Raw genomic sequence first — 1,153,433 nt, 5'->3', positions numbered from 1 at the left:
AGGGCAGGATATAAATTTTGTAAATAACAACAGAAATTGAAAAACAGATGGAAACTGGTGAAGGAGAAGAGAAAGAAACAGGGAAAGGCCATTGCTAAAGTCTTTGTTTCCAAAAACTGTTTCCGCTACCTCTATTGGACCATATATACAAGGTTAGAAGAATGGTCAAAAGTGATTCCTACAGGGAGCTTACTTGCATGCTCACTTTACATAGATGCAATTACTGTGAGATTTATTCACTTGGTTTTGACAGACAGGTTTAATTTGCATAACTCAAGATGGCCACTTGGAGGCACCATTGTTCCAGGATAGAAATCAAGTGACGAGAGAGACATAATTACACCTTCAAAAGCTTATTTTATTTACTAGAGCCCAGTGGAGTTTTGTTTTTTCCAGCCCGCTTCCTCCAGTCATTCCTCTTCCCCCAGGAGTCAGTCAGCATTCTATAGCCAACTGAGCATGCTCAGTCTTCCTCATTGGACTGATTTTGGGCTCCTCCATCCCTTAAGTTATTTTTCCAAAGATTTTTGTACTCCTGCAAACCTTTTGTGTTCCCACAAGTCTGATCTTGCCTCCATCTCTCTTATGTGTGAGTGGTGCCATTTCGGCTATGTAAGGAATGGCACTCAAAGCCTGAACACTGGAAGTGGAGGGAATTATGCTAAAAAAATACTTTGGTGGGATCCAAATGTATACTGTGGATTACCACTTGGGGCAAAAAAGAAGCCCACTTGTGTATATATAGTGTGTACTGGATTATTCACAGAATCCAGCTCCTTATGGAATTAACATTGATGATGGGATTAAAGAGAGAGAGAGAGAGAGAGAGAAGGTGAATAAAATTTTAGATTTGGTCTTCAGAGAGCTGGGCTCTTATCCCAGCTCAGCAGAGGATGAGCTTGGGCTAGGGATGGGGAAGAACTTTGATTCAGTTTGCATTTAAAGCTGAATTTATCAAATTTGCACTTTCCAGAACAATATGAGAACTGAAAGGCAGCAACCCTTCAAAATTTGCACATTTCTGAATTTTGCTATGTGGTTCTCCAACCAAGCAATATTTACAAAAATGCATATATTAGGGGAAAGTGTATTTAGAAATGAACATATTAAGGAAGTCCTGCTGAGTTCAAAGGGACTTTCCTAAGGAAGTGTGCATCAGACCGCAGCTCTTGCGTACTACAAGTGCTATAAAATTGATTAATAATTGTGAGTCTATGAATAGACGCTCAGCGGTGCTCAAGTGAACAAGGTTAACAATGGAGGGCATATGGACACCCCACCCCCCAAACAGAATTCACTGATGCAATCTTACTTAGGCCCACCTGTTAAAACCCAGATTGTGACTTCTCTTTTAAATTATTCTCCCAAGCAATTTTTTCAGATTGATTTGGGATTTGCTGTTTTACAAGCTCCTGTTGCAGATGCTAGGAGAATAAAGCAGCAGTTTCCTAAATGGAAAGTGTGTGTGTATAAAGACAGAATCTCCCAAGGTTTGGAGGTGCAGTCATAATACCACTCACCAGGATGTGCCATGGAGGCTGTGCGATTACCACGCCAAGGGTAGTTGTAGACAACAACAGCTTCTGCACCCTGTGCGGCTGCACGGTTGATCTTCTCTGTAAAAGTGCAGTTGCCTCTTGCAATCAGTGCAACCCATGGGGATGCGGTGGCGGCAAACTCAGTGTTCCAAGTGCAAGCTTGGTGGTTTGTGGAATTAGGAATGACCATCAGTCCGTGAGCGTCAGCCACAGGAGAGTCCGCCCCAAACTGGCCACATTCGCACCTGTCACTCTCGGTGGTATTGTTAAAGGTGTTGAAATAAAAGAAACTAATATTGGCTTTGATCCCAATAGCCTGCGCAGCTCTCAACAGGCTAGCAAGAACCAGAAGGCAGAGAGTGCTGGATTTTCTCCCTTGCTTCATTGCTTGGTCATTTACATATAAGATTCAAAGTGTTTGCAGATATTTTCAATTGCTGTTAGTCCGCTGCTTCTCTCAGTGGTCTGAAATTACAATCCAAGGCAGGTAAGCAACACCACTCCTCCCAGGATCATTAGATCTTTTGTTGCGTCACCTCCATTTCAGTTTACTTATCTCAGGGGAATAAACTGGCTGATGCTAGAGCAGTAAGGCAAGAACGTGTGTAGGTAATCTTTACCCCTTGTACTGCTGTTGACTCATTTCTCCTTCGTACCATGTCACACCCTCTCTTATTTTTGCATCCACACAGTAGCTTGTTAAAAGGTTATTTTGGCTAAAGATTTCGCAGGACATTGTGGCTAGTCTCTGCTCCAAATGAGATAGAAATGTTTGCTTTTCTTTAGGAAAGCATCAGCAAGCTACAAATCAAGTCGTCCCAACTGGAGGAGACAAACGACCATGTCGGGGTGGGGGGAAGAGCACAATTAAACAGGAGATAAAACATTCTGAATAAACTATCTAGCTTTATGGTTTTGCAAGAACTAAAGAAGGTGGATGCACCTTATATTTAGGAAAGTTAAGAAGCCTTGCATATTTTTTCCACCTGGTGGTGCCATTAGATAATTTTAGTCTCAGGATTTACTGACCTTTTGGGGCCCCTACTCCTTAGATGGTTGCCACCACTCACCATATGCTCAGAGGCACCAAATTCTTCCAAGCTACACAGGAAGTGGATTGGGCTGTGAAAGACCAACCCAAATTGTGTTTGCAGTTTTAAAAATTTGTAGGGCAGTACAACATCTCAGAGAGGAGGTCAGGTCTCCTGCTCCTCAGGTGCATTCACTATAGCTGCCCTATTTTCCTTCTTTTTAAAGTTTGATAGAAATATCTGTTGTCCATAAGTATGTTCTTAAATCGCAAGGGTTTTTTTTTGCCTGTTAGTGAATTTCTCTGCTTTTTAATCCGTAAGAAATGGGATCCTGTGCAAATCTGCTGAGAATGGATTGATTATTTGCATGCTTATTGAGTTCAGTGGGATTTACCCCCATGCAATCATGCATAGGATACGTGAAACTGACCACAGGGGATGGGGAGGGAGGATGAAGGGCAGTGGTAGGGCAAGAGGAGGGAGGGGAGGAAGGGTAGAGGGGAAGATGGGGATGGGAGCAGGCAGGAGGGGGAGGCGACAGGTTTGATCATTTGCATGCTTATTGAGTTCAGTGGCATTTACACTCTATGATAGGTTAAACTGACCCCAGGGGAGAAAGAGAAGAGGGAGGGAGGGAAGGAGGGCTGGAATGGGCAGAAGAGGAGGAAGAAGGGAGGGGAAGGAGAGAGGGGGAGGGGAAAGGCAGGTCTGATTATTTGCATGCTTATTGAGTTCAATGGGATTTACTCCCATGCACTCATGTTGAGGATGGATAAAACTGACCTGAGGAGGGGGAAGGGGGAGGTAGAGGAGGGGGAGGGAGGAAGGGTAGAGGGGAGGAAGGGGATTGGAAAGGGAGAGGGAGGGGAGGGGAGGGGCAAGAGGAAGGGGATAGGAGGGAGGAGGGCAGTTTTGATCATTTGCCTGCTTTTTGAGTTCGGTGAGATTTACTCCTATACAATCATACTTAGGATAGGTGAAATTGACCTGGGGGAGGGGCAGGGAGGAAGGAGGAGGGGATTGGGTGGGTCACCACTGGGCAGAGGGAAAGCCCCTTTTCAAAAGGAAAACACTGTGAACAGTATCGTTTTTCAGGGTTTCCCCCACCTTTTTATTCTACAGCAGGCACATTCAGTCTTCTACCCAAATTTAAACCAAAGCTGTCCCTGGCCACATCCACATCAGACCTTTAATTCACTTTAGACAGTCATGGCTTCCCCCCCAAGAATCCTGGGAAGTGTATTTTGTGAAGGGTGTTGAGTTGCTAGGAGATGCCCTATTCCCCTCACAGAGTAACAATCCCCAGAACAGGGGTTGTCTGCTAAACCACTCTGGCCACTGGAGCTCTGTCAGTGGAATAGGAGTCTCCTCTCAGCACCCTTCACAAACTACACTTCCCAGGATTCTTTGGGGAAAGCCATTACTGTCTAAAGTGGAATAAAGGCCTGGTGTTTTAGACCCTTCAGAGGCCCACTGTGAATTGTTTGCAAGACTTATTGAGGGAAAAGTTGCTTGTCTCTATAGCAGTCTTGATGCCCCACCCATATCTACCGTGGTCCCCGATTAGGTGTCCAGTGCAACGTCTGCTGCAACTTCTTGGGAATGGTTTCAGTTGATGAGGCCTGATGATGTAGATGAGGTGCTTGCGATGATGTGGCCAGCAATGTGTCCTCTCAACCCTTGCCCTTCTTGGGTTACTAAAGCTTGCTAAGGGGGTTTAACCGAGTGTATCCAGGGTGTGGTCAACACCTCATTGCGAAAGGGAGTGGCTCCAGCCACCCTGAAAGAGCAGGTCCGTAGTCTGGGGGTGCTCCTGGATCCATCTTTGTCACTAGAGGCCCAGGCAACCTCAGTGGCTAGGAGTGGCTTTTAGCAGCTTGGGCTGGTAAAACAGCTGTGGCCGTTTCTGGACTGGGATAGCTTGACCACTGTTGTCCACGCGCTGGTAATCTCTAGGCTTGATTACTGTAATGCGCTCTATGTGGGCTGCCCTTGAGCTTGGTCCGGGAGCTGCTGCTGGTGCAAAATGCGGCAGGGAGACTGCTCACTGGGGCAGAGTATTGCCAACATGTCACCCCACTGCTGAAACAATTGCACTGGCTGCCCATTTGTTCCTGGGCCAAGTTTAAGGTTCTAGTTTTGGTGTACAAAGCCCTATACAGCTTGGGACCATGATACCTGAAAGACCATCTTGTCCCATATATACCCAGTCGATCACTGCGCTGTACAGATGAGGGCGTCCTGCAAATAAGGCCTCCTGCAGATACCATCTCATCTGGAGGTCCATTCCGCACAACATAGGAAACGGACCTTTAGCGTGGCGGCACCTACCCTGTGGAACTCCCTCCCCTTAAATATTAGACAGGTGCCTCTGTTATCTTCTCGGCGCCTATTGAAGACCTTCCTCTTTCAACAAACCTTTTAAGTTGAGACGTTATCCCAGTCTGCACCTGTGCTGGAATTACTTTTTAATATGCTTTTAAACCTTTTTTTAAAAAAAACAGTATGTTTTTAACCTTTTAAATATATATATATCTTCAAAGCTTTTAAAAAATGTTTTTAAAGTTTTGTTTTAATGTCTGTTTTATGATGTTTTAAAGTGTTTTTAGTGCTTTTGTTTGCTGCCCTAGGCTCCTGCTGGGAGGAAAGGCGGGATATAAATCAAATAACTAACTAACTAACTAAATGAGCTTGTCTAGTGTAACACTATTGTGGCATTTCTTAAGCAGTTGCACATTAATGTGGAAGTCTAGCTTCCATTTCCATGAAGTCAACAGAGTAAAAATATATCGAATTGTATCAATAATGAAGATGGTAGACATTTGAGACATTACTTTCCTATTTAAAACACATCTTAGTTGTTGTGAGAAGAGGGTTAGACCCGTGTTACACCCATTCCTTTAAAAGCAGCCTGCAAGCCACTAAAGCCTATGAAGCCTCTCCCACCAAGCAAGCAACCTCCGTTTCTCCTCCTCCTCCTGCCACTGCATTTTTGCTGTTACTGGTGCTGCATATCAACACCTAAGCTCTCACTATTATGTTTTAACACAACAGTACAGAAATATAGGATTGCTGAGATTAGGACACCAGTAACAGGTGACTCAAGGTACATGGTGACAGGGTAACTAACCATGGGTGGGCCATCCTCCCCAAACCAATTTAATGGAGTACTAAAGGGTTTACACTCTCCTCTGACTTCTTAATGTCTACTATTTTTTTATTATTTGATTTATATCCCACACTTCCTCCCAGCAGGAGCCCAAGGCACAATTTGAGCCAAAGAAGCTTACATAAATGTATGTATGCCAGCTCCCTGCTGTCTGTCCATTAACCCATACAACCATTCTGGCATTGTGCACTTTGATTGTTATTTAATAAAAGAATATCTTGACCTTACTTTTATATTAAAAATGTATATCCTGGCCTTCAGTGTGGAGCATTTTCTGGGTGGCTTACAACATAATAAGCAACAAAATCTGAAAAACAGCAACATAAATCAAAATGGAACAAAATGATTGGATAAAACATGTTTATATCAAAAATTAAAAGGTCATTGGCACCCAAAGGATATCAAACTAGGTGTCAGGCGAACCTCTCTCTTGGTCCCCCAGGGATTGTATTCTATAAGTGAGGTGCCATTACCAAAAAGGTTCTCTTCCCAGTTCCCACCCACCTTGTTTCAAACACCTGAAAAAGACTGGAGTGTCTGGGCAGGCTTGTTGTTTTGCCTCATGGAGTGTACTCACAAGGAAGAAGTGCCTAAGGAAAGGTGACAGCATGTTGCTTCTACTCAAAACACTGGCACCTCAGAGGAATTGCTCCTGCTGAGATTTCCCAAGCTGTCCAATCTATTGTACTGTAGCAACTCCTCCTCAACCTCAAGTGCTAGCTTGAAATTTAATTCTTTCACTCATAACATACAAGACTATTTCAACTAAGCAGTGTCTCTGTGCATGGACACACAGAAAGACACACACACACATTCTACTTTGCTTTTGCCTGTTCAAAACTGTCAATGCTGCATTTTTATTGAACATAGAAAAGAACAGAAAAAATAAATATCCAAAAATAATACATCATGTGGGCAGTTTCGAAGTCAAAGTATCAATGATATTTCAGTATCACAGCTACAGTGCAATGCTAGATACAAAGTCTGGGAAGAATTACTTGGAACAAATAGCTAAACTTTTCCAAACTCTTAAATACACATACAAATTTTTCCTCTTCCTTTGTACTTTCAGCTGTATGGAGCCCTTCTGACAGCACATAGCTCCTTTCCACTTTCTTCCTCTCCTCTCTGTTGGGGTCCCTATGAATACATTTAGCTGACAAGGCCTTCTTATAAAGATCATTATTAGGGTTCTACAGGAGTTGCAAGGGTCCAGACAGAAATGGAGAAGACTGAGGATTCCCCATATCTGCCTAGGATACTATTTCTGTTCCAAGGGCAACACCATTTCTTTTTCTACAAGAAGCAACATTACTATTTCTCATTTGAATTTTAAAATGATGATTTGTTCAAAGCTGGCAATTTTTGGGTGCAGAGCAACTTATTTACTGTATTTATTCTTTCAACATTTATATACAGGCATACCCCGCTTAACGTCACTTCACTTAACGTCGCCTCGCTGTAACATACATGCTCCATATGCCACCATACCCCGCTTAACGTACACGTGCTTCACAATTACGGACACTTAATGGCATGACGCCGCTGCCATCTAGTGGCGATTGCAGTGCAATACATGCATTGATTGCTTCAGTTTGAGTACATTTTCACTTTACATACATGCTCTGGTCCCATTGCGTATGTTAAAGCGGGGTATGCCTGTACCACCTTTACATTAAGTCTCCAGGTAGTGTAGCTCTTGATAAAGATCAGCCGACAGTGTAACTGTGACTGATTGGCACAGCAAAGTGTGGTGCAGTCTTCCATTTAGGTACTAATAGCCGTCTCCAGGAAGCAGGACCATCTCTGTGGTCCATTCCTACTTCCTTTGCCTCTCCCTCTATCCTTCTATTGATTGTTAATGAGTGGTGTTGATGCGACATTATCTTCTAGACATGCTCTGTTTCCATCAACACAGAGCAAGATCTGACCACTTGATATATTTGCTGTTTTTCTTTTGTCATCTCAAGTCAAGGTTAAGGAACAATACTTGTAGCACCCCACAACTGAACTGAGGATGCAATGTGTGCCAATATACTCTTCACAGGAAAGTATGCTCTCAGGGACAAAGGGCCAGGAACCATCCTTTACAATGTAATTGCTGAATATCCAAGTTCTTCTGCTGGAACAATGGCAGGATAAAGATGCTGTGTTGCAAGTTTATTCCTCTCCTCAGTTTAACACCACAAACCTAATGTATTAAATTATGTCCGATTTGTTACATCAATGTCTGTTATTTTATACACTTTGTTAAGAAAGACTTCAATTTTATCTTCACCCAAAGAACAGATATCCAGGATACAGATGACATGTTGTTTTTCCAGGTCAGTAGCTGCTTTTACAACTTCATCTAGTGGCAAACACAAAGAGTGAACATGTATATTAGTATTGAAAACTAATGTTATAATGTGGTATATAAAGTCACACTATGGCTCTGTTACAAATCCAGGAAAAGCATTAGCATTAAACAGTTATCTTTTCTAACCCAGAAGGGGTGTAAACTAGAATGGGGAAAGGACAGAATTGTCCCTTCCTTCTTCCAACACTATGGCAAGCAAAACTTTCACAGAAAACTTCATCCCCTGTGTATGATCTAGGGAACAAAAATCACTGGATGGATCCTCATACATATAATTTCACAGCATGGACAGAAGTCTTTTGAATTTCAATTCATTTTGATGTTTGTAAAAAAGGGGAAATTTCAGTCTTGTTTGGAATGCTTAACTGTAGAAAATACTTAAGAAACTTGGTATAAAGCAGTAAATAAAATAAAAAACAATTGCCCGATTTAAGAAAAGTATTCCAGTGCTTCTGCCTTGCTAGAGCTGAGGATGTTACCTACTGACCCCTGGCATATTGGTACACTACTGGTTTCTGAAGATAAAAATCTAGGATAACAAAAGATTGACACAATAAACAAGGCTTCCAGCTCCCTCTTGTCCCACATATCTGGAGAGGTAACAAATCATAAGGAAAGTTGGCACTAATAAGCAGAAAAGAATAATTTGCAATCATCTATTAGATTGTCGGTCAAATATTCAAAACCAGTTCTTCTGCAGACACATTTACACAGGCAAACACCTCCGCAGAAAATATGCTCATTTAAGCATGCAGGCATTTTATTGCCTATTGCAATTATTTAGTTGCCAATTAACAAATGTAAAAAAAATAAAAGAGGGTGGGAGAACTAAAGAAGAGTCACCATTAACAACATTATCTCTTCAGGGAGGAGATATTTTAATTCATTTAGATGTATATTGCTTAACACTGCAATGAGCCTAGATGAATTGTACTCAACAGCAAAATCCCCAGTCTGACCTGTAAAAAAACAACACCCAATTTTCCAGGAGGCAATTCTAGAGTAAAGGTTATGTAACAAGGTCGGTTTACCAACAGACCTCATTTACAGCTACACTTGCTTACTTTGGAACATATGACAAAAGTTATAACAAACCATAAATATAATCTACAAAACCATACCGGAAAGCGAACATATCTCAGAAAGCCCTTCTTTGTTAATGATCTCCCGTTGACATGAGATACCGCTTGTGTAAGACAACACTGGATCATTTGGTAAATCTTCTGCTCGAAATAAATGGGAATCTTCAGGACAACATACAGGCAGGAAGGCAACATCTACAGCTGTATCATGATTTATGCCTGTACAAGAGATGATTATTTTTTGTTACTACCAGCTATCTTAATGAGCTAGTTAATTGTCTTCAACAATCCTGTCAGCAAAGGCTACTTTGAGTCAAAATATTTATCATGTGGACACGGGAAAGTTGCTCATCCAAGCTCTAGTGTCCACTCTTTGGCAAGATAGTCTTTAATAGACTGTAGAAACTTAAACATCAGAATCTTTATTCAAAGGGTCCCAGACCTTTCATGGAAAATCTCTAGGAAAAAATCCATTGCATTTCTAGGTAATCTACCGTTCAGTTTTTTATTTAATTGCCCCCTAATGTAGAATACAAATTGCTGTGTAGTTTAAACACGTTACTTCTCATCCCCTACCAAACAGTTGTTTCTTACACAAGAAAAAAAAAAGAAATCTCAAAAGAAAATGGTGGCAGTGCTACTGGTGTGATTCAACTTAAATTTGAGATGTGACCTACTCGTGGCTCATGGACCAACATATGAAGCCCAGTAAACATAGACAGTTTCATCAGTCACTCCTCATATGATTTGTCTTTTTAGTTCCTTTTTTTTGCCCTCAGGTTTTCTTTGAACCATTTCCAACAATATCCTTCTAAAACTGAACAAAATACTCCAAATGATATATCACCAGTGGCGAGTAAAGTAATAATATCCCGCTCCCACCCACTCACCCTTCAAGTCTTTGAAATTGTGCTCTTGTTAATACAGACCAAGGTTACACTGGCCCTCTTTAACCACATCATCCACAGTTAGCTCATTTTCAGTTCATTACCTAGTATAACCTCAAAGTTGTATTAAAGTGCTGCCATCTACTCAGATGTTCTACCCTCTTATTTTCCCATAGTTTGGTCATTTTTCATGTTTATAAATGCATTCATCCTAGTTCAATTTCCCCCCTTCCTCTTTGTCCAATTCTGCATTTATTAAGATTTTGAAACTGCAATCTATCTAAAATTATCTCAGTAAACTGAGGAGCTGGGCATATTAATTAATAGCTGATTTCCTTGTAAATGTGGAAGACATTAATTATGTAGTCAAGCAGTAGGCTCTGCAAGTTTGAGAAAGACATACTATGGCTGCTGTCCAAAGAGTTACTTCAGGCAAGTCCAACGACTCACACCCTAGTAAGTTTTTCCTTTTAACATTAGGCTATCATACCATATTGCAAGTTACTCTCAAAACTCTCCTCAGATTCAACAATGGCTCATCATACAGCATGGGAGGCTGGCTGTTAGAAAAACACAAACCCAATTTTTTTTCTTGAGTGTATAGGAGTAGTAGCAGGTCTTTGGATCCTAGCCTATTTTCTTTATAGTTGATCTGTTTATTAAGAATATTTATATCCTGCCTTTCCTCCAAAGAGCTCAGCAACATACATGGTACTCCCTACCCTGCTCACCTTATCCTAAAAACAAACCTATGAAGTAGACTGAGAGATAGTCATTGGCCCAACATCACCAAGTGAACTTTATGACCAAGTGGGTATTTGAACCCAAGTCTCCCCACTGCAACTCCTGGCTCTCTAAAAAATAAATCACCATTGGTTTACATACACTATTCATTACCTCTTAAGCTCTGTGCACAGCACCCATTCTTGTTAACACTCAGACCTCAAAACTGTTAACACTTCCCAATGGAATGCTGAATTCTGCTTTGGCAGAGGTGGCAGTTACTTACCAAGAATAGCTACTTCATAGTATTCAAGGGGACAGGCATTTTCAAAGTGATTCATTTCTCCATTTGCTGTGCATTCTTTTGGTTTGAATTTGGCTGCCTGAAGATTATATTGTTGCATAAGCAATTCTTTATGCATGTAATTAAATTTACAAGGAAAACTTTCTGGGAAAACATTGCTATATTGCAAGTGCTGTGTTAAGTTGTCTTTTACCACAGTCCAGAGACCACTTTCCCAGGAATTATGACACATCTTCTCTGTTTGAACTCTTTCCGACACATCAGCTATTTCTTTGTTACCTGCTAATATGAAGATAGTAAATGCATCGTTAATCTCAGCAAAAAAAATTTTTAGAATGGTTATTTGTTCACTCTTCCTTGCTCCCCACTCTCTGCCCTTTAACCTTAACATTACAAAGTAGTTAGTGAACTCATATCCAACTGTCTTCTATGCATTTTTTGGCTGAGTGTACGTGTGTAATAAATTGGAACCATTTTTCATTTTAAAATTTAGGTTTTTAAAAAATTCAGGCTTCTTCATTTTGTTTTTAAATACATATTTTAAATTTCTCTTGTTTAAAATAGCTGCATAAAATTTAAATCTGAATACAAGCATGTTAAATCTATACTCAGTCTCTTAAAACTGAATAAAACAGCTTTTCTCTGTAAATAAACAAATCATGGAAAAATGTTATTTTGAATCCAAGCACTGTAACAACTCATATATTATGGATGCTAGGGACTGGCAACTCATCATAGTTTCTGGAATCCAGTCGTGGCTCCAGGAGTATCATCTTATATATCACTAGAAGGATTGATCATCCACTGTGCCCATGGGTGATCTCACACTCTCCCCTTTTTATATGAGTTCTGCAATTTGCCCAATTCTCAAATTATGATTTTTTTATACTCTCTAAATAAGGACATTTCCTTTTCATCTTATAAAATTAACCTGCTTTGGCTGATTACTAATTACTGGCCCTTGATTCTGGAAAGTTTTGGTCCCTTAGTTGCCCCAGTACTGGAATGAGGAACCCCCAAGCCATGGACCAAATACTACTACTACTACTACTACTACTACTACTACTACTACTACTACTACTACTTCTACTACTACTACTACATATTTATTACCCACCCTTCACTTGCAGGTCCCAGTGCATGTTACAAGAACTTAAAATTCCATATTAAAAACAATTAAAATAAATTATAGTCACAGGAATAGGGTGGGTCCAGAAAACACATCTTAAGTGTCAAAGGCCAGGGTCAAGAGGTGTGCCTTCAGCATTTGCTGAGGACTGTGCAGTAAAGTTGTCAGACTATGTGGGAAGGAAATTCCACAATTTAGGGGCTGCAATAGAGAATGCCCTCTCCTGGGCCACCCCCTGAGCTGCTGAGGGCAGTGGAACTACTAAGAGCCCCCCCTCTGCCAATCTTAATACCTGAGAAGGTTTGTAGGGAAGGAGGAAGTCTCTCATATATTTTGGGCCAGTCTGCTCGGCCTAATTTGGCCTGGGAGGCTATTTTCCCCAACCCAATATGAAATAATATGCAAAGAAACGTGAGGGCTGCAAAAGAACAATCAGGAGCCTTAATGTGTGCTCCCAATTGTTCTTGAGGAAACGGGGATTGCTGCTGCTGCTGCTCTTCAGCTCTCTAGAGTCTTCACCGGGGTGGGAAATCTCCAGCCAGCAGGCCAATCTTGACCTGCTGGGGGTCCAAGTTGGCCCACAAGGTTATCTTCCTCAAACCATGCCCACCCACTTGTGATGTCATCTAATGAAGAGCAGGGTTAAATCAAGTATTGGTTTAACATGGAAACAATGCTAAAACCAAGTTTTCACCCTATATTTTAGCAGAAATTTCCATGCAACCCCCAGGAAACTGTTTGCATCAAAAGCCCTGCTAATGCGGGGGGGGGACCCTTCATTTTAGCAATGTTTTGCACTTATTTATGTTAGCAGCAAAGTATTGGGCATATATGTAATGCTCATCACAATACAATCCATATATCTATTAAAGATTTTAATATAACATCCTTCTTATTCATTATCACTGTCTCTAGGTGTGCAGTCCCTTAGGCCCGATTATGAAATACAGTATTTTAAACCAGTAAATACCCTGTATATCTCAATGTTAAATCTTTATGTGCTTGGTTCATGAAAAGTAAAACAAAATCAGGTCTTTTTTGTAATGTTTTGTTACACACTTCCTATATCCTTCAGTCTAAAATATTAAAATGGCATTGCAAACATCCAACTGCATAATCTCACACTAAAAGTTATTACACTATAGTTTAGATGTGCTTGGTCATTATTAAAGACTAAAATAATATACTCCAGTTATTTGTAATACTTAACAGATGTTGTTTTCCTGAATACATGTAACAGGTTTATTTGATTTTCCACCTACACAGCTAATAAAAAATAATGTAACTGCTTTGCTAATTTTCATAGCCCTATTGTGTTTTAGGCTACAGGTGTGTGTTTTAATATTTTTTATATAATTTTCAATTGATTCATATATCATGGCAGATAAAAGTTCAAAATGAGAAATTTACTATTTTTAGAAAAACTCCATCTCCGCATTAGCTCTAAAAAGTAGTTTCCCTTCTTCTAGCAGCCATTGGCTTTAAAAATGTATCTCTTCATCCTAAGCCAGCTGTACTCTAGGATGAAAACCTAGGGTGCCATATGGCAGAGCAGCAGTGATAAGCTGGGAGTCTAGAAGATCCATGCTACAACATTTCCTACATACATATATAGTTAGCTGGCTGAAATCTCTTTCTACTCATAATAAGAAGGTACAGCCTTGTCACATAGTCAGAAGCTGCATATGGACCTCAGGAAGTAAGAGGAGTTACTGCAACTAAAAGGCAAGGTTTGGTTGACTCAGCAGTGCTGTTGCTACTCCTCCTATATTTAGCACTAGGGTGCTAAGCAACATATAAAGCCAACACTTTAGCTAGAATCTTATTACATAAACAACATATCACCTCAACATAAAAGATGAGGCGGGCATATTAACTTTGCTAAGGTAATTAGCTGGTATGGCTTAATTTAATTTTAAAATTGACACTTGTATAGTTTGCAAGGAACAAGACACATACTTCTACAGGGTTGTGTTGCTTCCATCACTTCTTGACTTTCTTTTCTTGTGTGAGAATTTTCTTGCAAAAATTCATACAACCTACAAAAACCCAAATTATTATTGTCACTGAGGGTGACAAGATTGTTTGGTCAAAATCACCATTCTGACATCAGATTGCTTATTTTTTGCTGACAAAAACAGTCACCGATTCTTAATATCAGGGCCAATAAAGACATGGCACAGCTCCTTTTCTCAACTTCAAAACAGCTGCATTGGGATAATGTGTGCTACTATCTTGATTGGGTAAGTGACATTATGAGAAGGGATGTTCAGTCCTTTATGTCCACCCCATTTTCCTTCTCTTTCACCCCACCCCCAAAGTTCTCTTGGCTTCTGGGGGAGAGGTACAGTTCAGGTTGAGGAAACTGCATGGGAGGAAATGGTTAAATACTTCATCTCTCAAAGTTCCTGCATTTAGAAGGCAAACTCCTGAGCTCTGGATTTTTTTAATGGTAATATCCAATAAATTCGAGAAGTTACTGAGAATTTGCCACTTACATTATTTTCTTGCTTGCTGATCTTGTGAAATATGAATGTTCAGGAGGAGGGCCTCTTGTCCTTAAAATAAGCAGTAAACCAGTATTATTTTATTTAGTAGGCAGCATTGATTCTCTAATGATAACTTTCTTAGGTTTTGATGACACAACAGGACAAGTCACCTACTCACTGATGGTCTGGGAGTCATAGCCCTATCCAGAAGCCATGTTGCTCAGAAGGAGCTCTTTAAAACTCTGGGAGGATACTCCTTAGTACAAGCCCTTAGAAATAAATTTAATAGATTTGGACAACGTCCCCAACTTGCTTAAAACAACTTTTCAGTAGGTTTTGCTTGCACCATAACAGAGTTACAGAGGAGAACATAACCCGGCCAATGCATGACCTGCAACAGAATGAAAAGTCCTAGAACAGGGTTGGGAAATCTTTTCCAGAATGCATTCCCTTGGATTGTGCCCTAAGTCATTTTGCAGAAACAGCTTACTCCACAGTCTCAATCTTTCTTTTTGCTTGATGCTTTCTGGTTACTCTGTGTTGCTGCTGCTGCTGCACAGATGATGGTGACAGCTGCACAGAACTTGTTTTTTTGGCTTGCTGGTGCTTTCTTGTTCCTTCCTCAACATGGTCATATTCCGACACAGTAGTCTGAAATGATGGCCTTTTGTTGATCTGCAGGAATTGAAAAATTGAAGATATCTTGTCTATCACTTAAAACAAATTAATGCAATGATTTCCAGTTAGCTATTCTTCAAAGATTTTACACACCTACATCCACACTCTAGATTCAACTCCAATACTACAATCAGAAGGATCAGCTTATAGGATAGCCATATCCTTTCAAATATGATCTACTACAATTTTTGTGCTGTCTGTAAAAAATCCATGTAATTCAAAATATCCAGTTTCTGTTTCCACTCCTTTATTCACTTAAGAAAGGTTTAAATATTAGTCTAAATACTCTTTTTTAATAAAGGAACATCCAGTCATTTAAACTTTAAAAACCTAAACTATGACTTTCAAACTCTACTTCCTCTCAAAAATAAGGAAAAACTGCTAATCAAGAGACAATGATTAGCATTCAATGTCTGCAGTTTCTTTGAATTCAAATGCTGAAGATCTCAATTGTAATTATGATCATAGCATCCTGAGTACTATACTATTAATTCTCAAGCACCATACCTGCATTGGTTCTACTCCTGAGGCACCTTCAGATGTATCGCTACAGCTGACATATCTTATAGCACTAATAATCCCCTGAATAGCAATGCGTTTGTGCTCCCTGTAGTGTAGGCTTTCAATCTCCTTCTCCATTTCACTGATGGTTGTCAAAACTGATTCAACTGCAAAGAGCAATCCCCTGAAACTTAGTTTTAAAGAAACAATACCACCAAAAAGTATGAATATGGGATTCATAAAATTCAAATGGTAAAGAATGTAATGCTAAAATATTGTTTTTAAATTGGCACAGAAAAACATCTGAGGAATTTTCATTTGCAATACATCTGGAAAAAAAAAACAGGTTGGCAGATAGTTTCAAGCAAATGCAACAGAAAGGAATGTATAGTTTTTCCAGCAATAAATTAATAGCTGAAATTAACTGGCTTTTGTAAGATAATTTCAGGCTGACTGTAACTATTATGTATTGTTGTAAAAACCACCTCTTTTATACGGTTAGGATACAAAACTCTTATCTGTCCTTTCAGCTGCATTGTGAAGTGTATGTCCACATTAATCTTGTTCTGGAATCATTTCGTGTTGCTGATGCACATATATTACTGGATTCTGCCCCACATTGTGGCAACTTTCAGAAGCGCATTGGACTCTTTCAGGCCCTTGTAGTGATCAAAAGACATTACTGCAGCACTGAAAAGAGCATTACCCTCCCACTAAACCCAATGGAATAAAGACTTGACAGCATTCTTGGCATTTCAGTGTGTTCCCTATTACAAATTTCAGTGTACGCGCATGTGCATGAGCATGCACATACAGGTAGATAGATCTGGTCAGCTTATACAGAAATCTTTGCCTGGAAACCTTGTCAACTGAGTTGCTCTGCTATTTTGATATTTTTCTTCTTTGCCAATAAACATCCCATCCAAATCTCCTATCCCTCCTCTCCATTGTTTTGTGTATGAATGTTATTTGCATAGCTTGTTGTTTAGTATAGTGAGACTTGTAACTGAAAACCAAAAACAATTTATGAAAAAGGATAAGTAATTTAAAAAGTTACATAGAAATACTTCATTTACTAAGACAACTATTAAAAAGTGGCAAGCATGACTAAGAATATACAATGAAACACGCTACCTTTACTATTTTTACAATACTTCATAAAAGTGTCTGGGACAGGTGGGAAAGGATAATATCCACCAACAGTAGTTTTCTCCATATGAGAAGCTTCTTTCTGAGTTTTAATCCACTGGATAAAGCTTTTCACTTTGGCATCTTTAGTATATGGCTGGCCTTTGTGCCACCCTGTTAAGAAAAGCAAAAAGGATGGGAAAAATCTAATAAAAGAATCAAAATATTAAAGCAGCAATTTTTATAACTGACTATACCATATTGGTTTTCAATGTAATGCTACAATTCATTCAAAAATATTAAATATGTTCTCATTATCAGGGTGTTCTGTGAAGAATATTATGGCATTTGTAAATGATATTGGGAACACTGGTGTTGTGGCTTCAGGAGACAGCACAGGGAGAAAGAAGAATTGAGCAATTTCTAAGTCGCCTAAGAGGCTCACTGCACATACACAAGGGCATGTTATGGTAATGTAGTATTTCTGCAAAGATATAATAATCCTTACACAACTCCTCTATGACCGTGGCTCAGTTCCCAAAACCACAGAAGCAGTATTCCTGGTTAGACTGCTGCAGATTCAGAACTCTCCAGACTATTCAGGTGTGCTCGGTGCCAATACCTATGCAAATCACAGAATCCCAAGGCTGCAATAGTACATCAAGCAACTACTATGGGCTACAAATTTAGAGAAACAGACTATACATACAAATTTGGATATAAACAACTGGTAATGCCTTGATTGTATGAAAGTGGTGCCTAGCAATGCACTGTTGACATCAAATAGGAGCTGACAAGGCTGCTAGTCTTGTGAAACACTTAAGAGGCAGAAGCAACAAAGCTCCTTGGGACTGACCTTATCTAACACAGTTCTATGTAGGAAGAGGGGATAATGAGGGCAACTTATGATTTCTTGGGAGGTATAATGGCAATTTCAAGTCCTAAGGTGTGATGGCACAGGTTTGGTTTGCAAAATGAGAGGGAAGGGATGCAAGCAAACCAGCTAAACCAACCTTCCCTCTTGTTAACTTCATTGCTGCTACCAAACATATGTCTTTATTTTTCTCTGGCTGCCTGTGCTAAACAAAACTTTAATTGGCCCAACTTACCCCAAGACTGGGGAAAACAGTATGGCACTTAATAAGGAGATATAAACAGTCATCTATCTCTATTCTAGACAATTTCCATAAGCTAGCCAATACTTCTTTTACATCTCTCAGTTCATCTCACAGTTCAACTTCTGGATCCCTTCATAACCCCTCCCCAGTCCTTTCTTCTGCAGATCTTTGTTTCTGTCTCCACAACTCAGCTCCTACTTAAGTTTCCTACTTAAGGCTCCTACTTGAGTTTCTATTTCCCTTTAATTGCCAGGGTCTGTGCTGGGCTCTTGACCCTCTAAGCAAAATATACCCTCTTAACCTTCCTATGTGAGCCAGCCTTTAAAGCAAGAAGAAACCATTTTACAATCCAAAACAAAACACAAAAAGTCCTGTTCCTTCACATAGTAAAAGGGGAACAACAACACAACAACAGGTTAGAAAGTGCATGGGCAGAGGAAGGTGGTGTTACAGTTTGCACTTTTAGTTATGAAATTATGGTTTATTTACCTGTAATAAACATTTGACTTTCATTAGAAGTTGTCAGGTAAGTTATACAGGAGCCGTTCGCAGTGGTATCTCGTATCACCCTCATCTGTGTACATACCAAGTATGTCACTGGAGATGGAGACGAGTTGCATCATTTTTTGTAGATGTTTTTGTTACATTTACTTATTTCACACAGATTCTATTTAGTATTTAGATATGTTCAACAACTGTCAGATTGTAAAACAAAAGCTATGAATGGCAGATTTTTTTTACTATGATAATTTGCACTTTCCAACTAAAACTTTTATTCTTCTCAGGTGTTCTCTCAAATAGTCAAATGATTTTCCAGAAAAGTGACTTAGGTCTAATTTTCACAATGAGCAAATGAAGAGATAAACCTGTTACTATATCATTTTAGACTTCCTGAAGAGTCTCACATGACTGAATATATCTACTATATTGGAAAGAACTCTATACATAGAAAATTAGATGTCAGAGAGAGATGCTGTAAGCTAAGCATCTCCCTAACATGAAAGTTTTCTATGTATAGGGATATTTTCTGGAGAGAACATTCCAACATGTGAGCCCCCAACCTGTAGTTTCAAGTTGTACTGGCCAAACACAGGTTTGCTACCTTATCTGCTCCCTAAGAGAACTGGACAGTATGCAAAAGAATACCAGCAGCTGAGTGGAAACAGCAGAGTTATTGTGGGTTTTGTAGAAGCATTTGGCTGTCAACTGTGGGAAACAGGATGCTGGACTACATGGATCCTAAGGCTAATGCAATATAGGTCTTCTTATGTTTTTAGACCCAACTCTACACATCCTCTAGGACTTTTAACTTACTGTTGATAAAAAACGTTCAAAAGTTCTGCTGAGTTCCTAAATCCTAATACATGCCTAAACATAGTATCTGGATTGTAATACAAGGCCATGAACTTCTGATCAAGAGTTTAAGACACACATTTATAAATACAGTCTTCTTCATATATGTCATTTCCCCCCACAGAAACAAGGGGGGAAAATAAACCTGCATTTACACCACTGTAAAGACAATGTGTTTATTTTGCTTCTATTATATATGTTTCTAAACCATGGGAGATTGGTACAGAGAAAAAACAGTTTCAGTTTCTCACTTGTACTGTTCTGGAAGGGAAATTTGAAGGCGCTGCAATGGTATTAATCATTGATGTCTGAAATTAAAACAAGCCTTAAAAAAAAAGTATTACAAGATAGAAAAAAATGGCAGGAATATTTTTAAAATAAGTACTTGGATGTATTTGTTCAAATATATCTGGCTGAGATGTGGCAAACAATTCCAGAATGAAAGGCAACTCTGAGGTCCCATCAACAACATGCACCCAACGTTGGATCCAAAAGTCTTCCCCATGATCTGCAAGGGCAATGAAATTTTGATGAACATTTTAAGCAAATGTGTTTCAACTAATTGTTAAGGAATAAAAAAGTCTTTAAAAAAAACCTCTTTTTCTTGTGCGTTCAGTTCTTCCTACATATTGCACAAGTCCAATAATATCACAGGAATAAGCATTTGGTATGTTACTGAGTTCTGACCTAAAAAGACAGAAAAGTATGAGTAATATTTATAGCACATCATATCTGAGTATTCAAAGTATCTCCTTGATTAATGTACTGATGACTGTGGAATTATAGCTTATTATTTACTGCCTCACTGCATGGGGGGGTGGTTATGATTGCCACCGTGAAAGAGGTAGCGATGCAGTCCTTCTTTAAGAGGCCCTCCAAGGATCCAGAGGTTTTAGAAATCTCCCACCCTGGCTCTGCTATTACCACCCTGGGCAAGGTGATCAAGACGGTGGTGGCCAGACAACTGCATGTATGCCTGGAAGAAGCAAGACAATCTAGACCCATTTCACTCTAGTGTCAGGCACAGTTTTAGCACTGAAGGAGCTATGATCGCCCTGACTGATGACATTTAGAGAGCAGGAGAGAGCAAGGAGGAGTTTGACCCTGGTGGTTTGCCTTGACCTCTCAATGGTTTCCAACACCATTGAGCATGGTGTCCTTCTGGAACAACTCAAGAGGGTTGGGAGTTGGAGGTGCTAGATTATACTGGTTCTGCTTCTACCTGCAGGATGGTTAATAGAAAGTTGCATTAGAAGACTGTTGCTTAGCCCCATGATTTTGGAGCTGTAGAGTCCCATGATGGTCCATTCTGCCTCTATGCTATTCAATATCTAAATTAAACCTTTGGCAGCTGTCACCCAGGGATTTGTGGCACAGTGTTATCAGTATGCTGATGACACACCGCTATCTCTACAATTCACGTGAATCAGAAGAGACTGTGAAGGTTTTGAAAACAGTGATGAGGAGAGTAAACCAAATCCTGAGAAGACAGAGGCACTGTGGGTCAGCGGTTCCCGTGTCCAAGAATTAGGTGGGCAACTTGTTCTGGGAAGGGTTGCACTCCTCCTGGATAAACAGGTTCATAGTCTGGGAGTATTCCTCATTTCAACTTGTCACTAGAGTCCCAAGTGGTTTTTGTGGCTAGGAGTGCTTATGCTCAGCTTAGGTTGGTTTGCCAGCAACAGCCTTTCCTGGACTGGGATAGCCTGGCCTCAGTTTTCCATGCTCTAGTGACTTCCCATCTGGATTACTACAATGTGCCTTTCCTGAAGATGGCCTGGAAGCTGCAGCCAGTGGACAATGTAGCTGCTAGGCTGGTGAGTGGGGCAGCCTGATGGGACCATATGTCATTAGTCCTGAAAGCGCGGTACTGGCTGCCAGTGAGCTATCAGGCCCAATTCAAGTGTCAGTACTAGCATACAATGTCCTAAGTACATAAAAGAGCAACTCCGTCATATCAACCACCTTGGGGCCTATGACTGACAGGAAACGACCTATTGATAGTGCTGCCACCAGGGTCTGCCTGGTTGGCAGTGACCTGTGAAAGGGCCTTCTCAGTGGTTGTTCCCCATTTGTGGAATGTCCTCTCCTTCACTGTTAACATCTTGGAAGTTAAAAGCAACCCAATGCATTTGATGGCTGAAAGATACTGCTCCTGGGAAAACTGAAACTATTAGCTCTGAAGATATGTACTGGTTTTAACTTTTAAAAATATTAAGAACATCTTTAAAATGTTTTATTTATTTCATTTTTAATTGTATTATTTTGTTGCCTTGTTGTTTGCTGCTTCTTTGAGGGGAAAAGCAGATATGAATGACAAAGTTTATTTTCTCTCTTTTACCTTTCCCCTCCCTTCTTCCTTTTATTAAATTATTGATTCCAGTCTTGTATATGGTTACAAAACATTATCTATAAAAAAGAGTATTAAAAAAACCCAACCTTGTTATAAATCGATATTTAACTTCAGGCAACTTCCATTCTGCTTTAACTTTATTTTCTGGAATGATGTTAATTTTAGTTGGAGGGTCTCGAACATTCAAAGTGATTTCTAGAAAAGAATTAACCATAAGAGCATATATTTAATAACTGTGTTTTGCTAAGACTGAGATACTAGCTACCTAAGTAATGTAGTCCTGGTATTCCTTTATGTAAAACAAAAACTGTTTTCGCTGAACTCTTTGGATAGGTCAAGTAATTTATAAACACATAAACATGGGGTCATGTTTGGAGCTTCCTGAACAGTATACCTGCCTATTTTGGCCCTTCTCATTGATAAACCATTTTGATGCTTCTTTGAGTATTGCCAACCAAATAATTAATTAATTTCAAGATATTATATTAAAGGGAAGAATGCTGATACCTCAATGGAAGAAATGATTCTTCTGCAGATTGAAATAGTTTTGGCACACTGAAGATAGATAAGTGATTTTTCTCTGCAGAAGTTCCAGTGCTGAAAAAAATATTTTCCTCCTTATACTGGAATAAGAGAACACATCCTTAAGAAACTTTCCAGTATCCAGCAATGATTCTATAAATATTTATGTACTTATCTAGATAGGAGGTGAGACCAAGTATTTGGTTACATCAAGTTGGTGGGACTTGTACTGGGCATTTGAAAAGCCAATGTCAGTGCCACTGACAGTCTCATTTAGTAAATGGGAGTCTTCCCATGAGCTGTATAGTTCCAGTATCTATTTCTGAGTTAAGACAGACATATGAATGAAAATTCAGCTGAAACATATATGCATAAACTCCTTCCATATTCTTAGCAATAATGTACTAAGACAGAAGTAATATTTCATCCTCAATATTACTCTTTAAACAAGTGAACAAATCAATGCTACTCAAATTATGCAAAGGGAGTTGTATGTTATCTTACAACAGGAGAGGGCAACCTGCGGCCATCCAAATGCTGCTGGACTCTAACCATCATTATCCCTGACAACTGGCCATGCCGGCTGGGGCTGACATGAGTTGGAGTCTAACAACATCTGGAGGGCTATAGGTTCCCCTCCCATCTTACAAGACAAAGTACAACTCTTTTTGTTTATCCAGTGTTCTTGAACAAGGGCCTTTAAAAGTCAACATTAAAGCAAAAATACTTGCTGAATTAAGAAAAAATGCTACAAGTTTAAGAGATAATTAGCTATTTTATACACTACATGAACATTCTATTTATGCTGCAGGAAGCCTAAAGCTTCAGTCAGAAATTCTCATTGCTTAATTTGCACCTCTCCTTGTTAATTTCACCTGGCCCTTCTCCCCTCCCCATACTATTTTTTATCTCCCCATTATTATGTGAACCCATTAGCACTTGTAGAAAGAAGAAACTTGGTTTCATCAGTCTATTGAAAATATGATGTTTGTAAAAAGAAAGTCTCAATCTGACAAACTATTACATCAGAGAGAATTGGAATTATTGTCAAACTGGTTTACAGTCATCAATAGTTTTCATTTATCTTTCTCCTTGCCCAAAGAAACATTTCAATTTCCTACCTATGCATTATGTACATGTCAGATATTAAAATTTAATAGTAGAGCAAAATAAATGAAGCTAATTGTGCTCGTTATAGCAAGAGATGATGAATCATACATCTCAAAGATTTTTGTCATTTCAGGTAGCTACTGGAAGTTACTATTGCTGAAAATGTCGAACACAATAGGTGAAAATTAGAGTAGGCTGGGGAAAATAAGGGATTTTGTCTTTTAACACTTTGAACAACCATTAATATTGGGAATACTTAACCTATTGAAGAGAATCTTTTCATGTGCAAATCTCCAGGAGTTGGTTGTGTTTTAAAAGGGTAACTCGTTTTAATAGCATATTGTTCAAGCAGCAGCACTGTGCCAATCTTCATACTATTATACCATTCAGGGCATAAGGAATTCCACAGCACCATCGACATCATACCAGAATGATCAGCAACTTCAAAATAGGCCTAAAAAGAATTAAGAATATGTAGCATGCTTTTAACACCATGGAAGAATGAGAGTATTTGTTGTTGAAATGCTGCTTTAAATGCCTAAGGCCGACCTGTACTTTTTAAACTGTATATTTTCCCTCAGTTCATTAATTGTGTGCAAGATGAGACAGAGAAAGAGAAGTAATATTGCTCCTATCAAGAAGGATTATAAAATCTAAGGCAGCAATCCTATGCACATTTGTCTGGTAGAAAGCCCCACTTAACTCAGTGGAACTTACTTCTAAACAAACATAGAAGTGGGCTGTAGACTTGCAATTCTAAATGTGGAAGCTGCACTGAAATCAACAGAGCTTACTTTTGAGTCAACATGCTTAGGACTCGTGTGTAAGTTAAGGCTAACAGAGTGAAAATAGTGAGAACACAAGTTAGAGAGAATTATGGCTTCATAAAGTAGTAGCAAAGAAGGTGATGGGTGCAATTGGTAGCAGAAAGCTTAACATATGGCTTAGTAATCCTAGAAACACCATGCACATTTAGCAAGTGTTATGGAGAGATCTGAAGATGAGGAGAAAGGCAACATAATGGGGAGAAAGGCTTTCTTCCAGACTCAGAAAACAGCAATGGAAGGTGGCAAGGGAATGGACTTGTGCAAGTTGACGTTATGTAATGAACAGAGTAACACGGAAACACCATCATTAAAAGGGGGCAAACCTAAATAACAAAAGTGATATAGTAATGGGAAGCTGTGTAGGATAGCGAACTCTTGCCACCTACTCAAATGTTCTCTCAGCAAAATCCTGCTGGGAGGAAGGGCGGGATATAAATCAAATAATAAATAAATAAATAATAAATAAAATTAAGAATAAGCGGCATTATAATTCAGAATACATTTACTTTGAAAGTGTTTTTGCTCAAGATACTGAAGAAAGGTTAATAAACGTAAAGTTCCACAAAAAGCAAACAGGAATTTCAAAGGCAGTTTAACACAGCAGTATATTCATCAACAAAATGGTCTCCATTTCTACCTATATCAAAATAATGATTCTAACTTTCAAGATATGACTAACAAAGGTGAACAGAATTCTGACTACCACCAAACTCAGTGAAATAGACAAGAAGATACCATTGACACAGTTCAGTTTTTGTTTTTCTTAAAAGCACAGACAACTAAATTACATTAACATAAAGAACATAAGAACATAAGAAGAGCCCGCTGGATCAGGCCAGCGGCCCATCTAGTCCAGCATCCTGTTCTCACAGTGGCCAACCAGGTGCCTGGGGGAAGCCCACAAGCAGGACCCGAGTGCAAGAACACTCTCCCCTCCTGAGGCTTCCGGCAACTGGTTTTCAGAAGCATGCTGCCTCTGACTAGGGTGGCAGAGCACATAAACTGTGTACATATGTTACACACACACCCAGCATTATCTTATACAAATACCTGAACTTATTATGTAACCATTTACAATTGTATTGCTTAGTTGTGGCTGTTTGCTAAAAGATTCAGCATACTCTATGAAGAATTAAAGTTTCTCAGCATAGCAGTATCTATGCCAGATTGCGTTAGACATCCAATAGTACACTTCAGTGTGTTAAGAGCTTTAGTCTTCTTACCTGATATGGCATATCAAGTTTTGTGTCAGGTTTCCCATAGTATCTTAATCTTGCTTTATGCATGATTCTAACAAGTAAAGGCTGGAAGTTGATTTTGGTTCTCCAATTCATCTCCAGATGAAAGAGAGATGTTAGTTTGGATTCTAGAAAAACAAGCAGAGCTGGTTTCAGTAGCGCCATTGATTACCATTACAAAATGTATTGTGGCAAATGGAATAGTTACAAATAAAAACTAATCTCAACAACTGATACAACCAACAGCTATCCCTAATGTTAATATGGATACTTCCATGCTGTCTCAGAAGCACACAAACCTTTGTAAATACACAGCAGTTGCTCAACCCAGCACATGCTTATTCCTTAGCAGATTCAGAGGCCTCAAACAGGCAAACAGCCTCTCTCAAGTTTGGGACCTCATGCAGTGACACAACACGAAAATGTACCTGAACAAGTAATACGTAACACCAAACATCATAGCTTGGTGTTACCTGAACCAGCAGAGGCACCTCAGACTCATGCACTCCCTCTACTTGTTAGCCATGATTCCTTCCCTCAGATGTGGCTCGTGTTTGGCCTGGTAACCAAGCTCTCAATCCAGATTATGACCTGGACTCCTCCCTGCTTGTTCACACAATGCCAAATCATGGGTTGTTATTATGCCTGAAACACTGCAATGTTGAGCTCTAAGAGCCATATTTACTGAATCCCACAACAGCAATGGTACATTCTAATATATCATACCCAACCCGTCTGCATTATCCCCATATCATCAATAACCCACTCTTCACGATCAAGCCCTTGTGGTACCCAACTTACCATCCACACAGACATCCTGTGAAACCTTCTTTTCTACCCATATGTCCCCATATGGATCTTCATTATTCCACAAAGGAAGATAATGCTTTTTGCCTCCCTTCAGTGGTGTTGTTGGTTTTTCACTGTATTCTTTCTGCTCTTGGGGAGCATCACTGCCATCTGTTACCCTAAGGATTTCGAGCTGTTCGATGCACAGAAATCCATAACAAATTTTCTTCTCATTGTACATGTAAGAACACTGTGTGATTTTCACCTGTAGGCCACAGCGAAGGGCGTTTTTGTGTACTAAGCAGTTCAACTTGGGGGCCAGGTGGCATTTCTCCTGGTACACACCATCCGTGACAGTCACGTCATAGTAGTAGGTTTGCCAGGGAGCAGCTTGGGCAGGAAAGGCAGCGCTAGTAGCGGGTGGCTTAGATGCTGTGCTGGGAGGTGAGCCACCAACCATGTACCTCTCCAGGGACAGCACAGTCACCGGCTGACTTGCCGGGAAAGAAACCCTCAGGTGGGAAGCCGTGAACACTTGCTCAAATGCCCTCTGGATCCAGGACTCCTGACTTGGGGGACCTGCCCCACCTGGGATACCCGATGGCCCTTCTATGCCCCCTGCCCCTTCCCTGCTCCTATCTCCAAGGGTGCCTGCACCCCCAACCCGCACCCCCGCCTCCTCCTCAACCCTTTCAGTGCCCTCAGCCCCTGGGGGATCCATGAGCGCTGCGGTGTCCCTCTTTCCCACAGCGCCCATCGATCCACTCGGGCCTCCAACCTCAATGACAGCCCCCTCCCCTACAACCTTCGCGGTCTTCCTATCCCCCGGCTTTTCTCCCATATCCCCTCCAATTCCTTTTCTCCTACAAGGGCTGTTGTGCCCCGCAAATAATCCTGCAGCTCTCCCCTTCCCCCCGAGGTAATTTTATTCTTTTTCTTCCCTGGTCTCACGCAGCATCCGCGCTTCGCCGCTCCCCCTCCCTTTTCCCGCCAACCTCTTACTGCCCGCCCCCAACTTCCCGAGCAGGGCAGAAGGCGCCACCTCTGAGGTAAATATTAAGTGACTTTAGTCGGACAAGGGCAGGAGGAAGATGTTGCCGCTTGCCACCTGCCGGGCCCAGCCACCACCGCCGCCATCAAGAAGGGTGGGAGTGGGGAGTAACGGGTTTTTCTTCTAACTGGCCAATGAGCGTGCGGCAAGGAGGGCCAAGCTCGGCATGTCCGGCTCGCGTTAAGGAGGTGAAGGGGAAACGTCACGGGCTGTCCAATGACGGCGCGGCAGGCGGGGCCAAGAGGCGAGAGTGACGGGCAGGTCTTCGGGTGAGGCGGGATCCTGTCGAAAGGGAGGGGATAATCACGACGATGAAGATCGGTTTGAGAAAGATGCGCGGATTATTAACCTGACGAATCCTCTTTAGCGCTCGAAAACTCCCCACACACACACACACATAAGAAGGCTGCAGTCCTTTGTACAGTTTTGGGGCACTAAGTCCCACTGAACTCTGTGGGACTTGCTTCTGAGTAAGCATGCGTAGAGTTGCCCTGCAAACCTGCCAGTCTTTCTGCAATTGCCCGTGCAATCCTAAAACGCGTCTTCTCAGAAGTAAGCCCCATAGAGTTCACTTACTCCCAAGTGTCTATAGAACTGCAGCCTTCAAGTACCACGAGGTGCTTAATTTTATTTTTTTATCCCCCCCCCCCCCCACTTAACTAACAGCTCCTCTGGAATATGTTTGAGAGGGATACATTAGACATAATAGCATGGAAGGAGATAACTGAGTTAAGAAAGCGTTAAAATAGTTTTGTAGTATTTGAAAGGCTAGATTTTTTTTAAAAAACAAGTTTTTTATTTATATACAGGCTTTTAAAATGTTTTTTAATACATGGTGTTCCTTATTATATTTTATGTAGGCATTTCATTTTGTTTTTGCAAACTGCCCTGGAAGCTTTGCTGAAGGGTGGTATAAATCTTTTTTCTTAAAAAAAAGTTAATAAAACAAAATAATAAGAAAAATACATCCAAAATACTCCAAGGGAAGCTTGGAGGATGGCAACAAGGGAGAGGGCCTTCTCAGTGGTGGCCCCCAAATTATGGAATGATCTTGGTGATGAGGTGCGCCTGGCGCCAACAGTGTTACCTTTTCGGCGCCAGGTCAAGACTTTCCTCTTCTCCCAGGCATTTTAGCATGTGTTTTATACTGTTTTAAAATTTTAAATTGTGTTTTAAATTGTTTTTATAAGATCTGTTTTAAATTGTATTTCTTTTAATGTTTTTAGTTACTGTAAACCGCCCAGAGAGCTTCGGCTATGGGGCGGTATGCAAGTATAATAAAATAAATAAATAAATAAATACACCATTAAATAGTCCATAATAAAAATAGTTTTTTAAAAAAACCCAAATTCAGGACTCCTATCCATAACATCTAACAAAAGACTATTACATAGCTGATACTTGCATCTCTACATTGTTTTGAATCTAAGTTTTCCAATAATCCACAAAATGGCTCCTCCACAAACAAGTGAAATGAGCTAATCTACCAGAACTGTCATGTATAATTACAGTAATCCTTTTTTCAGAATAATATCAAAGCATGCTTTATAGAGCCATCCTTTTACAATGTCTCATTGTGGCATAGTCTCTGGTGATCTAGAGCCCACTTCAAATTCATTTTACTTCAAATGCAGGGCTTTTGTTGTGACATACTGGCATCTCTCTTTGCTGCCCATGGCAACCATGTTGTTCTGGTACCCATGGCACTTCTATCAAGGTATGAGTACTGGCACCTCATTTTTTACCAGAAAAAAGAGAGCTCTCTCTCTGTATTCACCAGTAGAAAAAGCAGAAAATGGTAAACACTGGGGATGAAAGATTGTGAAATGCAAGAGATCAATTCAGTTACATTTTTGTGTAAAGGTCCAATGTATACAAGATCAGCAGAGTGACAATTCTCAACAGCAGTAATTGGCAACAGAAGGAGGCTTGCCCCACCTCTTCTACCTGCAAGCTCTTCCATGGATTTGTCTAATCTTCCTTCAAAGTCATCCAAGCTGGTGGTGATCACTGCATCTTGTGAGAACAAATTCTGTAGTTCAATGGTTCCCTAACTCCCGCTCCCCACAGACCACTTGAAAATTGCAGAGGGTCTTCGTGGACGACTTGGTGATTTTTCTACCTGTTGTAGCAATTGTCATGACTGTGCTAGATGCTGTGCGCTTTTTCATTGTATTTTTATTCTTTTTATTTCTTGCATGAAAAGAAATGAAATACAAGTAGAATCAATATGAATTTTTACTGCGATGGATCTCCCATCTTCAATCACAAATCCATACACACACCGCAGACCACCTGAGTGAAATTTGCAGACTACCCAATGAACCCTAGTTTGGGAACCTGTGCCATAGTTACGCAATATTTAAAGGAGCACTGTGTACCTGATTTTCCAGCATTCAGCTTCATTGGATGGGCCTAAGTTCTAGTATTACTTGCGAACAGTCAATGACAGCATAGAGGTGCAGCTAGGCCGTGGGGGTCCAGGGGCAGACAGTGGTTCCCCTCTGCGGCGCCTGGGCCTTGGCAGTGCCCAGTGATGATGATGATTATCATTATTATTTACATTTGTATACTGCCCCATAGCTGAAGCTCTCTGGGCGGTTTACAATTAAAAACATTAAAAACAAATACACAAATTTAAAAACACTTAAAAACAATTTGGGGGAGATTCCTGCCTGGCCAGCTCTTCACCTTGAACACAAGCACATCTGTCCGTTCAAGAACATGAAGGACAGTCTAGCAGCAAAAGTGGGTCGCTCTCTTCCCTCCACCCTCAAAGGCAGCACTCTTCCTCATCCATTTCAACCAGAGACTGGTGATGAGGCTGCCCTTCAGAGCCTTCCTCTGCAGCTACCTCTTGTGGGGCAGCTGCCTGAAGCAGGGCCACTTTGTAGGAGGCTGAAGAGGGGCCAATTCCACAGAGAGAGAGGGAGGCTGTGCAACACCAGGCTCTGCTCACAATGACAGAAAAGGTCTGATGCTTCTCCCCCCCCCCACCTGTAGATTAGGGCCTTCACTGAAGACCTAAGACCAAGAGATGGTTCATATGGGGACTATATTTAAGTTGTTGCAGTCATGGGTGCAATTGCTCAGTTGCAAGGAATGGAAAAAAACTCTGCATATGCTTCAAATGCACTCTTTAATTATTTTACATGCCACAGAGATGAGTCTTGGCACTGAAAATGGATTCTGGGGCCCAGCCTTAGCTCAAATTCAGCCTCTATGAGTGCTGAAGCAGCATTTTCAAAACCAGTGGTTCAAGCTGTTGCAATCCATCATCCCTAATGAACATAAAAAAACCCCAGTTCCTTTTACCTTAATAATTTTAATGCTGAAATGTGGCACTATTTCCCCATTTGGCTAATAAAGAAAAACATGAAGAAACGCTTGTTGCTGTAACACAATAGTCTGCTGTCACACAAAATATAGCTGTCTTGATCCTTGTTTTCTCATGTCAGGTCCTTGGCGCTTTTGTTAACAAAGCCTCAATAATAACAGGAAACCATAAATAATGCTAAAATATCATTTTGAGATGATCACTGAGAAAGCAGGGTGTTTTTCCATTTGCTTTGATAAGTAGCAAGCAGGGGGAATAGCACTTTTTACAAGGTGGGAGGATATGTCTGGGATATCTATCACTTTGGTTAGGAGGAAGTTTGATTTATGGCTTAGTTTTGAGAATCTACAGAGAATAGTCTTTTTATATAAATTGTAGGTTTGCTCATGTTTCATTTAACTTAAATACAGTTGTCTACGTACAGCATCTGAGCTTGTAAACTGAATCTTGTAATATTTCTTTGAGAAGCAATTTTGTTGAACAATTTTTCTTATAGAAGTAAGTCCACTTTTCTCCCAACAAACAGAAAGATCAAATTAAAATGCCAAGTTTCATCTAGGAACTACCAAAGATGAACAATACTTATAAACTGTATTTCGTGCCTTCTGTATAACTGCACTTTACAGAATATATGTAAGATTTTTTTAAATCATGTAACAGTACAATACTGTACAATTTGTTGTGTTTCAAAGCACACCACTAAATTTTCATCTCTATGCATTTTGATTTCCCCCCTTTGAAATAAATATAAAAAGTTTCTCCACCAACCCTTGAGTAAATACCCGCTGGTTTATGGTGGGTGGGTAGGTGGGAACCTTTTGTGGAGGCACAATGTTCACTGAAAGCAACAACTTCATATATTATATTATTTATTTACTCTATTTACATACATCATTTCCAGCACAACACTCCAGGCATTTTACTGTTTGAAATCATGACTTACAACCTAAGACAAAATACAAATGTAAAAAGGAATAGGGAAACAAAATAAGCAAATTTAGATACTCTTTCATATAGTTTTAAAATGAACAGGTTGCATCCAACCAAATCCTGCTTAGAGTAAACCCACTGAAATTAATAACCTAAATTACTCCTGCTGTCTAATTTCAGTGGGTCTACTTTAAGTATGACTAACATTGGGGTTCCAGCCTATTATGCTCTTCTGTAGAATATTCCATTTCTTGTACACACCCAAGGCCAGTCAGCATTCCACTAAGCATGCTCTGTCATCACTGAGCTGCTTTGGGTCCTCCCCCTCCCTTACTTTAGGGATCCCCTATCCCCCCTAATTTTTTTGTTTTGTTTTTGTACTTCTGCAAACCTCAGGGTTCTCCGAAGCCCGATAATATCTCTCATATACGTGGATGATGCCATTTTGGTATCCACACGCTGAGAATGCCGATCATCGCTTGTCCCAGGTTTGGAGTGGAAATCAATCCAGTGACTATGATTGGTAGTCACTGTTGGTTGTCATTTTCAGTCTGTAAATTATATGTAATTGATTCCTTTCCCCCGCCATTTGCATTGCGTTTCCTTTGCAGTGAAAAGAATAGCCTTCGCAGTGAAATGAATGGTGTGGAACCAGCATAATTAATTATGTAAAATAAATGGAAGGGCATCATTTATTGCTTTTATTGCTCTTTTACAATAGTAAATTGCAAACATGGGGAATTCCTTTAACAAAATTAGTAGAAATTTCAACATCAGTGTTGCAGGATTCTTATTCATATATTCATTATGTAAAATTCTGCCGCAGAAGACAGCAAGACAAATAGCACTGTTTTTGCTGGAAACCAAACTGCAATGGAATGGAAACAATGCTGCATGCAACTAACACGGGTTGGAATGGTGATATAGTGGCAGTTCTGGGTTGGAAGGAGCCAAATGGCGCTGGTCCCATCCAAGCCAAGTTAAGGGCTTCACTTTGTCACTTCTTCCTCACAAGGCAAAAATATAGGCAAAATATAAATGGTGCCTTCCCAGGTCTCTGTACCTCCCAAAAGTGGGCTTTTTGGGGGTGGGGAAGACAGTCCCTGGTAGATAGGAAGCTGGAGCACGAGGCAAAGGCCACAAATACGCATATATTTGGGGTGGCACATGCTAGCTATAGTTAATCCATTTGAAAGACCAATAGCACATTCACACCATACATTTAAAGCAGTATCATACTGTTTTAAACTGTCATAGTTTCCCCCAAAGAATCCTGGAAAATATAGTTTGATAAGGGTGCTGATGGTTTTTAGGAGACTCCTATTCCCCATACAGAGCTACATTTCCTAGAGTGATTTACCAATAATTCCTTTCCCCAGGGAACTATGGGAACTGTAGCTTTCTGTAGGGAACAGGGTTTTCCTTAACAACTCTCACCACAAGCTACACTTCCCAGGATTCTTTGAGGGAAGTCACGACTGTTTAAAGTGGAACAATAGTGCTTTAAATGTATGGTGTGAATGTGGCCCAATTTTTTGTTTTACACTGTATGTTGTAAGAATTAATATCTGCTCTGAGCCTTTATGGCAAAGCATAAAGTTAAACAAATAATAACTTAGGGTTGGTTCTAGTTATAATTAGAACAGATCCATTGAAATTGATGCACATGACTAACTTCGGTTCATTTCTTTTAACAGGTGTACTCTTGAGTATAACGCAACCTTTTTGGGTACAACCTTTTTGTGCTTCAGCATAGGTAGACATATTTGATAAAACCACTCTAGAAAAACAATCTTGGAGAGAATTGGTGCAACTCAGAGAATCCATAATCTTGGCACTATATTTTCAATACTGGTTCATTTTGAATATTTTCCTTTTCCAACAGAAATAAAATTGACCGTAACATCAAATATGCTTGCCTCCACACTGCTGTAATTATACTTGCCTTCTTTTCTTGTGGATTATCACCAATATAAAAGAATATAATGATGAAAAGATCAAGGGTTTCCCTCCCAGAATATTGTTTATTTTTGCTTTTTCAAATATACAGTTTGGACATTAAAGAACAATTTATATACAATAAAAAATCCCAATGACATACAGTGCATAGCATTTATTGTTCCTACTTTTTCAATTAACAAGTTTGGGCTACAGCAATGCAACTTGCAAAATAAATGGAACTGCATCATTTATTGCCTTCATTACTCTTTTACATTTGCAAATATGGGGAATTTCATTAACAAAGGCAGTTCCAGGAATTAGTAGAAATTTTGATACTAGTGCTGTAGGATTCTTATTTATAATTTACTCTCTCCCTAGAGCACTGTATTCAAAATAATTCCATTGCTCAGTACAATACATTAGCCCAGTGGTTCCCAACCCTGGGGCCTTGACCCCCAAGGGGGCCGCGAACAGTAAAGAAATGATTTATTTATTTTAAAAAGGTCTTTAAAGGACGACACCTCCTCCTTGCCCCAAACAAGAGGGGAACACTTTCGCTGCAGTGGCAGAGTGTCTTTCAGGTATGCCGAGGGCAGGTGTCTGCCTACAAAGCATGTGTCAGATGCAGAAGGAGGCTGAGGGCGGAGCTACCAGGAAGAACAGGGGATGACTATAGCTGACTCCTGTCTCCTCGCACTGCCACTGCTGACAACGCCCTTACTCAGAATGAGAGGAGAGGGCTTTTCGTGAAGCAAAAAGAAGCAAGGCTGCAAGGAAAGACTGTGTCCCCCTTCCTTCCTGGCACCCGGCCTGCCTGCCTTTCTTGGCTCCTGCTTTGCTGCCACCTCCTTTAAAAAAATTATTCTTATTTGCGAGGCTGCCCAGATCTTGCCTTCAGCCTAGACAGAGCCAAGAAGCAGTGAGGAAGCGCAGGACTTGATCACCCTCCATTTCTGAGACTAGGTGTGTGTGCCAGCGTCCCTCCTTCCTTCCACCTACACTCCACCCACCCAATCTCTCTCCCCAAGATGCTGCAGCAGTTGAGGGCTTTCCCCCTCCCACGTGCCCCGAATGCACGCACTCCTGCAGATGCTTGCAGGAGGGCCAGGTGTGTTTGTGTGTGTGCATGCCCTGATCTGTCTTCTGCTCCGCTTTCATTCTCCAAGGGTCAGAATGCATGCTAACCAAGTCATCAGTTCTGATGATCATCCCAAGGCCTAAAAGCACTAACCCCCCTCCTCAATCAGTGCACCTTGTTGTCTAGCAGTATATAATCTAGCATCCCCATCACCAACACATTGCTGCTTCTTGATTATTATTAAAGAAAAAAAAAGCTCAGCAGGTTGTCTAAGGCTGGGATCCTGGTATTTCAGCAGAAATGTATTTATTTAATTATTATTGCATCTATATCCCACCTTTCCTCCAAGTTGCTCAAGGTGGTGCACATGGTTCCCCCCTTTCCATTTATCCTTACATCAACCCTGTGAGATAGGTTAGGCTGAGAGACTGTCTGGTCCAAGGTCACCCAGTGGGCTTCATGGCTGGGTGGGGATTTGAATCTGGCTCTTAGTCCAACACTGTAACCCGCTGGTGTTGGGAGACATGACTGTACATCTTCAGACTGTTGATACCAATTTGATGGATCTTTGCATTAAGAAAAGAAAGCAACACCTCCCTGTCTGCAGGGAGCTTTTTATAGAAAGGGATATTTAGAGATATGATTTTGCCATGCACCATTTTTTCAATTAACAGAGATTAAAATTACAATTAGCAAGGGGGGCGGTCACAATTTTTTTTGAGCTTACCAAGGGGGTCCCATACTCATAAAGGTTGGGAACCACTGCATTAGCCTTTAAAAAAAGAAGCAAAATATTAGGGCAGACAGCTTAAGGTTGCAATCCTAATCCCATTTAACTGAGAGTAAGAGCCATCGAATTCAATAGGACAATAGGGTTGTATCCAATGTTTTGCTACATGACTGTCCTGTCAGCACAAGGGTTTCTGCTTGTGCAATGGAACATCCCCCTCCTCCCCCACATGCCCCCTAAATCTGTTCTAGGGGTTCCCCGAATCCTCTGGAGCAGATATGAGGAGGGTGCTGGGTGCATGTGGGCTGAGTAGGGGTGGACCCATTGCACAAGTGGAAATCCTTGCGCTAATATGATAGTTGAATTCCAGCCACAGGATTCCGCTGTAATGTGTAGATCTCCTCAGGGCTCTTCCAGATGACCTGTTTATTGAGCATTCATAAGGATTTGCTTGACCAAAGATTACACAGTGGCCTGATCTTTACTAAGGATTCATTTTGATTTGTTTATAGGGAGATTATACAGCAATCAACGTTCCTCCTGATTTGTTTGTGCAGTGTTCATATGTCCTCCCATACTTTTCAATGCATTTCCCCACCACTTTCCAAATCGCAAAAAAGCCCCCATCTCCACCGCCTTTTTTTTTAAAGTGGATTTGTTGTGCTAGGGCTGGGAATGTTCCCTCTTTGAAATCCTAGATAGTCACTGCCAGTCAGTGTAGACAATACCAAGCTAGTTGGATCCATGGTCTGACTTTGTCTAAGGCAGCTTCCTACGTTCCTATCCCCTACACATCTACTCAAAATTAAGCCCCATCCAGCCAAGGTTTACTTGCAAGAAACAGGGTATGGAAGTACCCAGCAGCCAGATAAATCTACTAACACTTCTCTGTCTATTTTCTTCTCCTCATTGACATGCCATCTTTTTCCTGAACATTTCTCTGAACATTTCCAGTCTTTTGTCTCTCTCTATTGCTCCTGATTGCTTTTCACAGTCCTGCATTTTCTAACTATTGCAATTAGGGTGAACTGGAATAAAAACTCGGTTCTTTAAGAATTTTATCTACCATGCTTAGGAATAATACCTAGGTGTCTTATCATCAAGCTTATGTTTATCCCGTAGCAAAATAATACATATTCACAGACTTTTTATCCCATGGCAGAATAATAATACATATTCATACACTGCAGTCCTATGCATGTTCACTCAGTAAGCCCAATATGGATTACTCCTTGGTAAGTGTGTGTAGGAATGCAACCATAATGTCCATATTTAGTAAGTTGTTTGCGTTATCTGCAGGTGCACATATAAAAGACTCACTCTGGATTAATCTAGAATAATTATTATTCCCTCTTTTCCACTGCATGTGGACAAGGATTTTTATTTTATTGCCACATTAATTATAATATACCGAATGCAGTTGCACAACTGAAAAGGCTAGGCATATCTAAAAGTTCCCAGCAAAATGGGTCCCAAAGAATATTTCAGCAAAGTGGTGTCAGATATGTGATTTTCAGTTAGTGCTGTATCACAGAAAACATGCAAATCCTATGGTGCATCATGAGTTGCATACGGACAGTATCCAGTTCCCTGAAATACACCTTCCTCCTCCTTCTACGGAAGTTTAATCAGAGAGAGACAAGACATATGCTGTATGGAGCAGCAACTCTCTGCTGGGTTGTAAATGTGATCAGTTTTGAGATCATAATTTGTGCGTCTCTGTTGTCCCTTCTGCAAGTATCAAATTGCTAATAAAATCTCTTGCTCTTCTGGGCAATAAAGTGATGCTTGCAGGTTTCTTGTCTGACTATGTGTATGCACATCATAGTAAGCCAAGGATAGCAAAGGTGATGCCCTCCAGATGTTGCTGGACGACAACTTCCATCAGCCCCAACCAGCATGGACAATGGTCAGAGATAATGAAGTTGTAGTCCATCAACATCTAGAGGGCACCACATTTGCTACCCCTGCGACAAGCCATGCTTAATGATTTATAGTGAGTGTACATTGTGCCTGCTTCACTCCTCCCTGTTAATGAAGGGGAGCAATAAACCATGGTTCTTGGCTTAGTGTGGCAACTGAGCCAGGGATCATGGCTTGTTTTACTCAAAGCAAATCATGATATGAAACCAATCATGGTTTGCTTGGAGCAAAACAATCACAATCCCTGGTCTGAATGCAAGGATTGTGGTTTGTTGCTAACGGGGAGGAACGAAGCATGAGCAATCTGCATATTCACAATAAACCATTAACTATCTGTTTCTGTGAAGTTTGAACCCTCAGAGACTCGGACTGGTAGCCTTCACCTCTACATACCCCTTCCCCTGCATTCGGACACCGTCCTATTTCCTCTGCTGTGCCTGCATCAACAATTAATACATAAACATTGAAGGAAACATAAAAAAATTCCCATGTACACTTTAAATACCAGTAAGCAGTAACTAATGCATATTATCTAATTTTGAATATATGCCCTCAATGTAAAGAGAATATCAGGGTACCTTTGCTACTAGGGATGGAAAGATCTGTCAGTTTTGGTTCTTGGTTTCTCAATTTTCCAATCTTAAATTCAGTTCTACACATTTCTGCAGCAATTTGTGATTTTTTTTAAAAAAAATCCTCATGAAAATTCTTATAATCTTATGTTACATATAAGGATGGGGAACTGCCTACGTTTCCAAATTATGGGTTGTGTCTACCTAAGTCCTACTCAGAGTAGGTACATTGAAATTACTGGATCTCAGAGAATCATATCCATTAATATCAATGGGTTTGAGTAGGATTAACACTGGATGCAGTTTTATGTATTGTGTGTATCCAACTACATCCTGGTCAGATTAGACCTATTGTGTAAACTAGTTAGTTTCAATGGGTCTACTCTGTATATGTTTTTATTGGATGCAGTTCATAACATTCAGGAAAGTTATGATTATTTAATTTCTTAAGTACTTTCTTAAATGAGCAAGCCAACAATGAAAATAAAATAAAATAGAGTTCTGTATGAAGGCTGTAGGATTCTAAGGTCACTTGCAAATTCTGAGAATGCTTTTATTGAAATTGACAATATGCTAACAAATGTCAAGGCCTTCATGAAGCACCAGTTGATTTCCATGCTCTCTACCTACAGACACTAGTTTCAGCCAAACAAATGCCATTGCAAGCAAGTTCAGTTGAATATATACTCCTCTGTCTAGGAAATTAGTGATCTTCTGCATTTGATCCTCTGTCTGTCAAAGTTCACTTTTTTTGGTACAACTGCCTAGGGCAATTCCAAAAAATATGGAAATTTGAAGCTCAAATATTTTGAAACAAATGAGAACTCAAGAACCACATTATTTCCTCTCGTTAAGGCAAATGTTAAAAACAGTAACTGTGCAAGGTTTTCCCCAGTTACCCTGACAAAGTATCTCAGCCTTAGTAGTCTCCAGGGAAAATGCTACATCTTTCCAGTTTCCATACAGTCTTTGGCCTATTTGTTGGCGAGAACCAGGATCCTTAATTCCTAAACCTTGGTCTCTGATAGTTGACTTGCCAAATAAAAGAGCTAGGGTATTCCAAAGACCCTGACTTCACAAGTATGTATCTTTAAAAGAAACTGTGCAGCCATTACCATCTACCCTACTTTAACCTTGCCTCCTGCACAAGAATAACAACTACTACTTAGGATGAGACATCCACAACATACATTTAAAGCACTCTTATACCACTTTAACAGTCATGGAAAATCCTAGGAACTGTAGTTTGTTAAGGGTGCTGGGAATTGTAGCTCTGTGAGGTTAGCACCCCTAAACTCCTGTCCCAAGGATTCTTTGGGGGAAGGCATGGCTGTTAAATAGGTATAAGAGTGCTTTAAATGTATGGTGTGGATGTGACCTAGATTCTTGGGAGAGGGCATGGAGAACAAGAATCCTTGGTGTCTTCTCCATTGTCTTACGACTACCAGAAACCTGTTGAGGTTGTGATTTGGAATCCATCTAAGGCTCACTTGCACCCAGCATTCAGCCCCTCCACATTTAGGTTTTTTGGGTCCCCCATGCAAGATCCCCCTGAACTTATCATTTAAATGTTTTTTAAAATGACCACTTCTGTAGGTCCTCTGCAGTGAGGCCAATTTTTTTGGTGACCTCTGCTATTTGTCCTTCATTTTTAATTTTTGACCACACCCACTTTTACACTTTAGCCACAATCACTTTGAAATATGGCCCTCATATTTGGCCCCAAAAGGATTAACCACTCCTGAACTAAGGCAAGGACAGGCAACCTGTGGCTCTCCGCATGTTGTTGGGACTACATTTTTTGTCATCCTTGACCACAGGGAGATAATACTTTTCTCCTTGCAGCTTCCCAGTTCCATAGTCACTGGTTATGAGATTTTAACCCTTAAGAAAACCAGTGCCTCGTCTACTTCAACTACTCCTTGCTTAAGGTGTTCAGTCATAATAATTTGTATTAGCTAATCAAGGCCAAGAAAGGACATTGAGTCCAGAAACCATGGGGTCCACCCCTGCCCACATGCATCACAATATGCCAACATATTCATAGCTGATCTTGAACAAGATTTGTTATTTAACTCTACTGACATGCCTCAGGTACATAGATTATATATTCACGAGCATGGTGAGATATTCCCAAGCAGTATCACCACCTTCCATCCTACAATTAAACCAAGATTTGTCTATTCCACACAACACATCGACTTTCTGGATACCATAATTATGTTACACAAAGAAAGCCTGAAGACCACATCATACAGGAACCAACTACCTCTACCTTCATACCACCTACAGCATGTCATGAAGAGTCATCTGAATGATGAGATACCACATCCAAATGGTCTTGGCCAACAAGTGGAAGATCTTGGATAAGCTTTCTAGAGTTTCAACAACTGAGTTAGAATAGCATGTAAATGCATACTAAAAAGCCAGATCTTATCCCAGGAACACCTTCTAGGACACAAATTATGTAACAACACAACTGAACTCTCCTTCTTATTATGTACAAGTTAAAGGTACTGCAGCAAACCACAACTTTATAAGTGACCTACAGCCCATCTTTGGGAATAATGAGAAAAGCAGTACATGGAAGACCCTTGATAGCACAAATGTAGCTCTTGCCCAGCTTGAAATTGCCATTCACTGGCAATCAAATGACTAGGGGACACCAGCATCAAGGAATAAGACCCTGTAACAAACCAAAGTGCCAGTTATGTGCCCTTTTATTTAACACTGAAACAATCATTTGAGAAGCTAACAATGTAACCAACAGCTTCTTAAATTCCTACATATGAAACCTCTACAAATTTTTATATACATGATCTCATGTCAGTAGCATCCAGTAGCAGCAGGTCAGAGTAGATCCTGTTTAAGAAAAAGGATGAAAGGGCACACATCTGACACAAAGAATAGGAAGACCAAACCTATTCTGGGTGAATAGGGTGTATGGTGAACACTTTTAACTATCTAGCAGTTCCATTGAGGGTCTCAAAGTGGCTCTCCTCGATCAAACTGATTCAGGTGATAGATGGAATCTGATGAAGTGGGCTGTAGTCTATGACAGCTTGTGCTTTTAAAATAAAATAAGTTAGTCTTTAAGACAAAGAGCCAAGTCTTTGGTTTCTAAATAATCTCCCCAAATGGCTAGAGCATCAGAGCTCAATCTGATCACAGTACTCCATTATCTGTTCTGCAAAAACTAGAAATTCATGTCCTCTGGTCCCCGACTAAAAAAGTATGCCTTTTCCAAAACACAGCTGTGCACAGATACATGAGAAGCTCCCTCGTATCAGGTCATACCCATCTAGCTCAGCATTATCTATTTTGACAAGCACCACCTCTCCTGTTGTTTCTAGTCTGCTACTGAGATCCTTTTAACTGGACATGTCAGGGAATGAATCCCAACCCTTTTACACACATAGCATGTACTCAGCCAGTGCCACTACAACTTCTGGTCTGGCACATCTCATGTTAAAAAAGTTAATATTATATATTTTAAATACTGCACCTAATATCACCCCCCACCCCCTATCCTCCCCTTCACCAATAAAGATCTCTCTCTCTCTCTCTCGGATAAAAATATTTTTGTATCAAGTTTTCAGTTATTATATAATCATACTATTACGTAGTACTTTTTATAGTGCTTTACATTTTTCAAAGCATTGTATGACCTTTACCATGATTGTACATGTAAACCTGAAAGCTCAAGCCTAGAGTAGCCCAATATATAAGCCCCTGAGTATATAATTTCACGGTGGAAAAACACCAGTGTGTCACTATTGCTTGGACACAATTTACACAAAAAAGCTATCAGGAATTGTGTGTGTTTTAAAAGGTTATTAGTTTGATCCACTGATAACTGTTCCTGTGTTAAGCCCCACTGAAGAGAGCAGGCACAATCCTCATTCCAATGAGAAGTTCCCAATGAATTGTGCCCTTTCTTTCTTTGGGTTGTTTCTATAGTTACATTAAACACACATTTGTTAAATGTGATAGGAGAACATATTTACAGACCGATACATAAACAGAGGTTTCTACTGAAACCAGGAGATTATGTCACCAAGAAACTACAAAGAAGCTGGATCCTGCACTTGCTTTAAAGGCCACTTGTGCAAGCAAGATTTGTACGATCCATCTACAAAATACTCCATGGCCATGAGTGATATATTGCTATTTAAAATATGCTTAGAAACACATCCTACAAGTATACCATAAAGAGCAGAATACTGTTAGGTAAAAAAAAAAGTTTTAAAACCTGATAATGATCAGGAGGTCTCTGTAGACCCCCAGCAGCACAATGGCTCAGGGTGCAAACCACAGGAGAGTTCTCCTGGGCTTGTCTCATTTGAAAAAGAATGAAAGCTGCACAAGAGCATGATATCTTTTTGCTGATAATTAAAAGTTGCCACTTATACGTTCTGAGATGAAGATAAATACTTCTGACTAAGCAGATTTTTCAAGAGCAAAATGATACAAAATTTAGCATCAAATGGATTTCCAGCATGTAGCAAGACACTTATGTACACCTTGCGGTCCAAAATAAAAACACAAAGACTTAACAAAATAACATTACAATATTTGTGCAAAAAATGGCTAACTTGGCTACAGTTTGCTCAATCAGATATTTGGTCTTCAATTTTAAAAGTAGCTCTCTAGGTTATTAAATGGCAGGTTTTAAATAGCAAGCAATATATTTGCAATGCTTAGAAAGGAAAACAGAACCCTTCCACGACTAAAGGATGGTATAATGACGGTAGATTTTTTTTTCCCCTTGTGGAAAAATGTGCAAACTTCTGTAACCAGCTTGCTTTTTACATCCAGTGGGGAAAAATCAAACGACATTTCATTCTGATGTGATTTACCAGTTGAATAGTATGTTCTGACCAAGTGTCATAAAGTAAATTTGACTGCTGCCTCCAGACTGAACAGATGCAAAAAATACCTTGAAAAGACAGAAAGAGGAAAAGGTTAATGTTACTCTACATTTATAAGAACATTTTAGCCATATCTGAGAATGTGATATATGCATCTCTCCATATAGAAACCTAAATTCCATTCTAATTCAAAGAGCCATACTCTTCTTTTATAGCAAGATAAAGTGTTACCATTTGTGAGATTGAACGCTCTGCCAATAGATTACAGTTTGTACATTTCCTACAAAAACAGCCCCATAGATAGATATTGTATCTTGGATGACTGAAAAATGTAAAAATTATCTTGCTGAATCAGACAAAAATCCATCAACTCAAAATTTCTGCACCTAACAGCAGCCAGCCCAATGAACCTTGGTGTTCACGAGCAGGACATGAAAGTTTGCTCTAAAGATCTACTATAATATAGATGTACGCTGCTGATATACATAGAGGTTCTATTCAGCTATCATGGCCAATTCTAGGCCTATTCTCCATTTATTTATTCATTTTTAAAGCCATAAAAGCTAGTGTGGTAGTGAATCTCAGAAGGTAATTACACAAAAGCACTTCCTTTTGTCAGCCATGCCAATTATTATTAAAAGGACTACATTCATTATTACTGGATGCAGTAGTCTCCATTCACACGTCAGAGAAGAAAATACTCTGAATTATTTATCCACTGTTTCAAGTGGGTGTACTCTGATCAACTCAGTTTTTAAAGAATCAGAGTACTTCTCACTCGGAACATCTTTAGAAGGAAGGGTGGGAGGACGTGCCAGTGCCGTATAGTGTTTAGAGTGTTGGACTAAGCTCAGGGAGGTCTGGGTTCAAATCACTAGGTGACCTCTCTTTCTCAGCCTAATCTACTTCTCATGGGATAATGTGTGTTGCTGGGATAGGTCTCATGTGCAACTTCTGGATCTTAGGCAGCAGAGCTGGAAAAGACTTCTCTGTGCTGAGACCCTGAGAACCACTCTGCCTAGATCACAGTGATGGCTGGGGCTGATGGGAGTTGTAGTCCGCACAGCTGGAAGGCATTAGATTGCAAAAGGCTGGCTTCGACATGACTGGGCTCCATTGACCAATGGTCTGCTTGAGCTGAAAGGAAGCTTGTCATGAAGCAAGGCTCGATCACAGATTTGGGACTGGAAAAGGTGCATTAACAGCTTGAGATAGGTGAATGATGATGTCTCCTTAATGGAACAAAGGGTTAGAAAAATATTATTATTGTTTTTACTTGTTAGTTGCTTGTTACCCAAAGGTCTCCAAGCGAATTACAGCACATTTAAAAACATAAACGTATATATATTTTACCATTAAAAAATACACCTACCATTCATTAAAATATATTATCTCTCTCTCCCCACCCCTAATAGTTGGGAGATTTCTGCAGTATGTTCTGCTTGGGAAAAAGGCACAAAGAATTTCATGTCTTTCCCAAGCCTGTGTGTGTGTGTGTGTGTGCATGCGTGTATGTAAAACAATGAAAGCAGGTTTTTTGATACTTAAAAAAAAGACAGATGCAGAGAGAACTGAGATGAGTGGTGTCAGGGCATAAGTTGAAAGCATCTGGAGATCCCCGTTGGGGATCTGATCATGTCAGCCATTGGATTTGCTGCTAGCTTAAGCTATTTGTCTCTGCCTCCACCTATGCTCTACCTGTATATGTGTAAATAAACCCAAATAACACAAGCATCAGATGTTGGCAGTGAACTTTCCTTCTAAAGGCAGCCAAATCCAGATACCAACACCACCTGGAAAAGCAGAGACTGCTCAACAGCACGTTCCCCTTGGCCTGGAGCACATTTCTCAGCCACGCAAAGGTACTCCAGCAAAGCAGCTGTAGGCAGTTGGTAGCCTGCTGATCTACTCCCTAGGCTCCCCAGCCCAATGTAGGGTCTTGCCTCTCCTGTTGAAAAGAACCAATTCAACTGCCGTCGACAACTTCTATTTTTTATGCGAGTGCATGATCTCGCTGAGTTTTGCGCACACACCTTATCGTTTCTTTCACAAAGAAATTTAAGCTTCTGTGCTTTCTTGTGCATGAACACTCCTTCCAGGTTTCCCGTCTCCACTGAGCGCAGTTCAATAGCTTTCTCTCCCCAGCCCATCACTTGGTTGGATTGAAGGTAAGCTGTTAAAACATACAAAGAAACACAGTTTAGTAGAGCAAAGTAAACAGTAAAACAGAAGGAGGCAGAGGGAGAGGGGCAGTGGTGTACAGACTGTGGCAGGGATGAAGTGTTGCTACTTATTTCTGGGGACGGAAAGTTCTGTCAGTTTTGCTTCTCTGTTTTTCATTTGTCCATTCTTAAATTCAGTTCTCCACATTTCTGCAGCAATTTTTGATTTTTTTTTAAAACCCTCCAGCATTTTAGTGTGAATTTCTCCTAATAAACACATTTTTGTAGGCAGTTTTGACTCATGTACAAGCAATTTGTCATATAATGAATTTTTATGTTATTTTCACTCATATGTTCATTTTTATGCACACTTTCTCTTAACATATCCTTTTTTGTAAGCATTCTTTGGTTGGCAAACTGCATTGCAAAATTCATGTACGTGTGAATTTTGAAGGGTGACTGTGTTTTGATTCTCATATTGCTTTGGAATGTGAATTTGATAGATTTAGCTTGAAATGTGAACAGAATCAAATGTCTTGCCCATTCCTAATCTCACAGCAGGGCTAATTGTGTCACCTCCTGGACCCTTATTTGCCAGTGCATGTCAAATACATAAAGTGTTTTTGGTCTTCAGATAGAAACCCACTGAATAAACTAAGCTGGGGACAGTTACATTAGCATGCATAACTAAGGATCAGGCTGCTAGTTTTATTTTGAAAAATTCCAAAAATCCCCTTATTTTCTATCCCTGCGTACTATAAACCATATAAAACAAAGAACTATAAACTATATAAATAGCACATTAGAAGATACTTTGAAGGTTCAGATTGTTATGAGGGGAGGTCAAACAATGAAGAGAAATAAAAAATAAGTAAGAAAACAAGATTAATCATGGTTCTTATTTTTTGACAGAGTTTTGGGGCACAGAGTCCATTGTTGTCAAGTTGATTGGGATATCAAGCTGTAGCTTATAGTGTCCAAAAAGAAGCATACTATTTTGGCAATGTTATCCTGCTGTTTCCATCATTAATTTAAAAAATAAAATTGTGCCAGTGAGTCTTTATCATCTGTTCCCTTTATAACTCATAAATGATGTGTTAATTTTCCAAAATCCCTTATGATTATGGCCAATCAAAATGTTACAGAACGGTGAGAAGCTTTGGAGACCAACAGAATTCTGCATCAGGTTAAATGTTAAGATAATCTCTCTCTCTCTCTCTCTCTCTCTGTGTGTGTGTGTGTGTGTGTGTGTGTATGAGAGAGAGAGAGAGAGAGAGAGAGAGAGAGAGAGAGAGAAGAGAAGCTGGTTCAGTACTGAAGCCATAATGTCTGCATTGGTCAGAAGTCCGTTTTTGTTGCAGTCTTAGAAGTGGAGTGGTTACAGGGCTCCTGTCATGAAAAGCACTTGCATTTCAGAATTTATCACTACACCACTTTATGGGGGAGAATCTGAAGAACTTTTCAGCTACACTGATTTCTTCCTCAATATACAGCCAAAGCCCCATATGCTAACAGAGTGAGTTTCAGGCTTTGCAAGTTTCCTGTCCTGACTCTTCCCTCATTTGCCAGGAGACACAGTTATGAAACATGGTTCAAGCCCTGTTTCCTAGCCCTAGGCAGGACACTGAAATTGGCTTAACAGTAATTTCCTCTCCGGAGGGAACATTAAGCGTATGCATGCATATCTCTTGTGTATTGTGTGGGAGTCCTAGGATCTTTAATAGAATTCTTATCATCTTCACCGAACTACAGCTTCCAGGATTCTTTGAACAAAGCTGTTGCAGACTTAGGAATACACTGAACCAAATTGTCCAGGTTAAATGAGGTTGAATCAGTCTGGGCCAGCCTTCCTCCATTTGTAAGGAGCAAAGCTATAGTTATCTGTTAGCTGACATTTTCAGACAGTCACAAAGCATCCTCAGATGTGCACTGGCAACCAAATGTGTGCTCCCTTCAGGGCAAGTCTGAACTTGCCTGATCTATTGTTCTACTATCCAGGGATCATGTTGTGTTCCGTAGCTAACTCTTCCTATAAATATACAGCTAAATCTGCTGTTAAGGGCTTGAGGCTTCAGTGTCCGATGATGGAGCTGGCAAAAGCTGAACTCCACACTGTGCGTCTCTGTCCAAGAGATGCTGGATTTTGAACCTAGTAATGACTGCTTTTTTCTACTATTCTCCTGTAATGCAGTAAGATATAATCTACCTGCTTTTTCCACTGACAAAGAATTCTGGACCCTTGGAACACAGGAAACTGCCTTACAGTGGGTCAGACAAATAGTCCGTCTAGCTCAGGATTGCCTACGTTGAGTGGTAGCAACTCTTCAGAGTTTCAGAAGGAGGACATTCCCATTCCTAACCTGGAAATGCCAGACGCTGAGCCTGGGGCCTTCTGCATGCAAGGCATATGCTCTACCATTGAGCCGTGGCCCTTCCCTGTGGTTACCCAGTTAGAACAAAGATTTTAACCACGAATCTATTTAAATTTCTTGACTACAAATATATTTCCTTTGTGCATGTTAATAAACCAAACTTCTCGTTTAAGTTAAGTAAATCTGCGTGTTCCAAATTTTGTTTGTTTGCCGGGGGGGGGGGAGAACCAAATTTATCTCACCCGTATCAATGGATTGGTCCCTTAAGACACATTACCAATAAAATGTATGACATTCCTTATTAAAGTTGGGTCCTTATAGATTTATTTTACTTATTTTTATCACTCCCTGCTATTTTTATCCTTACTGCAATCCGGTGAGGTAGGTGGGAGGCAGCTGCTGGCCCTGGGTTACCCAATGAGCTTCAAGGTTTAATGGGGATTTTAATCCTGGTTGCCCCAGCCCTAATCCAACACTTTTAACTACCACGACTGCATTGGCTCTGACTGTTATAGCTTATTACCCCATTTCAATTTCTTAACCAATGCAGCTACTTCTCGTCGTCAGGGGTTTCTTTGCTCATTCCACAGATGAATTTAGTCTACAGTCTTTTAGTGATATAGTCCCAGAGGTAAAGCGGCTATAATTAGATCCCTATCCAATCCCATTCACAATATGAGTTCCCTGTGGTTTCAGGATAATAAGAGGGGTAAAAACTCTCCCAAGGACCCCAGAGACGTTATGCAAGTCACAACAGCTAACTGATATAGAACTGATGTGTGCTTGTAGTGTAGATTTGAGGAGATCCCCCCCAAATAAGGTACATTTCAAACTTTCTGCCTCTGTTTTCCTTTTAGAAGGGACTTCCTGTTTCTAAAATATCTTTCTTTCCTTCTGCCCACTGAAGCCTTGCCTTTTGGCCTGACGTCTCTAGAATAGTCAACAAATTAAATACTGTAGCTCTACCATTTTAATTTCCCTCTGGAGTTAGGTTTCTTCATTCCAATCACTAAATTGGCTGCACTTGTCGCCTTAAAATTACTACATTTAGTTTCCTTGCCCTGCCTCTACCAATTATATCTCATCTCTCTCCATTACTTAACATTTTTGCAAAGGCATGGACATTTTTTTTCTTACTGCTAACATTAAGTAAGTAGCAGCTGGATGTAATTCAGACTCAGCCCAAGCTGCTACAAAAACTGCAAAAAGGGGGAGAGATAGTGAGCAGGATTGAGTTGATGGGCAGGAGGTTCAATCCTGCTTTCTCAGGATTTGGATGTGTGAAAGAGTTCCCTCTGGAGGGCTCCCTCACACACCCAAATGCAGCAGGACCGAATCACCTGCTCATCAGCTGCCCATCATTATGATGCGAGATGACTGACAGTTGGGGGGTCCTGCCCATCTGTCAAAGTTGGCCCACATGGTGGTGGTGGGAGATAATGATCTGTCCCACTGGGTCAAAAATGTTCCCTACTGCTGCTCTTAACAACAACAACAAAGTGCTGGCACTCCACACCAGAGTGAACCATCAGAAATAAAAAAAGCGCTGGCTTAATGCCAACACAGGCTTCTAAGCGCTTAAAAAATGTAAATGTACTGCCTTCAAGTTGATTCTGACTTATGGCGACCCTATGAATAGGGTTTTCATGGTAAGCGGTATTCAGAGGTGGTTTACCATTGCCTTTGTCTGAGGCTGAGAGGCAGTGACTGGCCCAAGGTCACCCAGTGAGCTTCATAGCTATGTGGGTATTTGAACCCTGGTCTCCCAGGTCATAGTCTAGCACCTTAACCACTACACCACACTGGCTGTAAAATCCAGTTATGCAAACATTAAAATATAAACTCCCATAATTAAAATACACAATAAAACAACCTCATAAAATATTAAAATGTAAATAATAATTAAAATACACAATAAAATAATCCCATTAAAACAATTTAAACAGGTGACTCAGGCCGAGAGATCAAGGGGATGCTGTGTAAACAGTACTGGAAGTGACAGAAGGAAGGAGATTTGGGGGTGAGGAAACTAAACAGCTGCATTTCATATCATATCTAGTTCTTCCTTCAGTCACCTTTTGAGGGTGCTTCAGAGAGGGTGCAGATACTGGATTACAACAAAGGCAGAGCTTTTTCTGTGAGAAATTTGGGTTGTTTTTTCAGCCATTACCCTCAGATGGATATGCATACTTGCAAAACAGTCCTTAAGAAAGAGTGCCCTTCAAAACATTTGGGAATAAAATATAGCCGCCTTCTTGCTTTTTTACTTAGGCTGCAATCCAATATATGCTTACCTTGGAATAAGTCCCAGTCAACCCAATGGAGCCTACCTCTGAGTAGACATGTATTGGATTGCAGCCTTAGATACTTATCCCAGTTATTTAATCCTTCTTCTTGTCTTGAGCTTGAAGTACATAAACTCTAACCAGTTCCATCTCTACAGTTTCCCTCTGTGTTGTTCCTTTCAAAGATCAGACATACATCAGTACCCCTTTGGAGACAATATTGCACTCAAATAAAATAAAACAAAACACACACAAAAAATTGTTCTGCCTTTTAAGCAGCATGTTGCTCTTCTCAGGCTAGAAAAATATAGCACTCCCAATTTCTTCCAACACTTTTTGTGGAGAGCTGAGGCTTCTGTGGACATTTTTAATTCTACTTCTAAACAGGTTCAGTACTCACAGCTAGGATTTTGCTCTACTTAATCTGACCGGCTAATGGTTCTTTTATCTTAGATGGTTTCACACCCAGCTACTAACATCAGATTATATCAGACACATGGACTCCACATCGCATATAAAGTGTTAAACATTAAAGCAGCGCAAAAGAGAATTCTCTTGACATGTGTTAATTATACCGCGCGGCTCTGTTTTGTTCTGTTTTTTTTTTCCTGGGAAAGTGTGTGTGTGTGTGTGTGGGGGGGGGAAATGAGGACTGTGATGCCAAAGAGGAAGCAACATATGGCATCCAGCCATGCTCTGTAAAGCAATGAACCTATTTTTCAAACAGGACTGAGCATCGACGTGCTTTTGCCACTAAAACTTTGAAATGGGGGCAAGCCTGGTTGCCATCCAAAGCAACCTTAAATGAGGGTTTAAGAACATGAGCAAATATTCTATCAATGACCCTTCCTACTCTAGGCTAAGACAAGCCCTTGGTGAATGGCACATTTTAAATAGATCAAAGACCACAGATAGTTCTCGTACTCCTACGTGTGGGCAGGGGCTCTTCATGTTTTCCTTCTCTGCTGTACCTCAGCTGCTGCTATATATTCCTAATTTTAGCCAGGGTGAACTAGAGAAAGCTACCACTGTACAGTGTTTGCACAGAAATGTCAGCCATGGCACAGGGTGGTGGTAGAGACCAGCTTGGGTTGCACTGACATTGGAAAATGAATCACAGTCTGGAGGGCGGCACTGAGATTGTCAAATATCATTTGCAAAATAATTTAAAAATGTGTAGGTGAATCTAAAAGCACTGCCTGGGGGAGCAACGGAGTGATCTTGGGCATGGAATAAGGGAGCCCCCACTAAGGTCCAGTAGATAATAACTTTGGTCTAGGTCTATGGTCTTTAACTTGTGGCGCATCTGTGGATTTTCAACTTTAAAGCAATAATGGCCTACTAAATCAGACTCTGACCTGCTCTGGTTCAAAAGGATTTCACCTTCCCCTCCCCATGCACTGTGGCTGCAACTCTGCGGAGGAAGTAACATATGAGCCAGGGCTTGAAAGCTAATGCCTGATCCTCAAGAAATCCCACTCACATGGTTTCTCTCCCTCAAAAAGAAAGGAAGAAATAGAAAATGAGTGGAACACTCTTGAGCAGGAACAGCAAACCTTTGCTCCTACAGTTGTCATAGGAGTCCAAGGCTGCACACACACCACACATTTAAAGCAAAAGACTTCTCCCAAAGAATCCTGGGAACTGTAGTTTACCCCTCACAGAGCTACAATTTCCAGCCCCCTCACAAACTACATTTCTCAAGGTTTTTTTGGGGAACATCATGTGCACTAAACATATGCTTGTGTACACCACCCAGGGCCGGCTCCAAAGGGTGGCCAGGTGGGGCCCTGGCTGAGGGCCCCCTGCACTCCCCTTCCGCAATCTGTGGCTGGATTTCTGCCACGGATCACAGGGCAGGAGCTTCCAAGCCGTCTGCCATTCCCTCGCTCCACCTACCTATTTTTTGTGGCTGTGCACATCGTCAGGGTTACCATTAACCAAGATGGTGGCTGTGGTTTCCCTAAGGGGCTGAAGCCTCTGCCGCCATCTTGGTTGATAGCAGCGATGCGCATGGGACAGGTAAAATAAAGTATTTCACACAGCGCATAGTTAAACTGCCATGGATTTCACTCCCACAAGTTGCGGTGATGGTTGCCAACTTGGATAGCTGTAAAAGAGGATTAGAGAAATTCATTGAAGACAAGGCTATCATTGGCTACTAGCCATGATGGCTATGTTCTACTTCCTCTGTCGGAGGCAGTATGCCTCTGAATGCCAGTTACTGGGAATCACAAGGGAAGAGAGTTGCTCAGGCCCTGCTTGCAAGGTTCCCATAGGCATCTGCCTGGCCACTGCAAAACTTCTTGCATGCATCTTTCTTTGTATGGGATTGGGATGGCTGTATTCCTTTCATACATACCTACAGATGCTGGCATTTCTCCCCACTGTAAAACATTTTCTTTTGAGAAATGTCCATAAATATTAATGTAGACTCCTTCATCTTCGTAGGTGAGTAGAAGTTCCATTCCGCTGGTATTAGGGAGTACGATGACAGCATGCGGGTGGATATTCCCTTGGATCTGGAATAATATTTTATTAAGATTTATATCATGAAACAGACTATAATTTTAGCAACTACAGTCCATCAGTCTAGAAACCCTGGCAGAGTATTAAAACCAGTGGAAATCTTAGAAGCAAAAAAGATAGATCTGCTTGAAAATGGTTTATATACTTTTATTGCAGGTTCAGAGACCAAAGAAATGAGAATAAATACCGTTTTTATATCAAGAGCTAGCTATCATGTGGAAAGATGGATATATATTTTTTTAAAAAGTCTTCAAATATCAAACACTGTGTAACGGTAATTGTTTAGTATTTCTGTAAATGTCCTGTGCGTAGAATTAACCACAAAGCAATTTGGACACAATAAGACTAACAATGTTATATGTTAGTTGAAGTCCTACTCAGAGTAGACCCACTGAAATTAATGAATCTAAATTAGTCATGCCCATTGGGTCTGAGTAGGACTGACACTAAATACAACCATATATATATATATATATATATATATATATATATATATATATATATATATATATATATATGGTTAAAGATGATAATGTAATATTAAAACTATATATATAAAAGGAATGGATGAAGAATAAATTTCTGTTTCCCTTTTCTCTAATTTTTGTTTGCTATCATAGTACTCCTAAGAAAGAAAGAAAGAAAGAAAGAAAGAAAGAAAGAAAGAAAGAAAGAAGCTTGGATTAGAATCTGTCAGACAGTGTGAGGATTTCACATAATTTGACCAACATTCTTTCATTTCCAATAACAGAAGTAACCACTTGGATGGTTAAACTGATCTGAGAAAGGTGACTCAGGTTCTCTGCTTAAAGAAAGCTCTGTATGCATTTCATTTACTAGTCTATGAGCTAGAGCAGGCATGACAAAGATAAGAAATGGGCACATTAATGCTTTGGAAACAACACTGGATATGCTGCATACAGTATATTTTTAAAAAATCAACATCCAAACGAGCAAATACACAGACAGTGCAATGATACAGGAAAGCTCCCACAGTTACAAAACAATTTCCATGCTGTTCTAGTGCTTTAGTAGTATCATATTTATCATAATTTTAATGCATAGTGTACCAGTATTTATTTTACTGCATGCACATTGGTTATTCCGCCTCTTTCCTCTATTTGAGAAGGGAAGATTACCTGCTCTCCTTCTATGTCTGTCTTTTGCACCAATAGCTTTCGCCCCAACAAAATTCAATGACAGATCTGAAGGATGCACAGTCCAGACAAAGTTCAGTATACCAGAGATCGTGGTGGCTGGTGTCCATTGGGGACTGGTGAGACAGAAGGCAGGAAGCCCAACAGTAGGTGGACCCATACCCAATGACAGGCAGAGCCAACTCATTCTAGATTTGCCCACATCCTCCTCCCTGCTGAGTTCTACAAGGGGCAACACTGAGACTAAGGAGGAGGAGGAAGCTGACAGCCAGGGCCACCCCCTGGGCTGATTGCAAGTAAGAAGGCAGACAAGTGGGGGATGACTGAGAGCAGATTGAGGTTGGTGGGGCAGTGCCCCAGTCGCCCTTATGGACCAGCCTCCACCGATTAGAGCAGTGATTCTCAAACGGTGCGCCCAGGCACACTGGTGTGCCCTAAGAGGTGGCTAGGTGTGCCTCAAATATTATGAAAGTATATTTTAAAAATGAGAAGAAAGCCATCTGTATAGGGTAAGTAATAGTTTTCTATAGTTTATTATTCATAGTTTAAAATATATTAATATATTTTTAATTTTGTACACAAAGTGCGCCAGAAAATTTTTATATGTTTTACAGTGCGCCGCAAACCAAAGAAGTTTGAGAACCACTGGATTAGAGGATCAAGTTAGACAGGGGTGGTTCACATCTGGATTTCCTGACATGTTTTTCTTTGATTAAAAGCAGAGTGTGTGGTCTAGACTGAGGCTGTGGCACAGGGAGAAGTGGAGTTAATACTTTCCCCCACACTGTTCCTTGAAGGAAATCTTCCCCAAAGTATTATTCACCTTGGGGAGGGAGGAGAAGTCAAGTGCCTGTGTCGTAACTCTCCCTCTCTCCCTCCCGACACAGCTACCGCAAATAGCAGCGTTCAGGGGAGAGGGATTTAAATCAGGGAAATAGAGTGAGGAACAGTCAATCCCTTTCCCCCAGTGCTGTGGCTCTAATCCAAATCACCCCTCAGGCTGCTTCTAATCAAAGAAAAAGCCATGCTGACATTGCTCCTGAGTCCTAGTCATTTTCCATGCAAAGTTCACCATACCCACCTTTCTCTAAACCTGGTGCCTTCCAGAGGTTGTTGGACTACAACTCCCATTATCCCTGACCAATGGACATGCTGGATGGGGGTGATGGGAGCTGGAATCCAACAACATCTGCAGGGCCCACAGGTTCCCCAGCCCTGTTCTAGAGCAACCTTCCCCAAACTGGTGCTCTCCAGCTGCTGTTGGACAACACCTCCCATCAGTTCCAGTCAACAGAGAGCACAGCAGGTTGGGGAAAGCTGTACACACACACATTGTTCAAAGGTCATTCAGAGGTTTATGTACAATGCTAGGGATGGAAAGATCTGCCAATTTTGGTTCTCTCCATTTCTAATTTTTCTAATTTTAAATTCAGGTCTCCACATTCCTGATGCAAATTGCTATTTTTTAAAAATCCTCATGAAAATTATCCAGCATTTCAGTGGGAATTTCTGTGAGCAGTTTTGACTAATGAACACGTTTTTTCCATCAATTTCTCATCATATAATGCCTTTTGTATATTATTTTCACTCATTTCCACGCACACTTTCCCCTAATATATGCATTTTTGTAAAAATTGCTTGGCAAACTGCATCACAAAATTTGAATAAGTGCGACTGTCAAAGGATTGCTGCATGTCAGTTCTCATATTGTTTTGGAAAGAGTGAGCTTGGTAGATTTGGCTTGAAATGCAAACTGAATCAAATTTCTCCCACATCCCTATATAATGCACATTAAAACACACACATGTATACACAAAGAGGAAAAGCAAGCTGCGTTTAAAAAAATATCTACAGCATACATTCAACTCAAACCCAGGAAAACCTTGTGGTTCACACCATAAAATATTCAACAGCTTTATGCAATTTAGAGTATCTCAAATCCCAGCATGTCTCCCAAGAGAGAGCGAGGGGATGGGATTTGCAGTAAGTACACATGAAGGAGGAGTGGGCTTTGATGTAAGAAACCTTGAGGCAAAAGCTATATTGCAAATAGTCCTAACTCCTTCTCTACAGAACCAGGAGGAGGATTATCCCCTAGTATCTAATTTAATGACAAGAGATCCCTGAAATTAGCATTTTCAGAGGAAGAGAGAACATCAGAACTTCCTTTTCATTTTTCACAAACTACAAAGACACATACCTCCCCCTCAAAGGATGTGCATTTCTGCACCATGTTAATGCCATGAATGACCCACAAGAGAACCACAGACACTTTACTTGCCAAACTTGGTATACCCAGGCCAGCCATGCAGTCTGGCACCTCTGCAGCCACTATCCGTAACGCCAGAACAGGTATCCAGAGTCGGAGAGCAATTTTGATGCGTTGTCTTGGTAACTCTTGCATGAGCAATTGAAGAGGGGGCCAGAGAAAGAAGGAGCTAGCAGGAGCTAGACAGCAAACGTGTCTATATTCAGTTGTGCCTTTAAAAGATGCCTAGGATGATGATTCCAGAAAGCATCTCGCAGAGAATTTTATATCTAGTCTCTCATATTTGGACCCAATATCAATGAGCCTCAACAGCTACAGCCTATCACCTGAATGACACACTTATTTCAGTTCCTGCACTCTTGGTGGGAAAAGGAAAGTGTATTTTTAGTGCACTCTGTCTCATGGTGGACGAGTGAGCAGAAATAGAATCACAACTCTCCTAAGGGAGCCCCCACATTGAGGGCATTCAACTGGGAAATATTGCTTCTCCTTGTGCATAATTAACTTGGGGGTTGCTGATGAACAACATCCTTGTTTGATCCTGTGACCTTTTCTCCTTTCCGTTTTACTACTTTTTGCTCAGAATGTGGTGCCATCTCTTGTCCTCTTTTTCTAAACCCTCCTGAAAACCTACCTATGCTGTATGGTCTTCGGATTTTCCCTGCAATCCTCATTCCCAAAAATAAGAAACCTTTTGTCACAGGCAATTGCACTTGCAGGTATTCACACATATACCTTCCTTACTTCTGTGGTTCTCTCAGTCCTTTATCTTAGGATCAGCGTTCCCCAATCTGGCTGTCCTCTAGATTTTGGACTATAACCCCTTCATCCCTTACACTGTTGGCTATGCTGGCTCAACCTGACAGGAAGTGTAGTCCAAACGTCTGGAGGACACCTGTCTTAGATTGTTAGTTGCTTTGGGGCAGGTACCTCTTTGTTTTGCCTATGCAACTTTGTAAGGGGCCATTATTTGCTCCTGGCACTCCATTAATTAACTGTGGTGTAACGGTTGTACTAAGCCCAGAGACACTCAGGTCCAAATCTCCACTCAGTGACAAAGTTCACTGGATGACCTTGGGCCAGTCAACATCTCTTGTAGGGGATAAAGGATAAAATTGCAGCAGTAGGGGAAATCATATATGCTATCCTGAACATATTGGAAGAAAAGAGGGCCAAAAATGCCAGAAAAATAAATAAAATAATTAAACAACAGTAATACCCAAACTGCCATATATGGAAGGGATCGATTTGGTTTCATAAACCTCTGTACATCTTGAATTGTTCCACAATGGACAGAGATGATAGATGTTAAAATATGCCAGTTTTGGCTTCTGTGGACCTTGCGGATTGAAAAGCAGAGTAGAACTATTCCAAATAATGATAATAAATAATGGGATATACCATTGCTTGCTGAGATCATCTAAATTGTGCAGGCTGGAAAAAAATCCAGCTGTCATGATTCCTACAGAACACAGTATCTTACATGGGTCGGCAGGTACAGGTCATACACGGAGCCAGAGTCCACATCAATAGCATGAAATCCAACCGGCGAGCCATAGATGACTTTTAACCTCTGCCCATTCTCAACTGTCAAGTCAACCAACAGTGGTTTTTGGTGAAGTGAGGTGAAGGACTGCAAAGAGAAAAATCAGGCATTGGTCATTAACGAGTAGCCAAAAAGAGTGCTGGTTACTGTTTCCCTAGTCTTTTTTTATGAATAATGACTGCAATCATGGACTTGGTTATGAGACCTTAGAGACCAAGTCATGTGAGATGAACTAATGTTCCAAAAAGCTTGCACATGAGAAAGGTTTCCTATTTAATCCTGTGTCAAAAAAATAAATGAGAAAAACTGTTGTTGTTGTTGTTATGTGCCTTCAAGTCAATTACGACTTATGGCGACCCTATGAATCAGCAACCTCCAAGAGCATCTGTCATGAACGACCCTGTTCAGATCTTGTAAGTTCAGAGAAAAATTGAGAGGATGGTAAATAGACAGTATGTAACAAACTTAGGGCAGTCTCATACTACTTGATTGTCATGGCTTCTCCAAAGTATCTTGGGGACTACAATTTGGTAAACTGCTAAAAAGCCTTTTGTTTGAAATCTCTAATCTGCTTGACAGAATTACAGTCCCCAAGGTTACCTGGAAAGAAGGAACGACAGTGAAGTCAATTTAAGACTGTGGCGCAGATTAGACAGAAGAGCTGCGACGTCGAGCTGATTAGCCAGTGAGATTATGAGATGATAAATCATGCTGACCAACTAAAAAGGTGCCCCCAATCAATCAGGCAGCAGATTTAAATGTTTTTAAATACACTTTTAATATAAAAGAACAGAGATGCCTTATACCAGGCCAGTCTATTTTCCTATCCAGCCCATGGCTGCCTACCCTGACTAGGGATGGAAGCATCCATCAATTTCATTCCTTCCAGTTTCTCATTTGTCCAATCTTAAATTCAGTTCTCCTCATTTCTGCAGCAATTCGTGATTTTTTTTTTTTAATCCTCATGGAAATTCATCAGCATTTTAGTGTGAATTTCTCCTAATAAGCACAGTTTCGCATGCAGTTGACTAACGTACACATTTTTGGCAAGGAATTTCTCCTAATATAATGCATTTTTGTATGTTATTTTCACTAATACATTTATTCTTAAACACTCTTTCCCCCAATAGATGCATTTTTGTAAACATTGGTTAGAGAAATGCCTTGCAAATTCAGGTAAGTGCAAGTTTAGAAAGATGTCTGTGTTTCGGTTCTCATATTGTTTTGGAAACTGAATCAAATTTCTCCCCAATCTCTAACTCCAACTGGCAGTGGCTCTCCAGAAACTCAAACAGAGAAAGGTATTTCCCATCACCTGCATTTTAAAAAAAAAAGAACCTGGAGATGCCAGGTACTGAACCTGAACCCTTCTGCTTCAAAGCATGTGTCTACCATTGAGCCATGGTTTCTCCTAGGAGGGGACCAAACAATTTCTGCAAGCGTATGAAATATAAGCAGTTATAACAAGTAGCAGCTGTCAAGAGCCATTTTAAAATGTGTGTTAGAAATGTGTCTTCTAAGATGGTGCCCGCTGTGACACATACATGCTTTTCTCCTTTAGTCTTTTTTCCTCATATGCAAGTTTATGCAACTTTAAACCAATTAGGTTACTACAACCCATATAATTAATCAACAAACATTAATAATTAATTGAGTACCATCCCATAGGCCGGTGGTGGGGAATCTTTTTCAGCCCGGGGGCCACAATCCCTTTTGGACATCCTTCTGAGGGCCACACACTAATAGTGGGCATGGGCAGAGCCATAAATGTAAATTTTACCTTTGTACAGTAGGTTAGTTTCTACATAGACTCATGCACCCCTCTCTATCCTCAATCCAGACAAGCAAGAGACATTATCAGTGTTCAATGACACATTTCAGCCAGGCAAAACACTCAGGATGTGAAGCAGAGCCAGTGATGGGTGCGGCCTGCAAAGCGTCCCAAGCGCTAAATAGAGAGGCCTGGAGGGCCACATTTGGCCCCTGGGTCTGAGATTCCCCACCCCTGCTATAGGCTCTTTGCCACTGGAAGGCCAATATTTGTCAAACAGCTATGTTTCATCATATGGGAAGCAACAAGGATACCAACAGAATTGGATGCACTCATTGAGGTGAGTGGGCATACTATGGACAGCAAATAAATCAGAATACGGTAACGTACCACTCTCTTCTATTTACTTACCTTAAAGGCCATAAATTTGTGATATGGTTTAGGAGCCCAGGCATAGACTTCAACCGAATTTTTCACAGCAATCACAAGAAATTTGATCCTCTCGTATTTCACTGGAAAGTTATAGTTGTTTTAAAAAAATGAGCTAGTCACAGAAATAGGAAAGATGCTCTGAATAATTTGTCACACAGCAAACGTGCAAAGCCGAAGGTGATGGATTTTGTCGACAATGCCCTTACATGGCTTGAGTTCCTATGTCACTGGGGCTGTTTACGCAGTTATCTATCCTGGGATCCCTATCCTGGGATCCCAGTCCCTAGACCCACCACTGTCTCTGATTTATCCGTATGTTCAGGAGTAAATCAGAGATTGAAATGAGATGAGAGTCATCAACCTCCTAGCAGAGACATTACATGGCTGCTTACCACAAAAATGGGTAAACGGTGATAATGTAAACATTAGTGGGATATTACTCCTAATGAATAGTGGCTTTCATTCCACAGAGTACATGCAAGTGACCTGTCTCTGCATATGGATCAGGATGAAGCTCCTTGGAATCTCTTGCTCATGCAGACAACAGTTATATTATCTCAGTAGTAACAATCTCTGAATCTGGATTGTGCAAACAAGTCCTTACAGACCGGTCTCCCTCTTATGTTTTGCCACTATATCCAAGGTCAACTGGCCGTCCCTCTTCCATAAACCATCAGTATAGCATTCAGTGGAACAGGAATCAGTAACACCTTAAGGGAAGGATGAAGGGATTTAGGCACATTAAGGGCCCCTCCCGATGTCTTTTTTTATTGTGCATTCATGGTGATTTGTACTCATGATGCTATCACGGCTGACACATGCGATCCTGCTTTCAACAGTGTTCCCACCCGCAGAAGTTTTCAGGCAGTCATTTCTAATCAGTGCATATTCCATAACTTCCTGCAGCAATCCCACGATTTTTTTTTCTACCACAAACGTTCTGGTTTATTTTTGTCCCACTTTTGTTGTGCTATAGCCCCTCCGGACTGCAATAAGGTAGCAGCATTTGGGAAGCATCGCAGAACAATCTACAGCAGAATAAATCCACCACAAATGTGCTATTATTGTGCCATGAACATGTTGCCAAATACACCCGCAATAAAATACCAGTCTGGAGGGACCCTAAACAGGGGTAGTTCATTAGGATGAACGAATTACAACTCCCAGAGGGCACCAAGTATAGCATTCTGCAGGGCAACAATGGAAAGGAGAAAAATACCTTTTGCTTCTCTCATCTTGTTGCCACTGTTTCTGCTAAGAAGGGAAAGGAAGGGAGTGTATGGGGGATGGCAGGGTGGTTGGGGGAGGGTAGCAGAGCTGGCTGGGAGATGCAAGATTTCCTCTTCCGATCTACAGATTTTCAGTGCTCAGGAAGGGAACTTCAAGGGTTGGAAGACTCACATCTGGACTGGACTCAGGTTTTCCAGACTCCTTCAGTGCAGATCAGAGCCAGGCCTGGATGAATTCCCATGCTAGTTCTAACTGTGCTAAACTGGTCCTTGAGGGGGAAATAGAGAGGGAACTCACCAACTTTGTAGTGTATGCAGCCTTCCAGATCACCCACTGACACCCAGCCTTGCCGTTTCTCCACATCGGGGTCATTCCGCAAGATCTTGTTCCGTAACCAGGATAAATAGTATACCCGTAGCTTATTTTTTTTGCCTGTCATTTGTTGGGAAAGTAATGGAAAAGAAAGGGTTTTTTTTCCAAAGAGTTCCTTCAGTATTTGACTGTGGACTGCTAGGCTGCCACACCATGGTGGGAAGATGTAAGTTTTGTATCTCTTAAATCAAGAGCAAGGTGGCAAGCTGCCTTATATCGAGTCAGTACCGTCTACTCTGTCTAGCAGCTTGTTCTCCAAGGCCTCAGGCAAAGGTCTTTCTAACGTCTACATGGCTAAGGCTCCATCTGCACTATATATTTAAAGCAATACTATACCAATGTAAACAATTCTGGCTCCCCCCAAAGAATCCTGGAAACTGTAGTTTGTTAAGGGTGCTGAGAGTTGTTAGGAGACCTCTGTTCCCCTCACAGAGCAACAATTCCCAGAGTAGTTTAATAATCAATCCCTCTGGGAATTGTAGCTCTGTGAGGAGAATAAGGGTCTCCTAACAACTCTCATCACCCTTAAAAAATGACAGTTTCCAGGATGCTTTGTGGGGAAGTTAGGGTGGTTTAAACTGCTAGTGCCCATAGGGCCTAAGATCATTTTAAGCAGCGATGCCAGGGACTCAATTCTTCATGTAAAGCTTGTGCTCTGCCACTTATCTATGGCCCCTGCATCAGCACTGCTCACATTCTCTTGAAGAGACTCGCAAAGCAATTGCACCCCTGTGTGGTGAGAATGGCAGTTTGGTTATGCACACGCAAGAATCCATGTTAAAACAACTTGTGCATATGTGCTCAGACATGGACCTAGTTCAATTAACCTTTTGTGGTATGAGCCAAACCTTATGAAAGAAATCCTCCATGTATCACTAAAACTACTACAGTTCAGGGTGACATTCCAAGTGAAACACATTCATTTTGTTTCCCAAACCTATTTGTTGATCTCCTTTGTTTCTTGTGTAACAGGCCCTTCATTCAACACCCAGTAGATCAGGGGTGATGAACCTGTAGCCCAGATCAGGCCCTCCAGTCCCCATCAATAGGTGCCCTCTGTATTAACTAGCAGATAATTTGCCAAAAACTTTTCTTTGCCACCATGCTTATGCAATGCAGGTAATTAAGAAACATTTTCCATAATAGTCAACTGGTGCCTTGTTTTAATTTTTGTCAGGTTTTTATCGTATCATAATTGTTGCAAACTACTTTGATATTTGTTATGAAACTGCAGCATACATTTTTAATAGATAAATAAATCTTCCTCCTCATCATATACACATGAATATACGTGTGCAGCCCAGTGCTATGATGGAGATGATGATGATGATTAATGATTAATTATTATTATTTATTACATTTGTATACCGCCCCATAACCGAAGCTCTCTGGGTGGTTTACAACAATTAAAAACATTAAAAACAAATATACAAATTTAAAAAACACTTTAAAAAAAAAACATTTAAAAATACATCCTAAAATGCCTGGAAGAAGAGAAGACATGATACAAACAAATCACAATGCATGCTCAATAAACAGTGGGAATTATATAACCTCTCCACAAACTTTGTGCAAACAAATAATGGTGAATGCTCAAAAAACAGGTTGTCTGGAAGTGATGAGGTTTTGACCATTCTTGACTCCTGCTGGATTAGGCAGAAGATTAAAATCACTCCATCATAGTGCTGTGCTGGATGAAGGTTTAAACCTCTCCTATCAGCCCAGCACAGCAATAGGGATGAGTATAGTGTGTGATAGCATGTGTGTGTGTATGTAGCATATGCTTCTCTTTCTCTCTCTCTCCCTCTCTCTGTGTGTGTGAGAGAGAGAGAAAGGGAGAGGGGTTGCTGTGTGCCTGAATGTGTTTTTGTAGTCTGCATGTGTGGTGAGTGCATGTGAGTTTTGGTATGCTGTTATGTGTGGTGTGAGCATGTGTGCTTACATGAGAGCATATTCAGTGGCATGCAGCCCTCAGAGGGTTGGCCAGAAATGTGGTCTTGATGAAACAAAAACCATCTTTATAAAACATAATTTCATCTTTCAACAACTTTTATTCATCTTGTTTTGATTTTGTTGGTTTTAAACATGTTTTAGAGTCTGAGAGTTTGATTTTTTGGGGGGTTTCCTTTTTGTTGCAACCCATTCTGCCTGCGTGTGCATGCACACATGTGTCTGAACAGTTCAGAACAACCTCAAATGTGGCCCCTTGTGTAGCTATAGAAGGGGAGGCCACATCTACACTATGTATTTAAAGCACGTTTAACATACATTTAAAGTACATCGCTTCCCCTAAAGGATCCTGGCAACTGTAGTTTATTAGGGGTGCTGGGAATTGTAGCTATATGAGGGATAAACTATAGTTCCCAGGATTCTTTGGGGAAAGCTTTAAATGTGCATTAAATGTGTTTTAGACCAGGTGTAACCAGAGATAATTTCACATGGGAGAGTTCTGAATCTTACCATGAATAACCACCCTGACTGAATTAGCAGTTCCAGGTTACCTGATGAAGAGTCATTTGAAAGTCTGAACACTCTTTTACGATATATTCACACACTTTAGTGGGGATTCTAGGCCACACTAGTATCCTTTCCCCTCCCTGTCAGAACTACTGTGTCCTACAATAGGTCCATAATTTCAGAACACAGATATCACACGCATACATATCTACCCTGTGCTCAAACAGAAATCATTTCATGGTCCTTTGTTGCTGCCACCAGTTCCCACGGCAGGGATGGAACTGGCATTAAAGAAACACAAACACACACACAGATTGTTGTTGTTAGATTCTGAAGCCAGCTTTAAACTAGTTTTAAGTATCTGGTGTACTCTATAAATCTCGCAAACCACTTTACATACTAAGCAGGCAATGAAACACCCTGAATCACATCTGCCCCAGAAACAAGGATGTAAGCATCAGAAAGAGACAACATGTTTTTACAACCCAATTTGCAGTCTAATCTTTTTTGTAATTGCTTCTGGTCCTGCATTAGGTCAGATGCTTCCAGACACCACACAAACCTGAGATGGTAATTAGCACATTGACTCCTTCCAGCACATCCATCTGTTGGAACCGCCTCCTGGTTATCAATGAGTAAACTCTTCCTTGGCCGCTTCTGTCGAGAAGCCACAATCCATTCTCAGTCCCCACAAGTAAATTCACTCCTGTTAACGTGCAAGAACACCATATGTCTATCAGTACAAGTAATCTCTACAATATAAATCATCTAAGGCAATTTGGGCTACTTCCTGAACGGAGAGTGAATGAATGGAGCACCATTCTTCAACCAGACTGCCGCAGCATTGGCATAAAGCAAATTCGTCGCAGCTCTATCACCAGCTCTAAAGCATGACAAGTGGGATCTGCAACAAAATGTTGCAGCGTGGCATGCTCCTGCTCAGGGGTCCAGCCAGCCATGACCTTTTCCAGGACAATGAGTTCCACTCCATTCCTCCCTCCCTCCCCCATTTTACCCTTCCCACCCGCCTCAATATCCAGCATTCCATGGACACTGATTATGCTCGGTCCTCCACTGGACAGTTTTGGGATTATTCCTCCCCCCTTCATGTTTTTTTCTGAAGTATTTTTGCACTGCTGCAAACCTTGGGGGTCCCCCAAGCCTGCTGGTGCTTTCCTTTTGTGCATGGGTGGTCCTGTTTTGGCTACATAAGGATCCCTGTTCAGAGAATTTCACTATTAGTAGATATGAAGAGAGTTCCATTCAGAGGCAGCATGCCAGTGAATAGCTAGCTACTCTCACATCCACTGGTTGGACACTTTGGGAAACAGGATGCAGGACTAGGGTCACATTCACACCATACATTTAAAGCACTATGAAACCACTTTAAACAGTCATGCTCCCCCCCAAATCCTAGGAACTGCAGTTTGTAAAGGGTGCTGAGAGTTATTAGGAGATCCCTCCTCCCCTCACAGAGCAACAATTCCCAGAGTGCTTTAACAATTAGTCCTCCTTCCCAGGCAACTCAGGGAATTGTAGCTCTTGGAGGGGAGGAGGGATCGATCTCCTAATAATTCTCAGCACCCTTCACAAACTGCAGTTCCTAGGATGCTTTGGGAGAAGCCATGACTCTTTAATATACTATTTGTTGTTATGTGCCTTCAGGTCAATTACGACTTATGGCGACCCTATGAATCAGCGACCTCCAAGAGCATCTGTTATAAACCACCCTGTTCAGATCTTGTAAGTTCAGGTCTGTAGCTTCCTTTATGGAATCAATCCATCTCTTTTTTGGCCTTCTTCTTTTTCTACTCCCTTCTGTTTTTCCCAGCATTATCGCCTTTTCTAGTGAATCATATGTTCTCATGATGTGTCCAAAGTATGATAACCTTCGTTTCATCATTTTAGCTTCTAGTGACAGTTCTGGTTTAATTTGTTCTAACACCTAATTATTTGTCTTTTTCACAGTCCATGGTATGCGCAAAGCTCTCCTCCAACACCACATTTTAAATGAGTTGATTTTTCTCTTATCTGCTTTTTTCACTGTCCAACTTTCACATCCACACATAGAGATCAGGAATACCATGGTCTGAATGATCCTGACTTTAGTGTTTAGTGATACATCTTTGCATTTGACGACCTTTTCTAGTTCTCTCACAGCTGCCCTCCCCAGTCCTAGCCTTCTTCTGATTTCTTGACTATAGTTTCCATTTTGGTTAATGTGCCAAGGCATTGATAGTCCTTGACAAGTTCAGTGTCCTCATTGTCAACTTTAAAGTATACCATACTATAATATAATAAATAATATTTATTACTATATTAATACTATAATATTATATATTATAATACTGCTTTAAATATATGGTGTGAATGTGGCCTAAATAGCCTGTTGGTCTGATCCTCTAGGGGCCTACTTTTATAGTTTTTATTTGTTTAAAAGCAGGACAACAAAAGTGGATTTCCCAAGTTCTTATGCCTCCCCGAGGAGACCCACCTGGCACCTTCTCTATCCATCTTTAGGCACCAGGCAAAGACCTTCCGTTTGACTCAGGCCTTTGGCATGCTGACTTCTTTTTTGTTTGGATTTTAAATTTTGTATATTGTATGTTTTCAAATTCATTTTATATTGTATGTTGTTAATATGTGTTGTACGTTGCCTACAGACCACTGAGCATGAGGCGACTAACAAATTAATCAAATAAATAAATACAGTTGCTAAGAGACTTATACTTCAAGCCTGGAAGAATAAACACCCACTGTCTATTATGCAATGTCACCCTTGCTACATTTGAACATATTTTCTATAAATGCTATTCTTGTGCAGATACCTATTTGGACACTTTGGAGGGCTTTTATCGACATCATTTTAGATGGAAGAACTGATGGTTATTGTATTCTTAATGTGAACTGACAGTGCTTTTTGTCGTGTTGTCTTCTCTCCTTTTCCTTTTAAAAATCTTTGTTTGTTTTTCCTTTTTGTTATATTTGATATTATTTTAAAAAGCATTTCTAAAATCCCTTAATAATTAAAAATCTCTAAGTGGTATACAAAATCAACAAAAACACACAAAAAGGTATCATAAAAACAGTAAAACAGAATTATAAAAACAGGAAGAGGTAAAAACAGCAATTCAGAAAAAAAAACGGCCCAATTTCACGGGTCAGGGAAAGCCTAGGAAGAAAGATAAGTCTTCACAAGACATCTGAAACAACTAGTATTATTATTACTTATTGGATTTGTATCCTGCCCATCCTCCCGAAGGAGCTCAAGGTGGCAAACAAAAACAAAACAATTTAACCACAAAAAAGAAAAACATACTAAAAACAGTTAAAAACATCCCAAAACACAATTACAATGAAAAACATTCTAAAACACAGCAGATGATGCTTCACCTAAGGCATAGGGAAGGGCATTCCATAGTGAGGGGCAACAGTAGAAAATGCCCATTTTGGGGTTATTTATTTAAAACATTTATATACTGCTTAATCATTTGCATTTCTCAAGCGACCTACATAAAAACAAGCCATACTGGTGTAGGATGTGGTGCCTCGAGTAAAACTCCCCCAGATGATCTAAGATCTATATTGATCTTACAGGTCAACACAGGAGCACATTCAAAGTGCTGGAGGAACAGCCAATATATGACAAGCTAAGGCTTACATCTGCAATCCCAACCCTACTTACCTGGAAGTAAGCCCCACTGAATTCAACAGGACTTCCTTCTAAGCAGACATGGTTAGGACTGCACTGCAAGAGAGCCTCTGTGGGAGAGGGAGGGCCCATTCTAGAGCTATAGGTTCTGAGTTCCCACGCACTGGTCATTAAACTATACCTAAAGAGACAAACTTGAGAGGCTTCCACTCCAAGCATCCCAGGCACTGAAAAGGCTTGCAGAATTTATCCAGGTGGGACCCTCAAGCCCCCAAGCATCTGCCTACAATCAAATCTTTTTCAAGCCAGTGGGCGTGATGACGGGCTGCAGATTTGAACTGGCATCCAATGGGCGAGGCTTCCATTTGGCTGCCATGTTTGATAAGGTTTATTATCAGAGTGTTCTGGTGGAAATTATGAGATGGCAGAAGGGATCACGCAGCACAGAAAGAAAGTGCTAGCAATGGGCCGGTAAGAACACTGCATTCTCCACCTCAGCACACATATCATTATCCAGCTTTGCCATGCTGTTCTGTTCCTAATTTAAAATCTTGGCCTCCTCCAAACATATATCACATGAAACCCAGAGAGCTGTAAACTGTAAATCTACATTTCCTGGGATAATTTCTTCCGACATTTCATTCATTTATTTTGTTTTTCATTTAGGACTCAAATCGAGGCAGGAGGTGTGGGTAAAATATTGTACCAGCTCCATGGAGCTTGTCATTGTGCTGCTTTGGTGTCAGGATGATGGAAAATAAAAGCTGATGGGGACCTAAGGCATCAATAATGAGGATGGATCCTTAAATGACAGGCAGAGTAGCCCAGTTTTTGGTATATTGCACTCATATGTAGGAAAACTGGGGCTTTACCCAATGCTCGTCAGAGCAGACCCACTAACATTAATAGGCAGGACTAAGGTCCATTAACTTCAAAGGGCCTACTCTGAGAACTTAGCTGGATACAACCCATGGCTTCAAGGACCAGAATTAACATGGGCTTATGTCCTCAGAATGTGATGGGTCCAAGTTCAGAGCAGAAGATATACAAGGCCTACTGCTAACACAAGATCTCCTATCTTAGGGTCCTACTTAAGAGGAGGAAGCAAAAACTGTCACCTGCTCTAGATCAGGGCTATGCTGATGCTCCAGGAAGGGGTAAGACTACAAGGAGAGTAATAAAAACTATCCAGTTGCCACCAGGCTGTTGCTGGTGCAACATTCTGGCCAGCTCCTTGTATTCTAGTGGGATTCCTTGGCTGGGCAGCTCTCCTGCTGCTTCAGCACGCATTACCTTGGACCTGTTCTTGCCTTGCTATATAGTGCCCTTTGCTGCTCACCACTCAGGGTTGGTGGGAATGTGGCAATTTATCAGTTTTTTTCAAGATCCAAACAAACAAGAGCCTGTACTGTACCATGTGACTATTACACCATGACAGATTTCCGGAACCCCAGAAACATCAGCCATCGGTTTCTGCTTCAGATGAGCTTGCTTACCCCACAATGCTGCACACAAGATCTCTGAATTGAACTTCTTCTTGTATTTGCGGATTTCTGGGCTGTCGCTCTGCGGCCGGATGTTGGTGGGGTTCACATTGACAACGGAGCCTTTCCTTGTATTTTGCCTACTGGCAGGCTCCGGTTTCACATCGGATGCTGGGAAGAGAAGCAGAGGGATTAATGGCTGCCGGGTTTACCACAAACATAGGGTTTGTGAGGCAACTGTGCTTCCCTCTCTGACTATTTGCAGCAATCTGGGAAAGTAGGCTATTCCACCTCTTTTCAGAAACATCTAAGGTCACATCCACACCATTCATTTAAAGTGCAAGGCTTTCCCCCAAGCATATCCTGGAAACTCTAGCTTATTAAGGGTGCTGGGAATTGTAGCTCTGTGAGGTATAAACTCATCATGAAAATTCATCAGCATTTTAGTGCTAATTTTTCTTAATATACACATGCATTTTTGCTAATATACATGCATTTGCATGTGGTTTTGCTAATATACACATTTTTGTAATGCAATTTCCCCTAACATAGTGCATTTTTGTTTGTTACTTTCACAAATATATGCATTTACATGCACAAATCACCTGAATAAATTTTTCTGCACGTTACATGGCTAGAGAACTGCGTTGCAAAATGCAGAGTGTATTGTTTCAGAAAGTGAAACTTTGGGAAGTTTGTCTTTAAATGCAAACTGTATCAAATTTCCTTCCCATCCCTAGCCAGAGATCATGGTTCGTTGTGCTAGTGCTAGGGAAGGAGCAAAGCAGGGATCATTTGCATGTTCATGGTAAACATTAACCATGATTTACTGTGACATGTGAATGCTACCACTGAGTGAGGCCATTAGTCCATCTAGCTCAGTATTGTCTACACTGACTAGCAGAGGCTGTCCAGGGTTTCAAATGGGAATTTCCCCCAACTATACCTAGAGATCCTGGGGATTGAACCTGGGACCTGAATGCAAAGCACAAACTCTACCACTGAGCTATAGCCCCAACCTCCATTCTACATACGACAACCCAGTGTCCTTTGGAAAACAGAGGCAAATATGGCATACTCCACAATAAGAACAATCATACTCACAGGAACTACAGTTTGGTCCAATCGGACTGGAAGGAGGTGACATTTGTAGAAGCCTAGGATCTATGAATGAAGTAAACGATGAAGTAGACGAGGAACTATTTTTTGAGGGGGTATTGTCAGCGCTTGGCGCCTACAATAGAAAATAAAATGAAGAAGAAATGAAGGAACCTGACCACAACTGTCTACACAGGATTTGTTTTATTTATTATTTATTTATTTATGTACATAAGCTCTAGTAAAATTGTAGTATCCATTTCATAGCAAAACTGTTTCACTTTTAAAAAGAGGATGTCAATTTTTTGACAATTTCAACCATCAATTTTTAAAAGATATTTTGTTTTAAAGATGTTTTACATATGTTTTTAGTATTTGTTGTTTGTTTGCCACTCTAAATAAATAAGTAAAGAAATATCCCACCCTTCCTCCCAGAAGGAACCCAGGGTGGCAAAAAACAACAAAATACTAAAAACATTTATAAAGCATCTTAAAAACATCTTTAAAACAAAGTATCTTTTAAAAACGAATGGTTCTATTTCTACATCCTCTTTTAAAAAAGCCAAACAATTTTGCTATGAAAGCAATGCTACAATTTTATCAGAGCTTACATACATTACATTTTATCCCTTGGGCTGCTGCACCAAGATGTTCCGCTGTCTTTGCCACCAGAGACCTGCTTAGGCCACAAAGAAGCAAACGGAATGAAACAGGAAGGAATGATTGGTCTGTACCTGCACTTTATTTGGGTAAGTGCTAGGAAGGGTCTGGTCCCCCTGTCGCCATCCCTTCCTCAAAGTGGACACCCAGTAAAACTGGTTGGTCATCAGGGCTCTAGAATGTGTTTGTGTGGGTGAGTGGGGAGGTAAACAGAAAGCGGAACTGGATCTACTGTTAGATGACTGGATGATTAGCAGCAGATTAGCAAGTGACTCCAACAAGTTTGTTTGTTTCAAATCATTTTTAAACCTCTTATTATTTCTGCATCAATTTGTGATTTTTTTCCTTTAAAAAGTCTGCAAGAAAATTTGTGCACATTTTTCCTAGGACATTTTTTTTTACACAATTTTGCCAAATATACATATTTTTGCAAGCCATTTCCCCTAACATAATCTAGTTTTGTAGGTTATTTTCACTATTATATTCATACACTTTTTGGTTGGAAAACTACATCACAAAATTCAAAGAGTGAATTTCAAAGGGTAGTTGTGTTTTGGTTCGCTGACTGGTTCGGGTAGTATGAATTAACACTTGTCATTTACCTTGTTAGGAACAGCCTTGCTCTGAGGTTCCTGAAAGTTATTCTCGGCAACTTTTAGCTGGTTTGCTGAACAGTCCGAAATCTGGCTCTGTTGCAAGAGGTCTGGGAGAAGATAATTTTGGTTGCTCATGCCCCAGAATCCTTCCTGAGAACTGCAGCTGAGTTTTCCTACAACATAATCCTGTACATGAGGACAAATTTAAGAATGAGTTTGTGACCTGAGTGAGACTGGTTCCCCCTCCCCCCAACGCTTCCTCCCAGCATACAACACTTCTCACTTCTGGTAACACTTATGCTAACAAATGCTAGTGAATGTTGGAAGTCCAAATCTCGGTAGTACATCAAAGCTAATGAAAATCAGATTATGGCAGAAATGTCAGTGCATCAGGAAAAAAAATGTAATAAAATAAAGTGACATTGGAAATGGGATTCTGATGGATGGCAACTGCTTAAAGGACACTGGTAATGCTCCGTGTTTATACAGTGGAGTTCATCTTCAAAGCACTTTGCAAATGATACCTAATCTATCCTCTTGAGCCTCCATGACAGAGAGGCAACGAAACATGAGCATCCCAGAAGCAGTGTAATGAAGTGGTGTTTCTTCAAGAAGCCAGCATCAAGGCTGGAAGAACTGTGCATCTCAGAGATCGCCTGACCTTGCTTGAGTCTCTTTGCCTAGCTCTGTGCTCAAGTTACTTCTTTATTGCTTCCTGATACATGCTTTCAAGAAGAAAGGGGGGTCAGGGAGGAAGTGATTACGCAGCTGCTACAAAGTTCATATCCTTGCACCATACTGTCAGCACTGACCGACTGGTGGGTGTGCACATGGGGATGTAACCACAAGGTGGAAGGTACAGATGGGGACCCTATGGCTCTCCAGCTGTTGGATTCCAGCTCCCATCAGCTGCAGCCAGCATGGCCACTGCTCAGGGAAGTTGGGAATTGTAGTCCAACGACATCTAGAAGGTCATGTGTTTTCCACTCCTGGTGTAAGGGGTGAGGAGTCTCAAAGAAGGAACGCTGGTGATGTGCAGTTTGTATGCAAACACCTGGCCTCCTAAGGGATATTCCAGACCCCTCCCCAAATCTTCAGTTATCTTTGTGTGTTTTTTGTAAGGTGGCAATTCTTGGCATAATAGGAAGTAAATCAGTGGGGCTTCTGAGAAAACATGCTTAGACTGTACAGCATTTCTTTAATCCTTGCTGTGTGGCAGGATGGGAATCTCAGGCCTGGGGGCCAAATGCGGCTCTCTAGGCCCCTCTAGCTGACCCTCGGAACTGTCCTCAGGCCACACCCCTCACTAGCCCTACTTTCATACCCTCCTTGAGTGTTTTTGCGTGGCTGAAATGTGTTACTGAACAGTGATGATGCCTCTCAGTGGCCTGGATGGAGGACAGAGAGAGGTGTGTGAATGAGTGTACACATGAGCCCACTGTACAAAAGTAAACTCTGTTGTTGTGCCCACTTTTGCTTCTGGCCCAGATAGCCACTGGCATGTGGCCCTTGGAAGGCTGCCCAGATAGGAATGCAGCCCTTGCATGGAAAATGCCCCCCACCCTTGATGTATGGAGATATAAGGAAAAACCTGCAGGCAATAGTCTACCCAACTGCCCAGTTAGTAATAAACCTGCTCCCACCTTTCAGGTCTCTGACTAATGTGCAACCTTATTGAGATAACTGACAATGACTATTTTATGACTAGCATGTCTTGTTTATTTTTTATGACAATGTTGAATAAGAGCAGGGCTGTTCTGTATGTTCTGAACCTCAGTGGATGCCTTGCATTTAGATTCTTTTCTGTTTCACATTGATTTATGATGGCAAACTGATGCCACAAAACGACTGGCTATGGGCCCGACTGAAACTAGATGGCCTCAAAGCCCTGTGGCCCCATGACACGTAGAATGTTCCAGTTGCCTGAGGGAGCAGCAATGCTTGAAGGCTTGGCAGTTCTGGGGAGGACAAGGCTCCGATTAAGAACCAAGATGGACACTGATAGTGTTACGCAGCCATTTCCCCCTTCTAAGCTGTGCTGAAGCAATAACCCACAGAGATGTGTTTTACAGCTGGCATGGAAGACAGAAGCCATCTTCTGCGTGGTTTGATACAGGAGATAAACAATGAACTGGAGCTAAGCATTTGCCGATGCCAGGCAGTATGTTTGCAGGCAAACCGTGAATCCTGAGTAGGAACAGTTTGATGTTTTAGAAGCCAAATCGCTAATTGGAAAATGTGGAAATGAGAAGAAGACTGGGAAGCATTTTGCCTCCCGCTTAACATTAAAAACCACAAAGCAAAACATGAATTGTAATTCTTTCTCTCTCTGGAGTTCTACAAACCCTCTTGCAGATTCAGACCTTGGAACAGGAACAAGGAGAAGGAGGAAAGAGAAGGGAGCAGAATTCCTCCTCCTCTCGCAACCCCCTTGCCAGGCTCCCGATTTTGCCCCCATGCAGTGGTATAAAAGCTTGGCCAATCTTCTAGTCCAGCTAGTAACTATTTTTCGAGACATCAGGATCTATTTATTCCACAGACAAACTAGTTCAATAGTCCTTCTCTCTAGCCAGGGAACTCTGGAAACTGTAGACCTGTGCTAAGGGAGTGGAATATGTCTAAGAGAGAACTTCCAGCACCCTCACTAAGCTACAATTTCCATGATTTTCTTTGAGGGAAAGTCATGACAATTAAACTGATACATGCTGGTCATTGACAGTAACAATAAAGATAAAAATTAAACCGATATAAAGCTGTTGTAATTTCATAATGTAGGTACGCCTTTAGTGATGTGGGGCCCACATCCTAGAATCATATGTTATAGGGCCACCTCACTGGAAAAATAGAACAGCAGGCTTTAGGGATAGCTACCAAGGAGGGCTTGCTCAGAATTTGTTTCAGAAGCCAGTGCTGGTCTCCGCATCATGCAGTTGTTGCTTAGGACCCACATCACACCCACACCATACATTTAAAGCTCTCTTATATCACTTTGATAGTCGTGGCTCCCCTTGAAGAATCCTGGGAACTGTAGTTTGTTAACAGTGCTGACAACTGTTGGGAGAACCCTCACAAAACTACAGTTCCCAGCACCCTTAACAAGCTACAGTTCCCAGGATTCTTTGGAGGAAGCAATGATGGTTAAAATGGTACAAAAGTGCTTTAAATGCATGGTGTGGGTGTAACTTTATAAAGCTCTAAATGCAGTGGCGACTGGTAGGTCCATGTCAGTGGGGCAGTGGAATCTACCCTGGGTTTCAGTCCAAACTTTCAAGGAGCTGTCCAAGGTGCTGAAGCCTATCCCCAAAACAGGTTCAGCACCTTGGGCAGCTCTTTGAAAGTTCAGACTAACACCTGGAGCGGATTCCACTGCCCCGCTGACATGGACCCACCAGCTGCCACTGTCTAAATGGGCTTAGACAAACCTGCCTGGGCTTTGAGATTTCCCATCTGAGGTTCGTCTGGTGGGGACACAAAGGCCACACCCAGGGCCTGGAATTCCTTTCCTAGAAAAAGCTGTCCTAGCTTGTTTGTGGCTTTGGGGAGGAGCCACAGCTTAGTGATAGAGCCCATGATTTGCACACAAAAGCTCTCGGGTTCAGTCCCTGGCATCTCCAAGTAAGGCTGCAGAAAACTCCCATCTCCACCCTGGAGAGCCACTGCCGGTCAGTGTACATACACAACATTGACCTAGATGGACTATGGCTTTCTGCCAATTGGCAAATGCCCCTTTATTTAGACAAATCTTTGGCCTGTGGGCTGGAGACTTTGCTCTGTTGCCTTGTGGGGCTTTGCCTTCAGTGGCTGCTGCTCTGCCTTCACTGGAACATGAGACAGATATATTGCATAATTATGTCTCTTGATCTGATTACTCCAATTCTCATAAACCAGGGGCGGGGAACATTTTTTAGCCCAAGGGCCACATTCCCTTCTAGGCAGCTTTCCAAGGGCCATATGGCAGTTGTGTGCAGGGCCGGAGGCAAAAATGGGCATGCACGTTTTACATTTGTACGGCAGACTAGTTTCTACCCACACTTACACACTCCTCTCTAGCCTCCATCCAGACAAGTAAGAGGCATTATCAAAGTTCAAATGCACATGCCAGCCAGGCAAAAACACTCAAGGAGGGGGCAGAGCAGGGCCAGTGAGGAGTGTGGCCTGGAGAGAAATCCGAGGGCTGGACAGAAAAGCCTGGAGGGTGGAATTTGGCCCCTGGGCCTTTTTCTTACCCCAATCCTAAGAAATAAGTCCAGAATTCCCCTCTCAATACTCCAGCAAATCACGTGCATAGCTGAGTTCAAAAGCCATAGGGATGGAACCAGTATGGACAGACGTTCAAAAAACAACCACCCATCAAGTGACATGGAGAATCACACCTTATTTGCATTATGTGCTTGTCATTTTATTGAGTTCTGCACTTTAGACATTTGTGCAATGCCCCTTAAGTTATTTGCAAACCTTTTAAAAAAAATATGCATGTGGTAATATAATTCAACATGGTAACTGCAAGAGGAAATTATTAAAATGTTGACTTCAGGAAACAGAGAGACATGCTTAGACAAAATAGAAACACAGTTGGTTTGTTTTTCTCATTCTTAGAGCTGCAGTAGTTCTAAAGGAGCTCAGTTTTAATTTCTGCGATAAAGAAGTATAAATGAAGCTTTGATTGCACATCCATTTAATCTGGCTTCGTAATTCCTTCCCATAATCTGATTACTCTAATTCTTATAAACAGTAAGGATATAATGTGACTAATATGGAGGTTTAGTATGCTTGTTCCAAAGTGTGTGGGTAACTAGGGGTGAAATCTAAAGATACAGACTAGCATACTGAAGACTGGTAATGCTGTTGAACATTCCAGTTTTCTTGCAACACTTTCCCCTTGTACTGCTTTTGAGCCAACAAGGATGCCAGCTGCAAGTTCTTATGGGATAGGAGCCCAGTGGGAAACTGGGGGACAAATGAAATCACGGGCCAATCGCTATCCTTCTGCCTTAGTAACTTCTCAGGGCCTGAAGGCTAGAGAAGGGGCATTTACAATGCCAATTCTCATGGTTCAGCAACCATGCAAGCAGGTGCTTGTAAAGGACAATACTGAGCAGTTGCATCCATGCACTTCTGCACCATCAGCAACTGGAACTTGATCTCCATTTATTCGTACAGAGACGCCCTTTTGAAATGGGCTGGATTACCTTCTGATCCACTGCAGCGTTCTGAGGTTTCAATTCGATCCCATCTGGAACTCTTGCCCTTGAGAAACCCATCACTCCATTGCTGAGTGGTTGCCTAGTAAACAAATGCCAATTAATGAGCAGAAGGGGAGGGGGCAGAAAGGAAAGATTCCAAAAGAAAAACACACACATACATCTCAAGCTAAAAAATAAATAAACCACTAAATAGCTACCAGCATCTTGCCCTTTTCTCTACAGCACCAAACATGTTAGAGTAAAGTTCACATTTAACTTTTCAAATGACCTTATACTAGGAGGACTATGGCCCCATCTGCACTTTACATTTAAAGCAATCTCATGCTACTTTAAACAGTCATGGCTTCCCCCAAAGGATACTCAGAACTGTCGTTTGTGAAGGGTGCTGAGAGTTGTTTGGAGCCCTCTATTTCCCTCATAGCGCTACAGTTCCCAGAGTTCCCTGCAAAGAAGGATGGTTGTTAAACCACTCTGAGAATTATAGCAGGGCAGTGGTTATGGTGCTGGACTACGACCTGGGAGACCAGGGTTCGAATCCCCACACAGCCATGAAGCTCACTGGGTGACCTTGGGCCAGTCACTGCCTCTCAGCCTCAGAGGAAGGCAATGGTAACCCCCCTCCGAATACCGCTTACCATGAAAACCCTATTCATAGGGTAGCCATAAGTCAGGATTGACTTGAAGGCAGTCCATTTCCATTTTCATGAAGTACTGGCTGATCCATCAAATATATTATTTGTATATATGAATTATAAAGAGCCTGGTCCTAAATATATTATTTTTGTATATATATAAACTGATTCTGCAGTGGATGTGGAATTAATGATACGCCTGCTAACAGTTGCTCAAATAGCAATCTGTCATAACTGGAAAAAATCATGGGCAAGACTGGATATTAAGAGTGCGAGGGCTTGCTCATATGGTGAAATTAACCAACAACGTGAGAGTGAGGGATGACAGGCAACTTGATAATTTGTTCAAAAAATGGAACAGAATCATAGAATTGTAGAGTTGGAAGGGGCCTATAAGGCCATTGAGTCCAACTCCCTGCTCAATGCAGGTATCTAACTTAAAGCACACCCAACAGATGGCTGTCCAGCTGACTCTTGAATGCCTCTAGTATTATTTATTTATTTATTTATTTATTATTTTATTTATTATTTCAATTTATATACCGTCCTTAGCAGAATAGCTCTCAGGGCGGTGAACAAACAAGATAAAATACAACATATCATAATAAAAATCATAAAAACATATACAAACAAACAACAAAAAACACTACAAAAACACAATACGACAAAAATTAAAAATACAGATTAAAAGATTAAAATGGTTAAGAAAATTAAAATGCCTGGGAGCATAAAAAGGTCTTTACCTGGCGCCGAAAAGATAAAAGTGTAGGCGCCAGGCGTACCTCTTCGGGGAGGCTGTTCCACAACTCAGGGGCCACCACAGAAAAGGCCCTAGATCTAGTAACCACCCTCTGGGCTTCCCGATGGGTTGGTACCCGGAGGAGGGCCTTAGATTCTGAATGAAGTGAACGGGTAGGTTCGTATCGAGAGAGGCATTCCACAAGGTATTGAGGTCCCACGCCGTGTAAGGCTTTATAGGTAAGAACCAGCACCTTGAATCTCGCCCAGAAGCAAATAGGAAGCCAGTGCAGACGCGCCAAGACAGGTGTTATATGCGAAGACCGACTGGTCGTCGTCAGTAGTCTGGCAGCTGCGTTCTGCACCAGCTGAAGCTTCCGAATTGTCTTCAGGGGCAGCCCTACGTAGAGCGCATTACAGTAATCCAATCTTGAAGTTACCAGAGCGTGAACAACGGAGGCGAGGTCGTCCCTGTCCAGATAGGGGCGTAGTTGGGCTACCAGACGAAGATGGTAAAACGCATTCCGTGCCACCGAGGCCACTTGGGCCTCGAGAGACAGGGAAGAGTCGAGAAGAACCCCCAAACTACGTACCTGTTCCTTCAGGGGGAGTGTAACCCCATCCAGAACAGGGTTAACATCCACCATCTGAGCAGGGAAGGCATTCACCAACAATGTCTCGGTCTTGTCTGGATTGAGTCTCAGTTTATTAGCTCTCATCCAGTCCATTATCGCGGTCAGGCAACGGTTCAGCACATCAACAGACTCACCTGAAGAAGATGAAAAGGAGAAACAGAGCTGCGTGTCATCAGCATACTGATGGCAACGCACTCCAAAACTCCTGATGACTGCACCCAGCGGCTGCATGTAGATGTTGAAAAGCATGGGGGACAAAACCGACCCCTGAGGGACTCCGCAATGGAGAGTCCATGGTGTCGAGTGATGTTCCCCAAGCACTACCTTCTGGTGACGATCCGCGAAGTAGGAGCAGAACCACTGCCAAGCAGTGCCCCCGACAGCGAACTCCGCGAGTCTCCTCAGAAGGATACCATGGTCGATGGTATCAAACGCCACTGAGAGATCAAGGAGAATCAACAGAGTCACACTCCCCCTGTCCCTCTCCCGACACAGGTCATCATACAGGGCGACCAAGGCTGTTTCGGTGCCAAAACCGGGCCTGAAACCGGATTGAAATGGATCTAGATAATCGGTTTCATCCAAGAGCGCCTGGAGTTGGCTGGCAACCACCTGCTCCAAAACCTTGCCCAGAAAAGGGACATTCGCCACCGGTCTGTAGTTGTTTAAATTATCTGGGTCCAAGGAGGGTTTCTTTAAAAGAGGTCTCACTACTGCCTCCTTGAGGCTACCAGGGACCACTCCCTCCCTCAAGGAGGCATTAACCACCTCCTTGGCCCAACCGGTGGTTCCAGCCCTGCCAGCTTTCACTAGCCAAGATGGGCAAGGATCCAGAACAGACGTGGTCACCCGAACCATTCCAAGCACCTTGTCCACTTCCTCGAGCTGCACCAACTGAAACTCATCCAATAAAGAAAGACAAGGCCGTGCTCCGGACACTTCAATGGATTCATCTGTCACAACATCAGAGTCAAGGTCCCTGCGGATACATGCAATCTTATCTTGAGAGAGAGCTCACCATCTCCCTAAGTATTTGAAAATAATTTTGATGTGCCTTGGTGTAACAAGATGCTAGAAAACATCTGGCCAGTAATATTGTTGGAAACACTTTAAGGAATAATAGGTTGTATCCAATGATCGTTCTATTCAGAGAAGACTCCTTAAAATTAGTGGGCATGACTAGCTGAGGCTGATTCATTTTAGTGAGCCTACTGGATACAACTCAATCTTTTCATTTATGTCTCTGACCTATTGCTAAATTCTACTAATGGGTTTATATTTTTTTATATGTATATAGACTGTATATTTTAAACATATGTATAAACGTATGGAATGTTTATGTTTCATGTTTGCATTACGCTGTGATATACTAAAAGGGGAAAAAATCCAACCAGTCTTCAATTCACTTTTTAATCAGCCATCCTTGGATGCAGTGGAAAAGCCAACCTGATCCGATTGCTGTCAATGTCATCATCATCACTGCTGCACACTTCATCACTGGACGATGAATATTCTGATGATTTCTGGAGTGAGTTGCTGCCATCTTTCCCCTTGGTAAAAAAGGGTGTACTCTGCACAGAGACAAATCAGATTGGTTGCTTCTGTGCTTGCAGAAACCCACAGCGAACATCACACAAGCAGTCCAGTATAATTTTTACTTTTAATTTGTCTTAGAATAATTAGAATCACTGTAACTGCCACTCGAGAATTATACTGCACTCTTCCCCAACCTGGTGCTCTTCAAGATGTTTTGGACTGCAACTCCCATCAGCCCCAGCCAGCATGGCCATTGGCCATGCTGATAGGAGACATAGTCCTAAAAGTTTGGAGGACACCAGGTTGGGGAAGGCTAACATACTGGAACCAGATGCTTCTCAAGGAATACCTCACTCATGAGGCATTTTTAAACACAGGAAAGAAAGGTCAATTGGATCGAGTGGGACTTAGGTTGGAGTAATCATGCAGAAGCTGCATATGAGGGTGGTAGACCCATTTGTTTAAAACTCAGCCACAGCTAATAATGTATAAGTAGATATAGAGGAGAAATTTGATGAAGTTTTTATGTACAGGCAAACTTGCCTAATCCACACTTTCCAAAACAGTATATGAACCGAAACACAGCCATCTTTCAAAATTCGCTCTTCTCTGAATTTTGCAATGCAGTTCTTCAGCCAAGAAATGTCAGATAAATGCATACAATAGGGTAAAGCACGCATAAACATGTGTATATGAGCAAAAACAAAAATGCAATATTTCAGGGGAAACTGCCTTGCAAAAATGTATATGTTAGGCAAAACTGCATACAAAAATATGTATATTGGAAGAAATATGTACTAAAAAGCTGATGAATTTTCATGTTTAAAAAGAAATAGTTTGCAAACTGATGTGCAAATGTGGAGAACTGAACTTAAGAGTGGAAAAATGAGAAAGTGAGAGAAGGATTCACCCACCCCTAGGAAAAAGCAACATTGGGAGAGAGGCTGCAGGGAGGTCGGCTATAAGGGGAGGGAACAGCTGAGCATCCACCTTCAGTGTACCATTTTGCTTAAAAACAAAACAAAATACCTAGTCCCCCCATCCCCTGCTTCACAGGTGACTGGTGAAGGCCTATGTTTAAATAAATAGATCTGGTGGTGTCACATGTAGGTTGAGCCTAAATTAATATGCCTCAGTGGCAGAGCACATGCTTTGCATGCAGAACTCCCAGGTTCAATCCTTGGCATCTCCAAGCAGGGCTGGGAAACTCTTGAGAGCTGGTGTCAAGCAGGGTAAGCACTACTGAGCTAAATGGACCTATATGGCCTGACTTGGTATAAAGCAGCTTTGCACATCCATATAGCCGGCTTCCTGGGTAAGGGAAGAGTGGCTAATTCTTACCAAGATACTTATTTTAATCACATGGATAATTCCAACCCTAGAAAGGTCCCCTTGTTTACATTCCCCTCTTTGAAGATTTCAACAGTCAGGAAAATAAATCTAATTTGCTCTGCAATATAGTTGAAGCCTCATGATGTAAATCTTGGAATATTCAAAAGGTTGACCAAGAGGTGAAAAATAAAGTGTTCTGCTTGCTTCCTATCTATTAGGTTTTTCTTTACCCAAGTGAAAGTTCAACTGATAATAAATGGACCTTTTAATTAATACAATTAAACATTCAAGATTTTTGTAAATTGAGTGACAGGTATAATAAGAAGAGGAAGAGAAAGAAGAAGAGGAGAACTGCAAGAATCGAAAATATACTAACAGGAAAAATAAAACGTACTGAAATATGGCATTGATGGGATGTATTTTCAGGTTTCTTACAGGACTGGTAGTGGCTGTTCATTCTGGATGATCCTGGATATCCCAGAAAGAGAATTTCAAAGAGATATATTAGTTCATCAGTCAGATCAAATAAATGAACAAGAGCATCCAGTCTTAAGGCATGCATGGGCTGCCCTAGGAACTTGTCTGAAGGGCAGAGTAGAAAGTTCTACAGTTACCAAATAACATTCATAGGGTTGTATTCAGCTAAGTCCTGCTCAGAGCAAACCCACTGAACGTAATGGGCCTAAGTTAGTCAGGTCCTTTAACTTCAGTGGGTCTACTCTGAGCAGGCCACTTGAATGCCACCCTGAGTTGTCAAAGTAGCTTGTAAGGCATTCCCATATTGAACAGGAATAGTATTTATTACACAATGTCTTGCTTACCAGAACGTGCAATCAACCCCATTGGCTTTTGGGGGTTTCTTGTTAACCTTGAATTATAATGGTATCACTATAAATGGTACCATATTTTAGTACAGTTGGGTTTAAGATGTTTTTGTTATAATCTTTTAAAAAATTGTTGGATTTTTGTATAGTGAAAACACAGGATACCACTTTTTCCCATTAAAAAAGTAAACAAATAACTTGAGGAAGTGCTGCAGGGACAGCAGCATTCTTTATTTGTCACATTTATATCCTGCCTTTCCACCAAGGAGGCACACGTAGTCCCTCACCATTTTTATCCTCACAACAACCTTGTGAGGTAGGTTAAGCTGGGAGACAGAACTGGCCCAAGATCACCCAGTGAGCTTCATGAGAAGATGGGGATTCAAATCCTGGCCTCCCCTGTGCTAGCCTGACACTCTGGCCACGACACCATAGTGGCTGTGTGCCCCACCAGATTCACTCTCATGCAAGCTAAGATGGGGGGAAAGCATTTTGTTAAACCTCTTCTATGTGAATCTCAAGAAGGATTGTGGAAGAGGGCTCCCCCCCCACACTTTTAAGCAGAGCTTGGAAAAGTTACTTTTTTGAACTACAACTCCCATCAGCCCCAGCCAACATGGCCACTGGATTGGGCTGATGGGAGTTGTAGTTCAAAAAAGTAACTTTTCCAAGCTCTGCTTAAGTCACCTCAGCTGCTATTCGGTCTGGCACCCAGAAGTATTTTGCATTATCACGAAAAAAGCTAAGGCTGAGAAAAACATTTAAGCAGTCAACCTCTCCAAAAGACAGGAAGCTCTACGAAGAATCCCGCTGGATCAGGCCAAAAGCCCATCTAGTCTAACATTGTGTTCTCTCAGTGGCCAACCAGATGCCTATGGGAAGCCCAAACAAAGAACCTGAGCGCAAAAGCCCTCTCTTCCCACCTATGATTGCCAGCAACTGGCATTCAGAGGCATCCTGCCTCCAACACTGGAGGCAGAATATAGACATTGTGGCTAGTAGCCATTGATGGCCTTCTCTTCCATGAATTTGTCTAATCCTCTTGTAAAGCCATCCAAGTTGGTGGTCACCATTGCCTCTTCTGGGAGCAAATTCCATAGTTTAACTATGCACTGTGTGAAGAAGTACTTTCTTTCGTTTTCTAACATTCAGCTTCACTGGGTGGCTCCAAGTTCTAGCATGATAAGAGAGGGCATTTTCTCCCTATCCATTTTCTCCATACCATAATCTTATGCACCTCCTTACTCACCTTTTCCCTAAATTAAAAGGATACAGTAGCTTTGCAATACAGTGGCTGAAACTACTTTTTTTTTAACAAAAAAAGAGCCTGTACTGGCAAACTGGAGGTGCTTTTCAAAATTATATTATTAATGGAATAGGCTCGTCATTGCAAAGCTTGCTCCATGCCCCATTCCCACGGGAGTGGAAACGCTGCACAATAATTGCTTGTGTGGACAAAGAAAGGCGTGGCCTGAGGATTACCTGAAGTCGATAGGTTGTTCTGATGAGAAGCAGACTCCCTGTGCCTGTTGCTGCTGCAGCTGCTGTTGGTTTTCATTGCGTGTCCCCCGATGGATGCCTGCTGTGTGCTGTAAAGAACAAAAACCAGAAAAAAAGAAAGAAAGAAAGAAGAAAACACACATGCTAGGAGACGAAAACAGCATGTATTCCCACTGTACATTCTGTTCCAGGATCCGAAAGCCACTTCTAAAAACAGCCCAGCCAAGGCTCACAATACCCCAGGGAGGTAGTTATTTTCATATCCAGGGGAAAACCTAGCATTCCTGAAATGGCTCAGTAATACGGCATTAACATCTTTAATATGCAACAATACTAGAGCTACCTTTTTCCCACTAGGGAATGGGCGAGAAATTCGATTCAGTTTGCATTTCAAGCCTAATCTATCAAATTCACACTTTGCAAAACAAGATGAGGACAGAAACATCCTTCAGAATTCACACTTATTCAAAATTCTGCAATGCACTTCGCCAACCAATGTTTACAAAAAAGCACGTGTTAGGGGAAAGTGTGCATAAAAATTAAAGTATGAGTGGAAATAACATACAAAAATGCATTATATTTGGAGAAATGGCTTGCAGAAATGCGTGCATGAGTCAAACCTGCCTACAAAAATGTGTTTATTAGAAGAAATTCACACTGAAATGCTGGAGAATTTTCATTAGGATTTTTACATGGAGAATTGCTGCAGAAATGTGGAGAACTGAATTTAAGACTGGAAAAAATGAGAAACCCAGAGAACTGAAATTGATAGATTTTTTCATCCCTACTCTAAGGGGTGTGTAATGCTCAGATATAAAGTGGGTATAATAACCCCTCAAATTCTTCTCTGGCTTGGAATGAAATCAGAGTTGGAAACAAATTCTACTTCTTCCCTCTTCTGCCTACCTAGCCCCCAATTTCAGTTAAAATCCTTTCTCCCCCTTTCCTTCTCCCTCAAGTGGACGGAGAAAGAGATCTTTACTACCTCACACTGCTGACAGTCACCATTTCTGGATCAGTGGGCAGGAGGGAATGGTGGAGAGTTAAAAAAAAGGATTATTGGGGAGCAATCAGGAGGGATAGGGCCTCAGAAAGCAAATCAGATTGCCTTGTAGATGTCATGCTATTTCCCAATTGTCAAGGGAAATTGCTTGGAGATGCCATTTGTCTGCTACACCACACTGAATAGGTACAGACATATATCTTCATAAGTTTAAGGAGCAACCCACCAAGGAGCTTACCTTGAAGGGTAACTCTGATGGCCAAGATGATCGCTGGTATAAAATTTTGAGGTTGTTCTTTCAGGGACCTTAAAGATTAAAGCAAATATGCTTGTTCACTGTTCTTAAAAGCACATGTGCACCAAAGGAGGGCCAATCTAATTTACAATACTATATAGCCACCATCCTATCAGTAGGATTGACAGAGTATTAAAAAATGTAACCCATCACATTCATTTTACTGATATTCAGAGGAAAAAGCTATTTTAACCTCCCCTTCTTTTGGGTTCACAAAATCTGCTAATATATAGACATAGTTGAGAGCCTCTGTGTAATTCCATGCATCTTTACTCAGAAATAAGCCCTGCTGTATTCACTGGGGCGTATTCCAAGGCAAGCGAGTGCAGACGTGCAATGGGTAATCCTAAACACAATTACTATGGGGTAAGCCCCACTGAACATAATGTGAACAGGACTGCGCTATAATTTGATGTTCAGAAAACTGGAAGAGCTCCAGTAGATGTCAATAGAGCTGCATCATTAATAAAACTGATTTCATGAGAGTTCCTCTGCTCTGTTGCACCCCACAATTAAGTCAGAAAAATATGAAGTTTGTAAATAGGTTTAGAATTTAGAGTCCTGAGAATCTCATTTTCCTTTCCTTTTTAAAGCAAATATCTAGTCCTCAAGGCTGCAACAGGATGGAAGATATGTGAACACTACCTGGTGAAATCTGTCCACCCCCCAAAAAAAACCCCATAGGGACTTCTAGTGAGCAGTGTGTGTGTGGGGGGGTTGGATTTCTATAAGAAGGGTTCAGTGACTCAGACCAAAGGCCCATCTAGTCCAGCATTCTGTTCTTACAGTGGCCAGCCAGATGCCTAGGAAAAGCCCACAAGCAGGGCATGAGGACAACAGCATATAACACCTTGTTATCTTGCCTTGGCTACTGTCCAAATAATAAATTACACAGAAGAAGCGAATCCACACACATTTCCCCAAGTTCTGCAAGATTTTAGAATTCTACTTTTTCTTCATGTAGAACAGGTTTGGCTAACTGGTGGTCCTCAGGATGTTGCTGGACTACAGAGCTCACCATCCCTGGCCATTGGTCATGCTGACTAGGGCCAATGGGAGTTGTAGTTCAGGAACATCTGGAAAGCCACTGTTGATATGGGACCTGGTTGTCTTGGGAGCAGAACTTTGATATTCTTAAAATTGACAATCTATCAACCCAAATAATCTTCTAATACCTTTGGAGGTTGCTCTTCAGTTTGACATATACTCCAGAAGACTTCATCCTGACTGGGGCTCAGTGGTGTTACAGCCACATCAGATAATGAACTGCTGTGATACATATCTCGACTGGTCCGCAGGTTTTCATTCTTCAAACAAAGAAAGTGTGCATCAAGTTTATTTATTATGATTATTTGTGCAATAGCAGTAGAAGTAGCACCATCAACATATATGGCAGTGCAAAGAGTATGGTGTGAGTGTGTGTGTGACAGAGACAGAGACATAGAAGTCCCTGCCCTCAAGAGCTTACAATTGAAATGTTGGCAGGTGAGATGACACAGAGCAAAGGGCTGGATGGGAAAGAAGGGGCAAGGGAAATGCTGTAGTCACATCCACACCAGGGCTTCCCCTAAAGAATCATAGAAGCTGCATTTTGTTAATGGTGCTGGGAACTGTAGCTCTGTGAGGGGTAAACTACTGTTCCCAGGGTTGTTTAGGGGAAGCCACATGTTTTATATGTACGGCATGGATGTGACCTCAGGCTTTCATTCAGATAGGCAGCGATGGGGAACCTTCCAGATGTTGCTAGACTACAATGCCCATCAGCCATGCTGGCTGGGGCTGATAGTCCAGGAACATCTGGAGAACCACAGAAGCACCGCCCTTGAGCTAGAGAGTAAGGTTGATTCCACTGCAGGCTCCAGGTCTTGTGGGGGACTCTCAGCAGAATGCAGTGCAAGGTGCCCTGCTACCTAAGCACTTGGGTGGGAAGCTTCCCTGGATGCCAGGTTTGTGCGAGCACCTTTATTTTCCTGAAATGCAATACACTGTAACGTCTGTTTCTTGAGCCTCGTGGGTTATTTTAAAAACACATGGCCACCATCATACAAAGATGTGTACTTCAGGGAATTAAAAGGGGTGGCCGCAAGTGCAGATTCCTTGGGGACCAGAATGGGGGGGTTAGGCAGTAACAGGAGTTTCCAAAGGAACCAGCAGTGGTGGAGACTGTAGCATTGACCACACCCTGATGTGTGGTGGCACTGAGCCAAAAGCTTCATATAGAAAATGGCTTTTGAGGAGGGATTTGTAGAAAAAGAGGTGGTGGCATGCTGGTGTTCGGGAAGGAAGCTCTATTCTTAGAGCCATCATTTTATTTGTACACAGCTAAGGATGGGAGAGAAATCTGATTCAGTTCACAGTTAAAGCTGAGTCTATCAAATGTGCGCTTTCTGAAACAATATGAGAACTGAAACAATATGAGAACTGAAACAATATGAGAACTGAAACACAGCCTTCCTTTGAAATTCACACTTATCGGAATTTTGTGATGCAGTTCTCCAACCAAGCAACGTTCACACAAATGCATGTATTAGGGGAAAATGTGCATAAAAATGAAAATACTAGTGAAGATAACGTACAAAAATACATTATATTAGGAGAAACTGCCTGCAAAAATGTGTACATTAGATAAAACGGCATACAAAAATGTATTTATTAGGACAAATTCATACTAAAATGCTGAAGAACGTTCATAAGGATTTTTTTATTAAAAAAATCTCAAATTGCTGCAGAAATGTGGACTACTGAATTTAAGATTAGAAAAATTAGAAACTGGGAGAACGAAAACTGACAGATCCTTCCATCTCCACAACACATGGATCCTTCAAATGGCAGGGCTTGCGACTCCAGGCTTCTAGCTAAGCCCCAAACAGCACTGTTTTGAAATCCATATGTCAGTCGGGTGAGTGGGCTGCATGACTTAAGACAGTGTTCTTCAAACTTGGGTCCCATCACTCCTGACCACGCTATCTGGGGATAATGGGAGCTGTAGTCCAACAACATCTGGGGACCCAAGGTTGAGGTACAGTGACTTAAGATGCTTCAGAATGGAAAAGTAAAAAAAGAATCTGCTTAAGAGATGTCGCTCAACATTCCTGGATTCCAGAAACAAATGGAAAGAGAAGAGGCTTAAGCTTGGGTGCTCTGATACTGATGGCATGTGTCACGAAGACAGCCTGCTAAGGGGGTTGATATTATAAGGGCCCAGTTTAGGGAACTTGGGTAGCTGTACCAAAAGCAAGACCCAGAGGGAGTGTTGTCCAGTTCAAGGTCCATGAAATGAATGACTTGAGCTAGAAGATGGGAGTGCAGCAGGCTGGAGATGCTGCTCCGTTGATCAAGCAAGGGCCAGGCCCCAAGTTATTTATACCAGGCCAGGCCAATCCTGAGACTTCATACTGCCTGCCAATCATAGGCACTGATGGTGCAACCTTCTGGAGGCCATGTAATAGTGATGGGCGAGCCAGAGGCAAAGTTGGATGAATATAAATTTCAACACAGCAGGCTAGTTTCTACACATACACACTGTTTCTATCCTTCGTCCAGGCAAGCAAGAGTTCAGAATTCAAGGACACCTTCAAGGCTGACAAAAACACTCAAGGAGCAAACTAGTGGGTAGAGTGGCCTGGGGAGAGGTGTGTGACCAGAAGAGTGTCCTGAGGGCCAGACAGAGAGGCTTGGAGGGCCACATGTAGCTCCCAGGCCTGAGGTTCTCCAATCCTAGTATAGTCCGTGAAAAAGCATGATTGGACCCCAACCTCATACGAAGGGTTGAAGCCCAAGTCTGACAGACATCACAACCCTCAAGCAGCAAGGGAGGAACATCTCAGGGTGGTCCACTCACATCCCCAAAGCCCCCCTTCCCATCACTTTAGTCCTTCCAAGGCACCCAGACCTGCCCTTGTCTCACATCGCTGCTGTGAGTCTGATTCATCCTGCTTATACAGTTCCTATATCCTGATGTGGCCCTGTCAGAAATACAAGAGGGATGCCTGCAGCTATACCATCTTGTTCTGCTATTCTGTCAGATCTCGCATGCTGAGATGGAGAGGAGCTCTAAAAAGGGGTATTCTTTATTCATTAGCAGACATTTCTCTCCTCTGAGTCAGAACTGATTTAGGGTCACAACACGCTGATAACTGCTGTGCTTCAAGCTTGCTCTTTCAAATGCAAAAGAATGATAAAAAAAAAATTAGTCCCCTTTATCCCCTGTAGCTCTAAAGGACACACTGGCAAATTTTGCAAGGATAAAAAAGGGTTTAAATGCATGATGATGACACTTAAAAAAAAAAAAGGCCCTTCTGTGATTTTCTTTTTCTTTTTTTAACTGTGTGAATAATTCTGCTGAAGCTTAAATCCTAAGCACACTCAAGGTATTTCAATATGCAGCGTCTGCCTCCATTCTCCCAAGATAACCTTGCAAGGAATCATACAACTAAACCAATTTGAAAACAAACAAGCAAGGTAACTAGGGATTCAAAGCCTGTAATGCTACATGCACTTAATTTGGAGGAAGTCCCGCTGGACTCCAAAAGGGATTTGCTTTTGAGAAAAGATGCTGTGTGGCCGCTAGACAGTCCTAGGGAAGTGCAGGCAAAACTACACGTTGCATGTGTCTGTGTTTGGGGGAGTTTGCTCTGCTTTTGAGTGGAACACTGCCAGACAGGAAAAGGGACTTCATAAACCTTTCTGTTCAGACTTGGAAATCTGCTGAAATTCTCTCCCCCCCCCCCCTGTGCTGTATTTGCCCCTAGTGGGGAAAAACATAGGAGTATTTTGGTCACTTCCAGATGATCTGTTTGTTCAGTGTTCATCTTGATGTGTTTGCTGGGAGGTTGGATGATGTCGGATATTTATTGGACATTCATCCTGATTGGTTTTTGGGGGAAGGGTTTTAGACTTTTTTTTGCAATTAAGGAAGTGACAATAAATACACTAGCAGTGTCACACTTGCTAGTGTATTTCTTGTCACTTTCCTCACTGCAAAAAAAAGTCTGGGGTTTTTTTTAGGGGGTGGGGAGTGGATTTCTTGTGCAACAGCCCCAAATCAGCTTTAGCTGTGCAACTTAAATTTGCCAGTATGTGACTGCATCACATTTCAGTTGTGAGGTGGACTCATCTGATAAGACGGATAAGACTGACTACCATGGGTGAATATCCAAGCTTTAAGAAGAGCAGCCAAGAGAGAAGATACGGGTCCTGTTGGCCCCCCAGCTTGCATGATGGCTTTGACTAAAACAAAGTTTTATTTTTATCAAGGCTGAGAACCTTTCTTTTTCCTTTTCCTTTTTTTTTTTTTACTGCAACTGGGACACATTCTTATATAATGGTCCTTACAAGAAGGGGTTATAGAGACCTAGGCATTGCCCCACTTGTGGGAGAAGCTCCCCTAAACATACATGAATATCAAACAAAAATTACTCAGTTCTTCTCATCCAGGGAAGAAGATAAAGAAGGATTTTTGTTTTAAGAACTTGGCCTTCTGGGAAGGGAGCCTTCTTTCTTCCTTGCTCTGCCAGATATATTTATGGCACCATTTGAATTATGCACAATAAAGCATTTCCAATGGAAAATATAACAGCCTGTAGCGCGTCCAAGGCTTTTTGTGAAACATGCAAGGATAATATCTCAGAAACAATCCAGTCAGGCATTAATGTCGCCGCAAATAACAGTCGTCTAAGTAGACCCTGCTAGGCCTGCCCTGCATATCTCCATTATCGTTGGACAGGAAATTGCAGAATCAACAAACACTCAATTGTTACAATCCAATGCAGCCTTCTGTTTGCCTGCTCCATCTGCGTTCTTGGCCACAAATGGGGAGAGAGAAAAGTACAGGGGATTCTCGTTGATTTGGTCACCAGAAAAGCTGATGTAAATTCACAGGAGAGCACATCCTTATTTTTGAAAAGGGATCCTATGATTTACTTCCTTCTCTGGAGCACAGAAAACATAAGAGATGAAAAAAGTGGACTGCGCTATTCAAAACAGGATCTTTTTTTTAAAAAAATAAACATATGTTTGGAGGAGTGACATTATTGTTTGGACAGTGTAACAAACTATGGTTTGGAATTATGCCTGAAATATCTCTATGAATGGGGAGAAATCTGATTCAATTTGCATTTGAAGGCCAACTTGCCTAATTTTCACTTTCTGAAGCAAGATGCAAACCAAATCACTGCCATCCTTTGAAATTTGCACTTCTCCAAATTTTGCAGTGCAGTTCTCCAGCCAAGTAATGTGTACAAGGCATATCCTAATATAAAGTGTGCATATAAATGCATATATTAGTGAAAATAATACACAAATATAAATTATATTATGGAAAATTGCTTTGTAAAAATGTGTACATTAGGCAAAATAGTTGACAACATATTATATTAGGAGAAATTCACACTACTACACTGATGAGGATTTTCATGAGGAATTTTTGTTTAACAAAAATTAGCATGGTGTGGAAATGTGGAGAACAGAACTTAAGACTGGAAAAAATTAGAAACGGAGAAACCCTGAAATGGAAAGACTTGCCTATCCCTAACTATCTCATAGATTTTTCTGATTGAAGTAATCATTTATGATGCAAATCTCCTACCTGAGCCATCACTGCTCTTTGCAAAGCCGGAGTACATGGACTGGAACTGCTTCCAGAACCCTGTCGGCCATGCGAGGTGGTGTGATCACGCCCAAGAACGGCTGCCCACTTGAGGTCAGTTTGGATACTATCGCTCTTCTTGTGCTTGTTCTCATTCTGGAAATAAGGCAAAAGAGACATGTTGCGAGAGTCAACGCTCATATTGTGGGGACGGTGTAGCTATACCCCACTCTTTGCTGAGTTGCCCGCTTTATAAAAAGAGATGCAGATATACAGTATCTATGTTTTCTTGCTCGCCTTAAATCAACAAAATTAAATTCCCAGAGCTATCCAACAGCAATAGGTATACAACTGCAAAAAGGGAGCTTGGTATGCCTTTGCAGTAGACTGTGCATGCCAAAGGCTTTTTTCTACCCCATGTGCATGTCATAGATTGTTTTACTGATCAATGACTATATAGGTTTTGACATCCTGCATCCACTTTATCAGATTATGACCTACGCTTCAAACAAATCCACGTATGCTGTACCAATACGAGCCCTGCTCTTTTTGGATTTTATTTTGTACTAGTAGCTCGGTACTGTTGTTGTGGCTTATGGCCAAACCAATACATTTAGTTGCTCCTGATATTGCAGCAGATCTTATGCAGTATGACATAAATCTGTATAGCTACAGAACCATGTTTCCTTCAGCTAGACTTCCCTGTGCATTTTACTACTGCCCCCCCAATTTAAATTTATTTCGCACTAGAGTGTCATTATTACTACACCACTGCTATGATGCCATTTTTTCTGGTATTAAAAGGATTGTTAGACATGAACTAGAAGCTATGCAGCAATTATGGGATTCCCAACTCTGTGTTTGCCTGCTACTGTGAACAGAGAGGTAGCCATGTGCTGGGGTAAGTAGCAGGCAAGATCGAATGCTTAACCCCTGCAGCACCTCTCCCCCACCTAGGCTTTTTTCTCTCCACTGAGATTTCTTTTTAGCATTGGTGTTGTCTGTAGTGCGTGTGTAGTGAGGAAGCGCCCAAGCAAGAGGGGGTTGCAGGGGGAAAGTGTCAGAGTAATACACTCCTTCCACCTGCCACTTCTCCCCTTCAAACAGCCCTGCTTCTGCACTTGTGTTAGATGGCAAACACAAGGATGGGAATCCAGGAGTTGCTACGTAACATGCAGTTTTAGTCTTTCTTATGAAAAGACAGGGGTGGGAACTGTTTTCAGCCAAAGGGCCACATTCCCCTATGGGTAACCTTCTGGAGGTGGGGCCAGAGGCAAAAAAGTGGACAGGGCAATGGATGCGATTCTTATCTTTGTACAGTAGCCTACAATCCAGCCAGACAAAAACCAGATGTTTCTACCTAGGGATGGGGAAGAAATCTGATTCAGTTTGCATTTAAAGCTGAATTTATCAAATCCACACTTTAAGGAACAATATGAGAACTGAAACACATCCATCCTTGGAAATTCGCACTTACTTGAATTTTGTGATGCACTTTGACAACCAAGCAATGTTTACAAAAATGCATAAGTTAGAGGAAATGTGCATAAAACCAATATATTGGTGAAAATAACATGCAAAACTGCATTATATGATGAGAAATTTCTTGCAAAAATGTGTAATCAAAACTGCATGCAAAACATATATTTATTAGGTAAAATTTGCACTGAAATGCTAAAGCATTTTCATGAGGATTTTTTTTAAAAAAAAAACCCTCAAATTGCTGCAGAAAGTTGGAGAACCAAATTTAAGATTAGAAAAATGAGAAACTGAGAAAATCGAAACAGACATGTCCTTCCATCCTTACCACATACACAGAGATTTATCTCCACCAAGCAAGAGGCATCATCACATTTCAAGGACGCATTCCAGCCAGGCAAAAACACTCAGGGAGGGAGTAGTATGTGGCCTCAGGAGAGAGAGTGTGACCTTGGGAGAGTTCTGAGGGCCACATAGAAAAGCCTGAAGGGCCACAATTGGCCTTCAGACTGCAGACTGAATAAGGTCCTTCAGGCCCTTGACACTCTTCCAAGGCTGTACCCGCTTTCCCAAAGCCACACCCCTAACTGGCCCTGCATCCGGAGTGTTTTTGCCTAGGTGGAATGTATTCCTGAACTCTGATGAATCCTCTTGTTTGTCTAGGAGAGAGATGGGCTTGTAAGTGTGTGTAGAAAAAAGCCTAATGCACCACGGTAAAATTTACGTGACTTGTTCCACCCACTTTTGCCTCTGGCCCTGCCCACCATCGGCAGGTGCCCCTAGAAGGTTGCCCAGACTGGCAGACAGCAGCCCCATCTGAAAAAGGTTCCCCAATCCTAATATAAATAAATAATTTTATAACTTATCTCAAAAAATGGAAACACATTTTATTTTATTTTTTGGCATGTAGACTGTCACGCTTTCCTCTGAGCAGACGGCAACAGCTTCCTTGTTAATATAACACCAGGAGATTCACCTAAATGACAATCATCTTGATAAGATGTAATTATTATTTCACTGGGGGGAAATGGCTTGAATCAATTATTTGGACCCTGTGAGTCCTTACAACTCCCTTCCCCGTGCCCCTCCCCCAGCAAAATCGACATGATGCCAATAGGATTAAAGGAACCAAACAGGCAGAACCATAACAGCAGTGGCACAGCTTTAGAAACACACAAGGCACAATCAGCACTTGCAAGAGAAATTGCAGATTTATGTCAGGCCCAATTTGCTTCCTTTTAATGCCGTGTGCTTCCAGCAGAGACTCGCTGCCTACAACTGCTAATGTCAGAAATCCACAACAGTACATTTAGATTAAAATTTAACAGTAATGGCACGGGTAAATTTTACAATGCACTTCATTCCAGTACAAAGAGGTCATTTATGGAATACATGTCAAAGGTGCAGATGAGTACAGGAGCTGACATTTTGCAATGTGCTTCTTTGCCCCCCTCGGGCGACAGATTTATTTTTTTTTAAAAAAAGAAAAATTAAAGGAGGAAGCTGGAGCAATGAAACAGAGTTGTTTTCATTCCCTAAAACAGAGGTGGCTAACCTGTAGCCTTCCGGCTGTTGCTGGACTCTAGCTTCCATCATACCTGACCACTGGATGTGCTGGCTGGGGTTTGTGGGAGTTGAAGGCCAGCAGCAGGTTAGTCAACCCTTCCCTAAAGCTTAGAAATAATGGGTGGTATTCAACTGAAGTTAATTGACATAACTAACTGAGGTTCATACATTTCAATGGGTCTACTCTGAGTAGGACTTAGTGGAATACACCCCTAGGTTGCTACCAAACCACACCCCTTGTAAGTCATTTATATATGGACTCTTCCAGGTGTGTTTCTGCAGGGCAGGCTCCAGGATTTGGAAGCACCAAACTAGAGACCATACGTGGGCCCCTTTAACCGGAGAGAAGAGAACATTGGACTTGCCGTAAACAAGTTCATTTTCGGCAGGGGATGGGGGAGATCCATGGATGGCTTACTCCTCCCCCTTGCACTGCGGGAGGAGCAACCCATCCATGGATCCGCTCCTTCATGACAGGAAAAACTGGGGTGCAGAAAAATCTCAAGCATCTTCTACCCAGATGACTCATGAAAGTAAGCCAAGCCAATTCAGTTCCCACCTACCTGTAGCACTGTCTAATTAAAGAGGAGTTTCACCATTCTCTATTCTATTGCTGTCTAGGAATAGTGTCTCTCCCCAGTCAGTTGCATTATCTACACAAGATGACCATCTTTGGCCACATTTGCACAATACATTTAAAGCAGTACCAAAGAAGCCTGGGAAGCGTCATTTGCTGAGAGTTGCTGGGAGACCCCTATTCCCTTCACAGAGTTACAATTCCCAGTGTTGTTTAACAATTAATTTCTCTTCCACATGAACTCTGGGAATTGTAACCACTCTCAGCACATTTAACAAACTACAGTCCCCCGGATTCTTTGGGGGAAGACATGACTGTTTAAAGTGGCATAATAGTGTTTTAAACGTATGGTGCAGATGTGGCCCACATCCTGCATTCATTCATTCAAACATCCTTCCATACTCACAAGCACCAATAGTGATTAGAAGCCACAATTTACAATTGAAAGTACAGTTATAAAAATCAATCACCCTAACTGTGAGTACAATAAGACTGTTGATTTGGTTTTCACAGAAGCAGCCAATTTCTCTCTTGGCTATACAAGTCAGACTGCTTGGGAAGGGGTGGGCAGAACTGATATTTATTTATAGGACTTTTAAAACAAAATCCCATCTTCAGTTGGAAAAAAAAGGCTCCCAGAGCAGCTAACAAAGAGCAATAGTAACAAAGTCCTTGTCTTTGGTTTCTAATCTAAAAACCACATGAAAGGAAAAGAGACTGGGAGGGAAGAGGGGGCAAAAAAAAAGCAAACTCAGGCACTAGTGCTTAGTTATTCTGGTAATGAATGGAAGCTTGAATGGAAAGTGTTCAAGGAGATGCGGAAGAAATGCTGCTGGTCTGTCAGCTGGGCTGATGGAGAGGCCCTGCAATGCCATATCTCCAGCTGCAAACACACCATCCCTTTAAAGTACATTGAAAGCACATTGTGGTCCCAAGGTATGGTGTAAAAGGACATGAGGCCACACTTTTCTGCTGCTAAGCGGGTCTGGGTCTGGTCAGTGCCTTGATGGGAAATTGCCTGGGAACTATATGTATGCCACCTTGGGTTCTTTGATGAAAGAAAGGCAGGATATAAATGTAAGAATATAAAAATGAGTAAAATCCCTCCACCACCACCAAAGAATCCTGGCGTCGTTTGTTAAGTGTCCTGGGAACTGTAGTTCTGTGAGGGGTAAACTATAGTTCCCAGGATTCTTTTTTTGGGGGGGAGGGGAGATGTGTTTTAAATGTATGGTGTATATGCAACCACAATCTCATTGTTTCTTTTTCTTCCAAGTGACATTTTGAACATAAGAAAAACAAACAAACTTTACCTTAATTAAAACCTCACAGGACAACCGGGGGGCCAGCATATCATTCCTGATCTAGAGAACAGTCCATTCCCAGTGAGATGCAACCTACCTCTTTGCTTGTGCTATTTGATGGGAGACGGGCTTGAGGGGCGAGAAGCCTGGGAGGGTCTTTATTTTTCTGCTTGTGATCATGCTGGAGAGAAAGCAACTGTGTTTGGTCTTTGGGAAGAGTCCGGTGGAGCTTTTTACCGTGATGTGCTTCTTCAACTTTTTTCTAGAGCAGGGAAGAAATAAGAATCATATTGCAAGGAAAGAAGTGTTAAAAATTTAGAAACTTATTGCTGGGTCTGATCAGCCATTAGGGGAAGGCCCACAGCTCAGTGGTAGAGCATCTGTCTTGCATGCAGAAGGTGCCAGGTTCAATCCCCACCTCCAGATATGCCTGGGAGTGACTCCTGCCTCAAACCCTGGAAAGCCGCTGTCAGTCAGTGTAGGCAGTACTGAGCTAGATTGGCCACTGGTGTGACTCAGTGTAAGGCAGCTTCCTATGTATGTTCCTGTGTTCCTACGTAAGCAGACATAGGGGCAGATTTAGGTTTTTAGAACCACAGCACTTTATTTTGTATTGGGTGGTATTCAGTCTTATTCAGAATAGTTAATGGACATGACTATGGTTAAATAATTTCAATGGGTCTACTATGAGCAGAACTTGGTTGAATACAACCCTTTATTTATTAATTGATTATACACTGCTTGATCTTACAAAAACCTCAAGAGTGGTTTACAACCCCGCCCCCAAACATTCAAATTATCAATAAAAAGAAAGTTAAAAATCAACAATAAGCTAAAAACAAGTTAAAACAATGTAACTTCTACATGTCTAGATAGGCTTGCCTAAACAAAAATGCTTTAAGCAAGCATCGAAAAGAGTACAGCAAGAGCGCCTGCCTGATGTCAGTAGGAAGGAAGTTCCAAAGTGTAGGTGCTGCCACACTCAAAGAATGATTTCTTACAACTGCGGAACGAGTATTATGTGACACCTGTAACAGTGCCAGTTTTGCACAGTAAAATCTTTTATATAGTGGTGGCTGGAAGAAGGCCTCAGGAGTAGGCTCAAAGCACTCTTATACCATGTTAACGGTCCTGATGGTGCTGAATATTGCAGCTGTGTGAGGTCTGCACCCTTAAACTACAATTCCCAGGATTCTTTGAGGACAGCTGTGACTCTTAAAGTGGTATAGAATGCTTTAAATGTATGGTGGAACGTGACCTAGTATAAAGCAAATGATGTTATCATCATGATTTATTAAAAGTGGGACCCACAACAAAATGTAGCAGTGTGAAATGCTCCTGTTCAGCCAGCCATGACTTCTTTCAATATGCCCCATTCCATTCTCTTTTCCCCAATTTTTGTTTTACTCTCTTCCCCCTATCCGCCCTGAGCAACAAACATCCTGTGGCCACTGAGCATGCTCATCAGCTATCTTAGGTTTCTTTGTTGTCCTTTGGCACCCTTAAGCTTTTATTTCTAAAGATTGTTGAACTTCTGCAAACCTTGGGATTCCCCCAAACATGCCAGCACCTCCGTCTTGTGTCTCAGTTTTGACTACAAATCTGTTGGCACTCAGCACCTGAATATGCTATTACTGTGCGATTTATACAGCACCATCATTGTGCCATTCATGAATCAGGCAATTGCATGTAGAGATGTGCATATAATTTACCCAATATCTACAGTTCTTTCACCTTTTGGGAGGAGGAGGAAAGATCATTCTGATCAGGTGAATCCTGCATACAAATTGACCAGCTCACATACAGCTGGTGCAAAATATGCGGCTAGACTGCTGATGGGGGCAGATGGCCGACAGCAGGCGACACCTCTGTTAAAAGATCTATACTGCCTGCCTATATGCTACTGGGCCAGGTTCAAGGCTCCTGTGTTGATATACGACACCCTGAAGAACTTGGGTTCAGGATATCTTAAGGACTGTCTCAGCCCTTATATCCCAGCCTGAACAGTGAGATCATCCAGAGGAGCACTGCTAGTTGTCCCCTGTGTTACTGAGGCCCAGCTGGCCTCAACTAGAAGTCAGGCATTTAGTGTCGCTAGTCTCATGCCATGGAACACTCTTCTGGCAGAGATTTGGCAGGCATTCCTGCTTTTGACTTTCAAGCATCTCCCAAAGACGTTTTTATGTAGGCAAACCTATACAAATGTTTACATGTTTTGATCAGCCAGTCATTTTAATGATTGTTCTGCATTCCTTTAATGAATGGAACTATCTCCTGCTCTCCTCCTTCTTGCATCCCCTAAATCTGTTTTTTTTGGGGGGTGGAGGTCCCCAACCCTTCATAACTGATATGGGGATGGCATGGGGAAAGGGGGGATTCCATTGGGCTAGCATTAACCTTTGCACTAGTGCACCATTTTCATTTATCACAGCCCTCTGCTTTTATATCGCTGTGCACTGCCCCGATATTTTGTGAGAGGGTGGTAAATACTTCTATAAATAAATAGACATTTGCCTGGTGCCGAACATGACTATTCTCAAGCACCAGTCGAAGCCTCTACCATGCAAAGGACATAACTGCAGGGCAAATTGTCTGAACCAGGCCTAAACAAGAAAGTCGACAGAGGAAAGACTTCTGTCAGTGGGTACTGATGCAGGAATCATCCATTAAAACTAAACATGCATCTTGCCATTGGGAAATGGGCTGTAGCTCAGTGCTGGAGCCCTTGATTTCCATGCAGAAGATCCCAAGTTCAATCCCTGGGATCTCCAACTAAATGGCTAAAGTAACAGGTGATGGCAAAGACCTCTGCCTGAGATTTGTGGAAAGTCGCTGTCTATCAGAGTAGACAATATATGGAGAAGATAGTCTGACTTAGTATAAGACATATGTACATCTTACAGTGAGTGTGTGCACCAGCCATTAAGTGCACACAAAGGCAACTGGGCACAGGTCTGGGGGGGATGCAATGGGGAATAAACGAAAAGCCTACCACCAAGTGCTTAAATGGGGGGGGGAAGGGGAGCCAATAAATAATCTTTGAAAGACTTTGGGCTACTTCATGCTGTTTCTCCATTCTCCATAGTGGAGGAGGAAGCACACACCACATCCTTCCACCAGATCCACAACATAAATGGAGGAATGGGGAACTCTTTTCCAGCCCGAGGGCTGCACTTGCTTCAGGGCACCCTTCCAAGGGCCATATGCCAGTGGTGGGCGGGGCCAGATGCAAAAGTGAGCAAAGTGGGTAAATTTTACCTCTGGGCAGTAGATTAGTTTTTATACACACACACACACACCTCTCTCTATCCTCCACCCAGGCAAGCAAGTAGTACAAGCAATAGCTGGGAGGAACCAGCCACACATATAAAGTCAGAGCACCCTAGCGAGGGAGCCTGCTCCATGAGCTAGAGGGAGCCCCAGCTGACGAAGCGTCAAGGCCCCAGCTGACAAAGAGTCAAGGCGAGTTAAGCAGCAGAGTGAAAAGAGGGTAAGTAGCTCCCATTTATTCCATTATTTAATTGAAGTAAAACAGCTCAGAGCAATAAGTAATAAGGGCAGCCCAAGGTCACCCTGAGCTAGGAGCCAAATCCTGAAAGAACCTATATCTTAGGAGACAGATCCTAGGAGAAGGAAGCCTATAGAAAGCTAGTTTTCAACACCATCCTAGCAGGAAAGCTTCAGGGGACACTGTAAACAAGGCTAAATTCCAGTCGGAGAGAAGGGGGAAAAGGAAACTCCACCGATACATACAGGGAGAGAGTCAGCTCAGTCCTTGCTAAAAAGGGCAGCTTCAGCCTTCCTGAAACACAACCACAAGCTCTGTTTCCCTAGGTTAAAGAAAGGTCAGGCTGTTCTAGGTGGGAAAACAACAAACAAAAAAGACTTGCCTGGAAGGCGCAGCCCCTTGCTGAGATTAAAAGCAGCCAAAAGCTTAAACAGCCCCGCCCTTCGCTCAGGAAGGAAGCCTGAGAGAATACTAAAGAGTTAAGCCCCAGCTGATAGCCATCAGCCTCAAGTAACACATCATTGGCTGGCAGCAGTAGCTGGGAGGAACCAGCCACACATATGAAGTCAGAGCACCCTAGCGAGGGAGCCTGCTCCACGAGCTAGAGGGAGCCCCAGCTGACAAAGCGTCAAGGCGAGTTAAGCAGCAGAGCGAGTTCGGCAGTAGGGCGAGGAGGCCAGGGCCCCCCACTCTGCCCGTCTGTTCCCTGACCTCAACTAAACCGCAGTCTCCAACCCATTGACATAATAAACCTTAAACAAAACTATGCAGGTAAGAAGCCAGCAGGGGTGTGGGGGCTTTCCAGTGTTTTGCACCGCCTGCAGCATGTATGACTATCTGCCTGTTGGACAGAAGTCGTGGGTGTGCTCTCGGTGCAATGAGCTCCTGGCTCTCCGGGAACGACTTCATTTCCTTGAGGCCAAGGTGGCGGACCTGGAAAAGCTGAGAGAGGCAGAGAGGTGTGTGGAGGAGGCCTTCAGGGATGTTATAGCTGTGTCCCACTCCAACGATGATAGCTCTCCTGCTATCATGGAGAACGATGGTCTCGGGGAAGGAAAGCATCCAGCTGAGGAAGAGGGAAACGATCCCTTAGAAGGGACCCATTCCTTGGGGGATGAGCAGCTATCCTCTCGTGCCGAGGATATATCTCCAGGGGGTGGAGGGATCCTTGTAGTGGGTGATTCGATCATTAGGAACATAGACAGTGGGGTGTGTGATGGGCGTGTAGACCGCAAGGTGTTTTGCCTGCCTAGTGCGAAGGTTGCGGATATCGCCCGTCGTTTAGATAGACAGTGCTGGGAAGGAGTCAGTGGTCGTGGTGCACGTTGGCACCAACGACATGGGGAAATGCAGCCATGAGGTCCTGGAAGCAAAATTTAGGTTGCTAGATAGGATGCTGAAAGCCAGGACCTCCAAGGTGGCTTTCTCTGAAATGCTACTGGTTCCACACGCAGGCCCAGCCAGACAGGCCCAGCTTCGCAGTCTCAATGCGTGGATGAGACGATGGTGTCGGGTGGAAGGGTTTGGATTTGTTAGGCACTGGGGAACATTTTGGGACAAGCCGGGCCTGTACAAAAGGGACGGGCTCCACTTGAACCAGAATGGAACCAGACTGCTGGCACTTAAAATTAAAAAGGTAGCAGAGCAGCTTTTAAACTGACTGAGGGGGGAAACCCGACAGGAGCTGAGAAAGGTCCGGTTTGGAATAAACCTCCCCCCTGGGATAAAAACCAAAGAAATGATGAAATTTTAAAAGGGGTAGGCCTAGAAGTAGGCATTTTGAGAGCAGGGGCACAGGATATAAATTCAGAAGAGCAAAATTACCACAGGCCTAACCACAAGTGCCAAAGACACTTGAAGAGAGACACTGCTTACAAGTGCCTGTACGCTAATGCTAGGAGCCTCCGAACCAAGATGGGAGAACTGGAGTGCTTGGTCTTAGAGGAGAGCATTGATATAGTGAGCATAACGGAGACCTGGTGGAATGGAGGTAACCAGTGGGATACGGTTATCCCTGGATATAAACTATATCGGAAGGACGGGGAAGGACGTATTGGTGGTGGAGTCGCTCTATACGTGAAAGAAGGCATTGAATCCAGCAAGCTCGAAACCCCAAAAGAGGCAGACTCCTCCACAGAATCGTTGTGGGTGGTGATACCATGCCCCAGGAGGGACTTAATACTGGGAACGATCTATCGTCCCCCTGATCAAAATGCTCAGGGAGACCTTGAGATGAGATGAGATATGAAATTGAGCAAACTAGGAAATGTGGTAGTAATGGGTGACTTCAACTACCCGGACATAGACTGGCCGCATATGTGTTCCAGTCATGACAAAGAAGCAAAGTTTCTAGATATTCTAAATGACTATTCCCTAGACCAGTTGGTCATGGAACCGACCAGAGGGACGGCAACCCTGGACGTAATCCTCAGTGGGGACCGGGACCTGGTGCGAGATGTAAGTGTTGTTGAACCAATTGGGAGCAGTGACCACAGTGCTATTAAATTAAACATACATGTAAATGGCCAATTGCCAAGAAAATCCAACACGGTCACATTTGACTTCAAAAGAGGAAACTTCACAAAAATGAGGGGATTGGTAAAAAGAAAGCTGAAAAACAAAGTCCAGAGGGTCACATCACTCGAAAATGCTTGGAAGTTGTTTAAAAACACTCTATTAGAAGCTCAACTGGAGTGCATACCGCAGATCAGAAAAGGTACCGCCAGGGCCAAGATGATGCCAGCATGGTTAACGAGCAAAGTCAAGGAAACTCTTAGAGGCAAAAAGTCTTCCTTCAGAAAATGGAAGTCTTGTCCGAATGAAGAAAATAAAAAAGAACACAAACTCTGGCAAAAGAAATGCAAGAAGACAATAAGGGATGCTAAAAAAGAATTTGAGGAGCACATTGCTAAGAACATAAAAACCAACAACAAAAAATTCTATAAATACATTCAAAGCAGGAGACCATCTAGGGAGACAATTGGACCCTTGGATGATAAGGGAGTCAAAGGTATACTAAAGAACGATAAGGAGATTGCAGAGAAGCTAAATGAATTCTTTGCATCTGTCTTCACAGTGGAAGATATAGGGTAGATCCCTGAACCTGAACTAACATTTGCAGAAAGGGATTCTGAGGAACTGAGACAAATAGTGGTAATGAGAGAGGAAGTTCTAAGCTTAATGGACAATATAAAAACTGACAAATCACCGGGCCCGGATGGCATCAACCCGAGAGTTCTCAAAGAACTCGAATGTGAAATTGCTGATCTGCTAACTAAAATATGTAACTTGTCCCTTGGGTCCTCCTCCGTGCCTGAGGACTGGAAAGTGGCAAATGTAACGCCAATATTCAAAAAGGGATCCAGAGGGGATCCCGGAAATTACAGGCCAGTTAGCTTAACTTCTGTCCCTGGAAAACTGGTAGAAAGTATTATTAAAGCTAGATTAACTAAGCACATAGAAGAACAAGCCTTGCTGAAGCAGAGCCAGCATGGCTTCTGCAAGGGAAAGTCCTGTCTCAGTAACTTATTAGAATTCTTTGAGAGTGTCAACAAGCATATAGATAGAGGTGATCCAGTGGACATAGTGTACTTAGACTTTCAAAAAGCGTTTGACAAGGTACCTCACCAAAGGCTTCTGAGGAAGCTTAGCAGTCATGGAATAAGAGGAGAGGTCCTCTTGTGGATAAGGAATTGGTTAAGAAGCAGAAAGCAGAGAGTAGGAATAAATGGACAGTTCTCCCAATGGAGGGCTGTAGAAAGTGGAGTCCCTCAAGGATCAGTATTGGGACCTGTACTTTTCAACTTGTTCATTAATGACCTAGAATTAGGAGTGAGCAGTGAAGTGGCCAAGTTTGCTGATGACACTAAATTGTTCAGGGTTGTTAAAACAAAAAGGGATTGCGAAGAGCTCCAAAAAGACCTCTCCAAACTGAGTGAATGGGCGGAAAAATGGCAAATGCAATTCAATATAAACAAGTGTAAAATTATGCGTATTGGAGCAAAAAATCTGAATTTCACATATACGCTCATGGGGTCTGAACTGGCGGTGACCGACCAGGAGAGAGACCTCGGGGTTGTAGTGGACAGCACGATGAAAATGTCGACCCAGTGTGCGGCAGCTGTGAAAAAGGCAAATTCCATGCTAGCAATAATTAGGAAAGGTATTGAAAATAAAACAGCCGATATCATAATGCCGTTGTATAAATCTATGGTGCGGCCGCATTTGGAATACTGTGTACAGTTCTGGTCGCCTCATCTCAAAAAGGATATTATAGAGTTGGAAAAGGTTCAGAAGAGGGCAACCAGAATGATCAAGGGGATGGAGCGACTCCCTTACGAGGAAAGGTTGCAGCATTTGGGGCTTTTTAGTTTAGAGAAAAGGCGGGTCAGAGGAGACATGATAGAAGTGTATAAAATTATGCATGGCATTGAGAAAGTGGATAGAGAAAAGTTCTTCTCCCTCTCTCATAATACTAGAACTCGTGGACATTCAAAGAAGCTGAATGTTGGAAGATTCAGGACAGACAAAAGGAAGTACTTCTTTACTCAGCGCATAGTTAAACTATGGAATTTGCTCCCACAAGATGCAGTAATGGCCACCAGCTTGGATGGCTTTAAAAGAAGATTAGACAAATTCATGGAGGACAGGGCTATCAATGGCTACTAGCCATGATGGCTGTGCTCTGCCACCCTAGTCAGAGGCAGCATGCTTCTGAAAACCAGTTGCCGGAAGCCTCAGGAGGGGAGAGTGTTCTTGCACTCGGGTCCTACTTGCGGGCTTCCCCCAGACACCTGGTTGGCCACTGTGAGAACAGGATGCTGGACTAGATGGGCCACTGGCCTGATCCAGCAGGCTCTTCTTATGTTCTTATGTTCTTAAGAGGCCTTGTCAGAGTTCAAGGACACATTTCAGCCAGGCAAAAACATTTGGGGTGCAAAGAAAGGCCAGAGAGGGGCGTGGCTTGGAGAAAGTAGTGGATGGCCTGGAGACAGTTCCAAGGGCCAGACAGAGAAATGTGGAGGGCCATATTTGGCCCCTGGGTCTGAGGTTCCCCACCCCTGACATCTGAAGTGGGTGTTCCACACAGAGGCCTAACTTGCACTATTTACACGCACACACCCCCACTATGGCAAGAAGACTCATAAGTGAAAGAACAAAGTGGGCTTTTCACCACAGAAAATACAGAGACTTCCTCCTCCTACAAAACTACATCCACACCTGCTGGAATTCCGGCTTCTTCTCTCCATCTGCTTTGCCCCACCCATCTTCATGACTTCGCCTGCCATCTTTATCCTTGTCAGCTTTGCTCTGAGTGGCCTTGATTTCCGGACATCTCCTTTCAAGGTCCAGGTGCTTCCGAAGCTCTTCCCTCTTCTGGTGCTAAACACATGGCAAGAAATAATGTGGCTTACATATAATATCTGCTCAGAGATTGCTGATAAAAGGGATTGCTATTAAACTCACACTGCTGCTAGGGCTAATTCTGTGCAAATGTGGCTTTGAAAGAATAGAATCCCATGCTCTGAGGTAGCCACTAATCTATGAAAGCCTGGAGCATCTTTTGTCGACAAGTTAACTAGTAAGTGGTATGAGAGAAATTACCCTGAACTACCCCCAAAGAGAATGGATGCCTTCCGGCTATACACACAGCCCCTTTGCTCTTCCTTTTGTGGTGGGAGCAAACACACAAGGAAGTCTTCCATTAACCACAGTTTCCTGTTCGCCTGAACCAGCAAACCATGGTTAACAGCTTTAGAAAACGCCGGAAAGTCACAGTTTGAAGCTGGCTTCATATCCTGTCTTGTTCCACACCTATTAACCAGTTTCCCAGTTCAGATGAAATAGATCCTGGGTTGTTCGTTCCCACCATAAGGGAAGGAGAAAAGGGGATGCATTTGTGGTTACAAGACTTGTTAATTTCTCGGCTTATTAAGCTGAACTATGATCATCCAAACTTGCTCAGCGTCACCCATCAAAATGTGCGAATGCTAACAATAACATTAATAAAGATATGAGTTTACTCCTGTGCTACCTCACAAGGTTGTTGTAGAAACAGGAACAGCAAAGATTGCAATACTCTGAAGCACTCTGCATATTGAAAGTACTATATGAATCTGTCTTCCTCCAGCCCTGCAGCTCCTAAGACCCCCCCCCGAGTCTCTGGCTCCCTTAAATGACTCCACCATTGATCCCTTGCCCCCTCCCTGCCTAAAAGTACCCTTTAAATCACAGGCATAATGCCACTTCTCTGCCTTTTCCCACAAATCCTTCCTCTTTTGTGAATACTTTAATTCCTTAATCTCAGCATTTGCATCAGCATTTCTTGTTTCCAGGAGTGGAGAACCTGTGGCCCTCCAGATGTTGCTGGAGCACAACTCCCATCATGCTTGATCATTGGCCAATCTGGCTGGGTCTGATTGGAGCTGGAATCTAACAACATCTAAAGGACCACAGATTTGCCACCCTGCATCTGTCTGTTTGTTCCCACACTCTGTTGCCTCCCCACATTAGATTTTAGACTGTAAACTCCTTGGGGTCAGGGAACTGTCTTTTTTGTCTATGTCTTTCCTCATGGTTATGCTTAAATCCGTTGCCTTCAGCGGGCCTGAGTAGGATCAGCACCGACTAACACCCCTTGTCACCTGAGAACGGCAATTTGCTAGGGGTGCTGAGAACTACAATTCCCACAGTTCCCTGGGAAGAGGGACAGACTGTTAAGCCACTTTGGGGATTTTAGCTCAGTAAAGGAAACAGAGCGCTCCCTAACAATTCTCAGCACTCTTTACAAACTACAGTTTCCAGGATTCTTTGGGGAAAGCCATGGCTGTTTAAAGTACTATGAGACTGCTTTAAATGTACAATGCAGATGGAGGCCATAGAAACATGGCTTCCTTACTGATTTGATGTTTGTAATACAGAAAAACAAATCTGAGTCCAAATCGTACATCCTCCAACTTCTTCATCTGCAGCTTTTGTTCCACAATTCGTTTTTGCCTCTCTTCCGAGAGCTGCTTTTTGTACTTTTCCTGATCTTTCAGCTGCTGCTGCTGGATCTGCTGCTGTCGCTGAGGATCGGAACGGCTTTTGTTCTCTTGCTGAAGCCTCAGGAATTCACGGCGGAGGGTGGATTCACCGGGGAGATTAACAATGGAGCTTAAATTTGTTAAAAAAGGAAATATCTGTTTGACTAACCATAGTATTAAGGCTACACAGCAAACACAAAGCGTCACTGGGGAACGGCTTGCTGTCCTAGCTTACGGTAGTAGAATGTTCCAGAAAAAAAAATCTCCACAGACTCTCCCCCCCCCCCACAGCCCTACTTGATATTTACAATGCCTCTGTTTTAACAACACTTCAGAATCCAGGCTAAAGCTGATTATCTGTTTGTTCACTGGAGATTTTACTTCACTGTTGCCTTTCCAAAACAAATTTTACCATCTGTTCATACTTTATATTCAATGGCAAACACAGAAAGGGAACAAAAGAGGATTCAGATATATTTTTGAATTTGCATGGAAGCCCAGTTAGATTGTGGCGATGGAGGGAAGCAAAGGATTAGGCAGATGCTTCACCGTTTAGCTGGTTTCCCTCAAATTTCAGCAGTTGTAGTAAAATGTCCAGAAGACCAGCTCCATCAGGGCACTTCCTACACTTTGAACTGTTTCTATGCCGGCTGGTCATTATGAGAATTACTATTTGCTTGTATGAGAGTTTTCTTTTTTCCCCCTCTTCCCTATTTCCTTTTGTGTTGTATTTTTTAGATTGTAAGCCTGCAGGCAGAGCCTGTCTTTGTTTTAATCAGCTGTATGTAAGCCATTCCGAGAGCCTTTTTGCCTGAAGAGTCAGGGCCGGCATAACACAGTAAGCAAGGTAAGCATGGCAGGAGGGCACAACGCTTGAGGGGCGTCAGAGGCGCCCCTAAGCCCGGAAACTTTTTTTAAAACACCTGAAAAAATTAATAATAAATTACTAACATTTAAATTGAAAAATGGACACAAAAAATTATAAAAGGTAAGGGCGCCAATTTATAATTTGCAGGGGGGCGCCAAACACGCCAGCGCCGGCCCTGAAGAGTGTGATACAAATGACATATCTATACACACGCATATGGTTTGTGGCACTTGAAATTTGTAGCATCTCATCTCAAAAAGGGCCTAATATTTTTCTTCCTTCATGTGGCCCGCGTTACTCAATTCCCCCACCTTCTATGGCTGCTTATTTCCTCCAGCGTCCCAGGTGCGGACACAACTTGCACAGATGACGCTATGTAGGCCTCTTCAGCTGTTTCCCCAAAGGTCATAGCAGACCCACAGGAAACTTGCTGGTTGCCCGCCCTGGCAAAAAAAGTGATCTTGAGGGAAAAAGCCAGGGAGAGGAGAATCAAAAGGGGAAGGGGGACCGGAAAGGAATAAACCAAAAAAGGGAGTAGCAAAGGGTCGTCCTCTAAATCTGTGACCTCTGGGAAGTGGATAGGGACAAAACTAGAAAGAGCTGGCTCCACATCTCATTGGCTCTGGCTCCACCTACTGTTGGGCTTTTTGTCTTCTGCCCTGCCTCTCCCAAAGGGCACCAGCCACTAGTGCCTGGTGGAATTTCAGAGGGCTGCCCAAGTCATTTCTGAATCTAAAGACAGGGAAATGCTTAGGCATGGCTTTTTTGTGATAGGACTCACTGGTACAGAGTACTGGCACCTTTTTTTTTGGTTGCCATTGGCAACCATTTTGTGCTGGCACACACAGCATTTTTATCAAGGCATGAGTACTGGCACCTCATTTTTTACCCAAAAAAGCACTGCGCTTAGGACAAATATGATCCTGTGGCTTTGGCCTGATAATCTCTCCTGGGTGAAAGATGGCACAACTACTCTGATTTTATCTGCAAATACAAAATGTAACCTTGGTTCTCCTTCATCTTCATTCAGCTCATCGCCTTCTTCCTCACTTCCACTGTATTCGTATTCTGTTTCATCTAAAAAAAAAAAAAAAAGAAAACCCAAATCCAGGTAAGAAATGTGATTGCTCCAAGTGTTAAATTCTTTCTCCACATATATCTCAACAGATGCTGTAAACTGTCAAAGATTTTAAAGATGTGAACTTCCAACATTCATTTCACTTGTTTGCTTGTTGTTTTTACTTTGGGTGCAATTTTACTTAATTATTTATTTTAGTGATCTGTAACAATGATGAAATCTTGTAAATGCTTAATTGCTTAAACCAGTGGTTCCCAACCGGCCGTGATCCTCAGGGGGGCCACGAAGTAATCTGGGCCCCCCGCAAATGGTAAAGAAATGATTTATTTATTTATTTTAAAAAGGTCTTCCCTTCATGGATGCTGTCTGCTCCCCACTGCTGTTGCAGACAACATCTCCCCCTTACACCAAACAAGAGGGGGACACTTTTGCTGAAGCAGCAGAGTTTCAGGTATGCCAAGGGCAGGTGTCTGCCTATAAAACATGTGGCAGATGCCAAAGGAGGCTGAGGGTGGAGCTACCAGGAAGAAGGGATGACTATTGCCGACTCCTGTCTCCTCGCACTGCCACTGCTGATGACACCCTTGCTCAGAACGAGAGTAGAAGGCTTTTCATGAAGCAAAAAGAAGCAAGTCTGAAAGGAAAGGCTGTTTCCTCCTTCCTTCCTGGCAGCCGGCCTGACTGCCTTTCTTGGCTCCTGCTTCATTGCCACCTCCTTTAAAAAAATATTCTTATTTGCGAGGCTGCCCAGATTTTGCCTTCAGCCCAGACAGAGCCAAGAAGCAGTGAGCACAGGACTTGATCACCCTCCATTTCTGAGACTAGGTGTGTGTGCCAGCATCCCTCCTTCCTTCCACCTACACTCCGCCCACCCAATCTCTCTCTCCAAGATGCTGCAGCAAAGGGCTTTCCACCTCCCATGTGCCCAAATGCACGCACTCCTGCAGATGCTTGCAGGAGGGCCAGGTGTGTTTGTGTGTGTGCGTGTGTGTATTGATCTGTCTTCTGCTCCGTTTTCATTCCTCAAGGGTCAGAATGCACGCTAACTAAGTCTTCAGTTCTGATGATCATCCCAAGGCCTAAAAACACTAACCCCCCTCCTCAATCAGTGCACCTTATTGTCTGCAGTGCACAATCTAGCATCCCCATCACTAACACATTGCTGCTTCTTGATTATTATTAAAGAAAAAGCTCAGCAGGTTGTCTAAGGCTGGGATCCTGGTATTTCAGCAGAAATGTATTAATTAATTTAATTATTATTGCATTTATACCCCACCTTTCCTCCAAGTTGCTCAAGGTGGTGCACATGGTTCCCCCCTTTCCATTTTATCCTTACACCAACCCTGTGAGATAGGTTAGGCTGAGAAACTGTGTCTGGTCCAAGGTCACCCAGTGGGCTTCATGGCTGGGTGGGGATTTGAATCTGGCTCTTAGTCCAACACTGTAACCCGCTGGTGTTGGGAGATAGGACTGTACATCTTCAAATTGTGGGGGGGAGGGGGTACCAATTTGATGGATCTTTGCATTAAGAAAAGCAAGCAACACCTCCCTGTCTGCAGTGAGCTTTTAATGGAAAGGGATATTTGGAGATATGATTTTGCCATACACCATTTTTTCAATTAACAGACTAAAATTACAATTAGCGGGGGGGGGTGTCACGAATTTTTTTGAGCTTACAAAGTGGGTCCCATACTTGTAAAGGCTGGAAACCACTGTATAGCATTAGGACAGGACTAGGAAGAGCCTCCTCAATGCATTTCAATGTGAATCAATCAGATGCATGCATTTGCAATTTGTATTGGCTCCTCTCTGAGTTTGTATTGTTATTCCCTCGCTTTTGCAAGCAACAGGCTAAAGCAGCAGAAAACATTATTATTTCTCTGCAGCCAGCCTTTGAAAGCAGCAGCAAAAATTCTATGCGAGTTCAGTTTAGTATTTGATTGTGCAGAGTAGGTGGGTGGGTATATGTTGCTGCATGGGGAGCAAGGGAAAAAAACAGCAGAGTAGCGTGCGGGAGGGTATGCTTTGGTCCTGAAGGGTCTTTTGCTAACTGTTGGAGAGGGGGAGAGAGGAAGGAAAAGCGGGACCCATATGGATCGCTCTGTGTGTGTGTGTGTGTGTGTTTGATGTTTTGCATCTAACCAGATGTAGCTTGAAAGAAAAGAGTGGCCACAGTGTTGTCTGTGTGTCTCTGTGTGTGTGTGTGCGCGCGTAGGCAGGCAGAAGGAGAGAGTTGTCTAAAAGAATTTCTAGTGTTGTTTGTGGCTGAGTGGGAATCTTCCAGATCCTAGTCTAATGCTCTAACCACTGCGCTTATACATATACAAATGCTAATTTTGTTTTATCAACAATTTTATTGTCTTTTGTAGACCACTTCTAAAGAAAGGAAGGCACTTTCTAGTTTCTTTAGGTTCTATTTGCAAAACTGCAATGTTTAAACATCCATAGAATCTTTCAATGCAGGAGAATGGGAAGAAAAGCCATGCCTCCGTTACCTCGTAGCAGCCCCTTCTGAAGATACCACCTCATCAGGAGGTCTGTTCCGCACAACATAGGAAGCAGACCTTGAGTGCAGTGGCACCTACCCTTTGGAATTCCCTCCCCTTGAATATTAGACAGGTGCCATCTCTGTTATCTTTTTGGCGCCTACTGAAGACCTTCTTCTTTCAACAAGCCTTTTAAGTAGAGACCTTATCCCAGTCTGCGTCTGTGCTGTAATTGCTTTTTAATATGTTTTTAACCCTTTTTAAAAAATATATGTTTTTAAAGCATTTTAAAAAATGTTTTTAAAGATGTTTTGTTTTAAAGTGTTTTTATGATGTTCTAAAGTGTTTTTAGTGCTTTTGTTTGGTGCCCTGGGCTCCTACTGGGAGGAAGGACTGGATATAAATCAATCAAACAAATAAATAAATAATAAATCATACTAAAACAATTTCAGGTATACACCTAAAAACATAATATTTGAATGCAGGTGATACGTTTGCAGATATTTCTCTAATGCCAAAAGGGATTCAGGATCGGCTAAGGGTCCCTGCTGAGTACACATTCAGTGGCAAGCCCAAGTTAGTCAATGCATCATGTGTGAAGTGCCTATCAGTCCTTTTTCTTCCATGCAAAAATTTGCTAAGGTTAACAGGGATGATGCCGGCAGCATTTTAGACCTTACCTTTCTCTCCTTTCTTCTTCCTGGTCCTATCTAGATGGTCCTTCAGCAAGATGCGCACTTGCCGTTCATTCTGCATGTCCCTGATAAAGGAATGCTTGAGCAGAGTTTCCGTTGCTGGGCGATGCACATAATTTTTAACCAAACAGCTGTCCACAAAGTTAAGAAATTTCTTTGACCTAAAAAAAGAAAGATGAAAAAGCAGAGGCAAATGGTTGCATTTTTTGTTTCCCTCTGGATTTCTCTCTTGTTCCTCAACGAGATTCCCTCTCGTTCCTCAAACAGTTTGGTAGAATGTCTCAACAAGACTGCATTACTACCATGTACTCTATATGGAGCAGCCCTTGAGGCTGTCCAGATGTTGCAGCTAATGCAAAATGCAACAGCTACGCTATACTCTATGGTATCTCTTACCATGCACATATTACACTGCTTCTAAAAAAGCTGCATTGGCAGCCACAAAGCTATTGGGACAATTTTAAGGTCTTGCTTTTGACCATTTGACAAGCGTGAAACAATTTGAGAACAGGACACCTAATGGGGCACTTCCCTGTTCATGCCCTGCATAATTGTTAGGATCAGCCCTCTTGGCTGTGTGCCAGTCTTTGGAAACTCTGCTGGCAACAAAAGGGATGGCCTTCTCTGTGGTGGTGCCCTTATTATGGAACCATCTTGCCTCTGACATGAAAGATGTTCCGCTGCCTATTAAAGAAACATGGATGTTCTCAGGCCTTTGCTGGTGTCTACTTCCAGTAGGTTATGTTACTTCATTTTATCTTAAACCTCTTTCTCTATTTTGGCATGGTGACTTTAATATTGTTATTTACACTGTTGTACATCACCTCCTTTGGCAAGCTTCCACAGTGGAACAGAGAGTAAGTGCCCAAGTCCCAATGTCCACAGTTCAAAACTCTCCCACCACTTTACAATGTGCGTACACCCCATGCTTTAAGGTCTGCAGGGAAGGGACTTCCAATTTAGTGAGGCACCAAAAGAAAAATGGACAGTCCGCACGGGGATATATTCCAGTCTGCATGGGGATTGAATTCTAGGGCATTCAATTTGAATAAGGGTTAGTGGGCACAGCTGCTGGCATTGCATGGGAGCGATGCTGCATGAGACATTGCAATACTAGGTGAAGAAACACATCTTAGCATTCAAGAGCACTGAGCCAGCCAGTATATCCCAGAACACTAAAGCAAGGATTGCTAACGTGGTGCCCTGCAGATGTTGATAGACTACAACAACAATAAATATATTACCTAGCCCAATTGAGTTTTTCAGAGGTTGTCTGGGTTGAGTTTCTATCCTTTTTGGTTGTAGCCTAGTTGGACTACAACACCCATCATCCCTGAGCCTTTGGCCACGCAGACAGGGGATGATAGGAGCTGTAGTCCAACAACGTTGGGAGGGCACCACGTTGGCTTCCTCTGCACTAAAGTCAAAGCACTGGAACTCCAGTTGCTGCTTCTCAGTTAAACAGGATAGCCATGTCTCAAACACCTACTGGGATAATCAAAAGCAGACTATTTGCCCCTCTATCTCAGCCTTTCCTAGCTTAGTGACCTCTGGATGTTTTGGACTCCTAACTCCCATCAGCCCTAGCCAGCACAGCCAAAGGCCAGGGATAATGGAGGCTGTAGTTTAACAACATCTGGAGAGCACCAGGTAGGTGAACCATGCTCTTGCCCAGTATTGTCTGACTCAGATTGGTGTCTTCCACCTCACCTGCTACCTGATCAGGAGATGTGGGACCTCTTGCACGCAAAACATCAAGTATTCTTGTGCTCTACCAGTGAGCTATAGTCACTCCCTTGCATTGCTTGAATGCAAACCTTTTAAGTAGATGCCTTTATCCCAATCTGCATCTGTATTGGAATTGTTTTTAAGATGTTAGCTTTGTTTAAAGGATGTTTTAATTGTTTTGTCACTTCTTGTTGGCTTCCTCGGGTTCCTTTCAAGAGGAAGGGTAGGTTAATTAATCAATCAATCAATTATAAAGTATGTCTGTACAGGAATCTGCACAGAGGCCTTTACATCAATAGACAAAAGCCCAGTATAGATTAAACTGATTCTTGTACAGACATGCTTTATAATTAATTGACTGAATATCTGGGCAACACAGAAAACTTTCAATAGTCTGAATGAAAACAGCTATCCAAACTGTACTCCAAATCAACATGTTGGTATTGCTTTTTAAAAGAAGCGCCTTACCATTTCCTGGATTTTAGTTTGGGGGGAGGGTTCCGTGGAATGAGAAACAGAGCCCTCATGGGATGCATGTCACACAAGGCTGCAAGAACAAAAAGAAAAAGCACACATACACAAGCTGTTGAAATGGGTACTTTCAGCATGGTTCACACATGCATGCAACCATTTGATTTCTCAACATTTGATTACATAGTGTGCTTGATAGCTGGGAGGTGAACATGTGAACAGGCTTCACTGAAAAGCACTGGGTTGGATCCAGTCTTAATCATACTTAGAACAGCATCAGTGATATTTAAGTTAGTCGTGACTAACAAATTCCATTGATTTCAATGAGTCTATCTTAAGGAGTATGACTAAGTCTCCACCAAACTATTGTGTACAAGGCAATCTAAAAGCTCTATCGATGATGTTCTATCTGTGATGCCTTCACACAACTGCAAGTTCTTCATGAGTTAACAAACATGCAACATGCTCTATCATTTCATGAAGAACCTGAATGCCTGAACCAGCCAGAATGGCAGGAAGCTGAATTAGAAATGGACTCCAATGAGAAGGCTTGGATTTTTGACTGTGTGACATGATGCAAAGTTCTACCAGTAGTCCATGATCTCTGTCAGCCCATTCATACATGCAAATCTTCACATGATGTTACAGTCATCAACTGATGAACATGCATGAGTGAACCAGCCCTTCCTCTTGCTATGTGCTTCCTATGCTTGCCTCCTCTGGAAAGCCAAATGCCCTGCTAATTCACATGCTCTGTGATTTTCTCCAGTTGCTGCAGCCTTGTATTTTGTATGATTCTCTGCCTCTCATTTGACACAGAAAACCATAGCCCTCAGAGCTGCAGGAGGGGTGAGTAGGAGAAGGGGATTTGTGGAAAAGACATAGCAGGCATGTTCCTTTGGTTTTCCATCACACAATGGCTTCAAAGGGGGTGGGTAGAAATTGGTTGCATGAATATATACTGAATAGCAAAGAATTCTTTGCTTTGGGCAATAGTGTGGCCATTTATATATGTGTGTATATATTTACTCTTAGTTACAAACAAAGCTATTATTCAGTTTAGAAACCACAAGGACAGTTGACTGGAGGCTGTGAATGCTTTGAAATACACATATTCAACCAATGTTCAACACTCAACATGGGCACTGACATTAAGGCTGAACATTAGGGATGGAAAGATCTGTCCATTTCAATTTTCTCAGTTTCTCATTCTCAGAGCTTGGAAAAGTTACTTTTTTGAACTACAACTCCCATTAGCCCAATGTAGTGGCTGGGGCTAATGGGAGTTGTAGTTTTAAAACGTAACTTTTCCAAGCTCTGCTCATTCTTCTAATCTTAAGTTTGATTCTCACTTTTTCTGCAGCAATTTATGACTTCCTTGTGAAAATTCTTCAGCACTTTAGTGCCATTTTTGCCCACTAAACACATTTTTGTATGCAGTTTTGACTAATGTACGTATTTTTGCAAGCAATTTCTCCTAATATAATGCATTTGTATGTTATTTTCATGAATAAATTCATTTTATACACATTTCCCCCTAATATATATCTATATATTTGTAAACAGTAGCTGGAGAACTGCATTGCAAAATTCAGATAAGTGCAAATTTTGAAGGATGGCTGTGTTTCTGTTCTCATATTGTTTTGGAAAGTGTGAATTTGATAAATTCAGCTTGAAATGTGAACCTATTCAAATTTCTCTCCCATGGCTCCTGAACATGTAACAAAAGGCAAGACACAGCTAGTTAACTTACGGGGAGCTCCTTCAGCCATTTCAATAGCTGTGATTCCCAGCGACCACAAGTCACTCTAAAGGAAAGCAGACACTGAATAAACAAAAATAGCAAGAAGCAGCCCTGCACCACTTATGCCACCCCACGAGTTGAACGCATCCCTACCACTGTGTAGGAACAGAAGAATATGTCAATTTCACTTTCTCAGTTTCTCATTTTTCCAATCTTAAATTAAGTCTTCCACTTGCTTTTTTTTTTTATATAGAAAGGTCCTCTTGAAAATTCATCAGCATTTTTGTGTGAATTTCTCTTCATATGTACAGTTTTGTATGCAATTTTGCCTAATATACACATTTTTTCAAGCCAGTTTTCCTTATCATAATGCACAAATATCTGAGAGAGAGAGAGAGAGAGAGAGAGAGAGAGAAGTTTGAAAGACGGCCATGTTTTGGTTTATGTATTGTTTCAGAAAGTGTGAATTAGATCGGATTGCCTTTAAATGAGCTAAATCAAATGTCTCCCCCCAAATTTCTCTGTGTGGGTATTGGGGTAGGTGTTCAACCCCTTAACTGTCACCAATTACCCAGGATTTTGCTACCAATTTTGCCACCAATTACCCAGGATTAACCCCAGACAGTATTTATTTGAGGAACAATGAAAACAGATTTTAACTGAAGTCTGGGGTGAATGGGCTCAGAGCTACTAATGTCCTAAACCCATTCCCACCCAGCTTATCCCCCCTACTCTTCAGCCTTTTCGCTCTCTCAGCTATCAGTGTCACTTCTCAGTTGTCATTCCACGCTCCCTGAAACTCTCCCCTCCCCCCCACACTTATCTTAAAATTCTATACTTCAAGTGATTTGTCTTTTCTTTTTTCTCCTCTCCAAGCTCAGTTTTACTACATTAACAATATACCTGTTTGTGCTACTCATTGGCCATGATTCTAATAAGGGCAGATCCACACAATGTCTTTAAAGCACAATCAATACACATAGAAAGAACTCCAATGAACCATGGGAATTGTAGTTTGTTAAGGGTGTTGGGATTATGTAGCTCTGTGAAGGGAAAGCCACAGTTCCCAGAATTCTTTGGGGGAAGTCATGTGCTTTAAATGTGTGCTGGCTGTGCTTTAAATGTGGATCTGCTAAGTGAGAGCAAAGTGATGGAAGGGGAATTAGCACCAAGTGAGAAAACCAACGGAGGTAACAACGGTCAAGGTGCAATATGATCAGGTCAAAAACAGGGAGTCGCCTTTAGATGTAGAAAGGGATATATCAAGGGATACAGTAAAATAAAATGGCAAGGGCCTAAGAGGGTTGGGGTGGGGTGGGGGATAGAGGAGGGTTGGATACAGAAGACAAAAGAAGACAATATTTATGAAGTGGAAGATTGTTGTGGTGCTGATCACAGTGGTTGATTTTGGGAAGAAGGAAAAAACAAACACCTGTGTTTCCACAGATGAAAGAAAAAAGGGAGAACAAAGCGTATTTTGGCCAAGTGCTTGGAGAGGAGGTGGGCAAGGGGTCAGCCAGCAGCAACAAGACTTACTCTGTAGTCATATGTTGACTCTGGGTTTTCATCGCAAGCAATGACCTCGGGCGCCATCCAGTAGGGGGTCCCGATGAATGTGTTTCTCCTGCCAATCGTCCTGTCTAGTTGAGCACTCACTCCAAAATCCACTGCAAAAAGCCACGCAGGCAGAAAGCAATGAAGCAAGTGAGGGGGTGCGTGTGGCCACACGTCAGGTTGCAAAAAAGCAGAGCAGAACCACAGGGAAAAGGGGGGGGTGGTTCACACATGCAGCCACGTCACTTGACTTTTGTTGGCCGTTTACTTGACACTTGATGGCGTGCAGCTGAATGCATGAAGCGACTCCAATCAAAAGCATTGTGTTTGAGGTGATGCTGATCGATAATAATAAAAAAATGTTTAGTTGATGAAACATTTACATTAATTGATTAAAGCCTTCGGATTGATTAAAAACATGCTCCTAGCGAATCAGGCAGCAATATATTTTTAAAATTGTTAATGATTTTCTTAATTTAAGTGCTTATTTATTATTTATTTTATTGATGTATAGCACTTATACACCTCTGAATCACTAGAGTTCTAAGTGGTGTGCAGAAAAATAAGCCATACAGAGAATAAAAATGCATCATAAAACCAAACAGAAACCCGAACGCTACCCTAAAATGCCAACTGGAATAAGAAAATCTTTGTCATATGCCTGAAGTTTAGAGGGGGGGGGGAGGCTGTCCAAACTCAGTTGGGAGGGAGTTCCATAGGCTTGGACCCACAACACTGAATATAGCTTCTAATAAAACTCCACATTTCTAATGGATATTCCATATGAAAATTCATATTGAAATGTGTAGTCATATCATATTTTATTTTCACACAAAATCTATTTTTATATATGTGTTTTATGTCAGTCATGCATTTCTAAATGCATGCATGTTTGGTACTTTTTTATGAGAACTGTACCACGAAATTCAGAGAAGTGGAAAAGCTGACAGATAATTACATTCTGAGCCACACATCAATCCAGGAGCTGTGGATCAGGTCAGTTTGCAATGAAGTTCACAGAAATAAGCATCTCTCTCTTTGGGCTGTTTGTTGTGCGTTGTTGCAACAAGAGGATGGATTCAGTGGCACATAATAGTCTCCGTCACAAGGATCACATACCTAGTTTCACTTCAGCGTTTTCTGTTAGGAGCACATTCTGCCCTTTAATATCTCGGTGGATAACGTGATGAACATGTAAGTGTGCTAATCCCTGGAAGAAGAAATCACACTGTTTGAGCTTCCTTGCCCTTTTCTGCTTCTATTCAAACTAGACATTAGGACTCGTATCTTGGGTGAAGAAAGGATATCTCCCACTATCTCATTCATTCATTCACTCACTCACTCACTCACTCACTCACTCACTCACTCACTCACTCACTCACTAAGTATACCCTTCTGGGGTGGATTGTGGGTGGGAAGTCCTGGTAAATAAGGAATGTATTGATATGGGCCTGTGATGGGCAGGTTGACTGTATGGTGACTTCCCTGGCTGGTGTGATGGTTTTTGACATCGTGTGCTGTCTTGACAGGCTAATCTTAAGGACCTAAGAGCCAGTGTGGTATAGTGGTTAGAGCGTTGGACTGGGACCTGGGAGACCAGGGTTCAAATCCCTACTCAGCCATTTAGTTCCCTGGGTGACCTTGGGCCAGTCACTGCCTCTCAACCTAACTCTCCATCACAGGGTTGTTGTGAGGATAAAATTAGGAGATGGAGAACCAAGTTTGTACACCACCTTGAGCTCCCTGGAGGGAGGTGCTGCTCGTAGGAGACAGGAGAAGGTTGGGAGATATAGACCTGGTGCTAAATGGGGTAAAATTGCCCCTGAAGGACCAGGTCCGCAGCCTCGGGGTCATCCTTGACTCCCAGCTGTCCATGGAGGCTCAGGTCTTGGCAGTGAGCCGGGCAGCTTGGTATCAATTACATCTAATACAGAGGCTGCGACCCTACCTTCCTGTCCATCTGCTCCCACGGGTGGTGCATGCCCTGGTCTCCTCTCGCTTAGACTACTGTAATGCACTCTACGTTGGGTTACCCTTGAAAACGGTCCGGAAATTACAGCTGGTACAGAACGCGGCGCCGCGTCTGATTAAGAACAGCCGTCGCCGTGATCACATCACTCCGGCGTTAGAAGATCTACACTGGTTACTAGTTGTTTACCGGGCCCAATTCAAGGTGTTGGTATTAACCTTTAAAGCCCTATACGGTCTCGGCCCAGTTTATCTAAAGGAGCGCCTCCAGCATCAACAAATATGCCGCCTGACGAGATCAGCCACTCAAGACCTTCTCTTGGTCCCACCAGTTAAAACAGCTAGGCTGGTGCGGACCAGAGAGAGGGAATTTTCAATTGTGGCCCCCACCCTCTGGAACTCTCTGCCTTATGATCTTCACCATGCCCCCTCCCTGCCAAGTTTTCGCCAAGCCTTGAAAACCTGGCTATTCAGGCAGGCCTAGAAGACCCCTGGGGTAGCCTAATTTTATCTGCTATAGCTGTGGGTGGTTTTAGTTTAATTTTATATTAGATTTTTGGTTTATATGTGTATTTTATATGCTGTATTTTACTTGACTGTACGCTGCCTAGAGTGGCCGCTAGTGCGGCCAGATAGGCGGCCTAGAAATAAAATTTTATTATTATTATTATTATATATGTAATAAATGAATAAAATAAGCCCTGCTACTGGATCAGGCCTAGTTCCATCTAGTCATAAGAACATAAGAAGAGCCTGCTGGATCAGGCCAGTGGCCCATCTAGTCCAGCATCCTGTTCTCACAGTGGCCAACCAGGTGCCCGGGGGAAGCCCGCAAGCAGGACCCGAGTGCAAGAACACTCTCCCCTCCTGAGGCTTCCGGCAACTGGTTTTCAGAAGCATGCTGCCTCTGACTAGGGTGGCAGAGCACAGCCATCATGGCTAGTAGCCATTGATAGCCCTGTCCTCCATGAATTTGTCTAATCTTCTTTTAAAGCCATCCAAGCTGGTGGCCATTACTGCATCTTGTGGGAGCAAATTCCATAGTTTAACTATGCGCTGAGTAAAGAAGTACTTCTTTTGTCTGTCCTGAATCTTCCAACATTCAGCTTCTTTAAATGTCCACGAGTTCTAGTATTATGAGAGAGGGAGAAGAACTTTTCTCTATCCACTTTCTCAATGCCATGCATAATTTTATACACTTCTATCATGTCTCCTCTGACCCGCCTTTTCTCTAAACTAAAAAGCCCCAAATGCTGCAACCTTTCCTCGTAAGGGAGTCGCTCCATCCCCTTGATCATTCTGGTTGCCCTCTTCTGAACCTTTTCCAACTCTATAATATCCTTTTTGAGATGAGGCGACCAGAACTGTACACAGTATTCCAAATGCGGCCGCACCATAGATTTATACAACGGCATTATGATATCGGCTGTTTTATTTTCAATACCTTTCCTAATTATTGCTAGCATGGAATTTGCCTTTTTCACAGCTGCCGCACACTGGGTCGACATTTTCATCGTGCTGTCCACTACAACCCCGAGGTCTCTCTCCTGGTCGGTCACCGCCAGTTCAGACCCCATGAGCGTATATGTGAAATTCAGATTTTTTGCTCCAATATGAATAATTTTACACTTGTTTATATTGAATTGCATTTGCCATTTTTCCGCCCATTCACTCAGTTTGGAGAGGTCTTTTTGGAGCTCTTCGCAATCCCTTTTTGTTTTAACAACCCTGAACAATTTAGTGTCGTCAGCAAACTTGGCCACTTCACTGCTCACTCCTAATTCTAGGTCATTAATGAACAAGTTGAAAAGTACAGGTCCCAATACCGATCCTTGAGGGACTCCACTTTCTACAGCCCTCCATTGGGAGAACTGTCCGTTTATTCCTACTCTCTGCTTTCTGCTTCTTAACCAATTCCTTGTCCACAAGAGGACCTCTCCTCTTATTCCATGACTGCTAAGCTTCCTCAGAAGCCTTTGGTGAGGTACCTTGTCAAGCGCTTTTTGAAAGTCTAAGTACACTATGTCCACTGGATCACCTCTATCTATATGCTTGTTGACACTCTCAAAGAATTCTAATAGGTTACTGAGACAGGACTTTCCCTTGCAGAAGCCATGCTGGCTCTGCTTCAGCAAGGCTTGTTCTTCTATGTGCTTGGTTAATCTAGCTTTAATAATACTTTCTACCAGTTTTCCAGGGACAGAAGTTAAGCTAACTGGCCTGTAATTTCCGGGATCCCCTCTGGATCCCTTTTTGAAGATTGGTGTTACATTTGCCACTTTCCAGTCCTCAGGCACGGAGGAGGACCCGAGGGACAAGTTACATATTTTAGTTAGCAGATCAGCAATTTCACCTTTGAGTTCTTTGAGAACTCTCGGGTGGATGCCATCCGGGCCCGGTGATTTGTCAGTTTTTATACTGTCCATTAAGCTTAGAACTTCCTCTCTCGTTACCACTATTTGTCTTAGTTCCTCAGAATCCCTTCCTGCAAATGTTAGTTCAGGTTCAGGGATCTGCCCTATATCTTCCACTGTGAAGGTCCAGGACCTGAGGGCACTCCCCTCTTCCCAACCCGCACTTGTGATTCCCTCAACTGGTATTCAAAGGTTTGATAGGAAGAAACAGGTCATGGCACAGGCTGGCACCAATAACACTGAAAAAAAATCTGGATTCTGGAAGGAACATTTAGGTTGCTAGGGAAGACACTGCAGTCCAGAATCTCCAAGATCTAGTTTTCAGAAATGCTACTAGTTCCATGCGCAGTGCCAGCAGCTCTGAAGGCAGAAAGTTTTAAAAGACAAAGCACGAGAGGCAATCATTGCAGTGCGGAGTCTGTTCCTACTCGGTGTTCCAGCCAACCATACCCTCTTCTAGCATACTCCATTCCATTCCTGGCTTTTGTCTCCCAAACAGACCCTCAAGCATTCCACTGCCACTGAGCATGCTCAGTATTTCTACTAGCATGTTCAGTCTTCACTAGGCTGCTGTATGCAATCCCCCCCCCTTCCTTTTTCCTAAGGATTTTTTGAACTGCTAAAAACTTTAGCATCCCCTTGAGTGTGCTGATAACTCCCTCATTTCCCAATTGCTCCATTTGGGCTACATAGCCACCATAACTTAGCAACCAAGTTCTCTCTTAGTATACATGGTGAGTGTCATTTCAGGTTTGATACAAAATGTTTGCTTCCACATTTCATTAATGTCACTCTTACCCTGAGAACTTCCCTGCATATATATGCAATCCAGTCTTCTTTGAAACAGTTTCCTTTGGTCTTCTTCACCAAATCTGTTACAGAACCGGCTCCACAATATTCCATTACCAGCTGGGGAAGAGCAAAAGCACAGTTATTTATTGTAAAATAAGAAGATTTGAGGAAGACATGGCAAAAAAAGGAAAAAGAGATGAGGGCAGAGAAAAACAAGCAGACCAGTTCTTAAAAGAAGTTCTTCCATAGTAGAACATAGTAGTTCTTCCATCTGGAATGGAAACTGTTCAAGGAAAGGAACAGCCAAATGAAGCTAGTCTCTCAGTAACACTGATGGAGGGGTTTTGCTTCCCATCTCTCCTTTCTGCCTCAAGGAATGTTGCTAGATAATAGCTGAGGACGGGCCTCTCGGCAGATCCATTGGAATGACCCTGTTCCCTGCCTCTGCCTTTGCCACAGCCTGATGGAATGACTGCTAGCAGATGACACTGAAAACAAGCATGCACATGCATGCATACATTGCACTAGACGCTCATGCTTCCATTGTTTCCATTTTGCTGTAATAACCACACACACACACCCCTCTTCTAATGTTGCAGGCAACATTTGCTTCTGTTGGATTTCTTTGGTCTGGTCACAACTGCTAATTTCATGGACAACTGTGCAAGACAACAATTACAGTAGCCATCAGTCAGTTTCCAGACGGTAAATAACCATGACTGATCTCCCTATGCAGCCACAAAATTACAGGCATAGAGAAGGCCCAAAGGCCAATGAGCCCAATGTTTGGCACTAACGTATGATTCTTCATAGCAAAATATTAGATCATATCTTCCAGATACTAAACTACAGGCAGGATCAGCCAAGAGCTTCTTGATGTGTGCATTGATGCTCCTTGTTTGTGGAGGAAGGAGAAGCATTGCCCTCCTAGGGCCAGCATGGCTCCATACTTCTCCCATTCTGTTGGCTCCTTCTGACCTAGCATGGTTACAAGCAGCAAGGTCTGTAACTGGGGAAGGGCCATAGCTCAGTGTCAGAACATCTGGTTTCCATGCAGAAGGTCCCAGGTTCAATCTCCAGGTAGGAGTCAGAGAATCCCTTTCCTGAAATCCTGGAGAGCTGCTGCTAGTCATTGTAAACAATAGTCTGACTCAGTATAAGGCAGCTTCCAGTAGCAGATGATGGGGTGGGGTGCCACCATTCACCTGACCATAGGTCGGTCATGTTGCTTACTGGGAGGTAGGAGGGGAGGGATGCACCAGCGGGGAGGTTGGCACTATGCAGACAAATTGGCAGGAGCACCAGATTGCATTTGCACCATGCTAACCTTGCTGCTGGCTCAGCTGTAGCCACTGACAAGACAAATTCATGGAGGAACAGTACATACAGTTGAAATCAACAGTCTTCACAGTACAATCCTGTACGTGTCTGCTCAGATGAAAAGTCCTGCTGAGTTCAATGGGGCTTCCTTTTAGGTAAGTGCGTTTAGGATTGCAGTCTTAATGTCTGCCTTACAAATGTGCAGGATCACACACATCAGTAAAACGCTGCATAACAAGAATCTTGATGCAATCATACATAGAAGTACATCAATATATAACAAGGCATATGTGCATATAATTAACAGACTATGGAGGGAAGACACATACAGACTGTAGCAACAAAGCTGTGGCAAGCAGTATGTGCTGCAATTCAAGACTAATAACAATAATTTCTTTCATTTAGGAATTGCTTCCTATGAAGCATCTCCCAGCAATTTCACAGCAATACAATAAAAACATATATAAAAGCTGCATACATAAAAACAAATTCAAATCCAATACAAATAGAGACTGGGATAATAATCTCCATTTAGAAGGCCTTGTCAAGTCCCAGCCAGAGGGATCCTCATCAGGTTCCATCTGAGAGGGAGGGGCCAGAGCCAGGATGAGCCGTCTGCACCTGGGGCAAGTTCAGAGGTTGAACAGCCCCCGAGGCCAAGGGAACGGCGTCGCCTCTGATGCCAGATGGAGACCCAGCCCATCCGGAGGAATGCCCGATTACAGGCCCAGACTCCTTGAGAGCAAAGGTCTGGCTTCAGGTGATCAATAGGAGTCAGCTGAGGTTTGGGGTGTGGTTCAGCAACTTCAGCATTAAAAAACCCCTGTGGACCCCACACCTGTCTCTTGCCTTGCCCTTTACTTGTGTTGCTTACAGGGGGCTTGGCTTCTGACCCTGATTCTTGCTTGACCGCCTTGGTTTTGAGGCGGACTCTGACTTCAGACCAGCCCTGGATTCTGCCCTTGTGCTGCCCTCACTTGTGGTTCTGCTGGGGAGTCTCTCACCTCCTTAAGGAGACTGGAGAAAACAGGGCAGGCTTGTTGAAAGAGGGGAGTCTTCAACAGATGCCAAAAACACAACAGAAGAAAATGCCTGTCTGATGTGTAACAGGAGGGAGTTCCAAAGGGCAGGTGCTGCTACATTAAAGGCCCAGTCCTGACATCATGCAAAACAGACCTCCTGATAAGATGGTACAGTGATACCTCAGTTAACAAATCCTCCAGGAAAGACGTTCCTGTTAACAAAGGCTTTTGTGTGTGTGTGTGAGTGTGAGTGTGTGTGTGAGTGTGAGTGTGAGTGTGTGTGTGTGTGTGTGAGAGAGAGAGAGAGAACGAACGAACACTGGATACTTACCCACAGCTGGTCATCCTGACCCGCAGGACTTTTCTTTACAAATGCTCCATAATACGTTGCAATGTTCCTGTGATGGGAGTATTTCTTCAACATATTTATTTCCAGTTTGATTTCTTCTTCTTCATCCTGTGTCAAAAACAGGGGAGGGAGATTAAGGGCATGTCAATATGTCGACAGTATACAGGCAGGGAAGGGCTGTAGCTCAGTGGCAGAGCATCCGCCTTGCATGCAGAAAGTCCCAGGTGCAATCCTGGCATCTCCAGGTACAGCTGGGAGAGACCCCTGCCTGAAACACTGGAGAGTCAGTGCCAGCCAGTGTAGGCAAGACAGGCCAATGGCCTGACTCAGTCTAAGGGCAATTCGTATCTTCCTATTTCTGGTTTTCTCACCTGCGCCCAAGGAGAGACTGAGCCCACATTTATTTCAACGGGGCTTGAGCAAGGAAAGTTCCTGTTGCAATAGTTTTATACACTTATACATGATGTGGAATAAGTGGATACAGAGTCTCTCACATATGTAATACTAGAATAGGGACGGAGAGCCTTTGTTGGATTCCAGCTCTCAATAGCTCCAGCCAGCATGGCCAACAGTCAGGGATGATGGGAACTGCAGGAACATAGAAAACTGCCTTATACTGAGTTGGATCACAGGCCCATCTGGCTCAGTATGATCTACACTGACTGGCAGTGGCTCTCCAGGGTTTCAGGCAGGGAGTCTCTCCCAGCCCTACCTGGAGATACCAGGGATTGAACCTGGAACCTTTTGCTTTCAAAGCAAATACTCTACCACTGAGCTATAGTCCCAACAACATCTCAAGGGCCACAGGTTCCCTCACCTCGGCACTAGAACGTTGGATTACCCAATAAAGTTGATAACTAGTAGAGCAGGGGTAGCCAATATGGTGCCCTTCAGATGTTATGTCAGCCTTTCCCAACCAGTGTGCCTCCAGATGATGTTGGACCACAATTCCCATCTTTCCTGACCATTGGCAATCCTAGCTGAGGCTGATGGGAGTTGTGGTCCAACAACATCTGGAGGCACACTGGTTGGGAAAGGCTGTATGTTATTACTTTTGTTGTTGTTGTTCACAGGCCCCCAAAGCATATGAATACAAAAGAAATATACAGCAAAAGCACAATCAATACAATCAAAACAACATAAAATAGCAAAACCACAAAAATAACAAAATATCTTATCACACTGGATTTGGGTTATTGCAAGGCTTTGGCCCTCCAGATGTTGTTGAACTATAACTTCCATCAGCTCCAATGGTCTGGGATGATGGATGTGGTCTGGTAACATCTGGAGAGCCAAAGGTTCCCCACACCTGTTTTATTGGATGACAGCTCCTATCCTCTCCAGCCAGCAAGGAAAATGGTCAGGGATCACTAAGCAATGGTTGGGGGGCACAGGTTCCTCACTTCTAGACTAGAAAAGTGGATCACCCAATAAACCTGATAGGCATTAATTATGGGTAGACAATATGGTGGCCTCCAGCTGTTGTTGGAGTACAACGCCCATCAGCCCCAACCAGCATGGCCAATGGGTAGGGATGATGGGAGTTGTAGTCCAGCAATATCTTGAGGGCTCCATGTTGGCTACCCCCACAGGAGATTCAGGACACCCTAAAGAAAGTCATTCTTCACACAATGTATTTGGTACTTAGAGAGGGGCGTTGTCAAGCAACTTGGCAATCGTACATATTGAAAATGTGCTTTTTGTTTAAATTTCTGCAATGTCTTTAATTATGTTGTCTTATTTAATATGCTGTATGGCACCCTCAGCTCCTTTGAGAGTAAAAGCAGGATAAAAATCAAATTAATAACCACAAACAAACAATAATACATTTATGAAATTCATTGCCACAAGATGGGATAACAACCACGGGCTGGGATGACTTTAAAATGAGAACGGGGTAAATGCTTGGAAAACAGGTCTACCAGTTGCTTTTAGCATAAGATCTAAAGCCCTAAGCACATGCTGTGTTAAATACATGACTTGCAGATGGAACACAGGAAGCTCTCTTATACAGAGTCAGACCCTTGGCCCACATAGCTCAGTATTGTCTACACTGACTGGCAGCAGCTCTGCAGAGTTTCAGGCAGGAAGTCTCTCCCAGCCCTACCTGGAGGTGCTGGGGATTGAACCTGGGACCTTCTGCATGCAAAGCAGATCCTCCATCACTGAGCTGTAGACCTTCCCCAACGCTGATGGAAATTGTTCCCTTCTGCAACTAGGATTAAAAGGGGGGGGAATCCCCTGACATTCTCAACTGATTCATCAAGAGCTGGTGGTCCTCCTACTCAATTAGCATGCATGGAGCTGGCCAGCCACTGGAAACTGACAGGGTTCACCATGAAAGGCTGGCTTGATAGTACTTGAGATATGGCTTATCAGAATGGACTACTTGAAGGGGTTGAGAAAAACAGCCAATTTGACAGAATCTGGATGTCTTTTCTATTTTATGTAAATAGAGATGGACATTTGTTGCAACCTCCATTAACCCAAATCACATTGTGGAGAGAGTATGTTCATGGACCAGCAACCCAAAAAACACTTGATGTTTGTATTCATACAACTCAACAGACATTGTATTGATTGGTCATAATGCTTTTATTTTACATGGACATATTGTATTGATCTGCTCTGCTTGTATTGTTTATATTGTTCTTTGTTGTATTACCAAAACGTTTTTTTAAAAATTAGTATTAAAAAAATAATTCCTGGACGTTTGATGCAGGTGACACATTTGTTAAACTCTAAGCCAACCTTTCCCAACCTTTAGGTCCTCAGATGTTGCTGAACTCCCATCAGCCACGGCCAGCATGGCCAATGGCCAGGAAAGATGGGAACTGTAGTCCAGCAACATCTGGAAACTGAAAGGTTGGGAAAGGCTGCTCTAAGCAGAACCTCCATGCTTAGAGGTAGCATGCCACTGAAGATCTGTTACTGGGAGCTACAGCAGGAGAAGTCTATTGCTTTCATGTCCTGCTTTTGGGCTTCCCAGAATAATCCAGCTGGCCACTGAGGATGCTGGACAACATGGATATTTGTTCTGATCTAGCCAGGCTCTTTTTTACAGTCATATTTGTTGCCCTCAAAATCTGTATAGGTAGTATCTGGCCTGTAAACAACAGCAGGACCAGCCCAAGACATTCTGTGACCTGGGACAAGGCAGCCAATGCCATCTACTCCAAGTAGAACTTAACTGGATACAACTGATAATAATAATGATGAATAAATGCTGTCCTTTTGAAATCAGCTTCCTGTGGACGCTGCCTCATTTTGCTTAAGGGTAGAGCCAGCCCTGAGCAATAGCAAATAGCTCTTGTACTAAGGGGATGTTGCTTGCTTGACATGCATTTTTTCTGGGCCCCAACGGCTGGTGTATACATTCAGAAACCACTCTGAAACCCACCCACATTCAAGGTGCAAAGCATATGCCTGTAACCTCAAAAGAAACAGGTTCACATGATGGTTAACCTCACTTCCTGATGACCCCCTCTAAGTACAGCCAATCTTCTTCCAAATTTGTTTTGTTTTTAATAGTGACTGCACAGGTTGGAGAAACAAAAAACGTGCTTCACTTCAGCCATAAACTCACTAGGTGGGCTTATCCAGGGCTGGATTTAGAGGAAGCCTGCCCAAGCAACCACCTGAGGCACCAGGCTCAGGGGCGCCTGTCACAGACTATCTACTGAACTCTTCACAAACAGTACAAAACAGATTATTTTTACTTGCAAAGGTGACAACAGTGTCCTGCATAGTCAATGTTGTGTTAGCATTCTCTTGTAAAAAAGAAAAGAAAAAAGTATGGAAAGCTACAATAGATTCAACAAACGATGTGAGTGGCATATTTATTGTCTTATATGGCAGGGATAAGTCACCAAAATTGCACATCATTATTGGAAAATGGATCACAAGCGGCATAAAGATAATGGTTTTCAAAAGTTGAAGAAACGTAATGGGGTGTATGCTGAAGACACTCAAATGAAGCTATACTGAGACAGACCATTGTTTCCATCTCACTCAGTATTGTCACCCGACACAACCTTGACTCCCTAGATGTTGTTGGATTCCAGCTCCCATCATCCTCAGCCAGCATGGCCAATGGTCGGGGGTGATGGGACACAGGGTCCAACAACATCTGGGACTCAAGGTTGTGGGAAGGCTGCTCTACACTGATTGGAAGTTGCTATCTTGGTTTTCCAATTGAGGTCTTTCACAGCCCCACCTGGAGAGGATGAGGACCCAAAGTTGGGGAAATCTAGTTTAGGCAATACTCAGCTAGATGGAATAACGGTCTGCTTTAGTATCACTTCAGCAACACCTTTCCCATTTGTTCAACTTCTGAAAACCATATTTTTATGCCACTATGCTGACGCACAACTTGCATGCACAATTTATCCCTTCCATATAAGACAATAAGTGTGCAAGCATGGAAATAATTATGATCAGCCACATCATTCGTGACTGGGTCCTTCTGCATGGAAAGCATGTGCTGAACCACTGAGCTACAGCCACTCCCTGTCTGGGGTGCCATTTGGGTCCCATATGCACGCACTGTACATTTACAGCAGTAGCATACCACTTTAAACAGTCGACTGTTGTTTGTTAAGGGTGCTGAGAGTTGTTAGGCAACCCCAATCCCCCTCACAGAGATACAATTCACACAGTTCCCTGGGAAGAGAGATAGATTGTTAAACCACTCTGGGAGCTGGAACTGTTTTAGGAGAATAGAGATCTCTCCACATCCTTAACAAACTATAGTCCCCAGGATTCTTTGGGTGAAGCCATGACTGTTTAAAGTGGTATAACAGTGTCTTAAATCAGCTTTCTCAACCTTTGGGTCCCCACATGTTGCTGGACTACAACTCCCATCAGCCCCAGTCAGCATGGTCAATGGTCAGGAATTATGGGAACTGTAGTCCAGCAACAACTGGGGACCCAAAGGTTGGGAAAGGCTGCGAACAGTGCAGATGCACAGTGCTGTGCAGATAACTTGGTCAGTTATCTCACTATTATGCCACAATTATCTCCGAATCAACTGTCACCTGCAATTTAGGTCTATGAATATAGGGAATCTTTCTGAGTTGCTCTTACTGAGATAGCGTAAGCAACACAGAGAATCCTTGAAATACACTTCATGCAATGTAAAGTTATTGTGATTAGGTTGCAATGCCAAGCACTTAGCCTGCACTGTGAAGCACAAAGGAACCAGAGACACCAGCCCAAGGCACTAGTGCGCCTGGCTGTTGCCCTCATCATATCTGTTTCCCCTCAATAAAAAGAAGGTAGCAAGGCTTTCATCTTGTCGAAAAGGCCCTGCCCAATTCATTCTATCAGATAACAGGAAGTGCGGCTGGTGGGGGAGATGTTCGAGAAAACCACACTGACTCTTAGATCCAGCGCAGGCAGAATCTAAGTTCCCAGGCCCCTCCCAAATGCACAGCACTGAGGCAGCTCTTCCTGACAGATGGGCAGATTGGCCCAGGGTGATCACCACAGCATCCTGCTGCCTAAGCAGCTCACAACAAAGCAGCCCAGGATCAAAGCTGAAAGATAAAGGGGAACCCAGAACCACAAAGCTGAACTGCTGCCAGAGTCCTTCCAAAGGAGCAGACACCTTCTGCAGCCACTTTTAAAGAGGTGTCAAAATGCCTAGGGCCAGCGAAGGGCTGTAGCTCAGGGGCAGAACAACTGCCTTGCACTCAGAAGGTCCCAGGTTCAATTGATACCTGTCTGCAAGTAGGGCTGGGAATGCCACCTGCCTGAAACCCTGGAGAGCCGGTGCCGGTCAGTATATATACTGAGCTTGATGGATCAATAGTCCAGCTCAGCGCAAGGCACCTTCCCGTGACCTGCAGAGAGAAAGTGTGAACCTTGCAAATTTATCACGATGGCAAAAGCTGCATCTTTACTGAGAAGGTCAGCTCCCGTGTGAATGAGCAAATGCCAGAATGGAATAGCATTTGCATTTGCAGAATCAGAATGGAGCCAAGAAAGGCTTTTGTAGAAAGGTCAGCTCTAGGGTGAAATGGAAAGATTACTGGATCCAAAATGGAACTAAAGGACTGCCTCCCTGGCCATTAAGATCAACCTCAGAGGCCCTGCTCTGTGTCTCACCCACAAATCTGAAGTAAAGCTGGTGGTCACAAGACAGGGCCTTTGTGGTTGTGGCATTCCATTTTAGGAACTCTCTATGCAGAGATGTTTGTTTACTGCAACCTTTGTCCTCCTTTTGGTGCTAAGGTGAAAACCAGACCCTTTTAGTTCAGCAGAGTTGAGGGGAAGGGCTGTAGGGCAGTGGTAGAGCATCTGCTTTGCATGCAGAAAGCCCCTGGCTCAATCCCTGGCATCTCCAGGAAGAGCTGGGAATGTGCCCTGACTGAGGCACATTTTTTAATTACTGTTTAATTACTGTTTTTAATTACTTGCTTTTAACTGTTTTATTAATCATATTAAATGTTTTCTTGTAAACCACTCAGAGGTCTTTACATTCAAGCGGTATATACATTTTGTTAAATAATACTAAAATAAATAACAAAATATTACTTTTTTTAAAAGATCTTAGTATGAAACCTCAGAGACCTACAGCCAATCAGGTCTCACCCACACCATATATTTAACGCATACTTGTATCACTCCAACTGATATGGAGGATCCTGGGAACTGGAGTTTGTTAAGGGTGCTGATCTCACAGAGCTACAATTCCCGGCACACTTAACAAACTACAATTCCCAGAATTCTCCATGACTGTTCAAGTGGCATAAGAATGCTTTAAATGTATGGTGTGGATGTGACCTCAAAGAAGTCAGCACTGAGCTAGATGGTCCAATGACCTAACCAGGTAGAAGGCAGCTTGATACACCCAGCTACGCCACTCAACTCTGTAGTGCTACACTGTCATCACAATACCACTTCATAAGCAGGGCAGTGGCAATTAAAAATGACCCCCATCTTCTTTTAACAACTGGGAGGGGGAGATCAAAAGAACCATTGGCATCAACAACTTGTCCTCTCCCATGCCTTGCTGGCCTGACTACAGTGACCTAGATTTCACAGAGAAAATGGCTGGTATATGCAAGGGGCAGGGATGTTACGAAAACACAGCAGAGGCTACAGCAAACCGACAGGAAATCTTCTATTAGTTATCTCTGGAAACAGATAATCAGCCAGAGATCAGCAGGAAGAGCCTTTGCTGCTTCATTATTTTCAACCTGCAAAATATACACGACGAGTGTCTTCAATTGCCATGCCCCGATTGAACAAACGTGATTGAAAACGAGACCAGCTGCCTATACAACCCTCCTCAGTCCCTTTGGAAAGGGGAGCGTGGAACACAGAACTGTATTTACACAAGCGGATCATTTTCTTCCATAAATAAGCCACAATTTTATCACTTGAGGCTGGGTGTTTTATATGTCCTTCTTGTAACTTGGAGAAATATTAATTAGCAAATAGCCTGATCTGTTTATTGCGTAGGCCAGGGTTGGGAGAAATTGTGTGTCAAATTCAGCCCTCTTGGCTTCTCTAACTGGCCCTCGGAATGTTGCTCGGGCCACAACCCTCTCCGGCCCTGCTTTGCACCCCAAGTGCTTTTGCCTGGCTGAAATGTGCCCTTGATGCCTAATATCGCCTCTTGTTGGTCTGGATAGAGAACAAAGAGGAGTGCATGAGTATATGCAGAAACCAGCCTCCTGTGCAAAGGTGAAATGTACATTTGTTGCTCCGGTCACTTTTGCCTCTGGCCCCACCCATCACTGTAACGTGGAGGTTGCCATGAAGGGAATGTGGCCCTTGGGCTGAAAGAGGCTCTCCTCCCCTGGCACAGAGCCCTGGGTAGGAATCCATCCACAATGACCACTCCTCCCAGAGGTATGCTTCCAGTGGAGGCTGGGGCTGGCACACATGGACTGCTGGGGAGTCTGGCAGTCTTGCCTCAACTTTTTGCCACTAAGCAAGCTGACTGCGGGAAGAACTGTGTGGTCACATCCACAATGTGCATTTAAGGTGCATGGCTTCCCCCAAAGAATCCTGGGAACTGCAGCTTGTTAAGGATGCTGGGAATTGTAGTTCTTCTGAGGGGGTCAACCACAGTTCCCAAGATTCTTTGGGGGAAGCCATGGGCTTTAAATGTATGGTGTGGATGTCACAAGAGCAGCCCGATACTCCTAACCTGGACATTTTCTCTCCTCCATTCCTGGATTTGGTGTGTGTTTGTGTTATTCTTAGGATATAAATCTGTTAAAATAACAGTAATAAAGTAACTTTATTTTTCTCCATATCTCATATATCAGGGTGGCAGACAAGGCTCATTCTCCCAACAATCCTATTAGGTAGGTTAGTGGCTGGCCCAATATTACCCAGCGTGATACTGAACTGAACAGTTGTTCCCCCAAAACATTTTCCTCCATGGACCACTTGCAAAATTGCTGAGGGTCTTGTTGGACCACTTAATGATTGTTCTGCCTATCTGTAGCAATTGCAAGGTACTGTGGTAGATGCTGCATGCTTTTTAACTGTATTGTTATGGCTTCTTTTATTTCTTATATTGTATTTTATTGTATTAAAATTTGAATTCCATAGAATCCTATAGAATTCAAATTATACGTGTTCTTCACAGGCATACCACAGGCCACCTGAATGAAGCTTGTGGGCCACAGGTGGTCCCTGGACCACAGTTTGGGAACCCCTGGAAGAGAGGATGCTGAGAGGAGGGATGGGTGGTCCTTAACAGGTGAGAGGCTAAAGTGTGAAGATATCACTGGCCTCTATAGACCAGGAGGGTCATTGCAGGCTTCTTGATTTTCAGATTGGGAAAATGAGAGAGAGAAGCCAAAATGCACAGGTTCGCTTATCTTTACTGAACCCTGGGTTTTGGTTCTCAGTCATGCTGGCATATAAGAGAAAGTTGGAAGCTGCCTCTTTCCCCCACCCCTTCCAACAAAGCCTGACAATCTCTTTGCTCACCTCGGTCACATTCATAACCTTGATGGCCGCTAGCTGCCCGGTCTTCACGTGGCGACCCTGGGAAGGAGATAAGAACACAAAATAGGTAAGTAAGCATGCAATGCAGCCATAATTACGCAGATGAGTGACCTGTGTAAGCCACTGAATCAAATCGGTCATTTTTCAACAGACACTGTTATAAACCGGGGTTTTCAAGCAGCCCAGCTAAATTAAAATAGTTTGTACAGCATTTGACAGCAAATCCATATGAAACAGCGAGGGTGTTATTTAGTGATGGGGCCAGCAGAAAGCAAAAAGGTGGACATTCACAAACCTGCATCTGCCTGTGTTCGGTCCTTTGGATGATATTCTATACAAAGAGGTCGCTTTGCAATATAATGCAAACGTTTTACGGGGCTGACCAGTAAAACTGATGCCTGCCAGGCCAAGGCTGCTCTACATGCAGAAGGTCCTCAGGTCAATCTCCAGCTAACAAGGATTTCAGGCAGTTGGACTGAAAACGACTTCTGCCAGAGACCTTGGGTAGTTGCTGCCCGTGATGACCCTGAGGGGTATCAGGGGCTCCCCACAAATATCTCCTCATACTTCACTAACTCCCAGTAAATGTGCATCTCATGTGTACATCAAAATCCTTGCTCCCGTAATAATGGTCTTTGTCATCCCTTCATTCCCCACTAAAGGAGTCCTTTCTGAATCACCTCTGAGCCACACAATGCAGGGCTTCATGGGTCAATGGCTTGACTCAATATAAGGCAGGTTTATTTCTTCAGATAAGCAGAGGTCTGAAAAACCAAATTCTAGGAACTCAGGAAACGCTTATAGCAGGTCACTCCATTTTGTCTATCTAAGAACTTAAGAAGAGCCTGGCTGCTGGATCAGGCCAATGGCCCATCTAGTCCAGCATCTTGTTCTCACAGCGGCCAGCCAGGGGCCTATGGGAAGCCAGCAAGCAGGACCTGAACACAACAGTGTTGCCTATTCTGACTGGCAGCAGCTCACCAGGGCAATGGAGGCTGGTCCATTTAGGCGAATGGGGACTGCCCCACCAACCTCAGTCTGCCTTCAGACAGCCCCCACCTGCCTGGCTTCTTACGTACAACCTGTCCAACTGGCTGACTGTCAGTTATCACCTCCTTAGTCTCATTGATGCCTTTGTTGAACTCAGCAGGGGCCAAATCTAGAATTTGTTGGCTCTGCCTGTCATTGGCTCTGGTTCCATCTACTGTTGGCCTCCCTGGCTTCTGCCCCACCAGTCCCAAAGGCCACCAGGCACTACTTCACCAGCTTCCCACCACTACCCACCTGATCCTTTTAACTGCATATGCCAAGGATTGGACCTGGGACCTTCTACATTGAAAGCATTTGCTCTGCCACTGAGCTACTGCTCCTCTATCCAGGCTGTATTGCCAACCCACCAGATTCAATCCAACTCCAAACTACTACTGCTACTACTCATCATCATCATGATATGTCCCACACCTCCTCCTAGGAGCCCAGGGAGGCAAACAAAAACAGCAAAAGCCCTTTAAAACAGCTTAAAAACAAAACACTTTAGAACACATTAAAACAAAACAAAAACATATTAAAAACATCTTTTAAAAACAACTTTAAAAACATCTTTTAAAAAACCCAATTCCAGCACAGATGCAGATTGAGATAAGAGGAAGGTCTTCAATAGGCATTTGTCTAATATTTAAGGTGAGGGAATTTCAAAGGGCAGGTGGACTAAAGGTCCACTTCCTATGTTGTGCAGAACAGACCTCCTGATGAGGTGATATCTACGGGAGGCCCTCAGCTGCAGAGCTACCAGATTCTACCTGCCGGTTCTGGCTCCAAGTGCTGGCCCCATCCAGGCAGCCACCACTTGGCAAGAAGCCCTTTCAGGCTGGCCAACAGCCCAATTTACTCTGTGTTGATTTTTTCCCTTATTCTCAGCTGCCTTGGAAGCCTGTTAGAAGACTCCTCATATAACTACAATTCCCAGCACCCTTAACAAACTACAGTTCCAAGGATTCTTCGGGCGAAGCCCCGACTGTTAGAATGCTTTAAATGTAAGGCCCTGGGCTAATGCTTTGGATAAAACAAAAACTAGGACAGATGTTAAGAAGGCCATGGAGGGGGTTACGACGGCTATGTTTAACTATACATTTAGGCTCGATTTACATTCACTGGTGACTACATGATGTAGAAGCGGTGTGTGTGTGTGTGTGTGTGTGTGTGTGTCAGAGAGAGAGAGAGAGGAAGGGAGATGTCCCTTCCATCTTAGGAGATATGAACAACTTCATACCTCATACCTAAACATAGCTGTCACGGCTCTCTTTTCTGAAAATGGGGGCACATAACACTAGTCAAACCCCACACCTTTTTACTCTAAAACCTGATGGCATCAGCTTGGGTGCGTATTATTTTTAAACTCAGGTTCAAACAGGTTTCACAACTGATCAGGAGATCAACCTGTTGCTGGTCCGGGTGCGGCCAATGGAAACACTTTGCTGTAGGCGACTGGTGTGCTCATAGCCTTACTGTAATGAGGTACTGATATGCATTTTTTGTTCTTGTGTTGTGAGCCACGTTAGGCATGCTTATGTGGAAAACTCGCATACACACTGAAACAACAACAACAATAACAGAGTGTGGGTGTGACCTAAGATGTCACTGCCAGCCTAGACTTCCCCTTGCCAGAGTTTGGTATGTGGAATGGGAAGGGGCACCATCTTGTCCTTTGCCTTGGGCAGCACAAGGCCCAATGTGCAGATTTGTGGGGACAAGGGCTATGGTCAGAGAGCTGCTCTTGCTTTGTATGCAGCTGACATCACTTACCTTGATTTTGCTTCCTACTGCAGCTCTTGCTCCTTTATGGGAGGCATTGTTTGCAAACGTTTCCAGGCATTGAAAGCTTCACCGTATACAGGGCAAAGCCCTTGCAGACAAGGTGGCACCCTCATTTGACCCCCAAACTTTGCTTGGAACATAATGCTCGGCTACTTTCCCTTCCCAGTTTAATCTGGAGTGACCATTTCCCATTCAAAAGAAAAAAAGGGGGGGCTCACTTCCTTCCATATGTTAATTTCTTTTACAAAATGGATGGGAGTTGCACACGATCTGTGCTCCACCCCCTAAGGCTGTGTGAATGGGACTGATAGGAATAATCACTGGTAAATTGCTTGCAAGCATTTCAGAGTTTTGCAACTAGTTTTGGTTAATTAATGGGCTGAGAGAAACCTTGAAACGGTTAATACTCTTAAGAAAAAAAATGGGCTGCAATTGCAATAAATGGCCAATTTCTCAAGGATTATACCAGAGCAAATGATTTACATCACCCATCATGACAGCTGGGCTAAAAAAATCCATCACTCTGTGGCAGTTAATTAGCAAGGATCTTTCACCATAAAGAATCCAGACGAGTCCTTGATGGGTTTATGTAGTTCTGATGAAGGACCATCCCTTTTGTTTTAATCACTTCCTGAGAAAGATTGCTGGACAGAGGCCGATAGTATAAACTCCAAGTGGCAGGTTCCTCCTGTTTGGGGTGTTCTGTGTTTTGTTACTTCAGCGTATTATTCAAATTTGAATACACATACTTCCTTCAGAGATCATGTTTATACCATCACTTTAAGTGGCGGTGAACACAAGTAAAACTCCTGATTTCAACAACAGGTGGCTTTTAAGGAGGGGAAGGGACTTAGCTTAGTGATAGAGCAACTGCTTTGTGTGCAGAAGGTCCCAAGTTCAATTTCTGGCATCATCACATAGGGCCAGGAAGTTTCCTTGCCTGAAACACTGAACAGCTGCTGCCAATCAGTGTAGGTAATACTGAGCTAGACAAACCAATTACCTGAATGCGTATAAGATACCTTCTTCTTGTTTTCTATTTGCAAGGATCTATATATAGCATTCAAAACTGGAAAGCTCTGTGGCAGAGCAACTGCCTTGCATGCAGAAAGTCCCTAGTTCAGTCCCCAGCATCTCCAGGTAGAGCTGGGAAAAAACTCACTGTCTGAAACCTTGTAAAATTACTGCCAGTCAGTGTATGCAGTACTCAGCTAGATGGACCAGTGTCCTGACCATTATAAGGCACCTTCCTATGTTCCTAATCTTACTGTGCTATCCTACGAGTTACATAGAACTGCGTGATTCATAGAACTGGACTGTAGATCATAAGAAATGTGGAGAGGGACAGAACGTGAGACTGAAAATCTTGGCATCTAAGTCATTACGAAACCAAGGTTTGGCACATTTTTATCCCACAGAGATATTATATACAGTTTAAATTTAGCAAATGTACACAGCAAAGCTAAGGTCACTGAGAACTATCTTGAAGCAAAATCTGCCCTACTTCTCAACAATGATAAAAGTGGGTCACGAGGGCTGCTTTTCTCACATCGCCACTGTGTCAAAAGCATGTCACAATCCAGAACTTTGCAAGTTGTGCAGACTGAGTATGTGTGAGCGAGGCAGGGATGGATGCAGGCAGGGAAAATGTGAAGGGGCATAAAAGTGGGCTCACAAGGAGTGAACAGTTTGGTAAGCAACCAAAAGCAAACCAGAAGCAGAGAGATTCCCCATCCTATCAACAAGTTTGACTATGCCACATTGCTGTAACAGGACACAAGAAGGAATTTTCCCCAACTATGATTTTGGTTTTATAAGCACGCACGCACACACACATTTTGTATAAGACAATGCATATGACCACAACTGAAGATAAAAAGATTCATCAGAGGAGACTCCTGTTGTGAAATGAAAGGAAACCATTTTTGGTGATGCTGTCCTCACCTTCCCCAACAGCAGGCAGACATAGTGGCAGACTCATTTTGCATTAGGTGGAGGAGTTTGTTATCTTAGTAATGACATTATAGAATGATCCATTACCATGAGGTCAAGTCAGTGCTTGGAAAGAACTAGATCAGCTTAATGAAGTGCACCAAATTAATTCAGAAATCTCTGAACTACACTTTAAAGCAATTCCCAGAATTTCCGAGGTGAAATGAATGTGAATTAAGTTAAATTTGAATGATTTCTAGCTCATCTTCAAGTTCGTTCTTGTGTTTTTTAACGCTTGAGACTCTTTGGGCTATTAAGCTTAACTATCATAATTGTTGGGTAAATTACAATTCACATTCCACTGTGTGTGTCTTCTGATGTTTTCTTAGTTTTCGTAAGTGTATTTTATACTCAAGTGAGTAGCTTATAACATTCTGCATGCTGGAAGAAAATGGCTGAGGATCATTTGGATAAACTTGAATTGAACTGTGAACTGAGCCAAACACTGGTTTTGTAAAGGGGTGAAAGTGAAGAGGAAGGAACAGGAATTAGTTCCTTTTGGGAAATGCTGAAATGGAACTGGATCTAGAATCGGATCTTTTTCTAAATGAACTTTCCAAGCTCTGGATCTAGTGACATCTAACACCCCCCCCATGCATGTTAAGCACACATGCATGCATTTTAACATTCTGGGATTATAACCTCTGAATTTTGTTGGACACAACTCACTTCACCCTAAAATATCAAAATATCCAGCATCTCACAATTTAGAAGATACCAGTTCCTAAGCGAGGAGCAATTCAGGCAAGCACCATCTTCCAGGGCCATTTGCAGCACTTCACTTGTATCTGTGTTGGACTGAAAATCACACCTAGTCTCCTTTTGGGAAAAGCACACATTTTGCTTCATTGGGACAGGACACGGGGAAAAAAAGGGGTGTTGGGTGTTCCTAAGGGTGGGGATCCTTTTTTTAGTCCCATTCCTTTCTGGGCAACCCTCCAGCCACATGCCAGTGGTGGGTGGGGCCAGAAGCAAAAGTGGGAGGAGCAATGAATGCAAATATTACCTTTAGGCTATTATATACACACATTCACATACGCCTTTGTATCTAGACAAGCAAGAGGTGTTAATCAGAGTTCGCGAACACTTTGCAATCAGGCAAAAACATTCAGGGTACAAAGTAGGGCCAGTGAAGGATGTAGCCTGGGGTGTGTTCTGAGGGCCTGATAGAGAGGTCTGGAGGGCCGCATTTAGCCTGAGGTTCCCCACCCCTGTCCTATGTGAAGAAGAGAAGCGGCCTACATAAAAGAGTAGCCTGCCCATAGTTTATGTGCTGTGTGAAGAAGCACTTTCATTTGCCTGTCCCGAATCTTCCGGCTGAATGTTGGAAGATTCAGAACAGTCAAAAGAAAGCACTTCTTCCCACAGAATTTACGCCCACACAAGACAGTGACGGCCACCAACTCAGGTGGCTTTAAAAGAAGATTAGACAAATTCATGGAAGGTAAGGTTGTCAATGACAGCCATGACAGCAATAGCTATCATGGCCATGCTCTGCCTCCATAGTCAGAGGCAGCATGGTTCTGAATACCAGTTGCTGAGGATCACAGGTGGAGAGGGTGTTCTTGCACTCAGGTCCTGCTTGCGGGCTTCTCAGTGGGGCAACTGGTTGGCCCATGTGTGAACAGGAGTCTGGACTAGATGGGCCACTGGCCCTATCCAGCTGGCTCTTCTTGTGACCTTGTTGCCTGGCAGTGTGGTCTGGCACAGAGACGGTGGAGGCTGATCCATAAGGACTGATGGGGCTCTGCCCCACCAACCAGCCCAGCGGGTGACACTACCAGTCTGCTTCTTCCTCCTCAGTCTCAGTGTCGCCTTTGTAGCACTCATCAGGGAGGGGAACAAACCTGGAATCAGTTGGCTTTGTCTGTCATTGGGGCTCAGGCTTCATTACTGTTGGGCTTCCTGCCTTCCACCCCACCAGCTCTGAAGGGCACCAGCCATCACCGCACAGAGGTGAAACCCGTGGGGAAGGTGTCTCCTAGACAGGGTCCCATAGGGCAGCCCTCCCGTGCTGCTTTTTGTGTGTACGACAAGCAGGACCACTCCTATTGACCTTCGGTGAACTTTAAGCAACCTAACCCTGCCCAGGATTGCAGTATTTGGCCTCCAAAGCATTTCCTTCCATTGAAGGACTGTCTCTTTTGCTGACCGTTTCTCCAAAATAGAAAAGAAAGGGGTAAAAAACGCGAGCAGAAGGAAGTATGAAGAGGAAGCGCCAGAAAGAATGGAAGCCTCAAAACAACAGGAACAGAAACACCAAATTCCATATATTCACACTTTGCATTGGGGAAAGTGCCAGTCTGTTATCGTTCTGTTGCTGCCATGCCAATGACGGATCCGTTAATAGGCTTGGCTTAAAATTTAAGTTTTATAAGGTGGCCCTTGTTTTTTTTAAAGGGTTGAAGAGAGGCTCCCAAATAACCGCACCCACTAAAAATCAATGACATTTTAGTTGGCAATGACAGTTGAATAGGGCATTTTGATTTCTCTGGTGAGGAAAACCAACTCTGAACCTCTGTCACATGCTGATTAATGTGGGGCTTAATCCAGCTGGAAGTTTTCCTGAAATGACCCTGTCACTAAGGTCAGAAGGTTCAGGAAACCTTGGTTACAACTATGCAGCAGTACTGGAGTCAAGTGTACAGGAAGCTGAACCTTATTTAGTTTAGCTTAAACATTTATATTCCACTTTTCACTACACAGGGCCACATTCACACCATACTTTTATTATTATTCCATTTTAAACAGTCATGGCTTCCTCCAAAAAATCCTGGGAAGTGTAGTTTGTTGAGGGCGCTGAGCGTTGTTAGGAAACCCCTGTTCCCTTCACAGAGCTACAGTTCTCAGAGTTACCTGAGAAGAGGGATTGATTGTTAAACCACTCTGGGAATTGTAGCTCTGTAAGAATAGGAGTCTCCAGACAACTCTTAGCACCCTTCACAAATGACACTTCCCAGGATTCTCTGGGGGAAGCCATGACCGTTCACAGTGAAATAATACTGGAATAAATGTATGGTGTGAATGTAGCCCTTGTCTTAAAGGAGCTTACAACAATAAAAATATACAATATACAAAACTTAAAACAAAAACAGCAAAAAATGTAAAACATCAGAAATTTGAAACAATAAACATTTTTTTAAAAAAATCTGAGAAGCATTCACAGTTCAAAGGCCTCCTGAAAGAAAATGTTTTTAATCGGGCATCTGAAACTGAGCAGGTATAGTGCCTGTCTTATTTCTAGTGGGAAAGAGTTCCACAGGCCTGCAACCATGAAAGCATGAATTTTTATTGACTTAAGTTGTGCTTCTGGCCCATGGGGGAACAATAACAGCACTCCCCCAGATGATCTCAGTGATCGATTTGAGACATATGAGATAAGGCAGTCCTTGAGGTGTCCTGGGCCTCACCTGCTCAGGACTTTAATGCCGGCCAGCATCCTCCACTGTAACTAAGGGCAGCAGTTCAGGGGGTGCAGGGCAAGCAGTGTGATACACACAGCTCAGCTCTCCAGCAGAGAGGAATGGATGAGCAGTTCAGAGAAGAAGAAATGACAGGGACATGGGAGGGATTGCTGTCACTGCCCCCGCCCCCTGCCTGCAACCTCCGCTAAGCAACTCGAATTCTTAAGGGGAAAAACAGCTGACTGGGCAGTTCCATGAAAACAGCTAAATATACAACAGCAGAAGCCTGATCTAATGGCTAAGGGAGAAGGAGAGAGAGAGAGAGAGACTTTGGCAGCTTTAAAGGAACACAAACAAGGAACACAAGCTTTGTGAGACAATAAATCACATGCTTGGGACGCACGTTCCTTGGACCAAACAGCCAAAATTACTTCCCCAGGTTTTGAGAGTCAAGAATAAAACTTAGGATTGCTGGAAACCCGGAGACTCAGACTGAGCCTTTAAATCAGCCATCTCCAACCTGGTGCCCTTCAGATGTTTTGGACTACAACTCCCATCAATGTGCTGGCTGGGGCTGATGGGAGTAGTAGCTTGGGATGGGTAAATCTATCTGGGTTTTTTTTCCTTCTCGGGTTCTAGTTTTTCTAACTTTAAGTTCAGTTAACTGCATATCAGTTTCTGTATCAGTTTGTGATTTTTTAAAATGAAAATGTATCAGCATTTTAGTGTGAATTTCTCCTACATTTTTGTATGCAATTTTGCCTAGTATACACATTTTTGCAAAGCCTTTTCCCCAATGTAGCACATTTTTGGATGTCATTTTCACCAATATATGCATTTTTATGCACACTCTACCCCAATATATGCATTTTGCACCCACTGCTGGAGAACAGCATTGCATAATTCAGAGAACTGCACATTTCAAAGCATGGCAGTGTTTTGGTTCTCAAGTTGTTTCGGAAAGTGCACATGAGGTAGGTTTGCAAATTTCTCCCCATCCCTGGTTGTAGACCCTAGCATCTGCAGGGCACCAGGCTGGGGAAGATTGGTTTCAATCAGGGTGGCGAACAGGGCTGGCGCCAGACATGACTGGGCCCTTGGGCACCAGCCTGTCCTGGGCCTGTGGCGCCATAGTCCAACACACAACCCCCAGTACAGGTGGCACAGGGCTAATAAGCCTGCCTGCGCACCCCATCTGCCTCTCCTGTTGTGTGAATGATGTGCATGCTATGTGCGCAGCCCCTTAGGGAAGCCCCCGTCGCCATCTTGGGTGATGGCAGGCATGTGCACATGGCACTCACACAGGAGAGGTAGTTGGGGTGTGTGTACAGGCTTATTGAAGCCCTTACCATCTGTATCGGGGGGGCTGGGAGCTCCCTCTCCGCTGTCTGTGGCAGGGTTAGGTTGCAGAATCCGATGTTGCTGCAGATCACGGAACAGGAGCACCACGCTCCCACCCTAAGGAGGGGCCCTTCAGGTGCCCTTGGCCAGGACTCAACCTGGCCGCCCTCTGGTGGTGAACCTTTGGCCTTCCCGATGTTGCTGAACTATAACTCCCATCATCCCTGGCCACTGGCCATGCTTGCTGAGGCTGATGGGAGTCATAGCCCAAAACATCCAGAGGACACGAGTTTGGGATACGTTAGGAGCATAGGAAGCTGCCTTATATTGAGGCAGACCACAGGTCATAGAATCATAGAATAGTAGAGTTGGAAGGGGCCTATAAGGCCATCAAGTCCAACCCCCTGCTCAATGCAGGTCCATCTAACTGAGTACTGTCTACACTGATTTCAAGAAGGGTTGTCCCCCAGCTCTACCTGGAGAAGCCAGGGACTGAACATGGGATCTTCTGCATGTAAAGTAGATGCTCTACTACTGAGCAATGGTCTCTCCCCAAATTAAAGGAATGTACTTGGAGACACTGGGTAGGCCACTAGTCCATCTAGCTTAGTATTGTTTACACTGATGGGCTGTGGCTCTGCAAGATTTTGGAAGGGGGGCATTTCTATCTGGAGATACTGGGGACCGAAGCTGGGACCTTCTGCATGCCAGTCAGGTGCTCTACCATTGAGCCACAGCCCTTCCAGGTTCCTACCTTGTCATCCACGTGTGTACTAGCCCCACTAGATCTCCACTTTAAGGAATGGCTATTTTGTGATCATGTATCTGCAGAAGCAATTTGGCTTTTTTTTTTTAATAGCCCACCTGAACAGATTTAATCAATCTTTTCAGTTAAGCTGGAAAGGACAAATATCAAAGGAATGTAATTTCTCTTTCAGCCTCCTATTTTAAAAAAACAGGCTCATTGCAAATTACATGTGTGAACAAGGCACGTAAATAAATCATAGAGTCTGTTATCTAAACCAACAGTATATTTATTTCATAAATGCAGCTTTCCTTATGCATTTTGGGGAGAATGCTCTCAGGCACAAACTTATAAAAACATGACATTTAAACAAATGCAGTATAGCAGAAATGATCTGTAAATTGTTTATTCCCTTTTTTTCTTTTCCTTTTAAAATCCCAAGTTTAAAAAAAACCAGAAGAGAAGCCATCATAAACTTTTATTCAATAGACTCAAAAGCCTTCTGGCTTCAAAAGAATGCATTTTTTTTAAAGAAAAAATCTAGGGGGAAATTTTTTTATCATATGCTTTGCTCAATAACTACCCCCACCCGACCTAAATTACTTAAGTGCTATAAAAGATGCATTTGTAAAGAACAAATCAAGTTCTTGAGTGATGATATAGGCAATTTACGTAGGGTTGTTTTTTTTTAAGGGAAGCAGAATGTGTTGCAATTATAAAGAGTGTCCAGTTTCCTCTATGGCAAGCCAAGCAGAAGTCAATGAAGGGCTCACTAGGCTTGAACAATACATCCTGTGTGTGTCTTTGGAGCCAGAGACCAATTTACAGTGAGACTGGTGTGGTGATGTTCTACCTCCACTGTTGTAGGCAATATGTCTCTGCATGCTCCTGCCTAGGAATGACAAGTGGGGAGAGTGCTGTTGCACTCAGGTCCTATTTGCGGGGGCCTTCTATGAAAAAGGTGTGACTTCAACCAGAACAGATGGCAACTGGTATGATGCTGCAGACAGACAGTGGGAGGTTGTTACAGCTTCCAGTGCTCTCAGCCTGAGTTCTTTGTCAGGAGGGACCATTACTCAGTGGCAAAGCATCTACTTTGCATGTAGAAGGTTCAGTCCCGGGTTCAATCCCCAAGGATTTCCAGACAGGACTGGGGACTGAGAAAAACTCCTGCCTGAAACCCTGGAGAGTCACTGTCAGCCAGTGTAGACAGTACTGAGCTAGATGGACAAACAGTTTGACCTGGTATCAGGGAGCTTCTTGCACTTGGGAGCATGCCAGATATTAGGAGGGCAACACACCCAAAGGTAAAGCAAGATTTAGCCCCACCAATTTCAATGGGAGAATGAAGAGCCTGCTTAATCTCTTCCCCTGCAATGAATTGAGTTTAAAGATGTTAAAGACTGCAATCCAGCGCACATTTAAAGCAAGTGAGTTCCCCCAAAGAATCATGGAAAGTGTAGTTTGTTATGGGTGCTGGGAATTTGTAGCTCTGTTAGGGGGGAAACCACAGTTTGCAGAATACTGGGGGAGGGAGTCATGTGCTTTAAACATCTGTTGGGTGCGCTTTAAATGTCTGGTGTGGCACCCTTGCTTTCTTGGGTGAAGTAAGTTCCATTTAACCCAGTGGGGCTTACTTCTAAGTAAACCAACATAGGATTGTGCTGCGATTTTGGTTGGATCACACACTAACTTTGTTAGCCTTCCCACATTGCTCACCCTGCATGTAGTGTTTCCTTCTCTGGAGTAAACATGGTTCTGTAGATTTATGGGACAAAGCTGTCCACTTCTACCACAAAAGCTGTATCCATAGGACACTGAAGGATTTATAGAAATCCTATGCTGATCTCATCCCAGTGACGGCCAAGACTGAGATCCTCCATGCAATTAGGAATGGAAGGATCCCTCCATTTCTCATTTTTCTAATCTTAACTTCCATCCTCCATATTTCTGCAGCAATTTGAGATTTTTTTTAATGAACACATCCTCATTAAAATTCCCCAGCATTTTAGTGTGAATTTCTCCTAACACACTTTTTTTCTGTATGCAGTTTTGACCAATGTACGCATTTTTGCAATTTCTCATCACATAATGCACGTTTGTATGCTGTTTTCATTTCCATGCACACTCCCCCCAATATATGCGTTTTTGTAAACATTGTTTAGCTGGCGAATTGAGTCACAAATATTCTGATAAGTGCGGATTTCAACAGATGGCTGTGTTGCAGTTGTCATAATTTCAAAAAGTGCAGATTTGACAGATGCCCCTTTAAATGTGAACTGAATTTAATTTCTCCCCCATCCTTCATTGCAATAATCTTATACTATGCCCCTCTAACAGGCTACATAAAAGTCTTTGCGATTACCCCGTTTCTGAGTGCGTCAGAAGGGACAGAGCAGAGACTACTTCCAGCAAACCAAAGGGGCAGAAACGCTACACAATTTCCTGCGTATGGTTTCCTCTAAGTTGTTTCCGTCTACGAATCTCAGACATTGTTGGGAAAGGCAAAGGAAGGAAGAGAAAGAAAGAATGACACACACACACACACACACACACACACACACACGTCTTTAAACATGGTTAATGACTGTGCTTGAAAAGCAAAATTTCTTGTAGTCAGGGTTAATATATGCTAGGGAAATTAGTATGACCATCTGCAAAACAAAACCCAGTCACCTAGATCTGTGACATACTTTATTACTTACTGAATACACACATTAAAAATATTGCTTACCAGAAGTTTCATCAGAGCTGGACAAACATGTGACCTGCTCCTGGGTTTGGGAGACAAGGTGACGGGCCCCCAACCCCTCTACTGCACCTTTCCCTGGCCAGTCCCCTCCTGGTGCTGTTGGACAACAACTCCCAATGGCCAATGAGGATGGGAGTTGTTGTCCAAGAACATCTGGCAGGCACCTGGTTGGGGAAGGCTGCTCTACTGTGTCTGCATCCAACTCCAAGTGAGAGCCCCCCTTCCCTTCCCTCAATATTATAAGAGATCTTATTTGAACTGTTGCTTTGGGAACCATTTTGGCGCTCCAAAAGACTTGGATGAAACTTTGACCAAAGCAATGAAAAAGAGCCTCTGAATTTTAGCTTAAAGATCATCAACTGGCACAAACCAGTTATTCATTTCCTACTGCCCCACTTGGCACCTTGAGTAACTGGTGCCAATTGGGGCTGGTAGAGCAGAAGGCAAGGAGGCCAACAGGAGGTGGAGGCATCTCATTCTAGTTTTTGCCCCCAATCATCTTCCCTGCTCGGTTCTACCAGGGTGATACTGAGATTAAGGACGGGGAAGCTGACAAGCAGTGACACCCCCCTGGGCTGGTTGTATCTAAGGAGGAAAGTAGGTAGGGGATGGTTGAAGGCAGACTGAGGTTGGTGAGGCAGTGCTCCATTTGCCCAAATGGACCAGTCTTCACTGCTTGTAGCTCAGTGGCTGAACACATCTTTTGCATGCATAAAATCCCAGGTTCAATCCTTGGTAACTCCAGTTAACAGCAGGTCTCAGGCAATTCAGGTTAACAGCCAGACAAAGGCCCCATCTGCACTATAGATTGAAAGAGAGCTTCGGCTATGGGGTGTGTGTGTGTATACAAATGCAATAAATAAATAATAAATAAATAAAGCAGTCCCATACCACTTTAAACAGTCATGGCTTCCCCTGGGCACTGTAGTTTGTTACGGGTGCTGAGTGTTGTTCGGAGACCCCTGTTTCCCCCACAGAGCTACTGTTCCCAGAGTTCCCTGGGAAGAAGGATTGATTGTCAAACCACTCTGGGGATTGTGGCAAGGGAACACTCAGACCCACTAGGGTGCAAGCTAAGCTTTCTCCCTGCCCTTGATGACCACAGCTGAACTAAAACTGTAGCCCGATTCCTTTTGCACGCCCCAACCTCGTTACCTGCATAAAGTGGATTCTGCTCCATAAACACTACAAAAAATGAAATGGACCACCTTCAGGTCAATACCTACTTATGGCGACCCTATGAATAGAGTTTTTAGGGTAAGGGTATTCAGAGGTGGTTTACCATTGCCTTCCTCTGAGTCTGAGAGGCAGTGACTGGCCCAAGGTCACTCAGTGAGCTTCATGGCTGTGTGAGGATTTGAACCCTGGTCTCCCAGGTCATAGTGCAACACTTTAACAACAAGCACTGTTAGTCTCCAGTAATCTTCATTCCAAGGAAACCATCCCAGGGTACAGAATCTCTGAAATTTCTCACTGCACAACCTTGCTTTAGAACCTTAACCAGATAAATACCACATTGTAACTGAAAATATGAAAAACAGCTGTGTTTTAAGTGGTGAGCTTTTGTAAATTTGTTTCAGGCAGGATAAAGAACAACTACTCTAGAGAGGAAATTGCAGGGCTTTCAACTTGGGATGGAACAATCTGTCCATTTTGGTGCTCTCAGTTTCTCATTTTCCCAATCCTAAATTCAGTTGTCCACACTGCAGCAGAAACTAGTGTTTTCTTTTTAAATCCTCATGAGCATTCTTCAGTATTTTAGTGTATATTTCTCCTAATACATTCTTGTATGCAATTTTGACCAATGTGCAAATTTTTGCAAGCAATTTCTCCTAATACAATGCATTTTTGCATGTTATTTTCATTTTTATGCATTTTACGTTCCCCTACTACATGCATTTTTATAAACCTGCTTAGGTTGAAGAACTGCATTGCAAAATGTGGATAAGTGCAAATTCTGAAGGATGGCTATGCTTCAAGTGTCATATTGCTTCGGAAAGTGCAAATCTGTTAGATTCAGCTTTAAATGTGAAATGAATTCAATTTCTCCCCCATCCCTACTTGGGACAGAGTGGCCAACTGCAGTTTAAAAAATACCTGGGCCCTGCGCAGAGGCTGGCAATCAGTCACAGGAACATAGGAAGATGCCACATATTGAAACAGACCATTGGTCCATCTTGCTCAGTGTCATCTGCACTGATTGGCAGTGGCTCTGTGGGGTTTCAGATCAGGAATCTTCCCCAGCCGTACCTGGAGATGCCAGGGATTAAACCTGGGACCTTCAGGAAGCAAAGCAGGTGCTCTGCCACTGAGCCACACCCCTTCCCCAGGTGACCAAGTGGGAGGAGCCTTGGGATGATGCCAAGCCAAGAGGTGGAACGCAGGGCTGCCAACACACCATACATTTAAAGCACATGACTTTCCCCAAAAAATTCTGGGAACTGTCGTTTATTAAGGGTGCTGGGAGTTGCAGCTCTGTGTGGGGTAAGCTACCGTTCCCAGGATTTTTGGGGGGAATCCATGTGCTTTCAATATATGGCATGTACACAGCCCTGGACAGGTTAGAAGGTTGAGCCTAATGAGTCAGTCAGACAATGGGGTCAACAGAAGCCATTTTTTAAAAAACATGCACAACTCAGATCACTGGACTTATTCAGGAAGGTGCCCAACACTGAACCCAAGACCAAAATACGAAGTAGACAGATAAAATACCTGGCAGCTGGCAACCCTATCTGGAGGAGGCATCCAAAAAGCTTGAGGCTCAAGGCCACAGCAGACTGAGTTTGTCCTTCCAGCCAGTTTCCTTTTCTTTTCTTTTCTGGCACTTGGTTGTACACATTTCTTAAATTTAGCCTTCAAGTCATTGCCTCCGGTGCTCCCATTCGCAACGGCTTTCTGCACAGCACACAAGCTGCTTTCACACTTCATAATTTAACAAGGCCACGCAATGCATTGCACTTCTCTCCAATTTTGCTCACCCCCCCCCCATCCCAAACCATAAAAGATAGTTTTATGTCATTCTTCCACTTCTCTGGAGAAAGGCTGGTCTCCTATACTCTCTGTCAGCTTTTACACTAACCCAGAAATAGGAACAGGAGAAGAGTCCGGCTGCTGGATCAGCCTAATGGCCCATCTAGTCCAACATCCTCTTCTCACAGTGGCCAATCAGATGCCTCTGGAAAGCCCACAAGCAAAACCCAAGCACACTCTTCCCTTCTGGGGTTTCCAGCAACTGATATTCAGAAGCATAGTAGGTGCTCCCCACAAATAGTTCCTCGCACCCTCCTGACTCCCAGTAAATTTGCATCTCATTTGTACGGCAAATTCCCTGCTCCGGGGATGACTCTTGACATACCAACTGTACAGCCTGCCCTAGGATGGCCATGTGCCCCACTTTACAGTGGACAGTCCTCTGTTTGAAGGAACCCTTCAGGTGAAGGGCTGTCTGTCTAAACCAAGTTTAAAGATGAAGAACGCTAAGAATGGAGACCTGGCCAGGAGGTGCCTGTCAACAGTTGGCACCTAGACTGGAGACTGAGCAAGCATACAGGTCACCTGATGCTATGGTGAGAAGAGTGGTGGCCGGTGCCCATTGGGACTGGTGGGGCTGAAGGCAGAGAAGCCCACAGTAGGTGAAGCCAGAGCCAATGACAGGCAGAGCCAACGAATTCTAGATTCGTCTCCATCCTCACCTCTGCTGAGTTCTATAAGGACAACCCACTGAGGAACACTAAGCTGACATCCAGGACCATCCCCTGGACTGGATGGAAGTAAGAAGGCAGACCAAGATTGGTGGGGCAATGCTCCAGTCACCCTTACGGACCAGCCTCCACTGGGTGGGAAGCATTGCTTTTCTACTCAAAGTCTCATAATTCTTTCTAAATGTGCATCTAATGCAATTAAGTTAGCAGACATAATTCTGTCCCCTCTTTTTTGGTTAATTACTTCCGCTTTTTGTGGGGCAATGTGTAAGTAACCACCCTAGCCTACTCTGACACTGCAAATGTCCCTGTCGGTTGTGAAGGCAGGAAGAGTCAGGAGGTTTGGGAAGGGCTCCTCAGGGCTTGCTGGGCCTTGCATGCATCCTGGGCCACATCAAAACCTCGGCACATCATACACTCCAGGCATTTCAATTCTCAGTATCACACACCTTTTAAAAGGTGGCTGCTTGCTTCAGCAATTATTATAAATCCATTTCTCACCCTGCTCAGTGCCTCTTTTCTCCTCATCAGTATTAATACATCAGAAGACTGTGTCCCATGATACATCAGTGGGCCTCTAATGCATCACAGAGCAGGTGTGGGGAACCTTTGGCCCTCTAGATGTTGCTGAACTACAACTCCCACCATCCATGGCCATTAGTCATGCTTGCTGGGGCTGATGGGAGTTGCAGTTGAGCAACATCTGGAGGGCCAAAGTTCCCCACACCTGCTATGGGGGGGGAGAAAACTGCAGCTCAGTGGCAGAGCACATGCTCTGTGAGCGGAAGATCCCAGGTTCAATCCCTGGCATATCCACTGTAAAAAGATTGGGTAGCAGGTGGTGGGACAGACCTTTGGCCACAACCCTCGAGAGCAGCTGCCAGGCAGGGTAGACAATGTTGGGTTAGATAGCCAAAGTGTCTGACCTGGTATAAAGGAGCTTCCGAAATTCCTGTGAGAGGCTGTTGTCTGGACATGCCCTGAAGCAGAGATTCCTGCACACCAGGTTGGATACTGTGGTGAAGAGTTCTCTAGACATTGAACTATGAATGCCTGATTCTGCTTTGCACTGAATCTGGGCTTCTCCGGGATATCAGGCAGAGGTCTCTCCCAGGACCTACCATCTGAAATCCTAAGAGGCCTGATGGAGTGGTCCAAAGGCCTATCTAGTCCAACATCCTGTTTTCCCACAGTGGCCAGCCAGATGATTATGGGAAACCCACGAGCAAGACAAGAGCGCAATAGCCCTCTGACCTCATTGGTCCCCACCAACTTGCACCAGAGGCATCCTTCCTCCGCTCGCGGAGGTAGCACAGAGCCATCATGACACTGCCTGCATACATACCACACATCTGAAGTATGTTTAAGTGGTTAGAGTGTTGGACTATGACCTGGGAGACCGGGTTCGAATCCCCACGCAGCCATGAAGCTCACTGGGTGACCTTGGGCCAGTCACTGCCTCTCAGCCTCAGAGGAAGGCAATGGGAAACCACCTCCAAATACCACTTACCATGAAAACCCTATTCATAGGGTCACCATAAGTCGGGATCGACTTGAAAGCACATAACAACAACAACTAAGTCCTGGGAGCTGTAGTATGTTGAGGGGGGGGTGAAATGGGAACTGTAGTTCTGTGAGGGGTAAACTACAGTTCCCAGCATTCTTTGGTGCGTGGGGCGAGCCATGTGCTTTAAATATAAGGTGTATGCACAGCCAAGGATAGCTTCCGCCCACCCCCATAAATTTGTCTAATCTCCTTTTAAAGCCATCTAAATTAGAGATGCTTAGAATGGAATAAGGGCCTGCCCAAAACATTCTGCTGCCTGAGGTGAAGATGGTGTCCCCACCACCACCACCACCATCCATTACACATGTAAAAGCTGACTGGACTGGCCACACTGGTAGCGGATCGGCCTCCTCCGTCGCACCTGAGGGCAGCAGGGAAGCTTAAGGGAGTGACACACAGCCCTGTCCTTCAGCATCTGCCACCTGAGGCAGCCACCTCCCTCCGCCTGATGGCAGGGCTGGCCCTGAATAAAAACACATTTTACTCCTCCACATTTTAGCAAATGAAACCCCTTTGCTGCGAAAGGTATCTTCGGCTGTCTTTTTGCTGGCATCTCCCTCCTACCTAACAGTAGGGATGGCCCAGTGCTGTAGTGTAATTGAGCAGATTTGCAATTGCTCACAGTTCATGACTGAGACAATGCAATGTCCAGAAAAAGCCCAAACACAAAATCTTAGCCTTTAAAAAAAAGTCCATCCCGATGCATCAATCAAGGATAAAAATGCATCCCCATCATGACATGCTTGCTCACTTAATTTGTTTCCCAACTGTAAAAGAGACCAAAAGGAATAGCCACAAGATAGGAACTAGCAGAGAATGAACAGCAATCAAGCAGCCATAGCAGAAGGTCACCCATCAATCAAAGAAGCAGAAATACAATGAAACTGGTAATAAATACCAAAGCTTTGTTTAGGTGACATGGAAATCAGTTACAGGGCAGATCACAGTAAACCATAGTTAATACACAGAAGGGCCCACTTTACTCCTCCCCTCCAGCCAGCGGAAGCAACAAACTATGATCTCTAGCTTAGCACTACTTCTGAACCAGGGTTTGTGGCTTATTTCACTCCAAACAAGTCACAATGTTAAACCAAAGTTTGTTCTTGGCTTACCAAACATGGTTTGTTTGCTAAGCCAGAGATCATGGTTTGTTGCACCTGCTGGCTAGAGGGGAGTAGCAAAGTAGGAACCATCTCCATGTTCACAGGAAAATATTGATTTTGGTTTATTTTGATGTTTCAACTGGGACATTGGTTGAGTCCAGACACCCCCCTCCAAACTGCACTTTCTAATAACTATAGTTAGAAACCCACATCTTATGGAGCACACAGCTCCATAAGTTTATTCCCATCTCCATGGTGTATCAGCCACTTGAAGCACTCCAATGGGCCCAACTGTGGTGTGTCAACAGTTTGTAAATTCAGACATAACAGCAAATCACTATTAGCACAAATGGAGGTTTGCAAACCAATTTCAGAACATGGTTTGTGACCATGGCTAGGGAGGCCCTCACAAACCATGGTTTGTAAGCAGGTGTAGCTTCAGACAGCATGCCAAAGTATGGTTAAGCATGCCAATCCATGGCTGAGCATAATGTCTGAGTACATCCATTATGCCTAGGCTTTCAGTTATGTTCATATGCCATTAAATACATTGGTTTGTTTTCTTTTTAAAAGATCCCATACCTTATAGACTTGTCCATATGTCCCATTGCCAACAACTTGTACTAGTTCAAATATTCCTGCTGGATCCTGAAATAATAATAATAAAGAAACACATTAATTTTATTTTAAGAGGATCAACATATAGTGTCCCAAGGAAAGGCATCACTTGGATTCAATTTATGAAACATTGGGAAGGTCTCCTACACAAGCATCCTTATGAGTGGGACCTATGCAAGAGGCAGACCCTCTGGGCACACACATCAAAAAAGGGTAGATATCTTCGCCAGTCTGGTGACCTCCAAATGTTTTGACCTACAACTCCAATTAGCCCCAGCCAACATGGCCAGGTGTTGGGAGTCCAAAACGTGTGGAAGGCATCAGGTTGGGGAAGGCCCCCTATTGGAATCTATTAGGAACACAGGAAGCTGCCTTGTACCGAGTCAGAAGATTGGTCAATCTAGCTCAATATTGTCTACACTGACGGTCAGCAGCTCTCAAGTGCAGGGAGTCATAGAATCATAGAATACTAGAGTTGGAAGGGGCTTGTAAGACCACTGAGTCCAACCCCCTGCTCAATGCAGGAACCAACTTAAAGCATACCCGACAGGTGACTGTCCAGCTGCCTCTTGAACTCCTCCAGTGCTGGAAAGCCCATCACCTTTCTAGGCCATTGGTTCCATTGTTGCACGGCTCTAATAGTTAGGAAGTTTTTCCCAGAGCTTGGAAAAGTTACTTTTTTGAACTACAGCTCCCATCAGCCCCAGCCAGCATGGCCACTGGCTGCGGCTGATGGGAGTTGTAGTTCAAAAAAGTAACTTTTCCAAGCTCTGGTTTTTCCTGATCTTCAGTTGAAATCTGGCTTCCTGTAATCTGAGCTCATTATTCCGTGTCCTGCACTCTGGGATGATCAAGAAGATATCCCGGCCCTCTTCTGTGTGGCAACCTCTCAAGTTCTTGAAGAGTGCTATCATATCTCCCCTCACTCTTCTTTTTCAAGGCTAAACATGCTCAGTTCTTTCATACTCTCCTCATAGGGCTTTGTTTCCAGTCCCCTTGATCATCCTTGTTGTCCTCTTCTAAACCTGTTCCAGTTTGTCTCCATCCTTATTAAAGTGTGGTGTCCAGAACTGAATGCAGTACCCAAGATGAGGCTCAACCAGCGCTGAATAGAGGGGATCTAGTACTTCACGTGATTTGGAAACTATACTTCTGTTAATGCAGTCTAAAATAGCATTTGCCTTTTTTGCAACCACATTGCACTGTTGGCTCATATTCAGCTTGGGATCAATAGCAATTCCAAGATCCTTTTCACATGGAGTATTGCTGAGCCAAGTATTCCCCCATCTTATAACTGTGCATTTGTTTTCTTTTTCCTAGGTGTAGAACTTTGCACTTATCCCTGTTAAATTTCATTCTTTTGTTTTTAAGTCAATGCTCCAGCCTATCAAGATCACTTTGAATTTTGTTTCTGTCCTCCAGGGTATTAGTTATCCCTCCCAGCCCTGCCTGGAGGTGCCAAGGATTGAATCGGCAGTCTTCTGCATTCAAAGCACATGCTCTACCACTGAGCTACGGGGCCCTTCCCATTGGTGGGAAGGAAACATTTCCGACCTACAAAGAGTTAATGGCACAGCTGTGTTCAAAGCCATGTGGATGGCAGGTTCTGGAATGTGGAAATGTCAGTGTAAGAGAGCCACAGCTATTCTTGTAAAGCATGGAGAGAACAGAAAATTAACTGTGTCTAACCTCACCCAAGCCAAAGGCAAGCAACCCAGTTTTCTAAAGGAAGCTTAGATGGAAGATCAGGGGAAAGCCTGTCCAAAATCATAGAGGAGCAAATGCCAAATTGTTGCAGTGCAAATATTGTGGGGTTTCAAAGGGTGGTGCCTAAAACCTTGAACGGCAACTGTTGCTTCATTTGAGAATACAAAAGAGGCTTATTGAAATACCCTCTCCTGAATCTAGAAGTTGGCTCCACCTGTCGCCTCCATCAAGGTCACTGGCTTGACTGTAAAAGCTACAAAAATAGTTTGCATATTTAAATGCTTACATTTCAGCAAGATTGCATTGTTAAATAATGTTCAAAGCCAAAATATCAAAGCCATAATCGTTGACTTAAAAAGATGCTTTTGTCCTGATGTGGTCGATTCCTAACTACTCTCTTGAAAAGTTTATCTTATATCTAAACTAAGGAGCAAAAAACCTGACCTTCCATAATTCATTTTATATACAAGAAACTTCCCCGATGAAAGTGTTTTGGAGCGGCAATCGTCTCAAAGTGAGGGTGGGGGCAATACTTAGCTGTTTCATCCTGAAAAACAATAACATCCTGATTGCATGGAATTATTTAACTTGTTTTGCAAGTTATTTTGGAGGTGCAAGACACACTTTGCAAGAGAGAAGGTGGATTTTTCCCCTTTTAATGCTGTTGATTTATATGTATTTGATTGTAAGCCCTCTAAATCTTGAGGACAGATGGGACAATCCAAAAATAAGCATGTGAATAATAATTTTTAAAAAGAACTGTTCCTGCTTTCAAGCACTACAGAAAATAAAATCAAAACTGCAAAATCTTGACTTCCACCTGGTTTAAATATAAAGGAAGTACATTATGGTCTGGTTTCCTGTACAGTGGTTTTTTCTCACAGTCTTCAGAGGAACGTGAATATAGCAAGTTCGCTCTGTGGCATCCAGGTCAGCTGTCTTGCTTCAGCCTTTTGGACTCCTCGTCCAACAATAAAGACAGAGCAAGAAGAGGACCATATGGTACAGTGCATTACAGTAATTATCCTCAAAGTGATTAATGTTCGGGTCAAGATTTTGGCATCTGTCAAAGGAAATGTAGCAAATTTGGCAGTGGCTGTATAGCAAAGGGCCACACAGACGGTGGGAGACCAAATGCCAGTGGAGAGGCAGCTCTGCATCAGAGACGTGTCCAACTCGGAGGCTATTAAGAACTTGGGCTGGTTGGAAGGCTAAGCCATAATAGACCACAGAGTGCTCCAGTCGGAACAAGGACAGAGCCAGGACTAAGGTCAGAGCCCAGCATCAGGTGATTGCTGCCTGTAACACAAGGGCTAGTGGGATCTTGCACAATGGCAATAGGTCCTCTCTGTTTGAAAGGAGGCTTGAAAGTAGCAGCATGCCTACTTGCCTAAGGCGAGTGAGAACTGGCCTCTTGGCGAACAGGCAATGGCATTTCTGTGCCCTCTGAGAAGGCTGACTTGTTCATTCAAGGGGGAACCATATCTCAGTAGCAGAACACAAGCAGAAGATCCTAGGCAAGACAAGCCATCCTGTGATGAACAAGAAGATGCTCCTTCCATTCTACACACAGAACCCGACTAGACTGGTAGTTCAATCTTACTTCAGCATCAGTAACAGAGCAGCATCCTTCATCCGAGAGCATAAGGGTAGCTCATTTCGCTGCCTCTCACTCATTGCTCTCCACTTGGTGCCTGCTTGCTGCCTGTCCAAATTCTGCAACGCCATCTCAGTGCCAGCATGCGACACATGAGCAGAGCATTGCATGTGCAGGGTGGGGTCTGGATGGGCTCATTCTTTGCCCACTAGATTGACCAGGGCCCTTTCCTAGCAAGGAGAAGATGACTAGGCAAGACAGACAGCTAGTCCAGGTCAGCCACAATCGAGCACCACCAGTGGGCTCAGGAGGACAGGAACGGCTGGGTGGGCGGAGGGAATGGGATTCAAGCATCTGAGGCATCCACTTGCTATTTACTATTACATTTATATGCCACCTTTCCTCCAAGGAGCTCAAGGCGGAGTACTTGATTCCACCACCACCCCTGCATATTATCCTCACAACCACCTTGTGAGGTGGGTTAGGCCGAGAGACAGCAGCTGCCCTAAGGTCACCCACTGAGCTTCATGGCTGACTGGGGGATCTGTGGTCTCCCAGGTCCTAGTATGATACTCTAACCACTAGTCCAATACTCTGGTTGTCTGCAAGGGCAACCTTATAGGCATCCTTCCAGGGGCCTCATGCAGTTAATGTAAATCCTTCTTATGTACAGAGGTCTAGTTTCTTCTCTGTCCTTATTCATATGCTCCTCTCTATTCTCCAGCCAGACAAGCAAGAGTCATTATCAGAGTTCAAAGACATATTCCAGCCAGGCAAAGACACTCTAGGAGGGTGCAAAACAATGCCAGTGAAAGATGAGGCCTGGGGAGAAAGGTGTGGCCTGAAGAGAATCCCAAGGGCCAGACAGAGTGACCTCAAGGGCCACAAATGGGCCCCGGGGCTGAGGTTCCTCATCCCTGCCCTAGTAAGTGTCCTTAAGATTGCAGTCATGCAGTGCAAGCCTATCCATATCTACTCAGAAGTAAGCCCCACTGGGCTGAATGGGACTTACCGCTAAATAAATGACTATAGGATTACAGTCATGAGTCGCATAGCTAACGTTAGATGGACTGAAGTCACCTAAAAGAAAACCGTCAGGAATACTCTTCAAAGAGTAAAATGGCAATGGGTCACACTTTGACAGATGCACGCAAAGGCTTCAAGGGATCAGCTCCAAACCTACAGACTGTGAGGACTGATGCTGGAAAAACGATCTGCCAAATTAATCCTATTTCATAGACACCTGTTTCATAGTGATGTCCTCCAGAAGAAATTAACCAGAGTGATAAATTACATAGCCAGGTACCAAGGAACTGGTCTCTGAAGGTTTTTTGTTTTATCTATAAATATATACATCCAACAAGGTTTAACCAAAGTGATGGATTTTATATTAGTTGTACCAGACCTCTTTTCATGGCTGGAAAAGTTTGCAAGATGTGTGATGGAATCTTTTTATTTAACTTGATGAAAAAAATGCAGCAGGATTTGTCGTGATTCCAGATTGCAGGGTGCATTCATGTGACCATCTCTTCCCCCCCCCCCATGGGCGACGTTTATTGGAATCCTCTCATGATGGAATCCCCTGTCCGTCCCAGTCTTATGAACGATTCAACATGCATTCAAATCACAGGGCTAAGCAAAATTCCAGCCCATTTTTAAAAACTCTGCCAAGCTCATGTTTGCTGATGATAAGATGAGAAACTAAACCTCTCTTACAAATCCAACGGTTTCCTGGGCACCACCCTTCTCAGTGTTTTTGGCCAGGGATTGGCTGACATAATAAAGGAAAGGACTAAGCTTTGGGTGGATCAAAATCTAGAAACCGCTTTGGAGCTGCAGAGCACTTAAAATCAATTTGAAAAAGAAAACACAAAGTTGCTATTCTCTTCACCAAAAGCTCCGCAGCTCAGCGGCACAGCATCTGCTTTGCATGCAGACGAGTGCAGGTTCAATCCCCAACATCTCCAGGCAGGGCTGGGAGATACTCTTGCCTGAAACGCTGAAGAGCTGCTGCCAGTCAGTGTAGGCAATACTGAGCTAGACAGACTAATGGTCTGATTTGGTATAAAGTAGCCTCCTACCTTCCTAAGACTGGTGGTAAAGAGGACTGATGAGCTCTTGGAACACATTGGCAAGGCATGTATTCAATGTTATGAATCCTCCCACCCCACAGGACCCTGAAAATCTCTGGAAAGTATAAACTTTAAGCCCATGAGCAAACATCCTGTTTCTTAACTGGGTGGCTAAGCCTCCTTCACTTTGTGAGCTCAACGCTTTAGAGCAAGGGTGGAGAACTTTATCCGAGCCCAAAGGACGCAACCCCACTGGCAACCTTCCAGGGCCAGTAGTGGGCGGGGCCTGAGGCAAAAGGAGGAGGGGCAACAGATGCGATTCTTCTCTCTATACAGTCGGCTGCATCTCAGCTCCACAAAAGCGAACGGTTTTTACACACACACGTTTCCATTCTCCAACCAGGCAAGCAAGAGGCATCATTTAAGGACACATTCCAGCTGGGCGAAAGCACTCAAGGAGGGCAATGAAGGGTGTGGCCTAGATAGGAAGTGTGGCCTGGGAAGCATCTCAAGGGCCAGACAGGGAGACCTGGAGGGCCGCATTTGAATCCCAGACCTGAGGGTCCCCACTCCTGCTTTGGAGGCGTTGCTCAAGAATTAGCATTTTAACTTAAGTCGGGTAGAAGAGAAGAGATGAGGATCTGACTATTTCAGCCACAAGCCTCACACGGTTCCAAACTTTGGGTAACCCAGCAGCCTCTGTGCTCAGTTAGCTTGACCCACTTCAGACTGGCCTTGTGCCATCTGTCAGCCAAAGCTACTGGCAATGAAGCTTACTCCCTTATAGAGCACCTGGGATGGCAGCCTTAAAGCCTGGCGCAGGGGTGGGGAACCTCGCCCAGCCCAAGGGCTGCACTGCCTTCTGGGAAACTCTCCAAGGGCCGCATACCAGTGGCAGGCCGGTTTCTACACACACTTGCACACCCCTCTCTATCCTCCATCCAGGCAGGCGCAATGCATTATCAGAGTGCAAGGACACAAAAGCGCTCAGCGATGGGTGCAACGCAGGTTCAGCAAAGGGTGTGGCCTGGGGCAAGAGGGCGTGACTAGGAAAGGGGGAAAGTCGCAAGGGCCAGATCCAGAGGCCTCGAGGGCCACATCTGGCCACCGGACCTGAGGTTTCCCACCCCTGGGCTAGAGTTACTAGAGCAATCAAGAGAATGAGCTACGACCTGTGAAATCTCACTTAAGCCATGAACTCCCTGGAGAACAACTGGCAAGCCGCAACTTCTCAATCTCAGCACCGCCTTGGCCTGGCCACCCACACCCCTGTAACAAAGAAATAACAACACTGGACTAGTTTCCAGAATAGTTGGAAGGGTCACCACGAAAATACCTGCACGAACTGCTTTGCATACTCTGGAAAAGCACCGTATGACTACAAGGTTCTATGATTGTAAGCCTGTTTGGAATTTTATATATTTGTACTTAGTAGAGCATCACAGCTGAGAATGTGAACTGGGAGGTCGCATTCTATTAGCTATTACCTCACTGGGTGGTCTTCAGCAAGCCAATGTTGCCTCAGCTGCCCCCCCAGTCATCTGCAGAGCAAGCTCCAGAGGGTGGCAAGGTTGGGCATTTACTGGGGTTCCCAAAATTGGTCAAGGTCCCACTGTCCAAATGGCATTGCCATTTTCACTTGGAAGAGTGCACCCCAGAAAGTCAGCGGGCAGGAATTCTCAATTTGCACATTGCATCTCTTCCAGATTCAGTGGGGGGGGCCTCACTCAAGCTCTCCTCCCAAATCCTGGATCATTTGCAACATTGGATAACAACACAGGCCTACTTTTCAGGGCTATTGTACAGATCACTGAGATAACGTGTATGTGAAATAGGAGAGAAGCAACATGGAGAGAAGCTCATTTTGCCTTTCTTGTTTTATCGAGAGTGCCTTGTCCAAGCCTCCCTACCTCCCCCAAATCTTAAGAGACTGCATGGATTATCATTACAAATTTAGGAATTACAGAGGCCTACCTTTCAGGGCTATTGTAAGGTTTTGCAAGATGATGCACATAAAACATCGATTAATTCTCAATTTACTCCATCACCTCCAACTTAACTGCATATCCCTTTCTGCAGGCCCATGTAGGAATCCTAGAGCATGCACCATTAATTTGCAATAAGGAGACTAGAAGCTAGCTTCCTTTTACCCGGTCGGGGCATCAGTCCATCTAGCCTCTGACTGGCAGTGTCTTGCCACGGTATTTGGGCACAAGCCTCAGGCACCTGAAACCTGATCCTTTTCCCTGGAGATGACTGGGAGAGGACCTTAGGATCTTCACTGAACAACAGTCACTACTTTGAAAAGACCTGCTCTTCAAGGCTGAGATAATAGGCTGAATCCAGACTGAGTTAAACTCAGTCCAACCTCACCTCAAGTCCCACTGGTTTCAATAGAAGATAAGCGCAACTAAGAACTTGCCCGGACCCTGAGGTCATCTTTAGAAGCCCTTCTCTGTGTGCCCCCTCCTGCGGTTGATAGCAGCTCCCCATCTATGAAAAGCTCTCCCCAGGAAGGCTTGCCGGGCCCCCACATTGACATCTTTCCAGCAAGAGGCAAAGGCATTCCTTCTCTCCTAGGACTTTAAGTGTTAATTTCCTTGCTGTGGTGGTCTAGCCTACATTTGGGGTGGGGGGAGAAGATGGAGGGGTTGCTTTATGGTTTGATTTCCTTGTGCATATTTTAAAAATGATTGAATATTTTATTTTGTGAGTCAGAGAGGCTTTGGTATAAATAATAACTTGCATAGGTGGCAGTCCTGTATTCACTTACCTGGGAGCAAGCCCCCTTGATCTCAATGGGACTTACTTCTGAGCAGACCTGTATAGCAGTGTGTTCGTCTGCAGCCAGACCACTGCATGCAAAGCTCTTTGAGCACTAATAAAAATGGTTGGTATTCCATGCTAGTCCTAGTCAACTAAAGTTAACAGCCATGAGTAACTTTGGTTAATTAATTTTAAAGGATTTACTCTTGAGTAGCACGTAGCTGAATACAACCCATTAATACCAACAGACTGGATTTGGACAGTTGCAACTAATTCTCATTCAAATCACGCCATGATTCGCTTGTTGATTTCAACGGGAACTAAGTTCAACTGACTGGCCTGGGTGCAACCCAACGTCACCAACTGTTAAGAGACACAAAGGATGCTTTGTAAGAGCTGAACTACCAGATCACACTATGAGGTCCTTGCAAGACCTCTCCTCCTCGACCAGTAAAGCTTCGTGGTGCTTCCTGGGAGGTAGCATCTTGGGAAAAGGAAGCATCATCAGTGCGCCCCCCAACACTTCCCCCTTTATGGAGGAAGGAGGGGGGAACTGGCTCAGAGCCCTCTAAGAACACAGGATCTACAGCCAGTGGCTGTACTCCGTGGCCAGGGGTCTGGACTAGGGACTTTTCCCTACCAGAAGCAGTTAAGCACTCATTTGCCTGTACTTTCTGAATTAGGTTAATTGGGTTAAATTGGAGTGCCTGATCCGGAGTCAGACCACTGGTCCATCCAGGTCAGTGCTGTTTGCACTGGCTGGCAGCAGCTCTCCAGAGTTTGTCCCAGCCCTACTTGGCCAGGGATTGAAGCTGGCCTTTTTGCATGCAAGGCAGACACTCCACCACTGAGCAGGTCTACTCGTCCCTCCTCCAAGCACGTGGTGGGATCAGCCAGGCATACACCTCCTACCGAGTCAGATCACCGGTCCAGGTAGCCCAGCACCGTCTTCACTGGCCGGCAGTGTCTCTTCGAGGGTTCAGGGGATGGAGCCTAGGGTCTTCCGCACGCGCAACAGATGCTTTGCCGCGGAGCTAAGGCACGGAGCGGAGGGGGCTGGCTGAGAAGGGAGAAGTCCCACCAGTGCCCGGCCGCCTTCCACGCCCGGTTCCGTCCCTTCCTTCCCAGCCTAGGCAGCCACTTACCCTAAGCGCAGCAAGGTCGATGCTATCCAGGCTCCTGGCCGCGCAGTCACTGGCCATGGCTCAAGGGGGGCTGCAGCGCTCTCTAGCCGGCGCTCGGCAAGCGCTCTCGGGGCAGGCAGAGCCGCTGCAGGCAAAACTGCAGTTGCAATAAAAGAAAAGAAAGCAAAGAGGGAGAAAAGTCCCCTTTCCGGGATGCTTGATGGGGAGGGCCCCCCCCCCGAAACGCTCAGCCGTCCCTTTTTTTCCGCCTTCTTTTCCTCTTCCCCCCTCGCCGGTCTAACGGTCCCGGCGGCTCAGCCCTTGCCAGGCAGCCTGTCCATGCTTGCCATTTGTCTCTCGCTGACAAACACAGGAAACCTGACATGCAAAGCCGGAAAAAAGAGAGAGAAAAGGAAAGAGAGAAAAAGAGCGCTCTCTTTCTCTCCCCCCCTTGCCCCCCGCAGCCAGAGGGCGAGGAAACAGCCCCGCAGCCTTGAGGCTTTGAAGACAAACAACTTTTGCACCGGGATATCCTCGGGAAAGTTTGCAAGGAAGTGACGCGCCCGGGAGGCCGGCCGGGCCGGACAGAGCTGGAGAAGGGTGATGGTGGTGGAGGAGAGACGTTGATGCAACAGCTGGAGCTGGTGGGAGGGGGCGCAGAGGGGCTGTCAGACCAGATATTCTGCCTCCTATTACCCAAAGGGGACGAAAAGAGTTTCTTTCTCTCCCCCACCCCACCCCCGTTTCTGCACACACATATTTAGGCCCCATCTGCACTATACATTTAAAGCAGTTTCATACCACTTTAAACAGCTTCCCCCCAAGAATCCTGGGAAGTATAGTTTGTAAAGGGCACTGAGAGTTGTTGTTGTTATGGGCCTTCAAGTCCATTACGATTTATGGCAACCCTATGAATCAGCTACCTCTAATAGCATCTGTCATGAACCACCCTGCTCAGATCTTGTAAGTTCAGGTTTGTGGCTTCCTTTATAAAATCAATCCATCTCTTGTTTGGCCTTCCTCATTTTCTACTCCCTTCTGTTTTTCCCAGCTTAGGAGACCCCTATTCCTCCTCACAGAGCTACAATTCTCAGAGTGATTTAACACTAATGGATTCGATGGGCCATTGGCGTGATCCAGCCAGGCTCTTACATTCTTAAAATTGCTTTGACCTCTTCAGAGGAAAGACAGGATAATGATGTTATGGCTCTATCTGCACTACACATTTAAGGCTGTATGATGCCACTTTAAACAGACATGGCTTCTCCTAACAACTGCTTTAAATGTATAGTGCAGATGAGGCCTTCCAGTTGAGTGGACGGCAGCACCAGTTTGACTTGAGGCCCTATGTAGACACCATATATTTAAAGCACATTGGTTTTCTCCAAAGAATTCTGGGAACTGTAGTTTGTTAAGGGTCCAGGGGATTCTTAGCTTGTGAGGAGAGTAAATTATAGTTCCCAGAATTCTTTGGGGGAAATAACATCCTTTAAATGTGTGGGGCCTATGCAGCTGCAGCATGTCTTTTTCAGTGCTCAGAAGAATGTCTCTTCTAAGATAGCAACCGGCCTGGATCTGAATTGCCTTGAACAGAATCCCACTTGTTGAGGTATGCCTACATGGTGGTTTGGGTTCAGCATGTAGGCACTGACTCAGCACATCTGATTCCTGCAGGCCACCATTTTTAAAAGTTGACATTTGAGAGAGAGAGAAAGAGAAGGAAAAGTTTGGGTTGGGCATAAATGAATCCTTAAGAAAGTGTCCTTGAGTTGGTTCTACAGAATTTACTTGAGTCACACAGCTCTCTAACAGCATACGATGGTGGCTGCAGATCCAGACAGCAGGAGGGCAGCGTGCTGAAATAAATCATTAAGCAATTTCCTTAAAGGAGATTCCAAGAGGCTCGTTGGACTTCAAAAGCAATTCTGTGGTGTGTCCCCCAGTTCAAAAAAGGCTTTTAATGCCACCCCCACCCCCTCCTTGCTCTAGCAAGTAACACCACAGGCAAACCAGAAGAGATGAAGCAACAGAAGCAGCCCACTTTTTAAAAAAAGACCCTCACCCAAACGTATTTAGAAAAGCAGGAGAGAAATGATTAAGGAAGAACAGCACTCAAAACCAACCTTCAAAAGTATAACTACAAAAGTTACAAAGATTAAAAACTATGCTAAAACTAAGAGAAGCAGCTGACAATAGAAAGAGAAAAGGGGCACTTAAGAGAGACTCAACACAGCAGTCGTATGAAGCTAAGATACAGAGGCACTTTGCTTTTGCGCACTGCAGTCCTGTGCATATTTCCTTGGAAGTAAGCCTGGTTGAACTCCGTATGACGTATTTCTAAGTCAACGCTTGTAGGACTCGGATGCATAGCACAATACAGTTCACACTGGCCAGGGCACACTTTGTACCTGGGAATCAGCCTTAGTTCAGGATAGGCATGGAAAGATCTGTCCATTTCAGTTCACTCAGTTTCTCACTTTTCTAAAGTTTAATCCAGTTCTTTAGGTTTCTGCAGCAATCTGTGATTTTTTTTAAAAAAAAAATCGCATGAAAATTCTCCAACATTTTAGTGCAAATTTCTCCAAATGAACACATTTTTGTAGGCAGTTTTGACAAATGTACACATTTTTGCAAGCCATTTCTCATCACATCATGCCTTTTTGCCTGTTATTTTCACTCAGGTATTCATTTTGATGCACACTTTCCCCTAATACATGCATTTTTGTAAATGTTGTTTAGCTGGCGAACTGCATCCCAACATTCTAATAAATGCGAATTTCGAAGGATGGCTGTGTTTCGGTTCTCATAGTGCTTCGGAAAGTTCAAATTTGATAAATTCTGCTTGAAATGCGAACTGAATCGAAATTCTCCCCCATCCCTAGTTCAGGAGTGGGGACCCTCAGGCCCAGGGGCCTATTCAGCCCTCAGACTCTCCCTCGGCCACGGCCACTCTCCTGGCCACACCCCTCACTGGCCCTGTTCCACACTCTCCTCAAGTGCTTTTGCCTGCCTGGAGTGTGTCCTTGAACAGTCAAAATGATTCTTGCTTTCCTTGGATGGAGAGATGGGTGGGTATGTAGACACTTCTGGCTTTTGTGCGGGTACAGCATAGCCTGCTGTACAAAGGTAAAGGGGAGAAGCTGCTCTGTTCCTCTGCCCACTCCCCTCACCAGCCCCCTCCCCTCAGGCACCCTCACTCACTCCTCCAGCCCACTTGCCTTGCCTGTTCCTCTGCTGCCCTGCCCCAGATAAACACTGCTGCCGTGCAGCATATCTAGGCCTCCCACTGGCCTCCCACCCACCTGCTCAGGCTGCCACCGCCACTGCCTACGCTACACACTGGCCTACGCTGCACACTGGCCTTCCACCTGCTGTGCCCACAACACCCAACCACCAAGACTGCTGCCGTACTGAGGCTGCCCGCTTGCTCGCCAAGATTGCCACTACTGCTTTGTCTGCTTGCCCAGGTGAGCAGCTGCGGGCGGTGCAAGCGATGTGCAGGTGTCTGTGGGAAGATGCATTCATGCTGCAATTCACAGCGCCACCTGTCTGTGGTGCTGCAAACTGCACAGCTTGGTGCTTCCTTTTTTATTATATGTATAGATGCATGAGAGCCATCGTGGCGTAGTGGTTAGAGTATGACCGGGGAGTAGACTATGACCTGGGAGACTGCGGTTCGAATCCCCACATAGCCATGAAGCTCACTGGGTGACCTTGGGCCAGTCACTGCATCTCAGACGAAGGCCATAGTAAACCACCTGTGAACACCGCTTACCATGAAAACCCTGTTCATAGGGTCGCCATAAGTGGGAATCGATCTGAAGGCGGTCCATTTCATTTTTCGTAGTGTTTATGGAGCAGAATCCACTTTATGCAGGTAATGAGGTTGGGCTGTGCAAAAGGAATCAGGCGACAGGTTTAGTTCAGCTGTGCTCATCAAGGGCAGGGATAAAGCTTAGCTTGCACCCTAGTGTGTCTGAGTGTTCCCTTGCCACAATCCCCAGAGTGGTTTGACAATCAATCCTTCTTCCTAGGAAACTCTAGGAACTGTAGCTCTGTGGGGGAAGACCCTATTCATAGGGTCACCATAAGGAATTGGCTTGAAGGCAGTCCATTTCCATTTCATAGATGCATAGAAATAAAATTTAAAAAATGAATATTAGGAAAATGTAAAAATAATTTTAAAAATTAATAATACTATATATATATAATGGGAAATCTACCTACCCTAGAGAGCTGCTGCCAGTCAGAGTAAGAAAAACTGGGCTATATATACAGGCCCAATACTGGGCCCTGGCAGCTTCCTAGGTTCCTATGATGAGGCTAATTTTTGACTTGTGTGCTCTTTGACTTCCAGATATAAACCCTATCACCAAATCTGTTTCTGAGGGTTTGCCATGTAGGTCAGTTTAACTCAGGGATGGGGACCTTGTGCCTTGGGGCTAAATAGAGAGCTTCAGGCCTCAGGAATCTCCCCAGGCTACCCATTCTCCACTGACTGTGCTTTGCACTCTCCTTGAGTCCTTTTGACTGGCCGAAATGTGCCCTCGAACTGCGCTAATGCGATGAGTGAGCATGGCTCACCTAATGTTCTGAAACACAGAAATTTAGCAGGCAAAGGTTCCCTCCCACCTCCCCCTTAGAGTGCTGTTAAACTGATGTGGACACAGCTTTGCCCACTAAATTTCTGCTTCTCCAGCTGCTGTTGAAGACCAGGAGCAAGGCCAACCAAAACAAGTTGGCAACCTTATACAAAATCCACCCTGAATCACTCTGAAGGCCATGTTGAAAGAAATGCAGAATGCTGAAAATAGATCTGCCAACCCCCATTGCATGAAAGCTGGTAAAAAAAATAGCATTAAAGCTAAAGAATGCTTGCTTGGAAAAGGGAAGTGAGAAGAGGAACTTCCTTTCTTTCAGCAGAGGAAATGTCATTTCGCCCAAGGACTGGCAGGGGTGGAAGTTGCTTGGTGGTGCTGATGGGGGAGAAAGTCTATGCAGTCTGTATTTAAAGGCAAACCTGTCTAATTCACACTTTCAGAAACAGTACAGTCATCCTTCAACATTTACACTGCTCCAAATTTTGCAAAGCAGATCTCCAGCCAAGCAACATACAAAAATACGCACAAGCACTAGGCTGAAGTGTGCATAAAAATACATATATAACTGAAAATAATATACACAAATGCATTAAGTGAGGGGAAATTGCTTTGCAAAAGTGTGTGTATTAGGCAGAACTGCGTACAAAAAAGTCTATATTAGGAGAAATCCACACTAAAATGCTGATGAATTTTCATGAGGACTTTTTTTTAAAAAATAAATCACAAACTGATGATGTGTGGTTGCGGAGAACTGGATTTAAGACTTGAAAAATGAGAAACTGAGATAAACCAGAACTGACAGCATCACTCATCCATAGCTGGAGGTACTGAGGATTTCACTCTACAATGCAGATCCCCAAGTGGTGGTGGAGTTGAGATCCATGGTGATGGATATTTTTGCGCATTTGACAATCAGGTAACTAGTACTATGAAAGTACTGCAGCCTAAACTGTTAAGTGCCATAAAAAGGAGACAGGAAAAACAGCACATACCCACAACAAGGACAGCAGCAGATAAATGTCTAAAGCATAAATGCCCAATTTTTATGTGACCTTCCTTGCCCCGCCCTTGCCAACTCAGTAAAGTCTGCAAATTTTCTCACGGCTGCCGTTTAAATAGGGGCTACTGTGGCACTCTCAATTTTCATTTGTGTAGTTTTTAATCTGACAATTTTATCTCTTCCGTTGCATTTTTATGTTTGATGTACTTTACATATGAATTGCACTGGCTGGGGCTTGATGCAAATACATACACACAATACCAGTTAAAAGCATTTGAATAGTAATTGAAAAACAACCTCCTGCTCTTTACATTATTTGCTTTTTACTGAAGAAACACACAAAGAAATAGTCCATTCAAATGGCAAGACAATCAATGGTGAACAGGGAAATGAAACTACATGCCTTCAGTTTCATTCTAAGCAAGCTCATGAAGATTCAGAAGTTTAAGGATGGGAAGAATAGCAGGAAATAAACTACCACCTAGGCTGCAATCCAATACATAAGCTCCTATTCAGTGACACTTGGGGCCCATCCAGACTGGTGGTTCTTTGTGGGTAAATTCTGCAACATGTCACTGATGCAATAATAACAACACATTCATGGTGGATTTCTACTGGACCATTCACATATCATTCCGCTTTGTTAGTTCTGTGATGCTTCCCCAATGTTACTGGATTATTGCTGTCTGGAGGGGCACTCTTGCACTATAGCACAACAAAAGGGGACAAAAAATTGTGGTATAAAAAAAGTTAATAGGATTGATGGGATCCCATATAACTGCCCCAATGTCATCATGAAAATAAATAATCAAGAATGCACAATAAAAAGGATGTCTGAAAGGCCCCTTACTTTTGAGTAGACATGCATAGGATTACACTGTTTGTCTGTACGAGATCTTTTGGTACATACATAATACTGAGCATGAAATCATCATCATCATCATCACCATCATCAGCAGTTGCTGCAGCCGCTGCTGCAGCCGCCGCCACTGCCGCCGCCTGTAACAGGATGGAGACCATCCTCCATGAATTTTAGGACACATCTACAGAAGATTGCATAATCCTCATGATCTTATGGCATTTTTGGAGCTGCTGATTTTGCAAGAATAGCTACAGTCCGTTGTAGATCTGTAGGCATGTGTATCTCAGTGCTCTGAATTGGTAGGGCAACACCAAAGAATGGGAAAAAACACACATCTCCTTTGGAGGTTTTCAATGACCCTTTAAGTCAGGGAATCTGTGGCTCTTCATCTTCCATCACCCCGACCATTGGCCTTGCTGAGTGGGTCTGATGGCAGCTGAAATCCAACAACATCTGGAGGACTGCAGGTTTCCCATCCTTGGTTAAGGGGCTGAATGTTAAGTGTATTCTTAAGGCAGCTGTGTACATAAACTTTGTAAAGCAGAAGCGCATCCAGGGTGGACACTGGAACCAGCTGCAGTCAATCACAGCTATATGATACATTTGTCAATTCATGCTTCTCTTAAACCTTCTTCGGTGTGTACATAAAAATGGAATGTGTGAAGTGGCCCTTAAAATATTTGGCTCACAGAATTCAAGCAGAAAGCAAAGAGCTAAAGGTCAAGACTGAACTTCAAAACCATATGGGGTTCTAGAGTGTCCCAAGTCTCAAAACAGATCTCAGAATGAGGACATTGCACCATCACTGATTCAGTAATAATTGTCCAGCAAGCTGTAAGAAAAATAATATTTTTCTTCTCCCAGATTCTGGCTGTAAAGATACACAGGATATCCAAAAGGAGATGATGAATGAACACTTCCTCTCTGACCAATTCCTGAATAGCCAGACAAGACAGGAAGAGTTGCCCCTCAGTAAGTTAACGACTGAAATGCATGTCTGGTGGTGACTATAGAGGACTTTTCCTCCTGTATAGTAAATATCAATCTGAGGGCTGTTTGCAATTTTACTATTTTGTTGGTCTTCAGGGCTGTTTGTATTTGCACATCATGACCATCCAAATTGTATTTCAATATAATTTGAAATCAGTCTTCCTTGAAGCAGGATAACTTTGCAAGGCGTACGTTACCAAGCAGAAGATTTTAAAAGCTAATATAAAAGGGGGAACTTGCCCACAGAGTTCAGGAAGACATACTTCTGAGCAAGCATGCTTGGAACTGGATTATAAGAGGTGCATAGATGATCTCAGATGACTTTGCTTAAGAATTAGGCTTATCTTTGTCTCCTTCGCTTTGTTGCAGCCAGGAGTAACAGCAAAAGCCTGTGGAGGGCTGGGGAACCTGTGGCCCTCCAGTTGCTGGACTACAGCTCCCATTATCTCTGACCATTGGCTGTGCTGGCTGGAGCTTATGTAACTTGTAGTTCAACATCATCTGGAAGGATTCTCTTATCTCTCTTACTGTTGCTCCCAAGCAACTGGTATTCAGAGTTATACTGTCTTTGAACATGGAGGTTCCAGTTACCTATCCTGGTTAATGTGTGTGTGCAAATGAGAGGGCCGACCTCTTTCTATTCAGAGAGAATACCCCCCTCCATGAATTTGTCTAATGCACAGGTAGCCATCATGTTTACCTCCAGATGTTGTAAGACTGAAATCCAGATGTTGTAACACTGACCTGGGATTAAAATTCATACTGAACATAGTGGGTTTTACCTCTGGGTAAACATGTACAGGCTCCACCCACTATTGGATCTGGCCCCACCTACAATCAGCTATAGACTCTGATTGACTTTTCTGAGGGATCAATGGCCCTTCATAGGAAAAAAGCTCTGTACCTCTACCTTAATAATACATCTTGAAATGTTATATTCCATTCATGGAAGGCGCATGACTGGCTCCCTTTTTCACTTTCACAAACAATATTTACTTCCTTTCTCTTGCTCCATCTGCAGTATTCTTCTTCTGGTTTTGAGATGTTTCCCACTTTTAAAAAGAGGAAACATGGGCCAATGCAGGAATATCACTTGGGTTAGCTTTACAATATTTACCTTTCACTTTTTTTTGGAGGGCGGCAATGGTGGATTGAAGTTTACTCTACAGAGACTGTTTTTTTTTTTTTTTGCAATGGCTTGCCTGCTCAGACAGATGGGTTACTTCACTTGTACATAATCCGTAGCTTTATGTTTTCCCTTTACACCAGTGTGAAGAAAAAAAAGCATTGTCATTTATTTAGCAATTGCCTTTCTCCCCTCCCTGCCTTTCCCATCTCATGTTTGCTTTCTGTATGGTTCAACTGTATTTGGGATTCCTGCGCTATTTCATGCCACAGCCACCACTTTTCAGATACTCTCAAATAAGTGGTACATCTGCCCTCATTTTCATGCAGAAAATGCTGGAAAAGTTGGGAACATATGTGGCACATCCAGGGGACCACAGGGCTGGAGAGAGCTGAGGACCTTCTATAATTAGTTCAAACCTTCAAACGAACCAAAAGTATCTTGGAGTATACCAATAATGTAGCAAAACAGACACAGGCTTTTACACAGCATGATGTTTCAGGATTGGTTCACACATTACCTCCCAAGTCTCTGATCTATTTAACACTGTAGGTCCTTTCAGACATTATCAGGACATCTATGAATGTATGTGAGGCAGAAACAGCACTGGAGCAACCTGCATACATGCATGCATTCAGCAGATCAGATGTGTCCTCCACTCCAGGGTGAAATTCCCTCTTCTACCCAACTGTTAAAGGTGCAGGAGCCCCAGCCTCTTTTGCATCTTCTATCCAGCTGTTAAAGGTGCAGGAGCCCTAGCCTCTTTTGCACCTTCTATCACATTGTTAAAGGTGCAGGAGCCCCAGCCTCTTTCGCACCTTCTATCACACTGTTAAAGGTGCAGGAGCCCCAGTCCCTTTAGAACCTTCTTTCCAGCTATTAAAGGTGCAGGAGTCCCAGCCTTGTTTGCACCTTCTATCCAGCTGTCTCAGGGGAATAGACCAGCCTCCTAACAACGTTCAGCACCCCTTCACAAGCTACAATTCCCATTATTCTTTGGGGAAGCCATGACTGCTTAAAATGGAATAATAGTGCTTTATTAAATGTATAGTTTAGAAGAGTGTTCCATCCATTCCTAACAGTGTTATAAATTTATATTGTAGATATGTTCTCAGGTTAAAATTAGTGATTCCCCTGGCAACAAGGCATCTTTATAGCTCTCTTGTCTAATAACATTCCCTCATCCTTACTTTAGGAATAAAAGACCCTTATATATGGTAGATGATGCTCTAGTTGCTGTGCCAAATTTAGCTATTCTTTCCTTGGCGAGGCAAGTGAAATGGCTTCCAAGTGTAATTCAGACACCTTTCCACTAGGGACCCGACTGAGATCAACAACTCCTTTCCCCTGAACCATTAGACTGTAATTATTTTGGGCTCTTATCCCATTGTTCAGCTTGGCAGGACTGAAGAAACCTCTGATTTGGAGGCTAAAGGCCTGCATGCATTTTTTTTTTTAAATCCTATTAGGGCTAACTTGCGCCAAGTCCCCACTGGACAGACTTAATGAAATGGATTTTGCCAATTGTTCCTAAACCCCTGGGAGGTCTGGCTGCTTAAGTCCTCTCTGACCTCTTTCTTGGGAGTCTCTGCTTGATGTTTTCTATTATAGTCCATTACGAATCACTTTTGTTTTCAGAAATAGAGGCTGGCAGCAGCAGCAGTAAGGCCTATCCGAGAAGAACAAACCCTGGCCCAGCTGGGAATCAGTGCACAGATCAGGTTGTCTGATAAAAAGCCTGAAACATCAACAACATACATTTGGATGCAAAATTCATGGAATCAAATAGAATTTTAGTGTTGGAAGTAGGAATGGACTGATCTGTCAGTTTCAGTTATCTCACTTTCTCGTTTTTCTAGTCAGTTCTCCACAATTCTGCAGCAATTTGCAAATTCTTTTTTTTTTAAGTCCCCATGAAACTTTGTCAGAATCTTAGTGCAAATTTCTCCTAATAAACACATTTTTTGGCCATTTTGCCTTATACACATTTTTGCACAGCAATTTCCTTTATAATGCATTTTGTACATTATTTTCACTAATATATGCATTGTTATGCTCACTTTAATATTTATTTATGTCATTTATGATTATATTAATATACCACCTTTCCTCCATGGAGCTCAAAGTGGCATATGTGATTCTCCTCCCTATCTGTTTTATCCTCCCAGCAACCCTGTGAGGAAGGTTAGGCTGAGAGGCTGTGACTAGCACCAGGTCACCCATTGAGCTTCATGGCTGAGTGGGGATTTGAACCCTGGTCTCCCAGATCTGCTACTCCACATTGGCTCTCTGTAGTAGTGCATTCATGTAAACATTGCTTGGCTGGGGAATTGCACTGCAAATTCAAAGAAGTGTAAATTTCAAAGGATGGCTGTGTTTCAGTCCGCATATTATTTTGGAAAGTGGCATTTAAATGCAAACTGAATTGCCTTTCTCCCCCATCCCTAGCTGGAAGGGACCATGGAGGTCAGCCCCTTTCTTCTGTGACCAAATGCAGACTGAAGTTTCTAAATAAGAACATAAGAAGAGCCTGCTGGATCAGGCCAGTGACCCATCTAGGCCAACATCCTGTTCTTACAGTAGTCAACCAGATGCCTCCGGGAAGCCAACAAGCAGGATCTGAATACAACAGCACTCTCCCCACTTGTGGTTCTCAGCAACTGGCATTCATAGGCATACTGCCTCCAACAGTGTAGACAGAACATAACCGCCATGGCTAGTAGCCCATTGATAGCCTTATCCTCCATGAATTTGTCTAAGGTGTCTGCATCACACATTTAAAGCACATGGCTTCCCCCAAAGAATCCTAGGAACTGTAGTTCACCCCTCTCACAGCTACAGTTCATAGCACCCTTAACAAACCACAGTTCCCAGGATTCTTTGGGGGAAGCCATGTGCTTTAAATGTGACCTAATCCTCTTATAAAGCCATCCAGTTTAGTGGCCATTACTGCTTCTTGTGGGAGCAAATTCCAGAGTTCAACTATGCGCTGTGTGAAGAAGTACGTTCTTTTGTCTGTCCTGAATTGTCCAACATCCAACTTCAATAGATGTTCCCGAGTTCCCATATTATGAGAGAGGGAGAAAAGGTTTTCTCTGTCCACGTTCTCAACACCATGCACAATGTTATATACCTCTCTCACGTTTCTTCTTACTTGCCTTTGTTCTAAACTTAAAAATCCCCAAATGTTGCAACCTTTCTTCATAGGGGAGTTGCTCCATCCCCTTCATCTGTCCCCTACTCCCAAGTCCTGAAAAGCTTGGCATTCTAATTCTCTTGGATCATGACTCAGGATAGCTTTATCATATCACATTGAGAAGACAATGGGTGTTTCACCCAGGTGGCATTTTTATCACAAGATATCCCAGAGGTTGACTGGATCTATCTCCACCTTAGCTATTTGCTTTGGAATTGACATTATTCATTCATTCATTCATTCATTCATTCATTCATTCACTCACTCACTCACTCACTCACTCACTCAGCTGCAGAGAATCCAGACACTGCCGCTAAACTGTTACATGCCTATGTTTCCCCTGTTGCGCTCCCATCTTTTAAAAGATGCTACTTTGCCCAGTATTGGAGTGGCCAAGGGCTACTGATGCTGTTGGTGGGAGAAGTGGTCGACATTGGTGATGCCCTGCCCCTCTGCCTTGCATTTCCTGGTTTTGCTGTAGAATGAAGTGATCTAGCAGGCTTTGGAGATTGGCCTTAGGAGCTGTCAGTCAAGAGGGAGGCTGGTTAATAGAATCTAGGAAGGAAAAGAAGGAGAACACAGGAACTGAGTCAAACCATTAGTTCATCCTGCTCAGTACAGGATTGCACTGTTACTAACTGGCTGCGGCTCTCCAGGAATTCAGGCAGGAAGTCTCTCCCAGCCCTACCTGGAGATGCCAGGGATTGAACCTGGGCCCTTCTGCATTCAGGGCAGAAGCTATATCACTGAGCTATGGCCCATCCCTTTCCTCAAGGGTTAGGGAAGACAATACTATCAGTTTGCTCTGAGGGAGTTTGATCTCTGGAGGAGAGGCATTCAGAGAGATGCCTGCTGGTTTTACCCTTCCAATGACCTTTATTAAAGCACAGAAACAAGAGTAACAATGCAGTTAGGGCCCCTCCAGATGTCCTCTTATTGTGCATTCATGATGATTTGTGATGATGATGCGGGTGGCCATATGCCATCCTGTTTTCAATACTGTTTACACCTGCCAAAGGTTTGGGGTGGTCACACTGTTTCATTTCCAATCAGTGTACATCCTGTAACTTCCTGAAGAACCCCCCCCCCAAACTTTTTATACCACAAATGTTCTACTTTTGTTGAGCTATAGCCCTTCCGGACAGCAATAAGGGGAAGCATCGCAGAATAAACAATCACAGAATAAATCCACCACAGATGTACTATTGTGTCAAGAACATGTTGCCAAATACACCAGCAATAAAACACCAGTCTGGAGGCACCCTTAATGAAAAAAAGAAGGACTTTTTGCAGTTTGGAAAGTGAGAGGGGAACTGCATTGAAAAGAGTGGGATGAGCACATGAATTGTTGTGTAATTGCTCCCTAAACAAATCAGAATGACTACTTAGTGAAGACCAGATATAATCAGACTTCTGTGTAAGCTTTGTGCAAGCAAATCAGGACGACTGCTCGATGAATAAGTTGTCTGGAGGAGCCCTGCATACATGGATACAGTTGCAAAAAAAGCAAAGGAAAAGACCCTCCCAAGTTTTGACAGATTACTTTGTGGCCGGAATACTCCAGCTGAATTACGATGCCTCGTATATATCTAGAACCTGCCTTTCAGAATCATAACGTTTTCTCTCTTCTATGTTATAATGACTCCAGAGGCCACTTGGCCAATGCTTGTAACCTTATTCCTTCAAGAAATGTAAGTCCTGGGCTCCTTCCAGCGCCTGTAACTCACCTGCCCATTTGGAAAGGGAAACTGACTTTGCTGGGTTCAGCAACATCTCTGGATCTGATCTGTAGACTTCTCTTAGCTCTTGGGGGATAAAGGGACAGAGATCATCCTTCTTTTCAGCACACATTGTTAACTGCCCAGTGGGAAAATGATGAGTGAGCCTAAAGGTTATGTGAGCTGTCTTTTGCAATGGTTCTGTTTTGCTGCCTATATTGCTGATTCCTGCAGATCTTGGTAACATTCCCACACCCAGTTGCACCATCTGACTATGGGCTGTGCCAACAATGTGTGTCAGAAGACACTGTTTTCTATTTTTTCCACCTTCCCTGTACATTTGTTTGTGTCTGAAGGTATTTCACAGCCATCTGGGCACATGGAATAATAACAGGCAGACCAAATCCTTGACGAAGACCGCCGTCTTTTGCTTAGCAATGTGACAATGTCCTATATTTCAAAGGATGGGTAGGAAAAGGAAAAAAAATAAATAACAGCTGCTGTTTTGTGTCTTGGAAAATCTCCTGCAATGTTAGCACATCACACTTCAGAAGAATGGCAGAATATGTCGGCTGTCAAGGGTAGTAATTAAACATTAAATCATATTGAAGTAATTAGTGACAATGTCACAATAATTTATATGAATCGCAGTTGCTGGCGCTTCTTCCTCTCTCTCCCCCACAATTGAAGACAGTTGGAAAGAGGATTCCCTGTATCTCTCATGTGCACCCCGTCATCACAACTTCAGCCTTGGTAAGCAGGTTTTGCTAAAGATGGAATGAACTGTCAATTTCAGTTCTCTTATTTTCTCATTTTTCCAGTCTTAAATTCAGTTCTCCACATTTCTGCAGCAATTTGTGAATTTTTTTTTGTAAAATCCTCATAAAAAATCTTCAGGATTTTAGTGCAAATTTCTCCTAATAAACAATTATTTTGGATGATGTTTTGACAAATATACACATTTTTGCAAGCAATTTCTCCTAATGCATGTTTGTACGTTATTTTCACTCATATGCACATGTACTTATGCACACTTTCCCCTAATACAGTCCTTTTTAAAAAATACTGGCTGGAGAACTGCATCACAACGTTCAGATAAGTGCAAATTTTGGAAGACAGCTGTGTTTCGGTTCGCAGATTGTTTCGGCAAGTGTGGATCTGATAGATTCGGATTGAAATGTAAACTGAATCGATTTTCTCCCGCTTCCCTAGGTTTTGCAGGGCTGTCTTCTAAAAACCTGCCAGAACTGTTTGACCAGAGGCAGCTTTGGGACACAAGAAACATGGGTGTAAATTAGGGCCTCTCTATCACGATCTCCCCAGGTCATGCCCCTCAGGTGTTCTCCTCTGCAACCTTCCTGAGCACTTGGCTGGAATGGATCCCTGAACTCTGAGAGTGTCTCTTCCTAATCTGGATGGAGGTGTGTGTATGTATAGAGCAACCTCTGACTTTTGTATGCCTACAGTATAGCCTACTGTACAATGATCTATGTCACATCCATTGCCCCACCCACTTTTCCTTGCCACGCCCACCACTGGCATGTGGCCCCTGGAAGGTTGCCCATGAGATAATGTGGCCCTCAGGCTGAACAAAGTTTCCTCACCCCTGGGTACACTATTGGAAGCAGCAACAACTGTTGGCCCCATGTGAGTGGGGCCGTGGAATCCATTCTGGGTTTTAGTCTGAACTTTCAATGAGCTGTCCAAGGTTCTGAAGTTAGTAACACTGCAATCCTATAATATCCACCCTGATATAAGCCCCATTTAATTCAGTGGGGTTTACTCCCAGGTAAATGGGTATAGGATGGCAACTGTTATCTGTTAAAGTTATCTGTTAATCAGAAATGTGAACAACTATTAGATAATTGCAAACCTGTTATTATTTATTTATGCAGAAGATTTGCGGCTGGGGTGTGCGTGTAAAGATTTAAATTATTAAAATACAGTTTAGCATAGTTTATTTTCTGTTTATCATGCAAGATGTACTGATCTTAATCTTCACAATCAACATTAATAATCTGCATTTAATATTTAATATGCATTTAATATTTAACATGTGTTTAATGTTTTTCTGTTTTTTGTATTTTCTTGCAAGGTAACAGTTTGGATTTTTTAAAAAAAAGTCTACAAGTCCTGCACGTCCCCCCAAGTTTAGCCAAATCATGCCCACTGCAGCCTTCTTAAAACACTTCTTAAGGGGTCCAACAGAGTGCTATGGGTAGTTCAACTGAGAATTTTCCCACTTTGCTTCTGATGGCCTTGGATGTGTTGTATAATGGAATATATCTCAGGGATCGCCAGGATGGCACCCTCCACATGTTAATGAACTACAACTCCCATCATCCAGCTGGGTGAGACTGAATGGGAGCAGACATCACCAGAACATGGGAAGCTGCCTTATACTGAGTCAGAACATTGCTCCATCTAGCTCAATATTGTCTACACTGACTGGCAGCAGCTTTCCAGGGTTTCAGGGAGGAATCCCTCCCAGCCTGACCTGGAGATGCTTGGGATTGAGGATTGGGACCTTCTGCATGCAAAGCCAAAGCTCTGCCACTGAGCTATGGCCTTTCCAACAATATTTGGAGAGTTCCACATTGTATTTGTGCTCTATGATCTAGAGCCAGCTCTGGATACATTCAAGATGAAATTGCAACTAAAAATAACAAAGCATCTTCCAAAAGCATTTGTTCCCCTCCCCCGTTGGTCTGCCGCCTCATGGCAGGGCTAGCCTTGCCTGCTGTGTTTGGGGACTCTCTTGATCATTTTGCTGAAGGGGGCTTAGAACTTCTGCCACAAAAGTGGCTCCAGGGGCTCAGAGGAGCCCATCAGCACTGATGTGTGTGAATCTATACGGACCATTTCCTATGCAACTTGCCACATGGCGGTGTTACTCTCCACTTCACTGAAAGTCTCTAGAATGCAAAGGATAAAGAAGGGTGAATCCATGGGCACTGATTTCTAATCCAAAGGCAGTGCATCAATGGCAAGCTGATAAGTTTCCCCCCAGAACTGATACTAAAATTCAGTGGAACAACTAAGACCTTCACCAGACTTTTGCTAGGCTCACTGTTTTCCTCTCCCAGCCTAGTTTGTGAGAAATACCACATTAAAATTAAATATGTGTGCACATTTGATCCTATCAAAATGCGGGTGCACCAATAACGAATCTTCTGCACCAATAGTTTGCAAAGCAGTGGTATTTATACTAATACACTAGGGATTAGGACACTGTGGCCCTCTGGATGTTATTGGATTACAATTCCCATCATCCCTGCCAATTGGCCATGCTGGCTGTGGCTGATGGGAGATGGAGTCCAACATCATTGGAGGCCACACACTGCCTTTAACCAAGATGGCGGCAGAGGTTTCCCTAAGAGGCTGAAGCCTCCGCTGCCATCTTGGTTGATGGCAGCTCTGCATGTGTGTAACCACAAAACACAGGACAGAAAGATAGGTGGAACCAGGGAATGGGTGGGCGGTGCGATCCATGGCAGTGTGTGCTGGGGCCCGGGGCAGGCTGGAGCCGGCCCCGTGAAGGAGAGACTTTGAACCTTGGGCCATCCCTGATTGTATATCCTCCTGCCTTCATAGAGCCCACAGGAACATTTTGGCCTCCTGACAGCCCTGTGAGATAGGTTATTAGGCTCAAAGAATGTGACTTGGCCAAGGCACTTGATAAGGTTACCCTTCTTTTATGAACTGCTCTGTTACAGCAACTGGACATAAACATCGTGCCAAACATTCCCCATATTTTTCTTTCTAAGTCACAAAAAGCTTTACCTGCTAAATATCTGTGTGACGAAAGGCACCCAGGCCTGTGGGCTCTGTTTCAAACTGAGGCAACTTCACCATTTAGTAGTGAGTTTCATAATCTGCTTATCTGCTGAGCCCACTGCCTTTGTAAAACACTTATTTATATTCCAGCACAGCTATATTGCAGGGCAATAAAAATGCTGACAGCTTGTCATCTGTTTCTATTTGGCAGATTTCCCACTTTACAATTTAAATTACAAATGGCTCGGAGAGAGAGGGAGAAAGAAAGAGACAGCGAGAAGGAACCTTTGATTGGTTTCATATATTTTGAGCGTTCCCTTCAAAGTGATCCTATTAAACACTGCATTAATTGTCCTCATGCAGGTCAAATGAAAGTTATGTCTCAATTGTTGCAAGTATTAAACACTCCTTTCTTCTAACTTTGTGTGTGAGGATGGTTTGCTTTAGTCTAATCATTTGACTCAAATGGGTCCACGTTCACAGTAGAGGAAGGTTAACTGTTCCTCAACAGCAAGGAAAATGAAACCAACATTCCCCATTTGTTTGTACGAGCAGAATGAATTACTGCTCCCCCCAGACTATTGTTTCTTCTGTAATGTATTGTGCAATTTTCTCTGTCACTTATAAAATATTCAGAAGCCCTGCATTTTCAATATTCATTTTAGTGATTGGCTCTGGCAAGGCCGTATTTGAATATCTGAGGAACAGAACATTTCCAAGGAGTTAGTGGAGATAATTGTTTATTAAATGCATATTTTCATTCATAATTCATATCTATAAAGAGAGTGACAGCATGACTCTCCCATCATAGCTGAAGTATGGCGAATTCTCTCTTTTCACATAGTTAACCCTTCTGTACACATCCATCTCTGCTTAATTTTAGAATCCACATTCTGTGAATAATGAATTATCTGTCCAGTGCCCAAAGGCACCTGGGAATTAAAACAGATTATGTGGATAATTAACAGGATGAAATATAGTTGGTGGCTTAAAGGTTAAAGCCAATTAAAAGGAAAAATCAATACGACAAGAAATTGAATACATCACTGTATAAACCAACCTTAAAATAGGCGTTCTGTCGTTTTCCACACTGGCAAACGACGGGCTATACAGTGTTAGTCAGAGTAGATCCAATGATTTCAATGGGGCTGCTCTGAGTATGACATTTAAAGGACATCCCCCCTAAAGGATCCTGAGAAATGTAGTTTGTTAAGGGTGCTGGGGTAGCTCTGGGGGGGTAAATGACAGTTCTCAAGATTCTCTGGGGGGTGGAGGAGGAAATGTGCTTTAAATGTATGGTTTATATGCAGCCAGAGATGGATACCACCCATAGGTTCTCAAATGCATAGGAGGCTGCCTGACACCAGGTCAAAGTATTTGTCGTCAGAGGAACCTCAGGCCTCAGGGTCACATCCATCCCTCCAAGTGTCTGTGCCCAGCTCTCAGGAGTATCACTAGGCCACACCCCACACCAGCGCTGCTTTGCACTCTCCTGGAGTGTGTTTGCCTGGCTGGTATGTGTCCTTGACCTCTGATAAAGCTTGATGCTTGCCTGGATAGACTACCGGGAGGGTTGTGTGAGTGTGAAGGATGGGTAAGCAATTCAGTTCAGTTTTCATTTCAAGCTGAATTGACCATATTTGCACTTTCTAAAACAAGAGAAGAACCAAACCCATCCTTCAAAATTTGCACTTATTTGAATTTTGCGATGCAGTTTGTCAACCAAAGAATGTTCACAACAAGGCATGTATTAGGGGAAAGTGTGCATCAAAAATGAATATAGGAGTGAATAACATGCAAAAATGCATTACAGGATGAGAAATGGCTTGTGTGTGTACATTAGTCAAAACTGCCAACAAAAATGGGTTTATTAGGAGGAATTTACACTAAAATGCTGAAGAATTTTCATGAGGATTTTTTTTTTGAAAATCACAAATTGCCATAGAAATGAGAACTGAATTTAAGACTGGAAAAATGAGAAATGAAGAGAACCAAAACTGACAGATCTTTTCATCCCTAATGTGTGCAGAAACTGTTGGAAGTGTGGAAGATCGCAACTCAGTGTTGGGGGGTGAAGTCAGCATGCTAGAGAGGAGATAGAGAGATAGTCCTCCAAGGTGCCTAGACTGCCAGTCTGACCTGTGCTCATCTACCTCTCTTCCTTCCTTTGAAAACTGATACCCTTAGGGAAGCTGATCACTCTTTCCAAACTCTTCCTGCTTGTTCTCCATCCAGCCAAGAGAAAGGAGACATCTTTCCTTTGTTTCTCTCCTCTGTAGCATGGGGGAAATGACCAAGCCTGGGCTTCATAACCTCCAACTCCGTTAAGAACTAGACAGCCTTTCCTATCAGCTATGGATTTCCATAAATAAAGCAGCTTTTCTTATTTCAACCAAGTCTGAAGTGATGAATAGCAGGGTAAAAGCCTGCTCCTTTATAGGTAAATCACACAAGCTCCCACAATCCACTGCTGCTGTTCCAGAGCTAATCTCTGCCAATACCTGACAGAAACTATACTGTCCAAAAGTTAAATCTGCATTTGTCGCTCTCTTCACTTTTGCCTCTAGCCCTGCCCACCACTGGGCATGTGGCCTCTGGCACGTTGCCCACAAGGAAATGCAGCCCTCACAACTGAAAAAGGTTTTCCATCCCTCTGTTTGTCCAATGGCTGCAGTATTGCCTTTACCATCGCCTGCCATGCGATCTTTTTAACCCAAGATGCCATGGAGGGAATTCAACAGGGTGCAAAGCCTCTGCACTAACACTGAGGTATGGCTCCTCCCTACTGGTTATGAGGGAGATGGGATTATATTTTAGTTTATGGACTGCCTTCAAGTCGATTCCTACTTACAGCGACCCTATGAATCGGGTTTTCATGGTAAGCGGTATTCAGAGGGGGTTTACCATTGCCTTCCTCTGAGGCTGAGAGGCAGTGACTGGCCCAAGGTCACCCAGTGAGCTTCATGGCTGTGTGAGGATTCGAACCCTGGTCTCCCAGGTCGTAGTCCAACACTCTAACCACTATGCCTCAAGGGACTAATAAATAATGCCTATTGCCTCCCATTTAGTTGAGAGAATCCTTGCTGAATGAAGGCTGTGGAGCCGTTTTGAGAAACAAGACCCACCCTTCCCACTCACCCTTTCCCACCATTGAAAGGAGAAAGGGCTCCCAGTTATGTATATATTGCCAAAGTACATCACACACAACTTTGAAGTCTCTTGTTGAAAGCAAGTTGTGACTCGTTGACTGGATCGAAACTATAGAGATACAGAGACACAAAAGAAAATTAATCATAACCCTTTGTGAAAATGGCAAGGAAAACCGTCTTTTTCAAGAGATTGGCATACAGTGACAGTGAGGATCGATGCAGCGGATCATGGCCATGCCACCTGAAGTGTGTGCTCATGTTTCGATCACTGTGAAATGAAATAAAATGGAAGTTCCTACATCTCTGTTCATGCTCAGTACAGAACTCCACGGAACGTTCCTTGTGAATGAACCAGATTTTAGAACAGAGTGAAAATAAAAATGAATGAAAAATACAGAGTTTCACTTAACCATGTACAGCTCTTTTCATGCAGGGTCCCCCCCCCCCATGTTACACGTTTTCCTGTTTAAAATAACATAACCCGATGTAAACATAATTATGGGGAACAGAGTTATTTTTTAAAAAAAAACAGTGCAATTTTTGTAAATATCATTTCTCTTTTGAGATACAGGTGTAATATATATATATATTTATATATGTTGAGGGAGGCAAAATGATTGTTGTCTCCCAGTAGAAAAATATATTAAGCAACCTATCTGTCTTGAGACTTTTAATTTGGCCCAAAGAGTTAAACAGTCCTGTGCTGTGTAATAAATTAAAGAAGTATTTCTTCGTTTTGTGTTGGTCTAAAATGAATGTAGAGTGGATAGGGAACAGGGAGCAGTGAGGGAAGAACCTCTGACTATCCTGGCAACAGAAGAAAGTACTAGCATTTGAAAACATCTTTAAGGATTATAACAGAAAGTCGTTACAGAGGAACACGGGACTTGAGCAGATTATTGCACATCTGAGGTGGGTTCTTATGTATCTTAGGGCAACGTATTGATTTATTTACTCTTTGCCATTGACACCGGCACTTGTTTAAAATTTTAATAGGTGCATGATTAAAGAGCCACTTGTGAAAATTCCAAAGTGGGTTTAGATGATTATTTATTTGGTGGCAGTGACTGATACATTTACTCATCCATACAGCTTGCAAAATACAAGCTTACATCTCTTCAAGGCTGTCCTGGGAGGATGCAGAGGAGGACAGGGCTCATGCACCTTTAATAGAAGAGGGAGTTTCAGCAGGGAGGTTTGGCAGCCTGAAAGCCACTCCTCCTCCAATTCTGGGCTTGTTAAAGCACACAGAAGGGGACATTCCAATGTAAGCCCATCTGCCAAGTCCCATTTTCAGATATGTTCCTGGCTGCCAGCACAAATCCCCCTCCCCTAGTCTGAGGTTGCTCCAAGTGAATGATGGATGAACTCCCACAGGCCAGCGTTCTGTATCATGTGCACCTTGGCTTGTTGGTGGGTTGGCCATGTCAAAATCAGCTGGAATTCCATGGAGAACTCTCTTCTGTAGCTCCGGGCCACTCAACAAGGCAAGCGTTTCCAAGGTTCTGCTTGTCAGATGTTTCATCTGTTTCAATATCGGTGGGATAATCATGTTTGCTACACCAGGCAGTGGATGTACGGACAGACAAATCTGTACATTTTGTTTTCTTTCCATGCAATTTCCCCAATATTAAGTTGGGTTTACTTATTTATTTGATTTATTATTTGATTTATATCCTGCCCTTCCTCCCAGCAGGAGCCCAGGGTGGTAAACAGAAGCGCTAAAAAATACTTTAAAACATCATAAAAACAGACCTTAAAATACATTAAAACAAAACGTTAAAAACATTTTAAAAAGCTTTAAAAACATCTTTAAAAAGGGTTAAAAACATTATTAAAAAAACATATTAACAAGCAATTCTATGGGGTTCACCCCATTATGAATTCATTATGAATGAATGGGCTCCTGCTGGGAGGAAGGGTGGGATATAAATCAAATAATAAATAAAATGAATAAATCCTCCCCAACCTCAAAACAGGCCTGCATAAAAATTCATATCCATCATCATGCACATTTCTTCTATCACATGCATTTTGCCTAGTGTAAACATTTTTGCAGGCAATTTGCCATTAACAGAGTGCATTTGTAATGTTCTTTACCACTAATATACCCATTTTCAAACGCATTCAGTCCCCAGCATCTCCAGGTAGGCCTGTGAAATACTCTGGCCTACAACTCTGTAATGCTAGCATTTGGTTGGAGAACAGCATCAGAAAATTTGGAGCAGTGCACATTTCAAAAGAGAGCTGTGTTTCAGTTCACCCGTTGGTTTGGGAAATGCAGTTTTGAGAAGTTTGCATTAAAATGCTGACTGAGCAACTTTCTCCCCCCCATGCCTAAGTGGATGCCATAAGTGCTCTCTGTGCACTCCCAGTTGTTCTATGGTTATAAGGAAGCTATCAACTGAATTTACTCTATGTCTTCGATAATTATTGGAACCACAGGCATGGGAGTGCACAGTGCAGGTACTGTACAGTCAGAAAGTGGCCGTGTTAAAGTTGTATCTACAGTCGTCTATGTTGTGCAAATGTGTCCTGGAAGTGATTATTCCCTGTCATTTTTAACTCAAGCTAAGCTTTTTTTGTACATAAGGAGGACACAGGAATATAAGGAGAGCCCTGCTATATCAGACCAAAGGCCTGTCTAGTCCAGAATCCTGTTTTCTATTGTGGCCAACCAGACACCTATGGAAAGCCCACAAGCAGAATATGCTAATTTTAAATAACAAGCACAACCACAATTATTATTTCCACAATAACGGAAAATCGCAAGACCGCTCTAATGGTATAGACAAAACAGGGACATTGAGGACAAGTTGCAGAAAATAAGATCTGTTCCTGCTGGAATGTGCTCTTGATTTCTGATAGCGACTCTTGCTTCCTTGGACAGAGGATGGAGATGTGTGTGTGAGTGTGTGTAGAAGCTAGCCTACTGTACAAAGGTTAAATTTGCACCCATTGCTCTGCCCACTGGCATGTGGCCCCGACAAAGTTGCCCGGAAGGGAATGCAGCCCTTTGGCTGATAAAGATCCCCTACCCCTTGTCTAAGGGTTAGTGCAATGGGGATGGGCTCCCACCCCGGGGATGGGCTCCCACCCCTTTTTTCAGCTGTGGAGAAGGGCTTTTGGGCTCAGGTCAGCATCAGAAGACTCTGCCTTCTCACTCTGGAGATGCATCAGGGTCATGGCGGGAACGTTTGTCTGGCTACCAAGGTAAGTCAAGGTGTGTTGCCCTTCAACCTTTCACAGATGAAAATGGCGGCATGCCTGAAATATCCCAATTCTCATGCCAAGGTTTGGCCCGTAAGCTGGTCTCCCATTTATCATACATTGCTGAAGGCTCTACTCTGCTGGCTGTATGCTGTGTTCATTGACCCTGCAATCGCCTGCTCCACTGATTTAAAATCCAAGAAGGTGTGTGTTTGATTTAACGTATACTTGAAAAGCATAACTGCTGTACAATATCTTCAGTAGAGGATGGTGGGGTGGGTCAGCGGCACTTATCTGACTTCCCAGCAGCGGAGTCGCTGCTCTTTACTGGGAGTGAGAGTGGGAGGGGCAAGGCAGCAGGGAGGTTGGCGCTGTGCGAACACACTGGCAGGAGCACTGGGTTCACTTTGCCAATGTGTCTGCACAGCATTAACCGCTCTGCCGCTTTGCCCCTTTTCCTCCTGCTAAGCAACACCAATATACCTTCTGGCAGGTCAGGTAAGCACCACTGCCCCACTCCCACAGTCCCCCACTGATTGCCTTATATCAGCAATTCAAGATATGCCTTCACCACCGCTGTGCATCGGCTGCTCACTGCATGATGCCTTTTGTTTGTGCCCATGCATTTATGTGCATGCAGACTAGAATCAAGACGCGTTCACCAAAACCACTCTCTCAAGAGACTGAACTTCTAGAGAACGTCTAAATCCTGAAGACTAGCAATGTTACTGACTCACACAAACATGCTGGAACAGGGCAACCCCAAGAGGCAAAAAACAGGGACAAAATAGATACAGGGACAGAAAAAAGATGGGCTGTCCTTGGTTGGACAATATGTAAACCTGGACAAGCTGGGATGGAGAGACTGGGAATTCTGTCGCGCCATCTCTGGGGTTCTTAAGCGCTCCAAGCAAAGCGAGATTGATGGCATTTGGGGCAGTTGTCCAGCCTTGGAATCTCAGCAAATCCTTGAAATTATTGCCATCTAGAGCCATTCTTGTAAGAATGGAGAAATCATGTGGGTCAGGTAGGTATGGGGACAAATTGGATTCAGTTCACATTTAAAAGTGAATCTACCTAATTTGCACTTTCCGAAACAATATGTGGACTGAAATCCTTTGAAATTTACATTTCTCTGAATTTCACAATGCAGTTCTCCAGCCAAGTAATAATGTACAAACAGTATGCACAGAAATGCATTTATTAGTAAAATAATATACAAAAATGCATTATATTTGGGAAAATTGCTGAGCGAAAATGTGCATAAGACAAAATTGCATGCCAAAATGTGTATATTAGGAGAAATGTGCCCTAAAATGCTTGATGAATTTTCAGGAAGACTTTGTTTAAAAAATCGCAACCTGATATGGAAATGTGGAGAGCCGAGTTTACGACTCAAAAAATGAGAAACCGAAATTGTCAGATTTGCTCACCCTGTGGGACAGGCCACCAAGTATTTCTAACCCAAATGGGCCCTGCCCCCTAGAGAACTGGTAACAGAGGCATCACTAGGCGGGTGTGGGAGGTGCGGACCGCACCTGGGTGACACCATGAGAGGGATGACACCCAGAGCCGCCGCGGGGGCTCCCCTCTGGCTGGCGCAGAACCCAGGAGTGCACAAAACCCGCACAAAGGTGCCCAGAGCCCAGACCGGAGAGGAAGTGAGGGACGTGTGAAGGGGAAGCGGTCCCAGGAGGAGGAGGAGATCTGCCCGCTGGCTCCCTCAGTGCCCCAACAAGGCAGGCCAAAGGCAGGCTCTGGGCAAGTGGGCAGGTGAGCCCCTCCCCGCAGTGGGCTGGGGCTGGGCGGGGCTCGGGGGAATGTCCTTGCCGGCCTGCCGACAGCTCAGAGCCGCCAATCAGGGCATCCTGGCAGACAGTCAGTGCGGCCGTCAGGCCCCGCACTGGGTGACACCAACCCTAGCGACGCCACTGACTGGTAATGCTGTTGCAGGATGTAGCCACGTTGTTGGCCCTTCCCATGTGATGAGCCTCCTTCTAACATTGTAGAAGTGGCATGGGATGAAGCTGTAATGGAAGAGCAACAATGTTGTTCCTGTAAAATAAGAACCAGCGGCAGTTGCTCCATTAGGGCAAATGAGGCACTGCCCCACCAACCTCCATCTGCCTTCAGCCAGTTCTCATCTACCTGCCTTCGTACATACAGCCAGCCAGGAGTTGGCCCTGCTGATCATTGGCTCTGGTTTCACCTACTCTTGGTCTCCTTGTCTTCTGCCCTACCAGTCCCACTGGGCACCAGTCGGCACTGATAAGAACTGACCCTGATTTTTGCATCTCCTGTGGAGAAGTGTCCCATTGAAAACAATGCAATGGAACTTGCTCACAATGAATCATTTACTGGATTGTATCCACAGGGTGTAAACTGTCCCTGCTGTTTTAGGTGATTATCAATGCAACTGAAGTTATACCACTGGTAACCCGAACAATTCAGTACTTTTGTTTGTATTGCTGTATTTTTTTCTATTGCCGACATTCTCTGTCAAATGTCGATTTGTAAGTTGTTACACCTTTAAATCTGGAAAACAGAGAGAAAAATAATACTCCTGTGCAAAATTTACATTACCATTAATACAAATCTTACAAGGTCAAGAAGTCTAAGAAATGTTCAAATCAGCGGTTGAATAACAAGACGATCCCATTGGTACGTAAAATGTTAAAGTTCTTAGAAACCTGCAAAGCTAGTTTAAGCAAGCTTAAAGAAAACCCTACAGAAACTAAACAGCTGTCAAACTTCCCAAGAAGTTGTTTAAGAAAAAGCACAATGGCAACCATCAAGGAGGTTTAAGAAATATCTTCAGAATGAAACAATGAAAGATGCAAAGTGGGTGGTGTATTTTCCAAACACAGGAATCGCTGAATGAATGAAAACTAAAGACTGTCACCCACAGAAGTTCACGTGGACCATCTTCCAATCCCTGTTGGTGATAATATTATAGGAAAGATCTCCTAAAATATTGCCTTTTATAGGAATGTGTCCTCGAGGTGTGATTTGAAATGACAACAATTCCTTTTTGTAGCTTGTTGTGGTTCAAATTTGCAAACTGTGGTGTTGTTGTTACCTAATGCTCTTTCTAAAAAAAAAACAAAATCCAGTTATATCTCTGTAGTACTAATAAATAAATATGGATTGTCACATATCTGTCCATTTTCAGGCTGAAAACCCTACGTCAAAATACTCTCCAATGGCCTATAATTTTTTTTTATAAATAAGCAATAAAACTGTACATTAAAAGATATGAACTTATTTATGAGCTACAAAAGTAGGTTCCCATGCCTCCCAATTGCTAATCGTTTTCGAAATGTAAACAAAGAGGTTCAAGTATAAAAGTGAGTTACTTGTGACTTGGCAAAATATTTTGGCACCTGATCTTATATGGGTTCAAGGTCCTTTAAGAATCTATCACACTGATGCTCAATAAGCCAGTGTCAGGACGTTTAGTTCTTTGCTACCATATATCGCTGGTGAAACTAAGCTCTCTTGTTGAGAGTGGGAGCAAGGGGTTGTTCCTATGAAACTCTCGCTTGTCTTTCATGCTGTTGCTAAGAGGTAGCTGCCCATTGAGCAGCGTCAAGGGTATGTTACAGTAAGTGTGGTGATTACTGCTTATGGCAGCTAATGGCAAGGTTGCAGATTGCATGTCGTACTCATATCCTCTGCAATAATGTCTCGTTTCCACTGGATCCGGTTGTTGGTAATCAGCCAAGTCTGCTTGAGATGCAACCAAAGAAGCAGAGGCATCCGTCACAGCAATGGAAGGCATCGTCTGGAGATCCCCAAAGAGACCCTGTTCGGCAGAATCCAGGACTTGGCGCCGAGACAAAACCTCTTTCTTCTTTGCAGGCATTTCGTAGAGCAAGCTCTTCCAAAACTTTGAATTCAGTTTGCTGCTTTTCGGACCGTTCCACTTGATGACTGAGGAAAGTTTAATGGTGTGCTTTAAAGATTCTACTTCTTGGTAATTCACTTTGCCTTTTAATTCAGGGCACTCAATGAAAATCACTTTGATTTCTCCACTGACGAGCATGTTATGGAGTCTGTTTTCCATCTCAAAAATACTCCACCCTCTCCTGAGAATGTATTCTGGAGTTAGGACGACAATGAGTCTTCGGCTTTGTTCTATGCATCTGGAGAGATCTTCAAGGTATGCTGTAAACCAGAAGAAGAGACAGACAGTGAAATCAAGAAAAATATACACTGTAGAAAAAAGATTAGCCTTACAGTTCAAGTTGGGAAATAATGCTCCCTTCTACCTTGGAGAGCTTTACAAGCAGCCTTTACAGTTGATCCAAAATCACTTCTAGAGCTTGGAAAAGTTACTTTTTTGAACGACAACTCCCATCAGCCCAATCCAGTGGCCATGCTGGCTGGGGCTGATGGGAGTTGTAGTTTAAAAAAGTAACTTTTCCAAGCTCTGCTTCTCCCCATCACAGTCAGGAGATGATTCTTCATCCTCTGTGTCTTAAGTGTCCCCTGATTTTTGCATCTCCTGTGGAGAAGTCGGGAGCTTCTGGCTAGGGTAGCTCAGCCATCTCTTGCTCCACTAGTATCCTAGTGGTTGACAGGTATTTGTTGCAAGAAAACACCTGAAATGTGAAGGGCCAATGCACATCTCCAAATAGACATTATAACTTCTCTGGATGGGACCATAGGGTCATAGGAAACTGCCTTATACTAAGTGAGATCATTGGTCCATCTAGCTCAGTATTGTCTATGATGACGGGCAGTGGCATCCAGGGTTTCAGTCAGGGGTATTTCACAGTCCTACCTGGAGATGTTGGGGACTGAACCTGGGACCTTCTGCACAGAAGGCAGATGCTTTACCACAAAGCCTTCCCCATAGCTCTGTGGTAGAGCATATGCTTTGCATTCCGGATTCAATTTCTAGCATCTCTAAAAAGGATCTTGGTTAGAGAAGATGGGAAATATGTCCACCTGAGACCCTGTAAAGATGTTGCTGGTTAGAACAGGGCAAGGGCCATAGCTGAGTGGCACAGCATCTGCTTTGCATGCAGAAGTTCTGAGGTTCAATCGCCAACATCTCCAGGTAGGGATGGGAGAGACCCTTGCCTAAAACCTTGGAGAGCTGCTGCCAGTTAGTGTGGACAATACTGAGCTAGATGGACCGATGGTCTGACTTGGTATAAGGAAGCTTCCATGTTCTCAAAGGACAAAACTGGCCTAGATGGGCATATAGTCTGACTTGCTACGAGGCAGTTTCCTGAGTTCCTACCACGAGTCCCTTAATATTTGGGGATGTCCATCTCCCATTTGCACATTGTATGGTTAACCACAACAAACATTGGTCAAATGCTCCAGCAACATGATCCCACTCACGTAAACGATAAACGGGTTGTGAGTTGCAGGTTGCATGCAGCTTTAGCCACACATGCTGATGTCTGTTTTGACTAGTAACTTGTCTTATAAAGGTGCCTAGTACTGGGAAGCCATAGATCTGTGTATTGCTCTTTTGTGTGATGCACCACAGAATGTTGGAATGTTAAAGTGTTTCTAGATTCCAGGAAAGTCTGCCCACCCAGAATTGTCATTGGTCTCCCTGTCCCCCTGGTCCTGGAAAGTCTATAAATGCTTCCTCATCAGGCTGAGACTTTTTCCCAGTGGTGCCTGGTGGCCCCTGGGACCGGTAAGGTGGAAGGCAGGGAGCCCAAACAATAGGTGGAACCAGAGCCAATGACAGGCAGAGCCCACTAATTTTCTAGTTTTGCTTCCATCCTCCTCCCTGGTGAGTTCCACAAGGGCAACACTGAAGTTAAGGAGGGGGAAACTGGCAGCCTGTCGGAAGGCAGAGCTGGGGTCCCAATCCCGGGGAGCTGGATCCCGGAGATTTGGGAGAAGAGTATTCGGATGGATGGCAGAGGGAAGGAACTTCCCCCCTTTGGAGCGAAGACGAAACAGAGGAACTGCCAGTGATAAGGTTGCTTAGCAACAGGGAGCCTGAGCCCTCCCTGGACATTCTCACGCCTCCCCCTCTTTCAGGCTCAGAGCAAGAGGGGGAAGAGGGAGGGCTGCTCACAGCCAAAAAGCGGGGAGGCAGTTTACCATCAGCCCCTCCCCTATCCCCCATCCTGGAATCGGAAACTTCAGAAGAGGAGGGGGTGATGCTTCCCCCCTCACCGCGCACACGCAGACAGCTGAAAAGACAGGAGAGAAGGGGGGGAAGGCGGGCAGTACCTGAGGGGCAGTTAAGGAGGAGCGAAAGATTGCGCGCCCGTTTGGCCCCTTCTTAAAGAACAGGCGGGAAGAAGTCCCTTGCTCTGTCAACTTTCTCCCAATGCCGCAGGACCTGTATCCCTGTATTGATTCATGAGAAAACGCAGTCTTTGTTTGGACATTACCCTAATAAAACGTGAATTAACTGCAATCGTTGGTCTGGTTCCTGAGTCACATCCTGGGCCTGACACAGCCAGGGCTGCCCCCTATTAAGGATGTAAGTAAGTCATGGAGGAGGCAGGTGGGTGGCTGGGGTGGCTGAGGGTAAACGAAGCCTGGAGGGGCAATTCCCCATCTGCCTTAGTGGACCAACCTCTAAGCAGTGTTCTCACTGGGTCCAAATCTCGGATGGCCACTTCTGGCTCTTTGTTCCAGGCTCTCACTTGTCATCTGCTTACGGCCCAGCTCTGACAGCTGCCCACATGCTGAGAGCCACCAGGTCCACACTTGAACCTGCTTCTTGCAATGAGCTGCTCAGGACTGCTGACTAAAGAGTTGTCCAGCACCCTGGACAGCTCCTTGAAAGTTTGGACATGGAGTGGATTTCACTGCCCCACTGACATGGAGCCACCAGCCACCACTGACCAGGACTACAACGTCTTTCCAGGTTCCAGGGTGCCTCTGGTCACCCAGGCAACAGAGGTCTCCTTTGACCCGGTAGGGCTCTAAAAAATTTCAGGTTAGCTCTGGGCATTGCCTTGGCATTGGTACTTTGCTGTCCTTGGCTTACATTCCATTGCCTGCTGTGTTTCCCTAAGATTTTGGCCCCAGAGCCTATGCCTCCTGATCCCCATCCAGCTGTGTCTCTAGTCCATTGCTTTAAGTTGGATTCCTGCATTGAGCAGGGGTGTGGACTCAATGGCTTTATAGGATCCTTCCAACTCTACTATTCTGTTTCTATGGTAGGGAACCTCAGGCCCAGGGGCCAAATGTGGCCCTCTAAGCCTCTTTATCTGGTCCTTGGGACTCTCTCCAGGCCACACACCCTCCCAGCCATTCCACCCCACTGGCTCTGCCTTGCACCCTCCTTGGCTGGTTTTGCCTGGCTGGAACGTGTTCCTGAACTCTGGTAATTCCTCAATGGAGGATTAGAAACTAGTTTGCTGTCCAAAGATAAAATTTACATTAATTGCTTTGCCCACTTTTGTTTCTGGACCTGCCTACCATTGGCATGTGGCCCCTGTAAGATTGCCCAGAAGGGAATGTGGCCCTTGGAATGGTTCCCCACCCCTGCTCTAGTCACCATCATGACACCACACCTAGTTCAGAGCCCCTCCTCCCATGGCCGGCAGCTGCAGAGTCAACTATGCAAATGAAGGGAAACATATACATTGGCACAATTTATTTATTCCAGTTTTTCCTGGAGCAGAATTTTGATCTGGGTTGTATTTCTTTTGCAGGAGTTCACATGGCTTTGCTTATAGATCAGTGTAATGTTGGCAAAGCACAGACGTTGTTAATCAGCTGAGTGCCTTGGAATGCCAGCTCAGACAATCTGTTTTTATGCTTCTGGGACTGACACATAAGATAAGGATGTTTTAAGGCGTGTGCGTTTATACTGGAGATGTGCTTAGGGAAGAATTATCTAGCAATCCAAATGCAGGTGGCATCTTTTATAGATATTTTATGAACTGCTGTTGCTTATAATTGGCCACAAAGAGGGGTGCAATTCAAGATGATCCAGTGATATTGTCCCAATCTATTCTTTTTAATAAGAAAGAGACTGAAGGACAAAGAGAGAGCACTAGTACATGCATAAAAAATATTATTTTTTTCTGTCCATTGCTATTGACAAGATAATCCCTTCCTTCCACTTCAGAGGCCCCATTTGCACTATACATTAAAGCAGTATCATACCACTTAAACAATCATGGTTTTCTCCAAGAATCCTGGAAACTGTCATTTGTAAAGGGTGCTGAGAGTTGTTAGGAGACCCCTATTCCCCTCACAGAGCTGCAGTTCCCAGGGATCTCTGAGAATTGTAGCTCTGGGAGGGAAACAGGGGGTTTCCTAACAACTCTCAGCACCCTTCACAAACCACAGTTCCCAGGACTCTTTGGAGGAAACCATTACTGTTTAAAGTGGCGTGATACTGCTTTAAGTGTATAGTGCAGATGGGGACAGAGTTGGATGATGTATGAAGAACACAACCAGCCATTGCCCAGCCTCATTGTTGCCCTCTGTTGGACTGTAGACATGACATGAAATGGACCCTTGGAGCCACCAGATTTTGGTTTGTGACGCTTTAAAAAAAAAGTTTGGAAAGCACTCGGCAAATATATTTTCCAAACGCCAAACAAAATTTCCCCCACCCCACCCAGACAGCTTCACTGCACTATGGCTTGCTGTCTTCACAGGACCTGATTGGCTGGAGAAGGGCAGACAAGAAGAACTGGGCAGACAGTCCCCTCCCATGTCATCCACGGCCCCCTGGTTGAGAGGAGGACTAGCAGAAGTCCTACTCGACTTACTTCTTTCAACTCTCCTTCCATTGGAAGATAGGCGCACCAGTTGGAAGAAGAGCCTGCAGAAGAAAGAGCACATTGCAGGGGTTGTTCCGGGTGGAACTCATCCCACATACAATTTTGGTTGTGTGGACTGGCAATAAAGAAATAAATAGTATGGTGGTTTTTATGGGCTGGCAGTAACAAGCCTCTAGAACAGAGATACCTGTGGCCTCCAATGTTGTTGGACTCCATCTCCCATCAGCCACAGCCAGTATGGCCAGTGGGCAGGGATGATGGGAATTGTAACCCAACAACATCCGGAGGGCCACAGTGTCCTGATCCCTGCTGTATTAGTATAAATGCCACTGTTTTGCAAATAATTGGTGCAGAAGACTTGTAATTGGTGCACCAGCATTTTGATAGGATCAAATGTATGCACATATTTAATTTTAATGTGGTATTTCTCACAAACTAGGCTGGGAGAGGAAAACAGTGAGTCTAGCAAAAGTCTGGTGAAGGTCTTAGTTGTTCCACTGAATTTTAGTATTAGTTCTGGGGAAAAGCATATAAGCTTGCCATTGATGCACTGCCTTTGGATTAGAAATCAGTGCAGATGGATTCACCTTTATCCTTTGCATTCTAGAGACTTTCAATGAAGTGGAGAGTAACACCACCATGTGGCAAGTAGCATAGCAAGTGGCCCGTATAGAGTCATGCGCATCTGCTTTGCATGTCATCCCCAGAAAACCAACATGGCAGTAGACACTTGCAACCCCCATTTAATTCCCTGCTGTGACACAAAAGAGAGAGAGAGAGAGAAATACTTCTATGAATGTGCTTTTACTGGTCCCCATAACATCTTCCCAGGGTATTTGGCCAACTGCAATACAGAATCAGGGTTCAATAGGAATAAAGTTTACAGAAAAACAATTTAGGTTCCTTTCTTTTTTGGGGGGGGTCCACCCCCAAAGAAATACACATATTCATGGAAGTCTGTCAAGGATTATAGGCCATGACAATGAAACTGAACCTCAATGTGCAGAGACAATATACCTCTGAATACCAGATAATGGGGATAAACAAAAGGGAAAGGCTATCTCTGCCTACGGCATAACATTCATGGCCAGATGTACCTGGTTGGCCACTGTTGGACATGATGGATGGCCACCAACCTGGATGGCTTTAAAAAAGGATTAGACCAACTCATGGAGGATAAGGCTATCAAAGGGTACCAGCCATGATGGCTATGCTCTCCCTCCACAGTCAGAAGCAGTATGTTTCTGAATACCACCTGCTGATCTCATAGGGATCTGGCTGCCCACTGTGAGAACAGGATGCTGGACTAGATGGGCCATTGGATGCTGGATTAGATGGGCCATTGGCCTGATCCAGCAGTTAGGCTCTTCTTATGGTCTTATGGATGTGTAATCTGATCCAACAGAGCTTTTCTTATTCTCCATTCTCCCTTTACTGGCATGAAAAAAACACCCAGATTTTCCAGTGTTTCCCAAAGGACAAGAAAGTGCATACCGTATAGGCCGGAGATGGGAAACATGTGGCCTTCCAGGAGTTGCTGCACGACAACTCCCATTATTCCTGACCATTGGCCATGCTGGCTGGGACTGATGGGAGTTGGAGTCCAGCAACGTCAGGAGGGCCACAAGTTCCCCATCACTCCTGTAGAAAAGATGCAAGAGTATGGTCTACTGTGGCAGGCAGCCTATAAATAAGCAAATAAAATCAAATACATGAAAACCAGTTTGGCCAATCGTAAAATTATGGGCACATTTTTGACTACCTTGCAATTCAAATTTGGTAGGGATCAGGACCAGCTCCGTAGTGAGTCACAGTGAGCCACATGGCTCAGGTAACAGATTAGGAGGGGTGGTGGATTGCAGCCCCATTTCCCACCTGCAGGCCTGCCTGTTGCACTTGGCACCATTTCTGCCCACTACTGATCCTGCTGCGGCTAACGGATGGGGTACGGATGATGTCTCCTATAATGCCCCACTCTGAGGAAGGACCCCCCCCCTTCCTCACAGTGCAGCATTGAAGCATAACGATGGTCCTGGAAATCCTAGGAGGTTGCTGTCAGTGGTGGTGGCAGTGGGTGGAAGAGAGCGGTGGCAACCCATCTCAGGTGGTGCAATGCGGTCATATATCAGTGTTTTGAGAGCCAGGTACATCACATCACACCCCACAATTCAGGGTTTATTCTAAGCTTTTTCCCCCTACTGCACAAGCAGCCAGCACACTGCCCGCCCTTGAATTAGTCAAGCAATTTGTTCCAAATTTATTTATTTATTTGATTTATATCCCACCCTTCCTCGCAGCTGGAGCCCAGGGCGGCAAACAGAAGCACTAAAAACACTTTAAAACATCATAAAAACTGACCTTAAATTTATCCCAAAGCAGCTCTTTTTTGGTGACAGTGCTCATCAGTATGGAGTACCAGCAACCCTTCTTTGCTGCCCAGGCCAGCCATTTTGTGAGGGCACCCACAGTACTTTGATCAAGATATGAGTATCGGCGCCTCATTCCCCCCCCAAAAAAACCACTGACTGATAGTATTAGGTTATGAAGAACCAGTATTTATATTCAGTTTCTGTTTCTCTTTATCTTTGCTCATCTACTTCTTTTTTAGAAACTACCTTGCTCCTTATTAAATCCCATATGCTCAACTGCACAAAAAACTTATTTCACGTTGCACATTCACAGTGTGCAAAATAGAGTAAACCCTGCCACAATTCACGTTTCTGGGCACTGTGCTATGCAGTTTGTTGATACCCTGCTTCTGCTGCAGTGGACTGGTCTGTGTACGCTGAAAAGAAATTACTGGATACTGAGACATCCAAGGCATTAAATGCTTTGGCCCAGCATGTATTTTCCTAAGGCTGTGCAATCCTTTGGCATCACAGTCAGAACTGACAGCTTTCTTGACCTGCACTCCTCCTCCTTCTTGCTGGGCGTTTATCCCCAAGGGTAGCAGGTGGAACCGATGCCCTGTTTCTTGTCACCTCGGCCAACCCCACAGGCAAGGAAAGAACAACAGGGGGCAGCTTTTGCTGGCCTGTGAGGCCAGATCTAAAGACACACTCTGACAAGCTTAACCTTTCCTCTCTGAGAAAGAATGAAGTCGTTGGTGTGAGCAAGAGGGCAATGCCTTTGTTTCAATCACAGTTTTCTGCGCAGCAGCCTGAAGAAAGTACCAGCACATCAGCCTTTTCCCTGTCTTGTCATTTTAGTGGGCAAGTTTTTTTTTTATTATTAAACAAGAAAAGAGTTGGGTGTAATCATTTTGCAAAACTTCCCAGTTTTTTTAAAAATACTGTTATTAAATTCTTCAAAAGTTTGCAGAGATTGTTGTAAACTACTTCTGTTACATGCAATAGTGAGTGACCTATTTGGGAAGGGGCACTGCTCAGTGGAAGAGCATCTGCTTTGCGTGTCGAAGGTCCCATGTTCAGTCCCTGGCTTCTCCTGGTAGCGCTGGGAGAGACTCCTGCTTGAAACCCTGGACAGCAGCTGCCAGTCAGTGTAGACAATACTGAGCTAGATGGACCAGTGGTTTGACTCAGCATAAGGCAGCTTCCTAAGTTCCTATGACCCCGGATGGGGATGCACACTGCCATCAAAAGATGCAGCCAGCTTCATTGTCCAAATATGTGAACATCTGAAGCTGCCATATATTGAGTGAGATGATTGGTCCATCTAGCTCAGATTCAGAATCATCTTCTCTCATGGGCAGCAGATCTCCAGAGTCGCAGGCAAGCGGGGGTTCCCATCACCTGCTATCTGAGACCCTCCGCTTCTCCATTTAAAACAGGGGGGGAGCCGGGTACCCTCCAGATGCTGTTGGACTCCAACTCCCAGCAGCACTAGTCAACATGACTAATGGTCAGGGATGATGAGAGCTGTAGTCCAACAATATCTGAGAAGCGAAATGTTACCCACCCTGGATTTAAAGGCTTGAACGGACCAGGGATGGGGAACCTGCGGATGTTGGACTACAACTCCCACCAGACCTACCAAGTGTGGCCGATGGTCAGGGGAGATTGGAATCATAGTCTAACAGACTGAAGGCCACAGGTTCCCTATCCTGTGTTAGACCCTTTGCTTTTAATCCAGCAGGACATTTCTTACCAGATCCGGGGAGTGAACCGGATGCCTTCTGCATGCAAAGGTTGTGTTCTACCACTGAGTTGTGCTCCTTCCTTTTGGACATGCAAAGCAAAATCTGCTTCAGCATGTGAATCTCCCTTCCCAGACCAGGATGATAAGCCTGGGGTTGCCAGGTCTAGAACTAGAAGCTGCTTCCTGCATAGCTGCTCCTTCACCAATTCAAGGAGGATAGGGCTATCAATGGCTACTAACCACAATGAAGGCACTCTGCCACCATAGTCAGAGGCATTATGCTTCTGAAAACCAGTTGCCAGAAGTCACAGGAGGGGAGAGTGCTCTTGCACTCAGGTCCTGCTTATGGACTTCCCATGGGCATCTCGTTGGCTGCTGTGAGAACATGATGCTAGATTAGACAGGCCACTGGCCTGATCCAGAAGGCTCTTCTTATGTTCTCACGCACTTTGTGGTGAACCATCAAGACTACAGCTTTGGCCTGTGGGCTGGCCTCAGAGGCCTTCCGAGCGGCTTGCCTGGGATCCAACCCATTCCGTCCACCATGGAAGTTTGCTGCCTCCCTCAAGCCTGTGTGCCATCATTCCCAGGTAAATTGCACTCCCCAAACCTGCCAACTCCCCCCCCTGACCATTACTCGTGATGCTTTTGCCTTTTTTCTACTAAGCTACATCAGAGGCAAGCAAAAAAGTAGATTGGATTCTACTGGTAGACCTTGGCGGTAGATTGGGCAGAGTTTCTGAGTAGTGCAAGGAAAGCAACAACAACAACAACATCTTTTGTTTCTAAATTAGATTTCTGAAATGAAAAAAGATGGGGGACGGGAACCAGGGATGATATCCAATGCACTCATTGCTTTAGCAGAAGGATTTATGCATGCGTAATGGAACTTTCCCCCCTCTCCTCCTCCTGCACGTGCCCCATGCCCTTCTGAAATCTGCTCCGGAGGTTTGGGGAAAAAAAGTTAGGGGCTGTGCAGGGAAGGAGGGGGCAAGTTCTGTTGCACAACCATAAATCCTTGTGCTGAGAATGAGTTACTTAGCACTACATTGGATACAGGGCAAGGAGCAGATTTGTATGCAAAAGGACTGTCAATTCCCTTCTGGTCCTGTAAACAAATTCCTGGGCTGAGTGTGTGCTCAAAAACCCCATGAGCCTTAACTATATGTTAAGGATGGAACGATCTGTAAATTTCTGTTCTCTCAGTTTCTCATTTTTCCAGTCTTAACTTGAGTTCTCCACATTTCTGCAGCGATTTGCAATTTTTTATTTAAAAGATCCTCATGAAAATTCTCAATTTTAGTGCAAATTTCTCCTAATAAACACTTTTGTGAGGGTTTTTTGACTAATGTAGACATTTTTGCAAGCAATTTCTTCTAACACATTTTTGCATGTTATTTTTACTCCTCTATTCATTTTTATGCACGCTTTCCCCTAACATATGCATTTTTGTAAACATTGTTTGTTTAGCAAACTGCGTTGTAAAATTCAAATAAGTGCGAATTTCAAAAGATGCCTGTGTTTCGGTTCTCATATCGTTTCCGAAACTGTGAATTTGATCAATTTGACTTGAAATGCAACCTGTATCAAAATTCTCATCCATCCCTTCTCTATGTGAGAAGGGGCAATTCTGGCTCTGTTTGGTGGATCTAGAGGTACAAAATAAAGTAGTTCTGTCAAGTCTGAGATCTGCTCACCCCAGAGTTAGAGCATTCATTAGTACAGTGCTGGAAAAGCAGGCAAGATTGGCCTAATTCTGTCACTGAAAAATTCATTGGTCCTCTTGCTCCCTCTGCAGTACTCCAGCAGTGCCACAAACCTGAAGTGCCAACACCGCTAAAAACAAAAGTAACCCAGCTGGATCAGACTACAGCTTGGAAAAGTTTCTTTTTTGAACTACAGCGCCCATCAGCCCCAGCCAGCATCGCGCTGTCTGGGGCTGATGGGAGTTGTAGTTCAAAAAAGAAACTTTTCCAAGCTCTGGATCAGACCAAAGGTCTGTCTAGACTAGCATCCTGTTTCCTGTGGTCAGCCTGATACATGAAGGCAATAGCCTTCTCCCACTGTTTGCCCCCAGCATCTGGTATTAGAAGGTATACCATCTCTGAATTTGGAGGTTTTGCTTAGCCTATTCCCCATGAATGAACTGTGTGGGCAACTCAAGTACTGACTATGAAAAGAAGTTTTGTTTTCCCATTGGAAATAAGGGATCTATTTACTGCAAACTCAAGGGAATTTTTTTTGTGTGCAGGGAAAAAAAACAGCCTGCTTTCAAATCCATATTTTGCATTGTCATCATTTGGTGGAGATTAAGCATTCAAATTCCTTTCAAAAACCTGAATGATTTTCAGTTAAAAGGGAGGGAAGAAACAGAATATCACTCAATGCTCAGCAATGAGAGAACTGACGTCTTCAGGTAGCATATGTGTATTTCTGATTATGGTTAATGACTCTCTGAAATTATTCTGATGAGTCTTTGCTGGAGTGTCTGAATGACAGGTGGACAAAGAGAAAAATGCCATCCTGTCTAGTGAGGCACCTGCATGGATGCTGATTCATTCAAAACATTTGTTCTCTTCATAAAAAAAGAATAAAATTAATTGTGACTTAAAATACTTTGATTCTGCTGTCTTCTTTAAAAAAATAAATTAAGCCCAGAAAAACAGCAGCTGTACAAGAAACACATTTGTCATCCTAATGACTTCATGGGGTGTACAGTTATACCTTATATGCATGTGGATTTGTTTTGACGGAAGGGAAGAAGATAAGAAGAGCCTGTTGGATCAGGCTAGTGACCCATCTAGTCCAGCTTCCTGTTAACACAGTGGCCAACCAGATGCCCATGGGAAGCCTGCAAGCAGGACCTGAGTAAAACAGTGCTTTCCTCTCCTGTGATTTCCAGCAAGGGTATTCAGAAGCATACTACCTCTCACAGTGGAGGCTATTATTATTGTTGTTGTTGTTGTTGTTGTTGTTGTTATTGTTATTGTTATTGTTATTATTATTGGAATTAGAATTAAATGCCCATAGGTTGCAGGGCGGGTTACAAGAATTCTAAACACATGATTAAAAACAGTTAAAAACCACCTGAACATCACAGAAAATGGGGTGGGTCCTATACATCTCAGGTGTTGAAGGCCAGGGTAAAGAGGTGCATCTTCAGCATTCGCCAAAAGTTGTACAATGAAGTTGCCACCTTGGTGGGGAGAGAGTTCCACAGCTTAGGGCAGCCTTTCCCAACCAGTGTGCCTCCAGATGTTGTTGGACCACAACTCCCATCAGCCTCAGCCAGCATTGCCAATAGCTGAGGCTGATGGGAGTTGTGGTCCAACAACATCTGGAGGCACACTAGTTGGGAAAGGCTGGCTTAGGGGCTGCCACAGAGAATGCCCTCTCCTAGGCCACCACCCCTTGAACTTCTGAAGGTGGTGGAGCTTCCAAAATGGCCCTCTCTGTTGATCTCAACACCTGAGAGGATCTGTACGGAAGGAGGTGATCTTTCAGATATTTGGGACCTAAGTCATTTAGGGCTTTAAACACTAATGTGAGCACCTTGAACTGGGCCTGGAAACGAACTGGCAACCAATGCAGCTGTTTTAAAACAGGGGTTATATGAGTTCCAAAGGAAACCCCAGCCAGTAATCTGGCCACTGCATTTTAGACCGGTTGAAGTTTCTGAGTCATCTTCAAGGGCAGCCCTATGTAGAACACATTGCAATAATCCAGTCTGCAAGTTACCAGAGCATGGAACACATTGGCCAGATCTTCTCTGTCCAAAAGGGGCTGAAGCTGGTGAACCAGTCAGAGCTGGAAAATGGCACTCCTAGCCACTGAAGCTGCCTGAACCTCCAGTGACAGTGTTGGATCAAGGGGTATCCCCTGGCTGCAGACTTGCTCCTTCAAGGAAAGAGCAACTCCATCCAGAACAGGCCGTTTTTCCACCTCCTGGACATGAGAACTCTGGACACATAACACCTTTGTCTTTTCAGGATTCAGCCTCAATTTATTGGCCCACATCCAGTCCATCTCTGCCTCCAAGCACCGGTTCAACACCTCAACTGCCTCTCCTGATTCAGATGAATAGAGAGGTAGAGATAGATATTGATGGCTGCATATTGATGGCACCTCACTCCAAATCTCCAGATGACAGCTCCCAGTGGCTTCATATAGATGTTAAATAGTATGGGGGACAAGATGAAACCCTGAGGAACATTACAGGATAATTCCTATGGTGCTGAACAGTAGCCTCCCATAACTACTTTTTGGAAGGATCTGTGGAGGTATGAGCAGAACCACTGAGGCACAATGCCCCCAGCCTATCTCTTCAGGATGTTCCAGAAGGATACTGTGGTCAACAGTATCAACAGCCACTGAGAGATCAAGGAGAACGAGCAGGTTGCATTCCCCTTATCTTTCTCCCGACAAATGTCATCAACCAGGGTGACCAAGACAGTTTCTGTGCCATGGCCAAGCCTGAAGCCAGACTGGAATGGATCCAAGTAATCAGGCACTTCACCAAGGATTGGGGACCTTTGGCCCTCCAGATGTGGCTGAACAACATCTCCCATCATCCTTGACCACTGGCCATTCTGGCTGGGCACCTGCTGATGTCCATTCTTCTGCAAGGGGCCCACTGTCAACTCCCAGAATCTCCAGGCTTTGCTTCTCCTCCTCTTTGCTGTGATGTCACTGCCTCCCCACCTGCCCTTTTGTTACTGCTTGCATGCTGAAAGAGGGCATGGGAAGAGGCAATGGCAGCACTGAGCAGCAGCTTTTGTGTCATTTGCACCCCCTTTCTGAACACGCGTGCAGACTGGGCCCAGAGGCAAGTGAACGGGCAGTGGGGACATGACTGAGGAAGGCCTACTGTAGGAGGGGAGACCACAGGTGGCATCTTTCTGCATAGCTCAGTGGAAGAGCATTTGCTTTGCATGCAGAAGCTCCCAGGTTCAATCCCTGGCATCTCCAGGTGGGGCTGGGAGAGATCTCCTGTTTGAAACCCAGGAGAGATCCTGCCAGTCAGTGTAGTTGAGCTAGATGGACCAGTGGTCTACCTTGGTATAAGGCAGCTTCCTGTGCTTTTTGTTCCTGGAGCTGACACTGCTAGTTGCCAAGAGATTCTCCTCTCCAGGATTTCCTTTTTTGCAAAGTAGCCTTTTTCTCATCCTCTGGACACAGCAGTCATGGGAATCTGTGGCCCTCCAGGTGTGGGTGAACTTCAGCTCTCATCAGCCCCAGCCAACATGGCCAATGGGCAGGGATGATGGGAGCTGTAGTCCAGCAACGTCTGGAGGGCCACAGGTTCCCTGTCCCTGGCTTGCAGCTTTGCCCAGCTACCCTTTTGCAAAGCTTGTCAGCCAAGCCTCCTTATAGTTGGGACTTCATCTAGTTTCAGAGTGAGCCCTATAAAAAGGAAGTGGAAGCTCAAGAATCAGCACGCGCCTTCTGCGTAGACTTAAGTCTCACAGCTCAAGGGGATGGGTACTTACTCCCAGTAGGGATCAGGTCCCTATCCGGAATGAAGAGCTTGTATCCATAATGCTTCTCCAGAACATCTGGCAAGATTTCAAGGGCAAATTGTTCCTCCTCGCTGTTGTCGCAGTCTAGTGTGTCTGGATCCACTTTGGTGTAAGAGAGATACGCGTCGTATTCCTTGTTGTCTATAAATAAAACCACAAATCACATTTTTTTAAAAAAAGAATAGAAAAGGAAGAAGACTCAGTTCTAACATTTTCCCAAAGAGGAGTTCCGTCATTGTAGCGGCAAGATAATGAAGGAAATTTGGGATTCTTTGGATGCTAGCTAGCTGTATAGGAACCTGCCTTACACAGAGTCAGACCCATTGGTCCATCTAGCTGAGTACTGTCTACAATGACTGGCAGTGGCTCTCCAGGGTTTCTGGCAGGGATCTCTCCCAGCCTGACCTGCAGATGCTGGAGATGGGACCTGGGACCTTCTGCATGCAAAGCAAATGCTCAACCACTGAGCCTAGATAGTAGCTCTCTATAGGAACACAGGAGACTGTCTTCTACTTGAGTTAGACCCTGGATCCATCTAGCTCAGTATTGCTGACAGTGGCTGGCAACATCTCTCAAGGGTTTCAGGTATGGGTCCTCTCACATGTTACCCATTATCTGCTTCTTTGTCAGAAAATTTGATACAGGTCCCAGCCCTCTTATGAAAGGAGCCATTTCAAACCGGCACTTTACCCCAATCAAGAGACTAGTTATGAAAACTTCCTTTCGAACGAGATTTGTTCATTGCTGTTCGTGTGTGTTTGTGTGTGTGTGTGTGGGGGGGTTAGCAATGGCTCAAGGGGTGATTATCCCCCTCCTCAATGGAAGAGCATCGATATATTCACACCACTCTTTGACACAGGAGTCAAGAGCACAGTGAGGTCCTTATGCCTTGCTATTGGTGGCACAGTTGTTTTATTTTAGATTCTGGACCCCATTCTGTTTATTTATTGTTTTACGTGGCAAAATGCATATATCATTTTAATTGACAAAAGCCTCCAAGAAGTTTACAAAAACAATATAAAATATATAATATATTGTATTTGTTGTACATTATTTTCACCAGTGTATGCATTTTTATGCACACTGTCCCCTAGTACATGCATTTTTGTACCCTTTACTTGGCTGGAGAACTGCATCACAAAATTCAGAGAAGTGCAAATTTTGAAGGAAGGATGTGATTTGGTTTGTGTATTCTTTTTGGGAAGTGCAAATTAAGTAGGCTCACCTTTAAATGCAAACTGAAGTTTCTCTCCCATCCCTATTCCCAAACAGTGGCCTGTGGACCACCAGTGGTCCTTGAGCTTCATGCACAATTACATTGCATATTCAACCGTCTTAATATTTTGAATCATAGAATAGTAAGTTGGAAGGAGCCTGTAAGGCCATCGAGTCCAACCCCTTGCTCTACACAGGAATCCAACTTAAAGCATACCCAACAGGTGGCTGTCCAGCTGCCTCTTGAATGCCTCCAGTGTTGGAGAGCCCACCATCTCCCCAGGTAACTGGTTCCATTGTCGTACTGCTCTAACAGTTAGGAAGTTTTTGCTGATGTTCAGCTGAAATCTGGCTTCCTGTAACTTGAGCCCATTATTCCATGTCCTGCACTGTGGGATGATCGAGAAGAGATCCTGGCCCTCCTCTGTGTGACAAACTTTCAAGTCCTTGAAGAGCGCTATCATATCTTCCCTCATTCTTCTCTTCTCAAGTCTAAATATGCCCAGTTCTTGTAGTATCTCCTCACAGGGCTCTGTTTCCAGTCCCCTGATAATCCTTGTTGCTCTCCTCTGAACCTGTTCTAGTTTGTCTGCATACTTGTTAAAGTGCAGTTCCAGAACTAGACATAGTACTCAAGGTGAGGCCTAACTAGTGTTGAACAGAGTGGAGCTAGTACTTCAGTATATGTATTCATTTATCAGAGCCCAATTTTTCATCCACAAGCACAAACGCTTATATAACTTCTTAAGTCTATTGGGGGAAAAGATACAACTGCGATAGGTAGCTCTGAAGGTGTTTGCAAGAAGCTCCCATTATTTACAGAATATGAAAAATCAAACAGTTCATGTGGTGAAGACAAAAAGTACAGAATGCTTATAAAGCACCAATTTTGATCAACAACAGCTGAGAGTGGGGTGGAGGGAGAAGAGATCAGTGGAAGCAAGTATGAAATAACCAATCCTTTGCACTAAAGGGAGGCTAAATAGCCAATCAGAACCTGACTTTTCATTTCTGTTCTTCCAGTTACGATAATTCCCCAAATTTCCATCAAAGAGATCTGGTTGTGACTTATGGGGAGACCCAAGGAAAGTGCAGGGATTCATTTTCTCAGTTAGAGAATTGATTTCCCTTCTTACTGACAAGAACAAGGTGTTCCAGTGAGCTGTTACTGGTTCTAGCAGGGATGGCAGATTCCAATATGAGAGCAAGAACAGATGATGGATGAGGCAAGGCTGGATCCCAGCACACTTCGCTTAGCACAAGGAAATCAGCTTTTTAACCCCCAGGGAGCATGAAAGTCTTCAGCCTTCCCGGTAAACGATGGAGTGTGACACAGCAACTGGATGATGGCAAATCCAGTTTAAAGCAAGAATCTCCCAGCCTGTCATAAAATTAGATACAGTGGAGGCTAGTGCCCATTGGGGCAGAAGGCAGGGAGCCCAGCAATACGTGGAGCCGCAGCCAATGACAGGCAGAGCCAACTCATTCTAGTTTTGTCCTCATCTTCCTCCTTGCAGGGTTGTACAAGGGCACCCTGAGCCTAAGGAGGAGGAGGAAGCTGACAGGCAGTGTTACCCGCCTGGACTGGTTTTGAATAATCAGGAAGGCAAGTGAGGGCTGGCTGAGGGCAGGCTGGGTCTGGTTGGACAGCGCCCCATGTGCTCAGTGGATTAGCTTCCATTGCATTATATAGAGGCAGATCACGAATGGTTACATTCCAGAGCTAAGTGTTGCAATGCCCGTCAAATGGATCCAAATCACCCATCCATGCTACCCACCACCATGGCTCTTTCCCAAACTGATAGCGGTAGATGGCGCAGTGGGGTGTCGTTGCTCACCTGACCTCTGGTCAGTTGCGTAACTGCTGGTTACCAAGATATTGAATTGGAGGGGCGAGGCTGTGGTGAAGATAATACAGGGCAAACACACCCACAGAGCCAATCCAGTGCTCTTGCCAGTGCATTTGCATGGTGCTGATCTCGCTCCTGCCTCGCCCCTCCCCTTTTACCTCCCAGTAAGAAGCAACAATGCAACTGGCCAGAGGGCAGGTGAGTGGTGCCACCCCACCATGCCATCTGCTACTGTGTACGGAGCTGGGAAGGCAACAGGATGGAAGGACTGAATTGAAGAGATGTCAAATATGAGGCGATCATGATGCCCCCCCCTATTCTTCTCCATCCTGGATTTTAATTTGAGCCAAGAAGAAATCAGTTTTTGCTGCCCTCCAGATATGGATGGATGGATCTGTCGATTTCAGTTTCTCATGTTTCCAGTTGTAATTTCACCTTTCCACATCAGTTCACAAATATTTTTTTAAAAATAAAACAGCTCTCATGACAATCCAACAGCATTTTAGTGCAATTTTCTCCTAATGTACACATTTTTCTATACAGTGCTAACTAGGATGGGTGAGAAATTTGATTCAGTTCTGATTTCAAGCCAAATCTATCACATTCACACTTTCCAAAATAATAACAGGACCGAAACACAAGCATCCTTCAAAATTCGCACTTATTCAAATTTTGCAATGCAGGTCGCCAACACAAGAATGTTTACAAAAATGCATTTGTTAGGGGAAAGTGTGCATTAAATGAATATATGAGTGGAAAAATATATAACTATACATATGTTAGGGGAAAGTGTGCATAAAAATGAATATATGAGTGAAAATAACATACAAAATGCATTATATGACAAGAAATTGCTTACAAAAATGTGTCAAAACTTTCTACAAAAATGTCCTTGTTCAGAGAAATTCACACTGAAATACTGGAAAATTTTCATGAGGATTTTAAAATGGTCAATTGCTGCAGAAGTGTGGAGAACTGGATTTAAGTTTGGAAAACAGGAGAAATGGAGAAAACTGAAACTGATTGATTTTTCTATCCCTAGGGCTGACTGATACACACATTTCTTCAAGCAATTTCCCCTAGTATAGTGAATTTTTGTGTGTTAGTCTCATTGATATATGCATTCTTTAGGCATGCTTGCCTCTAATATATGTATTTGTGAGTGTGTGCATACTATATGAAGAGCTTGGAAAAGTTACTTTTTTGAACTACAACTCCCATCAGCCCAATCCAGTGGGCATGCTGACTGGGGCTGATGGGAGTTGTAGTTCAAAAAAGTAACTTTTCCAAGGTCTGAATATGGTTGGAGAATTCAGAGAAGTGGGGGTTTTTTGGAAGGACAGCCGCATTTCAGTTTGTGTATTATTTTAAAAAGTGCAAATTGTGTAGTCTGCATTCAAATGCAGTGCATTAAAATGCAGACTGAACCAACATCCTCCCCCGTGGCCACTTCCAAATCTCTTCCCTCCAGCCTATCCAGCCAGCCAGCCTCAAACCTCACTCACTCACACCCCTGCACCAACAGCCCTCCCAAATTCTCTCCTTTCCCCTCTTATCTACTTCTTTGGTTGCTGCTGCTGTGGTGGCAGCAGCAAGTGGGAAGGAGGCTTTCCCCTTTCCCCCTCCACGCAAGTAGACCTGGGCAGTGGAGTTTTCCCAAGGGCTGCCGGCTACACCTGAAGACACACTTGTTTAGACAAACAGTCCTGTGATCTCCTGACCTGAACCTCCTGTGTTCATCAGGAGTGTAGTGGCAAATTCAGAAGTGCAGGTTCCCTCATGAGAGTCACAGCCATGTCCCCCTTCTAAAATTACACAACCTTCTAAGATAATAAAATAGTCTGGCCAGGCTTGAATACTGCTTTCTGCTTCTTTATCACTGTTTGACTGTCGTTTAGGAACTGATAGGCACTCCTTTCACTCTGATTGGCTCTAATCAGCAGGAAATGACCCAAAACAAATTAAGACTCTTCTCAGTGGCAAACACACTCTCTTTTCATGCTGATTGGCTCATAAGACACTGGAGACAAAAGGTTCCCCCCAAGATGCTGAATGATGACACCCCTGGTTGTGCTGTTTTAACGGGCTTACTATAGTGCACATTTTAATATTTCAGTAGGATTATTATATTGCACATTTTAATTATGTTTGTTTATATTATATTTAAGCAGTATATAAATTTATTACTGCTATTCATCATCATCATCATCATTTCAACAGTGCTTGTGCAGGAGAATGCCCCTGTGGATTGCGTCCATTGATTGATTGGACCAGGGTTCCCCAAAGACCTTAGTGCATTTCACATCTCTTTCTTTTCAGCAGCTTGCCCTCTTCAAGCAAAGGTAGCAGATGTTCAGTATTTTGGACTGTTGATAAAAACAGCATTTACCATAGTTGTTTTGAAGCCCACTTACCGTCCATTGCTTCATCACCTCCAAATGTCTGCCTGTAACACAGCATCAGCTCGATATTGTAGCATCTGTAAATAGTTACAAGCAAACCCAGCAAGAGAACAATAGCTCCCAAACCTCCAGCAACTTCGATCTTGGAGATAAGATCTAGAACAAAACAAGAAAAGATAGATGGTCTAGAAAACATAAGGTTGTTGTTGTTTACTCTTAAATTTCACCCTTTCTCCAAGGAACTTAGGACACCATGCACAGTCTCTGTTTATTTGATTTCTAGCGCACCATGTCCCTAAGGTTTGGGGTGGAGCAATCCCCAGCAAAATGGAATACAGTTCAGCTGAAATTGCCTGCCCCCTTCCTAACTTAACTCTAGTCTCCAAAGGTCAACCCAAACAGGGACGTGTTGCAATGCTTCTGAAAGGTGCTGAGACTTGGGTGAGTCTGAAGTGAGTTCTATCACTGAAGGACAGCCACCAAGAACATCTATCTTCATGCCCTTGCAGTCTCCATCTTATACATAAATGATATCATTAAGGTAGCAATCTTGGTGAATCTTAGAAATTGTAATGGGAAAATACAAGTTTCCAAAGGAGCTGCACTAATTTTCAACCTTGTATATTTTTTGAGGCAAAAAACGTGATTTTGTTGGGTCCAAAAACACCCCATCCTCTACCTTCTACTTTTTGATCTCTTGTTTTTTTCATCCATTTGTGGTGATTGCTCCCCTCAGTAGCTAGTGCCTCAGCACAAGTTTAAAAAACTTTAATAGGGTTTCTTCTTCTTTCTCCTTCATATGTAATCCTAACCAATCAGGGATCACATAATGAATGTGATGACATCATGGAGCCAATTCAGATTTAGACTTGTAGTAACATTAGTGAGGGCAAATGAAGCCACATTGCCCTTGCTCTGAACCCCCATTCTAGGACAGGTCTTGTTGCATCTAAATGTGCTTTTAAGTACAAATCTCATGGACAGCAATATGATGCATACTGAACGCACATCCCCCAGTATATATCCAGATGACCATAACAAAAATACAATCTCCACTTTTGGTTATGCATTCCTGTGCGTCTCCTGGCTTATGATCTTTGTTTTGGCATGCTGCATTGCAGCCATTTCATTGTTGCACAGTAAAACACAATGTCAACGCAGTTGCTGAGGCAATCGAGATGTATGGATCAGTATGTTTCTATTCCATTTTGTTTCACATATTTCCCAGTCATTGGTTCATTCCGTTCTGTTTCCATATCCAACAGCAGTGTTGTTGTCATTTAAATAAAGCACAAAAAATCTGCATCAAAGTACATTTTCACATTTTCATGCAAAGCAAGGCAAGACCCACTGCTTGACATCTTTAAAGAGGTCTTAAAGACCTATCTTTTATGGCTGCTTTTAGTGGCTAGTTTGAGGATGTGCCCTGGCTTTTGGTATGGTTGTGCTGTGCTGGGCACTGTTTATAGGTGCTAGTTGTAGTAGTGTTTTTTTTACTGGATTCAGTACAGTTAAAACCAGTGCACCAACCGCACCCATTCCTGGAGATGTCTGATCTGGCCACGGTGACACATGTCTTAGTTACATCTGATTTGGATTACTGTAACACGCTCTATGTAGCGTTACCTTTGAAGAATGTTTAGGAACTTCACCTGGTCCAAAGAATCACAGCCACATTGTTAACTGGGGCTGGTTACAGTGAGTACATGACTCCTTTGTTACAACACTGGCTACCGCTCTGTTTCTGAGCACAATTCAAAATGCTGGTTATGACCTATAAAGCCTTATATGGTTTATATACCCAGGCATTTGATGGCTGACAGATACTGGCCATGGCAATGTTGAAATTATTGACTGTGAGGGTATGCAATTGCTTTTTAATGTTTTTAGGTGGTTTTTAATTGTTTTTAAATATGTTTTGCTTAATTTTAATCTTGTCTATTAACTTCAATGGGTCTACTCTGAGTAGGATAAGCATTGAATACCACCCAGTCTTCACATTACTGTACATCTACTGCCCTGGGCTCCTACTGGGAGGAAACAGATTGCCTTCCAGTCTATCCCAACTTATGGCGTCCCTATGAATAGGGTTTTCATGGTAAGCGGTATTCAGAGGGGGTTTACCATGGCCTTCCTCTGGGTCTGAGAGGCAGTGACTAGCCCAAGGTTACCTAGTGAGCTTCATGGCTGTGTGGGGATTCGAACCCTGGTCTCCCAGGTCATAGTCCAACACCTTAACCACTACACCACACTGGCTCTCACTGGGAGGAAGGGCGGGATATAAATCTAATAAACAAACAAACAAACAAACAAATAAATAAATCTGAGTGCCTTTGGAAATCCACAAACAGTGGGGTGAATTTGGGGAGAGGGACATCATGAAAATGTCCATGAAGCTATCCTCCACTTTAGCTTAGCTCCAGTTTCAAACACTAGTTGTCAAAAGTCAACACGATTCATTATAACCATATCTGAATGGCATGGAGAAGCACTTGTTAACGGACTGAGACGCCGTTTCAAATACAGCACCGGCACCCGGAGCTCTTAACCTTGCTTTTAGTTCATCCAGCCATTAAAAAACACGAGATGCCCGTCTAATACTATGAGAGATATTTCAAGAAGATGTATTAATTTACACCCTATGTCAGTGTAGATTATTTATTGCTATGTTAAATAAGCCTTGGGAAGAGGCATAAAATTCTGGCGATATACAGAATGAAAAGAGAAAGCATAAAGCTTTCAAAAAACTAGAAGATGCAATCGGTTTATATACTATCAACATTGCCTTGAAGTTTACCCAGAAAGTTCAGGAGTCAACTTTTCGCCGTGTGGGTATTTCAGCTTCTGTAATTTGCAATCTGAAACCATTTGTTTATATCATGGCATCAGAGAACAGCAGAACAAAGAGCTATAAAGGCTTCCTCATGGCAATTGTTTCTGGTAGATAAAAAAAAATGCTTTCTGGGAGTGCAGCCATGGATCTTGCCCATTGCCTATGTTTTTCCTCTAAAGCTTTCTGATATTACTGGGTGATATCAGATAAAAGAAAGTACAAGTTCACACAGTGCATCATTAATCTGTGGAACTCGCTGGTACAAGATGCAGGGATGGCCACTAGCTTACATGGTTTCAAAAGGGGATTAGACCAATTCATGGAGGAGAAGGCCGTCCTAAAGGCGATAATGAACCTGCAGGTTTCAGTGGCAGTCTCACATACACCAGATGCTTTTGGACTAAGACTTCAGTCATCCCTGATTGGCCATGCTGTCTGGGTACAGATGGAAAGTTCTGTAAGTGTCAGTTCAGTCTCTCCATGTCTCATTTTTCCAGTCTTCCAATTCTCCAGCATTTTAGTATAAATTTTGCCTAATAAACACATTTTTTTAGGCTGTTCTGACAAATGTACACATTTTTGCAAGCCGTTTCTCATCAAATGCATTTTGTATGTTAATTTCACTCATATATTCATTTTCATGCACACTTTCCCCTAAAGTCTGCATTTTTGTAAATGCTGTTTGCTTGGAGAACTGCATTGAAAAATTTAGATAAGTGTGAGTTTTGAGGGATGGCTGTATTTTGGTTCTCATATTGCTTCGGAACGTGTGAATTTGATAGATTCAGCTTGAAATGGGAACTGGATCGAATTTCTCCCCCATCTCTGGTCTGGGCCCAGTGGGAGTCCAACAACATCTGGAAGGCACCATGTTGGCTTCACTGTTACATACTTCCTTCATTCCTTCATTTAAAGGGAAAAGAGAAAAGGGCCAAGAGGGTGCAACAGGGAGCAAGATGTTCCAGCACTGCCCATCCACCATCTGCTCTGGCCCTTTAAATAGCACTTCCACTCTCTGATCTCTGAATACCAGCTGCTGGAGATCACAACCGGGGAGAGTGTTATTGTGTTCAGCAATTGCCATTGGGATCCTTGTATGAGCAACCACTTGGCCACTGTGAGAACAGGATGCTGGACTACAGGGGCCTTTGGCCTGACCCACCAAGGCTCTTTGTATGTTCTTATGCTTATGCCCATTGGAGTGGGTGGCTATCAGTGAGAAGATAACTCAGGGTGAACAATCATCCCTACTCTTTACTCTGGCCTTGGATACCTGGGATGTATATTTTTAGGACCCATCCTATTTGTATGATGTATTTTAAATCTGTAGTGACCCACCTTGGAAACTTTGGATGAAGGGCAGGCCGTTAATATTGATATTGATAGTGATAGTGATATTGATGATGGTGATGACGACGACAACGACAACAACAGCAATAATAAATACAGCCAAAAGCCGTATATAAACCTCCCTGGACCAGTACAGTTGCACATTGTGCTAGGACAGAAAAGGGCTTTGGCTCCTTTCAACAGCTTGAGCCCAGCTCAAAAGATGTACCTGTTATAAATGACTGGCTTATGCCTTGGGAGAGGAGGGGAAGAGGGTTTTTTGGGGGGGGAGTTGTTGTATCTTCTCCAGCCCCCTCCAATCCTCCCTGTGGTCCTGATCTGGGGCCCTCCAAAGAGGCTGACCCGCAATGGGCCAACTCAGGCACCATTCACTCTTCCCTGGAGCAATTCAGGGAGGGGGGCTAAGGATTTTAAATCCTGGTTTTTAACATGTGGCTGGGAGGAGGCAGGGGAAGGAGGAGATGGTGTTTCTCCTCCTTGCCTCCCCCTCCTGACCGAGAGCATGCGAGTCTGATCCTGTGGGCTGCTTCTGCTCTGTGCGTCTGTAGGGAAGCCACTCACAAAGGAGCAGCGACTGGCATTGAGCAGGAGGGAATCTTCCTGCTTATTAGCTGGTAAGCAGGAAGGCTCCATCCGGTGGGGTGCTGCTCCATTGCGAGAGGCTTCCATGCACTCGTGAAGGAGCAGCAAGCACCACTGCGCAGGATCAGATTCTTCTCTCCCACTTGCCAGGCTGTAAGCAGGAAGATTTGATCCTGCGTGGTGTTGCTTCAGGTCACCAGCTGCATCTGGGGCAGGGATAAGGAGAGGTCTGGTTGAAAGAAGGTGGAGAGGTTGTGAGGGAAAGGCACTGCCCTTCTTCTGCCAAGATGCAGCTGATTGGTCCGTCCCTTCTTTTCATGGTTTCTCCTTCTTCCCACTCCCATTGGCCTCTCCTTCCTGCCTGATGCCCCGCCCCCTGACAACCCCTGATTGTTCTGGGCCACCCAGCCTGATTGATAGCGATCCGGGGTTGTCTCACCCTGACTTGAATGTGGCCTGAATCCCTCCCAATAGGCCTGATTTGGCTCAAGGCTCAGCCGAATCCAGTGCACATCCCTAATTTGCTCAAGGTGTTACAGAAAAATGAGTAATAAAATGTGCTTTTTAAGACAAATCGAAAGGGAAAAAAAGAAAAGATCTCCTGAGGATAAAAATCCCAAAGTGGTCCAAGAACTTTCTGATTTCCAAACAGGGACATAGCAACATAGCAATGTAGCAAGCTGCCTGACTGAGTCAGACCATTGGTCCACCTAGCTCAGTATTGTCTACACTGACCGACAGCAGCTTTCCAGGGTTTCAGGCAGGGGTCTCTCCCAGTCCTACCTGGAGATGCCGGTGACTGAACCTGGGACCTCCTGACATTGTGCATTTCCAGTTCTCTGGGAGACAGGTGAACCATGCAACCGTGCACTCCTGTAACTGGACAATTATTTTAAGTCAGAGGTTACTAACCTGAGGCCCTCCTGATGTTCCTGTACTCCAGCTCTCATCAGCCCCAGCCAACAGGCCAATGATCAGAGATGATGTGAGTTGTAGTCCAAAACATCTGGAGGGCACTGCAGGCATAGCATCCACTTCCTTTAGACACCTTGTGAGGGGCTGAAGGCCAAAATGCTGAGTGGTTCACAATGAATTTGATACACTGATCTGAACTACCTACAGTTCTTTGACAGCAGACTGCCAGTAGCGATACATAATTTGGAACACTGAAGTGGCTTCAATATTTTAGCATACACGATAAGCACTGAGCTGAACATCAAATGATTAGAATGCGAGGGAGAGATTTCTGCTCAGAATGTACAGTCCCCAAATACGCTTCGCTCTTGTCTTGCATGAAGTAGACATTCTCAAACACAAGTGCTAAGCTGATACTGATGTCTTACTTCCTTTTAATCTGCAGCGTGTAACTTGTCAGGAGCTGGTGGAACAAATCAGGCTGTACTCTTGAACTGAAAGACAAGTCATTCATCTTGTAAGATGCTTTAGGATAGTTTGATTCCTTTTATTTTTATTTTACTTTTGCACTGGAGGAAAAATATTTCTAAGGGGCTAACTACACATGACCCTCATTTCCTGGAGCAAAGCATCCTGTTGGAACCTTGCAGGAGGGTGGGGAAAAAGCCACTAGGGAAAAGAGTGGCTTGGGAAAGGGTTAAGCATGCTTCCCCTCTCCTCCAGTGCTTCTCCACTCTAATTTCGGTCTCCTGAAACTGTTTTTATTTTTACTTTTTTAAAAAAGATGTTCAAGTACCTTTGCACATAACATATAGCTAGTCCCTAAGACTATTTTCTTCTTCTCCTTGTGGAAGTCCTAACCAATTTCCTTGTTATATATTGAATGGGAGTACTGCTAGGTAGATGGACATAGCAGAAGCAGAAGCTCAGCATGATCCCGGCAAAAAAGCATGTTCAGGCAGCATGGAACCAGAGACTGCACAGAAAAATCATTTTTATAAATTGACAAGGCCAGTTTTTTCAAAAAGTAACAAGAGCCGGTGAAAGATGCTGGAAGGGAAACTGACCATGGGATATAGAATGTGAGTACCATGAAGCAATAATTTGGCTTATTATGACGACAAGTCTTTGGGAGCCTGGGCTGTATGTTCATGTTTACCCAGTACCAAGTGCAAGGAGTCACAGAAAGATGACTGAATTGCTGGGAGAAACTCAGAAATGGTCAAAGCTTGGGGAAAGGTACTGCACCTGGAAAAGAGGTATTGGTATAACTTTCACTGGCCAGCATTTGTGGGCTTTTGTGAGGTTTGCCTGGATATCCACTAGAGCTTCCACCAAAATCCAAAGTTCTCATGATATTTTAAAGATGCATGCATGGCTCATGTGCCATATTGATTCAGTGGCTCCACATTATAAACACCACAGAACCCATGTTGCAGGGCACCCTCGACCAAATACTTAAGCACAACTGTGACCCAATATTTCCATATCCTTAATGGCTACAAATCCCATTCTGCACTATGAAATATGTATATTCACAACAAATGCACATAAGCAGTAAATAATACAATGCGTTTTAACATTGGTCCAGAAGCTGAAGAGGAAATCTGTTCTCTTCTTTCAAAGGAAGTGAAACAATAGCAGATTCATCCCATGTTATTCTTTATCTTTCTTTCATTGGTAAAGGTTTGAATTTCTATCCACTCACTCGTGGTTAATGGGTGTATGATTTTGATTAGAATAGTGGATTTCATCACATTTTGCTAGGAAACCTGGGGTTCTACAGAAATCTACCAGCGGTTCCTTACTATTAGTAATGGTGTACAAGGTGTTGTGTTGAGCAACATATAGTTTTAACAGACTTACCCATCCCTCTATACTCAAAAGAGGAATGGGGGAACCTGTGGCTCTCTAGAAGTTGTAGGACTCCAACTTCCATCAGCCCCAGCCAGCAGCACTCATGGTCTCAGAGATTATGGGAGTTGTGGAAGACCACAAATTCCCCACTTGTGGTCTAGAATGTGCTTGTGAAGGAAATGAACTGGATTTCTAAAGTTGGTTGGCTAACTTTCCTTGATCCATATTTCTGAGGCCTATCCCCCAAGGCTAGAGGACACTTCTGTATTTGAAGGTGTCCCCTATTTGAAGGTCTATTGGCCCTCTAGATGTTGCTGAACTACAGTTCCCATAATCCCTGCTCATTGGCCAAGTCCAAGTCCAGTTTAAAGATAAAAAGAAATGCTAAAAAGGGAAGGCAGGGCCCATGAAGTGGTCCATCAATAGCTGAGGAGGCACAATAGTCATTTAAAAAATAAGTTAGCATATGCAAAATGTATGCATATCTCTGTCCTCTTTTATCCTACTTTTTGAGTGGTGCATTTTCTCTACAGTATTTGGCAGCGTGAAAGAGACTACCTTCCTGGAGACAACACGGCTGCTTGGAAGTTTGGGGACATGCCAGTTCCTTTGTGAATTAAAGCTTATCACTCAGAAACAGTGAATCTCCTTTCATCCTGCTGGGTAAGTGACATTAACAAGCGTGAGTGACCTATGCATGGTTAAAGAAATGTCTGACATCCTAGCAGACTCTGCTGTGTGAAGGTGTGAAATGTACCAGATTGTTCAGCTTTTAGAGGAAGGCTTGTCTCAGTTTCTTGGAAAACAGGGCTTAGAATGACATCAAAATCTCCAACAGGCTGACTTCCCAGGAGGATCCCTCCGCCTGTGCAGCCTCTGAGACGGCTCTCGTCTTGGATGAAACTTTTTCAGCTATAAATCCAGTCAGAAAAGTTTTTTTTGACTGGGGATAATTTCTTCCGGATAAGGAAGAAACGTGAGATCTCCCACACAGCTCTGTTGTGATTGTTGGAGACTGGAATTCATCAGAATTGTCTGTGAAAGAAGGTCTTCCAGCAGCTCGAACGGAGCGAGGATTTTTAGCTAGCTCAGCTGAACAAGTGATCCGTTTTTTTTTTCTTTAAAAAAATACGGACTAACAGGCAAGCATTCTCCTGTCTACGATTATCACTTTCTTATCTATACAGCTAAAGAGATTTGTCAAAGGAACAGCAATTAAGATAACCTGGGTGAGTCAAAACTCCTTCTCTTTTACTCACGGAATTAAGGGGGAAGAAAATAAAAATAGCCTATCTTTTTGTTATTGCAAAAAGCTGACATGGAAAATAGCATTATAAAGATTACAACGAATGAGGGATTTCTGATTGGAAGAGATTTTTGATTTATAAGACTTTTGTGTAACATAAGTCTGGGACTATTTTTTCTGATCTACTTTTTTTTTTACGAATCTGCTCACTCTTTCTGCTATTAGTTATTTGTACGCTGTGAACTAAAGCTGTTTTTGCACTTCTGGGCATTTAAGAGATAAGAGCTGTTTAGAGTGTGACGCTAGTTGGTTTGAAAGATTAACTCCTTTGTAACTGGATAAAGAAATAAACTGCTCTTTGCTTGGGACATTGAAAATTGAAGGGGTTTTGTTCCTTTGGCTTTAAGAATGACAATTAAGAAGACTATGGATGTACAAGAAGGGACTTTATCTTTAGACATGTTTCAGAAAATAATGAATGGGATTAAGACAATAAAACAAGAACTGAGAAATAATAGTCAAGCGTTGAGAATTGAATTTGAAGAAATGAGACAGGAGCTGAAAGAAATTCAGGATTCTATGAGAAAGGAGAATAAAGATGGATATGGAAAACCAAAAAAGGATGAAAGAGAAATTAAAGGCAAGGTTCAAGCTATGGAGATTGGATTAAATATGGACATGGAAGGGGATTTGGATTTCCTGGCTGTGATGGATCCTGGAGACAAATATTATGGTTTGGAACTCAGCGCTGTCCCTGAAGGAATTAAAGAGGTTGGAGATAAAGATATTATCGGTTCAAAAAAATTCCTGGACTGGAAGGATTTGATGGAACTTGAAATGGAGAAAGTTAACAGAATTAATCCCTGTTTTGTGTCAATGGAAAAATCCTCAAGAGATGTGCTAGTGTATCATGTAAAAAAGAGGAACAGAGATGTGGCTTTGCAACAATACTTCAGTGATACGTTCGGAATGGATGGCAAGAAAATATCTGTGATAAAGGAAATTCCTATCAGACTTTTATTATATGACTATGACAGCAAGATTATGGGGTGCGTAAAGATGGAAGATGGAAGATGGAATCAATGTGGATAATGGAAGAAGAGCGATTTGAAATTACTGGACTTAGTAGACTTGATGAGTTGGATTAATTGACATGTTTATCTAGAAAAAAAATTGATGGACATATATCTCAAGGATTGGAAACTTCTCTTTGACATTTTGTGGAAGAATAAAATGATATGATGTTAATGAGATTTGAAACCAATTAAGATAACCGCTGGAGGAGGGTGATTTTATAATATATTTAGAGTCAGGCTTGTTATATATTATAGATTTATAGCTAAACTAAGACAAATCGGAAGTCAATATTTTTTATGTTTTTTTTCTTTTTTTCCCTTTTTTTATTGTATTAGTTGTTGATTTGTGTTTTGTCTTTTTGTATTGTTTTGGTTTTGGAAACTTGAATAAAGATTAATTGGAAAAAAAAATCTCCAACAGGCTAATGAAAACCTGCCCCGGTACCTGTGCCTGAGAGGGATCAGCCCATATTCAAAAGTGGATTGCCCCTCCCTTTCAGGAGAAGGTGAGGCGGGGAATCCTTTTTCTTAAGATTGCTTTTCTGAGCCCAAGAGAAAACTTTCTCTTGGTCTAGAGTGCCCAGGAAATCATGGGGCAATTTTCTGCTCCTTCTTGGTCCCTTGTCTGTCCATCTTTAGAAATGAAGTGGACAAAAGGACAATTTTCTGTAACCAAGGGCATGGGAATGAAGGATGGGGGAGAAATTCAATTCTGTTCACATTTGAAGGCGAACCTGCCTGATTTCCACTTTCCGAAATAATATATGAACCAAAACATAGCCCTCCTTCCAAATTTGCATTCCCTGAATTTTGCAATGCAGTTCTCCAGCCAAACAGTGTGCAGCAAAATGCATACACTAGTGAAGATGACATACTAAAAAAAAATGCATCATAATTGCTTTGCAAAAATGTGTTAATTAGAGGAAATTGTATACAAAAATATGTATATCAGGAGAAGTTTGCACTAAAATACTGAAGAATGTTCATGGGAACTTCTTTTTTAATAAATAATCACAAACTGAGGTGAATATGTAGAAAATTGATTGGAAGAATGAGAAGCTGAGAGAAACCAAAGTTTCACCCATTCATAATGGGGGCTGTCCTGATTAGACAACATCGCAGGACAGGTTGTAGCTATCTTGAATTGTGAAAATAATCTTATAAAACTTTTAATATGATTATGGTGTTTTTGACAGTTTGGAACTTCTTCTTCTTCTGATTATTAAATTGTTATCACACCTTTCCTCCCAAAAGGAGCCTATACTTCATGTATACGAAAAAGTCTCAAGGTGACTTGCATAGTAACCGAATAAATAATAAGAACATACAGCCATAGCAACTAAAAGTGATCACACTAAACATCCCCCCAAGTACACATTTTCCCCAATAAAATAATCACAAGCCATCACCATAAAATAGCAAGCTGTTAAAAATTATTCACTGAGCAAGTGGAAGACAGATACCAATATTCAAATGCTCAGGTATATAAAAAAGTCTTAGGTTCTGCAAATATGTTAGATTTTGGGCCAGGTACTCTTCCCTAGGGAGATCATTCCAAAAATAAAAGGTTCTTTCTCATCTAGCCACCTTCCGGACCTCCCTTGGAAGGAGTATTCAAAGAAGGACCTCTGAAGATGGTCTGATACTTATATGGATTATGTTATAAGAGGTTTTGATGCACTACAGTTGCATTCAGACATGGGGTTTATTGTGTTAGCTTTATGGATTATAATGGTCACACTTCTATCCTGATTTCTAACATTCCTTTCACTCTGCAGTACCTATTGCCTTATGGAACTGCTGCTTTTTGATTGATATGCCACCATGTTGTGGTAAATTTCATTCCCACCAGTGGGCGTGGTGTGACACAAGCATGAACACCACTGGACATGTCACTACTCCCCCCCCTTTCTGCACATGGAAGAAATTTCCGGAAGAAATTAACATGGAAATGATAGATTCCACTATATTTCCAGAAGGGGCTTTTACGTTGAGTGAAAGATCAAATAAAATGTGGGAATTATCAGATAAGGAAATGTCAGGAAAATTGAATAACCTGCTGCATGAATATAGCCTATGCGAGGTGCATCAATTCTGCTGGTCTGGCAGTTAAGGTTTGTATATGTTTTTGAGGTCCAGTATCCTCAAAATTGCTTCAGAACTGTTACAGTTCTTCAGGATCCTTCGTAATGCATACGGATTCTACAGCTTGATTGACACCCAGAAATTGCTCAGCAAGCATACTGATGTGGAAGGTTCCTTGGCAATAAGAAGGTCCATGGGGTCAGAGGTGAAAAGGTGAGGAGGAATGACTGGACAGAGGAGAACTGAGGGCAGGGATGGGGAACCTGTGGCCCTTCAGATGTGGATGGACCACCATTATTCTTGACCATTGGCCATGCTGATTGGGACTGGTGGGGAGGCAGTCCAGCAACATTTGAAGGGTCACAGGGTTCCCACTCCTGGTTAGGGCAAGCATGATATAGGATAGGGATGGATGAATCTGTCAATTTTAATTTATCTCCATTTCTCATTTATAGTTTAGCTTGCTACATTTCCACATCAATTTGTGATTTTTTAAAATAAATAAATAAATAAATAAGTCCTCATGAATTTTTTCCAGCATTTCAGTACACATTTCTCCTAACAAACACATATTTGTACACAGTTCTGCCCCGTATGCACATTTTTGCAAAAAAATCCCCCTAATATCATATGGGTTGTAGCCAACTAAATTTTACTCAGAGTAGACTCATTGAAATCAATGGACTCAAGTTAGCCAGTGGGTCTACTGCTATGAGTACAACTAGCACTGGATACAGCCCTGTACACATCTGCTATTTGGAGAATTGCATCACAACATTTAGAGAAGTGCACATTTTGAACAGTAGGCGTGTTTCAGTTTGTGTTTTGTTTTGGGAACGGAGAACCAGGCAGCTCCGCATTAATAAGTGAAAAGAACCAAATGTCTTCTCCACCCTTACATAAGGGTAGTTGCAAATCTTGAGAAAGTGAGGTGGAGAAGACTGGGAGGAAAGCTAGATGCCTGAAGAGTGTAAAATAGTTTGGGAGTGGAAAATAAATTAGTGCATTTTATTTCTCAGCCAATACAAGTCAGGAAGACGATCGTTGGGGATATTGGTTTACATATGCTGTTGGGGGAAAAAAATAAAAGAATCATGCACTTCATTTCTTCAAAAAAATCAAAGCATACTCACAAAACAAAGACAGGAGTGAGAAACGAAATACCTTTTTTACGCAGAATGATGCTTGAGTGTTTCCGTCCGTTTCTGTTTTCTACATGGCACGTGTAATTGGCCAGGTCTGCTTCCTTCACAAGGTCAAAGATTAACGTTAACTCCACTATTTTTTCTCCAAGATGCTCTTTGAGAAGCCTAAAAGAGAGAATTGTTTTTGGAGGTCTGTCAGGCTCACATTGGCAGGGAGACTGAAGATGGATCGGGTCTATTCACAAAGTGATTCTCTCTCTCTCTCTCTCTCTCTGGATTTCATTATAGGGCGACTGCAAAAATTATCTCATGGTTGGACGGAAAAGTGGGTGAAGAAAAGTGGGTGGAGGCATAAGTAGCTGCAGCACATGCTCTGCTTGTAGAAGGCCCCAGGTTCAATCCTTGCCAGCTCCAGTTCAAACAGGGGTGGGAAACCTGAGGCACATTCCTCGGAGATCACGTAACAAGTGATGGGGATGGCCTCTGTTTCAGATCCTGCTGCTACCAGTCAGAGTAGACGATACTGGACTAGATAGAGAAATAGTCTGGCCTAGTATAAGATAGCTTCCTCTTTTAGTTGTGGAGTGCCTCGTTCCTTAAAATGTACTCTTATATGCTGGAGAAAATGGCATTTTCTTTTTTTAAAAAGTGTGCTGAATATGTGCCAGCTGGTGATCTAAACATGTGATGTCCAGAACATCAAATTCCAGGTGTATCCTGCCTTATGATTGTGGAATTGGAAAAAAAAATCATATGTTGTATTATATAGTACTGAAACATTTCACACAAATCTGTCCTGCTTCTTTTTATGGGGCGGGGGCTTTAGCCAGCCTTGTGAATTACTTCATTTGGGAGCACACAACTGACATCCCTCCCCTGCATACAACACACTTCTATGCTTTACAATTCCTTCAACATTCCTGATACATTAGAGCAATTTTTTTTGCCCACTTTGATTTAAAACAAACACACACAACCTCTGCACATGTGCAGCTTTGCATTTGAAACTCTCTTAAATCACTATTGGGATCCTGCTGGGAGGAAGGGTGGGATATAAATAAAATAAAAAAATAAATAAAATAAAAAATAAAATAAAATGGAGTTTGTTCTGTTGTCTTGATGCTAAACACATTTAACTTGGGAATTTGTACCACTTTCTTGTAGAAAAGGATCATATATTTCTGCAGAGGAACAATAAGGAAATGAGAATCTGTAACCATATACATGGCCAGCCAGCTGCCCCCTGACTATAACATGCTTTTTAAAATAAGAAGAAATGATGCAGTGGTAACCAGAATCATCGTTGGTGGACCCTAGGAAGCTGCCTTTGACTGAGTGGAGACTGCTGGCTCTGATGTCAATGGGGCAGTGAGTTCCCAACATTGTTTCAGCACCTTGGACATCTCCTTGAAAGTTCACCCTAAAACCAGAGAGGATTCACTGCCCCACTGTCATCAGAGCCACCAGTCTCTATTGGTCTATCTAGCTCCATACTGTCTACAGTGACTGGCAGTGGCTCTCCAGAGTTTTAGATAGGGGACATTCCCAGACCTACCTGGAGATGCCAGGGACCTAACTTTGGACTATTTGCATGCATAACAGATGCTACCACTGAGCTATGGCCCTTTCCCAATGGGAACCTGATATCAGGTGCTGATGTGGGTTGGTCACTGTTGGTCACTGACCTCAGCATCTACTGCTCTTTGGGTGGTCACTTGGCCCCCCTCCCTCTTCCGAGGGAACTAGAAGGAATGAGACAGTCTTTAAGGTATCCTGGACCCATAAGAACATCAGCATCCTGGCCAACCAGATGCCTGTGGGAAGCTCACAAGCTGGACCTGAGTGCAAGGCCACTCTCCCCTCCTGTGGTTTCCACCAAATGGTGTTCAGAAGCATACTGACAGTCTGTTAAGGGCCTTGTAAATTCATACAGAAACCTTGAACTTGGCTTGGTAACATATGGGGAGCTTGCGCAAGCTTTTAAGCACCAGAGTTATGGGCTGGCAGTAGTCTGTCCCGATCAACAGTCTAGCCACAGCATTTTGCACCAGCCAGAGCTTCAGATCAGATAATGGGCAGCCTTACAATAATCCAGTCCTGAGGTTACCAATGCATGAATCATAAGGCCAGCCTTAGAAACACAATCACAGAGCTGCCTCAGGCACATATTCTTTGGATCCCAGCCAATTGTGAAAAGGTTGATGAGTCTTGTTTTCAAATGCTGCTAGTAATGACAGCATGGTAGATTTTACATGTGCACCAAATTTCAACTTTCTACCTGTTACATAAGACCCTTTACAATCTTGATTCCCTCCACCCCCCTGGTGACCGAGTCACACAGATTTTGGAATAGTTTGATATGCAGATTTCATACTTGTATCCAAAAGTTTTGAATGGAAGCGTTGCTTCTGCTCAGAATTTAACACTCCATCTATAGAATCAGCAGTGATCAGTATTGCTGCATCCTCGCCTTTCTCCTTCCTATAATTCCTCACGCTGTCGAAGTTTCAATATTCCCCTCATTATCTCATGTGAGTGAGAGTGCAAAGAGGCAAATTAATCAGAGAGGGGTAAAATGAGGGTTTCATTTAAAGTGCCTCCATTCTCACCCTTCAAGCATCTAATATGAACCACATTTTTCTTATCTTCAAAATAATAAACAGGAAACGTGGTGTGTGTGTGCGGATGCATGGGGAGGGATAGACAATTTAATAGAGTTTTCTGGGCAGGCCTCTTGAGAAGTTTTATACTGTTTCATGGGCTCATTTAAAGAAAGGGGAACATTAGCGACTGATAGGGTGATTTATATGCAGCAAAACCCGAAATTGAACATTTTCCTCTACTACTGCAAAAACATCAGTATAGAAATTCGTTGCAGGTTCCTTTCCCAATCAGACACAATTCACAATCCTCAAGGCAGACTTAAAGCCTATTATTTCTTGTTTAAGAAGTCTGGTTTGATTTACACAATGTTTTTATTACCGCTCTTAAAAACCCACCTGGCAAGGACTTTCATTCTTCCCTCTTCTGTCCTCCAACCCCTCCCCTCACCTGTCATTCCTTTCTGCAGCAGACCCTCTGCACCTCACCTTATCGGGAAAGAGTCAGAGTTCATCCCACATCTTGCTAGAGGCTGGCAATTCAGACAGGACCCCTTCTCTTAAAGGCCGGCTGCTTTGCCTCTGCGCCACTAGCAAGGCAGGCTGCTGGCTTTGCTGTCACTTTAACAGCTGGGAGGACCAAAAAAGGGGAAGGGAATCAAGCTGAGATGGAGTGTTCACCCAGAGCCAGGGGTTCCTTTCAGGGAGAACAGGTTGGAAGCGGAGGAAAGGCTCATGCTAGTGGCCCCAGATCCTTCTCAGGCAGTTCCAGGCTCCTCACACAAGACCTCCCCCCCCCGGAGTGCCTTCTGATATGCCTTTATTTCCTCTGCTCATGACCTGCCAGCACAAAAAAAAGGTAAGGGTTGTATTCAACAGAGCAAAAAATGCAAATGTTCCACCAGTGCAAGGATTTCTCCTTGCGCAACGGAACCTTTTCTCTCTCTCCTTCCCCACGTCCTCCCAAATCTGTTCTGAGTTTCCCCCCAACCTGTTCTTTACCAGGAAGATGAATGCTTTTGGTTTTTAGCCGTTGTTGCTTTTTAGAAATGCTAGGATTTTGTTGGCTTGAATTTTTGTAAATTACATTTTTATTTGTATTTTGTAATTGTGTTTTTCTATTTATGTGTAAGCTGCCTTGGGGGCCTTTTTGGCCAAACGGTGGCCTAGAAATAAACCATACCATACCATACCATACCATACCATACCATACCATACCATACCATACCATACCATACCATAACATAACCTCCTGAAGCAGATTTGGGGATAGCACGGGGTGTGTGCAGGGGGAAGAGAAGAGAGAAATCCCCATTGCGCAAGCGGAAATTGTCCTGCTCACACCATTATTTAGCTGAATACCACCCTGACTGTTCCTTTTCCAAAGCCACAGATCCCCCTGGATCTCCCTAAACCTCCCCCACTCCTGCTGGATCCACTCCTTCCTCCTCTCCAGTCCTCCATGCCTTCCTGCCGGCTGCTCATGACAAAACAGTCGTTCCCCTGGAGCAGGACCCTCCAGCTGTTCTGACACTGCAACTCCCATTGGCCCCAGCCAACATGGACCTTTGGTTGGGAACGGTGAGAGATGCAATCCAACAATGCCTGGAGGGCCACTGCTTCCCCATCCCTGCTCTAAGGCTGGGAGTTTGTTCCACGGTATGTGCCTAGGTGCAAGAGCGGGGGGAAATGGTTCAGGGGTCCAGTCACTACTCAAGGTAAGAAACATCCTGTTACAACGTTCTGGCCACTGTCTTGGTGTCAGGTTGAGGAAGAGGGCAGGAAGCAGATTCTTCCTGCTTTATCTCTGATGTCATACATGATACAGCTGGGTCAAAAAGAGGGCTTGTAGCCCCTCAAGCCCCATTCAAAGTGCTTTGCAAGCACCAAGTATTAGCAAATCTTCGTGGCTTGCCCACTGCAAGGGTAAAAACAAGTCACCTCATATCATTGTGACATCATGTGATTGACAGCTGGCTGGACCCATCCATCAGCCAGACTTGGCCAGCAGGGGATGGGGGAGGTGAGGATTTAGTCAACTGGCCAGATCCAAGGTTGTAGCTGATGCTAGTTCTACTCAGAGTAGACCCACCAAAATGAATGACTATCTTAGGTCCATTCATTCCAAGGGGCCTCCTGAGCAGAACGTTTTTCCACCCCTGTTTTTGTCTTGTCAGTTGTTTGCTGCCTCCTCTGGATCCTGACCACCAGTCTGCTTTGAGGGATGGATGAATCCATCCATTTCAGTTCTCTGCGTTTCTCATTTTTCCAATCTTAAATTCAGTTCTCCATATTTCTGCTGCAATTTGCGTGTTTTTTTGTAATAAAAAATCCTCTTGAAAATTCATCAGCATTTTAGTGCAGATTTCTTTCTAATCAACACATTTTTTTACCACCATGCAATTTTCTGCAAGCAATTTTCTCTAACGTAATGAATTTTTGCATGTTATTTTGTATGTACTTTTATGCACATTTTTCATGCATTTTAATGCGGTTGGAGGACTGCATCGCAAAATTTGGAGAAGTGCACATTTCCAAGGATAGCTGTGTTCCTGTTTGCATCTCAAACCTGTTTGGTTTGAGATATGTGTATTAGCTTGTTTCTCATGAAAATGCCTCCCCCCCAATTTCTCATCCTCTCCTATCTTTGAGACATCAACTGCCTGTGGCCTTGTGAATGCTTGGTTAACTGACACACAACCAGACCCCCCCCCCCAGCTATGGCAACACCCGTGAGCTTGGCTAAGGTCCGACATGCCATCTCTCTTTGCTTCCAAACTGGCTTTGCAATGACATCTTTGCCCTGGGTGAGAAAATATGAGAGGGCCATTCTGAAACTGCAGAGATCATAGTTGTTCCAGAAAAACAAGAGACATTCGTCACCCGAGCAGCAGGGTATTATTAGATACCAGTTAATGGCATACCCAACAGCATTAGTAGGCATGAAAAACACAGAGAATACAGTATGAGATGGGTACACAATTGGTTAATATGGCGCATGGATGGCAGGTTTCGTTCAGGGGCAACTGAAGATACATTTCCCTCATAGGAGGCCATCCGTCTTTCAGCTTACATTGATACTGGGAAATCAAGAACGCTTCCCAAGTGTCATGGCAGAGGACAACAGCAGCTTATGTTATTGTTAGGTCTAAATGCTACACAAATCTCCCTAACCCATGTAGAGAAACATTGGCTGTAGCAAAAGGACTCCAGAGACATCTTTGCAGAACAAGAGCAGCCACTGTATCGGTACGATTTCTTCAGGAACAAGGCCAAAATGATGGTAGGTGTAAGCTATCCATCAACCAATGTCTGGGCAAAGAACCAATTCTCTGTTCAACATGAGCAACGTATTAAGCCAACCATTTTGAGACTCACAGAGTTTTTTTATGTTGGGGTGATGCTGGATGAGGTGGTGGTGGATGGGATAAGTTGTTATGTACCTGATTTCCCCTTCTTTAATGTGATTTTCAAGTTCTTCAATAAATCTCTCTCCTCGCGTCCAGTAGATCATAGGACCAGACTCTCCACTAAACCCAAAAAAGGCTTTGCAGGCAACTGTTAGTGGCTGACCTGAGAAAAAGACAAAAAGCAGGGAAGTTAGTTGAATAGTTGTTGGGATGAGAGAACCTTTGCTTCTAAAAGGTTTTTGAATCCATTTTGGGGCGGAGAGATAGTGCTGAGGGTTTGGATTTTTTTTAACTCAAGGAACCTTTTTCATCCCGAGGGCTACATTCCTTTCTGGGCAACCTTCTGGGGGCTACATGTCAGGGGTGGGTGGATCCAGAGGCAAAAGTTGGCAGAGCAACCAATGTTTATCTTTGTCCAGTAGAAGTGTGCTAGAGTTCTCTCCAATTGGGACTTGGTACTAATTTTTCCATCAATCTATCATTGTGGAATGGCTTTTTATATAGCGATCTTCTGTGGCTATTTTCAAAAACTGATTTAGTTTTTTAAAAAACCTGCCTCTAAAATATTGATATTAAAAAGGATAATTTCATTTATATTTCCTTTCAAAATGTCAATATTAATATCAATATTTTTGTGAGGGGAAAAGCGGACAAAGAATGAACTTGAATCGATACTGGTCTTTTAGGTCAAGAGAATGCTTTGGATCTGGCACTGGCCAATGGATCCCATCCCTATTGTACAGGAGACGACTTTCTACACACATTCACATACCCTCTCTGTCCTGCATCCAAGCAAACAAGGGGCATGATCAGAGTTCAGGAACACATTCCAATCAGTCAAAAACACTCAAGAATGTTGTGAAAGAGGGCCAGGAGATGGTGTGGCTAGGGAAGGGGTGTGTGGTCTAAGGAGCATCCTGAGGGCCAGACAGAGAAGCCTAGAGGACCACATTTGGCCTCCAAGCCTGAGGTTCCTCCACCCCTGGTGTAAAGTAAGAAGGCAACATGGACAGGTAAATGATATTTTGTGACATCTCCTAAGTTCTTGCTCCATAATCTGAGGCAGTGTGATGTAGTGGTTAGAGTAGGACCTGAGAGACCAGGGTTCAGTTCCCCACTCAGGCATGAAGCCAGAGCTTGGAAAAGTTACTTTTTTGAACTACAACTCCCATCAGCCCAATCCAGTGGTCATGCTGGCTGGGGCTGATGGGAGTTGTAGTTCAAAAAAGTAACTTTTCCAAGCTCTGACCTTGGGCCAGTCACAATCTCTCAGCCTAAGCTACCTCACAGGGTTGTTGTGAGGATAAAATGGAGAGGGAGCAGAACCATGTGCATCACCTTGAGCTCCTTGGAGGAGAGGTGGGATACAATTGTAATGAAATGTAATATCATCATCATCACCACCATCATTGCCCTCCACCTCAAAGTGACAGAGAACATCTATTTAAGGGTTGTAGTCCTGTGTGCACCTGCTGGGAAGCAAGCCTCCTTTTAGCAACTCTTTTTAGCAATGTTTTACAAGTGCTTGTGTGTGCACAGCTCTTTGTTGACTTTAATAGAAAAAGACACTTATAGCAATGTCAGAAAGGAGGGACAAAACCAACCCTGAATTGTGGTCAATCAGTATTGACAGCATCTGCCCTTTCTATAGTGTATCATGCTGGGAAGTAAGTATTAGTCAAACAGCGTGGGCTGCAGGCCTCCTATTAAATGACCCAGCAAGGTTTCCTTAAAAAGAAAAAAAACCAAACCCACAAATGATAGGAAATGAAAATATTCCAGAGAGACGTCTAATGCTGAGAAAATTTCCCGAAGGGATTCATGCTGTTAGAAGAAATAACAAAAACCCAAAAACCCAAAAACCATTATATCAATAAAATAATGAAGTTTCAAACCAAACTGCTCTAGGAGTGGTTCTTCTGGTTTGTTAAGCAGACAAATTCACAACACGGAGCTCCAATTCCCTTCCTTGTATGGTAATTAAATGCTGGATTTAAAAGGGGGGAGGGAGTAAACAGACCAATCTTATCAATTTTTACCCAGAGAGAAGCACTGCTGAGTAAACCTGGTTCAGGCTCAGCTGTGAAATGCACCGAAAACACTTTGTAAGAAAAGCGATGCTTGTGTTTTGAACCATGCTTGGAGTTTGTGAACAGAGGGAATTGGGGAGATTTATTGGGGTAAGGGATTTCAAACGGGGGGACTTGCGGGGAACATGGAGTAACAGGGGGTTGTTGTGGGAACTGTGTCAGTTACTAGCTGGAAGAGGGAAAGGAAATTGTGGAAGATGATAGGGGAATTATCTGATTACTAACTCTCGTTGGGTTCATCCCAGAATTCTCAGTTTACTGCAAATTTGTTTTAATTGTTCCTCAAACACTGCCTGGAATTAAATCAGGGAAATTGCCAGTGAAACCCATGCTTCAGAGAGAAATCTGTTACTGGTGCACTATACATTTAAAGCAGAATGATACCACTTTAAACTGTCATGGCTTCCCGCAAAGAATCCTGGGCAGTGTAATTTGTGAAAGATGCTGAGAGTTGTTAGGAAACCCCAATTCCCCTACAATTCCCAGAGTTCCCTGGGAAGAGGGACTGATTGGTCAACTAATCTGAGAACTGTAGATTTGTCAATGGAAACAGGGATCTCCTAACAAATCTCAGAGTCCTTAACAAACCACAACTCCCAGAATTTTTGGGGGGAAAGCCATGACTGTTAAAGTGGTATAATAGTGCTTTAAATGTAGAATCATAGAATAGTAGGCAGGGATCGAGTCCAAACACCCTGCTCAATGCAGGAATCCAAATTAAAGCAGACCTGACAAGTGGCTGTCCAGCTGCCTCTGGAATGCCTCCAGTGTTGGAGAGCCCACCACCTCCCTAGGTCATTGGTTCCATTATCTTACCACTCTAACAGTTAGGAAGTTTTTCCCGATGTTCAGCCAAAATCTGGCTTCCTGTAACTTTAGCCCATTACTCCACGTCCTGCACTCTGGGATGATCGAGAAGAGATCCTGGCCCTTCCCTGTATGACAACCTTTCAAGTACTCGAAGAGTGCTACGCTATCTCCCCCCAGTTTTCTCTTCTCAAGGCTAAACATGCCCAGTTCTTTCAGTCTCTCCTCATAGGGCTTTGCTTCCAGTCCCTTGATCATCCTTGTCGCCCACCTCTGAACCTGTTCCAGTTTGTCTGCATCCTTTTTAAAGTGAGGTGTCCAGAACTGGAAGCAGAACCCAAGATGAGGCCTAACCCATCCTGAACAGAGGGGAACCAATACTTTGTGTGATTTGGAAACTATACTTCTGTTAATGCACCTGCATCTGTATACTGCAAATGGGGCCTAAGATGAACTGGGGCAAGAAAGGAAACCCCTTGCTTTTCTTTGCACGTACTTTTCTTTGCTTTTCTTTGCCTGGGGAAGATGACTTCCTGCACAAAGTAGCTTCTGTCACTGTACTTAACAGAGATGGGGAAAAGAGAAAGGGCACGCACATAATGCTCAATCTGTGGGATGAACTGGGGCCATTTTAAAACTGGCAAATGCTGCTTTGACAAAGGTCCTCTGACTTAGCTCTTGGGGGAATCTGTCCAAGGTTTCACATGCAGTTTAATTGCATTGTGTATTAGAGGAAAGCACTCTGAAGCACTCTGGTTTTAATTACTTTCCTTTCAATATTTCCCTTGGTTTATCTAATTAAGCATCAAAGCCTACAAAACACGTCCCACATCATCTCAGATCGATGTCCCTTTTGGCCATCACAAGTTTAGTCCAAAAGTTAAAGATGCATCGGAGAGAAGGCGAGAGCAGAGGCACCGTATTCTTGACACATTAAGGTTTAACAGGATATTTCAAGTGGCAAAAAGGAAAGGTGGGACTAAGCAAAGTGTTAGAGCATCATTAATTCTCCACTTTCAAGTCGGGTCACCTTGTTACATGAAAGGCCCCCAGATTCCAAGCTACAAAATGCCCTCTTTGGCTTTCCTTCTTCTGTTCTGTTAGTCAGACTTGTTTGTTGCAAACTTTCTGCTGATAAGATTGCGACGTGCTTCCTGACTGGCTGGAATGACTTCTGATAGCTTGATTGCATTATGTGCGCTTTGGCGGGGGCACTTGCACTATGGGTTTGTGTGGCTTTTTGCACAGGGCATGCCGGCGTAGTTCATGAGAAATGCAAAGGAAAGGGAGTGCAGTCAAACTGGCATCCATGTGAAGGTGGAGTTTGGGGACCTTTTACGGCAGGCCTTGGATGGAGGGAAAATCCTCTGCTGATTTTGGGAAGAGTCTTAGCTGAGGCCTGAGGCAGGGTTGGAAGTAATCTTATAAATATTATATTACTTATAGCATCTATAGCTAAGCTATTGTTAACTCACATAATCCATAAAAAAAACCTGACAATGTGTCTCCGGAGGGCTGCAGGTACGTTTTCCATTTTCACTTTTTGACAAGTGATGTCAAATAATATTCATACATTGTGTTTGGCAGATCAGGGTGGAGAACCTCAGGCCTGGCATCTGAAGATGGCCCTCTGGGCCTCTCGGCCTGACCCTCAGGACTTTCCCCAAGTACATGTCCCCTTTCTCACACCACAGCTCTCACTGAACTTGCTCTGCACCTTTCTTGAGTGCTTTTGCCTGGCTGTGTCCTTGCACTGTGGCCATGCCTCTGGCTTGCCTGATTGGAGCTCTGTGTGTGCATGTGTAGAAACAATGGTGGCTGGTGGCTCCATGACGGTGGGGCATTGGAATCTATTCCATGGTTCCATCCACTTCTGCCTCAATCCTTCCTCACCCCTGGAATGCAAACAGATCATATAAGACCAATTCTGATTCAATTACACTTGGGACAGTGTAATGAAATTGGGACAGAAGCACTACCATTCTAATAAGTAAAACTAATGCAATAAACCCCATGTCTGAATGCAGTCTGTAAGTCCCCAGAAGTGGGGGACTTGTCTTTCACTTATTTCACTCAGCACTGCGCTATGTACACATAATATTAGAAATTTCTGCAAAAAAAGATCCTCTTAAATGTATAAGGATAAGGTATGGCAGATGTTTAACGCTAGAGGGTGCCCTTGCAATCCTAGAACAATCCTTTTTGTCCAAGGTGCTCAGACAAAGTACGTTGCAGCGGGCTGCCTCTCTGCTGGGTAGGTTTAGAAAGCTGCATGGAAAAGCGGCCTATTAATCACAGATGTTGACAGGTAATTTCTGCTTTGCAAAATATAAGCTGTTTAACTATATTAAAATTATTATTGCTATTACCTTTTGTAAAAATAAATTATTATTATTATTGCTGCTGGATTCTAGTTATAGAAATCTTAATCAATTAATTATATGAGTTTTCATTGGCTAATAAAAGGATTAAATTATCATAGGCCACCTAGGACTTGTAGGCCACCTAGTCCAACTTCCTTCTTGATGCAGGAAATCCACAGCCAGGGCAGCCTCAGCAGATGCCTATCCAGCCTCTTCTTGAAGACTTCAGGGAGAGGCCTCTACCTCTCTAGGTAACTGGTGCCATTGTTGAACTGCTCTGACCCTCCAGAGGTTTCTCCTAATGGTCACCCAAGATCTGCTCTTCTGCAACTTAAAGCCTTGCTACCAGAAAGAGCCAATGAGCAAGTCAGGTAGGACCAGCTCCTCCTCTTCCTTCTTCTCACACCATGGCTCACTTCCTCACCCTCTCCCAGAGGCAGCTGAACAAGCAGGATGCAGTGGTGAAAAGGAGGAGGGGGTTCAAGGGGATCTGGTCAGTGAGTCCCCTTCTGAGCTGCGAGTCCTCAGCAGGAGCCTGGCTATGCCATCCTTTGATGCCAGCCCTGCCGTTAGGTAGAGCAGCAGAGAGCAAGTTGTCTTTGTCCTCTTCCGTGTGACAGCCCTTCAGGTATTTGAAGAGTGCTCCCATGTCTCTTTATAGCTGTCCCTTCTCCAGGCTAAAGACACTTAAGAGCACATTTCAATTGCATCATGCATTTTTCTCAGGCTGCATCACAACAACCCTGTAAGTTAGACTGGCATTATTATCCACATATCGCGGATCACTTTTTCCTCATAGGATTTGTTTCCACTCAATCTTTTCCTTGGTTTCACAGAACCTCAGATGTTCTTGCCTGCTTGTGTAGGCTTGTTCCACATTTCTGTGCCATGAGCAAAAATTGGGATGAGATCTGTATAGGAAGGAGGGTGGTGAGGGAAAGGCAACTACTTGCTTACATGTTACCCTCATTCCTCTTGGATGCCAGAATAAACTATGATCTCCACAAGGGGAAAAAACAAACCTGAGCAATGTGGAACACAACATTTCCCCTCCTTGTTGAACTCAGTAATTCCAAAACGATGTGCCACAAGAAACAAATCAAATGATGAAAAGCCAAAGTGCCCATCAGTGGATGTACCTCTTCTTGGGAGTAAAGCACCAACGCTTGTAAGAAGTAACCTGAACTGGTGGTGGTGGTGGTGGGGCGATAGACAGAAAGGCAATATTTTCCTCCCTTGCTGATTCCTTCTTTAGTAACTACTTGTTAGTTTTTTCTCAGGTTTTACTTCCTTCCTTCCTAGTCAGTCAGAGATAGTGCCTGTGAGTGCAAGCCTCACGGCTCTACAATGGACCCATATGTGTCTGTAGTCAGAATGACTTTATTTCCCAGTAGTAATAAACCTTAAGCTTCTTTATTTTTTCAACCAACAGTCTTACCAGACTATTCACTTCTGCACTCCACTACAATAGATACCAAACTCCAATACCTCTTACGTGACTCACTGCTCTAGCCATGCCTCCTTCTACTGCCCTTCCACTGAAGGCAAACGATTTGGCAATTTTGAGAACTGAGCCAGCGTGGTGAAGAGGTTAGAGTGTTCGTCTTTAACAGGGAGCCAGACTTAAGCTCTAAACTACCGTCGACCATGACACTTATTGTGTGATCCTGGGTCAGCCACACACATTCTCAGTGTAACCTACCACACAGGGTTGTTGTGAGAATAGAATGTCGGGGCGGGGAATGGAAGGATCTCTCAGTTTTGCTTCTCTCATTTTCTCATTTTCGCATTCTTAAATTCAGTTATCCACATTTCTGCAGCAATTTGCAATTTTTTTTAAAAAAAATCCTCATGAAAATCTTTTAGCATTTTTAGTGTGAGAAATGTGAATTTTGCAGGATGGCTGTGTTTCAGCTCCCATATTTTTTTCAGAAAGTGCAAACTGGATAGATTTGCCTTTAAATGCAAACTCAGCTAAATTTTTTTGCCATTCCTAGTGGGGAGGAAATGAAAAGATAATACATCTCTAGATCAGGCTGTACTCACAAGCAGAACAGTAATCTGGATCATTCACTTAGCGCTTAAGAGCACAAGTTTATCATATGTTTTTTTACAGGATTCCTTACAATGACCCTGTAAGGTAGGGCAGTATTATTTCCCCCATGTTGCAGATTAGGGGTAAGTTGGGAGCTGAAATCCACATAGTGTTATGGAGCAAGATTTGAACTGCCCAATGAGTGTGACCTAACCTTTCCCTCCTACAATGAATGAATTTGGGATGATGATGATGAATTTATAGACCGCTTTACAGCATAAAGCTACCAAAGCAGGGTGCAAGATAAAAACAGAATAAAACACACAAATATGAGTTCTAAAAACAAAATCAGTTCAACAAATTTTAAAAACAACAAAACCATCCATATCAACTCCAAAGACAACAAAACAAATCCATCAGATATAAAATTCAGCTGCAAGAATTTCCCTGCAAATGGATAAAACTGAGAGACCAGTTCTGCACCACAGTACCAATTACTCTAATAAAAGCATTTCCAGATGAAAGAGACTTGTTCTTCTGCCTTCCGGCCTTGTTAAATCAGTTTAGCAACACTTAAGAATATTTCTGCGAGATGCTCAGTGGCTCTTTTCTTCTTCCTAAGCTCAGCCAAGTGGTATTTATAATAAAAGCGGCCACCAAACACTAGCCCGTATTTCAAACGTCATATGAGGTAGCTTCAAGGAAACAATACTTTTGGCAGCTGTCCTAATGAGTGCGAAGAAGAATCTGCCGGTATATGATGGGGATTATGTTATGAACCTGTACATTTGCTTGCATACTAACTTTCTCCCCCTATCCCCGACATTCACACTCCAAAGCAGTCGCTCTTTAACTATAAGCATGCACAGGTTTTTGGCAAGGGAAAGCAATGCAAAATAGCTTGCACCTGCTTGTCCTGCTATGACCTGTGCTTTCTGGTGGCTAGGCAACACATTGTTTAATGTGCATAATGAACATATTTAATGTGGAAAAAAGAAGCCCTGAAGGCTCTTGGGCCCCAAAAGAGAGCCAGTATGGAGTATCAGAGCCAGTGTGGTGTAGTGGTTAGGATGTTGGACCTGGGAGGCCAGGGTTCAGATTTCCACTTGGCCATAAAGCTAATTGGGTGTCATTGGCCCATTCACAAACTCTCCAGCCTAACCTACCTCATAGTGTTGTTGTGAGCTTAATATGGGGAGGGGTAGCACCATGTATGCTGCCTTGAGCTCCTTGAAGAAAAAGTGGAATACGAATCCAGCAATTCATTCATGCATACATACAATACAGTAAAAACAGTCTATGTTGAATGAAACCAAGAATCCATCTAGCCTAGCCTTCTGCATCCTGCAGTGGCCAATTGGAACCTCAGAGGCAGAAGGAATTGGAGACAGCTGTCTCCTCTCGCTTGCCTTCAACATTTGGTAAGAAACAGGAAGTGGCCTTATACCGAGTCAGACCATGGGCCCATCTAGCTCAGTATTGTGTACACTGACTGGCAGCAGCTCTCCAGGATTTCAGACAGGAGACATTCCCAGCCCTGCCTGGAGATGCTGAGGATTGAACTGGGGACCTTCTGCATGCAAATCAGATGTTCTGCCACTCAGCTATTGCTATTTTAGTCCAGTATTGTCTGCACTGAATCATACCAGCTCTCCAGGAGAGGGTTTAGAGGAGAAATTTGGTTCTTTTCACCTTTTAATGGAAGCCTGCCTTAATTCACTCTTCCTGAAAAAATATGCAATCCAAAACACAGCCATCCTTCGAAATTTGCACTTTTCTGAATTTTGAAATGCTCTTCTCCAACGTCCCCCCAAAGTGTACAAAAATGTGTATATTCAGGGAAAGTGTGCATAAAAATGCATGTGTTCATGAAAACCATCATGATATGAGGGGAATCTGCTTGCCAAAATCACAAAATCACGCTGGTGTGAATTAGGGTTGCCAGGTCCATGGCCTGGACTGATCCTGTATCTTTAGAAGAGGAAGTCAGCCAAGCGCAGGTGTTCTTGCAACACTGTAATGGGAAAAACCACAAGGTGGAATTCTCCCTTCCCCCTGCACAGCTTTTAAAGATACAGAAGACCTCTTGGAGGCTGAGATTTTGCAGGAGTGAGAATGGATGTGAGCGTGGGTGAGAGAGAAGAAATGGATGATGGTCAATGAAGTGGAGAGAGGAGAAAGAGAAGGAAAGAGAGGAGAGAAAAAAGAGGTGTTCTGTTTGCTCTCTTTTTTTTTGCTTTGGCCCCCACTGCTATGTGGCCTGTAACATGTCCCTGAAAGGCAATGCTGCTGCTGCTGCTGCTACTACTACTGCTGCTGCAGTGATACCTCAGTTAATGAATCTTCCAGGAAAAAAGCTCCTTTTAACAAAGTCCTTTTTGGGTGTGGGGGCATGGAGGGCACACACTCAGAGCTTGGAAAAGTTACTTTTTTGAACTACAACTCCCATCAGCCTCAGCCAGCATGGCCAGTGGATTGGGCTGATGGGAGTTGTAGTTCAAAAAAGTAACTTTTCCAAGCTCTGCTCTTGACATACAGTAGTCAGAATGTGGCTCCTTGTCTCCTGGATTGCGGCTGCTGCAGGCAGCTCTCTCACATGTGGCTGGAATGGCGCTCCTTGCCAGGTGGCACAGACACCTCCGCAGTAAACAGTACTTCGGGTGCCCTGGACGCACTGTTTACTGCAGACGTGTTTGCTCGAGTGTAGAGGAGGATGGCGGTGGGGGGAGGAGAGAAACCAATCACAGGGTGGTGGCAGCGGCTGCCCCTTGCCTGCCTCCTCGAGTGTACAAAGCCTTCAAGTGGCCTGTATGCAAGGCTGTCCTGATTGTTTCATTTCAGACAGGCATATTGTTAGTTTGGAATGTAAAGTTTGCTGAAATATGTTGAACTGCTCTTCTTTTTTGTGGTGTAGGAACCTATCAATTCTTTCTGTTATTCCTACCTCTGGTACCCAAGTTTCTGTTAAGTGACGTATTGCTGTACTATAATGATTAGGCTTGATTAAGTCTCCAACTGACTTACAACACGTGTACAAATCAACACACGTGACCCTGAATCCCCTCCCCCCCAAAGTTGACTAAGCCTGTGTTAGATGCGCTGGTACACAATCATCGTAGTGTACACCTTACAAGTTTGTAACGGGCAAAGCAGCCTTCCAGAGATGAAGTCTCAAGTGGCTCTCTGCTATGATGTATTGCATGTGAGAAGAGAGGGCTTCTGAGGAAGAAGTAGGGCCAACTTTATATTTAAAAGAAGCAATATCAGGGTGAGATGCAGGGAGACTAGGTCATCCAAATGTTACTCCACTGCAAGGCTGACATCCTCATCCTTTGGACCAAAGCCTTTTCTTGATAAGCATCTAAAGAGACCATGCAGTCCATCTGTCTTCTTCCCTTTGGCACAAAAGAGTCACCCCCCACACACACACACTGTGAGTCAACCAAAAACACAGATTGAATGGGATTATAGGTCAGCCACAGATCACTGGAAAGATACCAAAAGTGGAGTGAGCAGGGTTGCACATTCCAGCTACTTCCTTTGCTATTTGCCAGCTTATCAAAGTGCAGACTCATGCACCAGCTTTTGGATTCAGAGAAGGATTGGATGGTTGTGCCTTCAACAGTACAGAGCATATTTTCAACATTTTAGCAAGGGTAAGGATGAAGTGGCTTGTTTAGCAACTAGAGCTGAGTGAAAATGGCCACCCGAAGTTCTCCACCTTATTTGCAAGTAGCAAAAGTGTGTGTGCCATTTTGCTGAGTGTTTCCCAGGGAGAGAAGAAATTCTCCCCCAGTTTCGTGGGAACAGGCCTTCCCATCAGCAGCCACAGTGATATAACTTGTTCAAGGACATAAGAGTTCTGCTGGAATAGGCTAACAGCCCATCTAGTCCAACATCTTGTTCTCACAGTGGCCAACCAGATGCCCATAGAAGCCCACAAGCAGAACCTGAGTGCAAGAGGACTCTCCCCTCCAGTGATTTCCTGCAACTGGTCTTCAGAGACATATTGACAAGCAGAGGGGGTAGAACATAGCCATCATGGCTAGTGGTCATTGATAGCCTTATCCTCTATTAATTTATCTTATTCTTTTTCTTTCCTTTTTCTTAGCTTTTGTTGCTGCTGCTGCTATATTGGCAGCAACTGTGTTCCTCATCCCCCACAATGCCCCAGACCTAAAGTCATTCTGGGGCATTGCAGAGGGGAAAGGGTGGCCATCACATCAGAAACGGTGAAGAAGAAGAGAATATTCTGTAATGTGACCCTCTGGGTTTTTGTGTGTCTCTGTTTTTGTTGGGAAGACCATTTTCAGAAATTTTCGTAGAGATTTTTCTTCTGAGAAATTTTCAGCTCTATCTAGGAAAATATTGAGAGGCCTGTCAGGCTGCTTTCCACCCAACAGTGTGTGTGTACGTGTGTTTATTATGAGCAGCGCTTGATGCATGGAAGGGAACATTGACATTCCAAGCAGTAACAAGCACTTCACAATGAGATTTGCCAAAGGAAGAAAGGCCTTCTCATGCCCCACGATGCCTCAGCCAATCAAATCGTCATGCCACCCAGTCATGGCTACCATTTGCTCCTGCCAAGCTGTCAGACAATTACACACACATTTCTGGTCTTGTTTTTGACTGTCTGTGTTCGAACCTAAGCAGGGGTAGCTCTCATTAATTACCTCTTGCCCAAGATGGTGTCTCTGAGACTGGGCAATAGTTGGAGTGAGGTGGAACTGCAGGAGACTGGCTAGGACAATATTTTTGTCTGCTTATTTTCTTCAGTTGCAGCCATTGTGCTTCCTTCACAGAGCTTGGAAAAGTTACTTTTTTGAACTACAACTCCCATCAGCCCAATCCAGTAGACATGCTGGCTGGGGTTGATGGGAGTTGTAGTTCAAAAAAGTAACTTTTCCAAGCTCTGTTTCTTCCTAAGAACATAAGATGAGCCTGCTGGATCAGTCCAGTGGCCCATCTAGTCCAGCATCCTGTCCTCAGGGTGGCCAGCGAAGTGCCCCAATGGGGAGCCCGCAAACAGAACCTGAGCACAACAGCACTCTCCATGAAAGGTTGTCACATAGAGGAGGGTCGGGATCTCTTCTCGATTGTCCGAGAGTGCAAGACATGGAGTAATGGGCTCAAGTTGCAGGACGCCAGATTTCCACTGGACATCAGGAAAAACTTCCTAACTGTTAGAGCCATACAACAATGGAATCAATTACCTAGAGAGGTAGTGGGCTCTCCGACACTGGAGGCATTCAAGAGGCAGCTGGACAGCCATCTGTCAGGAATGCTTTGATTTGGATTCCTGCATTGCGCAGGGGGTTGGACATGATGGCCTTATAGGCCCCTTCCAACTCTGCTATTCTATGATTCCTCTCCTGCCGTTTCCAGCATGCTGCCCCCTACTGTGGAGGTAAAACGTACCCCTCATGGCTAGCTGCCATTGATAGATGTTCGCTCTTGTTCCCTTTGGGTTCAAAAATGCCTCTCTACTGAAGGCTGGTGTTCCATTTCCATCCATTCTGCAGTCATCTACAAGGACATGACTGGCTCGATCATTAAGCAGAGTGAAGACGTTGCCTCAGATGGTGAATGCTGGGTGGCAGGGCAGCAGCAAGGTGTTAGCGGACAGAGCTGTGTCTGCCACATGACCCGCCTGAAGCCAGGAAGGGACAGAAAGTAGAGCTGGAACTACTAGCAGATCTCTGTGTGATTTGTGGTAGACTGGCAAGGATTTCTGACTCCCAGTTGTTTAACAATGGCAGTAGAAGGGCTCCCTCTTAAACAATAGTGCAGTGGCAAATTTAGAAGAGCAGGGTCTCTTCATGATCGTCATGCCACGCCCCCTCCCAGCCACACCCCTCACTCACTTGCTTACTCTCCATTGTCATCTCCACATTCCTCAGTCCTTCCTATGTGTGCCTTCTCCCACAACAACAGATGTCCACAGGAGGCAATCAGCACGAAAAGGGAGAATGTTAGCTACTGAGAAGAGTCTTCTCAGTGGCTGATTCACCTCCTTTCACTCTGATTGGCTCCAATCAGCAGGAAAGGACAAGGTAGCAAGTCAGAAGACTCTTCCTAGCGGCCCTTTCATGCTGGCTGGCTGATAGAACACTAGAGACATAGGGACCCTGCTGGGAACCTAGTCCCACCCCAGACAACTACACCCCTGCTGTCAAATAAAAAGAAAAGAAATTATACAGCTGAAATGAAGGGGAGGGGCCATAGCTCAGTGACAGAGCATCTGCTTTGCATATAGGAGGTCCTAAGCTCAATCCCCGGCAACTCCAGGTAGGGCCGGGAGAATCTCCTCTCTGAATGTCTCCTGCCTGAAACCCCGGAGTGTAGAAGATGCTGAGCTAGACGAACCAATGGTCTGACTCAGTACAAGGCAGCTTCCTCTCTTCCTAAGAATGTGTGCAAGATCCTTCTCTCTGTCTGGCAAATCTGTTGACGGAATGATTCCAGGCACATCACAGGCAAGAAGGAAGTGGGGGGTGGAGGAGAGGAAAAAAACCTATCTCAGAGCCTTGTGTCGGAGGCAGCCTTTTGCTTCAATTAAGTTGTCAAGCAGGCCCCTCATCTCAGCAGGTCCAGAAGGTCACTGCAGAGAGGGATTTGCGTCAGAATTGGCTGAAAGCGAAAGTAATCAACACAGAAGCTTCAAGAGTAGCCCAAACCACCATTGGTGATGGTTGATGGAAGGGAAGGAAAAGACGCAAGTGGCAACCCCAACAACAACGGCTACTGTGTCACTGCTGCAGTCCTGGGTAGATCATCCGTGACTGCATGTGTGGGAACTTGGAATCCTGCCTCCTATTCTGTCCCAGGGGCATCCTGTCTCTGACAGCAGAGGAAGAACAGAGCCATTGTGGCTGGTAAGCCATTGGTGGCCTTGTCCTCCATGAATGTGCCGAACCCTCTTTTAAAGCCATCCAAACCGGTGGTCGTCATGACATCTTGTGGGAGTGGAGATGTTGAATTATGTTGAATTATTTTATTTATTTACTTTAATTATGCACTGTGTTAGAACATAAGAAGAGCCTTTCTGGATCAGGCCAGTGGTCCCTCTTGTCCAGCACCCTGTTCTCATAGTGGGAAAACAGATGCCTATGGGAAGCCAGCAAGCAGGACCTGAATGCAACAGCACTCTCCCCACATGTGATTCCCAGCAACTGGCATTCAGACATACTGGAGAGAAAACATAGCCATTGTGGCTAGTAGCCACTGACAGCTTTATCCTCCATACATTTGTCCAGAGCTTGGAAAAGTTACTTCTTTGAACTACATCTCCCATCAGCCCCAGCCAGCATGGCCACTGGATTGGGCTGATGGGAGAGGACAAGCTGTACTTGTGTATGTGGGCTCTGTTCAGATATCAGCTGCATGTCAGCAGCATGGAGAACAGGTGCAATCCTACCCCCATCCAAATATATGCACATGTATTCATTGGATGACTGTATAAGGCTTGCATTTTTGCTGTATGGTAATGTAATGCAGACCACCGTCATCCCTAGCCTACCCTGGATGGGCTTTATTGATGCAGCACTCTTTATCAGCTGGGTATATAGCACCCACAGACTCTTTTATAGCTGTGAACTTGTCCAATGAAAACAGTCATTGATTGCCCCTTAACCAGCGGCCAAACTATTTCTGTTCCATCGATGCTCTTTAGTTTCACCCCGGCCTGTCCCTGCACATTCACTACAGCCTATGCCTTTGTCCCTTCCACCAGCAGTTCTGCCTCTGCAGTAGGTTTATTAATTGACCTCCAGTCTTTAGCAATCAGCTGGTGACATGGAGACAAGAATTAGCCTCTGCTAACATCCGCAGGACTGACTTGGCAATGGCCTTCTTTTCAGAATACATGCAAGTGGGTAGGTAGCCATTTTTCTTGCGCTGGTCCTGAGTCAACCCATCAGTGCCGCATGAGATCCAGTTGATAGAGCCAGCATGTTCAGACCAGAAAATCACCCTGCACTGCAGATGCAAAAACTGGCAAGCTTCTGTCTTTGGTGCAGCACTAAGTGCCGGCAACTCAAATGTCTGCCTCAAAAAGATAAGAGTCTGAAGGAAAAGAAGAACCCAAAGCACAGCACAATGGAAAAGCAATATTTTCCCTCTCTGTTGTGGAGAACTCCGTGTGAACTCTTGGTTCCATTTCAGAAAGCTATTTGATCCATTAACGCAGAGGTACTGTCTGACGACTTTGGCTGAACTGATCTGGCTGTGTCTTGGGGACACATTGGGTACTGTACATTAAGGGAGGGGTTGTTAGCAAAGAATAGACCTTTTCTTAAAAAACAGAGACAGAAGGAAAGGGATGTTAACTATAATGCACGTTCTGAGAGCGATATAACTCTAGAATCTTTTGTATCAAAGGGAGGCAGAATTAGTGACCTTTGACTGGAAATAGTAGAGCAGGCATGGGGATTCCATATGTTGGTGGACTCCAAATCCCATCAACACCAGCCAGCATGTCTAGTGGCTAGGGATGATGGGAGGTATCATCCAGCAGCATCTGGTTGGTCACACATCCCTGTCCCTTCAGTAGAGGATGGAGGAAGGAAAGACACTGCATTGCTAGGGGCAAGTCTAGACAAGAGAAGAGAGAGGAACCAGCTTTCATGTGTGGAAGAAGGGGGAAAAACCCCAATATTGTTTCTTTCTCACCATCCTGAAACCTTTCCCCACTACATTCTAAAGTGTTAAAGAGCTCATATCTATCTATCTATCTATCTATCTATCTATCTATCTATCTATCTATCTATCTATCTATCTATCTATCTATCTATCTATCTATCTATCTATCTATCTATCTATCTATCTATCTAATCAGTGGCTACTACCTTTGATCACTATGTTCTAGCTCCTCAGTCGGAAGCAGTATGCCTCTGAATACCATTTGCTGAGGGTCTCACAAATGTGCAGAATGCTTACACTGAGGTTTGGCTTGTGGGTTTCCCATTGGGCCATCTGGTTTGCCACTGTGAGAACAGGATGCTGGCCTAGGTGGGCCTTTGGCCTGGCCTAGCAGGGCTTATGTTCTTAAGTTAGTATGTGTTTGCTTGTTGGAGGGAGCAGGTTTTGGGAGAGAGGAAGAAGAAAGGGGCATTTTCTTTACCCTTCCTGAAACCACCTCATATAATGTAGGGGAGGAGAGCTTTTTAAAGGCACACATCCCCTGACCTGATTTCTTTTTCAAGGATGATGTGAGCTGTTGGGGGCTCTAGTTCCCCCTCCCTCCCGACATCTTCAACATTCCATGGTTCCCAGAGGCTATTAAGCATGTTTTATGTGAGTGTGGGGCTTTTCTTTTAATTTACAAACTAAAATATATCTGCATACTTGGAAAGTGCCTTAAGCATGCAGCAACCACTACCTTATCCATGGATGGATCAATTTTGCCACCAAACTGATTGGCATCCCAGTTTATGGGATCATAAAGCTTGATATTAGAAGGAATTATTATGATTATGGTGACTATGGCAACATTGTCCTAACCATTAGTGGTTGCTTTTATTATTATTATTATTATTATTAAAGTTACAATTCATCTTAAAAAAGACACCTGTATGTGTGCCTGTGCGTATGTATTTATTTTACAGATTTATAAACTGGCTCAGTGCCAGAAGCTATCAGAGTGGTGTACTGTAAAGATAAAACAAGAAAGATATAAAATTTGAAAACAATAAAACCATTTAAAAAATCTCTCAAATCAATAAAAACATTCTACAGTTCTGCAATTAACATTCCATCAATTGGCTGGGCCACACTTCAGGGAAACCCTTCTTAAGCAAAAACATCTTCAACGGACACCTAAATACCAAGACACTAGGCACCTGTCTAATCTCAACTGGAAACCAATTCCAGAGGGCTGGAGCTGCAACACTAAAAGCCAGTTTCAAGTACAAACTAAGTGTACCTCTGGGGTAGGCAGTAGTGTTAACAGTGCCCCACCAATTGCTGGGCAGAGATCTATGGAGCAAGGCAGTCTGTTAGGTTATCTGGTTCCAAGTTGTTTAAGGCTTCTTTTGAGGTTTACTTATATGTAATCAATTAATTGGTTGGGAGGTGGATGGTCAAACTCCTAAAAATTCTCACTATACTCTTGGACAAGTGAAGAAAGGACTTGCTTTCTGGAACCCCATACCCACTACACATGGAAATACTTTCATTTCTGTTCAGAAGTCGACTTGGATAGTTTTCATAAAGGCCACGGGTCTTGTAGCATGCAGTCTGGTGTGTGTCAATAGTGGATGGTGTTCATTGAGACTGGTAGAGTGGAAGGCCATAGGTGGAATCTGATAGAGACACACTTGTGGCTTTACTGGCTTCCACCTCCATTTTCTGAAGTCAAGCTCCACCCATATTTATTCCAAAACATGGGGAAATGCAGCTCCAGTACTCTTCTCTGTGAAATCGGGTCGAAGCTGAAATAAAAACTGTTTGATAGATCAACTCATTGCCACTCCGAGGTGCGTCCAATGAAAATGCTTTGTTGTAGGTCAGGCAGAGGTAGTGATTGGCCCAACACTTTCCTGTGGGCGGTCCTAAAAAATCTGAGATCAGAAGGGAGAGGGCAAATGGGTTTTAAACTGAAGCCAGAGAAAATGGCTTGGCTGCTTTTGAAGCAGCTAGTGTGTCTGCAGCCTTAGCCAATGACAGACAGATCCAGAGCCAATGACAGGTGGAGCCAGCTCATTCTAGGTTTGTCCCCATCTTCCTCCTCCCTGCTGAGTTCTGCAAGGGCATCACACTGGCACTAAGGAGGGGGAGGAGGGAGGAGACTGGCTGTCAAGGCCACCTCCTGGACTGGTTGAAAGTAAGAAGGCAGGTGGGGACTACCTAAGAGGCAGGCTGTGGTTGGTGGAGCAGGGCTCCATTTGCCCTAATGGATCAGCCTCCACTGGTGGGTGTGAGCTCTCAGCTGCTGACAGAGGTGAGAACAAGGTGTTATTTTAAAGAAAAAAGTGGAAGAGCAAACCACACCTTGCCTCAGTGAAAAATGCAAAAAAGAGAGGTAATTTCTTGCTGCTCTGCCTATAAATGCAAATGTTAATATTATCCTACATTCATGCTTGCCATTCTTTAGTAAGGATTACAAGTAAAATCACTTCCCAAAATCTCACTGCATGGTATGCGTCTCATTATCATCATCATCACCATCATCATCAGTTTTGGTGGGTGGGGGTGTAAGATGGAGAGAAAAACAACACAGAGGATTAATACTGGGCTTGAGCACCAGGCGTGACTTTTCGTCCAAGATTTCTAATAAGGGGGAAAAATACTAATGGAGGAGAAAAAAGCTAAAGCACAAATGTAATCTGAGTGCCATAAAGAAACCAATAAGGGCTAAATTGGAGCAATCAGGAGCATAAAGTTACATAATGCTGCACTGCCACACTGCAGGCTGTCAGAACAATTCTGTACCTACAGTTAAACAACCATTTCATTCATTGTCTACAAATGTGCAATAGCTTCTGAGGTCTGTAACATAGTGCTGATTAACGGCTCTGCAAAATAGCTGTCATTTACAACCTAATCCAGGGTGGAGCAGCATTCAATAGTAACAATGTCTACCTACCTGTATTCAAGCAGGTGACTATGGTAATTTTTTGCTGCAACTCAACAACATTTTGCATCACAAGCTAAGCCAGCATTTCAAGCTATGCTATGGTATATATAGTACATGTATATAAAATCCATATTATATATATATCCTAAGCTACTTGGATGTAATACTCCTGAGGAGGGAATCGCGAGGTTGGAAAGCACCCTGTGCTAAAATAAGGAAGTGGTTCATAGACTTGATGTCAGTTCCAGGTGTTTTTGAGGTTAAATGGGCATTTCTACCCATCTAGCCCTGAGTCTATGTGCCACTTTTTAAAGGGAGGCTACTGATGCTTTAATTTTAGCTCCAGTGCTCAAACTAAGGGGCAGGGTATTGCTGCAGGGTCATGCCATATAGGTCATAGACAGGGGTTGCCAACCTTTTTAGGCCCATGGGCACATTCAGATTTTTGAGTGAGTACCATTGGTGCGACCTCCTCTGGCCATTTCTTTCTCCTGGATGACACCTCCGGCCCCCCCAAGAGACAGAAAAAGAAAAAGCATGTACACAGAGAGTTCACTTTGTTAAGGAATCTGGGCAAAAACATATCCAGTAGAGGAAATCTGAGCCTTGACAAGCAGATAGAGCTGAAAGAGAAAGTGTGAACGAGTGTCAAATTTCCAGCTTCCTCCCTGATTCCTATCTAATTTTCGAGGGAGAAAAAGGCAACCACTCTCACTGCCTTATGACCAAGGGAGCAGTGACTTGGGGGGGGGGGGCTCAGAGGCTTTGTGGGCAATTGGGGAAGACCTCAAGGGTGCCATTGAGCCCATAGGCACCATGTTGGTGACCCCTGTCATAGACTCATATAAACATAAGAAGAGTTTTGTTGGATTAGACCAAAGACTTGTCCAGTCCAGCATCCTGTTTCTGACTGCGGCCAGTCAGATGCTTATGGGAGGCCAGAGCCCTCCTCTGCTGTTGCTCTGCACCAACTGGAATTCACAGGCATGGCTCTTCTGATTCAGGAGGAAGTCATGGTGGCTATTGACAATATAACCTTATTTGCTGTGCCTGTTCTCCAACAGGTGATGGCTCTAACAGGTTGTTGTTAACCTACATTTATATACCACCTTGGAAAAACAAAAGGGATTTCAATGAGATTTACTGGGGTGGGGTGGCCAGTTATTTAACCAGACAATCAGGAACATATCCTGAAAGAGAGCTACTTTCCACCTACATCGTCAACGGTAGCCCTGTTGATTATGCTCAGCCAATACTAGTGTGCTCCCTTAGGGTGCGTGCTTGTGAGTACCCATATCTTTTTTTTCTTATGGAGACATGGGATGGATGAATACATTGCCAACCCCTCCATGCACATGTGCTGCTGGCTTTGGAACTGGAACACAGGAAGGTGCCTTATACCGAGTCAGATCATCAATCCATCTAGCTTTGTATGGTCAACACTGGCTGGCAGTGTCTCTCCAGGATGACAGGCAGAGGTCTGTTGTAGACCTTAAAAGGAATTGAATCTGGGACCCTCTGCAAGTAAAAGTATGTGCTCTGCCACTGAGCTGTGGCCCCTTCCTAGATTTAGTACTTGTGACCAAACCCTTTCCAACACCATGTGTGGAAATACACCCCTTACTTAACCCATCTTCCTTCTCCGAGAACACATATACTCGTGAATAAAAAAGCCCAGCACGTTTCTGAGGTTTCTCGTTGAGTTTAAATTTGTCAAGAGTGGATGCCTGTCTGTTCCAGTGCATCCTTTTGGAGGTCTCAATAGACATTCTTGCGTAGCCTTTTAATGCCCTCTGTATATTATAAAAATGATGTCTGTGTGGGGTGTGTGTGCAGATTTCCTTTCTCTAGATCACAAGTCACCAACAAAACCTTGTCATTTCACTTTTTGAAACATGCTTTCTTTTCTCTTGCCCTCCATCTCCGTGCAGTGTCATCTCAGCAGCTGACTGCCATAGGCTACTTGCACTGCACAAAGCAGCTTCTCCATTTCAAACATGATCACTGGAGCTGGAGGTGGGGGTCTGAATCTGCAATTCAAGAGCACTGAAAAGACCAGGTGGGTTCTTTAAGTTCATCTGCCAAAACAGACGGAAAAAGACTCCACTGACATGTCCTCATTTCCTTCTCTGCAGCCCACTCTGATGAAGAAGGAAAAGCATGTTTGATAATCACAGGGAGATGGGGGAGAAATTTGATTCAGTTCACACTGAATGGTGAACTGCACTGCAAAAAATTGGAGAAGGGCAAATTTTGAAGAACTGCTATCTTTCAGTTTGTGTATTGTTTTGGAAAGTACCAGTGGTGGCTGGTGGCTCCATGTCAGTGCACTCCGGGTTTCAGGCTGAACTTTTGCGAAGCTGTCCAAGGTGCTGAAACCATTTTTGGGAAAAGGTTTCACCACCTTGGACAGCTCCTTGAAAGTTCGGACTAAAACCCAGAGCGGATTCCACTGCCCCACTGACATGGAATCACCAGCTACTATTGGAAAGTACGTGTTTGGTAGGTTTGCCTTTATATGGGAACTTAACTGAATTTCTCCTCCATCCCAACTGGCAACTGAGAACGGGCACCTGAATTTGTTCCTTTTCCCCTTCCCTATCCATTTTCCTTTTGTGTCATGCCTTTTGTGTTGCAAGCCTGAGGGCAGGGACTATCCTGTTTTGCTTTAACTGATTTGTACAATTCTATGAGAAAAATATTATCTTGGTTTCTGTACCTTCTTGAACTTCCAGGAGTACATTTGATTTCTGTGTTTGAGAGATGCTCTGTATGATGCTGGGCTCTTAACACAAGCCAGAGGGATGAGGCAGAGGGATTCATATTGGTGGAATTGCGGAGATGTGCCTCCCTTCTGCAGACACTGGGCTTGATCTCTCTCTCTTTCTCTCATACACCCACCAAGCAGCCTAACAGAAATGGATGCTAGTGAAGCCGCATGAAGTTGCACTGGTTGTCAAAATGGTATAATGCATACAAGAATAAAAGGCATGCCAGAGCCAATTTGAGGGCCAGTTTGGGGTGGGTGGGAAGAGGGCTTGGAAATGTGTAAAACGGCAGGTGGCTACACCACAGGATATGGCCCCCTGTAGACCAATATGATTCAAATGGGAAATTGAGACATTTTCACTGCTGTTGAATCTTTACTGTTTTACTAAGCATTTATAAGCCCTATAAAAACACAAACTGCTTTGTATGCTTCCCCCCCCAAGGTTTTCCCTAAGCTCAAAAGGCCATTGTGGGTTGCATCAATGCGAAGTATTAAAGGCACATTGTGGCTATGCCTTTTGTCAGATTGTCCTGCAGATATCCAGGGTCCACAGTCCTTATGGACATTGTTTATGCACTGGTAAATGCAGTTTGCCTTCTGCATGCATACAGGTATTCCTGGTTGCCACTAGAAATCCCTCTCCCCTCAATCTGAGCATTATTTAAAATGTATGAAGAGGACATTCTACTTTGCACATATGGCTTTAGTCTTTTGCTCTCGGTGCTAAAGGATGAGGCTGCAGTCCTAACCCCATTTACCTGGGAGTGAGCCCCCTTCAATTCAATGATGCAAACTTCTGAGTAGACATGTTGAGGGTCTCACTGTGAGCCACTATATGTCTGATGAAATGCTGAGTCCATGAAAGATTATGCCAAAATGAATTTGTTAGTTTTTAATGTGCCACACGATTCTTGGTTGTTTTATGCTAAAGCAGACCAACATGGTCATCTCTGTGGATAAAGGTCTGATGTTCAGGCATGAGTGCCATTGCTTAGCAGCCAAAACAGCATCACCCACCCACAAGAGGGAGGTATCAGCATACTCAGGGCAATCTGTGCAGATGGACAAACATTCTTTTTTGAGGGGGGAGAAGTAAGATGAGGGAACTCCAGCACAATGAGAACTCAGGCTATGTACACACCATACATTTAAAGCACATTTAAAGCACATGACATCCCCCAAATAATCCTGGGAACTGCAGTTTGCTAAGGGGTCTGGGAATTGTAGCTCTCCTCCTACATTCTACCCCACCGTTTAGATCTGTGGATGAAGATCTGTAAAGCATGCTGCAACTTGAGCGCTTGCTGTTAGTGCTGTGGCGCCAGCTCTATGGAATTCTTTTCCCTTTGAAGTGATATAGAGATAGGGGAGAAATTCAGTTCAGTTCACATTTAAAGGTGAACCTACCTAATTATTTTTTGTATCATTTTTGTATGTTTTTTGAAACTATACGTGAACCGAAACACGGTCATCCTTCTCTGAGTTTTGCAGTCCAGTTCTCCAGCCAAGTCATATGTGCAAAAATGCATATACTAGGGTAAAATGTGCATAAGGATGCATATATTAGTGAAAATAACATACAAACATGTATTACATTAAGGAAAATTGCTTTGCAAAAATGTGTGTGTTATGAGATTTGTAGTAAAATACTGATGAATTTTCATAGGAGTTTTTTTTTTTTTAAAGTCAGTAACTGATGTGGAAATGTGGAGGACTGAATTTAAGTTGAAACATGAAAAACTGAAAGAAATGGACAGATTTGCACATCCAAACATCAATGTTTGTTATGCTTTTGATGTTGGTTGAAAAACCTTTCTCCCAAGCCTTATTTCTGCCATTTTCATTCTTGGGGTTTTTTTTAATGTTTTAATACAAGTTTGCAGTCTCAGTTATGTTTTATATTCTATTTCTTTACTTCACTTTTTATGCTTGTTTATTGTTTAGTTGTCCTGTGTTTTTATATTTTATTATCAGGAGCGATGTAAGCAGCTTTGCAGAGAATGTTCCTCAAAAGGTGGGGTATATATTTTAAAATAAAATGGGGAAAAAAACTGCTAGCCACTGACATATTAGGACGGTGCACAGCTCACTGATCCACTCTGTGGCCACGATATGCCTCCCCCTGAATCAGGCCAACCTGCCCCAGGCCTACCCATGGGCCACCAACCTTGCCCCAGTTCCTGACTCACCTGCCCCTTGACAATGCCGGATCACTCTGGGCCATGACAATCCGGAACTGTCTCAGCGTGACTCAATTGATGCCCAGATCCCCCTGAATCAGCCCAGTTTGGTTCAGGACTTGACCAAATCCAGTACATAGACCAACCAATGATATATGTTAGCAGACTATATCTTCCACATTTTGAGAGTAAGACATATTTTCTAGCAATGAGGATGTCTTTGGTGAAATGGGTACCCAATTTCACCTTTCTATCTATTGCCCGATGATTGTAACTAATTCATCTCCTCCATGAATGAATGTGATTGGGACAAGTGCCTCTGTAAATAGGATTAGGATCTTCACAGCTGAAGGTAACAGGAACCCGATTCAGACATTCAGAATCTATGAATAATCTATGTTATCATGCCTCTGCCGAAAGATAAGGGAAATGGCTTTGTGGATGAAAGTGAGAGTCGGTGCAAGGGAGTTGTGTTTCTGGACTTCATTCTTTAAATAACTTACTCTGGGTCATTTCAATGGTTTTGAGAACATTTATTTATTTACTGCACTTATACACTGCCTTTTCTGCCAAAAACACTCCGCATGGTTTTGCATTTTATAATAGAGGCTTACATTCTAAAAGACATATGAAGAGCCCTGCTGGATCAGATCAAAGGCCTGTCAAGGCCAATCAGACACTTTTGGGAAGCCTACAAGGAGCACATGAGTGCACTCTCCCCTCTTGTGATTTCAAAGACATAACATGAAAAGAAAAAAAATGTGTGGGGGAAAATAAGTACATTCAAATCCCAACCCTTTCATACTGTTGTAGGATCAAGTTATATGATGACCAGAAGGCACTGGTGGAGATAGTCCTGGGAGGGGAGGAGTCAAACGGATGTTGATTCCAAGTGAGCCAATGGAGGGGGCCTTGCTGTCCCATGATCTCTCTCTCTGATGCAGCCAAGTGGAATGGCTGCTGATGGAGACAACTCTGGGAGGGGTGGAGTCAAATGGCAGCTGGTCCCAGCTGACCTGATGGAGGGGGCCTTGCTGCCTCACTTCTCACTCTGATGGAGTCAAGCAGAATGGCTTTTGTTGAAGAGCAGATGGCTTACATCATGCATCTGGGCATGCAAATGGGCAAGTGATAGCCTGCAGCCAGACGCATCCCCTGCACATCAATTTTGGGGGGCCATCAAAGACCCAATCAGAAACATTTTTATTTATTTATTTATTTAATTTAATTTATATACCGCCCTAAGCCCGAAGGCTCTCTGGGCGGTGTACAAAAAGATAAAAAACAAGCAATATATAAATACAATAAATCAAGAAAACAAAACAAACAAACAATAAAAGAACCAAACAACATCCAAAAATACAAATAATGATGAAAATACCATTAAAACACACGTTAAAATGCCTGGGAGTATAAAAAGGTTTTCACCTGGCGCCGAAAAGATAGTAGCGTCGGCGCCAGGCGCACCTCATCGGGGAGGCTGTTCTACAGTTCGGGGGCCACCACAGAAAAGGCCCTGGTTCTAGTCACCACCCTCCGAGCTTCTCGATGGGATGGCACTCGGAGGAGGGCCTTAGATGTTGAGCGCAGTGTCCAGGTAGGTTCATATTGGGAGAGGCGGTCCACCAGGTATTGCGGTCCCATGCCGTGTAGGGCTTTATAGGTCAAAACCAGCACTTTGAATCTAGCCTGGAAACAAACAGGAAGCCAGTGCAGACGGGCCAGAACAGGTGTTATATGAGCGGACCTTCTGGTCTGCGTCAGCAATCTGGCCGCTGCATTCTGGACTAGATGTAGTTTCCGAACAGTCTTCAAGGGCAGCCCAACGTAGAGCGCATTGCAGTAGTCCAGTCTAGAAGTTACCAGAGCATGAACAACTGAGGCGAGGTCGTCACTGTCCAGATAGGGACGTAGCTGGGCTACCAGGCGAAGATGGTAGAAAGCATTCCGTGCCACCGAGGCCACCTGGGCCTCAAGTGACAAGGAAGGATCAAAAAGAACCCCCAAGCTACGCACCTGTTCCTTCAAGGGGAGTGTAACCCCATCAAGAACAGGATGAACATCCTCCATCTGGGCAGAGAAGGCACTCACCAACAGCGTCTCGGTCTTGTCTGGATTGAGCTTCAGTCTGTTAGCTCCCATCCAGTCCATTATTGCGGCCAGGCAGCGGTTTAGCACGTTAACAGCCTCACCTGAAGAGGATGAAAAGGAGAAATAGAGCTGCGTGTCATCAGCGTACTGATGGCAACACACCCCAAAACTCCTGATGACCGCACCCAGCGGCTGCATCTAGATGTTGAAAAGCATGGGGGACAGTACGGATCCCTGCGGGACTCCACAATGGAGAGTCCAGGGCATCGAGCAGTGTTCCCCAAGCACTACCTTCTGGTGGTGACCCACCAAGTAGGAGCGGAGCCACTGCCAAGCAGTACCCCCAACTCCCAACTCCGTGAGTCTTCCCAGAAGGATACCATGGTCGATGGTACAAAAGCAGCTGAGAGATCAAGGAGAATCAACAGAGTCACACTCCCCCTGTCCCTCTCCCGACAAAGGTCATCATACAGGGCAACCAAGGCTGTTTCAGTGCCAAAACCGGGCCTGAAACCGGATTGAAATGGATCAAGATAATCAGTGTCATCCAAGAGCCCCTGGAGCTGGCCGGCAACCACCCATTCTAGCACCTTGCCCAGGAACGGAACATTCGCCACAGGTCTATAATTGTTCAGGTTATCTGGGTCCAAAGAGGGTTTCTTCAGGAGCGGTCTCACAACCGCCTCTTTTAGGCAGTCAGGGACCACTCCCTCTCTCAGAGAGGCGTTTATTATCTCCTTGGCCCAGCCAGCGGTTCCGGTCCTGCCAGCTTTCACCAGCCAAGAGGGGCAAGGGTCCAGCACAGATGTGGTCGCCCGCACCAGTCCAAGGATCTTGTCAACATCTTCAAGCTGTACAGACTGAAACTCATCCAATAAACAAGGACAAGACCGTGTTCTGGATGCTTCATTAGATCCCACTGCCATAATATTGGAGTCTAAGTCCCGGCGAATGCATGCAATCTTATCCTGGAAGTGCCTCGCGAACTCATCACAGCGGGCTACAGATGAATCTATGATGTCCCGAGGGCCAGAATGTAAAAGCCCTCGTACGATTTTAAAGAGCTCCGCCAGGCGGGAGAGAGATGCCTTAATTGTGGCAGCAAAATATCTCTTTTTTGCTGCCCTCACCGCTACTATATACCGCTTAGAAGAGGCACTCACCAAGGCATAATTGCATTCGTCAGGAGTTCACCTCCATCTGCACTCAAGCCTCCTCCTTTCTTGCTTCATCACTCTCAGCTCCACAGTATACCATGAAGCTGTATGAGCTCTACATAGGAGGGGGCTGTAAGGGGCAGAAATTCCATCCTTTAAATGTTACACCTCTCTTTTGGATTTGGACGTAATATGTGCAGTGTACATATTTGTAGATAATGCTGCACCTGAGCACATGTGCTCCATAACTGCGAAGCCCTTGCTGCTCTATGGTGCTGCTAATGAATTTAATTATTACTGCAAAATGAATTATTGCTCAACAACGGCGAGGTCCATTGATTTTCTGATAGATGAATGGCTCAGTAAAGTACAGTGTGACAAAAACAATTAAATTAACACACAATACTTGAAACAAAGACAATCTGCCCAATGTAAGTGATTGTTTTGAACTTTGTTAGCCTTCCTTTGTTCAGCAAGATGAATTGCACCATAAAGAATCTGCTAGATGATTCCCCTCCTTGATCTAAATCAATATTATCTGTTTTATCTAAGTGTGTATCTTAATCATTGCTGTATTATGAAATTTGGTATATGAGATTTTTTTTACTGTGAAGGCTTTTTTGGGGCGGGTTTCTTCTTTTATATGTAAATGAATCAATAAACTGCTAAAATGTTAAAATGTGGTGCCAGTGTCATTATGAACATTTGTTTGTTTGTTTGAAACATTTTTTACCCAACTCTTTTGCTGACAAGGCACCCAGAGCAGTTTATGTAAGATCAATGAGCATATCGTGAAAACAGTAAAAATAGACTGGATAGAAGATAGCCAGACTGTTGAATTCTACTTCAGCACTGGCAACTGGACAGCACCACCACAGCCGGTTACCCAAGGGATGCAGGTAGAGCATGCATAGTAGACACATCTCTGTCCTCCAACACCTGGCCAACACATGTTGCCCCCCCACCAGCATCTACCACCTGAGTCAGCTGCCTCATTCTGCTTAACGGTAAGGCCAGCCTACTATTCTAGATCATAGGGCAAATGGTTCAAATGTCCAATGTGAGGAGGATGAGGGATAAGGGAGCAATTCATTTGGCCTACTTTTTTTTTTTTTTGCAGTAGACCAACTTGATCCAACACTTCCAAACTTGCTTTCAGATCAGAATGCAACTCCCAGTCAGATTATGCACTCGTCCTCTAGATTTTTACAATGCATTTTTATTGTACCAGAGTAGTTTAACAAGCAATCCCTCTTCCCAGGGCATACTGGGAATTGCAGCTCTGTGTCTCCTAACAACTCTCAGCACCCGTAACAATCTACAGGTCCGAGGATCCTTTGGGGGAAGCCATGGCTTTTTAAAGTGGTATAATGGTGCTTTAAATGTATAGTAGAGATGGGGCCTTAGATAGGTTTATATATTGACATGAAAACCAAACCAAATTTATCCTCTGTCCCTGCTGGTTATTACTTGCAATTGCATTCCTCAAGGTTACTGCCTGATTGTAGACTCCCTTTCCCTTCCTTCTTTCGATTCTTCTTTGAATTGGCACCTGCAGCAGAGACTTTTGACAGCACGCAAAACATGGAGGACACCTGCATCCTAACAAAAAGCTTTTTGGAAAAGATTCCTAGAAATTTAAGGGATGCATACTTTCCTCAGCATTGCAGGAGAGTTTCTCTCTCTCATTGTTTATTCCTGGGACATGAGCAGACATCCCTGAATCGCTTAGAAAACGCATGCCATAGCTTTTGAGGCAACACCAGCATGGCACAGTGGAAGTGCTCATTTGATTGGACGTGCCATCTGTCCCATGCAGCGAACAACTTTCCCTTCAAGTGCCAGCCACAGTGCTTTTCAGATGTGTTCTTCTCATTGTTCTGAACAGCTGGCAGCTTCGAAATCCCGATGTCTGATCAAGGTCTCAATGCCAGAAAAAGGAACAGTTTGAATGGAGGCTTAGGAAGATGGGTGAGCAACGCAGTACCTAGCATCCGCTGCTGCAGAAATCAGGATGGATATCTGGTTGAAGCCACAGGGATGCTGACGGCACCCTTTCCCATAGTGTCAGATGTATAGAAAGTAAGTGCGCAGCCAGTGTATAATCCTCAGCAAGCCATATTCCCTGTTTTGTGATTTCTTGAAATTTGAAGCATTGAAGGGTTTCTTTTAAAAAAAACCCAAACCCACACTTCTGAGTGGTTGTTTTGGGATACTGCCAATGAAATCATTAGGAGTGTGCATGCTCCCCACCTGACCTGATACAGGGCCCCAGTCTGGAGCTGCGGATTGACTCCAACCCAGGCAGACCTGGGGAACACCCAACCTAGCTCCAGTCCTGACTCAATTCAGGGGGTTATCCATCTGCCCTCCTGGATGGAAGGGATAGAAGGGTACCCCACCATGAACGGGTGTGCCCGCGTGGAATGGGAGAAGTGGAAACTGAGGGCCATGTTTTATTGTATTGGACTTTTTATGGGGATCTTCATTTTTCTTTTATCACTCCAATTTTACAACGCATTCTGGATAAATCTCATGAGTTTTACCCAGCACATTTATTGGCAGACGTGAATCCACAGGTTACAGCAAGAGCGGCTAGTTTCTGTGCTGCCACCATTGTAAGCCGGAAATCAATGATAAATGATTGTATATAGGAACCCTGCACTGATTGTAATCTTTGAGTCAACCCTGATTTTACGCATTTTAGATGGTTTTGATTTATTTATGACGTCTATGTATTGATCTGTGACTGAAATAAAATGTTGCATTACAATTCGGGAGGTTGGGCTAGTGTTTAATTAAAACTTGGTTGGGAGAGAGCAGGGGAAGAAAGCAATGCCATGCCTCCTTCCCCCTCTCCGTGAATGCACTGCATAGAGCAGGAGGGTTCAATCCTGCCAGTGTTGCTTCACCAGTGTTTCTTGCAGGGAACATGGAGGCCAAGCAGACCCCTGCAGCCGGCAGGACTCGACTCTGATTCATCCTGCTGGGTGCTGCTTTGCAAGTTCCTTCCCTGTAAAGAAGCACCCTGCAGCCGGCAGGACTGGACTCTGATTCTCTTCTGTGTTGTAACACTGTGCTTTGATGTATTGGTTTTGAGCATTTTATTGTTCAACCTCGTAAATGGTTCTTTTTGTTTGTTTGGAAAGGTGGGTGATCCAATTCTTCAATGAGCAAATAAATACATAATAAAGAAGTAAACGTGGCCCTAAGGACTGATTCTTGTCACTGCCTCATGTTGAAAATCTCATTTGCTCATCAAAATGTATTGCTGGGGTGCTGGAGCCCTGGTGTATGATTTTGATTTTGATTTTGCAATAAATCACATATTCTCAACTTTTGGCTTTTGCATTCTTTCTCTTCATTTTCTTGTTGCACTAACCAGCACCAAAACCTCTTGTTCTGACTATTTTTCAAAGCCCAGAAAGATCTGCTTAATAATAGGGTCCATGCATCCCTGCGTTAGTATTGGCAAGCTCTTTGACTGAAGCCCACCAGAGCCTTTGTTGAGCTGTGCTAAGCAGTGCCTTTGCATTTCTGATCCTTTAGGACAAAGCAACATCACCTGACATCAACAGGGCTCCCAGAAGAGGGCCCCTTCCTCAGTCCTGTTTGCAAGAGGAGCAGAAGGCATGATAAGCACCTGGGGGATACACCAGGCAAGAATCTTGCTGATATGCTCCCTCCTGTGCTGGAAAAGTTAACTTTCCTGGAGATTAAGCACTCAATGATGTGACTCAGTGATTACATTTCAGAAAGTTGTGTGCAGATTTCTCGAGATACCCAACACAGGCCAGCAGACTGCAGGGAACCAGAATGATCTTCTTGGCATACGCCTGTGCTGAACAATGCCTTTTCTTCAGGCAGAATATTTCATTCTGAGCAGAGAGAACAACTTTGAAGCTGTTGGTTTTCATGGTAGAGCTCTTGTTGTGTTTATCAGTATAGGGCAAGGACCCAGAAGGATCCTTTGTTTACCTCTTTATTAGTGGAAGCACTGCCCCACCAGCCTCAGTCTGCCAGCCCTCAGATGCCTGCCTTCTAATATCCAGCCCAGGGATTGGCACTGGCTATCAGCTTCCTCCTCCTGAAGCCATATATTTTATTAATTTATTTATTTAACACAGTTTATATATTGTTTGATTGAAAGAAAAACCCTCTAAGCATAACGAAAGAGTTTGCTTTACACAAGTGATGAGCCATAGTAAAAACAGGAAAGCCTTTTAATCTTCATAGATAATTTCAACAATTAAAATGTAATATTCCCCCTTCCATTTACTACAATTCTGTGACTCATTTGCAATTTCTCAGTTCATGAAAGTATGATGAGACCATCATTGCAAGTCACATTGGCAATTATTCCTGACCAGGGCAGCACCTTTAATGAGCCAGAAATGCACTGCTGACCTGCTTCCAACTCATTAATGCCTTTTAAAAGCCATCTCTTACTTCAGCATCAAGATCTTGGGGAAAATGTGCTTGTCAATGTGCATTGCATTGCGCTAACAAGCAATAGTGTCACACCTCTTAGCCCTTGAGAAGACACATTTTTTAAAAAGAGGAAATCTCCCCTCCTTTTCAAGTACAGTGATTCGAAAACACTAGCTTCTCAGGTGAAGGAGAACGAATTTAGGGTCTTTCAGAATTAACAGCAAATGGGCTTTTGCATTCCACACTCCATAATATTACCTCCTGCTGATCATGGACTAAAGTAACAAGAAAAAGAGGCTAAGAATTGTGTCTGTTCTGTTCTGCCCAGGTTGAGAACTAGGCAAGGGCTTATGGTGAGAGTAAATGACAAGCAGCAAACAGGCATCCAACACAGGAAGTAGTAACAAAGAGCAGAGTATAATTCTCAAGTCACAGAACATATTTAGATTTCAGGACCAGGGGGAGCTCCTTGGGAACAACAGATGTTGCTTCCTGAAAGTCCCCCCTTTTCATTTACAGTACAATCCTTTATATGTTACTCAAAACTATTGTCCCATTGAGTTCAGTGGGGATTCTTAGATTCGATATGTACACTGATGTATTTTTCATTTGTTCAATGGTAAACTGCCTGATGGGGTATAGTTTTAAAATCTGTTTTGTTGTTTTGCTCCTTGCTTTCTTCCCGCCCCCTTCCTGGCCACCTTGGAAAAAAATTTTTAAGAAGCAATTGATAATAGCAAGATAATACAGAACACACAATACATAATATATATCTTAACAAAAAACCATAACTAACACTGTGAAGATAATATATTATTAATCTGAATGGGTGGTTTATAACAATGAGAAATAAATACATGGTTGATTTTTATCTTGGTAATTAGGGCCCCATAAACTAAGGGAGAGAGATGATTTTTCTACAAAAGTACTGGCTGGAAGACTCCATTGGTTATTTCTTTGAGCGGGCAATCTCACAGATTCTTCTAATCCAGTCTATGATACTCGGAGCTTTGTTGATTTCCAGTGACATGCAATGCATATCCTTAGAGCTATCAATAAAATCAGTGGTAATTATTCTGGTTGGTGTGTATGCTTCTATTGAAGTTTGTAAGGGGGAGGAGGGTCTTTTTATTGTACCTTATATAGCACCCTGGGCTCCCATTGGGAGGAAGGGCAAGGTATAAATCTATGGAAGTAAATAAATAATATCCATAGAGCTGCTCCCTGCATGGATTTCAGTACAAGACAGCTGCAAAGATTATCTCACGATGAAGTTGGAGCAACCATAATTCAGTGGTAGATAGGACTGGATGGATCAATCTATTTCTGCTCTGTGTCTATTTTTCATTCATAATGAAAAGCACCATCTCATGTCTTTTAGGTGCTCTTAGAAGACTTTCCTCTTTCAAGAAGCCATCTAAGTGGAGATTGTTATCCTGTATTGGATTTGAAATTTATTTGATATATGTAATTGATGTTGTCTTTTAATTCTTTAATATGTATTTTTTAAAATGATTTTAATATGTAATTGTTTTAACTGGTTTTATATATGCAATTGTTTTATAGATGCTTTGATTGTATTGCAAATCGATTTGAGATGTCTCACAGGAAGCATGAATTCAAATAATAACAATGACAATAACAATAGCAACAACATTTAGAGAAGTGTGAAATCCAAAGGGTAATTACATTCTGATTTGTAAGTTAGTCCAGGGGGTGCAGATCAGGACAGCTTACACCAGAGTTAACAGAAACTGAATTCCCCTAGTACTAGAGCCCATGACAGGTTCAGTCCCTTGCATCTCCAGGTAAAAAGATCAGGTGGACATTGCTGAGAAAGGTGCCTCTCAGCATGAGATCCTGGAGAGGCTGGGGAACATAAAAGGGGAGCATGCTGTTAAGCTCTAGTCCTGCTTGCAGGCTTCCCATTAGGGTATCTGGTTGGCCACTATGGGAAACAGCATGGCGGACTAGATGGGTCTTTGACCTGATCCAGCGGGGCTCTTTTTATATTCTTATTCACAGTAAGCAATAGTCATCTAGATCTAGTCATCTAGTCTGACCTGGTATAAGGTCACTGCTATTATTAATTAATTAATTTCATTGATGAATCACTTCCTATGGAATCTCCAATGCAAATGAGTTCTAGGTGGCTCACTAGGCTACATCACAACAACAGCTCCAGAACATAAGAACATAAGAAGAGCCTGATGGATCAGGCCAATGGACCATCCAGTCCAGCATCCTTTTCTAGCAGGGGCCACCCAGATGCATACAGGAAACCTGCAAGCAGGACCTAAGTACAAGAGCACTGTCCTCTCCTACAGTTTCCAGCAACAGGTGTTCAGAAGCATACTTCCTTCGACCATGGAGGCAGAGCAGGGCCGTCATAGCTAGCAGCCATTGATAGCCTTATCCTCCACAACCTTATCTTCTACTCTTCTAAAGCCATCCAAACTGGTGGCCATCACTGCCGCTTGTGCAAGTGAATTCCATAGTGTAATTGTGCGCCGTGTGAAGAGGTGCTTTCTTTTGTCTGTCCTGAACCTTCCAGCTCCTTGTTTCTGACAACTTTTCTCAGAATTGGGTCTGTTACATCTTGTTGAAAGGTCAGTACCGAGGGGCACTCTGTGCCACTTTACTCAGTTGAAGAGGCAGATTGTCTGTGAATTGCTCCTTAACACATATCTTCACAACAATCCGTTAATGAAGAGTGGCAAAGGTGAAAGTGATGCGTCCAGCTTGAGTGTGCTCATCTCTATGACGTGTCACCATTCTGGGTTTTGCAGCTTCTCTGGGTGCTGATGTTTCCAGCACAGAAGTAGTTTGCAGCAAGATTAATGGCATATTTATCCAAGAGGTGCACTTTGGAATCCAGCGGCCATCTGGAGTGAACCTCACATTCATCAAGCTGTCCCCACCAGGGAGGGAGGGAAGTTCATTTATCCCATGCTTGAGTCTGATAGCATAATTGCATTAGGAGAATGTAGTTTACCTACTGGATGCCATTAGCGGATTCATGTTTGTTGCCCTTACCTCTATCTAGCACTCAAGGAAATCTGCATGTCACTTAAAATATACAGTATCTAAATGCATGATGACAAACTGCCTCCAGCAGGGATACACCCTCCTCCTGCTCTGCCTGCCATCTGACAGCTGCTCGGTGCTTTGCGCCACTTCCTCAGAATGGTCTCTCTGCTGCATTTGAGTGCTCCATGGAGGAACACTTTTCCTCAGTGCTCCCCTTGTAAGCCGGCTTCATGAGGCTCAGGCACCAGTGGTAGGCTGCTTCATGTTGTATCCATGTGGCAGGTGCTGCATACATTGAGCTGTTTCATAGGCACTGGCTCACAAAGGGGATTGCCTGCCTACACAACACACTCCGCTTACATTAAGGTCTTAAGCCCTGTTTTTTTCACCAGGCATACGAACATGGATCTTTCTGCAAAGGTGATGTTGTTTCTCTTGCAGCGCCGCCGCTCGAGATGGTGAGAGGGTGGTACTGCGGTTGCCTGCCCAGCAGGGATCAGGGAATGGAAGGAGCTAACAGAGAGCCAGAGTGGCAAAGCGATTAGAGTGCTGGACTAGGACCTGGGAGCCCAGGTTCAAATCCCCACTGGGCCATGAAGCTCAGTGGTTGACCTTGAGCCAGTTACTGCCTCTCAGGCTAACCTACCTCACAGGATAAAATGGAGAGGGGGAGAATTATACATGCCACTTTGGGCTCCTTAGAGGAATGTGGCCAATGGCAATGTGGTCTAGCAACATCTAGAGAGCCACAGGTTCCTCATCCCTGCAGCAGAGTTTCATCTAGCCCTTTGAGATATAGTAGTAGTAGTAGTAGTAGTAGTAGTAGTAGTAGTAATAATAATAATAATAATAATAATAATAATAATAATAATAATAAATCCAAACTGCTGGCTTGGCCCTACCATCTGAGCATTCCTAGGGCACCAATCTGAGCGCTTAACTTGAGAACACCCAAGCTGAGTGCCCAGAGCCAGCAGCTTTCTAGGGTTAAATAGAACCATATTGGTTCCTTGTATTATGAAGACACAGGCTATGCTCATAGAATGACTTGTCTTGCAAAACTCACTGCCTGCCTCTAGGCCATGAGCTCCCCTAAGACATCCATAATGCCCAGTTGCTAGGGTGGTACCCATTTTTTTTTAAAAAAAATATGGGCATTATTTTAAAAGGGGAAATACTGTGACACTGTTGTAAAGAAGTGCAATATTTTAGAGCTGCCGCCGTTCATTAGACTTACACAACCTGATCATATCTAAAATAAAATTTGGATGGTGACTGACTGATTGCCTCGTGGGTTTGTTCACTGACTCACCGCAGTTCTACAGCCATGTAATATGTACAAAAATGCATATACTAGGGTAAAGGATGCATCTCTTTTTGAAAGTAACATAAAATGCATCATGTTCGGAAAAATTGCTTTGCAAGAGTATATTAGGAGGAAAATGCATACAGAAATGTGTACTTTAATGGATGTTCGCACTAAAATGTTGATGAATTTTCATGAGGACTTCCTTAAAAAACAATTTGCAAACTGATGTGGAGATGTGGAGAACTGAACTTAAGGCCCAGAAAAATTAGAAACTGAAATCGACCTAATTCACCCATCCCTAGCCCAAAGTACGTTAAGGACCACCTGGTTTCTTAGGTTCCAACTTGACTACTAAAGTCTTCTGATGGCGCACTTTTGGTGATCCCACATGCCCCTGAGGTTCAGCTGGCCTTGATCAGGGATCATGTTTTTAATTTGGTAGGCCCTGCCTTGTGGAAGTCCTTGCCAACAGAGGTTCAGAAGAAATAATTTCTCCTTATCTTTAGATGTCTTCTGAAAACTGTGTCATTCAGACAGGCCTTTCAAACTGGAGATTCTTTGCCAGCCAGCTTTTACTGATATGTCTGACATTCTTGTCATTTTTATTATAGTCTGGTGTTTTCTAAGTTGTATACCGCCTAGTGATATTTTATACGAGAATGTGGTTTATAAATATTTGAATAAATAAATAAATTTCCGGCAGCAAGAAACACTTATTTGTGATTGAGGGATTTTCTAGCATTGCATTTATGTATTGCTAGTAAATTCTGAATTTACAAGCGCTGTACTGCAAAGTCTAAACAAATATCTAAATGATCCAAACAAGGGCTGAATGAAAGAAAGTGGCAATTCCTTCTTCATAAAAAGTAGACTGAATTGCATTTCAGCTCTTCATCTGCCCATAATAGATGATGTTAATCAAAGACAGAGATCTTTATATTACTGTCAGAAACAGAATAAGTTTTACCAGTGAGTTTGAGCTATTGGTCAAACTTTGTTAATCTCCTGGGCTGTTCGCCTGTCAGAAGAATTATATGGATTAGTGGGCAATAGCTCATTAAGAAGCTAATTATAACAAGGTCATGGAAGCAATACAGTTTTCAAAATTTATGGAGAAATGATGTTAATAAGGGCAGTATGGATGTGAAAGTTGGACAGTGAAAAAAGTGGATAAGAGAAAAATCAACTCATTTGAAATGCGGTGTTGGAGGAGAGCTTTGTGCATACCATGGACTGCGAAAAAGACAAATAATTGGGCATTAGAACAAATTAAACCAGAACTATCTCTAGTAGCTAAAATGATGAAACTGAGCTTATCATACTTTCGATACATAATAAGAAGACATGATTCACTAGAAAAGACAATAGTGCTGGGAAAAATAGAAGGCAGCAGAAAAAGCGGAAGGCCAAACAAGAGATGGATTGATTCCATAAAGGAAGTCACAGGCCTGAACTTACAAGATCTGAGCAGGGTGGTTTATAACAGATGCTCTTCGAGGTTGCTGATTCATAGGGTCGCCATAAGTTGTAATCGACTTGAAGGCACATAACAACAACAAATCTTTGCATCTGAATGCAGATTGGATTGTCTTTCTTTAGTTTTGAGCCAAGGAGGCTATAGAGCATTGCAAACCAGCATACTTGATATACCGGACTGAAGATTCCACAGATTCATTTGGTCAAAACTGAAGGACAGCATTTTCCATCTCTAGTCTCCATCCAGATGCAAGGCTGCTGCCCTTATTAACACAATTTCTCCATACATTTTGGAAACAATATTGCTTGTGATAATAACATGATGTTCTTTGTACTTTCTGGCTTGACCAAGAGCTTTGTGGGGCTCAGATCACATCATCCACCCACAAAAATAGGAGTAAATTAAAAATACGATATTACAGTTATGTCCAGGCAGGCTTTATATGCTGAGGCTTTCTTTGAAACGGTGGCAGTATTAACATTCTTAAGAGACTGAAGCCTACACGAAAGTTCCAGTTAGGGCTTGAATGAATATAGTTTTGGGTATGGTGGTTTTCCAAGCAGCAGTGGCCAACTTGGATGGCCTTAAAAGAGAATGAGACAAATTCATGGAGGAGAAGGTTATTGGTGGCCACTAGCTACCATGGCTATGTTCCACCTCCACTGTCAGAAGCAGTATGCCTCTGAATGCCAGTTGGTAGGAATTGCAAGCATGGAGAGTGCTGTTGCACTCAAGTCCTGTTGCACTCAAGTCCTGTTGCACTCAAGTCCTGTTGCACTCAAGTCCTGTTTACGGGCTTCCCATTCAGGCATCTGGTTGCCTGCTATGAGAACAGGATGCTGGACTAGGTGGGCCACTGGCTTGATCCAGCAGGACTCCTCTCATGTTCTAGATCTGGGGGTGTTGTTGCTCGCTGCATCTGCTTCCCATATGTCCTAGTTGCCTTCAGCAGCAACATGTGCAGGAGTATGGGAGAGGGTGCTGAGTGCACTGACTGCTGAGCAGGGAGAGGAGGAAGATTGGGATAGGGAAGCATAGCGGAGATGCCCTAGGCAGTGACCCAAAATAGGGCATCTTTCTATTGAAACGGCAGGTGGCTTCTCGACCAAGCCATTGGTATGAGGCCCAGGGCCAGAGATGGCAGTAGGCCCTGCCACCTGCTCAAGAATGCCAAGTGCTGATGCTGGCTTTGGGAGAAGGATTTCAGCAGTGATCCTTGGTATAAGAAGAGAGATGCAGCAAGTACATTCCTGTTTTCATCTGTGACATGTTGGGAAGGTAACCTTTTACCGAGGAGTAATCTAGGGAGAAATGTTGCATTCGGACATGGGAGCATAGGAATCTGCCGTCTACTGAGTTAGACCTTTGATCCATGTAGCTCAGCACTGTCTACACTGGCTGTCAGCAGCTTTCCAGGTTTTCAGGAAGTACTCTTCCCCAGTTCTAACTGGAGATGTAAAGCAGATGCTCCACCATTGAGCCATGGTCCTTCCCCAAGGCACCAATGGTTGCTGCCGTCACTGCATGAGGAGCATGACCCTGTGAACAATGTATCTCCATAGGCATTTATTTCTTGGTTGCTTTCCTCTGCCTGTGTTTTAGAGCACTGCTTGGGAGATGTATAGTAGTACAGTAGGGCCCCACTCATACAGCGGGTTATGTTCCAGACCCCCGCCGTAAAGCGAAAACCGCTGTAAAGCGGAACCCATTGACTAACATTGACCAAAATGGTGCCCGACGGCAAAAAAAAAAAGCGGTAAAAGCAGAACAAGCGCTGTACGAGCGGGGCCTTTCTGCAATTGACAACCGCTGCATTAGCGGAACGCTGTAAAGCAAAGCGCTGTAAAACGGGGCCCTACTGTAGTAAATTGATTATGGTCAAAGACCAGCATATAAATACACAGCATTAAAGCAATAGGGTATGATCAAAACTCAAACATCCACAAAACTAAACAAATTCTGATAAAAAGCCAGTTATAAAGCCTATGTGTGCTATTGATTTATCATTTATCATGTATAATCGGAAGTGTCTCCACAGCCAGCATTTATAAGATATAATTTATAATATATGTAATATATAAATAATCCATCACATATGTATGTATGTACTGCTTTCAAGTCGATCCCGACTTATGGCGACCCTATGAATAGGGTTTTCACGAGGCTGAGAGGCAGTGACTGGCCCAAAGTCACCCAGTGAGCTTCATGTGAGGATTCAAACCCGGGTCTCCCAGGTCATAGCCCAACACCTTAACCACTACACCACACTGGGCCTTAATCCATTGCATATACAATTTAAAAGTAACTATAGAAAGCACATAACTGTCTCCGGAAATCTGCTATGGCTTGTGAGCAATGGATATACAATGCTTTGAGTCATTCCTGTAGAATTTTGTTATTATTATTACTTTTCATCAGCAAAAAACTCTCTGCTTAGAGCAAGGAGAGTTTGCACACCCAGCATAGCTGAGCAAATCCTTCATTCTTGCTCCTTATCTGAGACATGCATTCATTGATCAGAGGGGAGAATTTAGCCCAAATGTTAACACAAACAAATCTAATGATGCAAATCAAATAGACAAATAGGCTGAGGGTGAATTTCAAAGCTCTTTCCAATTTAGAAACATAGCTCTGGAGCACAGTGCCAAGAGCAAATTGCAATGAATTACGAGCAAGCTCCGAAAAGCGACTGAGAAAATTGTATGATTAAAAGGCAGTCATTTCAAGCAACAATTGCCTCACTACACCACACAGGACTCCTAAATTATACACATCAAAGGGGACAATTCACTGCTGGACAATAGCAGGGAAGTTAGCCCAGAACTGTGTATTTTCAATTTGTCTTGTTACCCTTTTGAACTTCAGGCCTTTTCCCATACAATGTGATCCGGCTTTCAGAATCAATTCAATGGACAAGTAGACCTTCTTCGCACCTGCTCTGAGCAGCACGAGGGAGCCACTTCCCTGCAGTGTGATTTCATGCTCCAGGGATGTGCATGTGAACACTCTGACCACATGGGTGGTGCCAGCCACTGGGATCATTCTAATCTGATCAGTGCTCTTTGCCTCAGTGGGATGCTGAACGCGTGAGAAAGGCCTACACATTTTGTCCATGCAGTTGCATTATATGCATAAATGCTCATGCATAAGCATCTCCCCTGCTGCTGGGAGCGTGGAGGATGAATAGGGATGGGAGAGAAATTTGGTTTGCATTTAAAGACAAATTTATCAAATTTGCATGCAGTAAAGGGATATAGCTCAGCGGTACAGCATCTGCTTTGCACACAGAAGCCCCCAAATTCAGTCCCTGCAATCCCCAGGTAGGTTGGGAATGCCGCCTCCCTGAAACCCTGGAGATTCTCTGCCAGTCAGTGTAGACAATACTGAGCTAGATGGGCCAACAATCTGCCTCGATATAAGGCAGAGTCCAGTGATTCTCCAAAATGCAGTGCCCAACACTGATGACAGGCATTGCATGTGGGGGGGGGATCTAAGACGGCACCTCTCTGTTGTGGATGGCAGACAAATAACAGCTTGGCTTCTATCCAAAGTGCCGCTGCCCATCAAACAATCATGCCTGGGGGAAAGGGGGGTTCAGCAAATGGTGGCAGAGGTGGCAGCAACACTAAGAGGGATGGCGGTGGCAGCCATCCTGGGCAAAGGCCAAGCTTGATTCCAGGGGAGGGGGGCTGGCAGATTCACAGCCCAGGGCCAGCCCTGCATATTATACAATCAGCAGAATCACACGTGTTACAGCTTTTTCTGGGATGTACCACTTTGGGTGGGGTGGGTGGGAGAGAAGGGGGAATGGCAGAAGTCGACACTTGCAGGGGAAGAGACGTTCCCTTCACATAAGAAAAGAGCATGTGAAGGAGAAAGCTAAGCCGAACCCATTCTTCATAGGCTGGCTTTTTATCTACAGGGTTTTTCCCCCCATGGGGGAGCATTCAAACATTCAGCCCTCCCCCCTGCACCTCCTGAAGCAGTTCACAAGTCAGCAGAAGCTTTCCCACTTGATTGTACCAATTGGACTCCTTTGATTGCAGCTGTTAATGCAATCCGAGCTCATTGGGTAGAAAATGACAACAGGGGATCAGGGACTGGAGCAACTCTCCTGCAGGAAAGGTTACAACATTTGAGGTGATTTGGTTTAGAGAGAAAAAATGTGTGTGTGGGGGGGACAGGCCAGAGGTATAAAAAGTTATCTGTGGTGTGGAGAAAGTCTCCAGAGAAATGTTTTTCTCCCTCTCTCATAATGCCAGAATTTGAGGTTATCTAATTATGCTGACAAATTAAAGGAAGCATAACAGAGAGGATAGTTAAACTATGGAATTTGCTCTCAGAAGAGGTAGTGATGGCCATCTATTTGGATGGCTTAGAAAGAGGCTACCAGAAATTCATGGAGGATAAGGCCATCAATGGCTACTAGCCACAATGGCTGTGTTTTAACCGCCACTTTTGGAGGCAGTATACTTCTGAATGCCGCTTCCTGGGGCACATGAGTGACCGCTATGGCCCTCACCTTCTGCTTGTAGGCTTCCAATAGACACCTGGTTGGCCACTGTGGGAAACAGGATGCTGGACTAGATAGGCCTTTGGTCTGATCCAGCAAGCTTAAGCTCTTGCATTACGATTTTGGGAAAAGAACCGTCTATTGCCTTCAGTGCCTCATCAGTTAAATGTAAATAATTATGACCTATATCCAGAGCTTGGAAAAGTTACTTTTTTGAACTACAACTCCCATCAGCCCAATCCAGTGGCCATGCTGGCTGGGGCTGATGGGAGTTGTAGTTCAAAAAAGTAACTTTTCCAAGCTCTGCCTACATCATAGGGTTGTTGCAAAGACCCATTATTATTATTAGAATTCATTTGATTTCATATCTGCCCTTCACCATGAGATTCCAGCACGGGCTACAATAATTTTAAAAATACAAAGTTAAAATCAGTTAAAACAAAATTATACCGGAGAGAACAGAGTGGGTCCTAAAACAATATCTCTCAGGTGTCAAGGGGTTAGGGTAAAGAGGCTTGGCTGCAAAGAGCACAACTCAATGGTAAGACCTCTGCTGGGCTCAATGCCTGGACTCAGTCTCTGGCATCTCCCGGTAATTCTGGGAAAGTCCCCAGTCTGAAATCCTGGAGATCCACTGCCAAGCCAGAGTACTTGAATAGTGAGTGGGATGGGCCAGTGGTCTAAGGCAGCTCCCTGATGTTCCAATATGTTTCCAGGAAATGGTACCCAGTAACAAAACCTTGAGATGTTTTAAGGGACTTGATTTTTTCCCCTTGGTTCTCCTCAACAGTCCCTGTCATTGACAAATGTAAGAACCTTTGCACTTGAGAATTGTGTTCCCTTATTCATTCTCTCATCTGTCCTCCTTCTGATGCTCTTTGGCAACAGCATCTCAGCCTTGGCACACACCAATGGCAACTCCTCAGCCCCATGTATGGCTCCATCTGTCCGAGAGTGTGAGCGGGAAAGGTGCCATTGTTAAAGTCCTCACGCCATGAATTATGCATGCTGTCAGCTGTTCCCTACAGCACGCTGGGTCAAGAAAAGCTCAGGCCAGTTGTGATGTGGGACCCAAAACAAGCGGATAACCTTGAACTCCGTTCAGAGAAACGGGAACATCAAACTCTCCTGCGATACCAATCAGAACAGCGGCATTAGTATGTTTCATGAGCTGCCTTATGGAAACCATAATTACTGAACAAAAACACTCTGTTATTGCTACTAGGAACTTTAAACAGGAGGGAATGTCTATGAGGAAAACCAATCTGTGCTTAGCATACCATAGTGGGAAAAAAGCCTAAACAAATCACTCCCTCTAAGAGCAAACACAACTGGTGAATGCCGACAGGATGGGGCAGCTTAAAAAAAGGGGGGAGACTCTAGCAGCCCTGCCAGGTCCAGTATACACCATCTACCACTGGAGGGAGGTATCAGCATGCCTGGGGAGATCCCAAAATTTGTAGAAATAAAAAAAATGTTTTAGGGATTTTCAAGTGGGAGCAGTCCACCCCCCACACACAATAGCCCTATGAGGACTGAGCATGCTGAGTAGCCAAATAATTTGCAAGAGGAGTAGGGCAGGGGAATAGAGTATCCTGGAAGAGAGGATGGCTGGCAGGCTACAGCTGGGAGAGCCTCATCTAAGAGATTTTGTTTTCTTATGGAACTCCTGCCTGCAAGGGGTTCTTCTTTGATCCTTAACGGACTGCTCTCATCAGCTGCAAGGAACAGATTAGAATGAATGACATTCAGCTTTTCATAGTGTTGTAGTTCTTATGTAAACCCAAAATGCCTTATTTATTTATTTATTTTTAAAAAGTCGGGAGAGATGAGACATTTTGGGGATCAGACCATTCCAGTAATCAAATAAACTGTGCCCCTTTTAATATCTCTGCAGTCCTTACTGCTCCTCTCCCTTCCTTGCCTGACATTTGACAACCCTTTCAAAGGGAGCATAGGTGCCACTCTAGCTGTGGGATGCTGCCAGACAGCTATAAAGATCAGTTGTTCTTTGATGTGTTATCTTGTCCTTCAGGGTTAGCCTGTAATCTCAAGCTTAAGAGTTCAGCAGGCTGCAGAACATCTCAGGTAAAAATGACAATTTTCCAAGGGACTTACAACATTGCTCAGATTTGTAACATGATGAAAGCTGACATTGATTAAATTCAAGGCTTGATCAAAAAGTCGTTTCAAACATTTATGGGGATGTTTGCTTCTTCATGGAGCCCTGAGCATCGTCTGTGGTCAAGTCAGCTTCTTTGATGAGCTAGTGGAGAGGAGTAGCTAAGTGGCTGAGCTGTGATCCAAGAAATTCCTTGTTCAAATCTTGCATCTGTCAGCGATGCCATTATGCAGATGTTCTTTTCTTTGGGAAGGGTTATAGCTTTGCACGCAGAAGGTCCCAGGCTCAGTCCCTGGAATCTCTACTTTAAAGGATCTTAACAGAACTGGAAAAGGCCTTCACCAGAGATCTGATCCACCAATATTATTGGGAGATTCAGGAAGTACTTCTTCACATAGCACATAGTTAAATTATGACATATGCTAGCAAAAGATGGGGTGACAGTCTCCAAAGTATTATTATTATTGTCTTTATTTATACCCCGCCATCCTTCCAAAACTGGAACTCGCGGCGGCTTCCAGATAAAAAACACATATAATTAAAACATACAGAGTCTAGATTAAAATAAAATTAAACTAATTCCAATATTAAAACCATTCATACTTATAGCTAAAAGAGAATAAAAAAACCAGTTTAAAAATGGAGGAATTAGGCATTAGCAATGTAGATGGCTTTGAAAGAGGAACCACACACCTTTATGGAAGATAAGACTGTCAATGGCTACTTATCATGATGACCATATATAAACTCCAGGGTCAGAGGCAGCATTTCTCTCTAAACATCAGCTGCTGGGGATCATGAACAAGAGAGTGCTTAACTTCCTGCTGAGACAACATCTCTCCATAACTCAGCCACCAGAAGCTGTCCATGGTCCTGACTTCTTCCTTAACTGTGACTTGCTGTGCCTGGGCAGTGATTTGACCTGCCCTTACCTGGCTTGACTGATCCCGAAGAGACTATGTCCCTGATACGCAATACATTTTGATACCCAGTTCAGAATTATACACTTATATACCAAATGGCTGTGATTCTACTCATTTTCACTTACTTTCATGCAAAAGTCAGAAAGCATATGTTGTTTCTGAAACTGAAAAACTATTTGTGTGATGATGCCTGGACAAAGATTCCAACAGTACCAACATATGGTGGGGAGGCACACAAGACTGTTAGAGGCAGCAGAGTAAATAATAAAACTGCCTTTTTTTACCCAGTCAAATGGTCTGAATCATATTTAATTTTAAAATCACAAGGGGTGACCATGGGGGGGCATAGAAAAACCATGCTAATTAAACCAGGAGAACATAAGAACATAATAAAAGCCTGCTGGATCAGATCAGTGGTCCATCTAGCTCAGCATCCTGTTTTCACAGTAGCCAACCAGATGCTTATGGGAGGCCTACAAGCAGGAACTTAGCACAAGAGCACTCTCCCCTCCTGCAGTTTCCAGCAACTGGCATTCAGAAGCATATTGCTTCCAACCATGATGGTTAGTAGCCATTGATAGCCTTTTCCTCCATGCAAATGCTATAGTTTAACTATGCTCTGTGTGAAGAAGTACTTTCTTTTGTCTGTCCTGAATCTTCCAGCATTCAGCTTCATTGGATGCCTGCAAGGTCTAGTGTTATGTGAAAGGGAGGAACATGTTTCCCTCTCCACTCTCTCCATGCCATGCATTTTTTTATACACTTCTATCATGCCATCTCCTACCTTTTCTCAAAACTAAAAAGCCCCCAATGCTGCAACCTTTCCTTATAGGGGAGTCGTGTGACTTGTTCAGTCACTCACAAGTCAAGGATTTAAAAGTTCATATTATTAATAGAAGTCTTTTTTTGTCTCATGTTTAGGGCAAGGGCCATAGGTCTGTGATAGAGCATCTGACTTGTATGCAGAAGGCACCAAATTCAGTCCCTGGCATCTCCAGGTTGGGCTGGGAGAGTCTCCTGCCTAGAGAGCCACTGCCAGTCAGTGTAGACAATATTGAGCTTGATGGACTCTCTAGGCCAGCCTTTCCCAACTAGTGGGCCACCAGATGTTGTTGGACCACAATTCCCATCTTTCCTGACCATTGGCAATGCTGGCTGAGGCTGATGGGAGTTGTGGTGCAGCAACATCTGGTGGCCCACTAGTTGGGAAAGGCTGCTCTAGGCAGAGAGACTGGCTCTCTGCACCATGGCTTTGGAGTGCCTCCTGTAACCCTGATGGAAAAGCTGGAGGCTTTTATAATCAGAAGAGCTTTTGCTCTTAGTTCTGAAGTTTAATTGAGAACTGTTACTGGCAAGGGCCTAGGGCAGTAAGTTCTGGGAATCATCTTGTCCTGAGCTTGGCAGAGCCTGGACTTGCAGCTTCTCAGAAAAGACTGCAAGCCGCCAGCTTTTGAGTTTGTTTGGGTTTGAATAGAGAGAATGGTTTCCTAACCCACTGCTGGTGTTAATTAATTTAACACAACCATTTGAACTTTGCTATCACTAATTCCGCTGCTGTTAATGGTCACTCTGCTAATTATGCATACACTTAGGCTTATATTGAATTTTAGGTACTTTTTGGAATTTTGTGAAGCTTGACTCCACAGTTCCCTACCACAATACTTGTGTATGCATAATATGTGCACATTTTAGCATGTGTTTTTAAATTGCTTTTTTAAAATGTGTTTTTAAATTTGTATATTTGTTTTTAATTTTTTAATTGTTGTAAACCACCCAGAGAACTTTGGCTATGGGGCGGTATATAAATACAATAAATAATGATGATGATGATGATGATGATGATGGACTGCTGATGCCTTGAACCCCCTCCATCCTAAGCTCAGGTTGGAATGTGTGTAAATAAACAAACCATTATTCATAAAGACGCTATAGCCTCCGCTGACCTTCCCAAGGAAACCAAACCCTGGGCGAGCGCAGGGACCCCTGGAAATCTCACTGTCCGAAGATTAGGGTGGCGCACAACAATATTATCAGAAATGCAGGTGCTCTATAACGCTGGGAATGCCTCCTGCCTGAGGAGAGGGGCTGCCAGTCAGCGCAGACAATTCTGAACTAGGTAGATCAAAGATTCAACTTAGTAAAAGGCAACTCCTTAAGTTAACACCAAGACTAACATTAAGCTACTGCTACTGATTTAAAAATCCCTCTTTTTCATTGCGAAGATTGAGATGGGTGAAAGGAAAACCTTATTTCACTTCCAAAAGGATTATCTATGGTACTATAGATGGTAAATGAACACACAAGAAATCAAACCATCCAAAGCTTATCAGCCCACTAGGGTGTACTTTTTGACACAGTCTCATGGGTGGCACAGATTTGACCTTCCATTGAAGGACCTCTTTAAATAGATAGGGAGTCAGGATTCCAAGGGTTACAGCCTTTGGGGCATGTGATCAGGTGTGCTTTTCCTAGGACACAGTTCTCAAGACTCAGTTAATTAAATTTCATTATTTCCTTTATGACGACGATAAAGTGAAGCTGTCATTGTCATGCAAAAGAACCCGGCAAGTCCTTTGTAAGTTACATTAAAGTTTAACAAATGAGTCCATTAGAAATGGGCGAGATGCTCACTAAATTAAGGTGATGTATAGGAAAGTGATGTTGGATCAGGCAAGACCTTAAATAATGGGCAGGATTGGCAGAAAGGGTTTGGGAAGGTTTAGGAACATAGGAAGATGCCTTAAACTAGGTCAGACTGTTTGTCCATACAACTCAGTATTGCCTGCTCTGATTGGCAGCATCTCATCAGGATCTCAGGCAAAAGGAAGGTCTTCCTTGTCACTTGCTACCTCAGCCTTTAAAATGGAGATGCCTGGGACTGAATCTTGAGCTTTTTCCAACAGGCTACCCCACCTTTTGGCCAGACCTTGGAGAATCTGACCCTACTTCTCAAAATGTCCTGCATACTGTCACTCAGGCCCCAACACTATCAAATATTTCAAGCACTATCATACTACTTTGAACAGGAAGGACTTCTCCCAAAGAATTCTGTGAAATGTCATTTGTTAAGGGTGCTGAGAGTTGTTAAGAGACTTCCCTACTCACCTGACAGAGCGACAGTTCTCAGAGTGGTTAACCAATCAATCCCTCTTTCTAGGGAACTCTGGAAAATAGGTGTCTCCTAACAAATCTCAGCACTCTTCACAAACCACAATTCCCAAGATTCTTTGGGGGAAACCATGACTGTTGAAAATGGAAATGGACTGCCTTCAAGTTGATCCCGACTTATGGCAACCGTATGAATAGGGTTTTCATGGTAAGCGGTATTCGGAGGGGTTTTCCCATTGCCTCCCTCTGAGGCTAGTCCTCCCCAGCTGGCTAGGGCCTGCTCAGCTTACCACAGCTGCACAAGACAGTCCCTCCCTTGTCCACAACTGCCAGCTGCGGGGCAATTGGGCTCCTTGGGACTAAAATACTTTAAATGTATAGTGCAGATGGAGCCTCAGTTTTGGGTACAAACTGCAGATCTGATTATTATTGCTTGCCTAGGTATGTCCATATAATTTTTCAATATTCACTTCCATGGTGCATTATTCTGAATACAATAAAAGGTAGCAACATTCTTAAACAACCAGTTATCACACATGAAGAACTTGTTGGTGTCCAACTGTTGCTGGATTAGGATGTTTGCTTTACACTTTACTGAGGACAAAGAGATCATGGAGCATACTACCTATTCCAAAAGGTTCTTTTAGACAAATGCAATCTGGATTACAGTGATACCAAAGTTGAAGACAGGCCAAAGGAATGGTGTGCATCCACAAAATAAAATAAAATAAAATAAAATAAAATAAAATAGTGCTTTTGTAAAGGCAGATAAATCCAGCTCAGGATTAACTCCGACACAGAATTATGGAGATTGTTTAAATGAATATGAAATTGCCGCCTGTCCTCAATCCTGGTTTTGTGCCATTTTGGCGCAACAGCTCTTCTGAAGATGAGCTTCTGGACTTAACTAACACAGGTAAAATGCATTTAAATGGCAACTGCAAACACAAAAAGAGACAAGATGGTGACCTGAGATAACAAGCAAACAAGGGTGACTAAAAGATCCTGGAAAACTCTCTGCTTAACCCCCCAAACAAACAAACAAACAAACCCAGATTTCATAATCCCTGGAACAACTTCAGCATTACTGAGTTCTTCTGCAGCCGGGCATAAAAAGAAAAGTCTGGCCTGCCTGTCAGTTGTGCCATATCCTTGCAACCAAACTCCCCCAGGACTGGCTCACACGTGCATGCCCACCATCTGATGACTGCAGTATCCAGGATTGAACCACTGCATGTGTGAACAATGATTTATCACACCACCATTTCCCAGTATCTCAAACACAATGCTTTTCAGTGGAGTCACAGCTCATTGGCACATAGGAAACTGCCTTATACCAAGTTCTTGGTCCATCTAGCTCAGTATTGTCTACACTTGCTGGTAGTCGCTCTCCAGGATTTCAGACAGGAACTCGCTCCCAGCTCTACCTGGAGGTACTTGGGAGAGGGGACTCAACGTGGGGCTTTCTGCATGCAAAGCATGTGATCCACGATGGAGCTACATATTCCACTGCCACCAGCAAGGATAGGTGAATCTGTCAATTTCGGTTTCTCTCAGTTTCTTGTGTTTTTTCATCTTAAGTTCAGATCTCCACATCAGTTTGCATTTTTTAAAAGGAAAGTTCCCATAAACACATTTTAGTGTGAATTTCTCCTAATATATGCATGTTTGCATGCAATTTTGTGTGATATGCACATATTTGCATTACTTGGCTACAGAATGGTACTGCAAAATTTTGAAGGATGGCTATATTTCAGTTCACACATTGTTTCAGGAAGTGCAGAGTAAGTATGTTCACCTTCAGATGTGAACTGAATCGAATGCCTCTCCCATCCCCGGCCACCGATCATCATCGGGACATACATCAAATAATAATGAATATATGCAAGCGTAAACCAGCCTTAAGACTCTGCTCCACAGTACTCTTGAGGTTTTAAAAATAAGAAAACATAAGAAAAGACATAAGCTGTTTGCAAGGTTGATCAATGTGCACTAGCCACGCCTGTTTTGTGGCCCGTGGAACTTTTAGTGGCAGCTTTGCTCATAGTATTTATGTATTCATTTATTTATTTATAAAACCATTTGCTCATATTATTTATACATTCATACATTTATTTATAAAACTACCACAATCTCATTAAAAATATCAAAGTGTACCAAATCCAGAGGTTGGGTTTTTCCACAGTTATATTTTGAAGCATTTCAGATGCATCAACTTATTCCTATGATAGTATTCTATCATACCAAGCGTTGGGTGAGCATTGAGGTTCTGGATTCCCCTTCTCCCCCCTTGAGTGGATTACCTTTATTGCCAGTGCTGAGATCCATTTGGAAACACTTATTTAGCTACTTTACGAGATGCATGATGGGAATCTGGCGGTGGCTAACATGCTGTCCTTTCATGCTGATTGGCTGCTATGCACATCTGTCATGGGAGAAGGCACGTGCGGGAAGGACTGAGGAGTGTGGAGACGATGATGGAGAGCAAGCAAGAGAGTGGGAGTGTGTGGCTGTGAGGGGGTGTGGCACGACTATCATGAAGAGACCCTGATCTTCTGAATTTGCCATTACACTACTGTAAATTGGTCTCCGTACCATTTCTCTTGACCCCACAGCCTCCCCCCGCCCCCACTTTCAAGCCTTGATTAAAACAGCCCTAAGCAACATATTAGAACGAGCTGGCGTTTCTTTCCTATGTGATTTCTACTGTCAAAATGCTCCTTCATCAGAACCGCAAATAGCAGCATGGTTGAGAGGTCTTAATATTGATTGGCTGTTCACCGGGCAAATATGCTGCTTCATTAAGGACGCTGAGGTGAAGGTGTGAGGTACTCAGCCTCTTAATGCTTTTGAAAGACTAACACATGGATCCTCTGATAATTACAAAGGTCAGTCTCTACAATATAGCATGCTCTTAGTCTTACAGTTCTCCCCTTCTGAAACGCTCCAGTTGGCTTAGGAATCTGACCTTGGGAATAAAATCATCTCTTCTCATTGGAGCAAGATTTGGTCCTCTCAACCCTTCATTTCTGTATCTGCACATGCCAGAGAAAACTCTTTGAAATGGGTTCACAGGTGTATTTAAGTTGACCCTGGCCCAGCTGGCTCACATCACGAAAATGAGAACCTCACTTTGTAGACGTGGCTGTCACAAAAGGGGAACTTACTACCACATGTGGTGAGGTTGTGGGTGCATTAATACATATTGGGTCTCAGAGGTACATGAGATTGGTTTGATCATTCGTTAGAGATGTCCTTGGCCCTAGGTTATGTTTCAATGTTCATTGATCAAAGTATTGTAAAATTTTGGTTTACTGGCTTTTGCCAGTTTGGTTGTTGCTTAAGGATGGAAAGTCGCTTCCACTTACGCACTGAACAACTGGTTTTAGAAACCCCTCTTTATAGCCACCTCCAAGAAACTGACCCACTGTTTGCCAGTTGTTGGGATGATGTGGACCCATTTTGCAGCCACTTGGTGGCTTTTTGTGACTTACATGAGCAGGCAAACACATGACTGGCACATTCCATCGAAATACAATTTTATTTGGAGATTTATGCACTACTCAACCCTTTTAAAATACTTATTTCTGCTCCTTGTGTGCTTTCTACTCTCTCCATTATTTTTCCAGCTTTGCTAAGGCAATAATATTTGCATATATATCTTCCTTATCGTTTATATGTTTGAAGTTACTTGTATCTTTCATGGTTCTGTCAATAATACAAAAGAAAAATAAAGGAAAAAAATCAAAGCAGTCTACAACAATGATAATATAACAAAAATCACACATACATTAAAACAGATCGCCAACTATTACGGAAAATATTTTTCCTGGTGGTCTGCGTAAGCCTCTTTTCATGATCTGCAAGCACAAAAGAAAAAAATCTGGAGAAAGAAAATGACAGGAAAGCTTACTCGTGGCTGTGCTGTGATTAACTCAAGGGTATTGAACCTCAGGCCTGGGAACCAAATGTAGCCCTCCAAACCTCTCTTTTCGGCTCTTGAAACTCTGCCCAGGCCATATCGCTCACTGGCTCTGCTTTGCACTCTGAGCAGTTTGCTTGGCTGGAATGTTTCCTTGACCTCTTAATGCCTCTTCCCTGGATAGAGAGAGAGAGCCTGTGGGTATGTGTAGAAACTAACCTACTGCACAGAGGTAAAATTTACATTCATTGCCTCACCCGCTTTTGCCTCTGACCCTGCCCACCACTGGCCCATGGCCCGCGGAAGGTGGCCCAGAAGAAAATGCAGCCTTTGAACGGAAAAAGTTTCTTCACCCCTGAATTAACTGATCAATGTATTATGAGGCCACTTAGCATTACAATGTTCAGTTCAAAACTGTCGAACACTACCCACAGTTCTATATTTTACTGAATGGCAGGATATTTTGCCTTGGGCTCTCAGTTACCAAAAGGATTCCTTGTTTTAAAAATATTAAACAAATGCACTTAAGAGGTAATTAATTCAATCATCGCATGTTAGGACTTGAAGCTACCTTAAAATGTCATCCAGGGCTCCTTTGAGCAGGACTAATCATGCTGATTAAACATTCATGGCAAATGTTTCCCTAATCTATTTTTTAAATGTCGCCCCTTGCTTTATCACTTGAATATTTATCGGGACTAGAGGGAGTCTTATTTTAACCTCATTTGCCTTTAATTGACTAGGACAGCCATCTAGCTCTTACCCTGAGGCTGCAATCCTATAATACATGTTCACCAGAGAGTGAGCCCCATCAAATGTAATGGGACTTTCTTCTGAGGAGACATGCAGGAGATTGTGTTGTCAGTCACCGAGAGTAAGCATGACATGGAGCTCCCCATTGTGAAGGAATGCACATAAGAATATAAGGAGAGCCCTGCAGGATCAGGCCAATGGCCCATCTAGTCCAGCACTCTTGTTTTCAGAGGGGCCAACAAGATGCCCATGGGAAACCTACAAGCAGGACCTGAGCGCAAGAGCACTCTCTCCACTGGTGATTCCAAGCAGCTGGGTGTTGCCACCCACCCTGTTGCACCCAGTCTCTCACAGGCAAACACACAGGACACAGCCACACAGGAAACACACACAAACCTCTCTGCCCACTCCAGCATAGTATCTAATTTTTTATTTTTGCCACCATGGCCAAACTTGGTGGGGTCTTGGAGGGGCCAGAAAAGGGGTTTAGATCAGGACCCTGGGTGATGTCATGGTTAGCCATCTCTTCTTTATGAGAATGCCTAATGAATCCATCCATATAATGTAAGAGACAGAAAAGAGATTCTAGCAGAATTTTGTACCCTAGTATTTTCTCAGTAATTGTTAACCAGTATCTCCTTGTTATAGGACAGCCTTCCCCAACCTGGTGCTCTCCAGATGGCCAAGGCACCAAGTTTGGGAAAGGCTGCTATAGGGCATTGTCAGCAGATACGATATAGATCTCCGATTTGCTTCTTATATTTCCAACAGTTTTTGGATAGTCCTTACCAATTTATTGCAACGGTGGTTATATATCATCTTGTCATTACCTGAAAGATCATCTGACCCAGTCAATCACTGTGCTCTGCAGATACCATCTGATCAGGAGGACTGTTCCACACATTATAGGAATTGCGCCTTTATTGTTGTGGAACCTACTCTTTGGAATTCCCTCCCCTTAAATATTAGACAGGTGCTTATTGAAGACCTTTTAACTAGAGACCTTTGTCGCAGGCTGCATCTGTATTGGAATTGTTTGAAAGATGTCATGGTCTCATCACTTGTTCTTTGTCTCCCTGAGCTCCTTTTGGGAGGAAGGGCAAGATGATGATGATGATGATGATGATGATGATAACCCGATTGCTCTGTTTACAGAGAATTGTTCTTGGTCCACATCTTTCGAGGGAACTTTCTTGCATTAATCAGGACAAAAGATTGAATGCATCAGGTGTCTGATCCATACAATAATGACAATACAATAATGATCCATACATATACTGACATGATCACAGATGAGGTCTATGTGCTACCACTTCTCTCCTTACAATTGTCAGAGTATGCAGAGAGGTGAGAGACCTTCTATTCAGAAAATAAGTAACAGGTGCAAGTTATCCCAGAAACAGACTTTGAATTCTTCTCACTTTTCAACACCTCTTTCAATTGATGATCCTTGTTGCAAATTGGCTTCCCTGTTCATGCTAGCTAAGTAGGTGGGTAGGTGGAAATAAGATGAGTTCGAAGAAGTGGAATAATGCATGATGCACTTAAGTCGTTTGCTTTTCAGCTATTTCTAGATCACTGAACAAAGGCAAACGGAATTGAGGATTTAATAAAAAAAAACACCACAGGAGTAGTTAGCCAGCTGTTGCATTGTTCTACATATATAATGGGAAAAAACTGTATATGTTTATTTGAGGGCTGACTCATACATACATGTACATCACTTGGTCGGCTTATCTGGTGGTGATGGTGGCAGCAGCACTTGGAACAGGGCCAGGCTGCTGGATTGGGAAGCCGCCATTTTACTTTCTCCCAATGCAAGGCCTCCAATGTAGTGTCATTTCAGGACAGTGAAATCTTTAAAAAATTGTTTAGGGAAACCTACCCAGACATGTAATTTTATTATATATATATTGTTTTGTTTAAAAAAACCTGTTTATGTTTTATAATCTTTACGTGTTTTTAAAGTCTTGATTTTATTGCTGTTTTCATATGGATGTTTTACACTGTTTTATGTAAACTGCTGCCACCTGCCTGCCTTCTTACTTGCAACCAGTCCAGGGGACGGTCCTGACTGTCAGCTTCAACCTCTTTAGTCTCAGTTTTGCTCTTGTAGAACTTGGCAGGAGGATGGGGACAAATCTAGAGCGAGTTGGCTTCACCTATCGTTGCTTTATCTCTGCCTGTTATTGGCTCTGGCTCCATCTGCTGTTGACTTCCTGATCTCCTGCCCTACCAGTCCCAATGGGCACCAGCCACTGCTGATCTAGACCAGGGTTTATTCTAACCTGCAGCTAGACACATTTTGTGCAATGTTGAAAAAAATCGTGCATTGTGAAATACGTTTTTGCGAAGTTGAGCATATGGGATTTAAAGAGCTAGGTAGTTTCTAAAAATGAAATAGATAAAAAGAAATAAAAGGTGAAGATAAATACTGGCTCCTTTCAAATCTTCATAACCTTATAGTGCAAGGTGCATTTTTGGTTAAAAACTGAGGTGCCAGTACTCATATCTTAATAAAAGTAACTGTGGGTGCCAGCACAAAATGGCTGGCATAGGCAGCAAACCAAGAGGTGCTGGTACTCCCAGAGCTTGGAAAAGTTCCTTTTTTGAACTACAACTCCCATCAGCCCCAAGCAGCATGGCCACTGGATTGGGCTGATGGGAGTTGTAGTTCAAAAAAGGAACTTTTCCAAACTCTGGGTACTCCATACTGGCAAGTACTGTCACACACAAAAAAGACCTGCTCATAGTATATTATGGGACAAATTGCTCTACTAGTGTGGGGATGGGCAGTGTTCTGGCTGCTTGTGCAGTAGGAAAAAAAGGCTTAGAATAAACCCTGATCGAGGCACTGGACCCTTCCCTCTTTGAAAAATGATAAGATTTCCATTTAAACCTACTTTGCTTCCATTGTTCTTCTCTTCAGCAAACACAAACGGGGTTAAACAATGTAAGCAAGCCTTCCCCAACCTGATGCCCTCCAGCTGTCTTTGAACCACAGCTCCCATCATTCCTAATCATCAGCCATGCTGACTGGAGCTGATGGCCCCTGGGTAGGAATGGTTGATATAAGTTATCATTTATCCACTCTAAAATAAAACAGTTTGCTTATGAACATAGCTGAAGAATAAGCCAGCCCATCCATGCACTTAGGTTTTTCACAGTTTAATTAACTGATATTATTACTTAAAAATAAAGACTGATGGGGAGGTGCAGGGCTTATCTACATGGAGCATTTCTTCATAGGAAATACACTTACTTTTGCTTTTCATTTGCATCATCTGCAGTTCCTTCTCAATGTTAGCTGCCAATTGCTTTTTCCCATTTACACAAGCCGACATTCCTCTGGGGAGGATTAGTCTTGCTTTTTCCTTGTGGCCCTGTGGTCTAATTATACATTTCCACTCCCTCTGGTTTCTAGGTGATTGAGCATGCTCAGTCTTTTCTACCAGCTGCAGTAGATTCCTTTTTTTAAAAAAACACCTGGAAGTGCAAATATGTGTTTTCCCTGGTAGTAGGCATGGGGAGGGGAATGATTGACACATCCACCTAAAAGCATTGGAGCAAAGCATCTGCAAGCATTAGAGAAAAGGAGTGAAGATTTTTTTTCTTCCCTTTTCATATTATCAGTGGATTGTATTAGTATGGATTTACAGGGGGGGAATTGTGTGATAGTTTCTGTTTGCGGGTAACTTCATGTGAGCTATGCAAATTTAAAGGAGATGTGACTAGCACCAAACACACAGTAAACCACCGTGTAGATGAGCCCACAGAGAAGATGTTGTGGGGATGAAGCTGTCGGTACATTTACAGTGCAATCTGTATACATATTTTTTCCACTTGGCCACCCTAGAAGCTGCAGTTAAAGACACAGGTCACACCTAACTTCCATCTGCCCTCACACAACATTTGGTTGACATATTGGTCAGAGAATAGAACAAAGATTCAGTGATCTGTTTCTCTGCAGCCCAAATCCCATGTTTCAGGTTCTGCAATTGGCTTCAGTTAAAATGCAACAAAGGAAGAAACTAGCCGGGGAGGCAATGCAGCATGCAAGAGTGATGAACACAAAGCTGCAAAATAGTGAGCTGCAAGCATCACCCTTCCTCTTCCTACCCCCTGCCACTTTCTATATTGCATCTTGTGATGGATGTTAATTATAAGCTGACCTGGAAGCCAATCTTGAATGAAAAGCACTATCTAAATACAAGCAAATATGATAATACAAAATATATGTTTATCCATAAGTAAGTCCCATTGAGCTCCATATTGTTTCTTATTCATTGGAACACTCCATTGGATAGGTTGCACTTTTAAAATCACGTTAAATAAAAAACAGTAGCTTTGGATATGTGGCATGATCTGCTTCCTCCCCCTTCAAGATGTCACTTTTTTTTAAGATGTCATTTTTTTCTTGGCATCAGTTATTAGAAATTCAATACCTGATATGAAATAGTGCAGCAATTTTTCTTTGCAAGTCTAACAACTATTTATACTAGTGTCACAGACTATTCAAAACAGATCCGGATCAACACAAAGCCCCTTTACAGAATCTGTTTCTTGAAAGCCAGATATTGAAAGAGACACAGGTAGACCTGTCACTTTCATGCAAAAATATATATTTTTTTAGTTTTTAAAAAAGTATGCCAACGGGAATAAAATGTTCTGTCTAATTGAGTCCCAATGAATTCCTTATGAGTTAAATAGCAAAAGACTTAAGTGAGATTGTTTGAATGATATTTGGCTTCTTATAACAGCCCCCCTAGCATCTAGCAACTTTCCCCAATGAATCCTGGGAACTGTAGTTTGTTAAGGGTGCTGGGAATTGTAACTCTGCAAGGGATCAACTACAGTTCCTGGGATTCTTTGGGGAAGTCATGTGCTTTAAAATGTGGGTTAAATGTATGGCGATTGTATGCAGTCTCAGCTGAGCACCCCCTGAATGTTTCCCATGGAAACCCCATTTGTTGCTGAGGATTCTGGGAAATGTTTCAAGATGTATGCTTTCCATCCACATAGGGAACTAGCCTGGATTGGTTCTCACACTGTCATTCGGTATGAACTGAGGACACAACCTAGAGCTCTCACAAAATTCCCTGATGTGCATTTTAGTGGGGTGGCTAAGCTGTCTTTCAGAGAAGCTTTTAACTGAGGAACACTGCTCGATATGCTTCCAAATGCCATTTGAAAACCACCAGCTTAAAATCATGAGAAGGCAAGCAGCAAGCAAAATTCTATTTTGCTATTTTACAGTGATATATGCATGATAGTTTACCTTCAAGTGAGCAACCATTGGATTTCTTTTTCGTTTGTTGTAATTTGTCACTATTCATGTCCAATAATTTACTCCAATTTCTGAAGGGCTTAGAAGGCAGATGTTGGTGCTCAGGGTTAGATGACATGGCACCTTATCCAATTAGGCCTGTGACAGGCACACAGTGTAAGTGAACACCAATGAATTTCAGACAAAGTCAAGCTTGGGGCAATCTGTACCAAAGCAAGCACTGAAGACTGCTACTAACATTCCTTTTTTCTTTTTGCACTTTACAAAAAATGGCTTGACTCTGGTTATGCCAGCAATTGCAAACTTGCATCTTCTTGGTTTCATTTACGCTCAGCCATCCTTAGAGACCTCAGTCTTGCCTGAGCTACATTGGAACCATTCCCCCTATACGAGAGCTTCTGGGATTATGGTAGCTGTTGTTTGCCAAGAGGAATCAGTAATGTAAGTTTTACTGACAGAAGGATGTGCTGATGATCTTACATGCCAGCTGTTAATAGTCCTAACTTTACATAAATTTGGTGAGCCCTTCTTGAACTCATGTGCGCTTAGGGCAGAGGCAGGGAAACATTTTCAGTGCAAGGGCCATATTCCCTTGAGGGCAACCTTCCAAGGGCCCATGCCACATTGGGCATGGCCAATGGCAAAAGTGGGTGGGGCAAAAGATGGGAATCTGACCTTTGTATTAGTCCATTCTTTAGTGTACTCACTCCAAGACCATTCCGACGTATGGTGACCCTATGAATAGGGTTTTCATGAGGCTGAGAGGCAGTGACTGGCCCAAGGTCACCCAGTGAGCTTCATGGCTATGTGGGGGTTCGAACCCTGGTCTCCCAGGTCGTAGTCCAACACCTTAACCACTACACTACACTGGCTCTCGCAGGCTACATTATGCTCACACAAAGACCAGAAGCTTATATACACAAACCCTTCCATCCTGGTAAAGAAGAATCAATGGGTTATATTCAACCAAGTCCTACTCAAAGTTGGGGATGGAAAGATTGGTCAGTTTCATTTCTCTCAGTGTTTCATTTTTCCAATCATAAATGCAGTTCTCCACATTTCTGTAGCAATTTGCGATTAAAAAAAACCCTCATAATTTTCCAGCATTTTAGTGCAAATTTCTCCTAATAAACACATTTTTGTAGGCATGTTGACTAGTGCTGACTAAACCTTTTGCCTATGCTTCTGAATGTGTGTATACTTCTGAATGTGTGTACATTAGCAGAGGAGCCAGCATCAGTAAGATGCTGGCACAGGTGACAGCAGCTGGGCAGGACAGAGCTCAGCTCATTGTTGCCACCAGGTTACTGCTGTTGCTGCTGTGGTGACTGGGGGCAGCTCTGAGCCAGCATGCCTGAAATCACTGGTGCTGGCATCTTCATTATGCTCCCCCCCGACATATGGATGGGATCACCACCAGTGGACAGCCAGCCTGCATGCCAGTTAGTAAGTTAGTAAGGTGGGGTGCATTTTTGGTGGGGCCACACTGAGGGTACTTTGCCCAGAGCCAGGCCTGGGATTAATGGTCTGACTCAGCTAGCTTCCTGTGTTCCTATGTCTAGAAACCTCAGATAGTCCTTAATGCAGCAGTTGCTTTATCATCCTGAACCAGCTGGAGAGAATATATTATACTGGTACTGAGACAGCTGCACTGGTTATGAATCAAGTTTTAGGGAAGAAACAAAGTTTTGACCTTTACAGTCACACACCAGGGGTAGCCAACATGGTGTCCTCCAGATGTTGCAGACTACAATTCCCATGATCCCACAGTGCTGACCATGCCTGCTGGGGCTATGGGAGCTGTAGTCTAGCAACATCTCGAAGATTACCACATTGACCATCTCTGCCTTAAATTTCCAGGATCCTTGTTTTCTGCAGTAACACCTTCTTCTTTATCTGCCCCTGCATATTAAGAGACTCAGTGGAGGCTTTGCTGAGAATATAGCCACTATATGAGATTATGGTAGCTAACAACCAGGGTTAGGACCTTTCTGGTACTAGAACCATACCTCTGGAACTCCCTGCCCAGGGAAGCACATATGTTCACCTTGATTCACTCTTTCAGGAAACAGTTAAACAGAGCTCTTCAAACAGTATTTTGTCTCTGGTTGAGAGGATATAGATGATGTGTCTTTCTTTCTTTCTTTCTTTCTTTCTTTCTTTCTTTCTTTCTTTCTTTCTTTCTTTCTTTCTTTCTTTCTTTCTTTCTTTCTTTCTTCAATTTGTATCCCGCCCTTCCTCCCTTGCACTGGTTTTGTAGCGGTGGTGGAGGAAATGAGTAAACTACTAAATTACTATTAAATTAAACATACATGTAAATGGCCAATTGCCAAGAAAATCCAACACGGTCACATTTGACTTCAAAAGAGGAAACTTCACAAAAATGAGGGGATTGGTAAAAAGAAAGCTGAAAAATAAAGTCCAGAGGGTCACATCACTCGAAAATGCTTGGAAGTTGTTTAAAAACACTCTATTAGAAGCTCAACTGGAGTGCATACCGCAGATCAGAAAAGGTACCGCCAGGGCCAAGAAGATGCCAGCATGGTTAACGAGCAAAGTCAAACTCTTAGAGGCAAAAAATCTTCCTTCAGAAAATGGAAGTCTTGTCCGAATGAAGAAAATAAAAAAGAACACAAACTCTGGCAAAAGAAATGCAAGAAGACAATAAGGGATGCTAAAAAAGAATTTGAGGAGCACATTGCTAAGAACATAAAAACCAACAACAAAAAATTCTATAAATACATTCAAAGCAGGAGACCATCTAGGGAGGCGATTGGACCCTTGGATGATAAGGGAGTCAAAGGTGTACTAACGATAAGGAGATTGCAGAAAAGCTAAATGAATTCTTTGCATCTGTCTTCACAGTGGAAGATATAGGGCAGATCCCTGAACTTGAACTAACATTTGCAGGAAGGGATTCTGAGGAACTGAGACAAATAGTGGTAACGAGAGAGGAAGTTCTAGGCTTAATGGACAATATAAAAACTGACAAATCACCGGGCCCGGATGGCATCCACCTGAGAGTTCTCAAAGAACTCAAATGTGAAATTGCTGATCTGCTAACTAAAATATGTAACTTGTCCCTCGGGTCCTCCTCCGTGCCTGAGGACTGGAAAGTGGCAAATGTAACGCCAATCTTCAAAAAGGGATCCAGAGGGGATCCCGGAAATTACAGGCCAGTTAGCTTAACTTCTGTCCCTGGAAAACTGGTAGAAAGTATTATTAAAGCTAGATTAACTAAGCACATAGAAGAACAAGCCTTGCTGAAGCAGAGCCAGCATGGCTTCTGCAAGGGAAAGTCCTGTCTCAGGAACCTATTAGAATTCTTTGAGAGTGTCAACAAGCATATAGATAGAGGTGATCCAGTGGACATAGTGTACTTATACTTTCAAAAAGCGTTTGACAAGGTACCTCACCAAAGACTTCTGAGGAAGCTTAGCAGTCATGGAATAAGAGGAGAGGTCCTCTTGTGGATAAGGAATTGGTTAAGAAGCAGAAAGCAGAGAGTAGGAATAAACAGACAGTTCTCCCAATGGAGGGCTGTAGAAAGTGGAGTCCCTCAAGGATCAGTATTGGGACCTGTACTTTTCAACTTGTTCATTAATGACCTAGAATTAGGAGTGAGCAGTGAAGTGGCCAAGTTTGCTGACGACACTAAATTGTTCAGGGTTGTTAAAACAAAAAGGGATTGTGAAGAGCTCCAAAAAGATATCTCCAAACTGAGTGAATGGGCAGAAAAATGGCAAATGCAATTCAATATAAACAAGTGTAAAATTATGCATATTGGAGCAAAAAATCTTAATTTCACATATACGCTCATGGGGTCTGAACTGGCGGTGACCGACCAGGAGAGAGACCTCGGGGTTGTAGTGGACAGCACGATGAAAATGTCGACCCAGTGTGCGGCAGCTGTGAAAAAGGCAAATTCCATGCTAGCGATAATTAGGAAAGGTATTGAAAATAAAACAGCCGATATCATAATGCCGTTGTATAAATCTATGGTGCGGCCGCATTTGGAATACTGTGTACAGTTCTGGTCGCCTCATCTCAAAAAGGATATTATAGAGTTGGAAAAGGTTCAGAAGAGGGCAACCAGAATGATCAAGGGGATGGAGCGACTCCCTTATGAGGAAAGGTTGCAGCATTTGGGGCTTTTTAGTTTAGAGAAAAGGCGGGTCAGAGGAGACATGATAGAAGTGTATAAAATTATGCATGGCATTGAGAAAGTGGATAGAGAAAAGTTCTTCTCCCTCTCTCATAATACTAGAACTCGTGGACATTCAAAGAAGCTGAATGTTGGAAGATTCAGGACAGACAAAAGGAAGTACTTCTTTACTCAGCGCATAGTTAAACTATGGAATTTGCTCCCACAAGATGCAGTAATGGCCACCAGCTTGGACGGCTTTAAAAGAAGATTAGACAAATTCATGGAGGACAGGGCTATCAATGGCTACTAGCCATGATGGCTGTGCTCTGCCACCCTAGTCAGAGGCAGCATGCTTCTGAAAACCAGTTGCCGGAAGCCTCAGGAGGGGAGAGTGTTCTTGCACTCGGGTCCTGCTTGCGGGCTTCCCCCAGGCACCTGGTTGGCCACTGTGAGAACAGGATGCTGGACTAGATGGGCCACTGGCCTGATCCAGCAGGCTCTTCTTATGTTCTTATGCTTCTAAATTATATATTAAGCATAAGGGATGGGAAATACAAGGATATTCTCCCTTCCCACACTATGTATGTGATTTTAATGAAATTGAAGAACTAGATAGATCCATTATATAGACACCAAGAGAAAGAATCTGGTAAGAAATCAGCAAATTACTGGACTTTACAGAGCCCAGGAGCATTTGTTATCTCCTTGCTGATTTAGATGTTTTTGTTTCGCATAGGCCAGTTTGCTCAAGCAGTGAAGAAACTTCGCAGAGAAGTTTCTGGAAGACATTGATGTTCCTTGCAGTAGACACCAATTGATGTAATTACATTTCTATTTCAACGAATCTGCATACATTGTGCTTCAATAATCCCTTTCTTTAAAAGATTTTGAGGTGAGTCAGTGGTTGAAACAAATCAATTTACTGAACCGGTGGGCTGTTTTAATTTTGTTTTCTGATATTTTGTAATGGACTAAGTGTAATAAGTGGATGTCACAATCAGGATTTAACTGATCAGCATCATTCAGGACCCTGAAGGATTTCATTACATAAATTCACAGTGGTCTACTCATAACAGTTGGATATGCAATAAAACTTTCATGCATAGATGCAGTATATCTATGAGTAGCAGATACTAGGAACAGGCCACAACAGAGGGTTGCTTTCCCCATATTCTGCTTGTGAGCCTCTGAGGCATCTGGATGGCTGCTTTTGGAAAGAGAATGCTGGGCTAGATCAGCCTTTGCCTGCCTGGTGCCTTCCAGATGTTGCTGAACTACAACTCCCATCAGCCCCAGCCAGCATGGGCAATGGCCAGGGATGATGGGATGTGTAGTCCAACATCATCTGGAGGATCCTAAGTTGCAGAAGGCTGTGCTAGTTGAATGCTTGGTTTGACCAAATCCTATGAGGAAAGGTTGAAGGAGCTGAGTGTGTTTATCTTGGCGAGGAGACAGTTAAGAAGTGATATCACCATCTTGAAATCCTTGAATATTTGCTTCTGAATGCCAGTTGCTGGGAATCACAAGGGAGGAGAGTGCTGAAGCACTCAGGTCCTGCTCCTGGGCTCCCTATCGGCATCTGGTTGGCCACTGTGAGAACAGAACATTGGACTAGATCAGCCTTTCCCAACTAGTGGGCCACCAGATGTTGTTGGACCACAATTCCCATCTTTCCTGACCATTGGCAATGCTGGCTTAGGCTGATGGGAGTTGTGGTCCAACAACATCTGGAGGCCCACTAGTTGGGAAAGGCTGTTCTAGATGGACCTTTGGCCTGATCCAGCAGGGCTTATGTTCTTATGCCCCCCCTCCTGTTCTGCTCTCCCTCTGGGTTTCCCTTGGGCCACAGGAGGCTGACAACCTTTGCTCTATCTGGGTGTAAGTCTCACTGAAGTCAATGGTTTGTATTCAAGATTACTTATACTCAGAGTAGATCTACTCAAATTAACAAGCATGACTAACTTAGGTCCATTAAGTTCAATAGGGTTACTCTGAGAAAAACTTAGCTGGATACAACCCAATGAGATTCAGAAGTAGACATGGAGGGCACAGCACAGGCAGTTTGCTTCTTGAGGCAATACAGATGGTTTTCATATACCATTCTGTGCCTGTAGCAATTTCTGCCTTGGGAGGACTTGATCATTCCTGCTCTCTGAATTGTGATGTATCATAATATGAAGGTTCACAATAGGCAATAGGTTAGATGCGGGTAACCCCTGTTTTTGAATGAATAAGGTCCACTTTGCCCTGCGATTATATTAAACTATCTGCTGTGATAGCAAAATTCCACCTGTGGGGATGCTGTCTTGATATTAGATTCGTGAAGGCCTGTCTGTCTCCACTGAGACATGGCTAGGGAAATTTCTTTCTATGAGAGTCTAGGCTTTCCACTACAAGCAAAATGAGTCACCAGCCTTATCATGCATGATTGTGGATGGGGGAAAATGTCTTTTGGATATATATAGTATTCTGTTTGAGCCAGATTTTTGGGGGGGTGCTTGGCTTCTTTAAAGATTCAGTTGTCAAAGAATAGCAAAGGTTGGATTGGAACCTGTTAATGGCAGCCAAAATGTTACTGCCTAAAACTACAGAAGGGGAGGGCTTCACCATGTCAGAGAGAGGGGGGGGAGAGAAGAAGCAACCGGTGCAGGAAATCATTTACTGCAGAAATAAATTTGTTGCTGAACTAATTCCCAACATGTCTTGAACATGCGTGTCAAACAGAGCTTCTATTTTCATACTTACTGGATTATTACATGCATTTATTTACCTTGGCATCACATCTGGAAAAGAACAAATCCAATGAGATGACTGCTTCTATATTTTATTTTTTTGCCCTGGGAAAGAACTGGCATTTTTAAAAAATGCATCACAAATTAGCTTGGCAAGAGATTATTACCCATGCTTGTTGGGTTTTGGAGGCTGTTGGAGTCTAAAAATTGAGAAAGCAAAGAGGCCACAAGGCATAGGCAGGTCGATGATTGATATATCACATATATATGAAAGAGTCCTGTTAGCAATCTTAGGGCCGTGATGGTCCACCTCCAAACCCAAAAGCTGTACACTTTTCTTCACAATACAAGGAGCACTATATAAGCTTCCCACTAGGGATAGATGACTCTGTTAAGTTTAGTTGCTCTCAATTTCTAATCTTTCCAACCTTAAGTTTTGTTCGCTCAATTTCTGTATACATTTGCAATTTTATTTTTTTTAAAAGTCCACATGAAAATCCATAAACATTTTAAAATATATTTCTCCTGCTGTCCACATTTTCTTGTATGCAGCTTTGCCGAATACATGGATTTTTGTAAGCAATTTCCCCCTAATATTTTTATTTATTTATTACATTTATCTCTTGCCTTTCCTCCCAAAGGGAGCCCAGGGTGGCAAACAAGAAATGATAAAACCCTAAAAAATATTTGGTTTCTAGCCATCTCTCTATTAAAAGCATGCAAGCTTGTTTTTCCCAACAAAAACACCTTTCAAACATTAAAGAACAACATCTTAAAAAAGCAATGCCAATACAGAATAGAATGTAGTTTTTGCACATAATTTTGAGGAATACACACTTTTTGTGTGTGTGCATTTTCTGTATTATACCCATTTTTATGCAGTCTTTGGTTAGAGAACTGCATCACAAAATTTGAAGAAGTGCAAATGTTCAAGGAGAGCTTACTGGTTCACCTACTGGTTCTGGAAGTGTGGCCTTTGTGGGTTTGCATTGAAATGTCTCTCCCACCCCTCCTTCCCAGAGACACTACTTAAAATACAGTTAAACTATGGAATTCGCTCCCTCAAGAGGCAGTGATGGCAACCAACTTGGATGGCTTTAAAACAGGATTAGACAAATTCATGGAGGAAAAGGCTATCAGTGGCTACCAGCCATGATGGCTATGCTCTGCCTCCATAGACAGAGGCAGTATGCTTCCAAACACCAGTTGCTGGAAGCTGCAGGAGGGGAGAGTGCTCTTGTATTCAAGTCCTGCTTGCGAGCTTCCTACAGGCTTCTGGTTGACCAGTGTGAGAACAGGATGGTGGACTAAATGTGCCGCTGGCCTGATCCAGGAAGCTCTTCTGATGTTCTTACAAATTGCTAACAGTTTTGTCCCCAGCCTCCTGCTGAGTTCTACAAGGGCAAATCTGAGACTAAGAAGGAGGAAGCTGACAGCCAAGGACCACCTCCTGGGCTGGTTGTAAGTAAGAAGCCAGGCAGGCAGGTGGGGTCTGGCTGAGGCCCCATCTCCATTATACATTTAAATCAGTATTGTACCATTTTAAACAGTCATGGCTTTCTGCAAAGAATCCTGGGAACTGCAGTTTCTTAAGGGTGCTGAGACTTGTTAGGAGACCACTGTCCCCCTCACAGAGCTAGAATTCCCAGAACGGTTTAACAACCCATCTTTTCAGGGAACTCTGGGAATTGTAGTTCTGTGAGGAGAATCTGTGAGGTGAATTTCTACCCCTACTTGCTTTGTTTACCATCTAAGCCTGGAGAAACTGAAAGCGTGCCCCCCAATTTATGATGTTTTGGGTTGAACTAATAAAAGTATTGCAGGGAATGTAAATATTATAGTTTTTTTTTCTTGGGTGGAGGGTGGAATCAGAACCCTCTTGAGCCACCTCGTGTACTAACAACGGCCCCTGTAAATAATTAGAATTTACCTCTTCCACCCTGGTAAAGTCACTGAAAATCTTTCAGTGAGGCACAAATGGTTCCCTAACAGTGTGTGTGTGTGAGGGGGCATGTTCAGCCTGGCACTAAAAAATACTTATAAATAAATAAGAGAAGAATTTTGGCCCAGAGAGACTGTTATACAAGACGGAAAAACAGCACCTTCCAGAATTCCCTCTCCTAGGGATGGAAAGACCTGTCAATTTCAGTTCTCTTCGTTTCTCATTTCCCCAGTCAGAAATTCCGTTTTCCATATTTCTACAGCAATTTGTACTTTAAAAAAAAATCCTCATGAAAATTCTTCAGCATTTTAGTGCAAATTTCTGCTAATGAATATAGTTCTGGAAGTAATTTCTCCTAATACAATTCATTTTTGAATGTTGTTTTCACTGATATATTCATTTGTATTCACAATTTCCTCTAATATATGCATTTTTGTAAACCTTTGTTAGAAAACTGCACTGCAAAATTTGGTTAAGTGCAAATTTTGAAGGAAGATTGTGTTTTGGTTCTCATATAGTTTTGGAAAGTGCAAACGTGATCAACTTGGCATTAAATGTGAACTGAATCGAATTTCTTCATCATCCTCTCCTATACAACAAGCCAAGTTAAAGGTAGTTTGCTGTGCTTCTTCGCACTTGGTCAACCGACCAATTGTTTTTATTGTTTTACTGTTTTATATTATGTACAGCACCATGTGTGTTTAATACTAATACTAATACTATGTATTACCTCCCTCCCCCCTGGCAGATAGTAATTCCCAGGAATTCCCTCCCTACTGATTCATTACTGATCCCATAATTAAAGCTGCATTTCAGGATGAACAAATGGTGTGTGAGTTACATTTAAAACCCTCATAATTTAAGTATTTATATACATATTTTCAAAATCTTCACACACAAACGCAACGGCACATTTAGCGCAGAAATCTGCTCAAACGCCTCCTCCCTGCAAGGCAACCCGATGATAACTCATCCTTAAGAGACAGCTGAAATATGCACTGCTCTGAATTGTTTCAATATTGCACACAAGGGAGTAGGAAGGAGAATTAAGTGCCTTATGCTGCTGGCTTCTAAGTATCAAATGGATCATCATAAAACCAAAAATGTAAAAATCATTTGGAACTCTTTTAGGACCATATGCTCAACTTCATAGATGATCATCAACTATAATGTTGTGCACTGCAAAGCTGGAGAGATTATTGGCACTCATTCTGAAAGACAGTTATATAGTCAAAGCATACCAAAATCTTTATTGCACCATTTATGGTATGCATATGTGCCTATATATATATATATATATATATACATATACACACACATACACAAACTGCCTAATCTCTCTGAGCAAAATAATTCATGAGAGGCACTTCAGATCAGATTTCAGTGTGTGGGTGTGTGCAATAGGGATGGGATCCATTGGCCACTGCTGGTTCGAAAGTGTTCCATCAACCTAACAGGCCAGTATTGATTCAAGTTCTTTGTCTGCTAGCTGTTGCTTTTACCAATCTGGACTTTTCCCTCACAAAAATATTAATATTTAAAATTTAAGGTCATCTGCTTCTGGTCTCCTCTGCATGCCTAGAATGAAAGAAGTTAGATTGACAGGCACGCGGGAGAGAGCCTTTTCAGTTGTGGCTCCCAGACTTTGGAATTCCCTGCCCCAAGAAGTCTGCTTTGCTCCCTCCCTGATAGTCTTCCGGAAACTTGTAAAAGCTATTTTGTTCCAGAGAGTCTTTGGTTGGGACTGACGGGTCAGCCTGACACTGTTTAAAGTATTTTATCTTTTATTTTTATCTTTTAAGTTCTTTTATTCTCACTCCCTCATATGTGCATGTTTGTATGGGTGTGTATGTGCATGCATAATGCATTTTATGTATTTTAATTGTATTTTATGCATTTTAATTTGCTGTAATGTTTGTGTTTTTATGGTGTATTTTACTATATATGTGTGCTATTTTATAGGAGCTGCCCTGAGTGCCCTATTGTAGGGCAGAAGGGCGGGACAGAAATATTTTAAATAAAATAAATGAAATAATAAAAAATAATATTAATATTATTGTAAATGAAATATTGATATTTTAAATGAAATATCAATCAATAAAAGGAAATATTGATGTAATTACCATTCTTAATATCAATATTTTACAGCTTTGAATATAGCCGTGGAAAATCATTACATAAAAGTCTGATCTGGAAGGATAAAGAAAAAGTGAATTAATGGAAAATTCAATACCAAATCCAAATTGGGCAGAATTCTAGCACATACCTAGTGTGCAAAGGAGGGTGTGGCAAAAAAGTTGCAGTATTGGTGGGGGAGCAAGTTTTTCAGCAGTGTTTATTCTTGAAAACATTCAGAATTAAATTGCAACCCAACAACCCCACAGCGGGTTGTATCTAGGGATGGAAGATCTGTCAGTTTTGGTTTTCTTGGTTTTTTCAATCTGTTCTCCACATTTCTGTAGCAATTTGTTGCTGCAGTTTAAAGTTCTTATGAAAATCCGTCAGCATTTTAGTGCAAATTTCTCCTAATAAACACATTTTATTCAGTTTTGAATGACATACACATTTTTGCAAGCAATTCTCCCTACTACAAGGCATATCTGGATGTTATTTTCATGAAGAAATTCATGTTTATGCACACTTTCCCCTAATATATGCATTTTTATACTCATTGGTTTGTTGGAGAATGGCATAGCAAAATTCATATAAGTGTGGATTTTGAAGGAGGGCTCTGTTTCGGTTCTCACATTGTTTTGGAAAATGAAAATGTGATAGATTTGCCTATAAATGCCAACTGAATTGAATTTCTCCCATCCCTAGTTGCATCTAATGTTAGTCATATTCCGAGCAAACCCATTGAAGTTAACCGACATGACTAACAAAGGTCCATTAATTTCAATGGGTCTACTCTTGAGTATAACATAGTGAGATGTATTTAAATCATGCGTTGTCATGATTTTTTTTAAACCCCTCAAAACAGCTACACCAGTATTATTAGGGCAGGTCAGGGATGAGAAACTTTAGCCACTCAGTTGTTGCTAAACCACAACTCCCATCCTTCCTAACCATTGGCTGGGCTGGCTGGGGCTGATGGGAGTTGTAGTCCAGCAATGTCTGGAGGGCCACACATTCCTCATCCCTGGCATAAGCACTCATTCTTCTATCAATCAAAAGCATTTGTGCCCTTGAACAGAGCATCATTCTGAGGGGCATTCTAGAAAAACAAAATGGCAGTCGGCAGCAGTGCCAAACTGGGAGGAATGATTTTGAATGTTAAGTTCCTTGCCCTTGAATAGCCCAAATTCCCCCCTTTTATGCCTTGCAAAGATGTATCACTGAACACTAAAGTCAGGATCATTCAGACCATGGTATTCCCGATCTCTGTGTATGGGTGTGAAAGTTGGACAGTGAAAAAAGCGGTAAGAGAAAAATCAACTCATTTGAAATGCGGTTGGAGGAGAGTTTTGCACATACCATGGACTGCGAAAAAGACAAATAATTGGGTGTTAGAACAAATTAAACCAGAACTATCATTAGAAGCTAAAATGATGAAACTGAGGTTATCATACTTTGGACACATCATGAGAAGACCTGATTCTCTAGAAAAGACAATAATGCTGGGAAAAACAGGAGTAGAAAAAGAGGAAGGCGAAACGAGCGATGGATTGATTCCATAAAGGAAGCCACAGGCCTGCACTTACAAGATCTGAACAGGGTGGTTCACGAGAGATGCTCTTGGAGGTTGCTGATTCATAGGGTCTCCATAAGTCGTAATCGACTTGAAGGCACATAACAACAACAACATGCCTTGAAAACTTGGCTATAAAAGAGTGGGCATTTTTTCCTCAGCCACTGCAGAAACCAGGGTTGCAATTATCATTTCTCTTAAGTGACTGAAGAGGGCTCTCAGGCCTAAGAACACACAGACGTTGGGGAAGGACTGTAAGGGGATGGGCCATGGTTCAATGATAGAACATCTGCCTTGCATATAGAAAGTCCCAGGTTCAATACCTGGCATCACCAAGTAGGGCTGGGAGGAACTTTTGCCTGAAACCCTGGACAGCCACTGCCAGTCAGTGTAGACAGCACTGAGCTAGATGGACCAATGGTCTGATTCAATATAAGGCATCTTCCTATGACATATGTCCTTGTTCCATCTAGATAGTTTAGGAAACTAGGCCAAGCCTCAGACAATGACATTTTCAGCTGAACTTCCAGAGGCTCTGACACCCAGCTGCTGATCCACTTGGCCCTGCAGCTCAAGCTTTTAAAGAAGACATCCTTTCATCCCTGAAAGTTGAACTTCCAGCCCCAGAGACAGTCCACATCCATCAACAGGAGGCCTCACTGTTTGCATTTGTGTCTCTTTACTTGCTGTGCCAATTATCTACCAAGCACCTTCATATTTTCACTGTGATCCAAAAACAAGGCTCTGAGTATGCAAACTGACTGACCATGGAAATGGAATAAGCAGCATGCATGAATTGATTTTTTCTATATATATAAAAAAGGCAAGTGTAATGAGTTTGGCAGCATCCCGGGAATAAGATTGAATGTCCCTAGATGAAGTGTAAAAAAAACAAAACGGGGGGGGGATTCACTGAATTTTCAAGTGTGCAATTGCAATTTTGCTTGGTGCACTTATGAGAGAACTATTAATTCATGCACTCAATGGGGAAAAAATGGCAGCTGAAACAGGTGGTCTATTACCAGTTCCATTAAACAAGAAATTTATGCATTACATATCCATCTTGAGGCAATTAGGCAGATCTCCCCCCCCCTTTTATGGCTTCATTGAAAACTTCTAGCAATAAAGCAATTAAAAAGTAACTATCCAAGTATTTATCTAGGATATCAAAGACAATCAGCTCTGCCTTTGAATCAGTACCAAGCTGCTTCACTCTCCACCATGGAAACCCCTCCCAAAAAAACCCTCTTGACAACTGATAAAGCCAATTTCTCAGCTGTCGCACACATATAATGCAGCTCTTGTCTGACTGCTAAAATTGCACCGCTTGCAATTGATAACTCATTATCTGCTTAATTTTCTTTAGGAAAAATATATGTTAAGGTTAGGTCTCCTCTCTTAAAAGGGCCAGTGGACTAGGAATCAACAGAAAGAGAAATATTCCCAGGTACACGGGACACTCCCTGTTTTCTGATACTTGTCGCTGGGAAGTTACAACACCCATATTTTGCCTTTTGGAGATGCCTGGTTAACATTTTGCTAGAGTTGTCATTCTTCAGAGTTTCCTTCCCACCTCAGAGTTGCCAGAAGTGAAATCTTGGAAATGGGGAGTGAAAGTATCTTGCCTTGAGTGCACATGCTTGGAAATGCACATATAGGATGATCAAGACAGCAGGCAGTGCACAGCTGGTCGCTGCACACACTAGAGCAGCTCATATATTGAACTGCTAACAAACTGAACTGTAGGACAACTAAGTGAGCATCACCATATTTGGTCATAGCTGATTCCATATGCTTTATAAGCCTTTGCATTCAGCTGGCCTAAATGCCAGAGGTCAAAGAAAGGTTTATTTCTTCTATTTCCTGTATTTATTTTGATAATTTTCCAGAAGGAGCCCAGGGTGGCAAAAAACAGGACAAAACACTAAAGACATCTTAAAACATCTCAAAAATAAAACAGCTTAAACACATCTTCATTTTTTAAAAAAACAATATCTTAAAAAGCACTGCCAGCACAGACGCAACTGGGATAAGATCTCCTCTTAAAAGGCTTGTTGAAAGAGGAAGGTCTTCAGTAGGCGTCAAAAAGAACAGAGATGGTGCCTGCTAATATTTCAGGGGAGGCAATTCCAAAGGGTTGGTGCCACAACACTAAGGGTCTGCTTCCTATGTTCTGCAGAGTGAACTTCCTGATAAGATGGCATCCACAGGAGGCCATCATCTGGAGAGCACAGTGATCAACTGGGAATATAAGGTCGAAGGCAATCTTTCAGGCATAGTAGTCCCACACTGTGTAAGGCTTTGTATACCAGAACCAGCACCCTGAACTTGAGCCGGCAGCTAATGGGCAGCATTTCTGTATGTTATTTTCACTCATATATTCATTTTAATGCACATTTTCCCCTCATACATGCATTTTTGTAAACATTGGTTGGTCGGAGATCTGCATTGCAAAATTCGGATAAGTGCAAATTTTGAAGGAAGGCTGTGTTTCAGCTCTCATATTGTTTCGGAAAGTGTGAATTTGATCAAGTCTGCTTTAAATGCGAATTGAATTGAATTTCTTCCCCATCCCTAATTTTGTTTCACGTATTGTTTTGGAAAACGTGAATTAGGTAAGTTCACCTTAAAGTGCAAACTGAATTGAATTTCTCCCTTGTGCCTATGTTTACTGTATCTCTTTGGTGTGCACAGACTATTAAAAGAGCTAGTGAGAGTCTTCTAATGTTTCATTGTTTTTAAACAAAAACTGACAATTGAGGGAAGGGTCTGGCATTTCTCTGAAAGTACAGTCTCCCAGGGCCTCTCATGACCCTAGTCGGCACTCACTGACACAGAGGCAAGAGATGACTAGGCCATCTGGCCTGAGAGGTTGCAATGTTACAGGGACCTAAAGGACAAAAATCTGGGGAAAAGACAAAATAAAGAAATGAACATTACGAACCTCCGAACCCAACACTAGAGTTCCATGACTATTCCCCCATGCCTCAGTACTTCATTGTGACTATAACAATAAAGAACTTCTTGTGGTGTAGTGTTTAGGGTGAAGCTCTGTGGGTGACCCATGAGCCAGTCACTTCATCTCAGTCTAACCTACCTCACAGGGTTGTTCTGAGGATAAAAGGGGGGGGAGAACCACGGACACCATCTTGAGTTCTTTGGAGGAAAGGTGGGATACAAATGTAATCATTATAATAGAATCATAGAATAGTAGAGTTGGAAGGGGCCTATAAGGCCATCAAGTCCAACCCCCTGCGCAATGCAGGAATCCAAATCAAAGCATTCCCGACAGATGGCTGTCCAGCTGCCTCTTGAAGGCCTCCAGTGTCGGACAGCCCACTACCTCTCTAGGTAATTGATTCCATTGTTGTATGGCTCTAACAGCTAGGAAGTTTTTCCTGATGTCCAGTCAAAATCTGGCTTCCTTCAACTTGAGCCCATTATTCCGTGTCCTGCACTCTGGGATGACCAATCCCAGCCCTCCTCTATGTGACAACCTTTCATGTATAGAAAAAAAGTTATAGACAACAATGCACTGAAACAGGGCTTTGTTAAGGGATGGCCAAGGGGCCCAAGCCCTGCATCTTTTGCACTGCACCTCAGACCTCCTGCCCCTTATATCATTTTAAAACTTGATTGTTTAGTTATTTGTGTTGCTGCTGTTGTTTTGCTTGCAGGATGGCTGGGCATACTGTAAACTGCAGTGCTGATGAGACCCCACCAATTCACCCACCCACCCATCCACCATCTTAATATGCTCAGAAGCCTAAATTTGTATCTGTACACATAACTAGTCACGTGGAAAATTTATGCAAATCCATGACATGGTCCCATGCCCTGAAGTACCTAGCAATGCCTCAGGAAACAGATGGCTGGGCTAAACCATAGGCAACTGTTGTATGGGGGTCAGGAACTCAGAACTAAGAGTAGTGCCAAAGGTCAGGGCCAATAAGTCAAGTCAGAAGTCAGACCCACCAAGAGCCAGGATAAGCCGGAGCTTAGAAAAGCTATCACTGCCTAAGGCAAGTCTCAGCCTGAACAGGAAGCTGTGATAGCCCTTCCTGTTGAGGAAAGCTAATGGCAAGTTTGGATGTGCAGAACCGCTCCAATACTGGGAACCCTTTACTGTCTGGGGGCAGTGGCGACTGTTGGCTCCATGTCAGGGGCAGAGCTTGGAAAAGTTACTTTTTTGAACTACAGCTCCCATCAGCCTAATCCAGTGGCCATGTTGCCTAGGGCTGATGGGAGTTGTAGTTCAAAAAAGTAACTTTTCCAAGCTCTCAGGGGACAGTGGAATCCACTCTGGGTTTTAGTCCACACTTTCAAGGAGGTGTCCAAAATGCATCTTGGATAGCTCCTTAAAAGTCTGGGCTACAACCCAGAGCAGATTCCACTGTCTGCTGACAAGGAGACACTAGCTGCCACTGATCTGGGGAAATGCTGCAATCCATAGCTCTCATAGTTTACCACATTGGTCAGCCATGAACTAAGCTAGTGGCTCCCAGCTCCAGCCTTGGTAGCTCTTGAATACAGGGGCTAGCATGCAGATAGCACAGAAGAGAAATATTTTACTGCTGATGTTTACTGGTGTTTGACAGTGAATGTGCAAATGCACCCAGAGACTCAGGGGCAACCATGGAATGCACGGCTGACTGGAAGCCTATTAAAAGCAATTGCGGATGACCCTTTATCCAGAGTAGGAAAATGGAATGAAAATGATATCTTGCAACAGGAATTAACATTGATTCAGTCCCTACAGTAAAGCAGAACTTTTATGTTTTTGTTTAAACTCACAGGTGGCTATAAATCTTTCAGGAAGCTTTTTGCGGAGGCCTGCAGAGCTTCTAATGCATGGGGTGCAAGACAGACCACAAGAAACACATAGCTCTGTTGGCCAACAGAAGGATATGGCTGAGGGGCTGAGGAGGAACATCCAGGGGTCTGCTGCTGTTCCCCAATATCTGCCGTCTGAGGCAGTGGCCTCCTATGTCTTATACATGGTTGAAGAACCTTTAGCCTTCAAGATATTGCTGGAATACAATTTCCATCATCCCTGATCATTGGCTACACTGGGTGGGGATGAAGGGAATCTGGCAACATCTGGATGGCCAAAGGTTCCACAGCCCTTGTCTAATGGCAGAGCCAGCTCTCTCTCTCTCTCTCTCTCTCTCTGTGCACGTGTGAGAGAGGGAGAGAGAGATGACTAGGTTCCATTTTAGGTAAAGTTATCTGTTTCATGCACTTGCTAGAATTTTTCTCACTGTGAAAAGTGTTTATATTTATGTAATAATCCCTACCTGAGGCTTATGCTAAGTAAGTGTCATGCTGAGCCTGGCTGATAATGATTAATACGTGTTTTAATACCGGCTATGCCTCCTAGAAGAACAGCCCTTTGGTTCTGCTAGAGGAAGTGGCACTGTGGTTGGGTGAGATGCTAAAACTTTGCTCCTCTATTGCGGGTTGTTCAGAGTGCATCTTGCTATGCTAGAATGGAAGGTCACGCTCTTGTCAGCACTGAGTCATGCATCATATATATTTGGCCACTGTTTTGCAGATTTTGGTTGCAATCCTGTAGGTCGGGGATGGGGAACTTGTCGCCTTCCAGATACTTCTGGACACATTGCCCACAGCCCAACATTCCAACTCCATGCTGATCTTTGTTACCAAGTGATCCAGGCTGCCTGAGCGGCAGTGAACTCCAGACAGCTGTAATAATTTTGGGGGTGCCCCCTAGTTCAAGGCTGTCTTTCCTTGCATTCAAGTTGTCTTTGGTTGTCCAGCTTTCTGGCTAGTATGAAAGTAGCTTAACCATTTTTTTTAACTTTGGCATTTATTAAATAAGGAACTTTGAATATCATATCACAGGGATGGGGAACTTGTGCCCCTCTAGTTGTCATTGGACTACATCTCCCATCCTCTCCTCTCTGATTATCGGCCATATTGGCTGGGACTGATGGGAAGTCCAAGGGCATCTGGAAGGCCACAGGTTCCCCATCATTGCTATATACATCTGCCTGGGATGAGTAAGTCCCATTGGATTCAATGGGGCTTATGTCTGAACAGACATGGATAGGCTTATACTGTTAACTGCTCACATGTTTGGTCTGATCATGTGAGTTGAGTAAAATGGAATGATCTGAAAGCTGGTAGTGGTTGCATTCTGGCAGCAGTTTATTCCACTTTCTGGATGTTTCCTTACCTGATAATTTTTGCATTTTATTTGATCTTTCACATGCCATAACAGCTGCTTTGGGAAATTGAGTGGAATATAGTGAAAGTTTAGTGCTCATTTCCATATTAATTGCTTCCAGAAAAAATCTGTTTGTGACCCCATTAACCCAAAAAACCACAGGAGTAAAGTGACGAAATTCAGGTGGTATACAGTTCTTTCCTGCCATTTTCATGCGGAAATCACAGGGGAACAGAAGTGCACATTTGTGGAAAGGGTGGGAGAGTAACGACATGTCCAGTGACTTTGATTGTTGTGTCACACCATGCCTGCTGGTGTGACTGAAATTTAGTGCAGCATAGTGGTATATTGGTCAAAAAGCCACAGTTCCGTAAGGCAAAAGGTACTGCAGAGTGAAAGGAATGTTAGAAACCGGACAATAAACCCCATGTCTGAATGCAGCCAGTACTGTGATTATTTAATTGTTTCATTTATTCATCACCATCACTAGCCCTTATCATGCTGTTAGCAGCCATGCAGACTGGAAATGTGGAGGGCAAGGGGGATTGTACCCATTACCCCATTCCTAACCTCCACACATTTTTAGACTACGTGGACACAGAACCAATGAATGTGCGAATGCTGGGAACAGGGCCAGAAGGTGAAATCCCCTGCCCCTTCCATGAAGTGCTGGCTGGTGCCCATTGGGACTGGTGGGGTGGAAAGCAGGGAGGCCAATGGTACGTGGATGGCAGAAACAAAAGGGAACAGCACCAAACAGAGGGCAGGATAGAGAGGCAAGCTCTGGTGCTGGAAGAAGTTTATTAAAAGCTCAACGCGTTTCGGAACTGGTCCTTCATCAGGAGCTGTGAGGATCTGTTTATCTTTCCTTTGTCAGGCAATGCACATTCTCTAAAACAGGCCCACACTGCATATGCATATTGAATGTGCATTGCCTGACAAAGGAAAGATAAACAGATCCTCACAGCTCCTGCCAAAGGACCAGTTCCAAAACGCGTTGAGCTTTTAATAAACTTCTTCCAGCACCAGAGCTTGCCTCTCTATCCTGCCCAATGGTACGTGGAGCCAGAGCCTATGACAGGCGGACCCAACTCATTCTAGTTTTGCCCCCATCCTCCTCCCTGCTGAGCTCTACATGGGCAAAACTGAGACTAGAGGAGGAAGCAGAGAGGCAGAGCCAATCCCTGAATGGGATGAAGGAAGGCAGGTAGCTGAAGGCAGGCAGGAAGGGAAGGAGGAAGAGATTAAATCGATTTACTGTTTATTTATACGCTGCCTTTTCACAGTGGCTGTGCCAACAAAAGTTCAAAACATTAAAATACAAACCATTGTTAGGGGATATATGTCAGTCTGTAAAACATAATAATAAATTCCAATAGGTTAAAACAATTTAGTAAGCATAGAACAAATTCATGTTTATCAAAGAAATAGTCTAAATTGAAATACACAAGCTTTGTGTTGACTTACATTCAACCCTTGTTACAAGGGTTGAATGGAAGCCAGCACATTACATGAAGCGTCGGGGTATGGTCTGAAGGGACATCAGGCCACCACCTTGCTAGAGCTAAGCAGGTCTGGGCCTGGATGGGTGACCACATGTGCCTGGGAACCACATCTATGCCTCCTTGGGTTCCATGATGGAAGGAAGGTGGTATATATATGTAAGGAAATAAATAAAATATTTATATAAATAAAATAAACAAGTTGTACTACTTAAGGGTTATTCTGGTTGGAACTGGGAAACAAAAGATTAAGCAATTGGATTCACTATGTTTTGGGGAAGGACTTGAACGACACAAGAATGTTCAAAGAAATGTTCTCCCAGGCATGGAAAACTTAAAGGAATGGCTTAAGGGAACAGGAGACCTTTGACTGGTTGGAGAATTGAAAGTCATGGACAGGGGTATCAAACAGAAATAAGAGGAGAAAAAGGAGACACCCCCTATTTCCCCATAAAGCCCTGCCTGTGAACTTTGCTCCTTCAACTCTGCTGTTCCTTAGGCAATTCAGTACAGATCAATCCATGTTACAGGATGATGAAACAGCAAACAGGAGGATTAGTTCCAGACATCTGGTCCCTGTCAAATAGAATGGGTCCCCAAGGAGTGACTTTCCTTACTGCAACAGGATTCATCAGATGTGCAACAGCAATTATATGAAATACAATCACTGAACTTGGCTATACCATATTGGCTGCTCTGCTGTCTTGCTGGAACAAAGGCTGATGTGTGGGCTTCTGTGCTGCCACAGAGGGATTTCCCATTCCACCCCAGATATTTGCATGTGTTTGCTTCACCTGTCTATAAAGAAATTTGGTCTCAAAAGTCTAAAAACTGAGAAACCACATTATGTAACCACCAATATTTTACACAAGAAAATAGAGACAGTGCTAGGTATGCATAACATCCTTATTTTTCAAAGGTAAGGTCACACTGAGCTCTTCCCTCAGCCCGACTTTGCCAAAGGCTCCTCTGCTTGTTCATCTATTCTGCAATATCTTGCCCTGCACTAATTTTTTTGTTGAAGAGAATCTGCCCATGCTTGCATTACAGATGCAAGGAGTTTCCCCATTCACCATTGGTCAACAATGGGCATGTGATTACAAGGATGGGAATCATCATACATTTGAGGCAGACTTCCAATCAGATGTGAAAGTTGCTGATCCAGCAAGAACATTCCTTGTGCAACGTCAACATTCCAGTGTGGCTGATGCCAATCCAGATGTGCCTTCTCACCTCAGTGCTCATCAAGGTTCTACTAGAACCCTACCTGGAAGGGTGGGGCCCTGTCTCTCTCCAGCTACAAAAGCAGCAACTGCTGAAGGGGCCAGAGACCATCTACCTGTGTGAGTTTCTGCAAGACCTGCTCCCTGCATTTCTGGCTGATTTCCACCTGGCCTGGAAGGGTGGGGCCCTGTCTCTCTCCAGCTACAAAAGCAGCAACTGCTGAAGGGGCCAGAGACCGTGTGTGTGTATGTGTGCGTGAACCTGCTGCTCGGGATGTCTATAGACTACTGGGGTTTTGTTTTGTATTATATGTTATATTTTACTCTATGTTATATTTTAGTCTATGTACGCCGCCTAGAGTGGCCGTTAATTCGGCCAGATAGGCGGCCTAGAAATAAAATTGTATTATTATTATTATTATTATTATTATTATTATTAGACTGGAAAATTCAGATGTGCCTCCCCATTTGGGAGTCACTAGTTGTTTCATGCCAACAAAGCTGGATTGAAACCAATTTTGAGTGAACGAAAGTAAAACTATGGCACAATGACCATCATCACTGCTCCAAGAGATCTTTCCAATCAGGTGAGAGTGTGTTCTTGATGTTTCATCTATGAGTCATGTCTACATGACAATTGCATGCAGAGGAGCTGTATACAAAGTACTTCAGGTTTTGTAGAATGTAGCACATAATGTACCTTTTCGCTTCCATAACCAAATTAATGAGATATTCATTTATAGTTGAAGAGATTGGAGGTGGGCTTCCCAAGAAATATGTCAACCCACAAACTTTGTGGGTCTAGTACAGTGTTCTTCAACCTTGGGTCCCCAGATATTGTCAGACTGCAACTGCCATAATCCTAAAACAACTTAGCCAGTGGTTAGGGATGATGGAAGTTGTAGTGCAACAACATCAGGGAACCCAAGGTTGAAGAATACTGATCTAGTACCCTGACCACTAGGACCACTTCATTTCAGTATTAACAGCTGTCATATTTCTGATGAGTTACCTCATTGGCAATACAAAGTGATTTACAATCCTGCTAGGTTCTATGCATGCATGGCAATACATCCTTATGGATGTACAGCATTGTAAACACAGCAATCAAGCCTTGCCAATCTGGTAGCTCAGTGGTAAAGCACATGCTTTGCCTGCAGAAGATCTCAGCTTCAATTTCCATTATCTCCAGGAAAGTCTCAGAAATAACCTCATCTGAAACTCTGGAGAGCTATTACCAGTTATGGTAGACAATACTGGGCTAGATGAACCAGTTTTCTGACCCTGTATAAGGCAGCTTCCAATGTGTCATAGTCCTGGGCTTTGGTGGAAACTAGGAGGAAGAGGAGCCCAAGACTGTTGAATCATAAGAAAAGCCTGCTGGATCAGGCCAGTGACCCATCAAGTCCACCTTCCTGTTCTCACACTGACCAAACAGAAGCCTGTAGGAAGCTCACAAGCAGGCCTTGAGTACAAGAGCACTCTCCCCTCCTGCACCTTCCAGCAACTGGTGTTTGGAAGCATACTGCCTCTGTCTATGGAGGCAGAGCATAGCCATCATGGCTGGTAGCCACGGATAGCCTTTTCCTCCATGAATTTGTCTAATCCTCTTTCAAAGCCATGCAAGCTGGTGGCCATCACTGCCTCTTGTGGGAGCGAATTTCATAGCTTACCTATGCACTGTGTGAATAAGTACTTTCTTTTGTCTGTCCTGAATCTTACAGCATTCATTGGCTGTCCATGAGTTCTAATGTTATGGGAGAACAAGAAAAACTTTTCTCTATCCACTTTTTTCATGCCACGTATAATTCTATCATGTCGCCTCTTGCTCACCTTTTCTCTACAATAAAAAATCCCAAAGGCTGGAACCTTTCCTCACAGGGGAGTCACTCCACTTGATAATTCAGGTTGCACTTTTCTGAACCTTTTCCAACTTTACAATTTCCTTTTTGAAGTGAGATGACCAGAACGGTACGCATAAGCTGGGGAATGGGACTAGACTCTTTAGGCTGATGGTCCGGAGTCAAAAGAACCTGGATCTGCTGGTCTGCAGCCTGCAGAGTCTGAGTTGGGATGCTGACAGATGCCAACCCTAAGCCTGACTCACGAGAGGAGTCAAGTGCTTCCCGTGCTATTATGGCTGCCCAGAGATGCAGGGAGCTCACGAGGCAGGAGTCCACAGAAAGGTAAAGAAGTGCTCATCTTCAAGTAAGGGGTTAATTTATTTATTTATTTATTTATTTATTTATTGCACTTGTATACCGCCCCATAGCCGAAGCTCTCTGGGTGGTTTACAGCAATCAAACACATTAAAACAAATATACAATTTAAAACAGATATTTTAAAAACAATTTAAAACACAATTTTAAAATTTAAAGCAATATAAAAACAATTTAAAACACATGCTACAATGCCTGGGAGAAGAGGAAAGTCCTGACCTGGCGCCAAAAAGATAGCAGTGTTGGCACCAGGCGCACCTTGTCACAAGGATCATTCCATAATTTGGGGGCCACCACTGAAAAGGCCCACTCCCTTGTTGCCACCCTCCGAGCTTCCCTTGGAGTAGGCACCCGGAGGAGGACCTTTGATCTTGAACGTAGTGTACGGGGACTTCCCAGGAGGATTCCTCCGCCTGTGCAGCCTCTGAGACGGGCTCCCGTCTTGGATGAAACTTTTTCAGTTTTAAATCCAGTCAGAAGGGTCTTTTTTGACTGGGGATAATTTCTTCCGGATAAGGAAGAAACGTGAGATTTCCCACACAGCTTTGTTGTGATTGTTGGAGACTGGAATTCGTCAGAATTGTCTGTGAAAGAAGGTCTTCCAGCAGCTCGGACGGAGCGAGGATTTCTAGCTAGCTCAGCTGAATAAGTGACCCGTTTTTTTTTCTTTAAAGAAAAACGGACTAACAGGCAAGCATTCTCCTGTCTACACTTATTACTTTCTTATCTATACAGCTAAAGAGATTTGTCAAAGAACCAGCAATTAAGAAAACCTGGGTGAGTCAAAACTTTCCTTCTCTTTTACTCACGGAACTAAGGGGGAAGAAAATAAAAATAGCCTATCTTTTTTTTATTGCAAAAAGCTGACATGGAAAATAGCATTATAAAGATTACAACGGATGAGGGGTTTCTGATTGGAAGAGAAAAGAAAAATCTTTTTGATTTATAAGACTTTTGTGTAATATATGTCTGGGACTATTTTTTCTGATCTACTTTTTTTTTGACGAATCTGCTCACTCTTTCTGCTACTAGTTATTTGGATGCTGTGAACTAAAGCTGTTTTTGCACTTCTGGGCATATAAGAGATAAGGGCTGTCTAGAGTGTGACGCCAGTTGGTTTGAAAGATTAACTCCTTTGTAACTGGATAAAGAAATAAACTGCTCTTTGCTTGGGACATTGAAAATTGAAGGAGTTTTGTTCCTTTGGCTTTAAGAATGACAATTAAGAAGATCATGGATGTACAAGAAGGGACTTTATCTTTAGACATGTTTCAGAAAATAATGAATGGGATTAAGTCAATAAAACAAGAACTAAGAAATAATAGTCAAGCGTTGAGAATTGAATTTGACGAAATGAGACAGGAGCTGAAAGAAATTCAGGATTCTATGAGAAAGGAGAATAAAGACAGATCTGGAAAACCAAAAAAGGATGAAAGAGAAATTAAAGGCAAGGTTCAAACTATGGAGATTGGATTAAATATGGACGTGGAAAAAGATTTGGATTTCCTGGCTGTGATGGATCCTGGAGACAAATATTACGGTTTAGAACTCAGCGCTGTCCCTGAAGGAATTGAAGAGATTGGAGATAAAGATATTATCGGTTCAAAAAAATTCCTGGACTGGAAGGATTTGATGGAACTTGAAATGGAGACAGTTAACAGAATTAATCCCTCTTTTGTGTCAATGGAAAAATCTTCAAGAGAGGTGCTAGTGTATCATGTAAAAAAGAGGAACAGAGATGCGGCTTTGCAACAATACTTCAGTGATACGTTCGGAATTGATGGCAAGAAAATATCTGTGATGGAGGAAATTCCTATCAGACTCTTATTATATGACTATGACAGCAAGATTATTGGGTGCGTAAAGATGGAAGATGGAAGATGGAACCAATACAGATAATGGAAGAAGAGCGATTTGAAATTACTGGACTTAGTAGACTTGATGAGTTGGATTAATTGACATGTTTATCTAGAAAAAAATTGATGGACATATATCTCAAGGATTGGAAACTTCTCTTTGACTTTTTGTGGAAGAATAAAATGATATGATGTTAATGAGATTTGAAACCAATTAAGATAACCGCTGGAGGAAGGTGATTTTATAATCTATTAAGAGACAGGCTTGTTATATATTATAGATTTATAGCTGAACTACGACAAATCGGAAGTCAATATTTTTATATATTTTTTCTTTTTTTATTGTATTAGTTATTGATTTGTGTTTTTTCTTTTTGTATTGTTTTGGTTTTGAAAATTTGAATAAAAATTAATTGAAAAAAAAACGTAGTGTACGGGTGGGTTCATATTGGGAGACGCGTTCCATCAGGTATTGTGGTCCCAAGCCGTGTAAGGCTTTATAGGTCAAAACCAGCACCTTGAATTGAGCTCAGAAACATAAAGGCAGCCAATGCAAGCATGCCAGAATCGGTTTTATATGTTTGGACCATCTGGTCCCTGTTACCAATCTGTCTGCTGCATTTCGCACAAGCTGCAGTTTCTGAACAGTCTTCAAAGGCAGCCCCACGTAGAGTGCATTGCAGTAATCTAATCAGGAGGTTACCAGAGCATGGACAACTGAAGCCAGGTTATCCCTGTCCAGATAGGGACGTAGTTGGGCCACCAACCAAAGTTGGTAGAAGGCACTCCATGCCACCGAGGCTACCTGAGCCTCAAGTGACAGAGATGGTTCTAGGATAATCCCCAAGCTACAAACCTGCTCCTTCAGGGGGAGTGCAACCCCATCCAGGACAGGTTGGACATCCATCACAGTGTTCAGATCAAGGGGGTGGAGCGTGGGAAAGATGAGGAACAGACTCAGAAGGCCTCAGTTCATGCCCAACTCTTGGTCAAGCAAGGGTTTCACACTGAGCTGACCATGGTGCTGCAATGACCCAAGGGGTACCTGAAACAGTGGGGAAGGAAGATCAGCAGAAGATTTAATCGAGACCTCTCCTTTCCTTTCCATACAATTGATTGACAGGAACTGCAGTGGTACCTGGTGCCCAGTGACACTGGTGGGGCAGAAGGCAGGGAGAGCAACAGTAGGTGAAACCAGAGCCAATGACTGGCAGAGGCAACTGACTCTACTCCAACTAACTTTTACTGGCGCCATCTCTGTTATCTTTTTGGTGCCTACTGAAGACCTTCCTCTTCCAGCAAGCTTTTAAAGTAGAGAACTTATCCTTGCTTTTAAAGAAATTTTTCCAGAGATTTTTTCAAGATGTTTTGTTTTTGAGCTGTTTACTGCCCTGGGCTCCTCCTGGGAGGAAGGGTGAGATACAAGTTTAACAAATAAATAAATTTGCCCCCATCTTCCTCCCAGCTGAGTTCTACAAGGGGCAACACTGAGACAAAGGAGAAGGAAGCAACCCCCTGGACTGATTTTGAGTATGGAGGAAGGCAAGTGAGGGCTGGCTGAGAGCAGGCTGAGGTTGGTGGGGCAGTGTCCCAGTTGCCCTAACGGAGCAGCCTTCATTGAGAAACTGGAAGTTGCTTTTTTCTGTTCTTTTTTTTTTTTGGTTTTTTAAACAGTGCTGTTTAACCTTTTTCATGGGCTTAGATTCTAGGAAAGACCATGCCTTACGAGTTCAGAAGGCCACTTTAAAAAACATCCTGTTATATTTTGTTCAGTGTCTAGCATGAAACTGCCAATGTTTAAAAAGTCACTTTTCATAGAAGGCTTCAGCTGGAACTTGCAGAGAGAAATGACTCGCCATTTATTTCAGGATCAGGGAAAATGTAGCAGACGTTGCCTAGACTTGGGATGCGGTATTCATTTGTCAATAAGTATCAATCCTGCTAACAGTCACGACTCCAATCCAGCTTGTAGCCTTACAGTACAGACTTAGTGTGATAAGAGAGAGCACAGTATGGATTTCTTGGCTTTCCTCCATCCCATCGTTTTCTAGGCAGGATAAGTTTAAGTGACTTTTGGAAGCATTGCAGTGAGCTGTGAATGATGGATGAAATGAAAAATCCTTGCTCAGTGTGCAGAGAGTGGAGATGAGGCTCGCCAAATCCCTCCTGTGCTGTGTCTCTTATTATCTAGACACTTGATATGTGTCTTGGTGTGAGACGCATTCCCCCCCCCAAAAAAATATCCCAGCAAGCCCTGACTTTTCAAAAATGAAACATGGAACATTCCAATATATTTTCCCCGTCTGATACTTGTGCATCATTTATTAATATGCTTTCCCCACTCTGCCCTGCCTGTGCTCATGACCTTACGTGCTACCAATGCATTATGTACACTCAAACTGGAGAATACAAAGAGTTTGCTTTTGAAAAAAGATTACGTGCACTGGAAAAGTAAGCAAGGAGATGTTTATGGACTCTCATACCATTTTATATGCAATGGATCAACACGAAAAAATCTCCTCTGTAATGACAACAATTAAAAACAAACATGAGTACTACTGGCGTGTGTTAAACCTGCCCCTTTACTTCCATGGAGTTTCCCACTTTTCTCCTCCATTGTCTTGGATATCCACAGAAATCCCTGGAAACCGCATTTTTGGATGCACATCCCAATGTGGGATTGTCTTCAATAGGATGTACATTTCCATGCACATCTCAATGGGGATGTTCTCCCTTGCTTTTAATGGGATGTGACTCAAGATATACATCCAAGCATGGCTGCTGTCCATTACTTTCAGTGGGAGGCACTGCATGGTATTCATCTAAATACAGATGTTGTCCATTGCTTTCAATGGGATGTGCATTCTTAAACTCCAAGCTATGTTACAAAAGAATGTGCCTATCCATCTGCAGATCAGCCCCCTTCTCTCCTCTTCCCCACCAACAGGGAAAGTTTGTCAGATAGAACTGAACAGTGGGTTCAGGGCATCAGAAATAGAACTACATCAGAAATGGAATCTTTCAGATTATCACACTATTTTAAATCAGGACTAGGTTTCAATGCGTGTGCATGCATGCATGACGCACCCCCCAAAATGTCTGTGACATTTCTACATGCAAAGCAGATGCTCTACCACTGAGCTACAGCCCTTCCCCACTGGGAACACCAGAATGTCACAGATTTATCACAAGAGACAGATAACCATATTATCCAATGCCAACCCCAACACAACTGTTTTCAGCAGAGACAATTTTCACCTATAGCCAGGAGTCGTCAATTGTTGAGTAAGTCAAGTGATGATCACACAAGGGTGAGCCAGACTTTAGTCTCTTATCAGGGACAAGTGGAAATAATAAGAGGCATTTTGTTGGCAAAGCTAAGCTAAAAGAACTAGGGAGAAACTACAGGAATTGATTTGTAAAAGTACAAAACTGTCCAAATGATCCAGGGTATTCTTAAGCATCAACAAGCACTAGCCAGCTTGCATGTTTCTGTACAAAGCAGGTGTGTTGTGTAGACTCATCACGTTTTTGACACCAGAGAGATGGTTTTCTGCTGAGCTGTTTGAGTTATAGGGGGCATCCATTCACATTTACCCTTGTGTCTCATTCTGATTTGAGTCAGGATCTAAATTAGTTTCAACACAATCAGCGTTAGTGTTGAAAACTAGTGATTTCAATCAAGAGTGTCGAGGAAAGAAATAAAAAATGATAGACATTGCCAGCTGTTCTATTTCTCCCTCTTTAATCTCATAATCACCTATTATTGTCTGCTAAAAAGTCATATGCCTTTGATTTCCATTTTTTTAAAAGATCATCTTATTTCTAAAAGTTTGGACAAAGTATATGTTGTCAACAGCAAGAGATCAACATTTCATAGCAAGAGATATTGTTGCATTTACAGCGCTCAGAAATAAGAGGCATCCACCAATGTTCCATAAAGATGTGGTGTTCCACAGTAGGATATGTTTGCCTGAGGTGGGCAAGGAAGCATTTATTATTTTTATTTTTATTTTTATTATTATTAATATTAATATTAGCATTAGCATTGCTACTATAGGATGTGTGATAGCCATTGCCTGCAGGCTTACAGACAAGCCTGGTGCCAGCAGGTAGACAGTTTGGACCCTGGTTAAGGGCCCCTGTGGCCCACAGGGGATCTTCCTTAGTGTAGGAGGGTGGCACTCCCATTCTGCAATTCACAGATTGTGAGCTCCCAGACACACACACCCCGATATAGGCAGTATGGGCTTCAATAAGACTGCCCACCCCACTTACCTGTTGCATTAGCACATCAGTGTGCATGCCATCACCCAATATGGTGCCGAGAGTGCCTCTAAGGGGTTGACATCCCCACCACCATCTTGGTTGATGGCAGGCATGCTTGCATGCTGACACAAGAGATAGGTGGAGCAGGCCTATTTATGCCCTGGCTGCCTGTAGTGGGAGGGGGTGTTGGGCTGTATGGTGCTGCGGGCCCAGATACCTGGTGCCCAAGTACCTGGTGCCCAAGGGCTCAGTTATGCCTGGTGCCAGCCCTGCTTACAGAGCAAAGGAAACAGGACACATACAAACAGTAAGAGTGAGCCAATACATTATACTTTCCGTTATCATTTGATAACCTGGAAGTGAGAAGCTGCTATTATAACCTATCAGTGATCACTAATCATTTCCTCTTATCTCACCAAGCAATTAACCAACAACAAGAGTCAAGCTGGGAGGGGATGATAAGCCAATCACATATTGACAATCTCTTTTATCAAGTGCCTGCTTGCCTTCTTTCCACAGCCCTCTCTTCAAGTGTCAGCTTTCATGTAAATTGAGCATGTGGATTCATTCTGTCTGGGACACAAATCAACATATCTGTCATCTGCACAAATGTAGTCATCTGGTGAAAAAATAATGTGGCCAGGGAGGATGCTCTTGTCAATCTCCATATTGTTTCCTGCCAATCAAGGCCATTTGACAATGAAAATCCCAGCCCAAAAGAGCTGGCAAAAGTCTCCCCTAACGACTTAAAATAGCTCGGGATATAATATGATGGAGGGGAAAACAAACAAAATACTGTATATTACTTTCACATTTCCAGGGTATGTATTGGAAGGCAGGTTTCTGTACTAGGAATACACTTAAGCACTTCCATCATGTACATTAATTAGACTAAGTAAAAGGATTGCTCCATGCTATTCCTTCATCATTCCTCTAGTTCATCCTACCTACATTTACACTCCTGAATTGTAGTTTATCGAGAGTCCTATTCAGGGCATTGTTGTTCCCATGTAGGGGTAGTCTGACCACTGTGGTCCATGTGTTGGTAACCTCAAGGCTGGATTCCTGTAACACACTCCAAGTGAGGCTGCCCTTGGATCTGGCCTGGAAGCTTCAGCTGGCACAGAATGCAGTGGCCAGACTGCTGATGGGGGCACATAATAGCTAGCATGTGACACCATTGTTAAAATATCTGTACTAGCTGTCCGTCTACTACTGAGCCAAGTTCAAGGTCCTTGTATTAATTTACAAACCAGTTAGGTCTGTGGTACCTTAAGGATTGCCTGAACCCTTATGTCCCAGCTCAATCAATGAGATCATCTGTAAGACTGTTGCTAGTTGTCCCTTGAGTTGGTGAGGTTCATTTGACATCAACACAAAACGGAGCCAAAACTGATCCCTCAGCATTGTTGGCTCACTCCTGTGGAATGCTCTTCCAGTAGCGATTCAGCAGGTACCTTCTGTAGTAACTTTTGCTGAAAAGAGGAGGAAGTTGAAATTCACTGAATAAATTACCTGTTGTTAATTAATTATTCAACCAGCTCTAGTTATTGTCTCTGGATCAGTGAACTATAATTTGTAGCTTAATCATGGATGGCTGTAATATATGTAAATTCCGTACCCATAAACTATTCAGCTTGGGCAGTGAAGGATGGAAAACGCTTTGAGTTAGCAGAGAATCGGAGGAAGCTTGAGCAGTAAAGCATGCAGCACCATTTGCAAGGTACATAATTGGAGTCCCTCACTATTAGGCTGGAGCTCTGCTAAAGTCAAACTGATACTTATTTACACACTGGCCAAATACCTCTCATTACAATGGAAGGTGAAGGCAATATGAGGACCTGTGTTTTGCAGGGATCCCTGAAGAGCCATAATGGACCTCTGTGCACTCTGCATGCATTATGGTCCCTCAGCCCACAATAGTGGAGACTAGTTCATTAGGGCAAGTGAGGGCACTCAGTGGCTAGAAGTGCCTTTTACCAGCTGCAGCTGATATGATAGCTATGACCATTCCTGGACTCGGACAGCTTAACCACAGTAGCTCAGGCACTGGTGACTTCAAGGTTGGATTACTGCAATGAACATTATGTGGGGCTTAACCTGGAAACTGCAGTTAGTGCAAGAAGTGAGACCGTTGCTGATTTATTTATTTTTTCATTGCACTTGTATACTGCCCCATAGCCAAAGCTCTCTGGGTGGTTTACAGCAATCAAAAACATTGTAACAAATATGCAATTTAAAACACATATTTTAAAAACAATTTAAAACACAATTTTAAAATTTAAAACAATATATGTTTTATTTTATTTTATTTTATTTATTTATTTATTAGATTTATACCCCACCCTTCCTCTCAGTAGGAGCCCAGGGAAGTTACTGGGCCAAGTTCAAGATGTTACTATTGGTGTATAAATCCTTTAACAGTCTGGGACCAGTTTAGTTGAGGGATCGCCTTATCCCATATGTGCTCATTCAACCACTTCCATCTGTGGAACTAGTACTGTTACAGGTGCAACGTAATACTTATTTTGCACTTGAAAGAAGTCATTATTTGAGTGTGGCAGCACCTACACTGGATGATGCCAGGATTGGATACCCATTCACCCATCCGTTCTGAATAGAAGAGAGGCACACAGAGCTTCACAGAGAAGTGAGAGTGCTGTAGTTCTGTTTCTTTTTTATCTTTTAGGCATGGCAGCCAGTTTTTGTTATCCCATGCCCCCAAGGTAGCCATCTGTGACTGGCGCCCATGGCATTTCCTCAAAATTCCAAATGTGCCCACCATCTCCAAAAAGGTTGGGAACACTGTCCATTTAGATAACCCCCTTTAGCAAATGTTCTAACACACATCAGCTCAATGTATAGTAACAGGATGATGCAGATGGCCAAGCTGCCCCAGGGTGAAAATACTCAGAGTTAGATGACCTGATAGCAGCCCTTGTCACCACTGTGTGATGTTTCTGCTTAAAGCACCCACAGTAGAGGCTGATTCATTAGGGCAAATAGGGGCACTGTGCCACCATCCCCAGTCTGCCCTCAGGCAGCCTCCGCTAGCCAGCCTTCTCACTTACAGCTAGTCTAGGGGGTGGTCCTGGCTGTCAGCATCCTCCTTCTTAGTCTCAGTGTGTCCCCTTGCAGAACTCAGCAGGGAGGAGGATGCGGACAGAACTAGAATGAGTTGGCTCTGCCTGTTATTAGCTCTGGATCCACTTACTGTTTGGGCTCTCTGCTTTCTGCCCTACCAGTCCCAGGGAGCACCATCCACCACTTGGCACAGCCAGGATGATATTGTTATACTTTGTTTTTTTTAAAAACTAACACTTATGTCATTATTAATGTTCTGTTGTTGCCCCATTGAAACCAATTAAGGAATCTCATTCTCTCCCCTTCACTGTCATAAAAAAGTGCATTAAGCTAATCTAGATGCCCTAATCTTTGATAGCCAATGGTGGGGGGAAATGGCATGATGCATGATCCTGACCTTTACCAACAATGTATATTTTGATTGGCTGCCTATTCTGCCACTTCTCGCCCATTTAGCAAAGCTGTAAACAAGGGGAAATGCTGAATGGCACAGCCTAGCAAATTGCAGAATGCTGAAAAGGTCAAAATAGCACAGAGGAATGTTACTATCCTGTAATTTACAGAGCATGTGAGCCGTTCACATTCTAATAACTCATTCTCATGACAAGCCCAGTGAAAAGACCATAAAAGTCACAGTGTGGATCTGTTTCAAAAGCTGGGTCTTTTCTTTATTAAAAAAATAAGGATGAGAAAGGGCTGCAAACTTAGCCCACTTTTAATTTCTATTCCTCCCTCTGGTACCCAAATGCAAAACCACTCTTTCACCCCCAGCCATGCCTCAAATATACATCATCAAAATGCAATACTAGCAAGTTCTCAAAACCTAACCACAAGCAAGAAAGACTTTTCAGCCAATATCATTTCCTACGTGTTGTTTTGTGGAAATAAGTTGAATTGCAAATTGTTCAAGTGCATTCATTAATGTAAAACAGAAAATCTATTGCACTATTAAGAGGAAACTTCTCCACCATCACAATTCTCCCCCCCCCAATAATCAGGTCAAGACTACCAACATTTTCTGTTTGTTTGTTTGAGCACCTTCTTCCTGCTTCTTCTCAGACCACACATTCTTCCTTTGTTCTCCATCTATGTTGTGAGGACGTGTCTCTCTGAGCTCTTATTCAGAGAGTTGGCTTTGTATGTTTTTAGTGAATAAACCCTAACATTTATTTTTCACCTTTACCAGTGGTCTTAACAGACTGATTTGTTGCAACTGCTGTGTTAACTCTGCTGAGCTTCCAACAGAAACACATGCTACTCATTGGCAGCTTGTAAAAGAACTGTCTCTGTGTTTGAGTGGGCCCATAGCGGAGTGCCCTTTGGTAACGCCCCCACTGGGGCTCTTGGTAGGCTTACCTGTCAACATTTTGATGAGCACTGGATGGCAAGCAGCCATTTGAATTTCCCATAATGCCATGGAGGAACACTGTTAAAATGGCAGCTCATTGCCCAGGGCTGATCACACAGCCTAGGGACGGCATCAGTGCTGAGCCTTACTCAAGGTTCATTGGAACTGGTAGGGTATAAGGCAGGAGGCCAACAGTAGGTGGAGGCAGACCCAATGACAGGCAAAGCCAGTTCTAGTTTGTCTCCACCCCCTCCCTGCTGATGTCTACAAGGGCAACACTGAGACTAAGGAGGAGGAAGTTGATAGATAGTGCCACCCTCTGGGTTGGTTGTAAGCAAGAAGGCAGACAACTGGGGACTGGCTGAGGTTGGTAGGCAATGCCCCATTCACCCTAATGGTCCAGCCTCCACTGGGCCCCAAAACTGCCCACAGATGCCATCTGTTGATACCAGGCCTACCTAGTAATATTTTTTCATATTGTTACGTCCACCAAGGCCATGAAGATGAAGCACTCTGACATCAACACTTCTGCTAATACTTTCCTATCTCTTGTGGAAGGAAAAATGAGTTTGCAGTAATGTGTCTATTGTCAAAGGACAACATGATATTTCTAAAATAAATGAGAGACAGAACTTATGAATGTGAGATTGGTTGTCCTCATGGGATTAATTTATTGTCTGCCTTAGCATGGAAATGGGAAATTAATATGATTTGGACAATCTTCTTTGTCTTCTAGTTCTCTTGGAATCTTATTCTAAATTTCTAGCACCGGGAAATGGGGGGTGAGGGAGAGGAAGAGAAAATAAGCAGACAGCAACGCCAGCTTTCAGTTTCTGTCTCAGTTTGACAGGATTGTTTTGATCTTTGTCACCTTATAAAGCAGTGATTCTCAAACGGTGCGCCCAGGCACACTGATGCGCCCTAAGAGGTGGCTAGGTGTGCCTCAAATATTATGAAAGTATATTTTAAAAATGAGAAGAAACCCATTTGTATAGGGTAAGCAATAGTTTTCTATAGTTTAAGTTATTTTTATTCATAGTTTAAAATATATTAATATATTTTTAATTTTGTACACGAAGTGCACCAGAATTTTTTTTTTTATGTTTTACAGTGCACTGCGAACCAAATAGTTTGAGAACCACTGTTATAAAGGAATGGAAGAAAATGCTTCTTAGGAAGGACAAAGCCAACTTTAGGTATTATCTGAAGCTTAAACTCTGCAATTAGGTCACATCAACAGTTGGATTTATTGACAAGCCTAGGTTGTACTTAGATTCCATTTATTTTGTACACTTCTCACCCACCCTTCATTAAAATCAGGGTTGGGGACCCTGCGGCCCTCCAGATGTTGCTGGACTACTACTCCCATCATTCCTGATCATTGACCATACTGGCTGGGGTTGATGAGAGTTGGAGTCCAACAATATCTGGAGGGCCACAGGTTCCCCACTCCTGATCAAAATGCTATCAGGGTAGAATGCCATCACACACACACCCCAAATTAATAAATAGTATTAGAAAAATCACAAACCAAAACCAATAAACAACAAACACAGATAAAAACCAATCATAATTGAAACCATCCATTGTTAAAAACTACAGTTTCTTACAAGCTACACTGCAGGCCACGTATTTTCAGGAATAAAACTACCACCTTGTAAATTCCTGAGCAAACAAATATGTTTTTATCTGGTACTGAAAGGAAAGAGTTAGCACCAGGCACACCTCTAAGGAAAAGGCATTCTGCAAGTGAGGTGCCATCACAGAGAAGGCCCTTTCCCATGTCACAACATAATGAATGGTGGGACACCAAGAAAGGCTTCCTCCTGATGATCTTAAGACATGGGCAAATTGGCACAAGGAAAGGAGCTCCTTCAGGAATTTCAGTCCCAAGCTGTTTAGCAATATATATATTGCTTTGCAATGTTTCAATTGTAATTCATAAACACGAGAGTCTGGGAACCATAACTCCTCCTAGGATACACCCCTTGAGTGCTTTTGCCTGGCAAGAACCTGTCCTTGACCTGTGATAATGCCTCTTGCTTGCCTGGATGGAGGTATGTCTGTACGTGCGTGTAAAACGCTGCAGCTAGAATGTAGCCTACTGTACAAAGCTAAGAGTCACACCCAATGATCTTCCTATTTTTGCCTTTCTTTCTCACTCACTTTTGCCTCTGGCCTAACCCACCACTGGCAAGAGGCCCCTGGAATGTTCATTACGAGGGGATGTGGTCCTTGGGCTGAACAATGTTCCTCACCCGTCCCATAATTGCATGATATCAAGGAGCACAATCTTTTTTCTGTCCCGAATCTCCTGCCAAACATTTCCATTGGATGACCCACTTTCTAGTATTATAGCAGGGGGAGAAAAAAAAATCTCTGTCTCTCTCCCCCCCTCCACTTTTTCCACTCCATGAATAACTGAATAATAGTCTATCATGCCCCTTCCTTAGCACTGTTAAGTCCTCCACCTTTTGTCAACAGGTGGGCCTCCATGAATAGTAAAAACTGGTCGTTGCATGTGCTATTTCAGGCACCTGTGACTCCATCCGTCATCTTCTACAAGGAACCACAGCCCTTTCATCCTAAATAGCCAATTAGCACCATTCCTTGATGCTACACAAACTCATTTAGCGAAACTGCTGTTGCAATAAATTCCCCCATTATAAACGAGAACAAGGCAAATTGATTTGCATGTAGTAACACTGGCCACAAACTTTTCTGGCTTCCTTCATTTTCGCCAATCTGTTATTCCCCAACAGGCAGCTTACCCAGCTGGACATCTATAATGCTCGTCTGGTTCTCCATAGGGTACAAAGGCTGGGGAGGTCTCTTAGTGACTAAAGCTGGAAAAGGAAAAAAAAGAAAGACAAAAGAGACAAAAGAGGAATGAAGATAACTTTAGACAAGTTGCAAGATAAAACAGCTGTCATACCAGTGGCTGCATTTTTGTAGACTTGATGGTGCCACGGGCATTTATTGTAATGATTCTGTCTGTGTCAGACTGCAGTAGGAAGCTGATTTCTAGTGAGTTGGACCACTAGCTCAGTATTGTTGACTACAGCTGGCAGCTACTTTCCAGGGTTTCAGACAGGGTCTTATCCTGTCTACCTGGAGATGCTGGGGATTGAAGCTGAGACCTTCTTCATGCTAAGTAGATGGCCACTGAGCTATGGTCCTTCCATCAAAATGAGCCTATGCAGCAGCTCTAAATAGAAATATAGGAAGTCGTTCTATACCAAGCCAGACCAGTGGTCCACCTAGCTCAGATTGTCAAGATTGTCTGGCAATGGCTCTCCAGGGTTTCAGGAAAAGGACATTCCCAGTCTTATCTGGAGATGCCAGAAATAAATGTACAGTGCAGTCTCGGCAAAAGGCAACAGCAGAAGCCAAGACATTCAAGCAGATCTAGGCCCTTGGAAGTACAAACATTCCACCAAATTTAGTACAGACCTTTGCAATCTTTTAATGCACCTTCCCCAATCCTCTCCCAACAAAACAACATTCCAATCTATGTACCTATTAATGTTGGCCTTTCAATGCAGATTAGGATTTACCTTCTACTCCATATCCTAATGAGATAAATTCAAAAGAAAAGTTCTGTTTACCCAACAGCAGCGTCATGATCTCCTAAGGCTTATATTGCTTATACATGCAATTTTATTAGAGCTAAATGGGAAACTCCAGTTCTAAGAAAGTGGCAGCTCAAAGCACCTCATCCCAAACTCAAATGAGACAATGGATCCCGAGGATCATCCAGTCCGTTGGTGCAATTAAATTATTTTTGGATTAGCTGAGGAGCAGAAAGTTGATGGCAGGAATCTAAAATCAATTTCCTTTGCTAATGCACTCAGGACCTCTCAATGCTATCAGAGGAAGAAGGAAGGGCTGTCATTGCTACCTAATCATATATGGTGCTATCTCTATTGAGAATTTTCAAAAGCTGTGGGATGGATTCTAGCACAATTCTCAGATTCTAATTCACTTTAATATAGACACTGATGTTGGGACACTTCAGAGAGCGATCACTAAGTACTAATTTATGTGACTTAAGATTGGATCTGATCACAGAGAGAGCTCAGTTCAGGGCACAATTCAAAATAATGTCTAGAACTGCCATATCACCCTGCCTGCTCCCTAAGATCTAATGGAGAGGTCCTTCTCTGTGTCCTGCCTACAGTGGAAGCAATGTTGGGTAAGACAAGAGTTTGGTCTCTTTCCTTCTCCCTACCAATCCCTTTTCCTTTTGTGTTGTGTTTTTCAGGTTGTAAGCCTGAGTGCAGGGACTTTCCTGTTATTGAGTGGTGAAAGCCATTCTAGGAGCTTGAAGAGTAGGGTGAAAAAACCTCCCAACTTCAAATAAATAAAATAGGAAGCAATCCAAAAGTATTGAAAATTTATTCAATTTGTTAGCTGCTTTGTTACCCAAATGTCTCCAAATATGTCATATTTAAAAACATAAATACATAAATACCTTTAAAATATTTCATACAAAACACCTACCATTCATCAAGGTCTATATTATATACATACTCCCATAACAGCCACAGAAAAGCTTTGGCAGCACGCTAGTAACGAAACAACACCGTCTCAGCTTATCAAAACCCTTGGAAAAACGTCAGTCTTTACCTGGCACTGAAAAGATATCAGTCCTGGCAGCAAACAAACCTCACTGGGGAATGTATTCTATAGATGGGGAGCCACAACTACTTTGTCACCTCCCTCTGAGACCTGGAGAAGTTTCTCAGAAGATCTAAGGGTCCTGGTAGATATACACTGGCAAAGAAGATATTGGGGTCCTGAGCCATAAAGAGATAGTACCTAAGAACTCTATAGTTCCCAGGATTCTGTGGGGAGAAGCCATGATGGTTAAATTGGTATAAGAGTACTTTAAATGCATGGTGCCTTTATCTCACCTTTCCACACGAGGTGCCCAAGGTCAGTAGCAACAATAAAAGCACTACACTGCAACAAAATACCACACAAAATACTGAAAGAGAAAATTCAAGACCATGAACAGAGCATCAGGATGAACAAGAACCAGCTTTAAAGTTTTACTGTGTTTTTTAAAAATGTTGTATCTCTGTTTTCATGAGGCTGTTTTATTCTTTCTATGTTGCATTGGTGTATTCTGCTTGGAAATGTTTAAATATTAAGAAGTGCAGAGATCCTTTTTAATCACTAAAGGTCAACGACCTGCCTGAACAGAAGCACTATATATTTACAGCACTATGATACCATTTCAACAGTTACAGCCTCCCCCAAAGAATCCTGGGAACTGTAGTTTGTTAAGACTGTTGGGAGTTGTTAGGAGAGTGGTTTAACAACCAATCCCCAGGGAACTCTGGGAATTATATCTCTGTGAGGTGAATAGGGGCTTCCTAAAAACTCTCCATACCCTTAACAAACTACAGGTCCCAGGATTCTTTGGAGGAAGCTATGGCTCTTTAAAGCGGTATGATACTGCTTTACATGTATACTGCACATGGGCCCTCTGTGTGTGTTTCCATTTGACGTTTGGTTCAATTTCCCTTTCCCTTACACTCTCATTCTCCTCTTGAAAACTTTGTCAATAAATAATAAGCTAGAGGGCAAAGAAAATCAAGTACCACTGAACCAGAAGTATATAAAACAGTATATAACCTAATATCAATCATTTTCTTTAAAGTAAACTCTTCAGAGCAATCCTTTGCTGTTTGGTTTTGGCTGGCTACTAAGATGACATGTGTACCTATTTTCCTGCCTCTAGCACTCGCAGCCGGGGCTATGCCTTATCACTAGAGAAAATGTCTGAGCAAGACTGTGTCCCCTCCACCCCATAATTTCTCTACAGCTTTTTTTTCTTTCCATGGGAATGCTTGGAGAAGAGGCAGTCAGAAAAGTGTACACCGTCCTTAAGGGAATGCAGAAGATGCAAAAGCCCAATTTGGCTTTAAAAGAGGATTAGGCAAATTCATTGCCATCAGTGACTACTACTAACCAAGATGGCAATGCTCTGCCTCCATAGTTGGAGGCGGTGTGCATCCAAATACCAGTTGCTGGCAACCGCAGGAGGGGAGTGTGCTCTTGCACTCAGGTCCTGCTTGTGGGCTTCCCACAGGCATCTGGTTGGCCACTGGGAGCACAGGATGCTGGACTAGATGGGCCACTGGCCTGAACCAACAGCCAGGCTCTTCTTATGTTCTTATCTAGGAGAATGTTATAAACTACAATTCTGCAATGGGTGGAGAGAGGACTGGTTATCCCTCATTGTGACAGTAACCTCCTAAACTGTGCTGGAAAACATCAAATCCTAGTATGTTCCACCTTGAAGAAAAATGGCTCCATGAAAAGACAGAATGTGTACATGAGTTATGGTTCTCAGACTTGGGGTGTTCTCCTTGTTCTATGGGCAATGGTGGCTGGTGCCCATTGGGCAAGAAGACCAACAGTAGGTAGAATGAGAGGAAAAGGCAGAGCCCCCCATGACTGGTTGTAAATAAGATGGCAGGTGGGGGCTGGCTGAGGGCAGACTGAGGTTGATGGGGCAGTGCCCCATTTGCCCCAATAGACCAGCCTCCACTGGACACAGGACACATGGATGGGTGTGAAGGTCCAGGAGGGGATGTGAACCATAGGTGGGTGGAGCCTTGCTGCTCATACCAGCCAAGAACTGGGAATTTGGGACCTGAGTTCCTTAAAGGACAACCTTCCCCCAAAGGTAATGCCAGTACATTCCAGTCAACATCTGACAGAGGTGGAGGAACCTGTGGCTCTGCAGAAGTTGTTGGACTTCAGCTCCCATCATCCCTGACCATTAGCCATGCTGGTTGGAACTGATGGGAGTTGGGAGTCCACCAACATCTGGAGGAACACAGGTTACCCATCTCTGATTTAAGGCCTTGCTCCATGTGCCTCTGCAGACTGAAGCTCCATTGGGAATTCACTAAGAGCAGGCAGGACCTTTTCAGTGGTGGCACCAATCTTGTGAAATGGCCTCCCTAGGAAGGTATGCCAGTTTTTTTTTAAAAAAAAACTGCTTTGCATTTTTATACTTTGGTTTTATTTTTGTCAGTTGGGAGGAAAGGAATATACATTTTTGAAAGCATTGTTCTTAGTTGTGCATGATCTAAGGAGTTGGGTCAGAGGTGCCCTGTTCCATCATTCCTCCTATTTCCATTGTTCAAGCTGTGAGTCCTGCTGCTTATGTAGCCAAAACAGCATCTCTCCCACAAAACAGGGCGGTATCATCAGGTTTGGGGGAAGCCCAATGTTTGCAGAAGAAAGAACATAAGAAGATCCCTGCTGGAGCAGGCTCATGGCCTTGCTAGCCCAGCATCCTGTTCTCACAGTGGCCAACCAGATTCCACATGGGAATCCCACAAGCAGGACCCGAGCATAGCAGAACTCTCTCCACTTGTGATTCTCAGCAACTGGTATTCAGAGGCATGCTGCTTCCAACAGTAGAAGCAGAACATGGTTGCTGTGGTTAGTAGCCACTGATAACCATATCCTCCATGCATTTCTCTAATCCGCTTCTAACGGCACCCAAGCTGGTGGCCATCGCTACCTCCTGTGGGAGCAAATTCCATAGTTTAAGGCCACATTCACACCATACATTTATTCCACTATTATTCTACTTTAGACAGTCATGACTCCCCCCAAAGAATTTTGGGAAGTGTAGTTTGTAAAGGGTGCTGAGAGTTGTGAGAAGACCCCTATTCCCCCTCAGACAGCTACAATTCCCAGAGTGTTTTAACAGTCAGTCTCACTTCCCAGAGAACTCTGGGAATTGTAGCTCTGTGAAGGGAAAAGGGGTGGTCTCCTCACAACTCTTAGGACTCTTCATAAACTACATTATCCAGGATTCTATGGGGGAAGCCATGATTGTTTAAAGTGGAATAATAGTGGAATAAATGTATGGTGTGAATGTGGCCTAAGAGCTGTGTGTGAATTAGTACTTCAGGGAAAAAATCCTAAAGGGAGGGTGAAATTCCAAAACAGTCCTGTAAGTGACTACAGAATGCTGGCTGACAATTGCATTTGTGGGATGGTGGTGCAACGGAGTGGCTGGAATCCTCAACAGAGAGCACTCTACACTGCAACAGTTTGCTGCAGCTCCCATTAGTTCCCCTTTTAATATTCAAATGTACTGTCGAGACTTTGGATCGGGATCCTGAAGACGATGTGGGAGAGAGTGGGGAGGGGGATTTGGAATTCCAGGAGTTGCAGTTAGGGAGTGAGGAGGAGGGGGGAGAGAGAGAGATGTCTGCAGTAAGAGACCTTGGGATTCCAACAGCCGAGGACTCAGCCCTCCCAGTTCTCACGCCTCCTTTCGAGCAGCGGGGAGGGGAGATGGAAGAGGAGACGGAGAGAAGAGGATACGTAACCCCTCCTCAGCCCAGCAGCCCCGTAAAGAAGCCGGTGTCCAGTTTCCACTCACCCGCCCCCCTCGCACGGGATAGAGACGTCAGTGCCTCAGAGGGAGAGGAACCCCCCTCCCCTCAAGCTCGCAGACGGCAAAGGAGGGAGGAACAGAAAAAGGCAGAGGGAGGGGGATCTCTCCGAAGGAGCGTGAGGCTGCGCGACCGCCTCCCTCCTTCATAAGGGGTGGGGAAGCGGGAAAACTTTGCTCTGTCAACTTTCTTTCAATACTGCAGGAATAGGCACTTAGGGAATCTAGTGAGTTAGATTAGGGGCTTGCATGAAACGCAGTAAATTCAATGTGGAAATTTCCTTAATAAAGCAAGAATTAATCACATCCCCGAGTTCCATTATTGCCTCTCATCCTGGGCACAAGAGCTTGACAGAGCCACCTTCAGATCCCTCAAGCCCCCAGCAACTTGCCAAATACAAGATGAATCTGGGAGCTGCAGGAGGGATCTCCCTCGAGTCATTGCAAGCGGATTTACAGGTGCTGCAGATTAACTTCCTAGCTCTACAAACAGAGAATCAGAACCTTCGGGCCGCGATGCAGACCCTGCAGGCTGACAACCAAGCCTTGAGGGCGGCAGTCATCCAGCTCCAGGCAGTGCCTCCCGGTGCCACTGCAGCTCCAGTCAAGACTCCTGTAGGATTACCCGCGAGATATGCAGGACAGAGTGATCAGTTTGCCACGTTCCTGGCCCAATGTGAACTTTATATGCAGGTGCGCCGGGTGGACTTCCCAACGGACGAAGCCAAGGTGGCCTTCGTCATTAGCCTCTTGGAAGGAGAGGCCGCGAAGTGGGCAACCCCCTACCTAATCAGGGCCGACCCGCTACTGGGGGTATACGCCGGGTTCAAGACCGCCATGGGAGAGATGTTCCAGGACCCCCAGAGGAAGGAGACAGCGGCGAGGAAGCTGGGCGCGCTTCGACAGGGGAGAGGATCAGTGGCGAGCTACACCAATACATTCAAACTCCTGGCCCAAGAGACCGACTATAATGATCCCGCGCACATGTATTTGTACCGAAGTGGACTGAGCCCAGAAATCCTAGATGAACTGGCCCGAATGACACCCCCAGACACTCTGAGAGACCTGATCCGTGTGTGCCTGCAGATAGACCACCGGCTGGAGGGACGACGACTGGAGAAAAGACATGAGGCGCCTCGATACCCTGTTCCCATACCAGCACCCTGAAGCCGCAACGCGCCAGGACCGACACCCCCATCCCCCAGCGGAGAGGAACCCATGCAGTTGGGAGGGGTTCGACAGCGCCTGACGGACGAGGAGAAGGAGAGGCGGAGGAGAGAGAATCTCTGTCTGTATTGCGCTAAACCTGGGCATCTAGCCCGGAATTGTGGGGCAAAGGTGGGGAAGCCCGAGCCTTCGGGAAACTGAACAACCCAGCTCTCGAAGAGGCCGGAGGGTTGGGGGCCGCAGTGACACAACCCCCCTCGCGGGGGGTCCTGATATTGCCTGTTCGGATTATGATGCCCAAGGGGGAAAGTTTTAAGACAGAAGCCATGATAGACAGTGGGGCATCCACTTGTTTTATGGATGCAGAGTTGGTGACCCGCTACGCGATCCCCACCTGGGAGCTAGAAAAGCCTTTAGCTATGGAGACCATTGACGGAAGGCCTTTGAAGTCCGGGGATGTGACACGTGTGACTCAAGAATTGGAGATGGAAATCCCAGGGCATTCATAGACTATTTTGTTCTATGTGTCTCATCTCTCAAGTTTCTCAGTGATCCTGGGGATGCCGTGGTTGGCGAAACATGGACCTCAGATCCATTGGGAGGAAGCGGTGGTGGTGTTTACTTCCCAGTATTGCCATGAGAATTGCCAACCCCCGACGACAGGAGCCATTCTGGCTGGGACCGAACAAAGCCCGGAGGGAGTGGTGTTGCCAGACAATTATAAAGAATTCCAGGACATGTTCGATGAGTGGGAAGCAGAGAACCTACCCCCACATTGCCCGTATGACTGCGCCATAGACCTAGTCCTGGGTGCTAGCATCCCGGCAGGGAGAATTTACTCACTCACGGAGACAGAGAGAGAGGCGCAATGGGAGTTCCTGGAGAAGAACCTGAAGCGAGGGTTCATTCGACCCTCACAGTCACCTGCGGCAGCGCCTTTGCTGTTCATCAAGAAAAAAAAGGGGGGGGAGCTCCGGCCATGCCATGACTACCGCGCATTAAATCAAATCACTATACCTAACAGCTACCCCCTGCCCCTCATTCCGGAGCTGCTGGATCGGTTGCATTCGGCCAAGGTTTTTACCAAGCTGGATCTGAGAGGAGCATACAACCTGGTGCAGATGAAGCAAGGCCATGAATGGAAGACCGCATTTCTTACCTCGCAGGGTCAGTTTGAATACCTAGTGATGCCGTTCGGATTGTCCGTCTCCTCTGGAGTGTTCCAGAAGTTCATGAACCAGGTGTTCCGAGACCTCCTAGACTCCTACGTTATCATTTATCTGGATGACATCTTGATATTTTCAAAAGACCCACAGGATCACGAAAGACATGTAAAAACAATGCTACAGAGACTGAGGGAGAACAGGCTGTACGCGAAGCTCAAGAAGTGTGGCTTTGATCTGACTGCTTTGGATTTCTTAGGATACCGAATCTCCCCGGAGGGGATAGAGATGGATCCAGGAAAAGTGAGCTGTGTGTTGGAATGGAGTCAGCCTAAAACCAAGAAAGATGTCCAATGCTTCCTGGGATTCGCTAACTATTGCCGGAAGTTCATTCCGGGCTTCTCCAAGCTGACGGCCCCAGTGACGGACTGCCTACGGGGAAAGAAGGTGTTCCAGTGGACGGCGGAGGCCACAAAGGTCTTCGAGGAATTAAAGAAGCATTTGTTGGAAGAGCCGATCCTGAAGTTCACCGACCCCACACAACCCTATATAGTGGAGTGCGACGCCTCAGACTTTGCCATCGGAGGAATTTTGTTACAACAGGGAGAGGAAGGAGAGGGACTGCGCCCCTGCGCATACTTTTCAAGGAAGCTAACGGACCCCGAGCAAAATTACACTGTTTTGGAAAAAGAGCTTCTTGCGATTAAAGAAGCATTCGCCCACTGGAGACAGTACCTGGAGGGGGCCCAACACCAAATTGAGGTTAGATTGGACCATAAGAACCTCGAGAGCTTGCAGACAGCTAGGAAGTTGAACCAGCGACAGATACGGTGGGCACAGTTCTTCTCTAGGTTTAACTTCCGGATTACTTACTACCCCCAAGCCAAGAACCAGAGGGCTGACTCTCTCTCCCGACTGCCGGGATATTTGGAAGAGAAAGCCCCAAATGTTCAACAATACATCATCCCCCCAGAGAGAGTGTTCGCGGGTGCGTGTCAAGAATCTTGGGAAAAGGAACTTAAAGAAGCTCAAGCGAAAGACCATTGCGCGCAACAATGTCTGGCTGACTTGGATCTACCTGCCAAAAAGGAGAGCGGATTACACGAAAGCAATGGACTCTTGTGCTACCGATCAGCGAGGTATGTGCCTCCTGGAGAGATAAGGACCCGGGTGTTGAGGCAGTGCCACGACTCCCCGGCGGCAGGCCACTTTGGCATTTTCAAAACCATCCAAATGGTCGCCAGGGATTTTTGGTGGCCGCAAATGAGGAAAGAAATAGAGAACTACGTCCAGACCTGCCCAGTCTGTTTGAGGACAAAGCACGCACCGGGGAAACCAGCTGGGTTACTTGAACCTTTGGCCACACCGCGGGCCCCCTGGAAGGCACTTTCAATGGACTTTATAACAGACCTCCCTGACTCCCAAGGGATGTCGACCATCCTGGTGGTGGTAGACACTCTAACTAAGATGGCTCATTTCCTGCCATGCGCAGGAGTACCGAGCGCAGAAGCGACGGCTAAACTGTTCATGAGAGAGGTATACCGCTTGCACAGATTGCCCGACAGCATAGTTTCAGATTGAGGGACTCAGTTTAGCGCCAAGTTCTGGAGAGCTCTGTGGAAGCAGCTAGGCACGGAGCTAAAGATGTCGTCCTCGCATCACCCCCAGACCGATGGGCAGACGGAGTGGCTCAACTCGATCCTGGAAGGGTATTTACGCTGCTATATCTCGTATCAGCAAAATGACTGGAAGTCTTACTTGCATCTAGCAGAGTTTGCCTATAATAATGCCTTGCACTCCAGCACACGCCAAACACCCTTCTTCGCAAACTATGGGCTTCACCCCAAGGCCTTCCCTAGCTCCCGCGAAACGCTGATGGTGCCGGCGGCCGAGGATTTCGTCCAGGAATTACAGGCTATGCAACAGCTATTGCACGCCCAGTTGGACAAGGCCAAGGAGAATTACAAACATGTAGCGGACCAGCACCGCCAGGAGGGAGCCCCGATCCAAGTAGGAGACCAGGCCTGGCTATCAACTCGGTTCTTACCCATGCCGGGTAAGTACAGAAAATTACAAGACAGGAGGGTGGATCTTTTTGAGGTGGAGGAGCAAATCAATCCCGTAGCCTACCAGTTGAAACTGCCACCCACGTTCAAGGTGTACCCAGTTTTTCATCGCTCCCTACTCACTAAAGAACACTCCCCGAGCCCCCTCAGGCCAGAGGTGCAACCAGGTGCCCCTCTAGCGATAAACGGTCAGACGGAGTTCGAAGTGGAAAGTATCTTGGATTCCAGAAAGAGAAGAAATCGACTGCAGTATCTCATATACTGGGTGGGCTACAGCCCGGTGGAAAGGTCGTGGGAGAATGCGGAGGATGTCCACGCCCCCGACTTGGTCCGGGACTTTCACCAGCAGTACCCCCAAAGACTGGGGGAGGAAAGCCTTGGGGAGGGGGGTACTGTCGAGACTTTGGATCGGGATCCTGAAGACGATGTGGGAGAGAGTGGGGAGGGGGATTTGGAATTCCAGGAGTTGCAGTTAGGGAGTGAAGAGGAGGGAGGAGAGAGAGAGATGTCTGCAGTAAGAGACCTTGGGATTCCAACGGCCAAGGACTCAGCCCTGCCAGTTCTCATGCCTCCTTTCGAGCAGCGGGGAGGGGAGATGGAAGAGGAGACGGAGAGAAGAGGATACGTAACCCCTCCTCAGCCCAGCAGCCCCGTAAAGAAGCCGGTGTCCAGTTTCCACTCACCCGCCCCCCTCGCACGGGATAGAGACGTCAGTGCCTCAGAGGGAGAGGAACCCCCCTCCCCTCAAGCTCGCAGACGGCAAAGGAGGGAGGAACAGAAAAAGGCAGAGGGAGGGGGATCTCTCCGAAGGAGCGTGAGGCTGCGTGACTGTCTCCCTCCTTCATAAGGGGTGGGGAGGCGGGAAAACTTTGCTCTGTCAACTTTCTTTCAATGCTGCAGGAATAGGCACTTAGGGAATCTAGTGAGTTAGATTAGGGGCTTGCATGAAGCGCAGTAAATTCAATGTGGAAATTTCCTTAATAAAGCAAGAATTAATCACATCCCCGAATTCCGTTATTGCCTCTCATCCTGGGCACGAGATCTACAGATCCTCATAGGGGAATCAGATAGTTGGCACTGGGTGGTTTGGGAGGGACAGAAGATAAAGTAATTTTGAAGGGGGTATTAGTTCAGTGTGCATGTATGGGGGGCTCAAACGAAACATGGCTTGAAGATCTGACCCCTCCCAATGTTTTTGTTTAAATGCAGCTCTGTGTGTGTGCTGAAATGGATTGTGGCAACACCATTTTCCCAATTAGAATTGCACCCCCCCAGTTGTTACCTTCACTAGTGGGGAGTTGGAAACAGACAGAAGCAGGGCTTGCAAAGGGGTGTGTGAGATTGGTGAAACTGTGAAAGGGTTAATCCAGCACTGCTGTCATGACCCAATCTCTCTCTCTCACACACATACACACAGCTGCTCTAAAAAATGTCAGAAGATCACATTGCGTTGTTTGACTAAGGGTCACAAAAACCAGCCCCAGACATAAAGGAAATTGAAATGAATGGTCCTGAGTTAGTCATACTTATTCATTTCAATGGGTCTACTTTAAGTAGGACTAGCATTGGATGCACAAATGACAAATGGGCTGTCTTCAAGTCGATCCCGACTTATGGCGACCCTATGAATAGAGTTTTCATGGTAAGCAGTATTCAGAGGGGGTTTACCATTGCCTTTCTCTGAGGCTGAGAGCCAGCGACTGGCCCAAGGTCACCCAGTGAGCTTCATGGCTGTGTGGGGATTTGAACCCTGGTCTCCCAGGTCATAGTCCAGCACCTTAACCACTACACCACACTGGCTCTCAGCATTGGACCTTGGGTGATTTTCATCACGTGCAAGAAAAAGGTTTACTCCAATCCAGATCAGTTCTCCCTTTCACAGCTGCTATTTTTAAAAACCAAAGAAATCCAAACCAGATACGTTCAATGCAGCCATGCATTTAATGCCTTGCAGACTTGGCAGGAAATCCTTTTCTTCCTAAGATTTTAATCTCCACAGGAAGTTCAAAGTCAATCCTTCTTGCACTGACCTCAATGGCTACTATAGGGTTTAATGAGATTTCCATGCCTGATGCAACCAGACTGCACTCTGCTGGCTCCTACTTATTGTGCTGTGCAAGTATAATCAGACGCAAAAACGGAAAGAGGAAATGTAATTGCCCTAAAAGAGGAAAGAGACTTGGTATAACATTTGCATAACCTATTCATATGCACAGATGCAAATTTGGAAGCTCTAAATGGAAATACAATACATCTCACCATAGTGGGGAAAGCAAGGCAAGTGTGCCTGGCTCAGTTTGCTCTCCTTGTGCTGTAGGATTGGAAACCACAAAGCCCTTCTTGCCCTTATTATGGTTCCTTATCAGTGTGGTGTAGTGGTTAAGGTGTTGGACTACGACCTGGAAGACCAGGATTCGAATCCCCACACAGCCATGAAACTCACTGGGTGACCTTGGGCCAATCACTGCCTCTCAGCCTCAGAGGAAGGCAGTGGTAAACCCCCTCTGAATACCGCTTACCATGAAAACCCTATTCATAGGGTCGCCATAAGTCGGAATCAAATTGAAGGCAGGCCATTTCCAATTTTTTCATCTTTAAGCTGGACTTGAACCGGACAGCCCTTCAAACAGAGGACTGTTCTCTGCAAAGGACACATGGACAACCTAGCTGGGAAGGCATTTCCCTCCTTCATTAACTGCCTGCTGTTGACTGAAGGTTTTTGCCTTCTTCCTCAGCTGTCCCCTTGTACTTCTCTGAACTCTGTCAGATGTAAAGGAGGGACATCACATGTGATTGTTGTGTTTTCTTTTTATCGGAATTTTTATTGCAACCTGATGTTTGGGTCAGGATCCTTGATGACCCCAAAACAGCTCTCAGGGGCTTTTAAATTCCCCCCAAACTCGGCTGAGTTTTTAATTATACTCGTTTTACTCTCTTTATTTTATACCAAATGATGAGCTTAAACTTCAAATTGCAAAATTATACAGACTCATAATTTTGGAAGCAATTGTTTTGTGTTTGCTTTAAGCTTGGCTTATGGAAGTCTTATCATTAGTATGCTGGTCTAGCAATAAACCTCAAAGGATATTATTTTGGGGGAAGAACCCACCCAACCTGGTATTGCATGCTCTCTTAAGTAACATTTATTATTTAGCAGGAATGCCCCACAGCAACCTCTGTAATTCTTTGCATAACTTTATAGACGTTGTTTCTCACCTATTGACAGGGGCAACTGCTGGCCTGTCTGATTAATAAATGCTGCAAGGCTTTAATACACCAAAAGTTATTTTGTCCCCCACCTGATTCTTGGTTTTTTAAAAAACTTACCCCTTCAGCACTTTAGAGAGAAGCCAATTAAGAACATGGTAAACACAACTTCTGTCATTAAACAAACATAACCATTCAAGGTATCCACAAAGACCCAAAGGAGAAACTCATTAGACATCACTAAAAAGGTGCTATGGAAATATTATTTCTGTATCCACCATTCTGATGAATAGCAGGTGACCCCCCCCCCTCGTGTGCTCAAAGCAACTGCAGCAGTGCTGGGACTATTGAAGGAAACATAGCTAAGTTCCCAAAAGGCAAAAATACATAGAGCCAAACAGATCTACCGCTGTAAGGCAGAGTGTGACAAATATTAAACAGTTTGTGTGTGTTCGTGTTAAGATTGTTAAGCTACTTTCACTACCCACAGTGGGACCCCAGTTTGCTCCATTTCACTCCCTTGAAAGTCTCCAAATTTTATTTATTTATTATTACATTTATATCCCACCCTTCCTCCCAGAAAGAGTCCAAATGATAAAACACCAAAAACATCTTTAAAACAAAATATCTTAAAAAAAACTTTAAAACTATCTTTAAAAAAATGTTAAAAACAATTCAAACATAGATGCAGACTGGGAAAATGTCTCTACTTAAAAGGCTTGTTGAAAGAGGAAGGTCTTCAGTAGGTGCCCAGATGAAAACAGAGACCGTGCCTAATATTTAAGGGGAGGGAATTCCAAAGCGTAGGTGCCACAACACTCAAAGTCTGCTTTCTATGTGGGGTGGAACAAACCTCCTGATGAGGTGGTATCTGCAGGAGGCCCTCACCTACAGAGTGCAGTGACTGAGTGGATATATAAGGGCTAAGAAGATATTTCAGGCAACCTGATCCCAAGCTGCATAGGGCTTTATACACCACAACCAGCTCCCTGAACTTAGCCTCTCCATTTTCATTGGTTGCAAATGGGCCAATGAAGAAGTGTCAGGTTATAATACTCTATGCTCTGATTCACATGAAATACTAAACCAAACCATGGCTTAGCACAAATGTGCGGGTTCCTGGAGAAGAGTCTGCAGCCACTTTGCTCCTCCTCTGGTCCTGGTGTTGTGGCAAATCCATGGTTTGGCTTACCATGTTGACTGAACCCAGGTTTCCTTGTTTGTCTTGCTTCAGGCAAACCATGAGCTATAACCAAGGTTGGTTTGTCTGTTGATGCCTTCTTTCGCCTTTACTCACAGGTACCATTCACACATGCATGTGCAGGACTTGGTTTCTCTACGCGTGATGACTGGTAGCTAAATGTGTGCATGGACTCGAGTTGATAGCACCATATCTGAAAAGAGAGTAACGTTCTTCCTGTTGGGTGAGATCTCCGATGGTCTACATACCTAAATGGGGCAGTTTCCAAATGATGAGCACACATGTGTGAACCTGCTATTGGTGTGATAATAGTGCAGGAAAATTTAAACAGGATTACACTCAAAATATTTATTTCTGCAGAGAGCGTCAGTTGTACAGTTTATTATTATTTGTTTATTTAACTGTATTTATCTATTTATATTTTAAAAAAAAAGTTTGGTCACTAGGCAGCACAGGGCTTATTTATACCTGCATGGAGCCAGGAGTTTCTCATTGTTGTTCTGTTGTTGTTGGAGAGAAACAATAAAGTTATTTTCTAGTTTCTTGACTGATGTGTCCTCTAAACTGTCCATGCCACCTACTGGACCCAGTTCAAGTCTCTTGTGTTGATATTCAAAGCACTGAACAACTTGGGTCCAGGACACCTTGGGGACCACCTGAGCCCTTTATATCCCAGCCTGATCACTGAGATCATCTGGAGGAGTGCTGTTAGTTGTTCCCCATGTTTCAGAGGACCAACTGGCCTCAGCTAGAAGTTGGGCATGTAGCATCGCTGGTCCCCTGCTGTGGAACACTCTTCCAGCAGAGATTTGGCAGGCATCCTCGCTCTTGACTTCCAGATGTCACTTGAAGACTTTGTTTTTACAGCAGGCCTATGCAGTTGTTTAAAATGACTCTTGAGTAGCCAGTTATTTAATGATTATGTTTTACCAATGTTAATAGCTTTTAAAGATATTTTATATTGCTGTATACTGCCATGATCAACCAAGATGATCAAGGGGGTGAAGCAACTTTCCTATGAGAAAAGGTTGCAGCCTTTGATGCTTTTTAAGCTTGGAGAAAAGGCGAGTAAGAGGTGACATGATAGAAGCTTATAAAATTATGCGTGGCATGGAATGAGTGGATAGACAGACGTTTTTCTCCCTCTCTCATAATACTAGAACTCGTGGACATCCAATGAAGCTGAATACAAGAAGATTAAAGACAGACAAAAGAAAATACTTCTTCACGCAGCGCATAGTTAAGCTATGGACCTCGCTCCCAGAGGAGACAGTGATGGCTACAAATCTGGAGGCTTTAAAAGAGGATTAGACAAATTCATGGAGGGTAAGGCTATCAAAGCTATATGCTATATATATATACACTTTAAATGTAAATGTACTACCTTCAAGTCGATTCCGACTAATGGCGACCCAATGAATAGGGTTTCCATGAGGCTGAGAGGCAGTGACTGGCCCAAGGTCACCCAGTGAGCTTCATGGCTATGTGGGGATTTGAACCCTGGTCTCCCAGGTCATAGTCCAACACCTTAACCACTATACCACACTGGCTCTCATATATACATTATATACTAGCTATAATAGGTATGCTCTTCCTCTACAGTCAGAGGCAGTATGCTTTGGAAAACCAGTTGCTGGAAGCCTCAGGAGGGGACAGTGCTCTTGCGCTCAGGTCCTGCTTGCGGGCTTTCCAGGGGCATCTGGTTGGCCACTGTGAGAACAGAATGCTGGACCAGATGGGCCACTGGCCTGACCCAGCAGGCTCTTCTTATGTTCTTATGATATTTTATGAGAGGGCAGTAGATACTTTTGTATATATAAAAAATATTTCAACAGCATTTGATTGGACATGCCCCCCTGCCTCCATCATTATGCAGGCAGCATCTTGAGTATTGCTCACTGTGGATTAGTTGCATTTTGTTTTTTGACCCTTTGTAGTCTTTCAAACTTCCCGTTATTTTCATTTTACTTTCAGCATTTTTCTGGGGGTCCTAACAAGAGAGGTGGATAGTGCAGTGTGTCTAGCAGCAACGTTCAAAGGCAGCAATCAGGAGATCCAACTGCATTCCTGGCTCCAGAAATGAATTAGTGGTGGATGCTTGCCAAAAAAATGTCAAGCTTTCTCAGTTGACCACAGAGTGATATGATTGAGCCAGAAAGATAGATATAAATATTAGGCAGGGAAGAAGCTGCACAGGCCTGCTGAGTACATAACATTGCAGGCTTGGGACTCAGGAAACCGCTTAGCTACACACGGCTTGCCTAAATTCACGTTGATCTCTTTAGGCACTTAAAAAATAGAGCTTTCCTGAATGGTGTAAACACTTTCAGGGAGCAAGTAGCCACTGAACCAAAACAGATACATGAAATAAGTAACCATGGCTAATTGGAAACAAGGGCTGTTTTTGAGGGGGGGGGGAATAGCACAAATAAGCTAGCAGTTTTGCTCCGAAAGCTTATGAGGGGTTTCTCAGTGTGAAGATTAGTAATTGTGGATCAGATTCCCTGGAAAACAATCTACCCGCATTACTGATCTTCTGTAATATGCAATCACTGGGGAGTGTTGAGTATGCTTCTGATGCCCTTCAGATAGAGGACTCCTTCAGATAGAGCAGGGATGGGGAACCTGTGGCACTTCAGACGTCGTTGGGCATCACAACGTCTGGTAATTATTCCCGGAGATGTATCTAGCACAGTGTGGGGAACCTTTGACCCTACAGATGTTGCCGAATGACAACTCCCAAGCCATTGGCCATGCTTGCAAACCTGGGTTGTCTTTCGTTCTCCTTTTTTGGTCATGTCTGAGTGGTCATCTTAAAAAGACTCAAGTGCCCCCCCCCCCAAAATAAATCCCTGAGAAAACTTGTAAAAAAACCCATCCTTGTTGTTTAAGCCAGGTAGGGCCCATCCACCAATAGCCTGGATTGCAAGATGGGATCTGCAGGCGTTTGCAGGATGGGGAAATGTGGAATAATCTGTACACTGTGCAACAGGCCATAATGCTCCCATTGAGTTTAGCAGAATCAGGTGCAATCCTTAGGTACATGTATTTGCAATGTGGCAAAATGCACAATATACAGAAAAATGCATAGCTTTGAACCCTTAGTGGAAAAATAATTTCTTTCCAGGAGATTGAGAGAGAGAGAATTAGAGATAATAAAACATAATTTCCATTAGACTTCATCTGCACTATAAATTTAGACACCCCCACAGAGCTACAATTTCCAGAGTTCCCTGAGAAGAGGGATTAATCGTTAAACTACTCAGGCAACTGGTCCTCTGTGAGGGGAATTGGAGTCTCCTAGCAACTCTCATCACCTTTCACAAACAACACTTCCCAGGATTCTTTGGGGGAAGCCATGACTATTTAAAGGGGTATGGTACTGCTTTAAATGTGTAGTGCAGACGGAGCCTTACTCTGTTTATTGTGATAACAACTGACAACACAGTGTGAAATGAATAATTAGCATCTGTAGTTGCTACCGATAGATTTGTTATGTAGAATTGTTTTTTTCACAACAGTTGATTTTGTCTATATTATGATCATTGTGCTATGCCCACTTGTTGATTTTATTGTTATTTTCTTATGAATATTTTATATTATTTTATGTAAACCACCTAGTTTTATTTTTTTCATTATGTGGTATATGAATCTGGTTAAACGGAACAGGGGAAAGGCCTTAGCGCAGTGACAGAGCACCTGCCTTGCATGAAGAAGGTCCCAGGTCCAAACCCTACATCTCCAGGTGGGTCAGTATATACAATACTGAGCTAGATGGCCTGACTTGGTATAAAGCAACTTCCTATGTTCTTCCTATGTTCCTAATAAATAAAACAGATTGTCAGTTTGCTACTGAAAATTCAGCGGGGCCTTAGAGAAAGAACTGAAAACGAAGGATTGATCAGTTATGAGGACCAGCAGCAGCACAGGGAGTGGGTAGGCGGGAGGGAGGGAGCAAAAGAAAATGTTTCATTTCCTTCCATCTTTACAATGAAATGCCAGCTTCCTTCCTCTAACCAAAAACTCTGGCACCGTCTCCCCATTAATCAGCAGAAGGCATCTCCTACCAGTTATTCAGGAGCCTGGCATCCATCTTGACAGCAGATCTTGTATGTTTGAATAGCATCCGCTGGGGGCAAAATCATGGCGTGCCAAAACTTTTCACAAAATTAATTCATCTCTGAAGTTAATTCTATGTTGGCTTCCATCTCAAAGATACAAGCTCTCAGATAATGTTTCAGAACAACCCTGATGGTGCTGGTGATACTCTTGAGCGGACTAACCAAACAGAAAACAGGAAGGCCATAATTTTATGTGTGTTACCGGGGAGGGGGGATGCTGGAATTTTATAATACATGTAGGGTCTGTCATAAAACATTGCAGTGTATCCTTGCCTCATAAGAGAAGGGCTCCTGCTCAGGGCACCAGTCAGCCAGCTACACTCTTCTCCTAAGCTGTAAAGGGCTCAAGCAGACCAGTCCCCCCCAGTTTTTGTTTTTCTTATTCAATGGACACGCCACATATTCTATAGTTTGTGTAGGCCACTCAGCATGCCAAGTCGCATTTAGGCTGTTTGGGGTTGGGTTGCACCATTTTGGTCTTTAAAACAGCTTTGTACTTTTGTGTGCCTGAATCAGGCAGTAGATACTTTTTTTGTGCAGGGGGAGTGAGTTGAGCAGTGGTGAGGTATTGGAGGAAAGCACTGTGTGTGTGCCAGGCAGACTGCCCTGCATCCCCTAAGCTAGCTTGGTGCAACAGAGGATGCTGTGATTGATGTAGGAAGAGAAAACTGCCAATCCACTCAGCTTCTAAAGGTAGAATGGAGGTGGGGGTGAAATAAGAACATCAGAAGAGCCTGGCTGCTGGATTGGGCCAAAGGTCCATCTAGTCGAGCATCATGCCCTCACAGTGGCCAATCAGATGTCTCTGGGAAGGTAAAGGCAGGATGTAAATGCAAGAGCCCTCCTTCACTGTTACCCATAAGAACACAAGAGGAGCCCTGCTGCATCAGGCTAGTGGCCCATCTAATCCAGCATCCTGTCCTCACTGTGGCCAATCAGATGGCCATGGGAAGCCCCCAAGCATGACTTGACTGGTAAGCCTTGCAACAAGGATGGGGAACCTCAGGCCCAGGGGACAAATGTGGCCCTCCAGGCCACTCTGTTTGGCCCTTGGTACTCGGTGCATACCACTTCCCACAGGCCTCATTCCATCATTGAATGCTTTTGCCTAGCTGGAATGTGTCCTAGGACTCTGATAATGCCTCTTGCTTGCCTGAAAGAGGGAGGGAGTAAGGGATGGGTTGTGTGCATTTGTAGAAGCCTCTGAATTATGCATGGCTGAAGTGGAGCCTACTGTACAAAGGTGCGAGCCACATGCATTGATCCAGCCACTTTTGCTTCTGGCTCCACTCACCACTGGGATGTGGCCCCCTGCAGGTTGCCTATGAAGAAAGCAGCCCCTCAGATGTAAGGCAACAATCCTGCAAGGTTCCCATACTATGAAACTTATCATTAAACAAGTGCGCCTGATGTTGACTTATCCAATGCTGGGCAATGCAAGCTTTTCTATGGGTTCCTCCACAGCCCAATCAAAAGTCCTTCATCTGGGTTCTCACTGCCCAGAACTTTCTGGAGCTTCCCTCCCCCTTCATTGGAGGGGGTGGGATGATTAGGAATAAATGATGCTCTTTCTTTCGCCTCTGCAAGGATAAAGATGACCTAAATTAGGAGAGCTGTGCACAGTGGTTACTGGTGAGTCCATATTAGTGGGGCGGTGGAATCTGCTCTGGTTTTCAGTCTGAACTTTCAAGGAGTTGTCCAAGGTGCTTTCAGTTTGGACTAAAACCCAAGGAGGATTCCACTGCCCCACCAACACAGAGCCACCAGGCACCACTAGCTGAGCATAACTTACAAGCAAGCACTTCTTTCCTCTGCTTGCATAAAATAACCTCTGACAAGTTGCACCAGGCAGGTGTATTGCCCAGAGCAATAAAGCACTAAGACGACATATTCTTAGCATTTAGCCTTAGACTGCCACCAGATGCCACCCCAGTCTAGTGTGGTGAGAAGGGGCCTTGCAGCATATACTGTAGCGTCACTCTTACATAGGGATGGAAGGGTCCGTCAATTTCAGTTCTTGCAGCATATACTGTAATGTCACTCTTACATAGGGATGGAAGGGTCCGTCAATTTCAGTTCTTGCAGCATATACTGTAGTGTCACTCTTACATAGAGATGGAAGGATCTGTCAATTTCAGTTCTCTCAGTTTCTCCTTTTTTCAAATCTTAAAATAGCAATTTGCTGATTTTTTAAAAAAAACTTCATTAAAATTCTTCAGTATTTGAGTGCGAATATCTTCTAATAAACGCATTTTGGTAGATAGTTTTGACTAATGTACACTGTGACTTTTGATACCATTGACTAGGGATGGAATGTTCTGTTAATTTTTCCAATGAAAATTCAGTTCTCCACATTTCTGCAGCAATTGTTTTAAAAAAATCCTCATGAAAATTCTCCAGCTTTTTAGTGAGAATTTCTCCCAATAAGCACATTTTTGTAGACAGTTTTGACATGTTTTTGCAAGTGCTTTCTCCTAATATAATGCATTTTTGTACGTTATTTTCACTCATATATTCATTTTTATCCACACTTTCCCCGCATGGCCTGGGCAGTGGGGTGTGTGGTGGGGGAGAGTTGCAAGGGCCAGACAGAGAGATACGGGGGCCACATTTGGCCCTTGGGCTTGAGGTTCCCCATCCTTGGTTTATGCCACAAACAGTTTATGGCTTTCAAGAAAGATGCATTATTATATGATGAGAAATTGCTTGTAAAAATGTGTACATTAGTTAAAACTGCATACAAAAATGTGGCTAGTAGGAGCAATTCACACTAAAATGCTGAAGAATTTTCCTGAGGGTTCTTTTAAAAAAATGCCAGTTCCTGCGGCAATGTGGAAAACTGACAAAGGGAGAGAACTGAAACTGACAGATTGTTTCATCCCTAGTCTGAGTGAATTGAGACTGCAGTTTTGGGAACAGGCTATGAGAAGGACAAAGAGAGGGTCTGAGTTGCTCTCTGCAAGAATTAGAAGATGCTGGCAATTCCCCAATAATCCTGTTGGGGAGCAAGGAATGTGGAGAAGGTGCATCTCCATTTATGCTCAGCCTGTATAGACGTGTAAATGAAATTATATACCACACAAACTACCCAGCCCTCCAGAAACCTCATTTAGAGTATACAGTATGCACTGGAACCCCTGGAACCTCTCACTGCTTGGACATTGGGGGTGAAGGTAACACTATTTTTAAATTGGAGACTCAGGTGTGAAAATTAATATGGACAAAGGTGAGAATTAGCCAAAGCGCGTTATTCAGGATTTTTTTAAAAAAGCAGCATTGTTGCATATTCTGACTAATCTGGTAGCAATCTGGCATTCAGGAGATTGAGCTGCCTTTCCTTTACTAACACAGCAATATCAACCTGACAAAATGATTACGCCTGCATCCGTCATTTGATATAGCAGAAATAAAGTCACTATAACACAGTGCTGTCAGAGGATAAATGTCTCCGGCTTTGAAAATAAACATCTCACACTTATTTTCCATAAAATGTCTCTCCAAACTGAGTGAATGGGCAGAAAAATGGCAAATGCAATTCAATATAAACAAGTGTAAAATTATGCATATTGGAGCAAAAAATCTGAATTTCACATATACGCTCATGGGGTCTGAACTGGCGGTGACCGACCAGGAGAGAGACCTCGGGGTTGTAGTGGACAGCACGATGAAAATGTCGACCCAGTGTGCGGCAGCTGTGAAAAAGGCAAATTCCATGCTAGCGATAATTAGGAAAGGTATTGAAAATAAAACAGCCGATATCATAATGCCGTTGTATAAATCTATGGTGCGGCCGCATTTGGAATACTGTGTACAGTTCTGGTCGCCTCATCTCAAAAAGGATATTATAGAGTTGGAAAAGGTTCAGAAGAGGGCAACCAGAATGATCAAGGGGATGGAGCGACTCCCTTACGAGGAAAGGTTGCAGCATTTGGGGCTTTTTAGTTTAGAGAAAAGGCGGGTCAGAGGAGACATGATAGAAGTGTATAAAATTATGCATGGCATTGAGAAAGTGGATAGAGAAAAGTTCTTCTCCCTCTCTCATAATACTAGAACTCATGGACATTCAAAGAAGCTGAACGTTGGAAGATTCAGGACAGACAAAAGGAAGTACTTCTTTACTCAGTGCATAGTTAAACTATGGAATTTGCTCCCACAAGATGCAGTAATGGCCACCAGCTTGGACGGCTTTAAAAGAAGATTAGACAAATTCATGGAGGACAGGGCTATCAATGGCTACTAGCCGTGATGGCTGTGCTCTGCCACCCTAGTCAGAGGCAGCATGCTTCTGAAAACCAGTTGTCGGAAGCCTCAGGAGGGGAGAGTGTTCTTACACTCAGGTCCTGCTCGCGGGCTTCCCCCAGGCCCCTGGTTGGCCACTGTGAGAACAGGATGCTGGACTAGATGGGCCACTGGCCTGATCCAGCAGGCTCTTCTTATGTTCTTATGTTCTTTAACCAGAGAGCATAATGATTCTTGGCATTAGATTCCCTGTTCCAGCACGTCTTGCTAACTTTGCATTAAACTTTCTGTCTCTTCTCTTTGTCTTGGGAGGCCACTTGGCAGAATCTCTCTTGCTAAATAACAAAGCAAAGAAATAAACGCATTCAATTGTAGGGGATCCCCTAGATAGGCAGTGGTTTTCTTCTGTTTGTATGGCGCCTGGGAACTCACACCATAAATTAGTCTGAGGCAAGATCTTGCTCCCCAAGGCCTGGGCCCATGCATGTGAATGCACTATACCTTTGAAAGCAGGATAAACTGGATATATCTATGTCTACAGCCATTCTTTGAGCTACTGTCCTTCCTTGAAGCCCTGCTCTTTCCCTGGGTCTCACCTCCTAACCTACCTAGGGGAGTAGGGATAGAAGCTGCACATTTTGATTCTCTCTGTTTCTCGTTTTTCCAGTCTTAAATTTGGTTCCCCACATTTCTGTAGCAATTTCTGATTTTAATGCAAATCACTCCTAAATAAACTCATATTTGTATGCAATTTTGACTAATATATACATTTTGCAAGCAGTTTCTCCTAATACAATGCAAGTTATATATTATTTTCACGGATGTAGTCATCTTTATGCATATTTGTAAACATTCTTTGGTTAGAGAACTGCACCGCAAAATTCGCATCTGTGGTCCATTAATGTCAGAATCAACATTTCACTTTAGTTAATAAACAAACAAACAAAATGTATTACACAGCAGACACACCATTTCATCTCAACTCTGAACACTTTCACTTTGCACTGTGAGTTAAGCAATGTGGTTTGAAGTTACCCTTCATTTCAAGGAGATCTGCAAAGGGTATTTTATTACTTTTTTAAAAAAATCTTTCAGCTTTCTTAATTCCCAGCACCCTCCAAACCCTTTTCAGCTTTTTTTAAAAAATAATGAAGTAGGGACAGATAAAGCCAGGCCCTCAGAGAGGGTCTGAGTTGCTCTCTGCAAGAATTAGAAGATGCTGGCAATTCCCCAATAATCCTGTTGGGGAGCAAGGAATGTGGAGAAGGTGCATCTCCATTTATGCTCAGCCTGTATAGACGTGTAAATGAAATTATATACCACACAAACTACCCAGCCCTCCAGAAACCTCATTTAGAGTATACAGTATGCACTGGAACCCCTGGAACCTCTCACTGCTTGGACATTGGGGGTGAAGGTAACACTATTTTTAAATTGGAGACTCAGGTGTGAAAATTAATATGGACAAAGGTGAGAATTAGCCAAAGCGCGTTATTCAGGATTTTTTAAAAAAAGCAGCATTGTTGCATATTCTGACTAATCTGGTAGCAATCTGGCATTCAGGAGATTGAGCTGCCTTTCCTTTACTAACACAGCAATATCAACCTGACAAAATGATTACGCCTGCATCCGTCATTTGATATAGCAGAAATAAAGTCACTATAACACAGTGCTGTCAGAGGATAAATGTCTCCGGCTTTGAAAATAAACATCTCACACTTATTTTCCATAAAATGTCTCTCCAAACTGAGTGAATGGGCAGAAAAATGGCAAATGCAATTCAATATAAACAAGTGTAAAATTATGCATATTGGAGCAAAAAATCTGAATTTCACATATACGCTCATGGGGTCTGAACTGGCGGTGACCGACCAGGAGAGAGACCTCGGGGTTGTAGTGGACAGCACGATGAAAATGTCGACCCAGTGTGCGGCAGCTGTGAAAAAGGCAAATTCCATGCTAGCGATAATTAGGAAAGGTATTGAAAATAAAACAGCCGATATCATAATGCCGTTGTATAAATCTATGGTGCGGCCGCATTTGGAATACTGTGTACAGTTCTGGTCGCCTCATCTCAAAAAGGATATTATAGAGTTGGAAAAGGTTCAGAAGAGGGCAACCAGAATGATCAAGGGGATGGAGCGACTCCCTTACGAGGAAAGGTTGCAGCATTTGGGGCTTTTTAGTTTAGAGAAAAGGCGGGTCAGAGGAGACATGATAGAAGTGTATAAAATTATGCATGGCATTGAGAAAGTGGATAGAGAAAAGTTCTTCTCCCTCTCTCATAATACTAGAACTCATGGACATTCAAAGAAGCTGAACGTTGGAAGATTCAGGACAGACAAAAGGAAGTACTTCTTTACTCAGTGCATAGTTAAACTATGGAATTTGCTCCCACAAGATGCAGTAATGGCCACCAGCTTGGACGGCTTTAAAAGAAGATTAGACAAATTCATGGAGGACAGGGCTATCAATGGCTACTAGCCGTGATGGCTGTGCTCTGCCACCCTAGTCAGAGGCAGCATGCTTCTGAAAACCAGTTGTCGGAAGCCTCAGGAGGGGAGAGTGTTCTTACACTCAGGTCCTGCTCGCGGGCTTCCCCCAGGCCCCTGGTTGGCCACTGTGAGAACAGGATGCTGGACTAGATGGGCCACTGGCCTGATCCAGCAGGCTCTTCTTATGTTCTTATGTTCTTTAACCAGAGAGCATAATGATTCTTGGCATTAGATTCCCTGTTCCAGCACGTCTTGCTAACTTTGCATTAAACTTTCTGTCTCTTCTCTTTGTCTTGGGAGGCCACTTGGCAGAATCTCTCTTGCTAAATAACAAAGCAAAGAAATAAACGCATTCAATTGTAGGGGATCCCCTAGATAGGCAGTGGTTTTCTTCTGTTTGTATGGCGCCTGGGAACTCACACCATAAATTAGTCTGAGGCAAGATCTTGCTCCCCAAGGCCTGGGCCCATGCATGTGAATGCACTATACCTTTGAAAGCAGGATAAACTGGATATATCTATGTCTACAGCCATTCTTTGAGCTACTGTCCTTCCTTGAAGCCCTGCTCTTTCCCTGGGTCTCACCTCCTAACCTACCTAGGGGAGTAGGGATAGAAGCTGCACATTTTGATTCTCTCTGTTTCTCGTTTTTCCAGTCTTAAATTTGGTTCCCCACATTTCTGTAGCAATTTCTGATTTTAATGCAAATCACTCCTAAATAAACTCATATTTGTATGCAATTTTGACTAATATATACATTTTGCAAGCAGTTTCTCCTAATACAATGCAAGTTATATATTATTTTCACGGATGTAGTCATCTTTATGCATATTTGTAAACATTCTTTGGTTAGAGAACTGCATCGCAAAATTCGCATCTGTGGTCCATTAATGTCAGAATCAACATTTCACTTTAGTTAATAAACAAACAAACAAAATGTATTACACAGCAGACACACCATTTCATCTCAACTCTGAACACTTTCACTTTGCACTGTGAGTTAAGCAATGTGGTTTGAAGTTACCCTTCATTTCAAGGAGATCTGCAAAGGGTATTTTATTACTTTTTTAAAAAAATCTTTCAGCTTTCTTAATTCCCAGCACCCTCCAAACCCTTTTCATCTTTTTTTAAAAAATAATGAAGTAGGGACAGATAAAGCCAGGCCCATCATCCATCCTGAAGGGACAGCAAGGGCCTTTGCATGCAAATCAAAGCTATCATTCATGTCAGCCTGACAAGAACACCAAAAATCTGCAATCAATTAATATTCCATGAACAATAAAGACAATTTTAACAGTATTTTTGAATAGGCAGACATTTTAATGATAGTTTTGTATTGCTTTTAAATGTTTATATGTTGCTGTACAGTGCCCTAATGTTTTACGAGAGGGTTGTATATAAATACTTCTATAAATCCATAAACAAACAGTGCTGGCCCTTTAACTAGACCCCTTAACTGGTCCAGAAGCAGCACGCGGAAGGCAGAGATTTGGTCTTGACTCTCTGGCCCAGACTATAAAACCCTGGCTGTCACTCCAGGTCAATGCTCTCAGCTGCAAAACTGCTAACTTTAGTGATGCACTCTAGATAGTCCTGAACTATCTAGCTACTGAACTCTGAATCAGCACCTCTGTCCCATCCTGGGCTCTGATCTCACAACAGCAACCTCAGCTCTGGAATCCTGGACCTACCCCTCTCGCTTGAGCCACTGACTTCTCTTGGTAATGGAAATTGCAGTGTGTCTCTGTGCATGTGTGCACACTCATGCACACATGCATGCACAGACACATGGATCTCTGCAATCCTTGAATGCTTCCTCCCCTCTCCCATTCATCCTAAACATCATTTGTATGCAGCTCAGAGGGGAGTTCAGAGTAATGCAGTGTAGACTCTTTTCAGAGCTTTCAATTCTATTTCCCCCTTCATCCATCCATATCCACAGATAAGTCCAGTGAACCAAGCTAATGTGATGGGGCTTTGGCTAGTTCTGTGTGAGCAAGTGCTGGTTCCTGGTTTGGAGAAAGATGCTCTGAGTGGTTCCTCCACCTTGAGAGCACCCACCATCTCTTCCCTGTCACCACTGCCCAGTCACTTGCCTCTCCCTCTGGGCCCAATCCACAACTCCTCCTAGGAAAAAGACAAGGTATGCAGAGGGCACTGCTCCTTCATAACACTTGCTTGATCAGAGGGGACAGGTCAAAAGGTCAGGAAAGGGCCGTAGGTCAGCGTAAAGCACCTCCATCCATAATCATTTTATTTGTTTAGCAATATGCCATTACAAACATAGATCAAATCAAAGCTGAGACACAAATATAGCTCTTAAATTTCTAGCTGCCAGGGCAAATAAGGAAACACCCAATGAGGTATATATTTCTTTGTCTGATAACAAAAACCACACAAACTTACTTGGTGAAACAAAATTTTTCCTACAACTAAATTCAGACAGATATTTCTCACGAGGATCTTTCAATAAAGGACACTGGGTAACATAATGAAAGACATCCTCTATAGCTGTTTTACAAAACATACAAAATTGGTGTTCTAGTTTTTTATAACCATAGAGAAATGCAGAAGGCATGACATTAAACCTTAACTCTGTAAAAGCGATTCTGCATGGAGCTAAAGTAATTACCTCTAAGTAGGGTTGCCAGGTTCCTGGCCTGAGACTGATCCTGTATCTTTAGGAGAAGAGACAGTCAGCCAAGTACAGGTGTTCTTGTAACACTGTAATGAGAAAAACCACAAAGTGGAATTCTCCTTCCCCCCTGCACAACTTTTAAAGATACAGAAGACCTCTTGGAGGCTGGGCCTGGCAACCAAGAGGTCTTCTGTATCTTTAAAAGTTGTGCAGGGGGGAGGGAGAAAGCAAACAGCAGGCTTGTCAGTTTCATACAGTAAAGCAAAGAAGAGAGACTGGCCAGTCAGTTTAAGGTTAGTATCCGGTGTTGCGAAAAGCTGCGGAAGCTCATAGAATTCTGTACTGTTCCACCGAGATTGAAAATATGCAAATTGTTGGAAAGCCTGTTTTGATTCCAGTGAAATCCTTGCCCATCCTTAATGAGCAGGCTGGTGGAGGAAGGTTAGACTGATCCATCCCCCATGAAAAATGTTTTCTTGAGATAAAAACTGTAAGCACAAAATTTAGAGGAGGACAAAAACTGAAGGATAACAATGTTCTGGTCCATGCATTTAATCCAGAAAGTGCAAATTGGACTGGTTCATTTACAAATGTGGACAAAATGTAATCCTTGAGAATCCCTGGGATCCAGGGGACCACACGGGCTTCCACTTGGGTTTCACCTTGAGGCAGGGCTGGTGCTCTGCTAAGAACATGTGAGCCCCCGTACTCTACCTTTCTAGCAGCATTTTATTTTAATCAAAGAGCATCCAGCTATGACTTCCTGTTCAAAGAAACATGCTTGCAGGCTTTGTTGATTTCTTCCAGATAGGCTGTGTAATGTCTGAGCAAGCTTCTGTCTCATCTGCATCTCAGTAGGTATCAGGCTACTTTGCTCTCTTAAACAAAACACAGACTTCCCCCTCCCCCAGCAGAAATTTGTCATTTTATAACAAGATTAGGAGAGAGAGAGAGGAGAAAACACCAGGCTATATTATTATGCCCTATAAATCAATGTAGTCTCATAGCCAATGGAGACTGTCCGTTTCAGGAACCTCTGTTCATCCTCCACCAACCCCACCTTTCTGTCTTCTCACTTACAACCAGCCCAGGGAGTGATCCCAGCTGTCAGCCTCCACCTCCTCAGTTTCAGTGTTGCCCTTGTAGAACTCAGCAGGGGATGGGGACAAAACTAGAATGAGTTGGCTCTCCCTGTCATTGTCTCTGGTGCCACCTTCAGTCAGTCTCCCTGCCTTCTGCCCTACCAGTTTCCATGGGCACAAGCCACCACTGCTTATAGCTCCATCTGAGATAAGGTCTATCCTTTCCTATAGACCAGCCTGGATTAAAATCAGTGGAGGAGGCTCTCCTGGTGGTTCCTCTGTTGTTGGGGTGGGGTGGGAGAGTAACTTTTGAGATGGCCTTCTCAGCAATGGCCCCAAGAGTGTAGCACTCCCTGTTCACTGAGCTGTGTCTGGCACCATAACTTTAGTTTCCATTGGTTATTGAAGGTGCACTTCTTTACCTGGCCTTTGGAAACTGAACTGATTTCAGTGTCCTTCCTGCAGTGTGTTGTATGGATTATTAATTCAGAGTTATTGATAGAGTTGTTCTTTTTACTGGTGAAGGGTTGACATTATTATTATTATTATTATTATTATTACCTCACGTTAAAAAGCTCAACTGATAAGTCCAGGTTTAGGATGCACAGTTAAAAGGCTAGCAGTGCTATAGGATGGGAATGGAACTAGTCCTGCCACTGTCTTCTCTGAATGGCAGCGGATCTCCAGGATTTCAGGGGTTTCAGAGAGACAGAGAAACCTTCCCCATTGCCTGCTGCCTGATCCTTTTAGGTGGAGATGGCAGGGTTGAACCCCTGGGATCTTTTGTATGCAAAGCACGTGCCCTCCCACTGAGCTATTTATTTATTAATTAAATGTATATTTTGCCCTTCCTCCCAAAGGAGCCCAGGGTGGCAAGCAACAAGCGATAACACACAAATATCTTTAAAAACATATTTAGTATTTCGAGTGTTGGCCTGGGACCTACGAGACCAGGGTTCAAATCACTGCTCGGCCATGATGGTCACTGGGTAAACTGGGTCCACTCACTGTCTCTTGGCCTAACATACCACACAGGGTTGTTGTGAGGATAAAACCAGGAGGGGGAACTGTGTTTGTATGCCATCTTGAGCTCCTTGGTGGAAAGGTGGGATATAAATGTAATCATGAATAAATAAATGCAGATGCAGACCTTTGATAAAGGTCTCGACTTAAATGGCTTGTTGGAAGGTCTTCAGTAGGCACTGAAAAGACAATAATGGTGCCTGTCTAGCATTTAATGGGAAGGAATTCCAAAGGGTTGGCGCTGCAACACTAAAAGCCCGATTCCTATATTGTGTGGAATGGACTTCCTTATCTGCAAGAGGCCCTCACCTTTGCACCCACTGCAGAGTGCAGTGATGACTGGGTATATAAGGGGTGAGACAATCTTTTAGGTAGCCTGGTCCCAGGCTTTATACACCAAAACCAGCCCTTTGAACTTAGCTGTGGCTCCTTGCTGTAGATGTTGTTGCCAATATCCATAACAACATAATATCCATGAAGTTGTATCCTTCATGTAAGTTGTCTAATCCCTTTTTAAAAAACCATCTACAAAATAGAACAGAATCTATTCATACTACATGTTACCCTGCCTTTGGCAAATATAACGTGTGAGCAAAATCCCGGTCCCTCCTTTCCACAGTTGGCACAGACAAAGCTGGCAATGGCAGCCCTCTGTTTGCTGGGCATGCGCATACATAGACTGTCATGCACAGTGGTGTGAAATGCAGCCTGCTGCTGCACGTGGCCATTTGCAGGCTGGCTGCCCCCTCATTTCTGATCACTGTGAACTGTATCCTTCAGTGACCCTTGGGGTGAGCACTTTTCAAACCACAGCAAAAGAGAGGGATTTCATCATATCATTTCAGCAAAGTGGGAATCTGACAGAGTAAAAAAACTAAACAAAAGACCCAAACTTCTTTCTCAGCACTTCTCTGGTAGAGTTTTCACACCTCATTACCAAAGTACCATAAAGGGAACTGAACTAACACACGATACTGCTAAGTGCCACAAACATTTCTCTCTTTGACGGGACTGTCATGTTGTCATTTCAGTGTTGCAGAGTTTAGACTTCAGAGTTCAGAGCCTTTACAGGCAGAAGCCTTGCCCTGTTATTCAGCCTCTAATTGGCATAGCCTGCTGTTGGAAAACTGACATGGTTGGGGTTTTTTAGCCTTAAAAAAATGTAGGGGGGTATTTTGTTTTGGCCCATTGCCTTGAAAAACAATTTAGATACCTGCTAGCAACAAATGCTCATATTCCTATGCTTATCATTGGAATCCAAAAACTCCAAAGCAATTCCGTAGCAGAGCAATGTAGCCTCTTGCTTCTGCATCTTTGAATGATGAGAAACATTACTCCCAGTGACATCTCTTTGTCAGACTTACTTGGGCTAAAGATAGGCAGAATCCATTTGTATACATTGCAGCTTTGCTCCTGACGGATTACAAAAATATATGGTGCTAGGTTTAAGTCTCAAACCATTAATATAGTTAAAATATGCCATCTTTTTCCCCCTGGTGAGTATCTCCAAAGCTATCATCAATCAAAACTAATTCACTAAATATACAATTTAAGCAGCAACAGAGAGAAATATGGCACACTATATCACCTGTCATTGCATCAAATGTCTCTATTTGTCAACAGGAGCAACTACTCAAGATTTTCAAGATCTGAGATATGCGTGATTCTCAACGAAATTCTTTCCTGCCCTGGCCAACATTGTGCCTCTCTATGGCAGTGTTCCCCAACCTGGTGCCCTCCAGATGTTCATGTTGGCTGGGGCTGATGGAAGTTGTAGTCCCACAACAATTTGGAAGGCATCAGGTTGGGGAAGGCTGCTCTCATGGATTTACATGTGCTGCCTGTGAGGAATTTCAGTGGGTCTGCGTTCTGAAGCAAACTTACCTGATTCTCACCTCCCACAGTACCTGACAATTTGTATTTGCTACTGCATCTTCCCACGGTACATGAAACATGCATACCCTGCAATCCTAGATGTATCCACATTTCCTTTAAAAATATTGATACTAATATCAATATTTTTCTGAAGGGGAAATGGATCAGAAAAAGCAGCAGATAGTGGACAAATAACAAACTCAAATTGATACCAGCTTGTAGGTTGACGGATTGCTTTTGAACCAGCACTGACCAATGAATCCCATCCCTAGTCTACTCTGAGTAGGGTTAGAATGAATACAAACTTCTTCCTATCATTCCTCAGTATGATTTTTATGCCTTCCTCATTTCTGTCTTGCATTGATAAAGACAATGGATAGACATGCATGCATGGGGCACATACATGCATCCCATAATAGAAGGAGGAGGAATGTAAAAAATGCATCAATCCCTGAAGGTCATCGTGCTTGCTATTTGAGAGAAAATAAGCTGACTATTCATGTGTCAATACTAAGTACAAAAACAGTCTCAGCTGACTTTCACCTGCCCTCAGTGATATCATCACATAGCCAGTTCTGACATCATCCCCATTCATATATGATCTCTGATTGAGTTGGATCACCCATGCAACTGATTCAGGAAAGAAAAGGAAGCAGTCATTTGGGAGGAACAATAATACCAAAGCCACTAAGGGGAAACAATAACACTGAAGATTATTTTAAAAGTTGAATATTGGCAATATCAAAGTGTTTTGGTGAAAATATTTCTATCCCATCAAAATTGTTTTTATCCCCAAACTGAAACCAGAGAGCACTTGGCACAACTCTAGGTGTAATCTGCATTTTGTTTAATTTGCAGAAACAGGGCTGTAGATAATCACTTGGTTCAGATTTTAGGCAGATCTAATTTACAACACGACACCAAACAGATGCAGGAAAATGGATATTTTTTTTTTTGTATCAGGCTCTGGAGCAGCTCAGTGCAAGTAGAGCAAAACAGCACCTCCCTGTTGCCTTCTTCATTAATTTTATGTCCCTCATGAGAGATAACAAAAAAGCACATTGTCCATTCTTGCGAACTATCAGGACCTATTATTTAGAATGGAAACTGGTTCCAACTGCGCTCTACAACAATCCATCATCAGAACCGGGAACAGAAAAGAAATTAACCTTTTTTGCCACCACTGTAAATCTGGAGAGACAAAGAATGGGGGCGGGGGAAGTAAAATAAGCCAAAACTCTAAAACATGGACAGTTAGAAATGTCTTACTTGTTTGCCTCATGGATTGCTGTATATTAATATCTCTCAGCTCAGAAATCAAAGAATGTGATCAAAACTAGATGGATCTTTGCAGAAGGATCCCCTAATATTCTTGATACTCTTGATTATTATTATTTTTAAAAAATAAAAATAAACAAGAATAGCAAATACATGAACTGGCTCCCAGTTCATTTCTGAGTCAAATTTAAAATGCTGGTGTTAACATTTAAAGCCCCAAACAGCTTGGGACCAGGTTATGTGAAAGACTCCATTCTCCCATATATGTGCCTACCCCAAACTTAAGATCCCCTTTGGAGGGCTGGTTCAGAGTGCCCCCACTGAATAAAATGAGGGGAGCTTTGGAGATGTTTTTATTAAGTGCTATATGGATCTTGCTAAATAATAAATTATAGCTATCAGGTATGACTGCTGCATGGAACCTCCAACCTCAGGGCAATATACCTATGAATATCACCTGCTGGGGGCAAACATTAGGGGAAAGAGTCTTGTGCCTTGCTTGTGGGCATTCAGGGACATTTGGGTGACTGGCTGTTGGGAAAGTAATGCTGGGCCTTTGCCTGACCAAGCAAGGCAGTTGTTATGAATTCCTTCTGCTTTCCCCCCTCTATGTCTGTTATAATCTAACAGGTAGATGTGGCCTTCAGCTTTCTAACTTTGTGAATGACAATCTCTGTAAAGCAAGGAAGGTTTGAGCATTCTCTCCCCAACATATACTAATCCCAGAAATGGCAGAATGTAAAACGTTCAAAGTCTGCTTCAGTCACTGAACTCCTGTAATTTCTTTAACACTCTTTGGATATTGGCTTTAACAGCTCTTACTGCTACATCTGGCGCAGGCAAATATATATATATATTCAAAGGAGAGATAAGAAGTAAAAAAATGCTCTGGAAATGCAAAACTTCTCTTGTATTCATCCCAAATAGGATAACATCTTTTACTTCTGGCTGACATGAAGGAAAGCTGATTTGGAGGATCTGATGTATCATCTCAAACAAAAAGATTTATCAAAATTAAACATCTACTTGCAAGTATTTTCTCCTTGATCAAATCCTCTTAGACAGGCTTCCTGTGTAACAAAAATAATGTAACTCTGTTGCAAGCAAAATATTAGTTACCAACAGGCAGCCAGAAGGCGACCCAATCTGATAACAGCAAATGTATGTTTTTGTTCCTTTTTAAAGATTTCATTTACTGATCCAACATTTCTCCTTTAGTTGGAGATGTAACTGAGCTGAAAGCTGCTGATTCTGCAGTAACATGAGATTTGTAAAGTTGTTACCCAGTAAGGAATTATATAATCTTTGGCACATTTTGCCTACTACCATTGCACTTCCCACCACTCTTCTGAAACTGCTTCTGGCACAAACAGATGGAATCTGTTGCCTTTTAAATAGTTCTCCTGTGTATAGTATATGAGTATGATTTAAAAAAATCCAACAAAGTGAGTGTCAATCATGATTGCCAAATGACCTTCATTTAAAAGGGTTGCCCCTTATTCCAGAATATCAACCCTCCAGCAATAGAGATGGGGAGAAATTTGACTCACTTCACATTTAAAGGTGAATCTCCGTAATTTGCACTTTCCAAAATGATACAAGAAGTGAGAATCCTTCTTACAATGGACTAGGGATGGGATCTGCCTTTCGGTGCAGGTTTGATTTTTGCTCCATCGAACTTCCTTCCAGTACCGTCTCATCAAAGATCAATGTTCAGTATTTGCTATAAATATAAATTCATTTTCCCCCACAAAAATATTGATATTAATATCAATATTTTGAAAAATATCAAAATCATAGTTTTTTTTAAAAAAAATGTATTTTAAATGAAATATCAATATTAATATTGGTATCTTGTGGAAAATGTCAATATTAATACCAATATGTTGAGGAAAATATCAATATTGATATCAATATTTTTGAAGATTTTTTTAAAAAAATCCACTTCAGCCACAGAAAACCACTAGGAATAAAACCAATCCATCAGGATAAAAAAAAGCACGAATAAATAGGAAATATGGTATCAAATTTTACTTTTGTGGAATTTGAGCACGTACAATGGACCCAACTCTAATCTCAGGGTGCAGGTCAGTTGGAAGAAGAATTTGTTAATGTTTGGGCCTTCTTGATCCAGATTTTCCCTGAATTAAGAAACTGAACCATTTCTACAACTCTTGATGAAGGAGAGTTCTCTAAAACACGTCAAGCCTGATAAACAGTTGAATACCAGTAGCACTGGACCTGCCTTCTTTTTGTTTCATTCACGTCACTCAGAATGCCTTGCTCTGAAGAAGGACCCCCGTGGGCCTTCCTCAGAAGCTACAGAAAATCAGGAAAGGGGTGCCTGGAAGCCTTGCTGAGTGGGTTGCAAGTGGTGGCAACAACAACAGATAATAATGAAGGCCAGGACATAAGGAGACAAGGGAACACCCACCCCCAGGAGATGTAAATCTGTCACTCCTTCTGCATCTGAGAGAGTTGTCTCAGGTTGCTTCATTACAGCACCAGCCCTGGTGCTGTACGGTGAGTGCGGATAAGCACATCACCCTCAATACACACCCAGTACTCATTGCTCTTCCAATACATGGGCAGCCATGCATTATTTGACAATCCAGCATTTCAGGCATTTGATGGATTAAATTTGCAGTGTGGGAAAGAGAAAGATGGAGTTATAATTAAATGAAATCAATTGCCAAGTTTTTCCTTTTATGTCATGCTTTTTTTTTTTAGTCTATATGTCTAAGGGCAGGAACGGTCTTGTCTTGGTATCGATCTGTAAGCTGCTCTGGGATCATTTTCAGCTGAAGAGTGAGGCAAAAGATGCTTTTTAGATAAATAGGTTTGCCTTTCAGATTCAACCACTCTAGTCTTTCTGAAACCTCCATTTAAGGATGTACCTGGCAAATTGTTCTTGTATTCTGGAATTCTTAAATACCCTTTGGACTGGATGGCCCTGTAGCTACTGGAACCACACATGACATGTACCTAGAACTTCCATCTACTACCGCTTCTACATCAGAAGGCCTACAGTTGTCAATGGGATTTCTTAAACAACGCGACGCAACTAGGATAAGCCAGATGAAATTGGCAGAAGCAGAGCTGCTACATCAAAGGAACTTGCAAACACGCTTTAGAGCAGGGGTAGGGAAACTGTTGCCCTCCAGATTAGGGATGGGGGAGAATATCTGAAAAATCAGATTTATTACCGGATTTTGACATAATCCGACAATCCACATTATTTTTGGACCAGCATTGATTTTTTACGGTGGGTCATGGCTGGCATCAGCATAGGTTGTGTTTTTTTTAAAAAAATCCACTCTGAATTTTATGTTATTGTCTAAGCTGATGTTTTTTAACTTCTGTCTAGGTGATAACAATCACCATTAACAATCAAAAGTACTGCAAAATGACAAAAATAGCAAAAGGGGGTTAGTCATTAAGCAGCATAGCAGTTAGCCTGAGGCAAGAAACAGAATTAATGGGCAATTAACTGCCTAACCGATATTTAAATAGAAAAAAAATCAGTGGAACAAGTGCCTACAGCATAAGCGTTTTCATTAGCATTTTCGTTAGCAGTTCCGTTATTTTTTTTTCACTGCAAATTGGAAATTGCAAAAACAATCAGAAAAAAGTGGTAGATTGGTACTGAAAGCTGGACTGTCAGAATTCAAACAGATAGGAACCAGCTACCAAACTCCATCCTTGCTCCAGATATTATTGGACAACAACTCCCATAATCCCTGACCACTGGCCATGCTGGCTGGGACTGATGGAGTTCAATGACATCTGTAGGACCACTGATCCCCCATCCATACCTTAGGCAGCTTTCAGCCTATTAGTCTCAGGGTATGGTCTGAAGGGACATGAGGCTGAAGCTAAGCAGGTCTGGGTCTGCTCAGTGCCTGGATGGGAGACCACCTGGGAACCACATGTATGCCACCTTGGGTTCCTTGATGGAAGAAAGGTGGGATATAAACGCAAGAAAATAAATAAATGAATAAGTCTGTCTATTCCTCCCAGTATTGTATATTCTGACTGCTTCTCCAAGATCTTTGGCAGAGAACTGCAGCCTGAAAGCCTCCTATCTGGAAATACCAAGAACTGAACAAAAGACCTTTTGCATGCAGTGTGCAAAACTCTGCCAATGAGCTGATCCATATCTCTTAAGACAGGGACAGGGACCTTGACCTCCTCCATATGTTGTTGGACTCCAACTCTCATCAGCCCATTCAGTGCCGCCAATGGTCAGGTATGATGGGGACTGTAGTCCAATAATATCTGGAGGGCCACAGGTTTCTCAACCCTGACTTAAGATGTCAGCTCTTGACTTCTGGAAGTTGATCAGCATAAAAAAAAATGCTTTGCAAAGCTATTCGAACTTAGCTGAATGAAGGCACCTCATATTAATCTACTTTTTTGCCTTAAACTGTAGAATTAAGAATCTGTTGCATTAACGTGTTTGCTGTTATTGTCCTTGTATCAAGTTTTCAGTGTGAGTCTCTCATATCTGAGGAACAAAGAGTTGGCTGGTCAGGAATATTAACAAGTAGACATATGGAAAAAGCATAACCAATGAACATATTTGCAGAGATTTTCATAACAAATCCAAATCTTGGGCCACAAATAGTGGGTTTTTCCAGGACCACATGCAATAACCCAGGGGGTTCCCAAACTGTGGTCCATAGACCACCAGTGGTCTGCAAGCTTCATTCAGGTGCTCCACGGCATGCCCACATTCAATATTCATATTGATTTTTAATTGTATTTTATTGCTTCTTTGATTTCTTATATTGCATTTTATTGTATTACAATTTGAATTCTATGGAATGCAATGAAATACAATATAAGAATTAAAAGAAGCAATAAAAATACAAGTAAAAACATCTTACAGCATCTAGCGCAGCACCTTGCAATTGCTACAACAGGCAGAAAAACCATTAAGTGGTCTGCCAAGGCACTTAACAATTTTCAAGTGGTCCCTGGAGAAAAAAGTTTGGGAACCGACCACTGCCAATAACCCAATTCTGTTCCAAGTGTCTCGGCAAGCCAACCGCTGAACCTCATGCTAGCAAACACTGGGTGCTCCACGTGGAGTGTCCTTGTCAGGTCAACATTTTTTTTGTTTAAAATTGTTTTTAAAAGATGTGTTTAAATTTGTATGTTTGTTTTGATGTTTTTAGTTGCTGTAAGCCACCCAGAGAGCTTCGGCTCTGGGGCGGTATACAAATACAATACACGAGCAAACAAATAAATAAACATATCTGCATACAAAAGAAAGAGAGGACAGGCTAGGTAGGAAAAATGATGAGTGTGGAAAGTGAAGATCGAAGCTAGAATGGAAAGTGACCAGTATCAAAACAGAGACCAGGGGGACTTCGCAGTGAGCTGTTTCTCTGGTGTTGCATCTGTCTGAACCCTATGCGGCACTATCCCCTCTAGCTGGGCAGAGACAGAGGCTGAGATATGTTGGTCACACATGCATGCTTCTCACTTGATGAGTGCAGCATCAAGCTACAATCTGAGCTATCATCCATCACGCAGTTCAGATAGGTCTGTCATACCATGACAGACAAACTGCTTTCCTTGGGATTAATTTCACCCATTCAGCTGCAAGTCACCACAGCCTGGTTCACACATCCCTAGACATTGCTTGATTTCTCTATTCTCGACTAGTGCACACTTGATGAATGGCCACTGAATGTGTGAGCCATCTGCTAGCAAAGTGAATGTGTTGAGCCATCTTCTAGCAAAGTTCTATCACTGATGGCTCATTCGTACATACAAACCATCACACGAGATACATTAAGATTTGGACCAAGCCCAAGGGTTAAATAAATGAAATGATGAAAACTCCAGCGACATTCAAGCATGCATGGATCAGCCCATAATCTGCCCCTCTAAAAGAGGACAAAGAAATATTCTACAAATTACAAAGAATGAGGTGGAAGAGTGAGGGGATAAACTTTTGGGACTGTAATTATTAGGGATGTACAATACCAAGGTGAATCTGGATGATTTGGAGTGATTTTACCCTTCTCTGAGACCAAGAAAGCATCCTGAGTCAGATCAGGGTCTCAACAAAGCCTAGTATTGCTCTGTTACTCTGTTTCACTCTCTTCTGTCTCTTTGTTTCTGTATTCTAGGTCCAGATTGGGGAAGGATGGTACAGCACCACCGGGGTGGGGAACTTGTAGCCCTCCAGTGCTGTTGGATTCCAACTCTCATCAGCCCTGACTATTGGCTATGCTGGTTCTGGTTGATGTAGTTCAGCAACATCTGGAGGGCCCCTCATGTAGAACCAGCCTCACATGCAAAGAAGCCCAAAATACCTTAACCACATTCTCATGGACTGCAATGTCAGGGAAACAAACAAATCCATTATTGACTCCTGTGGAAAGCAAAACATGTCCTCAGAGATTGGCCTAAGCACAAACACTGAACAATCAAAACAAAACAAAACAATTAATGGATCGTACTTTTGGTGCTCATCCCAAATCTTTGCGCAAACGCTGTCAGGTTCTGTGGACTTTCACATAAATCAAGCTTGTCTCTAAGACTAGAGTATCATCACAAACCTCATAAAACAAATTTCACTGAATCTGGAATCAAGACATTATTAACATAAATATATGTTACTGATTTTAATTGAATTGAAGGGAGGAGATGAGCGCCACACATTTTCAAACGTAATAACTCAAAATGTTATTTGCTTGCTTGAGAGAAGCAAGGAAAATAATATTGTTGGATCCGTTTAATAAACAGAGCACGGATATATCATAATTCCCGTTAGTGATTTTTTTTTTAACAAGGAAAACATTACAGCGAATTCTTAACATTTAGAATAGTTTTCTTGTAAACAAGTTATGGGGGAAGGAGCAATCCAGTCAAAGTCAGCCATTGTTGTTCACCTAGAGTTATACAGTTGAAAGGGACCCCAAAGGTTATCTGTTCCTCCTTCAACAGCAGAAAACCCACTAACTATAGCATCCCTGATAAGCAGAGGCTGAATATGGTTAGAGCAACTGTCTTGCTTGCAGAAGGTCCCAGGTTCAATTCCCAGCATCTCCAGGTAGGGCTGGGACATTTTGCTGGAAATCCTGGAGAGCCACTGCCAGTCAGAGTATACAATACTAAGCTAGATGAAACAATGGTATAAGGTATAAGGCAGCTCCCTGTGTTCCTAATGGCTGCCAAAAACCTCTAAAGAAGGAGAGTTCTTCCAAGGCAGTTTGTATCACTGATGAGCAACACACACCGTCACAAAGTTCTTCCTAATGTTGAATCTTAGGGTGGTTTCCCCCTAAACAGATCTGCTAGTTCAAGGATTTCCTGTTGTGCAAAGCAACTTTTCCTCCATCTCCTCTCCCCGAGCCCTCCCTAAACCTGCACCAGAAGGTTGGGGGGAAACCCAGAACAGATTTAGAGGGACATGGGGGCACATGGAGAGAGGAGAGGGAGGGGAAATTCCTTTGTGCAGGCAAAAGACCTTGAGCTCGCAGATCTATTTAGCTGGATACCACCCTTAACCTTCTCCCTTTGGACTGTTCTCTGTAAAGTCAAACACGTGGCCAGCCTTGACATCAGTTTCCATGAACAAAGGCCTCGAGCTCAAAGGTAGCAACACTGCCATCCTCCATCAGTGTATCTAATCCTCTTTTATAAGAGAGTCATACTCTACATATGGTCCCAGGCTATGGTCTGAAGGCACATGAAGCCAGCACAGGGTCTGGTCTGGTCAGTGCCTGGATGGGAGACTGCCTGGGAACCATATGTAAGCTGCCTTGAGTTTCTATCATGAAAAGAAAAGCGGGGTAGAAATGTAATAAATAAATAAATAATACATTCGCTCTTTTACAGGAGGAGGAGAGTGTAGAGGGGACCAGGAGAATGCCCAGCATGCAGGGGCAGCTTGTGATTCTCTGGAGGAATAACTGCTTCCATTCCTGTGTAGGGAATAGGGATATCATCCTTTACTGGAGAGAGCTGCAAAGTGATAGCAGCATGGGGACTGCTTTCTTCACATGGATGTTTTGGCTTCCGACTGGAAGGCTACCATTTCCAGTCATGTCGTGACATGTGCAGCCTGTGCTAGACACTGCTAGCTATTCAATGGCTACATGTCAAAATTCAAAGTGACCTTGATAGGCTGCAGCATTGGGCTGCAGCAACAGAATGAAATATAACAGGGGTAAGTGCAACGTTCTACACCTAGGAAAAAGAAACCAAATGCACAGTTATAAGATGGGGGATATTTAGCTCAGCAATACTGCAGGCGAGAAGGATCTTGGGATTGTTGTTGATCACAAGCTGAATATGAACCAAGAGCGCAATGTGGCTCCAAAAAAGACTGCAACAATTTAAACCAAGTAAAAAAAATAATAGAAAGAAGGGTGCTTGCCTGTTAGTCCGTTTTCTCTTTGAAGAAAAGATAAACGTATCGCATTAATCAGATAGAGCTTGTTCGGAAGTCTGTCCGGCATTGCTGGCTGGACCTTTTCTCATAAATTAATGAAATCCAGTCCTCCCAACAAAAACAGGCTTTTGAGGTTGATCTCTACGTTTCTCCCTGCCCGGGAGAAATTTCATCAGGCAAAAAAAAAATGTTCTGACTGATTTATATCTGAATAAGCTTCTTCTGCGGCGGGAGCCCGTCTCAAAAGCAGGCACAAGCGAAGTCACCCTTCCCGGAAGTTTTTTTTTACTTGGTTTAAATTGTTGCAGCAAAAAGAGATTTGTCAAATGAATCAGCTTTAAAGAACTTCTGGGTGAGCTATAACTCTTCTCTGTTATTCACGAAATTAACAGCTTATCTCTGTTTCTATTGCAAAAAACTGTCCTGGAAGTGCATTCTAAAGATATAAACAGAAGAGGGATTTCTATTCCGAGGAACATTATATTGTCTGGGACTATTCTCTTTTTGGTCTATTTTATTTTGACGAATCTGCTTCTTCACGACGCCACTAACTGTTTTGATGCTGGGAACTAAATTTGTTTTGTATTCTTGAACATAGAGAGATAAGGCAGGCTGCTCTGTTTATACTGTGATGTCATCAAGCCTGGAATATTAACCCAATTGTTGCTGAAATAAGAAGTGGTTCTTCTTTATTTTTGTTTTGTTTTGTTTTCGTGGTTTTAAAAATGGCAATCAAGAAAGTGGCTGAGAATCTGGAAGTAATTATGTTTCAGAAAATAATGGATGAGATTGAGATAACGAAACAAACCCTGCAACAGGGCAGTAAGGAGCTGAAAATGGAACTGAGCAAAATGACGCAGGAGCTTAAAGAAATAGGGGATCCTGTGAGGGAGGAGAATGAGATCAGAGATGAGAAAAGAAAAAATAAAGGGAAGATACAAGCCCTGGAGATTGGAACAAATGTGGAATTGGAAAAAGATCTGGAGTTTATGGATATTAGAAATAAAATCTACTGTTTGGAATTTAACGTTATCTCTGAAGAAATTAATGAAGATATTAGAGATAAAGTTATCAATGGCTTGGATAATCTTCTGGACTGGAATGATGTGATGGAGCTTGATATAAAGAAAATCTATGGAATTAACTGCAGCCATGTGACAATGGAAAAACTCTCAAGAGATGAGCCAGTGCATTCTGTAAAAAAGAAGAACAGAGATATGACTTTACAACAATATTTCAGCAACTTATTCAGAATTGATGGCAAGAAAATATTTGGGATAGAGGAAATTCCCATCAGACTCTTATTATATGACTATGGCTATGACAGCAAGATTATTATGGAATACTGATAATGGAAGATTGGACACTGAAATTACTGGACTTAACAGGACTATTGAAGATGGAAGATGGAATTAATATGGATAATGGAATAATGGCTATTGAAATTATTGGACCTAACAGATTTTGATGAGATGGATTAATCGATATGTTTATTTGGACTATGGTTATGACAATAAGATTATTATTATTATTAACGAGATGGATTAATCGACACGTTTATTTGGAGAAAAATTGATAGATATATTTCTTAAAGAATTGAAACCTCTCTTTGACTTTTTGTGGAAAGAATAAAGTAATGTTTATGAGATTTGATGATTAATTAAGATAACTACTGGAGGAAAGTGATTTTATAATATAATTTAAGAGACAGGATTGTTATATATTGTAGACCTATAACTGATTTGATCTGTGACAAATGGGAAGTCAACATTTTATTTTTTTGTTTAATCATTTTTGTTTTGTTTTGTTTTTTGTCTTTGAATGTTTTATGATTTTGTTTTGTATGTTTTATGAAAATTTGAATAAAAATTATTGTAAAAAAAAAAGACAACTGCTATTTAAGGCTGCATTAATGGAGGTATAGTTTCCAACTCACATGAAGTACTAGCTCCCCTCTATTCAGCACCGGTTAGGCCTCATCTCGAGTACTGTATCCAGTTCTGGACACTGCATTTTAAGAAAGATGCAGACTAATTGGAACAGGTCCAGAAGAGGGCAACTAGGATGATTAGGGGGCTGGAAATAAAGCCTTATGAGCAGAGGCTGAAAGAACTGGGCAAGTTTAGCTTTGAGAAGATATGATAGCATGCTTCAAGTACTTGAAAGGTTGTCACACAGAGGAGGGCCAGGATCTCTTCTCGGTCATCCCAGAGTGCAGGACATGGAATAATGGGCTCAGGTTACAAGAAGCCAGACTTGGCTGAACATCAGGAAAAACTTCCTAACTGTTAAAGCAGTATGACAATGGAACCCATTACCTAGGGAGGTGGTGGGCTCGCTAATACTGGAGGAGTTCAAGAGACAGCTGGGTTGGGCATGCTTTTAGTTGGATTCCTACATGGAGCAGGGGGTTGGACTCAATGGCCTTATAAGGCTCCTTCCAACTCTACTATTCTACCATTTTATGATTCACTGTCCTCACAGTGCTGAGCTTTCCCCCACAATGTCTCAGAGGTTATCAAAACTTTGCAACCACAGGGTCTGAGGGTACTTGATATTGTTGTTCAGTAAAGCTTGCTATGAGACTCACAGACAGATATGGCCAGCTGACTGAAGTTACACAAGTCTGGGTCTGGTCAATGTCTAGATGGGTGACCACTTGGAAACCGCATTGCATGATGGTAAAAAGATAGGATATAAATGGTAAATAAAGAAACAAACACCTATTCAATCCCCCTTGTGATGCCTAACATGTATCCAACTAAATTCTACTCAGAGTAGACCTATTGAAATTAATGGACCTAAGTAAGTCATGTTCTTTCATTTCAATGGCTCTACTCTGACTACCATTGGATACAGCCCATAATTTACTACTGTCTCCCAAAGGGACAGCATTTAACAGAGGGGCCAATTGATGGAAGGATCCTTCAATACAAGAGAGTTTTCAGTTAAGTTCTCACTGAAATTTCATGCAAGGGGAAATTGAAGATTAATTTGCCCCAGTGCATCCTCAGGCAAAACATCTGTGGAATGTCAAAGGAAGTCAAAAGCATCTTCACAGCAGTCACAAAATTTCTCTGTGGGATTTTGGGCACCCCTAATTTTCACTTAAAATGAACATGTCAACCATACTAGATGGGAAGTCACATCTCAATGTGAATTTATGACACACGCAATCTCTATGAAAATCTTGTATTTTCATTCATTCATGAAAATCCACTTAAAACTTGAGGGAAGCCCTCAATATTTGGAAGAAATCTCTGCACTGGGGAAAAATAGCTAGGAAATAAATAAACCTCAGTTAGAAATATTATCCCACGGAGTCTGCAAAGTATGTTAAATTATGGAGAATTCAAGTGGGATGTTAAAGCTGTTCAATCCATTTATTTGCTGGAGAGCAGTAAACATCACATATTCTTTGTTAATCCATATATCTCGCATATGCACGCCATGTCTTGATGTAATCTGTGAGCATAGAACACTGCACGTGCATGAACAGGGGACACAGTGTGGTAGAAAAATATAGGTTCCAGACTAAATTCTGCAAAAAGAAAATAACCAAACCCAACAGGCGTTCTACTAGGGTCACCATCTATTTAGTGGTTACAGAGATGATATTAATTATTTTTAGGCAATATAATTAAACACCAGCTGTTATGACAGGAATGCTGTCAATAAATACTCTCATCCAGAAATATTTTGTCTTGGCAAACAGTTTTAAAGACATCTCTCACAATTTCTTTAGGGCTAGTAGCACAAAATTTAAACACCCTTTTGGTTTGAATATTATTCATTGGCTTTCTACTGTAGTGTTATTAACAGCTCTTTCTTTGATTTGGCTTTGTGGAGGTGCCAAGCTGTCCTGATTGTCATCTAACTAATGTGACACCATCATACTGCCTATGATATTCCCTGATTAGCTAGGATCATTGCTGAAAACAGGCCCTCTTTGTTTTTTTAAAAAGGCACTGAAGCTGTAGATCAGTGATAGCCAATGTGATGTGCTCCAGATGTTGCCTGCCTACAGTTAATCATCCCTGATGATTAACCATGCTGGCTGGGGTTGATCGGAGCTGGAGTCCAATAACATGTGGAGGGCACCACATTGGCTACCCTTGTAGTACATCATGGATGGGGAACCTCAGGCCCATGAGCCAAAGGTGGCCTCTGTGCCTGGCCCTTGGGGGTTGTATCCAACCATTTTTACCCAGAGTAGACCCGCTGAAATTAATAGACCTAAATTAGTCATGCCCATCAATTTCTCTGGGTCCACTCTGAGTAGGACTAATCTTGGATACAAATCCCAGAACTTGGTCCATGCAATGCCCCCATACCTTTCGCTTGCCCTGCTCCAAACTCCCTTCAAGTGCTTTTGCGTGTTCCTGAACTGTGATGATGCCTCTTGCTTGCTTGGATGGGAAGATGTGTACACATGAGCATGCATAGAAACATTGGCTGAATGTAACCTACTGTAAAAGGTATGAATCTCAACTCTTGCTCCACTTTTGCCTCTGGCTCCATCCAGGCTGCTCATGAGGGAATGCAGAGCCTGTCTGAAAAAAGGTTTTCCTCACCCTCCTGCTGAAGCTACTAGCTTCCCAAAAAAGTTCATGAAAAATATAAGACTTGTGAAATGCTTTGTCCCCTTTGCTCTCTCTCCCAATTTTTTTTTGGGGGGGGATGATTTGATGCAGCCTTAATACCCTCTCTCTCCATTAACCACCTTATACATCTAATTATGTCACAACAAACTTGTTAGCTTTTGCAGTGCCACAAGTTGCATTGCTGGGCTTGCTGCAAAAGCCTAACATGTCAACTTGCCTAGAATGTACAAGCATATACAAATCACCTGAATATGCAACCTCTTAGGCACCACTGTATTTCTAAATGCTTTGCTGTTGAAGTCAGGAGTCAGGCGATAGTTTTCATTAGTATTCCATCACAAAAACCAAGAGGTGCCCATTGAGACTGGTAGGGCGGAAGGCAGGAAGATCAGCAATAGGTGGTGCCACAAAGAGACAACTAAGTTGACTTTTGTCCCCTTCCTCCTCCCTGTGGAGTTCTACTGGGGCAGGACTGAGACTAAGGAAGAGGAAGGTGACATGTGGCGCTATCCCTAGATTAGTTGTAAGTAGGGATAGGGGAGAAATTTAAACCCGTTTGCATCAAAAGCCAAATTTAAAGCAAAATGATCACATTCACACTTGCCGTAAACAATATGAGAGCCAAAACACAGCCATCCTTTGAAATTTGCACTTATCTGAATTTTGTGATGGAGTTCCCCAACCGAACAGCAGTTACAAAAATGCATTATATTAGGAGAAATTGCTTGCAGAAAGACATACATTAGTAAGAACTGCCTACAAAGATGTGATTATTAGGAGAAAGTCACACTAAAATGCTAAAGAATGTGCATGAGGCCTGTCCTTTCGTAAAAAAAAAAATGCTGCAGAAATGTGGAGAACTGAATTTGAGATTGGAACAATGAGAAACGGAGAGAACCGAAAGGGACATCTTTGGTTGCAAGTAAGAAGGCAGGCAGGTGGGGGATGGCTGAGGTTGGCAAGGCAGTGCTTTGCTCGCCCAAAGGGACCAGCCTCCTTTGGATGCACGCAAAGCCAGCCCAAGACATTTTGCTGCCTGTTGTGAAGGGGAATACATAAGTCAACTGGACTGATTTTTTCTTCAGCACTTGCGCCGGGGCACACAGTGTCTTCCACTTATCTAAGGGGAGCAGGCTAGCTTAGGCATCATGGGGCAGTCCACATGCTACACACAGCTCTAAACTCCAACAGAGGGAATGGCGTGCGTGCATGTATGCTAGCATTGCTTCCCATGCACCTGGGCATCCAGCTGCCTCCCTTTGCTTAACGGTAGGGCTGGCCCTGGGTTCATGAGAATAATGCTGGGATCTGGAAGGAGTGTCTTGTGGTTATGAATATTTCAGAGTTCTAACATTCATATTACAGAGGCATTTGTAAATGCTAAGACTCCATGGCATTCAAAGTTTTCATGACCAGCAGATATGCAGTGCAACACAGGGGAAAAAAAACACCTTAGGGTATCAAATGTATGAGTTTGAGAATAGCATGGCTTGACAGTGCTGATTTATTGATGCTGTTTTGCTAATGGGAATAAAGGTATTATCCCGACTGTAGAGGATAAGGCTCATAACTCACTAACATGTAATTTATGCCTTTCAAAAGATTCACTGTTAAGCTACCTTCTGGCCTCTTTAAGTCTGAATCACATATTACTCTGATCGTCTGATGTAAAAAAAAATATCATAGGTGATAATACATATTCTCTCACAATATGGCATTTCCTTGGTTATCCAAGCAGTGGAACACTTTCAAGCTTTAATGCATGCCTTTTGTCAGACTCACAGCAGAAAAGAAACAGGTAAAGACGGGTCCATTCATAAGCATTTCCATTATTGGCCAGCTGATGGGCAGCTTATATTGCTGATCAGAAATGGTTAATGCTTACAAGAAGTTTGATTTAAAAGCTCAATGGCTGTGCCACAGTTCCAGTCCATTAGATCTACAATACAATGTGCAGATTAAAGAGATGGATGGATAATGAGATAAAGTGGGATGTAATGCTATATATTTTACCCTGGGCAGCCTTTGAGAATGTAATTTGATCCTCATGATTAAAGCTGAAAGTTTCTTTCAATAAATGCCCATTCCCTTACATATATGTGCCTAAATTGACTGGCATTTCCCCCCTAGATTGTTAAAATGGCTTGCCATTTAAACCCAGTATGTTCCAGCTGCGACGACAATGTCATAACTCTCTCAAGTAGAGCCCCCATGTTACAGCTATTGTGCACTGCCACAATAGCTAAATCATGCTTGAAGGATGTGATTGCATTCTCGAAGGCTATGAGCATAGGCATTACTCTGAGTAAATACAGATGACCATTTCAAAAGGGATAATTTAACCATTGCAAGCAAGAAAATGTGAAGATCATTACTACTCAGAAGTAACTCCCATTCATTTCAATGGGACTGTCTCCCACAAACGTGGGGATATGGATCACAGCCTTCTCCAGTCAAAGCACTGGCCTAGCTAGTTCAGCATTGTCCACTTAGCCTGGCAGCTGGAGATGGACAACTCAGCCTGTGTCTGGTCTTTTTCACTTTTGCATGTGTTCACTGATTCATCTGTTTCCAAAAAAATCTGCATGGAAATTCTCATTTTTGAACATATTTTCACTCAAAAAGCCATATCATTTTATAATGTATTTTATTTCAAAAATAAGAATTTTCTCACGCTACATGTGAAACATTTTACATGTCATTTTTATTTACAGGTTTTTTGATTTGTGTTTTTATTTTCATTATTTATTTATTAAATTTATATCCCACCCTTCCTCCCAGACGGAGCCCAGGGCTGCAAACAAAAACACTAAACGCACTATAAAACATCTTTTAAAAAAAAGATTTTAAAACATATTAAAACAAAACATCTTAAAACCATATTTTTTTAAAAAAAATGTTTAAAACATCTTTGAAAGCAATTCCAACACTGACGCAGACTGGAGCAAGGTCTCTACTTGAAAGACTTATTGAAAGAGGAAGGTCTACACTAGGCACCAAAAAGACAACAGAGATGGCACCTTTCTAATATTTAAGGGGAGGGAATTCCAAAGGGTAGGCACCACTACACTAAGGGTTCACTTTCTATGTTGTACAGAACGGACCTCCTGATAAGATGGTAACTGCAGGAGGCCCTCACTTGCAGAGCGCAGTGATCGACTGGGTATATAAGGTGTAAGGCGATCTTTCAGGTATCCTGGTCCCAAGCTTCATAGGGCTTTGTACACCAAAACCAGAACCCTGAACTTGGCCCAGTAGCTAATGGGCAGTCAGTACAATTCTTTCAGCAGTGACATAACTAACATGTTGAGATACCCTGCCCCAGTGAGCAATCGCACCACCACATTTTGCACCAGTTGCAGTTTCTGGATCAACCTCAAGGGCAGCCCCACATATAATAATCCAGCCTGGAGGTTACCAATGCATGGACAGCAGTAGTCAGGCTATCCCAGTCTAGAAACAGCTGCAGCTGTCTCATCGGCTGAAGGTGGTAAAAAGCACTCCTAGCCACGGAGGTTGCCTGGGCCTCTAGCAACAAAGATGGATCCAGGAGCACCCCTAGACTATGGACCTGCTCTTTCAAAGGGAAGACAACCCCATCCAAAGCAGGCAACTGACCAATTATCTGAATGCGGGAACCACTAACCCACAGTGCCTCCTTCTTACTCAGACTCAGTTTTAGATGTTCTTAATGTTTTAAAAAGTGTTTAGATGTTTTAAATTGATGATGAACTTGATTTATTACCCACCCTTCACCCTAAGGTCCCAGGATGGGTCACAACAATTAAAAATATGACAGTTTAAAACAAATTGCAATTACAAGAATAGGGTGTGTCCTACTTTTTAATTTTATATTTAATTGTATTGTTTTTCCACTTTGGTGTTTGGATCTGGGAGACCAGGGTTCAAATCTCTACTCAGCCATGAAACTTGCTGGGTGACCTTGGGCCAGTCCCAGTCTCTCAGCCTAACCTACCTCACAGGGTTGTTGTAAGGATAAAATGGAGAGGGAGGAGAATCATGTACACCACATTGAGTTTCTTGGAGGAAAAGTGGGATACAAACATATTAATAAAATAAAATAGTAATAACAAAACACATTTTTTTTAAGCCAAGAATTGTGTCGCAATATTTAGAGATTGTGCATAATCTCACAATGGCTACACCCCAATGTGCACGTTTCAGGTCATGTCTGTTTATATCAAAATTCGTAAAGATCAAATTCCTCAAGCATCAGTGTGATCGATACATAGACCAGTGTCCATACTGGTTGCACCTAATGAGAGCTGGAGTCCAGGAACAAGTTCCCCATCCTTAATATATATGGGATGGTGGCTGGCATTGTGTTCAGTCTTCCTTCTGATTTTGGGGTGTTTTATTTTATTGGTTTCATTGTTATACTGTATCTGTTTATTGAATGATACGTTGTTGAAAATTTTATACAGTAATTGCCTAGAAATTTGGTTATGTTGATTAAGAAATCAGTTAGTTAATAACGAAGTAACTAAATCCCCACTGGAAGCAGCTCTCCAAGGTCATAGGTAATAGACTTGTCCAGACCTCTACATGGATTCTTTTAAGTGGGGGTTGGACCTGGGACCTTCTACAGTTGAATCAATTTGCTCTATCACGGAGCCGTAACTCTCACATCATATTCTTCCATGCTGTGAATGTTCCTCACTTTTGCATCTCTCAGCCATGTCCTGTAAACGCTACTACAGAGGTTAGCTTCCCCAAGGACTGAAAGCCCAGCAACTGGGACCAAGATGAGTGCATGGAGAAAGCATATAACTAAAATATCACTATTTATACTAAGAATACAAAGTAAGCCCTGCTGAGCCAGGCCAAAGGCTCATCAAGTCTAGCATCCTGTTCTCACAGTGGCCAATCAGATGCCTATGGAAGCCCACAAGCAAAACCTGAATGTAACACCTTTTATTTGTTTATTTAAAATATTTCTATCCCACCCTATAATAGGTAGTGGTACTAAAGGGACTAGAAAGGTAAAGATTAAAATAAAAAGCATAAAAACAGTCTCAGGCTCTCCCATCAGTCCCTCCCAAAGGCTCTCTGGAACAAGATTGTTTTCAAAAGTCTCCGGAAAACCATCAGGGGGGCAGTGTGGGCTTCTTGAGGTAGGGTATTCCAAAGCTTGGGGGCCACAGCTGAAAAGGCTCTCTCTCGCGTGCCTGTCAGTCTAAGATCTTTCATTCCAGGCACACAGAGGAGACCAGAGGCAGATGATCTTAAATTCTGGGCAGGTACATATGGATGTAAGCCTACTTTTCCTACTTGTTATGTGCAGCCACTGGTAGAGAGCGGCATATTGTCTCTGACAGTGGAGGTAGAACATAGTAGTCATGGGTAGTAGCCACTCATGGTGTTATCCTCCATAAAAGTGTCATCTTGTCACAACAAGGATATATATACACACACTTCTGCAACCAGTGATTCCTAATCACAAACAGAAGTTCCCTTTCTCAATTGGTAGAAATCTCAATTGACTTTAATAAGAAACTAATTGCTGAAAGATTAGAGCCTGTTTTATGTAACAAGTTACAAAGCAAATCAGGACAAGATGATAACAAGATGCAATCAAGAGGTATTAAAGACAACAAAATAGCAATGAAGGACTGGGAGAAAACTGCTGTGAGCAAAATAATAAAAAAAATACCCCCTCCCCACACCCATCACATTGCTACAAGGAAGCTGAATGTTCCCCCTAATTAAGGCACTGCTTCACATTCTGGAACATCCTTCAAAAACAGTACAGCAAGCAAGATTAAAAGTGTTGAAGATTTGCTATAGTTACTGAATTGCATATTAAGGATGCAGCTTAACATATACTTCACCTAGCCCTCAATTTACTTTGCACTTCTCAATTGCTTGGATATTATGGGCAAGGAAAGGTTTTGACATTGTTTCAAGCCTAGCCTGCACCTTCCTGGTTCTTCCAAGTGGAAATTCTTTTAGAAACATTCTAAGTGGGCTGTAGCTCAGTGGTAATATGCCTTGTATGCAGAAGGTCCCGGGATCAATCCCCGGCATCTCCAGGTAAGCCTGGGAGAGGCTCCTGGTCTGAAACTCAGGAGAGCTGCTGCTAGTCAGTGTGGACAATACTGAGCTAGATGGACCGATGGTCTGACTGAGCATAAAGGCAGCTTCCTATGTTCCTAATCCTTTGCTGGGCTCAGGCAGGTTATTCTGAATGTAATGTTTTTGTTATTAGATTTATATCCTGCCCTTCCTCCCAAGGGAGCTCAGGGTGGTACATTATTGTGAAAGGAGGTGAACATACATTTTCAATTTGATTTCTTTCTTTTTAAAAAGAAGGACCGTATTCTATGTACCTTGAATGGGGTTCTGGGAAGCATGGAGGTATAGGATTGGGGTGGGGAACCTCAGGCCTGGCAGCCAAATGCAGTAATTCTCCTGAGGTCATATCCCTCATTGGCCCAGCTTTGCATTCCATGGGTCTTGCCCTGGCTGGAAGATGTTCTTCAGCTCTGAGAATGCTTCTTGCTTCTCTGGATGGAGGGCACCGAGGGTATGTAGAAACTAGCCTACTGTACATTAGTGAAATGTACATTTGTTGCTCCACCCATTTTTGCCTCTGGCCCTATCCTCCACTGGCATGCGGCCCTTGGAAGGTTGCCCAGAAGGGAATGTGGCCCTCAGGTCGCAAAACATTCCCCACCCTTGATATACAGCAAAAGTGTTAAAATAGGCCATTATCTTTCTGGGTCCTTGGATTAATCCATCTTAACTTTTCCTGCTGTTTGTAATGAAGGCCTAACAAAAGCAAAAAAAAAAAAAAAATGCCAGCACAGACAATAGGTCTGTTTCCTACATACAAAAGCAAAGGCAGATAAGTTGTACATGCTAATTATATGCTGAAAGGCTAGAAGACGTTTGTCAGATCAACTGGAATCTGGCATAATTGTTTTGAACAGATGATTATGTGTCTAGTGTTAAATAAAAAAGAGAAAGCCAGTAAATGACTTTTTTTTAAAAAAAGAAATCTTGTAAGTCTGAAAAGTAATTACATCTTCAGTAAAAGCTGTGTGTGTTCCAATTATAGAAGCAACATGCCTACCATTTAAAATAAACTCTTCTAATAAAAATGATATGTACAGCTTCACTGAAACATCAGAAAAAGATGATACCTGTAATCATTTCCTGTTTTCCAATTGATATGAACAAACATGAGCCTTCCTCTGCAATGTCAAGAATAATTCTTGTGACATCAGTAGAGTCGCACCACTGGTGAAAGAAGAATAGGAAATATGCCTCCCCAAACATTAAGATCTTCTTTAGGGGGGCCTGATCTAGGGGCCCTCACCAAGTGAAGTGAGGCAGGTAGCAACCAAGGACAGGGCCCTTTTGGTTGTGGCACTGGGTTTATAGAATAACCACCACCACCCCCGAAAGGCTAACCCGGCATCTTTTCTATGGTCTTTTTGGCACCAGGTGAAGATGTTTTTATATATCCAGGTGGGCTAAACCCACTATCAACATTTTAGGCTACCTCTGTTGCAAGGCAAGTTTTTTTGTTGTTGCTACTGTAGATTTTTAATTATCATATACAATTACATGTTCTATGCAGGAGCGGAGGCCCGAAGTCCCAGGAGGAATGGCACTGGGCAGAAGTGAGGCTGGGCAGAGGAGGAGTTCCTGACCCAGTCCTCATTAAAGTTCTGGGAGAAACCAGGTAATAGAACCAGCCATCCCAATTCTTTTATTGTAATGGGTCCAGGCTGCACAGTTCCATCAAGATACTTGGTTTCCTCACGACCAAGGATCATCTAATAATAACTCAGAAATTCAGGTCAGGTTCTCTTGGGCTGATCCTGGATCTTTCCAGCAGAAGATGAAAATCCACCCTTTCACAAAAACGCCAAAGGTAATATATAACACTGATAGATGTCAGAGGAGCATCTCTTTGTGATTTCAAAAGCTACTCACCTTAGGTTCAGGTGCATGAGCTGCAACAGCTTTTTCTTTTTTTTTACCTTACTCTGCATAATAATGTTCTTTTAAAGACAGACCATTAATGTATCTGTTATCTCTCAACAGATTCTCTGCTCAGGTTCCCTTATGTTGTTGAACTGCAAGGATGTCATTTTTGGGACAGCCTACTCTTAGGCCCCATCTGTAGTATACATTTAAAGCACTATGACACCACTTTAAACAATCATGGCTTCCCTCAACAAATTCTGGGGTTTGTCATTTGTGAAGGGTGCTGAGCAGGGGTGTAGTTGTCCAGGGTCTTAGATCCCTCACATTGGGGGGGCAAGGTCCCTATGTCTCCAACAAACCACCAGCCAATCCGCATGAAAGGAGAATGTGTTTGCCACTGAGAAGAGTCTTCTAACATGTCTCCTTGTCCTTTCCTGCTGATTGGAGCCAATCAGATTGAAAGAAGGTGAGTCAGCCACAGAGCTCTCTTCTCAGAGACTAACACTCTTCCTTTTCATGCTGATTGGCTCCTAGGGACGTCCATTGTTGTGGGGGAAGACATTAACAAGAATCTCATTCTCAGCCCAGCAGCAAAAAAAAAAAAAGATGGGAGGGGTGTGTGTCTGTGACTGTCATGAAGAGACCCCATGCTTCTGAATTTGCTACCTCAATACTGGTGCAGAGAGGAGATCCTCCTATTCCCCTCACAGAGCTCCAATTCCCAGAGTTCCCTGAGAAAAGTGATTGGTTGTTAAACCACTCTCTGCACCCTTCAGAAACTGCAGTTCTCAGGACTCTTTGGGAGAAGCTGTTTAAAGTGGTATGAGCCTGCTTTAAATGTATAGTGCAGATGGGGCCTGAGAAGTCACAGGGCTAATGAGCCAGGAATTTTGGGAGGAGGGAGGAGCATGCTTTTCTTATGGAAATGAAACACTACTCTGTTTGTGGTCAGGCCTAAATTTGCAAACCAAAGCAGTGGGGGGGGGGAAGACATGCACATTACAAATACATATGGTTACACTTGTTCCACTTCTCTGAGAAGTTCCAGAGGTGAAGCACTTACCCATGTTAGGCATATGAGACAAGAAAGTCCCTGGAGGCTTGCTCACATTTCATGATATGGATACTTAGGATGGGAACAGATGGATCTGTGTGAAGAAGATGTAACTCTCAATCTCTCCTGAGATGCTCTTCCACTGAGCTACGACCCTTACCCATCATTTTTTTTTGTAAACTGCTTAGAGGCCTTCACATTCCATGGTATATAAATTTTGTTAAATAGAATAGAATTAAAAATTAAATGTGCATTTTAGCTCAATCTACACATTTCTAAATGTATTTTATCCTAAAATATGTATTTTTAACACATTTTGGTACTTTTATTTGAGCCCAGAACTGTATCTTAAAAACCAGAGAAGTGTGAAGTCCTAAAGATAATTATGTCCCAATCTGTATTTGTCTGGGAGGTGTGAATTAGGTCGATTTGCATAAAAATGTGGACCACACAAAGTCTCCTCTATCCCTGACTAGGGAGAGATAATTTTTTTATAGCGATACCCAGATTATGGAATAGCTTTCCTAGACAGGTTAAAGAGGTCATCTTCATGGCTTTTTTAGACCAAGGTAAAGACCTTGCTCTTCACCCAGGTCTAAGTGTGTTGAGTTTTAAATTGAATTTTCAGCTGCGTTTTAATGGTGTTTCTGTTTCAATAAATTTGTTATAGTTTCTATTGAGTTTATACCATATTTTAATATTGCTGTGTTTTGCTTTATGAATTGCACAGAAAGCTCTTGTTATGGACAGCTATATAAATATGAGAAATAAGCAAATGAAAGGTATACAGGGTGTGTGCATAGGTGGAGAAACAGATTAAAACCAGCCTGTTCTCCCAATGTTTTGGAATACAACTCCCGTCAGTCCCAGCAAACATGGCCAATGGGCAGGGATGATGGGATTTATAGTCTAACAAGAACGGGAAATGCTCCATCCAACTGACAGTCAAAGCCCACTGCGCCCCGTCAGATCTCCATGGGAGAGAGACAGCCAGCTCCCACAGACAATTACAGAGCCTGAACTCAGGGCTGTGTCTCTCCAAAGTGGAGTACATCCTTTGTTTTCTCCACAGACTCATAGATTACACCATCCTTAGCTGAAGTGTGTGTGTGTGTGTGTGTGTGTGTGTGTGTGTGTGTGTGTGTGTGTGTGTGTGAGAGAGAGAGAGAGAGAGAGAGAGAGAGAGAGAGAGAGAGAGAATGTGCTCTCACTTATCAGAGGAGTCTCCAACTATTCGCTAGTCAGTGTGGGCCAATTATGTGCAATTTCACTAAGACAGGATGTACAGTATTTGTTCACCTTGCCAGGGTCATGAAGATAATCCTCAGCCATCTGATTCCACTTATCCACTTCTGCCCAGATGCCCAATCTTACTATTTTTTTCTATCAGCTACTTCTATGCCCTCTACAATCCGGATCCTGGGGAAAACGCAGATGGTGCAATGAGTTTGAGGGACTCCCACTGACATTTCAGTAGACTGTTAAGTTCCTCCTCCTGCAATCTGAGGGCCAGTTCACACAGGAAACCATAGACCAGCTTTCCCCAATCTGGTGCCTTCTGGATATTTTGGACTGCAAATCTCATCAGCCCCAGTCAGCATGCTCAATGGTCAGGGATGATGAGAGTTGTAATCCAACAACATATGAAGGCCATTAAGCTGGAGAAGGCTGCTCCAGACCATTGCCTTTCTATAACATACCTGGCCTCTATCCCTGGAAACATGTCCATCACCACCCCATCCCAATTGGCAGGCAGAAACCAGATCTGACATTTGACGTGAGATGAGATTTCTTAAGTTGTTCCATCTAAAACCACACACATGGATCAAATCTCAAGACTGGAACATTTTCATCCTATCGTTTTACTGCTCAGGTCTCCGTTGCTATTCTTTGCTTTCCAAAGCGCCGTCTCTTTCCTGGCCATAAATTGTTCTCCTCAGCACAGGTTAAAAATACCCACACCAGTAACTGCAAGACACCGTCGAAACAATACCAAAATATAATCAGACAAGCCTGTTTTGAATACAGATCAGTCTCAGTTATTTCCAGCTCGTCATAGGACATCCCCCGCATTGCAATTACTTCTTCAGTTTTTTTCTGAAAGATCAGGGAATGCTGTCCCTTCCCATTACCCTCCTCTATGTGATTTTCCCACCCCAGTTCTGCAATATTTTATCTGTAACCTAAATAAAGAAAAGTTTAAGGTATCAGTTTTTAGTTCAAAATATAGGGTTGTAGCCAACTCATTCTTACTCAGACTAGACTATTTGAAATTCATGGACCTCACTTAGGCGGCAATCCAACACACATTTCCCTGTGAGTAAGTCCCACTGAAGCCAATTTAGTCAAATTATTGATTTCAAGGGGTTACTTTGAGTAGGACTAAGATTGATACAGCCCATGGATTCCCAGTACCACCACCCCGTGAGTTCCTGACTAGGATGGGTGAGAAATTTGATTCAGTGTGCATTTAAAGCTGAACTTATCAACTCCACACTTTCCGAAACATAAGAACCAAAACATAGCCATTCTTTGAAATTTGCACTTATCCAACTTGTGCAATGCAGTTCACCAACTAAGCAATGTTTGCAAAAATGCATGCATTAAGGGAAAGTGTGCATAAAAATGACTATATTGGTGAAATTAACATACAAAATTGCATTACATTAGGAGAAATTGCTTGCAAAAATGTGTACATTAGTCAAAACTACATATAAAATGGGTTTAGCAGGGGAAATTGTCACTAATATGGTCCAGAATTTCATGAGGACTTTTTAAAAAAGAAATTTGCAAATTGCTGCAGAAATGTGGAGGACTGAATTTAAGATTTGAAAAATGAGAAACTGAGAACTGAAATTGACAGATCCTTTCATCCCTAGCTAGAGATGTGCTAGAATTCTGCCCAATTTGGATTGGTTACAGAATTTTCCATTAATTCACTCATTTGCTATCATTAAAGGTGAGATTTTTATGTAGTGATTTCTGTGGCTATTTTTGGAAATCAATCAATCAGTCAATCAATCAATATGTTAATATCAATAGTTTATTTATATTTCTTTCAATTTATTAATATTTCCTTTCATTTATTGACATATTCTTTCAAAATATTGATTTTTCCTTTTTAAAATATTGATATTAGTATTGATACAGTATCTTTTCTGAGGGAGAAAAATGGATCAGTAGAATGCCATCCTAGGTTCCTACTGGGAGGAAGGGCGGGATATAAATCTAATAAATAAATAAATAAATAAATAATAAAAAGCAACTGCTAGTGGACAAAGAACAAACCTGAATCGATATCATCCTGTTAGGTTGATGGGTTGTTTTTGAAGCAGCACTGGCCAATGAATCCCATCCCTATGGTTTACACATGCACAGTCACCCCATGACAATTGACACACAACTCTAGCAGTGACTTGCAGGCATGAATGACTCTCCTTCAACACACACCCATCAAATAACACAGCTCACATTTTCCACCTGAATCTTAACAACAAAGCTTTTCAACAAAGTCAGTCCACACAGGCAGCTGAGAGGCTTTGAGTAAGGCACACACACTCACAGAACCCTCAGAAACTGATTACTTTGCAGAACTTTGACTTAACTTATTGTCATCTTTTATTTATTGCAGGCACGGCTGTTTCCTTTCTGCACACCAAGAGGATATGGGGGATTTTGTGGGGTAATTTAACAAGCATTATCTATCCCAAAATAAAAACACCTAGCAACAAAGAAGTCATTCCCCACACTCTCATTCCTTCAATTTTTCAGGAGCTTTTTATAATGCTTGGTTAGTTCTAAAGCAGATCTGTTTTAAGACTTCACACTTGAGTACACCATCCATAGCACAGACCTTGAAGAAGAACAGTTAGTACATTCTAGCAACTGAAATGTGAGATCAGGAAGTGGAAGTAAGCCTGGGCTATTTGAATTTTGGGAACAGACTCCTGTTAGGCTTTACAGGTGTATCACAAAACATCCTCAACGTACCATGAAATTTTGCAGGACACAATCTTATGCAGGCAAACCTTCTTCAGTTCAAAGGAGTTGAACCAGGTAACAAGCACTCATGAATGACACAGAATGACAACAGCCAGCCAGGGACAATTTGCTTTAAACCAGAAAAAATGTGATAGTAGCACGACAAAACCCACTTTTTATTCTCAAGCTGCCAGGATGCTAGATAAGGTATACACCCCAACATTTTACTAGTAAATCTAAATTAGAGATTTAGGAATTCTGTCTTAGAAATAGAGTTCAACCATAGCAAGTTCCAAATGCAATTTATACTACCCAAAATCATCCCTCCATTATTAGGCATGTATAGATGGATCCTTTAAACTAGGGGCAGGGAACCTCAGGCCAAATGTGGCTTTCCAAGACTTTCTATCTGACCTTTTGGACTTATGCCCCCAACCTAGCAATACTCTCTCCCCCCAGCCTACACCCCTCACTGGCTCTTCTTTGCACACTCCTTGGGTCTTTTTGCTTGGCTGGAATGTGTCCTCAAACTCCCATAATGCCTTTTGCTTGCCTGGATGGAGGATAGAAAGAGGCGTGTAAGTGTATGTAGAAACTAGCCTACTTTACAAAGGTAAACTTTACACTCTTTGGTCTGCCCACTTCTGCCCCTAGGCCTGATCACCACTGGCTTGTGCTTTCCCCAGAAGGGTTGGCCAGAAGGGACTGTGGCCCTTTGCCTGAAGAAACCACCCCAACCTTGCCTTAAACAAATTCCTCAGATGTTTTGCCTGAGAAGCAGCAACCAAAACATCACAGGCAATCCCAGTTTTAACCAAATTATTTTCAATTTGGTTTGCTCTATCTGAAATCGGATTTGAATCAGATGCCAACATTGCCACCTTGCTGTGATTAGTCTATCTATGTTTTAGAAATACACTCAGAGTAAAGTACAAAAACTGCTTTCCCCTTCTAGCTGAAGTTGTTTATATTTAGCATGTATTAGATGCCTCCCAACATGTACAGAATTAGTTACTTTTTCAATGTGAAGAAACTGAGTTATACAGAGAGGTTGCCTAGTAGATCATCCTAGGAAGGGAGTTCTAGAGAGAAAGGACTACTGTGGAAAAACAAAGCCCTGTACTGTGGCTAATTAGACTGCAATCCTAACCCTACTTACTTGGGAGTAAGCCCTGCTGAATTCAGTAGAACATACATCTGAGTAAACATGGTTAGGCTTATGCCAACACGGTTAGGACTGTAAACATGGTTAGGATTGTGAACAGTGAAACATAGAATGAAAGTCAAAATTTGGTTATGATATCCCAAGAAGTGTCCAAATGCATAGCAAATAGACAAACAACTTTCCAAAATATATAGTAGAAGATTAATGATGATTTGTGCTTGTGATGGCATCGGGGAGGTTATACACAATCCCATTTTCAATACTATTTGAGCCTGCAAACATTCTGAGGTGGCCATATGGCTTCATTTCCTGTCGGTGCATGCCCTGCACCTTCCTTCTGAAATTCTGTAACTTTTTATACCACAAATATCCTGGTTTATTTTTTTTGTCCCGCTTTTGTTGTGCTATAGGATATGAGTGTCCCTCCAGACAGCAATAATACAGTGTCACTGGGGAAGCATCGCAGAACAACTAATAAAATGGAATGATGTGTGGGTGGTCCAGTATAAATCCACCATGAATGTACTATTATTGCATCAATGACATGTTGCAGAATACACCCACAAAAACCCACCAATCTAGAGGAGCTGTTAAATGGAACAGATTTCAAACAGGCTGAGTTTCAAGATGAGGCACTTCACTTGGTGTTTCTGTTAACTGTTGCCCTCCCTTCTCTATAAGATTATTTGGGAGGCATTTATTTATTTATTATTAAATTTATATCCCACCCTTCCTGCCAGAAGGAGCCCAGGGCAGCAAACAAAAGCACTAAAAGCACTCCAAAACATCTTAAAAACAAAACATTTTAAAAACATATTAAAACAAAACATCTTTAAAAACATCTTTTTAAAAAACACAATTAAAAACATCTTAAAAAGCACCAACATAGACACCGACTGGGATAAGGTCTCAAAGGGCTTGTTGAAAGAGGAAGGTCTTCAGTAGGTGTCGAAAAGTTAGCACAGATGGTGCCTGTCCAATATTTAAGGGGAGGGAATTCCAAAGGGTTGGTGCTGCAACATTACAGGTCCGCTTCCCATGTTGTTGGAATGAACCTCCTGATAAGATGGTATTTGCAGAAGGCCCTCATCAGCAGAGCACAGTGATTGACTGGATATATAAGGGCTATATATAAGGGCATTGACCACAAAGAGTTCCTGTGTAATCTCAGACCTTTCTTATCACTGCAACAATGGCAAGGTTACCATGACAAAAGAGAAACAGCTAAATATTTTCAGGATGGCTATTTACCTTCTATAATTCATCAGCTGAGTAGAATTCCTTCCCAAAGTCTTATGCATTGAGGGAGTTTCTGACAAAACAGCATTTGATGTTAGTAATAATTAGCTGGAAAGGTCCACGGAGAGCGCAAGGAGATGAATTTATTGTATGTTTTTGCTGTTCTTTTCTTCTTCTGCGATGACAGCAGAATTATACAAAACAGAAGCTAAACCTAAATTAGAAACAGCTCATTTCATATATTATTTCACTTAGGTGATAGCTACACTACAGATTTAATGTATTTCTTTATTATATTTAGATCCCACCTCAAGGCAATGGGCACAGCTCCACTCATGTTTTTCCCCATAACAACCCTATGAGGTAGGTTAGGCTGAGAGAGATTGGCCCAATTTACATGTAACACCAAAGGTTGTATCCAACAAATGTAGTGCTAAGTTAAAGCCACTTAGCAGTATATTTGTTCCACTGGTGAAATGTTTTATCCCAGCAGATAAAATACTGCTGGTAACTCTGTTGCACAATGGACTGTGCAATCCGTTACGTAATAAATTTTAGCTAGCACAACTGTTGCATGAGATTCCTCGGTTACACATTACTCATACATCTGCTAGCACAAAAGCCCTTGCAGAAGCAGACACAGAATGTTGGATGCAGCCCTAACAGTACTCAGTAAACATTGTGGCCACATCACTCCTGGTCACTACCCAATGCTAAGCCATAGTTTGGCTTAGCATTACAATTGAACCCTGGCTCGTGGTTTGTCTCACTACAGTCAGACCATGAGTTACAGCCAAGGTTTCTTCTTGGCTTACCATTCATGGTTTGTCTGAAGTAGGCAAACCACAAGCACAGGTTCAGGCATAACACTTAGCCAAACCATGGCTTAAGAACATAAGAACAGCCTTTCTGGATCAGGCCAATGGCCCATCTAGTCCAGCATCCTGTTTTCACAGTGGCCAGCCAGATGCCCATGGGAAACTAAAAAGCAGGACCTTAGCGCTAGACCACTTTCCCCTCCTGCAGTTTCCAGCAACTACTACTCAGAAGAATGCTGTCACAGGGAGATGGAACTTGGACCAAAGCATCATAACTTGACCTAAAAGCTTATGTAGAGAATTGGGGAGGGGTTATGGGAAGAGACTCCCCCTGTCAAGGTAAACTGTTCCCTGGTGATCTGACTGAGATTTTCTATGTAGGATGAAAATGGATGCAGGGCACTTCTCAAACTATTTCTTGATAGAAGCTTTAAATCCTGGCATCTGTGAACTTGATATAACATCCTGAATTCATTTCCTTTACTCACAAAATAATCTATCAGGCAGGTCTTAGCCAAGCAGGGTGAACATGAAGAAACAGTAATTGCCATGACCTCCAAGAAAATGGGAGAACACAAAGCCCACAATACTCTGATTTAAAACATGGCCATGTTCTGCAAAGTGTCCAAAAGTGAGATTGATAATATTCTCAAAATGAAGTAATTTTATCAAAATGGAAGTACCTACACTTTCTTTCCTGTGCAGTTCGGAACAGACAAAAGGACAACCCATAGCAGTGAGCAGAAGATAAATGTGATACATAATGTGACCTCTCTCTTTTTTAAAAAAAATACACAATATTTTTTGTTTATAAGCTTAGGCATTTTCCTGATATCCCTTCAACCCCCAAAAAAGCATTCTTTAGGCAGACTTTTCCGTATCAGAATCCAACTCTTTCCACTTGGATACATAAAAGTACCACAGATCAAAAGATCCCACATGGACTCAAATGCAAAGCTGCTTTTCAATGGTGCAGACCACAGTTATTCATTTAATATACCACCTTTAATCAAAAATAGATTTTATCCGCTGTTGAAATGGCAGATATGGAAATCACAGACGTGAGACATATTTGTTTCAGTAATAATAATCAGTAAATTGACAATATTGCTAGAGCATAGCATAACACTGCTATGTTAGAGTAACAGGATATGGAAATGTGTTAGTTCTAATTGTTATTATAACGTTTCATTATGATTTTGATTTTTGAGAGTGGTTTTTAATTTTGATGTTTTTATATCTTTCATTAGTTTATAACGGATGACTACAAAGATATCTCTGTAAGTGCCTCTCTTCTTTTTTCTGCTCTTGTTTTTCTTCCCCTCCCCCTGTTGTGTGTTGGAAATGTACATATTGTTTAAGCAATAAAATATTTATTAAATTTAAAAAATAGATTCCAGAGTGGTTCAAAGTAATACAGTAATTAACAATACAGCTCCAGTAAAGCCATAAACACAGGGACAGTTGCAGCAGGTAAAAACTCACAGGCAAATCATGTTTCAAATGCCTGTGAGTCTGCCACATTTCATTAGTAACACATTGCTCTGTCAGTCGTTAATTGTACAATAATCAGATAGAGAGAAAGGAAGCAGTGTTCACACATCAGGTAGACAGATTTGTCAATTTCAATTTTGCTCAGTTTCTCACTTTTCCAATCTTAGATTCAGCTCTAAATTTGTATATTTGTTTTTATTGTTTTTAATTGCTGTAAACCGCCCAGAGAGCTTCAGCTTTGGGGCGGTATATAAATGTAATAAATAAATAAATAATAAATAAATAATCATTTCCATATCAGTTTTACCTAAGGCTTCTGATATTTGTACCACCAATAATATTGACAATATTTTAATTTGGATGAACATTCATTAGCATTATAGTGCAAATTGCTCCTTTTACACATTTTTATATGTAGTTTCTCCTAATATACACATTTTTGCAAAGCAATTTCCTCCCAATATAATGCATTTTTGTATGTTGTTTTTGACTGATATATTCATTTTTATGCACACCCTACTCTGATATATATGCATTTTTGTACACTCTGCTTGGCTGAAGAATTGATTTTCAAAATTTGGAGAAGGGTGAATTCAGAAGGATGGCTGTGCTTCAGTTTGCATATCGTTTTGGAAAGTGTGAATTAGGTAGGTTCACTTCTAAATGAGAAATGAATTAAATTTCTTCTCCATCCTTACTTAGAACCAGGCGTATATCTAAATCCAAATCTTGGTTGGTAACAATTAACTTGGACATGAATCCCTTTCTTCTTATTATTTTATGCCCAATCACCAAACTGATTGATTAATTGTACTGACATAAATGCTTTTTCAATCTGCAAGTAGCTCAGAGTGCATTATCTTAATCAGTGCAAATTATTGTTATTTAAAATAGTATCAAGTAATTGGTAACACAAATATCAGAAGTCTTAGACAAAATTTTAATTTACAGCCAGTCAGCTTGGGGACATATTGGTTTGTAGTCAACTTAGTCCTACTCATAGCAGACCCACTGAAATTAATAAACCTAAGATAGTCATCTTGACCCATTCCAGTCTGGGTTCAGGCCTGGTTATGGAACTGAATTGGCCTTGGTCGCCCTTATGGATGACCTTTATTTGAAGAAGGACAGGGTGTGTGTGACCCTGTTACTTGATCTCTCATCAGCTTTTGATACCATGAACCATGGTATCCTTCTGGGTCGACTTGGTGAGATGAGTATTGGAGGCACTTTTTACAGTGGTTCCAATCCTATCTACAGCATCTGTTTCAGAGAACAGCACTGAGTGATTGTCTTTTGGCCCCCTGGCAGTTGTGTTGTGGCATGCAACTGGGTACCATCTTGTTCCCCATGCTGTTTAACATATATATGAAGCCCTTGGTAGTGGCCATCAGGAGATTTGGGGCAAGGTGACAGCAATATGCTGATGATAATCAGCTCTATTTCTCTGTAACATCTGAATTGGGAGAGGCCGTGCAAGCCCTGGACCAGTGCCTGGACTCGGTGGTAGGATGGATGAGGGCCAATAAACTAAGTCTGAATCCTAGCAAGATGGAGGTGCTGTGGGTTGGTGGTTTCCGAGTTTAGATAACTGGTCAATTGCCTGCTTTGAATGGGGTCATACTCCCTCTGAAAGAGTAGGTTCATAGTTTAGGGGTGCTCCTGGATCCATCTTTGTCATTAGAGTCCCAGGTGACCTCACTGACGGAGTGCCTTTTACCAGCTTCAGCTGGTAAGTCAGCTCTGGCCATTTTGGGACTGGGATAGCCTGATTACTGTTGTCTCCAGGCTGGATTACTGTAATATACTCTAAGCAGATCTGCCCTTGAGGATGGTCTGGAAGCTGCAGCTGGTGCAAAATGCGGCAGTGTGACTGCTCAATGAGGCAGCGTATCACCAACATGTCACCTCATTGCTGAAAAATTGCATGGGTTGCCCATTAGCTACCGGACCAAATTCAAGTTTCTGGTTTTGGTGTACAAAGCCCAATACAGCTTGGGGCCGGGATACTAGGAGTGAGAGGTTTACATTTGAATGTGTGGCAGTTTGGCAATTGGATTGATTTGGATTGTATGGGATGATTAGTGATGGGAAGTGTAGGGTCAGCTAGGCTTATTATTTTGGATGCAGTTGCTGAGAGGGTGGAGGTGGTGTAGGAATATGAGAGTGGGTAGGCCAGTTGGACTTCAAAGTATTTAAAGAACATACAATAACTGAAGTATAACACCTTGAGATATTTAACGAAACCACATGCTTATGAACAACAAGTGAACTTGCTTCTTTTTAAATACTTCTGTTCTATAAATAAATATTGTTTGCTTTCACACACATGACTTATCATCGGCTTAGCTAAGGGTAAATCAGATATATGGTGGCAGCAGAAACCTGAAGGGGCTTAACTCAGAGCTGTGAGCTTTAGGAAGACAAAGTGTCACAGGGGAGTTGAGCTTGCCTGCATCCCTGAGCCATTATAGCAACAAGGCTGTGGGAATATAGGAAGGAATCCCTAACAGCTTTGCTATATGTGGTGTAAAAGTAGCAAACCCCCATGTCCCTTTCTGCTAACAAAAGCGGGTTAGTGAAGTGATAGGGCACAACACTCATAGCCTGGAACCTCATCCTGCAAGGTCTTGTATCTTTCATATCTTCTGGTTTTGTAGGTACTGTATAATAATGAAGCCGTCATTCTGGGATGGAGGAATGCCCTATTCCAGGGATGGGGAACTTGTAGCCTTCCAGATATTTGGATTCCAACTCTCATCAGCCCTAGCCAGCATAGTAAATGGTCAGAGATTATGAAATCATAGCCCAACCACATCTGGAGGGCCACCGGTTTCCCATCCCTACCCTATTCAATGGCACCATTAGGGTCAGAGCTGCGGGTTTAAGTTTGTCGTCCATAGCCCAGGTCAGGGGGACAAACCACAGAGGCACAGAGAGAGAGAGCAAACAGGCCTGGAGTCAGCATCAGGCACTGGATGATGATGATGATGATGATGACGCATTTGGACTATGGAACCAGCAGCAAACTTCAGGAGGCCCTAAGCACATTGCTGCTGATGCCCCCCCTGGCGAGATGTAACCAATGCAGCTATGCAGTTTGGCTGCTATTCAAAAGTGGCACTGCTGCCCACTCACTGCTAAAATAGCCATCTAGGGGCAGAGTGGGGAGTGGTGGCATATCCAGGTGTTGGTGAGGGACCCTTCTGAGCCCTTGGGACCCTCAGCCAGTGCCCAACCTAGCTGACTACAGGCACTGGGCCTGCTGGACCAGTCAGGAAGGGCAGGTAGAAAGCAGAAAGGCATCAGCACAGGAAGAAAAAGCAGAGGAGCTGTCAAGGAACTGGGTGGTATCCAGAAGATTCCTGCATTGAGCAGGGGGTTGGACTCAATGGCCTTATAGGCCCCTTCCAACTTTACTATTCTATGATGCTATTTCTTTCTTTGTTTCTTTGTTTCATTTATAGACCGCCCATAGCGAGTGGCTCTCTGGGCGGTGTACAAAAAGGTTAAAATACAAAATATCAACAATAAAATCAGACAACAAACAATAAACACAAGCAGCAACTAAAGAGAAAAAATAAAAAAATAAAATTATAACATAAACGCTTAAAATGCCTGGGAGCATAGCCAGGTCTTAACCTGGCGCCGAAAAGATAGAAGCGTAGGCGCCAGGCGTACTTCTTCGGGGAGGCTGTTCCACAGTTCGGGGGCCACTACAGAAAAGGCCCTAGATCGAGTAATTGTCCTCCGGGCTATGAAGACACCTTGCTCGGGGCCTCCCGAACTTGGCAGTGTTCCTATCCCTACTGCCACTACCAAGTGTATTTGCATGTATTTCAGCAGGATTTGTACTAATCTCTAGAAACCTCCGTTCTTTTGTATGGCAAATTTGACAGATAGCAAGAGGTCATCCATGCAGTGTGGGGAAGGGCTCCATGGCAGAGCATCTGCTTTGCATGCAGAAAGTCTCAGGATCAATCTTCAGCATCTCCAGGTAGGGTGGGAAAAGACACCCTGCATGAAACCTGGGAAAGCCACTGCTGCCAGCCAGTGTAGACAACAATGAGCGAGGCAGACCAATGGTCTGACTCAGTTTAAAGCAGCTTCCTGTGTTCCAAGTAAATGCAGATGAGTCCCATGGCCAGTTCACAAATTCAGGATGTAGAAGGCCTAGTCACGAGTCGGCCAAGTGGGTTTGCAAAGGACCTGTGGCATGCTTGCAACTCAAGGAGATGAAATGTGCTTGTGCGTTTTTCACCTGTCCTTCCATCTTTACAATTGCAAAGGATGGGGCCAGCATCTGTAGTTTCTTAGCCTCAGTGTGTTAGGGAACATCACAGGAAAATGACGGTCGCCTCCAGCAATACCAACTTCTGCTTTGATCCTGTCACATCTCATAATCAAGACTCTAGGTTCTCACTGTACTATAGGTAAACTTGTCTCTGGGCTGTACTACTTGAGACTGGAGGGACAGGTTGCCATGATGGAATACTCCTCTATACAAAAAAACACACACACAAAAACCATGCATGCAGAAAACTAGCATGTCAGGGAGAAGAATCCTTATCATTCACTAGGTGATCTGTGTTCCTGCTGCTGTCTGCTGTCCAGGTAATAACTGTTGTGATGGGAAACGTCAAGGCTCCCGGCTGCTCTCCACTCTCAGAGTTCCCATTCCTGATCTAAGCCTATGTGAGTAGATGCGTCAGGTGACTAGAATTTATTTTGATATTATAGCATGATAAAGATGCTGGGGTTGAAGGGGAGAAACTTGCTTTGGCTTATCATCCAAACCCCAAAATGATGCTTCAACGCAATTTGACTTTGGTTGAAATGAAATTTGGGCAGATTGTTCCAACTGAGAAGGGCATCCAACAACCACCATGACAAATTTCTTACCGGTAACAGCAGACACAATTTGAAAATTAGGGAATTAATGAGATTTAAGAGCGATCAAGTGAACAGGGAGTTCAAGCGGAAGTATTCCATCGATGTAATTGAGTGGAATAATTTGTTATGGCCAGAGCAACTGATTGTTGCACACACAGATTTCAGAAGAAATAGGGAGATATAAACTGGTGTCTGAAAAAAGACCAGTGAGCAGCAGCAACAGGGATGGAATACACTCTCCCCAAAATTGGAGTGAAAAGTAGAGCCAAGGGGTCCACATCCTGCCCAGCAATATCATGAGAATTCAGCATTGCACTTTATGAAAGCAAGAATTCAACAGTCATTTGCTGAAGGTAGATAGGAAAAGGAAACTAAGTCACACATTCTAATCATATAACCAAGGTGGACAATTTGGACACCTCCTTTAGACTCAGCAAGGTGTGTGTGTCACGTGCCTTCAGACAAGGCATGTAGAAAGTGGATAGAGAAAAGTTCTTCTCCCTCTCTCATAATACTAGAACTCGTGGACATTCAAAGAAGCTGAATGTTGGAAGATTCAGGACAGACAAAAGGAAGTACTTCTTTACTCAGCGCATAGTTAAACTATGGAATTTGCTCCCACAAGATGCAGTAATGGCCACCAGCTTGGATGGCTTTAAAAGAAGATTAGACAAATTCATGGAGGACAGGGCTATCAATGGCTACTAGCCATGATGGCTGTGCTGTGCCACCCTAGTCAGAGGCAGCATGCTTCTGAAAACCAGTTGCCGGAAGCCTCAGGAGGGGAGAGTGTTCTTGCACTCGGGTCCTGCTTGCGGGCTTCCCCCAGGCACCTGGTTGGCCACTGTGAGAACAGGATGCTAGACTAGATGGGCCACTGGGGAGAGATTTGATAGGGGAGAGATTTGATTCAGTTTGCACTGAAAGGCGAAACTACTAAATCAGCACTTTTTGAAACAATGTGAACTGAAACACAGCCATCCTTTGAAATTAAAAATTTCTGAATTTTGTAATGCAGCTCTTCAGGTAGGTAATGTGTACAAAAGCACATAGAATAGGAAACGGGCACGTTAAAATGCATACATTAGTAAAAATAACATAAAAATGCATTCCATTGTTTGCAAAAATGTGTACATTCATCATACAAAAATGTATTTCTTAGGAGATATTCACACTATTATAAATAATAAAATCCCACAAATTGTTGCAGAAATGTGGAGAACTCAGTTTAAGATTGGAAAAATGAGAAACTGGAAGAACTGAGATTGACAGATTTGTCCATCCCTACCTCCAGATGACAAAGCTGATAGGGCTTGCTCAGAGGCTGAATGAGAGCACCTGTCCAGGCAGAGCTGAACCATTGGCCATGTGCCTGCAGTCTAACACAGTAGCATAGTCATCAAGAGCCAAGGCGGGGCCATGCACTATTAGGACACTATTAGGGATGCAGATGGTTTTAGGCACAGCCTTTTCGGTCAGCAAAAAAGGAGGAGGAAGAGCAAGTAGAGCACCACTGTTGCCACCTCCCAGGTGGACCCAGAGGGAGTGAGCTCTGGTGATGATGGTGGCTATTCCTTCTTCTCTTTCCTCTTACCATTACTGGAGGAGCTGGAGCGGAAGGTCCGTAGCTCAGAGGTAGAGCATCTTGCTTTGCATGGGGAAGATCCCAGGCTCAACCCTCTGCATCTCCAGGTAGGGCTGAGAGAGACTCCTGCCTGAAGCCCTGGAGAGCCACTGTCAATCAGTGTAGACCATATTGAGCTAGATGGGCCAATGGTCTGATTCAGTATAAGGTAGCTTCCTATGTTTAAAATTTTTGGGAAAGGCTTTAGCTCAATGGTAGAGCATCTGCTTCACATGTGCAAAGCCCCATGCTCAATCCCCACCATCTCTAGGTGTAGCTGGGAACGTCCCCTTTCTGCAACCCTGGAATGCTACTGCCAATCAGTGTAGACATTAGGGAGGGAGGTGCGGGGAGGGCTGAGGCTCAGCTTAGTGGGACAGTGCCCCATTCACACTAATGGACCAGCCTCCACTGGTTGCCAGAGAAAAGAGTTTCCTCATAGTGTGATCCCTGCCCGGCTTGCAGCATTTGCAAGCACGCACTGCCTGGACTTGCTTCAACCAGTGTCTATAGACCAGCACTTAGCAGCTGAAAACCTACAGATGCAGAGGATGAAAATGATGGGAGCAAGTTATATGGCACAGGGGCAGTGTTCCTCTGAATGCCATCTGCTGGGAATCACAACTGGGGAGAATGGCTGTTGCACTCACGTCCTGCTTAGTGGGCATCCTACGGGCATCTACCTGGTCATGGGGAGAACAGGATGCTGGACTAGACGGGCCTTTGCCTGATCCAGCAGGACTCCTCCTGCATCCTTACGTCGATAAAATCTTTGCACATTGTATGGGTGTGGAGTTCTGGTCTCCATTTTTATGGAAAAGGTGAATGGCACACTTTTCAGAAAGATTATCTAGCTGAAGTCTCTGCTCTGCTTCCACTGACTGTCATCTTGTGCTTATAAGTAGCTGATTTTACCAATGGGCTACTAATGAATTGCACGATGTTCTGTTGATGTCTGTGGTGAAATTTAAGATAAGGTAGGGCTAAAAAAAAGTTATAAATAATTATTCTAGAGAGCACCTTTTCCCTCCTTCTACATTTCATGCTCCTTCCCTTCAATTTCACCCCAGAAGTTTCTTTTTACCTGTAACTTTGAACTCAGTGGTTCGTCGTATCAGCTTTCCTTCAAATTTTAGCTCACATGTGTAATTCCCACCATCTTCTTCCTGAACATCTTGGATTAAAAGAGTGTTCTCTTTCTGAACAACTATGCTTCTCCACATTTTTGGCTTACACTCCTGCAAAAACAAAAAGAAAAGATCAAATGCTTAAACGAAGTGCATAGTACAGGCAAGTAATGCTGCACAATGGAATATGGGACTAACTATGAACATTATAGATTTAAAATAGGAGTGGGGAACCTTTGGCCTTCCAGATGTTTCTGAACTATGACTCCCATCACTCTAGCAACCATGGCCAATGGCAAGGGATTAAGGGTGTTGTAGTCCAGCAACATCCGGAGGTGCAGTGGTTCCCCATTATTGATTTAAAACCAAAATCAAACCTGATCCCCCAGGTGAGTGGTGGGAGGGGAATGTGTACGCCCTAGGTGAGAGATGGGGAGGCTTGACTGATGGACTTTCTTGTTTCCTTGCTGCAGGGTTAATTGGCATTCTTAATATATATCCAGTGTGATTGGTTTGCATTTTGTGATTTTGCTAGTTTACATTGTTTTGATTCATTTATTGTCCCGTCATTGTACCTTTTGTATCAGAGTTTTATTTGTTAATGCTTTGTTATTGTCATGAGCTGCTTTAAACTTAACTTGGCGTGTCTTTCCTCACATTAGAACTTATGAACATCCGGTGAAGATGAATGTTCGAAGATTCAGGACAGATAAAAGAAAGTATTTCTTCGCACACAGTGTGTGTTTAAATTATGGCATTCACTCCCACAAGAGGCAGTGACGGCCACCAACTTGGATGGCTTTAAAAGAGGATTAGACAGATTCATGGAGGAGAAGGCTATCAATGGCTAGTAGCCAAGATGTTCTACCTCTACTCTCTGAGGCAGTATGCCTCTGAAAGCCAGTTGCTGGGAATCTCAACTGGGCAGAGAGCTGTTGCATTCAGGTTCTGCTTGCAGGCTTCCATGGGAATCTGGCTGGCCACTGTGAGAACAGGGACCTGGACTAGATGGGCCATTGGCCTGATCCAGTAGGGCTCTTCTTATGTCTTCCCTCTAAGTTTAACATCTTTCCAGATCCACATACTGATAACACTCCAGACAGTTTAGTTTTATCATCTGGACTCATCAAATACAGGCTAGCTAGCAACCCCAATGAGGGAGGTGTGGAGGATGGCACCACAATAAAGGGCCTTTTCAATGGTGGCTTCCCACTTGTGCAGTGTTCTCTCCATCATTATTTTTAGGCACCAGGCAAAAAACTTTCTATTTACCCAGGCTTTGGCCCTTAATTTGAAGAACTTCAGGTATCAATTGTCTCTTTTAATGTGGCAGTTCTTGCAAGACTTGTCTTTATTTGTACTGGTCTGTTTTTAGGATGTGTTGTGTGATGTTTCAATAGGTTTGTTTGTTACAATTGGTTTTAATATTATTGTTGTAAGTTGCTTTGGGTTGCTTTGCAAGGAAAGCGACTAAATAACAATAACAACAATTATAAAACAACAAAAATAAAACACCTTTTGAATTAATGCATTTTATTGTAGCTATAACTTCTTTGCCTTGAAAATGCTAAGCTCCCAGATATTTTTGTCTCACAAAAGTCATGTTAACTACTACCTGCCCTTCACCTGTCAGCCTGATAAGTTTTCTTTCTTTTCCTAGGTTTATCGTCTACCTTCAGCTCAGTAATAAGAGAGGAGCCAAAAGCCAGATCACATCTTGATGCCTACAGTCGCAGCTTCCCATGTCTCATTGCCCCCCACTCCCATGGAAACAGCTTTTCTATTTAAGCCTTGCTCATTCAATTATATCTTGACTCAGGCACTCGATCCATGTTGTCAAAACAATCCTTTAGGCCTAATGGTGCTATGGAAACCGTAACAAAGACAATCATTGTGCAAATCCTTAAGAGAGGCATTTCACTGGTAACATTTCCATAATGAATAACACTTACACTATGGTTAAGCAATAGTGGTGTTGATGGAAAGTATTCCACCTGGGGCAAATGTGTATGTATCAACACAAACTTGTGTTAAATACTGTGTGTTGGGCTTTCTTCTGGATTGATACCTTCAAGTTGCCTGGGCAGAAAGAATACGATGTATTTGTTTCTTTTTGTCAGCTCTTATTGTTGGTTTATTTTTCATTCAAATTTTCATTTATTTTGTGTTGTATATATTACTGTCTTTTCAAACGGTGTAAGTTTTTTAAATGCTTTGTAGCAATGCATGCTTTTCTTTGATTTGGAAAGTCTTAATACATTTTTCTTAAATTTTTTTAAAAAAGAAGAATGCAGAGATGGGGGAAGGTCTGTGGTTCAGTAGCAGAGCATCTGCCTCACATGCCAGAGGTCACAGGTTCAATCCCCAGCATATTCAGGTAGGGCTGGCACAGAACCCTGCCTGAATGCTCGGAGAGCCACTTCCAGACGGTATTAGGAATGTGCTTGAATTCCACAAATTTTCCATTGATTCGCTTATTCTCAATTGCTGAGGATCGGATTTTAATGTAGCGAATTTCCACAGCTATTTTTGACAACTGACTTTATTTATTTATTTATTTATATATCACCTCATAGGCGAAGCTCTCTGGGTGGTTTACAATAACGAAAAACATTAAAAACAAATATACAAATTTAAAACACATGCTAAAATGCCTGGGAGAAGAGGAAAGTCTTGACCTGGCGCCGAAAAGATAACAGTGTGGGCGCCAGGCGCACCTTTAAAAAATCCACCTCTAAAACAACTGTTGTAATAATGATAAAAATGGAAATGGACTGCCTTCAAGTCCATCCCTACTTAAGGCGACCCTATGAATAGGGTTTGCATGGTAAGCGGTATTCAGAGGTGGTTGACCATTGCCTTCTTCTGAGGCTGAGAGGCAGTGACTGGCTCAAGGTCACCCAGTGAGCTTCATGGTTGTGTGGGGATTTGAACCCTGGTCTCCCAGGTCGTAGTCCAACACTCTAACCACTACGCCACACTAGCTCTCTATAATAATGATAGTTTATTGATATTTCCTCTTAAAATAGCAATTTTTAAAGGAAATACGGACAGAGGTGTTGTGTCCAGGCTACTCATGTCCAGGAGGTGGGGAGATGGCCTGTTCTGAATGGGGTTGCTTTCCCTGGAAGGAGCAGGTCTAGAGACTTCCGGGAAGGGTGATTCGCCTGTGCTGCCTCTGAGACAAGCTCTTGTCTTAGATGAAGTTTTTTCAGCTTTAATCAGTCAGAATGTTTTTTTTTTGACTGGTTAAGATTTTCTCCCGGCCAGGGAGAAACGTGAGATTAACCACAAAGCCTGTTTTTGTTGGGAGGACTGGATTTCATTAATTTATGAGAGAAAGTTCAGCCAGCGAATGCCGGACGGACTTCCATCAAAGCTCTTGCTGATTAAGAGACACGTTTATCTTTTCTTCAAAGAAAAATGAACTGGCAAGCATCCTTCTTTCCATTTTTTTTTACTTGGTTTAAATTGTTGCACCAAAAAGAGATTTGTCAATGAATCAGCTATAAAGAACTGGGTGAGTTAAAAAATTTCTCTTTCACTCACGAAACTAAGGAGGAAAGAAATCGAAAAAAGCTTATCTTTGTTTTTATTGCAAAAAGCGGGCCTGGAAGTGCATTCTAAAGATATTAACGGAAGAGGGATTTTTATTTCGAGGAGGGGAAAAAAATAAACAAATTTGATTTATGAACTTTGGAGTATCATGTCTGGAACTATTTTTTTGGGGGTCTATTTCATTTTGACGAATCTGCTTACTGACAACGCCACTAACTGTTTGAAGCTGGGAACTAAACTTGTTTTGTTTTCCTGAATATATAAGAGATAAGACAGGCTGTATTGATGTCTGCAAGCCTGAAACATTAACCCAATTGTGGCTGAAATATTTTTTTGTTTTTGTGGTTTTAAGAATGACAACCAGGAAAGTGACTGAGACCATGGAAGAAATTATGTTTCAGAAAATAATGAGTGAGATTGAGATAATGAAACAAATCCTGAGACAGGGCAGACAGGAGATGAAAATTGAACTTAGCAAAATGATGCAGGAGTTTAAAAAAATAGGGGATTCTGTGAAAGAGGATTTTGATGGGATTAGAGATGAGAAAAGAAAAATTAAAGGGAAGATACAAGCCATGGAGACTGGAACAAATGAGGAATTGGAAAAAGATCTGGAGTTTACGGATGTTAGAAATAAAGTTTACTGTTTGGAATTCAACGTTGTCTCTGAAGAAACTAATGAAGATATTAGTGATAAAGTTATCAACGTCTTGGATAATTTTCTTGACTGGAATGATGTGATGGAGCTTGACATAGAAAAAATCTATGGAATTAATTACAAATATGTGACAATGGAAAAACTCTTAAGAGATGAGCCAGTGCATTTTGTAAAAAAGAAGAGCAGAGAAGTGACTTTACAACAATATTTCAGCAACATATTTAGAATTGATGGCAAGGACATATTTGTGAAGGGGGAAATTCCCATCAGACTCTTGTTGTATGACTATGGCTATGACAGCAAGATCATCATGAGATACTGATAATGGATGAGTGGATACTGAAACCACTGGATTTAACAGGACTATTGAAGATGGAAGATGGAATTAATATTGATAATGGAAGAATGGTTATGGAAATTATTGGACCTAATAGATTCGACGAGATGGATTAATCGATATGTTTATTTGGATTATGGCTATGACAACAAGATTATTATGGGATACTGATAATGGAAGAATGGCTACTGAAATTACTGGATTTAACAGGATTATTGAAGATGGAAGATGGAATTAATATAGATAATGGAGGAATGGCTATTGAAATTACTGGACCTAACAGATTTGAATCAAGATGGATTAAGCGACATGTTTATTTGGAGAAAAATTGAAAGATATATCTCTCAAGGAATTGAAATCTCTTTTGGACTTTTTGTGGAAAGAATAAAGTAATGTTTATGAGATTTGATGATTAATTAAGATAACTACTGGAGGAAAGTGATTTTGTAATATAATTTTAGAGACAGGATTGTTATATATTGTAGACCTATGGTTGATCTGCGACAAATCGGAAGTCAACATTTTATTTTTTTTGTATAATTGTTTTTGTTTTGTGTTGTTTTTTTGTTTTTGAAAATTTGAATAAAAATTAATAATAAAAAAAGGAAGGAGCAGGTCTACAGCTTGGGGGTACTCCTAGATCCATCAGTATTACTGGAGGCTCAGGTGACCTCAGTGGCTAGGAGTGCCTTTTTTCAGCTCTGGCTTTTTCACCAGCTTCCAACCCTTTTGGACAAAGAAGATGACTTGGCTACAGTACTCCATGCTCTGGTAACTTGCAGATTGGATTGTTGCAATGCACTTTACATGGGGCTGTCCTTAAAGACGATGCAGAAACTTCAACTGTTCCAAAATGCAGCAGCCAGATTACTGGCTGGGGTTCCCTTTAGATTTCATATAACCCCTGTTTTAAAACAGCTGCATTGGTTGCCAGTTTATTTCTGAGCCCAATTCCAATTGCTCACATTGGTGTTTATAGCCTTAAACTACTTAGGTCCCAAATATCTGAAAGATTGCCTCCTTCCCTTTTCGGGTGTCCCTTTTGGTAGTTCTGCCACCCTCGGATGCTGAGAGGGTGGTGGCCCAGGAGAGGGCATTCTCTGTGGCAGCGCCTAAGTTACAGAGCTCCCTCCTCCCCAAGGTGCACCTGGCAACTTCACTGTATAGTTTTCGGCAAATGCTAAAGATTCACCTCTTTACTCTGGCCTTTGACACCTGGGATGTGGATTTTTAGGGCCCACCCAATATTGTAGGTTGTTTTCAATTGTTTTTGATGATGTATTTTAAAACTGTTGTGACCTGCCCCAAGAACTTTGGATGAAGGCAGGCAATAAATCATTATCATCATCTCAGGCTGTCCTCAGCCAGCCCCCACCTACCTGCCTCCTTACTAAAGGGGTGGCACTGGCTATTAGCCTCCTTCTCCTCAATCTCAGTGTTGTCCTTGAAGATCTCAGCAGGAAGGAGGATGGGGACAAAATCAGAATTGGTTGGCTCTACCTATCATTGGCTCTGGCTCTGTCTGTCATTAGCTCTGCCTACTGCTGGTCTCCTTGCTTCTGCCCTACCAGTTCCAATGGGTACCAGCCTCCATTGACCAGAGCTTGGAAAAGTTACTTTTTTGAACTACAACTCCCATCAGCCCCAGCCAGCATGGCCACTGGATTGGGCTGATGGGAGTTGTAGTTCAAAAAAAGCAACTTTTCCAAGCTCTGCCATTGACTACACCTCAGCACATGGATTGGGCTCTGGATTTCTCCCCTCCAATGCACAGAGATGCATTTGCTCTACCCAACACTTTCCTCTTTCATTGCACCAGCTTGCATAAATTTCTCCAGACGTTTTGGAGCAAAGCTGCTTACAGCTGACAAGATACAACCCCCTCCTCGTTTATGCTTGCCTCCCATCACCGTGCATGTTTTTGTCAGTCTTTGTTGAAATGTACAGGGTTCTTGTGAAAGAAAAAACAGACTGACAGAGCATCATTGTGCTTTCTGCTCTCTTCTGACATATCATGCTCCCTGCATGTCATCCCAGTTCCAAATAAATTATTTGTGCACAAGCCAAACCCAGTGAGGTTGATGAGATGGAACTCAAATTGCCTCATTTTGCATTGGCGGCTGTACTCAAACAAAACACAATGGAGATTTCCTGCTTAACATTCCAATATTATGTCTATTAAAGGAATTTCTTGGATGCGGAAATGCCTTGCCTGGCATTCCATTATTATTTTTTAAAAGCAGATTTATGTTGCTTTTAATTTTTTGCAATAAACAACAGTGATACCACATCCTCAAGATGTTTCCCCCCATGGATCTTGAGTTTGGATTGTGCTGTTAGGCCCCATCTGAAGTATACATTTAAAGCAATATCATACCACTTTAAATAGCCCTGGCTTTCCCCCAAATAGTCCTGGGAACTATAGTTTGTTAAGGGTGCTGAGAGTTCTTAGGAGACACCTCTTCCCTTCACGGAGCTACAATTTCTAGAAAGAACTTTGAAAAGTGTAGTTCTGTGACAGGAATAGGGCTCTCCCTTTTCCAAGAAAGGCAGTGCATAAAAATTATTAATCAAATAAACTGATGACATAAAGTACCTGTCCAGCTAGGCTTTTCTCCTGACCCTTAATATTATTGATCCCAGATGCCCTTGGTCATCGTCATGTAAGCCACCCTGAGTTCCAGCTTTGGAAAAAGGGCGGGGTAAAAATAAAGATATAATAATAATAATAATAATTTTACTGATGATTTTATTGCTAGATTTTATTATTGTGTGAACTGCTTTGGTATTTCGTTTTGTAAATGAAAAGCAGCATAGAAACCTTCAAATGAATATATAAATACTGCAAGATCTTTTATCTCACACACTGACTTCCAGAATTCCCTCTGCTCAATAGGGAGCACTATCATTAATCCCCCACGAACCAGAACCAGAGTTGTGGGCCCAACTCTCTGTAACTCCCTCTCACTAGAAGTCAAACAAGCATAATGCCTGCTGAGTTTCAGATGCCTGGTTAAAACTGTTTTATTTCAGGAGGACTTTGCACCATGAATGCTTCTCAAATGTGTGTGTTTTTAAGTTATTTTTTACGTTTGCGGTTTTAAATTTCTGAGGTTTTTTTTTTTTTTTAATGTGCTTAAATTTATGTTTTAACATTTGTACACTGAATACTTTTATTGTTGTAAACAGCTTTGAGAGCTGTCATAGGAGAATGGTGAGACTTCCAGGGTTGGAAGTATCAACTTCTTTGCCACCAAAGGCAACAACTAAACCCATAAAATATCATATTGTTATGGGATGGGGGTTGAGATAGATGATTTCTTTGGGTCCCCGTCAAGCTTGCAATCTTGTATCTGTAAGTTGGGATCTGCAACGGAAGAAACCTGCTCCACTAGTCTGACTAGCTTTCTTTGTTAATCCAATAGTGTAGCCAAGTCAGCCTGTGAATTAATAGGTTTTTTCAGTGGTCAATCTGCATATCCAAAGGGATGTGGCCAAGAGAGATCCTGTTGCTATTGGAACTCTTTTCAGGGGACAGGGCCTCTTCCCCCCATCCTGGAGCCAGAGAGAGGCTTGTGTCTTTTAGCCTCATTTTAGGGATGAATCTGGAAAGACACAGAGAGAGGCCTGTCCTCTGTGTCTGTACCTCCAAAGCCGTGGGCGTTGGGGAGCAAGATCTGATGGACTGTTAATGCTGAGAAGCCCTCCATCTTATGCTCAGGTTGTGAATATGTGTAAATAAACCATATATCATAAAGACACCACAGTCTCTGCTAAGCTTCTTTCCAAGGAAACCAAACCCTGGGTAAGAGTAGGGACCTTTGGAAGTCTCATACCGCTTTGAGATTGGGGTGGTGCACAACACTATTTAGAAAATGCCCATAGGGACTGAACATAATCCAGTACTGACAGGCTAATGTGAAATGATGGAAATGCCTCATCTGGCATCTCACTAATATTAATGGAATTTCTTTGTCCCTCGGCAACAAGTTGCTGTAACTTGGAGTATATTAACAAAAGACAAAGCCTATCACTGCGTTACCTTGTACCATATTACATCTGGTTCTTGGTTTCCTGTTTTATAATCCTCAATATCTGGGCAGGAGATTATCTTTGTTCTAGTGATTTCTGATTTTTCTAAGTAGCGAATTGTGCTGTTGTAGCACAGCCCAGATTCATTTTCAGCCACTGTCAAAGACATCGACACCTTCATGCAATACGTTGAATTCCTGCAGAGAAACAACAAAGGGTAACATTAGTTGTATTATTATTATTATTGTTGTTGTATTTTTAGCTGCCTTTCTTCATGGATCACACAAAGTACCGTAATGCACAAAATGAGAATATCAAAAATAACTGCAGTACAAAGATATTGTAGATAAAACATACTTTTAAATTCCTAGCAGCATTCAGAAATTAATACATCTGCATATCAGAAACCAGGAAAATCGTCTTTGTTAAAAAATATATAATTGCCACCAGTTTACACTGTATTCTCATTGGGGTTCAAGTTAACACCCTCCAAAGTTTAGCCCACGTTACAGAGTTCAGAAGAAAGGATTACAAAAGTCACAGCATCCATTTCTAATGACATACGGGAACCACTTCCTGAGATGGACAAATTTAGGTGGACTTCCAATAGGGATGAGGGAGAAATTCAATTCAGTTTGCATTTCAAACCAAATCTATCAAATTCACACTTTCTGAAACAACATGAGGACAGAAACACAGCTATGTTTTGAAATTCACTCCTCGCTGAATTTTACGACGCAGTTCTCTAACCAAACAATGTTTACAACAATGCAAAAAATAGGGGAAAGTTTGCATAAAATGAATATATTAGTGAAAATAACATAAAAATGCAGTATATATTTGGAAACATTGCTTACAAAATGCATTTATTACAAGAAATGCACATTAAAACGCTGCTGAATTTTCATGAGGATTCTTTTTAAAAAAGATCATGAATTGCTATCAAAATGCAGAGAACTGAATTTAAGATTGGAAGAATGAGAAACAGAGAAATGAAATGGATAGATCCTTCTATCCCTACTTGCCAGCATAATGCAGCCTTCCCTGACCTGATACTATCAAGATGTTTGGACTGCAGTTCCCATGAACCACAACAAGCATAGCCAATGGTCAGTGATGATGGGAGTTGTAGTTCAAAACATCTCGATGGTACCAAGTTGGGAAGGGCTGGTGTAATCCCATACATTTCTGCTCCAAAGTAATTTAAAAGGATCAGGTAGCAGGTGATGGGAAAGGCTCTTCTGAGACCCTGGAGAATCTCGTTCACTCAGAGTAGACTACTTTCCCCAACTAGGGACGGGGGAGAAATTTGATTCAGTTCACATTTAAAGCTGAAACTATTGAATTCACTTTCCGGGGGGGGGGGGAAATGAGCACCAAAGTACAGCCATCATTCAAAATTCTCACTTATCTGAATTTCACAGTGTAGTTGTCTGACCAAACAACTTTTACAAAAATGCAGACATTAGGGGAATTAGGAGGCACCAGGCTGAGGAACACAAGACTGAACTAAATGGACAAAATTTGGAAGGCAACTTGCTGGGTGCAAGGGAACTGTATTCAAATATTACGAATTAGAACTGAGGGGGAGAGACTGATTACTAGAATAAGCTGTAACCAGCAATGCCATTAAGAAACATTATGGGCTGGATACAGACAAGGTTAATTACTCTTAATTTTCATTGAAATCATTACATCATTGGTCCTATTGATTTCAACAGAACCTTAAGTTCAAGTAACTTTTTAGGTCCAACCCAATGATAGTAAAATGTGTTTTTTGTGTATGCATTTATGTTATATGCTATGATTATATTCTAGAACAATACATGAAATAACACAGCCTCTAAGCCTTGTCCACTGTTTGGCTTCCCCAGAAATCCAGGCCCATTATAATGAGTAGCTCTCTTTTTTAGCACTTTATTTATTAAAACATTTATATAAATCAGAGCAGTTTATAAAAGTCATACTGTAAAATCATGTACAAATTTAAATCAGCCCTCCATAAATATGCCCACTCTCCAGCTGGGAAAACAAAACAAAATACAGGCATTCCACCCCATCTCTTACCTGTGTCATAAACAGCCGCTTCTTACCCATGTCTCACACCCAGGGTTTTATGAACTCCCTGGGATACCTCAGTCTCTCATAATTTTATTTTATAACATCAGGAGTGGGAAAACCTTTGACCCTCCAGAAGTAGTTGGTGTACCACTCCCATCATCCCTGGCCATTGGCCATTCTGGCTGAAACTGAGAGGGGTTGGAGTCCAACAACATCTGCAGGCTAGCCACCCCTGGCTGAAGTCATTAGAGGAAATATTAAGCATCCAGAGTGGAAATGCTCGCCTTTCACCATGCTAGGAAAACACTGTTAAAACAGCTCACACTGCTACTTATCATGATGTCATCATCAAGTATTTACCAACCGTGCAGGAATACTGCAATCCAATTGGTCACATTCTGAGTTTCATTAAGCATGATGGGCAGCACAACCCTTTAAGAGCAGACTGCAAAGGATGAGAGGTGTCTTAATGAAGGCTGCATTTCCCCCCATCATGACTCTTTTTGTCACTTTAATCGGGCACACTGAAGCCAAACGGGTTTGGAGTAAGAACTGACATGCTGGGTGGTTACAAACCATCAAAGACCAACCCTGGAGAGGAGTTTGCCACAACGTGAGATGCCAGATCCTGCTGAGCAGAAATCAATATTGCATCTATATATTCCCCCTCTCCCCAGCAAAGTGTGTGGCAGAAGGAAGAGGCCTTTATTAGAGAATATAAAACAGAAGAAGAACCCTGCTGGATCATTCCACTGGCCCATCTAGTCCACACCTGTTCTCACAGTGGTCAACCAGATGGCTACGGGAAGTCTACAAGCAAGACCTGACCAGAACAGCACCTTCCCCACTTGGGATTCCCAGCATGCTGCCCCTCTTCTTGCGTCAGAGACCAGATACTGTTCCTGGCAACCTTGAGCCGAGAAGATATTTCTCTTAAAATGTTTTTAAAATCTTTGTATTGCTTTTACTGTTCTCTTGTTGGCTGGCCTGGGCTCCTTTGGGAAAATCCCATCTCTTTCTTTCCTTGCAAACTTCTTCTGAAAACACACATCTTCCTTTGGCACAACCTGATGCAAAATGAACTGAATGCATGCTCTTCTAAACAACTGCCACCAGCTTTTGGGGTTAAGTTATAGGAAGGCAGTGGCAGTTGGTGGCTCCATGTCAGTGGGCCATTGGAATCCGCTCTGGGTTTCTGTCTGCACATTCAAGGAACTGCCCAAGATGCTGAAGTGCTGCCCCACTGACAGAGCTACCAGTGGCCACTGCAGGAGGGTAGTTGTTAAGAGAAGCGTCTTTCTAGTACAAACCAACAACAGAGACAATAACCTACATTACTGAAAATAATGTACAAAAATACATCCTGTTAGGGGGAAATTGCTTGCAAAAATACATGTGCACAAGCATAACGTATGCATTTTCTTGCAGATTTTTTTTTTAAAATCCCACAACTATCATCTTCATCATTGTTATAATTATCATCATTCTCTTGCCCTTCCTCCCAAAGGAGCCCTGGGTGACAAACACACAAGCAACAAAAAAATTAAACCACGTAAAACCAATTCCAATACAGATGCAGGTTGGGAAAGCCCTCTACTTACAAGGCCTGATGGAAGAGGAAGATCTTCAACAGGTACCAAAAAAATAATAATCAGAATTAATATTTAATGGGAGGCAATTCCAAAGGGTAGGTGCCACCACACTAAAGGCCCGATTCTTAAATTGTGAGGAATGGACCACCTCACAGGATGGGATCCACATTCTGCTCCAGTGAGCAATGGAGCTGCCACATTTTGCATTAGCTGCAGCTTCCAGACCAACCTCAAGGGCAGCCCCACATAGGGCGCATTGCAGTAATCATACGGAAATGGGGTGAACTGATCTGAAGACTGGGACAATGAGAAAACGAGAGAACCGTAAATTGTCAGATTCGTCCATCCCTACTTGAGAGGTGGGGCTTTTGCAGCCACGAATCCCTTCTGGAAGAATACAGTGACTCAGTTACTATTCAGGCTGTGTAGAATCAGCTCCTGCCATCATTGGGAGCATCTGGGCATCCTGCTATTGGCTGTCCTTGGCTACAGGTCAGTTTTCCCCAGAATATGCCTACCACCCAGAATGGGATATTGATATACCTCCAGAGTTCTATATAAACACTCCACATTTTCTAGCTGTCAGTGTGTTATAATTCAAATTCATTATTTATATAATCAGCACACTTGGAGCAATTGATAACAATTAACTTTTCTGGATGATTATGGATTTTCCTGATTACAAGAAGAAAGGTCAGACAGCTTAGAAGTTGGAGTAAGAAGGAGTTCAGGAGAGGGTTTGATTTTTTTTTTTTAAATGAACATTTGGTCAAATTTAATAGCGCCATATTTTTCTGCTAACAACCTTGCATTATTTAGCTCATCTTTTCAACACTGCCCATGGCAGATTCTATTTAAAGTGTTCACTGGAACAAGGACCTAAAAATGCACAACTTCTCTCATTAGTTACAATTAGGGGTAGGCAGCATTGAAAAAACTGACTGTCTGATTAGCAAAACACGGGGTGCACTGCCAAGAGGGAGACAAGGGGGATTTAGTAGGGCACAGGATGTGTGTGTGTATATATATATACATACACACACACACACACACACACACACACACACACAAGGGAATAGCAAGTGTCCAAGTGCATGGGCTGCTCTCCATGATCAATAAGCTAAGTAACCTCAATGGGAATTTGCTTGAACATTCCCATGAGTACAGTTCTCAAGGGCATTCCATTCGGGCTCAAGACTGAGGATTGCTGAGATGAGTTTTGACATGCAAAAAGGGTATGAATAAATATAGGGTAATGGGAGATGGTGGAGAAAAGCCACCATAGATGTAGCCAACATTCTAGGGGGGCATTGCTCAGTCAGAGCACACATGCAAAAAGTTCCCAGGTTCGGTCCTTTGCATTTCCTGGTAAAGACAGGGAACACAGCTGCCTGAAACTCTGGGGAGCTGCTGCCAATCTGTACAAGCAAGACTGAGCCAGATGGACCAATGGTCTGACAGAGTAAGGCAGCCTCCTATGTTTCTACAAATTAACTGGAACCCAACAGGCCCTCTGAAGTCCTAACAACAAAGTCCCCTGGGTTTTTTTTTAAATGGAGAAGGGTCATCACAGCTCAGTAGTAGAGTACTTGCACTGGAGGCAGAAGGGGCCAGGTCCAATCCCTGGCATCTCTAGGCAGGGCTGGGAAAGAGCCCCATCAGAAACTCTGTGAGCTCGATGGACTAGTGGTCCGGCTTGGTACAAGACAGCTTCATGTAAGATGCCATCATGCCCGGATTTAACATATAAGATTATTGCTGTTGTTGTTACACTTGTATACCACCCCATAGCCGAAGCTCTCTGGCCAGTTTACAACATAAAAACCACTGTACATTCACATTTGGTACAAAGGAAAAGCAATACATCACATTTTAAATAAACATAACTGACCAGTAAATCTCAAGCAATATATATAACATAAAAACAGAATAAATAAAAAACAAAGCAAAGCAAAAAGAATATAACAATTATAAAATATATCTAAAACTGCTCTCTCATATCCCACTGTGCGTCTCCCCGCCTGACCACTATCTTCTATAACCAGTAGTGTTATGAACATTTCTTCCATTGTCTTCTTCTCCAAGACAACCCCAAGATGGTGGGCTGGTGGATTTTAAGTGCTACACACGCCCGTTGCTTCAGGGCCAGTTTCCCTAATTGTTTCAGGGCCAGTTTCCCTAATTGTCTCCTGGGAACATGTTTGGAAAGTTTAGACGACCACTTGAGTTGGGAATGCTTGGCCTGGAGAGAAGAGGCGATACGCAGCAATATTCAAATATTTGAAGGGCTGCTGCATATATTATGGAGCAAATTTGTTTTCTGTTGCTCCAGGGGGTAGGACCTGAACTAATCAGTCCAAATTACAAGGAGGAGGAGGATCTAGACTAAACAATAGGAAGAACTTCCTGTTGCCTGATCTGGCAAGCTGTTCAGAGAGGTGGTGGGCCTTCCATTGTTACAGGTTTTGAAGCAGAGGCTGGATGGCCACCTAACAAGGATGCTGTAGGACTGGACTTCCTGCATCAGTGGGGGGTTGGACTAGATGATCACTGATGTCCCTCCTAACTCTAGGATTCTATTATTCTAAATCTTGCCATATATTTGTTCTTTTACTCCTTTTGTTAAATATTATCAGGTGATGCCTCCTAAAATGCATGAATTTCTCCTCCACCCCCTTCCTCTAGATTTCAGAAGTGATGGATTTTTCTCGATGGTGTTTGTTTCATTAGAGTCTTTCCCCTCATTTTGCTTAAGTAGAAGGTTACCTTATGAGTTCCTTTGGGGACAGGCATTATATTTGTTTTCTTTATGCTCTCATTGCTTTTACTGGGCTTTACCTGGAGTGGTTTGGGGTCAAGGAAAGGAATAGATTTGTACTCACAGGACAAAGGAAGGTAATAAAAGAGATGCTATTGCATGGCTAATGCATTCACTTATGTGGAAGGCTGTCAAAAAACAGTGGGAGGGACCCAAATCTCTTTTATTGTAAGGAGTGAAGGTGAAGGTTTGCAGAAGTGACCTCAGCAAGAACAGATACTATTCTCTGGAAGTCTGTTCCAAAGAGGGAGGAAAGCATTCGCTTATGAACTACAGCTCAAATAAATGTTGACGCTAAAGCATCACAGAGCATCCAATTCAGCTTGAAAAAAGAGGCTCATGGCCATTAGGTTGGGCCCACCCCCACACTCTACTAAGAAATCAAAGTGCTTGAAAGTTGCTCTCTTAAAGGAACTTTCAATTCTCCCAATGTGTCAAACTGACAACTATCCTGATCCCCACTGTGTCGCCCTCCAAAGGCTGACACTCATCTGTATGAAAAACAATGTGTGCTAACCGAAATGGAGCATGCACAACTAAAAGTTTGGGTTCAATGGAAGGATCAAACACAATCCACTTTTTATCATCCTAAAAAAAATGCCATTAGAACTGGAGAGCAACCTTACCTGCCTTGTCCAAAGGACCATCCAACCCAGCCTTGTGCCATTGGTAACAGCCATGATTAATCTTTTACCAAAAAAAAAAAAAAAAAGGCGGGGGGGGTATAAAAACCCTGAACATGTTAGCATCTGGAAAGTAATTTTCAGCTCCTGGCTGCCTAAGTCTCTGGGGAAAAATTGATGTAAGCAAACTCCCAGTTAACACAACTCTGTACAATTTTCCTCCTTGAGTTTATGAAGTTTAGAATGTCAGCCATCATCATATTCTAAGGTAGAAGTGAGGAACTTGTGTCTCTCCAAATATTATTGGACTACAACTCTTATCATCAAACCTGACCATTGGCCACTCTGGCTGGGGCTGATGGGAGCTGCAGTCCAACAGCATCTGGAAGGCCATATCTTAGGACCCCCATCCTAAGACAATAAGTGGGAAATGTCAATGAAGAGCAAGAGAAACATCCAAACAGGAGTAAAGCTGAGAGTCAGGTCACATCCACACTATAATTTACAGCACATTTTAAGCACATGGCTTTCCCCAGAGGATCCTGGAAACTGTAGCTTGTTAAGGGGGCTGGGAATTGTTGGTCTATGGGGGTCAGCCACAGTTCCCAGGATTCTTTGAGGGAAGTCATGTGCTTTAAATGTGATATATGTGCTTTAGTATATGGTGTGGATCTGACCTCAGCCTCTGATCTAGTTCTCTTCAAGTGTCATGTTAGCCATGTACTCACAACATACTGAGGGTGAGTTAACATGTGTGGAGGGAAGGGGCAAAACACCAATGTTGGTTCGGTCCAAACGACTGCGTGGAGTTGCATGAGTACAGACATTTAACTGAGGCATTTAACCTATGCAGACATTTAACTGGGTGCAAGTAGATCAGGGGTGGTAGGCCATTTTCAGTCTGAGGGCCACCTTCCTTTCTGGGCAACTTTCAGAGGGCCACATTGTGGGTGGGGCCAGAGGCAAAAGTAGGCAGCTCAATTAATATAGTTTTACCTTTGTACAATAAGCTATACTGCTCTATTACAAAATATTTAAGAGATATATCGGGTCCTGCTTTAACTAAATTGTGTAATCATGAATTGAGGCAGTAACAGAAGGAGGTGAGTGGGCAAGAGGCAGCTAGCTGGTAGAGGGTGAGTGAAGAGAGGGGCAGAGCTTAATATCACCCCCTCCCCTTGCAGAAGCAGCTGCCTCCAAGAGGCTGTCATTTGGGGGGAGTTAGTTAACATCAGGTTGATACCCTGCTGAGGCTGTATTCCATCTGCCAGGGCACTCCCCAAACCAGCAGACCTTGTAGCCATGCTTGGGAAGAGGAGGATATAAGCCAAGCCTGCCAGGGATGGTGGGTGGTGCCACCACCAGGGGCAACCTCAAAGGGGTGACACCAAAGGGAGGTTCTCTTTGGGTTGCATCTTTGGGGTGTGACAAGGGCTCAGGCTCACTCCTTTTTCATTAGTTTTAGAGGGCCGGGTTTTATGCATGGTGTTGATTGTATTCCCCCCCCCTTGACCATTTCCAGGGTGAGAGGCTGGAGGTGCTCTAGAGTGGTGTGTATTGGTGGAAAGCGGTTTCATGTCCCGGAGTGAGAGTCCAATCCAGCATGAAACTTGGGTGGGAGTCAAGGGGGAGTGATACGTTTTTCTCCCAGCTGAGAACTGAGGTGTAAGTCTTGTCCAATTATTTTCTTTGTTTGATTGTCTCCTAGTTGGATGTTCTCCGCTGCTAAACCTCTGCTGTATTCCTGTTTTCAAGAGGTGGGTCAGGGAAGTATGTGTCTTGGCCAAGGCCAGAGGGAATGGGCGTGGGACTGCGACCCCTGTGATGGTAGGCAGGTGGAGATACGGTGGTAGGTGATGGTATATAGGGGGAGAAGGAGGCCTATTTACAACAAAGCCCTTGCTCCCTCTGCTTCAGTTGCTGTGTTTCAGAATTTGGGGATGCCAGACAGCCAACCCCCTGGCCTTTTGGTGGCAGTGTTGGTGGCTGCCCCAAATAAAACGTCTATCACCCAGAGTTTGATCATGGATGAGGGGCAGATGTGGTATGTATGACTGAGACCTGGGTAGATGAGCTCGATGGCCCAGTGTTATTCCACCTGTGTCTGCCTGGGTACTCAGTACAGGCCATTCCAGGTCAGGGAGACAGGGAGAGGGAGTTGCAACCACCCATAAAAATGCCGTATCCCTGGGTTTGAGGGATTGTTTGTGGTGTTGAGCCAGAGAGACAAAATGGGGAATTTGTTGATGTACCATTGACTGTGCTGCACTGCAACCACCCTAAATGAGCTGGCAAAGATAATCTCAGCTGTGGTGTTACAGCACCCTTTCATAGTGGTCTTGGGGGACTTCAGTATCCATGCTGTGGCTGCCTCAAAGGGCCAGCTCAGAATTTCATGTCCTCCATGACAACCAGTGGGTTGTCTCAATACATCAATGACCCAACACATGTGGCTGGGCATACCCTCGGCCTGGTCTTTGCCACAGAGCAGATTGGTAATACTCTGTTGATTGCAGGACTCGCTGTGAGTCCGTTGTCATGGATGAACCATTCTCTGGTAAGGTTTGGGCTGAACGTAGCTGTTCCACACTGCAAGGGTGGGGGACTCATTGAGATGGTCTGCACTTGGAGACTTATGGAATCTGATGGATTCCTGAATGTTCTGGGGGATTTTCCAGATGACATGGCTGGTACTCCTGTTGAGGGTCTTGTCTTACTGTGGAATGGTGAGATGCATAGAGCTGTCGACATGATCGCTCCTGAGTGGCCCCACTATCACTGTGGAGCATGTAGGTCACCTTGGTACTCCAGTGATCTGCATGCGAAGAAACAGGAGGGTTGGCAGTTGCAGCTCAGGTGCCTTAAATATTGTTCTGAACCTGATCAAACATGGCTAAGGTTACACCATTGTGCCTACCACCTAGAAGTGGTGGTGGCAAAGAAAGCATACTTCACCACCACAAGTAGTCATCCAGCAGAGCTTTTCAGAGTGGTGAATGGGCCTTTGTCATTTGGCTATGGCAGCATTACTCTGACACCCTTGGAGGCCTGTAAGGGCTTGCCCAAGGGAACTTTTATAGCACCAAATCCAGGGGGAAATCCCTTTCAACCACATGCACCTCTGCGAAACTGGCTACAATTCCATGGAGGTTGATCCATTTTGTGAAATGGGGCACTGCCCCACCAGCCTCCTCGCCAGCCCTCACCTGTCTGCCTTGTTACTTGCAACCAGTCCAGGGCGTGGCACTGACTCTCAGCTGCCTTCTCCTCCTTCTCAGTATTGCCCCTTGCACAACTCAAGAGGAAGAAGGGCAGAGACAAAGCTAGAATTAGTCGGCTGTGCCTGTCATTGGCTCTGACTCCACCTGCTGTTGGTCTCTCTGCTTTTCGCCCCACCAGTCCTGATGGACACCAGCCATCATAGCTTGCTATCTTTCTAATACGATTCTATTCATTGAGCTACAACACTACAATTGCTGCCATTCCTCAGTGCAACACCCTAGATTCCTCTCCCTCCATCGATAATCCAGAGGCAGCCTGTAGATTCCCCAACTTTTCACTGCATTTATTGTAACCTGCCTGAATCCCTTGAGATTGCTCCCTCTTTTTCTGGAGTGTCTCCTGTAATCTTCATTTACTACACCATATGTTTCTGTCACAGTCTCTGCCTTCCGCCGTTAGAATTCAAGTTTATCTGGGAAAGTGGAGGCGGGGGGGGGGGAAGGAAGCTGCCAACACTATCGCTGGGATGCCTGCTCTGAAATGCGAAAGAAATCTCTCCTTGCCCAATCAGGTTAAATGTAATCAGAGAAATGTCACTACCGGCGAATATAAAAGTTGAGCATGAATGTTGGTCTTGACATTGAATCCCCCAGAGACATCTCCATGGTTCAGTTATCAGCAATATAATCCTTACCAAGGCAACAGAAAGGACAGGGGAGGGGGAGGATTCCTGGCTGGTTTTCTGTCCATGATGAAATGGATGAAAACACCCACCTACACACATTCAGTGGAAGCTGCTTCATTAGGGCAAGTGGGGCACTGCCCCATCAACCTCTGTCTGCCCTCAGCCAGCCCCTGCCTGCCTACTTAACAGCCAGTCCAGGGGGTGGCCCTGCCTGTCAGCTTCCCCTCCTTAATCTCATTGGTGCCCTTGTGGAAATCAGCAGAAAGGAGGATGGGCACAAAACCAGAACGGGTTGGCTCTGCCTCTCATTGGCTCTGGTTCCACCTACTGTTTGGCCTCCTTGCCTTATGCCCCACTGCTCCCACTGGACACCAGCCACCACTGCAAGCACTGCAATGCCTACATTGTAATAATGGCTGCCCATTTGCTACTGGGCCAAGTTCAAGGTTCTAGTTTTGTATGTTTTTATTATATGTATCCACTTTTATCTGCAAGCTGCCTTGAGTTCCAACTTTGGGGAAAGGGCGGGGTAAAAATAAAGATGATAAATAATAAATAAATAATAGTTTTCGTGTACAAAGCCCTATACAGCTTGGGACCAGGATACCTGAAAGGCCATCTTATTCCTTGTATACCCAGCCAATCACTGCGCTCTGCAGATGAGGGCCTCCTGCAGATACCATCTTATCAGGAGGTCCATTCCGCAAAACATAGGAAGTGGAGCTTTAGTGTTGTGGCACTGACACTTTAGAATTCCCTGCCTTAAATATTAGACAGGCACCATCACTTGTTATCTTTTCAGCGCCTACTGAAGACCTTCCTCTTTCAACAAGTCTTTTAAGTAGAGAGCTTATCCCAGTCTACGTCTGTGTTAGAATTCAGGAATGACTCTACATAATATCATATTATATTTCCCAGGGGCATTGTTGGTTTAAAAAAAAGATGGCTGCCTTCACTCACCAGCATGGAGATGGGGAAGACATTAACTTTGGTTCACCATCTTAATGCAAACTAGCCTAATTTGCAATCTGCAAACTAAAGTATGTTAGCTCCCCTTTGAAATGTGCACTTCTCAGAGTTTTGAGATGCACTTTCCCTGACCAAAAAATTTGTACAAAAATATCAGGGGTACATGCGCATAAAAAGGCACACTAAAATGGTAAGTTACATCACTTTGGCTCAGCGGACAATGAGCCAAGTAATGTAGCTTTTGGCAGAAGACAAACTGCAGTGGAATGAAAGCAGAGCTGCATGAGATGAACACAGGGTGGAATGGGAAACAATGCCTTCTAACATCCCTACTTTCTAACAGTTTAATCACTTCTTTATCCAAGTATGTGCATCTGAACTTTGGTTGCTGTAAATCTTAAATATCTTTTGACTCCTTCCCCCACCCGCCATCTGGCGTTATCATGCCTGGTCTTGCACTGAATGTAGCATTGCTAGCCTAAGATCAATTGATGAATGATCTACAGTAACATAACCGGTTTGCAACTCATGAAGCTCAAGATCTTTGCATGGTTTAGGGTTGGCACAAGGAGAATGGGACTCTTCTACCTTTAAGCAGGCAGAAATTCAACTGGAGAAGCCTTTTCTAGTATGGATATGCAACGATGGGGAAAGCTTCACCTGTTGGCACTCTGCCTGTCAGACATCTTATTACTTGTCTGTGGCCCCTGATTTCTTCTTGAGCCTTCCACCCCACCTGTAAAAAAGGATAAACATTTGTGTACGGCACAAAAAATATGCCAATTTGTGGTCTCTTTTGCTGGTCGAGTGGAGTGTCCAATCCACGTACAGAAGAACCTGTGGGCAGCCCTGCTCCCAATTGTATTGAATTGGCCTCCTCCCACAACATTGGCAGAAAACATCCTCACACTTCACAGGGCATTCATGTGTCCTACTTTACGAAGGATATGTGGATGGCTGGTAGACCTGAGATCACTCTCTGCAGAAGGCATTTTCACAATATCACATGGATGGTTGGAAATCCTGAATCAGAAGCTAGAGGTGAAATACGCTGAGATAAACGCAAGCGTCACACATCCAGCATCATGGCAAAAAGGCAGCACTGTCAGGCGTGGGGAACTTTTGGCCCTCCAGACATTGCTAAACTGCACCTCCCATCATCTCTGGCTATTGGCCATGCTTGCTGGGGCTGATGTGAGCTGTAGTTCAGCAACATCTGGAAGGCCAAAGGTTCCTCATGTCTGCTCTTAGACTTCAATCTTGCATGGTGGAATTGAGGCTAGTGAGCTCCCTGGGTCTTTGTTACAGTGGGCCATATGACCCACTTTACAGAGGACAGTCCTGTTTTTGAAGAAGTCCTCTGTTTGAAGGGCTGCCAAATCCAAGCCTAGTTTAAGCATAAAGAACCCTAAGAAGAGAGAACAGAAGTTACCCATCAACAGTCAGCACCGGGGCAGGAGACTGAACAGGCACATGGGTCATAGTCTCCCACACTATGGTGAAATGTATTGCATTTCTTGGTTGTTCTGCCACTCTCAGAAGTTCAGGGACGGTGGCCACGAAGAGGGCATTCTCTGGGGGCAGCCCCTCAGTTGTGGAATTTCCTCTCCACAGAGGTGCACCTAGCACCTTTGTTGTAGTTTTCAGAAAATGCTAAAGATGCACCTCTTTATCCTGGCGTTTGACACTTGAGGTGTATGTTTTCAGGACCCACCGTATTCCTGTGACTGTGAATTTTAAGGTGCTGTAACCCACCATGGGACCTGCTGGTGAAGGGTGGATGATGTTGATGATAATTCTGTTTAAGTTGTAGTGAAGGAATGGGGAACTTGAGGCCCTCCAGATGTGCTAGACATCATCCATGTTGATGGGAAATCATACAGCTTCCATCATCCATGACCACTGGTTCTGTTGGCTGGGGCTCATGGGAGTTGGAGTCCAACATCTATAGGGTGACAGGTTCCCCAGTCCTGTTATTAGTTATTATTTCCAAATTCGCACCTGTAAATTAGCATATGTAAATTATATGCAAATCAGGGCCCTCTTGACAAAAAAGTCAGTGGAAGAATGCCCCCTGTCTTCTAACTTCTTACCTAGAGTTAGCATACAAGTTGACATCCATTTTGCAACTGTGTCAGGAAGCAGCCACTGTGCACAGCAGCCTGTGCTGCAAGTACAAACCAGGTGTGAGAATCACAAGGCAAGACAAATGCATCATTGTTTGTTGTTGGGTTTTTTTTCCCAGAGTCTGCATCCATTGGCAATGAACTGTGATGTTATTACAAATTGCAAGGAGTACTATCTTAGCAGTCCCTCCGGGGCTGAGGTTAGCAGCAAATCAGCTTTGTTCGTCGCTGAAGCTGTGGTTTTCCTTCCTATTAAGAGAGCAGATTTTACATCTGTGTTTTTGTTCCCTAAGCAGATTTGTGCTCTTATCCAGGACTCTGGATGGTCATCAATGCCTGACCAACATAAACTGAACTTTCTGTTTGGATGCCTTGTATCTTCTCCTCCTTGCACTTTTTAAGATCTCTCTCCCTCTCTCCCTCCCTCTCTCTCTCTCACACACACACTCACACACAGTTTTAGCTGTTAATAAGAACAGAGTCAATATCTTAGGCAAAGGTGGAATCTGTGACTTCAAACCATGGTTCTCTTTGAAATAAGCTGCTTTCCAGTCCACAGAAACAAGAGACTATTTACATAGGAATGTACACTTTATGGTGTTTTATCACCCGATTACTTGATTCTTGGGACTGGTTCAGAAAAGCCCCACTGGATCAGAGGCAAGGTCTCTCTAATCCACCATCCTGTTTCCCACAGTGGCCAACCAGACGCCTCCAGGGAGCCCACAAGCAGGACATAAAGTCAATGCTTCTCTCCTGCAACCATATATCTGTCATCATGGGTAATATTTATTGATAGATCCATCTTCCATAATTTAGTGCCTTCTTTTGCAGGTGGGGTGGAAACATACTGAGTCAGATCATTGGTCCATCTAGCTCAGTATTGTAGACACCAGAGGTGGCCAGACTTTGGTCTTGTCATATATATATATATATATATTACTAGAACCACAAGATCTATTACCCAGAGCCAGATGCAAAGACATAGCCCTAGAATCAAATAACAGGGCTGCTGCCAAAAACCCCATACATTAATTGTGCAAAGTGTGAAAGAGCTACTTCTTTTTGTCTGTTTGGATCTCCTGCCCACCAGTTTCATTGGATGACACTCAGTTCTGGTATTATCAGAGAAGGAGGGAGGGAGAGAACAAATTTCTATCCGCTTGTTCACATCATGCATCATTTTATAAACCTCTTTAAAAAACAAAAACCTACGACACAAACATAGTAGCCTTTCCTTGTAGAGAACATACATGTATAGCTATTCTTTTCTCCATAGCTGATTATTTGATCAGGGGCAGAAGCTGCCTTAGACCAGATCAGATCATTTGTTCAACCAGCTCAGTCTTCCCCAACTTTGTGTTGTGTTTTGGACTACAGCTCCCATCAGCCCCAGCCAGTATGGGAATTGTAGTCTGAAGCATCTGGAGGGCACCAGGTTGTGGAAAGATGAAGTGCATTATTGTCTACTCTGATTGGCAGCAGTTTATCACGGTCTCAAGCACAGAAGCCTTTAACATCCCCTGCTATATCAGGTGCTTGAACTAATGATTCTAGCACTCTTCCCCTGAGCTACAGACCCTCTGCAAGTGTGATGAGTGCACAATTATTAAATGGCAGCTTAAATGCCATCTAAAAGTCACTTTCAGGATTCTTGAGCTGAGTTGGCCACCTCCTAGTTTGATCATGAAACAAAGCTGGCAGCATGAGTTGCAACCTCTAGATGGACAAATCTACCAATTTTGGGTTCTCTTCATTTCTCATTTTTTCAGTCTTCAGTTTGCCACGTTTCTGCATCAGGTTTGTGATTTTTTTTAAAGTCCTCATGAAAATTCATCAGCTTTTTATCTTCTGTACCTTTTTACATGTTACCAAATATACACATTTTTGCAAGTAATTTCTGTGAACATCATGCACTTTTGCATGCTATTTTCACTGATGTGTGTATTTCTTATACACACTTTCCCCAACACGGAAACTCATCGAAGATTGTGTCAACCCACTCACAGAGAATTCCAGCAGCACAAGGATGCATCCACCCACTCACCATAAGAATCATGAGCGTTTCACCTTATTTTCTCACCAGGCATTGACACAGATCGCAGATGGGGAAACCTATCACATAACAGCCCCAACTCCTGTGTTGAGTTCCACGTCCAAATGCACTTTGCTGTAGTGATGGGCATGGTGTGTTGACAGTCATGCCTGGACTTGCTCCCAGTATGTGAAGGGCCTCCATTTAGAAGTCCTGCATTTGAGATGAGGTGACTGTCTGTGGTTTCTTGATGTTGTATTTGGGACAACAACATTCACAGTATCTGCAGCTTATGTGAATTCCTCAAGTAATCAATATGTGTGACATTTGTTTAATTTACGTAATTTATACAAATTATCTGACCAAAATATTATTTTTTATTAATAACGACAACATATACGCTTGTATCCAATGTAGTGCTGAATAACTTGGTCCATTAGTGCAAGCATCTACACTTGCGCTATGGAACTTCCCTCTTCTCCCCCTGTATGCCCCCTAAATCTGTTCTGGGTTCTCCCCCAACCCTTTGGAGCAAATTTGGGGATGGTGAAAAGTGTGCAGATGGGGGGGGGGAGAAAGGTTCTGTTGTACAAGTGTAAATTCTGCTAACAGAATGAGTGCACTGGATACAACCAAAATACATTATTGTTATTGTTATTCCTCCTGCTGGGAGGAAGAGCGGGATACAAATTAAATAATAAATAAATAAATAATAATTGTTGTTGTTATTGTTATTATTACCACCCAGCGCTGCTAACTAAGTGTCCGCATGTACATGGGCTCCTGCTGGGAGGAAGGGTGGGATATAAATCAAATAATAAATAAAATGAAATGGAAATGGACTGCCTTCAAGTTGATTCCGACTTATGGGTTTTCATGGTAAGCGGTATTCAGAGGGGGTTTGCCATTGCCTTCCTCTGAGGCTGAGAGGCAATGACTGGCCCAAGGTCACCCAGTGAGCTTCATGGCTATGTGGGGACTCGAACCCTGGTCTCCCAGGTCATAGTCCAACACTCTAACCACTATGCCACACTGGCTATCAATAAATAAAATAAAAATAAATACATCCTCATGCTATATGCAATGATGAGTTTTAGCCATCACAGATTTTGGATTTCTGTTTTATTTCAATCAGTTATGGTGGTAGATAGTTTTATTTCCTGATGCTTTTGCCTGAAATGTTTCAGGCCAGAGTGGAATGTGTGCAGCTGATTTGTTAAGTTCTTGAAAAATGAGGCCTTGCAATGGAAATGCTGACAGAATTAAACTACAGTGGCATCAGCAGGCGGTAGAAGATTAATGGCATATCGACGCTCTGCAGAATGCATTACTTCCTATACTCTGTTCAGAAATGTCAAGGCACCCAAGTTGCATCTCTTAACTCTGTTTAGTGTTGTGTGACACAACATCACGTGGATGGTTGGGAGACATGAATTGGAAGGCAGAGGTGAATTATGTTCAGAGAACACAAACCTCATGATCTCTTCTAAGGTCATGGCAAAAAGGACCCATTGTCAGGAATGCTTGCTTATCAATTATGCATGGCATTTATTTATTTATTATTTATTTAGTATATTTGTATGCTGCTTTCATCACCAGGTGACCTCAAAGTGGCTTCCATAGCAAGAATAAAACAATATAATGAAAACAAGTCAGAACATAATAATAAAAAACATCTGGAACCTCAGCGAGTGAGTTCCTTCAGCCTACTTGCTTCCCTGGATGGGAGGGAGGGAGGGACGTGTGAGTGTGTGCAGAACCTAGCTGCCTGTACAAAGGTTAAATTCACACTCTTTGCTCCGCCCATGTTTGCTTTTGGCCCCACCCACCAGTGGCATATGGCTCTTGGAAGGTTGCCCAGAAGGGAATGTGGCCCTTGCATCACCAAAAAATAGGAAATTTCAAACCATTGGCCTGTCTAGCTCAGTACATTCTGTCCCGTAGGTGGGGAACAGACTCAGGGGCCAAGTGTGGCCCTCCTGAGGCTGAGGTTCCTTCTGTTTGGCCCTGAGGACTCTCCCCAGGCTGGGCCCCTCACTGGCCCTGCTCTGCCCTCTCCTGATGGCTTTTGCCTGGCTGGAATGTATCTTTGAACTGCTTGCCTGGATGGAGAGTTGTGTGGCTGTGTTGCCCCAGGAAAAGAGAGAGAGGTGTCTGGGTGTAGAAACCTCTGACATTTGTGTAGGTGGAATGTAACCAGTGGCGGCTGGTGGCTCTGATATCAGTGGGGCAGCAGAATCCACTCCAGGTTTTACAGGAGCTGTCCAAGGTGCTGAACGCCTTGGGCAGTGCCTTGAAAGTTTGGACAAAACCCCAGAGTGGATTCCACTGCTCCGCTAACATCGGCACCACCAGCTGCCACTCCACAGCTTGGAAAAGTTACCTTTTTGAACTACAACTCCCATCAGCCCAGTCCAGTGGCCATGCTGGCTAGGGCTGATGGGAGTTGTAGTTCAAAAAAAGTAACTTTTCCATGCTGTGAACGTAACCTAATTTATAAAGGCAAGAATCTCCTTTGTTGCTCCACCTACTTTTGACTCTGGCCCTGCCCACCACTGGTGTGCAATCTCTGGAAGGTTGCCAATGAGGGAATGCAGTTCTTGGGCTGAAAAAGATCCCCATCCTGGTTTTCATTGACTGACAAGGGCTCTCCAGATTTCAGATAGGAATCTTTTTCAGCCTTATCAGGAAGTGTCAAGGATTAAATCTGGAACCTTTAAGATGGAATGGGACAGCTGGGGCTCTTTGAAACCATAAACCAGAATTCTCCTGGTCACAGGGGTCAGGTGACTCCCAGAGACCTAATCCTACACCACCATCTACTATATAATTCCAAGATCCATTGTGCTGCCTCAGTCTGAGCAACTCAAAATTCAGGATATTCTTCTGTACTTCCGGATTGGTTACCTAACTATAGGACCATAGGAAGATGGGTTATACTGAGTCAGTGTTGTCTTCACTAATTGGCAGTGGCTCTCCAGAAAAGCAGAAATGGGCCTCTCCCAGCCCTATCTGGAGATGCTGGGGATTGAAATGGGGGCCTTCTGCATGCAAAGCAGGTGTTCTACCAATGAGCTACCTCCTTGCTGCCACACTGTTGCTCTATTTGCCCCAAGCATTTGCTACCTATCCAGCTGTAAATGTAAATGCACTGCCTTCAAGTCAATTCTGACTTATGGTGACCCTATGAATAGGGTTTTCATGAGGCTGAGAGGCAGTGACTGGCCCAAGTTCACCCAGTGAGTTTCATGGTTGTGTGGGGATTGAAACCATGCTCTCCCAGGTCGTAGTCCAACACCTTAATCACTATGCCACACTGGCTCTCCTATCCAGCTAAGGTAAAGGTAAAGGTGTCCCCGCACTTGTAGTGCGAGTCGTTTCCGACTCTTAGGGTGATGTCTTGCGACGTTTACTAGGCAGACCGTATTTATGGGGTGGTTTTGCCAGTTCCTCCGCTGGCCTTTCTTTACCCCCCAGCATATGCCGGGTACTCATTTTACCGACCACGGATGGATGGAAGACTGAGTGGACCTCGACCCCTTTTACCAGAGATTTGACTTCCTCCTTCCGTTGGAATCGAACTCCGGCCGTGAGCAGAGCTTTTGGCTGCGTTACCGCCGCTTACCACTCTGCGCCACGGAGGATCTTCCTATCCAGCTATAGGGGGTTAATTTTACCAGCACTGGACATGAGCATCTGGCAACATAGACACCCTTGGTTCATAGTAAAGAGAGACAATACCAGCTTATTAACCACAAAGTGTAAACATCTGCTTACCAAGAAGATATGTGTGTGTGTGGAGTGAGTTAGTGTGAGTGTGTGTAATATATATGGAATTATGAAATCAGTAGCATGGGCAGCCGGTGGCTAATTCATTATTAACCCCACCCACCCATGCACATACATTTAATAAAGGCCCATGTCTAATGTAATGAAAATGAGTTACTGTTCACTGAATCCTCCACTATTTTAAGCCACCTATAATGTTATAAACAATGAAAATAAGCATATATTGCCAAATTCTGGAAAGGGGGAAAAAGAGAGAGAGAAATAAATGCATTGAAGCAAGAAAGGTGGTCTTCTATGTGTCATTACAAGACATAATGCCGAGAGAGAGAGAGAGAGAGAGAGAGAGAGAGAGAGAGAGAGAGAGAAATTGGTAAGAATAAAAGATCACTCTCCATTATAAAAAGTTCTGGCTTGAATAAAATGAATAATAATAATTAATAATAATAATAATAATAATAATAATAATAATAATAATAATAATAATAATAATAATAATAATAAAATACCCAATAGAATCTTCCCATGATTTAAAAGTCCTCCCCCTCCTTGTGCCACATCTAAGCACATGAAGCTGAACACTGCATGCCATGTCAAATAACTGAATATCAGAAATGAAAATGTAACCAAGAAAGAAAGAGGGCGTGAGAGCAAACAGCGGTAGGGGAGATGGGAGGGATGCGTGGAGAAGGAATAAGGGAACATACTCTTTCATTGTAATAATGTGAAAAACACTAATAAACTATACATTTAAACAAAACAGGAGTGGGTAACCTTTGGTCCTGAAGATTGAACTACAGTTCCCATCACGCCTAGCAAGCACAGCCAATGGCCAGGCATGATGGGAGTTGTAGTTCAACAGCACCTGGAGGACCAAGGTTCCCCTCACCTGATCTAAAACCTAGATGTCACTGCGCACTACCTACTGTGCAGATAACAAAATTGTGATTAGAATGACAGCTGCATTCTGTTAATTCTATTGAACCAAGGGGAACTCGCTTCTGAGTAAATGTACAAAGTATTGCACTGCAAGACATTGTCTTTTCAGAGACCTTTTGAGAGCCTCTCTCTTGGTTTAAATAATTTGTGGGTCATAGTCTTAAATGAGGGGACCAGATTTACATAAGAAGCTATACAGGTGGCTCTTTGTGGCAGCCAAATTTCAGGGGCTCCAGGCGAATCAGGAAGATCTCTTAAGGTAAGCACAGATTCTTGCAATTCTAGGATCTGAGATGGTGTGGGGTAATTTTGTCCCTCCAATCATTTGCAAGCATCCCTTCACTTGTATGCAAAAGAGGCAGATGGGTACTGCAGGCCAGACAACTCCAGATGCGGCTGGACTACAACTCCCATCATCCCAGGACATTGTCTATGCTAGCTGGGGCAGATGGAGGTTGGAGTCCAACAATGCCCAGAAGGCTACAGGCTCCTGAGCCCTGAAATAAATCCTTCCATGTTGTAGCTGCTGTTATTCATTCCATTTATATCTCACCTTTTCCCCAGGGAGCTCAAAGTGGCATACATGATTCCCCCCTCCTCATTCAATCCCCACAACTACCCTTTGAGTTAGGTTAGGCTGAGACGCAGTGACTGGCCCAAAGTCACCCAGTGAGCTCTGCAGTCAAATAAAATTAGCAATTCCTTCCGCTTCATGCAAGCTGCCATTTTGTTGTAGGGAATATTAAGGTATCTGAGCTCCACTAACTTCCAGGAGGGAACTGTTTTAAAATTGCAGAAGTAATCAGTTATGTGTCAAATCCCAGCCAAATCCATTGCTTATAGCACTTCAGACTTAACTTTTTGATACGACGGCCAATCATATTAAATGGTATCCCATCAGGGAGCGAAAGGAGACACAGTGATGGACACAGGTCAGGCTGTGGCATATCAGAGTCGTGACCTAGACTGTTCCATTTGTTTGCTTTCCAGTCTCTCTGACCTTGGAGCAGAGGCAGTTTAGGTTGGAAGCTTGTTCTGACCTCTTTGCATTTTAAAGTTCTCTTGGGTGAACTTAAAGGCACACTCATTCATTTTAAAAGAAAATCGCATGACCTCCTTGGTCCCCAATGAAAATGTGTATTTAGGAGGAGTACGACTCTGCTTGTTAAATGGCCCCTATTCACCAGAGGACTGAAATACATCATTTTGAACACAAAATCTAGCCCATTGACTTAAAGTCAAGCATCTGTTTGGGGCTGATTTGAGACCAATTGTGGCTAGCGGGTTAAGCATGCACAACAGGAGGGGATGGCTGAATCTGTCAATGTTGGTTTCTCTCAGTATCTCATTTTTCCAACCTGAAGTTCAGGTCTCCACATTTCTACATCACTTTGCCATAAAAAAAAAAATACTCCTCATCAAAATTCATCAGCATTACACTGCAAACCTCTCCTAATATACACATGTTTTGCAAAGCATTTCCCCCTAATATAATGCACTTTGGTATATTATTATTACTAATATATGCATTTAAAAAAACACTTTACCCTAGAAAAGGCCCCCCTTTTAATGTATGTATTTATTTATTACATTGAGATTGCACCTTCCCTCCAAGGAGCTCAAGGTGGTGCACATGGTTCTCCCCTCCCCATTTTATCCAAACAACAACCCTGTGTGGTAGGTTAGGCTGAGAGATAGCAACATGCCCAAGGTCACCCAGTGAGCTTCAAAGCTGCTGCTTTTACTAATACATTCCCCCTGCTCACAAAAATTAATATCACTATTTTAAGAAAATATCAATAATTTTAAATGAAATATTGATAAATGAAAAGAAATACTAATAAAATTATTCTTGATATTTTAGAAACGGATATTTTTTTTAAAAAAATTGAAAATAGCCACAGAAAATCACTACATAAAAATCCAATACACAATGATAGAGAATAAGCACATTAATGGAAAAGATGAGTACCAAATCCAAATGCTAGCCCATCCTTACTTGAGATGTATATTTTTAAGGCCCACCCTATTCTTATGATTGTAATTTGCTTTAAACTGTTTTATCTTGCATTTTAACTTCTTATGACCCGCCCTGGGTGAGGGGACATGTCTGTGACCATTTCCCAGACAGCTGGTATAGCACAGTGGGGAGGAGAACCTGTCTGGGAGTCCAGGGTCTGTGAGTTCAAATCCCTGCATGTGGCTCCTGGGCATCAAGATCACCCCCACAGGGAGTGGCTCAGGGGTTATGTGCCCTGCCCCCTGTGCAGCCGTGGGCAAGCGGCATAGTCCGAAGGAGCCCAGTTGCCCCCCAGCTGGCAGTTGCAGACAAGGAAGGGGCTGGCTTGTGCAGCTGTGGCAAGCTGAGCAGACCCTAGCCAGCTGGGGAGGACTAGCCTCAGAGGGAGGCAATGGCAAACCCCCTCTGAAGACAGCTTACAGTGAAATCCCTCTTCATAGGGCTGCCATAAGTCGGGATTGACTTGAAAGCAGTCCATTTTCCATTTTTTTCATATATATCCCGCCCTTCCTCCCAGTAGGAGCCCAGGGCAGGAAACAAAAGCACTCAAAACACTTTAAAACATCATAAAAACAGACTTTAAAATATATTAAAACAAGACATCTTTAAAAACTTTTTTAAAAAAAACTTTAAAATAATTTTTAAGAAAAGAAAAGAACTACATCTCCCATCAGCTCCAGCCAGCCCATGCCAGCTTATTGCTATAGAAATGTAGAGAACTGAATTTAAGACTTGAAAGAAACAGAGAGAGCTGAAACCTCCATCCCTACTAGCCAGCATAATCCAGCCTCCCCCAAACTGGTGTTATCCAGTTGTTTGGACTGCGGTTCCCAACAGACCCTAACAGCATGGCCAATGGTCAGTGATGATGGGAGCTGTAGTCCAAAACATCTGGATGGCACCAGGTTTTGGGAAATGCTGGTGTAATCCTATACATTTGTACTCCAAAGTAATTTAAAAGGATCAAGGATGATGGGAAAGGCTGTTCCTGAGACCCTGGAAAACTTCTTCTACTCAGAGTAGACCAGGTTCCCCAACTAGGGTTGGTGAAGAAATTTGATTCAGTTCACATTTAAAGCCAAATCTATCAAATTCACATTTTCCAAAAAAAATATGAGAACCAAAACAGCCATCCTTCCAAATTCTCACTTATCCAAATTTTATGGTGCAGTTCTCCAACCAAACAATGTTTATAAAAATGTATACATTAGGGGAAATAAATATATCAATGAAAATAATATACAAAACCGCATTATATTAGGAGAAATTGCTTGCAAGGATGTGTACATGAGTCAAAGCTGCATACAAAAATGTGTTTATTAGGAGAAATGTGCATGACAATGTGGAAGAATTTTCATGTTTGTTTTTTTTTAAAAATCGCAAATTGCTGCAAAAATGCGGAGAACTGCATCTCAGATTGGACCAATGAGAAGCTGAAAGAACTGAAACTGACAGATCTTTCCATCCATACCTGCATCTCTGCATCTCAAATGAAAGCACTTCATTTAAACCCACAGTTATAGTTGAGCACGATACACACCTTAGCACGCAGGTGTAGAAGCCGCTGTCTTGGACCTCTGCTGCATGAAACCAGATGGAGTCTTCATCTTTGCTCATCCTGACTTCGGAGAAGATAATAGGCTCTTCCAAGTCTCCTTTGTTTTTGTACCACATCAGACGAAGGCCTGTGCTTTGAGCCATGCTGTAGTTAGTCCTGATGTAGCTATAGAAAAGGGCACATTTCACTCGGACGGGCTCGCCTGCCAAAGCCATGTATTTCTTGAGATCCACTAACCAGTCGATGCAACCATCCACTGAAAAGGGAAAAAGGACAAGAAATATATCTATATATATATAGAGAGAGATGAACATTTCAAAGTCCTTAGTAGGGCAATACCTTTATTAGACCAACCAAAATGTCACAAAATAGTGTGCAAGCTTTCAAGGTCTCCAGAACTCTTCATACAACTAAATGTTTAAAAAATGCAAGGGGGGGGGAGAAAGAGTCAGTGTTAGTAACACCATCTGTGAGCATCTGGTAAGTTTTAACATAGTCTGGGAGGAGCTAGTGGACATTTAAATGAAATAACACAGGTGTATAGGAAGCCGCTTTAAAATGAGTCAGGCCATTTGTCCATCTAGTTCAGTATTGTCTGCACTGACTGGCAGCAGCTCTCCAGGGTTTCAGGCAAAGGTTTGTCCCAGCCCTATCTGGAGATCCCTGAGGCTGAACCAGCAAAGCAGATGCTCTACCACTGGGCTATGCCCCTTCCCCAATGAAAGACTAGAGGCAGGAAACACTTTGCAGACTGAGTGGCATTGGGGAAGAACTGTAGCTAAGTGGGAGAATGTCTGTTTTGCATTTAGAAGGTCCCATGTTCGATCCCCAGCATCTCCAGGTAGGGCTACGAAAGATCTCTTGCCCGAAACCCTGGAGAATTGCTGCCAGTCAGTGCTGACATTACAGAGCTAGATAAACTAATGGACTGGCTCACTATAAGGCAGCTACCTATGTTCCTGTTTATAATCACTGGTCTACACATTAGACAGAACAAGGTTGTGATAAATACGTTATAGTTTGGGAACTATAGTATGTAGTGTTAATTTGACACAGCAGAAAATGAGTTAATCTGATCCATATTCAAGCAGAAAAACTAAATTTCTAAAAGTGCTGTGAAGGCAGGATGTTCTGTTAGGCTTGTTCATCCCATGTAACAAGATACATTCAAGCTAGAATATGCTGTGCCGGGGGAGGTAGGGCACAGGGAGCGCTCAAGATTAGAACACTGTAAATGCAGAAGACAATGGAGCTCTCTTGACAAGTGTTGCTAACAAGATGGGAGGGGCTGTGTGTAAGGAGAACTTGGGAGCCAATATATCAATGTATCTGTGTAGCTATGCCTCAGACGGGTTTTCAGACACGAGTCGGATACCTGATCTCTCTTTTGCAAAAAAAGTTAATAAAGGTGTTGTTTTATATCTCTGGTTTCTCATCTGGTGATTATTGGAGTTTCCTCCAGATGCAAAGGGCCTTTTGGCGTACAAAGGTGGTAGGATTCTCCACTGTACTATTTCAGAGTCTACATGTTTTCTAAACATGAAAAGCTAAGAGTAAATTAGCACATCAGAAAGATGGGGTTTAGATTGGAATCATATGAACACTTGGAAGTAAGCTAGTTTAACTGAATGGGACTTCCCTCTGAATAGACATGCATAGGATTATATTGTAAGGCAGTTGTCCTGTTCCCACTTAGCTGGGAGAAAGCTCCATTAAACTGAATGGTCTGCTGAAACCATCCACCTATGTTGATTTTGGTAATTATTGGGAATTATTCTTTTTTCTTTTAAAGCCCTATCAAAATTTTCACTAGTTTTTGTGTCTAAGCCATAGACATACACAACTGCTTACAGGGATCTTCAAAGGACAGTTTCTTTAAGATGTAAATTATATATTACAGTGAGATGTGTAAGTGCCACTGAGCTGCATCTTCCCAGTAACATGCATTTGGAAAAATACAATATGACATCATCATATTAGCATTTCCTGTTCCCTCCCACCAGTGGCTGCCAATGAAGCACAGGGGGTGGAAACGCTAGCGTGATGGTGTCATGCCACATAACTTTTTCTGCCTTTTTCAAACTGCAAGGCCATATAAAGCAAATATACATGCACACCAACATTGATATATATTGAATACAAATTCAATAGATATTAAATATGAAGGGTTAAATATCGGTTCAGTACATATTAAATGTAAGTTTTAATATCAATGCATCCTAGCACAAAACTTTAAGATGTAGCCAACCAAGGCTGCAATCATAACCATGTCTACTCAGAAGTAAGTCCTATTGAATTCACTGGGGCATACTCCCAAGTAAGCAGGGTTAGGATTGTTGCCTGAGACATACTCAGAGTTGACCCACTGAAATCAGTGGACGTGACTTACTTAAGTTCATTGTAGTGGATTTCAGTATCACTGAGTATAAGTATCTCAGTATCTGTTGGAAACAGCCCATTGAAAAAAGAGAACATTAATTACATTAAACTAATCTTAATTATTGGACAGTAAGATATGGACATGTAAGACTGGAAATAATTTTTTTTGTAATAGTCAGTGATGATTTTTAAAAAAAAAACCCTCATCTTAAATTGCTCAGATTCATATTTAAAGAAACAATGTTTTACAGTGCAATCCTCTACATATCTACTCAGAAGTTAGTCCCATTGACTTTAGTGGGTCTTATTCCAGGTAACCGTGTATAGGATTGCAGCTATAGACATTATCGATAAGAGGTGACTAACCAGTGATTTCTAGATGTTGGGTTACATCATCCCAGGCCTTTGGCAAAGCTGGCTGGGGCTGATGGAGTTCAACAACAGTTGGAGGGTCAGAGGTTAGCCACCCTATTATAGATAATCCCAGCTGCCAACAAACATTTATATCTATCTAAGACTTGATTTAAGCCAAGCTGAAAATTTCACCAAACCTTCATCATATTAATTAATGCTTTTCTTTTTCTTTTCTAGGATAGGATTTTCAGTTATACATTACTAGCACCATTTCCCCTTCCCTGAAGGACTTGTCCTCTACTTTCCTGGCAACCAGCCCCCAAGCTTAAAAACAGGCCACCTGGAAGGAGGTACTGGCCCTTGCTTGCTGTCATTCCTACCCATGGAACTTGAAAATGCAAAATCCAACACAAAGAAATTCATAAAAAATAAATCTCCATCCTTAAAAAAAGACAATTAAAACAGTGTTATGTACTACTCCATGATAAGAAGGGAGACCAATAAAAAATTAATGGTTTACATTACCAGTTTTGACATAAATACTGAAGGCAATTATTAGAGGGCAATGGGGCTCCACCTGTTCCCATTTCCTCTCTAGGTTTTCTTCACTCCTGCCTCCAAGATGCTCCTTCGTTAATGAATAATTCCAGTGCTTTCACCTCAGCCACTTGACCCAATCGACCACTTTAGTGATTGCAATTCTCCAACTGAAGAAAACCTACACTGCTGTCTGCTCTCAAAATCACCTCCTCTACTCTCCTTTTCTCTCGCTGTCGCTGATTAGCTATGTTTCATGCAAAATACTGATTAGTGGTGGTGACAAAACACACACCATGTTTTAATTTTGTCTTCAAGGCAACCCTGCAAGTTATTTCATAGAAACCAAATTAAAATATGTGCTTGAGTGCCCAAGGACATGAATGAGTGTGCGGAAAGCGTTTACAATATGGCAATCATTCTTCATAGGCAGAAGAGAGGAAGATACTCAACTTTGTGTGTTTCACATGTTACTTTAGTCATTTAGCTAATTGCCTTTCCCACCTCCAAACCTCCAAGAGCAACAACATAGCAATCCACTGCTCTGCCCTCTGATGACGATATACCCACAATTAGGGATGGAACGATCTGGTAATTTCAGTTCTCTCAGTTTCTCATTTTTCTAATCTTAAATTGGGTTCTCTATATTTTTGCAGCAACTTGCAATTATTATTATTTTTTTAAAAAACTAATGGAAATTCAGCATTTTAGTGTGAATTTCTCCTAATAAATACATTTTTGTATGCATTTTACTATTATACACATTTTTGTGAGCAATTTATCCTAATATAATGCATTTTAATGTTATTTTCACTAATATATTCATTTTGTGCACATTTCTCCCCCATTTCATCCCCATCCAACAGAAACCAAAATGTGGACCTTTGTTCAACATCACCCAACATCACCCATCATGGGGAAGGGCTGTAGCTCAGTGGTAGAACATTTGTTTTGCATGCAGAAGGTCCCAGGTTCAATCCCTGGCATCTCCATGTAGGGCTGGGAATGTCCCCCATCTGAAACCCAAGAGAGGCGCCAATCAGTGTAGGCAGTACTGAGCCAGATGAACCAATGGTCTGATTCAGTAGCAATTTTTATTCCATTCTTTAAAAAAGATGATTAGTCTGAAAGATAAGAGGGGGACCTGACTTAGGCCACCAGTATGCTGCATGGGAAAGCAGGGTTTGGAAACCAAGTCACTCTAGTCCAAGTTTAATACTCTAGTCCAAGTTTAATTCCTGATCACTGGCCATGCTGCCTGGTGTGGATAGGCCACCAGCTTCTGCAAGGCCAACAGGTTCCTTTATCCCTATAATCCCACAATCAGTATTATCCACCCATCCATTCATCTACCCATAGTAGTGACCAACTTACACTTTAGAGAGCGTCAAGAGCCTTGAGGGGGTCCCAGATCCCTCTGAACAAAGGGCACCTGCTCCTTGCTTCCCCTCAGCAGCTGGCTCTCCTCCCTCCCCCTGTCTTCCTATCAGGCCAACAGAGTCACATCATAGTGGGAAGAGGTGAGTAGATGAACCAGACAGACAGACATTCCCTACCAGCTCCCTTATTCTTTGCCAAGTCTCTCCATGATTCCCTCTTAGCCTTATAAGCCATCAGGAGGAGAATGGAGGCTTTCTGCCTCTTACCAGCTCCACCAAAGATGAGCAAGAAATTGAATTCAGTTTCCATTTGAAACCAAATCTATCAAATTTGCTTTCTGAAATAATATAAGAACAGAAACACAGCCATCCTTCAAAATTCTCAAATTTTGCAATGCAGTTCTCCAACCAAATAATATTTACAAAAATGCATATGATAGGAGAAAGTGTGTATAAAAATGAATATGAGTGAAAATGACATACAACAATGCATTTATATGACAAAAAATGGCTCGCAAAATTTTCAGTCAAAACTGCCTGCAAAAACGTGTTTATTAGGAGAAATTCGCACTAATAGGCTAGAGAATTTTCATGAGGGTTTTTTTTTTTTTTTAAATGCACAAATTACTGCAGAAACTAAATTTAATACTGGGGAAAAATGAGAAACTGAGAGAACTGAAATTGACAGAACTTTCCATCCCTAACCCTACCCTTACTGACCTGTAGCCCATCCTGGCAGATTACTGGTCTCAGCAGATGTGTTCAAAAAGGGATTGGCCAAATTCATGATGGGCGGGTGAGGGGGGAATCTATCACTGGTTACTACCCATGATGCCTATATGCAACCGTCAGGTTCACAAACTGGAAGTAATGATGGGTGAGATTTAAGGGCTTCATGCCCTGCTTTCCAGTAGTTGACCAGGATGTAGGACTAGATCAGCCTTTGCCAACCTGGTTTCCCCCCCCCAAAAAAAAATGTTTTGGACTACAACTCCCATCAGCCCATGCTGGCTGGAGCTGATGAGAGCTGTAGTCCAAAATACCTGGAAAACAACAGCTTGGCAAAGACTAGACTAGATAGACATCCAACAGGATTCTCTTCTTCTTATACTTAGCCTAGCTTTTATAGCACAGAGTTGCTGTGGCTTGTTTTCTTCTTCTGACAATCCATTCCTTCTACTGATATCATTCACACTCCTGGGTCCTAGAACATTTGGGCTGGAATTCTAAGCACTTTGAGTACAGAACTGGTCCTCCTGAATATACTCAGCAGGACTTAAGATTGCATTGCTAGTGCACAAAGGTCTTTCCTAAATTCATCGCTTTCCAGGATTCCAGCCCTCTTTGACAGTTCTCTCTAGATCTTAATGATTTTTCTTTAGTTACTTGAAGCTTGTTTCAAATCCCTTCAAATCCAGGCTTAGTAGACTAATTTCCAGATCACAACATCTCAAATTTAATTACACTGTGGTCACTTGAACTGAGCAAGTGAACCATATTTCAAATGGATTTTGCACGGTTCAGCTGAATTTCCATTTCTAAACCTTTGTCATGTAAGGTTTCACGAAAGGTTACGTTCAAGAGGTAGCCGACATGACCTGAAAACTGATAACAGACATATGTTTTTTTAAAAATAATAAAAAGTGCCTTGCATTAATGACCCGTCAAATCCTCTTTCGCAGAACAGCAATTAAAATATTAAAATGCAAAGTCTGAAAAACATAGACATGGCGTCTGTGCTCCTTAATAGATCAAGACATTTTCATTATAACCCTGCAACATGTCACAGGCAAAATAACAGGGATATTCCTGGACATGAGTGGGTAGAATTAGGGCCAGAGTCTGGCAACACAGCAACACAGCCTGGGAAGCAATGGTGCAACCAACACAGCCCAGGCCCATAGAACATGACCACCAAGGGCATGCAAACACATGGGTGCCAATGACAAAAGCAATGCTGCAAGCCTCATGGAAAAGGCATACCCACAACTCTCCAATGAAGCTGAGTAATGGAAGATTGAGGACATGCAAAAAAGGAGGTACTTCACACAGTGGGTAGCAATAGTCAGTGGAGGGAGGCTGGTCCATTAGGTCAAATGAGGCACTGCCCCACCAGCCTCAGTCTGCCTTCAGCCAGTTCCCACCTGCCTGTCTTCTTACTTACAACCAGTCCAGGGTGTCAAACTGCCTGTCAGCTCCCTCTTCGTTAAACTCAGTTTTCCCCTTCTTAGAACTCAGCAGGGAGGAGGAAAAGGAAGAGCAGGAAGAGGAAGACAAAAGTAGAATTAGGAAAGATCCCAGTCGAAAACCCTGGGGAGATGCAGCTTGCACAGCTTGGACACCACTGAGATGGATGGACCTATAGCCCAACGCACTATAAGGCAGTATAAGGCAGATTCTTATGCTACAATTCTGTACAGGCACAACCCTGCTTTCTCAGGGAATAAACTTTCTGAATCTTCTCTGCATTATGCATCTGATAGTTAAACAATGTTTCATAGAATCATAAGATAGTAAAGAAATAAACAAAGATATGAAACTAATTAGTTGTTTTTAAAGAAAGATGGGAGCAGAAGAACCTCAGGGTGACCTTAACAAGGGTTGAACATTTATTTTTCATTGCTAGAAGTTGCTTGTTTGAACAGCTTATTAAAAGTGGATCTTCAGGTTGCCCTAAGAAATCAAATACATCTAACCCTTTAGACCACGAAAACAGGCAGCTTATATTCATCTCGATTCTTGGTTGAATGGTGTGCGTGGCTTTGGTTTGTGCAAACAAACTCTGCTTGATTTGACATTTAAGACACTGCACGTACTGAAAGCAGCCTTGTTGCTTCCAGAATGAGAGATCAGGAACAATCCATCGTTTTCATGTCATTTTGCCAATCACAGACTTGATTGTCATGATAATTGACTTCTTTCGCAATCCCCATCAGGCTTAGAAACTTGGGTAGGACAGGACAAAAGCCATGATTGTAAACATCTGCTCAGAAAGAGAGCAGGAAGTAGAGGGGATCCACATAAGTAATGATGGGCATCTATATCCTTTCTACCTCATCCCAGCTATGACAGATGCACAGCCATGCGCAAGAAGAGGCATGGCATCCCAAGTTTTGCCTCTCCAATGGGAAGAGTTCAGAGCTCAGTGGCAGAGCACTTGCTGTGCATGGAGAAGATCTTGGGTTCAGTCTCCAGAATCCAATTAAAAAGATCTTAGGCAACAGAGCTGGAAAAGAATGCCCTCTGCTTGAGAACCTGGAGAAGCACTTCCAGTTGCGGCCACCCTAGTCAATACATTAAAAAAAATTGGAAGATTGCATTTTATGTGTCTTGGGTTTAGTTTTTTTGAAAATTTCTAGCATGGAAGGAGCCAATCAAGATGAGGACCATTCATAGAAGAGGGTTTCAACCTTTCCTACCATGCTATGGTTCCAATGAAAATCTCTCTCTCCCTACCCCCTCATACACGTTTGCATGCAGTTTTGACTAATGTACTCATTTCATAAGAACATAAGAAGAGCCTGCTGGATCAGGCCGGTGGCCCATCTAGTCCAGCATCCTGTTCTCACAGTGGCCAACCAGGTGCCTGGGGGAAGCCCGCAAGCAGGACCCGAGTGCAAGAACACTCTCCCCTCCTGAGGCTTCTGGCAACTGGTTTTCAGAAGCATGCTGCCTCTGACTAGGGTGGCACAGAGCACAGCCATCATGGCTAGTAGCCATTGATAGCCCTGTCCTCCATGAATTTGTCTAATCTTCTTTTAAAGCCATCCAAGCTGGTGGCCATTACTGCATCTTGTGGGAGCAAATTCCATAGTTTGACTATGCGCTGAGTAAAGAAGTACTTCCTTTTGTCTGTCCTGAATCTTCCAACATTCAGCTTCTTTGAATGTCCACGAGTTCTAGTATTATGAGAGAGGGAGAAGAACTTTTCTCTATCCACTTTCTCAATGCCATGCATAATTTTATACACTTCTATCATGTCTCCTCTGACCTGCCTTTTCTCTAAACTAAAAAGCCCCAAATGCTGCAACCTTTCCTCGTAAGGGAGGAATTTCTCCTAATACAATGCATATTTGTATGTTATTTTCAGTAATATGTGCATTTTTGTACACATTGTTTGACTGAGGAACAGCATCAAAAATTTTGAAAAGTGTGAATTTTGAAGGATGTTGTGTTTTGGTTTGTGTATTGTTTCGGAAAGTGTGAATTAAGTAAGGTTCACCTTTAAATGAGAACTGAATGGAATTTCTCTCCCATCCCTAATCATATGTCAGGAAGGGGTTAATCACCCTTCTCATCTTGCCATTGTTCCAGTCCTGATAGGGCCTTCCCTCTGTCTGCTATTTTTATATATATTTCACATTAACCTTAGCTAATATTTCACATTAGCCTTAGCAAGTTGGCAGCCTCATATGCTTTCAGATGACACTCCCTGGTGCTTATTCATTGCTTTATATTTGGGGCCACTTTCGGTTATCTGTCAGCAATTGATTCACATGTCGGCACAACAACATTATGGTAGAAAAAAACAGGTTCTAGAAGTGTTCCAACCTGGCCCTTCATCATAAAAAACTATGCTAGGGGTAGCCAATGTGGTGCCCTGCAGGTATTTTGGAATACATCTCCCATCATCCCTGGCCATTGGTAATGCTGGCCTGGGGCTGATGGGAGTTGTGATCCAAAACATCACTTGTGAGAATGCCTTATCCCTTATATACTCAGTAGGTCACTGCAGTCTCTCCTAAAGGTCCTAAAGATCTCAGAAGCCTTCTCCACAAAAACTCAGAGCAGGACTTTTCATGCGGCTGCTGCTGTTCTGTGGAACAGCTTTCCCTTTGAGATTTGACAGGGGCTCATTATCTGCACTTTCTGGAAACAACTGAAGATGTTTTTTGGTTTTGCATGCTTTCCCAGCTGATGAACAGGTCTCCGCCATGGGTATATCGCTGTTTCAATTCATTCATTGTTATTTTCCGTGCTGTTTTTAGTGGTGTGTGTATGTGCTTAAGCTGTTGTTATTATCCCTGCTGTCTTTTCGGTGCCTACTGAAGACCTTTCTCTTATAACTAGCTATTTTCTGAATCTGTATTGCCATTGTTTTAAATATGTTTTTAGTGTTTCGTCGCTTGTCATTTATTGCTCTGGGCTCCTTTTGGGAAGAAAGGCAGGATATAAATTTAATAATAAACAAATAAAATGTTGTGTACATTGTCTTGTGACATATATGTGGTGGCAGGCAATTCACAAACAACAGCGTTTGGAGGGCACCATGTTGGCTAACCCAGGCCTAAGCCTTGCAGATGAACATACAACAGTTCCAGTGACATCCTGGAAGGGAATGATATCCACACATAAAAAGTGACATAATGCATTTTCATCCTGACAAGACCCCCCCCCATTTTTTTTCCAGCTGGGTCCAAATATTATCACAATTTTGTACCAAACACAGCAGTTAATGATGGGGATAATTAAAGGTTCCAGATGCACCCGTTGAAAGGGAGCAACGTATGTAGGGCACGATTCTTCATTGTTTCTGCCTGGCTAGGAACACTTTCATTTGTTGCCTGGCTAAGCCTTCAACGAGCTCCAAGGAGATAATTACAAAGAGCAACATGTTCAGAGAAACTGACTGAAGACTATTTATAACAGGCTATGTAACATTTGATGACATTTAGGGAAAGGGAGGGGGGAAAACCTTGAAATGAGCTTGGACTAAATCATAATCATTGAAGAGAGGCTAATCAAACAGAAGATGACTCTTTTCCCCTCCTCTGTCATTTTCTCTCGTTGAAAGCTGCATCAAGAATGTTTCTTCTTTATGTAGCCGTGCATAGGCTTAAATCTAGGTCAAGCTGTCTAAAGCTTATGCTGCAAAGTTAGATTCCCCCCTCCCCATTCTCACTGAACTACAGTCACTGAAGCGCATAAATGGTAAGCTTAATCTGAAAAATTCCCCATGCTGTTATTCTAAATAAGATGGAAGGTACAAAGGTGGAGTTGCATGTTCTACTATCAAGAGCAAGTGTGCCATCATTTTATCCCACCCTTCAAGGAGGTAAGGGCAGTATAGCTAATTCTCTCCTCCTCACCATTTTATTCCAACAAAAACCCTACGTGGTAGGTGTATCGACAGCAAAGCTTGCCATCATTTTGTCCCACTTTTCCTTCAAGAAGGTAAGAGCAGTATACTGCAAAGAACACTCAGAGGTAAAGCATCTGCCTGGCATGCAGGTTGAATCGTCAGGTGTCACTGGGAAACATCCCATCTGAAATCCTGGAGAGCTTCTGCCAATCAGTGTACACAATACTGAGCTAGACAGACCAATTATCTGACTCAGTATAAGCTATCTTCTTGTGTTCCTATGTACCATTTCATTCTCACAACAACCCTGTGAGGTAGGTATCTGAACAGCAAGCTTGTCATCATTTTAGCCTGCCCTTCCTTCAAAGAGCGAAAGGTGATACAGTATGCTTTGTTTTCTTTTTGCCGCCATTTTGTTCTCACTACAATCCTGCAAAGTAAGCGTGGCCTCAAACTGAGACCTTCATGGCTGATTGGAGATTTGAATTTGGGTCATTGGCAGTCCTAGTTGGACACCTCTCGATTAGACTACTGCAGTGCGCTCTACGTGGGGTTACCCCTGAAAATGGTCCGGAAACTTCAACTGGTACAGAATGCGGCGGCTCGTTTACTTACAAACAGTCGTCGCCGTGATCATATTATGCCAGTATTATTCAATCTACACTGGCTTCCAGTAGTTTTCCGGGCCCAATTCAAGGTGTTGGTGTTAACCTTTAAATCCCTATACGGTTCCGGCCCAGTTTATCTGAAGGAGCACCTCCAGCATCACCAATTATGCCGCCCAACAAGATCAGCCACGCAGGGCCTTCTCTCAATCCCACCAACAACAGTAGCTAGGTTGGTGGGGACTAGAGAGAGGGCTTTTTCAGTGGCGGCCCCCACTCTCTGGAATTCCCTCCCATTCGATCTTCGGCATGCCGCTTCCCTGGATACATTCCGCCGAGCCTTAAAACTTGGCTGTTTGGACAGGCCTTTGGGACCGCCGGGGTGGGCTAATTTACATACTGAATGCCCGTTGTTATGTACTGCATATGTTGTTATTTTTGTTATTGTTGAGTATATCATATTTTATTGTATTTACTGTATTTTATTGTATTTTATTGGAATTGAATATGTACGTCACCTAGAGTGGCTTCGGCCAGATAGGCGACCTAAAAAATTAAATTTACATTTACATTTTACTTTAACCGTTACACCATGCAGCTTTCCCCCAACTATGGCTATACCAATCTATTACCATACAGGCTGACCTTTGGTCTGGTCAGTGAATAGGATGGGAGACTGCCTGGAACTCCATGCGCTTGAATCCCAAGGAAGCAAAACAGCATATCAATGCGATAAAGACAAACAATGCAGTACACAATGGCAAGGCGCTGGGTGTCATAACGGGAGGAAGGGGCTGCAGTTTAGTGGCAGAGCACCTGCCTTGTATGCAGAAAGATGCCAGTTCAATCATTGGCTTTTCCAGGTAGGAGGGCTGCTGCGAGTCAGTGTAGGCAATACTGAGCTACATGGACCAATGGTCTGAACTGGCGTATAAGGCAGCTTTGTGGGCCAAAGGCATTTGCTTCAGAAGGCCACAGGTCCCCTATCCTGCTAAATTTAAGAATGGAAAAATGAGAAACTGAGAGAAATCAAAATAGATACATTCATCCCTATACTCACAGCAGACTCACTGAAATCAATGGGCTACCGTAAGTCTATTGATTTCCATGGGATACAACCCACTGTGTTCCATCTCTAGGAAATGTGCTTATGACTGCAGCCATAGTGAACACTCAGCACAGAACTGTACCCAATCAACACTCCCTATGGAGGCAGCAAGCCTATACCCAGTTTCCCAGAAGCAAGCCCTATTGAACGCAAAGTATACAGTCTACTTGCATGACACACATTTTGCTGCATTCACATTATTATGTTGAAAAAATGGAAATGGGCTGCCTCCCAGTCGATTCCAACTTATGGTGACCCTATGAATAAGGTTTTCATGGTACGTGGTGTTCAGAGGTAGTTTACCATTGCCTTCCTCTGTGGCTGAGAGGCAGTGACTGGCCCAAGGTTACCCAGTGAGCTTCATGGCTGTGTGGGGATCTGAACCTTGGCCTCCCAGGTCGTAGTCCAACGTTCTAACCATTACACCACACATGCCTTAAAAAAAGGCAGCAATCCTATACATACTTACTTGGGAGTAAGCCCCATTGGATTCAGCGTGGCTTCTGAGTAGACATGCATAGGATTGTACAGTTGATATGTGAAGAGGCCCTCAAACATAGCCATTATGTCAAGCAAATGATCATGTTTCCAATGCTAGGAACAGATTAAAAGAAAATCTTGAAATCTGATGATGGATTATCAAGGAACTTCACTGCTGGCAAACAAGAGCATATATTTCTCTGTCTGCATTAACTGTACAACACGTATCACATTCCACCACATTTCAAATGATTTGCCATGGGTTCATATTTTAAATAAATCCAACAGTCTAGGGAGTCTGGGTGCATTTTAGCATGAACCATAATAATTTATAGCAATTATAAGAGAGCATGTACACAGTCACTAAGTAATTTGTCTCTCTGCTTGCTGTCATATGAATAATCTTTACATTCCAAATCTGCCTGTAACACTTTTTGTAAGCAACTGTTACCTGGAGCAATTTATAACTATGGGACTGTTAGACATGCCAGAATTTTTAAATTCGACTCAACTAAAAATAAAAAAGTTATACAATTGGTGCGATTTAACTGTTGCATATGTTCAAGTGGATTACATACACCTGCTGCCACTATTTGATAAGGGGCTCAAGTCCCTTCATGCTATTGCTTATCTTCAGTAGGAACAGTGGAGACTGATCCACCAAATGGGGCAGTGCCCCACCAACCTAACTCTTACCCCATCCAGCCCCCACTTGCCTGCCTTCTTACTTACAGCCAGTCAAGGGGATGGCCCTGGCTGTCAGCTTCCTCCTCCTTAGTCTCAGTATTGCCCCTTGTACATCTCAGTAGGAAGGAGGATGGAGACAGGGATAGAAATAGTAGCCTCCTCCTGTCATTGGCTGTGGCTCCACCTATCATTGGCCTCTCTGCCTTCTGCCCCACCATTCCAAATGGGAATTCGCCACCACTGAATTGTGCTGTAAGATTTAATAGCCACATCTTAATGCCTTTGTTTTTGGCTTCTGAAGAGAACTTCCCTGTTAGTCGCGACTTTAAGGGGTTTGTTTGCTGAGCCCCACCCCCCGCTGAATGTACTGGATGTTGGATGCTGAGATCAAGAGGGGGTGTTGTTTTTCGGTCTTGCATATGGACTATCACCCACACCGGTCTTTGTGCAAGGGTGGGAAGACTCACATCACGAGTTTCCATCTGAAGGCGCACATTTTGGACTATACAGATGAGAAGCCTTATTGTAACTGAATTAGTTTTTATGTTATTGTTTAGCTTTCTTGCTTAGTGTTTGGTGTTTTTGATGTTTTATATGTTTTTTGCTTTGTACGTCGCTCAGAGTGGCTGGGTAGCCAGCCAGATGAGCGACTAAGAAATCGAATAAATAAATAAATAAATAAATAAATAAATAAATAAATAAAAGGTGATAGCCAGCATGCTGTAGTGGTGATCATGGTACACCACAACCAAGAAGATCCAAGTTCAAATCACCATTCAGTCATGAAGCTTACTGGGTGACGTCAGATCAGCCGCTCTCTCTCAATCTAATTTACCTTCACAGAGTTGTGCCCAATATGTGCCCAAATCGGAAATAGCAGTTTGGATCCTAGAGCATAACAACCTAAAAAGAGCCCTGCTGGATCAGGCCAGAGGCCCATCTAGTCCAGCATTCTGTTCTCAAAGAGGCCAACCAGATGCCCCAATGGGAAGCCCACACCGGGGCATGAGCCCCAGTAGGGGATAATGTGGTGGGGCATTGCTGCTCATGTGACCTCCAGTTGGTTGCATTGCTGCTGCATACTGGGAGGTAGAGGCAGAGAGGGCAGCAAGGTTGGCATGGTGCAAATGCACACACACACAAATGTTTATTAATCCAGCAACTATTACAAATAATCAACCAACCATTACAAAACCAATTACTCCATAATGTGTTGGTCGTCAAGCATTTTAGCCGTCATCTCTAAAACAATAATTAAATATTTAGCAACATTTAAGATAATAAAAGGTCTATTACCATTTAAAATACTTTCAAAAGGACTGCATCAGAGCTGCCCAGAAACTGCTTCAAAAGGGTGTGCAGTGATCTGTCTCTCACACCCTTGTACTAAAGCATGTGTGCTATAGTCTCAGCAACACCTGACGCCCATGGACACAATCTCCGGTCACAGGGCGTACCTTGGAAGCATCCTTCCATTATCATAGAGGGCATGGCATTGACCCTAGCTGGGAAAAATGCTCTCCTATACTATATGATTATTTATACCCCTTATTTTAGGGTAAACCCTCACAAGGCAGCTTACAAAGTTAAACATATGATACAATATGCCATTAAAATATTGCTTCCAGTGTAGGGACTGCCTGTATGCATAGGATTGCAACTCAAGCACCAGAACCGGAAAGGATAGTGCTATGTGCAGATAAAGGTTGGCTCGGTTCCCAGTGGTTCCCATTCAGTGGTTCCCACTCAGTGGTTTCCATTCAGTTCAGTGGAAACCCCACAGCATTTCATACCACTGAAAAACAGTACAGACCAAGGTTCTTAGAGAGGAACACCCTGTTCGATTTCAGCAGCCAAATATTGTAAAGGCTGTGAAACAACAGCCCCTTTCTACTTGATTGCTTGCTGATAGCTTTTTAAGGTTGGGGACTGGGATAAACCTACTATCAGCCTAGGTAGGGAAGAAATTAGTATTCGGCAGTGTGTTCAAGAAAGAGAGAGAAGGATCTCATAGGAATTGAACCAACATGATGTTTGTGTCCTAGCTTAGGAGCCAAATTTTTGCAGGGTTCACATACATCCTGTTTCTTTGGGGAACTGAGGCTGATTTATACAGAAGGGTGGCCAATTACACAGCACTGAAAAAGAGGAAATGCATAGCCAAAAAAAAAGGACATAGATTTGCATATGCTAATTTATATACATAGATGCAAATTTAGATATAACTATTCTAATATAAATAACAATACCATATATGGTAGGGAGGACTATGGCCAGGTGATCTGCATGCCTGCCCAGACTGCTGTCCAGGTGTTGACTGTTCTTTATACCAGACTTGGCCCAGGGGAACCTCCAGGTGGATGAATGAATGAATGAAACTTTATTTCTACCCCGCCCTTTTTCCAAACTGGAACTCAGGGCGGCTTACAAATAAAACTACATGTAGTTAAAAACATACAAAAATATACAATTAAGATACAATTAAACTATACGCAACCTTAAAACCATAAAACAGGCACTTAAAATACTAAAAAAACAATTTAAAATAATACAAACAGCAGCATAAAACAATAAACAAACCTTGTAGAACCCAATCCTAAATACCTTCTATCTCAAAAGCCTGTTGGAATAAAAAAGTCTTTACCTGCTGACGGAAGGATGGCAAGGAGGTGGCCATTCATGCCTCCCTAGGAAGGAAGTTCCAGAACCTAGGAGCAGCCACCTAGAAGGCCCTATCTCGTGTCCCCACCAATCGCGCTTGCGAAGGTGTTGGGACTGAGAGAAGGGCCTCTCCTGAACATCTCAGGGCCCGGGCAGGCTCATATAGGGAGATATGGTCTAACAAATAGCCTGGACCTAGGCCGTATAGGGCTTTATAGGTCAAAACCAGCACTTTGAATTGTGACCGGAAACAGACTGGCAGCCAGTGGAGCTGTAACAAGGGAGTTGTATGGTCCCTGTAACACGCCCCAGTTAACACTCTGGCTGCAGCTCTTTGTATCAGTTTAAGTTTTCGAACAGTCTTCAAAGGCAGCCCAACTTAGAGCGCGTTACAGTAATCTAAACGGGATGTAACTAAGGTATGCATCACCATAGTCAAATCAGGTGTTTCCAGAAATGGGCACAGCTGGTGCACCAGTCTTAACTGGGCAAAAGCACTCCTGGCCACCGCCGAGACCTGGCCCTCCAAGTTCAGAGCTGAGTCCGGGAGTACACCCAAACTGCGAACCTGTGTCTTCAGGGGGAGTGTAACACCATCCAGCACAGGCTGAATCCCTATTCCCTGATCTGCCCTTCGACTGACCAGGAGCACCTCTGTCTTGTCTGGATTTAGTTTCAATTTGTTCGCCCTCATCCAGTCCATCACTGATGCCAGGCACTGGTTCAGGACCAGGACAGCTTCCTTGGCTTTAGGTGGAAAGGAGAAATAGAGTTGGGTGTCGTCTGCATACTGATGACACCGCACCCCAAACCCCCGGACAACCTTTCCCAGTGGTTTCATGTAGATGTTAAATAACATGGGGGGCAAAACTGAACCCTGAGGGACCCCATAGGTCAACAGCCAAGGAGTCGAACAGGAATCCCCCAGCACCACCTTCTGGGTTCGTCCCTCCAGAAAGGAATGGAGCCATCATAACACAGTGTCCCCAAGTCCCATCCCAGCAAGGCGGTCCAGAAGGACAACATGGTCGATGGTATCGAAAGCCGCTGAGAGGTCCAGTAGAACCAACAGGGACGCACTCCCCCTGTCCAGCTCTCTGCGTAGGTCATCCACCAAGGCGACCAAAGCTGTCTCTGTCCCGTAGCCAGGCCTGAAACCAGAATGAAATGGATCCAGATAATCCGTTTCATCCAAGAATCTCTGGAGCTGGGTGGTGACAATTGAGACTGGTGGGGTGGAAAGCAGAGCCCAACAGTAGGCAGAGGCAACTCATGCTAGTTTGGTCCCTCTTCTCCTCCCTGATGAGTTCTACAAAGGCAACACTGAGATTAAGGAGGAGGAAGCTGACAGCCAGTGTCATCCCATGGACTGGTTGTAAGTAAGACGGCAAGCAGGTGGGAGCTGGCTTAGGTTGGCAGGGCCTCATGAACCAGCCACCACTGCTTCTAGACCTAGGGGGGAAATGTGGCCTCACTCTTACATAACAGTAGACCATTGCCAGAAACAAACCATGGCTTGCCAAACAGATATGGGTCAACAGAGCTGCCTGCTTTTTTTGTACTCTCCTTTGGGATGTGGCTATGGGGAACAGCTGTGTAGGGGCAAATAAATCGGCAAGACATCTAGATGTACCGAGGAGGTGTAGAGTGGCATGCTCCATTCCTCCTGTCCCATATTCTTGTCTCACACTCCTCTTTTTCCTGACGTCTAGGGTTGTTTGTTGTTTGTGAATTTCTCCAAATAAACACATTTTTGTAGGCAGTTTTGACAAAGGTGCACATTTTTGCAAACCATTTCTCATTTCATGCCTTTTTGCATGTTTTTTCACTCATGTATTCATTTTTATGTACACTTTCCCCTAATATATGCATTGTTATAAATAATGTTGAGTTGGCAAACTGCATCCCAAAATTCTGATAAGTGCACATTTCAAAGGACGGCTGTGTTTCAGTTCTCATATTGTTTCAGAAAGTGAGAATCTGATAAATTCTGCTTGAAATGGGAACTGAACTGAAATTCTCATCCATCCCTACCAAAGACTGAACCAGAGACCTTCTGTACACAAAGCAGATTCTCTAACGTTGAGCTACAGTCCTTTTCCATGATGGGCGATGTTGAAAAAAGGTCCACACTGTCCTCTTTTGTGGGTAGGGATGGGGAGGAATGTGCACAAAATGAATATACTGGTGAAAATAACATTAAAAGGCTTTATATTAGGATACACTGCTTGCAAAAACGTCTACACCAGTAAAAACTGCATACAAAAATGTGTTGTTAGAAATTCACACTAAAAAGCTAAAGAATTCCATGAGGATTTTTAAAAAAAATTGCAAATTGCTGCAGAAATGTGGAGAACCTAATTTAAGTTTAGAAAAATGAGAAACTGGGAGAACCAAAATTACCAGATCATTCCATCCCTAATTGTGGGTATATCATCATCAGTGAAAATAAGAGGGCAGAGCAGTGGATTGCTATGTTGTTGCTCCATGGATGTGTTGAACGGGGAAAAATGGGGGAACATATATTTATATATATATATCAAAAGCCCACCAAAGTAGCAGTTCTGCAAATCAGTATGGCTTATTCAAGCAGGAGAAACATCAACATAGGCAAAGAATCTCACTAGTGAGAAGGAACATACGAAAGAGAGAGAGAGAGAGGAAAATGTATATTCCTTTCCGACCCATCAGCCAGATGTATTTTGACGAGGAATTGTTTGATCATATTTCAGATTTGGATCAATTAAAAGCTGCCCATGATTCTGACCCCATTTTCATTTTAAATTGCATTTTGGCACAGGAAGGTTTCAATTCCTATTGCTCTGATGCAGACAATAATTCTGAGGAAAAGATTAAAGCATGTTGGCCTCTCTGCTGTTGTCAAGCAGAATGACTTTGGTGGTGATTAGAGCTGGCTGAAAACAGCATGTTTAAGCTGTCAGAAAGCTGGATCTTGAGTGGGAGGATGGGTAAAACAAGTGCATTCTACACACACACACACTCCATAGTGGTTTTATAGTACCATGCTACTTAAAGAACCCAAGTTGTTGGAGTGGAGTGATATGGCAATGCATTTTCTTTTGTCACATTTGCTGCAGCTCCAAAGCAGAAAACAGCATGGGCACATCATGCATCTTACACTTCATGTGACAGGAACACAGCCAGACCCAATAATGCCCTGATAAGGATGTAGCGCTCGGTGTGCTTAGAAGGACACAGAAAGTCTTTCTGCAGAGATGAGTACTATGTTTTTGTTTAAATCAAGGGCTCTGTGAAGAGGTTGCTAGGTAAATGGTAAGGCAGACTTCAGTAGTGGCTGGCGCTCATTGAGACTGGTAGGGCGGAAGGCAGGGAGCCCAGCATTAAGTGGAGCCAGAGCCAAGGACAGGTAGAGCCAAGCAATTCTGGTTTTGTCCCATCCTCCTCCCTGCTGAGTTCTACAAGGGCAACACTGGAACTAAGGAGGAGTGCCACCCCCTGGATTGGTTATAAGGAAGAAGGCAGGGAGGTGGGGGCTGGTTGGGGTTGGTGGGGCAGTGCCCCACATGTCCTAATTTATCAGCCTCCACTAGTAATCTTGCTTCACTGGGTGCTTTGAATAACCCATCTAACAAGACACTTAGGTTATGCAAATTAGTCCCTAATGAGTGCCCCTGAGGATTATCATGACAAGCTGCAGTCTGGTATTAGAGGAAGAGAGCTGGCAACAGAAGAAAAAGCTTTTTCCTTCCCTTCCCAGTCTTCTGTTACCTAGTTGACGAATTGCAGTTGCTTTTCCTACTCTCATACAGGGGTGGTGAAATTGACTGGACCAGGCCAACACCAAGCAGCTTCTGGTTTAGTCAGTTTTAGTCCTTAGGGACCAAGAAGCATGGAAAGAAATCAATATTCCCCAATGGCATGCATCCAAGGACGACCATTCTTTTTTTATGCTTCCCCCCCAAAATTACAAAGACTTTTAAAGTAGTTCAGAAACTGCTCTGATAGGGGGAAAGAGTGTTCTTCCTCATAACCCTTGACATTTGCACCACAGTGCATGCATATTTGTTGCAACAGTACAGGGAACTGATTTTTGGCTTTTCCTAAATACCATTGGAAAAGCTATAGGGCCCTGAAATACCAATTTGACCAGATAGAAAGAACACAACCTAATGTGTGTACCATGGACATCTCTGCCAACACACAAAAAAACAGGAAAGCTATATTGCACTGAAGTAGCGCCATAAACACATTCACATTTAGAAAAATGAACTCTGCAATAAAACTGAGTGGGAAAACCATGGGGTGCAGGCAGGAGCCACCTTGTGAGTTCCCACCACTCCCCAACTATGAGCGAATTTAACCTCAGTTCAGAGCTCAGCTTCCCTGCCTGCTTCTGATCTGAAGTGTTTGATAAGACGGGCTAAACTGGGGAAGTGGGAATGACATTGTTACCAGTCTACATAAGCTATGTTAGGTCTTGAAGATACACAGGCTGTAGCTCAATAGTGTAGTACATACTTTGCATGCAGAGAGCCCCAGGTTCAATTCCTGACATTTTCAGGTAGGGATAGGAGATATCTCCATTTAAGACCCTGGAGAGCTGCTGTTGGTTAATATAGACCAGCCTGCTCGAATCTGTTGCTCTCCAGATGTTTTGGACTACAACTCCCACCATCCACGATTGTTGGCCATGTTGGCTGGGGCTGATGGGAGACGTAGTCCAAAACATCTGGAGGGCACTACATTGGGGGAAAGGTGATATAGAAAATACTGAGTGAAATGGACTAAAGTTCAGGTGTGTTATAAGGCAGCTTCCTATATTCCTACATATACCTTTCAGTTCAGAAAGAAAAGGGGAGGAAGCGCTACTAGGCAGAGCCTCACCAAAAAGTAGAACCCACCATTAGGGATGGGGGCAAAATTTGATTCAGTTCACATTTAAAGCTGAGTCTGTCAAATTCACACTTTCCAAAACAATGCGAAACACAGCCACCCTTAGAAATTCGCACTGATCCAAAATTTGCAATGCGGTTCTCCAATCAAACAATGTTAGTCAAAACTGCATACAAAAATGTGTTTATTAGGAGAAATTCACACCAAAATGCTGAAGAATTTTCAAGAGGATTACTTTTTGGGGGGGGATGCAAATTGCTCCAGAACTATGGAGAATTGAATTTAAGATTGGAAAAATAAGAAGCTGAGCAAACTAAAACGGGCACATCCTTTCATCCTTATTAGGGATGGGATCCATTGACCAGTGCTGGTTCGAAAGCATTCAGTCAATCTAACAGGCCAGTATCAATTTGAACTGGTTCTTTGGCCACTAGCCACTGTTTTTACCAATCTGGTTTTTCCTCTTGGAAAAAATATTGATATTAATATCAATGCTTTGTAAGGAAATATTGATAAATGAAAAGAAATATTGATAAAATTATTCTTAATATCAATATTTTAGAAGGTGATTTTTTTTTTTAGAAAAAACCCATTTTCAAAAATAGCTGCAGAAAATCGCTACATAGAAATCTGATCCACAAGGACAGAGAATAAGCAAATTAATCAAAAATGTCGTACCAAATCCAAATTGGGCAGAATTCTAGCACATCCCTAATCACTATCTACCATGTCTGCTGGGCAGCCTGACAACACTGATGGCTGATTTTCATCAGGGGATGTCCAAGAAGCCTCAGCTGATGGGGAGAAAAGCAAATGAAAACTAGCAGGTTAAAGTCTGCCTGAGATTAGAAAGCACCATCTATAACCAAATGATCTTCCCAGTCACAGGTTGCCCCCAAATGAACCTTGTCTGCACAAGCTCTGCTATTTGCAAGGAAGGTGTTTGCCATAGCTGGCACTGCAAACCTCAGAATCAAATATTTATTTTGACAGAAAACAAAACTCTTTTGATCTTACAGCTGTTCTGAGTGAGGAAAAGATTGTTTCTTTTCTCTCAACATATCAAGGGAAGATGTACAGGTGGCATGATTATTAATGCACATGGGTGGGTGGTGTAGGTTGATAGACATTCAGGAACAGTGAGAGAATACAAGACATAATTCACAAGTTCTATTTTCACATGGCAAAGTGCTGAAGCAGACAAATCGGGAGAGTCTGGGCAATTCTTGCAGACCTGCACCATTTAAAGAATACACACAAGGAAACTGTAAACTCTGCTAGATCAGGCCAAATGATATTAGCTACAGTAGCAAAATAGAGCCTGTAAGTTCACAGATAATGTGCCACTGAGTACCAGTTCCTAAGGGGCTACAGTAGAAGAGAGTTATTGCTTTGCCTATCGTATTTCTGGAAGTACTGGGGAAGGGACATAGCTCAGTGACAGAGCACCTGCTTTGCATGCAGAAGGTCCCAGGTGCAAGGACTGGGAGAGACTCTTGTCTGAAATTCTGGAGAGTCACTGCCCCTCAGTGTAGGCAATAAAGAGTGAGATGGACCAATGGTCTCACTCAGTATAAAGCAGCTCCCTGTCTTCCTGTTTGGCTGACCGGTATGGGAAACAGGATGCTGAATTGCTAGAGGGGTCTTTGGCCCCATCTAGCGGGACTCTTCTTAAGTCAAGGCCCACCACCAATATTTCTTAGTAGGGATATGAGAAAAAAATGCATCTAGCTCACATTTTAATGCCATCCTACCCAATTTGCAGTTCCCAAACAAATACACAAACCAAAATGCAGCTAGCCGCTAGAAATTTGCACTTCTCCCAATTTTTGCGATGCCGTTCCCCAAGCAAAAGTGTGCATAACAATGCATGTATTAAGGGAAAGGATGCACAAATAATGTGTATGTTAGTGAAACTAACATACAAAAGCACGTTATAGTGGACGAAAAGTGCTTGCAAAAGTGTGTATGCTAGGAAAAATGTACACAAACATACATGCAGTCTTTTTTCTTTTAAGCAAACTGATACAGAAATGAGTCAAACTGAATTTAAGTTCGGAAAATGCGATAGGTAGAGAAATTAAAATGGCCAGATTTGTCCATCTCTAGTCAGAGGTTGACAGGCCACACACAGTGTCACTGAAATCCCCCTGAAATCAATGGGACTGAAGCAACTGAGCTGCACACAAGATCACAGCCTCTCCTCTTTATTGCCAGCCATTACTCACGGAACAGTTTCTTTTCCCCTCTGGCTTATGCCATCCCATCCCAACATCTGGCAGAGCTAATTTCAACTGCAGTGAGCCAATTAACATTTCCACTCAAATGACAGGGGGACCTTTGCTTGAAAAGGTGCTGACCCTTTCTTGAGACTACGGTTTGTCATTTCTTCTCTCATTTCAATTCATTAGCTGCATGCACACTCTAGAATATAAATGGCTTCCACAATGAGAACATATAAGCACACATTTCATTACACCAGAAAAGACACTTTCAAATCAGAAAGCAACACATGCCTTTAATGAGTGATTTTTTTAAAAAAAATGGAAACATGAGCATTGTTTCATCAACAAGCATCATTAATGGATACAGCAATTAACATAGACAATATGCTGAAAAATAGCAATGAATGGATGGGGGGGGCTGTTTTAAAAAATACCCAGCAAAAAACCTACAACTGCTCAGTGGTTCTAAATGTAGCTGCCCAGGACTCTGGCATGAGCAAAACTATCAGCCCAGGTTACACAAATTCTACATTAATTACATTTCTCATCAGGACTGTAGTTCTTGATCTTGCAAGGCCTAAGCTAGCCTTTGCCAGTCTGGTACTCTCCAGAGGTTTTGGATGACAGCTCCCATCAGTCCCAGCGAGCACAGCACTATGCTGGCTGGGACTGATGGGAGTTGAAGTCCAAAACAACTGGAGGACATCAGGTTAGAGAAGGGTGCTCCAGGCCCCTAATTCCCAACCTGGTACCCTCCAGATATGGTTGGACTACAACTCCCATTGATCTCAACAAGCATGGCCAATAGTTAAGGATGATGGGAGTTGTAGTACAACAATATACTGAGGGCATCAGGAATTGTGAAAGCCAGCCTAAGTTGCCCAGGACCAGGTTATCTGAAGGATCTGTGGAAGGTTGCACCTAAGAGGAAGCGAACAAACCATTACAGCCTATGCATAGGGAGGCTGTAGTGGCTTGTTCACCTCTTCCTAGGTAATGTAATGTCTTATACCAACCTTGAAAAGATTCCCCTCGACCTTCTCCTTCTGCTTGCACCTCTGAAGCCATCTTCTCCCATATTTGCTCCAAGGAAGACAGGGTCCTTCTTCAGAGTGAAACATTCTAGGCAATCTGGCCTGTGAGAGCACCTGTGCCGCTGCCACCTTTTCAGTGATAAATGCTGCGTAAGCTTTAAACATTACTAGGCTGATGGCTGCAAAAATATTGATTAATATTTCACAGTAACAAAACTGTGAAACTTTGAAAAGGTGCTCTCCGGGGCCACATCACCCACAATCCCTTGCTTCGAGAAAGGATCCTTCCCCACATAAAGGTGCCGGCAAACAGTCTGGGCAGCTTTTTAAGAGCACTGCTGTCCCTCTGCTACAGTGGGGAAGTAGTGGTGGTGCTCCTGGAGTTGAGGAAATCAGCTGCTGGGCTAAGGGGGTGGCGATGGCTGGCTGGCAGGCCAATAGCAGCAGGGTCAGATGACACAATAGCAGTAGTCAAGACAGAAGGCATCTCTGAGCAGGACAGAGAGGGAAGCAATTTTTGGCAATTCTTCCTCCCCTTCCATTCCCCTTGTGTGCCCTCCCATTTGCTCTAGAAGGTCCTGAACCCTCCAGGGAATATTTTTTGGGGGGTGGGGGTGGGGGCGGGCTGTAAAAAGGATAGGGCATCACAGAAAAGTGCTTCCTTCCCTCTTCTAGGGACATATGCCTTCCAGGAGCAAAGGGACACCAATTGCATACCACCCTTTGATTCTGGGGACACTGTTGGACAGTGGGCCATATTAAACGGCCCAGCATCTTGTTCCCACAGTGACTAACGTTTCCAGAAAGCTCACAAGCAGGGCTTAAAGGCAACAATCCTCTCCTGCCAGTAAATGGCATTCCTAAAACAAGGACTGGGAACCTCAGGCCTGGGTTCTGAATGTGGCCCTCCATACCTCTCTGTCTGGCCCTCAGGAGTCTCCCCAGACCACACCCCTTCACTGCCACACCCATTCTCCTCAAGTCACACCCTTTGCCACCCCTGCTTTGCGCTCTCCTTGAGTGTCTTTGCCTGGCTGAAACATGTCGCTGAACTCTGTTAATTCTTCTTGCTTGCCTGGATGAAGGATCAAGAGGGGTGTGTGAGTGTGTGTAGAAAGAAACTAGCCTGCTGCACAAAGGTAAAATTTGCATTCATTGCTTCATACACCTTTGCCTCTGGACCCATCCTCCACTGGCGTGTGGCCCCCAGAATGTTGCCCAGAAGAGAATGTGGCCCTCGGGCTGAAAAATGTTTCTTACCCCTGACCTAAAACTATCACGATTAGTAGCCATAGAGGTTTGCCCACGGAGCAGTGGCACTGTGGATCACTCACTATGGATCACTTCCAAATTGCTGATGGTCTTGGAGGACCACTTAATGATTTTTCTGCCTGTTGTAGCAATTGTAATGCAACATGCTAGATGCTGTATGATGTTTAATTGAATTTTTATTGCTTCTTGTAATACAATATAAGAAATAAAAGATTCAAATTCAAAAGATTGTATTCAAATTGTAACACAATAAAATACACTACAAGAAACAAAAGAAGCAACAAGAATACAATTAAAAATCAATATGAATGCTTAATGTGGACATGCTGCGGACCATCTGAGTGAAGCTCATGGACCACTGATGCTCCACAGACCACGGTTTGGGAACCCCTGAACTCGATGACTAATTATAGCTGTTTTTTCCTGATCTCTGAAGTGAGTGGTGAAATTGACTGGGCCAGTTCTCAGTAAGCAGGTTCTAGTGTAGTCAGTTTCAATCCTTAGTGAGCACAGTGACACTGAAAGAAATCAATGTCCTTCAGTGGCATAGATCCATTCCTTTTATACACAACAACAAAAATCCAAATATTTTTAAAGTAGTTCCAAAACTGTTCTAATAGGAGAAGAGAGTGTTCTTCATGATGTCTGGTGATTGTTTAATGTGGATATGTCACGGAACACCTGAGTGAAGCTTGTGGACCACTGGTGATCCATGGACCACAGTTCGGGAACCCCTGCTACAGGGGACTGACCTATCATTGATATAGTAAGCAATGAGCTTGTACTTTTTTTAAAAAAAGAAAAAGAAACTGCATACGTGTCTGCTAAAATCTGCAGAAGTAGAAGACAAATTGGAGACACAGAACTTCATGGATATATTTTTAAAAACCCACTTGTGTCTGTGATAACATCATTATTTTCCAAATTATTTTTTTTAAACCAAATTTGAGAGAGACATGAAAGCCATCATTGCTGGCTTTTTCTCTAATTTCTCCAATGGCTCTTATGAAAGAAATGGGTATTTCAGCTTGGTCTTGACAGTGTAATAAATGCAATTATTACAATTTACATATTAAAGCCATTATTATGATGTCTTCATTGTAAATGCCTCCAACATGATGAGTTTGAAAAGAATTCCCTTTGCAAATGTACTTATGTCAGATCCTGCCTAATCTGAAATCAAGCTGTGTCAGGGCTGTGTCAGTTTTAAGAATTCTCTGATGCTTCCCCAAATCTCATCTTAATCTCTTTAAAGAGGCACAGGAGTCCATGTAATTGAAAGCAACCAGCGGCTGTGGCATCTTAATGTTTATGCAAGGCAAATAATGGGGTGCCAAAACTTCCCTTCCAGCCAACTTTTTTGAAAAACCATGCTAAATCTTCCATCTCTGTGACAACCTGCCTAAGGCACCATAGTCCATTACAATGTAATATTTTGCCAGTTTAAGGCCAAATATTCCAAAAAGATGCCATCAAAGGTGGTAAGAACTGAAGTGTTCCCCTTTCTTTCTTGAGGACTGATCAATATGCCTAAAGTAATCCACGTCAGAAAATATAAGCTCATTTGTGAAGAGAGGTGAGCTTAAGATGGGATTTTTGTTATTCTGGTGCAGTTAAAAGTAAAGGTGCCAACTGCATGACAGCTGTCATTTCAGAATAAAAAGACTGTTCAGAGACTATGAAGAACTTGTGGTAGATTAGAGGGCCAAGAAAAGTCTATGGCTCCGCTCTGCAAGGGTGGGTTTTGCTTCTGAGGCCTAGTGCTGCCAATCACCTCCTAAACATGTCAATTTTTCTTTCAGGGCTTCTTGGCTAGTTGCTAGACTTTTCATTGGTGACATCAGAATTATAAAGAGAGGGCTGTTAAATCACTGTGTCCCCCACATGATGGACCATTTATCCATTCAAATCCAAAACTTCTCAGGGCCGTAGCTCAGTAATAGAGCATCTGGTTTGCATGCGGAAGGTCCCAGATTCATTCTCTAGCATCTCCAGATAGGGTTGGGAATGACCCGTCTGGACATCTGGAGAGGCGCTGCCAGTCAGTGTAGGTGCGAGATGGACCAATGGTCTGACTTGGTAGAAGGCAGTGTCCTATTTCCTATAATGTGCATGTGGTTACAGTAAGGTCACTTCCATTTGTTGGGGTTTCTCCTTCATTCCCACATTGCTGAACACGAATACATCTTTCACATGAGCATTTCACACAGCAAAACTATGAAATAGTATGGACCCAATATCACATTAAAGAGGATGTATGCCCCCTGCCTATATCCTGTAACCTGCTGCCTCATTCTGACTAATGTTGGGGCGGGTCCCGTTCATACCTCCAGTAGTCTCCTTTCCTGGATGTGCATCTCCAAGCACTGGTGAAAAATTTGAACTAAATTTTATGGTTTGGACTTAAGATTCCAGCAAACAAAATTAAAAGCCGCCCTGGGCTCCTGCTGGGATTAAGGGCGGGATACAAATCAAATATTATTATTTGGATCCATTCCAGTTGGGCTTCAGGACTGGTCATGGAACTGAAACAGCCTTGGTCGCTCTGGTAGATGATTTAAGGAGGGCGTTGGATAAGGGAGAACATGCATTCCTCGTCCACCTGGATCTCTCAGCGGCTTTCGATACCGTCGACCACGGTATCCTTTTAGATCGTCTGAAGGGAATGGGAATAGGGGGCACTGTTTTACGGTGGTTCCATTCCTATCTCTCAGACAGACATCGACGGGTGGCATTGGGGGATGAGGTTTCAGACCCTTGGCCTCTCAATTGTGGTGTGCCACAGGGCTCTATCCTCTCCCCCATGCTATTCAACATCTATGTAAAGCCGCTGGGAGCTATCATCAGGAGATTTGGGCTGCGGTGCCACCAATATGTGGATGACACTCAGCTCTATCTCTCGTTCAAGTCCTCACCAGAATTGGCTGTGGAGACCATTTCCAAGTGCCTGAAGTCAGTAAGTGAATGGATGGGAGGAAATAGGCTGAAACTAAACCCTGACAAGACCGAGGTGCTGCTCGTGGGAGACAGGAGAAGGTTGGGAGATATAGACCTGGTGCTCAATGGGGTAAAACTGCCCCTGAAGGACCAGGTCCGCAGCCTCGGGGTCATTCTTGACTCCCAGCTGTCCATGGAGGCTCAGGTTTTGGCAGTGAGCCGGGCAGCTTGGTATCAATTACATCTAATACAGAGGCTGCGACCCTACCTTCCTGTCCATCTTCTCCCACGGGTGGTGCATGCCCTGGTCTCCTCTCGCTTAGACTACTGTAATGCGCTCTACGTTGGGTTACCCTTGAAAATGGTCCGGAAATTACAGCTGGTACAGAACGCGGCGGCACGTTTGATTAAGAATAGCCGTCGCTGTGATCACATCACTCCGGTGCTAGAAGATCTACACTGGTTACCAGTTGTTTACCGGGCCCAATTCAAGGTGTTGGTATTAACCTTTAAAGCCCTAAACGGTCTCGGCCCAGTTTATCTGAAGGAGCGCCTCCAGCATCAACAAATATGCCGCCTGACGAGATCAGCCACTCAAGACCTTCTCTCGGTCCCACCAGTTAAAACAGCTAGGCTGGTGCGGACCAGAGAGAGGGGATTTTCAATTGTGGCCTCCACCCTCTGGAACTCTCTCCCTTATGATCTTCGCCATGCCCCCTCCCTGCCAAGTTTTCGCCAAGCCTTGAAAACCTGGCTATTCAGGCAGGCCTACAAGATCCCTAGGGTAGCCTAATTTCATCGGCTATAGCTGTGGGTGGTTTTAGTTTAATTTTATATCAAAGTTCTTGGGTTACACGTGTATTTTATATGTTGTATTTTATTTTATTTTGTACGCCGCCTAGAGTGGCCACTGACACGGCCAGATAGGCGGCCTAGAAATAAAATTTTATTATTTTATTATTATTTAAATAATAAATAAATAAATAAAAATAGGGTGTTGTATCCAGTGAAGTCCTATTCAAAGTAGACCCATTGAAATTAACAGAACTAAGTAAGCCATGCCCATTAACTTCAATGGGTCTATTCTGAGTAGGATGAATTATAGATGCAATCCAAATTCTGGATGCCATTCAAGATTCTAATATTTTTGCACTCTGGCAGTGCAGTCCTATACATGTCTACTGAAAAGAAATCCACACTGAGTTCTCTTGCCTGGGAATAAGTCCCACTGAACTCTATGAAACTTACAACTGAGCAGACAGGCAGAGGATGCCAACTAATATTTACCCAGCATTATTCCTGTGTCTTGTTTAGTGGAACTGAATGTGGTCTGCATCTTCAGATCTCCATGAACAACACAGCTCAAGCTGAACCTCAGTGAAAAGTTAATGAGATTTAAATTGGTAACAGCTAAAGTGTTCCTTTAAAGAAAATATTATTGATTTTAAAAGAGCAATTTAATGACAAAGAATGGGATTCGTCTGGATCTTGCATGAACTGTATTAGTAATTAATTTTAAATAAGGATATGCATCACAACAAAATGAATACGCAGAAGTTATTTACATATTTCGGACCATTTAACTACACATTCTGAAAGAGCCTAATCACCCAGGAACCATTTTCTTAATTTGCTTCTGGGCACAAATGAAAGTGAAGAACAGAAAAGCAACTGCAAGCCAATCCTCTCTACAACATATAACTTCTTTCTTGAAGTTAATGGTTCACTTCCCACTCAGCTCTGGGACTCATAAACATGAGAAACCAAACCGTACTCCTTAGTTTGATAAATATCTGCCTCGTTGCAGTAAGCAAAGACAGTAAATTAGACGCAACAGCCTGACTGAGCACAGATACGATCCCCTGCCCAGATAAAACCTGCAGCAGATGTGATGACATGGGACTGAAGCCAGAATTTGAACCCATGCTCACTTTAAAAAAACTAGTCCAAGTTGATAAATCAGCTCTAACAGCAGATAGGCCATAGCTCAGTGGTAGAGCGCTTGCCTTGCATGCAGAAGGTCCCGAGTTTAATCCCTGGCAACTCTAGCTGGGGCTGGGAATGTTCTTTGCCTGAAACCCTGGAGAGCTACTGGCAATCACTGTAGACAATACTCATCTACATGGACTCAGCTTCCTATGCTAATGTCACTGGGTGGGTAATATTTCCTACAATCTTTTCCCTTCGCCTCTCCACTGCATCCCACCCCCTGCAGTCAGTTGTCCTCACAAATAATCTATACAGTACCGTTATTCATAGCAAATACAGTTTTTATTCGACTACTTTAGTTTCAACCAAGCTTGTTGTTTCCCTGGAAGAGTTTATACCGACAGCAGGAATGAGTGTCAAATCATATGAGCCCAATCTGCATTATAACTGTCAGGCATGGCAGTGTCAGTGGGAATCTGTGGCATTCCTGGACAAGACAGAAATGTTTTCGAGTGGCATGGCCCCTGGACTCTGACCAGAATGAGGAGGAGTCAGGCAGACCGGTTGCTACCAGAGGTGGAGATGCTAGATCCAAACCCTGGACAAACATCATGGCTGCTTGCGTGACGCAGAGCCTGAGCATGTTGGAGTGTCTGAGAGTCATAGTCCAAAACATCAGGACAGCACCAGGTTGGCAAAGGCTGATACACAGAGAAAGATTATAGCCTGCTGTTACATCTTTTCCTGGATTGGGCCAATTTAGGTTTCATGAATTGATTAATAATAATAATAATAATAATAATAATAATAATAAAATTTTATTTGTGAGTCGCCTATCTGGCCGACCAAACGGCCACTCTAGGCGACATACATTGCCACAACAAAATACAATATCAAATCCGAATTACACGAATTAAAAACAGCATTACATTAAACAACGTTAAAAACTGACCCACCCCCGGAGACCCCATAGGCCTGCCTGAATAGCCAGGTCTTCAAGGCCCGGCGGAAACCTGTCAGGGAGGAGGTATGGCGGAGATCGAAAGGAAGGGAGTTCCAGAGGGTGGGGGCCACAATCGAAAATGCCCTCTCTCTTACTTGACTGATCCCCCATAGGCTAGTTCACACTCAAGAGTGTGGTTGTCCAGGGTGGCCAGCTACACTCTCAAGGTTGGTAGAGAGAACATTCGTAAGCCAATTAGCTCATCACCTCTTCAAGCTTGAGAAAGCCATAAATAAACCCACCTTTGGAGCAAGAACGTGGGACAAACTGCATTCCTTTGGTTGCTGAGCAAAACCTTCCCAGGCCCTGTGTTGTTTTGAGCAGAGCTTGGAAAAGTTACTTTTTTGAACTACAACTCCCATCAGCCCCAGCCAACGGGATGCTGGCTGGGGCTGATGGGAGTTGTAGTTTAAAAAAGTAACTTTTCCAAGCTCTGGTTTTGAGCACAGAGGCATAGGGAAACTTCCCAAATGCTGTGATTGTGTCAGAGAGCTTGCATTTTGAGCTTCCTAGACTCTAATTCTAAGCAGTAACAGAATACAAAAGCAATCAGCACCCCCATAAATCAGGGGTTTAGGGGCTATAATTAGGGGATAGAGGCCATTCACATGTCATTTCTAATATTCTCGTACATCAAGATTCTTGCAGTGATTGGCAATACACCACAAAGGCAATCAAGGGCCTCCCACAAGCCTTAGAGGCCCCACCACTGCAGAAATGGGGGTCATCACACTGTACTTTGAAAGGGCCCCTGCTACCCTAGACCCTGAGTCAGAACACACATTCTGATATAAGCAGTCAAATAATGTGCTTGCATGTACAAACCAGCTTGTGGTCAAACAATTCCCTTTTGTCATTTGAAAGCTTGAAGCACAAAGTCCACCTAAGCCTGCTATATGCACAAGTAATCCTTTCTTGTTGAGTCTTTTTCTTTTCTTTCCTTAAAAAAAAAAAAAAAATTGTAATATCCAAGCAGAAAAGACTGTGTCACTTGCTTCAAGGGATATAAAATATATTTGCTGTTTGTAGGCAGCAAGATTAACATGCTAATGAAATTCCACAGCCATTATGGGTGCACTTTCAGCTGAGGTTTTCCTTTTGTCATGTAAAAAGCGGTCTACCACAGGTGTTGTCGACTGAGCTTGGTTAACACTGACACACTGGGGGTGAGAAACAACTATGCTAATATGACATTTCTCCATCCTCCTAACCCTGCGCTTTTCCTGCCACCTAACAATGAACCATGACAAGTACTTCTACATGCCCTTAGTACAAAGTTTCTTGCTTGTATTACTCTAGCATATTGGGAAGGTGGCTATGCTAAGCCATTCTTCCTGATAGTCAGGTTTGCTACATGAAGGAAGGAAATGCAAGGAAACTTTTTTTTCAAAAAAAGGACTCCTGACCTCCACAAATGTACCTGCATTCTGAAATAGTACAGCCCATAATTGTACCACATCAGTCTATCAGTCAACTCTTGTTTAACGTCTAGAACAGCTCTAAAATTAGCCTTGTCGAGATTTTCCCTCCACATGTTTATTAAGCAGATGAAATAGGAAATGGGACCATGTATGCTACCCTGGCTGGCTTGACCTCCTCACATTCAGCAGAAGATGTGAAAATGGATTCTACATCTATACATCTGTTAAGCTTTTCACATGATCAGGAACACTGATCATGCAGGGTTCTCAGTGGCATGGAAGAGCCTATTTGGGGTAGCCAAAATAGTGCCATCCAGATGTTGTGGACTACAACTCCCATCAGCTCCAGTCAGTGTGGCCAATGGCCAGAGATGATGGGAACTGTAGTCCAGCAACATCTGTAGGGCACCACATTGGATATCCCTGACCAACACACATAGAAAAAACATTTACAAAGTTATTATGCTTGTATTTGGCACTTAAGTGTGGTTTTAAGAACATAGAGACATAGCCTTATACTTAGTCAGACCATTGGTCCATTTATCTCAGAACTGTCTACACTGACCGGCAGAAGCTCTCCAGAGTTTGAGGGAGGAGTGTTTCCCAGCCTTATCTGGAGATGCTGAGGATAGAATCTGGGACTTCTACCACCAAGCTATGGCCCTTTTCATGTAAAAGAATATTTTTAAACACTAAGACTGATCTCTTTCTCTCTATATATTAACAACGAAAAAGAACCTCCAAACCGTTTGGTATTTCTGCTCTATAGGAGCAGAGGTAACCTACAATTTTAATGACAACAGAAATAATTGGCCAGCTGCTATAGGTACAATTTGCTGTGCTTGCACGCTGGCTTTCATAACCCTGCCCAATGGGACAAACATCCCATGGAATCAAAAGTGTACAGTATACCAATTAACATGTAGCCTGATCCAGTTTAATTTACCATTTTTTTCTCAGTGAGCTGCCAGTTTTTCTCACTTTTCTCAGGCCCTATATGTATATCTCATTTTTAAGCAGTGTGTTTGCATACACACACGTACACACAAAATTAATATCCATCATCAAATTGGTTTTACTGTCCTATTATAATCATATTGAGGAGTTCTGTGGTCTCTTGTCTCAGCTGCTGTAACTTTGCAGAAGAAAGGCAGAAATAAATTCCTGTCCATTCTTGTTTTATGGAGAACCTTCTTCTTCTGCAGTTAAACACTCTTGGATGGTCTGAGTTTGTACTTTACTGTGTCTATGTAAAAATATGGTCATATGAGCAACGGCAGGGCAAGTTCTGCAGATGGAGTAGACAGATTAAGCTTCTGCTTTATCAGAACAAGTTCTGCTTAAACATTAGTTGATGAAATTAATAGAGGTTTAGAATAGCGCCATGTGCAAAAGGCCACTCAAAATTCTCCATCCTATTTCTAAGTAGGGAATTTCTCCAGCAGTTTCTTCTAGGCGGGGTTCAGTGTTGGCAGCAGCAATAGCACATCTTCTTTCTTTTTGTCCACCGTGACATCTACATCAGCTACCTTGACAGTCTGGCCAGCATTTTGCAGCCTCCACAATGCTCAGGACCTAGTGATGTTCCAAAGCATTGTGGGAAGAAAATGACAGCCATTCAGACCCCACCACCACCAGCAGTTGCATGACAAACTACACCTGGGAACCTAGGAAGCTGCCGTACAGCGAGTCAGACCATTGGTCCTCCATCTAACTCAGCACTGTCCTCACTGACAGGCAGTGGCTCTTCAGGGTTTCAGACAGCAGTCTTTCCCAGCTAGAACAGGTCAGTCTGTCAGTTTCAGTTCCTCATTTTTCCATTTTTAAGTTCAGTTTTCCACATTTGCTCATCAGATTTGTAATTAAAAAAACAGTTCTCAGGAAAATTCATCAGCATTTTAGTGCAGATTTCTTCCAAATATACATATTTTTGAGTGCAATTTTGCCTAATATACGCAGTTTTGCAAAACAATTTCCTCTAATGTGAATGCATTTTTGTATGTTATTTTCACCAATATATGCTAGTGTGGCATAGTGGTTAAGGTGTTGGACTACGGCCTGGGAGAGCAGGGTTTGAATCCCCACATAGCCATGAAGCTCACTGGGTGACCTTGGGCCAGTCACTGCCTCTCGGCCTCATGAAAACCCTATTCATAGGGTCACCATAAGTTGGAATCGACTTGAAGGCAGTACATTTACATTTATATGCATTTTTATACACATATAACCTCAGTGTATGCATTTCTGAAGACAATACTTGGGTGGAGAACTGCACTGCAAGCTTTGGAGAATTTTGTGAATTTTGAAAGTTGGCTGTGTTTCAGTCTGTGTATTGCTTCAGAAAGTGCAGATTAGGCAGGTTTGTCTTTAACTGTGGAAGTGAAACAAATTTCTTCCCCATCCTACATCTCAGCCCTACAAACCTGGGACCTACTGCATGCAAAGCGGACGCTCCACCACTGAGTTACAGTTCTTTCCCACCAGCGGCTGAAATTCCCTCTTTGACAGAACAGTTTAAAGGTGCAGGATCTTTCTCCTCTTTCCCCCACTCTAGTAGAGCTCATGTTTTGCATGCAGAATCAGTCTCCAGCATCTCAGTTAACTACATGAGTTTAAGGTTGAGGAAATATACCTTCCTGGGGCCTTGGAGAACCCCTGCCAGTGGGAACGGACAGTAGTACCAATTAAAGACGAGCCAAAATCCTGCTCCCCCCCAAAAAAAAAGAGTGATGGAGAGGGAAGAAAAGGGGGGATTTAAAAACATTTGGAAGGCAGAACAAACAGTGCCCTCAGCAGTTGTTTTTTCTTCCAGTTCTTTTTTAAAACCTAAGTTTTTAAAACCTTACTGCTAGAAGCAGCTAGAGATCACCAGTTGGTAGCTGTTATATCCTCTCCCCCTCCCTCAATGCCTCACTTAGAACGATGCTACATCAGGACATTGTGCCATTTAAATGGTCTGAATTCATGACCTCCAATGGCACATCACCGGATGTGGTGTCAAAGAAGGCACAAACTCCTCCTCTGATTGTCTTATAGCAGGCTTGCCAGGCAGGGCTGATTTTCTAGGGCCACCTAGCAGCAGAGACAAAAATTTACTAACAAGTAGGAAGCCCTTCTTGGGCAGCAAGAATAAACAGGACACTTTGATTTGAGAACAAGGGGGGTTTGTGAAGAGGAAAAGCAATGTTGAAGAGCACAAGCAGGAAAGAGAGTTTTTGTTTTTCAAAAAGGCTGAACTTGATGTTGTGCAAGATGGAAAGAAAAGATTGAAAGAGTCATCACCATAGGCTGCTTGCAAAAAGGCTGTTTCAATGTCATTGCACAGGGAAAAAAATAATGACACCGGTCGTAACTCTGATTAAAGTTTAATTGACCTGCTTGCTCTGTCTCAGTTAAATCTCACAATAGCCACTAAGTATTGCAGGTTTATGTGTTATTCTTAGGTTTATTTGTTATTCCTAGGTTTTTGAAGCATTTCCCATTTAAGCTTTCAACACAAACTTTCACAAAAAGGAATTCGCTCCTAAAGCTTAGACACTGGTTAATTCAGGGAAAGCTATTGGCTTGCACTTTGGCACTATAGGCTCATCTACACGGTGGTTTACTGTGTGCTTGATGCTACTCACATCTCCTTTAAATTTGCATGGTTCACATGATGTTACCGGCAAACAGAAGCTGTTATGCAGTTTCCCCCTGTAAATTTGTACTAACCCAATCTGCTGATAATACAAAAAGTGGAGGAAAAAAAGTCTCCACTCCGTTTCTCTAATGCTTGCAGATGTTTTGCTCCAATGCTTTTAGGTGGATGTGTCAATCATTCCCCTCTCCACACCCACTATCTCCCCCTCCCTCCTTTCATTTTGTTTTGTTTCCTGTTGGCTGACAAGGTTGCTTTCCTCCATTCTGCTGGCCTTTTTTATGTTGATGCAAATGATGCCTTCATTTTCTTTCCCCCCAACTTGTGTGCAAAAGCATAACACTGCTCAAACAAAGATATGTATTTCATCTGTATCCTACAAACCATAGGCATGGAAAACACAGGTATTCACACTTCTGGGTTTTTTTTTAAAGGAACCTACTGCAGCTGGTAGAACAGACTGAGCATGCTCGGTCACTTAGCAACCAGAGGGAGTGGAAATGTATAATTAGAGGGTAGGGCCACAAGGAAACACCAAGACTAACCCTTCCCAGAGGAATAACTACTTCTGTGAATGGCAGCTAATATTGAGCAGGAATTGATTATGAAGTTAACTGCAGTGTATTTGCTATGAAGAATTGCTCCCATGTAGATGAGACCTATGCGCCATTGCTTCTGAATCACAGGAAGCTGCCTTTTACCAGATCAGATCATAGGTAAACCTAGCTCTGCACTTCGTCTGAAAAAGTTTCCTTACCCCTGTTTTAGATCATGCGTGTGTCAGGGCTGGGTTGTGAGCAATAATCTGGAGCAAGTCAGGAGCTGGGAATCAAGAGTCAAGGTGAAATGAGCAATCGGGAATGGAGTGCAAGGCCAGAAACCCAAGACATGCCAGAGCTCAGGTAGACCTTACAGCTCAAGCAAAGCATCCCTGAGACAAGGAGCCCGCGTAACACTCCATCCTCCTCCCCAGGGGGAAAGTTAAGTTGCCAGCCTAATAGGTAGAGTCAGACCTCACCAGAACTCTCCTCATTGAGAAGCTGCAGTTGTGTCCTTCACACCACAAGGGGTAGTGGTCAGCAGTTCCTGACAATATGCCATGACTTGGCTATGCTAGGCTATGCGCAGCTTCCACATATGCATGAATCCACTTTTTGCAACTTGAGCAGTATACCTCTGAATGCCAGTTGCTGGACAGAGAGGGAGGAGAACAATGTACTTCCTCCTTGGAGGAAAGGTGGGATAGAAATGTAATAATAAATAACAACATAAATAAATGTGCTCAAGCTGACTGCTCATGTTCTTATGCCAGAATGCATATAATTCAACTTAAAAAGAGAGAGAGGAGATTAGTGTGTTGAGTTTTACAATGGTGTGGCATAGTGGTCAGGGTGGGCAAAGGCAAGCCACTCATGAATGGCCTACATTTTTTGTGTGTGCATTGCTGTCTGGAGAAGAACCAAGCCAAACAATGCAGGGATGAGACTGTGCTGGGACCATCAAGGGGCAAGCATTTCCACCTGCCTTGCCCCACCCCTCTGCCTGGGCCTTATCAGGAGGAGCTGCAGACTGAGACATGCTGCTGCAGGGATGGGACTGTGCTGGGACCATCAAGGGGCATGCTTTTCCACCTGCTTTGCCCCCCACCCCTGCTCTTAGTGACATTTTTCTGGGGACTGCCCTTTACCAGGAAGATGAATGATTTTGGTTTGCTGCTCCTGGTTTTTTTTAGAGATGTTAGGACTTTGTTAGTTTGATTTTTTTTTTTTTTTGGTAAATTGTTCTGCGTTTTTTTGTATTTTGTATTTGTATTTTTATTTGCGTGTAAGCCGCCTTGGGGGCCTATTTGGCTGAAAGGAGGCCTACAAATAAAACATAACATAACATAACATGTAAGAGATGCTAAAAATCACTGCAAAAAGCTTCTGCAGCAAGTCAGTGAAAATCCCTCTCTGTGAGTGGGGGTGGGGAAGGGAGGGAAAGAGGTCAGATACAGTTGGAGTCAGAGCTGGTGGTGTTGCAGCTTTTCAATCTGAAATGACCTATAGAAAGACTGTCTTTGTAGAGAGAGGGAAAGCACTGATACCATGAAAGGGCAGGTGTCATGAATACAAAGGAGATTGGAAGCTAGATCATAGATTGCTAAAAGAGGTGGATGATGTGACATCAGCTGTTATCTCAATAATATCTGAAACCTAAAATAAGGAGGCTGAAGTGCCCCATTCTGCTACAGTTGAATTGCTCTTTGGCCAAGGCTGAAATGACATATTATGGGGACAGGGAGATGTGACTCCATCACCATGTGCATTTCTCCACCAATGCCAGCTAATGCCATGCTTCTGGGGCAGGGAAATATATGTTATAATGATACCACACCACATGGCAGAGCATTGCTAGACAATTGACAGCACAATCCTACATCTCTAATCAGACATAAGGACCATAAAGTTCAATGGGCTTACACTTTTGTATAGGATTGCTGTGGGATTGGGAGAAAACTCCCAATTTTCAGTGGCATCCTTGCGCTTCCAGCAATATTTATGTGCTAGATATCCCCAGCCACTGCCCCAAGATTAAACATATGACTAGTCTCTCTGAATGAGTTTGCAAACATTCACATCACCTCCCTAAACATATATTAAAGCAAAATGCAATAACAGAATCTTAATCATCATAACTGACAATTCCACATTTCAAAGCTTAGTGGCAGAGTTGTATTGCACATTCCTAAATACGGATGGAAGCATCTGTTAGTTTCGGTTCTCTCAGTTTCTCATTTTTCCAATCTTAAATTCAGTTCTCCACATTTCTGCAGCAAGATGCATAATCCTCATGAAAATTCCTCAGTGTTTTAGTGCCAATTTCTCCTAATAAGCATATTTTTGTATGCAGTTTTGACTAATGTACACATTTTTCCAAGCAACTTCTAATATAATGCATTTTGTATGCTATTTTCACCAATATATTTATTTTTATGCTCACTTTCTCCTGATAATATGAATTATTGTCAATATTATTTGGTTGGAGAACTACATCGCAAAATTCAGATAAGTGTGAATTCCATATTGTTTACAGAAGTGCAAATGTGAAAGATTGGGCTTTAAATGTGGACTGAATCAAATTTCTCCCCATCCCTATTCCTAACCAGAAAGCATGCTTATCTTGCTTTATCTTCACTTACAGAAAAGTTGTGCTCTAGTAAAAAGTTATGGGAACTTTGTTGGAGGAAATACTACCAAAGAGGAAACTGTGCTTTCAATTAAAATGAATCAAACATGTAATAAAACAAGAAGCAGCAGGTCAGAGTCAAAGTGTGCATGGAAGAAGATAATTGAGCAAGTAGGCCACCACTGTAAGAGGCAGAGGTGACAGCCATTTACATTATTATCATCACACATCCTCAAAGGAACTGAGGGGGGAAAATGGCCTTGGATCAAATAAAATCTCTGGCAAATATTGAATACACTCTTGCACCAAACCACCCTGTTTATATACGTTCTACAGACAGAATGGCAGCAGCACTATTTTGATAGTGACATCCAGGCTACCCCATGGACCCAAGGGATGCATGCAAATTGCAGTGGTGCTCTCCTATGAGATGATGATGATGATGATTTACTGAATGTATATCCCGCTCTTCCTCCCGAAGGACCCAGGGTGGCAAACAAGTCAGCAAAACAATTTAACAGCAACAAAAAGAAAAGCATTCTAAAAACAGTTAAAAAGAACATTAACTGATGCTAATATTTTGAAATGATGCACCCACTTCTACCTTTATATATGCAGTTCAGTAAAATATGGTCTCCTGAGCTATTTTGTATCTATTTTCCAGAGGAAAACAGGGAAACAATAGTTATGCCTTGACTTACTCAAACACTTTGGTGTTTGCAATTTAAAAATAAGGCTCACTTGGAATGCAGAAATGGTGTTCATTCAGTCTCACTGTTGAGGACACAAGAAGCCCAATGAGCATGCAGAGGTGCCCAAATCATGACTCTGGGGTCAGACTCCATTTCGTCAGGGAATGAGGCCAGGGATTCAGAGTGGGAGAGGAAGGGGAGCCAATCCCAGAAGTACCTTTTAAAGCCGAAGCACTTGCACAAGAGGAACCCATTGTGCCAGTACCTGTCTAGCCTAAGGAGGCTCCATTGTCCACCTCTCACTCTGAAAAAGCCTAGAGCAGTGGTAGAGACCTGGATCCAGCTGGTGGACTGGATCCCTGATCCCCTCACACAGAGACTTTGACAGGTGGATGGGTCCTGATGTGTTTTGAATCCAGTCCAATTGCCTGATGTGTCTTGATTCAAAACCTCTGCCTCCAGCCCTCTCACCTACACTAGGGAATTCCTGATGGGGAACCCCCTAGTGCAGCTGATTCCAGCAGGGCTCCCTGTTAATGCCGATCAGCTGATCAGCACTGCCAGGGAGCCCCACTTCCCAAGGAACAATCAGGAACTCACATTAAGCTCCTGAGTGTAGCCACTTACATGGGTATGGTTTGTTGGAAATGGCCTCATAGACCAAACTGATATTCATGTCAGGCCTAATTACACCTGCAGGCCAGAGGCTCCCCACTGTTGGCCTATTGAAACCACCGTCTCCTGTGCTCTACCAGAATGACTGCTAAAGCAGGCTGGGCACCATGAAATGAAGAGGCTTCTCTCATGGAAGACAGACCTAGCTACTGAGATAGAGTTGCAGCTCTTATTTAAGACTGAGTCTGACTGCTGCTGAAACAACATTTAAGCTCTCATCTCATTAAGTCAACCAGACTAAGTCCTGCACAGAGCTGTCCAGGGTGCTAGTGAAGCCATATTGCTTCCATACTGCTGAGGCTGTCATTCAGATCAGAACAGCTCTGCTCTCTCCCATCCACAGGGAAACCCCAATTCACAGGTAATCATGTGCTGAAGTGCTTCACTGACATAATCAGGGGGAAAAAACACTAGGGATGTGTAAAACTCCTTAGGAAAAGTTGCTGTTGAAACCCTTTAGGCCTGTTTCAGATGTAATGGTCTCAGCCTAACAAAGCATGGTTTACTAGACCAAGAGCAAGCATTGGGCCTATGTGCCCTCCCTCCTCCCCTCTGTCTCACACCTTAATGCAATCCATCTTGGGTTTGTTGAACCGGTTTCCCATTACATCCAAACCAGAAAGCTGTGATTTGAACTCTGTCTAGACACAAAGATTACAGGATAGTTTGATCCTGGTTTGCAAACTAACATCAGGGTATAAACCATTGTTTCTCAGTTATATATGAACCAGGCCTAAGTCTTATTAAAAATGTAATCCAGAGGTTCACACACACGCATGCACGCACGCACACACACACATGTTGAAACAGCCCATGAGGGGTGCTGTAGGGCTGAGCACGTTAGCCCTGCCCCCTGCTGTAGCCACACACAGCAGAAATGCTTCCCCACTACCCACATGGAAAAGGTCTTCCTTTACATAGTGATGTATGTGAGGAGGGACTTTGGTCCAATCAAGACCCCTCCCCATGTGGAGGAGCTCTATGCATGTGCAACTGTGTGTTTGGAGACCCTTTCCCCACAAGGAATGTGAGGATGGTAGGGAAATATTTCCACAGGTGCCTAGCCCAACATCCCCCCTCAAGGGCTTGTTAAACATGTGGGGTGTGAGCCTTCCTAAAGTCTGATACAGTTTTATCCTGTATCAACTACAGCCTAACTGAACCTCTGTAAGCTTCCTTAAAAGTTCATCAGCTGTTCTACCTGAATGGGGACCTCCAAAAACAACTCAAATTGTCCCAAAGGATTTTGGTGTCACCCCTGCAACATGCAAAACATGTTCTCTCTCCTGCAGGACACACTTGCACCTTACATTTAAAGCGATGTGATACCATTTTAACAGACTGGGTTCTCCCAAAGAATCCTGGGAACCAGCAGTTTGGGAAGGGTGCTGAGAGTTGTTAAGAGACCCTGATTCCCTTCTCAGGGCTACAATCCCGGAGTGGTTTAACAGTCAATTCCTCTTCCCAGGGAACTCTGGGAAGTGTAGCTCTGTGAGGGGGGGGATAGGGATCTCCTAATCCCTCTCAGCACCCTTTTCAAACTGCAGTTCCCAGGATTCTTTGGGGGAAGCCATGACTGTTAAAATGGTATCACATTGCTTTAAATGTAAGGTCTACTCATGTTCAATCCTACACACACTTCTTTGGGACTAAGCTCCACGGAATCATTAGGACATGCTTCTAAGTTAATGCCATTAGAATCACATTGCTATCCACACACTTTTATCTTCCCTTCGACTCTGTCAGATGCTGTTGTGTGAGCGGCTGCCTCCACACTCACCTAACATAGTCCTTCAGGTGAAGCTCAGCAGTGGTATTCTCCCACCACCCACAGGGGCCCCATCTGCTCACAAATATTTTGGTGCAGCAACTCAGCCCCTCCAAAAGTGCACAGGAACAGAAAAACCTTGCTACCTCCCTGTTAAAAGATAATGACCTTCAAAAGATTGCCAAGTTCCAAACACTCTCGCGTCTCACATTACCCAACAGTAAGAGCCTCTGCTATACGATTCCATGCTGTCAAGGGACTGAGCATGAAACAGACTTCCTCCAGGTAGCAGAGATTCAAACAGATGGGCAAACCACGGCTTTTTCATCAGCAATGTTCCATGGGGTTCCCTTTAGCCAATCTCACCGTCTCGGAGGAGAGTGGGCTGATACACCTGACGCATCTGTGCTCAAAGACCCCCTGCCTTGAGAACGACTTTTCAGAGTGTTTATTGGAAACAACAACATTAAGATAATGGCAAGGCTGACAGTGAAAAATGCTCTGGGGAGGGAAAATAAATGAAATCAATTAGTATTGTAAATACAGGCCGAGTACTTGGCGTCCTGGACGTCAGTTTAGCGCAGGCATTCTGAGGCTTAGTGGTGAACAGCAAGCATATTTTGAATGTGATCTTTAGAAAGGAAGATAATTTGGGGGGATGTGGACAGCTTTCTGCTGTTTTCAATGCTTTCCATAAGTTTTAATAGTTTACATAAAAGGGAAATAAATTGTTTCATAAGATGTGCGTGGGTGTGGGTGTGTGGGGATCTTCATGCCTTCTCACCCCAAGGAACAAGATAGCAGATTTTAAAATGTGTTGAGCTGATGGAGGAGGGGAGCTCCCAGTGATTTCATTTATTTGGACTATTCTTCCTATTCATAAGTATCTAATCAACACCTCTTGTAAAATAAATGAAATTTCTTCCTTTCTTTGTTTTTGAGGCCAGCTGTCATTCTTTCTGAACTGGTCCCTGAGCAGATCACCCAACAGATGGAAAAGGCCAGTCTGACATGACTCTTTGGCTTAATTATAGTATTACCAGGACAGCATATGGACTTAAAATGTGCAACGAAATTTCTCCAAGGAAGCTTTGTTTGTGTATATATCCAGCGTTGGGCTTCTTTCTTACTGTTGAACATGTACCTCCTAGCAAATATCCCCAAATTGGTGAATGCGAGAATACATGTGTTTGCAATCTTCTCATTCATTTTGTGAATGTCCAAAAAGTCAAAATAAATAAACCAATAGGTGCCAAAATAGTCACCAAAATGTGATTGTCATCGTTCACTGGCATTTGCCCAACAAGTGGGGACACATCAGTGACACTCATGGCATTTGCCTAAGATTATCAGCATCTGCATGTGAATGTCAATAGGTATCACAATTTCAATCATGGGTTTGGATCCTCAGGTAAGTGAAGAGAAGGAAAATCTGCTATTCCCTTCTTCCTGCTGTGCTCCCTGAAACACCTCTCCAGATGTCCAGGGCCATCCTGAACCATGAGGGATGGGCCATAGGGGACTGCTGGGGAGGGGGGGCATCAATCAAAATAAAAAAGGTACCATCACCTGATTTTGGGAGATGTCTCCGTCCACAGTGGCCATCTGTGGCTCATCCCACAGTGCTTAGAAAAATCCGCTGACCCTCTGGAGAGATGCATAGGGGATGCAGTCAATTACAGAGGGGAGGAGAGAAAGGAAAACTTGCCTTCCATGAACTTCTTTCTGTTCACTTCTCCAAGTTATTGACTGCATCATTCATGTTTAATTGTAGCTCAATCTTTTTAATTGCCCTAATCCTGTAAAAAGCGCTTTGCTAATCAGATATTAGGATCTAGTATTTACATTGCTGGAAAAATGTGGGGAGAGAGAGACTTACTACCACTTGTGGTGGGAATCCACAAGGGCCAGATGTTATTGGGCAGGATTATTTCAATGTATTACAATAGGGGAAGGGCTGCAGCTCAGGGGCAGAGCATCTGCTTTACATGCAGAAGGTCCCAGGTTCAATCTCCGGCATCTCCAGAGAGTGCTGGGAGAGAATCCTGCCTGAAATCATGGAAAGCCACTGCCAGTCAGAGTGGGCAATATTGAGCTAGATGGACCAGTGGTCTGACTCAGTATAAGGTAGCATCCTATGTTCCTAGCCAATATAGTGCCCTCCAGATGTTGTTGGACTCCAGCACCAATCAGCCCCAGTTGGCAAGGCCCATGGCCATGGATAATGGCAACTGGAATCCAATAACATCTGGAGGGCACACATGTTAACTCCCCCTGTATTAAAGTAATTACAGGGTATGCTGCTCATGTTGCTCATGGCACATATTACCAAATTCTTCCAAGCTACACAGCAACTGGATTGGACTGTGAAAGACCAACCCAAATTGTGTTTACATTTTGACAATTGTGTAGGGCACTACAAAGCTCAGAGAGGAGGTCAGGTCTTCTGCTCCCCTGCTCCATTTCCCTGCTTTTTAAAGTATGATAGAAATATCTGTTGCCTATAGGTACATTCTTAAACCACAAGGTTTTTTGCCTATTAGTGAACCTTAACAAAAATGATGTTCTGTTTTTAAAAAATTGTTTATAGTACAAGGCTACACGTATATAGAGATAGTGGATTGTAGCCAATGCTAGTCATACTTAGAGCAGACACATTAAAATAATGGCCATGATTAGTTTAGGTTCATTAATTTCAATGACTTTACTCTGAGTAAAACTTAGTTGGATAAAACTCACAATCTCCCCTACCCCCAAGTTTATTCCTATAGGGCAGCCTTCCCCAACTTTGTGCTCTCCAAATGTTGTTGGACTACAATTCCCCCCATCCCTGGTCATTGGCCATGCTGGCTGGGGCTGATGAGGGCTGGAATCCAACAACACCTAGATAGTCAAGTTGGGGAATTCTGCTATAAAGTCTCAGAGACTCCCACATCCCTTATCCATGCAATTCAATTGAAAAACAGCAGATGGACTGTCGTTTTATGGCAGAGCACCATGCTTTGCATGCAAAAGGTCCCAAGCTCAATCCAAGCTAAGGCCTGGAATGACTTCTGTCTTATATCCTGGAGAGCCAAAACAGCACTGAACCAATAGTCTGGCTCAGTGTAAGGCAGATTCCTAAGGACTGCATCCATCTAAGTTCTATTCAGATTATGTCACATCCATTAATTTCAATGAGTCTATAGTCAAGAAATTAAAGAAGGTTAGGTCTGGAGAGGGCAGCTATGAGAGAACTAGAAAAGGTCCTCAAATGCAAAGATGTATCACTGAACACTAAAGTCAGGAACATTTAGACCATGGTATTCCCGATCTCTATGTATGGATGTGAAAGTTGGACAGTGAAAAAAGTGGGTAAGAGAAAAATCAATTCATTTGAAATGTGGTGTTGGAGGAGAGCTTTGTGGATACCATGGACTGCGAAAAAGACAAATAATTGGGTGTTAGAACAAATTAAACCAGAACTATCATTAAAAGCTAAAATGATGAAACTGAGGTTATCATACTTTGGACACATCATGAGAAGACATGATTTGCTAGAAAAGACTATAATGCAGGAAAAAACAGAAGGAGTAGAAAAAGAGGAAGGCCAAACAAGAGATGGATTGATTCCATAAAGGAAGCCACAGACCTGCACTTATAAGATCTGAACAGGGTGGTTTACAACAGATGCTATTGAGGTTGCTGATTCATAGGATCGCCATAAGTGAAAATCAACTTGAAGGCACACAACAATAGCAAACTTGGAGAATGACTGAACATTAGATGCAACCTTATGCTTCCTAACCTATTAGAGATATGTATGAAGGAGAAAGATACTGAATGGGTAACCCTCCCTATCTCTATGCATCAAGTATCTATTGTATTGCTTGATGAGAGTTTGTTGTGGTTTGCTAGATCCCTAATATCTTAGAAACATGGTGTTTCATCTCCTCCCTATTTACTTTAATTGGGGTCAACCTAACCCCAGTGTAATTTTAGTTAGAGAAAACCCTCCAATTAAAAACACACATTATGGAACACCACACAGCAATTGATTCCTTAATTGAAGGAAAGGACATGGACTATAAAGAGGCACATCTTAGGTGGAAGAAGTTTAACACTCCTTTGGGGACAGGTGTGATTCTAAATGTGGAAGGTTTAATAAAAAACAAAACGCCATAATCATTACTATGTCAGTCTTTCTCCAAAGTGGCTTACAACTAGGATGGGAGAATCTGTCAGTATCAGTTTCCCTCAGTTTCTTATTCTTCTGATCTTAAATTCAGTTCTCCACACTTCCATATCAGTTTGTGATTTTATTTTATATTGCAAAAGTTCTCATGAAAATTCATCAGCTTTAGTGTGAATTTCTCATAACATACACATTCCTGTATGCAATTTTGCCTAATATGCCCATTTTTGCAAAGCAATTCTCTCATACATACATGATGCATTTTTGCATGTCATTTTCATTTATATGAATTGTTATGCACCCTTCACCCTTGTATATGCATTTTGTATACATTACTTGGCTAGAGAACTGCATGGCAAAATTCAGAGAAGTGCAAATTTAAAAAAATCACTATTTCGGCTTGTGTATTGTTTCGGAACGTGTCAAGGCTGGTAGGTTTGTCTTTACATATGAACTGAACTGAATTTCTCCCTCACTTCTATATCCAACACACTTTTGAATTAAGAGTCAAAAGTGCACAGCATCGCAAGGAGAGTTTTTATATTTTTGAACAAACTCCGTTCCTCCCCTTCCCACCAACAAAACTACCAGTGTCCTTCCAACTTCCTTGTTCTCCACAGTAATTGTGTCAAGTCCCAGGAGCAGACAGATGATTGCACAGAAGCAGACTGGTTTACTGATACAACAATGCCCTGTTTTGAAAAGGGGAAGTTTGTTCTCTCCAGTTTTGAAGGAATCCATGCCTCTTTCAAGCTTAGCAAAATATAGAGAAGTCATTGTGCGTTTGATCATCAGCAAGAAGAAAGTTATGTATTATAAACTCATTTCAAAGTGTTATTTTTTAAAATAAAAAATAAAGAAATACTGTTAACTTCAATGCATTTTTGAAACATCCCAGAGGAATACATGGCTTTATTCAAAATCTGGTATACACAAGTCGATTCTGGAGAAGAATGTACAACTCAGAAGCGTGGAACATTTGAGTGGAACTTGAGCACCATGGCACCTCTAAGGGTAGACTACTGGGCTGAGGTTAGGGATGGGGGCGCTCAATTTAGTTTGCATTTAAAGGCAGACCTACCTAGTTTGCACTTTCTGAAACAATACATGAACCAAAACTCAACCATCCTTCAAAATTCATGCTTCTCTGCATTTTGAAATGCACCTCACCAGCCATATAACATGTACAAAATTGCATATGTGGGGTAAAGTGTGCATATAAATGCATATATTTGCAAAAATAACATGCAAATGTGCAACTAGAAAACTATCACAGCTGGGAGGGGACTAGGTGAAAACCTAGTGCATTTTTAAATGTAATTAAATTTATTTATTATTAAATTTCTATCCCACCCTTCTTCCCAGTTGGAGCCCAGGGCTGTGTTGCTATCCCATGCTGATATTTATTTATTTATTTACCTCCCCATAGCCGAAACTCTCTCGGCGGTTTACAGCAATTAAATTCTCACTTCCCTGAGAGGTGCAAAGTTCCAAGGGTAGAACGACATAGGCTTTGGTTTCCTCTGGCAGGAGAAAGCCCCAGGGGTTTTTGTTATATTTGTTTTCTTTACCAATAGATGAGCAGAGCATAGGTCAAGGTAAGCAGCAAAAGCACTCCCACCTGAGAGTGGGCCTGCTGCTTTCTATCAGATATCCAGAGAGAGGCACCTGCATGCAAAGATGCTTTCATCTCCTTGTTAACCCTCTGCCTCTCTCTGCTTCTGTGCCCCAAAATTCTGATAGTGTAAAGCTATTGGGAACTAGGGATAGGATGTGTTGGCCAGTGCTGCTTTGAAAGCATTCTGTTGACATAACAGGGTGGTGTCAATTCGAGGTTGTTCTTTGTCTGCTATCTGTTGCTTCTACTGGTCCAATAGTTTTCTCCGCCCAATATCAATATCAATATTGATATTTTGAAAGGAAAATATTGGTACTTTGAAATTAAAATGACTTTGCCTCCTCCTCCACTATTATAAGCGATTACATGCTTGGCTTGCTTCCTCCCCGCTCCACTTGGAGCTTGGATTATTCGAGTGGGAGGGGGTGGTAGAGAGAGAGAAAGCTGTATTACTGTGCTGTGCTGTGTGTAAAATCAATAAAAGAACAAAATATAATTGAGGGGGAATATCTAGTGTTGGGAAAGCCGCAGAAGTTTGGAGATAACAGGGCTGCTCCGCAAAGATGCAGAATATGCAGACCATAGAAAACTCTGGTGCTAAATTCAAACTCAGCAGAATTCTTGCCCATTCATATCAGGGACTGCTGTTCATGATGGCTAGAGTACCTTCAACATCAAAGGAAGTGTGCTTCTGAATACCAGTTGCTGGGGATCACTTGTGGCAGAATGCTCATACACTCAGTTCCTGCTTGTGAGCATCCCAGAGGCATCTGGCCAGCTACTGTGGACTAGATAGGAAGATAGAACATAGGAAGCTGCCTTTTACCATATCAGACTAATTGGTCCATCTAATTCAGTCTTGTCTACAATGACTGGCAGTGTCTTTCCAGGGTATCAGGCAGGAATCTCTCCCAGCCCCACCTGGAGATGCTGGAGATTGAAACTGGGGCCTTTTGCATGCAAGGCAGATGCTCTACTACTGAGCTATGCCCTTCCCTATATCAGGCATTGGTCTGATTCAGTATGGCTCTCTATATGTTCTTATGTCTCAATTAGGGTTGGGATCCATTGGCCGGTGCCGATTCAAAAACATCCCATTGAGTTAACAGGCTGGTATCAATTTGTATTTGTTCTTTATCTGCCAGCCACTGGTTTTACAGAACTGTTTTTTTCCCTCTCAAAAATTATTGATATTAATTGATATTGATATCAATATTTTGAAAGGAAATATTGATAATTTTGAAAGGAAATACTGATAATCTTGAAAGGAAATATCAATAAAAATATTGTTCTTAATATCCCTTATTTTAGAGGCAGATCTTTTTTTAAAAAAAATCAATTTTCAAAAACAGTCATGGGAAATCACTACATAAAAATCCAATCCACAAGCAATAATTTGATAAGCAAATTAATGGAAAGTTTGGTACCAAATCTGAATTGGGTGAAATTCTAGCACCTCCCTAGTCTCAATGCAGTTTCTTCACACAGAGATATATGTTCATTAGACTCAGATGGTTCTTCCATTTGAAACATTCAGAGTGATCTGTATCTCAAAAAACCATCTTCTAATACAAATATATTCCCCTGACTATCTTGAACCATTAGCAAGCTATCTACTTTACAAGAGGAGGTCACCCAGTCAGTATTAAACAATTCTTCAAAACAACTGTTTAACAAATCACAGATTTGTCAAAACATGGGAAACTGGATTTGACTCACATATTTAACATTTGTGAACGAGAAGGATGTTCTTATGGTGTTTTTTAAAAAAAAATTAGAGAGGCAGTTTCCATCATACAGTAGCACTGTACTAGCGGATGAGTTGGCATAGTGATGTTTTGATGTGGAAAAAAAGTGTTAAGCTCGTGCCTGCACAATAATGAAATGTGACAGACATAAGCCTTCACTGAACAGTGAGTTCTAAAAAGGATTGCAAATACTGCTTCAAGAAGATACAACTGTACACAATTACTCTCCAGAGAGAAATGCAATCTTGAAAATGAACAGTTCCTGAAATTCTTTAGCAATTATTATCTCAGAAAAAAAGAGGAGGTTGAAGGCAGTTTTCCTACAAGTGCATTTGTCAATGAGGAATTGCTCCTTCCTTTCCTAGGAAAATAGTGTGGTATCAAGTTTTAAATAGCTTTGGGAAGGTGTATTGTCAAATGAAATTGTATTATCTGAAGATATGTGGAATCCAGCAGTTGCCCCTTTAATGCCCTCTCTGGAGCCTAAATAAGGGTCTGAAATGGCTTAATAGTATGCCATAGTAATATGTGGAAGCTTAGAGCCATATAAAAAGGGATGGTGAAAGACCGTCTAATTAGAATAGACTGGGAGGGGCTAGAGGTTCCAGGTCACAGAGAGGACAGGAAAAGCAATAAAAAGGAATGTCTACAGCAAGCCCAAATAGGGGTGCGTGGGAATGGGCTGACTCATGCAGCAGCTTGCTGTCAGGATGGTGGCATACACATTGATCCTGATTGGCTGCACAGGGAGTCAGCCCCTAGGAGATGGGAACCACCCACTGGGTATCAAAAGGGCTGACCATCCATTGTTTAAGGGAGACTCCATATACAACCAATGAGGCTCCATATACCTCCATGGAGATCCCATGTACCATTATTAAGAACCAGGCAGGAGGACTGCATTACACAGCAATTGCTACTGGTAAGATCTAGGGTAGGGAATTCCCCAGTAGCTGAGTGGTGAAGCTTTATCTGCTCTGTAGAGTTCTATCTATGTGGTGCCGAAATAAATCTGTTAGCCAAATAAAGCAGCTTAATTGGCACAGCTGGTGCTGGTGTTAACTTTCATTGCTTACCTGAATCTATTTAAGAGAGCATTTGCCCACCTGCTCGCTTCCCAGCAAGTAACAAGGTGTGATGTTACAGAAGGGGCAGGAGAGATAATATTGCTACATACTTCTAGAGACGGGGGGAAAATGTGTTTGGTTTGTCCTTTAATGGGGACGTCTGTAATTCACACTTCCTGAACTAATAGACTTGCTGAAATGTCTTTTACAATTTGCATATTGCAATGCAGTTGTCCAACAACAACAAAATGCATACAAAAATGTGCACAGTAGGGAAAACTATGCATAACATTTAGTGAAAACGATGTGTGAAGAGTCAGCTATTAGAAGAAAAACAAACAAATGTAGATGCATGCAGACCTTTAAGGAAAAAATCACAAACTGATGTAGAAATGGGATCAGAATTTAAGACTGGAAAAATTGAGAAACTGAGAGAAACAGAAATGGACAGATTCATCCATTCCTATTCACTTTCCCGAGTGGTGAAAAGTTCCACTGGCCCTGCCACAGGGTTACACTTTGGTTTGGATCACTGGTGGTAAATGTTAGTAAGGTCTTCTTTTTTACTAAATAAACATGGTACATATCAGTAGTCTTCACCTTTTTCAGACTTGGGACCAGGGGTGGCTGGTGCCCATTGGGATTGGTAGGGCAGAAGGCAGAGAAGCCTGTGACAGGTGGAGCCAGAGCCAATGACAGGCAGAGCCAACTAATTCTATTTGTATCCCCACCTTCCTCCCTGTACAAAAGCAACACTGGAAAGTAAGGGGAAGGAGGAACCTGACAGGTTGTAAGGTAGAAACCAGGTAGGCCATTTTGGGTGATGACAGGCATGTGGGCACAGCGCATGGCACATAAGCACAGATGCACTGATATAAGAGGTAGATGGGGTGAGAGGGCAGGCTTATCTACACCCCATGCCACCTGTATTGGATGTAGAGTTGCCAGGTTCATGGCCTGAGACTGATCCTGTATCTTTAGGAGAAGAGAAAGTCAGCCAAGTGCAGATGTTCTTGCAACACTGTAATGGGAAAAACCACAAGGTGGAATTCTCCCTTCCCCCTGCCCACCTATTAATGATACAGAAGACCTCTTGGAGGTCGGGCCTGGCATCAAAGACTATCAAATGTAGCCATCCTAATAGGTTTTGTAAATTAAAACTGGGGTCAAAAAGGATGCCTACAAAATGAGCCACGGTCTAAGAATCTGATACTCAGAGGAATGAAGGAGCCTGGCTATCCAGCAGAAAAAAATACATACAGGCTTAGGGTTGCCAGGTTCATGGCCTGAGACTGATCCTGTATCTTTAGGAGAAGAGAAAGTCAGCCAAGTGCAGGTGTTCTTGCAACAGTGTAATGGGAGAAACCACAAGGTGGAATTCTCCCTTCCCCCTGCACAACTTCTAAAGATACAGAAGACTTTTTGGAGGCTTTAAAAGTTGTGCAGGAGAAAGGGAGAATTCCACGTTGTGGTTTTTCCCATTACAGGGTTGCAAGAACACCTGCACTTGGCTGACTTTCTCTTCTCCTAAAGATTCAGGATCAGTCTCAGGCCAGGAACCTGGCAACCCTATGAACAGGATAGAAAACAAAAGTAACAGGTGGAGATTCATTAAAGCAAAGTAATTATGGAATAATATGTTTGAGGTAGTAAGAGAAAGTTTTCAAGCTGAAATTCCATCAGACCTCTGCCCTGCTTTGACTATGTTAAAAGCAGACCCCTACAACCATACAAGACCCAGATACTGCATATCTTAACCATGGTGAGATTATTACATGCCAGCGTTTGGGAAAATAGGCACAAAGCAACCAAGCAATATTTTTAGAAAGATTTGAGAACAGTTAAGCCTGATTATAGGAACAACAATGTTAAAGAATAGAGATAACTATCAAAAGGAAATTAAGCAAATGGAGTCTATAAACAATGTTTGTGAAACAAGAATTAGAAATATCTGGTGTTGGTGTGGATTATTTATTTTTTATAGTCCCCAATCATCTAAACAAGTCCACAAATATCCATTTGAGTGTATATTTAAGATATTGTAATATAACTGCATTATAATTGTATCATGAAATGGTTTTGGTATTTAAATTTATATATATAAATAAATAATTGTTTAAAAATATTTAGAAAAAAGAACCGGAGAGCGTTTGTAGTGAGACATCATATTACAATAAGAACAGAACAGCTTCTTACCTACATAATTTGGCTAAAATCCAAATGCCTACCATTGGGCACTTCCAAGGGACTGGTCATATCCGTTTTGCTTCTTTCAGCAGCAGGCCCTTCCTTTATCATATCACAAACCGCTTTTCAAAGCCTCTTCAATCTCAAAAGCAGATTTTCATGCAGCAGGATGGGGGGGGTGAGGCTGGTGCCCAAGAGGCACAAGCCCAAAGCCCCCTCGAGCAGCCTTGACCCACCAACCTAATGCTGCCCTCAGCCAGCCCCGACGTGCCAGCCCAGGGGGTGGAACTACAGCTTCCTCCTCCTCCTTGGTCCTCGTAGTTCTCTTGTAGAACTCAGCAGGGAGGAGGATGGGGCCATAACTCGAATGAGTTCGCTCTGCCTGTCATTGCCTCTGCTTCCACCTACTGTGTGTGCTCCCTTCCACCCACCAGACCCAGTGGGCAGCCACTGCCACTGGGAGCAGACAGGAAAAAACATTAAGACCTATGGCAGTGTAGAGTTCACGTAGGCTGTATCAGCACTACAGAGTTAAAACTGGTTGAACATGGAAAATTTTGCTTGGGAAACTTTTCCAAAAAAGCCTGGTCAGACTATAATTGCCATGGTTCTTTGCAAGAAGTTAAAACAGTTATACTGCTGCAAGATCAAGATACGTTTGTGGCATAGATAAGCCCAGTCATGTAGTGGCAAATTCAGAAGAGCAAGGTCCCTTCATGATAGTCACGGCCACACCCTCTCCCAACTTTTTTGCCTTTGTTGCTGGGTTGAGAATGCCTTCTCCCACAACAACAAATGTCCCTAGGAGCCTATCAGCATGAAAGGGGAGAATGTTAGTTATTGAAAAGAGTCTTCTCAGTGGCTGACTCACCCCCTTTCACTCTGATTGGCTCAAATCAGCAGGAAAGGAAAAAGAAGCACGTTAGAAGACTCTTCTGGGTAGCTAACACATTCTCCTTTCATGCTGATTGGCTTGTAGGATGCTGGAGATGTAGGGTCCCTGCTGAGACCCCAGTCCCAAAAAGGCAAGGAGTCTAAGACCCCCTGAGACCCTGGATTACTACATCCTAGGATAAGCCCTTAGTCAAACTTTGGTTTTTTTATATCATCTCTTGAAACTCCACATTGCAAAGATCCCCACACTACTTCAGTTTGAAAAAAGAGTCAACTGAAACATATTTGAATCAATAATAATAATTAAAAAACCACCCTGATTTCTCTCCCTCCCCCTATAAAAATCCCTTAGGGAGGAAAAAGCATTAAAAAAACCTAATCGTCCACCAATCCTTTAGGGCTGCAAATTAATGGGTTTTGCTTGTCACCCAGCCATCCTTAAAAATAGCAACACACGGTTGCAATGCCCAGAGAGTTCTTAAGATTCCTGGTCATCACTATACTACAAACACATTTTTTAATCGCAACCGGCATTAAACACTAGTAGCTACCACTGTAGAGCTTCTATCTTGCCTGCTCTCAGGTTAAAAGGGCAGGTTGTTATCTTTAGAGCAGTGGCTCCCAAACCTTTTTTTTCCCCCCACTGACTATTTGAAGATCGTTGAGGGTCCTGGTGGACCACTTAATGACTTTTTCTGCCTGTTGTTGTAATTGTAATGCATTGTACTAGATGCTGTGTGACGTTTCATTGCATTTTCCTTGCTTCTTTCATTTCTCGTATAGAAATAAATGGTATGGCACTCAGATTGTAGTACTGTAAAATAGAAGAAAAGCAGTAACAAGACAATCGAAAATTAATACGAATATTTAATGCGGACATGAATGAAACTCGCGGACCACAGACCCCAGTTTGGGAATCTCTGCTTCAGAGCACTGGTAGGCTTGAGCTCTTTGATGCAACACAGGCAGGTTTGGCAGAGGGACAGAAAAAGGCAGTGCCTTCATAGCTCTTGGGGATAACAATGCTTGATATTGTTTCTTGCGGGAGGAGATGGAGAGCCTCCCTGATAGAATCTGTTGGTTCTTCCCATTGCTACCAGTAGAGATGGGGCATACTAGCAGCCCAGCACGGAACAAGTACAAAATGAAGTAGTAATCTGTCATGCTCAATAAGGAGAGGCAAGCCTTCATGAGGAGGGGAACAAAGGAATATAAAAACATTGGAAGCTGCTTTTCTACTGAGTCAGACCATTGGTCCATCTAGCTTAGTACTGTCTACACTGACCGGCAGTGGCTCTCCAGGGTTTCAGACAAGGAGCCTTTCCCAGCCTTACTTGGAGATGCCACTGGGAATTGAACGTGGGACCTTCTCCATGGAAGGAAGATGCATCATCCCTGAGCTACAGACCTGCCTTAGGGGGTCATTAAGAGTAACAGAAGGTTTCCCGTGATTACTTCTGGTTACACCAGAGGTAGCCAACATAGTGCCCTCCAGATGTTGTGAACTAAAACTCCCATCAGCCCCAATCCATGCAGTCCCAATCATTATGGAGGGCACCACATTGGCTAGCCTGGAACTACACTGGCTAGCAGCTGCACTCCAGGGTTTGAGACGCAGGTCTCTCCAAGCCTTAACTAGAGATGCCAGGAATTTAACTTGGGACCTTTTGCATGTAAAACAGGTGCTCTACCACTGAGCCACAGCCCTTCCCTATCAGTCAGAGGTGGTGGAGTTGTGGCTTTTTAATTTGGCTTTTAGTGACCTAAAGAAAGGACGTCTTTGTAAAGAGAGGGGAAAAGCTGACACCACAGTAAAGCAGATGTTATGAATACAAAGGAGATTGTGTGTTGGATCCTAAATTGCTGAAGAAGGTGTATTATGGGGCAAAGGCTGTTAGCTCAATAATATCTGAAACCTAAAAGAGGGAGGTTAAGGATCCTCAACCTGGCAATGCTATTCAATCTGATCAGTTTGGAGACCCTACTGCCCTTGCAGGGCTAAAATTCCCAGAGTTCCTTGGGAAGAGGGACTGACTATTAAACCACTACAATAACTGTAGCTCTGTGAGGGGAATAGGGGTCTCCAAACAACTCTCAGCACCCTTCGCAAACTACATTTCCCAGGATTCTTTGGGGGAAGCCATGACTGTTTAAAGTGGAATAAACGTATGGTGTGAATGTGGCCTGAGCTAACAGGCATTTATATTATCAATGCATAGGGCACATGGAAAAAAGGTCACGTTATCTCTCATTTTTTTCTGTGAACTGTGAATGCAAAATAACATATAATATTGTGATAGCAACTCTGGAGGAGAGCCTATTTCCTTTTGGCTGTACAAACTTAATTGGTTGTTAAGCTCCCTCCCCCCCCCACTCTTTTTTATCTTGCTTCTTTACTTCTCCCCACAGAAAGACATTGCAAGGGACAATGCACAACATTAACATTTCTTTAATGAGGTACTGATAGACTACTGCAATCCATTATATGTGGGACTGCCTTTCAAGACAGGCTGGAAATTGCAGCTCCTGCAGAATTCAGCAACCAGCTCGCCGACCGGGTGTAGGAGGTGTGATCATAAAATCTCAATCCTGGACCAACTGCATTGGTTGTTAATTACTTTCTGGACTCAATTCAAAGTGTTGGTTTTGATGTGGAAAGTTTAGTGTGGCTCAGGACCCCAATACCATAGGGACCGCCTCTCCCCACATAAACCTACCCACACCTTGTGTTCATCATCTGAGTCTGTTCTTCACGTGCCCCCTCTGAGGGAGGGGTGGAGGGGGTGGCAACACGGGAATGAGCATTTCCATTGGTGGCTCCCCGGCTGTGGAATGCTCTCTCCATCCTTATCAACTTTAAGGCACCAGACAAAAACATTCCCATTCACCCAGGCATTTGGCTCTTAATTGGAGTCATAGGCTTTGACGGTACCCAAACCTGTTTTGGTGTTCATCTTTTAGTATGGTGGGGTGGGGTTCATCCTTCTCATGTTATTGCACTATAAGCACAATTAGTCAATTAATGTTCTTTTATCTTTTTATGTGTTTGAAATTTTGTATCTTCTATGCTTTTATAATTATAAGTTGCTCTGAGCCACTTTTGTAGTAAGCGATGAATAAATGCTACTGCCACTATTACTACTACTAATAATAATAATAATAACAGAGGCTGGTCCATTACAGCTGATAGGACACTACTCTATCAACCTCAGTCTTTCCTACCTGTCTGCCTTCTTACTTACATCCAGCCGCGGAGGTGGCCCTGGCTGTCAGCTACCTCCTCCGTAGTCTCAGTGTGGCCATTGCAGAACTCATTGCAGGGAGGAGGATGGGGGCAAACCGAGACTGAGTTCTAGTTCAACATGTCCAAAAAAAGGAACTAATTCCAGTTCACCTTTGCTCCCTTTACTAAACGAGCTAGTTTAGTTCATGTTCCGTTCACAGTCCAATTCAAGTGATCCTTGGCAATTCCCCCACCCAGAATGTTACAAGCTGACGTGCTGAAGTTTAAAATATACTTAAGAAGACTGAGGCTGCATCTGCAATATCACACCACTGTAAACAGCCCTAGCTTCCCCCAAAGAATCCTGGGAAGTGTAGTTTGTGAAGGGAGCTGAGGGTTGTTAGGAGACCCCTATTCCCCTCAAAGAGCTACAATTCCCGGAGAGGCTTAACAATCAATCCCTTTTCCCAGAGAACTCTGGGAATTGCAGGACCACCTGAGACCCCCAAGAAAGCTGCTGGCCATGACAGCAGATGGTAGTGAGCCAGAAGGGCCAGTGATCTGACCGTATAAGCATCTTTCTGTGATTCCTAGGACAGTAAGGGCAACAGGGAAGAAGGGAAATGGCATCAAAACAACAAAAATGTATTTGGAATGAGTGCAGAAAACAGGGTTTTAATTTTATATATATGGAAATGGAAATGGACTGCCTTCAAGTCGATCCCGACTTATGGCGACCCTATGAATAAGGTGTTCATGGTAAGCCATAAGCAAAAAACAAAAAATAGATGGGTTTTGGCTCAGTTGCCATAAAAAATACCAACATTTCACCAACTTAGTAACTCCCACGGAAATAGAAAAATGTTCACTTCCCTGGATCAAGCCAACCTGGGCCACTGCAGATAACAATTTCCATGTACACATCCAGGTGTGTTTTTTCACGCACAACAGCTTTGCTGGATTGCAGCCCTAGCCTTTGATCTCTGATATGCACCGGTACAGTGAATTTCCTTTGGCATAGAATTAATCCCGGACATTCTAGCTGACATGGTCAGCTTTCCACGTCATGCATTTTTGTATAACATGATTTTCCACCTGCCAGTCTTCTGCTCTGGTCATATTTTCTCTCTTGCCCCCCCCCCGTCCAAAAGAACCCAGAAAACTATAATTGAAAAACAGACAACTTCCTAAATCGAATGGGACTCTGACCCAAATCAGAAGGGGAAGGAGCCATAATTCACTCTGACACCCTAATTAATTATCACACAAATTGCTTATTGATTTTCTTGTATTCACTCTGACACTGTATGAAGCACACTCATTTCATCCAAAGTGCTGAGACAATGGGGAAAGGACTTGCAGGCCCAAATGTATCTGAATGTTTGGAAATGCAAAAGAGGGGTGCATGCAGACATATGATCAAGGGTACAGATGCCTATCTTTTAAAATCAGGTGTTCCAGCATCAGGCAATACATGGAGTTTCACACGGATACTTTATAAACTAGGTTGGTTCTATGGCAGCTGGTCAGAGATGGGACTACACACACTTCCAACTTACTTAGTTATCAGGATTCTTGGGTCTTCAATTAGCTCAAATGTATAAGTAGGCAGGTAGGTAATAATGTATTTGCTTAGCTACATGCCATAACAAAACGTAAAGGAACATTCAGAGCTGAGCCACAAAACTGGCTCTTAATTTCCTAGCTGCAAAGTTAAGACTCATGCTCCAGAGGAGAGAAGGTGCCGCAGAGTCTCTTAGTCATAGTGATGAGTTGCACAGACTTGTAGGTGAAACCCAAGTCCAGGGATTATTAGACTTAGATCAGGATAAGGAACATTTTTCAGTCTGAGGGCCACATTCCCTTCTGATCAACCGTTGAAGGGCCAAATGTGAGAGGTGGATGGTGCCAGATGCAAAATAGCCAAAACAATGAATATCTATTTTACCTTTGTCTATCTGCTCCATATACTAGCACACCCCTCTCTGTTCCCCATCCAGGGAACCAATGGGCATTATAAGAACACTTTCTAGCCAAGCAAAAACATTTGGGATGCAAAACAAGGCCAGTGAGCAGAGTGGTCTTGGAGAGTTCTGAGGGCCAGACAGAGACTCCTGAAGGGCCTCATTGGACCCATGAGCCTGAGGTTACCCACCAAAATTGACCTTTGGCCAAGGTGGTACACTAGCACTGATGCACTCAATTAGCCAGATTTGCAGGAAAGGGAGACCATCACCAGCACAGAAGATAAGGCACTAAGTCCAACTGTGCGTCCCACCTAGGTTTGAAATCCCCTCCTGTGCCTTATACCTCTAAGTCAAGGGGAAAATCTCTCTCAGACTCCACAAGGGTAACTATGGAGAAATTCACACAATGGACCCAAAGGGTCAAGTGCGTAGATTGCACTGATCCATATGAGGTTTAGCAATGAAAATGGTAGTGATGACCACTTCACCATAGACTGAACTGGTAACACAATCAAAATCTGCACAAAGACTAGCTGTCACCCAGGAGCAAGCAAGTGAATGATAACTAGAGCCAATGGCAAGCTTCAGGGCCCCTGAGAAAGATCTCATATTAAAAAATGTTCCAAAGAACAAACAAGGTCTGCTTATTATTCATCATCATGGTAAACCAGCTTAAGAAGATAGATATATGCATATATAACCCTTGCATATGCTTGCAATGAACTGGTTAAGTTCTCCTGCAAGGGCCCATGCATGATATTTTTAAATACACCTAAAAATGTCAAGTGTGACATTTGATGCAACAGACATGTGCATCATACAGGTACATGAATATGGAGGCTATGATTGGCTGTACCCCTTGTTGAGTGTTCACTTGGTAGCAAACTTGAGTTTGCCTCTCTGTGTAATGTAATGGTCAGATAGCTCAGCTTCAGGCCTAACGTTCCTGATTACTGGCCATCTTGGCTGGGGCTGATGGGAGTCAGAGTCCAACAACATCTGGAGGACCCCATAGGTTCCACATCCCTGCTCTAGAATTATCAAAGTACTCCATACAAATTGCTTTAAAGAGGGATGTGTTTGATGGCACCTTGAGACTATTAATACGTTTCTTTGTTACAAAATGGCATGAGCTTTTATAGGTATCAGCCTTCTTCTTCAGATGCGAAGCTGGAACTGAGGAGAGGAAAGTGGACAAGCCAGTTCAAAGCTGATCAAGAGAAAAAATCCTTTAAAAGGAATGACAAGTAATGCACAACATGCAAAAAAACCCAAAAAACATGGGCAGTATCTCAAATTAATAAAGTCAGATTTCTGTATGAACCCCCATTCAACTGTCTCATAGCCATATGATTTCATCTTCCTAAGAACAGCATCTATGAGGTCTGTAATACTGTGTCCAGGGAGATTAAAATGATCAGCCACTGGTTAAACTGTCTTGCTTCTGTCCACACAATAGCCCTGTGTAAGCTAGGTCGATATTATTATTCTCATATTGCAGACAGGGTATTGAAGCTGAGATACGACGGCTTATCTAAAGCCACCTAATGAGTTCATGGCAAAGGCAAGATTTCTAGTTGACAGCTCAGTCTCTGTGCATTTGCACCACATCAGCCACACACTACAACAGTTCGGAAACCCTACATGAGAAGACACAGTCTATTACTATTGATATTGCCATCTGTGTTAAAAAGCTGTGCATTTTCACCTCACCTCTTGCACTGAAGGGAGAAGAAGAAAATGAACTCAGATCCCTTCTGAAAGTCAGAACAATTGGAGTTTGGTGTACATAGCAGAGGAGTGTAGAAAAGTAAACTTAAGGCTGATTTTTTGTTGTTGTTATGTGCCTTCAAGTTAATTACAACTTATGGCAACCCTATGAATCAGCGACCTCCAATAGCATCTGTTGTGAACCACCCTGTTCAGATCTTGTAAGTTCAGGTCTGTGGCTTCCTTTATGGAATCAATCCATCTCTTGTTTGGCCTTCCTTTTTTTCTACTCTCTTCTGTTTTCCCTCGCATTATTGTCTTTTCTAGTGAATAAGATGAAGGGAGGGAGGAAGCAAAGCCTGAGAAGAACAATCTACAATCTAAAGAAGGGATCAGCAAGGGAACAATAGGTTGCCCCACTGGTTCAGGTTACTTGTTACAAGCATTTGTCTTTCCTCCCAAGAAGAAAGGGAGCCTGATGAATGGATTGAGGGGAGGCTGTGCCAAAGACAAGGTCACATGACCAAAATGACCACCCAGAGTTAAGGCCATCATGTGTCCTCTATTTGAAGAGCTATATGGTCCACGTCAGGTTAAAGATAAAGAGTGGTATCCAGCTACAGTATATAGGCCTGCTAGTGCAAGGATTTCCACTTGTGCAATGGAACTTCCCCTCCCTCTCCTCTCGCTGCATGCCCCACACCCTCCCAAATCTTCTCTAGAGGGTTGGGGGGGAAACCCATAACATATTTAGGGGGGCATGGGGGCATGGGGAGAGGAGAGAGAGGACAAGTTGCTTTGGCTAGCCCAAAGTCCTTGTGCTGGTGGACCCATTTAGTTGGATCCCACCCAAAGAACCCCAAGAAGAGAGAACAGGAGGGCCCTTGAAATTGTCCATCAACAATGAGCACCCGGACATCAGACTGAGCAGGCACACCAGTCACCTGGCCACAGTTTTCCCCACAATGGAGAGATGTATTTTGTGTCTATTTAAATCATAGTAATTATTTCTAAAGCCCTTGTACATATAAATTAGCATGTACAGAATTTATGCAAATCTGTGCCCTCTTTCAACCTCCCTTTGCAGACTCTGAGCAGGACTCTGAAGAAGATATTAAAAGTCAGGTATGTTCATGTGGAAGCAAACAGTCTTTCAGGTATCATAGTCCTAGACTATTTAGGGATTTAAGAGTTAAAACCAGCACTTTAAATTGAGCTCTCTCTGGAAGGAAGGGTGGGATATACATTTAATAAACAAATGAAATAAATTCTGGATATGCATAACAAGAATGAGTTGAATAAAAAAAGAGAGGGTTTTTTTTAAAAAAAGAAAAGAATAGCAAGCACCACTACTGAATTTGTGTTTGATATGCAGCTTCCACCAGATAATTTAAGCGCAAGCTTTCTATCCCCTATTAGTTATTCTAACTGTGAAATGTAAGGAGAAAATATAAGTTTCCAAAGCTATGCATATCACAAGAAAAGAAAATTGGTGGAAGCAAAATAGACTAATTAAATGTTGTATCTGCCAAGTCTCAAATATAAATCCTATTTCAGGACTGGCATTGTGTTTAAAAGCAAAAACAAAACAAAACAAAAACCCTGATGTTCTGCAATATTGTAAATAGGAAATGTCAGGATTTTGACTGATAGTTTAAACCTCTGCATTTCCAGTGTTTTGAGTTCAAAGTCTGGATTCATTTCAAATGCAAATATTTGAATTTGGAAACTGCAGATAAGGAACAATGGATTACTTTTAGTACTTTCTGAAAGCTATTTTGCACTTAGATAAGCCTTGTGAATCTCCACATTTTTGACTAAGAGAACCATCTACAGGGTCTCTAAAAGTGGTTAATATTGACCCCCTTTAGTCAATGGGACTGTGCAGGGGATGAATAAAAGCATAGGGGATGAAAGGGGGTTGAAAAGAGCCTAGGAATGGAAAAGAAGTTTATGAGGTACAGTGTGAAAAATTTTATTAGAAACTATGAGCCACAAAAATACAGGGCATGAGCATGTACAGACTGCACCTCTCTTGCCTCTGTATTTAATAAGCTTATTCCACAGTACAGAAGTATTCTATTCTCAGACCATGTTGCTCTATCACTAAAAAAGTGTATACAGGTGCACAGTTTCACTTTTTAAACAATTATTTTTACAGTGTCAAAAGAACAATTCTAACACTCCTCTTTCCATTCTCCAAAGTAATATTGCTTGATGATGAATAAATATTAATTATATATTGATATTTCTTGACTTTATTCCATTTGCATTCCTAAGAATTGGGGCTGGCGTCAATGGCAACTTTGTAAGCTCATCAAGGGGTCAATGAACTCAGGTGTTTAGGAAAGCCTGATCTATACCAACAGGAAGCAGCTTTCCATACCCCCCCCCCCGGGAACAGTTCTGCATACCAAGTGAGAGGCTCTGACCACATGCTTTACCACCAAGCCAGGGATGGGGAACATCTGACCTTCCAGATGCTGCTGAACTACAACTGCCATCAGCCCCAGCATGCATGGCCAATGGCTGATGGAAGTTGTAATTCAGAAACATGTGGAGGGCCAAAGGTTCCCCATGACTACACTAAGCTATAGAGGGGTGCCTTTTTTGTACCAACTAGCATATCATAGAAATATATTGTGCTAGACTTGCAGTAATATCTCGTTCCTCATGTACAGGACATGCGAGGTCCTTCCTTTTCAACAGCTTGCCCCAAGACACAAAGGTGCAGGCTGTGAAAAACTTGTTGGCTGCTAAACCACCTTCAAGGTTGCTGTAGGGTATGATAATACCGCTCAGAGAAGAATTAGCTGAAGAAACCTTGTGTGGGTTTCTCTCATGTTTTCTTCACACTCTTACCAGTGCAGTTGTGAGAGCGTCCAGGTCTGTTCAATTGTCACTATGTCCTGAAAGTGTAGTAAAGTGAATTGTGGGGATTTTTCTCCTTAAGTCAGGGATGGGGTACTTGTGACCTTCCATATGTTGTTGGACTCCAGGTCCCATCAGTCCCTGCCAGTATGACAAATGATCAGGAATTGTGGGTTCTGGAGTCCAACAACATCTGGAGAGCCGTAAGTTCCCCATCTCTGCCCTAAATTGTCAGTGATAGCTAGTGCTTTACTTATTGCAGGTGTGGGGAACCTTTGGCCCTCCACATGTTGCTGAGCCTGTTAGCCTCAGCAAGCATGGCCAATAGCCAGAGATGATAAGAACTGACAACATCTGGAGGGCCAAAGGTTCCTCACACCTGACTTAATGTATACAGGGAGAATATTTGGGGAGTTGCTCTGGGTCTGCTGGTGAGCTGCCACAACAGGCCAGATTGTGTCTATAGAAAACACATCATGTTATGGCTTGTGAAAAGGCTAATTCATACAAAGCGCCAGACTCAAGTGAACTGTACCCCTTGCAGTTGTTGTGTGCATGTGATAACTATATTTGTTTTGGGTTTTTTTCATAGGGGAGCATTCAAATAAGTCTTCACCTGATCTGATTCTGATCTGATCTGAACTCTTCTTCCTGACATAATAGGTTTCCCACAAGCATGGAGCTTTATGAAAACACACATACACATGAGGGAACATTCAAACATGGGATCTCTTCAACTCCTGCTGAAGTGATACAGACCATGCAGAGGCCATAGCTCAATGGCAGAGCATATTCTTAGCACGAAGAAGGTCCTAGGATCAATTCCCAGCACCTCCAGTTAGGGCTAGGAGAGATCCTTGTCTGAAATCCTGGAGAGCTGCTCCCAGTACAGACAACAGTGAACTAGATGAATCCAGCAGCTGATTCAGTCGAAGGCAACTTCCTATGTTCCCAGGAGACAGGTTTACACATGCTGATTGTATAAAGCTGCTCTGTCGCCTCTTCCACAATTTATTCCTCAGTCTCCCTGGTTCCCAACAACAACTGTAGATTGACTAAGAAAAATCTGTGTAAGAGATTATGAATACTTAATGCATTTGGCAAGCATGGAAATACAGTGAAGGATTACCTCATTTTCTTATTTTCTGCTCTAAGTCCCAGCCAAAAGCACAAACTCCCAACAGAAGCTTAACTCAATAGATTGCTTGCAAAATTCTCATGAGAATAAAGCTAACCCAGTGCAGAAGTGGAAGCGAAAACAAATGGATATAGATTAAAGCCTCTGTCCTAAAAAATACAGAGGCACAATTGTGTTGGAAATAATGGTTCCAAAATCTCTCTTGACTGAAGTCAGCTGTCAACATCCCACCCCATTCTTGCAACATTCCGTCACACCCAAGCGTGACCAAGATACAACACTCTCCCCCTCCCCTCCAAGCAAGGCTAAGCAGACTGGCTTGGTAAGTGGAAACATTGCCAAGGAAGCTGTATTATGCCAAGTCAGAGCATTGGTCCATTGCCTGCCTACACTGACTGGCAGTGGCTTTCCAGAGTTTCAGGCAGGGTTCTCTCCCAGCCCTAACTGGAGATGGTGGGGATTGAACCTGGGACCTTCTACATGCAAGGCAGATGCTCTAATGCTGAGCTATGGTCTCTCCCCAAATTAAAGGGATGCACTTGGAGACACTGAGTCAAGCCACTGGTCCATCTAGCTCAGTATTGTCTATGCTGACTGGCAGCAGCTCTCCAGGATTTTAGGCAGGAGTCTCTCTCAGCCCTACCTGGAGGTGCTGCGGATTGAACCTTGGACCTCCTGTATGCAAAGCAGAAGCTCTATCATCAAGCTACGGCACCATCACATTTTGTGATCTGGGTCATGGGCAAAACTTGCTTCTATCTCTACTTATTAGGATTGGCAGAGGCAGAGCACAGCCTTAGCCCCTATACCAGGGATGGGGAACTTATGCCCCTCCAGCTACCATTGTTAGATACCAATTCCTATGAGCTCCAGTTAGCAGGGAGGGCCACAGTTTCCACATCCTCGCCCTTTCCCAAAGGTGTCCCTTGATGCATGCCTTTATTTTCTTATTTATTTATTTGATCATTTGTTTGTTTGTTTGTTTATTATTTAATTTATATCCCACTCTTCCTCCCAGCAGGGAAGTTGATCCCTACAATGCAGGCTTTCCAGCAGCACCAGTCCAGAACTGGATGAGACTTAGAAGCCACCATGTCTTCAGGAATCCTGATCACACAGAGGCTTCATAACATGTTAAGTTGAATGCTCATGTAAGTCCCCTTCATATTGACCACATACACACACACACACACACACACACACACACACACACACGTGGAGAAGCCCATACGCATGGAGACACTGGGGCAGGGCTTCCATGGTCCTCTACATACTTAACGTTTGCATTTTCAGGTAAACACCTGCAGAGGTTTTTGGTAACTAGCCAAATGCCATCCAACTCAGCTCTCAATGACTCCTTAGCTCAGTGGAGGGAAGCCTTTGGCCCTCCAGATGTTGCTGAACTACAATTAGCTCCAGAAAGCATGGTCAATGGCTAGTGATGATGGGGGTTGTAGTTCAGTAACATCTGGAGGTCCAAAGGTTCCCTAAACCTGCCTTATCTGGACAGCTCCCATGATATTGTGAAGTCCTTGGTCCCTTACTTACAGAACACCTCCTTGATTTCATCAGTAAAAGGGAAATCTCAGCCACACCGCAGTGATACTGAGTACTGGACAAGTTCCTAAGTACAAAAGTGACCCCAGTTATTCCACAACAGGAAGGGCTACGAAGATTTCTGGTTTAAGCTGGGACTTTTGCCTGGGCAGTGATAGCCTGTCCCAACTCTGGCTTGTTCAGACTCAAGGCATGTTCCTTTGCTTGACCTCTTGGACCTGATTCCTAGGTGATATATAGTATGACTCTTGGCTTCCACCTGGTAGCTACCAATGGCTGAGCCCTGACAGCAGTGTCACCAAAATTTCTCAGTAGAGATTTTTCTGAGAAAATGTCTGAGATTTTTTGTTTTGTCTCACCAGTCTAGAAAAAGAAAGCTGCTTTGCAAATTTTTCTCCAAATAGTATTCACTGTTTTTAGTGGGTGTCCCAGAAAGATGTCAGGTCCTGGGCATTGTGGAGGATCCAAAATGGGGGCAAGCTGCCAACACAGTTGCTGTTGCTGCTACTTGCAGCACACACAGAGACAGAAACAAGGGGGGGCAGAAAAAAGGTGTGCCTCTGCTAATGATGAACCCTGCTCTTGTACATTTCTCCTCCCCCGCAAGAAGTTCAGTGGAACACTCCTGATAATTTCTTTGCCCACCAATACGGTAGATCGTTTTGAGATGCCATTTGTGTCCATTTACACAGGTGGCTCTGAATGTCAAAGGCAATCCTCAAGTCTACCCTTGACCATTCTTGTATACTAGTGGAGACCTTGTGGTGATCATCTTCAAGCCATGATTAATTTACAAATGCCTGGTAGAAAATGAAGCAACTTGGTCCAAAACGGTAACCGTGGCTCTGAATGGTGGTGAAGAGTCAAGGGATTTTTTCTTTCACCCTCCCTGTTTGTAAGAAAAAAACGTAAGTCATCTGCTTAACATGAAAGTCAATTTTAGATCTTTTATTATGCTTTATGGCCCGCGAAGTGCCTTCTCTTTCATGCCTTCGGGTGAATGGTATGTAATTCCTACACAGATGATAGATTTCTCTTTAGAACAAGAAGTGAAGGTCTTAACTTTTTAATACAAATTATTCCCCAGGAATCCTTAGCTGCAGTTCAAGCTGCTTAATTCAAAGAGTTATATCGCTCATTTTAAGAAACTTTAAGTGACATTAATCAGGCCCAGTTATTTTTATTATTCATGTATAACAAAGCTAATCTAGCATGACTAGACTCTAACCAGTGTATTAAAAGCTTTTCCTCCCTACAGTGGGATTTAGTAGTAGAAATTACGTCTTTTCTTTTCTTTTTTGCATAATCTGCTTACGTGTGTGTACTGCATTTACTGAAGATTAACAAAAGGGTTTCATTATTAAATAACCATTAACTATTCAATTGTCACTGTTCCATTCTGATCCTCTAAAAGGCAAGATCATCACATACAAATGCAGGCTTCGTGACAGCTCCTGTAACATACCACATACATTTTTTAAAATGTTCACTTGTCCCTATCTCCCAAAGACAATTTTCTATCCACCCACTGAACTATTCAGTCTTTGCGTAGCAAGAGTCAAACTAAAGGTCCCCAAGCTTTTCTCCCCCTTTTGCCAGAGCTTCATATCCTCCCTGGAAATTTCTTCCTTCTAACTCAGGAATGGAGAGCCTGTGCCTTCCAGATACTAAGCGCCAGACATTAAGATCCAGATGTTATTCATTAATATTTTAAACTGATATCGCACTCTTACCACAAAAGATCCCAGGGGGCCAATATGTCAATACTAAAGCAATAGAATTAGAACTTCTAAAAAAGAGACAACCTCCTAAAACCAGTTAAAAACTCTTAGAAGCATTCACCTATTCTCAAAAATAATAATTTCAGGGTTGCCAGGGACAGGACTTTCAGCTATCAAATGCTTGGGTAAACAGGATTTTTTTTTTAAAATTCCTCCCAAAACAGGGGAGGGTGATGCACCTCACTAGGGAGGGCATTCCACAAACAGGGAGTCACCACCAAGAAGACTCTGTCATGGGTCAGCACCAACCAGGCAGCCCCCAGTGATGGCACCACTAACAGGGCCTCCACTGCTGATTGTAGGGCCCAAGATGGTTGACACTGGGGAAGGCACTCTTTTTGGTACTTTAGCTATTTAGGGCTTTATATGCCAGAACTAATACCTTGAAATTGAGTGAAACCAAGCACAAAAGCTAAGACCTTCAGTTCAGAAACAGTTATTCCAAGTAGGGGAAACCCTTTGAAAATCTCTTTAATCCAACTTTTTCATGCTGTTCACTACTGCTTGTGCAACCACGTCTACCCATCTTTTATTGCTGCTTTGGTGCTCATTTTTTCTCTCTCAGTTTCATCCTTCCCTCAAGTGATTCCAGCCAATCATGGATCGTGTACTGTGGGGATGGAGAACTGGTGGCCTTCCAGAAGTTGTTGTTGGACTCCAGTTCCCATCAGCCCCAGCCAGCATGGCCCAATGGCCAGGGATGATGGGAATTGTAGTCCAGCAACATCTGGAAAGGCTACATGTTCCCCATTCTGGTTCTAACCCCATCATACAAAAATCATAAAACTGTAAAGCATGCTACCCACATAATCCAGGATTAATTTTGGACCAGTCAACACATGCACATTCATCTCTTGAAGTTAGATTTATTTATTTATTTATTTATTTATATCCCACCATTCCTCCCAGCAGGAGCCCAGGGTGGCAAACAGACTTGCACATGGGAATAAGCCATCAGAGACCAACAGAACTTTTGCATTACCTCCCGTCAGTGGAGACTGTTGACACATTAAGCTAACTGCCATATGAAAAATTTTAGTGATATGTCTGCACATGTGAACCGGTCTTTAGATTTGCTGTTGTCCAACCTCATATTGTCACTGATTAATAGATTTGTAAATAAGGAATGGGAGAGGAAACCAGATCTTGGAGGTTCAAGAGGTCATGGCCCCATACTCTAACATGCTGTCCTGATCTTGACCAGGCCCTCATTCCTTCTGCCCAATTCCCCATCCTAAATGTGAAAGAGGGCCGCCTCCTCCTCCTTCTAATGAAAAGTGTGATCTTTCCTCTGGTCTCTTCCCATCTTGTTAAGCCGGTGTCTTGAACTAACGAGGCACAACGCTGCAAAGAGTGATACATTCTTTCCTCATCTTATTGTTTCAGCATTTGCTTCAGTTAATGTAGTCTGACACCTTCTAATATGATCAGTCTTTCATAACTTAATGACGACAACTAACACTGATTCAACCTGATTCTAATAGGATACAATGGGGAAAGTTGTTGATGTGATAAAACAGAAAAGGTGAGTAACTTCCAGTTCACTTTCCAAAAAATAGATTATGTCATACCGGAAGAGAAGAAAAGAGTAAAGAAGGAAAGCATCCCCTACATAATCATGTCTCTAATATATCATGTGTACCTCAACTACAATTAAAGCAGTTATTTATTTTTGCTTTGTTACTTCATTTCAGCATTACATCACAGTGGAGACAGAAGTCAGTGTGGTTCCTTCCACATTACAACCCTTCAGCACTGCTGAGAAATTGCTTTTGGAGAAAGGGATGAACCTCAGTGGTAGAGCATTAGCTGTGCATGCAGAAGGTCCCGGGTTCAATCCCTGGCATCTAGAGCAAGGGCTTGGGAGTGTCTCCAATTTGAAAGCCAGGAGAGCTTCTGCCAGACCAAATTATTGACTTATGTACACATTCTGTGTTGTACCACTACCATCCCGTCTCCATTGTTAGCAGTGGGAAGAACTAACAGAATCTATTGTGGAGGCTCATGTAAACAGTACTGAGGTAGACAGACCAATGGTCTGACTCCGTCTAAGGCAGCACCCCAGGATTTCAGATAGGGTCCCTCCTAGCCCTACCTGGAGCCACCTGGGATTGAACGTGGGATCTTCTGCATACAAATCAGATGCTCTGCCACTGCGCTACTATGGAGCCCCCCATAGCAATTCCAGAGGAAGGGGGTTCTGTGGAAGTAACCAGGATGGACTGTGTGTACTGCTCAGGCCTGACAGTGCTCAGACCTCAGAGCCCTTTTCATGCATATTGGGAAAGGGCCATGGCTCAGTAGGTAGAGCAGAAAGTCCCAGGTTCAATCCCTGGCTGGGAGAGACCCCTGCCTGAAACCTGGAGAGTGCCTGCCAGTCAGTGCAGACAATACAGAGCTGGATGGACCAATGGTCTGGCTTGGTATAAGGCAGCTTCCTAAGTGCCTACATTAGGATCAGGTCTAGGTATCAGGTGGCCCTCTTCCTCTGCCAGGGAGGCCTGGCAAGTGTTCCTGTCTGTGGTAGTAACACCCAGAGCAGCACTAGGGTTGTCAGGTCTCCAGTTTTCACCTGAAGACTCTAGATTTTTGGGGTGCTCTCTGGTTCTCCAGGTGAGTCACCTTAATCTCTGGACTCTCAGCATTCACCTGGCACTGCTCAGAGAACCAGTTGGGAGGAAATTAAGGGGAGGGGTCCAGGGCAGACATCAGTGACTGCCCAAGGATGCTGGATGCTGGCACTTGCCCTGGACATCACCTTATTTGCTTGACAAGCAGGGCAAGGCTTCTGGGTTGGTCAGATCAAGTGTAAAACCTAAAGAGTCTTCTCCTTTGGGCCTTGCCTGATTAACAGAGCAGGAATTCCTGCTTGCTACATTGCAAGCCCAGATCTACAGTGAAAGTGGGACTCAAGAATGCCCATTCCAGATCTTCTTTTGGATATAACTGGCCATAGACCCGACATCACCCTAAAGCAGGCACCCCAGAAAAACATCTACACAAATATCTTGTTCTGGTTTTCCACTTGTAAATGCTTTTTGCTGTGCTTCTCCTCTCTTTCTGGTGACCTTGGTGGCAGGTGACCGTACTTCAGAGTCTTGTTGCCATTAGGAACACAAACATTCTGCGCCTGGGCTCATTATTATGTGGAAAGCCTTGATGGTAAACAAGCCTTCGTCTTTTGACTTCAAGTGGCAAAAGGTCAAGCTTTTAAGTATGTAAAGGCTAATTCAGACAGGCCCACAGGCTACATTTTGGAAGGTCATTCCAGACCCAGTGACCCCATTTATTTATAACGCAATGTCATTGCAATGAAATCTGAGTGCGGCAGTGGTGGTATGTGTAGAAAACAAGGCTATCATGCAAATCATCCCCAAGGCAACTGAGGGCACATCTGCACCATACATTTAAAGCACCATGATAATTTAAACAATCATGGCTTCTCCCAAAGAATCCAGGGAACTGTCATTTGTAAAGGGTGCTGAGAGTTGTTAGGAGATCCCTGTTCCTCTCACAGAGCTACAAGGACAATGGTGCACTGATGGGCACCATATTAGTGACCCCTGACTTAGGAGAAAGGATTTAGGCAGTCAGCTATATGTTGCCCATTTGTGGCCTCTTATTTTTCTAGGTTTCGTTTCCTGTGTTTGCCACAAGCTCATAGCACACAAGCAAAAGATTTTGGGGTGCACCACTAGACAATGTGAACCCTAATATATTGCAGTAACTATAGGTGGTATTCAATGTTATTCCTACTCAGTTGATTGAAGTTAATAGCCACAACTAACTTAGGTTTGTTAATTTCAGTGAATCTACTCTGAGTAGGATTTAGCTCAATACAGCCTCATATTTGTCATACTGGGTTGTATCCAATGCTAGAGTAGACCCATTTAAATTAATGAACTAATTTCATGAATTAGTTCCAGGGTAGCAAAGTGGTTAGAGTGTTGAACTAGGACATGGGAGACCAGGGTTCAAATCCCCACTCTGCCATAAAGCTCATTCTCTCTTGGCTTAACCTACTTTACACGGTTGTTGTGAGAATAAAATGAAGAGGGGAAGAAAAATATACACCACCTTGAGCTCCTTGGAGGAAAAGCAGGATCTAAATGCAGTAATAAATAAAATTTCAATGGGCCTATTCTGAATAAAGATTAGCTGGATACAATCCGCTATGGTAAGCCTTAGGTCATGCCTTCTATAAAGCACATATATGCACACTGACAGGGAGATACTGTTGCTTCTTCAGCTACAAACAGATTGCAACTTTTCCTTCCCAGCAGTTTTTCAGTTTTACCTACCCCATCTACACATTTCTCTTTCACTCCTCCTGCTCAGCGCATAACCACTAGACAGTTCCATTTGCTTCGCTGAACACAAGTAACAATCAAGAAAGATCAAAAGCCATCCTGTTTTGAAGATAGTAGGGGAAACAACAACATCCCATATAAGTACCGTATATAATTTCCACCAGACACAGTGAGTAAATAAATTGGCTAAATCTTGTTCTTTTTTGTAATGTCGCTATAGATCAACAACATGGTAAGCAAAAAAAAAAAAAAAGGCACAAAAACAGCAGAGACCATTTGGGGAAGGGCATAGCCCAGTGGTAGAGCATTTGCTTTGCATGCAGAAGGTCCCAGATTCAATCCCTAGCATCTCCAGGTAGGGCTTGGGAGTACCTCCCATCTGAAACCCTGCAGACCCACTGCCAGTCAGTGTAGACAATACTGAGCTAGATGGACCAGTGGTCTTATTTATTTATTTATTAAACTTGTATACCGCCCCATAGCCGAAGCTCTCTGGGCAGTTTACAATAACTAAAAACAAATACAATTTAAAATACATCTTTTAAAAAACAATTTAAAACACAATTTAAAAATTTAAAACAATATAGAACACATGCTAAAATGCCTGGGAGATGAGGAAAGTCTTGACCTGGCGCTGAAAAGATAACAGTGTTGGCGCCAGGCACACCTTGTCCAACAGATCATTCCATAATTTGTGGGCCACCACTGAGAAGGCCCTCTCCCTTGTTGCCATTATCTGAGCTTCCCTTGGAGTAGGCACCTGGAGGAGGGCCTTTGATCTTGAACGTAGTGTACGGGTGGGTTCGTATCGGGAGAGGTGTTCCATCAGGTATTGTGGTCCCAAGCCGTGTAAGGCTTTATAGGTCAATACCAGCACCTTGAATTGAGCTTGGAAACATAAAGGCAGCCAGTGCAAGCTGGCCAGAATCGGTTTTATATGTTCGGACCGTTACCAATCTGTTACCAATCTGGCCACTGCATTTTGCACAAGCTGCAGTTTCCGAACCGTCTTCAAAGGCAGCCCCATGTAGAGTGCATTGCAGTAATCTAATTTAGAGGTTACCAGAGCATGGACAACTGAAGCCAGGTTATCCCTGTCCAGATAGGGACGTAGTTGGGCCACCAACCAAAGTTGGTAGAAGGCACTCCGTGCCACTGAGGCTACCTAAGCCTCAAGTGACAGAGATGATTCTAGGAGAACCCCCAAGATACGAACCTGCTCCTTCAGGGGGAGTGCAACCCCATCCAGGACAGGTCGGACATCCACCATCTGGTCAGAAGAACCACCCACTAACAGCATCTCAGTCTTGTCTGGATTGAGCCTCAGTTTATTAGCCCCCATCCAGTCCATTGTCACAGCCAGGCACTGGTTCAGCACACTGACAGCCTCACCTGAAGAAGATGAAAAGCAGAAACAGAGCTGCGTGTCATCAGCATACTGATAGCAACACACTCCAAAGCTCCGGATGACTGCACCCAATGGTTTCATGTAGATGGTATATTTAGTATATGGCAGCTTCCTACTGTTCCTAAAGGGGCTACCCTGATGGATCCTCAGCTAATGGAAACTAGAATGGGGTCATGGTAAAAGGCCAACTGAATTAAATGTAAAGGACATGTCCAATGCAGACAGACCCAGCGCCAGTGGATGGCCAAGACAGGCCGAGACCCAGAAGGGCCCCTCCTTAGACTGGGAGGGTGGAGCTCCCTTTCCATGATCAGTGGCAGCGCCAGGTTGCAGGGCATGGTTTGTGGCCAAGCTGACACTGCCATGGATCGTGGACCGGGCGCTCCACCCTCCCAGGCAATACCCCCTCCAAAGCAGCCAGCATGGCTTAAACAGGCCCAGCAGCCCTGCCTCCCACATTGCCATATCAGTATGGCAACGCATGCACACCTACCATCACCCCATTGATATCCCCACCACCATCTGGGGTGATGAGAGGCATGTGCGTGCTAATGTGATGAGGTAATGTGGGAGGTGGGCTGCTTTGGAGGGGGGCATTGGAGAGCTTCACAATGACCCAGGCCTGTGATAGTCTGGTGCCCAAGGGCCCAGTCATGTCTGGTGCTGCCCCTGAAAGCAGGCACCATAAAATTGTAAAGATATGACGAGCACTGGCAGTGAGAGGTTGCAACAGCTGGGGAGGCTGCAAATAGCCAGAAGTCGAGAAGGCTGGCCTGGAGAGAATCTGAAGGCCAGACAGGAAGCTGCTGCTGCAATAGGGTGCAGTGGATTAGGAGAGGCCAGGAATCTGATCAGGAAGCAAGAGGCAACAGCAGTGTAGTAGACTCTAGAAGTACAGATGGACAACCTAGCGTGGGAATCCTCAGGCCTGGGATGCCAAATGTGGCTCTCCAGGCCTCCCCACCAGCCACACCCCTCACTGAGTTTGCTTCACACCATCCTTCTGTGGTTTTGCTTCTTGCTTACTGGGATGGATGGAAGACACAGAGGGGTGTGTGTGTCCATCCGAAGGTAAAATTAACGTATGTTTCTCTGACCCCTTTTTGCTTCTGGTCTGGCTCATCACTGGCATGTGGCCCCCAGCAGGTTGCCCAGATGGGAATGCAGTCCCCAGTATGGAAAAGATTCTTACCCCTGGCCTAGAGGCTTCTAGGAAATATACAGCAGGCTGTGGTGCAGAATTAACTGCCCCAGCCCTACCTGGAGATGCCAGGGATTGAATCTGGGACTTTCTACATGCAAGGCAGATGCCCTATCACTGAGCTACAGCCCTTCCCCAAGACAGTATACCCTGTGCTGGAAAGAGGTTACACAACCAGCATATTTAAGGATAAGGGTAAGCATGCGAGATAGAGGGGTGGTGGGGGAAGACAGAAGTTGGCAGCTTTCCTGCAATCAGGATGGTGCTGTCTAACTTGGCCAGAAGCAGAGAAAGAGTTAGACATCCAGCATCCACCTGAGACCCTAGGATGGAATGTCAGGATGTGCTTCAGCATTTGTCTATTAATTCACAAGACCCTTAACAACTTGGGTCCAGGATACCTTAAGGATTGTCTGGTTCCTTATAATCCAGCCTGATCACTGAGATCTTCAGGAGAAGCATCTGTTAGTGCCCCCCCCCCGGCTTAAATCATATCTACCAGGATTAGGGTTGCCAGGTTCCTGGCCTGAGACTGATCCTGTATCTTTAGGAGATGAGAAAATCAGCCAAGTGCAGATGTTCTTGCAACCCTGTAATGGGAAAAACCACAAGGTGGAATTCTCCCTTCTCCCTGCATAACTTTTAAAGATACAGAAGACCTCTTGGAGGCTGGGCCATGAACCTGGCAACCCTAACCAGGATCCATGCATTCAGTAGTGTGGACCTAATTCTGTGGGCCTCCCTCCAAGCTGAGATCAGGCAGGCCCCTTTCCTGTTGAACTTCTGCTGTTTGGCCAAGACCTTTCTTTCTGTTGCAGCTGGAATTTCAAATATATTTCCTGTTTTTATCATTAATTTTAATAGATTGTATCCATAGTATGCTTTTTATGATCTTAATGTACACCATTTAATAGCTTCAATGATTAAACTGTATATATAAATAGCTGAAATAATCACTGAATAAATGAAAATTGCAGAGAAGCAAGACAGACCTGTGGTCTTTTGGGAGTAAAGCAACAACGCTTGTAACAAGTAACTTAAATGGGGGGTGGGGTGGAGACACAGAAAGCCAACCTACTATTCCATTGTGATTTCTTCCTTAGAAACTACTTGTTGGTTTCCCCCCCTCAGGCTGTACTTCCTTCCTTCTCTTTCTTGTTAGATAGATAGATAGTATGTGTTAAAGTGTCATGAGTCTATAATGGCCGCTAGTCTGCTTGTACTCAGAATGGCTTTATTTCCTAGTAATAATAAACCTCAAGTTTTATTCTTTCAACCACCAGTCTTACCAGACTATTCATTTCTACACACTGCTGCAACAGATATATGGACACCAGAGAGGTCAACACAGGCTATGGGCCAAAGCCTGCCCTTTGTAAAAGTTTCAGGCCAGGCATAATTATTTCCTTATAATTCCTTATGAGAGGCATTGCTTGTTGCTGTTCTCTGCCTAACTCTTGGACTCCCCAAGAAGCCCTTCCACATATTCCTCCCTCATATGGAAAAAGCCCACTCCAGAAAAAAGTTCATCAGTTCCAGTACTAGCACAATTTGTTGCTGCTGCTAACTATACTACATTCCGTGGCCCATCGCTTTCTGCGGTCTGTTCCCTAAGGATCATTTTGCACTACCAAGACAAGGTTTCACTGGCCAGAAGAGTCAAATAAGAGAAGATGGGCAATGCTTGCAAATGTCCATGCTTCCCGTAGGGAACCTACTCTGAAAACTATTCTATCAAATCCCTGTTATCAGTATCTCTCTCCCTCCTCTCCGAAAGAAAAAGTTAAGAGCATTCTAAAAATGGAAGCTGGTTTCAGTTTGACTCAAAGCTTTTAAGAAAACTTTGCTCCAACAGGCTTTTGAGTGCACAGCAAACAGAGCCACACACTTGTTAGGAGCTCATTATATCATCTCTGACATTTATCTTCAATCAGTTTCCTACGATTCCATTTAGAGACTGTTAACCGAAAAAGAAAAAGAGGGGGGAGGGGAAGAATTGCAAAAATGAAATGAAGGCAAAATGAATCACACCAAAGAGCATGCATCAAGGTGGCTATTAAACAATGTATCATTGCAGATGGCCAAGTTAACAGAGTGAAGGGGACAGCAGGGAGACCTCATTTCAATATATATGTATTAGGGCTGTGCACTGGATTTGGCCAAGACTCGAGCCAAATCAGGGATATTTGGACGTTTTGGGGCCTCGGACGATTCTGACAGCCACAGATTGCTATGGGTTGGATTCGGTGACCCACAACGGGACTGTCAGGGGATGGGGCATCATGCAAGAAGAAGAGGCAGCCGCGGCTCTCCTTCCTGCCTGATGATCAGAGGCAGCAACCCTCTAGGAGTCTAGGGGTACAAGTACTGCTTTGTAAGGGGCTTTTCTGCAAGAAAAAATGTAAATGGACTGCCTCCAAATCGATACCATTATCATCATCATCAGCAGCAGCAGCAGCAGCAGCAGCATCTTTATTTATACCCCGCCCTTTTTCCAAACTGGAACTCAAGGCGGCTTCCAGATAAAAAGTACACATAATGAAGACCATACAAAAATCTGCATTAAAATATAATTAAACTATTGAAATACCATTGCCTCCCTCTGAGGCTGAGAGGCAGTGACTGGCCCAAGGTCACCCAGTGAGCTTCATGGCTGTGTGGGGATTCGAACCCTGGTCTCCCAGGTAGTAGTCCAGCACCTTAACCACTATGCCACACTGGCTCTCAGACGGCAAGAAAAACGTTTGTAAAACACCACCTGCCAGGATGGCTCCCTCCTCCACGATGCTATTTTGCAAAGGCAACCCAGCATCATGAAGGGTCGCTCCCTCCGCCCCAGAGCCTGGGGGACAATCCTGGGGGGATGCTGCTTGGTTGAAAGCATCAGGTTTGGTTGTTCTACTGCAAAAGAAGAGGACTGAGTGAACCATATAAGGTAGATCAGTAGTCTCAGCTCCATGTTGCAGATAAAGGGCTGTGGCTCAGAGTGGGTTGCCTATGTAAAGCTGAATATGTAAAATGCATCATCATCAAGTCCATCATCCTTCATCCCACAGTGGCAAACAAGATGCCTCTCGGAACTCCCCAAGCAGGAAAGCAATAGTCCTCTGCCATTGCTGCTCCCCAGCAACTGACATTTTGGGGCATCATGCCTCTGAGCCTGGAGGTTTTTTATACAGCCTGAATGACTTGTATTCACTGTCAGATTTATCCTCCCATTAACTTGTCTAATTCTTTTTTTTTAAAGCCATCATCACATCTTGGGGTAGCCCATAGCTAAGTGGTAGAGCACCTGCCTTCCATGCAGAAGATCCCCAATTCAATCCCTATCATCTCCAAGTAGGACTGGGAAAAGACACCTGCCGGAATCCCTGGAGAGCCACTGTCAATCAGCATAGACAATCCTGAGCTAGATGGACCAATGGTCTGAGTCAGCATAAGACAACTTCCTAGGTTCCTGCATTCAGCCTAGGTGAATTCAGTCGATTCAGGGCTGAATTCTTTCTGCATCCAGTGTATATGCTCTGCCACTGAGCTACATGACAAACTTAGTCCAAACCTAGATGCATCTTGGTTTGATCTAGCCAAGTAGTTCTTATGTTTCCTCTTCTCCCAGGCATTTTAGCATGTGTTTTTAAATTGTTTTTTAAAAATGTGTTTTTAAATTTGTATATTTGTTTTTAGTGTTTTTAATTGTTGTAAACCGCCCAGAGAGCTTCGGCTATGGGGCGGTATACAAATATAATTAATAATAATAATAATAATAATAATATTCATATATGTATAGGCTGCATGGAGGTATGCCGGTTGTACAGCAGCTGGCACAGCAGTTTAAATGCATAAGAGCTGCAGAACTGACCTCACTTTGGGGTTTAGGAGAACAGTTTAATCAATGCAAAGGAGAAGGAAAAGCTGTGTGTCAGTAGCCACTTTCATCCACCAGTTGGAAATGACTTAAATTGGTATTAGAGGCCACTGTAAGCTCATGCCCGAGGCACTGATTCCTTTCTAGTGCTCTTGATTAAATTAACAGTAAAGAAATCTATAGTGAGTATCAGCCAAAGCTGTCCTGACAATGGAATTGCTTCAAGCTAAATCATCCCACTGGAAAGTCCAGGAGACTCTGGGCCAGCTGAACCCATATTGGAAAAATAAAAAATGCCGCTACAGTGGAGAAAAGCAAGAAGCCTTGATTTGGCAGGGATACAAAATAGTTCTACAACATATGCAATTTTCTCTCGCAATTTTCGTAGCTAGCACAAGAAAATAACCCTTCAATTCAGGCTCCTGCTCTTCTTCTGCTTCCATTATGCAGCTGTCATCATGCAAAAGCACACAAAGAGAATCACCTAGATTCAGAAAGACATACCCTTGGTGAAAAATAAAAAGTAAACTCCACAGCATCCCAAGGCAAGCCAGCATAATCACAGTTAATAATTGCAACAGAAGATGCTTAACATATCTCTCCATTGTATAATTGCATTGAACTCAGTTGGTGGGATTTTCAAGAATGCCATCAGTAGACAAGCCCAACTCACTTTAAATAAAATTGATTTGCCACTTATACAATTAAAAGTCATGTGCATAATAAAGCACCCTAAAGTCTACAGACCACAGGTAGCCAATGTGATGTCCTCCAGATGTTTTTGGACTACATCTCCTATCATCCCTAGCCAATGCTCAGAGATGATGGGAGTTGGAGTTCAGCAATATCTGGATGGCACCACATAGATTACTCTGGCTTTAGACATTACCCTTAAACGCTTTGCAGACATTTCTCCACAAATATGAGTAACAGAACCCATAGTTCTATGAAACAGTTTTTGGAGCACGGTCCTTCAGGTGGGAGAGATTGAATGCTCCCCTGTGTCAAAATACACTGCATGCACATACAATCTAGCTTAGAAATTTTCTTCCTCCTGAGTTAACTCTCCATATACAGGTATGACACATCTATGCCACAAACATTGGCTCCATTTGGAAGCCACACTAAACTATTGTTTATCACTGGAGTGGCTAATCTGTGGCACTACAGATGTTTCTGGTCTGCAACATCCCTGGCCATTGGTCATATTGGCTGGAGCTACTGGGAATCCAACAACATTTGGAGGGCAACAGGTTAGCCAGCCCTGGTTCAACATGATGGGAATGAGCCTAGGCAACCCTTGGACTTGCACACTCCTTTCTGCCCTATTCTCTGGTGCAGTTACAAGGAGAATATAGGAAGTGTTTGCCTCTGATTTCAATTAGCCACAGCTGAGTGTTACAACTAAACCCAACAAACTATGGTTAATGTTAACTATGGTTTGTTGAAACAAGCCAGCTTCCTATCCCATGGTCTGAAATTGGCTTGTTTCAAACAAGCCATAATTAAGATTAATCACAGTACCTTGGGTTCAGACATAGCAATTTAGTATGGTTGAAATCAGGAGGAAAACCTTCCTACCTTCTTCCGTCCTGGAAGAGAACAGAAAAGAAGAGAAGAGTAGAGAGGGACCATGTGGGCTCAAGGCTTGCCTGGGTCATTTCCATCACAATAAACTATGGTTTATGCAGAGCTTGGAAAAGTTACTTTTCTGAACTACAACTCCCATCAGCCCCAGCCAGCATGGTGCTGGCTGAGGCTGATGGGAGTTGTAGTTCAGAAAAGTAACTTTTCCAAGCTCTGGATGACAACATCCAAAAGTAGCTATTGCTTTTTTACCACTTTGACTGTCATGGCTTCTCTCAATGAATCCTGGAAATAGTAGTCTGTTTGTTTGTTTATGAGACACCACATAACAATAAAGCCGTACTAGAATAAAATCACAATAAACTTAAGAGAAAGCCAGCATCACAAAAATACTAAATGAGCACAATAAAATGCTATATACAACACAGAACTGAAACAGCCATCAAATACATACATTAAAACCACCAACTATAACCCAGGGACTTTAAACCAGATCTTTAAAAGCCTGGGAGAACAGAAAGTCTTAACCTTCTACTGAAAAGACAGCAATGGGTGCACCAGTTGGGCCCTCCCAGGGAGAGCATTCCATAGCCACAATAATATACCAAGTTCCTGCAGATTTATTAGTGATGCCTACCACTTCCTGCCTTTGAGGGAGGGCCATATTTCAGAGGCAGAGCATCTGCTTTGCACGCAAAAGGCCCTAAGTTCAATCCCCACCATCTCCAAGTAGGGCTGAGAGACCACTGCCTGAAACCCTGGAGAACTGCTTCCAGTCAGTGTAGTCAATACTGAGCTAGATGGGCCAGTGGTCTGACTCAATATAGGGCACCTTCCTATGTGCACACATATACGAAGGGAATAGGGAATAGGCCCACACACTTAAAGTGCTCAGCATTTCCTGGGAAGAGGGAACAACTCTGAGAGCCAATTTATATAAGCAGTGTAGACCTGCTGTAAACAGAAATATATTCACTAATAGGCAAAAAAAATGCAGTTTAAGAACCTATCTATAGCAAACAGATATTTCTATTAAACATTTAAAAGCAGGGAAATTGGGCAGCTATAGTGAATGCACCAGTGGAGCAGGAGACCTGACCTCCTCTCTGAAATATGGTACTGCCCTATAAATTTGTAAAAATACAAACACAATTGGGTTGGTCTTTCACAGTCCAATCCACTTCCCATGTAGCTTGAAATAATTTCATAACATGTGCCTCTGAGCATATGATGAATGAAGGGTGCTGAGAGTTGTTAGGAGATGTCCTATTCCCTTCACAGAGCTACAATCACCAGAAGAAGGGCTGACTGTTAAACCCCTCTGACCAGTAGAATAGAAGTCTCCTAACAACTCTCAGCACCCTTCACAAACTACACTTCCCAGGATTCTTTGGGCCGCCATGACTGTTTAAAGTGGAAAAAAGCCTCCTGATTAGCCAAGCCAAACAGCTGTTAGTCTGGCTTTTAGAACACTGACAGTTGGTTCTTATTGAGCATGCCAGCACGATCATAGACTTCAATGTTAAATTTCTTAAATTAATTAAAAATCAGCCATGCATTTTTTTAACTTTATAACTACAGAAGATGAAGGTCAAAGTATGGGGCAAGATCAGTAAAAGGATTACAGGTATGCTGAGAACATGGCTGATTTTTAATTAATTTCAACAAATTATGAGACCACTGACAGAAAGAGGTCCAACAGGGGTCTGGATTTTTTTTCTTTTGTTTTACACTTTGAACTCTAGATTCTTTCTGAGTGTTTTGTGTATCACCATGAAAACCTAGAGGGCTGTTAAGCAAGCATTTCTGAGCTCAGGACTATACATTGTATTAGATTTTGTTTTGAAATGAGCTTATGGGAAGCAGCAGAATGGTATGGGGGTATATTCAATTTAACATGTGAAAAATCCATACTGGCTGTAGAATACTTTGATGCAGTGGTATACAGAAGTCTGAAATCTGATGAACTGGCTAGCAGCCGTGGATGTGAAAGATTATCTTTTGGGGGGTACAGCCTTAGTTCAATAGTAGAGCATCTCTGGTTCAATCCCCAACATCTCCAGTTAGGGATGGGAGAAAACCCTGCCTGAAGTACTGGAAAGCCACTGCCATTCAGTATAGACTGTACTGCGCTAGATGGGCCAGCATAAAGCAGCTTCCTATGTTCCCCTATTCCAGTGACTTATGGCCCCTTATACAGAAAAAGTATCCTATCCAAATCCCACAAAAGTATCAGTACACATACTTGATATTTTGTAGGGAATTGGGAATAGGCAACACTGCCGCCAAGCTAATTAAATATCCTAAATTCTTATTCCAGATTACTGTCCCCTATTTAATGGCTCATTGATTTTAGAAGCCAAACCAATTTCCTCTTTCATTTTCATCAGGGTAGCTACTGTGGTGACATGCCATAAAAATTAGACAACATGCTGAAATGTGATTTAAAAACATCTGTACATTCAATAGCTGCGTATTTTGGACAGAAAGAGAAGCTGGCAGGAGAATACGAGTTCCCTTTTGTCCAGCTTGGCAAGTAGCAACCTCCATCAGCCAAGGCACAATAATCAGATGGTAAGAAAAGGTCTTGAATGCTGAAGGAATGCCAATAGTGGATGTTAAGGACACAAGAAGAGCCCTGCTGGATGACAGCAAAGGCCTATCTAGCCCAGCATCCTGCTCTCATAATGGCCAATCAGATCCAGCAAAAAAGACCTGGGGCTCAATCACCTTAGGCCACCCACTAAGAATGCCTCTGGTGATTGGGATAAAGTTACACCAGGGCAAGGGGATAGAAGGTTACTTGTATTAATCTATAAGGCTCTTGGGTCCAGGATATCTTAAGGGCTACCTGATATCTTCTGTCTCTGCCCGATCACTTTGGGGCAATCTGTCTTGGTGGTCCCCCATGGCTCAGATGCATGGCTTGTAATAACTGTATTCGGTGTTGTGGACCCAAGCCTGTGGAACTCCCTTCCAGCTGAGATTAGACAGGCACCTTTATTGCTGAACTTCAGGTGCATGACAAGAGACTTTCTTATTCCAGCAGATATTTTAAGCTAGTGTTCAGGTTTCTGTTTGGTTTTACGATTGGTTTTTTAAATGTTTTTATTCTCTGCATCATTTATTTTTATGTACACCGCTTAGAAATGTTCATGATGAAGTGGTATATAAATGCCTTAAATAAATAAATATAGAATACATTTAACAGAACAATAAATAGAAAAAGCAAGAAAAATCACAAGCACACATACACACACTACCGTGTGCTAGTCAGTAAATTGTCTCTGAGTCCAGTCACAGGCTGCAGCTCAATTAATTTGAAAAGCTCACAAAAGAGTCCAAAATGCTTTAACCCATGCTTTCTTAGTCATTGATTTAACCAATCAAATAAATCAATGTGTTACTCAGGGCTATTAGGAAAGACAACAGCAAACGGTAACTATTTATACAAAATAATGAGGAACATGTCCAAGATGACCTATTCTGCGCAGAATGTCAAAGGCATCAGTGACTACAACAGATGCATCTATCACTCTAACAACCTCCAATGTGAACCATGCCATGATGATTTCTATATTTTTTTCAAGTAACCATGGATGCTTTCTTCCCAGATGCTACCTTATTAATATCGCACACCTCTTTCGAGCACACACAAGGGGCAGCTACAGTGAGCATTTGCATTTTTCCTAGAATTCTTCCAGAAGCAGAATCATAGAATCACAGAATAGTAGAGTTGGAAGGGGCCTATGACGCCATCGAGTCCAACCCTCTGCTCAGTGCAGGAATCCAAATTAAAGCGTACCCAACAGGGGCTGCCCAGCTGCCTCTTGAATACCTCCAGTGTTGGAGAGCCCACCACCTCCCTAGATAATTGATTCCATTGTCATACTGCTCATGGAGCACTTTGTCAAAAGCTTTGCTGAAATCATGATATATTATGTCCACAGCATGTCCACAGTCTACCAGGGAGGTTATCCGATCAAAAAAATGAGATTAGTGTGGCAGGATTTGTTCTTGATAAATCCATGTTGGCTTCTAGTGATCACTGCATTGTTTTCAAGGTGCTTACAGACTGACCAGTTTATAATCTGCTCCAGAATTTTCCCAGAGATCAATGTCAGGCTGATTGGTCTGTAGTACTCAAATCCTCCTTTTTGCCCTTTTTGAAGATAGGGACATTAGCCCTCCTCCAGTCATCCGGCCCTTCACCCATCCTTCACAATTTCACAAAGATAATACACAGTTGTTCCAAGAGTTCTTCAGCCAGTTCCTTCAATACTCTAGGATGCAGTTCATTGGGCCCTGCAGATTTGAACTCATTCAAAGTGATTAGGCATTCCTTGACCATTTGTCTATCAATTTCAAGCTGCATTCCTGCCCCTTCGACTTCACGTTTCCCAGGAGGGTCATAGACTGAGCCAAACTAGGAACTGAGCACTTCTGCCTTTTCTTTGTCATCTGTTATCATTTTGCCATCCTCATTGAGTAGCTGAACCACCATTTCTTTTCTCTGTCTTTTACTATGGATGTACCTGAAGAAAGCTTTTTTGTTGCTTTTGGCATTTCTCGCTAACCTCAGCAATTTCTCAGCTTTAGCCTTCCTGGTGGCATCCCTGCAATTCTGTACTACCTGTCAGTACTCTTCCTTCCTTCCCTCCACTTCCTGTATGTGTCCTTTTTTGTTTTCTGGTCATCTCTTTCTGTGAAGCCACATTGGCTTCTTCTGCTGTCTTCCCCCATTTTTTCTTGATGGAATTGTTTGCCATTGTGCTTTTAAAATTTCCTTTTTCTCATAGGGTTGCTTGCTACAGAACCTTACTTATCCTTGTTCTGAGTTTATTAAAATCAGCTTTCCTAAAGTCCAGGGTATGTGTTTGGCTACTCACAGCTTTTGCTTCCTTTAAAATCAAGAGCTCAAGTAACTGTTACTTTCTCCCAGAGTTCCCATAACTGCCACATCATCCACCAAGTCATCTCTATCGGTTAGAACCAACCAATAGCTCTAATTGCTTCCTCCACTTTCTGTAGGAGAACGTTATCTCCAACACAAGTCAGGGATTTCTTGGAGAGGCTGTGTTTGGAAGGATTTGTCTCCCAAAGAATGTTGGGGTAATTGAAGTCCCCCATTACTACTACATCATGCCTCCTTGAAACATGGGCAATTTGCTTTGCAAAAGTTTCATCTTCATCTTCTCCTTGATTGGGTGGTCAGTAGTAGACTCCAACTACCATGTTCCTTACCCCATTTATTTTAATCCAGATACTCTCGGGGGAGGAATATATATTTTTAACATATAGCGTGACTCCGCCTCCCTTTCTATTTCTTCTGTTCTTGTTGAACAAGTTATATCCTTCACTTGCTGTATTCCAGTCATCAGACTCATCCCACCAAGTTTCAGTTATACTTATTAAGTCATATTTACTCTCCTGCATTAAGAGTTCAAGTTTGTTCTGTTTGTTTCCCATACTCTGGGCATTAGTGTACAGACATCGAAGACCATGTGATTTACAGCCTGGCTTCCTTCCTACATTTTTATGAAGACTATTACTGGGGCCCATTAGAACCATTCCCTCTGTTCCTCTTACTGTGCACAAGCCTTTGTTAGTTGTTACTGCCAAGTTTATGTCTCTCTCCCCCTTAGGATTCAGTTTAAAGCTTTCCTCTTCTCCCAGGCAGTTTAGCATGTGTTTTTAAATTGTTCTTTTTAAAATGTGTTTTTAAATTTGTATATTTGTTTTTAATGTTTTTAATTGTTGTAAACCACCCAGAGAGCTTCAGCTATGGGGCGGTATACAAATGCAATAAATAAATAAACAAGTAAATAAATAAATAAATTACTCCCCCTTTTCCCTCCTGGTGCAGCAACGCCACAGCTGTTGGGCAGTCAGGTGAGTCCCACGACCACATCTGCTACTGATTGCACCCGCTAAGCAAGCTAGCTTAGAGGATACAGGGTAGGCCACATAGCACACACAACTCTCTCTGTTCCCCACCCCTCCACATCTGCCACCTGCGGTAGCTGCCTCATTCTGCCTAATGATAGGGTTGGCCCTGTCAAGAACCCCTTTTCGAACATTCCCCAAATCCCTAAAAAAAATTATTATTATTATTTTGGCTATCTTTTGCTCCCTATTTGATATGAACGACCAGTTCAGAACTGCAAGTTAGTCCCAAAGATAACAAAGTCATCTTTAGTGTCTCTGAGAAGTGACAAACAAGACATTTTTCACAACGACTTTAAGAAAGTCAGAGGATCATTACAGGGAAAATGACTTGAGCTCTGTCTGGGGAAGGTTGAGGGAAAGGGTTAGTTTATAAAGGATATGCTGATACAGCTTTTAACTATAATGGTGTGAACTCAGCTGTTATCTATTATATTTTGAAACAAATAATATATCTAACAAACTAGGCCAGGTGCCTAAAAAGGAAAAACAAGTGTGCAAGGTGCTTTGTTTATTTTCTTTTATTTTAAGATTCCTTGATAGTTTGCCAGAACTGCATAATGGAGTGTTTTTCACCTTCGGGCTAAGTGCTTTCTAAAAATGCTCAAACTGCAGGAGGAAAATAACTACTAATAACAGGAGGCATGCGTCACGAATGCCATTATGAAAGCACGCCAACTTGAGGTCTGTTTTAGTGTTGCGTTCAGCCTTTGCAATATCATTAACAATGAGGTTTCAGTAAGCCTTGTGCTGGGAAAGCTTCTGTAAAGTGGGATGTCTAAAAACTGTAGGGAGAGCTCAGTCAAACCATTTCCCCACCATCACCATCACCATAAATCACTTATGTAACTGTTTTAGGTAGAGATGCAACAGGAACTAGGTTGTCCAGGAGAATCAAACATGATGGAAACATTAGGCTGAAAGGTATCTCAAAGATGTTGAACTCTGCGTGCCAGGCCTTGGCATATCATTCACTGCACCATTGCTACTACTGGAGAGTTAAAGCAGCAAAACCAGGTAGCAAACCTGGTAGAGCAAGACCATCTCAAGCCAGGAAGACAGGCGACAATGGAGGGCCGCATAGGATCCACATCCTGCTATTGAAACTCTAGCTCAGGGATGGAGAAGCTCAGGCCTGGATGAATGTGGCCCTCCAGGCTTCTCTATCTGGCCTCCATGACTCTACCTAGGCCACAACCCTCCACAGGCCACATCCTGTGTGGGCTGGACACAAATGGGAGGTCAACAACCCAGGAAGTGAAAGATGAGATCTGAGATTTCCAATCTACTCTTGGCTCTGGTAGAGAAAACCACTGGGTGACAAACTGGGGGATTCCAGCCTCTATGTTCCATTGCCAGTTTGTTCTCAGGCCCAATATAAAGGGCTCACGCTAGTGTTTAAAGCCCTAAACAACTTAGGCCCCAACTATCTCCAAGACCCCCTCTTCCCTACATACTCTCTCGGATGTTGAGATTGGCCGAGGGGGCCCTCTTGGTAGTTCCAGTGCCCTCAGATGTTTGGGTGGTGGTGGCCCAGGAGATAGCATTCTCTGGGGTAGCCCCTCACTTAGCTGTGGAATTCCCTCCCCACTGAGCTATGTCTGGCATCCTCATTATACATCTTTTGTTGTATGCTGAAGATGCACCTCTTTAGTCTGGCCTTTGACACTTGAGAGATATATTTTTAAGGCCCTCTCTAGCTGTGAATGTAATTTGTTTTAAACTGTTTTTAACATTGTATTTTATATTGTTGTGACCTGCTATGGGATCCTGAAGGGCAGGTAATAAATTTAACAACAACAATAATAATACTAATGGAGGATGCTTGAAATGTAATGAGTAACTTGCTATGTAATCAGCGGCGTCACTAGCGGGAGTGCGGGGGGTGCGGACCTCTGGTGCGTGCCCTCCCAGGGGCATGGATGAGGTGTCCGGGCTTGCGTGCATGTGCGCGCGCACACACTCAAGGCCAGCCACCCTGTCCATGCCCCTAGGAGGGCGCGCGCTGCAGGGGCACCCAGCCGGAGAAGGTCTGGGAACGCCAGCGAGCCTCTCTCGCCCTGCCGATGCTGCTCCCAGTCTTGCCCGCCCGCCCGCCCGCCCACCTCCGAGGAGGAGGAGTTGGAGCAGCCTTGCCGGGCAACGGCACGGGGTGGGGTGGCTCTGGGTGTCAACCCCCTCATGGTGACACCTGGGTGCGGGCCGCACCCTCTGCACCCCGGTAGTGATGCCCCTGTTGTAATGGGGAAGCTAGGCCATTGGGTTAGGTACACTGAATTTTTTAAGAGAGAGGCTTTTTAAAAAAATAATTTTTATTAGGTTTTAACTTATAGATCCAATGGTACAGCATACATATAATTCAGTAAACACTCAATACAATAAAGACTATCACACTGCTTTGCCAAAAAATGAAAGGATTACACCCGTATTAAAATTCACATATGGGTCATCTTTACAACACAAGAGACGGACATTTTATTCTCAGTTCTTTCTCCACAATACAGCTGAATATCTCCACATGTTTCTTATTTTCCTTTCTAAAAAGCAACCTTGTAGTCCTTATGATCGCAGTTAGTATGCTTCAAAAGCATATCGGCAATGCATCGCAGAATTGGGTGACTGACTAAGATAGCCAGGAGATCCCTATGACTACTAGAACCAAAATAAATTATGCAAAATAGTTTTGGTATTGTTTGCTTTTTTTAAAAGCAGAATAGATTACACAAGATAGGAAAGACCGTGCACATTTGATTACTGTGTGTAATGTATCCAGGTTGCAGATTCCACTTCCATGGTTACAAAAGATGGGCAATGTTGGTACAGAATTTTGATTGTTTTCAATTTTTTTAGCACACCATACATACAGTCCTGGTCTGATTCTGCCAGTAACCCAAGATGTTAAGACAGAGAGCACTGCATGCAACTTTTAAAAAAATGTTGTAGGGAAATGCTACTTTTGTTTGCAAATGCTATCATCCAAAGGAGTAAATATGTCACCTTTCTTTGGAGGGGAGCACTGGCAAAACTTCAGCCGGTCACCTTCTCTCTGCTCCTGCTTTTCTGCCATGTGGCAAGTGAGAGAGAAAAAGCTTTAACCTTGCTCTGTTAAGCCCACACTCCAAATTGCCACCTCAGCAGTTTTGATGGCAGCTGTCAATTCAGAAAAAGTTAATCAGAACTGAGAGATGACAGGAAGAAGCTGAGCTGATGCGACAGCAATGTCAAAAATTTGTTAAGGCGCACATCCCCAAAGGAAGCAATTCTGCACCCTAGCAGATGACTAGTGATCAAGGAGAACCCTTTTTTAATAACCATACTGTGAGAAACTTATTAACCTGAATATGTATCTGCACCATACATTTAAAGCAGTATTATACCACTTTACACAGTCATGGCTCCCCCCATAGAATCCTGGGAACTGTTGCTTGTTAAAGGTGCTGAGGGTGGTTAGCAGACTCCTGTTCCCCTCACAGGGGTGTAATTCCCAGGGTTCCTTGGGAAGAGGGATTGATTGTTAAACCACTTAGCTGATCTGTTGATCCATCTTTGTAGTCACAACTGAAAAATATTCTCCAGAGTTCTACTCTGGTTTGTATGTGTGTGTGTGTCTGTCTGTCTTACAGGTGGAATAAGGTGGTATGATGGGGACAATCGGATCTTTGGAACGTTATAGAATTAGATTTTGTGTTGTAATTAGGGGTGTGCATCAGCAATTTCGTTCTTTGGAAAACACCCTGCCTCAACCTGAGGTGATTTGTAGGCTTCCCAAGTTGACTTCATTGCCTCATGTCATTGATTCACTACAACTTTTTCTCCCTTTTGACAGAAATGGATAAGAGATATACCAATACCTCCAGAGTGGAAAAAGCCTGCCAAAGTTCAAGCAAATAGACCCAGGGTGTTTTGTGCTTTTTAAAAAAGGAAGCAAGCATAAATTTTTGGATAATTTTTTTGTGCAAGGTCACCCCTTCTGAGAGTATGAATCCTGCAGTGGTTTACCTGCAAAGGTAGCCATTACATTTCTAGGGTGTGTAAAAAGGAATCACTTAATCTCACCTGGTGTTTTTATGGGCAATTGGTCTGAAATTGCAGACATGAGACGGATGCCACTGAGTAAGAAACGTGCCAAATTACAAACAAATGGGTCTAGGGGCTTTTCTGCTAGGCACTTTTAAAGTTGATCTTGGAATGGGAAGAACGAAAAGGGTATCGTTTTCTGGATAAAATCATTCCAAGCTAGACCTATCTGTCACAACAGAACTCACTATCTGCCCCCCACACACTCACACACACACTGGTTTTTTGTCTCCTTTTTTCCATCACCCCACCCTGGCATTATGGGACTGTGATAAGCTTAGAGACATTACTTTCACTTTCAGAAGACACTTGTCTACTGTATTTTTGGATATCTGGATTGCTGAGGCCAGCCCTGTAGCCCGGGGAGGGGGGAGAAATGGGGGGAAACCCCCCCCAGAGCTGTGCTTCCCCCCTTGCCCAGGATTTTATGGGGGAAATTGTGTTCTCTTTAATTTGTGACATAATAGACAATGACAACCTCCATTTAAAGAATTATAGCTTGTTATAAGAACAGGAGCAATTTAAAAATAGGACTCTCTGAAAAATTCAGTGAATAAGGCAGGGTGAGCGCACAACAAAAGCCTCATCTGGAAAAGTCATAGAATCATAGAATCATAGAATCATAGAGTTAGAAGGGGCCTTGTAGGCCATTGAGTCCAACCCCCTGCTCACAGCAGGAAATCCACAGCTAGAGCATCTCCCGCAGATAGCTGTCCAGCCTCTGCTTGAAGACATCCAGCAAAGGGGATCCCACCACCTCCCTAAGCAGTCGGTTCCATTGCCGAACTGCCCTTACTGTCAAGAAGTTCCTTCTAATGTCCAATCTGAATCTACACGCCTGCAACTTAAAACCATTAGACCTAGTCCTACCCTCTGGGGCAGCAGAGAACAAATCTGTACCCTCCTCTATGTGACAGCCCTTCAGGTACTTAAAGAGTGCAATCATGTCACCCCTCAGCCTTCTCTTCACCAGACTGAACATGCCAAGTTCCTTCAACCTTTCCTCTTAAGACTTGTTCTCCATACCGGCTATCATCCTCTTCTGAACCCGCTCTAACTTGTCTATATCTTTCTTAAAATGAGGCGCCCAGAACTGAACGCAGTATTCCAGATGAGGCCTGACCAATGCAGAATATAGTGGGACTATTACTTCCCTCGACCTGGAAACTATAGCTCTGTTTATGCAGCCCAAAACCACATTTGCCTTTTTTGCCGCAGCATCACACTGCTGGGTCATGTTCAACTTACGATCCACTACAATTCCAAGGTCCTTCTCACACGCACTACTGCTAAGCCGGGTATTTCCCATCCTGTACCCGTGCATTTTGTTTTTGTGACCTAAATGCAGAATCCTGCATTTGTCTTTATTGAATGTCATTTTATTAATTTCAGCCCAATTTTCTAGTCTATCCAGGTCCCTTTGGATTTTATTCCTGTCTTCCATTGTGTTAGCTATCCCTCCCAGTTTCGTATCATCCGCAAACTTCATAAGGCTTCCCTCCACCCCATCATCTAAGTCATTGATAAAAATGTTGAAGAGTATCGGCCCCAGGACAGAACCCTGTGGCACTCCACTCGAGACCTCCTTCCAGTCCGAAGCAGAACCACCGACGACCACTCTTTGAGTACGGATTTCCAAGCAGTTGTGAATCCACCTGACAGTATGTCCATGTAGTCCGCATTTGACTAGTTTGCTAATCAAAAGGTTGTGGGGGACTTTGTCAAACGCCTTGCTGAAATCTAGATAGATGACACCTACAGCATTTCCACCATCTACTAAGCTAGTGACCCGATCAAAAAAAGAGATGAGATTAGTTTGACAGGATTTTTTCTTGACAAACCCATGCTGGCTCCTTCTAATCATAGCATTGTCATCTAGATAGTTGCCAATGGACTCTTTTATTATCCGTTCTAATATTTTTCCCGGTACTGAAGTCAGACTGACCGGCCTGTAATTCCCTGGATCTTCTTTTTTACCTTTTTTAAAGAGCAGGACGACGTTTGCTCGTCTCCAATCCTCCGGCACCTCTCCCGTTCTCCAGGATTTCTCAAAGATGATGGCAAGAGGTTCCGAGAGTACATCCGCAAGTTCCTTCAATACTCTGGGATGCAGTTCATCAGGCCCTGGAGATTTGAACTCATTTAGGTTAACTAGGTATTTCCTGACTATCTCCTTATCAATCTCGAACTGCAGTCCCGACCCCTTACTGAGATTGCTACCGATGCAAGGTTGCACGCTGTTCCCTTTTTGGGAGAAAACGGAGGCAAAATAGGTGTTGAGCAGTTCTGCTTTTTCCTCGTTATCTGTCAACATTTTGCCATCTTCATTGAGCAGCAGTCCCACCGTTTCCTTGGTCTTTCTCTTGCTTCGAACATATCTTAAAAAACCCTTTTTGTTGTTCCTCGCTTCCCTCGCCAGCCTCAGCTCATTCTGGGTTTTAGCTTTCCTTACGCTATTCCTGCAACCCCGAGCCGCTCGTCGGTACTCTTCCTTAGTGATGCGTCCTTCCTTCCGCTCTTTTTTACTTTTACCTCCTCCACCAGTCTTCCGTGTAGCCACATTGGCTTTTTCCGATGTCTTCCATTTTTCTTCCTCTTTGGAATTGTTAGCGATTGCGGTTTTTGTAATACGTTCTTCATGAACTCCCACGCTTCTTGGGCTCCTTTTTTCTTTAGTCTATCTAGCCACGGGATCCTACCCATCATTTCCCTGAGCTTGCTAAAATCGGTTTTCCTGAAATCCAAGGTCCATGTTTGACTATATTCTTCTTTGGCTTTCCCCAGAATCCCGAATTCCAGCATTACGTGGTCACTTTCCCCCAAGGTACCGACCGCTTTAATTCCCGTGACCAATTCGTCCCTGTTAGTTAAGATCAGGTCCAGGATTGCCAATCCCCTTGTTCCTTCTTCTACTTTTTGAAAGAGGAAATTATCAGCAAGGCCCATCAGGAATTTGTTGGAGGCTTTGTGCTTCGCAGAGTTTGTCTCCCAGCAGATATCCGGGTAGTTGAAGTCCCCCATCACTACTACTTCTTGCCTCCTTGAGATTTCAGAGATTTGTTTGAGAAAGGCCTCGTCTACCACCTCTTCTTGGCCAGGGGATCTGTAGTAGACACCTACTAGTACCAGAGCTTGGAAAAGTTACTTTTTTTGAACTACATCTCCCATCAGCCCAATCCAGTGGCCATGCTGGCTGGGGCTGATGGGAGTTGTAGTTTAAAAAAGTAACTTTTCCAAGCTCTGCCTACTACCATGTTGGTTTTATTTGTTTCTCCATTTATTTTTACCCAAATGGTCTCTACCGGACCACTTTGTTCACTCTCTTGGATTTCCATAGAGGTGCATTTGTCTTTGACGTATAACGCTACTCCCCCTCCTTTTCTGTTGCTTCTATTCTTTCTGTAGAGTTTATATCCTTGAATGGCTATATTCCAATCATGGGAGTCATCCCACCAAGTTTCTGTTATCCCTATGAAGTCATATTTGCCTTGATGCACTAAGACTTCAAGCTCCCCTTGCTTGTTTCCCAAGCTCCGCGCGTTGGTATATAGACAGCAGAAGTCTCTTTTGTCTCGATTGGATTCCTCCATTAATATACCGTGAGCTTTGCCGTGCATCCCTTTCTCTCTCCCAGTGTCTCCTGTACTCTTCAAATCCTTGCGTTTACAACCTGCTGTCTTTGGATCGGTCTTTAAGCTATCATCTCCATCCCCCAGAGTTTAAAGCCCTCTTGATGAGTTTTGCCATACTTCTGCCAAAGAGATTCTTCTCAGTCCTCGTGAGGTGCAGCCCATCTCTTGCCAACAGTCCCCCCTCCAAGAAGCTTAGACCATGGTCCCAGAATCCAAACCTCTCCCGTCGACACCGTCTGCGTAACCAGTCGTTGACCTGCAGTATCTTCCTTTCCCATTGTAGTCCTCTATCCTTCACGGGAAGAATTGATGAGAATACCACCTGCGCCCCCAAATGCTTGACCTTCCTACCCAGAGCCTCATAGTCCGAGGTGATCTGTTCCAAGGTGTTTCTGGCTGTGTCGTTCGTGCCCACATGGATGAGGAGAAAGGGTCCCCAACAGTCTGCTCACTCAAGACTTTCCCTGACTGAGGGTGGATTTTTCATGATCACACTGACCCTATAATTACTTAGGTGATCCTGAAAAAAATGCCCTTTATAGTAACATAACCCCTGAAGAGTCAAATAGTAGAACTTTGTATTCTGGGCTAGACTTTCCTTTGCTCTGCTTTTCATTTTCAGTTGTGTTCTCTACCTAGCTAGCAAGAAAGAAGCATGTTTGCCTGCCTGCAGTAAGAAGTAAGAGTGTGTTTATTCTGCAGTTATTATAAACAGCAGAGCAAGCTTGGGCGGTTATTGCTAAAGGATGAATGAAGTGATAAAGTGCTCTGGAAAAATATCTACCCTAATTTACCCTTTCCCTTTTAAAGCATTCACTATACTCACAATCATAGTGGCTGTTTTTTTCTTGAGTACTTGATAGTAAAGGATGAAAATAGCCCTACGGGAACAGAAACATTGCTGAGTACACTACAGTTAGCTAGCTAGCTGGCTAGCCACCTAGGCTGTAACTCAGGCCTAATTTCTGATGTTCACAATGTGTACAACTCAGTATGGGACCTTTTCAGGGTTTCTGGAGAGAAAAATCAACCCACCAATCAGTAAAAAAAAAATCCAACTGCTTTCCATAATTAGTTTCCAATCGCTTAGTTAATTCTTTATACAGCAGCCAGTTGATTGTCTAACAGGAAGGAAAAATCTAAAGGTCAGGAAGAAGACTTAAAGGAGAGACTGTCAAGGAGGAGTTAACAAACACACCCTAAACTATTTATTTTCTCTCTACCCTTCCCTAAACTTGTAGTATGGACAAGTTTGTTATTCAGGTGGCATATAAAACTGAGATACCTAATCCAAGATCCATGCCAAGCTCAGGAGCTCAATATTATTACTAAAGTAGTTCAGTTCATGAAGAATCAGAACACAGGGACAGACCACATGTGAAAGAGAATTATAGCTATAGCCAAAGTCAAGCTTTTGAGTCTGGTATTCCTGGGGATCTCTCAAAAAAGGATGAAACAATTCAACATATTAAACATCATTCATGTATGTTTACGCACACTATGTGGATGGAAGAGACATGAGGTTGAAGGTCACTGCCTTTCCCTCCCCTGGCCTGGACCTCACATCTTTTCCATCAGTGAGGGGGAGATTGGATGGTGCTATGTGCCTCCTTCCCCCAATGCCCCACCAAAAAATGTAACACCCTACCTAACAAGGAAGGTTGGTTACAGGGCTATCTGAGGCACCATGAAGGATCCCTGTTTTGACACATGCTGCCTCATACTGTTCCTGCTTGGCCTCTCACAAGCCAAAAATCCACCTGAAGCATCCTGCTTGGGATTCAGGACTCATCTAAACCCAATGCACACCCCTAGTTTTAATCACTTTTCATCTTTAATAAAATCTTCCTCTGGCTGCTGCCATTTGGAACCTCAATGCTGGTTCTATTAAATAGTTAATTCGGTGTTAATAGTTAATTTACTTAAATCAGATTACTCCTTGAATGTATTTACTTTGGAAAAATACCCCCAAATCTCTCCAATGAGCTGCGTCCCTGATGCACAAATCAAAGTTAATTCTCATTGATAAGATTAATTAAAACTGGCTGTTTTACACAGATCTTATTTTTTAGTATTTTTGGCAAAGCTCTCGTGCAGAAGTACTTAGATGGAGTCAACAACAACACTGACTGATACTCTTCATTTTAAACAATAGTTAAAATAGATAATCACATTCCGAAAGAATTCAGCTTGAGGAGGGTGGTCTGTAATTGTGTTAATTTCACCCACCTCCGCATGCGCAATGTAGATGTAATGATGACCACCAACTTGGATGGCTTTAAAGAAGGTTAGATAGATTCATGGAGGATAAGGCTACCAGTGCCTACTGGCTACCAGTGGCCATGTTCTACCTCCCCTGTCAGAAGCAGTATGCATCTGAATACCAGTTATTGGAACCGCAAGGGGGGAGAGCACTGTTGCCCTCACGTCCTGCCTTCCCATTGGGGTATCTGGTTGGCCAATGTGAGAACAGGATGCTGAACTAGATGGGCCGTTGCCCTCATCTCGCAGTGTTTTTTCTGGAGCAGGCTATAGATCCAAAGGAGTAAAGCAAAATATTCTTCTTTAACTGATTTTAAAGAGGGGGACAATTGACATGTTAGGGTGAGGGTGTATATGGACACCCTCCTGATGTTCCACTCACAAGTGGGCACATCCCTTTTTGACACCGACAGTCATTACAGGTGACAGCCGTGAGAGCATTTTACATATTTCTATAACAAACCTATCTGTCCTGATTAAATATTAATGCGCCATCTCTCCCCATAACCTATTATGTCATCAGCAACGTCAGCTGCAGTGGGAAGGTCAGCAATAACAAGATAACAAGATTGCCTTTTCCTCCCCCCCAAAACAAAATAAAAAGAAACCCCCAGCTGTACCGTTTATAGCAACTAATAAAACCTCTGTGAAGACAAATGCTATTTATTAGCATAACTGATATACAAGGGGGAAGGAGAGAGAGAAATAGGATGCTTCCCTGCCTTACATTTCTTTATCTCACTTATTAATATTTCAGACCCGCAGTATATTTCATCCACAAAAAATCAGCACATAGAAACATCACATAAGGTGAAAAAGATATTCAGAAGTTTTTCCTGCTATGAATTGTTTCATTGCATTCTAGGGCCCTTGGGTGGAACCAGACAAAACAGAGTTCAGTGCTAGGGCACATGGTTTGTAAACAGAAGGTCCCAGGATCAAACTCGCTGGCCTCTTTTGTGAAAGTATCTCAGATAGCAGATATGGAAATGTCCCTAGTCTGAAATTCTGAAGAACCTTTGCCAGCTAGTGACCTAATGGACCAATGATCTGACTCAGTATAAGTCAGCTCCTATGTTCCTAATGCTCCTACGTTTCCTGTTTGTGGATGAAGGAAACAATGGCAGCATAAGGTATCCTGGTCCCAAGTTGTATAGGGCTCTAAATGTCAACAGCAAAACCTTAAACATGGCCTGGTTGCTAACAGTCAGAGCAGTTCTTTCAACACTGGTACAATATGTGTAAAGCTGAGTGTCCCACTAAACCACCTAGCAGCTGCATCGCCATGAGCAACATCTTTCTGTCGCAGTCACTAGTCTGTCCCCCTGGTGTCCACACTTCCAATTTACCTGCTCTCATATAAGGCCAATTGGGGAAGGGGTATCTCAATGGCAGAGCATCTGCCTAACATGCAGAAGGTCCCAAGTTCAACCCTTGGTGTCTCCAGGTGGGGCTTGGAAAAGCTCCTGCCTGAAACCCTGGGGAGTCCCTGCCAGTCAGTGTAAATGACACTGAGCTAGATGGACCAGTTGCTCTGACTCAGTGTAAATGAAAAATGGACTGCCTTCAAGTCAATCCCAATTTATGGCGACCCTACGAATAGGGCTTTCATGGTAAGCGGTATTCAGAGGGGGTTTACCATTCCCTTCCTCTGAGAGGCAGTGACTGGGCCAAGGTCACCCAGTAAGCTTCATGGCTGCTGAGCGGTTAGACATTCAGCAGCTCAGACTATTGGCATCAAGTACCAGGCTAACAGTATTATTAATTTCTTACAGTTGTCAACCTTGTTAAGGGATGAATGGCAACTTTCAACTTAGCAAGCATCCACAGTCATGTTCTACATCCTGGTGTAGAAAAATATAGCACAATACAACACACTTCTTTGAAAGGATCAGTCAAGTTGAGTGGCCTCAGACACTCAAATAGCACTTGTTTACTATTAGGGAAGGGCCACAGCTCAGTAGCAGAGCATCTAGTCTTCATGCAGAAAGTCCCAGATTTCATCCCCAACGTCTTGAGGTAGGGCTGGGAGAGACCCCTGCCTGAAACCCTGGAGAGCCGCTGACAATCAGTATAGGCAATACTAAGCTAGATAGACCATCATTCTGACTCAGTATAAGGCAGATTCCTATGTTCCTACCTTGCTTAACAGGGAGACAGCTTACTAATCAGCATAGAAGAGGAATCTTTTACTAAGCTGTGGCCTGTAGGATCAGAACCCCAAAGGCAGAAAAACATAGGAATGATTCCATCACAGCTTCTCCAAAAGGAAATGCCAAAGAATTCCACAAAAATTCTTGTAAGACATTAATTTGGGGGGAAAGGGTTATGTGTACACTGCATTGGTATTAATACCATCTAAAAGCCAACATTGCCAATATTCAAGCAAATAATCAGAAAATGGATGGGCGCATCTTGCCAAAACAGTGGATTTAAAGCCAGAATTAGTTCATTAACATGCATGCATGTATACATGGAAGGCAACTCTTGTTTATCTCCATTTGACAAATGGCACTATTGGGAGAGGAATGCGTGAGCACATCCACAAGCAATTGGCTTCCAGATACTGGCATGCCCATTTCTGGCAAAGGATTCACACAACTGATAAAGAACAGAGTAAACAAATGCTAAAGCCCAGTGCTTACTTTCTGCCCTTTACTCAAAGTTTCTACTTCACCCATTCTGAGCACTCAGAGTGGATTCCACTCTTCAAACAATTTGCTGATCCAAAAAAAATGAAAACTTTACAGCAACTTAAAAACAGAGTCAGAATTAATTTTTTCAAAACAGCAATACTAATTTTATTCCATAATTATATCTGTTTCTGTACATGCAAGTGAAACTCTTCGCCTTTCCGCCTTTCTCTTTACCCTCCCCTTAATGTCTTCTTTGAATGGCTTCACTGATGCAAACAGGAATCATCAGAAAGGTGATTTGGATGGGAAATAGGGTGGCCACATGTCCCATTGTACAGAAGACAGTCCTCTGTAAAGAGCCATCAGAGAACAGTCCTCTATTGTGGAAGGAGTCCTTTGCTGGAAAGGCTGTCCAGTCCAAGTTTGGCTTAAAGCTAAGGAACCCTAAGAAGGGAGAGCCACTGAAGCCTTGACGTTGCCCATCCACCGTTAGCAGTTGGAGAACAGAGGGAGTAGGCACACTATGATGAGATGCATTGCATTACTATTTAAATCATAATTCTTTCTAAATTTGCATCTATACATATACGTCCGCACATGCAGATTTTGTGCAAACATGTGTTCTCTTTTATCTCCTTTTTTGGTGATGTGTAAATGACCAGCTTAATAGGAAAGTAATGGACTGCACAATCCTATGCCTTTCCACTCCGAAACAAGCCCCATTGAAGTCCCAGGTAAGTGTATATTCACTAATAAGCAAAAAATACCCTTGTGGCTTGAGAAAGCACCTATAGCAAACAGATATTTCTATCACAGTTTAAAAAGCAGGGAAACTGGGCAGCCAAGATGAAGGAGGTGTGAAAATTGGAGGGAAAAATGTCAATAATTTAAGACATGCAGACGATACCATACTACTAGCAGAAACCAGTAATGATTTGAAACGAATGCTGATGAAAGTTAAAGAGTAAAGCACAAAAGCAGGACTACAGCTGAACGTCAAGAAGACTAAAATAATGACAACAGAAGAGTTATGTAACTTTAAAGTTGACAACGAGGACATTGAACTTGTTAAGGATTATCAATACCTCGGCACAGTCATTAACCAAAATGGAGACAATAGTCAAGAAATCAGAAGAAGGCTAAGACTGGGGAGGGCAGCTGTGAACGAACTAGAAAAGGTCGTCAAATGCAAAGATGTATCACTGAACACTAAAGTCAGGATCATTCAGACCATGGTAGTCCCAATCTCTATGTATGGATGTGAAAGTTGGCCAGTGAAAGTGGATAAGAGAAAAATCAACTCATTTGAAAGGTTCTTTCCAGCTCTACCTGGAGGTGTTTGGGCTTGAACCTGTGACCTTTTACATGGAAGGCATGTGCTCTACCACTAAGTCACAACCCTTCCCCATGGGGAATTAACTATAATGATAATATCAGCAATTTTATTTATAGTACACCATCCTGGAGAACCCAGCTATGCAAAAAGCAGCCTTTGCCAGGAACAAAAACATCCCGTGAAGAATTTAAGAACGTAGATTCCTCCCTTTTTATTTCCCTAAAGGGCTGGGAAAGAATATTGCAAAAATCAGAGCATGCGTTCAGGTTGGGGGAGGGGGGATGGATGGAAACAAAACAAAGATTAATCTGCAACTCCTTTACTTTGCAATATTGTTTAGCCTCCCCCCACCCCCAGAAGTTTGTCCTCAGCAATGTTAGACTCCTAGCTCTTGTAGCTTAGTATCTTAATGCACAATAAATCATATACTATTCAGAATAGCTTGTACTTTCACATTTGGTACAGTACTCACAAGCTACTGGCACCAGCTTGCACATGATTGCAAGTGATACCTCAAAGCCTTTCCACGGAAAAATTATTCTACTATGTTCGAAAACAGGAGCCACATCTGCCCAGTGTAATGTTCTTCAATGCTTTGCATGTATCACTGAGAGGCAGAAAAAGTCCTGCCATTGCCCTGGTCTCAAGCGCAGAGTCAGAGGAAAAGCCAGCTGCGTTCAGCGGGGAAATTGGATTAATCTCCTGATGCTGGTTGTTCTGAGCTCACAGAGCCTGAGACTGATGGTTCAAAGCCCATAGAACTGGAAGCTGGTGGCCTGAAGTTTGCAGAGCCTGAACAGGGACCCTCACAGAAGCTGTCACATAAGCCTTACTCATCAGAGGAATTGAGTGCCTCTCATACTACCACGCTTGCCTAATGGTGCAGGTTGCACACCAAGTGGGAGGTCACAGAAAGACAACAAAGTGCTCACCTTCGGGCCAGGGACTGCCCCTTTAAGAACCACCGTATTCAGGCCAAAGACGTTTGGGCTTGGGAACGGTGGACTGGAAGAAGAGATTTGTGAGGCAACCACTGGCCTGCTTTGATCACATGAATAGCTGATATGAAAGGGTCAGAACCAGTCCATGCTGTTTTTTGGAAGAGAGTGGTCATAGAAATACAACACTGGGAGGGATAAACAGCATCTTGTCCAGGTGTGAGAAACTTGTGGCTCTCCAGATGTTGATGGATTCCCGCTCCATCAGCCGCAACCAACATGGTCAATGGCAAGAGATGATGGGAGTTGTAGGTCAGCAGCATCTACAGGGCCACAGATTCCCCACTCCTGATCTAACTCTTTTCTATAGGGCTGGCCCAGGTTTGACAGGGCAGAGTGTTCTCTGGTAGGTTCCCTTCATCCGTCAGTGGGTCCTGGTGGGCCTATCTTGCTGTGAATGCAACGTACCAAGTAATGATGCTGGGTCTAGTCTCAGTTTCTCATTTTTCCCATCTTAAATTGAGTTCTCCACATTTCTTCAGCAATTTGTTTTTCACAAAAATCCTCCTAAAAAAAATCTCCAGCATTTTGGTGCAAATTTCTCCTAATAAACACATTTTTGTAGGCAGTTTTGATTAATGTACACATTTTTGCCATTTCTCATCATTTTTGTGTATTATTTTCACTCAGATATTCATTTTTAAGCACACTTTCCCTTAACATAAGCATTTTTGTAAATATTGTTTTATTAGCAAACTGCAGTACAAAATTCTAATGAGTGCACATTTCAAAGGATGGTTCTGTTTCGGATTGTTTCGGAAAATGTGAATTTGACAGATTTGGCTTGAATTGAATTTCTTGCCCATCCCTAACTCCAAATGATATTAGATTGGGGGCAAGTTGAAAATTAGAAGGACGGCTAAATTCAGATACCTGGCATTGATTGGAAAGCAGGACCAGAACAAAAAATTAATAGGGGCCTAGGGCAAGCATCAGTCGTAGGCCTGGAGGCTGCCAAAGGATGCCAGGTTAACATAGTCCATCACCACACTATTAGTTGATTTCCACTGGACCACCAAGTCTCAGCCAGACATTGACATTTCTTGCAATGAATGTAAGACTAAGCAGAATTCAATTTCATCCAGCATGACCCTGAAGTTCTTAAGCAAGAGTGATTAATATAAATATCATTTATCACACATCCCCAGCCTGCAGCCTTGCATTTTAAATATACCACACATTAGTGAACCATGAGGAATCTAGTAAATAAAAATCACAGCTAGACAGAAAGCAGTCCGTGCTTGCCATAGAGTAGCACACAATTGGCCAACGGGCGTGAGTCAAAGGTGATTGCTGCCAAAGAGGTAACAAGTGGGCCTGCAATAAAATGTTGCACTGCAGAGAGCATCTGTCCAGGCCTTCATTGGGGATGTGCAATATATTTATGCAAGGAAATATGTGGCAAAGCCTCCCCAAGGGCTGTGGAACATTCAGACCCTCCCTCCACACACACTCCAGACATCATAGCAACATTTCACTAACTCAGTAACAATGTAGGCCCTTTTGGCATCACTGAAGTGTGAAGACCTCCAGCAAAGGTTACAAAGATTTTGGAAAGCCAAACAGCTCTGATCCACAGTGACTTTTCAGCAAAAAGAGACTTGGGGAAAAAGGAGGCCCTGCTTATCTTTCCTTTCATTTACAAACGCCTTCCACATGAAAGAAAAGCAATTCAGAAGATCAAAGAAGAGCACCTATGCAAAAAGAGACAGTCACAACAATGACACTGATCAGTTACTTTGCTTCCCCTTTGCTACTATTTAGTGGTTGCTATGGGGATGCAAGTGGATAGGTGGTGGGGGGGAAGAGGCTATCTCTTCATTATCCAGAGAGAATCATGTAAATTCTTGGCATGAACAATATCACTTGTCTCGGGTCTATAATTGTCCTTTCCCATATCTTCTACATGGCAAGAGGTTTAAGGGACTTTTTCAAAACATTCTACTCTGCATTTTAATAAGAGTTAACTTTTTACCCACTATAAGGAGATGGCTGGTTCTGAATGGGTTGCACTCCCCCTGGAAGGAACAGGTGCACAGCTTGGGGGGTGGGGGCTCCTTGATCTGTCTATGTCACTTGAGGTCCAGGTGGCCTTGGTGACATAAGAACATAAGAACATAAGAAGAGCCTGCTGGATCAGGCCAGTGGCCCATCTAGTCCAGCATCCTGTTCTCACAGTGGCCAACCAGGTGCCTGGGGGAAGCCCGCAAGCAGGACCCGAGTGCAAGAACACTCTCCCCTCCTGAGGCTTCCAGCAACTGGTTTTCAGAAGCATGCTGCCTCTGACTAGGGTGGCAGAGCACAGCCATCACAGCTAGTAGCCATTGATAGCCCTGTCCTCCATGAATTTGTCTAATCTTCTTTTAAAGCCATCCAAGCTGGTGGCCATTACTGCATCTTGTGGGAGCAAATTCCATAGTTTAACTATGCGCTGAGTAAAGAAGTACTTCCTTTTGTCTGTCCTGAATCTTCCAACATTCAGCTTCTTTGAATGTCCACGAGTTCTAGTATTATGAGAGAGGGAGAAGAACTTTTCTCTATCCACTTTCTCAATGCCATGCATAATTTTATACACTTAAGAACATAAGAACATAAGAACATAAGAAGAGCCTGCTGGATCAGGCCAGTGGCCCATCTAGTCCAGCATCCTGTTCTCACAGTGGCCAACCAGGTGCCTGGGGGAAGCCCGCAAGCAGGACCCGAGTGCAAGAACACTCTCCCCTCCTGAGGCTTCCGGCAACTGGTTTTCAGAAGCATGCTGCCTCTGACTAGGGTGGCAGAGCACAGCCATCATGGCTAGTAGCCATTGATAGCCCTGTCCTCCATGAATTTGTCTAATCTTCTTTTAAAGCCATCCAAGCTGGTGGCCATTACTGCATCTTGTGGGAGCAAATTCCATAGTTTAACTATGCGCTGAGTAAAGAAGTACTTCCTTTTGTCTGTCCTGAATCTTCCAACATTCAGCTTCTTTGAATGTCCACGAGTTCTAGTATTATGAGAGAGGGAGAAGAACTTTTCTCTATCCACTTTCTCAATGCCATGCATAATTTTATACACTTCTATCATGTCTCCTCTGACCCGCCTTTTCTCTAAACTAAAAAGCCCCAAATGCTGCAACCTTTCCTCGTAAGGGAGTCGCTCCATCCCCTTGATCATTCTGGTTGCCCTCTTCTGAACCTTTTCCAACTCTATAATATCCTTTTTGAGATGAGGCGACCAGAACTGTACACAGTATTCCAAATGCGGCCGCACCATAGATTTATACAACGGCATTATGATATCGGCTGTTTTATTTTCAATACCTTTCCTAATTATTGCTAGCATGGAATTTGCCTTTTTCACAGCTGCCGCACACTGGGTTGACATTTTCATCGTGCTGTCCACTACAACCCCGAGGTCTCTCTCCTGGTCGGTCACCGCCAGTTCAGACCCCATGAGCGTATATGTGAAATTCAGATTTTTTGCTCCAATATGCATAATTTTACACTTGTTTATATTGAATTGCATTTGCCATTTTTCCGCCCATTCACTCAGTTTGGAGAGGTCTTTTTGGAGCTCTTCGCAATCTCTTTTTGTTTTAACAACCCTGAACAATTTAGTGTCGTCAGCAAACTTGGCCACTTCACTGCTCACTCCTAATTCTAGGTCATTAATGAACAAGTTGAAAAGTACAGGTCCCAATACCGATCCTTGAGGGACTCCACTTTCTACAGCCCTCCATTGGGAGAACTGTCCGTTTATTCCTACTCTCTGCTTTCTGCTTCTTAACCAATTTCTTATCCACAAGAGGACCTCTCCTCTTATTCCATGACTGCTAAGCTTCCTCAGAAGCCTTTGGTGAGGTACCTTGTCAAACGCTTTTTGAAAGTCTAAGTACACTATGTCCACTGGATCACCTCTATCTATATGCTTATTGACACTCTCAAAGAATTCTAATAGGTTACTGAGACAGGACTTTCCCTTGCAGAAGCCATGCTGGCTCTGCTTCAGCAAGGCTTATTCTTCTATGTGCTTAGTTAATCTAGCTTTAATAATACTTTCTACCAGTTTTCCAGGGACAGAAGTTAAGCTAACTGGCCTGTAATTTCCGGGATCCCCTCTGGATCCCTTTTTGAAGATTGGCGTTACATTTGCCACTTTCCAGTCCTCAGGCACGGAGGAGGACCCAAGGGACAAGTTACATATTTTAGTTAGCAGATCAGCAATGAGTGACCATGAGTGCTTATTTACAGCTTCAGATGGTTCATCAGTTATGACTCTTTCTGGATAGGGATAGCTTCACCACAGTGATCCATGCTCTGGTAACTCATAGCTTGGGGTCTTGCAATGTACTGTATGTCGGGCTGCCCTGGAAGGCTGTTTGGAAGCTGCGGGTGGGAAAACACACACTCATATTGCCAGCATTTTACAGTGTGTGAAATGTAAAATTACATCGTTCACAAAGGGAAAAGTACATTAAACAACATTAAGATGTAGAACTCGGGAAATAACAAAGGGCAGAAACATTAAATACACTTCATTTTCATCATGAGCATTTAGATCTAGGTCAAATATTTGCAACTCAATGTTATACTTTTTTATGCCCTAAAAGATTTTTATTTTTGTTATGCATCTGTAATAATGGAGAACAAAAATAACAGACTTCCATAGAATCTATGGATTTTGGTCACTCCTTTCAAATTAATTGAAACATAAAAAAAAATAACATTTTGAAGATCCCATAGATATCTAGAAAGAAAAGTGCCAAGTGTCTCTTCTCCCTCTAGTTGCCACTTGGCATCACCTTGGAAGAGCATTAGGAGGAGGACTTCAGTGCGCAGACAAGTTGATAATGGGAGCAGTGCACAGGCAAGGTGATAATGTTAATTCAGCTACCTGTATTCCAAGCCATAAGCATAAGATCATCCCAGAGTGCAGGACATGGAATCATGGGCTCAGGTTATAGGTAGCCAGATTTCAACTGAACATCAGGAACAATTTCCTAACTTTTAGAGTGGTACGACAATGGAACCAATGAGCTTAGGGAGGGGTGGGCTCCCCAGCACTGGAGGCATTCAAGAGGCAGCTGGACAGCCACCTGTTGGGTATGCTTCAATTTGGATTCCTGCATTGAGCAGGGGGTTGGACTCAATGGCCTCATAGGCCCCTTCTACAATTCTAGGATTCTATGGTTTATAGTGTCAGAAACAGTACTTGGAGTAAGCTAATTCAGATCAACTAATTCACTGAATGAATTAAAATATATCTGAATTGCAACCTGAAAGAAGTTCCCATAATATCTGGGTGAACAGGGCATGAATTAAGGTCCTTTTGCAGTGGAACTTTGGGTGATTTTTAATTCACTTCAATTTTAATTCTAATTCAAATAGACAGACAGACATCATAACTGAAAGATCATAATTGTTGGGGGAAATAAAGAAAACAATTGTTATTACACTGTGTGCGTTGATGTTTCCTTGGTCTTCTTAAGTATATTTTATACTTTAGCAGAGCAACTTGTAAACTTTTGAAGGCTGAAAAAGATGCTGAGGACCATGTGAATGAACTGTGAATTGAACTTGAATGGAATTAGTTCCTTTTCAGAGGGAGGGAATTCCAAAGTGTTGGTGCTGCAACACTAAAGGTCTACTTCCTTTGTTGTGCAGAACAGGCCTTCTGATAAAATGGTATCTGCAGGAGGCCCTCACCTGCAGAGTGCAGTGATTGATTAGGTATAGAAGGGATAAGACGGTCTTTCAGGTATCCTGGTCCCAAGCTGTATAGAGTTTTATACATCAAAACTAGAACCTTGAACTTAGCCCAGCACCTAATAGGTAGCCAGTGCAATTCTTTCAGAAGTGGAGTGGCATGTTGGAAATAACCTGCTCCAGTGAACAGTCTCGCTGATGCATTTTGCACCAGCTGCAGTTTCTGGACCAACCTCAAGAGTAGCCCCACATAGAGCACATTACAGTAATCAAACCTGGAGGTTACCAGTGCATGGACAACAGTGGTCAGGCTATCTCTGTCCATTTCAAGGAACACTGGGCCCAAACCCACTTTGTGGTACCATTTGTGCCCTGAGTCTGCATGTGTAGCAGATTGTCTGCTGCTTCGTAAAAGTCAAACAAATTCAATACATTTTCAAGGGGTGAGGATATATGATGTGAGGTAGTAATCAGGTTCCTAAGGCTTTTCTTCCTTTTACACACACACAAAAGTCAGCTGTTAATTGAAGTTGTGGAAGAGGTCCAATCAGCAACCCAGTGGCCACATCTGTTCAACAGCTACTAGCCACAATGGCTGTCTTCTACCTCCACTGTTGGAAATAGTATGCCTCTGGATACCAGTTGCTGTGGGAAGTGCTGTTGCACTCAGGTCCTGCTTTCGAGCTTCCCAGAGGCTTGTGGCTGCCCACCGCGAGAACACGTTGCTGGACTAGATGGGCCTTTAGCCTGATCCAGCAAGCATTTTTCTTATTCAAGATTAAGGCCAACCTGCTTTCTCTCCCCCCCACACCAATAACGCCCTGGGAATGATGCTCTCTCACATAGTCTTATAGCTAAGATGACCAAGTGCCCCACTTTTCAGAGCATAATCCTCTATTTGTAGGTGTTCTCTGTTTGAAGGGCTGCCCACTCCAGGCCCAGTTTAAAAAATAGAGAATCCTAAGAAGAGAGAGCAGCAGGGCCCTTGAAACTGCCCATCAACAGTCACCACCTAGGCAGCATATTGAGCAGGGATTCTGGCCACTTGATCACTGGGCTCCTGCTGGGAGGAAGGGCAGGAAAGAAAAGAAAAGAAAAGAAAAGAAAGAAAGAAAGAAAGAAAGAAAGAAAGAAAGAAAGAAAGAAAGAAAGAAAGAAAGAAAGAAAGAAAGAAAGAAAGAAAGAAAGAAAGAAAGAAAGAAAGAAAGAAAGAAAGATTTGCATAATATGTGTACGTCATCTGCATCCTCTCTTGTCCTTTTTTTCCAGTGATGAGCAAATCATCACCCTAAATCCCAGCATCATCCCCATTCTATAGGACAGAAGCAGGTGGAAATCAGGTGATAGGATGGGAGCATTGACTTGAGATTGGAATTACCTGCAGATATATAGTAAGAACAAAATACAAAGCTTGGAAAAGTTACTTTTTTGAACTACAACTCCAATCAGCCCAATCCAGTGGCCATGCTGGCTGGGACTGATGGGAGTTGTAGTTCAAAAAAGTAACTTGTCAGAGTGAAGGAAGCTGATGGTGTTTGCAGCTCCTGATGAACGTGTTTTCTCCGAAATGCATTGAGCTTAATAAATAACCCATTGTCAGCAATACCGGAGAGTATCTCCTTTTGTTTCTGGAGCTGAGGTAATGCCAGAAACCAGGCCCTCAATACAACATGTGATCTGTGGCTCTGACAGACACCAGAGTGGTGTGCCAATGCTAAATCAATAACAGCAGAGGGCCGGATTTAAGCATAAAGCTGGCCACATATAATGGCCCATAAGCAAGCGATTTTAGGCCATCCACCGCCACATTAAAAAAAAAACACTTTGCTTTATCAAATGGCCTTCTCCCTCATCTGATTTCATTAAAATACTATCAGTTGGCTGAAGTAAACACAGGAAACGTAAGAGCTCCCTGGTCTCCCGTTAAAAACCTTGGCCCACTCTACAAAGCCATTTAATGATCAGTTCAGAAGCCATCCCTTTATTTACCTGACCGAAATGAACATTTGCTCTTAATTAGCCCACTGGCTGAAGCTCAAGGAATCAAAGGGGGTCAGGGGGAACAGATAAGCAAACGGCAACACAAATACAATCTGCCAAGCAGGTTGGTCAAGAGAATCAGATTTACACAAGCAAAAACAATCTGTCTGTGCTCCTCCAACTGTTCCCATTTACCAAAGACTCATTGCATGGTCTGGTATCTGCCCACTTCAATTGCTGCCAATTTTGCCATTCTAAATGTTGATGGGGTGGCCCGGTGGTCTACTTTACTGAGGACAGTCCTCTCTTTGAAATGCTGTCCAGTAGAGATTCACCCATCTCTGTTTAACACCAGATGGAAGCTGCCTTGTGACGGTACCTATTTATTTGGAACGAATACATAAATAATGCTCTGACTGGCTGTGCCTTTCCAGAGTAACCAGCAATGGTGACCCCCAGTCACCTGCTACCTGACCCTTTTAGCAGGAAATTCCAAAGACTGACCTTTTTGCATGCAAAGCACGTACTCTACCAATGAGCTATGGCCCTTCCCTCGTGTTAAATAAGGAGAGCTAAAATGTATGTGTAGCTTATCAAAGACCTGAAAAGGACTAAACAAATGCTTACTGTGATTGTGAAACTGATAGTTGAGGGAAGCCCTATCACCCTCCATGTCTTTATTATAGTTTTTGTGTTCTTCTGCAGATGCTCATTTACTTTCCAGAGTTGTCTTGTATCCGTTCAGATGTTTTTGATCTACAACTCCTATAATCTCTGACCATTGCCATGCTGGTTGGAGCTGATTAGGAGTTAGAATCCAACAAAAAATGTGAAGGCACGAGGAAAAAAGTGGAAAGATTTGGGAACTTTTTTCCTTCCCCCCCCCATTTTTCCAAGAAAAAAAAATCAAAAATTTAGAAAAAAGGGGTGGAGGTTTTTGTCCCATGTTTTCTTTTTTTCTCTTAGGCCTTCACATCTCTAATCAAGAGGGTCACAGTTTCCAACTCCTGTCTTGAAATGTGAAGCTCAATAGCCAACACAGATGAACTGAGCTAGGTCCCAATGGACAACATGTGCAAAGATGAAGATTGTCAGGACTTCAGCCTTCAGTAGGCTTTAGGTGAGTGACTTATCTAGAGAGGGACAAATCTATTTTATTCCCAGCCATGTCACTTCCACGTGTTCACCCCTGAATCTGTTCTGTTTCATTTTCATACCAATCTTGCTTTTTTAAAAAAAAATGCACATGGAAATCCACATTTAAATCCATATTTGAACATCTGTTTTTCCCCAAAATAACATCCTTTAAAAAAGTACTTTGATACATTTTGTGTGCTTTAAACTACAGCAGAACATCCAGAAATGCAAGATAATTAAATACCAATCTGCATATTAGCCAGGGAAGATGCAGATCAGTTTTGTATTGACAAGAACAAAGATCATATTCCTTGGGTGTAGGTAGACTGATCAGTCAGAGGTTTACCCTGGGCACTCACGACCCCCTAACTGTGGCCAAAAGGAGAAAACTGCAGGCAGACTAACCATACCGCCCCCAAGGAATCATCCTTACACTAATAGGGCATAGTAGGTCAGGTGGTATTTCCTAACCACTATAGGAGCTTCCAAGGCACACTAATTCACTGTTCTTAGTAACGAAGATTCCTGCTGCTTGTTTTCTGCAGTCTTGACTTCACCTCTCTCTTTGCCTTTGCCTTGCTGGTCCTTGATTGCATAGGAGCCAAACATGAGTAGCTATCTTATCCAAGGTCAGACCCTTGATCCATATTACATACAGCTCAGTGTATACTTACTGACAGTGGCTGTCCAGGGTTTCAGCCTGGGGTCTCTACCTGGACATGCTGCCTATTGAACCTGGGACCTTCTGCATGCAAAGCAGATGCTTTTCCACTGAGCTATGGCCCTTTCCCAAAGCCAAGCCTGACTGACATGGACAGGACAGCATGCTACCATTTTATTCCACTGCTACCATTTTATTCCGTCGTGCTTAGCTGGGCAATGCCTCAGGAGGACAAACACGAGAGCTGCTCAACTGGGAGATCTTAATTGGCATTAACAAATATCTCAGGATGTTATGTTTTGCTAATTAAAAGAGGGAAGTGGGCACTCTGTTAAAGTTTGCTTTACAGTAATAATGCCCTTCAGATGTTGACAGCAATGATGATAAAGCAATAACGCATTTGCAAATGCCTGCTCCTTGGAAGTGTGAGCCATTTCAATAGCTCGCTATTTGCCTGCAACAAAATATGGTCTCATTAAGACTCTTAAAAGAAACTGTTTGCTGCTTAAAGTGAGGGGGTGTTCCCTACTCTCTCTTCACCATCACACACACAAGCATGTTCATTTTAAGAGCCAGATTCCTCCACACTGCCAAAGCACCTAAGAGACATTTAAAATGTGATCTGTTATGTGTCCAGGATGGAGCTGGTGGGGAATGAAGGGTGGAATCTGCTTATATTCGGTTCGACTTGGCCTTGATCATTAGCAATCTAGCTAATCTTAAAGTAGATATTGTTTGGTGCTTGGGGTGGAAAGATCTTTCCATTTCAGTTTGCTCAGTTTCTCATTTGTCAATCTTAAAAATAGTTCTGCAGCAATTTGCTTTTTTTAAAAAAAATCCACATTTTTGTCTACAGTTGTGACTAATACACACATTTTTGCAAGCAACATCTTCTTGATAGAATGCATTTATGTATGTTATTTCCAATAATTCAGAATCATAGTGCTATGCCTCCACAGTTGGAGGCAATATGTTTCTGAACAGCAATTGCTAGAAACCATGGAGGGGGGAGTGCTCTTGTGCTCAGGTCCTACTTGCGGGCTTCTGGTTGGCTACCATAAGAACAGGATGCTGGACTAGAGGGACCATTGGCCTGATCCAGCAGGCTCTTCTTATGTTCTAATATATTCTTTGTTATACACATTTTCCTCTAATATATAATTTTTTCTAAACACTGTTTGGTTGGAGATCTGCATTGCAAAATTTGGATAAGTGCAAATTTTGAAGGATGGCTGTGTTTCAGTTCTCAGATTGTTTTGGAAAGTGCAAATTTGATAAATTAATGCCAAATCAAATTTCTCCCCAACCCTGTTTGGTGCTTTGTGTTTGAAAACCATTGTTCCAGTTCAATCCAAAAGGGATTAAGTTCACAGGAATGCTTTATTTATTTTAACTGAGCCAAAAATTGTCTATTTGAGGGGGAGAAATTAACAAAACAATAATCCTCCTTTTGGGGAGGGGAGGGGAGGAAAAAGTCACCAAAAGGTAGTTCTTGTTTGCACAGAGGAGTGAGGTGCACAGCACGCTTATGAACGTTTACAAAACGGATCTCGTCCATCCTGTCTTAGTAAAAATGGATGGAAAGGTCTGATAGGAATGCTGGAAAGGATGAGGAAATTGCTGCCCCAAGAAACTGTGCCAGTAAATCTGCCACCATTATTTTTTTAAAAAACTTTACCTCAGGTTAAGACAGATAAAAAAGCCCCCCAAAAGGTGAAACACCAACAGCAATAAAAATAGTAATGAGAAATGTTTGCCCTGAAAACACAAGAGACATGGGTTATAATACAAAGAGAGAGAGAGTGAAGGGTAGGAATAAATATCTCCGCTAATCCGCCTTTATTGTCCAAGTAAGGGGCTCTGTCTTCCACACAGCTGCTCTTCCATCAACTATATGAGGACACTGGTGCAAGAAACGATCCGTATTACTGCCTATGATGGATAGCCATAGAGTTCTACTCTATGCCCAGAGTGCAGTGACTCCCAAGAATGTGGAATTGGTGCAAAAAAAAAACCACAACACTTGCTGCTTTTTTTCATATATAGCAGTGAACATATATCATTTTTCTCCAAGGGCTATCAACCAAATTAATGAATTTTTCATTGATTAATCATCCATCTTTTAATTAATTCATCAACTATTTCACTCCGATTAGTTACTTTTGGCTTACGGCTAGGGATTAGGATGCAAAAGGATTAGCTGGAAACCTTCAGGTAACAGAAAGCACAGATCATGGTGGCACTGGTGTAGCCAAATATGTACCATACCAATCTGGGAAAATCCCTGCATCTTAGTGCCACCGATTTTTGTTTTGTTTTTAAGATGTTTTTAGTTTTTTTAAAAATTATTATTTATTTATTTATTTTATTCGATTTATATACTGCCCACAGCCAAGGGCTCTCAGGGCGGTGCACAACATAGATAAAAATACAATCAAATCACAAAAACAGCAAAGTATACATTATAAACAAGTAAACAACCTGATATAGAGTAAAAACACAAATAGATTAAAATGCCTGGGAGAATAAAAATGTTTTAACCTGGCACCGAAAAGATAAAAGTGTAGGCGCCAGGCACACCTCATCGGGGAGACTGTTCCATAAATCGGGGGCAACCACTGAAAAGGCCCTAGATCTTGTTACTACCCTCCGAGCTTCTCTGTGAGTCAGAGCTCGGAGGAGGGCCTTAGATGTTGAACGTAGTGAACGGGTAGGTTCATATCGGGAGAGGTGTTCCACGAGGTATTGTGGTCCCGCGCCGTGTAAGGCTTTATAAGTCAAAACTAGCACTTTGAATTTGGCCCGGAAACAAATGGGTAGCCAGTGCAAACAAGCCAGAACAGATATAATTTAATAAATAAATAACTAAAATCTCCCTTCTCCCCCCATGTAGATTTTCAGCGCTTGTCTCAGAATTGCAACTCATTCTCAGGTGAGTATCTATGAATCTCCAAGCCATTTTGAACATTGCCAAACAGAAAGTGTATTTCCATGTCTGTCTGAGAGACAACAAGATCTGTTGCAAAAAAGATCTCTTCTACCTCTTTCTCTCAAATTCAGGACCTACAGGATGAACATGGATTAATTAGTATTTAAAACCTAAACATCTTTGTGAGCTATTGCAAATGCATTGGGAAAACACACACAGAGATACACACACTGCTAAGTTTAGGACAGAATAAGAACTCCATTCTCAAGTACAGATGGTTTAAAGGGCTTTTTAATAAATGACTCACTGACCTTCCACCATCAAAATGAAGAGGAGATAGGACATCTGCCTGGACTGCATTATACTACATACAAGATAAAATGATTAACTCTGTGCCAGTATCTTTTCAAATCAAACTTGGCTCTAGGGTAACACCTGTCCATCAACTTACAGGCAATAAGGAATTGTTCTGCTGGGATAAATGTTGTCACCTTGATTCACACCTCAATGTGAACCTACAGACTAGAACTGTTACTAAACTATATGCATAACAGATTTGAAATTTGGATGCTCAGGCAAGGGGCTCAGAATTATTTCAGTTTGACCAATTATAATCTAAGGGTGCAGTCCTAGACATGTCTATCCATAAGTAACACACACACCCATTTATTTCAACAGGACAACACCCTCCCTCAATTTATTTTAAGAGGACATTCAGAGAAAGAGAGAGAGAGAGAGAGAGAGAGATCTCCTAGCCTTTTCAAAATACGTACTTCAAAAATTATAAAGTTGGAGCATTTTAATGAAAATGGATCCATTTAGCTTAGGCTACAGCTGGGCTGAAACAGGTTCCAATCTCTCAATGAAGAAATGATCTCTCTAAGGAAGATGCCACCATTTGTGACATTTTTTGGCTCTTGCACCAATTCCCCACACACCCAATTAAGCATGTAGCTCCTGAAAAAAAAGTCTTTTGAGACATTCTTAGTTTTTCTCTCTTGGGGAAATACCCTCGCCTCCTTCACATTCATTCCTGGGCCATTTCTATCAGTCTCTCTTTACGGCAATGTCCTCTGCTCCTCTTTTTAAAACAAAACATATCACAATAAAGAATGAGGTTTGAAGAAAACCACCTGCTGTGTTTTGCTGTGCTCAGGGATGGCAAAAGATATATGGGGGGCAGGGAGGGTTAGAATTATGGGGAGGGGTCAAATAAATTACTTTCAGCAATAAAAATGAATAAAATGTGCTTCAAGCTGCTTAGGAATACAGGAAATTCCCTTATACAGAGTCAGGCCACTGGCCTATCTATTCAGTGTGGTCCACTGGAAGTGCTTCTTTGGGGTTCCAGGGACTGAACTTGGAACCTAGATGCTCTGCCACAGAGCTACAGCCCTTCCCCAACAGATAAGCAACTTGATTCTAAATGAGGAAAGGGAAAGAACAGAGAGAAGTAAACTTATCTTCATTTCTTAAGGACATAAAAAGAGCCCTGCTGGATCAAGCTAACACAGCCCTCCTAGTCCAGCATCCAGTTCTCACAGGGGCCAACCAGATGCCTAGGGGAAACTCTCAATCAGGACCTCAGTGCAACCGCACTCTTCCCACTTGCGATTCCCAGCAACTGGTATTCAGAGACAAAATGCTTCTGACAGTAGATGGAGAACATAGTCATCACAGGTAGTAGGCACTGATAGCCTATCCTGGTCCCAGGTTATGGTCTTAAGGCACATAACACCACCTCCTAAGCAGGGTCAGGTCTGGTCAGTGCCTGGATGGGAGACCGCCTGGGAACCATATGCAAAGCCGCCTTGGGTTTCTGTCATGAAAAGAAAGGTGGGGTATAAATGTAATAAGTAAATAAATTTATGCAATCCACTTTTACAGCTGTCCAAGTTGGGGGTCATCACTATATCTTGAGCAAGCAAATTCCAGGGTTTAACTATGGATTGTGTGAAGTACTTTTTTTTTCTCTTCTCAGTCTTCCAGCAATTAGCTTCTTTGGATGGCCCCCATTTCTAGTATTATGAGAGTCTTATAAGGCTAGACCCCAGGGTCACCCAATGGAACTGACTGGCAGAGAAGGCATGAGCTGTGCCACTTCATGTGATTAGCTTACAAAGTTTGCTGCCAGAAGTGTGGCGACGACCACTAGCTTAGATGGCTTTTGAGAAGGGATTTGGCCTCTTTCATGGAGACTAGCCCCACTAGTCCCTATTAATCATGGCAGCTCAGCAGAACCTCCATCTTCCAAGGAGTATATCTTAGGGTGCCAGATGCCAAGGACACAACAGTGCAGGGTTTTGCCTTCATGGGGCTGTGAGCTTTCCAGAGCCACAAGCTCGGAATCAGCACTCACTATTTGTGGAAAGCTGGGAGGGACCCTTGGGGTTAACATCTACCTCTGCTGTCACCACCTCATCTCATTGCATGGCCACCAGTCACTGCCATTTGGGACCAGCAGCAACACCGCCATTGGCAGCTGCCAGCAAGGATGGGCTCAGCTGCTAAATTCCATCACATTTTGTTCATACTGGTAGTCACTCATACATCCATTCCATCCTGTTGTGTTTTGTTCTGTCCCCATTTTGCACTTTCTGTTCACAATATGGACTTTTTATGTAAAATACAGACTTTCCCATGCATTCACCAGCAAAATATACATTATGTAAGCTTTTTTCTTTTACATAAAACACGTGAATTTAGTGCACCTTTTGTTCAGCAAAAATGCACTGCATTTTCTTGATGGCCATTGTAGAAAGCAAAAGTTGAGCAGGCTGGCCCAGTGAAAATGCTCTGTAGGATCTGGAGAACTGCACATTCTGACTAGGAGGTGTGCTCTGCTCAAACAGGTGCCTCAAATCAGGTGGTTCTGCTGCAAAATAAACAAATGCCTCCCCCAGCCCGAGCTGCCCATCACACATCCCCTGTTTATTTGTTTATTTATTATTAGTTGATTTATATCCCGCCCTTCCTCCCAGCAAGAGCCCATTAATGCATTGGTGACACCGCCACTGGTACTGCTTCAGTAGGAGAGCGGGAGCCAAGTGGCTGCTTGGCTTCGATTGGATACTGAGCTCCCTCTCTCCCACCTGAAAGAGGCACCAGCCCCATGAAAGGATGTGGCGGCGTGACTGCCAGATCAGTGTTACCACCAAGCTGAAGCAGTAGCACAGGCTGCAAAACGTCCAATAGCCCAATGGGGCGGGTCATAGATCAGCACAGAGGACGGTGTCTATCAGCAATGGTATGCCAAGGGCCTGCTCAAGCATGGCACCATCCCTGATCTTCCTGGCTGCTGTTCAAAGCAAAAGGCTGGAGCAGGGGGGCCCGGAGCCTGATTTGGTAGAACTCTTCTTAAGGATTTATACCAGCCTTTCCCAACTAGTGGGCCACCAGATGTTGTTGGACCACAATTCCCATCTTTCCTGACCATTGGCAATGCTGGCTGAGGCTGATGGGAGTTGTGGTCCAACAACATCTGGTGGCCCACTAGTTGGGAAAGGCTGATTTATACTCTCAAGTCTCTAGACTAGTGCAGGCTGATCCATTAGGGCATGTGGGGCACTGCCCCACCAACTTCAGTCTGCCCCCAGCCAGTCCATAGCTGCCTGCCTTCTTACGGACAACCAGCCCAGGGGTTGGCACTGGCTGTCAGGTTCCTCCTCCTCCTCCTCCTCCTCAGTCATAGTGTTGCCCTTGTAGAACTTAGCAGAGAAAAGGATGGGGACAAAACTAGAATGAGATGGCTCTGCCTGTCATTGGCTCTGGCTCCACCTACTGTCTGGGCTCCCTGACTTCTCCCCACCACCACCAGACCCCAATGGGCACCAGCCTCCACTGCCGCACACACGCTTTTTGGCTTGGTATGGCTTCCATTCAGTTTCTCTTTATAAAACCCCAAACTTCCAAAAGCAATTATCTGGCTGTTTAACTAATGAGCTGACTAATTAGTTTGCTACCTGCTGCTTCCATCAGATACCATTTCTATGTCCGCTGATATATAAACACCCAGCATCTGCCCATTTTCCAAGTAAAATATAACTCCAAGCAATAGAACAGTTTTTGAAGAAGTCTTTTACAATTATTCATCTTATGAACATCAATATCACAGGCAAATACACAGTTTTATTTAGATAGATCATTTTTCTCTCCTATCATCCTCAACGGTCGGCAATTCCCCTCCAGGGTCCCCGGTTTTCCCCTAATAGGGTGATTTCCAAGCAAAATTAAATAGAGGAGACAAGAGGGAGCTGAAAAGGGCACACTTGATTAGTGGGGTCAGGCTATTGCAGCGAAGAAAAGAGCCCTGATTCAATACCAGAAAAGCAAATGTCTTTCCCAAGATACAGATTGTTCCATCGCAATCGGATGACATTCACTGCAGTTGACTCAAAGGGACGGAAGGACCCGCCAGTTGTTTGAAGTTAGACATACGAAGTTATGCAGCGGCTGTGATATATCTGCAGGAACAGATCTAGCCTGCAACCACTTCCTCAGACGTTCACAGGACCAGAGTCAGAGGTGTTGCTAGGGAGTGAGCCAGAGGACCTGACCTCCTAGTCTTTTACAATGAAGCATGGATCTCCTGCTCCTTCCTCCTTCCACCTCTCCCCACACACACGGAGCTTTGCCCCTGCGTGCTTCATGCACCAACCCTCCCCTCACTAACCCCTCTTCGCAGAAGCCCCAGTGCCTCCTGGCTTTGGCACACACTGGCCACCATGGGCCTACTCATGCTCTCCTCCCATTTGCCTCATCTGTTCCTCCGCTACTACAGCTCTGCACCACTGCCCCTTCCGCAAACGCAGCCGCCACAAGGAGCTGCCCCATCCTGTCCTGGCTGCCCTCCTACTTACCGGCCTCCTAGACGCCTGTCTAGGCTGCCCCTGCTGCCTTATCTGCTTGCTGAGGTGCACAGTGGTAGACAGAGCAAACGGCAGGCAGGTGAGGCAGGTGACTGAACCATTCACGCTGACGTTCACAGTACCACCTTCAGTGGCACAGTGGCACGTGTGTGTGTGTGCATGCGCACGTATAGCTCATAGGGCAGCTTTCCTCTGAAAGTGAGCCTATATTTGCATCTATATATATATATGGGGGGGGCTACCCTCAGGCCTAGTGCAGGAGCTCCACCTGGCACAAAGTGTTGCAGCTTGACAATTGGTAGGAACAGACTACTTACCAGCACACAACTCCAGTGCTCAAAAGCATGCACTGGCTGCTAGGGTTAGAAACAGCGGTCAGTTTTTGTCCTCTCAATTTTTCATTTTGCCAATCTAAACTTCAGTTCTCCACATTTCTGCAGCAATTTGTGATTCTTTCTTTAAAAAAAAAACTTTATGAAAATTCTGTAGCGTTTGAGTGCAAATTTCCCTAGTAAGCCCGTTTTTGCAGGCAGTTTTGACTAATGTACTTATTTTGCAAGCAAATTCTCATAATGTAATGCATTTTTGTATGTTTCTTTCACTTATATATCCCTTTTTAATGCACACTTTCCCCATAATATATGCATTTTGGTAAATACTGTTTGGTTGGCAAACTGCATTGCAAAATTCGAATAAGTGTGAATGTTGAAGGATGGCTGTGTTTCGGTTCTCATGTTTCAGAAAATGTGAAGGGGATCAGCTTGAAATGCAAACTGGATTGAATTTCTTGCCCATCCCTACTGGCTGCCCATATGTTACCGGGCTAAGTTCAAGGTTCTTCTATCAATATACAAGGCCCTTATACCAAAGCAGTGAAAAAGCACAGCTCTTGTTCTAAGCTCATGTCTTTTTATATCCCTCAGATCCTTCATCCAAACTCTAGGACCACAACCAAGCAATTACTAATCAGTAGTGACCTTCTGCGTTGACAGTCCCTACTTGTGGGGATTAAAATTGATTCCCCCCCCTTCTTCCCCTCATCCTGTGCATATAAAAAGCTGGTGACCTGGCTTCATATCGCTATTTGAGAGCATGCAGTGACACCCGGAGTAGAAGAGCTGAAATCAGCCGTTTCTTTTGTGCTCATTGTCGAAACGGCAACATCAAACTGAGCAGGAACCAAGGAGCACGCTCCAAAGCATAAATGAGGAAGCCTGTCCTCAGATTATGCTCTCTAAGCTGCACCTGAAGACCTATCCACCTGTGAAAAGGTTGCAAAAAGAAAAGGTTGCATGAGCCCAAACAAGCCAGAATGTGTAGGAAAGGTTGCTCCAGCCATTCATCCTCCAGGAACAATTTGCAGGACTTGGGTCTATTTTGTCTAGAACAGCCTTCAAAATATCTTGTAACAATGCCGATTAAGAGGAGGAATGGTAGCATTCTCCCAGTCATACCAAGTCATGTCAGTGTGTCTAAAGCGGGCAGCATCCAACAAACAGACCAACCCTGGTTCATAGAGCTATTTCATTTTTTTTTTTAAGGCAAGACAATTTCCCCCAGTTTCACGCAGAAGGAAGGCAAAAAGTCTTTTCTAACTGAGAAGGAGATTGGCACGTTCAACTTTGCCCCCACCTGCACTGCACATGTAAAGCAGTATCACACCACTTCAAACCATCATGGCTTCTCCCAAGAAACCCTGGGAACTGTAGTTTGTTAAGAATGCTGAGCTCTGTTAGGAGACCCCTATCCCCCTCACAGAGCTATAACTCCCAGCAGGGTCTAACAATCAATCCCTATTCCCAGGGAACTCTGGGAAAGGTTTCCTAAACAAAAGACTTTTTTGGGGGTGGGGGAAATCACAAACTGATGAGGAACTGTGGAGAACTAAACTTAAGACTTGAAAGAGAAGAAACTGAGAGAAATGGAAAGCAACGCATTTGCCCATCCCTGCATAACAGCTAAGGCAAACCCCTAATTCAAAGGCAGGACACCTCTGAACAGTAAACATTGGAAACACAGGAAAATAGGAAGCTGCCTTTTATCGAGTCAGACCATTGGTCCATCTAGCTTAGTATTGTCTGCACTGACTGGCAGGGGCTCTCCAGGGTTTCAGGCACGGTTCTCTCCTAGCCCTAAGTGGAGGTGCTGGCGATTGAAGCTGGGACCTTGTGCAGACAAGGCTCCACCACTGAGCTGCCACCCTTCTACATACAAAGGGGAGGGGGGGCGGGAAACTGCTGCCTTCGTGCACTGTTTGTCAGCATCACAGAAGTCAGCTGGCCAGTGGTGGAAACCAAATCTGTCGGTGAGTCTTGTTCAGGTCTAGCAAGGCTGGTCTTATGTTAAAGTCTGTAGTACAGATCACAGACAGACAGGCTTCATGTTTGCAGGATCCATTTTGTTCCTCGAACCACAAGATCAAACAACAGGGGCAAGAGCGTGGTTCAGGAGGGCAGACATACAATTAAGGAAGCTCAGTGGCTCAGACGGAGAATTTGTTTTCAATATATCAAGATCACTGTCCTGTCACACACAAAAACACTCCTAGTTTCCTCTCCAAGCTTGTTCATTCCAGCAGACCGATTTAGAGGGCTGAAAAGCTTTTCTTTTTTGCTGTTTGGTGTTCCATCATTGGAAGTCAGAAATCCTTGCAGTTCTACTACAAAATCACTGCGAGATCTTCCTGATCAACCTTCTGCATACCTTCTGGGGTAAATTGTGGACTGCCATTACTGTTTATCATTTATAAAAGCTCCCAATAAGGTAAGTAGGTTGGGTTAGGGTGAGAGAATGTGACTGTCCCAAGGTCACCTGATCAGCTTCTTGGCTAAGTGGAGATTTGAATATAAGCCTTCCCAGACATAACCTGATGCTCCAACTGGGTGACCTTGGTCCAGTCACTGCCTCAGCCTCAGAGGAAGGCAATGGTAAAACCACCTCTGAATACCGCTTACCATGAAAACCTTATTCACAGGGTCACCATAGGCAGTCCATTTTCCATTTTTTGCCCATGTAAAATGATATACATAGGCATGATGACAAGCCCCTAATGCCTTCAGGCCAAACCCCGTGTGGCATTCTACAGCCTGAGCATGACATTTACAGCCCCAGTATAGCAGTGCTACTAACTGCAGCCCCGGATTTACAGGAGATGGGTTTGTGAAAGCCACAAATGACTGGCAGATATTTTCTTCCCTTCTACCTGGAGGTCCAGTGCAGGAGTTCTGTTTCAGTCCTTTCTGGACTCCTTCACTCGCTGGTTTTAATCCAGGAAGGGTGCTATTCTACGAGCCAAAAGTGGGAGACTTACAAAAGAAGCTCCAGTATTTCACAAACAAAACACAGTGATGTTGTGACAAAACATTGAGTGTGCAACCACAAAGAGCAACTGAAATACACATAATGATAAAATTGCTTCTGTACCAATTAAGCAGGCACATGAGACGGTGAAGGAAAGGACAGCACACAAACACAATAATCAGCTACATTCCTACCAGGTGGGGGCTATCAAAAGGACAGAAAGGATGATTTCAGCGAGCCATGCTAACAGCAAAACAAATTGTCCTTTAGCACTGGAAAGCTTGGACCACACCAAGCAGGGAAAACTGGATGCAAGACCTTCTGCAACTAGCAGCCCATGAGGAAATTCTGCAAACTACGCACACAAAAATCAAACTTCCAAGAGATTTGGAGCACATTTTGGGAACTCATCTTCACCGCATAAAACCTACAACTAGATGAAGTGGGAGGTACAATGCAATGCAGGGGCAGAAACATCTCCAATTCAATGGCTATTAAACTGAGACCCCAGCAGAACACTGACACACATTTATTTGAACCCTTCCCTGAGCATAGGAACCTGAACACTGCATAACATGACAAACAACTGGACATCAGAAATGAAAATTGAAGTAAAGAAAAAGAAAAGGGCATGAGGGTAAAGGGAGGTAGGGGAGATGGTAATGGGAAGGAAGAAGGGATAATATTCTTGCATTGTAATAATGTGAGAACCCTAATAAAGGATACATAAAAAAACACCAAAGTCATGCATGGTGCATTGTCACATGACCTGGATTGTTTCTAGTTCAGATCTTCTTACTGAATCTGCTTCACTAAGAATCGAGGCCATGGGGGGCAGGGCCGTAATCTACATGCCAACTCTACCTTCAACAACAGGTAAAACAGGGTTTGGGAAGCTGTAGCCATCCAGGTATTGTTGGGCTCCAGCTCCCATCAGTCCCATCTAGCATGGCCAATATCCAGGGATGATGGGAATTGTAGTCCAGTAACTTCTAATCCCTGAATGAAATCTCTGAATGAAAGGGTTTCTGCCTTGCTTTTCTCTGTTCCCTCCATATTAAAGTAGTTTGACTACAAATAGGAAAGTATTAATGATGTTGTTCCCTTCTTCTGCCAGAAATTGGGCTATGGGCAATAATACCATTATGCAACCATACCAAGTAATGTTCTCCCCCCCTCTCTCCCCCCCTTCCCCCCCTTCCCCCCTCCCTCTCCCCCCCTCTCTCCCCCCCCTCTCTCCCCCCCTCTCCCCCCCTCTCTCTCCCCCCCTCTCTGTTCCCTTTCTGCACACCATGCCTAGTTTTATACAACTAGGTCATAACACTCCACACCACCTTGCCCCAGTCAAAATAGGCACACAGGAAGCTGCCTTATATTGGTCTATCTAGCGCAGCATTGCCTACACTGATTGGCTCATTTTGATTTCCCCTTTCTGACCAGTCTTTTTGTCAGGCAGTAGGGCCACCTCCAGAGATATGGTGATGCCAAGCATTTGCTGGGGTCCTGACTGGCAAAAGAGCATCCAGCTTTGCCCAAAGCACCCAGAAGGTCAGAGTTGATGTGAGAATCTTTTTAGTTTGCACCGGTTAAGGAGCCACATTAAGTGTGCCTTTCATGAGCCCTCCCCTCACCACCCAAAAAATCTAGGAGTCAGCACAACTGGACACAAGGAATAGATATGGTCCCTCAGTTGCCTATGGTAAATTGGATCATAACGCAATGATAGAGCAGATGCTTCAAATGTAGAAGGTCCCAGATTCAATCTCTGGCATCTCAAGGTATGGCTGGGTAAGAGCCCTGTCTGAAACCCTGGAGAAAGCTGGCCAATCACTGTAGGCTGGATGACCAATGGTCTGATTCGGTATAATCACCCCCATGTTCAAGCTGAAGTACTGCGTTCCATGGACATCATCTATGTTGGCAAAAACCTGGACTGCTCCTGCTCCTTTTCCTGTATTAGGATTGTCAGATGCAGGACCAGCAGGACACTTCAGTGGTATTATGTTTTGGTGTCAACATATTGATGTAAAAACTAGTAGACATTGTCTAATTGTTAGGAATTTATTAGGAAAGTGTTAGGAAAGTGTGATTTGTTATTGTATTTTCACAGAAAGTTAATATTCTTGCTTTTTAATAATGTTTATTATTTATTATTATTATTTACATTTATATACTGCCCCATAGCCAAAGCTCTCTGGGTGGTTACATCAAGGTAATGTTATTACCTTGTTATTTAATTTTTGTAAATTGTACTGTTTTTATTGATATGTATTTCTATATTTGTGTTTATTTTTTGTAAGCTGCCTTGAGGGCCTTTTGGCCAAAAGGTGGGATAGAAATAATAGTAATGATGGTGATGATGGTGATGATGATGATGATGATACAGTTTCCTGTGATTATCAATAAGTCAACGGTAGAGTACATGCTTTGCACACAGAAGACTCCAGGCTCAATCCATCTGAAAGGATCTCAGGTAGCAGCAGAACTGGCGACACCCCCTCTGAGACATTGGAGAGCAATTGCCAGCCAGAACGCTAGACTACATGGACTAATGATTTCACATAGTAGAAGGCAGATTATTAGGCAACTGGAAAGTAGTCACAGCTGAGAGCTCAATAGCAGTGCACATGCTTTGGACACAGATGGTCCCTGGTTAGGTCCCCAACATCTCCTGTTAAAAGGATCTCAGGTAGCAAGTAATGAAGATAAGAAAGACCTCTCTCTGTCTCAGGCCTTGGAGAGTGCTGTCAGCTGGACCAGACAGGACTGGCCTCTTACTCAGTATACAGCAGCTTCATATGTACTATGCGCATACAATTTCACATGCCCCAAAAAACCTGTCAACCCCCTGAATGCTCAAGGGGGTAACGCATAAAGCTTTCCCCATAGCGTGACATAGCCATGTGTTTGTATTTCAGAAGAGATATTACAGAAGTGTTTTAGATAAATTCATGGAGAATAAGGCTATCAGCGGCTACTAATCATGTTGCATATGTTATATTGAATTTTAAGTGTTTAAACTGCACACCGCTGAGTGGCACAGAAAATAGCATAAACAACATTCACAAGCAACTTTAAGTGTGTGTGTGTGAGAGAGAGAGACAGAGATGGTGCTTTTAAGCAATTACATTAATTTGACATTGACTTGGCAGGACAGAACTGGATGAGAGTTATTTTAATATATATAAAAACAGCTTTCCCCTACTTAATTACAAAGGAACCTAAGATTTCTTTAATCTCGAATTATTGCACTCCACTCCACACACATGCACACCCTTTCATTATATTTATTTATTTAATTAATTAATTAATTTCATTTATATACCGCCCTAAGCCTGACGGCTGTCTGGGCGGTGTACATAAGGGCAGTGTATATGCATTAAAAGCAGTACATAGTCTAATTTTTAAAACCTCTTTGGTAATGCAGACTTGTGGGCCCATTTTTGTGTTTAATTTTTAAACATCACTTTAGCCCTTGACTTAACTGCTTTATTTAACTTTACTGTAGGGCCTTTCATGAAGGCTCTTACCATTTTAAGCAGGCAGAATATTCCCCTGCATTCTCATCAACTTGATATGAGCAAGATGCCAAAGGGAAATTACTACTCAAGGGAGTGATTTTATTTTCAACAATAGGTTCTGTGCATAGAGTTGCAAATGTGGGTGTAAGCCCAGGCTTCTTTGTTTCTCTATAACAGCATTTTGGGGGGTTGTGGGGAAAGAATCTGTTTGAAGTGGACAAATTAAAAAGATAATACACATTAGAGAAAAATATAGCAGAGGACTAGCTCCTTGAAAGTAAAGCCAAAACAAAAAATCTGAAGTATGAACTTGGAATCAGGGCTGACCCAAAGCATTCTGTGTACAGATGCTCAGTCTCAACAGTCTTGCCACCACTGTGTCTAATTTGACGACTTGGCCACTTTACTCCCTGCTCTGGTAGCCTCCAGATTAGACTATTGCAATGTGCTGTATGTGAGGCTGCCCTTAAATATGGCTAAGAAACTTCAGCCAGTTCAAAACACAGGGATTGGGCCACTGGCTGGGGTTCCAGTTTGAACTGACATAACCCCCATTTCAAAACAGCCACACTGTTTGCCATTTTGTTTCCAGGCCAATTCAAGGTTCTAACATTAGGATTTAAAGCTATAAATAACTTAGGAAAAACAGGCTCCTTCCCTACAGACCCTCTTAGGTGTTAAGATTGGCAGAAGAGACTCTCTCAATAGTCCCGCTATCACCATCAGAAGAGCAGGAAATGGCAGCTTGGGAAAGGGCTTTTTCTGCAGCCCCTAAATTGTGCAACTCCCTCTCCATGAGAAATGCATCTAGCACCACCATTATTCAGCTCCTGCCATATACTGAAGATGCACATCATGGCCGTGGCCAGTTCAGGTACTTTTGTGGGACCCATCCCTTTTGTTTAATCTATACTGTGCAGCTTTTGCTTGGAATTGTCTTGCCTGTTTTTATAACTGTGTAAACTGCTTTACCTGATGGATTTGTTTTTAGTATGATTATATTGTTGTAACGCACCCTGGGACCTTATGGTGAAGGGCAAGTAAGAAATCTTCTAAATAAATAAATTAGTTTGCATCTAGATTAGGGTTGGGGAACCTGTGGCCCTCTGGATGTTGCTGGACTACAGTTTCCATCATCCCTGCCCATTGACTATGCTGGCTGGGACTGATGGAAGTTGGAGTCCAACAACATCTGGAAGGTCACAGGCACCCCAGCCCTGCTCTGGAGGACTAACTAATTACAGCTAGTGGTCTCCTTCTTAATTGTAGTGTGCTTTATGATCCCAGAATCCAACAGTGACCAAGACACCAAACCAGAGGATTCAGGGCCACTGGTAGTGGTCAGGGGCCCACTTAACCCAAGAGTGGCATGAGACTGCTGAAGTAGATCCCACAACACCAGGACCCATAGATGCTGAGCTGGGACCCTAATAGGCACTACCTCAGGTGGAACAGCCGTTCCAATGATGCAGAGCATGCATCAGGCTGAAAGGCCATGGAGCAGCTGTCTTCAAGTAAGAGCATTGGCCCTGTAAGAATCTGCAATTGCCCATCAAAGGGGGCAGAGCATAGCAGAGGTGGCCTGCTGCCAGAGGCTCAAAAAGCCCCAGTTTACCTTCAGCTGTCATCGAAGCAAGTTACTCACGTGGTGCTCTCCATGGTGCTGAAAGATCCCACTAGCCTTTCTGGGCTCCATGGGCTCATCCTTGGGACCAGAACAAGACAAGGTGGCCATGTGTCCTATTTTACAGAGGACAACTCTCTATTTGAAAATGTCCTTTAGATGAAAGGCTGTCTGGTCCAAGTCCAGTTTAAAGATAAAGGAACCCAAGAAAGGAGACCTGAAGGGGCTTTGCAGTTGTCCATCAACAGTTAATACCCGGAGTGCAGGCACACCCGTTACCTGAGCACAGTCTTCCCCACTGTGATGGCAAGATGCATGGCATATTTACATTACAATAATTATGTCTACATTTCCATCTATACATATAAATTGGGACATGCACATTTTATGCAAACCTGTGTCCTCTTCTTTGGCAATGCCTAACTGGCCACCATTCTTTATAAACATAACAGTGGTGAGATCGCTCTCGTCCTACATATTTGTCTTGATCTGGCAGTGCCCAAAATGGCCAAATGAAACATTCAGCTTCAGACACTGAAAAGCCAGCATCAGGTCTGGGAACACAAAAGCAGGCCAAACTTTTTCATCATTTCTAATCTTCAGCTCATGGAAGCCATTGTTAATCTTCTGACATCCCACAGAGTATTTAAGAACATGCTTTTAAAAACAAGGGTCTAAGAATACACTCATCTGGGCTCCTTCCCACCGCACCAAGCTTCTGTGGCATAGAAAGCTCTTTGACCCAGCCTGTCGGATGCACCAGAATATTACTCGCCCTGCAACAAATGCTGTCAAAAGTTCAGAAATCAGAAATTGTCTTGCTTGATGGAATTTGAAGGTTAACCAGAGTAATATGTGAAAAAAGCAGGGATTGAGAACTTTTCCAATTATTACCTAATCAAGTGAGGCCAGAAAGTTCTTCCCTAGCCAAGAAATCATGTTTGATTTTTGTTTGTTTATTTGTTTTTCCTTCATGGGTCCCCAACCAGCATGACTGAATGAAGAGGCTGGAGAGAAAGTCAAAAGTTCACATCCAGATTTCCTCCATATGGCACTGACTCACTGTGTGAATCTAACTTTTCTGTGCAACAAAAAGGGCTCACTGTCAGGACAAAGCAAGCTGGGTAAGATGAAGAAGCCTGGGGAAATGGATTAAGAGCAGCAAAGTACGGATCAGAGAGCAAGAATGTGCCCTTTGCACACTTTCCTGCTGCCCTACGTAGCAAACACCACTCAGGGCTTCAAGGAGACCCACATTTTCTGCTAGCCAAGTACCTCCTCTTTCCAAAAGCAAATACATTCACTCATGCACATGTCTATCTGTAGGCCAGCTGCTGCTGCACAGGCTGCAGACCTCCACCATGAAATGCACTGAACAAAAAAGCACCTCAGATAATGCAAATGCAGTTTCAACTTTCAGAAGATCCATTGCAAACATTTCATTCATTTAAAATGTTAATTACCAGCTCTCTGCTAATCTTAACATCCAAGGTGGCTTATGTGACATTTCTAAAGACAAATACAAAATTACCTAAAAACATCACACTGATTCAGTCCTGACGACAGAGGCAGCATCCCAGCAGATAAACTAAAACCAGCAATAATTAAAATCCACCAAAGACTCGGAGGAAAGAGAGAGAAACAATCAATTGTTTTCACAAAATGTTAAAAGCAGCACCGGAAAATTCGAAGATGTTCTTCCTGGCTGTTGTGCAAGTAAGCCTGGAATAGGAAAGCCACTGTGACACCATGGACAGCGCCAAGTGAGTAACTTGCTTCAATGACAGCTGAAGCCACCTCTGAAGAGGAAACTTTTTTCCATTTGAGGGCCACATTCCCTCATGGGTAAACAACCAGGGGCAACGTGCCAGTAAAAGGCACCTGTTCATCAGGCTTGGGGGCCCACATGTTGTTGGACTATCACTCCCATCATCCCCAGCTGTCTTAAGCCAATGATCAGGGATGATGGGAATGACAGTCCAACAGGATCTGGAGTCTCAAGGTTGAAGAACTCTGACTAGCAATGGTGACTGTATGTGAATTAACACTGGGCTGCCTGGACATCACTTCTACATTGGCAGGGGTAAGTAAATTCATTGTATATTTTGTGGGGGGAGAGAACATAACACAAGAACATAAGAAGAGCCTGCTGGATCAGGCCAGTGGCCCATCTAGTCCAGCATCCTGTTCTCACAGTGGCCAACCAGGTGCCTGGGGGAAGCCTGCAAGCAGGACCTGAGTGCAAGAACACTCTCCCCTCCTGAGGCTTCTGGCAACTGGTTTTCAGAAGCATGCTGCCTCTGACAAAATGGGGTTTTTTGCTGCTTAAATCAGCAACCGAGCTCCAAGATATAGCCCATTGGTTGCTTCTGTAGTGAGTGCGGCCTGTCCCTTTAAAGAGACATGCCTGGTCCAGTGGTGGCTGGTGGATCCATGTCAGCTGAGCAGTGAAATAGATTTTGTAAATAGGTTTCAGCACCCTGGATAGATCATTGAAAGTCTGAACCAAAACTCGGAGTAGATTCCATTGCCCCACTGACATGGAGTCACTAGCCGCCACTGGCCTCGTGTGTAGTAGAAACCCCCCTCCCATCCACAGTGAATGAATGAATGAATGTATTTATTTCGGTCACAAACCAGCAGGCCATACACAGCATGTTGAGGATCCATCAGGGTAGCCCCTTTAGGAACAGTAGGAAGGTGCCTTATACTGAGTCAGACCACTGGTCCATCTAGCTCAGTATTGTCTACACTGACTGGCAGTGGGTCTCCAGAGTTTCAGATGGGAGACACTCCCAAGCCCTACCTGGAGATGCCGGGGATTAAACCTGAGACATTCTGCATGCAAAGCAGATGTTCTGCCAAGGAGCTACAGCCCTTCCCCAACTTTAACTTGCCTGCCAACCCTGAGACTGAGTGGCCTAGCCATCATTTTATTCCTCCCCATCTACCACTCACCTGGATTCAGGTTTGAGGGACAAAGATAATTTTTACCATAGCAGTCAGATGTGATGGGCCTTTAGCTAGCCTAACTTTTTAAAAAAACCCTATTCTTGGATTGTTCAGGGTTTTGTTTTGTGTTTTTTAAAGAATGCTTTGAACAGAGGAATCCAAAATAAAATAAATGAAATAAATTTATTCATGCTCTATGTTAAATAAATACCAATGGAGCTTATAACAAAATTACAGACAAGCAATTTGAGTTCTCTCCAGGGCCTTCCACTCTTCAAGGAAAACATCTTCCAATTATCATAAAAAGTTATCTCCAATTTTCACAGTTCATCTATAATATGCTGATTGAGAATGTAAAACAGAAGACTCAGGTATTCCCGGATAATCTACTGTAACTGTATCCTCACGAGTAATGGCAACCAATTGAAATAGCAAGACTGATACCTTGCTATTTAAATTCTGATTGCGGAGTGTTTATTTTAGAATCCCTGGTGGAGAAAAGAAACTAAATATTTGAAACAAACAAGTATCTTCACAGTTGTATTAATTTTCTCACATTTAAAAGAAAATGAGAAAGAAAAGAGTTGCTGGAAAAGAGGCAACAAATTAATCAGCAAATACATAAACGCTTTTCAAGTCCATCCACTGCACACTCAGGAAATAAATGCACCGTTTCAGTTCAGATATTTTAAAAAAAACCCTTCCAACCCTAGAGACACCACACAAATAAATGTTTATTTGCTGTGCATTGTTGCAAATACCAGAGATTCAATCAGCTGCCATGTCAAAGCGCACATTTTATGTGGAAGTATAAAGGTGTATGAAAAAAGGCAGTTTAAGCGTACAAGGGGATTTTCTATGTTTCAGACCTGTTCGGTCATAATCTAAGGGCAAGATCCTTAACTCTACAACATTCCTGTGATTACTGAGCACCATTTCCAAATTTTACTGACTTTAAATTTGAAGTGTATTTCCACTGTTGTGCCCTCCAAAAACTTTAATTTTAGAAGGCGTAAGAGAAGGAACTTCCTTCTCGCATAGGAGTCTACCCTCTGCATGTCCATGTGAGTCACTGTTCCGACCATGCTTCCTGATTAGGAGAGCAATTCATGAAGAGACAGGATGGGCAATGTCTACTGAGGGTGGGTCATTCTGCTGGGTCTCCACATCAGTTGCAATGGAATGATCCAATCCTATCTGAGATAAAGGAGGGACAGCATCATCCAGCCTCAGAACAGCCTGATGAGAAGGAAACATGGCCAGAGAAGTGACTCATAAAGGGACACAATAGGCAGCCTTTGTTGAAGGTGGGTAACTTTCGGTTAATCTGACAATTAATTAAGTAAGGAAGTAAATCACAATTAATTAATTAATTTAATCACAATTAATTAAATTAATTCATTCATTAAATTGCCTTTATCTCACGATTGAGCAACCCTTGACCTCAATTTATGCAGCCTTTTGAAGCTGGCCTATTCTTCCATCCAATCAAGTTCCTTCCTTCCTTCCTGTTCATTCCTTCCCCCTTTCTTGCCTCTCCAGACCTTGTTAGCAAAGAAAGTAATTACATTCACTTGCTTTCCAGGACAGGTTTATTAGCATTACTATTCACTTGGCTGCATTATTCTGTTGTACTCTGTATTCTTCTTATGAGAGACCTAGTGGGTCTTACTTCTACTCTGATGGAGACTGGCATTTCTAATCTATCTATGGTGGAAACTGAGGCAAGGTGGTCTTTATTCCAGATCAGATATTCCAGAATACTTTTGTATCTGGCTCAGCCATTCATCAGCTCTGGCACTGCCCTCACTGGTATGTGGACTGTGACAAATTGCCCTTAAGGGAATGTAGCACTCAACAGAAAAAAGGTGGTTCACACTAGGGATGGGATCCGTTGGATGGTGCTAGTTCAAAAGCATTCCGTCAACCTAACTGGCCGGTATCAATTCAAATTCATCCTTAGCTGCTGCTTTTACAGATCTGTGTTTCCCCCCACAAAAAAGATTGATATTAATATTGATATTTTCTAAAGCAAATATCAATAGTTTGAAAGGAAGTACTGATAAATGAAAAGAAATATTGATAAAATTGTTTTGAATATTGATGTTTCAGAGGTTCTGAAAACAGCTGTAGAAAATTGCTACATAAAAATCTGATCTGCATTGACAGAGATAAGGAAATTAATGGAAAATTCAGTACCAAATCTGAACACAGCAGAATTCTAGTGCATCCCTAGTCCACACCTACTTTAGCTATTCACTTCTCATGGCTCACAGCTGCAGATGCATTACTGCATCCCATCTAAGGTAATATAAGAACATAGGAACTGCTCTGCGGGATCAGGCTGAAGACCTATCTAGGCCAGCATCCTTTTCTGACAGGGGCCAACCAGATGCCTATGGGAAGCCCACAAGGATAGGCTAGGAGACAGTGTCTGGCCCAAGGTCACCCATTCACCCTCATGATGAAGTGGGGATTTGAACCCTGGTGTCCCAGATCCCAGTCCGACACTCTAACCTCAATACCACACTAGCTCTCCAACTTGTAGAGAAATCTCCAGAGTCTGCACGCAAGGTGAGCATTTACTATTTGTTTAGTGGCATCTGCAGTACTACATAAGCCAAAGCACATGCCAAGGCACAAACTGATATCATGTAAAAATAAATAAATAAATAAATAAAAGCATGTCAATGTAAATTAAATATTGATGCAAAAGAGGCTTTGCGCTTGGGTAGCTTTGACAGATGTTTCTGAGTGCACACCTGCCTTTAATATGTAAATCTATCAGAAAGCAAAAGCATTCCTCTGCAAGAGAGGTTATGGAGAAGCAATATATAATAATAATAATAATAATAATAATAATAATAATAATAATAATAATAATAATAATAATAATAAAAATTTATTTTTAGGCTGCCTATCTGGCTGAATGAACAGCCACTCTAGGCGGCGTACATAATTAAAATTTAAAATACACATATAAATACAATTATAACATATTCAATTTACCCACATCTGTACAATGTAGAATTAAAATTAACCAGGGATTCTGTATGCCCGCTGAAACAGCCATGTTTTTAGTCCTTGGCGGAAGCCTACCAAGGAGTGGACATGGCGTAGGTCATATGGCAGAGAGTTCCAGAGGGTGGGGGCCACAACCGAGAATGCCCTCTCTCTGGTCCGCACCAGTCTAGCTGTTTTAACTGGTGGGACCGAGAGAAGGTCTTGAGAGGCTGATCTCGTCAGGCGGCATACTTGGTGATGCTGGAGGCGCTCCTTTAGATACACTGGACCGAAACTGTGTAGGGCTTTAAAGGTTAACACCAACACCTTGAACTGGGCTCGGTAAACAACTGGTAACCAGTGCAGATCTTCAAGCACTGGGGTGATGTGATCCCGCCGGCGGCTATTCTTAATCAACCGTGCCGCCGCATTCTGTACCAGCTGTAATTTCCGGACCGTCTTCAAGGGTAGCCCAATGTAGAGCGCATTACAGTAGTCTAAGCGAGAGGAGACCAGGGCATGCACTACCCGCGGGAGCAGATGAACCGGAAGATAGGGTCACAGCCTCTGTATCAGATGTAATTGATACCAAGCTGCCCGGCTCACTGCTGATACCTGAGCCTCCATGGACAGCTGGGAGTCAAGAATGACCCCGAGGCTGCGAACCTGGTCCTTCAGGGGCAAACTAACCCCATTCAGCACCAGGTCAATATCAGAGCGGAGGAATCATCTTACCCGCATCATGCCAAAAGCAGCAAGAGTCTCCTACAACAAGAATAATAAGTGAATGATGAAACAAAAGAGATTATTTAAATTAAGGGTGGGAACCTTGGCCCTGCAGATGTTGCTGGACTATAGTTCCAATCATCCCTAGCCATTGGCCATGCTGGATTCCAGCAACACCTGGAGGGCCACTGGTTGCCCACCCCTGATTTAAATCAAGAGTTTGATCTTAGGATTTTGAGTCCCTCAATATATATTTTCAGTTTGTGGCACCACACTGACACCCCCCCAACTCACCCACTCCCCAAAACACAGACATAAAAGCCCTGCTAGATCAGACCAAATGTCTGTCTGGCAATGGGTGCAGAACTTGTAGCCCTCCAGATGTTGTTGGACTCTGATTCCCATCAGGTCCAACTGGCATGGCCAAATTGTGGAGGACCACTAGTTCTCCTCCCCTGGTCTAATCCATTTATTTTGTTTCCAACAGCAGTCAGACAGATGCCTCTGGGAAAACCACACAGAGGACATGAAGACATCATCTCCCCGTTTGCAGACTGCAGGCTTCACAGGCCAAAACACTGCCATGAATGGCGGGGCAGAAGGTATCCAATCTACAGGAGATTCAATGAACAGCGAGCTGCCAATATGTATCTATGTATGATCACTGTACTCTGCAGCAGATGGCTTCCTTCAGATACTATCTTATTAAGAGGTCCACTCCCCACAATGAATCAGGCCTTTAGTGTGGTGGGACCTGCTCTTTGAAATTCCCTCCCATTAATTATCAGACACTCAACGTCTCTGTTGACTTTTTGGTGCCTGTTTCAACCAGCTTTCCAAGTGAATTTTTTAAAATCATAGTCAATATCTGAATTTATTTGAATTTGTTTTATATATGCAACTGTTTTATATGAATATATGTATTTGTTTTAATTTTAATGCTTAATAGTTTTTATATATGAAATTGTGTTAACTGTTTTATCTATGCAATTGTTTTGTGTATGGCTTTTACTGCATTGTGAAATCACTATGAGATGCTTCACAGAAAGAGATTCATGAAACGTATTAGAGAGCACTATGATATACAGACAGCAATCTGGGGGTTTCAGCCAAGAGGTCAGTGTAGAAACAGTGCAGCTATGAAACAGAAAGGCAAAACAGAACTAGGCTCAGCCTCTGGTAAGCAATTAGCATGAGCTAGAAACATGAAATCTGGGAATCGATAGTAATCTGAGGCTCTTCAGTCAGTTTCCCTTCTTGGGGACCTATCAGAGGTGCCAATGGTACCGCTTCACTTACCAATTATAGCCCAGCCCTGAAGAGGGCTCTTAATACATCTCAAGTGACTTAGGAGTGACTTTATCCCTGCAGAACAGAAAGAGCCAGGCTTTGTTTCTCTGATGCACACAAAGTTCTTTTTCTTTTCCTTTGAACTGGACTTCAAGATCTTCACTGGGAAGCTTCTATCAGTTTCACAGGGATTGTGCAGGAACACTACCAACTAATGGTAAAATTAGTGCTGTGTCAGAAATTTCTTCTTCATTTTGTTTACAGTTCTCCATCAATTAATGAGAACAGAAATTGCACTTTAAAATTGTTGTTATGTGCCTTCAAGTTGATTACAACTTATGGAGACCCTATGAATCAGCAACCTCCAATCGCATCTGTTGTAAACCACCCTGTTCAGATCTGGTAAGTTCATGTCTGTGGCTTCCTTTATGGAATCAATCCATCTCTTGTTTGGCCTTCCTCTTTTTCTACTCCCTTCTGTTTTTCCCAGCATTATTGTCTTTTCTAGTGAACCACATCTTCTCATTATGTATCCAAAGTATGATAACCTCACTTTCATCATTTTAGCGTCTAGTGATAGTTCTGGTTTAATTTGTTCTAACACCCAATTATTTGTCTTTTTCGAGGTCCATGGTATGGGCAAAGCTCTCCTCCAACTCCACGTTTCAAATAGTTGATTTTTCTCTTGTCCGCTTTTTTCACTGTCCAACTTTCACACCCATACATAGAGATAGGGAATACCATGATCTGAATGATCCTGACGTTAGTGTTCAGTGATACATCTTTGAATTTGAGGACCTTTTCTAGCTCTCTCATAGCTGCCCTCCCCAGTCCTAGCCTTCTTCTGGAATCTGAAAATTCCCAAAAGGGAAATAAGAATTTCTGTGAAATTTTCATGGGTGGGGTGCAGATTTTTGTTGTGCTTGTTGTGCTTACTGAACTTACATAGTGGCTGAGGGCTTTAGTGATCCTTCTTTCATTCTTCAAATCATCTCTCCAGGGGTCTGCATTCTGCAGGCTTCCTGGGTGCCTGCGCCTCATTAAAAACCCATGACAACCTCAACTGGGCTTTCCTATAAACACAGGAAGATGGAGCAGCTGTCTACCATGCTCCCGCCAGCTGTTCATCGTTATTTTTAAAAGTGAAGTCTTTTTATTTTTAAAGAAATCAGTGCAGAAAAAAAATTAAAAGGTAAAAGGAAGTATTCCCCTTAAAAACAAAATCAGAAAGCATAACAATCTCAGGTTCTCCGTAACCAGCCTCCCTGGCTTCCTGTACTTCACTTAAAACCCAGGGGAAGATGTCATGAGGTAATAACACCCATGGGACTTTTTCAGCTCAGGAAGCACTGGCTGCAGGCCACTGGACAAATGTTTAATGCAGTGTGGGGAGCTTTGGCCCTCCAGCTGTTGCTGAACGACAAGTCCCATCAACTCCAGCAAGCATAGCCAAAGTCCAGGGAAGATGGAAAGTTGTAGTTTAGCAACATCAGGAAGGCCAAGGTTTCCCACACATGGTTTAATGTAAAGGTAAACACGTACATACCAGCCTTGGCCACCTCACACCAAACTTCAATCCCACACCTACCAGAATTATAAAGACATTCTAAAGAAATCTCCAAGTGCCCTGTGACTGAGAGAGAAAGATGGAAGCTTCTTCAATGTGGGAGGAAAACTTTCAAGAAATTGGAGGTCAGGTTTGGGCACAATGATAGGTGATACGAAACCAGCCCAGTTTCTTTGATTTCTCCCACAGTCACATTGTATTCCATTCCTGTAATAAATGGCCAGTCTGATTCAGACATACAGCTAAATTAATGTATGGCATAGGCAAAACTAAACCACAATGCTAGCGGGGCCTCTGGAACTTATTTCTCTTTGTCCCTTACCCATGAGCATTAATTCAATAGCTCTTTTAAAAAAACAGAACGTCACTTGCATAATCAGATAAATTATTAGAGGACTTATAAATCATTACCACCTAATATGACTGCAGGCAGAGTCAATGCAATTTGCAGATAAATATGAGAAATGACTGCTACTTTTTACTGAATTAAAACTGGCAAAAATTCTCAAATGACAAATGATTAAGGGAGCCTACCATTTATTTGTGAAGGAAAAGGGGATGGAAAGCAGGCAAAAGGCAGGAATAAATCTCCTTTTTTAAAAAGTTTGCTTGCAGCTTGTCTCAAAAACTAAATATTAATCACAAAATGAAAATCCGCCAATATTAATTACAGATTGGGTAGAAGCAGAAAATTGAAAATGTGCTGTAAGTTTTAAGAGATCATTAATAAGCTTTTCCAGAAATGAAATGCTGGCTAGCTATAAAAAGGTAGACTATGAAGCCGCTGGAAACTAAAAAGTATATATATATCGCCTCTAAGAAAAAGAAGTCTACGTAATGGTGGCCTATATCAGCATCCCGAAGAGCAGTTCTGTAGGACTTTGTTATGTCCTCCTTGTCATCTCAAGGCTCGATAGGAGAAACTCGGCACCCAAGACTCCATCTTTCAACCAGTTCTATTGTAAACAAAGTGGCACCCGGAGCAAGTTGTAACAAACAACAGCTTTTAGCACAGATCCAGCTGTGCGGCACATGGTTAACTTCATAGTGGGCCCTTCTACTGCCTTCTTAAGGCTAAGAAGGATTGGTGGCATCTCAAGCAATGGTCAATACAGTGTTCTATCTCTTCAGTCAGGAGGTTGTTCCCTGAACTGGGCCTTCTCTTACCCAGTGGTGGCTGAAGCCCATTGGAATTGGTAGGGCAGCAAGCAGGGAGTCCAACAGTAGGTGGAGTCAGAGACAATGAGGGGCAGAGCCAGAACCAATGAGAGGCACAGCCAGGTAATTGCAGTTTTGTCCTCCTCCTCTGACACTTCCATTCTGTAGAAGGGCAACATTGAGACAGAGGAGGAAGCTGACAGACAATGCTGAATATAAGTAAAAAGGTAGGCAGGAGGGTTGGGGGCAGGTTGAGGTTGGTGGGGCACTGCCCCACTTGCCCTAATGGACCAGCCTCCACCCCTCTTACCTAGGAAAAGGATCCAGTATGCACCTACTCAGTCCTTTTGTATGTAGGTGTATTGCTCTGAGACCATCCCACTCTCTCTCCACTTCCTCTTCCTCCTGTGTTCCTGTCACATCTTCCTTTGTTTCCTCATTCTCCTCCTTCCCCCTAGACCTACCTATGCATCTTAAAGCCCAACGTCTTTGGCTTCACCCTTCTTCTCTCTCTTCCTCCATTGTTAAACCCCAAGGGGCCTTGGTCCTCTTCTGTTGATGGCCCACCAAATTACTTCATCTTTCAGCAACTCTCTCATACTGGCTTCCTCCCAGCCATCTAGGAGAGTTCCAGTGATCTAGATTCTAGAACACTGGTCTTCATCTAGCTGGTTGGGATCTACCACCAGGCCACAGCCTGACCTAAGATGGGTCACAAAAGCATCACTGCACCATACAACTATATGAAAGTAGTGAGTCCCCAAATGTATGTTTTGATTAAAAGGTGGCCCATGGGTCTGAAAAGGTTGAAGATGCTCTACAACAGGGACAGGGAATGTTTTTGGACTTCCACTCACATCATCCCTGACCATCTGACCACACAGATAAGGGCTGATGGGAGCTAGAGTCAACCAACATCTATAACAGAAGCTGGCCACCCTGCAGAGAGAATGAGACTACACAAACTCCTATTGCTGCTCCCATGCAGACAACAAGACTGCACAGACAAGGCCTGCAGCAGCCTGAGAGAGAAACACACAAACAAAAAGGAACAGCAGGACTGAGAATGAGATGAGCCTCTAAAGCAAGGAGACTGTAGATTACAGCCAAGCCTAAGTGAAACCAAAGCCACAGTGATTTCTTGACAGGATTGATTAACAAGCACAGCTCAGTGGCAGAACATATGCTTTGCAGGCAAAAGCCCCCAGATTCAATCCCTGGCATCTCCGGTTAAAAGGATCAGAAAGGAAAGGATGGGAAAGGCCCCTGCCTGAGACCCTGGAGAACTGCTACCTGCGAACTCATAGGGGTGAGAAGAAATTCAACTCGCTTTCAGCCTGCCCAATTTGAACTTCCCGAAACCATGCCCAAAGTGAAATGCAGCTATCCTTTGGAATTTGCACTTCTCCAAATGTTCTCATGCAATCCTCCAGCCAAAACAAAAACAAAAAAAGATAGCAAAAAATACATATATGGTATTATGGGTAAGTATAGAAAAAATGCATATATTCATGAAAATAACATGTAAAAATGTGTTATATTAAGCAAAATTACACAGAAAATGTGCATACTAGGAAAAATTTGCATTAAAATCCCAACAAATTTTCATGCCAATTTTTTTTTTTAAAGTTACAAATTGATGAGGAAATGGGGCAAAATGTTCTTAATACTGGGGAAATGAGAAACAGAAATGGACAGATTAATCCATCCCCATCTTTTTTTATTAAGCAATTTACATAACTAGAGGTGGTCATCTGTACCGGCCTGGACAGAGGGCCTCTGCCTCCAGATACACTTTTTTATTGTGCTTTCATTATGATTACCTTTTCTATTATACTATATTTATACCCCGCCTTTCAGCCAAAGGCCCTCAAGGCAGCTTACAAAAAACACAAATATAAAAATAAAATATAAAATACATCAATAAAACAATACAATTTACAAAATACAATTTACATAAGCTAAATAACTGCTCTTCGGCTAATGGCAATTCGTGCTCATGATAGCTTTGGGGCAGTCATACTGGAACCCACTTTTTATACCGTTTGCTTCTGCAAACATTTCAGGATGGACATGTTGCTTTATTTGTAATCTGTGCATATTCTGCTGCAATCCTGTAACTTTTTATACCACAAATATTCCTGTTTCATCCCACTTTTGTTGCACAGCAGCACAAGCATGCCCCTCCAGATGGCAATCATGCAATCACATTAGGGAAACATCACAGAACAACTAATAAAGTGGAATGATGTGTGGACAGTCCAGTATAAATCCACCACTAATGCAGTATTATTGCATCAATAACACGTTGCAAAATGCGCACAAGCACACACAAACACCAGTCTGGAGCTCCATCCCCAAGCTTAACAGATTGTTCTCTACTGGACTCTTCATACTGAGTAGCACATAAGAACATAAGAAGAGCCTGCTGGATCAGGCCAGTGGCCCATCTAGTCCAGCATCCTGTTCTCACAGCGGCCAACCAGGTGCCTGGGGGAAGCCCACAAGCAGGACCCGAGTGCAAGGACACTCTCCCCTCCTGAGGCTTCCGGCAACTGGTTTTCAGAAGCATCCTGCCTCTGACTAGGGTGGCAGAGCACAGCCATCATGGCTAGTAGCCACTGATAGCCCTCTCCTCCATGAATCTGTCTAATCTTCTTTTAAAGCCATCCAAGCTGGTGGCCATTACTGCGTCTTGTGGGAGCAAATTCCATAGTTTAACTATGCACCTCTCCTCGCATGGAGATTAATAGCATGTATACTGTTTAGGTATGCAAAGGGCTGCACAGAAAATTCCTATTGCTGCTGCAAATACCTTGTAGCTGCTTAGGAAGGCAGATAAATAATATTTATGTGTGGTTATATGGCACTGCAGTGCAACATCCCCTCTTGGTAGTGCAGGTCATCAAGTCCTTCCTTCTCACCCTCGTTTGCTGTTTGCAGTAAACATGCCATCTACCTTGGAGAAATGTCCTCCAAGTCAGGAATTAATGTTATCATTCCCACTCACCCCCGCCTGTCACCTTGCTTCTTGCCTAAAAGGGAGACAGGAAGACTGGAACGAGATATGGCAGGAGGTGTGGAGTTGCTGCCCAACATAGAAACTCTGCGTCTCCTCCTCCTCTTCCCAGATGGCACCAGTTTGGGGGGGGGAGCAATTATCTCCTGCCCCATTGCTGGATCCAATGATGGCTGGTGCCCACTGGGACTGGTAGGGCGGAAAGCAGGGAGCCCAACAGTAGGTGGACCCAGAGCCAGTGACAGGCAGAGCCAACTCACTGTAGTTTTGTCCCCATCCTCCTCCCTGCTGAGCTCTATGGGGACAATATAGAGATGAAGGAGAAGGAAACAGACAGCCAGGACCACCCCCTGACATGGTTGTAAATAAGAAGGCAAGCAGGTGGAGGCTGGCTGAGGGCAGATGGAGGTTGATGGGGCAGGGCTCTATTTGCCCAAATGGGCCAGCCTCCACAGGCTGGATCCTGTGCTTATTTGGACAGGCATTTTTCACATACACAGAGTTCCTATACAGTATATGGCAGTTCCACAAGTGGTCCGTTCACTGGTGGTAGACTTGGGGCAGGAAGAGACTACTTTGAAGTTGGAAGGTGGTCAATTGGCTCATAGACATTGAGGTCCTTCCCTGTAATCTGCTCTGCTTTCTTTTTTGGGGTGGATGGGGGAAGATCTGTAGCACTCCTTACCACCTGGCTTTGACAAACGAACTAAAATGCTGCCCTCAGCCGTATTTTTTTTTAGTGTGTGTGTGTATTTAATGCCAGGGTCAGCACCAGAAAGCAGCCTGGGTGGGCCCAAGGTGAGGGCCCCTCCTTAAGGTTCGATGGTGAAGCTCCCAGCATCAGGTTGCAGGACTCAGTGACCCGATGCTGTCATGGACTACAAAGCGGGAGCTCCAATGGACCCCCATCCTCCAATACAGGCAGTGCCACCTACCTGTTACATCAACACATCAGTGCGAATGCCACACGTGCTGCACACATGGGTCTTCCATTACCCAAGACGGTGGTGGGGGCATCCCTAAGGGGTTGACGCCTCCGATGCCATCTTGTGCGATGGCAGGCTATACATACAGCATGCAGCGCGTGTGAGCATATGGACTGATGTGACAGGCAGCTGAGGTGGGCAGGCTTATTTAAGCCATGCACTGCCTGTATCAGATGGGGGTGTTTGGCCTTACAGCACTGTGGGCTTGGAGCAGGCTGGTGCCCAAGGGGCGAGTCATGCCTGGCACCGGCCCTGTTTAGTGCACAGATTTATAAAAACTACAGATGGCAAGCACCATCTTGAAAAGGCAATTACCGCTTTTCCTCGCATGTAGGAGAGAAATGCCTTTTCTAATATCAATTATTATAGAACTTTAGATTTGGAAGGGACCTTGGTGGTCATCTAGCCCAGTGCAGAATGCAACTACAGTATCCATGACAGATGGCTATAAGTCCAAACTCTGCTTAAATAATACCAGTAAAGGAGATCCTACCACTTCTCCAGATAATCTTTCTACTGTCAAACAGCTCCTGCAGCTTTCTAAGAAAAAAAAAGGTTGTATCCAATGCTATTTCTACTCAGAGTAATCCCACTGAAGTTAATACACATGACTGACTTAGGTCCATTAATTTCAGTGGGTCTTCTCTGGGTACAACTTAGTTGAATACAACCCATTGCTTTATCTGTATGCAAATTTAATCAATGTAATAATTAACTACAACTCACACAATTAACAAATTGAGATGCTTCAGTATGGTTGCAGCCCTAGTATGTACATGTGTTTGTGGATATGAATGTAATCTACGCTATGAAAAGGGGGGGAAACAGGAATAATTAAGGCCTTGAGTGACCCTTTGCATCTGAAAGTTCAGTCTTCACCCAGACATAATTCTCTGAGCTGAGCAATTCACTGCACCCATCCTTTATTTCATTTGGGATCAGCTAATGGACACAGTTTGGCATTGCTTAGGCATTCTTCATACCTGCTTATTTTTATGCATTATAAGATCATGCAAAATAAAGTCAATATATATATTCCAGTAGAAGGTTTTCACTCCCTAATAACTGGACAGGTCTACTGGCTTGTCTGTGCAACAGTTCTTAGCCTTGGTAAGTTGACATACTTAATTTGATTAATTTATTGATCCAGCCCAGAAGAAAAAAAAGCATTCTCCTTTAAACAGATTCTTCATCATGTCGAACTATGGGACTAAATGTCATTTTTAAAAAGACAGATCTGAAATTTACTTAGAGGCTGATGTGCCACCTGTCTAAGATACCGCATGCGAATCAAGATTAAATACAGTTTGGTGGCTTGAAGTTACGACCAAGAGGTCAAGTCATAGTGACCTATTTTCTTACTGTCTGTTCCACTTAGTGTGACTTTTGAAATGAATATATCCTGGTGCTCAGACCTCAAGGAAAAAGGAGATATGTAGAAATGTGGCATGATCAAGATTCTTTTTTTCTAGTTACGTCTTTTTTTTTATATCCCACATGACTTGGCTCACTAAATTCTTACATTTTCCAAAATGTTCAACGTTGGCTATATTGAACAATCAAACCAATATTTTATTTTCTTACACACACACACAAATAATAGCATTAAATATATTATTAAATGTTAAAAATCTATGTCAACTAAAAGTATTTCAGGAATCTCAGACGGACAACAGTATGGTCTAGTGGTTAAATGTTGGATTTGGCTACAGTAGAGCTAAGACACCTGTGGCATTCCCAATATTGCCTGACTACAACTCCCATCATCCCTGACCACATTGGCTAGGGCTGGTAAATGCATTTTTGTACACATTACTTGCCTGGAGCCCTGTGCTATAGAATTTGGAGACGTGTGCATTTCAAAGGACAGATAGTTTTCGGTTCATGTATTATTTCAGAAAGTGTGAATTAGGTAGGTTCACCTTACAACCTACCTAAATCTACAACCTACCTAATACAAAGTGAATTGCATTTCTCCCCCATCTTTATCAGTGAGGTGAGGTGGGTAGCACTGCCTTCTTGGTGGTGGTACTTGCTTAAGGAATGCCCTCACCCAAGAGGCTCACCTGGCACCTTTGTTATGGTCTTTAAGAAACCAGATGAAAATGTTTTGTTCCCTCTGGCCTTTTTATTATAATGGATTCATTTATTGTAATGCTTTCCTAGCTTTCCCTTGGTTTTCTTCTGATTTTAAATAATTTTTGGCAGCTGTGGTTGTTGCTGCCTTTAACTGTTTAGATTTACTCATAATTGAGTTTTAATGTTTTTACAGAATTATAAAATAGTAAACTTGCAAGGGACCTATAAGGCCATCAAGTCCAACTCCAGCTTGATGCAGGAATCCAACTTAAAGAGTACCTGACAGGTGGCTGTCTATCTGCCTCTTGAATGCCTCCAGTGTTGGAGAGCCCACCATCTCACTAGGTAATCGGTTTCATTATTATACTGCTGTAACAGTTAGGAAGTTTTTTCTGAGTCCAGCTGAAATCTGGCTACCATGTCCATACAGCACTATATATCCCACATTGGCCCAGTCCAACATGTCACTAGGTAAAATAAGCAGCAGTTATTGCACTCTATACTCTCAGGAAGGTTATGATCTAGAAGAGCAATCCAATCCAGATGGAGGAAAGATAAACACATCCTATTTTTATCCCCTCATCCGAGTCTGTCTGCACTGAGCAGACAACCAAGGAAAACACATTGCAAATGTTTCATTCCCCCAATGAATAGTAACCAACTGTTAATCTTTAGAGACATCCTGTATTCAGGGCTGTAGGTCATTCTATATCAAAGAGAAAGCAAAATAATAATAATAAAACCCAAAATTTCACACCAAGGAAAACAACTTTTGCCTACAAGAAGTTACATAAAGTTACTTGTTTATCTTGCAAAGTTTACTTTACTCCCTCAATTCAGAGATCGTCAAAGAGTTTTGAATAATTTGGGTACAGCCAACATTTCTGGAATTTTTTTCAGCATTCCGGGGTAGGGGAGAGAGAAACTGCCCCAGGTTGGGTGAAACTCCATGAACTTTAGAGGGGAAAGGGGAGAAGGGTTTAACTTACCATACTTTAAACAAGGTGGGAAGGTTATTTATTTTTCCTGCTTTAAAAAGCTTGGGAAACCCTTATGCAGCCTTCTGACCCCACCATCTACCTTGCTGTGGCTGGGCCAGAATGCCCATGAGAGGCAAAATCACTTTAGCACTTATTTCTACAGTGCCTAAGGTAGCAAAACAAGGATGGGGGGGGGGGCAAGGAGGATGCAGACACAGGAACATAGGAAGCTGTGTTATACAGAGACAGACAATTGGTCCATCTTGCTCAGTATTATTTACCCTGACTGGCAGCAGCTCTCCAGGGTTTTAGACAGGGAGTTTCTCCCAGTCCAACTTGGAGATGCTTGGGACTGAACCTAGAACCTTCTTAGAGTTGCCAGGTCAGAAGCATCCCAAACCCTGAGATTTCAGGGCAGGCCCTAGTGATGTCATTAAGCATGACATATAAAGCATCAACCACAGTTGCTTGGAGCATACCATTCAAACAAAAACATTGCTCTGATTGGAAATTAAGATTGAAATCTTAGCTAAAAGAGGGTATTCTCAGGTCCACCTGAAGTGATTCCTTCTCACCTGCTTAGGAGCCTGGGTAAGGAACATTTAATCTAGCCTACTTGGTCTGGCAAGAAGGGTTTAAGTGCCCCCAGGCCAGGCCAGTCACCAGAAGGCCATTGTAGGAAGAAGGGAGCCTAATATTGTGGAGATGGTAGATAGGAGCACTCAGGAGTAAATATGGATGCCCCTGAAGGCTGCAATTCTAAACACACTCAAGGATTAAGCCCCATAAAACTCAACAGGGAATTCTTCTGAGTAGATATGGTTAGGATTGTGCTGTTGGTAAGGCTTGACTAAGGATACTCTGCAAAGATATCCATATCAAACCAGGGTTGGCAACCCCCTGCCTGGAATGCCCTGTCCCTGCCTTTTAACATGGCAGCTGCAAATTTTTTTAAACACTTAACCTTCAGTGAGTAAATGAGTAAGAAGAGTATCTACCCTTTTCCTGCCTACCCTGTGGGCTGCTATAAACTCACTTTGACAGCCAACACAATTCCAGTGAGAAATAATTGAGAAAACACACACATGGTTTGGTCTACCTTCACAGGCAGTAGTTTGGGAACAACCGCAATTGAAGCCACACTACCCAGTATGGGAAATCTCTTTTACCACTATTTGGCGAGAAACAAACCGTCATGCAACCAACAAGGTGCATCATCAGTGGCTTTAAGGGGGTTGAGCTGGAGTGCATGGAACCACTATTGTTGCTTCTATGGAAGTAAGGGAGTGAGATCAGAGGTAAATGAAATGCAAGTAGAAAAACAATAACAAAAACAAAAGATAGTGATGATTTCCTAAATGCAATACCATACCAACCACAACAAGATCCCCATGATTAAGGCAGAAAACACAGCATCCCACATCCAGTCAGATTCCTAACCATAAACCGAAACTAAAAAAATCCTGACAGCCAGTCAGCCAACCTGGCCTGGGGACTGTAGTTAGTGCGGAATGCTGTGGCATGATTGCTGACATGAGTGAGACCTTATTAGCACATAATACCTCTGCTCCGAAATCTGCCCTGGTTGCTGATTTACCAGGCCAAGTTCAAGGTGTGCTTTCCATGTTATGGGTGCCACATGGTACTTATTCTGCTCTTATATGAAATCAGTCCTTTAGTGTGGCAGCACCTACACTTTGACATTAGGCAGACACCTTCATTGTACTCTTTTCAGCACCTGCTAAAAACATTTTGGACAGCTCCTTGAAAGTTCAGGCTAAATCCCAGAGTGGATTCACTGCCCTGCAGACATCGGATACACTAACCGCCACTGATGATGATGATGATGATTGTTGTTGTTGTTATTATTGTTATTATTGTTGTTGTTATACCACTTGATGCCCAGATGGCTTTTAAGTGGTTTACAAAACTTAAAAAAACAGATACACAATATTGTTAAAACACAGAATAATTGAAAAATACATCATAATTAAAATACACAATAAAGCAAATCCATTACAACATTAAAATATAAACCACCATGATTAAGAGGCAGACAGCCCTTGACAGTATTTTTTTAATGGAAAAATGCATGTATGTTATTTGGCAATTTTTGTGCATGACACAGAAAACTGGTGGGAATGGGGTAGACATTGTTTCAAAGATGATTACACAGAAGGTCTGATTGGGCAGAAATTGGGAGGGGAAACAAAGAGGAAAATGGGTCTATCTCTCAGCATCAAAGGGGAAGCTGCTGCTGAAAAAAGTGGGGGGATTACTATAAACTACGAGCTCATGTTGCAGAAATCCCTGGCTTTTCATGGCTGCATTGACTCTGCAGTTTAGAGTCATGGCAACTGACTGACAAGTACAGGATAAGGTTGTTCCACCTTACCTCCTCTCTCTCTCCATTACTAGTATTATTTGCTCCATCGTGTATTTGTAAAAATCTAGACAATTTTTCTCCCAAACTGTCACATTCCTGCATTTTCCTCAGAGTCATCCCTCTTTGTTTTCAGCTGTCGGTTTGCAGCAACAGCTTTTTAAACCTGCCAACACAATTGCAGTGCAAGCCTTTCAGATGTGAACTGTCGAAATGCTAATCTCTCGCCTGCCTGAAGAATGCCAGTTATCTGGTTGTTTATCTGGAAATATTTATCCCGCCTTTCAGCTGAGGTAGGTGGTTTTCAATAATTAAAAGTTAACTCCAGGTTGCAAACTGCTAGGCACAATAGAAAGCAGAGAGCTAACACAATAAAGTAAAAATCATAGCACAGAGCTTACGTTGGAAACGGCTAAAATAAACTAATTGACGAGGAGGTACAAAGTGTCACATCAAAGACCTGAAAAAATAGAAGCTTTTTACAAAGCCATCAAAGAAGGGGAAGAAATACCACAATCTGGAGAACCAGTGTAGTGTTGCCAATGGAGAGCCAGCGTGGTGTAACTGTTAGAGTGCTGGACTAGGACCTAGGAGACCAGGGTTCAAATCCTCACTTGGCCATGGAAACTTACCAGGTGACATTGAGTCAGTCACTGTTTCTGAAACCCACTTCACAGGATTGCTAAAAATTACTAAAAAAAATAAAATAAAGCATTCCAGCAGCTGCATTTTGTACCAGCTGAAGTTAGTGACATTGTCACTGTCTGCATTGCTTGTCCACTCACACCACACACACCACACCTCATGAGACATCTTGTCAGTTACAATGCCACATCCTGAGCCACTATCATTAGCAGCTGATTCTCATGGGAGTTTTTAGGGAAGGGACAGAGGTTTTTTCCTGTTTTTAATTAAGGGAGCAAATGAAAAGTAACAGTGGATCAGAGAGGTCAGCTCTTTCTGGAAGCTGTTCCAGAGTGAGGGGCTCACCGCAGCATTTCTATGTGCCAATCTGAACATTAAGATCTTAAATGGAGGAGTTCCTGCAGGTGCCTTCATTCCCTGAATCAAAGTGGGTGGCTACCAGAGCCTGTGCCTTCTCAGTGATGGTACTCCAGTTGCAAAGGTTATTCACCAGGTATACAGCTGCTGGTCTAAGTTCAAACCCTGCCATGGACAACTGAAATGACCTTGGGGTAACAGAACTGGAAAAGACTTTTACTTGAGTCTGTTTCCAATTAAAGCAAACAACGAGAGACTAACGGGAACAATTGTATGACTCAATTTGTAGGGCATCTTCATATGAGATTCATGTTTGTGTTAGTAACAAAAGTAACAGGGGATAGTCTTTAGTCATGACCTCCATTTTAAAGCAAAACACATACTTTATTTTGTTTAGAATGCTTTGTAAATCTCAGGAGAATGCATACTATATTTCAATTATTTAAGGATCTGCTAACATTCTACAAGGCTCCTGGCAACTACCTATTTCCATTCTGAATTTATGGCTATATATCGCATACAGAAATCCACACATTTTGCTTATTCTTATTAGGACAGTAAAATCTGTGAAGGCGCTCACGCATGGGGAGGGTGGTGGGGGAAGCCCATTTCCTTTAAATGACACAAAATAACTGGCCTAAAAATGTTGTGTGAATACGTTTCACAGGGTTTCTCTTTTACTACCATGTCAAAACTGCAGGACTCAAAAATGTAGGCTGCGTTCCTTGAGAAATACTTTAATAATGCAGGACCTTACAAGGTCACTGAGAAAAACAACCATCTGTCTCTTTGAAATGCAAGCTCTCTCTACTCCCTAACATATATGTACCTATATTTTGAAGGTTATGGCAGGTTAATACATACCTTCAAGGTTAACAGCATAGTGCTGCAAAGTTAGGTTTGTTGGGGAGAGTTACCATCTGATCATTTTTTTCAGTCCTGTAGTCCCACAGGCGGAAGTGTCATACATGCAAATTGCTGGCAGAAGGGGTTCAACGTACTGTGGTCTCTGTGCAGGGTTAGCTAATGCGTTGCTCTCCAGATGTTAAAATGTAAAAAGAGCCCTGCTGGATCAGGCCAGCAGCCCATCTCATTCAGCATCCTGTCCTCAAATTCAGCAACTGGCATTCAGAGGTGTACTACAGCTTCCATCAGCTCTGAGTCCATTTCCCAGCTGGTACAGATGGCAGTTGAAATCCAACGACATTTAGAGGGCCACAAGTTACTCACCTCTGATCTAATGCAACTCATGGCCACACAATAGACACTTCTGCCATCAAAGAATAGACAGCTGGTTCACAACGTGTGGCACAACTGCTCACTGAGGCAGGGTATCACCAACACGTTACCCCACTGCTGAAAGAATTGTTCTGGTTGCCCATTAGCTTCCGGTCAAGTTCAATGTTCTAGTTTTGGTGTACAAAGCCCTATGCAGGTTGGGACCAGGATACCTGAAAGAAGGTCTTACCCCTTATATATCCAGTCGATCACTGTGCTCTGCAGGCGAGGGCCTCCTGCAGATACCACCTTATCAGGAGGTCCATTCTGCACAACATAGGAAATGGACCTTTAGTGCTGTGGCACAGACCCTTAGAATTCCATCCCCTTAAATATTAGACAGGTGCCATCTCTGCTATCTTTTTGGCATCTACTGTATTGAAGACTTTCCTCTTTCAACAAGCCTTTTAAATAGAGACCTTACCCCACCCTGTTTCTGTGCTGGAATTGCTTTTTAAGATGTTTTTAAAGATGTATCGTTTTAATGTATTTTTAAAGATGTTTTGTTTTTAAGATCTTTTAAAGTTTTTTGTTTTTAAGATCTTTTAAAGACTTTTGTTTTTAAGATCTTTTAAAGTGCTTCTAGTGTTTTGTTTTTTTTGCCACCCTGGGCTCCTTTTAGGACGGAGGGTGGGTTATAAATTTAATAAATAAATAAATCACCTTGCCCTGGCTAGGAATGAAAATCTTGGCAACAAGCATAGCCACACAGTTCTTTTCTAATTATCATCTTGATCTCAGCAAGAAGCAAGATCTTTCTTGTTCCACTAAAAATATTAACAATTCTCACATATTATAGGCATATTATACATATATATATTCCACGTTTCCTCAAGTAACCAGCACATAAACATACAATAATGCATACAACTGTATGAAAAAACCTTATATATTATCACTTAAAAACCTATGCTGCAGAAATGTAGTACCACATAGGGCTTCAGTCTTTTATATATATGATACATATAATGGGTTGCATCCAATGCCAGTCATAATGTTGCATCCAATGCCAGTCATCCAATGCCAGAGTAGCCACATTAAAATGAATTGACATGACTAACTTAGGTCTACTAATTTCAGTGGGGCTACTCTGAGTAAAACATAGTTGGTTGCAACCCAATATATACATATTTATAATTTTTCATATAATTGATCAGACTTTTTATATATATTTTAAAAAAACCCAACAATGTACAAGCAACTCGGACATAAGTGGGGGCCCTATGCAAGAGGCCATTTGAAGCAGGCAAACTTTGATTAGGTTGGAACATCCAAATTCTCTGTATAACCCAGCCTTTCCCAACTAGTGGGCCACCAGATGTTGTTGGACCACAATTCCCATCTTTCCTGACCATTGGCAATGCTGGCTGAGGCTGATGGGAGTTGTGGTCCAACAACATCTGGTGGCCCACTAGTTGGGAAAGGCTGATTTATACTCTCAAGTCTCTAGACTAGTGCAGGCTGATCCATTAGGGCATGTGGGGCACTGCCCCACCAACTTCAGTCTGCCCCCAGTCAGTCCATAGCTGCCTGCCTTCTTACGGACAACCAGCCCAGGGGTTGGCACTGGCTGTCAGGTTCCTCCTCCTCCTCCTCCTCAGTCATAGTGTTGCCCTTGTAGAATTTAGCAGAGAAAAGGATGGGGACAAAACTAGAATGAGATGGCTGTGCCTGTCATTGGCTCTGGCTCCACCTACTGTCTGGGCTCCCTGACTTCTCCCCACCACCACCAGACCCCAATGGGCACCAGCCTCCACTGCCGCACACACCCTTTTTGGCTTAGTATGGCTTCCATTCAGCAATGCTCGCTGAGGCTGATGGGAGTTGTGGTCCAACAACATCTGGTGGCCCACTAGTTGAGAAAGGCTGGTATAACCCATTTAAAAAGATTCCTCCTCCATCCCTAGCCTTGGCATGCAAGCTGCCCTGAGATCATTTGAGCTTCCCTGATCTCTTTGGTCCCAGCTTCCCAGCAGCCCCTATAAATGGAAACTGGAAGATGCTTTTGGCACAAGGAATATTCATTTGTACCTGCTAATTCTTCTCTTTCTTTAGCTCTGTTCTGTCTTGACCTTGCCTGCCTAGCTGACTTGTCTGCTTCGACCTGAGCTTTGCCCCTGACTAAGCTGCCCACTTGTGGTCTGTTCCCCTGGACCAAATTAATACCACACTCAATACATTGTCTTCTGATTGTCCAATCTTTTCTTTGAGCTTTGCTTTAAACTCTTCAAGGAAAAGGTTTCCACAATCGCTCCAAACTGTTGGTTTTGGCTGCACCCAGCATCTAAAACTCTAGACATTTTAGTCAGATTTGAGGCCTGAACGTCCAGAATCTGTGCCTAAATCCAAAATTAATCCAGATCAGCAATAAGTCTAATTAGGTCTGTCCAGAAGCCTCTGAGCCTGCTACGCTTAGCTGTTTCTGGCACAAACTGGTTCTTCATGCTTCTCACTTCTTATTGTGGGGCATCCAAGTACAGCGGAGTAACTGCTCACTATCACCCTAAGGACAACACAGCCTCCTTGCCCCCTGCCCCACAGGTAAGGAGACCACTTGCACATCACCACTTACCTCCCCCCAAAAAAGACAAAAGATTTTCATTAAAAGTGCATATGCTAATTTACATTTTGTAGGTGCACATTTAAAAATAAGTTACTATAATCTATTGGAAATGCAGTATATCTGAAAGCAGCTCACTAAGGTTCTCGGCAGATGGGTTGCTGTTGCATACCAGGAGGGGAAGAGCAAGGCAGCAGGTAGCAGGAGTGGTGCAAATGCAACAGCAGGACACATTGGCTCCACTGGTGAATGTTCACCATGCTGACTTCACCGCTGCCTTGCCTCTCTTCCTCCCAGGAAGCAACAGAGACCCATCTGTGCCTCCCGTCCACCCACCCACCTGCTTTTGCAATGACGGCTCCATGTCAGTGGGGCAGTGGAATCCGCTCCGAGTTTTACTCTGAACTTCCAAGGAGTTGTCCAAGGTGCTTTCAGCTCCTTGAAAGTTAAGACTAAAACCTGGAGGGGATTCCGCTGCCCCACTGACATGGAGCCACCAGCCGCCACTGTGCTTTTGAATACGTCTTACCATAGTGGGAAAGACCTGTGATTTTTTATTTATTTATTTATTGTAAAAAAAATGAGGTGCCAATACTCATATCTTGATAAAAGTACCATGGGTGCCAGCACAAAATGGCTGGCATGGGTAGCAAAAAAACAAAACAAAATCAAACCGGTGCTGACATTTCATACCGCTGAGTTACTGTCACAAAAACAGCTTTAGGGAACACTGTGACCAGATAACCTGAGCATCTTCTCAGTCGGCTGACTACTAACGGGCGGCTTCAGGGCCCTTGCCTGCTCTCACTTCCTTAGGCTCTCTTCAAACAGGGACCTCCTTCATAAAGAAAAAGGTCTTCTGACAGACCTTCAAATCCAGGACTGTCCTCTGTAATGTAGGACACATGGCCATCCGATGTCTCCTCACTCCCCTTTGACTAGGAGAAACCCTGTGGCACGGCTGTGTTTACCTTTGCCCAGGAACACGGCTAACACCTGTGGGGAGCCTATCTCAAAATTAGGGATGGGCATATCTCTCAGCTTCAGCTTCTCACTTTTCTGGTCTTGAGTTCTCCACATTTCCACATCAGTTTGTGATTTTTTAAAAAATAAATAAAAAATAAAGGCTTCATGAAAATTCATCAGCTTTGTAGTGCACTTTCCTCCTAACAGACATGTTTCTGTATGCAATTTTACCTTACACATTTTTTGCAAAGCAATTTCCCCTAACATAATGCATTTTGAACGTTATTTTATGCATATTATCTAGCATGTTCATTTTTGTAACCCATTACCAGGCTGGAGAACAGCACTGAAAAATTTGGAGAAGTATGAATTTTGAAGGATGGCTCTGTTTTGGTTCACATATAGTTCCAGAAAGTACAAATTAGCTAAGCTTGCCTTTAAATGGAAACTGAAACAAATTCCTCCCCTATCCCAACTCAGAATTAAAGTTCATCAGACAGTACATTTACTGAGGAGCATGGGTGGCAGTACTGCCCCAAAAAGGGCTCTGCTTATTGAAGAGAAGCCAGGAGGGTAAGAAGTTAAAAATGCTTACATCTGTTAAAAATATACCTGTAGATGTGTATTGTATATAGAGATAGGATAGACAGCCTATCAGAGGCTAAAATCCTATATTCCAAGGATGGGGAACATTGGCCCCTCCAAATGTTGTTGGACTCCAGTTCCAATCTGCCACAGCCAGTGTGGCTAGTGGTCAGAAATGATGGGAGTTGTAGTCCAACAACACAAGGGAGGGGATGGAAATTAGGGTTGTCTGGTTTTCTCCTGGAGACCCTAGATTTTTGGGGTCCTCTCTGGGTCACTGGGTGAGTCACCTTAATCACAGGACTCACAGCTTTCATTTAAAAAAGAAATTAAGTTTCTAGGTGGTCTGGTTCATGAGATATACACCAAAATGTCAACTACTTCCCCACAACTTGTGTTAAATGAGCTCATAGCTAGCTGCTCTAACCCCGCCCTTTCAGTTTTGTAGCCAATAACTGAAGTCAAGGGTGAGATTGACAAGGGATTTGTTGACCTCCAGGCAGTAGCAAGACCCTATTGCAAATCAAGAAAAATGTTATTCTTCCTGCTTACCTGAAAATCTCATAAATTGAATAAGGAGAGAGAGAGAGAGAGAGAGAGAGAGAGAGAGAGAGAGTTTTGCAGCCAACACCAGATGTAAGGATCAGGAATTTCCAGGCTTAAATTTTCTTCTAAAACTCACAGACTCTGCCCAAATGCAGTTACTCTGAGTCTTAGTATGACAACCAAGAAGGGAAACTCAGCAAAGGAAATTCCTTACCTTACAGCACCTTAGTACATCTGCCCATGTACATGCACAGAAGATAGCAGATCTAGCTAAAAGACAGCACATGGAGATCTGCGCTGATCATTGCAATGCATCAGTCAGGGAAAGTTATCCAAACAAAATAAGAGACTGAAAGCTCATTTTATAGTATAATCTTAGAAAGTTGAATAATCTTAGAAAGTGGTATAGCTATGTGAGTGCATGGCATGACTATCATGAAGGGACCCTGCACTTTTAAAGTTGACATTACACTACTGCTTGTGTTATATGGGAACTAATGTTCAGGTTTCTGGGTAAACTGGAAGTACCTTAACCATTTGGGGGTACACAAGCTCCCATTTCTGAAGAGAGACTTATAGCTATCTCCCCTTCAAACTTTACAGTTAATCATAATGCCTTACACTCACACACCAAATTTCAGATCTCTGAAATGAGTGAGTCAGTGGCTTAATCAGACATGCAGTTATAATCTTAATGGTTTCATGCAACTCCCTCCCAGTAGAAACCAGGCAGGCATGGTCCCTGCAAAGTGCCATACATCAGGTCCAAACAGTCTTATTCCAGGAGGCCTTTGCACCATGACTGGTTCTCTAACGTTATTTTTACTGATGTTTTAATCTATGTTTTAAATTTTGTACATTGTATGTTTTATTCTTTCTTCATAAGCTGCTTTGAGGCACATGAGAAATGCAAGGTATTTTTTTTAAAAAAATCAATGCTCTCTTTATATGGCAATGTAAACCAGCCCTGCTGCCTTTCTTCCCACTCCACTCATTCTGCTGAGTGGGGACCTGAAATCCCCCCCCAAATCCTGCCTCACTGGCATCACAGGACTCATTTTAGGAGCAACATCAATCCATGCTTTGACACTAGTTAACTGAATGAGCCCTGAACTTGCACAGTTCCTCTCTCCTCCCCTCTTCCCCTCCTGTTCTCTGCTAAGCTATTTACTTCCTAGTTTGCAGAAAACTATAGTATGGCATTATACCCAAATTGGCAATCCATGGTTTGCAGTTGCCCTGGAAACCAGGATTGTAAATCAGGTTTTGATGTCGGGTTGCAGGGAAACACAATCTATTGTTTGCCAGTGCAATCCTATACATGTCTGCTCGGAAGTCATTTATTTTTATTATTTATTTCTTACATTTATACCCCACCTTTCTTTCATCATAGAACCAATGGTGGCATGTAATGCCCAGGTAGTCTCCCATCCAGGCACTGACAAGCAGAGCCGGCTTCAAAGGGTGGCCTGGTGGGGCACCTGAAGAGCCCCTTGCTATGGTGGTGGAGTAGCGTTCCCCTTCCATGGCAGACTCCCTGCGGTGGATCACAGGGAGGGAGCTGCCTGCCCACCTGCCAGCCCTCCCACAACCCACTCGCTCACTCTCCCCCCGCACCTGCCCACTCACTCTCCGCCCACTCACTCGCTCGCCTTCCATCCCACCCCCACCTGATCCCTCGCTCACCCTTCCCCCTGCCCGCTTGCCCTCCCCCACCTGCTTGCTCACTTGCCCTCTCCTTCCACTCACTCGCTTGCTCACCCGCCATCCCACCCCCCTCGCCCACCCAACCTACCACTCCTCTGCCCTGGTAGGTAGGTGGGACGTGCAGGTGCCAAGGCCTAGGACAGGCTGGTGCGCAACGGCCCTGGCATGCCTGGGGCCAGCCTTGCTGACAAGACCTGGACCTGCTAAGCTTCAGTAAAGTGGAGTCATGTGCCTTCAGACCACACCCTGGGACCCAAGAAAGCCCCACTGAATTCAAAGGGGCTTCCTTACAGGTTAGTAAGTACAGGACTGAAGCCTGAAGCTCATTCCTGGACCATTCATGAAGTATCAAAACGTGTGTTGCATATGAAAAGAATCGGCAAGGAAAGCACATGTGTCTATTGTATATAAATGCCTAATCCTTTTCCCCATTAAACTCCAAAGCTCTTTACAAAGTATTTTAATACACTTAAAATTAAGAGCAAGAATGGATAAGACAGTTAAAAAAAACACAGTTCTGCCCCAACGCTGTATTAGATTAATAAGAGACGCCATTACCAAGGCAGCATCTGGCACCAAACAGAATTTGTTAGGAAAAAAATAACAGGGTCTATTAGATAGCAATCACCATTAAAATGTCATTATTTATCCACAATTAGCACTCCCTGGGACTCCTAGCATTGTAGCTGTAGTTCATTTGGAATACAGCAAATAAGTATCAGAAGATATTTGAAAAACTGAACAACTTGTTCAGTTGAACAACAACTGGGCTCCTACTGGGAGGAAGGGTGGAATATAAATCTAATAAATAATAAAAATAAACTTGGATCCAGGATACTTTAAGGACTGCCTGAGCCTTTCTATTCCAGCCCGATCACTGAGATATTCTGGAGGAGTGCTGTTAGTTGTCACTTGTGTTATAGGGGTCTCACAGGCCTCAGCCAGAAGTCAAACAATTAGCGTAGCTGGTCCCATGCTGTGGAACGCTCTTCCAGAAGAGATGCAGCAGGCATCCCCACTTTTGATTTTCAAGGGTTGCTCGAAGACCTTTTTGTGCCGACAGGCCTGTACAGCTGTTTAAAAACTGTTCTGAGTAGCCAGTCATTTTAGTGATTGTTTTGTGTTGCTTTTAAATGTTTTTATGTTGGTGTACACTGCCCTGATGTTTTGTGGGACAGCGGGATATACATACTTTAATTAATTAATTAATTAGATCTTGGACTACCTTGCTGGGTAATGCTGGATTACTTGCCAACATTTGTAGTTCACTGGTATTTACAATCTCCTGGTGCCAACTCTTACCTCAAAGTAAGGTTTTTGGAACAACTTAACAACTGAAGACAAACTTGTCAAAATGGGGGGGGGGAGTGGAGCTCTGTGTCAAAGCTTCCAAGGGGAATGGCTTCTCGGGCTTCCAAAAAGAAATAACTTGCTTGCCTGGATGGACAATTAGAAAGGGCTCTGTGAATCTGTGCAGGAACTAGCCTACTTGATCCACCCACTTCTGACTCTGGCCCCACCCACCACTGACATGTGGCCCTCTGAAAGTTGCCCAGAAGGGACTGTGGCCGTCAGTCTGAGAAAGATTCCCCAGCCCTGCACTAGAGCTCTCTGCCCCTCTACTTCCAGGGCCCATGGAACCATCATCTCACGTGCAAGTACAAACCATGATTTGTTCATCTTTTAGATTATTTCCTAAACACATCCAAAGATTGTCAGGCCCAAACTACATATCATCATCCAAGTATTTTTACTCTGCTCTTCTATCACAGAGCACCAAGCATGACTTCCATCAAAACAGGAAAATGGCATTCAATGCGAAATTAAAAACAATGCAACCAATCAAGTTACACTCTATTTAAAGCGTTGTGCGCGGACACACAGCAGCAGTAGCAGCAGCAGCAGCGGGGAGGCATAGGCAGGGTGCCGTTGTGCTCCTAGCTTCCCAACGTGAGGAGGAAGAGCCAATCCCATGTTCCTGCTGATGTGCCACCACTGCACCAGAACTTGGAAAAGTTACTTTTTGGAACTACAACTCCCATCAGCCCCAGCCAGCATGGCCACTGGATTGGGCTGATGGGAGTTGTAGTTCAAAAAAGTAACTTTTCCAAGCTCTGCACTGGACTCCCTGTGCCTTGCCTTGCCCCTCTTAGTAAGCAACAGGGACTCTTGGCCTGTGGCACCCTACCAACTGTTGCTGTATACACAAACACACATATATCAAAACAAGAATGTTCTGAATTTCCATCTAATAGGAAGTCTGACAAACCTATACCTGGAGGCTATTCCACAGCCACAGTGCCACCACAAAGAAGGCCCCATGCTTTGTGCTCGCTCACCTAACAGCACAAGACAGCACAGACAGCAAGGCATCCAAGGTTGATCTCAAAAGCCTGGGCTGCTCTATATCCTCCCCCCCCCGATGTTTTTTTATTACCAAAAGCAGCTACAGAGGCTCAGTGATGGCTGGTGTCCATTGGAACTGGTGGGGTGGAAGGCAGGAAGCCCAACACTTGGTGGAGCCAGAGCCTATCGGTTCTAGATTTCCCCCCATCCTCCTCCCTACTGAGTTCTACAACACAAGGACTAAGGAGGAGCAAGCTAGCAGGCAGGGCTGCCTCTGGGACTGGTGGTAAGTAAGAAGATAAGCTGACAGAGGTTGGTGAGGCAGTGCAGTGGCCCATTCACCTTAACAGACCAGCCTCCACTGCGGAGGCTCCTGTCTTGAGTGAAAGGTGCCAGTCCTTCACTCAAGAAAGCAGCTCATGTGGCTGCTTCAGAGTGAGATGGGGGTGTGGAAAGGAAAAGTACACCCAACTGAATATCACATGTAATTTGGATCTAACCTATGCCCTCATGCTTCCCCCCCCCTTTACTTGGCAAGGAAAAGCTACAATAAGACTTCAAAAGATGAAGATGAAAGACCAACTTGCAGCTACAAGATGAAAGACCAACTTGCAGCTGAGCCACCAGATGTCAAAAGCTTGCAAATGTCCAAAGGTCATGTGACGCTGCAATCATTGCACGTTTGAATCCACCGTGAATGTTAAACTAGGAAAAGTGGGGGGGATGGAGAATTGATTTATTCAGAACAGAGAGCTTTCCATGCAGAAAACGGATTCAAGGTATTTGCATCTCCCTGGATCTGCAAAACTAAGAAATCAGAATTTGGGATGTACTGAGGAAATCCTAGAGCGGCAATGCAGCTTTAAAAGCTCACGACTGCAATAAATCATCTTCTGTAACTTAATTCTTATTGAAAATGCAAAGATCAGGAGATTTTCTTCACCTTCTCAGAAGGCATGAAAGACTGTGCTGTGCTTGAACTTTCTGATGACTTTTTTTAAAAGGAGGTATAGATTATCAGATATGTGAGGAGAGGAAAGAGAGTCTAAGCATTTTTGCTCTAATAAATTACTTTGAGCAAGATCAAATTTTCCATGGACTCTTCAACACTGGTTTAAAATGAACACATCATTCTAAGTGCCATCAAACCTTTGTCGTCGTCCCCCCCCATTAAAAAAAGGCCTCCGGATGTTCTGAGAGCCTCTGAAAATGCAAGTCCAAAATGAAAACTGTTGTATATAAGCCACATGCACACCATACATTTGTTCCGCTCTTATTTCACTAGCGGACCAGCCTCCACCGGCCACACTGCACTGACCTCCCCACCATCTCTCTCACCCCCTGCCTCTCCTCCTCAGTCGTCAGCAGTCACCTCTACACTGGGAAGCTAGTTGAGCAGCACCACCCCACCCTATCCCACTGGCCGCTACTGCCAAAACTAAAACAAAAAAACCCAGAAGGTAACATGACAGAGAAAAACAGCAATACATCTAAATAACCAAGAGACTAAAAGACGTGCATTAGTTGACTACAGCAAAGGAAGAGCAGTGACAAATGGAATCAGCTGAAAGTCAAAAGAGGTAAATGGATTTTTCCAAGGAAATCTGATGCCTGGAGACAGGGATGGAAAGATTTCTCAATGACAGTTCTCTCCATTTCTCATTTAGTTCTCCACATTTCTGCAGCAATTTGCAGATTTAAAAAAAAAATCCTCATGAAAATGTTGCAACATTTTAGTGCAGATTTCTCCTAATAAATACATTTTTGTGGATAGTTTTGACTTATGTACACATTTTTGCAAGCCACTTCTTGTTATATAATGCATTTCTGCATGTTATTTTCATTCATATATTCATTTTTACACACTTTCCCCCCTAATATGTGCATCTTTGTAAACATTATTTGGTTGGAGAACTCATATGTGGGCAAATTTTGAAGGATGACTGTGTTTCAGTTCTCATATTGTATCGGAAAGTGCAAATTTGATAGATTCAGCTTGAAATGCAAACTGAATCAAAATTCTCACCAAACCCTATTGGAGACCCTAAAACAGAACTGAAAAAACTGGATTCAACTTGAGAGGTTTGCACATGTCTAGAATATAAATGCTGCAATACTAGGAAGGAAGTATTTCTGCCTAAGCTGCACAATCCTTATCAGGATTCACATTGCACAAATCTGTCTGAATGCCATTGGTGATGCATTTACTACTAGGATCAAAGGGTTTCAGCCCCAAAATGACTTTTCCAGCACAAGGTCTCTGCAATAAAACTGTGCATTGGCATAAGCATGTTAGGCTAAAGAAAGCCTCTCAGATATTAGGAGCACAATTCACATAAAAACATCAGAACAACCCTGCTGGGTCAGACCAAAGGCCTGTCTAGTCCAACATGGTTGTCTCAATGCCTTTGGGAAGCCCACAAGCTAGATGTGAGGGCAATTCTCAATCATGATCACCAGCAACTAGAATTCAGAAGCATACTGCCTCTGATAGTTGTTGTTATGTGCCTTCAAGTCGATTACAACTTATGGTGACCCCATGAAGCGACCTCCTATAGCATCTGTCATGAACCACCCTGTTCAGATCTTGTAAGTTCAGGTCTGTGGCTTCCTTTATGGAATCAATCCATCTCTTGTTTGGCCTTCCTCTTTTTCTACTCCCTGCTGTTTTTCCCAGCATTATTGTCTTTTTTAGTGAATCATGTCTTCTCATTATGTGTCCAACGTATAACCTCAGTTTCATCATTTTAGCTTCTAGTGATAGTTCTGGTTTAATTTGTTCTAACACCCAATTATTTGTCTTTTTCGCAGTCCATGGTATCCGCAATCCTCCAACACCACATTTCAAATGAGTGGATTTTTCTCTTATCTGCTTTTTTCACTGTCCAACTTTCACATCCATACATAGAGATCAGAAATACCATGGTCTGAATGATCCTGACTTTAGTGTTCAGTGATACATCTTTGCTTTGAGGACCTTTTCTAGTTCTCTCACAGCTGCCCTCCCCAGTCCTAGCCTTCTTCTGATTTCTTGACTATTGTCTCCATTTTCGTTAATGCCTGTGCCGAGGTATTGATAATGCCATTAATGTTGTTGAAGGCAGAGGGAGATATGAAGTTGGGAGACAGCCATGCTATCATGGGAGGGTAAAGTGTAACCGACTGTTGATAACCCCCAAGCTGTCTTCCCGTTCAAACAATCTGGATGCCCTTGGTGACAGTGCCCCTGGGTTAAAACTGCTGCTGGTGAATGCCAGGTAGGTGAATGGAAAATCGATGCTCATTCAGGATTTGATCCTCGATGAGCATGCTGACCTGGCTTGTATCACGGAAACCTGGTTAGATGAACCTGGGGGGGTTAATCTCTCCCAGCTTTGTCCTCCTGGTTTCTCAGTACAACACCAGCCGAGACCTGGGGGACGGGGAGGTGGGGTCGCAGTGGTCTATCGTGATACTATCCCCCTGACCAGGTGTCCTCTCCCGCAGTTCTCAGGTTTTGAGTGTGTGTACCTGAAGTTAGGTGGCCTGGACAGAATAGGGATTCTGTTGGTGTACCGTCCACCCCGCTGCTCCACAGTCTCCCTACCTGAGCTAGCCGGGATAGTCTCGGGGTTCGTATTGGAGTCCCCTCGGCTTGTGGTACTGGGTGACTTCAATATCCATGCTGAGACTGCTCTGTTGGGAGTGGCTCAGGACTTCATGGCCTCCATGACAACCATGGGTCTATCCCAAGTAGTATCTGGCCCACTCATATTGCTGGTCACACCCTCGACCTTGTTTTCTGTGTTGGTCAGGATGACGGTGATCTGGGTGTGGAAGAACTTGCGGTGGTTCCGTTGTTATGGACAGATCACTACCTGGTTGGGTGTCATGGCCCCGTCAGAGGACTCCTCCAATGAGGACGACTCGGGAGTAACAGCAGCAGACCCAGAAGGAGACACGGAGGAGCCTCCTGAGAATCCAGCTCCTTCTCCCCTCAGCTGCAGAGCACCCCAGATACAGCAGAGGCCCTGCAGCCAGACACAGACAGTGAACAGGATACTCCCCCCTCACCTGCAGAACGTAGACAGCAGAAGGTCAGGCAGAAGAGAGGCAGGCCTGTCTCCTTAAGGCCCAAACGCTGAGGGCTCACACCTGCTGTCACACATGCTCCTTATAAGGCACCCCTTGCCTTCAGCTTGTTGCTGACTGCAACGTCAGGCGTGGCTTCGTGTTTACCTAGTTTCCCTGCAGCAACTCTTGGACTGACCCCTTGGCCATTGATCCCGGACCTCTACTGACCTCGCTTCTGGACTTCGGACTTGGAAAGTAAGCTTCAGACAGGCCTGGCCCTTATCAGGTTCCCTCCTCGTTTGCCTGGCAGATTTACAACCAGACTGCCGGCTAAGGACTTTCCCCCCCTGCTAACGACCCAGGCATTTCCAGCCCCACCGGCACTGCTATCTCAGTGCAGAGCTGACATTGGGTTTAGACTCACTGGGACTCAGAGCCTCTGCAGGGGTGGGGGACCAATTAGAATGGTCCGTCCCAAGAGGCTGATGGATCCGGATGGTTTCCTGATGGCTCTTGGAGATTTCCCTGTTGTCTTGGCAGGTGATCCTGTCGAAGCCCTGGTTGATCTTTGGAATAGAGAAATGACCAGGGCGGTGGACACGATCGCTACCGAGCGTCCCCTCTTTTGGAGTGGAGCCAAACCGGCTCCATGGTTCTCCAAGGAGCTGGTGGTGATGAAACGTGTCAGACGGGGACTAGAGCAACATTGGCGGAAAACTCGGAGCGAATCTGACCGATCTTGGGCTAGAGCCTACTTGAAGGCCTACTCCGAGGCAGTACAGGCTAAGAAGAAATCTTTCTTCTCGGCCTCTATTGCATCTGCTGGGAGCTGTCCAGCAGAACTGTTTCGAGTGGTTAGGGGGCTTTTAACTACTAGCCCCCATGAAGGTAATTCTGACCACTCAGCAGTCCGCTGTCAAGAATTTGCACGGCACTTTGCGGACAAAGTCGCTCAGATTCACTGTGATTTGGACGCTAAAATTGATACAGTCTCTGAGGATGTAACTTCGGTGCCTGTTTGTCCAATTAAAATGGATTCTTTTCAACTTGTTCTACCCGAGGATGTGGACAAGATCCTTGGAGCGGCACGCGCCACTACGTGTGTATTGGACCCTTGCCCTTCCTGGCTCATTAGAAGTACCAGAGGGGGACTGGTCAATTGGATCAGGGGAATAGTTAATGACTCTCTACAACAAGGCAGAATTCCATCATGCTTAAAGGAGGCAGTTATAAGACCACTGCTGAAAAAGCCCTCCCTTGATCCCTCTTTACTAGCTAACTACCGGCCAGTCTCCAATATTCCATTCTTAAGCAAGATAATAGAACGTGTGGTGGTCGCCCAACTCCAGAGATTCTTGGATGATACGGATTATCTAGATCCATTTCAATCTGGTTTCAGACCTGGCTATGGGACAGAGATGGCTTTGGTCGCCTTGGTGGATGACCTATGCAGAGAACTGGACGGGGGGAGTGTGTCTCTGCTGGTTCTACCGGACCTCTCAGCGGCTTTCGATACCATCGATCATGGTATCCTTCTAGGCCGCCTTGCCGAGATGGGACTTGGGGGCACTGTTTTACAGTGGCTCCAATCCTTTCTGGAGGATTGAACCCAGAAGGTGGTACTGGGGGACTCCTGCTCGACCCCTTGGCCACTGACCTATGGGGTCCCTCAGGGTTCTGTTTTGTCCCCCATGTTATTTAACATCTGCATGAAACCGCTGGGTGAGGTTGTCCGGGGTTTTGGTGTTCGGTGCCATCAGTATGCTGATGACACTCAACTCTATTTCTCTTTTCCACCTGAAGCCAAGGAAGCCGTACAGACCCTAAACCAGTGTCTGGCATCAGTGATGGACTGGATGAGGGTAAACAAGTTGAGATTAAATCCTGACAAAACAAAGGTACTCCTGGTCAGTCGGAGGGCAGATCAGGGAATAGGGGTTCAACCGGTGCTGGATGGCGTCGCACTCCCCCTGAAGTCTCAGGTTCGCAGTTTGGGTGTACTCCTGGACTCAGCTTTGAATTTGGAGGCCCAGATTGCTGCAGTATCCAGGAGCTCATTTGCCCAATTAAAACTGGTGCGCCAGCTGTGCCCGTTCCTGGACCTGCCTGATCTGACCAGGGTGATGCATGCCTTGGTTACATCCCGCTTAGACTATTGTAACGCGCTCTACATGGGGCTGCCTTTGAAGACTGTTCGGAAACTTAAATTGGTACAAAGAGCTGCAGCCAGAGTACTAACTGGGGCTGGTTACAGGGACCATACAACTCCCCTGTTACAACAGCTCCACTGGTTGCCAATTTGTTTCCGGTCACAATTCAAAGTGCTGGTTTTGACCTACAAAGCCCTATACGGCTCAGGTCCAGACTATTTGACAGATCGTATCTCCCTACATGAACCTGCCCGGGACTTGAGATCTTTAGGTGAGGCCCTTCTTGTGTTCCCTACACTTTCACAAGCACATTTGATGCAGACACGAGATAGGGCCTTTTCGGTGGTCGCCCCTAGGTTGTGGAACTCCCTCCTGAGTGAGGTACGATCAGCTCCCTCCTTGCCATCTTTTCGGCGACAAGTAAAGACTGTTTTATTTCAGCGGGCAATTGGGACAGAGAACGACCAGGATTAATGTCTTATAGGCTTGGTGATCATATTATATGATTTTATTATTTTAAATTGTTCGCTGTTTTAACTTTTATCTTATAGTTTTTAATTTTCCCTTATAGTTTAATTCTTTTTTAATAATATACTCTGTATGTTTTAATGATGTTGTTTTTAGTTGTAAGCCGCTCTGAGTCCTATTGGAAAAGGGCGGGGTAAAAATAAAGTTTTATTATATTATTATTATTATAAGTTCAATGTCCTCATTGTCAACTTTAAAGTTACATAAATCTTGTTGTTTTTACTTTAGTCTTTTTGACATTCAGCTGTAGTCCTCTAATAATGGAGATAATAAATAGCCATCATGACTAGCAGTCACTGATAGCCTAACCCTCCACTAATTTGTCACATCTTCTTTTAAAGCTGTCCAAGTTGGCAGCCATCAGCATATCTTGTGGAAGTGAAGTCCATAGTTTCACTATTTGCTGTGTGAAGAATGTATGTCTGCCGTGAACTTTGCAACAATCTGCTTCATTACATGACCCCACTTTTTAGTATTAGGAGACGCACAATAGCATCAGCAGGATGTGCAATAGATATCCAACTATTTTGCCGGAGATCATAACATAACCTCCAGCTAGGTTTGTGGCTAGATCACACACCTCTCACAGAACTGATGCACTTAATGTTGAATCTTACTTCAACTATGGCAAAAAGATAGTGTCTTCCAGTGCACCTGAGGACATCAGAGGTGTGTGACTGACTTGTGGCATACAGCACATAGCTCTGATATTTCACCAGGGAGCAATGAGAGGGTTCAGAAGGAACAGCTGGGGGGGGGCTGTCACTGTTCCATTTGCTGCCAAAGGTGATTGCCTTGCTCTGCCTGGTAGGGCCATCCCAGAGCATAGCTAGTAAAACAGGGAAGACAATACTGATCCAATGCTTAACTTGAGCCCTGGATCACAAGTGGCCTAACCACAGAACTTGCTTTAGAAGTCATCAGTTGCAATGGAGGGCCCAAGTAGGTGCTTCATGCTGCAGTCCTACAAATGCTTATCTGTAAATGTCCTCAAAGCCTTGCTTCTGACTACACATGTATAGGATTTCACTGTGCTATCTCTCTCTGTTTGGTATCGATAGGGTTAAGATCATTTCAAAATACAGATCATGACCCTGCAAAAGTTAGGCATGTTTCAAGCAACATTTAATTTCTTACTAACAAGGAAAGTTAGGGGCACCTTCTCTTGTGATTATACTGTCCGACCTTAAACTTATGTTTACCTTGGAAATCACTTAGGTGTTGTACTATTAATTATTTTCAGAGAAGGCATAATGCAATTGGTGGTTAGACCTGAGTGTGTTTTAAAAACAGAGAGCTAATTGGGGATCTGGGGACCTTATTAAAATCTGTTCTTTTCCAGAAAAGTTGCTTGCCTTTTTAACTACTAAACTTCTCTCAAAGAGCCAACATCACGCCATCGTTTCAGGAGAAACATTTAGTGGGAAAACCTCAACGAATTTAAGGAATTGACAATAGTAAGTGCCTTGGTTGAGAAACTGACATATTCCAATAGGGAAATAAATTAATAGATCTGAAAAGACCTCCTCACATGTTGAGATGGGAATTTTTGTTCACATATTCCTTACAGGGAAAATTCTGATCAAAGTGTCACTACTCAAAAGCAGTTCTCTGGAGGGGAAAACATTTCAGAAGGCGGAACCTCTTCTTGAATCCTGGGAAGTGAAGTTTTCCCCTCACAGTTATAGTTCCCACCACCCTTAACAAACTACAGTTCCCATGATTCTGTGGTGTGATTCATGTGCTTCAATTGTGTGTTGAGTGTGCTTTAAATGAATGGTGTGGATCTGCCCTAGATATGATGTGAATTCATTAATGAATTGAAAAGAACAATTTTAAAAAATACTTTTTTTAAATAGGGGAAGGGCTGTACTTCAGTGGTAGGGCATATGCTTCGCATGCAAAGGTCCAAAATTCAATTTCTGGAAAAGATTATTGCCTGGAATCCTGGATAGCCAATGCTAGTCCATGGCATCAGTACTGAGCTAGATGGTACCAAATGGCCTGAGTCAGTAAAAGGCAGATTCCTTTGTTCCTAAAAGTGGAAAGAGACCCAAGGGCCACAGTGACTCTAAAATTTATTTATGTATTTTATTTACAACATTTATATACCATTTTATTGTGAAAAATCTCAAAGTGGTTTACAGAAGGAATTAAAACAATTTTTTTGCGAAACAGTTAAAGACAGGTATTTAAAAACATTCAAAATAATAAAACCAACAATGAGTTAAACATAGATAAAAAACACAATAGCTTCCACATGCCTGGGTAGGCTTACCTAAACAAAAATGTTTTTAGCAGGTGCCAAAATGAGTACAGTGAAGATGTCTGCCTATTGTCAATAGGCAGGGAGTTCCAAACCGTAGGTGGTGCCCCACTAAAGGACTGATTTCTTGCAAGAGCAGAACAAGTACTGCTGACTGGCTGCCAGGATTTTTTTGTTTTGGTTTTTGGTTAGGAATCCTGACTGGTTGTGGGATGCTGAGTTTTCTGCCTTAGTCATATGAATCTTGTTGTGGTTGATATGGTATTACATTTAGAGAATCAACATTGCCTTTTGTTTTTGTTTTTCTATTTGCATTTCATTTATCTTTAAGAGTAACAAGAGCAAGGAGATGAGGAAACACCCCCCCCTGTTGCTTTGCACTTTCTTTCTGAGCAGTACTAGTCTGAATTGAGCCCAGAGGGAGAGAGCAATCAAGCAAGGAAAGAGGTGGGCTGGGGTCACTGAGGGGATGGGGCCCTCAAACTCCAGAGCTGACACTGCCTTTAATTATTATAATGCTCTCTGGGTTGTCTATTGAGAAAAAGAAGCCCGGATGCCAAGTTTGGCAGATGTTCTGCATCTGAGCCCTACATAGGGTGGCCAAGTGCGCCCCCCCCTACAGAGGGCAGTTCTGTAATGGAAGAAGACCTGCATTTAAAGGGCTATCTGGTCCACATCTGTTATAAAGATTTTAAAAAAGAAGGAAGATGGGGGGGTTAAAATCACCCATCAGCACTTAGCACCTGGAAAGCAGACTGTATATATATATATATTTCTCATTAAAGATTTCAGCATTTTAGTGCAAATTTCTTCTAATAATACATTTTTGTATGCAGTTTTGAATCACATACATATGTTTTGCAAGGAATTAATCCTAATATAGTGCATTTGACTGAGAAATTGAGAAATAATTGGGTGTCAGAGCAAATTAAACCAGAACTATCACTAGAAGCTAAAATGATGAAAGTGAGGTTATCATACTTTGGACACATCATGAGAAAACATGATTCACTAGAAAAGACAATAATGCTGGGAAAAACAGAAGGGAGTAGAAAAAGAGGAAGGCCAAACAAGAGATGGATTGATTCCATAAAGGAAGCCACAAACCTGAACTTACAAGATCTGAACAGGGTGGCTTATAACAGATGCTATTGGAGGTCGCTGATTCATAGGGTTGCCATAAGTCATAATCGACTTGAAGGCACATAACAACAAACAAAAACAACAATCTTATATACTAATATATTCATTTTGTGCACAGTTTCCCAATATATGCATTTTGCTTCATTGGAGAACTGCCTCACAAAATTCAGATAAGTGTGAATTTTGAAGGATGGCTGTGTTTTGGTTCTCATATTGTTTCAGAAAGTGTGAATTTGATAAATTTGGCTTTAAATGTGAACTGAATCAAATTTCACACCTATTCCTAGCCTTAAATATTAGATAGGCACCATCTCTGTTATCTTTTTGGCTCCTACTGAAGATCTTCCTCTTTCAACAAGCCTTTTAAGTAGAGACCCAGTCTGCGTCTGTGCTGGAATTGCTTTTTGAAGATGCTTTTAAACCTGTTTTTTTAAAAGATGCTTTTCAGATGCTTTGTTTTAATATGTTTTAAAGTCTTCTGTCTTTAAGGTGTCTTAAAGTGCTTTTAGCGTTTTTGTTTGCTGCCCTGGGCTCCTTCTAGGAGGAAGGGCAGGATATAAATGTAAAAAATAAATATATAAAGCATCTACCTTGCATGCAGAAGCTCCCAGGTTCAATCCCTGGCATCTCCAGGTAGGGCTGGGAGAGACCCCCTGCCTGAAACCCTGGAGAGCCACTGCCAGTCAGTGTAGACAATGCTGAGCTAGATGGACCAATGGCCTCCTTTGGTTTAAGGCAGTTTCCTATGCTCCTCTGTCACCTGGTCAGTCTTTGCCACTATAGTAAGATGCACTGCATTTCTGTTTAAATTATAGTGTGGTGTAGTAGTTAAGGTGCTGGACTAGGACCTGGGAGACCAGGGTTTGAATCCCCATACAGCCATGAAGCTCACTGGGTGACCTTGGGCCAGTCATTCCCACAGCCCCAGAGGAAGGCAATGGTACACCCCCTCTGAATACTGCTTACCGTGAAAGCCCTAATCATAGGGTTGCCATAAGTCGGGATTGACTTGAAGGCAGTCCATTTCCATTTTCAACTGTTTTTAAATTTGCATCTATAAATATAAATTAGAATAGGCATATCGTATGCAACTCTGCCTTCTTTTTGGGGGCATGCATTTTCTCTCTCCCCAGCCCCTAGTTTTTGGCACCATATTTAAATAAGAATTTCTGAACATATTTTAAGAAAATATATGTTCAAAAAAATAACATACAGTTTTCATGCAGATTATTATACTTTTTCCACTTGCAGATTAATGCAAAGTCAGGACAGGATAGACTCATGAATGAAGGCATTTGAACAGCATGGCACCGATAGGGAACAGACAGAGCTATCCATCCTTAAAATGAGTCCAACTTTGCAAAAACAGAGGAAATGGAGGGCGTGTGGGGACAGGCCCGTGAGCTCATGGAGCAGAAACAAGAAAACAGGTCTCCTTTATTAATAGCTGATAAGCAGGCACAGGCAGCCCCATGACTCACCCACCCCAACTAAGAAGCTGCAGACTGATCAATGCTAATTCATGTGTTATTCAACCACCACCATCAACAGTGACAATGATCTATGGTTGGGCTTCAGCTGCAGATCAGAAGGGTTTGTTTTCCCTACCTATCAATGTCAGTCTACAAGAGGGGTGGCTAACCTGAGGCTCTCCAGATGTGGCTGGAATCCATCTCCCATCAGCCTCAGCCAGCATGGCCAGTGGTCAAGAGTGAGGGGAGCTAGAGTCCAAGGACAGTTGGAGGGACACCCCTAGGGATGGGGAGAAATTCAATTTAATTCACATTTAAAGCCAAATTTGTCAAATTCACACTTTCCAACACAATACGAGAACCGAAACACAGCCATCCTTCGAAATTCGCACTTGTCTGAATTTTACGATGCAGTTCTCCAATCAACCAATGTTTACAACAAGGCTTATGTTAGGGGAAAGTGTGCATAAAAATGAAGACATGAATGAAAATAACATACAAACATGCATTATATTAGGAGATATTGCTTGCAAAAATGTGTATACATTAGTCAAAACTGCATACAAAAATGTGTTTCTTATGAAAAATTTGCACTAAAATGCTGAATGGTTGTTTTTTTTCCTTTTTTAAAAAAATTGGTGCATAAATGTTAGGTGCAAATTTAAGACTGGAAAAAAGAAATGGAGAGAACCAAAATTGCCATATCTTTCCATCCCTTGCCACCCATGTCAGCAGACATACATCTTCCACTTCTTGTAACAGCTCGTTGGAAGGTGAAGCCACTTGAACGATACATGCTGTACATGCTGGAGAAACCCTCCAGACTTCTGGATGGGAAGCAGTAGCATAGTGGCAAATTCAGAAGGGCAGCATCCCTTCAGGATCGTCATGCCAAGCCCCCTCACAGCCACACCCCTCACTCACTTACTTGCTCTCCGTCGTCATCTCCACACTCCTCAGTCCTTCCCACAGATGCCTTCTCCCACAACAACAGATGTCCCTAGGAGCCAATCAACATGAAAGGGGCGCGTGTCAGCTACTGAAAAGAGTCTTTTTAGTGGCTGACTCATCTTCTTTCACTCTGATTGGCTCCAATCAGCAGGAAAAGGCAAGGAAATATGTTAGAAGATTCTTCTCAGTGGCTAACACACCCTTTTCATGCTGATTGGCTCACAGGATGCTGGAGACATAAGGACCCAGCCAGGACCCTGTTTCAAAAAAAGGAAGGGGTCTAAGACCCCCTGAGAACCTAGATGACTACATCCTTGATGGCAAGTAAAGAGGGACAAATCTGTTCATTTTGGTTTCCTTCCATTTCTCATTTTTGCAACCTTAAAAGTTCAATTCACCTCATTTCTGCATCAGTTTGCATTAAAAAAAGTCAGCACTTTTGCATATATTTCTCCTAATCGTGAAGGACCACCAGGGACCATCCTACTCCCCCTACCCCAGTGTTTCTCCTCTGTGTAGATGCAGGATCAGGGTCCCCTGGTCAGCAGGGCTTGCTGGTGGAACATGGCTGGGAGACAACCCTGCAGCTAGACAAGACCTGCCAGTTCTCCTCCCTGCAGTGGGGCCTCAGACGGCCAACAAGGAATAGCAGGACAGAGACATAGCTGTTGACCATGAGGCTTCAGAGTTCCTTATAAGTGAGAAGGAAGGGAAGGGGGGAGGCAGAGAGAGAGAGACTGGCTAGAGTTTCAGCTGAGCCAAAGCCCAGCAAGGAGAAAGTATTGGGAAGGCGTTTGAGGGGCTGGCAGGCCACAGAGCAAGGCTTCAGATTATGCCGTACTGGTGATCCATCACGGACCTGACAGATTGCATTCAGTGGGGAAACAGAGCGTGATGCAACACCCTATCCCTAATAAACAACTGAACTGAACAATCTAGAGGTTGTGGCTATTTGTGCAGAGAAAGAGAATAGCCAGGACCATGGACAGAGCAGCTTTTGATGTACCAGTGTCCACAGAAACCCAACAGCAATATACATATTTTTACAAGAAATTTCCTCTAATATAATACATTTTTCATGCATGTTTCCTAATATACACATTTTTTGGCAGTAGAACTATATTGCAAAATTTGGTGACCTGTTCATTTTCAAAGCATAGCTGGATTTCAGTTCACATATTGCTTCTGGCGCAGACCGGTAGATTCACATTAAATACAACTCAAACTTAATTCCTCCCGCATCCGTAATGGCAATGGGCATCACAGCTTCCCCCAAATACAAAACCTCTCCACACCCTGTCAATAAGGCCACAGAATTCATGTCAGCTTTCTTTAAAATGGGGCAAGGATGTGTGGGTAACGATGATGCCATCATTCAAAGGGCCAACATTTATTGTGAATAAAACCCAATGAAACAGTAGCAGGTGGGGTGGCATTCTGCAAAGGCTAAAAGTGCAACAAACCTGGGTAAACATGGAGGTGTTTGGTGGTGAAAGCAAATGTTGTGGGATGCTCTCCGATGGGGTAGCAGGTAAGAAGATATGCACATTTGCAACCAGGCAGCTGACAGCTGTTAGGAGCAATGATCACTCCCTATTGTAACCTGATATGGGTGTGAACAGATGGCAGCTGCCTGCCTTCTGGTTTCCACATTTTGAGGCTAAATGCAGAATTCTTTTTGTTGCGGGAGGGGGGGAGAGAACAAGCACATTTTACTCAAAGCAACATTCCTTCAGTCCTTGACGGCTGGTGCCCACTGGGATTGGTGGGGCAGAAGGCAGAGAGGCCAGCAGTAGGTGGAACCACAGCCAATGACAGGCAGCGCCTGTCCCCGTCATCTTCCCTAAAAGGAGCAACACCAAGACTAAGGAGTAAGCAGGCAAGTGAAGGCTGGCTGAGCTCGGTGGGGCAGTGACCCATTCACCCGGATGAACCAGTCTCCCCTGCCTTCAGTTCCAGCTGCCATGGCTACCTTGTAATCACAGACAAAGGGGACAGGCAGTGCCAGAGTTGGGGCAGGGGCAGCATTCCTCCAGCCAAGTAGCCTCCCCACCCATTGCTGGATCTCTGCAGTTCCCTAAATTCCATGCATTTGATTCTTAGACCTATTTTTTTTTCATATCTCTCTTGCTGGTTTACTGATTGTAGGTTGTTGTGTGGCTTTATGCTGCTTTTTCTGAATTTTGTGATAGGGTTGCATTCCCTTCTGGGGCGACCAGTGCCAGTGGTGAGCATGGCTACAGGCCAAATTGGGTGGACCAACTGCACTGGCCGCCCATGCACACATATACGCATAGAAAGAAAAGCAAAAAAATAGATGTGATTCAGGGACAGGAAGAGGAGCTTTCCTCCTTCCAATCCATCCCAAGCAGCTGCATAGTATCTAAAGGGATTAGATTATCATCTTAAAATCCTTGCTACATGATTAGGATGCCAGAACCAGGACTCTGTGTATGTACTACAATTCCACAGGACCACGGAAAAACATTAGAACACGGTTAGGACTGCAGAATTCAGCTTCCTTCAAATCTAAGCTTTTATTTTAAAAACAATCAAGTTCTCAGCACTTATTATTGCAAAAAGCTTCACTCCCTCCCTCACTTCTCCCCACACTGCCTGGTGAAATCTCACAAGCCAGAGAGAGGAAGTAGGACTTAGATTTTCAGTTTTTTAAAGGCAGGGCTTCAGTACAATCTGAAAAACATTTTAAACCTCCCCGCATATGGAAAACTAGGGTTTCAGGAAGAAATTCAGTAACTCAAGCAAACAGACTCCTTTCACATCAACTGCTACATGAGGTCCTTTGTAAAACGGAGGTATCGCAGAGAAACTGAACCTTCAGCATGTAAGGCAGGGACTGAGCTGTGGTCTCTCTCTAACGCAAAATGGAGGGGTGCTTGTTTGCTTTTGCTTTGTGGAAGAACATTCACATATGCGCAGTTCAACCTCTAGCCTGAAATGGGGCAGTCCAGGAGAAGCGTTGCCACTTACATCTGCTCTGCTGAACAACTGGCCCACTTTGTGTTCAATGGCACAGCAGCCTAGGCAAGAGCACGGAAAAGCCCAAACAGGAGCACAATCTTGGAACCAGCAAAGGCAATAGGAGACATGCTTCCTCCTGATCTTAGGTCTAATTTATTTCTCATTCAGCGCAGCATTTGAGGAAGTTTCTGACACGCTATCCATTATAGGGGAGGCATCGCAGAGATGGGAATAAAAACAGCTCATCACTGTGCCCTTGGCATAAGCATCTCTTGATGTATTTATTCAGCTCTGCCAGTATCAGACATTTCTTTGTTGTCTTGACCGCGAACAGAAAAGCTGGGGAGGAAGGGGGGGGGAAGACACGAGCATAACAAAGACGGTTTACTTGCAGGAGAATGTACACCTCGCTTCCTCTCCGTTGCTTAATTGCTATTATTTGGTACATGAAACAGCTGCGCAGAGTAGGTGGGAGGATGGCATTCCTTTTTCTGACAAGTTATCCCCTCTGAAACGATTTCAGTTCATAAATGAATCTCTGGGTACAAGTCTCCACTGGTCTATCTAGCTCAGTATTATCTCTATTGACTGGCAGGGAATGTCCTGGGTTCCAGGCAGAGACCCTTTCAAAGTCCTACCTGGAGATGCTGTGGACTGAACCTGGGATCCTCTGCATGCAAGGCATACGGTCTACCACTAAACTGTGGCTCTTTCCCAACATGCGAGAGAATTTCACCAAATGTCAAAACAGAATCTTCAAACCCCAATATGAAGTGACATGGAAGAGAAAACATGGAAGTCAAATAACGATTAATATAGGATTTTAAGTGAGACAAATCAAGTGTGAGACAGCCTCCAAAGATGAGAGAGAGGGGGGTGGACTTGATGGCCTTATAGGTCCCTTCCAACTCTACTATTCTATGAGTCTTTGATAGCAGGACTCTCCACCACTACCATCATCAAAATGCAAGCCATGCACAATGGCTGTTTGGCATACGGCTGAGCATATCAAAGATGAAATCCTCCAACTGTGACCACAACATGGGGAGGAAGGGCAGGATATGCACTTAATGAACAACAGCAATGCTTGGTGGGATATCTGTGCTGGCAGAAGCAGTCTTTCCATATGCAATAGTTGCTGGATGCCCCCAAACAAGGGATGTGTGGTCCCCTAAATTGCAGCACTTTAGGCCAGTAATTCATTGTGCAGTTGTTAATTTATTTTTTACGTGATTTGTATCCTACTTTTCAGAACAAGTCCTCACCAGTTGTTAATGGAGGCAAACCCACACACAAACATACTTTGGGGTGTGTGGAACGTCTGGAAAGTTGCAGGGGAGATAAACATTCCTGAGGCATTCCTGGACTCGGTGGTGGGATGGATGAGGGCCAATAAACTGAGTCTGAATCCTAGCAAGGTGGAGGCACTGTGGATTGGTAGTTCCCGAGTTCGGTCAGTTGACTGCTTTGGATGGGATTATTCTCCCTCTGAAAGACCAGTTCCATAGTCTGGGGGATGCTGCTGGATACATCTTTGTCGCTAGAGGCCCAGGTGACCTCAGTAGCTAGGAGTGCCTTTTGCCAGCTTCAGCTGGTAAGACAGCTGCAGCTGTTTCTGGACTGGGATAGCCTGACCACTGTTGTCCATGCACTGGTAAACTTCAGATTGGATTACTGTAATGCGCTCTAATTAGGGCTGCCCTTGAGGTTGGTCCGGAAGTAGCAGCTGGTACAAAATGCAGTCACACGACTGTCTTTTTATTCTAGTGCAGGTTATCATCAAGTTACCCACTGCTGAAAGAATTGCACTGGCTGCCCATTAGCTACCAGACCAAGTTCAAGGTTCTGGTTTTGGTGTACAAAGCCTTATGCAGGTTGGGACCAGGATACTTGAAAGATCATCTTACCCCTTATATACCCAGTCAATCACTGCACTTTGCAGGTGAGGGCCTCCTGGATATATCATCTTATCAGGAAGTCTGTTCTGCACAACACTGGAAGTGAATCTTTAGTGTAGCGGCACCTACTCTCCCCTTAAATATTAGACAGGCACCATCTCTGTTATCTTTTCGGTGCCTACAGAAGACCTTCCTCTTTCAACAAGTCTTTTAAGTAGAGACTTTATCCCAGTCTGCATCTGTATTGGAATACTTTTAAAAATGTTTTTAAAGCTTTTTTATAAAGATGTTTAAAAACGTATTAAAGTTTTGTTTTCATATGTTTTTAAAGATGTTTTGTTTTCATATGTTTTAGAGTGTTTTTGTTTACTGCCCTGGGACCCTTCTAGGAGGAAGGGCTGGATATGCAGGAAGGAAAGAAGGAAGGAAAGAAGGAAGGAAAGAAAGAAGGAAAGAATAACAGTTTCCTCTCCATAAGCAGCCAAGATTTGGGTAGGATGGATCCATTCCTGGGTGGGGGGAGGGAATATGACTGCTCCTTTACCTGTTCAATCATCTCCACCAAATTTTGGAAGACGAGATGATTAATGTGTCAAGGGCTGCCATGGCTCAGGCTAAGATCCTTCGGGTTTGTGTGTGGCTGCTTCATGATATGAGGCACTGAACCCTGTGATGCAACATCTGCCTTAAGTATGTTGATGCCATGGGCTGACTTCACCTACCCAGGCTGACTACTGGAAAGGAACTTCATGTTCCAATCATGCCTGACTCAAGCAACAGTTAGAACGTAGGCAGCTGTCTTACACTGAGTCAGACCGTTGGCTCATCTAACTTAGTTATGTCCACACTGACTGGCAGCAGCTCTCTAGGGTTTCAGGCAGGGGTCCCTCCCAGCCCTACCTGGAGATGCTGAGGACTGAACCTGGAACCTTCTGCATGCAAAAGAAGTGCTGAGATTTAGCCCTTCCCCTGAGCTCGAGTGCATTCCTGGAACCTTTGGCTATTCTGATTTCTGGCCTGCTTCTTGACTTTGCCTCCTGATTTGTCCTTTTGTACTGTTTTACTGTTTGGTTTCACCTATTGCCTTGTCCACAGTTCCTGGTCCAACATGACTGCTCTCCAAACCCCAATCCTGACACAATGTCAGAGATGTTTCACTTATTATTACAGCATGATCTAAATTTGGCCCTCCAGATGACGTTGGACTACAATTCACATGAGCCCCAGCCAGCATGATCAATGGTCAGGGATGATGGGAGTTGTGATCCAGCCACATCTGGACCCACAGGTTTCCCACCCTGTTCTAAATTCTCACATACAAATATGAAACAACGTGGAAGATAAAAAGGTTTAATGAATAAATTTAAGATTTATTTTCCCCCTTCCCTCCATTACTTGCAGGTTTTGCTTAAGCAAATACTCCACCCTGCAACTGTGAAACAGATCAATTTACAGCTTCCAAGAAGCAATATATTAAAAACGATAGTTCCTGTAATATATGCCACGAGATGAATACAGTGGTTGGTATTTGAATCCACAAGAGTATTATTATTTGCCTCCCTTCTATTGAATACTGATCTGGAGACTTAGCAAACAGAAAGCTGCTTAATTAAGTGGTTTTTTATCTCAGGGAACCCTAATTTAATAATAAGAGGTCGTTTATATATCAGTTGGCATTTTCCTCATTCAATCATTTCCCTCAGTTATTATTAACAATAGAAGCAGTGTGATTGCAATAATGATTTTTTTTTTTCACCAAGTCTGTGAAAATGGCTTTTAAGTATCTAGTCATAATGGCACCACTTCCTGGATCTTATTCTAATCTCAAACACTCGGCATTTGAAAGTGGGGCTCTTAAACTGAGATAAGCCTCTTCCTATGCACACAATGACGATTCCAAAAAATGCTTCCGCAACTACATTCGCATATAGCTCCAGTAATGGCATCAGAACTGGTTTGTCACCGTAAAAGGCTGCTAAACCAGTAGGGATGCAATTCACTGTTCTATACCTATTGATCTTTTGGTCACATTATCATTATTGAAACACGGTCTATTGTGGTTCACATTTTGATCTCTGCCTGGAATGGCAATTTGCGAAAATAACAGCATTGCTTTTACTTTTCTTGTTTTGACTGCCCCCACCCCATTCCTCCTGAGGTGATGGACACCCAGTGCTCTTTTGGGTGACAGTACTCACTGATATGGAATACTGGCATCTCTTTTTTTGCTGCCCATGCCAACCATGTTGTGCTGCCACCCACAGCACCTTTATCAAGGCATGAGTAACAGCACCTCATTTTTTTACAAAAAACAAAACAATGCTGAGGTCAGTCCACTGTCCAAAGATAAATCCTTGTACTAATGGAACTACTTACTTTGTGCTCCACTGGATACAAGCCAATATGTCTAATTTGACTCTTACTTAAAATGATTCCACATGGTAGAGCTGCTCACAATTTTGGATATTAACTATGTGCATAAAGAGACATCTTTGATTGCATATAACATGAGCAGACTTTGTCCTCCCTTTCTTTCTCTGACATTTGGCACATCTGAGGCACTGAGGAAGTAACAAAATGCTTGAAAATTCCATGTAACTTTGCTGGAAAACACCAAAGTTACAGACACCCAAAGACCAACTGGGTCTCACATTTAAATCAATGAAAAGGAAAAATGAATGGGGGCAACAGAAATGAATTAACTACTCCTGGAGTATGAATGAAATAAATATAATGTAATGAATGAATAATGAAAAAAATGAAACTACTAGAAGGGGGCTTGTGGTTCAACTGGCAATCATCCATAAGCTAGTTCTGATCCATGTGGCAATGGTTGACTATACAATTTATTTATTAAATTTATTTATTAAATTTATATCCTGCCCTTCCTCCCAGTAGGAGGAAACCTCTTGCAGCACAGCATGGTATATTGTGCATAACATTTCAATACCTGGACTGGGGAGGTCTGTGTTCACATTCTGTGAATTTCACTGGGTGCCCTTGGAACAGTCACTATATCTCAGCCTTTACCACCTTGCAGTATTGCCATGAGCAGGACTGATCCACCTACAGAGGCAAACTATGAACCAGCCGTAGAGGCACATTTTGCCTTGAGGTGCCAAAATTCCAGGGGTACCTGCCTCAGCACTGTAAACAGCCATTGTCTGTCCTTTTGGAGGAGAGACACACTATCAGCTCATCAGCTGGGCTATAGCCCCTGCATTTCAAGACGGAAATTCAAGTTATAAAGGAAAGAAAATTTTTAAAAGTGTCAGACAACTTTGCTTTTCTTGCTCCAGGAATCATACTGTGGCAGGCAAGCACTATTGAGAAGGAGGAATACCTTCCCTGACTGAGGTCCCAAAGTTTCTTTTCAAGGGCCATGTAGGCTGGAGCTGGTGACAACAAAGGCCAGCGGCAGTTCATGATTTAGCAAGAAAGACATGCCAGGCCAAGTGTAACAGTCATATTTCACTTTGTGTGAAAGGAAAGGAGGATTAATGCCTGAAGGGAATGAAAGATAGACAGAAGCCTGTGCAGAGATGAATGAAGAAACTCTAGGCACTGGTGTGCAATAGGGAAAACAGGTGGAGAGAGAAAGATGGCAGCATGAATTTTGCTTGGGCTTGGGAGCACAGAGCTGGATAGATGGATTGGAGGTGGGGGTTGGATTGATAAAAGGTTTAGATGAAAAGTTTTACATCACGACAGGATGAATGAGCAACACTTGCAGTGCTAGAAGCGGTCCTCAGTACATGGGGCATTTTGAAGCCAACCCAACTGTCCTCATTCTCTGCAATGAAGTCCCCAAGCCACATGGATCCTCTCTCAACATTAAAATTACAGGAAGCACTGTGCGAGATATAGAACATGTGCCCACAACAAATGAACTACAGAAGGCGTATGCAACACACCCGACAGCCTATGGAGAAAAGGGACTCTGTATGTATACATTAAGGGACAGGTTTGATGTATATTATATACTTATAGCTGATCTGCGACAAATCGGAAGTCAACTATTTTATTTTCATTTTTTTGTTGATGTATTGTTATGTCTTTTTGACTTTGTTTTGTTTGTTTTTGGAAAAATTTGAATAAAAATTATTATAAAAAAAAAAAAAAAGAAGGCGTATGCAACACACCCAAGAAGAGATGGGTTCAAAGGAAGCTCCAAGGCCACAATGGCTATATTCTACCTCCACCCTCAGAGGCAGTATTCAGAACTAGAACACAGCCTTCACAACTAGTAGCCAGTGAATTAGGGGCCCTCCAGATATTGCTGGACTACAACTCCCAACTTTCCTGTCTGTTGGCCACATTGGCTAAGGCTGATAGGAACTGGAGTCCAACAAATTCTAGAGGCTCACAGGTCCCCCATCCCTGACTGAAAGGGTCCTTTGGACCCAATAGACAGGCGTTTGGATGCTGCAGATAAATTTCAGTGTGATCATATATATCTACTCAAAAGCGAGTCCCACTTCATTCAGTGGGGCGTACTCTGAGGAATATGGGCATAGGATTAGTCTTATTTTCTTTATCCAGGATGAAATACAGCTTTTTTTTAAAAAAAAAATACAAACTCTAAAACTTAACCTTCCCATCCCAACTTTAATTTCAGATCCCTCTCTGCAAACACACACACCAGCCCAAATGCTGGAATTACTAGTGGTACTAAAAATTGTGAAATTGTTCTGGGGTTATAAAGGGGTTTTTTATAGGCTGTCTGCAAAACTGAGTGGAAAACAGCCTCACTGAGAAAACGACACATAATTAGAAAAACTGTTCCAGAGGCTTTGCAATGAGAGTTTGGGCCCCTTTTGCATGCTAAGGAAAGCTATTTTGCCTGTCAAGTGTGTGTGCATGTGTGGTGTGTGTGTGTGTGGGAGAGAGAGAGAGAGAGAGAGATGGGTCCTTTCTACACATGTTAAACAAGTTGGCAATCCTTGTGTTGTATTTAAATGTCAGGAGGGATTGTTGTTTTCTGCAAGGCTCCAAACCCTATAAAGGGCCGCAGCTAAGCAGGATTACTTTCCCGCAATGTGTGGATACAAAACATAAGCTGGTTAGAAAATTTATGACCTACATCTGTACATGAAGAAGAAACTCTGCATTTTTGTCATCTCCCCCCACCCCGGCCCCCAAAAAACCTTTCCTCCAAAGATTACAAAATCAATTTGGACAGTTTCTTGTTCTTAGCTGTACTCTTCCATCTCTCCCTTTTCTGGAGAAAGAGATAACATGCTCCAAAAGTGCTCAGAAACAGTGTTGTGTATAAAGATAGAATCTGACAATTTTGGTTTCTCTCCTTTCTCATTTTCCCAATGAGAAGGAGCTCAGAGTGTCAAACAAGTGATAAAACACCAAAAACATCTTAAAAACAAAACGTTTTAAAACATCTTTCAAAAAATCTTTTAAAACCATTTTAATAACATCTTTAAAACAATTTTTTGAAACAAAAATCTTTTCAAAAATGCCAAAAGAAATACAGACTTGGATAAGGTCTCTACTTAAAAGGCTTTTTGAAAGAGGAAGATCTTTAGTGAACACCAAAAAGACAACAGAGACACCACCTGTTTGATATTTAAGGGGAGGGAACTCCAAAGGTTAGATGCCACAACACTAAAGGCCCAATTCCTATGTTGCACAGAACGGACCTCTTGAAAAGATGTATCTACAGGAGTGCAGTAACAGACTGGGTATATAAGTTGTCCCTATCCCAAGATGTATAGGGCTTTATACAACAAAACCAGCACCTTGAACTTAGTTCAGTTCTCTACATTTCCAGATCCATTTGCAAGTCCTCATCAAAAGTCATCACCATTTTAGTGCAAGTTTCATCTAATATACCCATTTTTGCATTGCAATTTTCTTTCATATAATGAATTTTTGTTTGTTATTTCCACTAACATATAGATTCTTAGTAAAATGTAAATGTGCTGCCTTCCAGTCAATTCTGATTTATGGCGACCCTATGAATAGGGTTTTCATGAGGCGGAGAGGCAGTGACTGGCCCAAGGTCACCCAGTGTGCTTCATGGCTGTGTGGGGATTCGAACCCTGGTCTCCCAGGTCGTAGTCCAACACCTTAACCACTACACCACACTGGCTCGCTATAGATTGTTATATAGACCCTATTAAATGCAGTTTTGTACACATTACTTAGCTGGAAAACTGCACTGCAAAATTCAGAGAAGTGCACATTTCAAAGGATGGCTGTGTTTCAGTTTGCCTGTTGTTGCAGAAAGTGCGGGTTTGGTAGGCTCACCTTTAAATGCAAACTGATTCAAATTTCTCCCCCATCCCTAGCATAGTGGTAAATTTGGAAGTGCAGGAGCGCATCATGACAGCCACCATAGCCACGGCCCCAAGGAACTCCCATCTACAGAGATACACTTGGCATTTTCACTGTACAGTTTTCGGTGAATGCCAAAGACACCTCCTCTTTACCCTAGCCTTTGACATTTGACATTTGTATTTTTGGGACCCATCCTATGTTTTTGTGATGTTGTGATTTTTGTTACTTTTTAAATTGTTTTAAATTATATTATATTGTTACCATTTAAACTGCTAGCATGAAGTAGAACGCCCATCAAAGGAAAGCCCCTGAAAGCTCTTCATCATTTCATTCACTTGCCAGAGCAAAGAGAATACACCAATTACCCTGGCGCTCCAGCAAATGATCTCATCACTTCTGCTTTGAAAAAAGTCCCAGAGCTGTGCTCCCTGCCTGCCCCCTGGTTTCCCCTCCGCTACATCATTGCTAAGAAGCAAGCTGTACTGTGTTAAATGAAACTTACTCCCAGGCAGGAATGTAAGAAGGCAGGCATTTCTATTTTGACCTATATTCATCACAATCAGCATTGTTTCCATCCCGCTGCAGTTCAGCTTCCACCAAAAGCTATTCGTCTTGCTATCCACTATGGCTGAATTCAACGAAATTAGTTACCAAATTAATGATGACATTAACTATGTCATTCCACACCATTCATTTCCATTCAAGGGCCATTCATTTCAATGCAAAGGAACCATCAGAAAAGATGGGGAGGAGTCCTAAATTACGTATTGCTTACACACTAAAAAAATAGCAAATACTGATCATATTCGCCTGCCTGTTTTCTGTTCCTGACCACAAACACACATGCAAACTGCAGCAGTCACCACTCCTTTGTCCTCTTAGAGCAGAATTTTCTGCCATCCCTTCTTCCAGGTAATTATTCATAAGATTGCACCCCTCTAACAGTGAACTCTGGTGGTTAGTAGTGTCAACAGAAATGGAGACCAAATAGGGCCAATGAGAATGCTTACAGAAGTACCAAAAAAAGTCTCGGTAGCACACCCCCAAAACCCCACCCCCACTCCCAATATTAACTGAGCATGTTCACTGGCCGCAGATTCTGAGTGCCAGAAAAGAAAAACTGAAAACAAGGGAGGGAGATACCCTGGTTGGAAGGACTGGCTGGCTGAAACTCTAAATGTGACCCTTCCCATGATTAGGGAGGGTATAAGAATATAACAACATAGAAGCCCACAAGCAGAATCTGAATGCATCAGGACTCTTCCCTCCTGCAATTTCCAGCAACTGATATTCAGAGGCATGCTTCCTCTGACAGGTGAGGTATATATTGCAACATTTTGTGGCAGTTCCCACCTATTGCCTGGATTTCCCAGCAGCAATTACCTTTTAGGGATGTCTTGGCATTTTTGTTAAAGATTGCCTACATCCATATGGATTTGCCCAGGCCCTACAGTAACCATCAGAAGCCCTGCCCTCCAGCTCACCAATCTGATCCCTTAGACTGGCAGGTAAAAGAGACAGGGCCTTTTCCTGTGGTGACACCACATCTCTAGAGGTTATGGCTGGCCCTATTAATTCTGGCTTTTGAATGGGCCTTTAAGACCCATCAGCTTCAAAGTTACATTTAGCGGGGCTGCTTCTATTAACTCATGGGCTATTATAGCTTTTTTTCTCCTGCTGCTTTTAAATTGTGCTGTTAACAGTTAAATTAATTTTAAGGATTGCTTGACTGGAGGCTGAAGTTATGTTAACCACTGTTTTAAATTATGATACTTTCTTGGAAAGGAATATATATATTACACACACACAATTATGCTGCCTTGGGAGGCAGCTTTTTGCCTTTAAAGGTGCCCTCAAAATACCTAAACAAATAAGTGTGTGAAACACTTGCAGAATATGAGATAGGAGGCAGGAAGACCACAGCAGATTCTGCACGGTAGAATTGCTGAGCTGTAGGCAGAACCACAATGCAAAGTCAATGGCATTCAAAGCAGTAACAGCAGGGATAAGTTGAGAAAGAAGGGCAGTCAAAGGTATGAATCTGGAGGGAAATGCAAGGTCAGAACAGCAGGTGGGGGGCAGGAAATTGGAGCAGCAGAACAAAACCAGCCCATTCACATTCATAACACATCATCCATGCAGCAGAGTTTGCTATGATTCCAGTGCCCTTTTGCCTTCCTCTGTGAATCCACCTCCCAGCCAAGAAATCTACCCTCTGATCTATGTTAACTAGTCCTGGAATACTCACATGCCAACACGCTATATAACACCACAGCTGAAATTCTTGTCCGAGAATGAAATATGCAACTCTGTACATTAAATATACTTCCTTTGCATACTGTAAACAAACTGCCCAAGTTCATTTTTAAACGCAGGTCTGAATTTACAAGTAAGGGGGCAGGAGAGCTGGCCCCATCAATTTTGTGTGTGTTGCAGGGAGAGAATGGGAAAGATCAGTCCAGGGAAGGGGCGTATGCACATAAAGAGGACACAGTGATGAAGACTAGTAGGGAAGTGGAGAAGGTTGCTAAAAATTATTTATGGTGATTTATGATCCACATTATCCCAAGAATTCAGTGTGAGTTACTGTAATTATTCAAAAATAGGATAGGATGATGCCCCCTGCCCTGGAAAGGCTCACAAATTAATTTGGACAAGCCAATAAGGTAGGAAGTGTTGAAAGGTGAAGAAGCAAAGAGAAGGAAAATGAAAATAACATTGCTGTTGTTATGCGCCTTCAAGTCGATATGCATCTTTATAACAAACAGATAATGTAAGTTCCTCCAGGTGAGAGCATAATTAAGCTGCTTTAGATCATGGTTAAGAGAATTAGCTGTGAGCCAGCAAAGCTACAGTTCAAATCTAATCGCAGCCTTGAATTTCTCAGGTGGCCTTTGAAAAGCCTGGGAAGAGCCATAGTTCAGCGGTAGAGTACACACTTTCCATGGAGAAGGTCCCAGGTTCAATTTCTGGCATCTGCAGCCAAAAGGAACAAATAGCAGTTAAGTGGTGGGGAAAGATCCCAGCCTTAGAACTTGGAAAGCTGCTCTCAGCCAGAGTTAGATAATAGTCATGGTGGGATGGATGGACCAGTGGGTTGACTCTGTGCAAGATGAGACAGGGAAACAAGTGGCTCTCTAGTGTAGTGTAGTGGTTAGAGTGTCAAACTAACATCTGGGAGACCAGGGTTCAACTCCCTGCTCTGCCATGAAGCTCACTGGGTGACTTTGGGCCATGCACTTTTTGTCTGCCTAACTGTAGTAATGGGTCATGAATGATCAAATGAAATATGGTCTCCAGTTATTATGGGTTGGAGCTAAGACTCTACCCTTTAGCTTTTTCTTGTATTAGTTTCCTAGTTAGTTATGCGCTAGCCTGCTCAGTAATAAACAGCCTCTTGTTTTATTTATTTATTTATTATTTCATTTATATCTCACCCTTCCTCCCAGCAGGAGCCCAGGGCAGCAAACAGAAATGCTAAAAACACTTTAAAACATCATAAAAACAGACCTTAAAATACATTAAAACAAAACAATGTTAAAAACATTTTTAAAAAAGCTTTAAAAACATCTTTTTTAAAAAGGTTAAAAACATATAAAAACACATATTAACAAGCAATTCTAACACAGATGCAGACTGGGATAGGTCTCAACTTAAAAGGCTTGTTGAAAGAGGAAAGTCTTCAAAAGGCCCCAAAGAGATAGCAGAGATGGTGCCTGCCTAATATTCAATTACCGCTCCCAGAATCAGCCCCTTCCAAAGAACACCCTGGGTCAAAAAACTAATGAGTCAGATACTGGGCATGCTCAGTAGCCAGTCGGGTGGCCATGTATCCTACCTTAGAGGGGACAGTCCTCTATTTTGAAGCTAAATTCCCCCTTCTGCACAGCTATTAAAGGCAAAGGAGCCTCGTACTCTTTTTCCCTTGGTTATTTGAAGCACAACAGGAAGAGTGAAAAGAAGAATCATGTGTAAGATTTGCAGCGTTGACATTTCAAGCTTTTTTTAAAAAAAATGCATGGTATTCGAATATTTCTAATGCAATTGTACCACCTTTCCAAAAAAATCCATTCCAATATTAAAGGTGAGGGATAAAATGTGCTGCTTATAGCATGTTCCTTCCCCCCTTCTCCTTTCCTTTGACCAGATTAAGAGCTGTTCAATAGAGGTATAATAGAATCTGTAAATCTACTACAACTCAGAAGCAGTGAAGCTGACATTGAAGAGGCAGAGCTGTCATATTGGAGATATCCTGCACAATGAAGAGTTGCCATCTCAGCCCTGATAATATATCATCTGGCCATGGCAAAGTGATAATAATAAAGAAGAAGAAGAAAAGGCTGGGTTTCAACAAAAAATGAAAGTCAGATTAGACTGTAACACAAAAGCAACCAGAGGTTCCATGCTGAATAGGGATCAAAAGCTATTAAAAAGGTGAGATATGGCAAGCAAGCGGTTGGCATTGTAAAATTCAACACTTGCAGAAAGCTTGACAGACACCTTATGGCCCACTGTTCAGAAAGCGCTGGCCCAAAATTTCATTTTCACCACATAAAGCAAATGGCTTACTTTAACCACCCTTGGTCTTGAATCTTTGGTGTTGAATGTGGTCTTGTCTGTAACTATAATCGTCCCCAACCATTGGGCATGTTTGCTGGGGCTGATGGGACTTGGAGGCCACCTGGAGAGCATCAGGTTCCCCATTCTTGCTGCAGGTTGAGATGGAACGGCAGCCTTGGGCGCCCATCTTGAAAACCAGACCCTCAAAAACCCTCAAGGGATGTATTTGAATCTTGAAAAGTGCCCCATGCTGCATGCTTAAGAACGTAAGAGGAGCCTGCTGGGTCAGGCCAGTGGCCCATCTAGTCTAGCATCACGTTCTCACAGTGGCCAACTAGATGCCTAAAGAAAGCCCAAAGGCAGGACTCGAGCACAAGAGCCCTCTCCCCTCTTGGGTTTCCCAGCAACTGGCATTCAGAAGCAGACTGCCATCATGGCCAGAAGCTACTGATAGCCTTCTCCTCCATGAATTTATCTAATCCTCTTTTAAAGCCATCCAAGTTGGATGCCTCTTGTGGGAGTGAATTCCATAGCTTAACCATGGGCTGCATGAAGAACTACTTTCTTTTGTCTGTCCTGAATCTTCCACCATTCAGCTTCATTGGATGTCCATGAGTTCTGTTATGCAAGATGGAGAGAGAAAAAATCTCCACATACCTTCTCCATGCCATGCATAATTTTACACGCTTCTGTCATGTCGCCTCTTACGTGCCTTTCCTCTGAACTAAAAAGCCCCAAATGGTGCAACCTTTCCTCATAGGGGAGTCACTCCATCCCCTTGATCATGCTGGTTGCTCTTTTCCAACTCTACAATATCCTTTGTCTTCTGTACATGGAATGGGAGAGGGCCATAGGAACAGGAAACTGCCTTGTACTATTGGTCAGACCGTTGCTCCATCTATTGTCTACAATGACTGGTAGCTGCTTTCCAGGGTTCCAGACAGGGGACATTCCCAGCCCTACCTGGAAATGGCAGGGATTGAACCTGGGACCTTCGGCATGCAAGGCAGATGCTCTATCACTGAGCTTGCCTTGCTACTGGGGATCTTGATTCCTGCTGGACAAAGATGTTAATAGCATCACTACACCAGCAGCATCTTCACTTTAGAAATAGTTGGGGAAAGAAGGCCAGGGCTGATGGACCTCTCCCATCTCCCTTTCCCCAGGCCTCCAAAGTGTGATATTAGCTTCTTGTGGGAAAAGAGTGGTGAGTGACAGAAGGCGAGGACACAAGCAGAACCAAGGCCGGCAACCCTGATTACTACAGGCTTCACCCACTTTGATTCTGTCACAAGAATTCAAGCAGGGATGCACCTTTCTGAAATACCTCTGTGTTTATATATCTAGGGACTCACACCACTGGGCAACATGTCCTCAATACAGGTGCATGGGTGTTTCATGTCATTCACAAATAGGGATGGGATCTTTGGGAAATTTCAATGTTGAGCTTAACTGCACAGATTTTTTTTCAGATTCCTGCCCTGCTCCTTGATCAAGTGAGAACCAAGTTATTTTTTTTACTAGTTCCTTGAAAAAAATCAATTCTTGCATATTGAAAGGAAATGGACTGCCTTCAAGTCGATTCCGACTTATGGTGACCCTATGAATAAGGTTTCATGGTAAGTGGTATTCAGGGGTGGTTTACCATTGCCTTCCTCTGAGGCTGAGAGGCAGTGACTGGCCCAAGGTCACCCAGTGAGCTTCATGGCTGTGTGGGGATTCGAACCCTAGTCTCCCAGGTCATAGTCCAACATTCTAACCACTACAACCACACTGGCTCTCTGTTGCATATTATGTGCATTATTATACACATATACACGCCAGATTTCCTAAAGTAACCAGCATATAAGATCCATGCAACAATGCATATAAAAACCGTATAAAATACTTACACAATAAACTTTTGTAGCACATGAGGCTTGACTCTTTTATAGGTGTAATGTATATTTTTTCATATAATTTTGCTTATAATTAATCAGACTTTTTGGGGAAAAACACATGAGTGGTTTGGACACAAATGGGTGCTTGATTCAACAATTGATCCAATGTGGGCAAAATTCAATCAGGTTGGAACCACCAAATTCCTTGCATAATTCTGTTTAAAATGAATCCTTCACTATCCCTATTCTCGCCCAGCATGCTCACTTGCAGGAGACACAATCCCCAACAGCATATCTGCAGCAACCACCATGCTGTCATAAAGCATGGAGCCACTACAGGAAAGGAAATGCAACATGCAACTCTCCTGCCAATACACACACATATATAAGGGCATATTTTGACAACACGACATCTGAACTGCATTTTTTAATTTTTTGGTACAGTGTTTGAACTAAGGATGTAAGAATGCAGCATTTTCCATTCCACCATGTATTCATGACATGCAGCACTGTTTCCATTCCACTGCAGTTCATTTTCCTCCATAAACTACACTATCTTGCTGTCCACTGTGGCAAAATTACATAACTCATATAATTAATAACACAGATTATGTAAGTTACATTGTCATTACATTAATCCACCCAATTCATTTCAGTGGAAAGGAAATGCAATGCAAATGGGGGGGGACATAATAAATTACACATTATTTGCAGACTGAAACAACAACAGCAGCAAATACAGATCATATTTGCTGAACTGATTTCCATTCCGCATATGGAAGGAATAAGCAAACACCAGCAATTTCCACCCCATTTCTGTTTTTATCGGAATTCTCTGATATCTCTAGTTTGAACTCCTTGTTCTTGCCTCATATCTCTCTCTCTCTCTCTCTCTCTCTCTCTCTCTCTCTCTCTCTCTGTATATATATATATATGAAATTATGGCGATCATTTCTGAACACACAATACCAGAAATAGGAGAACATCATATATTATTGAAGATGCAAAGAGCTCTGATATAAAGCACCAACATTCCCTTCAGCCAGATTCAGTGTACAAAGAGAAAATCCAGGAGAGAGAAAATTAACCACTACAGCCTTTGCAAACCTCCAGGCTAGATTACTGCAATGTGCTTGATGTGAAACTGTCTTTTGATTACTCTTTAGGGCCCCCAGGTGGGATGCGCCCACACTATTTCTGCAGGACAAGGCTCTAGATGAAACTATTGTTTTCACAGAAGGCTGTAGAAAGTCAGTGCAGATTCTGGGGAAACTGGTACATTGTACAGCTGCCAGAGATCAACTTGGTCTGGAGTGCAATTTCTCCATTGTACAATGGCAGCATTTTTCAAATGTATCCTAAATAAACATATCAGTCAGCGCTATGAAGAAAAGGAGGGAGATCCACGTGCTTTAGAACCAAAGAGCAGCTTAACATACAACATAATCCTATCCATGTCTACTCAGAAGTAAGTCCAACTGAATTCAATAAGGCTTGCTCCTAGGTAGGGATGTCAGAGAGTTCCAGCGAAAACAGAAACAAGAGGAGAAATTGCCAGTGTTTGCTTATTCATCCCATGTCTGGAATGGACATGAATCAAGCAAATGTGATTGATGTTTGCTGCTGTTGTTGCTTTCAGTCTGCAAATGATACGTAACTAATTATGCATTTTTCCTATTTGCATTGCATTTCCTTTGCATTAAAATGAATGTGGTGGAATAATGTAACATCAACATAATTAACCTAATTAACAATTAATTATGTAAATGACATATGTTACATAATTTCATGTCAGTGGGACAAACAACATAGTTTTTGGTGGGAGGTGAACTGTAGCAGAATGGAAACAATGCTGCATGCAACGAAGAGATGGTGGAATGGACAATGATGTCTTCTTTCATCCCTACCACCAGGTAAGCAGGGTTAGGGTATCAGCCTAAATGATTAGTGCATCACTAGATTACCACACCAGGAAAATAAAAGTGATACAAGCATACTATACATATAAACCTGCTTTATACCAAGTCAGCAACACAAACTGGGGCACCAGTTGTAAGTAAAACCAAACAATAAGCATGCAGTTGGAGAAATATTATATGCAAAATGTATAATTTATAAAATATGTGGAACAATAAACAAATATTGAATTTGTACTTAGAAAAAGCTGATGAAATTAACACATACATACAAAAAATAAAACATGCTGTATACTAATTGTTGCACATCATATTAATGATAGACATGTTGTATACAGAGATGTAAACACTGATTTAAATGTGAATGGAGGTCTTTACAGGATCCTGGTATAATCCTGTTTTGCAACACACACTTCCTCAGAAATCAAACATCTTTGTAATACAATCTCAGTAACTGTATATGGGGCATATATTATCTCTTTACAGTTACTGAGACTGTATTACAAAGAAGTGCATGTTGCAAAACAGGATTATAACAATTCTTGTAAAGACCTAAATTCACATCAAGATCAACATTTACATCACTGTAAACAGCACATCTATCAATGTGCTTTCTAACACATTATTTGCATGCAGCATGTTTTAATTTTTGCATACATTGTGAATTTCATCAGCTTTTTCTAATTCAATATATATTTATTGTTCCCCATATTTTTTATTTATTTGTTTGTTTGTTTGTTTGTTTGTTTATTATACTTGTATACCGCCCCATAGTCGAAGCTCTCTGGGCGGTTTACAGTAACTAAAAACAAATACAATTTGAAATACATCTTTTAAAAAACAATTTAAATTATGTATTTGTGCATATAATATTTCTCCCATTGTGTGCTTGTTAATTTTGGTGTTTTGCTTATACTGCATCAGACCATGGGTCAACCTAGCTTAGGATTTCTGCTCTCAGACTGCTAGCAGCTCTAAGGCAGAGCCCTTTTCCTGCCCTGCTACTGTTGAGATCCTTTGAACTGGAGATGCCAAGGATCAAACCTGAGCTCTTCTGCATGGAAAACGTGTTCTGCCCACTCGGTGTTAGCCCCTGCCCTTGCAAAAGAGAGAGAGAGAGAGATCACTGCTTAGGAGTGCCACACTCTTGTCAGAATGCCATACTTCTGGAAAACAGAGAGTTGTTCACATTAGAGCAGGGTAAACACTTCAATTTTAACTCTTTTTTCCCCCTTGGCAAAATAAAATATTTAAGCAGACCTATGAACAAAAAAGGGGGGAGCATTCCAAAGCATCATAGCATTTTGTTTTAACAGATTTATATCTCACTGTTCCTCCAATGTGTTCAGGGCAATATACATTAGATCATCCCATTATATCCTTATAATAATGTCCCCATTCTCTGCCCCACTAGGGCAGCTTATAGAGAGAGGGACTGGCTGACCTGAGCTTTGCTGCTCCATAGCGCCAATCAACAGTGGCAGGAAAGAAAACTGAGGGCACCCATCCTAAGAGAAGTCAGGTGACCTGAGGAGCGAACAGTAATCTTCCTGATGACATATGCATTCTTTTCCAGCCTGGGCAGTGTGTCCATGAGTAAGGGTGCTGAATGGCTTTCTGCACTGCCTTACTTCAGCCTTCCACAACCTGGTGTCCTCCAGATGTTGTTGGACTACAACTCCCATCATCCCTGACCACTGAGCAACATCAGGTTGGGGAGGTCTCCCTTACTTCCAGACCACCTCCTTCTCTACAGACCTTCTCAGGTGTTGAGATTGGGAGAGGAGGCCCTCTTGTTGGTTCTGCCGCCCTCAGAAGTTCAAGGGGTGATGGCTCGAGAAAGGGAATTGCCTATGGCAGCTCCTAGGTTGTGGAATTCCCTCCCCTCAGAGGTGTGTTTTTCACCTTCATTATATATTTTCCACCGTATGTTGAAGACGCACCTCTTTACCTATTGCCTTTGACATTTAAGATATGTGTTTTCGAGGCCCACCCTAGTACAGTCATTTCTTTTAACTGTTTTTAATATTGAATTTTTAATTGTTGCAATCCACCCAGGGACCTGCTAGTTAAGGGCAGGCAATAAATACATTCAGTTCATCATTATGATCAGGTATCTGGCCACCAGCCCATTCCTGATCACACCTTCTGCCTCTGACCCATTGGCTGCATATTTGACTGCCTTGGAATGTAAGATCAAATATGTGAAATGCCTTATATTTATTCAATCACTTAATTTATAAATTGCTTCCTGTGAAACATTTCAAAGAGATTTAACAATAACAAATGTCAACAATTATATATATATATGAATTATTAGTCATTTGTTGTTGAAGGTCTCCAAGCAACTTACAACACTGTTAAAAACCAAAACAAATATACCATATCCTGGTCTACAATAACTTAGTGGCTCTCTAGTGTCCAGATAGAATGCAACCAGCAGCCTGTCTGGAGTCTGCATTTTGCCTCCAGCCCCACTAGGCCCTGACAGCAAGCAACTTGTCAAAGGCTACCAAGGAAGGTTCGTGACTGAGCAGAGATTTAACTCCAGATCCCTCCAGTCCACAGCCAATGCACCATACCTGATGAACTATTCTTTATATATCTCTATATCACTTGGAATCAAAAGTCCCACACTACCAAAAAAAAAGTAGACCCACATCCGGAGTAACAGAATACACTTACCTGCAAAGCATACATATGATCAAAATGATACAGTGGAAGATGCAGAAGTTAGTTTTGGACATTCGTAATGTTTGCAAATGGCTTGCTCAAGCTGAGCCTGCAGGGTACTGTCTGTGGCATGCAGAGATATCAGAGTGATGAGCTCCTGTGAGAACTACAGAAAGATGAGTGCTGAGGCACTGGCAAGAACTGCCTGCAGCATTTCTGGCACCTGGTGTCAACATGTCAGAATTAGCAGAGGTGCTAATTGGCAACCGCCACTAGGCCTGATGAATGGGCAGAGAGATATAGCTCAAAACCGAACACTCAGGTAATTTCAAAAGATGAGCAAGTGTAAGTTGTCAAACACATTCAGCCACCACCCCATCGTATTTCAAAAGATGTGCCTACAAAAACACACACAGAGAGATTGCTTTCTCCAGAATTTCTATTATTTTGTTGTTCTCTCTGTACAACCATTGGCATTTAGCTGATTACATCGCTTGCCACTTCACTGAACTTGAGAAAGACTCCAGCCCCCACACACGGACAGGCAGGCCAAGAAAGAGAAATATTCAAAACCAAAATACATCATCGTATATAGGAAAGCTGACTTATCCCACCCTACTGTGGCTACTAGCCATGATGGCTATATTCTGCCTCCATGGTTGGAGACACTATGCCTCTGAATATGAGTTGCTGGGAATCACAAATGGGAAGAGTGAATTAGTGAAATTGAATGATGGAAGGTTCAGGACAGACCATAAAGTACTTCACACCACACATAGTGAAACTATGGAATTTGCTCCCACAAAAGGTAGTGATGGCCACGAACTTTAAAACATGCTTAGACAAATTCATGGAGGATACGGCTACCAATGTCAACCAGCCACAACGGCTATGCTGTCCCTCCACTGTGAAAGGCAAGAGGCTTCTGAATACCAGTTGCCGGAAACGGCAGGAAGGCAGAGTGCTGACCAGTACACAGAACAGAGTGGTAGTTGCAGAACCAATGAAAACCGAAGTGGATGAGCCCCATTTGGTTCTAATTTTTCATTCATTTCAAAATGAATGAATGAGTGCCAATACATTCTGTCCAGTAGAGGCCATGAGGGTGAATGTGGGCCCTCCTGCGTCAACCTTCATCTGCCCTCAACCAGCTCTCACATGTCTGCCTTCCTAATGGCAACCAGCTGGAGGGGGGACTGCCTGTCAGGTTTCTCCTCAGTCTGAGTTTTGCCCTTGTAGGAAGAATGGGAACAAAACTAGAATGAGTTGGCCCAAGTGGCTGCTTGGCTTCAATCAGACACTCAGCTCCCACTCTCCCACCCGAAAGACTCACCAACCTTATATAAGCACAGGGCGGCATCACTGGCAGCTCAGTGCTGCCACTGCAAAATCTGGAGAAGTGCACCTTCCGATTCGGAGTTGTGCTCTAATTCGGAAGCAGGTGCCTCAAATCAGGTGGTTCTACTGCAAAAAGCAGAACAAACTAATGCCTCCCCCAGCCCTAGCTACCTGTCACTTCATCCCGTTTATACATTGGTGACACTGGTGCTGGTGCTGCTTCTGGGAGGGAGAGCGGGAGCCAAGTGGCTGTTTGGCTTCGATCGGATGCTCAGCTCCTTCTCCCACTTTAAAGAGGCAACAGCCCCATGAAAGGATGTGATGGAGTGACTGCCAGATCAGTGCTACTGCCAAGCTGAAGCAGTAGCACTCAGGCTGCAAAAGTCCAATAGCCCAATGGGGCAGGTCATAGATCAGCACAGAGGGCGGTGTCCATCAGCAATGGTATGCCAAGGGCCTGCTCAAGCATGGCGCCATCCCTGATGGCTGCTGTTGAAAGCAAAAGGCTGGATCAGGGGGCCCTGGAGCCTGATTCGGTAGAACTGTTCTTAAGGATTTATACTCTCAAGTCTATAGAGTAGTGCAGGCTGATCCATTAGGGCATGTGGGGCACTGCCCCGCCAACTTCAGTCTGCCCCCAGTCAGTCCACAGCTGCCTGCCTTCTTACGGACAACCAGCCCAGGGGTTCCTCCTCCTGTCAGGTTCCTCCTCCTCCTCAGTCATAGTGTTGCCCTTGTAGAAATTAGCAGAGAAAAGGATGGGAACAAAACTAGAATGAGATGGCTCCGCCTGTCATTGGCTCTGGCTCCACCTACAGAAGGTCGCTGCCTTCCGCCCCACCAGTCCAAATGCACACCAGTCACTTACTGATTCTGTCCCTCGGTTTATACTATCACGTATTCAGCATTGCGAAGCAAGACAAGGAGCCATCTGCTTTCGCTCTGAACAGATATAGAATGTCTGCACGTTAATCCCTCAGAAGCTGACAGAAAGAGCCTTGGGGGGCAACAAGGTGGGGGCCCACCTTTTCAAATGCCTCTCCATCCTCCCAAGAAGCAAAAGGGTCAGTGATATATTGCAGCCGGCAACATGGAAAGAGCTTCCAGGTTTCTTCACAGAGGCTTCCTTTTTGGTTCCTCTCGAGTGAACCTCTAAGCTCTATTACAGGCGGCCGAGATTATGTTGTCATAACTACGTCTTTGTGTCTGAAATGAAGTGTGGGCTCTTAGGTGCTGCTCTTTTTATTAGATAAAAATCCTTTCAAAATTGGTAAATTAATGGCTATGTACCACAGACATACACCCTGCAGAGATAAAAGAAGAAGAGCAGGCGTTAGGCAAGGGTCCTAAATGTGTGTTCATTCTAAAAGAGTCTTTGCTAGCAATAACCCTGTCAGGGCAGCAGATTTGAAAAGAGCCATAGAGTGGCTTATTCTTAGCATCTTCACAGGTTTTGTAAAAACTATTCTTGTCTTCTAATAAGAATGTGAAACTTAATAGCTGGTAAAGCTTTTAGGAACTTCAGATGCATGGTAATGCAACAGAATTTAGACTTAAATTTTCATCAGAGTGTTTTAAGGCTCCCAGAGCAACAGCTGGGCATCAGGCTATAGCAGGGGTGAGGAACCTGGTGTCCAGGGGCCAGATGTGCCCCTCCAAGCATCTTTTACCTGGCCCTCAAGACTCTGTCCCCATGCTACACCCCTCCTCTGACTGTTTCTGCTTTGATATTGCTTTTCGCTTCATAAAGAGATGCATATGAATGCACATAGAAATAGTCAACTGTATAAACTGTCTAAAACAGGGATGGGAAACCTAGAAACTCCAGATCTTGATGGACTACAACTCCCATCATCCCTGATCATTGGCTATGCTGGGTGGGGTTGATGGGAGGTGAAGTTCAGCAGCATCTGGAGGACCACAGGTTCCCTAATCCTGTTATAAAAGGTAAAATATACCTGTACAAATGGTAAAAATATACATTTAACTCTCCAACCACTTTGCTGCTGGACCCACCCACCACTAGTATATGGCCCCTGGAAGTTTGTCCAGAAGGGAATGCGGCCCTTTTGTTAAAAAAGTTTTCACAAAATCCATGCTCAAAAATCTCCACACTGGTGTCCGTTCCCAAGCTGAAAAGTTGGCAGAGCCAGCTTGACAATTTCATATGGCAGAATAAAGCCCTCAGAATAGGATCCAGTACCATGCAAACTTCAACCGAGAAAGAAGATCTGCGTTTTGGCATCCAAAAGTTTAAAAAATGTTACATTCTATATGTTTTTCAGATCAGTATTTTTAACTATTTAGCAATATTTTAGTGTTTTGCATCTGCAGGTGTTATTTTGGATTCATATAACTGTGTATATGTTTGTCAAATTGTATTCACATTCAAGCCAAACTGATAGACCATGGAAGAAGACTTCTTGTTGAAACAAGTTTGGGTTTGGTTACATTCTTCAAATTATAATTGTTTTCAGTGTTGAGGTTTTGGCAGTGCATGTAGTTTAGATTTGTTCTCATGATTTTCTTATCATGCACAATGTTTCTGTTCAGTTTTCTATGATCCTGTAACAAGTATGAGTACAGTGTTCATCTTTAACTTGTTTTTGTAATTCACTATTAAGGCAGTTAGTAAGAGGGGTTTATTATTATTATTATTATTATTCCCAACTCTTTAAATTACATTTTTTATTTGTTGGAACTTACTTCCTTTTTTGTTCAGCCTGCTTTGGAAGGAAAAACAGGTCACCTGATGTCATAGCGACATGCTGATTGACAGGTGGTCAGGCCCCACCCACCTGTCAAAATGGCTGGCTGAGGGTGGGGGAATCCAGGATCTGCCCCAGCAGCTGGATCCAGTTCCCCACCCTTGCCTGAGACAGAGAGAGAGGGAACTTTGGAATGCCACAGATAGGTCCCTCTGATTTGCATACAACTTATTGTCGCCATCAAAGAGGCACTCCCATTGTCTTCATACCAGTTTACCAGTGCATTGGTTCAAACTCATTGCCCTGTTTGTGTGGTACCATCATCTAACTGCAAGGCCATGCCACCCTAGATGTTTAAGGCTGCTCTCCTCACTATGGTTAGCAAAATCTTTGTGCGACACTCTTGCTTTCATAAGAAAAATATATTCGGCGGGGGAGGGAGAGAAAATACCTGCTCTCCCATCAAGCAAATGCAAGAAATGCTTCAACCAAACAGATACTTCTAATAGACTCTGGAAGCATGTTCCCAGCACTTATTCCTAGGTCTCCATAGCACTCACATCGAATCTGCCTTCAAATATCTAGATTGCAAGTGCAGGCTGGTGAATGTGAATTATCAGTAAAATTGGGAGGCACTGTAAATGGGCCATTATTTGGTAAATCACAGTTTTCACTCTAAGTAGAATACTTTTTTTCCCTTCTTCTTCACTAGAGCAATGCATCTTGTAGCAGGAAATTAACATCTTTTCAGAAGAAAAAGACAAAAGAAAAGGAGGAAAGGGTTGCCTGTCCTTTCCCTTTGCACTTTCCCTTTACAGATGACCTAGAGAGCAAATGAAGAATCTGATTTTAATACAATGTTGGTTACCCCAACCTCTAGCGATGACAGAGAAATTCAATTCAGATCTCATTTTAAAGGCAAACATCTAATCTGCACTTTCCAATACAAATTTTGCACAGCCACCCTTTGAAATGTGCACTACTCAGATTTTGTAGTGCAGTTCCAGCCAAGAAATTTATGCAAAAATGCACATGCGAACGTAAAGAGTACATACAATCATATGTATTCGTGAAAATCAGACACAAAAGCACATTATGTTATGGAAAACCGCTTTGCAAAAGTGTGTATATTAGGAAAAATACATATAAAATGTGTATATTAGGAGAAATTTTGTACTAAAATGTTGATAAATTTTTGTGAGGACTTTTTAGGGGAGAAAAATGCAAACTAATGTTGAAGTGTGGAGAACCAAACTTAAAATTAGAAAAAAAGAGAATCTGAGAGAAAGCAAAATTAACATATTTGTCCTTATTCCTGACCTGCCATAGTAAATTACACTAGCGTTACAACATCTCCACAGGCTCACCAACCACATTTCAAGGCACTGGATTCAACCCATGAAACCCAAGGCAATTCATGGCCTCATGTGCCTACAAGATGTCCTCTTGATCTTATTACAATCTCATTGCATATAGCTGCTTTATCAATGTTTCATGTACAGGGGTGTAGTTGTCCAGGGTGTAAGGGACAGGGCTGGCACCAGAGGGTGGCCACGTTGGGCCCTAGTTGAGGGCCCCTGAAGGGCCCTTCCTTAGAGAGGGAGGGTAACGCTCCCATCCTGTGATCTGCAGCAGCGTCTACTCCGACCCTACCGCAGATCACAGAGAGGGAACTCCCAGGCATCCCCCCATACAGACCACATGGGCTTTAATAAGCCTGCACACATGCCCCACCTACCTCTCCCATTGTTGTGAATGCTGTGCACGCATGCCTGCCATTAACCAAGATGGAGGTGCAGGCTTCCCTAAGCGGCTGATGCCCCTGTTGCCACCTTGATTGAAAGCAGGCATGTGCTCATGTAGTGTAGCATGCCTGCATGCCATCAACCAAGGTGGCAGGGGCATCAGCTGCTTAAGGAAGCCCCCACCGCCGCCTTGGTTAATGGTAGGGTTGCATGCGCAGCATGCATGGCATTCATGTGAGGCGATGGGAGAGGTAGGTGGGGCATGTGGGCAGGCACTGCGGGCCTTGGACTGGCTGGTGCCCAAGAGTCCAGTCATGCCTGTTGCCGGCCCAAGTCAAAGAGCTCTAAGACTCTTTACTTTTTGCGGAGCCAAGGTTCCAATGGAAGGGAGTATGTCAGCCACTGAGAAGAGTCTTCTAACATGCTTGCTTATCCTTTCTTGATGATTGGAGTCAATCAGAGTGAAAGGAGATAAGTCAACCACTAAGAAGACTCTTCTCAGTAGCAAACACTCCTCTTTCATGTTTATTGGCTCCTATAGATATCTGTTGTTGTGGAAGAAGGCATTCATAAGGATCTCATTCTCAGCCCCACAGCAAATATGGAGGGGAGGGGGCATGGCTGTGACTAACATGAAGGGATCCTGCACTTCTAGATTTGCCACTACACTATACTACACTTCTAGATTTGCCACTATAGCAGTTTAGCTGTCATGGCTTTCCCCCAAAGAATCCTAGGAATCAGTCACTGTTCAAAATAAAGTCTTCCCATAGTAGCTTACAACATTTAAAACAATAATTTTTGGGCACACATTTAATTCAAAAATATGCATTTTAACCTACAATTCTATTTTGTGTGTGTATTTGGCACATTTGTTGACCTGAGAACTATATCATCACATTCAGAGAAGTGCAAAAAAGGAAGCCTGCGTTCCAACCTGTGTATAGTCTGGCTGGGAAGTCCAAATTGGGTCAAGTTCACTTACAAATGCAGACCAAATTAAATCCTCAAGCATCCTCACTTCTCTCCAACCATCAAACATCCATCCTTTGCATCATTGCCAAAGTCTAAGCATTTACATTTTCTCAGAGCACTGCAAAACTTGGATTGGGCAGCCAGGATTATTCTGTGCCAATCAAGTGCACAGAGCCACTCCAAGACATTTTGCTACCGGAGACAGAGCAGAATAATGGCACCTGTCCCCTCTCCAAGTCAAGGTGCATAAAACCCAAGGTCAACCAAGTTATTTTGGCACCCGAGGCAAAAAATTCCACAAGTGCCTGTCCATCCCTCCCTGGCAGTAAAAATACAATCATAACCAATTAAATAACTAACAATTGGCTGTCCTTTCCTGAGATCTGGCATGTGCTGTCTGAGGCAGCTGCCTCACTCTGCCTAATGATGGGGCCGGCCTTGGAAATGCATAATTTCGTACAAGGCAAAGAATAAAAAAAAAATCCCAGGAATCTCAACTTCCATTTTCTCATTTTTTAAAAAAAGCAAATTACACTCTTTCCGCATTAAATCCAAGATATAATTTGATCAAAACATTCCCACTGTATGTGGCAAAAAAATAAAAACCAACTGAACTGATACAGTCATACGAAAAGATTTATTCCAATCATAAGGAAATGCAAATACTTTGCCAAGAGCATGCACCCATTGTTTTGTTAAATCTGTTGCTTTGTGTTTAAGTCATTTTCAGAATAAATTGCCTATATGAGAGGTAAGATCCCCAAACATGCAAACATGTGGTTTGCCGGCCAGCTCCAGGCGCTCTTGGATGAAACCGATTATCTGGATCCGTTTCAATCCGGTTTTAGGTCCGGTTTTGGCACTGAAACAGCCTTGGTCGCCCTGTATGATGACCTTTGTCGGGAGAGGGACAGGGGGAGTGTGACTCTGTTGATTCTCCTTGATCTCTCAGCGGCGTTTGATACCATCGACCATGGTATCCTTCTGGGGAGGCTCGCGGAGCTGGGAGTTGGGGGCACTGCTTGGCAGTGGCTCTGCTCCTACTTAGCGGATCATCGCCAGAAGGTAGTGCTTGGGCAACATTGCTCGACACCCTGGACTCTCCATTGTGGAGTCCCTCAGGGGTCGGTTTTGTCCCCCATGCTTTTTAACATCTACATGCAGCCTCTGGGTGCGGTCATCAGGAGTTTTGGAGTGCGTTGCCATCAGTACGCTGATGACACGCAGCTCTACTTCTCCTTTTCACCTTCCACAGGTGAGACTGTTGATGTGCTGAACCGTTGCCTGACCGCGATAATGGACTGGATGAGAGCTAATAAACTGAAACTCAATCCAGACAAGACTGAGACACTGTTGGTGAGCTCTTTCCCTGCTCAGATGGTGGATGCTTATCCTGTTCTAGATGGGGTTACACTCCCCTTGAAGGAACAGGTTCGTAGTTTGGGGGTCCTTTTTGACCCTTCCTTGTCGCTCGAGGCTCAAGTGGCCTCGGTGGCACGGAATGCATTTTACCATCTGCGCTTAGTAGCCCAACTACGCCCCTATCTGGACAGTGATGATCTCGCCTCGGTTGTTCACACTCTGGTAACTTCTAGACTGGATTACTGTAACGCGCTCTACGTAGGGCTGCCCTTGAAGACTGTTCGGAAACTTCAGCTAGTGCAAAATGCGGCAGCCAGGCTGTTGACAAGGACCAATCGGTCTGCGCATATAACACCTGTCCTGGCTCGCTTGCACTGGCTACCCATTTGTTTCCGAGCTAGATTCAAGGTGCTGGTGTTGACCTATAAAGCCTTACACGGTGTGGAACCGCAATACCTTGTGGAATGCCTCTCCCGCTATGAACCTACCCGTTCACTTTGTTCAGTATCTAAGGCCCTCCTCCGGGTACCAACTCACCAGGATGCCCAGAGGACTGTTACTAGATCTAGGGCCTTTTCTGTGGTGGCCCCCGAATTATGGAACAGCTTACCGGAGGAAATACGCCTGGCGCCTACGGTTCTTTCTTTTAGGCGCCAGGTTAAGACCTGGCTATACTCCCAGGCATTTTAATGTTTAATGCTTTATGTTTAATGTTTTTAGTTTAATGTGTTCCTTTGTTACTGATTTTATTCTATATTGTATTTTAATCTCGTTTTGTACAACCGCCCAGAGAGCTATTAGCTATGGGCGGTCTAGAAATGAAAATAAATAAATAAATAAAATAAATAAATAAACATGCTAATTGAGTTTTGCTGTCCTCAAAAGACTGTAGCAGAAGCCAATTATCACACACATTTCATAGACCACAACAATCAGATACCCAGTTGTTGTTGTTGGAAGGGGGGGTACTTGTAGTGGTGCTTCAGCCAACTGGCTCCATCGTTAGTTTCACACAATCAGTAGCTGCAGTCAACATGTGCGCAAAAACAGCAGGAGAGTTAACAAGCAAAAATAAAACAAAACAAAAAAGCTGGTATGTTTTTAAGAAAAGCAAAAAAAGACCATACAGTGTTTGAAACAGTACACAGCAGGGAAGGGGAATAAGTAGGGAAGTTTGAACAAAAGGCATCAAAGGAGAGGAGAAACTTTGTACTGCTGACAGCCAGATCTGGTTCCAGCAAAGCTTAAAACAATGAATCCCCAAATTGCATGCCATGAGAAATACAGTCACTATATCATTAAAGGCCCCGATGAATCCGAAGGACCGTCCTGCACAACAGAGGAGGTCACCTGCTGCCTCTCTGTGGTTCTGCAGTGTCTCTGCATGAAGTGGCAGAAGAGCATTCAGCCATTCTAAGTGTCAAGACATGCAGAAGAATTGCCTACCCTCAGAGAAGGCTGAGATCCCCACTGCATCTCTTTATGAGCCTGTGGTCTGGACTCAAAATAGTGACTCAGGCAGAAGCATGGAGGACAAGCTGCACTGAAGGCAGGTGTCATGGCCCAGGCTTCAAGCCCAGAGTCAGAGGAGGGGGAGGATAAGCCAGGTCCAAGGCTGCAGCCTAGCTGAGTGGGGAGGTAGACTAGGCTCCTCACCCTGAGCCTGGCAGGCAGGAGTCCACAGAACTAGACCAAGGCATCTCTCTCAGAGCCCAAGAAGTTTTATTCTTCCAGAGGGCAGGGAGAGCTAGGGATGAAGAAGAAATGTGTTTAGTTTGCATTTTAATATGAACTTTCCAAATTTGCACTTCCCAAAGCAATACGCAATCCAAACCACAGGTCTCCTTTGGAATTTACACCTCTCTGCTTTTGAGATGCAGTTCTCCAGCTGAAGAATGGATACAAAAATGTGCATACAGCATACAATACTCTGTTAAGGGAAAACTACTTCCAAAAATGCTTATACTGGGCAAACTTTGTAATGAAAAGTATATGAGGAGAAGGTGCCTGAAAATGCCTACAGATTTTCATGCAGTTATTTGTTTTAACTCACAATGGGTGATATTCAGCTAAGTCCTACTCAGAGTAGATTCATTGACATGAATGAACATGACTAATTTAAGTTCATTAATTTCATTGGGTCTACTCTGAGTAGGACTTAGTTGAATATCACCCATTGAATACCACCTAAATTAGTCATGTTCATTCATGTCAATGAATTTACTCTGAGTAGGACTAGCACTAAAATACCACCCAATGAGGAAAACCAAACTTATAACTGGGGGGAAAATCTGAGAGAAACCAAAACTGACATATTCGTCCATACTTAAGGAGAGTGCCAGGCAAGAAGCCACAGAGATGAGAAGCAGCATCCATCTTCAGGACGGGGATCCATCTTGTAAGAATCTAAATTCTCCAAGCAAGGGGTAGATCTTAGGAGAAGTGGAGCAGATGCAGAGCCCTTGGAGAAGGGCCATAGCTCCGTGGGAGAGCATCTACCTTTCAAGCAGAAAGTCCCACATTCAATCCCTGGCATCCCCATGTAGGGCTGGGAGAGACTCCTGTCTGAAACCCTGGAGAGCCACTGCCAATCAGTGTAAACAATACTAAGCTAGATGGACCAATGGTCTGACTCACTATAAGCAGGGGTGTAGTCATCTGGGGATGCAGGGAGGTCCTAGACCCCTTACTTTTTTGAAAGCATGGCCCAGCTAGGTCCCTATATACAAGCTAATCATCATGAAAAGGGAACAGGTTATCCACTGAGAAGGGCCCTTGTTCTTTCATGCTGATTGGAGCCAATCAAAGTGGAAGGAGGTAAGTCAGCTGCTGAGAAGACTCTTCTCAGTAGGTAACACGCAGCCTCCCCTTTCATGATGGTTATCTGTTGTAGTGGAGTCTGGACTTGGAGATGCCACCGAGAATAAGGGAGATGAGGGGAAGTGGAAAGAGGGTGTGGCTGTGACTATCATGGACCCTTCACTTCTGAATTTGCAACTACTGTACACTACTGAGTATTAGGCAGCTTCCTATGTTCCTATGTGAGGCCTTAGTGAGCTTATAGCCTTCTTTGGAGCAAGTTGCTCCCTAGGAGCTGTCCATAGTGTTGAAGCCACCCGCATGTTTTCCTGTCTTGCTGCTTTCCCTGCCATGTCTACCTCACTTTTGCACTTTGTGGGAACCAGCTACACCCAGATCAGAACAGTAGGCTGTGTTTGCTCTTCCATAAAACATAAAGTAAATCTTTCAGGGTCTAAGACTAAAAGGTATTTCCAACTTTAATGGGCCTCAAGTTATTAGATGTTTGAATAACACTGGCTTAGATGAATTGCCAAACCAAGGGCTTAAGCAGCCATTTCCCCCAAGAGTGAACGTGGCAATAAAGCAGAATTTATCTTTAGGAGATAAGCAGCAGATGACCTTATGGCTATTAATCCTCAATATATTTTTGTAGTGGTTTAGAGATCAACTTGCTAAATAAGAGAACATTTATTTCAAGACTTTCTGTCATTACACTCTGACATCCATGACTAAGCATCCTCTGCATCTAAAAAAAAATTAGTTAGCCCCTGGCAGCAAAGAGAGGGACCATAGCTTAGCGGCAGAGCATATGTTTTGCATGTCACAAAGTCCTTGGTTCAGTCCCCAGCATCTCCGGGGCAAGGACCTCAGGTAGTAAAGCTGCCTGAGGGCCTGTTGATCAGTTGCCAGTCAGAATAGGCTTGATGTAAAACAACTTCATATCTAAATATGAGAGGCAAGCAATCAATGAAATATTACTTAGTATTTCTGTTGCACTTTAGGAGCTTTTTATAAAACACTGCACATATGTTACCATAGTTTAGCAAACCTTACAATACCCCTCTTTGGTAGGAAAAGTTTAATATACCCATGTTGCAGATGGGGTGCAAGAGATAGTAGTTTGTGCAAGGCCCACCAAGAATGTCTTTGAGTAACAAGCACCATACATTTGTGTGTTTATTGACTTTGTACCCCACATTTCATCAGATTCCAGAATGGGTAACACCATAACACCTTTGTAAAACAACTAAGAAAATTAAAATTATTAGTTAAAATTACCAGACACAACACACAGCCATTATTAAAATACAGCAGAGACCACAATCAAGTTTAAAACTGATACACCAAGGTGACAGGTCCTCACAATCATCTTGAAGAAGTGGAGAAGTGGAGAGACACTGATGGTACTAGCCAAACCTCAAGAGTCAGGGACTCCTGTTGTTTTGAAGAAAATTTGAAATAATTTCAAAAAGATTAGCAACATTCCTCAGGCAGGTTTCTGCTTCTCTCTCTTGTTTCTACAAAGCCTGGAAACATTTGAAATCTCTGTCCTTTTTACAAGAGAACCAATGTTTCTTAGCACTGTCCAAGGCAATTTGGTGCCCAAGGCAGAAAATCCAATTTGCATCGTCCTCCATACAGAAAAAGTAACTAACATGCGGAGGTTGCCCACTGGAACTTGTAGGGCAGAAGGCAGGGAGCCCAACAGGTGGAGGAGGCAGAGCCAATGATAGGCACACCCAGAACCAATAACAGGCAGAGCTACCTAATTGTTTTGTCCCCATCCTTCTCCTTGCTGAGTTCTACAAAGCATAGGAAGCTGACAGCCACTGCTAAACCCTGGACTGGATGGAAGTCAGAAGACAAGCAGGTGTGGTCTGGCTGAGAGCAGACTAAGATTAGTGGGGCAGTGTCCCTTTTGCCCTAATGGGCTAGCCTCCACAGCTGACATGGAACACAATTTTTATTTAATTATTTACACCAACGGTAGGCTGCCCTATATCAGATGTTTTCTGGGAGGTTTGCAAAAGAAAAACAAGAACCAAATTAAAATCATCCCAATTACAATAAAAAATAATAATAAAACGCCACAAATTAAAAGCACTTCTAGAGTCAAAAAGACCACTTTGAAAACAGAGCAGGACACAACTCCGCAGCATTAAAACACAAAAACCAAGCAAAGGAATTAAAATACAGAGCTAACATAGTACTAAACCGTTGCATAAATTTTAAAAGGCATAGGGAAAAATTTTTAAATTGCTCGATGCAAGAAAGGGGGACTACTGAAAAGGCCGTTTCACCTCTGACTATCTAACATACCCTGTTTGGCACAGGTCCTCAGAGAACAGCCTTGGATGATGATCTCAAAACCACAGATAAATACTTGTGGGAAAAGTTGATCTTTTAGATATCGAGGGTCTAAGTTGTGAAGGGCTTTAAAGGTCAAACATCAGTCAATCCACTGGAATAATTATTCTCCAGCACAAGCCCCATTGTAATATAACAGGTGCTGCATAAACAGCACAGATTTGTTTCCTCTTCTGACACTTGCAATGTCCCCCAAATTCAACTCTTGATCTAATCTCATGATTGGAAAGTCTAACGCTGCACGACTCCATTTTTTCCAAAAGGCACTTAAAGTATCACAACAATTGCTCTAAACTCTAGATAAATACCCTGCTTAATCTACTCATAACTTCCCTTCAAAGAAGACACAGGTTTCTAAACACCAGGAGGATGCAGAGACCAGCCTTCCCCAGCCTGGTGTCATTCAGATATTTTGGACTACAACTCCCAGCAGCCCCAGCCAGGATGATCAACATCATGGATTCTATATTTCTGTGTTAGTTCACTATAAGATCTAATCACTATAAGATCTTCTATTTAAGCACTGGTGCCTGAGTTTGCTTTTTTCCTCTTCCCTCCCTGTCCCTTTTCCCTTGCGTGTCATTTTGTTTTTAGATCGCAAGCCTTCAGGCAATGACTATTTTGTTTTAATTGATTGTATGTAGACCACACCATGAGCCTTTTGGGCTGAAGAGCAGGGTACAAATGCTCTAAATAAATAAATAATGGGGGCTGTAGTCCAAAATGGATGTTGGGAATTGCAGTCCAAAACATCTAGAGGGCACTTGGTTGGAAAGGCTGCTCTAGAGCCTTGAAACTCTGGCACACATCTCAAGGTTGTAACCAGCAGCAACTCTTAACATTGACCTGGAAAAGCATAACAGTTCACAGGATTCCCCCCTCCCCCAGTAAGAACTGAGTCCTAACAAATGGAGCTGATTAATTTTTTCTGTTCGCCTAATGTTTACACACAGATCATACTGTTCCCTAATTTATTCATTACTCAAATTATGCAAACATTTTTTCAGCCTAGACCGCTTGTGCTGCAAATCTTTCGAATTGCAAATTGTGGCTATTACATTCAAAAGGGAAAGAATGCAGTTTTGCATTGCTGCATACCAACTAATTTGTAGGCTAGCTAATTTGTGTAATGTACACAAATGACCTTGCTGATTAGTATTGGGAGGGTGTCTAGCTGTTACTGGCGTTTATCACATTACAATATTTGACATAATATAAAGCATACTAAAAATGGGATCTAAGCAATATCACATGATTTCTGCCAATTAATCACAGCTTGTTAATTACTTAATGACTACAACAATCAGCAATGAGTTGCAATGTATGAAACAGTCAATCACAGATCTATCATCACAGATTCATTCTCCTTAACACACCACAAATGCAATGCTTACCAAGCAGCACTAGCTCCAGGCTTTGAGGTGCTCCTGGGCAAGTTAAGAACATAAGAAGATAAGAAGAGCCCTGCTCAGTCAAGCCAAGGGCCCATCTAGTCCAGCACTCTGTTCTCACAGTGGCCAACCAGATGCCCGCAGGAAGCCCCCAAGCAGGACCTGAGCCCCACTGCACTCTCCCCACCTCCAGTTCTCAATAACTGGTATTCAAAAGCATACTGCCTCCGACAGTGAAGGCAGAACACAGCCATTGTGGCTAGTAGCCATTGATAGATAGTCTCTGTGTGAAGCTACACACACCCCATTCATTTTAAGCACATTACTTCCAGCAAAGTATCCTGGGAACTGTAGTCTACCCCTCACAGATCTACCATATCCTTAACAAACTATAGTTCCCAGGATTCTTTGGGGGAAGTCATGTGCTTTAAATGTATAGTGTGTACACTGCAGCCTGAGTCTCAGCATGTCCCCTTTCGTGAGTACAACCACCTCCTCCTCACTACTGTTGCCAGTTTGCTTGCCTGTCTCTCTGGGCCCAAACCCCACCGCTTCCCAGAAGAAGAGGACCAGAAGCGCAAAGGCTCCTTCTCCTTGCTCCTTTCGTTGGAGAGAGCAGATGAGCAAAAAACAGCAAGTGCCTGGCAAGACCAAATCCATACTCTGCTCCTGTTTCCAACAAAGTCTTTTTACGCAGACAGGTGTCAATCTATTGTTATGTACGTATGTCTAAATAAAGTCTATAATCTATCAACTGGGGAATGCTCAGCAGACATTAGAGCTTTTGTCAAACTAAATGCAAATAAATGCAGTCCCCTAACTCCACTTACCAGGGAGTAAGCCCCATTGCATTCAACAGGACTTACTTCTGAGTAGGGATGAAAAATTCTGTCAGTTTCAGTATTCTGAGTTTCTCATTTTTCCAGTCTTAAATTCAGTTCTCCACATTTCTGCAGTAATCTGTGGCTTTCTTTTAAAAAAAAACTCATGAAAATTCATCAGCATTTTAGTATAATTTCTCCTAATAACCCATTTTTGTATGCTATTTTACAAATATATGCACGTTTGCAAGTGCTTTTTCCTAATACAATGCATTTTGTACATTATTTTCATTAATATATTCATTTTTATGCACACTTACCCCTAAATTATGTGGCTCTGTTTGGTTAAAGAACTGCATTGCAAAATCTGGGTAAGGTCGAATTTTGAAGGATGGCTGTATTTTGGCTTTCATATTGTTTTGGAAAATGTGAATTTAATAGATTTGCTTTTAAATGTGAACTGATTTTTTTTTAAAAAAAACCCATCCTGACTTCTGAGTGGCTTTGTTAGGAATGCCCAGCAAGTGTGTATGAAGTTGCAGACCGAGTGACTATTATCTCAAATAGTTACATGGCCTATTTACTAAGTGTTTACACCAAAAGCAGAAATTGTTTGCTTAACAGGAGATGGGATTGTTCTGTATTTAATAACACTGCTATAATCTTGGAATGCATTGGAAGTTAACCACAAAAAGAGTCTTAAAATACACCATTTTCCTTACACTTCATATCATGAATATATCTATGAACTTTTACAAACTCAGTAAAGATTATTGCCCCCTTTTCTGAAACCTTTCCTCCTCCTCATATTTGCAGTTGTTACCAGTTGTTCATTTCTTGAAAGGGATCTTCTCTGTATTTCCACATCTGAGCAAGCATCAATTTATTTCAAAAATTCATTGTAAGGTTTTACAAGATGCACTCCCCATGCTTTTACTTAAAAGATATCTTCAATCCATTTTAAAGAAAGTAAGCCCAATTTACTGTTCAATGGCACTTGTGCAAAGGTAATTTTAACATAGCCTTCCTACACACAACTTTCAGCATCATTTACACAGAACTTTAGCCATGAAAACTGACTTAAAGTCTTGCTCACTTGCTCTCATTCCCTCTGCCTATTCCCTTAGCATTCCTTAGTTACATTGAAAAGGAAGACTAAAGGCTACTTTATAAATCCATGGCTAAGTCAGGATTTCAATTAAGTTTTTTTGCAAAGAAAAACCCTTCTCATTAAACACACATACCTTTTTATTAAAAAACAAAGAACATATCAGTGGTGTTAGCTGCTACTAACAATTCTCCAACACCTCCATAAATATAAATCTCTTAACAGGGCAACCGCACAAATAACTCCACTTATAGTGCCATCCTATAACATTCTACTCAGCTGGGACTTACTCTCAGGTAAATGGATATAGAATTGCAGCCTAATGTTACTAGCCCAAACAAATGTTTACCTCCCCCCCCCTGCCGCCCTGCCCAGATGCACCAGCTTCGAGGGAGCAATTTAAATCGGGGGGGGGAAATAGGGGAGAGGTTTATAAAAAGCATAAAGCCACCACTGCAGGCTGGTTCCAAGCAATATAAAAAGTTTATTTATTTTATTTATTTACTATTTGATTTATATCCCGCCCTTCCTCCCAGCAGGAACTAGTTAGAGATATTCAACCTCGGAACACCTGTATTTTCTCTAGTTTGGCACAATAGTGCACACTGATGGTGCCATTTGGGGCACCACTGATGCACTCAAAGGAATAAAAGAAGAGCCAGCTTGTTTCTTGTTTTCCAGTGTGTCCCTTGCCTGGTTCCCTCAAGAGGCAGCTCCTTCTCAGCAAGCATCACACAGAAATTTCCTTTTCACTGGGAAGTCTATGGAAACCATCTTGCCAATGTCAGTAATAACATATTAGCAACATGTTGTAAACTGCTTTGATTTTTTTTAATGAACAGCAGAATATAAATATTTTTATAAATAAATAAATGTAAACCACTTTATGAGGTCTGCCTGAAAAGAAGTATATATATGTATATATGCCTTAAATAAATAAATATTTCATATATTGCAATTCGTGGCCCTCTTGGATTGATCCAGGTAGAACAGAACCTTCTCTAGTTGGTTAAAGCTTTTGCTTTTATTGTAGAACAAGCAATAAAATTGCTCTCAGGGCCAAGGAGCAGGGCAGAAAGTGCACATTCTAAGGGTTTAAAAAGGATCGACAAAAGTAGGCTAAATTTAATGTTTTTCTGACAGATCCTTGTTTGCTCATACCGTAATGCATATCTCGTTCTGTTGGCTTCACAGTAATTGGCTGAACAGCCCAAGGCATTCAGATGTTAAATCATACAGCACAATTCTCTTTTAGTGGGGGGGGGAGATCAAGGTGAACAAAACAAGCTAATAGTTTCCAATACCAATGTGCCTCTTCCTATTGAAAGCAAGATGATAAGTGTTGGCTGTGGCTTAGTATGCAATAGTTGCACATTATAGATTGGACTCTCCATCAGCTGAGTAATACCATGCATGGAAGAAATGCCTGCACCCACTCCCATGGAGAATGGAGAAGTGGATTTAACACCTATTCTCCTTTGCATCAGTCAGATGCAGAGTCTACAAAAATAAATACTGGTGTTGGGGGAAATTATCATTCTCTTGAATAACAATATTGTTATATATTTAAAGCTTTAAACAGAGAGAGAGAGAGAGATTGTTTTGCTTCAAGCCTATCTTGCAGAGTTCTTTTAAAAGACAGATCGATTGCTAATTTAAATGGGTTAAAGCAAAGAATTCAGAACACAGATCTCCAACTCCATCAGTCACCCTCATAAGAGGAGTCTTTTTCTTGAAACCAGCAAATTGGAAATCTGATGGACATCTATACACAATATGAGTGTATGTTTATTTTAAACCATTTCTACTATCATGTCGTCCCCAAAGAATGCTGAAAATTAGAGCTGGAAATCGTTAGCTTCTTAATAGATGACCTATAGTTTCCAGGCTTTTTAAGATCAGAAGGCTGGATCTAGTGAATGACTCCTATACAATGTTTAAGTCTGAAGTTTGGATATACCTGATCTTCTTTCTTCCTGAAAGGTATCATTTTGGTGCCAGGTGAGACTTTGTCTCTGATGTCAGCAAGGTAGTGAATCCACTCTGGGTTTTAGTCTGAACTTTCAAGGAGCTGTCCAAGGTCCTTTCAGCACCGTGAAAGTTCAGACTAAAACCTAGGGTGGATTCACTGCCCCACTGACATTGGGACCACCAGTCTCCACTGTTTGGGGCTATTAATTGCTTCAGTTTGCTGTTTCTTCAACCCAAAATTGTGAACCTTGATCTGTTGCAAGAAAGGTGGGTTTATGATGCTGACTTTAGGATGAGTGAGCTGGACTGGAAACTTTGGGGCTTCCTCTAGCTCTACTGCTTTAAGGATGCCAATAATAAGATTTCTTTATAGCTCTTTTATTTATTTATTAATTGATTCCCATAAAATACCTCAAAGTGGTTTAACAATCAAAGCAATAACAATATATATATAATATATATATATATATATATAAACTATTTCAAATCCATTACAGATATACAGACTAGGATAAAAGTCCTTCTAAAGGCTTGTTGAAAAAGAAGGGACTTCAATAGGAACCAACAAGATGGTAGAGATGGACTTTGTCTGACAACTAATGCAAGGGAGTTCCAAAGGGAAGGTGGAACCACACTAAAGGCCCAGTTCCTACACTGCCCAGAGTGGACCTCCTGACAAGATGGTATCCCCAGGAGGTCCTTTTCTGCCACGTTTACCCAGAGTTAATGTATAATGTTAAAGCTTGAGAGGGAGAAAATGTGAACTTTTGAGACAAACCAACTCCATGAAATATGTTTATGTCTAAAAGGGGGGTATCAAAAAGGTGTGGAAGACCTTTTTTTTAATGTCAAGAGGAAATCATGCCTTACCCCAATCTATACCCCACAGCACCCAGCAAAACAAATACTCAGAAGTTTGAAAATGCATTTAAAAAAGCTAACTTTAAACAAAAAAAGGCAAAGTTTGTAAAGTCAGCCACACCTTACTCTCTCTCTCCCTCTTCAGAGACTGAAGTCATTATTTTTAATCACTTGAACTGGCAATCTCTTCTTGGATGGAGTCAGCAGTGAGGGTGTGAGTCCTCCCAAGGATTATCGATACGTCATCTGCCAAAGACTTTTAACAAGGGCCCTGTGAAGTGCCCCATCAAGATCCCAACTGGAACATAACAAGCTGTCCAATTTCCCCCCTTTGCCTTCACTTGAATCCTTCCATTCTTCCAGAGCATGCCTCTCATTCTCCTGGAAAAGGGCCTCTGCACCTCAGATTTTCATTAGAGGTACAGAAACAATTTGCTTTCCACAAGTGCCTCATTTGCCTTCCACAAGTGCCTCATTTATTCAGTTATTTGAATGGAAATCCTGGCCGTAACTTCAAATGCCTACTGACCTACCTGCTGCCTTGTAATGCGAGCAATCATCTCCCATTTTGCCCTTTTTGTATCCTCTGGCAGTCTCAATTCATTAGCATACTGTTAAGCATTTCTGTGCTGGCAAGGGGAAATGCCCCATTTTCTCACTTCATAAATATCATCTCTCCCATACTCATCATTCTTAATCAATGCTAATTCCATTGCACTGAAGACTTCTTCTCAAATCAGCCAGAGATGCTAAGAGGATATTTTTTTAATTGCCACTAATTTTGTTCAAGATCTTGTTTTGTCACCACACCATTCTGACCCAAAGCCGACAGCAATATTCATTTCAAAACTCCACAGTACATACTAGTATACTATACATACGAGCTCCATTTTCATCCCATGTCAGATTCACATGCCCTCAATCTCATTTTTAAAAAAATGCATGAAAGATTTGCATTTAAATTGTGTACACTTTCCCTTAAACTATGCATTTTGCATGCTTTCTTTCCCTATAATATGCATTTTGTATGGTTTTAAATGCTTTCCCCTTTAAAATACACATTTTTCTGCACACTTTTTGGAATCGTAACTGCGTACATCACAAATTTGATGCATTTGATTGGCAAGCTGCATTTTGATCTGCATACAGGTCTGGGACTTGTGAATTAAGTTGGTTCACTTAAACACAGACCAAATTAATTTCTCCTCCATCCCTAGCACATCCCAAAGGTTCCTGCTAACAAGAAGCCACACTTCCAAGCAGGCCTGTCCTTAGCATGTGCGGGGCCCAGGGCAAAAGCATAGTTGGGGGCCCCCCACATTCTTTCTCTCTTTCAAACCTCCTGCCCAGAATAAGCCGGCAAACGCTGCCTGTAAACGCGCTGCACAGCTGATGAGCGGGTGGCAGGCAGCACAAGGAAGCCACTCAGGCAGGGGATTCAAACCTCCCGCCTAAAATTAGCTAGCTAAGCGCCGCACACACACACGCTTCACAGCTGATGAGCAGAGAGGGGAAAAACTGCTCAGGCATCCAGCCAAAGAGTGAGAGATTCCCCAAGAGCAGGAAGTGGCTGGCGAGACTGCACGGCTGAAGAGAAAAAACCCTGCCACAGCCCAACTTCTCATCACCAAGCGCGGGGGGCCCCAAAGTGCAAGGCCTGGGGCAACTGCCCTGCTTCCCGGTGCCTAGGGGCGGCTCTGCTTCCAAGTGGAGAAAAATGCCACATAGGAGTATTTAGACCCAGAGCTTCTCTCTGGGCCTGTTTTTCTGTTACATGAGTGGCACTGTTGGTACTCTTCCTGTGAGTCCATCGCATTCATCCTAGCCCAGACACTCAACAGACCCTGCACAAGTCACCTGCAGAAGTTCACAGGGCTGTCAATTGTGACCCAGCAGTCATGAAAAGGTATGCTATTATACAGAAAAGGAAGCAGGACTACTGCTGGCTGGGAGATGGATACCATCTTAACCTCCCCAGCCTTTTTCTGCTGCATCTGCAGAAGACCAGCCTGCTGGAGATGTCAGGTTTGGTCAGCTTGCCTCGCTTGTGAAGAGTCAGAATTCTGGCACAGTTGTGGCTGGTTTCCAAGGGTGAAGCCTATATAGGGGAAGCACTGAAGCACGAGACACCAAAGGAAGGTCTCTCCTTTGAGGTTCGATGAGGGCAAGGGCACTGCCTTATGGGTGGTTGGTTGTGGATGGGCTTGTTCCAAGGTGAGAGACTGAAGTAGCTGGAGGGTGATGCGAGTTAATCTGGCTTCCAACTGGGAGCTGGAATGCTGGAGAGCTGTTCAGCTGTGGTGACAGCATGAATGCAGCTCGTGAATGTAATTAGTGGGTATTTAGTGATTTTGCTATTTTTTGTTTTTTAATAGTATGTATTGGACTTTATTGTATTTTTCTTTTATATTGCTATGCGAGAAGAGAGGCAGGTATCTAATCCTGGTATCCAGTGAAACATGGGCACATTTAAAGGAGCATGTTCAATGCGGGAGAGGCTGAGCCAGTGAAAACAGGAACTGAGTAAGAATCTTGTGCATGGTGGATTTTTGAGGTGTTGCTTACTAAGACCTTTTGCAGGCATCATAGGAAGTACATGTGGGCACGGTGGCGCCCGCAGGCACCATGCTGGTGACCCCTGCCTTACATAGCCAGTTTTGAAGCTACTCTGCCCAAGTGTAAAAGCAAGACCCCTATCTGAAATTTTGAAAAATGAAGATGCATCAGGATTTCAAGAACCACCAGGCTTATCAGAAACAAATGCTGCACCCCCTACCCGCTTTTGTATGCACTTCTAGTGATCAAGAGATAAACTCAAATTCTGCTAATGCAACTTGGCAGAGGGAGCAGAAGAGAGTTGACAGATCCACCTTCAAAAAAGGTTTGAGACCTTGGGATGTGAAGCCTTGTATACACTTATTACGATCACTTGGGCCACAATGCGAGTGTCACAATTAGCATGCATAATGAGGCAAAAGTACTAGTTGTGCATAAATTTCTTTGCGCCTTCAATTATCCAGCCAAGAGGCCACTCGGCAATTAGCTTTAAATTACTCTGTTAAATTACTACCTGTGCTGCCTTTTGTGAAAGCAAATGTCTTACCACCTTGTTGTGCCTCCCTTTTCAGATGAACTTCCAGCAAAGCTTGAACTTTGAACGTGGCCACCAAAGCTGACCATCTCCATGAAACACATCTGTGAAGGTCTGACAGCCACCATGAGCTTTCAAACAGTAGCCTGATGCCAAGGCCAATGAGGTGGACCTGAAGTCTCCCATCTAATAGTTCCCCTAATGCCATGAATTGAAAAGGTAACTGGGGGGTGGAATTATAGGTATACTGCATCTAAGTTAAACAAACAGCTATTGAAACCAGCATGGATTAAGTCTATCAATGGCACCTACAGTATAGCTGCAGCTAGCACCAGTTACAATCCCATACACCGGGGTGGAGAACTCTGTCCCAGGGGCAAAATGTGCCCCTCCATGCCTTGCTATCAAGCCCTCAGGTCTCTCCCCCAGACTACGCCTCTTCCTCAGTCACCTCCCCTCTCCCCAGGCCATGCCATCACTGTCCCTACTTCACACCCACACCCAGTGTTTATGCCTGGCTGAAATCTGTCCTTGCTTGTCTAGATGGAGGACACAGAAGGGGACGCGAGTCTCTGTAGAAACTAGATGTCTGTATAAAAGGTAAAATTTACATTCTTGCTCCACCCACTTTTGACTCTGGCCCCACCCACCACTGGCATGTGGCCTCCAGAAGGTTGCCCCAGAAGACAATGTGGCCCTCGGTCTAAAAAATGTTCCCCGTTCCTGCTGTACACATTTATCTTGCACCTATGAATTCTGTGTTGGAAGATTGCTGAGGAACACGTCACAGTGAATTATGAAGGCAAGCATTTGAAATGGAGTATCTGGGGACCGGATTTCCCAGTGGAAATGCAAATGTCAATTTTGTGGGCTTGATATTTGATCCCTGAAATTGGTGTCTGACCTCTGAAATCTGACATCACACACATCCCTATAAAGACATTATTGGAAGCCTCATCCATCACCCCCAAACACATACACACAAACACACACACACTTTCTTTATCCAGAGGACTTTGTGGAGTTTTATCAATCCAAATTTTGCATTCCTCCAAGTTTTAAAAGTTTGGCCTTGGTAAACCAAGTTATTTATTTCAAAAACCATATCCCACCTTATAACTCCAAAATAAACCCATCAAGCACAGCAATGTACATGGGGATCTTTCAAGGGAAGGGCTGCAGCTCAGTGGCAGAGAACCAGCTTTGCATGCAGAAGGTCCCACGTTTAATCCCCACCATCTCCAGGTAGGGCTGGGGAAGTCCCCTGTCTGAAACCCTAGCATTCTGGGCTACTTCGCAGCCTTCCCAGGTGCCAGTCAGTGTAGACAATACTGAGCTAGGTAGACCAATGGTCTGACTTAGTATAAGGCAGCATCTTCTGTTGCTATACAAGCACCCTATGAGGTCTAAAGTGGGCCACAAGTAAACAAGAATGTGAACACAGGGATCCCCAGTTCAGGCTCAATCCACTACACCATCCCGCCTTACAAAAAGTTTGTTTTTTTTTAAAAGCACATAACCAAAAGCAAAACCATCACGTTGAATAAAACAACAAGAAGCGTGGCATTATATGAAGTTGCTTTACCAAAAATCAGCTTAGTGCTGTAAATCCTAGCTTGATAGAAAACTTTTCAGCAGCTGCCTGACACCCACCAGAAAGCATGCCTGGAAAGTCTCTCTGAGAAAAGTTCCATAAAGGGGGCACCACCACTGAGAAGTCCCTGTGCCTTGTAAGCAACCACCAAAGTTCAGGAGCACCCTGAACAGGGCTCTCTCTCAAGATCTAGAGCATGCATAGCTATATATTTAGGAGGAGACATTCCTTAAGACATCCTGCTCCCAGTGTTGCTTTTGTTAGGATCATGCATTCCCCTATAAATCTCCCTGTGCTTTAAGATCAGTATCAGAGGCCCATGCTCATTGGCCTGGCTTTAAGATTGGATAGATTGGCAGGCAGTAGGGACACAGCCTTCTCAGTAGAGACCCCTACCTTATAGAAATACCTCTCAAGAGGTATGTTGTTGACCCACTCAGCTGCAGGATTTTAAAATGCTTTCTAAAACCCACCAGCTTTTATATATGGGCTCCTGCTGGGAGGAAGGGCGGGATATAAATACACAAATAAACACACACACACACACACATATATATACACACATACATATACATACACCCACACACATTTCATATATGTTTGTTCTCCTCCTTGATTGGACTGGCTCAGAAAGGAGGCTTATAAATATTTGAATAAAATTTATGTTTCAAAAGGTCAAAGACTGCCCTTCTAATCATGCCCAGAATCTAATAATTTATACGGATTCTGTCTCCAGTGGTTGTCTGTGTTCAGATACTGCTCACTAGGTCCCTCAGACATGGACATACTCCCTCTGGAACTTCCTAATGTATTTTCAGCAAATGCTGTTGAAATATCATCCAGTGCCTAGGAAACTGGTGGCTCCATTCTATCTCCTACTACCCACCACCTATGCTCAATTACTTCCAGTGCATCTTTTTGTCCCTGTGAGGGAATAAGTGAAGTTAAACCACCTGGTGTTCCATTTATTCTTCAGTATGTTGGTGTGGGCATTTTTTAGTGAAACTTCCCTGTACATACATCAGGACCAGAGCTTGGAAAAGTTACTTTTTTGAACTACAACTCCCATCTGCCCCAGCCATCATGCCACTGGATTGGGCTGATGGGAGTTGTAGTTCAAAAAAAGTAACTTTTCCAAGCTCTGATCAGGACAGTGGCAGCTGGTGGCTCCATGTCAGTGGGGCAGTGGAACCCATTCCAGATATTAGTCTGAAATTTCAAGGAGCTGTCCAAGGTTCTTACTCTTTGAAATTTCAGACTAAAACTCGGAGTGGATTCCACTGCCTCACTGACATGAAGCCACCAGCCACCACTGCATTAGGGATAGGGAACCTTTGACCCTAGAGGTGTTGTTGGACTCCAAGTCCCATCAGCCCCAGCAAGCATGGCCAATGACCAGGTAAGGCGAGTGTTTTCGTCCAACAACATCTCCAGGGCCAAAGGTTCCCCATCCCTGACATATGTTTTACAATGTCCTGCTCATGCAAGTGCATTCTCTCTTTAGTGAACATCCACACATACACAAAGAGCTGATTAGTAGCAATTGCCATGATCTTAGAGCAACATTTTCCAGCTGTAGATATCAGCTACTTCTGTTAACTCCTGTTCACTCATGCAACTGTGTGCTTGGCCTGTGGATTCAAGTGCACACAAAAAGAAAAGTTTGAAACAGCTATTGGCATGCAGCCTACATTTATACCATAATTGCAGCAAGGAATGTGTTGGTGGTGGTAACAAAGACTGTCTTGGCCAAACACTGGAAAATAACAAATAGGCCAGCTGCTTTCAGATGCTTTGAAGAAAGTCCAAGAAATTGCTGAAATGGTTGAAATTGGCAAACAGATGGGTCTTATACGGAGAAAAGTGGTCTACGTGTTCTAGCTGAATTTTTGAATAAATGTTTTCCTTTATTATTTACTGGAACACAGATGGCAGAGAAATAGCACTGGAAAGGTATACTTATTCAATGCCGTAGCATACATGGGACTCAATAATGTTTCACAAGCAAAAAAGGAAGGTCCCTGCAAGCAAGGAGCTTGCAATCTAAATGCTGGCAGAGGGGAAGATCACAGAAAAAGGGGAAAGAGGAAAGGAGAGGAGACAGACAGAAGTAGGAAAGGATGAATGTGAGAAAATGCAGAAAGGTGTATTTCTTAATTTATTTCCATTGATTAATCACTTCCCATAAAATATCTCAAAGCAATTTCCCAATAAAAACATCAGCAAACAAAAACAATTAACAATATTAAGAACAATTAAAAACACTTTCAGAGGTAAAAACAAACTCAAACCTCACAAAGATATAGACTGGGATAAAGCTCTCCACATAAAAGGTTTGTTGAAAAAGGAAATAGGCACTGAAAAAATAGAGACAACTTCTGTCTGTGTCCTGGGAGAGATTTCAGAGGGTAGCGCTACCACATTAAGGGCCTAATTCCTATAAAGGCAGGCCCCGCTTTACGGTGCTTCGCTTTTCGGCATTTTGCTAATGCGGCATTGCGCAAATGTGGAAAGTCCCCGCTGCAAGGCACTTGTTCCGCTTTTACGGCAGTTTTTCTCATCGCACACCATTTTCGTGTCATTTTTGCGCGATGCACACCATTATTGTCTATGGGTTCCGCTTTTCTGCAGTTTCCGCTTTTCGGCGGCAGTCTGGAACGGAACCTGCTGTATACGCGGGGCCCGCCTGTATCATATGGAATGGACTAATGTTTCATTTCCACTGAGGGTGAGCTTTATGAGGTTTATTCAAAGGCTGCTGGTAAGTTTTTAAGGAGATAACGTAGGAGGAGAAATACATATTCAGGGAGTATCAGGCATAAGGGGCACCAAGAAAGTATGGATCATTGCAAAGTACTCTACATGGGGCTGCCCTTCAAGATGACTAGGAAACTTCAACTGGCTGGGGTTCTATTTAGAACTCATATAACTATTCATGGAGGACAGGGCTATCAATGGCTACTAGCTGTGATGGCTGTGCTCTGCCACCCTAGTCAGAGGCAGCATGCTTCTGAAAACCAGTTGCTGGAAGCCTCAGGAGGGGAGAGTGTTCTTGCACTCGGGTCCTGCTTGCGGGCTTCCCCCAGGCACCTGGTTGGCCACTGTGAGAACAGGATGCTGGACTAGATGGGCCACTGGCCTGATCCAGCAGGCTCTTCTTATGTTCTTATAACTCCTGTTCAAAGCAACTGCATTGGTTGCCAGTTCATTTCTGGTTCCAATTCAAGATGCTCATATTAGTGTTTAAAGTCCTAAATGACTTAGGCCCCAAATATCTGAAATACTACCTTCTTTCCTACAGACCTTACTGGGTGTTAAGAGCAGCAGAAGGGGCCATCGTGGTAGTTCCTTCAGAAGCTCAAGGAAGGAATAGCCCAGGAGAGGGCATTCCCTGTGACAGCCCCTAAGCTGTGGAATTCCCTCCCCGCAGAGAGGCGTCTGGCACCTTTACTAAACAGTTTTCATCATATACTGAGAATATACCTCTTGAGCCTGGCCATTGACCATGACCCACCTTGTTCTTGTGACTGTAATTTGTTTTAAAATGTTTTTAGGGTTCTGTTTTAAATTGTTGTGACCCACCCCGGGACCTTAGGGTGAAGTGCAGGTAATAAATCAAAATAAAATGAAATAATAATAATAATAGGAATTCATGTCTACGTAAAGCAGGATTTTTGCAATGGTCCAATGGAAAACATATTAAAGAAAGCTGTGAACTATTTGAAAGAATATAAAATTGTTATTTATGAATTATGCAAAAAAAACAGCCCCTGCAAAGTAATGCTTGCTTAGTGGTGGACGTTTCTCCCTAATTAAGAACAATTTCAACTGGTTGGAGCAGCAGCTCTCTCTTCAATAGACACCAGTTGCTGGGAGGTGGTCTTGACCTCCAGTTTCATGCCTTCTGCCCATCACACCATCGGGCAATGACGCATACCACCAATTGAGCAATGGCAAAAATGAATCCACTTTCCCAAGATCTGTATTAATAGGTATTGTTCACAGCCTGGTTCTGCATATTTCAATAACTAAATGTAAATGCCAGTGTTGCTTGTTACCTAAAACAAGCTGACACCAAATAATCAGAACTACTTAACACTGTGGCACCAACTGACAACAACCAAGAATGTCAAAATGAGGGTGCTGACATTCTGTCTTGCTCATTCAAATTTGCAAAGTGGATACTGCCAGGTTGAGTATTAACATACCAGCCCCTTCCCACTCTCTGAGATCTTGTCAGCCTCTGTTATTTTTGCAATGCTTTAAGCATAAATGAAGTATTTATCTTCATGTTCTTACCGGGTATTTTTTTATAAAAAGATTATTTACATCCACCAAAAAGGGAGGTGCAGGAGGGTTTTACGTGGTTTTTTTTTTGCAGGGGTTGTAGAACAAAATATATGGAGGGCACCAGGTTGGCAAAGGCTGTGCAGATTTGAATTTAGTTATCCAGCAGCTTTCACACTTCCTGAATATTCCAACACTTTTCTCATCTCAAAGAAGTACCAAAATACATTTAGAAATGCATCTAATGAGAGAGAAAATTAAAAATACATATTTAAGGTATGCATTTAAAAGCAAATGTTCATGCAGATTTTTCGCCCATCACAAATTAATGCAGAAATAGGATAGGATAGACCAGCCTTTCCCAACTAGTGGGCCACCAGATGTTGTTGGAACACAACTCCCATCAGCCTCAGCCAGCATTGCCAATGGTCAGGAAAGATGGGAATTGTGGTCCAACAGCATCTGGTGGCCCACTAGTTGGGAAAGGCTGGCATAGACCTATGGATGAAACAGTCATGAAACAGGCAGATTTGACCAACCTTATCCTAGGCCCCATCTGCACCTTACATTTAAAGCAGTCTCATGCCACTTTAAACACACATGACATCCCCCAAAGGATCCTGGTAACTGTAATGTGTTAAACATGCTGAGAAGACCTTATTCCCAAAGTGGTTTATCAATCAATCCCTCTTGTATTGTATTATAGCTCTGTGAGGAGAACAGGGGTCTCCAAACAATTCTCAGCACCCTTCCCAAACTACAGTTCCAAGGATTCTTTGGGGGAGACCATGACTGTTTAAAGTGGCATGAGACTGCTTTAAATGACACTTGGGATAATAAACATCATTTTGGTGTGCTTTAGAGAACAGAATAGGAAGAACTGTCTTTTGGAGGAAGGTTATGTTGTAAGAAATATAAATGAACAGCGGGATACATATAAGAACACAAAGTACTTGAACTAGAGCAAACAGCCTTTCAAATTATCTAGCCCATTTGTGGACATTTCACTGAATTTCTCCTGGGGAAGGAAAAATTCTCCAACATTTTCTCAGGGTGGGGCTAGCCACGAGAGCTAGCAACAGCTCAACTCCTTTATTTCCCCCCCTAAATTTCCTTTTCCCCCCACCTCATTGCCACTTTAAGTGGCAGCAGTTGCAACTGTGTTGGCAATCTGGCCCCTATTAGAGCTCCTCCACAAAGGCCCAGACCTAGCACCTTTCCAGGGCATTGTGGAGGGAAAATGGCAGCTATTACACACACAAAATGGTGACGGGAGCAATTTTGTCTTTACTTTCCAGTGCTCAGGCCATCAGTGTTTTTGCCAAAACACACATACCCTATCAATGCACAAGTGGGAAGTATTAGCAGTCTCACTCCAAGGTTTGAAGTAGACAAACTTTACAAGACGGAAAAGCCCCAGAACAGCCCAATGACGATTGAACATGCTCAGAGGCTAGAGACTGCAAACTGACTGTTGGGAGATGGAAAGGTAACATAATGGAGTATCATGTGAGAGGTCATGGGTAGAACAGCGAATGGAGCTCTCCACTCTGCAACATTCTGTGACGGGTCCTGCTAATACCTGCTGATAGAACTGTTCTCTGTGAACTTGTCAAATGCCCTTTTAAAACCAATTAAGTCAGCAAATGGGTCCTACTTCCAGTGGATCTGTAATGGGGGGGCACCTATCACATAGCTTGCCTTACAGCTAACTGACCATCCTATTCACTGTATTTCCTGAACATTGAAACAAAAGACTAGTAACATGATGAACCACAGAAGAGGAAGTTTTATCCAATATGTCAGAACATCTGGGGAGGCTGCACCACTGTTTAAAAAAAAAAAGGACTTCATTCCGATCCTTCTCATTAACTCAGTCAAACTTCACAGAGTTCCACACTTCGTTAAACTTTATTCTGCCCATTAATAATCTGTGCCCAATGAATCTTCAATACAGGTGCACTTCGGTTAGTAATCACACTGTTCTATTTCACATGCAGATTAGTCTTACCCAAATCTGCATAAATTTGTTATGCATCACAGCAGAAATGAATGCTCAAGCAACTTTTATTTTTATCTAATCAAGGAACCGCTTAATGAAAAATGAGCAACTGACTTCATGAGATGGACTCAGGAGACTTCTACCTCAGGGGGACAACAAACAAGCATCTTCAGCTTTGGATTTCCAGGACAGAAATCCACAACAAAGAAATCAACTTTTGCCCTTAGAAATAAGTGATAGACAACTGCAGTCAGCATCTTGTTGGACTTAGCTGCAGCTACTGTTTTTTGAGTGATTTTCTCTACAGTCACATGATAGGGATCTGTGCATGTGAAGGCCAGATTGCAGAAAGCTTCAAGCATGATACACTCCACTTCCACCTCCTCCCTCTACTTTTGATTGAAAAGACCAGCACCCCAACTGCTCAGTTCCTGCCTGATATTTCAGAGGAATAACCAAATTACCAAGATACGTCAGCCTTCCCTAATTTGGTGCTCTCCAGATGTTTTTGGACTCTGATTCCCATTAGCCCCAGGCAGTATGGTCAATAGTCAAGGATTATGGGAGTTGTAGTCCAGCAACATCTAGAAGGCACCAGGATGGGGAAGGCTGCTCTGTGATGCCCTGGGTTCAAGCTCAGAGTCATCATCAGAGGAGGTGGGATCAAGCAAGGGATGGGATTTTCTGAAAATCTCGAGGTAATTCACACAGATTATTTCCAATTCCCACCATGTGAGGTAAGTTGGGCAGAAAATGTGCAATTGGCCCAAGGTCAACATCAAAGGCCCTCCTCTGGGTGCCTACTCCGAAGGAAGCTCGGAGGACAGCAACAAGGGAGAGGGCCTTCTCAGTGGTGGCCCCCAAATTATGGAATGATCTCCTTGACGTGGTGCACCTGGCGCCAACACTGTCATCTTTTCGGCACCAGGTCAAGACTTTCCTCTTCTCCCAGGCATTTTAGCATGTGTTTTTAAATTGTTTTTTTAAAATGTGTTTTTAAATTTGTGTATTTGTTTTTAATGTTTTTAATTGTTGTAAACCGCCCAGAGAGCTTCGACTATGGGGCGGTATACAAATGTAATTAATTAATTAAGTGGAGATCCTGGGTCTCCCCATTCTTAAACCCTCTAGCCACTACACCATGCCAACTGTGAGCTATCATGGATCTGGCACAAGAGACAGACCTTTTATATTGCTTCCAGTCACCTCAAGCACAATGCCATTCCACAGTCGGTTCACACATTCAGCGGCTAGTCATTAGTCGTTAAGGAATCGGAGAAATCCAGGGGATGTCAATGCATGCATGACTGAATCAGCCTTATAAATGTTAGAGCAGACTTTCCAAGCCTGGTGCCCTCCACACATTGTTGGACTACAACTTCCATTATCCCTGACCATTGGCCATTCTGGCTGGGGCTGATGGAAGATGCAGTTCAATAACATCTGAAGGTTGGGGAAGACTGTGTTATAGGTATCAGAGCTGCCCTCTCACAAAACCAGACACCCTGCAAATAACTGCAACATTTCAGCTTCAAACCAGAAGAACCACCAAGACGGCTGATAGTACTTGCAAAAAGAAAAAAAAATACTGAGGTACTTGCAAGCAGATATAACAACCTCCAGGCTCTCAAAACATCTCCAGCCAAGAAGACAGCAGCTTCCGTTTCTGAAGCAAAGAAAATCAGCAGCTGTTAAGCAGTAAGACTGTGGCCAGGAAGAAGCTTGCAAAGGACAAGATTATGGTGGGTGCCTGCAGCAGAACATTCACCATCTGCTTATGCTGGGGAGGCTGGGGCTCAAGTTGCAAAGCACTTCCAACTGCCTGCCACCCCTCAAAGTCTTTCAGTAATGCCAATAACTAAACGTAGCATGAGTCAGTTTACATCACACGAGGTCATTGTGTTTTGATTTACTTCCCTTCAGATCATTTGCCCGATTTAAAGGAAGAACGCTCTTTCTCTCTTGCATCTGGTAGCAAAAGGAGCACACTAAAATCAAAATGCATAACAGGTGATGATGATGATGATCTACTGCATTCGTAAAAACAGGCTTAGTTGCACCATATCGCCATGATTGTCTACCAACAAGAGATGATGTCCCAAGCCAGATGGAAATCAGCTGGCCAGGTTCCTGAATTAGGGCGGAAATCTAGGCAAGTTCAAGACCTTGGACAAGGACAAAGGTGCTGGGTCAGCACCACGGTTAGCAGTTTTGCTGTTGAGGTGGAAGGAACAAGTTTAGTGGAGGAGTTAAGAGCCAAAAATTGACCAAAATATACACTTTCTGATAAAAGCAAGCTGTTTGGTATGGTTGATCTTTAGACCTCCCTGGATGATACTTTACTATACTGAAAACTCAACATTCAGGTTTTCCCCTTTATCTTTGCTCCTACTTGAGATACAAGAATGGTTCTAGTCTCAAAATTTAACATTCTGAATGCCAGTTGTGAGAGAATTAGGGGTGTGCATGCCCCCCGGAGGCCAGTAGCTCCCCTTGACATTTTATGATACTGAAAACTCAGATTTACAGTTCCCCCCTGGTAACTTTTCTCCTAACTGAGATACTTTAAGTAAACTGGGGGGGGGGTGCTGGGGGCACTCAGCAACCGCCCTGGGCAGCCAGTGCCAGGAGGCATTGACAGGATGATCTGATGGACTCTGTTACAACACAGGCTGCAGCACAGGACTACCATGGAGATGGTAGTTGTGTCATACTACCATTTCCATGATGCTTTGGCATTTTGTTCCTGTTTGCCAGGATTTGTGTGTTTGCTAAGAATTTATACCCTGCTTTAAATGGCCTATGGCCCTCACAAGGATGCTTAGTCCTTAACCCTGGCTCCACCCACTTTCTTTGGAGCAAGAGACTGCAAAGCTGTAAAGAAGACTATACTAGGAAAGTCACGGGCCTCCATAATATTAAATATAGATAAAATCTTCAACATATTTTACAGGGATAACCACCATCTTGTCACAGCTGGGAAGGGTTTGTCTTTCAACCATCATGAAAAACAACAACAAACAGTCTGGGACTATGATTCAGATTACCCCCTAGATAGTGTACCTCTGGCCCATTGTAAGAGAATAAACTCAGAAAGATAATTTCATGCTTGTCAAGATTGCTGCAATTACCACTGCTTACCAACATGATGTGAACATAGAACTCTTTATCACAGTTGCATTAATCCTTGTCCAGCCTTTGCTTTTCAGGTAATAGGCAATGAATAGCAATAATCTGCTGAGCTATTCATCTCATGGGCAATCTGCATATGGAAACGCTTACTTCTAATCAGATTTGTGCGCTCAGTTAATACAGTGGACAATGTCACACCCATTTAAAGAGAACACCAAGCAGGTATTCAGTATTTTATTGTGCTTCTGATGGTGAAGCCTTTGAGACCAACTGTCTGTAATAGCACCAGAATTTCAGATATTCTGCGTGCTTATGGAACAAAGCTCTCAGTATGTCCACAGTCTCATTGGTAAGTGTGGGGGAAGAGAAAGTTGTCTGTCTAGCTGTGATTAAAGCCTCAAACTAGGGACAGGGGTAACTTTGTGGGGCAAGCTGAAGACTTGAAAGAGATTAAAAGAGGAAGGTATCCCAGAGATGTGAAATTCAGAAGCGTGAGGGCTAACGGAAGGAACTGACTGAGAAACAGAAATCAACAGGAAGAAGGAGGGTTGAGGAAATGGGCATAAATGACAGAAAACTGAGGCAAGGGGATGGAATAAAAGTTCCTTTTCTCATACTGAACTAAATTAATGTCAATTACTTTTTCTGCAGATTGTAGTGTCTTTTCATTTGTGATACCGCAACAGAAGACAACAGTATTGCTGTTTTTAATCATCTTCATCTGATTCAATTTTCTAGTACCCCAATATAAAGTAAGATTTTCCCATTTTACAAAAGTGAAACTGAAGCTGAAAGAGGTTCACCTGCCCAATAGGTTGGTAGCTAAGCCCCCCCCCCAAAAAAAACCCAGAGCCAAGTTCAACACCACCTTAGAGAGAAATCCTAATGGGAGAGGGGGGAACAGCTCTGCCAGCTGGGGTAGCAGACAGTTTTACAACCTATTTGTCTGAGCCAACTCTAAACTGGTGCAGCACAGGGGCCCAACTGAAGTCCCTCTTCAGTAAATGGCTTTGGATCGAGCAGATCCATCACTGACCCATCATTCCTCCCAGAAGGCACCCAAGGCAGCAAACAAATAATAGAAGACATATTTAAAACATCTTTTAAAAAATCTTTAAGAACATTTTTAAAAACATCTTTAAAATAATTCCAGCACAAATGCAGACTGGGATAAAGTCTCTACTTAAAAGGCTTGTTGAAAGAGGAAGGTCTTCACTAGGAGCCAAAAAGGCAACAGAGACAGTGCCTGTTTTAATGTTTAAGTGGAGTTAATTCCAAAGGGTAGGTGCCACAAAGGCTCAGTTCCTATGTTGTGCCGAACAGATCTCCAGTGACCAACTGGTTATATCAGGGGTGACAGAATCTTTCGGGTATGCCTTGCGCTTTAGGTTTTTTATTTTAAAAAATCCTCAGAATATTTGTGATATGAAAACCTCCCAGATTTCAGTGGGAAACAGGAGACAGATTAACCATGAGCCCAAGTTCAGACAGGATGGTAAGCCAAACCCTGGCATGGCACAGGAGTAAAAAGAGATGGAAGGAGCAAAGCAACTGTGGCCTCTTTCCTGGGAGCCTGCACATTCAAGCGTCCCCCGTTAAGCCACAGTCTGGCTTACATGGAGAGGTGATCAATGCCTCTGAGAAGTGGTGGCTGGCTCAAGGGCAGAACATTTCACATGCTCATCTGAGTGAGGACTTGAACCCCGTATGCCCTGGTTTGTTCAACAACAGCCCTAGCCCAGTATTATCCCTGTATTGCAGACACGGAGCTGAGACAGGGGAAACGGTGGCTTATGGAAGGCACACAGGGAGGTGCAGGCTGAGGTGAGATTTGAACTAGGCGCTTCCCAGTCTGCATACTACATTTTTTTTTCAGATATTTTTTCTATGAAATAAACTTTTGTGGAGAGGGGGTGGAATCACAGACCAAGGTCTTGAAACTGATATATATACATTGCAGGAACATACTCTGCGTTTGGAAAAATGACCTTGCTATATTGCTCCAGAAGCATTTCAACGTGGTTTTTTTTTCACTTAAGATTCCATGGAGATGTTTGAATAAAGGTTAAGAAAAAAGAATCTACAACACCAAGGCCACATATTTATCAGCTGCTGTTTTCATGCACCTTTTCCTTAAAAACAAAACACATTATCTGAAAGGGTATGCTAACAATCCCCAGGTTGCTGACTAATTAAGTTCAGGCATATCTCCCAAAGCTGCTTGTTTTGCACACTAATTAAATTTACAAGCAGTTAAGACTGGCAGGTTCTACATTATCTGCCAACTCCCTTTCACGACCATTTTAAAATGATAGAAGACCAGTCAGCACGTCACTCTCTGGTAATATACAACACAGAGATGGCATCCCCCCCCCAAGCAACAGCAGATGGGCCTGTCTGCATTCCATCTGAACTGTCTGTCCTAGGCTCTGGCAAAGAAGCATTTTTATTAATAGATAGAAGTCATCTATAACATGCTTTAAAGCAGGGGTAGGAAACCTCAAGCCAGGGGGAGAGCTGAATGTGGCCCTCCAGGCCTCTCTATCCAGCCCTTGGGATCCTCCCCAGACTACACCTCCTCTTCCTAAACCCTGGTCCTGTTTCATGTCATCCTCAAGTGCCCTGAACTGTGGTAACGCCTCTTGTTTGCTGTCCTGCATGGACCTCCAACTCTTGTCTGGCTGGAATGTACTCTACTGTCCAAATGTAAGAGTCATGTTGATTGCCCCTCCTACCTTTTTGCCTGTGGCTCTGCCCACCACTGGCAGGTGGCCCCAGAAGGTTACTGATAAGTAACGCAGCCCTCCAGCTCAAAAAAGTGTTCCCCACCTCTGCTTTAAAGATTCAGGTCAAAAGGTCCATCTAATCCAGCATTATGTTTTCAACAGCAGCAAGCCAGAAGCCTTTGGAAGCTTGCAAGATGGGACTAAAAGTCTTCCCCTGTTGTTCATTTCCAGCATCTAGTATCCATCAAGGCTATACTGCCTCTCTGTATGGAAATCCCATTAATCAAAAAATGGTTTATAGCCATTAGTATATGTGATAACTAGCCCCAAGCCCAGAGCCAGGGGGTCAGGAGTTGCTTCAAGGGCACTCACTGGCTACCCTGCTGGCTACTCAAAATGCAAGATGCAGCCCTCTGTATCCAGTGGATGCTGGGTAAACATATTCAGGCAAACATAGGAAGCTGCCTTAAATTGGTCCATCCAGCTCCCTCCTGTCTACCCTGACTTGCAAGAGTTCTCCATGATTGCAGGCAGGGATTTCTCCCAACCTTACCTGGAGATGCTGGGGACTGAACCTGGGATCTTCTGCATACAAATCTGGGATCTGGCTGCCCATTTGCTACCCAGCCAAGTTCAAGGTTCTAGTTTTGGCGTACAAAGCCCTATACAGCTCGGGACCAGGATACCTGAAAGACGGTCTCACCCCTTATATGCCCAGTTGATCACTGCGCTCTGCAGGTAAGGGCCTCCTGCAGATACCATCTTATCAGGAGGTTCGTTCTGCACAATATAGGAAACGGACCTTTAGTATGGCGGCACCTACCCTGTGGAATTCCCTTCCTTTGAATATTAGGCAGGCACCATCTCTGCTATCTTTTCGGCGCGTTTGGAAGACTTTCCTCTTTCAACAAGCCTTTTAAGTTGAGACCTATCCCAGTCTGCATCTGTGTCAGAATTGTTTAATATGTTTTTTAATAATGTTTTTAACCCTTTTTGAAGGTTGTTGTTTTTTAATTGATTTTAATGCTGTTTTGTATTAATGTATTTTGAGATCTGTTTTTATGAAGTTTTAACGTTTTTTGGTGCTTTGTTTGCTGCCCTGGGCTCCTGCTTTACCACTGAGTAACAGTCCTTTCTGTGGGGAACCTGTGGACTGCAGCTTCCATCATCCTTGCCCATTGGCCATGCTGGATGGGGCTGATGGGAGTCCCAGCATCATCTGGAGGGACGCATGTTCCCCATTCCTAAATTACACCAATTCAAACTGGCAGCCCTACAAAAGCACAGAGAGAGACTGCTTCAGAGGAGGCTGCACCATTAGAAAGACTGGGGCACTGCCCCACCATCTGCAGCTACCCACCTATCTGCCTGCCTGCCTGCCTCAAGAACCACCTCTCCCGACACGAACCAACCTTGACTCTGCATTCAGCATCTGAAACTCTCCTTCGTGTGCCCCCTTTGAGGGAGGCGCAGAGGGTGGCGACACAAGACTAAGCCTTTGCAGTAGTGGCTCCCCACTTGTGGAATGCTCTCCCCAGGGAGGTACATTATCTATTTTTACATAATTTAGGCAGGGGAGATACCATGATCATAAAGGTAGTTTTCCCAGGGTGAGGCTCATCCATTGCACTCCGGGTGTGCTGACCCCTGCAATTTCTCCAAATGCGGGAAACTCGACTGCATAATTTGTAGTATCTCCCCTGCCTAAACCTTCCTTTTTACTTTGACTTTTGGTCCTTAATTTGAAGGGCTTTGGATATCAATGGCCTCTTCTAATGTGGCAGGTTTTGCAAGACTTGTCTTTATTTGTACTGATCTGCTTTTAGGTTGTGTTGCATTTGTTGTTTTAATGGGTTTATTTGTTATAGTCTGTTTCAATCTTAATGTTGCAATTCACTTTGGGTTGCTTTCAAAGGAAAGCGACTAATAAAAATAATAGTAATATACACAATCAGCCCAGGGCATGGCACTGCCTGGCAGCTTTCACTTCTTAGGTGTTGCCCTTGTAGAACTCAGCATGGAGGAGGAGGACAAAAATAGAATTAGTTGACTCTGCCTGTCATTGGCTCTGGCTCTACCTACTGTTTTGAGCTCCCTGCCTTCCCTTTTACCAGTTCCAATGGGCACCAGCCGCCACTGAAATGTGGCCCACTGCTGCTGATCTTTCTACAAAGTTCTTCCGCAGAGCTAGTTTATCTTGATAAAAAAAATTAGCTCTTGGCAACAGGATGCCGCTTCTCCCTGTGCAGCAGATCCACATAGCAGAAAACTTGTGCTAAAAGGCAACCTGTCAAAGAGATTCTTCTTTGTCATGTTATGGAAGCATCTGCAGTTCCTTTCTCCATGACCTACTCCAGGTACCAGAAGTGAGCTGGTGCTTTGCAATGATTGCAATACTTGATCTCATCCCTCCAGCCTGTGGAATTCATGTGCCTTTTTGTACCTAACTTGTTTCTTCTTCAACTAGCAAGCTTTGACTACTAATGCATGGTCCCAGAAAGAAGCTGCTCTTTTACTTCCACTGAAGAGAGCTCCTTGTGTAGCATTGAAGGGGGGTGGGGTTACAGAGAAGATTATAAAAGCAGCACATTCTCAGACTGTTTTTTAACGAAAGGGCTAAATATAAGCAGCAAGAAAAGCATTAACCACGGTTCAGCATTATTTTGCATTAGCACTAACCACAATCAATACCTTTTTCTAGGTTGCATATGCACCATTCATGACTAATATGGCTACCTTCTGAGACTGCACACACACTAGACACTTAAAGCACATGACTTCCCCCAAAGAATCCTGCAAACTGTAGTTTATCCCTCAATGAGCTACAATCCCCAGCACACATAATAAGCTACAGTTCCCAGGATTCTTTGGGGGAAGTCACATGCTTTAAGTGTCTAGTGCAGCCTTTTCCAACCAGTGTGCCTCCAGATGCTGTTGGACCACAACTCCCATCAGCCTCAGCCAGCATTGCCAATGGTCAGGAAGATGGGAACTGTGGTCCAACAACATCTGGAGGCACACTGGTTGGGAAAGGCTGGTCTAGTGTCTGTGCAGTCCCAGAAGGGTAGCCATATTAGTTTGTTGCAGCATAAACAACAAAGAGTCTTACAGCACTTTCAAGAGTAACGTGTTTTTTATTCTGGCATGAGCTTTTGTGGACTAGAGTCCATTTCATCAGACGTATGGAGTGTGGTCCTCGTTTGACAGGTATACACAGTATATACAAACACACAGATGCGAAGGGTGGTGGGATGTAAAGATCAGAGCTAAATGGCAATGGAATTCAAGAAGTACAGCCTGTAACAATTCAACTAAAGCATAAATGTATGCAAAATGACACTTCACAACAGCTTCACAACACAGCTTAGAAACCTGGTTTAAAAGCTAACCATGATTAGTATAGGTTAGGTGTGAGGAACCTTTGGCACTCCAGATATTGCTGAACTGCTGATTCCATCATCCTTGGCCACTGGCCATGCTTGCTGGAGCTGATGGGAGTTGTAATTCAGCAACATCTAGAGGACCAAAGGTTCCCCAGCCCTGGTATAGACATAGGTGTAATGCTGTACAAATATTATGGTTGGAAAGACCAAGAAAGGATTTGAATTAGCCATGGCGTTTGACGAGTAGTGCAGTAGTGAATTCAGAAGTCCAGGGCCCCTTCATGAAAGTCACAACAACCCCCCCCCCGCTCCCCCTTTCTTGCTGCTGGGTTGAGAATGAGATCCTTGTTAATTCATTCTCCCACAATAGCAGAAGCCCCTAGGAGGCAAGAAGCATGCAAGGGGAGTGTGTTAACTACTGAAAAGAGTGGCTGACTCACCTCCTTTCACTCTGAATGACTCCAATCAGCAAGAAAGGAGAAGGAAACATGTTAGACTCTTCTGAGTGGCCAGCACACTCCCTTTTCATGCTGATAGGCTCATAGGATGCTGGAGACATAAGGCCCCTGCTGGGACCATGCTCCCCAAAAAGTGAGGTGTCTAAGACCCCCTGAGAACCCAGACAACTACACCGCTGCTTTTGACTGCACATCTTGGCCAGTGAGGATTTGAAGAAGCTGTCCATTCTTCCACTCTCTCTGCTATCATCTTGCTAGATTGTAATATTTATGATCATCATAACATTCAGTTGAGAAGTATAGATCATCCAATTTCTCCTATCTGCTCTTTTTAGAGTCCATAACAAAAAAAGCTTACAGGAGAAATATGATTCTAAGATTAACACAGGGAGCCGATTAGCATAGCAACACCACTAAATAACTGAAAAGCTTTGTTAATTTGTAAGATTACATTTGGTGTATGATATGTCTCCTCCAGAGACTCTTTAGCACTTCCCTTTGCAATGGGATTTAATTACTATACAGCTTATGAATGAATATTTAACTGTACAGATTACTAACTATCATGCATTACTGCAGAACAGCTGTAATAAGAGGAGGAGATCTTGAGTTTTACCTTTGTCCTATGAGAAAGTGCCATAAATGACTTTTGCTGAACATTGGTTCACACATAAAACAGACAGACTTGCCTTATTTCTTTAGAGCTCTTCTTTTTTTAAAATAGCTTAATAGCATTAGGAGGCCACTTGTGAAAACTAAAATTAGAGATATGTTCAACCCCAGTTTAGCAAGAGACAGAGAAAAATTGTAATGGAATTTCACAGCACAAGTCAAAAGTCTTCCTTTTTAAATTGGATACAAATTGGCTCAAATAGCTAAAACATTTCTGAATGAATAAAAAGGTGGGCTTGTAAAGCAAGAGTGGGGAAACGGACTTTCTTTTTTTAAGTAGTGACAACTAGGGATGGGGGAGAAATTCAGTTAAGTTCACATTTAAAGGCAAATCTACCAAATTTGCACTTTTTCAAAGCAACACACAAATGGAAACATTTCCCCAAATTTTGCAATGCTGTTCTGGTGCCAAGTAACATTCACAAAAATGCATTATATCATGAAAAATTACTATGCTCAAATGTGTATGTTAGGCAAAATGGCATTCAAAAATATGTTTATTAGGAGAGATTCACACCCAAATGCTGATGGATTTTCATGGGGATTTTTTTTAAAAAAAAAAATTGCGGACCGCTGCAGAAATGTAGAGAACTGAATTTAAGATTGGAAAAATGAGAAAACTGAGAGAAATGAAACTGGCAGATCCATCCATGGCTAGTGACAATGGCTCAGTCCATATGCAATGTTTCCTGGCCACTGTTAAAAAATTGGGATCATCCCATGAACTCACACCCTCCCTTCAACATAAATCTACATTGTTGTTGTTTCCTTTTAAGCATCATTTTATTTATTACCACCCTTCACCATAAGGTCCCAGGGCAGGTTGTAACGGTATGACAGAACACCAGATAAGACTTTTACAATTATAAAAACCAAGTAGAAATGTTCCAGTTGCAACAGAATACTATAAATTCAGCAAAAGAAGTGGGTCCAACAAAACAAAATACATTTACTGCTAAAGGCAAGGCCAAAGATGTTAAAGAGTAATCATGGTCTTGTGTTACACCAACCTTCCACAGCCTGCTGTGCTCCAGACTTTGGATTAACACCTACCACTTCTGACGATCGGCCATGCTGACTGGGGCTGATGGGAGTTGGAGTCCAGACCAGGTTAGAGAAGACTGTATTATCAAGGCCCTTAATATATTTAACACAACTTCATAAAACTAACACATAAGAACCACAAGAATCATATTCTAGATTATGGGTGAGGAATCTCAGCAGGTGGGCAGGACTGAACCCTGCCTATCAGCCCACATCATCCAGTGATATTAGCTGATTGACAGGTGGCTGTGGTTTGGGTAAAATGGCCTCACAGGCCAAGTTGGGCCTCCTGGTGGACCAAGATTGACCCTTGGGCCAGAAGCTCCCCATCACTGCTCTAGATATAACAAGTCCTAAATATTGCTCCCATTCATTTGCAAAGGGGCAAAAGTCATAAGATTTCACACAAATACAATTTCCTTCTAGAAAAGTGATTAAACTGGGATGGGTCGGAGTTTCCAGTCTTGAATTTAGTTTGTTCTTTCTATCAGCCAAGGACCTGGCAAACAGAAAGCTAAGTAGATAATTGTTCCTAAGTAAGCTGAGTCCCTATACATTTACAGCCCTATATATTCTCATTGCCCTTGATTGTTATTCCACATATTAATTTACTCTCTACCCAGGCATAGTTCAGCAGTACTTTAATTCACAGGATGCAAATACCCTTGAAGTCATTATTACTTTCTCAAAACTGTTGTTCCCTCTGTGGCTGCCACCCAGTGAGAGTGCTTGTATGAAAAGGGACTTAATTCTAGCATCAATTCAGGAGCAAACAAAACAAAACTGGGGGGGTGAGCCAGAGAACTCAAACAAGGAGCCACAATCAGAAAGGAGTAATACCTCTTTCAATAAAGTATTAGTAAGAAGGGAATTAAGCTCTGCCATAGGACAGTGTGGGTTACACAGCAATTAACTTCTGAATAATTGGGATCAGTTGTAGTTTTGGACATTCAAACTTACTGAATGGTAGCCAAGTTCAGTAAAATACAAGCAAGCACATAATTACCCAAGTAGTTCTCCAATGTCAAATTAGCCACCACTTTTAACGATGTTAATCTCCAGGCAAGTTAAACCGAGGATTACTTTGGGTTATACACAACCTTTGCTAGCGAGTGGTATTAAGAAGCCATATTAGAAAATGCTTAAGGGCCAATTAGAACTGCATATTTTGACAATGTTTTTGTTCACCCAGAAACTTTACTGTGTTCTCAGCCCACATACCTCTCCGGGACAGGGGTTAGCAGCAGTTCATTCTGATAAAGGGGTAGGGCAAGAGCTCAATATATCCAAAATCAGAAGCAGATTGCTGATTGGCAGAGACGTTATACTAGCTTCCCAGTAGGTGGGTTGCTGCTGCTTATGCGAGGGAAAGTGGGAGTGGGAGGCAGCAGGGAGGTTGGCACAGTGCAAACACACTGGCAGAGCCGCTCCAACACTCCTGCTGATGTGTCTGCAGCACACTGACCTCTCCACTACCTAGCCTCTCCCCTTCTCTCCCACTAAGCCATAGACATTCACCTGCCAGGAAGCTAGCTTAGAGGCTCTCTCCCACCTAGTGAGATGCTTCTGTCTGGAAGACACCTTCCAAGTCCAGCTCTGCCCCACTAGATGGGGTTATCAAGGGATACTGGGGAGAAATGAACTCTGCATGTGCTCAGGGGTACTCTTTACTCCATGTGTTCCAGGACTGAGCCCCACTGAGTTGGCATATAAAATCACCACTTCTGTATATTTTGTGCTACTTCAGTTGCTGTGCAACCTATCCTGTTATCTTCTGCACACATGTTATAGCCCTGTTTGGGGAGATTTAATTTATTTGTTTTTTAAAAACTGCCTCTCATCAAAATATTCCAGAGAGTACAAAAGTGTGAACAGAAATTAATTCACACACAACTTATAAAAACAAAAACCTAAAACAAAATGAGGACAACAGGGGAACAGGTTATCTCAGTCCCACTTTAAGGTTCCCTCAGTCCCACAAGTTTATAAAAAGTAATTTGTGCTTCTTCAGCTTTTGTGTTTCAAGGTCTATGGAACTCCCTGCCACAGTAATCCAGAGTTCCTTACTGTCACCCCTTTCTGCTGCCACTCATTTCTTTAAAATACTTTCAAAGCCTCCCAGTAGCTTGGTACAGGAATACCCCGCTATACGGACCTTCACTTTACGGACACTCGCGAGTACAGACATATTTACAGTAGCACCATTCCCCTGTTTACGTACGCTCGCTTTGCAAGAACAGACACTTAACGGCATGATGCCACCGCCCGATCAGTTTCAAACTACAAACTTGCGTACAGTACGTACTGTTAAAATAGGGCCTACCGTGTTTATTTTAGTTATAAATGTGTTATTTACATCAGTTATGCCCGTATACGACGATTGCAGTGCAGTACATGCATCGATAAGTGAAAAAAGGTAGTGCTTCACTTTAAGTACATTTTCAGTTTACGTACTCGCTCTGGACCCATTGCGTACGTTAATGCGGGGTATTCCTGTATAGTAAGACTGATCAGACTGATACCAGCCAAATTAAAACCTGAACAAACTGAAATGGAGTACAGAAAAACCATCTAAAATCTAACATGATGTCAGACACACATGATGCACTCACCTCTCCCCCACCATTGCGGCCTGTGCTGGCCCCTCCCAATTGCTGCCCTCAGGTTAAGGGGGCTTCTAGCTCACAAGGGCAGCCTATGCACATTTAGAGGACTGCCCCACTGCAGACATTCTCTCAGGTTATGGCCAGCTGGTGGCAGCCATTCTATTAGGCTGCCTCAGTGGGAGAGAGAGGAATCAGGGGTGATTCTATCAGCTCTGCTGGAAGACCAGCACCATGAACTGTTTCTACGCCGGCTGATAAGGTCTACTATTTAAGAATTGGTGACTGAGTTTGTAGTTTTCCTCTTCACTCCCTTATTTTAACTGATTTAGGTAAGCAACTCTGGGAGGCTTGTTGGCTGAACAGCAGGGTACAAATGCTCGAAACAAGCATACATACATTGAGGAGTGACAGAATGGGGCATAACTTCAAGGCTGGGGTGAGTGTGCACAGGGCCACCCTTTTCTCTCCCTTGATGACTGTCACTTGCTTTTGAACGCCTGAACGGCGCTAGTGTCAGGAGCTGGCATTGCTTACAATCAGGAACATCCAATTATCTGTGCAGCTGCCCTGACCTATCAGAAAGCGGAGAGAGAAATGTTTTTCTCCCTCTCATGACACTAGAACTCAGGAACATCTATTGAAGCTAAATGTTGGAAGATTCAGGGCAGACAAATGAAAGTACTTCTTCCCACGGCGCATAAACTATGGAATTCACTCCCACAGGAGTCAGGGATGGCCACCAGTGCTTTAAGAGAACATTAGACATATTCACTGAGAATAAAGTTATCAGTTCGTGGGGGATAAGGCTACTAGCCCTGATTGGCTATGTTTACCTCCACTCTCAGATGCATTATACTTCTGAACTCCAGTTGCTGGAACCCACAGAAAGGGAGAGTGCTTGTGGGCTTCCCGTAAGCAACTGATTGGCCACTGTGACAACAACAGGATGCTGTATTAGATGGGCCAATGACCTGGGCCAACTGGCTCTTCTAGTGTTCTTATGTTATGTTTTTAATTGCAGCTTGAAACATCTTGGTGGCAGTGAAGTATTCTCAGGCTCTGGACTGGCTCTGCCCACATAAGCTGGCCATTGGGCACTCCTGGACAGGAAGGAGTATACAAGGCTTCTGGCTGGGTTGGCAACTTGCCTGACCAACAGCATTTTTCTGGTTCTGTGTATTTCTTGGTTCCGATTCCCAGCTTTGTCCCTTGGCTGACTCTTGGTTCCTGGTTCACCTCTGACAACAACCTATAGCTCAGCCCTGGCCCACTGTGGAAGCCCTCCAGCTTTAGGAACCCAGGATTCTCCAGTATCCAAAAAGCATTTCAGATGTTGTGCATTGTGACCTAGACCCTGATGACCTCACTGGTTTTACAATACAGTGATTACTGATCTTGTCCGTAGGCGTCTCTGCTGGAGACTTTTTCCATAGTGTTCCTGAGCCAAAATTATGTACCCAGTAGGGATGGGGGGAAAATTTGATTCAGTTCGCATTTCAAGCCAAATCCATCAAATTCACACTTTCCAAAACAATACGGGAACCGAAACACAGCCATGCTTTGAAATTCGCCCTTATATGAATTTTGCAATGCAGTTCGCCAACCAATGTTTACAAAAATGCATATATTAGAGGAAAGTGTGCATAAAAATGAATATATGAGTGAACATACCAAAATGCATCATATGAGAAGAAATTGCTTACCAAAAAAGTGTATATTAGACAAAAACTGCCTATAAAAATCTGTTTATTAAGAGAAATTTGCACTAAAATGCTGGAGAAATTTCATGAGGATTTTTGTAAAAAAATTGCTGCAGAAATGTGGAGAGCTGAGTTAAAGACTAGAAAAATGAGACATTAAGAGAACCTAAATTGACAGAAATCCCATTCCTATTACCCAGATGATTTCACAAGCTCCCATGTTTGCTGAAACTAAAGCTCCTTCTCTAGAAATTAGCAAACAGCAACCTCCATGCCACACAAGGACATCCTTGGTCCTCCCAGAGAGTTCACCTACGACCCAGTCCATTTGCTTTCTTCAGAAGAGATTTATAAGAGAGCAGACAGCACAATCAGAGGCTATTCAATGGCACTACAATGCATGGCAACAAACAGGAGCTCTCCTCCCTTCAAAATGCCCTATAGCTTTGCTTGAGGGGCAAATCTACTACCTATTATATTCTGCATAAAGCTTTAGAGCCAGTGAGGTGTAGTAGTTAGAGTGCTGGACTAGGAGCTGGAAGACCAGGGTTCAGATCGCCATTCAGCCATAAAACTTGCTGGATGACCTTAGGCAGTCTAACCTACCTCATAGGATTGTTGTGAGGATAAATGGAGAGGGTAGGGGAATCATGTATGCCAACTTGAGCTCCTTGCAGGAAAGGTGGGATCGAGATGTAACAAACAAACTATAACAGGAGGGGGGATCTTTTTGCAGCTCAAGGACCACATTCCTTCATGGGCAACCTTCCAGGGGCCACAGGCAGAAGCCCACTCTTACCTTTGTACACTAGGAAGATAGGGTGGCACTCAACCCTAGTCCTAGTCAACATAGGCCATTGAAAGTTAATGTGACTAGCTTAGGTTCATTCATTTACTCTATTCTGAGTAGGCCTAGTGTTGAATACAACCATACATTCCAGACACACAAAGGCCAGAGGTTTCTACTTCCCCTCCACATTCATTCATCCTTCAGCCAGGCATTATCAGAGTTCAAGAATACATTTCAACCAAGCAAAAGCACTCAAGGCAAGTGCAGAAAAGGGTCAGTGAAGGCCTGGCAAGAGATCTTAGGAATGGATAGAGCAGCTTAGAGGGCTGCATGCCCATCCTTCCTCATTTGACAGAATCATAGAGTTGGAATAACAGTTAGGAAGTTTTTTCTGATGTCTGAATGTTGAGCTTTGCTAGGATCCACAAGCACCTTCAAACACTTTCAAACACCCCCCTGGGAGTTCATCCAGGTTCTGCTAAACCCACCTTTGCTATCAATCTACTCCCACAGACACACAGGCCTTCTTAGCACACTGGCCAGAGCACAACACCGTAAAAAATCCAGCAACCTCTTCAGAATGCAAGGGTGATTGCAACAAGGCAATCATTAGATCAAACCAACCAAAGAAATGCTCACAGATGTGTAGCACTTCCTAAGGGAGCTGCTCCCACAAAAATTGCCACTTCTGTACAATATTGGTCTTTATGCAATTGTTCATAAAGCAGCTCATTAGAACCATTAAGTCCCAGCTGCTATCAAAAATTGTCTACAAGTAAAGGGAATGGGGAGAAACCAGGTGTCCTATTAATTTTTTTAAAAAATTCAGAAATATATTTACTTGAAGATATTTTCAGGATTGCAGAGTGAAAGAGCATCTCATTCCAGTTGTTGGGCTTGTCTTGCATTAGGCACACTAAGGTATAATATACTCGTAAAAGTCAGATCTCCTTTAAGGGTCTTATTGTGTGCGTGAAGGTTGTGCATTATTACTGGTGTAATTATGGGGATAATTTAGTACTCGTGCTGTGCCTTCCAACAGGGAGCTCTAAAAGGTAATTTTCAACTCCTTAAATTTTGTTTAGGTTGTTAGGAAATATTTTTAGACCTAGGAGAGGGAATTTTATTTTTGCATAAACTAATAGCCCCTTAAGGATGTGCTCTTAAAAACATAATCAATCTGGTATGGGATGATGCAAAAAGAAAGCAAACTAAGCCTCGATTCTGTTTAATGGTGACTAATTTAGAGGGTTATTAGACTTCGTGAGCAGAATCTTAAGCACAAGCATTCATTGCCCAGTATAGGATAGCGAAACCCAAAACAAACAAGGGGGGGGAAGCAATGTGGTGAGTTTCTTCTAAAAAAAAAAATCCCTTAAAGGAGGAAATATCTGTTTGAGAGGAGAAGAGAAGGGAGAGAGTTGTGTGCAGAGTTGAACAGACATGGGGAACCTTTGGCTCTCCAGATGTTACTGAACTCTTGTGCTCTTGTTCTGTCTGTGAGTTTCCTATAGGCATATTTTGGCCTGATCCTGTGGACTCTTCTTATGTTAACTACAGCTACCACCAGAAAGCATGGTCAATAGCTAGGGATGATTGGTGTGACATTCCTGTACCTCTGGGATTATTACCTCCTAATTCCCAAATGCCTGGAATCCCCAGGAAGTCCACCTCAGCCTAGGTCAGATATGCCCTTTGAACCCCCAAGCGTCAGCCCCACCACCTTTTCCCCAAAAGGTGACCACTGGTGTAGGCTGTCATTAAAATTGGTATAGGAACCTTCGCATGGTAACACTCTTGATCAAGCTGACACATGGGATATTGAAGCACAGAAATAAACTTTATCATATAAAAGATGTTAAATGAGATAGTAAATGAATACGTTGCTCTTGCCCCTACCTACCTACCTACCCTACTAATCCCAAAGAAATCCCCCCAAACCCCAGCCCTTCTAAATTGATGTCCGCCCCAGGCGCCTGATGGATCCGAATGGATTCCTGAATGCACTGGGAGATTTGGAGACTACCGAAGGACGCCCGGTTGAAGCCCTGGTGATGGAGTGGAATAGGGAGCTCACTAGGGCAGTAGACTGGGTGGCTCCGAAACGTCCTCTCCCCCTGAACAGAGCTCAGATAGCACCCTGGTACACACCACAGTTGCGGAGCCTGAGACAGGAGGTGAGACAACTAGAGCACCGGTGGCAGAAATCCTGCTCTGAAGACGATCGGACACTGGTTAGAGCAGCAATAGTGGCCTACCAAGTGGCAACAAAGGCAACAAAGAAGGAATTCTTTGTTGCCTCTATTGCGTCTGCAGAGTGTTGTCCCAGGAGGTTGTTCCAAGTGGTCCGCAGCCTGGTCGGTCCAGTTGCTCAGGAACCCATGGAGCACTCTAAAGACTCCTGTGACATATTTGCTAAACACTTTGCTGATAAAATCGAACGCCTGAAGAGCATGATTCCGTATGCTGTGGACACAGGAAGTGAGCCAGAGGCGGCCAGTTGCATTCCAGTCCGGTGGGATCGGTTTCAGCCTCTCCCTTCTGAGGAAGTGGACAAGGTGCTCTCTACTGTGAAGCCAACCACCTGTCTGTTGGATCCTTGCCCTTCATGGCTCATTATGAGCTGCAAAGAGAGGCTGAGCGAAGGGATCGGGGCAGTGGTAAATGCATCCTTGGAACAGGGTGCAATGCCAACAGCCCTCAAGGAGGCAGTAATAAAACCCATCTTGAAAAAGCCCTCCTTGGATCCCCAAGAGTTAAACAACTTTCACCCAGTCTCTAATTTGCCATTTTTGGGCAAGGTGATTAAGCGCGTGGTGCCCAAACAGCTACAGACACACTTGGATGAAGCAGATTATCTAGATCCATTCCAATCGGGCTTCAGGACTGGACATGGAACTGAAACAGCCTTTATCGCCCTGGTGGATGATATGAGGAGGGCGTTGGATAGAGGAGAATATACCTTCCTCGTCCTCCTGGATCTCTCAGCGGCTTTTGATACAGTCGACCATGGTATCCTTTTAGATCGTCTGGGGGGATTGGGAATTGGGGGCACTGTTTTATGATGGCTCCGTTCCTATCTCTCAGACAGACATCAACGGGTGACATTGGGGGATGAGGTTTCAGACCCTTGGCCTCTCAATTGTGGAGTGCCACAGGGATCTATCCTCTCCCCCATGCTATTCAACATCTATGTAAAGCCACTGGGAGCCATCATCAGGAGATTTGGGCTGCAGTGTCACCAATATGCGGATGACACTCAGCTCTATCTCTCGTTCAAGTCCTCACCAGAGTTGGCTGTGGATACCATGTCCAAGTGCCTGGATTCCGTAAGTGAATGGATGGAAAGGAATAGGCTGAAACTGAACCCCGACAAGACCAAGGTGTTGCTCGTGGGAGATAAGAGAAGGTTGGGAGACATAGACCTGGTGCTTAATGGGGTGAGTTTACCCCTGAAAGACCAGGTCTGCAGCCTTGGGGTCATTCTTGACTCCCAGCTGTCCATGGAGGCTCAGATCTCGGCAGTGAGCCGGGCGGCTTGGTATCAATTACATCTGATACGGAGGCTGCAACCCTACCTTCCTGTTCATCTGCTCCCACGGGTGATACATGCCCTGGTCTCCTCTTGCTTAGACTACTGTAATGCGCTCTACGTGGGGTTACCCTTGAAGACGGTCCGGAAATTACAGCTGATACAAAATGCGGCAGCACGCTTGATTAAGAACACCCGTCGCCGTGATCATAGCACCCCGGTGTTAGTAGATCTACACTGGTTACCAGTTGTCTACCGGGCCCAATTCAAGGTGTTGGTGTTGACCTTTAAAGCCCTATACGGTTCCGGCCCAGTTTATCTGAAGGAGCGCCTCCAGCATCACCAATTATGCCACCTGACAAGATCAGCCACACAAGACCTTCTCTCGGTCCCATCAGCTAAAACAGCTAGGCTGGTGCGGACCAGAGAGAGGGCATTTTTGATTGTGGCCCCCACCCTCTGGAACTCCCTTCCTTTCGATCTCCGCCATACCCCCTCCCTGACAGGTTTCCGCCGGGCCTTGAAGACCTGGCTATTCAGGCAGGCCTATGGGGTCTCCGGGGGTGAGTCAGTTTTTAATGTTGTTTAGTTTAATGTTGTTTAATTTTAATTATTGTATTTTGGGTTTTATATTGTATTTTATTCTGGCAATGTACGTCGCCTAGAGTGGCCGTTCGGTCGGCCAGATAGGCGACTCACAAATAAAATTTTATTATTATGATGATGATTATTACTCTTATTCTAAAAATTTTAGTGATTTATTTGTTAGTAGCCAGAAGGCTTGTGGTAGCTCAGGGCTGGAAGGATGCCACCAGCATTACCATGAATAACCGGTTTCAAAAGGTGCTGCACATCACCCTTTCAGAAAAAGTTACATATCACCTTAAGGTGTTATCAGGACATAAGCAACGACAGGACTTTCCTGCTACGGGGCGTACTTTTATCACATATTTCTGATTGTCGTCAGCAAAAAATGCTTCCTGCTAATCAAGACTTTGTATGGAGATACAGTATTTATAGAGACCATGTTTGTGTTTTTTCATTTTTTCTTGTGGTCAGAGGCTACTGAATTTTTATCTTCCTTATATTATTTTTTATTGTTTTTATCTCTCAGTGTTTACTTATTTTCTTTCTCCTCAATTACCCTCTCATGCCTTATTTTCTTGACAGTGGAATAGCTTGTTTTTGCTATTTTTGGTTACTTTTTGTTCTTGATGTGTACTTTACTAATGTTAAATAAAAAACAATCATTTCTCAATTTGCATCAATTGATTAGCATATGCAAATCTGTGTCCTTTTTAGGTGATGCATTTTTAGGTGATGCATTGTGACACCCCTCTGATTTATGATAAAGTTCACTATGTTGTACAAAAGACCCAAGGGCCTGAAGAAGATGCAAGAACCTGACCTTATGGCTCTGATAGTAAAGGCCCATGTTTCAAGATCCAAAAGTCACCGGTTCAGTGCTGGCTAGCAACTCAACCCCAACTTAAATCAGACAGGTGACATTTGTCAAACCTTTGAAAGAGTTTATAGACCTAAGACAGATCTGAGTGAGTGAGAGAGAGAGAGAGAGAGTTTAATTTGTAGTACAAATGTACCTTGAGGCTCCAAATCCAACCAAGGCAGAATTGTGCTAGCAACGAGCCAAGTGGAATGTGGAAACAGTGTTTGCTTTCTACAGAGAAATAAAGGTCCACAACCACATTTAATCAGCAAGAGCTTAAACTGAGTTGTTCCACTTTATTGATTCCAGAGATTTCTACCTAGGACCCTAGGAAGATACTGTTACCAATCCTATAAACATATTTAATTATTTGCTCAAGAACCCAGAATGGCTTTTAAGGATTACATAAATCTTAAAAAGAAAGGGTTTCCCATCTCCCACTGTTTAAGTCCCAGTTTAGCTTTAAAGAACATTACAGCTGGTGCACACGGGGGGGGGAAGCATGCAACATTAAGAGTAAAAGACTTTTAAAAGGCAAGCACCACAGACCGGCTAGCATGTGAAAGGCCAATTTCCCCCACCCTAGATAAATCTGAATTCTACTTTTCCTAGTGGTGACTGTGAACAGCCCGATCCATTCATCTGAGGACCTCAGCCATTTTGAAAAGGCTGAATTAACCAGCCAGGCAGGAATTATTACTAAAATATTGTCAAATGGTGGCCCTTGCATATATGCTGTTGTTTTTAAAGTGTTGTAAACTGCTTTGATGTTTGTAACAAAATAGCAATATTCAAATATTTTATAAATAAATAAATAAGATATTTAATTCTTGAAATTCTGGTTTAGAAGCACTTCCATAGGGCAACAGTATACTTCTCCCTTTCATCTGTGACCAAGGGTTTGCCCTCTTCAGAACACACACACACACACACACACACACACACACAGAAGCTATTTGGGCAAAGTTTGCACATCCAGTTGAAGCACATAGTTAAGCAGGGCAAATACAAATCAAGAGCAATTTAAGGAGTAATCATGTGCAAAGGGAAAGCAGGATGCAAAGCCTGCCAGGGCTCCTGCCCTATCATCCCCCTTCCAGACCACACTGTGTCTCTCCCAGTCACACTATGGCACAGCAGCGAGAGAAGCTAGTCCATAAGGGAAAACAGAGCTCTGCCCTACAAACTTCGGTCTTTCCCCAGCCAGCCTCCACCTGTCTGCCTTCTTACTGACAGCCAGTCCAGAGGGAGCCACTACCTGTCAGTTTCCTCCTCCTTAGTCTCAATGTTGCCCTTCTAGACAGTGGAGACAAGTTGGCCCCATGTCAGCGGATCAAATCTGCACTGGGTTTTGGGCTGAGCTGTCCAAGGTGCTGAACTTATTTTGTGTTTAAGTTTCAGCACATCGGACAGCTCCTTGAAAGTTTGGGCTGAAACCCAAAGTAGATTTCACTGATCCAATGATATCAGGACCACCAGTTCCCACTACTTGTAGAACTCAGCATGGAAGAAGATGGGGGCAAAACTAGAATTAGTTGGTTCTGCCTGTCAGTGGCTGTGGCTCCACCTACTATTGGTCTCCCTGCCTTTCATCTTACCAGTTCCAATGGGCACCAGCCACCACAGCATTGCAGGCTGCCCTGATTTTCCCATGCATCACCATACAGCAGTCATCTTCAACCTTTTCGGATGTAGACTCTCCTTTTAAGCCAAATATGTGTTTTGCTGGGTGGCACTGCTTAAATTCTTACCATATATTTGTACAGAGGCAGTGCTGCTGTTGAGAGCCACCTTAGTTCAGGCTGAGACCTGGTAGTACAGGGGTCACCAATGTGCCACCCACAGGGGCCTTCCCTGATGCCCACAGGATCCTCTCTTCCCTCTCCCCAGTTAAATTAGGCTTGACGCATTCTGTTATAGTCAATAGAGTAGCATTTGCATTAGGCAACAGTGCACTCCTCCTTTTCATCTCTACCCAAGGATCTGCCCTCTTTACCACACACACAGGCTGGACAAAGTTTACACAAAATTTCTCCATATATCTTGAGGCGAAACAGAGACCTGTTCTGGGTTGCCTGACTGGATAACATCTTCACCCAACAGTTACCCACAACAGTTTCTCTGGTTCCACAGTTCCATAGGCCCAAAAGGTTGGCAGCCACTATGGTAGGAAGTTCCAGCTTCAGACCCATCAGCTGGAGATCAGTGCATGACAGTATAATCTGCCTTCTTTTAATTTTTCCCTGTTCTTTCCTCCCAAAGTAACATATGCATTCATACAAAAATAGTTTTCCATATCCAGCCCAACTATGGGCCTACAAGATGACTCTGTTTTAGCATGTGTATTATGATGGCAACAAGTGGGAGCTGCAACAAAATGTTGTAGTACAGACTGCTCTCCCTGTTCAAGATTCCATTCACTCCATTCCATTTACTATTTTTTCATCCTTTTCCCCAAGAGTCAGAAAACATTCTGTGGCCATTGAGCACACTCAGTTTTCATTGGGCTATTTTAGGGTTCCCCCCACCTTATTTTTTTCTAAAGATTCTTTTTTTTTTTTACATCTACAAACCTCACGGTCCCTCTGATGACACCACCCTCCTGTGTGTGGATGGTGCCATTTTGGCTATGTAAGCAACACCATTGTCCAAACATGATGGGGATGATTTTAAAACAACCTAATGTTGTGTATCTAGCAGTGATCCAATTAATAAATCAGTCCCAACTGTGCTAGCAGCACCACTATTTAAAATTTCCCCATATATCTTGCGAAGAAACAGAGACTTATTCTGGGCTACTTGAACAGATCATGTCATCACCCAATAAAGACTATGCTGTTCCCCAATTTTATCCTTGGTCAACAAAGGCTGCCTTTAGAATGTGCATTTCTCTCATGACAAAGCAGTAGGAAAGCACCCTGTTGTGTTCCGGTGAAGTCATCCACTTCTTTTCCATAGCCAGCCAAAGGCTATTGAATCTGCCAGAAATTCCATGGCCATTTCACCACTCTATGGACATTTTTGCCAGCACATGAGTTTCAGCAAGGGTAGCCAAGGTGGTACCCTCCAGATGCTGCTGGACTCCAACTCCCATCAGCCCCAGGTAGCATGACCTGTGAACGAAGATTAGGGTTGGACAAATCTGTCAGTTTCGTTCTCCAAGTTTCTCATTTTTCCAGTCTTCAGTTCTTCACATTTCCGCAACAATTTGCATTTTTTTAAAATCCTCATGAAAGACTGACAGCATTTTAGTGTGAATTTCTCCTAATAAACATGTTTGTATGCAGTTTTGACTAATATATACATATTGCAAGCAGTTTTGCCATATATAATGCAGTTTTGTATATTATTTTCATTAATACATGCATTTTTATGTACATTAGTATATGCATTTTTGTACACATTACTTGGCTGGAGACCTGCATTGCAAAATTTAGGGAAATGTGAATTTCTAAAGATTGCTGTGTTTCAGTTCACATATTGTTTCAAAAGGTGCAAATTTGATAGATTCACATTTAAGTGCTGAATTGAAGTTCTCCCCCATCCCTATTAGAGATTAAGAGAGTTGTCATCTAACAGTATCTGGAGGGCACCACATTGGCTACCTCTGGGTTGTGGGATGCCTTCCAGGCATTCTTTTTATTGTGCATTCATGATGATTTGTGCTCATGATGGTATAATTGGGGTGGTTACATAAGATCAATCCTGAGACCTGCAAGAGTTTCAGGGCAGGCATGCCCCATAACTTCCTGCTGAGATCTTATAACTACAGGTGGGCATCTTGCTAGTAAATCTATTCTAAATTTCAGACTGAAAACAAAATGGCTTGATAAATTTTATGTCCTGTAAAAATGAATCCCTGTACTGGGGAAAAGATCAATTCCATCCTCTTAGCTTGCAACACAAATCGTAGCCTCTGAACATCTTTTCTGTTTGTCTCCCTAATACAAGCCTCAGCATGGCACACAAGAGCAAATCCTCTCCGTGCATGCCACTGAGCAATTTGGAGACAAGGCTCCATGTGCAAGAACCTTCTTCTGAAAAGGACACAGTCGTTAGTTATGCTTCAAGCAGCAGTCTTAAAATCTGAGAAACATAGAAAATCCATTTAACACATAACATTATCGAAAGACACATCAATACCTTTGCTTCGGTAGCAACCCTTTTTTAAAATAAGTTACTAGGAAGTTTGCATTGATCAATAGACCCAAGATGTCACCTAGTAGGTGTATGAAAGTTGAAACCTTCCTATACACAGAACTGAGGCTCAGACAACACAACATCAGGGGGCCTCAGCTTATGAAAACCACAGTTAGAAATATATAAAGGATTGTGGGGAGGTTCCCCTTTCAACCTCTTGTGGAGTGCTCAAAGCCACTAGGGAGAAAATACACCATTTACTCTTCTGTGATGTGCCTTACAATAAGGTTATGTGAGTGTATATATATTTTTAAAGGCTCTCCAACCACCTTGCACATCTCAGAATTAAGGTTATGCATCTGGGACATGCCAAGACTGCAAAAGGAGAAAGCCTTAAAATGCAACACCCCTCAAGTCTGGTCCTGTTTCAAGTTAGGCCCAGCCTCCCTTTAATATGAGAAAGACTCAAAGTGGGATGTACACCCTGCATTTGCCATTCCCCTTCTCTCTGTAAGTAGAAATCAACAAGCCCCATTAATCCTTGCAGGAAATATATTTGTAACTCTCCACCATCTGTTCCTCCCTTCCCCTGTTAAGGGTTTTTCCCCCTTGGAGAAGGTAAGGAGACTGGCAGCAAAAGGGGGTTCAGATGAAATGGGCTTTTCTGTTGAGTATTCAAAAAAATCCTTGAGAATTCAACATGAACTGTCAGCCCAACTGACTTGGAGGGGTGCACTCACATATCATTAAGGCCAATAGCAGCACCTCAACTGTACCATAAGTAATCTGCTACATTATTGCTCATGTACAGTATGAATTGTCTACCTAGGAGCACACACACTTACACAAGGCCAATCAATAAGTCATCCAACAGCATTAAAGAAAGGCTTTGTGTTGCTTTCACACTTACATTGTGCAAGAGGTAACTTTTGTAACAACACTACATATTTTCTACAGTAGCTGACAAGATCAGCCCTTTCATACTGGAGAAATTTCAAATGAGAAATCACTTGTACTCTACCAAACCATTATACTACACGTGGGCAAATTTCACAAGAGATGCTTAAAATCAATTGTTGCATTTCCTTAACCCTCAAATTAGTGGCAAGAATGTTATTTTTTAAACTTGTTAGTCACTTGTTACACAGAAGATTTCCAAGCAACTTACAATATATTTAAAACAAGCATGATTAAAAATACATTTACACAAAAAACATATCTAGCTGACAAAAAAATACACAAAGCTACACACACAGAGACAGCCAAGAGCAGCAGCGAAAGGCTTTGGCAGTAGACTCACAGTAAATAACAACAACATCATCATCCATCAAAAGCCAGAGACAGGGGAGAAGGTAAGTTTTCAGCAGGCATCAAAAAAGATGTCAGCAAAGACACCAGTCAGACTTACCTAAGGATGACATTTTATAAATTGGGAGCCACAACTGAAAAGGCCCTCTCCCTTGCCATCATCCTCCAAACCTTCATCAAAGAAGGGACCCAAAGAAGGGTCTCTGATGAAGATCTAAGGGGCCGGGTAGCTTCATATCGGGAGAGAATTCCACAAAATATTGGGGTCCATTGCCTAAGTGTATTTCTAGAAAAACAGTTTCTCCAGCAATAGTGGCACTTAAAAACAGGAAGTGTAACATTAAAGTAGTTTATAAGTACAGCAGAGCCACTTGGAGCTGTCAACCGTTTGTGTATCATGTTTGATACTGATGCTGTTCTTTCATTTGACCAGCAAACACCACAGGGCTATCATGACTCTGATTGTGTCCAAAACTCACAGACCCCTCTGTTTGAAGCACCCCACAGCTGACATTGACATTCACAACCAATACATTGTCAGTCTAAAAGTGCATTCCTAGCAACCCTTGTGGAACTGCCAGCGTCCTCTTAGACGGGGGCCAATTGTCAAGCATCTTCTTGCAAAAAAGTGAAGGTGCTTTTTGAGAGGGGAAAAATGAAGCTATTTAAAACTAGTCCCAATTAACATGGCTCGTTAGCATGGTGTATAAAATGACTTAACAATGACTTAACCAAACAGAACAAACTTTTTCCCAAATACAAGAGGCACTGAATCCATCATTCAGCTATTGTTAGTACTGAGCAAACTGAAATATCAACACCTCATTATCAGCTGTCACTGTTTAAGACTTTTAAACACCACCACATTTTTAATCCCAACACAGAGCAGAATGCTGAAAATATTTTCATGGTGCCAAAAAACAAGTTACCTTGATAACAAACGTAAGGCACAGGATTCAGGCAATATGAGGCACTTGTAAAGACCTACCATTGTCAATGGGAGAGTTCCAAGCAACACCTTATAGCCTCTCATCAAAAGCAATGGATTGTATCCAATGCTAGCCCTGCTCAGAATAGACCCATTGAAATTAATAGCCATGACTAACTTACATTCATTAATTTCAGTAGGTCTACTCCAAGTGAAACTTAGTTGGGTGTAACCCAACAGGACTTGGAAGCACCCATCCTTTGCTGAATCATGCCCTTCATTTGCATAGACAAGTCTCAGAAAAACAGTACAACTATACAGCCAAAGAATATCCAGGAGAATGGTTTAAAGAGGTGACTGAAAACATCTTTCTGAAACTCACCCGAATTTCTCTTCGATACCAGCTTCACATCCGTGCTGAACACAGTGCAACTCACAAGGACCAAAAGAATGGGTTGCTTCATCTTGGAGTCCCTTTGGCCACTGAAATAACAAATACACAGCATGTCAGGTCCAAATCCAAGCACCCCCACAGACCACACTGAATGGCCATGTGATCAACTTTGCAGAGGACAGTCCTCTGTTTGAAGGAGTCCTCTGTTTGAAGGGGTCTCTGGTCCAAATCTGGTTGAAAGATTTTTAAAAAAACACTAAGAAGGGAGTGCAGACAGGGACACTTGGAGTTGCCTATTCTCAGTCAGCACCTGGACAGCAGACAGAGCCAGGACATAGGACATCAGATCACAACCTTCCCCGCTATGGCAAGATATACTGTATTTTTTTAATTTATAGTCATTCTTCCTAAGTCTTCATATATAGTTATAAATAAGAATATGCACACTTAATCCAAATCTATGTCCTCCTTGGTCCCTTTTTTTTGGCAATTCATTTTCTCTTTTTCAGTGATGTATAAGCAGCCACCCTACACACACACACACACAGTCATTATGTTTATTATTTATTTAAAAGCATTTATATACCACTTAATATTTCAAAAATCTCTAAGCAGTGTACAGTCAAAAGAGTAAGCAACACACAATCTAAAATCAGTAAAACAGCAAAGCAAAAAACAGGGTGCTTTGGGTAGAAGTATTCAGACCTATCTAGTGCAATGGCTTAAGCAAGTTACTTAGGCTGCAGTCCCAACTTCACTTACTTGGAAGAAAGCCTCACTGAATTCAGCAGGACTTTTGTCTGAATCGACATTGTTAGGACTGCAACTGTTACGATGTGATTTCAGTGCTCAAATTACAGAGGGGAAGCAGAATCCCTCTGTCTCATAACCTTTGCATTAGTGGCCCTTTAGTAGGGACTGGCAAATCTGTCCATTTTGTTTTCTTATTTCCCCCATCTTAACTTCAACTCTCCTCATTTCCACGCCAGTTTGTGAATTTTTTTAAGCTGTCCAGAAAATTCATCAGCATTTGAGTGCAAATTTCTCCTAATATACACATTTCTGTCAGCATTTTTCCCTAAAAGAATGCATTTTTCTATATTATTTTCACTCATGCACACTCATGCACACTTTCCCCTAATATACACATCTTTGTAAATATTGCTCGGTTGGAGGACCTCATTGTGCAATTCGGAGAAGTGTGAATTTTGAACACTTGCTGCATTACCATTCACATATTGTTTCAGAAGTGCAAGTCAGGGAGTTTCACGTTAAAGGAGAATTAGACTAAAGTTCTCCCCCATCCCTGCACGGCACACACATCTTTGCCTTCCAGCACCTTACCACTGCTCACTTAGCACTTACCGACCTGCTTGCAAACTGTACGTGTGCCATAGACATATTGATTTGTGATCACTCATTTGCAAATGATGCATTACACACTTTTTCAAAACTCATCATTTGGAAATCCTCTGGAGAAGAACATGTTTGGCTTCCCACACCTTTTACAGCACTGCCACTCACTTGAGTTTGCTCATTTGGGTTTCTAAACTGCCACTGCCTGTTGACAACACTAACATCACAGCCTACAAAAACAAACAACATAAATAGTATACCTATCATGTCTACAGAGTTAAAATTATCCCAACGCCTCCTTAATCATGTCTATGAGATCCTACTTCAGAACGCAGTTGTTTTAACTTAAATGAGGCAACTGAGAGTTTCACAGATGTAGGGGTAGCTACCAAACACACCTCTCTGCAAAACAAACGACAGAAATAAAATTGGGTTCAGGGAGCATTATTATTTATATAGTACCATCAATGCGCATGGCACATTACGATGCACAAAACGGCAAGTTCCTGCCCAGAGGAGCTTAACAGTCTAAACTTCTCCACAGCAGAAAGAGAAGACAGACAGAGGTGAACAAGGGAAGATTAGGGATTGCTTCAAGCTACAGATACTTAGGCTTAGTAACAAGCTCAGTTAGGCTTAGTTACAAGCTCAGTGGGATGCCCACAGGGACTAGGGTCCCAGTCTGAGGAGGTATAATCCTCTAATCAAAGCACTCATCACTAGAGCAGAAGCAGCACAGTCCAAATAAAAAAAAGGTCAAAGCAGGGAGAATCAGTCTAGATCCAGCTGCAATCCAGGGGAAAGGTCAGCCAACAGTCTACAGTCAATACCACTTGGAGTTCAGTAGGGGGGGAGGCAAAGTATCAGGAGCTGGAACCCAGAGGCCAGTGTTATCCAGCAACTGGAAGGCTCAAGAGGGAGACCTGATCTACTCTGGCCTCCTAGACCTCACTCTAACCACAGCCGCTGTAGTGAATGAGGTTGCTTACTTACAACTTTGTGACTTTGGGTCTATAGATGTATACTATGTTGTTGTTCTTCACACTATTCTGCCTTCACAACATGGGACCAGAGCTGTGGTTCCTCCCAAAGATGGTGAACCTCAGAATCCCTGAGTCCACTGGTCATCTTGGATGGGGGTGGCTGCTGGAGATCAACAACAACTGGAAGGCCACAGGTTCACCAACCCTGGCATTGGGCCATTCAGAGAAGGGCTGTAGCTCAGTGGCAGAATATCTGCTTTGCATGCAGAAGGTCCCAGGTTCAATCCCTAGCATCTCTAGGTAAGGCTGGAGAGAGCCCTGTGTAAAATTCTGGAGAGCCACTGCCAGTTAGTTTAGACCAGCCTTTCCCAACAAGTGGGCCACCAGATGTTATTGGACCACAACTCCCATCAGCCTCAGCCAGCATTGCCAATGGTCAGGAAAGATGGGAATTGTGGTCCAACAACATCTGGTGGCCCACTAGTTGGGAAAGGCTGGTTTAGACAATGGGCCAATGGTCTGACTCGGTATAAGACAGCTTCCTATGCATCCCACTAGGTCCAAAGAATTTGGACACAACTTATCACTCAGGTCACATCTACACCTTACATTTAAGGCACTCTTATATCACTTTAAACTATCATAGTGTCCTCTAAAGAATGCTGGAAAGTGTAATTTGTTATGGGTGCTGAGAGTTGTTAGGACCAGTATTTCTCTCACAGAGCTACAATTCCCAGAGTATTGTAAAAATCAATCCCTCTTTCCAGGGAACCCCAGGAATTGTAGAGGAGAGTAGCGGTCTCCTATCAACTTTCAGCACCCTCCAGCTATTGTTCCCAGGGTTGTCTGGTAGAAGGCACGACTATTTAAAGTGGTATAAGAGTGCCTTAAATGTAAGGTACAGGAACGGCCTTAGAAAGAATGCAAAGTTCTCTGGAAAGGAAGGATGTCACTGTGATTTTCTCCCCATAAACATTTCAAACCTGAGTTCTGTTGTGTGACCACCCCCACCTTTCCAGCCATATGATTTTGCAAGGAGAATGTAAAGGACTTATCTCTTACATGACAGCCATCATTCTGCTTATTCAATTATTTCAGAATCACCATGTACATTTTTAAGATTCTCCCTTCCCTATCATATTATGGGCTATAAATATGCAGTGCTTCACATTCCCGAATTCTTGATTCCCTCAAACACTCAGTACTTTCTGCCTCCCTGGGGTTAGAGCACTAAAGAACCCAAAGGAAACCTGGAGAATCACAAGATGCAGAAGCTGTCCAACAATGGTTAATGAAGGAATTAGTATGCAAGGTTTTTTCTTAACCTTTCCTCTGAGTATCAAATCCAGCACAAGAAGGGCCATCTTGACAAGAGAGGATTTTTTAAAAAAAAGCAATTGAACTAAATCTTATGACAGATAATTGTAACGATGATATTATGCTAGGATGATTTTCAAGTGCAGTTTTACAAATTACTTTCCCCACTTTGCTCTTTACAGCTAGAAACAGGTAACTCAGATCCTTGTTCCATAGCACCTTACAGCACTATCACATGCATTCTCAGAATTAAACTCCATTGAATTCAAAGGCATTTATTCATAAGTAGGGATGAATGGATCTGTCCATTTTGGTTCTCTCGGTTCCTCATTTTTCCAGTCTTAAATTTAGTTCTCCATGTCTCTGCAACAATTTGTGGATTTTCTTTTTTTTAAAAAAATCCTCATCATTTTAGTATGAATTTCTCCTAACACACACGCTTTTGTTTGCAGTGTGGCCTAATATACACATTTTTCAAAGCAATTTTCCCTAAGATGATGCATTTTTGTATGCTGTTTTCATTAATATATGCATTTTTACACACACTTTACCCCTCTGTACATGCATCTTGGTAGATATTACTTCTCTGGAGAACTGCACTGCAAAATTCAGGGAACTGTGAATTTCAAAGGATGGCTGTGTTTCAGTTCACGTCTTGTTTTGAAAAGTGTGCAGTTGGTAGGTTTGCCTTTAAATGCAAACTTAAATCAAATTTCTCCCCCATGCCTATACATCTCTGCAAAAGAGCTCAGAAGTTTGCATATTCTAATTTATATCTATAAATGCAAAGTTAGAAATAATGTTTTAGGGTTGCATTCCACCAAGTCCTACTCAGAGTAAGCCCAATGATATTTATGAACCCAAGTCATGTCAATTAACTTAAAAGGGTTTACTTTGAGTAGGACCAGCACTGAATACTACCCTTTATCTTTAAACCGGACTTGGGCCCAACAATCCTTCAAACAGAGGACTCTCCTCTGGCAGCTCCTCAAATAGAGGATTGTTCTCTATAATGGAGGACATCTGGGCATCATACTCCAAAGTAAGTACACATAGGATTGCATGCTTACAGCTCAATCCTATGGGCATTTACTTCAAAATAAGTCACAGATAAAGATATATAGTAACCAAATGTATATTCAAGAAGAAGTCAAACAGCAGCCAGGGCCTAGATCTGGAATCTGGATTAGGGCCCCATGGCTGCTTTTCTTCATACTGAAAGTGGCCAGTTTAAATTAGGGTTGCCGGGTTCAGGGCCTGAGACTGATCCTGTATCTTTAGGAGAAGAGAAAGTCAGCCAAGTGCAGGTGTTCTTGCAACACTGTAATGGGAAAAACCACAAGGTGGAATTCTCCCTTCCCCCTGCACAACTTTTAAAGATACAGAAGACCTCTTGGTTGCCAGGCCCTGAACCTGGCAACCCTAGTTTAAATGAAAGGCGTGAATAATGCAACATGTAGTTTTAGCCCAAGGAAAGGAAGAGTACCACTGTCCAGGTTTTCCCCTTTCTATGGATTCTCAGTCAAGCATTTCAACACACCATCTATACACACTCATCTACGCACTTTAGTTCGCTAATCCGCAGATATATTAGCCATGACAGGCCAATTAAATTTCACCATGTAATTTATCCATAATAAAGTGATAACTTTATTCAGATTAATGGGGGGGGATGAACATTTCACTATCACTTGGTGTGACTTCCCTTGAAATGATAGCCATCCAACCATGAAAAAGAGAGCAGAAATATACATACATTTCAAGAGAGAGAATTTTCATCTGACATTTACACTGAAAATATTCAGCCTAAAAAATAAAAAAGGAAGATGAAACTTATTCTGTATTTTTACTTATTAAATTTGCCGTATATATATACACCACATTTGTCTGCTGGAGCTCCCAATTCATCCTATGAAGGCCTGGAACCAATGTTATGTTGTTAATTATTTATTTTAAAGCGTTTCCTGCCTTTCCACCTAATGGCCAAGCCAGACATGTGCACATTTGCTTAAATGTGTTTACTGGTTTGACTATACAGTGGGGTTCAGGATCAACTTTTCTTACTATGTGGGGAACCCATCCTTTTACCTCCCAGCGCTCTGCTGCTTTTCTTTTCCCCCACATGAAAATGAACAAAACTTAAACCAAGCCCTCCAAAATGGGGGGGGGTCTTCAAGCAGCAGACAACAGGAAGATAATGGGGGCTGGGTGGAGTTTGCTCCCATGCAATCTATTCAGTAATAAAGAGAGACCCCAACTTATCGCCCAACTGGCAACAGCATGTTTAGCAATGGTTTGGCTCCAAGACAATTCCCCCACCCACAGAGCAGAGTCATATCTATTCCTTCTCTTTCTGATGCCCTGTCCACACATGTAAATGTAAAGCCTTCAAGTCGATTCTGACTTATGGCAACACTGTGAATAGGGTTTGCATGGTCAGCGGTATTCAGAGGGGGTTTCCCATTGCCTTCCTCTGAGGCTGAGAGGCAGTGACTGGCTCAAGGTCACCCAGTGAGCTTCATGGCTGTGTGGGGATTCGAACCCTGGTCTCCCAGGTCATAGTCCAACACGGTAACCACTACACCATATTGGCTCTCCTTAGCGTGAATGGAAAATGGAAATGGACTGCCTTCAAGTCAATTCCAACTTATGGCGACCGTAGGAATAGGGTTTTCATGGTCAGCGGTATTCAGAGGGGGTTTCCCCGTTGCCTTCCTCTGAGGCTGAGAGGCAGTGACTGGCTCAAGGTCACCCAGTGAGCTTCATGGCTGTGTGGGGATTCGAACCCTGACTAGCAGTGCAATCCAATACATGTCTACTCAGCTCCATTGGGTTCAATGGGACTTACTCCCAGGTAAGTGTGTATTGGATTGAAGCCTAGAACACTGAAGAGGAGCATTCTACACTTCAACCTTTTATTGCAGGTCCCAGTTATATATAAAAAAGCTAAAAAATATATACTAGCTTTCAAAAACACAAGAATACATAAAGCCTCTTGAGCAGGAGCCTAAACAGAACCATCATGCAGCATCTACCCCAAACACTATCAAAAAGAGGCAAGGCATGTTTCTGCATCATGGAACAAGACCAGGAAAAGCCAGACTAGAGAGTCCTCCCTCTGGGTAGTGTTCCATCACTGATTCTGCATACTCAACCCATGGCGTCTCCAACAGTAGGTGGATATGGAAAAGGGTCTCCAATATCAATCTAGGTGTTTAACCTCATGTGGGGCTTGTGTTCACTAACAATGTATACCAGGTCCATGGCATCATGGCTTCCCGTGAACTTCAGTTCTGCAATATACCTAGGGAACTGCAAGGCTGTCCCAAAATTACAATTTCCATGACTTAATGCAGGAGTGGAGAAACTCAGGCCGAGGGGTGAAATGTGGACCTCCAGGTCTGTCTATCCGAACTCTTCCCAGGCCACACGCCTCTCTCACACACACACTTTTCTGGATGGAGGATAGAGATGAGCGTGCAAGCTTATGCAGAAACTAGCCTACTGTACAAAGATGCTGTGCATTCATTGCTCTGCCCAACTTGCAACCTTGGCCCCTCCTGCTACTGGCATGTGGCCCTTGGAATGTTGCCTGGAAGGTAATGCTGCCCTCAGGCTGAAAAGGGTTGCCCACTGCTAACTTAATGGATGAAACCATGATCAGGGAAAACGATTAGTATAACAAAATTAATTATCTGACTTGTTTCATTAGCAAGAGAGCTTGCCACAGCTGACATGGGACCTTCCTCATGTAAGGCAGGTTAGGCTGAAAGATAGTGACTGGTCCAACGTCAATGTCTGTGCATCACTGCTAGGTGGGTCTTTGTCCAACAGTCTGTCTACTACACAACACTGGTGCTCTTCAACTCCATAACATCTTATTTGAAGAATTAAGTTCTGCCTCTTTTCTTTTTTTTCAAAAAGAAAAAAAATGGGAAGATGTCACACACACCAAAAGTAAAAATTTTGCAAGGAAGTTTACAAATAGATTCTCACCAGAATCCAAAAGTGAGGCTATTTTCCTAAAACTTCCCAAACATTTTTTTAAAAAATAAAACTCCCTCAGAATGAGGTTAGCAAAATTACTAGTACATTAGCCTTTTAAAAATTCAAATCAAAATCATTTAACCCTGCCTGTCTCCGTCTCATAATGTCACTGTGATTTTTAATGGCTCCACACAAACACCCCAACAAATTCACTAAGAATCCCAAGATGCTGCTATCTCTCAGAGAAGAGGAGCTTGATTTTGGAATGGTTTGACACCTACGTTCCTTTTCCCCCTCCAGCAGGCCTGACATTTAAGTATATCTGTTGTAATAACATTAACAAATACTGTGGGTTGACACTAAGCAACACTGACACATACCTGTAATTAAGGCTACACATTATAATGTGATGGAGATTAATTTATTGAATGCAACAGATTTCACTGCCGGTTTCCTGCAGTTAAGGAATTGCCAAAAAAAAAAAAATCCACATGGCAACAAAACCACAGTTAAGCAGCGCGTATCCAAGAGCTTCTCATCATATGGCTTTAGGGTGTATCCAGAGCCATTAAACTCGATGAAAACTTTGCCACTGACTTTAGTAGGAAAAATGAGCTACACGGTGGAGACTGGTAAATTTGGTCAAGTGGAGCAGTGCCCCACAAACTTCAACCTGCCCTCAGCAAGCCTACACCAGCCTGCCTTCTTACATCCTGTCCAAAAGATAGCACTGGCTGTCAGCCTCCTCCTCCTTAGTCTCAGTATTGCCTTTGAAAGCAGAGAGGAATGTGGGGTCAATAAGTTGGCTCCACCAACCATAGGCTCTGGCTCCACTTACTCTTGGCCTCCCTGCCTTCCACCCTAGCAATCCCACGGGGGCCCCACCTCCAATGGAGCTGAACTAGATGTGACAATGTGTGGCTACTGCTGACGAAGCCAGCTGGGTGTCAAGTTCCCCCTCCTCTCCACCATGATAGCATAACTGTGCATATGCACAACATGAAATGGTCACATCATCTATGTGTTGTCCATCAAGCCTTGGCTGCCAATTCAGGCTGCACACAAGGTTTGGCAATGCAACAGTTTCATTAAACAGGGCTATACATGACTGCCTAAGAGGGTGCTTAATCAGGCCTGCAGCAGGGTCTCTCCTAATATGTGGGAAGAGGATGGAGATTGGGTCATACTTAAAGGGACAGTGCAGAGATAACTCACAGTTCTTAAATAAAAACACATCCCCTCCCCAAACAAAAAAGGAGGTAGTGTGCTATTGACACATGCCATGGCTCACAGGGATGTCAAGATGACCATAGACCTTCATACACCTCAAAAACTTGTCCATGTTTCACTCAATGTCAGGAATGAACACCCACCGTCCCTGCTGTTCTCAACAGAGGAGAGGTGCAAAGAGCTTTGGTCCGTGAGCAAGTGTAGCAACACAAATATCATAAAGAAAAAGAAACCTGGGTGTGGTCACGGCTTTCAAACACTGCTTGCAAGAGGCAGCCAGTTGGCCATCGAACCAGAATGATCACCAGAATCCGGCAAAAACAGGGTGCTGGACAAACGTACACCTTGCTCTGCTACAGGAAGGTAATTCTAATTAGTTGCATTGGACTAAGTCACACTCAAAGTAAACCCAGTAGAGACTGGTCCATTAGGGTGACTGGGGCACTGCCCCACCAGCCTCAGTCTCCCTGACCTGACAACCACCTTGCTTACAAGCATTCCAAGGGGTGCCCTGCCTGTCAGCATCCTCCCCCTTAGCCTCAGACCTCAGCTGGGAGGAGGATGGGGACAAAACTATAATTAGTTGGCTCTGCCTGTCATTGGCTCTGCCTCCACCTACTGTTGGTCTCTCTGCTTTCTGCCCTACCAGTCCCAATGGGCACCATCCACCACTTATTAAACCCATTGAAATCCATGGTTTGTATCCAACTACTCAGAGTAGACCCATTCAAATTAATGAACCTAAGTTAATCACTGCCATTAATTTCAGTGGGTGTACTCTGAGTAGAGCTAGCATTGGATACAACCGAATAGATTTAAGTTAATCATAACTAACCTAAGACGATTTCTGGGAGCCTGCTCTGAGTATAACTTAGTCTGATGCAGCCATATGTTCTTAATTAAGCAACTAATTTTTATGTTCTTCCTTTGCAGAAAGAAGAAAGAGGGGGCAATCACATCAGATCTCTCAGGTTTTGCTCCCTCTTTATTCAACCATTGATCTATTCATTCATTCAACCCCCATCTTCTCTCTGCATACATCCAAGACAGTTTACAGTAAAATAATTGCTACAACAATTGCTTCCTGCTTTACAAGAATATGAATAATAGATTTGGGGATGTCACCCAATTTAAAGAATCTTAATCAACTGTATGGGTTTTAGTCAATTAATCAGCAAATTAATGTGTTCAGTTTAAGAGCAAGAGGCATCACATTACGTTGTATTCAACTAAGTCCTATCAGAGCAGACCCATTGACATTAATGAACCTAATGCAGTTATGTCCATTAACTTCAATGGGTCTGCTCTGAGTAGGACTTAGCCAAATACTCCCCACTGTATCCAGACAAAGGGAGCAATTCTAATCTCCCCAAGAGCTGGGCAGGACTTTACAGAGGAGCAGGGCCACCACTGCATCCACAGCCTGGTGGCTGAGGTGGGGGGTGGGGAAATGAGGGCAGCAGACTGCTGTGCCAGTCTGGAGCTGGCACAGCAATCCAACCTAGATTGGGCCTGATGCTGTCATGTGGTGGCAACAGGACCAGCTTGGGATCCAATAGATCCCAGGATGGCTCAAGCTCTGCCCCCTCTCCGCCCCTAGGAAGCCCTGTTTTCAGGCTTTCCACTGGTGCCATGCCTGCCTTCATGTTTGGGAACCTGGTGTCACTCCACAGGCAGCAGCTGGCAGGAATCTGCTGGATGCTGGCAGGAGTAGATGGAGGGACATCCCTGTCAAATCCAGCCTGGTTCCAAAGGGGTTTCTCCCTGTCATGCTTTGAGTACTCACTAAAATAGATACAACTAAGACTTGAATTCAAACCACATTTCCGAAGGAAGTACAAATTGTTAGTCAACAGTGCATGTGTGTTGAAACTCGCATCATCTTGCAAGAGGTATTATTTCTTGGGTAAAAGAGGAGGAGGAGGTCATGCCAGCCATCTGCCATTTGTAAAGGTAGCCATTTTAAATATCTGTGTGTTTTTTAAAAAATCAGGGCAATTTTTGTCACTCAAAAAACTATTCAAATTGATTTAGTATTGCAGTCCAAAATCATCATCATCACCATCACTTGCTGTTTACAGTGCAGAGCTTGGAAGAAATTCATTACAAGTACCTGCAACAGATTACTTGTAATTCATTACTTTTTTGAGGAATGAGTGGGTAATTCCTTTACATTTTGATTGAACTAGGAGAACTAGGCTGCCCATTTGCTAACGGGCCAAGTTCAAGGTTCTAGTTTTGGTGTACAAAGCCCTATACAGCTCGGGACCAGAATACCTGAACTACTGTCTTATCCCTTATATACCCAGTCAATCACTGTGCTCTGCAGGTGAGGGCCTCCTGCAGATACCATCTTATCAGGAGGTCCATTCTTCACAACATAGGAAACAGACCTTTAGTGTGGTGGCACCTACGCTGTGGAATTCCCTCACCTTAAATATTAGACAGGCGCCATCTCTGTTATCTTTTTGGTGCCTATTGGAGACTTTCCTCTTTCAACAAGTCTTTTAAGTAGAGACCTTATCTGTGTTGGAATTGCTTTTAATATGTTTGTAAACCTTTTAAAAAAAACAATATGTTTTTAACCTTTTTTCTTTTTTAAGATGTCTTGAAAGCTTTTTTAAAAAATGTTTTTAAAGATGTTTTGTTTTAATGTATTTTAAAGTCTGTTTTTATGATGTTTTAAAGTGTTTTTAGTGCTTTTGTTTGCCACCCTGGGCTCCTGCTGATAGGAAGGGCAGGATATAAATCAAATAATAAATAAATAAGTCATAATTGACTTGAAGGCACATAACAACAACAGTAGTTACTATGGTACCCACATGTTAGTTGATACCCTTTATATTGATGTTTAAAAGGATCTCTTATCTATTGCAATCTTATTTGTGATATTTTTAGGAGGCAGTAAACAGCTTAGAGATTTTCTTTGTAATACAAAGCGGTGTATAAATTGCCAAAACAAATAAAGTGATACAAATTTGCATGGAATTTGCCTTTGCTGCTGATTTATGCATAGGTACAGATGTAGGCCTTTGAGCAAATTAAGATGGTTCATGGCTAGGGTCTTGCCACTCTTGCACTTTGCAGCACAGACAGCAGCCCTGTAAGATTTTTTTAAAAAAAATGTGGAGGGGAGGGAGTGGGGCAGGAAATCTGAGGCCCAGTGCAAGAGGCCCAGGACTCTTGACCCTGTGGGCTACTTCAAAGCCCTTTGCCCTGCAGCTCCTGGCATAAGACACCACCACACTCCATTTGAGCAACAAGGTTGGAGAATTATTTTTTGCTTTGAGCCACTACCTAACTTGAGATGCCCCTAAGCACAGACTATCTTGGCATTTCCCCCACCATGTGCTGCAGCCACATGGTCAAATATGGAAAGGCTCTCTTGAATAGCTGCCAGGTCTTGGAAGATGCAACATGTGCCTCCTAATAAAGTAAATAGACTATATACAATCCATACATACAATGTAGATATAATCTGTATCAGGGATGGGGGACCAAATGTGGCCCCCCAGGTCTCTCTGTTTGGCCCTCAGGAGGATTGTCCCCAGGCCATACTCTCTCACCCATGCCCCAGGTCCTGTTTGGCTGCTTTTGTCTGGCTGGAATGTATACTTGAACTGTGATAATGCCTCTTGTTTGCATGGAAGGAGAGTAGAAAGTTGTGTTCATAGAAACTGCTAACATTTGCATGGCTGGAATGTAACCTGCTGTACAAAGGTAAGAGTCACACCTATTGCTCTGCCTACTTTTGCACCTGGCCCCACCTGTCACTAGTAAGTGGCCCCTGGAAGGTTGCTCATGATGGAAAATGGTCCTCGGGTGGAAAAAGGCTCCCCGCTTATAGCATACATCCAAAGTTAACCTCAATGTGTGATCATCCAATCCACTGGCGTTTTGTCCTTATGCCGCTTAAATGTTTATAAATAGTGTTGTTGTTATGTGTGTTTTTAATTAAAAAGAAGAAAATGCTTTCAGAATCTTACAATATCAGGTCAAGGGCTACAATCACCCATCTGTGCCTAAACATTTCTCTGTGTTCATTGTAAGATGATTCTGCACAACACTCCCATTTAGAGGACATGTTTTCACCTGGCGCACACACAGCTGTCGTGTGTCTAACATGTTAATCTCAGAGCAATCCAGAGAGAGAAAGGAAAATGCTTGCTTGCTAGATATGTACTTTTAGCCATCAAATAAAAAGAGAAGTATATGAATTCATTGAGGAATGTGCAGTTGGGAGAGGCAGACTGGTTGGCTTTTGCTCATGTACGTCAACAAAAATACTGTTCAGCCTCAAGAGTGTTGATCTGTGACCTTTCCTAGGACCGCATGGCTTTCCTCATCCATCCACCACCACCACCACCCCAAGCAAGCAATGTCAGTATGAATCCCAACACACCAGCTGTCTGGCTTCTTCTCAGAAACACACACACTCACAGATTTATTACGGGAAAACATAAGAGACTAGTCTGTTCTACTATTAACAAAAAAAAAAAAGCAAGCTGTCATCCTCGTATTCTCAGCCACCTCGCTGAACAGACACCTCAGCCGCTCACAGAAAATTGAGACAGCTGCAAGCAATATCATAGAGCCACGGTTCAGAAAAAGAGCACGAACAGAAAAGTCGCAGGCATTGTCAGTTATGTTTCAAAAGTCACAAATACCTAGAAGAGCTGATTCCACCTAGATCAAGGATGAGGAACCTGTGGCCTTCCTCATGGGGAACCTTTTTGGCAGCAGACCAGATCTTTATCTTCCCCCACAAGCCAACACTGACAGGTAGACGGGGTTACCCAAGTATCATAATGACATTTGTCAAAGTTGACCTGGGGATAGAGAGATAGTAACCAGTAAAGCAGCACTGAGCAGGGTTGAAGTTTCTGCTCATCAGCTGATGAACAGAGAATTCAAATCCTGCTCTCTGCAGGAGTCTGAGCAGGATTTAGTGCCCCCTCTGACTCAACAGCTGATGAGTGGGGGGTTAAATCTTGCTGTTGCTCTCTGTGTGGAACTGGCAGAACCAGCCAATGCAGAATTGAACCCTTTCCCCACCCATCAGCTGACAACCCTGGCCCATCAGAGTGGCATCAGCTGATTGACAAGTGGGTATGAGCTTGGAAAAATGGCCTCATGGGCCAAATTGTACCTCCTGGCAGGCCAAGACTGATCTGTGGGGCAGGCATTCCCCACCTAGATATCAAGCCTACCAACTCCCATCAACCTCAGCTAGCACAGAGAATGGTCAGAGATTGTAAGATTTCTAGTCTATCAACATCAAGAGAGTCATAGATTCCCAACCCCTGGCTTTGATAGGTTAACAGTCTGATTATATAACCCAGCTTCTTGTATCCTAGCAGATTTATGATAGTGATGTCCATCATCTAATGGGCAGCATAAACTGCAATGTGCCCAACTAGTCAACAATTTCAGTTTAAGTTAGGGCTGTGTCAAATCATGCTCTATAATTTCTAGATTATCTTTGCCCAATGCAAAAGAAGGATGGGTCCCCCCCTCAGAATGCTTGAAAAGTATTTATATTTTTGTTTTAGCAGAATTTACATTTACCTTACTTACAATATGCCTGATGGATGTATATAAGCAAAAGTCTTTGTCATATTCTGGTCCAATGCCGGATCCCAACAAAAACAAGCAGTAAAGCTGGTCAAAGGTTACTGGACCATGGATAGCTCTGAGTGAGCAACTTGCTCCGATGGAGGTTGGGAGCAGACTAAGGTCTGGTAAGCCTCTGTCCCCAAACTACCTCCTCCAGGCTCCACCCCCTTGTAGAGAACTTCACAGCCTTAAAAGGTCAACCCTGTGGCCTGAAGACAGGCACTTCTCCGTTCCATAGCCTCCCACCTGGTGCACTTCCTGTGCCACTGGACTGGTGATGTGTGATGGGAGGCATCCAGTTCTTCAGGATCAGGGTAAAGTGCCCATGAGGGTCCAGGCTCCTGCCCTACAGGCCCTTATAGTCTGGGAGGTTCCTCTGGGGGTTCCTGTACAACAGCCTCAGGTGCACTGGTTTCCCTATCTTCAGCAATCAGGTAGGAACCCTGACATGTCTCCCTATCTGGTACCCCTGCAGCCTCCGACTCCATGTCCAGATCACTGCTGGATAAAAAGTTCATGAGAGTCCTCTTCCACTATACAATCCTTGCTTGGCTATATTTGGCCTTTCCAGTGTGCATTTCCTCAAGGAACCTTTGGCTGGACTTTTCTACAGCAACAGACACCCAGAAAGTCTGCAGGGTGCCAGCAGACTACCAGAGACATGTTTTGCCCTGTGAAAAAAGGACACTCACCAACACCCCTCAGCCACCTCAAAAATAAAGTTAAGTATAGGGATAGGAGACAAATTAGATTCGGTTCACATTTAAAGGCAAACCTACCTAATTCTCACTTTCCAACACATTACAAGAACTGAAACACAGTCATCCTTGGAAATGTTACAAATTTGGCAAGTAATGTGCATAAAAATGCATATACTAGAGTGAAGTGGGCATAAAAATGCGTATATTAATGAAAACAATGAAAAGGGGAGAATTGCTCTGCAGAAAAGTGTATATTTGGAAAAACTGTATACCAACATGTGTATATTAGGAAAAAATTACAATGAGATGCTGATCAATTTTCATGATGACATTTTTAAAACAAAAAGTACAAACTGATGTGGAAGTGTGGAAAACTGCACTTACGACTGGAAAAATGAAACTGACTGAAGGCAAACTTGGCAGATTAAATGCAACAAAAACTTATCCCACACATGAGAATTTTACTGAAATTCTCCTCTGCTCTACCCCACTTTGATAATTAATGAAAAAATTAATTGCATTAGTTGCTCTTAGGGATAGAGGAGAAATTCAATTAAGTCTGCATTTAAAGCTGAATCTGTCAAATTTGCACTCTCCAAAATAATTTGAGAACCAAAACATTTTAAATTCACACTTAATTGAATTTTGCAGTGTAGTTCTCCAGACAACAAATATTTATAAAAATGCATGTATTCGGGGAAATTGTGCATAAGAAGGGATATATGGATGAAAATAACGTATACAATTGCATTATATTATAAGAAATTGCTTGCAAAAATGTGTACATTAGTCAAAACTGCATATAAAAATATTTATCAGGAGAAAGTTGCACTACAATGTTGAAGAATTTTCATGATTTTTTTTAAAAAAAACATAAATTGCTGCAGAAATGTGAAGAAGTGAATTTCAGATTGGGAAAATGAGAAACAGAGAGAATGGAAATGAACAGAACTTTCCATTCCTAGTGGATCTTCTTCCTTTCACCAATAGATGGTGCCAGAGTGTTCTTTCCCATGGCTTCTGCAACCCCAGAGCAACTTTACCAAACGTTACCCTACTACTCCAAATCAAGAACAAGGGGAAATTTCTATCCAGAAGTGGCTGGTGGCTCCATGTCAGTGGAGCAGTGAAATCTGCTCCAGGTTTTAGCACTTGGACAGCTCCTTGAAAGTTCAGATTAAAACCCAGAGTAGATTCCACTGCCCCACTGACATAGAGCCACCACTGCCTCTATCAATGCAGCTCTCCTCCCCACCACCCCACCCTCCACAGTCATGATGCTTGGAAATGATTTAAAGAAGGATACCCAGCATTACTTTCCACTACGGCTCTTAACAGACAGTTTAGCACACGTTAATGACTTAAGCATCCCTGGTGTTTTAAAACATAAAAACTTCAGCAACATTGCTCAAAACCCAAATATATTCCCTTGCAGGAAGAATCCTATATGTGATGAATGCCATATTTGTACTAAATTCCCAGGCACTGAGCTACTTACATATTTTGCATCATGGGAATTTTGGGGGGGGAGGGGTACAGAGGAAAAGCTTTGCCTAAAGGGAGAGAGAGAGTTTTAGCAAACTTCCCACGACCCTCTATGGCTCTAGGTAGCCCAAGGTGGAAAGATACATTTGCAGCTCAAAAAGGGGGGAAATCCCTGGATACAATGATATAGAATACATAAGCAAACACAAATAGGCTGCTATTTATATAGAGCCACCAGTGCACATGGCACTTTGTAGACTACTGCAAGCAAAAGAAAGATCTCTACTCCCAGGAAGGTTTATATTCTGTGGTTGCATAAAATTAAGCTTCATTTCATTTGCGACTGAAAGTTTAAGAGATTACAGCTCCAATTCCATCTACAGTTACCTGGGAGTAGGGATAGGAAGGGCTGTCAATTTTGGTTCTTTCAGTTTCTCATTTCTCCAATTTTAAATTCAATTCACATTCCTGCAGCAATTTGCAAATTTTTCTTTTAAAAAATCCTCATGAAAATTATCCAGCATTTTAGTACAAATTTCTCCTAATAAAACACATTTTTGTAGGCAGTTTTTACTAAGGTACACATCTTTACAAGCAATCGTTTGTCTTATAATGCATTTTAATGTTATTTTTACTCATATATTCTCTTTTTTTGCACACTTTCCCCTAATGTATGCATTTTGGGAAACATTGCTTGGTTGGCAAACTGCATTGCAAAATTCAAATAAGTGCAAATTTTGAAGGCTGGCTGTGTTTTGGTTCTCATGTTGTTTCCAAAAATGTAAATTTGATAGATTCAACTTGAAATGTGAACTGAATTGAAATTCTCACACATTGCTACCTAGAAGTACATCTTGCTGAACTCAATTGGAGTTATATCTGGGTAGACATGTATAGGATTATGCAGTAAGCTTCAAACAGCAGGTGGAATTTGAAGGGAGGGGTGACACTAACTATCACTCCCATCATCCTTAGCCAGCAAGCCCAAGGGTCAAAGATGAAGGGAGCAGCAGTCCACAACATCTGGAGGGCACAACTTGGGCTCTCCCATCCCTAGGAGGTAGCTTCAGTTAGAAGGGGCAATAGAGAATTGTTTTGTTCATAATATCCCCACGATCCCACCTTTAGCCATTTCAAGTCCATGTCACAAGGATAATTAAGCTTCCAAACAATTAGACAGGAAGAGCTTGAGCACTGCTGAAGAGTTTGGATATAGGCTAGGCCAAGCGATTTACAGAAATTATAACGATATCTGCATTATATCGAGGTTTGATTACTGTAACACGATCTACGTGGGGCTGCCTTTGAAAACAGTTCAGAAATTTCTGTTTGCTCAAAATGCAGCAGCCAGAATGTTAACTGGATTGTGGTGTGGGGATCATATCACTCTTGTGTTTTATCGACTCTACTGGCTCCCACTTTGTTTCTGGGCTAGTTCAAAGTGCTGGTTCTGACCTTTAAAGCCCTAAATGGCCTTGGACCAATGTACCTGAGGGACTGCTTATGCCCATATGTACCTGCCCAGGATTTAAGATCAGCTGCCTCTGGTCTCCTCCACATGCCTGGAATGAAAGATGTAAGACCAGCAGGCATGTGGAAGAGTTCCTTTTCAGCTGTGGCCCTCAACCTTTGGAATACCCTACTGTAAGAAGCCCACTCTGCTCCTTTCCTGATGGTGTTTCAGAGACTTCTGAAAACCATCTTGTTCTGGACAGGCTTTGGGAGGGACGGAAGGTAAACCCTGAAACTGATTTTATTTCCTCTTCTTCTTTTTAGTTTTACCTCTTTGAAAAAATGAAATGGACTGCCTTCAAGTCGATTCCTACTTATGGGCGACCCTGTGAATAGAGTTTGCATGGTAAGCAGTATTTAGAGGGGGTTGACCATTGCCTTCCTCTGAGGCTGAGAGGCAGTGACTGGCTCAAGGTCACCCAGTGAGCTTTATGGCTGTGTGCGGATTCGAACCCTGGTCTCCCAGCACCTTAACCACTACACCACACTGGCTCTCTCACCTCTTTAGTCCTCTTTTAATGTCACTCTCCTAGATTTCTGATTTGTATTTTATATATTTTTATCTACTTTAATTTTTTGTGTTTTTTTACAGTGCATGATTTTATTGTGAGCCTCCCCAAGTGCCCTACCGTAGGGTAGAAGGGCAGGATAGAAATATTTTAAATAAATACCTAGTAAATAAATATTGGAGCATTAGAGATTTTCTGCAAATTTTATAGTTACCCAGCACTGTGTATTTATGTGATATAAATACACTGATATGGCACTTGTATTTATATAGCATAAGCATGTCTTCATTTTCCAAGGACTTCACATTATTTATTGCAGCAATGAACTTTACCACAAGCCTGTAAGAGAGGATTGCCTAAAGTCACTTCACGAATGGGAAGGTGTCATTTGAACTAGGGATCTTCCATCTCATCACAATTCAAACATCAGCTCTTTCAGGTTAATTACATTGCAATCAGACTCACATAAATGTACCTTTCACACAATTTCACACAAATGTACCTTTCACAAACACTGCCCTGTCCCACCTCTCAAATATGTAGATAGCTTATTTGACTTCATTTTTATCCCACCCTTACTCAACATGGCAATTATATCCCCCCACCCTAATTTAATATTTACAAAAAGTGTCTACATCATGACTGAGGAGGGGTTCGAATCAGAGTCTCCCCAGTCCAAGTCTTGAGAGCCACTCCCAGGGATGGTAAACCTGTGGCCTTCCAGATGTTGCACTACAAGTCCCATCATCCTGGACCACTGGTCATGCTGGCTGGGGCTAATGGGAGCTGGGAGTCGCAACAACTTCTAAAAGGGCCACAGGTTCCCCATCACCTACGCTTCACTGGGATATGTATGCTCCGTATTCCTTCACCTAGCTTTTAGACTAAAAATCTACCAGCTCTTCATCTACACACAGAGAAAGAAAGGAAGGGAGTAGGAGCATTTTGCCAAGGGATTCACTCACTCTACAGATGTTGTTCCAGATGTTGCCTCCTTCCCTCTGCCTATCTCCCAGATGGACTAGCTAGCAGCCAAAAATTAGGAGTGTTGTAGTTGAACACCAGTATCTGCAGCCAGGCAGGCTCCTAATCAAAGAAGTTATCGCAAGGCAGAAATCAATGTTCTCGCACCAGCCTGCCATCCCCTGGGCAAAGGACTCATTGACAGCTGCTAATGACTGGTTTACTTAACTTCTCTGTTGACAAACTCTCCATTTTGCAGAGAGAGAGCTTCAGAGTGTTGGAATGGACCCAAACTACCCACCCCCAGAAAAAAAAAAGATAGCTTGTCTGCATCTCTGCAATAATCCCACCAAAGGGAAAGAATCATAGATCAATATAGATATACATTCTGTCCCCCTCCCTCCAGAAAAAACCCAGGAAACATGGAAGTTAAATATTTCTGGGATTCATGAGGTCTAAAATGCCCACCCTTTTTAGATTCATTGTATTGTTTTAATAGGTTAAATAGCTTTGATTTATTGCCTCTCATGTTTTATTACATCATTTTAATATTGTATCAATGTTTGGAATTATTATGCATATTGTCCTGGAAGCCACATTGGGATGAACGTATACTTTTTTTCAGGGGGAAGGAATTAAAATATTACAATTGTATTATTATTTAATGGCAACATCTATTTCCCTCTCAACGTACTGGCAAAGGTCTATTAAAATCAGCTGGGAGCTGTTGTTTAAGATGACTTGGGCTAAGTGTGATCAAAAGGAGTAAACTATACCTAGAGAGGTCATCCTAGTCACTCCCCACTTCCTTAAGCAAGCAGCTTAGACATGTTGTGCCTATTGCTCTTACAGATAAACTCATGAAATCCATCTCCAGGAAGACTTGAGCATATTTGGGAAATCTGCCCTGGCAAGATCAAAATTGTATGTGTATGAGAGAGAGACAGAGAGAGATGCTGTGGAATCCAAGGAACATTCACCAGACTTCAAATAATATTATTAAAGGTGAGCTGGGGCTGAACAGGACAAAGGCGGCATACCTTAAAAACAGCAGCCTGCATTTAGTCTATGTAACACACAAGGGCCCAACTGAAGGAAGAGTGGTCAGGAAGGGCCATGCTTCTACAACAGGGTACACTGCTTAAAATATATGGTGACATCAGGGGCTAATCCAGATGATCATGCACCTCCACCAGGGCTGCCAACTTTTTTTTCCCTAGCAGGGCTCCTACTGCTTTTTCACAGCAATGTCCAAAGCAGAAATTCAGCGGGTGACACTTTCCCTAGCATGCAGAGGCAGTGCAAGCTCTAACAGCTTGTGGCACAGGTGTCCAAAGCACAGGAGCCCTGCTAACTGGCAAACTTGGCAGCTTCCACCCAAACCACATTTTAGCCACTGAATGCTAAAACAGATGGGCGGGATGAGGGGCAAGTATATTACATATTTGGTTGTACAATGATTCAATCCACAGAGAAGGGTGCGGTTGTTCGTACCTCATCCCCACCCAAAGACTCACCAAAAGAGAGAAGATGTGACAGACATGATCAAGCCTACCTTGAAACACCATACCCTCGGTCCCAGGTGGGGGAGGCAGGTCCGGAGGACTCAAGAATTAGAGGAAAACACCCTGCACATCCTCAGAGGTGCTGGGGTCTATGACTATGTCACACAGACTGAGCCCTGGAATTGAAAACGAGTCCTGGTGTGGGCAGGGGGGCAAAACTCATAGATTCTGGGGAGGGGGGGAAACTGAGTTCTCTCATCAAGCCGTGTTTTTGCAAGAGAGTTTGGGAAGCCCAAAGAAGGAGCCGTATGCAACAAAGCCCATAACAACATAGAGACAAAACAGGCAGGTTAATGCATCTTACCTACAACCCGCGCCGTAGGGACGTTACAGGTACTGGCGTTCCATGCGTGCCTCCCTTTGCAACCATCCAGTAGAAGAAGTTTCTGGGTGCCTCCCTGCTGCCCAAGGAAATCCAGGCTTTACTTCCCCAGCTGTCTGGAGAGAGAAAATTCCTTGCTTGAGGCTGGGAAAGCCGTGAGCTGGTTGGTTGGTTGGTTGGGCTGCCTTCTTCGGGGGCAAGAAGGGGGAACACCTTCACCAGACTCGGCAAAGCTCACAAGTGCCTCTGAAACCACGCGGCGTCTTCCCTGCTCCCCTTCCCCTTCCTCCTGAGCAAGCTCTGGAGACGCAATGGGCTGGATGGTACATCCACGGGTGGAAGGCAACTTGCTTCCTTGGGCATCTGCCAGTCCAGAAGGACTCCCCGGTTCCGTCTCCTCTCCCCTCTTGGCAGAGTTGGGGTACCGTTGAACAGAAAAGGTCGCTCTCCAAACACTCGGCTCCACGGGTTGATCTGGGTTTTTTTTAAGTATTGGGATTATTCTTGTGCAAAAGGCAAAGACAGCCAGAACGGGAAAGTTGTCTCCAAGAGAGGCGCGGGGGGGGGGGAGGGGCTTTAGAAAATCCTTATTAGGAAGCGCAGAAGAATCGAAGCCAGCCAGGGAAAGGGTTCGGTTCGGTTCGGTTCCTCTTTCTCTCCCCCCCCCCCGGTGGCTCTGTGCACTTCAGATTCCAAAATAAGTAAAACCCCATCCAACTCCTGCTGCAAACTCTTGAGCTCTGGCTCTCCACAGGCAGTCTTGCAGGGGAGATGGAGAAGCGCAAAAAGCTGCCCAGTTCGCCGGGCTCCCTCCTATTGCTTTGGAGAGACCAGGGGGAGGAAGGGGACAAGCAAAGCGTCCTGACCAGAGAAGCTGGCTTGTTTGTTTGTTTTTTAAAAGAAAACTCGCTCCCCGCCCGCCCCCTCATTCACAAGGCACAATGTCATTTCGCTTACTTACCTTTCTGGAAAAAGAGTGCGACGCTGCAGCGCCGTCTAGTGGCCAGAGTCGAGAGCTGCCGCGACCAGAACTTAGAAACACCGGCGTTCACTTGACCTTCACGTAAATCCGGATGTTGAATAGCAATCAAAGTGGAAACCTTGAAGGAGTTCCCCATTCCCCCCCCCTTTTTTTTTCCTTTTTGTAAGAGTGGCGTTCAGCAAGGTCTAAGTTTAATGTCAAAGTTGGGGCAACCAGATGCCAAAAAAAACACAGCGCTTTTGCACTTTTAATAGTTATATCAAAACAGGAAAAGTTCAGCAGGTGTAGTGTGTCATGCAGGCTATTAAAAGTGCAAAAACCCCACCCTCTTTTGCATCTGGCCAGCCTACATCCAAGTGGATTTGCTTGTGATAACCAGCCAGCCTATGGCTTCTTAACACAGAAGCTAGGCCCATTGAGTCCAATGGGAAGCCCTCTCAAGTAAATATGCCTAGGGTTGCAGAATGATGGGTCAATTATAGGCATGCTTCCTTGGAAGTAAGGATCCCCCTGAGTTCAGTTGCAGGTACGTCCAAGTAAGCATTCAATAGATCCAGCTGCACCACTTTGTATTGTCCAGTAGGGCCCTGATGTTAATTCCACACAGGAGAAAGTGATTTGGACTTTGATTCAGGTGGTGAAAGTTAAGGTGAAGAGGTGGTCTTTGGTCTTCCTATTGCTGCTGCATTTTTAGTTGAGTTCCAGCCCTTGAGAAACCCAGTGTCCTAAAAAGACACTTTTAAAAAAGTTTTCCTTTCCTTGGATTCCCTCCTAACTTGTGAGTGTGCCCAAGCTCCAGTTTACATCAGCACCAGATTTAATGGGTAAAGCTTTTATGAAATTATAACACAAGGCCCTTTAGGTTTCTCTGTCTGGCCCTCTGGATTCTCCCAAGCCATACCTCTTCACTGGCTCTGACCCATACCCTCCTCCAATGCTTTCGGCCAGCTGAAATGTGCTCTTGAACTAGTTTTTACAATTATGCTTGTGGTAACACAGCTGGTATAGCACAGTGGGGAGGACAGCCTGGCTGGGAGTCCAGAGTCTGTGAGTTCAAATCCACGCTTGTGTCTCCTGGGTGTCAAGGGCCAGCTAAAGATCACCCCACAGTGAGTGGCTCAGGGGTTACGTGCCCTGCCACCTGTGCAGCCATGGGCAAGCTGCATAGTCCCAAGGACCCCAGTTGCCCCTCAGCTGGCAGTTGCTGACAAGGAAGGGGCTGGCTTGTGCAGCTGTGGTAAGCTGAGCAGGCCAAAGCAGCTGGGGAGGACTAGCCTCAGAAGGAGGCAATGGTAAACCCCCTCCGAATACCGCTTACCATGAACACCCTATTCAGAGGGTTGCTATAAGTTTGGAACGACTTGAAGGCAGTCCGTTTCCATTTTCAACCAGCTAGGCCTATCCTATGCTTGTTTATACAGAAGCAGCAGCATTCCAAACCAGTCCTAAGAATGCTTGCTTGGAGGTAAGGCTCCCTGTGCTCAACGGCATGCCCTCCCAAGTAAACATGCATTTGATCCACTACAAGAGAGCCCTCGCAAATTAAGAGATCCTGAGGTCTGTGACTCATATGCAGTCCCTGATACAAAATAGTGGAACAGGTTAGAAGAGCGCAGCTGAAACTATTAGAGCTGAGATGTCTTAATTGTTGCCCTGTTTTCTTATTAAAACCATGTTTTTGAAAGGTGGCATGTGAATATTCTAAATAAAAACAAAACAGGTATGTTTTTACACAAGTAGAATGGGAAATCAAAGTGGTGTTATCCGTAACCCAATACAATTTGCCCAAAGTACGTTGCAACCACCTAGGTAAAAAAGAAGGGCCTTGAAACCTGGAGAGCTGCTGCCAGTCAGTGTAAACAATACTGAGCTAGATGGATGAATGGCCTGATTCAATATAAGGCAGCTTTCTATGTTCCTATGAACAAAGGGACAAGATATACAAAGGCCAAGGTGGAGAAGATCTGGGGCTGTTGAAACGGCCATTTTACCTGAAAATTGTCAATGCCAATAGCTGGAACAATGATTATGGTGATGACAAATAAAACATGGGAGAAGACAAGAGATAATATATCTCACCAGGGAAGGCGTTCGTCAAGTAAACAAAGCATTGGGCCGGCATTGATGGAAAGAGAGTTCCACATAAAGTGAAGGATCAATGGAGTACACGGCACATAGGAGGCTAGTTCAACCCAAGGGCCACATTCCCTCATAGACAATCTTCCGAGGGCTGCATTCCAGTGCTTACTTGTGTACAGTAGACTACATTCCAGCCACCTAAAGGTTTCTCCACCTACACACACCTCCATCCTCCCTGCAGGCAAGCAAGAGGCCTTATCACAGTTCAAGGACACATTCCAGTGAGACAAAAGCACTCAAGGGAGGTGTAGAGCAGGGCTAATGAGGGATGTGACTTGAAGAGGGGCCATTTCTTGAAGAGAGTCCAGAGATGTGGTTGTCCAGGGTCTTGTGGGGTCTTAGAGCACTTACCTTTTGGGGGCCAGGTCCCAGCAGGGTCCCTGTGTCTCCAGCATCCTATAAGCCAATCAGCATGAAAGAGTGTGTTAGCCACTGATAAGAGTCTTCTAACTTGCTTCCTTGTCCTTTTCCGCTGAATGGAGCCGATCAGAGTGAAATGAGTTCCTATTAGTTCCTACTTCAAAAAGCTGAGCTGTGGAGAGTGATAATTCTATAACTGCAGAAGAAGATACAGTGAATCCAGATGATAGCATCCCATCTACATTATCAAGCAGTTTGGTAGCAGCAGGAGATAAGAATGTAGACACTGAATTCTGTAATTCAAGTAATATCTCAAACAGTGACAAAGGACAGTCAAGTGGTGACAGTGATAGACAAGCAGAAAGTACTGTTCAAGCCTGGCCAGATTACTCTATCATTTTAGAATGTTGTATAATCTTAGAAGGGGGCATGGCTGTGACTATTATGAAGGGACCCTACACTTATGAATTTGCCACTACACTACTGAGAGAGTCCCAAAGGCTAGATAGAGAAGCATTTAGCCCCCACATCTGAGGCTCCATTTCCTGGGCCTCACATATGCAGGCAGCAAGCCATCTTAGAATAAAACTAGGTGTGATATTAATGACATGATTCTTTATTTCAGGGCTGGGAAAACCTGTGGCCCGCCCAATGTTGTGGGACTCCATCTCCCATCAGCCCCAGCCAGCATAGCCAATAGTCAGGGATGATGTGAGCTGAAGTCCAGCAGCTTCTGGAGGGCCACAGGCTTCACACCCCTGCTTCACATGTACCCACACATCTCAAAATTGTGTCGTGATGGCTCTTCCACACACACATGCAATAATATGATTGCACTCCATGCTCCCTTCTTGCTGGTTCGGGTATTTCTGTCCAGAAGGAATTGTCATCCATGTGGCCAGCCCTCTGAGCAACAAAAGGCTCTTTTCAATGTAGACAAGCTGAAGAACATGAAAAAATATAGATTTTTTTTTAAAGAATCCTTTAGCAATTCCAGGAATGTCACATCTCTGATCACAGAAAGATTCTCTTGTATACAACAAATGAGCAAAAAATATTCTAGAACCAGAGTGAGTCAGAAGAAAAATCAATAAAACAGCCGATGTTTAGTATCTGTATAAATCTTTCAACTAATTAGAAAGGCCTTGTGAAGTGGTTATCATCATGTGATCAGTTTCTTCTCTCTTTCTCTCTCTTTATACCAGAATACTAGCAGTTTTAGTAACCATGTATAATCTTTGACACTTGAGCTGGGCATTCATTTCTTCTGGCACGATTATGGTATAAAACTGAGTTGCTTTAAATTATTTATCAAGTCGCTTACTGAAAGCCACTTTTTAGCTGAATTAAGAGATTAGAGGTACCAGCACAGGACATTTCCTAGAAGTTGAAATATACTGTTAAATGAAATGATACTTAATGATCCCTTTGATTTCTATTTAAATTTTAAATGACCAGATAAAACGCTGTCAGTAGGCAGGCTTTAAACTTTTTCTAATAAATAAGAAATACATCCATGATTATACTTTGCAGTAAGAGACACTTACATTATGCATGAAATGAGAGACTTGCTTCCAAAAACGGATTCTTTTTTTTAAAAAAAAATAAACACCTAACTTGACTTTTCTGAATTACAGTCTCACCTTTTCCTCATTTCAAAAGGAAGGGTTGTATCCAACTGAATTCTACTCAGAGCAGACACCTTAAAATTAATGGCCTTAAATTAGTCATGTCCATTAATTCCAATGGGTATACTTTGAGTAGCTAATGCCGCATACAACCTGAAGCTACAAAATATGTGAATGAATGGGTCAAGATAAATTTGAATTTTCAGGGTGCAGAGTTGTTACCAAGAAGCTCAGTTCAGCTGGAACTCTACAACATGTCCCTGAATAGTGGGTGGTATTCAGAGAAACAATCCCTAGAGTTCTCTGGGAAGAGGGATTTGACTGTGAACCTGCTCTGTCAGGGGAATAGGGATCTCTTAACAACTCTTAGCACCCTTAACAAGCTACAGTTCTCAGGATTAATTGGGGGGGAAGCAATGACAGATTAAAATGGTATACCACAAATGGGGCCATAGTTATAGAAGCCTCTACCTTTTGCATGGCTGGAGAGTAGCCTATTGTAGAAAGCTAAAAATTACATCAGTTGCTCCATCCACTTTGGATTTTGGCCCTGCCGACCACTGGCATGTGGCCCCTGGAAGGTTACCTTTGCAGGAATGTGGCCCTTGACCTGCAAAAGGTTTCCCACCCCAGCCTAGGAAACACTGTTCAGGAAAATGCTCACCATTTGCACTCTAGTGAGTTTCCCGCCTTGACAGCATATTGTGTAACGGTCACCAGTCACCACTTTCCTATCTTTTGAAGTGTTTGGCTGAGACACATATCAAAGGTCCTGCATGAAAACTGATGATGTGCTTGGCACTCTGAAGAACTCTGCCTTTGTTTCTCCTTGTTATTCTTTTGAATGCATAAAGGCACACTCCTGCAACACTCTCAATGAACTCTGCCGCACTGCTGTTGTTTACATTGTTTCGTTTCTTCCCTTCTGCTCAATGAACGTGTATCTCCTCCTCCTCCTCCTCTTCTTCTCCTTCTTCGCTTTTTAAAATCACTTTTCTAAACCCTAATTTCTTTCACAGCACTTCCCTTATTCTACTCTCTGTTAATGTGTGTCCATCTCACATATACACACTTTGGACATCCTTCCTTCTTCACATGGCTCATTTTCCTGCATTTTTTTTTCTCCCTTTGCTCACCTTTGTGGATCAAATTCCCTCAGTACAAAGTTTCTACATGGTTGAGCTTGGAAAAGTTACTTTTTTGAACTACAACTCCCATCAGCCCCAGCCAGCATGGCCACTGGATTGGGCTGATGGGAGTTGTAGTTCAAAAAAGTAACTTTTCCAAGCTTGACTATTTGCATGCCAACAGTTTGTTTGTTTTCCTTCAGTCCATTTCAGAAAGCTTCCATTTTGCCCTCAGTTGATTTATTCTTCCATTTATTCTTCCATTCATTCTTTACGGTTCTGTTCTTGGACCTGTTTTTCATGTCTGGTGTCTTCAATGGAGGGGAAAGGGTGTGTTTTTCCCCTTCTGTATCAGGGCCTTTGTTCTTTGTTCATTCCCCTCTTTTTTCTCTCCTTCCAGTTATGAGAAGATTTCTTATGCTTTAGCAGAAGCACATATAGATTTCTCTCGCGGTGTTTTATGGCATATTTCAATTTACATAGTGTTTCCTTCATAACTGTAGAGGGCTGTTCCTGGCAACCTGATGAAATAACGTTTTTAGTTGTGCTTTAGAATACCGTATTTTTATCTGTGGCCACATGCACACCAGACTTTTATTCTACTTTAAACAGTCATGTCTTTTCCCAAAGAATCCTGGGAACTGTAGTTTGTTAAGGGACCTGAGAGTTATTAGGAGACTCCTCACAGAACTACAGCACCCAGAGTGGTTTAACAGATAGCCCCTCTTCCCAGTGAATTCTGGAAACTGGAGCTCTGTGAGGGGAATAACAGTCTCCTAGCAACTCTCAGCACCCTTCACAAACTAAACTATACTTCCCAGGATTCTTTGGGGGAAGCCATGACTATTTAATATGGAATAAATGTCTGGTGTGGATGTGGCCCCTGTTTTAAAATGTTTTTAATTGTAATTTTGCTTTGGAATGTTTTTAACTTTTTAATATGGTTTTTGTTATTGTTGTTGTTAAATGGTTTTGTTTATGTTTGCCACCCTAGATTCCTTCAGGAGGAAGGGCGAGATATAAATTCAATAAATAATAATAATAAAATGATGATAACACTGCATAAACCTTTCACATTCCTAAAAGTATTGCTCTTTCTCTCTGTGGCTGCCTGCACACCATACATTTAAAGCACATTAGACTCACTGGGTGACCTTGGGCCAGTCACTGCCTCCCAGCCTCAGAGGAAGGCAATGGGAAACCACCTCTGAATACCGCTTACCATGAAAACCCTATTCATAGGGTCACCATAAGTCAGAATCGACTTGAAGGCAGTCCATTTCATTTTTTTCAGTTCTCCCGAAGAATCCTGAGAACCATAGTTTGTTAAGGGTGCTGGAAACTGCAGTTCTATGAGGGTTAAACTATAGTTCCCGGGGTGGTATTCAGTGCTAGTCCTACTTAGGGTAGGCCCATTGAAGTTAATGGACATAACCAACTTAGCTCAATTCATTTCAGTGGGTTTAGTAGTGCTTAATTGGCTACAACTCCAGGATTTCCCTCACCCCTCTCTCTGACAATATAAATATATTTTTACATTTTTTTAGAAATATTCATAAGACTACATATTGCCTTCATCTTTATGTTGTTAGTCTGATGCTCACACACAGAGAATTTGTATTATGTATACCCACTTTTCAAACCATTTCAAATCTGTGGTTAGATCTCCCTTAGTATACTAAAACATCTGAGTCATATAAGAGCAAACTGCTCTTAAAATCTAGATTTCTCCATACACTGAGATTCAGTTCCCTTGAGGAAAATCATTGACGTGGAGAATTCAGAGCAGATACAGAGCAGATCTTGATAGTGGAAATTCACCTGCCACTCTCCTTGTAGATTTCTGTACATTTTCTTTTCCTACTCTCATGTTAGGAGCCAGAAACTAAATGCTGACTAGACAGAATTTGGTGCATAGCAAGTATAATTGCCAGTAATTCATAGGAAGTTCATTAGCTAAATCCCATGGGCATAGTGGCATGCAAAGTATAGAGAGCTGCTTACATACACATATTTAATACTCTCCTGTAAACAACTCTCTAGTCTGGTTTCTTTTTTAAAAAATCAACAACTGTATTGACAAAAGATGTTTATTGCCCATACATATATATATGTAGGGGAAGAGCCTTAGCTCAGTGATAGAACATCTGCCTTGCAAGCAGAAGGTCCGAAGTTCAATCCCCAGCATTTCCAGATAGGGCTGGCAGAGACTCCTACTTGAAACCCTGGACAGCTGCTGCCAGTCAGTGTAGACAATAATGAGCTAGATGGACCAATGGTCTGATTCAGTGTAAGACAGCTTCCTTTGTTCCTATATATTGTTGTATCCAATGTTAGTCCTATTCAAGTAGGCCCACTGAAAACAATGAAAACAATTATTATGATTTGCTTGGGTCCGTTAATTTTAATGGGTCTACTCTGAGTAGGGTTCATCGATTCCTTCTCCCCAGCCAATGGAAATAAAGATTTAAGGTCAAAACAAGACATGAGGGGAGACATAGAGCTGCCTCTTAAAATTAATTATTTTATTTATTTATTTATTTGTTGGATTTACATCCTGCCCTTCCTCCTAGTAGGAGCCTTGTAAAATAGCACCCTTATATCTGGTTCTTTGACACTTTCCCATAAGATCTATTGAAAGTCACTATATCATACCGCCATGCTGTGAAATTTATCTTACCTCCTTTTCCCAGTAACAGCAGCCAATGATATGTAATGACTGCAGGGACTGAGTAATACATGTGATGATGTCACAGCATGCAGCAATTCTGCTGGACAGGGGAATAGGGTTGCCAGGTTCTTGGCCTGAGACTGATCCTGTATCTTTAGGAGAAGAGAAAGTCATCCAAGTGCATGTGTTCTTGCAACACTAATGGGAAAATCCACAAGGTGGAATTCTCCCTTCTTTTAAACACAACTTTTAAAGATACAGAAGACCTCTTGGTTGCCAGGCCCCGCCTCCAAGAGGTCTTCTGTATCTTTAAAAGTTGTGCAGGGGGGAGGGAGAATTCCACCTTGTGATTTTTCCCATTACAGAGTTGCAAGAGCACCTGCGCTTGGATGACTTTCTCTTCTAAAGATACAGGATCAGTCTCAGGCCATAAACCTGGCAACCCTACAGGGGAATGAGAATCTGGTACCCTCCTGCTCTCATCCACCCAGGCACCATTGTCAGTGGTCAGGGAGTTGTAGCCCAATCACATCTGGAGGGCTTAGCTGTTACAGTGCAGAGGCAAACATGCGGATATCACCATCAGTGGTTTATTCCACTATTATTCCACTTTAAACAAACATTTATTCCACTATTATTCCACATTTCACGGCTTCTCTCAAAGAATCCTGGGAAGTATAGTTTGTGAAGGGCAATGAAAGCTGTCAGAAGATTCTGGTTTCCCTCAAAGAGCTACAATTCTCAGAGTTTTCTGGGAAGAGGAAGTGACTGTTAAACCACTCTGACAAACTGTAGCTCTGTGATGAGAATAGGGGTCTCGTAACAATTCTCAGCCCGCTTCACAAACTACACTTCCCATGATTCTTTAAGACATGACAGTTTAAAGTGGAATAACATTGGAATAAATGTCTGGTGTGAATGTGGCCCTAGTTAGGCTAGCAACAGGAACCCCTGCGCAGTTGTCCCATGTGACCGGACCATCTTCCTGGGCAATGAAGTATTTTCTGCCTTTGGACTGGCCATTTGGGCTCTCTTAACAGAAAGGGCTATAAAGTGCCTCCTGTTTGGGCTGGGGGTTTGCCTGAGCAACAATGGACTCTGTAGCTCTGGTGCGTATCAGTGTAGTCTCTGGCTCTGGTGCTTGCTGTCTACAGCTTAGCCCTGCATCTTCTCTCAAGACCCCACTCTTCTAATCCAGACCTTCATTATTGTTGTTGTTGTTTCATTTTAGCTACCAGTTCCAAACTGGGTTGTCAGATCACAACCCGGAAATCCTGTCTTCCCCCTTAAGCAGTGGGAGAGGATGCAACCATTACATTTCCTGCCCTAAACTGCCCTAATTATCTCATCTACACTCTTTTCATGCTTATTTCGGCAAATATAACTCTGACTTTACCCACTGGGATACGTTTTTTAAAAAAATCTTTTTCAAGCACAGTTGGCCTCAGTCTTGTAACTGCACCCCTTCTCCTTTGCGAGAACGCAATCATCCCAAACCCAAACTCAAGGAAATCCAAGTAAGAATTCAAGGAGAAAAAGTCAAATAAAAACAGTGCCAATTCACTACATAAGTGGCTTATTTTGCCAGAGAACAGGAGTAGCAGCAATAGCCTTTGGTGGTATTTTTCCCCCATTGATTTCTCAAAGGCTTATGACTATTGACTGTGTCCACCTTCTTTCAAATGCTGCAATATTATCCAATCCCTCAAGCCACCGTAAAAGTGATAAATCCCCAATGTGTAGAGTGTTTTGGCTCTATGGACTGATGGCTCCATTATTGACAAAATTGCTTGCGACTAAAAGCCTGCAATTAAGAATCCATTTACTTCAGAGTAATCCTATTTTTTAAAATGTACAGATGATAAGTGGGTTCTTCATTGCATCTTAGAGAGAGAGTGCTTTGGGCAGGAGGCTGCAGCTGAGTAGTAAAGTAAATGTGTTGCAGGGTTAGCAGAGTTCCTGCTTCCATTCCTGGCAGTGCTAGTTAAAAGAACCTCAGATTGCGGGGCTGGGAGAGACCCTGGAAAGCCAGTACCAGTTTGCCTAGACTCTGTTGAGCTATAGGAGCTACTGGTCTCACGTATACAGCAACTATATGTGTGCATAGGTCAAGCTTACCAAATGATTCCGTATCATTCCCTCCTTCCTTCAACTGGTGGCAGCAGCCACTTCATCATGCTACGGCAGGGGGAGAAAAGGGAAGCAGGACCACTCCATCGTCTCTGCTGAGAAGCCAGTTCCAGCAGGCTCCTCCCTCAGCAGCAATGCCCCGGGCAAGGGGGAACCACTACACTAGCTTCCCAGTAGAGTGGGTTGCTGTTGCTTACCAGGAAGGAGAGGGGAAGAGGCGAGGTGGCGGGGAGGCTGGCACAGTAGAAAGGCACTAGGCAGGTGGGGCAGATTGGCTCTGTTGGTGTGTTTGCATTGTGTCGCCTTCCCCACTGCCTCATCCTTCTCCCTCCCTTCCTGGTAAGCAACAACAACCCACCTGCAGGGAAGCTAGTGTGGTGGCTCCACCTCACCTGGCGAGCCACTTCTGCCGTCCCTCAACTGTCACTTGGCTGCAACCATTCTGTCAAGTTACAGCAGAGGAAGGGAAGGGAAGCAGGGCCACTCCATTGGCTCTGCTGAGAATCCAGCAACTTTTGGATCCCCTCCTTGAACTGTTTCCATTCCAGCTGGTCATTCTCAGAACTTTGTAACTAATTATTAGGCTCATGGGTTGCTTCTTTCTTTCTTTTTCTCCTCCCTCCCAATCCTTTTTCCTTTTGTGCCATGTCTTTTAGATTGCAAGCCTGAGGATTGATCTTTGTAAACCACTCAGGAATCCCTTTTTGGTTGAAAAGCAGAGTTTAAAATGCTGCAGATAAATAAATAAAACCTAATATATGGCTCTGATCATAGGTTTCTGCTTTCTATGTACACAGCCTAAAATTCAAATGTGCTTTTGACCTATGCTGGGAGGAAAGGGGGGGTCTCATTGCACCTCTGTTGGAGGACCCATCGCTCAGTGGGTGGCAGAAACAGACATCCAACAGGTACTATCTCTGTTGCCTTTTTGACACCAATTAAAGACCTTCCTTTTTCAATGAGCCATTTAAGTAGAGATCTTTATCCCAGTCTGTGTCTGTATCTGTACTGGATTTTAAACATATGAAATACAGAGTTGTTCAAAATTGTTTGTATATGTGGGATTGCATTTACATATGGAATTGTTCTTTAAAAAGTATTGTTGGTGCTGTTACTGTGAACTTGTTTCAAGATATTTTATGGGAAGGGGATATCTAATGGAATAAAATACTCTGTATGCTGAAAGACTTGGGTTCAATCCCTAGCATTTCTAGTTAAAGGGATCTGAAGTAGCAACAGGGCTGGATTAAGCTGAGGAGGGCCCCTAGGCTGATTCTGAGCTGCCCGCTATCCTGTCCCATCCCATCCCATCCCCCCCACTTCACCTACCTTTCTGCTTTTTTTGTGGCTCCGTGCACTGCGCGTGCAGGTTTGCCATCAATCAAGATGGAGGGTGAGGTTTTCCTAAGGGGCTGAAGCCTCTGCCGCCATCTTGGTTGATGGCAGCAATGCTTGCATGTAGCACGCATGCGTGCCATCAACCAGGATGGCAGCAGAGGCTTCAGCCCCTTAGGGAAACCTCGGCCGCCATCTTGAGTGATGACAAACTGCAAAAAAGAGCGGAGGAAAAGGTAAGTGAAGCGGGGGGATGGCGGGCTGTTCGTAAACTCTTGTCCCGTGATCGGCAGCTCCTGTCCTGCTTCCACGGATCACAGACCCCAAGATCTCTGGGCCCCTAGGCTTCAGCCTACTAAGCCTAATGGATAATCCGGCCCTGGGTAATAAGGCTCTGCGTAAGAGAAATTGGAAAGCTGCTCCCCATCAGAGCAGATGTCACGACAGCAGAGGGTATTATTATCGTTATTGTTATTAAATTGATTACCCGCCCTTCACCAGTAGGTCTCAGAGCATGTAGAAGTGTTGTTGGAGGGTTTCCCTATCTATCTATCTATCTATCTATCTATCTATCTATCTATCTATCTATCTGTCTGTCTGTCTGTCTGTCTGTCTGTCTGTCTGTCTGTCTGTCTGTCTGTCTGTCATCTTCAGTCCTTCCTCCAGTAGGAGTCCAGGACAGCAAACACATTGAAAATGTTTAAATTATTCAAAGCATTCTTAAACAGCTGCTATCTGCAGCCTCCAAACCATCTTCAAGGGCAGTCCCACATACAGCACATTAAAGTAGTCCAGATATGAGGTTAACTCAGGGGGCTCAGGACCCAGGTCTTTTGTGCTGGGCCTTAGATTACTTCTCTCTTTAAAAACCTTAAAAAAAAAAGCTTTGCTTACAGGATGGCTGGCCATGGTGCAAATTGCAGAGCCAGTTTGACCCCAATCACTAACCATCTCAAATTGTCAAGAGTCATCAGACATTTTTGGAAAATTGTGCCCCAAGTCCTTTAAGTTCCTAGCTAGAGGGATCTGATTTGACACAAGACAACTTTGTATATTGATCTATGTTCAAAACAAATTCAGCCAGATGCATTCTCTGTATTAAGCAAGGATAAAAAGAGTGAGCTCTTAGTGCTGTTAGACCAGTAGCCAATACGAGCTGGTCTATTAGAATTACTGGCACACTACCCCATCAACCTCAGCCTTCCCTCATCCAGCCCCAACCTGCCTCCCTTCTTACTTACAACCAGTCCAGGGAGTGGCACTGCCTGTCAGCTTACTCATCTTTAGTCTCTGGGCTGCCCTTGTAGGACTCAATAGGGAGGACTATGGGGACAGACCTAGAACTAGTTGGCTCCACCTATCATTGGCTCTAGCTCTGCCTGTCTTTAGCTCTGGCTCCACCTACTGTTGGCCTCCTTGCCTTCCATCCCATCTGTCCCAGTATAGACTAGCTACCTCAGCCAAATGATGATTGATTTTTATTTACGGTCATAGACCAAACTGAACATATACAAATACACAAATGCATAACAACACTTAAAAGAAGCATTAAACATAATCACTCTGGTGAGATACCCTCTTACTGCATATCAAAACATATCTCCAAGCCTCCAAGAGGTCTTCTGTATCTTTAAAAGTTGTGCAGGGGGAAGGGAGAATTCCACCTTGTGGTTTTTCCCATTACAGGGTTGCAAGAACACCTGCACTTGGCTGACTTTCTCTTCCCCTAAAGATACAGGATCAGTCTCAGGCCATGAACCTGGCAACCCTACCACAGAGAGAGAGGCCCGGGGGGCCACATTCAGCCCTCAGGACTAAAGTTCTGTGCCCTGTTTTAGAGGGTGTCATCTCAAGACCCAAAATGTTTTGAAATATATTCAACAACAACACTGTGCAAGTGAAGTTGTAAGTTTGAATTTAAAACTATTTGCCCAGAGCCAAAGAAACTAGCACTATTTTCAGCAAATGAGAACCATGGTATTTTTCAGCCATCTGTAAGTAATGTTTACCTGAAGCATCTCTACATAATTATATCACTTCCTTCTGTGTGCATTGCAGGTACCCATCTGTCTAGAGAACAGCTAACTATTCTGTTTATGATCTTAATGATAGCTGGTTTCAGTTTGAAATCCAAATCATGAACAGTAAGCAAAGATTAATATGCTTTTGTACTTTCCACTTCCCCAAGTGATCCAAAGTTTCAGGAATGCCTTACCGGTTCTCTTCAGAGTACTGGAATCAGGGTCAGTGCCAAAAGGCGACCAGGTCGGGCCCTGGCCGAGGGCCCCTGAAGGGCCCCTCATTAGGGTGGGAGAGTAGCACTCCCCTTCCGGGATACGCAGCAGGGTCCCTGCCACAGATCGCAGAGATGGAGCTCCCAGGCCACCCGCTCATTCACTTGCTCCACCTACCTCTCTCCTGTGTTCTGCTGTGGTGCAAACTGCACACCATCAACCAAGATGGCAGCAGAAGCTTCTTTAAAGGACTGATGCCCCTACCCCCATCTTGGTTGATGGCAGGCATGTGCGCACACATAGCATACCACACATGCATGCCATCCACCAAGATGGGGGTGGGGGCATCAGTCCCTTAGAGAAGCTTCTGCCGCCATCTTGGTTAATGCCAGCCTTGCACGCACGGCGTGCAGCGCACCCAGGAGAGAGGTAGGTGGATCAGGCAGGAGCAGCGCACCCAGGACAGGCTGGTGCCCAAGGGTCCAGTCATGCCTGGTGCCAGCCCTGACTAGAGTATTGGAGGCTTGTGATGTTTTCACAATATCTGTTTCTTGATTAATGTACAGGTTGCGTAGGTGGGAAATAAGTAGGTAAGCAGTGCGGAGTTAACTCAGCTGATCTCCAAGCTTCAGTCCCGTATTATAGATTTTGTTTCATTCTTTTGTCCCGATTATAGCCAGCCATTCTTGCTGCAACCTAACCCAATACGTTTTATTAAGGGGCCAAACCTGCAAAGGATCCTGACAACAGGCTGCTGCCAAGACAGTGTGAACAGTTCCCTGTCCACTGGTCTTGGGGAACTTTTGCTTCATATTAAAAATATAGCATAATTCAAATGGGACAGGTTGACATCAAAGTTACTGAACTCAGAACATGGCCCACAGAGTATTAAAGAGACAGTGAAACCACAAAAAGAAAAGTTGTATTTACATTGGTAGTTAAATTGCTTTTACATTGCCATATATCATTTAGGTCTCCCATTATTTTGTCATATTAAACACTTAACACTATCCAATTCTCGCAGGCTTTTTGAGCTGTCAAGGATGACACAATGCTATGGGATTACAGACTAAATTTTATGCATGGGTGAAATCCCAAAAGATGATGTCAACCATGGGAGAAGATTTAATCAGTGTTGGAAATATCTGTATTAAAAGGCAAAGTTAAATCTATCGTCATTTTTTTTTGCTCCTTCCACTAACACCAAGAGATAACAAAGAGATATCGCACAGATAATACATTTTGGATGTGCCCAGAGTTTTTTGTTTGTTTGTTTATGCTTAAAGGATTGCACCATCATCACATCTCTTCAAATAAAATGAAACAAATAAATAAATGTCAACTTTGTTGTTTGGCAGAGAGAAGGAAGCTTAGATATATTTCCTTCAGCTTATTTAAGCCTATGCTCCACCACTGCATTGCCATCTAAAGCTGATGAACTCCACACATTCATAACAACCAAGTCCAATCAGAGACGTCTCATGTACAGTTCAGTGAGGACTACGATGGTTATCATTTGAAACAAGATTAGGGAACCTGTGGCCCTCCAGGTGTCATCGAACTAAAACTCCCATAATCCCTGAGCTTTGGCCATGCCAGTTGTGGTTAATGGGAGCTAGGAGTTCAACAAGACCTGGAGGGCACCAAATTTCTGAGCCCTGATCTAAAAGCTGAGAGATATGAGAGCCTTTTCTCAGAGGAGGTTGTGATACAACTAGCAGATTGATCTCTGGGGCAAGGTGGGGCTGAACCCTAGCAGTATTTTTACTACTACATTGCTTAAGTGTCCAGAGTATCTTTTCAATGGAGGAGGATGGGGAGACACCCAACACAAATTGAGCCCCATCTCTGGTGACCCCCTTGGCCACCCCACCAGGTGCAGTGGTTACCAGCACCTTCAGGAGTTGCGTAGAAGAGGAAATTGCATTGTATAGCTTGCACAATGAAGTTGCAGGAGCCTTTTTGTCTTGTGCATCGGACCACCATGCTCATTTGGAGCCTTGGAGACATGGGACCTGATATCTTACCTATACATCTGTCAAACATGTTGCAAAAACCAATTTTGCGGACTCCTCCAGCACTATTGATATTCATCCATTACACTACAGTCCTACGCATAACTGTATCCAGTGAGGCGTGGTCCCTAGTAAGTGTGTAAGAGGATTGTAGCCTTTGTATTCTGAAATATTGAATAGTGGGTTCTCCTAGGAATGGAGGAGAAATTCGGTTCAGGTCCCATTTAAAGATGAACCTACCCAATTCACACTTTCTGAATCAATATGAGAAGCAAAACACAACCACCCTTCAAGATTCACACTGCTCCATATTTTGCAGTGTAGTTCTGCAGGCAACTAATATGTCCAAAAATGCATATAGTGGGTACAGTGTGCATTAAAATGAATAAATCCATGAAAATAACATACAAAACTGCATTATATTGGGGGGAAATTGTTTTCCAAAAATGTGCTTATTAGGCCAAATTGCAAAATGTGTATGTCGGCTGGTTTGCACTAAAACGCTGATATATTTTGATGAAGATTTTTTTTAAAAAAAAATCACAAATTGATGTGGAAATGTGTAGAACTGAACATACAATTTGAAAATAAGGAACTGATAGAAACCAAAATTGACACATTTCCCCATCCCTAATGTGGCCATCTTATACTCTCTCTCTCACACACACACACACTTGTATGTATACATGTTAACACACCCCACACATAGGAGAAGCACACACTGGGCGCACACGCAGCCTTTCCCTTCCATGCTCCTAAGCACATTTACTCAGAAGTAAGGGTTGTATTCAACTAAGTAATACTCAAAGTAGATGAACCTAAGTTAGTCATGTCTATTAACTTTAATGGGTCTGCTCTAAGTAGGACTAGCCTTGAATGCCACCCTGCTGAGTTAATGAAGTGACTCTGTGTAGGCTTGCCTCCTGATAGTGCTATGTACCATTTCCTTGGAATTAAGTCACTCTCTAATAAGTGTATTTTGGATTCTAGCTTAAACCTGTTCTCCAATTCCTCTGTTCATTTTTACTTCCTTATATCGATCTCATCTCCAATACCACACAATCACCTCTCAACATCTTTTTTAATGGAGCAAAACAGGACAGTAGCACTCAGTCAATAGGAGTCAAGAAAGAGAGCAACAGAGAATTTATTCCAAGAATGAGAAACCCAGCACTTTCGAAGCTCTGGCATTTATGTCCCATTGAAATCAGTGTGGATCATTAGTTATGGCTAAGTCCCATAGATTTCAACTGCAAATAACTTACAGCACAATCTTAACCACGTCCACTCAGAAGTAACTCCTATTGGATTCAGTGGGGCTTACTCCCAGGAACATGGGATTAGGACTGCAGCCTGAATGGGGATGCATGTCTGCTCAGAAGGAAAGAAGTCCCATTTAGTTCAATACTGCCAAATAAGTGTCTATAGAATAGGTGCAGAACATCAGGCCCATGGACCAAATACAACCCTCCAGACTTTTTTATATCACTCTCAGGACTTTCCCCAGGCCACACCCCTCACTGGCCCTCCTTCATACCCTCCTTGAGTGCTTCTGCCTGGCTGGAGAGTGTTTTTGAACTCTCATAATGCCTTTTCCTTGCCTCAATGGAGGACAAAGAGAGACGGGTGCATATGAGTAGAAACTAGCGTACCGTACAAAGATAACTTTCACATTCATTGCTCTGCCTACTTTTGCCTCTGGCCCCAATCACCACCGGCAAGTGGCCCTCAAAAGGTTACCCATAAGGGAATGCGGCCCTTGGGCTAAAAAAAGGTTCCCCATCCCTGGTGTATAGGATTGCTGCACAGTGATAGCAAAGATTCTTCTTAAGACAGCTGAGACCTTTTGTGCCTTTATAGCAGGCATGGAAAACTTGTGATCCTCTGGATATTGCTGGGCAATGTCACCTATCATCCCTGGCCAGTGACCATACTGGCTGAATCCGATGGGAGCTGGGAGCCCAGCAACATCTGAAGGGCCACACATTCCCCATCCCTTCTTCATACAGTTACACATGTACCGGTGGTGGCTGGTGGCTTCATGTCAGTGGGGCAGGGGAATCTCCTCCACATTTTAGTCTGAACTTTAAAGGCGCTGTCCAAGGTGCTTCCTATGAAAGTTGAAATTAAAACCCAGAGCAGCTTCCACTGCCCCACAGACATCGAGCCACCAGCCCCACCATATTCTGCACTCACCAAATAACACACTGTAGAAGGTCTGTCATGCAATATCAACCGAGTCGTCTCTCCAAAGTTGCATTTCCCCCCCTTCCTCTATGCATCGTTGTTGGACAGCAAGATAATTCCCACTCAAATATCTTGGACCGGATCTTCTGAACCGATTTTGCTATGCCATCATGCCAAACATGGCAACTTGACTCATCACAGTGGATGTCAAATCAATTCTGTGATGTGTCCTGAAAATCCCTTTTTGAAGCAGTTTCCAACAGGCATTGTTTCATGACCAATGCAATATGCAAGCTTTTGCATATTTCATGAACAAAGACTACTTGATTTCTCAACATTACTCTTTTTAATTCTCACATGAAAAAACCCCCACACATTTGTGGAATTCAGTTAGAGCACTCCTCGGGCATTCACTTCTGAAGACATGGAAGGGCCTGCAGGAACACACAGGACTAACTCCAACCCTTTGATGATGCTGTGCATGCCAGCAACTCTCACAAGCCGACACACAATCAGCTGACTGAAAGGGGGCACCTTCATAGTGCAAAGGGTTTCCGGCACTGGGACAGGAAGCCTAATTGGCCTCACCCACAGAATCAATGTGGGGGCGGAGCTAGTCCCATACATTCCCACAGTCTCCTTCATGCGCTCGGAAATTAATAAGGCGAATGAACTTCCCATATTATAATCCATCAGATTTGAATTCCATTGCAGAGTTTATGTTGCACAGCTGGAGTTTGCAAACTCTGGTGTCTCTCCTTGAAAACACACTGCATAGTAAAATCTTGGCAACACTTGGGCTTGGCATGCAGTATTCAGTGCTTTCCCTTTCATCTGATTTCATGTGTTTATCTCTGTCTTCACAGTTCCATGTTCCATTTTCCTCAATTAATTTCAACTCTAATCTGACAGTATTATTTCATGGTGGTGTTAGCCTGAGTTTGACTGCATGAATGATGAGGATGGCTTCTTCCTGGCCTTAAATGTTTCTCCACGCAGTGCATTAATAGGCATTTCATTATCACAAGAGGCAACAACGTCCATAGGAAGCTTCCTTATACCAGGTCAGTGATATTTTTCCCCACTGCCCAGCTGATGGGTTTTGCCTGCCCCTGCCGAACCCCCTGGTATTCCTGATCAGCAGAGGATTGCTGTTTCCACATGCTGCTACTAGCCTTATCTTCCTCCCCCCTCATGATCCACTCAAGGTCACTATCCCCATTCTACTAATATCGCACCTTCCAGAAGATCATTGATTTAGGGCAACTCCAGATCGCCTATTTATTGAGCATTCATCCTGATTTGCTTGCACAGAGCTTATGTGGTGGCTAGATTATGGGTTGTACCTAACTTTTAGTCACGTCCATTAATTTCAGTGGGTCTACTATGAGTAGAACTAGCATTGGATAGAACCCTATGTCTGGTCTTTATTGATAATTCATTCTGATTGTTTGTGGGAGGTTATACAACAGTGAGCATTCATCCCGATTTGCTTGCAGGATGTTTGTCCATCTTCCTGTTATTCATTCATTCAACATTTTTCAGTGCATTTCCCAATCACTTTCCTCATTTCAAAAAGTCCATATAAAGAAAAAAATGTTATTTGTTTTGCTAGGGCAACAGAGCACTTTAATCCACTTTAATTGCACAAACCTAAATTTCCCAATATGCATTTAAACCTCACTCACAGAACACTAACAGTCTGCAGGCACTTATAATTCTTATGCTTCAGTAAATCCCTTTTTTTAAAGAAAAATAGTTTGTGTATTGCTAGTCTTTCACACATGCACACACACTTCTGTGCCAAACATGGAACACTCCAATCATTTTCATGCAAGCATCTCCATGCTTTTGAAACCACAATTTGATGCTGTTGCTTTCCACCAACAATCCTTACATTTTTCATCTGGCAAATGAAGAACAATTCCATTTTCAACTTTGTGGAAAAGGGCACTAAGCCACAGCCAGCTTCGTGTTGACATTTGGTTGTTAATGTCTTTTGCTGCTTCAACATAACACATCTCGTAATAACATGCTGTTCCTCTCTTGCCAGCACTGTAGTTTTTGCTTCAGAAAGAGGCTGCAGTCATGTTTTATAATCAGCAGAAGTAATTTCTGTGTCATATAAAGTCTGTAGTTATGTACAAACCTTTGTCCTGCAGATTCCCTTAATGTATGCTGCTATAACTTATTCCAAGGTTTCACCAGCCTCTTTATTTGGCAAGTCATACTCCATTAAATTTGCTCGAACACAGAGACCTTTTGGTTTCTCTTCCGTATTTTCTCCTCCAAGGTCTTTTGTTCTTCCTGACACCCAAGGCCACCCCTATTGCTTTTGTTTGGTTTTGGTTTGGTTGTTTTAGAATGTGACTTTCAGCTGCAGCCCTAAGTGTTTCATTAATGCTATAATTCACTCTCATGCCATTCCATTTTGATTTCTGCCAATACTGGAAATCTCTGTCTGACCTCAATGCAAAAAAACCTTGTAAAATTCAAAAATCTTGAAGTATCTTAAATAAGATAGGCACCCATTGCCTGTGCCAAAATTCAGTGAACATACATTGCAATGCAATCATTATTGACAAAGTAGGGACTGCAACAAAACACTGCTGCATGGAGTGCTCTGTGAGCAGTTATCCACCTTGCTCTGTGTTCATTTATCCAACCAGCCAGCCAAGCCTTCTTCCAGGACAGTGTGGCACTAAGCATGCTCAGTCCCCATTGGGCTTCTGGGGAGTGGTGACTACTTGAAGCAACTTAGCAAGGGAACTGACTCTATGAGCAAGTAGGGAGCCCCAGTTGATGAAGCATCTCAACTCCAGTGACAGTGTCAAGCTAGCCATCAAGTTAAGTATCAGGGCAAAGAGGCCAGGGCAGACTACTCCTCCCTGCACTTTTTTGATATAACAAATCCCAAGTTCCCAAGAAACTCAAAAAAGAACAATAACAGGCATGCAAGTAGAAAGCCAGCAGGGGAATGAGGCTAATCACGCTTCATCAATTGCATCTCAAGCTGATGTACAAAACAAGACCAAAAAAAAAAAAATACAGCATCAACATAGTTTTAAAACCATAAAATACCATCAAACCAACTTCGAGAGGCAGAAAAACACAATAAGACAGGCTGGAGTAAACTGAAAATGATGACCTGGAGCTGAAAAGATACCAAATTCAGTGCCGATTAGACTTCTATATCAGACATGGGGAACCTACAGCCCTCTAAATGTTGGTGGGCTGCAACCAATGGAGACTGGCAATTCCAATGTCAATGGGGCTGTGAATCCACTCCAGGTTTAATCTGAACTTTCAGCACCTTGGACAGCTCTTGGAAGTAACAGCCAGAGAGGATTCACCACCCCACTGACATTGAAATCGCCAGTCTTCCCTGCCTCCAACTCTCATCAGTCCCAGCCAATAAGGCTAATGATCAGGGATGATGGGAGCTGTACATGATCAGGGAATGTCCTGCCAGGTGCAGAGGTTCTTTAGGATTCGGACAAGGCCATGAGCACACCCAGGTTCATTCTTTTCCAGCTGATGTTATTCAGAGGAAGAGGAAAGATAATAACAACAAAACAGAAAGGAAAAGGCAAGTACAGAAACTCGCATCCCTTCTTTTGCTGGAAACCCCACTAGGGCAATGGATGAGTTTCAGGGCAAGCCAACCGTGGCACGTGGTGCAGTCTTTGCCCACTGAGAGGTTCCCCATTCTGAGCTCCCTTGGGGCTTTTATCCTGTTTCCTCATCACAGGCTCTGATACATGCTGACTCATTTATGTAACTAAATGATTATCAATCACACCTGTGGTTTGGCTAGACCAGCCTTTCCCAACCAGTGTGCCTCCAGATGTTGTTGGACCACAACTCCCATCAGCCTCAGCCAGCATTGCCAATGGACAGGAAAGATAGGAGTTGTGGTCCAACAACATCTGGAGGCACACTAGTTAGGAAAGGCTGGGCTAGACTCTGATCAGACTTAGTAGACTACTTAAATGGACACATGTTTTCAAGGCCACATGCGTTAGTTATGAGTGAGGTGTTAATCAATCAATCAACTGGTACTCCTGATTAGTTCCTCTGGTACACCAGGCTATCCTGTGCTCTCTAAGCTTTCTCAAGGGAGCCAGGAGAACGTTTAGGCACAAAGGACACCAGAAGGAGAAACGGGCACTGAAGGGAACAACTGCATTACACCACTCTCACTCCTCAGTATTACAATGGGTCTTCCAAGGGGTTGCACTGTAGGGAAGATGGGATGGTCACAGATTCCCCATCCCTGCTTTACAGGGAGGATGTTCCACAATTGGGGACCCATAATACAGAAGGCTCTCACTCGCTGTCTTGCTCTCTCATTGGCACATAACATGTAGAAGCTACTCCCAAGAAAGGCTCCCCAAGAGATCTTAAGACATGGGCAGGCTGTTATAAAGAGAGGCACTCCATCAGGTCTTAGGGTCCCCACAAGCTGTTTACCTGAATTGGGCCTGGAACCAAACAGGCACCCTGTGCATCAGAAGCCTGCTTCTTCATATATGTGCTCCCTAGCTGGACTGGGGAGAAATTCAATTCAGTTTGCATTTAAAGGCAAACTTATCTAATTTGCATTTAAGGAAACACGTCTATCCTTTGACATTCCCACTTGTCCAAATTTTGCAGTGCAGTTCTCCATGTAATGTGTACAAAAATGCATATAGTGGAGTAAAGTGTGCCTTCATATGCTTATGTGAATGAAGATAACATACGGAAATGCAATCTGTTAAGGGGAAATTGCTTTGCAAAAGTGTGTTAGTTGGGCAAAACTGCATACAAAAAATGTGCATATTAGGAGAAAATTGCACTAAAATGCTGATGCATTTGTATGAGGACTTTGAAAAAAAAATTGCAAACTGAGGTGGAAATATGGAGAACTGGAAAAATGGGAATAGAGAGAAACCAGATTTGACAATTTGCCCATCCCTAACAGGGGCATTTGTGTTATTTTACCTAACACTACTTCTACCTAACACTACTAACTAACTTACTAACTTCTACCTAACAATACTTCTTCTTCTTCTTCATTCCAGATCTGCCTCACACCTTTCTCCATGCTTTTTTATTTGTTTCTGCTGCTGCAAGTCCAAATGAAAGACTATTTTGCCTCCCATTCAAAACACTTTTGCAACAATTCCCTTAGAATCCAGTTCACATTCTCTCTCATGCAGTGATTAGGACCTGTCCGTGTTCCCACCCTGCCATCCAAGAGTCACATTATTGCATCTGAAATAACTGAACAGAGTCCTAAAGCAATTCCATAAATGGGCAGTTAAGTTCGTGTTCATAACCACAGCATGCTTAATAATGGAATGGCCGTGATCAGCTTTAAAACAATTATCATACTATAAAGTTATTCCAGTGCTTGGCGACTGTGAGTTTCCAGTTGGCATAATTAAAAAAAGGAAAAGCAAAGTCTGATTTACAAGATGTTATGAAACGGGCCATAAACTTTAAAAATTGGCTCTGACTTTTGGAAATGTAGTTCTTCTAGAAAGACTCAAGACTGACTTTGCTCTTCAGCACAGAGAGCTATAAGAGTAATCAGTGAATGGTAGACAAAGCCAGCACGAAAAATGGGGGCTTCATTCTCCATTAGATTGATCCCTTTACCCATTTATCACACAAAACTGTTAGTTTAAGACAAAAATTAAAATCAGTTTTCCCCATCTGCGGCAAAAACTGGTTATGCATTGGAAGTCACCGAAGCTTCCCTAATTTCAACATCATTATTCCTATGCTCATATCACAGGAGTCATATTTCGGAGTCATTATATTTCAGATTCATTAAATCACATCACCCAGTGTATTTTCCCCCACCCAGACTTTGCCATGCTATTTTTGCAAACCTTCGTACAGTACATGAAATTTTCATTTTCCAAAATGAAAACCTTAATGAAGGTCCCCTGGAGCTACTTTCCACATGACGATGCGGGAAGGTCACCTTGAACTAATAAGCCTGAATGAAGCTTTTTAAAATGCACACTTGTTAAGCATTTGCCACCACAGTTGGGGATGCATCCCCAAAAGTGCTTTGTTTGGGTGAGTACCAGATTTGGCCAAATCCTGAACCAAATCAGGCTGATATATAATACATTTTATAGCCTTTTCTCCAAAGAGCTCAAGGCGACGATAAATGGTTCTCGTCTCCAGCCCATTTTATCCCGGGAGGTAGGTTAGACTGAGCAACAGTGACTGGCCCAAGGTCACCAGTGAGCTTCATGGCTGCATGAGGATTTGAACTCTGGTCACCCAGATTCTAGTCTGACACTCTAACTCAAGGGTAGCCAATGCGGTGCCCTCCATGCCCTCCTGGTGTTGTAGACTAAAATTCCCATCAACCCTGACCGTTGGCCATGCTGGGTCACGTTGATGGGAGTTGTAGTCTAAAACATCTGGAGGGCATTACTTTGGCTACCCCTGCTCTAATAACTACACCACACTGGCATCCTACAGATTTACACTGCTGTACAGTCATTCACTTTCACCAGGGAACCTTCAAGGGAGTCTAACAATCTCTAGCAAAGAATTCTCACCTGCTCATTTGTATTAAGTTGAGAGCAGTGCATCTCTACATCAGCCTTCGCAACCTGGTGCTCCCCAGATGTTTTGGACCATTAGCCCCAGCCAGAATACCCAATAGTCAGGGATCTGGGAGATGTCATCCAACATCTGGAGGACACCAGGTTGGGGAAAAGATGCTCTGCATACTAACTTATTTCAGTTGTATACCATTTAGAAATGTCACAACTTGCCTGAAAGAAACCTCAGCTCTGTTACAGCTTCCAGGATTCCATGGTGGAAAGGTGTGACATTTCAAAGTGGTATAAAACCAATGTAAGTTACTCTGCGAAGAGACCCTGCTCTTAAATTAATACAAGCATTGGTGTCAGCTTCTTTGAGAAGGATATGTTCCCGTGGTATTATCTTCAGAACATCTGTACCATAACGCATGCCTAGAGGGGAAGAAAGAACGCTCAGCAGTGTTTTCCAAAATGAACACATCTGTAACCCCGTGTTGACAGGAAAGATGTAATTATTCACAAAGGGGATTGTTGGCTGAATTCCCTTGACAGGAAGACACACTTAGAGAGAAAACATACCACAAGCATTTTGTGGGGGAAATGGAGAGTTTTCAGATTCCCTTCAAGGACAGGACTGTGTTAGTTAAAATAAAGAAAAAACGACAAAGCGCCTGAAATCTGTGTAATGAAATGAAGCAAAGACAAGGATCTCATCAATGGAGTCACGCCTAGAAGTACAAGAGCTGGCACCCACTTAAAAGCAAAGCTTGGAGAGAGGAGAACTCTTGGAGAAAGGCTGGAAAGGAATGTAGCTCAGTAGCAGAGCATCTGCTTGGCATGTAGAATGCCTCTGATTCATTTCCTAGTACCTCCGGGTGAAGCTCCTGCATTACACCCTGGAGAGCTGCTGCCAGTCAGTGTATTCAGGGCTGAGCCAGTTGGACAGTTGGTCCGAATCAGGAGCCTTATTCGGATGACATGCTAAGCCATAATTAATGTTAACCTTTGTTGGCATTGTCCATAGTTTATAAGCCTTGGTTAAAGAGGAGCAGTCTCACAGGTGATCAGATCAGATTGGATCGCTGCATCACAGCTGGGTTTATCAGACTTAATATGGGGGTACCTTCTCCTGAGCTCCAGCCTGCTGTCCCAGATGTCTTTCTGGAACCCCTTTCTGGGCATTCCTCACTGCAGCAGCGGCTGTTGGCTGGCTGGGCTAGAGCACTAGGTGGGGGAATCTGTCCAGCAATTTTGCAGAACTCTCATGGCACTGAGCCGCCTAACTAGCCCGCTGGCTAATGGCTGCCTGGATGAATGTGTGGACAAGTCTGGGATTCTCTCATGGCAGATCTGATCCCCCCCTTCTCTCAGTTACAAACACAAACAATTAACCTCCTCGCTGCCATATCATTTAGCTTCAGCAGCAGTAAATTTTACCACTCATGCCAAAGACGCAAATCCCGCCTTCCCACTTTGTGCAAGCTGATTTTATTTTAAAATGTGTTGATTTTATTTTAAAATGCCCTTTTCCTTTCCCATGCGCCCCGTAGAAGCTGTATCCGGTGCCAGGTGAAATAATCAGGGGGAAATAAACAGTAGCAGAAGCACCCACCCCGAGAATACATCTTCCAGTCCTCAAACAGCGGAGGATTTTTATTTAGGACCCGCAGTGACTTCTCTGCAGAATAGGCTCCCTGAGGAAAAATCACCCACCCTATTGATAACATTCACCTGAATCTACATTATTGCATGTATGAACCACCTCCCTTAATCAGCTTGCTTCCACTGGAGGCACCGGCAAGAGCTGCAAAGCCTAGAGCGTGGCTCCAATTTTTAGGCAGTCTTTACTGGTGGCTCATTGGCTTTCTGGTGGCTCAAACCCCTTAGCCATAGTTAAGAAGGGGTCTGGGTTCGGACATCAGGTTAAACTACGGTTAATGTAAACCAAGGTTAATAAACCAATGACAAACCTTTGTTGACAAGAGCCTGCTAACCATAGTTACTAAACCACAGTTAGACCTCAGGGCCAGGTTCAAATTATCATTTGTAACTACGGTTAACTAAACCACGGTTTAATAACCATGGCTTAGCATGTTGTGCAACCCAGACCAATATAAGCCAGCTTATCACAATATAGACCCTACGCTAGAGCTCAGGGTCATAAGCGTGAGTGTCCACAGAACATCCAGCTGAATAGGACAGAAAGAATGAAGGTTATCATAGAAACCCTGATCACCATGCCTAGCAAAATAATGCCTTCTCAAGCCACTTGCTTATTTACACCTTTGATTCCTGCGAACATTCTTGTCAAATGAGTGTGGATTTATGATTTTAATTATGCTAGGCTTGGAGAGATTTAAACATCTGTTATAGGTGTTCAATAAGTATTAGAACAGCAATCAATTTCTCCCCCTTAAATAGAGCTAAGATTTATGGTTATCTGTGAATAGCTAAACCCGCTGTTGTCGACAGCGGAGTTTTGAAAGGGAGGCAGGAGGGCTTTTTAATTAGCTCATAATTAATTCTATTTAGGATGACTTAGATGAAACATAACAGCATTACAAAATGCTAAGTCACTTAATTACAGAATTTGGTGTGTCATTATCAGATCCCCTAATGGCAGTACAACAGTTCCTCCCCACCCCCAAGCATTCTGGAAGTCATTTATGGATTATCTATACTTCTTGTCTGATTTATATTTAATACAAAGATTGATCATGTTTGTCTAACAGAGCAGTAATGCCAAATCAGGAAAATGGCCATCTAAGTCAAACCTTATTCAGTATTCTCAAAACCATGTGGCTCCTTAATTCACACTGCAAAGGAACATATTGCTATTCTTCATGACAGAAGTGAGCTGGGTCGCTATCTCCCCACCACCACCTTTGTAGGACAACTTTGCTAGGTGGGTGGGGCTGCCCACCTGTCAATCATATGACCCCCACATCGATGTAAGCTGACCCATTTACCTTTGCCTGAGTGGTTTGAAATCGAACCACTGAGGACATAGGCACAGCATTTTGCAAGTGTCGACAACTGGCTGGTTGTCAGTGCCTGCAAAGCTCAGTGTCCTTGCAAGTGCTGCCATATGACATCAGAGGTGGGACAGGTGGGCATGGTTTGGGGAAGAACCCATGAGTCAAACTGCAACCCTTGCTAGACCTAATTAGGTCTGCAGGATGCATGTTCCCTACCCCTGCTTTATGAAATTACTCATAATGTGGCATGGGTCAGGTCACACAAAGAACTCTGATGGCACAAACTAATTCAATAGTTTCCCCCCCCCCCAGGTACATAAGGGGGCCTCTTTAAAACACATCACACAGAAAAAGTCTCTCAGGGGTTCTTGTGGCTGTCAGCCTGCATAAAAGCTGTAGGCAACTGTACCCCAAGATTCCCTCTTCCAGTCTTTTCTTCAACTTATAATAGAGATGTGAGGAACCTGTCACTCTCCAGATGTTGCTGAACTACAACTTCCATCATCCCTGCCCATCCACCATGATTGCTAGGGCTGATGGGAGTTGTAGTTCAGCAACATCTGAAGGGCCAAATGTTCCCCAGTCCCACTATAAGTAGAAAGTAGGACAGAAGATTTTCAGATGCTACACCAGCCTTCCCCCAGCCTGATGCCCTCCAGATGTTTGGGGCCACAACTCACATCAGCCCCAGCCAATGGTAAGAGTTGGAGTCCAATTAAAAAAACCGGAGGGCAGCACAGTGGCTACTCCCAAATAAGCTGTCCCTGATGTTTTCATTAGCTACATCCTGGTTACAACAAAACATAAACAAAACAGAAGTGTGGCCCCATCATACCATTTTAAACAGTCATAGTTTTCTTCACAGTTTCCTGGGAACTGTAGTTTGCCAACGGTGCAGAGATTTGTTATCGTCATGGAGCTATAATTCCAGGGAACTCTGGGAATTGTAGCTCAATTCCCAGGATTCTTTTGGGGAAGCCATAAGTGTTCAAAACCAGAGCTTGGAAAAGTGACTTTTTTGAACTACAACTCCCATCAGCCCAATCCAGTGGCCATGCTGGCTGGGGCTGATGGGAGTTGTAGTTCAAAAAAGTCACTTTTCCAAGCTCTGTTCAAAATGGTATCATGCTGCTTTAAATGTATAGTGCAGATGGATCCTGAGAAAGAACTACTTGACACACATCAGTGTCAGGAGGGGGGGAAATGTGTGGGTGGATTCCTTTCAGCTTTATATAGCGAAAGTTCACTCCAGTGAAGGCACAACACCTCCAACTAATGTGCTACACTTAAGGATACCATGAAGGAGAGAAGCAAACAATTTAGACAGTGTAAGAAACTTTTGACACCCCTCAGGAGCTGAAATCTCCATAATATAGAAAGTGCATGGAGCAGAGCATCCTTTCTTCTGTTAGTTTTTTTTATCTCACCTTTTAAGACAGAGCATCACGAGCTGAGTAAGCAGGGTCTTTCACGTCAGCAAGGAAAAACTTGTTTACATGTATCGGGTGGGAGATGGCAGAGGGCAGGCTTATAAACCAAAGTAATTGGAGAAAGAGATGGTCTTCCTGTGAAGACTTGTGGGCAGAGCGGATATAAGGTTTCCGGCACCAGGTCAAGACTTTGGTCTTCTTTTAGCATGGGTTTTTTAATTGTTTTTTAAAAATGTGTTTTTAAATTTGTATGTTTGCATATTTGTTTTTAATGTTTTTAATTGCTATAAACCCCCCAGAGAGCTTCGGCTGTGGGGTGGTATACAAATGTAATAAATAATAATAAATGATAATCATAAGGTTAGCATTTGTGAGTAAGAAGGCAGACAGGCGGGAACTGGCTAGGGTAGATTGAGGTTGGTGGGGCAGTGCCCCATTTGATCTAGTGGACCAGCCTCCATTGAGTGCAGATATCGTATTACTCACCTAAAACCTTTGGGACTAGGAAGGTTAAAAAACCAGATCCATAAAAAAACTAACAGTGCCAGCCTATAATGTGCCAACTCTGAAAGAAGCCCCACTGTCTTACTCCTGGACAGGTTTGCATAGGGTTACAACCTGTCCCTCCTCAGATGCGGAGGTGAGTTTTTCTATAGTAGCTTTAATGAATAAAGAAAGCTCAGAATGAATGAATGACAGTTTATTCGACCACATGGTCAGTAAAATACATTAGAAAATTTAAACACAACAATTATACATTGATGACAATTCTAATAAAATCAATAAACTAATTTTTTTAAAATAGAAGTCAGTTAAAACAATATAAACATAGATTATATTTCATAATATTATTCATCCTATTGGGTAAAATATTCAATTAGGAGAGCTTTTTAAAATAGTGGATCTGAGTTTTTGAACAGCAACGCTATATTTTGCAACCTGGATTGTTATAATGGGCGATGTATCATCAAGAAGATGTTGCAACCAAAAGCGTTCAGATTTATGTTGTAAAGTGGCCAGAAGGGGGATAATCAATTGATGTCTTAATGCATTATAAAAGGGGCAATAGAAAAGTACATGTGTGTTATTTTCAGGTACATCTTCCCCACAAGGACATACTCGATTTTTGTATGGCATTTTAGTGAACCTGCCCTCCATAACAGCCGACGGTAAGATATCCAATCTGATCTGGGAAAAAGCTTTACGGTATTTTGGGATTTCTAGGTTTAGTAAATATGGCATTGGGGTGAAAAATGTGGGGTTATGTCTTTGGTTTCTGATTAATACCAAATGTTGCTGGTGGTCAATATCTTTCAGGCGTTGGCGTATATTATTTATAGCTGCTTGATATCCCATGGTAAAGATAAGTTGAGGTGAAAAACCTATCTTTGTGAGTTTATCTACCACGAGATCTGCCCATAGAGATTTAAAATTGTCATTTAGAATATCTGGAGTAAAACCAATAGGGTTAAACGTAAGTTTTAGCCAAACATTAATTCTTGAAAGCCATATTCTGGTTTCAATTGATTGTACTCCGGCTTCCAATCTCAGAATGTTATTGGGAATACATGTTGGAATTGCCATTATGGATCTCAGAAAGATGGTCCGGATCGTTTCAAACTCTTTAAAGCTGAGATTCTTATTTACCTGAGAGCCGTAAATTAATTGTGCTATTATTTTAGCGTTAAAGATTTTAATGGCTGGGAAGAAAGATTGTCCGCCAGTAGAGAAGTAGAAAGCAAGCAGTGCTTTCATCGTTCTCTTAGCATTGGAAATCATAAGTTTGTTATGCATGTGACAATCACCTGACGCTTGTATGACATAACCCAGATATTTGAAAGAATTAACTTGTTCGATTTCATTTCCTTGTATTCGCCAATGATGTTTGGTTTTTTTCTTAGTAAAAGCTATTATTTTAGTCTTTTGATAATTTATCGTCAGTGACTCCGTGTGACAGTAAGTTGCTAATTTGGCAAGAAGTGTCTTCAGATCGATTGGGGTTCTCGCTATTAAAGCAATATCGTCCGCGTATAGAAGGATGTTTCTCGATTTTTTGGCTAATATGGGAGGGTGTGTAGCTGTTGTTGAAAGATTATGTACAATATCGTATATATATATATTAAACAATACTGGGGCTAAGACACATCCCTGTTTAACCCCTTTAAATGTTGGGACAGGGTTAGTTAAATGTCCATTAGTATTGCATCTTATTTGCATGAAGGTGTTGCTATAAAGACCCTGTATTAAGGTAATGAGGCGATTATCCATGCCTAGATGGTTTAATTTTGACCAAAGACGGGGACGAGATAGTGAATCAAATGCGGCCTTCAGATCTATAAAGGCCGCATAGAGGGTTCCTCCTTTTCTGGCTGCGTATTTATCAATTAAGTGTTGAAGCACAAGTATATGGTCAAAAATTGATCTTTTCGATCGAAAGCCAGCTTGTTCATCCAGTAAAATATTGTTCTGCTCAATCCAGTCGTTCAGTTTTATATGGAGATGGGCTGCGTATAGTTTACTAATTATGTTAAGTAAACTAATCGGCCTATAATTGGACGGGTCGTTTACCAAGCCTTTTTTATAAATGGGTACAATTGTAGCCAATCCCCAATCTTTTGGTATCGTTCATGTAGAATCAATATATGTGAACAATGAAGCCAGAATGGGAGCCCACCAATTTACATTCGTTTTGAAGACCTCAGGGGGGATATTGTCTGGTCCAGGAGCTTTATTGCACCTCAGTTTTGAGATCAGATAGACAATTTCCTGTTTAGAGACTGGGGACCACTTCTGCAAAGACTCATTTGGTGGGTGAAATGATGGATTTAGGTCAATTTGGTCCAGGTATAAATTATAAAAATATGATTCCCAGACAGGTGCTGGTATATTTATGGAGTTGTGGTATTGAGATTTTGGCCAATGAGATGTAACTATACGCCAAAAACTAGTAGTGTTATTTTGTTTAGCAGCTTCTAGTAATTTTTGCCAAGCACTTTTCTTATCTTGTTGTTTTTTGTTCTTAATTAATGATTTATATTTTTTCTTTATTTCACAGTATGCAAGCAAGTCTTCAGGAGTCCCTGATAAACTTGCTTTTCGGTAAGTATCTCTCATTTGGCGGTTGACTATTGCACATTCATTGTCAAACCATATCTTAGATTTTGAGCGATGGTTAATAGAGTGGGGGCGTGATGTATTTATGATAATCGTTTGTAAATTTGTCATAAGTAATTGGAAGATGTGGAGTGTGTCGGTCATAGAAGTGGGTTCTAGTAATTCATCTTTAATTTTGTTAATAGTCGGGGAGATTAATAACTTGGTTATCTCATCGCTCAGCTTTGGTAACCATTTAACCCTAGTTGGACGTATTTCTACTTCATTATTAGCAAATGTTCTATTAGAGAAATAGAAGTCAGTTACATTGGGGTTAAATTCAGTAATGGTTGGTAAATGGTCACTTTCTCAACGATTTTCAATATGAAATTTGTTTACCAAAGAGTAAAAATCTATTGAAACAAACACAAAATCAAATTGAGATGAGCCATTGGAAGAATAATAAGTAAATTCCCCTGGAGTGTCTCCCTTTGTTCGACCATTTAGCAATATTAGGTTTGCTTCTGTACACATTTTGATTAGCAGGAGTCCTGCATAATTTGTAGCATTATCCTTGGAAGAACGAGGGGGTATTTTAATAGTCTCCAATAAGAGTAGAGGTAGTTGGTGATACTTTTGGAATAATGCTGCATCTGAATTGCCAATTCGAGCATTAAAGTCCCCATGTAAAATTAATTTTTTGTCCGGATTTTCGATCATCAATTTAGTAATGAAAGCTTCAAGTGAAATGATTCTATTGCTAATTATATTATTACTACGAATGGGAGGTAAGTATACATTGATAAGTATCAATGAGAATTTGGTGAATTTTAAAATGAGAGCAATAGCTAGATCTCTGAAAGTCCCAGCAAGTATGGTTTCGACTTTTAAAAAGGTTGAGATAAAAGTGCAGACTCCTCCTTTGGGTCTGCCACCTCTATCACTAGGAGTTGCTTGGAGATAATAAGATGTAAAACCATCAAGGGTCAGTTCACTCAGAGACCAGGTTTCTTGTAAGGATATTATGTCATAAGAGGATAAATAATCTATCGTGTCCTGATTGGTAGAATTATTGTTCCATCCAGCAATGTTCCATAAAAGTAAACTAAGTTCTTTTGCTCTTGGCTTGGGTTTCAGTCAGTTAGATGAAGGATGGGTAGTTGAAAGTTGATATGGTATCTTTTCTCCTTGTTCATTTTCAATAGCTGTAAAAGGATGTGATCGAGTAATTAAGGTGTTCTTTGACAGTCGCGAAGTGAATTTTAAAGTATTAGTTGGCAAAGATAAGCTTGAAGGCTCATTGTGTATTAATTGCGACTCAGACGGGTCTTGTATTGGGGTTTCAGGTGATGTCGTTAGTTTCTTTGTATTCTCTAAAGATTGTATTAGAACTTTCAGTCTATTAATAGTCTCAAGTTGTTCGTTGGGATTGAGATCAGGATAGAAGTCAAGGAGCAACTGTTCTTCCGGAAGCTTCAATATTGGATATTGAGTTTCTTGATCTATAGGAGAGTTGTGGACGTTCTCTATTCGTCGAGTATTCGTCTTTGGATGTGAATGAATAGATAGGTTTGTGTGACAGAATGGAGTTTCAAAAAGGCTTTGCGGTGGAGCGTAGTTTTCAAAGTATCTTACAACCCATAGATGGTTGTAGGCAAGTGTCTCTTTAAAAGTGTAGAGGAGATGTGCATTTCTCACATCATAAAAGGAGATAACTGCTCTGGCTGTAACATAATTGTAAAAGAAGTATTGTACCGATGAGACTGAGTTTATGTCAATGGTGCCGGGGATTATTTCCTCAAGAAGTTCCCATAAATGCTGTTTGCGTTCCCTCTGTGGGAGCCATCTCTTAACTTTAGGGAAATTCGAAAGTACTAATTTTCTTGGGTTTAGAACTAGTTTCCAGTATCGGTTCTGTGTTTGGTTATTGTTTTTCTTATTGTTTTTTGTTGGGTTTGGATCTGGTGGAGTTCCTTATGAAGTTCGTTATAGGTCATCTGTGATGTCTTCTGTATTATGGTCTCTTGAGTTGAGTTTTGAATTAATGAAACGGTATTTTCTCGAGGATCAAAGAAAGCTCAGAGCACTTAATGAATCAGCTTACAGATTACATAGGCTTCAGACTCATAACGTAGAAGGTGCAAGGCATGACTATACTGCACTAAGACGTTGTCGCAGCTACTAGACATGCTCGCTCGCTGACCTTAACTAAGGGTGGAATGGAAGAACACATACCTGTGTATTTACAAGTATACATATTGAGCACAGAGGAGAAGACAGGTACACAAATAACACTACTCTGTTAATCAGTCTCCACCTGTTTTGGAGCCTATGAATAATGAGGGAGGTTGGTGGTATTATTAGTACTCTGGGTTGCTAGAGAGAACCAGGATCAAGGAGGTGGGCACTCCAGTATGGTAAACATAATCTTGGAAGGCAAGAGTCATGGGGGATTCATACACACAAATACTGATGGGCAGAGGACAAAGAATGGCCTGGAGAAGCAGATTGTATGATATAAGGCTTCAGGACCATGGGCAGATCACCGGGAGCAAGCAATTTGTTCCAACAGCGTCCCGGTTCCAATTGGTGCTTTATACCAGGGGTAGCCCTCCAGATGCTATGGACTTCAACTCCCATCAGCCTTGGCCAGCATTTCCAATCGTGAGGGACATGGGAGTCGTAGTCCAAAACATCTTGAGGTTATCACATTTGCCATCCCTGCCTCAAACCTCTGTGGGCCCTGATTACTCATTCCTGGCTGTACCCTCCTTGCCAAATCCTTACAAGGGCAGTCTTCAGCCTGGAGCCAATCACTCTGTTGCCTCTCTGCTTGATGCACCCCATGCACCAATGAGCAGATGCTGGGGGGGAAAGATGTACATGACATGGGGAGATCTGGACCCTCAGCAGAATTGGGCTTAGAAGTTGCTGACTCTGGGCTTCTGGCTCAGGAGTCTTGCATCGGGAACTGGGTCTTGCTCTTCTGCTGGTGATTCGGGTGATGCAGACCTGACCAACTGCCCCCCCTCTAATTCCAAGTCCTTACCGCTCCTCGTGACAATAATTTATTCCCAAAAACAAGCAACATCCACTTGGCACTGTCTCCTCCCATCCCCCAGACTGTTTTCCTTAGACAACTGGAAAATCCAGACCTACTTTCCACTTTCTGGCTGCATCTCTCCAAACTCTCTTACAAACATCCCCCCCACACACACACAAAACCCTGATCTCAGTCCTATCCTCGCCGATAAGTGCATCTTGGCTGCAGTAGCCACCAGGTATCATGGGCTGTTGAAGAAAGACCTTCTAACCATTAACAGCCATTGGGGAAATATCAACTGATCATTAATTACCCTTAGCAAGCAATCATGTCTGTGAAAGGAGATAATCTAACAACAATTACAGTGACTGCAGTTTATTTATTTTTCAGGTAGAGCTTGTCATAATCCCTAGTGATTTCCCATAGACCAGTGGCATTCCAGTGGAAGGGTATTGACAGACTGTGCTGTTTCATCAGCAATATTATTGATCCTGCAATTAGATACTATTGAACAGGATCAATTAAAATTGGGGAAGCCTATCAAATGTGTAAACCAACTCTCTGTCGCTCTCGCACACACCACCGTTTTGAAACCCTCAGGTCTGTTTGTGTCATTTCTCCCTACCTCATTTAACTCAGTTCCCCTTTAGCAACTGTCAACTTAATTAGTCAGATGGTTAAAGTTAATGATCTATTTCCTGACTGTGTTGTGTTTTCGGTTTCATCACTTGCAAGTGTTACTGTTTAAAGGCACACTTTGCAGCTCTATCGACACATTTCCTACTTGAAAAGAGGCTGACACAATGCAGCCTCCATGAATTGGCCTTGCCAATGAGAGAAAATCACTACAGCTGAGAATTAAGATCTCTCCAACACCCACAGCTGCCATCACAGAGACATTTATTGAATCATAATTTGGTCCACATCCACACCATACTTTTAAAGCATTGTTATATCACTTTAAACAGTCATGGTTTCCCCCAAAGAATCCTGGGAACTGTAGTTTGTTAAGGTTGCTGAGAATGGTTAGATTGAAGACCCATGTTCCCCTCACAGAACTACAATTCCTAGAGTTTCCAGAGAAGAAGAATTGATTGTTAAACACACTCTGGGAATTCTTTCTCTTCAAGTGCAGGGAAATTTTGCCTGGCCCAGCCTCCAAGAGGTCTTCTGTATCTTTAAAAGTTGTGCAGGGGGAAGGGAGAATTCCACCTTGTGGTTTTTCCCATTACAGTGCTGCAAGAACACCTGCACTTGGCTGACTTTCTCTTCTCCTAAAGATACAGGATCGGTCTCAGGCCCTGAACCCTGGCATCCCTAATGGAGAGTCATGCCATTGTGTGTGTGTGTGTGTGAAGCTAAATTAAATGTCCAGCCACTGTGTGCTTGCTTTTGCAAGCTGCTGGGGGTTAAACTGAAACCCAGAACTAGCAGGAGAATCATTCCTAAAGCAATTGAAAGTAGACCCAGTGGCCCTTTGATCTGTGCTGAAAGCATGAAACAGGATGACTGTTGCCATTCTTTTGGAGCAACTTCAGGATTCATCCCTTACATCTGCTGCAAACAGAGAAAGCTATTCTCAGCCACAAGGACATGTTGGGTTTTGCTTTGGTGCAGGTTTGATCTCCCAGCACCTTTGCCCCACCGCTGTGCCATCTCAGCCAGGATCTGTCAGATGAGCGGTTTTATCTTCAAAGCTTCACGGCATTGCTACGCCAACTTCTGATATCAACATGATGTAAATCTATAATACACTTACCTTTCATCAATAGGCAGAGTCAGAAGGTAGAATGCTTTTTTACAAAGCTGAGCAGCAGATAAAGAGAGAAGTTGAACAGCAGCTAATAGCAGGACCACAGGCCAGGAGATTGTGGTGCCTTTGTCACTGAACTACTTGTTAAATCAAGATGAAACGGAGAGGTTCTGCACAATCGGATAAGCAGCCGAGTACTGAAGTGGAGTGTCCATAGCACAGCAATGGAGCACACGTTTTGTATGCAGCCAGTCCCAAGTTCTGTTCCCAGCATTTCCATTTAAAAGAATCAGGTAGCAGAGGCCTGGGGACCGTTAGGCCTGGGGGCCAAATGTGTTGGGTGTTGTAGCCCCAAACATCTGGAGGGCACCAGGTTGGGGAAAGCTAATGTAGAGAAACTGATTGTGTCATTTAGTTGCTAAATTAGTATTTTATTGACTCCCCACTCTCCTTCCGATCTAACCAGAAATGGAGAAGGTGCTTATTTGTTTTACATTTTTCCCACACAGACTGCTTGATGGATTTATGATCTCATCCATGCACCTAATTTGAGGTCACACTAGGCGCTTGAAAAGCAGCCAGCATGGTTTTTCTGGCTGCGTTTTGAAGTGACACTTCCCTCTTTGGCCACATCTCCCTTCCCCACTGCTGCCTTCAGTCCTTTCAGGATCTCCCACAGCAAAGCTTTGGGCCAGTCACTATCTCTGCCTGAGCCTGCAGCAAAGCATTTCCATTGGCCACACCTGGGAGACAAAGGAGTCGATCTACCAATCAGTTGCGAAACCTTCCTGAAGCTGAATTTTTTTTAAAATGCACTGGAGCTGATCCAGTAAAAAGGAGTAAGAAAGGGTGGAATGTGACTAGTGTTGCGTACCCCCGTTTGGAGAAAACAGAGCTAGGGACTCACTGCAACCAGCACAACAGTAAGTGTGTCTCTACCTTGAGTTTCATAATTCTCTGTCTCAGAAAGCACATGCACACACTCCCTTTGACACACTCACAATAATATCTAGGCAGGAGCAATATGATGCCAGGAACCTCACATTTCCTTAGCAGCTGCAACACCAGATCAAAGGACTGTGAATCCAACGGAAGATTCAAGGAGGAGGGAGCAGAATTGGGGCGATGCAGCACATCACACAAATCAAATTGTTATGTAATATCTGGTGCTGTAATGCCACATTAATTTATTATATCCCTGTGGCATAGTGGTTAAGGCGTTGGACTATGACCTGTGAGACCAGGGTTTGAATCCCCACACAGCCATGAAGCCCATTGGGTGACCTTGGGCCAGTCACTGCCTCTCAGCCTCATGAAAACCCTATTCATGTGGTCACCATAAGCCGGGATCGACTTGAAGGCAGTACATTTACATTATATCCCTATTGAGCTCAATCAAGGTGAAAAATGTTTGCCAGTATTTCTGCATCCTCATAAAGTTAATCGAGGAGAAGGACTGCACATATTCTTTGCAGCATGATTAGGAACACAGGAAGCTGTATTATACCGAGTCAGACCATTGGTCCATCTAGCTCAGTATTGCCTACACTGACTGGCAGCAGTCCTCTATGGTTTCAGGCAGGGAGCCTCTCCCAGCCTTACCTGGAGACATCAGGGATTGAACCTGGGACCTTCAGCATTCAGATGCTCTACCTTCTGAGTTACGGCCCTTCCCCTGCAGCCTTGAAACTACACAACTCTTACAGCAGGGGTGTGGAACATGTCACTCTCCAGATATTGCTGGACTACAACTCCTGTCATCCCTGACCATTGGCCATGCTGGCTAGGGCTGATGGTGTCCAACAACATCTGAAGGACTACAGTTTCCTATCTCTGTCTCATGCCTACAGCGCATCACTTCCAAGGGGCAACCATCCATTGAATAGCTCCCCAGCATGATTAAGTGTTGGACAACTGAACTTTTAATCAGAGCTTGGAAAAGTTACTTTTTTGAACTACAATTCCCATCAGCCCCAGCCAGCACATGCTGGCTGGGGCTGATGGGAGTTGTAGTTCAAAAAAGTAACTTTTCCAAGCTCTGCTTTTAATGTGCCATTTCACACCGTATTCATCATAATAGTGGATCATTCTCTTTTATGCTAGCTTTTTACCTTCCATAAGACTCATTGTCTTATATAGACTTCCAAGAATCATGACTTAAAACCTAATAATGATTCCTCAGGAGTACTTAATAACATAGATTAGCATAATAAATGTGCTTGGTTGAGGGTTTAAGTGATAGCTCTGTGATCTGACCAAAGAATGCATGCAAGTTTCTTGGCAATTCTGGAAATATCAGCTGGTACAGGAGTATAAAATCTTTCTATTGAAGGAGTTTTTTAACAATTGGATTCCAGGCTTAGACATAAATTTCCTTAGGTTCACATCCCCAGGGACTGATTATTAAACTTGTGCATAGTAGGTATTTGAGATCTGCAAGGACTTTTATGCCAGATAATGTTAATTCTCCTTCAGCATCATTAAGAAAATTGAACTATTAAATAATCTTCAAATGCATTAACTAAAGAGACTTCAAAGCCCATAGCCAGCAATTTCGTACTTGGGGAGTCTGCAAGGAGGCATCCTAACTCAATGTGAAACAGTGCAAATACAATTAATCTAATGTTATGACATTATGCAATTTATTAAATAATCCTAATAAAGTTGCCATTTAAAATATGTTCTATTAATTTAATAAAATAAAATAGCAGTACCATTTGCACTAATTGCTCCATATGCTTGCAAGTGGGAGCAGGTTTATTTCTCAATGAAATAAACTGCCTGTGCATTTTCCCTTGTATCTCTGTAACTACGAGGGCTAGAGACTTACTTTTTCTTGTAACAGAAAGCTGAACATTCAGGACAGAATACTGCAGGGGGAGGAAAAGCCAACTCAGCAAGTCTCTGGCTATGTGTTTGCATCAGTTTTAGGCAGTGGAGGCTGGTGGCTCTGATGTTAGTGGGGCAGTGAATCCACTCCAGGTTTTAATCTGAACTTTCAAAAGAAGTTCTGAAAGCACCTTGGACAGTTCTGACTAAAACCCAGAGTGCCTTCGCTGCCTCACTAACATAGGCACCACCAGCCTCCACTGATTTTAAGACAGATTTGCTGGAAGGAAGTGGTAGGCAGGAGAGGAAGGACATAAATCTTCCCTCCCAGTTCTGCCCCAAACGTCATCTTCTGCCTGCAGCTGAGCTTCTTTCAGGTCTCAGAGCCCCGCTGGTGGGAAAGTGGGAAGAATGTAGCTAAAGAGAGATCTGAAGGGGAAAGATGCTGTGGAGAGGAGCTGAAGGGAAATGTGTAAACTGAAAGTAAATACTAGAGCTTTGTGGTTCCCTTCCTAATGGACATGTCCCCCAGCCTTCACATTATTCAGCAAAGATGAGATCAGGACATTATGCTGTCCAGCATAATCTGTAGCACCAGCCAGTGGTATAGTGATAAATGTTGACCTGAGGGGCTCATCAGGACAGTTCCCATCCCGAGGCCTAAAGAAAGTCCATAGCTACGCCCAGTGCTGGCTGCTCCCATTGGTTGAGTGGCAAGCAGGGAGGCCAAGAGTAGGCAGAGCTGCAGCCAATGACAGGCAGAGCCAACTAATTCTAGTGCTGTCCCCAGCCTCTTTCCTGATGAGCTCTACAAAGACTAAGGAGAAGGAAGATGACAGCCAGTTTCACCCCCTGGATTGGTTGTAAGTAAGAAAGCAGGCAAGTAGAGACTGGCTGAGACCAGACTGAGGTTAGTGGAGCAACGTCCCCATTCACCCTAATGGACCAGCCTCCACTGACCACACCCCTAAAGAGGCTCAGAAAGGCAGGCACCTGTACTGATCCATTACGCACACACCAAAGAGTGGCAGAATGCATCAAAATACCCAATTTATTAGCATCAGCTGACAGTCACAGCGTTGTACCCAACTAAGTAATACTCAGAACAGACCCGCTGAAATTAATATATATAAGTCCATTGATTTCAGTGGGTCTTTGCCATTGATCTTTGCCACCACCAGGTCGCAGCCTGATCTAAGGTGGGTCACAATTGCAGCAGTGCCACCATACGAATATATGGGTAAAAAAAATAAAAAGGTTAATCCAGCACTTTCCTCATGATGTTGGAGGGGGTGTACAGCACCAACATATGTGGTGGTCCTGCAATAGAGTTGCAAAATTCTGGGCTGAGGTATTTTTGGCCATAGGCAATATAATGGGCCAGAATTTAAGTAAAACCCCTGAATTGGCTCATCTGCATCTCTTCCAGGAGGAAAATGAGAAGGTCAAGCCATTGATTAGTTATTTGTTGATGGGAGCACCGTTAGTAATAGCCTGTTTTTTGAAGAATGTAGAAGGAGAAACCCTTGAATCATGGCATAATAACATCTGGCAAATTGCACATTGAAAAATTAACTAATAATTTAAGGTTGGTGGCAGAAAAGAAATGAAAGGATACATTTTCCACCGACTGATATTGCTTTATTAAATAAACAAATGAGCATAATGATAACAGGGGAGTCCCTGCAGTATTTTGTTCTGTATGGTTGTCCTGAGGAAGTATGTATCTGGTTGCATATTGATATTTATTTCTGTATAATTTTCAGATTTATACTATATTGCATGTGATTCATGAGATCTTTTGTTGTAGTGAGGCCACTTATGGGGGAGAGGGAGGGGATTTTTTCATTACCTTTTGTATATGTAAATTAAACAATAAAATCTATTTAAATTTTTAAAAAGATATGGGTCCCCAAATACACATTTGGGTTAAAAGTCGGTCTGGATCTGGTTGAAGACTGCTAGTCTATGCTATAACTTAGTTAGAAACAACCTAATGAATGGTTGTCTCTGGCTTCCTGTTTCCTAGAGCACTTCCAGAAGACTTATTCATTGAGCATTCGTCCTGGTTTGTTTGCAGGGAGATTGGACACATTGCATCAAAGCAAGAGTAATCCCACACTTTCCAGTGCATTTTCCCATTGCTTCTCTCTTTGCAACAACAAAAGAAGTCTGATCTTTGGGGAAAGCAGGTTAACTATAACTGTGCAACCTGAATTAGCCTGTCATGTGACTGAATCCCACCTAAAAATAGTGACAGTCTGAACAAGCAATGGTCAAACTCGAAAACCTTGTTTTTACCACATTCACCTGCCGGAGCAAGGAGCATCTCTCACTCACCCTAGTGCTCCAGCAGATGACATGATTGCCCTTGCTGTGAAAGAAGTCCCAGAATTGCACACCTCTCACATTCCCACTCCACAATACCACTGATTCCAGCCTTAGGTTTTCAGTTTTGGAGATACTTTTTTTCCTGTTTCAAAAACAAATTCACAGCACTTTATTTATTTATATCTCACCCTTCCTCTCAGCAGGAGCCCAGGGTGGCAAACAAAAGCACTAAAAACACTTTAAAACATCATAAAAACAGACTTTAAAATACATTAAAATGAAACATCTTTAAAAACATTTTTAAAGTTTTCAAAACATCTTTTTTTTTAAAAAAAGGTTAAAAACATTTTTTTAAAAGTTTCAAAACATATTAAAAAGCAATTCCAACACAGATGCAGACTGGGATAAGGTCTCTACTTAAAAGGCTTGTTCAAGGTCTTCAATAGGCGCCAAAAAGATAACAGAGATGACGCCTATCTAATATTGCACACCATGCAATGTATTCTGCATCAACCCTCTAGGCCCCTAAACACTGTTACGTGTAGATCACTAAATCTCAACATACAGCTGCCATTACAGCTGCCAATGTACAGCTGCCAGGAACCCAAAAGATAAATGAATTGGGTGCTGACTAGCATGTCCAAACATCACAAGGCTTGGCTCTTATTTTGATCAGCAGGCAAAAGAGCACTTAAGCAACATCTCCCTAACAGCTCGAGGGTGGGAAATAATCATATTTGATGGAGAGTCCATGAGGAGGGAATCCAAACTCTCTTGACTGGTAATGAAAGCACGCTGCATATAGATTCAGAGAGCTAATAAGTGCCAGAGTTCAAAGGAAACACCGCCAGCAGATGTTTTCTCTCTTTTCCTTCTGACAAAGAAAAAAGAAAAGCACATTACTACTACAAGGCAGGATTTCATTGCCTTCTAAATATGAGAGGATTAGCTTTGTGAGCTGACCTCTTTAAAGCTGACAACATCACCCTCTAATCCAAAGCGATTTTCACCCTAAATAAAATAAAATGAGGCTTGATTGCTTTGCTTTTCTCCATCTCATCAATTTCCACAGACTATTCCAGTGAAATTGGCATACAAAACTGGATTAGACAGAGTCAGACTGTCAGTCTTCTGTCTTGCCCAGCTGATTTTTGTCTGTCTTGATAAGCAATGGGTCTCCTAGATCCTGAGATGTTTTAACGGTGCTCTACCATTGAGCTTTGGCTCCTCCCCAAAGACACATGATTAAGAACATTCCTTACACCAAGCCATAAGAACATAAGAAAAGCCCTGATGGACCAGGCCCATGGCCCGTCTAGTCCAGCATCCTGTTCTCTTAGTGGCCAACCAGATGCCTGAACAGGAAGTCTGCATACAGGACCTGAGTGCAACAGCACTCCCCCGGCTTGTGTTTCCTAGCAACTGGCACTCAGAGGCATACTGCCATCATCATGGCTAGTAGCTGCTGAAAGCCACAGCTTGGAAAAGTTACTTTTTTGAACTACAACTCCCATCAGCCCAATCCAGTGGCCATGCTGGCTGGGGCTGATGGGAGTTGTAGTTAAAAAAAATAACTTTTCCAAGATCTGCTGAAAACCTTCTCCTCCATGAATTTGTCTAGCCCTCTTTTAAAGCCATCCAACTTGGTGGCCATTGCTATACCTCTTATGGGAGTAAATTCCATCATTTATGTGCTGTGTAAAGAACGGCTTCTTTTTGTCTGTCCTCAATCTTCCAACATTCAGTGGAGCTTCACTCAGATAACAACATGACTCTGTCAGACCATTGCTCTGTCTACCCCAGTAATGTCTATTCTGACTGGTGGCAGTTCTCCAAGACCTCAAGCAGAAAGAGGCCTGTCCCATCACCTGTGACTCGGGGTTCTTTATACCTGGAGATGCCCCGAATTGAAACTAGGCACTTTCAACAAGCATATGCTCAGCTACTAAGCTATATCCCCTCGAGGGAGTGGAGGAAGGGCCTTACATTGCCACCCACATGAAATATGCAACCTGTGTTAGATAGGGTTGCATTCCCTCTTAAGATGCAAGTCTTCAATTTAGGAGTGGTCATTGATGCAATGCCATTTTTGGATGCTCAGGTGGTGTCATCAACTACGAGTCCTTTTTTCAACTAGCTTTAACGAGTACAGCATCCTTTCCTGGAGAAGGCAGACCAGAACACAGTCACGGATGCATTAATAACCTATACCTATAGACTGGACTACTGTAATGTGTCATGCATGGGGCTGCCTATGTAAAGTGACAGTGCTTCTGCCAGTCTTCCATCTGGAGCTGGTTGGATGGAACACATCACTCCAGTGTTATTCTGTGTTCATTGTTTCAGTTCAAGGCAATGGTTCTTGACTTAAAAACCTTAAAGAGCTTGGGGTCTGGATGCCTTAAGAACCCCTTTTCACATGTTCCCTCTTTAGGAGCACAGGAAATTGCTTTTTATATCAAGTCAGACCATTGGTCCAATTAGTTCAGAGGTTTCTACTCTAACTGGCAGTGGCTGTCTTGGGTTTTCAGATAGGAGTCTTGCCCTGTTCTGCCTGGAGAGGCCAGGTATCTTCTGCATGCAAAGCATGCGTTCTACTACTAAGCTTACAGCCATTTCCCAACTGCTCCCTTGTGCTTTGATCAGCACCAAAGATTCTTTTCCAGGTCTCCCACTCACTGAGGTATGTGAAGTGTGAGTGCAAGAGACAGGGCCTTTCCAGTTGTAGCTCCAGTATTATAGAAGGCCCTTCCCAGAAAAGCTCACCTGGCCCCATCTTTAAGTTCAATCATCAATGTAAACAGGAAGGTTTTGGAGGAAGGCTGATCGTGCAATGCGATAGGCCTCCCAAATGGGGGAAGATCTCTCACATTGACCACCATAGACAATATTCAGGGCCCTTGCCCTTCTTCCTCAGAGCAAACCTGCCTTAGATACCTTCATACCCCTCAGTGTCTTGGCCTCCCTTTCCTCTTTGGTCATTACCCACTGAAGCTTTCACTAGTTGCACCAGCCTCCTCTGGGTTCTACAGCACCCACTCCAAACAGGAAGCCCCACAGTTGCCCATCCTGAGGCTTTCTGGGGGTGCTGCCTTGCTTCATGGGGAAAGTCCATAGCTCAGTGGTGGAGCATCTGCTTTGCATGCAGAAGGTTCCAGGTTCAATCCCTGGCATCTTCAGGTAAGGCAGGGAGGGGCCCCTACCTGAAATCCTGGAGAGCCACTGCCAGTCAGTGTAGACAATACTAAGCTAGATGGACCAACGGTCTGACTAATATAACACAGCATCCTGTGTTCCTGTGTTCAAGTATCATGGCTCTTCTGTGGATAATGAAGACACATCACACACACACACACACCAAAAAAGAACATGGGCTACTTAAAGTCCATTCACAGACATGCCATCTGACAACTGCACTGAATATGTGTTAGGACCTAAGTGAAGTTGTTGCTGAGAATATCTCAAGGAACAGATGGGAGCCTGAGAATCTCTCTTCTCTCTCCCTGAGATGTGAGAGGTACATGCATTAACAATTGCTACTCATTATTTCATTTCCTCTTCTAGGGAAAAAAAGGGAAGGAGAGACCTGAAGGGTTCAGAATGGAAAGTGACTCATCTGAACATTATCAGGAGTCACAAGCCAATCCAAATAAATTCCTTCCTGTTTCAGTAAAAACCCGCTTGCCATCTCTACTGGCAATTTATTAAAATCTGCATCTTAATCTCACTGTGAAGCTTGTTATGGCCACCATTTGATGGTATTTGATCTGTGGGAAGGGAAAGAGTCAGCCAAAATTGTTTGATCTTGTTATTAAAGCATCATTGCCAACCCTTTCTCTCAAAATGAGGTTAAAAATGCTTCATTTTTTATTTGTGCAATAAGTTTTTTTCTCCACTATTGTTGGGGGGGGGGAGGTAGCACAAGTGCCTGCCAATCTCATTCCAGTCACCCTCATAACAATCCTATGAAGTAGGAAATGACAGTTTGGATTTTATAAACAGAAAAAGAAAAGCAGAGCTTCCAACCTGAATTCTTTGTCTACAACAGGAGTGGGGGATCTTTTGATCCTCCAGATATTGCTGAACTGTAACTCTCATCAGTCCTAACAAGCATAGCCAATGGCCAGGGATGATGAGAGCTGCAGATCAGCAACATCTGAAAGGCCAAAAGTTCCCCACACCTGGTCTACAAGATGGGGTCAAGAGATGACTCTGGGAAGAGGAACTGATTGCTAAACCACTTTGGGAATTGGAGCTCTGTGAGGGGAATAGGGGTCTCCTCTCAGCACCTTCTATAAACTACACTTCCCAGGATTATTTGGAGGAAGCCATGACTGTTTAAAGTGGTATAATACTGCTTTAAATGAATGGTGCAGATGTTGCCATAGTCTAACCTCTGCATAAGTGTTGTGCAAGCAAAGCAGGATGAATGCTTAATAAAAAGATCATCTGGAAGACTCCTCCTTTTCTCCTTGCAGCTCTGCATCCTTCTTCCAACTTCCTTTGCATGGTCCCCTCATCTTGGCCTCTGGCCTCTGACTAGCTCTGCTTCTGGCTAAGTTCTGCATTGATCCGCTGGTGAGGTCTGCACGGCTACACCATCATGCTGGGACCTGTACTTTCAGCCCTCCAGGTGCTCAGGTGCCAGTTATGGGACCACCTCTTCACAGCAACGGAGGGTGGTCCACTAAGGCAAACTGGGCACTTCCCCCACCTGACTCAGTCTGCCCTCAGCCAGCCTCAGCACACCTGCCTTCTTATTCCAAGGGGCGGCTCTGCCTGTCAACTTCCTCATCCTTAGTCTCATTGGTTCCCATGTAGAACTCAGCAGGGAGAAGGATGGGGGCAAAAGCAGAATTCATTGGCTCTGCCTCTCATTGGCTCTGTCTCCACCACTGTTGGGCTCCTTTACTTCCGCCCTACCAATACTAATGGGCACCAGCCTCCATTGGTTTACAGGACTAGTTCTGATGAATTGCTTCCTTCCAATCATATCATCCAGACCTCCAAACCAGCAAGATCCACCCATTCCTGGGAGTGGGGAGGGAAGCCTGATTCTGCTATCACTTCCTGTCCTCCTTGTTCTTCTGACAAAAATCCAATACTCGATCTAGCAGGCTACCCTATGTGAACAAAAAAGTGCTCTTAGAGTCCTTGGCACAAATGACCCAGACACAAAATTGATTCTTTTCCCATTCTTCGTATGTTTCCAGGGTGACACTTGTGACAAGTGATCATTTTCAATTTTCCTCTGCTCGGGTATTGCATTGATCCTTGGGGCACTCCCTATCAATCTCTAGGCTTTCTTTAGTACAAAAAAAGTCTACATTTCCAGTGCCAATTCCAGAGTCTGAGGTGGTTTCTAGGAGTCAGAGGCATGGCTTCATGCAGATATGCTTGATTTGCAGTAAACACACAGGCTTCAGAATTAATGGCTAGGCTATGGTCAGAGTAGGATGACCATAAACAAAGGAGTTCAGGGGCAGTGTATATGGATTGTCTCCATTTTAGTGTCACAACAATCCTGTGAGATACGTTGGGCTGACAGAGAACGACTTGCCTAAGATCACCCTGAAAATCTGAAGGATGAACAGAGATTCGAGCTCAGTTGTCCCGAGTCCATAATCAGCTACATCATATTGGCTCACATCACAGAATTGATTGTTTCTCTAGCACAGGCATTTAGTTAGTTAGTTAGTTAGTTAGTTTCTTACATTTATATTCCACCTTTCTTTCATCAAGGAGCCCGAGGCAACATACATATGGTTCTCCAGTGGTTACTCATCCAGGCAGTGACCAGACCCAGACCTGCTTAGCTTCAGCAAGGTGGTGGCCTCATGCGCCTTCTAGGCCATAGCCTGGGACCACTGACATCATTTCTCACTGACATCATTACAGTCTTTGGGAAAATGAAGGACAGAAGAACGATTGCCCTAGAGCAGGGATAGAGAACCTGTGGTCCTCCAGATGTTGTTGAACTGCAGCTCCCTTCATCTGTGGTCACTGGCCATGTTGGCTGGGACTGATGGGAGTTAGAGCCCATCAACGGCTGGAGGACAACAGGTTCCTCAGCCCCATTCTAGCGTCTATGCGCAGAAAAATCTTGATACCCATAAATCAGTCTTCTCTACATCCTGATACTGACTGTCTATTTAAAATTTTAAAAAACTTCAACAACTTTCTGACTCAGAGAACTGTACCAATTGCATGCATATTCATGCATGTACAATGTTTGCTTTACAACAATTTATTTTTAAATATTAATTAACTGCATGGCCATTAGATGAACTGACCTTCTAAGACTTGAGAAGTCACGTCATTCTTCCACTTGCCTAACAACAGAAACTGGGGGGAGGGGGAGAAAAAGAGAGAGAAAGAGACTGCCTAGAATTCTTCACTTTACAACAGACATTCTGTTTCAAACCAATTTTTTTCAAAAAAAATATTTCTCTTAACACTTTTACAGTGTCCCTGCTACCATGTGGCTGCTCCATCTGCTGTTCCCTTGCTGTGTGGCCTGCAAAGCAATTTTGGTTGCAAAATATTCCCAAGAAAACAGATCAATGCAACAAGCCATTATAACTGAGGTGGGATTCTCTTTGCATTCATTGATGCAGCCTTGTAGGACCATGCATAAGTGACAATGACAAAAGTCGCATCCAGATTGTCAACAGACTGCAACAAATCAAAATTAACAGATTCGCCCTATCTGGAATAGAGATGTGAAGGCCTGGGGCAGGAAAAACAGAAGAAATTGGGAGTGGGCAGGGTTTTTTTGCCAATGATTTCAAAATGTCCATAAATTCATCTCTAACCTGGAAGAGTGAACATGTGCACTAAAACACAGAGCATGATGATCAGACACACAGCCTCCTGAGAATGTTGGCTTTCATTTTTAAAACAACCACCATGTTCCTAGCCCTTATGAAGATCAATCTGGAAGTATGGGGGCAATGTCTTGAAAAACTTTCCAAGCTTCAAAGTTTGTTCAAAGTTTGTTAAATAACATTTCTATTCTATTCTAAGCTTCAGAAAGTGGAACTTCAGGATCTTGCCCTTTCCCCCAATGAGCAGATTAAATGAGAGTAGAAGGCAGAGGGTGGGGGACAAATCTCCCTGGAAGCACGCATGTTCTGCATGCAGAAGATTCCAAGTTCAGTCCCTTACCTCTCCAGTTTTTTTAAAAAAAAGGATCAGGTATCAGGTGATGTGGAAGACTTCTGCTGGAGTTTCTGGAAAGCCATAGCCAGTCAAGAACAGGCAATACTGAGCTTTATGGACAGAGGGCAGTATTCTACTAAACATCCCCCTATTAGAGTCCCGCCACGCCTCTCCTTATGCACCTCTTAAATGTGTTCTGGGGGTTCCCCCCACCCTTCAGAGCAGATTAACGGGGAAGAGGAGAGGGTGGGGTACTGTGCAGCTAAATCTCCATGCACCTGCAGAACTTCTTAGTTGGATTCCACCCAATTAATCTTACCTGGTACCAGGCAGCTTCCTATTTCTATTAATTTTAACAATTTCTGTGCCACCCTTCAGCAAAGCTGAACCAGGGTGGCTTACTAAAAAAAAAAAAAAACAAGATACAAAGATAAATACAACTATAATGATCCTTGTTCATTTGCAGGGGGAGGGACATGCAAATTCTCCCTAGCAGGATGAAGGGTGATGCATGGCTGTCTTTAACTCACTCACTGGCAAACTATGTGAGCATTTGGTTCTGGCAATCAGTTAAGACTTAAGGGCAATTATCTCAGCTGTCTCACCCTTCCCTGTCACTCACAGAGGGACCTCACCATGCCTGCTAAGTAGGAACTGACATGACATTTGGCTCATTTGCTCATCCTTAAAATCTGTAGACTAAGTCATTTTTTTTCTGGAGGAGAAAATACATAATATTTCTGTGAGACCGAATGGGAGGAGAGAGAAAAATCTAAGCTATTTTTACAACCGCCCCAGTCTCTCCCTTAGGTGCTTTGGAAGGAACATTCTGGGCAATTCCAGAGTGAAAAATCCAAAGTTTTCACATAAAGACTTTTGCCTTAGCTTTCACCTCTCAAGTAAAATCAGTCAGCCAAACCTACTGTTTTGCTTGAATTCATCAACCTAACAAAACTGATCATGCTCCTTCACTGAGGCTAGCTCAGCTCGTATTCCCAGGGATCTACAACATGGGTAGACAACCACATGCAGAAAATAAAGAGCTCTAGACATTACCACAAGGTAAACTGCTCAGTAAACTCATTGAGAGAAAACTTCAGAAGATGTGTGCATTTTTCTAGATTTGTGTTGGCAATCCAAGCATTGCATGCATCAGCATCGAGGACAATGGGAGCAGACCTAGAACTAGCTGGCTCTGCTCCTCATTGACTCTGGCTCCATCTACTGCTGGGCATCCTTCCTTCTGCCCTACCAGTTCCAATAAGCACCAGCCAGCACTGTGCGAGGATGAGCCTGTTGGCCTTGCCCACTCCATCACAGCCCCATTGCCAGCTTCAGTGCTCTCCATTGCAGAAATTATCTCTCCAATGCATGGACAATGATGGAGCCAAGTTAGAGGAGGGAGAGGGGCCAGTAGGCTCATTTCTACAGCCCCCTTCATACAGGGTTAGCTACCATCCAGGCGAGCAAGAGGCATTATCCCTTTCCAGCCAGGCAAAAGCACACTCAAGGAGGGTACAGGAGGCTGGTCCATTAGGGCAAATGGGGCACCGCCCCGCATACCTCAGCCTGCCCTCAGCCAGCCCCCACCTGCCTGCTTACTTGCAGGGGGTGGCACTGCCTATCAGCTTCTTCCTCCTTAGTGTTACTATTACAAAACTCAGCAGGGAGGAGGATGGAGACAAAACTAGAATGAGTTGGCTCTGCCTGTCATTGGCTTTGGTTCTGCCTACTGTTGGGCTCTCTGCTTTCCGCCCTACCAGTTCCAAAAGGCACCAGCCGCCTCTGCAAAAAAAGTAAATGTGGCCTTGAGAGAGGGCATGGCCTGGGCACTGTCTCAAGGGCCAGATGCAGAGGCCTGGGGGCCACTTTCAGGCCCTGAGCCTGAAGTTCCCCACCCCTGAGCTAGAGTGTTTGTATAACCTAATTCAACTTGTACCCTCCCCTGAGATCAAATTTATATAAGGCAGCTTACAAATGTTAAAACTATATAAACTAAATACATAAAAACTTGCCTCCTAGCATAGGTCATGTAGTACCCACTTACTATTACTAAAACATTATGAATAAATTTAATTTAATACTTATAAATAAATATGAAGCATTTTTTAAAAAGAAAAAGAAAAGGGAGAAGAGGCAAGGCAGGAGGTTTTCTGCAGAGTTTCTGGTAGAGAACTGACTGTTTCCGTGTTGTCTCTAACCTTTCAGTTTAACTCAAATGACACAGAACATCAAAAATTTAAAAATGCCTACAGACTTCTTGGAAAGCAATGCGGCTGTGACACACTCGGCTTCCATCAAGAGACAAAGGACATCCTGTTGGCTTGCAAAAACACAGTTTTCCATTAACCCTCCAAGCACTGATTTGTACAAAAGGCTGCTTTGTGGCACTTGAGGAGCCTTCAGCAGGAAAATGAGCATCAGAAGAATTCCACATTACGACAATGGTACAGTTTTTCTTCAGAATACCTTTTAACTCTGGCCCCATCCGTGCTACACATTTAAAGCAGAGCTATACCACTTCAAACAGTCATGGCTTCCTCCCTCCCCAAGAATCATGGGAGCTGTAGTTTGTGAAGGGTGCTGAGAGTTGTTAAGAGACCCCTGTTCCCCTTACAGAGTTACAATTCCCAGAGTTCCCTAGGAAGAGGGATTGATTGTTAAATCATGCTGGGAACTGTAGCTGTGTAAGAAGAGAAATGGTGCTAGATGTGATGAATACAGAGCAGAACAGAAAATAATGCCTTCTTATATCCCGAATAGTAATAGATTGCTACTACTGCAGTAGTAAGTTGTAAGACTGCTATGGATCCTTGCTGACTGCCAGGGTGATCTTCCAGTGCCCTTTTCTCTAGGTTTTTGAATTCTCTCCAAAATTCACACTTATCCAAATTTTGCAATGCACTCCTACAGATAAGCAATGTTTGCAAGAATACATATACTAGGGGAAAGTGTGCATAAAACTGAAAATGCGAGTGAAAATAAAATACAAAAATGCATTCTATGTCGAGAAATGGCTTGCAAAAATGTGTACATTAGTCAAAAATGTTTTTAGTAGGAGAAATTCTCAGTAAAGTGCTAGGGCAGCCTTTCCCAACTAGTGGGCCACCAGATGTTGTTGGACCGCAATTCCCATCTTTCCTGACCATTGACAATGCTGGCTGAGGCTGATGGGAGTTGTGGTCCAACAACATCTGGTGGCCCACTAGTTGGGAAAGGCTGTCTAGGGAATTTTCATAAGGGTTTTTTTTAAGAGAAAGAAATTTGCAAATTGCTGCAGATTTGTGGAGAACTGAATTTGAGATTCAAGAAATGAGAAATGGGCAGAGCGTGGAAAAGTTACTTTTTTGAACTACAACTTCTATCAGCCCAATCCAGTGGCCGTGCTGGCTGGGACTGATGGGAGTTGTAGTTCAAAAAAGTAACTTTTCCAACCTCTGGAAATGAGGAGAACCCAAATGGACAGGTTTTTCCATCCCTAGTCCTGACCTGATCATGTCCACCCCCTCTTAGCTTTAACAGCATCAGGAGCTTAGAACAAGGGATGAGTGACTCTTGCCATGCTGATTTGTTCCATCCCTACACTCATGTAACCAGAAGGCCCTTGGTCACCCATAAATACCCTGGCCTCCTTCCTGGGACCACATGCATTACAAGCAGTCAAAGAGCCTCAGAGCACTCAGATATTGCTGGGGACCTGTAAAGATCCCATGAGCCTCTCCTTTGAATAAGATTTACATTACCCTCGTTCTTTTTCATTGTCTGCTAAAGACTTTGGAAGCCGAGGGAGAACAAGAGGAAAATGCGGGATCGATTTGATGCTGCAGTGCCCACCAAAGCATTGCTGTATAATTACCCAAAGAAATACTTGCAGCAGCAACCACTGATTTTAATGTAAAGACTGGGAGAAAAAGAAAAAAAAAGAACGCAGCATGACATTAACACCTGGGTCTCATTAATATGTATGCCAACCTGTTTCCAAGATAAAGGAATTCAAGTAACCCTCAAAAGCTATCACACAGAGAGAGGCGCGCTAACCAATTCATGCTGAGATTTTGATTTAACTTTAGACGATAATTTGAGATCTTTAAATTGAGCATCCCCCCCTCAATAAAACATCACTTTGACTAATTTTGGTAGGGCATCCTTGATAGTGCTAACACAGCCCACAAAAGGAGAGTCTCCCCTCCGCCTCAGTGCCTGGCCTACAGAACATGGAATGGAGCTAAAGACAGAGGAACACAGGATGTTATACCAGCTTGGACCATTGGTCCATCTACCTCAGTATTGTCTGCCCCAGAGGTGGGGAATCTCTTTTGATAGCCTGAGGACCACATGCCCTTCTGGGAAAGCTTACAAGGACCAGATGCTGATGGTGGGTGGGACCTAGGGTTGCCAGGTTGAGAGCCTGAGACTGATCCTGTATCTTTAGGAGAAGAGAAAGTCAGCCAAGTGCAGGTGTTCTTGCAACACTGTAATGGGAAAAAACACAAGGTGGAATTCTCCCTTCCCCCTGCACAACTGTTAAAGATACAGAAGACCTCTTGGTTGCCAGGCCCAGCTTCCCAGAGGTCTTCTGTATCTTTAAAAGTTGTGCAGGGGGAAGGGAGAATTCCACCTTGTGGTTTTTCCCATTACAGTGTTGCAAGAACACCTGCACTTGGCTGACTTTCTCTTCTCCTAAAGATACAGAATCAGTCTCAGGCCCTCAACCTGGCATCCCTAGCGGGACCACAGGCAAAAGTGGGCAGAGTGACAAATGTACACTTTACCTTTGCACAGTAGGCTAGTTTCTACACACACTCACACACCCGCCTCTATCCTGCATCCCGGTAAGCAAAGGATATGATCAGAGTTCAAGGCAAAAGCACTCAGGTTGCAAAGCAGGGCCGCTGAGGCAGGGCCGGTGAAGGGTATGGCCTGGGGAGAGTGCTGAGGATCAGATAGGGACATAAGGCCCCAAGCCTGAGGCTCTCCATCCCTGTTCCACACTGACCAGCAGTGGTTCTTCAGGGTTTCAGTCAGGGGTTCTTTCCAACCCTACTTTGAAATGCCAATGATTGAACCTGGGATTTTCTATGTATAAAGCAAATGCTCTTCCATTGAGCTTCCCCATGCAACAGAGGCCAGAGCACTCGCTATCGCTACGTAAGACAACCTCCTATATTTCCAAGAGGGTGCCCAGCCATCAATCCCACAATCATTGCACAGGTAATACTATACCATGAAGCATGAATTTCAGTTTGGGCCACTACAAATAGTCTCCAGCTTAAATTGGCTATTTTGGCAGGGTAGGTCTCCAAAAATCCGATATTGTGTTCATATTCAGTCTTCCCCCCTCCCCACTTCTCTCTGGCGCCATGATTTCCCTTGTCTCTCTTTGGCAGCCTATGCCGCTCAGTCAAAATCCATCCAATACAGTGGAATGATTCAAGGTACATCGTTTTTAAAAAGGTCAAAAGGATCCCACTAAAATTTGACAAGATAACAGAAACGTGTTGAGATCACCACGGTGCTGAATTTCTTGTTTGATTTTTATTTTTTAGTTGAAAATTGACCTTTTGAATGAGCTGGTTTCATTTTATTTTCATCAAAGCGCTGGCACTTCCCAGCTGATCTGTATGGTCTCCCTGTAATTCCTGCTTTTGCTAGAACTGGGCGATGATACACCCAGGCTTCAAATCTACAGTGGACTTGAATCCTGACATATGCCAGTAGTCTGAATCAGGTTACTCTGGGGAAAACAACAGCGAGGCTTGCAGCACATGAAAGGCTAAAATAAATCCATTTGCAGCATAAGCATTTGGGATCCACATCCCACTTCATCACATGCACAAAGGATGGGTCTGCCAGCACCACCATTACTATATGCTGGAGACAAACCACTGGAGAGAGCTATTGCCATCAGGCCCTGCTTGTGAGTTTCCTACAGGCATCTAGTTGCCCATTGTGGGAAACAGGACGCTGGACTAGATGGACCTTTGGTCTGATCCAACAGAGTTCTTATTTATTTAATATTTATTTATCTATTCATAAAATGTATATCCTGCCCTTCCTCTTAGAAGGAGCCCAGTTATCTTCATGAAGCAGTTACCTTTGTGGATAGGTATATATACCTTGAATGCAGAAAGAAGAAAAACTCTTGATGTTGTGTTGGCTTTTTTCCTTTTCTTTTTTACAAAGTGAGGCCAAATGGTCAAGCAATTCAGAAAAGAAGAGATGGGCTCTGATGTTATGTATATGATTAATTTGAGTACTCTACACATTTCTAAGAATATATCCTTCCTCAGGAGCCACGGAGCTGTATACTTCCTTCATTCTGTCCAAACAATAAAAATAAAACAATTCAGAAGACAGAAGTAGATGTGCCACAGTCTTACGCAGAACACAAATTAATATAAAAGCCAGTTAATCCAGGGATGAGGAACCTGTGGTCCTCCAGTTTTAGAACTGCAATGTCCATCATTCCTGGCCATTGGCCATGCTGGTTGGGCTGATGGGTTCTGTACCCTCCCAACAATTTCTGGAGGGTCACATGGTCCTCATCCCTGAGTTAAATTAATATAATCAGCATGGGTGTGATCTGCTAGTGACTAGCAGCCAGTGGTGATGAATAGGCATAGCAAGGTAATCGTGTAAACAAACAATTAAAAATAATTACTTTCGCCAGCAAACACTAGCCACTTCCAGGACTTGTTGAGACCAGGTTCCATACTGTAAAACTTAGTAATGAATTCCAATTTGGCAGCTGTATGGTAAAAGTCTCCCTTTGAAATATTTTTGTAGAAGTATGGCTGCCTGATAAAGAACATTCTGGGAAACTGAGATGCTCCTCCATTGGCTTCTCTGTGTTATCATTTTTGAGGTACAATTTGCATCATTTTATTCTCATTCAGAAAGACTGGTCCATTTTTGGCCTACATAAATGACAGGGTGGGCATTGTTGGCAGATGACAGTTTACATCATGTTAGAAGGTATTTCAGGTAATGAGCCCCTGTTATGGCTGATGTTCGCTTGGCCCCATGATAGTGTCGGAGTAAGTGTAGGGCGCTGTTGGTACCAGAGCCTGTTGTAGGGTTTGCATCTCCATTAGGAGAGTTCTGTAAGCATGGACAAACCTAACATCTAAAGCATGTGAGAAGAGAGAAATATCATTTTATAGAATAGGCTGAAGTTCGTTGTTGATGCCCTGGATGTCCAGTTCCATAGAAGCAAGAGACTCACAGGGAAAGCAGGCAGCGTCCAGTGATGGCAGGTCAAAGCAGAAGGCAAACAAGAACAGGATGTTGGACAGCTCCATGGAGGCTCTTCTGGCTGAAACGTTATCTTCCCAAGACAACTACAGGAAGATGCAAGGAGTGACTCTCACTGCTAGTTATGTGCCCTGACCAGATCTGGAGAATGACTCTACCTCTTTGGGAGAGCTGGCTGGGTGGTTAAAGGGCCCGTGTCTCATTTTGCATTGTTTGACTACTGCATGGCTGGGGAAAGAATCTGCAAAGGAATCGTCCTCTAAGTCATAAGATGGTTGTAGAGCTGTGTGCTCCAGCTGGAAGGGCCCCATTTAAAGTACATACCCAGAAAACAACCTGGACCCTATCCTCATCAGAGTCCTGGGCTCCTGAGTCATGATACAGGAAAAGTTCTATTTGGCAGAGTTCTGTAGGTGCCAGCAATTGCCATTCTGTTGCTTTTTCCACAAGGCTCAAAAAAAAACCCTACCCAGCCTTTGAACCTAGTTTTCATCTTTATGTGAAAATAAAATAAGCTGTGCTGCATTTTTAACAATTGGCTGACAGACGCTGGAACTGAACGCTAAGACAAAACTCTTCAGTCTCCCACCCCCACCCCAACAAAAATAATTCAAATTGTTCACTTTCGGTGTATTAATTAAATTTCACTCCCAACACTTTTATGTAAATTAGTGCAGAATTAATAGCTCACAGGCTGTTTAAGTCTACCATGTCTCTGCTGCCTCCGGCTCCATTTTTCCCATCCTTTGTATTTGCCCCCAAACCTCTATTCTCCAGCTGAAATTGCTCATCAAATGACTGTGTTGCACAGAACTCAGGTAATAAAATGCTGGCAGATGCCACCCTCTCATTAAGGTGGCTGGACGCCTCATTGCCATTTGTTTAGTAATGATTGATAGGATATTATTTGAAGGTTTGGCGATAAATTTGAGCACTTCTAATGGTCTCACCCATAGCTATTCACTGCTTACAGCCGTCAAAGAAGGGGTAGAAAGAGCAATGGAGGACATCCCATCCTGTCTCTGCAAAACTACGGAGCCCTTTATTAATGCAAAGAAGCCACTGGAATTCTGGAATGAGCAATCAGCAGAGAACCGCCCGTGTTCCTAAGCGTGCACTGAAAATGTCTGCATATGCAAGAGAAATCATTTAAAAATATTAATTTCACCCTTAGGATGTATTGTATTTCACTGCGTTCCCAGACTCCTCATTTATAAATTGCCCAGTTGTGGCAAACCATGCGTTGTTATTCCATTTTTAAAAGCACAGACACACATACACACAACAACACCACTCAATTATGGAAGCCAGCTCAGGCAGACTGTTAGAACAATTGTTTTATAACTGTCCAGGATGCCCTAGGAGCATCTGCCTCAAGGGGATTGTCGAGGGAATGGGCTGCAACAGGTCACAGGCTGCAATAATACTTCAGCAGTTTACAGTAAGACCTTTGGTACTTCCTTGGAGTTTTCCTAGAGGATGGGTCAGTTGTCCCTTGGCTTCAGAAGGGAGAGAAAGGACAATCACCGGGCAGAGGAACAAAAGCACCCCCTTCCTCCCAACTAGAACACCAGCAAGGGGAAGGTCAGCCTGACCCCAAACACAAACCAGAGGACAGATAGATGCTGGGAGCTTACCTCCCAAGAGAAGTTCATTCTGTCTTCAAATGCTTGTTAAAAACTAGCTGAAAAAGCAGACTTTTTGCAATAAGGAAATAGATGGGACAATGCACTGGGAAGTGTGGGAAAACACAGACTTGATGTGACTCTGTATAACTTCCCCGCAAACTCTGTGCAAACAAATCAGGTTGAATGCTCAAGAAACAGGTCATCCAGAAGTGCCCTATGTCTTAGGTTCCAATTCATTTAAAGTCAGTTGTGAATAAGGTTGCAATTCTATGGGCACTTATCTGCGAGCATAGTGGAATGCCCTTCTGAGTAAGCATGCATAGGATTGCAGTGCAAGTCCCATTGAAACCAGTGGAAGAAAAGTAAATCCAGCCCCAACGTTTTCAGTGAGCCCTGTCATATGACTAGTTTTTGCTGGCTCGGGGCCTTACATCATATGCTTGAGGATGGGGCCAGGCTCTTTATTTTTATTCTGCCAATTTGTTGGCTGCCCTTCATCACATCAATGTATTCCCAATGTGATCTGGGGTTTTTTGCACAGTACTTAAGTTGTAGAAAGACAGGAAAGCACTGGAATACCACCCATCTTTCCATGGCTACACATCTATTCCCAGAAGCACCCAATTACAGTGGAGATATGGCTGAGCCTCTTGAAGAACTCTGTGTCATTTTACTTTGTTTTGTTTAAAAAAATGCTTCAAGCCCTCATGAGCAATGGTGGCTGGTGACTCCATGTCAGTGGAGCAGTGGAATCCACTCCTGGGTTTAGTCTGAACTTTCAAGGAGCTGCCCAAGGTGCTGAACTTATTGGGTTTCAGCACCGTGGACAGCTCCAATGTTTGGACTAAAACCTGGAGTGGATTTCACTGACATATAGCCACCAGCTGCCATTGCTCATGAGGGCAACCATATCCTTGAAAAGTCCAAGCAACAAATGTTTGGACAATACATTAATCAGAAGGTGACAGAGCCTGACATGTTTCTTTGTTTGCTTAAACTCTCTGCTGTTTTAATGAGCTGAATCTTGATTGTGAATATCCTGATTGCATAACGATTCTCTTGGTTAACCCAGTAGGCAGGGGTGCATCGGATAAGCCTGGTGAGATAGCACTTGCTTGTCCTCTTCTATTTGCCTTCAACCTCATGCTGATCCTCTGCAGAGGTTGTGCAAATTGGCTGCAATCTTCCACTTCACAACACTGACCTACCTTGTTACTGATAGTCACACAGCCAGTGAACATTTGCCAAATATATCCCACTCCTATTAAAGTGTTGCAAACAGCAGAAAAAAACAACTCTCCCCCTATTGTTTCCCCTCTGATGTGCATGCCTCTGAAAAGCAGCATCTGCACATAAAGTTCCCTCGTTCCCACTTCGCTTTAAGTGCTACAGTGAGTGTGAAAGAGACAATTCCTGAAAAAGTTAAGAGGCAGGAGAGCCACCCCAACATCATTCTTCCTTGCTTGTGGGCTGTGTCCACCATGCCAGCTTTGCAGTGACCTCTCCTGTCAGCAGTGATGGACTAAATGACTCCAAAGGCCTCATCCATTCCAAAATTCTATTATTTTATATGGACCTGCAGTCTAAGAACAGAAGAACAGCCCTGCTGGGGCAGACCTATGCATAACATTATGCATGGCATAGAGAAAGTGGACAGAGAAGGTTTTTTCCCTCCCTGTCTCACAATAGTAGAACTTGTAGACATCCAACAAAGCTGAATATTGGAAGACTCAGGGTTCTTCACACCGCATGTAGTTAAAACTATGAAATCTGCTCCCACAGGAGGTAGTGATGGCCACCAACTGGGATGGCTTTAAAAAAGAATTATACAAATTCATGGAGGATAAAGCTATCAGTGGCTACTAGCCATGATGGCTATGCTCTGCCTCTATAGTTGGAGGCCAGTATGCTTCTGAATACCAGTTGCTGGAAACATCAGGAGGCAAGCGTGCTCTTGTGCTCAGGTCCTTTGTGCAGGCTTCTCATAGGCAACTGGTTGGCCATGGTGAGAAGAGGATGCTGGACTAGATGGGGCATTGGTCTGATCCAGCAGGCTCATCTTATGTTCCTACAGTAGCCAAGCAAATGCCCACATGGAAAGCCCACATGCAGCAGTACATGAAGGCAACAACTGCTGTTGATCCTCACCAACTGTTGTTGCGCTATACTGCCAGTGAACATGGAGGTTCAAAGGTGAGAACCTAGCAAAAGTGCCAGGCCCAGACCATTGAGACTGAGTGGGTCTGCCATAATGCAGGTGTCCAGAGTACAGGCTGTCCATAGGTTCAGTGGAGGTTTACCATAAATTGTGCACACTGGATGCACATCCTGCGCCAGCTAAACAGCCCAAACAGACAAGGAACAGGGAACAGACAGGGGATCCACACCCTACTCTGCACATTATTGCAATCTCTTCATTCCTTTCAACTCCCTTCTGGCAAAACAACCATAGGGGTGGGGGTTCCTGATCATGCTGCACATCCTTTTTACATTCTGCTCATTTCCAACTCAACACCACAAGCTGTTTGCCCTGCCTGAGGGCTCTCTTCTTCAAGAACCAGCCAGGCAAATGTGATAGGTTTAACTAAAAAGAGAGGGCTTTTTGAAGTCTACCTTAAGAAAAGTAAATTATGGAAATCCTATTATACAAGAGAGCAGAAACATTGCTCTGTGCCAGCCTTCCCCATGCTAGCTGGGGCTGATGGGAGATGGTGTCCAAAACAGCTGGAGGGCAACAGGTTGGAGAACGCTATTGTACGCCAAGCGCTCTTGCATTCAAAAGTAAGGCCATTGCTAACGTTTGTTTGCAGTGCACTCAACACATAGTGAAAGAAACTCTTTATACTGCTGCTGCAGAATTTAAAGCTCTGTTCTACAGTGAATTATTTCAGAGAAGTTGACATAGGTGGCGAGTGTCTCCACAACAGAGACCACCTTCTTGGTTTCAGGTAGAACAGGCACCCAGTCTCCTGCAACAAGTGAAACAGTGCTGGCTGTTGGCTCCATGTCAGGGGGGCTCCATGTCAGTGGGGCACTGGAATCCGCTGTGGGATTTAGTCCAGACTTCTGCACCATGGCAGCTCCTTGAAAATTCAGATTAAAACCCAGAGTGGCTTCCACTGCCCCACTGACGAGGAGCCACCAGCCACCACTGATGTGAAATACAGTAAAGTCAAAAGCTTGAGGCCAAACTAAACCATTACATGCACCTTATCTCTAATGTCAGACTGTGGAGGGGGAATTTAACCTTTGCATTCCTTACTGCAGTCCCGAGGAAAATCTCGAAGCTGGAATTTCAGGGGAAGGAGAGTCCCCCAACAATACCATTCAAAGTCCCATTTAAAGCCACATCAAGGGCCTCTACAGATCTTCTTTTATCGTGCATTTCAGGGCAGACATACCGCTTCATTCCCAGCTGAGGCATGCCCCATAGTTTCCTACTGAAATCCTATAACTTTTCATACCGCAAATGTTGCAGTTTTATATATATTTTTCCAGAGCTTGGAAAAGTTACTTTTTTTGAACTACAACTGCCATCAGCCCAATCCAGTGGCCATGCTGGCTGGGGCTGATGGGAGTTGCAGTTCAAAAAAGTAACTTTTCCAAGCTCTGAATTTTTCCCTCTCACTTTTGTTGTGCTGCCATGCAAGGGTATCCCTCCAGACGGCAATAGTGTGGCAACTTTGAAGAAGTGTAACAGCACAACTAATAAAACAGAATGGTGCACTCTTATTGCCTCGGTGACATGTTGCAGGACACACCCATAATAATACACCAGTCTGGAGGGCCCCAAGATTGGCCCTTAGTTAGCTGTATTGATCGATACACAGTGGGGGGGGGCAAATGTACAGTAGGGTAATACCTCTTTTAGGAATCATGCTTTTGATTTCTTCTAGCAGCTAAAATTTATTTTTTTTAAAAAAATGGGGATTAGCTATGATTGTTTCTTTATCCTGCCAGCTGCAGGTACAATCTGAAACCTATTAGCAACTAGCAGAAGCTAATCCCATTAAATCTGCAAAAGCCCTCCAGGATTCTGTAAACCACAGCCTTTACGACTTTCCTGTCGTGCTAGCTTTTTCTCTCCCTGTAGCTCTGCATGCAAAAGCGTCCAGGTTCAATCCCCGTCAGCCCCAGGTAGGGCTGGGAAATGCCCCTGCCTGAAACCTTGGAAAGCCTCTGCAGTCAGTACAGACAACACCGAGCTTGACAAAATAACCTGACATTATAGAAGGCAGTTTCTCCATTTTGTCTCACATCCAGTCTAATAAAAAGTCCTGAAGGGCTCAAAAGCTTGCGCACTATTTTGCAGAGCTTGGCAAAGTTACTTTTTTGAACTACAACTCCCATCAGCCCCAGCCAGCATGGCCACTGGATTTGAGCAGAGCAGATAGGGTGGCCTTGCAATCCCATCTCTCTCTCTCTCTCTCCAGTAGCCTGATGGAATGGCTACTGTAGATGACGGGGGTGGTAGTTATTTATTACATTTATATCCCACCTTTCCTCTATGGAGCTCAAGGTGGCATACATGGCTCTCTCCCCTCTCCATTGTATCCTCACAACAACAACAACAACAACCCTATGAGGTAGTTAGGCCGAGATACTATGACTGGCCCAAGGTCACCCAGCAAGCTTCATGGCTGAGTGGGGATTCAAACCCTGGTCTTCTAGGTCCTAGTCCAACACTAATAAAAGTGACTTCGGCCTGTCCTCTGAGAGACCTGTAGACCACAAAATGGATGCATATTGCCAGGAAATCCAGCACTGCCAAAGGACCCAGGAGCAATGCTGTGGGTGCCCACCAAGACAAGAAAGTAGCCCCAGGTTCTAGGTAGCTATAAGCAGGGATCCACCAAAGGATGGAGCCTACCAAAAATGAATCCTTACAGAGGTCGCTTAGACATGTTTTCTCCACCGTATTCACAGGATGCTGCTTTCAATTCTCTCCCCGCAAGCTGCTCCAAATGCTTCAAAGCCGTCAGCTCGCCTTCCACTTCCTGACATACGGCCAAGCAGTTGGCGCCTCAAATGGACCCACTGTGTCTTGTTGTTTTGCTTTTGCTCACCCTGTCTGTCCCACCCACCTGATGTCTCTTGGCTTCTAGTCAGCTTTGTTCATTTCTCTAAAACAAGGACAAATGTTTCGTTGAGTATTTTAAGGCCCAAAAATGAACAAGGCGTATCACGGTCTGGATCCAACAGTGGCTTTTCTTTCATATGGGGATCCATAGTCTGTTCCCTCTTCAGATGGAGCAACAATTTCTCTCAGAGAGTTTGGGCTTCCTGCTGATGCCTGCTCAGGATCAGAGTCGGTAGATTGTGGATATGGCACTTATAAGGCTCAACAATATATTGTATTTTATGTATTTTAATTATATTTTAATGTTTTTGTGATTTTACTGTTTACAATTTTATTATGTACATGTTTGATTTTATTCTTGTAAGTTGCCCTGAGTGCCCTATTATAGGGTAGAAGGGTGGGATAGAAATGTTTTAAATAAATAAAATAAACTCCTAAAGTATATTTCCACAAATACGTGGGGTAGTACAGTATTTCAGAGAGGAGGTCAGGTCTCCTGCTCCCCTGCTGCATTCACTATCGCTGCCCAATTTCCCTGCTTTTTAAAGTTTGATAGAACTGTTGGCTATAGATACATTCTATTAGTGATATTGTCTACACCATGAGTGGAGAACCTTTGGTACTCCAGATACTGCTGAACTACAATTCCTGTCAGCCCCAACAGGGAGATGATGAGAGTTGTAGTCCAGCAACATCTAGAGGGCCAAATGTTCCCCACACCTGGTCCACGTGGACTGTCAGCAGCTCTCCATGGTTTCAGGCAAGGATCTCTCCCAGCCCAACCTGGAGCTGCCAGAGATTGAAACTGAGACCTTCTGCATGCAAAGCAGATGCTCTGCCACTGAGCTACAGCCATCTCTCTAGAAATAAAAAATTAAAATAATTTTAAAAAGCAATTCTCATACACCCAACTTCTCAAACTAGTGAGAAATCCCAAGAGTATGCTGGAGACATAGGCAGTATTAATTGTCTGTAGTATTTGCTTTATTAATATATAAGCAGAACACACAGTGGAGATACACAGCAGGAACTCCCACCAAGAAACAGAGCTTGGAAAAGTTACTTTTTTGAACTACAACTCCCATCAGCCCCAGCCAGCATGGCCACTGGATTGGGCTGATGGGAGTTGCAGTTCAAAAAAGTAACTTTTCCAAGCTCTGCCAAGAAGCATATCCACTACTCCACATCAGATATCCAGAAAAGGCTCCTGTTTCTCCAAGGTACCTTGGCCATCTCTCTTACATGCGCCGATCAATTCATGTTGAGGTCAAGTCTTCCCTTGACTTAGCCATGTTTACTCAACCATGAAGCTCATTGGGTGACCTTGAGCCAATCACAGTCACACAGTCCAGCCTACCACACAGCACTGCTATAAGGATAAAATGGGAAGGTGAGAACTATGTATGCCATCTTGACCTCTTGGAGAAAGGTGGGATGTAAGTGTAATAATAAATAAATTAACCAGAGCTTGGAAACATTACTTTTTTTGAACTACAACTCCCATCAGCCCCAGCCAGCATGGCCACTGGATTGGGCTGATGGGAGTTGTAGTTCAAAAAAGTAACTTTTCCAAGCTCTGAAATTAACACTCTCCTACTGTTGCTCCGAAGCCTATTCAGAAGTACACTGCCTTTGAAGATGGAGGTTCCAGTTGTTTGTCCTGCCTGATCATCTTTGATACCCTCCTCCATGAATTTGTCTAATCCAGAGGTAGCCAATCTGGTGCCCTCCAGACGTTGCTGGACTCCAACTCCCTTCGGGCAGCATGACTAGTGGTCCAGGCTGATGGAGAGTTGCAGTCCAACATCATTTAAAGGGCACCACTTTGGCTCACACCAGTCTAGTCCCTTTTTAAAGCCATCTAAACCAGCATCCATGACAGCATCACAAGTGGCAACCTAAGAGCAGCCCTGCTGGGTCAGGCCAATAGCCCATCTAGTCCAGCATGCTGTTCTCACAGTGGCCAACCAGATCTCTGTGGGAAGCCCCCAAGCAGGACCTGAGCCCCACTGCACTCTCCTGTGGTTTCCAGCAACTGTCATTCAGAGACATAGTGCCTCTGACAGCAGAGGAAGAACAAGCCATTGTGGCTAGTCGCCATTGATAGCCTTATCCTCCACAAATGTCTCTAATTCTCTTGTAAAGGCAAGCAAGCTGGTGGCCATCACCACACGGCATCTTTGGGGAGTGAATTCCTTAGCTTAATTATGCACTGGATTAGAACATAAGAAGGGCCCTGTTGGCTCAGGCAAGCGGCCCATCTAGTTCAGCATCCTGTTCTCACACTGACCAACCAGAGGCCTATGGGGAGCTCAAAAGCAGGACTGAAGCACAGCAGCACTCTCCCTATCTGAGATTCTTAACAAGTGGCATTCACAGTCATACTGCCTCCAATGGTGCAGGAAGAACTTAGCCACTGAGGCTAGTAGCCACCAATTGCCTTTACCGCCATGATTTGTAAAGCCAGCCAATGAATCCCATCCACCAATTACACATTGTATGAAATAGAATCATGATTTTATGGGGTTATGCACAGATGCTATGGATTCAGCATCAGAAGGATCCGATTTTGTTGTTGCTTTTGAGAATGTTCTTTTGGGAAGAATGAAATGGCCATATGGAATTGGCGGAGCCATACAAGAAAAACGTTTGGGGGCATTAAAAGAGGCAGGAAATAAGGACTGGCAGGGGGAAGGCAAGACAGATGAGCAAACAGCAAAGCAAAAGGGCTAAAAGAAAAATATGGATAAAATATGAACGCAAGATGTCCAGGCAAATAATAATAATCAAAAATTCAAGTAAATAACAATAAAAAAATCAAGTCCTGAACACGCAGGAGTTGCAGTAAGAAAAGCTAGCTGCAAGGCTCAGCGAGATACCGCAGCCAAGCTAATTTATCGGCACAGCAAAATGACATTTTCTAAAACAAGCTAAATGAATTACTCGCCTTGACGCTCCCAAAGGGACCACAGGGGGGGGGGGGAAAGGAAAAGGAAACTGACAGAAAATGACATATCGCCTCCTTCCTGGCATGCTACGAATGAGCAGCTTTGACAGAGATGCAGGGATACAGACCTGCCAAAGCCCCGTCATGTGATCAAGGCAAATGGCAATCAAGCAGGCACCGGGGTGAGCATTTCACCCGGGATGATGCCAAGAGAGTCAAGATCCCCGGGCATCACTTTGAGAAGCAAAAGCAGAGCCAAACATGCTGTGTAACCATTCACCTCTGGGCAAACTTCAAGGAGTCGGGGGTTGCCTTGAAAACAGGGGGGACTAAGCTTTTGGAGGAGGCGGGGATCATATTCAGCTTTGGCTAGGGATGGGGGAGAAAGTCAATTCAGTTCACATTTAAAGCCAAACCTACCTAATGTATACTTTCCAGAACGACCAGAGATGCAAAACATAACCATCCTTTGAAACTTGCACTTCTCTGAATTTTTGCAAAGTAGTTCTCCAGCCAAACAAAATGTATACAAATGCATTATATTAGGGGGAACTGCTTGGAAAAGTGTGTGCATTAGTCAAAACTGCTTGCAAAAATGTGTTTATTAAGAGAAATTCACACTAAAAAACTCGAGAATTTTAATGAGGATTTTTTTTAAAAAAAATTGAATTGCTACAGAAATGTGGAGAACTGAATTTAAGACAGAACAGATGAGAAACTGCGAGAAGCAAACCTGACAGACATTTCCATCCACAGCCTTGGCCAACCTTCTGAGGGCTGCACTCTAGCAGCAGGTGTGACCAGCCAACTGTCAGAACACATCCTTGCAGGCACACACAAACAGAACACACAGACCCTCCTGAGCTGATCTGTGCATTCCCAGCAGGGAGGTAGGCTCCGCTCACCCCAGTATTGGGTCTTCTTTATTTCCTTTTTGCCAATGCCACCCAAATTGGCATTTTTTTCTTGCGAGCCAGAAAAAATTACCTGGTAAACTGCACTAGTCCCTCCAAACTGGGGATTAATCACCCCTACATTAAAGCCCTAAATGGCTGTGCTGGCTGGGGCTGATGGGAGTTGTAGCCTGCAACACCTGGAGGGCACCACGTTGGGAAAGGCTGTTTTATAGCCTTCTGACAAATTTATACTTTTAAACACTGAAAGCTGCCCCCAGTGGCACATCTGCACAGGAAGGGTGGGACATAAATGGCTTAATCAAATTAAATAACAAGCAACACTTGGAGCTAAAAAGTATGAGTAGGCCAGAGATGAGAGATATGATAGCACTCTTCAGGATAGCACTGAAGGCATTCAAGAGGCAGCTGGACAGCCACCTGTCGGGTATGCTTTGATTTGGATTCCTGCATTGAGTAGGGGGTTGGACTTGATGGCCTTATTAGGCCCCTTCCAACTCTACAATTCTATGATTCTATGAGGATTGCAATGTGCCTGTTTTTAAAGTGTGAACTTGAGGCTCCTCCAGACAATCTGATTCCTGAGCATTTGTCCCAATTTGCTTGCACAAAGGTTGTGCAATTTCTGATCTTTATTGGCCATTCATTCCCAATTTGTTTGCAGGTAGGTTATATGATAATGAGCATCCAGCTCGATTGGCTTGCGCTGAGGTTATATGCCTTCCTGTCAATTACTCATTTATCCCACATTAGGGATGGAAAGATCTGTCAATTTCAGTGCTCTTGGTTTCTCATTTTTCTAGTCTTAAAATAAGCTCTCCACATTTCTGCAGTAATCTGTGACTTTTTTTAAAACCGTCATGAAAATTCTTCAGCATTTTAGTGCTAATTTCTTCTAATAGATGCATTTTTGTAGGGTCTTTTGACTAATGTACACATTCTTGCAAGCAATTTCTCATTATATGATGCATTTTTGTATGTTATTCTCACTTGTATATTCATTTGTATGCACACTGTCCCCTAACTTATGCATTTATGCAACCATTGCTTGGTTGGTGAACTGTATCACAAAATTCAGTGCAAATTTCAAAGGATGGGTGTGTTTCAGTGTTCATATTGTTTCAGAAAGTGCAAATTTAATAAATTTGGCTTGAAATGCAGGCTAAATTGGAATTCTCAGTCATCCCTACCTCACATTTATAGTTCTTCCCCCCCCTCACTTTCCTAACTGCACAATGTCCACTTCTTTAAAATGCAACAGAGCATTTTAATTGCACAGACCTAGATTTCTGGTATGCAACTGAATCCCTCCCACAAAATACTGACAAGCTAGAGACCAACCTTGGTCACAAAGCTGGGTTTGCTGCCACATCGTAACGTATGAAATGCCACACAGACACATCCTTAGTCACTGATTTGCAACACGGTCCTAAGCAGGTCCATTCAGAGAAATAAGCCAGACTGAATTCAGTGGGCCTACTCCCAAGGTACTTGTGTATAGAGCGCAGGCTTTTTCCATTTTTATCTCACATTTGGCCAAAGGCTGCACAAGCAGTTAGAAACAGCAGTTTGGTTAGTTAGTAGTGCCCGCCATGTGTACGTGAACTTTTAATTACACATGTCAGTCATTCACACTTTTCTGCAGGAATGGGGGAGAAATTAATTTCAGTTCACATTTAAAGATCAGCCTACCTAATTCTCGCTTGCCAAAACAACATGAGAACCAAAACACAGACGTCCTTTGAAATTCGCACTTCTCTGAATTTTGCAGCGCAGTTCTCCAGCCATATGTACAAAAATATACGCAAAAAAAGTGTGCATAAAAAGGCATACATTAGTAAACACAGCATTACTTTAGGAGAAGTCGCTTTATTTATTTTTGTACAGTAGGGAAAATTGCACACACAAAATTGTATAGCGGGAGAAATTTGCATTAAAGTGCTGATGAGTTTTCATAAGCCCCTTTTTAAAGAAATTCACAAACTGATGTGGAAATGTGGAGAAGAAAACTTTAAGACTGGAACAACAAGAAATGGAGAGAAAGCAAAACTGACAGATTTGCCCTTTTCTGCCACAAACAATACAGGCATACCCCGCTTAACATCGCCTCGCTATAACATACATGCTCCATATGCCACCATACCCCGCTTAACGGACGCGAGCTTTGCAATTATGGACACTTAATGGCATGATGCCGCTGCCATCTGGTGGTGATTTCAGTGCAGTACATGCATAGATAATTGCTTCACTTTAAGTACATTTTCACTTTACATACATGCTCCGGTCCCATTGCGTATGTTAAAGTGGGGTATGCCTGTAGCTGCATAAAGGATGGAGCCATTCAGGATTCTACCATACAATTTATGGGACGTTGCAGAGAAGACGATGCCTGTCAACCATAGCAAATGCAAGATAAGGTGTATAAGGGCACTAAATATTTGTTAGCACTGTTCAGCAGCTTTCTTTGCCACTGTAGTGCTTTCCCAAGAAGGTCTTGCAAAAAAGCCAAGTGCAGCCTGTTGGAAAGGAGCGTTAAGACTCTGCTGACATGTCTGGAAGAGATGCCTCTCTTGAAGCAGAGAAGACTTTGCAAAAACGCTTGCTAAATATAGCTCCTTGGACCAGAGAACCCAGATCCCAGGTGACAGAAGAAAAACAGCTCTGCATGCACTCACAAAACTGAGTGCAGGAATCTTTAAGCAAGGTCAGGGCAAGATCAGCACCTGGCAGCTTCCGGAAACAGGCAAGCAGTTTGCTAATTCACATTAAGCAGCCACTATTTTGTTATACGGGTTGGTAGCATGCCTAGCTTCTCCCTGAGCTAGCCAAAAAGGAAAAATAAAAAAACACTGGGTCTCATTATTGTTTTAATCATCTCTGTTTTTTCTCCCCCCCCCCAATCAAAGCAATATGTTGGCCATTCAGTTGCAATATACAATTATGGACCAACCATCTGACTCTGCATAAAGGAGCTTCATATGGAGCTGCTATAACCCCTCCATTCCAGGGAGGGGCTGTAGAGAAGTGGTAGAGCCATGTTACTACAGCGGATGTGGAGAACCTTTGACCCTCCAGATGTAATTGAACTACAGCTCCCACCATCAGTGACCATTGCCCATGCTGGCTAGGGCTGATTGGCATTGTAGTTCAGCAACATCTGGAGGGCCAACAGTTCCCTGCACCGATGGGAACCTTTCCATGGAGGCTAGGGCCCATTCTGGCTAGTAGGGTGGAAGGCAGGGAGGCCAACAGCAGATAGAGGCAGAGCCAATGACAGGCAAAGCCAACTCATTCTAGCTGGGCCCCAACCTCCTCCCTCCTGAGTTCTATAATGGCAACACTGAGACTAAGGAAGAAGAAGCTGACAGCCACTCCCAGCCCTGGGAATGGATGGATGTAAATAAGAAGGCAAGCAGGCAGGCAGAGGCTGGCTGGCTGAAAGCAAACTATGGATGGTTGGGGAGCACCCTATTTGCCCTAACAGACCACCATTCAGAGGAACCTTTAGCCCTCCAGATGTTGTCCTGCTACAGATCCATTCCTCCCTGACCATCAGCTATACTGATTGATGGAGACTGAAGTCCAACATGGAATATGTGAAGAAAGTTGCTTTATGCAGCAGAGTTCATTGGAGATATAAAAGAATATTGTATGAAAGAGTGGTGTGCATCTTAAACAAAATAAACTCATTTTATTAAGAAAGTGTATGTGGATAGGAAAGCCTAATCATCTACACTAGCTGAATCCAAAGAGAGAATTGTAGGGGAAAGAAGGATGAACTGGAAGTGATGATAGCCCTGAGAATATCAGTCTAACCATGCAGAGGCATGGTTAAACTGAAGGAAAGTAACAAGGAGAGAATTCAAGCAGGAGCCCTTTCAACCCCTAATGGTCAATAGATTCAAAGCACACAGCTAGACAATGCATTGATTGAAGTGCAACTTCCAACAATATGGAGAGCACTACATAAAATATTTAAAAAGCTGGGCCTTCTGTTATGCACATAGATACTCCAACTAGGCTAGAGCTGCACCAAAGTTTCCAGGAGGTTCAGTTTTCAGTGCAAGCTTTTGTTTCTTTATTTGGAAAAAAGACCATACTAATACATTTCTCATCCACTCCTTTTTGCATGGTTTCCCCAATCCCTCAGCAGCAGCACTTTTAACAACTTGAAAGGGGTTCTTCTCGCTTTATGATTCCAACTAATCAGTAATCACACAGTGGGAAAACGTAAAAATGTACATTTGTTGTTCAGCCCTCTTTTGCATATTGCCCAGAGGGAATGTGGTCCTCAGCTTGAAAAAGGTCCCCCATTCCTGCTATAGGAAGCATCACTCCTTGATGTTCAGCATCCATCCCCTTGGAATAGGTTTGTCTCCAATAATTGGCCATCACTCGAACCTGGCTTCAGATCAAGGGGCAAAAATGTCTGGAAGTATATGGTATTGTCGCAGATCCATCTTTAAACATTAGCACCTTCTCCAGAGCAGCGCAAACTGCAATACATATACAGAAAGCCAGTGACATCTTGTGGCAACCCTCAGAGTTGCTTTCTTAAACTCACCATGGCTGTTCTGTTATACACTAAGACTGAAGTTTTCAACATTTTAATAACTAGAGCAAAAGTTGTATCAGCATCACATACAGGTCCATTTTCTGCACAACAGGGCATTTAATGGACATGTCAGCAAAAGAGAGGGGCACCAAAAATTGATGAACAAGGAAATTCATTACTTTCAATGGTACAAATGGATTATAGCAGTAGGTCCCCAAATGTCAGCGGATTCGATGTCACTTCTAGGTCGGTTTCACACCTTACATAGCAAGACAACCAAGTTTCCCTCTGATATGTTGAACAGAGCGCTGTAACCATTTCTGCTCTCCTAACAGCTAAAGAAGACATGTATTCACAAATACAATCCTTTGGGGAAGCCAAGCTTAGGGACGGGGTGAGAATTTTGATTCAATTTGCATTTCATGTCAAATCTATCAAATTTGCAATTTCCGAAACAATATGAGAACTGAAGCACAGGCATCCTTTGAAATTTGCACTTACTTGAATTTAGCAATTCAGTTTGCCAATCAATGTTTTAAAAATGCACATATTAGGGGAAAGTGTGCATAAAAATGAATATATAAGTGAAAATTCATTATATGATAAGAAACAGCTTGCAAAAATGTGTACATTAGTCAAAACTGCCTACGAAAATGTGTTTAGTAAGAGAAATTTGTGCTAAAATGCTGAAGAATTTTCGTGAGGGTTTTTTTAAAAAAATTGCAAATTGCTGAAGAAATGTGGAGAACTGACTCAAGACTGGAAAAATGAGAAACTGAGAACCAAATTTGACAGATCTTTCCATCCCTACCCACACTGTACATTTAAAGCACATGGCTTCCCTCAAAGAATCCTAGGAGCTGCAGTTTACCCATCATGGAGTTACAGTTCCGAACACCCTTAAACTACAGTTCCCAGGACCCTTCAGAGGAAGCCATGTGTTTTAAATGTATGGTGTGGATGCAATTACAATTGCATAAGAGGGAGAGCAGGATCACACTAGCCACCCCCAGTCCCACGTCCTTGCCTACTCCATACACCCCCATTCACACATTGGGGAGGAGGGGGGACCTGATGAAGCAGGAAACTTGTTTGACATGTGTATGCTCTCCACATAATTTAGAATTGTGGTTGCACCGAGTTGTAAGTCATATGAGGAGTCTATGCATGCTGAATAGCTCTTATCATTGAGCACCATTAGGAAGAGCTATTAAGAACATCAGGAGGTTTCTCCTAATGTCTCACCTCACATATGTAGGGGTACCCTTAAAATCTTTTAGTATACTAGGGGCTCCGCCCCTGCTTGCTTTGCTCACCAACCACTCCTACAGTCGCCAAAAGCTTACCCCACCCCACAGACCACCAAACTTTCCACCTGGCCTCTGTGCTGCTGGTGCCATCACCTGCCTCCTGCCCAGACCATGGCCTCCGAACCTCTCCCCACCCACACGTCATCAAGCCTGCCACCCAGCCTCTGCAATGCTGCTGCTGCTGGCCTCCCTCCCCCTTCCTGCCATCCTCCCACCCCACCCCCAACCCCCCACTGATTAGGTCACCATCTCTCTTTTTTTGTAAGACCCTTTGCCACCGTGCCTGCACCTTACACTGTGGCATGACAATGTAACCTCTTACAAAGATATAGTATAGTGCGACAGATATTTTCCTAGCAGTGGAGGCTGATGCCCATTGGGACTGGTAGGGAGGAAGACATGGAAGTCAACAGTAGGTGGAGCCAGAACCAATAACAGGCAGAGCTCGAGTCAATGATTGGCACAGCCGACTAATTCCAGGTTTGTCTCTATGTTCCTTCATGCTGAGTTCTATGAAGGCAACACTGAGATTAACAAAGAGGCCAACAGCCAGTGCTGCCCCCTAGATGGGTTATAAATAAGGAAGGTAGACAGGTGGGGCCTGGCTGAGGACAGACTGAGCTTGGTGGAGCAGTGCCCCACGTGCCCTAATAGATCAGCCTTCACTGCTTTCTAGCAGGAAGCTGCTGTAAACCTTTCTTTGCAGATTAAGACACAGGTATCCTTCGCTGAATTCTTTTATGCATGTATGCAAGCAAGCCTCTTATACCTTTTAATCTTCCCAATTATTTTGATTCTTTCCTTGAGGCTTGCTTGTTAACTTATATACTACTGGCTCTTGCCAGAAACAGCAACATACATAGAAACACAGTGAGACGGGCTCCAGTGAGAGTGGATAATTCTTCACTTGTACAAACTCTTAAAATTAAAGTGTAGGATTAAAGTTGTGCCTCCAAGTTTAAGAAAAAAGTGTGCACATCAGGTATCAGAAGACTGGGAAATGTTGCTTCAAACACACACACTAGCCACCAAATCTCTGGGTCCCTCCCATTAATTTCACCCAGCCAGCCCTCTCAAGGTTCCTCAAAGAATGTCACATTGGTTAAGGGAGAAAAACAGTCCCCAGATTAGCTCCAACAAGAGAGTTATACAATTAAGGCCTCAAATTGCAGGGAGCTGTTAAAAAATATTGTCTTTGATTTATTGCACCCCTGATTCTCTGCCAGGCCTGCAAATGACCCGATTAATCAAGAATATGCTTATTCAGTCTGACAATATCCCTTCCAGAGTCTCTCTTTGGAGGGTAGTTATTAAATCAATGTTTGGAGGCGTCGTGTATTTCACAACTATCCATGAGCTTAAGCATGGTTTTTATACCTGTCAGGGATGGGATTCAATGGCCAATGTCAATTTGAAAGCATTCTGTCAATCTAATAGACTGGTATCAATTCAAGTTCATTCTTTGTCAGTTAGTCACTGCTTTTACTGATCCATTTCCCCCCCCCCCAAGAATAAATGTATATTAATATCGATATCTTGAAAGGTAATGTCAATAAGATTGTCATTCTTAATATCGATATTTTAGAGGCAGATTTTTAAAAACTCCATTTTCAAAAATAGGTGTGGAAAATCACTACATAAAAATCCGATCCACAAAAGTAAAGAATAAGTGAATTAATGGAAGATTTGGTAACCCAAATGGGCAGAATTCTAGCACATCCCTAATACCTATATACTTGTACGCTGCTTTGAGCTTACTAGAGAAACGTAAACATGTTTTAAACAACTCTGTTATCTCATAACTTCTTTAGGATTTCAAAACCTGACTCATTCTCTCATTCTCTCTGCTTTTGTTTAGACACATAAGGTTTCCCTCAGAGGATTCATTCCTGATTAAGATGGGGGAGAAATGTGATTCAGTTTGCATTTAAGGCTGGATCTATCAAATCTGCACTTTCCAAAACAATATGAAAACTGGAAAAGAGTCATCCTTCAAAATTGTCACTTATCCAAATGTTGTGATGTAGTTGTCCAACCAACGTTGACAAAAATGCATATATTAAGGGAAAGTGTACATAAAAAATGAATATATTCATGAAAATAACAATGCATTATATTGGGAGAAATTGCTTGCAAAAATGTGTACTTTAGTCAAAACTGCATACAAAAATGTGTTTATTAGGAGAAAATCACGCTAAAATGCTGAAGAATTTCCATGAAGATTTTTTTTTTAATTGCGAAGAGAACCAAAATTGAGAGATCATTCCATCCCTACCTCTGACCTTTGAAGGATCAGCCATTTAAAAATAAGGGAAAAAACCAACAACCACCCCTCACCATCACCCCCAATTTATGTGAAGCTCAGTTGGCTTCACTAGAGACTGAACATCTTTCCATTCAAAGCAACATAACCTCCACTGCAGTCTGCCAAATCTCTTGGCATGCCCTGGAGGCCCTGGCAGTGGTCAAGGATTTACATTGCCTACAAGCCATTAAATGATGCTCTGGTGCATTCAAAGCAGCTTTTTTAAAAAAAAAATGGAATAAAGAGAGACGCCTCAATGCACTTATAAATTGCAGAAGACACATCCAAAACAGCTTTGTTTCCAATAAATACAGCATGGGGCAACAAACTTCCCATAGGAGAAAGGCCCTGCTCAGTAGCAGTTATGCTACCTCCCAGATACAATATTAGCTAAATGTTTAATAAAATGTGTGTGGAATAGTCAAGAAGATTTCTGCTCACCTGTGTATGTCTACATACATTCATTTCTGACCCTTTGATTCTAGGCTTATAAACACTGCTGCCGTTGTCATTTTCTTTCGTATAAGACATGTTGGTTGCTAGCCAAGCAAATAGGTCTGAGGTGAGGGTAGGGTTGCCAAGTGTCTGGTTTTCACCCAGAAACTCCAGATTTTGGGGGTCCTCTCTGGGTCTCCAGGTGAGTCACCTTAATCTCGGGACTCAGCTTTAATTTTTTTAAAAATTAAGTTTCTAGGTGGTCTAGTTCATGGGATATACACCAAAATGTCAGTCCCCTCTGCAACTTCTGTTAAATCAGGTCGTAGCAGGCTGCTCTAAGCCCGCCCTTTCAGGTTTGTAACCAATAAATGAAGTCAGGCTTGTGATTTGTTGACCTCCAGTAAGTGCCTAGACCCCATTGCAATGCCAGAAAATGGTTTCTTCCCTCTGCTTATCTGAAAATCTCATCAATTGAGTAAGAATATAGCTTTCAGGTTTTTTCTTTCTTGTGTGCAGGAGTCAAACAAGTTTAATTTTTTCTGGGCTGTTGAAGAGGGTATTGTTTTGAAAACCTTCAAGTAGGCTAGATTAAATGTTCCATACCCAGGCTCCATCTTTTAGCTAAGATTTCTGTCTTAATTTACAATCATAGAAATGTTTTTGTTTGCATTGTATGTGCCAAGCAACTGTGGTTGATGTTTAATGACATCACTCGGGCTTGCCCCTGTGACATCACTCAGACCCACCCCGAGACATCACTCGGGCCTGCCCCTGAAATCTCAGGGTTTGGGATGCTTCTGACCTGGCAACCCTAGTCTATATTCATTCATTTCTGGCCGTTCAATTCTAAGCCTGTAAACACAGCTGCCTTTGTCATTTTCTTTAGTATAAGGCGGTTGCTAGCCAAACAAATTGGTCTGAGGTGAGGGTAAGGATTGGTATAATGGCTGCTGATGCCACAAAGTCACTAAAACTTCCCTAAAGCAAAGGCTAATCCCCTGTGCCAGTAGTGGAGAACCTGCAGCCCTTCTGATGTTGCAAGTCTGCAGCTCCCATTGTCCCTGTTGGCCATGCTGGCTTGGGGTTGCAGTCCAGCAACATCTGGAGGGCCACAGTTTTCCCACCATTGTCCTGCACTGTTACGGGATATTTAGTGGTTTTTCTCCCCTCTTAAACCTGCAGACTCCTCTAAGACAATATAATATTTTCCCTTCCTTCTCAGCTCTCCAAAAGGACCTCTTTTGCCCACACAGCTGTTGAAGAGGAGAAAGGGGATAGGCATTATTGTAAAAGATCAGGTGTGACAAGGAAACTCTCTCTAAGCTCTTGGGGGTGTTTTAACAAGGCTAGACTGCGGCGGACTGCCAATACTCAAAACCACATTTCCCGTCACTCTTTGGGGCAACCCACAGAGGTTAAACTGATTCGATTACTAATTACTGGAGTTGACAACATCTCATTCATAGCTAGGGATGGGGGAGAATTTTGATTCAGTTCACATTTCAAGCCAAAACTATCAAATTTGCACTTTCCGAAACAATATTAGAACTGAAATAAAGCCATCCTTCGAAATTTGCACTTATCTGAATTGTGTGATGCATTTTGCCAACCAATGTTTACAAAAGTATACATAAAAATGAATATATGTGTGAAAATAACATGCAAGAATGCATTTTATGATGAGAAATTGCTTGCAAAAATGTGTACATTAGTTAAAATCCCCTACAAAAATATGTTTCTTAAAAGAAATCCACACTAATATGCTGGAGAATTTTCATGAAGGTTTAAAACAAAATCACAAACTGCTGTAGGAATGTGAAGAACGGAATTTAAGATTGGAAAAATGAAAAACTAAGACACATCTTTCCATCCCTACTCATTGCTCAAAAAGGTATGGTTGTAATCCTAAATAGGGATGATTGAATCTCGTACTTTCAGTTTTGCATTTTCCCAATCTTAAATTCAGTTCTTCACATCAGTTTGCAATTTTTAAAAAAAAGTTCTCATGAAAACTCTTCAGCATTTTAGTGCTAATATATCCTAAAATGCACATTTTTCTATGCAATTTTACCTCATATGCATATTTCTGCAAAACAATTCTGCCTAACATAATGCATTTTTGCACATTATTTTTACTAACATATGCACCATTATGCACCATGTACCCTAGTATATGCATTTTCCTTTGTACCCATTACTTGGCTAGAGAACTGAACTGCAAAATTGAGAGAAGGATTTTGAAGGATAAATGTGTTTTGGTGAGTAAGTTCACCATTAAAAGTGGATTGAATTATCTCTTCCATTGCTAAGCCCTGTTAAATTCAATAGGACTTACTTCTGAGTAGACATGGTTAGGATTGCACTGTAAGTAGGGATCCACCTGGAGTTATAGAGGAGAGAGATGGCAACTACTCAAATGAAAAAACTAATCAACTCCCAAGTAAATGTTGCAAAACTGTGCTGGACACACACATTTAGGCCCTCATTAAAAACAAGATTTTCACCTCTTCGTCCTAATAGCAGAAGTCAGAGTAATTTCAACCTCTGTCTGCCCAGACGTCCATCAGCTTGCTCCTTCCACAAACAACCTGGACATTTATAACCCGGGGCTGATTTGTCAATCCATAAAGCTTATATTGTGCATTGTTTTCTGGGAGGGGATATTTCAGCTGGTAAATCAGAGCAGTTTAATTGCCTAACTTGACAGCCTATTATGGTTGGAAGCAACATAAACTATAATGGATGCTAATAATCCGTTGGCACTTGGACATTTGACACATAATGCTATTGAAAGAAGCAGCATATGCAATGTGTTTGGAATGACCATTGACTAAATTGTTTTGTGTCTTATTTAACAGATCTATCAACATGATGAAGTGACAAGCTACAAGCCAGCCGATGAACCGGAACACAGGAGGGGGGAGCAGGGAGACTGCCAAAGCTTATTTAGCATGTTTGCACACATGTTTAACATACAAATAAAAAGAATTCAGTGAAAACTATGATGTATAGTATTCTCCTTTTGGAAGGTTGTTCTGGGGTGCCAACTATTTTATAGCTGATGGTACACATGTCTGGTGCACCAAATGATGTATTTTAAAAGTGAAGGACACAAATTTCTTTCACTTTCCTTTTTTAATAAGATCACATTAGGGATGTGCACATCTGTGCATTTCAGTTCTCTCACTTCTTCATTTCTGCAGTCTTAAATTCAGCTCTTCACATTCCTGCAGCGTCTTTAAAAAAAAAATCCTCATGCAAGTTTTTCAGCACTTTATTGCTAATTTCTCCTAGTAAACACATTTTTATGCTCATTTTGATTAATGTACACATTTATTGCAATCAATTTCTCCTAATATAATGTTTTGCTGTATATTAGTTTCCCTAACATATTCATTTTTATGCACACTTTTACCTAATATTTGCATTTTTGTGAACATTGTTTGAAAAAACTGCATTGCAAAATTCAGAGAAGTGCAAATTTTTAAGGATGGCTGTGTTTCAGTTCTCATATTGTTTTGGAAAGTGCAGATTTGATAGATTCTCTATTAAAAATGAACTGAATCAAATTTCTCCCCCATCTCTAGTTCATGTTCTGTTGTTGTGGATTAATTATTCCAGATCCTACTGGATTAGGTTGAAAGAAAGAAAGAAAGAAAGAAAGAAAGAGACTGTCAAAATTTCTCACTTTACAACGCATACTTCAAGAATGACTGATGCTCAATACTGTTTCACAATCAACAGCTTACATGAATTGGTAGCCATGTCCTAATACAACTTTGACTCATTCCCTCCGTTTTCAATTATGCTGAGAGTGCCATTGCTTATGTCTCTGAAACACAGCCACCCACGCACAATATGGAGGTAACAGCATGCTCAAGGGAACCCTGAGATTTACAGGAGTATCCAAAAAAAGGCAAAAAAACCCTCAAAGGGAAGATCCTAAAAACAGGTCAATGAGGACTGAGCATGCTCAGTGGTCACAGAATGCTAAGTGGCTCAGGGGCCAAATGTAGCCCTCCAGCCCTCTCTGCGTAGCCCTCAGAATTCTCTCTCTCTGGCCTTGCTTCACACACACCCCAGTGGTTTTGCCTGGCAGCGATGTGTCCTTGAATTCTGATAACATGTCTTGCTTGGTTGGGTGGAGGACAGAGAGGGGTGTCTGTGCAGAGCCCAGCCTATTGCACCAAGACAAAGCTTGCCATCTTTGCTCCTCTCACTTTCACCTCTGGCCCCACCCACCACTAGCATGCATCCCTCAAAAGGTTGACCAAAAAAGAGCGCAACCCCTGGGGTGAAAAACACTCCCCACCCCTGCTGTTAGTGAACAAAATGGAACTGGGAAGAATAGGACGGAGAGACTGGAATTCTGAATTGCAGCATTTTGTTGTAGGAATTCCCAGTTGTCAAAACAAATTATGGAAAACAGAAGCAGCTATCTTCAGGTTGTATAATGTATTAGGGACCCCCAGTTTGGGTTACCTGCACTCAAAGAATACACAGCTTTGGCCCAGCAGAGCCAAACAAAGGAGGAGATCAGGGCAGCTCTGTCCACCTCCATGTATTTTCCTGCTAATCAGGCTGCTGCCTTGAATGCTTCTATTTTTGGCCTTGTAATGTCTTATTTTGATATTTTGTGATGTTCCACTCAATGCTTCAAGATGCAAACCATTATTTTTAAAACATATATATAAATCAGTATAGAAAAATGGAAATGGAAATGGACTGCCTCCAAGTCGATTCCGACTTATGGCGACCCTATGAATAGGGTTTTCGTGGTAAGCGGTATTCAGAGGTGGTTTTATCATTGCCTTCCTCTGAGGCTGAGAGGCAGTGACTGGCCCAAGGTCACCCAATGAGCTTCATGGCTCTGTGGGGATTTGAACCCTGGTCTCCCAGGTTGTAGTCCAACATTCAAACCACTACACCACATTGGCTCTCTCAGTATAGAAATAACAGTAAATTAAATAAGTAAATAATAATACTCAGAACACCCCTACCGAAATCTGCTTTTCATCATCATCATCATCATCAAAACAGGGAAGGGCTATAGAAGAAAAATATATTGTGCAATGGGAAACTGAAACCTTTCATAAAATTTACATGCATTGGGATGCATTCATTACAGAAACCATTTTGAGTCTTGATAAGGAAAACAGAAGAGAGCCAGTGTGGTGTAGTGGTTAAGGTGCTGGACTACGACCTGGGAGACCAGGGTTCAAATCTCCACACAGCCATAAAGCTCAATGGGTAACCATGGGCCAGTCATTGTCTCTCAGCCTCAAGGGAGGCAATGGTAAACCACCTCTAAATACCGCTTACCATGAAAACCCTATTGATAGGGTAGCCATAAGTTGGGATCGACTTGAAGGCAGTCCATTTCCATTTTTTCCAAGGAAAGCAGAATTAAAGTTATTTAAGTAAGATAAATGCAATTACAGGATAATCATTAAGTTTACGAACTAGTTTGCTGCCTTGTGCCTATTCTGCATAATGACTATTGGGAGCCACTCCGCTAAGCCTCCATTTTAGAGGTTACTTACCTTTCAAATAGTCTCTGTGTCTGCGCATCATGCTCCAGGGAGGACCCTTGGGGGCTGGGGCTTCAGCCCAAAGATATAGGCCTTTTACCAAAACACTTACCCAAGAGAGTGCAATATAGTTGAAGGTGCTTATCAACAAGTCAAGGTCAAGCACAGGGAAGCAGTCTAGATCCAAAACATGATCCAGAAACAGTCCAAGGTCAATAGGGCAAAGAGGTAACCCTAGAATGAGGACCAAGGAACCAGAGACCTGTTGCAGATTCCAAAACCTGGAGGGCTCTAAAGAGAGACCTCATATACTGTGGCCTCCTAGACCACACCCTAATCCCAGCCCCTGGTAGTAAAGGAGTTCCAGGGATTGCTTACAAATAGGCCCCTTGCTCATGAATAGACTTACAAGTTGCGCAATAACTCTGGATCCATAGATGCATACTATGTTGTTGCTCTTTGGCCTGGGCCCTTTGACCTCTGTGGTGCCAGTGTTGTCGGGGATGGAAGAGTGGCTCCACCTCCTCCTCTGATAGCTCCAAAGGTTCTTCAGCAGACCTCCCACCAGAGGGCTCCTCAAGGGCTGCTCAGCGCTGGTACCAGGAGACTCTCCCTGCCCCTTAAGGTCCTCAGCCTGGGGGTATCTGGTTTGTCCTCTGAGGACTCAGGATCTGGCACAGTGGAGGCTGGTCTGTTAGGGCAAATGGAGCACTGCCCCACCAACCTGAGTCTGCCCTCAGCCAGCCCCCACCTACCTACCTTCTTATACCACCAGTCCAGGTGATGGTCCTGGCGGTCAGCTTCTTCCTCCTCAGTCTCGCTGTTGCCTCTTGTAGACTTCAGCAGAGAGGAGGATAGGGATAAAATTAAAATTAGTTGTCACCACCTGTCACTGGCTCAGGCTCTGCCTACTGCTTGGACTCCCTGCCTTCCACCCCAGCAGTTCCAAACGGCCAACAGTCACCACTGTTCTAGTGCCAAGTCCGGGTTGGACATGTCACCAGGTCTTTAATACAGGTTGGTCTGCAGCAAGTAAAAGAATGATAATGTTTATCTTCATGTTGTGAAAAGCTTTGTCAACTAATTCCTGCAGATTGAGCCACTGTGACAAGGCTCAGCACCAGAGGATAGCTGATAAATTGGCATCTCTGCTACTACAACAGAATAATCACACATTTAGCAATGTTACCTCCTCAGCAATAACATCCCATTATAATCAGGGTGAGGAACCTGTGGCCCTCTAGATGTTGGACTACAATTCCCATTACCCCTGGCCATTGACCATGCTGGCTGGGGCTAATGGGAATTGGAGCCCAACAACATCAGGAATGCTAGAGGTTCCCCACCTCTGTATTACAAGCTTGACCAAGTTACTACAGTAATACCTCAGTAAACAAAGTAGACGTGTTCCTGGACATTACTTCTTTAACAAAAACTTGGGTGCCAGAGATAGGAATAACATGGAAAGAACAGCGATAGGTTCCTATGCCACAAAAAAGAAGAGCACTTCGTCATATTTCAGCAAACTTTTTATTCAAAACTAACAATATGCATGTGTGAAATGAAACAACCAGGTCAGGTAAGACCACTTGAAGGCTTCTTCCAAAATGCATCCAGGGATGCCTGCCTTGCCTTTTTTCTTTTATTGTGTAGCACCTTGCTAATGCAATCTAAAGCTTTGAGCAGAGTTCTCCTCTCTGTACACTCTAGCAGGCAGGCAAGGGGCAGCCACCGCCACCACTCTGTGTTTGGTCTCCCTCTCCCTCTCTCTCTCTCTCTCTGCCACCCTCCCCTACACTCGAGCACACACATCTGCAGTAAACAGTGCTTCCAGGGCACCCGAAGCACTGTCCTGGAGCATTTGTTAACTGAGGTATTACCCTCTTTAGTTTAAAGGGAAGGACTGTAGCTTTTCCTGCATAAGGTCACAGGTTCAATACACGGCATCTCTAGGTAGAGCTGGGAAGAGGCCCCTGACTAAATTCCTGGAGAGCTGCTGCCAGTCAGTGTTGACAATACTAGATGAACCAATGGCCAGATCCAGTATTAAGGTAGCTTCCTATATGTTCCTAAGTCAAAGACCAACAGCTGATTCACTATCCATATTTCCCCACAAGAGGGAGCATAGAATTCACTTGGTGGACAGTTGCTTGTATCTGAACAGCATGTGGATTTCATGACAATGCCCAACAATTGTGCCTGTTCAAAGCATGCATTTTATGAAACATAATTTTAATGTATCGTTTCGGAATTTATACCCACCCACCCCTTTTGGCTCTCAAGGTGTCTAGCAAACCAAGGTATACACATTTTAAAAAGTGCTAAAACACAGAGACAGCTATCTATAAAGCAACTAAAAATAGAAGATGAGCCCAAACCTGTTCCCTAAAGGTCAACATTCTCCTATGTCAGATGCTCAAAGAAGACCAGGAAAGAGTTAGAAATATACACTGAATGTATCCCAATCTTTGTTGTTATATGCCTTCAAGTCAATTACAACTTATGGCGACCCTAGGAATCTTTTTTGGATGTATTCATAGGGTTTTCATGATAAGAGGTATTCAGAGGTGGTTTACCATTACCTTCCTCTAAAAGCCTATCGCACCTGGTATTCCCAGGCAGTTTCCCATCCAAATACTAACCAGACCTGACCCTGCTTAGCTTCCAAGAACAGACGAGATCAGGCTTGTTCAGGGTAGTATGTCCCAATCCAATGGATGTTTATCGGAAGTCATATTATCAATGGGGACTTACTTCCAGGATAAGCAGGGTAGGCTTTTTCGGCCCAATTCTAATCACATTTATTCTGAAGCAAAATTCTAATGCCATTTCCTCAGACGCAGTAGAGTTGCAGCGAAGGGCCTCTCCAGACATCCTTTTCAAATGTGCATTCATAACAATTTGTGCTCATGATGATACCAGCACAGTGATACACAATCGCGCTTTCCATACTGTTTGCACCTTCAAAATTTTGGGGTGGCCATACTGCGTCATTTTCAATCAGTGCATGTCCTGCTGAAAGCCTGTAACTTCCTGCTGAAAGCCTGTGATTTTTATATCACAAACGTTCCAGTTTATTTTGATTTTTTTGGCCCTGCTTTTGTTGCATTACAGCGCAAGAGTTCTTGGCAATAATGCAGTATCACTGGGGAAACCGCGGAACAACTAAGAAAGCCGAATGATATGTGGACAGTCCAGTATAAATACACCACTCTTGCACTCCTGTTCTATCAATGACACGCCGCAGGAAAAACCTTTTTAACCTTTTTTTTAAGATGTCGTGAAAGCTTTTAAAAAAAATGTTTTTAAAGATGTTTTGTTTTAATGTATTTTTAAGTCTGTTTTTATGATGTTTTAAAGTGTTTTTAGTGCTTTTGTTTGCCGCCCTGGGCTCCTGCTGGGAGGAAGGGCAGGATATAAATCAAATAATAAATAAAGATGTGCAGAACAAAAAACAAGCGCAGTCTGGAGAGGCACTAAGTAATTTTGGACTCCTAATGGTCTTACAGAGGATCCTGCTCTGGACTGGATGATCTTGATAGGTGGAGGCTCTGTAGATACTATTATGTATCATTTCACTTCCAAATGTGGCATATCACCCCTGCTGCATTTGGGAGGCTCTCTTGATGCTTCTGCTGGGTGGGGCCCTGAATGCCTGCCTCCAAGTCCCACCCTGGCAACACCACTAGGAGGGACATAGAAGAGTGCAGTCTTATGTCTTTCAGAGCCGGCTCCTGTTCAGAATGAGGCTCACAGAAGCACACATTAGGCACACAAAATTAGAACCATTGAAGTCATGCAGGTTTAGGCATACCTAACTGTGTGTAGGATCGGTCTGCCAAGTGCTTCACCGTTTGTTCATGTTGAAAACGGAAAGAAATGGGGCAGAATTAGAGGAATAAGGAGGATTTTATCTAGTGTCACGCCCAGGCATGTAAATGCATGTGGGGGCGGGTGGATTTTCAAGAGAGTGAGCCGTAAGAGGGCAAAGGCAGGCTCAAGGTTGTAAGGCACCCAAGGGAAAAGTGAACAATGTTTCACAATCACACCCATTTCATTAGATTTAACCTGAATTAAAAGTTAAGCTGGCTCACCGGTGTCCTTCTTGTCATCTTGTAATATTGCACAGCTCTGTGATGAATTTCTTAAATGGCAGGATGCTCAGTTATTTCTCAAATATTTTTACATACCATTTGACAGACAAAAAAATTCTCAAATCAATTTACAAAATGGAAACATAAGCTGGTAATGCATTTATGTCATATACAATTATTATTGTATTGTTATATTGCATCATATTATTAAATCATATAATCCAATATGATAATATTATATAATATATATATATGCCTTGGAATGCTATATTAATGTTGTTCCTTTAATTATATTTATATATAATGTGATATTTTCAAGTTAGTTCTCAAGCATACCATGTAATCAAGCTGAAGGAGACTTATTCCAGAATAGTTTATGTGCCTTCAAGCCGATTATGACTTATGGCAACCCTATGAATCAGCAACCTCCAAGAGCATCTGTTACAAACCACCATGTTCAGATTTTATAAGTTCAAGTCTGTGGCTTCCTTTATGGAATAAATCCATCTCTTGTTTGGCCTTCCTCTTTTTCAACTCCCATCTGTTTTTCCCAGCATTATTGTATTTTCTAATGAATCATGTCTTCTCATGATATGTCCAAAGTATGATAACCTCAGTTTCATCATTTTGGCTTCTAATGATAGTTCTGGTTTAATTTGTTCTAACAGCCAGAGAATAATCCTCTTTTGGGGAGAAGGGAACAGGATAAAACAATGAATTAAAGTCTATAGAACTGAGTCAATACATGTTGTTGTTATTATTCTGCATTTTAGGAACTATCATGGCTCAGAAGCAGAGCATCTTCTTTGCATGCAGAAGGTCTGAGTTTCAGCCCCCAAAATCTCCAGGTGGGGCTGGGAATGAAAATTTCTGGAAATTCTGGAGATCTGCTGCCAGTCAGTGTAGACATTACTGAGCTAGATGGACCAAGGAGCAATTTCCCACGCTCCTATGTTCCTAAGGTTTTTCCAGAATTGCTGCCAAATCTCGGCTGGTCCTTAAGTGTCTCTAAGAAGTATTTTGAAATGTTTAAATCACCACCACCCTAATTCCAGAAATCTGGTAAGTGAAACATGAGTTTATTTTATTTATTTGATTTTATTATTTGATTTATATCCCACCCTTCCAGCAGGAGCCTAGGGCAGCAAACGAAAGCACAAAAAACACTTTAAAACATCACAAAAAGAGACTTTAAAATACATTAAAACAAAACATCTTTAAAAACATTTTTTTAAAAAAGCTTTCAAAACATATTTTTTAACAAAAAAGATTAAAAACATATATATATGTGGAGGTTTAAAAACATATTACAAAACAATTCCAACACAGATGCAGACTGGGACAAGGTCTCTTAAAGGGCTTGTGGAAAGAGGAAGGTCCTCAGTAGGCGCCGAAAAGATTTAAGAGTTGTGACTGCTTGACAACTGGCACATTTGGAGGATATTTTGTTGTTATTTTGAATTTTAGGAAATATTGTGGTAGAGATGCTCAGTGGTGAGATGCTCAGTGGTTGAGCATCTGCCTTGCATGTAGAAGGTCCCAGGTTCAATCCCCGGCATCCCCAGGTAGGGCTGGGAGAGACCCCTGCTTAAAATCCTGGCCAGCTGCTGCCAGTCAGCATAGACAATACTGAGCTAGATGGACCAGTGGCCTGATTCAGTGTCTCCAAGTGCATCCCTTTAATTTGGGGGGAGACCATAGCTCAGTGGTCGAGCATCTGCCTTGCATGTAGAAGGTCCCAGGTTCAATCCCCGGGCATCCCGGGGTAGGGCTGGGAGAGACCCCTGCCTGAAATCCTTGTCAGGGTAGACAATACTGAGCTAGATGGTCTCATTCAGTATAAGGCAGCATCTCAGGTTCCTACATAGCGCCAAGATCATACGGACATGATTTCCACTCCCTTTGGCAAACGACAACAGGGCACCCGACAACTTGATGGAAGCGAGGAAGGGAACTCCCTCCTTTCATCTGTGCCCGTTGTTGGGGAAGGCGGCCAAGTTCCCTGAATCTGGCCTTCTCCTTTCACAGCCATTTCCCTAACAGAATTTGTCGATCTGGCAAGCCGCCCTTGGCGATAAGCAGCGATTCGGTGTCAAACTCGGGCCGGTAGACGCCACCTCCGGCGGGATGCTGACGGCCCCTTCCGTCTGCCAGAGGGATCTGTTAGTATTCTTTCTCCAAGGGGATGGGGCGACCAGCCTTTCCCCCCAGACGGCAGAAGCCAAGTACCTGCCCAGGGCACTGCCGCGCCCGCCCATGAAATGCTAATCGGGGCGCTGCCTGCTCCAATAAAACCCGGCGCCGGGCAAAGAGCGGCCAGTAACCATGCAGAGCGCCAGCCCCGCCGCCGCCACCACCCCCGCCCTGCACTTGCTCACCTCTTACTTCATCGACAGCATCCTGGGCAGCCGGAGCCCCGCCGCGGGCCACCATGGTGAGGGGCGGGGGAGAGGGTGCGGTAGTGGGGTGGGCCAGGGAAGGGGAGAGATGTGCTCTATGGTGTCTAGGCAGCCCGAAACGCTCCTGTAGCCTGTCTCGACGGGGCTCATGCCTCTGGGCAAAGCGGCGGGCAAATGCAGGTCGCCCCCTCCGTCAAACTGGGGAAGGAGGATTTAGAGAGACCCAAGAAATAACACCTGGGGGAGCCTGGAGGGGTGCAGTTTTCCATCCAAAGCTACACGCGGAGAACTTTGGGGTGGGGGTCGCGTCGGACTAGAAACCTCACCCTGAAAGGAGGCAGGGAGGCAGGGAGGGAGGCAGGGAGGGATGATGGGGCGGGGGCAAAACTTTCTCCCTCCTCTCCAGCAACGCCTGTGCCCGTCCGGGCTCAGTTTACCTCTTAAATGCAAATCCTAAATCTGTGTTTGATGATCCCAAATTAATCCCACCCAATCGGCCAGGCTTGCCCTCGGTGTTTACATTACGCTGTGCGCAGACTTAAGCGCGCTAAGACGGCGCGCACACCGTATATTTAAAAAAAAGAATCCTGGGAACTGTAGTTTATTAAGGGTGCTGGGAATTGTTGCTCTGTGACGGATAAGCCCCAGCCCCACGATTCTTTAGGGCGAGATGCTCTGTGTGATGTTTAGGCCGCCCAAAACTCTCCTACTGCCTGCCCCGACGGGCTCACACATAGGCACTTCCAAGCCGAGGGTTTGACAGCCCCATGGTCTTCTTCTCGCCTGTTTACCGCGATTCTAAACGGCGTCCCCGAGGCAGAGTTCTGTGGGGCTTTCCTTCTAAGGAGAAGGGTGCTGGTGGCGGGCTGCCTTCTTCTCCAGGACGTGACCCCGAGTCGCCCCTTTCATTTTCTCCGCGCTGCTTGGGCTGACCTGCCGCTAAATCCTAAGGCAGAAAGGGCAGGCAAGCAAGCCAGCCCGCACTCCTCTCTGGTCCCTCCTCTCTCCTGCCAGGCGGGGCCCCCGCGGAGCCGCGGAAGCCCCCGCAAGCCCTGCTGACGGCGGACGAGGCGCCCCAAGCCCCGGGGAGCGGCGCAGACGCGGAAGAAGCGGGAGGGAGCGGCGACTGCTGCCCCGACGGACGACTCCCCTCTGGGCAGAGCGCGGCACCAGCCAGCACCGTCGAGGCGCCCGGGCAGCTGAAGCGGAAGCAGCGCCGTTACCGCACCACCTTCAGCAGCTTCCAGCTGGAGGAACTGGAGCGCGCCTTCCGCAAGTCTCACTACCCCGACGTCTTCACCAGGTAGGCCCGGCGGGCGCGCCTGTCCTTGCCGCGGGGACACAGTACTGTCACACCGCGGTGGCCCTCTAGCGCAGTCCCGGAGCCGGCCTAAAAGTTCAGGGGAGGGGAGGAATTAGGGGGCAGGGAAAAATGCATTAATGCATTTAACTGGTTTTTGTTTTTTTAAAAAATAGGGGGCAGAAAAAATATAGGGGGCAGACCCCCCCCAGCTCCCCCCCACCAGGCCTGATCTAGCGCAATATTGTCTGCACTGTACAGCAAAGGCTGTCTGGGATTTCAGACAGCCATCTCCGGGCCCTAAGTGGAAATCAGGGCGGCGTGGCTAACCTGGGACCTTCTTTATACAAAGCAGATGCTCTGCCGCTGAGCTACCCCTGTCCCCCAGTAGGAACAGAGAAAGTGGCCTTGTAATAATCCCGGAGAGCCACTGCCAGTCAGTGTAGACCACTCTGAGCTAGGTGGACCAGTGGTCTGACTCAGTGAAAAGCAGCATCCTGTGTTAGTATGCTGGTTCTGGGTGTTCCCAAGCAAGTTATTAAGGGTAACTAATAGCTATCTACTCTTTGTCCTGAGCTACTGGTATTTGGTGATACATAACAGGGCTTTCTCAGTGGTGGTTCCCAGTTTGTGGAATGCCCTCGCTCGTGAAGTGTATCAGTCTCATTATTAACTTTCAGGAGACATTTAAAAACATTCTTGGCTACCCAAGCATTTGATGGCTGAAAGATCTGTCCCAGGCTACCCTGAAATTATTAGTTTTGAGATTAGGCGATTGCTTTTATGAGTTTTAAACTGTTTTTAGATGTTTTAAGTGTATCATTTTATTATTGATATGTTTGCTGTCCAAGGCTCCCTTGGATTTAATAAATAATATAATATACTTAATATAATATTTAGAGATATACTGTCCCTGAACATGGAGGTTCCATTTAGCCATTGTGGCCAGTAGTCCTTGATAGGCCTATCCTCCCTCAGTTTGTCTCATTTCCTTTTAAAGCCATTTGTGTTGGTGGCCATCTTGTGTGGCAAACTTGGAATAGTTGGTAACCATCACATAGAAGAGAGGGTCTGGCCAGCTTCTGCCCCCCCTGCAATGACAAACAGCACCTGCAAAAATTCTGCCCTCTGCACAGCACGTCAGGATACAGGGGGGCATGTTCTCCTTTGTGTCTGATGCAGCGGTGGCTGGTAGCTCCATGTCAGTGGGGCAGTGGAATCAGCTCCGGGTTTTAGTCCAAACTTTCATAGAGCTGTCCAAGGTGGGGAAAGGCTTTTGGTACAGAGTGCATCGTTTGCCTGCCGAAGGTCCCAGGTTCCATTCCCAGCATCTGCGTTTAAAAGCATTTCAGTAGGAGGTGATGTTCCTATTCTACATACGGACCAGCCACCCAATCCCAGTCCATGTGTGAAGGGACATGATATAAAGCACAGACTGTGGTGGCCAATGCAGCTTCCCATCTCCTGTTGGGACTTAAATTCCACTGCCCCAATGAGCACAGAAGATGTCACTTCTAGGTTAGGGATAAAGGAAGCTGCCTTACACTGAGTCAGGCTATTGCTCCATCTAGTTCAGTATAATCTACTCTGGCTGGCAGCGGCTCGCCAGGGTTTCAGGCAGGGAACATTCCCAGCCCTAGCTGGTGATGCTATTGGGGATTGAACCTGGGACCTTCGGCATCCAAAGCAGATGCTCTGCCACTGAGCCACTGTCCTTCCCAAGAACATAGGAAGCTGCCTGATACGGAATCAGACCAATGGTCCATCTAGCTGAGTATTGTCTACACTAACTGGTTTTCAGACAGGTGTCTCTCCCGGCCCTACCTGGAGATGTCGGGGATTGAACCTGGGACTTTCTGTGTGCAAAGCAGATGTTCTTCCACTGAGCTACGGTGCTTACTGTTCGCATTCACAACCCTCAACTCCAATTCCAACTGTGATGGAATTCCAGCTTCTGATGTATCTGAGCCTGTCACTAAAGCTGGGAACACACTAGTCGCCTACAGCAAAGCATTTCCATTCACCACACCTGGAGGGGGACCGGGTTGATCTGCCAATCAGTTGCGAAATCTCTTTGAAGCTGAATTTAAAAAAAAAAAACACTCAAGCTGCTCCCACCAGGCTTTACAGTCAAAAGAGGCAGGGGTTTGACTAGCGTTGTGTGCCCCCATTTTCAGAAGAAAGGTGGAGATGCACTGGAAACGCAAAACAATGAGTGTGTTTCCTGCAAGGGTGTAATTGTCTGGGTCGTAGACCTGTTACTTTTTTAGGAGCAGGGTCCCAGTCAGGTCCCTATGTATGAGCCAGTCAACATGAAAAGGGAGCGTCGCAGCCATTTCTTGAGAAGACTCTTCACAGTAGCTAACACACAGCCTCCCCTTTCATGATGATTGGCCACTGGGGCATCTGTTGTAGTGGAGTGTGGACTTGCAAGATGACATGGAGAGCAAGGGAGACAAGGGAAAGTGGAAAAGAGTGTGTGGCATGACTATCATGAACAGACCCTGCACTTCTGAATTTGCCACTACACTACTGGTCTCTACCCTAAGCCGAAGTGCATGCTACTGAAACAACCACATATGCTTGCCTCCCCTTCCTTCTGTTGTTTCCTCTCTGTCAAATGTTAGATTGCAAGCTTCTCCGGGCAGGAATCCTGCCCTCTTGTAAGCACCATACACAACGATGGCAAATGAATGTAGAAAGGACAGAGTACCAATAAATTCCAATGTTCAACACATGTTTGCTTCTCCATTTGCAGGGAGGAACTTGCAATGCGGCTAGACCTTACTGAAGCCAGAGTTCAGGTAAAGGACTGTTCCTTCCTATAAACCTTTTACAGTTCTAGGTGAATCTGGTCCACTTTTGAATGAAAGAAAGTAGAAAAGTGGATAAACAACATGTCAGATCTGGATGGCTTGTTTTCAGAATAAATTGGGGTGGGAGCTATAGAAGTGGCTCCCAGGTACACAAACCACCACTCTTTCCTTACTTTCCTCTGCACCTTGTCATGGTGTTGGCCTGCATTCAGCCCTTATTTCCCATTATCTCCCTGCCCCCTTTTTCCCTTGCTGCCCTTATATCAATAATTCCCTCACAGAAAAGCTATTATTATTATTATTATTATTATTATTATTATTAGACCTGCAACAAAAAGTTGCAGTGTGAAGCCCTGCTGTTCAAGATACCAGTCATTCCATTCCATTTCTACTTCCCCTGGTTTTCTGTTCCCACCCACCCAATCACTCACTCAGCATTCCATGGCCGCTGAGCACACTCAGCCCTCATTTGGGAGGGCTGTTTTATAGGATTTCCCCATCCTTCAATTCCCCCTTACTTTTTTTCAATACTCTTTCAAACCTTGGAGTTGCCCCCAAAGCCTGATGATTCTTGGCTCTTGCGTGCGGCTGGCGCAACTTTGGCTACATGAGTACAACAGAATTCACTGCCTGAACATCAGAAATAGAGAGAACCTGTCCCAAAAGTCTGCGGTGTGGAGGGCTCCTGCGCAGGGTTCCAGCCAAGCAGGCAGCTATGCCTTCTTTCAAGATATCCCATTCTGGTCCCCTCCCCACAAGAGACACTCAGCATTCTATGGCCGTCTGAGCATGCTCAGTCTTCACTGGGCTGTTTTTAAGGGGGTTTGCACCCTCTTAAGGGCTTTCATCGCTATCTATTTATTGAATTTGTATCTCGCCCTTGCTCCCAGTGGAGCCCAGGGCAGCAAACATAAACAAAACAATTTAACACGAAAAAGAAAACAGTTTAAAACATTCCAAAACACAAGTACAATTAAAACTATTGCAAAACACAGTTAAAACATTCTAAAATACAGTTAAAAACATGCTTTCCTCAGTGGTCTTTGAGTGGTCAGGAACAGTCCCCTTCAGCCATGATTTATTTGTACTTCTGCAGACTTTGGGGCTCGCCTGAGTATGCCAATACCTCCCTCAGTGTCCCCCCTTTTGGCTACTTAGCCACCATAACTCACTCTGGAGAGTGGTTAGAGGGTTGAAATGGGACCTGGGAGATCAGAGTCCAAATCCCTGCTCAGCCATGAAAGTGACCTTGGGCCAATCACATCCTCTCAGCGTAATCCACTTCACAGGGTTGTTGTGAGTATAAAATGGAGAGGGAGGAGAACCATGCACACCACCTTGAGCTCCTTGGAAGAAAGGTGGGATAGAAATGTAACGATATATAAATAATAAACTAGCACCTGAGCTCACTGTAAGCATATATGATGATATCCTCCCTTCTCTCATTTTATCTGTATCACAATCTTGTAAGGTAGATTAGGCAGAGAGAGAGAGAGAAAGAGAGAGGGTCTGGTTGGCTGGCTGGCTGGCGGACACCTTGTGAGTTTTATGACTAAGGGTAGAGACACGTATTAATATTAGTATTAGTATTAGTATTTATTAGTCGCTTGATACCTGAAGGTTCCCAAGTGACCTACACCATGTTAAAACAAAACACTTACTGTTCTGCCTGTTCCAGTGCGTCTCCACCTCTCTTTTCTGAAAACAGGGGTACGCAGCACTAATCAAACCTGATGGCATCAGCTCGAGTGCGTGTCCTTTTTTAGTTCAGCTTCAAACAGATATCACAACTGATTGGCAGAACAACCCGTTGCCCCTCCAGGTGTGGCTTTGCTGTAAGTGACTAGTGTGCTCACAGCCTGAGTGGGGTTTGAACCCAGATCTCCTCAGTCCATCAGATTTTTATTGTTTATACCCAATGGCTGTTACAATATAAATCACACACCAAAAAAAGACAATTCAAGAGTAAGTTAAAACAGGGCCATTCTATTTTGTCTGCCTTCCTTATAATGATTTCTGCGTGGTGATGTTAATGGTATTGCTCAGGGTCAGTGGAGCAATTGATTATGAGGGATCCTTCCTTTAGAACCTGAAAGGAATAAGCAAAACTATTAGTTACAACAGAGGTTCTTAACTTGTGGTCCATGAACCCTTTGGGGTCGGTGGATGGGCTTCCGGGGGCCTGTGAACCAGGCACAAAAAAGAAATCAATTTCTGACACAATAAAATGAATTGTATATATTTATGGGGGTCCATAGGTTTTTATCAGAGTCTCAAAGGGGTCTGTGACCCAAGAAAGGTTAAGAATGACTGAGCTGCAGCACAAACGTAAGGCTAGGTCAGTTTGGATTTGTTTATATTCCTCTGAATATTGTGGTTATTTACATTTTAAAAAATTAGCACACATGATTTTTCAAAAGTGCAAATTATTAAAATTGTAAAGTTCCCCAGATCATTTAGATCAGGCTGAGGGACCTTTTTCAGCCAGAGGGCCACATTCCCTTCTGGGCGAATGTCCAGGGGGCCACATGACTGTGATGGGCAGGTCTAGAGGCACAATGGGCAGAGCAATGAATGTAAAATTCACCTTACATTACAATAGGCTGGTTTCTACACTCTCACACACCTTCCCTCTCTATGTGCTTCCAATGTATGGTGTGTACACAGCCCGAATGCGGCTTTCATCACCAGCATCATTGCAATTGGTCCCAGGCTATGGTCTGAAGACACATGAGGCCAGCACCCTGCTGAAGCCAAGCAGGGTCACTTGTGGTCAGTGCCTGGATGGGAGACCGCCTGGGAACCATATGTAAGCCGCCTTGGGTTTCAATCATGAAAAGAAAGGCAGGCTAGAAATGTAATAAATAAATAAATAAAATTGGTGGGAAACAAAAGGAGAGAGGAACAAGGATAGCTCTAGAGCAAGGTTGGGGGACCTGTGGCCCTCCAGATGTTATCACACCCCAGCTCCCATCATCCCTAACCATTGGTCGTGCTGGCTGGGGCTGATGGGAGTTGGAGTCCAGTGGCATCTGGAGTGTCACAGGTTCTCCACCCCTAGTCTAGACTCCAGACAGATGTATAGGAAACAGGAAAATCAAGGAATTGAAGGCAATTGTTTGCCATAGTTTGTGGAGTGAGAGGTGGAAAGCCACTGGTCAATAATAAAAGAGGATTAGACAGATTCCTGGGGGATAACCGTATCAAAGGCTGCTAGCCATGATGCCTAAAGCTCAGCCTCCCCAGTCCAAGGCTGAACACCAGTTGCTGGAAACTGCAAGGAGGAGGAGAGTGCTCTTATACTCGGGGCCCTGCTTGCAGGCTTCCTGTGAGCATCTGGTTGGCCACTATGAGATCAGGATGCTAGACATGTGGGCCCACTGGCCTGGCCCAGCAGGCTCTTCTTATGTCCTTTATATCCACGTGCTTTAGGCTGCAGTTCTCCACAAACATAACCTGGGAGTAAGTCCCATCCAACTCCACGAGGTTTACTTCTGAGTAGACATCTGTAGGCTTGACCTTTCGTAGAAAGGAACAATAATGGAAATGTAAGGTTTAACAGCAGCCTCTGCCGTCGCAAATCCATTGCTTCATTTCTCCCTCTTTGAAGGTTTGGTTTCAAAACCGAAGGGCAAAGTGGAGGAAACGAGAGAAGACAGAAGTTTTAGGGAGCATGCCAGGCCTCTCCTTGACGCAGCCCTTGGGTCTCTACTTAGACATACCGCTGAGCCAAGTACCCTTCTTGGACCCCACGTGGAGATCCATGCCAATTTCTACAATGGCTATGCCATCTACAACTTTGACGCCGTTTGGCTTTGGCAGCTTCCCCTGGATGTCCCTGTTCCGGAACCCAGTTTTGAGCCCCCAGCTTGGAAGGTAACAATCTGGTTGACACAAAGATGGCCCATTGAGACTGTAATGGAAGGGTGGGCATCTTCATGGCCTGATCCTGTGTTGGAGTCAGGCATGCTTTTAGGCCTCCAGATTTCAGTGGGCTTTGCTGTCTCTTCAGCAGGGACTTTGTTAGGGGGTCTTTTGCATTCAGCCCTGCAACTTCTGCTCTTTTTCCCCTATAAAAATGTATTTTTTTGAAATTATTTTATTAATATTATACAGATAATGCCATTGGTTTCATTTAAATTTAGGTTTTTTTACTTTGCCTACATGGCAGCTTTCTCTCTGAAAGTCAGCATAAATTTGCATATGCAAATTTGTGACTTGGGTTTTTACTCCGAGTCTTTAAGGACCTAGCAGCCTGCTTGATCTTCACTCTGTATTAAGATCTGCAACTCTTATTGTTGCACAATCTGCAATGTGTTGTTTTTTTAAAAAGACGGTGGTTCAATGGTAGAGCCTCTCCTTTGTGTGCAGAAGGTCCCAGGTTCAGTCCTTGGCATCTCCAAGTAAGGCTGGGAAACAACCCAGAAATCTACTGCCAGTCAGTGTAGACATTACTGAGCTAGGTGGTCCAATACAAGGCATCTTTCTGTGTTATCAGACTCCAGCTCCCAAGAAGTACATCATTAGAAATAACCGTTTATATTATCAGTTCAGAAAAAAAGGGAGGGGAGTGAAAGGTAAGTTGCTTGCAACTGGTTTAAAACATGAAAAACCCAGCAAGACAACACCATAATTTCAAACACAACCACCAACATTAGCAACGTAAACAGCAAATAAACTTGTGGCAGCTTGGACTGCCTTCAAGTCGATCTCGAATTATGGTAACCCTTAAAGACTAATAAATTTATTATGGCATAAGCGTTCACGCACTACATTCCACTTCATCAGATGCAACATAGTTCTTCAAAAGTAGACACCTCATGTGCTCGGAAGCACATGTTACCAAATTCTTCCAAGCTACACAGGAAGTGGATTGGACTGTGAAAGACCAATCCAAATTGTGTTTGCATTTTGACAAATTTGTAGGGCAGTACAATATCTCAGAGAGGAGGTCAGGTCTCTTGCTCCCCTAGTGCATTCACTATAGCTGCCCAATTTTCTTGCTTTTTAAAGTTTGATAGAAATATCTGTTAGCTATAGGTACATTCTTAAACCGCAAGGTTTGTTGTTGTTGTTTATTTCTATCCCGCCTTTTGGCCAAAAGGCCCTCAAGGCGACTTACAAAAAATAAACACAAATATAGAAATACATATCAATAAAAACAGTACAATTTACAAAAAATAAATAACAAGGTAATAACATTATTAAAAAGCAACAATAACAACCTTCAATGAAAATACGATAACAAATCACACTTTCCTAACACTTTCCTAATAAATTCCTAACAATTAGACAATGTCTACTAGTTCTTACATCAATATGTGGACATCAAAACATGATACCACTAGGGTGTCCTGCTGATCCTGCATCTGCCAGTCCTAATACAGGAAAAGGAGCAGGAGCAGTCCACCATATCAGTGAATATGCATAGGCTTATAGTTTAAAGCTACATTCTGTGCAGTGTTACTTGAAAGTAGGGATGAGGGAGAAATTCATTTCAGTTTGCATTTAAAGGTGAGGCTACCTAATTTATTTATTTATTTATTTATTTATTTATTGTACTTATATACCGCCCCATAACCGAAGCTCTCTGGGCGGTTTACAGTGACTAAAAACATTAACACAAATATACAAATTTAAAAACACATCTTTTAAAAACAGTTTAAAACACATGCTAAAATGCCTGGGAGAAGAGGAAAGTCTTGACCTGGTGCCGAAAAGATAACAGTGTTGGCGCCAGGTAATTTGCCCTTTCCTAAACAATAGCCAAAGCAAAACACAGCCATCCTTTGAAATTTGCATTTCTCCAAATTTTGCAGTGCAGTTCTCCAGCCAAGAGAATAATTTACTGAGGTAATGTTTACATAGAAATGCATATATTGGTGGAAATAACATACCGGAATGCATATTATTAAAGAACATTGCTTTGGGAAAAGATATGTATATTAGGCAAAACTGCATATAAACAGGTGTATAATTGGATAAATTCACACTAAAACACTGATGAATTTTCATGAGGGCTTTCTACAAAAAAATCACAACAACCCTGTGAAGTAGGTTTGGCTGAGAAACAGTACCTGGCCCAAGGTCACCTGGTAAGCTTCATGGCTGAGTGGGGATTTGAACCCTAACCTCCAGGTCATAGTCCATACTCTAACCATTATACCACACTGGATGGATGGATGGATGGATGGATGGATGGATGGAGCCAAATTCAAGTTTACTAAGTTGTGGCTGCCATCTTACAATTTATGCTAGACAAGATGCACATTTGCCCATTTAAAAAATATCTCTTGGCATGGAGAAGATACAGGCTGCAAGCGTGGGATGGAGAATAATGGACTTTAAGCATCCCTCCCCCTCCCCCCCCGGCATGTGGTCCTTTTATGCTACCTGGCATTTGAAAAAAAGAAAAAAGCTCCCATTGGAGCAAATGAGCTTGTCTCTCCCTCCCCCCATTGCAAATAGCAGGTACAGAAAGCCCAATCCAGATTGGGATCACAGCTGGGAGTAAAGGGTAAGAGCTTCCTGCTGCCCACACCAGGGTCCCAATCCAGACCAGACCTTTTTAAAAAACCATTCATGATGCCTCATCGAGTTGGACACGGACGATCCTTTTAAAGGCTTTATGTTCCTCGGCAGTGCCAGAGAGAGAGGGCAGCCAAGGAGACTAAGTGGCCTCCCCAACCTGTACCTCACCCCCCCCCATTATGTGGTTATGTGCCCACCATTATGTGGTTAACTTGTAGAAAAGATGCTTTCTATTGGCAAATTAGAACAAAGCCATAAACCAGGAGTTAAAACAAGGCTTCAGTCCAAAGCTTGCTTACTGGAAAGTTAACTCCATCAAAATCAATTGGGAAAATGCATGTAAAGGGGGGTAAATGGTGCAAAATATACTGTATTTCTCTTTCAGAAATCTAATGTGCAAAAAAGACAAAACTTCACACACACACACACACAAAGAGGGCTTTGCTCCTGCTATGATTTCCCCTACACGCACACCATCCCTTCTCAGTATTATTTTCTGGTGCCATCACTGTTCATGTTAGCTTTTTAAATATATTTAAAATGTTTATTTATCAAAAAAAATCTATAGCACCTATCAGGGACTGACTCAGCCTGCAATCATCATCTTGGAAATGAGTCAACAAGCAGAGCCTCTGGCTACAACATCCAACCTCATTTTTGTACTTGTCAGTTCTTATTTTTCCTCCTCTCCCCAAGATGCCCAATTAAGAGTCATAGAAAACTGGAAAGCTTGCTCGCTATTTTGGGTCATGCTGGTTGGTCCTAATAAAAGTATTGCCCAAATGCCAATTTTGGAGTTGGACTGTTGTTGTTTGCTTGTCATAAGCCACCTCGGGTTACAGGAGAGTCAGGAAAGAACACCCCCAAAGAAAAGAGATGGAAAAGAAATCTGCCTTTTGTCTGGTGGCCTTACCTCTCTCTATGTTTTGGGAGGAAGCAAATGTTGTCCCCTAAAGTAATTGATATTGACCTTCTCTTTCCATCCCCATGAATATAGGTTTCTCAGTGCTTTAAACCCTCTTGTGACAACTGCTTCAGTTTTAATGAAAGCGCCCGGACCCCCAGCAGACCCCGTTGTGACGGCCTTTGCTGATCCCATCACAGCTGAAAGAAAAACCTCTAGTATCGCAGACCTGAGACTGAAAGCGAAAGAGCACTCCGTGCAAATCCCTCAATTAAGCCCTGCTCCAATTCTCACGAGCGCTAACAAGGATCTTTGTTAACCTGTTCTTTTGACGGGGGACTGCAGTCCTGTTCTGAGCCGAAATGGATCTAGCTGTAGGGGACGTTAACACACCACCGGAGGGGATTCATGCTACCAAAATGCATTTCCTTTGCTGTAGAAAAACAACTTGTTGCAACAACTTCATATGTTGCATCAATTGCCGTAGATTTTTTTTAAAAAAAACCCTTAGAAAAGAAAGTTGACTTGTAACTATACATACAACAAGGAAAGTTGGTGATAAAATCCTAAACATGGAGTGGCTGTAGTTTGGAATATTTTTTAAACTACAGATCCTTTGTTTCAGAGTTTTATAAGGAACTTTTAAATCACACACACGCCCATAGCATAGGGATGGAAAGTTCTGTAAATTTTGGTTCTCTCCATTTCTCTTTTTTTTCACTTTTAAATTCAGTTTGCCACATTTCTCCAGCAGTTTGCGAGTCTTTTTTGAAAAAATCCTCATGGAAATTCTCCAGCATTTTAATGCAAATTTCTCCTAACAAACACATTTTTGTAGGCAGTTTTGACTAATGCACACATTTTTGCAATTTCTCATCATTTTTGTATATTATTTTCACTCATACATTCATTTTTCTGCACACTTTCCCCTAACATACGCATTTTTATAAACATTGCTTGGCGAACTGCATTGCAAAATTCAATTAAATGACATTTCAATGGATAGCTGTGTTTCAGTTCTCATATTGTTTCGGAAATTGTGAATATGATAGATTCAGCTTGCAATGTGAACTGAATCTAATTTCTTGCTCATGCCACTATAACATAAGACAGCATTCCTCATCCTGGCACCCTCCAGGTGTTAGACTGCAGCTCCCTTCATCTGTGGCAGTTGACCATGCTGGGTGGGGCTGATGGGAGTTGGAGTCCGGCAACATCTGGAGCCAGTGGAGACTGGTGGTCCCAATGTCAGTGGGGCAATGAATCCACTCCGGGTTTTAGTCTGAACTTTCAAGGAGCTGTCCAAGATGCTTGAAGTATGGACTAAAACCTGGAGCGGATTCGCTGCCTCACTGTCATCGGCGCCACCAACTTCCATAGTCTGGAGGGCATCAGACGGGGAAAGGCTGCTATAGGGGCTACAGGCTGCAATTCTAAACACACCTACTAGAGCAGTTTTCTCTTTCAAGACTAAACATGCCCAGTTCTTTCAGTCTCTCCTCATAGGGCTTTGTTTCCAGTCCCCTGATCATCCTCATTGCCCTCTTCCGAACCTGTTCCAGTTTGTCTGCCTCACCAACTTGGGGGATGACCAAAGCCGGTCCTGCAGATGATCTCAGTGATCGAGCTGGGATATAAGGGTTCAGGCGGTCCCTACAGTACCCTGAACCTGAGTTCTTCAGGGCTGCTGACTGAAAGGTCTGTGCAAGACTACTCCAGCCTCAAAGTTTGGCTCTTGTGCTTGGAATTGGAGCACTGCCTTTCCTACATAGCTACTGCCGCAGAGTGGCGAAATTGGGAATGGAGAGACTGAGTGAGCCTTTATGTGTGTTTGAATCTTTGCTAAAGATTATACCTTCCCTGCAAATTAGTCAGACAGAGACTTTAAGCTTTAAAATAAGAAATAACTATTCTGGAAATACATACTTGATAGGAAAGAGTTCTACATCTAGCTAACTAGTGAAGTTGGAGATGCAAACACTAAGCCTAGTGTTTGCCCTCATGCTTGGAGGAGAGGGAGAGACAAAGAGAAGATGTCTGCTCTCCCTCTTGAGAGAAAGAAGAAGAAGGAAGGAGGAAGGAGATGTGGTCAACATCCTGTGCATATCAGTCTAGCAGGAAGGGAGAGACAGCAGGAGATCAAAGGATAGGTATTAGCCTAGCAATCAGGAGGTCTCCTCTCTAGCTACCCTTTTTAACCCCATGCAGCCTCAACCCACAAGTTGGAGTTGAACCACATATTCCAACAGCTACAACCTAAGTATGCACCCTCGAAATGGTGGGAAGTCAGAGCCAAATCAAGGGTATGTTATGAATTACACCGTAGGCTCAGATTAAATTGGATTGGCAGACATCACGTGGAAATGTGGGCCTGAAGCCGCAAAAGAAAAATACCAGCTGCCAGGAAGATCAGTTATGCTATGGGCATGGTAACCACCCCATTAACCAGAGGCCTTGGAAACAGAAACGTCCAGTGATAAAGGCCGAGATGGTCCTGACTTAACAACCAGAGGCTTTGAAAATGGTGAACTGGGTTGCAACCTCAATTTATGGGCCTGATACTAGTAGAGTGCTTTACATTGGCGGGTTGATGGTTTCTCACGATATGGCAGATTAATAAATGACCCAGTTCTGGACCATATCCATTGCAACAAGAAATATTTCAGTAATGTCTGAATGTTAGAAAAAGACACGTGGGGCTAGAGCCATTATAACATGCCTTCAGGTCTTGTTGCTTGAGCTGCAGGAGCCCAAGCAAGCATATGAAACAGGGCATTCTAAGTGTATAAAAACCAACATGAAGGAGGCACACACGTGCAGGGAATCATAGCATTTTAAAGTTAGGGCATAGGAAGGTGCCTTAGACCGAGTCAGACCATTGGTCCATCTTGCTCAGTACTGTCTACACTGACTGGCAACAGCTCTCCAGGTTTCAGGCAGGGGTCTCTCCCAGCCTTTACCTGGAATGCCGGGGATTGAACCCGGGACCTTCTGCATGCAAAGCAGGTGCTCTGTCGCTGAGCTATGATCTTTTCCCAAAGGGACCTTGCAGATCATCATCCAGTTCCCTGTTCAGTGTAGGAATCTTGCAAGTTCAGCTTCCATGACAGATGGACATCCAACCTCCGTTTACATACTTCCAGAAAAAGAGAAATTTGCCACATCCCAGGGCAGTCTGTTCCTGTTACCACTAGGAATTCTCTGCTAATGTTTAGCAGAATTCTTCCCTGGAATCTGTTCTAATCCTGACCTCTGGAGCAATGGAGAACATGTCTGCTCCATCTTCTGCATGAGACAGCCTTTCAGACATTTCAAGGGAGCTATCCTGTCTCCCCTTAACCTTCCCATCTCCAGGTGAAACATACCCAGCTCTTTCAACCATTCTTCAGAGGACAGTTTCCAGGCTCTTCCCCATCCAGGCTGCCCTTCTCTGGACATGCCCCACTTTGTCAATTAATGTTGTTCTTAAAAGGGAGCACAGAAAACTGGACATATTACCCCAGATTCAGTCAGAGCAGCACAGAACAGAACTAGTTGTCATATTCATCACACATTGATCACAGCATCAAGCAACAGCTTGCATGGGTGAAAAAGCCATGACAGATTCATCAGCCCAGTGTCCTCAGCACAGACAAAAAGGCTTCCCACCCACCCCCCAGCAACCGAGTCAGTTCACAGCACCCATACAGCATCCATCACGTCCTGAATCACTAGCTGAAGGGAAGTTATTTGTGAAGTGGCTTTTAGACTGAAGTTTCTAACTAACATATTCTGTTGCTGTAAGATAGGTTTCGCAAAGATGTATCACTGAACGCTAAAGTCAGGATCATTCAGACCATGGTATTCCCGGTCTCTATATATGGATGTGAAAGCTGGACAGTGAAAAAGGCGGATAAGAGAAAAATCAACTCATTTGAAATGTGGTGTTGGAGGAGAGCTTTGCGGATACCATGGACTGTGAAAAAGACAAATAATTGGGTGTTAGAAGAAATTAAGCCAAAACTATCATTAGAAGCTAAAATGATGAAACTGAGGTTATCATACTTTGGACACATCATGAGAAGACATAATTCACTAGAAAAGACAGTAATGCTGGGAAAAACAGAAGGGAGTAGAAAAAGAGGAAGGCCAAACTAGAGATGGGTTGATTCCATAAAGGAAGTCACAGACCTGAACTTACAAGACCTGAACAGGGTGGTTCATGAGAGATACTATTGGAGGTTGCTGATTCATAGGGTCACCATAAGTCGTAATCGACTTGAAGGCATATAACAAGATAGGTTTCACTACCTTGCATGAACAATTTAGGACAGGGGTAGCTACGTTGCTTAACTCCAGTTATCCCCAACCATTGACAGTCCTGGCTGGGTTGATAAAAGCTGAAGTCCAGCAACATCTGTAGGGCACCATATTGGCTGCCACTTATTTAGGGGACTGTGACAAAAGGTTGCCCTGATCTACTAACACTCTAGGCCAGCGTTTCCCAACTGGTGTGCCTCCAGATGTTGTTGGACCACAATTCCCATCTTTCCTGACCATTGACAATGCTGGCTGAGGCTGATGGGAGTTGTGGTCCAACAACATCTGGAGGCACACCTGTTGGGAAAGGCTGCTTTAGGCCCAGGATGGTGAACCTTTACTGGTCCAAGGGTGCATTGCCACGTTGCAGTCCGTCCCAGGCACAGACATTCCACAGTCTCACATATGCACCAGAGCATGCACACACATCAATCCAAAAAGCAGAGAGGGAATTTTCCTTTCCATCACAGTGCTGCGCTGGGCAGAGAAGTTCATTCCGCTATCAGGTCCCAGCCAGGGAAGTCCTCATCAGAGGAGTCCTCATTGGAGGAAGACCAGGAGACTCTGGGCTTGGACCCAGCCCCGCCTCAGGCTCCATCTGAGAGTGAGGGGCCAGAATCCTATGATGAGGTCCAGGATTGGCCATCTGCACCCAGGGCAAGTTCGGCCTCTGGCATCGAGGCTGAACAGCACCCAAGCTCAAGGGAGAGGCATCACCTCCTACACCAGATGGAGACCTGGCCCATCTGAAAGAGTGCCTGACTACAGGACTGGATTCCTCAGGAGCAGGGGTGTAGTCGTCCAGGGTCTCAGGGGTTTTTGGACCCCTTACTTTTTTGGGAGCAGGGGTCCAGCAGGGGCCCTATGTCTGCAGCATGCTACAAGTGAATCAGCATGAAAGGGGGGTCTGTTAGCCACTGAGAAGAGTCTTCTAACATGCTCCCTTGTTGTTTCCTGCTGATTGGAGCCAATCAGAGTGAAAGGAGGTGAGTCAGCCATGAAAAGACTCTCGTCAGTAGCTAACCCTCTCCTCTTTCATGCTTATTGTCTCCTAGGGACATCTCTTGTTGTGGGTGACGGCATTAACAAGGATCTCATTCTCAACCCAGCAGCAAAAAAAAAGAGGGAGTGACTGTGACTATCATGAAGGGACCCTGCACTAATGAATTTGCCACTACACTACTAGGGAGTAAGGGAATCCTTGGGAGCAAGGGTCTCCTCTGGAGTAAAGGTCTGCCTGTAGGTGATCAATGGGAGTCAGCTGAGGTTTGGGGTGTGGTTCAGCAGCTCCAGGAAAAAAACACCCAGCGTTAGGCTGGAAGGGCTCCTGGGCCAACAGCTATACACCAGCTCTGTACCTGCCCTGTCTATAGATTGCCTGTGGACCCCTGGCCTGTCTCGTGCCTTGCCTCTTACTTGCATTGCTTACAGACTGCTTAGCTTCTGATCCTGGACTGATCCTTGCCTGACCCCCTTGGTTTTGAGGCGGAGCATGGGCTCTGACTTCAGACTGACCCTGGATTCTGCCCTTGTGCTGCCGTCACTTGTGTTTCTGCTGGGGATTCTTTCACCTCCTTAAGGAGCCCGGTGAGAACTGGGCATCCACCCAGTCCAGTGCTATGATATTACCCCATATTGTACTGCTGCCGGTTGGGAGTTTGAGGGACCAAATCACGTTGTTTGGGAGATAAACCCAGCCTGCAGGCCATCAGTTCATCGCCATGCTTGCCCTAGGCCAGCCTTTCCCAACTAGTGGGCCACCAGGTGTTGCTGGACCACAACTCCCATCAGCCTCAGCCAGCATTGCCAATGGTCAGGAAAGATGGGAATTGGGGTCCAACAACATCTGGTGGCCCACTGCAGTAGTTGGGAGACGCTGCCCTAGGCCGCCATGTTTCCTTCTTTCACTATATGTAGGGATGGTTGAATCTACCCATTTTGGTTCCCTCCATTTCTCATTTCTCCCATTTTAAATTCAACAGTCTCCATTTCTGCAGCAATTTAAAAAAAAGTCCTCATGAATATTCATCAGCATTTTAGTGCATAGTTCTCCTCGCAGACAAGTTTTGACTAATGTACCGATTTTTGCAAGCACCTTTCCCTAACAGAATGCATTTTTGTATGTTATCTTCACCAGTATAGGCATTCTCATGCACACTTTCCCCCAACATACATGCTATTTAGGTGGAGAACTGCATTGCAAAATTTGGAGAATTTTGGTTGCCGGAAGATGTGCATTTCAGGTTGCAGATTCATCTGAGAAGTTCAAATCAAATAGTTTCTCACTGAAATGCAAACAAAAATGCATTTCTTCTCCATCCCTCTCAAACATTGGCATAACGCAACATCGTGGCTTGTGCCTCTGCTTGTACTGGAACCCTTAGGACTCAGCTGGAAAAAAGTACAACTGCAGAATGCGCATATCTGACCCTCTCTCCAAATCGGTCCTCCCCTAATCTTGAACACTCATTCTTTTGAAAAGGTATATTATGAAAACATTGCATGTAAGGAGAGAGGGATTGCACAGCAAGGGAAGGCGGGGAGGGAGGAGGGAGAACCAGAGAATGTGTGAATAATAAGCCAGGTGTTTGAAGAAAAGACAAAAGCAAAATCCCAGTAGGGTGTTCTAACTCACAAATCTGCATTGAGAAAGGAAGTATTCATGAAGAAAATTAATTTAAGAAGTATGTCGCTCTGGTTCTGAGCCCGTTAAGTCCTTTTAAAAAACAGATTAGCGATTCAAACTACTACTTCTTTATTATTATTCTAGCAATCTCTTAAGCAATTAGTGTAGTAATTGGAAAAGGGACTCTACGATTCAGATACAGATGGAGATAAAAGAATTTCCACCAAGGGCTTTTTGTCTTGGTTTTGTGAGCTGCAGACACGCACCTGCCTTTAACCATCCATGAGGCCAAAGCGCTGAAGGAGGACCCTGAATAGAGACAGAGGCATACCGAGCCACAACACCCTACAGAATTACTTAATTCATGTAAAGCAGCCGTAATTGTGTTGATCGGGAATGCGTGAGGAATCCTTTCAGTGCAGGGTCACTGTTACATGTAAGAGGCCACCTTGCAAAGTGGCCTGTCCCGATTGCATTATCTGCTTTTGTGTGTGTGTGTGCGTGTGGTTCCTCCCTCCCCCCCCAAAAAAAAAGTCTGAGCGTTTAACTTAATATAAATGTTGACTCTTTCAGCTAATATGTGGCCCAATCCAGTCTGCTGAAAGGGTTGTCAACTGTCAGTGCACTGGCTGGATCTGGATTGCAAAGCAGTGTTGATTTCATTTTTACATGCATGTATCTTGCATTTCAGTTGCTCCCAGGGTCCAGTTAGTACTTAGTTAAATAATAAAACAGGATCAAACACTGTAAAATACAATTTAAAAACACAGACCTCACACAAGTGTAGAAGAAATCAAGGGATCTTTAGACAGGCATACAGCCTTTGTGCTCCCAAGCCCTTATAACTTAGGTTGCGTACACACCATACACTGAAAGCACATGACTTCCTCCAAAGAATCCTGAGAACTGTAGTTTATCCCTCAAAGAGCTACAATTCCCAGCACCCTTAACATACTATAGTTCCCAGGATACTTTGGGGGAAGTCATGTGCTTTCAATGTGTGGTACATATGCAGCCTTAATCAGTTGCAAAGTTTGTATACCAAAGTACAAAGGTTTGTAGGCAACATTTACAGAATTCTTAAGCAGCACTGGTTTTTATTTGGTCCTAATCTTGTTTAAATGGCTTCCAATGACAAATGTACTGTTTGTGGGTTGCTTTCCCTCTCAGTTTATGGGACTTTATTTGTTTAGGCATTTAAAAGTCAGTGGACTATCAGTAAACTTGACCATCAGTAAAGAACGATAAGGACACTGGGAAATGCAATTTAAAAGCACAGCCACAGACCAATGTAGAACAAGTCAACATCTTATCGTCTCCAAAGCCTAGCAGAAAGCCTTTGATCATTTTCTATACTGCCTGTACAAGAGGAGGGGGCTTTGCATACTTTTCTTAGAAGGGAATTCCATAAAAAGGATGTCATCTCCAGGAAAAAGAGTAGCAACAGCAGCCCCCAAAGCCTCTAGAGCAGGTTTGGGGAACGTTTGGTCCACCAAATGTTGCTGAACTCCAACTCCCATCATTCCTGGCCATTGTCCATGCTTGCTAGGGCTAATGGGAGTTGTAGTTCAGCAACATCTGGAGGGCCAAAGGTTCCCCATTCCTGCCCTAGATGGCCCCCTAGCTTATCCAGTCCACAGAATCAAGTGGTACAGCTTTTCCTGCAGTGTATCATTTCAGGCTGCAGGTGAGCAAGGGGGGATATGATTGTTTGAATCCTCCACCACAAGGAGAAAGTGCCCTGAAAGTAGAAAAGTAGCATATCAAGAAGGGCTCAACCTAGCATTCTGACAGGTCATTTACTCATTGCTAAAAAAAAAATGCATTGCCAAAAGAAAGGGCAGAAATTTCCATAAAATGTTCATATGCTAGTTTATATGTCTTATACAAATTTAGAAATAATGGACTGCATCTACCATTAGCCATGCTCAGAGCAGACCCATTCAAATCCATGGATCTAAGTTTGGCATGCCCATTAAGTTGAATGGCTAATGGTAGATGCAATCCAGTGGATGTTGTTAAAATAGAAATATAGTGCATCTCACCAAAATGGAGAAGACTGTGGCCAGATGAGCTGTGTGCCTGCTCAGTCTCCTGTTCCAAATGCCAACTGTTGATGGGCAGCTTTGAAATCCTGTATTCCCTTCCTATGGTTCATAACTTTAAATTGGACTTGGACCAGACAGCCATTCAAGAACAAACAAAAAAGAAGACTCTCCTCTGATAGCCCTTGAAAAAGACTGTCTTCTGTAAAGTAGCAGTAATACAGAAATAAATGGCAATGCATTCATGAAATCTGGAGTCTTTCTCACAACATTTTGAGCCTTTTTAAAAAAAATCAACTTTCAACCCATCTGTCTAGTAACTCCAGCTCACAAAAGGAAAGTCTGCTTATCCAATCCTTACTGTTGTGTAAAGATGTGAGCAACAAATCAATATAATGAAGAGCAGTGGAGTCAAAATCACAAGTCTGTTCAGCAATGAATCAAGCACCAAAACATTGGCATTACAAAAATACACTGAATGTATGGAAGAAAAATCCATTTAAAAAAACAACAACCCTGCCTTAACAGTCATGATCCTTAGAAAAAGCACTTGATATAGGTGATACAAATGGGGGCAGGGGCAAAACACACATACAACTTAACAGGCTTTGGAATGAGCAGGCCAATGCCATTATTGTGAACTAAAGCAGAAGACTGCGAGACAGCTTGAATTACAGTTTCATCTAGTTCAAAATGGATTGCTCGTAAAACGTATTTAGGTGATCTGCTAAAGAAAAGAAGTATATTGCATTTTGTAAGCATCCAGTCACAGCGAGAGACTTTTGACAAAAGTTGACTTTCACACACAATTAAACAAAATAATTTCAGTTTTCTGGTTTCATAGAAGCTGATCCAGACGGCGCCTTATCTGCCAGCTTATTTTGTCCTGATCAAAATCACAGGATTAATGCTTGCGGAAGAAGATGAGAAAGGATAGCATTATTGTAGCATTATGTTCAAGAAAAACGAATACATCTGAAATGGAAAATGGAAACACATTACACACGGCAGGACTCCGGGTCTGTGTAGGAGAGAGTGCCTAAAGTCAGCTCACCAACAAGTGGTCAAAGAAAGATCGGTCTTACCTTTTCAGGCCTTCACTTGAAATTGAAAAAGCAAGGAAATTGTGGGCTGTATTTAAATCAATTTGCATTTATGGTGGAAATTTGGTGAAGGGCTATGGCTCAGTAGCAGAGCATCTGTTTTGCACACCGAAGGTCCCAAGTTCAGTCCCCAGTATCTCTGAAATCCTGGAAAGCTGCTACCAGTCAGTGTAGACAATACTGAGCTAGATAGTCAAATGATCTGACTCAGTATCAGCCAGCTTCCTATGTTTCTATGAACCTGAAGACCAGCCACCCTTGCAGACACAAAAGTGTGAGGACTAATTACCTGAGGTATAGGACAACTGATGTTCTTCACAGCAGCTCATTACAGGATGAGATGGTCCACCTCACTATCTAGGTAATCATGGGGTTGACTATCCCAGTGTTTTGTTAATGTGTTCTCTGGGAAAGTGCTTCAGAAAGTTTTCAAGGTTGCACAGTGATGAGATCATTAATGGGTATGAAATTGCCCAGCTTTTGATGCCAACTCCACTCACAGGTCCACTTGTAAGCTCTATCAGATTGGTAAGCGTGAGATGTAGGGCCTTTTCAGAGGTGTCCCCACATTTATGGAACTATCAAGGGATGTGTGTCATGTTCTAGTCCAATGCTGGATCCCAAGAAGAAAGCAATGAGGCTGGATGCCAGGCAAAGGTTGCTAGACCATGGACAGCTCCAAGTTAGCAACTTGCCCCAACAAAGATTAAGACCAGACTGAAGCCTTGAAAGCCTCTGTCTCCAGACTATCTCCTCTAGGCTCCCCCCCTTTGTAGAGAACTTCTGGGTCTTAAAGGGCCAACCCTGTGTCCTCAAGATGGTCATTCCTCCGCTGTTCCATAGCCTCCCTCCTGGTGTGCTCTCTGTGGCACCAAATTGGTGAGCTGCGCAGTAGTGTAGTGGCAAATTAAAATGTTGCAGATGGTGCAAAATGCAGCGTCGAGACTGCTCACTGGGACAGGGTATCACCAACATGTCACCCTGGTGCTGAAAGAATTGCGCTGGCTGCCCATTTGCTACCGGGCCAAGTTCAAGGTTCTAGTTTTGGTGTACAAAGCCCTATACAGCTTGGGACCAGGATACCTGAAAGACCGTCTTACCCCTTATATACCCAGTTGATCACTGCACTCTCCAGGTGAGGGCCTCCTGCAGATACCTTCTTATCAGGAGGTTCATTCTGCACAATATAGGAAATGGACCTTTAGTGTGGCGGCACCTACACTGTGGAATTCCCTCCCTTGAAATATTAGGCAGGTGACACCTCTGTTATCTTTTTGGTGCCTATTGAAGACTTTCCTCTTTCAACAAGCCTGCTCCCTTCTCCCCAAAAGAGGATTACTCTCCGTCTGTTAGAACAAATTAAACCAGAACTGTCACTAGAAGCTAAAATGATGAAACTGAGGTTACCATACTTTGGACACATAATGAGAAGACATGATTCACTAGAAAAGACAGTAATGCTAGGGAAAAACCGAAGGGAGTACAAAAAGAGGAAGGCCAAACTAGAGATGGATTGATTCCATAAAGGAAGCCACAGACCTGAACTTGCAAGATCTGAACAGGGTGGTTCATGACAGATGCTCTTGGAGGTTGCTGATGCATAGGGTTGCCATAAGCCATAATTGACTTGAAGGCACATAACAACAAAATAAACCTTACGTTTCTTTATTCTTTCAACCACCAGTCTTACCAGATTATTCATTTCTGCACTCTGCTGCAACAGATATTTGGTTCAAAGCAGATGGTGGCTCCATGTCAGTGGGGCAGGAAAATCCATTCCGGGTTTTCATCTGAACTTTCAACGAGCTGTCCAAGGCGCAAAGGACAGCTTCTTGAATGTTTGGACTAAAACCCAGAGCAGATTCCCGTTCCCCACTGACAGGGAGCCGCCAGCCTCTACTTCTTCAGGGACACATTCCAGCCAGAGGGTGAAGAGCAGGACCAATGAGGGTGTGGCCTGGGGTGAGGACATGCAGCCTGAGGAGAGTCCAGAGGGCCAGACAGAGAGGCTTAAAGGGCCACATTTGGCCCTTGAGCCTATGGCTCCATGCCCCTGATAAACAGATACCCTTGAGTAAGGTTTCTTACATAATGCTGCAAATCTTCAGAACATCACTAGAAAACACAGAGGCTGCCTTGAACCAACCAGAGGCTTTAAGAGGAGTGAAAATAAATACAAGCAGCAATCTAAACAAATTTTAAAATAATTTCACGAATGGCTTCCCTTTGGGGAGGTTAAAGAACTCTGGCTACTTTTGAAGTCACTTTCGATTGATAGCTCCCTTATTAGCCCAAAATTAGCATCCCATCAACCGTGAAAAAGGTGAGCCATTATACGTTAGGAGAACCATCAAACTGACACAGGCTACTGTACATCTTGACACTTACAACATAATCAAAGTAAACTTTACTCTGTGTTGCAGGTATAATGCAGCTGTTAGTTTATCACCTTCCCCTGCTCGAATGGGCCCGTCGTGTCGCCTAGGCAGAGATGGCAAACCAAATAAATAAATTGCAACGTTATCTCCTTGCTGTACTCAGGTACAGCAAACGGGGATAGCATTTAGTATTCTGTAATGGAGTTAGGAGCAATTTACTGAGAGATAATTTCTTTTGGGCCTAAAAGTGTCCTGCCTCCCTGCCGTGCAGACAAATAGAAGTAGCTGGCAGGAAATGGGGCATGATAATACCACTCTTTAAATAGAGTAACAAAATGGAAATTCAATAGGCATGCATTACAAAATATACAGCTACCCGTTATCCAAACCTTTGATGTTTTTATAGATGTGCACAGCACACAAAAAAGATTATGTTAGTTCTTCGAGCCCATTTTAAATAGAAGGAAAATTTAACCCATGTGTGGGGATGGGGGGTTGTTTGGTTTGTGTGTGTGTTTAAGGACTTGCTTAGAAAAGTTAACTAGGAAAGTAGGTTTTATGTCACATCCCACACCATACATTTAAACCACTCTTACACCACTTGACCAACCCAACAGGCAGTAACATCAGCTCTGGATCCATGCAGTGCATGGTTGATGTGTCAATGCAAACCCAACCCAATAGGCAATAGGGTCAGTTCTGGATCCATGCATATAATGGATGCTTGATATGGCAAGGCTGGGCCAATCCAATAGGCAGCAGGATCAACTCTAGATCCATGCATATAATGGATAGTTGATGTGTCAAAGCCAGCCCAACTCAACAGGCAGAACAGGCAGAAACCCATAAGATGTCACCAACTTAGATGGCTTTACAAGGGAATTAGCCAAATTCATGAAGGATACGGCTATCAATAGCTACTAGCGATGACACCTATGTTCTACCTCCACTATAAGAGGCAGCATGTCTCTGAATGCCAGTAGCTGGGAATCACAAGTGAGGAAGACTGCTCTTGCGCTCAAATCTTGCTTTCATAGGGACATGGTTGGCCACTGTGAACACAGAATGCTGGACTAGATGGACCACTAGCCTGATCCAGCAGGCTCGTCTTATGTCCTTATGAATTAGAAGGGATCCGTTCATGTAGTGAGAAACCAGGGCTTCCCGTTACGTCTGAATCAGGCCTCCAGTTCCCTGGGGAAGAGTTTTGCTAAACTGTGGAGCTGACTACCACAGAATTTGGTCATGACCATAAGCCTTGATGGTTTCTAAAGGGGTTTAAGATAAATCCATGGTGGAAAAGACTATCAATAGCTACTAGTCATGATGGCTATATGCTACCTCCAGGATCATAGACACCATGTGTCTGAATAACAGCTGTTGGGGAACAGCAGCCAGAGAGGACAATTGCCCTCTTGTTCTGCTTATGGACTTCCCAGAAACATCTGGCTCACCAACTGTGGTGAACAGGATACTGGACTATATGGGCCTTTGGTCTGCTTCTTTAGGGTTCTTCTTATGTACTTATGGCTTAATATTCAGAACGCTTTGGGCAATACATTGTCTTGTTCATTTCTGAGGTGTCGGAATTTCTCTCTATTGAGATGCATAGCAGAGTTGCGTAGCACTGCGGAACGGAGAGTATTGAGCGAGCTTAGTGTGTGTGTGCGTGAATCTTTGCTAAGATTCTACCTTCCCTGCAAATTAGTCAGACAGAGACTTTAAGCTTTAAAATAAGAAACAACTACTTTATTCTGGAAGTACATGCTTGATAGGAAAGAGTCCTTACATCTAGCTAACTAGCTATGCTGGAGCAACAAGCACTGGTCCCAGTACTCGCCCTCATCCTCATTGAGAGGAGAGACAAAGAGAAGATGTCTGCTCCCCTCTTGAGAGAAGAGAACACAGAGAGAGGCGGGAAGGAACTGGGATCAAACATCCTGTTGCTTATCAGTCTAGCAGGAAGGAAGAGATGGCAGGATCAAAGGGATAGGGATAGCCTCAACCAGCAAGAGGTCTAGCTCTCTAGCTACCCTTATTAACCCCATGCAGCCTCAACCCATCAAGTTGGAGTTGAACCTCATACATTCCAACATGAGGTCTCATCCCCTTCCATAGCAGGATCGGTGGCCCTAAAGTAGCTCCTCAAATCACAGCTTAGGGCAAGGGTGAGGAACCTTTGGCCCTCCAGATGTTGATGAACTACAACTCCCGTCAGAACCAGCAAATATGGCCAATGGCCACAGATGATGGGAGTTGTAGTTCACCAACATCTAGAGGGCCAAAGATTCCCACACCTGGCCTATGGATTAACATCTTTGCTCTCACAGTTCCATCTCCCTGCCAGGTTTTATTTTTCTCTTATTTATTTTTATTTATTTATTACATTCATACCCCGCCGTTCTTTTCATGACAGAAACCCAAGGTGGCTTACATATGGTTCTCAGACGGTCTCCCATCCAGGCACTGAGCAGACCTGACCCTGCTTAGCTTCAGCAGGGTGCTGGCCTCATGTGCCTTCAGACCATAGCCTGGGGCCAGCTCTGGTCAAATAAACATTTGAACAGCATAAAAGATCCTGCTTATAACCACAACATATAACCTCCAACACAACCCCTTTGGATATGCAGGAGAGAATCCAAGCACAGAATTCGCTGTTATTGGGAATAACCCCTAAATGTGCATCACCACCACCCTGCCTAATAATAATGTATTTCATAAGAACGTAAACATAGTCCTGGTGGATCAGGCCAATGACCCATCTTGTCCAGCATCCCGCTCTCACAGTGGCCAGTCTGAGCACAACAGCACTCTCCCCTCCTGCAGTTTCCACCAACTGGTATTCAGAAGCATATTACCTCTAACAGAGGACATAGAACAGAATAGCCATCATGGCTGGTAGCCACTGATAGCCTTCTCCTCCATGAATTTGTCTAATTCTCTTTCTCAAGCCATCCAAGCTGGTGGCCGTCACTGCCTCTTGTGGGAGCAAATTCCATAGTTTACTTTCTTTCTTTCTGCCTGTTCTGAATCTTCCAGCATTCAGCTTCACTGGATATCCCCAAGTTCTAGTGCTATGAGCGCAGGAGAAAAGCTTTTCTCTATTCACTTTTGTATAAATTCCAAACAAAAGTTATGAACTCTTTTCTCCTACTGGCTCCTTCCCATCCTTTTCCAGCCTATCTTTGATGGCCAGCCTGCTCGGCAGTTACTTTTGATCACTGGTGCAGTGTTTTCACAGATGCCGGGATCCAAAGATTGCTGCTTGAGGCATGCCCCAAAGGCTTGGCCAAACCCAGGGGGATCTTCGCCTTTTCTTCTTTGAAGCGCAGACCCTCCTGCCATCTCCCAAATTGCTTCTGAGTGTTCTCTTCATCTCAAAAAGCGGGCTCCCGTGCAGCATGGGAAGCTGCTGTGCTGTTCATGGACCACAAGTGTAAAGTTGTGCAGAGCCCTTCTGGTCCCAGCCTTTCTTTTTTAATTGAAAAGATAGGACACTTTCATCAGAATCCATTTGATGGAACTTTAGCCTGTGTCTTTCCCCAGATGACAAATTACTAAATTTAGGCCGGTGGGAGGGGGGGGCTGGCGACGGGCAAACAGGACTTAAAGAGCTACTGAACCAAAAATGATTGGCATTAGCTTTAAAGCCAGTGGGTTCACACACCTTATCGATTCTAAACAAAATAAATCCGTAAATGGTAATAGAGTTCAATTTAAATTACAGCAAACGCTGCTTTTCAGCTCTTGTCAGACTATTGTGCTGTCCCATCAAGTCCATTTTGTTCAGACAAAGCAAATTAATATGGATAAAAACAGTGGTAATTCGAGGACAGTTTCTACAGCTTACCTTTTGTTTAGCCGGGGTTCTGATTTCACCCTAGCACCAGCGACATCTTTAGCCTCATTACCACTTTTATATAGACTATATTCTAACTGTAGTTTACCATTTTAAAAATTGGAAGTCACTTTGAAACAGTAATTTTGCAGTAAGCGACAAATAAATATAGAAGAGCAGAAGAAGAAGAATTGGTTGTTGATTACACCACACCTGAGACACACCTGGACTAGTTTAGAGGAGCCAGGCTCTGTCATGTAGCATATCAGTTCTGTCCCAACAGGAGGGCATGAGGAGGAACAGCAAAGGGACTGCCACAGCTGACCCTCAATATCTAACACCTGAGACAGTCGCTTACCTTTCCCTAATGGTAGGGCCAGGAACCTGCTGCCCTCCCATAGGCATCTGGCTGGTCACTGTGAGAACAGGATCCTGGACTAGATGGGCCATTCGCCTGATCCAGCAGGCTTTTCTTATGGCTCCCATCTGTACTCTACATTTAAAGCAGTCTCATACCACTTTAAGGAGTCCTGGCTTCCCCCAAAGAATTCTGGGCACTGTAGTTTGTGAAGGGTGTGGAGAGTTGTTAGGAGATCCCTGTTCCCCTCACAGAATGACAATTCTCAGATTTCCCTGGGAAGAGGAATTGATGGTCAAACCACTCTGAGAACTGTAGCTCCCAGAGGGGAACAGGGGTCTCCTTCACAACTCTGAGCATCCTTATGAAATTACACTTCCCAGGATTCCTTGAGGGAAGCCATGACTGCGTGAAGTGATATGAGACTGGTTAAGTTACGCTATCTGGCTGCCACATGTGGTGGGAGGATGCTGTCTTATTCCCTATGAAGACTCAGCATTGTAGCCAGCCTTCCTTGTTAGTGGGGCAGCCACATTCCTAGGTGGGGTGTTGGGGAGGAGAGGCACATAGCGCCTTCAGTGGAAAGGACAAAACAGTGAATCAGTAACTTACATGAATCTTACATAATCCAAGTTTAATTTGGATGGCTTTAAAAGGGGATTGGACAAATTCATGGAGGATAAGGCTATCAATGGCTACTAGCCATGATAGCTCTGCTCTTCCACCATAGTCAAAGGCTGTATGCTTCTGAAAACCAGTTGCTGGAAGCCTCAGGAGGAGAGAGCGCTCTTGCACTTAAGTCCTGCTTGCGGGCTTTCCAGGGGCATCTGGTTGGCCTCTGTGAGAATAGGATGCTGGACAAGGTGAGCCACTGGCTTGATCCATCAGGCTCTTCTTATGTTCTTAATCAGTTGAAGTATCTCACCAGTTTTTGAGAGATCCCCAGGTATACCAGACTCAAGTTTGACTTTGCCTATAGCTAAAGACAGTGAGCTCCTGAACTTGGCTTTGATGTTGCATTAGGTATCTCAGTTTTAGATTCTACATGAAAAACAAACTTGTCCATACTACAATTTTAGGTAAGGGCAGAAAGAAAATAAATACTTTAGAGCCTCTCTTTGTCAAGAGCCTCTCCTTCTAGTCTTATTGCTGACCTTTAGATTTTCCTTCCTGGACAATAAAGGGAAAGCTTTTTACTTGGCTGCTATATAAAGGACTAACAAAGCAATTGGAAATTAAGTGTGGAAAGCAATTGGTTTTGGTTTTGTTTTGTTTACTGGTTGCTAGGTTGATTTTTCTGTCTGCAAACACTACAAAGCCCTTAAGCTGAGCTCAGAGCTTGGAAAAGTTACTTTTTTTTGAACTACGATTCCCATCAGCCCCAGCCAGCATGGCCACTGGATTGGGCTGATGGGAGTTGTAGTTCAAAAAAGTAACTTTTCCAAGCTCTGCTGAGCTGCACATATTGGGAAAATCAGAAATTAGGCGTGAGTTACAGCCTAGGTGGCCAGCCACCCAGCCAGCTGTCTAACTGTAGTGTACACAGCAATATTTCCACTCCCCTAGGGCTGTTTTCATCTTTTGCCATCAAGTACTCAATAGCCATTACGATTGTGAGTATAGTGAGTGCCTTAAAAGAGTAAAGGGTAACCATTTTTTCAGATCACTTTAAGTCATCTCTTTATTTCACTTTTTTAGCAATAAGCACCCAATCCTGCTCTACTCATAACAGCTGCTGAATAAACTCTTACTTCTTACTGCAGGGAAATAAACATGTTTCTTTGTTGGTGGCTAGGTAGATAACACAAATGAAAGTGAAACTGAAAAACAGCAAAGGAAAGTCCAAGGGGTGGAGTCTAACTCTAGGCTAACATGATACAAAGTTCTAATTTTTAACTCTTCAAGGGTTATGTTACTATGCAGGCTGTTTTTTTCAGGATCACTTAAGTAATTATAGAGTGACTTTGATCATGAAGAATCCACCCTCGGAAAATCTTGAGTGAACAGATTTGGGGCTTTTCCAGATCAGGCGTCTGTTGTGCACTCACCCTGCCTTACTTATTGAATTTTTCAGAGGGTCCTATTCTTAAATTGCTCCTGTTCTTAAAACAAGCTGCTATTCTTTAAATGGAGGTTTTTATCGTCTGTCATGTCACAAATTAAAAAAAGACAATTTTTCTGAAAAATTGAGGGGGGAGGAAACTCACTCTATGGTGGATGACACCCCCATTTGCCGTCCCCCAGTACAGGCCTGATTCAGTTGCCACTCCAGTCAGCTTCTGTATGTGTAACAGGAGGAGGTACCATTTTGTCCTTCCCCTCAGGCAGCAAAATCACTTGGAGCAGCCCTGTTGCATCTTAGAACTTCCTTGCAGGGCAATTGGCTGTAGGGATGGGCAAATCTGTCAATTTCAGCTTCTCATTTTTCCAGTCGTAAATACAGCTGTCCACATTTCCAGATCAATTTGTGGGTTTTTTTAAGTCCTCGTGAAAATTCATCAGCGTTTTAGTGCATTTTTCTCCTAACATACACATTTTTGAATGCAAGTGTGCCTAATCTACCCGATATTTGCAAAACAGTTTTCCCTAACAGAATGCATTTTGTTTGTTCCTTTCACAAATATATGCATTTTTATTCATACCATACCCCCCAACATATGCATTTTTTTATAAGTTACTTAGAACTGCACTGCAAAATTCAGAGAAGTGCAAATTTCAAAGGTAGGCTATATTTTGGCCTGTGTATTGTTTTGGAAAGTGCAAAAAGTGCAGCCTTTAAATGTGACCTACACTGAATTTCTCCCCCATCGCTAGCTGTAATAATATTATTTTCACTTACTGCTTTTTAGAAGTTTCACTCATTATTCTGAAAGAGAGAAAATACTGCACAATATTTTTATAGAGGGTTTTATTTGTTTGCTGCCCCTACCATGTGGCAGAATGAGGCAGCTGCCTCAGGCAGCAAATCCTGGGGGTGGCAGCAGACCTTCACCATTCCTCAAGAGTCCCCTAAGCTATCTTACTCTATACCCACTAAGGCTGCATTCCAACTCATACCTACCTGAGAGTAAGTCCCATTGAACCCAACAGGACTTACTTCTGAGTAGGCATGTATTGGATTGCAGCCTAAACTAACCTGCTACCTTCAAATTAAGGATGTAAGGAGGCAGTGATTTCCATCCTGTCCTGTCTTCATTGCAATCAGCTCCGTTTCCCTTCTGCTACAATTCAGCTTCCTCTAAAACCTGCATAATTCATCTCCACTATGGCCAAAACTAATGTAATTAATTTAAATGCATTTCAATGAGAGGGAAATGTCAAAAACAATGCAGAAAATAAGATAATTACCCTCACAACATTTGCAGACCAAAAAAAATTATAGTGAATTCTTTGTGAAAAATTGTAGTAGCTTGTATGATTTCCATTTTTGACCTTGGATGAACAGGTGAACTGGGGCAATTTCCACTCCCATCTCCAACAGAATTCTCTAACATCCCTGTTTCAAATACAGTGGAGGATGTTGTCTCATTGCCAACTGTATATGGAATGAGAGTGGGGAGAACCATCTCAGTCTTTGTGCTAAGTTGCCGTTTGTGATTTAAGGAGAGAGATAAAAGGTAATGAATGCTTAATCTTCAGAGAAAATCCTGAAGATGTGCATTGGGAGGAATGGGATATATTTACTAGAGAGAGAGATTTTACTAACTTAAATAAACCAAGTTAAAATGACATACTGTCATTTCCCCCCCTTGAAAACCTTCCATTTAGGAAAAAGCAAATAAAAACGATAAGTCTCTTTGCCCTTCACCCCTTGGCTAGATGCCGAACTGATGCAACATTAGTATCTAGCATCTCAAGGAATTTCAGATCGCTACATTGTCTTCTAAATTGCTGCAATCATGTTCGCTACATCGTTGCTGTTAGCAACTGTAAAGTCTTACATTATTGGTTTGAATTGTTAAGAGATTACCGTTGTTCAAAATTCCTTGGATCAGCAACCACCCACTTAGATATTGGAAGAAAAATTGTGCAGAATTTTGTTCCTGATAAAAAGCTTCAACCATCTCTAAGGACAACTAAACTGTTCATTGTTTCTAAAAAGTCTGTGCCAAAGCCATGTTGGAAGAGAGAAACCCAAATGTATAATTGCCAATGACTTGAGATGGGGGCTTTTGCCTAATTAAATGCATTCTAATATAAACCAAAGGGGCAAGTTGAATGAGAAATGCGTACTAACAACATGCATGTGTGTATTAGACTGCCATAATGTGTTGTGCATGGGGCTACCTTTGAAGGTGTTTTGTAACAGATTCGGCAGCCTGATGCCCTCCAGACGTTTTAGACTACAACTCCCATCAGTCCCGGTCTGTGCTGGCTGGGGTTGATAGGGGCTGTAGTCCAAACATCTGGAGGACACTAGGTAGGTGAAGGCTGGTTTGGAAGCTGCTGTTAGAGGGAATTGGCAAAGAGGCTTGTTGCAACCAGGTATGATTGCCAGGAACAAATTAAGAAAGACACTTTTTTAAAGGTTTGGCAAAGTTTTCTTTTGTTACAAATATGTATATGTACCTATCTGTCTATGGAAAATTAAACAATTTAAAAAAAAATTCAGCTGCTAGAGTGGTGATCGGGATCAGGTGCTAACTTACAATCATATCATGCAGATGCTTTGTCAATTGCACTGGCTTTCTTTCCAGGCTCAACAGAATGTGCTGCTTTTGGCTTTTAAAGTCCATCACAGCTTGTGGCAAGTGCATCTGAAGGATCACTCGCCTCCACCTGTGCCTTTCCTCACACTAAGATCAGAGGCCCATCTATGGATTTCCCCATCATCCAAGACACAGTGGGGTGACTACGTGGGAAAGATGGTGATGCCATGATTGTAAAATGCTTTCTCTAAGGACACTCATCTGACTGTTACAGCAATGTAATTTCAGCATCCGGTAAAGATCTTTTTGTTAGAGTTTATGAGGGAGAGAGTACAGAAATAACTGGTCAGTTAAGACTTATAGTTGAGAGAATAAAGACACTCTATGTTTGTTACTACAAAGAGGTAAAGTCATATATTTATTTATTTTATTTATTTCATTTCATTTATAAACTGCCCGTAGCTAATAGCTCTCTGGGCGGTGTACAAAACAGGGTTAAAATACAATGTTACAATAAAATCATTTTACAGATAACAAGCATCAGCAAGATTTAAAACTAAAAACATTAAACATTAAACATTAAAATGCCTGGGAGCATAGCCAGGTCTTAACCTGGCGCCTGAAAGAAAGTACCGTAGGCGCCAGGCGTATCTCTTCAGGTAGGCTGTTCCACAATTCGGGGGCCACTACAGAAAAGGCCCTAGATCTAGTAACAATCCTCCGGGCATCTAGATGAGTTGGTACCCGGAGGAGGGCCTTAGATACTGAACAAAGTGCACGGGTAGGTTCATAGCGGGAGAGGCGTTCCACAAGGTATTGCGGTCCCACGCCGTGTAAGGCTTTATAGGTCAAAACCAGCACCTTGAATCTGGCTTGGAAACAAATAGGTAGCCAGTGAAGCAGCTATGTGGCTTGTACTCAGGGAGCCATTAATTACTAACTGAGGACACAGACAGGAAGAGAAGGGAGGAAGGGGAGGTACAAAGCCTGCAAAAACATCAAACACTTTAGAGGAGGAGTCAGCCAAGGGAAGAATAGATTGGCTTTCTGTCTATCCCCCCCCCCATTTTAGGTCACTTGTATCATGTGTTGGTGCTTTACTCCCAACACTTTTTATATTTAATATAATATTTAATTTGATACATTTTATCTTGGCTAGGTTTTATTTTTTTCCCATGCTGCCGGTAGGGATCTTGCCATTTTTAGGGAGGAAACTATATATTCATAGGATCATGATCTCTGGTGTTTATCATACTCAGAGAAGACATTATTTGGTTTGCTTAAAATTGTTTTATCATAGTTGTAGCCAGCGCTGAGACCTTATGGTGAAGGATGGGTAAGGAATCTCTTAAATAAATAAATAAATGGATCCTTTGAAATCAATGGATGTACATAACGTAATTCCGTTTTTCTGTTTATGTTACTGTGTTTTTAAAATTGCGTAAGTCCCCCTAGAAATTTTATTGAAACATGGAGGATAAATCTAATCTATCTATCTATCTATCTATCTATCTATCTATCTATCTATCTATCTATCTATCTATCTATCTATCTATCTATCTATCTATCTATCTATCTATCTATCTATCTATCTATCTATCTATCTATCTATCTATCTGTCTATCTATCTATCTGTCTGTCTGTCTGTCTGTCTGTCTGTCTGTCTGTCTGTCTGTCTGTCTATATATTATTAACAACAACAACAACAACAACATCCCACCCTTCCTCTCAGAAGGAGGCAGGGCAGCACATGTAAAATGCACATACTGATGTAAAATCACATGCCTGCAGCTGTGCCCCAAGTTGCCAGAGCTTGGAAAAGTTCCTTTTTTTAACTACAACTCCCATCAGCCCCAGCCAGCATGGCCACTGGATTGGGCTGATGGGAGCTGTAGTTCAAAAAAGTAACTTTTCCAAGCTGTGGCCCCAACTCCATAATTATTAGCCCAACCCTTTGTGAGACTGTAAGAGTCACAAGTCAGTTTTCTTTTCAGCAGTTGTGTAAATAAAGTGGTGTTTTGAATTCAGCCCTGCGTGGGAAAACCTCCTTAAAAGTGGCTACTTGCTAACTATCCCCCCCCCGCAGGATGTGGTTATCAGATGCTTGGGGTCTTTTGATAGGATCAGGTCCATCACATGAGAGAATCATAGTATTGTGGAACATGAGAGGGCCTTGCAACCATCAAATCTAAACCCATGCACAAGAACTTAAGAACAGCCTGGATCAGGTCAATGGCCCATGTGTTCCAGCATCATGTTCTTACAGTGGCCAACCAGATGCCCATGGGAAGCCCAAAAGCAGGAGCTCAGTGCAACAGCATTCTCCCCATCTGCGAATTCCAGCATCTGATATTCAGAGGCATATTAGAGTATAACCATCAGGGCTAATAGCCATTGATAGTCTTATCCTCCATGAATGGTCTAATCCTCTTCTAAAGCCATCTACATTGGCGGCCATCGCTGCGATCACAATATTCTTTGCATCATGGAAAAATAATCGGGAACACGAACCGTCCAAGGTGCTAGCTGCTACTACAACAAGAAATCCAGACCTTGAACATCTCCAAAAGAAGACTTTCCAGCTTTTACTTGAACACCTCCAGCAAGAAAGAGCCATCCCATTCTGCAGATCATTCATTCCATGGCTGAATCGCTCATATCATCAGGACGTTTCTCCTAACATTCAACCAAAATATTCCCTCCTATAACATAAACCCATTATTCGTTTTCTTGTATTTATATGCCACCTTTCTTCTGCCATGGAACCCAAGGCAATGAATGTGTGGTCACCCATCCAGGCACTGACCAGCACCCAGACCTGCTTAGCTTCAACAAGATTGTCCTTATGGCCACACAGGACAGGTCTTTGCACTCTTCTGTGTGAAAGCAATGACTTTCAGTCTCAGAAATGGTGCTATGGATGGATCATAGGTACATTTGAAACATCTGACACTGTGTTAAGTTTTTTATCTTTTATTTTTATCTTTTAAGTTCTTTTATTCTCACTCCCTCATATGTGCATGTTTGTATGGGTGTGTCTGTGTATGCATAATGCATTTTATGTATTTTAGTTGTATTTTATGCATTTTAATTTACTGTAATGTTTGTGTTTTTATTGTGTATTCTATTATGCATGTGTGCAGTTTTATTGTAGCTGCCCTGAGTGCCCTATTGTTGGGCAGAAGGGTGGGATAGAAATATTTTAAATAAATTAAATAAATTTGAAACAGAACATAGGAAGTAGCCTTATATCAAGTGAGACCATTGGTCCATCTAGCTCACCATTCGATGGCACCATAGTGTAGTGGCAAATTCAGAAATGTGGGGTCCCTTCATGATAGTCAAAGCCACACCCCCTCATAACCACACCCTCTGTCTACTTTACCTAATCTCCCTTACTCTCCAAGTTTTCTGCAAGTCCACTACACTACAACAGACATCCCTAAGAGCCACTCAGCATGAAAGGAGAGGCTGTGTGTTAGCTACTGAGAAGAGTCTTCTCAGTGGCTGACTCAGCTTCTTTCACTCTGATTGACTCCAATTAGTGCAAAAGGACAAGGACTCTTCTCCATGGCTAACATGTTTTCCTTTCATGATTATTGGTTCATACATAGTGCCCTGTCTGGGACTCTGCTCCCCAAAAAGGTAAGGAGTCTATGACCTCCTGCAACCCTGGATGACTACACCCCTGGTAGACACTGACTGGCAGCAGCTCTCCAGGGTTTCAAACAGAACCCTTTCCCTACCCTACTTGGGAATGACAGGGGGTGGGCTCGGGGCCTTTTGCATGCAAAACATGTGCTCTGCCACAGCATCTTAACTGTCTCTGTTTTTGCAAGCTTCTCAACCAACATAGCCATCATATTCAGATACAGCACTGCCCAAATGTATTAGATCATAAATGAATAAATGATTGAATAATACCGTGCATGAAATCATGCTATAATTGAGATGCAAACCAGGCCTGACATTCTAGTTTTATGCCAAACTCTAAAAGTCCTGCAGGAAGTTGTCTACAGAACCAGTGAGAAATGTACATACTTCAAAGCAGATGGAAGAACTCACTCTTAATATCAATGAAGTGCTGCTAAAGAGTAGGCTTCCCCTTCTTTAGGATGCCTTTCCTGACCCTTCTCTGGTTTACCTTAACCATGCTTTAGTGTTACAGCTTCACTGCGGCAAGCTCGTGCTTTCAACATTTTGGCTGATAGAACCCCGCTGAGAGTTAACCATGGTTAGCTCTGGCACAGGCATCAATGCCAAACCATGGTTAAAGGAAGGGCTGGGACATTTTGCTACCCAAAGCAAGGGACAAGATGGTGTCTCCTCCCCGTTCCATGTAGAAATCCAGCCAGGCTGGCAGTTGAATCTGACATCAACCTTAGCAATGGGACAGCATCCTCCAGTGTGCTGGAAGGAGCAGGCTAGTTTCAAGGACAGGTACGTGCTTGGACAGGTACGTGCAACCACTTCGGTACTGGATCCTTGCCCCTCTTGGCTAATAAAAACTAGCAGGGATGGAACAGTTGGCTGGGCCAAGGAAGTGATAAATGCCTCTTTACAAGAGGGAGTGGTCCCTGGCTGTCTGAAAAAGGCGGCGGTGCAACCACTTCTGAAAAAACCTTCCTTGGACCCAGAAAACTTCAACAGCTACAGACCAGTGGCAAATGTTCCATTCCTGGGCAAGATCTTGGAACGAGTGGTTGCTAGCCAGCTCCAGGCGCTGTTGGATGAAACCGATTATCTAGATCCATTTCAATCGGGTTTCAGGCCTGGTTTTGGCACTGAGACGGCCTTGGTCGCCCTGTTTGATGACAGAGGGAGTGTAACTCTGTTGATTCTCCTCGATCTCTCAGCGGCTTTTGATACCATTGACCATGGTATCCTTCTGGAGAGGCTCGCGGAGTTGGGAGTTGGAGGCACTGCTTGGCTGTGGTTCCGCTCCTACTTGGCGGGCCGTCTCCAGAAGGTAGTGCTTGGGGAACACTGCTCGACACCGTGGGTTCTCCAGTGTGGGGTCCCGCAGGGTTCAGTTTTGTCTCCCATGCTTTTTAACATCTACATGAAGCCGTTAGGCGCGGTCATCAGGAGTTTTGGAGTGCGTTGTCATCAGTACGCTGATGACACGCAACTCTACTTCTCCTTTTCATCTTCTTCAGGTGAGGCTGTTGATGTGCTGAACCGTTGCCTGGCCACGATAATGGACTGGATGAGAGCTAACAAACTTAGGCTCAATCCTGACAAGACTGAGACGCTGTTGGTGGATGGTTTCTCTGATTGGATGGTGGATATATATCCTGTTCTGGATGGGGTTACACTCCCCCTAAAGGAGCAGGTTCATAGTTTGGGAGTCGTTTTAGACTCTTCCCTCTCACTTGAGGCTCATGTAGCCTCGGTGGCACAGAATGCGTTCTACCAACTTCGGTTGGTAGCCCAACTACGTCCCTATTTGAGTAAGGAGGACCTCACATCAGTGGTACATGCTCTGGTAACCTTGCGTTTGGACTACTGCAACGCGCTCTACGTAGGACTACCTTTGAAGACAGTTCGGAAGCTTCAGCTAGTGCAAAATGCAGCGGCCAGATTGCTAACAAGGACCAAGCGGTCCGAGAATATAACACCTGTTCTAGCTCGCCTGCACTGGCTTCCAATATGCTTCCGGGCCAGATTCAAAGTGTTGGTATTAACCTATAAAGCCTTATACGGCACGGGACCACGATACCTGTTGGATCGCCTCTCCCGATATGAACCCGCCCGTACACTACGGTCTACTACGAAGGCCCTCCTCCGGGTTCCGACTCATAGGGAGGCCCAGAGGGTGGCGACAAGATCTAGGGCCTTCTCAGTGGTGGCCCCCGAACTGTGGAATAGTCTCCCCAAGGAGGTGCGCTTGGCGCCGACATTATTATCTTTCCGGTGCCAAGTTAAAACCTTCCTCTTCTCCGACGCATTTTAATTTAAGTTAATTTAATTTTAATTTTAAATGTGTTGTAATCTGATTTTAGATTTTGTACTTTTTATATGCTCTGCTGTATTACTGTGTAATTTTATTGTATTTTTTGTTGTTCACCACCCAGAGAGCTATTGCTAGTCGGGCGGTATATAAGTTTAATAAATAATAATAATAATAATAATAATAATAATAATAATAAGGGGTGCAGAAGGAACAGCTGGGGGGCCTACCTACCATCACTGCCCCCAGTGTCTGCGCACAAGATGATTGCTTCACTCTGCCTTGGAGAAAGGATGGCACTGGATGTAAACAAGCTTGCAACCTGTTCCCACACATTTAATTATAGATCAAGAGACAAGCAGCAGTGTGTGATAGTGGTTAGAGTATCAGATTGCAACCTGGGAGTCCTTGGGCCAGTCACTGTCTCTCAGCCTAAGCCACCTCACAGGGTTGTTGTGAGAATAAAATCATGTGCTCTTTGGAGGAAAGGCGGGATATCAGTATAATGATAAATGAAGAAATAAATTGCATTGGTCTGTACCAGGTGATGGTGGTTGGCATGGGTGCAGTCATCCAGGATCTCAAGGGGTCTTAGACACCTTACTTTTTGGCAGCCATGTCTCAGCAGGGTCCCTATGTCTCCAGCATCTTACAAGCCAATCAGAATAAGAGAGGAGTGTGTTAGCCACTGAGAAGAGTCTTCTCACTTGCTTCCTTGTTCTTTCCTGCTGATTGGAGCCAATCAAGAATTTCTATAATCATAGAAGAGGGCATGGCTGTAACTATTAAGAAGGGACCTTTCACTTCTGAATTTGCCACTACATGACTGGTGGTTGGACAGCGGAAAGCACACTGGGAAGAAGCAGAGCATCCAACATCTGCCTTAGCAAACGCTCCTTCATCCATCTTCTCCCAGCTGTAGATCTGAAGCCCATTCACAGTCCAACATGGGCAAGGCAACTCTCTGAGCGCACAGAAGATAAATGGACTTAATGCAACTAAACAAACATGACATTTTCATTGCACTGTGATCACAGATGAGTCATTAAGTAAAACGATTAATCACAAATCAATGTTACTAAGCTCCTTTAGAGACGATGCGCTCCTCACCACGCAAGTAGAAGCTCTCCATTTATGGGCTAATGCATTTATTCTTGCTCTTGGACTCTTGTTGTTGGTCTTAAACATCAGAGTCTGCCGGAAATTTGTGTGCAATTAAGCTCAAGTGATGACCTCCTTGTACACGTTTTGGCACTTTTTATCCGATAGCTTGTTGTGCAAATATATAAATGAATTCAAGCATTATATGGAATTGCATTAACTGTAATTTCCAGGCAGACAGATATATTCCAGAATTTTAATACATGCACCAACAAGGCATTCAGCTCCATAAATTACTCATTTTATCCATCTGCAAATAGTTTTATCAGTCGATGGGTGGATTTGTTCTAGGGCATTAGAATCGATGGCTTTTGCAGCTGGACTAAACACAGCTGGTTCTTTTCAGCTGTTTTTGCAGATCTACCATTTTGGAAGAAAGGAAGTAGATTTGTTTTAAGAATAACACATAACATCATTTTTGAAAAAATTACACAATGGTTGCCCATCTGCTACTGCAGAGCCGAATTAAAGCTACTGTTGACTTATAAAGCCTTTAAACAACCTGGAACTTGAATACCTGCAGGAGATTGTTTGCCCTTCTACCCATGTGTTGAGATCTTTGGTGGAGGTCCTCAGGGTTGTGCTACAGCCAGTTGCAATTCACTGTAAGAATATAAGAAGAATCCTGCCGGATCAGGCCAATGGCCCATCTAGTCCAGCATCCTGTTCTCACATTGGCCAACCAGACGCTCCAACAGGCGCCTGAGAGCAAGAACCCTCTCCCCTCCTGTGGTTTCCAGTAACTGGCGTTCAGAAGCATCCTGCCTCCAGCCGGGGAGGGAGACCCTAGCCATCATGGCTAATAGCCAACTTTGTGGCAATGCAGAGCTGGACCTTCTTGGTGGTGGCGCCCTGGCTATGGAATTCCCTCTCCCCCACCAGCTGGTGCAAACTTTTTTGAAATATTTTTTATTAAAGAGTTTATAAGGAAATAAACATTCAAAGCAGAATACATTGAACACGAGCAGCAGCAAGGAACAAATGCGAATAATCCACCAAGGAACAGCAACTGGGAAAGCTAAGTACACATACATAGGAGAAAGAGTAACAAAATCTTCTGATGGAGTCTCTCCAACTGGAGAACTGAGTGACCGGTGGGCGAATCCCTTCAGCTGACAAGTTTATAAATGTTATGAACGGGAACCATATTGCTTCAAAAGCTTCAGGTTTGGACTGGCTTTTTGGTAACTTTAAGCTATGTGTTAGTTTTTCTTCAAGGGCAATTCGCCAGATGTGCCTAGACCAAGCACTAGGTGAAAATTCAGCAGAGGTCTTCTAGCCAGCTGAGATGGTCATCTGGCCAATAGACTGGCCAGGCTTTTAAAAAAATTTCAGCCCCAACTGAAGAAAGATTCCCCTTTTGCTAGACACGGATGCCTATGCCTGTTGACTTTAGCATTGTACTGTGCTTCTTCTGATGAAGTCTGAATTAAACATTTTTTTACTTTCCCTTTGTGTTTTATAGCATGCTGTTGAGATTGGGGAGGTTATTTACAAATATGAAAGGAAAAAATAGAGAACAGAAAACATTGTCAGCTGACATTAACAATAAAACTGTTCCATTACTCCTAACTTAAGACATATACATTAATGTAGGCAGTTCATATGACCAAAGGGGTATCTAAATCAGATTGACAATTATAAACCATGTCTTCAGATGTAGAAAAGGCAGTGACACCTTGAGACCAATGAGTAGTGGACCCTGAGCGTTTAGCACTGCAATATATGTCTCTTTGCAGCCATAACAGCTGGATTTGAATTTTAATAGACTGTGCTCTGTGATTGCTTTGGCAATGAAGAGCAGGCTGTAAATATTGTAAAGGTTATATCCAATGTTAGTCCTACTCAGAGTAAGCCCATTAAAAATAATGGACATGAATAACTTAGGCCCATTAATTTCAATGGGTCTACTCCGAATATAACTTAGTGGGGACAACCCTAAATCATATTGAACAAAATGTTGCCTTTTGCTTTCTATAGTGTGCATTTGGAAAATAAATAATATGATGAATGCATACACATCCGCAGCAGATTTCTCCTATTGGAGAGAGCCACTGCCATAGGAGGACTATATACTTTGCATGCAAAATAGAACATCCCAAATTCGATCCCTGGATCAGGTGCTAGGAAAGACTCCCCAAAACTCTGGAGAGGAGTTATCAGTTGAAGTCGCTGGTACTGGGCTAATGAATGGTCAAATAGCCTGACCTGGTATAAGGTCATCACACTCTGATGCTACAGACAACCTGCCCTGATTCCTCTGGTGTGCATGACAAACGGAGGGGGGGAGGTGTCTTCAGGAAGTTACAACATAGAGAAACATTCACAAGGCATAAAACTCCACTTTATCCATGCACCCCAGCTACCTACCAGGGGAGGCTGATCCCCAGGGCAAGGTGGGGCAGAACCCTACCAGTATTTTTTACTACTGCATCGCTTAAGCATCCACAGTATCTTTGCAAGGGAGGAGGATGGGGAGAAAAACAGAAGCAATTGGCCCTGTCTCTGGTGGACCCTCCCTTTACCACTCCACCAGGTCCAGTGGTTGCCAGCCACCAGGGCTACCTACCCTCCCAGTGCCTAGTTCTTCTACCTTATTGCAACCCATGAACCGCAAAGAATCCTGGGAACTGTAGTTTGTGAAGGGCGCTGAGAGTAGTTAGGAGACCTCCTCTTCCCCTCACAGAGCTACAATTCCCAGAATTCCCTGAGAAGTGGGATTGACCACGGTATCCTGTTAGATCGCCTTGGAGGGTTGGGAATAGGAGGCACTGTTTTACAGTGGTTCCGTTCCTTTCTCTCTGACAGGCATCAACAGGTAGCATTGGGGGATGAGATTTCAGACCCTTGGCCTCTCACTTGTGGAGTGCCACAGGGTTCTATTCTCTCTCCCATGCTATTTAACATCTATTTGAAACCGCTGGGTGGTATCATCAGGAGATTTGGGCTGCGGTGTCACCAATATGCTGATGACACGCAGCTCTATCTCTCGTTTAAATCTTCACCGGAGTTGGCTGTAGAGACCTTATCCAAGTGCCTGGAATCCGTGAGTGGATGGATGGGAAGAAACAGGCTGAAGCTCAATCCTGATAAAACCGAGGTACTGCTTGTGGGTGACAGGGGAAAGTTGGGTATTGTTGACCTGGAACTCAATGGGGTAAGATTGCCCCTGAAGGATCAGGTCCACAGCCTCGGGGTTATTCTTGACTCCAAGCTGTCCATGGAGGCTCAGATTTCGGCAGTGAGCCGGGCAGCTTGGTATCAGTTACACCTGATACGGAGGCTGCAACCCTACCTCCCTGCTCATCAGCTCCCACTGGTAGTGCATGCACTGGTCACCTCTCGACTGGACTACTGCAATGCGCTCTACGTGGGGCTACCCTTGAAAACGACCCGGAAACTACAGCTGGTACAAAATGCGGTGGCCCGTTTACTTACAAATAGCCGCCACCGTGATCACATTACACCGGTGTTAGTTCATCTACACTGGCTTCCAGTTGCTTTCCGGGCCCAATTCAAGGTGTTGGTATTAACCTTTAAAGCCCTATACGGTCTCGGCCCAGTTTACCTGAAGGAGCACCTCAAGTACCACCAACTTAGCCGCCTGACTAGATCAGCCACGCAAGGCCTTCTCTCAGTACCACCAACGAAAACAGCTAGGTTGGTGGGAACTAGGGAGAGGGCATTTTCAGTGGCGGCCCCCACTCTCTCGAACTCCCTCCCGTTCGATCTTCGACATGCCCCTTCCCTGGATGCATTTCACCGAGCATTAAAAACCTGGCTCTTTGGACAGGCCTTCGGGACCTCCGGGGTGGGCAAAGCTTTTATCACTATTACTGAATGCCCGTTGTTTACATACTGTTTTATGCTGTAATTTAATCCTTTATTGCCGACTGTATTGTATTGCTATGTATTTTAAATCGTATTTTAAATTGTATTTTACTGGAATTTAATTGTGTACGTCGCCTAGAGTGGCCTCGGCCAGATAGGCGACACAAAAATTAAATTATTATTATTATTATTGGTTGCTAAACCACTCCGAACATTGTAGTTCTGTAAGGGGAATAGGGATTTCTTAACAACTCTCTTCACAAACTACAGTTCCCAGGATTCTTCGAGGGAGGCCATGGCTGTTAAAGTGGTATAATAGTGCTTTAAATGTATGGTGTGGATGTGACATTAGATCAGGGGTGGGGAGACGTTGGCATCCAGATATTGCTGAACTACAAATCCCATCAGCTCTAGCAAGCATGGCCAAAGGTCAGGGATGATGGGAGTTGTAGATCAGCAACACTCAGAGGGCCAAAGGTCCCCCACCCCTGCTTTAGATTCCCATACCTGTTATTTAGAAAGTACCAGGTACATAAGATAGTGCTATATAATTCATCATCATCTTAAGACACTGGTACATGCATTCAGGAAGGTGCCCAGGGATTGACAAAAGAGAATTAAATGTAGTACTGTCCATTGCTCTTTCCTACTATTTCTATAGCAAGTGGTACTGGTCACGGTCGGACAAGGTACTGACCTAAATCACCTCCAAAACTGTTCATATCATCTTTCAGGCTTCACAAATGGCACAAATTGTGATGCAACAAGTACAGCATAATCTCATTTTGTCAATGTCAATAGAACATTTTTTAAAATATATATATGTATTGCTAAATGCAATCATTCAAGGTTTACCGCAAGGTGTTCTACATGGGGCTGCCTTTAAAGACAGTTCGGAAACGGCTGCTAGTGCAGAATTCAGCAACCAGCCAGATTGTTTAATTGGGAGTTGGAGGCTTGACCTTAGGGACTGCCTCTCCCCACATAAAAGTATCCAGACCCTGCATTCATCATCTGAGGCCCTTCTTCATGTGTCCCTTCTGAGGGAGGTGCAGAGGGTGGAGATTGGCCTTCTCAGTGGTGAGCACCATCACTATCAACCTTTAAGCACCAGGTGCAGATGTTCCTATTCATCCTGGCGTTTTGATCTTAATTTAGTGTTCACCTTTTAATTGGGTGGGATGGGATGCGTTCTTTTTATTTATGGCAGGATGAGCACTTTTAGTTAATAATATTCTTCTGCCTTCTGACGTATTTTAAATTTGGTGTATGCTTTTTTTAAAAAAAAATGTAAGTTACTTGGAAACAAAGAGTTTTTTGTAGTATGCAAAAAATAAATCAACAACACTTATGCTTATTCACATACCATTATGATGATAATTTATATCCCACTGTTCCTCTAAGGAGCTCAAGGTGGCATACCCGGTTCTTTCCTCCCCATTTTATCCTTACAACAACCCTGTGAGGTAGGGTAGACTGAGAGGCAGCGACTGGCCCAAGGTCATCTAGTGAGGTTCATGGCCAAGTGTGGATTCGAACCCTGGTCTCCCAGGTCATAGCCCAACACCCTAATCATTATACCACACTGGCTTTCTAGGGCCTGGCCCACACAAGCATGTCCATGTGGCTAGCATTGTATATGAACATGCAAATGAACCATCACAGATGCTATCTTTCATCTCCTCTTAAATTAAATTGACTTATAAGTCTGAGTAAAATCCTTTGACATTCTGAGAGAAAGTGAGCAGGCAAGCGCCATTTCCTCTTCTGAGCAGTTTTGTACAGTAGGGCCCCGCTTTTTGATGGCCTGCTTTTCGGCGTTCCGCTAATAAGGCAGATAAAATTAGAGGAAGGCCCCACTCATATGGCGCTGGTTCCGCTTTTACGGCATTTTTCGGGCGTCAGGCACCATTTTATTGACGGAGTTCCGCTTTTTGGCAGGTTTTGCTTTTTGGTGGGGATCTGGAACGTAACCCGCCATATGAGTGGGCCCCTACTGTATTCCAGAATTTTAATTTCTACACATGCTTTCTTCATACATGGTTGTTGTTATATGCCTTCAAGTTGATTATGACTTATGGCAGCTCTATGAATCTTTTTTGGATATATTCATAAGGTTTTCATGGTCAGAGTTATTCAGAGGTGGTTTACCATTGCCTTCCTCTAAGCCTATGGCACCCAGTATTCCCAGGCGGTCTCCCACCCAAGTACTACCCAGGCCTGACCCTGCTTAGGTTCCCAGATCAGATGAGATCGGGCATGTCCAGGGTAGTATGGCCATAGTCATACATGGTGCACAAACTGTTGCTTGTTAAAGAGCAAGCGCTTGCAGCTTCTGTGTGATTGTCAAGACCAGCAGATAGTTATAACTATAGCACTCCCTCTAGTGGAAATCAATGGCATGTACAAGCAAGTTAAGGTCAGAGCAACTTACAGTGCACCGTTTTCGCAAATTCCTTCTGGCAGCATTAGGGGGTTGGAGTGGTTGGGTAGATACAAAGGCCCCAGTAGGGTCCACCCTGACTCACCCATAGCAGCTGCCATCTCTCCCTTGGCTGGGGTGAAAGAACTGGAGCCCCTGGAGGAACTGCTGCAATTCTAAGAACTGTAGGAGTCATGCAACATACCAATTTGCCTCTCACATCACACACTTCATACTCCAAATTGAGTATCAACGGATCTACATTATGGGTGGCCCCAGAGGATTTCCAAACCAAACAAATGGAGAACTTGCCATTTTGAGAATTACTTCCTATCAACAAGGCCACGTCTTTGTGTTCCACACTAATTAATGCAGAGCCACAACTTGCCACTCAGTTCCATGCTTGCAACCCCCCCCCCAAAAAAAAGGAAATTATGGAAGAGCACATAAGAGCAGCCTGCTGGATCAGGTCAAAGGCCCATCTAGTCCAACACCCTGTTCTGATATTGGCTAACCAGATGCCCATGGGAAGCCCACAAGCAAGGCACGAGCACAGCAGCACTCTCTGCACTTGTGATGCCCACCAAACTGGTATTGCTGGCCAGCAAGCAAGCAATGACCTCTGCTTGGAACAGCCGCCGCCACCACCACCAAGCATACAGGTGAACAAGCAGTGATAGCGCTCATTCACCCAGGCAGGTGAGCAAGCACCATTTGTGATGCTCTTTTTTCTGTGGCAACCATTGGCACCTGCCTGTTCACACGGGGCAAAAGATGCCACTGTCTTCCCTCTGCCCTGGTGAAGCAATGGCAACAGCATCCAGACTAAGTTCAAGGTTCTAGTTTTGGTGTACAAAGCCCTATACAGCTTGGGAGCAGGATATCTGAAAGACCGTCTTATCCTTTATATACCCAGTCAATCACTGCGCTCAGCAGGTGAGGGCCTCTTGCAAATACCATCTTATCAGGTCTGTTCTGCACAACATAGGAAATGGACCTTTAGTGTTGTGGCACCTACCCTTTGGGATTCCCTCCCCTTAAATATCAGACAGACGCCATCTCTGTTCTCTTTTTGGTGCCTACTGATGACCTTCCTCTTTCAACAAGCCTTTTAAGTAGAGACCTTATCCCAGTCTGCATCTTTGTTGGAATTGCTTTTTAATGCATTTTAACACTTTTTTTAAAAAGATGTTTTTAAAGATGTTTTGTTTTAATATATTTTTAAGGATGTTTTGTTTTAATCTATTTCAAAGTCTGTTTTTATGTTTTAGAGTGTTTTTGGTGCTTTTGTTTGCCGCCCTGGGCTCCTACTGGGAGGAAGGGCAGGATATAGATCTAATAAACAATAATAATCCATAGGAAGAGAGGCACTGGTTGGCATTTTGATCCTCAAAGTTTGCAGCCAGTCCTGCCATCTTTCAAAACCTCTAGAACGGCATGCTAAAGTGCTGCCTCTTTAGGCTGTGATCTGTGTTTCAAGAAACATACAGCCAGAATAAAGGCCATTAGGCAGCAGTAAGTTTATTCACACATCTTGTCCCATATGAACCTTCGCCAGACACCCTTACCTCCAGGCAATCTGGCAGAGGGCCATTCCGGTGGCAGCTCTCTGGTTACAAAATGCTCAGGGACAGAGACACACTACCCACACAGAAAATTGTGCTGGGCGTTGAGGTCACTGTAATCCCAGAGGACCCTATCCTGTCCTGCTAGATGGGGAAGTTGGCTCATGGCAAGCCAAGATTTGTTGCCCTGTCTTTAGATCTTGGCCAACGTCTGAGTAAAATGTGGTTTCAGACTTTACGGTTGCATATTCATTTACTACATTGTCTGAATTAATTTGACTCAAAGCCCTTATTCACAAGCTGCCGCTGTATGACATCAGATTGATCAAGCTTGCTCAGTAGTGTCTACTGTAACTGGCAGAAGGAGTTTTTTTTCCCAAGCGCTCTCATCCAGGATCCTCTTACCTAGAGAACAGATCTATGGGGCAGCTGTATGAGCTGAAAAAGGTGCATAAACAAGCAACCAAAGTCATCAATGGGTGGGGCAGTAGCTCAGTGGTAGAGCATCCGCTTTGCATGCAGGAGGGCCTGGGTTCAAATCCCAGCATTTCCAGGTAGGACTGGGAGACCCCAGTCTGAAACCTTGGAGAGCTTCTGCCAGTTAGTGTAGACAGTACTAAGCTCAATGCACCAATGGTCTGACTCAATAAAAGTCAGATTGTAAGCTCCTTGGGAGCAGGGACCTCTCTATGTTTCCTCTCTAACTCTGCAGGGCACCACATAAGCTGACTATATGGTACAAATAAATAATCCATTTAGCTGTAGATGCTACCCAAATATGACACTATACACATATGGTTGCATCATCATGTCTTATTTTTTAATGATATTCCAAACTATCATATCCATTTGACTACTTTTCAAATACAATTAAGGGCTGAAGGGGAAGAAAAGTAAGACAGTGCCCAGTATTTAATACCTATTGGTTAAATCCACAACATCAAAAGAGAAAAGGGGGGGAAGAGTTTTCTATAAACATAGCAAGTAGATACAGAATGTACAGTGAACAGTTGCCTATACAAGTGCATTTCAGCATATAGTACACTTTTGCAGAAATCCTGGGAATAGTCCATATATATATATATATATATATATATATATATATATATATAAACCATTCGAAGTGTATTCTCCAAAATTTAACATCCTCTTTGCTTTGGTTATGAAGCACATATCTAGAGTGCCAATACCATTGGTCATTATGAATCAAGCCTCATCTGTGTTTCAGAACACATCTGAAACCATCCACTTTAATTTTCCCTCTCATGCATTCTGATCCAATAAGATGCACATGATTTCATCACGGCACGGGTTATAATGCTACTTGCTCTCTATTGCACTGATTTTGACCAACTTGGCAAATAATAATTCAAAATTATCTGCAATACATAGGAAGTATAGAACTACTGATCCAAAAGGAACATGTTGAACAGAGGTGGCTACCCTGTGCATCATCCAGATGTTGTTGGATTTCATCTCCTATCAGCATGACCAATGCTGAGGGACAACGGGAGTTGTAGTCCAACATCCGGAGGGCCAAAGGTTAGCCACTCCTGATTTAGAGTTTTCAGATAAGCCATGAAAAACAGTTATCTACTGCGAAAACCTGATTGCCAAAAGAAAAAAGAGTCAAGAGCTTGCTAGTATTTAGAAGATAGGTGCGCTGATGATTGCTGAAGGAATCCAAAGAGGGGCTGGGGAGAAATATGAACACTAACAGACCATTTTATTTCAGTGTTAATAAGAAATCTGGCTAACGTCCCATAAGATTTTCCACAAGTACTGCATACCAGCCTTAAGGGGTTTTTAATTCATATGTACAATATGATGTAGTGTTTGCCAGAGAAATTCTCTGCAGTTTTTTTTTTTTACCAACATGTAGAAAAATAAAGATAAAATTAAAAAATTATTGCGAACCAAGAGATCATCTTAAGTTATTGGGATCACCAACCTCAGCAAGCATTCTGCACTGAACCAGAGTGCAGGGTCCTTCATTCTGCTTTACAAGAATGTCAGTGCTTTGTTTCAAAGAACGAAGTTACTAAAACATTTCTAGCAGAAGAGGAAAACAATGCAGATCGCAAGAACAAAATGTAAACAGATCTTCGTATTTTAAATTAGGCTAAGAGAATAGCAAGCTTTTCCAAACATGTTTTCAGTGCTCCTTCTAAGCTTTGCAAGATCAGTAATTCCAAAGGAGGCAAACTGTGTGTTTGCTCACTTATACTTGTTAAATTAAATACGTATGCATCTTGTAAAGAGCTCAAGATAAACAGGAGCCAGACAGGTCCTCCTACTTGCTAATTTTGCTTCCAAAATGTAAGAAGTATCTACTGTCTGATTTTTTTTAAAAAAAATGCATGGCCTCAGGGACTACAGTTTATCAAAGCGATTAACTCCATTTTGATTTATAATGCTAGTTTAACTCAAAATTGATCTTTACTGAGTGACCAGTGTGTTCAATTTAGATATAGCACTATCTTTAAAAGAGTGCATAATGTACTCAATAAAATGGAAATATTACTGGGGCGGGTGGGTGGTGGAAACAGATGAACTGGAAAGTGTTCGGTAACCAATTCAACCATAAGAATCAAGATATAGGAAGGAGGCACATGGATCAAGCACTGAATTTGTTACCATATTGAATTTTAGGCTGCGGTCTTATCCCATTTTCTTCAAAGTACTTCACCTGTTTCCTGTTGGGGGAGGTGTATGTATGATTGTCTAATGGAACAAGATGTTTTTTAGAAAACAATTTTTAAAATTTGAGCCAGGAGTATCACAAGGATCAAAAGCTGCTTTTAAACACAAATAAAAGGGCAATGTTGTTATAGATTAGAAATCCCAATGCTAGTGAATGTCCAACATTTATAAATATTTGAAATTCATCCACAGTATCACCTGCTCCTGAACTAAAAGTGGTTCAGACATTGGCACTAAACTACAGCTTAGCGATACATGCATGAACCTCCTCCTCTCTTTTCCTACTCCAGTGTGACCGTAAAGAGATCAGAAGCATCTACTTCTGTCAGAAGCATCCACTTCTGTTTTAAACTAACCAGAGTTTGTTGCTTCAACCTGAACTGGGAACTGTGGTCAGTTTTAACTACAGTTTATCCAAATAAACCAAGAATAGAAGCCAAAGTGTGAAGTTAGCATCTTCAGACAAGTGATAGCTTACACTAACCAGTTTTTAACAGTCCCAGTGAAATAAAATAAGGCTAGTCTGAAATGGAAGATGGTGCTTCCAGTCTCTTTTGCACAGCTGCATCTGGAGAGAAGAGGGTGAAAAGTGCTCAAGTTGAACTATAATTTAGTATTACATCTGAATCCATCTATAGATTCACGTTATGGAAGATAAACCAGAGGCCGTGCCAATGAAGATGTGCAATTGTTCTTTCCAACAGACTTGCTTAAGTGGTTAGCAAATCATGCACCAAGAAACTCTCTCATCAATATAAACCAAATGAGATCACTTTAGCCATTAAACTGAATGAAGAAATGTGTCATTTTATGCAGAGACAAAGGGTCAGGATGAAAATCTCTCACCTTTCACTAGGAACTGAAAAATAGTCACTAACGACTAGCTTCTGCAAAAAGCTGGATGGGCTTAGAGGATTTAACGTTTTTGGAATGACTTCAGATCAGGAAATGCTGATCTGCTTTATTTCAATTTTTCAATTTTCTCCCCATAACCTTCACTTTAAAGAAAAAGTCTCAAATTAATTTTAAGGCACATGACACTGGTGATTTGGAACATATAAAGACACATATATATAGAATGGGGAAATGTGTTTCTAGGAGTTTCCTTCCACAGATTGTCCCACTGCTTTATAACACCTACATCAGGCCTACACACCATGAGTGATCCATTCAGTTAAATGCCACCATGTATGGTGGCATAACAGGGCCTTGCAAATACTCTCTGCCTCCCTGGTTTTGCATTCCTAGGCAAGCAGAGGTTTAATAAAGGCCCTTGTGGGCCACAATACATTACTCATGGGATGCATTTGGCTTGGCAGGTCACACGTTCCCAGGCTCTGTACTAAAGGACACCAATGATCATTTCAGGAAATCTGAGAATATTTCATGTAACATTATACGCCTCAACAAGAAGCAAATAAAGAAAACGGGCACTACTCGACTGTAGTGTCTTGCTTGCACAAATGAGACTTGCCCTTGCAGCCACCCCATGTGCCCCTAAAATCTGCTCTGGAGAGTAAAAAGATTTCCTGGAGCAAATGTGGGGGACACCGAGGAAAAGGAGAAGTCCTGTCACATCCACTGGTGCAACCTTAGATCTTGCCCAGTAACTCTTGATGGAGTTTTTTGTTTACAAAGATAGACTTAAATCATTCAGCCCAAACAGCGGTACATTGAAAAATATTTTTACCTAAGGACATTTCTATGGGTTAAGGTGGAATTAAGAAGGAAATGCAACCTTTTCAACAAAACACACACAGATATTTGAAAGCAAAATATATTAGCCTTGATTTATTTTTTAAAAAAATGTATTCTTGATCTCTTATCACTTGCCAAAAAATTTCTTTTTGTTTTTAAAATATAGATGAACGATTCAGGCTAGCTAGCCCCAGCTCCAATCAAAATTTTGGTAGAAGTGTATGTAAACAATATTAGCAGCTTAAGGCTTAGAAAGAACACTGATTTAAAAAAATACTCCTGTCACATCAAGACATCCACATCTCCTTCGTGGTCCTCCTCAGTCACTTTTAACGAAAGCACCTCTTCATTAAGGAACAAGCCACTCAGTCTCTCCTTTCGAGCCTGTCTCTGTTCTTTCAGCTGTCGCTTGCGCAAAGCCTTTTGCTGAAGTTTGCGTTGTTTAGAACGTTTCTGTCAAAATAAAGGAAATGGCCAAACTCAGTCCTCATCTCTACACAGAACAGGAAAACAAGAGACATCCTTTTTAAACTAAAACTAATTCACTATTTTCAGATAAACAACTGTTAAGAAAGATACAAGTTATTGGGATGTGGGGGAGGAGAGGAACCCTCCTCTCTGTGCCTGCCAACCTTCAGTTACATATGACAACACAAAGGTGCTGGAATGGCCCCAAACACACAGATATACCAACTCCATCTTCCCTATGCAAGCTTTGATGAAAAAGAAACCTTAACCGGATGGTAGGAAAACAGAGTTATACAGAGAAGGGTGACATTTCTTTCTTGGAACAACAAATTTAACAAGTATGTAAGACCATATTCACTATTTTCTTTAGTTTCAAATGCATTTGGGGGGATTTGTCGCTTTTTTATATATATTTATTTATTGCATCTGTGCCCCACCTTTTTCTACAAGGAGCTCAAGCTGGCATACATGGGTCTTCCCCTCCTCAATTAATCCCCTCAACAGCCCTGTGAGGTAGGTTAGGCTGAGAGGCAATGACTGGCCCAAGATCATCCAGTGAGCTTCATGGCTAAGTGGGGATTCAAACCCTCGTCTCCCAGGTGCTAGTCCAAAACTCTAATCAGTACACTACACTACACTATTATTATTATTATTATGAGGAGGAGGAGGAGGAGGAGGAGAATCTTGATGGCGTTTCCTTTGACTGTAACCCAAAGCTGGATGGGAGCATTCTATGGATTTCCTGAAGAAACATGGGTAACTGAAACTAGCAATGCTAGGCCGAAAATGTTAATTTTGAAACTTAAATCATCCACAACATTGATAAATGTTGAACTTGTTTATTTAAGTTATTCTGGTTCTGATGTGCTACAGGGCATATTGTTCCATATTTTCAAATTTGTTAATGATCAAATTTATAAGGATGATCAATCCTTATGAAGCAGTGGTAGAGCTCATTAAGCTGCAAGTCACCTTCCAGGAAAGGTGGGCTATCCCCTTGCTTCAAGATCCTCAAAAAGGAACATTCATTGAGTTATTGTGACATGTAAGATTTCAGTTAAACTGAAATCACTCAAAATATAGTAATTCACTTTGTTAAAAAAAAATCCATCCAAACAAGAGAGATTTCTATGCATACGATCACAATTCTAAAGCTTTACTTTCGAATCCCGGATTCGCTCAGCAGCACTGGTAGATAAGTTGCTGTCACTGTGAGCCCGACTCATATTGGCACTGGAGTTGGAACCAGAGTTGCCAACACTGGAACCGCTGCTGCTTGCTGAGCTGACCATGCTGGCGCTGCTGCTGCTGGCACTGGCACCGCTCACTCCGCTGGTGCTTCCACAACCGTAGCCACTTCGCTTCCAATTCTCCCTTGTCGACCGCTGTCGAGGGCCATGCTCCTTGATATAATTTCTGACCTAAATGTGCAAAGGATGGGATGAAGAATATCAACCAATGCATTTATTACAGCCAATAGACCAGAGATAAAATGCAATGAATAAATCCAAAATTAAGACACAATAAATAGAAACAGTAGAGTCATACAGTACTCTACAATCTCAATAAAAGGATAAACATTCAAATGAATAAGACAATGGCAGTTATATCAGCTACAATAATCCTCACAAATGATCCTTGCAATTTCAAATAATAATTCTCTGGTTTTCACTGCTTGAAAATTTCACTTGATAGAAATTTTGCAACTGTCAGTGACACCCTTGGTGTTTTGTCTTCCATTAAATATTTGACATAAAATTTAACTGACTCTTCAGTAACTCTCCATCCAAATGACGGGCTAATCAGAAATGTTAAATAGTTACATAAGCCTGTCTACATAAAAAGGTCTTCAAGAGGTGCCTGAAGATCAAAAGCAAAGACAGCCTGCTGACTCTCTGCTGGGGGACTGTTCCACAGCAAGATATGCAGCAATATCACACATACCAGAAGATGACAGACACTTGATTTAAAAGAACATCTGGCTTATTTTAACATACCTGTTTCAGCTTTTCATCAGTGAGGCAATTTAGTTCAATAATAAACTCATTGTCTGTGGGAGAAATCTGAGCTGTGGGATCAATAATTTTAATGATGTCAAGCTGCTCTCGAAGCCCCATCTCCGTGCTGACTTTACGACTCAGATATTCAATATATTCAACCTAAGAAAAACAGACAAACAGGAAGTGACCAACAACATCCATTGAGGTCATGAACAGAAGATCTGCACCAAGTACTCTCAAGCTGAGAGGTGAGATAGGTGGTGAAAGGTGACAGGGCCTTCTCAGTTGTAGCCTTCTGCCTTTGGAATGCCCTCCTCAAGGAAATCAGGGGAGCATCATCCTTGCTCTCATTAGACAGCAAGTCAAGCCTTACTTTCTCTTCTCTTGAACCCTTTCCTAACAATTGCTATCTACTAGTTGTGCTGCTTCTCCAATTTAGTTTTTGATGTGCTTTGGCTGTATTGCTGGCTTTAGGGTGTTTTAAAGACATTTTCGATTAGACATTCTAATGGATTTATGTATATTGCTTGGGCGTTGAATGATGGAAAGGTGAGGGTAGAAGTGCCAGCTCTTTCACAATTCAAGATACCTTAACACCACAGACAAAAAAAAAAAATAGAAATTAACTTTGCATAGATGGAATTAGCACTTACAAATCAGTTTATATCTGCTATCAAGCAGTGACCCTGTTTGCAAGGATGCAGTCTCCTGTGTCTCCCAAATGCTGGGCTTTTACCTGTTCATCGTTGGTCATTGCACTCCATGGGAGCTCATCGAGATTCCTGTGCTTGTTTTTCTTTTTTGGAAGCAGACAAGGAGAGCTTGGAATACTGGGTATGATGTCAGAAAGCACATCGCTTCCACTTGCAATGTCACTGCCAGGCAACTTACAGAGGCATACAAAAATATGTATCAGATCAACTTCAAATAAAGCAATGCAGTCCGATATTCAGTAACACATTACAAAACATCAGCATTAATATAGGAAATTAAGGCTACACTCCTAAAAACACTTACCTGGGAGCCAGCCCTATTAGAAAAAGCAGCATTTACTTATGAGTAAACACATTTAGTATTGTACTGCTGTTTCACTGTGCTGTTGGAAAAACATTTTCAGTCTTATTGCACAGACTCTGGCACCTTATGATTGTAAAGGCAGCCCACTTTCTTTCCCTGCGTCCAACACACTTATAAAAGTGTTTTTACCTGCCATTCAAATTCACTGTCTGACCAGTCCCAATAGGTGCTAATGGAGGAAGAAACATCACTGCAGACGCTGCCCTCTGGGAACAAGTCAAAAGACGTTAACTCCTGATCATCCAAAATTGAGAAGCAATCATCCTGGTCGCCAACAGAGACAGAAGAAAAGAGTTCTTCACTGCATTCAGAGCTGGCTACACTCGTGCCACAAGAAGTCAAGTTCCACCTGAAAAACAGAACGGCAGCCACACTCAACCTCAGTATTTCAGAAACATCCAATGTTTCACTCCTAAGCGACCTGTCGGGTATGCTTTAAGTAGGATTCCTGCATTGAGCAGGGAGGTGGACTCGATAGCCTTATAGGTCCCTTCCAATTCTACTATTCTGTGATTTCTGCTTAAGACATCAGTGCACAATGATATCTAACTAGCAAGCTGTGTTCAGACCTCTCCGTGCCTAGGACTGAGCTTCAAAGAAGCCATACCAAATGTGTGCCAGTGATGAGGTGCTACAGGCCACTTGTGGGCCATCGTGCACTCTCAAGGCCACAAAAATCAGCCATAAATTAGACCTCTGGTTAGTGGCCCTTCCAGTAATGGTAACCCATCTATAGACAACTGTACTGTCCCACTGGAGGCCCACAGCAGCTTACTGGCCTTCAGAAAACAAATGAATGCAGTTTTATTTCATCAGAACTTCAGAGACAAAACCTTAGCTCAATATGCAGCTGCAGTCAAGCACGTTAGGCTATGTACAAGCCATACATTTAAAACACACAGCTTCCCCCAAAGAATTCTGGGAACTGTAGTTTACCTCTCACAGAGCTACAATTTCCAGCATCCTTAACAAACTAGTTCCCAGGATTCTTTAAGAGGGAAGTCATCTGCTTCAAATGTACAACATGTACTCAGTCTTAGCAACTGTAAATTGAAATTGTTTAGTATTTTATTGCGATTCATAGTTATTAATATTTATCTTGTGACGTGTGTGTCATAAGCTGTTTCAGGGATCGTTTCACTGCTTTTCTTAGGTACCATAAACCCTTACAATGTTTGCCATCTTTTATCTTCTCTGGCAGAACTTCTTTACCTGCATGACAGACAACGAACAAGGCAAGCTTCATCCTGTTACAAAAGGCTGCACTTCTTGAATTTCTGCTTGTCGTGCAACTATTAATGGCACAAAAGGCTTTAACAGAAATCAAAAGAGAGAATACAGATACAATAAAAGGAAACACTTTGCCTGCTAAATTTCTGCTTGCCAAACCAGCAGGAGCTGCCACCTTTTTTTTCTGGCCCGGTTCCCATGCCCTGAACAGCAGCTTTGCAGATACAAATTAAACCAGTGACGCTCCCCTGGCATAGATGTAGCAGCAATGGGAAGAGCTTTGCCTATTAATTTTCTGTCTGCCAAGCAGCTGAGTATTTAATAAAAGAGAAGAAACCTACCTAGCAGTCTATCTTCTACTCAACACACACAAAAACACATCAATGTACTGAAACCAATATAGGAATATTTATTAGCTTATCTCTTTAAGAACTTCATGAAAATTTAAACTTTAAATCCATACATCTCCTCAGCCTCACTCAACTGCAAACAAGTAGCACAGAGAATGCTAACCTACCTTATAAGACTGTGCTGAGAACCACACCCTGAATGCTCAGTGAAGGGCTACTTAAATGCTGGAATCAGGGTTGGAATTATGGGCAAAAAGGTGTGCATGTTGAGAATGGAGGTATCTTAATGAAAACCACAAGCCCCACTCACCTGTTCTCTCCAATGTTAGCCAATTCATACGCCCACCCCACACCCTCAATTGCCTTCAAAATAGTGGTTATGCAATTATTGTTTCTGTTGCCTCTGTGGAATAGAAAGAAAAGTCCCATTTATTATTTTCTATATTTGCTATGAAAGCTCATGCTGCAATCTTAACCCCACTTACCCAGGAAGTAAGCTCCACTGAATTCAATGGGACTTGAGTAGGCATGGTTAGGACTGCAGTCTTAAATAGTCATAGCAGGTAAGCAGACAGCACCCACAAAACATAATCCAAACAGTGGTGACATCCATACCATACACTTAAGACTCACGGCTTCCCCCAAAGAATCCTGGGAACTGTAGTTTGTCACTCTGTAAGGGGTAAACTACAGTTCCCAGAATTCTTTGGGGGAAGCCACATGCTTTAAATGTATGGTGTGGGATGTGACTAGTATTATTCCAGCTAGTCAGCTACCTTGTTTTATCTTTTACTTTATTTATTCAACATTTATATGCCATTTGTATATTTCTCCAAGTAGCTCAAGCTGACATACATGCTTCTCCCCCTCTCTATTTTATCCTCACAACAACCCTGCAAGGTAGATTAGATGAAGCGACAGTAACCGGTCTACGGTCACTTTTTTGACTTCATAGCCCCTAGTCTCCCAAATCAACATTCTGACTGCTACACCACACATTTAAAGCACATGACTTTTCCTGAAGAATCTTAGGAACTGTAATATGTTAAGGGTGCTGGGAACTGTAGCTCTGTGAGGAGCACACTACATTTCCCAGAATCCTTTGGGAGAAGCCATGTGGTTTAAATGCACAGCGTGTAACCAACCTGGTTCCCTTTCTCACTCTATCAATCCGCCCCAACGCTTTCCCCCCGCTCCTCCTGCAAAAGTTCTGATTCAGCTCCACCACACCCCCATTTTTCACCATCACAACAGCCCTGCGAAGTAAGCACAGAAACAATCCGTAGCCTGGCCCAAGGTTGCGAGGCTGGCGGCTGAGCGGGCGAGCGGGCGGGGGAGTTTGAATCCGGCTCAATCTCCTCTTCCCACCCCACCCCGGCACACCTGTGGGCGTGAAGGCGTCGCAGCGGGTCCGTGCGGTGGCACGACGAAAGGTGGCAGCCGAAGTCGCTGACGTCCAGGCAGGCCGGGCCATCGTCACACAAGCTGAGACTGCCGTGGGCGCGGAGGGGCGGCGAGAGGAGGGCGCTGGGCTCGTCGGGGGCCAGGAACTTCTGCGGCTCCTCGCCGGCCATGGCGGGGCAGGGGGGCGGGGCGAGGCCTACACCGCTCTCAGGCGCCTACCGGGCTGCGAAAGGGAGGACGCCGCCAGCCCACCATAGAGAAAAGGAGAGGGGGAAGAGACAGGGAACAGAAACTTCCGCCCCTTCTCGAGCCGGCTTCAAAATGAAAAACCCCACAGAAAGCGACGCCTGCTGCAACTCGCCTCGCTATAGCCCGGGCGACCGGAAGTTGCGAATACCGTATTCCGCTTCCTTGGACGGTGCAGAGGTTTCCGCCGAGAGTCAGTCAGTTAGTCCGTCTCTCTTTCTCTCTCTCTCTCTCTCTCTCTCTCTCTGGCGCCCCCTGCAGATAGAGGCGGGAAAAGGAGAAGTGCAAGTCTTAAGCTGGTATACAGTATCTAAAAGCGAATTGAATGAAGATGGGTCTTCCTAGCATTTATTTATTTATTATTAATTTTAATGAAACTTAGTACCCGCCTTTCAATCTTGAGATCCCAGGGCTGGTTACAACCATTTAAAATACATCCTTAGAAATAATTTTAAAACAACTTAAAATATGCAGAGAGGAAAATAAATTCATATGTAAGTAAGTTGATAATAGTGAATTTGATAAATGTTTGCCATTGCTCAGGCTAGTCCAAACAAGGAACATTAATTTTATATTCAAATAAGTGAATACGTAAGTGGGTGGCATAAGTTTCTACCATTATTCAGGCTAAGACAAATGTATTTCTCTTTCATTGAAATCCTACATGTCTACTCAGAAGTATTCTTCCATCAAGTAGGGCTTATTTCTGGTTAGGTGGACTGCATTTATAACATCCTCAGATGAGTGTAGTTTGTGTCTCTAAAAATTAAGGAAAGCAAACCAATGTAGGATAAAATTATGTTGCTGTTACCAGACATAATTTGAAAGCTTGACCATTACAGCCAAATCAAATTATTGTGATTTATGATTACTATTTGCAATCTTAAATTCCTAATTCAATTCATTGGTAAAGATGCAAAGCAATGTTAGGTGCACCTAGAACTGTGACAGTTTAATTTGAGCTAATGTTGGCAGCTCTTTGCTTGCATGGACTGGTTCATACATTCATTGATTCCTCTGACTTTGGTAAGGAACAAGATGAATGTGTGAAACGACCACACTGCAAGAAGTCGTTCCATCTGGTTGTTAGGTAACCATTTATGTAAGAACTGATGCCATATTTTTAGGAATGCAACGTTTAATTGGTCAGACTGATCTTTATTAAAAGTTGATTGACTAAAATGGAGCCCTGAATTGTCTATCTGTTTTTTTTAAAAAAAAATAGTTTTTAATGCAAACACATAGAATATTGTATTTGAGAACACAAAAAATTATTTAATCAGATGACAGTCCTACTTATTTTCCTCTTCTGACCCCATTGTTTGCTCCCCACCGCCACAGTTTGTATGATTATAAACTATTTTAGATTGTAAACTGCATGGAGTGTTTTAGCAGAAGTGCAGTACAGAAATGCCATGATTAAAAAAAATAAGATAGGTGGGCAGTGTGGAGTAGCGGTCAACATGTTGCACTTTAGCAGGGTTCAAATCCACACTCAGCTTTTAAGGTTGTTTGTGTGACTTTGAGCCAATGACTCTGTTTCACCCTGACCTACTACTTGTAGGTGGGTGTTCTGGGTAGGTGGGTGGAGAGACCCATGTAGGCCACTTGAGGTACCTGGAGAAAAGGTAGGAAATAAACAGTCAATAGATGGCATTGCATAGAAGTTTTGGACTACAACTCCCATCAGGCCCTGCTTGCGCCCCAAACGTCCAAATGGCACTAGCTGGAGATGGCTGTTCACACCATTGTGTAGAAAGTGCAGTGGCCATATTGATTTTATTCAGTTTGTATGCCGCTTTTCTGCATAAATGCACTCAAAGCGGCTCATAACACAACAGGCAAAAATGCATATCAATACAACATTGTAATATTTATTTATTTTATTTATTACATTTATATACCGCCCCATAGCCGAAGCTCTCTGGGCGGTTTACAACAATTAAAACATTAAAAACAAATAATAGCAATCCAATGTCCACTCAACCACAATATAACAATCTAAACAAAGAATTCATTTTGATAACATGCATGTTATAATTTAAAATACATTATAAAATAAGTTATCAAGGTATATGAACCAGAATCAGACATGAAAAACACTTTTCAGTACAGTAAAATAGCAACAAACATATAAGCGGCAGCCAGTTCTTCAAAAATGCCCAATACTGGACACAGCAAGCCGATTTCTTCAAGCCTGGAGTAAAATGGTTCCTCTCCTCCCTTGGCGTAAAAACCCGTGTTATCAGGCAGCGAGGAAGGGTTCCAGGAAAGCAACAGCGTACAGTCAGGGCCAGGGCAGGGCGAACAGCTCACCTGCCGCTTTGTGCATCATCACTTCGTGCATCTCAGGACTCTGTACCCGGTGCAGTCATCAAGCGACGGGCGTGCAAGAGCGCACTACGGTGCACTTGAGCATATGCAGACAGACGGTCTTTTTAATTCCCGCAGAGCGAGAACCGTGTAGCTCCCGTCTCTAGCCATTAGAGGGCGCTCGTGTGAAATGGAAAGCTCCCTGGGAATGGGATGGTCACGGGACCCGGCCAGCCCAGCCTGCTCGCGCGCGGCTCTTGGCAAAGCATTGCTGCGGGGCTCCAGCTTTGCAGACGGGACGGCCGCGATGGCTGCTATCGGGAAGGCCGTGTCGCCCCCTTACCCGCATCCGGGACTCGTCGGCGGCAGCAGCAGCGAGAGCAGCGTGAGCAGGCTCAGCTTTCTGGGGGCTCGGCTACCCCCGGAGGTGGAAGCGATGGCTAGGAGCGTTCGGGACCTGGGCAAGGAGACCTTCCGGAAACTCCTGAAAGGTAAACGCTTTGCGGGCACGAAAGAAGGGGGGACTGGAGAAAGAGCTGCCCCCGCAGGGTTCCTCAAGCCGGCCTGGTGGTAGGAGGCTCCGCGTGGCCCTTGCTTCATCCTCTGTTGCTTTTGCAGCCAAGCCATCCCCCTCTTCCTGTCGCTGCACTTCTAGCCTTGACAGCTGAAGTGGCTTACGGTGGTTTCCAACGCTGCGTTTGGGAATGGGCTCGATAACACGATGGCTGCAGGAAAATAGGAGGCCGCTCCGTGGTGCAATTGAAACGGTGAATTCTGTTCATCGGAATAGCTTTGTTTCCCTTGCAGGCTTTGATGTGTTGAAGGCAGGCTGGGTGGCCTTTCCTCATCAGATGCCAAGGTGGCGTGAAATGTTTGTTTATTACATGATTTATATCCCACCCTTCCTCCCAGCAGGAGCCCAGGGCAGCAAACAAAAGCACCAAAAACACTCATAAAAGCATCATAACAACAGACTTAAAATACATTAAAATAAAACATAAAATACATTAAAACAATAACAGGCGGTTCAGTACGGAAAACTGCTACAATATTAGGATAGCATTTGTTAAAAGAGGCTATTCGTGGTTAGGAACACTTAGGAAGTACACACATACACGGTACATTTAAGGCACATGACTTCCCCCAAAGAATCCTGGGAACTGTAGTTCAGGGATTTGTAGCTTCTGGAAATTGTAGGCTGTGGGGGGGGTAAACTACAGTGTAAAAAAGGGGCATTGGGGGATTTTCCTTTCTCTGCTAGTGAAAATGAAGGAACCAATTCCCACCAAGAGCTTAATGTTTAATATATGAATCTAACCAGAGCTTTGCCCTAATGCAAGTGTGGGGAACCTTTGCCCCCCCCCCGGCCAGAAGTTGGTGAACTACAACTCCTATAATCTCTGGCTATTGGCCATGCTTACTGGAGCTAATGGGAATGGTAGTTCAGGAACTTCAGAGGGTGCCACAAATTCCCCACTGCTGTCCAGATGGGTAAAAAGCTACCACTAGAGAGCCCAAAACAGGACATTTGGTGGCAGGGTGCTAGAGGTGTTGGATGCATGAGATTTATGTACTAAATTATTGTTTTAAGTCTTGGCTAGTTGTGAATTTTCTTTATTTTTATATGTTCTGTATGTTACTTTGTGCAAAAAAAAGTAAACATATATTTTCCCCCCCAAAATCCACGATTCTATGGAACCCCCCCCAAGAGCTCAGTCTTCAACCCCCACAGCTGCACCCGCATGGAGCTGGGGGAGCAGGCGGGGGGGGGAACATGTCCAAGACCTTCCACTCTAGCCAGCATGAGCAGCTACTGCTTTGGATGCTCCACCCTTTGTGCACCTGGCCGGGGCTTTGGATCTCTCTGTTTAGCCTTTATGCTGGCTCCTGCTCTGAAGTTGTCACATTTTCCTTTTTTTCAGTGGATTCTTGTGTGTTGAAGGATTAGTGCAAATGCAGATACGATTCTATAGATCTCAATTCAAGCTGCTTTTTTGAAGGTTTTTTTCTGTTTGGCATGCCTAAGCGCACCTGGCAGAATGTAATAATTGTTTCTCACCCTAAATGTGCTGTAGAAGTTAATGGCAGTACGTTTTTGACCCACGTGTCTGTTGAAGCTTTGAATAGCATCATGGCCCTATCCTCTGTAAGCACCCAGCATTCATAAAGCTACAGTCCTCATTAGATAGATAAATAAATTTGTTTCAGTCATTGACCAGCTCGTGTAAAATACAATACTTAAAATCCAGAAAAATATAAAATACATTAGAATACAGTGCAATTATGAGAGCCAGTGTGGTGTAGTGGTTAAGGTGTTGGACTACGACCTAAGAGACCAAGGTTCGAATCCCCACATAGCCATGAAGCTCACTGGGTAACCTTGGGCCAGTCACTGTCTCTCAGCCTCATGAAAACCCTATTCATAGGGTTGCCATAAGTCGGAATCGACTTGAAGGCAGTACTTTTACATTTTTACAGTGCAATTAGGCTGCTTTTTGTTTGTGGGAGGGCTACCCTTTATTTGGCTGTTTTTAAGTGTTTCCCATAAAGATTTTTTGTGCTCTGTGGTGTTCCCCTGAGTATCCTGAGACTTCTCTCTTTTTTCTGAGTGTCCCAGTTTTGGTCACAGTCCTCTTGGCACTCACCAACTGCGTTTGCTATTAGAGGGAGCAATCTTCCACTGTGGTGGGAGTCAGTGGGCCAGTTCTGAATGTTAGCTTAGCTGAAATATTCCATGTTATGTTGTTTCCATTTTATATTTGTATTTGCTTATTTATAAAAGTAGTTATATACTGCCCCCTCACGAGACATCAGGGTGGCATGCAGCAACATTTTTAAAAAAACCTTTGAAAACAGAACAATCATTAAAATGACTGTCCGCTCAAGAAATTTTTAAACAGCTCCATAGGCCTGTCAGCATAAAAAGCCAGTCTTCAAGAGACACCTGAAAGTTAAAAGAGAGGATGCCTGCCAAAGCTGCACTGGAAGAGTGAGGCACGCAGCCTGGGACCAGTAAACTAAATACTCAACTTCTACTTGAAGCCACTAAGGCCTCTGTAACACAGGAGACAACTAACAGCGCTCCTCTGGATGATCTCACTGACTGGACTGGGATATAAGGGCTCAGGCGGTCCATCAGGTATCCTGGACCCAAATTCTTCAGGGCTTTGTATATCAACAGAAGAACCAGAAACCTGGCCCAGTAGCATGCGTTTGGCAATCTGCCCCCCGTCAGCAATCTAGCCTCTGCATTCTGCACCAGTTGGAGTTTTTCCAAACCAGGCCCCAAAGCAGCCGCACATAGAGGGCATTGCAGTAGTCCAGTGTCAAGGTACTGTATTTCCCTCCCTACAGAAGACATATAAAGTAAGCCCTACTACATACATGAGCCCCATCCTATAAATTGCAACTGATAGGTGCAGGTTCCAAAACACTTTTGCACAGTTTCTATGGATTTCCATGTGGCTTCTGGAGAGAAAAAATATTTGAGCCTCCCTCTCTTGATTGTGATGAAATGATGTGCTCACTTTTATGGGAATGTCAGAGTTGGTACCTTAACCATTATTACTGTTGTTATTATTTTGTTAAACAGTCACTGTCAGTGCTTTAGAAGGAAGAGACTGCAAAGAGTCGGTGAAGACGATTGCCGAGAGTGCAAAACTGCCAGACAAACAGCTTGCGGTCCTCATCTCTGGCATGTATACCCTCCTCCGAGAGGCCTTGAGGCTTCCCACTTCCTCTCTTAAGCAAGAAGTGAGTAGAAGGCATGCACGTTAATAAAGCTATGGCTGTAAGCGAAATTGGGAGGCGGGATGAGGTGGTAGCTCTGAAGCGGGGATGGAGAACCTGTGGCCCTCTAGATGTTGGGAAGGGGCCATAGTTCTAGTTTCTATTTATGGGTTTTGAAAAAGGAAAGGGCCATAGGTTAGTGGCAAAGCGTGTGATTTGCATGCAGAAGGTCCCAGGTTCAATTCCTGGCATCTCCAGGGGCCATGTTCCCACCCACTCATTCCACTGTGGCTTCCCCCAAAGAATCTTGGGAAGGGTAGTTTGTGAAGGGTGCTGAGAGTTGTTAGGAGCTCTCTGGAAAGAGAGACTGACTGTTAAACCACCACTCTGGTACTTGCTCCATGAGGTTAGATGGACCAGTTTCTAAGGGAGGTGTGACTATCTCCTAGATCAGTTTCCAATTCCTCAGACATGTGAGGGACACCTGCCCCTTTTCTTGCAGAAATTGCAAAAAGCTGCTGTAACTCCTCCTTTTTTTTAAAAAAAAACAGGTTTTTAAAGAAGATCTAAAGGAGCTTAGGTAAGTCTGTTTTCTATCCACCCCCTGCATGCTTGTGTGAAAGTGGCTCCAGTAAAGCAAGGGCAGGGAACCTTTTTCAGCTTGAGAGCCGCCTTTCCTCCTGGGCAAGCTCCCAGGGCTGCAAGCCAGGGGTGGGTGGAGTCAGAGGCAAAAGCGGATCAAACAAGAGATGTGACTCGTACCTTTTGTACAGTAGGCTAAATTCCAGCTACTCAGAAGTTGGGGGTTTTCACATCCCCATTTGCTCACTCGCTCACTCATGGAATTATATGTTAAAATGAAATAAATAATTTAGGAGTGGGTTTTTTTTAACCCTACCATATTAATGCATATGCACGGCTCGAGTCAACTTAGAACAATAAAAATCACAATGTCAAAAATATGTTTTTTATTTTATTTATACAATTTCTTACCCACCCTTCACCATAAGGCCTCAGGGCAGGTTGCGATGGTATTTTTTTGTGATTGATTTTATACTTGTAAAATGTTTGAAAGTCACTTCAGGTAAGCAGTATATAAGAAAGAGGAGTGGTGGTGGTCAAATATCAATGCAAAAAGGAAAGGGGGTATAAAACCCAAATGACCATTAACGTTCTGAAGTTGTTTATTCTATTTTGTCTTCTTTAAAAATGCCCAACGCGTTTCGGCTCTATTATATATCAGCCTTCGTCAGGGGCTACAATACAAACATATATACATTTACATCATTAATACTTCATTTGAATTACATTTGAAATTCTTATAAAAGTACGTCATTTAGTTTTAACAAATAGACAGAAAGAAGATAAAGAGAATGCTATAAACAGTTTAGAGAAACAAATAGACAAAGAAGAATGTAAGTAAAAAAATTTTTTTTTATAAATGTGTGTTTTCCTATTGTATTAAGAATTTCAAATGTAATACAAATGAAGTATTAATGATGTAAATGTATATATGTTTGTATTGTAGCCCCTGACGAAGGCTGATATATAATAGAGCCGAAACGCGTTGGGCATTTTTAAAGAAGACAAAATAGAATAAACAACTTCAGAACGTTAATGGTCATTTGGGTTTTATACCCCCTTTCCTTTAAGCAGTATATAAGAACATAAGACTGCAATCCATTATTATTATTATTATTATTATTATTATTATTATTATTATTATTATTATTATTAAATTACGCACCCTTCACCCAGAAGTCCCAGGGCAGGTTACAGTAATTTTATAGCATATAATTAAAACAGATAAAAACAACCTAAACACTTACCTGAGAGTAAGTCCCATTGACCCCGATGCAGCTTACTTTTGAGTAGATACATTGGATCACAGGCTAAATCATCCTCTTGCAACAGGTGAAGGAAACCTTTGGCCCTCCAGATGTTGCTAAACTACACCTCCCATCATCCCTGGCCATTGGCCATGTTTGCTGGGGTTGATGGGAGGTGTAGTTCAGCAATATCTGGTAGACCAAAGGTTTCCCATGCCTGTCTTGCTGCTATACAAACAAGGAAAAGAGTTAGAATTATTTACGAAAGAATATAGGAAGCTGCCTTATACAGAGCAAGACCATTGGTCCATCTAGCTCAGTGTTGTCTACACTGACTGGCAGTGGCTTTCCAGGGTTTCAGGCAAGAGTCTCTACCTGGAGATGTCAGGAATTGAACTTGGGGCCTTCTGCATACAAATTGGATGCTCTACCACTGAGCTAGTCCCTACCCTGACAACTGTAGGGGACCGAACACAACAGAGGTTGGCATAGCAGATATAAAACAGAATGTTCAGGTAAATGTGATTTACCTGGTAAGGTAGGGAAAAGAAGCCTGCTGGAATTTTAAATGCCTTCACTAGCTGCTAAAGACAACCAGAGGCAGGATTTCCCCAGTTTCATGGAGCAAGATGTTCCTTCACGGTGCAGCCACTGAAAAGGCCCTGTGTTGTATCCCAAGGATACAAATCTGTGGTCCTCCAGATCCCTGTGGGACTCCAGCTCCCATCAGCCCCAGCCAGCATGGCCAATGATAAGGGATGATGGGAACTGGAATCCAACAACATCTGGAGGGCTGCAGGTTCCCTATCCCTGTCATATCCACCGTAGATGGGACACAGAGAAGAACCTTTGAGCTTGGTGTCCACTTGACCTTGATAAGCAGGCAAGCTGAAACAAGTGTCTATTAACAGACTACAAATTTACAAAGGAAAGGTGGCAGGTGGCTGCTTGCTTCCTTCCTTCCTTCACAAAGAGCTTCTTGGCATTCATAATCTGATGAGAGGAGCATCACCCTCCGGCCCCATTCAGGTGGAATTTGCATACAGTCATTTGCAAATGAGGTCATTGGAAGCCAGGAGAGGCAACCTGGTTTTGTTCAATGTGCCATTTTGATATGATGCCGAATGCTCACTGTATAGCAAATACTTGGAGAGGAACATCTTTCAGTTCTTCTCAGATCTTTCTCTTTTTTAAAAAAAAAAAGTGACTGCATTTGAATAATATACAGGTCAAAAGAAAAGAACAACAGAAAAATAAAAGTAGGAACACAGGTTAAACAGCAAGATCTTGTAAACATAGCCCAAATAAGTAGAAAAATAAACAGTACATCAGAAATCATCCCCCAGTAAACGTTCCCTAATACACAATAAAACTCTTTTATTTCTTCACAGATAGTAAAAGACATGTGCAAGTACCCACTGATTTCTCCTCACCCTTTGATAAATATAAATAGCATGATAATTTGGGTTTTACCATGAGACACCCTGTCCTACTTTTGTGGCATCTCCTTTTCTTCTCAAGGGGCGGTGATCTGACTCTTGAAATCTGCCTGTATTGTCTGGGTGTGATCATTGGTTCTAATTAGCAAGCAAACAGCATTTGTTACATGGACTTAGTCAAAAGCTCTGCTTTGCATAAATGCTGAGGTCTTGCAAAACTCGCTTTTGAAGCCTGCTTTTCCTCTCCATGGGCATAATGACAGAGTGAAATTAAGCAGAAACCTGAGACCTCCTGGCAAAGATTTGGTTGGGTTATAAAAATACATATATGTGAAATTCAATCTCCACCCTCATCACCAGCTACTTTTGTGGACTCTTTGATTTCGCTGCCTCTCAACTCCTGTCCTGAAGTTCTGAGTGAGGTTTTCACTCAGCTAAGGCAACTTTTCTGTTTATTATTTATTTATTGTTTATTATTTCACTACCTGGGCCTCAAGTGGCTTACAAAATAAAAACATGCAATATACAAAATGTAAAACATACACATCAGAGGATTAAAACATCAAAGCAGCATTTCTGCTTCCAAAACCAAATGCAGCTTAGTGGGAAAATGCTATCATCAGCCACCACCCCCATTCTGTTTAGAATGGTTGTAAAATGCTGTGACAACACAGCAATTCAACAAGAGGAGGGTGGACCAAGGGGGAGTGGGCACCTTATTGCCTACTTATTAGATGGCAGTTCTTCTATTTTATTTATTTATTTTATTTATTAAATTTATATACCGCCCGACTAGCGATAGCTCTCTGGGCGGTGAACATAAAATAGTATAAAAATACAATGAATAACAAAATAATATTAAAATACAATCAACAATACAATAAACATTTTTAAAATTAGATCAATGTAATGGCATATAACTTTTAAAGAAATGGTCCCTGTGTTTGTTTTTCCCCTCTTCCCTCCTTGTCCTTTCTTCCTTTTCTGTCATGTCTTGTAGACTGCAGCCTTGCGGTCAGGGACTATCCCCTTTTGTGGGGTCCCGTTTTCAGACTGTGGCTTAAAGAATCTTTTCAGAGTTCACCTTTATAGATGCACCATGAAGTTGCACTAACCACATTTTGCTCTGTAATTGTTTGCTTTTACTTCCTCCCCTGTCTGTCAAAACAAAACCCTGGGGGTGGTCAGAGGAGAAGAGGAAACCTGTTTGGATTCCTGTGGATTTCCACTACGAGGCCTTGCTGTGTGCATTTAGTCGCAACGTGAAAGACTCCTGATTTCACTGTCTGTCCTGCATTTACATTTTTAAAAATACCCAGTTTAGCACTTCTGAGTCCTGTGCCTCTGCCAGTTACCTAGTTCTAGGCAGTTCCGTCTTGTAAGACTTCAGAAAAACCACGTTGTAGTTAGAAATATCTTGTTAGGGTGGCATCCTCAAGATTTTAGCACTTCAAACAATAGCTGAGTGCTGTGGCTTATGTCAAATAAAATAAAACATTTTCCTAAGAACCACGATTTTGTCCTAACCTGGTTGGAAGGCAGAGGGGACAGATGTGGAATGGCTAGAACTATTAGGCAAATAACCTTCTCGAATAATGTGCTGAAGTTACAGGAAGCCAGATTGTGACTGAACATCAGGAAAAACATCCAAACTGTTAGAACAGTGCAACAATGGAACCAATGGCCTAGGGAGGTGGTGGGCTCTCCAAAACTGGAGGCATTCAGGAGGAACCTGGGCAGCCACCTGTCGGGTATGCTTTAAGTTGGATTCCTACATTGAGCAGGGGGTTGGACTAGATGGCCTTACAGACCCATTCCAACTTTACTGTTCTATGAATTATTAGTGGATTAATTCCACAGAGTCATCGGGTGGGATTCAGTCCTACCCAGAGTAGACCCCTTGAAGTTAATAGGTTCATTCATTTCAGTAGGTATGCACTGAGTAGGACTTAGTTTAATACAACCCATAGAGTTATAAGGGATCTTGGAGGTCATCCAGTTGAACCCCCTGCAACTACATGCCTTTTGAGTGATTTGTTGGGAACCTCAGGCCCAGAGACTGAATGTGGCCCTTCAGGCCTCTTATCAGGCCCTTGGAACTCTCCTTCTCTAGGCCACATCCCTCATTCCCAGGCTACACCCTCGCATCCCTGTTCCACACCCTCCACAAGTGCTCTAGGCTGCCTGGAACATGCCCTGAATGGTAATAATGCCTCCTGTTCATGTGTTGGGTTGTTCCTATGGAAAACGGAGGATTCTGGGTACTTAAATCCCTGGTTCTGTTTGTGAATGTATATAGAATGTCAGAATGTCCGTGTATGTAGGAAGAAAGCAAAAAACTGCAAAGCTGGGGAAAAACAAGCAAACAGCACAATTGGCACGTATCTGCTATTTCCTCCATCCTTGAAGTATCAACTTTTAGGTGCAACACTGCCAGCTAACACTAACTCCCTAACAAGGTTGCCACAGTAATGTACTGATTACAGAATGAGGATCAAAGCAATCCCTTTATTCTCGCCTTAGCTAGTACGCTTGCTCCAAATGTATGAATGTAAGTTTCTCTTGCTTAAGCTCTGTTACTAAAAGATGATAAAATGCCTGCACCATGTGCGGAGAGTCAGTCTGTAGTAGATTTCCAGGTTTCTGCTCAGCTCTCCAGCGCTGTATTTCCGAATAAACTTGAGATCCGCTTCTATGCAAAATGCCTCGGAGTGAATTCCTCCACATTCCCTGTTGCGCACGGGTAAGAATCGCGCACATTGCTCTTCCCCCTTTTTCCTCTGGCTCCACCCTCCACTGGGTGCTTCTGAATAGGAGATATAGGAGGAAATTCTGTGGATGGTTTTCCTTAGGGGCTTGGGTGGGGGGTTAATGGTTGCTTCTTCTTTGTTTGTTTCTAAAGATTGTTTCACTGTGTTCATAATACTGAAGAGGGTTTTTTTTTTCCTTGCTGTTATATTTGTTGCATTACTGTTTTATTATTTTTATTAGGAAATTGTTTTGGCAATTGTTTTTGAGATGTGTTTCTGTTCACCTTGTTGTAAGCCGCCTTGAGCACAATTTTTTGTGGAAAGGCGGCATACAAATAAGATGATGATGAATACCAGTTGCTGAAAACCACAGGATGGGAGACTTGCTGTTGCACTCAGGTCCTGCTCTTGGGATTCCCTTATGCATCTGGTTGGCCACTGTGAGAACAGGATGCTGGACTAGATGGGCCTCTGGCCTGACCCAGCAGGATTCTTCTTATGTAGTCCCCAGAAGGTACCAATGAAGGAAAGTGGCCCAACTCAGGTGTAACAAAAATCTCCTTTAGTTCACTCTCTTAACTTTTCACTAGTTGGACAAATGGTGATTGTTCTGGCTTGCCTTAGGGGGAACTTTTAAAAGACAGCTTCCAGCTTCATGAGCTGCCACTCAGGAGGAGGAGGAGTCGCCTGTAATATTTCCCCCCCCCCGTGTTCTCTGCCTTTATTGATTTGGAGGAGAACATTCTTCATATTTGGGTGCATTTGGCACTGGCTTCAATTTGTCCTTTTCTCCGTTTCAGGATTCCAGAAGATTTCATCCTGGATTTTGCCACTGTAGTCTTTGGAAACAGGTTAGTTCGTAGCTAACTAATTGCAACCTCTTTCTTTAGCTGTGTATCATTTCCTGACCAGTATTTCATTCCATAATGTTTTGTTTGTTTGTTTGTTGAAAATATTTCTTAGCCACCAGACCAGTGCATACTGTGTACAATTCTAGTCAGTCATGGCTGCTGGACTGTTTCCTAAAATTTGCCATAGACTGTGTTTCTGCAGGTCTAGCAAGGTCTAGATTAACGAGGCTTACAGTCCAAAAGACACGACACACAAGGAAAAAGCGATGTGGAGGGAAGATGGGATGGAATCAAGCTCCGGCCCCAGTTCTTAAAAGTGTCACTTCTGATAACGACGGACTGGGATAGAAAGAATTCGGCTTACCAGATGGAACAGCTGCTGCTAGGTGACAGTCGAGGGAAGGCCAAAGGCAGTTGGTCTCCCAGCAAAGGTGATGGAATAGGCATTCTCTCCAGCCAGGCTGTACGGCTGCCCCTTGTAGCAGGTTGCCACTACAGAGAAGCTGCCACTTGGATCATCTTCCAGGGCTTGGCAAATGATCTTATCTAAGCTGTAATTCCCCAGGGCTACACCAAGCCTGGCTGACCCACATTCCACACCATGCATTTATTCTGCTATTATTCCACTTTAAACAGGGCTGACTTCCCCTCAAAGAATCCTGGGAAGGGTATTTTTGTGAAGGGTGCAGAGAGAAGGCTCCCCTTTTCCTCACACAGCTACAGCTGCCAGAGTGGTTGAACTGCCAGTCCCTCTCTCCAGAGAACTCTGGGAATTGTAGCTCTATGAGGGGAATAACAGTCTCCTAACAACTCTCAGCACCCTTCACAAACTACACTTCCCAAGATTCTTTGGGGGAAGCCATGACTGTTTAAAGTGGAATAATAATGGAATAAATTTATGGTGTGGACGTGGTTGTTGAGAGGACAGAAGGGCAAGTGGCTTTTCCCTATTCTGAGGTATTCCCTATTTCTGTGGTTTGCAGAAGGAATCAAAAACCTTCAGTCAACAGATTTGTTAAGGAAACAAACTTTATCCAGCAAGATAAAGTTTAGGAACTGATACTGCCATCTTAGCACTCTGTATGAGCCTGAGCCCCTAGGCAGCTCATAATAAAGGCTTACTATTTTTATTATTATTCAGGCATTGTATAACCAGATTACATGAGGAGGGGGGCCACGTGCCCCACCCTGAGCTCCCTTGAGGAAGGGCTGGGGGGAAATCATCATTCTTTGTTTCTGATGTTCAAGTGTGAGAGTCAGTGCTTCTGTAGCCAAAATTGCACTACTCACACCTAAGAGGACGTTACCAGCAGGGTCAGCGGAGCCTCAAAATTAGCAGAAGTACAAAAAATTGGTGGGAACATTAGGTAGGATGCAAGCTTACATTAAAAGAAGAAGAAGAAGGTGCTATAGTTCTGAAAACGCTGCCAAAAAAAAAAATACTCCAGGGAGAAGATGGGTCATGATTCACAGTTGCTGGCCAGTCAGTGCTGTGTATAACTGGCTTTTGATACAAACTAGCAGTACCAGTTTTCCCTGAGCTACATATAGGAGTGGAAACAATTACGTTTTCCCAACATTTCCTTGCCTGTTAATTTTCACATTTTATGTGATCTCTCACACTACATAAAAGCCACTCATGGAAATGTCGCAGACTCAGGTGGTAGTTTATCACTCATTTCCACGTGCATTGCTTCCAGAAAAAAATCCATTTGCAGCCCTGTTAACCCAGACATTTACGGGAGTTTGGCGTTTTATTTTTCTTGGGCTCATGTAAAGAAATTTGGGGCAGTATTCCAACCTACAGAAGTGTACATACCCTTTAAGGGTGGGGAGATGTCCGGAAAGTATATCCAAAAGTTCTCCCTCTCCTTCAGTGCTTCTGGATCTGTTGGCATCTCTATAGCTGTTAAAGAAAACAGACTGTGACCTTCAGTGTTGAAATGTTTTGCAGCTGGTTGCTCCACTTTTTTTTGTCAAGATTGCTGATTTGTGTTTTGTAAAGCATGTGCATAAGTCAGTTGTAGTTTTCCTACATAATTGGATATGACATCCTGGTCTTTTGCATTCAATGACATAAATTATATTGCAGGACCTGCAGGTGATGTTCTGTTTGATGTAATATGTTCTGCCTGTCCTCGTGCTTTTGAAAGTAGCTGTCTCCCTGAGGTACATGTTGCTGATGCAGCCTTTGGAGTGACAAGGATGAGACCCAGGATTGCTGATAGGTGGCTTCAGTACAGTGCTCACTAACAGTTTGCCTAAATTAGGAGGCTGGCGAAATGATATGTGTGTTGCATAATGAACTTAAAACTAGTGGGCTATCACCATATTACTAACAAGATGACAATTGGCTGCATGCCAGAGGCTCTGCTCTGATGCTGACACTATTCAGAAATGGATGCTGACCTTAGGTGCTGGGTCATATATATGTATATGTCTTTCACATTTAGTCAGCACAGCTCAACAAGGATATTGTAGCAGTGAAAAGGTGCAGAAGAGGGCTACCAAAATGATCAGGGGGGAGGTAGGCTAGAGCAATTTCCCTTACAAGAAAAGATTACAACATTTGGGGCTTTTTTTGTTTACAAAAGAAAACAAGTGAAATCCAGTGAAGCTGCATGTTGGAAGATTCAGGAAAGACAAGTTCTAGTGTTATGAAAGAGGAGAAAAACCTGTCTTTATCCATTTTTTCCATGCCATGCATAATTTCATACTCTTCTGTCATGGCACCTCTTCCTTACCTTTTCTCTAAACTTACAAGCTCCAAGATTAACTAACAACATCAAGCCATAGCTAAGATTAACAACAGTTTATTTCATGCAGCCCTTGACCTGATTTGATGCAGGTGGCAAGGAGGAAGGAAAGGAGTATCAGGGAGGGAGGAGGAGAGATTGGAGGGACAGAAAGCCCCACCTTTTGGAGAGGGGCTCCAAACGGGCTCACTTTTGACCCTGCCCACCTACAGTAGACAGCCTAGATTATCCCGAAGGCAATATGGCCCTTTGACAGAAGAAGGTTGCCAAGCCCTGACCAGCATTATGATCCTGGCTTGTCTCCCTAAATCGTATTTAAAATATTAACCAGAGTTTTGGGTGCAGATGTAACCATAAACCATGGTTAACTGAAAACTAAGGCGTGATGCTCTGATCCCCTCCATGCAGCCCCACTAGAGCCTAAGAGGTGACAGAGGAGGAGCGCACAAAACCAAGGCTGATGCACATAACACCAAACCATAGTTTAGTGTTACATCCGAACTCTCCAGGGTTTTCTAGAACTGAAAACTTATAATCATGGTTAACATTTATATAGTGCTTGTATGCTGCTTACTTAGTCCATACAACTAGCTCAGTGCTGTCTACACCAGAGTTTATTAACTCTGGGTTCCCAGACATTTTTGAACTCCCATAATCCCCAGCCAGCTTAGCCACAGATGGGAGTTAACAGTCCAATAATAGCTATTGACCCAAGATTGAAGAAAGCTGGACTACACCAGCCACCTTCATCAACCTGCTGTGCTTCAGATGTTTTGCACAAAACTCCCATCAGCCTAACCACAGTGGTCAAGGATGATGGGAGGTGAAGTTCAAAACGCCTGGAGGACACCAGAAGGCTAGTCTACCCTGAGTGACAGCAGTTCTGCAGGGTGTCTCACAGTGGTCTTTTCCACTACCTGTTACCTGATCCTGAAGAGAGACTGAAAGAAGTGGGCATGCTTAGCCTTGAGAAGAGAAGACTGAGGGGAGATATAACACTATGGAAGTACTTGAAAGGCTGCCACACAGAGGAGGGCCAGAATCTCTTCTTGATCATTCCAGAGTGCAGGACACTGAATAATGAGCTCAAGTTACAGGAAGCCAAATTTCAACTGAACATCAGGAAAAACCTAACTGTTAGAGGGGTACAACAATGAAACCAATTACCTGGGGAGGTGGCGGGCTGTCCAACACTGGAGGCATTCAAGAGGCAGCTGGACAGCACCTGTTGGGTACACTTTATGTTGGAATCCTACATTGAGGAGGGGGTTGGACTCGATGGCCTTGTAGGCCCCTTCCAACTCGATTCTTACTACCGATGCCAGGGATTGAACCTGGGACTGTCTGCGTGCAAAGCATGTTCTCTGCCACTAACCGATGCTGCTTCCCCTTAGTCACAGCAGTATATCTTACTTTTTAACTCATTCACTGAAGTTGTATTCATCTCTTCCCAGTGCGTTGTCTCTAGAGCAGTTGTGGTGAACCTCAGGCCCATGGGCCAAATGTGGCCCCCAGGCTTCACAGCCTGGCCCTTGGGACATTCCCCAGGTCACACTTCTCACTGGTACTGCTTCATGCCCTCCTTGAGTATTTTTGCTGGGCTGAAAATTGAACTCTGATAATACCTCTTGCTTGCCTGGGTGGAGGATAGAGAGGGGTGCATGTAGAAACCAGCCTTGTGTACAATAGTAAAATTTGCATTTGTTGCTCTGCCCACTTTTGTTTGCTTATTTATTTCTTACATTTATATCCCACCTTTCCTCCAAGGAGCTCAAGGTGGCATACACATGGTTCACCCCTCCCTCTTTGATCCTCACAACAATCCTGTGAGGTAGGGTAGGCTGCTGCCTCCTGCCAAGCAGAGGCATCCACCTCTCTTCCACAAGCCCACTTGGTTTCCATGCTGCGTGTGGAGGAAGGCAGGGAGGATCTCTCCTTACCCAAAGCCCGTTCAGTTGCCAGCGTAGAATTCTGGTCACCTCCAGCCAGCAAGTAGAAACCTTCAGTACAATGTTATATTAAAAGGCTATTCACAGAGCATAGTTAGCTGTTGATAACTTGGAGCCAAGGGCACAGACCCATTGGGGGATCCTGCTGTTCAGCTGGCTTTGTGGAGTTTTCCTTTTGCCTCTGGCTCCGCTCACCCCTGGCATGTGGCCCTTGGAAGGTGACTCGGGAGGGAATGTGGCCCTTGGGCTGAAAAGGATTCCCCACCGCTGCACTGGAGAGTCTTGCTCTGGCTTTCTTATATGCCTTTTTTTCCTCTGTCACCAACAGGCGACCTGTTCTTGAAGCAACAATTCAGAAACAAGCCAATAAGCTGCCTAGAATTGAAGACTTCAAGTGGAGGGTGGACGTGGCCATTTCTACCAGGTACGGAATATAGTGCCCACATCTGAAACTTCAGTGCGTGGCTTGGGGTTTGTGGCTTAAATCCGCTTGATCCAGCAGGGCTTAAAAAATAGCCACTTCTTGAGGATACTGTTTGCTACACACATTCATGTATGTATGTGTGTCCTGGCTGTTTCTCCAAATTGGATGGAGGTACGCCCAGAGCAGTTAATCTCACAGAGATTTGACAGGGAGCCTCCATTGGTGGCAAGTAATTTCGCTGACTCTCTAAACTGGGGGACCTTGAATGATCGCATCACATCTAAGATGTAGAAGAGTAGGTTGGAAAGGGATATGGCCAGAGCATATATTCATGCAGAGATTCAGTGAGCAACCTCCTTTGAGGGCAAGTACTTCTGCCTCGAGTGAAATTGAAAGACCTCATCAAACCCAATTATAGGGACTCCAGATCTTGAAGAAGCCAGGCCTGGCCTCTCAGCGTCCATTGATGTGCCCAAATCAGTGCGTAGGTGGGAAGGAAGTATGCTGTCATGTACATTGGGTCTAAACTATTCTGGCCATTAATTAGCTCTGGTTTCCTGCCAAGCTAAAATGTGCATGTTCCCCTGAAATATAGAAGATACTGGCTCCATTTTATGCACTTTATGAAGGGCTCATGTCCTCATAAAGGGCTCACGAATCTTCCTTGTCCTCGTTACTCCTCTAATGGCAATAATGTGATTGATTTCAGCTCGTTGGCTCGGGCTTTGCAACCGTCCATTTTAATGCAGCTGAAGCTGTCAGATGGATCAGCTCATCGCTTTGAAGTAAGTCTTGCTATTGCTAAATGGATATAAGAACGGACTCGCTTTAAATTCTCTGTGGGAAATTGAACGGCTGTTTACGAAAAGCTTTAAATCTTTTGGAAACAGTTTATTTTCACCAGATCATTCTGTGCTTGTTTCTTAAAAGCAACCTTTCAGAGAATTCCACCCAAATCTGTGTTGCTTGCAGTAAAGCTTCCACAGTGCATTGCAAAAACTCCATGAACACTGGAAAATAAAATGATTAAGTGTCGTAAAAGCACCACCAAGGTGCAAGAGGGGAGGTTTCAGCAGGCATTGGGGGGAGGGGGCCTACAAATATTTTTTCAAGGAAAACCCTGGGGAGGAGACCTAAAATCAGCCTAACTAAATTCTGCATTAATTAATAGTGCTGTAGTTCAGCAATAATTAACGTACAATACAAAGATGTGATCTTGTGGACACAAAGTAATTCCCCAAATGGCAAGCTCTCCGTTTTTCCTAAATTGAAAACCTGCGGCCCTCCAGATGTTGTTGGACTCCAACTCCCATCAGCCCAAGTCAGCATGGCCAGTGGTCAGGTATTATGGGGATTGTAGTCCATCAGCATCTGGAGGCCCAAAGGGGTTCCCCAGCCCTGATATAGATCCTATGAACCTGAGAAGCTTAATTTGAAGTATGAAGTGTGTGTGATGCAGGAGACAAATTGGTATGTTGCACCTGGGAGATAAGTAGTTATTACCCCAGCGTATGTCTAATCTAGTCCATGAATCTATTGAAGAGATTTGACAAACAGGAGGAAAAGAACCTTTGTGTCTGGGAGGCTGAAAGGGGGATTGATTCTGAGCTATTGCATTTTTATAAGTCGCCACACTCATGTGCTAAGTGACCCGGTCACATTGCGTGGCAAACAGGTTAGAGTGTGGTAGTAGGTCTTGGGAGACCAGTTTTCAGATGCCAGTCACTCCCTCTCAGCCTAACGTGCCTCATAGGGTTGTTGTGAGGAGAAAGGGAGAACTATATACTCCACCTTGAGTTCCTTGAAGGAAAGGCGGATACAAATGCCATCATAAATAAATAATAAATACATTACATTTCTCTTGTGTGCTCCTGGACAGAGAAATGCATGGAAGTGTTAACAGTTTCTGAATCTGCAGCTTTCCTTTATATAAAGTTACGCAACCAGGTTGTTTGTTGTTTGTTTTGGCATTTTCAGGAGGTTGTTGTTCCATTAAAAAAAAAGTTATTGTAATATAACTGTATTGTTTAATGTTGCTATATATTTTGGAACGTTGTTCATATATAGAGTGGGTAAGAATAAATTAGATAAATACTTGGAAGTAAGTCCCGTTGTGTACATTGGGGGCTTACTCCCGGGTAAATGGATATAGAATTGAATAGGCTCCAAGCGACCAGGAAAGGAAACTCCTCCCCCCCCCCATTTAGAATTTTCTTGGACCCTGTTTGCAAATATCCTTCCATTTTGTGGACATAACATTTAGATTAGCTATCTGATTTTTCCTCTGGAAATCTGGCCTCGATATAGGTGCAGGCTTAGGCATCCTACAAGCTATAGGTATAGTTCTCTTGCCCAGGCAGATATCATACCCTGACCCTTCTGAATATTTTTATATTTTAGGTACCAGTTGCAAAATTTCAAGAATTACGGTACAATGTTGCCCTGATCCTGAAGGAGATGAACGACCTGGAGAAAAGGAGTGTTCTGAAGATTCAGGACTGAACATTTTCTGATTAAACAGCTGGGATTTGAAGAAATTGTCAAGAACTGCACGACACAGAAAGCAAAATAAGATGCTTCCATTTTGTAATTTTATTATAACATAACCTTTTTGATAACATGGCTGTATATATTTTTCAGTTTATGTGTTGAAAGCTGCTCTTGGATTCTTGTTACCTTTTTTCATTTTGAGTCTACATACAATAAATGATGATAGCATTATCCCTTTTGATGAGCCCTTTCATGTGATTCATTAAAACATTTTAAAAATAGCTGCCCCTTTTGATGTTAAGAAGCCCTTTCCAAAGGAGCTCTGATTCATCCCCCTAATTATTTCAGAGAATTTATGAGGAATCTGCTCTGTCACCAGGCAGCTTTAGAAAGAGGAGTAGAAAAGGTTTTACAGCCTTTTGGAAGAAGAAAAAAGCCCTTAGCTAAAAAACAGGGAAATGTGTCAGGAATGAAATTGAGTTTATTTTTTTAAAAAAATTAAAAGATGGTTGGCACTGTGCATTTTTCAAGCTGCGTGAAATGAAAGTAAAAGACTTTGAGATGTGTTGAAGAAGAAGCAAGGGATTATTCCCAAACTATGCAACTCCAGTCAAGGCCTTTCTGAATTGTTTGGGGGGTGGAGGTTGAGAGGGTGATCAACCAAGCAGCAGCGTCATTGTCGCACAGGATCCCAACATTCTCTGTTATAATATGTATTATATAGTGCTTTAGGGCAGGAGTGGGCAACTTGCAACCCTCAAGCAGCATGCAGACTTCAGCCTCATTTCACAAGCCCTCTGCAAATAACCATTTCAGACAGCTGGCAAGAGCAATCTGTCCCTCCTCCAGGCAGCCTACCGGACAGCAAGGAAGAGGAAGGGGTGTCAGAAAGAGAGAGACACGGGGTGCCAGGAAAGAGAAAAGTGAGTGCCCCCCCTTTTGCTTTGGTTCCACCCACAAGTGGCTTCACTCATGCCCACTACCAGCACCTGGTTCCCAAGAGATTATCCCGACAGGAGAAAGGTTCTCCACTGCTGCTTTCAAGTGGAACACAGGTCCCTGCCCCAGGGAGCTTGCAATCTAAATCTAGGCAGCAGTGGTTAGAGAGAAGGCAGAGACATTAGAAAGAGTGGGGGACAGGCTAGGGGAACAAGCAACGAATGAGCAAATCCAGGTCATGGGGCTCGATTTCGTTTGGGAACAGAGTGGAGCCAAATTATTTAGAGAAGGCAAGGGGCTTCAAAGGAGGTAGCGAAGGAAAAGCACGCGGTATCTCAGCAGAGGGGGAGGTAGCAGAACGGGCAGCATGAGAGCACGTGCCTGGGCAGCTGGATGGTAGAGGGGGAATCAAAGCATCTCAGGGCGGGGAGAGAAATACAATTTAGTTCACATTCAAAGGAGAATCTCCCTAATTTGCACTTTCTGAAACAATACACCAACCGAAATGTAGCCTTTCCTTGAAGTGTGCACTTCTCTGAATTTTGCAATGCAGTTCTCCAGCCAAGGAACGTGTACAAAAAAGGCATATAGGAGAGTAAAGTGTGCATAAAAACTGCATAAATTAGTGAGCGTAACCTATAACAATACATTCTGTTAGGGGACACTGCAACAATTTGTGTATTAGGCAAAGTTGCACACAAACGTATATTAGAAGGAAAATCACACTAAAATGCTGATAAATTTTCATGGTGACTTTAAAAAAGATCAGAAACTGATGTGGAGAACTGAACTTGATAACAAATAAAATAAAAATAAACCAAAATTGACAGATTCGCCCATCCCTCATTACGGTCAACTCTGCTGTCAGCTGAGAGCTAAGACTTGTTTGGATCTCTTCTTATGTTCGATGCTCATTTATTTATCTTATATAACTCTGTCCCTTCTATCTCCAGCTACTCTTTTTCATAATGAGCAGTTAAGCAACTACCTGTTACATAACTACTGCTGAGCAAAGCAACTCTTCCAGGCCTAGTTTCTTTCAGGATAAGCAGAACTGAGTGTATTAATGTGCACAGGGTGGGGTTGGAGCTCAGTGCTAGAGCATGTTCCTTGGATTCCGGTTCATTCCCTTGCAGGGCTAAAGGGCTCCTGTGGAAAACCTTGCAGAGCTGCTGCCAGTCAGTGTAGACCAATGCTTGGAAAGTTCATTTTAAAAAGGAGTTAGTTCAAATTCACGTTTTGCCCCTCCAAAAAGGAATGCATTCCGTTCCTGTTCAATTCAAAATTCGTTCACGTGGCCCTTGGCATTTCCCCTTTCAGCCTTCAGAAAAGACGACTTAGAAAACATTGAAATGCACACACAGTGTGATATGAGCAATTGTTTTATTTTTCCCAACAATTATGATCTGTAAGCTTAAACAGCATCATCACTTTTCAGATAGGTGAAAAGGGTAATGGTAAAAGGGTAAATGCAGTGGCCACAAACAGTTAAGTGCAATGAAACCCATATATATATGTAAATCACTGAATTAAAGTTAAAATTGAATTGAATTTACGAAACCCCCAAAGTTCCGCCACCAAAGGAACCTAATTCATGTTCAGTTCACGTGGAAATGATAGGAACTACTTTCAGGTGTAATTCAGAGATTTTTGAATTAATGTAGTGAATTAGTTTATTTGAAAAAGTTATTCCAAGCACTGGTATAAATTCTGTGGTGGTGAACATGTGGCCTGCCAGATGTTGCACTACAACTCGCATCAACCCCAGCCAATGCCCATATTGGCTGAGGGCGATGCAAGATGGGAGTCCGGCAAGAGCTGTAGGATCCTACATTCCCCATTCCTGTGTGGCAGTGAGCTACAGTAGATAGACCTGTGGTTTAATTTGTCATGAGCCAACTTCTAATTCCCTTTGAGAGAACCATACAGACCCATCTCCAATCTACAAGGAGGAATATTGTCCATGATGGTTCAATGTAACATCCGTTCAGAAGCAGTATGCCACTGAGTTCTGGTTGCAGCAGGACAGGGCTATTCATGCCCTCTTTGTGGGCTTCCCGGAGGCATCTGGCTGGCCACTGTGGGAAACAAGATGCTAGCCAAGATGGACCTTTTGGACTGATCCAGCAAGACTCCAGCTCACCTGCTCATTGAGCAATCTGCCAGCGAATATGCTGTGACATAAGCAGAAGTCACATCACAGAATTACGGCTGCAGAAGAAATAGCTGTAGACTAGTGGGACCTGCAACAAAACGTTGCAGTGTGGAGAGTGCTTTTTGTTCAGGGTTCCAGCTCACCATTCCATTATCCCTATTGACTGTTGACCACCTTCCGTCATCGGTTGTTTTTGTGGATCCCCTTCTTTAGGTTTTTTCCCCTCAAGATTTTGTTTTGTTTCATATTCCTGCAGACCTTTGGGTTCTTCCATACCTACTGATACACCCGTCTTGTGATACCAAAAGCGGTGCTGTTTAGTTCTGCAGCTGCCATGGTGGTGTAGTGGTTAGAATGTTGGACCGGGACCGGAAAGTCCAGGGTTCGAATCCCTACTCAGCCATGAAGCTCACTTTGGCCCGGTCACTGCTTCTCACCCTAACCTACCTCAGAGTTCTTACGGGATTAAATGAGGAGGGGACAAACCTTGTACACCACCTTGAGCTCCTTGGAGAAAAAGTGGGCTATAAATGCAACAGCACTCACCCTCTGAACACTGGAAATAGAAGGTTTGATGATACAATCAAAGCCAGAGGTGGGAAACCTCAGGCCCAGGGTCCACATGCGGCTCTCCAAGTGTCTCTGTCTGGCCCCTGGAACCTTCCCCCAGGCCACAGCCCTTCCCCAGCCACACACTCATTTCCCCAGACCTCACCGGCCCTATTTTGCACCTTCCTTGATTATTTCAGCCTGGCTGGAATTCTGACTTCCTTGAATTCTAATCATGCCTTTTAGATGCCTGGATGGAGGATATAGAGGGGTGTGCATAGGAACTAGCCTACTGTGCAAGGGTAAGATTTGCATTTATTGCTCTGTCCACTTTTGCATCTGGCCCTGTCCACCACATGCATGTGGCCCCTGGATGATTGCCCAGAAGGGAATGTGGCCCTCGTGCAGAAAAGAGTCCCCCATCCCTGATCTAAGCCTTGGGAAGGGTGCCTCTGAGCATCTACAGGATGCCTGCTTCGTCAAGTAACCACAGCATCCTGGCTCCTCATCGTCCTGCAGCAACTGGGCCCTCCCTTTTGGCAATCCCAGTTGAGCTGTGATTTATAAAGAGAGAAAGCCTGACCCTTTCCATAATATTGTCTCTGTTTTTCTCCCTGCAGCTTGTTCCAGTCCATGGCCACCTGTTGCTATTTTCAATATTCCTTCATCGTAAGAGTGATTCCCACAGTGAAAGGCAATTGGGCATTTGATCTCTGAACAGAGGTATGCTCCCAGCAGTGACACATTTTTGCAATCTGTTTTGAAAGCTAAACCTTTAGACATTTTCACAGTGCCTCTCCCAGCTATTTCAGGAATGATTCACCAAACTGTCGCTCCAGTCAAAAAGAAAATTAAATAGGTCAGCTTCAATGCAAGTCACTGTGCACACAAAACACTTCAGGATGAGTAAGTTAGGCAGTCATCTATATTGTGTTGCACTTGTGATGGTGAAGCCTATGGACTCAATTGGCTAAACTGGTGTGAAGGCATGCAATGTTCATAAACATTCCAACTGCGCAGATCATGAAGCTGCCAGAATGTTTGCAGACCTCCTTCGGGAAGGCAATGTTGTCACTTTGGCTGAAAGTAAAATCTCACACAGCGCCCAAAGACAGAATTATCTACTTGAGACAGGCTGAAGACTGGCAAGAGGTCCTAAGAGGTAGGGAATCATGGGTGGAGCCAGATTTTGGGGGTGCCCTGGGCAGACAGCTGCTTGGGTCTCCAGCTTACTAGAGCACTACCACTGCCAGATAAGCTCTCTCATGAACGAGCATGATGGGTAGGGCAGCTGGCAGCCTCCCCTTCACAATCAGTTATTCATGGGCTTACCTAGCAGCACCATCACCCCCACAACTGGCTGTGCAGCTGACTGGCTGCTTGGATCCAGTGCTGCCAATGGGTAAGGGCGAAGAGGGGCCTGCAGCAGCAGCAGCAGCAGCCCACTCAAAGGGCCCAAGTGGTGGCAAAGGACCACTCTGGTGGGCCCTGCTGGGACTCATGAGCCCCAGCAAATGCCTCAGTAAGCCGGGTGCTGATGCTGGGAGAGTCCAGAAGCTAAAGTAGAAGTGGGGTACTTGGGGATCTCCTGACATTGTTGGACTACAACTCCTCTAATCTGTGAAAACTGGCCGTGCTGGCTAGGGCTGATGGGATCTGGAGTCCAAAAATGTCTGAAGAATGCAAGGTGGCAGCAAGGGCCCCACCCACGGGCTTTGGATGGGAGCTGAATTTCACATCTTGACTTAAACTGATGTTCTTTGACTACAGGTGTCTAGTTATCAAATGCATTCATGTCCTCCATTTGCCCCTGAAGATTTATGCTGCACTCTTGAAGTGACTTCTCTGGGAGTAAGCCTCGTTGAACTAAAGGGGACTGACCTATAGGTAGATATACATACAACTGTACAATAAATCAAATAAATGGATGCTTGCAACATATTGTAAGCCATCATTTGAAATGATGAACCACCCCGAGTGCTTTAGCAGGAAGGAAGAAAATAAATCATCCCTAACCATTGGCTAAGCTAAGTGGGAATGATCAGTGTTGTAGCCCAACAGTGTCTGGGGACCCAAGGTTTGTTGGAATATATGGGGTTCATCTCCAACTTGTGGGTTGAGGCTGCATGGGGCTAAAGGCGCAGCTAGAGAGGAGACCTCTTGGTTGCTAGGCTATACCTGTCCTTTGATCTCCTGCTGTCTCTTCCTTCCTGCTAGACTGATATGCAAGGGATGTTGATCTCAGTTCCTTCCCACCTTCTAGTTTCTTTCTTCTTTCTCGAGAGGGGAGCAGACATCTTTCCTTTGTCTCTCCTCTCAACCAGCATGAGGGCTAGCACTGGGACCAGTGCCAGCTGCTCCAACATAGCTACTTAGCTAGATATAGAACTCTTTCCTATCAAGCATGTACTTCCAGAATAAAGTAGTTATTTCTTATTTTAAAGCTTAAAGTCTCTGTCTGACTAACTTGCAGGGAAGGTCGAGTCTTAGCAGAGATTCAAACACACACACATAAACTCGCTCAAAACTCTCCGTTCCGCTACACAACTCTGCAGGGTCCTACAGGGCATTGGGCCCAGCCTCCTATAATGTTGAAGAACACCATTTTGAGCTACAAAACCTAGCTGGCACAGCCGTGTCCAAAAAGAAAGTATCAGGCTAGTGAAGGCTGATGCAAGAAATAAATAAAGCCCTGTCCCATAATACCAGTGATTGCCTACTGTTATATCAGACAAGTCAGTAAGACCACCTTTACTTAGAATATTCTTTAGAAATAAGTATCTCTACCTGAACCATCAGAAGTTATTTCTTTGGGGCACCCTGGGGAAGCCACAATGTGTTTTCAGCACATAGCTACAAGACACAATGGGGCTTTAAAATATAAAAAGAAGAACGACAAATTAGGTGCAATTTCCGGAGGGGTAGCGGTGTAAGTCTGCTGCAGCAAAGACAACAGTCTTGTGTCATTTTAAAGATTGGCAAATTTATTGCAGCACAAGTTCTCAAGGACTATAGTGCACTTCATCAGATGCAGAATTGCTGTGTCTTCTTTGCAACAACGTTGTTGAATTTAGAATTAAAAGCGTAAGGTTGCATTTCAGTTGACTGAATATCTTTTGTTAAAGCTCAGTATACTGTATTTTACTATTTTCCAAACTGAACCAATACAGTAAGCATCATGGAGTTTGATAGAGCTTACTCCTAGGTAACTATGAACAGGATTGCAGTCAAGCTAATCCTAATAAGATCAGGCCCACCTAGTCCAGTACCCTGTTCTCACAGTGGCCAACCAGATGCCTATGGGAAGCCCAAAAGCAGGACCTGAGCGCAATAACGCACTCTCCCCACTTATGATTCCCAGCAACTGGCATTCAGATACACTGCCTCTGACAGTGGAGGTAGAGCATAGCCATCAGGGCTACCAGCCATTAATAGCCTTATGCTCCATGAAATAAACTGGATACTATGCTATGTATTGCTGCCGCTAGCCATCATGGCTATGTCCTACCCTCACCATATGCCCGACTTCCAGTTACAGGGAATCACAAGCAAGCGCGGTGAGCACCTGCACTCAGGTCCTGCTTATAGGCTTCCCATTGAGATTTGGCTGGCTAGTGTTAAGAACACTGGTCTCAATGGGCCTTTGGCCTAAGCCAGCAGCACTCTTTTGTTCTTTGCACATCTACATCCACACAGTTGGCTACAGGGGTTGTAATGATGAGCTCCTCCACTTCAAAATTTACCACTGCCAATACACCACTAGTTAGAGAGAAACAGTGTGGTGTAGCAGATAGCAGGTCAAATTACAGCCTGGAAGACCAGGGTTCAAATCCCCGCTCAGCCGTGAAGCTTGACGGGTGACCCCCATGTCTCAGCCTAACCTACCCCACAGGGTTGTTGTGAGGATAAAATGGACAGGGGAAAGACCATGTATAGCCACCACCTTGGAGGAAAGGTGGAATAGAAAATGTATTAATTAATTAATTAAGGATTACTCAACCAAATCAGCCAATACCATAACCCCATGCATACCAACTCAGAAGCAAATCCCACTGTGTTCAGTGGGGCTTCCCTGCCCCAAGTATTTCCAAAAAGAAAGAGTAATATTGAAGATGAGCTCTGAATGAGCTGTGGGGGGGGGGTGCGTATACAGAGATCAAGATCTACTGGTTGATCTCTAAGATTTGAAGTAAATCAGCAAGGATGTCTGCATCCTAAGTTTAACAGCAAATAGCAGCAACTAAAGGAGTTGAGCAAGAGCCAAAGCTCTGTGGCAGAGCATGTGGTGCTCGCAGAAGATCCCAGGCGTCTCCAAGTTGGGCTGGCAACATCTCCTGCCTGAAACCCTGGGGAGCCACTCCCTGGGGAGCCCCTGCCAGTCAGTGTAGGCAATACTGAGCTAGATGGACCAATGATCTAGCTCAATATAAGGCAGCTTCCTGTGTTTCTGGAGAGCTGCTGCCAGTCAGTGTATTCAACACTGAGCTAGAGGGACTCATAATATAACTCGGTATAAAGTCTCTTGCTATGCTCTCCTCCTTAAATTATAGTGCATCAGGAGCGGGGGCAACCAGGCGTGGCTTTCGGTGTGCGAGGACCGTCGGCTCCTTTCTGTTCTGGGAGGGCTCCGGATTCTTTTTAATTCTACAACGGTGTCCGCACGTTACACTCCGGGCAGCTACAGCCTGTGCACACAAAAGACTTGAGCCCTACACATCAACAAAGAGTCCACCCTTCCACCCAGACACTCGTACACGTGTAGAGACGGCCTGTCCCCGTGTCCAGCTTCTCGCACGGCAAGCGAATTTCTCTTCCGCAGGACTCCGGTTGGCAGGATCTCGCGGGGCTTCTAATTAAAAAAAACAAAGCTAGACTAGTTCCTGCCCAGATCTACCCATCATTGCTGTGAGGCGGTGACTGCAAAATAATAGGGGGGGGGAGAGAAGACGCTCGACCCGTGGAGCACCCAAGACCCCAAACTCCTCCTCCGACCTGCTCGCAGCGGCAGCAACAACACATTACAAAACTGCCCGGGTTTTGTAACCATCCCGCAGGGCGCTGCCCAATGAGCGGCTGCAGCGGGAGCGGCCGAGGGGGTGGAGCGCAGAGGGGAGCGCGAGGGAATCACACGACCCCCCCTTTTTTTTTTTAGTTTTTACATAAGTCTTGCGGCCGGACGAGGTCGTTCTGCTTAGGGGCGTGCGCGGCGGAGAAGCCGGCAGGAAGAATGGAGCGGGTGGCGCCGTCGCCTCCGCTTCCAACCAGACGAGCGGGCGGCAGCAGCAGCGCACCGGCGACACATCGAAGATTCCTGCAGCCGCCTTCTCCAGCCTGGCGCGCCTCGGCGTTCCCCTCCAGCAAAGCCGGCGTCTCCGCCCTCTAGAGCCAAGGCCACCACCCCGTTTCCACCCAGCCATGGGCTCCCCGCCGCGGCAGGAGGAGCAAAAGCCTTTGGCGCTGCGCTTGGCCAAGGAGGCGCGGCAGGCGCGCGGCGGTCCGGAGTTCTCTTCTCGCTCCGTTTCCTCGTCGTCGTCGCTGACGGAGGCCCCGATGCGGCCGCCCGAGTGGCAGGGGCTGCTCCAGCGGGCCGAGTGGCTGGTGCAGGACGGGCAGCTCCCCGAAGCCCTCAGGCTCTACCGGCTGGCCTCGGGTCACCCCCGCCCGCTGCGCGCGGAGCAACTGGGCGAGCTGGTGGATTGCCTGGCGCGCAGTCTCCGCGGGAAGGGCGGCTGGGCGACGGCGCCCGGCGCGGCGACTCCAACTCCGGGCCAGGAATGGGAGGTCTTCGGCTGCCGCAAGTGCCAAGGCTTCCTCTACGAGCCCGTCTCGCTGCTTTGCGGCCACACCTTTTGCAAAAAGTGCCTGGAGAAGGAAAGGGGCCAGGCTGCGGCGGGAGCCACGGAGGTGGTGCCGGCGGCGGGATGCGGCCTCTGTCCGGAGGGCGAGAGCGCCCAGCCACGGCTCCGGGTGAATGTCATCCTCAGCAACCTGTTGGGCAAATGGTTTCCCGGGCAAGTGAAGGCGTCGAGACTCCGGCATGAAGGGAATCTCTTATATAAGGAGAAGAATCTGCAGGCAGCCCTTCAGAAGTACAACGAAGCAGTCCGATTAGGTAACTTGCCTCCCAGCTCGTTCGCTCTCGCCCGCTCGCTTTTTAAGGCAGAAAGGCAAGGGATTCTTCAGCGTGGACTCCCCGCCCCCCCCCGTTCCTCTTGTCCAGGGAACTGAGCATGTAGGATTCTCTCGTTCCACGTGTGGCCCGCTCACACGTTGGTGTAGAACGCCGGAGTCCTGGCCTCGCTAGCTGACTCGCAGTTGAAGACTGTATGTGCGCGCGCATTTCCTTACTTTGATGGGGGAAAGTGGTGTTGGGGGCGGTCAAGTCATCAGAGGAAGCTGCAGTTGTACAGGAAAAAATATGCATGTGCGAATCAGCTCCTCGTCGGCCCCTTTGTTTTCCTTCTCTTTGGAACTTATTAGACTTTTCTGAGGTGCACACAGATGAGGTTGGCAGTGGTGGTTGTTCTTAGACTGGCCCTGCTCTTTTGCCCTTGGTTGTAGGCTGGCGTGCAGAAATGCAACAGGGGACGGTCTTGGCATACAAAAGAGAAAGCAGTGAGTAAAGTTTCATCTGCTTAATTTTTGGGCAGCTGTTAAAAGGCATAGGAGCCGGGCCACTGAGAAAAAGTTGGCAACTTTATACAGAGGAGGTGGCTGGATTGTTATGAACCTGAGTTTCCAGCACTCCTAATCCCTGCTTGTTTTGACAGATCCAATATCGGGTCACTATTGTGGGCCTAAACGAGGGCTCTCTTTGCTGCGTGTGTTTCATTGTAACTGCAGGCAGCTTATGCCTTAGTGTCCTGCAGGGTAGGAGTGAGGGCACGCATACAGACAGACATTTTACCTGCATTTACACCTGCCATGTCGGAAAGCCATTTTTGCCTGTTGGTAGTATGGTACAGGGGGTGAGCATGTGTGACCATTTACTGAGTGATCGCAGGCACACCGTAGCAAGCTATAACTTCATAACAATTCAGACAATCAAGCTCCCCTGGAGTAAGAGACTTGCCTTCAAGGTAGTTTTGTCACCTGTGCATGCTGGCTGCCTTTAGGCTTTGTAGAAAGCCGAAGTGTCTTAAAAGTATAGCTAATGTGTTTCGTAGGGGATGCTGACCATATCAGTCAAGGTTATGAGCTTCAAGCTGAATATCAAGGCATGCTTGAATTTCTAGCCAGTATATGCAAGAGAATCTTAGCACCCAAACTCTTTCATTTACAATTAGGGGCATTGCTGGAGATGGAAAAGGCTTGACATGACACACATTTTCCTAAAATTTGTGTATGCTAATTTATAGCTACAGCTACAATTTTTGGTCTGTAAGCAGATTAAGTTGGTAGGTGGCTGGGGTCTTACCTGCAGAGTAACATTACCCTGTCAGCAAAGGGAAAAAAAGTTTTTTGGGGGAAGGACAGGAGATTTCCAGCCCATCCATTACAAAAGCCCTTGACCACCCGCTAGCATCCAGCCCAGTAATGGAAGAAGTGGGCAGGGTACATCTCTGGTTCATCAGACACACCCATTTCCCCACCTGTGAAGTGGATGCCCCTTTTCCTTGCATGTCCACGGAAGTCTTGTTAATTTGGTCCAAAGTGAAGTAGGCCAGGAGACCAGTTTGTTGCATAAGCTTGGTAGCCCGGTCTTAATTCCCTGCCCCCTTCCTTATGGAACAGTTGTGTAACCAGGCGGAGGGGAGAAACAGGTCGCATTTCTGAAAGTGTCCTACAGACCGTCTGATCGTATTTAGCCAAATTGCCAATGACTCACCTGTGTGGTCTCTTGCCCAGTGGAAATAGGTTTTGTTTCTGGATGTGAATAGCTGCTGTTTGTCTGCAAAGGAACCTCACTCCAAAGCAGCATGCAAGCTATGATTAATAGGCATTGACGAAGAGCCCTTTTTGAATTGCAAAAAAAGGTCTTGACTATGCCAAATTGAAGGGTTCTAATGTCAGTGATTTCTCAAAGAAATTCTTCTGCCTGGTAATATTTCTTGGTGAATTATTTAATAAGTTCCAGAGGAATCACAGTGTTGTCTTTTGCAGCAAAATAACAGCACAAAATCTTTTGGTACCTTTAAAAGAAAACTCTTGGGACACTTTGAAGGTTTTCTTGCATTTAGCAAAGTATAATTGAGCCAGGAAGCTATCTGCGGTGGAAAAGTGGCCTGCTTGTTTTGTTAATGATTATCACTTGCCTTTTTAAAATTGGCAGCCCTTCCTGTGGCTTTGCCATAAGTTGTATTGATGAGACAAAAACATTCCAAACTGGGGATGTTTATACCAAATCTGTGGTGCGCACACACACACTCCACCAAGTGTGCTGGATATTTTGTAAATCAAGATCACGCATGTTGACCCTTTCAGATGTAGCTTCTTCTGAGGGCCAAATCATACATGTTGTTAAATGTGTGGTCATATTTTCATGCCTGGGCTTTGGTTTGGTTGTCAAATAGCAAACTTGGCATAGGGAACATGGCAAGTAGGGTTACCTGTTTCCCCCAGTGATCAGGCAAAATTATGTAATTAATTATGTAAATTACATTGTCATTATATTATTCCACCCCATTCACTTCAGTACAGAGGAAATGCAAGTGGGGGGTACATAGTTAAGTATCATTTGCAGGCTGAAAGCAATAACAGCAAATACCAACTGTATTTGCTGGATTGATTTTCATTCCAGACATGGGACGGATAAGCAAACATTGACAGTTTCCATCTGTATCAGGATTCTGCTCAGTGGTAAGAGTGCCTGCCTTGCATGCAGAAGGTCCCAGGTTCAAATCCTGCATCTCCGAGTAGAGCTGGAGGCAGTCTCTGTGCTTGAAACCCTGGAGAGCTGCTGCCGGTCAGTGTGGACAATACTGAGTTAGATGGACCAAGTGTCTGACTCGGTGTAAGGCAGCTTCCTATGTGGATGGTGCTGTTTCAGCTACATTACTGACCGCACGTGCTTCTGAGCATCAGAAATAGCGAGGCAGTGCTCAGGCAGGAGTTCTCTGTCACCATTGTGGGTAGAGTTTATATTGCACAGTGTTTACAGATGCACCTTTTTAAAACACGGTTTCCAAAAACATTTTTGAAAACAGGAATTTCTCGTTTTAAATGTTAGTGTCTGCTTAAGGTAGCCTTATTTCCCCCCTCCCAGTAAATGACAGAACCTTAATTTTTCCTCCACTGATTTCCAGCAACAGTATGATCTTGTAGCGTGTCAACTCATGTGTTTATGCAACTCTCAAAGTGCTTGTGTAAGACAAATGTGATGGGTCACATAACTCATGTTATGAGTTCCAGAGAGAGAGAGAAAGCTCTAGTTAATTTTAAACTTAAATTATGGCTGTTCCCAAGGCTTACAAGGGACATTTTGAAGGATACTGCATACATTGATGGTGACTATGCTTTTATTAATGGTTGTACTGAGTCAGTGTTTCCATTACTTACAGCTCCCAATGATCATTTGTTATATAGCAACCGGTCCCAGATTAATTCTACTTTGCAATGTTGTGAAGAAGCGTTGGATGATGCAGAAATGGCCTGTAGGCTCCAGCCATACTGGGTGAAGGTGAGTTCTAGTTTCAAGTTAACATCTTTTTTATTTAACTGAGCAGTTTGCTTCTGGCTGTGTCGCAGTGGGAATGTGGGACACATTTCCCCATATTTCTCTCTCTGTCTGTCTAGTTGGCAGTTCCTGAAATGGTGAGGTGAGACACACCAGGGGATTGCGTATAGTTAAACTCATAACTGGAAGTATGCCATTTAACTTGCAAGATAAAGGAGCTCTGAGCTACAGTGACCTTGCAAATAATTCACTGAAATGCAGGAGAGAGGCACCAAAAACAAATCCAGAAGAGGAACCTAGTTCCTCAAGAATGCCAAGGTCAGTTGCAGTGCAATAAAAACGTTTTGTTGTCAAATGGAAGCTGTTGATTAGACCCCTTAATAATAAACAGCTTCTATTTGACAACAAAACATGTTTACTGCATTGTGACTGACCTTGGCATTCTTGAGGAACTGGTTCCTCTTCTGGATTTCTTGCAAATAACTCCACACAAGTTTCTAGTCCACAAACATTTTGGTAATTTCTGGCAAATTGGTGGCCTGAAAGGAAAAAGAACGTTACCAACCTAGGTTACAAAAGATTCCTTACCTGTTTATCTAGAGGCAGTTTTGCTGTCCACAGATGACCTGGTGCAGCATAGTGCAGGGTTGTCCCTCCCAATGTTTTTGGGGTTCCCAGCTCCTGTCAGCCCCAGTCAACATGGTCAGTGGTCAGAGATGATGGGAGTTAGGTTCCAACAGCATCTGGAAGGCTACGGGTTCTCCAGCCTTGACACAGAGACTGAGTTACAAATCAGAGTCTCTGGTTTGAATTGTGCTGTTGCCATCAATCCATTCTGTGCACAGCCCCCTCTCCCAATTGCAATGGGGGGATAGTAATATTTGCTTACCTTTCGAGGTTATTGCAAGCTTTACGATACAGCAAGTAGTGTATGTGAAATATTTTGCATGCTCAAAGGTGCAATATAAATTCATAGTAGTAGTTAGTTATATTTATGAAGTTGGTCTAATGCCTACCCAGAAGCAAAACTGTTTATCATTTTGTTGTATTCATTCTGTTTTACGTGATTTATATGCTGCTTAATTGACAAAAACCTTTCAAAGATGTACATAAAACAATATAAAATATAAGGCAGGAAACTGCCATATACCAAGTCAGACTGTGTTGTAGACAGAGCTTGGAAAAGTTACTTTTTTTCAACTACAGCTCCCATCAGCCCACTGGGCCATGCTGGCTGGGGCTGATGGGAGTTGTAGTTTTAAAAAGTAACTTTTCCAAGCTCTGGTTGCAGAGTGGCAAAAAGAGCACCTGAGTGAGTGTTGTTTGTGTTTGAATCCTTACCAGATAGCACATCTTCCCTGGAAGTAGTCACACTGAAACTTTACGCTTCAAAAAAAGAAAACTGCTTTATTCTAGAAGTACATACTTGATAGGAAAGAGTTCTACATCTACCTATTTAGCTAAGTTGGAGATGCAAAGATGAAGCCTAGTGTTTGCCCTCATGCTGCGAGGAGAGAGTCAGACAAAGAGAAGTTGTCTTTTCTCAAGAGAGCAAAAGAAGCTGGAAGTTGTGGTCAGCATCCTAAGAATATCAGTTCACTTAGGAAGGAAGAGCTAGCAGGAGATCAAAGGATTAGGTACAGCCCAGGAACTAGGAGGCCTCCTCTCTAGCTACCCTTTTTAACCCCCTGCAGACCCAGCCCACCAGTTTGAGTTGCACCACATATTCCAACAGACTGTTGGCCTGTCTAGCTTGGTATTGTGCACACACCAACTGGCAACAGCTAGCTATTTAACTTGGTCCCAGGCTATGGTCGGAAGCTAAGCAGGGTCAGGTCTGGTCAGTGCCTGGATGGGAGATTGCCTGGGAACCATATGTAAGCCACCTTGGGTTTCATGAAAAAGAAAGGTGGGGTATAAATGTAATAAATAAATAAACAGCTCTCCAAGGCTTCAGACAGAGGTCTGTCCAAGCCCTACCGGAAGATGTCAGTGATCAAACTTGGGACCTTATGCATGCAAAGCAAGTGTTCTACAACTGAGCTGTGGCCCTTCCCCAGAAGGCTTCTAATCCTAGGTATGTGAGTTGGGCTGCAGTTAATCGGTAATATAAATGTCTCTGATCGTGTTCAGAGTGCATTTCTGTTTTTACTGCTGCTACGCACGTTTCGGCACTGAGTCCTTGCTTTCAAAATAAACTGGTTCTGCAGCTCATTCTTGACTCCAACAAATCCCTTGAAGTGGTGGCTTAAGATGCTCTCTTGGTTTTAATAGTTGTGGTTCTGTATGTAGCGCCATTTGCACCATCTCCTGGGCCACATCGTCCAACATTGCAGTGCAGTTTTGTCAGGAAGGCCTAGACAGCGCAGTAATTACTCTCTTCTTTCTTGCAGGGCCACTTACGGAAGGGACAAGCCCTTGTTAACCTTGGGAAAACGGAAGAAGCTTTGCACGAGTTTTTATTCTGTCTTGCTTTGGATGACGGGAATAAAACAGCCAAATCAGAAGCTCAAAGGGTGAGTCCTGCATATCATTTCAGCTGATGTTCACATCTCTAGCTGTGGTGTGGTCTCTCTTTTATTTAAAAAAACCCCAACCTGTAATTGACTTGTTAACCCTTTATGGATGCGGTTGAACTTTGGAAGTGCTGCTTCAGTGTGACGCCCACAGTCGTATTCCCTGAGTAAAATTTATCTAAGCCCTTTGGGTCAGGGAACTACGGTTGTCTTGCTACCATAGAAAGTTGCCTGGCACACTGGTGATGCTACAGTGGAGAGATCACAACAGATTCCGCACCCATGGTGTGACCCTCTGCTTCCTCTTGGCTTTGCAGTACGCATGACATAGGCAGGCAGAATAACAGATCAGATGTTTGTTCAGCCACCAGTCTTGCCCACTTTAGACTGCGCTCACTTTTCGGAAGTGCAGCATGTAGGTTGATACACTTCTACTTTATCCTCCTCTAGACCTTTTAAAAAAAAAACTGCCCCAGGAATTGGTGACCAAGGGTGTGTGCGTATCAGTGATGTTTTCCCATTTGCTTGGAGCTGTCTTCTGGTTTACCTCCATGGTGCCACCTCTTTCCCATCAAATCCCTCTGAGAAACTCACCTTTTCCTTGAATCCTTTGGTGTCACCCCCTGGTTCTCATGCCTTACATGTACTTAACAGATAGGTAGAGTGTCTAAAATAATCACACATTGTGCTGTACCGTGTTAGTCCTGCTCAGAGTAGACCCATTCAAATTAAGGAGAAGGCTAACTTACATCCAGTAAGTTCAGTGGGTCTACGCTGAGTAGGACTTAGTTGGATGCAACCCGTTGTTCCTGTGCCTCCCCCTGCCTTCACCTCCCCATGTTGAATTTCAGATTGTAAGCACCTCGGGGCAAGGACCTGTCCCTTCTTGTATTCTGTAAAGCACCATGCACGTTAATGGTATTATATAAATAAAAAACAGTCATAATCATGGCTTCTAGCCAGCTGGCTGTCAGCTGTTGTCTCAACTTTCTAAGCCAAGTCATACTGTAAGATTTTTAACAGTGGTAGAGCAACTTAATTGTAGCATGTTGCTGCCCTTAAGCAGGTGTGCGTTTCCCCCACCCACACACCCTAGGATGAGCTTTGAAAAACCAGTTCTGTGAGGTTCTGGCATGATTCAGGTTGAACTGGGGGGGAGCTGATTGGCTAGTGACTGTGACATCAACACGCCACCTCTTCCCTCCTCTTGCCAGCCCTGGGAGCCGTTTTGCAACTGGTTTTAAAATTAACTTCCTTTTCTTGGGAAGGTGAAAGATGAAACCCCTTTATTTAAGAAAAAAAATTGCCATCTTTCCTGTCTTGGCATCTTCCTTTCCCCTGCCTTCCTGACAAACTGTAGCCCTGTGTGCTGTCATTGTGTCATGTGCTGTTTTTATACTGGTGTGTCTTGCTTGGTGGAGTTGCCTGATCAAGGAGCTGCAATGAACTGCTGTGTTTTTCCAAAGCTGCAGCAGCAGTGCATTGGCTGGAGGAGGTTGATGAGCATTCATAATCAAAGTAGGTTCTAGTTGAGTGAGATGACTGTGTAGGCATCTGGGCTACAATGAACTCAGCTGATTCTTAACTGAGGCTTTTTGCACAAGGGTGACAGCCTCTTCTTTGAGAAGAGCTCCGACTGCAAAGTTGAAGCTGAGTTCATCCTAGCTGGTGGCTTAATTTAGGGTTGCTCTCAGCCGGGAGATTCGCAACTTGAAGAAGGACATTCCAGTAAGGTAGACCAATAAAAAGCATATTTTACAGGAAGTTTTGTAACACGAGAATCATTTTCCGTAATCATTCAAACTTTTAACGTAGGCAGCAGTGGAGTGACAAATTCAGAAGTGCAAGGTCCCTTCATGATAGTCACACCCACACACCTTCCCCCTTTTTTCCTTTTGCAGCTGGGTTGACAACGAGATCCTTGTTAATGCCTTCCCCCACAACAACAGACGTCCATAGGAGCCAATCGGCATGAAATGCGAGAGTGTTAGCTACTCAGTGGAGGCTTCTCAGTGGCTGACTCACCTTCTTTCACTCTTTGGCTCCAGTCAGCACAGAAGGGCAAGGAAGCAAGTTAGAAGACTCTGCTTAGTGGCTAGCAGGCTCCCCTTTCATGCTGATTGGCTAGTAGGATATTGGAGACATAGGGACCTTGCTAACATGCTCAGAGCTACAATTCCCAAAGTGGTTTAACAGTTAGTCTCCCTTCCCAGAGAATTCGGGGAATTGCAGCTCTGTGAGGGGAATAGGGGTCTCCTAACAAGTCTCAACACTCTTAACAAGCTACACTTCCCAGGATTCTTTGGGGGGAAGCCATGACTATTTAAAATGGAATAAATGTCTGGTGTGAATGTGGTGGCCTTGGTCGCATCATGCAGTGTGTGTGAGGCTTCTGTTATGCAATTCATGTGGGGGAGGGTACAGTGAGCCAGATTGGGGCCAACACAGTGCAGCACTGATGCCACTGTCTGGCTTTTGCTGTTTAGTTGTGAGATGAAAATGTAAATCAGGGAGCAGGGAAGGTGTGGGAAGGTTTTGGACTCCAACTCCCGTCAGACCCAGCCAGCTTGGCCAGTGGTCAGGAATGATGGGAGTTGTAGTCCCAATAGCATCTGGAGGGCCACAGCTTTTGCAAAGGGCAGAAAGGGCCTTTAAAAACAAAAACAAAAGTCAGGCACAGACAATTTGTCCATCTAGCCTACTCAGACTGGCAGCTGCACTTTGGGCAGAGGTCTTTTCCTTTTACCTGATCCTTTGACTGGAGATGGCAGTGACTGAACTGGGAACCTGTTGCATACAGAGCATGGGCGCTACTACAGAGTACATTTTGTGCCCCATTTCCCCTCCTTCAAAAAGGATTTCCTTTTTGTAAGTAAAGCTTTCAGGGCTTTGGGGGGGGGAATTTTGGAAGCTAACATTAAATTTTTAGGAGTCCAGAAAATAAGGATTTTCCAGCCCCTGGTTTTTATTTTCTGCTGAGATAGCTTGCAGTTAGTCGTTTTCAGATGAATTGGCATTCCCTTGCCACTGGCTCTTAACCAGTGATCTTCACGTCTTCGTGAATCTATTGGCTCTCGCTCTGGATGCTCCCATTTTGGAATACCAAAGCACACAGCAAATCTTGCTTTGGTGGAGAGGATTAAACGTGGCTCTGAGATGGGTTGCCCAGATTTGGTGCATCCATGTGAAACTTGAGTTCAGATTCTTGCTCAGCCATGAAACTGACTTTGTGGCCTTGAGCGGCACTCGAATGCAGGTGTGGGGAACCTGTGGCCCTCCAGCTGCTGCCAATCTGCAACTCCCATCAGCCCCAGCAAGCATAGCCTATGGCCAGGGATGATGAGAGTTGTATTTCAGCAACATCTGGAAGGTCAGATCTTCCCCACATCTGCTCTAATGCTTAGCCCAGAGACGAGGAACCTGGCTTAGCATGACCTACCTCTCAGGGTGCTTGTGCAGATAAAGTAGGATAACCCCAAGTATGCTGGCTTTTGTCCCTTAAACAACAGGTAGAATGCAGATGTTCTCAATTATAATGATGTGGTTAGAACTCGGATCAAATCTGTCCAGCAGTTGAACCCAGATATCTGGCACTTCCTTTTTTTAGGAGTCTATTAAATAGGGAATGTATAAGTGTCATCCTATTGCCGTCAACTAGATTTTCCTGTTTGCTGCAAGTTGCTTGGAGATCTTCGGGTAACAAGTGACTAACAAGTCTAATAACAGAAAATGAGTTTATATCCCATCAGCTTTTGCATGTGTTTTTTTTTCATAGCTTGGTTGCTGTTCTGCGGGGCAGCCTACACTAGCAAAGAGCATTTCCCTCCTGAATATCCCAAGCCTCAACATCTAAACCTGCCTTACATTGAATAAGACCACTCGTCCATTTAGCCTAGTATTGTCTACTTTGACTGGCAGCCGCTTTCCAGGGTCTCTGGCAGAGAGGTCTTTCCTGTCACGGGTTACCTAGTCCTTTGATGTGGAAAAGCCAGGATTATTAAATGAGAGACCTTTGTGTGTGCAAAGCATCTGCTCCATCACTGAATTAAGTAGTGAAGTGTGTGTGTTTGTTTTATATCACAGCTTCTACTTAATTTATTTTCGCGTATCCTGGGGAATGCTCAGGAAAACTTGCCTGATATCCTGCAGCTGTTGTCCTGTCACTCTAGATTAAAAGGGAACCTATTAAATTCAGTGGGATTTGGAGGCATCGGCCACAGCCTACAAAACTTGCTCCAGGTAATGCCCATTTGTGGTATTGTTCTTCTGTGTGAATTTGTTTTGTGGGGGGAGGTGGTTGCACAGTTTAATGCCGGGGGGAGGAAGTAAGACCAATGTCTTAATGTATGAGTGCACCTTGCTGATTTTTCCAGAGATTTTCTTAACAAAGCAGCTCCACGGACTCAGGGAATGCAGGAGTCTTTGATGCTTGTTTGAGAGTTGCAGCACATGTTTGAGGACAACCTTGGCCACAAAGGTTGGGGCTGGAGAGATTCATTGGACTGGGTCTCATTTATAAGAACATAAGAAGAGTCCTGCTAGATCCAACCAGCATTCTGGATCCACAATGGCCAACCAAGTGCTTCAAGCCCAATAACACTAATTTGTCAAGGACATGAAAGGAGATGTTGTCTGTGATTTGCAAACAGGCTTTGTTCAGAACTCTTGGGTTGCAAAGAATGAATCTTGCGTCTTGGGGCTGGTGAGATTGAACAGGCCTTGTATTGGCTTCTTTTTTTCTTCATTTGGATGCTTGGGAGGAATCCCTCTGTATGAATCCTGATCAGTTCTATCCAAAACAAACATTCACCACCTCTTTACAAACAGATAGGATGCTGGTGGTGCATCGTCGCTGGAACACGCCTCCATCAGCAGTTTTGCAACAACTTTCATCAGTCATTGTTGGAATACTGTTTGTTAAAGTTTAACATATGATGCTGTCTCAAGTGGTCTGTCTCAAGGTTCAGGGAACCTCAAGCCCATGGGGCAAATGTGGCCCTCCAGGCCGTTCTGTCTGGCCCTTGGAATTTTCCCTAGGCCACACCCCTCACTGACCTTGCTTCACACCAGATTTTTTGGCCTGATTTGAATGTGTCCTTGAACTCTGATGATGCCTCTTGCTTCCCTGGATGGAGGATAAAGAGGCTTGTAAGAGTGTGTGTAGAAACTAGCCTACTCTACAAAGGTAAAATTCACATTCATTGCTCTACCCACCACTTCTGCCTGTAGGAATGCCTACCACAGGCATGTGGCCCTCAGATGGTTCACCAGCAGGGAATGCGGCCCTCAGGCTGTTTTATAGCTCAGTGTTGTGGCCAATATTTATCTGTACTTTTGGAGAGGGATTGTTTTTCTTCTGAAGTCACTTGTTGCTCATTCTGGTTGGAGTTGTCACAACAAATTGTGAGTGATGGTGCAGGCAAGATGTTGTAGAAGTTTAATTTAGAATTAGGAATGACTTGGCAACATTAAACCTGTCTTTCCTGACTTTGTGGCTTTTTCAGCAGGGTGTTTTGATTGCTTTCAAATGCTGGATTGCATTTTAGTTATTGGTTTAAGGGGCAGTTTAAATCGTAGATTATTCCTTTTAGTGATGAATGCTGCTACTTTGGGGGCAAAGGGACCCCTTCCTTCTCCCCATTCTGTGGGCTGTTACCTCTGGCAAGGTAGTTTTGGGGAACAGCTGTTTGTTTGTTTGTTTTTAAAAAAGAACAAACTCAGGACATTTTTCTTCATGGGACGTAGAGTGTTTGCATGATTGCCAAAGCATCCTGTATATACTCATTGCAAACTCATTTTCTGATTGCAGCTCCTTACACAGCCCAAATGGCATCATTCACACGTAGGAGGGAAATATTGGCAGGGAAGCTACAGTGCTTTCAGAAAAACAAAAAAACTAAGTGGGGGAGTGGGGGAACCCCAAAAATAGCCCAGTGAAAACTGAGCATGCTCTATTTATTTATTTGTTTAACAAAATTTATACACCACTTGAATATTAAAAAAAAACCTCTAAGGGTTTTACAAAAAAAATTAACATGATCAATAAAAACAGTTAAAAATGAGCAATTAAAAACATTATAAAATGATTTGAAATGTAGACTAAAAATATTAAAACACATCAGCATCTGTGTGTCTGGATAGGCTTGCCTAAACAAAAACATTATAAGCAGGCGCTGAAAAGAAGGTGCCTGTCAGTAGGCAGGGAGTTCCAAAGCGTAGGTGCAGCCACATTAAAACAACGATTTCTTACAAGTGCAGAACGAGTATTATGTGCCGTCTGTAAAAGTGCCAGTTCCAATGGGCCCAGAATACTGACTGGCTGTCGGACAGAAAACTGAGGGGGGATATGCAATGGAGTTCCCTGTAAAAGGGCATGGCTAGTGGGAACTCTGAACAGGAACACTCCACAAGCCCCACTTGTTACTCCAGAGGTTGTAGCCAGTGCTAGTCCTACTCTGAGTAGATTCATTGATGTTAACAGACGTGGCTAACTTAGTTGAATACAACCCAAGATTTTTATGTACAATCATTGGATGGATTGCGGCACCATGCCACTAAGTTGCACCTTGTCTGGAGGCACCATTTGCACCAATCAGAAAGCCATAGAATCTTAGGACTGCCCAGGTTTAACCCTGACTGGCTCCAGTAACCTGGCCTTTTCAAGATTAACCCCAGTGATAACTTATTTCCAATTTTGAATGTCATCAACTCCCATAAGCGGTAGCCTTAGTTTTCACAAAAAGTGAAAGAAGCAGTTGACCTTTTTCAAAACTCTACTGCTACAGCCTGCAGATGGGGGCCCATAGAGTTCCTCCACACGAGTAATAATAATGGAGATTCCTGCATGTTGCAAACCAGCTTGTCAGGAGCAAGGCTAGGTTTGAACCCTTTCCCCCGACAGCTCATTTTTCTATGTTTGTGTGGAGGAAGCTGAAATGGTAGGAAAATAGGAAACTGCCATACCAAATCAGACCATTGGTCCATCTAGCTCAATATTGTCTACACTGACTGGCAATGGCTCTCCAGGGTTTCAGGCAAGAGACTCCCAGCCCTACCTGGAGTTGCTGGGGATTGAACTTGGCACCTTCTGCATGCAAAGGAGGTGTTCCACCACTGAGCTACGGCCTCCATCCTGATGGAACGGAGTTGATCCATGCTAATTCAATATTCTATCATATCGGTGTAGATGAGGCTTTTACAAGATGCCTTTTCGAAATGATACACTGAGCCTCGCTTGCTTCCATGCTTCATGATCATAGGAATGTTACATGCTTTGTATGTATGTGTGGGTGTGCCTGGAGGACATCTACTAAGGTCTTATGAAGAATGTCCTTTCTGTAAATCAGCAGTCCTGAAGCACACCTTTTTTTCTTCTTCTTTTGCTTAGGCAAATATGGAGCAGGAAAAGTACTTCATTCTCCATGAGGATCAGAAAGCAAGTGACTGCAACAGCTTGGGGAAATCCATCCCAGTGGCAGAGAGCCGGAAAAGAAGCTCGAACGAGAACAGGCATGCCTCTTCAGCAACAGAGCCTGCTGTTCGCATTTCTGAGAAATGCCAACTTCTAAAGAGAAAGCACTGCTCTGAAGAAGCCCCAAACACTGACCCACCTAGGAAAATTGTGAAAAGGGGTAAGCTGTCTTTAATTCTGTTTTAGGGCCCAAATAGGGTGGCCACTTAGGCATTGCCAAAAAAAGGGGCTCATAATTTGGGTACAATTTTGCACATTCTAATTTATATAGAGCAGTGATTCTCAAACGGTGCGCCGCAAGAAGTGACTGGTGTGCCACGAATATTATGAAAGTATATTTTAAAAATGAGAAGAAACTCATTTGTATAGAGATTTATTACATCCATGATCAATATATATATATATAAATTTCATACATGAAGTGCACCAGAAATTTTTTTTTTCAATTAATTTTTATTCAAATTTTCAAAACCAAAATAATACAAAAAGAAAAAAAACAAATCAATAACTAATACAATAAAAAAAGAAAAAAATATATAAAAATATTGACTTCCGATTTATCATAATTCAGCTATAAATCTATAATATATAACAAACCTATCTCTTAATAGATTATAAAATCACCTTCCTCCAGCGGTTATCTTAGTTGGTTTCAAATCTCATTAACATCATATCATTTTAATCTTCCACAAAAAGTCAAAGAGAAGTTTCCAATCCTTGAGATATACGTCAATCAATTTTTTTTTCTAAATAAACATGTCAAATAATCCAACTCATCAAGTCTACTAAGTCCAGTAATTTCAAATCGCTCTTCTGTCATTATCCTTATTGGGTCCATCTTCCATCTTTACGCACCCAAAAATCCTGCTGTCATAGTCATATAATAAAAGTCTGATAGGAATTTCCTCCATCACAGATATTTTCTTGCCATCAATTCCGAACGTATCACTGAAGTATTGTTGCAAAGCCGCATCTCTGTTCCTCTTTTCCACATGATACACTAGTACATCTCTTGAAGATTTTTCCATAGACACAAAACAGGGATTAATTCTGTTAACTTTCTCCAAGTTCCATCAAATCCTTCCAGTCCAGGAATTTTTTTGAACCGATAATATCTTTATCTCCAATCTCTTCAATTCCTTCAGGGACAGCGCTGAGTTCCAAACTGTAATATTTGTCTCCAGGATCCGTCACAGCCAGGAAATCCAAATCTTTTTTCATGTCCATATTTAATCCAATCTCCATAATTTGAACCTTGCCTTTAATTTCTCTTTCATCCTTTTTTGGTTTTCCAGATCTATCTTTATTCTCCTTTCTCATAGAATCCTGAATTTCTTTCAGCTCCTGTCTCATTTCGTGAAATTCAATTCTCCACGCTTGTCTATTATTTCTCAGTTCTTGTTTTATTGAGTTAATCCCATTCATTATTTTCTGAAACATGTCTAAAGATAAAGTCCCTTCTTGTACATCCATGATCTTCTTAATTGTCATTCTTAAAGCCAAAGGAACAAAACTCTTTCAATTTTCAATGTCCCAAGCAAAGAGCAGTTTATTTCTTTATCCAGTTACAAAGGAGTTAATCTTTCCAACCAACTGGCGTCACACGCTAGACAGCCCTTATCTCTTATATGCCCAGAAGTGCAAAAACAGCTTTAGTTCACAGCATCCAAATAACTAGTAGCAGAGAGAATGAGCAGATTTGTAAAAAAAAAAAAGTAGATCAGGAAAAATAGTCCCAGACATATATTACACAAAAATCTTATAAATCAAAAAGATTTTTCTTTTCTCTTCCAATCAGAAATCCCTCATCCGTGTAATCTTTAAAATGCTATTTTCCATGTCAGCTTTTTGCAATAAAAGAAAGATAGGCTATTTTTATTTTCTTCCCTCTTAGTTCCGTGCGTAAAAAAGGAAAGTCTTAACTCACCTAGGTTATCTTAATTGCTGTTACTTTGACAAATCTCTTTAGCTGTGTAGATAAGAAAGTTATAAGCGTAGACAGGAGGATGCTTGCCTGTTAATCCGTTTTTCTTTAAAGAAAAAAAAATGGGTCACTTATTCAGCTGAGCTAGCATAGAAATCCTCGCTCCGTCTGAGCTGCTGGAAGACTGTCTTTCACAGACAATTCTGACGAATTCCAGACTCCAACAATCACAACAAAGCTGTGTGGGAAATCTCACGTTTCTTCCTTATCCGGAAGAAATTATCCCCAGTCAGAAAAGACCCTTCTGACTGAATTTAAAACTGAAAAAGTTTCATCCAAGACGGGAGCATGTTTTACAGTGCGCCGCGAACCAAAAAAGTTTGAGAACCACTGATATAGAGAGACGCAGCTTAAAAATAATTACTATTTTAAACAGCACTACAAAACCTCTCACGTTATTGGGGGAAGTCTGCGGCCTGAGTGCCTGCTCAGTGTGCTGTCCAGGTGCTGATCGTGGATGAGCAACTTCAGGACCCCTGGCCTCCCTTCTTAAGAGTCTTTCTGTAAATTGTTCATTAATTTCAGTAGGTCTACTCCAAGTAGTCAGTCACTTACAGACCCACTGTTAAAGACCTTACCCTGGAAGGCAATCTTACTCAGCCACAAGTGATTGCCAATGAATGAATGACTCTGAGTAGGACTGGCATTGGGTACAATCCAGGACGTCTTCAAATAGAGGACTGTCCTCTGTAAAGCAGGCCACGTGGCCACTCTGGGCTACAATAGGTTTGTTTGCTTCTCACATCAGTGATAGTGTGACTGAACATCTGACCTTCCGGATGTTGCTGGACTCCAACTTTCATCAGCCCAAACCAGCATGACCAGGGATGACGGGAGTTGTAGTTCCCATCCCTGGAAAAGAGCGCAGCACTAGAGAACTAGATGGGGAAGGGTCATAAGCTCAGTGGGAGAGCAAATTGCCTTGCAGTGTGGAAGGTCCCAAGCTCAGTCCTTGGCATCTCCGGGTAGCGCTTGGAGAGGCTTCCTGTCTGAATCCCTGGAAAGCTGCTGACAGCCACTGAGCTGGATGAATCAACGGTCTGACTCTGTATAAGTCAGCTTCCTGCATTCTGTCGAAATAACCTTTTTTGCTTGTGAATAAGTCTATATATTTGGAGTTTCGTTCTTGCTTTTGGCAAGGTCTCGCTTACTGAGAAAGGACTTGCGTTTTACCCAAGAAAATACAGCCACATTCTGTTAAAACAGCCCAATTAATATTAGAGCCTAATTGTCTTTTTCTTGATGAAATCTAAAACTATACCTTTTTGGGGAAACGTTTCTTGTAGCCCATCTGCAGAAACAGGTGATTAATTGTACCACTTCTGTCTGTATATGATAGGGTTCATATTTTTGAGTGTTTCTTCACATTAAAAAAAAGCTGTGTGTGGAGTAAACTAGCGCATCATCAAGAGAAAGGCTGAGGATAGATGTAATTTATGCAGGGCAGTTTTGTTTGTTTTTTAACACGGGACGGAGTTAGTGTTCTAACACATAAACCTTTGCACTCTGAAAGTTGTACCGTCCAGAATTCTACCACTTTGCGTACTCTGTGTGTGGATTAAATGCCTTCCTGAAGGTGAACAACAACGTGTTTGTCTAAAATATAAAACATCTGAATTAAGCACTTCAGAATGTTAGAAGTCAATCTGCATGTATGGTTGTGATGTCCAAAAAACATGAAAGACATACTATGTTTTTGTGTGTGAGAGAGAACTGATTAAGTCACTAGTTCACCCTCCTGTGACCCAAATGTGCACTTTTGGCACCAATACATGCCCTTTCCAGCTCTGTAACGTGTGCATCTGTCCCCTACCCCACCCCATTTTGCTTTTAATAGATGCAAGTGATGAAAAAGGCACCGGGGCTGGGAACTGTGGTCTGTCTGAATTTGTGGACCCATCCGATCTGGAGTGTTCGTTGTGCATGAGGTAACCGTTACAATCTTGTGGGTGGGTCAATGCAGAGATGAGGCGTCCTGTCTGTTTAAATGCTTAAGAGGTTGGAAAGGGGCTGTAGGATCATATGCCCCCCTCCCCTTTTGAGGGCATTCCCTCCACTCTTCTGCTCCATCTTATCAGTAGCCTTAACCATGGCCCCATCTACACTATACATTTAAAGCAGTATTGTAGCATTCTAAAGAGTCATAGCTTCCCCTAAAGAATCCTGGGAATTGTAGAGTGCTGAGAGGTTTTTTTTTAGCAAACCTAGTGTGGGAGACTTTATTATTGTTTTTAACCAATGGCCATTACAATGTTGAGGAACATACAAAATAACATATTTATAAAACATTACATTTCAATCCGATAAAACATGGATAAAACCCTACAATTATGAATGGGAGTGATAAGAATTGACTACATTTGTTTAGATTAGGAGCACACTCAACTGAGCTCCCCTTAGCTTTTAACACTGGTGTAATTCAGGAAGGCCATTCTGACCTTTGTTGCGGCTAATGCAAACAAGGCTACTCTATAAATGACACATTTATCTGTATCTGCCTGCAGCCATCTGATCTTAAACTCATCTGATTGGCCTTAGATGGATGAACTTGGCCCTCGGTGAATTATATGAAGGACAGTGTAGGATATAATGCTCCATACCTTCAATTTGCCCTGATCCACATTTACACAGGCAATCTTTTGATGGATTTTTTGTGTATCTACCAGCCAGATCTTAGGTGGGCATCAGCTGAAACCTGAGCTGAGTGAAAGCACACCTTACAGGGGGAAAAAGCTAACTCCTGCAAATAAGTGACCCTTTCATGGTCTGATTTGATTTTGGCATACTAAATGGCATGCTGATAATTCTTTATATACTCAAAATCTTTTTGAGCATCTTTGCCAAAAACTAAGTCCTGGGTCTTACATTCGGATGCATCCTGCATTGTCATAGCTGATGTCAGCATCAGGCATCTACAGGATTGTACCCAACCTTCTCGGTTCTGTAGTTTCAAAAAGCAGAATTTTGCCAAATGGTGTTCTGGCATCGCTGATAACTTTTTCCAATACAATACAATGGATTTGTGTATATATGCTTTTAAAGAAGGGAGACCTTAACAATGCGCCAGGTGTAGTATGTGCTACGGCCAAAAGCAGGCGCAGGAATTTATTTTTGATTATATCCAGTTCTTGTCTGCAATGCTCACCCCAATTGCTGCTCCAGGTGAAAGATGAGACACAATCTTGGCCACAAAAACTTTTAGCGTTGGTTCTACTTAAACAGTAACCCTCGGTATAATAAATTTATAGGCCTGTGAGTCCATTTATGCTGCTCATACGTCTTAGCAAAAACCACAACTTTGGTCTTATTATAATTGATAGATAGTCCTCCTTGCTTACAGTAAGTTTCAAATTTGGTAAGCAATCTTCTCAGGCCCACACAGGTTAAAGAGATGAGGGCCGTGTCGTCTGCATAAGCAGAACTGGGATCTTCCGTTTGCAACGGCAGGAGGGAAAAAAGAAGGGTCAAGAATTTTCTGCGTAATATCACTTATATAAAGGTTGAATAGGAGTGGTGCCAAAATGCAGTCTTGTTTGGCATCCCTTGATGTGGGGATTGAGTCCGAGAGAGAACCTGCCCTGCCAACTCAGGTCTTAATATCGGTGTTAGAATAAAGCTGTTGTATAAGAAATAACAAGCGTCTGTCTAATGAGCTGGCATTTAATTTGCCTCATAAACATTGTCTATCTGTAGAGTCAAAAGCAGATGATAAATCTACAAATACAAAAGTTGCTTTCATGCATTATATACAAATTTTTGAATAAGATAGTTCAAAACAAAGCACTGATCAATTGTGCGAAAACCCTTGCGAAAACCAGCCTGTATTGGGGATAAAATATGTTGTTCTTCTACCCAAAGTTCTAGTTTATCTAAAAGGTGTCATGCATAAATTTTAGCAGGGACATCCAGTATACTTGTTGGCCAATAATTTTGGGTCCCCCCCCCCTGCCCCCCGATCGCCTTTCCTGTAAATTGGGACTACAATGCTAGACGTCCAGCTCGCTGGCAATATTCCAGTTGCATTAATTGTTGTGAATAATGTAGCCAAGATTGGCACCTACCACACTGGATCTATACGAAAAATTTCAGCTGGTAGCATATCCCAACATGAGCCTTTGCCCAGGGTGACCTTCCCAATAAAACTTTTTATTTATGCTATGCTAAGAGGGCCACACAGGGAAAATCTCCAGGACTGACTTACCCATTATTTTGTATCTCCCTGCTTGATCGTCTTCAAAGTTACCTTTATACATATTTCCAAGACCCATTTTGCTATTGGGATTTGACCCTCCACTACTGGTTTAATTACTCATTGTACATTATTATTGTTGTTGTTGTTGTTGTTGTTATTGAATGTACGTCCCACCCTTCCTCCCAAAGAAGCCCATGGTGGCAAACACATCAACAAAACAATTTACCAAATGCAGCAAAATCTGCAGACTGTCTTTACCTTGAACCGGTAACACAGTGACCTCATTTCAATTAACCAAAGCTGCTATTAACCCACTTTGCCTGCCCAAGTAATAAGTGTAGTTGACCTACATTCAGGGAGTGAGTCAACGACAGTCCTTGAAGCCTGCATTAGTCCTGTAGTGTCCTTGAGGAGTGGGATGGAGTTTCTCCTTGGTGGTTATTCAATGGTGGTGGTGGTGGTGGTGGTGTGTTTGAGTGTGTGTGCTTGAGTGTGTGTGTGTGAGAGTGAGTGTGTGAGAGTGAGTGTGTGAGAGTGAGTGTGTGAGAGTGAGTGTGTGAGAGTGAGTGTGTGAGAGTGAGTGTGTGAGAGTGAGTGTGTGAGAGTGAGTGTGAGAGTGAGTGTGTGAGAGTGAGTGTGTGAGAGTGAGTGTGTGAGAGAGAGAGTGTGAGAGAGAGAGACGCATGTGACAAAGGGTCAGAGCCCTTTGCTGCAATTGACCGATTCTCCTCCCTCCTCATTCCATCTGCGGTCTTTTGCTCCAACTCTCTGTGCCTTGGTTTTCACCAGGGGTGAGGAACTTTGGCCCTACAGATGCTGCTGGACTACAGCTCCCATTGGCCATGCTGCCCAGGGCTGATGGGAGTTGTAATCCAGCAACATCTGCAGGGCTGCAGGCTCCCATCCCTCCTCATGGCCCTTCCTTTGAGGAGACAGCGGGCAGTGGCAGATGTTCGATGTGGAAGGTTTTAATTTTGCCTCATGAACCCTTATCTTCCATGGCAGCCTACCCCACATCATCTTGAGAACCTAGGCCAACCTTTCTTCCCAAACTGGTTCCCCCCCCCCTCAATGTTTTGGACTACCGGTTCCCCTCATCGCTAGCCATAGGCTATGCTGGCTGGGGCTGACGGGAACTGCAGCTCAAAATGTATGGAGAGCACCAGGTTGGGGAAGGCTGACATAGGCTCTAAGAAAATAGATGCATACTTACTGTGAAGTAACAGTCACACATACACACCCCAAGAGAACCCTACACAAATAATCCCCTTTGCTAATAACGAACTTCATTCTCGGTGTGGATCTTTATATAGTCAAAATGGCACCAGGCACACAAAAAGAGGTATTGGCAGTATCAGGGGAACACTTAAGATCTGAGAAACTAAAAAGAAAATATTAGACAAAAAATGAAAGGAGGGAAACACCCACCCTCAACAACAACTAGCCCAGTGGGGACTGTACATGCTCAACGACCAAGGAATGCTGATTGACGCAGGGGGGAAATGGAAAATTATTGGGGGGGGGTGGAGTGTCCTGAAAAAGGGTGTGTTTGGCTGGTTGGTTGAAACCCTGGACCACTCCACACCGCAACATTTTGTTGCCGCTCCTCTTGTAACACTCCTAGCAGTTTTGATTCTTGGGATTGTTTGAACCCCACTGTTGCTATGTGAGTAAAAGAGACTGTTGACTGCTTGTGAATGTTGACCGCTGTGAATTGCCATGTCTTCCATTATACCTGCTGCAAGATAGTTTTGCTTTTCTTACCCTCCCATTTTCTCTGCACCAGGCTCTTCTACGAACCTGTCACCACCCCCTGTGGACATACATTCTGCCTGAAATGCCTTGAAAGATGTTTGGATCACAACCCGAAATGTCCCCTGTGCAAAGAGGGGCTCTTGGAGGTAAACCGGCGTTGTTGTGTCTTGTCGTTTGCGTGTCTTCAAACGTCAGCGGGTACCTGGGGTGGGTTAGGGACCGAAATGAGTCAAGAAGTGGAGAGGGCTGTAGGCTGTGGTACAGCACTTGTTTTGCATGCAGGGAGGTCCCAGGCTCAGTCTTCAGCATCTCCAGGTGAGGCTGAGAACGACTCTGTTCGCAAAGGCTTCCTGCACAATATAAACCCTTCCGCTGATTATTGGGGCTTGCAAACCTCCTTTGATCCATCTGCATCTTTACCTGTAGAGCAGGTGGGCATGCTTGGTCAAAATGGCAGCAGGTCGGTGAGCATGATATCTTTCTACACTCTTTTATTCGTAACCGTTTTTTTCTTCAAAATCACTCAAAAACCACAAGAGTAGAATTTGGCAAATTGGTCTTCTGCCCCAGAACATATTGATTCTGACATGGTAATGGTATAATTATTTGCTTGTCAGATTGTATTCCATATTTCCTTGAAAGAACCCCAGGGTACATGGGGATTATCCTACTTTATCCACACAGTGACCCTGCAAGGTAGGCAGGAAGCACTGGTTGTTTCCTCAGGCTGCATTTCAACACATAGGCTATGGTAGCCTCAGATGATCCTTGTGGTGTTTGCCCTGCTCGGGGGGGGGAATGCAGATGAACTTGAAGTTTATATAAGGTTGTCCGTGGGGAGTCCTGTTAGCAGAATCAAGAAAATTTCTAGGTCATGCCTGAGAGGAATCCCTAATTTCTGTTTCAGTGTCTGGCAAAGAGGAAACACTGTAAGACTGTTCTGATGGAGGACTTAATTGCAAAGTACCTTCCTGAGGAGTTCACGGAACGGAGGAAGGTTCACGAAGAAGAAATTGCTGAACTTTCCAAGTATGTCATTTGCCATGTTTTCCTTCCAGTGGATTTTCCCTTTTCCACCTCCCCATCATTTCATTCTTCAAACATGAAGAGTCATCACGAGAGGGTTGGCTCTCGTTGTTGCAGTACTAGCCTGGTGTGTTTGGGAAAGGACACTTAGCCATGCATCTATGGAAAATTATTTTAGATAAGAAATGCAGATTTATTTGCATTTGTTGCATGAAATTATTTTTAATAGATCCATAGCTAAGTGCATTAGGGCTGAAGGTTTTATCCCAACTTTTCCTTTCATAATTGTTCTGTCCGTTAGGGTAGACTTCTTTTGTACTCAAGTGTGTCTGGGGAAGGACGAGAGACTGGGTGGCTAGTTTTAATGAACCCTTGCAAGCTACTGTGCCCTGCTGGAGAAGTTCAGCAAAGTATGTGTGGTTGTGCATGGGTTTCATGCAGCTGATGCTGTACCATACATGCAGGCAACCCTCGACCACTCCATAGTGGCCTACCACGCCCCAGGTAGTCCTGCCCCTCTTCCCAGCTGATCAGCCATCAAGTAGACAACAGGGGTAAGGGCTGTGGGGAGGTTAAAGCCTATCACCCACCCACCCGGTGATTTTGGTTGCATCAGGATCACTGGGGCATAGTTCTTCTCCCCACTCCCCTTGCCCAGTGATCCCAGTGTAGCCATAATAGCTGTCCTAGCACTGCTAATTGCAACACTAGGACAGGATGTGGTGATTGCAGCTCTAGGACAGCAGTCTGTTAAATGTGGGGACTGCTAGGGAGTAGTCTTCACACACACACACACAATGCAGCCTGTGATGAATGGTCTGACATGGTATAAGGCAGCCTTTCCCAACCGGTGTGCCTCCAGATGTTGTTGGACCACAACTCCCATCAGCCTCAGATGCTGGCTGAGGCTGATGGGAGTTATGGTCCAACAACATCTGGAGGCACACTGGTTGGGAAAGGCTGGTATAAGGCATTCTCCTATGTTCCTAAAGTGCACAATACCTTAGTACTAAACTCTCAAAATACAGGGTTTTAGTTTCAGGTTTGAACTAATGTGTATTCTTTGGGCCCGTAATTTTGAATGATAGCTCAGCATGCATGTTTTGTTTTGTGTTGGCTGGGTTTACTCTATTGCTAACATTTAAATGGAGAAAAAAAAATTTTTTTTAAGAGAAAAGTTACAAGTAACCCTGTTTGAGGCGGGGGGAGGGACCTGGAATTATTAGTTATATTTATTTGTTGCTTGCTATAGAAAAATTGTCTTGTTGACTTGCAATTTTTAAAAAGCATCCAGTGTAAAAATTAAAATACATCAAAGATAAAATAATATTATTAGCTAAAAGCGCTCGTCCTACAATAACATAAAAAAAGGACACACGCGATGAAGTGAGCAACCCTTCTGAGGCGATCTGTGCTTTCTCTCCATTGGTTCTGCATTTACCCCTTTTCCTTTCCTGCCTCTCTTGTCCTCTTTTTTTGTTAAGTGTGTGTGGTGTGTTCAGAGTCTTAACCAACAGTTTGTCTTGCTGCAGCTTGAACAACAACGTCCCCATATTTGTCTGTACAATGGCCTACCCCACCGTCCCTTGCCCACTGCACATCTTTGAACCATGCTACCGACTGATGATCCGGAGATGCATGGAGACAGGCACCAAGCAGTTTGGAATGTGTATTGGGGACCCTCTCAAAGGGTGAGTGTGTGTGTGTGAGAGAGAGAGAGGGAGAGGGAGGGAGAGAGAGAGGGAGGGAGAGAGAGAGGTGGGGGCTGTTAGGTGATCCTAGACCAAGACTGCATTCAAACATGGGAGGGATTGAGTTAGTGTCACTGATTATAATGGTAGCGCTTCTGCCGGTCAGCATAGACTAGGGATGGGGAATCTTTTTCAACCCAAGGACCACCTTCCAGGGGCCGTGTGCCAGTCGTGGGTGTGGCCAGAGGAAAAGTGGGCAGAGCAATTAATGTAAACGTTACCTCTGCACAGCAGAGTAGGTTGTACACACACACACAGCGTCTCTATCCTCCATGCAACGCTACTCAAGGAGGGTGCAAAGCAGAGCCAGGAACAGGTCTTGGGAGAGTGCCAAGGGCCAGACAGAGAAGCTTGGAGAGCTGCCTTTGGCCCCCGGGCCTGTGGTTGTCCTGGCATAGACAATGCCAAGTATTAATGCTCTGACTCTATATAAGGCAGCTTCCCATGTTCCACACTCCCATCCCTCTGTGCCAGCTGGAGCTGATTGGAGTCATAGTCCAAAATACCTGGAAGATTCTAGGTTGGGGATGGCTATAGTCAATTGTTGAATGGCTCTGCCGTTGGCCTGCGGCAACTGCAACCAGAAAAGAGTGAATCCCGTCTCTTAACCTTGGCTGTTCCGGCTAACAGATTTGCGGATTATGGCTGTATCCTGGAGATACGAAACGTTGAATTCTTTGCTGATGGACGATCCGTGGTTGACAGTATTGGCAAAAGGAGGTTCAGAGTGTTGCAGCACGGCCAACGTGATGGGTACAACACAGCCGATATTGAGTACATAGAAGATGAAATGGTGAGTCTTGGTTTGATGTGCTGGAACTTACAGGACTGCTTGCCCATCGCTACTTAGAAAGTCATCCAAGGGTGCCACCTGGGACCTAACTTGCTCCCATATGGACGAACAAAGTAGTGCAAGAGTCGGGAACATTACAAGCCTGCAGATCAGCAGTGGGGAATCTTCAGCCCTTGGGCCTAATTAGGCCTGCCCAGCCACCCCACCTGTCCTACACCTGGTGTCAGGTGTGGGGCAGGTAAAAATGCAACTAGGCTGAAAGAGGGTTTGCAGGTACCAACTGATTGGTGGCATCAGCTGACTGGCAGGGCTTGCAAAGCACAGGCCAGTGCCTTCAACTGCATTTGATTTCAAACCACACAGGCAAAAATGGATCTCCTGATGCCACTGTGACATCAAGCGATTAACTGATAGGTCACTGACCCCATCTAGCTGTCAAACTTGGCCCATGGCAGGTTTTATCAAGAGCTGAAAACAGTACAGTGAAGGCCCATGCCTAATATCAATTTTTTATTAGTAATATTGTCTTCCACCTTTCCTCCAAGGAGCCAACAGTGGCATACGGAGTGATTATTGTATTTCATTCTTGCAACAGCCTGTGAGATAGGCCAGCTTCAGAGGGAGTGCCTTGACTTGAGCATACTGAATCCATCTAGGCAAATATCAATATGCCTGATTCTTTTTTGTTAGAATCTTACACCCAAGTGACTAAAATTCTTTTTTTTCCCCTCCTGACTGGCAATTCCAGGTGCAAGGAACAGAATACTCTGGGCTGATTGTGCTTCACAATTCTGTATATGATCAGGCCTACAAGTGGTTTGAGTCTCTCAAGCCAGCGCTCAAGAGTCGTATCCTCAGTCATTTTGGTCCAATACCTGCTAAGGAGTCAGACCCACAGGTAGGTACAGAATGTTACACGTCAGCAGCAACAAGAATTTAAGATTGCTTTTGAGTATGGCGGTCTCCTTGTTTGTACACATTCTTACAAACTACAGATGGGCTGTAGCTCAGTGGTAGATCTTCTGCCTTGCATGTACAAGGTCCTGGATTCAATCCCCGGCATCGCCAGGTAGGGCTGGGAATGTCCCCTGCCTGAAAACCTGGAGAGCAGCTGCCAGTCAGTGTAGGCAATATTGAGCTAGTGGTCTGACTCCATATGAGGCAGCGTCCTTTATTCCTAACTCTGGGAGTATATTTAGCATTCCATTTTTATTTATTTTTTAAAAATGTAATTCAAGGCAACAGCAGGCATGTACTTGGAGCCCCACAGGGGGGGGTGGGAGCTGCTGTGGTGGATTCAGAGCAGGGAAACATTGGGGTGCACATAAGGTTATGCTTATGACAGCTGCTTCTGTGCTCAGTGCCCCTCTTAAAATCAGACATTCTTATTTAAAACAGACATTTGGGGGTACTGTTGCTTGCACTTTTGCGTAAACGTTGAGTTTGGCTCTGATACTTATGGGCAACCTCAAGGTAAAGAAAAAGCAATGGATCCATCTTCTACACGTGGTAAGAAATCCAGAGAAACCTCTCCTTTTTGGGGGACTTCTTCCCCCTCCTCTTTGAAGAAGATGCTTGAGTTTTTATAGTGTCTTTGCAGTAATATGTTAATTTTCCAGTTTTAGAGTTTGTGAGAGGGATTAGTGCGGGAACAACAGACAGCGCTCTAAAAATCAAAGCGCCTTCCTACCAACGTAAAAAATCAGCATCTTTGTTCCTTCGGCAGTGCCCTCCCAAACTAGCATTTTTGCCGTCCCCTGATAATAGGGGTGACAAGGCCAGCTTCAGCTTTTGGGGGGTTCTGGATGGATCACTCTCCGTGTCGCCCCCCAAGAGCTGGCTGGGTTGTTCCCAGTCACCTGTTACCACTTGACGAGTTCCAGCAGTATTATGGTAGCTGCAGCCATCAGCTACCCTGGTGCAAGCAAACAAGCTCGTTTTCTCTGCAGCTGCAGCAGTAAACCCCACTTGCCAACACTAGAAGGATGGCGCGGGACAGCCACTAGCCCCCCTTCGTGCACACGAGTGAGCAAAGTTACGCAGCTGCAGCATCAGATAAGGGGGAAGCTCATGACTGTGGAAGTCCTGTCGTTGGAAGGGCTCGAGTGATGGCGGGTGCTGAGGCCAGGTAGTGCATCAACCCTGATGGAGGACATGGGCCCCAGCAAATTGGGCTCGTGGGAGTTGTAGTTCAAAAAAGTAACTTTTCCAAGCTCTGGATTCACATGGTGGTGTGCTACCATTTTAGTACAGTAAATTTGTTATTACTAGTTAATATACATTTTTCCATTTATGAAGGAGTCGGAGTCGGAGAGTAGAAAAATAGAGGAGTCGGAGTCGAAGGTCTGGCGTACCGATTCCACAGCCCTGATATTTACAGAAACTTTTCCTTGGTGCCATAGGAGGTACTGACAGGCATAGTGGCGCCTGCAGGTGCTAGTTTGGCGATCACTGAATGAGTGAATGGCACTTTTTCCACTATTGTAAATGCTGTGGCTATTATGGTAATGATTGGTCTCTCTCTCCCCCCCCCCCCCCCGTTGCAGTCTAACGCCAATGGCCCTGCCTGGTGCTGGTGGACACTTGCCGTTCTCCCTCTTGAGAGCAGAGCCCAGCTCCCATTTCTGGCCATGACGTCCTTGAAAGACCGCCTCAACAGCATCAGGCGCATCCTTGCTTTCATGTCCCGTGCAAGATCGCGATGATAACGCCAAGAGAAGTCCCGTGAATCCTCTTACGATACTTGAGCACTTGAGTATTTCTCTGCCAACAGTGGCCGCTTCCATACATCGAGGCCTTTTTTGAGCTTTCTGTCTCCTGCTATTACATCGGGTTGTTGACCCATGCAGAAGAAAGTGGCAGCAGACAGGCATTTGTAATGCAGATGAACATCCTGGTTGCTATAGGCTTTTTTCCTGTTGTCCTTTACCAGTTGAAGCAAGAGCTCCGGTTTTAAGCCTCGAGGGTGAAAGTGCCCTATATCTAGCTGCAATAATGTTTTACAGAGAATAATTTTTGGAAAAAGAAATGGCTCTAGCTTGAGCTGTCTTGTACAGCAAAAACGATACCAAACGTTGGGTAGCTATTGTGCAGGACGCATGCAAAAACCATCCCAAGCACATTCTACTCGGAACTAAGTCCCAAAGAGAGTGATGGGTCTTAACTTCCATGTAACTATGCTTAGGGTTACAGCCTTAATGTTCTTGAGTTGATTCTTCAATTGCTGCACTGTTTTAAATATATATATATATATATGTATATATATATGTATATATATATATGTATATGTATATATATATATGTATATGTATATATATGTATATGTATATATATATATATATATATATATAAGTGAACAAAACAGAATTGAACTTGTTTGCCAAAACATTTTTTTAAAAAGCTTTCTCATTATTTTTATTTTATTTTGTTTGGGAATAGCTGCATTGAAATCTTTCTGGTTTAATGTGAAGTCGAAATAACCAGCCATTTTGCTGTATTATTTCAAGGTGTATTCCAAAGGGTTTCGGTTTTGTATGGATCTGTATATTAATAACATTCACAAGATTTTCCTGGATTTTTATTATTATTTTGCACTAAAAAAATTGTTTAGTTGATTTTCAGTTGTAAATACACAGCACAATGTTGATTACTCCAAAATACATCTGATTGCATTTGATGGTGCTTAGCTTACTTCCTAGTAAAAAAGTGGGTTTAGGATCGCAGGCTAAGTATATGTGTATTCTTATAGAAGTTCAGCTACTGTACTAATTTAGGGTGCGATTCAACTTGCCTTTACACTGGACTGAGGGGGGTTAGATGCAGCGGATCTCCAGCTGAGCCAACTGGGTCCTGGCTCAGCCGCGCTATGCCAGTGCAAGTCCCTCAGCTAGGCCAGCTAAGACTGGCACAAGTGGAGCTGGTATAAGGCCCAAAAAGGGTGTGTTTGGGGTGGGGTGTCAGGGAAGGGGCTGAGGAGAGGAGACTTAGGCCATATCCAGCTCCTGTTCGGAGCGCTCCTGCAAAATCCAGGCACAAATTACACCTAGAAAAAGGTTGGTCTAAGAAAATAATTACAATAGAAGTCAATGGAGAGGGCTTACACCCCAGTAGGGGTATTTGGGAGATCAAGCTTTTCCTTTCTGGTCCCTGTGCGCAGCTCCCGGCTGAGCCAGCGTTCAGCCAACCCAGAGGCTCCTGAATGGCAATTGGATGCAGTGGAACTTTATGCCAGCTTCTCTTCCTCCAGCACAGCTTACGCCGGCTTCCCCTGAGTTGGATTGCTCTGCCTGGCTGCAATCTAATACACACTTACCTAGAAGTAAGTCCCATTGAACCCAGTGGAGCTTACTTCTGAGTAGACATGTATTGGATTGCTGCCTTAGGGTTTTTTTTATATATTGAACATGAGTTTTGGGGGAGCAGAAGAGAATGGAATGGGGAAATTAAGAACACAGTCTGATACTTCGATAATTTGTTTGACATTTTGTGGGGGGTCTAACATTTTTACCTACATATCGGCATTGGTACATTGGGTTGGATCCAAACTTGCTCATATGTAGAGTTGACCCATTGGAATCAGTGAGACTTAAATCACGACTAACCTAAGTCCCATTGGTTTCAGTGGGTCTCCTGGAAACATGACGAATAGCACAATGCTAACCATGTCCACTTAGAAGTAAGTCGTATTGAATTTAGTGGGGCTTATTCCCGAGTAAGAGGGGTTTGAATTGCAGTCTAAGTCTAGATCTGATCCTCCATCTTTCGCGGATGTGTCACAGCAACCTTCCTTCAATATTTTTTCTTTGTTTTTTTTAAAAAAGTCCAAAATAGTTGGTTGCAAATGTTTCAAAATTATTTATCCTTGCTGTCAGGAGCCAGATACTATCTATCTGGGTGAGTTCTGTCTTGGCTTTTTATTCAGCAGAGGTTTTAAGAATGCTCATGAACAGCAATGGAGGCGAAAGGGGGGGGGTCTTTTGCTTGCCATGTGATCCTTATAGATCTTCAAGCTCTGTCCAGAGTTAGTGTTGCTGAATCTGTGTTGTTTGTGAGCACTGAGGGAAAAGGGGTGTCCTTGACACATTTTCCTGTATCTTTTTTTTCCCTTGCTATGACAGTGTGTTGTGCTTTTTGGATCTGAATAAATCTATGGTTTTGCTAAGTAGAACTCAAAGGGGCCATTCACAATACAACAGTAGACAACTCTGAAAGGATCTTATTAAAGCATGTCTTTGGGAGTTTTTGTAATGGGAACAGGTGGGAAGGCAGAGACAGGACATAAATAGTTTTTAGCCTGTGTCCACAGAGGAAAGTCCTTGGGGTGGAAGCAGTATCTTCATGTGTGTCATTCCACCATTGGTAATTTGCAATTTACTCTCCTTGGGAGCATATTCATCACTTGGTGAAGGGCCATAGCTCAGTGGTTGAGCAGATGCTTTGCATGCAGAAGGTCCCAGGTTAATCCTGGCATCTCCAGGTAGTGTGGGAAAGACCCACTGCTTGAAATCCAGGAGAGTTGCTGCTGGTTAGTGCAGACAGCACTGAGCTAAATTGGTCTGACTTGGCAGTTTCCTATGTTCCTAATTTGTTGCTTTTCTGCTTCTTTTGAATTGTTGCAAAATTGCGTTGTTTTTATTTAAACTAGGGGCAAATAATGTGATAAAGGATATCCTTTTTTAAAAAAAGTGGAGATAATTTTATTTTCTTGACTATACTGTGAGGCAGGGTGTAGATCTCTCCTGAATTTTGAAATAATTTAATGCCTTGATATTTTTTTTCTTAATGACATTTTTCTACTCTTTCATTCTCATGTTTAACGGAGACTTACTAGAAAGCATGCTTTAGAGTTCCAAGAATTTTTTTTAGAAACCCTCTCTTTTATGAACAGATGCTGGTATCCGAATAAAACACAGGTGTATATAATTGCTTGAAAAAGAGCTCCAGAAGAAGTTGCTAATGACATTTCCAGCTTTGTGAAAAACATTTAATCAATTAATTGATTGCTCTTAAACTGTTAATATAAAGAAGATTTTGTATTATGTAGAGTTTTCGTTTTTCAGTAATGGCTCCACCGAGGCAGATGTCTTCCAATTGTAGTTCCAGAGAGGCTTTGCTTAAATTCTTTGAAATGTGCCCACAGGGGTCCAAATTATAAATGGAAATGGACTGTAGTCATTTTGGGGGGGTTGGGGTTGGATTGTTCTAGGTGAAACAAATCCACATTGAAAGCTGTTGTGGCCGTTATGTGCACAAACATTGGCCCTTTTGCAACTGCAAAGTGGGAGCTTGAAATGCTTTTCCCAGTCTAGACAGAGCTGTTGGCCCTCTCCACTGCTCACCTCCCCCTGACTCGCAATGAAAATCAGTCCTTAAAACTAGGTCAATTTCCATTCATACCAATTGCATTCCCAGGTGGACAATCAAAGCAAAACCACTATGGCAGGCCCATGTCTTAGAACGAAAGAGTAGATCTTAGCTTCCCCCCCCTTTCTCTCTCTCTCTAGATAAAAGCTCTAGATTTATTTTCCACTTGAGTGCCCATAGCAATTTACAAAAACGTGAAATAAAAATAACAAAAGGCAACAGCTAAAGAAAAAGGTGGGGCCCATGGTATCATTAAAAAAAAAAAAAAGCATGATCAAAAGAGCAGACTTCAAGGCTAGCTTTAGCAATTAAAAACTGTTCAAAATAGCAGAAAGCCTGGCAGAATGAGCCTAGGTCTCCAGACATCCTCTTTTAATTGTGCCTTCATGAGGATTTGTGCTTAGGATGGTATCGGGGCAACTGTACACAATCCCAATTTCAATACTGTTTGCTCCTGCAAAAGTGTTGAGGCGGACATACTGCTTGGTTTCTAATCAGTGTGTGTCCTGTAAGTTCTTGCTGAAATGTTGTAGCTTTTTACACCTAAATGTTCTGGACGAGATTTGTTCTGCTTTTGTTATGCTACAGTGCAAGAGTGTCCCTCCAGATGGCACTAATACTGTAACGTTGGGGAAGCATTGCGGAATGATGCGTAGACGGTCCAGTATAAATCCACCACTAATGACTATTACTGCCTCAATGACATATTGCAGAATATAGTTGCAAAAAAGACACACACCCACTTGCCTAGAGGGGCCCCATGTCTTTTAAAGAGACACGGTGGGCCTAACTGGGGAGGCAATTCCAGAGTAGTGATGCCACCACTGCAAAAGTCCCTGTCCCCAAGTGCTTATAGATCTATAACTTCCTAAAGAGTTGGGAAATGGAGCAGAAGCTGTAATCTCCTCCCCCCCACTGACTGCTCTAGTAGTTTGTGGGAAGCAATTTACGAAAATGTCTGTGGAAAAAGTCGTAGCTGGTCATGCTACTAATCCTACTCCTATGTCTTTCTACATAAATCTCATTGTGTTCTACTTTAGAAGACAGCCCTCTGCCTTTTAAGAAATCCTCTATTTGATGGGTGGGCCAGTGTTATTCCAGTTTAATAATAAATAACTGTTGTTATTATTTAATTTATATACAGCTTACTGGCTTCTAACCTCTTTGCAAGTGTCAAACCAATTATAAAAATATATCTGCATAAGTAGAAAAAACAATAAAACAATTTCATCAAAACATTAAAAATATCCATAATTACAATGTACAATAAAACAAGCCTGTTAAGACAGCATAACAATTAAAACAGCCATTAAAATGAGTAGATCACGAGGCCCAGATCAGAGGAACACCGGGCTAAACAAGTGCGTCTTCAAGAGCCGGCAGAATGCCAATCCTGATGAGACCTCATATTTGAGTAGGGAGAGCATTCCACAACACCGGTGCCACCATAAACCCCACTTCCATCTGTCTCTATCTGAAGGTGTTGCCCTCTGTGTCATCATCCAGGTAGCACCTGGCCAGTAGCCTGAGCACCCACACAGGTTACCTGGTCACAGTCTTCCCCACTATCTTAGAGTATAGTAATGACTTTTAAATGTCAATCTGTACATAAATTAGCATATGCAAACATTATGCAATTCCATGGCCTCTTTTTTCTTCTTGCTGATGCATTTCTTATGTAAATGGCCATCCTTATGTGACATTATGTAGCTGTAGGCCCCCAAAGAAAGGCATGAAAACATCTCCCAGCTGTGTTTGACTTTTCTCTCTCGCACGTACATTTTGCTGTAGCTTTTTTTTTTTCCAAGCAATAATGTGAGAAGGCAGGTGATGGAAATGGTTTCCTTCGAAAGCATCCAGGGACCTCCTTCCTGAAGCAGCATTTAGCAACTTTGGATGTACATCCCTCTGAAAAATAAAGACGTATGTGTGAAACCAAAACGGTACTGTGAAGTTACTCCGTAAATATATGCGGTTTCAAATAGGGAGCAACGCAGCAGCAGATACAGTTGTGTGCACCCAGACTCTGTTCCCCAGGTGGGGCCCCTTTGGGAGACGGACCTTGGTGCTTTGCATCTTGCAGAGCTAAATAAGCATATGTAACCAGTAACGAAAAATCTAACCTGCACTGAGTCATGTTTAGCTTGGGTCTTGCTTGAATCTTGTTTTACCTCGTGGTGGTTTTTTGAGCCATTGGTGGTTGTTAGGAAGATTGCCATTGTGCTAACACTGCAATCTGGCACAGGCCAATTGATTCCAGTGGCGGCTCCAGGTCAGTGACGCAGTGGAATCTGTTTCGAGTTTTAGTCTGAACTTTCAAGGAGCTGTCCAGGGTGTGCATTCAGACTAAAACCTGGAGCAGATTCCACTGCTCTGCTGACCTGGAGACACTAGCTGCCACTGATGGTTTCTAAATAAAAATGGAGAACAGGCCTTCGTGGGTTAAAATGGCCAGTTTTTTTTTCTTTTTGTGACGGTCAGAATGGCTGAATTAAGGGGACTCCAGTGGAACTGGATTGTCTGAAGGGACCTGTGGTCACAGGTTGCCCTAATTGTGGCAGAGAGATGGTCATAGTGTTTATTATTCATTCATTCAGTTTCACAAGATAAGCTCAAGTCAGAGGAGATTCTAGGAGACTCCTGCATAGTCCAGAGAAGGATGTTAACCATGTGAGGAATATTAAGCCCATGCTATTGAGCAAGACTGATACCATATCAACGCTGCAAAATTTAAGTCAAAATAAATTAAAAGTCAAATATTAAGTTAAATAGATCTATTTTAAAACTTTTGCTAGATTTCAATGATGACCCTGATAGATTGGGCAGTAGTTTTTTAAACTAACTTTTTTTGCAAGCAATTACATATATTTTTTTAAAAAAATGTGTTTAATACAAGGACTTCCATGTGGCGGGTGCCATGTTAGAAGAGGCAATTCTTTCTTTCACCAGGCAGAACGCCTCTTCTGAGATGGTGGCTGCTGTGACATGTGCATCATCTGAAGAAGAAAAAAGATGCTTTGTGAGCTGTCTTTAGTCATATGCAAACCTATGTACCCCTAAAAATGCAGTTCTGTGCATGGTTCTATGCAGATGTAGGTCCAACTGTGTTCTGTGGGGCTTACTCCCAGGAACGTGTATACAGGAGTGTAGACTTGGGCTGCAATCCTATACCTGCTAACTCAAGGCTAAGCACCATTAAAGTCAATGTGCAGTGCCAGGTATTTTGGGGAGGGGCAAGACCTGTGCTACAGCCCCCACTCCTGCAGTGAGTGAGTCCACCTCCACACCACCGTTATCATCAGCTGCTGCTTCTCTTTCTAATCACGGTTGACTCTGGCTGGCCCGTCAGGCAAGGACTCGGCAAACAAGCAGCAGTGGCATCTGCTGCTGGTCCTCACCACTGCTGTGAACGAGCAGGTTGCAATGGCGAAGAGGAGGACCAGATCCCTTGCTGGGGTGCAGGTTCTTGGCCAGTGCCCAGCGATGCCGACCTGTGACGCTGGCCATAGCAGTGAAACCGATGTGTGTATATAGAGGCACTCCAAAATTCAAACAGATAATCAGCAGAGACTTTTCCCCAATAGTAATATGCAGTTGTGACAATGGACCAAACTCTTTTTTGGTTTTCCAATATGTTTTGAAATCAAGTCTCCCATAGGCTGTAAAACTTGGACAAGTGCTGACAAATTAGATGTCTGTTCCTTTAAACAAAATACTGCACAAAATACGAGTGCTTGCAGAGTTCCCCAATCAGCTAGCGGAGGCTGTTTGACCATGGAGTAGAAAATGACCTTCCTTTGTAGCTATCTAGTATATATAAACACTACAAGGGTTCGAGTTCTCTCAAATTTTCTTTTTGCTCTTGAGTTGCACTTAACCTGCAAGTTTTCATAACGTGAACAAACTAACTCCTGGATTTGAAGTGCCTGTCTACTCTTTGTTAGTTGCCGTTTATGAGCTTCTCAGACTTCATGAGCCATATACCTTTTTTTGAAGGTTTTTTAAAAAAAACTTTTTGAGAATAAATTTTGAGGAACAAAAAGGTTTACAAAGCCACTGTGTAGCAAAAACCATGTAATACTTGGACATATTTTCTGGCAAAGCTTAGACCTAGTCTACACAAGCAGGAAAATAAGGTGGTAAATTGTTCCTGAGTTGCACTGAATGCTCCCATATATGTGTTTTTTTTAAACCAAACAAACCTCCCTGCAAGTAGAAAACTAGCCTATGGGGTTCTTACCCAGCCCTATTCTTGCTGCGTTAGCTTTCTACATGCAAGGAGATCTGTTAGTATGTTTAACACAAAAGTACATTTAAAAATGGCATCCCATCTGTGGTTTGTAATAATACAAATGCAACAAAATTTTGCCGTGTGGAGGTCTCGTGTTCATTGTTCCAGGAAGCCAGGGCCCCTTAGGGTGGGAGGGTGATGCTCCCATTCCATGATCCATTGCAGCATCAGGTCCTGCAACCCAACCCTACTGCAGATTGTGGAGAGGGAGCTCCCTAGCACCCTCCCCAAATACAGACAGCATGGGCTTCAGTATGCTTGCCTGCCTGCCCCACCTCCCTCGCTGGTCAGTATAAATGCCATGCGTGCATGCCTGCCATCACCCAAGATGGTAACAGGCTTCCCTAAAGGGCTGACACTCCTGCTGCCCTCTTGGTTGATGGCAGGCATGCTCGCTATGCATGCACATCATTCACAAGACATGAGGGTGGTGGGGCGCACGGGTGGGCTTATTACCCGCTCGCCACCTGTAATGGGGGGCATTGGGCTACAGTGCCCATGGGTCTGGGGCAGGCTGCTGCCCAAAGGCCCAGTCAAGCCTGGCGTCAATCCTGTCCATGAGTCTCCCCTTCCCCTTGATTTCTATTTTTGCTTTCAATAATTGGTCGCTGAGCATGTTCAGTTCCCCTCCACTCTTGGACTTTTTCTAAAAAAAAGAAAAAATGTTATTCTGCAGACTTAAGGGTTTTTGTTTGGTTTGGTTTTGAGTCTGCTGCAAACTCACTCTTGTGTGCAGACAGTGCTGTTTTGGCTATATAAGCACCATCCCTCACATTTGAACTTTGGTGACAGAACTGTCCATTTTACCCCTGCAATTTTCTAAATACCTCGTTGGTCTGCATGTGTAGACTAGGCCGAAGCCCAAATAGCTGTAGGCTGAAGAATGTTTGGGGTTGTAACCCTATTAAAGCAGAGGTGGGGAACATCTGTGGCCCTCCAGATGTTGCTTTACTCCAGCTCCCATCAGACGCAGTCAGCATGGCCAATGGTGAGGGTTGATGGGAGCTGCAGTCCAGCAGCATCTGGAGAGCCACAAGTTTATCACCCCATCGCCATATGCTCTTTCTAATGCCATAAACTAAGCCACTTCAAGTTAACCAGTCTTTTGAGGACCTGCAAAACTGCATCATGTTGTACAGAACCCTTTTTTTTAAAAAAAAATTTTAAGTCTTGCACTACAATGAACTTGAAGTGAAATTAAGTTTAAACCTTTGTCATGGTTCAGCTACCTCTTCCTGTAAGATTTAGATTTGTTTTATTTTATTTTTTGGTGTGTTCAGATTTGTCATGTTGGAGATGTATTTCGTAGTCTAGTTTTTGAAAACATCTTGTATGTGTTCTGATGTACTAATGGCATTTTCCATTGAAGCTTTGTGTGACAGGTGGTTTGCTAATTAAACATTGTTTATCTTGACTAACGTGTGTTGGTGGCTTAACTAATATGGGGTGTCGTGTTGCTTTGTAATGGAAGATGACGCATGTTGTTACACTGTCAATTATTTGTTGGCCATGGGTGGTCAGCATTGGCACAGATGCTCTGATTCTGCAGCACAGTTTTGAGATGACACCAAGCTCTTGGAGCATACATCTTCCATTTTGCAAGGTATAAATAAAGTCTGGCACAGCCTTTAGCTCAGGATTGGTTGATCCCACATTTCCAAACGGTACAATCTAGTTTTTAATGTCTGTTCTTACAGGGATGGAGGACAAATGCAACAAAATGCTGGAGAATTGTCAGGAGGATTTAAACAAAACAATTGCAAATTGCTGCAGAAATGTAGAGAACTGAGTTTAAGATTGGCAATTTAAGACTGGAAAAATGAGAGAGAACTGAAATTGACAGATCTCTCTATCTCTAATTTTTGCAGGGCGCCATGTTGATGAAGGCTAAAGTCTTAAAATCTCCCTGAACGTCTGCCCTCTCCAGCCTAAAGGCCTCTGCTGTATGTTAGGTGCAAAACTTGAATATCCGGGTCAGGAGAGTAAATGCTGTTCTAGCGACTCAACAGATAACAATTTTCATAACTCATGAAACCACTGGGAAAAGTGGGTCATAGCACTACACCCGGGTGGCAGGGTTGTGGTGTCCCAGTTACATAACAGGGGTAACTAGAGGTTAGAGAGAGTCCCAGAAAACAAGTTGTTGTTCTTTAGTCTCCGTGTGTGGGGTTTTCCAGAAGTAAGGCAACAAATATCAAGTCGTACCCACAGCTGCCTTCCAACATGGCTTTTTGTGGCTAGTTGGAAACCTTTTGCAAAAAAATAACATCCAAGTTGTGAGGAAAAGTTCAATGCTTCGAGAAAGCTGTTCATATGTGCAGAGACTGCCAAAACAAGATTATCTTGCACTGATTCAACTATAGACCTGTATGACGATGTTACAATGGCAATTTCCCTGCTGCCCAAAATCATGGAACTGTGTTTTAAAATCAAAAGGAATGAAGATGAAGAGTTGGGATTATTTTATGTCTTTGGAATGGGATGGGGAGGGGTTGTAGCTCAAAGGCAGAGCATCTGCTTTGCATACAGAAGGTCCCAGGTTCAATCCCTGGCATCTCCAGGTAGGGCTGGGACAGAATCAGGTCTGAAATCCTGGAGGGCTGCTGAGCTAGCTGGACCAATGGTCAGAGTCAGCATATGGCAACTTCCTATGTTTCGAAGCATAATGGCAATGTGAGAGTCCTTCACATGGTGTTGGACTGCCACCAGCCCCAGCCACCATGCTCAGTGGCACCAGATGTTGGGCAACGAGAACAAGTCCCCCACCCCTAACTAAGGTAAGCTTTGCAAGAGGTCACCTGCAACTAGCAAGTCACTGAACACCATCTTCGTTGACTGTTCTGCCTTACCATATGGTTCTACACACTCAAACATTTATGGTTTGGCTTTTAATGAGTCTTGGGACAGGGAAGGGGAATCTAATTAATTAAAAGATACCTGGGGTATTCCCTTGTAACAAGTCAGGGATTCCAGGTTCTAGCAGAATCACCTAAAACCATATAGGGAAGGGATCTTGGAAAAAATACAATTCTTATCAACATTTTATTTTAGGGATGGAAAGATCTGTCAATTTTGGTTCTCTCAGGTTCTCATTTTTTCTGTCTTAAATTTCGTTCTCCACATGTCTCCATTTTAAAAAAAATCCCCATGAAAATTCTCCAGCACTGTAGTGTGATTTTCTCCTAACGAACTTATTTTTGTTGGCAGTTTTCACTAATACACACATTTTTGCAAGCAATATTTCCTCATCTAATGCATTTTTGTACGTTAGTTTCACTCATATATTGGTTTTTATGCACACTGTCATATACATTTTTGTAAATGCTTGGTGAACTGCAATGGCAAATTTCAAAGGATGGCTGTGTTTCAGTTCTATTGCTTCAGAAAGTGAGAATTTGATAGATTCAGCTAGAAATGCGAACTGAATTGAATTTCTTGGCCATCCATAGTGTACACACCATACATTTAAAGCACATGGCTTCTCCCTACAGAATCCTGGGCATGGTAGTTTACCCTTTACAGAACTACAGTTCTCAGCACCCTTAAAGTACAGTTCCCAGGATTCTGTGAGGCAAGCCATGTGAACCCTGGGAACTGTAGTTTGTTATGGGTGCTAGGGATTACAGCTCTTTGAGGGATAAACTACATCTCCCAGGATTCTCTGGCAGGGAAGCCATGTGCTTTATATGTATGGTGTGAAAGCAGCCTTACGTATGTCACTTTCCGGTGTATTTGTCAAGAACTGAAAAGCCTAATGCCCTGTTCTAATGAAGTTCAACAATGGTATTCGTTTTCATACATAATTCCCTCATCCTGATTCTTCGGCTTTGTTTTCATTGTTCTATTTAATAGAAACTGTTACCACGCAGGATTATATTTAACCTACTTTCATTGATGAGTTCCTTACCCCTTCTAAGTCTATTTCTTGTCCCCTTTGAATATGTACCTCATCACTCAAATTTATTACGTTCAGTTTGCTTCCCCCAGCTGTTTATTTTTTCTAGGTCAAATCTCATCTTCTTGTTCCATGTTACAGATCTTCTAACCATCCAAATCCTCAAGCAGCCTTTCTCAACTTACAATGACTCAATAGTGCATAGATTTAAACTTTTTCTCCTGAACTGAGCAAGATGTAATGAACTCAGGAAACATGAGATATGTGGATGCCTTTTTCACAATGGCTAGGAAAGTTGGGAAGGAATCTTCAAATATTTTAATTTATTTGAAAACAACCCTCTGAAGAGTAACCTTCTTAACTGGACAAACCAGTCAGGTGACTGAGTAACAGCACAATCCTGTGTACATCTACTCAGAAGCACCATTCAGTGCAGTGGGACAAGTATGTGCAGGGTTGCAGCTTAAATGCATGAGTGAGTATTTTACTTTCTTGGGGCGGGAATCCACAATGAAGGAAACCCAAGTTAATTTTCATTAAAATGTTTCGACCGCCCTCTGCTGACAAGCAAAAAGGAAGGAATCCAACTGAAAAACTTTCAAGCATAAATAAATCCCTTTACTTAATGGTGGAAGAGCCTTAATGTGCCTTTTGACTGGCAAGGAGGGAAGATGTAGAGGAAAGAGAGACTTTCTCTTGGTATCTGTTGGATATTAAAAAGCATTTAAAAATGTGTTGCCTCCCTGCTATCACACTACAAAGTCCATGATGACAATTGCATTTAATAGTAAACACAATATGGGAACAAAACAATAAAAAAGTCCAGAAAGGCAAGGATTACAAAAATGTATACACATACCATACATTTAAAAAGATACAGACACGCACAATTACAAAAAAAAACCAAAACAAAGAATAAAACAGGAATGTATTGCTTTTGGTGTCCTGGAGTAGAAGGGGATTAGGAACCATGGCAACATTCCAAACCAACTGACACAAAGGGAAGACATCAGTGTAGGCGTGTGTGCAAGGCAGCCTTTGCCAACTTGCTGCCCAGGATATGCTGGCTGGGGCTGATGGGAGTTTTGGCCAAAACATCTGGAGGTCACCAGGTTGGCAAAGGTTGATATAGAGGTTTAATCCCAAATTGGAATTTTGTGTTCACTACCTTGGACTGGTGACCAAAAGGGTCATCAGGAACAGGAGAAGACCTGCACAACTGTGAGGCTGTTTGTTTTCCTTGGATGGCAACAGAATCAACCTTTCTGCATCATCCAATGCCAGTAACAAGACTCCTTGGGATCTCTTGAGTGGGTACATACAACTAGGATGCTTAGCCAGCCACCAACACCCCAGTATTACCTATGCCATTGACAAAACAACTGGCTTGGACATCTATATACCCCAACCCCAAAGAACCCATTAGACCAGATTTGTTGCATTTGAAGATTTGCAGATAGTTCTGTTCAGGCATCTGGCCATTCCTGGACAGCTGAACCAGGTGCAATTTTAAAAATTGTTATCAAGAAGAGTCCTATCCAACTCAGTCCTTGTTGGTGGGCTGACAAGGGTCTGAGGAATGGGGTGCATCACATTGCCCTTCTCCACAAGTACATGCCCCTTGGAGACAGCATTGCCCGTCAGGTGCCTGTATAGATATCATTCTGGACAGAGATGGATGGTGTCCAGAAAGAGAGAGGACCCAGTAGTGCATCAGACATGCCAGGCACTATGGGGTTCTACATTAGGAAATTAATCAGAAAGGGTTACCATGATTCGTTGCTGATTTTCCATACAGCAAGTGGTGCCTTCCAGACATTGGTGGGACTACAACTTCCATCATCCCTGACCCCTGGCCAAGCTTGCTGAGGCTGATATACGTGAAAGAAGGCATTGAATCCAGCAAGCTCGAAACCCCAAAAGAGGCAGACTCCACAGAATCGTTGTGGGTGGTGATACCATGCCCCAGGAGGGACTTAATACTGGGAACAATCTATCGTCCCCCTGATCAAAATGCTCAGGGAGACCTTGAGATGAGATATGAAATTGAGGAAGCATCCAAACTAGGAAATGTGGTAGTAATGGGTGACTTCAACTACCCGGACATAGACTGGCTGCATATGTGTTCCAGTCATGACAAAGAAGCAAAGTTTCTAGATATTCTAAATGACTATTCCCTAGACCAGTTGGTCATGGAACCGACCAGAGGGACGGCAACCCTGGACTTAATCTTCAGTGGGGACCGGGACCTGGTGCGAGATGTAAGTGTTGTTGAACCGATTGGGAGCAGTGACCACAGTGCTATTAAATTAAACATACATGTAACTGGCCAATTGCCAGGAAAATCCAACATGGTCACATTTGACTTCAAAAGAGGAAACTTCACAAAAATGAGGGGATTGGTAAAAAGAAAGCTGAAAAACAAAGTCGAGAGGGTCACATCACTCGAAAATGCTTGGAAGTTGTTTAAAAACACTATATTAGAAGCTCAACTGGAGTGCATACCGCAGATCAGAAAAGGTACCACCAGGGCCAAGAAGATGCCAGCATGGTTAACGAGCAAAGTCAAGGAAGCTCTTAGAGGCAAAAAGTCTTCCTTCAGAAAATGGAAGTCTTGTCCGAATGAAGAAAATAAAAAAGAACACAAACTCTGGCAAAAGAAATGCAAGAAGACAACAAGGGATGCTAAAAAAGAATTTGAGGAGCACATTGCTAAGAACATAAAAACCAACAACAAAAAATTCTATAAATACATTCAAAGCAGGAGACCATCTAGGGAGACGATTGGACCCTTGGATGATAAGGAAGTCAAAGGTGTACTAAAGAACGATAAGGAGATTGCAGAGAAGCTAAATGAATTCTTTGCATCTGTCTTCACAGTGGAAGATATAGGGCAGATCCCTGAACCTGAACTAACATTTGCAGGAAGGGATTCTGAGGAACTGAGACAAATAGTGGTAACGAGTGAGGAAATTCTAAGCTTAATGGACAATATAAAAACTGACAAATCACCGGGCCCAGATGGCATCCACCCGAGAGTTCTCAAAGAACTCAAATGTGAAATTGCTGATCTGCTAACTAAAATATGTAACTTGTCCCTTGAGTCCTCCTCCGTGCCTGAGGACTGGAAAGTGGCAAATGTAACACCAATCTTCAAAAAGGGATCCAGAGGGGATCCCGGAAATTACAGGCCAGTTAGCTTAACTTCTGTCCCTGGAAAAATGGTAGAAAGTATGATTAAAGCTAGATTAACTAAGCACATAGAAGAACAAGCCTTGCTGAAGCAGAGCCAGCATGGCTTCTGCAAGGGAAAGTCCTGTCTCAGTAACCTATTAGAATTCTTTGAGAGTGTCAACAAGCATATAGATAGAGGTGATCCAGTGGACATAGTGTACTTAGACTTTCAAAAAGCGTTTGACAAGGTACCTCACCAAAGGCTTCTGAGGAAGCTTAGCAGTCATGGAATAAGAGGAGAGGTCCTCTTGTGGATAAGGAATTGGTTAAGAAGCAGAAAGCAGAGAGTAGGAATAAACGGACAGTTCTCCCAATGGAGGGCTGTAGAAAGTGGAGTCCCTCAAGGATCGGTATTGGGACCTGTACTTTTCAACTTGTTCATTAATGACCTAGAATTAGGAGTGAGCAGTGAAGTGGCCAAGTTTGCTGACGACACTAAATTGTTCAGGGTTGTTAAAACAAAAAGGGATTGCGAAGAGCTCCAAAAAGACCTCTCCAAACTGAGTGAATGGGCGGAAAAATGGCAAATGCAATTCAATATAAACAAGTGTAAAATTATGCATATTGGAGCAAAAAATCTGAATTTCACATATACGCTCATGGGGTCTGAACTGGCGGTGACCGACCAGGAGAGAGACCTCGGGGTTGTAGTGGACAGCACGATGAAAATGTCTACCCAGTGTGCGGCAGCTGTGAAAAAGGCAAATTCCATGCTAGCGATAATTAGGAAAGGTATTGAAAATAAAACAGTCGATATCATAATGCCGTTGTATAAATCTATGGTGCGGCCGCATTTGGAATACTGTGTACAGTTCTGGTCGCCTCATCTCAAAAAGGATATTCTAGAGTTGGAAAAGGTTCAGAAGAGGGCAACCAGAATGATCAAGGGGATGGAGCGACTCCCTTACGAGGAAAGGTTGCAGCATTTGGGGCTTTTTAGTTTAGAGAAAAGGCGGGTCAGAGGAGACATGATAGAAGTGTATAAAATTATGCATGGCATTGAGAAAGTGGATAGAGAAAAGTTCTTCTCCCTCTCTCATAATACTAGAACTCGTGGACATTCAAAGAAGCTGAATGTTGGAAGATTCAGGACAGACAAAAGGAAGTACTTCTTTACTCAGCGCATAGTTAAACTATGGAATTTGCTCCCACAAGATGCAGTAATGGCCACCAGCTTGGATGGCTTTAAAAGAAGATTAGACAAATTCATGGAGGACAGGGCTATCAATGGCTACTAGCCGTGATGGCTGTGCTCTGCCACCCTAGTCAGAGGCAGCATGCTTCTGAAAACCAGTTGCCGGAAGCCTCAGGAGGGGAGAGTGTTCTTGCACTCGGGTCCTGCTTGCGGGCTTCCCCCAGGCACCTGGTTGGCCACTGAGAGAACAGGATGCTGGACTAGATAGGCCACTGGCCTGATCCAGCAGGCTCTTCTTATGTTCTTAACTCCTGGAAGGTCCCATATGAGCTATCCCTGCCATACACCAACAAGCCCCTTGGAATGACTCTAAGCCTTGATGAATCAGCACAATCCTGCTCTGTGCACAACCGTCTCCTGCTCAATTGGAAGCATGGGGGAGAGAAATGTCCTCGGCAGCAAGTATGGGTGTTTGTGTGTATGCATGATACCTACCAACGCTGGCACTGACAGTGTGGCTTGCGATTAAGTCAATGGAATTTGCCATTTGAAGAATCGACAACCACCACCCTCATCTAGTCTCGCCTTCAGCCACTAGCAATCCAGGGTTGGGGTTTTTTTTGCAGGAAACAGGAAAGCTACGAATTCCAATGCAAGCTTTTCCACCTGCAGAGCTGCAGGAATGCTGTCTTGGATGTAGGTGAAACTTCTCTTTGAACAGGAAGTGTTCTATAACCTTCAAGGTCCTTCTCAGCAGAGTCTTTGACTTCAACACCGATGCAGTAACATATGGCCAAAAGTTCCTGGAGCATTTATTGTCTTTCAGTGTATTATTAATTCTGATGGTTACCCTCAGGTTAAATGTTTGGCAGAAATCCCTTCATTAGATAACAAGTTAAAAGATCCCTCCCCAGCTAGCCCAATTCCCCAGCTTTTTCAGTCATCCCTTCAAACCCCCAAGAAATGGTCACAGTGAAGACATTATTGTAAGCTATTAATACAGCTATTGGTAGTGTAGTTGAGGTCTTCCAAATGCCTACTGAACAATCTGAGGCATTTCGCTCCATGCTTTGGCCTTTTTCTTGGCCAGAGAAAGCCAAGGAGGCTCAGCAGAGCTGCACAATGACTTCGGCAGGCTTGGCGATGACCTCATTTCCTTGTCCAGTTGCATGGTTTCCTGAGTGGCTGTCCTAAGAGGAGTTGCTGGGGAAATAACAAGGTGGGCAATCAGCAGAAAAGCAACATAACAGAATAATCAACTCTCGTTTCTTCCCACTGCTTTTAAAGAGACATCAGTCCCTAGATCCAATTTTAAAAGGCATTTTAAAATAGCAACCAGAACCCTGACAAAGTAAGCCAGAACCAGGATCTGTATGAGATCACCAAATTTATGGAAATTCTCTATACTGGAACTAGGGATGTCAGAGAATTCTGACGAGAACAGAAACGGAAGCGGAAATTGCCGATGTTCGTTTATTCATCCCATGTCCAGAACGGAAATCAATCCAGCGAATATGATCAGTATTTGCTTTGTTGCTACTTTCGGTCCAGAAACATCATGTACTTGATTATGTTCCCCTCCCGTCATTTGCACTGTTTCCTTTGCAATGAAGTGAATGAGGTGGAATAAAGTAATGACAACATATCTTACGTAATTTGTGTAACTGATTAGTTGCATAATTTTGCCACAGAGGAAAGTGAATAAGGTAGTTTTGGGCAGAAGGTGAATGGCAACAGAACAGAAAGAGTGCTGCGAGTATACAGGGTGGAATGGAAAGTGCTCTTTTCCGTTTCTAATACCTTTTGTAGCTGATGGAGCCATCTTCAGTTGGAGCTTACTCTCCAGCACACATGCTTGGGAAGCACTGCTCTTCTTCAAGAAATTCTCACCGGGACATTTCATTTGCTGCACAGGCAAAAAGATTACAACTGATGCAGTGCAGAACAGATGCACCTTTAAAAAACAACACACCGGCAATTTCCTTTTCTTTCATGATGGGCCAGTTTGGACATAATGCGCAATATTGATGCTCAAAGTAGATCCATTGAAATCAGTCGGTTTAAGTCACTTAAGTCCAGTGATTTCAATGAATCGACTCCAAGTATGACTAACGTTGGCTATCACCCAATTTTTTCCAGTTTAATAAGCCACGTTTTAAGAAGCTGGGAATGAGCGGCAGGCCCACTCGCTCCCCTTTTGTTGCAATTATGTCTTAATGACGTCCAAAACAGGGAATCTGGTTTAAAGTCAACTTATTAACCTTAAACCACAGTTTAATCCTTAAGTGTCTGGTTAATAAACCAACATTAATCCAAAGTTATTCTTATTATATTGCAACTTGTATGCTGCTTTGCAAATCATCACCACCGCACCATCATTAAATGCACATGTAAAGTGGAGATTTTAAAAATCAAAAACTAACAGAGCAGCATCAAAAACAAACATAAAAGTCATTAATGGTCAGTCTAACACCATCAAATCATAATACAGGTCTTATTCCCACTTTTGTCCCTTGAGACAAAAGGCATCTGAACCAGGCAAATGATAGTTTGTGAAAACCATCATCTGTTTGTAACGCAGGATTGCAAACCTAGTTCAAACCTTGGTTTGTGAGAAAACTATGGTTTGCTGCTAAAATGGAAGTGAGGGAATTAATCTGAGCATGCAAAAGGGAGAAGGGAATGTGTGAGCACAAGGCTCATTCATGTAGACCAAACCATAGTTTAGGGTATCATCTGAAGCACTCCAGCATACCAACTGCAACCATTCTTTTATGTCAAGACGGGGGTAAAATGATATTTCTGATTGGACGACTGTTGGTCAGAGTGTGTGTTGGTTAATTCCACAGAACTCTTGCTGGAGAAGAGCCTGAAGTTATAAATATAATCAAGAAAGGCTCGATTATGTAAGTCAAGTAAACTGCATGAATCATTCCTTACAGCAGGGACGGAGAACCTGTGGCCCTCCAGATATTGCGAGTTTACAACTCTCATCGTCTCTGACCATTGGCCCAATGGCTGGGGCTCATGAGAGCCAGAATCCAACAACATCCAGAGCAATGTTCTTCACCCTGGGTCCCCAGAGGGTGGCAGACTTCAACTACCATCAACCTCAGCCAGCTTAGCCAATGGCTAAGGATGAGAAGAGTTGTAGTCCAACAAAATGTGGGGACCCAAGGTTGAAGGACAGTGATCTAGAGGACCACAGGTTCCCCATACCTGTCTTACAAAAATATTACATTCCTGCTTTTCGGTCAGAAAAAGCGCTCTGTGACATTCCAGTGCCTAAATATTTTCACCAATGCAAACTGAAACACTTACAGGCTGTGTCTGATTGCCCGATGCCAACACAACAATAACACAGCATATAGTAACTTATAACCAAGGGATCCAGAATCCTGCACTAACTACCTTACACACCAGTGCAGAAACCAAGGTTTGCTTCCTTCTCTGCAACTGTCACAAAATGGAAGCCTATTTTTGAAGAATTAGGGTCTCTCTTGTTTTAAAAAATCCTGATATCCAAAACTATTTGGAGAGGGTCCGTGGCTCGGTGGCAGAGCACATACTTTGCATGCAGGAAATCCCAAGTCCAGTCCTTGGCATCCCCAGCTAAAAAGGATCTCAGGTTGCAGATGATGGGAACAGTGCTGGTGCAAGGCTTTAGGGCAGCCTTTCTCAACCAGTGTGCCTCCAGATGTTGTTGGACCACAACTCCCATCAGCCTCAGCCAGCATTGCTAATGGTCAGGAAAGATGGGAATTGTAGTCCAGCAACATCTGGAGGCACACTGGTTGAGAAAGACTGCTTTAGGGAGACCTTGGGAAAGGTGCTTCAGTGGAATCCTCCCCCTCTCTGTGGGCCCCCCTCTTCTTCTCTGAGGCAACGCTGCCCACTTCCTTGCTCCGTAAATCACCTAGACTAGGTGAGGGGAACTTTTGGCCCTCCAGATGTTGCTGAACTACAACTCCCAATGACCCCAGCTTTCATGGCCGACGGCGAGGAATGATAGGAGCTGTAGTTCAGCAACATCTGGAAGGCCAAAGGTTCCCCACACCGGACCTAGACAGAGATCCCAAGGCTGGTAGATGATGCATCAGGATTTCTTCACTCTTGCCGTTGGTTGCAAGCTCGGAGACAGCAGGTGAACAACAAAGAGGACGAGGAGCCAGAGCAGGAGTCTGCAATGCAGAGTGGCAGTGAGGCCCTTGCAGGGGCATGGGCCTCGGCAGGAGCCCAATGATGCCTACCCTTGATGCTACACCTGGATGGGAAACGATCTGTCCAACACTGGAAGAGCCACTACCGGTCAGAGCAGGCAACACAAGGCTAGATGAACAAACAATCTGACTCTGCATGATGTGGCTTCCCACATACCTATTCCGTCCAATGATCTGAGCAAGGATCAAGGTGCATCTACCTTTTCCTGCTGAGAAATCTCAACGTGCTTTGCCACTCCTTGTTCTCCGTCGGCTAAGTTTTTCTCCTGTTCTTTCTGCCCTTTGGCAAGAGGGTGACCTCGGAAACTTTTCTGTTTTAGTTTTGCCATCGAAATCCACGCTGGTTCAGAGGACGGGCTTTCCCAGTGTGCAACCATGACTTGCTCTAGGAGAAAGAGATTGAAGAAAAGCTGATCAAAGTTTCATACGGGTTTTCCTCTCAGAACAGACGACGCATGTTGAGCTCTAAACTAGCAACTTTTTTCAGCCAGAGGGCCGCATAACCCTGGTGGAAAGCTGTCAGGGGCCGCATTCCAGTAGTGAGTACCAGCAGACCCAGAAGTGACCGGTGGGGCTGGACCTACACACAATCACACATACTTAATCTACACAGGCACAATCATGCACTCACTCACACACACACACACCAAACTACTGCCCATGCAAATAGAGGCATACAACTAGTTCTTAGTAACTCCACCTTTCACTTTTTCAAAGTTTGTTAAAAAAAAAAAAAGTTCTCCATATCCCTCTATCTGTCTTGACTGTTCAAAAGGCAAAAAGTAATCCAGGCAAAAGAATGCAATTAAAGTTAATGCACTGCTGAACAGCAGACCCTGCATGATAGTTGTTCAAAGCCTCAAACATCAACATGCAAGTGCATCCCAAAAATTGCACAAGTACCTGAAGGCCTGCCCATCTGTTGCTTGGGTGCCACTTCTTCAGGTTTGCTGGCCTTGACAGGATGGTTCTCTTCTTGGACGCTGGGCTTTGGAACCAAAGCTTTAGGGCTACCCGTAAGGTTTTGGAGCGGCTTCCCAGAACCTGGTGGTGTCGACTCCTGTTTGACAGAGGCAGAACACGTTCCAGGAGCTGGCAGTGGCACCTGCTTTGGGGGCTCAGGATGCTGCTGCTCAGTTTGGTAGTTTAGCAAAGAGGATGTTCTCCTCAGCTTCACCCCAAATGGGTTCTCACGGTCTGACATCTCCTCATTTGGCCACTCAAAAGCAGAACTCAGGACAGTCCCAATGGCCCTATTGCACTTTTCAAGTCTCTCTGGGCTGCTCAGTATACACCCCTGTGTGGCTGCCTCCAACTGAGGCATTCCTTCAAACAACTCTGGTCTTATTGGCGAAGATGGGGTGCTTCTGGGGCAGGAACCGTCCACGGAACCTGAACCCCCCGAGAGAGACCTCTGCCAGGCTGGTGCGATGGTGAACCTCACCGGCTTAGCAGAAACAGATTTTGGCTGGGTTTTGGCAATCTCATCTGGACTTTTACTTTCTTCCTTCGTTTTTGCGCTTTCTGGCTGATCGCCAGCTTTGTCGTCAGTAGAGCTGCTTTTAGGAACTATTTCTGTGGTGGCCAGGCCTCCTGGAGAAGGGTTGCCCAGCTTTCTAAAGGCGACAGCCTCTGGCCCACCTGGAGAACTGCTCAAAACAGAGCACCGAAGTTCTGTTGGAAGAAACAGTTTCTCACCTGCTGCACTCTGAAGAAGAAGCCTGTCCACATGGGTGTTCAAGACGGCTGATCCTCCCTGCGGGGAGGCTGTTGGCTTGTCATGGCCTTGGCACAGCGGAATTTCCCTATCTGCAGCCCATCCTCCTGCGTCTTCTTTGACCATCTGGTTGTTTTTGAGGGCAAAGGCCACAGCCGTCTCTGTTTCCGAGGGAGTCTCCATAGCAGATGAAGAAGACTGTGGGATGCACAACACAGGATCCCCCTCCGGGGTGACAGAGCTGTCCCGGCCATCAGGTTTGTCCTCCACTCCACCAATCTGTATTGCATCACTGCCAACCCTAGAGTCTTTCGCTTTTTGATCTACAGGTTGTAAGCAGGTCACATGGTTAGATTCTGCTGCCACATCATGGTCCTTGTCCACACCATTCCCATGCAAGTCAGAAAGTAACATATCGCAACGTCCAACAGCTTCTGTTTCAGGCTGTAAAGTTTCAAAACTCTCGCTGATCTTTTTCGCTGAGCTCTTCGGGTTCAGCCTGGGATCATCACTTGGGTACCAAGTTCTATTTACCCCTTCCTGCTCCATCTCTTCTTCTTCTTCACATTTTGCTAGGGAAGACTGTACATTTGTACAGGACAGTATTACACTGGCCTGGAGATCCGTTTCCATACAATTCTGGTTCTCTGATTCCAAGATACAATTCTCATCCACAGCAGAGCCAGCGTTCCAAGAATAACGCAAAATATCTGAGGCCCTTGACATGGGTAGAGCATCATTCGTGTGACTCCCATTTAAGTTACTTGCATTCTGTATTGATAGACCTAAGCAAGAAAAGGCGGGGGAAGAGAGAAGAAGATGGTTAATAAGATCAGAAATTGCCTTTGAGTTGGACCATTAGGCCATCTAGCTCAGCAGCTCTCCAGGGCTTCAGACAGGATTCTTTTCCAACCCTACCTGGAGATGCCGAGGACTGAACTGGGGCCTTTTGCATTGCAAGCCATGTACTCTTCCATAGGTTTCGAGTCTTCAAAACCCATACAAAGCTTAACTCTCTTCCACACATGCTGATCCATGCATGTGCACATCCATGCACACATCACTTTCCTTACCTTCTGAATTCTCCTCTTGGCTGTCAGCTTTTTCAAGTAATTTTATGTGGCTTGTTTTTCCTTCAGCATGTCCAAGAATGCATTGCTCTTTTTCCACCTAGTGCAAAAGAGAAAGACCGTTTGGACAATTTGCAGAGGACACAGACTTTGTTTTGGCTGTTGTTAACTGAGCATAAACAACAAGGGCTTTCAACCAACAAAAAAGGGTTTTGGGGGTTGAACAACTCCCTGCCTTTTTAACGGACCAGTCAATTCCATTTAAAATACACTTGGATACAAACAGAAGCCGCAATATAGGTAACCTTTTTTGTGATACTGGAAGGTGTCATCAGGAACATGAAAGGGGGAAATAAAGAGCATGTTCCCCTTGTTGTTTTGTATCGAGACTTCATTCTTGGAAAGCTTCTGGGCAAGATCAAAAGTTAACCATGTAGATGGAACAATCAGGAAAGGAAGCTCATATGTTTGTGTGTATGCAGTAGCAGCTGGTGGCTCCATGTCAGTGGAATTTGCTCCAGGTTTTAGTCCAAACTTCGCACCTTGGACAGCTCCTTGAAAGTTCTGACTAAAACCTGGAGCGGATTCCACTGCCCCACTGACATGGAAACACCAGCCACCACTGTGTGTATTATTCTTTAATTTTCCACCACCACTACTGTTATCACTCTCTTCAAAGCAGCTTACAAGAGAATAATAAAATATGACAAAGTAGAACAGAGACAGCAATATGAACAGTTACTCTTCCTAATGCCCAGCAGAATAATAATTTTAAAAAGGCCTAAAATCAGTAAGGAACTGACTCTGCAGGGTTTTTGAAGAAGAGGATGCTGAAAAGGGAAGGTGCCACAGTTGATGAGTTCCCAGGCATTGGTCTTAGGCCTGGTCTACACCTCAAATGGAACAAGCTGTAGAATCCTGCCGTGGTAGAACAGACTGCACCACTTCAGACTGCAGGTGACAGGTGTCATGTTTTAATCTTATCCCATTTTTTTAAAAGAAGCATCCACCACCCTGCAAGGAGAAATCTAGCCCATCCCACTCTTTGTCATGCTGGTTTTCTACTTGCAGTGAGTGCTTGATTGTGGCCACTGCATTTTTACCTAACTTAAAAGTCACATTATGAAATGTTCCCTTTTGTATTTTTTTATGTTATGTTGAATGAAACGCCTATAATCATATAAATTATTCAAATAAAACTGAATTGAATTAAGAACCACCCAAAGTTTCACCGCAATAGGAAATTGATTCATGTTCAGTTCACCCACAAATTATAGGAACTACTTTCAGGTGTGATTCAGAGATTTTTGAATTAATTCAGTGAATTAGTTAATCCAAATTAGTTCATTCCAAGCACTGAGATTCACAAGGGAGACACTCTTCCAAAAGAACCAACATCCTCCAGAAGGCACTTACCCCAAAAAATTGTTTTGTGTGGGTAAAGCCTTTCTGCTTCCGCGGATTCATTGCAATCCTGTGCCTGGCTGCAGAGGTGTCAAGGCAGCCCAGCGGAGTAGGCGGGCTGTTGAAATCGATAGGAAGCAAGTGGCAGAATGACAACACAGGGCTCCCAAGGGGCATGAACGATAGAGGGCTACGAGGCCTGGAGGAGGATTCTGAGGGGACCTGCAAAATGCAGACAGACAAATTTAATACGTTACAGACTTCCCCTATATGTGATCATGGTGCTCAAAAATCAACCAATTTGATAGGTAGGTTTGTAAGCTAAAATATTCAGTTGCAAACACGTAACAAACATTGTAAGGGGATGAGATGCCATTTTTAGGCCTCGTGGTAAATTACCCACTGAAGTAGATTATTACCCAATAAAGCCAATGCAGCGTAGCCAGTGTAGTATAGAGTGTTGGACTGCGACACTATGGAAGACCAGGGTTCAAATCCCCACTTAGCCACATAGCACACTGGCTGACCTTAGACCAGTTATTGACCGGTAGGCACCACACAGTAAGCCAAACGGTGGCTTACTGAGACCGTGCAAATGTGCAGACTCCTGGAGGTGCTTGCAGCTGCTTTGCTGCTCTCTGGTGAATGAATGAATCATTTATTACAGTCACAGACCAGAAGAGCTCTCTGGTTCATTTTAGTGCCGCAATGAGCCAAGCCAAGGTTTGGCTCAGCATGTAGTCCAAATCAGGACTCATCTTTAAGTTCTGTCCTCACTAACAATGAGCTGTAGCCAAGATTTGTTAGCCAATCTCTTTTAGCCTAACCAACTTCACAGGGTTGTTGTGAGGATAAACAAGGGGACGTGGGTGGAGAACGATATATGCCACCTTATGCGCTTTGGAAGAAAGGTGGGATACACATGTGTTTTAATAAATTAAATAAAGCCACTCTTCTATCAATTTGGTTTGAGAATATGTTTATCTTGCCCTTCCATTTTAAAAAAAACAAAAACTATCAGGGAGCGAACAGACAACAGAACCCAACCTCATTATTACATCTTGCAAGCAACAGAAAGGGTCTGGCAAAAAGCAAAGGAGAAAACATGGGAGGGGAGCTTTATAGAACCATGAAAAGGTTGCCTATTCGTTTCCTGGGCTCCACCTTTAAAGCAAACCAACTGCAAAAGAGAGAAAGCACTAAATGGTGGCCAAGAGAGAGACTCTGACTGACTGACTGGCTCCAAGTGCTTGAAGTGCCATGATATCAAGGTTCAACTATGGATGATGGGGGAGAAATTCGATTTTGTTTTCATTTTGATGAGGAACTACCTAATTCACACTTCTCCAGCCAATATGTGAACTGAAACGCACCTATCCTTTGAAATTTACACTTCTCCAAATGTTGCGATGCAGTTCTGCAACCAAACAATGTGTGCAAAAAATGCACACGAGGGGGAAATTTACATTAAAATGTAAGTATTCCCAGCCTAGGACCAGGTAAGCTCAGGTGCCTATTCTTAAAAATTAGCCACAGAGATCCTGCTCTCTGCCTTATCCTGGCTGCATTCTAGGTGGCTCTGCGCAAGATACAGTTGTTGTTATTAGCTAAATTTATATCTCACCTTTCCTCCCGGTGTGGTGCAATGGTTAGAGTGTTGGACTATGACATGGCAGACAAGGGTTTGAAGCTCCACTCAGCCATGAAACTCACTGGGTGTCCTTGGGCCTATCACTGTCTCTCAGCCTAACCTACCTCACAGGGTTGTTGTGAGGACAAGAAAGGGAGGGGGAAACCATGTATACCACCTTGAATGCCTTGGAAGAAAAGGTGAGATATAAATGTAAGAAAGAAAGAAATAATAAACGAAGGAGTCATAAATCAACCATTTAAAACATCTGCTTCATAATGCTACTTTTAAAAAAAGCAAGCGCAAACATAACAATCACCCAGCATAAGCTGTATACATAAAAACAATCCATCAATTAAACCAAAGCACTATTTATTCCTACAGCTCAGTTTACGATTAGCCCTTGAAAACTACAGTGAAAAGACAGGTCCTTAAGGCCCATTTGAAGCTAGGGAGGAAGAGGGCCTGCCTGATCTCAGTTGGGACTGAATTCCACAACTGCAGGAAAAGTACAAAAGCCCACAGCTTTGTAGGTCCCTTTCAGTAGCAGGAAAAGCGGCTATTTACCTGGTCATCTTCACTGTCTGTGCCACCTAAACTCAAAGAGCTATGGCGCTGGACAAGGTTGGAGGACTGCAGGATAAAACAAGGGGAAATGATAAGTCAGGGAAATTTGAGATGGCATTTTTCAGGAGGGCACCTAGAAAGTATAGTTATGAGAAACTACAAAAGGGGGGGGAACACAGGGGCTGGGTAGGGGAGAGTCCCTCTCTCACACGCACAGTCACAAGCATGACGGTATTGCTGACAATTGCGCCTGCGCTGCCAAAGTGGCCGACATGACAAGACGCAGTTTGTGTCAGGAAAGGGCCTGTGCTGGGTAAGTATGAAGTCACCGTCTTCCGCTGAAAAGGCTTGCTTTGTTTCTCAGTCCTGGCATACGCTGTCAATATGACCTTCCACTATACATTTAAAATCCCTATGATACCACTTTAAACAGGCATGGCTTCCCCCAAAGAATCTGGGAAGTGTAGTTTGTGCAGGGTAATAAGAGTTGTTCAGAGATTCCTCTTCCCCTCCCAAAAACACAATTCCCAGAGTTCCCTTGGAAGAGGGGCTGATTGTTAAACCACTCTGTTAATTGTAGCACTGGGAAGGGAATGGAAATGGAAATGGATTGCCTTCAAGTCGATCCCGACTTATGGCTACCCTATGAATAGGGATTTCATGGTAAGCGGTATTCAGAGGGGGTTTACCATTGCCTCCCTCTGAGGCTAGTCCTCCCCAGCTGGCTAGGGCCTGCTCAGCTTGCCACAGCTGCACAAGCCAGCCCCTTCCTTGTCCGCAACTGCCAGCTTGGCGGCAAGTGGGCTCCTTGGGACTATGCCACTTGCCCATGGCTGCACAGGTGGCAGGGCATGTAACCCCTGAGCCACTCGCTGTGGAGTGATCTTTAGCTGGCCCTTGACACCCAGGAGACACAAGCAGGGGTTTGAACTCACAGACTCTGGACTCTGAGCCAGGCTCTCCTCCCCACTGTGCTATAGAGGTCTCCAAACAACTCTCAGCACCCTTCACAAACTACAATTCCCAGAATTCTTTTTTTGGGGGGGGGAAGCCATGGCTGTTTGAAGTGGAATAAATGTATGTTGTGGCCCTAAGGTGTTAAGCACAGAAGGTTTTGATTTTCCCTTGGGATCCCTTCCAAGCTTGCAGGGTGACCTTGGCCCAGTCACAGTCTCTTAGCCTAACCTACCTCACAGGGTTGTTGTGAAAATAAAACGGGGAGGGGACGGAGAACAACGTACGCCACCTTGAGCTCACTGGAGGAAAGGCGGGATATAAATATCATAATAAAATTTTAAAACTGTGTGAAGGTAAGAGCAGGCCTGTGTCCTGCGGTGTCCCTCCCCTTTGTAGAGGGCAGTCTGCTCTAGGCATGTAGGAACCTTGCTCCCTTGAACCAGCAACCCTGCACAGCGGAGCCTACGTGTGTAGTCAGCTGCCATCGACAGATGTGCCCCCCACCCCAATATGCATGGGCAGCAGGAATGGGGTCAGCAACACAGCCCCCCCGCCTCCACCCCAGATAGTGTGAGAAATAATGCCAAATAGCACTATTAGCAATTATCCCTCTTGTAAAGAAAAAACAAAGAGCACAGTACACATACCTTATTTGTGGAACAGGTGAGAACATCGTGGAGGGTGGAGATTTCTGGAGGGCTTCTGGGCAAGCCGTCATCTTCCGAAATGGCACCCGCGTCTTCCGTTTTTTTGTTGGAGATAACAAGCGGCGGTGATCCAAGCCTGAGATTCTGCTGTACCTGAAGCTGTTGGGATGGAGGGAAGGAAAGGGAATTAAAATACATGGAGGTTGTTCTTAAAAAATCAGTTTTAACTCTCATTATTATTATTATTATATTTGCAAAAAAATTGTCTCAAAGCAACTTACAATTTTAAAAAAACCTACAATACCAATTTAAAATACAAGAGATTATATTTTTGCTTTGTTTCACTTGACTGCTCGCTATTGAATGATGACTTGTTTATTTATTTAGCAAGATTTGTGTATCACTTAAGTGTAAACAAAACCTCAGCAAGAGTGATTTACAAGAATATAAAATATACATTAAGATTGCCCGTAAAATCAACATTAAAAGCAAGTTTATAAAACGCAAAATGAATTATTATCATTATTAATTACATTTATTTGTCACTTACTACAAAAAAACCTCTCAAAGCATCTTACAATTTTAAAAAAGCATACAATACCAAATTTAAAATACATCAGAAGATAAAAGAACATTATTAACTAAAAGTGCTCATCCTGCCATTTACAAAAAAAGGACACATCCCACCCCACCCAACAAAGAGCAACATGCCTAGTGCCTAAAGGTTGATAGTGATGGCACTAGGCGCTTCTCTATGCTGCAGAGAGTATTCCATAGGGAGCCACCACTGAGAAGGCCTGAGCTCATGTTGCCACCCTCCGCACCTTCCTCAGAGGGTGCACATGAACTCTAGGAGAAGCAGCCTAACATATGCATTTTTGTAAACATTGTTTGATTGAAGTACTACATCCCCAAATTCAGACAAGTCATAATTTTGATGGAGGCTGTTCTTTCGTTCTCATACTGTTTCAGAAAGTGCAAATTTGATATATGTGGCTTCAAATGTGAACTGAACTGAATTTCTTCCCCACCTCTAGTAACAGGTAAAAGGATTAACTTGAGACCCTGGGAAGCTGCTGCCCATCAGAACAGGTAGCACTAGGCTAGGTGGATCAATACTCTGTCTCAGTATAAGGTGATATCCTACATTTTTCAGGAGCATAGACAAAGGGTATTTCCAGACTGTCACTGTTTTCGGGTGGGATTCAATCACATACCAGCAAATTCAGGTTGCACAGTTAAAGCTGATTTGGAATACTTGCACAACAAACCTGCTTGCCCTCCAAATCAGATATTTTGTGATAAGGAAAGTGATGGGAAAATGTGGGACAACATTTGCTTGATACATCATCATCTACCCTCCCCACAAACAAATCATACCCACTCAGCAAACAAGTCATCTGGAAGCAATCAAACTTCAAAACAATCAAACCTCAAAATGTGATGCTGATTACAAAATTCAGCATCCAAGTACCTCAGCTTTTATTGAAAAGGGGGGGGGAGAAGTTCCTCGCTCTTATGGTTATAATTATATACTTCAAAATGTGCATGCATTGCTTTTGATAACAACATACACATTTCAGGGAACATGAAGGACGAAAAACATGTTGCAAGGTTTGATTTACGGACAACAATTGACCTTCAACTCATCCAAGAACTTTTGGCAGGCAACCTACTGTGTGATCTCTTTAAAGCTTCTAGATTACAGTCTCAGTTGGCCTGCACTCTGTGAAATCAGTGGCATTTACATCAGTTCAATGAAACATGCACATTCAGAGAACAACCACAGAAAATGATGGGCAGGGCAGAAATGAGCCAACCGTTGCTGTACAATATCTGCATTCAGACAAATGTCTGCGATGCACATCCTCACATGGGAGCCAGCACAATTTGCATACATCCAGGGCTACTCAAAGAACACTGTCGGCCTTGGAAAAGGAAGAAGACTTCACTGTGCGAAAGGCCTTTCATTCTTCCTCTCACTGGGAGCCAAACTGGACAGATCTGCGCCTTTGAACCTGAATCTGCCCCAATCATGTAGAAAATGTAATTGGGGTCTCATATTAACAGCAAAAAGGGTGCGCTGGAAGAGGGGGTTGTGAAGCCTCTCTCCAAGAGACCACAGGTGCACAGGCCACAGTGCAGAATCTTTCAGAAAAGCAGGAAACTCTGCTGCTGCTTTCACCTGGATACGACTGAGCACAGATTTTGAAGGATGGAGGGAACACCTTTCCTCTCACCCAACCTCTTGTCTTGAGTTAGGAGGGCCTGTCCCCAAAGCAACACACTCTGGTCCAGGAAACCAAGAAGCCCTCAGAAGAGGCGGAGATCCCCTTACCTGCAAAGCTTTCACCTTTCCAGGGAGGTTTTCCTGCGAGGACATTTTCCCAACTATGTCCGGCGATGATGAGTCAAAAACGAAGACGCTGTCATGTGATAAGGCTTTGTTCCCCATGCTCCCTTTGGAACTGCAACAGGGCGGGGGGAAATCCATTCAGACTTTTAAGAAAAGCAGTATTTGAATCCTTTTTTTTTTTTTTTAGTTAGAAGTGGGGAACCTGTGGCCATCCAGGTAATGTTGAACTACAACTCCCATCATCCCTGGCCACTGTCTGCCTTAAGTCCTCTACATATACTGTACATCATAATCCTTACAACCAGGGGTAGACAGATCTGTCAATTTTGGTTCTCTTAGCATAAGGTGGCATACCAACATGGTTCTCCCCTTCCCAGTCTTCTACCTTACACGATTGTTGTGAGGATTTATTTATTTATTCAATTTATATACCGCCCCATAGCCGAAGCTCTCTGGGCGGTTCACAACAAGTAAAACATCTGATATACAATTAAAACCACATATCAAGGATGTTAGGGTTGCAAACCCTGGTCTCCCAGATCCCAGCCAGACACTCTAACCACTACACCACACTGGAGATCTTCTTCATTTTTTTTATTAGCTGCAGAATGTTGCCAGCTTCTGCTTACCGGAGATGAGGGAGCAGGGTTGCTTTTCCTTTTCCTCCCACAACCAGAAGAAATAGCTTCTTAAGCCATGATAGCAATAATATTTCATGTAAAGTATTTTCACACACAAAAAACCCCACATACACCCCAACATCCATGCTAATTACTGCTGTCTGGATGTATTTCAGACACCAGACAGTCAAATCCCATCTCTCAGCACTTCTGTGAGCTAAAACAGTCCAGAGGGTGCATTGTTGTTTTTGCAGCATTAGCTGTTCTGAGGCACGACTGCAATTAGGAAAGAGGAAATTCCTGGCATTCCAACCTCAGCGTTGGGATTTGTTTGTGCACTGGCATGAATGGTGGGACAATTCCTGCTTTTAACCTGTTGCTACAAGATGGCTGTGCTACCTTACCCGGGTTCTGCTGACAAATGGTGTATGCTGGAATCGAGGGTTGGGGCCCTGACATCGGTACTGGATTGGCTCGGCTTCAGTTTGCTCTCTCCCACCGGAGACGGCGGCTCTTTCGTTTTCTTCTTCTTGGCAAAGAAGTTCTTAAATGTCTGAAATTTGGATTTTTTCTTCCCTATGCAAGGGGGTAGGGGTGGGAGCAGAAAAAAAGAAGTGCCAGATCAAAGGAGTTAACAACACTGGCGTGAAGGGGGTGGTGGTATAATGATTGTGGGTTGCGTTCAACACAGCGCTAAGGCTACTGCTCCATCAGCGCAAGGATTTTTCTTTGCGCAAGAGTATGTTCTTCCCCTCTCCCCCCCTAAAATCTGTTCTGGGGGCTTCCCTCAACCCTTCAGAGCACATTTAGTGCAGGGTGAGGAGGGGGGGAAGTCGCCTTGCATTAGTGCTAATCCTTGCGCAAGTGCAAGAAGTGAGTTGACAGCCACCATGTGAGAAAACGAGCACAATATTCATCATTGTATTTTATTACTGTTTTGCTATTTTGTATTGGCTTCAAATATTTTATTTATTTAAATACTTACAACATGCACTTTTCACATAAGAAGATATAACTGGTCAGCGTACAACTTAAAAACACAATACTGCAATAATAACCACCAATAACGTGTCAACAAGCTGGTTTAAAAAAAAGTCTAATTGGAAGGGCCTCATTTCGTTATTTAAATATCTAATATTTAAATTAGGCATATGAGGCCTACAGCAAGCTGACTTACAACTTTTTGTTACAGTTTGGGTGTTTGACCTCTCAATTTTAGTGCTTTTATCTGTGCATTATTTTATATCATTTGATGTACCCCATCTCCTCCTCAAACTTCCCCATCCTGGGAAGGTCTGAAGGGAAATTCTAACCATGTTCCAGCTGTATATGCCAGCCTCTGCCCACTTGGTATCATCCAGATGTTTGAAACTACAACTCCCATAAGCCAAAGCCAGCACAGTCATTGTAGTCTAAAACATCAGAAAGGCACCAGGTTGCTGAAGGCAATGTTAAGAACCCTCCTTGTGATCGGGAACCCTGTATAATCAGGGTTCCTGATCTCAGAAAGGGTTCTAAGCATGCTTAGGCTTCATGCACACCAGTTGCTTCACAAGCAGGAAGACCATTTTGTCTGTAATTTAAAATGAACCTGCACACAGCTGTACCCATCTCCCAGCCCCACTGCTGATGTCAGCCCTTTAAGGACTGCCCACAGTAAAGTGTTGGGCCACTCAACTGCCTCAGCCTAACCTACAACAGAGTGTTTCCATTGGACACACCTCGGAGTGGCAACAGATTGATGACTGATTGATTCTGAAATCAGTGTTAAGCTGGCTTCAAGGGAAAACACATCCAATCTCAAATTTCCCAGATTTTGGAGTAAAAAGGGGCAGAATTTGACCAATATCATGTGGTCCCGGATTCACAAAACAGAAGTGGAGACACATTGAAACCAGTATAACTTCAAGTGTGTTTCTACCCTCAGTTGAACATTAGCTTAGCTTTCTAAGTGCTTAACTTGGAAATCCCTTTCAGAAGTAGAGGTGGCGATTGAGAGTTTACAGCCCCACTCTTTCTGTGTACTTTTTTTTTTTAACGTGAGTAGACAGGCCTAACTTCTGAATAGATCACTGGTCACACTTCAAGCCCCATTCTGGCCCTGGAAAGTAAGGAGATGACCTTTTCTGCAGGCTTCTTCCTTAATGCGCACTGCTGCTTCCTTGATCTAACATTCGTACCTTTTTGATGGCTGGTGGCTAGCTACTAGATAGCAGACATTTTAGTTTTTGCAGCTGGCTGCAAAGAAGGAGCTGTGACAAGGGGGTGGGCTGTTTGATTTTGGGAGAAACCGACACTCCTTGCAAAAGTAACCTCACATGTCTGGAGGGTGCTGGCCTGCTCCTCTCAGGTTTAACTTGGAAATTTGTACAATGCACAGATTTTAAACACACACAAAAATCCATCAATTGTTTCTAAGACAAGAGATTTCCCCTCCTATGCTACGTACATCTTGGATGCAAGGAAGTCATGACAGTACCAGAGGCTGGCTCAACACATATTCTATTATCTGGCTGAACAGAGGCAGCTGACATTTAAAAAACAAAAACAAAAGATCCACAAAGCTGGAGGCCTCCTTCGAAAACAAAAGCATCATTTCAGTAGGCATTTGTCTCATCCTCCCTGCCTCCATCTAATCATTTTGTCAACACTATTTTCTCTCCGTCTGTGCCAGCAAGTATGCAAGGGTAAGATGGTGCCACCATCAGCTGCTGAGTGGCTCAGACAGTGACTGCTCTGAGAAGGAAACAATGACTCCAGATTGCTACCTGCCCGATCTCTGCCTTGCTCTGTGAGAGACAGACGTCAGGCATAGCAGCCATACTTCACGTGACTTAAATCATGTACTTGGATGCAGACAGTGATGGAAGTATTGATCCTAGAGAGCAAGAGACAGGGGAAACTGGTAAAGTGATACCTTTTGCAGGATCTGCTTTCATTCATTGCTTTATGTACATGTTTTGGACTTATGAGTAGAGACATGAAGGCCCGGGGGGGGGGATGGGAAAATCTGGGGAGGGGGACCAGTTTTTTTCCTTCTTCTTTCAATTTTTTTTGGGGGGGAATGGAAAAATGGGGGGAATAAAAAAAGTTCTGTATGATATGTTCTGCGTATAGATTAAATAAATAGGGTGATAAAATACATCCCTGTCTCACACCCTTTTGCTGGGAAAAACAGAAGAGAGTAGAAAAAGAGGAAGACCAAACAAGTCTATGGTCCTAGATAATGGTCTGAAGGCGCATGAGGCCAGCACCCTGCTGAAGTTAAGAAGGGTCAGGTCGGGTAAGTGCCTGGATGGGAGACTGCCTGGGAACCATATGTAAGCCGCCTTGGGTTTCTATCATGAAAAGAAAGGCGGGATATAAATTAAATAAATAAATAAATAAACAAGAGATGGATTGACTCCATGAAGGAAGCCACAGACCTGAACGTACAAGATCTGAACACGGTGGTCCATGACAGATGCTACTGGAGGCTGCTGATTCATAGGCTCGCCGTAAGTCGAAATTGACTTGAAGGCACATAACAACAAAGCGGTGAGCATGTGAGGCATGGAGATACTGGCAAAACCCAGACTGGTTAAGGCTCACTCAGTCCCCTCATTAATGGGTTTTAGACAGCAAATTCAGACCCTGCTACTTTGGATAGCATTTGGGATAGCAGCCAGCCAGTCACTCTTCCATGTTGGCATTCAGGCCTCTCTTGCTGTTTGGAAGGATCTGCCTAGGACAGTCTTCCCCAACCTGGTGCCCTCCAGATGTTTCAAACTTATGAGCTGCAGCTGGCATGGCCAATAGTTAGGAATGATGGGAGCTGCAGTCCAAAACATCTGGAGGGCACCAGGCTGGTGGAGGCTGTTCAAGGAGAAGGAAGAGGAAAGGCGTCCTTTGCCTGAGATGTCAGCCGACACAGGAGAAAATGGTCAAGAGGAGAGTTTGGGATTGGTGGATATGCTGTTGGCCAGGTGTAAGCCTGAGTGGGGGACTGCAGCGAGTCAGACTGAGCCTTCAGGCTACTGACCCTTAGACAAGGACATCTTCAAAACAGCCATCATAAGTACTGTAAGTTTACTTACTTGAAAATTCTTCCCCTGTCTCTTCACTCTCAAATGGCTCTATGAGATCCACCGGTCCAGATGCCATGATGATACAGCTGCTGAAATTTCCAAGTAAAAAACACACACACATAACTGATTACATTAGATGCAAATACACTCTACGGTGTTAGCACTAGACTGGGATAATTTCATGGCTGGCAAAGAAGAAAAATACTGTCTGATTCCTACAGAACAGCTATGCACATACCAAACAGGAAAAAAGGGGGGTTTTCACAGATACATTTGCGCAGGAGCCAAACAGTCTTTTCCTCACTTTTCAATAACACCCCATTCTCAAGCCAAAACCAACAAACAGCTTTGCTTCTCAAGAGGACACGTCCCACTTTTCAGGAAGCTGTGATCAATGTTTGCTTTAGAGGAAAGAAGCCGTTAAGTGCCTAAGGTTTTCAATTTTTTTTTTTTTACTGGTAGCAAAAGAATCTCACAGATCTGACTCTATAAGCTGAGTTTTGCGTTTTCAGCCAGCGCTTCCTAGCTTGTGGGTTTCGGCCTAGAAGTGGGTCACTAAGCCAGTGAAAGTGGGCTGTGGGTTTTATCAGTAAACCTCACATAATTATTGCTTGGAATCCTTAACTGGCATGATGAATACCTCTTGGTTTTTGTTTTGTTGGTGTAATATAATGCTGTGTTGACCCTTGTAACCGAACATCGGAAAAGCTCTAGTTTTACATCAGGGGTGGGGAACCTTTTTCAGAGCAAGGACCTCATTCCCTTCTGGACAACCTTCTGAGGGCCACATGCCGGGGGAGTGGGGGCAGAGACAAAACTGGGCAGAGCAACAACTATAAATTTTACTTATCTACACTGGGATAGTTCCTACTAGGGATAGGCAAGAATTTCTATTCAGTTCACATTTGAAGCAGAATCTATTAAATTCGCACTTTCCAAAACAATGAGAACCAAACCATAGCCATCCTTTGAGATTCGTACTCACTGGAATTTTGTGGCACACTTCGACAACTAACGTTTACAAAGATGCGTATGTTAGAGGAAAGTGTGCATATATGAGCAAATATAACTTTATATGTTTGACGCATGAGGTGATGAAAAATAACTCGCAAAAATATGCACAGTCAAAACTGCCTACAAAAATGTGTTTATTAGGAGAAATTTGCACTAAAACGCTGAAGAATTTTCAGGAGGATCTTTTTTATAAAAAAACGCAAATTGCTGCAGAAATGTGGAAAAGTGAATTGAAGGCTGGAAAAATGAAAAACCTGAGAGAACTGAAATTTGCAGATCTTTCCATCCCTAGTTCCCTTCTATCCAGGCAAGCAAGAGTCAATATCATGGTTCAAAGACACACTCTAGCCAGGCAAAAACACTTGGAGTGCAAAAAGGGACGGGATCCGATGGCCAGTGCCGGTTTGAAAGCATTCCACCTACCTAACAGGCCGGTATCGATTCGACTTTGTTCTTTGTCCGCTAGCTATTTAATAAGAAATTCCTCTTTCCAAGCAACTCAGGGAATTGTAGCTCTGTGAGGGGAATAGGTGTCTCTTAACAACTCTCAGCACCCTTCACAAACTACACTTCCCAGGATCCTTTGGAGGAAGCCATGCCCATTTAAAGTGGCATGATACTGCTTTAAATGTATAGCACAAATGCAGCAAAACCATGCCGGTGGGCGAGGACCTCCAGCTGATGGATGGGAGCTCATCTCCATTGTGCCAAGCCTCACATACTCAGAAGGCAGCCAGGGGTCTCAAGACTCTCCAAGCGCAGCATCAGGGAGAGCCCCTGCCTTTGCCCTGTTCTTCTGAATTCAGCTTGGCTTCACAGAGAGGCCTCATGCTCCTTCAGGCAAAGGCTCTCCTTGATTTTGTGCTCTTGCGAGAGCAAAAGATATACTCACCTGTGGCAAGCTGGCTAGTGTATTTGCGGATCCTAGTCTTATTCCAACGATGGGGAACCCTTAAGATGTTGTTGGACTCTCATCTAAGGGTATTCCCTCATGTATGAGAAGAGAACATTCCCTCTTGTAGGAGTGTAATGGGGGAGTGCCTATCTAAAGATGGTACCTTTCATTTGCAGTTTTTATGAATATTATATTAAAAATAAATACGTTTTTCAAAAAAGTGTCGACCAATTAGTCCAGGGTGCATTTTTAATCGGTTAAAAGAATGTTTTAAAATTAATTAATCTAACCAATGAATCAGTTACAACTTGCAGACCAAGTTCCGCCCATACACTTTAAAGCACATCTTTGCAATAAGGGCCAGAAACTTGCTTTAAACATTACATACATGTGAAAGAGGAGATCTGAGGAAGCTGGATTCTGCACTTAAAATCCTAGACAGGGGTAGGAGACCTATGTCACTCCCTCCAGAAGTTGCTGGATTCCAACCCCCACCATCCCTGACTATTGGCCATGCTAGCTGGGGCTGATGGGAGTTGTAGCCCAAAACAGTTGGCAATACAAAGGTTCTTCATTCAAGTATTTTTGTAGAGGTGCGCTCTCATGAAACTGCAGCATATACCCATCCCAGATTATAGGTCCCATTCTGTACTGGGGTACAACTCAGATGCCAAGCTCTCCCTTAAATATCACAAATATAACAAGAGAATAATAGTCCTAAGGTAGTCTAGTTTAGCAACCAGGTAACCCTTAATAACAATAAAAAACATTCAGTTAGGATCATTACGAGGTCAGGTTGGCTCTTTTGCAAATAACCCTGGGACATCAAACCCAAGCCAGCTCTCTAGAAGCAGAACAAAAACCTAAACAGTCTCTACAAAGACACTTTATCTTGCAGGTGTGGCTTCAAATACAATGACACTTTCATTTATTATTTTTTATTATTATTATTAGAAAAGCCTGCATTGATAAGTGTGTGCAATTTCCTAGCCGTTTACATTCAACAGACTTATACTGTTGGAAGAATGTGTGTGCGCGCATGCTGCGCACAAGTAAAACAAAATCTAATAGAGAACAGCTGGTTTCGTGGGTTTCCCCCAGAAAAAAAGTAACTGGAGGAAATGCTTTTCATGCAATTACACAGGCTTAGAGAAGCCAAAGGGAACGAAAGACATGGCAAATCTCTTTGGCGACAGAAACGAAAATAAATGGCTCGGCGCACAGCAGTCAAGCCAAGAGAACAAACGAATCTTTGAGCCACAGATCCCGAATTTTGTATTGCACCGATTTCTCCCCAGCTATACGGCACCGTCTCTTCAACTGAAATCACTAGATAGGCATTAGGAAGCCAGGCATCATAAACAATTACACATCTTAAGATCCCGATCTCAATTTGCAGCATCTCCAGGTAGGGCTGAGAGAGAGAGAGAGAGAGAGAGACTGTTGCCTGAAAACTTGGACAACTGCTGCCAGGCCGCGTAGATAGACAATACTGAGTTAGTTGGACCAACAGTCTGTCTCGGTATAAAGCAGCTTCCCGTGTGCCTTTGTTATGTGCCTGCAACTCAATTTCGACTTATGGCGACCCTATGAATCAGCTGCCTCCAGTAGCATCTGTTGTAAACCACCCTGTTCAGATCTTGCAAATTGAGCTCTGTGGCTTCCTTTATGGAATCAATCCATCGCTTGTTTATTCATTTATTACATTTCTTTTCATGATAGACACCTAAGGCGGCTTACATATGGTTCCCAGGTGGTCTCCCATCCAGGCACTGACCAGTCCTGACCCTTCTTAGCTTCAGCAGGTGCTGGCCTCATGCACCTTCAGACCATAGCCTGGGACCATAGACTTGTTTGGTCTTCCTCTTTTTCTACTCCTTTTTCCCCAGCATTATTGTCTTTTCTAGTGAACCACACCTTCGCATTATGTGTCCAAAGTATGATAACCTCAGTTTGATCATTTTAGCTTCTAGCGATAGTCCCTATAATTTCAGGAATGCATCCCTGAAATGTCTTTCATTCCACCCACCTATTGCTCCCCTGCACAAAGCCACGCCGGAGCTTTCATCCAACTTGTTTCGTTTATTTTTAAGGTTAAAATCAACATAGGTTTTGCCCCCCTCCCAAGCAACTCTTCACCCCACCCCACCCCCGGCATTACATGGGGGTTATGGCATTGTGCTTCTGATGCCAGATCAGAGCACAAGTCTAAAAATGTTGGGTGTTTGTCTTTAAGTTGCCAGGAAAGGCTCTGAGGTTCTAAGCAAAAAAGTCAAATTATGTTTCAATTGGTAGGTTAAACACATAGCTCCAAGGGGAACAGGGAATGAGAGGCAGTTCAGGCATATTGAATTCCTCCCCACCCCCACCCCACCCCACCCCGCCCCACTGGCATACTTGATTCCAACTGGATTCAAGGCAGATGTCATTTCATGGTCCAGGAATTCCAAAGGGACTACACTCTTGACATGCGATTCCAGAAAGGTTGCTTTGCCACACACATTTGTTCCTAAGCCAAAATGAAATCTCCCCCCCTCACCCAAAACTAAACAGCCACCCATCCTTAAGACAGAGTGTCAAGGAAAGTCAGGCATTGTGGTTTCAGATGCTGCTTTGCCAACAAAGACGCTATGTGTGCTACACATTTAAAGTGGTATCATATCCCTTTAAACGGGAGCAGGGGCCGCATAACAACTCTTGGCACCTTTAACAAATTGCAGTTCCCAGGATTCTTTGGTTGAAGCCATGGTTGTTTAAAGGGGTACAATACTGCTTTAAACGTATAGCGCCAATGGCGCCAAGCTCTCTTCAGTCAATGTACTGGGGGGAAGGTGGAATTCAATTGCAATGTGCGCTGCACAAACATTGATGGGGGGGAGAAATATTTAGTGCATGCAGTTTGCATCTGTAGTGTAGGCATGCGCTAAATACTTCCCTCACCCATCAATGTGTGCGCAGCATACGTTGCAGTTAGATAGCCACCCCTAGTTCCAGGGAGGTTACAGAAGAACATAGGCACTTGGTACCCTCCAGATATTGTGGGCCCCAATTCCCATCAGCCCCAGCCAGCATGGCCAATGGTCAGGGATGATGGGAGTTGGAGTACAGCAACATCCAAAGAAAAGCAGGTTAGGGAAGGCTGTCTCATATTGAGCCAGGCCACTGGTCCATCTGGTAGCCCAGTGTCGCCTACTCTCGAGTGGCTCTCCCAGTGAAGGCTTTCCTATTATCTCCAACCTATCTCTGATAACTGGAGATGTCAGGAACTGAACCTGGACCTTCTGCATGAAATCACACACTCTACCATTGGGCTATGGAGCTATAGTTCTATGAGGAAGGCTAGGGATCTCTAACAGAGAAATCTCAGCAAACTACAATTCCCAGAATTCCTTGGGAGACACCAAGACCGTTCAGCTGGTATTAAACTGTTGAAGATTTGTAGTGTAGATATCGCCCTGACTCAGTGAACTCATGTTAACTTCAGTGAACTACCAAACTGTAACGCTATCACAGATCTGAACAAGTGACATGCACAATAGGCTTTCCGGAGATCTGTAAAGCAGAGCTCTACAACGGCTGGTCTTCTTACTCACCAGGGAGTCAGTGAAATATATAGTTAGTCCACTCCAGACAAAACTTTTGAACATCATCTGGCAACTTGAAAATGCAAGTCCAAAGAATGGTTTTTGAGGATCGTCACAAGGCAAACAGGAAGAAGATAATTTAATATAGCTTGACAAACATCACTTGTTATTATTTGGGGATGTTGTTGTCTGGCCTTCCTTTCAATCAGATGATGCTGTTTTTTGTTTGTCTTGAAAGGAATTTATGTTTGTAATTTAGTAAAAACATTTCCAGAGGGATAGATATGCTAGTTTCTTGCAGCAAAAACAATAGACTAACCAATCTGGAGGGACACAGGTTTCCCCATCTTTGGAGACACAGACTTTTTCGACACCTCCCTCTATCAAATGCAAAGAAAGTACAAATACTTGTGCGCTGTCACCACCCAGCAGTTTAAAGAGTGAAAGCAAGATAAAAGGACCACAAGTTGCTTTCTAGGTAAAATAATATAGTGGCATTGACCACACCTCCTTTTTCGCCATGCTTGTTTAGGCCAGTGGCTCCATATCAGAGGAGTAGTGGAATCCGTTCCGAGTCTTAGTTCAAACTTTTGCACTTTGGACAGCTCCTTGAAAGTTTAGACTAAAACCCACAGCAGATTCCTCTGTCCCACTGACATGGAGCCACCAGCTGCCACCGGTTTAGGCCGTCCAAAGTTTATGGAAGGAACAAAACGCACAGCATTGCACTCCCATTCTGAAAGACAACCCTGCTCTGTAGCATAATAAAAGACAATAATGGCCATTAGTGCTCCCCAACTTCCTATTTAATAACAGATGCAACAAAATGCCCCTGTAAGTCTTGTGATGGTGGATGAAAAGAATCCATCATTTCCCACCTGAAAAATGTGGCTCAGCTAGTTATAAGATACAGAAGAAAGTACTGAGGGATGGGAGAAGAGGATTATATATAATTGCAGCACATTGTTAGAGGTGCCCTTTCTCACTGAGCGGAAAGGTTTGCATGCCAAAGAGTCTGTGCATCAACACGCCGCATTTGCCTTTGAAAATTGGCGGTTTGGGCAAAGAATCAGCAAAGCTGGAAAAAATAATAATGCCATATTTGTAATGCAACACTACATATTTAATTTGTAAATATTAAACCATTACAGTAAATTAAATTAGACCAGTCAAAAATCTATTGCGCAACACCTCCCAAGTGCCCGACAGCCAGCTGGTTGTCAAGCTTTTGGGAATCGCAAAGTTCCCAAAGGAGCAAAGCACCAAACACAGGGTTGGCAAACCTGCTTTCTGCAGGGATCAGTTGTGCAATGGAGTTTCCCGCATGGAACTCGGTCACACAGCCTATCAAGCCACGCCTCTATCTGCCTCACACCAGATGCCACCAACAATGTCAGTATGGGGCAGCTGAGCAAGTTTTGTGGAAAACGGCCCCGCGGACCAAATTTGATCTGTGGGCTGGAGGTTCCCCACCCCTTGCATAAACAAGAGATAACTGCATTGAAGGAAGGGGGAAAGAGAGGCTGGAGAATGAAACAGCAATATGAAACACACAAATAAGAATGTAAGAAGAGCCCTGCTGGATCAGACCAAAGACCCATCTAGTCCAGCATCCTATTTTCACAGTGGCCAACCAGACACCCATGGGAAACCTGAAAGCAGGACCTGAGTGCAACAGTCTTCTCCCCGCTTGCGATTCCCCGCAACTGGTATTCAAAGACATACTGCCTCCAGTACTCACCACTTTTATGACTAATTTTACTGATGGACAAGTATGTATCAAAATCAACAGAATGCCATTTTTAAAACAAAACCACAAACATAACCTTATTTTGTTCCATTCTTTTTCTCTTTTGCAATTTGCTGCATGGATTCCACCCATAGAGCAACCACCAAAATGAATAAAAACCTATTTATTTTAAAAACAAGAAAATATTGTTTTGTAACACCACACACATTTTACAATAAAAATCCCTTCCTCCTTTCTGCAAGCACAACAGTCACATTATCAACACAACTTGAGTGTTATCAATCCAACTAGTTTCAAAGATCTTCACACCATAATATATTTTTCCTGCCTTCCATATCTGAATGCACAAACTACTGAACTCACCTGAAGGCATCTTCTCTCTCAAACTAATCATGCAGAGAGAAAAAATACTTCAGAAACAATAAAATAAGCGCTTTCATACTAAAAATCTGTTATAGTCCCACTATGCAATCCTTCTGATGTTTACTCAGAAGTAAGTTAAACTCTGTTCAATGGGGGCTTACTCCCAGGTGAGGACATTTATTCATAAGTAAGTCCCACTATGTCCAACCAGTCTGATCCACCCCAGGTCTGCAGCCTGAATTCTTATTATCCATTTCTATATCAAAAGTGGCACTTTCAGAATAGCAGGATGTTTCCTTTGGTGCTTCAGCCTTTGTCTATGAAAAAGCATGTTCTTTCTTAAACATCTAAGATCTAAATAATTCAAATTAAAACTGACAGATCCTGCCTGCAGGCTTACAGTCTAAAACTGATGGTAGAGGTTTCTGTGCTTGCATGCAATATGGTACAATTATTAAAGTTTTTTTTTTTAAAGGAAACCAAGCAGAGGTAGATGCTGAGTCTACCTTCCAGTATTTGCTGAAGTCTGCTCACTTTGAAAAAAATCTGGAGGCTGGAAGTGGGAAGCAAAGAACCATTCAAGTCACTTACTTGTTACTCTTCAAACAATTGTAGAACCCTGCCATGATTCCTCCTATGCAGCCAGGGTGTGCATATGTTTAATAGTTCCTCATATATGGACAAAGATACTTTCTTCCATCCGAGCTGAGTGCTCAGAATCCAGCTTGCCAGTTGCCCCGCCGTGATTACTAGCCAGATAAAGTTCCTGATCTGAAGGTTGTCCTTGTTCCATGCATGGGTATGAATTGTTAACTCTCCCTTTTCCTGTCTCTCTCCAGCTCTACAAAGCCACAACGTCTCAAGCCCAAAATCTCTTTTTATTTTTACATGGCTAATAAGGGACTCCTTTGGCTTTCAAAGAACACACTCACACCCATACAAAAGCGGGTGGGGCCACCCGCAAGCTGCAATCCTGTGGCAGAGTACATGCTTTGCATGCAGAAGGTTCTAAGTTCAACCCCCAGTAGCTCCAGGCAGGGCTGGGAAAGGCCCCTGGCTGCAGTCCTAGAGAACCCCTGGCAACTCCAGTGAAGGCTGGTCCATGAGGGCAAATGGGTCACTGCCCCACCAACCTCAGTCTATCCTCAGCCAGCCCCCACCTACCTGCCTGCCTGCCTGCCTTCTTACTTGCAACCAGCCCAGAGCATGACACTGCCTGCCAACTTCCTCCTTACTCTCAGTGTTGCCCCTTGCAGAACTCAGCAAGGAAGAGGATGGGGACAAAACCGCAGTTACTTGGCTCTGTCTGTCATTGGCTCTGGATCCACTTACTGATGGGCTCCCTGCCTCCCGCCCCACCAGTCCCAGTGGGCACTAGCCGCCACTGGACTATCCTCAGCTAGATGGACCAACGGTCTGGCTCAGTATAAAGACACTTCCTATAAGGCAAAGATGGGGAACCTATGGCCCTCTAGATGTTGTTGGTCTACGATTCCCACCTGTCCCAGCCTGCAGAGCCTAGGGATGATGGGAGCTGAAATCCAGCAACATCTGGAGGGCCACTGGTTCTCTATCGCTGCTATCTGAGTGTTTTTCTAAAATATATTATTGTTAAATGTTGGGGCAGAGAAAGCAATCGGAGGAAAAGAAACAGTGTCAAGAGGTTAACAGCTGCAGTGAAGAAGTTATTCATATAGCAATTTGGACTCTAGTAACTAAATTATACAGCAATGAACATCATTCATCTTGTACTGCACGGCCGATTATTGAGCTTTCTTACAAAAAAGGAAAAGAAATTCTCTAAGTGACACAATACTGCAGGCTATTCCCCTCTGCTAGTCTGCAACAGCAGGTTTAAAAAGGAGCATCCCTTACATCCATTTCTTTATTTGACAAGATTTTTATACTGCTTAATCAACAAACAAAAAACTCCAAGCGGATTATTATGTAAGGCAATATGCAATAGCCATTAAAAATGCCAATAAAGACATTAAAATAAATACTGAAAATAATTTAATTAAAACCAGTCTTTGCCCATCCGGTGCCCTCCAGACGTTTTGGACTACAACCCCCACCAGCTCCAGCAAGCACAGCTGTACTGGCTGGAGCCAATGGGACTTGTAGTCTAAAACATCTGGAGGGCACCAGGTTGGGGAAGGCTGATTAAAATGAATCTGCAAGAAAAGCACTGATATAGCTACTCTTCCAAGCTTAATAGCACAATCCTATGAGCTAGCCATAGCTCAGTGGTCGAGCATCTGCCTTGCATGCAGAAGGGCCCAGTTTCAATCCCCGGCATATCCAGTTAGGGCTGAGAGAGACAAGTCTGGAACTGCTTTTCCAGACCTCATTATGTGAGGCATGTCAAACCTTAGTAGCCACCAGTCATCAATGCTCAGTGAAGCAACATCTCCTAGCCTAGCCATCAGCAGCCACTGAACGAGCAGCTTCAGCTGGTTACAGAAACAGCAGCTTATATCATATATGCCCACTTGATCACTTCGATCTGCAGAAGTGGCCTTTTTACAAGTGCCTCATAATGTTCATCCCAGACTTCGAAGGAACCAATATTTTAATGTGGCAGTTTCAACGCTCTGGAACTCCCTGCCCATTGACATTAGGTGGGTGCCTTTGCTGTATCCTTTTCAGCACCTGCTAAAAACATTTATGTTTATGCAAGTCTACTCAGACCTGCAAAGTTGATATGTATTGCAATCTGTAATTTTAGCTTAGAATGTATACTTTTAACTCTTGATTTAAATTCATTTTGCTTTTTTTGTCAACTTGTTTTAAATGTTGATTTTTATTGACAACTGTGTATTTCATTGTCTTTGTAAACCACTCTTCTGGAGGTTTTCTTTCCAGTTAAGCAAATCTTGTTAAATCAATAAATCATCCAGCCTTTTAAGTAGATACCTTAACCCACTCTGTATTGTATTTATTTCTCAGATGTTTTAAGATTTTTTAAAAATGTTTTTAGTGTTTTATCACTATTGTTTGCCACCCTGGGCTCCCTTTGGGAGGAAGGGCGGAATATAAGTAAATAAATAAAGCGAATAAATAAAGTAAAAATAAATTGTTCAATAGCAAGTAATCAAGTGAAACAAAAAACAAACAAAAACAGATAATATCTCCGCTTGATGCTGTTTTGATGACAATGTTAATTGTCTTGGAGAAACAAAAGGCATGGCTGTGCCTTACTGGGACTGCTCCTTCTTCACATCTGTCCTAGGAAGTAACACTTTGTGCAGATACCAAGCCAAAGCAGTCACTGCAGACACAGAACTATCAGGCACATTGTCTTATTACATCTGGAAGCTGAGCGACAATTCTAAGTTGGCAACCTGCCCAGCCGCAGCTCATTTTAGGGGTGGGAGATATGTATAACATCAGCACAGAGGAGCACTGTCGAAGAACAGCTGTCAAGGCAAGCATGAGAAGGAAAAGCCTTACAAGTAGTTGCTTTTGTGCTGTACAAGTCCACAGAGAAGAAGACAGGCAAGCTCAGACAAAGCCCAGGTTTATCAAAATGAGGTTAAGGAAGATTGCTGCTAACAAGAGGAACACCTGGTCTGTAAGCTGAACGCAGATCTGCGCACGTCAGCAACATGCAAGAATTTGTGCGTGGTTAGTTGCCTTCTTACAAGATTGACCTAGAGTGCAAGATGATAGAAATGATCAGAGCTGCCGGATTTATTTATTTTATACTTGTATACGGCCCCATAGCTGAAGCTCTCTGGGCGGTTTACAGTAACCAAAAACAAATACAATTTAAAATACATCTTTTTAAAAAAAACAATTTAATAATTTTATGTTTTGAAATTTTTTGAAATTGTTTTGAATTTTGAAAACATTTTGAAAATGTTTTGAAACGTTATGTTTTGAAGTTAGGGTAAGCAGCTAGGTAGAGATGTTCTGGGGCAGCAGCATCTTTGAAGTTGCGCACAGGTACCCAGGTGCAAAATATGAGGGACGGAGGAGGAATTTGTTAGGTCTGATTTTTGCAGCAGACCAACCTGATTTGACTTTCCTGAACTTGCTTGTGGATCGAAGAGCAACTATCAGGAGGATGACACACTTTTCCAGATTTTGCCGTGTTGTTTTGGTCCCAAAAAGTACAGACAAATATAAGCATTTTAAGATTTAAAAATGCATACAAAATGCATATGGGGGGATGCATTAAAAAGAATCAAAACCCAAAATGTGTATTTTATAAGAAGAGCACACACAACGTGCATACATGATTTACATGTGGATTTGTTGTGTGTTCTTTACAAATTCCTGCGCAAAAAAAAAAAAAGACAAAACAGACCTAGGATTGAGTACCAGAGAAAATGACATGGAACAGACTGAGGTTGGTCCATTCATCACTACAAAATACAGGCTCTAGCACAGCTTACTGGATAAGGCTGGAACTAGACTCATGGAGGACACAGAGCTCCCAACTGAAAATGCCATCCTCATATCTAGTTCTCCCCACATCACCCTAACACAGCCTTCCTCAACCTGGTACCCTCAAGACATTTTGGACATCAGTTCACATTGCTCCTGGCTAATGACCATGCTGACCGAGACGGATGGGACTCATCGTCAAAAACATCTATAGGGTTTGCCTCTTGTTTTTAAATTTTGTTAGCAGCTTTCCAGGGGAATAGTGGGACACAAATTCTTTTACAAATAAATATAAATATGAAGATCTGCACTGGATTACAGGTATTTAGGAGACGGAGCTGTAGGCAAGCGATATGGATGCTTAGTATAGTCTACTGAGTCTTCTTTGCTGTGCAGAATTTTCGAGACAGATATTAAAAGTAGCTGGCCAGGGCAGTAAACAGGCCAAGAAAAAAAATGCAAGTTGTTCCAAAGTAGAGTAAGGAACTCTATAGGAAGCTGCCTTGTACAAAGTCAGATCATTGGTCTATGGCAGCCTTTCCCAACCAGTGTGCCTCCAGATGTTGTTGGACCACAACTCCCATCTTTCCTGACCATTGGCAATGCTGGCTGAGGCTGATGGGAGTTGTGGTCCAACAACATCTGGAGGCACACTGGTTGAAAAAGGCTGGTCTATGGTCTGAAGGCACATAAGGCCAGCTCCCTGCTGAAGCTAAGCAGCGTCAGGTCTGGTCAGTGCCTGGATGGGAGACCGCCTGGGAACCATATGTAAGCCGACTTGGGTTTCTATCATGGAAAGAAAGGAGGGTTATAAATAACAATAAATAATCATCATTGGTCCATCTAGCTCAGTACAGACAGGTGTCCTTCCCAGTCCTGCCTGGTGATGCTGAGGACTGAACCTGGAACCTTTTGCATGCAAAGCCAGTGCCCTACCCTCGAGCTACAGCCGTCCTTATTTGTTTGTTTGACCTCCTTTTGAAAGCGCACCTTTTGCCCTGAAAAATGTTGGCAGGGGAACATTTTGAGAAATCAAGAGATATACCTGTATGCGAGAATGCAGCCTTGGAAAGAAGAGACTCTCAGCTCTGATTGATTTGCTTTTGCAGCATCACTTGATGCCCACATTATGTAACTAACCATTTGGTGTCTAACCACATGGCCAAAGAGCAGCCATACTAGAAAGACAAAGATTAACAACACTCCTGCGGAAGGAGGTGGAGGAAAAGGCAGAAGATCAGGCCTACTGAACTGGTGGTGTGTTTTCTCCCAGTTAAACCATGTATTCGATTATATTACACAGATTTATGACAGAGGTTAAACATTCGGCAGCAAATAATTGGAGATGTGCATGTAGCCACACAGAAATAGCCTTTATAATGCCATTCCAATAAGTTAATTGGGGTGGGGTGAAGGAACCTACTACCATAAACAGGACCCACCCTACTCCTGTAACTGTGATTTGTTTTAAACTCTTTCTAACATTGACTTTTCAATTGTTGTAACCTGCCCTTATGGTGAAAGCCAGGTAGAACTCAAAATCACTAACTAACTAAATAATAACCATAGCCAATACTACAACAGATCTCCACTCTCATCCCTCCTGCTAAAATATATCCAGCAACAGGTACACAAACCACAAGTGTCTGCTTTTAAACATTATACAAGAAGGTTTCGGCAGGAAAAAAAAAATAGGAGGCCGCTAGTGAATATGGTGCAACTGGAGTACTAAGGATTTGCAATTAGAAATCTATGCATTGGCTCAAATTGTGCTTATAAATTAAGGACCCCCCCCACTCCCACCCCAAGGGCAATCAAATCCATGCACATATGAAAGAGAGAGAGAGAGAGAGAGAGAGAGAGAGAGAGAGAGAGAGAGAGAGAGAGAGAGAGAGAGAGCATATGGTGGAAAGCGTGGATGCATAACTGGCCGGCTTTGCTAATCCCTTCGCCTCCCTATATTCTTAAACTAGACAGATGGAGCCTTTTGACATCTTGAGTACTGACATCCCCGTGCTGCATCAGTCAGGAGCTCATGAGAAAGCACTCCTTCATTCTAAAGGGTTGGTCAGCACTCAGCAGATCTCTCAAAGGGCCACTTTGAAAGCGAGAACCAAGGAAACAATCCCTGCCCCCCCCAAAAAAAATCCCACTTGCCAAAATAGCCCCCAACCCCCACCCAATCTGTACCCTTCCTTTGACCTTAAATTGGCAGCTTTGGGGAGAGGGCCGTTGGTATCTCTCAGGGGGCCCTCCAACTTTCCGCTCCTGCTCTAATGCAGGCTTTGCCAACCTGGTGAAGAACCTCCAGCTCTTTTGGACCACAACTACAGCTGAGGCTGGTGGAAGTTGTAGTCCAAAAGAGCTGAAGGGCACCAGGTTGGCAATGGGATCAGATCTCCCTTTATTTTCAAGGGATGGTGTTGCACACACATATGCAGACATACAAGTTACAAATGCAATTTCAGGAGTGTTTTAGAATGCCAAACCTCCAGGTTTGATCAAAATACTCCCCTATTCACCCTTCCAATATACCCTTCTTATTCCATTCAACATTAAATAAATAAGTGTGGTGTAATGGTTAGAGTGTTGGACTATGACTTGGGAGACAAGTGTTTGAGTCCGTGCCCAGCCACAAAGCTCAGTGGGTGACCTTGGGCCAGTCACTGTCTCATACCCTAACCTACCTCATAGGGTTGTTGTGAGGATAAAATCGGGAAGGGAGAACCATGTATGCCCCTTTGAGCTCCTTGGAGGAAAGGTGGTATATAAATGTAATAAATAAATAAATAAATTTAAAGCAAGGAGGGAGAATGTCTGGCCCGCCAGAAGTTGTTGGGACTCCAACTCCCATCAGCCTCAGCCAACATGGCCAACAGTTAGGAATTATATGGGATTGTAGTCCAGCAACATCTGGAGGGCCACAGCTTTCCTGGTGGCCCTGGATGAGTTCTTACATAAACACTCAAAGAACATGAAACAGACGATTACACACGCCCGAATCAAAGTTGCAATACAGACACACGCAAAATTAAACGTTCTGCACAGATTCACCAGGGTCCAGCAAGCCCTGGAGTACCTGAAGGAGAAAAGAAAAGGGGCCTCGGGCGCATGTACTGAGTGCATTTCCCTCTCTCCTAAGCAAGCCAGCAACGCAGACGACCTCAACGTTTCCAGGGCCTAGAGGAGCAGGGTGTCTAGATCCAGGCAGGATTGGGCCCCAACCTTTCCTTATTTAGACATTTGACATGCTCACTCGCTCACTCACCCCACCCATTCCACGGGCGCTTGCAACAGCATCCCGCCCTGAGCAAGGAGGGCGACGCGGCGTGGGAAGGCAGAGAAAGCCGGGGGGCGGGGGGGGCGGCGGCAGAGTTGAGTCCCGTGGCACCATCAGTAACCCTCCCTCATCTTTTGGGGGGGAACATAAAAGGGGGCGCTTCTCCCAGGCTCGCCAGGACCTGATCTTGGCCGGCTCTGCAGCCAGGCACCTTCCAGCTGAGCCGGACCCATCGCTCCAAATTCCCCCCTGAGCATGTGAAACAGCTGGGGGGGGGTCCGCCCTGGGTTCCTTCCCTCTCTGCCCCGACGTCACTTACGTCCCGCGGGTCTCCAGGTGCCTTCAGCCCTCCCTCGGTGCCTCCAGCGGCTCTCCGAGCTCCTCCCTTTCTCCCGGCCGGCCAGACAGTTGCCGCCCACGGGCCTCTCCAGCCGCCGAGCGGGCGGAGCTGCGACTAGGCGCCTAGAACCAGCCAGCCAGCCACTCCTTCTCCTCCTCCACCTCCGATGTGTTCTCCAATCAGCTTGAATTCTCTCTCTCCCTCCCCGAACCCACGCTCAGCTCTGAAACGTGGGCGAGAGGGCCCTCGAGCATGTGCAGAGTGCTTTTCTTTATCCGAAGAGCTGTGTAGACGTTTCGGGTCGGGAAGCGCGAGGAGACGCGCCCGGATCATAAAACTAAACCAAAAAAAAAAAAAAATCAGGAAAAGAAAAAAGGTGGGGGAATCTGGAAAGCTAACAGACAGCGAATGCTCGAATTACCCGGTGGGGGTGAAAGGAGCAAGCCACTTAAGCAGTTGCGACGACTTTCCGCAGCAGGTGGTTTTAGAAAGGGTTTTTGGAGGCGGGGAGGGGGGATTTGACAGAAAATTGGAGAAGGTCAAGGACTGAGGCGTCTGGATTTCAGGAAATCAGGGATGGGGGACAGTGACCTTCCAGATGTTGTTGGATTCCAAACCCCATCAGCCCCAGCCAACCTGGCCAGTGGTGGTCAGGGATGATGGGAGTTGCCCTGTGGTCCAGGGCCACCACTGGTCGGTGACCTTCATTCAGGTGGTCTGCAACCTGGCTGTGAGTTTGTGGTTGAAGACAGGAGAGGAGGCTTCCATTGCATTAAATATTCATTCTGATTTTTGACTGTATTTTAATGCTTTTTTGTTTCTTACATTGTATTTTACTGTATTACCACATAATGCAATAAAATGCAACATCTAATAAAAGGAGCAATTAAAAACCACGCAGCGTCTAGGACAGCGCATTACAGTTCCTTCGGCAGACTGAAAAATCACAAAGTCGTCCACCAAGACCCTCCGCAGTTTTCAAGTGGTCTGGGGGGGCAAAGGTTTGGGAACCCCTGGGTTAGAGCCCGCCTCATCACAGGTGTGTAGCCAGCCTAAATGTTCAGTGGGGGAGGCACCCAAAAAAGTAAGGAGAGCAGAAACATTTTTTCTGTAATAAATTTAATTGTTTTTTGTAAAAAAACAAAAGGTGGGGCAGAAAGATGTTAATGGGGGCATGGCCTTTACCGCCCTGCTACAGGCCTGCCTCATAATATGCCTGAAGTGTTAGCCTTGGTTGGCAGATGTTCTCCCTGTTTCCACAATGGTGCAAGAACACTGCCCTTTGAGAAACCCGCTCTCTCTTTCTTGCTTTATTTACAGATATACAAGTAGAGCGGAGGTGGGGAACTGATGGCCTTCCAGATATTGCTGGACTCTCAGTTCCCATTATGCTTCACCATTAGTTATGCTGGCTGGGGCTGATGGGAGTTGTAATCCGAACTATATGGAGGGCACCAGGCTGGCAAAGACTGGCTTACAAAGCCTTTTACGAGTCTCTCCTTTTATCTACTGGTTCTTCTGGAAAAACGGCAACGCGTCATGTGGCACCTTAAGATTAACAAACTCTGGCATAAGTGTAAATCAACTAGAAAAGCTTACACCATAAGCCATTTGTTAAACCTTTAAGGTGCAGCAAGACTCTTTGTTCTTTTATGGTGCAACAGACTCGGGCTACAATCTCACTTGGGTCTTCCTGCCAAGTAGAAATGTGTCGTTGGACTGGGCCACGCCGCCTGGCAACAGTCATTCTGGACCACAAACCAACCATTTGCCTAATGAAAGGTTAGGAACATAGGAAGCGTCCTTATACCGAATCAGATCTCCGGTCAATCCAGCTCAGGATCATCCACACTGACTGTGCAAGGCCAATGCTCTACCACGGAGCTACAGCCTTTCTCCCTATCTCCTTTCTCCGTACTATATAGAATTTTAAATTATTCTGTCATGTCTTCCATTTACTCACCTTTTTTCTACACAAAATAGTCCCAAACACTGTCACTTTTCTTTGTAAGGGACTTGCTCCAGCCCCTAATCATTGAAGTTACCCTTCCCTGCACTTTTTTTGTGGCTCCTTTGGAATAACAACATAATATAAAGGGGGGGGGTGTTAGTGTCATGAATTAGGCAGAAACTGAGACCTCGTACCTGGGACGTCATTTGCTTCTCTGTCCCAGAAACAACAAAATATGATACATAACTTAAAAAAAAAAGTCCACTTCTCGTGATCTATGTGTACATGATCTCAATCCAATGCAGAGTGTGCAAACTCTACAGTGGACTTTCAGCCATACATTTCTTCATGTTGGAACCAGGAGCATTGTCTCTTGCGTGGCTTATGCACCGCAAAATATGACAACTGGTTTGCAAAAAGGCTCACATCTCAGGAACTTTATTTCCTGTGTTTTGTTGCCTTCTCCAGTTCAGGCATAGCAAAATTAGCACATTCTTCTACGTGCTGAGGCTAACTGAATCCTACAAGGCGTCTGCATCTCTAATCAAAGCAGGAAGAAGACTCTAAAATACGACTGCATTGCCTTCCCTATGTCTTTTTCTGAATGTGGGTTTGAAATGCTGAGGGGAGCATTTATTACTACCTTTCCAAGCCTAGGAAAATATAACTTTGGAATTATTATTGAAATGAAAGCAAAACCTGCCCATCATCCTTAACGATGGAAGCTACTGTGGACCCCACGATAGGGTCTCAGTGAGCAATATCCGTACAGACATCTCATCCATCACAATGGCAGGCATTTTATTTGTTACACATAAATAAACAGAGCTGCTCCAAACAGCCTGCTTGTTGAGCGTTCATCCTGGTTTGCTTGCACAGAGCTTATGTTATATTAAGACTATGGCCAGTCTTTATTGAGCATTTGTTCTGGTTACATGACATTGAGCATCCTGGTTTCCTTGCACTGCATTTATGCATCTTCCCATTTGTTCACTATTATTTATTATTATTTTATTTATTGCATTTATATGACACCTTTTCTCCAAGGAGTTCACTTCTTCAGGCCCCAATGAGCGTCAGTTGCAAGCAAGCCTTTATTAGTTCTTACTTCAAAGAGCCAAGACAAGTTGTAGAGAGTGAGAATTCTGTAACTGCAGGAGAAAGTGAATCTTGATTATAGGATCCCATCTACAAGCAGTTTGGTAGCAGCAGGAGACCATCGTGGAGACAATCCAGTAATTCACGTTAACATCTCTGATATTAACAAAGGACCATCAAATGGCGACAGTGATAAAGAAGCAAAAAGCAGTATTCAAGCTTGGCCAGATTATTCTATAAACTTAGAAGGTTGTATAATAGTGGAAGGGACCGTGGCTGTGAGGGACCGTGGCTATGTCTATCATGGAGAGACCTGCATTTCTGAATTTGCCACTTCACTGTTCCTATGAAATGGAAATGGACTGCCTTCAAGTCGATCCTGACTTACGGCAGCCCTATGAATAGGGTTTTCATGGCAAGCTGTATTCAGAGGTGGTTTACCATTGCCTTCTTCTGAGGCTGAGAGGCAGTGACTGGCCCAAGGTCACCCAGTGAGCTTCATGGCTGTGTGGGGATTCGAACTGTGGACTCCCAGGATGTAGTCCAACACTCTAACCACTACACCACACTAAAGGACATTATGTTCCTATTAACACCCAATTAAATTTTTTTGAATGCTCTCATGGTTAATATTTGTGTAAGCACTCCCCCATGTGGGGAAATATGGAACTAGAATTACAACAGTATTTCCAATCTCACGATTCCTTCAAGCCTGCAATTTTATGACATTTAGGTTGGCCTAATAAAGATATTCCCCTAAAATGGACTTTGGTGTTTTTTTCCCCTTATGGTCAATGCGGTTACCTTTACTCTCTGTGTGACTTGTTCAGCTATAGCTCTTTCACCCTGTGAAGTGCATTTGCACAAGCATCAATAACTGAAGAATTATGAAGATTTCTTAGCCGTAAGGATTGTCCAAACAGATAGAGTCACATTATCAGAAATGATGAGAAGTTTCTTTAAATCAGTCTGAGTAGGGGTGGGGCAGGGGTGTTGCCTCCATGCAGGATGAAAGAAGTGTACAAATACCGCTTTGGAAGGGCTATAGCTCAGTGGTAGACCATAGAGCTTCTGCCTTGCATGCAAACAATTGCATCATCAGGATTTCAAATGCCTTGGGAAACATAAGGCTTTGGCCTTGTATTCTTGGCTTTTGCTATTGGCAACCAGGTGAACACTGCATTAGATCTGCCCAGTGCTCTTCAACATTTTTATTAATGACTTGGATAAGGAGGTGCAGAGAATGCTTATCAAATTTGCAGATGATGATACAAAATTGGGAGGGATAGCTAATACCCTGGAAGACAGAAACAAAATTCAAAGGGCTCTTGCTAGGCTGGAGCATTGGGCTAAAACTAACAGAATGAAATTTAACAGGGATAAGTGCAAAGTTCTACACCTAGAAAAAAGAACCCAAATGCACATTTATAAGATGGGGGATACTTGGCTCTGCAATACTACACACGAGAAGGATCTTGGGATTGTTGTTGCTCACAAGCTGAACATGAGCCAACAGTGTGATGGGGCTGCAAAAAAGGCAAATGCTATTTTAGTCTGCATTAACAAAAATATAGTCTGCAAATGCATTCTATGTGGGGCTGCCCTTGAGGTTGGTCCGGAAGCTGCAGCTGGTGCAAAATGCGGCGGAGAGACTGCTCACTGGAGCAGGGTATCGCCAACATGTCACCCCGCTGCTGAAAGAATTGCACTGGCTGCGCATTTGCTACTGGGCCAAGTTCAAGGTTCTAGTTTTGGTGTACAAAGCCCTATACAGCTTGGGACCAGGATACCTGAAAGACTGTCTTATCCCTTATATACCCAGTCAATCACTGCGTTTTGCAGGTGGCCTCATGCAGATACCATCTTATCAGGAGGTCCATTCTGCACAACATAGGAAACGGACCTTTAGTGTGGCGGCACCTACCCTGTGGAACTCCCTACTCTCAAATATTAGACAGGCGCCATCTCTGTTATCTTTTCGGCGCCTATTGAAGACCTTCCTCTTTCAACAAGCCTTTTAAGTTGAGACCTTATCCCAGTCTGCTTCTGTGTTGGAATTGCTTTTTAATATGCTTTTAAACCTTTTTTTAAAAAAACAATATGTTTTTAACCTTTTAAATATATATATATATATATATATATCTTCAAAGCTTTTAAAAATGTTTTTAAAGTTTTGTTTTAATGTACTTTAATGTCTGTTTTATGATGTTTTAAAGTGTTTTTAGTGCTTTTGTTTGCTGCCCTGGGCTCCTGCTGGGAGGAAGGGCAGGATATAAATCAAATAATAAATAAATAAATAAATCACGTGAAGTAAATGGTTCCCCTCTATTCAGCACTGGTTAGGCCTCATCTTGAGAACGGCATCCAGTTATGGACACCACACTTTAAGAAGGATGCAGATAAACTGGAACAGGTTCAGAGGTGGGCAACGAGGATGATCAGGGGACTGGAAACAAAGCCCTATGAAGAGAGACTGAAAGTACCGGGCAAGTTTAGCCTGGAGAAGACTAAGGGAGATATGACAGCACTCTTCAAATCTATGAAAGGTTGTCACACAGAGGAGGGCCGGGATCTCTTTTCAATCATCCCAGAGGGCTGGACGCAGAATAATGGACTCAAGTTGCAGGAAGCCAGATTTCACCTGAACATCAGGAAAAAAAATCCCAACTGTTAGAGTGGTACAACAATGAAACCAATTACCTGGGGAGGTGGTGGGCTCTCCAACACCGGAGGCATTCAAGAGGCAGCTGGACAAGCACCTGTCGGGTATGCTTTAAGTTGGATTCCTGCATTGAGCAGAGGGTTGGACTCAATGGCCTTTATAGGCCCCTTCCAACTCTATGATTCTATGATCAGTCCACCAAGGTGCTGTCAACTCTCCGCTCATCATCTGCTCCCTGCAGATGTCTGTGCAGGATTTAACCCCCTGCTCATCAACTGATGAGCTGGGGGTTAACTCCTGCTGCTTTGACTGCACGCACCGGTCCCCTATGGGGAACTGGCAGGTGAAGCCATTGCAAAATTGAACCCTGCTGCTCTGCCCATCACCTAACATCACCCTGTCCATCAAAGTGACATCAGCTGGTTGACAGGTGGGTGTGGTTTGGGGAAAGTGGCCTCACTGGCCATATTGGATCCCTTGATAGGCCAACATTCCCTACCCTTGTTAAATGACATTGAACATTCATTCTGATTTACTTGTGCTCTGTTTGTACATCTTCCTGATAATCCTTCCTTCATCCCACCCTTTTCAGTGTATTCCCCTGTTGCTTTCCTAACTATAAAAATTCATTTCTTTTTTTAAACTGGATTTGTTGCACCAGAGCACCTTAATCCACTTTAATTGCACAAACCTAAATTGCCGATATGAGCATGAATCCCTCCTGCAAACAAAACCAGCCCGCCAGCCATGCCTTGCTCCAGCACACTACATTCTGTTCTCTGTTCCACCCACTTTTTTAATTCCCACAAACATTCCCTGCCTTCTGAGTCCATTTAGTCCTTGTTCAGCTTCTTGGAGGGGGGGGGGTCGCATGTGTTAGCTACTGAAAAGAGTCTTCTCAGCGGCTGGCTCACCTCTCACTCAGGCTGGCTCCAATCAGTGCGAAAGGACAAGGACCCTTCTCAATGGCTAACACGCTCCCGTTTCATGCTGATTGCCTCGTATTTGGGACTCTTCTCCCCCAAAAAGTAACGGATCCACCACCACCACCCTGGACGACTACAGACATCCCTGAGCGGCCCTACTGAATCTCACCCCAAGGCGTGGGAACGGCTCTCCTCCCAACCCTTTTTGCTATCCGCTAGTTGCAAAGAGCTCTGCAACCTCACGAACAGCGCCTGAGTTTCCGCTCCAGTTTATGCACCTCCCACCTCCACCACTATTTGACTCCCGCTCTCGGCCTCCGCCCGCCCTGGCCTGGCCCGGCTCGGCTCCTCCTCCTCCTCCTCCTCCCACTTTTTCCTTGTTTCGGCTGGCCTGCTGGAATTTTGACCCGTTTCTTTCCCGACCAGGGATCGCACAAGAGAGCCCTTTTCTGCTAGCAGCGGCGAGAGCAAAGACAGCCATGGCTCAGGAGGACGCGGCGGCGGAAGCAGCAGCAGCAGCAGCCGGGGGCAGCCCCGAGAGCGCGGAAGCCGGCAGCCCGGGTCTGCTGCTGGAGATCGTGAGCTCTCCGCTCAACCTGAGCCTGTTGGGCCTCTGCCTCTTTCTCCTCTACCAGATAGTCCGGGGGGATCGGCCCCGGGCCCAGCCCGACGGCGAGGAGGAGGAGCCGCCGCCGCCCAAGCTCAAGCGCCGCGACTTCACGCTTGCCGAACTGCGCCCCTTCGACGGCATCCAGAACCCGCGCATCCTCATGGCCATCAACGGGAAGGTCTTCGACGTCAGCCGCGGCAGAAAGTTCTACGGGCCCGGTGAGAGATTCCTGCGCACCCCCCAGCCTGCAGGGAAGGAGGGAGGCGGGCAGAAAATCGATGGGGCGCGCGGAGGGTGGTAGTGAAATCTTACCTGCACGCGCTGGGTCAGTCAGCTCTTTGATTCGGGTTGGTTTTCCACCCAACAAGGTTTCAGGCTTGCGTTATCACTAGTCCAGTGGAAATCTTTCCAACAGGCCATTATTACAGTACTGCAAGGAAAGCATTTCGTAGCTTGCATTAAAAGCCACATACGAACTAATCCTGTTCGTGTTTGCTGAAAGGTAGGTAAGCAAGCCCCATGGAGTTCCCCTTACTCACAGGCAAGTGCCTATCGGATTGAGGCCATCATGGTTTTATTGTTGAGATGAGATTTGAACCAGGGTTTTGGTGGGTCTCGGTTGAGGCTTGGGCAGCTTTTAGTAAGGCTTGCTCTCGAGTAAGAGCACATCGGATCATAGTCCTACAGTGCTGCCATAGGGCATGTCCAGCTATAGCAGTTGTCCTGATTTCAGTGGGACTTGCTTACATAGGATCACAATCTTTTTCACTATGCTCAACGCCCCCTTTTATCAAACTGGAATAACCAGAACAGACATTGCATTTCTTAATTTCCACCCCCACGAATACATAATTTAAATCTTCTACAAGTATGCGTTTGAGGAATGTGTATTTCTTTTTTCCATTCTGAGTTGGTCAGTGCAGGAGTAGGTGGCCTTGCAACATCTACAGTGCCTGCCAACACCTGCCCCACTTGCAAACTAAGGTTAGACTCTTCATTGCACCTGTAAACAGTGTTTAAAAATGGGCAATCTCATGCTTTGCTGGAGCCCCTGGTGATTTGTGGATGAATCATTTTCTGGGGCTCCACACTGTGTTGCTCCATACTTGTTCACTTTCACCACTGTTTGTAAACATGGATAAAATGGAGTCAATGAATGCTTTCCAGCTCATCAGCCATCCTGACTCCAAGTGTCTGCATGAGAGATTTAAATCTTGTGACAGGGTTGGAGGTAACAATTATTATGCTGCTGCCAATTCACATGGCACTTGAGAGTCACATAAACAAATTATAAACTCCCTGCCTTGTACAGCTTACAATCTAACTTACAGTATCGACCAAACAATTCATGCAGGGCTTTGTTGCTGCAATGGAGCCTGGATGCTTGAAAACATCAGAAGCTGTGTCATACCATTTTAAGCAGTCATGGCTTCCCCAAATGAATCCTGGGAAGTGTAGTTTGGGAAGGGTGCTGAGAGTTGTTTGGAGATCCCTATTCCCCTCCCACAGCTACAATTCCCAGAGTTCCCTGGGAAGATGGATTGAATGTTATACCATTTTGGGAACTGTAGCTCTGTGAGGGGAAATAGGGGTCTCCTACCTACTCAGTGCACTACCTTTCTGAGGTCACCAGCAAACATCTGTGCAAAATGCACTGTGAAACGGAAGGGATGCACAGCTGGTGGCAGGAACTGTTAATTGTGAGACTTTGCCCCAGTTGTGATGGGAAATACAAAGCTGAGAGAAGATAATACTGTATGATACAGTGACAGGTAGCTCCTTCCTTAAGGGATGGGGAACCTGTGGCCCTCCAGATGATGTTGGCCTACAACTCCCTTCATCCCTGATCACTGACCATGCTGGCATGGGCTGAAGTCCAGCCACATTAGGAGGGCCACAGGTTCTGCACCCACACTCTAGCCAATGCAATGGCTCAGCAATCCTTAGAAGAGCACAGCTGGATAGGCCTGTATTATATTATTATCCCATGTTTCTCACGGAAACCAGGGGCTACAGAGAGACAAGAACTGGCTTGTCTAGAACCACCTTTCAAGTTTTATTTATTTTTATTTATTATTTGATTTATATCCCTCCCTTCCTCCTAGGAGGAGCCTAAGTTCTTGACTAAAAGGAGAGTTTGACCCAGGAACCTGCTCACCCACTTCAGTCACCACGTTAGGTCTGCTCTTAGCTATTAAGCTCCTGGGTACAGATGCAGAACATACTCCAGCGAGCTTTGCAAGTTGTTTCTGCTCTTATAACTGATGCACAGTGGCTGTATTCACATAACCAAGCTTTTGCATGATCAGCACAGGTTTGTGTGAATCTGCGGAATGGGTTTCCAGGGCAGTAGATGAGAGGGAGGGGAAAGCGTGCAGGATAAGTGGTCTAGACTCCTGCATGTTGGGTGCACATGTGAAATCTCGGCCTCTGGATTGATGTAGGGTAGACCAGGTGGGTTGAAGGTAGATCAGGATCTACTCATATCTCTGAGTGATTTGCAACAGATTGGCATGGGTTTGAAACAACAAAAGGGTGTACTTTTCTCCTTAAAATTCGGCTGCAGAAATTAAGAAGCCTTGGAGTAACCAGGAGTGGGCGTTTATGTGGAAAGATATGAGCTTAGTCAGTCAGTTCCAGGGTGGGAGACAAATTCCCAGGCTCAGAATGCAGTCGGAGGCACACTGTTCAAGGCATCTTGTTCTTTAACTGTAATCGCATGTCTCTTGTGCCTGGCAGATCTAAAGTCTGCCCACCCCTGCAGTAGAAGGATCAGGTAATGGGAACATTAAAGAAAGATGTACACTGGAACACCCTTTTCAGATGTAGAGGGAAAGAGAGAGACTCTGGGGCAGCAGCAATGACCAGCCCCTTCCACCTTCCTTTCCCTGCCTAACCAGCCAGGCTTGTTTTGTAACCGGGATTATACCCCAGGCACTGAAAGAAGGACGGGGTGGCAAAGCTACCCTTTTGTCTCCAGCCCAGCTTTTCCTCCTAGCCCGTGGCTGTACGCTTTGCTTTTGCATGCAATCTGTGTGGGAGTAGCAAGGTTATGCAAGACCCAGAAGCTTCTCCCCAAGCTCTCTCCTCCTCCTCCAGCATTGGGCAATATCAAAGGCCAGATCAGGCAAGTTCATGCGGCTGCAGGCTTTACAGGGGCCCCTGTATAACTAGCTAAACAAACCATTCTTTTCCACAGCTTTTTGTTGTTTGTGAAACTGCACAAGATAAATGTTGATGATGACTTAGGGCCCACTCTTTCTCCCAAAGCCTGGGGCCAAACTACATATTATATGCAAATGCATGCCTTGGGGTGGGGAATACTTTATTGTTGCATGGGGGTGATCTGCAGAAGGTGGGGTAAAAATATGGCCTCCTCTGCCACTTTCCCTCCTGCAGGGGGAAGGGAACTGTTTGGAACCCTGCAGGGAGGGGAACCTGTTATGGGTCAGAAGTGGAGTAGAAAAACAGCAGGTGGGGTAAAGTTTAAGCACCCGCTTACTTCCCTTCTGCCTCCCATCACTTCACCACCACGAATTGTCTCCTCCTAACACTGATTTATAGTGAGGAAGCATTGATGTTTTCCCAGACACTCTTACATGTAACCATCAGTGTGGCAAACGGCCACTGCCACCACCACCCCCATTTTATCATCACAACAAGCCTGTGAGGTAGGTTAGGCTGAGAGAACAACTAACTAAGCATTAGTAAGCTTCATAGTTGACTAGAGATTTGACCTCTGGCCTCCCTGACTCAAATAGAACATCCTACACTACTGGCCTTGAAGGGCTTCCACCTTTCTTTTTTCACTCTTCTACAATCCCTTGAATTCTTTTGCCTGCCCAAACCTAACAAGCTTCCACGTCCCTTAATGTTCTGCCAAAGTGAAATGCTGTTTGGCAACCATTTTATGTGGCCTTTCTGCATTTGGCTCCTTCTGTTAGTCCTCGTTCCTTCTTTACAATGTCTTGCAGTTTTTACTCCCCTCCCCCCAAAACACGCATACCATACTCCTCCTTCTTGAAAGTGTCTCAGTGTGAACACCAGCTAGGGTCTGGTGCTTATCATACTGAAAATCTAATCTGTCATACTATTTTTTTACATTTTTCTAGTACTTATGGTGGGGATGGTAGTGGGAAAGTTCCAAAATGGGATTGAGTGAGGCTACTATTTTAGAAAAAGTTTTGACTGCTCCAAAAATATTTAAAATTCTTCTGTTGCAGCAATTGTTTTGATAAATCAGGGAGCTACGAGCTGAGAAAAGTTACTGATTTACTTTTTTTATTGTCCAAAGTCCTTAGGGAAGCCTGCCAGAATTGCCTACCTAGGGAAGGGGTTGGCCTTGCTCAGAATGACTGTGCCTATCTCAAGACCTCTCTTGGAAGGACAACCCAGGAAGATAGGGAGAGAGCTGCGTTCAGTTCAAAGTGTTGATGCAAACCAGGAATGGGGAACCGGTGGCTTTCCAGATGTTTCTGGACTACAGCTCATCCCTGACCATTGGCCTTTTTGGCTAGGGCTGATCAGAGACCAACAGTATCTGAAGCACCACAGGTCCCCCACCCACCCCCGCTCTAAAGACTGTGTCATAAGCCCCAAGGCCAAATGGGAGCCTACCCGAGGGCAGGGATTTAGCATGCTATGTGTACTTCACCTTGTTGTCAAGGGCAGGGAGAATTCAGCATTCTAATATCTTACTCTTTTTCTGTGAAGAGGGCCCTTATGGGATTTTTGCTGGAAGGGATGCATCCAGAGGCCTTGCCACCTTCTGTCTGGATAAAGAGGCTCTGAAGGATGAAGATGATGACATTTCTGATCTTGATGCCACACAGAGAGAGACCTTGAGCGACTGGGAACAACAATTCACATGTAAGCATTTCAAATGTTGTGTTGCCCAAAACTTCAATCCTTTCCTTCCCCACTGCAAGAGCATATTGTTTTACTCCAAGAACGATGTGTCAGGGATTGAACCTGTCTCCCACTTTACAAGCTGAATTTGGCTTCTCTTAGGCCTGATAAAAAAACAGTGCTACTAATAGATATGCAGCATAATTCCAAGCATCTTTACTCAGAAGTAGATCTCTCTAAGACAGTGGTGGGGACCCCCTCCAGCTGATGTTGGACTACAGCTCCCATCATCCCTGACCACTGGCCATGCTGGCTGGAACTGATGGGAGTTGGAGCCCAAGTTCAATGGAATTTATTCTCTAGGAAGCCACAAGCCAGAGGAGTTTATTTTATGCAAGCCCCATGGAAATTTTATGCAGGTGTTTGCATAAAAAACATGTTGTAACTTCTTGGCAGACACAATCCAAAGTTTCTGGTTGCAAAATCTAAATAGAACTGATTTTGTTTGGCTTCAGTGTTGGTTTTAAGCATGTTCTTACCTTTAAAACTTCATCACCACTACCCCAAAAAATGTTGGTACTCAGAACGGCTGAGTAATATTTTTTTTTGTCTTCATTCAGTTAAATACCACTACGTAGGCAAGCTGTTGAAGGATGGAGAAGAGCCCACTGTATATTCAGATGAAGAAGAAACAAAAGATGCTAAGGATCGCAAGAACGATTAGCAAACACAGTGGAGAACTTGAAATTGTTAGGGGGGGTTTTATATATGAAAAATGAAAGGCTGTTTTCTCACATTCCAGTTCCATTTTACCAGTTTAAACATCAGCTCTGATTTTAGAAATAGAAAGAAAATTAACTATAATTAAATACATTTTAAACTGTATTTGTAATATTGCCAAGTCAACCCTGAGCTTCTTAAATCAAAGTTTCATAATCCAATTTGCAATGAAGCTACAACAGAACCCCAGATCTTTGGTAAGCAAAGGGTGCAGTCACCCAAGCCTTGACCCTGTGCAGTTTCCATTCATTTAACAGTGCTTCCCAAATGGCAGCATACAAGTCCTGTTTGAGGGATGTTGCACAGCAGTGGTGCTTGGTAGATGGTGCCCAGTGAACAACAGGTATATGCTAAGACAGGAGTTTTCTCCCCTCCTTCTATTCGATAGGAATTGATGGGGATAAAAAAAAAGTTTTCATTTAAGTATCCTGGACAATTGCCATCTACTCCTCCATCACAACCCATATTTGAGCACCTCTGAAATAAATGATGTCTACTGCAAGTTGCGTCTTTGGCAGTCTGTGTGGTTCACTTAGAATCCAGATCATTGTGGTAGGGACTATAAGGTTTATTCATCATGTATTATACAAATATGGTGTTGCAATTTTTAAAATATTTCTTTTAAAAGATTCGAAATAGACATTTGCACCCAAGACTACAACAGAGGTGGCAAACTAGATTGATTAAAAAAAACCCTATTCTGCTTGAAGAAGTTAAATACTTGCTGTCATTCAGAGCCACGTAATCTAACCTGGCGCTTACTTCATTTATTTTTTAACATAAACCTTCCAACTGGTGTATGACCAGTGTGGAGTGAACAGCTAAAACACCCTATGTGTGACTTGGGTATACTTGGAGAAGCCCCATGGAATTCAGTAGTTTTACATGTAGATAAATGTGCAAAATCTTCCAGCCATAAAAGCCAGTTTGCTAAAGTTAACCCTTAAATGGTCTCTCACATTCACAAGCTCCTCTTAGAAGTGACACTTGAAGGCAGATTACAAGGAGGTTTGCTTGTCAGTAGCTTGAAGCTCATAATAGCTGAGGAAAGTCTCAAAGCAGGAGGCTGCTAGGCTTAAGCACAACACGTGCCTGTGCTAGATCAGACAACTTGCATCAGATTTCATTAGAATGGTCTGGAGCAAGCTGGATCAATGCACACTGGACCAACAAAGATCCACCAAGACAGCATCTAACAAACTGTGTGGCAGGGCAAGTGAAGCAATAGCTTCAAGAGTTGCAGAAGGAGTAATGTTTTCCTTGCTGACAACTGGTTAGGCAGCGGAACAAGTTTCTGTATGTTGTGGAGCCTGGATAGCCATAGTTAATATATGGTTTAAAATTTGGGTCAGTGGAGCCTGTACTGTGAAGTTCCTTGGAAGCTCACCAATAGACCATGATGACAAGAAATGTTTAAGGAGACAAGCTTCAACCAAGATAGCTTGTTCGTCATTACTGTACACCTGCATGGCACTGTTAATTCATGTGATGCCCATCAGGCCTAACCAGTGCTTCATGTGAGGTGAATGTACCATAGAACTTTTGCAACATCAGAACGTAAATGAAGTTGGGAATGGTTCTACCAAGGGTAAGTGGCTTGAACCACACATCTATTTAAAGAATTCTAACAATGGAGATGGTATTAAGGTTGCTGTACCAATATGGTTATTTTTTTACATCTTAGTGAATCCTCTCTTCTGTTCCCCACCTCTTTACACAAAGCAGTAAGTGGACTATCTTTGAATCTCCAGTATCAAAAACACAAAGTGGAATTTGATTATTCCCAGACATTAATACAATATTTTGCTGTGGAGAGTGTTTTACTTGTTGGTAACACTAAGCCTTAAATAGTTGGCTGAAGTGTTATGACCTACCTCTGGTAATTTTAGGCTAATTCATAGTAAGCTAAATGATCTTTAATGTTGCTGCTGTATCTTGTTTTTTCAATTCAGAAACAAGAAATGTGTACTTGGTTTTTAAAAAGGCAAAAAATAAAATCTTCCTAGAAAGGTTACACTTTGTTTTTTGATATAAAACTAAATGCAGCATTTAGTGCTCTGGCGTCACTGTGGAAATGGAAGTGTTTATAATGGAATCTCTCACTTGTGTTTCTTCCAATCATTATACTGCCAGTGAAATAAATATTTATGATTAGGAACCCATTGCTCGTTTCAGTCTTTCCACATTCAGTGGAGGAGCCTGGCAAATAGAAGGTTGAAGCAAGTTCACGGCTTGTTGGCACACGATAAGAAATTAGGTAAAACAGGCCTGTGGAAGGAGAATGCTACATAACTATAAGCAAGGCAAACAACACAAGCCGTTTTTCCTGAAGTAGTGTAGTTCATTCCTTAACTTTAGTTTAGTCGCTAACTTTGCCTCAATACAAAAAATATTAATTATCCACAGCAAGTTTGCCTTGTACTTACTCTGTCCTGTATAAACACTTTCAAGTAGAGTCTGTGGATTAACCAGTCGGCTTTGACTTAGAAGCCCCAGGTTTCTGACTAGATGCATGCCACTACTTTAGAACAAGAATTTGATCACACATTGCTTACTTCTGCATATTTAGTCTCCTTTTGGAACTATAAAAAAGTTATCACAGTTAAGTAATTAGACACACAAAGCAACTTGAGTTCTATTGTGCTTTCTCAATGATTTCCCTAGGTTGAAGGCAATTCTGTAACGCTGTGTGGAACTGTGACAGAACAGCAAACTACTCATTCCCCCTGCCCCAATCCCCAGCAACTTAACATCTTTCCAACTCGCTCGGGAAGCTTTATAAATCTCCAGGGACTCCGATCTGCCCTTTTATTGTCTGAAACCAGGTATTACATAACCAATCTCTATGCTACAGGGATTCTAGCACATTTATGTAAGGAGTGGGAAACGAGCTGAAAACCCCCACACAGAAGCAACTGGTACCAAGGAAGAGAATCTTGTTGCAAGACGTTTCCCAAGCATTTAGAAAAGCTGTGTAAAACTGTATTGTGTGCACTGTTCACACCTTAATTTGGGTATTCAACCCTAAAAGAAATGATTTCAAAGCCAAGGCTAAGGTCAGAACCTGCCTTATACCGAGTCAGACCATTGGTTTATCTAGCACAATATTGCCCACACTGGCACAAGCCCTCCAGGATTTCAGGTGGGGTTTTTTCCCCAGCCCTACCTGGAGATGTTCTCTGGATTGAACCAGAGACTTTCTGCACCTAAAGCAAGTGCTCTGCCCCTGAGCTACATCCCTTCCTCCTAGCTTCTAGAGCAGGTGATATAATATTTCTGAGTATGTACAGTGGGTTTCCATTTGTCACATGAACAACCGTGGCAAGCCTACATGTTTGGGGCTCAAGAATTAGGCTGTCAAAAGAATCAAAGAGGCACAAAGATTCCAGGAACTTTTTAATCTAGACGCTTTGGAAATTCAACACTGACCGTTTTGAAACACATGGCAATTGTACCCAAGAGCTAAACCCGCCCATTGCATCAGACCCAGGCTGTTATGTGAGGAAATCAGGCATTTGAGCCCAAGGGCCATACTTGATAGGATAAACAGGCAATGCAGTCTGATACCAATTTCACCTTCAATGGTACAGTCCTCCTTTCTGTAAGCCCTTCAGTTGTGCAAAAGTCTCACCCAGACTTCCGATCAAGTCTCAGTTCCTGGGTAGAACACAAAGTTAGTGGAAACCAGTAATTAATTTTATGTGGAAGGTTTAGCACCTCCAAATGAGGCAGGTACAAGTAAGACAGGCACAAAACTCCAACAGATGATGTTAAAATGAATTTTGATATTCTCCCTTGGAAATGTTCTTGTGATGCCCCTGTATTTTGATAACTGTAAATATGGTAAGTGCGGGTTTATTAAAGTATACATGGTAAATGGATTAAGTGAGAGGGGGGAGTACATGGGCTAGAATGCTGGAGAATGCTGCATGATGATTGGCTGAGTGTTTGAGTGGCTGAAGGTATAAATGAGATGACAGTTGGGCTGGGGAGAGTCGGTTGTTGTGGGTTGGAGTTTGGGAGTTCTGTTGGAGTTGGTTGTGGCTTGGATTATATTTGGCTGGTATTAAGGCAGATTATATATGACTGGAAACAAAGAGTGACACTATATGAAACCATACGCTTGTTAAATATACCTAAAGTAATCTTGTTATTTCCTGGTGTTTATAAATAAATATTTTATTGGTTTACCAAAAGCATGATCCTTGGCTGGAGTTTACACAGACCAGAAGGGAGGGCAGGGTAATTACCAAGGTGGAGAAACAGTATCAAAGGTGGCAGCGGTGAAGAGAGATATTGTAACATTGTCAAGTATCCAGAGTAACCCAAGGCTGTATGCTTTATAGACAAAGATACAGGGGGGTTGTGGACGGCAAGGGCACCCAGACACAAAGTAACAATAAGCCAGAAGGAGACCAAGGCGAAGTCTCAAGCTGTATTGTTTACAGGGAGTGGCTGGTGGTGCTGCCTAGCAGTGGGATCTTGCGAGATCTGTGCTAGAGCCAATGAGGAAAAAAATAAAAACCAGGATCCTGACTAGAGGGACCTGACAGGTGGTGGCCTGAGGTGGGATCCTGACAGTTGCATGGCAATTAGAACAGCCTTAATTCCAAAATGATAAAGTATGCTGGGCACTGTTTATAATCTATCATGAATTAGCATTTAAACAAATTACATAAAATATATACATTTTATTTTTTTTAATAAGAACACTTTTCCCAACCAGTACAAGTTGAATCAGAACATGTCTACAAACTTGCTTTAAAAAAAAGTTTGAAAAAGCATTCTAGAAAACATCCATAAAGTTATTTTCATAAATCTATTTTATGACGACTTGATCACTCGATTTTTAAATAAGTTATGTTGCCAGTACATAAAGAGAAAGCAAGGGAAATTGTTTTAAAGCAGTTTCATGTAGAAATGGATACTCTCAAGCTATAAAATAAGATGGTTGTTAGCTCTTATGATACCATATGATGAAGTCATGGAATACATTTGGACAGTATTTTGCCCTTGGGAGTATACCTGGAGGGAGATAGGCAATGGGCTTCTGGTTGGGATGCTCTCCCCTTTGTTCCTCACAAAAGTGAATAAACGAACCAAGAAGCTTCCACGTTTGCAAAAAAGTGGGATGCCCCTGGTTTATTGTTTTCTTCTCTCTGTGGATAGGGGCACACAAACCCAATTCCAATTACTAATTTCAATCCAGGTAAAGTCTCAAATGCCCAATGGCTTCATTTGACTGATGCTAAGGGTCACAAAAAAAATTATATTGACATTTTGTTTTAAGGTGCAATGGCCATGTTTGTAGTCACTGGGAGCATTAGCAAAATCTATGCGGAATGTAGAAAGTTCATAACATTCTGTTTAGAGGCTCTTAAAAAGAAATAAAACTGAAATACAAATATGACATAGTTCTATGGAGATTTGGCAGTCAGTAATGCTTCCAAAGAGCCAGTGTGGTGTAATGGTTAGAGCAGCCTTTCCCAACCAGTGTGCCTCCAGTTGATGTTGGACCACAACTCCCATCAGCCTCAGCTAACATTGCCAATGGCTGAGGCTCATGGGAGTTGTGGTCCAACAACATCTGGAGGCACACTGGTTGGGAAAGGCTGGGTTAGAGTGTTGGACTATGACCTGGAAGACAAGGGTTCAAGTCCCCACACAGCCATGAAGCTCACTGGGTGACCTTGGGCCAGTCACTGCCTCTCAGCCTCAGAGGAAGGCAATGGTAAAACCACCTCTGAATACAGCTTGCCATGAAACCCTATTCATAGGGTCGTCATAAGTCGGAATCGACTTGAAGGCAGTCCATTTACATTTTAATCCTCATTTTAATGCTTCCAAGGGACTTGGTATTCTGCCACTTTTCTTCCTTTGCAGTAGGAATGAGAAAACTCAACCCCACACTGACAATCTGTATGAGCTGCAGTGTTACCATGATACCAATGCAGGAAGGCCCATTTCCCTAACATTGGATCTCATGCTTACCAGTATGAAATGTAGTTCATACAGACCTTGGGTGGTATTCAGCTAAGTCCTACCCAGAGCAGACCCACTGAAATTAATAAGTTAGTAATGTCCATTAATATTAATGGGTCTACTCTGAGGAAGACTAGGATTGAATACCACCCTTTGTATTCAAGACATGCACATGCATGCACAAATGAATTAAAAACAAAAGGACGGGGGGGGGGAGTACTTTTGTGCCCGTAGATGCTACATAATGAAAAAACAGTGATACGTGGCTACAAAGATTTTCCCTATAAAACAGCTTTGTTCACAGCCACATGGCAAAGATGCAGAGGGGAAAAAGTAACCCAAGTGCAAAATATTACTTGCAGATTAAAAAAACTTGGGGGGTGCTGCACTGGGAAATGCATTCAATTTTTACAAAACATATTAGAAAAAAAAACAGGCTTAGAGAACTGTGGAAACTGCCACCACCAACCCAATTGACACAAAACACCAATCTAAACACAGAAGATACCTGCATACGTTGGTTCATTACTACTTTATTGGAGCAGAAGTTAACAAACATGGATGGTATGCTAGGAAAAGCTTATCACATGAAAATTACCATGACATGTAATAAATAAAGCATATTAAAAGTGAAAGCAGAAACCCAAACTAGAATTTGTTGCTGTTCCCTCTCTTTATGGAATACCATTTCATACCAGTTGTGGCTGTCTAGTGTAATAAGTGACCACCTAGCTTGCAGTCCTCAGAATGGTTTGCTCTCATGTAGTCCCAACGAAGTCACAGTAGAATGTTTTCAGATTGTATTTCTTGGTTGTCTTATTTTGCCAGTTCCATGTTCATACAATTTCAAGCAATAACTGAGTATGATGATGTCTATGGGCTCATAGCTATACTGTAGAAGGTCACTTACTCAAAGAACAAAACACCAACCAGTACCGAAGAAGATTTCAGACCACCTTTCACTGTTCAAAGCATTCCCTGTTCAGGAGACCCATTGGAAACAAAGTAAAGCATCACTAGCCTGTGAAGAACATGTGAAAATCTGGAGTTCTTTCTAGTTCTGTTCAAAAAATGAGTAGTTAGTTCTCCGATGTTTGTAAAGCAAGGTAAGTGCAATTTTGGAGAGGACTGGGTAGACTGGCTTCCACTGGTTCTCACCCACAACACTGACCTGTGATTTTAGTTTAGCTCTACCCATTTCAGCAGCGAAGCCCACCTATTCAGCAGGATACATTAACTCGGGCCAAACTGTGAGTGACAAGGTGTGGGTTTTAAAGAAAACAAAACAAGCAAGACACTTTAAAAAACAGTCACAGAACATCCTGATTTAACTGGAGTACTGATGCTGGGCTCTAAGGGGTGCTTAGCCCCCCTTTCCCATGCTGTTTTCCCTGACATTTATCACCTCGTGCTATTAGCCCCCATGGCAGAAAAAGAAAATACAGATACCTGCATCACGACTACATTTCCACCCCACACTGGTGCTAGTAGCTTCTGGGGATTACTTAAGATTAGTAAAGTGATGGGGGGGAGGGCTAAATGCCATCTACTCCCAGCACTAATGCTATGATTACTATCTGAGCACCCCATGACTGCAGGGCAGAAGAATTAAGTAAAGTTATAAGGGAACAGTGGCCTGGAAATATTGTACCTGTTATTGTACTCACACCATTTTTTAAAAAAACCAACGGGGCCTGCCAAAATAAGATTGGGACTGAGAAACAGTGGTTTGCATCCAATGCAGCCCCAAGTAAGAGTCCTGTCAGTGCAAGGATTCCTGTTTGCACAATGGAACTTCCCCCCCTGTGCCCTCCCCAAATCTGGAGAGTTAGGTGAACCCCCAGAAGAGATTTAGAGGGCACACAGGGGAAAGAGGGGGAAGTCCCACTGTGCAAACAGGAAGCCTAGTGCTGACAGGACACTTACTGAGCACTGCACTGGACACCAGCCATATACGTGCCCAATCCTGGACGAAGCTGTTGTGCTAATGAAAGTTTTTATCTCTCAAATTGCCACACTTGCAGTAAATTATAAACATGTTCCTTTTCTGCCTGGATAAATATGTTATCTCCCATACCATCCCCTTTCTGACATCACTGAGGAGGCACTTTCATTCTTTTTTAATCTTATAAATTAAACAATATAGTCAACTAACTCCTCTAACTGTACAGTCCTAGGGAGCGTAACTCACATTGTGGCTCCCTCCAAAATCAGCAGGGACCATTCACTTCACTTGGCTCAAGCTTGGAGTAGTTTATTCAAATGGCTTCAATCATGCACTTCAGTAACATTTTAAATTTGTTTGGTCCTCGTTAGTACAATGTCACATCTGCTGACCGGTTTTTGCCACCAAGCTGTGGCTGCCCTCCCCCAGCATGCAGAGCAGCCTAAGAAAAACATCTATATCACCAAAGATCTAGCTTGACAGTTTAGTTCTTAAAAGAGTTCTATAAAAGGGCCTAGTTTGAGCTTTCAAGATCCTCATTGTCCTCCAGGACCAACGAAATTAGCATCCTCTTCCAAGTTCTGCTCCACAGACTGACTCTGGGTATGGACTTGTCTGAATTATTTCAACAGGAAACAAAGGCCATCCTTCGGAATCTGCTTCCACCTCTCTTCTTAACAGCAAGTCCCCTGCAAACCAGGAGAGAGTTGCAGCAGAACCTCAAGAGTTAAGAATGCCCACATTGCAGGAGCTGCTCCTTAACTCCAAAAAGTGTTTGCAAAACCTGAAATGTGCCCCATTCCTCTCCACCCTGTATGCCTAGTGTTACCATCCCACCATTTCTACCACCTCTCCCTCGAGTTGCCCTAGCAGTCACCTTTCTACACTACCCTTGCAAGCTCTCTGTCTTCCTTTCATACCCGCTCGCATCAGTCACATGAATGTATCCATTCCCCTTACCTGCCTCTTGGTGAACTTCTTGGAAATGAGAGCGACCCAAATGGATGGAATCTTTTGCTTTTACTGCTCCTGCCATGGCGTGAAGTGTTTTACATTTCATTTTGTGGTGGAAGATCTTGCTATACTTCCTCTGTATCTTGCTGAGAGACTCCAGCTCTCCACAATGGTTTGTTTTAAGGAACTGATGTTCATCATCTGGCAAAGAATTTCCAGATGACCTCCTCTTCTTTTTCTTCTTCTTCCTGCCAGTTTCTCTCTCCTCTTCGCTAGATGGCCATTGGATTTTTTCTCCTTCATGCCTTGCTTTATTACTGGTTCTTTTGAATGTTGTCTTCAGCTTTTGCTTGGAGTGCTTTGTGGAGTCACAGCACTCAGAGTTTGAGCAGAAGCTGCGTTTGCTGTATTTGCCATCTTGATCGCTACAAGCCACATTTTGGACACAAATCAACAATTCTCTTGCCCTTTGCTGGCTAAGAGACCACGCCTTGCAGCCACTTCTGCAGCCACCATTCTTTCTTTCCTTTTTGCTTTGTGACTCATTAAGTGCCTCACTAAAATATTCAGAATCACTGCTGATCTCTTCCAGTAGATCCTTCAGTTTATACACACGGCCAAATGGCTTGTGTGATGACATAACCATCACTTCAGTGTTCTCTACTTGGGATTTTCTATCATGAGTTGTGCTAACTAGGACAGGGCTATTCACTTCATCATGTGGTGTTCCTTTACCAGCCTCCTCCGACAGATCTCTGCACCATGTCCGATGTTTTTTGGTGAACTCCCTAGCACATGCCTGGGTCTTTGGCATAGCCTCAGGTTCCTCATCTGTTACTTCCCAATTATCACTCCCTCCGGAGTCACTCTCTTGGACATTTGATATGAAACTCACTTCTGTCGTACACTCCCCATCTTTGTTCTTTAGGTTAATTTGGAAGTCGTTCCCATTACAGGATACCACCCTCTGCCACCAAGACTTATCCATTGGGTTTTGGGCCCCTGGACAGATTCGTGCGTATCTTGGGGTTTGATAGTAGTTGAGTAAATAATGTATGAATTCCTCAGTTTCATAAACCTTCAGCTTCTTGCAGCGGCCTGTACTGGAGGCTTTCAAGAAGCATTCCACGTTAGGTCCTGGATAATCCCCTCTATTAGGCGATTTTACGACTTCGCAATCTTGAGTAACTGTGACCTGTAACAAGCCACAAGCATGATAGCAGTCTGTATCCTTGTCTGTCAAGTGGCTGGTGACTGCTCTAGCAACTGGCGTATTCAGAACAGTTCTGCCAAGGGGACAAGGTGATGCAGGCAAGTCAACTGCAGCATACTGCTCCTCCTCCTGAATATGGGTGTTACTCAGCTGGGTTGATTGACACTTGGATGCTCTCTCATCATTCAGCTCTTGTTGCCCAAGGTAGCATGAGTCTTCCTGCTCTTTGAGTGCATTCTGTATCTGAGATGTAGAGAAGCAATCCTTCCTTTTGTTTTCAAGTTCCAGCAGAGGCTCCCCTATTTGCCCAGATGATAGCACAAAATTCTTACAAAAAAAATAATAGAAACACAGAATTATAGTACAACAAAACAAGCAACTCAAGCAGAAAGCAAATAGTTCAGCAAAGCCTAATTATAAATTATCTTACATGCTATTTGGGCTTGTAAAACCCTCTGGTGGCTGAGGCACAAAATCAAAAGGCACCCGCTCCCTGATTCACATGGAGCAGAATCCATCTAGAGCAGGGGTAACCAACATGGAGCTCTTCAGATGCTCTTTAGACTACAGTTCCTATCAACCCTATTTAGCATGTCCAATGGCCTGAGATTATGGGACCTGCAGTCCAAGAATATCTGGAGAGTACCACATTAGCTACCCCTGACCTAGTGATTCTCCTGCAATGCAAAAACTGCATAAAACCACTGCTGTGCTTTTACTGCTCGTGACTGCCACACACGCCCCAGCGCAAAGGGACTTGTGTAGAACTTCTAAGTGGATTGTGCCTTGTGGATCAAATCAGTTTCCCTCACGTTCTGACAGACTTAACAAGACTCAAAATATATTGCTTGAGAAAACACATTTAGAATTCCTTCTCTGTACAGCTGTCTTAGGGGGCTGGTTTTTGAGGCAGTTCAATTTCTCCATAAAGGGAACTTTTTTTATTGCCAATTTACAGACCATTTTTAAAAGCTCATGAAGTTACACAAATCATAGCCCTTACGACACAAGCCAGCTTGATTTTGCTGTCTCCAGATCAAAGGATAATTATAAATGAAAGTCACTTGCCAGAGACAATAGTCAAAATGCTTGTGGATTATGGGTTTTACTTTTTTTTATCACTTCAGAGTTGTTATATTGAAATAATTACCTCATTCTACACAAGCAAGTGCATTTCAGCCCTACTCCCTTCAATCATTTCTATATAAGAACCCAAAGAGAGCCTCCATCAACAAGAGTTTGTATGATCATCTATCACAGGATGAAAGACAGAAGCCAATCAAAAACCTTCCATCTTGCCAAGGAGTTACTTAACTCAGTTAATTCTCAGAGTCAACATGCAACTCCCCCGCCTCCCAGCACATACATCGTTCAGTCCATCAAAATGAGGTGTGCCTTGGATATGGAAACTCAGACCTATTGCACACTTGGGGCAAACTCTTCGTGTATATGTCTACAGAGTTGTCCATATCATAATACATAGATTTTTTTCTAAAAAAAAAAGAAAACCTTAGAATATTTTTAAAAATATTCTTACTTTTATTTGGCTTAACAGCACTGTAAGCAGCCTGATAGACTCCACTCTTCTCTGAGCTAGAAGGTATTTCCTCTCTTCCCATTCAGGCATATTCTCTGGCCACAACTCTTCTGCAGCTGTTACCTTCTGTTGCTTCCTTGGCCGTTTTTCATCCCGATCTATCTGTCTTTTTCCCCGTCTCTTGATCTTATATTTCCTCTTTCCGTCTCCAACTTTTTTTTCGTCATCATCATCATCATGTCTTTTTCTAGGCAATTATTAATATGGGACAATTTAGATGAAACTTTTTTACATTTTTAACCCTTGGAGGATAGGAGGGAAAAGTTTAAGGAGCTAACAGGAAGGCCTTCCACTTTTGGAATCTAGCTGCTGGTATACACAAGAGGCAACACCTTCTAGAAATGTGTATTTTGAACATAAGTGTAAATACATCACATACTTCTAAAGAGATGCAAAATGTTTTACGATAACGTCAGGCTCTCTCTTGAAACATGTTACGTTCTCAGCATTTCCCAGTATTGCACCTAAAGTCACACATGAGCTATATTGGCTAGGTTCATTCCTGTCATGATAAACCATGGAACACCACAATAAACCAATAACAGGAATGAACCTAGCCTCCCCTGGGCTCACACACTACCTTCCTTCTACAGTGCGGCCAGGAAAACAGAAGCTTTCACTCCTATTTTTTAACAGTGATGTGGGTTTTCCGGAATGAATTCTGAATTGAAAAATTAGGATAATGTGCATCGGATAATTTTCCAGTGCCCTAGAGAATGATCTAATAGAGCATGTTTATTTTACTTGTGTTCAGTAAAGAAAGCTAAGTATCCAATGCTTACTTTTTGTCCCAACTCTTCCAGGATAGTCTCTACATATCATTAATGTTTCTTTGTTCTTGCTGCATTGTTAGCATAACCCTGCCTCCAACATTTATAGCTATCAACTTTCTTCCCTCCTTCAGTGGCTTCATTATAATCATGCTATACACTAGGGTGTTTTCTATTCCAATTAAGTATTATTATAATTCAGAGTACCCACATGCACCAAAAAATGTAACAATTTGTATAAAAATCTAATGTTATACAAACACTTCCGCTTTCCCCAGATCAAGAAAAGAAATGAGACACTGTGCTTCAGTCTTGTGTTTTTGCCGAAAGAGAAATAAAAATTAATCACTGTTTTAGTTTTGCTTTCACTTGGTGTCTGAGACTAAATAATATTAACTTTGATTTTGATTTCACCTGAAATCAAGTGAGGTGAATTCAGTTAAAAACTTTTTCTTTCTTTCTTTCTTTCTTTCTTTAAGGAATTCTAAAAACTTCCTGTCTAAATGTGTTCTATAAGGTAGGGCAACATTAAAATAAACACTAATACTTGCACATTAAAAACTAGTATAATACATAATATTCCTATTAACTGTTCTAAAATTATGGACTTGTTTTTATTCCCCATTCCATCTCCACTTTCAATACAAATCAGTGATAAATTAAATATATTTATTTTTCTCATATACTTAGCTATCAAATGCAAAGATGTATCAGTGAACACTAAAGTCAGGATCATTCAGACCGTGGTATTCCTGATCTCTACATATGGATGTGAAAGTTGGACAGTGAAGAAAGGGGATAAGAGAAAAATAAACTCATTAGAAATGAGTTGTTGGAGGAGAGCTTGCGGGTACCATGGACTGCGAAAAAGACAAATAATTGGGTGTTAGAACAAATTAAACCAGAACTGTCAATAGAAGCTAAAATGATGAAACTGAGGTTATACTTTGGACACATAATGAGAAGACATGATTCACTAGAAAAGACAATCATGCTGGGGAAAACAGAAGGGAGTAGAAAAAGAGGAAGGCCAAACAAGAGATGGATTGATTCCATAAAGGAAGCCACAGACCTGAACTTACAAGATCTGAACAGGGTGGTTTATAACAAAGGCTACTGGAGGTCACTGATTCATAGGGTTGCCATAAGTTGTAATCAACTTGAAGGCATACAACAACATAGATGTGTGCATACACTCAGCATCCCAAGAATATAGCCCTTCAAACATGTCCTCTGCATGCATCCCACAGAAGATACTCACTTTCCACACTTTTTCCTGTATTGCCGCTCAATGCCTTCTGGCCACAGACCTGAACTTACAAGATCTGAACAAGGCGGTTCATGACAGATGCTATAGGTCGCTGATTCATAGGGTAGCCATAAGTGATGTGAAGGCACATAACAACAACAAATTTAGCTAGGGATAATAATCTGAATAACATTAATTATAACTTTGAAACTGCCAAGCTTGCCTAATATTGTAATGGAAGTTGGCATCCATTAAGTGTTACTAATGAACTTAAAAAATGGAAAATTTTCTACAGAAACTAGAAAATGTTCCATCTCACATCACTGGTTTCAACCTCATCTCGTTATGTCATTCAAACATGTCATTAACGTTAACTGCCATTTGTTTGAGATAAGCCAAGTTCAAACTGTGTTTATGAAGCTGGTTTGTTTCAAACCAACCACAGCTAAGATTAGCCACTGTTAATGATGACTTCTAGTGGCAGTTAATCAAAGTCAGAAATGAAATCTTCCAAACTTCTCATGGCCACACTGGAGGAAAAAGAACGTGTAGAGCACACAAGCCCAGTGGGAGGCTAGGCTTTTCCTATCACAATAAACCACAGTTTATCATGAGACCCAAACAATGCCAGTGTGGCTGAATGTTAAGGTCTATTAGTTTCAATGGAACTGCAACACATACCTGTGGGTTGGACTGCAGCCTTTGCCCTTCCTCTGTAAATACGTAACTAGATTCTTCTTTTTCCAGTCAGAACTAGAGACCCAATTGCCTCACTTTGCATCCAGTTTAATCATTGTCCCTAACCTCCAGTTTACATCCCTATGCCTCCATGAGCTAGAAAAATGGACTGAGGGCACAGCATGCAGTTCTAAAGAAGGCACAGGACGCAATTCTAAGCCCATGTAAGCTGCTGAGCCCTTTGTTTCAGATTCAACAGAGCAATGATTCCCAAACTGTATGCTGTGAGAAAACCACTAGTATGCCATGACTAATAATGCTCTTGTGAGCTCCAAACTACTCAGTCACAGAGGAGGCTGCCTGCAGCAACTGTGTATGATTCACTGCTCTGATCTTGCCTCCTCCTAAGACACTGATATGGACAGTCATTGCTATGCATTGGGTGTGACTGGATCATTCTGTCACTCCCGAGACCAGCATTACCCGCTCTCAGAGGCAGCTGTCTGTTGTGTCTGTGCATGAGTCACTGCTCTGGGCTTGCCTTCTTCCAGTTGGGAAGTATACCCAACCCAGTGATTTATGAAGAAACGCAGAACATGAGCTCCCCTGAAGGCAGTGGAACTCTCACACTCTACAAGTAAACCCTTTCAGGAGCAAGACTGAAGTGTCTCTCCAGTTTTAATTCAGAGGATATGTCCCACCATTCTAAGTCTGGTAAATATTGCAATAAGGATTTTGCAAGAGTTCTATAGGAACAGTATAATTTCTGATGAATATGAACTCTGCTCCTATTTGTAAAACCTTGTTGATTTTCTAGGACCCAGTTCCAGTATGCAACCAATGCAGTTCATGTACCTACTACAAAATCACAGGGCTTAAAGGTCTGCATTTTATATACAAAGGCAAAACGGTATGAAGAAGGGTGGGGAAAAAAAAGACTTGCAATTGCTTAATTTGTTGAGAGTGTCATAAATCTAATATTACTATTTCAGTCTTTTGACATAACAGCTTTTGTTCCAAACACAACAGAATAGGTGGAGCCCAGGTCTCCCTGCAGAATAAACACATATGTGCTCAGGTGTACTGTGGTATTGAAGAAGCCCTCTGGGGAGCTAAGGTTGAGAAAACAAGTAGTGATAAGCACTTACGTTTGGACTCAGCAGCCAACCCTGGAACCTGAATTGTGTTGTGCTCTCTCTCAGAAATTATTTTTTCTGTCTTGCAGCATTGCAGCAATTGAGAAAACAAAGTGTACTGCAAAACGGTCTCAAGCAACTACACTCCAGCAGTTCACCCTTAGCTAAACCAACCGCTCATTATCACTAACTTCTTAACAGAGAAGCAAAGGGAGAATTGTCCTCTCACAGAGGACAAACTCCTGTTGTTTAATTACCACGCAGAGGCCACTCTGAATTAATACAACAGAACTAAACTTCTACATAAATTTTAAATAATTTCTGCAGCTATATAGCCAACAGTTAAAATGGCATCAACAGCCTCTTTTTAAACACCTTTTTGGTCCCCCTAGGCAGAGTCAAGGAAGAATCAGGAAGCCCACAAACAGAAACAGGCAGAATTTAGAGTCTGTTGTCGTTTCAGACCCTCAATGCCAGATGCCTGATAAAAACATGTTCTGAATGGCCAGGACAGTAATTAGTTGCCAGATGGTAACTCTACAGTCAAAAGCTACCCTCAGTACAGCCGTGCTCATCTCGTTACTGTTTTCTCCCATAATCTAGATGTTTCACTATCAAGTTTGCACCTATAAATACGAACCACTATCAAGGAGAAAAACAATTACCAAATCTGCAGCCTTCAGTTAAAAAGTCCTTAAACTTTGACATTTGGGGACTTATCTAAAGTACATTTCAGTGTAACATAGTCAAGGGTGCATGTATGCTACAGAAGCATATAATTTGGTACTAGATGCAGGAATTAGCTTACCAAAACTCTCCATTTTCATAAAAAAAAGTTTCTATCCTGTTGAAATCTCAGTAGAAAGGTGTCTGAAAAAGACTTCCACTAGTTGAGGCACGTTTTCAGTTATCTCGGAGAGTTTATTGATCTTCCCAATAACTAAGAAAACCAGAATTATGCAAAAGCAGTAAAAATGGCAAAATAAGAGAAAGTATACAAACTTGCTCAATTTGCATAAATTTACACAGGTCACAAGATCCAGCTGTTCTTGGTGCACAATTTGATTTGCCAAGATGCAAAAAGCCACCAAGTATGGAGACCTCAAGCCACGGACACAATAGTCTTCTCTCAATTTCCCCCACTAATGGGGCATGCTCAATCTTAAAAAAAAAAAAAAAAAAGATTCCTCACCTTTCCGTCCCTTTTTTCCCTCTGTTTTCCTCCCTCCTTCTTTCTCGCTCTAGTCCTTGCAGTGTTAATCTTTCCAGGTTTCTCTGATTTATAGCACTCTCACTGAAATGACTGGTAGTATCAGATGTCACCTGTTTCAAAATAAAAAGAACAAAATGTAGTATTGCTCACTCAGGCAGATAAAATCTACGTCTCCAGAGCCAATCGCAAGGTCACAAATAGAACACAGAGAACTTTATAGCATCAGGAGATTCCCCAAACCACTTTGGCTCAACTATCTCCAAAAGAGGAGGGCCCTTGCTATGCAGCCCGATACAGATGGTATCCAGGTGGATGACAGCAAGGCTCATATTCTTCTTTTACGTAATACTACTCAAACACTCAGATCTAACCTGCTACAATAAAATAAGGATTACATTGCACTACTGAGAAATAACTCCTGGCAATCATAACCCAGCACGAACATGAACACTTCCATTCCATCTGCTCCCTACGCCAAACAGCAAGCTTCTATTTTCTTGGGGGGAGGGAATTAAAAAGGCAATTTAATAGTTCAACTGGGAAAGCTGGTAAACAGGTATGATGTAAAAGTACCTGTGGGTTATCACCAAGGCTTTGAAAAGCAGCTGTTACTTGCCCTTGATTTTTAAATGAGAACCCAGTACCTTTCAAGATTCTTCCACTTTCAAAACCACAGCGTTCAATTTTATTTTATTAAATAAAACTTAAAACAAAACTTACTTTCCAGGTTAGTTATGTGAAGAGGACTGAAATGCTTACTAAAAGCTATGTAACTAGGCCACATACCTTAATAAAATAAAAATCTAGGTAATTGAAGTTATGTACAGGTGAACAAAGAGAAAGTTCCTCAAAGCTGCAGTTCTATACCCTTTAAAGATCAGACATGGAAATAATGCTGAAAGACATTCCCATTAGGTAGACCAATAAAAAGCATATTTTACAGGAAGTTCTGTAACACGAGACTCATTCTCAGTCATCATTCAAACCTTCTATGTATAGCAGCAGGTACCCTGCATAAGGAAGACCAACAGTGTCAAATCATGACAGCATAACAAGGGGGTAAATTCACCACATTGTGCCTTTCTGTTCTGGAGAATTGCAGGACCTTTCACAACAGCATGGTAGCCCAGGAGGCTGCTGGAGAAATAGGCATATATCACCTCCTCTTCTGTTAGTGGAGGCTTCCTGTAGATCAGGCTCTTCCGCAAATAGAAGGACTCCTTCGATTTGTGGAAGGCAGGGATGGGGAACCTGTGGCCCTCCAGATGTTGTTGAACACTAGCTCCTATCAGCCCAAGCCAGTGTGGCTACCACTCTGGAATGATGGGTTGTAGTCCAACAACACCTGAACAGCAAAAGATCTGTGCAACACAGCTGGATACAAACCAAAGCCTGGTGCCATCTGAAAGACTGGCAAATTAATTGTGATATAAGCTGTCATGTACTGGTTTCTACCATCAGATGCAAGTGGACTGATGAAATGGTTTCTAGTCCATTAAAGATTTGTTTTGGCATAACCATTCATGGTCTGGAGCAGCCTTCCCCAACCAGTGTGCCTCCAGATGTCGTTGGACCACAATTCCTATCTTTCCTGACCATTGGTAATGCTGGCTGAGGCTGATGGGAGTTGTGGTCCAACAACATCTGGAGGCACACTGGTTGGGAAAGGCTGGTCTGGAGTCTACTTCATCAGCTACTTGCATCTATGGTGGGAGCTAGTTCGCAAATACCACAATAAAACTGCCAGCCCTTCAAGTGCCACCAGACCTGGTAATTTTTGCAGCAACAAATTAAAAGTAGCTACCCCTGAGCAATGCTTCTTACCTTGATGTTACATGCAAGGGCTTTTCCATCATCCCCTTTAAACATCAGCTTCATTCCCTTAAGTGTCTCCATAGCTTTTGAAAAAGATGTGGACTCTTGGTATTGGACAAAAGCGTCAAATGTCCGCAGGCCACGAAAAGTGAAATTATTCATGCTTCCTCCCACCATTTCTTCCCTATAAGGATCCAGCATAGGGATATCTATGTTCTTGATCTTCCCAAAATTTTCAAATACTGCTCTCAAGACATCTTCACTTGGTGATTCACTATCTGAGCCTTTTACTGCAAACCATTTGCATGGCAATCCTTCCAAATGGATGCAATCAGGACTATCCTTGTTTTGCTCTGCTAAGTCTTCTCCCGGCAATTCTCTATCATTCAAAATGGGTTCCAACTCCTGAGGAGTTAGCAAGTCAGAAGGTGTCTCTGTCGCAACCACTTGCAAATCATCTTTAAAACCATTCAGTTTTATCATCTTGCCATGAAGCTTCTCCTTTAGGCTACAAACCAAGCGCTTGGTTTCAGCCTCTCCCTCAAACCGAATGAAACCCTTAGTGCTCTTTGAAACCTTAACACTGGTGAACTGGTCTGGACAAATCATATTCTTCAGCTTGTCCATCACTTCCCACTTTGAGAATGCCCGGGTAGATCTGGTGTGTTCTGGAAGCACCACACTGATTGTCAGTTTCGCTACTGGCTTAAGATACAGTCGCTGAGAAGCAGAGAGCTCCATAGCTTCTGAGGGGTCGCATACTAGAGTGACTGTCATGGTGTCCAAATATCCTTTAGAAAAACAATTAAAGGGGGGCAGTTATGATAAAGAGCAAATAAAGCACGCTCCTTATATCCTACATAGTTACCAGGATATGCTGCTTGCACTATACAAACATACACAGCTCTAACAGGGGACCTTAAACACGGCTATCAATTCTTCCGGGCTGGGCCACTGTTTTCCAAATTTCTTACAGCTGAAGTACACTTTTTTCTGTAGACCGGAGGCACTCTTACACCTGAAAAGGTTTGCTTGTACAGCATGATCCTATCTATGCATGTTCACTCAGAATTAAGTGTCTCTTATTCCAATGGGGCTCATTTCAATGTAAATGCATAAAAATGCAAACTTGTTTGTTGTTTATCTTACTTCTAAAAAACACAAACCTCAAACAAACAAAACTATTCTATGATTCTATGAACCTCTTTAAAATGATATACATTCCTCCTGAAAATAATATACAAACATCCAAAAGTAAAGGTGAGGCAGAGATTTCTTCAACACTCCTCATAGTGTGCTTTGTAACAAACAATCCCAATAGGATCTTTTATTGAATTATAAAAGAAATTAAATCCAAGCTCTCAGAAAAGAATCCCTGTAAGTAATAATAATTAAAAAATACAGCACAGGTGGATAAATCACTATGCATGTCAGATAAAATACACTTACAGCACAGTCCAAAGCATGTTTACTGAGAAATAAGTTCCACTGAATTTAATTGATCTTACTCCCTAGTGTATTTAGTGTTTGCACCCTTAAAGCTCCAAAAGACACAAAAGAATTGTAATTAATATATCTAAGCTCTTTTTTAATTATTTTATGCAAACTGCCTTGAACTGTTGGGAAAGCAGTATAGAAGTATTTTTAAAAATTCTAGATCAACCTCTACAAAAACTATTTTCCAAATATTTAGATTTCTATGAATAATTACTAAGCTTCGTTGATATTTCCAGCAATTGGATAATTCAGGAAAAGCATACATAAATGAGCTATTCCAATACATGAGAACATATAAACAGCACAAGTCAAACATCCTTTTTTATTATTTTAAAAGGCATGTTTCGATTGGTTAAAGAGATGGATCATAATAAAAAATCCACTCTGTCTTCTTACTCAGATAACACAGACCCAAGCAATGCAGTTTCTGTATGACAAGGATAAATTCAATTTCCACTAGGAGGGCACAGAAATGCTTCTACAATTCACTAAACTACATTGTTTCAAGATACACATTTGTATTTATTGCTTCACTTATAACATAGGTTAAGCGCAGAAAATATCTGCAGTCAATCTTCAGTTTAATATAGCTTACCAAAATCTGTTCCTCAAAGTCCATGCAATAATTACAGTTACCACCTTGGAATACAGTACACTTTGAAAGGCAATTTAACAGTTGGTGAAAATTCCAACTAATTTTTTGATCTTGACATTTTCTGCTTCTTCAAAATACAAGTCATGAATTCCATTCCTCCACAATGTGGCATGTTTCCCTTCTTCCCGGTCTTCCAATTTCTCTTCAAGCTCTGTACTGGAAATTATGATATTCTGATTTGTATATTTTGCATTCTCCCTTAAAATGCTATATTTCTCAACAGTTGTATTCAGGTCAAAGAATAACAAAATACCCCTCTATCTCGTCCTTTCGCTGGATTAATGTGAAGGGAAAGGCTACCGGCAAATTCTAGTAAGCTCCCTTCTGAGACTTCAGGGCCCAAATTGCAGAACTCAAGGGAAACTGAAGAAAATAATAAAATCCAGCTGCAGGCAAAGCCATCACCTGTTCCCATCCTTTACAAAACATCTTGATCACAGATGTATACCCACATGTGCTTCTTACTTATGTTAATAAACATCCTAGTAAAATGCACTCAATGAAGTTCAAACACGACCCTGAAATGCAATATGTAATACCCTTTGCCATACATGTTTTTTTTTTTTAAGAAATAGAATCACATCTTCAGAATTAAAACCATACAGAAATGTATTATGGCACAGTACACCTAAATAATTAACTTCTGGATAGGCTGGTAAGTGTCCAGTGATACTGGAGAACACTCAATCATAGTATCAGTCAGAGCTCATCTGTGCATTAGTTCCCACAGGTACACTTGGCTTAATAAGGTTTTGATACCAAGAATGAAAGTAGATGATGACTCATCATAGCAGTGGATGTTTTATGAAGCAAACAAAAAAGGATATTTGCTCCTATCTGCATAAGTATATATAACCCGCTCATGATCGAAACTGGAGAGATATTCATGGCTGAACAGAAGAAGTTGGTGAAAGCAATAAACAACCTGTACCATAATGGTCCACCTGCCACCACATTCACAGAATGATGCAATCGCCCTTTTCACAGGTAGCAGTAGACTCGCACTGGTAATATCAAGCTGCAGGATGGCTGGAAAAACAATTCAACCACTTCTTCCTAAACACAGACATCCTATTTTGCTTCCATTTTTAGTCCCTTCCCCAGAGTCTGTCCAGCCAAGCCTATGCATCTTCAAAGAATATGATAAACTTCCCTGTTTAGGCTTGCTTTTAATGTCTAATAAGGCAAAGCAAGCATAGGGCTATTTTTATTTTATTGTAGTTCAGATTTTGTAAGGAATCCTGATAATTTATTGAAAGGCAGGATAAAGATGACAATAAAATAAAATTCTCCAAAGGAGCTCAGGGTAACATTTTTCTCTTTTTTACCATTTTATCTTCCCAGTATCTCTGTGAGGCAGGCAAGTTAGACCAATGTGATAGGTATATATTGGGAGTGTAATGGGGTGGTGGCAGCTAGGCCAAAATTGTGCCAGTTAGGCTTGAGAGACAGTGAATGGCCCACGGTCATTCTGTTACGATTCAGAGCTGAGCAAAAATCTGAACCCTTCTCCCTGATCCAAGTCTTACACTTGACACCACATTGGCTCTTCTCACAACTTACAGATGTTTAACAAATAAGTAGCATTGTACTTCCTTCAATCTAGCTCAGGTTACAGTTCCTTGATCTTCTCTTCCCCCTCCATCAACAATTAGAGGTATCAGCTTCTGTTTTCCCTCTGTGTCACATATAAAGCCATCCCTCCTTTCAATCTACATATGCCCCCTTTATGCCTCTGTTTCCCTCTACTCACCTCCATAAACCTGGCATAGCTCCTCACCACCCTGCACATACCACAGAAAGGCACTAGAATATTGCTCAAAATCCTAACACACAGCTCCCTCAACTTGACCCTATTCTCACTCCAAAGACAAACCTCCACTACCCTCAATATGCAGTACTGGCCTTTAAAACACCTCTTCTTTCCCCATAGCTCCCTAATCTATCACATGTGTCTCAAGGATAAGCTGCTGTTTCCCAGAGCCCAACTCCAAATAACCCCCCCAGTATCTCCCTATGTATAAAAAGAGAGAGCAACAGGTAGCCTTAATGAGCTCTTCTTCCATTCCAACCCACAATGTATTCCTCATCTCAGTGACCTACACTCCTCCAGACCGCATTGTTCTCTTAGAGCACCGTTCCAGGTGCTGTACATACAGTACTGGCCATCATGTACCCTGTTCTTCTTATTCTTCTCCTCCCATACAACTCTATTACCTCATATTTCCCTAAGCCCAGAGCAATCTTTATGCACCATTCCTCATGCTCGTTCATTGTGCAGTAACAAATATCAGTTCCCAAACTTTTTCCCCCACAGTCCACTGAAAACTGCCAGTGGTCTTGGTGGACCACTTCATGATTTTTCTGCCTGTTGTCGCAATTGTAATGTAATGTGCTAGATGCTGTATGATTTTTTAATTTCTTAAATTTTATTTTACTGAATTACAATTTGCATCCCATAGAATTCAAATTGTAATGCAATAAAATGCAAAATAATGAATATATGTAGCAATACAAATACAATGAAAATCACTATGGATATTTAATGTGGACATTCCACGGACCATCTGAATGAAGCTTGCAGACTACTGGTAGTTCACAGACCAGTTTTGGAACCCCTGGCCTATATAGATAGCACCACTGCCATAGCTCAGACCCTTCCATGGCGGGATAGTCCTCAGCTTCCTGCAACTCAGCCCCACACAGAGCTGACAGGCCCCTCATGCTTTTAAAAATGCTTGCTCTCTCTCCTACCACAGGGCTTCCTGAGGTAATGCAGAGAGCAACACAGCCCAACCAACTCCATAGGTCTCTCCTTCCCACTTTCCAACTCCCATAGAGCATTGCTTACAATCCCACAGAGTGCTGGCCCACCCCACCCTTTTGTTGCTTGCATCATGCCCTTCTGGGACTCCCCTTACAAATAATCCCCTTACTGCCACAGACCAGCCCACTTCTCTCCCTAAAGCTGTGGTGCCGGAGATCTACAGTGACAACACTAGGCCTGGGGAGACACAGATTCAAATCCCCACTCTGCCAAGAAGCGCCCTGGGTGGCTATGGACCAGTCTCCCCGCCAAACCTACTTTGCAAGGTTGGGGTGGGGGATAAAATGGGGACAAAGAGAACCACATATGCCACCAAGAGCTTGCTGGAGGAAAGGAAAGATATACATGTTGTATAGTTTGCCACAACCCAGCCTCACATATTATTATTATTTATTAGATTTACATCCTGCCCTTTCTCCCAGTAGGAGCCCAGGGCTTCACTCACACACCTCATACCCCCTTCTGCCCTACAGCAGTTTCCCTGAGCCCATGCAGCCCCCCCAGCCCACTCCATAGGGCACAGCATCCTGCAACCCAGCCCCACACAAACCTGACAGGCCCCTCTTGCTTTCCCCAGGCACTTTCTTCCCCACACACAGAGCCTATAGACCTCCCCACCACTCAGAGCCAGGCCTCTATTTCAGGAAAACCATCCCCACATAAAGCCTCCCTCACGCCCCACAGAGTGCTAACCCCTACCACCCCTTATGCCTTTCAGCATGCCCCTTCTTCCACCCCTACAGCCCAACCCTCTCCACTCCCTAGGGAGCCTCCTGCTTCTTCCCCCACCCCAGCCCCACACAACGCTTTCCTCATACCCTCCCCCATAGACCCCTCACGCCCCCTTCCCCACCACATGGCTTCTCCAGCCGCCAAAGACCCACACAGAGCCCACTCACCCCACCTCACCGGGCCAGGCCTCCATTTTAGCCAACGCATCCCCACACAGAGACTTCCTCACGTCCCACAGAGTGCTCTCCCGGCACCCCCTTACGCCTTTCATTACCCCCTTCTTCCACCCCCACCTAGGACTCCCTCAGCCCATACCCCACGCCACTCCTGAGGAGGGGCAGGCCTGCGCTCGACCCAGCCCAGCCCGCTCCCCCAGCCCTCCTCACGCCACCCCAAAGCTATTCACCCTCATCGCATATAGGGACCCTCCACCCTCACAGACAGGCCTCTGATTCCTTCTTCTCCCCCCCCCATTCAACGTGTAATTCTCGGCCACCCCCTCCCGCCAAACACACTTTACAGCCCCACAAGAGGGAGGGATTACCTCCCTCTCGTCCACCCCCCAAGACGTCGCGCCCCCTTTCCTCGGCCGCCCTTCCTCCTGCCATGCCGCAGATACGGACGGGGAGGGTGGAACACCCGCCTCGCCTCCTCGCCCTGCCGCCTGGTCTCCGCCTCCACACGGCATCCTTGCCTACCCGAGAGAGCAGGCGAGCGGGGCCCGGCCCGGCTGGGCCTTGCTAGCAGCAGAGCCTGCCTGGCATGCCAGCCCTGCCTGGCTCTCCCTCTTACCGCTTAGGCCTCGGCCGCCGCTCCAGCAGCCCCCACCGGCCGCACACGCTTCCTGGTCCGGCCTCCCCGGGGCGGAGCGCGCTGGCTGGACTCAGCCAGCCAGCCGCCCGCGATAGGGGAGCTGCTCCGCTGGAGCCTCTGGGCCTTCCCTTCCCGTCTCCCTCCTCGGAGAAGATTTGCTTCTGAGGAAACGCGGTAGAAGGGAGGAAGAAGGCGAAGCCCCAGGGACTTCAAGGGGACGCCTGGTTACTCTCAGGTAAAGGTGCAGAGGCTCTGCCTCCCCTTTGTCTAATTTTGCAGACCTGATCCTAAGAGTGGCTGGATCGGGAGTAAACCCCGCGCCGAGAGTTGAGTTCAGAGCTGGCGTTTTGTTTTTTTAAAAATTCCTTTAACAGGGTTGCAGCCCGATCCTAAGCAGGTTTATGCGGCGGGGCAAAACGCGGCCAAGCTCAAACTTGGGGCTTCCTCGGAAGTAAATGCAACTATGCAGGCCAGGTTTTATTGATCCAGGTTTATATTTGAGTGGTGTGCATAGGATTGCTGAAGCCCTGCAGGCCGATCTTATGCACGTTGACTGGTTCTGGTGATTTCAGTACGGTTGATCAGCAAGTCAAATGCCCTGTAGAATTGCTTTGCAGCAGAAGAGGTAGTAGGTCTTATGAATTTTGAGAGTAAATGCCATTGAGCTCGATGGGGATTTACTCCAAGAAAATGCAAGTCTGGTTGCAGCCAGTTCCTCTTCTATCCCCTTTTCCTCCAGCACACATTCTTAGCATCTCTGCTCACTCTTCTGTTTTTCTGATCAATGTTCCCTCAGACTCTTCTCTGCATATTATAAGCTAGACATGACATGACATTAGCAGCAAGATCCTATGCATGTTTACTTGGAAGCAGGCTTGGCAAATTCAGATGACATTTTTGAAGTAAATGGGCACAAGACTGAAGTTGTGGGTGCCAGTGCAACCAGATCATATGTTCCCTGGGACTTACCCCAGGTCCAGCCGTGCAGTATGATCCTAAGTGTGTTTACTTGGAAGTCAGTTTCACTGAGCTCAATGGGACCTGTTCCCTAGCCAGTACACCTGCAATCTTCTATCCCACTGCTCCTTTTCCCCAATTTGTTTTTCTCATACTTTCTTTCCTGTGTAAACAAAAGTCTAGATATGGAATTTGAAATTTGGTAGGGTTACCTAAGCAAGAAACACTTCTCAGATGTGTTAGTTTTGTGAGTGCACTAACTTTTTTTATTTTATAGGAAGAAACACTAAACAATCCAGAACTGTTGAAGGATTCTCTAACGTTGAGTGTTGACCTGGTTGTGTAATACCCTTTATTAAAAAAAACCAATAAAACAACACAGTTTTGTTGCTGTTGTTAAGAGGTATTTTTTATTTGTACGAAGCAGTTTTCTGATTGGAAATCCCAAATGTTTCTGCACTACAGCACCATAAGTCCCATGTGACTGGATAAAATCCCACTTAATTTTTCAAGTTATGGAGTTGTTTTCCCATTGCAGTAAGATATAGGTAGTCAGTGTGATGACCTCCAAACATGGCTGGACTACAACTCTTATAATCCCTCACCTCATTGGACATACTGGCTGGGATTTATGGGAGTTGTAGTCCAAAAACATCTGGAAAGCACCAGGTTGACTACCCTTGCGGTAAGAGTACAGTGACATGTAATAAAAACGGAGCTCTCCTCTTGTCTCAAGCCAGGGAAAAAATTCAGAGGAAGGGGCAGTAGAGTTTAAATGTTTAAATCACATCACACACATGATCTAAATTATCCATTCAACAACCATGTAAGGTAGGCCAGTATTTTTATACACATTTTTGCAGTTCAAGAGCTGAGAAGCAGTAGCTTGCCCAAGACGATCTAGTAAGCTCATTATTGAAGAGAAATACAAACCTCATCTGTGACTTGTCTGCTCATAAAGAGCTGCTATATACCACACAAGCTTTCTCTGTAAAGTGTCACAGGAAAGAATAATCGGGACTCAGCAATTTTAAAAACATCTTTTTTTTAATTGCATAAATCCAACTGCATATTACATCAGCCACAGATTACAGCTGGACTGGAGATTATCTGAGTATTAACCTCCACACTGCTGGAAGTACATCCACAGTTCCAAACCATGGGGTTTAGAACAATCCTCTTCTGATTTGGACATAATCTCTTCCTGAATATAGCAAGGGATTTCTGTATTGGATTTTAGAGTCATGCTGTTGGGCACTGTTTCTCTGACCAACTTCTTTCTCTATCCTGATCTAACCATACACAGACCTGTCTCCTCTAACTTCTCATGGAAATTCAAAATAACCACATGAGGACAGCTGTATGTGGCACTATGAGAAAGGGCTGTGGCTCAGTGGTAGAGCACATGCTTTGGATGCAGGTTCCAGCTTCAATTCCCGGCATCTCCAGGTAGGGCTGAGAAAGACTCCCTGTCTGAAATCCTGGAGAGCTGCCAGTCAGTGTAGACAATACTGACCTAGATGGGCCATTGGTCTGACTCAGTATAAGGGAAGTTCCTATGTTCCTATCATTTTAGGAATGCTGCTAAATAAAATTCCAGTTAAAGTTCTTACAAAGGGCTTTCTCCAAGTTTGCTCTTCCACCTAATCCATATACAACTGGTGATACTCCACCTGGTTGCATTCACAACTACCCTCTCGAGCTGCAGTTGTTTACACCAGCAGTAACATCACATGCCCTCCAGTCACTAGGTAATACTAAATTTGACTTTAGTTTACTTTTTTTTACCTAGAATGTTACCTTAAATTAATCTCCAGCTTTGCTGCAATAAAGACTGCCATGTTTCTCTTTGTTTCCACTCTCTACCTAGCAAGGCATCTTTATGTTTTGCCTTAGATTGGATACAGATCTGGGTAACTGCTTAGACTTTATGTTCCGAAAATAGAGGTCAGCCATTGCTCCTTTGTCCCAGAGTCCTGTTGTAATCCTGCAGCACACCATACATTTAAAGCATGTTATTTCCTCCAAAGAATCCTGAGAGTTGTAGGTTGTTAAAGGTGTTGGGAATTGCAGCTCTGATGGAAGAGTCCTAGGGAAAGCTCGATTGCCATTTTGTGACATGTTTAAGAACACAGGAAACTGCCTCCAAATGAGTCAGACCATCCCTCTATCTAGCTCAGTATTGTCCACGCCGGCTAGCAGCAGCTCTTCAGGGTTTCAGACAGAACATTCCCAACACAACATGGAGATGCTGGGAATTGAACCTGGGACCTTACGCATGCAAAGCAGGTGCTCTTCCACTCAGCCTTGGGCCATAAATGTATTACCCGACGGTAGGTTTTGGAATTGCCACTGCAATATTTCATCTCAGTAGATACAGACACAAACTGCAGCAAACAGGAGTCACTTATCTGCCACTGTGCTGGCAATGCCGACAGTACAGAACAATATTACACTACTGAAGTTCCTGTTGGAGAATACTGTTGCCGTCTGAGCGATGAGACAAACCCACCTTCTTTGATGTTGCTGACCCCTCCTGTTCACCATTACTTTGAGTATCTTTTCTCTCTGTAGGAGGTCAACCTGTGTCCGGTCTATACCATCTAAGGGTGTAGATGGTGTGGACACCTCTGATTCATGTTGAGGGCTTATTGTAGTAGCATTTTTTAAAAACTGCAAAACCAGTTTAATTGTGGAACAATCTTCTCTTGGCAATCACTCGTGACCGAGTAAGATTGTCTTCCAAAATATAGTCTTTAACAATGGATCCGTCTGAATCTGTATCCACCGCCGATGTACCAGTCCATGACTAGGGGCTTCTGGATTTCACAGTCCTTCCACCATCGCCATTTGCCAATTGCCATGGGACTTTTGTTATGTAAGATGCCTGTGCGTGAATTTGTTTTATGTGGGGAGATCGGTGCACCACGATCAACACACAATCTTGACAGAAAAAGGCTTTGATCCAATGGCATGGGTACCATGATGATTGGAAGTCCTTTATCTGCTGCAGCCTTCATCCGCCTTCACAGTCGTTGTAACGTACACATTGTTCTGCCGTTGAGGACTTTCTTGGATCGTTCTTTGTCTGGTTCCTCTCCCTTGACCCTACCGCCATGGGTGACCCTGCTGGGAGTACATGACTCCCAACGGCATCGCTCACAGGGTTCATTGGAACACGCAAGCCCACTCACCACTACAAGGTGACGATCCAGCGAGGGGAGTGGAACAATAATACAACAGTGGGTACATCATGGGAAGCTAGGCATCTCTGAAACGGCTTTTTCAGGTTATTTATTTACAGAATTTATTAATCACTGTACATTAGAAGTTACTAGCAATATAGAAGAAAGGATTGGCGCTAACCTGTGACAGGGCCTTCTCAGTGGTGGCTCTCCATTTGTGGAATGCCTCCCCCCAGTGGGGTGTGTCTGCTCCATCACTATTAACTTACAGGAGGAATTGAAAACATTCCTGTTTACCTAGGCATTTGATTGCTGAAGGGGACCGTTCTTGGCATGCTGAAGATCCCTGATGAAATAATGTTTTTAAGCTGTGTTTTAGGATATTTTAAACTGTGGTACAATATTTTAACCTTGTTTTACAATATTCTTAACTGGGTTTTAGAATGTTTTTAACTGTTTTTAGTATGTTTTACTTGTTAAATTGTTTTTATTATGTTTGCCATCCTGGGCTCCTTTGGGAAGAAAGATGGGATATATAAATTCAATTAATAATAACAATACAGCAATAACCAATAAAAGCAATATTATCACAGTATTAAACTTTGGGAAGTTTGACAAAAGAGATGGTTGCAATCAACCAGTTTTCTTAAAAACTGCTGTCTTATATCTAGCCTTGGATAAGCCATTGTAAAGTGACAGAGACATACTAAATATATTTTTAAACTTTGTAAACCACCTTGCAACCAAATTTTGTAAACAAATAATAATCATCAGATAAAACATCGCCCATCTCTGTACCTCCATACTGAAAAACGTCTCATCTTCATTTCTGCGTATCATGTTCTCATTGATTTTTTTATTAACTCACTTCCAGATGTTTCATAAGATTTGATTCATAAATGGAATGAAATAAATAAAATAATAAATATCTATCATGCAAGCAATAAAGGCACAGCAGCCCTGCATGGGAAGTGTGGTGTAGTGGTTACAGTGGACTAGAACCAGGGAGACCAGGGTTCAAATCCCCTCTTAGCCATGAAGCTCCCTGGGTGACCTTGAGCCAGTCACAACTTTCAGCTTAATCTACATCACAGGGTTGTTGTGAAGATAAAATGGGAAGGAGGAGAATTATGTATGCCACTTTTAGCTCCTTGGAGGAAAGGTGGGATATAAATGTAATAATACTTAAAAAAATTAAATTAAAAGGGTGTCAGACTTAATGGACCACTCCAATATCAACACCACTTACTCGATCCTTGGCGCTGGACTGCCCCTTGGCAAGCTGAAGGGCCATAGCTCAATGGCAGAGCATCTGCCTTGCATGCAGAAGGTCCCAAGTTCAATTCCTGGGATCTCCAGGTAGAGCTGGGACAGCATCCTGCCTGGAACCCCAGAGCGCTCCTGACAGTCAGTGTTGACAGTACTGAGGTAGATGGTCCTATGGTCTGCTTCAGTATAAAGCAGCTTCCTGTGTTTCTCTGATGGTACTCCTCTGTAGCCTTGTGCGGTCTCTCTCCCCTTTCCCAGCGTTGCGCTCTCTGGCTCTTCCTCAGCGCGGACAACCAGGCACCTCCTTCCTCTTTCGATGCCCCCTCTCCAACCCCAAAGAGTCAGTCTCCCTCGGCGTGCGCTTATACTTCCCGTCTCCAATCCGAACGGCACCGCCCCCCGACGGCCTGGCGCGGCGCGCAGAGGGGCTGGCCTGCCGAGTAGGCGGTGCGCCGCCGCGTCGTCCTCCTCGCTAGTTGCCCAGCCCGCAGCTGGCATGGTGCTGCAGCCGCCGCCCGGGCGGCATGGCGACCTGGAAGCGCGACAGTCGGCTCACCGCGCTGCAGCGGCTGAGCTGCGCCGGGCTGGCCGGGGCGACGAGCCACAGCCTGACGGCGCCGCTGGAGGTGTTCACCGTCCTGGCCCAAGTTGGCACTCCCCACTCCCGAGGGGGGCTCTGGAGGACTGGGCGCAACTTGTGCAAGGCCGAGGGCCTCGGGGCCCTGTGGAAAGGCAACCTCACCGCCTGCTTGCGCCTTTTCCCCTACAGCGCCCTACAACTCGCCTCCTACCGCAGGTAAGCCGGGCTGGGGCACCCCTCCTCCTTGCTCAGAGCAATGTTGGGCGCAACCGGTCCATAGCAATGCGGGGTGACGTCGCAGGGAGAGAGGGCAGCGAAGGAAGGGGAGGCTGCTCTCCGGTGGCTAATAATTTTTGTAGTTCGTTATGATTTCTTTCAGACTGTCCAGCTTTTTCCATTGCTGTAGGCGCCTGGGAGGACGCCAGTAAAGCAGCAAACTTGCGCTCACTTACCTACGAGTAAGCTCCATTGAACATGGTGACACTTACTTCCGTGTAAAAATGTATAGGACTGCGCTGTAAAAATGGCTTCAAAAATAAAAAAAAACATGTATAATATTAAACAATCAAAAGGATGGACTAACAGGAAAGAGAGTTAACCGATGGAGTGTGGCAGATAAATGTGAAAGTTTTGGGGGATTGTTTTTCTTATAAGAAAATCAAACCAGAAGCCTTAAAAATGAAGAATAATTAAACTGCCCACAAGATGTTATTTTCCGTGCAAAAAAAGGGGGGGAAATATGAATCTGAAAGGGAGGAATTTAAAGCACAATCTCCCCCCCCCCCCGCGACACACACACCTCCTTTCATACAACTCATTGTAAGCTGTATTTTGTACCACATTACAGAAGTTAAAACGTCTTGTTTTTGTTTGGTTTTGAGTCAGAGAATGGAAATGGAAATGGACTGCCTTGACCCCAGTGGTGGGAGCTAGATATAGCTTCTGGGGCAGGGTCCTGAGGAGAGCGGTAATTCAGGTCTCATTTAAACAAAACAAAACAATAATCTTAGGCTGTTGAGTTTTGTGCTTCTGTCTACAAGAAGACATTAAAATACAACAAGCAATTCAAGCAATAAAACAATAAAAAGCAACATAAAATTGCAAATGCAATAAAGTGATTTTTTTTAAAAAAAAATTACCTGTGTTAGATCTCAGCCTCGGTTTATTATCTGTAAAATGGATGTATTAGCAATGTACTGCTAACTGCATTTGCAGTGATTTGTTCTCCCAAAAAGATGAGAAGATCCGATTCTTACAGTTTTACAGATGGGGAATTTCAGCAGAGAGGCAGGAATTTTCCTGTGGCTACATCCAACAAGGGAAAAAAGGGTAACACTCCCTCTCCCAACACTTTATATCTGATGTATGTCATTTTGGAAAGGGAATCTTCATTATTTCAGCCTTACACTGAGCAGTGAGCCATGAAATATGAAATTCCCAGTGAAGGGAAGGTTCACGGAAGGTCTTATTTGGCCACTCACCAAACTACAAAGGTATAAGACAAGAGCAGCTGGAAAACAAACCAAACATTGGAGAAACAAACCATGATAGTTTGAACATCAGTGGTCCATGTTTAATGGTTAATTCATGACTTAAATCAGTGGTTCCCAAACTTTCCCTCCCCCCGAAGGACCACTGGAAAATTGATGAGAGTCTTGGTGGACCATTTTAAGAATTGTTCTGCCTGTTGTAACAATTGTAATGCTCTTGTTGTCGGTATGATTATCTGTAATGCTGTATGATTTTTATTTCTTCTTTTTTATATAGTATTTTATGGTATTGCAATTTGCATTCCATACAATTCAAACTCTAATCCAATAAAAAACAATATAATAAATAACAGAAGCAATAAAAATAAACATGAATATTTTTTTTTTGCAATTAAATCTCGTTTTATTAAAGTAATGGATACATCAAAGGCATTGCGCTTCATAGAAAATCCTGCACTAACTCACTAAATGTCCCTAACTACACTCTAGAGCGTATGAAGGAAGTTGACTCAGCAACTCCCCACTGTGAGTTGCAAGCTTAAGTAGGAAACGTTTTTGATCATAATCTCTGACTCCTTTGCAAGTCCTGTCTCTGCCCTGTCTGTTTCTTGCGGCAGCGGGAGCGAGGTGATGGGGGGGGTGTTTCCAATGGCTCATCGGAGGACACCTGCTCCTGCGTAGCAGGCTCGAGGTCAGGAGGCTGCATCACGCTGGTGGCATCCTGGGAACTGCTTCATAAACATGAATATTTAATGCAATGGATGTTCCATCTCCGATCTTCAGCCACAAATACACAGACACACAGCGGACAACCTGAATGAAGTTTGCGGACCACAGTTTGGGAACCCCTGGCTTAAACAAACCATGGCTTAGCGTTGTGTGTGAATCACCGGCTTTAGGCCTCCAGTGTAGCTCACTTGTGATATCTCTCCCCCTTCTTGTCTCACACTAGGTTTGTCTTGCTGTTTGTGGATGACTTGGGTCACATCTCCCAGTGGGGTTCGATCATGGCAGGAAGTTTGGCTGGGATGGTGGCCGCTGTTGCAACATACCCGACCGAAGTTGTCAAGACACGTCTCATTGTACAAAACTGGTTGGAGCCCTCCTACAAAGGAATTCTTCATGCTTTGTACATGATTTATCATCAGGAAGGCATCGCTGCACTTTACCGTGGTGTTTCACTGTCAGTATTAGGTATCTGTGACTAAATTCTTGTTTTCTGCAACATTAAGGGTTGGCATGGCTACTGGAAGAAAGTCAGTGAGGCTTTGCTATTTATTTATTTTGCTTACAGTATACCCTTTGGAATTCCCTCCTGTTAACTATTGGACAGGCGCTGTCTCTGGTGTCGCTTCAGTGCTAGTGAAGACTTTCCTCTTCCAACAAGCTTTTCAAGTAGAGATCTTTCAGAGTCTGGATCTGTACTGGAATTGTTTTTTTGGTTTTTTTTAGATGTTTTATCACTTCTGTGTTTGCTTTAACAGCACACGAGTAGCATATCAATATCATATCAGTCTATCAAAAGCTTAGGGGGAAAAGACCTTGCTGTGGAGAACATTCAACAGATGGGGAGCCACAACTGAAAAAGCACTTCCTACATTTCCCTCTTTTCTAGAGAGAAATTAATTGCTGGAGAAAGATATTGCTACCATGCACTGCTTGCAAGCTCCTCTGAGGCATCTGGCCAGCATTAGCAGATGGGATGCTGAGTTAGATGGTCTGTTGATCTGGCCCAGCATAGCAGTTCTTGTCACTAGGTGCCTAACAACATTCACAGGCAAGTCTTTTTTGTTTGCTTTTCGTGACAGGTGCTATCCCGTTTTCCATTGGTTCTTTCCTCGTTTACACCAATCTGCATAAAATCTGGGCTGAACCCAGCCTCCGCTTCACTCCAGTGCAGAGCTTCATCAACGGCTGCCTGGCAGCTAGCGTTGCACAGACACTTTCTTTCCCTTTTGAAACGGTCAAGAGGAAAATGCAGGTATGCAATTGAGGCCTGCTATAACTTCTAGAGCTGGGGTGTGGCAGCACACCAGCCTCCACTGCAGGAGATGCCAACCTTTTGGGGTCTGTAGGCCCATTTGCAAAAATGGAGATGCTGTAGTGGGTACCACATACACCCCCACAACCAAGCACACACTGCTACGTGTTCTCTTGGCTACAACAGAATGCTGCTTTGATGCCTAATTTCAGCGGGAGGAAGGGATCCTGTTGGCAGCAGGGAAGGCCTACGGGACACCTGTTCTAGTAGTACAGGCAATGTTGAAAGGTGGTGGCATCCCAGGAGCAGGAGGGCTCACAGGCCAGGCAAGTACACCTCTTCTGGGCTGCACTGTTGCTTACCTAGTGGACTGGAGGCAATATCGTACCTGGGTGTGTGTGCAGGTTTAGCACTATGCACCAGTTTATAGAGCAAAAGCAGGTAGAAGGTTGATCATGATCTCTGTGTGATCTGTAATTGATCACCAAGGATTTCTGATTTATCTGATCCAAGTGGCAAGTTATCTGTCTGAGCCACAGTATTCCCTCACTGTAAAATGGGACTTTATAGTCCGTAACTTGCTGTTCCTTAAAACTGCAAGTACAAAAGCCCCCCCACACTCAACTGCCGTGTCTTGCCTTGAATTAATAACTTACATCTCAGCCTCCAGCCCCAGCCCCTTTGGTGTCCTCAAGTGCACCTGTTTACTTTTCCCATAGAAGTAAATCGTTAGCATTCAAACTTAATGGGAAGAGGAGACTGCTGCATTTCAGGTCGCTTACGCGTGAGTCAGAACTTTCACCCCTCGCTCTAGCACTGGACTGGGATCCTGCAGGGGGTGCAGCACGCACGGCACACCCTTCCATGGCCTTGCTGCCTCTCCCAACTACAGTAAGGGCTGATAATTGGGAGATTTCCAGATCCTCAGCATAGCAACAGATCTTTTGGTTCTTAAGCCTTCTGCTGCCTGTCACTTGCAGCCTTTCCCTATCAGGATCTTTCCCCAGTTTATTTAATATCTTGGACACAAGCTAGGGGAAAACAATTCTGGGAGGGAGGGCTTGTGGGTAAAGTTGAGGCGACGGAGGGGAGGATCAAGCTCACCCCTTCTGCCCACCAGTTGTCCCCTGCAAATGCTCCAGCCACACATTTGTTACAGATTTGGAAGCCCTGTGACTGGAGAAGAGGAAGCTGCCTCATACTGAGTCAGACCACTGGTACATCTCTGTGTTGCACTTTTAAATCACTATTATACCACTTTGAGTAGCTGTGGCTTCCCCCAAACAATCCTGTAGCTTGTAAAGGCTGCTGAGAGTTGTGAAACTGACTCCTATGCCCCTCACAGAGCTACAGTTCCCTGGGAAGAAGGATTGATTGTTAACCCACTCTAGAAACCGTAGCTCTGGGAGGGGGATAGGGATCTCCTAACAAACTCTCAGCACCCTTAACAAACCATAGTTCCCAGGATTCTTTGGGGAAGCCATGGCTATTTAAAAGTGTATAATAGTGCTTTAAATGTATGGGGTAGATGGGGCTTAGCTGAGTATGGTCCACACTCTGGCAGTAGCTCTCCAGGGGTCTCTTGCATCCCTTCCTGGAGATGCCAGGGATTGAGTCTGGGACCTTCTGCATGCAAAGCTGATGCTTTTCCACTGAGCTACAGTCATTCCGTTTATGTTTTTGCCTTACAAATGTAGTTCTGTCCTCAGCTACTGTATATAGCTGGTAGAGGAGAAACGTTAGATTATATTGAGCCACTAGGTTGTGCTATTTCATCTGCTAAATGCATTTCCAGCTCAGAACCCGTCCTTGTGTCTCGCTAGTCCAGCCTTTCTTCAATCTGGTGCCCTCCAGATGTTTTAGGCTACAACTCCTTCAGCCAGTGCAGCAATTGGAGATGGCTGTCCATGAATATGGAGGAACATTCCAGCCTCCTTTTATACCTAGAGTCTCCTAAAAGCAGGGATGGGGAACCTGTGGCCTTCCAGAAGTTGTTGGACTCCCATCAGCCCCAGCCAGCATGGCCAGTAGTGAGGGATGATGGGTGTTGGAGTCCAGCAACACTTGGAAGGCCACACCTCAGGTTCCCCATTCCTGCCTTAAAGGATGGTCTGAAACCCAGGGTTCCATTTGAGCTGAGGCCAAGCTCCCAAACCAGTTGTTATTACCAGGGTTCAGCCCTATAACATGTGAAATATTATTATTTTAAAGTTAACAAAAAACTCCCTTTCCTTCTTCCCAACCTAGCTGGGTCAAACCTTTTTTGGCTATTGAAGGGTGCAATCCTGTGCACACTTAACTTGGGAGTAAGTCCTATTGAATTTAGAGGGACTTGCTTCTGAGTAAATATTTATTTATTTTGTTTAACAAAATGCATATACCACTTCATTGTAATAAAATATCTAACCAGTGTACAAAAAAAACCACCACCTCACATTGAAAGTATCAATTAAAAACAGGTATTTAGAAACATTCAAAAGATAATCAAAATCAACAGTAAACTAGGAAGAGAATAACACACATGTCAATTTCTGGATGGGCTTGCCTAAACAAAAATGTTTTAAGCCGGCATGGAAAAGAGTACAGCCAAAGTGCCCCTGATGGCAGTAGCCAGCAAATTTGAAAGTTTAGGTACTGCCACACTAAAAGAACAATTTCTTACCAGTGCAGAACAGGTATTATGTGGCACCTCTAACAATGCCTGTTCTGTAGATCAAAGTGATCGAGTGAGCATATCTGGGTCATGTTTTATTTATTTAACAAAATATGCTTAGAATTGGGATGCATGTTTCTTCTTTAAAAAACTAGAAAAACTTAAATTTACAGAGTCCTCTGTTGTGCACCCTAATTGTCTCCCTTTGTCTCTCTCTTTCTCTGTGCTCCTGATGGGCTTGTTAGAGAAGTAAAAGGTACAGTATGCATGTTTGGGCATGGATCCTCCTGGCTTAGAATAAAGAGTGGCAGTGTGGGGTAGGTTTCTTTTCTGCTAACATGTTGCCGGATTTTAGAAGAAGCACACAAACCACTTGAGAGTATTAAAATGTAAGGCAAAGATGACTTTGCATAACTATTTTCACATTTTAGCAAATGTAAAACGCCTGGAGTTTCTTTACTTAAGGACAGCATTTGGAAGATCCTTTTGCAGACTCTTTGATCCTCCCTTTACAGTGTGGGCAAAGAAACCAAGAAACTTTCAAGTTACCAGAGTAATCATGCGGAGCCCCACAACACAAAAGTCATGGGTCTGGACAACTGTGAGTTGTCCCACAAATCTGCCCTCTGGTACCGGCCTCTTAAAACATGAGCGGAGCTACTGTAACATTATCCCTGAGCCCCCAAGCCCTAGTTTACTTTGCTGTACAAAGAGGATGCCATAGCCAACAATACTAAAAGCTATGGGCAGGTCCAGGAGACTCAACAGGGCCACACTCCCCTGCCTCTGTCTCTTCTAACATAGTCAAGCAAATCCAGAGAGATTACTAGGTGAGCAAAAATCTTAACTGACTTGCCATTAATATAGACCTTATATCAGGGGTCAGGGACCTCAGGCCCAAGGGCCAAATGCGGCCCTCCAGGCCTCTCTGTCTGGTCCTCAGACCTCTTCCCCAGGCCATAATACTGTCACTGGCTCTGCTTCACAACCGAGTGTTTTTGCCTGGCTGGAATGTGCCCTTGAACTCCCATCATTCCTTTTGCTTGCCTGGAGGTAGGATAGAGAGGGATGTGTGAGGGTGTGCAGAAACTGGCCGCCTGCACAAAGCTAGAATTCACAGTTTTGCTCCACCCACTGTTTCCTCTGGACCTACCCACTACCACCATGTGGCCTTCGGGAGATTGCCAGAATGCGGCCCTTGGGCTGCAAAAGGTTCCCCATGTCTTCCTTATGTCATCTATTTTTGGTGCACTAAGAACCGTAAGAGGATATATAACATACACACTCCTCTTTTACAAAAGGTTTCTTGACTGGTTGCCTGGAGATACGTCTTATTTACCCAGTGAAAGCGATTTGGCAGTAGATTAATTATGGACAAAAGGAAATCTTTCCCCACACAAGGCATACTTTTTATGGAATTCACTGCAGTGATAGCCTCTGGTTTAGGTGTCTGGAGGACAGGCCTATCAACAACTAGTAGCCACAAGTGGGGCCTGTAACAAAATGTTGCAGTGCAGAGTGCTTTTGTTCACTGTGCCAGCCAGCTAGCCTTCCCACCTTCCACCTGCCATTCCATTGCCCCTTCCACCCAATTTTCTATCCCCCAACCCCATCACTCAGCACTTTTAGTAGTAGTAGTAGTAGTTAAATTTATATCCCGCCCTTCCTCCCAGTAGAAGCCCAGGATGGCAAACAAAAACACTATAAAACATCATAAAAGTAGACATTAAAATATATTAAAACAAAACATCTTTAAAAACTTATTAAAAACATCTTTTTAATAGAAATATTATTACATTTATTAGTAGAAATATTACATTTCTATCCCACCATTCCTCCAAGGAACTCAAGGTGCCATATATGGTTCTCCTCCCTCTTCATTTTATCCTCACAACAACACTGTGAAGTAGGTTACTCAGAGAGGCTGTGATTGGCCCAAAGCCAACCATCATCATCATGGCTGAGCGGGGATTTGAACCCTGGTCTCCCAAGTCCTAGGTCAACCACTACACTACACTGGCTCTCACACCACACCACGCGTAAGCCCTCATAGCCCTGTTTTGGAAAGTTTCTTCAACTTCACCTTAAGGATTTCCCCCCCCTAAAGATTGTTTTGTGCTTCTGCAAATCTTATCTGCTGATACCTCCTTCATGTATGCATGGGTGATGCCATTAGTCTAAGTCAGTGTTCTTCAACCTTGGGTCCCCAGAGATAGTTGGATTTCTACTTCCATCATCCTCAGCCAACTTAGTCAGTGGTCAGGGATGGTGGGAGCTGTAGTCCAACAACATCTGGAGACCCAAGGTTGAAGAACAGTAAAACACCACCACATGACACCTGATGATGAGAAATAGGTAAAACGGTAGTGGAGTGGATCCTCTCTGCGCTCGGAGGCTGTTGACTTCTGATTAACAAATGATGGAGACGTAAAGTCCAAAAGTCAAGGTAAACAAACTATAAATAGTAAATACGCTACATTTTCAGCCTATTTATAGACTAAACCTGATGCCAGTGGATGCATATGCATCATTTAATACAAACAGCGCATAAGAAAAAAGTTGAACCGTGTCATGAATGTGAAAAGTAGAAACAAGGATCACAAAATAAAATAAAAACTAGGGAAGTACAAATTTTAAATAAAATCTAAGCACTACAGAGACTCCAGGTGGCTACATCCATGAACTATAAGAATATAATAACGTATGCACAGCATGAGTAGAAACATGCAGTAATATGAATTAAGAGAAGGACAAAACCAGCACAGTACATGAAATGTTCTCAGTATTTTTCAATGAAGGTCTAAAAACACAGGAATGCCAGACGCATTTCGGCTTAATCAGCCTTCCTCAGTGGCATGTATTCTTCTTCAACAGTTCCTTGCGTGTGAATTCAGTTATCTCAAGATATCCCCATTGTTTCTAGCAAAATGAATGAATGGTCACTATCTACACACTGCACTAATTTGCAGAATCATCAATATTCAAATATAGGATCCAGCAATCATATATGGCCTCTTTTTGGAAACAGGATGTTAACCGCTGGGGGAGGGGAGCAACTATGTTTTGTAAAGCCACTTGGGTGGAAGGGGTTAAACAAACCCATGCCATTTCTCTGGTCAAATGATAAGAAACACATACCTGGCACATGTATCCATTCAGGCGTTGTTGGGTTTCATTAAAACGTCAGAGTAACCATAGACGTCTCATCATAACATATAGTTTGGCCCTTTGTCTAGGCCTAGAGAGCGAGGAGTTTCTGGAGCTTTGACTGCACTTACATTTAGGGAGTTGATGGTACTATTTCATGCCATCATCTCAAAGCCTCTTTTCACTGAGAGAAAAATGGCAAGGTTGATGGCATGCTGCCAAGCATTCCCGCAGCCACCGTCAGCTAGCAGTGACTGTAGATTTTCCACCAAAGTTTGCAAACTGCCAGTTTTATAAGTGTAGATATACCTAGCAGTAAGTGTCAGTCTTTGTCAGCTCTCCCAGGGTTATCCAAATAATACAAGACACCCAAGTGTTCTAGAGGAAGGGAAGGGCAGAGGTCCTTTTAACTGAAAATGATAGGGATTGAACCTGACACCTTCTACATGCCAAACATATGTTCCACCACTGAACTATGCAGCCTCCTTCCTTTACAGCATTCACATGTGCTGCAATCTCCTAGGTACACTTTTGAGGGAGTAAGGCTGCAATCCTAACCTCACTTACCTGAGAGTAAGCCCCAGTGAATTCAATAGGACTTAGTTCTGAGGAGACATGGTTAGGATTGTGCTACAAGTCCCATTAAACTCAGTGGGGCTATTTTTGACAAAATGTGCGTAGAATTGGGTGTATGCAGGGCAAGCCTATAGATGCATGCCCAGAAATTAGTCCCACTGTTCTCAGTTGGACACGTTCCCAAGTAAGTGCACAGGATTGCAATCCTATACACATTTACCTGACAGTATGTCCCATTGAATTCAGTAGGCTTACTGCTAAGTACACATGAATAGGATTGTTACTACATGTGATTTTTCCTGTCAATTGTCTTATTTCTTTTTCAGTTTTCCCCCCCTACTCTTTCATAAAACTTGAATTTGGGATCCCCAAAACAAATTGATTTGTGGTAGGTTTCAAACCGTCAAGAGTGAATTTCAGGACAGATCAAAGGAAATACACATGTGGAACTAGGGTGGGCAGATACAAAAGAAGGCAGAGTTCCTGCATCTTTATTAGTTGTTTCCCCTGCTGAAATTCCCTCTTCTGTACAACTAAAGGTGCAAAAGCCCTGCCCTCTTTTGCATCTGACAATCCTATAATGGCATTTACCACAATAAGATCTGGTGATGGCCATCAATTTAAGTAACTTCCAAAAGCCAATTAACAGCATAGGTCTACTCAGAAGACCCATTGCGTTAAGTGGTACTTACTCCCAGGGAGATGCGTACAGGACTGGAGCCTAAGCCAAATTCTTGGAGGACTGCAGGTCTGCCAGTGTTTCTGTTGGCTGTGATAGCTATAAATGGACATCCTAAGAAAAGGGGTCAACATTTTAGAGAATCCTAAAATATTAGGTCAGACCCTGATACCTGGCGACCTTTGTCTCAGCTAGGGTGGCCAGATACAAAAGAGGACAGGGCTCCTACATCTTTAATAGTTATATAGAAGAAACAATTTCAGCAGGTGCATGACAAGCAATACTTGCTGACATTCCTTTTTTTTACACTATTACTAAAGGTCCAGAAGCCCTGTTCTCTGTGGCCAGTGTAATGTCAACCAGCAAAGGAATTCTTAAGTAGTAACAACTTTTAATGTGTTTTTTTTAAAAAACCCATTCATTGCCTTCCAATCTTCCAACATTAAAGAGTCCCGTTGTCTCAACCCATCCCTTTGCACAATCTGTGCCTGATTCCAAACCCTTTTCCCTCTAGAGGCATTACTGTGTCATTTTCCCAGGACCTTCATTTGGGCAATAGGAATAAGCACATCTCCAGACAAACAGAATTCCCAATGCTTCATTGAAGCTTTGACTGAGGGCTGTGAGATTTGATGCCTGGCTTCCTTCAACCTAGGAGTCCTTAGCTATCTGCAAGCATCCCTGTTAACCTAGCCCTCAAAAAGATTCTGTGTTCTTATTTTAGATTTCAGATTAAGTGAAATAAACTCCCCAGGTACTTCTGCATTACTTCTTTTCCTAATCCCTTATTAGCAAGGCTGACACATCTTTCACTCCCAGGCTTTCTGACTGAAAAGATAGTTTCAAAGAATTTTTGCACCAGCGGAAGGATCAACTAAAATCTGTGTTTATTAATTATGTATTTTTAACATATTTCTATACCACTTTGGTTTGGTTCATTAAATTATATATAACTTAATATTATTACTTGGTTACTGATTTATTTGCTTTACTTATTTACTTAATGTATTAATGCTAAAGTATTTTAAACCTGCTTCGGTATCAAAAGGCACCTTTATTGAAGGGCATGGTGATGGGAAAATTTATTTAAAATGTAATCTATTCCTCAGTTAAAAAGCAGATAGCTAATACAATAAAAAGACTTACGTCCAGTTAACAGCTCTCTTGAAAAGTGCTTCTCTGTAACTGAATCATGCCTAGGAGGGTTTATTTTTCAGTAAACAAAGCAGAGCTGCCAAGAACTTAAAATATTGCAGTGGAAGCAACTCATGTATCATCACCAGGCATCCATCTGGCGGAGGGGATCACTTTAGGCTTATCACCTCTAGGAAGCTGTTAAGGCCTGATTTATACAAGACATAGGAACGTAGGAAGCTGCCTTATATTAAGTCAGATATTTGGTCCATCTAGCTCAGTATTGTCTACACTGACTGGTAGCAGCTCTCCAGGGTTTCAGACAGGGGTCTCTCCCAGCCCTACCCAGAGATGCTGGGGATTGAACCAGGAACCTTCTGCATGCAAGGCAGATGCTCTATCACTGAGCTAGAATCCCTACTAGGGTTGCCAGGTTCAGGGCCTGAGACTGATCCTGTATCTTTAGAAGAAGAGAAAGTCAGCCAAGTGCAGGTGTTCTTGCAACACTGTAATGGGAAAAACCACAAGGTGGAATTCTCCTTTCCCCCTGCATAGCTGTTAAAGATACAGAAGACCTCTTAGTTGCCAGGCCCAGCCTTCAAGAAGTCTTCTGTATCTTTAAAAGCTGTGCAGGCGGAAGGGAGAATTCCACCTTGTCATTTTTCCCATTACAGAGTTGCAAGAACACCTGCACTTGGCAGACTTTCTCTTCTCCTAAAGACAAAGGATCAGTCTCAGGCCCTGGCCCTGAACCTGGCAACCCTAGTCCCTACTGATGTAGATATGGGGCACAGGGAATGTTCTTCCTTTGCAAACCTTCCACACACATCTGGTCATGTTTAAATGCCTTTGCTCATATGTGCTTACCCATTTGCATGCTAACTCGGGTGATCGGTAGCCCAGAGAACTGTAATGCCGGTATGCTAGCGTTACATGTGAATGGTGTAAGTGTATTTAAATGTGATGTGGTACGTGTGGAAAGCATACACAGGTAAGAGCTTCCCGCATGGAAGCCCACAGCTGAAACTGGATCTGCATATATAACAGAAGGAGATGGGAAGGAGGTAGGTGTTCAGATAGGCTGTACCACTACAGGTTGCAAGTTGGGGATACCACTTTTGAATGCTCTTCTGTTGTTGTTGTTGTTTTATTTTTAATTACAATTTTATTAAAGATAAAAGAGAGAGGAAAAACCTTGTCAGCTCGCATTACCAGAACATTTAAACATCTATACATCCATTTTAGTTTAGATCAATATATGCTATCCAAATAGGCATCCAGGCGCAACTGGTGTTTGTAGAAAGTATGCTCAAATGTAACAAGGGTCTTTAAGTCTTCAAACCATTGCATAATAGTTGACTCATATTTGTCCTTCCAGGCTGAAAGTATGAATCTCCTAGCGACTAAGTCCATTCTTGTTGTTCTGTTGTTGTTTTAAGTTCCCGCAAATAGAAACATAGTGTCTCAGGGAATTTTGTCTGCGGTGTTGGTTTTCTGTTGATAAGGAGTTTTTAACCTAGGGGAGCATATTAAAAAACATGATCCCTCTCCTAAAGGCTGAAACTGTGTGGTCCATTCTGTGGCTTTGTTCTGGTCCTTGCCTGTAAACCAGTCTTAATTTGTTGTAAGAAAAGGAGCTTCTTTCCTCTGTGCATGAAAGTTTCTGAGGTGAACCTGCAACATCAGTATCTTCTTTTATCTTCAAAGTGCTTTCTAAAATTGAAGAATGAGAAATGATTTCTGCCCTTACGGCTTAACTTGTAGGTCTTGGCGGACATCTCACACAGGGCCTTGCAAACATGGCTTAACATAACATTTGTATGGGAACTAGGCCAGAGAGAAAGCAAGAGATTCCTCACTGTAAGTACTGAAGTTGTTGTCATGTTCCTTCAGCATAGTTGGAGTAGCGGTTTCTAAATTGTTGAGCATGACAATGAAGGGCCGTATAGCTCAGTGGTAGACCATCTGCTTTGCATGCAGAAGGATGCAGGTTCAATCCCCAGCATCTCTCAGTAGGGCTGAGAATGTTCCCTGTCTGAAAGCTGCTGCAAGTCAGTGTAGACCATGGACAGAGAACCTGTAGCCCTCCAGATGCTGATGGTCTCAAACTCCCATCAGCCCTAGCCAGCATAGCTAACGGCCAGGGATGATGGGAGTTGTAGTCCAGCAACATCTGGAGGGTCAGAGGTTCCCCACCTCTAGTGTAGACAATACTGAGCTAGTTGAACCAGTGGTCTGACTCAGTATATGACTGCTTCCTACCATCTATGATAAGTTGGAGTACAATAACATCTGAAGGGCCACAGGTTTGCCATGAGTGATTTAGGCAAATGGGATCAGATAATCTGTGGCGCAGAATGAAACCCAAGTAGATCTCTCCTCGTCTTTGCATTGGTGCAAGGCTGATACTCAGTAGCCTGAATCTTGTGCCCAAAATTGATAAAATGTGGTATCAACCAAACTAAGACTGCAGTCCTCTGCACACTTACCTGAGAATGTAAGCCTTATTTAATTCAATTGGAGGTTCTGAGACATGCATGTGATTGTGCTATTGGACTGCATTCATATGTGCATTTATGTGGGAGTAAGCCCCATGGAAAACAGCACAACTTGATATGGAGCAAACATGCATCAGATTGTATGTTAGTGACTAAGGGTGCTTCCAGACCACAAAGCTTATGCAATTACAGCTGATCTGGTGCTCTTGCACAAGAGATCCACTTCCTCCAAAACCCAGACTTTTTGCATTTAGGAAAGTGGTGAAAAAACACACTAAAAAGTGTGGGATAGCATTTGCTTGATGCAACATTGTATAACCTCCCCCATCCCCATCAGGATGAATGCTCAATAAATAGCCAACACCGTACAACCTCCCCACAAACTTTGTGTAATCAATTCAGGACGAATGCTCAATAAATAAGATGTCTGGAAGCGACCTTAGCCTACAATAATAACCCCACTTTCCTGGAAGTAATCCCCACTGAATTTAATAAGACTTCCTTCTGAGCAGACGTGGTTAGGCTTGCACTGAAAGGATGTCACAAGAACAGGTCCTCTCTATTTTAAATGGCATTTATTCTATTTCTTTTAAATGGTTCTGTGCTCTCTCCGGAGCAGGCTCAGAGTCCTTGCCTCCCACGCCATGGAGGGGTTGACATCCATTTTACGGGCATGGTAGACTGTTTTAAGCAAACAGTGAAGACAAAGGGAGTGCTCGCCCTGTGGAACGGACTCACTGCTAACTTACTCAGGGTACGTAATCCTGCACCTGTTGATCAATACCAGTGGGAGTCTGGTTCATTGTGCTCCCAATTTCCCCCCGCTGGGATTTAACCATGTTCATGTGAATAGATTGTTTGACTCGTTCACTGTATTTGGTCATCTCTGTTTTTCTTTAAAACCTTTGTGCATACCCGATTGTACCTTTCTTGGGTCAATTTTGGCCTTAAACCATTCATATTGGGGGTATTTTTAAATATTAATGATATTGTTCTTAATAAGTGAGATCTGAATATATTTGCTTATTTATACAAAAACACACATACCTCAACAGTTCTCATATATTTCAAGGCAGCTGTCAAGGATGACCTAATCCTTAATGTAAGTGGGTTTTTGTTTTGTTGAGATATTAGTATAGGATTGCGTACAATTTTGAAAAGTTACCACTCTTTAACATAACAAAGGTCCATCTTTCAAGATTTTGTGCTTGGGGAAAAAAAAAACTCCCTGTTTATAGTAATGCACCAGAAATAAAATAACTTTTTTTAAAATAATGTGTACACTTTATTCATGGCCCACCACTGGTTTAAATTTGTCATTGCTGATTAACACCATAATCCTATGCACATTTACTCAGAACTAAGTCCCTATTGTGGGCTTAATTATTTATGTACGTTTATATCCTGCCTTTCTTGCACGGAGCTCAAGATAGTTCTTCCCCTCCCCATTTTATCCTCCTAACAACCATGTGAAGTAAGTTGAGCTGATCTAAGATTACTTCCCCAAGGTCACCCAGTGAGCTTCATGGCTGAGTGTGGAGTTGAACCCAGGTCTCCCAGACTCTAGTCCAGCACTCTGACCACTAGATCATATCGTTCTGCATGAGCAAATATGCACAGGCTTGCACTGTAACAGTGGCCTTCCACCAGGTAGTTTTAGTTGATTGATCTAATTAATCAATCAATGATCTAATTAATATAATTATAGATTGCAACCCTGCTTTTCAAAGACCAATACCCTAACCAAAGAGTTTTCCCTAGCAGGTTTGAAGCTTAGATCATCATATGAATAATGTGGAGATGTTTGTTTGTTTTTAAAACAGATTGTCCCATATTTTGGGGTCATGTTCAGCACTTTTGAATTCTGCAAGCGTGTCTGCCTGTATCGAAATGGTTACATTGATTCCCCTCTAAGCTACAAGCTAACTCCAGGTGTGGACCAGAGTTTACAGCCTCAAGAACTCAAAGAATTTAAACTCCTTGGAAGAAGAAACTTTTAAGCCCCAGGAAGCATTTTCTGGAAAGCTATACTGGAAAGCCACACTGTAAAATAGGACATTGTGACTTACTACCAGCTGCTTACTCTTCATCAGGGAGACATCAATGAAGACATTGAACTGTTGTTAATAGCATGCCACTTCTTACTTAAAAGGCCTGTTAGTGAGAACACCAGGCGTACACAACTGGATGGCCCACCAAGGCAGTGGAGTTCACCACTTACTAGTTATGGCCTGCTATGCACTAAGCCAAGGGTAAGGAATCTCCAGCCTGTGGGCCACATGTGATGTCAAGTGTGGGGCAAGTACGGACGTGGCTATAACAATCAGGAGTGTAAAGTGAACTCCTGCCTGCTCCTTTGGAGGCAAGACTCCTTGTCAATACCGTTGGGAATCCTGCAGTGCAGCTGAGGGGCTCCCTCACCCCATTTGGAGGACACAGTTCCTTCAAAGAGGCTTCCTGATCAGCGGTTACAGCAAGCCCCTTCGAAGGCACATCTTCAAAGGAAGTTACTGGTATCCAGTAACTGGATCAGCCAGCTGTAACTGCAGGGAGTTGGGCAATTAGGGATCTGGCCTCCCTGTTCCTTACCCCTAAGCGAACCTGCAGTCTGAGTCCTGGGCTATACGTGCAGCAGAATAAGAACACGCAAACCATAGCAACTTAGTGCAGTAGGGAAAGTCCTGTTCCAGTTCCTTCCTTGCTCTGTTATGTTTTCTGACTTCAGATAGCTTTTTGATGTAGGGGAGGATTGACATTTGTGATCCCCCATCCAGAGTCTGAAATGAGACAGTTCGTTCCAACCCCTTAACCACTTAATTCTAGCATACATGTAGACCAGGCCCCAGAGAGGCAGGAGAAATAAGGCCACCATATATGGAAGATGGGCTGTGTTCAACACATTGAATCTCAGGTTGTGCCTGTCTGTCATAAACTGGTGCAACTGTCACCATGAAAGGGATACAAAGTCTTCTCGGAAGGGAGGACAAGGTATCATATCAGTGTCTTTGGGGAGGGAGAATGCCAAAATAAGAAATCAGGTATTTGCTTGCTTGCACTGAAAATTCCGAACTGTTTTTGAAAAGTGAAAAGCATATGCAAAGGGATAACCGACAATCACAAAAATGATAAAAAAAGATGTTTGATGCTGCATATCTTTCAGACTATACACGGTCAAATTTAAAAAATGGGCTTTAAAAGAGGGAGAATTGAGCTTTTGCAGGGGGACAGGGTAGGGAGATGGGAGAAGGATATTCTAACTGGAGAATTCCTTGATGAATTCTGACCTTAGAGCTGATTCACATAAGGAAAAGAATTACATGCCCCTGTGCCTAGGCTTGATCTCTCAGGCTGGAGTTCTGTGCACACTTACCTGAAAGTAAGTGCCACTGAGCATAGTGAGACTTACTTCTCAGTAAACATCAACTGATGGCAGTGATGTCAAGCCGTCTGGATCACCTGCACAATCAAGTTCCCTGATGGGAACTCAATTGTGCAGCCAATCCCTACAGAAAGCAGTTTTGCAACCTGGTGTTTGGCGCTTCCCAAGCCCCAAACATTGGGCTAGCAAAAGCCCCTTGCACCACAACTCCCAAGTTCCCAAAACCACTGGTTGTTGGGCATTTTGGAAGCACTGCTCAAGGAACTTTGACAGGTGGACGGGACAACCCACCTGTCAATTATCTGGTGTCATAATGCTTGCTTTCCAAAGGTACACTGTTTATTTTGGGAAGGTGAACTTTTAATTACATGATTCTCTTCCACCACTGCTTGCATTCTGAAGTATTACTACCTAAGAGGGCTCTGCTACATGATGCTTCTGACTGTATAGACTGGCTCTTGCATTAATTTACAAAGCTCCAAACAGCTTCGGTCCAGGGTACCTTAGGGACCACCTGAACCCTTTTATCTCATCTCAGTCCCTGAGATCATCTGCAGGAGCATCATTGGTCATTCCCCAAGTTGGTGAGGCTCATTTGATAACAAGAAATTGAGCCTTTTGTGTCATCAGCTCAGTCCTGTGGAATGCTGTGCCAGTAGAGATTCAGCAGGCTTAATGCCTGCTGAAAACTTTTCTGTGCTACCAGGCACAAAATATATCTTTCTGCAATAGTTAGTTAATGATTTCTGATTAATTTTTTTACATGGTCTTACTGTATATATAGATATGATCGCAAACTGCTTTGATTTTTTTATTAATAGTGGGATACAAAATATTTTTACAATAAAATTTTTAAAATGTGTCATACAAGAGTAAGACAAACTGCCCTTGCTGAAATCCCCGCTTCTGTACAGCTATTAAAGTGGCACAGGAGCCCTGTAAACATATTTTGTATCTCTGTAGGCAAGAAGAATCATTCCTCTTGGAAGTCTCGCTATTATTGACATGGGTTGTCAGAATCTGGTCTGGCTCCAGAGGATGGCAAGGTCTAGCACAGGATTGGATAAACCTTTTCAGCCCAAGGACTCCATTCCTTTGGGGGGGGGCTACCTTCAGGGGGCCACATGCTGGTGCGTCGAGCCAGAGGCAAAAGAGGGCGAACCAAGAATTGTGAATTTTACTGTTGTACAGTAGGCTAGTTTCTACACACACACACCACACTCTGTTCTCCATCCGGGCAAGCAAGAGGCATTATCAGAAGTCAAGGGCACGTTCCAGCCAGGCAAAAACACTCCAAGGGGATTGGTGAGGGGAAGAGTCCCAACAATCAGGCAGAAAGGGTTGGAGGGCCGCATTTGGCCCTGTGGCCTGAGGTTCCCCACTCCTGGTCTAGCAGTTGCCAGGGCCCCAAGACCAGCACAAGGCCCACTGACACCAAGGATTGAACCTGGAGCAACTGCATGCAAAGCGTATGCTCTACCAATTGAGCTAAGACCCCCTGCCTGAGATTCAGTACACAAAATCACACACAGGAGCCCTTCAGGTGATTGGTGCCCTGTCATAATTGGCAGGAGGGGTTGTCATTGAGAGGCTCTGCTGCCTTCAGTCCCACAGGGCTTAGGGGTCAGGCAGGGGTGGGGAAACCCCAGGCCTTCCAATTTGGCCCGCAAGATTGTTTTCTCTAAGCCACACTCACCTGCCTCACTTCTGATGCCATATGTGACATTAGGTGGGAGGCAGAGAGATGCAGCTGGATTGGCTGGCCTTGCAGCCCATCCCTGCAGAAAGCAGGATTGAACTCCTTGCACATGGGAAGTTCAATCCTGCTTGATCAGGACCCCCCCCTTCTCTCTCTCTCTCACACACACACACACCAATTTTGACAGGTGGGTGGGACCTGCCACCTGACAATCATCTGATGTGGTCCTGCCCACCTGCCAAAGTTGACTCATGGGATGGGAGAGCGGATAAAGACCTGGCCTGAGGAGGCCAAAAAAGTTCCCCACCCCCTGCCGTAAGGGAGCAGAAGGGAGAATCTGATCAGAATAAGGATAGTAGTAACAACAATAAAGATACGGGGGGGGGGAGGCGGGTTTGAAGGACGCCATTCCCACCTTGGTGCCGTCAGCCAGAGAATGCATTTAAGGACACACAGCCTGTTCCTTCCTGAAGTTGCCCAAGGAACACCCTGCCTGCGTCATTGAGCGTCATCCAGGTGCAAGCCCATACCGCCTCCTTCCCTAAGCGAAGCTCTGCCTCCCTGTCCCCTTCCAAGGTTAGAGCCCTCTTCCTTCATGCGCTTCGCCTACTGCGCCACATCCGCTGCACGCCTTGTCAACTTAGGATCGGGGCTTCTTTGCATTATCACTGGCAGCGTGTGATCCTCCCAGCTGCCAGGGTCTTCCCAAAGGGGGGGGGCGGGAGAAGGAGGACACAGACCACACCACCACTGCAGTTCTCTCTGCAGTCCCTCCCTCCAGCTCGGAGCCAATCAGGGCAATGGGAAGCGGCTGTGCGTAGATGCCCGCGTTTCTCCTCCCTCCGTTCTCACGTTAAAGCCTGAGCGGTATAAAAACCGGCCATTTCAGTTGCTCGGTCTCAGTAAGTCGGCCGTTTCCGCACCATTTGTGTCTGGGGCCAGTTTTCTCCCCTCGCCGTCTTCTCTTCCCATCGAATCTCACAAGTAATTCTCCCGTTCCCCTTTCCCGTGCGCTCAGCGTACTTTTCCTATCCGGCATCATGACTGACCAAGCTATTTCGTTCATGAAAGATTTCTTAGCGGGCGGCGTGGCGGCCGCGATCTCCAAGACGGCGGTGGCCCCCATCGAGAGAGTCAAGCTGCTTCTGCAGGTACAGGGATGGTGGTGATGGAATCGGACGCTCTTCCGGCGGAGAGCGCTGAAAAGGGCGATTTGGAGGGGACGGGGGAAAGAGAGAAGCGGCTCCTGAAAAAGTAGTTCTCCCGTTGGCTTTGAGGTTGTCTGGGGATCGCGTGGGGAGGGCTAGGGGTTCGGAGAACAGTGCCGGGGGCTCCTAAAGGGAGCAGGGACCGGTCGATTGGCTTGGAAAGCTGCTTTTGCCTCGGGCGCAAAGCGTGCTTTTGGGCGTTCCGTGCGCTAAGGCGCGCCGACCTTATCCGCCTTTGTCTGGAGCGATGCGTCCTCGTGGCACATCCCGGCAACAAGGCGATGTAGGGGATTTTTTAAAAAGACGTCACTCTCTTCCTTCTCTGCTCTTCTCAACCCCCCCCCCCCAAGGTCGCTCCAAGGAGATGTAGGCCCGGGCATCCTCTAGTTCCCTCCTTCCGCTGCTTGGACCAGAGAGCGGCAAAACTATATCTCCAGCTTCAATTTTGAGCTTGCCTATCCTTCGCCTAGAATAGACTTTCTCCCTCTTTTCTGCCCGCCGGTTCAATGGGTGGGCCGTGGCCTTCATTGGCATCCAAGATCGGGCCTAACATTCCATGCTAGGCTTGCGATCGGGCTTCCTTTCTTCCTCTTCCCCCCGCCCCCGGCGGCTCAGGCTTTGGTGGTGCTCCGCGCATGCGATCGGTTAGGGCCCCGTATCCAAAAGGCAGACGCGGCTTTCCTTTTTTTCCTTACACGCACCGGTCGAAGGGTAGGAAGCCCCACGCTGGCCGGCTGGGAACCTGTGGCGGAGCTGCTGTTGCTGCTGGCGAGAACTAGTTCCGCTTATGCAAATCCCGGCCTGGCCTTAGATTAGTTGCGGGGGAAGGCGAGGCTGGCTGGTAGGAAGGGCGACGCGACTCGAGCGCGGCCTTTACCCCGCAGAGCAAGGCCTAGGCTGCCTTTCCTGCTACTGTTGCAGGCAACCTGCCACTTAGCAACACGGCTGCTTCATCCCAGCAGCATCTCGCAACTCGAGGAGGCTCGGAGGTGGTGCTTTCTCCCTTTCCAGAGTGAAATGGCTTCGAAGCGAAGCCCAAGGTCTTGGGGTGGCCGTGGGGAGAGTCTCTTTAGGGCAGGAGATTCATTGGATTGTGTAAAGGGAAGGGGGATATCGGGTCCTGTGATGATAAAATAAACCTGTGTGTGTGTGGCATCTCTCCAAACTCTGTAGAACCCTTGGTGCTGCCTTGATTTTAAAGCACCCACCCAAAAGTTCAGTGGGTTGACCTTGAGCTGAATTTGAAGCGGCCTTGTTACAGAAACGGGTTGGTTACCTAGCAGAACTTTGCATGTTGTGGTTCAAAATCATGCTTTCCAAAGAGTGTGGGCTGTAGCAAGAGGTGGCCTCTCAAGGTCACGATGGTGAACTGGAAGTACTGATCAACTAAGATAGGAGTCAACAACTAGAGGGGGGGACAAACAGAGACCCTTGAGGAGTACTAAGAAGAGTGGGATCAGTTCTCAGTCCAGAACCGAGAATGGCAGATGAATGATGGAGACAAGTTGGCAGCCTGCTTTGGGATACGGGATCTGGCTTGCCACCTTCCGTCCCCTCTTAGCCAATCGTCCAATCACTTTTAAGTAGCTGTGGAGCAGGGAGCTGTGGACACCTTGAGACTTTTATGAGGGCCAGAACGCAAAGATCTGGATACAACCCCTTTGTAAAGAAGGTCAGCTTGCAATGAAGTTATCACTAGCTGGATTACAGACATTGTCTGGTTATCTTGCCAGAGGCCAAATAAAATGGAGCCTGTCTAGGATACAGATTTGAGAGATGACCTGTCTGGTAGCCATTGGGGTCACTGGACAAGGAGGCCTTCCCTTATCAGGCTAGATTTTGTTCTTTAAAAAAACCTATGTCTCTCTTCTCTAAGTTTAATCCCTGCCTGAAGGCCTGGTATTTTCTTGAAGTCTGCTTCTAGTTCATGGTTATGACTCTTTCTTTTATCCCTCAAAGGCAGTGATGTGTACCTAAGTTATGTTAAAAGTAGGTGTGATAATGGCTTTTCATTCTTAGGCCTGGGTCAGATGTGCACGGAAAGGACAAAGGGAGCATTCAAGGTCTCTCTCCTGTTAGGCCGGGTCAGAAAGAAACTGAGAGTTGATCCTTGATCTTAAATGTGTGTCATTATCATGATGGAAGAAAAAGGCATAGGCATTGCTTGCTTTAGACAATTGTGAATTGGAAAGCCTGGTTTATATAGCCCTTGTAACTTGATCTTTCTGACTTGTGCCTTGCTGTGCTGCTTGGGTTTCTCAGGAATTCTCTTGATTCAGTTAGGGTAGGAATTGGACGCATGTGGCCCTCCAGATATTGTTGGATTCCAGCTCCCATCAGTATAGACCACCTCAATCAGGGATGATGGGAATTGTAGCCCAACAGAGGGAAGTCTTTTTGTAAAGATTTACTGCCTTGACATCTGTTAGCTTAATCATCATTTGTTATCTGGGTCATATGGCTTATTTGGATATTTAAATTCTATCTCCTAGTGATGTTTCACCTATATAAAGGATAATGTGCTATATTTTGTTTTGATGTAGCGTAATATTGTTCATTTTTGAAATTTATATTAAACTATATATCTGAAGGGGCCACAGTTCTCCCATTCCTGAGTCAGAGCTTCAATCCATATTGTGGGTAATAATGAGCACCCAGACTAGGTTTCTTAAGTTGGGGAAGACACACAAACTGGTGAATGGCATTGCCAAAATGAGGCACTGCCAATGAAAGGACACCTCAGAGGCCTCCAAGATAGTATTTTGGAGGCATGGGGAAGACTGTGCAAAGATAAATTAAGCTGTGGCATTGCAAGCCATGGGTAAAATGATAGTCTGCAAGACATCTCTGCTCTAACCATGGCTTATAAACTATTGTTAACATTGCCTATGGCTTAGTGTGTCATGGGGACAAAGCCATTGAATAGGTAGCTGACCTTAACTTTTGCTTTCTATTTTGACAGGTGCAACATGCAAGCATGCAGATCACAGCAGACAAGCAATACAAGGGCATCATTGACTGTGTCGTCCGGATTCCCAAAGAGCAGGGCTTTCTGTCTTTCTGGCGTGGCAATTTGGCCAACGTGATCAGATATTTCCCCACGCAGGCCCTCAATTTTGCTTTCAAAGACAAATACAAGCAGATCTTCCTGGGTGGTGTCGACAAAAGAACCCAGTTCTGGCGTTATTTTGCTGGCAATTTGGCATCTGGTGGAGCCGCTGGTGCTACCTCTCTGTGCTTCGTCTACCCTCTTGACTTTGCCCGAACACGTCTGGCGGCTGATGTAGGGAAAGCTGGGGCTGAACGTGAATTTAATGGGCTCGGTGACTGCCTGGTCAAAATCTTCAAGTCGGATGGCCTTCGGGGGCTGTACCAAGGCTTCAATGTCTCTGTCCAGGGCATCATCATCTACAGAGCAGCTTATTTTGGTATCTACGATACTGCAAAAGGTGTGTTCCTTGGGCTTTTACGGCCACCTTCTGTTTCTTCTTTTTCTCAGCCAAAGTTGGGAGGTGCTGCAGCTTAAGAATAACTTTGACTCTTCCCCCCCCCATTTCTTCACTTTCAGGAATGCTGCCTGATCCAAAGAACACCCACATCTTGATCAGTTGGATGATTGCCCAGACAGTTACTGCCGTTGCTGGCTTGACATCTTACCCCTTTGATACAGTTCGGCGGCGTATGATGATGCAATCTGGTCGCAAAGGTGGTACGTATCAAAGCCTCTGCAAGGGAGACAGAAAGCAGTTGATAGTGCAGTAGATTTTTTTTTATCTCTGTCATGATGTGTGTGTACTCCCATGCATGTGCCAGGGTACATAATCATGTTTTGGACACACAAGGCATTGTATATCAAACCAGATCAGCTGTCCTGTCTAGCACTGTGGTGTTGTTTCAAGTCTAAACTTAGCTGTGTTACCCAGTTTTCCTAAGTGGTTGGAACATCTTTCATTCAGAGCATGCAGTTCTGCAGCAGAGCTACTGTGTACTGAAGTTTCAACTGGTAAGCTGAGTCTTGTGGAAGGGAAATTTCTTGCGAGGACAGAAGAACTGGTTTAGAAAAAATGAGAAAGCCCTCTGGAGCCTTTCTAAATTTGATTAGAATACACTGAACACGAGCATAAACATTTATTGCCTGATAGAGCCATTCATGTCAGATGCTCTTGGAGTCACTGATTCATAGGGTCTCCATAAGTCATAATCAACTTGAAGGCACATAACAACAACAGAGCCATCCTGTTAAGTTGGCCCCAAGTGCAACAATTTTAAGACTAATTAGAAATCCTATAGAAGAAATGCAAAGCCTCCTAGAAACATTAGAAAAAGGCTAGACTTGGAAAGCGAAGTCAGTCTCTTTGCCCTGCTTCTTGCAACTTTAGCACCCTCTTCAGCAAGCAATCCATAGGGAAATGTACTCTATCATGCAGGAACAGGTGGATGCCTTCTAGGTATATGATCTTTCCCAGTCTTATTCTGCTGCTTGAGGTTTTAAGCAATGAACATTTGTTATATACATGTAGAACTGAATGTACCCAGAGGACATCCAGTCCATCCCCCTGCATGACCACGTCAAGTTAACTCATGCACCTCAGTTGCAACACCTTCTGCAAACTCCTCACATCTGTCCATTTCTCTCTTAAAATCCAGTTTAAGAGGTCTGAATAGCATGACAACCAAAACAATCTGTCAACACGTCGTTCTGTTTGTTTATTTATTTATTTATTTGGTTACATTTATATACCGCCCTTAGCAAATAGCTCAATTGAGCAATACTTGTACAGACCTCTCTCTCTCTCTCTCTCTCTCTCTCTCTCTCTCTCTCTCTCTCTCTCTCTCTCTGCAAAGTTAAAACATGGAATCCTTTAACAAAAGGGAAATAATTGAGACACTTAGACACTCTCAAACAAAAAACGTATTTTATATGCCTGATTTGATGAACAATCATAAGGAAGGGCTGTAGCTCAGTGGTAACAGCATATGCTTTGCATGGAGATGGTCCTAGGTTCAACCTCCGGCTACCCCAGGTACAGTTGGGAGAGACTCCTATCTGAAACCCTAGAGAGCCATTGCCTGTCAGTGTAGACAACACTAATAGCCTGACTTGGTATTGGGCAACTTTCTATCTTCCTAAACATTCTTCTCCCTTTAAAGGTGCACTGTAGCATCAGGTCCTTATTTCTGATTGGCTGTATGTGGTAATACACAACTCTGAATGGCTAGCACTTAGCAGCCAATCAGAATATTTTGCTCCACTTCTCACCCCTCTGGTTAACCTTTTCACATCATCCCAGAATTTGGTGTGCTGCATACTTAAGTAAACATGGTGGGGAGTGGAATGCAAGAATGCTAGGCCTTTGCCCCTCTTAACGTTCGCTCAATCCTCAATCCTCTAGTTCCCTTGCCCTACTGTAACTTAGTCTGTTCCTTCTCTGTTTTTAGCCCTGGCTGCACTTCCTTCCCATTCCTGTTTTCCTTGTGTCAAATGGTACATTGTATGCTCCCCGGGGCAGGGACCTGTACTCAGTAAAACTTCATGCTGCACAAATCATATATGTGGAAGCAAAACAGAACAGCAGGTTTGCAGTAGGCATCAAAAGAATTATTTGTTTTCTATGTCAATTTTCTTTTTCTTCTGCAGCTGACATCATGTACTCTGGTACAATTGATTGCTGGCGGAAGATTGCCCGTGATGAAGGCGGCAAGGCTTTCTTCAAGGGTGCATGGTCCAACGTCCTCAGAGGAATGGGAGGTGCTTTTGTCCTAGTCTTGTACGATGAAATCAAGAAGTACACATAGGCCACTTCCCTTGCTTTTGGCACTTACTATGTAATATTCATGGACTGCATCAAAACTATTTATCAGTTCCTCCTGAGGTTTTTACTGGTTGGCAGAGGGGCCACAGTTCTGCTTGCCTGGTCTGTTTATCAAGTCATTCCCCTGACAATGGGACTCAAACTTTATTTTTATTCAGTCACTCCTGTTAAAATAAGTTTGAGAGAAATGAAATAAAAAATTAAAAAAAACTGGAACAAGTGTTTTGATTCTCCCTACCATGAATAACTTGCTCTCTGCTTAAACGATCATCATAATTGGAAAACGTGCCATTTTCTTTTGCTAAATTGGGCTTACGGTTCACTGCTTTGGGTCATCTCATTCAATCCGTGGGCATTTTGCAGCTGGTGCTAACAGTATATGGACTGCAAAACTAATAAGGGGGGGATGTTTTTATAGTGCAACCCCAAAATATGTAGCTTTAGTGCTGGTTACAGGGTTTGTGGGGGCTCTTGGGCAAAATGGCCTCAGTTGACCACTCTCTAAGTGGACCCACCTCCTCCATGCCTTGGACTCCTGCCTATTTTTCTAACCTGTCCCTCTGGACCCAATCAACATAACTACCCAGAGGGAGAGTACAAAGCAAATCCAGGATGCTGCATGCTCCAAGCGTGTCAGCAAGAGTGAGGGGGCAGCAAAGAGCAACAGGAGGAGGCACAACGTTGGTGGTCACCTATCTGGAAAGATACGGGCCTTGGCAGGTATCCAACAATGCTGGTCCCAGGCCTGTGTGACTTCAGCAGAAAGGATCATTAGTAGCTTTTTCCTGAAAATTAATTGGTAAGGAATCTTTTAAAAAAACAGTAGTTTAGCAAATACAAAACAATAAAACAACCATTAAGAGTCAGTGTTACATATAAGTATCAGAAGTCAAGGTTACGATATTGTGCAGGAGGGTATATAGAAATCATCTTCATTCATCTTTGATCATCTCTATAAATTTCGTGCATTGAGGGTTGGTTGGTTACAATTATGTGCAGCTCTTGCAGTATAGGTTATAGAGCTGCATCTGTGGCTGTCTTCTTGCACAACTCGTCAATCTTTTGAGTTAACTTCTCCACGAGTGCCATCTGCCACACCTCTTGTTTTCAGCATATTGAGACACATTTTTTCCAGTGTCCTGCCGTTACCAGTCTGGCAGTAATCAACAAGAATGTTATCAGTTCTTTATGTATGATGGACTAGATTATGGAATCGGCTAACATTGTATAGGCAGACCCAGTGTGTCCTTGTACTCTGGTTGTCTTACCTTCCCCCCCCCATCTTTTGTGGCTCAAGGTAACATCTCAGATTTTGGTTGGTCTTTGGCCCAGTTGGGCAAAATGCATTGACAACAGAGCAGTATTCAATTCATCTGCCACCCTGGGGTCCTGCTGGGAGGATGGGTGGAATTTAAATCAAATAAATCTTAAAACTGGTGGGTCAGGACCCAATACTGGGTCACAGCCTGATCTAAGGTGTGTTGCTATAGCAACACTACCTCCATACAAATAGATGGTAGAATCCACAGGGGTATAGTTGTTCAGGGGGTCTTAGAACCCTTACATTTTGGGGAGCAGGGTCCCTACATCTCCAGCATCCTATGAATCAATCAGCATGAAAAAGGAATATGTTAGCCATTGAGAAGGGTCTTCTAACATGCTTCCTTGACCTTTCCTGATGCTTGGACCCAATCAGAGTGAAAGGAAGTAAGTCAGCCACTGAGAAGACTCTTTTAAGTAGCTAACATTCTTCCCTCCCATGCATATTGGCTCCTAGGGTCATCTGTAGTTCTGGGAGAAGGCATGAACAAGGATCTCATTCTCAACCCAGCAGCAAAAAGGGGGGGGGAAGGGCTCATGACTATCGTTAAGGTACCCTGCACTTCTGAATTTGCCGCTAGACCACTGAGAGTCCCCAAATGTATGTTTGGGTTAAAGGTGTGTCCTGGGTCTAAAATGATTGAAGACTACTGCAGTATTCCACCCCAGATTATATATGATCTCTTTTACTGTTTGTGGTTAACAGCCCATTTTAGAAGCAAAGCAAATCCATGGGGCTGTTTTAATTTTTGTTTAGAGGGAGAAAAAGAGTGAGTTTTGCAGTACATTTTACAGGTAAGATTTATTCTTTTTAGGCCATATTATGCAAATAAGAAACACATACTGGCGGAATGTAATTTCACTTCTAGATTCGATCCTACACTAATAGTGTGAATGTGGGTGCTGGCAGAATTATAGCCACAACAAGGGCCTCCAAGAAACAAAAAGAGGGAATTCGCATATTTAGGGGAAGTTTAAGACTTGCAGAAGTACAAAAACTCCCCCCTTCTAAGGGGGCCAAAACCTAAAAATGTCCCATTGAGGACCATTCTTGGTGGCCACAAACTACTAAGGGTTCTGGGGAGAAGAAATGGAAAGGAGGATCCTAGAAGAGGACTGTCTGCAAATCCAAACCAAATCACTCCACGCTGCAACATCTAGTTGCAGATTCCACTGGTCTTCTACTAAGAAACATACATGTGACATGAATAGTGAGAGGCTCAAGAAATGTGTGTGCAGCATACCTAACAACATTCCTGCTGACCATTTAAACAAGAGGTGGCAGACCTATGGCCCTCCAGCTGTTAGATTCTATCTATCATTCTCTGTCCATCAGCCATGCTGATGAGAGCTGGACCAGCAACATTGTGCAGGTTCCTCATCCTTGTTTTTTAAACTTGGGTTATAGTAGAATAGGGAGAGTTGCAAGACAGCACATCATTCAATGTCGACAGGTGCATTTGCTACCTGTCCCTTCACATGGGGGGGGGATATCTCCTGTAGACTCGCCAAACTTTGATTCTGTGGTCCTTTGGAAGAGGTGTAAAAAGAGACTCCAACCTTTTGGGTGTGCAGGAAGAGGGTAGAATAATTGCAATTAATAAGGCTACCTGTCTGAAGACCTTGAGATGGATGAATGTGTTTTTTTAGTGTTGTATTAAAAAGATTTTTAGGGCTCCTAAGAGACTTAAAGAATGAGGTTTCAGTTACTGACAGTGGAGACTAGCTCATTACAGCAAGTGAGGCACTGCCCACCAACCTCAGTCTGCCTTCACCTGCCTGCCTTCTTACTTACAACCAGTCCAGGGGGTGACCCTGCCAGTCAACCGCCTCCTCCTCCTTTGTCTCAGTGTTGCCCCTTGTAGAACTTGGCAGAGAAGAGGATGGAGACAAAAGTAGAATGAGTTGGCTCTGTGTCTGTCATTGGCTCTGGCTCCACCAATGCTGTGGGCCCCCGGCCTTCCACCTTACCAGTCCCAGAGGGCACCAGCCACCCCACCTGCTGAGCTGCCCGGAGAGGAAAGAGGCCAGGAGTTAGTTACAGGGTGCACTTTCTGAGCGGCTGTACATCTTCCCACCACCAACAATAACCTGCTTGGACCAATATCTGTAAATGCATAATTACAAGAAAACACCTGATCTCTAAAGGTGAGTTTGCTCCCCATTTTTCACAGCTTGGGGAAAATGAAAAATGAAATGGACTGCCTTCAAGTCGAGTCATTCTTATGGTGACTCTGTGAATAGGGTTTTCATGCTAAGCGGTATTCAGAGGGGGGTTACCATGGCCTTCCTCTGAGGCTGAGAGGCAGTGGCTGGCCCAAGGTCACCCAGCGAACCTCATGGCTGTGTGGGGATTCGAACCTGGTCTCCCAGGTTGTAGTCCAACACCTAACCACTACACCACACTGGGTGCAAAAAAGGGGAGCAAAATACTTTTACCATGCTCTAGGGAAACCCATTTCCATTTTCCTTCCTGCTTTAAAAGTTTGAATGATGTTTAGGTCTCAGCTACAAATGGAGACCATTATTATTAAAAGACATAAAATGGAACAGGGAGTTCAGTTCTAGGGACCTGCTTGGCAAGTGTGTCGGCCTGGAATGAACGCCTAAGCTGTGGCTGCCTGACTTTACAACCACCTCCTCTCCCTGCAGTTGGGATACACTCGGCACGCTGCAGTGTTGCGTAATGCACACAAAGTTGGCTGAGATACCTCTAGAAAAGCTCATCAGTCCGTTGCAGCTATGCGTTGCAGTTAAGGGGAAAAAAGCAGTTTAGATTGGAATTTCCAGTTGTGCAAGTTCACAGTCTGTTGGAGCTTGGAAAGAATCTTGCATGTTAAATGTGCCATGGGAAAATGCCCCACTTTCTAAAAAAAAGAAGGGGGGTGGACCCCTTAAGGTCCCTTGAAAGCTTTCTGGATGCACTCCAAGTAACAATGGGCATGCTTAGATCCAGGTGATAGGACTTAAAGGTGTGGTGGTTGATAGTCTTGTGCAAGTTGGACCTGCAACAAAACTTTGCAGTGTGGCATGCTAGTCAGTCAACCACGCCCTCTTTTTACAATACTCCATTCCATTCTTCCATCTGATTTTCTGTCTCCTCTTTGTGCCCCGCTGCCAACCAGCAAGTGAACACATTCAGCCCTCACTAGAGTATTCTTGGGGGTTTTCCTCCTTAGGATTTTTTTTTTCATAATATTTTTGTACTTCTGCAAACCTTGGGGTTCTTGATACTTATACCTCCTTCAGTTGTGCTGTTTTGGCTTACATAACCAATGGCACTCGTGTCGTGAGCACTGGAAACAGAGGGAGCAAATACAGTTTTCTCAGCGTTCAAAATGCTTTGTGTACATTCTCTCGGTAACCCTTACAATAGCCCTGTAAAATAGACCACTTTTAGCCCTATATTGCAGAAGAGAGTGGCTTGTCTAAGGCTATGCAGTGATGTCACAGCAGAGGTGAAAGTTGCACTAGGGATCTCTGCACCCATGCCACGTCACTTGATGATTGCGACATCATGGAGAACCAGCCATGTGTTGGTGAGTCAGCAATAGTCTGCAGCACTGGCACTGTTAGAGGTGCCACATAAGAAATCCACTTTTTAATGTGGCAGCACTTACACTTTGACACCAGGCAGATCCTTTTGCTGTACTCTTTTCGGTGCTTCCTAAAAACATTTTTGTTCAGGCAAGCGTATCCAGACATGTAAAAGCTGACTTGTCTTTTCACCTGTTTCTAGATGAACTGTTGATTTTAATCATATCTTGATGTTTTTTAAAATCTATCTTTAACTTTGTCTTTTATTGACCATTTTATTTTGTTTTTGTAAACTGCTGAGAGGTTCTAATTACAATTAAGTATATCAATTTTGATAGGTAGATTAATTAATTAATTAAATAAAATATGTCTGCTAGAAAGAATCCTGGGCACTGTAGTTTGGGAAAGGCGCAGAGTGTTGTTAGGAGGGCCCTATACCCCTCACAGAGCTACAATTCCTCGAGTTCCCTGGGAAGAGGGATTGATCGTTAAACCACTCTTGGAATTGCAGCTCTGTGAAGGGAGCAGGGGTCTTCTAACAGATCTCTGTAACCTTAACAAACTACAGTTCCCAGGATTGCTTGGTGGAAGCCATGACTGTTTAATGTGGTACACTACTGCTTTAATAGTACAGTAGGGCCCCACTTTTTGGCGGCACACTTTTCGGCGTTTCCCTAATATGGCGGTTTCAATTAGAGGAAGGCCCCACTCATATGGTGCTTGTTCCGCTTTCACGGCGTTTTTCGGGTGTCGGGCACCATTTTATTGACTGAGTTCCGCTTTTCAGCAGGTTTTGCTTTTCGGCGGGGGTCTGGAACGTAACCCGCCATATGAGTGGGGCCCTCCTGTATAGTGCCAAGGGGGGCTTAGTGTAATGAAAGAGGATCCCTTCCTCTGGAAGGTCCCCCGCTCTGATCTAGATCCATCTGGTTTTTTTTGTTTCATTTTTCACAGAAAGCTAAACCTCCCGCTTTTGCAGATGGGGGCCACAGGACAAAGAAAGACTGGACACAAACCACAAAAACGGGTGTCAGTCAAGGTGTGCCTGGGTTTCTTAACAAACAGCACTGTGGTATCCCCAGCGATTCAGGTATGTTGAAATCAGCTGAACAAGGGAGCAGACTTCCCCCTCCATCCACGTGGTGCGTCTTCACTTTTCCTGATCCAATTTTCCTCTTGCTACATTTAATTACCTAATAGGGGTTTTTTTTCTGCCTGTAAAAAAATCAGGGTTGGGAAAATGGGGCACTTACTCACTCTGCCACTTCAGGTAGTGAAACCATCCAGGTGAATCATCTTTTACTTCCGTGGGATTCCTTGGGTGAGCAACAGCCCTCCGGCCGCAGGAAAGGGATGACTCCTTGCCCCAATTCTCAGCCTCCTCAGCCCCAGCTGCTGGCTAAGCTTGTGCAATAGTTGACTGTAACCAAAGGAGAACAGCATCCTTGATCAGACAGAGCAGTGGAAGCCTTGGCCCTGGGGCCTGAATGTGGCCCTCCAGGCTTCTCTATATGGCCCTCAGGACTTTTCCTAGGCCACAACCCTCACAGACCTTGACATACCTTAGGGGAAATTGCTTCAGGACCACAGTGGAAGAGGGCAAGATTAAATCCCCCTTCCCTGTGCCAGTTCTGAACCCATTAATTAACACCCTTCCCTGTTGCTGACGCAATTTGCATTTTTATTTTTAAATGTGCATGTTAAACAGTGGTGTAGTTGCAAATTCAGCAGTACAGGGTCCCTTCAAAATAGTCACAGCATGAATCTCTTCTAAGATTGTAGAATATTCTGGCCAGGTTTGAATATTGCTTTCTGCTTCTCTGTCACTGTCACCATTTGACTGTCCTTTCTCACTGTCAGGAGATATTGCTTGAATGACTGAATTCAGTATCAACATGTTTATCTCCTGCAGTTGCCAAACTGCTTGATGATGTAGATGGGATGCTAGCATGCGGATTCACTGTCTCTTCGTCTGCAATTGCAACATTCTTATTCTCCCACAACTTGACTTTTTGAAGTAGGAACTAACAGGAACTCCTGTCACTCTGATTGGCTGCAATCAGCAGGAAACGACAAGGAAGCAAGTTAGGAGACTTCTCTCAGTGGCTAATACACTCCTCTTTCATGCTGATTGGCTCATAGGACACTGGAGACGTAGGGACCCTGCTGGGACCTGGCTCTCAAAAAAGTAAGGGGTCTAAGACCCACTGAGACCCTAGACGATTCCCCCGATTGTTACATGCAAATATATATTTTAACAGTCACAGTAGTTTGACCCTAATAGGATTTAAAGAACCTCCAACAAACTGGTTTCTCTGCTGCTTTGTACTTGAAACCTCTGTCATCTTCTTTGCGTGGAGCAGGAATTTCACACAATGTGAAGAATGCAATGCTGTTCTCATAGGCGAGGGGGACAGGCATCTGAAAAATGATTGCACGGGAAGCACTTTCAGCTTACAAGCGTGGCAGGTAAAAGAGGGAGGGAGGGAGGGAGGGAGGGAGGGAGGAGCAGGCGGCTGAATAATTGCCAGTTCATGGCAAAACCCAGCACTACTAGGAAATATATGTTGATTAAGTAGATGTCACCGTACTATACCGCAGATAACACTGCTATAGGAGAGCCTTTAAGCTAGATAGGATACATGTTAAGAAACAGCATTTAATATCAGCAGGAGCTGTACACAAGATCCTATTCAGAAGAGTAAAGCCACAATCCACTGACTTGGGAGTAACTCCCATTGAACTGGACATGATTAACAGGTCCATTAATTTCAATGGGTCTACTTTGAATAGGACTTCAATTAAGCAGACCCACTGAAATTAATGTATACATTATGGATACTACCCATAATGTAGCACAACCATTCCCAGACTATACCTATTGAGATAAATGACAGCTGGTTCGGACTACCTAGGGAAGTGGTGGGCTCTCATCTCTGGAGGCATTCAAGAAGCAGCTGGACAGCCAGCTGTCGGGTATGCTTTAACTTGGATTCCTGCACTGAGCAGGGGGTTGGACTTGATGGCCTTTATAGGCTCCTTCCAACTCTACTATGCTATGATTCTAAAACCCAGAGTTGATTTCACTGTGCCACTGACATGGAGCCACCAGCCACCACTGCTTCAGACTGCAAGTAGGGGTATTTACCTATTTAAACCTTTTATTATCCTGGCTTTCTGTCTGAAATGAAACAGCCAAGGTAGCCAACACCAACAATTAAACAACAACAATTACATTATAGAAGCAATGTTGAAAAACGAACAGGGTATTAGATAAAAATCAGCTATCAAGAGAATGCCTAGCACAGTAAATGCAAATACTGGTTGGGCCAGAGGCCTGCTGGAACAAGAAGCTTTTCGGCCAGCATTGGAACATAAAGAAGGAAGGGACCAAATGGATTTCCCAGAGCAGGGAGTTCCACTGCTTGGGCACTGCAACACAGATTGAATACTGTCACATAGAAAGCGAGTCTGTCAGGAAATTCTCCCTGACATGATTGCTTTCCAAAAGCAAGGAATTTTAAATACGTATATTTCCCACATTGACATGTGTAAATGCCTCAACGCATACTAAAGACAATATGTTCTGATCTATGCTACAAAAAAAAAATCTTGTTAAGAGTGAACATGTGTCAACTGTGCTGTTTAGTTTAGACAAAACCAAACCAGATATAGAGAACCTGCACGCCTGTTAAACAAGTTGCTCAGCAGGTTCAGGCCAGCAGTCAGGTGTGCTGTGTCCTTCAGAAAGTGTTAGTCCTACCTATATTTTCTTAGCACTGCATGCACATTTTTATAGACAGCAGGATTTCCAGATGTCCAGCAGTGCACAAAACCTTTCCTTATTTATGAGAACATAAGTAACTTTTAATTTAGAATTTCAGCTTTCTAGAACAGTATAAACTCTTTGGGGTTGGAACCTGTCTGTTTTTTTTAATTATGTCATTATTTGTTACATATTGCCTTATACTGAGATAATTGGTCCATCTAGCTCAGTACTGCCTACACTGACCTGCAGCAGCACTCCAGGGTTTCAGGGAGGGAGTCTCTCCTAGACCTACCTTTACATGCCATAGAATGAACCTGGGAACTTCTACATGCAAAATAGATACTCTACCATGTAAGTGACATCCCTTCCCATCCAAAATGGTAAGCGACTTGAGCCACCACAGAGGTGAACCAAAGTTGGGCTCCCATTTCAAAGTAGTACCAATGCTCACCGACCCCACAACAGCTATCTGGGGACCATTGGCCAGTGCCCAACTTTTACGACCACTGGCGCCTGGTCTGTGCTTCCCAATGACATGGCAAGGGCTCCAACACAGAGAGCGAGTTAAACCTCTCTGTCTCACTTAGCTCTGGTCTCAAGCCTGACTATCTTCTTTCAGACACAAGACACCTTGGTGGCACCTCCTCCAGACGGCCTGTTTCCTTCCGCTCACCTTCCATAAGTCTCCAGCTATTAGTTTCTGGGACCACTCATTGCCCTCTAGCTTACATTAGAAACATAATTACATTAATAGAATAGAAACTGGTCCCCCCCCCCGCAGAAACCAGTCTTACAGATATAAAATCATAGGCTTGGCAGGGACTCAACCTCCCCAACTCATTTCAATATGATTGGCCGGAAACACAGGCAAGGAACTATGCCTCCCTGCTGCTAGTGTGAACAGCACATTTGAGACTGTGCAGCCCATGCGTTCTGCAGCAACGGAATGAAGACTTTTGGCTTCCACCTTGTGAGAATGACCTTCAGGAGCAGAAAAGTGCTTACTTTTCCCCTTTCCTTTCTCATTCCCCTTTTAATCGTCACCTGACTGAAGGTCGCCCATGGGTCATGACAGCCTCCCTCCTGGTGCATTTCCTTTTAAGGGTATTCGAGAAGCCAGGAAGTGCTTTTGGCTCCATTAACTAAAGCTCCACCTTTGCTTGAGTCATCAACACAATGCTGAGGAAACTCTCTCTGAGCAGGCCAGCTGTGGCTTTCGCAAGCGAAGGAGCTGGGAACTGCTGCTCAGTGACAATCAAACAGTGCCCAGACTCTTTGGATGAACATCCACATCATTTTCAAAACAGACTCACCTCACCCTGTACCCTAAACCTGCTAGTCATTCCTAACATAGCCCTGATGGCTATATTCTACCTCCCCAGTCAGAAGCAGTATGCCTCTAAATATTGGTTGCTGGAAAACTCAGGAGAGAACGCTGTAGTGCTTAGGTCCTGCTTGCAGGTTTCCCACAGGCATCCTGATCCACAGCAGGCTCTTATATTCCGAAGCAGGCAATGCCACTGCATGCTAATTTTGCAGATAAATCAGTGATGGAGGACCTGTGGCCCTCCAAATGTTGCTGGACTACAATTCCCATCATTCCTGACAACTGGCCATGGTGGAAGGAGCTGATGGGAGTTGGAGCCCGGCAACATCTGAACGGTCACAGGTTGCCCAATCCTGCTGTAAATAGACAACCAAGAACACTTCCAGACTGTTTTGGGGTGGGATTTACACACAAGCTCTGTAAGATACAGTTTATGGCCTCAGATTGTGAAGGGCTCTACACACAAATAAACTACTAAATTTTAAGTTTGTAATTGGTTACAAAATCTATAGGCTTTGCAAGATGTTTTAGATTGTTTTCAGTTGCATCCTCATCTGCGTACCAATATATATTGCAAATATAATTTTTTTTTCTATTTTCATTGTCCTTTCTGTTAGCATAATGCACATTGTTAATGTTGTGTTTTTAAATCTCTGTATGGTTTGATGTATGCTTTGTATTTTTAAATCTCTGTTATCCATCTTGGGACCTGTATTCCAGGTGAGAGGTGGATAACAATAAATTGTTGTTGTTGTTATCTGGCCTCTTAAATTGACATAGTTTAGGGCCTCAGCAGGTTTTAAGCCAGCACTGACACTGGCAAATTCAGGCTGCACAATTAAAATTTAGTGCTCTTGCACAACGGTCCTGCTTCCCCAAATAGTGGACTTTTCACAATAAGCAGAGCGACAGGAAAATGTGAGATAATGGTGAGATAATGGTCAAGGCGGTGTCATCTAACCTCCTTGTAAACTTATCAGAGTGAATATTAAAGAAATAGCTGACTTCATCTAATCTCCCCAGAAACAAACCAGTATGAATACTCAACAAATAGGTCATCTGGAAGTGACCTAATTCTTCCTTTAAATGTCTGCAATTCAGAGTTAGCAACAAGCTGATTCCCTGGATGTATGGATTTGGCAGAGTAACTGTTGATTTTCTGACTCAAAACTACTACCTTTTAGTATGGATCCTCTGTAGTCCTGTAAAATATTGCCTACCTGCTAGGACACATACTAGAAGCTACTACAAACATTTTGCTCTGTTTATTTCCTCAACTGAAGTCCTATGATCTTTTGTGTTTTGTTAATAAACCTACCTTTTCAGCTAAGTAAACTGATCTGATTTAGGATTCTGACTAAACCAATTTTTCCCTGCTTTAAACCCTCTGCCTGTCTGGCAAAGCAACTGCAACAGGAGTTGGATAGTTAAAGGTTGGCAGCTGGCAGAATTGTAATGAAGAACATAACAGGAGCCTGATGGACCAGGCCAATGGCTCATCTACTCCAGCAGCCTGTTCTCACAGCAGCCAACCAGGTGCCCATGGGAAGCCTGCAAGCAGGACCTTAGCACAAGAGCACTCTCCCTTCCTGAAGTTTCCAGCAACTGGTATTCAGAGACATTCTGCCTCCAGCAGTGGAGGTAGCTGCATAAAATATCAGAAGGTGGAAAGAAGAGTCCTACTGTCGTTAGCTTTGCAGGTGGTGACGGCAACCGATTATTTCAATATGATTAGGGCGAATCTCATTCCAGTGATAAAGCTGGAGCATTTAGAGCCCTATTTTGACCTAGATAGTCAGCCTCTGGGATATACCAGGGTAAGGATTTTTACAAAGGAGCCCAGCACCAGGTGGGCAAATGGAGCAGTACTCCATTAACCTCAGCCAGTCCCTAACCACCGGTCTTCTTACTTACATCCAATCCAAGAGCTGACACCGACTCCTTCCTCCTTAGTCTCAGTCCACAGAGAAGCAGATGGGGGACAGAACTAGAATTAGTTGGCTCTGTCGTTGGCTGTGCTATCGGCTACTGTGCGGCTCTCTGCCTTCCGTCCCATCACTCCCAATGGGCACCAGCCACCACTGAAACCCACAGACCTTAGGCCAGCCTGTTCCTCATCCTAAGCTGCCTCACAGGCTTACTGGAAGGATAAAGGAGCAGGGGAGAACCATACACACATACCCATAAACTCCCTGGAGGAAGGGTGGCTTAAGAACGCAACATTAGGCATTGTATTTGTAACAGAACACAGAGACAAGCATACTTGGCCTACCCACCCACCTCCATGAGTTGCAGGGCACTCTGGCTCCTCATGCAGTGTGGAACCCCAATTTCTGCATCACACAAGGAACCTAATACAAACAGAGCAGGTTTCCTGCTTCACATGGTCACTCTCCAGTTCATGAATGGTGATGGAGGGGCAATTTGTCTCCATTTTCCCTGCTTCTGCGTTCTACTAACTCATGATTTGATTTAAATACCACCCTTTCTCCTAAAGGAACCCCGTGGCATACATGTCTGAATATGTCTGATAACTTGGGGCTCCTGCAGACAACCTGCGTCTTGAGCATGCATCCTGATTTGTTTGCACAGAGCTTATGTAGAGGTTACACAAGGTCCACTCTTTATAAGCATTTGTTCTGATATGTTTACTCATTCACAGAAGGACCCCTGCTCTGAGCAGAACTCTCCTTCCATTCATGGAATGGAAAGTTTGGATCGACCAGTTGTTAACCTAGTTGAATCTAATAATTTCACCCGCAAATCAAGAAAAGATGCTACTTTAACATTAATACTAGAGACCTTGACTGTTCAGCTTGAATTCTGACAGTTCTGTCATCTGAAGCCCTCAGCTGGCCAACCATTGTTACTGCAACACTATTGCTCCCTTGCTGAATGAAAGTGAGTTTTTGCAAAGTTCCAGAAATCCCCCATCAGTGCTAACCGAGGATTTCCTCCCAACGCAAATATCAGGGGAGGAAAAGTTTAAATTCCCTCTAATGCCTACTCTACTTCTGCAACCGCTCCAGCTGACTGAATTTGCATTTATAAAAACCTGCAGGTTAGATGCAGAGACATTAAATGTCACTTGTAGTTTGGCTCTTAGTGGGATGATCAGTATCTGGATGAAAGATTTCTCAGGAGCCCTACGATAAGCCCTTCTGACCTCTCAAAGGAATGGTGGCATGCAATTGTAATTAACATTATGTCAAGGGACTGGGAGGTGGGGGGGAATGATACTCCACATAAAAATAACTTAACAAGGATTAATTTTTCTGTACACTTTGTTTCTGCCTTTGCAATACAAACTTCAGATATGTTGGCATTCTAGAATATTTATGTACAAATGAAAATATACAATTAAAAAAAATTGGCACATTGCCAAGCTAATGCCCCTTTGCTCATCCTTGGCAAAAGGCTGCTTTTCCTGCCACGAAAGTAAGAGCAGGATACTTCCTAGAAGCATAGCTCAAATAAGTTTCAGAACACATTTAATACATGGTGCACACATCACATAATACAAAACCCATAAGAGAAACGGGACTGTCCCATCTTCCAAGTTGGCATCAGTGAAACGTCTTTTAATAGCAGTGTCCGGTTTTCACTGGGCAGATCAAAAAGGTCACGGGGTGGTGAGGAGCTTTCCCCCCCTTTTTCAGAAATTACATTTCTCAGTTGTAGCTCTAAATCGATGCTTCTCATTTGAACTGGTTATCAATTAGAGTTCCTTTCATTTTGGCCTTCTTAGCTTCCAGTTCAGCCTGATTAAAATAAAATAAAAAATATTAAAGGAGAAAAAATATATTAAATGTCATTGTAAATTAATATTGCTATTCAAGCACTCAGCCAAAAGGCTCATTTGTAGCTTAGCTAACTAAGCTGATTGCCCAAACGTAGCCAGTGAGCAGAGTCTCACCAGCATATAAAGAAGATGATTACATCAAACCCATCCATGAAATGGGGTGAGAAACAGGCAGAGAAAATAAGCAAACTCACCAGCTCCTGCAGCCTCCTCTTGCTCATGCCCTTCCTCTCCAGCTGCTTCTCAATCACCTTGGCGTTCTGTGCGTATGAATCGGCAATTTCTCGCTGGAAAACACACAAGACAGTTTATCCTGCAGCCAAACACTTACTAGCACTCTGCAGCAAAGAAGCTCATTAAAAAACATTATGGCATAAAAAAAACGGCATTACACTTTTCTTTTCTCCCCCACCCAACTGACAATCTCTTTTGGGAAGGTATCGCCCTGATTGCTAACCGATGCCTTCCAGATGCATTGATTTCAGTTGGAACAGAGATGCTGGAGATATCAAGACAACTTCTAAAGAATTGTCCAAACAGACGAGAAAGTACAGAAAATTAAGGTAAAATAGTGTAAGAGATTATTTTTATTGGGCCTGTGGCCTTGTCATACCATGTTAGTTGGCTCATCACAAATTAACCAAATTAGAAACGCCAATGAACATGAGAAGAGCCCACTAGATCGGACCAGTAGCTCGTCAAGTCCAGCATCCTGCTCTCACAGTGGCCAACCAGATGCCCATGGGAAGCCCCCAAGCAGGACCTGAACGCAAGAGCACTCTCCCCTACTGCTGTTTCCACCAACTGGTATTCAGAAGCGTATTGCCTCTGATCATGGGGGAAGAACGTAATGACTGGCTAGTAGCCATTGACAGCCTTATCCTCCATGAATGTGTCTAATCCCCCTTTAAAGCCATCCAAGTTAGTGGCCATCGCTGCCTCTTTTGGGAGCAAATTCCATAATTTAACTGTGCCACTGTATGAAGAAATGTTTTCTTTTGTCTGTCCTGTATTATGATGCTGTAACAGAAACACTATTACTATATAATTTTTAACATGTACGTCATTCACCTTAGAGCAGATATTTTTGTATTCACTTTGTCTGCTTTTTCCTCTCAATAAACTAATTAAAAAATAGTTCCATGCGACCAAGTTCCAACTAGTACCATGTACCCTAGGAAACTTCAGGCTTGTGGTTCTCCAACAGATGCCTCCTTGCCTGTACCACCAGCAGTGATTTGGCGTTGGCGTGTACGCAGTATGATATCAGCCTTATATGTAACAACTCGCCTGCTCGCCATAGGCAACCAGGAATTCTATACATGTGAGTGAGTGGAATTCATGAAAGAGGGATGGTTCACTCTGTACATCCTCTGGCAGTCTGCTCAGAAGGCACAACTTTTTTTTTGCCCTAAGAGGCTAGGATTTATTTATAATGCTTATATATCTATTTTTATATCCCCAATAGGCCCTCAAAGGCTTACAAAAGGTTATCACAATAAAAAACACACACGTTCAAATCTGGTATTGGGAAGAGAAATAACATGATGTCCCTATGGTGCCATGATCATTCAGCTGGCATTTCCTGCCCACATTCTTGGTCTCATCTGGTGTTGCCCTTTGGCCTCTGCCTGCTAGGCAACAGCTCCCACTGATGTCCTCGCAGACAAAGGAGCGGGGATAGCACCTGGAATTCGACCCATGATGCAGGCAGTTTTCAGGCAACAGTTTCCCTTTCTCTGCAACCAGCATGGAAGCACAGGCTTGTAGTCACTTAGCAGGCCAGTAACTTTTGTAGTCTTGTTTGCAAGGCTGTACATGGCATGCACGCATGGCGTCTCCCCTTATTCTACCCCTTGGAGGCAGGTGAAGCCGAGAAACAGCTACTAATCCTAGCTCACCTGGTAAGTGGCAGATTTGAACACAGATCCTGCCGGTCAAAATCCTGCATTCAAACCACTACACCATGCTGGAGGTCAGTCCAAAAGGGGAAAGAGACTACACAGGGCCAGACATTGCAGAGGCCAGCCCGCTCATTGATCTGAACTAATCGGCCAAATAAGCTGGCTCCAGAAAGACAATCTAGATTTCACCCGCTACTAGGAGGAAGGACAGAGAAAACTCACCGCTTCAATCTCCTCCTCCTCTTCATCAATGGTGGAGACAGTGACTGAGCTGAATTTGCCCATGTCCTTGGTCCGTTTGGTCATCATCACCTTGGACACAAAGATACATTGAAAAAAAAAATAAGTGTGTTTTAACTTGGAGCTTAAAACAGTGGTGGGAAACCTGGGCCCTTTCCGATATTTTTGGATTCCAAACTCCCATCAGCCTAAGCCATCGTGGTCAACAGTCAAGGATGATGGGTGTGATAACCCAGCAGCCTCTGCACCTAACATTACAACAGATTAAAAAATATAAGAGTCACGACAGCACAGACTGCTTCTGGCTCTTAGGCCCAAAGATCTAGTATTGCTTGTTGCAAGAAGAACCCTGCTAGATCAGACCAAACATTCAGCCAGCCCAGGGATGGAGAGCTTCCAGAGGCCGTATGCGGCCCTCCAGACCTCTCTATCTGGCCCTCAGAACTCTCCCCAGGCCATATCCTTCACCAGCCGTGCTCTGCACTCTCCTTGAGTGGTTTTGCCTGGCTGGAATGTGTCCTGGGACTCTGATAATGTCTTGATTGCCTGGATGCAGGACAGAGAGGGGTGCATGAGTGTGTGTAGAAACTAGCTTCCTGTACAAAGGGTAAAGCTTATATTCATTGCTCCACCCACTTTTCCCTCTGGCCCCGCCCACCATTGCCATGTGCCCCCCCAGGAAGTTGCCTAGTAGGGAGTGCGGACTTTCAACTGAAAATCAGATCTAGCCCAACGTCCTGTTACCATTGTGGCTAAGCAGATGCCACCAGGAAGCCCAGCGTGTGGAGTTGAAGGGCCATAGCCTTCTCCTACTGTTTAATCCCAGCAGCAGGCGCTCCGAGGCATAGTGTCACTCTTGAGCTCCCACCATGCAAGGAACCACCATCAATGAATCCACCGCCCTACCTTCTTGGGTGGCTCTTGCTTCTGGGTGTAGATGTTTGTTTTTCCAAAGCCCTGTCCAAATTTGACCACAGCGCCATCAACAATGAACGTTACTGGGGCGTTCTTCTGCTGGTGCTGGTAAAAGAGAAGGAGTCCACATCTAGCAAGGAGGAGACGGGGGGGGGGGGAAGGAAGAGAAATAATGATTTGCTCACGTCTGACATTCCAGCAGAATCAAAACTGGTCAGTCAGTCATTGCTCAAGCTCTGACAAGGTGGTGAAAGCTTGTACAGGAATACCTCGCATTAATGTACGCAATGGGTCCAGGGCACGTACGTAAACCGAAAATGTACTTAAAGTGAAGCACTACCTTTTTTCACTTCTCGATGCATGTACACGCAGGAAACAGGGCGGGCAACAGATCTATCTTATCTATACACAAAGCATGTTAGAGGGGAGTCGGGAAGGTAGAATTAGGTTAAGGGAGGAGGATTTCCTGATCTATGATCAGAGCAGCTCAACAGCGGACTATCCTTCCTCGAAGTTTTTTTTGGGGGGAGGAGCTTTAATAGGTGCACCTCACGTATGGAATATTTTGTTTTAATAAAAGGTCTGTGACCCACAAGTTTTATTTATTTTAATCAATGCAGACTCGGGGTGTGTGAAACGCCACTTCCTACTAGCAGTTATTACGCCACTGGTAGATTAGCTCCCGCCCCTTTGCTGTTCACTTCAAAGCCTCTTTTTAATAGTGATATTTTTAATCACTATGCTCCACCTTGGAATCACATCTCCCTCTGCTGGATTTAAAGAGGCAGCGAGCATCCTTGCAGACACACACACACGCCTGCGTTATACACACGCAGGCACACACACGTGTTCTCTCTCTGGTCTTTCCGGCGATACTCAAATTCCCTAACAGCGTTTCTGAAGGCTTTCCGTGTCCGTTCTTGCAAAGCGACCGTACGTAAACAGGGGAATGGTGCTACTGTAAATATGTCTGTACTCGCGAGTGTCCGTAAAGTGAAGGTCCGTATAGCGGGGTATTCCTGTATAGATGTGTCTAGATGAGGAGAGCTTTGCGCATACCATGGACCGCGACAAAGACGAATAATTGGGTGTTAGAACAAATTAAACCAGAGCTATCACTAGAAGCCAAAATGATGAAACGGAGATTATCATACTTTGGACACATAATAAGAAGACACGATGCGCTAGAGAAGACAATAATGTTGGGAAAAACAGAAGGGAGTAGAAAAAGAGGAAGGCCAAACAAGAGATGGATTGATTCCATAAAGGAAGCCACAGACCTGAACTTACAAGATCTGAACAGGGTGGTTTATAACAAAGGCTACTGGAGGTCACTGATTCATAGGGTTGCCATAAGTTGTAATCGACTTGAAGGCATATAACAACATAGATGTGTGCATACACTCAGCATCCCAAGAATATAGCCCTTCAAACATGTCCTCTGCATGCATCCCACAGAAGATACTCACTTTCCACACTTTTTCCTGTATTGCCGCTCAATGCCTTCTGGCCTAGGGGAGGAAAACAGGCAGCGTTGACCATACAAGCAAAAGACACCAAAAGACCCACACTCTGGGCTGAAGGGCTGAACAAGACCTTGAACCTATTTGAAACCAGCAGTTAACAACAACAACATTTGTACACCACTTTCAAGCGTTCAAAGCTCTTCGGACGCATGTTAGTCAGCATCCTGCAAATTGCTTATGGGTGAGTGGGGGCTGAGCCAAAGAAAGAGTGGCTTGCTTAAGATTACCTAGTGAGTTCAAGGCGGAGGGAACATTCGAACTGGGAACTTTTGATTCACAGCTCAGTTTTTGAGCTGCTATGCCATACTAGTTCTCCCAATCCTATATAGCAGGTGAAGGAATCTCAAACCAGCCGGGGGGGGGGGGCTGCTGAATGTGGCTCTCCAGCCCATGATCCACGGAGCCAGCCTCCCAGCACATATGGCCATTTATGGAGGTCAACTTTGGGATGATCGTTAACCTTTTGTTTGCCAGTTTCCAAATGTTTAGTTCTTCTATGACTGAATTTGTCTCTTCTCATGTTGTGTGTCTATTGTTTGTATTTCTGTAAGTTATATACTGTAAAATGTTAATAAAAATATTTCCAGAAAACAACAACTAAGCCCTTCTGTCTCAGGCCTGCTAGGAGCCACTGATAGCCTTATCCTTCATGTATTTGTCGAACCCTGTTTTAAAGCCATCCAAGTTGGCAGCTATCACTACCTCCGGTGAGAAAGAATTCCTGAGATTAACAGTATGCTGTGTGGATAACTTCTCTCTTTTGTCTGTCCTCAGTCTTCCAACATTCAGCTCCATTGGACATTCCCAAGTTCTGATGTTATGAGAAATGCTAACAGCAAAGAGACCCAGTGCGGTGTAGTTGTTGGACTGGGACCTAGGAGACTAGGGTTAAGACCCCTGCTTGCCATGAAGCTCACTGGGTGACCTAGGGCCAGTCACTGTGTCACTGTCTCTCAGCCTAACCTACCACACAGGGTTGTTGTTAGGATAAAATCAGGAGGGGGAGAACCATGTATGTATGCCAGCTTGGGCTCCTTGGAGGAAAGGTGGGATATAAATGGAATAAATAAAGAAATAAACCGATTCTTTCAGCGTGGATCCTTGTTTAATTAAAACGACACCATCTACACATCATAATGAGGAATGAGCAGGAATAAGGGAACCCTTAAGGTATGCAGAAGAAAAAAGACACGGGAAAAAAAAACAGACTTCAAACTATTTGCAATTCTGTTCTGTCCATAAGCAGGCTATTAAAATAAAATCTGGCAGGCTAGGAACTTTTGTGGGTTTGTTTACAAGGGTGGTCAAGTGTTTTGCCTGCACAGCAGATTTGTGTGGCAAGTCGGATTGTCCTACCTGCGGAGATAAACATTTTCTTCTTCTTCAGTGTTGCAGAATTTGTGGGCATGTTTGGCCGCATCGATCACCCGGGCCCTGTCTCGAGGTCTCATGGGCAGTTTCTCCAGCTGACAGTCTGCAGAAACACAAAGCAAGCGACAGTGAAGCTGGATTCAGCTAGTAGGCACTTTTTCCACTCCCGAGGGACACACACTGGCCTGCTGAAGGCCCCTGGCTCATCTGTCTTTTAGTAAACCAAATGGAGACAAAATACATATATCCATGTATTTAAAATGCAATTTCATCCTCCCAGCCCTGTATAAAGTAGGTACTATATTTCTTATTCCTTTTTTTTTTTTGCAGTTTTACTATTAATCCAACAAAATACAAACATCATTTATGCAATGTGCATATAAAAGAATCACAATAAAACTTAAAGCCTTTAGGTAGATTACATAGCTGCAGTAATTTATTATTCCTTTCTATGAATGGAGACAGAGAGCAAGTAACTTGTTGTCAGCCTCAGTTCTCTTATCTGTTAAATGGGAATAATAAAATAGAACATAAGAAGGGTTCTACTGGCTCAGGCCAATGGCCCATCTAGTTCAGCATCTTGTTCTCACGGTGGCCAATCAGATGCCCCTGGAAAGCCCGCCATCAGGACCTGGGTGGAAGAGCACTCTCCCCACTTGCGATTCCCATCAACTGGCATTCAGAAGCATACTGCCTCCGACAGTGGAGGTAGAACACAGTCAGCATGGCTACTAGCCACTGAGCCTTATCCTTGTCTAATCCTCTTTTAAAACCATCCAAACTGGTGGCCATCAATACAAAATAGGACTCATCTCACAGGGTTGTTGCAAAGGTGAAACCAGCGTGCACATTAACCATGCAAGAACACCCTTACCTTCTCCCCTATACTGAAATGCATCCTCTTCATAACGCCTATTTCGCCATGATCTTTCACAGTCCTCTGCAGTCCACATATTGCAGGAAGGTGATCTTTTTCTGATGTGATCTACATACGAGCTCCCCTCATGATCACACAGGAATCTAATGTGGAGCAGGAGCCTCTTCAGCTCTTCCCCCAATGTGTAAATGAGAATGGGGACCAGCAGGGGGGTAGATGTAGTCAAAAAGTGTTGCCCACTCTCTTCCTCCATGCAATTAATATCCCATGGAAGATAACATCCAAACAGGGCTACACCCATCAACACGTTATCAGCGCTATTAGGATGGTCAAAGCCTGCCCTGATCCATTTCTTGTGAATCGCAGCTCCCACCCACCTCCCAAAAACACCTTCTAACATGAGTTCTTTAAAGCCCTATAAGGCAGCGGGCCATTGCCACATCTTATGTAGGCAAACTGCATAAATTAATGATGAAATTATATGAACCTCTCTTTCCTTTTTCATTGTTCCTTATTGTGCATCAGTTCCACTGTGAGGTATTCAACTAAGTTCTAAGAGCAGACCCATTGAAACGTAGGCATGTCCATTAACCTCCATGGGTCTACTCTGAGTAGGACTAGCGTTGCATACCACCCCCTGAGTTCTAGTCAAGACAGTGGAATGTCAGTGGGACTTACTCCCAGGGAAGCGTGTATTGGACTTCAGTCTTAAGTCTATTGATTTCAGCGGGTCTACTTGGAGTATGAATTGTTTAGATATCACCCATATAAAACACTCAACTTTTTTGATTTGTGCAGCTCAACTGTACAACTGTTGAACATTACATATGAATAACTGTACAAGCATACAGCTCAACTGTTTGCATATACAGGAACACAGATTGTACCTTTGTCGAATGTAGCATGAGAAGATCCCAATGAAAATGAATGGTGGAAGATTCAGGAGAGGTAAATGGAAGACCCAAGCGACTACTTCTGGAAGGTGGCAGGCATACGACTTGTTGTAATACCTCACCCAGGCTCTCCCAAAAGTCAGTGAGGTGCAGTGGTTAGAGCATAGGCCAACTGTTGGTGAACCACAACCCCCATCATCCCTAACCATTGTCCATGTGTGCTGGGGCTGTTGAGAGTTATAGTTCAGCAACTTCAGGAGGACCAAAAGTTCCCCACACCTAGTGCAGACCTAGAGCCTCTGACAGCAAGGCTGTATACATATCAGACATTTAAAGCACATCCCATCCCCGAAATAATCCTGGGAACTGTAGTTTACCCCTCAAGAGAACTACAATCCCCAACACCATAAACAAACTACAGTTCCCAAGATTATTTGAGGGAAACGAAGTGCTTTTAAAATGTATGGTGTGTATACAGCCCAAGGTTCAAATCCCCACTCAGGCACAAAGCTCACTGGGCCAGTCTCTTTCTGCCTAGTCCACTTCACAGGGTTGTTGGGAGGATGAAATGCGGAGAAGGGCGGAAAACACGTCAGCCATCTTGAACTCTTTGGAAGAAAAGAGGAATATAAACAAAGAACGGGGTGTAGGATCAGGGCCCTGCTGCTTCCCTCCCTCCCGACGCAAGTCTCTGCTCACCCAGGACCAGGACCATCTGTCCGCAAAGGCAATAATAGACGTGGAGCGGCTTTTCGCCATCATCGTACTCCTCGCGATCGCGAGTGTCGGAGCAAACTACCGAGCGGGACACCACCTTGGGCATGGCGGCGGCGGCGGCGGCGGCGACAGCGGCTCAAGTCAGCCTGGAAGCGAAGCGCGTCACCCGCCTTCTGCGGAGGTCAGCTCCTCCTTCTTGGGGGTTGGAACCAGAACCGGAACGGCCCGCCCTGCTCCTCCCGCTTGGCCTGAAGTGCCCGACAGCCTCTGCAAAAGACAAAAACGTTGCTGGGTTGTGATGCTGCCTGAGCCTTGGCGTGGTAAACCAGGAGAGGGAAGACCCGCTAAGCTCAGCGAGGCTTCCTCTCAACTCCGTGTGCCTGGGCCTATTAGCCACACTGTTTAGTCCAGTTTAAACAGTCCTGGCTTCCCCCAAAGAATCCTGGGAAGTGTAGTTTGTGAAGGGAGCTGAGAGTTGTTAGAGACACCTTTTCCCCTAACAGAGCTCCAATGGCCAGAGTGCTTGAGCAGTCAGTCCCTCTTCCCAGGCAATTCACGGTGTCTAGTGGTATAAGGTCAGATTTTGGTGGATTTGGGGCGTCTGTCTGGTGGGGGGGGGATCTCGTTGGCAACGCTGCTTACAGAGCTACAATTTTCAGAGTTCCCTGGGAGAGGGATTGATTGTTAAACCACTGCGGACGTTGTAGCTCTGAAAGGTGGGGAGCCTTTTTCAGCCAGAGGGCCAGATTGTCTCATGGGCAACCTTCCAGGGGCTGCTGGCCAGTGGTAGGCAGGTCCAGATGCAAAAGTGGGCAGAGCACTGAAGGTGGCTTTTTGTACAGCGGGCTATATGCCAGCCATGTATTTATTTTATTTTATTTATTTCATTTATATTCCACTTTTCCTCCAAGAAGCTCAAAGTGGCCTACAACGTTCTCCCCCTCTCTGTTTTATCCTCACAACAACCCTGTGAGGTAGGTTAGGCTGAGAGATAGTGACTGGCCCAAAGTCACCCAGTGAGCCCTGTGGCTCAGTGGGGATTTCAACGCTGGTCTCCAACCCTCTAATCACTACACCATGCACTCTCCATCCTCTCAAGGCAAACAGGAGGCATGATTATCCCAGCCAGACAAAAGCAGTCAAAGGAGTGTATGGGGTATGGCCTGCGAAGAGACTCTGGAGGGCTACATTTGGCCTGCAGGCCGGAGGTTTCACATTCCTGTATTAAAAGTTACAGGACAAACAAACACAACTAACTGTTCCTGTCATGCTGCAATCCTAGGCACATTTGCATGGAGTAGGAGTGACTGCCACTTAAATCAGCAGGTCTTCTTTCAAGTACATTCCTAAGATTTCACTGTACATCTGATAATTTTTATTTTCTCTGTTCGCTGTTAAGAATTTGAATTATCTAATATCCACAGCCCTGCTTTTTATCAATAAACAAGGTGACATTTTAAAGCAAAATATACTGAAAGCCAAGATGCATATACAGCTGCTTTGGGTGCAGTTAAAAGCATGTGTGCACTTAGTTGATTTAAAAAAAAAAAAAAAGCTCCCTCCCTCCTTGGTCCCTAGGTTGTTTTTTGCAATCCCTTGAATTTCAAAAACAGTTTGCCACACAGTATTGAAAAGGGGGCTGCTATTTAAGAAGCGTACACCTTCCCAAGTGTCCAGGGCCGGCACCAGGCATGACTGGGCCCTCGGGCATCAGCCTGCACTGGGCCCGTGACACGTAGCCCAACACCCTCCATACAGGTGCCATGGGGCTAGTAAGCCCTCACGCGCACTCCACCTACATCTCATGTCATGTGAATGATGTGCATGTGTAGCAGGCATGCCTGCCATCAACCAAGATGTCGGTGGGGGCATCAGCTCCTTAGGGAAGCCCCTGTTGCCATCTTGGGTAATGGCAGGCATGTGTGCACAGCACGCACGGCATTCACACTGACAGGAGAGGTGGGTGGGCTTACTGAAGCCTGTGCTGTTTGTATTGGGGGTGCCTGGGAGCTCCCTGTCCATGAACCAAAAGAGAGTTGGGTTGCAGGACCCGATGCTGCTGTGAATCATGGAATGGGAGCGCCACCCTCTCATCCTAAGGAGAGCCCTTCAGGAGCCCATCTGGGCCACAGGGACTCTTGGCCAGTGCCCGACCTGGCCCCCTTCTGGCCCTGGCCCTGCAAGTCTCATTGGGTATACAGGTCTACTCGTGCATCTCTTTTGATCCCAGGGAAGGGAATGGCCATAGCTCAGTGGGAGATCATTAGCCTTGCATGCAGAAAGCCCCAAATTCAATCCCCAGCATCTCCAGTTAGGACTGGGAGAGACCCCTGCCTGAAACCCTGGAGAGAAATTGCCCATCAGTGTAGACAATACTGAGCTAGATGGACCAATGGCCTGACTCAGTATAAGGCCTATATTCCCATCCCCACTGAATAAACCCTGAAAAAGAAGCTGCAGTATTCACAATCACACGTTTTATACTGACACAGACAGGAGGTGGGATTACTGTTAAATAACAACAAAAAAATAAAGTGAAAACATAGATAACCAGGGACAGAACACAAAGTTCTTGGCAGTGAAATGCTGGCATATTCCACGAGATATTAACGTGGTGCATTGTGTAATAATTTAAGTCCATATGAACTATGGAATAAAGATGCTTGGCTAGAAATCAGCATTCAGAACTGGGGTGGTGTAATTACCCAGCATGTTGGTTTTCATTCATATTTTTAATCACTATGCTCCACCTTGGAATCACATCTCCCTTCAATCTCTCCAATGTTCTACAACAGTGGTTTCCAAACATTTTACTTTCTTGGAACTGCACGCCAATGTTGTTGCCCTGGGTGTGGGATAAGAGGAACTTCAGTGTGTTGCAGAGGATTCTGGAGAATCTATTTGAAGGTACATTCTCAGTTTACATGGGGTGCTAGGCTTGTCTGGTTGAGCCTTGCCACCAGATCCCTGTGAGAATGCTACCTAGAGCAGGAGCAGACACAAAGTAAATCCAAATCTACTGGTATATAGTACATTTACACCAGCAACAAAAAAATGCCTTTCCCCTACCTTCTAAATCAGGCTGCTGTAGAATACCCAATGTGCGGTAGCTCAGAAGTAGATTTGTACTTGGGAATATTCCTAGGGCTAGCATCAGCGTTCAGGAGGCCTGGCTTCAAGTTCGGGGTCCCTGAACAAGCTGCCCATGGTGGGTTCCCTAGGCAGTTCTGTGCCCCACAACTGGCACCCACCCTATACCACATAGCTCCTGACTCAATACTACATCACGCTAGATCACAACATGTTCCTGAATGTGGAATTCAGGAGGATTTTTGGGATTGTGTTGACTACCATTCATATTCTGACCTAGTGAGGGCAGGGATAAGATTCAAAATAATAGATAACAATCTTATCAGATCAATCCTTATTTCAAACTATAATCAAGCTATAATTACATATAACTATATTTGCCCACATTCAGTCCTCCTCCTCATGGTTGTTTTTCCCATTGCCTATTTGTGTTGTAACTCTTTTTTTTGGGGGGGGGACACAATCTAGTATTGCCTAGTGATACTAACAAATTTAGAGTGCAATCCTATATTTCTTCTCAGAAATAAACCCACCGAGTTAACTAGGATTTATTATTCCCAGGTAAGTGTAAATAGGATTGCAGCCCTAGTTCTTATTTTTAGGTTGCATTTTATCTTGTTTTTAGTCTGTACATTTGTTTTATTTGTACTGTGTCAATTTTGTGTAAGCCAATGTTGTACATCGCTTGGAGACCTAAAGGTAACAAGTGACTAATGAATCTAATAAATAATAATAAATAAAAAGCCACATTGTGTACTTTTGTAGAAAGGTGTATTATAAATTCAGCAACAATAACGACAGCCACAATTTACACACTGCCAGGAGTAACCCGTCTCATTCAGCTGAGGCTTACGTTTGAGTAGACATGTATAGGATTGCACTGAGCATTTGTTAATATTTCAGGTGACAGAAGACTCTATTTTTTCCTGCAGCTGATTAACAAAACTAGCCTCTGAAAATTAAAGTACCCTAGGTACTCATGTCCACTGATGTAATAAATAATGATAATTGTAATCATGTTAATAGGAGAATGAAAGCCATCTTACCATATGGCAACATATAGCCTCCACAGTCCAAGGCAGTACGCTTCTGAATACCAGTTGCCAGAAACTGCAGGGGGGGGGAAGAGTGCTTTTGTGCTCAGATCTTGCTTGCAGGTTCCCCATGGGCAATTGAGAACAGAATGCTAAACTAGATCCAGCAGGCTCTTACGATCTTAACACTAATGCACCAATAATTGTGCACACCATACATTTAAAGTGCATTACCCCCCTCAAAAAAATCCTGGGGACTGTAGTTTACAGAGATACAATTCCAGCACCCTTAAACTACAGCTCCCAGGATTCTTTGGGGGAAATAACAGGTTTTACATGTATGGTGTACACAGCGCTAGCCCCCTTGAACGCAGTAGGACTGACTTCCTATTAACCATGCACAGCATCAGGTTGCCGATGCTGTAATCCATAGCAAAGACCCCTCCCAGAGGCGTGGCTCCCAATTCCTTGCGCACCAATAAGGAGGAGAGCGGCCCAGAGGAAGCCCTACGGGTACTGTAAAAAGAGGCTGATATATACAGGATGGTTTCTCCCTCCCCTCTTCCTTTGGTATCGTCCAGAATCCTTGGTTTACGTCACCGGCTACTCTTAAGCGTCCTCGCTTTCACCCTCTCTCGAGTGGTATCGCTCCGTTCCTCGAGCCGTAGCTTTCCTTCTCTTTCCCCCCCTGTGGCTGCACAGTGGTATAGCCCGAGCTGATTCGGCTCTATCTAGCACCGCCTCTTGTCTATTCCCTGACGCCCCCCATCGCAACGGTAGTGGTGCGGCCCGGCATTGCCCAGCAGCCTCCGCAGCTGTAGTTAAGGCCGCGTTGTTTGTCCTCCCTCCCGTCCTCCCTCCCTCCCACTCTCCTCCTTTGTTGAAGTGGTAGAGGCCGCTGTCGCTCGGGGAGCCGCTCGGAACCAGCCGCCGCCTTGTGTCCCCCTCATCTCCGCTTCTCTCGCCCCCATCGTCCCGCCTTCTCTGGGGGCTGGTGTGTATGAGTGATTTATAACCGCGAGCCCGCGATGTCCACGCCGGCCCGGAGGCGCCTCATGCGGGACTTCAAAAGGTAAGCGCCGAGGGGGGGGCGAAGAGGGAGGGGGGAGGCGAGTGAGGAAGAGGTGAGGTGATCCAACATGGCGGCGGCAGAGGGAGCGCTACGCCACTAGCGTAGCAACAGTGTTGCGCTAATTGCTCAGGGCAGGCGGCGGCGCTTATAGAAGCGGGGGGGGGAGAGCTACGTCGTTTGCGCTGATTGGGTGGAAAGCGGCTCTGTCTTCTGCCACTGAACGGGGTGTCTCTTTTCTTCCCGCCTCCCTCCAAAAACAGGCTACAGGAGGACCCCCCGGCTGGAGTCAGCGGGGCTCCCTCGGAGAACAACATCATGGTGTGGAACGCAGTCATATTCGGGTGAGTCGGCTGGGCTGGCTCGCCTGTCCTCCTTTCTTGCCAAGGCTCATCCCACTTCAAAATAAATAGAGGAGGACTGGAAACTTATGTGTTCCATCGCCCAGGTCTCCCTTTCTCGATGAATAGTAATAATCAATGGAGAACTTAGGGTATCAAGCGACCAGTAAATCCAATAAATAAAGATGATGGTGATGATTGTTATTATCACACCTCTTTCTCTAGGAATGCTGGGTAGTGTGCTGCTATAGTAATAATACAACAACTTACTGTGGTGGTGTTGTTACGGGAAGGGCCATAGCTCAGTGGTACAGCATCTGTTTTGCGTGCAGAAGGTCCCAGGTTGACCTCCCCCCCCTTGACACCTTCAGATTGGGTATGTCCCCTGTCTGAAACCTTGGAGAGCTACTACTAGCTAGGGTAGGCAATACTGAGCTAGATGGACCAAGGGTTTGCCTTGCTATAAGGCAACAATAACCTGTGTTTTTTTATTATTGTTACTGCATTTGTCTCTTGCTCTTCCTTTGAGGGATGTAGGATGAAAATGCCTCCTCCAGGTCTGTGTTTTCATAAAGGTAGCCCTATATGTATCTTGCTCTGCCTTCCGGGAGTGCAGCACGATTTGTCTTCTGTAGATGTACTAATATTTTTATAGTAGGACACACCACTTTTATTACTTGGGGGGGGAAAGCAAGGTACAAATATAATGACTACAATCACTGTTATTATCTTCCTTCTTCCAAGATGCTCAGGGTGGGGCCTGCGTGCGATTATAATTATGATAATCACATTTTGTCTCGCTCTTTCTCCGAGGTTGTTAGGGTAGTGTAGGTCTACAGGGGTGACAATTTAGCACCTACAGTTCTTAATCATATCTTGTGCTTTGTCCAAGGAGGACAGGAGGTTTAGTTTTTAATCTGCACTACAGTTTCAAAAAGTAGTACATCTAGGCAGGGAGAGGGGTGTGTGTGTGAGTGGGGGGCTTGTGTATACTATAGCCAGTGGTGGCTGGATTTCTTTTCATTCTTGTATCCAGCCTCTGGAATGTTACACATTTCTAAACAATGTCTGGAAAACAGGAGTCGCCAACCTTTTTGGGCCTGTGAAAGTATTTGCAATCTGGTGAAACTGTTGTGGGCATCACACATACAACCTAATCTATTAGCAACAACAGATTCCTTTTTTTCCCAAGCCTAATTTCAGCCAGGGTGTGGGTGGGTAGAAGACCAGAACCTTTCCCTGGAGCCCACAAGCACCACAGATACCGTGTTGGCAAACCCTGTTATAAGGAGTCTGAAAAAGTACACATGATTGTCGTTTCATCCTTCCCCTGTTGATCCTTGCAACAGACCCTGTAAGTAGATAAGCAGGGGTAGGTGTGCACATATTGCTGCCAGTAGTGACCAGATATTTTAATTTTGTTGACCAGCAAAGAAAAAAAGTATACTCCACCAGGAGTAACTGATTTAAACAAAAAAAAAAAAGTTGAGGGCAATGCAGGGAGACATGACTCCGGTCATCATCTTTGCGCTGCAACACTGTTTATGTCATTGTCTAGATCAGGGGTGAGGAACCTGTAGCCCTCCAAATGTTGCTGAGCTGCAGCTCCCATCATCCTTGACCATTGGCGATGCTAGCTGGGGCTGATGGGAGTTGGATTCCAATGACTTCTGGAGCAGCCCAGATTCCTTGCCCCTGGTCTAGAAAGAAGGGGTTGCTAAAAGCATGTGCTTCAGCCATTGCTCCTCCCTAGATCCCCTTTTCTTGCTATACAGAGGGTATTCAGTTTGCCTCTTTGGTGCAGGAAGCAAAAGAAAGCTGGGCTACTGGAAATGATGGTGGGCTACCAAGTCCTCCCAACTTGTTGTGAACTTTAGTAATTTAGGCTGAGAGAGTGAGTGTGACTAGCCCAAGAGCCTTTGAGTTTTGTGACTGAGCAAGGATTTGAACCTATGTCTCCTAGTTCAGGACCTTATCCCAGGGGCTTTCAAATTTTGTGGGAGCCTGTTTCATAATGATTTTTCTGCCAAGGCACTGCGGTACACTGTGGAGGATTCTGGAGTCTTCTCTAGGAGGCTCATGTAGGGCATTGGTAGGGTTTTTACTGCCCCCATGTTTTGAGAGTGCATGAAAGAATGTAACACTCTTTGTTGGCTGCCCTTTTTAACAAGGAAAGATCAGGAGCGCTGGGCACACCAGCTCCGAGGGCAGTTGCTGTGTTGTTCCTGATCTTTTTATTGAGGAACTCAGTTGAACTCATAAGCTTTTGAGGAATCATTCCCCAGACCAGATTGAAAAACGCTGCCACATTTATAGCCCATTGCACTATGCAAGTTTCCTATGTTGCTGTGCAACTGTCCCTTTTCTGCCTGCCTTCGTTGAGGTGATTCCTGCCCCAAACCTTCAGCAAATACTGCTTTCTTCCCATACGCTGGGAGCTTGCTTGCATGCCCTCCCCTATTTCCTCATGTATGTGTCCACCTGCTGTAAGACTGTCCTAGGAGGTGCTGCTGTTTCTGTCTTCTGCAGCAACAAAGTGTGTTTTTTAATTTGTCTATGTAAATCTGCTTTGAGAGCTTCAGCTATAAAGCAGGATACAGCACCTTAAAATTGCAGGGGAGGGATCTGCAACCTTCCAGATGTTGGCCTCCATCAGCCCCAGCCAGTATGGCCCAGTCGCGGGTGATGGGAGTTGTAGCCTAGCAACATCTGGAGGATCACAGGTTCCTCAACCTTGTTTTTAAAAGTGTATTCTCAAAAAGCCTTGATGAGACCTTCTCCCCCCATCCCCTCCATAGCCCCATTGTCTGTACATGAGACCAAGTTTGCCCTGTCTTAAAAGCTAGGCAAACGCTACATTGGGGTGCGAGGGTGGTTCTTTGATTTTATCCCCTGTAGTAACTATGCTTCAGCACAGGTTTTGTGCCTCTTCTTTGCCCGTTTCATTTGTCTCTTGCCTACTCAATCAGCATTTAGACTTAAGTTCTTCAGAGCAGGGATCTTCCTTGATGTTGCTCTGTAAAGCATCACACGCATCACCATTAGCTAGAAATCTTCAGATTGGTCTGTAACTCTGGCCAAAAACGAGCATTGCGTTGTGTTTTTCAGAGGAGGGAGCTAAGTGCCCCAGTTTTCTAGTTGAGAATATGTCCAGTCACCTGTGGCAAATTGGTTGCCATCAGAGCCGTGCACTTTACTTTTGATTAAAAAAGCAAAACCTGAGTTACGGAGAGTGAGCAGGGCACATGTGCACCTTCCTTAGCACTGCCATTTTTAATGAGACAGTGTTATGGAGACTTTGAGGGGGTGTCCCTATCTGTCCTGAATGACCTGGGTTAAGAGCAGAATTAGAGGTGGCAGCAGCATGGATGTGGATTAGAGGTAGCAGTTATATTTACAAGTAAAACTACCCACATGTAGAAATAGTGAACTTGCTTCAACTTTGATTCACCTCCTGAAGCGCTTAAACCTTGCTCAGTCTTGACCCGTTTCCAGGCTGGGCATGGATAAAAACTCAACTATTATGTCATTCTGTAAAGGTTGGCCGCCAGTTCAACAGTAAACTAACTTTGGCAATCTACATGTGAGATGCTGACATGCTCTCTCCTCTTTCAGGCCTGAGGGAACCCCATTTGAAGATGGTAAGTATTGAAACAAAACTAAAAAATGTTTTCAATGGCCAGAAACTTGACGTGATCCATATGTTAACCAGTCCTAGGATTCCACATCAGAATTTCATGGATCAGGATAGCTCAAAAGCAGAGAATGAACTCTTCTCTCTCTCTCTCCCTCTCTGGCCGCTCACTATAACTTGATTGCCTCAAAAACCTTCCTTTTTCTCACCCTTTCTAGAAAGGGAATGGGTGGGTGAGATTTTTTTTAAATCATGCCTGAAATATAGCTTGCTGCAGTTAAGTACATTGCCTTGAAGTGGTGAATAGGCTTACTGTATAAATAGCACCCTTTACTTAAAAACTTATTTGAAGCTTCTTCTATACACAAAGTCTCTTTAGGGTAACAGTGTAACTTGCATGTTTAGGGGCAATTTATGTTGGATTATGAGATATCTCATACATGAAGATGGCCCTCTCCGTAAGTAGAGGCTGTTACAAAGAAATGGCCCTTCCTCTGTCTCTTGGATGAAAACTCTGGTTCATGCCCTCATACCTTGACTACTGCAGTCTTCTCAGTCCTCTCTCTGACATGATGCTGTTACCATCATTCACCTCCCTGGTTCCTCTGATCACGTGGTGTTCCTTAAATCTCTTCATGGTGTTTATGTCCACTCCTGGATCCAGCATGCATTCTTCATCTTTGCCTTCAAAACCCTCCGTGGTCTTTCTGTTTCTTAATACCTTGACACACCCGCCTTTTTCTATTCCAGCTGTCCTACCCTCAGCCATCCCAGGGCCTCTAGCTTCCTCAGGTCACTCTGTCCTCAGTGCCTCTTATGCTTAGAACTGCCCACTCGCTTCCTTCAAATCCCTCAAAATCCACCTTTTCCTTGAAGCTTTTGGCACAGTCCCTTAATCCCCATGTCCTACTGCAATTAGGTCCACATACCTGTAACTGAAATAAAGCACAGTCGCCATCTATTTACCCCTGCCTCTGCTTTCTCTGTGACAAATTATAGATTCTAAGTCCCCTGGTCAGGAGCTTTTCCTTGCACTCTACAATGGGCTGTCTACATTACATGGTGCTACCGAAATAGTAACTCCCTGCCTATGAATTTCCTAGAGGCTTCTGGCTGGCCCACTGTTGGCGGTGGAATGCTGCATTAATCCCTGAATCTCCTGTACCAAGGGAATTATGTGAAACTGTTGAGGTGTCTGCATTTTGGTCCATCAGTGGGTACAGGGAAAGTTTCAATCAGTGAACAAAATACTTAGAATTTGCTTCTCTCAATTGCAGGAACATTCAAGCTTACCATAGAATTCACAGAAGAATATCCAAACAAGCCACCTACTGTTAGATTTGTGTCTAAAATGTTTCATCCAAATGGTATGTACCATTTAAACTGGAGTGATTTGTGCCTTAAACTGAAGCATTGGTCATAGAAATGACAAGATGCTGATAGTTTACAGGAATCTTGGTCATATATAGTAAATATTGTGGAGACTGGTAAGTTTCAAGCACAGCAGTGTAATCCCAGCCACCCATCCCCGAGACTCCCCTGACCACTGAGGTGTGGAATCCTTTACAATTTTAAAGGCAAGGGGAACATATTTAAATAAAACCAAATCTACTTTAGCTGTACTAGCTCAGTTTTGGGATTCCTGTCATTCTTGCCCTTAAGTCTTGTTTACTTCTGATATTTTGGATGTATGACTTCTGATGGAACCCTACAGTAAAGGAACCTTTTATTGTGGTCATTAGCCAAGGGCAACCCATTAGATTTGTAGCACTCCTAAAGCTAATGCTTTTGTAAATGAGTTTTTAATGGCTTTATTTGAACTGATACTCTCATCTTGCATTTATATCCTTCTCCACTTTATAAAGAATTCTATAAAGCCTATGTTGCAAAGTTTACATTAGACAAAGGATGACTTGCACAGATCTTTGAAAGGAAATGTGTTTCTGCTGCTTAATTCTTGCTTGAAATGCCATGCTGTGAACGTCTTCATAATCATAGTCATGAGGTCATAAAGGAGGAAATGATGATGGAATAAGGTGAACTTGAAATATTCAGTTCGCTAGGGGCCTATTCCACAACTTGTGGAAATCAGATTATTTGAGGCACAGGCTCTCAGACACTTGTTGTGTGGGCAACTTTAGATGGTTATGCAGCAAATGTTGATGATGAGCAGGGAGTGACAACCTGGCAGTAGAGAAGCTTGCAGGCACTACATTTTGTTATGAAACCCATTCATTTCCTTTTGCAGTCTATGCAGATGGTAGTATATGTCTGGATATTCTTCAGAATCGTTGGAGTCCTACCTATGATGTGTCGTCCATCTTAACATCCATACAGGTAACATCAGGGCTACTGCTGACCTTGCTTAGTACAGTCTGAAGTAGTGATTCAGTTTATGTCAGTGGTCCCCAAACTTTCTCCCATTGACCACTTGAAAATTGATGAGGGTCTTGGCAGACCACTTAATGTTTTTTGTGTGGCTGTTGTAGCAATTGTAACGCACAGTGGTAGGTGCAGTATGATTTTAAATTGTATTTTTACAAACAAGCCACAGACTACCTGGATGAATCTTGTGGACCACTGATGGCTTGAGAACCCCTGGTTTATGTAATTACCATGAAAGTTAACCAGATAGTAGTGTTGCTGCTATCTGCTATGGAATTCCATCACCATTATTTATGACCCATCCAATTTATTTCTGTTAATTGTAAAAGGCAAGAACACATATGCACACACTATATGGGTAAAATACAAAATCATACCTGAAATGTTGATTTTCAGGAAAAAACTGACTAAACATGGGGGAAAGTCCAACAAAGTTAAAAGCACTCCAAAGATGACCCCACCACCGACATAGTAGTGTGATATATTTTAACTCTGCATCCTTGATATCTGTTTATGGGTATGTGAATCCTCCCAAGTATAGAAATGCATTCTCATTCTCTCCCATCAAGTACATTTGTGGATAATAAAAAAAGATTAACAAAATGACTTCACAAAGTGAAGCAGCACCTAGTCAGCTATGTATAGTTAAGCATTTGCATTACTTTTTCTAGCAGTGGGGTATGTTTTTAGTGTATTTTTGTACCAGTACACCTGTAGGTGTATTTGGTATAGCAGAGGTGTATTCATACACTGTCTTGGGAGTAGGCTTTCTCCTCGCCTTGCTTTTATGTATCTGAAAACATTCAGAAGTCATCCACCCTTGCCTGAAGTCTCTGGCAGGGTGTCCACAAGGCCAAAAGTCTTGGCCCCCATTCTGTAATGGATCGTTCTTCCATGAAGCTGGTTCTGAGCATAGTCCTGTAGGTTCAGAGGAGTGGTTCATTGCACTTACTTAGCTTTGCTGTTGCAACAAAGACAGTTGTTAATTATGTAACTTGTACATGCAGAGAGTGCGTGTAACTGTGTTTGCAAAACATTGGGATAGGTGCTGCCTAAGCATGAAGACTGAACTATCTAAGATACGTTCCCAATGTATGTGACATCAGTCACTGTTTGGATATGTTGAATTACCGAAATTACTTGCTTTGTGTGAATCCTCATAGTGAACCCTGACCCATCTTTTTCTTCTAAAACAGTCTTTACTGGATGAGCCTAATCCAAACAGTCCAGCAAACAGCCAGGCAGCTCAACTATACCAAGAGAATAAGCGGGAATATGAAAAACGGGTTTCTGCAATAGTAGAACAGAGTTGGCGTGACTGTTGACCCTGGATGATGCAAATGAACACTCTGATGAGGAAATTATATGTATGAAGTGTCTGAGTCATCCTCCTCCTCCTAGCATCACTGCATTTACTTTGAAAAGCAAAATAGCTGTTGTGCTGTTGCCACCCGCCCTCGCTGAAGCTTCTTTATCCTTGGACATCAGAAAGCGCCCCCTCCCCTCCCCCTTGAGGTCAAATGTACTGTTCTTGGGTTACTTGTAAAAGAACTACTAAGGCTGAATTCCCCTTTCTGTGATCTACCATCTCCAGTCTTAGGGCAGTATTGTGCATTTCTGTAGTGTACAATAAGCTTTTAATTGTAATTGTGTTATACACAGTGATGCTTATGTGTAGCTTGATTTAAAAAGGGATGTTTATATACAATATACATTTTTAACTATGATGCAAGTGCTGATCTGTCCAGGCTGGTCATTTAACTGCTGGTATCAACTTCACTGCATCTGTAAGTACTGTGTGAAGAACTAACTTTTTCTGCTCTTTCTCATTCTTCCAGGTTTTTTCTGTTCAGCAGTGTGTATTTGGAATTGCAAAACGGACTGTTAATGCCAAGCTCATCAGAGTAGGGTGGGGTGGAGGGAAAGAGGGTCACTCTATGGGTCATATGCAAAGTGATCTATCATTGTAGTGTGGTAACATATTCAAGGTGAAATGCTATGTAGCCCTCCTTTAGGAATCTTAGGAATATCAGAATTGTTTGGTAGTTTTCAAAGCTTTTTGAATGTGGTTATGGTGAGCAAGGGACAGGGGTTGACAATAACTTTGCTAATGGTAAAAGAGGGTAAAGAATAAGGAAAAACCAAAGTGCTAAAAAAATCATTTCTATAATTTTAATCCCTACATTTTTGAATGGAGAAGTTAACAAAATGCTACTGCTTTGTGTTCTGTTGGGGGGGAAAAGTAGGACGGTCACAAGTGCTACTACTGCATGCTTCATTTTCTTCTCTCTCTCTCTCTCCTCCCCCCCCCATCCCCGGGTACAGTTTTAACCAAATTGTTCAACCTTTGCAAAAGCATTTTTGTAAAGCTCAGTTTGTACATATTGGATACCTTATGCAGCAGTGTGGGAGGAGACCGATCAGCGTGTTTGTCTGCTCTTTCTGTGTCTTCTGTGTATACATTGATCTGTTCAACTTTGCACAAGTAACCCATGTAAGAAACTGTACATTTTTCAATTAATTGTAAATAAATGTGTAACCTTAAGTGCTTATTCTTGGAGGGAGGCAAGATACCTGTCACTATTCTTATTCTGCCAAATGATCTAGATATAATTACTCTGATGCAAATTGGTCATCTTTGGTCAGGATGTCTTCATCCATTAAATGTGGGTTACCTTATAGAAACAACTGGACTTATCCCTCTATTTGTAGTAGGGAGCCTGTACCCCTAGCTGTGCCTACTCTACACCTCCTAGCTGGTGAGGTAGAGGGGAAGGGGAATTCCGCAGGGTCAGGTTCCCTATTACTACCATAATGTGTTATCTGGGGGGTAAAATAGCACCATACACTGTAGCAGTAAGGCATCCCTGTCTGTGTTTGTGTACAAGGGGAACATATACCACTCTTCACATAACTTGTGCCGCACATGCTATTGAGTAAAGTACAAAAACCAAAATGGGCTCTAAAAAGTTGTCTCCTCACAGATTTCTGGTAAAGTGCCTCTTGCTATTTAACCTGCTGCCCTTCCCTAAATCTGGTTAAGCAGGGGCTAGTTCTCAGCTGTCACATTTTATTAATACTCTCTGAAGCAATCCCCCCCCCCATAAGTCTGGTTCCGGCTTTCGGAAAGCATTCTGCATTTGCCAGCTTCCTCTTTGTAAGCACTACAGTTACAATTTGTATGGGCAGCCACTACACAAAACATAATAGGCAAGAGTACATCTACGCTGGGAAGAGCTTTGAAGACAGGACTAAGCTATGCAGAAATGGAGACTGGTAACTTAACCCAAGCAACTGTATGGAGCCCTTCATTCTCTATTATGTATGTTATCACTTCCTTTCACCGTTTACATAAAGGATACGTTTATTTAACAAAATGTATGTATCGCTTGATTGTAAAAAAAAAACACAAGCCATTTACAAAAAAAATTCCTATGTTCTTTTTCATATGTCAGCCTTGTCCAAAGAAGTTTCTCCCCAGCAACTAATAGTCCGTTTCACCCTTACTTTGCATGTTCCCACTCCTGTTTCAGGGGGTGGCTAACCTTTTTTTGTGTCCAGGGGACACAGTCTCACCCTTTGCTACCCTGAAGGACCGTCTGCAAGTGGTGGGTGTGCCACCTCCCACATACGCACTGTGCTGAGGAGGGGGATAAAGGGTCCTCCCTGCTCATCAAGCTACCCATCATGAGTGGGGAGTTGGTGGTTTGTGTCCCCATCAGGTGGCTGGCCTGCCTGAGAAATTTAAACCTATTCCAGTGCTCTTATTTTTTTTGCCACTGCTACCAAAATTGGTGAGGCCTTGGAGCGGCCTAAAAAAAATTGCTTGGGAGTTTGGATCAGTTGCCCCCCCCCCTGCTCTATTTCCATTCCCATGTCTATAGTGAGTTAGGGAAGGTGGTAAACTTGCTGACACAGGATCAGCTACCTCCAGTATTACCTTTTAGTTCTCACAGCCATAACGAAAGAAGTGATGGACTGCTACAGCGTTCAGCAGCAAATTCCAAAACAGTAACCCTTTCACACAGTTAATTCTTCAAAGTAGTACAAGGTAGCACAGCAACATCCCATTGATTTTGGAAGTCTTTCTACTGATTGAAACATTACTTCTGATAATATTGGGACAACAGATTAAAATTCTTCATACAAGTCTCAGAAGAGGTAGTCCACCTTCCCTTGCCCGCAAGGGATGGATACCTCTTTCAGGATGGCACCTGCAATTATCTGTGTACATAATCTAAAGTTATTTTCATGTATATACAAAGCTAGACAGGCCTATTATTAAACCAACTAAGATTTCTTTAATCAGGTGACACCATCTGCTTATTGTTCCTGGCCTATGCCAGACGGTTCTCTGCAAGGCAAGGATGGAGGTTCTGAAGAGGTAGTTTCTTGCATCCTTAACCAGCCTCAATTTTCTTTCAAGGCTCCTGCAGCTGGACGGGAGGGACCCCTTCTACAAGCCTAGTTTTGGAATAAGAAAGAAGGAAAATTAAGAGAATACACACACGCAAACCACACGCTACAGTAGCAAGAGAGAACCTTTTACTTGTTGCTCTCTGTATATCATGATATACAAGCACATGTACACAAAAGATGCAGCAGAAGGAAATGAGTAGTCAGAGGCTACGAATAGAAACAAGCAGCCCTACCCCCAGGTTGTTTTTTTAAAAAAATACTTCACTGATCAGTAACAGTGGTAGGACAAAACCACTCTTCCAGGGTTCATCTTACTGCCAAGAGAGTAGAAATGCCTTCAATTGTTCACAGATTTAATCTGTTTTTGAGAGCAGACTGCTTGAGGTAAAAACCGGAGTTGTGTATGCTCTGCAACACACGTACACAAAAAATAAATTCCATGCCAGAGAATTGCAAATTCTTTATCCTCTATGACACAGGTGGGGAACCTGTGGTCCTCCACCAGATGTTGCAGAACTACAACGCTCATCAACCACAGGCCATGCTGACTGTACCATGTAAACCCAGGATGGGGGAGCTGTGCGCCTCTAGATGTTGCAGGACTACAGCTCCCACAATCCCTAATCACTGGTCATGTTGACTAGGGCTGATGGGAACTGAAGTCCAACAGTATCTGGAGGGCACCAGGTTGCCCTCCCCTTGCTCTATGAAATACAAAAATTAAAACAAGCTTGCCTTTGTTTGCATAATACTGATGGTACAGTCTTGTGACATATCCCTCACACACACACCCAAATGGCATCACAAAGTACTGCCTGCTATTGTTAGCTATTGTTAACAGACTTACAGGCTAAACACTTGAGAACCTGCCACAGTTGAACATATTTAAGGCCCACTGATTTCAGCAGGAGCATTATGCCAGTGTAATAATGCTCATCTATATTAAAATTAATGGGGCTCAGGCACACTGCCCCCCTAAAACTGGTGGCCTTTGTGATCATGTCTTTGAATGTAAGAGAAAAAAGTGAGACTCAAGACTTTGCTGATTTCACCTCCCATTCCTGCTTCAAAGCAATGGTCAGGGACTGTGGGAGCTGTACTCCTGCAACAGGAGGACAGCGTCCCCATCCTGGGCTTACATGCTATAATTGCAGAAAACATAGCCTTGGGTAAACCAAATCACCAAACACTAGTTACTGGAACGATGTTGCAATTTGAGTACACTGAAAACATTTTCCTCCTCTTCTGCCCACAATATAACCCAACATTTTAAATACAAAACATGCCATTCTTTGCATGTCCAGAAATAAAAATCTATTTATTATTAATACCAACTTTACATAAAGGTTTTCTTCATACTGCCATCTCCTTTCATTTTTTTTTCAACTTTATTTTTTTAAAAAGCAAACTAAAAAGACACGGGAATAATCTCTCTCTTTTTTAAGTGGTGCAAACTTTCCCTCTGACTTGACACATTTCTGCTATTACAAAACTAGTAAAATGTGAAGGAAACAAGCTGTTTCCAAGAGATTTTGTAAAACAGGTAAACTGCACTAAAGTTATCCAGACTGCACTACGTATGTTTGGACAGAACTCCTGATTTTAAAGTTCTAATTGTTTTCTCATAAAGTTTTAGAAATTAAATGAGCAAGTAAAACACATCTTAATCATTCTTCCCACAACAATATGCAGTATATTTGCTCTGTTTAATGGAGAATTCAGCCTCAGTCTGGCCATCCCCAGAATAAACGGGTGGCCCGCAAGCTTCGTTACTTCTCCTGCGGCATAATGAGTTCATAGTGGCCAACTTGGCCATCTTGCTTTAGCTGGTCTAATAAGTCTTCTTTGCGCCTCTTTCTGCTAACCACCAGATACCTATCCCGGCCCTGGCCATGGGATTTGCTTTTGAGCCCATATTTTTGGGCTATCTGATGTATCTGTTTGCGCTCGTCGTTGGTCAGCTCCGTCGAGAAAGTCAGATCGATTTTACTGTCTGAGAAGGCGTAATTCTGAATGATCTGTTCAATATCTTTCTTGGTGATTTTTGACCCCCTTTCGACATCTAGCCCTAGCCCTTCCCTTTTGAACTGCTCTTTCACAGCGATCGGCTCCCGGATCCCCTCCCCACTTTTGCCCAAGCCGCCACCCGTCCAGCCCATTTTCCTTAAAATCTGGTTCCCAATGTTGTCTTCCTTGATCTGCTGCTTCAATGCTTCTTCTGCCGAGCGGCCGCAGATCTCGTTCCTCGAGATGACATCTTCAATGGTGCCTTTTTTCAGGTTGTTAACAACCGTCGGCTGCGTCTTCTTCAGGACTTTGACGGCCTCTTCTGCCGCCACGTGCTTGACGGTCTTCTTGACTCCGATCGCTTCAGCGATCAGCTCGTTTTCCAGCATCACCTTGCACTTCCACCGCATCCCCGTCATCCTTTCGAAGACGTACTCCACCGTCATCTTGTTGAACTGAGCTGTGTCATTCAGTGTGCACACGGGATTCATGGAGTTCTCGTACACAACAAGGTCTTTCAGATCCTTCTTCTTGGTGGGATCTCGGGCAGCTCCACCCACTTTCTGAACTTGGACTGCTTTGGTGGCCCCAGCGTTCGACTGGGTCTTCTGGAGAATTTTCAGGGCCTCATCCGCTGCAGCGTGCTTGCTGGTTTTCTTTGTGCCGTACCCTTCGGCTAAAAAGTGGTCCTGGAGATAAACACTGCAGCGCCACAGTCGGTTCGGCATCAGGATGTATTTGTATTCAACTGTCATTTTGTTAAAGGAGGCCGAATTGTTCAGAATCCCAATGGCGTCGCTGGCGTTTTCTGTGAGGACAAAGTTAGTCCAATGCTTTGCAGAACTAGGGCCCTGCTGTGGGTCGGAGGCCAGCTGCCCAGGAGCACATTCTTTCATGGCAGCAATAAAGTCATCCAGCTGCTTGAGCGCCGGTGGGAATTCAGACGGAGGTGTGCCGCTCTCGCACAGGACTAAATCTTCCCGGGGGGTGTTCTTGAACTTCCGCTTGGCCACTTTAACCTCCACAGGCTTTTGCAGAAGCATCACTGCCAGTTCCGTTGCCCGGTCCCTGGATCCGTTTTTGCTGCCGGCATACCCCGTGGTCAGATACACGTTCTGACACCTTACCTCGCAAGCAAAGCCATCTTTTAGGAGCTTCTTATTCTTGGGAAGGTCCCCAGGAGAAATTTCTTTCAAGGGAGAATAAATATACTCAGGGTTTGTCTTGCAAGCCTGTATGGACCGCGTCAAAAGGTATGTATAGTTAATTTTGTCTGGGCCACAGCTAGCGTCAGGGTTAGCAAGATTCTTGCGGACTGCTGCCACAAGTTTGTTAATGAAGCATTGCTTGGCTGTTATAACTGACTTGGGGAACATTTCGGAGGTGGCCTGGAGAAGAGAGGAGCCCCCAGAAACTGCTACAACTCCGCCGGCAGAAGTGTCTTTGTTTTTGGAAACCACTTTGGCTTCTGTCTGGTTGGCCTGGCTACTTCCATAGCCTAAGCCGAGAGAACTGGAAAACTGAGGGTCCCCATCTTGTGTGTTGAAGCTGCTGAAAACACGATCGGCATAGTTTTGGATTTGCTGTGTTGTGATGTTCTCACCGGCCTCCCGCGTTTGGTTTTCCAAAGGCTGCTCCTTCCCCCCGTCTTGCGCGTTGCTGGCTACAAAGTGTATGGGTTCAAAACGAGGCCTGACACGGAATTTGGGAGGCTGCTTCCTTGGAGGTTCAGCACCTATGCAAGGCAAGAAGTTTATATTGTTAAGAGATTTTTTTTTAAAAGACATGAGGGTGAAAATATAGCTTTTCTCTGCAAGCATGAGGACTTTTGGGGAGTGGGGTGGAACTGGAAGGCAGATATTCAGGATGTCACATTCCGCATTTGTGTGGTGAACCTATGGCTGTATACACAGGTCTCTAAGGAGCGCATGTGAAATCTAACATGACTCCAGCAGTTCTGTTCTTAATGTCTCCATTTGCGTCACAATTCGGTTAAGCAGCCTTTGCCAACCTGGTGCTCTCCAGCTCTCTTGGACTACAACTCCCATCAGCCCCAGCTGATGGACACCACTAGCTGGAGAGTGCCTGGTTGATAAAGGCTGCTGTTAAAAATTTAAGCCCCCGTCAAATGCTATTTTTTGAGGGACTGCAAAAGTTATGTCAATTTGTAGGTGCCACTCTCTAGCTCAAAACACGAGTTGGATTATTATGTTTGTTTAGAGCAAGGATGGGGAATCTTTTTGGTCCAGTGGGCCACCCCTGCAGGCCAGCTCTGACACCTGAACTCATGATGGTATCAGGCGACTGATATGTGGGTGGTCCTGCCCACCTGTCACAGCCAACCTGCAAGGGGGGGTGGAAGGATCCGGTTCTCCAGTACGTTCCCCGGAAGCAGCCAACTGATGAGGGTTTAATCCAACTCTTTGCATGGGTTTGCTTCACCGGAGCATTCCTCACAGGGGATATGTTGGCAAAGCAGCACCCAGCAGGATCGAATTCTGCCACCAGCTGACATCACCCAGTGGCACCAGCTGATTGGCAGGTGGGCGTGACTTGAAGAAAGAGCCTCGTGGGCCAAATCGGGCCCTTCAGTAGGCCATGGTTCCTCACTCCTGGTTTATAGGCCCTGACAGTGGCAAATGATCACAATCCAGTACTTCTTAGAAGGCCAAGGAGAGCAGGATTAACAAACACATTTTAAAAGGCATGTCATGCCGGTGTTGCAGAAAAGAGCTTCAGATCGTGAGATAGCGAGTGAGACCATTTTGGTGAAATGTGAATAAGGCCTACGTGTCACTCTGTTGCCATGAAGCAACAATGGCAGAGCTCCAGTTCTGTGGAATCCAGAAAGTGGGTAGGTGGGTTGAGCCAAAGTTGCCCCCCCCAAAGTACTGTTTTTGCTGTAGCTGCAGCAGGCTGTTCAGTCAATAAACCAGTGGAAGATTATCAACGCTGCACCCTTTTCTGCCTGCCCATCTCCTTTGGTCTGGGGATTCTTGGCAAGGATTCCTGTGCCTTCGTGATGCCAAACAGAAATGGCCTCTGTGATTTTCCCCCTCACCCATTTTGCCCATCCCCACTTCCAAAACTCTCAGAACCTGTTAGCCAAAGCCCTCTTTCCTCCCTCTATAGGCAGCTTTTACATTTATTTATTTGTGGCATTTACACCCCACCCTTTAGCCAAAAAGGTGCTCAGAGCAGCATGCAAAAATTGCTTCTAAGACAGTCCCTGCCCTCAGGTTCACAATCTAAAACAAAAAACAAGACATGACACAAGGAAAGAGGAATGGGAGGGAGAAGGGAAAAGCAACGTCAGGCACAAGTTTTACAAGGTACAGTTTTTATAGAAAGCTGTAGCTCCGCCTCTCCCTCCCACCATGAGGTCACTCCTGGGTCATAGACCAGGCATGGGGAACCTTTTTCGGCTTGAGGGCCACGTTCCCTTCAAGGCAACCCTCTAAGAGCTACATGCCAATGGTGGGCGGGGCCAGGAGCAAAAGTGGGTGGAGCAACAAATGTTAATTTATTCACACATCCATCTCTATCCTCCATCTAGGCAAGCAAGAGGCAACATCAGGGTTCAAAGATGTTCAAGGAGGGTACAGAGCAGGGCTAGTGAGAGGCATGGCTTGGGAAGTTTGGCCGTGACTAGGGAGGGGTTTGGCCTAGGGAGACTCCCAAGGACCAGATAGAAAGGTCTGGAGGGCCCTATTTGCCCCCTGGGACTGAGGTTCCCCATCCTTGTCCGAGAGATTTCTCCTTTTCCTGCTAGATCCAGTTCCTAGCCAGGTGGTCACCCAGAGGAGGGCCTGGATCACTTCTCGATCATCCCAGAGTGCAGGACATGGAATAATGGGCTCAAGTTGCAGGAAGCCAGATTTTGACTGGACATCAGGAAAACCTTCCTAACTGTGAGAGCCATACAACAATGGAACCAATTACCTAGAGAGGTAGTGGGCTCTCTGACACTGGAGGCCTTCAAGAGGCAACTGGACAGCCATCTGTCGGGAATGCTTTGATTTGGATTCCTGCATTGCACAGGGGGTTGGACTTGATGGCCTTATAGGCCCCTTCCAACTCTACGATTCTATGATTCTATAGGTGAACCTCAACGTGGCAATCCAGCCAGGAATATGTCTACATTGAAAGGAAGGGGGGGGCTACCATTCTCATTACACAATAAAAAAAAATATGTTATGCTTGCCTGGAGCAAGTGGGCTGGCCGGCCGCTATGTTAAACTAACACAATGCTACAACACCCCCCTGTCTTCTAGCCTTAAAGGGGCAACAGTATTTTATTTATAACATTGCTTGTTCTTGCCTTCCTTGAAGAAACTCAAGCCAGAATACCTGGTTTCCTCCCTACACCATGTTTGATCTTCACAACAAACGGGGGGGGGGGGGAGAGAACCAAGGAGCGATGATGACTGCTGGAAGATCTCCCCCCTCCCCACCCATAACCTTTGTGTCTCTTGAGTGGGGATTTGAACCCAGGTCTCTCTGGTCAAAGCTGAACATTTCTAAACCCACTGGCGAGGAATCTGTAGCCCTCCAGATGTTAAGAAGAGACTGCTGGATCAGGCTAGCGGCTCAACTAGTCCAGCATCCTGTTCCCACGGTGGCCAATCAGAGGCCTACAGGAAGCCCAAAGGCAGGACAGCAACGCTGCCCACTAGAGATTCCCAGCACCTGGCATCCAGAGGCAATCCACCTCTGACAGTGAAGGTAGAATATAGCAATGTTGTTGGACTCCAGCTCCCATCAGTCGTAGCCAGCATGGTCACTGATGGGATGATGGGAGATGCAGCCTCGCAACACCTATAAGGCCACAGGTGTGTCCCCCCCCCGCTCTAAGAGGCTCTTTCTTACAGGTACAAAAGGGAGAAGCTGAGTTAGCTGGGCTTGTGCAGCAGTGAGCTAAAGACCAAGTATAACTGAACTGGCTGCATGCGAGGCTTTAGGGTGGCAGGCAGGGGGACAAGCCACCATGTGCCAAGATGCACACATGTACTCTCTTGATCTCTGGGCTGAGAGCTGCATGCACACATGCACACACAGTGCCCCAGATAGAGGCACATGATGATCTCTGATGTCACTTCCTCTGTGCAGCCATAGCAGGAAGCTGAGCAGAGGAACTTCCTCTTGGACTTCAGCTGGGTTCAAGCGTGGTGGATCATAAGTCACAGGGGCAAGTTGCAAGAGATGGGAAGAGAGTGGGTGTTACCCCGCCCTTAAAATTTTCATGCCCAACGGTACCCATTCTTTTGACATAAAATAATTGCCATCAAAGGACCAATTCTGCTGTCAGTGTGGTGGGGATGGGGAGATACTCACTGCGAGATGGAGAGTTGTCTAGGGGGGACCGTGGCCTTTTGATCTTCTTGGCACCAGGCACCAACTCAAATGATGGCATCTCGCCAACGTCAATCCCTTCAGCCATATGGAGGACTTTCTCCATAACTTGGGGCCCATACCTGTATTTAAGTGAAGGAAACTTCAAGTTATAGCTCGCCGATACAAACCTCTCCTTCCCTTCCCCCCCCCCAGCCACCACAGAGCAGAGCTCCCTAAGGGGATATCCGGACAGCCCAAGAGGTGTGCAGACACAGCATCTTTCCATGCTTTTCCCAGTGTGGGAGTGAAGCATAATACAAGACATAGAGGCACACAGGCAGCTTATTCAAAACAAAGGAAGCTCCCTTGTGCTGAGTCAGACCATTTGTCCATGTAGCTCTATACTGTCTGCACGGACTGGCAGTGGCTCTCCAGGGTTTTAGGCAGAGGTCTCTTCCAGCCCTCCCTGGAGATGCCGGGGATTGAACTTGGGACCTCCTGCATGCAAAGTGCATGCTCTACCCCTGAACTACAGCCCTTCCCCTTATTCAGAGTCAGGCTGCAGGTCTACCCAACTGTCTACACTCGGGACAGCCAACGTGGCGCCCTCCAGATGTTGCTGGACTCCTAACTCCCATCATCCCTGACAAGCGGCCATGCTGGCTGGGGCTCCTGGGAGTGGTGGCCCAGCAACATCTGGAGGGCTGCAGGCTGGGGAAGGCTGCCCTTGACAAAAGTAGGGGAGCCATTTGCAGCATTACTAGCTAGACTTCAGGAGGCTGCAAGTTCAAACCTAACAGAATGACATACACCAGAAAGCTGTTTCCAGTTCACATGTAAACAACGGCCTGAATCAAAAGACATCCTGGTGCTGATCCTGCCTTAGGCGTAAAAGGGCGCTATGAAGAGATTTGTTAGTGCTTTCAATGTGTTGCACTAGAAGTGTGAACTCGAAGGAGGAAAATGGGTAATGTGACCAGAAGAAGGGCCATAGCTCAGTGGCAGAACATCTGCTTTGCATGCAGGAGGTCCCAGGTTCAACCCCGGCATCTCCAAGTAGGGCTCCCTGAAGCCCCACAGCCTCTGCCAGTGTAGGCAATACTGCGCTAGATGGACCAATGGCCTCAATCAGCATTAGGCAGCTTCCTATGACATACTGTTGTAACAGAAGATAATAAAAACATTGTTTGAAACAGCAGCAGCCAGGATCCACAAGATGTGGCCCTCCAGACGTTGTAGGACTACAACTTCCATCATCCCTGACCATGGATCACAATTGGCTGAGGCTGATCAGAGCTGGAGCCCAATAGGATCTGGAGGGCCACAGGTCTGCCCCCCCCCCCCCGTCCCTGGGCTGTCCCTTGAACAGCTGACTTCCTCCCTGCTCACACCACCTGCCCAGATGACGAGCAATATTTTAAAGGTGGGGAATAAATGCAGAACAAGTGGACCAAAATGATCCGGACCTTGCCTTTAAAAAAAGGCCACATTGTTTTTTTCTTTAGTTTAGAAAAAACGGAAGCAAGGAAGATTCGATAAGAGGATTATAAAATTAAGCACGGCATGGAGAAACCAGATGGAAGAGTTTTCTATGGCCCTGAGCCATGGTGGCTGAGGCTGATGGGAGTTTGATTCCGTCAGCACCTGGATGGCGACAGGTTCCCTGTCCCTGGTTTACACCGACTTGCAGCAGGATAGGCACCTGTCGGGGATGCTTTAAATTGGATTCCTGCGTTGAGCAAGGGGTTGGACTCGATGCCTTATAGACTCCTTCAATTCTATTGTTCTGATTGTTGCATACAGGTCCCAGGTTCAATCCCCGGCATCTCCAGGCAGGGCTGGGAGTTGACAGTACTAAGCTAGTACTAACCAACAGTCTGACTCAGCAGAAGGCAACTTCCTGTATTCCAAGAACACCCCTCTTGTCATGCATCACCATTGGTTTCTCCCACACAAGCAAGGTGCAGGCAAAGTGCTCTGTAAATCACTTCCACCCCTACACCCCCAACGCGAACAACAAAAGAGGCTCTGGCAGAGAGATAGTCCTTATGCATCACAGGAAGATGCATAAGTGAAGAACTCTGTTGCTATTTACACAAGGTAGGGAGGGGAGTTTAACACCCCTTTATCCATGGTCTTGAAGCAAGCAAGCAAACTCCATTATAAAATGGGAAGAACAAGTAGGCTCTGCCAAACCTCGGCCGCTGTTAACCCTGGAGACAGTTCAAGAATTTCATTTATTTGTTTTTACATTTATCTCCCTCCTTTCCTCCAAGCAGCTCAAGGCGTTGGCTATACATGCTTATCCCTCTCTCCATTTTCTCCTCACAACAACCCTGTGATGTAGGTTACGCCGAGAGATGGCGAGTGGCCCAAGGTCACCCAGCGAGCTTCATGGCCGAGAGGAGATTTGAACCCTGGTCTCCCAGGTCCTAGTCTGACACTCTAACCACTGTACTGCTCTGGCTCTCTACCAGAATTCTACGCCTGTGTCTCAGCTCAGACAGGGAAGTGAGTCAGAGTGCGGAGCCAATGCCCTGTTTAAAATGTGGCTCCCATTCAAAAAATAAAATAAAAACCACCTGCTGTGTGATGCCCAGTGCTAAGATTAAGACTTGCAGTGATGCAGTTGCTTAAGGGGGTTTACCATTCCATCGGGGCAAGCGTCTCACAAAGGTCAACTGCTACTGAAGCATCCGCACAGCACTGAGGACTGGTCTCTCTATTACTTTTACCACCTGGAGGCCTCTGGAAAGGGCCTCACTGGTTTGAGTCACACACTCAAGTTGCAGTGTGTAGTTCTTAAGACAAACGAAGATGGTCCACACCATTCCAACATCAGTAAGGTTGCTGGTGCAGAGAGCAGTTTCAGGATGGTAGCAAAGACAGGGAGATTTACTGAACTCTTTGATGGGCGATGTTTGATGAGTCATATGTTTTATTTATTTATTTATTATTTTATTTATATCCCGTCCTTCCTCCCAGCAGGAGCCCATATGTTGTAACCCAATAGCTGAGAAAAACCAGGAGCTCAGTTCTAAGACAGCCTGAACGTCATGCCCTCGGACCTGGAAGCACTTGCCTCTAGTTTCTTTGGCTGGGAGGGAGGGGGGGGGAAGGAAGAATGGGGAGGTAGCTATTCGGGGGGGGGGGGCTAGCTATTCCGGGGAGAAGATCAGGCATTCTGCTTAAAATGATGCAGAAATTAAAGGAAACAAGGGCGGCTTGCTGGAGGAAAAGCAAAGGGTTGTCCAGGCCATAACAGTGGACATGGAAGGCTATGAAAGAGGCCCAGAAGATTGATTGAAGTGCACAACTATTCGAGATCCCAACACATTCGGGGAAATATTACTTACGAAAGATAAGATGAGTCAAGGACTGGTTTTGACCTATGACAGTGATTCCGGGTTCCCCCGAGTACAGTCTCAAAAGTGTAGGAAATTTGGAATAGTTTTGTGAAACAATAAAGAAGGTAAGCAGAACATTTATTATTCTACCTTCCAGCATTGCTATCAGTCTCTTTTGTGGCTCTGTAACAACAAATCAGACTGGTGCCAATGGGACGCTCACAAGAAAACGGGGGGGGGGGGTAGGGAAAGGAGAACAGGCAAATGCCTGTTGTTGCAATATCCCTTCCCTTATTCCTCAGATGAACCCCTATACCAAAATCAGGGTGCGTGGGGGCTATAAGCCTTCACGAACCACCTTTGGGAATAGAAGCTTTGGAACATGTTCCATGCAGATTATAACCTGGCTTCCAATCTGTTGTCTTTCCAACAGAAAGTGAAAGCATGTTTATTCAAACAGGCTTTTCATGGTTAGTTCTGCTGCTGTTTTTCCAAAAGGATTTTTATGTACAGTGTTGTTGATGTTGTTAAACAACTGCTTGCTTCAACTGGGTGGTTTTTAACGCAGGAGGCTCTTGTTTATTTTATCGTTCTTGGTCTTCTGCCTGTAAGCTGCTCTTAGTATTTATGGTACAAGAGCAGGACAAATAAATATAAATAAATAAAAATGCAACACGAGATAGTGCTGGAAGATGAGACCCCCCAGGTCAGAAGGCACTCACCAAGCTACTGGGGAAGAACAAAGGACAAGTACGAGTAGCGCTGTGACTAATCATGCAGCTGGGTCAAAGCCGAAAGGAAGCCCAGTGGCTGATGCGCACAGATGCGAAAGGAGAGTCCGGAGTTGTACGATGCACACAATAGGAACATGGAATGTGAGAAGCATGAACCAGGGAAAGTTAGAAATTGTCAAGCAAGAAATGGAACGCATCAACATTACAATACTTGGTGTGAGCGAACTAAAATGGACGGGAATGGGACATTTCCAATCAGGCAACTACCAAATATTTTATGCAGGAAATGAGAAATTAAGAAGAAATGGGGTTGCTTTGTGAGAAGTGATGTAGCAAGAGCAATTAGGAACTACAACTCAAGGTCTGAGCGAGTGATATCAATGAGATTAAATGGGAAACCTATCAACATAACCATCATCCAAGTCTATGCTCCGATGGCAAACGCAGAAGACGAGGAATTGGAGAGATTTTACGCAGAAGTACAGGAAGAAATTGATCACACACCAAAACAAGATGTGCTGATAATCATGGGGGATTGGAATGCAAAAGTAGGGAACAGAGAAGAATTAGGAATTGTGGGGAAATGGGGCCTTGGAGACAGAAACGAATCAGGAGAAAGACCTATTGAATTCTGTGAAGCCAATAATTTGTTTCTTACGAACACATTTTATGAACAACTGAAAAGACGATTGTACACGTGGACATCACCAAATGGTCAATATAGGAATCAAATTGATTATATAATTGGTAGCAGAAGATGGAGAAGTTCCATACTTTCTGCAAAAACAAGACCAGGAGCAGACTGCGGTACGGATCAAGAACTCGTCGTATCGAAAATCAGAGTAAAGCTAAAGACCAACAAAGCAATCATAATGCCAAAATACAATTTAAATAACATCTCAGAAGCATATAAAGATCAAATAAGGAACAGGTCTGAGGCTTTAAACTTGGTTGACAGAGAATCAGAAGAACTATGGACTGAAGTCAGAGATGTTATCAGAGAAGAATGCAAAAAGACAATACCTCTAGTTAAAAAGAGAGAAAGACCTCAATGGATGACTGAAGAAACTCTTCAAACGGTTAAAGAGAGAAGGAAAGCAAAAGCAAAAGGAGATAGAAACACGGTCAGAACCCTAAATGCAACAATACAGTGACTAGTACGTAGGGACAAAGAGAACTATTACAATAGTTACTGTATAGAAATAGAAGATGACAACAAAAAGGGTAGAACAAGAGCCCTGTTCCAAAAGATTAGATAAAGGAAAGGGAAATTTAAACCAAGAGTAGGGATGTTGAATAATCAACAGGGGAACATACTGACTGACTGAGCTGAAATAAAAGGAAGATGGAAGCAATACACTGAAGAACTCTATAAAAGAGATGCCAGGATGATGGATTCATTCACAGAAGAACTACATGATGAAGAACCAGAAATTTTAGAATGTGAGGTGAAAGCTGCTCTTAAAATACTTGGAAGAAACAAATCACCAGGAATAGATGGCATACCAATCGAGTTGCTACAAGCTACTGAGACTGAATCAGTCCAAATTTTGACTAAAATCTGTCAAGAAATATGGAAAAGTAAACAATGGCCCACAGACTGGAAGCGTTCCATATACAACCCAATTCCAAAGAAAGGGAATCCCAGGGAATGCAGTAATTATCGAACTATTGCCTTAATATCCCATGCAAGTAAAGTAATGCTCAAGATTCTACAACAAAGGCTCTTGCCATATATGGAGCGAGAAATGCCAGACATCCAAGCTGGATTTAGAAAGGGAAGAGGTACCAGAGATCATATTGCAAACATACGTTGGATAATGGAACGGACCAAGGAATTTCAGGAGAAAATCACCCTGTGCTTTAGAGATTACAGCAAAGCCCTTGACTGTGTAGATCATGAAAAACTATGGAATGCTTTAAAAGAAATGGGGGTGCCACAGCATCTGATTGTCCTGATGCACAGCCTATACTCTGCACAAGAGGCTACTGTAAGGACAGAATATGGAGAAACTGATTGGTTCCCCATCGGAAAGGGTGTGAGACGGGGGTGTATTTTATAGCCCTATTTATTTAATCTGTACACAGAACATATCATACGGAAAGCAGGACTGGACCAAGATAAAGGAGGTGTGAAAACTGGAGGGAGAAATATCAATAATTTAGGATATGCAGATGATACCATACTACTAGCAGAAACCAGTAATGATTTGAAACAAATGCTGCTGAAGGTTCAAGAGGAAAGCACAAAAGCAGGACTACAGCTGAACGTCAAAAAGACTAAAGTAATGACAACAGAAGATTTATGCAACTTTAAAGTTGACAATGAGGACACTGAACTTGTCAAGGATTATCAATACCTCGGCACAGTCATTAACCAAAATGGAGACAATAGTCAAGAAATCAGAAGAAGGCTAGGACTGGGGAGGGCAGCTGTGAGAGAACTAGAAAAGGTCCTCAAATGTAAAGATGTATCACTGAACACTAAAGTCAGGATCATGCAGACCATGGTATTTCCGATCTCTATGTATGGATGTGAAAGTTGGACAGTGAAAAAAGCTGATAAGAGAAAAATCAACTCATTTGAAATGTGGTGTTGGAGAAGAGCTTTGCGGATACCATGGACTGCGAAAAAGACAAATAATTGGGTGTTAGAACAAATTAAACCAGAACTATCACTAGAAGCTAAAATGATGAAACTGAGGTTATCATACTTTGGACGCATCATGAGAAGACATGATTCATTAGAAAAGATAATAATGCTTGGAAAAACAGAAGGAAGTAGAAAAAGGGGAAGACCAAACAAGAGATGGATTGACTCCATAAAGGAAGCCACAGACCTGAACTTACAAGATCTGAACAGGGTTGTTCATGACAGATGCTCTTGGAGGTCACTGATTCATAGGGTCGCCATAAGTCGTAGTCAACTTGGAGGCACATAACAACACCACTAATAATAATTATAATCACTTAATGGAAAGGAAAGTGAGTTGTAAACAGAGAATAAACGGAAGAAGATAATCCTATGTGTAATCCTGGATGGCCACTGCCAGTCAGTGTGGACAGTACTGAGCTAGATGGGTCAACAGTCAAATTCAGTATACGGCAGTTTCCTATGTAGTTTAGGAACAGCTCAGTAGCAGAGTATCATCTTTGGGTATGACTGGGAGAGGCTCCTGCCCCAAATCCTGGAGAGCCATTGCCAGTCAGTGAAGACCAGCGATGGGGAACCTGTGGCCTCCAGATGTTGTCGGGTCTCCAGCTCCCATCATCCCTGACTACTGGCCATGTTGATAGGGGTTGATGTGAGTTGGGAGTCCAGCTGCACGTTCTCCACCCTTGGTCTAGGCAACAGTGAGCCACATGGACCAATGGTTGACTCAGTGTAAGCCTGCTGTGTTCAAAATTGTTTAGGGGAGGGCCTGTAGGTTAGTAATACAGCATCCGCTTTCCATGCGGAAGGTCCCAGGTTCAATCCCCGGCATCTCCAGGTACGGCTGGGAAAGACCCCTGTCTGAAATCCTGCAGAGCTGCTGCCAGTCAGGGTAGACAGTGCTGAGCGAGATGGACCAACAGTATGAGGCAGTTTCCTACCTTCCAACACAAACAACCGGAAACGCACTGAATGAATGAATGAATGAAAGGCTCAAAGATACGTGCTTGTGTGCGCTTGGGGGTCCCTCTATTAACAATCCCATCGGGTCTCCTCCTCTTTCACTTTGGTACATCCCCAAACCGACAGCAGGGCCGTGACCAAGTTCCCGCACCCAGCCCCACAACCAGGCTCCCGATGTTACGCGTCACGATGGACTTCCTGAGTGTCGCGTGGGGGGGGGGAGGGGAACAGAAGAAAGCGCCCCTCCTCTCACCTGCACCCCATGAAGACATGGTTCGTCCAGACGTGGGAGAGCGCCAGGAGCCTCTGGAAGGCGGCGGCGCCCACGTAGCCCTGCAGGTTGCGAAGGAGGAACTGCCTGCGCAGCGCCCAGTGCCGGTCGCTCTCCTGCTCCTCGCGCCACTGCTCCAGCTCGGGCTCCGCGGCCGGCGTTGGAGGAGGAGGCTGCGGCGGCGGCTGCTGCTGCTCGAGCTGGGAAGGAGGCGGCTGCGGGGCCAAGAAATCCCCGCCGGGCAACGTCCACCCTCCGCCGGCCATGGGCTGGCCTTGTCGAAGAAGGCCAACCGGACCCGGCGGGCGTGCCAAGGCTGGCGGAGGGGGTGGCACGCAGGACGGGGCTGCCTGGAGGCCGAGGCCGGATCCGGATCCAGAAAGGAGGACGAGCAAGAGCAGCAGCCACGCACGGGCACGAATAGCCACCCCTCTCCTTTCACACGTGCAGGCCACCCTCCCTCAAGAGCGCGCCCGCTTGCTCTAGCTCTACCCCCCCCCGTCTTTCTCGGGAGCGCGCGCGCGTTACTCTCCTCTCTTCGCTACAATGTAGCCCCCCTCTTCTTCTTTTTTGCTTGTTACACTCGGCTCACGTGGGTGGAATGAACGTCCAAGGCGCGCGAGATCTCCGGAGAGGCTGATAGGCGGAGAGGCCCGGCGGCCTAGGAGGAAAGAGCAGCGTGCTAGACACACTAACGGGACGCCTCCATCCCCACAGCGCCACCTGGAGACGAGGAGGAAGACGACGATCCAGGCGCGGGGCAGCTAAAACAGATTGTAGGGGGAATTCTGTTTTTCCAGCAGCCCCCGCCCCCAATAAAAGGGATTTTTTTAAAAATAAGACTCCTCTGTTGCCTCACCTGTATCAAATTTTAAATTGTATGCTCTTAGAGGCAGGGACTTTCCTTCATGTTGCTCTGTAAAAAACACCGAGAGTTGCAAACGTTGAGATTATCCATCCTGTCCAGCTTCCTCTCATCTGAGGAAGAGTGCTAGGAAGCTCAAAATCTTCCATGCTACTTTTCTGACATTTTGGTTGATCATCCTCTAATAAAGGTATTGCTTTTGTAATGAAGAACTTTTACTTGAATTTGCTTATTTCTTCTTTCCTCCCTTTATTTTCCTTTTGTCTTTTTTTATGTCACCCTGAGGGCAGGGACTGTGTCCTTTATTGATCTGTAAGTCTCTTTGGGAGCTTTTCCTTGGGTGGCGAAGAGTGGGATAAAAAAATCCTTAAATAAACAATATTCTATGTTTACACTTGCTTCTTTTCTTATGGCCAAGAGTTTACTTTCATTTATACATATTTAAATAGGAAATCAGATTGGCTATCTATGACCCTTAGTGATGCAAATAAGGGGACAATCATTTTGAGATATTGCTGATTGGCATAGAAAAAACCTGACACTGCAAGCATATGCCTGTCTACCCAGAAAGAACATCTACCAGGACTTACCGATAGCTGTGTACAGGATTGCTGCTTTAAAGGGTTTGTCCTTGCAAAAAACGATTCCCTCCTGATTAATTCACCTAATCATTCAACTTTGGTCAGCTCTGGGCTAGCATCAGATGGAAAAGGAAGAGCAAGCCTCTTGAAAGGATAGACAAAAGCCCTCTAAAACATTCTTCATACCATACATAGTTAACTATGGAACTCGCTCCCACAGAGATGGCCAACAACTTGGATAGCTCTAAAAGAGGATTAGACCAATTCATGGATAAGGCTATCAATGGCTACTAGCCATGAAGGCTATGGCTGTGCTCTGTCTCCATAGTTGTAGAGGCAGTTTGCCTCCAAATACCACTTGCTGGAATCCACCAGAGACGAGAGTGCTCTTGCACTCAGGTCCTGCTTGCGGACTTCCTTTAGGTATCTGGTTGGCCACTGTGAGAACAGGATGCTGGACTAGATGGGCCACTAGTGTGAACCAGCAGGCTCTTCTTATGTTCTTATGAACTGGTCATCTAACCAGTAGATGAGTGAATCTATGGAGTGGCAACCTTGTGTACTTTATATTGGGTGGGGTGGAAACCCAAAGCATTTTAAAAGCACTGGAATTGCAAAATGGTAATGTGAAGGTCAAAGTCAAGGATGTGTTGTCCCCAACATCAGCTCTTGCGCCCTATTTGGGGACAGAAGTGGTTAGGGAGGTAGCCAGGGCTCAACCTCCTTAGCCCAAGACCTTTTGAGAACAATGGTTTCATCAGCATCTTCAAAATTAACAGCTAGAAAGGAGCTAGATTTGATCTCAAAGACAGCTGATATTTTTATACATATCAGCTGTGTATGAAGAGGTAAGTTAGTAAAATTGCCAACTTTTTTTTTTTGCCTGACGGTTTCTGTGCCTTTTAACAGCTATCCAACATGCAGAAATGCAAGAGATAAAACTTTTGCCATCAGGTGAGGTGCCCCTTGCAAGGTGGGGGAAAGAATGGAAAATGGAAGGTTTGGGAGCAGGCCGTCTTTTCAATCTGAAGACAATAGGTTAGCCAGCTGTTTTGCTTTTTCTTGGTCTTCAAAGGAGAGGACCTTGCAACCTGCTCTCAAACCTTCCCTTTCCCATTGTCTTTCTCCCCCTGCCTTGCAAGGGGTTACATATGTACAAACGCCTGTACAGCATGTGGACATAGCTGTTCCAAAGGGGTTTGCTAAAGTCCAACAAGGTAGGCAGCTGTGGAATGAGGGACCCTGTTCAAGTCCTATGAATGGCTTGCAAGCATCTTAGCTTCATCACTGCTTTAGCATCAAGAGGGATGAGCATAGACAATACTTCAATGGGAGACTTCTGTAAAACCTGCGGGCACATATATGCTCAAATGTTGATTAATCTCTTGGGGTGTGCGTTGTCTGTTACGGGTAAATGCTGCCCTGCAACAGCTTTAGCTAGGCTATTTTCAGATCAGTTCCAAGTTCTGTGATGCTATTCAGAGCTTTCACTCTGCAATCTATCAACTGGTTTAGGTTTGTAGGAAATGCTGAAAACTTGATACAGGTAACAAAAGCATACGATCCCCTGCTTTTGTCAAATTCCACTGAAATCTCTCACCTTTCCTAACATAACCTTGACCTTCTACCATGCCCCAGGCAGAATTAACAAAGCTTCTGGAAGATGCTGTGTCTTGGGAGCTTGGTTGTGGGGTTATTTTATTATTTATTTTTTATTTGTTTCATTTTTAAACCGCCCATAGCGAATAGCTCTCTGGGCGGTGTACAAAAAGATTAAAATACAAAATACCATAATAAAATCAACCAAACATAATAAACACAAACAAGGAACAACAAAAATATAAAAAATAAACACATTAAAATGCCTGGGAGCATAGCCAGGTCTTAACCTGGCGCCGAAAAGATAGAAGCGTAGGCGCCAGGCGTATTTCTTCAGGGAGGCTATTCCACAATTCGGGGGCCACTACAGAAAAGGCCCTAGATCGAGTAACTGTCCTCCGGGCTTCCTGATGAGTTGGTACCCGGAGGAGGGCCTTAGTTGCTGAGCGAAGTGACCGGGTAGGTTCATAGTGGGAGAGGCGTTCCACAAGATATTGCGGTCCCACGCCGTGTAAGGCTTTATAGGTCATAACCAGCACCTTGAATCTGGCTCGGAAACAGATAGGTAGCCAGTGCAAATGGGCCAGAACAGGTGTTATATGTGCTGACCGACTGGTCCTCGTCAGCAGTCTGGCTGCTGCATTTTGCACTAGCTGAAGTTTCCGAATGGTCTTCAAGGGCAGCCCTACGTACAGCGCATTACAGTAATCCAGCCTAGAAGTTACCAGAGCATGAACAACTGAGGCGAGGTCATCCCTGTCAAGATAGGGGCGTAGCTGGGCTACCAACCGAAGATGGTAGAACGCATTCCTTGCCACCGAGGCCACTTGCACCTCAAGAGACAGGGAAGGATCGAAAAGCACCCCGAGACTACAAACCTGTTCCTTCAAGGGGAGTGTAACCCCATCTAGAACAGGGTAAACATAGAAGGAGTCCCATAACTAAAGGGCAACCACTGAACACTTTTATTTCTTTTATTTTATTTTATTTATTGCACTTTTAAACCGCCCTTTAGCAACAGGCTCTCAGGGCGGTGTACAACAGGATAAAACCACATTTAAAACCAGCGAATGTGGATTACATCATATAAGTATAAAAACACATTAAAAACAGGACTTCCGGGAAGGGTGACTTCGCTTGTGCCTGCTTTTGAGATGGGCTCCCGCCTCAAAAGAAGCTTATTCAGATATAAATCAGTCAGAACATTTTTTTTTTTGACTGATGAAATTTCTCCCGGGCAGGGAGAAATGTAGAGATCAACCTCAAAAGCCTGTTTTTGTTGGGAGGACTGGATTTCATTAATTTATGAGAAAAGGTCCAGCCAGCAATGCCGGACGGACTTCCGAACAAGCTCTATCTGATTAATGCGATACGTTTATCTTTTCTTCAAAGAGAAAATGGACTAACAGGCAAGCACCCTTCTTTCTATTATTTTTTTTACTTGGTTTAAATTGTTGCAGCAAAAAGAGATTTGTCAAATGAATCAGCTTTAAAGAACTTCTGGGTGAGCTATAACTCTTCTCTGTGATTCACGAAATTAACAGCTTATCTCTGTTTCTATTGCAAAAAGCTGTCCTGGAAGTGCATTCTAAAGATATAAACAGAAGAGGGATTTCTATTCCGAGGAACATTATATTGTCTGGGACTATTCTCTTTTTGGTCTATTTTATTTTGACGAATCTGCTTCTTCACGACGCCACTAACTGTTTTGATGCTGGGAACTAAATTTGTTTTGTATTCTTGAACGTAGAGAGATAAGGCAGGCTGCTCTGTTTATACTGTGATGTCATCAAGCCTGGAATATTAACCCAATTGTTGCTGAAATAAGAAGTGGTTCTTCTTTATTTTTGTTTTGTTTTGTTTTCGTGGTTTTAAAAATGGCAATCAAGAAAGTGGCTGAGAATCTGGAAGTAATTATGTTTCAGAAAATAATGGATGAGATTGAGATAACGAAACAAACCCTGCGACAGGGCAGTAAGGAGCTGAAAATGGAACTGAGCAAAATGACGCAGGAGCTTAAAGAAATAGGGGATCCTGTGAGAGAGGAGAATGAGATCAGAGATGAGAAAAGAAAAAATAAAGGGAAGATACAAGCCCTGGAGATTGGAACAAATGTGGAATTGGAAAAAGATCTGGAGTTTATGGATATTAGAAATAAAATCTACTGTTTGGAATTTAACGTTATCTCTGAAGAAATTAATGAAGATATTAGAGAAAGTTATCAATGGCTTGGATAATCTTCTGGACTGGAATGACGTGATGGAGCTTGATATAGAGAAAATCTATGGAATTAACTGCAGCCATGTGATAATGGAAAAACTCTCAAGAGATGAGCCAGTGCATTTTGTAAAAAAGAAGAACAGAGATATGACTTTACAACAATATTTCAGCAACTTATTCAGAATTGATGGCAAGAAAATATTTGGGATAGAGGAAATTCCCATCAGACTCTTATTATATGACTATGGCTATGACAGCAAGATTATTATGGAATACTGATAAAGGAAGATTGGACACTGAAATTACTGGACTTAACAGGACTATTGAAGATGGAAGATGGAATTAATATGGATAATGGAATAATGGCTATTGAAATTATTGGACCTAACAGATTTTGATGAGATGGATTAATCGATATGTTTATTTGGACTATGGTTATGACAATAAGATTATTATTATTATTAACGAGATGGATTAATCGATATGTTTATTTGGAGAAAAATTGATAGATATATTTCTTAAAGAATTGAAACCTCTCTTTGACTTTTTGTGGAAAGAATAAAGTAATGTTTATGAGATTTGATGATTAATTAAGATAAGTACTGGAGGAAAGTGATTTTATAATATAATTTAAGAGACAGGATTGTTATATATTGTAGACCTATAACTGATTTGATCTGCGACAAATGGGAAGTCAACATTTTTTTTTGTTTAATCATTTTTGTTTTGTTTTGTTTTTTGTCTTTGAATGTTTTATGATTTTGTTTTGTATGTTTTATGAAAATTTGAATAAAAATTATTGTAAAAAAAACATTAAAAACAGATTAAGACAAAATTAATAGAAATTACAATTAATTAACTATAACATTAAAATTAAAACTAAGATTAAAATGCCTGGGCAAAGAGGTAGGTCTTTACCTGGCGCCGAAAAGATATCAAAGAAGGCGCCAGGCGTATCTCGTCAGGGAGGGCATTCCATAATTCGGGGGCCACCACCGAGAAGGCCCTAGATCTCGTTATTGCTTTCCGGGCCTCCTTGTGAGTTGGAACCCGGAGAAGGGCCTTCGACGTCGAGCGCAGCGAACGGGTAGGTTCATAGTGGGAGAGGCGTTCCATCAGGTATTGCGGTCCGGTGCCATTAAGGGCTTTATAGGTAAGAACCAACACTTTGAATCTGGCCCGGAAACGTATTGGTAGCCAGTGCAGTTGGGGCAGGACAGGTGTTATATGATCAGATCTTTTAGTCCGAGTGAGAACTCTGGCCGCAGCATTCTGCACCAGCTGAAGTTTCCGAACCGTCTTCAAAGGTAACCCTACGTAGAGTGCATTACAGTAATCCAATCTAGAGGTTACCAGAGCATGGATAACTGAGGCAAGGTTCTCCCTGTCCAGATAGGGTCGTAGTTGGGCTACCAGCCGAAGCTGGTAGAACGCATTCCGTGCCACTGAGGCTACCTGAGCCTCCAGAGACAGGAGCGGATCTAATAAGACCCCCAAACTACAGACCTGCTCCTTTAGGGGGAGTGTAACCCCATCTAGGGTAGGTCGGACATCAACCATCTAGGCAGAGGGCCCCCCCACCAACAGCATCTCAGTCTTGTCAGGATTGAGTCTCAGTTTATTAGCTCTCATCCAGACCATTATCGCGACCAGGCAGCGGTTTAGTACATCAACAGCCTCACCTGAAGAAGATGAAAAGGAGAAATAGAGCTGCGTATCATCAGCATATTGCTGAAAACGCACTCCAAAACTCCTAATGACCTCGCCCAGCGGCTTCATATAGATATTAAAGAGCATGGGGGACAGAACTGAGCCCTGCGGGACCCCATATTGGAGTACCCAGGGCCTCAAGTAATGCTCCCCAAGCACCACCTTCTGGAGACGGTTCTCGAGGTAGGAGCACAGCCACTGCCAAGCAGTGCCTCCAACTCCTAAATCCGCAAGTCGCCCCAGAAGGATACCATGGTCGATGGTATCAAAAGCCGCTGAGAGATCAAGGAGAACCAACAGAGTTACACTCCCTCTGTCCTTCTCCCGACAGAGGTCATCATACAGGGCGACCAAGGCCATTTCTGTACCAAACCCCGGCCGAAAGCCCGATTGAAATGGATCCAGATAATCAGTTTCATCCGAAAGAGCCTGGAGCTGGCGAGCGACCACACACTCTAGGACCTTGCCCAGAAAAGGAACATTTGCTACCGGTCTATAGTTGTCAAGATTGTCGGGGTCCAAGGAGGGTTTTTTTTAGGAGCGGTCTCACCACCGCCTGCTTTAGGCAGAGTGGGACCACTCCCTCTCGTAGAGAGGCATTAATCACCTCCTTGGCCCAGCCGGCTGTTCCATTTCTGCTAGCTTTTATTAGCCACGAGGGGCAAGGATCCATAGCAGAAGTGGTCGCCCACACCTGTCCAAGCACTTTGTCCACATCCTCGAGCTGTACCAACTGAAATTCATCCAATAAAACAGGACAGGACTGTGCTCCGGACACCTCATTGGATTCAACTGCAACAATATTGGAGTCAAGGTCCCGGCGGATGTTCATGATCTTGCTTGGGAAGCGTCTCGGAAACTCGTTACAGCGGGCTATTGATGGTATCATTGCGTCCTGAGGACCAGAATGTAAGAGTCCCCAGACAACTTTATAAAGTTCCGCTGGGCGGTTAGAAGATGACTGAATGGAGGCAGCAAAGTACTGCTTCTTTGCTGCTCTCACTGCCTTCACATATAGTTTGGTAGAGGCCTTCACAAGTGCATGATTACGGGCGTCGGGAGTTCGTCTCCATTTGCACTCAAGCCGTCTCCTATCTTGCTTCATCACTCTTAGCTCCGAGGTATACCAAGGAGCCAATTGAGCTCTGCAGCAGAGAGGGCGCACCGGGGCGATCACGTCAGCTGCCCGGGTCATTTCCGTATTCCACAGAGTGACCAGGGTTTCGACAGGAGCGTCAGTTTTATCAGCCGGAAAACTCCCTAGAGCCTTTTGAAAACCCTCAGGATCCATCAGTCTCCGGGGACAGACCATCTTAATTGGTCCTCCACCCTTGCAGAGGGGAGAACACATTGTGAGTCTAAACCTCAATAGGCGGTGATCTGTCCATGACACTTGATGTTGGAACATGACACACAGTGTGATTAGTCGTAGGGTCTGGTGGATTTCAGATCATAACAACGCACAGACCTCCAAAGGTAGGCTGGGCCTAGGTTACGCCTAGCTACTGTTGTCAACCGTATTTCTTAGTGAGGAGGGGTTGTATCCAACTACTCATGGCAGACCCATTGAAATTAATATAGTAGACGTAAGTTTGTCATGTCCATTAATTTCATTGGGTCTAATCTGAGTTAGATACAGCCCAGGGTCAGTTTCTGGAGAACACATGGCCAACCTTAGGAATTTCAGAATGCGATGACCTTGGGCCAGTCACTGCCTCTCAGCCTCATGAAAACCCTATTCATAGGGTCGCCGTAAGTCGGAATCGACTTGAAGGCAGTACATACACATAGTGAAGTAGTTCCCGAAGGTTTTCTTCCCACAGCCCACTTGAAAATGGCTCACGGTCTTTGCGGACCACTTAATGATTTTTCTGCCTGTTGTAGCAATTGTAACGTGTTGCGCTAGATGCTGTAGGTTTTTAATTGAATTTTTACAGGCACACAACGGATGGCCTGAATGACGCTCGCAGACCAGTGTGGGAACCTCTGGTACAGTTAAGGCAGACAAGACAAATGGTTTACTGTTATGATGATGATTAATGCTGCCATCCAAATTAAATAAGTGTTGCAGTGGAATCTTAAGCATGCTTAAACTCCACTGGGTTCAATGGCGCTCACTCCATAGTTACTGTGTGTAGGAGACTTCACTGCAAGTTGACCAGTTTTAAACTGATTGGTCAATTAAATCTACATGTATTTGCAGTTTCAAAAACAATAATTTTGAAGATGATAAAAGCACACATTGTTTTAGATTGTGTATATACTGTACATCACAATCTTCTAAGAAGAGGCATTCTCTTTTGCATGTTAAAGGGGAGGAATGACTCGTAAGAAGATGCCTGTCACTTTCTGTTACTATAAGAATGCATATTAAAACTAACTAACATTTTTAAAATGTTTTGCCAGATACACTGTAATGCCTTTTTAGTCAATTGAAAAAGGGTTTTAATTAGTCTAATCTGTTTGATTAAACCATTAAAAGTTGCAGATCTAATAATTTCCAGAGGGATAGTCACGTTAGTCTGTTGCGGCAAAAACAGTTGTATCCAATTAACTTTTACACAGAGTAGTCCCACTAAAATCAGTGAACTCAAGTTATGACTCATGTCCATTATTTTCAGTGGGTCTGCTCTTGAGTCTAACTTACCTTCGATACAACCACTGAGTCTTGTGGCACTTTTTAAAGACTAGCTAATCTATCATGACATAAAATTTCATGGACTAACATCTGCATCTGATGAAGTGGGATGTAGCCCACAAAACTTTATGCCAGGTGGTGGGAACCTGTGGTCCCTCCAGATGTTGTTGGATTCAAACTCCTATTGGCCCCAGCCAGCATAGCCAATGGACAAGGATTATGGGAGCTGGAGTCTGACAACATGGGTAGACCACCCTCTGGCTTATGTATTGATAAATTGGTTAGCCTTTTAAAACATCAAATTCTTTGTTGGTTCAGCCCAAATAATGTTTGGCATGCAAACACAATGTCAGTTCAGCACCCATCAAATTACTATGCAATGGTATATAATAAAAAAAAATTGTAACTCAATGCACACATTTCATTCAGGAGATTGCAGAAATAAATAATTGACAGGGAACATGGTTTTTTGGGAGGGTTACTTTTTATTGAAAATTGACAACATTAGAAAGGTATCAAGCTCAACAGTGCTGGTTCTTTCATGTGGGTCATGTAAATAGATACTGAGTGCAGCTGTCAAATCACAATTCTTGTTTTGTAGAGGGACAACAAATAAAAATAGAGAGAGAGAGAGAGAAGAGACAGGAGAACAAAGTATTGGGAAACAGACCCCATGCAGTGAATGTTCCAAAAAAGTTCCAAGAGCGCTCGGAAAATGCATTTTTAAGGGCAGTAACACGTGACTTGCATGATAACTTTAAAAAAACAGATGACCGATTACAGACAAATTTCTCCACAATCTTTATATCAATAATAGAAAAGTCAGTTTGCAACCCAGAAGACATTTGCAGAGGGTTGAACTTTGGGGATTAAACTCACCATAGTAATAATACTTAAGTCTTTATACAATGCTTTCCTCCCCTAAGTGCTCAAGGCACTTCCCATATTTTATCACGGTAATCCTTACAAGATCCTTGTAAGATGGGCCAGTATGACGACCCTAGACAGGGAGAGGGTGGGGCTGAGGCTGACAGAACAGTAGCTTGCTTAAGGCCGCTCTTGTAGGGGAAATGTATTAACTGTGTGCTTCACAACTCTTCTTTCTCAGCCACTAAGGTTTGTGGTAACTTTAGGGTGGTCTTCTTTAAAAAAACAAAAAATTAAATCGGAAAGATTACTCAAGCTGATTAGGTTTTACTGAAATGGCAGAGGTTATCTATGACCCCAATGAAAAATATACTTTCTCCCTTGCTTCTCCCCCCACTGCCCTTTGCTTCAGCGATAAAATTAAATATTCCTCAAGAGGTAGCAAAGTCGCGTGTTTCTGTTTGCTGTTCATTGCATAAACCTTGTGTATGTGTGTGTGTTTTAGGTTTTCGATTTGTTTTGTTTTTAATCCAAGCAAACCAATGAATTAGCACAATTTCCCCCCACAGATACTTAAAAAACACCCATCATATTTATATTGAGGCAAAATAGGAAGGAAATTATTTTTAAAAACCTGTCTCAATGTTGCTTGGCTACATTGTTAATTTGCCCGCCATCTTTAGGTTGCTCCTCAAAGCTTTTAACCAATATGCAGATGTCCGTCTTTCCGATATTCTCCCTGCTTTGCGGCGTAAACCACAAGGCACCTCAGCTTTAAACATACCCCATGCACGTCAGAAAAAACGGGAAAACAAATCCAACCCTTTCCAGATATCCGAAGATTTACTCATTCCTCCCCCTCCCAAACAGGGTGGGAACTCCTAAACTCTTCCTCAAGTGGAAATCTTCTCCATCAGACACAGAGCAGCGGGTGGAGACAGATCAGAAAAAGCTAGAGAGAGAAAGCCAGCAGGAGAAAAAAACAAAACAAAACACAGACCGTCAGTTAAAAGCAAGAGGGAGAAGCATTCAAAGAAAAAGCAGAAAAACAGATCCCAGGACACAATCAAATCAAGAGAGAGAAAATGGACAGGCGAGTGGATCAATGCTTATGCTACTGTTGGGGTTCCAAACAGAGGAGCACTGATGCATCAGAAGTCAAACATAGCAGAATTACGACTGTACACACTGTTAACAAAATCCATGTAAGCACAATATAGAGGGGGGGGTGTTTTTCAAAGCAATGAAACATTTAGAGGGTTGGGGAACCTTTGGCCCTCCAGATATTGTTGGACTCCAATTCCCATCAGCCCAAGCCAACACATCCTATGGTTAGGGATGCTGAGAGTTGTGGTCTGTCAACATCTGGAGGGCCAAAGGTTCCCCAGCCCTGCATTAGAGAATGGTTAAGAAACAACAAAAGATCAGCCTTGCCGGATCAGAATAAAAGGACCATCTAATTAATGTAACTTTCTCTTCCCAACAGGAGCAAGCCCAGATGCCTCTGAGAGGAAGATGACCAGCAGAGGCATAAAGCAAAGAACCCTCCACTGTTTCTTTGTTTACTGCTCTCCCTCCTGCATCTGGAATTTGATGGCATCCTGCACCTGGATGTGGATGCTCTATCATGGTTCCATGGTGGGGAAAATGGAAACCATTCCCCTCTCCCCAGTCTCCAATCTGAAACAATACCTGCCTTCTGGGGCTGCCTAACCTACCTCACAGGGTTGTTGTGAGGATAAAATGACTAGGGGCGGGGAGAGGCCACCATGAATGCTGCCTTGAGCTTTTGGGAGGAAGGGATAAACATGTAATAAAATTAATGGTCACAGCTGTTGTTTGTTTTAGTGGACTAGTGCAAGGATGAGGAACCTGTGGCCCTCCATATGTTGTGGGACTACAACTCCCATCAGCCTCCGTCAGCATGGCCAATGGTCAGTGATGAGGGTTGCAGTCCAACAACAGTTCAAAGGCCACAGAGGGTTGTGACCCAGAGATCAAATCCAACTACCAACATCCACTGTCTCACCTTTCAAGAGAACAACTCGTGGCTGCAAGTTTGTTTATTGAAAGCAGATGTGATAAAGGTTTGGCCCTTCATATGTTGCTGAATTCTAATTCCCATCATCCCTGACTATTGGCCATACCTGCTTGGCCTGATGGGAGTTGTAGTTAAGCAACATCGTGAGGGCACAAAGCTTCATCCCACCTGGTTTAAACTAAACAAGAGACCAATTGCTGCTCTAGATTTTGATCTATCCATCCAAACCTATAGAAAGAAGCATCACCATACCATGCTTTGGGTCTTTTGTTAGAATTACACCGTCCTTCTGAAATCCCAATACAATTTGGGGAATCTGGAACGTATTTCCACAAGTCGCTTAGGGAGAACGGTCTTTTTGCAACTCCTGTAACTGGCCCACACCCCAGGTTTTTGTTGTTTTAAAAACTTAATTTATATTCTAAGAGGTCATTTGCAAATCTGTACGAACATGGTCTAAAACACTTACTTTTCAAAAGCTTGCTGAACTGATATGCTAAGCTCCTGCCTCTTCCATAGCCCCATAAATAATTGTGTGAATACCACACTTGTTTATCTGAATACCCAAGCTGTTGAGGATCGCACCCCAGTAAGACAAAGACATGAGGTTCCATCTTACCTGCTTTTCCTGGTGATGTGACCAAGAAAGTTATCAAAAAACCAAAAACCTCAGTATATAACAATTATAATTACTGTATATAAACTCTCCCCACTCCAACACTTAACTAAAAGTAGTGATGTCTTTAAAAACAAACCCACCAGTCAAGACTCAGCCTGGTCTTTTTGCTAGGAAAAATCAAAGTTTTTTTCCAAAGGTAACTATAGAACTGTTTGCTGTAGGGGAAAGTTAAAGAGAAAAAATTAACGGGGCCCACATATTACTTTAGACCCAGGACTGGGTCTTTACTGGTCTTCTTCTTCTGCCTTCTCTTTCAAGCTTCAGTACTTTACACACACATCAGAAGCAGACCTGAAATATCAGCTGGAGAGTTACCTGTATGCTTTAAGTTGGGTTCCTGCATGGAGCAGGGGGTTGGACTTGATGGCCTCAGAGGTCCCTTCCAACTCTACTATTCTATGATTCTATGATCACGCTGGAGAAGAGGGAGGAGCTTCTCCACCATTCAGAAGACATCCTATGTGAACCAGGACCCTTACACGATCACAGGCTTTTTACTAGAGATGGGCAAATATTTTGTTTTTCTGTTTCCCATCTCTCCAGTCTTAAGTTCAGTTGTCCTGCCTTGCATCGCTGGTGCAAAAATGCACAGCAGAGTGTTGTTAGACAAGGACCACAGGCTCAGTGGTAGAGCACATGCTTTGCATGCAAAACGTCCCAGATTCAACCCCAGGCATCTCCAGCTTGAATTGGAAAAGCACTTCTCTGCCTCAGAAGCAAATAAGAAAGATTGTTACCTGGCACTGAAAAGACATTCACACTCTGCACGGGGCGCACCTCCCTGTGAAGAGTATTCCAAATAATGGCATGGGGAGAGGTGGCATAACGAAAAGGGCCCTTTCCCCAGTCACAACTTGCTTAACTTCTGATGATGAGGCCACCCAAACAAGGGCTTTGGAATATGATATGATTAATATTCAGGCAGTTCAAATGGGAGTAGGCAGTACCTACCTACTAGTTCCACCCTTTCTCTACATTAGGGATGCTGAATCTGTGGCCCTCCAGAGGTTGTACTACAATCCCCAGCATTTCTGCCAACTGGCCACGCTGGCTGGGGCTCATGGGAATGGGAGTCCAACAACATCTGGAGGGCCACAGATTCAACATCCCTGCTCTTCATAGCTGTGGGCACAAGAAAGCTAGAACGCTGTTCTTCAACCTTGGGTCCCCGGATGTTGGACTACAACTCCCATCATCCTTGGCCATTGACTAAGCCGGCTGGGGTTGATGGGACATGTAGTCCAACAGCATCTGGGGACCAAAGGATGAAGAACTGTGAGCTTGAGGACAAGTGTATATAGGAAATTTACCACTGCTGCATCACTGATCCCAGGACAGCCTTGGATGTAAGCACTAGCCTGGTAGCCTAAGCAACAAGAAACTGCATGCATCTTCCTGACCATTGGCAATGCTGGCTGAGGCTGATGGGAGTTGTGGTGCCACAACATCTGGAGGGACACTGGTTGGGAAAGGCTGGGCTAGTACCTTTGGGCAGCTTATTGACAAAGGCTGGCCTAGGATGGTATTCCCAAAATTCCACAGTGTCTTAACCTCCATAGTGTTATTTTACATCGTATACAAGAGCACACACCATTATACAGCCAGAAAATAAAATTAAAATAAAAAAAAATCAGATACTGATTAATGTAGAATATGCATCTAGATTAACATTGGTGGAAGCATCATGAGGAGACCATGGCTGAACTGAAGAGTATTAAATAAGTGAAGGTCCAATTCCAGCTCAGTGTACTCAAGGGAAATTACTCAGTACACAGCCATGGGTTACTGTAAAAGAAGGGCAAAAGAACAAAAACAAGAAAATAAAGTATTAACCAGAATTATTGTACGAAAAATGTTTATTTTTTTTTTAAAAAAAACAGTTTTTCATTGAAAATATAGATTGTGACAAAGCAACAAAAGAAATACAAATTTCAGTACATTTAAGGGGACCTCAAGAATTATTTCAGTGCAATGATTTCACTTCTAAAAAGGTACTTTGCAATCCAAGACTAATAGTTCTAAATGTACATGTTTGTCTAGAAATCCAGTTAAGGATAAATGGGGTCGTGCACGTAAGTTTCCTGGGAGGGGAGGAGGGGCATATACCAAGACACTATAATCAGATTATACTTTCTTTAGCAGTTTGTCTCAGGGATAACCAGCTTCTGTAGCCCAAGGCCGGGAGGATTTTCTTCTCAAGAGAGTGAGCCATGGGGCAGTAGTGCCTTTTGCTTAAGGAGAACTTTACCCTGTCTCACAAGTGGTCTGATGCCATTATTGAAACTGGTGTCACCAAGCAGAGAGGGCTTCACCAGGGAGGGCCATAGCTAGGGCAGAGCATCTGCCTTGCATGGAGAAGGTCCCAAATTCAATCCCCGGGTCTTCAGGGAAGGCTGGGAGAGACTCCCTCCTTGAAATCCTGGAGAGCTGCTGCCAGTCAGTGTGGAAGATACAGAGCTAGAATTATCTGACTCAAGTATAAGGCAGGTTCCTATATTCACAGATGTGGAGCCCATGTGCTCAGGCACAGCGGGCCTGTTGTATACAAAATCCAAAACAGAGATGAACGACTGCAGTGAGAAATTGCTCACTTGAACTTCTGGGGAAATTATTTTCTTTTCCATGCTACTGAAAAGGAAGTTTTAAAAAAACCTTTATGAAAATTGAAGGCCATTGTGGGCCAGATAAAATGGCTTTAGGGCCTCGATCTGGCCTGCAGTCTACTAATTGGCCATCCCAGGTGTCTATGTTATGAAGCCGACTTCTCCTTTATTTCCACGAAGAGTTTGCAAACGGTGGCCTGTGGGGCCACCAGCAGTCTTCATTCAAGTGGTCTGTGACTTAAGGCTAGAACCAAGAAGTTTAATCTTGATAATAATATTTGCTTCTAATGATGACAATATGTATTTTTATCGCTTCTTTTATTTCTTATTGTGTATTTTTACTATATTGCAATCTGAATTTTATGGAATTTAAATTGCAATACAATAAAACACAAGATAAGGAACAAAAGAAGCTATAAGAATTACACAGCATCTAGCACAGTGCGTTGCAATTGCTACAACAGGCAGGAAAACCATTAAGTGGTCTGCCAAGACAAAAGAAAAACCCATTATTTTTCAATGGAAATTCACAACAGAGATTTTTTTAAAAAAAACAAGATGATCTAGTTTAAAATCAGGGTGGGGATCCTGTAGCCTTCTAGATGTCATTGGACTACAGCTCCCATCATCACTGGCCATGCTGACTGAGGCTGAAGGAACTGCAGTTCAACAACAGCTGGAGAATACCAGCTTCTCCACCTCTGGTTTAGGCTGAACTTATACTGCAAGCATGCCAAACTCCATGAAAAAAACCCCATTAACAACCATTTTTTAAAAACCTGGTTTAAAGAGCAGGGGATTATGAACTCTGGAGAATCTATTTGTTTTTTTGGGGGGGTTATATTTAAGATAATACATATAAAGCCACATCTGCACTAACTTAATCCATCACAGCTTCCCCAAAGAATGCTGGGAAACGTAGCCGCACCTCTGTTCCTTATGGAACTATGGTACTTAGGATTCTCTGGGGAGGATGGATAAATATTAAGCCAGTTACTTTTCATGTAAATATGGCCATAATTATTTATAACCTTTATTCTGCTATATTCATCAGCTTCATTGGTTCATATTATATCTCTTTGAACTAGACACATTTTGGTGTTTTACCATACTCTGTACCAGGTGTGGGGAACCTTTGACCCTCCAGATGTTGCTGAGCTACGACTCCCATCATCCCTGGCCATGCTTGCTGGGGCTGATGAGAGTTGTTTCAGCAACATCTGGAGAGCCAAAGGTTCCCTACGTCCAATCTGTACACTTTTAAAAACTTGCCTCATTAAAAAAAAGTTACTTTGATTTGGGGGGAAAAGTTAAAGAAAAAAAGTTACAGATTTTAAAAAACAATTAAGATTTCCTTTTCCCAAAGGATGAGATTTCTAAACAAAGCCTTCCAATATATAAATAAAGCTTTCACAGTTAAAATGAAAGGTATTTTTGAAATTCAAATGTATTGCTCCTTTCCACCTTTGGTAAGGAAGTATACTTACCATTTCTCAAACTAGTCATGTATTACATAAACAGCAATAAGAAAAGATAATATTTCTAAAATATAGTTTATTAACTGATACTCCAAGGTGAAATACTTTGAATTTAATCAGATTTCAGAGGATGATCCTGCAAAACTAACTTAGAAGCATGCTTCACTGAAATAAGACGGGTATATTTGGCACTCAACAAATATAGGATATGTTCCAAAATGGTATAAGGCAGCTTCCTATGTTCCTAAGAAAGTAAGTTTTGGGAGTTTTATTCAAGAAAAATAATGGTGCTCTCTTAAAACAAGCTTACTAAGAAGTTAAGTTCCACTGAACTCAGCAGGACTTACTTCTTAGTAAACACATTCCAGGACAGGGGCAGGGAACTTTTTTGGTACAGTGAGCCAGTTCCTTACCTCACCTTGCCCCAATGCTCAGGGCTTGGGAAGCACTCAGCACAGGGCTTGCACAGGGCTTCCAAACATCTGACAACCAGCTGTTTGTCAGATTCTTGGAAAGTGCTGTGCAACAGGGCTTTGCAGGCGCTGCCAGCTGGCAGTACCTGCAGAGCCCCTTTTGACTGAGCCCCACCTTCACCTGCCCCACATCCAATATCATATAAGATGTCTGGTGTTGGACAGGTGGGCGTGCCGTGCCTGAAATGGCATGGCCCACTGACCCAAGGTTTCCCTCTCATTCTAAGATCAGACTATTTATCAGGCCTAGTTCTTCTCACTAATGCAAATCTGTGTCTGCCACCACTTCAGACTGCAGTTGAGAGCTCCTCCACATAAAAAAATCCCATATATGCTCCAACATGGAACTCCTGCACAAACATCTCCTTTCACCTGGATGGAAGAGGAAGCTCCACACAAACATTCCTTTGCAGAGATGAAGCTTTCCCCATTTCTGAGGTGATTAAGGTAGGCTAGAAAGCTCTGGGTTGTATTCAACTGTCCTACTCAGAACAGACCCATTGACCTGAATAGATCTAAGTTAGTCATGTCTATTAATTTCAGTGGGCCTGCTCTGAGTAGGACTAGCATGGAACACAACTCTCTGTATTTGCACAGTGGAGGTCCTATGCCTGCAGACACTCAACAAATCAGAGCTATTATTCAATGGGCACAGGAGCATTTTTCTTCCTGTGCAGCATAGCAACTGGAACCAAAAAAGTAACACCAATCCACTTTGAAGCTTAGGTTATAACTTGAAAGACTCTCTGGGCTATCTGTTAGGGGAGGAATCACAGCTCAGTGGTAGAGCACATACTTTGCATGTAGACAGTCTTAGGTTCAATCCTCAGTATCTCCACTTTAAAAAAAAAAACCAGAGCAGAAAGCAGGAAATATGAAAAACCCTCTACCTGAGAACCTGGAATGGTGCTACCAGTCAAAAGAGAAAATGCAGGGCTAGATGGACTGGTGTTTTGACTTGGTCTTAACTGAGATAACCTATCCTGTGTTGTTCCCAACATTCTACAAACCCTCAACTGCATCTTTTTATAAAGAGACATTTTCACACTCCTAGGGCTTTTTCATCATGCCTTTGTGGCACGTTTTATAACAGCCAGTGAAAACATAAATACAAATTAAAAAAACATCATAAGGAGGAATCCTGTTAACCTCTCTAAACAAGTAAAGGGTGGGGAGAAAGGAAGGCATCTTTTACACTTATTTTTTTTGTCTTCACTACAGAGTCCGTGACAGGGCTCAGGCGTCGCAGCGCAACTAATAAGCAAACATGCTGCCCTGCCATGCACACACGCACATCAATGCATTAATGAGATGCTGGCAAAGAATTACTTAGGACATGGGCTAAGACAGATAACAAGTACTCAGAGCTTCTCTTATCAGCTCCACAGAAGTGACTGCCGAGTTCTTTGCCAAAACAGTAAAGAAGAGTACAGCCTCTTTGGGGGGGGGGGGTAGATTAAAAAAAAAAAAAGATAAAAAAGCAAGTGTTTGCTTTGGGGAGGAGATGGGCAAATAGGTACAGAGATAGATTGCACTGTTAACTCAGAGTGTGGGGTGGTCGTTTCTGGCGCAAAAGAATAGGATCTACAGGAAACCTGAACTGAAAATGAAAAAAAGAAAAGAAAAAAGGATTAATGTTTATCTGGATTAAAAGTAAGTTAAATAAGATAAATATGGCTTCCAACAGGGGTGGGCAACATAAATTGGATCAAAGGCTACAATGGAAACATATGGAACACAAAGGTCATTTGTGTGGATATTACATGCAACTGGTATATTATCTGAATGAACATGGTTGGTATCAATGAAGTATCAGTTGTGATACTTCTGTTCTGAAACTGAACATGAATAAGCTAAAAGCAGATTGTTTATAATGGTCTTCAGGGAAAAAAAACCTAGTTTAAAAACCAAACAACTGATAGCAATGAATTTGTGCCTGGTTCCTGAGCCATTAAGCTCATAAATATCAAATATGTTGTCAAGTTGATTAGGCATTTTAAAATGATATTTAAATTTGTGGTTCCCAAGATACCAGCAAAATATATTAAGCAGCACCAAAGAATCTTGATATCCATATTTAGTCTGTGGTTGCGCGTTGCCCACCCCTGGTCTCTAATTTGTAGAAGGGAGGGGAAAACACACACATTAATAAATGGCATTTAATTTTACTTAAACATGCTTGAAGTCACGGTGGTGTGAATATAGTCTTTCAGTTTTCAGCAGATTGCAGCAGGGTTGTTCAATTAGATGCAAACTGTTTATGCCCCAGCAAAAATAGGGAAGCCACACAAGGCTTTTCAGGCCAAATCAATACTGCAAATGTTTTGTGAATTGTTGAACAAGATTTTTGGTTATTGCGCTTGGCAAGGATTAATGCCCCTATTCAGAAAGGCAATGTTTGCAAACTGTCTTAGGACCAACTACAACAAAAGAATGCATATTTGAGCCATGGACCAGCACGCCACAGCCTTGCGTATGGCGGCATGCCAAAAACAACCCAAAACAAGAGCCCACAATGTTTACTCCAACTACACTCCATCCCCTAGATGTGTTCTCAGGCCCTGTACAGAGCACTCCCATTGTATGAGGTTATTTTCCACATTTCAAGTCTTGAAGAGCAACCCATTGTTTCTCCTCTCTCAAACCTCTCTTTTGTTCTGCGCGCTTATTGTTCCATAAAAAATGCATTTAACCCAGAAGAATTTCCACTGAAATGACTATATATAAGGCCTATGGAGGATGGGGGAACCACATTTGCCCCAAAGTAGCTTTGATGTAAACAAGATGTTGTCTTGAACACTGACACTGCTGGAACAGACCTGTTTTGCCTGTGGATGGATGGCAGTAGGCATAAGTTATTGTGGGACAGTAATCTAGACCTCTAGTCAGCAATTAGTTGTTGCTTTTTAAAGGGGGGCGCATCTTTGAAGCTGAGCCAGAGGAAAAGGGTTGGCAGCACTGGCTCCATCCACTTGCCATATGGGGCAAAAGGCTCATTAACCCTTTCCTCCCCAATGTGACAAGGAGGCTTGTCAAAATTCCCCTCTCAGCCTGAGAGCAAGCCAAGCCCAGGCAAAGAATGAGTAAGTAACTGGGGGAAACATATTAGAATAACTTCAAAGAGAGGCTTTCTGGCTTTTTCATGCTGGAGAGGAGGGGGTTAAAGAGTCCTTTGCCTCTATCTCAACATGTGTGGGAAGCAGCAGCAGAGGCACATCATTGGAGGGTGTGTGTGCTGGGATTGTTGGATATGCTAGAGGCCAGACTGCAGGTTCAGAGTAGTTGTGTCTGCATTTATTATTATTTTTAATGCGAAGTGCCCTTTTGGGATCCCACTGCAATGGCTATTTGATTTAGTCAAGCTTACCAGCACAATGCGCCCTCATGCACCATGCAGCAAGCAGCAGGGTTAACTGTAAAAACAGCATACAAATGACAACTAAGGAAAGTGAAGACAATTTACTGTACCAAAACCAAAGGGGGAAAAAAAGATTTTGATTTTAGGTTTCATATTTTTAAAAAGTGAACAAAAAGAAATAACACCTTAGAGGACCAGTTAACGGCCAACGGTTAAAGCTGCTCTAAACCTATGAGACGATATGACAACTGGAGCAATATTCATATTAGGGGGAGGAATGACCCTTTAACCTTTTGGTACCATCTCAGAAGACTACAAGGGACAGATTTTATCAAGGCAAAGATGGGGGATCTGTGGCCAGATGTTGTTGGGCTCCAGCTCCCATCAGCCCAATCCAGCACGGTCAATGGTCAGGGATGATGGGCACGGTAGTCTAGCAATATCTGGAAAGCCACAGGCTCTCCACCTTTAAAGTCTCCCTACCTTTGCCTCTGTAATTCAAGCACTGAATATTAACTACGCCTAACCTTCCAGTACTAAAGTTGAAGGCTGCCACTGGCCACAACTCTTCCAAAATGGGAGGAAGAGGTATTGCTCTCTGCCCGCAAGTGTTTGGTGAAAGCTCTGTATGCCTGATGCAGGCAATTAAGAGCAGCAACCAGTTCAGTTTGATACAAAAGTGAAAATAAGGACTGGACTGGACCTGAAGGCCTTAAAACCTGTGACGTTGGTGGTGCCAAAAACGTTAACAGCACCGTCCATGTCAGGAACTGATTCAGATGGGAAGACTGGTGCCACAGGGAACAATAAAAAGTAGCCTCTATGCAGCAACCAAGGTATAAACCAACTTTTCATCAGGCAATTTCTACATGCCTGCTGTGGCGAGTTTATAATGATCACAGGCCCAAGTTCCTGCTAAAGGGGCAGTCTTTTGGACTAGGCCTTCCTGGTGTCAGGATTTAGTCCAAACAGTTTCCATTTGCCTAGCTTTTGCCAGCATGAAATCTAGTTGAGCCAAAGGCTCACTGAGCAGGATGAGGAGAAAACATTTCTGGCAACAACTGCTGGAGGTAGAACTTTGTGGTGTCTTACTGTGCTGTCTCAAGCCTCTGCTTGTAACTCAAGGCACAGCCTGGGCAGACAAGACGTGCAAAAGGCAAGACAAGCTTGCTTTTGCATTGAAGTTAATAAAAGGCAGGGTGTGTGTGTGTGGAGAAAATCATGAGGCAAAATGCCACCCAACCGAAGCCCAACTTACTTCTTCCTCTCCTTGTCTCTTTTCAGAGTTTGGGAGCCTCCTGCCTGCTGGGCCTGAGACTGGAGCAATTCAGCTGCCGTCTTCCTCTGCTTGAACGCATTGACTTCATCGTCCAGGCATTTCTTCTTGTCCTCCAGTTTCTTCTTTTCATCCTGATGGAGCTTCTTCAGGCGATCAAATTTCTCGTGCAACTGGAACAGAAGCACAGGGTAAAAGGATACAGGAGTGGAACAACACAGAGCTGGCAAATAGATGCTTGGCAGAAGACCACAGGATTCTCAAAGCTATGTTGCAGGGAGCCTTGAGGTTCCTCAGAAGCCTATCAGGAGACTCCTCACTAAGGAGATATAGGATGGTCGACAAGTCTCTCTGAAAGACAGCTTGCCCTCCACTATTGCTTTTCCTGTGGAATGTGCAACCGCAGTGGAGTGTTCATAGTGTTCTATACTTGCAAGTTTGCACAAGACAACAGCAAGGCCCAGTAATTCTGCACTCAGTGCTATTCATGAAGAGACTATACATACAGGGATATGCCCCCAAATTCTCTGCACTGCATGCAGGTGTTTTAAGAATCAGGACTACAGCTGTGTCCATACATCACAGCAAACCATAAACCTTGGCTTGCTTACTGTGCAGAAGTGAAATTGCACCTGCTTTGCTGCTCCTAGCTCACACTGGGAGGAAACAAACCACACCCCCTGGCTTAGTGTTACATCCGAACTAGGAATCATGATCTGACCGCTCTTGAAAAAGCCCTTCCTTGAAACATTGATTTGTGACAACTACCACCCAGTCACAAATATCCCCTTGTTAGGGAAGGTGATTAGGGTTGTAGCACAGTAATTGCAAGTACTCGTTGATGAAACAGATTATCTTGACCCATTCCAGTCTGGGTTCAGGCCTGGTTATGGGGCTGAATCAGCCTTGGTTGCCTTTATCAGAAGGACAGGGGGAATGTGACCCTATTATTCTTACTTGATCTCTCAGTGGCTTTTGATACCATGAACCATGGCATCCTTCTGAGCCAACTTGGTGACATGAGTATCGGAGGTAGTTTTACAGTGATTCTGATCCTGCCTCCAGGATCATTTTCAGAGAATAGCACTGGGTGATTCTCTTTCGGCCCCCTGGCAGTTGTGCTGTGGGGTGCTGCAGGGTACCATCTTGTCTCCAATGCTGTTTAGCATCTATATGAAACCCTTGGGAGTGGTCATCAGGAGATTTGGGGTGAGGTGTCAGCAGCACGCTGATGATACCCAGCTCTATTTCTCTCTATCATTTGAATCAGGAGAGGCCATGCTAGCCCTAGACCGGTGCCTGGACTCGGTGGTGGACTGGATAAGATGGAGGTGCTGTGGGTTGGAGGTTCCTGAATTTGGATAATTGCCTACTTTCGATGAAAGAGCAGTTTCATAGTCTGGGGGTATTCCTGGATCCATCTTTGTCGCCAGAGGTCAGTGACTAGGCGTGCCTTTTATCAGCTTCGACTGGTAAGACAGCTGCAGCCATTTCTGGAGCAGGATAGCCTGACCACTGTTGTCCATGCACTGGTAACCTCCAGGCTGGATTACTGTAATGTGCTCTATGTGGCACTGCCCTTTAAGTTGGTCCAAAAGCTGCAGCTGGTGCAAAATGCCGTGGTGAGACAGCTCACTGGGGCAGGGTATCACCAACAAGTCACCCCGGCTGCTGAAAGAACTACACTGGCTGCCCATTTGCTACTGGGTCAAGTTCAACGTTCTAGTTTTGGTGTACAAAGCCCTATACAGCTTGGGACCAGGATACCTGAAAGACCGTCTTATCCCTTATATACCCAGTCGATCACCGTGCTCTGCAGGAGAGGGCCTCCTGCAGATACCATATTATCAAGAGATCCGTTCCACACAACATAGGAAGCGGATCTTTAGTGTTGTGGCAGCAACCCTTTGGAATTCCCTCCCCTTAAATATTAGACAGGTACCATCTCTGTTATCTTTTCAGCACCTACTGAAGACCTTCCTCTTTCAATAAGTTTTTTAAGTAGAGAGCTTATCCCAGTCTGCGTCTGTGTTAGAATTGCTTTTTAAGATATTTTTAAAGATGTTTCTAAAGCTGTTTTGTTTTAATATGTTTTAAAGTCCTTTGTTCTTAAGGTATTTTAAAGTGCTTTTACTGTTTTGTTTGCCACCCTGGGCTACTTCTGGGAGGAAGGGCGGGATATAAATTTAATAAATAAATATTTTGTGTGAATTTTGTGTGATTTGCATATTTTATACTAAAAAGTAAATTTCAGTTAGCCTTGAATTTAACAACAAGAAAATCATGCAGAAATACACCTCTCTATAACCTTTAACACCACACACAGTTTAAGCCAATATCAGAGAACACAATCAGTAAGAGTCATCACATTCACCTCTTTTTCAGCCTCTTTCAATTCTGCTTCTTTCTCCTTAACTCTCTGGACAAACATTTGCCTCATTTCCTCTTCCTTTTTCTGTAGCTCTCCCAGGAACTCGTTCCTTTTAGCCTCATAGGTTTCTTGCAAACTAAGGTGACAGGATGGGAGATGGGGACAGAAGGCAACATTTCAGAGAGATATGAAGTGGGGAGAGGAAGTGTATCAAATTTTGCTTGCTAATAATGTAATCAAACACCTAGTAATGCGTTGGAAGTCTACAAATCTGCATTGCCATCATTATGCTGAATTGTGTGAAACAGCACCTCTAATCTCAAGCTGCTGTGCTTGGGTGTATGTTCAAAATAAATTCTGCAAGTTTCTAGACCTCAAGGCTGAAGAGGAAAACTAAAAAAATCTAAAGCTTGGGTATGATGAAGTTGGTAAGTTCCCTCTCATTGCAACAAACCCCCTTGGAACCAGAATGACTTTTAATAATCACATCTCTTATGAGGGAAACTAAAATTCTGTGCTCAGAAAGGAAAATTAAGTAAGTCTCTGCCTGTTTGTTGTGTGTAATTTAATCTGTTTCAATCGTCTGCAGTTTCAATTTGTAGGATTTTTTTTAAAAAAAAATAAAGGATCAAAGTGATATAGATGAAAGAGATTGACTAGAATAAAGAAAGTAGGGATGCTGAGAGATTAAGAACCATGCAGAAGAGCAAGGAACAGCACATGGCACTGAAGCATTTTCCATACACAGCTCATATATGTCTCCAGACACTTCACTGAAGCCACAAGAACCAGGAATTTAAGATTTTTTAAACAACAACAACAACATATTCTCTGGAAGTCAAAATTTGGCACAGGACTTGCTTCCAGACATACACCATTCCTAAAGGTCCAACGCTGATTGGATTATAAGTAAATTACACTATGTTTGTGGCCAGCTAAGTGTTGCCACTGTTCATTTATTATTCTCTTAGAGAAGAAGTTCCTTTCTTTCCAATCCCTATGAGTAATATTCTGGTGAATAGATACCTGAACGGCTTGCTGTCTGGATCAGTGTCCTTAAATCCCATTTCCTCCAGTTTACATCGCCGGTACAACTCGTAATGGCGTGTGTGCGTCTGTTCGCGGAGATCCTCCATGTTGACGCGGATCAACATCTCTCTTAGTTTCACAAAGTCACAGTGTGCTTCATTTTCCACTATAAGGGTTCATGGAAATAAGAGGGAGACAATCAAGGCCACTTGAACGCAGGTGCCTCTAAACATTTGTCACACTGAGGTCTCCATAGTTCAGGGAACAAGAAGTTTTAATCTCCCCTTAGTTAACACCCCTAGGGATATAAGAAGACAGTGATTTCCATCCTGTCCTGGGTTTATTGCAATCAGTGTTGTTTCTGTTCTGCTATAGTTCGGCTTCTGTTAAAACCTATGTTACTCATTTTGCTATCTGCTTTGGCTGAAACTTATGTAATGAATTATATAATTAATTTAATGTATTTCAGTAGAAGGGAGACATCAAGAACAATGCAGTAAAATAATGTAAGTATTTACGTAATATTTGCAGACTAAAAGAACAACTATAGCAAATACTGCTTGTATGATTTCTGAATACGACAAGAGTGCAAATTGCAGAAATTCCATTTCCGCTTCCATTTCCTGCAGTGTCCACCCCCACCCCATGAACCCCAGAAGAAGTCCGTCTCAGTTCAGCTCTTATTGGCACTCATTTTCAGCACTTTTTGTTTGTGGTTTTCTATCTAGCTTTTTAAAGGCTCACACAAATTAAAGAACTATATAAGTGAGCTAGACAAACTGGGCTTAAGGTAAGCACAGTTTAGACATTAGCAATAGCCTAGGGTGGAAACAAACAACAAAACAACAACAAAAAAGAGAGAGGGAGAAGATACAAATATGCAAATGCTAAGTTGTGTGTGTATATAAATTTGGAAATAATTGCTATAATTAAAATAGAAATACATCTCACAGGACCAGGTGAAGCATGTGCCTGCTTACTATTGATAGGCAACTTCGAACCCCCTTCCCGCTCTCCCTTCTTATAGCTCTTTATCTTTAAACTAGACAAACAGAGGACTCCTTCAAACTGAGGACTGTAAAGCAGGGCAGGCTAGGATTGTAGTTGGCCATACCCAGAACTGGATCTGGCGAAGATCTCCCCTTGGCCATGATTAAGTAACAATCACTCAAGCTGGAAGCTGGAGCTTGAGCTGAAGCTGAGCCTTCAGTGCAGCAGGTAGAAAATTTTGCTCTTGTGTCAGGCAAGGACAGAAGGCTTCCTAGTATTTATACTGTGCTTAGCCAATCAAGTGGCCAATGTTGCCGGCCAATCAAGTGACCTTGTTCTGCCAGCCAGTCACTGAGGCTAATGGTGTGCATGTGCAAGGAGATGGGTTTGGGGTCTAAGCGCACATGGTCCCTGATAGCTCACTAGGTGTTGGGGCTCAAGCAATCCTTTGGCCTGGAGTCATTTCTCAACAATGCTAAATGTGTAAGGCCTAGCTGTGGTTACCATGATTAGGGAAACCAATGTTCTAAAGTGCTAGGCCTGACCCCTGCCAGTGAAAATTATTTCCAGGGTTAGCCATAGAAATAAAGATCAAAGTGACATACAACTGTCTTTGTTGGCATTTCTTCCTGTCTAATACTGAACTGGTTTTCTACACTAGCCTCCAATGTTAAGTATACAAGACTTTCACTATAACATTGCCATGGGGGATAAAGCAACACCATTTTGTGCTCCCAGAGAATCTCAGCCAATGGCTGCTTTCATTTTTTAGAGGGAGTTCTGCCTGGCTTTCAGTCAACTCTTTTTCTGTTTCTATGGTGTGCGGCCTGGGTAATAAAGCAATGGATAAGGGTCTGTACATCACAACTCTGCTCCCACCCAAGAGGTCACACCCCCTCTGGATAAAAACAGTCACCACAGCCAGCATCATCACTTACCCTGCACTGTCCCCCAGGGATACTGCCGGGCTTTCATCATTTTGCTTCCTATCTTGATTTCCTCTGTGCTGCCAATCACAGCAAAGGGTAAATGGGCCTAAAAAACACAGCAAGCAAGAGAGACAGTTTTCAAACAATAATAAGTAACATTGTATATCTGGAAAAAAACTTTTATTGTTTTTAGAATTCATAACAATGGTTTTCTTGTTTTCAGAGTTTGTTGAAATGATGTTATTGTTTTTAGAACTTGTTTTTATTCTTTTACACTGCTGTGATGGCTAATTTGTTAGGTAACAACAACACCATATCTATACCACTTTCCTGAATGGTCAAAGCATTTTACAATAAACCTGAAAGGGTAAAGATAACCAACTGGTACACCACTGTGATCCTTCCTAGCCCTCCCCATGATGGTTTTGTAGAATTATGAATTAAAACACACACAGCCTATAACGTTTTACAGTTTATTATTTATATAGTGCCACTAATTCACACAGAGACTTTACAACATATGAGAGGAATAGGTCCCTTGCCCCAAGGAGAGTTCTCCACAGCAGAACCAACAGAGGAAGGAGAGGAAAGTGGAGACAGAGGTAAACTGGGGGGAAATGTATGGTTAATTCAATTACACGTACTTAGGCACAGTTACAGCGTATATGAAGAGGAAGGGGTTGTGCCAAGGGCACTGCAGAAAATACGAGTTTTTAGATTACCCTTTAATTTATAGGAAGTTTTACACTCAAAAAAAGGAGACCGTATGATCAGCTCATACTCCATATCTGTCATAAGAGATGGCAGACAACAGGAAAAATCATAGGAACACAGGAAACTGTCTTATATTGAGTCTGATTCATGGTCTATGTACCTCAGTATCATCTACACTGACTGGCAGTGGCTCTCCAGGAGCCAAGCCCTAACTGGAGGTGCGGGGATTGAACCTGGGACCTTCTGCACACAAGGAAGACACTCTACCACTGAGCTATGGCCTTTCCCCCAACAGAGTTGGATGCAGCCCCGAATGCTGTATTTATATAGTGCTTCCTAGGAGTTTTTCAAAACACTTCACACAAATCATTTTGTTGCAATCCTCATACCAACCCTACAAGGGAGGTCACTGTTATCCCTATTTTGGATGTGTGCGTGCTGAGACAGACCGGGTGGTGGTAGTGGTGGTCCTTAAAGTCACCAAGAATATCACTAACGTTGACAAGGGAGGAGGGTAACTCCATCAAGCCCCTCCTATGTGGATTCTAAGTGCCATCATTCAGCTGTCTGAGGGAAAAACTGTGTGGCAAAGGCTGACTTGTCCTCCTGGCCTGGATGTTGTCACCAGCTCCTAGATCTGGTTTGGTGTTTTTTTTGGGGGGGGGAAGTGCTTCAGGAGAGACATTGCCTTTTATCAAGAGCAGAGACAGCCAGAACCACCACAGACATCAGCTGTAACTTTAACAACTGTAACTTTTAAGAACTTGTGCTTGAGCTTGCGTTTCCCTCCTCTCAGTGTGAAGGAGGTGGGGCTATAACTTTATATAAGAGCTGTAACTTGCAGAACTTGTGCAGGAGTGGGCTTTTCCTTCTTCCAGTATAATTATATACTGCTTAATCACCAAAGTAGTGTCTAAGCGGTATACACAGAAATCACAAAAAGTGCATGGCAGACGCAAGATCTGAACCACCGCTTCCAGATGTCTTAGCTATTACGCAACACCAGCTCTCTGAAACACAACATTGCTTCTTACTTAGGCACCAGGTGCCTCTCTTCCATCAGAAGACTGGAGAAGAGCTTGCCAGGTGAAAAGCAGCCTTGCACCTTATGCGCTCAAGTTCCTGACCAGTAAAGTACAAGACATCCTTTGATGTGTTCTCTCTGGCTGGGTTTTTTTGGGATGTAGCAGCCCATCCCCACAAAGGAACAATGAATTTGTCCATGTATGGCAAAATTTGTATTTGCATTAAACAGAAACAGCCCTGAATGTTTTATAGATGACCTTTTGTTCTTTCCTTCTAAAATAATTTATATACACACAAGCACAACTCTGAGGATCAAATTTCTAGATTTGGGAAAAGAAAAACACCAGGCACAGAAATAGCATGGCTCCTGAAGTCATGAGAAACGGCACACAAATGTACGCCTCCACCCTACAGGAAATGAATGGGAAATGTTATTTCTTACAGCCCTGCAAAGCAAGAGCCAAAGATGGCTGCCAGAAAAGAAACTCATTTCAAAGGCGGGGGGGGGGGGAGAGAGAAAAAGATGAGGTCACGTTAGTGACAAAAAAAGAGTTCCCTTAAGAAAATATCCACAATGCTGAATTTTGTGCTTATGACAATAACACTGCAGATACAAATAACTATTATAATTACATTGTTTCTGTGCCATTTCAGTGAGACTCAGACGCACATAACAGGTGGGCAGGATTGCAAAGCACTTAATTCTTATTTCATTCATCCTCTCAGCCTACTCCCTCTGTATCAACATTTATAAAGGAAGAAGTCCACATGTGGAGGACGAGCATTCTAAATTGACAAGGGTGGCAACGGTGTGGAGAGACAGAGAGAGAGAGAGACTTCTACCATTGGTAAAAATAGCAAGAGGTGGAAACAGGCCCCAACCTTCCCATAGGTAATGTGGATATAAGTTACCCTTTCAAGCATCCAAAATCAGTGGCAGTTGAGGGTAGCATGCAGACGCTAGCCTTCCCCCACTAGTGCAAAGAAGCAAACACAAGAGAGAAGAGGGGTCTAGGCTCATGAGGGGCATGGGCATTCCAAGGCCAGTACCAACTGAGCCCCATAACTGCTCCAGCAGTAAAAGTGGGGATACCCCTTTGCCAACCAAAAGGATCATGAGGGGAGAGAGGATTGAGTCAATTTGAAGAACTAAAGGAAGGAAGAAATGTGTCAGCTTTAAATTGGCACACTAATCCCAAACCTCTGTGAATTTTCACAGGTTCCTGATTTGTTATTCCTGTTTCACAGATGCAGATCCAAGGCATTGACTTGTTACTCAGTGAGTTTCATGGCTGATGTGATATGTGAATTCAGGTCACAGTCCAAGCACACTATCCGCTAGATTATACTTATATACTTACCACATGCTCTCTACAGAATAGGATAAACAGACCTCTAGCATTTTATTTTTTAAGAAAGCAAGCTACTAGTCCTTATGGCTGAAAGTGTGCCAAAGTGGTTTTGGGTAGGTCTTGCAGTGAACAAGGGGCACTGCTTTTATACAGAACCTCATCAAAGATTTTTAGATAACAAGACATGCTGCGGCTGTACTCTGCTGGGGTTCCCTACCCCCAGCTGGGGAATAGCTCATCTGATTAAGGCAGTGTCCACATTCACACACAAGAGTAAGCCCCAAATCTTGGTTCAACAAGCCAGGATATGCACACACATGTTGGGCTTAACATTGCATTAAGAATATAGCCAGTGCCTATGAAAACAGAGTCAACAAATTTAACATACTGGATTCGAGAAAAATCTTATATGCACTAGATTAGTTTAGCTGGCAAAAGATTTGCATTTCGCTACCAGAACATCACTCTTGGCAGAGATCGTATGACTGCACTTTAATAAAATATAGCCCCCCTTTCAATGTAACCATTAACAATAGCAGCATTTATGTGGTGCCTTTCGAACATGCAAAGTGTTTAGTGTACATCATCAAGGCAATCCTATAAAAAGGCAGGCGAGTATTACTATCCCCATTTTGCACATGTAACAGACAGCAGACCATTTGCCCAGAATAAACCATAGCAGCTTTTCTTTTTGGCTTACATTCATAGTCCCATTTATTTCTGCCACGGACTCGTCGTCTGTAGGAAACTGATAGATTTGCACCCCATTGCTGACAAGCTCGCTTGTGATCTTAATTTTGAATTTTGTCAGCTCACTCTTGGAAATGGCATCAGATTTGGCGATAATAGGAATGATATTTACCTGTAAGAAAACCAAGAGATGAAAAGGGGGGGGCTTGAATGCTCAAAGTTGCACCACATTTCTCATTGATCATATGAAATTACTTCATACTGAACAACATAGCTCCATCTAACCCAGCGTTGTCTACCCTGAGAATAAGTAGCTCTCCATGATCCCAGGCATAGCAGCATAGGAAGGTGCCTTTTACCGAGTCAAACCCTTGGTCCACCTACACTGAATAGCAGCAGCTCTCTAGGGTTTCAGACAGGGTTCTCTCCCAAACCCACCCAGAGATGCCAGGGATGGAACCTGGGACCTAATGCATGCAAAGCAAATGCTCTACCACTGAGCTACAGCCCTTCCCCAAGATAGAGGAAATAAGGCAGAAGAGGAGGGAAACAATTCATTGTCGAGCAGAATCAAGAATAGAAACCAGGTGACATTTCCTCACTGGATGACAACTCCTACCTTGCTGTCGAGCTTCTTCATTGTTACCAAATCCAGGGATTTCAAAGAGTGGCCCGTGGGGGCAATGAAGTACAAGCAGGCATGGATTCGGGAATCATGGTAGTTATGCAACACCCGCTTGATTTTCAGTTCCTCTTGCAGATAAGCTTCAAACTGGGCATCAATGAATTCCACAATGGGCTTATAGCTTTATAAAAATGAAGGGGGAGGGGACAAGAAGAACGTTGCAAAAAGTGAAATTCTCCAACACTTCGTTAATGAAAGAAGCAAAAGTCTCTGTCTAATGCATAAAATCACATGGACCACACAAAGGCTTTCACAAACACTTAGCAATGCCTCTCCTTGCAATCCAATTTCTTACCAGTTTGCATCAAAACAACAAGCCTGCATATAGAGTCAACTAGGGCCATTCCAACAAGCAAACACATCTCCATTCCTGAAATATGAGAATCAGTTCAGACAATATGCTGGTGGCCAACTTGCAAATAATAATAATAATAATAATAATACTGCTTATGCTAGTGGTCTGCCCATGTGAGCAATGTAGAACCAAAGAAAAACTCACAGAAGATCACAGCTGGAAAAAGTTGGCAAGTTGCAAGCTTACAGAAGAGACGCTTCAGACCTTGCGCAAAGTTGTGTCTCCAACCCTGAACTGTTTCACAGAAACAAACCACTTCTGTGGGCAGCTGGAACTCATGAAGCTGCATTTGAGGGTCAGACTGACTGATTCATCTTGCCCAGCCTTCACCAACCTGGTGCCCATACTGGCTGGGGCTGATGGGAGCTGTAGCCCAAAACACCTGAAGGACAACAGAGTGGTAAAGGCCAATCTAGCTAATGTTGCCTGGCAGCAGCTTTCTAAGGTTCAAGAAGCAGAAGCGTCCCCAGCCCTGCTTATCTAACAGCCTTTTCACTGGAGATGCTAGCTGAACATGGCACCTTCTCCATGCAAAGCATGCACTCTACATCCTGAGATATAGCCACACCTCAGATCATCATGGAAGGGAACACAGCACAGTGGCAGAGCACATGCTTTGTGAGCAGAAGGTCCCAAGTTCAATCCATGCATCTCCACCTAAAAAGAACAGATAGCAAGTGATGGTGAAAGAACTCTGCCCAAGAACCTGCAGTGCCAGGCACAACCAATCTAGCTCAGTACTGAACTAGATGGACGAACAGTCTGACCTGATATAAGGCAGCTTCCTAGATCTTCCTCAAATTGGCTACCAAGCAGTATTCAGAACTGACAATCATAGACTGAAAACAGACGAGGAAAGAGGAAATCCTGCTCTCCATTTAATAAGGAATAAGCCCTTCCTTACCTGTCCTCTTTGTTAATCTGGTCCCCAAAGCCCACTGTGCTAACAATGGTCAATTTCAGATGGACGTTGCTCTCCTGGAGATCGTAAGTACTGGATTTCAGCTGAACTCCTGGCTGCGAATGAGAGGCTGGCTCGCCTTCGAACTTGGTGTTGAAAAGGGTATCCATCAACATTGATTTCCCAAGTCCAGTTTCCCCTTTTGGGGAGGAAAAAAAGCAAAACATTTTACAAGATACTGAAAATGACTGCCTCGTTTTGTGTCTGTAGTTAGTTAACAGGGAGAAATGTTACTAACAGACTCCGAGCCAGAACCAGCCACATGGGGGATGAAAATTATTTCTATATTTTTTTATTTTATTACTGTTATAAATAAATACTTTGGGAAGGACTTCCACAATCTGGGTGCTGCATCCCTGCCAACCCTATACCTAACGGCAATGGGATGTGGATCAAGGCTTAATAAATATTACCAAAAAAATCAGTAGAGATATGAAGGTGCAAGCTGGCTAGTGACTTCTGCAGACTTATTTACAGAGGTGCAATAACTGTCATCAGAGCTAGGACAGTGGAACAACTCAGCGGAACCCCTGCAAGTTTGAAGCTGATGCTCAAAATGTAATAATATTCCTTTTATTTCTTTTAGAAGATTTTTTTCTTGCCACACTTCCATTTCAGAAGATTTAAAAAGTGCATTTGGAAACGGAAGCGTATTCTTCGCATCACTTGTAGGAGTAATTTAAATGTGCGGCTAAGGGGCTCCATCAAAACCTAGCAATATCAACCAAGCGAAATGTTACAACTCACTGCTGATTTGTCTCTAGCCTTTTTTCTTTTCCTTTTTCATAGTACATGAATGCACTGACATACATTTCCTGCATCACAGACCAGGAAGGCATTAGCCCTCAGGAGAAGAGGGAAGGCAGGGAAAACCAAACCATTACAAGAGCAAAAGCGATTAAGTCCAAATATCCAGCCAGTCTGAGCGACAGGATTGGAGGGGGGGTATAGGGCTGAAAAGGAATGGCTGGTTACATAGGGTGGCAAGTAGATTACAGAAGGATTTTAAGACTGTGGTAGAAAAGTTTGTTTTATTTCTTTAAACTGTTTCTATACCGATTAATATAAAACATATCTCTAAGCAGCATATTGCAAACTAGAACAATTTGTGGAATGCTCTGCCAATTGAGATATAGCAGGCACCTTCTGTTCTAACTTTTAAACGCCTGCTGAAGACTTTTCTTTGTCATCAGGCTTATGCAGGCAATGAAGAAGATTTCTTTCTGCAATAGTTAGTTAATGATTTCTGATTTAAAATTTTTATATGGTTTTATTGTGCATTTATGTAGTAAACCGCTTTGATTTTTTTAATTATGAATAGCAATATATAAATATTTTTATAAATAATTTATAAAATAAAATTGTTACAAAAAATACACACTAAATGCATTAATACAAATTCCTAATAAATACATGCTGATATCCTTCTTCTGACACACGGACCCCACTGAACACCTCTCAGCCTCTTGGCTTTTACCCAGGGCACAAACTCACAGGTCACCCCCAATCTCACAACAAAGAGGGTTCCTGGAATCACCCTCCTCTCTCTCTCTAGCCTAGCTTTTATGGGCAGGCACAAAGGCTGACAGAGCTTCCTCAGGTTGCCTGCCCTATCCCAGGTCACATCCACTCCATACATTTAAAGCACATTCCTTCTTCCAAAGAATCCTGGGAACTGTAGTTTTGTTAAGTGTGCTGGGGAATTAGCTATGTGGGAGGTAAACTACAGTTCCCACGATTATTTGGGGAGAAGTCACATGCTTTAAATGCATGGTATGGATGGGACCCTAGACTGTGACAATGGGTGGAAATGGACATAGTACTCAAAAAGCTGTCACAGCAGGTTCATTACCTGCTGGGTTAATCCAGCTTCATAATTTTTGCTAAAGACACCGCGAAGAACACATTGAATCTGGATCTGTGAGTCTGTTCCATGTCAAGAAGGTATTCTTTCCCCACCCAAAAATGCACCACACAAGCAGTCCACATGTTTTTTAAAGCAGCAAATATTTAGTTATACATATATACAACACTAGCCAGTAGGTGTGTCCACCATAATTGACCATGCTGAAGATCCAAACAATCTTTTTTTCCTTCAGTGCTTGCCCCAGGAAACCCCCACCCCTCCCCCAAAAGTACATGCACAGATGTCTGTCAAACCCCCACAATTCTCAAAACATTATACCTGTCTTCATGTGAAGAAATGTAAAACACAAGTTGGTAGCAGAAAGCAAGTACCTCAAGGGATTCCCAAAAGACTGGCATATACATATATTAAGGAGGAAGTAATAATCCAGCTTTGATAATCCCATGGTGCTCCAAAGGAATTGTTCCCCCAAAATTGCAGCATGCAGTGTACATTAGAAGTCATGAAGAGGCAGCATCAACATTGAACAGATGCCAGAAAGTCGGAAGAATCAGGAAGGAGGCACAGTTCTATACATAAATGGTTGTAATATTGCTTGCCTTGAAAAACTTTGTGTGTGTGTGTGCACGTCACATACAAAACAGGACAAAACAATCACGGCTGAAGGAGCCAAGATCAAGAGACTACAACAGGCACCATGTTGTGCTTTAAAGCTAGTCTTAGAAACAACACGCCATCACATAATTTACTCCTACAGGGAACCTGCTTAATCAAATGCTTTGACACAAGAGAGTTACGATCAGGGGGTCTAAAGATCTGAAAGGCAGCAATCATACTTTGCAACTAGCAACAAGGCCTCCAGTATGGGATTTAGTGGCTCGCTGAAACATGCCACCAGTCTTGTTTACATCAGATTAGGGGTCCATCCATCCTCCAGCATCCTCTCTCACCCTCCAAACAGCAACCAGTCCCACACAAAGCAATCACCATTGTTTCTTTCTCCCAGCATTTAAAATCCAGATGTAGACTGCTTGATTCAGCTTTCGAGTCATCATGACAGCAGGACTGTGGGTAGTTCTGGTTAAGCCAGGGGTAGGGATGTTTAACTCCAGCTCCCATAAGCTCCACTCAGTGTGGCGAATGTTCAGTTACGACTTATGGCAACCCTATGAATCAGCAACCTCCAATAGCATCTGTTGTAAACCACCCTGTTCAGATCTTGCAAGTTCAGGTCTGTGGCTTCCTTTATGGAGTCAATCCATCTATTAGCTAATATTGTTTTGTAAAAGTGTTTTACTTTGTCTACAATACCCCCAGTAAAAATTTCTGCAGGCACACATGGCCATCGCCCTCCCTGGTTGTGGGCTACCGATGCTGAGTGGCTACTGCCCCAAAATCACTACCAGGAAGCCAAAGTCCAGGTTGTAGCAGTAGCGTAGAAAGGCTTGGTATCAGGTTGGTCAGGACAGGGAACCTTTTTTCTGTTAAGGGCCACATTCCCTCAAGGGGTAATTTGTCGAGGGCTGCATGCCGGTGTTGGGTGGAGCTAGAGTCAAACCTGGGCAGGGCACCCACTTTTCTCTCTCTGCCACCCATTCCCCACATTTTTCTCTCCTTGCCATCCAGATGAAACTAGACTGAGGGCCTCATGCATTCCGGGGGTTGCAGGTTGCCTACCCTTGATGTAAGTCATGAGGATTCCTTGGTAAGCCCACTGAACTACTCAAAAGGAGGTACGAGAGTGGTGTGGGAAGCAGCAATATGTCCCAGGCAACCCCAGGCAATGTTTTGGCTTGGATACATCACTACTGCAATGTGATCAGGCCTATGAACTGGGCCCCAGGTCTTTACCACACAAGAGGAGCCTCACTGTGAAGTGGAGCTCTTCCTGAGGTAATGACCCACTCTCGCCACATGATGGCATGTTCAGTTCACCACAGCGAACCTACTCATAATTCCCTCAGGCAGTTAACAATTCTCAGCAAGTCTCTATACTAAAAAACGTACATTGGTTAGATGCCAGTTTCGACGATCATGGCTTCACGCAACAAAATCTGAGAAGTATACCTTCAGCAGGGGGTGTTGAGAATTCTCTGTAGAGATCCCTTACAGCCCAGCTCACTGAGCTATAGTTCATAAGGAACAGCAAGTGAGTATTCACAGCAGGTGAGTATTCAACCAAAATTTCCCTGTCTTACCACCTAGAACAGGGGTGCAGATTAAGTCAGGTAACTTCTGCAGATGCACCTTGGCAATCTATGTGGACAGCACCCTTTGCTTATTTTTCCTCTCTCATTTCAGAGAGGAAGGACACTGTTCGATGGCAAATCATGCACTCAACCTGTAACAGGCCCTGGCGCCTGCCATCTTTCCCTGCAAGCGTGGCTGCGACAGGTTTCTGTCCAAATGCTAGACAGCTGTGCTCTCCAGTCAAGAGACGACAATACCAGGCAAGATGGAACATTACTATAAGTGGCTTTCCTGTTTCCGTTCTAAGCAAAGCATTTTTCTTTTTGTAAAAGCACCTTGCATTAAAGGGCCAGAGCCTGCCAATTATTGTCGATTTGGAATCATAATTATCCAGCTGCAGCCCAGCTGAAGCCATGAAGCAGTCTCCATGCAGGGATGGAGGAAAAGCAGGAGGGTGCTGCCAGGGCTTTTGAAAGGCACCAGGTCACAGAAACCTTTGTAACCATACTCCCCACCCACCCCAGCCCCCATGTCAAATTATATTTACTTTTGGAGGAAAGCTCCCTGCAATTCCAATAGCCATAACATACACGATCGGTCAGGCCCAAAGCTTTGCCATTTGAGCACAGCAACACCAGAGTGAGTTTCTGGAGGGGATGAGCAGACTTAATATCTAAAATACATGCCGGGGGAGGGGGGGCTGCCATTCATCCAAGCTTGCAATTAACCAGCTATCTGATCAGTGACCTAGCACTGGGGTAGCATAGTGACTAAGAGAATTAACTCTGAATCAAGAAATCCCTAGTTCAAATGTCACCTCTTCAGATCACACTCTCAAGTACAAGTCATCAAATATACACAGTAATCAAGATAGCACATAAATGTGTGAACCTGCCTTCTGTTGCTCTAGAAATTCTCTTTCCTAATCTCAGACACCTGGGAAAGGCTAGTTGTAGTTTCCATTTCCTCACCAATGAGCACTCTGCATATGGTCAAAGGCTTTCTCCGTTTATATGATGGCATGTGTTTCAGGGCTAAAGCCCAAGCTTAATTCCACCTTGGATCTCTTTACGGCACCAGGAACCCAACAGCTGCCTAGATAGCATGGATGTCGGCATCCATATCAGGGGAGGCACCATATGCCTGAATATGCCAATCCTAAATTAGAATCCTTGCTGTTTAAGGAAAGTATACGCTGATCCAGAGGGCCTTTCCCTCCAACTACAGTGAAACTTGTCTTTTAAGGGCCAGATTTAATGCAGGGATGTTTGGCCAAAAGTAAATAGTTCATTTAAAAAAAACACATAATACTCCAAGTTGTGCTAAGAAACTATCATTATTAAAATGCACAATTCTATTTAAATACAGCAATCATGCGAATTTACCCAAAAAAATGTACCAAATCACAACAATTTAACCTACAAGAGCATAAAAGCAAAAGTGAAGTAGAATGTAGTACTTAAAACATGCCAGGGAAGAAAATAAATAAATAACAGACATCCCATACATTAAGATTATTTATTTATTTACTGAATTTATATCCCGCCCTTCCTCCCAGGAGCCCAGGGTGGCATTACATTATTAAAACCTGAGAAGCAAAACCAATTCCTACAATAAATTTATTGTGCACAACCAGAGGTAATGCAAAAAGTAAACTCAGCCAGAACTTATATGTTTCTTTTATAAGGAACCAAAAAGATTCCTCAAAGCAGTATCCTGGGGCATCAACTTGTAGGTAGATTTTCTCTAGGGAAGGTTCTCTGCTGTTTCAAACTGCACATAATAAGCAGATGACATTTCTGCAATCACGGAAGGAGACAATCTTCTCACCATCCAGTGTGACTTGAACTAGATTAGCTTTCCCCAACCTGATGCCGTTCAAGATGTTTTGGACTACAACTCCCATCAGCCCCAGTATCACATGGCCATGTTAGCTGGGGCTGATGAGAGTTGTAGTCCAAAACATCCAGAGGACAGCTGGACTAGATTATAAATCTATCCCAGGTTTGGTTTCCTTAGCCACAGGGGAGGTGGTAGGTCTAGAATAATAGAGCAGCATGAGTGCAGGGGGTTGGTCATTCTGTGAGCTATTTTCCAGCTGAACTCCACCCCACCCCCAACTATATACACTTAAAATGGTACCTTCAGGGAAAATGGCAGCAGGAAAATGGTATAGTACCATTTTGTAGCACCAATCCATATTCTTCCCCTGCTATTTCTGAAAGACAACAAATCTAGTAGACAATCACAGGGCAAATTTATTGTTTATTCTAGTCTTGGTGATGTACTAAAGAGGAGGAAACATACCCTCCAAACACCAGGTAAAGGTACAAAATTTGGCTCGCGTTGATTCTGTACTTGGCGAACCATCTCAGACGAATCTCCAGCTTTGCTCTACTATGACAATTATTATTATTTTACTTTGCTGCTGCTCTCTGCCTCACAAAGGACTCTGTTCCAATTAGTGCTAGAGACAGATGCAAATACCTCTTGGCATTTGCATGTTCACAGAGAGAGGGGGCATTGCTTCTTTGTCCCAGTGTTCTTTGGTGCAACCTGTGATCTAACACAGTGGGCAAAATCTGAGCTAGCCTGTTTGCAAAGAGATACCAGAAATGCCATTTTAAAAATGCAATATAAGACAGACTGGGCTTCCATCTCACGCTCCACCAACCTTCCCCCCCCCCATTTCTCTCCTCCTTTTTATCCTTTAACACTGAGCCTGAAGAAGAATTATGTGAAATTCATAAACTAGTTCACAACTTTTGTTATTCTTCATCTAGTTTTAATAAAGATATTGGGTGCCACTGCCCTGCCTGGATTATTGCCAAGGGAAGTTAACAGCTACTTAATGAGCTATGGATTTCCTGAAACAAAACCCAGAAGTTGGCCCCTCATCAGGAGGAGATGCAGACACCATCAGCTGTCTGGGAGGAAAGTGTATGGATTTATTGCTTTCAAATTTAAGAGTTTCCTGGAATTGAACATTGCAGACCAATCCCAGATCTCACTGAGACTCCATCCTGGATGGGTGCCCAGGCAACGCTTCCTGACAGAGAGGTCACTGAGTTTTGAACATGCAATCTTTCACAGCTTGCCAAGGCTAGGAAGTTCATGCCAGACCCCAATTTTTAAAAACAACAAGAAGAAAAAAGGACAGGGCTTTGTGTGTGTATCACACTGTGAGCTGATGAGCAAGCAGAAAGCATCTGAATCCTGCATTTGAAACATTTAAATTATTATCATTATCATTATTATTAATATTGATATTTATTAGTCGCTTTTTTCCAGAATGAAATTCAAAGCAACTTCCCAAACAAATCTCAAAAACAAATATAGAAAAAAGATCACATAGAAAAAACAAAACAATATATCAAGCAAAACTCAAAAAACAATACAATAGATAAATAAATCGCAATATACCATACAATTTAAATATAGTACAGCATACAATTAGGAGTCATCTTACAAGCCTAAGAAGATAAAAATAAACAGATAAAGGGACATCATCATGGACACTCTTACAATTACCATTGTAATTATAATTACAATTGTAAAACAATACAAAATAAAAACTTTAGAGATATAATTCTAAAGAAAAAAATATAATAAAATAATCTGTAAAAACAAACAAACAAGAAGTAACCACTGATTCCCCTGCCCAGGCCCCTGAAGAAAAAAAATCTACTATGTCTCCTACTGGATCTCCTACAAAACTTCATCATTCTGAGCAGAGGCTTGTTTTAGATGGGGCAAGGCCTTGGCCAGAAGCATAGTCCCTTTGTAGGCATAGGTGTGGAGTCTTCTACTTCAATACAGGTGTAAGCAGGTATAGGCTTCCAAAATCACTTTGGGGTAAAAGAGGCAGGACAGGTCTTCTCCCAGGCTGGCTTCTAAGTACCCATTGGTACAATCTGGAGTAGCTGACATTCAAACAACTACATCACACCAAGAAGTCAGTACATGGCCTTAGGCAAGTCTCCCTTGCTCTCCCTGACTGCAGTCTCCAGTCTGCAATACAGGTGCAATAAATATTGCCCTGCATTTCAGGGTTCCAGTAAGGATTATCAAGGTGCTCTATGACAATGCTTTTGAACATTTAAGTGCTAAATAAATGCTAAGCATTCATATAATTAAAATGCTGAGGTGTGTGGTTTCTCCCTGTTTATAGATGACTTGTAAGATCAAGTTAGTGTTTTGAGGGCCATGACAGTCCCTCATTGCTTTGAATACAAAAGTATCAGAATAAACAACCTTATATTTACCAAATCCCCTGAGGGGACACCACTGTAAGTCTATAGAAGAACTCCAGGCTAATGCAACCGTGGCTTGCTCTACTGTCCGCCAAAGGTAATAGCTGAAGCTCAGCTGACAATTCGCTTTAGCTTTCTTTCAAACTGAACAAGGGAACAGCACAGTAGAAACTGCACAAGGCAGTCATTTATGTGAATGATTCCTTGAACTGGAGGGCAGCAAGTTTCATTTACCAAAACTGTATTCAAGGTACCTATCTGATCTGGCATAGACAGAATGCTGAACCTTGGTTAGTGCAAACCGCGGTTTATTGCCTTAACCCTCGGTAAGATCCCAAATGGACAGTGAAACAACCCAAGGTTTGGCTTACTGAAGTAAGCCCTGCCCTGGAGGGTGTGTAGAGAATGACACCAGCAAGACCAGCCACTTTGTAAGTGGAGAGAATAGAGAGGCAGGAAAACTGTTGTAACCAGGGTATGTTCAGTGCAGATAGAATGCTTAATACAAACTATGGTTTGCAAACCTACAGCAAGTCAGTATCACACCCTGGTTTGCAACCAGTATTTAAACAGTTGAGGCATTAAGAGATAACTCTTAACCTTGGTCTGTTCTTTAATGCACTGAGCCTCAGAGAACATTCTGGTTTCTGCTAAATTGTCCAGATGTACATTTTTTGTTTTTAGCATCAAGTGCAGAGAGCATTTTCCACTATGACTTCTAGAAAACTGCTCCTTTAAGTGCTCTTGATATTATTTCAAAGGATTTTGTTGGTAATGTAATCAAAACAAAATGTCATCAAAAGAGCAGGCCTGTATCCAATGGGGGATTAAAGGGAGGAGGGAAGTGCAGAAGAGACATAATCTATGTTTTTCCAATTTCCATCAAAGGTAAATTGTGGCTTCCAAAAATAAAGCTTACTTAAATGCTTTTTGTACCACATTTAATAACTTTACAACACGTGATTTATTTTAAAAGTGGAAGCCATCAATAATAATGCATTGAAATTATTTCAGCAACTGCCTGAAGGAAGGGATGAGATAGTTGGGGTTTCTTTTTGTTGGTAGATGAGACTATAATAAACCCTGAAGAGAGATCTGAAGGATATCAAGTAGGGAATTCAGTCTATCCACCACCAGGTAGTTATGGTCAAAGAAAGGCACTACAGCGAAAATAGCCAGACCAACAAGGAAACCTGAACAACAGGGATGGGGAATCTGTGGCCCTTCAGATGCTGTTGAGACTTCAGCTTCCATCAGCTTCAGCCAGCATAGCTAATGATCAAGGATCGTGGGAGCAACATCTGGAGAGCCAACCATGTTGGAAAAACAATTGGCTAGAACAGGTCATGTGGAACTGCCTAACCTCACACCACTATAGAAAGTTTCCACATTCAACTTGCTCCCTAGCCTGAGGATCAGGAGATTTTTCTTCTGCTACATTAGCAAGACTCACATCCTCACTTCTGCCTTGTCTTGGCTCCCAAGGGCCATAGCTCAGTGGTAGAGCATGTGCTTTGCATTCAAAAGGTCCCAAGTTCAATCCTTGGCAACTCAAGATAGGGCTGGAAAGAGCCCTGTCTGAAACCCTGGAGAGCTGAGACGGTGTAATCAGACAACAGTAATATGGATGGCTCAAAATGAGTTAATGTACTTTCTATGCTCTCCATTCCTAAGCTGACAGAGGCTGGGTTGTACAGCTCTCCAGCAATCATGAAAGGCCACAGTTTGACGCATAGGAAGCTGCCTTATACAGAGTCAAGACGATTGATCTTTCGAGCTGAGTAATGCCCACGCCGACTGGCAGCCACTCTTTAGAGTTTCAGGCAGGGGACCTTCCCAGTCCTACCTGGAGATATAGAGGACTGAACCTAGGACCTTTTGCATGAAAAGTAGACGTCCTACCACTCAGCTGAAAAAACAGCAACACAGGAAACATCAGAAGCTGCTTTTTATTTATTTATATCCCACCTTTCCTCCAAGGAGTTCTATGTGGCGCATGTGGTTCTCCTCCCTCTCCATTTTATCCTCACAACAACCCTGTGAGGTAGGTTAGGTTGAGAGGCTGTGACTGGCCCAAGGTCACCTAGCAAGCTTCATGGCAGAGTGGGGATTTGAACCCTGGTCTCTCAGGTCCTAGTCCAGCACTTTGACCACTACATCATGGTGGCTCTTATACTGAGTCAGGCCAATGATCCATCTAGCCCAGTATTGTCTACATTGACTTCCAGTGGCTCACCAGATTCTCTCCCAGGACTGAACCTGGGACCTTCGGCATGCAAAGGCAAATGCTATACTACTGAGCTACAGCCCTTCCCCATAGAGATTAGTAGGGATATTTCATGCCCCTTAATTATTTAGGTTTGCAATCTGGGTGTGCTGCTGGGGTCCACTGGTTGAGTTTACAACAGGCCTGGGGAATGTGTGTCCCTTCAGATATTGTTGGAATACAAGTCCCATCATGCTGGACAGGACTAATGGGAGTTGGTGTCCATTAACAGCTGGAGGACCCCACAGCTTCTGCATTACTGGTCTACAATTTCTGAAATAGCTGCAGCAAGAGGCATTTTACAACAGCTTCGTTTGATCTGCAGACTGCAGCCTCTCCTAGATCAAAGGGCTCCATGCTTGCAAGCATCACCCAGGCCTTTACAGCCTCAAGGACTATCTACTGCAATGTGCTCTGTGTGGCTGGTTCAGAAGTGACAGCTGGTGCAGAAGTAGCAACTCACTTCCTGACAGAGGAGAAGCCGCAAAAAACAAGTTCACAGGCACATATCAAACCCAACCCAACGTGCTGGTTTCTAGTCCAAAAGCAATATATGGTCCAGCACACCTACGGTAGTAAGTGCTTCTCTCAGTATCAGCACTCGTGTCCACTGATATCATCAGAAGAGACCCTGCTTAAGATTCTGACAATTCAAGAGGCTGGATTAACAAATGGCTGAAGTGGGGCCCTTTTAGTTGTGGCCGCAACATTGCAGAACATGTTCCCCAAAGAGCATTGGAGTCAGCTCAAATCTATCTCAGAGGAAGCTCTACAATGCCTTCCTTTCTAAAAATTCCTTTATTGTTTTGTTCCCTAACGTTGGATGCTTACAATTGTTTTTCTTTCTAACTCAACTTATTACAAATTTTGGGTTGTAGTCCTGCTCAGAATAGACCCAATCAAATTAATGAACCTAAGTTAGTCAGGTCTATCAATTTCAGTGGGTCTGCTCTGACTAGGGGCTCATCCAGACGACTGCAAAATGTGTGACATGCCCGTTTTGTGTGTTCATTATTTTTCAGTCATCCAAATGACATCTCGTGCTGTTACGCATTTTTGCGGGTTAAATCCGCTCCTTGCAATACCAGCAAAAATGCGATTTGCTGTTTAAAATCGGGAATCATCCGCTGTGTCTTCAGGAGTTAGGATGTAATGCCGTGGACTTTACAGCTGATGGGCAGTTCCTGGGCGGTTCCCCATGCCCCTTCTCCTCATTCCAGCCAATCACATATCTGCACTTTGCGCATGTGCGAGAATAAGCCCGGGTAAATTGAACCAATCATCGCAATGGTGGGGTGTTGGGGGGGGTGTCTGCAACTACTGCGCAGATGCATTTAATTTTTTGCCAGCCTGCAAACTGGGCAGCCACTCTGGGTGAGATCTGCAATGCACAGCAAGCAGAAAGGGGGGATGGTCGGTTTCAGCCTGCCTCCAGAAAGCTTTGTCAATTTCATTCTACTTGCAGGGGCTTTTGCTTCAAATCAGAAAAGCATACATTCATTTAAGTGTAATATCACAAATACAAACAAGAAAAGGGCTTCTGGTCAGTTTCAAGTCTTCTCCCAAAAGCTTTGTCAATTTCATTCTGGGTGGGAAGGAAAGGGAAAAGGAGGGTGCCTGTGACAGTTTCTTGCTTTTTTGGAGAAATAAGTGCAATTGCCAGAGTGTGTATCTCCTTAAATATCAATAAAGGCAGAAAAGAATACATTCATTTAAGCATAATATCGCAAATACAAACAAGGCAGGCGTGAAACCGACCAGCAGCCTTTCCTTCCCAGGCGAGAACTCCTTTACAGCCATATTGTGCTTCGTTGCAAAGGGGGAGAGGAGCATACGTAATTTTTTTGCTGACCAATTGGTTGATAGGGGGAGGTTTTAGAGGCGGAGCTTGGAAAAAGCAAAAAGAATGTAGGGGTCTTACCACTGTGGGTGCGGGTGCAAAAACGTGTTTTTTTTAATTGGGAAAGAGCGAACTAAAAGGCAAAGTGAGGACTATCAGATGACAAACCGAATATGGAAACTGTGGATTATCCCGCTCCGTTTGGATAAGCCCTAGGACTAGAATTGAATACCACCCTTTAACTCTGCAGTCTCAAATAGCGAAGGACATGCTACCACTTCAGGGCTCTACCACCTCCTTTGGCTGCATGCAAAAAACCCATCCCATGGTTTATTTGGTCAGGGGACATCCCTAAGGACACCTTTGTTAAAAGAGAGAGAAGAACCTCAAAACAAAGGTGTTGGGGAGTTTGGGCAATGTTTTTAACATGGAATTTCACAGATTTCAGCAAAAAAACCTCAAATACCAGGAATGAGGACTCTCAGGCCCAGGGGCCAAATGTGGCCCTACAGTCCTCTCTTCCTAGCCCTTAGGACTCTCCACAGGCCACACAATCCTCCTGAACCCTGCTTGGAACCCTCTTTGACTGTTTTTGTCTGGCTGGAATATTGTCCTTGAACTTGGATCATGCTTCTTGCATGCATGGATGGAGGATAGAGAGGGGTGTGTGACTGCAAAGAAAAACAGTCTACTGTACAAAGGTAAAATTCACTTTTATTGCTCTGCCCCCTTTTGCCTCTGCCCCCCTTATTAGTGGCATGCGGCCCCCAGATGGTTGCCCAGAAAGGAATGTGGCCCTTGGACTGAAAACAGTTCACCACTCCTGCCATACACCGAAGGAAGGAAGATCAACTGAGCCAAAGCACTTTCCAAGCTGTTCTCTCTTCCTAAAAGTGGTGTAGAGGAGCAGGAATACGATGAAAGCGCATCTCCGGTACTTTCTCCATAGCAGGTACAATAGCATCATCTGCAAGAGCCAGATTTGCCAGTGTCGTACGTTTGCAGGGACTGGAATACAGGACATGCTGTATTCATTTACTTACCCTGCAAGAGATCTGTAGAACTGGCACTTTTACAATATGCCACACAATGTCCATTCCGCCCTTGCACAAACTTATCTTTCAGTGTGGCAGCACCTACACTTTGGAACTCCCTGCCCATTGATATCAGGTAGGCACCTTTGCTGTTCTCTTTTTGGTGCCTCCTAAATTTTTTTTGCTATAAGCGAGCCTACCTAGAGATCAGAGCTGAGAAAAGTTACTTTTTTGAACTACAACTCCTATCAGCCCAAGCCAGTGGTCCTGCTGGCTGGGGCTGATGGGAATTGTAGTTCAAAAAAGTAACTTTTCCAAGCTCTGCCAGAGATGTATATTTGACATGTATTTTAATAAGCAATTTTTTTATTATGTGTATTTTTAAAACCGCTGTTTTTGTTTTGAAAAAATTTGGGCTAACTTGTTTTTTTAAAATATTATTTTATCAGTAATTCTAATGTATATTTTATATTTTATGTAAACCGCTTAGAGGTTTTGACAATTAAATGGTATATATAGCCTGTTAAATAAAAAAATAAAATAAAATACCTGCTCTATTTTAATAGATATTAAGGGTCTGTTCTTTACAGTAAAGATAGATTAGAAAAACATAGTAGTCCTAAAGTCTGTTACAAAGTTCAAAACTGTATTTATTTATTTATTAAATGTATATCCCACCCTTCCTCCTAAAGGAACCCATGGTGGCAAACACACAAGCAATTAAACATTCAAAACATCTAAAAAAAATTCCAATACAGATGCAGACTGGGAGAGATCTCTACTTTAAAAGGATCTTGTTGCAAGAGGAAGGTCTTCAGGAAGCACAGAAAAAACAACAGAGACGGCACATGTCTAATATTAAATGGGAAGAAATCCCAAAGGGTACGTGCCGCAACACTAAAGGTCCAACTCCTGTATTGTGCGAAACGGACTTCTTGGCAAGATGGTATCCACAGGAGGCCCTCACTTGCAGAGCGGAATGATCGATTGGGTATATAAGGGGTGAGATTGTCTATAATGGGTGAGCCTCACCAGCATGTGAAATAGCAGGCCAATGCCTTAAGTCTGTTGTTCACATTTTTATCCCACCCCCCTTTGGGTATGGATCAGCCCTATTTATTCTTATCGTAACTCTATGAAGTAGGCTAGGCTCAAACAGCAATTGGCTCTAGGTCAGCTGGCGAACTCTACAGCTAATCAAGGGTGAGACATGTCTCCTTAGCTGAGGTCCATGGATCATCATAGCAGCCTATCTTTTTTTGAACCCTCTTTCGAGGCATGCTTCCTAAACTATGGGACTCTCTTTTCAGTACCCCTGTCATTGTCTATCAGTGTTACCTTAGAGCACCATCAGATAGCATCAGATAGCTCCATTTAGCAACACAGCAGGTTCCAACACAGGCAGTCAGCAAGTCAGGGCAACCTTTTAATGTGCACAGTTTATGCACGACATGCCCCTCACAGGACGTACATACGCACGCACGCACATACAAAATAAATAATAATAAATAAATCAAAATAAACACAGTACAAAAGACCAGCTCTCCCAACGTGCTGCAATTTTTATCAGAGTAGAGACCGGGGGGGGGGGCGGCGGGAGGATTTAACTACTCCCACCCAAAATGCTATTTTACTAATCTAAATCCCAACTCCCATTCCTATTATTATTACCTCACTGGAGGAAGAATAATGCAACGGTCTCTTGCATTTTCCCCAGGAGGACTAACAGCAGCTTTTGGGAGGGGGAAATTTCACTTAGGAAAACCACATGGGGGAGACGGTTAAATGGAAGGAAGCAAGGGGGGAAGTTTCCATTGGGCCTCAAGGAGGCAAAGGTCTGCCCCTACTTAAGAGGCCCTCTGTAGACCCAGGAGCATTAGACAACTATCATCTAGTCGCCCTGTTGGGGGCAAGCTGCTCGAGAAGTCAGCTTCAAGCATGTTCTGAGAAAACGGATAATTTAGACCACTGTTCTTCAACCTTGGGTCCCAAGATATTGCTGAACTACAACTCCCATCAATCCCAGCCAGGTTAGCCAATGGCCAAGGATAATGGGAGTTGTAGTCCATCAACATCTGGGGACCCAAGGTTGAAGAACAGTGATTTAGACCCATTTCAACCTGGCTTCAGGCCTGGGTATGGCACTGAGACTGCACTGGTCACCCTGATTGATGACCACTGTTAGGGAAGAAATAGGGGAGTGCAACCCTATTGATGCTCTGAAACATTTCAGCAGCTTTTGATACCATCAACGATGGCATCCTCCTGGAGCAGCTCAGAGAGTTGGGGGCACTCCACTGAAGTGGTTCTGCTCCTAACTCCAGGGTTATTTTCAGAGAGTAGCAATGAGGGGTTTCTGCTCATCCTCATGGGAATGCTCTTAACACCCATGCTCTTAGAAGTGACTGGGACATGTCTTCAGCAGATCTGGAGTTGGGTGTTATCAGTATGCAGATAACATGCAACTATTTCTCTGTTACATCTGAATCAGGTGTGGTGGGTCAAGGGCCTGGAGGCAGTACTGGGCTGGATGTGGGCCAATAAACTGATGCTTAATCCAGGCAACATGGAGGTACTGTGGATTCCCAGGTCCAGGAACTGGGTAACAGCCTGGCTTTACAGGGTTGTACCCCTGAAAAGGAGGTGCAGTTTGAGAGTGCTCCTCAATTTAGCTTTGTTGCTTCTGTGGCTAGAAGTGCCTATTCCCAACAATAACTGGTTCACCAGCTATGCCCATTCCTGGATGGAGAAAGCCTGGCTACAGTGACCCATGGTCTGGAAGCCTCCAGATCGGCAATCTCCTTCTGCAATGCACTCAACATAGGGGTGCCCTTGAATACTGTCCAGAAACTGCAATGAGTGCACAATGAAATGGCTGAAGTGCTAATGGACGCAGCTAGTTGAACCCATATAACACCAGTATTAAAGGGACTGCACCAGTTGCCAATCTACGTCTGAGCCCAATTCAAGGTTCTTCTGTCTACATATAAAGCCCTAAGCAACTTGGGTCCCAAATATCTCAAGGACATTGACCTGTCCATGAATAAAGATCTGCAGGAGAAGCCTTGCTGGTGTTCCAGCCATCTGGGAAAGTTCAGGAGGCAGCAGGGCCGGATCTTCTCAACAGCCTCTGCAATGACCTCCCCAATGATGTACTGTACATCTTAATCCAGGCCTTTGGGAAGGATTTTTTTTTTTTTTTAAAAATGCCTTTTATATCCTGTTTCTGTTTTTCTTACCTTGAAATGTTACGTGTTCACTGTCTAACTCATGGTTTGTATATAATGTATCTCCACCTGGGGACCATATGGTAAAGGGCAGGCTATAAATAATGTTAATAAATAATAGTAAATACTAAAACAGGCTTGAAAAAGCCTCTAGGAAACAAAGCTATACAGAAAGGTTTTTTCTTTTCCCTCCTTTTAGGCCATAAATTGCTAAATATGTATGTTTGGACAGACTGGCTACTATTTTTTTTTATAACTTATCTGCCTATTAATAAAATTGCATTTTTAAAAAGCATCAAAGATGGCATACAATTCATTGTTTAATGCATGATTCTCACAAACAACAGTTGTAGAGGTACACCTGTTTTTGAACTGTACCACTTCATTCGGTATATGAGGGATCATAAGAATGAATATGCCTATCCCCTATCTCCTACATATTTTGGAACATTTTTGTTTGCCTGTTCGCTATGCATTTGGACACCTCTTAAGAGATTGCAACCAAATTTTGCATGATGGCTCCCGGAGGAACAGGTTTTCATCTATGTTTGGATACAATTGGATACCATTTTGAATCAAGAAGGTAGACTGAACTTCTCAAAACTTCACTGATTTTAACCACTGATTTTCAGGGGTCCTTACAATTCCCAAGCGATGCCAGGTACGAGGCTGCTAGTACCCAATAAATAAATAAAGCCCCTGCACACAGAACATTAGATGTTAGGGAGAAAGAACGGTTCTAACCCAACCTTCAGTTCATTTTTTTATGCTCATGAAATTCTTTTTCCCCGTATGAAAGTATTCAGCTGTGCAATTTTCCCACCAGTAAACTGATGTGTTACAGTCCAGAAACAGTTCTCTATCTTCATCTACTGTATGAACTAGAACTAAAGACATTTTCAGGAGTTTTCTTCTCATGATTAGTAGCTGCATGGAGGTTGAGAGCAGAACTTTGCCATCTATCTTCACCCAACATTCCTGCCATCCACATGTTGGGGTGACACACCTGTAGAAGGCCATCTGCTCTATTCACGTAGGCTTCCGGTGTGATGTGGAACCCTGATCACAGAGACATCCAACACATGGAGAGCAGGCTTCCCTATGCAATTGAGCCTCTCTAATGAACAATTCCCAAGATTGAGAAGCAGGTTTGTGTCTATGCTTGGATAAACTTGGACGCCATCTTAATGCAAAATGGTGTCCAACTGTATCCAAACATAGACAAAAACCTGCTCCCTGATCTCAGGAACCATCTTGCAAAACTTGGTTAAGATCAGTGCAGTTTTGAAAGGTTCAATCCACCATCTTGATTCGAAATGGCATTCAACTGTATCCAAATGCAGATGAAAATCTGATCCTCGGGAACCATCATGCAAAAATTTGGTTACCCTTTGGCACAGCCCCACTCTCACCCTTCATGTGAATATTAATCATGTGAGGGGGATACCCAAATGAAGCTTAAATAGACATATGTTATTGGAGCAGGGAAACTCACAGAAACAGCAGCAGCACATCTAGCAGAACCTCTGGATGTCTCTTCTTTCTAGCAAGCATGGGCCTAAAAAAGCAAACTCTCTGGCTTATTTTCTATCAAATAGACTGGCGTGAACATCACCGCCCAAGTCAACAAATCCTACAGGGCTTCAGTGTCCAGCCTCTGCTTCTCCTGCTCATTTTGAACAAGCAAAACACTACACAGAGCTCATCCCACCTCTTAATCTTCAGACCACCCAAAGAGGCAGCGATTCTTGTTTATCTGCTGTAAAAAAATCTGGATCCGATGACAACATAGAATGTGTATTCTGGATAAGTCAAAGGATTACTTTGCTAGCCCAGTTTACCTACATGTGATGCTGAGCGCCATGAAGAGTCTCCATTCAGCAACGGAATTTTCCAAAAGTGGAAAGGGGGAGGGAGAAGAAAGTTGTACTCACCCACACACAGGATGTTGAAACAGAAACCATGGCCAACTGATTTATTAACCAGCTGGTCAGGCAGGCTGTCAAATCCTACATGTCCAGAAAGAGGGACGGTACGGCAGCCTTCACCCTAGTAAGTTTTTAAAGAAATAAATGTTAAAATTGGATACAAAAGAACATAACACTCTATTCTGGGTGCCCTTCTGAAAACTCCCCCTTCCAAATAAAATACAAGACTTCTTTATTTTGCCTTCTAAACCACAATTGGGTCTTTACACACTTTTCTAAATTTTGTTTCTGGACAGCTAGCTTCCGTGGTTGCTGTCTTTATGGGGGCCCGACACAAAGCAAACACAACCAGACTTAACATTCATGTGCCACAAAGGCTGTTTTGCACTATCAAAACTATGTCTACAACAGTGCCAGCAATGAATACAGAGTATTATAAGTGTTAGCATTTTTTAGCACAAGGCAATTTGAAATAAACGACACACCCAAGAGTTATTCTCTTTATAAAATGCAAGACGGGTGGAGTAAAAATATTTTTTTAAAGTCGTCTTGGGGCCAGAAGCAGGAGTAATAGTTTAAAATGGAAGCTGTGACTGTATTATGACACAATCTAAAGCTAGCTAACGTAAAGCAACATCTGGAAACTACCTACATGCTTGTTTGATCAGCTTGTAAGATAGGGCTCCACAACATACAGGATTTCCCCAAGTAGTTTGGCTACTGCTGTAGGAAGAAGTAATGTGGATTTTCCAGAAAAATTTTAACAGGAAATTTTGAATTGAAATTAGGGTAATTTGCATAGGATAATTTGTACTGGAATTTTTTCAGGTTGCATCAGAAAATGTTCTGATGCCTACTGCAGGGGTGGGGAACGGGATCCAGAGTCATAGAATCCATCCTCCATGGGCCATTTTTGACAGGTGGGTGGGGCCACCCACCTGTCATTCACCTGACATTATGAGTTCAAAGTTCAAGCCGTTGAGCGGGCACAGACTTAAGTCTGATCTTTGCACTCTTCAGAGACGTCCTGCTGCGCTAAGACTGGATATAAACATCTGCTGCTGCCTTTTACTATCATGGATCAAGCAGAGGGCATATGTCCAATCTTAGTGCTGTGAGACCACTTTGCTTAGAATGGAGGTAACAGATCTTTGCGCATGATGTCATTAGAGATGTGATGGCCCAGGTGGAAAATTATTTTGGGGGGACCACATTCCCCCCATTTTTTTAAAGGGGCTTTGGGGAAACGGGGGAAAGTCCCCCCATTTCCCCGTTTTTCCCAGGTCTTTACAACTGTAAACGTCATCCAATTTCAGGTGATTAAGAGGTGGGCATCTAACTTGGGGTTACAGAACCTTTTTCAGCTTGAGGGCCACATTCCCCTAGGGACAACCTTGCAAGGGCCGCTTGCCAATGGTGGGCAGCCAGAGAGAGACCTCTCTCTATCCTTCTGCCAGGAAGAAGCACTCATGAAGAAAGAACGCAGAGCAGCGCTGGTGAGAGGCATAGCCTGAGGAAAAGAGGTGTGGTCTCGGGAGGAGGTGGGCCTAAGGAGAGTCAGACCATTGGTCCACCTAGCTCAACATTATCTGCAGTTATGCCCAATTTCAGTACTGTTTGTGCCTGTAAACATTCCAGGGCAGACGTACTACTTCTTTTCCAGTTGGTGCATGTGCTATAACTTCCTCCTGAAATCCTGTAACCTTTCATACCACAAATGTCCCAATTAATTTTTTGTCCCCTTTTGTTGCACTATTGCGCAGGAGTGCCCCTCCAGATGGCAATAACGCAGTAATACTAGAACAACTAATAAAGTGGAATGATGTGAGGACAGTCCATTATAAATCCAATGCACTATTATTGCATCAATGATATGTTGCAGAATATACACACACACACACAAGTCTGGAGGGCCGTTTAGATACTGGGCGTATCTGCTTCCCCATCTGCCCTGTTGCATGCATTTCGCTTGCTTCGCTCTTGCCAAGATCCTCACCAAGTATGGTATCGTTACACATTCCAAAATGCCCTGCCATATATTTGGTAAAGGAATGCAGTTCTACACATGCAAGGATTCTCCTCCCAAGGCCTTGCAAAGCTACTTGTCCCAAGTTGCAATACTTCAAGGAGTACAGCCAGGCTGCTGTACATAAAACAAGTATCTGAAGAATAGAACTGGGAGACCAAAATATAAAGTTGTGTGTGTCTTTTTCAAACAAACATAAACTGAAAAGAACAACGGAAAGAGAAGAAACAATCGGGTGCAGTGATGAGATCTAGTCTCCTGTTTAATGGGTAAGGAGAACGGAACAGTTTTAATAAAAGAAACAGCAACAAAAATAGCAACACAAAAGCAGCCACATCAATTACGTTTTTAAATACTAGGTCAAAGTAGCATTTCAGAAATGCTTTACAAAGTAAGTCATTTGTTGCAAAAGAGTAGGCAGGTGTTTAATTCTCCTGTTGCACTCATCCTCTCTCTCTCTCTCTCTCTCTCTGCATCCAGAAAACAGAATGCAATGCAAGTGCGACACATTTTTTAAAAAAAGTTTGGCTGAGCAATCTATCAACAGGACATGCTTTCTGCCATATATAGTTCCATCTGCACTGAACTTCTCGTGTTCTTTCAGTTTTCAAAATCACAGGTGACTTCAGAGGTGCTGAACTGCACTGTACACCTGTGGCAAGACTCAGCAGCAAACTGTCACACCTTATGTTCTGGTGCACTAACAGATGGGGAAGGAAGAGATCTCTTTCAGAAGTGAGCATGCTCTCCCTCGCTCACAATGCTTGTTCCGTGCATGAAAAGAGTCATTATTGAAAAAAAGTGCAGGATGCTTAGCATCTTAAGCAACTTAGGCAAAATAAATCGATGTTACTTCCGTCCCTTGCAAGGGGGTGCACTGCAAGGTGCACTTGCCGGAAAATACATCCAATTACAGCAGGCCAATTATAGATGCTCCTGCTGAGGAAGCTAATAACCTCGCTGTGTTTTCGATCTTTGGAGCCATATCAACAAGCATGTCTTTGCCCTCACCCCACCATACAGAAATGTAGCACATTCAAGAGTCACTTGTTTACACCACATAAGATGCACCACTGGGTCTGAGGCACTGGTCACCTCACTGCATTTCCTCCAAGGCAGTGGCATTCAAACTGTATTCTAGTGCAGAGATTCCTAAACTGAGGTCTGTGTGCCACCAGTTGTCTGCAAACTTCATTCAGGTGATCTGCAGCATGTCTGAGGATTTGTGGTTGCCACACTAAATAGTCAAACTGGATTTTAATTGAATTTTTATTGCTTCTTTTATTTCTTACATTGTATTTTATTGTATTACAGTTTGAATTCCATGGATTCTAAGAAATAAAAGAAACAATTGTAATCAATGAAAAAGGATACAGCATCTAGCACAGCACATTACAATTGCACAACAGGCAGAAAAATCATTTAAGTGGTCTGCTAAGACGTTCAGCAATTTTCAAGTAGTCTGTGGGGGAAAAGTTTTGGGAACCACTGGTCTAGTGAATGCTGCGATCCCTTGGAAACTCATCAGGGCTTCTCAATGAGAACCTCAGGAATAGCGCACAAGGGTATTTAGAAAATTGCTTGTTTACCACTACTTATCATTCTATGCAATGCACAGCTTTAGCAGTGTATTCTTGGTCTGCAGGGGGTGAGGAAGGAGAGAAGAGGGAGAAGGGGAACAGAAAAATGGTGAAGCACCAAATGCAGGAAACAAAGGAAAGCAGCTTCCAGGTTCAGAAAAGTATGTTATTGAGCCCAAGACGTTTCCAGCATCAATTATATTCCAACATAAGTTAAGCTTCAAGAGCACCCTAAGGAACAGGCAACTCGTGTCTTTGGTGGATTCCAAATTCTAATTATTTTGCAATAGGGTTTGGAGATCAAAGGCTCAGGTTCCCTCCCTTCTTTTCCTTGGTTTGCAGAGGTGAGGCTAACAGTTATGAGGCTTGTAAGACATGCTCCCCAAACCCATGCATGAACTGGTTGTGCACATAAGGACATGCCCTGGAACCCTCTGCCACACACTCATTTTCTGTAGCAAATGTCCAAAGCAGCTTTGCATTTAACAATTTGCCTGGTTCCCACACAGAGGAGCGAATGGGCTGGTGGAAGAAGGATGGATCATTTTGCACCCTCTTCTCATTAGCTTGATTTCTGTGCTAGCTACCAAGGAAAGGAAGCCTCTCCCTCTGCAGCCAGCATGGAAGTGAAACAGACTGGCAGGAAATAAAAGGAAGAAATTACTCCATCCCCTTTCTACCAGTCTGCTTGCTAGAAGGCTTCTTTAAAAAAATTAGCCAGCTAACAGCCTAAGCACTGTTATGTCCATGCTGGATGAAGGAGGGAAATTCCTCTCCTCCATGACTAACATTGAAACAGCCTCTTAGCAGGCTAGTAAAAAAGTGCTGCAGGCTAGTAACTGTTATGCTATTATTTGCAAGGCTAGCCCAAATGTTTCTGGGCAGCCACAACCGCTTGGGAAGTGCTTTCTGACGGTAGACAGTTTAAACTGCACTATCCTGAAGTCTAGCATGCAGTACCAAATATCTCTACACAACTGTTTACACAGGTACATATGCAGCCATTACGGGGGGGGGGAATTAGCAAAAACCCAAGCTGTGGGCTCAACCGGCTTTGCACACTACCATATGGAGAAATATATCCAGGGTCTAAAGCTTGCCCCCTTGTGGAAGCAAGCAGTCCTTTCATCTCTGGGTGACCACACACAGCCCCAGGTTTACCCTGTAATTCCATGGGAGGGCAGAAAAGCCACAGAATGCAGCATTAGTTGCAGAATGTGGCTTCCCAAGAAAGTCAGCTTTCATTTTTAGACAAGTCCCAAGCTCGCATGCTTGCAATGATATGTCCAAAACTGTGTGGTTAATGCCTAAGGAAATCAAAGCAGTCCAGAGGAATGGCTGAATAAGATTCCCATGGGTCAGGGCAATGAGATTCCTACCCTTAATGAGGAAGACCAGAAAAAAAATGTATCCTTTTACTACTTTGAAGTACAAATCAGGGAAATGCAAAAATGTTATTTACTGATTACATCTATATCTCACCCTTCTTCCAAGGAACTCTTCTCCTCCCATTTTTATTCTTACAACAATCCTGTGAGGTAGGTTAGGCTGAGAAACAAGAGACTGGCTCAGGTGGGTCTCCCAGTGAGACCTTCATGGCTAAATGAGATCTGACCCTTCATCTCCCCTGTCCAACACTCTAACCCATCTTTCCCCAATCTGGTGCCCTCCAGATGCTGCAACACTAGAATACCAAATTTAATGGCTGGGGCTGATGGGAGTTGCAGTCCAAAATATCTGGATGGCATCAGGTCGGAAAATGTTTTTTAACCATCTCTCTCTCACACACACACTCATCACATCTCTCCAATGAGAAATGATATAAATCCATATAATTTACAGAATTTGGGGTGGCCTGCATGCAGGAGGTTTGTTTTATTTTTGCTTAACAGGAAGCACCTACAGCCCCAAGAATAATGACCCTTGCTTGCATCTAGAATTAAGGTGGTCAGTGGGGCTTCCAGTGTTGCAATCTGGCCGCAAACTGAATCCCAGCATGAATGTGGTAACCAACGAGGCGGGGGGAACTCTTTCATCGACACTGTGTTTCTCCGAGTCCCGCTCTGCAAGCTGCAGCTTTCGTTTGAGAACCAGACCTTCGGAACTCTGTGCGTCACTCTATCTTCCCTTGGCTCTATGTCTAGAACTAAGGAAGAACATAGGAAGAGACCTGATGGATCAGACCAAAGGTCCATTCTAGGGTAGCATCCTGTTTCCAGTGATGGCCAGCCAGCTGCTTCCTGGAAGCCCACAAGGGCCTGAAGGCAACCCCCAACCCCTGCTGTCTGCCCTCAGCATCTGTGAACAGGAGATGAGACTTCCTGATGGGACTGAGATGCAGTTATCTATCATTTTAAATAGGCTTGCACTGCCAGGGACTCTTCCCCAAAAAAACAGAAGACAGTAAATTGCTGGAATGAAACAGCCTAGGTATTATAGATGGGAAGCTGCAATAGCCTTGTCAATTTAAAAAGTGTAAAAGTGCTTTCCTATGAGCAAGATGTGTATGTGTGTGTTTCTACGCTCAGTTTAGAATGTGGTCAGTCTTCATAAAAAGACATTTCTTGAATGCCTCTTGACTTGGACAGAAGGGAAATGCTACATACACAATGGCATGGATTCCTGTTGGAATATCTATGATGTGCTATTTTGTTATGCTCTTATTGCATGCTGGTTGTGAAAGGTGAGGAGCTCTGAATTTCTCTCTCCTTCTTTGATGTTAGCAAAGCCAGTAAGTTGGGTTTAGGGCAAGAAGACACAATCCGTAGTTTCTCCACCACCAGCAGCAAATGCATAAGCCAGTACTCTTGTTATTATCTTTATTATTGCATGCTCTTTGGCATCAGCCAACGCTATCTATATCCACAGTTTCTGACGGCTCTTACCTAATTGTCTTTGATGCTCTTGACCAAGGTCAGAGAGCTGACAAACTACCTGGACATTTTCTCAGTTCGGTTTTCCCCACTGAGCCAATCCAGAAGACAGGTATAAAAGGATGCCGGCCACTACCTTGGCATTATAAGGATAATTTTACAGACATCCACAAGCACTGGAAAAGGCACTTTCCCCTGGCTCTTGCAAGGAAGAGCTGAGGTTCACAGAAAGGGCAGGGAAGCGTACAGAGGCTAGTGATGGCAGAGAGTCCCCAGAGACCATAGGAGAAGGGGCTGATAGTAAACAATTGCACAGCTGGGTGGTGTTCTTTCTGAATGGGCAGGAGGCTATTTTGCAGTTACTCTTGCTCTGATGACATTGCATGTCACAATCCCATCACGCCAGAAGCAGGCTGCAACTTTAATAAAGGGCTAGCTTAATGTCAACCCCTTTCCAAAACAACAGGTACAGCCAAATTACCGCAGCCCTACCTCACCTGTATGTCTTGCCAACTTCCACTCTGGAGGAGGGTCTTTATTCAGTGGCAGGGCACATGCTTTACATGCAGAAGGTCCCAGGATCAGTCCCTTGCATCACTTAAGTAGGGTTGGGAAAGACTGTCATCTGAAAACCTGGAGAGCATATGCTGACCTAGATGAACCAATGGTTTGATTTGGTTTAAGGCAGCTTCCCTGTTCCTCCCCCACCCTGAACACTCCACAAGATCCATGCAAAAATAAAGCCAGTGTCATGTTCTTTGCCCCCTCCCAATTTCATACCCAACTTTAGGACCAAGTCCCCAACTCCCCCAATCAAAAATATTAACCTTTTTTATTGGGAGAACACACAAGTAGAGGAAAGTCCTTCATTTATGCCAGTGGTTCCCAAACGTTTTTCCCCTACAGACCACTTGAAAATTGCTGTGGGTCTTGGTGGACCACTAAATGATCTTTTTGCCAGCTGTAGCAATTGTAATATGCTGTTTCTCTGTGGTGGCTAGTGCCCATTGCCAGTGGTAGGGTGGAAGGCAGAGAGCCCAACAGTAGGTGAAGCCAGAGCCAATTACAGGCAGACTTGTTAGGAGACCCCTATTTCCCCTCACCGAGTTACAATTCCCAGAGTTCCCTGGGAAGACAGACTGACAGTTAAACCACTCTGAGGATTGTAGCTCTGTGAGGGGAGTAGGGGTCTCCTAACAGCTCTCAGCACCCTTCACAAACTACACTTCCCAGGATTCTTTGGGGGAAATCATGGCTGTTTAAAGTGGGATAATAGTGGAATAAATGTATGGTGTGAATGTGACATAAGTCATTTAGGACTTTAAACACTAGGGTGAGCACCTTAAATTAAATCCAGAAATGAACTGGCAGCCAATGCAGCCGTTTTAAATCAGGAGTTATATGAGATCTAAATGGAACCCCAGCTAACAATCTGGCTGCTGCTTTTTTGACCAGATGACATTTCCGAGTTGTCTTATTTATTATTTATTTATTACATTTATACCCTGCCTTCCTTTTCATGATAGAAACCCAAGGTGGCTTACAAATGGTTCCCAGGCAGTCTCCCATCCAGGCACTGACCAGACCTGACCTGTCTTCAATGACAGCCCCATGTAGAGCACACTGCAATAATCCAGTCTGGAAGTCATCAGAGCATAGAGTACAGTGGCCATGTCCAGGGCCGGTACCAGGCATGCCAGAGCCCTTGGGCACCAGCCTGCCCCAGGCCCACAGCGCCGGAGTGCAACCCCTCTATGCAAGCCACACAGAACTAATAACCCCCCCACATGCATGCTACCTATCTCTAGCGCTTCTGTAAATAATGTGCACATTATACCAAGATGGCGGTGGCGACATCAGCCCCTTAGGGAAGCCTCCACCACCATCTTATATATATTTTTATTTATTTGGTTGATGGTAAGCATACATGTGCAGCGTGGACATCATTTACAGGAGTGCTAGAGGTAGGTGGGGCATGTGTAGCCCGTGCTAACTATATGGGGGGGAGGTGCCTGGGAGCTTCCTTTCCACAATCTGTGGCAGCATTGGGAGCTGACACTACTGCGAATTGCAGAATAGGAGCGCTACCCTCCCACCCTGAGGAGGGGCCCGACCTGGCTGCCCCCATGGCGCCGGCCCTGGACATGTCATCTCTGTCCAAAAGGGGCCAAAGCTGGCGAACCAGTCACAGCTGGGAAAAGGCACTCATTATTACTACTAGTAGTAGTAGTAGTATACATGAGGATCCCAGGTGGCCTCCATCCAGACATTGACCAAACCCAGACTTGCTTAGCTTCAGCAAGCCAGCACTATCCAGGTGCCTTCAGACCATTCCCTGGAAGTGGCAGCTATTGGGTTGTATCTGAGTTTTACTCAGAGTAGACCCATTGAAATTAAATGGCCTAAACTAGCCATGCCCAGTAATTTCAATGAATCTACTTTAAGCAGAACTAATATAGAATACAACCCATTGACAAGTAGCCAATGGGGCTTTGTGCACGAGAATTTCCCATGGGCCAAATCCGCGTCCGTGTCTCCCACTTTGCCAAACTTAACAATGCCTAGAATCTGCCACATCATCTTGCTTTGGCTCCTCATTAGAACTCCAGCTGAGACCACACATTATGGCTGCAATGGGGATACAAATGTGCCAAATGATGCTACCACACCATGTGGATCCAAGCCAGGTAAGGGGAACTTGAGGCCTTACAGATGTTGTTGGACTCCAACTCCCGCCACCCTCAGCTAGCATGGCCAATAGTCAAGGATGATGGGATCTGTAGTCCAGCAACGTGGGTGGAGGGACAGTACAAGACACCCAGGTTCCCAATCACTGATCTAGGTCATCACAGTGCAAATGTCATGCCTCCTAGAAGCCACTGGGAACACAAATTGCACACAGTCAATATGATGGCCCTGATCCACAAGGCACACCCTTTCCAATGCTACAGATGAATGCAGGATCATTTTCCAATGAGAAGCCATTTTGGATGGTATTCCCGTGACAACCATAATGTGCACTCCAACTCTTACTCTGGCTAGCTATGCTGACTGTGTCGGAAGCATCACTAGCCCAGGCCCAAAACAGGCAGTGTGAGTCATGTACTAGAATGAAGACATTTGCTGTTTGTGGTAAATTCGTTTCTTGCTTGTCAAAAAGCCACACACATCAAGACAGCCAGTTAACTCTTATTTGCCTGGGAGCAGCAGCCAAGCCTTATTTCCATCCATAGCAGGTTGACAATGCATGTTAAACAGATGCCATGCATATGTGAAAAAAAGCAATTATGATTTTAAGTGCTCAGGTTTCTTTATAAAGGCATTCCTGATTTATTCATTCATTCCGCTTGCAGAGAGTGGAACTGTTCCATTTGATGCCAAAATAGCCTTCCTCTCCTCCTCTATGTTGCTCTGGCAATGCCCCACAAGGCACACAAACTGCATTATGACAGGGAGAGAGGAGACCTCAGAGGTGCACTGAAAACAATACTTTTATTTATTTAAGACATTTATTCATACACCGCTTAATCATTCACATTTCTAAGCAGTGTACATAAAAACAAGCCATACAGAAAACGGACCAGCAGTAAAAAAAAATCATCATAAAGGCAAACTACTTTAAAATGCCTGCTGGAACAAGAAGGTCTTTGTCATGCACCTGAAGTTCAACAAGGAGGCGCCTGTCTAGTATTATTAAGGTTCAATTTAGTTTGAAGAAAATGTAAGTAAGAGGAGACATTAGAGAAGGGTATAAAATTGTGCATGCCATAGAGAATGTGGACAGAGAAGTTTTTCTCTCTCACTTATAATTACAGAACTTGTAGACATTTAATGAAACTGAATGTTGGAAGATTCAAAATACACAAAAGAAAGAACAACAACAACAATTTATTGTATGGTCACAGACCCAATAAAACAAATCATCAGATAAAAGAAAACAGTCTAGAAAACATTTAAAATATACAATAAGATATAAATATAAGTATGACTTTAAAATGGAACATTACAGTTTGAAAGAGAGGACCATCTTGCGTATTCTCTGAACTGAAAACTTAGCTACTAGCTCTGTGGTCAGCTTGTTGGTATCAGTCAAAAGATGTTTCAGATACCAGTCCAAAGACCTACCAGGAAAATTTTCCATAATAGGACCAAGGGATCTAGTAGGTTCTCCCCTATAAAAGTTACAAGCAAAAAAAGACATGAGTCAGGGATTCAACATCTGCATCACTACAAGAGCATAACCGATTTTCATAAGGCACACCTTGATAACATCCTTCTAATATTGCTGAAGGGAGACAATTAAATCTGACTCTGGAAAAGGCATGTCGGTATTTTGAGATGGTCAAATTATCCAGATATGTAGCATGTTTAAGGAATTCAATGCTCAGATCTAAATACAAAGGTGAACAGGTGAACAAAAGAAAGTATTTCTCCACATAGCACCTAGTTAATCTGTGGAACTCACTCCCACAAGATGTCATGACAGTGACCAACTTGGATGCTTTAAAAGAGGATTCAACAAATTCATAGAGGATAGGGCTAGCGATGGCTACTAGCCAAGATGGCTATGTTCTACCTCCACTGTCAGAGGCAGTATGCCACTGAATACCAATTGCTGAGAATCACAAGTGGGGAGAGTGCTGTTGTGCTCAGTTCCTGCTTTCGGGCTTCTTACAGGCATCTGGTTGGCCCCTGCAAATATAGATTGCTGGACTAGATGGGCCACTGGCCTGATGCAACAGGACTCTTCTTATGTTCTTAATGTATTTCAAGTCATACAACTTTTTTTCAGGTGCAACTGGCTCAATCTCTTCCAAGAGACAACCGTGTGCATGCTATACGGTAGATTGCATCAGATGCTATCTGCATCCTCCTCTGTGCTCTCTTACAGGAGTAGGTGCACTCTTCAGCTGTACCACATCATGGCCACAGCATTCACTTCCCCTTCCACACCTCATACTGAAACATTCAGTGCCCTAGTACTTCCTCATTGCTCTAAGCAGAGGCTGATGTCAACAAAAGGAGCAGCATCTGCATAGAAGCCCACAGAAGAGTGGGTGGCTGGATGTTTCAAAGATGTTTCACCAGCACTGGTGCACATGGAAGGTGAGAAGAAGACTGTAGCTCAGTGGAACAGCATAGGAAGCTGCCTTATATCGAGTCAGACAACTGGTCAATCCAGCTCAGTATCGTCCACACTGACTGGCAGCAGCTCTCCAAGACTTCAGGCAGGGGTCTCTCCAAGCCCTACCTGGAGATGCCGGAGATTGAACCTGGGACCTTCCGCATGCAAGGCAGATGCTCTGCCACTGAGCTATGGCCCTTTCCCCCAAGGTCCTAGGTCCAGTCCCTAGCATCTCCAAGTAGGGCTGGGAAATGCTTCTGCCTGAAAACCTGGAAAGCTGCTGCCAGTCAGTGTAGACAATACTGAGCTAGATGGACCAATGGTCTGGTATAAGGCAGTTTCCTATGACCCTACGAGTACACTATGCTCCAGACTCTGACATCCATAAGCAGAGTGAGCAGGATTGGCAGCCAAAAGCAAGATATTTATGGAAGGACACACACAAGAGTATAAGTGAGCCACAACCACAAGTGATTAACATTTTGTTTTTGGTTCTTTTAACTTTTTTTTTTTAAGTTGTCCCCATCCAACTCTGGTACGTAAAGTGATGGGACCTTGCTATTATGGACAAATTAAAATGCCATTTAGGAACTTTAAGAGACCATAAAGCCACAGACCCATTTAATAAGACTTGGCAAGACTTTATTCCCTTTATTGACAATGAGGATACAGATCCACAAGTGCCAGACCAATATGCCCACTTTTGGAGTTCATAAATATTCCTACTAGGAGACAGCGGAGTAACCAGACACTAACAATTCAAGCAGGGAAAACACCCACCAGCAACCAAACAAGACAAGAGTTGTTTTAGTTTAAACTCAAACTACCTCCCTGTACCCCACAGTATACACATTTGTCTACTTAAACTTTTGTTATGATACGCGGAGAGTTGTACTGTTTTTATCTTACTGTTTTGTTTAGTTGATATATAATAAAAATATTTTAAAGAAAAAAACAAAATATCCTATCCTCACTAATCCTTCTAGATTTTTGGAGATCTGTGTTTGATTTAGAGCGGGAGCAGGGAGCCGGTGGTCCTCCAGATGTTGCTGGTCTCCAATTCCCATCAGCCCCAACCAGCATGGCCAATGGTCAGGGATGATGGGAACTGGAGTCCAGCCACACCTGGAGGGCCACAGGTTCCCCTACCCCTGATTTAGAGGCATGAGCTTTTCTTGCGTGGCCTTTGAGACTATTATAAATGCAACATCAAGTGACAGAAGGATAACTTGATGTTGCATTTGTTATGGTTGTAGACTGAAAGGGAGCACAAAAGCCACATAGATATCACTGCTTTTTCCCAGACTATTAGCTAGATTAAAAAAAATTAAGCTTCCTTTTCGACATTCAGATTGACTGTGCAGACAAACTGCTAGTTGTTAAAAGAAGAAGAAGAAGGATTTAAGGACAAATATAAATAGATGGTGGTTTGGAAATTGGGCAACATAGAACAGAAGCTGCCTTACACCAAGACTATCTAGTTCATTACTGCCAATGTTGATCGGCAGTGGTGTGCTCTGTAGTGCCAGGAACAAGTTCTCAATGTGGTCTTCTGCTTGAGTTCCTTTACAAGGAGCATGCAACCCTCGTGTGACAACAGAGTCATTGACTACTGGTTTGTTTCTAGGCACAATTCAAAGTGCTGGTTATGACCTACAAAGTGCTACATGATTTGGGACCAGGTTCTCTGAAAAATGACATTATCTCATACAAGCATCTCCAGGTTTTAAGATCTTCAGTGAGGCCATTCTGTCTAGCCTGCAGTATCTGAAAGCACAACTGAAAGGAAGGATCATAGCTCAGCGGGAGAGCATCTGCTTTACATGCAAAAGGTCCTGGGTTCAATCCCCAGCATCTCCAGGTAGGGCTGGGAATGACCCCTATCTGAAATCCTGCAGAACTGCTGCCAGTCAGAGCTGACGATACTGAGCAAGAGAGACCAATGATATAAGGCAGCTTCCTCTATTTCTATGTATTCTAAAAAAGGGCCCTTTTGATGGCTGCTCCTAGGTGCTAGAACTCCTTGCCAGGGAGTGCCTGCCTAGCCTGTTTGTAATGAGCTAAACTGACATATTGTGATTAATTTCAACTGGTTGTTTTAATTTCTTTTTTCTTTGTATTTTATTTCTGATGTAATGCATTTTATTTTTGTTTTATTGCTGTTAAGCCACTTGAGCAGCATTTGGTGAGAAGGCAAGACACAAAATGTGTTCTGCCATTGAGATATGGCCCCTCCCATCATGCAGCTGATTGGTTGTCTGATGCTGCTTTTACCAGGCTGGCTGAGGCTAATGGAAGTTGTAGTCCAAAACTTCTGAAGGGCACCATGTTGGCGAAGGCTGGTGTAGTGTATTTTATTTTCACTTAATATCACATTGGGGTATTCCAACCTTCAACCACGGTGTTTATTAGGGAAGCACAAATGTGGTCAGCACTTTTCATCTTTACAGCTCTGTGAGGGGGGAATAGCCTACAAACAACTTGCCCAAGGCTTCTCAGTGAGCTTCACAGACTGAGCAGTGATTTGCATCCAAGTCTCACCATTCCCAACCAAATGTCACACTCCGAAACACATTTGGAATTAATCATGGATACTGTCCAACTGAACAAGCTGAAACATCTGCACTCTGAAGGTCAGATTTGTGAAACTTAAAGGCAAAGGTTTGGGGAAGGTCCATAGCTCAGTGGGAGCGCATCTGCCTTGCATGCAGAAGGTCCATAGCTCAGTGGTAGAGCATCTGTCTTGCAAGCAGAAGGTTCAGTCCCCAGCATCTCTACGTAGGGATGAGAGAGACTCCTGACTGAACCCCTGGAGAGCCGCTGCCAGTCAGTGTGGACAATACTGAGCTAGATGGACTCAATGGTCTGATCGGTATAAGGCAGCTTCCTATATTCCTGTAAGAAGCTGCCTAATACAAACTATTTCTCCATCCAGGCCAGTATGACCTACTCTGACTGGCAGCAGTTCTTTAGAATCCCAGGCAGGGGGTCTTTCCCATCACATGCTCCCCATTATCCTTTTTTAACCAGAGATGTCAGAGATTGAACCTGAGTGGGACCTTTGGCATGCAAATGTCTCCGTCACTGAGTTTTGGTCCCTTTCCATCTTCAAATACTTGAAACTGGAGAAACCAGCTTCATTCCTGCCTCCAAAAGTCATCCAGCACAACCCACTGACTTAAATGCAGAGAGGCGATCAATTTAAAATGGGTGCTGGGAACCTTTGGGCCTGATGTTGTGGTACTCCAACTCTCGCCAGCCCCAGCCAGCATGGCCAATGGTCAGGGATGATGGGAGTTGTAGTCCAGCCACATTTGGAGGGCCACAGATTTCCACATCCTGAATTACTATACTACACAACACACTCCTTCTTCCAACATCCTGACAGGTTAGAAATCCAGGGGCTCCTGCAGCCCCTTTTCCTTGATAAATGGAGTGGGAAACTGCAAACAAGTTAAACCCATCCACAAGCCAGAAGGTTTTCAATTCATTTGGAGCACAAAGAAAAGGCTCCATCTCCTGCCTCAGAAGTGCCTCTGCAGCTCGCTCCCTTCTATTGTAACAGAGAAAACCACACACGAGGAACAGCAGGTGAGCTGTGGCCGTTATAGAGCTTGTGCAGAAACAAAAAGATCCCACCCCTCCAATTCTGAAAAACCCTTCTCTTTGTCACCGTAGGGAGATGCCGGGTGTTGTGATGTTAGCAGAGGCATTGCAAAGAGGAACAAGCCACTCTGTAAGACTCTGAACCGAGCCAGAGGAGAAAGGGCTTTACCATTTAACACAAAGGAGATCAATCTGCTTGGGGATGACACGATTTACGATGGAACCGAAAGCACTTTATTTATGGAGGTGCCTGCTGCGACCGGTGGCAATTGCCAGTTCACAGACTGCAAAAATAAATACACCCCCCCTGCAAAACACACACATCCCACAATCCCTGTTTAACCCACTGCATACACTAAGGTGATTCCCATCTGTCCACGCCAAACCTGGCTACATTTCCCCCCCAACCATCCCACGCAAATGCAAGAAGAAGCACCCACCACATTATCCAACTCACCTCAGCTCAGGCCTATCTTTTAAGACAGTCACCTGCAAAGCACTCCTTCCTTCATCCCCCTATGCAATAACCTACCCAATAAATCTGGCCCATCACGGCCGCCCAGCTCACCCCCAATCAAAGCACACTCTCTTTTGTGAAATAAAAAGGCGATCACCTTAGCCGGAAACATCCTCCTAGTCTCCCTCCCCCCCAAAAACCCCAGCCTGCAAAAAAGCAGCAGAAGCAGCAATCAACCGCTCCCCAGCCAGCCAAACCTATAACGGAAGAGCCACCTCCAACCGCATCACTCCAGCAGTCTCTCTTCTGTCAGGCCACTCCACATCCCCTTACGTCAATAGTCACAACGGTTGTGATAATAAGATCTAAATTTTAAAATGCACACCGCTGATCCTTTCCACCGTCCCCACCATCTGGAAAAGACCGCCTCATACGCTTCGGAATGCCCCAAGCGCCTCTCCCACCGTGTAAATGCCCAGATCCTAATTCGGAGTCACGAAGCTATCACGGGGATGGGGGTGTAAATATACAGGCAACCCGCGCCCGCTGTCCTGAAGGAGCCATCCGGGCATCCGCCCAGCGCTCGCTCGTCCTCATCATCCATCCAAGCTGCCTTTTTTCTCCGATCAGTTGCCGGCACCATCACGCCGCCGCCGCCGCCCAAGCCGCGCGCGCAAAGCTTGCCCGGCCCCGCTGGAGCGCCGGCAGCTCTGCAGGGAAGGCAGGCTGGCCGGCCAGTCAGTCAGTCAGTCAGCCGGCCGGCCGTTCTCAAGGAGGCCCACCCCGCTCCGGTCCTCCCCAGCCCCTGCGCACTCACCACCTGGCGCGCTATCTCGGTGGCCGCCATGGCCCCCTCGCCGTCCCCGCCGCCGCCTCCTCAGAAGCCGAGCGCGCTGCAAACTCTCCCTCAGCCCGCGAGACACGGTTACCCTGACGAGGGGGTGGAGGAAGGACCCGGCCACTGCGGCACCGCCGGATTGGGGGGGGGGGAGAGAGAAGAGAAGAAATGGGGCGTGGACGCGGCTGAGTCTTCGGCCACTTGCTTGGAGCCGGCGAGGGCGCGGAGGAGGAGAAGGGCGCTGGCGGGCTCTTTCCTTTCTCAATTCGCCGGCGCCCTGCTGTGCCCCTTCCAGGCGTCCCCGGAGGCGGCTCCACAGCTTTCCCACCCACCTCCTCCTCCCCGGCCGAAATGGTGCAGGCCGAGACGCGCGCGAGGCAAGAAGGGTCCGCGCGGCTGTAACGCGACTGTGCGCTTGCCTGGGTGGCTCTGAATGAATCGGGGTGGGGGGTGGGGAGAGAAAGGAGGAAGCGGCCGAGGGAGGGACGGAGGGACGGAGCTCCAGCCTTTCTCCTGGTAGGGTCCACAGGGCAGGACTTTAGGGCAGAGGTCTGGACCCCCACTCAATGAGCAGAAGGGCCCCCAAAGGCAGCAGGGCTGGCTTACCACGGTTTGAAATAAGCAAAGTAAGACACACTTCCGTCTAAAGAGCGGGCCAGTATGGCAGTCTAACAGGACCTAAATTAAGTCTAAGATGACATCACTGTACCATTGCTTACTAAGCTGGCCCTGCAACCTACTTGGTCCAGGCTGGCTTTCTCCAGTGAAGCCCTCCCTCTCCTCTTGGACCAGCTAGTACAGCCGGGTTGGGAAAGCTTTTTCAATGCAAGGGCCGCACTCCCTTCAAGGCAGCCTTCTGGGGGCCACGTGCCTGATGTGGCCAGGGCCAGAATGAAAAGTGGGAGGAGCAACAAATATTAATTTATCTTCCCTATCCAGGAGAGCAAGAATCAAGAACCAGAGTTCAAGGGCAGGCGCTAACCAAGCAAAAACTCTCAAGGCGGATGTAAAGCAGGGCTGGGGAGGGTGTGGCCTGGGGAGAGTCCCAGGGGCCAGATATAGAGGTCTGGAGGGCCGCATTTGCACCCCAGACCTAAGGTTCCCCAGCTCTACTATACATATTTGCCCAGGAGCAAGTGCTGCTGAATTCAAGGCCATTTTATCCTCAGGTAATAAGAGTGCCTAGGATCGCAACCATTAAGGGCACTTATACTCAAGTCAGTGTCCCTCAGCAGTGCAGCTTAAAAGTGCAAAGCTAGGTGTGCTTATTCAGATGTCCCACTGGTGGTTTTTTTAATTGCATTTTATCATTACAATGACATACAAAAGAAAACCTAACTGATCAATATAG

The 1,153,433-nt window shown here is 43.4% G+C and overlaps 14 protein-coding genes, 1 non-coding gene and 2 pseudogenes across 38 annotated transcripts; 7 read left to right on the top strand and 10 right to left on the bottom strand.

The window, feature by feature from the left end:
- Nucleotides 1-6,294: 6,294 nt before the first annotated feature.
- On the bottom strand, nucleotides 6,295-27,498 carry RADX (RPA1 related single stranded DNA binding protein, X-linked). 2 transcript variants are annotated; one of them, XM_061598610.1, is made up of 15 exons: nucleotides 26,341-27,498; nucleotides 25,525-25,667; nucleotides 23,736-23,928; nucleotides 21,929-22,037; nucleotides 20,085-20,176; nucleotides 19,875-19,997; nucleotides 18,626-18,733; nucleotides 17,025-17,192; nucleotides 15,897-16,057; nucleotides 15,202-15,386; nucleotides 14,721-14,780; nucleotides 14,182-14,261; nucleotides 11,076-11,372; nucleotides 9,219-9,398; nucleotides 6,295-8,088 (listed from the first exon to the last, which is right to left on the bottom strand). In XM_061598610.1, exons 1-15 carry the CDS (start codon nucleotides 27,167-27,169, stop codon nucleotides 7,943-7,945), a joined length of 2,874 nt encoding a protein of 957 aa, XP_061454594.1. In that variant the 5' UTR covers nucleotides 27,170-27,498; the 3' UTR covers nucleotides 6,295-7,942. The 2 variants fall into 2 exon arrangements, with proteins under 2 accessions (XP_061454594.1, XP_061454593.1); XM_061598609.1 differs by having other exon boundaries at nucleotides 6,296-8,088; nucleotides 11,076-11,375.
- Nucleotides 27,499-32,324: 4,826 nt separating this feature from the next.
- On the bottom strand, nucleotides 32,325-163,884 carry NRK (Nik related kinase). The gene is made up of 31 exons (XM_061598987.1): nucleotides 163,364-163,884; nucleotides 154,041-154,106; nucleotides 134,022-134,078; nucleotides 125,049-125,174; nucleotides 122,382-122,492; nucleotides 118,321-118,411; nucleotides 117,184-117,314; nucleotides 115,657-115,711; nucleotides 113,901-113,979; nucleotides 111,690-111,865; nucleotides 108,450-108,522; nucleotides 106,500-106,707; nucleotides 104,773-104,934; nucleotides 96,142-96,306; nucleotides 91,119-91,274; nucleotides 85,708-85,839; nucleotides 84,476-84,543; nucleotides 83,217-83,323; nucleotides 81,305-81,378; nucleotides 79,489-79,613; nucleotides 76,023-76,116; nucleotides 70,840-71,019; nucleotides 69,584-69,713; nucleotides 68,492-68,650; nucleotides 63,906-64,049; nucleotides 60,812-60,946; nucleotides 59,264-59,364; nucleotides 57,019-57,168; nucleotides 51,943-52,102; nucleotides 44,795-44,934; nucleotides 32,325-42,829 (listed from the first exon to the last, which is right to left on the bottom strand). Exons 1-31 carry the CDS (start codon nucleotides 163,418-163,420, stop codon nucleotides 42,746-42,748), a joined length of 3,696 nt encoding a protein of 1,231 aa, XP_061454971.1. The 5' UTR covers nucleotides 163,421-163,884; the 3' UTR covers nucleotides 32,325-42,745.
- Nucleotides 125,780-125,851, bottom strand: TRNAS-UGA (transfer RNA serine (anticodon UGA)). The gene has a single exon. It is a non-coding gene; the product is annotated as a tRNA-Ser (tRNA).
- A 25,524-nt stretch (nucleotides 163,885-189,408) lies between the features above and the next one.
- IL1RAPL2 (interleukin 1 receptor accessory protein like 2) lies at nucleotides 189,409-704,847 on the bottom strand. Of its 2 annotated transcripts, XM_061598749.1 has the most exons (12): nucleotides 704,308-704,847; nucleotides 703,329-703,462; nucleotides 681,789-681,889; nucleotides 429,393-429,666; nucleotides 404,987-405,173; nucleotides 396,349-396,502; nucleotides 324,804-324,878; nucleotides 229,920-230,049; nucleotides 223,896-224,041; nucleotides 210,800-210,943; nucleotides 205,291-205,461; nucleotides 189,409-191,138 (listed from the first exon to the last, which is right to left on the bottom strand). In XM_061598749.1, the coding sequence occupies exons 3-12, from the start codon at nucleotides 681,868-681,870 to the stop codon at nucleotides 190,438-190,440; spliced, it is 2,064 nt and encodes a 687-aa protein (XP_061454733.1). In that variant the 5' UTR covers nucleotides 681,871-681,889; nucleotides 703,329-703,462; nucleotides 704,308-704,847; the 3' UTR covers nucleotides 189,409-190,437. The 2 variants fall into 2 exon arrangements, with proteins under 2 accessions (XP_061454733.1, XP_061454732.1); XM_061598748.1 differs by lacking the exon at nucleotides 704,308-704,847 and having other exon boundaries at nucleotides 703,329-704,297.
- On the top strand, nucleotides 660,960-661,094 carry LOC133371547 (U1 spliceosomal RNA; annotated as a pseudogene).
- A 132,892-nt stretch (nucleotides 704,848-837,739) lies between the features above and the next one.
- Nucleotides 837,740-837,858, bottom strand: LOC133371548 (5S ribosomal RNA; annotated as a pseudogene).
- A 6,168-nt stretch (nucleotides 837,859-844,026) lies between these two features.
- Nucleotides 844,027-850,968, bottom strand: FAM199X (family with sequence similarity 199, X-linked). The gene is made up of 6 exons (XM_061598111.1): nucleotides 850,470-850,968; nucleotides 847,636-847,855; nucleotides 847,166-847,315; nucleotides 846,427-846,588; nucleotides 845,590-845,850; nucleotides 844,027-844,414 (listed from the first exon to the last, which is right to left on the bottom strand). Exons 1-6 carry the CDS (start codon nucleotides 850,658-850,660, stop codon nucleotides 844,244-844,246), a joined length of 1,155 nt encoding a protein of 384 aa, XP_061454095.1. The 5' UTR covers nucleotides 850,661-850,968; the 3' UTR covers nucleotides 844,027-844,243.
- Nucleotides 850,969-853,201: 2,233 nt separating this feature from the next.
- COMMD5 (COMM domain containing 5) lies at nucleotides 853,202-871,504 on the top strand. Its single transcript, XM_061598112.1, has 7 exons — nucleotides 853,202-853,540; nucleotides 856,642-856,802; nucleotides 857,330-857,358; nucleotides 863,597-863,647; nucleotides 868,681-868,776; nucleotides 869,486-869,561; nucleotides 871,177-871,504. The coding sequence occupies exons 1-7, from the start codon at nucleotides 853,240-853,242 to the stop codon at nucleotides 871,276-871,278; spliced, it is 816 nt and encodes a 271-aa protein (XP_061454096.1). The 5' UTR covers nucleotides 853,202-853,239; the 3' UTR covers nucleotides 871,279-871,504.
- An 8,410-nt stretch (nucleotides 871,505-879,914) lies between these two features.
- On the top strand, nucleotides 879,915-912,656 carry LONRF3 (LON peptidase N-terminal domain and ring finger 3). Of its 2 annotated transcripts, XM_061598125.1 has the most exons (12): nucleotides 879,915-881,021; nucleotides 884,410-884,528; nucleotides 886,919-887,041; nucleotides 891,125-891,280; nucleotides 894,429-894,672; nucleotides 898,334-898,424; nucleotides 902,475-902,589; nucleotides 903,351-903,472; nucleotides 905,002-905,160; nucleotides 905,851-906,013; nucleotides 906,762-906,911; nucleotides 908,560-912,656. In XM_061598125.1, the coding sequence occupies exons 1-12, from the start codon at nucleotides 880,325-880,327 to the stop codon at nucleotides 908,716-908,718; spliced, it is 2,298 nt and encodes a 765-aa protein (XP_061454109.1). In that variant the 5' UTR covers nucleotides 879,915-880,324; the 3' UTR covers nucleotides 908,719-912,656. The 2 variants fall into 2 exon arrangements, with proteins under 2 accessions (XP_061454109.1, XP_061454111.1); XM_061598127.1 differs by lacking the exon at nucleotides 891,125-891,280 and having other exon boundaries at nucleotides 879,917-881,021.
- Nucleotides 912,657-924,946: 12,290 nt separating this feature from the next.
- KIAA1210 (KIAA1210 ortholog) lies at nucleotides 924,947-960,091 on the bottom strand. 4 transcript variants are annotated; one of them, XM_061598858.1, is made up of 12 exons: nucleotides 959,784-960,091; nucleotides 944,196-944,272; nucleotides 940,524-940,695; nucleotides 939,482-939,611; nucleotides 937,144-937,302; nucleotides 935,540-935,605; nucleotides 933,355-933,564; nucleotides 931,942-932,038; nucleotides 930,055-931,653; nucleotides 929,352-929,536; nucleotides 926,732-926,837; nucleotides 924,947-926,134 (listed from the first exon to the last, which is right to left on the bottom strand). In XM_061598858.1, exons 2-12 carry the CDS (start codon nucleotides 944,260-944,262, stop codon nucleotides 925,968-925,970), a joined length of 2,958 nt encoding a protein of 985 aa, XP_061454842.1. In that variant the 5' UTR covers nucleotides 944,263-944,272; nucleotides 959,784-960,091; the 3' UTR covers nucleotides 924,947-925,967. The 4 variants fall into 4 exon arrangements, with proteins under 4 accessions (XP_061454842.1, XP_061454840.1, XP_061454838.1 ...); XM_061598856.1 differs by lacking the exon at nucleotides 959,784-960,091 and adding an exon at nucleotides 959,453-959,531 and having other exon boundaries at nucleotides 944,196-944,275; XM_061598854.1 differs by lacking the exon at nucleotides 959,784-960,091 and adding an exon at nucleotides 952,384-952,493 and having other exon boundaries at nucleotides 944,196-944,275.
- A 6,686-nt stretch (nucleotides 960,092-966,777) lies between these two features.
- On the top strand, nucleotides 966,778-974,693 carry PGRMC1 (progesterone receptor membrane component 1). The gene is made up of 3 exons (XM_061598263.1): nucleotides 966,778-967,269; nucleotides 971,765-971,920; nucleotides 972,520-974,693. The coding sequence occupies exons 1-3, from the start codon at nucleotides 966,921-966,923 to the stop codon at nucleotides 972,621-972,623; spliced, it is 609 nt and encodes a 202-aa protein (XP_061454247.1). The 5' UTR covers nucleotides 966,778-966,920; the 3' UTR covers nucleotides 972,624-974,693.
- A 4,485-nt stretch (nucleotides 974,694-979,178) lies between these two features.
- Nucleotides 979,179-997,991, bottom strand: LOC133371151 (A-kinase anchor protein 17B-like). Of its 8 annotated transcripts, none has more exons than XM_061598259.1 (7): nucleotides 997,735-997,991; nucleotides 993,324-993,539; nucleotides 991,241-992,022; nucleotides 989,396-989,526; nucleotides 984,311-984,557; nucleotides 981,567-983,100; nucleotides 979,179-979,639 (listed from the first exon to the last, which is right to left on the bottom strand). In XM_061598259.1, exons 3-7 carry the CDS (start codon nucleotides 992,006-992,008, stop codon nucleotides 979,572-979,574), a joined length of 2,748 nt encoding a protein of 915 aa, XP_061454243.1. In that variant the 5' UTR covers nucleotides 992,009-992,022; nucleotides 993,324-993,539; nucleotides 997,735-997,991; the 3' UTR covers nucleotides 979,179-979,571. The 8 variants fall into 8 exon arrangements, with proteins under 8 accessions (XP_061454243.1, XP_061454235.1, XP_061454237.1 ...); XM_061598251.1 differs by lacking the exon at nucleotides 979,179-979,639 and adding an exon at nucleotides 980,895-981,295 and having other exon boundaries at nucleotides 997,735-997,989; XM_061598253.1 differs by lacking the exon at nucleotides 979,179-979,639 and adding an exon at nucleotides 980,895-981,295 and having other exon boundaries at nucleotides 993,324-993,534; nucleotides 997,735-997,989.
- Nucleotides 997,992-1,003,462: 5,471 nt separating this feature from the next.
- SLC25A43 (solute carrier family 25 member 43) lies at nucleotides 1,003,463-1,024,101 on the top strand. 2 transcript variants are annotated; one of them, XM_061598260.1, is made up of 6 exons: nucleotides 1,003,463-1,003,962; nucleotides 1,006,189-1,006,430; nucleotides 1,007,045-1,007,217; nucleotides 1,017,171-1,017,266; nucleotides 1,018,524-1,018,658; nucleotides 1,019,728-1,024,101. In XM_061598260.1, exons 1-6 carry the CDS (start codon nucleotides 1,003,691-1,003,693, stop codon nucleotides 1,019,902-1,019,904), a joined length of 1,095 nt encoding a protein of 364 aa, XP_061454244.1. In that variant the 5' UTR covers nucleotides 1,003,463-1,003,690; the 3' UTR covers nucleotides 1,019,905-1,024,101. The 2 variants fall into 2 exon arrangements, with proteins under 2 accessions (XP_061454244.1, XP_061454245.1); XM_061598261.1 differs by lacking the exon at nucleotides 1,017,171-1,017,266 and having other exon boundaries at nucleotides 1,003,468-1,003,962.
- Nucleotides 1,024,023-1,030,208, top strand: SLC25A5 (solute carrier family 25 member 5). Its single transcript, XM_061598262.1, has 4 exons — nucleotides 1,024,023-1,024,133; nucleotides 1,027,153-1,027,639; nucleotides 1,027,759-1,027,899; nucleotides 1,029,829-1,030,208. The coding sequence occupies exons 1-4, from the start codon at nucleotides 1,024,023-1,024,025 to the stop codon at nucleotides 1,029,984-1,029,986; spliced, it is 897 nt and encodes a 298-aa protein (XP_061454246.1). The 3' UTR covers nucleotides 1,029,987-1,030,208.
- A 13,014-nt stretch (nucleotides 1,030,209-1,043,222) lies between these two features.
- On the bottom strand, nucleotides 1,043,223-1,052,604 carry STEEP1 (STING1 ER exit protein 1). The gene is made up of 7 exons (XM_061598800.1): nucleotides 1,052,184-1,052,604; nucleotides 1,049,700-1,049,817; nucleotides 1,048,287-1,048,328; nucleotides 1,046,809-1,046,947; nucleotides 1,045,885-1,045,974; nucleotides 1,043,953-1,044,045; nucleotides 1,043,223-1,043,717 (listed from the first exon to the last, which is right to left on the bottom strand). The coding sequence occupies exons 1-7, from the start codon at nucleotides 1,052,305-1,052,307 to the stop codon at nucleotides 1,043,655-1,043,657; spliced, it is 669 nt and encodes a 222-aa protein (XP_061454784.1). The 5' UTR covers nucleotides 1,052,308-1,052,604; the 3' UTR covers nucleotides 1,043,223-1,043,654.
- Nucleotides 1,052,605-1,056,893: 4,289 nt separating this feature from the next.
- Nucleotides 1,056,894-1,066,299, top strand: UBE2A (ubiquitin conjugating enzyme E2 A). The gene is made up of 6 exons (XM_061598710.1): nucleotides 1,056,894-1,057,397; nucleotides 1,057,658-1,057,738; nucleotides 1,061,351-1,061,376; nucleotides 1,062,647-1,062,736; nucleotides 1,063,618-1,063,706; nucleotides 1,064,951-1,066,299. Exons 1-6 carry the CDS (start codon nucleotides 1,057,354-1,057,356, stop codon nucleotides 1,065,077-1,065,079), a joined length of 459 nt encoding a protein of 152 aa, XP_061454694.1. The 5' UTR covers nucleotides 1,056,894-1,057,353; the 3' UTR covers nucleotides 1,065,080-1,066,299.
- A 1,750-nt stretch (nucleotides 1,066,300-1,068,049) lies between these two features.
- On the bottom strand, nucleotides 1,068,050-1,152,519 carry LOC133371358 (septin-6). Of its 10 annotated transcripts, XM_061598703.1 has the most exons (12): nucleotides 1,152,062-1,152,519; nucleotides 1,135,584-1,135,698; nucleotides 1,116,916-1,117,111; nucleotides 1,115,591-1,115,777; nucleotides 1,114,982-1,115,143; nucleotides 1,111,199-1,111,295; nucleotides 1,109,268-1,109,436; nucleotides 1,108,245-1,108,377; nucleotides 1,105,853-1,106,043; nucleotides 1,075,515-1,075,654; nucleotides 1,071,784-1,071,915; nucleotides 1,068,050-1,068,218 (listed from the first exon to the last, which is right to left on the bottom strand). In XM_061598703.1, the coding sequence occupies exons 1-12, from the start codon at nucleotides 1,152,089-1,152,091 to the stop codon at nucleotides 1,068,211-1,068,213; spliced, it is 1,560 nt and encodes a 519-aa protein (XP_061454687.1). In that variant the 5' UTR covers nucleotides 1,152,092-1,152,519; the 3' UTR covers nucleotides 1,068,050-1,068,210. The 10 variants fall into 10 exon arrangements, with proteins under 10 accessions (XP_061454687.1, XP_061454683.1, XP_061454685.1 ...); XM_061598699.1 differs by lacking the exon at nucleotides 1,068,050-1,068,218 and having other exon boundaries at nucleotides 1,068,278-1,071,915; XM_061598709.1 differs by lacking the exons at nucleotides 1,068,050-1,068,218; nucleotides 1,071,784-1,071,915; nucleotides 1,075,515-1,075,654 and adding exons at nucleotides 1,098,592-1,102,836; nucleotides 1,104,604-1,104,649.
- Between the last annotated feature and the right edge of the window lie 914 nt (nucleotides 1,152,520-1,153,433).

The sequence above is a fragment of the Rhineura floridana genome, chromosome 16 (assembly GCF_030035675.1).
Source record: "Rhineura floridana isolate rRhiFlo1 chromosome 16, rRhiFlo1.hap2, whole genome shotgun sequence".
In the NCBI taxonomy this organism is placed as follows: Eukaryota; Metazoa; Chordata; class Lepidosauria; order Squamata; family Rhineuridae; genus Rhineura; species Rhineura floridana.
The sequence above is the reverse complement of the archived record's forward strand: the minus strand, read 5'-3'. Positions and strand labels throughout refer to the sequence as shown.

What these genes read in the sequence shown, in the direction of transcription:
- LOC133371358 (XM_061598699.1), bottom strand. Translation starts at nt 1,152,091, where the DNA reads ATGGCGGCCACCGAGATAGCGCGCCAGGTG. An exon ending in CCGAGATAGCGCGCCAGGTG is followed by an intron (nt 1,135,699 to 1,152,061) that starts GTGAGTGCGCAG and finishes AAAACTTACTAG; the next exon opens with GGTGAAGGCTGCCGTACCGT. An exon ending in TGAAGAAGCTCGACAGCAAG is followed by an intron (nt 1,115,144 to 1,115,590) that starts GTAGGAGTTGTC and finishes GTTTTCTTACAG; the next exon opens with GTAAATATCATTCCTATTAT.
- IL1RAPL2 (XM_061598749.1), bottom strand. Translation starts at nt 681,870, where the DNA reads ATGAAGCAACCCATTCTTTTGGTCCTTGTGAGTTGCACTGTGTTCAGC. An exon ending in ATTAAAGAAGGGGAAATCAG is followed by an intron (nt 224,042 to 229,919) that starts GTACATAACAAC and finishes TCTCTCTTTTAG; the next exon opens with GCTTCTCAAAGAGCATCTTG. An exon ending in GGACCTGATCCCTACTGGGA is followed by an intron (nt 191,139 to 205,290) that starts GTAAGTACCCAT and finishes TCTGGTTTACAG; the next exon opens with CATACCTTGAAGATCTCTCC.
- STEEP1 (XM_061598800.1), bottom strand. Translation starts at nt 1,052,307, where the DNA reads ATGCCCAAGGTGGTGTCCCGCTCGGTAGTTTGCTCCGACACTCGCGAT. An exon ending in AGGAGGAGGAGATTGAAGCG is followed by an intron (nt 1,044,046 to 1,045,884) that starts GTGAGTTTTCTC and finishes TGTGTTTTCCAG; the next exon opens with CGAGAAATTGCCGATTCATA. An exon ending in AGAGGAGGCTGCAGGAGCTG is followed by an intron (nt 1,043,718 to 1,043,952) that starts GTGAGTTTGCTT and finishes TATTTTAATCAG; the next exon opens with GCTGAACTGGAAGCTAAGAA.
- KIAA1210 (XM_061598854.1), bottom strand. Translation starts at nt 952,418, where the DNA reads ATGGCAGGGTTCTACAATTGTTTGAAGAGTAACAA. An exon ending in ACACAAAACAATTTTTTGGG is followed by an intron (nt 932,039 to 933,354) that starts GTAAGTGCCTTC and finishes CTTTTGCACTAG; the next exon opens with GTGGAAAAAGAGCAATGCAT. An exon ending in GGCTCCATCAGCTACAAAAG is followed by an intron (nt 926,135 to 926,731) that starts GTATTAGAAACG and finishes TTATTTCCCCAG; the next exon opens with CAACTCCTCTTAGGACAGCC.
- FAM199X (XM_061598111.1), bottom strand. Translation starts at nt 850,660, where the DNA reads ATGGCCGGCGAGGAGCCGCAGAAGTTCCTGGCCCCCGACGAGCCCAGC. An exon ending in ACAGTGAATTTGAATGGCAG is followed by an intron (nt 847,316 to 847,635) that starts GTAAAAACACTT and finishes TGCCTCTGTAAG; the next exon opens with TTGCCTGGCAGTGACATTGC. An exon ending in AGCGAATCCGGGATTCGAAA is followed by an intron (nt 844,415 to 845,589) that starts GTAAAGCTTTAG and finishes TTATTTTGACAG; the next exon opens with AAACGTTCTAAACAACGCAA.
- UBE2A (XM_061598710.1), top strand. Translation starts at nt 1,057,354, where the DNA reads ATGTCCACGCCGGCCCGGAGGCGCCTCATGCGGGACTTCAAAAG. An exon ending in CTCATGCGGGACTTCAAAAG is followed by an intron (nt 1,057,398 to 1,057,657) that starts GTAAGCGCCGAG and finishes CTCCAAAAACAG; the next exon opens with GCTACAGGAGGACCCCCCGG. An exon ending in TAAAATGTTTCATCCAAATG is followed by an intron (nt 1,062,737 to 1,063,617) that starts GTATGTACCATT and finishes TTCCTTTTGCAG; the next exon opens with TCTATGCAGATGGTAGTATA.
- LOC133371151 (XM_061598256.1), bottom strand. Translation starts at nt 992,008, where the DNA reads ATGACAGTCACTCTAGTATGCGACCCCTCAGAAGCTATGGAGCTCTCT. An exon ending in GGGAAAAAAGGGACGGAAAG is followed by an intron (nt 984,558 to 989,395) that starts GTGAGGAATCTT and finishes ATAATTGCCTAG; the next exon opens with AAAAAGACATGATGATGATG. An exon ending in AGAAGTTCACCAAGAGGCAG is followed by an intron (nt 981,296 to 981,566) that starts GTAAGGGGAATG and finishes CCTGGTTTGCAG; the next exon opens with GGGACTTGCTGTTAAGAAGA.
- COMMD5 (XM_061598112.1), top strand. Translation starts at nt 853,240, where the DNA reads ATGGAAAGCTCCCTGGGAATGGGATGGTCACGGGACCCGGCCAGCCCA. An exon ending in GAAGATCTAAAGGAGCTTAG is followed by an intron (nt 857,359 to 863,596) that starts GTAAGTCTGTTT and finishes TCTCCGTTTCAG; the next exon opens with GATTCCAGAAGATTTCATCC. An exon ending in ACTGTAGTCTTTGGAAACAG is followed by an intron (nt 863,648 to 868,680) that starts GTTAGTTCGTAG and finishes TGTCACCAACAG; the next exon opens with GCGACCTGTTCTTGAAGCAA.
- NRK (XM_061598987.1), bottom strand. Translation starts at nt 163,420, where the DNA reads ATGGCCAGTGACTGCGCGGCCAGGAGCCTGGATAGCATCGACCTTGCT. An exon ending in CAAATAGCACAAGCAAAGAG is followed by an intron (nt 91,275 to 96,141) that starts GTAGGTTGCATC and finishes CCTTATTTCCAG; the next exon opens with AATGAGAACAAGCACAAGAA. An exon ending in CTGCATACACTACAAAGTTG is followed by an intron (nt 59,365 to 60,811) that starts GTGAGTTCCCTC and finishes ATAACTTTCCAG; the next exon opens with TGAAATACGAGAGGATCAAA.
- LONRF3 (XM_061598125.1), top strand. Translation starts at nt 880,325, where the DNA reads ATGGGCTCCCCGCCGCGGCAGGAGGAGCAAAAGCCTTTGGCGCTGCGC. An exon ending in TAGGAAAATTGTGAAAAGGG is followed by an intron (nt 894,673 to 898,333) that starts GTAAGCTGTCTT and finishes TGCTTTTAATAG; the next exon opens with ATGCAAGTGATGAAAAAGGC. An exon ending in AGTACATAGAAGATGAAATG is followed by an intron (nt 906,014 to 906,761) that starts GTGAGTCTTGGT and finishes TGGCAATTCCAG; the next exon opens with GTGCAAGGAACAGAATACTC.
- SLC25A5 (XM_061598262.1), top strand. Translation starts at nt 1,024,023, where the DNA reads ATGACTGACCAAGCTATTTCGTTCATGAAAGATTTCTTAGCGGGCGGC. An exon ending in GAGTCAAGCTGCTTCTGCAG is followed by an intron (nt 1,024,134 to 1,027,152) that starts GTACAGGGATGG and finishes CTATTTTGACAG; the next exon opens with GTGCAACATGCAAGCATGCA. An exon ending in TATCTACGATACTGCAAAAG is followed by an intron (nt 1,027,640 to 1,027,758) that starts GTGTGTTCCTTG and finishes CTTCACTTTCAG; the next exon opens with GAATGCTGCCTGATCCAAAG.
- SLC25A43 (XM_061598260.1), top strand. Translation starts at nt 1,003,691, where the DNA reads ATGGCGACCTGGAAGCGCGACAGTCGGCTCACCGCGCTGCAGCGGCTG. An exon ending in CAACTCGCCTCCTACCGCAG is followed by an intron (nt 1,003,963 to 1,006,188) that starts GTAAGCCGGGCT and finishes GTCTCACACTAG; the next exon opens with GTTTGTCTTGCTGTTTGTGG. An exon ending in AAAGCAAGAGATTCCTCACT is followed by an intron (nt 1,017,267 to 1,018,523) that starts GTAAGTACTGAA and finishes TCTCCGGAGCAG; the next exon opens with GCTCAGAGTCCTTGCCTCCC.
- PGRMC1 (XM_061598263.1), top strand. Translation starts at nt 966,921, where the DNA reads ATGGCTCAGGAGGACGCGGCGGCGGAAGCAGCAGCAGCAGCAGCCGGG. An exon ending in CAGAAAGTTCTACGGGCCCG is followed by an intron (nt 967,270 to 971,764) that starts GTGAGAGATTCC and finishes TTTTCTGTGAAG; the next exon opens with AGGGCCCTTATGGGATTTTT. An exon ending in CTGGGAACAACAATTCACAT is followed by an intron (nt 971,921 to 972,519) that starts GTAAGCATTTCA and finishes GTCTTCATTCAG; the next exon opens with TTAAATACCACTACGTAGGC.
- RADX (XM_061598609.1), bottom strand. Translation starts at nt 27,169, where the DNA reads ATGGGAGAAAAGCCGGGGGATAGGAAGACCGCGAAGGTTGTAGGGGAG. An exon ending in ATTTGAACAAATACATCCAA is followed by an intron (nt 18,734 to 19,874) that starts GTACTTATTTTA and finishes CTCCATCTCCAG; the next exon opens with TGACATACTTGGTATGTACA. An exon ending in TGAGATATGTTCGCTTTCCG is followed by an intron (nt 8,089 to 9,218) that starts GTATGGTTTTGT and finishes GTTTGCCACTAG; the next exon opens with ATGAAGTTGTAAAAGCAGCT.